A 928,553-nucleotide genomic window follows, 5' to 3' on the forward strand; every position below is an offset into this window, starting at 1 on the left:
ATCAGACAAAATAGACTTTAAAACAAAGACAATTATAAGAGACAAAGAAGGACACTACATAATGATCAAGGGATCAATCCAAGAAGAAGATACAGCAATTGTAAATATTTACACACCTAACATAGGAGCACCTCAATACATAAGGCAAATACTAAGAGCCATAAAAGGGGAAATCGACAGTAACAGAATCATAGTAGGGTACTTTAACAACCCACTTTCACCAATGGACAGATCATCCAAAATGAAAATAAATAAGGAAACACAAGCTTTAAATGATACATTAAACAAGATGGACTTAATTGATATTTATAGGACATTCCATGCAAAAACAATACAATACACTTTCTTCTCAAGTGCTCATGGAACATTCTCCAGGATAGATCATATCCTGGGTCACAAATCAAGCCTTGGTACATTTAAGAAAATTGAAATCATATCAAGTATCTTTTCCAACCAGAATGCTATGAGACTAGATATCAATTACAGGAAAAAATCTGTAAAAAATACAAACACATGGGGGCTAAACAATACACTATTTCATAACCAAGAGATCATTGAAGAAATCAAAGAGGAAATCAAAAAATACCTAGAAACAAATAACAATGAAAGCATGACGACCCAAAACCTATGTGATCCAGCAAGAGCAGTCCTAAGAGGGAAGTTTATGGCAATACGATCGTACCTTAAGAATCAAGAAACATCTCAAATAAACAACCTAACCTTACACCTATAGCAATTAGAGAAAGAAGAACAAAAAACCCCTAAGTTAGCAGAAGGAAAGAAATCATAAATATCAGAGTGGAAATAAATGAAAAAGAAATTAAGGAAGTGATAGCAATGATTGATAAAACTAAAACCTGGTTCTGTGAGAAGATAAACAAAATTGATAAACCATTAACCAGACTCATCAAGAAAAAAAGGAAGACACAAATCAACAGAAGTAGAAATGAAAAAGGAGAAATAACAACTGACACTGCAGAAATACAAAGGATCCTGAGAGATTACTACAAGCAACCATATGCCAATAAAATGGACAACCTGGAAGAAATGCACAAATTCTTAGAAAAGCACAGCCTTCTGAGACTGAACCAGGAAGAAATAGAAAATACAAACAGACCAATCACAAGCAATGAAATTGAAACTGTGATTAAAAATCTTCCAACAAACAAAAGCCCAGGACCAGATGGCTTCAGAGGAGAATTCTATCCAACATTTAGAGAAGAGCTAACACCTACCCTTCTCAAACTTTTCTATAATATAGCAGAGGGAGGAACACTCCCAAACTCATTCTACGAGGCCACCATCACCCTGATACCAAAACCAGACAAAAATGTCACAAAGAAAGAAAACTACAGGTCAATACCACTGATGAACATAGATGCAAAAATCCTCAACAAAATCCTAGCAAACAGAATGCAACAGCACATTAAAAGGATCACACACCATGATCAAGTGGGGTTTATCCGAGGAATGCAAGGATTCTTCAGTATACGCTAATCAATCAATGTGATACACCATATTAACAAATTGAAGGAGAAAAACCATATGATTATCACAATAGATGCAGAAAAAAGCTTTCGACAAAATTCAACACACACTTATGATAAAAACCCTACAGAAAGTAGGCATAGAGGGAACTTACCTCAACAAAATAAAGGACATTATGACAAACCCACAGCCAACATCGTCCTCAATGTTGAAAAACTGAAACCATTTCAAATAAAATCAGGAACAACACAAGGTTGCCAACTCTCACCACTATTATTCAACATTGTTTTGGAAGTTTTAGCCACAGCAATCAGAGAAGGAAAAGAAATAAAAGGAATCCAAATCGGAAAAGAAGAAGTAAAACTGTCATGGTTTGCAAATGACATGGTACTATATATAGACAATCCTAAAGATGCCACCAAAAAGCTACCAGAGCTAATCAATGAATTTGGTAAGGTAGCAGGATACAAAATGAATGCGCAGAAATCTCTTTCATTCCTACACACTAATGATGAAAAATCTGAAAGTGAAATTAAGAAAACACTCCAATTTACCATTGCAACAAAAAGAATAAAATACCTAGGAATAAATCTATCTAAGGAGACAAAAGACGTGTAGGCAGAAAACTATAAGACACTGATGAAAGAAATTAAAAATGATACAAACAGGTGGAGAGATAGACCATGTCCTTGGATTGGAAGAATCAACATTGTGAAAATGACTCTACTACCCAAAGCAATCTACAGATTCAATGCAATCCCTATCAAACTACCACTGGCAGGCTTCCCTGGTGGTGCAGTGGTTGAGAGTCCGCCTGCCGAGGCAGGGGACATGGGTTCATGCCCTGGTCCGGGAAGATCCCACATGCCGTGGAGAGGCTGGGCCCGTGAGCCATGGCCGCTGAGCCTGGGCATCCGGAGCCTGTGCTCCACAATGGGGAGGCCACAAGAGTGAGAGGCCCACATACCGCAAAAAACAAAACAAAACAAGAAACAAACAAACAAAAAAACTCCCACTGTTATTTTTCACAGAACTAGGACAAAAAATTTCACAATTTGTATGGAAACAGAAAAGACCCCGAATAGCCAAAGCAATCTTGAGAATGAAAAATGGAGCTGGAGGAATCAGGCTCACTGAGTTCAGCTGATACTACAAAGCTACAGTAATCAAGACAGTATGGTACTGGCACAAAAACAGAAATATAGATCAATGGAACAGGATAGAAAGCCCAGAGATAAATCCACGCACATATGGTCACCTTAATTTTTTAAAGGAGGCAAGAGTATACAATGGAGAAAAGACAGCCTCTTCAATAAGTGGTGCTGTGAAAACTGGAAAGCTACATGTAAAGGAATGAAATTAGAACACATCCTAACACCATACACAAAAATAAACTCAAAATGGATTAAAGACCTAAATGTAAGATCAGGTACTATCAAACTCTTAGAGGAAAACATAGGCAGAACACTCTTTGACATAAATCACAGCAAGATCTTTTTTACCCACCTCCCCAAGAAATGGAAATAAAAACAAAAATAAACAAATGGGACCTAATGAAACTTCAAAGCTTTTGCACAGCAAAGGAAACCGTAAAGAATATGAAAAGACAACACTCCAAATGGGAGAAAAAATTCGCAAATGAAGCAACTGACAAAGGATTAATCTCCAAAATTTACAAGCAGCACATGCAGCTCAATATCAATAAACAACCCAATCCAAAAATGAGCAGAAGACATAGACATTTCTCCAAAGAAGATATACAGATTGCCAACAAACAAATGATAGGATGCTCAACATCATTAATCATTAGAGAAATGCAAATCAAAACTACAATGAGATATCATCTCACACCAGTCAGAATGGCCATCATCAAAAAATCTACAAACAATAAATGCTGGAGAGGGTGTGGAGAAAAGGGAACTCTCTTGCACTGTTGGTGGGAATGTAAATGGATACAGCCACTATGGAGAACGGTATGGAGGTTCCTTAAAAAACTAAAAATAGAACTACCATAAGACCCAGCAATCCCACTACTGGGTATATACCCTGAGAAAACCATAATTCAAAAAGAGTCATGTACCACAATGTTCATTGCAGCTCTATTTACAATAGCTAGGACATGGAAGCAACCTAAGTGTCCATCAACAGATGAATGGATAAGGAAGATGTGGCACATATATACAATGGAATATTCCTCAGCCATAAAAAGAAAGAAATTGAATTATTTGTAGTGAGGTGGATGGATCTAGAGTCTGTCATACAGAGTGAAGTAAGTCAGAAGGAGAAAAATACTGTATGCTAACACATATATATGAAATCTAAAAAAAAAAAAAGGAAAAAATGGTCATGAAGAACCTAGGGGCAAGACAGGAATAAAGGCGCAGACCTACTAGAGAATGGACTTGAGGACATGGGGAGGGGAAAGGGTAAGCTGGGACAAAGTGAGAGAGTGGCATGGACATATATACACTGCCAAATGTAAAATAGATAGCTAGTGGGAAGCAGCCTCATAGCACAGGGAGATCAACTTGGTGCTTTGTTACCACCTAGAGAGGTGGGATAGGGAGGGTGGGAGGGAGGGAGACGCAAGAGGGAAGAGATTTCGGGATATATGTGTATGTATAGCTGATTCACTTTGTTATAAAGCAGAAACTAACCCACCATTGTAAAGCAATTATACTCCAATAAAGATGTTAAAAAAAGAGAAGTGTAAGCTTCATTGTATGTAAATTATACCTGAGTAGTATCAGATTTGTTTTTTCAGATGTTGAATATATACTTCTTAGCGCTATGATTTCTATTTAAATTAAAATAATTATGTAACCCTTAAAGTAATCTATTTTTATTATAGAAAAACTACATATACCAAACCTCAAAATTTAAAAACCTGCACTTGGAGTTTCTTCTGTCACTCTGTGTACTACATTTTTTATACAAATTTTATATCAACCTCTTAAAATATGGTATTCTGAGTTTTGTTTTCTAATTTCATGTTTGTGAATTACTCAATTAAAATTTATTTTTAAGAGTGATTGTGAAACCATTTTATTTTTATTCTATAGGTTTTCATAATTAATAAATGACCTTATATTAATTTTAATATAGTTTGATTTAATAGTTTTAATATAGTTTGATTTAATAGTTTGATATCTCATAATGCATTAGTATATATCTAAATTGATTTATAGCTGTTAGACTTGGGATATATCATTCATCATTCACATTTTTATATAAGGATAAGGCGACTTTTCCCCCAAGAGAATTGAATTTCTGTAGGATGTGTTCATTATCCAGTCTGAGGTTTGTTGAGAAAGATTGTCACATTTGCATGGAATGAGATTAATCTATACATTAGTCTAGTTTTTTTATAATATACCTTAGCAGAAAATGCTTTCTTTATTTTTAATTTTTAAAATTTTTGTATTTTTGTTTTGGCCACCCACCATGTAGGATATTAGTTCCCAGACCAGGGCTCCAACTGGCACCCCCTGCAGTGGAAGTGCTGAGTCTTAACCAGTGGACCACCAGGTAAGTCCCTAGTTAATATTCAGCTTAGAAAATTATGACCTTTCACTGAAACTTAAAAAAAAATACTTTGTGTTCTTATTGTTCTGGTTCTTTCCTTACATTCTTTCTTTACTCTTTGTTCCAGATTTGCCATCTTCCATGGAGTCATTTTTCCCGGGGTGTTTCACATTGCAGACTCACGAAATATAACTAGATTCTCCTCTCTCACTTATTTAACTTGCCAGATACACAGTCTATTCTCTAGTACCTCAACTAATAATATTTTCTTTTTATCGTTTTCATCTTCTAGAACTACATATCTATAGATACATAAATTATTAAATATGTGTTTTCCAAAAGTGCTAGACATCTCAGTACAATTGGGAAAAGACTAAAGAAATTTTTAGTGACTTTTATTTGTAACTGTAAAGTCTCTAGTTAATATTTACCTTAGAAAATTATGACATTTCACTGAAATTAAAAAAAAATACTTTGTGTGCTTATTGTTCTTGTTCTTTCTGAAATATTGGTGCAATTGTAAAACAATTCCACTTTTATACCTCCCACCCCTGCACACTAGATACATGGGAAACAAGTTATACTGCACAGCTCTTCTTCTACTTCTTTAGAAATACATCCTTCAAATAAGATTATTCAAAAGCCATCTCAGCTTGGAAATGAATACTCCTCCCTCAATGTAAACAGATGAATTAGATGACTGTGACCCAAAGTTAAATCTTCTCTTCCCTAGCTTACCTGCAATAACCAGGATGACACTGAAAGAAAAACCCAGTATGATTGTTTTCTTATCTTTATACCCAACTAGGTTTACCCAAACCCACCACACTGCATACGTATATATGTGTATATATAGACACATATAAACACACACACACATTGGAACAAGTCAGCCATAAAAAAGTATAAAATTTTGCCATTTGCAACAACATGGATGGACTTGGGGGGGTACTATTCTGAGTGAAATTTGTCGTACAGAGAAAGACAAAGTATGATATCACTTATGTGTGGAATCTAAAAAATATAGCAAACTAGTGAATAGTAACATAGCAGAAAGAGATTCACAGGTATAGAGAACAAACAAGTGGTTACCAGCGGGGAGAGGGAAAGGGGGAGGGACAAGATAGGGGTAGGGGATCAAGAGGTACAAATTATTATGTATAAAATATATTATGTATAAAATATATAAGTTAAGTATGTGTAAAATATATAAGCTAAGCTTTTATGTATAAAATATATAAGCTACAAAATATATAAGCTACAAGGACATATCGTACAACACAGGGAGTATAGCCAATATTTTATGATAACTATAAATAGAGTACAGTTAAAAATTGTGAATCACTATGTTGTACACCTGAAACTACTGTAAATCAATTATACCTCAATCAAAAAATATTTAAAAATCCAACTATGGGAAAAAATTTCATTTCTGTTTCAAAGGTCTGACAACCAAGAGACCCTGGAAGAAAAGACATTTCAGCAGTATTGAAAACTCCCATCTAGCACGAGTAACACAATTCTTGGGTTCTTAAAACAACTCTTCAATAAAAAGAATCAGACGTTTTGGAAATATAGATGATTACTGGTGTTGGGCATGGGAGGTATATAGTGAGACTGGATTATCGGTGTTGGGCTAAAAAGAAGAGAAATGCTCAAAGACCAACGGGGCTAGATCAGGAGCAATCAGAACCAGTTTCAAGAGGCACTCACTAGCCAAAATTTGGATCATTTTATCTTCAAAGAATGAGTATAATTGATTGTGATAAATTGAATAAATAAAAATGTAGGAATCCATGCTGATACAAACAACAATTTTTTTTAAAGGCAAAAAGTCTTAAAGCCACCATGGAAGGTTACAATTACATCAAGTCCTTCCTCCAAAAACTGGATATTAATGGGCAAAAATAAAGATTTCCCAAAACTTTTTAGGTAAAAGTTGAATGTGAACAGAGTCTGTAAATTAACACTCATCTGTATACAGAATGACAATGAATGAATGCAGAAAAATGAGAAGATTTATCATTAAAATCACGATTTTCTTATCAACAGTGAAATAACCGATTGTAGCCATGTGTCATAAATAGATTCTACAACCATTAGGTGAAGATTTTGGAGAAATAGTATATACACAAATGTTAACATTAACAGCAAAGATAACTTTCCAATTGTAACAATTTAATTTAAGGATGAGAAAAGCAGCTGTCACCAGTGATTCAGATTTAGATCAATTAGCTCCAATGGTGACAGCCATGCTTCTTATTCTAAGAAGGCCACTTGATTTGACGCAACATGGAGTAACAAGATATCACCTTAAAATATTTTAGCTCAATTATTTATATCCCTATTTTCATGTGAAAATTTTCATGATTTTTAGAAATTTATAATGTTTCTAGTCAACTGATTTAAACTAACTATGCTGTTTGAAATGTATGAACCTAAAGATCACACTTCAGACTCTTGTGGTTGAAAGTTTCCAAAACTCTCTATACCAGCAAAATCATGAAAATGTTATTAGATCTGCAGATCTTTACCAAAGAGGTCTCTACAGTTCTCAACACTGTATGTACTATATGTTGTCTTACCTTGTATACATCTTTATTTTAAAATAACATGCTATGGTTCAAAGGTGATATACAATGAAAATTTTACAATAGTGGTAAGTAAAACGGACTTAAACACCACGTTTTACCCCTATTGTCTCTAAATTCAACTATAGTTATTCTAAATATTCTATTGTAGAATATTCTAAATATTCTAATATTCTATTGTACTTGTTGCCAATATTTGTTCTATAAAAATGTATTCAGTGTTCAAGGCATAGTGTGTTTATATGTGTATGTGTGTTTATACTTGATGTTGGATTTTTTAAATCACTTATATGTCATGTGATTGGTTGCATAACTATCATAACGATAGTTATGCAACCAATTTGATTCTAATTCATCTTTTTTAATATATTATTATTTTATTGATTTTAGTGTAGTATCTTTAAATATATTTAGTTATTTATTATTTTTGGCTGTGTTTGGTCTTCGTTGCTGCGTGCGGGATTTCTCTAGTTGCGGCGAACGGGGGATGCTCTTCGTCGTGGTGCACGGGCTTCTCATGGCGGTGGCTTTTCTTGTTGCGGAGCACGGGCTCTAGGCTTACGGGCTTCAGTAGTGTGGCACGTGGGCTCAGTAGTTGTGGCTGGTGGGCCCTAGAGCGCAGGCTCACTAGTTGTGGCGCACGGGCTTAGTTGCTCCGCGGCATGTGGGATCTTCCTGGACCAGGTCATGAATCCATGTCCCCTGCACTGGCAGGCAGATTCTTAACCACTGTGCCACCAGGGAAGTCCTCTAATTCCTCTTTATGTGAATTATAATGTGTGCTAGATAGGCGTCTTGTAAAAGATCATGTATTTCATTATTGTTTGGTATATTTATCTATTGACGGATGAGCAAAAGTAAGAAATAACTACTTACATGTAATTACTAATATAGGTATTACATAGTTTGCATTTTACATGTTTGTAAAGTGATGTTATTTTGAAAATGGAGACAAGTATTTCTTCCCATTTCTTCTGAAACAGAATCTTAGGAAACCTCAGAAGTTATGGAGAAATCTTTAGAAAGTTAGGAAACTGATGGATGAAAGGAGGTACTGAAGTGATTGCATCTAATTTCTTGCCGTAGATGTTTTATCAACAGGACACGTAGCATTTTGGTTTGCCAAGTTTTAATGAGGTGCTTTTAAGAAGTGATTAGTTGGTCTCCAAGATTATAATTACATCATCCCTATAATGTTTAACATGAAGCTGATTTATGAATAGAGATGAGTTAAACAATACTTGATAAAAAGAAACTGAGAACTGGAATAATAATGAAAAATTCTGAATACATGTACATATTTCAGTTTTACAACTGCACTTTAACGACAGTTTCGTTGACAAGTAGGATATGCCAGTTTTCCCTCCCGACAGGTTGTTCGAAGTGCAGAGCTAGGTGCCTTTGTACAATATCCACTTTTACACTTAAATTCAACAGTGTCATCTGTTTTAGAATAAAGTTTTTTATCGCTTTTCCATCTTAATTCTATGTTATGTTTTTCCATCATTTCTTCTGAAATTATACATGCATCTGAAGTTAAAAAAATAAACATAAACTGTTAAGTAGTATACAAATATTTTCCACAGAATTTCAGGCTTTCAAGTAGAATCTCTTGCTCTGGTCCAAAAATTCCTTCTCAAAACCTTTTACAAACCATTTCATTGAAAATCCAGTATGTAGTTTCCATCATTTTAAACAGTTAATGTTGTAAGAATGAGGTACTATTTTTAGTGTAATAATTAAATGTTATAATCAAAGATTCATAATGTCAGTTATCATATGAAGAGCTTTCATTAAGGAATCTTTTGTTGCTATTGTTGCTTGAACAGGAAATTTTCAAAATTTATTTCCACACATATTATTAGTTGGTAGTCAAGCATGCAACAGAATGGTTGGTAGTTAATCCATGAAAATTCTATTATAAACAGCTAAACATCATACTCAGTACACCGATTTTCCCAGGATCCACAAGAAGATTGAAATATTTACCTAAGCACTTTGGTGGTTCTGACCACTCTCCATTCTGACATACTATGTATCTTTCTCCCTGAAGTTCATAGTAGGACTGGCATTGGTACTCAACTCTCGATCCTGGAGGATATACTGGTGCCGGGAATGAGGTAATGTCTCCATTGTCTATTGGTGGGGGAGGCCCACATTTTCCTTTAGAGTCTAAAAAATACGTTTGATTTATTGAAAGAGAAAAAACAGAAAAGTAAACCCCACAGTTTAAAATAAAAAGATAAAAATGTAGCCTAGTATGTAATAATCAGGCTTTTGATTTCTGATGACAGAAATGATTTATTGAAGAAATTTGAAACACTTAAACGAAAAGGCACATTTTTAAGTCCCTACTTTTACCCCACAAGAAAGTACACATAATACATTAACAAATATGTCTGCTTTGCAGTGTTCTGGTATTAAAACATGTTTTCTTAGTGAATATATGCTGGACAGATGGATAACTAAGATAAAAAAAATATCCTTGTATACAACATACAGCAGTGTCTATTGAATCTCTAGTCATATTTATTGATTTTCATTTTTATTACAAAATGAACATCAGCCCCAACAGCTGCTTTTGTAAAAGTCAAAGAATTACAGATCTCAATAGTGGGAGAGGGAATGCTTTCTTCCTTTTCTGGACAAGATGAGGTAGAAATATTTCTGCTTATTGCATCTGCTCTGTATTATTTCTGCTAACTAAAAATCCTGAACATATTATAATAAACCAACTCAGGAGACTGTGAAAGATGTAGAGAAGATATCTGGTTAGAGACGTTGGGATTCAAGGAATTACACTCCAGAGACTTGTTTGGGTTTTCCTTTTCCCTTCTTTTTATCCTGGATGGACCACTGAGACTGCAACCCAGAAATGATAGCAAGTTCAGAAAGAAAATTAAAAAAAAAACAGTCCCAAGAAGCACTTGGTCTCTTTAAGCAAAGTCCCAGGAAAGGATCAGCATAGTAAGACAGAAACAGTTTTTACAATCCTGACTTTCTCTAGAAATACACCATAGAACCTAAGACCAACCCATCCCCACCTTGATCAGCAGGGGCCAAGTGAGGAGTCCAGACTTCCACCCACATGGTGAGGGAAGAAGACACCTCTCCCCTTTCTCCAGGAGCCAGTGGAGGCCAGGTGGGAACCCTGGACTTGCACCCTGCATGGCAGTAAGGGAGGTCTGATAAATAAAAGATTTCAATAACATCCTTAATCTCAATACATAATACCCAAAATGTCCAGAATACAGTTGATCATCACTCATCATACCAAGGATGAGGAAAACCTCAAAAGAGAAAAAACAATCAAAAGAAGACAACACTGAGATGACATACATATTGAAATTATTGGGCAATGGTTTTTAAAAATCCAGTCAAATTGATAGAACTGGAAAATAGAGTAATATAACTTTTTAAAAAAACACACTGGATGGGCTCAATAATACATTGCAGATGGCAGAAGGATAAATAAACTTGACTATAGACTAACTTTGAAAATAGACTGAAAAGAAAATGGACAGAGCTTCAGGAACCCATGGGAAAATAGAAAAAGATTGGAGACCCAGAAAATGAAAAGGAAGGGGATGAGATGAAAAAAAAATGTAAAAATAATGGCTGAAAATTTCTGAAATAGGGCATAAGGCACAAATCTACATAATAAAAAGCTAAGTGAATTCCAAACAGGATAAATCCAAAGAAATCAATGTCAAGATACATCAAAATCAAAAAAAAAAAAAAATCAAAAAAAAAAAAAAAAGATACATCAAAATCAAATTGCTGGAAATTAAAGAAAAAGAAAAAAATCTTAAAAGAGCTAGATAGATATTATGCAATACTTATATGGAAAAGGGATTCAAAAACTGGTAGGATTTTCATCCATGAACATAGAACCAGAAAGAAGTGACATCATTTTTTCAGTGCTGGAAGAAAAGAATTGTCAACCCCAAATTCTATATTGAGTGAAATATATTTTAGGATTAAAGGGAGAAAGAAAAATCTTTCCAGACAAAGGAAAACTGAGAGAACTTGTCTCTAGCAGATCTATACCTAAAGAATTGCTAAAGCAATTCTTCAAATATAAAGGAAACTAGAAAAGGGATTGAGACTTTAGGAAGGAAGAAAAAACAATGGAATTGGTTTTTAAAAATAAGGGTAAATATAATAAGAATATCTTTTCCCTAATGATTTTGTTAAATTAGGTGTAAAATTATGTCATTTGAAATGTTGCTCAATGTATATAGAGAGAATACTAAAGACACTTATGTTGAAATGTGGGGAGATAAAAAGAATCTAAATGGAAGTAAGGTTTCCACATTTCACCTGAAGTGGTAAAATGTCAATACAAGTAGGGAGTGATAAGCCGCTTATGTGGATCTTAATACTTGGAGCAACCGCTAATAAAAACATGACAAGACATATACTCCAAAGCAATGCAGATGTATAAAAATTAAGTTATTTATAATGTTCAAAAACCCACAGGGAAGACAAGAAAAGGAAATGGGTATGAGAAACCGAGGAAACACACAGAAAACAAATAATAAAATTGCTGACATTGTCCCTATTATGTTAATAGATATTTTCAATGTAAATAGCCTTAATATATCAGTGGAAAGACTGAAAATGGCAGGGTGGACACATAAACAAGATTCATCTTTATGCTGTCTACAAGAAAATCACTCTAAACATGAAAACATGTTCAAGTGGAAGACTGCAAAAAATACATACCAGGAAAAAGTTAACTTGAAAAACTAGAAGTGGCTAATATATTTCTTGGTTTGGATTCCCTTACTTCCTGAACTCTAAACACTGAAGTGTCCCAGGACCAAGTTCTCAGACTTACTTTTTTTATGTGTATACTAATTCCCTCAATGAGTTCAGCTAGTAACATACCTTTAAATATCACCCATATGCTGAAGATGCCCAAATTTAAGTCACATTCTGTGATCAGGCCCTGGCTGCCTATATTCCATGTCTCAAAGTGGAATTTCTTGGGCTGTCAAATGTACTTATGGTATCGTTAACACATTTGTTCACCAGGAAGTAACTGAATGTCTTAATATTTAAGATAAGAAGTGTTCCAAGATTCCAACTGTTCAAATCTGGTCAACTCTTTCAAACAATAAGTATGTCAGATCACTTATTCAGTCCACAAAAGAACTGGATTTTAAGCACCTTCATTTTATTTGCATCAAAAAAGAATTCCATAAGAACTACTTCATTATACATTTATATCAACATATTTTGTCCCTAATATATTCTCTAAAATTGGGGGGGGGGTGGTGGTGGTGTAAGATACTCTACCTTTGCACTGAGGTGCTTTTGTCCAAGTTCCATTTAAACATATCACATCTACCTCCCCAAAAGGGTAGTAAGGCCAGATGCATTCATAATATACTCTCTCACCATTTTGATATCTAGACTTCTCATTTTGTATAATAGCATTTTCCACTTGGGGTGGATTCACACAGGAAACATCTAGATAGAAAGAAAAATAGTATCTCTAATATAATGATCATTATGAACAGCAAGCTACCAAGTGGGATGTCACATATATTCCATATGGTCATTTAAAATCAAGAGTTAATCTGTCATGAAAGACTGCTAATTTTAATAAACTCACATGTAAGTTTGAGGATAAGGAGATAAAGCAATATTTTTTAGTACAAATTAAGCTTCTGTATCTTAAATCTCTCCCCCATCCTTCACTAGAAGGTTGATATACATTTTTTAGGCCAGTGAAAATGAAAGCTTTTCTGGACATCTCTTTCTGAGTTTAGTAAATTAAGTGATATAAATTATATAAATTCAAAATGAATTTATGAACCATAAGAAAATCATAATAAAAGATCATTTGACATCAGGATTCGGTTTATAGTCATCCTGTTTATGAACTGTAACTTTAGGCCCTTAGAAAAATAAACACATTAGGTAATTCTTTAAAGACTTGATCAAGAGTTAGCATACTTTTAAGAATACCGTAATTGAAAGAAGATGATTAATTAAAAGATCCAAACAAAGATCTGGAAAACTAACAGAAAAATAAATGTATGTATTTATTAAAATGCTCTTTAATAATATACTTTTGCAAATGCTTCAGTATACAACAATGAGTAATGTGTAATTCATCAATGAGATTCAGGTGGATATAAAGTACAATACACTGTAGCTATGGTTCCTAAACTGAAATGTGCATAGAATCCCTTGGGAATCTTTAAAACAGTTTCAGGGTTCCATCTCCAGAGATACAACAGGTGTGAGTGATACAACAGGTGTGAGTGAGCCTCTGAATCTGTGCTTGCATGTCTAATAATCTTCCAGAATATGCTAAGACTGCTGTGTCAGGGGCTGTGCTTTGAGAATTATTGGGCTACAAGACTGAGCACTGAGTACACAATTCCATCCCTTTTTATGTTCAGGCATAAACCTTCTTTGACTTGACCTGAAAATAATCTGTGTCCATTTTATGATGGTAGAGGCACTTTTCTGTATTATGTTACTTAAGATACTTTAATAAATAAAGTTTTAAAATTTACCAAAGTACCTCTGCATGCTGGCCTTCCTATCCATTTGCTCTTAATACACTGTATAGTGTTGGCTCCTTCCAATTGATAAGATGGTAGACATTTAAAAACCACCTGTTCTCCTGACCTATACGATTTCTTCTTCCGGTCTATGAGTATAGCATCATCAAAGCTGGGTACGTTAAAACAATCTGTGTCTGAAAAAAAGAAAAAAAGTATTTCTTTAGTACATCTTTAAAAATAATAGTGGCCAATAATTATATTCTAGAAAAATAGATATACACATATCAAACCGATGAATACTGTACAATATTTCTCTTACAACTTAAAATGTTAGATATCTTGACTTAGTTACATTGATTGTGTCTATATTCATCAAAACTATAACATGGGAATGGTGATACTCAAAGAGACAGGGATGCCTTTGATGTTTGAGACCACACTTCTCATATTTAAATTATTTTTCCCCATCACAGGTCACCTACATTATGGATGTGTTTCTTTTTTTTGCTTCTGTCAAAGTCTGTTCCCTTGAATTATGTCAAATATCTTAGAAAATTGTATATCATAAAGAAATAACTGATAAATTAACAGTAAACTGAGTGCTGATAAGACTGATGAGCAGGGGCCAGCTGTGTTATAGGAACAGAGATCAGAAGTCTGAGAATGTGTATCAGAGGATGTCCAAAGTGTACACAAGATGATGTGATAGTGAGATAATTTAGTCCATGAATCAAACTTTTATTATTACTAGGGTTATTAATTCTCTACCAGAATCCAGAACTTTCCAAAGACACCTTGTTTAATTCTAGAATTACAGCTTAGTTTCATACTTGTGCCATTTATGTCCTGAATTAAAGATATTTATCAGCCTCAGAATAAAATAAAATATACTATACTTATGCATTCCGGTGGAAGGGACCATTTTCCTCCTAAACATCTTATAGATGCAGGTCCATCGATCCCAAAACCTTCATCACAGTCGTATGTAACTTCTTCTCCATCTTGGTAACTGCCTTTCTCATTAGATACAACACCATTCTGAATCAAAGGTGGAAGTCCACAAGGAAGTCCTAGGAATAAATGAAAGAACGATTTCATGTTTCACTAACTCTGAAATTTAATTTGATGTACTGCTTGCCATATTTGATAGTTTTACTTGAAAATAATAAATGATTTTACAGGAACTTCCATCACATTGCAGAGAAATGCACAAATGCACCCAAAAATCACCATTCTGGTGTGTTTCCAGCTGTCCACTTGAACAAGAACTTGAAACTAAAAATACCAATATATTTATGAATGAGACTGTCAGTGCATCTCTAAGCAATTATGATTAATAAAAAAGAACACACTGAGACTTCATCACCTTAAGAAAAGTACTATATATTGTAAGACATTAAAAGAGACATTGTAGGAAGAACGTAAGTTTTTTTTGAAAAAACTTGGTGGCAACGCATACATTGCAACTTATATGAATAAATAGGAATATAAATAGGTTTAAGTATATGAATAGGTAGGTTTACTTTTTTTACACATACAGCATTAATACAAAAGAAAGTGCCAGATTTAAAAGTGATTCTATACTGAACTGATGAAATTAACAGAAAATGAATATACAAAAATCGATTAAATGTATAAAAATATAAATTATATATTAATACATAAATGACCTATAAATATATAAATAATTGATATATTTAGGAATCTAAAGGATTCTGTTCCATGACTTTGATGATAATTGATTAGTAAAGAATGGTACTGAAAATAGAATTTTGGTTTGCATGCTGTCCCCACCTACACAATGAGGTGGAGAACTCCACTTTCCCATGTGGCATGTTATCACATTTTCTTCAGATATACTGAAACCATCTTCACAGGTATAACTTAACTTGGTGCCATGTGCATAAAGCTTGGGTTCAAATGTTTCTCTCCTTTCTTTTGCAGAGCTAGATGAATTAATCGTTCCATGGTCTATTTGAGGTGGTTGAGAACATGGAAGTTTTTCTACATGAAGAACAGAGATCAAAGGGTAAAGTATAAGTGTAATGTTTAAATTAAAAATACATTAAAATAAGAATAATTTGTGGCTTCCCTGGTGGCGCAGTGGTTGAGAGTCCGCCTGCCGATGCAGGAGACGCGGGTTTGTGCCCCGGTCTGGGAAGATCCCACATGCCGTGGAGTGGCTGGGCCCGTGAGCCATGGCCGCTGAGCCTGCACATCCAGAGCCTGTGCTCCGCAACGGGAGAGGCCACAGCAGTGAGAGGCCCGCGTACAGCAAAAAAAATAAATAAATAAATAAAAAATAATCTGAACAACTTAAAGAATTTTAAAGCTGAAAAATATTTGAAACTTGCAAGGTATTTGTCTCCATAAACACTATGCTGCTATCCACTTGTTCAGTATGCCCCTTCATCCTTTTTTTAAATTTATCTTTATTGAAATATATTTGATGTATAATAGTATGTTAGGGAGAGGAGTCAATATAGTGGACTAGGAGGACGTGGAATTCATGTCTCCGCACAATTAGGGCACCTACCAGGCACCATCGGGGGACCACGGACACCTAACGGGACAGGAGGAAGCCCCAGCAACCAGGTAGGACGTGGGTCATGGGGGGAATGAGGGGGGAGGAGAAGTGGAGGTGGGATGGGACTGGCGCCCCTGAGGGGTGGCTGGGGGAAGGGAAGGGATCCCTTGCCCAAAGGGGGAAATTGGGGAACCATTGGGAGGGCAGAGGATCAAAAGAGAGCGTGGCCAGGTTTCTCCTGCCCTCTTGGGCCTCCAGGAGGCTACTGAGATCCCAGGACTGATCCTCTGGCAACCTAGGCCCCCTCCAGCTGTGGAGGTCCTGAGCGAGTGGGAGGGTGGGAAGGGAGAGCAAAAGTAAAGCCTGGACCTCTGGGACTGGCACCCTTGAAGGGCGGCTGGGGGAGAGGAGGAGTTCCTACACCCAGCAAGACCCACCAACAGTCAGGGGTCCAGCAGGAATGGGGGAGACCCTGGGGGAGACGTGGGGGGAACACAGAGGAATGGAAGGGAATGCAGCCAGAACTTTCCCTGTCCACTTAGGCACTGAGGAGCCTGTTGGGCTCCTGGGCCTAATCCACTGCCCTTGGAGCCTCCCTCCTGCGGCTCAGAGCCCAAGCCCCATCCCTACACCCCATCAAGGGCCCTACCTCTATAATTGGAGACCCCCTCTGAGACCCACTCTAACCATGCTGGGCCTAAATCCCACCCACACACCCTCAACCAGGGCCTTACCTCCAAACTCTGGAACTCCACACTCCATAGGCAGTCCTTTAGACTTGCTGTCTGTCTGCTTCCACTTGAATGATGCCCCACCTAGGCCCCACCCCCAAGGCCTTTTCTGGCTGCGTGGGTCCTGGGCCTAGGCTCTGCCTCATGCTCAAACGTCAGCCTCCCTGCCTAGGTCCCACTCCACCTTAAACTCCGCCCCTGCCTAAGTTCCATCTCTGCCTAAACACCTACTCCCCATAGCCAAGGTTTTTTCTTTTTTTCTTCCTTTCTTTTTTTATCTTTTTTTCTTTTTTCTTCTTTTAGATTGGGGCTCTGTTTTACCTTGTTGTTGATCCATTTATATTTTTATTTTTTCTAATAAATCTTTTACTTTTCTAATTTTATTTTATTCCTTATACTTTGTCATTGTTCTGCTCCTTCTGGCTTGTTCCCCCACCCCCTTTTTTTCTGTTGTGGTTTTGTTCTACTTTATTGCAGTTGTTTCAATTATATTTTTATTTTTCCTAATATAGTTTTTATCTTTCTAATTTTATTTTGTCTTTTAGTCTTTGTTATTGTACAGCTCCTTTCTTTTATCTTTTATTTTTTTTATTTTTTTAATTTTTTTTGCCTTACCATGTGGCTTGCAGGATCTTGGTTCCCAGGCCAGAGGTCGGGCCCAAGCTCCTGTGGTGGGAGCTCCGAGTCCAAAACTCTGGATAACAGAGAACCTCAGACCCCAGGGAATATTAATAGGAATGAAGCCTCCCAGAGGTCCTCATCTTGGCACCAAGACCTGGCTCTATCCAACTACCTGCAAACTCCAGTGCTGGATGCCTCAGGTCAAATAGCCAGTTAGACAGGAATACAGCCCCACCCATCAAAAAAAAAAAAAAAGAAACGACAAAAAGTTATGTTACAGATGAAGGAGAAGGTAAAAACCTACAAGACCAAATAAATGAAGACGAAAGAGGCAACCTACCTGAAAAAGAGTTCAGAGTAATGATAGTAAAGATGATCCAAAATCTCGGACACAGAATGGAGAAAATATAAGAAACATTTAACAAGGATCTAGAGGAACTAAAGAGCAAACAAACAATGATGAACAACACAATAACTGAAATTAAAAATATTTTAGAAGGAAGCAATAGCAGAATAACTGAAGCAGAAGAACAGATAAGGGACCTGGAAAGATAAAATGGTGGAAATAACTACAGCAGAGCAGAATAAAGACAAAAGAATGAAAAGAATTGTGGATAGTCTCAGAGATCTCTGGGGCAGCATTAAACACACCAATATTTGAATTATAGGGATCCCAGAAGAAGAAGAGAAAAAGAAAGGGTCCGAGAAAATATTTGAAGAGACTATAGTCAAAAAATTCCCTAACATGGAAAAGGGAATAGTCAATCAAGTCCAGGAAGCACAGAGAATCCCATACAGTATAAACCCAAAGAGAAACACACTGAGACACATATTAATCAAACTGTCAAAAATTAAATACAAAGAAAAAACCATTAAAAGCAGCAAGGGAAAAACAACAAATAACGTACAAGGGAATCCCCATAAGGTTAACAGCTGATCTTTCAGCAGAAACTCTTCAAGCCAGAAGGGAGTGGCAGGACATATTTAAAATGATGAAAGGGAAAAAACCACAACCAAGATTACCTGTCAGGGATCTCATTCAGATTCAATGGAGAAATAAAAAGCTTTACAGACAAGCAAACGCTAAGAGAATTCAGCACCACCAGCTTTACAACCAGCTTTACAACAAATGCTAAAGGAACTTCTTTAAGCAGGAAACACAAGAGAAGAAAAGGACCCACAGAAACAAACCCAAATCAATTAAGAAAATGGTAATAGGAACATATATATCAATAGTTATCTTGAATATAAATGGATTAAATGCTCCAACCAAAAAACACAGAATGGATACAAAAACAAGACCTGCATATATGCTGTCCACAAGAAACCCACTTCAGACCTAGAGACACATACAGAGTGAAAGTGAGGGGATGGAAAAAGATATTCCATGCAAATAGAAATCAAAAGAAAGCTGGAGTAGCAATATTCATAACAGATAAAATAGACTTTAAAATAAAGACTGTTGCAAGAGACATTAAAGGACACTGCCTAATGATCAAGGGATCAATCCAAGAAGAAAACATAACAATTATAAATATTTATGTACCCAACATAGGAGCACCTCAATACATAAGGCAAACACTAACAGCCATAAAAGGAGAAATCGACAGTAACACAATAATAGTGGGGGACTTAACACCCCACTTACACCAATGGACAGATCATCCAGACAGAAAATAAATAAGGAAACACAAGCTTTAAATGACACAATAGATCAGGCAGAATTAATACTTTTAGTACATTCCACCTGAAAGCAAAAGAATACACTTTCTTCTCAAGTGCATATGGAACATTCTCCAGAATAGTTCACATCTTGGGTCACAAATCAAGCCTTGGAAAATTTAAGAAAATTGAAATTATATCAAGCATCTTTTACGACCACAATGCCATGAGATTAGAAATCAATTACAGGAAAAAAAACAGGAAAAAACACAAATACATGGAGGCTAAACAATGCACTGCTAAATAATCAAGAGATCACTGAAGAAATCAAAGAGGAAATCAAAAATTACCTAGAAACAAATGACAATGAAAACACGAGGATCCAAAACCTATGGGACTCAGCAAAAGCAGTTTTAAGAGGGAAGATCATAACAATTCAAGCTCACCTCAAGAAACAAGAAAAATCTCAAATGAAAAATCTAACCTTACACCTAAAGCAACTAGAAAAAGAACAAAGAAAACCCAAAGATAGTAGAAGGAAAGAAATCATAAAGATCAGAGCAGAAATAAATGAAATAGAAACAAAGAAAATAATGGCAAAGATGAATAAAACTAAAAGCTGGTTCTTTGAGAAGATAAACAAAATTGATAAACCGTTAGCCAGACTTACCACGAAAAAAAGGGAGAGGACTCAAATCAATAAAATTAGAAATGAAAAAGGGGAAGTTACAACAGACACTGCAGAAATACAAAGTATCCTAAGAGACTACTACAAGCAACACTATGCCAATAAAATGGACAACCTGGAAGAAGTGGACAAATTCTTGGAAAAGTAAAACCCTCCAAGACTGAACCAGAAAGAATTAGAAAATATAAACACACCAATCACAGGTAATGAAATTGAAACTGTAACTGATAATTTCCAACAAACAAAAGCCCAGGACCAGATGGTTTCACAGGCAAATTCCATCAAACATTTGGAGAAGAGTTAACACCTATCTTTCTCAAACTCTTCCAAAAAATTGTAGAGGGAGGAACAATCCCAAACTCGTTCTACAAGGCCAGCAGCACCCTGATACCAAAACCAGACAAAGCTATCACACACACAAAAACTATAGACCAATATCACTGACGAACATGGATGCAAAAATCCTCAACAAAATACTAGCAAACAGAATCCAACAACACATTAAAAGGATCATACACCATGATCAACTGGGATTTATCCCAGGGATGCAAAGATTCTTCAATATATGCAAAACAATCAATGTGATACACCATATTAACAAGCTAAAGAATAAAAACCATATGATCATCTCAATAGATGCAGACAGAGTTTTGACAAAATACAACACCAATTTATGATAAAAACTGTACAGAGAGTGGACATAGAGGGAACCTACCTCAACATAGTGAAGGCCATGTAAGAAAACCTATAGCAAACATCACTCTCAATGGTGAAAAAATGAAAGCATTTCCTCTAAGATCAGGAACAAGACAAGGATGTCCACTCTTGCCACTATTATTCAACATAGTATTGGAAGTCCTAGCCACAGCAATCAGAGAAGAAAAAGAAATACAAATTGGAAAAGAAGAACTAAAACTGTCACTGTTTGCAGATGACAGGATACTGTACATAGAAAATACTAAAGATGCCACCAGAAAACAACTAGAACTAATCAATGAATTTGGTAAGGTTTCAGGATACGAAATTAATGCACAGAAATCTCTGACCTTCCTATACGCTATCAACGAAAGATCAGAAAGTGAAATTAAGGAAACAATCCTATTTACCATTGCAACAAAAAGAATAATATATCTAGGAATAAACCTACCTAAGGAGTCAAAAGACCTGTACTCAGAAAACTATAAAACACTGATGAAATAAATCAAAGATAACATAAACAGATGGAGAGATATACCATGCTCCTGGATTGGAAGAATCAATATTGTGAAAACGACTATATTACTCAAAGCAATCTGCAGGTTCAGTGCAATCCCTATCAAATTACCAATGGCATTTTTCACAGAACTAAAGAAAGAAATTTTACAATTTGTACAGAAACACAAAAGACCCTGAGTGGCCAAAGCAGTCTTAGGAAAGAGAAACGGAGCTGGAGGAATCAGGCTCCCTGACTTCAGACTATACTACAAAGCTACAGTAATCAAGATGGTATGGTAGTGGCACAAAAACATAAATATAGATCAATGGAACAGGAGAGAAAGTCCAGAGATAAACCCACGCATATATGGTCACCTTATCTTTGACAAAGGAGACAAGAATAAACAATGGAGAAAAGATGGCCTCTTCAATAAGTGGTGCTGGGGAAAATGGACAGCTGCATGTAAAATAATTAAATTAGAACACATCCTAACACCATACACAAAAATAAACTCAAAATGTTTTAAGGACCTAAATGTAAAGCCAGACACTATAAAACTCTTAGAGGAAGACATAGGCAGAGCACTCTATGACATAAATCACAGCAAGGTCCTTTTTGAGCCACCTCCTAGAGTAAGGGAAATAAAAGCAAAAATAAACAAATGGGACCTAATGAAACTTAGAAACTTTTGCATGGCAAAGGAAACCATAAACAAGACAAGAAGACAATCCTCAGAATGGGAGAAGATATTTGCAAGTGAAGCAACTGACAAGGGATTGATCTCCAAAATATACAAGCAGCTCATGCAGCTCAGTATCACAAAAACAAACCACCCAGTCCAAAAATGGGCAGAAGACCTAAATAGACATTTCTCTATAGAAGACATGCAGATGGCCAACAAATACATGAAAAGATACTCAATATTACTAATTGTTGGAGAGATGCAAATCAAAACCATGGTGAGGTGTCACCTCACACCAGTCAGAATGACCATCATCAAAAACTCTAGAAACATAAGGGGCTTCCCTGGTGGCACAGTGGCTAGGAATCTGCCTGACAATGCAGGGGACACAGGTTCAATCCCTGGTCCCGGAGGATCCCACATGCCGCGGAGCAACTAAGTCTGTGTGCCATAACTACTGAGCCTGTGCTCTAGAGCCCATGAGCCACACTACTGAAGTCCGCATGCCTAGAGCCCATGTTCCACAACAAGAGAAGCCACTGCAATGAGAAGCCTGCACACTGCAATGAAGAGTAGCCCCCACTCGCCGCAACTAGTGAAAGCCTGCACACAGCAACGAAGACCCAATGCAGCCAAAAATAAATAAATAAATTTAAAACAAAACAAAAAAACAATAAATGCTGGAGAGTGTGTGGAGAAAAGGGAACACTTCTGCACTGTTGGTGGGAATGTAAATTGATACAGCCACTATGGAAAAGAGTATGGAGGTTCCTTAGAAAACTAAAAATAGAACTACCATATGACCCACTACTGGGCATATATCCCGAGAAAACCATAATTCAAAGAGATACGTTTACCACAATGTTCACTGCAGCACTATTTACAAAAGCCAGGACACGGAACCAACCTAAATATCCATCAACAGATGAATGGAGAAAGATGTGACACAAATTGAGTTATTTGTAGTGAGGTGGATGGCCCTAGAATCTGTCATACAGAGTGAAGTAAGTCAGAAAGAGAAAAACAAATACCGTATGTTAATGTATATATATGGAATTTAAAGAAGCGGTACTGATGAACCTAGTGGCAGGGCAGGAACAAGGATGCACAAGTAGAGAATGGACTTGAGAGCATGGGGGTGGGGGGAGGTTGAGATGAAGTGAGAGAGTGGCATGGACATATATACACTACCAAATGTAAAATAGATTGCTAGTGGGAAGTAGCTGCATAGCACAGGGAGATCAGCTTGGTGTTTTGTAACAACCTAGAGGGGTGGGATAGGGAAGATGGGAGGAAGGCTTGGGAGGTAGGGGATATGGGGATGCGTGTATACATGTGGCTGGTTCACTTTGTTGTATGGCAGAAACTAGCACAACATTGTAAAGCATTTATACTCCAATAAAGGTGTGAAAAAAATAAATAAAAAAAATATTGTGTTAGTTTCAGGTCTACTACATAATGATTCGACTTTTACATATATTATGAAATGACCAGCAGGATGTCTAATAGCAATCTGTCCCTATACAAAGTTATTATAATATCATTGACCATATTCCTTATGCTGAATACACATCCCCCTGGCTTCTTTAGAGTCTACGTATATGTGAGATCATGTGGCATTTGTCTTTTTCTATCTAACTTATTTTACTTAACCATAATACACCCTAGATCCATCCATGTTTTTGCAAATGGAAATGTGTAATTTTTATGGCTCAGTAATAGTTCATTTTGTGTGTATATATAAAACATCTTCTTAATCCACTCCTCTATCAATGGACACTTAGGTTGATTCCAAACCTTGGCTATTGTAAGTGATGCTGCAATGAACATTGGAGTGCATATATCTTTTCAAATGTTTCTGGTTCCTTTGAATAAATACCCAGCAGTGGAATTGCCAGATCATATGGCAGTTCTATTTTTAGTTTTTAAGGAAACTCCATACTCTTTTCCATAGTGGCTGCACCAATCTACAGTTGCACCAACAGTGCACAAAGATTTCCTTTTCTCCACATCCTCGCCAACACTGGATGTTGTCTTTTTGATGACAGCCATTAAGACAGGTGTGAAGGGACATTTCACTGTGGTTGTGACATGCATTTGCCTGCCTTTTAATGATGTTGAGCTTCTCTTCGTGTGTCTTTTGGCCATCTGTATGTCTTCTTTGGAAAAAATGTCTATTCAGGTCCTCTGCCTATTTTCTAGTTATTTGTTTTTCTGATGTTGGTTGCTTTAATTCTTTGTATAGTTTGAATATTAACCCCTTAATAGATATATCCTTTGCAAATATCTTCCCACATTCAGTAGGCTACCTTTTTCATTTTATTGATCGTTTTCTTTGCTGTGGAAAAGCTTTCTCATTTTTGAGTCCCGTTTGCTTATTTTTGCTTTTGTTTCCCTTGCCTGAGGAGACATATCCAAAAAACCCCCCAAAACCCAAAATATTGCTAAAACTGATGTCAAAGAGCATACTGCCTTTGTTTTCTTCTAGAAGTTTTATGGATTCAAGAGTTACAATTAAGTCTTTAATTCATTTTCATTTTATTTTTGTATATTGTGTGAGAAAGTAGTCCAGCTTGCTTCTTTTGCATGTAACTTTCCTGTTTCCCCAACACCATTTACAGAGGCAATCATTTCCCCATGATGTTCTTGCCTCCTTTGTCATAGATTAATTGACCACATAAATGTGGGTATACTACTGGGCTCTCTAATCTGTTCCCTAGATCTATGTGTCTGTTTTTGTGCCAGTGCCATTCTATTTTGATTACTCTAGCTTTGTAGTATAGTCTGAAGTCAGGGAGCCTGATTCCTCCAGCTCCACTTTTCTTTCTCAAGATTGCTTTGGCTATTTGTGGTCTTTTGTGTTTCCTTACAAATAAAAAAAAAATTGTTCTAATTCTGTGAAAAATGCCATTGGTAATTTAATAAGGATTGCATTGAATCTGTAGATTGCTTTCAGTAGCATGGTCATTTTAACAATATAAATTCTTCCAATTTGTGAACATGATATCTTTCCATTTGTTTTGTCATCTTCAATTTATTTCATCAATTTCTTATAGTTTTCAGAGTACAAGTCTTTTACCTCCTTGGTTAGATTTATTCCTAGCTATTTTATTCTTTTTGATGCAATTGTAAATGGGATTGCTTTCTTGATTTCTCCCTCTAAAACTTTGTTGTTCAGGCATAGAAATGCAACATATTTCTATATATTAATTTTATATCCTGCAACTTTAATGAATTCATTTATTAGTTCTAATAGTTTTTGGTGGTGTTTTTCTATGTATAGTATCATGTTATCTACAGATAGTGATAGCTTTACTTCTTCCTTTCCAATTTGAATTTCTTTTATTTCTTTTCTTGTTTGATTGCTGTGTCTAGGACTTCCAATACTATGTTGAGTAAAAGTGGAGGGAGTAGGCATCCTTGTCTTGTTCCTGGTTCAGAGGAAATGATTTCAGCTTTTCACCGTTGAGTATGACATTGGCTGGACGTTTGTCATATATGGCCTTTATTATGTTTAGGTATGTTTCCCCTCTACCCACTTCACTGAGAGATTTAACATAAATAGATATTGTTTTGTCAAGAGCTTTTTCTGCATCTATTGAGATAATCATATCATTTTTATTCTTCAATTTGTGGATGTATATCACATTGATTTGCAGATATTGAAACATACTTGAATCCCTCTGAAAAGTCCCACTTGATCATGATGTATGATCCTTTTAACGTATTGTTGAATTTGGTTTGCTAATATTTGATTGAAGATTTTTACACCTAAGTTCATCAATGATATTGGCCTGTAATTTTCTTTTTTTGCACCCTCTTTGTTTTTGGCCTCAGGGTGATGCTGAACTTGCAGAATAAGTTCAGAAGTGTTCTTCCTCTTCAATTTTTTTGGAATATTTTGAGAAGAATAGGTGTTAACTCTTTTGTAAATGGTAGAATTCACCTGTGAATCTGTCTGGTCCTGGATTTTTGTTTCTTGGGTTTTAAAATTACTGATTCAATTTTATTATTGGTAATCAGTCTGTTCATATTTTCTATATTTCTCCTGATTTATATTTGAGAAATTGTGCATTACATGGAATTTATCAATTTCTTCTTGGTTGTGCATTTTATTGGTGTGTAATTTTTCATAGTAATCTCTTATGGTTCTTTATATTTCTGCGGTATCAGTTGTAGCTTCTCCTCTTTCATTCCTGATTTTATTGAGTCAGACCCTCATCTCTTTTTCTTGATGAGTCTTTCTAAAGGTTTATCAATTGTGCTTATCTTTTCAAATGACTAGCTCTTAGTCTCATTGATATTTTCTATTGTTTTTTTTTAAGTCTCTATTCCATTCATTTCTCCTCTGTATTTATTATTTCTTTCCTTCTACTAACTTTGGGTTCTGTTTACTCTTCGTTTTCTAGTTTCTTTAGGTCTAAGGTTAGACTATTTACTTGGGATTTTTCTTCTTTCCTGAGGTAGGCCTGTATCACTATAAACTTCCCTCTTAGAATTGCTTTTGCTGAGTCCCATAGATATTGGACCATTGTTTTTCCATTTTCATTTGTCTTCAAGTATTTTTCTTAATATCCTCTTTGATTTCTTCAGTGACCCCTTGGTTGTTTTGTAGCATATTGTTTAACCTCTAACTGTTTGCACTTTTGGCAGTTTTGGGTTTTTTTTTCCTGTAGTTGAAGTCTAGTCTCATACATTTGTGGTCAGAAAAGATGCTGGCTATGATTTCAATGTTCTCAACTTTCTTTTGTGGCCAAGACATAATCTATCCTGGAGAATGTTCTATGTGCACTTGAAAAGAATGTGTATCTGATGATTTTGGATGGAATGTTCTATATATGTTTAGTAAGTCCATCTGACTTATAGTTTAAGTCCAATGTTTCTTCACTGGATTTAAACTTGATTTTCTGTCTGGATGACCTGTCCTTTAATGTAAGTGGGAAGTTAAAGTCCTCTACTATTGTTTTGTTACTGTCTATTTCTCTGTATGTGTTTGTTAGTATTTTCTTTATGTACTTAGGTGCTTCTAGTTTGGGTGCATATATATTTTAAATTGTTGCATAATCTTGTTGGATTGGTCCCTTTCTCACTATATAATGTCTTCTTTGTCTCTTGTTTCAGTCTCTGTTTTAAAGTCTATTTTGTCTGATACAAATTTTGCTACCTCAGATTTGTGTTTATTTCTATTTTCATGAAATGCCTTTTTCCATTCCCTCACTTTCAGTCTGAGTGTTTCTTTAGATCTGAAGTGAGTGATTATAGGCAGCATATATATGCATCTTTTTGGTTTTTTTTTTTTTAAATCAATTCAGCCACTCTATGTCTTTTGATTGGAGCATTTTGGTTCATTTATATTTAAAGTAATTATAGATAGGTAAGTACCTTTTGCCATTTCGTTAATTGTTTTTTGGTTGTGTTTGTAATTCATTTTTGTTCCTTTTGTTCTCTCTTCCTTTGTGATTTACTGACTATATTTAGTGTTATGTTTGGATTACTTTCTTTTGTGTGTGTGGATCTATTATAGATTTTTTGTTTTGTTGTTACTATTAAATTCATATATAACAACATATATTCATATGGGTTATAAGTTGATAGTCTCTTAAGTTCAAACACATTCTAACAACCCTGCATTTCTATTCCCCACCTCATATTTTACATCCTTTTGTTTTGTGTTTCTATATTAACTACTTATTGTGTATACAGAGGATTTTACTATTTTTGTCTTTTAACCTTCCTACTAGCACCTACTACCTTTACTGTATGTTTGCTTTTACCATTAAGATTTTTTTCTTTTGTAATTTTCTTATTTCTAGTTGTGGTCTTTACTTTTCCTCTTAAAGTCCCTTTAGCATTTCTTGTAAAGTCATTTTATTGCTGCTGAACTCTTTTATCATCTGCTTATCTGTAAAGCTGTTGATCCATCCTTTGATAGCCTTGCTGGATACAGTCATCTTGGTTGTAAGTTTTTTCCTTTCATCACGTTGTATATGTTGTGCCACTCCCTTGTGGCACGCAAAGTTTCTGCAGAAAAATCTGCTAATAGTCTTAGAGGAGTCCTCTTGTATGTACCTAACGGCTTTTTCCTACTACTTTTAAGATTCTCTCTTTATTTTTAATTTTTGCCATTTAAATGATAATGTGTCTTGGTGTGGCCCTCTTTGGGTAAATGTTTGGGACTTTCTGATTTCCAGACCTGGAAATCTGTATATTTCTTGTTAGAATGTTTCAGCTATTATTTCTTCAAATACGTTCTCTGTTTCTCTCTGTCTCTCTTTATTTGGGATCCCTATAATGAGAATGTTACTATAGTTGATGTTGTTGCAGATGTCCCTTAGGCTATCCTCATGTTTTTCTAATTCTTTTTTTCTCTTTCCTGTGCTATTGGGTGGTTTCCACTACCCTGTCTTGCAGATCACTGATCCATTCTTCTGAATCCTCTAATCTGCTGTTGACTTCCTCTGGTGTAATTTTTCATTTCAGCTGCTGTATTCTTCAGTTCTGTTTAGTTCTTCCTTATATTTTCTACCTTTTTCTTAAAATTCTCACTGTTTTCATACATTCTTCTCCAGAGTTCACTGAGCATTGTTATGGTCATTACCTTGAACTCTATTGGGCATACTGCTTATCTTCACTTTGTTTAGAGTTTTTTCTGAGATTTTGTCTTGCTCCTTCATTTGGAATGTATTTCTCTGTCTCCTCATTTTGCCTAATTCTCTGTGTTTATTAATATGTGTGAGGCATGTTCCTGATCTTGGAGGAGTGACCTTATGTAGGAAAAGTCTATGGGACCCAGCAGCATGCTCCCCTCTGTAGGATTTATACACCAGATCTTTATGCTATAAGGGTGCCCATCTGTTGTAGCAAGGCCAATTACTGTGGGTGCACTGGTAGGTGGGGCTGGCCCCCCACCTGGTTGGCTACCAGACTCTGCCTCATGCAGAGGCTGTCAGCCACTGGTGGGCAGGACCAAGTCCTGGGGCAGCTGGCTGCAGGGCCAAAGGGTACCTGCGCTGGTGCTGTCCCACCCAGGAACAGGGCCAGGTCCCATTGTAGGAGCTGTGGGGCCTGGTGGGGCCTGGGGTTGGTGCTGTCGTGGGTTGGTAAGCTTCTGGTGCTAATAAGCTATAGGGAGAACTCCAAAGTGGCACTTGTCTCTTATAATGGCTGGCACCAGTATCCATGTCCCCAGTTGCCTCCTGCCTCTCTGGGAGGTTCACAAAGATCAGCAAGTCAGTCTAACTCAGACTTCTTTCTAATTGCTGCCCCTGCACTGGGACATGGAGCAAGTGAGAATTTTTGTGTGCCTTTTAAGAACAGAATCTCTGTTTCCTACAGCCCTCTGGCTTTCCTGTACACAAGCTACACTGGACTTCTAAGTCAGACATGCTGGGGGAATTATCTTCCAAGTCTGTGACTCCCAGGCTGGGCAGCCCAACTGCCCCTTCATTCTTGTCCTTTTGATCATTAGAAATAAAATATGCATAAACATAAATTTTATCTTGTATTTACATAGTAGGCCAAAGATTTTGTCTGTATTTACTTCTCACTAGAAGTGAAAGAATGTTCATTAATTTATATACTTAATTGTGATTTACCGTTTCAAGATAAAGTGGAATAGAGAGATCTTGACCTTGCTGATCCATACAAAGCTAGAGGAGTATTATTCTTATTTAAAAGAATCTTATAAAGCACATTATGCACTACTGACCAATACAGCGTGGGATTGACTGCCATCTCCCATCCTTGCACACAAGTTCTTCTTCATCTTCAATTAGATAATTTTCTTGACAGAGAATAGATATTTTTTCTCCATCCTGATATGTCACTGTAGTTGTCATATTTCGAGAATTGGGAATCTGAGGTGGGGGTGGGCATGATTGTATTTGTGCTTCTGAAAATATTAAAATTAGATTTCTTGATTAAAAACCATAAGTTAAAAATATTAAAGAGATAATTTTCAATAAATAGAAAGCTCTAATAATATATCATAAATGATTAAACAATATTAGACTCAATTATACTCTTAAGCTTGTTAATCACTTTAATATATCACACTTGGTTTACAGTGTCATGGTCTTCCTTGCAGGTTCTTCCTTCTGTTATTTCTGTGGTCAATCTTGCATAATTTACATAAAATCGATTTTAATTACTTCTAACCTTTAGAATGTTCTAAGTGAATTGCTCACTCAATTACGGGCACTAGGTAAAAACTGACATCAGGGTATTTTTTTTTACACATATTGGTGATCAGATGTATTGGAATCAGCTTAAAATCCCCACAAGATTTTCTCCCAGTGGAAGCAGATTAGCCAGAGGAAAAATTACACTTAGTTAATGATCGATTAATTTGATGCAGAGTCTTGGCCAAGGTAAGAATTAGATATGTTCACTGGGATTTATAGTATACTGTTTACAGTTCAGAACTCTTCTGGAGGTACAATTTACTAGCTTTCCTGTGCTGTTAAGAGATATACAGATTGATGAAATACACCTGGTTTAACGGATTAGACAACCTGGCTTTAGTTACGTGACCAGCAGGGTATAAAAGACCCCTCTGTAAACTGTGTCTGAGTCCCATAAAATTGAGATACCTCAGATATATATTGGCAGTTCATAATTTGAAGACAAAGCCTGTCCTGCTTAACTGAGGGAAGACTCTGCATGACTATACCTGGAAGATTTTGGACCTCTCTGTGACTTCTTGATTTTGTTTTCTCCTGCCATACTGCATTTTTATTTCATTAGAAGCCATATGCAAGTATATACTGGAAAGTCTTGTAAATCTTTTCAATTGTTCAATATTTTGTATTAAATTCAGGGAAATATTTGACTGAATACACTTCATTCATGCTAACTAATATCATCAGATTTTCTATTTTGCTCTACATCAACAGAAGTATTTTATATTTCATCCAAAATATTTTTCTTATTTCTGTTTTAACTATCTTGACATTTTTTTCAATGTATTTTCAAGAATTTATTTTCTTTTGTGTCTGATGTTTAACCACTTTTGTCCTAATAATATTAATCTGTACTTCTTAATAAGTCTTGCAGAAGTTGGTCTATCCACTACATTTCCCTATAAACTGAATTAATATTCTGTAAATCAGCAATTTATGATTTTTTAGCTTATTATAATAATTGATATTTTAATTTTAATTATTCTTTCCTTCTATGTTCTTTGGGTGTATGTTCTTTTCTAGATTCTAGATTGTACTTCCTATCACTTTAAGTTTGTTCCTTGTTTTGTAATGCATGCTTTAAACTACAAATATCTTTGTTTTTGCTGTATCCCATAGATTTCAAAGTATACTGTTTTCCTTTTCATTTTACTTAATTTAACGTATTTTCTGTTAGTAAACCACCAAAAATGGGGTTTTTTAGTTTAGGGATTTTTGACATGTGTGAATAAGATGTGTAGCTAGCTCTCTTTTTTTTTTTTTTTTTTTTTGCTAGCTCTCTTTTAATTTTATATTTGCTTTTACTTTAGAGAGAATAACTTGAGGACATTGATTACTTGAAATTTGTTGGGAATTCCTTTATTGTATGAAAGTAATATATTGTTTTAAATTAATTAACTATATTTAAATAAGCTAATATAGATTTCCAGGCAAGGTGTATTCAAGAGCTATAAAGAAACAGTTTATAATTATAAAAAAGTTAATTCACAAGGACTAAGCAATCATAAATGTATAATGTATCTAAAAATATATCAAATAAATGAAGCAAAGATGGACAGAGCTAAAAGAAGAAATAGACAAATCCATAATCCTAGTTAACAATACTGATAGCCTTCTTACTCTGACTGATAGAACAACTAGAAAAAAAACATTTTAAGACATAGATAAATTTTTAGAACACTAGGAACCACTTTAACCTGATCTAGCAACTAGATTATACATATGCTTTATATGAAAAAGGAAATACCACAATGATAGGCAATATGCTGTGCAATAAAGAAACAACAAATTTCAAAATACTGAAAAATTACACAGTGTGTTCTGTGACAATTGAATTAGATTAGAAATCAATAAGAATAAATTTTCTATGCAAACACCCATGATACTCATCAAACTGTATACATTAAATATATTCAGCTCTCTATATAAAAATTATACCACAATAAAGCTCTTAAATGGAGAATAAATTATTTAGAAAAACATAAATATTTGGGAATTAAACAACAAACTTCTAAACAATTGCCATGTCAAAGAAGAAGTCATTAGGAATATTAGAAAATATTCCACATAGAACTAAATGAAAGTAAATTGGATGTATTTATAATTTTTTGAGACACAGCTAAAGCAGCACTTAGAAGGGAAAAAGGTAGTTTTACAGGTTTACATTTAGAAAGTAGGATGGCTTAAATCAATGTTTTAATTTTCTATCTTAAGAAATGAGAGAGTAAAATTAAAATCAAGAAAGTATAAGGAAGGAGAATTAAGTCCACAAAAGAGAGAAAATTGAGAAAGATGAATAGAAAAGAGAAAACAGAGAAAATAAACAGAGCTAAAAATTAGAGAAGAGAGGAAATGGAGAAAATTAAGAGTGTTAAAATTGGTTATTTGAAAATAATAATATTGAAAAACAAAACTCTTGGGAGAAGATCAAAATAAAGAAGAGAAACAACTATCAATACCAAGAACGAAAGAAGTGATATCACCAAATATACTGTAGAGTTAAAAGAAAAATAGAATGTTAAGTGACTATTAGAAAGAATTTTACATCAATCAATTTCATAAATTGGGTAAAATGGAGACATTTCTTGAAAAATACAACTTTCACACCTTGACAAAAGACAATATCGAAAATGTGAATAGCACACTTCCTATTGAAATTGAATTCTTCATCAAGGGAAACTTCCAAAAAAAGAAAACTACATATCAGATGACTTCACATGTAAATTCAAAATTTTTTAGAACTATAAGTGTTTTACACTTAAGACATTACTGGAAAAATAGAAGCATAAATAAATAAAGAGACATACCATGTTTATGATGTGAATATTCAATATGGTAAAGACGTCAATTCTCCCTAATTTATTTCTCATTATAAAGCCATCCCTTTCCATATACAAAAAATATTTTATAACAATTAATAAGCTTTCCCTGAAATTTCTATGTTAATGTAAAGACCAGAATAACTAAAACAATTTTGAGTAGGAGGAACATACTTGGAGACTACATATCAGACTTCACAGACTTCAAGTCTACTAAAAAGCTAGTTACAAAGGCAATTTGGCAGGAATAAAGACAGACAAATAGATAAATGTACTGAATAGCAAGTCCAGAAATAAATCAACACTTCCATAGTCAATTGATTGTCATTTCAAAGTCTTTTCCACACATATTGCTAAAACAATTGGCTATCCATATATAAAAAAATCAACTCCTATTTTATGCAATACTTAAATGTTAATATAAGATGGATAATATACTTAAATATACATACTAAAACTATAAAGCTTCTAGAAGAAAATGTAGAAGAACACATGTACTTCACTGCCTCTAAATATTATTTGTTTCCTTAAAGATGCAGTTGTGTAGCAAGTTCTCTTTTAATTTTATATTTGCTTTGAGGACATTGATTACTTGAAATTTGTTGGGCATTCCTTTATCATATAAAGTAATAAATTGTTTTAAATAAATTAACCATATTTAAATAAGCTAATATAGACTTGCAGACAAAGTGTGTTACAAAAACTATAAATAAATATTTTATAATTATAAAAGAGTTAATTCACAAGGACTAAGCAATCATAAATGTATCATGTATAATATACAGTACACATTGTATATTGCCATGGCAGTTGTTTAGAAGTTTGTTGTTTAATTCCCAATATTTATGTTTTTCTAAATAATTTACTCTCCTTTAACAGCTTTAGTGTGGTATGATTTTTACATAGAGAACTTCATATAAGAAAGAACTATAAGATGTTGAACACTAGATAGTAGATTTGTTTTTATATTGGTTTGAAGCTACTTTCTGTATATTATAGGCTTGTAGAAATTGGTAAAAATATTGAGGATAGTGAGTCAAGGTGTCCTACAGTTAGAGAAGAGAGATAACAGATGTGAAAGTAAAAAACTGAAATGAGCCTATTCAATTGGAATTGGTGGTGTCAATATGATTCAAGACTTTTTAAGATAGCTATAGATACACAAACAGATAGATGACTTGATAGATACATAAATATATATAAATAGATAGATACATAGATTGATACATAAATAGATACATGAATAAATACATAATAGTTCAGCATAGACATAAACACATTTATGTGTAATGTAAGAAATCAAAAGCAATGGTTTTCCCATGCTAATGAGCACACCTACTGCCCAGATGTTAATTTAAAGCCACCAAGGCTCTGGGTGTTGTGTCATATAGCTGACTAATGCACACGATACAATTAATATTTAGAAACAGTGTTTTGGTTTGTTTCTAAATTACCTTTCAGATTGAAAATTATTTGTAATGATAAATAACTAAATTTCCTTGAAAGACACAAAGATACTACTTTTACAAGTTAGAAAGAAATAGAATACATTTTTGAAAACATTATAAAGAAGAGTTTACCTTCTTTGCAGGTTGCTTCAGGATCCCATCTTCCATTTATACAGATTGAGTGTTTGTATTCTGATTTTCCTCGACATCTGTAACTTATGTTGGTGTTATGGTCAAATTCAATTTTATTCGATGGATTTCCCTCAGATGCAAATACTTTTGACCATTTACACTTCTTAAGTTCCTCTGTCGCTATAAAATGAAAATATTCCCTTGAAAAAACTAATTCTAAGAACCAAATAACAAATACAATAAATAGCTATGAAGTCAGTAATATAATGAACTTACAATTTATGCCTACAAGTTCCACCAACAAAGTTATTACTGATCAAATTGCATGAAATGGACTATTATATATGAACCTGAGTCCTGCATCCAGTTTTTGAAATTTCAGAGAAAATATCCATCCTAAAGACATTCTGCATTTTGGATTGGAACATTTTTGCATGATCTACATAGTGAATAGTCATTGCATGAATAATCTGGTCCCAAACTTGAAACATGTGCAAATGTTCATATTCATTTGTTTTTAGATCTCAAGCATCTCTGCATTGCTTTTAATTCACAATCTTAAAACATTAAAATAAAAACAATTATGTGTGGATATAGAATATCAAGTTGCTAGTTTATATATATTTTTTCAAGAAAAGTAATGAAACATAATAAGAAAAGTACATTTAAGGGTTTTTTAATAGAATCTTAATTTTTAAGATCTTTTGAATGATCACCAAAAAATAACAAATACTTGGAATAAGAAAGTGGGTACTTAAATTTAAAACTTGTTTTCTGTATATACACGTAGAGTCTTTGAGAAGCTATATTATATACCAGGTCATTCTATGATCCAATATAATGCCATAATAACAATTTTTTTTCTGGCTCCAGAAAAAAAGTTAAATATGGGCTAAAAAAGCTTTTTATATAGCTACCTATTTCAAAAAATCAATGCATGTGGAAGTCCTTTTTGAATATGACAAAATATCAGTATAGGTCTTTGGTAGTATTTGTTATGATTTGTTAGTGATAAGAGTCAAGTGAGGATAACAGAATAAATAAAAGTCAAGTAGTTGGCTATCGAAAAGTAATAATTTGAAAATGCAACCCTGAAAAAATAACATGAAATAAGGAGATGAATTCAAAACACACTAGAGGCTTGAGAATCAGCCCTATTTTTAGGATTTGTTCAGTGTTGAGGGAGACAAAGCCGATAGTATTCTTCAGGGAATGGTAACCGAAGGAAGATGTATACTCAAAAGGAGCAGTGGTGGCTGCTGTCATCATCCTATGATTGATTGGTTTCTGAAAGGAAAGCAAACTTATTTATTAGGAGAAAATAAATATAGTAAGAAGAGTGAAAAGCTAGACTAGACAGAGTTACAAAATAAACACTGAGAGGAGAAAATTGGAATAAGGTCTATTATAGCTGAGAGGGATTATGTTAAACTGAATACAGGTAGAGGATTAACCTTTGCAAGGAAAGCTCTGAGATCAGGGGAGTAATAATTGAAGCACATGTTTTGGTGTAAGGTAGAATGAAAAGTTAATGAGGCGAGGTCATTTGTGGAGATGGAAGAGGATAAAGATGAGGTTTGGTGAAGAACTGGCAATACCTTGGACCGGACTGTGTTTAGTAAAAATGTAGGGAGTAATAAACAATGAAATTTACTGATTAACTTAATAAGCTCCTATTGAATATCTCCCATCTGTCAGCCAGTCTTTTGGTATTGGCAATATATCTGTGAACAAAACAGGTATGAATCCCTGCTCTCATGGAGCCTGAGCCTAAGCTCTACCTTCTTCTTGGAATAATTAATGACTAGAAATCTGATGAATAAATAAGACCGGGCATCCAGGGCTCTCTTTGAATGCAGGACCCAGGAAAACTCCAGGAAAGAAGTCATCTAAGGGAAAAGTGAAGGAAGATAGCTAAGATTCTCCCGGTCAGTCATCAAAGACTTGGTCATCCAAAGGTCAGGATGATTCACTTACAGTGAAATGCATCAGTCAGGGCAGGTTCCTGGCCCCAGCCCAAGGGCCTCCTGTGACTGAGTTACCTACTGACTGGGAGGGCCTGAGCCCACCTTCCCTCCAGCACATTAACTTCTTTTTGCTGCATTTGAAACTGACTGAGAAATCATCATTGTTAGAAGTTTTGAGAGAGGCAAGATTCCTAAAGGAATGCATGAAATGGGTATTTTCTTAGCTATATTTCCTTGTTTTAAAGGTCTTAAAAGAAAGAGTATCATATAAAAACAAAACTGGTATTTCTGCAGAGATAGTTGTATTTTCCTGGTAACTAGTACTCATATTTTAATCATGTGAATATCAGTAAGATTTAGCTTCACACTTGTAAAGATAAACAATGTTAATATCAGGACAGAAAGATTCATAAAATTCTCTTCTAGTTTATACTTTTCCTCTTCAGACATATATTGAATTATAAACAACAAATGTTGGGAATTATAATTTAAGCTGACATTTTCAAGGATAACTCTAAATTTCAACAATATGGCTGCAAATGTTAAATGTCAATTTGAGAAGTGCATTCTCACCAATGCACTGAGGAGGTTGGGTCCACTTTCCACTAATACATGTGACTGATCTGGGTCCAATCATTGTAAATGCTTCTCTACAACTGAACTCTACCAAGTCTCCATGGTGATAGAGAGGGGCAGAATGGTTGACATAGCCATGATCAAGTTCCGGTATATCTCCACAGGTACTCTTCTCCTCTGGAAAATTTCACAAAAATATGTTCGTCTTTATCATTTAAGTTTGTATAAGAATACAAATAAAAGTGTTGACTTACCTTTAAATATTACTATTTTTAATACTTTACCAATACACATGGGCAAAGCTGTCCATTGTCCATCAACACACTGAATTTTATGAGAGCCCTTCATCAGAAATCCAGGATTGCAGACATATTCCACCACCTCACTGTGTCTATATTCTTCTCTCTGTGTGTCTTTAACTTTCCCACTGAGCAGTTGAGGAGGTGGAGCACACGATTTTACTTGCCCTACAGTAGACATGCTGTGTAAATAATGGTCACGTGGTCTATTTTACAGCTTAAAAATCCAGCTAATGCAGAGATTTTTTTGTTAGTTTATTATTTATTAAATAATTTATTTTAGCATTCTTAAACAATGAAAAAACAATGGTGTTTACACCAGACTCTGTTTCCTAGTTCTATTACTCATCCTGAGCTAACATACTGGAAGTCTATGTAAGCCCAGAAAACATGTTCAATAATCCAGATACCCTAAATAGGTATGCAAACCAATTAATAAATATGGGTGTGTAAATTATAACAATATTCTTATTCCATGGAAACACTGTATCAAAACTTTTGGAAAAAATATTATCCTTTGAAACAAGCATTTGATCAACTTTTTTTTTTTTTTTTTTTTTTTTCGGTACGCTGGCCTCTCACGGTCGCGGCCTCTCCCGTTGCGGAGCACAGACTCCGGACGCGCAGGCTCAGTGGCCATGGCTCACCGGCCCAGCTGCTCCGCGGCATGCGGGATCTTCCCGGACTGGGGCACGAACCCGCGTCCCCTGCATCGGCAGGCGGACCCTCAACCACTGCGCCACCAGGGAAGCCCCTTGATCAAGTTTTAAGTTTTATTCCAGCCATACATATGATTGAATTGACTATAAGCTACTTGAACATTGTTTAGACACACTTGATGACACTTAAGGTAAGTCCCACATTATATAAAATGTCCAATATTAATGGTGGAATTGTAGGCAAAAGGAAACCTAACAAGAAATCCTGCCAGTGTCAGGTTCCTTATACATATCTGTGGATACTTCCACCACACACTTCAAGAAGCAACTGGAGATTAATTTCTTAAATAAGGAAAACTGTTTTATCTACAACCCAACACTCGTCCATGGTGGGTACACCTCTGGCTTAATGCATTAGATTATAGATGCACTGGAAGCAGACAGAAAATTAAGAGAGGAAAGAAATGGTTGATGTCTAAGGTTTTAACTCTTGTTCAGCAGCTGTAAGATAAATATTTACCTTTACATGTTGGAAGATTAGGGGACCATCCAAAGTGGTAGCACTGAATTGAAACTGCTCCAACCATAATAAGTCCTTGTATGCAGGAGAATTTCAACACATCTCCACATCTATATCTGTCTTTCTTGGGATTAGCATCTAAATTGTTTTCCATTTGTGGAATACTGCATTCTCTTTCTATAGAAAGAGACAAATAATTTAGTGAGAATATACAACTAATCATTGCCAAATATTATATGTGTCATGTAAAAATGAGGTGCTGGGTACTGCATGCATATACAGAGGGGCAGCACATAAATGCTCTTCCTTGAAAAACATTACATATTAGGTTTTATACACCCTCTCCATTCATATGGGGCTCTTTGAGAAATATTAAGGTATTGAACAGCAACGTATGTGTCCTGATAATTTATTTGTTAAGTCAGCTTGTTTGAACTGGATATGATTTTATCACTGACATTTATAAAATTTAATGTTACTTTTTCTGTCTCAAAACGTAAAATGATTCTCTCATGTTAAAGAAAACGAATGTTACAATTTTTAAATTGCACACAAATGAAAAATGGTATTTTTAAAAATATAATTGGGAAACCAGAACACACAAGGGAGACATTTCTCATGTATCTGAGTTACAGGAACATTAAAAATCCCTTAATTTTACAAGTGTGGAAATCAAACTGAAACATGATCAAATTGAAACATGAAACAAAATGAGGAACATGTTCAAGGCCATAGAGATAGGCATATTCTAGGTGTCATGATTATGTATAGGATATACAAGTATCTATTCTTGTTGTACCTGTAAATGATCTTACTATTAATATATTTATAATTATTCTGACTCAATTTAGAAATGTGTAAAATTATACCCCAAAATTTATAAAATGTATGAAATTTGTGACATTGCTACAAATTATGAAAAATTGCATTTTTCTTATTTGGAGTCTTCCTATCTTGTTAATTAATTTATAAAATTCAAAACTGGAATTTGAAAATTAGAATTTCACCAAAATGAAAATTCATACCATCTGAAAGTCAAGTCTTAACACACAGTCATAAAGTTAGATGTAAGTTAACTATTTTAAAAGTAATGTCACAAAAAATAACTCAAAAAATAGTTTTCGTTTTGTGTTAATATTGAGTTTTGTAGCTTAGTTGAGAAGGTCATGCTTGATGAGAACAACTGAGATTCCTTTCCGAAAATTCTACTCCAAATTTCCACATAGCAATACTTTTATTGGTATGTGTCTGTTTATATATGTTGTACGTATATACAATTCCTATTTTATCATATTGTGAAAAATGCTGCATTAACAATAACATCGGTTGTAGGCTATTTTCCAACTGCTGTCTTCACATAAAGACAGTGACTTTAAGAATGCCATGATCGTGTTAAGAGCCTCCCCTTTTACTTAGAGTAAGCTCCAAACACTTTACAATCCATTCCTTGCCTACACTTCCAATGTCATCTATCTGCCCCTGGAGTTGGAGTCAATACAGAATGTTTAAAATAGGTCAATTTCTTTGCTGCCTCGGCTGTTGCACAGACCCTTATCTCTATGCCGAATGAATGGTTTCCAACTTTTCTTTGCATAGATGTCTTCCTGTAGGAACTAGAGCCTTCAGTCCCCTCCTATTTTCTAAGCGCTTGGATTCTTTTGTTCTTCGAATACAATTACTTGGAAAATATACTAGAAATATTTTACCTTTTGGTTCATTATTTACCTTAATCATTTGTTGTTTTTTTCATAGTGGAATGAAAGCTCTTGAAAGGCAGGTCCCCTGTTTGTATCTTTCACCATTTTTCTCTTAGCCTACTTCTAGGACATATTAGGTGTTTGTTGACAGCCTGAAAAGTGAAAATTTGTGCCCAGAACACTGTTGAACAAGCCTGTCTCTTTTCCGTTATAAATTCACTCTGTGTGTCTGTCTGAAATCTCTATTTTTAATCTTTTCTACTCTGCCTAGTGTTCTTTCTCCTCCTTCCCCTGTGCACCACTTAATCTCACATGACTCTGTCTCCTACCTCAAAGGAAAATAGAAACCATCAGCGACTGCTTCTTTTCAGCATTAGATTTACACATCCATTTTCCTTCCTTCCTCCTGATAGGAAGTTGGAAGTCGAGCTGTTGCCACCAAAGCCCAGGATTTTCTCAGCAGCGCGGGCTCCTTTCCCTTCTCCTTCACAGGGAACTTCCTGTGTTCAATCTCTGCCTGCTCCCCTCTCTAGCATATCCTCTTCAGCGTTCAACACACTCTCATCTTTCCCATTAAAACAATTCTTTATTCAGTGCGTAATTTCCCTAGCAATATATCCTGAACCTCCTCTTCTCTGCCACAAGCAAATCTTTTGAAAGAATTATGTCCACATGCTGTGATAAGTTTCTTATTAATCATTTTTTCAGCAGGTTCTATGTAGGTTTTTCCCTGTCTACTCCATCCAAAACCATCTCTGTTGCAGTTTTTGTTGCCCTCTATGTAGCCAAATCCACCACATTTTTACAGTCTTCTAACAGGACATATCTACTGAATTAGAAATATTCACCACTCTAACAATCATAATAATGTAATTAGATGACAATTTCCTTGATTTTACTGTATGGCAGGCATTATGGCAAGAACTTTATATGAATAATTTAGTCCAAAATCCTTTGAAATATTAGAACATTTGTAATTACTAATCCATTTTCCAGATTAGGAAGTGTGAACAAAGCTTCAAATAGGCTTGGTTGTTGCCCTAAGATACATGCCTAGCAAACTGTAGAACTGGAATTAGAACCCATCCAGGCTGACTCCACAGGATTCACCATTAGTTGATCTATTATACTTGCTTTACCTTTACACATTTTCTTCTCTCCACATCTATGAAACATTCATTTCTAAGTTTTTCCCCTAAATTCTCTGGGTTCTCCTTTTTCCTATCTACTTTGCCATCTATTCCTCTTTGTCTGACACCTAAATGCTGGAATGCTTCAGGGCTCAGTCTTGATCTCTCTTCTGTTTTCATTCTACATTCTTTCCCAATGTGATATCATTATTTATAGGGTGATAATCTCACAGGTGTGTCTCCTGGTTAGATCCATGTATTCAACTCTGTAGTGGATATATCCAATTCTTATGGTCCATGGGCAGCCCAATCACAATGTGTTCAAGTCAAAAGTTGCCATGTTCTTCCCAAAGTGTTCTCTCTCCTGCCAGTAGCACCTGACAAAGTCATTTCCATTTACCTGCTTGCTTATGAAGCAATGGAGAGCAAGCACGCGAGTCCCTTGACTTTTTGCTCTTTTTGACATCCACCATTTAGTGACATTATCTGTGTTTTCTGCCAACGAAATATATCTCAAATCTACCCTCTGCTGTGCATCTCTTCAGCCATAACCTTATCTAATCCCCACTCTTTCTCACCCTACATGGCTTCCTGAAAAAAAAAAAAAACTTTCAAGAATCCAAATAAAATTATATCATTCCTTTCCTTAAAATTCCTTATGACTTTTCATCAATCATAAAATTAATCCAAATGTGAACATGCCCTGAAGTAACCTGGATAATCTTTCCTTTGCCTCCTATCCAGCCTCAGCTCATAAAATTCTCCCACACCTTGAGTAGAATCCATTAACCTCGGTATTTCCCAAATATTGTTTTGTTGCCAAAGCTTTGCATATACTGTTCCTTTGGCTTGGAACATTCAACATCCATTCAGTTGGCCAGAGATTGAAGCCCTGTTTCTAGCCCTGGAGAAAAGACCGCTGATTGGCAAACATAAAAGAGATTCGTGTCACTGTCCTCAGAACTTGTCACGGTGGGAAAATAAAGAGCTCCTCTCAGTACCTGCAGAAATTAATACTCAAGCTAGGAGGTATAGAGCAGAAACTCAGGAGCAAAACAGTTGAAGAGGTTGTAAGACACTGTCACTTTGGTAATGAGTGAGTCTTTGGACTTCAAAATTTCCCCTCCACCCAGTTTACATTAAAGCAGAAGGAGACATCTTGATTTTAATCATCATGCCTTAATAATGACTCTAGATCAGTCAAATTTGGTAAAAATAAAACATTTTTGATGATTATTGTTAATTATGTTCATCTTGAAAAGAATAACAGCTGTAAAGGAGTTCTTACCATAACATGCAGGTCTATCAGACCAACCATTTTCACCACACACTATGGAGCCTGTGGTGTGTCCATCTCGGCTCTCATGCCCATCAAGGCATTCGTAGTCCAGGCTGTCATTGAGTTTAAACCATGTGCCATCACTTCTGGCTCTGGCATTCTCAAATACTGGCATATCACAGGATTCTAAGGGATAATGGAATAAAAATATTTCATTTCTAATATTATTTAGTGGGCAATCTGATTAAGTTTCATCTCAAGGGGAAAGGGGGCTTTACCAATTAGTATGTGCTAATAAATTATGATGCAAAAATAATCCAAGAATACCAGTGATAGATCACTGTCCTGGAATAGTTACTCAAAATGAAAAAAGTATGTTTCTGTTATTGTTTTTTTTTTTGTCTGCAACACACGGCTTGCGGGATCTTAATTCCCTGACCAGGGATCGAAACTGTGCCCCCTGTAGTGGGAGTGCAGAGCCCTAACCACTGGATAGCCAGGGAATTCCTGAAAAAATATGTTTCTACACAACATTTTTCTCAACACTTAATGTCTCTGAAATATTTCTTTTATGAACATTTTTCTCAATTTAATTATACTTATGCATTTTTCCCAGGCTAGTAATAAAATAAGCCATTACAGATGTATTGTACTATTTTTGTAACAGCATTTTCTGAATTAATATGCTGAACTTATTAGCAGTTGTGACATATATGCCAGAGAAAAATCGATTAATTGAAAAAAAGAGTAATTTTCAACAAGGTAAGTAAATTTTTAAACATTCTATAGAATTCTACTTTAAAACACTAATATTTAAAGTCACATGCTGATTTTGCTTTCCCAAATATATTTCTAATGGTTGTGTATTCTTTTATATTTATCAAGGTTGAATGCAGAAGTAGTTCTATTATTTATAACAATTTACAAGAAAGTAAAATGTTTCTTTACAAGAAAGTAAAATTGAACAGTATCAATTTTCACTAACACTGTAATAGAGTGATGTTAATAAAGGTTTAAATAATTAATCTCAAATTTCATAATGTGTTATGTAGCCAGCCAGCTTAAAACTTTAAAAAATTAAAGCAAAACTATACTAGGAAAAACAAAAGTAATAGAGAAGTTTTCTCTTCCATGAAAAGAGTGTTAGAATGGAAAATTGGTCGCATATTAGTACGAAGTGAGTTTGATATGGGGGCAAGTTTTATCATTTTCTCTTTGGCTAGTGCCCATATTAAGCATAGACATTGGAAAGAAAAATAAATAAAATGTAAACAGTAGAAAGCGATATTTTAAATATCCACTTCACTTGACGTGACTATGTAAAATATCACTTCAAAAATATCATTGTGCAGCTTTGGGGTGAATAAGATAAACTCAGCAAATTTTCCTTAGAAAATCGTCGTAAACGTCTGTGTGGTGGGACAGAAAAACCTCTCAGCACAGCAGAATTTGGTATATCTAGAAGTGTTTCTGTGTCTCCACTTACTAGATGTTTATGAAGATTTCCTAACAGAGAGAATTTTTCTCAAGTGGATCTACCCTACAGTTTCAAACATATAAATTTTACAAGTTATATTATTTGAAGATTATGCACTATGGACTCATATCTTCACTTAAAAACATAACCTTTAGGCTTAGGAGGAAAGATTCTGACATAAAAGTCTCAAAAAATAAAATCAGATGCAATCGGCATAAAGGATTCAGGTTAAAATAAATAAGTTTATACCAGAATATAGGTATGTCTCCTAGCTAAATTAGTTTATAATCACGGGATGTGTTAAAGTGAAAAAACCTTGAAGTGAAGGATGCAATGATATTCTACCCTACTAGTAATTAATCATAAAAGGTAAAAAATGATACACATTTTAAAATTTATCTTTTCAAATACAGCCATGGGACCACATCAACACCTCATACCACCCCACCCCAGCAAAAAAAAAAAAAGGGTAAAAAGAATGAAGTTAAAGAAAACTTCTCTAGAGTGATCATTAGGATAATGAATACAAAATAATCAATTACTTACTAATGCATACAGGTTGCATTGACCATCCACTTTTCAGACATGTAATTAATCCTGATGTATTACCATCTGCTGTTACATATCCTGATTTACACTCATACTTTGTTTGTTTATTTAAAGGATATGTAAAGGCAGCTTCAGAAAAAAATCCGTTCTTAATTTGTATATCTGATTTTGAACATGTTTCTAAAAGGGAGAAAGCATAAAGAAAAGATAAGCATTTTATAAGGATGCAAATAATATAACTATAGAAAAATGGGGAGTCATTTATAAATGTAAACCTAGAAAAATTCTAATCATTTAAGTTCTTGTGTGAGAGAAAAAAATCTACGAGTTTCCAAAGATATTAAATCAAGACACTTTATTCATGTTTTTAGAACAAAGCAAGATTTAAAGTACTCAGAATCCTTACTAGGAAATTATTAGAAATCTGTTTGTCTAATGGATCTGGAATCCTACAGCATGTCAGAACTCTATTAACAATGGGTTTCCTTTCCTGGGACTTGTTCAAAACATTGCTTATTCTGGATCTCTTAAGCAACCCAGAACACAGTTAACAAATTGGGGTATCTCAGATCAGGTGATGATCTCGGAATCTTCCACCACAGTTACCATAGCCTTTGTATCTGAGAATTTGAAATGTTTGTCATCAAAACTGGGTGCTTAAAGCCATGTCAATATATGGAGTTCAATGGAGATGACAATGATCAACACATGTATTCAGTCTACAAAGGACTTAATGATGCTTCGTCAAACTATGTATAACTAAACTTGAAATAGTAAAGTACACTTCTGTCACTTACTAGGTCTCTTCACAGAGTTCAGCTTCATTTATTAAATAACTCGTGGATAAAGAAGAAATCAAAAGAGAAAACTTTGAATATTTTGAATTGAATGAAAATAAAAACATAAGTAAAATTTTATGAGATTTATGAAATGACACGAAAGTGTGCTGAGAGGGGAATTTTAACATTAAATAGCAATAATAGAAAATAATAAAGATTGAAAATCTGTAATAGAAAACAATGATTGAAAATCAATAATTATTTTTACTTAAAAACTATAAAAAGAAAAGCAAACAAACACAACATATATAAATTTGAAAGAATAGAGTGACATTAGTAAGATGGTGGAATAGGATGCCTCGACCTCTCCCCACAGACACACTGAATTAACAGCTATGCACGTATCAGCTCCCCTTATTCAAAACACGGGTTGAGAGGCTCCTGCGTTCAAGGCAAGTGAGAAAATGCTAAAATCCTAACTGTTAGGAAAAACTGAGACACACTCTCACAATAAATCCCACCTAGGCACAGCACCATATAATTGGGAGGGAACCCTCAACTCCCAGCTTCTCCTGGAGGAGCAAAGAGTTTGAACCACAATCTAGGGCTCCAGTTTTCCAACTGCTAGTCCAGGGTCTGGCTTCTAACTCACCTGCCTCTGGGAGGGCCCAGCATTTCCAGTCTCCTGGGACTACTGAGGACAAAGTGGAATGGCTGTGCTAGCACTGCTCACAGGTCATCCCCTACCTTAGTGCAAAGGGAGCAGCTCCCAGTTTCTCCATGGAAGGAGTTAGACTACACATCTAGACCCTCATCCTTTTTTTTTTTTTTTTTTTTAACATCTTTATTGGAGTATAATTGCTTTACAATGGTATGTTAGTTTCAGCTTCACAACAAAATGAATCAGTTATATATATACATATATTCCCATATCTCTTCCCGCTTGCGTCTCCCTCCCTCCCACCCTCCCTATCCCACCCCTCCAGGCGGTCACAAAGCACCGAGCTGATCTCCCTGTGCTATGCGGCTGCTTCCCACTAGCTATCTACCTTACGTTTGGTAGTGTATATATGTCCATGCCTCTTTATCGCTTTGTCACCGTTTACCCTTCCCCCTCCCCATAGCCTCAAGTCCATTCTCTCCTCATCCTTTTTTTTTTTTTTTTTTTTTTGTGGTATGCAGGCCTCTCACTGTTGTGGCCTCTCCCATTGCGGAGCACAGCCTCCGGATGCACAGGCTCATCGGCCATGGCTCACGGGCCCAGCCGCTCCGCGGCATGTGGGATCCTCCCAGACCAGGGCACGAACCCGTGTCCCCTGCATCGGCAGGCAGACTCTCAACCACTGCGCCACCAGGGAAGCCCTAGACCCTCGTCTTTTCTGGCTGCTGCCTAAGGAACTGGCTCCTAACTAACCTCTCTCTGAGAGCTGATGAAGCCCAGAATTTGTTGATGCCTGGGGACTACAGAGAGCAAAAGCATGGTTTGGAAGAGCACAGGGTTTGAAGGAGCATGCAGGCATTTCCACAGCCCTTCTCCCCAGCTCAGTGCAGAGTGAGTGAGGGGATAAAGTCCAGCTCCCAGCTTCAGCAGCTTTTCTGGCTTCTAGGTCACCTGTCTCAGGACATAGATGGGAGTTGGCATACTCTAGACCCCTGGAAGATGCTAGGTACAAAGACAGCAGTTTGGATGAGCATAGAGGTTAGAGAGGCATCCAGAATCTCTGGCCAGGCTGACTGATGAAGGCTTTCTACTTATGAGTCCAGTCTGTGAAGACTAGGAGGTGTGGGTGTTTCATCTAATGCACAGATATCAACACAGAGATTCGAGAAAAATAATAATAGAGAAATACGTTCCAGTCAGAAGAACAAGATAAGTATCTATAAACCAACACTAACTAAATGTAGATCACCTGTGATTTCCCCAACAGAGATTCAAAATAGCAGTCAGAGAGCAAAAAATTTGACAAAAGAGTAAAGCAGAGGTGGTTTGGGCCTGACATAGGTCCCAGGTGAGTGTCACGGGCAGCTCCCATGTCCAAGCCTAAGTACTCAGCTTCTTCCCTTGCTTCTGATGTTCGCCCTCTTGTAACTAAAGCTTGTGGGTTTATTACTAGGGAATATTTAGAAATAAAATACATTTTTCAGTGGCAAAAAACCCCCAAAACAAACAGAACCCCCAAAACCCACAAAATAGCCATCATAAACATGCTTTACCAAGGACAGGAGGGCAATACATGTACAAAGTAAGAATTTCAGCGGAGAGATAGAAAATATAAAAATTACCAAAAGAGAAATGGTAGAACTGGAAAATGTGATAAATAAACTGAAAAATTAAATAAAGGGGTTCAACAACGGACTAGAACAAGCAGAAAAGAGGATCAGTGGACGCAGAGGTCACTAAAAGTAATTGACTCAGAAGAGCAAAAAGAAAAAAACAGTAAAAAAGTGATCATAGGTTACGGCACTTATGGGACACTGCCAAAACGATCACTATATATGTTACAGAAGACTGAGAGGGACAATAGAGAGGGAAAGGGGCAGAAAACTGAATCAAACATATTAAAACAACTGAAAATGCACTAAATCTGGGAAAGGAAACAGACATTCAGATCCACTAAGCCCGAATGAAGTGAGATGAACTGCAAAAAAATACAACCCCCCCCCGACTGATACACATAATCAGATTGTCTAGAGTCAAAGACAAAGTAAAATATTGAATCAGCAATAGGAAACATCACAAAGAAGGGAACCGTAAAACCACCACGTGACTTTACAGCAGAAACGCTGAAGGCCAGAAGGGAGTGGGATGATACACTCAAAGTGCTAAAAGAAAAAACTGCTAAGAATACTATACCAGCAAATTGGACCATCACAAATAAAGGGGAGGTACAAATATGACCAGACACACAAATGCTTAGGGAGTTTATCGCCACTAGATGTGCATACCAAGAAATGTTAAAGGCAGTTCTTCAAGTCAAAAAAGAAGGGTGCTAAACACCAGCACAATAGCATAAGAAAGTATGACACTCACTGGTAATGGTAAATATAGAGACAAATATAGAATACAGTGATGGGTAAATAAGTTTTTTTAAAAATAGGTCTTTATTGGCGTATAATTGCTTCACAATACTGTGTTAGTTTCTGTTGTACAACAAAGTGAATCAGCCATATGCATACATATGACCCCATATCCCCTTCCTCCTGAGCCTCCCTCCCACCATCCGTATCCCACCCCTCTAGGTCACTGCAAAGCACCGAGCTGATCTCCCTGTGCTATGCTGCTGCTTCCCACTAGCTATTTTACATTTGGTAGTGTATATATGTCGATGCTACCCTTACTTTGGCCTAGCTCCCCCTCCCACCCCGTGTCCTCAAAGTCCATTCTCTATGTCTACATCTTTATTCCTGCCCTGCAACTAGGTTCATCAGTACCCTTTTTTCTAAATATAGATTCCATATATATGTGTTAGCATACAGTATTTTTTTTTCTCTTTCTGACTTATTTCACTCTGTATGACAGACTCTTAGGTCCATCCACCTCACTAAAAATAACTCAATTTCGTTTCTTTTTATGGTTGAGTAATATTCCATTGTATATATGTGCCACATCTTCTTTATCCATTCATCTGTCGATGGACATTTAGGTTGCTTCATCTCCTGGCTATTGTAAATAGTGTTGCAATGAACATTGTGTGGTACATGTCTCTTTTAGAATTATGGTTTTCTCAGGGTATATGCCTAGTAGTGGGATTTCTGGGTCATATGGTAGTTCTATTTTTAGTTTTTGAAGGAACCTCCTTACTATTTTCCATAGTGGTTGTATCAATTTACATTCCCACCAACAGTGCAAGAGGGTTCCCTTTTCACCACACCCTTTCCAGCATTTATTGTTTCTAGACTTTTTGATAATGGCCATTCTGACTGGTGTGAGGTGATACCTCATTGCAGTTTTGATTTGCATTTCTCTAATAATTAGTGATGTTGAGCATCTTTTCATGTGCCTCTTGGCCATCTGTATGTTTTCTTTGTTGAAATGTCTATTTAGGTCTTCTGCTCATTTTTTAACTGGATTTTTTGTTTTTTTGATATTGAGCTCCATGAGCTGTTTGTATATTTTGGAGATTAATCCTTTCTCTGTTGTTTCTTTGCAAATATTTTCTCCCATTCTGAGGGTTGTCTTTTTGTCTTGTTTATGGTTTCCTTTGCTGTGCAAAAGCTTTTAAGTTTAATTATGTACCATTTGTTTATTTTTGTTTTTATTTCTGTTACTCTAATAGGTGGGTGAAAAAAGATCTTGTTGTGGTTTATATCAAAGAGTGTTTTTCCTCTAAGAGTTTATAGTGTCTGGTCTTACATTTAAGTCTTTAATCCATTTCGAGTTTATTTTTGTGTATGGTGCTAAGGTGTGTTCTAATTTCATTCTTTTACATGTAGCTGTACCGTTTTCCCAGCACCATTTATTAAAGAGGCTGTCTTTTCTCTATTGAATGTTCTTGCCTCCTTTGTCATAACTTAGTTGCCCATATGTGTGTGGGTTTATCTCTGGGCATTCTGTGCTGTGGCATTGATCTATATTTCTGTTTTTATGCCAGTACCATACTGTCTTGATTACTGTAGCTTTGTGGTATAGTTTGAAGTCGGGGAGGCTGATTCCTCCAACTCCGTTTTTCTTTCTCAAGATTGTTTTGGCTATTTGGTGTCTTTTGTGTTTCCCTACAAATTGTAAAATTTTTTGTTCTAATTCTGTGAAGAATGCCATTGGTAGTTTGATAGGGATTGCATTGAATCTGTAGATTGCTTTGGGTAATGTAGTCATTATCACAATATTGATTCTTCCAATCCAAAAACATGATATATTTCTCCATCTGTTTATGTCATCTTTGATTTCTTTCATTAGTGTTTTATAGTTTTCTGAGTACAAGTCTTTTGCCTCCTTAGGCAGGTTTATTCCTAGATATTTTATTCTTTTTGTTGCAATGGTAAATGGGAGTGTTTCCTTAACTTCTCTTTCAGATTTTTCATTGTTGGTGTATAGGAATGCCAGAGATTTCTGTGCATTAACTTTGTATCCTGCAAGTTTACCAAATTCCTTTATTAGTTCTAGTAGTTTTCTGGTGTCATCTTTAGGATTTTCTATGTATAGTATCATGTCATTTGTGAAAACTGACAGTTTTACTTCTTCTTTTCCAATGTATATTCCTTTTATTTCTTTTTCTTCTCTGATTGCCATGGCTAGGACTTCCAAAACTATGTTGAAGAAGAGTGGCAAGAGTGAACATCCTTGTCTTGCTCCTGATCTTAGTGGAAATGCTTTCAGTTTTTCATAATTATGATGCTTGCTGTGGGTTTGTCATATATGGCCTTTATTATATTGAAGTAAGTTCCTTCTATGCCCATTTTCTGGAGAGTTTTTATCATAAATTGCTGTTGAATTTTGTCAAAAGAGTTTTCTGCATCTATTGAGATGATCAAATGGTTTTTATTCCTTAATTTGTGAATGTGGTGTATCACACTGCTTGATCTGCGTATATTGAAGAATACTTTCATCCCTGGGATAAATCCCACTTGATCATGGTGTATGATCCTTTAAATGTGCTGTTGGATTCTGTTTGCTAGTATTCTGTTGAGGATTTTTGCATCTATGTTCATCAGTGATATTGGCCTGTAACTTTCTTTCTCTGTGATATCTTTGTCTGGTTTTGGTATCAGGGTGATGGTGACTTCAGAGAATGAGCTTGGGTGTGTATCTTTCTCTTCAATTTTTTGGGAGCATTTGAGAAGGATGGGTGTTAGCTCTTTCCTAAAAGTTTGATAGAATTTTCCCATGAAGCCAGCTGCCCTGGACTTTTGTTTGTTGGAAGATTTTTAATTACAATTTCAATTCCATTATTTGTGATTGTTCTGTTTATATTTTCTATTTCTTCCTGGTTCAGTCTTGGAAGGTTGTATCTTTCTAAGAATTTGTCCATTTCTTCATGTTTGTCCATTTTATCGGCATATAGTTGTTTGTAGTAGTCTCTTATAATCCTTTGTATTTCTGCAGTGTCAGTTTTGATTTCTTTTTCATTTCTAATTTTATTGATTTGAGTCTTCTCCCTTTTTTTCTTGATAAGTTTGGCTAAAGGTTTATCAATTTTGTTTATCTTCTCAAAGAACAAGCTTTTAGTTTTATTGATTTTTGCTATTGTTTTCTTTGTTTCTATTTCATTTATTTCTGCTCTGATCTTTATTTCTTTCCTTCTACTGAGTTTGGGTTTTCTTTGTTCTTCTTTCTCTAGTTGTTTTAAGTGTAGGGTTAGATTGTTTACTTGAGATTTTTCTTGTTTCTTGAGGTGAGATTGAATTGCTATAAACTTTCCTTCCTCTTAGATGGTTTTTGCTGTGTCCCATAGGTTTTGGGTCATCATGTTTTTGTTGTCATTTGTTTCTAGGTATTTTTTGATTTCTTCAGTGATCTCTTGGTTATTTAGTAGTGCACTGTTTAGCCTCCATGTATTTGTGTTTTTTACAGTTTTTTTCCTGTAATTGATTTCCAATCCTATAGCGTTGTGGTCAGAAAAGATGCTTGATACAATTTCAATTTTCTTAAATTTTCCAGGGCTTGATTTGTGACCCCAGATGTGATCTATCCTGGAGAATGTTCTGTGTGCACTTGAGAAGAAAGTGTATTCTGCCACTTTTGGGTGGAATGTTCTATAAATATCAATTAAATCTATCTGGCCTATTGTGTCATTTAAAGTTTGTGTTTCCTTATTTATTTTCTGTCTGGATGATCTGTCCATTGGTGTAAGTGGGGTGTTAAAGTCCCCTACTATTATTTTGTTACTGTCAATTTCTCTTTTTATGGTTGTTAACATTTGCCTTATGTATTGAAGTGCTCCTATGTTGAGTGCATAAACATTTATAATTGTTATATCTTCTTCTTGGATTGATCCTTTGATCATTATGCAGTGTCCCTCCTTATCTCTTATAAGGCTTTATTTTAAAGTCTATTTTATCTGATACAAGTAACGCTACTCCAGCTTTCTTCTGATTTCCATTTTCATGGAATATCTTTTTCCATCTGTTCACTTTCAATCTGTATGTGTCCCTAGGCCTGAAGTGGGTCTCTTGTAGACAGCATATATATGAGTCTTGTTTTTGTATCCATTCAGCCTGTCTGTGTCTTTTGATTGGGGCACTTAACCCATTTACATTCAAGGTTATTATTGATATGTATGCTCCTATTACCATTTTCTCAATTATTTTGGGTTTGTTTTTGTGGGTCTTTTTCTTCACTTGTGTTTCCCACCTAGAGAAGTTTCTTTAGCATTTGTTGTAAAGCTGGTTTGGTGGTGCTGAATTTTCTTAGCTTTTGCTTGTCAGAAAAAGCTTTTGATTTCTCCATCGAATCTGAATGAGATCTTTGCAGGTAGAGTAATCTTGGTTGTAGGTTTTTCTCTTTCATCACTTTAAGTATATCCTGCCAATCCCTTGTGGCCTGTAGAGTTTCTGCTGAAAAATCAGCTGATACCCTTATGGGGATTCCGTTGAACGTTATTTGTTGCTTTTCCCTTTCTGCTTTTAGTGTTTTTCTTTGAATTTAATTTTTGATACTTTGATTAATATATGTCTTAGTGTGTTTCTCCATGGGTTTATCCTGTATGGGACTCTCTGTGCTTCCTGGGATTGAGTGACTATTTTCTTTCCCATGTTAGGGAAGTTTTCCACTATAATCTCTTCAAATATTTTCTCAGACCCTTTCTTTTTCTATTCCTCTTCTGGGACTCCTATAATTCGAATGTGGTATGTTTAGCATTGTCCCAGAGGTCTCTGAGATTGTCTTCATTGTTTTCATTCTTTTTTCTTTATTCTGCTCCTCAGCAGTTATTTGCACCGTTTTGTCTTTCAACTCACTTATTTCTTCTTCTGCCTCATTTGTTTTGTTACTGAGTCCTTCTTGTGTATTTTTCATTTCAGTTTTTGTGTTGTTCATCTCTTTTTGTTTGTTCTTTAGTTCTTCTAGATCTTTGTTAAACATTTCTTGTATCGTCTCAATCTGTGCCTCCATTCTATTCCCGAGATTCTAGATCATCTTTACTATCGTTACTCTGTATTATTTTTCAGGTAGATTGCCTATTTCCTCTTCATTTATTTGGTCTTGTACTTTTTTACCTTGCTCCTTCATCTGTGACATATTTTTTTGCTGTCTGTTTTTTTAATTTTTTTAATGAGTGGGACTGTGTTCCTATCTTACTGTTGTTTGGCCTGAGGCTTCCAATACTGGAGTTTATAGGATGTTGGGTAGACCTGGGTCTTGATGCTGAGATGAGGACCTCCCTGAGACCTCACTCTGATGAATATTCCCTGCAGTCTTAGGTTCTCTTTTAGTCCCATGGTTTGGACTTGGAGCTCCCACGGAAGAAGATTTGCCCAACCCCTGCCACATGGGGCATCCAAGATCCCCCAAGCCACGTGGGGTGGTAAATAAAAAGAGAACATTAACAAAGTAAAAAATAAAATTAGACTAGGAAACTAACAGATATATTAGAAAGAATATAAAAATAAAAATACAGATGAATCAACAACCGGGAGGTACCTCAGTACCACAATAGTACAAAAGCGGAGGAGGGAAAAGAAGAAAAAAAAAAGAGAGAGGAAAAAAAAAAGGAGGAGGAAAGCCTTGGCTGTGGAGGGTGGGGCCTAAGCAAGGGCGAAGTTTGGGTGGTGGGCAGGGCCTATGCTTAGGACCCACAGGGCTAGAAAAGGCCCTGGGAGCTGTGGGGGGTGGTGCTTAGGCTCAAGGAACAGAAGGGGCACAGGCGTGCCCCCCATCCCTGGTCTCAGAGGGCAGGGGACCTCACCTGGGAGCCCAGCAGGCTTCCTGGGCTCGAGTGGGTGGGGTCATTGTCCTCTGCTCCTCTCCTGCTCCTCGCAAGTGTCCCTCCCACCTGCCTCTCCTGATCTCCCTGACCTCTGGAGTGCCAATCCTGTCTGGCCTCAACTTCTCCTCCCCCTTCCATCCCCCCACATCCTAAACGTTCACTTGGGGGTTCCTCCTGTCTCCTGGGGGGTCAGAGTCCCCCACCAGCAGCCAGCAGGCACCCTAGTGGTGGGGAGATGCTAACTCCACGTCTCCACACAACACCACCTTGACACTGCCCCCCACATCACTTTTAATGCTAGTATAAAAGTTAAAAGGCAAAAGTATTATGAATAAATATAAAAAATTATATAAATGGTTGCAAACAAAATTGGATGTAAATTGTGGTGTCAACAACTTAACATGGAAGGGGAGAGCGATAAAAGTTTACAACTGTAAAAATTAGATATTTTATGTAAGCTCCAACAAGAGTATACCTATACATTACATCAAGGAAAAGAGAAAGGAATCAAAGCCTACTTAAACTGACAAACAAATAAATAAGGAAACAAACCCAATGAAACAAAGGAAGATAGCAAGAAAGCAAAAGAGAGACAAAAGAACTACAAGACAAACAGAAAATAAGTAATAAAATGATAAAAGTAAAAAATTATTGGGCTTCCCTGGTGGCACAGTGGTTGAGAGTCAGCCTGCCAATGCAGGGGACATGGGTTCGTGCCCCAGTCTGGGAAGATCCCACGTGCCGCGGAGCGGCTGGGCCCATGAATCATGGCTGCTGAGCCTGTGCTCCACAATGGGAGAGGCCACAACAGTGAGAGGCCCGCGTACCACAAAAAAAAAAAAAAAAAAATTATCAACAAAAATACTTTAAATGTAAATATATTAAATGCAACACTAAAAGACATAAACTGGATGCATGGATAAAAATACAAGATCCACCTTTATGTTTTCTATAAGAAACTAACTTTAACTTTAAGGAAAAACACAGGCTGAAAATATAAGGATGAAAAATGATATTCCATGAAAATGGTAACCAAAAGAAAGCAGGGTAAGTGATATTTGTGTTAGACAAAATAGACTTTAAACCCTTACCAGAAAACATGAGATCATGGTGGCACAAGACATTCATTGTTTTTGTTCCTGATCTGACAACAGAAATTTGACATCCATCCACAAACAAACCTGTCTTTGAGGGAGGTGTGGGACTCAACACAATATGCCAAGGGACCCAGGAGGTGTCTCACCCACATACGCATGAAATAAAAGGCAGAAAGATCTCTGTCCTGACTGTGGTGTCTGCAGTGGCCCATGGACCAGCTCTATCCTCTCTCAGCCTCAGTCCAGTAGTCACTGGAAACACTACCTTAAACAGTCACACATGGAGGAGAGTACTTATGTGAAAGTCCAGGTTTTCACAGGAGGAGCTGCAGCACACACTTGAGAAAAAAATATATAAGTTTGGATTCATTGGACTGGGTAAGAGGAACAGCTCAACTTTACCTTCATCACCCCTCCCCCAAAGGAGGCACAAATTAAGGCTAATAGAAAACTTCCTGGGCCCCTGATTTCTCCCACAGGGGAAAGGGGGAGTGTGTGTATGATTTTGCAGCTTCCTCATCTGTATGGGATCTGCCAAAAGGCTCATTTCTCTTTCATTCCGTCCAGAGTACTAATAATGAGCTATATGTCTGGGAGTCAGGAAGAGGCTATGAAAGCAGAAGACAGGACACTTACAGAGCATTAAAGGGAGGCTGATCCTACTAACTGCATTGCAAACTCCATCGAAGAACTCACTCAAAAGCTGCTGGGAATGCCTCACCTTCTTATTCACTCAACTGGCCCACTGGCCCCTTCAGGGCTCTGTCTGCCTCACTCACACACCCTCCCATCTTGTGGCCAGTCCCTGTGGGCACAACTGACATTGGAGGTAAAAGCAAGCTTTGATAGACAGCTAGTGAGCACACACAGAAATTTGGCTCAAATCTGTGGGCCAGGGAGAGAAAACAAGATTAAGATGTAGTGCCATCTTTGGGGAAACAAAAGACAGGCTGTCAGCACCCATCCTGGTGCATTGTAGGATCTAGACAAGGCACACAAGCACAGAAGTTCTGCCACTAGAGGGAGAAGAAGTGTGAGCTGGTGTTCCCATAGAAGATCTGAGATAGTCTAAAAGTCTGTAGCAGGGCTGAAGGAAGTTTTCTCACCCCCAAAGGAGACTGGTACTTCCAAAGCAAACACAACAACACTAAACTTCAAGGAACATGAAATCAAGTAATATGGCATCAACAAAGTATCACAACAATCTTCAGTATTCAAACTCAAAGATTGGAGATCTGTGATTTACCCAATGGAGAATTCAAAATAGCTGTTTTAAATAACTCAATGTGCTACCAGAAAATACAGGAAGACAACTGAAAAACATCAGGAAAACAATACATGAACAAAATGAGCAGTTTACCAAAAAGATAGAAATCCAAAAAAAGAACCAAAGAGAAATTCTGGTGCTGAAAATTCCAATGATGAAATGAAAATGCAATAGAGTAGCATCAACAACAGAATGAAACAAGCAGAAGAAGGAATCTGTAAGATAGATGACAGATATAATGAAGTTATCCAGTCAGAGGAGAACAAAGAAAAAAGCATGAAAAAGAATTAAGAAAGGCTACATGATATATGGTATGTCATCAACAGAACCAATCTGTGAATTATTGAAGTTCCAGAGGAGAAAAGGTGGAGATGGGGGCAGAAAGCTTATTTAAAGAAATAATGGCTGAAAACTTCCCAAATCAAGGGTGAGATTTGAATATCTAAGTTCATGACATTTTTAGGTGACCAAATAAAATTCAACATAAAAAGGTCCTCTACAACACATGTTATAATAAAACAGAAAAAATCAAAGAAAAAAGAGAAGTCTTAAAGGTATCATGAGAAAGAGACCTTGGAACTTACAACAGAACCCTCATATGGCTCTAAGTAGATTTCCCAGCAGAAACCTAGTGGGCCAGGAGAAAGCCAAGTGCTGAAAGAGAAAACTGCCAACCAAGGATACTTTATTTGGAAAATGTCATTTGGAAATGAATGGAAGATAAAGACTTCCCCAGACCAACAAATACTGAGGGAATTGAACACCAGTAGTCCTGTCTTACTAGAAACACTGAAAGGAGTTATTCAAGGTAAAGTAAAACAATGCTAATTAATAACATGAAAATACACAATACACTGGTAAATTTATGTATACAGTCACATTCAGAATACTATAGTACTTTGATATGGAATGTTAAACACTTAACATATTAAAGTTAAAGGACAAGAATATAAAAATGATAGCAACAACTATTGGCTAATAAGTACCCACTATAAAAAGAGGCAAATCATGACATCAAAAATATAAAAGGGTGGGACTTCCCTGGTGGTCCAGTGGGTAAGGCTCCGTGCTCCCAATATAGGGGGCCCGGGTTCGATTCCTGGTCAGGGAACTGGATCCCACATGCAGGCCGCAAGAAGTCCGCACACTGAAACTTAAGATCCCACATGCCACCACTAAGAGTCGGTGCAGCCAAATAAATAAATATATTTTAAATATATATATATATAAAAGGGTGGAGGGTAAAAGGAAAGAATTTTTGTATGTGGTTGATGCTCATGTTTCATCAGTATAAAATAGACCGCTGACTCTGTAAGATGTTTTATTTCAGTCTCATGGTAAACACAAAGCAAGAAACCACACTGGGTTCACAAAAGGTAAAGAGAAGTTTATTAAAAGCATACCACTATAAAAATCATTAATTCACAAAGGAAGGCAGTCAGAGAGGAAGAAAGGAATTAGGAAACTACAAAAGAGTCTTAAAAAAAGAGATGGTATTAGTAAGTCATTACCTATCAATAATTACTCTAAATAAAAATGGATTACATTCTTCAATAAAAAGGCATAGGATGGATAAGATGGAGGAGTAGGAGGACGCAGAGTTCGTGTCTCCTCATAACTAGGGCACCTAGGAGGCGCTGGTGGGGAACTTTGGACACCTAAGGGGAAGGGAGGAACCCCTATGTGACAAGGTAGGACGTGGAGGGGGTGAGGAGGAGGAGAGGAAAAGTGGAGGCGGGATGGGACAGGCATGCCTGAGGGGCAGCTGGGGGAGGGGAGGCATTACCATGCTTGGAGGGGCCAACTCACAGTGAGGGAATCAGTGGGAATGGGGAGAGACCTTCAGGGGATCAGGAGATAAGAAGGGAACATGGCCAGTGTCTCCCCTGCCCACTCTGACCCGGCAAACCTGCTGGAGGCCTGGGCCTGAAACTCTGCACTCCTGGGCCCCCTCTGGCAGCACAGGCCCTGAGCCTAATCCCCGCCACCCCCAAGGCCTTTTCTGGCCTTTTTTTCTTTTCTCTCTTTTTTTTTTTTGCCATGCTGCATGGCTTGTGGGGTCTTCATTCCCAGGCCAGGGATTGGGTCTGAGCTCCTGTGGTGAGAGTGACAAGTCCAAACCACTGGACTAACGGTGAATTTCAGGACCCAGGGAATATTAATCGGTATGAGATCTCGCAGAGGTCCTCATCTCAGCACCAAGATCTGTCTCCACCCAACTGCCTATAAACTCCAGTGCTGGACACAGCAGGCCAAACAACCAGCAAGACATGAACACAGCCCTACCCATCAAAATAAAAAATGAGATGACAAAAAATATGTCACAGATGAAGGAGCAAGGTAAAAACCTAAAAGACCAAATAAATGAAGAGGAAAAAAAGCAACCTACCTGAAAATCAATTCAGAGTAATGATAGTAAAGATGATCCAAAATCTCAGAAATAGAATGGAAGAATGGATTAAGAAAATACAAGAAATGTTTAATAAGGACCTAGAAGAACTAAAGAATAAACAAACAGTGGTGAAAAACAAAATAATGGAAAATGGAAAATACACTATAAGGAATCAATAGCAAAGTAACTGAGGCAAAAGAAAAAATAAGTGAGCTTGAAGATAGAATGGTGGAAATAACTGTCAAGGAGCAGAATAAAGAATGAAAAGAAATGAGGACAGTCTCAGAGACTTCTGGGACAACATTAAAGAAACCAACATTCAAACTGTAGGGGTCTCAGAAGAATAAGAGAAACAGAAAGGGTCTGAGAAAATATTTGAAGAGATCATAGGCAAAAACTATAAGTTTTAGTTTTAGTTTATAAAACTAAACTACAAGTCCAGGAAGCACAGAGAGTCCCATACAGGATAAACCCATGGAGAAACATGCCAAGACACACATTAATCAAACTAACAAAAATTAAATTCAAAGAAAAAAATACAAAAAGCAGCAAGGGAAAAGCAACAAATAATGTTCAAGGGAATCCCCATAAGGTTAATAGCTGATTTTTCATCAGAAACTCTGCAGGCCAGAAGGAATTGACAGGATATATTTAAAATGATGAAAGGGAAAAACCTACAACCCAGACTATAATACCCAGCAAGGATCTCATTCAGATTCAACACAGAAATCAAAAGCTTGTCAGACAAGCAAAAGCTAAGAGAATTCAGCACCACCAAACCAGCTTTACAACAAATGCTGAAGGAAATTCTCTAGGTGGGAAACACAAGAGAAGAAAAAGGCCCACAAAAACAAACCCAAAAAATTAAGAAAATGGTAGTAGGAAAATACATATTGATAATAACGTTGAATGTAAATGAATTAAATGCCCACCAAAAGTCACAAACTGGCCGAATGGATACAAAAACAAGACCCATATATATGCTGCCTAAAAGACACCCACTTCAGATCTAGGGACACATACAGACTGAAAGTGAGGGGAGAGAAAAAGTTATTCCATGCAAATGAAAATCAAAAGAAACCTGGAGTAGCAATATTCATATCAGATAAAATAGACTTTAAAATAAAGACTGTTGCAAGAGACATTAAAGGACACTACCTAATGATCAGGGGGTCAATCCAAGAAGAAGATTTAACAATTATAAATATTTGTGCACCCAACATAGGAGCACTTCAATACATAAGGCAAATGCTAACAGCCATAAAAGGGGAAGTCGACAGTAACACAATAATAGTAGGGGGCTTAACACCCCACTTACACCAATGGACAGATCATCCAGACAGAAAATAAATAAGGAAACACAAGCTTTAAATGACACAATAGACCAAACAGACTTAACTGATATTTCTAAGACATTCCACCCAAAAGCAGCAGAATACACTTTGTTCTCAAGTGCACACAGAAAATTCCAGGATAGATCACATCTGGAGTCACAAATCAAGTCTCAGTAAATTCAAGAAAATTGAAATCCTTTCAAGCATCTTTTCCAAAAACAATGCTATGAAATTAGAAATCAGTTACAGGAAAAAACTAAAAAATACAAACACATGGAGGCTAAACAATACACAACTAAATAACCAAGAAATCACTGAAGAAATAAAAGAGGAAATCAAAAAATTCATAGAAACAAATGACAACAAAAACATGACGACCCAAAACCTATCAGATGCAGCAAAAAACAGTTCTAGCAGGGAATTTTATAGCAATTCAATCCTACCTTGGGAAACAAGAAAAATTTCAAATAAACAATCTAACCTTACACCTAAAGCAACTAGAGAAAAAAGAACAAACAAAACCCAAAGTTAGTATGCAGAAAGAAATCAAAGCAGAAATAAATGATATAGAAATAAAGAAACCAATAGCAAAAATCAATGAAACTAAAAGCTAGTTCTTTGAGAAGATAAACAAAATTGATAAACCTTTAGCCATACTTATCAAGAAAAAAAGGGAGAAGACTCAAATCAATAAAATTAGAAATGAAAGAGGAGAAATCAAAACTGACACTGCAGAAATACAAAGGATTATAAGAGACTACTACAAAGAACTATATGCCGATAAAATGGACAAACACGAAGAAATGGACAAATTCTTGGAAAGGTGCAACCTTCCAAGACTGAACCAGGAAGAAATAGAAAATGTAAACAGAACAATCACAAGTAATGGAATTGAAATTGTAATTAAAAATCTTCCAACAAACAAAAGTCCAGGGCAGCTGGCTTCATGGGAAAATTCTATCAAACTTTTAGGAAAGAGCTAACACCCATCCTTCTCAAACGCTCCCAAAAAGTTGCAGAGAAAGGTACACACCCAAGCTCATTTTATGAAGCCACCATTGCCCTGATAACAAAACCAGACAAAGATATCACAGAAAAAGAAAGTTACAGGCCAATATCACTGATGAACATAGATGCAAAAATCCTCAACAGAATACTAGCAAACAGAATCCAACAGCACATTAAAAGGATCATACACCATGATCAAGTGGGATTTATCCCAGGGATGCAAGGATTCTTCAATATATGAAAATCAATCAATGTGATACATGATATTAACAAATTGAAAAAGAAAAACCATTTGATCATCTCAATAGATGCAGGAACAGCTTTTGACAAAATTCAACACCTATTTATGACAAAAAATCTCCAGAAAGTGGGCATAAAGGGATCGTGCTTCAACATAATAAAGGCCATATACAACAAACCCACAGAAAACATCATTCTCAATGGTGAAAAACTGAAAGCATTTCCTCTAAGATCAGGAACAAGACAAGGATGTTCACTCTCACCACTATTATTCAACATAGTATTGGAAGTCCTAGCCATGGCAATCAGAGAAGAAAAAGAAATAAAAGGAATACACTTTTGAAAAGAAGTAAAACTGTCAGTGTTCACAGAAGACATGATACTATACACAGAAAATCCTAAGGATGCCACCAGAAAACTACTAGAACTAATCAATGAATATGGTGAATTTGCAGGTTACAAAATTAAAGAACAGAAATCTGTGGCATTCCTATACACTAACAATGAAAGATCAGAAAGATAAATTAAGGAAGCAATCCCATTTACCACTGTAAGCAAAAGAATAAAATACCTAGGAATAAGCCTACCTAAGGAAACAAAAGACCTGTATGCAGAAAACTATAAGACACTGATGAAAGAAATCAAAGATGACAAAAAGAGATGGAGAGATATATGATGTTCTTGCATTGGAAGAATGAATATTGTGAAAATGACTATACTACCCAAAGCAATCTACAGATTCAATGCAATCCTTATCAAATTACCAATGGCATTTTTCACAGAATTAGAATAAAAAATTTTACAATTTGTATGGAAACACAAAAGACCATGCATAGCTAAAGCAATCTTGAGAAAGAAAAATGGAGCTGGAGGAATCAGGCTCCTGGACTTTAGAATATACTACAAAGCTACAGTAATCAAGACAGTATGGTACTGGCACAAAAACAGAAATATAGATCAATGGAACAGGATAAGAAGTCCAGAGAAAGAACCATGCACGTATGTTCAACTAATCTATAACAAAGGAGGCAAGAATATACAATGGAGAAAAGACAGTCTCTTCAATAAGTGGTGCTGGGAAAACTGGATGGCTACATGTAAACTAATGAAATTAGAACACTCCCTAACACCTTACGGAAAAATAAACTCAAAATGGATAAAAGACTTAAATGTAAGACCAGATACTATAAAACTCTTGAAGAAAAACACAGGCAGAACATTCTCTCACATAAATCACAGCAATATCTTTTTTGACCCACCTCCTAGAGTAATAAAAATAAAAACAAAAATAAAGAAATGGGACCTAGTTAAACTTAAAAGCTTTTGCACAGCAAAGGAAACCATAAACAAAATGAAAAGACAACACACAGAATGGGAGAAAATATTTGCAAACAAAGTGACCGACAAGGGATTAAGCTCCAAAATATAGAACCAGCTCATGCAGCTTAATATCAAAAAAAAAAACCCAACCCAATAAAAAAAATCAGCAAGAGATCTAAATAGACATTTCTTCAAAGAAGACATACAGATGGCCAAGAGGCACATGAAAAGATGCTCAACATCACCAATTATTAGAGAAAAGCAAATCAAAACTGCAATGAGGTAACACATCACACCAGTCAAAACGGCCATCATCAAAAAATCTACAAAGTATAAATGCTGGAGAGGGTGCGGAGAAAAGGGTACCCTCCTACACTGTTGGTGTGAATGTAAACTGGTACAACCATTATGGACAACAGTATGGTGGTTCCTTAAAAAAATGAATATGAGCTACCATATGATGCAGCAATCCCACTCCAGGGCATATATCTGGAGAAAAGTATAATTCGAAAATATACATGCACCCCCAATGCTCATTAAAGCACTATTTACATCAGCCAAGACATGGAAGCAACCTAAATATCTGTTGACAGATGAATGGATAAAGATGTGGTATATATATATAATACATATATATTATATATATATATAATACATATATATTTTATATATATATACACACACACTATATATATATATACACACACCATATATATATAATGGTATTTTATATATATATATATATATGAATATTACTCAGCTATAAAAAAGAATGAAATAATGCTATTTGCAGCAACATGGATGGACCTAGAGATTGTTATACTGAGTGAAGTAAGTCAGACAGAGAAAGAGAAATATTGTATGATATCACTTATATGCGGAATCTAAAAAAATGATACAAATGAACTTATTCACAAAACAGAAACAGACTCACAGATCTCAAAATCAAACTTATGGTTACCAAAGGGGAAATACAGGGAGAAGTGATAAATTAGGAGATTGGGGTTAATGTATACACATACACACTAGTATATATAAAAATAGACAACTAATAAGGACCTACTGTATGGCCCAGGGAACTCTACTCAATATTCTGTAATAACATATACGGAAAAGAATATGAAAAAGAATGGATATATATATACATACATACATATATATGTATATATATAATCGATTCACTTTGCTGTACACCTGAAACTAACACAGCATTGTAAATCAGCTATACTCCAATAAAAATAAAAAAAAAACCCAAAAAACAAAACAGAGAGTACTACAAAAACAACGAAAAAACATGTAAGAAAATGGCAATATGTACGTACCTAACAATAATCACTCTAAATGTCAATGTACTAAATGCTCCAATCAAAAGACATAGGGTGGCTGATTGGATAGAAAAACAAGACCCAATTATATGCTGCCTGCTAAAGATACACACAGACTAGGGCTTCCCTGGTGGCGCAGTGGTTGAGAGTTCACCTGCCGATGCAGGGGACACGGGTTTGTGCCCCGGTCCGGGAAGATCCCACATGCCTCAGAGCAGCTGGGCCCGTGAGCCATGGCCGCTGAGCCTGTGTGTCCGGAGCCTGTGCTCCGCAACGGGAGAGGCCACAACAGTGAGAGGCCCGTGTACCGCAAAAAAAAAAAGACACACACAGACTAAAATTGAGGTGATGAAAAAAGATATTTCCTGCAAATGGAAATGCCAAGAAAGGTGGGGTAGCCAGAGTCAAAGTCTATAACAAAAAGACAAAGAAGGGCATTATATAATGATAAAGGGACTTTACATATAATCTTTAATATATTTTGACTCGATTTTTGTATGTGGTGTGAAATAAGGTCCCAGTTTTTTTCTTATGCCTGTGGATATCCAGTTTCAGTAAAACTATTTGAAGAGACTATCCTTTCCCAGTCGTGTATTCTAGGCACCCTTGTCATAGATAAGTTGATTGTGTCTCAATTATGTATTATTAATAAATGCATGGATTTATTTCTGGGCTTTGTATTCTCTTCCATTGGACTGTATACTTGTTTTTATGCCAGTAGCATACTATTTTGATTACAGTAATTTTTGTAATATATTTGAAATCTGGAAGCATGATGTCCTCAGCTTTTTTTTCTTGCTCAAGATTGCTTTGGCTATTCAGGCCTTTGGTGGTTCCATACAAATTTTATGATTTTTTTCCATTTCTATAAAGAATACCAGTGGGATTTTGGTAGGGACTGAATTGCATCTGTCCATCACTTTGGGTAGTAGGGATATTTTAACAACACTCAAGCTTCTGATGCACTAGCACTGGATATGTTTCCATTTATCTATGTCTAATTTCTTTTATCATTGTACTACAATTTTTTGCATCTGTGTTCAGATAGTTTTCTCTGCTTATGGTATCTTTAGCTATAGTTTTCTCTGCTTATGGTATCTTTAGCTTTGCTATCAGACTGATGCTGGGCTCACAAAATGAGTTTGGAAGTATTCTCTTTTCTTTGATTTTTTTTTTAATCTATAGTTTTCTCTGCTTATAGTTTTCTATAAGCCTATAGTTTTCTCTGCTTATGGTATCTTTAGCTTTGCTATCAGACTGATGCTGAGCTCATAAAATGAGTTTGGAAGTATTCTCTTTTCTTTGATTTTTTTTTTGTTTTAATCTGGGACAGTCATAGTCTAACCAAGTTTATTTTTTTAACATCTTTATTGGAGTATAACTGCTTTACAATGGTGTGTTAGTTTCTGCTTTATAACAAAGTGAATCAGTTATACATATACATATGTTCCCATATCTCTTCCCTCTTGCATCTCCCTCCCTCCCACCCTCCCTATCCCACCCCTCTAGGTGGTCACAAAGCACTGAGCTGATCTCCCTGTGCTATGCAGCTGCTTCCCACTAGCTATCTACCTTACATTTGGTAGTGTATAATGTCCATGCCACTCTCTCACTTTGTCACAGCTTACCCTTCCCCCTCCCCATATCCTCAAGTCCATTCTCTAGTAGGTCTGTGTCTTTATTCCTGTCTTACCCCTAGGTTCTTCATGACCTTTTTTTTTTTTTCTTAGATTCCATATATATGTTTTAGCATACGGTATTTGTTTTTCTCTTTCTGACTTAACTTCACTCTGTATGACAGACTCTAGGTCCATCCACCTCACTACAAATAACTCAATTTCGTTTCTTTTTAGGGCTGAGTAATATTCCATTGTAAAGTATGAGATTAGAACACTCCCTAACACCATACACAAAAATAAGCTCAAAATGGATTAAAGACCTAAATGTAAGGCCAGAAACTATCAAACTCTTAGAGGAAAACATAGGCAGAACACTCTATGACATAAATCACAGCAAGATCCTTTTTGACCCACCTCCTAGAGAAATGGAAATAAAATCAAAAATAAACAAATGGGACCTAATGAAACTGCAAAGCTTTTGCACAGCAAAGGAAACCATAAACAAGACCAAAAGACAACCCTCAGAATGGGGGGAAATATTTGCAAATGAAGCAACTGACAAAGGATTAATCTCCAAAATTTACAAGCGGCTCATGCAGCTCAATAACAAAAAAACAAACAACCCAATCCAAAAATGGGCAGAAGACCTAAATAGACATTCTCCAAAGAAGATATACAGATTGCCAACAAACACATGAAAGAATGCTCAACATCATTAATCATTAGAGAAATACAAATCAAAACTACAATGAGATATCATCTCACACCGGTCAGAATGGCCATCATCAAAAAATCTACAAACAATAAATGCTGGAGAGGGTGTGGAGAAAAGGGAACACTGTTGGTGGGAATGTAAATTTTCTTTGATTTTTAAGGAGTTTTTAGTAGGATTGTTACCAATTCTTATTAAATGCTTCAAAGAATTCACCCATGAAGCCATCTGTTCCCAGTATTTTCTCTTTCGGGAGGTTTTTTTTTTTGGTGGAGACTTGCTTCAATCTCCTTATTTGTTGTTGGACATTTTAGACTTTATATATATTTTTCTTGACTCAGTTTTGGTAGGTTATATGTATCTCAGAATTTGTCCATTTCTTCTAGGTTATAAAATTTGTTGGCATATTTTTGTTCATTAGTCCCTATGGTTATCTTTATTCTTGAGCCATCCTGTATAATGTCTCCTCTTTCATTTCTGATTTTACTTGTCATAAATTTGAGTGGTCTATCTTTTTTAGTCTAGCTAAGCTTTTATCAATTTTGTTTATTTTTTCAAAAATCCAACCTTTCATTTTGTTGATTTTTTTTTATTATTCTTCATTTGATTTATTTCTGTTCTTATCTTCATTATTTCCTCCTTTCTCTAACTTTGGTCTTAGTTTGTTCTTTTTCTAGTGCTTTAAAGTATAAATTTAGGTTGTTTACATAAGATCTTTCTTTTGTTTTAATGTATGCATTTATAATAAAAACTTCCCTCAGTACTGATTTTACAGTATCTCGTTATTGTTGGTATGTCCTATTTTGTTCTCATTTGTCTTAAGATTTTTTAAAAATTCCTTATGATTTCCTCTCTGATCAAACTGTTGTTCAAGAGTTTGTTGTTTAGTTTGCACATATCTGTAGATTTTCTCTTTTCTTCTGTTACTGTATTCTTGTTTTATTTCAATGTGGTTAAAAAAGATACTTGGCACGATTTCTCTCTTCTAAAATTTGTCAGGACTTGTTTTGTGACCAAACAGGTCATATCCTTCCAGAGATTATTCCATGTGGACTTGGGAAGAATGTGTATTCTTCTGTTGTTGAGTGGAAAGTTTTGTACATATCTATTAGGTTCATTTAGTTTACAGTGTTGTTCAAGTCTGCTTTTTCTTTATTAAAATTCTGTCTGGACATTCTATCCAATATTGAAAATGGAGTATTAAAATCTCCTACTATTATTGTATTGCTCTCAATTTCTTCTAATCAGACCTGTGAATATTGGGTTTATATATTTAGGAGTTCTAATGGTGGGTGTTTATATGTTTATAATCCATTTTCCTGTTGATTTGACACTTTTATTATTATATAACAACCTTCTTTGTTGCAAGAAACAGTTTAGACAAAAAGTCAATTTTTTCTGACAGCCCCTCCTGCTGTCTTTCGGCTTTTATTTGCATGAATATCATTTTCCGTATGTTCATGTTTAGCCCATCTGTGTCTTTAATTCTAAAATAAGCCTTTTATAGACAGCAAATTATTAAATCTTGTTTTTTTAACCATTCAGGTGTTCTATTCCTTTTGATAGGTGAGTGTAGTCCATTTACATTTAAATTAATCATTATAAGTGAGCACTTACTATTGATATTTTGTTAACTAGCTTACTCTGCAATTGCTTTTTCAATGTCTTTCTACCTTTCATTGTTATTTGATTGTTTTGTAATTTTTTACTTTCTTTTTATCTTTTGTGTATGTTGTAGGTATCCCCCTAGCTTAATTGATGTATAGTTAACAATTAAAACTTTATATGTATAGTGTATACAATGAGATGATTTGATATACATATACATTTATCACAATAGGGTTAATTAACACATCTATCACCTCACATATTACCTTTTCTTTGTATGTGTGCTTGGAATGCTGTAAATCTACTCTCTTAGCAAATTTCAAGCATACAGTATAGTATTATTAACTATATCACCAAGCTGTACATCCCCAGAATTATTCATATTATAAATGAAACCTTACACCTTTGGACCAGCATCTCCCCATTTCCCTCACCTTCATGTCCTTGTAACTACCATTCCACCCTTTCTTTCTTTTCTTTCTTTCTTTCTTTCTTTCTTTCTTTCTTTTCTTTCTTTCTTTCTTTCTTTCTCTTTCTTTCTTTCTTTCTTTCCTTTCTTTCTTTCTTTCTTTCCTTTCTTTCTTTCTTTCTTCTTTCTCTTTCTCTTTCTTTCTTCTTTCTCTCTCTCCCTTCCTTCCTTCCTTCCTTTCTCCATTCCTTTTCTTCCTTCCTTCTCTTTGTTTCTATGAATTCAATCTTTTCTTTCCCTTTCTTTCTCTCTCTCTCTCTTTCCCCCATTCCTTCCTTCCTTCCTTCTTTCTTTCTTTCTTATTTCACTTAGCATAATGTCCTCTATGTTCGTCCATGTTGTATCAAATGGCAGGACTTCTTTTCTTTCTTGTGGCTGAGTAATATTCCATTTTACATATATAGATCACATCTTTATTTATTCTTTTATTTATTTATTTATTTGCTGACCCCTAAGTTGTTTCCAAAGCTTGGATACTGTGAATAATGCTAAAATGAACATGGGACTGCAGATATGTCTTTGAGATATTGATTTTATTTCTGTTGGATACATACCTAGGAATGAGATTGCTGGGTCATGTGAAAGTTCTATTAATTTTTTTGAGGAAATTCCACACTGATTTCCATAGAGTTGTAACAAATTAAATTCCAACCGAAGTGTACAAGGATTCCCTTTTCTCCACATCCTTGCCAACACTTATATATATATATATATATATATATATATATATATATATATATATACTTTTTTTTTTTTTTTTGCGGTACGCAGCCCTCTCAGTGTTGTGGCCTCTCCCGTTGCGGAGCACAGGCTCCGGACACGCAGGCTCAGCGGCCATGGCTCACGGGCCCAGCTGCTCTGAGGCATGTGGGATCTTCCTGGACCGGGGCACGAACTCGCGTCCCCTGCATCAGCAGGCAGACTCTCAACCACTGCACCACCAGGGAAGCCCAACACTTATATTTTTTGATAAAAGACATTCTAAAAGGTGTGAGGTAATAACTCATTGTGGTTTTGATTTGTATTTCCCTGAAGATTAGTAATTGTTTTACTATCTACTCATGTATTTGTTGGCCATTTGCGTGTATTCTTCAGAAAAATGTCCACTCAGATCCTTTGCTCATTTTTAAATCAGATTATTTGATTTTTCTGCTATTGAGTTGTAAAAGTCCTTTTTTTAAAATATTACCCTCTTATTAGATATATGGTTTTCAATTCCATAGTTTACCTTTTCATTTGTTGATTTGCTGAACAGAAATTTTAGTTTAATACAGTCCCACTTAAATTTTGTTTTTGTTACTTGTGCTTTTGGTGACATATCAAAAAATATCATTGCCCAAACCAATGTCAAGAAACTAGTTCCCCAAGTTTTCTTTTATGACATTTATGGTTTCAGGGCTTATATTTAAGTCTCTAATTCATTTAGAGTTAATTTTTGTTGGTGTTTTCATATAGGGGTCCAATTTCATTCTTATTTGTACATATCCAGTTTTCCCAGCACCATTTACTAAAGATACCATCATTTCCCCATTGTGTATTTTTTTGTTTGTTTGTTTTTTGTTTTTGTTTTTTACGGTACGCTTGCCTCTCACTGTTGTGGCCTCTCCCGTTGCTCCCATTGTGGAGCACAGGCTCCGGACGCGCAGGCTCAGTGGCCATGGCTCACAAGCCCAGCCGCTCCGCGGCATGTGGGATCTTCCCGGAATGGGGCACGAACCCGTGTCCCCTGCATCGGCAGGCGGACTCTCAACCACTGCGCCACCAGGGAAGCCCCCATTGTGTATTTTTGATTGCCTTGTTAAATATTAGGTGACACATGGGCTTATTTCTGGGTTTCAATTCTATTCCATTGGCTATGTGTCTATTATTTATGCTAGAATCATACTATTTTGATTACTATTGCTCTCAAACTATAGTTTGAAATCAGGAAGTGTAATGCCTCCAGCTTTGTTGTTCTTTCTCAAGAAAAGGGGGTATTTTGTGTTTCCATATGAATTTTAGGATTATTTATTTCACTTATGTAAAATATGCCATTGGGTTTTGTTGAATGGTTTGAGAAGGTTTGGCATTTATTTAAATCCTTGGTATAATTTACCAATAAGATCATCTGGTCCTGAGCTTTACTTCATTGGAAGATTTTAAATTTCTGATTCAATTTTATTTCTAATTTTATTCTGTTCAGATTTTCTATTGTTAAATGAGTTAGTATTGTTGAATTATAAGTTTCTAGGAACTTATCCATTTCTTCTAGGTTATCCAATTTGTTGGCATATGATAGTTCATAGTTGTCTTTTATGATCCTTGGCATTGCTGTGGCATCAATTGTAATGTCTCATCTTTCATTTCTGATTTAACTTATATGAGTTTTATCTCTTTTTTTTCCTTAATCTAGCTTTAGGTTTGTTCATTTTGTTTGTCTTTTTGCAAAAGCAGGTATGTTGTGATCTTTTCTGTTGTATTTTCTGGCCTCTATTTCATATATTTCTGTTCTGATCTTTGTTATTTCCTTCTTTCTGCTAACTTCATGCTTAGTTTGTTCTTTTTCTTTGAGTATAAAATTGGCTTGTTTTTTGCAGATCTTCCTTTTTTCTTAATGTATGATTTTATCACTATAAATTCTCCTCATAGGACTGCTTTTGTTGTGCTTAAATTTTCATTTCCTTTAGAATTTATTTTTATTTCTCCCTGATATCTATTTTGACCCATTGTTGAGAAATGTTTTGTTTCCACATACTGTCAGTTTTCTACTTTTCTTCCTGTTACTGATTGTTTAGTTTCATACAATTGTGGTCCAAAAAATGTTTGGTATACTTTCAATCATCTTAAGGTTTTTAAGGCTTGTTTTGTGACCTAGCATGTTATCTCTCCTGGAGAATGTTCTTTGTATGCTTAGGATGAATATATATTCTGCTGTTGAATGGAATGTTCTGATATGTCTGTTAGGTACATTTGTTTAAGTTTGGTTCCAGTCGAATTGCTCTTTATTGATTTTCTGGGTGAACGATCTACCCATTTTTGAAAGTAGAGTATTGAACTCCCCTACTATTATTATACTGCTATTTCTCTGTTTAGATCTGTTAGAATTTGCTTAATGTACTTAGGTGCTCCCATGCTGGATACATATATAATTACAGTTGTTAAATCCTCTTGATTTGATCCCTCCTTGTCTCTTGTTTACAGTTTTGACTAAAAGTCTATTTTTCTGAAATAACTATTGCTATCCCTGCTCTTTTTTGATGTCCATTTGCATGGAATATTGTCTTTTCATTCACTTTAGCCTTTGGGTGTCCTAAATGCTGAAGTGAGTTTCAGTTTAGTTTTACCTCTAGGTAGTTTATAGTTGGATCTTCTGTTTGTTCTCCCTTTTTTTTTTAATGCACTCTCTATGCCTTTTGATTGGAGAATAGAATGCATTTACTTTTAATGTTATTATTGATAGGTAAGGACTTACTAATACAATCTCATTAACTGTTTTCTGGCCACTATATAGTAAATATTGTTCCTTGGTCTTTCTCTTGCACCCTTTCTTAGAGAATTCATGAGAATTCATGACTTTCTGTAGTGGTACACTTTGATTCCTTTATCTTTTGTGTATCTAAAATAGGTTTTGTTTTGTGGTTACCACAAGGCTTACACAAAATATCTTATAGGTTTAACAGTCTATTTGTAACTGACAACAAATTCACTTTGATTGCATACACACTTTACCCTTTCACTTTCCTCCCCACCTATTTTGTTTTTGATATCACAATTTACATTATTTTGTATGTGTTGTATATTTTCATGGGTTCACATTACTAATTAATATCCTTTTCTTTCAGCTTGAAGAACTCCTTTCAGCATTTCTTGTAAGACAGATCTAGTACTAATGAATTCCTTCAGTTTTTAATCGTCTGGGAAAGTCTTTATATTCTGTTCATTGCTACAAGACTGCTTTTCCAGGCAAATAATTCTTCAGTTGCAGGTCTTTTTCTTTCAGTAATTTGAATATTTCATCCCTCTCTCTCCTGGTGTGCAGTGTTTCTGCAGTTTTATTAACCTGCTTATATCTTTATGGGGAATCCCTTTTGTTTGTGGAGGTTTTTCTCTCAGCTTCAAAAATTCTCTTTGCCTTTGATTTTAGACAGTTTTTTACAATGTGTCTTGTATATAGAATACCTCTTGTTTGAATCTGTTTGGGGACTTATGAAATGCATGATCTTGAATGTCCATGTCTTCCCAGCCATTATTTCTTTAAATAAACATTCTGCTCTTTCTCCCATTCTTCTCCTGGGACACCCATAATCTCTACAATGTTTCTCTTGATGGTCTCCAATCATTCCTGTAGGCTTTCTTCACTCTGACAGGATACTTTCAAATGAGTTTTTTTTTCTGCTTGATAGTTTGTGGTTGATGCTCTCCATTGTATTTATCACTTCATTCATTGTATTCTTCACTTTCAGAATTACTGTTTTGTTTTTTTATGTTTTCTATCTCGCTGTTAAATTTCTTGTTTTGTTCAATTATTGTTTATCTGACTTCTTTGAATTGCCTGTGTTTTCTTGCATCTCAGTGAAGTTCTTTAAAGTAACTATATTGAAGCATCTATCAGATAAATTGTACATATCCATTATTTGAGGTCAGTTAACAGAAAACTAATATGCTCCTTTGTCTGTATTGTAGTCCTTTGATTTTTTTGTTTCTTGAAGTCGCCTGTTGCTGTCTTCACACTTAAAGAAGCAATTGCTTCCTCCAGTCTTTACAGACTGACCGGGGAGGAAAATACATTCTGTCACACTGCTACAGGCTTTTCCAGACCTTTTTTAAGGACACACCAGTTCCACACATCTTGATCCCTGTGGGAGAGAATTTTGAAGATTGTATGCTTCCCTCTATCTGGCAAAGCCAGTCTGTGTGTTGACAGCTTCCTGGTTGCTTTCCCTGGGGCAATGACAAATGCTCATGTTTGTGTATTTTCTCACAATCCCACAGGGTCAGGCTGGCTTCTAGATGTCTCACTAGTCATCTGCAAAAGTTTGCATCGCCACCTTGGGGATATACACAGGGAGCTGGCCATGGGGCAGGGGGATGTGGATGTGTTGAGGGTGCCCATGGGTGAGAAGGATTCACAAACTAGGTGTCTGCAATGGTTAGAGGGTGGGCTTCCTTTTTTTTTAAATGCCCAGAAGTGTCAATTTTATTTGTCAGTGCAGTAGGGGGCTTAGGCATGACATGTTGCTTCTAAGAGTTAGAGAGCCAGCAGTGGAGGGGAGAAGCAAGCCCTCTTGGGCTCTGGGCCCCAAGGCTGCCTTCTTGTCTGGGGGCTGGGCCTCAGACCTGAGCCCCAGAAGACCCAAAGCTTTGTTGAAGAGGTTGATGGGAGTGGAGCCATCGGTGATGAGGGTTGATTTTAGGCCCAGGCTCTGGAGCAGTTTTACCTGCATCTCCAGTCCTGCCACAGCGAGGTCCCTGATGATGCTGGGCCCCAGGCCCTCTGTCATCTTCTTGAACTTCTTCACCTCTACCTCAGCCAGCTGGTGGTGTCTACAAAATGGTCAGTAGGATCCTTGTCTCTTGATGAATTCTAGCCCTGGATGCTGTACTCCTGGCCTCTCCCCACCCCTCAGTCATGCAGATTACCCCATTATTCCAGACGGGGTGAAAGAGAAGTGGGCCTTTTGATCAGTATTGCAAGTTGAGGAAGCTGGCCCTTACTCACATGCTCTTGTTTTCCCCCACAGGTGAAATCCTGTGCTGAGGGGGTCTCTCTGGGCACTAAGCTGTGCTACTTTAGGGGAGAGGTGACACAGGTAAAGTGAAACTGTTCCTCTAACCTTCTTTGATGCATTCAGTCTTGAATCTCTGTGCTCCAACAGTGTGCTATAATTTCTCTGCTAGACTCCTAGAATCCCACAAAGATATTCTTATCGATTCATGATTGTCAAAGTTTGTATCAGGAGAGACAGTAAAACTCCTATTCGGCCATCTTGCTGACATCTCTCTGTTATTATAGGTTTCTTCTTTGTGTTTTTTTTTTCCCCTGTATTCTTGACTGATGTCTATCAATAGGCACATTTATTTTGTTATATACTTATCAAGAAGTCTGTACATACACTCACACACACTTGTAAAAAATAAAACTAAATAAGTCCTTTGGCAAAACAAGAAAAAGTTGATAAAAACATTTTGCAGTGGATAATATAGCGGAGTCTTAGAAAATTATAAATATACTGGGATCTTTGACCAGTTTACTCACTGACACGGATGCATATGGGAGGAGGAGACCAGTCATTCTCTGTACAGGTCATTGTGTTCTGGTTATTCTGAAGACTGTAGCCATCATAGCAGCGAACTCTCACAGTTTGACCTTGTAACACTTTTGTTTCGTAATTTAGGTAATGTCCATTGGGCAAGTAATTGAAAATACATTGTCCTAAGGATCATAAAGACAAGAGGAAAGAAAAAAAATAACATATATTTGGTAAAATAGCACATTAAAAATTAACTTTATGGTATTTACCTGACAATGCATTAGTATTCAAAAAGAACAAATAACTTAATGAAAATGAAAGCTACTACCAAGTGTTTGTTAAAAAAGAAAAAAAAATCAATATACCATGTTATTTATCTTTAGTTTTTATAATTACAATATGTGTAAATGATGCAGATATTCTTATAAAGTCTCTATATTTCTCATGTGATTTCCATGGAGAGCTCCTCATAAAAAGAAGGCTTATTTGGGTCTTTTTGCTCACAGAACTTGACCCTTGGCCTTATTTTTGTCGTGTAAGACTTAATTGTACTCACTTATGTACTATTGTTTCTCCACTCTTTGGAAGATTTATACACATAAAATTAAGAGGTTTACTTACTGAGGCACGGTACTTCTGGAGACCATCCATTTCGTGTGCATGTAAGGTAAGGCCGGCGATCTCGTGGCACAAAATACTGATCACAGTCAAAGCGGATCCAATGACCTAAGCTTACTGGAAAGTATCCCCTATGTTCATAAATGCTTCCATGTTTTATTACTGGAAAATCGCAAGGTTTAACTTGGAATAAAAAAAAAAACGGTATGAATAATGTTTTACCTTAGTAAGCAATCAAATTAGAGATCAGATGTTTCATCTATGAATTATATTCCTATTAGCTTAATTACCCTCATTGCATTAGAGTTTCTAGGAAAAGAAAAGTTATAGAAAACTCAGATGACTGAGGTATGTAAGGAGGTCCTTGCTAATGAAGATCAAATTATGTCTTGTGGGTCATATTACATAAAATTTATATGTGAGCTCTCTTGGTAGAAAACTACACAGAGCTATTGATTTAATTATCCTTAAGTACATAAGTCCTAGCCTTGGTTGACTAAATTAGCATCTTAATCGAGAGATGAAAGTACAAATTTTATCATGCAGCTCATCTGTCTTCTTTTTCTTTCTCTTTCATTCTCATCAAAAATCAGGATCCTGGCTTTTATTCTCAGACCAAGTCAATGTAGGAAAACAGTTTTTGTTTTTAGAATAACACTCATTAGTTTACTTTTCTATTTATTGGAAATGTGTGATAAGTGTAGAGAAGCACAACAGTTGATCCATTGATCCATTGATCACATTACACAGAAAAAAAACATTCTTACTTAACTCTCAAACTAGACATTAAGGCATATTTTCCCTTCTTTATCTAATCAGAGAAATGAACAATGAATGAATAATTCTTAATATCCAAATGGTTACGATTAAGGGAAACACTTGAATGCTTATTTCTAATTTTAATTGGAGAATGATGTTTTTTCACTGTTTCTTATAAATATTTTAAATGAGGTATAATATAATTACATTTATTGTTATTCTTATATATTGAGTGATTTTCACATGTATTCTTAAGTGTTATGTTGTTTATAACAGTTTTATATATAATATTTTTCAGAAAAATTTACCCTTTTTATTGGATGGTTTGGAGATAATCTAATACTTTTAATACTACACTAGTATTTATTTTACATCATGAAATATGATATTAAAAGAACACATATGCAACACATTAAAGAAATGTACAACATGCACACACAATATTCATTACCATTTATATCTTCCTTAAGATCAATGATCCGTTTTCTTTTTTGTGTGATTACAGAAATCTCTCAAGCTGTTTTTACAGACTTGCTATGTGAATTAAAAACTTTGAATCTTTGCATATACTAATGTCTTTCTTTACAAAGACTTGTGAATAATACCTTCTCTTGGTATAGATTCTTGTCCTATAGTCTGTATCTCTCATCATTGATAGATTTCCCCCACTTTTGTGAAGCTTCCCACTCTTTTAAGATTGAAATGCTTATTTACTCTCATTCTTTTTAAGTAACAGACTAGTTTTTTTCACACTACTTTTTGGAGATTTAGAAGATTTTCCCCTCATCCATGGATTTTACAAATTCCATCATGTTATGTCAAGATATGTATATTTAACAATAATTCTACATTGGGCAAGCTTGGATCTTTGTATTTGCAAGAACCAAATCTTAAAGAACTCAATTAACTTTGCCATTAAATTGTAGAGCAGAGATTTGAATCCTGATGATCTGATTTCAGAACTAGTATGTTTATCCACTTCATTATGTTTCTTCATACAATAGGAATACAGTTAAATAATCCATTGAGATTCGTTTCCAAAAGGTACACACAGAGGGCATAATTGAAAGTAAGTATTATTACTATCACTGGCCCGAGCCCTGTTCCTATTCTTGTCTTTCATTCGGTCACATGTGAATGTGTTTGTATCTCTCTAACCAGATCATTTCCTGAAGCACGTGTACTATTCCACTGTGCTCAGATCAGCACTAACATTGGCAGGACTTACAACAGCCTCACTACCCTCTCACACTTCTACCAACACGAGCTCTGGTCTCATGAGCAGCTTTGGCTGTGCCATCACAGTGTTGGCTCAGACTGATCTCAAAACTGATTAAAATATTCACTTTTTTAATATTAATTTAATTTAATATTTAATATTCACTTTTAATTTTTAAAAGTGTTTCTAGTCTTTCTGTACTTGTGCAGCTGACTCCTATGGCCCAAACCCAGGATCTTACAGTTATCACTGTTAAATTTCATGTTATTAGATCCAACCTCACACATGGGAGTCTTTCTGAGTGATGAATCTGTCCTAATGCAGATTCTCTTTCAGCACCCCTGTATCATTCCAGCGGTGAATTTGTACTGCATCTCCTCTACACCATTAAACTAGAGGAATGGAGCAGGCCTGAGAACACAGTCCTGAATCTGATAATCAGATAGGCTTATTTAATGAAATTATGAATCTGATAAACCATCTAATTGGTCAATTTCCCCATCTTGTCTGCAAGAACTTCGGAAGTTCCCTTGTGGGATAAACTTGTTGAGGTACAGTCAGGCTCATCTGCCATATTCATAAACCAAACTTTAACATGATTAAATATTTCTCTTATATTTCTTATGCACATTGAAATCTGTTTCATACTGATAATAGCTTCCTTTTTAAGGGACTCATACTTTGAAAAATCATTTTGGACTTATGCCTGGAATTAATATTGAGGTCACTGATCTATTATTTGTATCATTACATTTTTCTTTCATGCAAGATCGAGTTTAACTGTAGTGCATCTTTACAATAAACTGTGATGTATAAAGAAAAAGAATATGATTGTAGAGACAGAAAACACTTGAAAAAAGGTAAAGGAAGCATCCCTAGAAATAAAATACTCTGTTCAGTTGAGTGACATTTTTCTAAATGTGATAGTTTTAGAAAATTCCACAATGTCTTGTACATTCCTCCCTCCCAAAATTAGAGCCTAATTCCCCACACTTGAATGTGCTGGACTTAGTGACTCACTTCTAAAGAATACATATGGCTGAAGTGACGGTGACAGTGTGTGACCAGGTCATAAATGGTATGGAAACTTCCTGCTCTCTCTGGGATCACTAGCTCTGGGGAAAGATAGCTTCCTCTCAAGCAATCTGCGGAGATGCCCATGTGGTAAGGTATTGAGGCTTCCCGCCCAAAGCCAGGTGAGAGAGCCTAGGAAGCAAATGAGCCATCAGGTGACTTGCAGCCCAGGCCAGCACCCCGACTGCAACCCAAGAAGTGTGATTCAGAGCTAGCCAACTAAGCCACTTCCTAATTCCTGACCCATAGGAGCTCTAAGAATATAAAGGTGTGTTGTTTTAAGCCCATATGTTTTGGGAGAATATTTTTACACAGCACTAGATAACTAATATACTAGGTGTTAGGTGATGTAAGTCTTACTCAATGTTTTAGTTCAGATATTAGAATTATATTTGAGAATTATATATTCATACACACAGACATATATTTAACTTTGAGTAGCAAAAAAGTTAAAGAGTTTTTAGTTTACAAAAATGTTTTTATTCCTCCTTAGAACTGTCTACTTTGAAAAGCGAAGAATGCCTCTAAAACCTCTACTTTGCAAACAAAGTAGGGCAAATACTTGGATTTATTCTGTCCCCATTTTTGTGTGTTTAAGAGAAAGAAACTTCAGAATTAAGAAGTAGGTCAAGATGTGAGTGAAACTTACAGGAACATCTTGGAGCAGGTGACCAGCCCTGGCTGGTGCATGTTGCAACTTTTCCCTGGATCGCAGGAGCAAAGCCACTTTTACACTCATAAGTGATTTTATATTCACCTCTGTATTTGGCTAATCGAGGTGTGTAAATACCATTTGGAATATAAGGAGGATCACATGTTATTTCTGAAAAGAAAAAAGATATGTGTACAATATAGAAATAACTATCCATTAAGAATAATCAAGCATATAAAAATGTAAAAGTGGATGTTATTTGTTCTTAGTACAGCACAAAATGTCATTAAAATGAGCACAGCCTCATACCCTTCCTGCTGTATCACTCATATTTCCCTCCATTGTATTTCTCTTCTAATGTATTTGTGCCCCCTGGATTCTTGAATCCTCTTTCTCCAAAGCCAACACATGCTTCATGATATTCCATACCTGGCAATGGATTCTTGGTATATCACTTCAGCTATTCTTTCTACTTTCTGCAAGTTCCTCAGCTTCTGTCATTCTCACAAGTACTATTTACAAATATTCTGAGTCTCCTCCCTCCAGACGCTTGGTTGGCTAGTATACCCCTGCCCCTTTGAAGTAGACATAAACACATGGCTTGCATAGGACAACGAAATGAATATGGAAGTAATATGTTTTCCTTTAGGGAGGAACAGTCATTGTGACTGTAACAGCCATTGTGTGAATTTTTATGTTCTCTTCCCCACAGCTGCAGTGATTAAAGGAAGAACATGGAGGGCTTCCCTGGTGGCGCAGTGGTTGAGAGTCCGCCTGCCGATGCAGGGGACACGGGTTCGTGCCCCGGTCCGGGAAGATCCCACATGCCGCGGAGCAGCTGGGCCCGTGAGCCATGGCCTCTGAGCCTGCGCGTCCGGAGCCTGTGCTCCCAACAGGAGAGGCCACAATAGTGAGAGGCCCGCGTACCGCAAAAAAAAAAAAAAAAAAAAAAAGTATGCCTTGACAATCAAAAGTTTAATGTCGCAGACACTTACACTACACTAAGGTATTCTATTCCTCCTCCCATTTATTCTTCAACCTGTTTCCATCTGGCTTCTCACACCACCATTGTGCTGACATTGCTCTGACAGAAGTCACCAATATCCTCCAATTTCCAAATTCAAAAATCTTTGTATTCCACATATTACAATGTCTGGTGTATATTATTAGCTAAACTCTGTAATATTTGACACTGCTGATCACCGACTTCTTGAAGTTCCCCAGTGCATTACCTTTGTATGTCCTACTTCTCCTTACCTTTGTCTGAACAACACGATTTACTTTTGTTTAGTTTACTTATAGTTACTCCTCTTCTTCCACCACTCCACTTAATTCTTAGGCCCAGCCTACTTTTCCAATCGCATCCCCTACCACTTTCCTACTTATTTTCGGTGCTACCACCACACTAGCCTTCGGTCTGGTTTTCACACATGCCAAGCTTATGCCTATCATTTGCACTTTCTGCTCCTTGTGTCTTGAACGATTCTCCTCTAAATCTTCATAGCGATGCTTATCACCACGCCAGAAACATCTTCCCTGAAGACCCTGTAAGTGTTGTATGAATGAAGAGAGATGCCTTGTACTTGGATCTACATGAGTATTTGTCCTTGATTTTGTTGTTTTCCTCATCATATTCTCTGTGTAATTCAAGACTTGTCCATGACAAAAAGCTTCCCTGTTATGCTAATAAATTCTTCAGTCTATATATCCAGTTGCAGCTCACATTGGACAGGTCCATATGTAAAACTCAAAAGCATACTCAGCTTATCATATATCAAACTAAATCATCATCCTTCTTTCAGTATATGCTTTTCTTCCTGTATATAACATTGGAATTTGTGACACAAGAACCTCATGACAGAAGCCTGGAAATTTACCCCTATATTCCTTCCTCCACATCACTTCAAAATTCAGTCAAACACCATATTCTATAAAGTTGGTATTATTGCTTATATACCTCCTCCCTTTCATAAGACACCTCCACTGTGTGAGGTAAGCTCTTAGAGGTAGTACAGTAGTCTCCTAATTGGTCTTAAATTTATATTCCATTCTGCCAGATAAGCTTCAGTATGCCTCTGTTGCTAACATGATAATATATTTATTAGCAACAATTATATTAGAAATAATAGAAATTACATGTGATCACCTAAACACAAGTTTTATGTGAAACAGATCTTCACTAATTAACACTAATTTCAAATGAACCTTAAATGTGTTCATTTATTCTTTTCTGTTTTTTCTCTTTCACTTCATTCTGCTATATCTATCATATTTTCATATATGCAGTGAAGTCCAGTTTACATGTCTTAGTTTTGTTTGTTTTCTTTTTTTTGCGGTACGTGGGCCTCTCACTGTTGTGACCTCTCCTGTTGTGGAGCACAGGCTCCGGACGCGCAGGCTCAGTGGCCATGGCTCACGGGCCCAGCCGCTCCGCGGCATGTGGGATCCTCCCGGACCGGGGCACGAACCCGTGTCCCCTGCATCGGCAGGCAGACTCTCAACCACTGCGCCACCAGGGAAGCCCCATGTCTTAGTTTTTACTTCATGCTACAGCTGAACTTAGTACCAAAGTTTGAACTCAAAAGTCACAATATATAAATAAACGTGTTTCACTAAGATACCTACTAAATAATATTGGGAGATGTTGTTAAATTAATTAAGAGTAGAAGAACTTCTAGGGATCTCCATTAAAATAATCATGATCTCCATTAAAATAAATAATGTTATTAAAACATTGCCAGGGCAATGTTTAAGAGAAGTTAGCCTAGGTAGGTGCTTCTATTAAAATAATAATAATAATAATATTTGAGACTGTCTGAATATGTAAGGCCAAATTTTTTCTACTTTTAGAAGCAACCATTAAGCACTTGAAATAAGAATAATTAATTCAAGGTTAACACTCTGTTGTGAATCGTAAAAAATCCAGTCTGTACAGGGAACAGAGAGATTTGCATCAAAGGTGGCTTTTATTTAACAGGTCTTGGTACTTTTATTTATTCCTGTGAGTGACTTGTTGTCAGAGACTATCCATTATTGGATACAGAGACCAAAGTTTGGACAAATCACCCTCAAATAAAACCCCTGACACGTACAAATCATAGACCAGATAGAAGACAATTTAAGTGTTTTATCCTAGACTATTTTATTTAAATTTACTTTTATGACTTAATTCTAAATTTCTTGTAGAGTTCTACAAAATAAGATATGTAGATCTGGAATTTATCATTATCAGCAGGTAGATCCTTCCAATGTACCATGAAAATAGGGAGAGGTATTTGTGTCATTAGCTGAGGTAAGAGAGTGGAGTTTCTTTTAATAAAAGACTTCTCTATATCTAGTTAATGTAAACTGCATTTTAATAAAATGAAGCATCTTTAAGAGACAGAGCATGCTTATCTAATTTGGGGTGAACCACTCTTTACTTTTATTGATCTTTAGCAAATTATCTTGTAAAAGAGAGAGTACCAATCCTAATCCTGGTATCTCTCTCGCTAAAGAAAGCAGGACCTTAAAGCATACAGTCTTGAATTTTTAGGTTATGACTTGTGACTGGGAAAATGAACTTTTAAAAGGAAAATGTCTTATAAATGTGGATTCTTTAATGTGTGTGTGTAAAGGAGTCTAGTTTTAAGAGAAGTAAGCCTAGAAATTGTAGTAACACTGTGGGAAAAAAAAGAGATTTCCCACTACTAAAACGGATCTGTTCTAAGGAGGAGTTTTAAGTAGGTAGGTAAGTGACCAAGAAAAAGGAATAATTCAATAACTTCTACGTCATGTTATCCTGAGTCCTATGTCCAAGTAAAATTGAATTCCTGAAGCTTTACTTTGAATTCATCGAAACCTGGAATTCATTGAAACTTTATTCTAATGTTTATCCTCAATACAGGACAAGAGTCCTGATATAAAATAAGTGGTTTATAAGCTCTATTTTGGTGATTGGATGGATAGAAGAGGGGCTCTGGAAGTAGCATATATGGCAGAGTTTGACACCAGAGAACTTGTGCATCCACCTTCTTTGCTCAGGAGCCACGAATGCCATGGAGATAAACAGCTGGACTCCACACAGCATCAGCCTCACACAGATCTCATATGGTTGTGTAACCGAGCAGGACCCTGTGGGGCCTTCCTGGGATAGACCCCTCCCCCATATCCTCTGCTGTAGTTCCTCTCTGAACTTCCTAGATGATAGTATCTGATGTACATTTCCTGAGTTGTTTTCCACATTTGAAAACCCCACCAAATGGAAGACGTTAACTACTTGATGACCATGAGCATGTAGTCCCCAGACCTACTGGAGTCTGAGGACTGATGATGTTAACCCCTGTGACACTGCCCTGTTACCTCGCCATCAACCAATCAGATAACTGATTGGTTATGATCAGCAATTCTGCTGATTGATCAGCAGGAGCTGATCACATACCCTGAGACACCTCTCCCTCACCCGGCCTTTAAAAATGCTTTGCTGAAACCCATCGGGGAGGCTGGGCTTTTTGAGCACTAGCTGCCCTGGACCCCTTGCTGGGTGCCTTACAATAAATGCTGCACTTCCCTTCACCACAGCCTGGTGTGCAGGGGAGCAGACCCTACTGTGTGCAGGGGAGCAGACCCAAGTTTTGGTTTGGTAACAGTTATCGCTGTCTTGTGTTCATTAACTTCTTTCTAAATATTTTCTTAACAATGCTTGAAAGTGAAGGTCATTCAGGAGGATGTATTTTCCAAGGAGCTGCTTGTGGGCTCAACTAAATTTTTTTAAGAATAAAATCAGCTCAAAAGCTATCTGTAGTTTTTGTAAAAGAGGATCACCAAAGCAAGGTTTATATATGTTATTACGAATAGCATGATTTAAAGTTCAGAGGGCTCTTAAGAGGTGAAGATCACAGTGTGGCAATACCTGTAAAAGTCACCCTCTTAGGAAGTCACTTGTCTCGGATGTCATGTGTGACGATACTGTTACTTGTTTTACTCGGTGAAGCAGCCCTCATCAAAAGCTAACTCCTTCCTTTTCACAAGTGTTTGCAAGTAACTCAACACTGTTATTACCATGCTATAGCTGTATCTGCCTGCTCTTCTTATGACTTCTTACATTCCTCAACTATTTATTGATATATTTTTCTCTTCTAAGCCATGATAGTTGAAACTATCCCTTTCTAAATGAGGTAGGCTAAGCAGAAGACAAAAAAGCAGACATAATTTCTGGTGGGCAAAGAGCACAGTTGAAATGAACTCTTTGAGTCTGGGTAACATCCTTCCCTTACGAAGCCGAAAAGAGGAGCTGTTTTCAGCGCCATCACCACAGTTGATTCACATGAAGCCTGTGCTTAACGAAATCTCCAGTTTCTTCTACTTAACTCCATTATCCATGGAGGATTACCTCATCTGGTATTAATAGAATTTACTTTTTAAAGTGAAATGTTGGGCTTTATGAGAGGACTCTAATTATTTGAGAGGTATATATACCTGGGGATTGGAAAACCTGTTACAGTCCTGGCTCTGCTCTAGATTTGCTTTGTGACCATAGACCAAAGATTGAATGAGCTATTGAACTTTTCTGGTCCTGTTTATGTGTATCTTCAGAGTGAGAGAATCACACCAATTGATCTCAAAACAGGCCTTGCACACATAAAATGTTATGTCTCTGTAATAGTTGATTCCTATAAACATTAATACTCCATTGTGAGAAAAAATAAACTGCTTAACCAGGAGTATATGAATTAAAACAACTGGTAAAAATATACAGCAAAAGATATAGAAGAGAAACTTAGCATTACCTTTACATGAAGGAACTGGGGTCCATCCAAATTCAGTGCATACGGCATCTCCTCTTTCCCCATATCCGAAACCTCTTGCACATTTATATTGAACTCGTTCATTTACCTTATAAATTTCCTTCTGAGATATAGGATAGCCATTTAAAATGGTTGGTTGTTTGCAGGAAATTTCTAAAGAAAAGGGATTAAATTCCAACAGGTTTGTTATATATTAAAGGACTGTGTCCCAAACATAATTATATGAAGATACAACTCTTGTTTCCATTAGGTAAATCAGACAACTAAACAAAAGTCCTGTTTTGACTTGAATGCTTGGTGAATAATTTATCGGTTGTTCTTAACATTCATTTTTGAAGTAAGTAAAACTTCTGATTTAAATCATGTTGCTAATTTATTTAGTTTGGGGATAAATTAGTCCTCTTGAAATAAATAGTGGCCAGTAACATTCATCAACTGTATATATAAAATTGAATACAGAAATAGGTTTAGGGCTTCCCTGGTGGCGCAGTGGTTGAGAGTCCGCCTTCCAATGCAGGGGACACGGGTGTGTGCCCCGGTCTGGGAAGATCCCACGTGCCACGGAGCGGCTGGGCCCGTGAGCCATGGCCGCTGAGCCTGCGCGTCCGGAGCCTGTGCTCCGCAATGGGAGAGACCACAGCAGTGAGAGGCCCGAGTACCGCAAAAAAAAAAAAAAAAAAAGAAAAAATGAAATAGGTTTAATGTGATATGTATTTTCACTGAGTGACCTGTAAAAATTACATATTTTTTTAGTTATTGATAATAGAGTAATTATTGACAAAACACTTTGTCAAAGAAATTAAGATATCTCATTGTTATTACATCTCCAAAAGGCAACTGATCAGCTTGTGTGGTTTTGCTATCCATCCAAGTTTTCTGTCCAAAAAAAAAAAAATAAAGAGCTGGCCATCATCTTTCACACGATCGTCACTCCAAAATTTTTCTCTGGGACTCCAGCAACAATGACTAATTTCCCAGATCTTATTCTCCCTTCATCTTAATCTTTTTTTCCTGTTTGTAACTTAATGATCTTTTCTTCTTGTCACTTTATTGTTCCATTTAAAATGCTTCATTGATTCCCAATTCAGTCTGTATAAAAGCCTAATTCTTCAGCATGGTGTATGTAGCCCCGCAGAACCTTGAACTGCCAATCTTCACTCCATCACTAACTTCTTCCCTTCCTGCATTCTAAGTTAAGGCCCCTGAGAACAGTGGGAATAGGGGAGCTTCATGCTCAAAGAGGCCTCAAGGCCATTGTCCCTTCCTCTCCACTAACTTCTTCTGACTGGTTTGCTTTTGCCCTCCTCAACTTCATCTGAAAGATTCTCATTCTTCCTTTAAGACTTATCTTCTGCATCAGTCATTCCAGAAAGGTTTAACTAACCACAGAAATTTAGTTGCAAGAAATAAGTCCCATCCATGAACCTCTACAGTATACAGTAATTGCTACACTGAATATAAATACGTTTGCCATTATTAACTCGAAGAACTAGTTTTGTAAAAAAGACTTCCTAGGAAGAGGGACGCTTCTCTCTTCATCTCACTGTAGGACAGACTAGACTAAGAAAGTGTAAATAATTTGGGGATTTTAGATAATGTTAAAAAACAAATACGGCAGAAATTTCTGCCAAAGAAATACTGGTCAAACGAAGTATGGTACTTTTAAATAAATTGACCAAAATATATTATTACAAAAGCCAGAATCATCATATTGGCCATCAGGCACAGGTCAGTAGTATTGAAACTAAAGAAATGCTAACTTCTAGAAATGCTAACTTCTAGCTAACTATGGAACTTTTTTTTAAAGACAAAGATTTATTTAGTGGATTCAATTCAGTTCAGCAATATTTATGCTAAACTCCCAGTGCAAGTATAAAACAGGGGCACTTCCTAGAAGTGTTATTCAAAAACACAATGTTATCATGACACATCAATAGAAATAAATAATGATAGTTTTTCAAATAAAAAAACGACCTATTCTGGAGTTTTAATATTAAACTTGTAGCAGAAATGCTTAAGATTTTATGTTAGTCATAAGAGTCAATTACAATTTAATTATAGTTAAGAGCATGGACTTTAGTGTCAGATAACCTACGTTTAAATCTTAACCTCTACCATATATGCCATGATAATTTTGTACATGTGATTTAATTTCTTTGCACCATGAATTCCTCAATTATAAAATAGTGGTGAAAACAGTACATGAATCACATAGTCATTTGGAAGGTAAAATAGATGACACGTGTAAAGAACTTAGATCACTTACTGGGAAATAGTAAGTGCTGAATAAATGCTAGTGAGTTAGTATTTCTCAGATTCTGTAGGATGCACAGTGTTTTGAAAGGCATATTTTCATGAAAAAAACTAAACTCATTCAAATAATCAAACAGTAAGTGTATCGTACCTACACATTTCGGTTTTTCTTCACTCCAAGTACCATCTGTTGAGCAATGTATTTGTTTAGGTCCATCAAGTACGTAGCCTGAATTACATTCAAACTGTATTGCTTGTCCAAAAACATATACTTGGTCTGGGTCCAGGGCACCACTGAAAATTTTCCCATTCTCTGGTTCTGTTACTGGTAAACACTTAACAACTGGAAAAATAAATATAAATTTTTCTAACAGAATTGGAAAATTTTATTATGGAAAATGAGTATATAGAAATATAACATATAAATAACCAATAGCAAGATTGGAGAAAATTAAATTTTTTAAAGATGTATTTGATATACCTGTTAGCCAGAAATAAATTCTACTAAGTAAAAAAACCCCCAAAAAACAAACAAAAGAAAACTGTAAGTTTATCTCTGATTCTTTTCTATGAGAGTGAACAAAGAAATTACTACTTTGAATTTTTGAATGACAGTTTATATATTTTGTAGTAGCAAACAAGTGTTTCTTAAATAATTGAGAAATATAAAGTTTGGGATAATTAAATACAAAATTTCCATTTACGTCCCACAATAATATAAAACTGTATCCCTAAAAGGTGTAAAAGCAAACTTTCTGATTATGTTTATTTCAATAAATAAATAGTTTTTAATTTTCCTTTTTTCATATCAAAATAACTTGAGCACTTTTTTGATTTTCCTTAATATTTTCCAGTATCCCTTAGCTTATGATATTCAATCTTTATTTTACAATGATCACCCAGGATGCTTGTTAAATGGAAATTCTATGGCTGCCCTATCACCCCAGGGATACTGATTCCATACATCTTTACTAACCAAAAACTTCAGTTTCTAAGAAGCACCCCAGGTGATTCCAATGTGGATGTTCCTTAGAACATTGATGTCCTCCCCCTCATTTCCGCAGATGAAAAATCCACTCTCTTTTTCAGACAAGGGATTTTTGAGTCATCATGTTTTTTCTCCTCCCCCTCCCCCCTCCCCTTCTCCCTCTTCCGCTTCCTCCTTGTTTTTCTCTCTCTTTCTCTGTCTCCCTTTCCTTCTCTCTTCTTCTCCCTCTCTCCTTACTCCTCACCATGGAACTTTGAAAAACAATTCTGATTGATCTCATTTTCATGATGACTAGAGACTGGAATTACTAGTTCAAAATTTGGGAACAGGATGTACATTTTCTCATTCTCATTGTTTGCTTTATGGATCAGTAAGAAAGGACAGAGGTCTTCCTTAGTTCCTGCCTCTTTTCAGTACAACTAAGACCAGAGGAAAACTCCCCTTGCCAGGCAAGAGGGAGGAGGTGGCTAAATAATGTTCTCCACTTCAGCTGCTACCAGAGATCCCTGCACTGGGGTCGTTATTTGGGGGAGTGCCTCTTCATGAATAAAGTTGAAATTCTCAGCTTCATTTTGATGTGATACTTGTGTTATTTCTAGTGGTTAGAATCCAAAAGGAAAAAAAAATAGATTTTTCTAATCTGTAATACATTAACCATTAGATCAGATGAGCCTGTATTTATATTTGGTTATTGAAACACATAATACTGTAGCAATAAAAGGACTAGATATCCACTCTGTACTACAGTAGAATCCACAAAAATAATTTGAGTAAGAAATATTTAATTATAGACTTTATGAATATTTGATGTAAGACATTTCAAAAAATCCTAATATTTTAAGTATATGTTTTAATATACTTGTAAATCAGTTTTACATCTACCTTCACATATGGGAATATCATTGGTCCATCCATTTGATTCACATTCACGGAAATTCACCTCGCCCAGCATCTGATACCTGAAAACCAACAATAACGGAGTTGTGAGCTAATGCGTGTTTATGCCCAGTTTTAAGTTTGATACCATTTCATGGAAAATTAACAGCATATACTTCCCTCCTTCCTTTCTTAAGAAAGGCCCTCAAACCCTCAGGTGTATGGACTTGGAATAATCATAACCCTTGGTTCATGACACAAACTCATTACTGTTTCATGCACAATGCACTTTTATTCCTTCATTAATTTATTTTTTCACTAATGAGGTACATTTAACAATGTAATAAGCTCCACGAACAATCACCAAAAACAGAAGATAAAAACATGATAGTAAACAGCAGGTCACTGTATGTCACCCCCGTCCACTCTTTTTCCATATTTCTATCCATACTCCTACCCTCCATGATTGTGATATTTTCTGGATGCTTTGGGCTTTTTACATGATCAAGGATAGTGCTAACAAAAATGTCTTAGTGTGGCTTATTTTCAGCACTGGTCTCCATCTCCCTATCTCCATCCCCGAGATCCGAGATGCTTTCCAGAGTGCAGTCACTGAGTCAAGTTGGCTTACAGAAGTCATTCAATGTCGAATTACAGTAACTCATCAAGTCTGATCTTAAAACCAAAGATGCTGTACTTTAACGCAAGGTCCTTGGGCAGGTGTACAGTGTCCAGTCATCCCCAGATGCTTCAGATGAAGGCAAAACATCCTTCTCAATATTTATTACATTGGACGGTTGGAGGCAAAAAACAAAACAAACAAAACCTTTTTCTCAAAAAATAAATAATGGAAGGCATTTTGATAACCACAAAAGAGAATTTTGAAAAATGGTCTTTCATGAACTTCTAAAGAATTCTACGTGGACAAATGATTCCTTTGTCTGCAAATAAGAGTTGTTCTGCAAATTACACAAGTAAAAGAAATTTTCTCCTTCAAAAAACACTGTGTCTTTCTTGGATTGGGATTGATTTGTTCCTAATTCTCTACAGGAAGAAAACATTTCAACAGAGTAAATGGGAGTCACAGAACTTGAAGTCAAACTTTTACTCTGTGCCTCTGTCACACGAAGGAACAAAATAATTGGTTATTAAAGGTTCTTCTCTGGTTCCTCTCTTGGCTCTACCTTATAACGGAGAAAGATGATTTCCTCGTGAATATTTTCCATCTACACCAGGGACTCATCCACTCGCCCAAATCTCTCTCAGGAGTTCTGCAAAATTCTACACAAAACCGCCTAGCGTCACCAGCAAAGCCCATTCACAATTCCTGGGGAATAAAACTAGAATCTGGGGAATAAATCTAACCTTTCCCCCTCCCCCAGCCCCGCTGTGCTTAGTCTAGTTTCACTGGCTCACAGGGTCGCACCTGCAGAGGAATTGCACCTGGCTCTTCAAACTAGAGTTCCTCCTTCAAAATGGCTGCCCCTAAACTTCAGCTTAGGGCCATGTGCAGACCCTGCACACGACACTCCATCCAATATGGCGGCATCAGGCCGTGTGCAGAGATGCTGCACCCAGCACTGCGGTCTGGATCCTGAGCAGAGCGGCTGCCCTGCCCCCTCCCAGCTGACAAGACCCTATAAAGCAGCCCTGCTCACTTGCAACCTGTTGGGAGAATGAAGCATTCCTGTGCTATACAGTAGGTCCTTATTAATTATCTATTTTATATATAGTAGTGTGCATATGTCAATCCCAATCTCCCAATTTATCCCTCCCCACTCCCCTTTCCCCCCCCAGTAACCATAAGATTGTTTTCTACATCTGTGACTCTATTTCTGTTTTGTAAATAGGCTCATTGATACCCTTTTTTAAGATTCCATATAAAAACAATATCATATGATGTTTTTCCTTCTCTGCCTGACTTACTTCACTCAGTATGACAATCTGACCTATATGTGAATAGAATCTAAAAGAGGGGATATATGTATATGTATAACTGATTCACTTTGCTGTACCGCAGAAACTAACACAACATTGTAAATCAACTATACTCCAATAAAAAATAATTTTTTTTAAAAATGAAGCTTTCCTTTGCTTCTGAACCCAACTCAGTCTCATTCTATTGGCTGAAAGAACACCGGGCAGAAGGACCCTTGTTAAGACGACTCGAAAAGGTCAGTAATGCTAGGGCCCATGTACCTCGAGGGAGAGAGAAAGATAGAGAGATTGTCCAAATGTTGGTTTGGAGAAAAGTAAGGGCTTGTGTTTCTGCAACCCCAAGCTGGCAAAATACAAGAAACACTGTGCAGAGGGCCTCTTATAAGACTCCCTCCCTGTAGGAGGATCAAACTGGTCTTCCATATTGAGTATTCTGGTAAGTGGCTAGTATTCAGCTAAATGGGTACACAGCAGACAAAAGGGGGATGGGACAGGGGACACACAGGGTGGGTTGGCTGGCAGAAACCGTGGGTACAGTAAACCCACTCTATGTTCAGATTCCACTATTGGGTCAGAAGACTTATATCCCCTCTGATGCTGACCTTACAACAGTCCAAGGCCTTTTATTTCACTGACAATTATCTAGTCCTGTTGAAAGCCCAAGCTGGGTGGTGGAAAGAGTTGCTCTTACAGGGTCTGTGACAGTTTATCCATAGTTAATACAAGACGGACGTGGCAAAGATGAGTTAAACAGAGCCAGAGTCAAAGCATGTATGTCACTAACCTCTTTATTATAGATATTATAATTATAAATATATTTATTACTGAGATTTTATAAATATTATTTATTACTGAGATTCAGGGAATCTAGTAGGAGAAGTTTATGAGTTTTGACCCCTTTTGCTAGGTCAAGGGTGGAACTTAAAGGGACAAGATTAGCCTGGATTGGAAAGGGATATTTCAGAGATTGGGGCAAAAACTCTTTGAAAAATCTCCCTCTGGTAGTGACCAAGGAGAGACTAAGTTATAAGAACTAATACTTATTGGGTGTTTACAATATCCCAGGAACTCTTCTAAGGGCCACAAGCGTGTGTCGTATTTATTTCTCCCACCAATCCTGTGATGCACTTGATATGTTTCTGCTTTTATAAGTGAGGACATGGGAGTAAAGAGATATTTTTAAAATATACATATAGTTATTAAGTGGTAGAGTTTTGGAATATAGGCTTACTCCAAAGCCTAAGCTTTAGAATATTTTATTTTACTGCCTCAATTCAAGAAATAAATGGAAAGAGAATAATGATTCCATGTGTAATTTCTTGATCTCCCTGACATATCAAACTCCTATAATACTCTGCACATAATAGAATGTAGTGAGGACTCACTGCAGTGAATTTTTATTTATATGCATGCTCTTTTCCCACTCTCCTATAACTACACTCTCCCAGAGTAATCATAATTCATTTTAATTTTTCAGTGTTGAGGAGATGATAATTGTATCAATATATAATCATTTCCATGATAGTTTAAATTTTCAGGTTGCTTGTATGTTACTTATAAATATGTTCATAGAAAAATATAGTAACCTTAAACACATAAATTAGTACAGTTTCTATTTACTATTTCCATTATGAATTATCTGAATTAGAAGCCTCTTTTTCTTTTGGCTACATACCCCTCATCACAGGTATAAACAATCTTTGCACCGTATTCAAACCGAGTTCCTACTGCAAGATGGAAAGAACCAAATGGAGTGTCTCCAGGGTGTCCGCAGGGCTTTTCTAAAATTAAAAAAAAAGGATGTAATGTTAGTATGCAGCACGGGGAGTAACAATTTACATGAGTTCGAGGACAGGGATATTTGATATTGTATTAGAGGACAGAAAATATGGAAAAGTGAAAAATGGCAAAGTTATCTGTACCTTTTGGAAGATGACAACACCTTGTTAAGAATAATGACAAGAATTTGAAAAAGAATAGATACTTGTGTATGTATAAATGAATCACTTTGCTGTACACCTGAAACTAACACAACATTGTGAATAAACTATACTCCAATATAAAATGAAAAGTTAAAAAGAAAATAATGAGGATGTATCATTTTGTATTTAAATGACAATAGTGATAGAATTCAGCCAGCGTTTCCATAGTAGCACCCAGTATTTTCACAACTAAAAGTTTTCACAGATTTCACAAATGTAGGAACGACTTACTCTGACATATCCTCGAAGGATGAAGAGATTGCCACTTTCCATCCTTGCATACCATTACAATACTCCCAAGAGTTCTGTATCCAGGGCGGCATTTATACGTAGCCTGAGTGCCCTCTGGATATGTTTGTTCAGTCCAAGAACCTGACAGAATTTCTGTTTCTCTTCTTGGAGGGGGTTCTTGACAATCTACAAAAAAATTAAAACACAATAGGTGTTTAAATAACTATTAAAAATGCAGTAGGTTTAGGTTATTTTTTATTAAAAAGAAACTATACAGGTCCATCCAAATGTAAGTCTTTTCTTTTTTTTAATTTACTAGTTTACTAGTTTGTTATGAAAGGATACAACTCAGGAACAGCCAGAGAGAAGAGATGCCTAGGGCAAGACTTGGAGGAAGGGGTGTGGAGGGCCAGGTGTGTCACTCTCCCAGCACCTCCCGGTGTTCACCAACCTGGAAGCTTCCAAATGCCATTCTTTAGAGATTTTTATGGAGGCTTCATTACATAGCCACGATTGATCAAATCACTGGCCCTTGGTGACTGACTAAACCTCCAGCTCTGCCTCCCTTCCCAGAACCCCTGAGACTGGGGACTGGGGAAGGGTGGGGAGGGTGGGGCTAAAAGTTCCAACCTTCTAATCAAGTGGTTGGTTCCTCCTGGCAACCAGCCCCCATCATTTGGTTCTCTAGGGCCTTTCCAAAAATCACCTCATTAACATAAACTTAGGTGTGGTTGAAAGAGGTTTGTTGTGAATAACAAAAGACACTACTTTCACCTCTGATCCTCTGCAGCTATTTCAGGACTGAGAACAAAAGACCAAAAATTATCAACAAAAGATACTTCCTTTGCTCTGTATTCATTAGGAAATTATAAGAGTTTTGGAGCTGTGTGCCAGGAACCATGGATTAAGGCCAAAATGTATATTTCTTATTATTAATCATAATATCACTGTTAGCCTTCATTTATCTGCAAATGTAAGTCTTAATATATATAAGATATATATTTTACTGTACAGAAATTAAATCTACATAGATTTGTAAGAATAACTTTCCAGATAAATAATTATACTTTACTATATTATTCTTAACTGCTGCACCACATTCTCTAATACTATTCTTTCTTAAATTCAGGAAATATTGGGCACTAATATAAGCTCTGAAGGAAAAAAAAAATGGATAAAGAGAGAAAATATCTGCTCTCAAAGTGTTTTCACTCTAGTAAGGAGGTTAGTTATTAACTACAAATTCAAAGAGATAATGTGTCCGGGTTTCCAAAATCTTCATCAAGCTCTTGTACCGGCTGCTATACTCCTATTCTGTATTATCTCTTGAAGCTCAGTAACCTTGGAACTGGAGAGGTCAAGTGTATTGTGTAAATGTGATTGACAATCTCAAATTGAAACCCACTCTGGCAGGTTAGCAATTAGAAACCAGTGGAGGTGAAATGGAATAAAATTGAATCCTTACTTTTTTCAGAAAATTGTAGTTATGAACAGACATATATAATAGGTACGTGTATACAGACGGTTAAAAAGTATTAAAGAAGAGCAAAAATATAATTACCATAAATATTAAGGTAATGTTTTCTTCTAGAATAAAGGAAGGGGTATTAATCTAGAAGAAACGCAAGGGTATTTGGGGGATGCTGGGAATGCTCTACTTCTTGACATGGGTAATTATAACTATTTTAAAATACAGTACATTCATATTTTATTCACTCATATACTTCACAATAAAGATACTAAAGTAATAGAATCTGCATGTACAGTATGATTCTTTTTTTCCAAAAAAGTAATTCCTTAACAAAATGACATATAAAGAAGGGAATACATAAAATTAGTAATGAAGCTCATGCCTACTGATTATAATTGCTAATCTTTTTAATACTTCTTGCTGGTTAGTTTAGATACAACTACCCTTGATATTAGGGTGATTTCATTAGTTGACTTTTAACATATTACTTTTAAATTGGCAAATTCAGATACTTCTCACCATATATATATTTATTGATATAATTTTCATTGTTAAACTCCTTTTCTTACTTGGTTTTATAAGAATGGTTTAACATTCTATTCTAGAATTTCTTTTTGTAAAGGCAAGGGGAAAAAATAATCAACGGAGCTGGATCCCATTACAAACACATTCTACATTTCGTAGAACAGAAACTCCATATGAAACTTCATTTTTGTGTAATAAATAACACTTGTGTGGGCTTTCATATGCACTAATTGTTCTCTGACTTTTTTACAAATGTTTAGCACATTTGTTAGGAAACTTTGTAATCGATGATTCCACATTAGTTTTGATTTCTAAAATTTAAGTAAACATACTTTTACTCCACTAGATGGTGCTAACACCCTACCATAAAACAACACAAACCGCCTGCGCCTCTTCCTACCAGCAACTGTCTTTCCCCAAAAAAGCCCGAGTTTTGGGTTTGTTTTTTCAACTTAAGGATCATGTTTTTACATGGAAATTTTGTGTTTAACTACAGGATAATATGTGTGTTTTCCACTTTCTAAATTCAGATCCATTTCACGGCGTTTAGGGTACTGGAAAAATTAATTAGTTAAATTTCAAATGTAGATGCCAACATTGTGAGTGGAGTTGAACCACTTTTCACTAATATATTAACATTTTGATAAACTTAATTCCTATCCTTTTATTAAGCTCATGCAAGGAAAAAAGTAATAAAATTTTCTTATCAATTAACTTATTCAATTTAAATGATTTTTATTAAAGCAATGCATTTACCCAAAGAGTAATCATGTGTGTTACTTGCTTTTAACATCCAGACATAAAAGACAAGGATACACCTCTTTCATACCGTCTTTCTACCAGATTCTCACAATATTTACTCTGTGTATACATATTTACTACATATAAAGAGCTCTCATATTCATTACATTTTTTACTTCAAATGATATTTTAAAACTCTGGTGCTTTTTCCACAAACTTTATTTATTTATTTATTTTGGTGTATTTTTCTTTATTTTTTTATTGGAGTAAAATTGCTTTACAATGTTGTGTTAGCTTCTGCTGTATAATGAAGCAATGGACAAAGGATTAATCTCCAAATATACAAACAGCTCACGGAGCTTTCAGCCACTTCCTCCAAGTGGTCCACTTACCTCTAGGCAAGGTAGGCAAGACACCCCACTACCCCATCTCTGTTATTTCCCCTCAGCCCCTACTTTACTTCCTTCACAACATAATTCATGGTTCATAGTTATGTTTATGTATCTATCCTCACATCAGAATGTAACTTCCCCAAGAATAAGGACCGTCACCACAATCCGTCAAAACCTACCCATGATGTCATCACAACCCTGATATATTTCTCTCTCTTTATTGCACCTCTTACAAACCAACTTCTTAGCACCACCCTACTCCATCCTTTCATTCCAATTTGAGCATCTTGCCTTCCCTACAGTGTTTTCAGTTATCTCCATCAAAATACTTTATATGATAAAATACAATAATTGTCCCTTCTGTTTTGCCTCCTAAGTGACCTCCTGTCGGAAAGTGCTTGTCACGGTGCCTGGTACTTACTTAGCAGTCACTCAAAAGAAAAAAGATCATCATTGAATGAGCAAATAAATAGATGAATGAATGGATGAGTGAATGTGAAGCTATCCCGAAGACTTTCAATTTTATCTGTAGATTATGGATAACCTGGGGAAAAGGCATTGTAGACGGCAACAAACACAAAAGATAAGATAAGGGAACAAATGTTTAGTGCACTTAAACCTCTGTTGCATGAACCCAAGAAATCTAACATCTGTAAAATTCCATTCTACATCCTATGTGTCCTATGTTTGAATGTATGTTATACTTTTTGAAGTCAGGAATCATTTTAATTTAGCTCAAAAAACTTCGGGGAACCTTTGAAGGAGCATTTCTATAATCACCTTTCTATCTATTACAGTTCTGTTTAACAAGGGTTAGGAGAAACTTGGCTCTCTCGGTCAAAATGTCAAAACAAAGAAAAGTGCTCTGTCACTTCTTTTTCTTTCCCTTTCTTTTTATTAGTTTTGTGATTTTTTTCTCTGTCCCATTACTTTACTCTCTCTGAACCATTTTTTATAGTGTTTCCTTATAACCTTAAGCTAGAACATAACACTTTAGTTTTTCAGGGGCATCGCGTCCGTTTTGTACACTGTGTTCTGAGACTGGTTAAAGCTGTTAAGAAGTGGGCAAAGTGCACATTCGTTAAGTGAGCACGGGGTAGGCTGGTTGGCAGACTCTCACAGGCAGGCAGGTGGGGATGGTGTTTGGGTTGAGGAGAAGGAAACAGAGCTGGGAAGAAGGAAACATGCCCAAGGCTGTGAAACCGTCAGGGATGGAGGGGATAAACAAGTGGGCCAACTCGGACCGAGGCTCCAGCCCTAGCACCCAAAGGCCCCAAATAAAGAATGCTCCCTAAACTGTGCTTCCATGTATATTTGAAAACTTACTTCTAGCTAAGAATACTGTTAGTAATACTTAAATAATTTAGTTCTAATTTGAAATTACGTGCAGGCAGAAGAGTAGCAAGTGCATCCCCAGGCTGTGCCTAAACTTAAAGTCAGCAAGGCTCTCGCTCTCGTGACATTCCTGGGGGTGTTTCCTCTACCCCTGGTCAAAGTATCCACGAGACTGCTTCCCCTATCAGATCTTCCTTCCTGAGAAAACCTCATCTTCCAGGATTGCTGGGTCCTGTTCTTACCTCATCCTCATTCATTTCTACCTCTGCCCATTAAAATTGTTGCAGAAAATTTATCAGACAGAAAACTTACTGTGGATAATAATTCACATAATTGTGGTGCATAATACTAAATTTAACTGTCCCAACTCTTACTCAGAGTATTGTCACTCCACATAAGTTTCAGACTGGTTGAGTTTATGGTATTATTAATAGGTAAAACATTTTAGGAGAAGGGAAGATGTTGATGACAATTGGGCCATTGCTCCACTTTAGATCCCACCGTATAGGTAAATACCCACACTACTACCTCTGAAAATGTGGGATTTTTTTGGAGACGGGGAATTCTTATGTATCACACTGGAACTGAAACATAGAATTTAGGATTATAAACCGCTATCACAAGTTTTCTGGATTAGATGAATATACATAATATTCACATCTATCCTTAAAAAAGAGTAACTTTTATGAATTTATAATTAATTCTTATGATCATAATATAGATTTTTTTGTATTAGTTAATTCAAATTCAAAACCATCTTGTACTTGAAACAATATAGTAAAAAGAAATAAATTCTCCTCTCTCTGTTGGAATAGAAGCTCTCTGATATGTAACATATTTCAGGTCCTGAAAGAACATTTTTGCCCTTTAAACCTCCAGAATTAGGAAACACATCTCTCCAAACAACATAGCCAGCATGCACTTGGACATATTTCAATTGTGTTTTGATTTATTTACTTTAAGCAGCCTGGAATTTTGGGGCCGTGGCTAATTTCAAAGAGTATACGCTTTTTGGATCTTAAATCTAAAAGTTCTTGAAAAGCTTGGTCACAAGATATTCCAGAAGGCAGAAACGATGTGGTATAACTCAGGAACGGTTACTCTGAACTCTGTAAATCTGACCCGGCTCTTAGTAGCCTGGGGTGAACTACCCCGCACGCAGCTGACGTTCCTATACAGCTAGGGATGAAGACACAGACCACCCATTGCGTTAAAAAGGTACTGCTTGGTCTCCAATATCCTTTTCTAAAAAGGGGGAAAAAAATAGAAAGTTGAGCTTATAAATTCTTGCTGTTGGTTACTACTCCTCTTTAGTAGTGATTAGTATTTTTGAGGAATGTTCACTCTTAACAGGATGGAGACCACTTAGGAAAGGCTGAAATGCAGTTTCTAGTTGAGTAAAGCAGATCGTGAGAGTATACACAACCGTCTTTTCTCACTTTCTCAACTTAGCATTCAGTATTCAGTTTAGGATTTCTCAGTTTCTCAATTTGTATTCCATCGTCATTTCTACGTGGGAGACAAAAACAGAGGCAAATGTTGAAGGAGATGTGGATAGTTTTAAGGATCAAGGCCACTCTGTTGAGTAAAACTTCTGTTAGGGCTAGACTGATGGAATTGGTTGTGCGTTGTGTGTGCTTTTGGGAAAGCCATGAGGCTAATGTAAGTGTTACTTTAAATACCAAAGCTGTACTTTATCTGGGAAGTGGCCAGATTTACAGCCACTCTCACTGTAATGCGTGTAGTGCTAAAGCTCAATTCACCAGCAGAAACTGCTGTCACATTCCAACATACGTTCATGAAATATAAAATACAAGTGAAATGAATCAGCTGGAATCAATTAGGGACGCAGGGAGTTTTAAAATCACTATTATTTACTTTTTATCACTTACACTTTGTAGCACCCAATTTTAATAATATTTCAAATTCCACTTTGTCATCACTGAAACAGTTTCATTAAATTTAGCATGGGTTCTTAGCTTTAAACCTGAGCTAGGAACCAAACAGGTCTTCCGTGCATGACAAATGCAATCTACGTAAAACCTCAGTAAACAATATGGAAATTGTGAAGCACTAAGAGTATTCCTATTAAAGAAAAGACAAAAACACTTGTGTAAAGAAAAAGATGTTTGCTATTGGTAACATTAACATTGCTCCAGAACTCTTTGCCAATATAGTCATATTTTGGTATATTGTGTTGTAATATTAGTTATTATTAGTTGTAATGTTCTTATGGACGGGGAAATGATTGTACACCTAGTTTAAAAAGTGGCTGGATATAAGGTTTACAAGCTAAAAATCAAGCAATAGCATATTAGTGTGTATAACTGAGAAAAAGACTATCTTTCAAAAACTCTTAAACACATTTGAGAAAAGCCTGAAAAAAATTACTAAAGGATACAACTTAAAAAAGACATCTGGCTTTATTTTCTAGATTGAAAGACCCTCAAGGACAGGGGTTTTGTTTTATTTGCTGATATTCCTCACTGCCTAGAGGTTGACTTGAAATAAGCATTCAATTGAAATTTGTTGACCTAGTGAAGAATGTTGGGAATTTATGAATAACTTTAAAAAATGTCAGTCAAACATGTATCACATTATTGGTTACCTATCATGAACTAGGAAACCAAATTTGCTCCAAGAAGAAACTTTTTCATCTATCAAGGAAAAGTGATAGAAGTAAATTTAATTATCCATAAATTCTTACTGGTATCAGCAAAAAACTCCTGCACTCAGATTCACTACTCCTAAAGGCTTTCCTACTAGCATATCTTATATCAACCATAGGGGAAGAAAATTCTATTGAGTAACTTTTACAAAGGTTGCATATTCAATTTTTTTTCAAATTTATACATTTTCATTCAAACGATACAAGTGATGGCTGTCTCCAAGACTTTTAAAGCCATGGCAATATCAATTGTAAATGATAAATCAATTTTTCTTTAGCAAGAGTTCACATCTCTATCTGAAATAAGTCCAATCATTGCAGCTTGAAGGCTTTTATTGTCTAATTCATTTTCTTGTTCTATGTTCACCTACTTCTTAATACATTCACATAGGCATTTTGGTGAAAATTCTAGGCAAAAAAATTAAATTACATTTTATGATAATCACAAGGGAAATGATCATGACATGTCACATTTTTTGAAGATAATTATTAAAACATTTTCTGAACTTCTACATTAAATAAAATTATGATGAATAATTAGATACGCCATTCAAATAAGCTGCTTATATTTTTTAAACTGAACAGTGTCAAAAGCATCTCACATACTAGGCTACAGCACAGTAATTAAACACATTTTCTAGACCAAATTTTCATTACCACCGTAAAAAGCATGTAAGCAAATGTTTTGCAATATAGAAAAAAAAAAGCCTTCCTTTTTTAATCTTACCTTTTGCGACACAAACAGTCCATAACATAAACCACACAACTGTTGCTGGAAATCTCATGTTGGGGACCCTTCAGGGGCACATCTAGTAGTTGACAGTGCTTAACACTGTGTCAGGCTCTCCTCTGTTAAAAACTATGGAAAGTGCAGGAAACTACTTGCTCCAAAAGGAAGTCCAAGCCCAGCTTAGGGATTAAAGCCATTGCTAGATGTCCCGCCCATCAGAAACTTCTGCAAAGTAAAAGAAAACAATCAGCCAGGAGCCCCAGCAGTGCCAGAGTTTGAGCCTGCACTCCCACTGAAAGCTAATGTCCTGACCTGCCCTTGCTTTGTTTTTATAAAACCCAGGCATGTTCTTCACTGGAAACGTTCAGGTTCTTGGAATGTGCATAACTGGTGATATTCTCTGCATTTCATAAACCCTCCAATTATTTAGACCCCATTCAGATCTACCGTCGGTAGACCTCAGAAGATTTAAATAAATAAATAAATAAAAGCTCTTTCGGAAATCATTTACAGAACTTGAGGTTAGGCAATGCTTTCACAATCAAGACCCAGACAACAGAACTAAACTTTGCCAGGAAAGCAGTGCTGGTTGATTTGGGGACACTGCTTCGCCTGCAGTCCATGAAATTAGTCTTTTAAGGACTTGTTATAAATGTGTGTATAAAGCAACAGGCTCACTCTCCTTAGGTATGAATGAGTTTAATAATTCAAAATTCAAGAAATTGAAATGCTGAATTTTTTAAACTTTGTACTGAAATATAATATGCGTAAAGAGAATGTAAGCAAATGGTTTGCTGAATACGGAGAAAGTGAAGACACACGTGCTAAGAGCACAGAGGTGAAGAACAGCAGTCTCTGAGGAAAGGCCCAGCCTCCACTTCAGTCCCCCCTCCCCCCTGCCCCCTGACACACTCTCCTGATCTCTGTGAACAGGGGACAGATTTGCCTGGTTTTGTACTTTGTATACATCAGAGAATAAGACATTTATTCTTTTGTGCTTGGAGCCTTCCATTAAAAACTATGTTTAGATTATTCCAGCACACTGTTGGGTGTTGCTGTAGATTATTAACCCTTATTGCTGTATGATATTCAATTCTTCGAATATGCCACATTTTATTTATCTGTGTGTCTGTCAGTGGGCATCTGAGTAGCTTCTAGTTCGGAGACAATGCACATAGTTCTGCTGTGAACATCACATTATGAGGTTTTGGGGAAACATGCGTTCTCATTTCTGATGAGTACATACCTAGGAGTGGAATATTAGGACATAATGTATGCATATCTCTAGGTGTGATAGGGACCATCAGACACTTTTCCAAAAGGTCTATATCGATTGACATTCCCATTAGCAAGTGTGTAAGTTGCTCCACACCCTCAACACACTGATGTTTACCATCTTTGTAGTTTTAGACATTCTGGTGAGCAGGGAGCAGTAATTCTCTGAGGTTTTAATATGCATTTACTGATAAGGAATGAAGTTGAGTGACTTTCATGCCACAATCGGTCATTTAGCTGAGCCGCAGGCCATTTAAGCAACTTCCTCAAAGTCAAAAGACATTGTGCTACAACCACAATGGAACCCAGCGATCGGATTCCCTGAATCTTACTTTTAACCCATACAGATCTGCCTTTCAAATGATTTGCTTCCCATACTATTAAATGCATATAAATTAAATTGTCAATAACTCTTTTATACAATTTAAAATGCTATAAATATTTGCAAATGTATTTTAGTAAATACCTTCACATTTATGTGTTTATTTTATAATTATGTAAACATATTACCATACAGGTTTTTAATGTACGTACACAAACACATATATGTTTACGGAGAATTTAAAGTATTTTCAGAAGTGATTTTACTTTACAGATTTTCACTTTATTTGCAGTTGTTGAACATTTAAGATGCCACTCCACTGTTCAAGTGAAAATAATGGCTTCAAATTAATTTCAACAATATCTTTTAGATGTGTTATTTTTACTGTTTTTTCTCTTCTATTTGATTTCAAAGACTGATGGCCAAGTCATCAGTTGAGTGCTTTTGTTTCCTTTTTATTTTCATCAATATTTTTAAAACCAAGTATTTATTTCAAAGATATTTAGAAGAACATAAGAAAATTACCAACATGTTATTATTTCATAACACAAAGTTGTTATATGGTACAGTAAGTCCCCTAACGAGTTCCATTTCGAGAGCGCATTTGTAAGTCCAATTTGTTCATAAGTCCAACAAAGTTATTCTAGGTACCCAACACAATCAGCTATATAGTACTGTACTGTACTGTAATAGGTTTATAACACTTTTCACACAAATAATACATAAAAGACAAACAAACACAAAAATAAAGAAAACATTTTTAATCTTACAGTACAGTACCTTGAAAAGTATAGTAGTGCAGTACAACAGCTGGCATACAGGGGCACGTTCGCATCTTTGAAAGTTCGCAACTTGAAGGTTCCTATGTAGGGGACTTAACCATATTAAATTACCATTAGCAAGAACAGACTGCAAATAGTTAACCGTTAATACTAAATTTAAGCCCCAAACACTTGTATTTATTCTCAATATCCATGTTGCCACATTCTTAACAAATGTGTTCTATGTATTTGTAGGGCAGAAAGTTAGGAAAAATTTATAAGACTTAAGAGACTTTAAAAATTCTCCTATTTTAAAATTATAAGTAAGTAATATCCGTACTAAGTAACAAATGACTATTATGGTCAATATGTACCACAGGAGTTGAAGGAAAGAGAAATTTCTTCCAAAGACTTGATTTGGGAGGGTCTCAAGAATATTTACTTATTAAATTCTAATTTAGGGGAAGAGGACATCCAAGCAAAGACTCTGAGGTATGGAAAAGTGTAGAGAGTATTCTAGAATTAATGAGAATATCGACAGCAGAGCAGTGGTTTTGCACAAGGAAGCTGTGGAAGAAGTAAGAGGGGCTTTGAATCAGGAAAGGTTTGAATTCCAGATAAAACATTTGTAAATTATTTTATAAGCAATATGTAATCATTGATAGATCTAATTAAGGAAAAGGAATGTAGGAAATGCAGTTTAAGTAGCATTGCTTTGGCCGTTGTGTTAGGATGGATGGAGAGAAAAGGACGTAGGAGAACAAATTAAGCAGATAACTGGATGAATTCAACATGCAACAATTATACAGAAGCTCAATGGATGGAAAAAGGGAAAAACTGATGAAAACAGTTAAGAGCTTGATTTCCTTTGAGGCTGGTGGAGTTTACACTTCAGAGCTTATCGTTTGAACAGACACCATCAAGGATCTGAGAGGGACCCTAGTGATGTTGTTTCGAGGTCGTATATTTTTGTAAAAATTGGAAAGATGTCTGAATTGCAAGAGAATAAACTACTGTCTTTTTCTACTCTAATTTCCCCCTTCATCATATTTCCACTGAGTTAGTTGGCATTACAGGCTTTGGAGGACTCAACCAAGAAGTCAAGGAGAGAATACATGTAGTTGGAGATGAGTGAGGTATATTCTGCATTCACAATTGTATATAATTTGGTAATTGTTGTCTCACGTCTTCCTCTTTTGAGTATATATCAATGTCAGCCTATAGAAAATGTTGCCTTCTTTTTCATACAACCATTTTGAGAGCACCACTACTATTGCAAATACAAATTAGAGTTGCAAAAAATAGGAAAAGAAATTGTGAAGAGTTCATTATCCTTTCTCTAATTAATTTAAACCAGGAACAGCTTGTCATTTTCTATCACTGTTCCTGATCTGAGGTTAACTTTTCCTCCCCTTACCTACTCAGGTGTGTAATGATCTCCTTTAGGAAAGAGCTTAAAACATCCTGACACATTTCCTTGTCATCTTTCCTCCTTGATATCCTGAAAAACAATGTACAAGTTGCACTATACAAGCATGGCCTTAGATAAAGATCATCCTTCAGATTTATTTTAGAATATCTCCCCACTTCCATGGAGAAGCCCTAAACATTCCAGAGTTCCCTTTCCCACTCCTTAGGAGGCTAGTACCTTTACTTCTTCCTATGGGGACACCGCCAGCATAATCCAATTTAATAATTTGCATAGAAGTGAAGAACAGTGACTCTGGATTTGTTTAATTAGTTGTAAGGAAGCGAAAACACATATGGCCTCAATTCCTAATTATTGCATTTATTTTATTAGGTGCATTTCTAAAACTAGATTGCAAGCTCTTCCAAATGTTTCAACCCTTTAGAGGAAGAAGAAAAAACAAGTTGCTGTCTCCTTGGCAACTTATTCAAGCATACGGAGCACGTGCAGAAAGCTCTAAAAGCCTTCAGAGAAAACTGGTTGTCCCTTCCCTAATGTCCTTTTTCCAGGCATTCACCAGAGGGTACAACACACAACGTAGCTGCACATTTATGAGGCTTTTCTAGAAATCTGTGAGCAAAGTCACTTGATTGCCCCTGCACTAACACTGCTTCAACCTTCCAGACACTATTAATCTGTTAATAATTAATAATGATTAATTTTTGTGTGTCAGGTACTGTATTACGTACTTTAACTCCCTCAGAAACCTTACGAGATAGTTCTATCATTCCCTTTTTACACATAGGGTGGCTGAATTTCAGAGAGGGTTAAGCAACTTATTTAATTATATTAGAACCCAAACTGTCTGATCCCACAGTTGAATATTTAAACATTGGACTCACCACCTTTTTGACTCCAAGTGTGTATTATTCCAAAAACTTCATCATCAATTTTTCCTCTGGACAGAGGAAACTCTTAGAATCGGTCTTTTTCCAGTCTCTAATGAGGACTCATAGAGATTCAACACAGTATTTTGTATAATGATATTAAGCTGCATTTTGGTAGACTGTAATTTTATTGAAAGTTATCCTAAAAATATCTAATAAGTTATGTACTTCAAGATGGAAATAATAATTTCTTGGGGAAAATAAAGTGAGTCTTGCCTATGATGTGTAGTTAACATAAATTATTTTTGGATTGACCACTTAAAAATTTTTGCAGTAGTGGTTTATGATCACGTAATTATTTTCTTTACCTGTCATACATTTCCCAGCTATTCATAATTTTGGCTTTTGTCTTCCCTCGAAAACAATTATCTGGAACACTCCTAGTACTCTCTAATCATTTAGTCCCTTTCAAGGTATTGGTTTCCTGGGGCTGCTATAATAAATTATCAAAAACTGGGTAGTTTAAAACAATAGAAATTTATTTTCTCACAATTCTGGAGGTCAAAAGTCTGAAGTCAAGGTGTCAGCAGAGCCAGACCACCACCAGAGCCACTGGGGAAGAATCCTTCAGTGATTTTTTCTAGCTTCTGGTAGTTGCCGTCAATCCTTGTGATTCCCTGGTTTGCAGTGGTATCACCCCAATCTCTACTTCCATCAACATGTGGCTGTCTTCCCTGTGTGCTGTCTCTGTGTTTACGTGAATAAACCTTCCTCTTCTTTCTCTTATAACACAAAGCACTGGATTAGGGACCTTACTCTAGTTTAACCTAATCTTAACTTGATTACATCTGCAAAGTCCCTATTTCCAAATGAGGTTACATTCACTGGTATGGGGTTAGGACTTGATCGTACTATTTTGGGTGACATGGTTCAACCACAACACTCAATCTTAATAAAAATTCCCCATCTTCTCTTTGATGCATTTGAAACTATTGACCTTTTCTCTTGAAACTCCCCCTTCTTGTTTTCTGTGATACTGAGTTTTTCTGTTCTTAATCTTCTCTAACCTTGTTTGGCTCTGTCTTCTTGTTTTATCTTCTTGTTTCCTCTATTCCAGTAACTTTGGCTTTAGTTCTTTTTCTTCCATAATCTGAATCTCCATACATTTAATAAGCACATACCGGTAACTACACGTACTTATGTTTGCTGGACACTGGCTATGTAGAGAAAATTAATCATAGTCCCTGCTTGGGAACTTACAGTAAAACTGGGACATAGGTAGATATATCAATAAGTATAAAACTGAATAGAAAAGGGACATAAATAATACATTAAGAAAGCCTGCAGAATTGAGAAGACACTGCAACTGAATTTTGAAAAAAATGAAAAAGTGTTTACCAGGCTAATTTTCATGAATTTCTATTACACTATTTCTTGATGGACAGGTTTTAATGATGTAGAATATTTCTTTAATAGATATAGGAATGTTCATATTACTATTTCTCTGTGTTAACTTTTTAATAACTTTTTATAGAATAGTTTTAAATTCATAGAAATATTGCAAAGACAGTGCCAAGAACCCCTGTATACTTCTATTGTTTCCCCCATTGTTAGCATCTTACATTACCATGGTACTTTTGTTACAACTAATGAACCAATACGGATACATTGTATTTAACTAAACTCCATGCTTTATTCAGATTTCCTTAGTTGTTACCTAATGTCCTCTTTCTCTTCCAGAATCCCATCCAAATTATATTAAATATAAATATCACATTATATTTAGTCATCATGTCTTTTTAGGCTCATCTGGACTGACAGATTTTTAGATGTTATTTCCTTGACAATTTTGAGGGGGAACGATCAGCTGTTTTGAAGAATGTCCCACAGTTGGAGTTTGTCTGCTGTTTTTCTCATGACTGTTTTGAGGTTATGGGTTTGGGGAGGAAGATTAAAGAAGGGAAGTGTCATTCTCATTACATCATATCAAAGGTACATGCTATCATCATGACATCATTGATGATGCTAACTTCAATTAAGCTGAAGTGATGTTTGTAAGGTTTCCACACGAAGCTATTTTCCCCCCTTCCTATATTGTATTCATTGGAAACTAGTTACTAAGCACAGCTCATGTTCAAGAGGTGGGGAATGAAGCCCCACCTCTTGATGGGAGAGTCTTTACATAAATTATTTGGAATTCGTCCGTACTGAAAATTTGTTCTTCACTCCCCTTTATTTATTTATTCGATCATTTACATACATCAGCATGGATTTGTGGATGTTTAGTTTATTCTTTAGGTGATAATCCAAGACTACATATTTATATATTTTCTCAAATTGTTCCAACTTTGGCCATCGAGAGTTCTTTTAGGTTGACGCCAGTGTACTTTTGGCATGCCCCCATCATCTTGGTTTTTGAGCACTTCCTTACTTTCCAGTACTAAAAGACGATCCTGAACTCAGGATCATCTTGTAGATTTCTGCCCCAGCCCTAGAATCAGTGATTTCTCTGAGGAGCCCTGGTTCCTTTTATTGGAAAATAGTATTAGAAACAAAGATCTGGATACTAACTGTGCTTGTTTTACTGGAGTGTTATTTCTTCTAGGATCTTTCAGCCGGCAGAGCTAGGAAATATACGTGTGTATCCCAGTCTATGTTTACACATATACCTATAATAACTTCTAAATCTACCCATCTATGTATTAAGCCAAACATGAATTCAGGCTAATGGCTCTGACTATAACCCTGTTCTACAAGGTTTATTCTAGCCTTCCTTCTTGCTTATCTATAATCTCCCTTTCCAATGGTGAGAAGCCTGATTCCCACACCTAACATCTGTTTAGTTTTATTTAATTCCAGTATACATGCATAGCATTTTCAGAATTATTAACCCATGTCCACATGAGAAATAATTTTACCAACTAGAGTAGAGCTTACACACAGTTCCTTTGCCTTTAGTCTTACAGGCCCAATAATTTCTAAAGTTACTTAGGTCAGCAGCTTTTCTTCCCTGCCACCCCCCCACAGTGAGGTTCAGTCACACATTTGTAATATACTTAATAATTTTTACATTCTGCATTTCATTCTGAGCTCCCTCAACCTTGTAATTTTTTTGAATTTGGATATATTAATGTTTACTCCTTGTGATATAAAGTTTTATGAGCTTTTGACAAATGCATGTCATCATCTATCACTACAGTACCATACATAATAGTTTCACTGCCCTAAAAAATCCCCTGTGTTTCACCTAATCAAATTGTGAATTTTTAACTCACTAATTTTTATTATCTGGCTCCCTTGTTCTCCAGTAAATTTCTTATTGTCTTGGCTAAAGTCTTAAATTGTCTCTCCTCTGAATTATTATAATGAAGGCTGGGAGAGAAGGGGAGTATAATATTGAAACATTCACTTTGCTAACATATAAGGAATTCCAGCTCTGAAAAACTACTTTCTTTTGAGTTATATTTCTTAATGCATCAATGGAGCTATTCAATGAACCAAATCTGGCTACAACAAGATTTAATGAATTTGTCACCATATCCATATTTTATACACATTATTTACCTTAATTTGTTTGCTAAAGCTTGTCATAATTGTGGCTATAGTGTCATATCCTGACATTAATATATATTCTTGCAGTGTTTCATCATTAAACATCAAATTTCCATCTATTCTTATTTAATTGTTTCATTAAAAAACCAAATAACTGAAGTTTGCCAAATATCTGTTATGATCTATGGCACTATCAGTGGTGTCTTGAATTTTGCTTTATTAATATAGTTATGTCAAGAGACTCCCTGAATTGAAGCATCAATGACTAGTTAATAGACATCTTAAGCCTAACATATATAAAACAAAGTTCTTGATTCACCAACTCCATCCCAAGAAAGTCTACTTTATCCTCAGCATGTCGATACAAAAACCTGGACTGAACTTCAAAAAAATTACAGAGATGGGATCAAGAATAAAGATTAGGTATATGATCTGGTCCCCCACTTGCCTCGCAGGTGGAAGACTTCAAACATTCTTGAACTTGCCAGAGACCAGATTTTATATGGCTTTTATTTTGTATTTTGTGTCTGGACTGTACTTGCAGTTCTTCGGCCATGCTACATAGCTGATCAATTAAAAATAAGAAAAACAGATCTTATCTCACCTTCATTTCTTTCTTCTCTGATGCTCTTCTTTGTTTATATAGACCCAAGCTTTTGGCCTATATTATTTTCCTCTGCCTAAGGAAAATCTTTTAACATTTCTCATAGGGCAGGTCTATCAATTATAAAATCCCTCAGCTTTTGTTTGTCTGACAATGTCTTTACCTCTTCGTTTTTGAAGGATAAGTTTGCTGGGTATAAAATTCTAGGTTGGTAGATTGTTCTTTCAACACTTTAAATATTTCACTCCACTCTCTTCTTCTGTGTTTTCTGATGAGAAATCAGTTTTGTTTTTTTTTCCCCTAGACTCTAAAATTTTCTCTTTACTTTCTTTTTTTTTTTTTAAGTTTCAATGTGGTATGCTTAGGAGTAGTTTTTGGTATTTATTCTGCTTGCTATTGTCTAAGCTTCCTCTATCTGTGGTTTGGAGTTTGTCATTCATTTTTGAAAATTCTTGACCAGTGTTTCTTCAATTATTTTTTCTGCTCTCTTCTATGTTTCCTCTCCTTCTGGTATTCTAATTATACATACGTTATTCCTTTTTGTTTTGTCCCAGAGTTCTTAGTAGTTCTGTGGTTTTTTCAAATTATTCATTTTTTTATCTTTGAATTTTTGTTTGGAAAGTTTTTATTGACCAATCTACAAGCTCACCAATTCTTTCCTTGGCCTTATTCAGTCTACTGATGAGCCCACCAAAAGCATTTCTAAATTTCTGTTACAGTGTTTTTGATTTCTAGCATTTCCTTCTGATTCTTTCTCAGAATTTCTATCTCTGTTTACATTACCCCTCTGTTTTTGCATGTCTATTTTATCCCATTAGAGCTCTTAGCATATTAATCACTGTTATTTAAGATATTCTGCCTGATAATACCAACATCTGTGTCACATCTGAGTGTGGTTCTAATGTTTGCTTTGTCTTTTCAGACTATTTTTGTTGTTTTTGCCTTTTGGTGCAGCTAGTAGTTTTTTTGTTGAATTCTAGACATGTTATATCAGGTAATAAGAATCGAGGTAAACAGGCCTCTACCATGAGAATTTATGATCTTATCAGGATCTGAGCTTTGTTTCATATTTAATCAAGCTATAGGTGCCAGGGATTTCAAATTTCTCTAGCATCCTTGGTTTTGTCTCCCTTCTGGACTTCAGGCTTTCCTACATACCCATCTACGGAAAGAATGTGTCTTATAGCAGTTTCATCTGTGATCAACAGGAACCCTGTTGGTGTGGTGGCAAAGTGTGTGTGTGGGGGGTGAATGTTCTGTAATTTTCCATTTAAGTCTCATTCTTATAGTGAGCCTTAATCTTTGGCTGGTGACTTTCACAAGTGATTTTTTTTTTTTTTCTTGTATAGCCTTTAGAAAAATCCCTCCTCTCAATGTAAGACAGGAAGGACAGAGGGGGCTGGAGTGAGAGGAATGTCCTTCCTATGATTCTGGGATAAGGCTCAGGTCAAGTTTTTCCTCTTGGAGGGAAAGGCTTTGTTATGGAGAAGGTCTGGGCATATTTTGCAAGGATTACTCTCCCTCTGTCCCTGCAGATTCAGGAGGGGAATAATTCTCAGATCTTCATTTTGAGAACCTGATGGGGTTCCGGGAAGTAAAGCCCACAAAAGTGTGGGGGTCTCCTACAAGGCTAAAGCCCCCAGGAGCTTCTCATCTTACTCTAGTCCATACTTAGTCTCCAACAATTGTCAACATTATCAATTAAATCTTACCAGTTCATGGTTCAAGTGACTTGTGCTCCAGATAAGCAGATCTTGGTTGTGATTCTCTGGATTTACCTCTCTTTCCAGATTTCAGGGTAGTGGTTTGTCTGCAAACTCAATTCTTTTTCGGGTTCAAGAAAAATTGTTGATTTTCAATTTATCCAGATTTTCTTCTTGTAAGGACAGCAGTGAAGACTTGCTGGAACTAAAAGTTCTCTATATTGTTTTTGGTTTTTGTTTGTTTTGGGTTTTTTTTGTTGTTGTTCTTTTTTGTTTTGTTTTGCTTTTGGCCCTGCCACACAGCTTGAGGGATCTTAGTTCCCCAACCAGGGATTGAACCCATGCCCCCTGCAATGGAAGCACAGATTCCTAACCACTGGACTGCCAGGGAATTTCCAAAAGGTTCTCTATATTGTTGATACAAATGTTCCAGCTGCTTAAATGCAAAAATATCTTGATTGGATATAGTTATTGGTGACCTCTGTCACAGTAATGCATGACTGAGAATGGTCACTGGGATGCTTGTCTAGCTTGAACAATTGAGACAATGTCTCAGACTAGAAGAAACAGTATTTGGTCTTTTCACAGAGGGATTAGTGGAAGTGGAAACACTGTCTCAAGTTATATCTGATTTTAACAGCCCTGACCAGACAATGGAGCCACTCCACACTGTAGAGGCCTATAGTGGTTATCGTTTCCACACTGAAATAACAGTGACTCTGAAGAAAGAAACTAAGTCATGTGAATGACAAATCATTAATAAGTTGGACAAATAGTAAAACAATACTGACTCAGTGTATATTCAGATTTTCTTATAATGATGATTTTTGAATGTAACAATTCTGAGAAAACTCCTTACATCACATCATGTGCCATCCTAGCACAAGTGACAAAATGGATCAACCTTGAATGAAGCCAAAGTCCACGGTACCACCAAGTTACCACCCTGGGAACTTTCTGGACTGTAATTTATAGTTATGTTATAGACTGAATTGTACCTCCCCAAATTCAGACCTCAAAACCCTTACCCAAAATGTGACTGTATTTGGAGATAGGGTCTTATAGAAAGTAATTAAGATTGAGTGAGGTCATAAGAGTGGATCCTAATCCGATAGGACTGGTGTCCTCGTAAGAAAAGGAAGAGGCAGCAGAGATCCTCTTCCCTCCACACATGCACAGAGGAAAGGCCACCAACTGCCAGCCAGGAGGAGGGGTGTCACTAGAAGCCAACCCTGGCACCTTGATGTTGGACTCCCAGCCTCCAGAACTGTGAGAAAATGATGCATGTTGTTTAAGTTACCCAGTTTATGTATCTTGCTATGGCAGCCCTAAGTGACTCATACAACTGGTAGAGATGAACTGTTGGTTCTTCAGCCAGCAGGTATAAAGAAGTTAGGTCCAACACCTGACCGACTTCTTTGGATGTTGCAGATAGCATATAGCACAAGCGGAAATTTTGCTGCGGCCTCTGCACCATGCTAACAGACAGAAAGCCTAATCTCTTGAGGTAGAGGCCTTGAAATGAATCCAAACATTAATACCTCAAGTGCTGTCCTGAAGCCCATACCTCCTTCAGAACCCACGATATTACACATATCTGTGTATGGCCTCACAGCTTTTTGATTGGAACCTTTGGCAATAGACCATCAGTACCCCTCAGCCTCCAGGATTCTGCATGAAAGGGTTTATAGCTTGCCCAGTAGATTCAGAGATTGTCTCACTACAAGTCATGACTCTCTAATGGAACCTCCAAATAAGAGCCGAACAGGGCCTTGCATCCTTGGCCTCCCTAACAAATCCACCTTTAGACACAAAGCGGATGCATTTAGTGGACTAATGCAGCCTTCCAACATAATGATGGACCCCCAATAGCCCACAGCAGTGAGGCTCTGCAAAGTGGGCTGAACGTCAAAAGTGTTCTAGACACAGAGCACATCATCTCAACACTAACTGAAATTCATCTTTACACAGACTCGTGGGCCAACACTAAAAGCCTAAAAATTGTCAGGCTACTGGATACGAACTTAGGGCTATAATACTAAAAATACATCTATATGAAACCAGATATAATAACTTGTTCATGAACTTAAATCTTGACATCACACACATGTATGTCCAAGTAAAGGGACTATGTTTCAGTCAAAGTATTTTCCGACAAAGCACAATCAAGAACATAGAGCTATTACTTCTGGTGTAGCCCACATCGTACACTCAAAGGTGCCAAGAAAATGAAACCAGATAAGAATGCCAGTGTTCTTTTCAAAGCCTTTATTATTTGTGATTATACGAGCAAGGTCAAATGATCTGATTGTCTTCAAATTCTTGTAAGTTTCACATGGCCATACCCCTTCTGCCTTGGCAGTACTCCTAGAAACCCATGAATCAGGGAGTGGAGAATGAAAAAATTTTGAGAAGAAACAGTACGTCTTCCTCCTTTTCATAGCAGTGTTGTTAAACATGTGTAACATCTACTGTGTGTGTGTGCGTGTGTGTGCTTTTTCTGATCTCTGAAGATACAAGGAAAATTTTTAAATGCTTGCTTTAACCTCAGTAGGTGGAGGCAAAGATTGTATTGCTCAAACAAGGACACCTGAGCAGACATGACCTTGGACACTGAGTTTGCCTCAAGTGGTTTTATGGACCCCCTTCTCAGCCCCATAGATTGCTTATGAGAACAACATGATGGCTTTATGTCCCTACTCAATTCATTATTCTGGACACAGGACAATCAGTCTGTCTCATTCCCAAGAGGGCATTCGGACTTTAGCTGGTTGGATATAAAAATCCCTGACCCTGGGAGATGAGTAGGGGGAAGAAAGTAAATAAAATATTTCCTCTTTCTATTACAGACATATACAAACAGCCTGAAATATCTTTCTACAAAGCTTTTAGGCAATGCCTTACAAATCTGAGTCCCTCCTAAGTGTGGCTATGCCACATCCCACTTGATCCAGCTGCATGGCTTCTCACTGATGCTCCACTCTCAGAAAATAGTGGGCAAACATCTCAACTCCCAGACACACCGTGAAACCCACTAGGAGCTTGTATCAATCAGAACCAATACAATGACTTACAATTACTGAGTCTCCCCAGGGTATGAGAGACACATCAGGATGGTTTGGAGGCTCATGTCCGTGCCCCTTTTGATAGCAAAGCAAAGATCTGACTAGCTTAAGTGGAACAAAACCATTGACTGATGACAGCATTCCTGGCGTTCAAGGTTTTCCCTATAGCACTTGGTTTGCAGATTTTGGTCTTAGAATGACCTCCCTGTACTGTTCTTTTGGGGATTTCTTGAATTTTTTTTGTTTTTTTGGTTAATTAAGTTATGCATTCGCAAGCATCCCTTAAACTAACTCAAATATATGTGACATGAAGTGGAGACAGGGCTTATTCTCCCTTCTGGAGACTCTCATCTTGCCCAGGCTCCTGGCTGTGGTCCACAGAGTCCATGCATGCCTCGTCCATGCTGTGAAATAATGAGAATTCTCGGGACTGCTTACAGTCAGCACGTGAATTTCAACTGAAGACTGAATGTCTTTAATGGTTTTATGACTGTTCAGATTTTCTCTTTCTTTTTAAATCAGTTTTTATCAACTTCTACTTAAATAATAATTCTAGGAACTCTAGGAATTTATTTCACGTATTTTCAAATATATTGGCATACATTTGTTCATAATAGCCTCATTATTTGTTTAACCTCTGTAGCATTATTTATGTACAATACTTCATTCTTAATAGTGTTTAATTCTACCCATTCTCCTTTCAGTTCTGATTAATCTTAATCTTATCAAAGGATTATTTACTTTACTAGTCATTTCAAAGAAATTAATTTTTTTTTTTTTGGGGTACGCAGGCCTCTCACTGCTGTGGCCTCTCCCGCTGTGGCGCACAGGCTCCGGACGCGCAGGCTCAGCGGCCATGGCTCACGGGCCCAGCCGCTCCGCAGCATGTGGGATCTTCCCAGACCGGGGCACGAACCCGTGTCCTCTGCATCGGCAGGTGGACTCCCAACCACCGCGCCACCAGGGAAGCCCAGAAATTAATTTTTGACTTTATTTGTCATCTGTTTTTCCAACTTCATTATGACCTGTTCTTATCTTTATTATTTTCCTTTTATTTGGTTGGATTTAGTCTGTTTTTTTATTTTTAATATTATAAGATAGATATTTAGCTCATTAATTTTTACACTTCTTTCCTAATGCAAGAATTTTAGTCTGTCCATTTACCCAACACTCCAAGTTATGATACCTAGTATTTCCTCTATTTTAAATGTCTAAAAATTGCCTAAGTTCCACAGTGATTTCTTCTATAAACCACGAGTTGCATGTGTTAATTTTTATATTTCCAAATGTAGTTTTATTCTAGTCATCCTTTGTTATCATTATCTTCCTTAATTGTAACGTCATCAGACAAGTTCCAATATTAGCAAATATTTGAAAGTTTTAAAAACTACTTTTATGACATGGCACACCATCACTTTTCATAAATATTCTACATGTGCGTGAAAAAATGTATATTTTTCAAGTGTGAAGGTACAATATTCTGTATATATTATTAATTCTAATTTGGCAATGGTGTGATCAGAGCCTTCAAATTGCTTATTTTTAAAATAGATATAATAAAGTAACATGAATGATGATACTTTTGTCAATTTTACTTGCTCTCTCTTCTCTCTCTCTCAATCTCTCTTCCTCTCTCTTTTTTTCCCTCCCTTTCTTCCTCCCTCGTGTGTTGTTAGATAAAATTTTAAAGTTTTTATAAATTGTTAAATACACATTTTGCCATTACGTGCTGATCCTCTTTACCTCTGCTAATGTTTTGCAGTGTAATGGAGTTTTTTCTGTTCAATTCAACAACTCTGGCTTTTCACTGCTGAGTTCAGCCCAATTAGTGTAATTGTGATTTTCAATTGTCTCTATTTTTTTCCTGCCATCTTATAATAATCATTCCCTATTTCTATAATTTTCTATTTCTCTCATTTTCTGAATTTTTCAGTGTTCTTTTCTTTCTTTTTATAGGAAGCAAAAACTTTATTACCATAGTACAATAATTTAATATTAAATTTGGCACTGAGCTTCCTAACAACCAGGACACAAAGGGAAACATTGGTTCACATATTTCTCCTTAACAACTGCAAATTCAGTGTGAAAATAGATGAAAATGCCTTTTCTAAGAAATGAAAGTACATTGATTTTTTTTTTTTTTTGAGAGAAAATTTATCCAAGTACTAAAGTCTAAAAAGAGTGTCTGGTGTGGAACTCAACTTATATAGGGCAGTACAACATGATGGTTGTCACTAACAACAGTTCACAGGAGAAGGGCAAGGGTGGTTGGAAACTACTTTTTTTTTTTAAATTGAAATATAGTTGATGTATAATATTATGTTAGTTTCAGGTGTACTAAATAATGCTTTGACATTTGCATACATTATGAAATGATCACCATGACAAGTCTAGTAACCATCTGTCTCCATACAAAGTTATTACAATATTATTGACCATATTCCTTATGCTTATTTATTATCTAACTGGAGGTTTGTACCTGTAAATCCTCTTCACCTATTTTGCTCACCCTTCCCTCCACCATCCCTTCTGGCAACCACCCATTTGTTTTTTGGATATATGAGTCTGTTTTCCTTTTGTTTTGTTTTTTAGATTCCACATATAAATGAGTTCATGAGGTATTTGTCTTTCTGTCTGACTTATTTCACTTAGCATAATATTCTCTAGATCCATCCATGTTGTCGCAAATAGCAAGATTTCATTTTTCAGTTTCCTTTTCTTATTCAATTTCCTACCTCTATTTTTATTATTTAAATGATTACCTTTAAATTTTATAAAGTTAATCCATATTTTACTCACCTTTCAACAAGGGAACATTTTAATACTTAATATATCTGTTTATGCCTTTCCCAATTTACATGCTATTATTGTTCATTAATTGAACAACTTTCCTTCAACACTGCTATTTAAAAATTATATAAATTTAAAAAAGCAATATTTATTTAAATATATCTATAGATTTACCAACTTAACGGCACCTTAGGCTATCCTTCTGTTGTTATTTTATAGAAACATTCATTGTTAATTATATTTATTTATTGACAGGGTCACAGGAACACAAATATTTAGCTAGACTTTATATCTGGGTGTGTCAGTGAAGGTGTTTCTGGGTGAGCTTATTACTTGAATTGGTTATTTTTAGTAAATTCTTAGTTTTTTATCTAAAAATAATTTTTTAATATTTTTTCTTCAAACATAGTATTTCTACGTTCTCAATTAGAGGCTGATTTTATTTACTCTTAGCTATATAAGGAGAGCATTCCACCACCTTAACAGTTTCCATCTTTCCTTAAAAGGCATCTTAAGTCTAGTCGTCTTCATTTTGCTGGTGATTTGTCATTTATCTTTGCCTGCTTTAAAATTTTCTCTTTGTCTTCGGTGTCCTTAAGTTTTATGAATATATGCCAAGGTGTAGATGTATATTTAGTCATTTACATGCCTTCTGTGTTCCTGGCTTCCTATCTTCATTTGTTCTGAAAAATTCTCAGCCATGATCTCTTCAAGAGCTCTCTCTTTTTCCTTTTATATATTCTTTCTCAGACTCAGATTAGAGATACATTATGCCTTCTCTTTATTTCCTCTATTTCTCTTTCACATGCATTTTGGGTTATTCACAGTTACACATTTTATATACTTTGATTGATAATTTCAGTATCTAAAGTCCATGTGATTGTCAATCTTTTGGTTTCGGTTTTTGATCATTCTCACTCTTAAAGGCAAGAATCTGTGTATGTTTGATGATTTTTGATTGTCAACTAATATTTTCTTGATATGCAGGAATACTGAAGGCCTATTTTTCTGCCAGGTTCCAGAAGTCAGCACTGTGCCTTGGAACATTTTAGAGCCCCAAGCAGCTAGATAAAGTGGCAGCAATAGATAATCCTAGAATCTCAATGGCTGAAGATGATATTTCTATTTGTTTTTATATGTAAAAATGCAAACATATACAAAATACTGTAATTGTGCATACCATATACAAAGTGCAAAACATTTAAATGAATATTATGTTTTATAAACATGTTTCTGTAACAATAGTTTACACTTGTTTGTATTATCTCTCATTCATGCTACTTGTTTTTAATGGGCAACCCATGGATTGACAGTACATGTTGTTCTAGCCCCAGGGTCCAGGCCATGTGGGACTACCAGTCACTAGGACAGAGGGAAAGAGATGCAAATTGCATACAATTTCTTAAAGCTTCTGCCTTGAGATCACACAAGTCACCTCAGCTCTCGTTTCATCATCCAAATCAGGTTCCAGGCATGTTTTTAATATAAAAACTGTGTCAGTTCTGCTGTGTACCTCCAACACCCTCCTTTCATCACTTCCTGGTTGTCTGCGGTTTAACATGTATTCTGTGGTTCTAACATTTATGCTCAATTTCATAACTAATTTTTCTATTTTCTGCAAATCTTAGTTTTATATCTGAGTGTATTTTTTTTAATCACTGGTACTTTCCAGCTGTGGCTTCTCTGTTATCGAGATCTTAATTTTGATTTTTTTCCTTGAAGTTCATAATCAAATTTTAAAAACAGGCTTTTGGACTCTATTCCTTGATTTCTTGCATATTCATGAATTTATTTCTTTTATACTAAAATGTCAACTTGACTGAATATAAAAAGTCTTAAAAAAGTCTTGAATTGCACTTCTTTTTCATAAGGACTTCATAAACATTATTTCACTTATTTTAAACATATGATTATGTGCAAGACTTTAATATTATTCTTATTTTCTCATTTGCATGATTTGTCCCCAGGATGCCCATAGGATGCTTTTTATTTTTTAACTAACTTAAATGTAATTTTATTTACCTTTTTAAGTTACAAAATAAGATGTGGTATTTTAATCATTCATATAGCACAGAGACAGAGAAAATGTCAATAGCCTTTATATCCTCCACGAATCTCCTCTCCTAAGCTTGTTTTTCTAAAAATATAAATATTTATTAAATTATAACACAGATACAGAAAATGTGCAAATCATATATATATATAAAGCAAATTAAGTTTATAAATGTGAATACACCAATGTGAGCAGCATATAGTTAAGAAAACAGTACAGCACCAGCATTCTAGGAGCCCCCTCATGTTCCATTCCTTCCCCAAGGAGTAACCACTATTCTAACAGCTAAAATAGTTTTGCTTATTCTTTAAAGGACTGAAAACAAAGAAGTTCTTTGGTAAATGAAATTTCACATAGGAACAAAGACAGATGGAACGTGACACGAAGTTTATACTTTTTATTAATAAAAGCATTTGCTTACAGAGTGCCATATCAAATGAAAAGAGGCATGCATAGTTTGAATAATCATATCTGAACTACATTTTGTGAGCAGTTTGAAAGAAGACTAAATTTCCATACCTTCAGGTGTCAATGATTGTACTTATGTGGGAAGGATGGTAGAGTTTTGACTCATTGCCGTGTGTTTAATGATGCTTCTTAAAAAAATCTTAAGTTAGTGATTACAAGTCTATTTAGCAGGGTCTTTTTGATAAAATGTCTTATTGAAGAATTATATATAAATGATCATGGGTCATAACTGTACATGACACAAGATCGTTAAACAGAAAACCACCAACATTCTAGAAGTCCCTCTTCAATATCCTGACTTCTAAAACTAGTGTTTTTGTACATTATATAAACGGTATCATATACCATGCACTCTTTTGTAGCTTCTTTCCTTCAACTTTATGTTTGTGAGATTCCTTTTCCTTGTTCTGGGTAGTTGTACTTTGTTCTTTCTCAGTGCTGTATCATATTCAATTGGTGACTAAACAACAATTTATTTATCCATTCAGCTGTTAATAGGCATTTGGGTATTTTTTGACCATTATAAATAGTGTTGCCTTGGGCATTTTTGTACATTTCCCATAAAAATATATACCTAGGAATGGAACGGTTAGCTTGTTTGTGGGATATACATGTGTTCAGATTTAGTCAATTATGCCAAAGGGTTGTCTAAAGTAGTTGCACCAATGTCCATTTCTGTCAGCAATAAATGAGAGTTCTGGTTTCTCTAAATCCTTCTCAGTGTTGTGTGAATTTTTCATTTTAGTAATTTTCTGTGGGTTTGTAATGATAATGCACTGTTTAAGTTACTTTAAGGTAACTTATTTAACAGTTTTATACTACTCAACAGTTTTTTTTTCTATACTGCTACACAAAGATATGCAGATTTTCCCATTTCCCCCTAAAATTTGTATTCAACATTTAAAACATATGCATTGTTATTTATAACATATAATGAAGAATAACTATGAAAAAAACCTACCCTTGCTTAAGAAATAGAACATTATCTTTGTAAAATTCCTTATCCATCTTTGAAAATCAATATTTTCAAAAACATTGGTTTGCGCTTTTTTTTGCTATGTAATCATTACTTTAAGCTTATTATGTATTTTTTAAAATTGAAGTCCAGAAGCAGTGGAGACAGTCTTACTCTCTAGTCCAAAGTCACTTTACCTGCTCTCCAGAATGGCTATACCTGTCTCTCTTCCCAGACAGCACATGTAGTTCCCTGTATCCTCATATCTCACTATTGTTTTAATTTGCATTGCTCTAGTTATTAATGTGTGTAAACATCTCTTTCTATACTTCATATACTTATTAGCTTTTTTCCTTTCCCTTTCAACAAAATTCCTGTTCATATCCTTTTTATGTTTTTAATGAGAAATCATACATTTCATTGTAAATATGCAGAAATTTCTTGTATCATATATTTCTAATATATTCTAAAGTTACCCCTCATTGATTTTAGGTATTGTAAATGTCAGATTCCCATTCTGTCATTGGTCTATTAACTTTGACCAGGTGATTTTCATTTCCCTGATGATTAGTGATGTTGAGATCTTTTCATGTGCCTGTTGGCCATCTGTATGACTTCTTTGAAAAAATGCCTATTCAGGTCTTCTGCCCATTTTTAACTCAACTTGTTTTTCTTTGCTATTGTGCTGTATGAGTTCTTTGTATATTTTGGATATTAAACCTTTAACAGACATATCATTTGCAAATAGGTTCTTCCCACTCAGTGGGTTGCCTTTTCACTTTGTTGATGGTTTTCTCGCCCTTCTTACATTGCTCTTTTCCTACATGTTTAATTTTTTTTACCTATGAGTATGTCATCCACGCTTATTTCTTTCTGACTTTTACTAAGTTTGAATGGGGCACATATATCTGGTTGAAGTATCTGCTGAAATATATTAAAGCTGAGAGGTATAAACTAAAGCAGTGGAAGCTTAGGACACATCTTCATCACCTCTGTTTTGTCGTCTCCTTCGTAAATGTTTCCACTCATTATTACCTTTCCCATGTCTGGTAAGCAGAAAATCTTGAGTTTTCACAGTAAAGCCCTATGTTTCAGGTGTCTATGATATATCTCACCATTATTAATTTATTTTCATGGACTTTGATTAGCTGTCACCACAATGACTGTGGTGTATTCTCTGTCTTCTTGTTTGCTTCCTGAAAAGATGGTGTATGTATGAATCTTCTTATTTAGCCTTCCCTCACTTCTCAGGCTTGCTTTAGACACCTGTACTCTGCTCACACCTCCATTCCAGGTATCTTTGATCCTTTTAGAGCTCTTCTCCCTACTTTGAAGGACCTCTGAATTATTTAAAGTGTCTCTAGGAGTTTGCATTTGTTCTTGTCACCTTTTGCCATTTTGGTCCCAATAATATTTTTCTTTAATTTCTTTTTGGAGGTTGTGATTTGGACTGTGACTATCTCCTGTTCCCGTGGAAGATACAGCAGCCCCTATTTTTTACATTTGGTTGTTCTTTCAGTTGGCATTACAGTATAAAATAGATAAAATTACAGAAGGGAACAATGTTTAATTCTCTGAAATTGGGTAAAACTTCGGTCAGTAAAAATATTTTCTAATTTGCTCATCTTTTAAAGTCTGTTATTATTATGCAATTTTACATTTCTCTGTAGGATCAGGTGGTCTGCTGCTTTGTGGTGGTTATGTGAATACTGCAGAATGTAAAATTTGGGACTCACATATGGAATGCTGGTCCATGCCAATGATGTGAAAATTGGCATCCAAACAGCAGTGAAATTTGCTGAGAAAGAAAATGTAAAGTTGTTGTACTACTTAGTTTTATTAGGAAATGATTCTGGTATGGGACCAAAAAAGGACTGGTAATTATTCATAGCACTATTGAGGAGATTGTCATATGTGACATAAGTTTATTTATTGGTTAGGACTTTTTTTCAGGTGCAAATGATAGAAATTCAAACCATCTTAAGGAAAAAAAGGAGAGCTTATTGATTCCTATGACTGAGTATTCTAAGAATGATGCTTACTTTAGTCATGGCCAGCCCCAGAAGCTTAAAAAATATCTTGTATTGCTGCAAAAGTCCGGTCAGTTCCAAGTTATTTACAAGAAGGACACACATAACTTCTTAGAAACCCCAGAAGAAAGAGAATTGCTGACTCGCAATACCCATACATGAAAGATTCCCCTTTCCCATCGTCCATACTCTTTGACCCAACTTAGATCATGCAGCTATGTAAGAATGTGTGTTGAATTCCACTGTGATCAAATGAGAAGAGTAGAACTTTTATGTACAAAAACAGGATGTTGGTAGAGCAAAACTTAAGTCCAATATAATTAGCTGGGCTGTACTCTTTCAATACCCTGATTGCGATATAATCTTGGGAAAGGATTTGCATTTCTACTTTAAGTATGTGCAGAGTCTCTGAAGCCTCTTCTGTTTTGTTTTGAAGAGGACTGGAGGAAAGAACAAACCACAAGACTAGGCTATTTCAGTGATCTTTATTCTTTAGCTGCAGATTGGAAAACCAAACACCAGGATATTTACTCTGGCAGTTTCAAGTTTTGCTTGGAATCCTAGGTTTCAAGATGTTCTCTTGTTTCTGTCGGAAGTGAATGAACTAGTCCTCTGAATTTCTTCCAGCATCTTGAAATCATAGGAAGGAATATAGAAGGCAGGACGATTAAATGCAGAGGAACTAAGTCTTCTGTGGTACAATTAGGTCACCACATCAAGCTTTGGCTAAAGATGTTCTACTTCTCGATTTTTCCATATATGAGACAATACACTTCTTTAATGTTTTATGGTGTAGTAGATCAGGTATTCTGTTACTAATAATCAAGAACATCCTAAGTGATACTCCAGCTTATTTTGGCCCTTAGCCTTGACTAAGTGTCAGAATCTCCTTTCATGAGAATTAATAATCTGCTAATCTGGATATGTCATATTCACCTTAATGTTCTCTGATGTCCCTCTTCCTATAACAACTCCTCTTGCTCTATCTAACTAGACCCAGTACCTAGAATATTTCCTCTGTATTGAGCATCCTCATTTTACTTTTGACTTGATCTACTGACTTGGATCTTCTTTAGAATCCAATTCAGCTTTTGCAGAACCTCTAACATGGTCTCTTTACTACTACTAAGTTACGATTTTGGCAACTTTATTTTCTTTCCTCTTTGATTCATTCCTACTCACTAGCTCTCACATGACTCTAGCATAAAAGACCTAGCTTCTAGTTTGCTCTTTCTAACAACTGAATTTCACCTAGGAATTTGGAATCGGTCTTCCATCTGTGATCAGGGAGCTGAGGCTTAGCAAAGCAAAAAAGCATTGAAAGAAAATGAGAAGGTGGGGAATTTCAAAACAAAGCTATTTGATTTATTATTTTTATAGTCTTGGTCCTATCTGAACCATGTTCTAGTATAATTAAACTGGATAAATTGTTTTGGAAAGACTATCTGAGTAAAACAGGTAAGTCACGGAGAAATCATGATCTTAGAGAATTTGGTAGTCAACTCCTAGGAAAATTATCTACTAATATTTCAAGAAATTAGTTGAAAACTCACTTTGGCTGTCAGGTCATTAACGTATAATAGCATTCAGGTTTTCTGTACTACCCTGTGCAACATGGTGATTTTCTCAGGGCTTAAATCCAAGTGAGTGTATAGGCTTATAGGCAAAACAAAAAGAAATAGAAGTGCAAATTAAAGTTGTTTCTTTTTTTTTTTTTTAATTTTTTTTTTTTGCGGTACGCGGGCCTCTCACTGCTGTGGCCTCTCCCGTTGCGGAGCACAGGCTCCGGATGTGCAGGCTCAGCGGCCATGGCTCACGGGCCTAGCCGCTCCGCGGCATGTGGGATCTTCCGGGAGCGGGGCACGAACCCGTGTCCCCTGCATCAGCAGGCGGACTCTCAACCACTGCGCCACCAGGGAAGCCCTAAAGTTGTTTCTTATTCATGTTTCCTAAATCTGGGTGAATGCCTTGTTAAAAATGTTCATTGTAATATTCTGAAATACATATTGCATTTCTTCACACTAATCAGTATTTCAATATATTTTGCATTGATATTTGAGTAGGAGGTGGTCACCTTTCCTCCTAATTATTGATTTGGCTGTGACATCTCCAGATTGCTTTTGGCCATATCCTTATTTTCTGCAACTGTAAAGTTTGCGTGAAGCCAGCGTAAAAACTGCATTTCTCATGGAGCTCTGTAGCACATGTACAGCTTATTGCATCTGAACTCAATATGGTGTGTATTTTTTTCTGCTTTGCATGTGAAAATAATTCAAGATGCTTGTTTTAATTTTAAAAGCCTCCATGATCTGGCTTCTAACTAGAGAATATTTAAGGTACTTTCTGATTATCCATATTTATTATTTCCATGGGAGTTCAGAAGAATCACTGAGCAGCCGGATATTTTTTTCTTTTTAATTTTAGTATATTTTTACATTGCTTCAATTGCTCTGAGGGTACATAGCTTATCTCTTAAAAGGTAATCAAAGCTGTTCAACCAGTTGTGTGAAATTGGAAACGCGTAATTAAATTCATTAGTTGCTGAACAGCAAAGACGAGTTTATATTAAGGAAAAGACTCCTAAAAATGTGGATACCTACATTTTGAAAAACACTTGTAATAAGAATGGCATAGTATGTGGTGAACACCCTTCTAAAATATTTAGACGTGTTAATGTATTTGATCCTCAAAAAATAAGTGCTCTAATTATTCCATTTCATAGATGGGGAAACTGAAGCCCAGTGGTTAAGTTGCCCAAGGTCAAGCAACTGATAAATGCCAGTGTCAGGGTGTAAATCCAAGCAGTCCAGACTCAGAACATGTATACATGATCACCAAAGAATATTGCTTTTCAGGTAGTTGGGTGGATGGGCTGGTGGGCAATGGGACCAGGTACGCGGGGAGGTCAAGCGAAAGGGTAGATTTTGTGCCAAACTATGCCCACTTCTGGAATTCAGAGCCTAAATGATGGAACTGCAGGAAAGGATTTACTAAGATTTTATTTGTGTGTATGTGTGTGTGTGTAAAAGATAGGACACAACTTTTGTACCCCTCGGGTTGGAGTGACCTAGGAGTAAAAAAGGTAGCATTTACATTGAAAATGAGATACATACTGACTCACTACTTTCAAATAATAGCTTTTCAGATACCTACCAAGTGTGAAATCACTAATAATGTATCACCTTTTAAACGGCAACCTCTTCAAAGATATGTCTAATTTTCTATAATTTTGTTCTTTTCCTGAAGACTGAATATAGAAGGCTCAATTGAGGCTGAGAAGTTGCTGCTAATGGCCATGCCTAATGATTCCCTCTCTTTTCTCAATCCCTAGAACGAGTATTCAACATCTTGTCATTAGTATCAGTATTTGTAGTTTTGTTTCATTCTTATTTTTATGACAATAGAAAAATGTACAGTAAATACACATTTTATAATTTGTATACTCAAATGGTACAAATCAAGATGGCAATGGACGCAGAGCTACCATTTAATACCTTAAAGTGGAGAGCTATCTGAAAATAAGATCAAAATTTGGTGTATGAAAGCAATATAATTAATATTTACAACATAACTTTATAGCTAAAGAAAATACATGAGTGTCCAGAGTCTTATGTATTCATAAACACCAGTAACCTCAATGTATCTAACACTATTATTTGTGAAAAAAAAGTGTGAGGTTTTTCTAATTTCTTTGATTTCTTTATTATGTGCTGTGTTTACACCATCATGTTATTTGCAATGAAAATTACTACTATTAGCTCATAGCCTAGGAACACTGCATAATAATCAGGAAAATTGGACTTCCATATCATTTATAGTGAAATGGGTATTGAGTGATTTATTTTAGCTTTCCATTTCCTCTATCTAATCATCTTCAGAATGAGAAGAATATCTATTCTCTTAATATAAAATATTGTCAAATTATTATAAATTTTAAACAAATGAGTCTGGGGTCATTTTTAACACTGGAATGGACATGCAGTAACTGTGTAAGTTGTTAATATATTCTAGAAATAACACAGAAATCACCAAAAGTTTTCCTCCTTGTAAATTAAATTTCTAATAGGAGGAATCAATAAAAAAATTAATGACAATGTTTCAATGCAAGTAAAACCATTTTAATTGCAAAAATCATACCCCATATACTTTTTCTTTCTTGCAAGCAAGCATTACTCTATTTCTCAAATCACACCCTCATGAGAGAGGCCCTATTACACCTAATAAAAGGCTGTGATGAAACACTTTTTAAATTGGCATGCCTTACTTAGTTAAGCATGGCACATGCACATGCATGTGTACACACACACAGAAAAATAATATCTATATGGGCGATGCAATTTTCCCATATTGGAATTGAAAAATCTAGGCAATTATTCAACAAGATTATTGAATCATTTTCTCTTCCTTTACTCCGCCTTACTTTCCTTTCTATCATTGAGCAAACTCTGTTCTGGGGTCCATACTATATACCAGGCACTGTTCTGCATGCTGACAAGATCAACAAGGCCCCTGCCCTCATAGAGCTTATATTGATCACAGTGGGAGTGAAGGACTAGGGAAACACAAACACACAGAGCATCTCCATGTTGGATGATTAGAAGAGTCTGCTCTGATGACGTGACAAGGAAGTTATGAGGCAGCCGTGGCAAGAAGGGGGAATTACAGTTCAGGGAAAACAAACAAGTGATGGGAAGTCCCTCAGGGGGAAAAGGAGGTAAATGATGGTGGATCAGTAGGACTTTGACTGGGCAATCATAATTTTAATTTAGATGACCAATCGGGAAACACAGATATCTACTAGTTATTGACCATAAACCTTCTTTCTCAGCTCTATTGGGAAGAACATGCACTTTGGAGTCAGAAAATCAAGGTTCTGAATCTTGGCCTAGCACCTTCTATCTGGGTAACATTATCTGAGCCTAAGTTTTCCTACCTTTCAAAACTGGACAAAATTATTTGGTTTTCATAATTGTTGTGAATCTCCTACATAATATCTGGCACATAACAGTTACACCGCAGCTATTAATTTTTTAGCATTTGTGCGTTATTATGCTTGAAGAATGACAAGGAAGGATACAACCTAATCCATTCACATATGTAGCTTCTCACCCACTCACTAGACAGTTGTTGATCACCCACTAATTGACAACCCTTGTGAAAAAGGCCAAGTCGTAGCTGCCATTACTTGTTTTAGAAGGTTTGGAGATGACAAGGGTGAAGGTGGAGGAACGAACATGAACAGGGTGCTTTGTCTGATCTACCCGTGAGCTGGATTTGGGACCCTAGCAACATAAGGATGGGTAGATCGAAGATGAGAACTGGAGTTTTCCAAACATGCTGGAGATTTTTTTCCCTGCAGAAAATATATTTGTTTTGTAGGTAGAAGACTCATGTGGGTGTGATTCCTGGATTACTGTCGGATAAAATGCTTCGAAGGTATTGAATCACATTTGATACTAAATAATTCCCCCTTTGGCTCTGTGTTTTTCCTCCAAAAAATCAGTCAAAGGAAGAGAGTTTAAAAGCAGGTAAAGGGAGATGATGTGTGTTATCATTAAGAGTGATGCTGAATAAGATGTGTGTTGAGGGAGAGCTTTGAGAAAAGGGAAGGAAGCAAGGAGGAAGCTCACAGAGGACATTGCTCTTAATATATTCATAATAAAAGATTATATTAATATATTAAATTAATATAACTCCTGACAAGCTTCCACCGTAAAGCACACACACAGATTTGCCTCTCGGGCAAGTCTTAATTTTAGAATGACAGAAACCACTAGAAGTGTTGGGTAAATCATGTTACTTACCACAATATCTTCATAAATCTCCAGATGGCCTTCCTCTAAACTACTTACCTGTGCTTTTCAGGTGGAATTGGTGAATCAGTTGTGATGGTCTGCCTTTTCCTTTTCTCTCTACTGCTTCCTCTTTTCAGTGTTGCTGAAATAAAAATTATTCTGCTCATGTGGCTGGACATGCTTAGAATATAGGGCAGGGTTTGTTACATTTTTCTTCCTGCAGATAGAATCTATTTTAGCTTGAATCAAGGGTCACAGAATAAAACTAATTAAGAAAATAGAGAAATGCCCGTCTCTACGCTGCGGGTAGAAGCTGAATTCCCTTCTGTCATCCCTCCCACCTCTCCAGCCCATCCCCTTTCCCGGGAACCTTTACAGGCTCAGTGTCTGCCCTGCTGTGCTCTCCCAGTGCCTCGAGTCAGGTACATTTACCCCTCTATATGATGCTTCCTGATTTTTTCTGTCTGGATAAGAATTTGCTTCTTATATTCAGACCCACAGATTCAAACCTTCTTGACTTCTCCCTTTTGCAGATGGCTCACAGTGAACTCATTTTCTCACTCAAACCTATTTCTATATTCCTATCTCACCCAACAGTAAACTCTTCACGTGCTTACTCATCCCAGAAGCCTAGAAAGTATCATCGATTCTTCACTCCCCATTAAATTTCATAGTCTCTCTCTCACTTATCCAGTCCTGCCAGTACCATCTTCCTAATTTCCTACAAATCTGTCCTCTCCTTTACATCTGCATTGTAACCACTGCCTCATTTCAGACAACTGGCATATCTCTCCTGACATACTGTATGGCTCATAAATGGTCCCCTTTCTTCCCTTCCTGTCCTCCCCACCAATCAATCATCTGCACTGCTAACCGTGGCGGTCTTTCCAAACATAAACTGGGCTTTGTCACTTACTTACTTAAAAATCCTCAAGAGATTCATCACTGTCTACAAGTTGAAACCCAAACTTGTTGGCATGACCTGCCTGGCCTCTCCAGATGATAAATGAAGGCAGCTCCTGGCTACTAACCTTCCTGCCAATTTTCCTCCCTCCTCTCTGCCCCCTCCCCATCTAAATACAGACCCTGAGCTCAAATTACCATTGCTTTCTTATATCCATTATCTGTACCTGTATACTTGCTGATTCTTCTCTTACTCACTCACTTTTTTCATCCCTCAGTATAGATGTGAGCTCCTCCACAAAGCCTTCCCTGATTTTCCAAAACCAGAATATGTCCCTCTGAGCTCCTCAGAAACAGGGCTGCCAGTGCTAATGAGTGTGATCTGCCACATTCTAGTGTAACTATTGTATGGTCTTCCTCTCCCCCATTAAGACTATGAGAGGTTCAATTCATAGTAACTACTCCATGAATCTTTGTTTAAAAAAATTAATTGAACACATCTCTCTCCATTACACTGAGATGTTGCTATGTAGCTTAATGATGCTGAATAGATGTGGATTATCCTGTCTTTTTCTGCCTACACAGATGAAGCATCTATGAAGTAGGTAGTCTAACACATAGAAAGTTACTTTTTTCTATTTAAAATTCATTTTCAAATAGCTTTTACAGGTCTAGGTAGACATAATCATTGACAGTTTTGAAAATGTTGTCATAAAAATAACATGTAATATGCACATATTTTTCGGGTAAAAAAATCCATCATATTCTATACTCACAACTATGTTCATTATTCACAAGATAATGATCAAGAAACTGTTTTTTTGTAAGTAAAATCATTCTTCAATCATGGGAATGACTCATTTCTTTTTATATTTAAATATTAATATAATCAATCAGTGTACTGGAAATCAAAAATTTAAAAAAACAATTTTTTTTCTTTTAAAGAAAAGGAAGAAATTAGAAGATATTCTCAAATGTGTTTTCTGGAAAGAAAAATTCTTAAACTAGGGAATGAATCTTCTCCCTAATTCTCATTCTTAACATGCTCTACTCCATCACCATTGTAATTCAGAAGATTTTTGGTGAGTACTCTCTTAGTAGTATGGGACCAAATTAGTCTATTGCTCTAATCTACACTAGATGTTGATTAGGGTGCTTAAGAACACCGGTGAGTAAGGTGCAAAATTGTAATGTACAGAACCAAGTTTAAAAATGTTTCTAAAAAAAAAAAAAAAAAAAAAAAAAAAAATGTTTCTAAAAATCGAATTTCATGTTATAGTAGGATGAAAGCTCTCACACACACACACAGAGAAAAAGAGTCTATGAAATGGGACCTTAAAAGAGCACAATGAAAAAAGGAAACCAAGATAAAAAGAGGGAAAGAGGAAAATATATTTTAACAGCAGGAACTGACATGACAAAAAAGAGAAAAAAGTATAGAAAGAAAGGTGGGAGAGCTAAAAGTCAAAATTAATGACAAAAAATGAAAAGTCTGCCTTCAGAAAACTGACAAACAAATAGAATGGAGAGCAAAGGATCTTCCAATTCTAAATGTAAGTTTCAATGTCCAAATATTGCTATATTTTAAGAAGTCAGGATAGTATTTGTTAGATGGCATTATTCTTTTTATTTTCTTAAACTTAGAAAGATAAGATTCTTCACTGTGACAAGTTTAAGGCACATAGTGGTCTCCACCTGCTTTGACACAGTACAGTCCTTTGTACCCTTTGTATCCTTAACAGCTGGGCTATGACACTACTAGCTGAGCAAGTTTTTACTTCTTCTATTTTTTTTTTCTTTCTGAGGTACTTGCTCCCTCTTAAAATGTTTTCTGGGCACTTGGAAGCCAAATAATTAAGACTGCCATAAAAGTGACACCAAAATAAGGTGTACAGCTTTCTTTTCTTTTTTTAACTATATCTTTATTGGAGTAGAACTGCTTCACAATACTGCACGAGCGGCATATAGCCTGAGAAAACCCTAGTTCAAAAAGAGTCATGTACCCCAGTGTTCCTTGCAGCACTATTTACAATAGCCAGGACATGGAAGCAACCTAAGTGTCCATCGACAGATGAATGGATAAAGATGTGGCACAGATATACAATGGAGTATTACTCAGCCAGAAAAAGAAATGAAATTGAGTTATTTGTAGTGAGGTGGATGGACCTAGAGTCTGTCATACAGAGTGAAGTAAGCCAGAAAGAGAAAAACAAATATTGTATGCTAACACATATATATAGAATCTAAAAAAAAAAAAGGTACTGATGAACTTAGGGGCAGGACAGGAATAATGAGGTAGACATAGAAAATGGACTTGAGGATGTGGGGGGAGGGGGAAGCTGGGGCAAAGTGTGAGTAGCATCGACATATATACACTACCGAATGTAAAATAGCTAGTGGGAAGCTGCTGCATAGCACAACTTTCTTTTAAGTCAAATGCTATTGCTTTACTCTCTAATCTCTAGCATTGCAGGAGTCTAACACTCAACAGCTATTTTTTTCCTGTTTTTAGCACCTTGCTTCTGAGTCTGTTACTGATACATAAATATTTCAGATTTCTGCCAAATATATAAAGGCAGACTATAATAATATAAATAAAAATATAAATATTAGCCTGGAACATTAAAAAAAAGTAAACTTCACAGAGCTATCTTTAAAGAAGATGATAAGGTCCAAAATATAAAACAGATATTCTCTCTCTCTCTTCCGGCCCCATCTCCCCCCAACTAACAATGTAGTGATATAACTTTCTCATTTGGCAAAGGGATGACAAAAGTTTATGCAAAAAAACATAAATATACAACTTTGGAGCTAAAGCAAATGTGAAAAAAGATTAATTTACTATCTTTAAAAGCTTTTAATGCATCTCAACATTGTTAAGATTTTACTCATTTTGAATGCACTGTCCTAGAGAGATAAGCCACAGGAAGGGGGATAAGATGTAGAAAAATGCACAGCAGGCCATAATATAATAAGCACTACAAGCAAAATACTCACAGAGGGTATGAAGGGTTCAAAGGAAGAAGGCATTTTAACCAGCTGGACGCATCAGGAAATCTAATAGAGGAGATGTCATTTGAGATGGGTCTGGAAGAATGGGTTGGATCTGGACGACAGAGACATCTATTTCCACTGATTCTTCAGATTTAGGTAGGTACTCATTCTATTTTATCTGTTATTACCTTTTTGCTGATTTCTTCTTGAATTTCTAACGTTCTGTATTAAGCCCTCCACTACATGACCTCACTGAGAATTTAATCATACCAGATTAATCACTGTCTCCCGAATAAACCAAACATTTAAAAATATCCCTTTGCCTCTACTCATAGGCTTCTCTTTCCTCACTCCATTGCTTTCTTCCCTTCCCTTGAGTAAGTTGCAAACTAGCATAGAAGTCTTAGTTCACTTTCTATGTCTTGACCCTTCCCTGCATGAAAAAGTGTGTTATCTCACAGGTATTTCCAAAACTCTTTATATGTTGCTTGATTACTGTGTCTCATATTGTATCACTTCATTTATAAGCTTGTTCCTGCAAGCAAACGATGAGATCCTGAGGGCACGGGCCGTGATACAGTCTTGTATCCTCAGGCCCGAGTCTCTCAGAGGGGGAAATATTTGGTGTCTGTACGTACCCTGATGGAATCGGTTCTTGGTGGAAAAACACTATAGGCAAATAGGACTAGGGCTTGTATACACAGCAGGTTCCCATAAGCTGCGGTCCATACTCAAAAACAGGCTGTGTGTTTCATCCTTCCTCTGACCGCGTGGGCCACTAACAAGAGCACACCTGGCAAGGTGAAGGCCACTTGGAAGCCCACAGCACCACGAGTAGCAGCAGCGCTCATTTCCTAGTATGTCATCCTCCTTGCATTAATCGTTTCTCTGCAGCGGCCTAAAGTGGCCCTTCATTCTCTTCCAGGATCAGGGAAACACCTCCCTTGCTTTCAGCCAGTGAGAAAAAAGACTAAGACTTTCCTGGGGCTGGGAGCGGGGATTCCCTCTCCCGGAACGTGCCATTTCTACCCCGCCTACCTGGCTGGAGACGGCCAAGGAGAAGGAGCTGGGGGACCTGGGGACACTCCACGCGCGCGTGTCCTCCTCCTCCTCCAGAGAGGGGGTTGGAGCCCTGGAAGCCGCTAATTAGGCTCGCCCCCATTGGTCTTCCCCAGGCACCGCCGTCACCGTCATGCTAATGAGGGGCGTCTCATTGGCGGGGCCTCCGCGGCGGCCCCGCCCACGGGGAGAGCCCGTCCGCCGCGCGGGGACTCCAGCCCCGGGACCCCCGGCGCCTGCGCGGCCGTGCGGGGCGTCCGCCTGAGGAGACCTGCTACCCGGAGTTGTCCTCTGAGGAGGCTCTCGCCGCCCGCCGTGAGGGAAAGTGCTTCACCCTAACGCGGAGCGCACGCCCACCCCTCTCCCCTCTTTCTAGGCACCGCGCGTTTTTTCTCTTTTTTCTTTCGGGCTAAGTAACTTTTGCATTCCCGCCTCCCCCGAGTCCTGGGGACCAGAGGCGGCGCCGATCCTGGGGGCGGTTCCTTGGCAGCGCTGGTTCTTGTCAGAGCCAGACTTTTGCTCTTGGGCTGGGTTTGCATCATCCCCATCACACCCTCAGGAGAGAGGAGCCGGCCCCTTTCAGCCTCAGCTTCCGGCTGGGAGCAGACCCCCCTCCCCCATCCCAGGCCCCTTCCCCTGCTCCAGCCCATCTCCCGCATTTCGTTAGTCCTCGCCCTCTACTCCGCAATATTTTCTTTCTCTTGTCCTCCTCGCCTCCATTCGTTGTTTTACGTTTCCCACTCTTTGAGGAAGGATGGTTGATTTGGAGAGCGAAGTGCCCCCTCTGCCTCCCAGGTACAGGTTTCGGGATTTGCTGCTAGGGGACCAAGGATGGCAGAACGACGACAGGTGAGTGGTGTGCTGCAGTGTGGTTCCGTAGATGCAGCTGGAAAAGGGAGGGATGGGAAGGCTGGAAGGGGAAAAGGAGGGAGAGGAGGGAAAGGAGCCAGAGGCTGGGGGAGGGAGGAAAAGGGACTCTTTGACGTGTCTCTCCATTTTGACTCTCTAGAGCAATTGCTGTAGGCAAGGAACTCTTTGCCTTTTCACTTTCTGATCCCTGCAATGTATCTGTTGCATTTATTTGTGCTTATTCTTTTGTCTATCTGTGCTTTCTTAGGGTGTGTATGAGGCTGGCGTGAGAGGTACAATTACATCCAAATGGCACGCAATATCAGTGCCAGTCAATTTTCATTTTTTTTTCTTAGGTGTTGTTAACCAAATTCGAAAATGCATCCAAGTTGATTGAAAAAGCACGTTAGAAACTTAAAATCACCTGCACCCACCTGTTTACTTACTCCGTGTCAGTCTTGTCTTGATTAGGTGTCAAGACTCCTGCCACTGGGAATTTTATGCTTTTTAAACATTTGAAGACGCAGGTAGACAATTGGTTTAAATATGTAACAGGTAGTTAGTGAAAATGACAGCGTTGGCAGTGGAAAATACTCACTTTGAACGGGTAACTATGACTATTACTAATAATGGTGTTCGTATAGTATGATCCAACCTTTTCATAAATAACGTACTTAACCTAAATAGTGTATATGTCACAAAATTAAAACTAAGTCTCAAAACTAAAATATTATTATTAGCAAAATGTTGCTCATGTGTTTTATCTATAGCATCACTGTTTTGCCTAGTTAAACTTCTGGAATTCCTCTTGCTATGTCTTATTATTATTTAAAAAGCACAGTTTATGTTTCATTGAATTTAGTATTTTCCAGAATAATCATTTAGGTATCACATGCCACATTTCCTTGTTTAAAAATAATATGTGTATACTAAGTAGTCTTTCAACTCAACTGAAATGTTTCCTTAAAGTTCAGTTTGGTATTGATGTTCTATTTTAATTGCATAAAATATCCATTATTGGTCCCATTCAGAATCTCCTTGTTCAACCACTGGGAAATACCTTCCTTCTTTTCCTTCCCATCTCAGCTCTCAATACCAACCCCTACTCTACACACAGGGGATTTTATCTTGAGCATCAATTGTGGACTTCTTCTTTGGTCTCATGTTAGTAATTTAAAGGGGTATGGATGTTTTGTAGAGGATAATATTTCAGTTCAATCTCTTCTTTTTAGGCAAAAACATATATATTGGTAAAAAAATTAAAGAACAAATACCAGTTTACGAGTATGCTTGGAATGTAAGGTGTTCTGGTTGACTGAAGATGAAGAAAAGAATATTTAAACAAATTTCAATGCTAATTGACATTTAGATAAACTATATTAACTTAGCTCAGTGGCTCATCAAGTACAGTGAAGTGTTCATAGTAATTGGATCTGTATTTGTTACTTCAGGAGGTCAGGATCATCGTGTAGAATAGAAATCCTCATTGGAAAAGTGTGAGTTGGGCTGAGCACATGAAGTACACATTTTGGACTTGGTGGTGGTAGCACTGTTTGTTTGTTTTTTTAGCATCGTATCCAAGATGCTAATTGTCCATGTGGTTGCCTTCACTTTTCTAGGGGTGCTGCAGTTATATTTCAGGAATTAAGAATTTTGGTTAGTTGACTGCTTCCTAAATGAGTCATTGCTATGTTAAAAAAAGTTTTGCACGTTTATTTAAAATACGTATTATAATGAAAGTTTATGCTAGACCAACTTTAGCTTTAAAATTAGGCCATACGTACTGTTAAAATGAGGTATTGTTACTGAACCAAACGTGGGTCCACTTTAAAGGTAATTTTGTGGCTCCGTGAAAACTTTGTTTTGGTTCTATTAGTTGTCCATCTTCGAAGACAAGAGCCTTTGATTAATAGGGACCCAGGTTTCAATCCTATGCTTATTTCTTCACTACCTGAGTGGCCTTGGGCAAGTCATTCAGCCATTATGAAATTCAGTAATCTTATGTCTGTAAGATATTTCTGTAAAACTAACACTTAGTTGGTACTAAGTACTTGGCGAGTGCTATATGTTAACTATGCTATATGTTATATGCTTACATGTATGTGTGTGGGTAACATATCTATATCTATATCTATATATCTCTCTCTCTATATATATATATAAACACATGTATATGTTAACTTATGATATGTGTTATCTCAGTCGATCCTCACATAGTCCCTGAATTGTAGGTAATTATTTTAAGGACTAGGAAACTCAGTTTCTGAGAAATTAAATACTTGTGTTGGTGATATATCTTACAACTGTAAAGATGACTTTGTGACTGAAATTACTCAAGAAGCTCCGAAGTTCCCTCCACTTAATTAAATTTGAACTTATAAGAATAATTTTATAGCATCTAGCATAGGTGAGGTGCTCTTAATGTTAGTTCCCTTCTTCACCTACGACTTGAAGTTTGCAACTTTTAAAATTTTCTTCAGAATCTTAAATTAATATGCAATAAGTAAAGTCATCTCTTTTGTCTTTAGTATTGTCACAAATTCTTCTTTGCGATTAAGGCTGAATAGCAATTTTATTCTGCTCAGTTGTCTTGTGGACTCAATTCCTGCAGAGTCGAGGAGGAAGCAATCTTTCATACAGGAATAAGTAGACAGTTTCTAACAACAGATGCATCTAGCGCTCTGCCCATGTTCTCTGGATATTTTCTATGAACACCCTCTGCCTGTCTGAGGTTTTTTGTTTGTTTTCTCCTGGCCTCAGGTGCACACCAGGGTCTCTTGGAGAGCAAGGCCACTGAGTAAATACGGATTTGTTAGACAAATACCTTAGCCTCCTAGTTCCTTGGTTGGGACCATTCTGGAGCATGTTCTCTACACTGTGTCCAATGGGACTCAGCTCTAGTTGGCTCACGGTGATAACTGGCTCGGTATTGCGAGTTTATTGGCTTCCTTCCCCCTCTCCATAACTGGTATTTTCTGTATCATTTCCCAAATACGCTATTTAGGCTTTGATCCTTAACTCAAGGTCTTCTTCTGGGGGAATCTGGATCAGGCTGGGTACCTTCCCCATCTAGAGTCACATCCTAGAAATGACGGGGGAATTAGATGATAGGAAAGTAGACACTTTCTACCCTGCCCTTCATTTTAAGAATTTTAAATTCAATCTTAGTAGGATATGTTGGACTGGCATGTGAAAATGAGTGAGGCATATCACTGATGTGTGAAGGGGTATTGTTACAGAGGGACTATTGGTGGATCTATCAGGATACAGGAAGTGTGTACTCCACACCGTAGATTGTCTGTGAACTAGCCTTGGATAATTCACTTGCGTTTATGTTGTACCACCTTTTGGTAGGGAAACAGACACACACTTAAAATACATGCAATATGTGTGTATATGTATAATGTATATGTGATAGATCTGTATTCTATGTGAAATATATGGAATGACTATGTAACGTATAGGTCAGTGCGTCCTTACATAATTACCTCTCCCTTATTTGCATTCTGGTATCCTGTTCTAAGTAGCACGGAAGGGAAAAGAGTTAGAGCAGTGAAGATAATTTAGCACAGGAATAACGTTAGTTCTGGGAGGCCATGAATAAGTTTGAGAGTTGCTAAATGACAACACTGCTTATGCCTTAGGGATGTCTGTTGTATATATAATGCGTGTTTACTTTTTTGGCCTCCTGAATAGAACACAAAAATCTAATTTAAATGGTTTGTGTAATATTTCTTTAATGGTCATTTATCCAATCAGCTAATATTTGAATACATGCTACATCTGAGGGACTCACTAAGTTAGGCTTTGGGAAGAATATAAGAAAGAAAATGAAACAGGGCTTGATCAGGAGGTGTTCACAGATATAATTAGAGGTGAATTTTCCCCCAGAATGTTGAAAGTATTGCTTATGTTATGATGATATCCTTGCAGAATTTCTGTTTTAAGACTGTCAAGAAGAGCATCCAGCATTTGTAGATAGGATATTCAGTGTTGGCTTGAAAATACAGTAGCTAAAATCAATATATTAGAGATGGCTCAAAATCTTAATATACTTTGAATTTAATATTTAGAATACTTAATATCATCAAAGTTACTCTATGATTGAAACCAGTATGAGTAGAGACAGAATTTAACTGATCTTATATGGGAGCCATTCTGTAATATGTAAAATTGTTGTAGTGTTAAAATACTTTTTTTTTCTATTTTAATGTTTCTAAGATTCATAAAGCAATAAAAATTTAGAATATTCTCTTACAGTTAAAGATTGGTAAATTTCAGGTTTTAAATGCCTTTAGGCAGTTAGGACAAGCCCTTCTCATCCTTCATCATGACTCAGTAATTTTAAAGTTTGGAACACAATGCACTTGATGTGGATAAATTATCACAGCTGTGGATAAATTACTGTTAATGGACAATTCTCAATTGCAGTCATATCGGAGCAGGCCATTTATTTAATTAACATTATTCTAGTTTTCAGATATTTGGTCAGGTGTTGCAACTCCAGTAATTTTAAGTATATCTTTCATATTTTGTAGGTGGAATTTAAAAGTAATGCAAGCAAGTCACCTAATGCATTGTAGTAATTGAAAACATAAAAGAGATTGAACAAAGGGTACAGTTCAATCGATTAATAGTTTAAGAAGTATTTATAAAATGGGGAGAATGTTGGATAGCTTTTGGAGTATGTGTAAGTTTAGATATCATACAATGAAAATATGCAATATGACTTTATATAATCAAATTGAATTGGGAAAATGGGTTTTGGATTGGCATCTGGTACATTTATGTGTTACCAATTTTATCTTTCTTATTAAATTATATATTATTTTGAAAAGTAGCCATTTAATATAAAGTTCTTATTCTAAGTTTTTATGTTCAGGTCAGTAAATATACTTTTAAAATATTTTAATTGTTATTAAAAAGAACGAAATGTTATTTTTACTGTTTAATTATATAGTGGAACCAACCATGCATATGCAATATCTATAAAAATGATTTAAGCACTTATTATCAGAAAACCCAGACTATTCGGTGTCTTTTAGCACTATTATATTAAGAGAAATCTCCTTGAATAAGGCAATAAAAAATTACCTACTGGTGAAGTAGGTAATGGTGCAAAAATTGACTTTACATACATATATATATACATATATATATATAATATATAAAATGCAGAGAAAAAGATAGTGTAATAATTATTATTTTTCAATAGTTACCAATAATTCAGACATTCATATTTTATATAAAAACATGTGATTTTTTCTTTTTACCTACTCTTATTAATAAAATTGAAATACGGCGTTTCAAATTTATTGGAATTTAAAGTTTGATTCCATTTAACCACTCTTATATATCCACTTTTTGTATATGGTTACTTATTTGTAATACCTCTTCTGTGAGTATTACACTTTTCTCAAGATACCTCTATGTATAATAAATCTTGGGTGAAGGAAGTTGGAATGTAGCAATTTCATTTTCCACTTAAGGTATGTGACATTTTAAGGAGATTAAACTTGCTACTAAACAGCTTCTCCACTGCAGCTTCAAGTTAGTCTAGAGGATGGGTAGAAAGACATAAATCCAGATGGATGACCAAGAAAATGATTTCAGCTAACTTATTGTTTTATCAGAATTAGCATACTTTTTTCCTTCTCTGTTAGTAATGTAACTCAACTTCTGCAAAAATAGATTTGAAAGGTAGTAAGAGAAGTAATACAAATGAAAGCTTATTTTGGTCTTCATTATTGGTACCAAATAAAAATTAACAATATCTTTAGTCATCACGTGTACCTGTAGCTAGGTTAATAGTGAATGCGATACTTTTATTGGCTTTTTCAAATCATGCTCTTGTAGAGATGTGGGTGGACCTAGAGACTGTCATACAAAGTGAAGTAAGTCAAAAAGAGAAAAACAAATATCGTATATTAACCCATATATGTGGAATCTAGAAAAATGGTACAGATGAACCGGTTTGCAAGGCAGAAATAGAGACACAGATGTAGAGAACAAACGTATGGACACCAAGGGGGGAAAGTGGGGGGGGGGGATGAATCGGGAGATTATACATATATGCACTAATATGTATAAAATAGGTAAGTAATGAGAACCTGCTGTATAACACAGGGAACTCTACTTCACTTTGCTGGACAGTAGAAACTAACACAACATTGTAAAAGAACTATACCCCCCCCCAAAAAAGCAAAAAAAATCATGCTCTTGTTTATCGTTTATATGTTTATATATCATTTTGTCATTAATGGTTCATCTGTTTTTATTAGTGTATTTATGTGTTGCCAACGTTGTCTTACTTATGTGCCATGCTTGTCTAAGTTGCCTTTAGAAAATGAAACAAGAAGAAATACTTTTTACAGTGAAATTTAACCAGTAGCTTTGTATATTTATAGTTTGAAATTTAATAAGGGTGGCCTTTTCTGAGCTGTATTTAATACCTTCAATCAAGATGTCTTTAAACTAATGCTTTTCCTGAGTCTTAAGTTGCTAATTTAAAATTTCTCTGTAAAAGTAATCAAAACAATAGGTAATAATCCAGAAGGACAATTACTTTTACTCTTTGACAATTTTTGACTGGATATGGGATTTTTTTTTAATAGGTCATGATTTTTTTTTTTCACAAGTATCTTAATCATTAGACAGCAATCAAGTTGCAATTTAAGAGGAAACTACTTGGAGAACAGAGTAAAAAGAAAAAGGTGCATCTGTAGCACTGAGAAAATCTCAACCTCAGTACAAATTCAAACTGGCTGTGTGGAGTAGTAAAAACTAGGATGTGAGTTAAGCGGGTGGTGGGCGGGAGTCCCCTTTCATACTGAGTGTACCGCCCAAGTAGAGTGGATAAAGTTAAGCTGAGCCAGAAACTTCTTTCTGGTAGTCATGGTGGTGGTATGTAAGGTTTTTAAAGCTGTAAGCAAATGACCAAACTTTATGAACAAATTATAAAGACTGAGCATAGATATTTTACCCTTGCAATTCAATAAAATATAGAACATTGTTAATCTGTCAAACGTCTAATATAATCCGTATTAAATATTTATACCTAATACACATTTATAATGATTATTGTACTTCGATTCTAATTAACGTAGAAATGAAGAAATTTGCCACATTTTAGTATATGTGCTGCGGAAGCGAGCACTAAATTTGCCACATTTTGCAATCATGAGCTTTACTTTGCCAGCCAAATCACATTATTAGTTTTCTTTCGCCTACAACAATCATTAATATTGATAACTTTTCTAATATTCTGTATTATGTCACTGTTGATCTGTTATACTCATGTGTTACAGAGCATAGGCTGTGGTTCCTTAGGTTCCTCCATCGCTCCAACCCAAATCTTTGTTCGTGTATGTTTGGCCTCATAATTTGTTACAGTGTCTGGGTATTGCATGACCCTGAGCCGCTGTGATATTTGATTGCATATCTCTCATGTGCAAGAGTGACCATGTACGTGCTTGCAGAAGATAAATAAAAACCCAGGTGTTGTGAAGTCAAGAAAGCGCTGTAAGAATGGCATTGGGTCCTTCATATCTGATCATCTGGAAGCAGAAGAGTGAATTCAAAATATCTGACCTTGATTCCTCAATAATCAGAACTAGATTCTCTTAAGGAGAATCTGAGATGTAGTATAATTTCAAGGGAAGGAAGAACCACTGCACATACTCAGAAGAGTAAATCATTTGTGTAAGCTGAGTGCTCCCGTGGTATTAGATTTGCCTGTCCTCTTTGGCTGGGAAGTGGGGATGGGTTTGGAGTTGGGAAAGGGATTCGGTAGAGGCTGGAAAGTCCTAGTCACCTGAAAGGAGTAGGGGGGGAAATACTCCTGCGGAAACTGAGAAGAGGATCCGCGGAAAAGGGTGACTGGGGGCAGTGAGATTTCTCTCCCCGATTTTGTCTTGGATTGATCATATTTATCTTTGTCTTTTTTTGACAAATAGAAGCAGTGAAGGGAAGTAGAAACAGAAACCCAGGCTGCCAAGCTTGGCTGGTCTGTAGGGCACTGTTGCCTGACAGCAAGTCTCAACTCTTGGACCCCTTTCCTGTTCAGACTCGTAACCGGGCCTCTCTTTGGACTGTGCTTGTCTTCTCAGCACTGCTGCAATTACGCCACGGCTTTAAAGAGTGAGAATCATTTCCCTCTGTGTGCGCCTTTCTTAAACTCAGAGTTGTATTATTTCTACTTTTCACACTATGTATGTGCAAGAAATGGACTTTGCACACAAAGCCAAAAACCAGTGAATCTAAGGACTAAAGGACAGCTTGTTCTTGGCTGTCTTGCAGTGGACCTTGCACAGAAACAGAATGATGAATTATTACGGGGGCACACTTAGCCCATCTTGTAAATCACTGTGTGAATAGGGATAAAAGTGGGTTAACACATTTCAACCTCATTTAACTCCCTGTGGGAAGACTTGCAGATTGTCCACATTTTGCAAACAACCAGTTATTAACAAGAGGGACAAGATGTGTGGTTTAATAATGGACAGCCTGCTGTGTCAGGTCTGTCAAAAATTGAAATACCACTCCATCCCCTAGGAATCGGATCTGGTGATTAGTAAGCTGCACAAGTTCCAGTCAGGAGTGATGGCAATGACTTTAGTCACGACCACACCATGGGATGATGACTCTGGCAAATTGTAGATGGAAGCTTTTGTATGATGTTTCTATTTCTTGCCTATCTCTCCACAAGAGTTCCTGTGCTATTCCACTTCTTTACTGAAAATACAGAAGATGAAGTGAAAATAGGTGATGATATTGAAGAAGGTATAGAACGCCACACATTGTTCTATGCATGTCCCATGTATTATTTCATTGAATCTTCACACCAGCTCTGAGGAATCTGGTATCCTCCCCTTCTTACAGGATGAATGTCCTGAGGTACAGAAATTCATGACTTGTTCCAAATTACATAATCCTAAGAGCTAGAACCAGAATCTAATTATTATGCCTACCCCCTATGTTTACAACTAAACAGATGTGATTTAATGCTGTGAAATAACAGAAGGAACAAAACACAAAGAAATGTGAATGCTTTGGAAGGGTAAAGGAATCACATAGCATCTGCATCCCTTTAAGCTAGCATCACAATGAGTAACTCGAGAAAAGTTATGGAATTTTTGAAGTTGGTAATATTTTCTGGGAGAAAATAATTTTTCCTCTCTCCATATAGAGCATTGTTCTTTTGACAGTCTAAATAAAGTGGATTGAAATAGGAAATTAGTGAAACAAACAAAGCAGAGATTTTGTTTATTTAAATATTTATTTATTTATAGTAGAAATAAGCTAAAGGTAATCGATATCCCAGGAGTCACAACAATTCACAACAATTACCTTTCTTTTGATATGGCTAGGTTTTTTTTTTTTTATGTTTCTCAGTAGAACTTTGGGATTTTCTCCTTATACTTCTACTCCCTAAGGTATTTGTACCCACCTGAAATTCATTTTTCTCAGTAATTGTGCTGGTGATCATGAAAATCCTCTTGCAGAGATGTTATGACATCTAAATGTGGTAATGTCAAATTACTTGATGGAGGCCTTAACATTTAGGTGTACCTATTAGTATGTTTCACCTGTTCCAAAAAAGATTTGCAGTGATTCACATAACTATGTGCAATAGCATAAATAGAAAAAAAAACAGCTGAAGAAAAATATAATAAGGGGATGAAAATGAATCAGGTGTAGAGTTGGTACACGATATGAATTCCATGAGTTCCTATGTAGTTACCAGAGATGGACCACAGAGTTAGAGCAAAGACATGATTGGTCACATAAGATGAGAAATAAACCAGCAGTTCAGGAGAAATACAGCTTTTCTTGGTGTTCAAATTGAAAGGACATTGGTCCCGTGGATCTTGGTTAGTGTACAATATCCTCACCCACTTTCCTGTCATAAAAGAAGAGCAAATTTCATAAGACTTTTGTGACATCTCACTGTCAGGTGCTGATATAACTAGAAAGAATTATTCACTTAAAGTAGATCTACAGGACACACATACATGTATTTCAGATACATATTTTAGGACAAAAAAAAAAAACTCCTGAGGTTACTGAGTCTGTCATGTAATCTTCCTTAAAAACGTTTTTTATATAGATGGTTTTGATTAATAATTAAGAATGCAAAGAGTTTAGGGTTATATTCTTCGTTGTGAACCGGAAGTATAAATGTACTCAATAGTAGGTAGGATGACTCACTTCATGGAGAATCTACGAAGATTCTAACCAAAACACAAGACTGAATTGTAGTTATTCTCACCTCCTTACAAAGGTTAGATTAATTCATTTATTTTCCCACAAATACCTAAAGTACATATCATACAATTTAACATTATATAAAGACTTTGTAAATATCCTGAATTTAGTTATTTATATAGCCCTATATATCTTCATATACATAGAAATATATATTAAGCACATCATTTTTATAGCAGACTTCTGGTTGCTAATTAATTGATACAAATAACCTCAAACTAGAATATTTTTTCAGTTTATCCACCATCACCAATATCATTATAATCCTCCAGAATTCTGCATTTCAAAACTCACCATAGTTTTGTATTATTTTTCAGCTTGCTTTTTTAGTTAGTCCTTTTTTTTTTTAGTTAGTTCTTGATCTCCATCTATTCTTTATCGGTAGCATTTCATTCCTTCTTATTTAAATTAATATAGCTCTTGCTAGCATGCTTCATTGTTCTAAGCCTGTTCTTTGCACCCTACCTCCAATAATCTCCATGGCCAGCTCAAGTCTCATTCAACTTAAGCATTTTCATCAGAATCTTCTTAACATAATTTTAACATAATATTCATGTCACTGATGCTTATTATGTAAAATTTAAAATGCTCAGCCCAGTATTCAATGTTCTTCATTAACTGACTCCTCCATTAATTTTTTTTTCCTGGAAACACATTTTCAATGTCTTCAAACTGCAGGCCCAGTTTTTTCTTTTAAATAAATCAATTTATTTAAACTAAAACAAACAATTCACCCATTTCTCCTACTCCCTCTCCCACCCTCTGCAACCACCAATCTATTCTTTGTATCTATGAGCTTTTTCTTTTTTAAAAAACTTATTATTTTTTTAGATTCCACATGAAAGAGAGATCATATTTTATTTGTCTTTCTCTCTCTGACTTATTTCACTTAGCAGAATGCCCTCAGGGTCCATCTGACACCGTTTTGGTGTCAGATTCAAAATGATCACCAAAGCCTATGTCAAGGACCTTACCGCCTATGTTTTCTTCTAGGAGTTTTATAGTTTTAGGTCTTTAAGTCTTTAGGTCTTTAAGTCTTTAATCCACTTTGAGTTAACTTTTTGCATGGTGTAATATCGTTGTCCATTTTCATTCTTTTCAGTGTGGCTCCCCAATTTTCCCAACACCATTTGTAACAAATGGCAAGATTTCATTTTTTTTTTTAGCTGAAATATATATGTATATATACACACACACACACATACATATTTGTTGCACTTTCTTTATTCATTCATCCATCAGGGGACTCCTAGGTTGTTTCTGTATCTTGGCTATTATAAATAATATTGCTATGAACATAGGGTTGCATATATCCTTTGAGTTAGTGTTTTCTTGTTTTCAGATAAATACCCACAAGTGGAAGTGCTGGATCATATCATAGTTCTATTTTTAATTTTTTGAAGAACTTTATAGTGTTTTCCATGGGACTGCACCAATTTACATTCCCATCAGCAGTGCACGAGGGTTCCCTTTTCTTCAAAACCTCTCCAACAGTTGTTATTTGTTATTTTGATAATAGCCATTCTGACAGGTGTGAAGTGATATCTCACTGTGGTTTGATTTTTTTTTTTGAATTTTATTTTATTTTATTTTTTATACAGCAGGTCCTTATTAGTTATCTATTTTATACATATTAGTATATACATGTCAATCCCATCTCCCAATTCATCCCACCACCACCACCACCACCCCACTCACTGTGGTTTTGTTTAACTTTTTCCTGATGATTAATGATGCTAAGCATTCTTCCTTGGCCTTTTGGCCGTCTGTATGTCTTTTTGAAAAAAATGTCTATTCAGGGCTTCCCTGGTGGCGCAGTAGTTGAGAGTCCGCCTGCCGATGCAGGGGACATGGGTTTGTGCCCTGGTCCGGGAAGATCCCACATGCCGTGGAGCGGCTGGGCCCGTGAGCCATGGCCGCTGAGCCTGCGCGTCCGGAGCCTGTGCTCCGCAATGGGAGAGGCCACAGCAGTGAGAGGCCCGCATACTGCAAAAAAAAAAAAAAGTCTATTCAGATTTTCTGCCCATTTTTAAAATCAGATTGCTTGCTTTTTTGCTATTGAGTTGTATGAATTCTTTATATGTTTTGGATATCAGCCCCTTATCAGATTTATCAGTTGCAAATATTTTTTCCTATTTGGTAGGCAACCTTTTGAGTTTGTTGATGGTTTCCTTTCCTGTGTAGCTTTTTAGTTTGAAGTAGTCCCACTTGTTTAGTTTTGCTTTTGTTGCTTTTGCTTTTGGTGTCAGATTCAAAATGATCACCAAGGCCTATGTCAAGACCTTACTGCCTATGGTTTCTTCTAGGAGTTTCAGGTCTTATGTTTAAGTCTTTAATCCACTTAGAGTTAATTTTTTGCGTGGTGTAATATCGTTGTCCAGTTTCATTCTTTTCAATGTGGCTGCCTAATTTTCCCAACACCATTTATTGAAGAGACTGTCCTTGCCCTAATTGTATATTCTTGCCTCCTGTGTTGTAAACTAATTGAACATATATGCATGGGTTTATTTTTGGGTTCCCTATTCTGTTCCATCGATCTAGTGTCTGTTTTTATACTAATACCTTACTGCTTTGATTACTATAGCTTTGTAATATAGTTTGGCATCAGAGAGCATGTTGCCTCCAGCTTTGTTCTTATTTCTCAAGATTGCTTTGCCTATTTGGGGTCTTTTATGATTCCATATACATTTTAGGGTTGTTTGTTCTATTTCTGTGAAAAAAAAACATTGGAATCTTGATAGGGATTGCATTGAATCTCTAGATTACCTTGGGTAGTATGGACATTTTAACAATATTAATTCTTCCAGTCTATGAGCACATAATATCTTCATTAATTTTTCCTAAACTGCTTTTTGAAATTTAGTCATTGTAGTTACTCACAGAAATCACTCCCCACCTCCCATGCTGATATCCACTTCATTGCCTTTGCTGGTATCACACCACATTCTGAGGCTTCCTGGCATCTCTTCCTGTTCACGTCATCCCCCTGCTTCATGATTGGACCCAAAATCAGACACAGAGCCAGAGTTACTAATGAAATCTTTGAAATCACTCAGGCTATTCAATATATTTTACATATCATGATGTTGTTTTATAATTACTGACATGTTATTTCAGGTATAACATATAACTTTCTAGGGAAAAAGTCATGTCTTCAATTCATTTTGGATCTTCCTATATTATTTAACACACGTGGTTTACACAAAGGTTCCAAGAATTTTAATTCTGTAATATAAGGAAGATATTTTTAAAAGAAAAAAAAGTCACAGCTATGAATATATATGTGCACCACATACATACATACATACATTATTATAATAAAAGTACAAGATCATTTGAATTTGAGATGTTTTTCTCCATGGAAACAAAATAGTTTTTTAAAGCTCCTTCTAAACCCAGGTATGTAGTTTAAATCATTTGACTTGAAAATGCCGTTCCCACTTCTAGTTTAATATTCACAAGAAGCTTTCCTTTTGAAATGGCAAAGCAGAATGTGCTTCAGTCCATAATTCATACAGTGACAGTTCAAATGACTGTTAAAGTGAATTCTGAATTTTACATATAGGGCTGCTCAGTGAAAGCCATCAGTCTGCTTGACAGCCAGCAGTGCCATTGTCCAAGAGACTTGTGGAGGTGTTGAAAAGATTAGATAGGTAGTGGTAGTAATACTTATATAATTGGGATGAACAGAAGGAATTCTTTTGGTCTTAAATACTGTAAAAAACAGGGTTTTTTTTTTATTGAGGAACGGTGCTTATAATAGTTGAGTATGTTAAATTTTGCAGTGTTAGTGTGAATAGAATGATTTTCTAGAGGAATAAAAACTATGTGAAATATATCAGTGACAGTTATCTAAACATGTTCCAAGTCTTTGAATAGAAGGAGGCGCATTCTTCCAAAACGTGTATATTCCAATTATTATTCTATTTACTGAGTCAGATCTTTACCTGCTGTTTTTGTCCAATGGAATGAACACTTTTGATTTCACTTCATTCTCCTCTTCAGTATCAGAAAGAAGCTTATAATACATCTCTTTACCACATGGCAGGTAGGAGAGAAACATACTCTAGTCACTTACAGAAATATATAATTAAATGTGTTTTTAGAAAAAAGACTAGTTAAAATGTTCATTAGAAAGTTGCTCTGACTTGCTGATTCTGTAACTCCTACTACATATTCCAAGTAATGTCTCCTTTTAGTAAACCCGTATAATAAAGTGAGGGGAAGTTCCTCTGTGCATCTCAAATTGTGTTCACATTGAACTTATGCCTGCTACCATATGAGTTAGGATGATGTATATGAGGTACTTGAATGATACAATCCCACGCTCATACCATCCTTGAGCTTATATTGTGTGGGAGATATAAGACATGTAAAATAACTCCCATAAAGTAGAACATGGTACAAGGGACAGTATTATGGGAGTATTAGAAGGAGCTTCTTGGAGAGTTTTAGAAAGTAAATTTTATATATTAGGATTCATGTATTAGACATAAAGTAGTAATGGCTAGCCCAAAGGTATGGTGGGTCTTCCATGGGGCATGTTCTAGGAAAAGATGCAGTAAGTAGACTAGATTGGACATAGTATAAGATACTTGTGGATCAATAATGGATATCAGTAGTTTGGGGGAAGACTGTAGGAGAACTTATATTGCCAAGTTGAAGAGTGTGATTTTTTTTTTTTCTGTAGACTGTGGGGAATTGTTGAAAGGTTTTGAATAAGGAAGTTGCGTGATTAAAATTGTAACTTTAGAAACTACTGGAAGAGTAGGAAATTCATTAAGCTAGTTTAATGGGATAAAAGAGGTAGAGCAGTGATAGTGAAAATGGCCAAAAAAAAAAAAATTCAATAAAATACTTTGGAAGTGTCATTAACAAATGTGAAAATGGATTGGGGTGAAGAATATCAATGTTGTGAAATGGGAGGAAATATGAAAAGAGGATCAATTTGGGTTAGTGTTTGTCATGTTTGTGCAATGCAACTTGATATTATTCACTGGGGTTATAAATTCTAGGTAGCAAAATCTCTAGTATCTAATTATGCCTTGCAAAACATCCAAGGAAGGTACTCTTTAACATATTCATTTTCATTATTGATAAAATTGAATTCAATTCAACAAGGGATAGTTAAGGCCTGACCATGAATTGTGGTCTGTGCTAAGCCTCTGAAAACAAAGAATAAGGTGTTCCCACCTTCATATATCTTAGAAAGGAGAGAAGGACAAATAAACAAGCAATTATTATATAGCATACTACATAAAAATAAGTATGAGCAAATTGTGGAGCTAGCACAGGGGAAAAAGAATTATGTGACAATATTATGTGCATTAATACATAAAACAGCTATTGTATTTAATCCTTTTAAAATTTATTGGTTTTGTATTCTTCACAACATGTATGGAAAGGTAAACCAATCTCATGTTGCATTCTATAGGCAGAAACTCAACTAAAGATAATTTATTTTTTTATTTTTATTTTCTATTTTTTTATTGAAGTATATTTCATTTACTATATCATGTTAGTTTCATGTGTACAGCATAGCAATTCAGTTATACATTCAGTTATACATATGAATATATCTATTCTTCTTCAGATTCTCTTCCATTATAGGTTATTACAAGATATTAAGTAGAGTTCCCTGTGCTATAGTAGGTCCTTGTTGGTTACATATTTTATATATAGTAGTGTGTATATGTTAATCCCAACCTCTTAATTTATCCCTCCCCCACCGCCCTCTCCCCTTTGGGAACCATAGGTTTGTTTTCTATGTCTGTGAGTCTATTTCTTCAACTAAAGAGAATTTAAACGCAATAGCAGAAAGTCTCTATTCTCTCTGTGGCAAATCCTAAAAAACCCAGCTAAGATACACTCAATAAAACAAGATGTCTGGAACTACTATAGTTTCAGGGTTGACTTTAGACTCCAGGATATATCTGTTTTCTCCATTGCTTCCATTGACATGTGTTACTCTTATCTCTGTGTCCTGGAGCTTGTCCCCTTGGTCCCTGAATGGCTCCTCTGGTTCCAGTGACAAAGTCAAGAGGTAGAGAAAAGAATTGTCCTTGTATTAAGCCCTTCTTTAAAGTGAGAAAAGCGTTGCCAGAGGCATCCTGACAGATATGCTCTCATGTGCTGTTTGCTGGAGTTGCTTTGTGCTGTGCCCAAACCAAACCATGGCCAGAGCAATGAGACCTCGGGGGCTGGAGGCGGACCCAGCCTCCTCTGAAGAACTTTGCCACTTCAAGGTGTGCAAAAATCAGGTTTGTTTATGGGGAAAAAAAATGTATGTGTGTGTTGGTGGGTGGGTGAGGAGGGATGGAGGTTAGGCAAGTGATATGGCTATTGGGGTAGGGAACCCATAATTCCAATTCTAAGTGTAATTCTAACTCTAAGTGTAATTTTTTTTTTTTTTTTTTTTTTTTTTTTGCGGTACGCGGGCCTCTCACTGTTGCGGCCTCTCCCGTTGGCGGAGCACAGGCTCCGGACGCGCAGGCTCAGCAGCCATGGCTCACAGGCCCAGCCGCTCCGCGGCATGTGGAACCTTCCCAGACCGGGGCACGAACCCGTGTCCCCTGCATCGTCAGGCAAACTCTCAACCACTGCACCACCAGGGAAGCCCTAAGTGTAATTCTTTAACTGTTTGATTGTTTGCCTTCATTTCTGAGCAGTTCTCAGAGGAAATCGTAATCTCAGCAGGTATCCTAAGTCTTCTCTTGATAAACAGAATGGTCCAATATGGGAAGGTTCTTAAATTCCCTTATGAAAATTATAACGTTATAAGCACTTCCCTGGCGGTCCAGGGTTAAGACTCTGCACTTCCACTACAGGGGGCACGGGTTCGATCCCTGGTCCTGAACTAAGATAGTGCACGCTGCGCAGTGCGGCCAAAAGAACAAAACAAAACAAACAAAACAATTATAATGTTATAAACACTGCACTAACTTGTAACTGGACCCTTTGGAAAATTGCGAGCCACTGTAAATCATCCCTATGTTATGGTAGTTAACAGGTCTTGAGAGTGCAAAGCTTCTTTTCACAGAATCAACATTTAATCATATAGGTGTTGAGGAAGTTTTGGTATTTTTGGTGCTGATAGTAGATAATAAGGAAGGGCATACAGATATATGGATAGATAGATCTATATCTATATCTATATATAATATAGATAAATGAGGTGTAGCTGAGGTGAATGCTTCCTTACTGCCAGGTGTTATTACTCAAAATATCAATTTAGAAGCAGGAAGTTTGTTTTATCTAAAATTTTAATGTAGACCAGCCACACCAACCCCCCTCACTGAAAAGTCATTCTTTACCTGAAAAAGCACATCCTACATTATCTGGAAGAGCAGTGGAGAGACTGAAGGTCCTGCCAGGTTATGGGGAAACAGGTGGGCTGAACTCTGCCAGGGAGAGGTCAGGTTGATGTGACCTCCCTTCCTCCCCGCTGGCCCCGCCTTCCCAACTGGCCCCCTTCAACATCCTGGAGGGTGGGGGACAGGGGTCACTTCTTGGCAGCTTCTGCCTGGGCTGCCAAATCTGCCTCTTTCTGAGCAGCCAGGAACAGGGCTCGCTCCTTCTGGAAAGCTGCCAGCTCTTCAGAACGGAGGTCCTTCACCACACACATGCCCAGGGAACGGGCAGATCCAATGACAGAGTGGACAACAGAGGATGGGGCACGTCCTGCAGGGCAAAGGCGTTATCCTGAGCTTTGACGCCGGCGATCTCCTACACGTGCTTCAGTGGCACCAGGCCTGCCACTTCTTTCCCTGTGTGTGGGGCCCCCTTCTCAATCCCAGAAGCTGCCTTCAGGAAGTAGGAAACAGTGGGTTGGCCAATTTTGATTTCGAATGCCCTGTCAGGCTTCACAAAAATCCTGGTAGGCAGAGAAACGCCTTCTTTGATGTCCTTGGTCTTCTCGTTGAACTCCTTACAGAACTGGTTGACAGAAATGCCTTGCTGACCCAGGACGGGGCCTGGCGGGGGCCCGGGCCGATGGTCCGGATCATGCCACTGACCTCGGGCTTCCTGAGGGCCTGAGTGGCCTGGCTTAGCCTTGACACGATGAGGAGTTCCCGGCCTTAGTTCATTTCAGGTCTACAGCAAGGAGATGGGGGGAGGAGGGGGACAGGGACATCTTCTAAAACCTGGCCTGCATCCCAGTGACTACAGCACTTTATCTCTTTCTTGTAACAAGTCATCTGACAATTATAATATGTTCTGCTCATTAATAAATCTGGGGTCTGGCAGTAGCAGGTATCTCTTGATCACGTATGACAGGTGTGGAATTTTTATATAGTTCCTTTTATAATTTTGCTGATCTGGCATATTTAAGATGAATTATGAGAAGGAGGGACCATAACTGATCAGGTAATGCTTGAAAAGTAGTAGTGCACTTAGCCTTATTCCTTTTAATATCTTCTTTAACATTTTGGTGATTTCCCAAAGTCTAGCGGGCCATGCTGTTTTTAAAACAACAGTGGCTACAAAAATGTTTTCTCTGGTATAGGAATGAGGAAAGCCAGAGGAAAGCCATTTCTTTTATTTAAAAAATGTCTTTTAGAAGGTTTGTAGGAGCACATCCTAGGTAATGCTTAGTAAAAATTGATTTAACTATTTATATGCCTAAAGCCTTCTTTTAATGAAATGACATGAATATGATAGGCTGTCGATTCAATAACTGACACAATGAATAAAAGGGAAAGTTAGATATTTTCAAAACACCCATAGAGATGCAAGAATATCAGGGATATGCAGTGATAGCGAAATATAATGTGTCAATGAATATAATAAATGTCACAAACATACCTATTCATACTTTTATAAGGGAGGGGCAACTTCTTAGATTGAGAAGATGTGGCTGTTTTCAGAGCGGTTGTCTTTGGATTGTGTAGACACCCCAGTGATAGCTAGTTTTAGTTTTAGAACAGAAAAATGAGGCAAACTATTATGTTTAAACTTATTAGAAAACTCAGTTGATAATAGATCATTCAAATAATTTTATTCTTTTATTTAAAAAATCAAACTTTGGTCTTTAGTCCCAATAATTTCTGGACTACAAATACTATGCTAAATAGTATTTTTTATAACATTTTTTAATATAGTTGGTACATTTTAATGTGTAAAATTGTTCAAAGAATACATAAAATACTTTGACTATTTGCATATCTATGTATACATATTGTTTATTTTATTTGTAGTGACTTTAATGGATGTTGTTTACATGAATGGAGTTTTACCAGAGAAGATAGATTTTTTTGTTTTTTTAATTTAATTTATTTTTTATACAGCAGGTTCTTATTAGTTATCCCTTTTATACGTATTAGTGTATATATGTCTATCCCAACCTCCCAATTCATCACACCACCACCCCTACCCCGCCACTTTCCCCCCTTGGTGTCCATACATTAGTTCTCTACATCTGTGTCTCTATTTCTGTCCTGCAAAGTGGTTCATCTATACCATTTTTCTAGGTTCCACATAGATGCATTAATATACGATATTTGTTTTTCTCTTTCTGACTTACTTCACTCTGTATGACAGTCTAGATCCATCACATCTCTACAGTGACCCAATTTCGTTCCTTTTTATGGCTGAGTAATATTCCATTGTATATATGTACCACTTCTTTATCCATTCATCTGTTGATGGGCATTTAGGTTGCTTCCATGAACTGGCTATTGTAAACAGTGCTGCAATGAACTTTGGGGTGCATGTGCCTTTATGAATTACGGTTTTCTCTGGGTATATGCCCAGTAGTGTGATTGCTGGGTCATATGGTAATTCTAGTTTTAGTTTTTTAAGAAACCTCCATATTGTTCTGCATAGTGGCTGTATCAGTTTACATTCACACCAACAGTGCAAGGAGGTTCCCTTTTCTCCACACCCTCTCCAGCATTTGTTGTTTGTAGATTTTCTGATGATACCCATTCTAACTGGTGTTAGGTGATACCTCATTGTAGTTTTGATTTGCATTTCTTTAATAATTAATGATGCTGAGCAGCTTTTCATGTGCTTCTTGGCCATCTGTATATCTTCTTTGGAGAAATGTCTATTTAGGTCTTTGGACCATTTTTGGATTGGGTTGTTTGTTTTCTTGATATTGAGCTGCATGAGCTGTTTATGTATTTTGGAGATTAATTCTTTGTCCGCTGATTCGTTTGCAAATATTTTCTCCCATTCTGAGGGTTGTATTTTCGTCTTGTTTGTAGTTTCCTTTCCTTTGCAAAAGCTCTTAAGTTTCATTAGGTCCCATTTGTTTATTTTTGTTTTAATTTCCATCACTCTGGGAGGTGGATCAAAAAAGATCTTGCTGTGATTTATGTCAAAGTGTGTTCTTCCTATGTTTTCCTCTAAGAGTTTTATAGTGTGCAGTCTTACATTCAGGTCTCTAACCCATTTTGAGTTTATTTTTGTGTATGGTGTTAGGGAGTGTTCTAATTTCAATCATTTTTTTTTAACATCTTTATTGGAGTATAATTGCTTTACAATGGCGTGTCAGTTTCTGCTTTATAACAAAGTGAATCAGTTATACATATACATATGTCCCCATATCTCTTCCCTCTTGCATCTCCCTCCCTCCCACCCTCCCTATCCCACACCTCTAGGTGGTCCCAAAGCACCGAGCTGATCTCCCAGTGCTATGCGGCTGCTTCCCACTAGCTATCTACCTTACATTTGGTAGTGTATAATGTCCATGCCACTTTCTCACTTTGTCACAGCTTACCCTTCCCCCTCCCCATATCCTCAAGTCCATTCTCTAGTAGGTCTGTGTCTTTATTCCCGTCTTGCCCCGAGGTTCTTCATGACCATTTTTTTTTTTTTTAGATTCCATATATATGTGTTAGCATAAGGTATTTGTTTTTCTCTTTCTGACATACTTCACTCTGTATGACAGACTCTAGGTCCATCCACCTCACTACAAATAACTCAGTTTTGTTCCTTTTTATGGCTGAGTAATATTCCATTGTATATATGTGCCACATCTTCTTTATCCATTCATCTGTCGATGGACACTCAGGTGGCTTCCATGTCCTGACTGTTGTAAATAGAGCTGCAATGAACATTTTGGTACATGCCTCTTTTTGAATTATGGTTTTCTCAGGGTATATGCCCAGTAGTGGGATTGCTGGGTCGTATGGTAGTTCTATTTTTAGTTTTTTAAGGAACTTCCATACTGTTCTCCATAGTGGCTGTATCAATGTACATTCCCACCAACAGTGCAAGGGGGTTCCCTTTTCTCCACACTCTCTCCAGCATTTATTGTTTGTAGAGTTTTTGATAATGGCCATTCTGACTGGTGTGAGATGATATCTATTGTAGTTTTGATTTGCATTTCTCTAATGATTAGTGATGTTGAGCATTCTTTCACTTGGTTGTTGGCAGTCTGTATATCTTCTTTGGAGAAATGTCTGTTTAGGTCTTCTGCCCATTTTTGGATTCGGTTGTTTGTTTTTTTGATATTGAGCTGAATGAGCTGCTTGTAAATTTTGGAGATTAATCCTTTGTCAGTTGCTTCATTTGCAAATATTTTCTCACATTCTGAGAGTTGTCTTTTAGTCTTGTTTATGGTTTCCTTTGCTGTGCAAAAGCTTTGCAGTTTCATTAGGTCCCATTTGTTTATTTTTGTTTTATTTCCATTTCTCTAGGAGGTGGGTCAAAAAGGATCTTGCTGTGATTTATGTCATAAAGTGTTCTGCGTATGTTTTCCTCTAAGAGTTTGATAGTTTCTGGCCTTACATTTAGGTCTTTAACTCATTTTGAGTTTATTTTTGTGTATGGTGTTCTAATTTCATTCTTTTACATGTAGCTGTCCAGTTTTCCCAGCACCACTTATTGAATAGAGTGTCTTGTCTCCATTGTATATACTTGCCTCCTTTGTCATAGATTAGTTGACCATAGGTGCATGGGTTTCTCTCTGGGCTTTCTATCCTGTTTCATTTATCTATATTTCTCTTTTTGTGCCAGTACCATATTGTCTTGATTACTGTAGCTTTATAGTATACTCTGAAGTCGGGGAGTCTAATTCATCCAGCTCTGTTTTTTTCCTCAAAACTGCTTTGGCTATTCAGGGTCTTTTGTGTCTCCATACAAATTTTAAGATTTTTTTGTTCTAGTTCTGTAAAAAATGCCACTGGTAATTTGATAGGGAGTGCATTGAATCTGTAGATTGCTTTGGGTACTATAGTCATTTTCACAATATTGATTCTTCCAGTCGAAGAACATGGTATGTCTCTCCATCTGTTGGTATCATCATTAATTTCTTTCATCAGTGTCTTATAGTTCTCTGCAGACAGGTCTTTTGTCTCCTTAGGAAGATTTATTCCTAGGTATTTTATTATTTTGTTGCAATGGTACATGGGAGCGTTTCCTTAATTTCTCTCTCAGATTTTTCATCATTAGTATACAGGAATGCAAGGGATTTCTGTGCATTAATTTTGTATCCTGCAGCTTTATCAAATTCATTTATTAGCTCTAGTAGTTTTCTGGTAGCATCTTTAGGATTCTCTATGTATAGTATCATATCATTTGCAAAGAGTGACAGTTTTACTTCTTCTTTTCCAATTTATATTCCTTTTATTTCTTTTTCTTCTCTGATTGCCATGGCTAGGACTTCCAAAACTATTTTGAACAATAGTGGTGAGAGTGGAAATCCTTGTCTTATTCCTGATCTTAGAGGAAATGCTTTCAGTTATTCACCATTGAGAATGATGTTTGCTGTGGGTTTGTTGTATATGGCCTTTATTATGTTGAAGAAGTTTCCCTCTATTCCACTTTCTGGAGAGTTTTTATCATAAATCGGTGTTGAATTTTGTCAAAAGCTTTTTCTGCATCTATTGAGATGACCATATGGTTTTTATTCTTTAATTTGTTAATACGGTGTATCACATTGTTTTACGTATATTGAAGAATCCTTGCATCCGTGGGGTAAATCCCACTTGATCATGGTGTATGATCCTTTTGATGTCTTGTTGGATTCTGTTTGCTAGTCTTTTGTTGAGGAATTTTGCATCTATATTCATCAGTGATATTGGGCTGTAATTTTCTGTTTTTTGTAGTATCTTTGTCTGCTTTTGGTATCAGGGTGATGGTGGCCTCATAGAATGAGTTTGGGAGTTTTCCTTCCCCTGCAACTTTTTGGAAGAGTTTGAGAAGGATGGGTGTTAGCTCTTCTTTAAATGTTTGGTAGAATTCACCTGTGAAGCCATCTGGTCCTGGACTTTTGTTTGTTGGAAGATTTTTAATCACAGTTTCAATTTCATTACTTGTGATTGGTCTGTTCATATTTTCTATTTCTTCCTGGTTCAGTCTTGGAAGGTTATACCTTTCTAAGAATTTGTCCATTTCTTCCAGGTTGTCCATTTTATTGACATAGAGTTGCGTGTAGTAGTCCCTTAGGATGCTTTGTATTTCTGTGCTGTCTGTTGTAACTTCTCCTTTTTCATTTCTAATTTTATTGATTTGAGCCCTCGCCCTCTTTTTCTTGATGAGTCTGGCTAATGGTTTATCAATTTTGTTTATCTTCTCAAAGAACCAGCTTTTAGTTTTATTGATCTGTACTATTGTTTTCTTTGTTTCTATTTCATTTATTTCTGGTCCGATCTTTATGATTTCTTTCCTTCTGCTAACTTTGGGTTTTGTTTGTTCTTCTTTCTCTAGTTCCTTTAGGTATAAGTTTAGGATGTTTATTTGAGATTTTTCTTGTTTCTTGAGATAGACTTGTATAGCTATAAACTTCCTTCTTAGAACTGCTTTTGCTGCATCCCATAGGTTTTGGATCATCGTGTTTTCATTGTCATTTGTCTCTAGGTATTCTTTGGTCTCCTCTTTGATTTCTTCAGTTTTCTCTTGGTTATTTCGTAACATATTGTTTAGCCTCCATGTGTTTTTATGTTTTTTTTCCTGTAATTGATTTTTAATCTCATTGTGTTGTGATCAGAAAAGATGCTTGATATGATTTCAGTTTTCTTAAATTCACTGAGGCTTGATTTGTGTCCCAAGATGTGATCTGTCCTGGAGAATGTTCTTGAGAAGAAAGTGTAATCTGCTGTTTTTGGATGGAATGTCCAATAAATATCAATTAAATCTATCTGGTCTGTTGTGTTATTTAAAGCTTGTGTTTCCTTAGTAATTTTCTGTTTGGGTGATCTGTCCATTGGTGTAAGTGAGGTGTTCAATTCCCCCACTATTACTGTGTTACTGTCGATTCCACTTTTATAGCTGTTAGCAGTTGCTTTATGTATTGATGTGCTCCTATGTTGGGTGCATATATATTTATAATTGTTATATCTTCTTCTTGAATTGATTCATTTTCATTATGTAGTGTCCTTCCTTGTCTCTTGTAACATTCGTTATTTTAAAGTCTATTTTATCTGATATGAGTATTGCTACTCCAGCTTTCTTTTGATTTCCATTTTCATGGAATATCTTTTTCCATCCCTTCACTTTCAGTCTGTATGTGTCCCTAGGTGTGAAGTGGGTCTCTTGTAGACAGCATATAGATGGGTCTTGTTTTTGTATCCATTCAGCAAGCCTGTGTCTTTTGGTTGGAGCATTTAATCCATTCATGTTTAAGGTAATTATTGATACGTATGTTCCTATTACCATTTTCTTAATTGTTTTGGGTTTGTTTTTGTAGGTCCTTTTCTTCTCTTGTGTTTCCCACTTAGAGAAGTCCCTTTAGCATTTGTTGTAGAGTGGTTTGGTGGTGCTGAATTCTCTTAGCTTTTGCTTGTCTGTAGAGCGTTTGGTTTCTCCGTCAAATCTGAATGAGACCCTTGCTGGGTAGAGTAATATTGGTTGTAGGTTTTTCCCTTTCATCACTTTAAATATATCATGCCACTCCCTTCTGGCTTTAGAGTTTCTGCTGAGAAATCAGCTGTTAACCTTATGGGAGTTCCCTTCTATATTATTTGTTGTTTTTTCCTTGTTGCTTTCAATAAGTTTTCTTTGTCCTTATTTTTTGTCAGTTTGATTACTATGTGTCTTGGCGTGTTTCTCCTTGGGTTTATCCTGCCTGGGACGCTGCACTTTTTGGACTTGGGTGGCTATTTCCTTTCCCATGTTAGGGAAGTTTTTGACTATTATCTCTTCAAATATTTTCTTGGTTCCTTTCTCTCTCTCTTCTCCTTTTGTGACCCCTATAATGGAAATGTTGTTGCATTTAATGTTTTCCCAGAGGTCTCTTAGGCTGTCTTCTTTTCTTTTCATTCATTTTTCTTTATTCTGTTCCACAGCAGTGAATTCCACCATTCTGTCTTCCACGTCACTTATCCGTTCTTCTGCCTCAGTTATTCTGCTATTGATTCCTTCTAGTGTATTTTTCATTTCAGAAATTGTATTGTTCATCTCTGTTTTTGTATTGTTCATCTCTGTTTGTTCTTTAATTCTTCTAGGTCTTTATTAAACATTTCTTGCATCTTTTCGATCTTTGCCTCCATTCTTTTTCTGAGGTCCTGGATCATCTTCACTATCATTATTCTGCATTCCTTTTCTTGCAGGTTGGCTATCTCCACTTCATTTAGTTTTTTTTTCTGAGGTTTTATCTTGTTCCTTCATCTGGTACATAGCCCCTGCCTTTTCATCTTGTCTGTCTTTGTGTGAATGTGGTTTTTGTTCCACAGGCTGCAGGATTATAGTTCTTCTTACTTCTGCTGTCTGTCCTCTCAAAGATACAGTTTTGTCAACTGCTATTTTCACTTAACATATTGTTAAGTAGATCTAATTAAATCTGTTAAGTGAAGTGTATCTTTAAGTAGATTCCTGAAATGAGATTATTTATGATTGTGTAATATTCCATGATATGAGTGATCATATTTATTTAATTCATATTGTTATTAGGCTGTAGGTTGCTTTCATGCTATTTCACATTTTTGTCTCTAAATATTTGTAAGCATTTCTAAGGCCTTGCTGATGATTTTCCTAAAATAAATTCCTAAATGTGGTATTACCATGTCAATTTTAAAGCTTTTAACGTGTATTTCCATACTGTACTCTAGAAATATGTTTCAGTTTCTAGATACAGTAATTATTAATTGGTGCCCATAACTATGCAGATTTTAGATCATTGTAAAAAACAAGTTTATAACATGGTTGCCTAGGGAATGCTATATTAGTCTTTTCTACATTCCTTGGGTATCATCCTTGTCTCATCATATATATTTACTTTCCTTATGTATTTTCCTTATATCATTATACATGCATATCATTGGCAAAACAAAAGCAAAGAAGAAAAAGCAAGGAAACTGACACGTCAGTGCATGTTTTAGCAATAACAATAAAAGTTACTGCTTTTATGAAATTTCAAAATGCTTACAATAAGATAATGCTTTTGCTTGCTAGTAAAATCTCTATTTTGCTCTGTGCTGGTAGCAACAAAAAGAAAGGGAAAAGATGAACAAATCACACATAGACCTTGACTGCTAGAAAAAGCTAATGATGTAAATGAATAATAGTCAGGTTTTTATTATTTCAAGTAAATCATCACATTTATGGCATACTACTCCCAAGACAATAGGGCAGCAGCTTTTTGTTTTAAATGTTTTATTTTTTTTCCTGTTTTTTGTTTTCCGGCATATTTCATCCCCATTCAAATACTATTTAATTCACATTCACATTGAACTATAAAAGCTGAGATATTCAAAAGCCAATCACTCTTGGGAATTCCCTGGCGGTCCAGTGGTTAGGACTCCATGCTTCCACTGCCAGTGGCCCTGGTTCAATCCCTGGTTGGGGATCTAAGGTCCCGCATGCCTCGTGGCATGGCCAAGAAAAGAACAAAAAAGCCACTCAGTCTTGAAATAGTACTTAGTAACTGTGTGGTCTTGGGCAATTATTTAATCTCTGTAGTATTAGAGTCCTCAACTATAAAATGAGGGTAGTAATCTTACTGCCTTTGGGAGTGAGATAAAGTAGCTTTGAAAAAAGTTGAATCTTGATAGTGAAAGTTTATTGCTGTTTTTTGTTTCCTAGGTTTTGAGTCTATTTTAACAAAATATGGTGATTGTGCTTTGGAGAGTCAAGCTCCAAGGTGAGGAATTCTTTCTTTCATTAGTCACAGACGACGAGACTTTTGTTCTTCCATGAGCACTTATTAAATACTGCAGTTAAGAGATCAAGGGAAGGACCTGTGAAAAATATATAGTTTGTTATGGTGAGATATAGTGGAAGAAATTGTAAACTGTACTACTTACTGGTTAAAAAATTTTTTTCCTCAATTTTTATTTTAGTAGCTGTCTTGACTATTTTCCTCTGGCTGTATATTTCTCTCCACTTGTCTTCCTAGAAACTTAAGCAGAATTCCATTATAGAATCTTGAAGCCAAGTAATTTCACCCTAAGTCCCAAGGTTCCTATTCTAGCAAAGCCTATCAATTTACTATTAACAAAAAATTCAGTTAGGGAAAAAAGGCAGGATTTTCCTTTTGACAACAGTATTTCTAGTCACGGCAATGTTTGGTGATATCCTTTCCTGGGAATATGTTCATTCATCTGTATTCTCTTTGTCTTATCCCCACACTCTGCTGATTTAACTGTGCAGACACTGTCCTCTCTGCTAACCCTACTTTCTTTGGAATCTTCTGGAATTCCTGCACCATCATAAATACATTTTCTTACACACTCAGTACTTTTCAAAGAGAGTCCACTGCATCTGCTTATTTTATTTTATTTTTTAAAATTTTTATTGGAGTGCAGTTGATTTACAACGTTTTGTTAGTTTCCCATGTACAGCAAAGTGAATCAGTTATACGTATACATATATCCACTCTTTTTTAGATTTCCCAAATAGGCCATTACAGAGTATTGAGAAGAGTTCCCTGTGCTATACAGCAGCTTCTTATTAGTTATCCATTTTATATATAGTAGTGTGTATATGTCAATCCCAGTCTCCCAGTTTATCCCTCCCCCCTCTTATCCCCTGGTAACCATAAGTTTGTTTTCTACATCTGTGACTCTACTTCTGTTTTGTAAGTAATTCATTTGTACCCTTTTTTTTAGATTCTACATATAATCGATATCATATGATATTTGTCTTTTTGTGTCTTACTTCACTCAATATCTAGGTCCATCCATGATGCTGCATCTGCTTATTTTAAATCTTTTTTTAAAAAAATAAATTTATTTATTTATTGGCTGCGTTGGGTCTTCGTTGTTGCGTGCGGGCTTTCTCTAGTTGCAGCAAGTGGGGGCTGCTCTTCATTGCGGTGCACAGGCTTCTCATTGCGATGGCTTCTCTTGTTGCAGAGCACGGGCTTTAGGCTCGCGGGCTTCAGTAGTTGTGGCACGTGGGCTCAGTAGTTGTGACTTGCGGGCTCTAGAGCATGGGCTCAGTAGCTGTGGTGTACAGGCTTACTTGCTTCCCGGCATGTGGGATCTTCCCAGACCAGGGCTCGAACCTGTGTCCCCTGCATTGGCAGGCAGATTCTTAACCACTGTGCCACCAGGGAAGAGAGTCCACTGCATCTGCTTATTTTAATAGGAACCAAGCTGTAACGTAAACATCTTTTCCATGAAAACTGCCCCTTTTCACGCTGTTCCCCACATACCACAGGTCTGGGGGTGTGTTGCTGACCTTATAAATTATAGAGCGTTACATCTCCATATCTTTGAGGTGCATTTTTTTTATTATGACCTTTGTTTTTTCCTCGTCGCTGTGTTCTCCCAACTTTTTAGTGGTTCTTTCATAGTCATGGAGGGTATGGGTACAGCTTCCATATTTTCTTCTCATCCCAGATTCTGCTATTCCCCTTTTCAGGTTCCTTACCTTAGTGAACGACCCTTTCTGGATCTTGCCTCTATGGTTCCTTTATTTTGATGACTTTCACGTCCAGCTTTCTTCTGCATCCTCTTATAAGGCTGGACCCCCCTGTGACCAGAATTGCTTTACTTCTGAGAACATACCCTGCAACCTCCCACTGTATGACTTCTTGACCTTGCAGCCCTCATGTCTTCACTGGCACCAAACTGATTCACTTTCACCTGTCAGCAAGAGCTTCAGTCCCTTTCCACTTTACTTCCAGGATTCTCGCCATTCATTTCTAGCCTCTGGTTTTCTTTTCTGCCTCTTATTTACCCTCCACTTCCTGTACTTCTTGTTGTCTTACTGCTCCCCTGACACTTCTGTTAGAGTTTCTGATCATCTTTATTATGACAGATCCAATGAACAGTTTTCTCTGATTCTCCTCTTCTTCTTTCTTGATACCTCTTTCTCTCTCTCTCTCTCTTTTTTTTTTTTAATTTTTTTTGGGGGGGCAGCACCACGCCGCCGCTTGTGGGATCTTAGTTCCCTGACCAGGGATTGAACCTGGGCCCTGGCAGTGAAAGCACAGTATCCTAACCACTGGACCGCCAGGGAATTCCCAAAACCTCCTTCTCTTGATTTCTACAACATCATTCTCCTTTAGTTTATGTCCTGTACGTTCCTTCTTAGTTCTCCTTTATAGGTTTTCCTTTCTTTTACTTACTCCTAAAAATTATGGTTTACCAAGGGCCCTTTCTTGGTGTTTTGCTCTCTTCACTTCTTACCTCTTTCTAGTTCATTTCACTCAAATTTTAGTAACTGTAATGATGTATTGATGATTTCCAAATCTCTATATTTGTCTTGCTCCTCTATGTAAATTTATATATACCTAAAATTATATTTACCTTTTCCCACTGAGCGTCTTTGCATAGCTGACGTTCAAGAGATGCCTCAGTGTAGAATGTACAAAATTAATTTTATCTCTTTACAACTATCTCTTCTCTGGTATTTTGTTTTAGGGGAATGGTAGCAACACACAACCAGTTGCCCAAACCAGGAGCATGAAATTCTAACTAAACCTTCTTTGGTAAGGCAGCTTGCACAGTTTGCCCTCTGTCCTTCTACCTAATTCCCCAAATCCTCTCAAATCTCAGCTTCACTTTTGCAAATTCACTTTGCCTGTTTGCATAAAAAGGAAAGGAACTCTTTTTGTTTAATACCGAAGGTGCCCACATTAGCCATTGCATTTTTGTTGTTGGTGGTGGTTTTTATTAAAGTGAAGTATAGTTGATTTACAATTTTGTGCTAGTTTCAGGTGTACATTAAAGTGACTTAGTTATAATTTTCAGGTCATTACAAAATATTGAATGTAACTCCCTGTACTATATTGTAGATCCTTGTTACTTACCTATTTTATGTTATAGTAGTGTCTGTTTATCCCATACTCCTAATGTATCTCTGCCTCTCTCCCTCTCCCCTTTGGTAACCATAAATTTGTTTTCTATGTCTGTGAGTCTGTTTCTGTTTTGTAAATAGATGCATTTGTATTCTTTTTTAGATTCTACGTATAAGTGATATCATGTAATATTTGTCTCTCCTTGTCTGACCTACTTCACTCAGTATGGCAATCTCTAGGTCCATTCATGTAGCTGCAAATGGCATTATTCTGTTCCTTTTTATGACTGAATAATATTCCATTGTATATATGCCACATCTTCTTAAACCAGTTGTCTGTTGATGGTCACTTGGGTTGTTTCTATGTCTTGGCTATTGTATATAGTGCTGCTATGAACATTGGGGTGTAAGACCTTGCATTTTTAACCCATGACAATAATTATACATTATCAGAAGTTATAATTTATTTCTTACCATATTGAGTCTAAAGAGAGAGCTTAAAATGTCAGATAGGGTGATGTGCCTTTTCCTTGCGTTTTCCCACCAGATTTCCTCCCTCACATTTTTAAAAGTTTAAGGTAACATACAAATTTAAAGTAATAAATAGATAAATAGATAAAAGAATGCAGTGCCTTTGTGAGCATATGGATTTGGGAAGTTACAAAAATGAAATACTTAGGAAAAATATCTCCTGCTTCCCACTCCCTAAATATGTAAAAACAATTTTTCTATTATATAAAAAAGTGAAGCACTGCAACCTAATCTATATTTTCTTGCCACAGATTAGCATTTATGTGATCTTTTTTTTTTTTTCGGTACGCGGGCCTCTCACTGTTGTGGCCTCTCCCGTTGTGGAGCACAGGCTCCGGATGCGCAGGCTCAGCGGCCATGGCTCACGGGCCCAGCCACTCCGCGGCATGTGGGATCTTCCCGGACCGGGGCACGAACCTGTGTCCCCTGCATCGGCAGGTAGACTCTCAACCACTGCGCCACCAGGGAAGCCCCATTTATGTGATCTTATACTAAGCCTTTGTGATACTAATAGCTAAAAATGCTAAAAAGATTGTATTCCATATAGACTGACGTTTAAAGTTTAATCTGTTGTAAAATCTTGCTTGTTTTGTAAATAGCTGTAGTTGCTGTAATTCCTTGAGAATAAATGACCTGGTTTTGAAAAAGTGTTTTTATCAAAATACATGTACATTGTTCAAAAAGTCAGCAGTTATCCTAAGGCTTAGAATAAGAAAACAAGACCAACAGAAACAGTTGGCCCGAGACTTCCCTGGTGGCGTAGTGGTTAAGAATCCGCTTGCCAATGCAGGGAACACGGGTTCGAGTCCTGGTCCAGGAAGATCCCACATGCCATGGAGCAACTAAGCCCGTGCGCCACAGCTACTGAGCCTGCGTTCTAGATCCCACGAGCCACAACTACTGAGCCTGCGCACCCAGAACCCATGCTCTGTCCGCAGCAAGAGACGCCACCACAATGAGAAGCCTGCGCACCACAATGAAGAGTAGCCTCCACTGGCCGCAACTAGAGAAAGCCTGCGGGAAGCAACAAAGACCCTACGCAGCCATAAATAAATAAATAAATTTATTAAAACCAAACATTTGGCTCCTGCCAACATGTTATCAACATGTTAAAACAACATGGTTTACCTTTCAGACAGAAACACTTTTCAGTCTTTTACCTGTTTCTTCTATAGAGTTTTTAACTCACTGTAGTATATTTCTTAGTTTTTTAGTCTCTGGCAGTATCTGTTGACTTCCTTCTGTAGAAGATGAGGAGTTAGAAGTCCGCTTACACCACCACCACACACACCTTCCGTTCCCCATCCCCCCACTATAGTCCTGCTTGCTTAGGGAATGCCAAGGATGTATATTTTACGACTACTGAAATATTGCTCAGAGCTGAGTAATGTATTACGATTAACTTTTTCTTATTCAGATTTTTTGCTTCTTAGGAATTTAATCATTTTCATTTTTTGGGTTTGTTGGTTTGTTTGCCTAGTTTTCCCGCAATACTCTAGCAGAACTATATATAAAGGCTTTCTCAGTGTGGTCAGACACATCAGGGATTGTATCAGTCAGGATGGTTCAGGTTGTGCTAAGGTCAGAAACAGCCTCAAATCCTCACTTGTTCTCTGTGGAGCTACTCAGGTACCCCTTGCCCTCCCACTGAACCATCTTCATGCTTCATTCTGGACTCAACTCTTTCGGCTTCTTTTCTCTCTGTTGATCTGGGACCTCAGTTCATCATTACTCCATCATCTTGGGGATTGTCCTCATTTTCTCATATTGGAGTCTCCTATTTTCTAAGTTTGTTTACTCCTTTCTGTTGGTGGAATACATCTTCCAGAAGCTTCCTGAGAAAGGGTTTTTAAAAGGAAAAATTTTGAGCTGGGACATGTCTAAAAATATTGCTCTTCTACCATTACATGTGACTAAATACAAAATTTATTTTGGAAAATTATTTCCTTTTAGAATTTGGAAGGAACTGTTCCACTGTCTGTTATTTTCCTGTGCTGCTGCTGAGAACCCCATGATCATTTGAGTGACTCGCTTCTAGGTATTGAAAACTTTCATCTCCATTCTTCTGATAGTTCATGATGATGTACCTCGGGGCAGGTCTTTTTATTATTACATTTCATTAATTTAGTAGTGAATGACCAAAAATTAACTGGAAGCTCTATGAATGGATGGGATTTGTTGCCTGTGGACTTTACTGGGGATGATACGGAGAGGAGCTGACTGTTTCTTTGTCATTTTCCCCTTCCCCCTGCCCCCATCTGTAGTTCTTACCTCTTGGGCTAGTTTGTCCAGATTTGAATCCTCTAAATCTTGGAAAAGAAGTCATTTATACATTAACTTACAATAGCAGCCTTTAGCATAAGCCCCCTATCTTGGACAGTGCCACCTCCCTCCCCACTTTCTGTTCTCCCTGGTCTACCCTGGTCCACCCTGGTGTAACCTCTTTCATTGTCCGGTGTTCTGGGGGTCAGGGAATGATATTTGCCTAATTGTGTGTGATGGAACAGGGGATGTTGGTACTAATAGACTTTTTATCCACTCTGTTTTCTCACCAGCCCTTCCTCTACTCCCAAGGTTCCCACTTCCCAATAACTTGGTCTTTCCAGGTACAAAGGTGCTTCTTGTCCTTCTGTGTTATCTAACATCTGTGTCAATTCTGGAGCAGTTTCAGTTGACTCATTTTTCTGCTAATGATGGAGTCTGTAATGACTACTCATTTCTAAATTTTGCTTACAAATGAAAACTTTTTCTAATATCAATCTCTGTGCCTTGAGCTCTGTTCTCTTCCATCAGTGATCTAGGACAGCAAATAAGTAATATATAGCATTAAGTAAAATCTTACAACATCCTGAAAGCAGTGCAGATTACATTTCTCATGGCTTGTTGTCCTTTTTTCCTAGTGAGAAAAGTATCCACAAACTGTAAAATAGCACATGTGAGAAGGAAACAAAGAACTTGAACTTCAAAGGATTGTATTTTCTGGTTTCTTTGCATTTTTTTTGCGGTACGCGGGCCTCTCACTGTTGTGGCCTCTCCCGTTGCGGAGCACAGGCTCTGGACGCGCAGGCTCAGCGGCCATGGCTCACGGGCCCAGCCACTCCGCGGCATGTGGGATCCTCCCGGACTGGGGCACGAACCCATGTCCCCTGCGCCACCAGGGAAGCCCACCTAGTGATTTTGTATTGGATTCCAAACATTGTGAATTCTGTCCTTTGAGACAGATATTTTATATTTCTGTAAATATTCCGAGCTTTATTTTGGAATGTTATTTGGAAACTGTTTGATCCTTTCAGGTCTTGCTTTTGAAATTTGTCAGGCAGCCCCAGAGCAGTGCTCGACTAAGGTTTATTATTTCCCACTACTGAGGCAAGACCCTTTGAGTCCTCTAGCCCTGGGCATCCTGAGTTTCTGCAGGCTCTTTGGTGTAAGCCTGGGTACAGTTCCTGAGCCTGTGTTCTTTGCCAGGCACTGTTACTGCTGGTTCTTTCCCAGCCTTAGTTTCCTGGCATGCATGTGATAATCAGCAGTCAGCTGAGTACTTGAGAATGTCTGCTTATCTCCAGAGTTTTTTCCCTGTGCAGCCCTCTCCTCTCTGGTACTGAATCCTGTGATTTCTCGCTGCCTTGGTTTTTCCAGACACTTAGCTCTGTCTTCTCAGTTCAGAGGCTGCCAGGCTCCATCTGGATCTTACTGTCTGTGAGCAACTTTCTCAAAGCAGTTACAGTAAACCGAAGCAACTGTAGGGCTCACCTCATTTGTTTCTCATCTTTCCGGGAATACCATCCTCTGTTGCCTGAGGTTCATTGCCTTGAAATTGTGTGTGTGTGTGTGTGTGTGTGTGTGTGTGTGTGTGTGTATGTGTGTGTGTGTGGTCAGTCTTTTTGTTGTTTCTGGGGTGTGTGTGTGTGTGGATCTGGTGTTTGTTACTATATCTAGGCCAGTAGAAGCTACAGGATAGATGTTGTTTTTTTGGTTGTTTTTGGTTTTTTTTTTGGCGGTTCGCAGGCCTCTCACTGTTGTGGCCTCTCCCGTTGCAGAGCACAGACTCCGGATGCGCAGGCTCAGTGGGCATGGCTCACGGGCCCAGGTGGGATCCTCCTGGACTGGGGCAAGAACCCGTGTCCCCTGCAATGGCAGGCGGACTCTCAACCACTGCGCCACCAGGGAAGCCCTAGATATTGGTTTTTAACTGATTATCACTGTACACATTCTTATAAGCACTCTATATTTTCTTCTAGCAGTTGATACACTAAGAGTAATCTGTTGGTATAATCAGATAAAAATGGCAAAATTCCTTCAAGTAATTTTTTTTCTCTGTTCAATGTATCATCAAAAGTCCTTACATGGATATTTACTTAGAAATTCTTTGTGCAAAGACAACAAGAGTTGATCACTTTTTCAAGAAAATGCTTTGCTGGGAAAGAAGAGTTTAATTAACTTCACTGACTGCATCACTTAAGAATATATGGGCCAGAAGGAAGGAGAACTATCACTGATGGGATTGATTGCTCAAGGAATTCATTTTTAGCAATCTTTAAAAATGAACTCAGGTATGGAGGTTCCTTAAAAAACTACAAATAGAACTACCATATGACCCAGCAATCCCACTACTGGGCATATACCCTGAGAAAACAATTCAAAAAGATACATGCACCCCAATGTTCACTGCAGCACTATTTACAATAGCCAAGACATGGAAACAACCTAAATGTCCATCAACAGATGAATGGATAAAGAAGATGTGGTACATAGATACAATGGAATATTACTCAGCCATAAAAGAGAACAAAATAATGCCATTTGCAGCAACATGGATGGACCTAGTGATTGTTATACTGAGTGATGGAAGTCAGACACAGAGAGACAAATATATGATATTGTTTATATGTGGAATCTAAAAAAAAAGGGTACAAATGAACTTATTTACAAAACAGAAGTAGAGTCACGGATGTAGAAAATAAACTTATGGTTATCAGGGAATAAGGGGGGGAGGGATAAATTGGGAGATTGGGACTGACATATACACACTACTATATACAGAATAGATAACTAATAAGAAGCTGCTGTATAGCACAGGGAAGTCTACTCAATAATCTGTAATGGCCTATATGGGAAAAGAATCTAAAAAAAAAGAGTGGATATATGTATATGTATAACTGATTCACTTTGCTGTACACCTGAAACTAACACAGCATTGTAAATCAACTATACTCCAGTAAAAATTAAAAAATAAATGAACTCAGGGGCTTCCCCAGTGGTCCAGTGGTTAAGACTCCACACTTCCACTGCAGGGGGTGTGGATTAGATCCCTGGTCAGGGAACTAATATCCAATATACTGTGCGATGTGCTAGCAAGTAGGCAAATTCTCAAATATGGAATCCATGAACAACAAGAATTGATTAAAAAAAAAAGATGAACTCAAAACCAGCAATGCCTAGTGATTTAAAAATCTTTAATTCACTATATAATGTAAACATGTATATTTAAATGTATCCAAAGGTACTTTTTTTATTCAAAAGGACAGGTCTCTACAGATAAGAAAAAATAATACAAGATGTTGAATAACATATTAGCAGTATTTTCCATTTACTTTATAATTTTCAGATACATGTTTATTCATTCTTTCACTATGAGACTTTCCAGATACTTTTAGAATTGTATACTAGGAATAACGTGCAAACTTTTCACATAATCATATGTACAACAATATCTATTTCAGTCTGAAACACGCTACTAACTGTACTCCTAATGAGTTTTGCCTGGAATGTTTTTCTAAATAGTATAGGTCCTTTACAAGACAGTAGATTCAAATAGAAAAAAACATTCAAATTCCTGTGATATCCCTGCATGTATCTCCTTGGATAATTAGTTTAATACTCCAAATCTCAGTTTCCTCTTTATAAAATGGTAGTAAAGCCAGGAACACTAGTTTTTGAATCACATATATCTGTGTTCATATTGCTTTTTATATCACTGGCCTTGAGTTGATTAATCTTGGGAGCTTCAATTCTTCCCATCAACACTGAGTGTAACCATATTGAATTGTTGATGTTAGGATTCATTGAAGACATGTATATAAAAAACCTGAAACACTGGCCCTTCCCAAATATTCACCAAATATTAGCTACCATACCATCCCCAACTTAAGCTAGCAAGGCAGTTGGGATAATGAATTTTAGACTGTAGATAGAAACATTTTTGAAAAATATAAAAAACAATGTATATTATATGGTCATATTATATCTGCAGTAGTCATACAGGCTATAGACTATAAACCTATAGCCAGGTTATCTGTAGGTTAGTACATTAAAGTCAGCTCAACTGACAAACCTTTCTTCATCTGAATAATGTTGAAATGTTTCCTGGCTAGAGGATAGGGCACTAGCAGCTCTGCTATAGTCAAGGGACATAGCTTAGTGCTATGAACATTTTACTTATGACTCATTCACTATAAAACGGTAGTATATTATTATGTGCATCATCTAAAAAGAGAGATGCTGAGTGAAAGGAAAAAAATGATGTAGATACCATTGGTGAAACAAAAAATTACCCAACTGAATCATGCTAGATCCAAGAATTCTGAATTTAAAAGGCAGTTGTTAAGAAAGTGGCCAATAATTGTATATGGATACCTTCCAATCACTGTTAGGTATTTAAAACAAGATCTTTGAAAATCTTCTCTCTTTGATTGATTGATTAATACCTTTACCTCACTATTTTCTCTGGGAAAATAGCAAATTTCCACTTCTAAAATTCTCTCTGTTCTAACGATGATTTTGAAGTGTCTTAACTGAGTTCTTCCCCAAATGGACACAGTGCAATTTATTTAATATAGAAAATGCCATCAATTGATAATGAGCCTTGAATTTTGTTTGAGATCATTGAACACAGGTAACATACTATTTGTTAAAAATTGTAGGAGAAAAATCTGGGAGAGACATATGGAGAAATTTGATTTAAGTTCTTCTTTACCTGTTGTTAATTTTTAAGAAGAAAGGAAAAGCCTTTTTCTCATATATGTTTTTTCATTCCAATATTCTCCAATTGTAACTGAATAATGCAAAAAATTGTACATAAATTATATATGAAATATCTATAACTCATAAATTATATTCTCCATAATTTAAAAAATAAATCAAATATGTCTCTTTAAATCTTAAAAGAAATCTTTTTGATCCCTGTTAAAAATTGTGTAATGATTAAGACATCACTAAGAAATTATTTCTCTTGGAGAAACAATTTGCAAATTTAGAATTTGTTTTATAGCTATAACATTTTAGGTTTCTGTATGATATCTTTGTGATGAAACTAGAATTTTGCTGTAGAGTGGAGAGAATGCTGAAATATAAGAGAGAAAACCTGGATCCCAAGTTCTGGGCTCTTCTGTTGCTAACTTCTTCCTTGTTAGTTGTGAACAATTGTGACACTAAGCTCTTCCTTTCCAAAATGAAACAAAACTTTCACTGTCTCATAGGATTGTTATGAGAATCACATTAGATGATATATTTGAAAGTGATTGGTAATTTAAAGTTCTTTACAATATACAGATAATTTGGTATATGGAGATTGACTCCTAAATTAATTAATATAAAATAAAACACAAAATTTCATTTGTTTGCATTTCTTTATGTTCTTATTTTTTTTTTGACCGTGCCGTGTGGCTGTGGGATCTTAGTTCCTCAACCAGGAATTGAACCCACGCCCTTGGCAATGAGAGCACGGAGTCCTAACCACTGGATCACCAGGGAATTCCCGTGTTTGCATTTCTTAACAGGATACTTTGCATATTTATTCCACTTATGTGTCATAGGAACCTTCATTTATTCCACTTATGCTGTATTTTTTTTTTTTTTTTTTTTTTGTGGTACGCGGGCCTCCCACTGTTGTGACCTCTGCCGTCGCGGAGCACAGGCTCCGGACGCGCAGGCTCAGCGGCCATGGCTCACGGGCCCAGCCGCTCCGCAGCATGTGGGATCTTCCCGCACCGGGGCACGAACCTGCGTCCCCTGCATCGGCAGGCGGACTCTCAACCACTGCACCACCAGGGAAGCCCTGCTGTATTTCATAAAATAAAAATTAGGTATTATTTTCTCTTTTCTCCAGATTAGATAATAAAACTATTAATAACTGAGTCTCAGCAAAACTAAATGATTTTCTCAGGACCATGTAACAATGATAGAGCTGGGATTCAAACCCAGGCCCACTCTACCGTACTATTCTATCGCTACCCAATTTTGTGTACTTACTCGAGTTTTCTTTATCTTAGAAATGTCAGTCTATTTCTTTCTCTCTTTATCTCAAGAAATTTCAAGTACCTGCCTGTCAGGTACTATTATAAAGGAAACCATGCTATAAAGGCATTTACAATAGCTGGGAAAGTAAATAAGAGTTCCATGTAGCATGGTGTGATCAACTTGCAGGTGTCGTGAGAGCACAAGGAAAGGAAGGACCAGGGGAGGATCTGAAGTGGACCAGTTGCTTGAGTGAGTCCAACAGGTCAGTGTGGTAGGAACCTGCAGAAGGAATAAAATGTGCAAAGGTGCAGAACCACGAGAGAGCGTGGAGAACGTAAGGAACTGGCGAGCCAGGGGCTGGAGAATGCCAGGAGATAACATTGTGAAGGTAGGGAGCTTTCTGATCATGAAAGCACTCCATGCCTCTCTCAAATTTTTAGAGTTTTTTGGCTGATGGAGGAGGGAGACTACTGAATAATTTTAAACCACGAAGTGACCTGCTGGGAATCCAGTTTTGGATCTTTCTCCTCTGCGTGTACTAAAGGTTAGCTTTGCTTTAGCGAAGATTTGGATGATTAAGTCTGGCTGTGACACAAGATATATGCAAAATGGATATAATTTCTGGTTCAAATTTCTGTTGGGAAAGTTCTTTACAGTCAACGAATTATTTCTTAGAGATAAAAGCAGATTGCCTAACTGTGTCATTACATTTTGAGATTTTAATGGGTAATTTTTTGCCCTGGTAAGAGTGTGTATGTAGGTGGATGTGTGTGCACATACACGTGTATTTATGTATATGGTTTTATGCTGTATTATATATGTTATCATTAGAAGTATGATGTATGGCAAAACAAAGCAAAAGAGAGGAGCTTCCTAGGGGAGAGCATTCCTAGTTTGTGTTGAAGATTCAGACACCCCAGATCTTTAAAAATCTGACATAAGTACATATAGATATTCCCTCATTGATTAAAGAATGGTTTCACTCATTCAGTGAACATTGTTGAGTCTTCACGATGTGGCAGGCACTCAAGTCAGGACTGTGGATACAGTGATGAATGATATAGTCCCTAGCCCTCTCAAGTGGGATTAACATGTATTTCAGCAGCTGTAATTATGATAAATGTTGTGATAAAATTTGTATATAAAGGAAGTTATTCAGACCGGGATAAGCTTGTCAAAGTATCAAATTGGAGTAGATAATAGAAATTACCAAAAGCACTGGCTTAATTATGTAATACTCAAACATGACACCTCCACCTTAGTGCCTCACAGAGGTGTCAGTGTCCTGTAAAAAATGAATTTGGAAATAGTGAGGTTCAAGAAACAGTTTACACATTCATGGATCAGAAGACTCAATATAGTAAAGATGTCATTTCTCCCTAAATTTATCTGTTGGGTTAAGACAATTTCTATCATCATTTCAGCAAGGTTTTTTTGTAGACATAGATGAATTCCAAAATTTTTATGGAACGGTAAAGTCTCTAGAATAGCCAAAACAGTTTTGTGGGAGGAATAATAATGTGAAAATAATCGGTCTTCTCAATGTTAAGGCTTACTGTATAGGCACAGTATTCAAGACGCTGTGGTCCTAGAGGAAGGACGCACAGAGCTGGACAGAACTGGATAGAGAACCCAGAAGTGCACCCATACAAATACGTCCAATTAATTTTTAACAAAGGAGCACAAGCAGTTCAATGGAGGAAGAATAACCTTTTCAAAAAACACTGCTGGAGCAATTGGACCTCCGTAGCTAAAAAAATGAACCTGGACCTAAGTCTCACACTTAACACAAAACAACTCAAAATGGTTCATGGAATTACACGTAAAACATAAACTAACATTTCTAGGAGAAGACATAGGAGAAAATCTTTGGGACCAAGAATAGGCAAATGGTCCTCAGACCAACACTAAAAACAACCCCCTGCCCCCCTGCCCATGTTGTGCTTCATCAAAATTCAAAGCTTTTGTCGGGAGGATGAAGTGACAAATTACAAACTGGGAGAAGATATTTGCAATCCACATTTCAATAAAGGACGTGTTTCTGGAATATATGGAGAACTCTCAAAACTCAGCATTGAAAAAGAAGCAAAAACAATCCAGCTAGGAAATGAGCAAAAGATACGCACAGACATTTCACCAAAGAATATATACAGATGGCAGATAAGTGTATAAAAAGATGTTCAATATTGTTAGCCATTAGAGAAATGCATATTAAGACCACAAGGAGCTATCATTACATACCTCTCAGAATGGGAAAAAAAAAAAAAAGTGATCCTTGCCATCAAATGCTGGTATGGTTGTGGAAAAACTGGAGCACTCATGCATTGCTGGTGGAAATGTAAAATGGTACAGCCACACTGGAAAATAGTTTGGTAGTTCCTTTTAAAACTGAAAATAGATTTACCATATGACCCAGCAATTTCAATCTAAGGCAGTCTTAGATTTTCATACAGAAACTTGTACACAGATATTCACAGCAGACAGTCCCTAGTTATATAAACAGTGGTACATCCATACGATGGAATACTAGTCAGCAGTAAAAAGGAAAACTGATTTATAAATTCGACAGCTTGGATGAAACTCAAAGAAATTATGCTGAAGAAGAAAAGGCCAACTTCAAAAGAATATATATGACATGATTACATGTATTTAACGTTCATGAAATAATGTGATTATAGGGATGGAGAGCAGATCAGTGGTAGCGAGGTATAAGTGATGCCGGTTGGTGGAGAGACTCTAAGCAGATGGCAGGAGGGAGTCTTGTGATGATACAATTAAATATCTTGATTGTGTGGTAGTTACAGGCAGCTACACGGGTGATAAAGCTTTGCAGGGCTACACATACAACACACACATACCAGTGAGTGCATTTACAACTGGTGAAATCTGAATAAGCTTTTTGAATTGCACCAATTTCAATTTTTCTGGTGTTACTATTGTGCTATAGTTATGTCATATGTTAACATCGAGGGAGCCTGGGTGAAGGGTGCACAGAACATCTCTGAACATCTTTGCCCTTCTGTGAATTTATATCATCTCAAGATAAAAGACTTAAAAAAAAAAGCAAGTGATAAACATAAATAAAATAAATGCTTCCTGGGGGAGAACAGTTTTCATGTCTCCTCCATTAGCACTGAAAATTGTTAGAAATAAAATAACCAAATCTTATGAATATTTTAGCCAGTTTTCTATGTATTAGCACATTCAGACGCTCCTCCCTCCCTCTTCTTCTCCTCTCTGTGCCTCCCTCCCTTTTTTTCTTTTAGTCATCAGTTATTTAGTGCTCATAACACCTTGAAGGATACTGCATAAACATGTAGAAGAAAATATGAATATCATGTATCAAATCTTCAGTCTAACTGAGTTCTACAGAGTGACTCATCAACTTAAGATCATTTTCACCTGGTCTGATTAGAAAGCAAGACTGTCCCTGATCAATAAAACTAAAAGGTGGTTCTATGAGAAGATAAACAAAATTGATAAACCATTAGCCGGACTCATCAAGAAAAAAAAGGAGAATACTCAAATCAATAGAATTAGAAATGAAAAAGGAGAAGTAACAACTGCCACTGCAGAAATACAAAAGATCATGAGAGATTACCAAAAGCAACTCTATGCGAATAAAATGGACAACCTGGAAGAAATGGACAAATTCTTAGAAATGCACAACCTGCCAAGACTGAATCAGGAAGAAATAGAAAATAAGAACAGACCAATCACAAGCACCGAAATTGAAACTGTGATGAAAAATCTTCCAACAAGCAAAAACCCAGGACCAGATGGCTTCACAGGCGAATTCTGTAAAACATTTAGAGAACAGCTAACACCTATCCTTCTCAAACTTTTCCAAAATATAGCAGAGGGAAGAAGACTCCCAAACTCATTCTACGAGGCCACCAACACCCTGATACCAAAACCAGACAAGGATGTCACAAAGAAAGAAAACTACAGGCCAATATCACTGATGAACATAGATGCAAAAATCCTCAACAAAATACTAGCAAACAGAATCCAACAGCACATTAAAAGGATCATACACCATGATCAAGTGGGGTTTATTCCAGGAATGCAAGGATTCTTCAATATACGCAAATCAATCAATGTGATACACCATATTAACAAATTGAAAGAGAAAAACCGTATGGTCATCTCAATAGATGCAGAGAAAGCTTTCGACAAACTTCAACACCCATTTATGTCAAAAACCCTCCAGAAAGTAGGTACAGAGGGAACTTTCCTCAACATAATAAAGGCCATATATGACAAACCCACAGCCAACATCGTCCTCAATGGTGAAAAACTGAAAGCATTTCCACTAAGATCAGGAAGAAGAAAAGGTTGCCCATTCTCACCACTCTTACTCAACATAGTTTTGGAAGTTTTAGCCACAGCAATCAGAGAAGAAAAAGAAATAAAAGGAATCCAAATTGGAAAAGAAGAAGTAAAACTGTCACTGTTTGCAGATGACATGATACTATACATAGAGAATCCTAAAGGTGCTACCAGAAAACTACTAGAGCTAAGCAATGAATTTGGTAAACTAGCAGGATACAAAATTAATGCACAGAAATCTCTGGCATTCCTAACACTAATGATGAAAAATCTGAAAGTGACATCAAGAAAACACTCCCATTTACCATTGCAACACAAAGAATAAAATATCTAGGAATAAACCTACCTAAGGAGACAAAAGACCTGTATGCAGAAAATTATAAGACACTGATGAAAGAAATTAAAGATGATACAAATAGATGGAGAGATATACCGTGTTCTTGGGTTGGAAGAATCAACATTGTGAAAGTGACTCTACTACCCAAAGCAATCTACAGATTCAATGCAATCCCTATCAAACTACCACTGGCATATTTCACAGAATTAGAACAAAAAATTTCACAATTTGTATGGAAATACCAAAGACCCCGAATAGCCAAAGCAATCTTGAGAATGAAAAATGGAGCTGGAGGAATCAGGCTCCTTGACTTCAGACTATACTACAAAGCTACAGTAATTAAGACAGTATGGTACTGGCACAAAAACAGAAAGGTAGATCAATGGAACAGGATAGAAAGCCCAGAGATAAACCCATGCACATATGGTCACCTTATCTTTGATAAAGGAGGCAGGACTGTACAGTGGAGAAAGGACAGCCTCTTCAATAAGTGGTGCTGGGAAAACTGGACAGGTACATGTAAAAGTATGAGATTAGATCACTCCCTAACACCATACACAAAAATAAGCTCAAAATGGATTAAAGACCTAAATGTAAGGCCAGAAACTATCAAACTCTTAGAGGAAAACATAGGCAGAACACTCTATGACATAAATCACAGCAAGATCCTTTTTGACCCACCTCCTAGAGAAATGGAAATAAAAACAAAAATAAACAAATGGGACCTAATGAAACTGCAAAGCTTTTGCACAGCAAAGCAAACCATAAACAAGATCAAAAGACAACCCTCAGAATGGGAGAAAATATTTGCAAATGAAGCAACTGATGAAGGATTAATCTCCAAAATTTACATGCAGCTCATGCAGCTGAATAACAAAAAAAACAAACAACCCAATCCAAAAATGGGCAGAAGACCTAAACAGACATTTCTCCAAAGAAGATATACAGAATGCCAACAAAAACATGAAAGAATGCTCAACATCATTAATCATTAGGGAAATGCAAATCAAAACTACAATGAGATATCATCTCACACCAGTCAGAATGGCCATCATCAAAAAATCTAGAACAATAAATGCTGGAGAGAGTGTGTAGAAAAGTGAACACTCTTGCACTGCTTGTGGGAATGTGAATTGGTACAGCCACTATGGAGAACAGTATGGAGGTTCCTTAAAAAACTACAAATGGAGCTACCATATGACCCAGCAATCCCACTGCTGGGCATATACCCTGAGAAAACCATAATTCAAAGAGAGTCATGTACCAAAATGTCCATTGCAGCTCTAATTATGATAGCCAGGAGATGGAAACAACCTAAGTGTCCATCATCGGATGAATAGATAAAGAAGATGTGGCACATATATACAATGGAATATTACTCAGCCATAAAAAGAAACGAAATTGAGCTATTTGTAATGAAGCAGATGGACCTAGAGTCTGTCATACAGAGTGAAGTAAGTCAGAAAGAGAAAGACAAATACCGTATGCTAACACATATATATGGAATTTAAGAAAAAAAAATATCATGAAGAATCTAAGGGTAAGACAGGAATAAAGAGACAGACCTACTAAGAGAATGGGCTTGAGGATATATAGAGGGGGAAGGGTAAGCTGTGACAAAGCGAGAGAGTGGCATGGACATATATACACTACCAAACGTAAAATAGATAGCTAGCAGGAAGCAGCCACATAGCACAGGGAGATCAGCTCGGTGGTTTGTGACCACCTAGAGGGGTGGGATAGGGAGGGTGGGTGGGAGACGCAAGAGGGAGGAGATATGGGAACATATGTATATATATAACTGATTCACTTTGTTATAAAGCAGAAAGCTAACACACCATTGTAAAGCAATTATACTCCAATAAAGATGTTAAAAAAAAAAAGAAAAGACTGTCCCTGAGTAACTTTTTAAAAAAGATAATTAAGCAATGAAATGTAATGCTGTATGTATAACCAAATCCAAAGCACTGTGTCTACTCATTCCAACCACAAAAAGTGCAATTGATTTTGGATCTGAGTAAGCCATGAAGTGATTAAACACACACATGTATGTTCAGAAATTATATTCTCTACGTTCGTAGAATTTTAAATGTACCTCTCAGAATTCTCTCTCTCTTGCTCTCTCTCTCTCTCTCTCTGTCAGCTTTATTTTATTCTTAAAACTTTACATTAGTCATAACTCTCACATTTTCCATGAAGACAGTTAAGGTAATTCTTTGAAGTTAAATGCAGTGGACGATGTCTTTGTGACAGTTGTTTCCTAATCCTCGAATTAGAAGATTTGGTCAAATATCCGCTGTGTGCCTTGCGGAAGTTAAAAACCTACACTCAACTTTTTCAAAATTCTGAAAAGACAAGGCCTGCTGTGGTTAAAAAATCCTGGAGATTCTTTCCTTTCTGATGTACATGGGTTCTTTTATTTCATCCTAGCATCCATCTAAACGTGAGGCACTAGAGCCCCTTTCCATTTATAGCCCCATTTATATGGAGTAGAACTTATGCCTAACGTTTTCTGAGAAGCACTAAAGAGTCAGCATGCATCCAGAAACAATTGAAAATCATATGCTAGACCTTCTTACTCCTAAAGCCTTTGCAGCAACTCTTTTGTTGGTGGTTCCGATGTGTTACTTCATTTTACAAAGTGTCTGTCCTTCCAGCATCTCAGGAAATTTCTCTTTTCCTTTGTCATCAGCTTTTCTTGAACGCCTACATTCACCTATCCAAATGCATCATGGTGCTCAATAAAATAAAACAGCTTTTTAATGATAATAGCTACACTCATTAGAAAGCATCTGGATGCCGTAACGATGGTGCCTTACTGATGATCCCACCAAACGCGGTGATGGTGGCTCTGATTTGCTAACAAGGTGACGAAGCATATTTATTTTTGTCAGTTGTATACTTCTTCCTCAGCCTTCTCTAATTCACTTCATGACACTCTCTCACTCTCTTTACTTCTAGAAGGCCAAGATTAATACTCCTAAGATCCCTCTTGTTTGTTGATATTTAGATCTGCCTTCCTTTTTAGATGCTGGGAGACACCCTCATTCACTTGCCCAGTCACTAGGTCATCATACCAACTTCTACCACCCAAGCTTAGGCTTCTCTGGATCTGGAGGATCCTGTGTCAGGCAGAGTTTTCCTTGCATTGGGAGAAATCCCAAGCCCCTAGTGGATCTTTGTATCAGATCTAAAACTTCAATTTGCAGGGTTTAATTTTTGCAAGAGGGTGAGTAAACTCTCAAAATATGTCACTACCATATTCTCTTCTTTTACAGTCAAGATTTGTTGTCATTTGCTAGTCCACCAGAGAAAGAGATTAAAAGGTGAGCACTTTTTAAAGCTCATTAGCCCCTTTCTACAGGATCTGAGCCTTATGGAGTCAGTTGGATTGTTTCATTCATGGTGTTGGAATACATTACCTCTCAGGTCCTGCTTCTCAGTTTTAAAATCTCCTTTAGGCAAGTTTTAGCATCTGCATAATCACACAATCAGCGTCAGACTTTTAGCATGGATATACATTCCCCCAAATACACATTATATCCATTACTAAAACAAAAGAGTTGATATCTCTGCTTTGTGACATCCCCAAAACACACTTCAGCCCTCATTCCAAGCTATTCCGGACCCTTTCCATGGAAAGAGATTTCTGCATCTGTGGGGCAATAATGAAATTTACTGCATGTCTGGAAATACGTGTCTCTGCCATCCTATGCCTTCTGGATTTGTACCCCTGGGACTCTTATTTGCTAGGTATGAGGGCCTGATTGACCTATTGATCATAAGTATCTTGTTTATAGACAAGAATTCTACGGTGGAGGCAAACTCATCAGCATGGTTAATAACGAGGAACTGGGATCTCTTTTGAGGACACTTTTGTCTTGTGTTGAAAAACTACCTTAACTCCAGTCCCTCGAGTACCAAAAATTCTACATCAAGGGGCTTATTTTATTCATTTCTACATTTCTTTCAGCTCTCCGTCTGAACTGAGTCCCAGTGCTACTGTATTCTGGGATGTTCCTCCAAAATAGCCATGTCACCTCTTGTTCTTTCTCCTCCAAAATTAATAGCTTGAGCAGGGGCGAGTCGGGGGAATTTTTCGTGTCTTTTCCCATGTTGCCCAAGTTCTTCCAACAGATACTGTAAATGGATCTATATTGAACTTATTTCTACCTTTTCTGTTTAATAGCAACATCCTGTCCATCTCTGCAAAAATATCTAATCTTAAAGCATTTATTATTTCAACCAATATGTGTTGAGCATCTCCTAGGTAACAGTCATTATTCAAAGTATTGAGGTTGTACAGGTGAATAAAATAGGCAAACATTTCTGCCCTCATGGGACAATGAAAGGGGAGGGGAAGACAAATTAATATAGGAGGTTGGTCGTATGGGACCAGATCAGAGCAGTGTGGCAGGAGTAGGCTAGGGGAGTGAGCTGTCTGTTCCTGTAACTGACTTTTGCCTTCCAGGCACTTCCTTTAGAGGAAAGGATGAATGCTTGATTTTTTGGCCGAATGGATGGGATGCAACCAGTTATTTATGGGGCACCTTCAAGATGAATTCTCTGATGTTTAATGGTTAGACATTTTGTCCTCACCAAGATCTAGAAGCAAGCCAGAATCTTGCTGTTTCTGAAAAAAGGACGGTAGTTACTCATTCAAGGAAGATTTATTTTTGCTTCAGAATCCTAGGCATCCCTGTTTGGTTCTTCCTGTGAGAGCTTGACACAAATTCTTTATAGCACCCTAATCTGCCGCAGACAACTTGTGTACCATTGCATCTGCCGGCTTATAAGATGTGTAAAGTATGTTCTTGCCTTGAGAACACTACTGCAAGTGGTATTCTCTACTCAAAACTCAAAACTTTTCAGTTGGCTTGGTATTGAGTAAGAGTGTGACACCAGCATGGTATATGAAAGTGTTGAGAGGAGGTGCCCACAAATAGGAACTCTCCAAGTCATCAAAGCTTCAGATTCCTTTCTTTATAGTGCAGAAAAGTTTATCTGATTGTTTTAAAGTCAGGTTTATTTAGGCCCCATCAAAATTATATAATACAAACACCTTGTAAAAATCTGCCAACACAAACATTTAATAGGCTTTTATCAATAAGAATTATCATATTCCAGCAGTTCCTCAAAATGAGACGCTTCCTTTCACAGTCACTAAATTTTACCCTAAGAACAGGTTCTCTCTCTCTTTTCTCTTTTTAGCAGAATGAGGTGTTGTTTTGAACTTCATAGCCTACCATTACATGAAATCCTTTTACTAAAAGGGCTTTTTCTATTCCGGCTCAGACTTCCTGGACCCTGGAGACTTGTTGGTCAGAACTTCTCCTGCATGAGCAGAAGACCCTGTAATCCTTGAGTGACTTTGGAGATGACCAAGTTGCCTATAGATTTCGTTCTACCTCTGCCCATCACCCCTCCCCCCAGATTGTCCATTGGCCCTGGAATCAAAACAAAAGCATGACTTTATTTTTAATAGAAATTTCTCACGGCGTAGTGAATAGCAGTCTTTTACTTTTCTCCCCAGTCTGGCCAATTTGGATGAACATGAACCCCAGTTGCTCAGATCTGAATAGGGATCTGTAGCCCCAAGTCTGCTATTCTTTTCCTTCCCTGTGGGCAGCCAGTATTACTTCCCTGTTGCTATCCTTTTGAATTAAGAATTCAGGGGCTCTTTGGGTCTCTCCAGAAGTCTGAACTCCTTCATTCATGTTTCTCCATAAATAGCAGAGCAGTAAATTCTTCCAAATGATCCTGAAGAAAACTATAAAATTTAATTGGGATATATAAATAGAGACTTACAAATGTAAGGCTGTAGCTTTATCCTAAGGAGGTCACCAAATATCAGATACATTTATAGCTTTATTACAATTCCAATAAAAGTTTTAAAATATATCCTTTATTGAAAAATCAACATATCACCATCAAAATAATCTGAAAAATAAATGTTGAGAATACAAGAGGTCATTTTGAAAAAATAGAGACAGATACTACCGAATATTCATTCACAATAGTTGTAGAGATCAATGAAACAGTTTTGATAGTCCTGACATGATAGAAAGTCATCAACTAACTTTTAAAGAAAAAATTTGGGACTTCCCTGGTGGTGCAGTGGTTAAGAATCCACCTGCCAGTGCAGGGGACTCCGGTTCAATCCCTGGTCCGGGAGGATCCCACATACTGTGGAGCAATTAAGCCTGTGCGCCACAACTAGTGAGCCTGTGCTCTAGAGCCCGTGAGCCACAAATACTGAGCCCATGTGCCACAAATACTGAAGCCCGCGTGCCTAGAGCCCATGCTCCCCAACAAAAGAAGCCACCACAATGAGAAGCCCATGCACTGCAATGAGAAGCCCGCGCACCGCAACGAAGAGTAGCTCCCCACTCGCTGCACCTAGAGAAAAGCCCACGCGCAGCAACAAAGACCCAACGCAGCCAAAAATAAATGAATAAATAAATTGATTTAAAAAAATTAAAGAAATTTAGAGATGTATTTGGCTATAAAAATCAAACCAGTTTACAAATATTTCAGTAGATTAAGAAGCTAAGCATAAAACAAAAGTGCTAGACAAACTAAGAGAAAGTAGAAATTAATTTGAGGATTTAAATGAAGGCATGGAAACTTATTAGGAATAAAATTATAATAACACTGACTTCTGATAAGTTTCCATCCTTTCATTGATATCCTCAAATTAATTTTACATTAATGAAAGGACTTTTTTTTTTTTTTTTTTTGCGGTACGCGGGCCTCTCACCGCTGTGGCCTCTCCCGTTGCGGAGCACAGGCTCCGGACGCGCAGGCTCAGCGGCCATGGCTCACGGGCCCAGCCGCTCCGCAGCCTGTGGGATCCTTCCGGACCGGGGCATGAACCCGCGTCCCCTGCATCAGCAGGCGGACCCTCAACCACTGCGGCACCAGGGAAGCTGGACTTTTGTTTTATACTTAGCTTCTTAATCTACTCAGTGATTTCTGCCCCATCCTTTGCCCTGGATTATCATTTCTTTAAATGGATAGAAAATTATCACAAGGGAACACATCCATGAATTTGACTCTACATGCTATGAGCTCTTTGAGCCCAGAACTCTGTCTTTACATTCCTAGCATAGGGTCTTTCTGGCCTGCATTCAACCAACATTTACTACTTGCTTCAGTTGTGTCAGACTCTGGAGAGGAAAGAAAAGAAGCCCGTCATGCTACAACATAAAGCAGGCATTTTAATTTGTGGTAAATGCAGATCGAAATTAGTCCTGGGTGTTAAGAGAGAACAGAGAAGGACTTCTTAACCTAGTCTAAGGAGGGAGCAAGTTTCAAGGTGGTTGTTTTTGTTTTGAGAGGCGATGCCTTCAATGCTCGAATATCAGAACTGCTGAGGATTGTGAAGAAAACCATGATCCGATAAACTGGAACCCAAGGCTCAAGGCATCGAGTTTTCCTAAATGAGATCAAAGTTCTGGGGGGGAGGAAGGCTCAAGTACTGGGGGAGAGTCGGAGATTTGTGCTGCCCTGCGGTTCCTGTGCTGTTCCCTGACGTCCCGTCCCATTCCCATGCAGGCTCAGTGAGATGCTCTCCACTCTGCTCAGGAGTGCTTCTTCACTACATTCCTCTTTTTCTTAACAGAAGGCCTAGCTTCCCACTTCAGGGATAAAGTAGAAGCCATCACACAAGAGAGTTCCTCAGGTTCTTAGACCTGGCCCTGGTGAGTACACCTCATGACACAAGAAGACATATCTTTCCAGGGGTGTGCAGTCTACCTTCCCTGGACCCGTCTGCTCTCCCTTCCCGGTGAATCTCAAGCATCATCAATCCTCTTTGTAAAGATTGTAGAAAAACGTGGAAAGTCCTAGGTTTATGCCAGTAGCATTAAAGATTCGATCTCATCACGCAGAGACTTACAAACTATGTCATCACAAGATAAGATGTCGGGGGAGAGGGGACATTTGAGTTTTGCTTTTGACAGATAAGGGGATTTCCAGGAGGTTACACTGTCAACAAGGCACAGGGAACTCTACTCAGTATTCTGTAATAACCTATATGGGAAAAGAACCTGAAAAAGAGTGGATATATGCATACGTATAACTAAATCACTTTGCTGTACACCTGAAACTGACACAGCATTGTAAATCAACTATACTACAGTATAAAATAAAAATTTAAAAAAGAAAATGAAAGAAAAGAAGGCATTCCAGGTGGATGGAAGAGGGCATGCAAAAGTGAGTTATGTTCCAGAAATGGTGCTTAGTCTAGAGTAGCTTAATTAAAACACTGATGTTCATGGGGAGGAGGAGTGAGAGATATGAATGAGTAGACTGAACTGTTTTATGATTGATTTACTCTAAATTGAGGAATTCATATTTAATTTTGCAGTTAATATTCAGCCAGTAAGTTTTTGCTTAAGTATATTGATTAATCACTACCTTTCTTAATTAGATGTTATATGAACCCCGAGGCTATTTTTATGTACTACTTATTTATGTGTTTATTTATACATTTTAGTATGTATTTTTGCATGTAGACCTTACGTATATTTATTCATGTTGCAAAGTATTGTCTCATACATTTTAAATATATATTCAAAACCTATAAAATTTTTCTCACTTTAAAATATATCTTTTAATAGAACCAAGTGCTAAATCTGATTATTTACGTACATCTTCTACTTTTCCTGTAAGAGGTACCCTATTAAGTTGACTTCTCTGTGTGGCATTCACCGACCACATTTAGCTATGGTAACGGTATAAGATTTACTTCTTATCTTTAAGGAAATGTCCTGTAGATAGCTATTTGTCCTTTGGGACTAGAAGAGGATGAAACCATAAAAATAGCTTATTCACTGTGAAACTGTAGGTGAGTTTCCATGTAGATTTTGTACAATTTTTCTTTTTTCCATTCCTACTTCCATCATGTTAACCTGCCTCTTTACGACTTCACATCTGGTCTTGAAATAAGCCTCTTAAGACATTGGTTTCCTGCTCCATCCCATTTGATTAATCTTGCACACTGTTGCCATACTCCTGCTCATAAAAATTTCTTGGATCGTGTCATGTCTCATCAAGACAACTTTTATTGTTCACCCCCATGACTTTTTTATAGTCCAAAGGACACAGTCTAAACTCTGCAATTTAACATTTAAAGGCCACCAATTTCGATACCAGATTACCTATGAAATCATTCAAGCTGCTCTATTCAGGTAAATGTGTCCTTTGCTATTTGATTAATTTTCTCTTTCTGGAAGGTCATTTCTTCCTTTGTTTGAACCCAATGAAATTGGACCCACAGGCAGCCGTCCCACTCCCCTTGGCGGTAAGGGTCTTTAGTGATCTCTTGACCCAAATTATCTTTTCCTTCACTGGCTGTGATTAGAAAAGGAATGGTGGGGGCCAGGTTGGGGGGCACTGGGAGGAAAATTGTTCCCTCAGAAAGAATAATGCTAACAAAAAATGCTTTCTCTTTTCCTCATATTCCTAACGCCGCCTTAATTTCCTGGGCAATTGGGAGGCTGATGAATAGGATATAGGTTAAAGTCCTTAGATTCTTGGCAACTGTTGGGAAGGGCCCAAAGCTGAAGGCAAAGAATAATCATGGTTTGAAGCCTAAGTCCTAGAGGTTGGAAAGCTCAAATACTGGGACGGTGTCTTAAAGAATCAAATGCCTACCCTTTTATATTAATTCTCTACACTGATGGTAGGTGGAGAGCATGAATGAGTTTGAAGCAAAGATTCTGCATTAGATTTGGGTGGTGGAGTCTAGTTAAATTGAAAGGAAGAATACCTGGTGTGAAGGAAATAATATTCTTCTTGGGTTCTCAGGTTCTTGGTTTTGTTTTATTTGTTTGCATTTGGCAAGAGAGGACTTTGTGCATGGGACCAAGCTAAAATAGAACTTGCCCTGGAGGTAATTAGCTATTCAGAAAAAAAGAAAAAAGGAATAAAAAGTAATTAGAACCTTACTTCACTCACTAAAATATAATTCAAAATAAATTATGCAATGGTTAGCTTTCTATTTTCATTTGACATTATTTTAGTCACCTCAAATTCAGTATTTCCCCAACCAAGGGAAATGGCCATGTATCTGTGGCCATATTTCTTGCACTATCTATATTGTTATAAAATAATTTAGGAGTTATCTTTACACCTCTAACCATTATGTCATATTCATTATCAGATCCTATTGCTCTTGTATGTGAGATATCTGTGAATACATCCACTTCTCTCCTTTACCATCCCCATGTTATTCCAAGCTTCTCCCATTTCTCCTCCACAATGTTTATTATTTGGGTGAGACTTCCTTTCCTCTATCCCATTTTCTTCTTTACATCCAAAGAGATCATTTTGAAATATAAAAACTAAGTGTATTTTCCCTCCCTTCATACTGTTGGGGGAAAATGATTAAAAACACAGTCTTCTTCCAGTCCAGAAAATTTCTCCATGAAGGGAGGAGAGAAAGAAAACACTTTTATCATTGAGTAAGCCTGAGACTGGAACTTGAGACACATCACAGGCACCCCACTAGGTGACAGAAAAAAGAGAAACCTCATCCTCTGATATAGCCAAGCAGATACAACCCATCACTTACATGTTCTCAAGATAAACAATAACGCATCCTCAAGTAAAAGGACTTGACAGCACCATTTGTCACACACAGTTCATCTTAACTTTACTTGGTAATTGGAGTGACCATCTGTGTTAACTAAATGGCTTTACCCAGAGGACAACCAAACTAACTTCCCAGGACTTTATTACAGGAAGTTGTTTTGCAACTTGAAGTCCTGAAGATAGACTGCTGTCCTACTACAGAAACTGAGAGACAGGGGCTATCTCCCTTGATGTTGACATCTCAGAGAGATTGCTCCCAGGTCCTTGAGAAAGAATGACAGTCCGAGGTCTGTAAAGCCCACAAGAGGCTGACCTAGTTTTCGAAAGGATTTCTATCACTTCAGAAGAGCAAAGTATTTACAAGTACAGATTTTTTTAAGGAAATGCTCAAAGGAAAAGGAGGTTGGGGAAATCTCTTTATTTTCAACAGGGAGAATTAAACCTCTTATTTTTAATTTGTATTTGTCTTTACAACACCAAAAATGTTTCCATTCTTTCCATTCTTCTTAAGATAAAGACCAGAAATCTTAACAGGCTTGTAATGCTGCCTTACCTCTCTCTCCAGCTTTATCTCTGACTCCATTCTCTCCTCACACGCATGTTCACCTACATTGTTCTTATTTTATTGTATCAGAATTCACACCACATTGCTTTAGCATAAGATAATTTTTCTGCTTCACCATCCCCTCAACAAATTTAGCCATGGTCAGATCTTTTACATCTCAGCTCGAGCCTTCCTTTCAGTAATAGCTGCCTCTTGAGTGAGATTTTAAGCTGCATGAGCCCAGGGGCTGTATCAGATTTTGTTCAGTATTGCTTTATGCCTAGTTGAAACTGTGTTTTCTTTATGCATAGTAAGCACCTATATATATATATATATATATATATTTTTTTTTTTTTTTTTTGCGGTATGCGGGCCTCTCACTGTCGTGGCCTCTCCCGTTGCAGAGCACAGGCTCCAGATGCACAGGCCCAGCGGCCATGGCTCACGGGCCTAGCCGCTCCACGGCATGTGGGATTTTCCCGGACTGGGGCACGAACCTGTGTCCCCTGAATCGGCAGGCGGACTCTCAACCACTGAGCCATCAGGGAAGTCCAGCACCTAATATTTTTAAAGGAATTAATAAAAAAGAGTAACATTAAAAAGTTAGTAAAAAAAGTAAAAGAGAAATTGATTAAATACTTACCAAATATTTGAATGGAGGAATGCTTCTTAATGGTTAAAAAAAGACGGTAGAACCGGTTTCTTTAAGAAAAAAAATGATAAATTTGATTTAAAGTGTCCCATGTGTAAACACACACACACACACACACACACACACACACACACAAATCAAAAGGCAAATAATACACTGGAAAAATACAGCAATGAATTAAGTACTGTATTATAATTTTGGGGGGAGGATATTTTACAAAGAATTAGGTAATAAAATCCAGAAAAGATGATATCTAAATAAATACCAACCACAGAAAAAAATACATCACCACTAAGCTGAGAAATGCACACTAAAGTTAGATGTCATGTTTAGCAGTGCTTTTTACAATTATACTATTTAATATGGAAGAGGATATAGTAAAACTTTCTTACATTCCTAGTGGGAATGTAGATTTGTACAACTCTTTGCAAAATGACTTGGTAATATTTATGAAGAGCCTTGAAATGTTGATACTTTTTGAACAAGTAAATCCACTTCTGGGAATGTCCTCTGGAATGCAGCAAGAACTTAGCACATAAAGATGCTTATTATTCACAGTTTGTTTTAATAGTGTGATACTGGAAACAAGCTAACTATTCAAAATTGGAGGAATGGTTTACTAATTTATAGAATATGTATATTTATGGGATGAATTTCTGTGCAGGCACAAAATATGATGTTTTCAGGTAGTTTTTAACAGCATGGAAATATGTCCTTTTGTATTTATTGCCAAGTTTAACAAATATATATACACACATGCACACACATATATAATAATATTAAATAACAAAAACATTCCACTTATTTACTATGAGCTATTAAAATTAGATTTCATATGTAAATAAGAATTGTTGAAAAGACACTTCACCTTCAGGTGATCTTAAAAAGCTCTTCTTTAGGTGTGATCAATTTAAGGAGAATATTCAGTGAATTTTTTTCCCCAAGTAAAACAACTATTGTTTACATCTTTAGTTTTTATTTAGGCATGGCTTTTCTTTATGTGTATTTCAAATAAATGTCCCTCTGAAGATATTATTTGCATTAAGAAGAATAACCATGTATTATCACCTTTTCATAAAACTGTATATAAACCTGTGTGTTAGAATTAGAGATTTATAACTAAATTTTCTGTGCATACTAAAAAGAAATTCAGAAGCTGGTACATTTGATTCAGTGAATATATTTCAGTTTTCCTGTATTTTCACAAAATAATTAAAAATAAATTTCGACTCTGAAAGAAAACACATTTTGACTGTGTAAAAAGAGAAGCAAATAGGGCTTCCCTGGTGGCACAGTGGTTGAGAGTCCGCCTGCCGTTGCAGGGGACACGGGTTCGTGCCCCGGTCCCGGAAGATCCCACATGCCGCGGAGCAGCTAGGCTTGTGAGCCATGGCCGCTGAGCCTGCGCGTCCGGAGCCTGTGCTCCGCAACGGGAGAGGCCACAACAGTGAGAGGCCCGCGTACCACAAAAAAAAAAAGAGAAGCAAATAGAAAACCATGAGAAAAATACTTGAACAAAAGGCAAGGATAAGAGATTGGTTGTGAGCTTATTTAATTCAGCATTTTGTCTTCTTCCTCTTAGTTCATAGCCTATTTGTTTTTGTTCTATTTCCTGGAAAATCATTGACCAGGTCCCCAAAGACATTAGAGATTCTGGTAAGTACATATTACTTGGCTTGTTGCACTGGTTGTGGGAATAGAATTGCTCCCATTTTCCTGCAACAGCTGCAGGGCAAAACAAACAAAAACCAAAAAAAAAAAAAAAAAAAGGAAGGGAGAAGAAGGAGAAAAAAAGAAAGAAAAAAACCCCACACAAGTTAAGGCAAATTTAAAAATTATAAAATAATAATACAGATATAATATCCTTACTTTATGATCTTCCTTGTTAAATTGGAGGTCGATTTTTAATAGATTTCACCATTTGATTCAATTTGACCTTTATGCACATTTTCCTATGGTATATGAGAGTTGCATATATAATTTCTTTGGCAATGCATAGGATGTGAGACTACAGTTACTGAAGAAATGTCTTCGGTTTCATTGTATCATGTTATTTTCTAATTAGAAATAAAAGTTAATCACTCACTCTATTACAATATCAGCTTGCGGTTAAAGAGTGCTTTGTGGAAAGTATTAGACATCCCCCACTTTACCAGGATGCTAATTTGTAACATTTTGGTGAAAACAGTGAGGTAACATATTATAGAGCATTCCCTGTCAGAGTGTGCAATCTCTCACATCTCTCCAGGTAAGAATAATTAGATCTCATTGCTTTTTCTTAATAATTCTGAAAGGTATTCTTTTTTTTCATTTAATTTTATTTATTTTTTTATACAGCAGGTTCTTATTAGTCATCCATTTTATACACATCAATGTATACATGTCAATCACAATCTCCCAATTAATCACACCACCACTACCCCCGACGCTTTCCCCCCTTGGTGTCCATAGGTTTTTTCTCTACTTCAGTGTCTCAATTTCTACTCCGCAAACTGGTTCATCTGTACCATTTTCTAGGTTCCACATATATGCGTTAATATGCGATATTTGTTTTTCTCTTTCTGACTTACTTCACTCTGTATGACAGTCTCTAGATGCATCCACATCTCTACAAATGACCCAATTTTGTTCCTTTTTATGGCTGAGTAATAGTCCATTGTATATATGTACCATATCTTCTTTATCCATTCATCTGTTGATGGGCATTTAAGTTGCTTCCATGACCTGGCTATTGTAAATAGTGCTGCAGTGAACATTGGGGTGCATGTGTCTTTTTGAATTATGGTTTTCTCTGGCTATATGCTCAGGAGTGGGATTGCTGGGTCATATGGTAATTCTGTTTTTAGTTTTTTAAGGAACCTCCATACTGTTCTCCATAGTGGCTGTATCAATTTACATTCCTACCAACAGTGCAAGAGGGTTCCCTTTTTTACACTGGCCTCTTGCTGTTGTGGCCTCTCCTGTTGTGGAGCACAGGCTCCGGACGCACAGGCTCAGCATCCATGGCTCACGGGCCTAGCCGCTCCATGATATGTGGGATGCTCCTGGACCGGGGCACAAACCCGTGTCCTCTGCATCGGCAGGCGGACTCTCAACCACCGTGCCACCCGGAAGCCCTGTAGATTTCTTAATGATGCCCATTCTAACTGGTGTGAGGTGATACCTCATTGTAGTTTTGATTTGCATTTCTTTAATAATTCGTGATGTTGAGCAGCTTTTCATGTGCTTCTTGGCCATCTGTATGTCTTCTTTGGAGAATTGTCTATTTATGTCTTCTGCCCATTTTTGATTGGATTGTTTGTTTCTTTAATATTGAGCTGCATGAGCTGTTTATATATTTTGGAGATTAATTCTTTGTCTGATGATATGTTTGCAAATATTTTCTCCCATTCTGAAGGCTGTCTTTTCGTCTTGTTTTTGGTTTCCTTTTCTGTGCAAAAGCTTTGAAGTTTCATTAGGTCCCATTTGTTTACTAGTGTATAGGAATGCAAGAGATTTCTGTGCATTAATTTTGTATCCTGCAACTTTACCAAATTCATTGATTAGCTCTAGTAGTTTTCTGGTGGCATCTTTAGGATTCTCTATGTATAGTATCATGTCATCTGCAAACAGTGACAGTTTTACTTCTTCTTTTCCAAATTGTATTCCTTTTTCCTCTCTGATTGCCATGGCTAGGACTTCCAAAACTATGTTGAATAATAGTGGTAAGTGTGGACATCCTTGTCTTGTTCCTGATCTTAGAGGAAATGCTTTCAGTTTTTCACCATTGAGAATGATGTTTGCTGTGGATTTGTTGTATATGGCCTTTATTATGTTGAAGAAGGTTCCCTCTTTTCCCACTTTCTGGAGAGTTTTTATCATAAATCGGTGTTGAATTTTGTCAGAAGCCTTTTCTGCATCTATTGAGATGATCATATGGTTTTTATTCTTCAGTTTGTTAATATGGTGTATCACATTGGTTAATTTACATATACTGAAGAATCCTTGCATCCCTGGGATAAATCCCACTGGATCATGGTGTATGATCCTTTTAATGTGTTGTTGAATTCTGTTTGCTATTATTTTGTTGAGGAATTTTGCATCTATATTCATCAGTGATATTGGGCTGTAATTTTCTGTTTTTTGTAGTATCTTTGTCTGCTTTTGGTATCAGGGTGATGGTGCCCTCATAGAATGAGTTTGGGAGTTTTCCTTCCCCTGCAACTTTTTGGAAGAGTTTGAGAAGGATGGGTGTTAGCTCTTCTTTAAATGTTTGGTAGAATTCACCTGTGAAGGCATCTGGTCCTGGACATTTGTTTGTTGGAAGATTTTCAATCACAGTTTCAATTTCATTACTTGTGATTTGTCTGTTCATATTTTCTATTTCTTCCTGGTTCAGTCTTGGAAGGTTATATCTTTCTAAGAATTTGTCCATTTCTTCCAGGTTGTCCATTTTATTGGCATAGAGTTGCGTGTAGTAGTCCCTTAGGATGCTTTGTATTTCTGTGCTGTCTGTTGTAACTTCTCCTTTTTCATTTCTAATTTTATTGATTTGAGTTCTCTCCCTCTTTTTCTTGATGAGTCTGGCTAATGGTTTATCAATTTTGTTTATCTTCTCAAAGAACCAGCTTTTAGTTTTTTGATCTGTGCTATTGTTTTCTTTGTTTCTATTTCATTTATTTCTGGTCTGATCTTTATGATTTCTTTCCTTCTGCTAACTTTGGGTTTTGTTTGTTCTTCTTTCTCTAGTTCCTTTAGGTGTAAGGTTAGATTGTTTATTTGAGATTTTTCTTGTTTCTTGAGGTAGGCTTGTATAGCTATAAACTTCCTTCTTAGAACTGCTTTTGCTGCATCCCATAGGTTTTGGATCATCGTGTTTCCATTGTCATTTGTCTCTAGGTATTCTTTGATATGCTCTTTGATTTCTTCAGTGTTCTCTTGGTTATTTAATAACATATTGTTTAGCCTCCATGTGTTTGTGTTTCTTACGTTTTTTTTTCCCTGTAATTGATTTTTACTCTCATAGCATTGTGATAAGAAAAGATGCTTGATATGATTTCAATTTTCTTAAATTGACTGAGGCTTGATTTGTGATCCAAGATGTGATGTATCCTGGAGAATATTCCATGCGCACTTGAGAAGAAAGTGTAATCTGCTGTTTTTGGATGGAATGTCCTATAAATATCAATCAAATCTATCTGGTCTGTTGTGTCGTTTAAAGCTTGTGTTTCCTTATTAATTTTCTGTTTCGATGATCTGCCCATTGGTGTAAGTGAGTTGTGAAGTCCCCCACTATTGTTGTGTTACTGTCGATTTCCTCTTTTTGAGCTGTTAGCAGTTGCCTTATGTATTGAGGTGTTCCTATGTTGGTTGCATATATATTTATAATTGTTATGTCTTCTTCTTGGATTGATCCCTTTATCATTATGTAGTGTCCTTCCTTGTCTCTTGTAACATTCTTTATTTTAAAGTCTATTTTATCTAATATGAGTATTGCTACTCCAGCTTTCTTTTGATTTCCATTTTCATGGAATATCTTTTTCCATCCATTCACTTTCAGTCTGTATGTGTCCCTAGGTGTGAAGTGGGTCTCTTGTAGACAGCATATATATGGGTCTTGTTTTTGTATCCATTCAGCAAACCTGTGTCTTTTGGTTGGAGCATTTACTCCATTCACATTTAAGGCAATTATCAATACGTATGTTACTATTACCGTTTTCTTAATTGTTTTGGGTTTGTTTTTGTAGGTCCTTTTCTTTTCTTGTGTTTCTCACATAGAGAAGTTACTTTAGCATTTGTTGTAGAGCTGATTTGTTGGTGCTGAATTCTCTTAGCTTTTGCTTGTCTGTAAAGCTTTTTATTTCTCTGTCGAATCTGAATGAGATCCTTGCCTGGTAGAGTAATCTTGGTTGTAGCTTCTAACCTTTCATCACTTTAAGTATATCATGCCACTCCCTTCTGGCTTGTAGAGTTTCTGCTGAGAAATCAGCTGTTAACCTTATGGGAGTTCCCTTGTATGTAATCTGTCGTTTTTCCCTTGCTGCTTTCAATAATTTTTATTTGTCTTTAATTTTTGCCAATTTGCTTACTATGTGTCTTGGTGTGTTTCTCCTTGGGTTTATCCTGTATGAGACTCTCTGAGCTTCCTGGACTTGGGTGGCTATTTCCTTTCCCATGTTAGGGAAGTTTTCGACTATAATCTCATCAACTATTTTCTCGGGTCCTTTCTCTCTCTCTTCTCCTTCTGGGTCCCCTATTATACGAATGTTGTTGAGTTTAATATTGTCCCAGAGGTCTCTTAGGCTGTCTTCATTTCTTTTCATTCATTTTTCTTTATTCTGTTCCACAGCAGTGAATTCCACCATTCTGTCTTCCAGATCACTTATCCGTTCTTCTGCTTCAGTTATTCTGCTATTGATTCCTTCTAGTGTAATTTTCATTTCAGTTATTGTATTGTTCATCTCTGTTTGTTCTTTAAATCTTCTGGATCTTTGTTAAATATTTCTTGCATCTTCTTGATCTTTGCCTCCATTCTTTTTCCAACGTCCTGGATCATCTTCACTATCATTATTCTGAATTCTTTTTCTGGATGGTTGCCTATCTCCATTTCATTTAGTTTTTTTTCTTGGGTTTTATCTTGTTCCTTCATCTGGTACATAGCTCTCTGCCTTTTCATCTTGTCTGTCTTTCTGTGAATGTGGTTTTTGTTCCACAGGCTGCAGGATTGTAGTTCTTCTTGCTTCTGCTGTCTGCCCTCTGGTGGTTGAGGCTATCTAAGGGGCTTGTGGAAGTTTCCTGATGGGAAGGACTGGTGGTGTGTAGGGCTGGCTTTTGATCTGGTGGGCAGAGCTCAGTAAAACTTTAATACACTTGTCTACTGATGGGTGGGGCTGGGTTCCCTCCCTTTTGGTTGTTTGGCTTGAGGTGACCCAACACAGGAGCCTACCTGGGCTCTTTGGTGGGGCTAATGGTGGCCTCTGGGAGGGCGGACGCCAAGGAGTACTTCTCAGAACTTCTGCTGCCAGTGTCCTTGTTCTCACGGTGAGGCACAGCTGCCCCCCACCTCTGCTGGAAACCCTCTAACACTAGCAGGTAGGTCTGGTTCAGTCTCCTGTGGGGTCATTGCTCCTTCCTCTGGGTCCCAATTTGCACACTACTTTGTGTGTGCCTTCCAAGAGTGGAGTCTCTGTTTCCTTCAGTCCTGTTGAAGTCCTGCAATCAAATCCTGCTAGCCTTCATAGTCTGATTCTCTAGGAATTCCTCCTCCCGTTGCCAAACCCCCAGGTTGAGAAGCCTGACCTGGGGCTCAGAACCTTCACTCCAGTGGGTGAACTTCTCCAGTTTGTGTGTAACCCACCCAGCAGTTATGGGATTTGATTTTATTGTGATTGTGCCCCTCCTACCATCTCATTGCAGCGTCTCCTTTGTGTTTGCATGTGGGGTATCTTTTCTGGTGAATTCCAGTGTCTTCCTACTGATGATTGTTCAGCAGTTAGTTGTGATTCTGGTGTTCTCTAAAGAGGGAGTGAGAGCATGTCCTTCTACTCCACCATCTTGAACCAGTCCTGAAACGTATTCTTTGATAAAGAAGTTTGATTTCCTAGGGAACAAAAGATGTGCTTTAATAGTGAATGATGTATGTTTTCATTTAAAAGAAGGTAGATAACCAGAAAACTGATTTTCTTAAGTAAATTACCTGCTCTTGTTCACAAATAAGAACTTTTTTTTACCCACTCCTCACTTTTGAGTGATTTTATAATTTTTAAAAAGTTTTTTTTTCTTTTTGTGTATTTCTCATCACTTTGATGTGATTAGGTGGGGCTCTGCTAAGCAGAATGGAATTACTTTGCTTTTAATTAATACATTCCCTGTATGTACTGGGTCAGATTGTCATTTTTCTTATCAGCCTACCATTTTTTTTTTCTATACAGAGATAATGTTGAATCATAAACTTTGTAAGAGGAGAATATCCACAGGGACCATGAAAAATTACGTCATGACTGTTAATTAACACCAAGCTGCCTGCTACAGGTGATAAAGTTTGGTGGGAATGTACACAGAGATCATTATATTCCTTAAGAAATGGTGTAGGGTGATATTTGCTATGTTTTGGTTAATTCATAATCAAAATTATGATGCAAATACTGTTAAAATTTTGTAGAAAAAAGATTTTTTATGTCATCTTTATTTGTCTTTCTAAAACAGTACTATGAAGTATTTATGAACTAATACAGAGACACCCAGAAAGTGAAAAAACTCATGATTTTAATGATAGAACAGTCAGTAATTCCTGTTTTTAGGAACAAATATAATGTAGGGGTGGGCACAGCTGTGGAGAGAATTGGGGAGTGTTGTTTTAGAATTATTAGTGTATGGTATCTTTGTTTCTCATTGGCACAAAAATATCTATCTTGCTTTCTCTTTTTTTTTTTTAACCTATTTTATTCTGATTCTAGGGTGGGGTTGGAATTGGGTAGGCAAGTACTGTGGTGACTTGATAGACAAGGATAGGAAGAACAGAAGAATTGGCAAGAGTTTGAGGTTCATCGTGTTTATAAATACTTCTGAATCCCAAATCACATGACTTTTAATCTAGTAATAGTGCCTGGATTCCTACTGCATTATGGACTCCTCAAAATTCGTCTCACATGTTGTGGTTAGTTATAGGTGCACCAATTCACAAAGGATACCAACCAGGGCAGGTAGAAGGGTGACACTCTCTGAATTAAAATGCAAGGGTGGAGAGTGTGTATGAGATCTATCTATGTTCAGATGCCTGGAGATATTTAAGCTTCTCAGGGAAGTGACCACCATGTTTATTTAACTTGATGTGGTAGCCTTTTTACCTAGCACTAAATGTAGCTTACAGTGGATGTTCTTTAAATGAATGTAATTGAGGAAGGAAACTTATTTCTGTTTCTGTTTTGGTTGTTTTTGCGGTGCACGGGCCTCTCACTGTTGTGGCCTCTCCCATTGCGGAGCAACAGGTTCCGGACGCGCAGGCTCAGCGGCCATGGCTCACGGGCCCAGCCGCTCCGCGGCATGTGGGATCTTCCCGGACCAGGGCACGAACCCGTGTCCCCTGCATCGGCAGGCAGACTCTCAACCACTGCGCCACCAGGGAAGCCCAGGAAACTTTTTTTTTTTTTGGTCATGATTCAGGGCAACACTAAGAGAGTAAAAAGTTGCAGGAAAACACATAGAGGAAGAATTATCTCGTGTTTAGGAATGGACTTCATCCTTATGAAGGAATTGGGTTCCCTAACACTAAGTCTGACTTCCAGTGCTGGTGTTCATCTTTCATGGATGATTTAGAAGATATCTCTCAGGGGCATAGAAGAAAGTACCTTTTAAAGAACGCCTGCATTTTAATTTTACATGATTCTAACTTTCATGTCCTTAGCTTACAAAATACTGCAGTCACCACGATCTAACTGAAATAGCAAAGTAGTCAGAGTTCATTTCTGTAATTCTCTCTCTGCACTTCAGAATCCCTCTCCTTTTAAAATTGTTCTCCCATCTTCAAAATCTCCAAAGCCCCACGTGTACCTGTCATGTACCAGCTCTCCTGTTCCCTCTAGTTCCACTGTTTATGCAAACAATTCAACATCTGTTCTGTCCCTCAAATCCAAACAAAAACAGCCCTTATTGCTCAGTGCTTTTGTGTTACAATCTGGTGAAAATAATTCAACAGAAGTTATGGATTTAAAATAAATGGAATGCTCTCATAGGGTGTTTAAGCATGAGTACATCTCCATCAATATCTAAGTGTTCAGTCCTGGAAGAGGTAAGAACAGGGAACTTCTAAGCTCGACATGTCTCCTGGGGGCCCTGATGAGCCCACCCACTTTTTTCAGTGACTCCCGCCCCAAGGGGCAGTGCTGTAAAAACACACACCTTGAACTGAGAGAGCATGGTCTGGCATAACTTCTGCAAGTATCTGAACTCACGAATGATAAATATGTGAACGTGAACAGTTGCTTGTATGTAGGAAAAAAAAATTTCATTAGGAACATAGTTGTCCCATGAGGTCAACTTGATTTTGCTCTCAACAATCCCTCTTCTTCCTAACATGTTTTTTGGTTTTGGTTTTGGTTGTTTTTCCTTTTACTGTCCCCAAGCCTCTGGTTCTGAGAACAGAAGTATCTACCTGCAGCAAACAGAGGTTTCCATGATAACTAAGGGGAAAGGGAATAGAAGTGAGAAACAGAGCAGATCTGGTGTCTGCTGGCTGATTTATTTTAGAACCTGTACACGTGATCTTGTGTTTGTTTTTAAGCCTGTGTACTTGGATAAAATATAAACGTGGTCTACATTCAAAATCCTAAATGAGGTCCTATATGTTAACATAAGTGATGATGTCTACAAGGCTGAAGTTATTTCCTTGATTTTGAATCTTTTAGTATAATAGTATATCTAACAGAAATTATATGTAATATAAAAATCCACATTTTTCTGACAGAGTGATCACAAAATGTGTGATGTTTAAAATAACCAATCTTCATTTTGTGTTTTTTCTTACACATGGTACTGGAAGCAAAACACTTAAGAGGAATCTAGACAATCCAAATGTTTGATTTTCCAAATGATTTTGCCAGAATCTTTGAGTTAAAATTTTTTTTCTCTCACTCCTGCTGAGAAAGTACATACATTTTGAAATTTAGTCTATTTGAGCAATGCTTTTATTCCCCTTTAAGATGATAATAAGCATATGGGAGTGGGATTGAATTTGAGACAAGCTGTTGATTTCTATTGAATACTCAAAAAATGTAAGGTATCAAATTTTTTTTATAACTATCCAGTGATAGGCTAAAATGTATTAAAAGTTCAGTAAAAAATCATCCTGATGTGGAGCTTATAGGAAGAAACGTATGGTTGGAGTATATTTCATAATTGGGGTTGTGATTATTTTGCTTAGTCCTTAGAGTTATAAAGTTATGGTTTTCAAGGAAGAGAATTAAGGAGCAGAGAGGGATACTGAAATTCACATAGCGGCAGCAAGAATATTATTATTATTATGCCTATCCTATCACCATTCTTTTGTTATCTCTGTTATTTTCGGAACCATGTATTTAGAAATAACATACATATATATATAATATGTTCTATTATGTAATTATAAAATAACATGTATGTTATATGATAGTATATATGTCATTATATATATAACATATATAAACATATATTATATGACAGTATAATATATTATAATATATATATAGTCCTATACTCCTAAGAAAGATTTTGAACAGATAGAGAATATACACTAGAGGCATTAACTGATTTTAAAGGATATACTTATAAATATATTTTCTTCTGTCTCTATTGAGAAAATAGACTTCTGAGAAATCAAGTGGTATATCTTAGAGGTATAGCTAAAAGGAAATGGAGACCTGGGTTTTGTTTACATCTTTATGACACTAGATTAGCACAACCATTTAACTTTGTGGGTTCTCAGTCTCTTCATTTGTAAACCAGTGGGACGGAACGGAAGACCATTTCTAGCTCTAGTTTATTTGACTAAAGAAAGAACCAGGCTAGTCTTAGAACGTCTGTGAGAACACGAGGTCTGTCTTTGGGGCCTTCTCATCTATATTTCTTTGCCACTCTGTCCTCTTTCTGGCTCATCTGCTTTCTGCTAAAAATATTCAGGTGTCAGGGCCTACAAGGTTTCCTACTGAACTTCTTCCTTCTTGCAAAGGTTTATGATGACTATTTTTTTTTTTTGCGGTACGTGGGCTTCTCACTGTTGTGGCCTCTCCCGTTGCGGAGCACAGGCTCCGGACGCGCAGGCTCAGCGGCCATGGCTCACGGGCCCAGCAGCTCCGCGGCATGTGGGATCTTCCCGGACCGGGGCACGAACCCGTGTCCCCTGCATCGGCAGGCGGACTCTCAAACACTGCGCCACCAGGGAAGCCCTATGATGACTTTTATAACTTGCTGTTTAGCTTAACCTCTACCAGAATACCCCGGCCTTATCCAATTAAACTCTGCTTTCAGCTAGCAATAAAAAATAAATACTCGAATGAATCTAAGTAGCAGACTTACATGTTCATGTTCTCAGTTTTTAGTATGCATCACTTGTTGAAAGCCCCTATTTGGCGCCTGGTGCCCCAGCCCCTGAATGTCCATTTTTAACAAATTCCCTAACAGATTTGGAGGCTATTTGGGAAACATAGGTCTAGGATTTTTGTATATTGCCAGAGATTTAGAAGGATTTATTTCAAATTATAGATAGAATATTTGGGGTTTGTGACATGATGCTTCAAGTCACATAATAAAATTGTGTATAATTTTTATAGGTTTTACTCCTTAGACAGTTCTCACTCTCTGGCACGGGGCCTATTTCCTGCAGAATAATTGTTTCTTTTCTCCAATGAATTTTCCCATATAGTATTTCACCTAGAGTTCATGTGTAAAAAAATGGAGTCACAATTGAGAAAAATGGAAGAAAATGAACTTTCAAAATTACAAATTAGTCATCTATTCTATATATAGTAGTAACAATTTATCCCTCCCCTCACCCACCCCCTGGCAACCACAAGCTTGCCTTCTACATCCGTAACTCTATTTCTGTTTTGTAGATAAGTTCATTTGTCCCCTTTTGTAGGTTCCACATAGCAGCGATATCATATGATATTTGTCTTTCTGTGTCCGACTTCACTCAGCATGACAATCTCCAGGTCCATCCATGTTGCTGCAAATGGCATTATTTTGTTCTTTTTTATGGGTAATATTCCATTGTATATATGTACCACATCTTCTTTATTCATTCATCTGTTGATGGACATTTAGGTTGCTTCCATGACCTGGCTATTGTAAATAGTGCCGCAATGAACATTGGGGTGCATGTATCCTTTAGAATTATGGTTTTCTCTGGGTATATGCCCAGGAGTGGAATTGCTGGATCATATGGTAGTTCTATTTCTAGGTTTTTAAGGAACCTCCATACTGTTCTCCATAGTGGCTGTACCAATTTACATTCCCACCAACAGTGCAAAAGGGTTCCCTTTCTCCACACCCTCTCCAGCATTTATTGTTTGTAGATTTTTTGATGATGGCTATTCTGACCCGTGTGAGGTGGTACCTCACTGCAGTTTTGATTTGCATTTCATTAACAATTAGTGATGTTGAGCATCTTTTTATGTCCTTTTCAGCCATCTGTATGTCTTCTTTGGAGAAATGTCTATTTAGATCTTCTGCTCATTTGATTGGGTAAAATAATATTTTAAAAAACTATGAAAACAGATCTTCCTTAAGTGACTTACTGTAGAAGTTCAATGCCAAGAATAGGTTTTTAGTATTTTTATTTATTAGTTACTATTGTTTTCTCTAATTCCCCTCATATACTTATTTTCATGGCATATAAAAGTTCTGCTTATTTAATGAGCAACTCCATGAAATTCCTTAAAATCTATTGCTCAGTGGATGGCCTTGGGCCTTTACTAGAAATGCTGAAAATTTGGACCCAGTCCAGACCTACTGAATTAGAACCTGCATTTTATGAGATTCCTAGTTGATTTGTATCTGTTTTAAAATTTGAGAAGTGCTACCTTAAAATACTTTTCCTTGGGCTCTACCAGACTGGAGTTTACTTTTAATATGTTACATTATGAAATTACAAATTTTTAATAATAATGTTTTAAAAAAATAGCTGTATTGTTTTTGTATAAATTATACATGTTTATTTAAGATATAAAGATAATACAGAGAAATGGAAATAAGGAAACTCACTCAACCACTCAGAAATAACATTATCATATGATAATTTTAGACATTTCTATATACAGATATAGATGTAGCTATAGGTAGAAAGATGGATGGATGGATGGATGGGGAAAGGACAAGAGAGAAAATTTTACTGAAGTGAAATCATGCTATCTATAAAACATTTTAAAATGAAAGATACTAAGTTATTTTTTTCTGAAATCGGAATTATTGAGAATTTATAAATACGAAGAAATTTAAGTGAAATTGAAGGTATTGCTGAACTTGAAGCAAACCTTTCTTTACAAGAAGAGGTATTAGATTTTAAATGTCTTCTAAAATGTAATAACATTGTGTTTCAAGTTTGGACATCTGTTGTCTGTCCAATGAAGGATGAGGAAATAAATATCATTGCACTGCTTTGCACTTTCACCTCCCGATTTTGTTTCTTCAAAACAATTTTTTTTGCAATGTCAAGGTTTCTAATATTCACGTTCCATTCTACCATCATGATTTTAATAATTGTTTAAGCTTACTACTTTATTTAGGGGTACAGTTATCTTATCAGTAGTACTTACAGCATCTCCCATCCTGAATTTTTATTTTGATTCATCTCTTAAATGCAAAGATTTCATTAAATATTACTATTCTCTTCCCAAGACAGTCCAACGAGTATTGTTTTCTTTAGCTTCTTGCATGCTTGAGAAGGCATGTTGTCCTTCTCCTGGAAGGCCAAAGTGCATGGATATATACTTTGTTATTCTTTGATGCTTAATACTGGTGATACTGCTGTGCTTTCAGAGATTATTTTCTGGAAGAAATCTCAGAACAGTTTAATACACCTATCTCCCCCTTCTTGTACTTAGGGAGTATATATACAACTCTTTTTCTATGAAGTTTAGTAACTTTACCAGAATATCTTAGCTTTACTATCAATATTTTTGTGGTGCACAGTGTGCCATAAGTTGCCGTAGATTTCAGTTTCCTTTACTTCAGTACAGTTTTCTTTGATAAAGTTTAAAATTTTTTTCTCATTTTACTTGTTCCGTTTCTTGGGAACTCTATCTGTGTGTTCAGATTTGTTTGTTTTTCTTCTGTTTCAACATAGTAATAACCAGCTTTGTTACAAATGGGAGATTTCATCACTCACTCGACCCTGATGTGTAGAGTTTTCCTGTACTATGTCATTACCCTTAGGAATTATCACCAATGTTCTATTTCAGAGACTGATGAATGTTCTGAACTGTGGCCACAGGGTACAAGCAGAGGTGACTTGGAAAACACTCAGAGTTATGGGAAGATGTCCATCTGTTGATAATATAAATGTCACATTGTTGGCTGCTATCACTGGAAGGCCCATATGGCCCAGAGATGGCAAGTAGCTCATTAGGCTCCCCTCTCAGAAGATATATAGTTTCCTCTATAATAACGACACATGGTATGATATCAGGAGTACAAGCGACAAAAGAAAAAAAAATAAATTTACCTTACCAAAATTAAAAAATTGTGTGTTTCAAAGGTCATCATCAATAAAGTGAAAAGATAATCCATGGAATGGAAGAAAATATTCCCAAAACATGTATCAGATATTCTAGATATTTATAATCTACAATATATGCACAACTTTTACAACTCAATAATCAAAGGACAAATAACCCAGTTTTTAAAAATGGGCAAAGGATCTGAATAGGCATTTCTGCAAAGAATGTATACAAATTGGCCAAGAAGCATAAGAAAAGATAGCATTACAGCCATCATGGGCATGGAAATCAAAACCACAGTGAGAACCTCCTTTCCACCTACATCAGTGCCCTCATATATTGCTGGTGGGCGTGTAAACTGGTGCAGCTGCGTTGGAAAGCAGTCTGGCAATTTCTGAAAAGGTGAAACACAGATTTACCATATGACCCAGGAATCCTAGGTGTACACTCAAGTGAAATGGGAACATGCGTTCATGCAAAAACTTGTACGTGGGTGTTTATAGTAGCTTTATTCATAATAGCCCCCAAATAGAAACAAGCTATGTGCCCATTAATAGATGAATGGGTAAGTGCAATGTGATATATCTACCCAAAGAATACTGTTCAGCAATATGAAGGTATTAAGTACTTGTACAAGGTAAAACATGGATGAACCTTGAAAATATTATGCTAAATGAAAGGAGCCAGTCACAAAATATTGCATATTGTGTGGCCCATTCATATGAAATATTCAGAATAGGCAAATCTGTAAAAACACAAAGTATCGATAGATTAGTCTTTGCCAGGGTCTGGGGTGGGTTGGGAGTGGGATGTAGAGACGTTGCTCATGGTGGATGGGTATAGGGTTTCTTTGGGGGGCTGAAAATATTCTAAAATTAGGTTTGGTGATGGTTGCACAACTCTGCTAATATACTAGAAACCACTGAATTGTATACTTTAAATAGGTAAATTTTGTGCTACGAGAATTATATCACAATACAATCACTAAAAGAAAAAAGCCAAGTGGAGTGCAGTCTTGCTCCCAGGTTTCTCTTTGGTCCCTCATGATATTAGCAGCTTCCCAGTCAGACTGTTTCCCCAAGGTCATGGCTCTGCTTATACTCTGGTACCATTTTTCTGTCCCTCTTCCCCTCAGTCCAGGTGGTTCCTTTCATGGTCCTGGTGAAGATCAGAGCTAACACATGGAGGTGGCTTTATTCTTCCCTTGCTTTCTTTTTTAATATTACAGTCACTGCATCATTATACCCTGCTTGTCTCCCAAAGCCTTCTTTTTTGCTTTCCAAAAACCTCTGGTGAAAGTAAAAATACAAACCTAGACAATTTTTTTTAATGGTTGTTTTTGGGATTAGGGTTGTGGGAAATATCTCATAATTCACAGGAATTGTAATTCCTGCTAGTAACTTTTGGCATGTTTGGAGAAAACAGAAATATATTTGAACCAAATCATGTTTTCCAAGTCTGCTAGGCTTCTTTGAGAAGTCCACTGGGCTTTTTTTTTTTTTTTAATCTTTTGCTAAGAATGAAATGAGGATTGATTTTTTTCTCTTCCTCTTGTCCAGGAAAACATTTCATAAATTTCAGAGTTAAACCCACTCTTCTTATTTTGTGGTCAGTTTTTATTCCAAAGTTTTTTCCTCAACTGCTCACATCCTGAGAAAAATTTCACTGTTTAATCTCACAGGAGACATTATTTGTATTACAAAACAAATTTGATCATGTATAATGAGACATAAAAGTGCCAGGCCTGCTGATGTGCTTTAACACTGCTTAGGGCATTCTTTTTCCAGTGAATTTTATGTCTGAAAACAAATTAGGAAGAAAAGACTACTCAGTGAGAATATGGAATCATATCAAAGAAAGTGTTCAAACCATCAGAGAGTTTCTGACATCCAGCAGTTCACTTCCAGACTAGAGATGTATTAGGCAAATTTATTTCCAAATAAATTTGGAAATCTAAAATTCTAAATCAAAAATTCCCCAAGATGCCCTTTTACGTTTATAATTGTAACCCCATTTATAATTAAAACACTTCTGTTAGTTTGGGAAGAGGGTTATTAGAACTTGAAATATATATGTATAAATATTTTTACATAATTAAAGTTGTATAATATATGTTATAATTAAATAATATATATTATAAAAATTTATATAATTTTTCAAAAATAATTTTTAATATGTAATACATTCACATGGTTTAACATTTTAAAACTGTGCAAACAGGAATAGAAGAAATAGAATGAAAATTCTCCCTCCTCCCCCCCACCCCCTCCCAGTTTGCATTTCCAAAGACAAGCAGTTTAGCTGGTCCTTTGTTTCTGGTCTATGGTTCAAGAAACATTCTACAAATTTGGAAGGATATATATATATACATATTTCTTTTTTTCATCTTTATACAAATGCTAGTGATTATATTTTGTACATTTCTTTTTTTCACTTTATACGAAGTCTTGGAGATGTCCATTTTTCCAACATGGAATGGTTCCTTAAAGATTAAAAAAACAGGGCTTCCCTGATGGCAGAGTGGTTGAGAGTCTGCCTGCCGATGCAGGGGACACGGGTTCGTGCCCCGGTCCGGGAGGATCTCACATGCCATGGAGCGTCTGGGCCCGTGGGCCATGGCCGCTGGGCCTGCGCGTCCGGAGCCTGTGCTCCGCAGCGGGGGAAGCCACAACAGTGAGAGGCCCGCGTACCGCAAAAAAAAAAAAGATTAAAAAAACGTAAGTTAAATGTACTTTACAGTTTTTAAAAATTAAGTTTCGTTTTTGTCTGGACTCCTTTTGTCTCGCAATATTTTCTTTTTCATTATATTCTTACTTTCACAGATTTACCTCTGAGAGTATTAAGATGGTAGTGTGATGTTTTAATTGCTATTCAATCTGACAAAATTTATCTTTCTGTGGTTATACCAGAAGAAACTTCTGATTGATAATCCCTCGTGAGATGTACACAAGACATTTTGCTGAGATTAAACTTTAGTCTTCTGATTTCAGAATCCTCACAACTGCAGTATGTTAAAATGTTAATTCTCTAAGATATTGCTGAGAGACAGATGGGATAATTATCTACATATCAAATATAATTGTTTGGAAGTTACAAATTAAATCATGAACCAAATTTCTTATGCATGAAGCTTAACTCTAGTGAATTCCCTTGAAGAATTGTAAGTCAATAGCTTTCAAGACCACTATCACTATATTTTAAATGAATGGTTTGCTTACATGTTAGCTAAATAGTTATATTATCAATTTATAACAATACAAAATATCTCACAGTATTTATTTCTGTTTTCACTTTGTTCCTTGGTGTTCTACCAGCTTTTTTCCTTCTGACCCTTCAGATCTCTATTCCTTGGTTATTTTCTCGGCTTTGTGGAACTCTGTCATCTTTGCACAGGGACCATGCTTATCTTCTCTGCATGGTTCCAGTTCTGGTAGATCTGATGCCTAAGTGAGCATTCTGAACTCTGGACCAGGTTAAATCCTCCTTCTATATGTTTCCTTAACTCTCCTCTTATAACACATATGCCAGCATCTTCAGTATCCATCATCCTTTTTCTTTTCTTTTTTTTTTTTTTTTGCGGTACGCGGGCCTCTCACTGCTGTGGCCTCTCCCGTTGCGGAGCACAGGCTCCGGACGCGCCGGCCCAACGGCCATGGCTCACGGGCCCAGCCGCTCCGCGGCATGTGGGATCTTCCCGGACCAGGGCACGAACCCGTGTCCCCTGCATCGGCAGGCGGACTCTCAACCACTGCGCCACCAGGGAAGCCCAGTATCCATCATCCTTTAACAGAACCTCTTGTTCATTGTCTTCAGGAGGAGGACCATGTCTCTCTTGTTCATTGTTTTCTCTCCACTCTCAAGCTGGGTGCCTTACCCATCGTAGGCACTCAATAAATTTATGTATTTTCGTTGAATGGTTGAGGGAATGAAATAATGGACTTGAAAATACCTCCCAACTTCTAAGTTCCATGGACATGTTCATGATTCTTTCTCAACTAAGTTATTTGTTCCTAATTCCCATTTCTTTGAGGCTGAGCAGGTTGATAACTCAGAAGGAAGATTATGTAAGAAGAAGGGAGAACCCTAGAAAGTTGCCTGGAATTTAGTCTCCTCCAACCACTTCCAGATATTCCAGACTTATGTTAGACCTCTGACTCCTGTATCCAGTATTCTATATGTTAGGCAGAGTTCTATGAAAATGCCTACATGTTTACTCCAAATCAATGATCTCTGAAGTTTTACATACATAAATCAGATGTTATGAAGTTTTATATACAAAATCAAATGGAAGTTGCTCCTTTTCCTTGTCTTGAAAAGACAATATCACTTTGTGGCTATGTCTTTGGAAGGGTAATGCATATTTGGTTCAATTCATAGAAGGTAATTAAGAAATTCTAATTCGATTAAAAAGCGCACCTTAGAAACTATATTTTTTTAATAGAATACGTTAGGTAGATTTTAACTCAGTGTAAGTGAGTTAGTTATTTAAGCCTTTTAAATCTTGATTTTTAAAATTATAAATGTTATATTTCTTCCTTTTATAAAAACTATACACAATTTTTTCTTAATTTGACAGAGGAAAACATTGTGCTTAAAGGGTTTGATCATCTCCTCTCTTAAAAAATAAGCATATACTTTGAATAGGTAACATATTTACATATATTAATAATCAATGACTGTACAAGAATGTTGTGAAAAGTCTTTCTCCCGGCTTTGTCCTCTACCCAATTTTCATCCATACCTCCATTCAATGAGCATTTTTTTTTTTTTTTTGCGGTACGCGGGCCTCTCACTGTTGCGGCCTCTCCTGTTGCGGAGCACAGGCTCCAGACGCGCAGGCTCAGCGGCCATGGCTCACGGGCCCAGCCGCTCTGCGGCATGTGGGACCCCCCCGGACCGGGGCACGAACCTGTGTCCCCTGCATCGGCAGGCGGACTCTCAACCATAGCGCCACCAGGGAAGCCCTCAATAATCATTTTTTTTTAGTGTCCTGACATCATCTCATCTCATAGGATATGGATTAGTTAAAAGTCCAGGGTGTATTATCAGATAATTAAAACAAATCCTCTATAATCAAAAAGTGAGTCTCTTAAAGGTCTTGCTAAAATGTAACAAAATAGGTTATGGCAGAAGATAGGATATTCTGCTTGCTAGAACAGGAATCAGCAAATTTTTCCTATGGAAAGGACCAGATATTACCGTAATTAGTCTAGGCCCTGTAGGCCGTAAGGACTCTTTTACAAGTAGTCAACTCTGCTGTTGTAACTTAAAGAGCATCTGTACACAATATGTAGATGAATGAACATGTTTGAGCTGAAATAAAACTTTATTTATGGACATTGAAATTTGAGTTTCATATGCCATGAAATATTCTTCTTCTTTGAATTTATTCCAGACATTTAAAAATATAAAAAACATGCTTTGTTCACAAGTTATTAAAAAAACAGGCAGTGGGCGAGATTTGGCTTCTGAGCTATTGTTTGCTGACCCCTGAAGTACAGCAAAATATGTTGTTGGGTTCTGAACACAATTCATTTCATTTTTAACTGATGTTTTTTGCTTTAGTGTATTCAAAATACTGATTATTAAATATCTTAATTTTTTTTTGTCTTATATGTTCAATTCAATATATTACTTAGGGAAGAAGACATAACACTTTCGAGTGATGATTAGATGCTAGACACTTGGTACTTTATCTCACTTAATCCAGTTACCAACACTATGAAGTAGATATTATTTCTATTTTATAGACGAAGTAATGAAGAAGAGGATTAGCAACATTTCCCCTATGTACTAGCTAGGGGATGGACTGTAGTGTTTTGTTTTTTCTTTTGTGGCACGTGGGCCTCTCACTGCTGTGACCTCTCCCGTCGCGGAGCACAGGCTCTGGACACGCAGGCCCAGCGGCCACGGCCCACAGGCCCAGCCGCTCCGCGGCATGTGGGATCCTCCCGGACCGGGGCACGAACCCACGTCCCCTGCGTCGGCAGGCGGACTCTCAACCACTGCGCCACCAGGGAATCCCTGGACTGTAATTTTTAACAGAGGTGATCATACTCCATGGTTATAGAACTGAACAACAACAACTACTATTCAGTCACATAAATATGCTGCTTCCACTTGGCACCATTCTATGCTCATGGAACTTAGGTGTTCAAAGTTTTGTTGCTGTCTGTTGGTAGGTTGATGTTCAGTGCTGCTATTTTCACAAACATATAAACAGGAAAATTGAATTCATAGTGACTTTCATTACGTAATTTTCACCTGAGTGATTTTACTTTATCTAGCTTCCCTTTTAAGGGGAATTGGATTGGAAAATTGGCAAATAGAGTTTAAAATAGAGGTTTTTTTTTTTTTTCCAAATATGGTCCCTGACTTGCAGTTATATGTATAATTTAATTTTTCTTTCTGCAATTTCAGTCTGTTTCCTCTTGCATCCTCAGATGTTCAGAACATTGGATGACACCCGATATCAGGGGATTGTTTTTCGCAGTGGTTAGAGGGAGAATGAAGTGTTTTTCTGGAGGGATTATAACATTTGTTAAAGCATGCGCTCTTTCTCTGGGACTTAAGATAATTAAGAGTGTGATCCTTTCATCCCAACAACAGCATTGAATTATAGCTATAATGTTGAGAGTAAAATTCAGCTACCCTTAAAAAGGGACTTCAACATAGGAAATGCATTTTACTTTATTACTATTTAAATTTAAACAAACCTTTGTTGAATAGATACTGATTTATTGCATAGAGATTATTTCAGAGTATTTTACGAGTTTATTAAATTATTTAAACAGGATTGTTTCAGTAAAAGCAAAAACTAGTAGCACGCCATTATAATTAATATTATCACTTGTTTGGAAAAGGTTAAATTTTCATTTTGCGTTAGAATCTTGCACTAATAGCTTGAAATATGCTAACCAATTGGATGATTATGACCTTCAACAGTCATTTGCCATGCTGTTAAGACATTCTCTCTTTAGCCCTGGCAAATATACATTTTAAAATCCTTTTAGAGATTTGTGGGTTTATCTCCGGTGTACCAGAGCATTCTGTAATTAAATAATTAAATTATTGATTCCAAATCATAGGGCTTTAGAGATCAGACAATTTCTTTAATTTTAATGATCATTTAAAGGCTAATAATTAGAAGGTTCACTTACTGACCTGTAGATGTCAGAGAAAAAATTTATTTCATATCTGCTTCCACAATTTAAAGCAGAAACTACTACTAAGATCATGCCATTGCATTTTATTCTGTTGATAAGAGTTGCAGTCATTACTTAATGACTATAAAGGAGGAGGAAAATCCCCTCTTTGTAAGAAGAGTAGTTTATTTAAAATAAAAACTAAATATTGTGTGTGATGAAATTGAAAATATTTGTCAAGAATGTGGAATAATGCCATTCTATGTAAGAGACACTAATACCCTTAAAAACATTAGCTGTTCTTATTTTTAAACTTTTTTACAGAGTGTAAGATATTAATATTTTGGTATTTATTCACAGAAGTCAGAAATTTATAGTTAAAACATGATAAGCATGTTGAAAATTATTAAATATACCAATGATTATACTTTATGTATGCATAATAATGATTTCAGAAAGCCCTGTGAGGGAGGGCATAGTATTCTCAGCAGGCCATACAGTGCCCAGTACATATGGAGTACTCAAATGTTTATTGGATGAATGAATTAATGGCACTGATACTCTATCTACTTTGTTTTATCCCCCCCCAATCTTTTTTTCTCATATCCTTTTGTCAATCCTCAGTAAATAGTCCTATTATTTTTTTTTTAATAACTGAAGAAGCTCAGTTAGTTTATAATGGATAATTTCTTGAAATATATTAGTTATTTAAAATTATTCTTTGTATTCATTTCTCATTTCTGTCTTCAGGAAGTTATTTAACAACACTTTGCAGGAAATACATGAAATGCCCTCACTTCAACAAAATATAAAACTGTAACATAATAAAACATGAAGAGGGAGTTAAAGCCATTTATTTATTTTTCATTCAAATAGAGATACATTTCATGGAAGTGCATATTTCATTTCTGAAGCTCTAATCCTCTGAATACATTTTAAAGTTAATTTTTCAGCTGGGTGGTGCTAGGATAGTAAGCAGAAGTTAGAAAATTTTGAGACTAATGAATCAAGATAGTCAAATGGTATATTGAAAACAGAGTCTTACGATTTAGTAAAATCTCATTTTAATATGGCTTGACATTATATACAGTTGTAGATACTTCAGATTAGGGTTCCCTATGAACATAATTACCTATAACTTGTGTTACATATAATATCCTTCTATCAGGTCATGATGCTACAAAACCAAGGTTATAAAAATGTACGAAGAAAATGAGCATGACTCAAAATCATTTTTTGGACTGTTTTTAAAGAGCCCAATTTTACTACATTTTCTGAAATACTTATTAGAGTTGTTTTCAGTTGTCTTTTTTCATTGGAGTTGTCATTAACTGATTCAGGTGGTTTGGATTTCCCACTTCCTATATGCTACTGATACTGCCTTTATTATTTTTTTAAATTGAAGTATAGTTGATTTACAAGGTTGTGTTAGTGTCAGGTGTACAGCAAAGTGAGATATATATATATATGTACATGTATATATATTTATACACACACACACACATTCTTTTTCAGATTCTTTTCCATTATAGATTATTACAAGATATTGAATATTGTTCCCTGTGCTATACAGTTGGTCCTTGTTGCTTATCTATTTTATATATAGTAGTGTGCATCTGTTAATCCCAAACTCCTAATTTATCCCTCCCCCCACCTTTTCCCTTTGGTAACCGTAAGTTTGTTCTCTAAGTCTGTGAGTCTGTTTCCATTTTGTAAATAAGTTCATGTGTATCATTTTTTGTTTTTAGATTCCACATATTAGTATGATAATCTCTAGGTCCATTTATGTTGCTGCAAATGGCATTATTTCATTCTTTTCTATGGCTAAGATTTCTTTGTGTATATATACCACATCTTCTTTATCCATTCATCTGTCGATGGATACTTAGGTTGCTTCCATGCCTTGGCTATTGTGAATAGTGCTTCTATGAACATTGAGGTGCATGTATCTTTTCAAATTATAGTGTTCTCCAGATATATGCATAGAAGTGGGATTGCTAGACCATATGGCAACTCATTTTTAAGGAATCTCCATACTGTTCTCTGTAGTGGCTGTACCAATTTGCATTCTCACCAACAGTGTAGGAGGGTTTCCTTTTCTCCATAAGAAGAGCTCATCAACTTGATTATTTATCAAAGCATATTAATAGAGCGGGATATTGTCCTATAAACATCCCTTTTTACATGCAAAAGTTCAAATAGAAAGCAGAGGTAATTGATTTTGGCTCAGCCGCAGGGAATCGTTAAATATATTGAAAAGTGTGTTCTGCTGATAAATTATTGGAGGTTGCAATATAGTTACAATTTTTTGACTTTTTCTTTTTATTTCATTTAATAAATATTATGCACACAGAATCCTGCTAGGTATACTGAACATTCTAGTATGAAATAAGAAACATATGGTGGTCTCAAGGATTCTGTCTGTCTTCTCGTTTGTTTATCTCCACATTTTCCTTCCTTTCTGGTTAGTAAGACTCATGTTCCAAGTTTGAGCTCAGAAATGTTAAAGGGCTCCAGCATATGAAGTTTAAAAATGAACTTAGCTGTTGAATGGCTCTGTTGATTTAGTTCTGGAAACTCAAATGATGTCCAAATACATTACATGGAAATGGTACAAATCACCTACTTTTCCCTGCTTCTTGCTTGGCTACTGTTGGTGTTGATGATACTATTCAGAGTCAGAATGAGTTGTTCCTGGCAGCGTGCACTGTTAGCCCAAACTCTGATGTTTTGAAAAGATATTTCATGGACTAAAGGTTTAAGTCAGAATATTATTTCTGTTGATCCTCATTTGCAGTCACTGTGAAATAAATGAATGTGAGCGTGTGATAAGGCATTTCTTTCCTAAGAGGGAGAAAAGACTAATGAAGGCTTTGTTTACTAAGAAAACCCACTTTACTGTAGTATTGAGCAAAGGAAGCTAAATCACCAGTTTGAGGATTTTGATGGCTTATGCATGGGCAGAGCAAAAAAGTTAGTTCACAGATAAGCCTACCTAGGTACTCTCTGCCATCACTTTATAAAACTTCTAAATGCTAGGAAATACTGCTTCAGCTGTGCTTCTGCACTTCCACCAGCAGCCATATGGTCTAATTACATTAAATTGCTGGAATAAAGGCATCTCTGATTACTTCATGGAGAGAGACTGTAGTACAGCCTGACTAGAGATCCTGCTATAATCATCTCGGAACCCTTGAGTTATTTTTGTTGTTTCAATAAACTTACCAGAAATCTACATTTCTTAGGGATAATACTGGGACGCCTTACTAAAATGTCTATTTGCTGTGGGGTAAAATTTTATTAGCCTTGTGTGATAATGATGGTTATCTTAAGAATACCAGGCTAATAAGGATATGAGAAAGAAAATCGAGAGGCTACTATGTCAGTTTCTATATTAGGTATTGCACACGCATTCTCATTTCGTTCTCGTTAACATTAGGAAGTAAGAATTACTACCCCCATTTCACCACTTCGAGGAAACTGTGAGTCTCAGAACAGTTAGGTAACCTTGGTTTGTTCAAAGTCCTATGGGACTAGCCAGTCTATGCAAGTCCTGTGGCTCTGAATTTTGTCCATTTCCCTCAACATTATAATCCTCAGATGGTAACCTGTTCTCTAGGAAGTCTGCTTGGGGATTCTGCTCTGAGAACTGTGGGACTCCCTGATGGGACTGGTGGAAAAGTATGGGTCCAGCTCCGTTGAGTTGAAGAAAATGCCTCCTAAGCTCTGAACAGCAAAGCGCATACATTGTACTAGAAGGAATGACAGAAGCAACCTCCAGAGACTCTGCAGAAGGATATAAGTTATAGGATAACTTAATAAGGATATTAGGTAATAAGGATATTAATAAGGTAAATAAGGATATTAGGTAATACAGTGCTTGACCTATAGTGATAAGGTCATGAACTTATGTTTTGTAAAATTGCTATCTACAGTAAATATTTGGCCTTTGATTTGTTCTCCTAAACTTCTTTTCTGAGCTTAGCAAATAACCCTGGGAAGCTGGTAGGGCCTGAAGTCTAATTAGCTGAACTAACTAGTAAGTAGCATTTAGGATGAGGAGCTCTCAATTCTGACTCTGGATGTCATGTGATTTCCAGCATGACGTACTTTAAAATGACCTCATGTCACCAGAGAGCAATTATTTTGGATCTTTGTAAATGACATCCAGAAAGTGATTTTGAAGGGATACACATTTTAGGAAGTAAAATCGTGGTCAAACTTTGTGATAGTGATGTCACTTGGTACAACTGGTTCATTTTCTTTAGTTAGTGCTTTATTTATTTATTAATTTATTTTTAAAAAATTTTTTGCGGTACACGGGCCTTTCACTGCCGTGGCCTCTCCCGTTGCGGAGCACAGGCTCTGGACGCGCAGGCTTAGCGGCCATGGCTCACGGGCCCAGCCGCTCCGCGGCATGTGGGATCTTCTCGGACCGGCGCACGAACCCGTGTCCCCTGCATTGGCAGGCGGACTCTCAACCACTGCGCCATCAGGGAAGCCCAGTGCTTTATTTTTATTACATAAGTAGTACGTGGTCACTACGGGAAAGGTGGAAAATAATTGATTAACAACAACCACCAGAAACTTCAAAAAACCCACAAAAGCATAATTTCATCAATGCTAATAACTTGGTGTATAATAATCCAGATTTTTTTTTTCTATTTTGAAATGTATGGACTTTATCTAAACAGAATCAAACGACAGTGGTATTTGGTAACCTATTTTTGTTTGTTTATTTATTGGTTTTCCACTTAATAATATATTATGATTAGCTTTCCATCATTATTTGTGATGGCTTACTATTCCATATTATTGATGTACCAAAAATATTTTTATCTGATTTTCTATTATTGGGCAGTTACATTGCTTTGATTTTTCACAATCCAAGCAAGATTATGAGTGAGGCTACAAAAGAAAAAAGTTTATATACTTCTGTGCACCATTGTTATCATATAAATTGCTAATATCTTCCTAACATTATCACTGCATTTTAATGAGACTTGTACATTTTATGTATGTCTGTATTTTTATTAATTCATACATATATATATATATTTTCTTTCATATACTCTGCCATTCCAGTTATGCCTAGAAGAACCTTCTCCTCATTTACTGTGTCCCTCAATATGTCAGGCATTTTAAAGGGGCATGCTAAACAATAATGTCCTCTTGGAATTTAACATTTAGTGTGTGTATATTTTTTAGTTGCAGAAAGCCCTTGCTGTTTGAAATATGATCACTCATATTGTTCTGAGTTGTAAGGCTTGTGTGTTTGGTAGCATGGTCTCAGTACCATGGACTTTTCTGAAAATTAGCATCTGAATTTGTTTTGTTTTCAGCATGAAAAGTCTGAATTTATAACAAAGACCTTTTTCTTGAGGATAGTGTGATACTTTCTTTTTTTTTTATTATTGAAGTATAGTTGATTTACAATGTTGTGTTCATTTCAGTTGTACAGCAAAGTGATTCAGTTATACATATACGTATCTATTCCTTTTCAGATTCTTTTCTTTTACAAATCTATTTTTTTCAAATTCTTCATAATTTACCAGAGAAAAGTTTATGTATTTTCTGAAACAAGTGATATTTCTATATTTTGAACATCAAACATCCCAAGACTAAATACAGATAAATAGAAGATTCTTAGAAAGAAATAGAGAGGAATGTGTGACAACTTATTCACTATGCAGTGTTCTGTGGAATAATTATGTTAACGTACGCTGCTCTTCCTGCATCATTAACATTTCCTTAATCGTCTGTCAAGCAACGCAGAATTACAGATAGCATTAAAGAAATTAGAATTAGCTGCTGGAGCCGAAATGTTGACACCCTATCAAATCTTTCTAAAGTCATGGTAAAAACAGAAGTCTTAATTCCTTTGATCTTGCAACTGGATGAAAGGAGTTTGTGGCTGTAAACACATTTCTTTCTCTTGAACAAATATCTGAGCAGAAGATCATAATGTCTCCACAGCTAGTTCCTTGTGGCTCCACTTTTGTGCCTTTTCCATGACTTCAGCCATCAATATCTGACTCACGAGAAAGGTACTGTAGGGTAAGCTACAACATCAAGGGGCTGAAAAAATGAAAACAATGTTCAAGTGCTTTTGTTGACATGGATAGAGCTATCAGTATTTGTTCTTTACTAATTTACTAATGTCCCAGAGTACTTTTAATAATTCGTGCTTTCAATGAACTTATATTGCATGTTTTAATATATTTATTTTAATGATCAAAAAGAGAGATACATTTAAGAAAATTCTTTTAGCATTTAGTAATATTTAATTTAGTAATTTATTTTTGAGATACCGTAGCATAATTGAGTATATAACATATGCTCCCACTTTAAATCATTATCAAATTGCTCTGATTCAACATAATATTCTGTTTCTAACATTTTTATTTAAATGGAAGGTATTTTGAATATGTTAAGCCCAACGTTTGTTCTAAAAAAATTATTTATTTTAAGATACATATTCAAGAGTTAAATATTTATGTATAGCATAACTGTAAGTATGACAGGTATGGGGCAATCTAATGCATAGATACGTCTTGCCTGACTTTTCCTGCTTTTGACTGACTACAATAGCTTTCTCTCAAATGCCAGCTCCTGCTTCTGCTCCTTTTATTGGCGCATTTTAGGCCAGGCTGTCAGCCTTGCAGATGGGTTGTTTCAGATACACTGATGTCAGCAGTCAAGGGAATAATTCTACCTAATGGGAAAGCGAAATTCTAACCAATTTTTATTACTGACGAGCAGTCTGAGGCAGTAAAAAGGAAACTCCCATAAAAGATATATCTCTACTCCATTAATGATTATGTATTTTATGATCAACACTTAAAACTAAAATGCTTCTTCCTTAAATGGACTGTAGTCAAGTAAAAGTTTGGGCGATAACCCATAGTGAATAAAGATTTATTGCATTTATTATTGGCTCTTAGGTCAATAATACCTTCTTTGGCTTGGATATCATTAGAAAATTAGAAGTTAATACATGCCATTTCTATTTGATCCTTGCTTGAACAAAAAGAGTCACTCTGAGAGAAGTGAGGAAAGGATCACACATAATTTGTTTTTGCAATTGAAATGGCAGCTTAAGAATTTCCTGTTGCGCTCAGAGGAAAACAAAGAATAATAAAATTAGTTGTATCTGAAGATATTTTTCAGCATTTGTAAATGCTTGGGGCCACCCAGGGTTGTAATATTGGGGGTAAAATGTTTGTTCAGAGTAATTCCACATCTTATTCACTTTCCAGAAGGTATTATCTTATGCAAAATCAAAAGGACTTGTTTTCAATGATCATGTGTTTACAATGATCACAGCACTGATGTACTAAAGAAATTAAAGCATTGTTTAAAAATGAGACAGGCTATTTTGACTGACAAAGCATAACCTTTTAATTTTTTACCTGCAAGTGGTCATTTTCCCATAGAGATGATTACCGAGAGTATAAGACTAGTGACAGGATGGCTGTCAATCCATTATTGATCATTATCGTATTGTTTTTTCTTTAAAAATGTTTATTAGAGGTAGTTAATCAAAATTGATTTGAAGCTGAGAAAGTGGGTAAGTTAAAAGTAGGGGAGATATGGCAGAAGAAATCTAATACATCAGCAAGAGCCGTGATCTGAGAATCAGACTTGTGTTCGGTTTTTGCTCTGACACTATGTGTGAAAGGGATGCACCTTAGTCACATTGCTTATCTATTCTGGGCTTCAGTTTCTAACTATAAGTCTAATTCCAAAGAACTTTTGTGCAGAAGGACTTATGGCCCTTTACATGTAGTGATTTTATGAGATAAACTGTAAGAAATATGGGAGTAAGTCTTCAAGATTCATTTTATTTTCATTGCAAAGTTGCACTTCTTTTAGATTCCAGCTTCATGACTTACTAGCAGTGTGACCTTGGGTAAATACTGAACTTCCTGAGCCCCATCTGCCTCATTTGTATAATGAGAATAATAATTCTTAGTTATTTTGTAATATTAGAAAAAAAATGCCAAGTGTGTGGCTAAAATGGTGGAGCAGGAAGACCCTGAGCTCACCCCCTCCCAGAGACACACCAAAATTACAAGTATTTGTAGCGCAAATATTGATGAGAAAGACCTGAAGACGAGCAGAAAACATTTTCCACAATTAAAGTTATAAAGAAGGAACCAACCATAATGAGACGTGCTATAGTTAACACCCACACCCCACAGTAGGCAACCCATGAGTGAGGGGATAATCACAATTGCAGAGGTTCAAGGAACAAGGGATCTGAGCCTCACATTGGGCTCTCCAGCCTGGGAATCCTGCACTTAGGAGACAAGTCCCCAGAATGTCTGGCTTTGAGGCCAGCAGGGCTTACCTATGGGAGAGCCAGAGGGCTGTAGGAAACAGACTTTGCTCTTTGCATGCGCAAAATCTCACATGCTCAGAGTTTCAGTGCACAGGCAGTATTTGAAAGAAGCCTGGGTCAGACCGCTTGCTCATCTTGGCAGTCCTCCCAGAGATGCAGGAAGCGACTTGAACTCCCCTTGGGGATGTAGATACTGGCAGCAGTCATTTTGTGGAGCTCATTCTACTACAAGGACACTGGGGCTGGCAAGCACCATTTTGGGAATTCTCCCTCTATCTTATTAGTGCTGGGGGCTTACCCCCTCACCAGCAGGTCAGCACCAGCCCCAGGCTCAACCTGGGCCCTACAGCCAGTGACCAGGACCCAACCCTGCTCATCGGTGGGCCAGCACCAGCCAGGGGGTCCCTGGCCCCCATAGCCAGCTGCCCTCAGACCTGGCCACACCAAATAATGGGCCAACACAGCCCCAAGATCTCCTGGGCCCCACAGCCATCTGCACTAGGAACTGGTCCCACCCACCAGCTGGCCTGTGACCACAGTAAAGGGCAGAACCTGGCAGCCAACCAGGCCAGGGGCCAGCCCTGCCTACAGTGCACCCAGAGAAGTTGGACCTGCTGCAATGGGTGGGCCCACACAGTCCACATAGGGGGCACCCCTAGATCATACAGCTCTGGTGACCAGATGGGAGAGTGTTGCTGGGCCTCATAGGACATCTCCTACATAAGGCCATTTCTCCAAGATCAGGAAATGTAACCAACCTACCTAATGCATAGAAATAAATACAGAAAATTTGGCAAAACAAAGAGATAGAGGAATATGTTCCAAATGAGGGGACAAAATTAAACTTCAGAAAAATAACTAAATGAGGTGGAGGAAAGCAATCTATCCAATAAAGAATTTAAAGTAATGATCATAAAGGTGCTCAATGAACTCTGCAGAAGAATAGATGAGCACAGTGAGAATTTTAACAAAGAGTTAGAGAATATAAAGAATAGCTAAACAGAGCTGAAAAATAAACAATTGAAATAAAAAATACATTAGAGGGGATCAATGGTAGATTAGATGATACAGAGGAATGGATCAGAGAATTAAAAGAGTAATGGAAATCACCTATGCTGAACAGAAAAAAGAAAATAGAATTTTTAAAAATGAGGATAATTTACGAGACCTCTGGGACCAAACATGAAGGGAGAAATTTACAGTGACACAATAATAGTAGGGAACTTTAACACCCTACTTACATCAATGGACAGATTATCCAGACAGAATTAATAAGGAAACACTGGCAGTAAATGACATGTTAGACCAGTTGGACTTAATAGGTTTTTATAGAACATTCTATCCAAAAGCAGCAGAATACACACTCTTTTCAAGTACACATGGAACATTCTCCAGGATAGATCACATACTGGGACACAAAACAAGTATTGATAAAATTATTAAGATTGAAATCATATCAAATATCTTTGGCAACCACAATAGTCTAAGACTAGAAATCAACTACTAGAAAAACTGCAAAAATTACAAACACATAGAGGGTCAGCAATATGCTACTAAACAACCTGTGGTTCACCAAAGAAATCAAAGAGGAAATTTGAAAAATACCTGGAGACAAACAGAAACAGAAATACACTGGTTCAAAATCTATGGCATGAAGCAAAAGCAGTTCTAAGAGGGAAGTTTATTATAGTGATACAAGCCTACCTCAGGAAACAAGAAAAATCTCAAATAAATAATCCAACCTTAAACAAACTGGAAATAGAAGAACAAACTAAACCCAGAGTTAGTAGAAAGGCAGAATAAAGATCAGAGCAGAAGTAAATGAAATAGAGAGTTAAAAAAAAAAGTAGAAAACTTAGTCTTTGAGGAGATAAACTTGATAAATGTTTAGCCAGACTCATCAAGAAAAAAGGAGACATGGTCCAAATCTATAAAATCATAAATGAAAGGAGACAAGTTATGACTGACACCACAGAAATACAGAGGATCCTAAGAAATTACTATGAACAATTATATACTAATAAAATGGACAATTTAGAAGAAATGGATAAATTCCTAGAAACATGCAATCTTCCAAAACTGAGTCATGAACAGATAGAAAATTTGAACAGATATTACCAGGAATGGAATTGAGTCAGTAATTTAAAAACTCCCAACAAACATAAGTCCAGGACCAGATGGCTTCACAGGTGAATTCTACCAAACATTTAAACAAGAGTTAACACCTATCCTTCTCAAACTGTTCCAAAAAATTGAAGTGGAAAGAGGGCTTCCAAGCTCATTGTACAAGGTCAGCTCCACCCTGATACCAAACCGGAAAAGACACCACAAAAAGAGAAAATTATAGCCCAATGTCTCTGATAGACATAGATGCAAAAATCCTCAACCAATATTAGCAAACCAAATTCAACAATACATTAAAAGGATCATAAACTCTCACCACGTGAGATTTCCTCTCATGGTGTAAGAATGTTTCAATATCTGCAAGTCAATCAACCTAATACACTACACTAACAAACTGAAGTATAAAAATTATATGATCATCTTTATAGATGAAGAAAAGCTTTTGATAACATTCAATGTCTATTTATGATAAAAATTCTCAACAAAGTATAGAGGGTACAGAGAGAATAGCTTCAACATAATAAGGGCCATATATGACAAACCCACAGCTAACATCATACTTAATGGTGGAAAGCTGAAAGCATTTTCTCTAAGATCAGGAACAAAACATGGATGCCCACTCTCACCACTTTTACTCAATATAGTTTTAGAAGTCCTAACCACAGCAATCAGTCAAGAAAAAAAGAAATAAAAGGAATCCAAATTGGAATGGAAGAAGTAAAACTGTCTTTGCAGATGACTTGATTCTATATGTAGAAATTCCTAAAGAGCTAAAGACTCCACGCAAAATTATTAGAGCTCATTGATGAATTCAGTAAATTTGCAGGATACAAAGTTAGTATACAGAAATCTGTTGAGTTTCTGTATGTTAATGACAAACTATCAGAAAAAAATTAAGAAAATCCCATCTACAATTGCACCAGAAAGAATAAAATGCCTAGAACTAAATCTAACCAAGGAGATAAAACATCTGTACTTGGAAAACTGTGAGATGCTGTTGAAAGACATTGAAGACAATACAAACGGATATACATACTCATGGATTGGAAGAATTAGTATTGTTAATATGACTATACTACCCAAGACATATTCAGTGCATTCCCTATCAAAATACCAATGGTGTTTTTCACAGAACTTGAACAAATAATTCTAAAGTTTGTATAGAAACACACAAGACCCTGAATATCCAAAACGATCTTGAGAGAAAAGAACAAAGCTGGAGGTATCACACTCCCTGATTTTAAACTGTACTACAAAGCTACAGTAATCAAAGTAGTGTGGTGCTGTCACAAAAACAGACACATAAATCTGTGGAACAGAGTGGAGAGCCCAGAAATAAAACCACACTTATGTGTTCAATTGACCCATAACAAAGGAGGCAAGAATATACAATGAGAAAAAGAGAGCCTCTTCAGTAAATGGTGTTGAGAAAACTAGACAGCTACAGTGAAGAATCAAGCTGAACTATTGGGTTGGCCAAAAAGTTTGTTTGGGTTTTCCATAAGATGTTACAGAAAACCCGAACAAACTTTTTGGCCAACACAATACTTTCTCACACTATATAAAAAAATTAATTCAAAACCGATTAAAGACTTAAATGTAAGACTTGAAATCATAAAGCTTCTAGAAGAAAACACAGGCAGTGCACTCTGACCTCAGTCTTAGGAATATTTTTTTGGATCTGTCTCCTCAGGCAAAGGAAACAAAAATAAACAAATGAGACTACATCAAACTGAAAAGCTTTGGGACAGGGAAGGAAACTATCAACAAGACAGAAAGGCTGCCTGCTGAATAGAAGATATTTGCAAACCATATATCCAATAAAGGGGTTAATATCTAAAATATACAAAGAACTCATACAAAAATGCAAATAACCTGATTAAAAAGTGGGCAGAAGACCTAAATAGACATTTTTTCAAAGAAGACTTACAAATGGCCAACAGGTAACTGAAAAGATGCTCAACATCACTAATCGGGGAAATACAAATCAAAACCACAATGAGATACCACCTCACATCTGACAGAATGGCTATCGTCAAAAAGACTACCAATAACAAATGTTGATGAAAATGTGGAGAAAAGGGAACACTAGTGTACTATTGGTGAACATGTAAATTTGTGAAGCCACTATGGAAAGAAGTATGGAGAGTCCTCAAAAAATTAAAAATAGAAATGCCCTATGATCCAGCACTTTCAATTCTGGGTATTTACCTGAAGAAAATAAAAAACTAATTCAAAAAGATGTATACACTCTAATGTTCATTGCAGCATTATTCACAATGGGCAAGATATGGAAGCAACCTAAGTGTCCATTGATAGATGAATGGATAAAGAAGAGGTGATATATAGTATGTATGTGTGTGTGTATATATATATATATATATATGTGTGTGTGTGTGTGTGTGTGTATATATATATGTGTGTATATATATATATATATATACACACACACACACAATAAAATGTAACTCAGCCATAAAAAAGGAGAAATCTTTTTGTGACTAGGGTATTATGCTGAGTGAGATAAGTCAGACAGTGAAAGACAACACACAAACTCGCTTATATGTGGAATCTAAAAACCAAAAGAAATAAGCAAAACAAAGTGAAAACAGACTCATAGATGCAGAGAAGAAACCAGTGGGTGCCAGAATGGAGAGTGGTGGGCAAAATAGGTGAAGGGGTTAGAAGGTACAAACCTCCAGTTTTATAATAAGTAAGTCACAGTGATATAATATATAGCATAAGGAATATGGTCATATATTGTAATAACATTTTGCGGTGAAAGATGGTTCCTATACCTATCCTGGTGATCATTTCATAATGTATGCAAATGTCAAATCATTATGTAGTACACCTGAACTAGCTTAATGTTGTACATTAGTTGTATACAACAATAAAAATAATAAAAAATACATTCTTAGCATATAGCAGACATATATTAAGATGGTATTTATGACTAATCTAATACAAGTACATTTTGGAGATGAAAATTTTTATTGGTGATGAAAATTTTTTCCTCTTATTAGTCATTTGGGATTGTTTTTTCCTTCTGTTTCCTTTTACCCATATTTGTCAACTTGCCTTGCACATACTTAGGACAAAGTGCTTGAGCTATGTAATTGTTGAAGATGCATAAGTGTAAAAACAGGTTTCTTGAATAGTTTCTTGACCTGCAGATTGGCTCTTTTCATGGCAACTGCTGAACTAAACAAATTAAAAAATCATTTGAACATCTGCAGATTACAGTGAGAAATGAATTCAACTTGAAGCTTCGTGTATTTCTTTATATGAATTATGTTCCTTCATGTGCATCAGGAACTTTGTTTCACATTCAATTATTTAAAGTAATGGAAACTTTTCAAATTGCAACTTTATTTTTTTATTTAAATGAAAGATTCTGTGTTATTAAGCATATATCCTTCATATGCTAGAAATATATGCTGCTTTCAAAGGACACATGCTGATTTATAAGCAGAATAATGGTTTCCTATTAATATTCTTCCCTGTGAAAGAAATTCAAGCAGCTTTTAAAGTACTTGAAACTGTAAAGATAACGGCCTCATTTTGGGGAAATTTGTTAGATTATTAATACCATTGATTTTAGGTCACCCTGTTTTGCTAGTAAAGTGTCATTATGTGTGAATAATTCGGAACACATTTCAGTTAATTTTAACCAACTTTATTTTCGTGTGATAGATTTCTATGTGTGTACTTTCAGCCTTTGTGGTAGTAAAACCTTATACTTTGATAACAAAAGACAAATTACTGAAGCTAATAAATGGCTCATAAATGCTCTGAGGTCTACCTTTTCCATTCCCATTAAAATGAATAAAAGATAATTTGCCATTTCAAAAAACCCTTTGTTTCTTCAACAGGAAACTTTGAGGGGTATACTGTAGAACCAACACACTGTGGGGAATGTAAAAATGTATAAGGCTGTTAGTGCCTTTGTGTTGGTAACATTTAAAGAACAGACAAAAATACATTATACTATCCAAGTATAATTACAAGGTAGGTCCTGATCAAGGATTAGTACAAGTGATAACTTCATATTATCTCTATGTTTATATAATATATATACAGTTGACCCTTGAACAACACAGGATTGAACTGCATGGGTCCACTTGTATGTGGATTTTTTTAAATGGTAAAAATTACAGTAGTACATGGTCTGTGGTTGGTTAAGTTCAAGGATACAGAGGGCCGACTGTAAAGTTACCAGTGAATTTTTGACCGATCTCTAACCCCTGCATTGTTTAAGGGTTAACTGTATATATAATTTGTATACAGGTATGCATGTGTGAACATCTCGTTGTTCACATCTCATGAATCCACACATTTAGCCAGTTTTCCAACTGTTCCATAGCTTCATCATACACTATAGATCTCAATGAGACATTTTCCAGAGCAGGCTCACATACAGATCAGTGAACTTCCTTTTTCTGAAGGAACATTGAACTCACAGCCAATAACACTAACTTATTCCTGAATGAAGCTTATCTAACAAGCATATTTTCTCCATAAGGTACATCCCAGCCTGGCATCTAGGAACCCAGACAGTACTTAAGCATTGTGGCTTGAGGGTTATTTTGAACAGCGAAATCACCAACAAAAAGCACACAAAATGCAAAAAACATGACACTAAATAGACCATAGAAAAGGCACTTGTTCAAAGTATGAGAAGTTATATATATATATATATATATATATATATATATATAAAATATATTAAAATATATATATATAAAAGAAGTTAGAGCATCTTGTTCAACCTCAGCTGAAAACTCGCCCTAAAGACTCACATTTTTTGCTGCTTTGTGAAAATCCACAAATGACCATGAAACTACTGAGAATGTTGATTTTGTCATTTTCTATCTCTTCACTAGCTATTCTCCAACAACTAAAAATCACTGAAATATCACTTTTCTGATATTTGCTTTCCTGTTAAATGACACCCACATCTAATCAGATGCTCGAGCTAGAAATCTGGGAGTCAAATTTGACTTCTTTTCTCCACAGGGACCTTGATATACAACAAATCACCAAATTGTCTTATTTCTAGCCCTAAATAAGTGTTCGTTTTTAAATTTACTTAACATCACCTTTTTCCTGGACTACTGGGGTTTCCTCATATTTAACCTTGACCCTTTAAATGCGATGTCTATGCTGATTAGAACTATCAAAAACCACAGACATAACAAATAATTCTCTATCTAAATGGCTCCCCGTTACCTTTAAAGTCCAATTTCAAACTCCTTAATGTGGCTTATGAAACCCTGACACCTTTCCATGATCACCTTCCTTTTCTTTCTCTACTCCAGTCATAACAATATAAAATAGATGTAAAAACTGAAGGTTATATAACAAAACACTCCCTGTATTTATAAAAGTTGAAACCTGGCATTTTTTTAAACTTAATTTTCTCTAAGCTAGGGGACAGTTTAACACAAAATTATATCTAATTTGATTTTCCTATTTACTTGTAGCTAGAGATGTATGCAAAATGAAATTTTGATAGCTAGGAACTGCCGTAATAAGCTGACACCCCAAATATTAAATCAAGGTAGAAATGTCCTAATGCACTTCTAATGTCATTTTTCAATCTTATTTATGATAATGATATTTAAGATATAGGAACATGAAGATCTTGCTTAGCACTGAAAATAAATCTGATTATGTGTGATTTTAATGTGAACTGTATTGTTTTACATCGTATAATTTGCATCATATCATACATCGTATTGCCACTGGCATCCAGTTGCTCTTTTTTTTTTTTTTTTTTCTTTTTTGCGGTACGCGGGCCTCTCACTGTTGTGGCCTCCCCCGTTGCAGAGCACAGGCTCCGGACGCGCAGGCTCAGCGGCCATGGCTCACGGGCCCAGCCGCTCTGCGGCGTGTGGGATCCTCCCGGACCGGGGCACGAAGCCGTGTCCCCTGCAGCGGCAGGCGGACTCTCAACCACTGCGCCATCAGGGAAGCCCCAGTTGCTCATTTTTGATCTTGATTCTTGATTTCTCTCTGGAAAACCACCTATTCCTCCATCTCAGTCCATGGGCTTTAGTGCCTTCCTCCCTCCACCCCACCCCTAATTAAGCTCCAGATTTGAGACCGAAGAATATGGCCAAGGCTAAGCCAATCAGAGAACTTCATCCCCTGAACTCAGTGTTTATTTTAGGGATGGATATATGGCACAATCAGATCCATTGACACCCTGTGGTCAATGAGATTCTGGTAAAGACTTGCTGCTTCTTCTCTGCACTTCACATGAACAGATGCAATTTCTGAAGCAGTTGTAGAGATCTAATTACCATAAAGGAAAATCCGTTTCAGGATAAAGTAAGGGAAATGAAGCCTGGGAGATGGAGAAAAATAAAGTCAGTGAAATTGATGAGCTCCTGCTTCAAGCCATTCCGTCAATCAGTCCCAGGCTGGCACTTTTCAATTATGAATGAATTTAAATTCCTTTTTAATTTAAGATAGTTTGAATAGGTTTGTTTCCTCAATTGCAAACTGAAGTCTTAAGTGATCACATATCAAATAATATAGTCAATTCAGGCATCTGCAAGTTTTTTTAGTCAAAGCATAAATATGTAAGATTTAGTAACTTCATTACTGCAGATTTTACTGACTCTTTGTATAAATTATAACATTCTTTTGGTATATGTAAATCTGTTCTTCATCAGAAACTGCTGGCATCTCTATTAATAATACTTTTTGCATATGTAGTATCTTTCAGCATTTGTATATAAGAGACCTATAACATTTATGGACAACAAAATTAATTTTTTCACTTTAATTTTAACTTTTGTTAACATGAATTAATACCAAGTACATTTACAAACAAGTTTAATAAGAAAAAAAGGGTAGAATTGTCGGATATGCATGGAGAAAGTGAAAGCTGGTTTGAAATGGAATTGCCAAGTAAAGATTCTTTCTGCATAAACATTGTTAAATATAATTATAGAGATCTTTATATTCTTTGGTTGTTAGATAAAACTACACATATTCTTGGCATTTCCATTTTTTCTTTAAATGAGGGAAAATATGATTCCATCATTAAGAAGAAAAATTCCATTACAATTGAATCTCAGTTATTTTCACAAGATGTATCTATAATCAGGCTTTAATTTCACTTCAACTTTTTTCTAATTCTAAGGAACACCTTCCTTGCTAATGGCGAGCCAGTGCTTGCTCAACTTTTATAAATGTAAAAATGAAATATTCATATTTTCATAAATACTAGAGTGGTAAGCAAGTTTGCATGGTATTAGTATTCTTGAGCTTATCATCTATTTTATAGTGTAGAATGACTATCTTTTAACAGAAAACTAAAAGCCTTGTATTGATATTTAGAGTTGGAAGCCTTCTTAATAGGGATTAGAATGTGAGGTGGCAGCTTTCTGAGTTCTGGTGACAAACCTCAGGATCCTTGAAAGGGTCATGCTGTAGTTATACCCATAGCTGTGGTTGCTAGTAAAATTGCTTTCATCTAAAAAATGCTACAAATGCTTTACAACCATCCTCATAGTTCCTTTCCATGAATATTGTCAATGATGGTGAGCCAGGACCCAGAATTTTCCCCAATTTTTTTTTTTTTTAGTACTTTAAAACATATTTTTCAATTTCCCTGAACCAGAGACTTGGGTTCTGACAAGAGGTTCAATCCATCCATCTGGGATGGATTCTGTCATCTATTGTGGCTTTGTTTCATTTGTTCTTTGAGATGAGCTCTATTCATTTTTGTTTCCCTCTTAAAAACTGATGATTGTAATTCAGACTTATTTGATCTGAGAGATATCTTACATGTTTCATTTCAGGGGCAAATAGTTTCACGATTCTAAAAGCCATGTTTTGGCAGAATTACCAAAGTGATACTTTTGGAATTTAATGATTTATTAATATGTAAAAGAAAAATATCCAACAGAAATGAATAAATGGAAATCAACTATCTTATATTTTTATATAAATATAGAGATGCCACTGATTAGTTAAATATGTAAATTACTATTCAAATACTGTACATGTACTTATTTAAATATTTAAGTAAATATATAAGTCAATGTTCACATGGTACACATTTTTAGCCACATTTTGTCAGTAATTTTTGTGAAGTGCAATAGTTATTCTGAAAGTATCAGAAAGAAAAATATATGTATTTTCAATAGTACTTCTCCCACAGAGAAGAAAATATTGAGGAGTGAAGGTTGAAGGAAATACTGGGTGGAAATTTCAAATATGCCTCCACATCAGAATGTGTAAAGGAAGGATGATGGAAAATTAGAAACATCTTCAGAAGAGATTTTAAATTGACAATATGATTTGGCAGATAAGAATGTAAATAATAACGAGCAAAAAGCAAACTTTTATAGCAAAATTCATTCAACACTCAGCAAATATATTGAGTACCTATTATGTATACCTGGCACTGTGTTAGCTTCTGAGAACACAATCAAAATGAGCAAAATAGACATAGTTCCTGCGCTCACAATTTTAGAGCCAAGCAAAGCCATTACTAGCAGCTTTGGAGGGACACACAGCAAGAAACATGCCCTCAAATCAACTCTTGATGAGGCTTATAGTTCGATGTTATTAATGATGCATTCCATCTGGTACTTGGTAGCTTCCTGTCTATTTCAGTCTATTTTTGCTCTTTATTCTTGCAAAGCACTAAGCTAAGCGGTTTCTGCTTTGCTCAAGGAGGGTATACATTTTCAAAATGTAAATGGACCCAATTTCTAATTATGTAAATATTGTTTAAAAGTTAACTTTTTCCTTCTTTTACATTTCTGTGTTCTATGCCATAGAACTAGGTTCGTGCTCTGTAAGGTTTATTTGATGGATAGACACCTTTCAAAAGATCATTCTGATACATTATAATAAGCACTATGGTCAAAGGAATCGAGTGCGCTAAGCAAAAATACATGTGTGTCACTTAACGACTTTGGTGAGGAAGGAGGTTGGGGTGGCATCTGAGATGAGACTTGAAGGAAGCAGAGCAAGGTGGAGAAGGAAGGCAAAAGAAAGCTTAATTAGTTTGAGCTGTTCATTTTTCTTAAGATCCAGCTGAATATTTTTTATTGAAAAGTAGTGGACCCACAAATTCAAAAGCCCAGTAACTCGTATGATAATTAAGTCTGGTTGAGAAAGTAAAGAGGGACTATGGCGTGCTAGAGTATCCATATTATCCACAGCAAATCAGAAGCATGCATTTGCAAACTGACAAATGTGTTCTTCCTTTTGGAGCAAGGTAACTTGGGAGTTCTTGTTGCCCAGCATAGATGCCAGATGGCAGTAGCCACAGATTGCCAGCCACTGCATGCTGATAGTTGTCAACTTTGGATGCTAACGTGGTGTCAGCAGCAACTACTGCCAAATAATTTTTCACTCCATATATATTAGTGAACATCCACTCTATTCTAGGCCCTGGGCAAACAGTTATAAGCAAAAGCTGATAAGTATCGCTCTAGTGGAGCTTGCGATTTAGTGAGGCTTTAAGAAACTGTGCGATGACAAATTTTATCCTCAAACCAATCCTGAATTTTTATAGAACTCTGGATGATAGAATTGGAATTAATTGGGGGGAGCGAGGGGATAGCATAGGGAAAATTAGCAGGTAGATCAGAGTATCTCCTTTCTCAGACACAATAAGGTGATGGGAAGAAGAAAGTGGGTGGTTATTTCCTTTCCAATACTTCCCTCTGTCTCACTATACATCCCTAGGTATCTAATCTGGCAGTATTTGCAGTGGTATCTAATTAAAGGTCATGGCTCAGGATAGAAGACTTTGCACATCACAGTTCTTTCAGTGATGTGAAATATTTTGCACCTATTTTTCTAGATTGATACATGGATGAAGTTTCCAGTTGGGTTCAATATTTATATTTATCACTTGAAGTTTTGTTTCACTTTGTTTTTCCATACCTTGCCTTGAAAATCAATTTTAACCTGCAGGCAGGTTTAAATATCTTTAGGTCATTCTTGCAAGCTGGTGTTGACCAAACATGTTGATTATAAGCATTTTTTTAAAAAAGTTTCTTCTTTCTTATTCTGCTAAAAGATTTGTACCGCTCGAAGAACTCTGGAGAATAATATTAATATATGCTCAAGTGAAAAGAGGATTCGGGTATAACTACATGACTTGTGTGTGTACCACCAGAAGCATGGATTTAACATCAGCTCAGATTGGGAGAAGATTCCAGGGGAAAAAATCAGAAATTTAGGTCTTGGTTATGCCAAGTTGGAGACATCCACTAGAGATCCCGGTAGAAAAGTTGAGTGGGCAGTTGAATTTGAATGTATGAGTTTAGGAGAGAGGAGTGGGTGGGATATATAAATTTGGCAAACTTGGGCATAGAGATTCATTACTCTTTGAGTATAGCTGCAAAAGGATAGATTTTAAGGACAGAAGGGAATGAATGAGCCAAGGATACCCAGGAGGAGTAAACTGTAAGGTGGAAGAAAACCAAGTGAATAGAGTGAAGAAAGGGATTCAAGGATGAGGAACTGATCGACTATGCCCAGTGCTGATAGAATAGGTTAGATGACCTGATTTCTGCATCGTGCCATGTAGAGGTCACTGGTGACCTTGATGATTGCAGATTTGGTGGAGAAGTGGAATAGGCTTAAGAAAGAAGAAGAGGTGAGGAATTGAAGCCAATGATTTTAGGTTTATTGTTTGTAAGTGTTATGGGCTGAACTGTGCCCTACAACATTCGTTATGTTGAAGCCCTAATCCTCAGTACTTCAGAACGTGACTGTATTTGGAGACAGGGCCTTTAAAGGGGTAATTAAGTTAAAATGAGGCCATCAGGATGGGCCCTAATCCAGTCTGACTGGTGTCCTTGTAAAAAGGGGAAATTTGCTCACACAGAGGCAGCACGGATGCTTGAACTCAGAGGGAAGATCCCGTGAGGACACAGTCAGAAGGTGCCCTCTGCCAGCCAAGGAGAAAGGCCTCAGGAGAAATCAGCCTGCTGGCACCTTGATCTTAGACTTCCAGCCTCCAGAACTATGAGAAAATAAATTTCTGTTGTTTAAGTCACCCAAGTATTTTGTAATGGCAGCTCTAGAAAATGAATACAGCAAGTCTCAGTGTCTCTTTATTTCTTTCAGTACGGATCAATGCATGGCCAAGACGGCTAAGTGCATTCACATCCTCTTCTGCTATAAGAGATTTTCCTTAGTTCATGCACTGATGATGTACATTGCCTTTTCAATAACCCTGGTTCTTTCTAGGGGATTTCTGTGGGAGATTTCTTTGCCAGGTCTCCTCTCTGTCAGAATAGAAACTCCATATCATCAAAAATTGGCAGAAAGCACCAGGGTGAACAGCAGATTTAATGCTAACTTATATCTCTGGTTTCTTAATTTCTTGTCTTTTCTGGCTTCTAAGGATTTCCCTTACTTTCCTACTAACTAAGATATACACGTTAAAAAAGTGGTGTGGTGTGTGTGTGCGTGTGCGTTTAATAATTTATTTAGCTTCTCAAGGTATTTCATTTGGGAAGAGTTTATGGAATATGTTTTACCATATTGTCAGAAGCAAAATCCTGAGTTACTTTGAAGTCTTTTTTTGTGATAAAGCAGTTTGCTGTTATCTATACGTTGCCAATGTAATCACAATCAGTTGCTTGCTTTTTGATCAAGTTGAGTTACCGTTAAACTCATAGACAATCTATCTAAAGTAATTTCCAGTGTCTCTTATCGGATTCTCTGGAAGTAGAGAAGATAAGAGTTTGGTAAGAGTTTGATAAGAACAAACTCTTGATAAGAGTTTGGGTTGTGAAAGGTGTGATCTCAGGTAGGCTGGCTCATTGCAACCGAGGCAGAGCCTGTAGCAGCTTAGAGCTAGCAATTATCCAGCTATCATTGAAGGAGAGCGGTCTGGGTGCCAAAATTCCATGTCTACCAAATTCAGTTATATGGTACTTAATCATGGTACAGTCGTGGGAATAATATTTATTTACTAAACTAAAATAGTTGAAGGTGAAATTGTTAGGCAGTATTTCTTGTGTAAATAAAATTTAATCCAATAAATTCCAAAAATGTCTATCAGCTATGGTTGTATATTTTATAATCCGTTTTACTATATTTTGTAATCAGAAAAAAAATACAATAACTTAAAAAATAAAAAGTAAATTTGGGGTGGAGATGGTCAAAGTACAGACCTCCAGCTATAAAATAAATGTCCTGGGCATGTAATGTACAACATGGTGACTGTAGTTTAAAATACTGTATAGCATATTTGAAAGTTGCTAAGATAGTAGATCTTAAAAAAAGTTGCTAAGATAGTAGATCTTAAAATTTCTCATCACAGTTTACTCCTCCTGGGTATCCTTAGCTCATTCATTCCCTTCTGTCCTTAAAATCCATCCTTTATCTCAGTAAAAAATAGCAAAAAGAAAAGTAAATTTGATTTATATACCACGATGTTTCTTTCTTGGTTAAAGCTCATATATCATCAGGCTTAGGCGTATGGGAGTTAGACTGCCTGGTTGTGAATTAGGTCCACCATGTAGGATTTGTGTGATTTTGGGCAAATGCCTCTGTCTCCTAATCTGTAAAATGGAAATAGTAATAGTACCATTAAGGGTATGTCTTGAGAATTAAATGAGGTAATACATCTGTATGTTCAGTGGAGTGCTTGGGTATTTTCAATAAGTAGCTCCTCCATGGTACTGTCACTGTTTATTAACACATTTCTTGGCTTCTATTCAAGTTCTTTTAATTATCTGGCTTCTTCTCTACCTCTCTGCTTTCCCATATTGCTATTACCTGATACACTTCCTGTGCTCTAGCCATTTTAACTTCTTTTAATTCCATAAGTGTACTATACTTTTTCTCACATTTTTTTTCCCTTTGTACCTGCCATTTCTTCTACTTTTTTTTTTTTTTTTTTTTTTGCGGTACACGGGCCTCTCACTGTTGTGGCCTCTCCCATTGCGGAGCACAGGCTCCGGACGCGCAGGCTCAGCCGCCATGGCTCACGGGCGCAGCCGCTCCGCGGCATGTGGGATCTTCCCAGATGAGGGCACGAACCCGTGTCCCCTGCATCGGCAGGCGGACTCTCAACCACTGCACCACCAGGGGAGCCCTCACCATTATTTTTTAATAAGAGTTTAAAAGTTTCCTTAATCTATGTAAAGGTGATTTAATCCATATGGTGTGAGATAGGGGTCCAATTTCACTTTTTTTTCCTATTTGGATAACTGTTTAAAAAATCAATTTATTGAAAGTTCCTCTTTTTACTATTGACCTGTCATACTCTTTTTGTTACATAATAATATTCAATATATGCATGAGTCAATTTCTTGACTGTTTTATTCCATGAATCAATTTTTCTTTCTCTGTGCCATACTTATAATCTTTTAATTACTGTAGGATCATAAGTCTTGATCTCAGGTAGGGAAAATATCTCCTCTTTATTCTTCTTCACAAATGTCTTATTTAGTTTAATCTTTCACCCTCTATAGAATCAGCTTATCAAGTTCCACAACATTGCCTATGTGATTTTGATTGGAATTTTATAGAACCTTTGGCTTATTTTATAATATAAATACCAAATTGTTTTCCAAAGCATTTGGGACAACTTAAATTATGCTGGTAATTAATAAGAAGCCCTTATTAGAGGAGGAAGTGTTAGAGTACAATTTTCAAAAGGTTAAAAGATCATGTCCCTCATCCAAATACGAAATGAAAACTTGTCAAAACTTATATTCAACTCATTGATTAAGGAGGGAAACAGTACTAATTTAAAACTGGTAGAGTATTGAAGAAGCTAGGTATTTCCAGGCAATGTCAAAATAAGGTGGTTGGGTTAGCAGCCCCACCTCCAGAAGTCCTACGGGTCCATGTGCATTAACCTTTGGAGCTTTCTCTTTTGTTGGGTGGAGATTCTTTGCATGTCTACTTGACACAACTTTGCTTACTAAGGTCTGTTCCTCCATGGTGGTAAAAATGCACAGAAAATACAAAGTCAGCATTTTATTAAAAGAACATCTAGTAATCTCTTTTGCTTACTTCCAACTTTTGGATAATTTTCCTGACAAAACTGACAGCAAATGTTTCTGTAGTGTAACAGTTTCACATTTTAACTGTATCATTTTCTACCTTCTTGGACAGTTTGGGAAAAAAGTATTGGGAAAGTACTCTGAGAGAAACTTATTTGACTGTTAAAATAAGATGATAACCAGATTTTTAGATTACTGCTATGTTGTTTGTCATATACATAGGTTTAAATTGATTTGACATTTAGATTTTATGTTATTTAGTAAAAATATAGACAATATATTTATTACTTATTAGAAAAGTCCATGATTTTTTTATTTTTTCATAATAAACCAACAAAACCTAAAAATCCATTTATGTATGTAAGAGAATTGTGAAAAAATGGTGCATTGTTAACATAGAGGAATATATAGAAGAATACCATGCAGTGTTAAAAATGACAATCTAGGCCTGCATCTTCTATGATTGAATAAAAATAATTACGTTATAAATCAGCAGATGTAGGATAATTTCCTTTATACTGTTGTTTAAATAATTGACATGTCACCAGATGCTTGTAAATGAAGCAAAACTAAGTTTATTTAAACTCCCTGAAGTTAGTGAGTAAGCATTAGCAATGCTTCAGAAGATGATGTTAGAAGTGAGATATTTATTAGGCTTTGGAATAAGGGCTGAAGTGGTGTAAGAGGGGTCTTTCATGGTGAAAAAGGATAAGTCACTTAGCATTGGCGGACACAGCAAAGTGAGGGTTTTGAACTCTTAATGAGTAATAAGTAAAAAGACAATGCAAGTCTTAATGTCTTATAAATAAGTGATGTGTTTGCCTAGATAAATGGACTGTTGTCCCCAATAAATTGATCTGTAGGAGTTTTCTGGAGTAAACAGTGAAGTTATTTATTGCCTTATATCCTTATTTTTCCTAAGCAAATATCTTGGAGGAATCAACTACATCAAATTGGCATCAGTGATCCACAGTTTTTGTTTTTCCCTTTATAAGTGTTTATTCTAGGAATATTTTTAAGCTACCAACATACCAGAAAAAAGTTATTTGCCATTGTCCAGTTGTTTGTCTCACGTAGAAAGTATCTTCTTTAATTTTCATAACCTGTTAATGGAAATAATATCCACATTTTACAGAGAATAAATGTTAGGAAATCTGATAATCAGATGCATATCATCTGATTCCAAAGTCTGTGCTCTTATCCCTCTTAGCTGTTATACTTCACTACAAAATAAACAAATAAATGAACATACCAACAAACTATTGTGGAAAAAAATTCAGTTTCTCTAGAAAACCCATTAGATTTATTGTAATATTTATTGAGTGAAATTCTATTTGTGACTGTTTCCCCCTCTTTCTCCAAATTGTGGGACCATGTCTTTAACTGTATTCAACCCAGTATGATTTATCTATTAAAATCATATATGTTACTTAAGTAAGAATATTAAGTAATAAAATAAATCCTAAAGAAATGTGTGTCCCCAGTGAGCTGTGCCTATTACTGATCTATGACTTTTGAGGTGCAGAATGGGAGAGGGCTTGCAGAACTGATTTAAAATCTTATGACATTGGTGCAAAGAATTCAATAAAACTAAAAGGTGCTTCTTTCATTGCATATGGAAGTCTTTGTGTAATTTCCAGTTTCATACTAACAACTAGCATCTGTTGATCATGCCCTGACTATTTGACACCCAATAGCTTCCTCCCCCAAAACACACACATTTCTTCCCAAACTGGGCTTTGCTATTTAATCATGCTGCCCATTCCTAGCAATCCTGGGCTGTGGGAGCATTGTTATATTTTTCCTTCAAGGCTTTAAAATGACTGGTGCAAGAGTCCAATCTGAGTTAGAAATTACATGGTGTCTTCTATTCTCTTCTTATCTTATATGCATACAGAAAAAGCAAAGAGGATTTACATGTTGTAGTTGTTATGAGTTTTGATTGGGAGGCCGATAGGCTTGTGGTGAGGCCATGCTACCTGTAGTCGTTATTATGTAAGTTTATCCGCCTTCCTGTGGCTAACAGCTTTATACTTTATGAACGTATGTTTACATTTATGCGTGTTCATATATTTGTGTATATATATATCTTTATACCCTGTATGAGTATGTATATATACCTACTTGATCCAGACCTACCCGCCACCATGCAGTTGGGCCAAGGTATGAAGAAGCAAAATCTTTTTGCAATTTAAGGGTGAAAAAAGTGTATCTTTATACCTAAATAAAGCTAAATACTTATTCTAGCTTTCTTTATGTTTTGCTTCCTGTGCATAGCTTTAAGTTAAATTGGGATTGCTTAAATTTAATTATTTTTAGAAAAATGGGGAAGTACAGAGAGTAGGTCCTGAAAATGACCATTGACATGAGGACATGAGTTTTCAAACTGAAGAGAGACTTGAATAAAAAAGTACTCCTGGGTGGACTTGTAAATTGTTTTCCCATGGAAACCACAAATCTGTGTATTTCCAGCTACCAGCAAGCTGTGATTACCAAGGAGTGACAAAAGCATAAATGCTATTATTGAGGGGTATCAGCATTATCCAGAAGGAAAGAAAATTGATGAGTGATTAGCACCCCAGGTTCTTTCCTCATTACCATTACATCTATCTATCTATCTATTTATCTATCATCACTATATAAAAATATATATCTATTTAAACATATATATATGTACATGTACTATATATAAACATATATCTATTTAAACACATATATATGTGTATATATATATATGTATATATATATACATATGCATATAATAATAGCTGGTTTCCCTTTCTGAAAATGACATTATTTAAAATTTTATTTTTAAGATGCAGAGAATGCTATTGAAAGTCTCCAGAATTAATCTCTGCCTCCTTATAAGATGTTACCAACTAAAAGAGGTGGGAAAGTTAGGCTTGCATAATTATGAAAAGAATAAGATGGGCAAAAAGATGTTGGGAAATGCTTTAGGAAGGACTCCAAAGTATTTAAAGTGAGGTTATTTTTTGTGCATGTAGTAAAGATTGGAAGCCAGGTAGAAGACCTTTGGAAGCACTTGAGCATGAACTGGTGAAACTAATTTTTTTAAATGAGAAATTAATGGTAGGCTTATTTTTTAATTTATTGTTTTACAAGGTTCCACTTGAATGGTAGCTCTGTTAAACAATTTAGTTACCTGAAATTAAGAGTGAATATTTGGAAATGGACAGGAACCTGGTTTAGAGTCAATAATCAAAGGGCAGTATTAAACAAACACTTCTCAGTGCCCCTGTGTGGGTTTGGTGTTTGCAGTCCTCTTTTGTAAGACTTTGCAGGTGACCTAGAACTCTCCTAATAATGAAGAACTAACTTGATGAGGAGGCAGGAAGCAAGAAGTAGTAACAGAAGGACCAGTGTCCCAATTCTGTCTCAGTACTAGCTATAAATTTGGGCAAGTCGCTAAAATTATTTGAATTGAAGTTTTTTCTCTATAAAATAAAGTTGATGGTGGCCTTACCCAAGTCATAGCAACACTGTAAAAATTAAATCAATCAACAGTAGTGGATTTTTTTCTAAATGTTCATTAAATCATGGGGAGATGGTGCAAATAAACAAACACATCCAAATTAATAAAACTGAAAAAAAAAAAAAAAAAGCACTGCAGGGAATGATCATTAATCACAAGGTAGACCAAGTTGGAATAAGAGCTTACGAGGATTCAGCTCACCACAAACCCAAGTTTTGCATCCTCAAAATAATTATAACCTAAGGAAAGGAAGATGACTTTATCTATTCCACTACACTATCGACTTAGAGTCCTTAAGGTTTGTACCAAAGAAAGAACTGGGGACCTTCATTCAGGCATTGAACAGGAATAGGTCCCTAATAGGTCTCAAGTAACTTAAGAGATACTTAAGACATAAACATGAACAATATGGTCCCCACCCTCATGGAGCTTACAATCTAATGGACTTACTTCATATGACTAAGAAGCGCTACCGTCACCATCATAGAGAATGATTGGAAGGGAAGAACAACAGTCAGACCAGAAAGTCCAGGTAGATATTGCCTTGTTTGAATGAGTGTAGTAATAGAAAAACTGGTACCTGGACTCCATGACCAATATCACAGCATCAGAGGAAAGCAGGAAGGGAAAAGCACCAAGTGGACACAGAGGAAGAATTTTCCTTTGGTAATGATCTGTATGTAGCATAATTTCCAAAAGAGAATACCTGCAAAACTTTGGCATCCTAAACAGAGTCCAAGGCATTATTAGAGCAAAAAAAAAAAAAAGTGTTTCTGAAAGAATGGTGGACTGACAACCTGGGTCAGAATTATTTTTGGTATTTTAAAGAAAGTAAACAAGAATTTTAAGACTGAAACAAGGAAATTGCCTTTTAACAAGATCCTGCATAATTTTTATGCTAAATTCAAGTAACCAGAGCAATGGAAAATGGGAAAAAAATAAAACATTTAAATCAGTATTAAGGCAGTTGATATTGTTAAGGCAAATTGATGATGGTTATACAAAAAAATCTCTATATACTTAAAATTGTTCCAGAGAATGAAATATCTGGAGAGTTTTTCAGTCTGTATTTGAAGATATTAGAATAATCTAAAGGTAATAGCACATCAATCTTAGTTATGAGCATAGAAGAAAAGCTCCTAAAATATAGGAAAATGAATCCAGCAGTAAATTACATGAATAGTTCACTATTACAAAAACAACTTATTCCACAACTGAAAAAAATAATTGCCTAATAGAAAAGCTATTAAAATAATTTACCAAATCAATAAATCAAGAGAAAAACAAAAATGTACCATCAACTAATAGATTCAAGACAGGTTTTTTTAACATCAGCATTCATTCATTCCTGTTATGAGTTTTAGTAAAACATAAGTATTTATTGCAATCTCATGGTCAACAATATAATTACTGCTATAGCACTAGAAGCCTTCTGAGAATGCACACCATGGTTATTTGATTATTTTTTTTTCATCAAAAAGTTCTAGTCAACGTAATAAGACAAGAACAATCAAATGGGAATACAAATATTGGAGATTTCCAGATGACATGATTGTCTGCCTAGAAAACTCAGAAAATAAACCTGAAAAATATCACTACCTATGAGAGAGTTCAACATGGTAGTCAGTTACAGTATCAAAAACAAAAGTTAAAGGTTGGAACAAAACACTTTTAGAATAGCAAACAATATAATAGGATCTGCCCAAATAAAACATTGTTGACCAACATAAAAATAATGTTATTAACCAATGGTAACATATGTCAGTAAGAACAGATATGGCCTAATAAGGATTGCAACTCCACTTTATTTTTTATTAAATACACCCATTTCCACTATTATATTAGGATAAATGTGACAAAATGATCTTAATTTTATTTTGAGTATAAACATGTGGAAAAATCACATTTCAAGGATTGATGAGGGCAGATTTGCCCTGGTGTATTGTTCAAAACCATATAGTTTGAGTCCACTAAAATGACCTCCTGGATGGAGGTAAGTTCAGATAAAGTTAGATGGGAGGAGGCAGGCCATAAAAGAGGAAGGAAGGAAGGAAGAGAAGAAGGAAAGAGGAAGATCAGAAGAGAGGAAGGAAGGAAGGAAGGAGGGAAGAAAAGGAGGAAGGAAGGAAGGAAAAGCACATTTAAATCTGGAAAGGGAAATACTAGGAGGATATTGAAAATCAACTAAAATCATGAAAAAAATGGGGAAAGATAAAAAGTAAACTCTGTCCTAAATCTCTGAGTACTAGAGAACTTTATGGTGCTGGAGAGTTCCTGAAAGTGTACAGTACACTAAGTGGCATTGATTCCCAAAGAGTTGCCGTTGGATCAAATAAAAGAAAAATCCACTCCATATTATAAATAGTAAACCCAAAGGACTTTTTTTTGTACCTGTTAGAAGACATGGGTCAAAAAGCATTTTGTTTGTTTTTTTTCATTTTAGCTTTGAAAAGCATTTGTATAAATTTATGCTTTAATATCATCCATGGTCCTCAGTGATATTGACTTGGAGAGATCGCTAGATTAATTAAGAGTTTTGGGCTTCCCTGGTGGCCCAGTGGTTAAGAATCCGCCTGCCAATACAGAGGACAAGGGTTCGAGCCCTAGTCCGGGAAGATCCCACATGCAGTGGGGCAACTAAGCCCGTGCGCCACAACTACCGAACCTGTGCTCTAGAGCCCATAAGTCACAACTGCTGAGCCCATGTGCCACAACTACTGAGCCCACGCACCTAGAGCCCGTGCTCCGCAACAAGAGAAGCCGCCACAATGAGAAGCCCATGCACCACAATGAAGATTAGCCCCTGCTCGCCACAAGTAGAGAAAGCCAGCATGCAGCAACAAAGATCCAACACAGCCAAAAATATAAAATAAAATAACATAAATTAACTAAAAAAAGAAAGAGTTTTACTTCACACGATATCATACTTAAAATGGAATTTCGAAGTCATTTAATGAGAGACCTCACACCGTGCAAAATTGTTTTTACCTCAGGAAAAAAATCCAGTCACTTGCAAGCTCTTATCTAGTCTTTGGCACATTTATATGGATTGGCGAGCTCTCCACTTTATAATGATGGCCATTTCAAAATCGGGTAATATCATTCATAATCTCATATTTTTCTATAATCCTATACAATAGAGCATCATATTATGAATCATCTCATTTTAATAGTGATGGTCACTTCAGTATTTAACGACAGCCATTTTGTTAGTGCATATTCTTCATATTTAGGTTAAACATTTCCAGTTGCTTAAACTTGTCATCCAATGAAACACTTTCCAGATCCCTCATTTTTGCTTCAGGCTTTAGATGATCTCATTTTAGTTGAAAAATGCACCTCTATTATATACCCAGTACTGCACTCCTGATATTAACTGAAGAATGGCCTCATATTTTTATAAATTGGATAATTCTAGGAAGCAAATCTACATGGCCTTTGCTTTATTACTTGTGTATTAGCCATATGTCCTCTCAAATTTGCTTTTGTATCCATAGCAAATATGAACTAATTTAGATTGATATCAGTGTTACAGTTGCTTTATTTAAAATAAAGTCCTTTTCATTTGATAAACAAGGGAAATAGAGCCAATCATGGCTTTCCAAGATACTAGTGGAGTTGTGGGACTGTATGTGTGTACATGTACTTTTATAGCATGTGAGTGTGAAGGTTTGCATATATGTGAAGTGGTGTGTGCATGCACACAGGCATGCATATAGAGGTGTTCTGCTAGAAGATATTGTTTTTTCATGGCTTCTTGCTAAAGAAATTAACAAGTAAAGAGAATCATGATTTATGTGTTGATTTTTGTGATTTTACATATAAAGTAAAAAAAGAGGACAGTAAATGACAAAATGATGCAAAGAAGAGAAAAAATGTTTATGGGTGAGGATATTTTCTTTAGGAATAAGAGAAAAAGAGCAATTCAAGTCTTCTGGAAGGTATAACAGATAAAACTTGTTTTGCAATTGATAACAAAAGCCCTTTTGTTTTTATGGCCTAAGAGATATTGCTTTTAAAATATTCATAGATCTTCTTGAACATGCAGCTTAGAATTTAGGAGTAAAATATTTCTGTAGTACATGCCAATTATTTTTCCTCCAGTTTTATCTCTTTTGTGTACTCCTGCAAAACAAAAAACAAACAAAAAACTATCTCATTTATATAGATTACCTTATCAAAATTTTGTCACATAAGGAAAAATGAAATTATGTCTTTGTTGTTTGTGTAAGCATTAAAATGTTTTCTTAATTTTTTTAGAATCCTAACCTATAATAAATATGTTTGAGACTATTTAACAAAGAAAATTTCAGATGATGATTATTCACAAGTTACCATGCACTGAACACAATGTTTCTTTTCACTCAGTATTTTGAAAATATTATTTAAGCCCTATCACATAAGAGAAGTTTGCTAGAATTTAGGGAGAAAGCAAATGCATTTATTAGAACGCTATTATGTTTTAGAGTGTTGGTATCAGTTTATAGTAGATTAAATGTAGAATATTCAGTCCCTTAACTGATTTGTCTGGTTTGTAACTTCTCTGTGGTGACTTTAACATGCCACTTGCACTACCACTCCTTTGTTAATCCATATATGTTTTAATATGAGCTAGATAAATAAAAAGGTAAAGTGTTCCATACGTGGTGTCCCAAATAGTCTCAAATAGTCTCAAGATAAAGTGAAGACTTGCTAGAAATAGATTTTCAGGCCCAGTCCCTTAAGTTTCAGATACAGTAGATCTGGAGTGGTTAGTTCAACCTGAATTTTTTAAGCATGCAGTTGATTCTGATGACAGGGAAAAGAATTAGGAAAACGCTCATGAAAAATTATTCCAAAAACACATATGAAAGACTTTTGCATTATTGCTGTTTGGAATCACCCATACCACTCATCATATCCACTGATACAAATAATCAAATCAACTACATATGATATTTGAACTGACTATATCTTTAAAATTGGAAAGTAACTGCTTCTCTCAAAAATAAAAGATTAGCATTTTACTCAATTCTCCTTTTCTGTGGTGGGGATTCACTCAAAGTATACAATGTATCACATCAAATAATTTATTTTTATTTTCTTATATATTAGTCTTTAGATTAATTATGTTTTTATTTTTTGTTTGCAGGGTGCAAGTTGAATTTTATATGAATGAAAACACATTTAAAGAGAGACTAAAGTTATTTTTTATCAAAAACCAGAGATCAAGTAAGTCTTTAATTTTATTCCCCTGTGTATATATTTGTATATATGTTTACCTTAAAAAATTCCAGCTTTGCAATCCTTTTGCAAAATATCTTTTATAGAGAGAAGTAAAATTGATAGTCTTATCTGCCGGGCATTAAAGTTTAGAAAACAATAGATGTTACATCTGGTGGTGTCAAGTCAAGGTTTCTTGACTATTTTACTTCTCGAAATCCCACATCAGTAAGTAGACTTCTGAGTGGACCATTTGGATTGCTAGGAACATTGAGGAAAATCATTTAAGTGAGGGTTCCCCATATTTTAACTGTGAGGGATACCAAAACTTGTTTTGAGAAGACTCTGGTGATTCCAAGTGACCATAATGGGGAATAATTTTCTGGTTTAGTGATTTAGTAGGGAAGAGTTTCCCCATCACACCTAATAACAAGAAACATGTAGGCTGTTCCGAAAGGTACAGATTACTAGCATCCTCCCCTGGAGATTTAAAATCAGAAAGTGTAGAGCTAAGCTCAGCATATAACATCTCAGTGATCCTTATCATCAAAAAACCTTGGGAAACGTTGGAACTTCAAGGAGGCATGAAATCAGCATAGTCACTGACCTCCTAAGCCTGTTCAGGCTTGAAGTGCCAGTCATACTTGCCTCCCCCTAGTACCATGTACTTTGAAAAAGCCATAAATTATGAACCAATATGCAGTTTTTTCATGTGATTGTTGCTTAAGATGTCAAGAAGCATTGAGAGGTCCACATTAGACTGGTGTAGACTTTGCTCTTTTTGAATTTTGACCTCCTGGGGTGGTCTAAAGTAAGTTGTGCTTCTTTAGAGTTCATAGAGAGAAACTTGAGTTGTGAGCAGTTACCCAAATACTGACTACAGGGAATATTTCAGTCTGTAAGGCACACAGGTTAGAGAATCTTAATGGCTGGTTAGTTTTAGGATTAGGCTAATAATAACTAATGCTTCTCTAATCCAGTTGTTTTGAATTCCCAAGGTGGAATCCCACCAATAGATGTTACCTGGAGAGGCCACATCATTTGCATAGAAGGTTTCCTTTATTTTAAAAATTTTACTAAAAATTTTCTTTCTCCAGGCCAGAAGGAATAGATGTATTATTTGAATACTTTAACAACAGCCAGGTTTGACTAAGCTGTCATTTGAAGAGATCAGTTCTATAAAACCAGGGCAATTTCATTAACAGTTTAGAAGACTTTATAAAGAAGCTAAACCATAAGTACCTAGCATTTTAGTAGGAAAACCCAGGAAAAATTGCACAATTAATAAGCATTAACCTTTTACTGTTAAGAAATATTACCTCAGGTACACTCACTTATAGCAGAGTAAAAACAAAATGGCATTTTATTTCCAGATTTTATTGAGAATTAATTATAGGAAGACCTCAAAATTTTATTCACAATCTGTGAATCAGTTACCACCTGATAATTGCAGGAAAGGTAATGCTTCTATTAATCAGACTTTAAACATGTTTTGCTTAATATTAATTACTCTTCTTCATCATCAAGTATTATAGGCTGCATAACTGTGAGTGACACAGTTTCAAAGATACATACATGGCAGTCTTAATTCCCACAAATTTTTTTTTAAGATTTCATTGGTTTTTAAACCTAAAGTAAAAAGTTGGTGGAGTCTCAAAAATGTGTCTGCGTGTGTGTGTGTGTGTGTCTGCGTGTGTGTGTGTGTGTGTGCTTGTGTATTTCCCAGCATATGCTATTAGGATTGCTCTATAATTATATAATTACTAATTAAATGTATAATACATAATTATTTACATGATTATAATTTCTCTACAGTCAAACCTACAAGGTGCTCAGAAGATACAAGATTTATAACTTATCCTGTGAATTTGTAAGCAGCTAGATTTTCTGGCTAGTTAAAATTTATTCCAAAATTCATGGATCTATAAAATGCTTAAACTTCTAAGCATACTTGAACCAATCTTGATCGGACATGATTTTTGTGGCTTCTGAATGCTCAAATGTAGATTTACTCTTAGTGTATAATATTCACTGTCATTTGCGGTTCATACATTCTGTCATTCTCATTTTTTGTTTCAATATTTAGCCACCTAGAACTTCAGAGTGGGTAAGCAATTATGGTATTGTAGATTCTAAACACAATTTGAGTGCTGTACTTAAAGCTGATATTTTTGACAATTCTTTTTAATCTTTTGTGGACTGAGTTCAAATGAAAATCCAATTTTTGTTGTTTGTTTAAAGGTCTAAGAATACGTCTGTTCAATTTTTCTCTCAAATTATTAAGCTGCTTTTTGTACATAATCCGAGTGCTACTAGAAAACCCTTCACAAGGAAATGAATGGTAACGTATCTTTGTCTGATTTTCTACAATATTCTTTTGATTAGTTTAAATTGTGTTATAAGTTTTGAGGTAAAACTGGTAAAAATAACATTATATTAGTTTCAGGTGTACAACGTAATAATTTGATCTTTGTGTACATGAGAAAGCGATCACCACCATAAGTCTAGTTACCATACGTCACCATACAATCCATCCCCTTTACCCATTTTACCCCATTCTCTTCCTTTTCCTCTGATAACCAGCAATCAATGAGTTTTGTTTTGTTAGCATGTTTTTTTTTTTATGTTCTACATATAAGTGAAATCATATGGTATTTGTCTTTCTCTATCTGACTTATTTTACTTAGCATAATGCCCTCTAGGTCCAACCATGTTGTCACAAATGTCAAGATTTCCTTCTTTTTATGGCTGAATAACACATTTCATTGTGGGTGTGTATATATACATACATACCACATCTTCTTTATTCATATATCCATCAATAAACACTTAGGTTGTTTCCATATCTTAGCTATTGTAAACACTACTGCAATGAACATAGGGGTGTGTGGTTATCTTTTTGAATTAGTGTTTTGGGGGATTTTTAGGGGATAAATACCCAGAAGTAGAATAGCTAGATTATATGGTAGTTTTATTTTTAATTTTTTGAGGAACCACCATACTGTTTTCCATAGTGGTTGCACCAACTTACATTCTCACCAATAGTGTAAGAGGATTTCCTTTTCTCTGAAACCTCTTCAACATTTTTTATTTCTTTTCTTTTTAATAATGGCCATTCTAACAGGTGGGAGGTGATATCTCATTGTGATTTTGATTTGCATTTTCCTAATAATTAGTAATGTTGAGAACATTTTCATGTACCAGTTGGACATCTGTATGTCTTCTTTGGAAAAATGTCTATCTGGATCCTATGACCATTTTTATTCCAATTTTTTTTTTTGTTGTTGTTGCTGTTGAGTTGAATGAGTTCTTTAATATTTGGGGTATTAACTCCTTATCAGATATATGATTTGCAAATATTTTTCCCATTTTAGGTTGCCTTTTCATTTTATTGATGGTATCCTTTCCTGCGCAGAAGCTTTTTAGTTTGAAATAGTCCCACTTTTTTATTTTTGCTTTTGTTGCCTTTGCTTTTGGTGTCAGATTCAAAAAATCAAAAAATCATCACCAAGGCCTAGGTCAAGGGACTTACCACTTATGTTTTCTGCTAGGAGTCTTAAGGTTTCAGGTCTTACATTCAAGTCTTTAATCCATTTTGGATTAATTTTCATGTATTGTGTAAGAGAGTGATCTACTTTCATTTTTTATGTGTGTCCTGTTTCCTCAACACAGTTTATTGAAGAGATTGTCTTTTACCCATTGTATATTCATGGCTCCTTTGTCATTAATTAATTGACCATATATGTGTGCATTTATTTCTGGGCTCTATATTCTGTTTCATTGATCTGTGTATCTTTTTTATGCCAATACCATGCTATTTTGGTTACTATAGCTTTGTAGTATAGTTTGAAATCAAGGAGCATGATTCCTCCAGGTTTGTTCTTCTTTCTCAAGATGCTCGGCTATTCAGAGTCTTTTGTAGTTCCATAGAAATGTGTAAATTGGTTGTTTTAGTACTGTGAAAAATGTCATTGGAATTTTGATAGAGATTTAATTGAATCTGTAGATCACTTTGGGTAGTATGGACATTTAAACAATATTAATTCTTCTACTCCATGAGTACAGAATAGCTTTCCATTTCTTTGTGTCTTATTCAATACCTTTTATCAATGTCTTAGAGCTTTCAGTGTACAGGTCTTTCACCTGCTTGGCTAAATTTACTTCTAGGTATTTTATTCTTTCTGATGCAATTGTAAATGGGGTTGTTTTCTTAATTTCTCTTTTTGATATTTCATTATAATTTATAGAAACGCACAGATTTCTGTACAGTCATTCTAGGTATCCAAAGGGAGTTGCTGCCAGGACCCCTGCACAGATACCAAAATCCATGGATGCTCAAGTCCCTTTTAGGAAATGGCATAGTATTTGCGTATAACCCATGAACATCCTTCCATATACTTTATATCATCTCTAAATTGCTTACAATACTGAATATAGTATAAGTGCTATGTAAATAGTTGCCAGCATGTGGCAAATTCAAGTTTTGATTTTTGGAAATTTCTGGAATTTTTTTCAAATACTTTTTATTTATTTATTTATTTTTTTTGCGGTATGCGGGCCTCTCACTGTTGTGGCCTCTCCCGTTGCAGAGCACAGGCTCCAGACGTGCAGGCTCAGCAGCCATGGCTCACGGGCCCAGCCGCTCCACGGCATGTGGGATCTTCCCAGACCGGGGCATGAATCCGCGTCCCCTGCATCAGCAGGCGGACTCTCAACCACTGCACCACCAGGGAAGCCCCTCAAATACTTTTGATCCATGGTTGATTGAATCAACAGATGTAAAACCCATGGATAAGGAGGGTTGACTGTACATTGATTTTCTATCCTGCAACTTTGCTGAATTCATTTATTAGTTCTAATATTTTTTTTGTGTAGTTTTTAGGGTTTGCTATGTGTAGTCTTATGTCATCTGCAAATAATTCCAGTTTTACTTCTTTCTTTCCAATTTGGATGATTTTGTTTCTTTTCCTTGCCTAACTGCTGTGCCTAGGACTTCCAATACTATGTTTATAAAAGAGGCAAGAGTAGGCATACTTCTCTTGTTCCTGATCTTCGAGGGAAAGCTTTCAAATTTTCATTGGGTATGTTGTTAGCTGTAGGTTGGTGTATATGACCTTCATGACGTTGAGGTACATTCCTTCTATACCTACTTAGTTGAGAGTTTTTAATCATAAGTGGATGTTGAATCAAAATTAAACAATGCCTTTTTTGCATCTATTGAGATGGTTATATAATTTTCGTCTATTTTGTTAATGTGGTTAATGTTTTTTTTTTAAACATCTTTATTGAAGTATAATTGCTTTACAATGGTGTGTTAGTTTCTGCTATATAACAAAGTGAATCAGCTATACGTATACATATATCTCCAAATCCCCTCAACTTGCATCTCCCTCCCACCCTTCCTATCCCACCCCTCGAGGTGGTCACAAAGCACCGAGCTGATCTCCTTCTGCGATGCAGCTGCTTCCCACTAGCTATCTATTTTACATTTAGTAGTGTATATATGTCCATGCCACTCTCTCACTTCCTCCCAGCTTACCCTTCCCCCTCCCCGTGTCCTCAAGTCCATTCTCTACATCTGCATCTTTATTCCTGTCCTGCCCCTAGGTTCTTCATAACCTTTTTTTTTTTTTTTTTAGATTCCATATATATGTGTTAGCTTAAGGTATTTGTTTATTCTCTTTCTGACTTACTTCACTCGTATGACAGACTCTAGGTTCATGCACCTCACTACAAATAACTCAATTTTGTTTCCTTTTATGGCTGAGTAATATTCCATTGTATATATGTGCCACATCTTCTTTATCCATTCATCTGTCGATGGATACTTAGGTTGCTTCCATGTCCAGGCTGTTGTAAATAGAGCTGCAATGAACATTGAGGTACATGAGTCTTTTTGAATTATAGTTTTCTCAGGGTATATGCCCAGTAGTGGGATTACTGGGTCGTATGGTAGTTCTACTTTTAGTTTTTTGAGGAACCTTCATACTGTTCTTCATAGTGGCTGTATCAGTTTACGTTCCCACGAACAGTGCAAGAGCGTTCTCTTTTCTTCACACCCTCTCCAGCATTTACCGTTTGTAGATTTTTTGATGATGGCCATTCTGACTGCTGTGAGGTGATACCTCATGGTAGTTTTGATTTGCATTTCTCTAATGTTCAGTGATGTTGAGCGTTCTTTCATGTGTTTGTTGGCAATCTGTATATCTTCTTTGGAGAAATATCTATTTAGGTCTTCTGCCCATTTTTGGATTGGGTTGTTTGTTTTATTGACATTGAGATGCATGAGCTGCCGGTATAGTTTGGAGATTAATCCTTTGTCAGTTTTTTCATCTGCAAATATTATCTCCCATCTTGAGGGTTGTCTTTTTGTCTTCTTTATGGTTTCCTTTGCTGTGCAAAAGCTTTTAAGTTTCATTAGGTCCCATTTGTTTGTTTTTATTTCCAATTCTCTAGGAGGTGGGTCAAAAAGGAGCTTGCTGTGATTTATGTCATACAGTGTTCTTCCTATGTTTACCTCTAAGAGTTTTATAGTGTCTGGCCTTACAATTAGGTCGTTAATCCATTTTGAGTTTATTTTTCTGTATGGTGTTAGGGAGTGTTCTAATTTCATTCTTTACATGTAGCTGTCCAGTTTTCCCAGCACCACTTATTGAAGTGACTGTCTTTTCTCCATTGTATATTATTGCCTCCTTTATCAAAAATAAGGTGACCATATGTGTGTGGGTTTATCTCTGGGCTTTGTATCCTGTTCCATTGATCTATATTTCTGTTTTTGTGCCAGTACCATACTGTCTTGATTGTTGTTGCTTTGTAGTATAGTTTGAAGTCAAGGAGCCTGATTCTTCCAGCTCCGTTTTTCTTTCTCAAGATTGCTTTGGTTATTCAGGGTCTTTTGTGTTTCCATACAAATTGTGATATTTTCTGTTCTCGTTCTGTGAAAAATGCCATTGGTAGTTTGATATGGATTGCATTGAATCTATAGATTACTTTGGGTAGTGTAGTCATTTACAAAATGTTGATTCTTCCAATCCAAGAACATGGTATATCTCTCCATCTGTTTGTATCATCTTTAATTTCTTTCATCAGTGTCCTATAGTTTTCTGCATACAGGTCTTTTGTCGCCTTAGGTAGTTTTATTCCTGGGTATTTTATTGTTTTTGTTGCAATGGTAAATGCGAGTGTTTCCTTTATTTCTCTTTCAGATTTTTCATCATTAGTGTATAGGAATGCAAGAGATTTTGTGCATTAATTTTCTATCCTGCTACTTTACCAAATTCATTGATTAGTTCTAGTAGTTTTCTGGTAGCATCTTTAGGATTCTCTCTATATAGTATCATATTATCTGCAAACAGTGACTGCTTTCCTTTTTATTTTCCAATTTCGATTCCTTTTATTTCTTTTTCTGCTCTGATTGCTGTGGCTAAAACTTCCAAATCTATGTTGAACAATAGTGGTGAGAGTGGACAACCTTGTCTTTTTCCTGATCTTAGAGGAAATGCTTTCAGTTTTTCACCATGGAGAATGATATTGGCTATGGGTTTGTCATATATGGCCTTTATTTTGTTGAGGTAATTTCCCTCTATGCCTACTTTCTTTAGGTTTTTTTTTATCATAAATAGGTGTTGAATTTTGTCAAAAGCTTTTTCTGCATCTATTGAGATGATCTTATGGCTTTTCTCCTTCAATTTGTTGCTATGGTTTATCACATTGATTGATTTGCATATATTGAAGAATCCTTGCATTTCTGGGATAAACCCCACTTGATCATGGTGTATGATCCTTTTAATGTGCTGTTGGATTCTGTTTGTTAGTATTTTGTTGAGGATTTTTGCATCTATGTTCATCAGTGATATCGGCCTGTAGTTTTCTTTCTTTGTGACCTCTTTGTCTGGTTTTGGTATTAGGGTAATGGTGGCCTCGTAGAATTAATTTTGGAGTGTTCCTCCTGTGCTATATTTTGGAAGAGTTTGAGAAGGATAGGCGTTAGGTATTCTCTAAATATTTGATAGAAATTACCTGTGAAGCCATCTGGTCCTGGGCTTTTGTTTGTTGGAAGAGTTTTAATTATAGTTTCAAATTCAGTGCTTGTGGTTGGTCTGATTATATTTTCTATTTCTTCCTGATTCAGTCTTGGAAGGTTGTACTCTTCTAAGAATTTTTCCATTTCTTCCAGGTTGTCCATTTTTTTGGCATGTAGTTGCTTGTATTAATCGCTCATGAGCCTTTGTATTTCTGCAGGGTCAGTTGTTACTTCTAATTTTCATTTCTTATTCTGTGGATTTGAGTCTTCTCCCTTTTTTTCTTGATGAGTCTGGGTAATGCTTTATCAATTTAGTTTATCTTCTCATAGAACCAGCTTTTAGTTTTATTGATCTTTGCTATCATTTCCTTCATTTCTTTTTCGTTTATTTCTGATCTGATCTTTATGATTTCTTTCCTTCTGCTAACTTTATGGTTTTTTTGTTCTTTCTCTAATTGCTTTAGGTGTAAGGTTAGGTTGTTTATTTGAGGTATTTCTTGTTTCTTAAGGTAGGATTGTATTGCTATAAACTTCCCTATTAGATCTGCTTTTGCTGCATCCCATAGGTTTTGGGTCATTGTGTTTTTATTGTCATTTGTTTCTAGGTACTTTTTGATTTCCTCTTTGATTTCTTCAGTGATATCTTGGTTATTAAGTAGTGTATTGTTTAGCCTCCATGTGCTTGTATTTTTTACATATTTTTTCCTGTAATTTATATCCAGTCTCACAGCGTTGTGGTCAGAAAAGATACTTGATATGATTTCAGTTTTCTTAAATTTACCAAGGCTTGATTTGTGACCCAAGATATGATCTATCCTGGAGAATGTTCCATGAGCACTTGAGAAGAAAGTGTATTCTGTTGTTTTTGGATGGAATGTCCTATAAATGTCAATTAAGTCCTCTTGTTTAATATATCATTTAAAGCTTGTTTTTCCTTATTTATTTTCATTTTGGATGATCTGTCCATTGGTGAAAGTGGGGTGTTAAAGTCCCCTACTGTGACTGTGTTGCTGTCGATTTCCCCTTTTATGGCTGTTAGTATTTGCCTTATGTATTGAGGTGCTGCTATGTTGGGTGCATAAATATTTAAAATTGTTATATCTTCTTGGAATGATCCCTTGATCATTATGTAGTGTCCTTATTTGTCTCTTGCAATAGCCTTTATTTTAAAGTCTATTTTGTCTAATATGACAATTGCTACTCCAGCTTACTTTTGATTTCCATTTGCATTGAATATCATTTTCCATCCCCTCACACTCAGTCTGTATGGGTCCGTAGGTCTGAAGTGGGTCTCTTGTAGACAGCATATATACGGGTCTTGTTTTTGTATCCATTCAGACAGTGTGTGTCTTTTGGTGGGAGCATTTAATCTTTTTACATTTAAGGTAATTATCGATATGTATGTTCTTATTTCCATTTTCTTAATTGTTTTGGGTTTGTTATTGTAGGTCTTTTCCTTCTCTTGTGTTTCTTGCCTAGAGAAGTTCCTTTAGCATTTGTTGTAAAGCTGGTTTGGTGGTGCTGAACTCTCTCAGCTTTTGATTGTCTGTGAAGGTTTTATTTTCTCCATCAAATCTGAATGAGATCCTTGTTGGGTAGAGTAATCTTGGTTGTAGGTTTTTCTCCTTCATCACTTTAAATATGTCCTGCCAGTCCCTTCTGGCTTGCAGAGTTTCTGCTGAAAGATCAGCTGTTAACCTTATGGGGATTCTCTTGTATGTTATTTGTTGTTTTCACCTTGCTGCTTTTAATATGTTTTCTTTGTGTTTAATATTTGATAGTTGGATTTTATGTGTCTTGGCGTGTTTCTCCTTGGATATTTCCTGTATGGGAGTCTGTGGTTCGTGGACTTGATTGACTATTTCCTTTCTCATATTAGGGAAGTTTTCAACTATAATCCCTTCAAATATTTTCTCAGTTCCTGTCTTTTTCTCTTCTTCTGTGATGCCTATAATTCGAATGTTGGTACATTTAATGTTGTCCCAGAGGTCTTTGAGATTGTCCTCAATTCTTTTCATTCTTTTTTCTTTATTCTGCTCTGCAGTAGTTATTTCCACTATTTTATCTTTCAGGTCCCTTATCCATTCTTCTGCTGTTGACTTCTTCTAGAGAATTTTTAATTTCATTTATTGTGTTGTTCATCATTGTTTGTTTGCTCTTTAGTTCTTCTAGGTCCTTGTTAAACGTTTCTTGTATTTTCTCCATTCTATTTCCAAGACTTTGGATCATCTTTATTATCATAACTCTGAATTCTTTTTGAGGTAGACTGCCTATTTCCTCTTCATTTATTAGGTCTGGTGGGTTTTTAACCTTGCTCCTTCGTCTGCTGTGTGTTTCTGTTTTTTCTCATTTTGCTTAACTTACTGTGTTTGGGGTCTCCTTTTCGCAGGCTGCAGGTTCGTAGTTCCCCTTGTTTTTGGTGTGTGCCCCCAGTGGCTAAAGTTGGTTCATTGTGTTATGTAGGCTTTCTGGTGGAGGGGACTGGTGCCTGTGTTCTGGTGGATGAGGCTGGATCTTGTCTTTCCTGTGGGCAGGACCACTTCCGCTAGAGTGTTTTGAGGTTTCTGTGACCTTATTATGATTTTAGGCAGCCTCTCTGCTAATGGGTGAGGTTGTGTTCCTTTACTGCTAATTGTTTGGCCTAGGGTGTCCAACACTGTAGATTGCTGGTGGTTGAGTGTTTCTTGGTCTTAGTGTTGAGATGGAGTTCTGTGGGAGAGCTTTTGCTGTTTGAGATTATGTGGAGGTCTCTGGTGGATCAATGTCCTGAACTCTGCTCTCCCACCTTTGAGGCACAGGCCTGACACCTGGCCGGAGCGTCAGACCCTGTCAGCCACATGCCTCAGAAGAAAAGTGAGAAAATAATAAAGAAAGTAAAAAATAAAATAGAATAAAATAAAATAATGTTATTAAAAAAGCAAAAAAATATTAAAAATTAAAAAGTATTAAAAAAGGTAAAGAAAGAAAACTAAAAAACAAATTCACCAATGATAAGAACACTAAAAAGCATAGTAAAACCAACCAACAATCAAAAAAATGGACAGATAGCACCCTAGGATAAATGGTAAAACAAAGCTATACAGGCACAATCACACAAAGAAGCATACACATACGCCCTCACCGAAAGAGAAAAAGGAAAAAAATATATATACATATATATATATAAACAAAAAAAGGAAGAGAGCAACCAAATTATTAAGCAAATCTACCAATGATAATAAACTCTAAAAACTAAACTGAGATAAACATAAAACCCGAAAGAAATCAGATGCAGAAAGCAAACCCCAAGTCTACAGTTGCTCCCAAATTCCACCGTCTCAATTTTGGAATGATTTGTTGTCTATTCAGGTATTCCAGAGATGCAGGGTACATCAAGTTGATTGTGGAAATTTAATCCACTGCTCCTGAGGCTGCTGGGAGAGATTTCCCTTTCTCTTCTTTGTTCGCACAGCTCGTGGGGTTCAGCTTTTGATTTGGCCCCGCCTCTGCATGTAGGTCGCCGGAGGGCGTCTCTTCTTTGCTCAGACAGGATGGGGTTAAAGGAGCGGGTGATTTGGGGGCTCTGGCTCACTCAGGCTGGGGGAGGGAGGGGTACGGAATGCGGGGCAAGCCTGTGGCGACAGAGGCTGGCGTGACATTGCAACAGCCTGAGGCACACCGTGTGTTCTCCGGGAGAATTTGTCCCTGGATCACGGGATCCTGGCAGTGGTGGGGAGAGGAGGTGTGGATAGTGACCTGTGCTTGCACACAGCTCCGGGGAGAGGAGGTGTGGATAGTGACCTGTGCTTGCACACAGGTTTTTTGGTGGCTGCAGCAGCAGCCTTAGCATCTCATGCCCATCTCTGGTGTCTGAGCTGATAGCCGCAGCTTGTGACTTTCTCTGGAACTCCTTTAGGCAGTGCTCTGAATCTCCTCTCCTCGCACAACCTGGAACAATGGTCTCTTGCCTCTTAGGCAGTTTCAGAATTTTTCCCGGACTCCCTCCCAGCTAGCTGTGGCACACTAGCCTCCTTCAGGCTGTGTTCACACCGCCAACCCCAGTCCTCTCCCTGGGATCCGACCTCCGAAGCCCGAGCCTCAGCTCCCAGCCCCTGCCCATCCCGGCGGGTGAGCAGACAAGCCTCTCAGGCTGGTGAGTGCTGGTCGGCACAGATCCTCTGTGTGGAAATCTCTCCCCCTTGCCCTTTGCACCCCTGTAGCTGTGCTCTCCTCCGTGGCTCCGAAGCTTCCCCTCTGCCACCCCTCGTCTCCGCCAGTGAAGGGGCTTCCTAGTGTGTGGAAACTTTTCCTCCTTCACATCTCCCTCCCAGAAGTGCAGGTCCTGTCCCTATTCTTTTGTCTGTGTTTTTTCTTTTTTCTTACGCCCTACCCAGGTACGTGGGGAGTTTCCTGCATTTTGGGAAGTCTGAGGTCTTCTGCCAGCGTTCAATAGGTATTCTGTAGGAGTTGTTCCACATGTAGATATATTTCTGATGTATTTGTGGGGAGGAAGGTGATCTCCACATCTTACTCCTCCGCCATCTTGAAGGTCTCTCCTGATGTGGTTAATGTTAATGAGATGTTGATCCACTCTGCATCTCTGGAATAAATCCCACTTGATCATGATGTGTGATCCTTTTTAATGTATTGTCGAATTTCGTTTTCTAATATTTTGTTGAGGGTTTTTGCATCAATATTTATCAGGGTTATTGACCTGTAATTTTCTTTTTGTGTGGTTTTCTTGTCTGGTTTCATTATCCGGGTTTCAGGCCTCTAAAATTGAGTTTGGAAACATTCCCTCCTCTTCAATTTTTGGAAGAATTTTAGGCAGCTAGGTTTCAAACCTTCTTTGAATATTTGGAAGAATTCATCAGTATAGCCAGCTGGTGGTAGACCTTTGTTTGTTAGGAATTTTTAAATTACTAATTAGATCTCCTTACTAGTAGTCAGTCTATTCAGATTTTTTATTTCTATATGATTCAGTCTTAGAAGCTTGCATATTTCAAAGATTTTTTTCATTTCTTCTAAGTTGTCCAGTTTGGCACATAATTGTTCATAATAATCTCTTACGATCTTTTGTATTTCTGTGGTATCATTTGTAATACCTCTCTCATTTTAGGTTTTATTTATTTGAGCCTGCTCCCTTTTTTTCTTGGTAAGTCTAGTGAAAGGTTTGTCATTTTTTTTTATCTTTTCAAAGCACCAGCTGTTGCTTTTATTCATCTTTCCTAATGTTTTCTAAGTCTTTATTTCATTTATTTCTACTCTGATCTTTATCATTTCCCTTTTTTTTTTTTTTACTGTTTCCCTTCATTTGTTCTTTTTTTCTGGTTCTTTTAGGTATAAAGTTAAGATTGTGTATTTGGATTTTTTCTTGTTCCTTGAGGTAGCCCTGTATCTGTATGAACTTCCCTCTTAGAACAGCTTTTGCTGCATTCCATAGGTTTTGGAATGCTGTGTTGACATTTTCGTCTCACAATAATTTTTTATTTCCTCTTTGATTTCTTTTTTGACCCATTGGTTATTTGGTAGCATGTTTTTTTATTTTGATGTATTCGTGATTTATCCAGTTTTCTTCCTAAAATTGATTTTTAGTTTCATACCATGTGGTCAGAAAAGGTACTTGGTATAGTTTCAGTCTTCTGATATGTTTTGTGATCTAACATGTGTCCTATCTTGGAGAATGTTCATGTGCACTTGAACATGTATGTTCTGCTGAATTTGGATGGAATGTCCTGTATGTGTGTATTAAATACATCTGATCTAATGTGTCATTTAAGACTAATGTTTCTTTATTTTCTCTCTGAATGATCAATCCATTGATGGAAGTATGGTGTTGCAGTCAATTTCTCCCTTTAGGTGTCTTGATATTTGCTTTATATATTTAGATGCTCCTAAGTTGGGTGTATATATATTTACAAATGTTATATCATCCTGCTGGGTTGACCTTTTTATCATTATCTAATGCCCTTCTTTGTCTTTTACTACAGTCTTTGTTTTAAAGTCTATCTTGTTTGATATAAATATAGCTACACCAGCTTCCTTTTTATTTTAATTTTCATGGAATATCTTTTTCCACTCCTTTACTTTGTCTGTATGTGTCCTTACATCTGAAGTAAGTCTCTTGAGGCAACATATAGATGAGTTTTTTTTTAATCCATTCAACCACTGTATGTATTTTGATTAGAGAAGTTATTCTATTTACATTTAAAGTAATTATTGATAGGTGTGTACTTATTACCATTTCATTACTTATTTTCTGGCTATTTTTGTAGTTTGTCTCTGTTCCTTTCTTCTTCTCTTGCTCCTTTCCCTTGTGCTTTGATGACTTTCTTTTTTGTTATATTTAGATTTCTTCTTTATTGTTTTTGTATACCTACTGAAGGTTTTTGCTTTGTGATTAACATGATGTTCACATATAACAGCATATACATATAGCAGTCTCTTTTAAATTGAGAGCAAGTTAGGTTTGAACATATTCTAAAAACTCTACATTTTTATCACTGCCATCCACGTTTTATGTTTTTGATAGCATATTTTTCATTTAAAAAATTTTATGTATGTCATAACTAATTATTGTAGTTACAGTTACTTTTACTACTTTTTTCTTTTAACCTTAATAATAGCTTAATAAATGGTCAGTCCACTAGTTTTATTGTGTATTTACCTTTACCAGTGAAATTTTTACTTTCTTTTGTTTTCTTGTTACTTGTTAGTGCCTTTTCTTTTCAGCTTAAAGAAGTCCCTTTATTTTTCTTTTAAGGGTGGTTTAGGGATGATAAAATCCTTTAGCTTTTGCTTGTCTGGAAAATTCTTTATCTCCCCTTGGATTCTGAATGATAACCTTGCCAAGCAGAGTATTCTTGGTTGGAAGATTTTTCTTTTCAGCAATTTGAATCTATCATGCCACTCTCTTCTGCTCTGCAAAGCTTCCTCTTGAAAATAAGCTGGTAGTCTTATGGAGGTTCCCTTGTACATAAAATGTTGTTTTCCTCTTGCTGCTTTTAATATTCTCTCTTTAACTTTTGACATTTTTATTGTAATGTGTCTCTCTCTGGGTTTGTCTTATTTGTAACTCTCTTGTCTTCCTGGACCTAGATGTCTGTTTCCTTCCCTAGGTTAGGAAAAATTTCAGCCATTATTTCTTGGCATAAACTTTCTGCCCCTTTTCTCTCTCCCTTCCTTTTTTGTCATCCCTATCATGTGTATATTAGTCTGTTTGATGGTGTACTGTAAATCCCTTAAGCTGGCTTCACTCTTAGTCATTTTTTTTTCTTTTTGCTGCTCTTACTGAATGAATTCCATTATCCTGTCTTTGAGTTTGTTTTTTTTTTTTCTTCTGCTTGATCTAGTGAACCCCTTTACTGCATTTTTTCAGTTCAGTTATTGTATTCTTCAGCTCTGTGACTTTTGTTTTGGTACTTTCTTATATTTTCTATCTCTTTGTTGAAGTCTTCACTGTATTCATCTGTTCTTCTCTCAAGTTTGGTGAGCATTTTCATGACTATTATTTTGAACTCTATATCAGGTAAATTACTTATCTCCATTTCATTAAGGATGTCTTTTTAATCTTGCTCTTTATTTTGAAACATATTCCTTGGTTTCCTCATTTTGCTTGCCTCTCTGTGTTTCTATGTATTAGGCAAAAGAGGATACCTCACCCAGTCTCGAAGGAGTTCTATTGTGTAAGCAGTGAACATTATTGTTTGACCTTGCCCTAGCTCTTGGTGGTCTCTCAAATCTTTGTGATTGTTTAAGCAGTGTGGTTTATTCTTGATAAGTTCCAGATTTTGAGGTTGTGCTAAGCCCTATCAGTGTTCAAAGGTAGGGATCTCAGTCAGCCCCTAGTTTCAGACTGATTTGAAGCCAGACTCTCAGGCAGCAGCTTTAAAATATGCAAATATATATAGTCTGGTGGGACCACTGTTGTTATCTTTACTGACCTCCAAACCAGGTAATTTGGAGGTGACGGTTGCAGAAGTCAGGGCTGTAGACGAGTGTATATGCTCTTTTCGGAGGTACTGGTGAGCTGTAGCAAGGCCTGGGAGGGTGCAAAGATGGCATTCCCCTAGCCTAGGTTCCCTGAGAGCTCCTCTGTAACCCCTAGATGTGTGGAAAGCCTGAAGCTACTCCTTGCACTGAGGCTCTAGGACAAGAAAATGGGCCTTTTTTAGTGGAAAACGGGGTGTGTTTCAGTCTGCTATGTCATTGGGGTGGTAGCTGTGATGCCTAATTATTTCAATCTCCTGAGGCCCAGAAATGCAGGCCTCCCTGGCCACCAGGGCCAGGTACTCAAGGGGCATCACCTGTATTGACGCTCTGCACCCGCGGGCTTCATTGGGGCCACAAGATAGTGTGGGTGATGCTAGCAAGGAGAGGAAACACAAAAATGGCACCCACCAGTGCCTCTGTTTCCTGATGATGTCCAAAGAGAGCCCTGTGCCCTTGGCAGTTGCTTTAAGATTGACTAATGAATCTCCTACATATGTGGTCTAGGTGCTTTTTAAACTGCTGCCTTTTCTCTGAGTCTTAGGGTGAGTTCGTCTGCACGTGAGCCCTTTAAGAGCAGACTTCTAGTACCCCACAGCCTTTTGGGTCTCCTGAACCTAAGTCCTACTGGTGTTCAAAGCTGGTGGTTTTCTGGGCTCATTTCTCCAGGTCCCAAGGGTTGGGCGTCTGTGTGGGGCACAGACTCCCCGTTTCTCGGGGAGAAGCGCTGTATTGTGAGATTCCTCCCATCCGTGGGTCACTGCGTCAGAGGTGGGGTTTTTGATGAGACTGCATCTCTGCCTCTCCTACGTGTCTCATTGTGGCCCTTTTATCCCTTGTTGTGGAGGAACACTTCTGCTAGTTTTCAGGTCTTTTTCAGAGGGAATTGATCCATACGTAGCAATAGATTTGGTGTGTCGTGGGAGGAGATGTGTTCAGGATCTTTCTACACTGCCATTTTGAATCACCTCCTGAATTGTAGTATAATTTTAAAGAATGTTGTATAGAATTTATTTCTTCAAGGACATTTTAGGTGTTTGTCACAATTAAATTGATCTGGTTTTCAGTTAATACATCAATGTAGTATTTGTAGTTTCTTTGAAAACATCTCTTATTTCGTTTATCTATTTGTCTAATGCTAATACTTGACACCTACACATACAATTTTTATTGCTAGTCAAAGTACTCTATTTAATTGTTTGAAATGAATCAGTCTCTTTAAAGACCCAAATACTTTTCTGTTCTTGATTCACATATACTCCAAAAAGGTTTACTCTACTGTGTACCAGTTTTGTAAGTATTTTCAGTTATAGTCTAGACATTACTTTTTTTTAAGGGTTCCTTGAGGGCATTATTCTAAGTGAAATAAGTCAGACAGGAAAAGATAAATACTGTATGATCTCACATGTGGAATCTTAAAACAAAACAAAACAAAACAAAAACAAAACTGGTTATTTATTCTTGAATAGAAACATATCAGCATTTATTGGGATGCCTGATTCAAGTCGCAGATTTAGCTTGTGTAGTTCTTTATCTAATTTGAGTTAAATGACATTGATTTATTTTAACTTACTTTTCCCTTCGTTATCATGTTGCTTTTATTAAATTGCATTTCTATTCATTTATGGGTTTTCCTTTTAGTTTCTGTCTTTTGCTAGAAGCAGTAGGGAGGGGGACTGGGTGTGTAGTGGCCTAAATAATTATTATGTCAAAGCTACTGTGGGTCTCTGTCCAGCCTACAAAATTGAAAATAATTTTCAAAGCAGAAAACGAATTTGATGACTAACTTCTGTACAGTTATTTTTTCATGTGGAGGCTCGCCCTAAGAAAAGTAAAGAAAAAAAAAGATCAAAGTTAAGTGGAAAATGAAGTCATAATATGCATTTAAATGAATTGGTTACTCTTCAGCTTGTTTAGATAGTGAAAATGGTTTCATATGTGTTAAAGGGTTTGGAGATAAAGATTAAAAAGTGAAATTTCATTGTGTAATAATTTACATGATAATCCTTTATGATATAATTTATTCAATGAATATAATTATGGATATTTCACTATATCTGTTTTGAATACTTAGTATGTATTCATATTGCTGTAAATGAAGACATAGGTACGAAAAGGAACATTAACTACCCTCAGGAAATATTCAGCCCTTTAAAAGGTTTTATATTTTAGAGTTCTTATATTTTCTGGCTCTGGACTAGTTGTTTTATATATGTTATTTCCTTCAGTACACACTTAATGTTATTATTCCTACCTTATATATAAAGAAGCAGAAGTTCTCTCCTTTTTGACCTCCACTTTGAGAACCTCAGCAGTAATTTTTTTTATCCGTGATTAACTTGTTGTCTGCAGGAAGCCAGCACCTCCCTGCCACTCCCCAAATTCTAACTACACATTCACCTTCTCTACTTGGAGGTCAAATAGGCATTGCAAACTTGCCATGTTCCAGTCGACTTTTGTGCTTTTCTACATCTCAGTGAATGGCAACCCCATCCTTCCCCAAACCCTGCTCAACCCACAGCCTCCTACATTTCGGTTGATAGCAACTTCATCCAAACAGTTGTTCAGGCCAAATGTTTTGGAGTCAGTAAGTCTTCACTTCTCTTTTTTCCTCACATTCTGCAGCATGTGCAAAATGTGCAGAAAGTTCCATCATTTCTACCTTCAAGATAGTTCAGCATACGATCACTTCTCAATGCTACCATCCTGGCCAAGCCATCTTCTCTCCTCTGGATCACTGCAGTACCCTTCCTAATTAGTCCTGCTAATTCTGCCTTTTCTCCCTTTTGGTTTATTCTTAGGGAAGCAGCCAGTATTCCTTTAAAGTATAAGTCAGATCTTGGCACAGCTGTGCTCTGAATGCCAAAGTACCTGCCATGGCTATAAGAACCCCCATTTTCCCTGCATCTCCCTCCTTGTTACTCAACCCCCCACCCACCCACTTTGCTCCAGTCACGTTGTCCTCTTCTCTGGTCCTGGGTCACACCAGACACCTTGCCAGCTCAGGGCCTTCATACCTGCTGTTCCCTCTGTCTGGAGTTCCATCAGGTAACTCTGGCACATTTCCTCAGATATTTACTCAAAATCAAATTTTTAGTGAAGCCTTACCCAAACATCCTTTTTAAAATTGTATTCACCTCACAAGACTCTCTTGAATACTCTTTTTTCCTTTCTTTTTACATTTTTCTCCATTGCCTTTATCTCTTTCACATAGGGTATGTCTGTTACTTGTTTATTTTGTTTTCTGTATGTTCCATGTAGATTGCAATAGAAATTTCACAAGGGCACAGATTGTTGTCTGAATCCAAAGAGCCTGGCACCATATGGCACTAGTAGTTATTAAACAAGTGAGTATTGATTGAGTAATGGGTGAGCATGAGTAAATGAAGATCCTTTGTTTACTTCACCTCACCAGCCTCTTAGTCTGGCCATGCTGACCTACTTGAAGCTACTTACCTATACTCTGCTCTCCACTGTCTCTGGGCCTTTGAACATTTGCTCCCAGTTCTTGCGCCCATGATTTCCACTCCTGTCCCTCCTCATTCACTCTTTTTCAACGTACCTCAGGACCTTTGGACCTTCAGGACCACAATTTATTGGATAAAACTTAATCTGACACTCTCACTTGACATCATGCCCTATAACCCAGTGCCACTCTGGGTTAGGAGTGGTTTCTGGGGATTCTGCGAGTGTCCCCCACATATTTCTGTCACCACAGTTAACATGTTGCCCTTGATTTCACTGTTTACTTCTCTTCTCTCTATACATTCACCGAAGTCAAGGGCCATGTTGTATTTGCCTTTGTAGCTTTCATATTTAGCATAGGACTTGGTGGGTCAGTGAATGTTGCTGAATTAATGGAATTATGCTCAATGGTTTTACTGATAATGTTGCACAATCCAGATGATTGAAGCTCACTGCCTAGAGATGTCAGTTAGTATTACATTTATTACATTTTCTGTCTATGTGTTATTAAAAATGGATCACATTTCAAACCCTTCCAGAAACCCTCCAGCATTGTTTTTAAAACTTGGTGATTTATAAATAAAATGTACTTTAGAGAGACCTGGGAATCATAAAATGAGGCATGATAGAATCCTTCTAAGAGTAAAAGGGCATTGGCAGGTGATAAAAAGTGAGATAATATTATTTGAAAACATTAAGAGGAACAAAGTTTCCCATAATTAACTTCTATGCCATATTAGTAAGAATATTCAACTGTAATTACAGAGGATATACACTTGAAAAATCAGATTACCGCAATGAAAAAATATAACAAAAAAACTCAGGACTCTATTTTGAATACAATGTTCTGTTTGGTTCCCATTGTCAATGTAATATTGGTTAATGAAAAACAGCAGTGGCCCTTATGAGCACAGGCTCTATTTTAAAATAATCAGGCTAATTCAGCAAAGAGATTTATTTAATTAGAGCTTCTGACATAATAAAGCTGAAGATATTTTGTGCCGCTTTGCTTTATTTTTAAGTCCCAGGAGTCAAAACTGATATGCAAATGTTGCAGGTGTGGACAAACTGAAGGATATGAAAAGAATTTTACTTTTAATGTATGAAATTGTGCAAATGACAAGCTCTCATGTACACCCAGTTTGTAGTAAATGATTTAAAGGCATTAGCAAAGGAAACACATGCAGCATGTAGTTCATGAATTTCATTGAGAGCTGAATCATCAGCATTGACTCATTGCCTGCTGGTGCTTATGGTGGCTCTTCAATGGGTCAAAACTCACGCATCCTCTCCCACTTTAAAAGTTGTTGAAGTGATTATTAATTTTCAACATCAAATGATAAAGACAAAAGTAAGAAGCATGTAAATGTCTTATATTTTATGGTACTTGGATTTACATTTAAAATCAGTGCCTAATAGAGCAACAAGTGTGTTGAGATGACATTCCAATTTTAAAGGGTATTTCTTCTTTAGGGTAACAACTATTCAAAGAAGGAATATAATTTTCACAGTATTTTTAAATATCTGATGACCAATAAGATTGAATATCATAATGTAGACCTTTTCTTCTCTCATATACATTGGTTATAGTATAGATTAAAGCATCTCCAAGTATTGTAACATGTAAACCCCAAAATTCAAAAGAATTTCTTTGTTTACTAGAGTCTAATGCTGGTGCTCTTAGTCAGTATACTTCTCCATATGGCGACACACACACTCACACACACACACACACACACACACACACACACACACACACTATAACATGGTAAGTTCAATATTATATATGCAAGCCACTTTCATTCTGTGGCTATGTGCTGTCCTAAGACCCTAGAATCCTTCGCAGTCAGCTTTCAGAAAGATGAAGAGAGCATTGGAGAAGGCACATACAGTTGTTAAAATTATTGGCCGACAAATGAGGCGCATCACTCTTACTTGTATTTCATACTCAGATCTCATTTGAGAATCGGTCACATGTCATACCTTGACACAAAGCCTGAGAAATGTGGCCTTTTGCTGAAGAGTCGCTTTTTGCACCCAGCTCTGTACAGTGGAAGGGGAGAACGAATGTTGATAGACGGAAAGCCACTTCTGCCTCAGCCCGTGTGTGTCAGATGGAAAGGCTCTTAACTTCCATTCTCTCAAAGGCTCAACATTTAGTTCTCTCGTCCACACCCCGACAGTTAGTGTAAAGTATACCTGAGTTTTGAAAGGATTTGGCTATTGGAAAATGTTCCTAATATATTGTCAAGACTCTCCTATGCTTCAGTATCCTGGTCACATGCTAAATTTTGTCTGTCTTTCAAAACGTGGACCCAGAACCACAGGTAGTACTCATTGCTTAGTGTTTGTTACGGTTAGGCGAGTGTCATAATTTTCCTCCCTGGTTTAGGATCTTACACTTTCATTATACAATACTAGCTTGCCTTCTGTGTTTGGAGCTCTGGCAACCCGAGTTCACCTTGAGCTGTGACCCACAAGTCTTTCATATGAATTCTGCCCCATGTGGTGACCCTGTTACTTTCGCATGTTTACCAGGTGCTTGATTCTTCCGGTTAACATATTCACCGCCTGACCTCCACCTCTGTGGCCAAAGCAGTTCTGACATTTTCAGCAGCTCTTTTCTTACCTTTAGGAGAGGTATTTATTCACCATAAATAAGCACGCTGTGAAGAGTGGCTGGGGCTGCATATTATTAATTTTCCATATTTAACTTCATTATTTCCATTGTTTGATATGGTTCTTCTAGTTTTCATAATGATGCTTCAACATGATTTTATCTATAGGCCTACTTTTTTTTTATAGGCCTACTTTAATTTAGAATAACTGAGTGATATAAATTTCATTTTTATGTTTGCTTTTGTTATTTTATTGTTATAATTTTAAAAAGTGAAATTTATTTTTATGACTTTATAAATGGTTCATGATTATTGCCATATAAATACATAGGGCAAGGAAAAGGAAGTAAAAGTTACCTAAAATCTCAATACCTAGAAATAAGTATTTTTAGTATTTTGACCACCAATCTTTTGTAAATTCTATCTATACACGTATACGCGTAGCACACTCACACGGATACAATTATGACAGTATTATCTACATCATTTTTTTCAGTGAGTTTTTTTCTCAGGGATGGTATTTTTGCTGTTGTTAATGATGAGGAGCCTACTTACTACTATTCTCTTTTTGTTGGTCGGGTAGACTCCAGTTACTTTCCTGCTCTAAATAATATTGCAATAAATATTTCTGTACAGGATTTCTTTCCTCCAAGTGCTTTTTTGTCAATGGGATTGAAGCCTCGTTTGGAATTAGTCTGTCTGCTAGTTTCAGTTTCAACTCTTGTTTGTTTTGATGGTTCTCTAGGACTGTGCAGGTCAGATCCCACATTCTTTTTTCTTGATAAATTTATTTTATGCAGGAGAGTTTGGGCACTAGCTTTTTATTAGAATGTGTACATTTTCCTTCTATGCATTTATTCAGTTTAGTCCCTGGTAAATGGATGTAAAAGATGACTTTCCATTGGAGATCTTACTTTTTATCAAACTTTACATATTACAGTCTTGTAGAAACTTTTTTTAAGGATCATGAAACTTATTCCACATGGCACAGTCTTGTCCAAAAAAATCTTTTTTTTGAAGTCTTATTTAAATTTAAGTATCTGATCTTTCAAGACCTATTAAAACAATGTCAGATCAAAGAAAAGGCCATTAGTTTGATAACTAGCTTTTAGTAAATCTATGCTAATTACCAATCTCTTTTTGAAAATGTTCTCAAACATCTTATTTGCAATTTATTTTATGATTTTACAGAGATTGCTATCGCCTTAATTATTTCATAGTTTTTGTAGCATACCATTTCTATCTGCAAAAAAACATATGTATTATCCCTCTTTGCTCCTGCATACTATATTTTGGCCTGATTTCTCAAATGTTACTGAGAACATATGTGAGATGTGTTCTGGAAATGACAGTGTTGCTGAGTTCATCACTCACAATTTGCTTTTACTGGCACCATCCATTTGTTTGTATTGAATGCCTAGCCTACTATAGGCACGTACTTGGGAAGACATTAGGACCATAATGGTGGGTGAAATAGACATACTACTTCATCCTGTGGAACTTGCAGTTTAGTGAGGCACCAACTATTCAAGAAATACATTTACAAACAAATACAAGGTTACAACCTAGATGAGTGGCAGGGGAGGTATGGTGAGTGACATGGCTACACATGGAGATTCATTGGCTACATTGATCAAGGGGAAGCCTTCAGGAAGGTTTCCCTGAGAGAGGGTTGAGCTGAGAGCTCTCGGATAAGGGAAGAACATGTGAAAAGGGCTGTGATAGGAAGGACCATGTCACAGTTGACAAAGTCTCAGAATGCCAGGTCAAGGGTTTTGGTCCTTATCTTGACAAAAGTGAAGTGTCAGTACACAGTGGAGGGACTTCCCTGGTGGTCCAGTGGTTAAGAATCTGCCTTCCAATGCAGGGGATGTGGGTTCAATCCTGCATGCTGCAACTAAGACCCAAAGCAGCCAAAAACAAATACATAACTATTTTTTTAAAAAAGGAAATGCTTTAAAAAAATACACAGTGGAGTGATGTGATGTTGTGCATTTAGAAAGAATCTCTGTAGTTGTAATTTGGAGAAAAACTGTAGAAGGCAAAAGGAGGTTTAGGGTTCCAGTTGCAGGCTTTTGCAAGAGTCCAGTTGCAAAAAATGATTAATTTAGGTTAAGGTGGCTGTGGTAGTGGAGATGAAGAGAGGTAGATACATTCTACAGATATTTGGTGGGAAGAATTGAAAAGGTTTGGTGACTCATGTATTAAGTATTTACAAATAGAGGAGAGGAAAGCATCTAAGACGATGCCTAAGTCTTCGGCTAACCAAACACAATGGAATTTGGTTCCACTTACTGAGATGCGAAAACCTGAGAGGACCTGTTTTGGTGAGAAAGGTCACGGGTTTGTTTTGGAGCAACTGAAGATGTTAATCACCCAGGTAGATGTTACATTCTAGAATCACAAAGAGTACTTTAGTCTAATATGCTTGGTAATTTCTTTGAATAGTTTTCTAAAGTTTGCAATTCTCTTTAAAACAAGAATTTTAGAGTCTCTTGCCCTTTATTTTTGTTTAACATATTATGAAAAAGAAAATGATTCAAAGATTTAAAAATACACAGTCTTTTATGGGATTCCTCGAATACTTCCTAACTCTAGTGAGTAGGCTTTGTTCTGCTTTGTATGTTTTTTATTTGCATATTTTGGGCAGCGTAATACAGCTATTTTCATCTTTTCCTAAGTAGAGTGTATTGCTGTGAATGACTAGTATTTGAATCAACTGTACACCAAATGATATAGGTAAGGGTGAGGTATAAACAGTGAGAAATTATAACTAGTAGGACATTAGAATGTATGGTGTTCTTTGCAGACTATAAACAATTTTTAACGTCAGAGATAATAGGATTTTTAAGAGACATTTAAGGACAATTACTCCTTGTCCTGCATAATTTTTTTTTGCGGTACGCGGGCCTCTCACTGTTGTGGCCTCTCTCATTGCGGAGCACAGGCTCCGGACGCGCAGGCTCAGCGGCCATGGCTCACAGGCCCAGCCGCTCTGCGGCATGTGGGATCTTCCCGGATCGGGGCACGAACCCGTGTTCCCTGCATCGGCAGGCGGACCCTCAACCACTGCGCCACAGGGAAGCCCCTGCATAATGTTTTATGCTAACCTCAGTCACAGGTTTTTGGGTGATATATTAAATATTTTATAAAGATTCAAATCTGAATATAAATGTGCTCTGCAATCTGAGTCACTGACTTTTTTCTGATTATTTCAACTGTTGAATGTGTGTTGCCGATATATTGTGTTAAAAATAACAAAGTCCTAGAGTTTATGGAAGAGCCTTAAGTGGCTTTTCAATGGAGAGTTGATTAGCAGGTGGTTTGAGTTTTTCTACCCTGGCCATCCTCACTCCTTAAATAAGGGCCCATTGTCTTTTCTTACATGATTAACATGAGACCGAAAACAAAATTAAAAAGGTTTTTTTTTTCCTGGAACAGAGACGAGTATTACCAAAAAGAAAATTGAAGCAATGTAAGATTTTTTTTCTAATTTTAGTTATGGTATTTTATTGTTTTTTTATGGTAACAACATTTAAATATTTCCAACTTTAGTGAAACTGTGAAAATGAATGCTTTTTTCATTAAAAAAAACTAATGTCTTATTATTCTTTTTATAGGTCTCATATCTTTTGGGTGAACAGAAGTCTACCTTTATGGGGCTTACAGGTTATGTACAATTTTGTTGTATTCCTATATTTCTGGATTTATTTATATTTTACTGAGCAATACTACTGGGGAGAAAAGTTTTGACATTAAAAATGAGTTTTCGTTTATTGTTTAATTAATCTTGATGCACATCTTAAAATTTTTATTCCTTTCTTCATGTCTACATGAGCCCTCCATTCTACCTTTTGAGAATTTCATCATGATCAGGTTTAGACTTCAGAAAGCTTTTGAGGATCTGAAGGAAACCAAAGTAAACTCAACCTTGTTTGAAGGCACAACAAGTTCCCCAAACTACTTTAGGCACTCCTAAAGTCTTAGGTTATATCATCTTTGAAAAATTAATCAAAAGCCCATAACCATGTTTGCATTTTTTACCTTTTGTGCTCAATGTTGGGAACATGGTAGAATCTCAATAAATAATTGTTAAATGAATAAACAAATGAACAAACAGTTCGTATTACCAATAGGAAGAGCTTGGTCCCTAAGCAGATAATTTTGTAAATAAAACAAAAAGTGTGCCCTGGCATAAAAGGAGTCTTGAAGAAGGAGTAAGGGAACCTGTGGAGCACAGTGTGTCTGAACTACATTGTTGGGGTGTTCCCTGGAGTCCTCTGGATCTATCTTTGTTCCTTTTTTTGTTGAATTTCATGCCAGGCAAACTTTTTACAACTTCCCATCTCCTCTACTCGTGTCTCTTTCCTGCAGATACTTTTTAGTTTCTATTGTTTTTCAAAAGCAAAAATCATTCAAAGAGGAGAGTCTCTAAGATTAAAAACAGTTGAGTCTGGAAGAAATGGAAGGACTCAAGTCTCACTGTGTATAAACAACCTTTAAAATACTTTAAAATCAAATGTTTGGGTTGTCTTTTAAAGTCAGGTTGATTGTGTGGTCTGTACATTTTATATGTGACAATGAATTATTTTAATTATGTATGCATTGTGATTATAACTATGAATCAAGTCTTTACTATGTCTGCATATTTTGTATTTTATTGAAGTCAAGTTGTGTTTTATGTTTTTTTTTTACTGACTTTCATTTCAGTGCCGTACACACTTGTAAAGTAAGTTAATATTTTTATGAATAGTTATATATGACCTTGAAATATATTTTGATCTGTTTAAATTGCTTTTTATCTGATAGTGATATTCTAAAATAATAAAAACACTCATTTTCACATAGGATTTTGGGCAATTCATGCTAAAAGTGGTCTCAAGATCATCTAACAATGTGTACCTCTAGAAAAACTAAGAGATTATGATTTAGAGAATTTGTGGAGAAAATTGAAAAAGTGAAAAATTTCTATTTTACTATCTATCTACTGTATGTACTTCTGGACTTATTTTACTTAGATTGTCATGCATTCATATGTTTTAAAATTCTCCTTATATTTTACCTAAATCAAAGTTTTCATTCCAACAGGAGTCAGAATCTAAAACTCTATGGTATCTGCCTTTCTCATGCAGATTGACTGTACTCTCACAAATCTATGAACAAATATATTTGTTACCTCAGTTATTACATGTTGATGCTTGCTTATTTTGATTATATTCCTGTCTCCTGAAGTGCGTAGGGTCTTTAACACAAAATAATTTGGATGTCTTTACTGGTTACTTTTTCTGTTGCACTCATAGCTCTTTGGTAGCTGAGCAGAGGAAACTGTATAAAGAGTAGAGAATAGAGAGAAAAGTGGAAGCTTGTCTAGGGGGCTGCAGGATGCCCATGTCCAGCGGCAGAAGGGGAATTGGCTGCGAAGTCCATTCAAATAAAATCTGAAAGTATCTTGAAGTGCTGACATGGACTATTTTGTTTAGTGTTTGAGAATGTTTCATTTTGTTTGAAGTGGGTGATAGGATGGAAAGTATCCTTTAACTCCAAGCTTGTATTCTTTTATTTTCTGAAGGGAACTGCCATTTTTGGTGGGTGTACTGAGATGGTGGTGGTGTGGCTGGGGGAGAGCATTATTTGTGATGGGACAGTTGTGTGTGATTGTGTGTATTAAGAATACACACACAAACAAAACCTATTCTTTACATATGGTGAAGATTCCAGCCATCTGACTGTTCCAATCCCACATTTACATTTGTGGTAATAAACTTAAAAAGATTTATTGAGGAGTATTAGAAATTATAAAAACTAAGCTGTAGTGCCTGGGACAGCCTGCTGCCTACCACCTGTATATAGAAATTAAAGTGCCACATAGCACCTCCTATATCATATATATATATATATATATATATACACATATCATATATGATATATATATAAGTATATATGCATATACACACATATATGCACATATTTATAAAGTTAAAAGTATTGTAATCAGAATATATATTTTGATTTTGTTGGATTTTCTCATTAAGGTATAATTTATATTTTAGGTTTCAGTGGCATTGATAAGTCTCTTTGAAACAATACTGCTTGGTTATCTCAGTTATAAGGTAAGTTATTTTAATTAGAAGTTTTCTGCTGGTAGAACACATTACTAGCATTGACCCAGTATTCCTCTATTTATAATTCATACTCTGGGGATAAAGCAAGCTCTTCTTAAACCCCTTTAACTATTTTGAACCTCTCCAGTATGTGATGAAAAGCTGTGGTAACATAGTAATGTTTTCCTTGGTGGCTTAAACATACTTTGCTAATTCCCATGGGCTAATTTACCCATTACGTGCATGCTCATATGAGACAAGCAGATGGAATGGTTTGGCTTTTCATTGTTCTCCATCTCTTCTCCTGATCTGTACAGGAAACACTGAGGGAGAAAAACATGTCTGTTAGGAATTATTTTAATGAATTCCCTTCATTTTTGGCGAAGGTTTGCTTGGCTAACCCAATTTAACAAATGTTTATTAAGTTCTTATTTGATGAAGAGCACCACACTGTGCATTGTTTTTTTCTCAGTGAATTTACAATCTAGAAAGCGGGGTGGGCAGGAGAAAATTATATAGACAATAATAATACAAGGCCGAATAATAGGTACTTCCTATGAGGTGCAAATAAAGTCCTGTGGGGCTTCATAGAGAGAGGTGAAAAGACTGATTTAAGCAGAATCCTTGAATCAGTAACTTCAGTAAAGAAAGATGAAAAGGCAGAACATCAGGGATTTATAGAATCAGCAAAGGCATAAAAGAAGGAATGTGCATATAAAATTGGAAGGATGAATAAGTACTTAGGTTTGGGCAGAGTATGGCATATGTAGGAAAATATTGGTGGAAAAAGATGGGACGATATAGTGAGGGCCTCGTACGGCAACTTACAGTGGGAAGTTGATGCAGGATGTTGAACACGAGAGTTCTATAATTGTAACTAAGTTTTAGGAGTATTAGTTCAGAACATCTGTGCAGCACAGGTCAAAGAGATATGACACTGAAAACTACATGCTCAGTTAAGATGCATTTGCAGTATGAAAGGAAAACTTCGAGTGAAGCTTTGGCTGGGTGAAAGGAATACATTCAATGCAAGATAAGTCATGAATGTAGAAACTAAAGAAATCATCAACTGATTAGTTGAAATAGATGAGGAGAAGAAAATGTCAAAAATCATTTTAAGATTTCCTAAATCCAAATGACTGGGAACAAGGCAGTAAAACCAAGAAAAGTTACATCAAGAAAAAAATCAGACTGGGATCGAGATAGGTGGAATAATGGAAATGGTTTTGGAAATGATGAATCTGAGGTATTTTTGGACAAATAGCTGTGACATGCAGGCAATTGAAAAGGAGGATCTGGGACTTGCAGGAGAGATTTATTAAGAATTGACAGTCATTTCCATAGAGATGATGAAGGAAGCATGCAAGTCCATTAAGGATGGGATAGTAGCCAATGGAGAAGAGAAGGCCCACGTTAATGAAGATGCTTATAGTGTGTCCATAGGAAGAACCAAGCAATGAGGACAGACAGAGAATAGGTGAGAAGCATGGAAAGTCATCAGAATGGTTGTCATAGTCATCACGGATTTCCAGTTCGCAGTTTCTGCATGTAGGACGTCAACAAGTGCACTCAAGGTTCTGTTTTGGGGGAATTCTTATCTACCATATAAATTTCTTTCTCACTTCATAACGTAAGGTTTTGAAGATTACATTCCCTAGACTACTTTTTAATCCAAAATTTAGGGCAAGAAGTCTTTACAAACTCTTTCACCTTTTCCGCTGGCTTCCTTTTTAAAACTCTCATTAACTCCGCCTAAAGAACATAAGGCCAGTGTCTAATAAGGTGAGATTGATGAATTAGAAAGTGTAGAAAGAAAAGAGTGAGTGCCTTCCAAAAATAATACAGATGGATTGATTTAATATTTATGAGAAAAATAGGATGTTAGAAATGTCTAGGGAAGGAAAGTGTTAAATGAAAGCATGGGAACCTTGGAAAGTTTAGTAAGAAGCTTGAGAAAGGCTTTTGGGTTTACAATTTGGGAGATCATTTGTTATTCACCCTTAAGAGCCCAATTTCAATGGAATACAGTTGAGAGTAAAATTGTCAAATGAAGAATGTTGATTGACTGGTACAGGAGCTCCCTAGAGGCAATATAATGAGGTGGAAGATTGCCTCACGATGATAAAAATATGCATCTTTTAAAGAGAGCAAGTAGAGGGGACAGGAAAAAATGATGGATGAAGCAAGGTTTATAAAAAGTAAGAATAAGCTAGAACAGGAAGTTGAGGACTACTAAGTAGCTTTGGATACATTCTGTTCTTTTCTGAGAGCACAGGAGATGGAAAATGGTGCCTGAAAGAATATTTTGAAGTTAGAGGAGGAAGCTGAAAGATCTTGCACATAGCTGGTCACTTAATCCTAAATTACTTAGAAAATACTAGCGTAGTGATGGACACTATAGAATAAGATGTTGAGGAGGGACCTTTTAATGGCTTATTAGTATATCTTCTTGTCAGAATAGGTGCTCTATAAATATGTACTGATTGACAAATCTGGATTTTGGATACCTAGAAGAATAAAATAAAAATCAAGTAAATTAACATCCAAGATGTTATCTTCTAAGGTCTTTAGTATTCAAGTATGTGATAAATGTTGAATATGATACGCAAAAAGTGACAAACTAAAAAATTAGGCACGTGGGTGTTTTTTTGTAATTTAATGAAATCTCTTCCGCTAGTACAAGAGTATGTACAAATGCATAAACTGGCCAAAATATTAATCTGCATTGGTGAATGTATGTGCTCCAAATTCAAACTAAAAAGTAATATGAAATGAACTTTGGTGCTTTGCTGATAGTAGTCATTTAAAAAGCACGAAGAGATTCAAGGTGGAATTATAATTTTCCATTGTAATTATGTGGTGCTGACATTTGTAATCAATTAATTCCTGCCATTTATAAAATGAGAGCAAAGACCTAGCAGGTAGAGCTAGATGACATATAATATTTTCATTCTGACCTTCATAAACATTAATGTCTAGATGGAGGAGAGGTTCATGGTGAGAGTCCTGTGTGTTACAACACAAAAGATAAAAAGGAGTTATGTGACATTGGAAGGACAGGTTGCTGTTAATTACCTTCTTTTCCTTTCATATATTCAGTCAAATTCATGAACTCTTCTGACCCTTTCAATAAACTGTTGGATACATTTTTTGGAATGAAAAAATTAAATAATTGATAACTATTTATGGCATATATATAATGCAAATCCATACAGCAGAACTTCAAATGAGGTCCTTCTCTCAAATTAGACTTTTAAGAAAAATTATAGATAGGTATGCAGAAATGGATATTGTATTAGTAATGAAATCCATTTCTAATATTGCTCTTTGATATTTCTAGTTCTGAAATATCAATAGCGAATCAACATACAATTTTCTCATATTTGTTTACATCTGCATATATATATACAGATAATGTATATATTTACATATACAACATATATGTATATATGTGATATTTTAAAATAAATTTAATACTTTATTTGTAAGTACTTTATAGTTCTTAAAATTAGACTTTCTAAAATAAGCATGACTTAATCCTTAACAATTAAAAAAGTTTAAACTATCATGGAGACTATAGTTTTTTTTAAATCAAAAGACTAATGAGTAAAAGCAAAATGAGCAAAAACTCTTAAAAGTGTATGTTGAGGTTAGCAGATAATAACTTACAAATCCCTGACATCCACTTATTTTGTCCTCTGTCATACAGAATTGCAGGTCTGAAGTTAAATCATCATTCCATTCATGTTTATTTATCGCTGTTTGTCAAAATAGTCGCAGGGATTGCCCAACAGGGAAATTCTTATTCTTCTGTCAGATAGATACCCTCTATGTCTTTATCAGCTGCTTTCAAAATAGAACTCTATTTATACACATACATTCATTAACTCAAAAGGAAACAAAAACACACCCTGGCATAATTTCCAAATCTCTGAAAACAAAAGTTCAGCACACCTAGAAGGCTTTGGTTAAATCTACAATTCTTTTTTCTATACAGTAATCGCTTTATGAAAAAGCAACAGTTTTGAAATGTTAACATCATGATGGGCTTATTTCTGGAAAGAACAAAGGATTTGGACTAGGACGCCTAGATCCTGGTGATTCTGCTTACCATGCCATGGAAATGGTAAATCTAAATGTTGTTGAGTTTACATTCAGAAATACAAAAGACTGCCATAGGGTTATTCCATAATTTAAACTCACTGAAGGAAAGTAAGTTATTAGTCTTTTTGGTTAAATATTTTAAATATAGGTATTCTTAATATTATAGAAGAAAATGCTTTTTAAAAGTCCCATGTTCCATCCTGGGCTAACAACTAAATTACCATAAATCTTATAATTTTTAAAGTGCTTTTTAGAGTTACTTAGATAATAGTTCCAAACTTGCACTTTCTTTTATGATAAAAATAAAAGCCTGGTACATCTTAGAAAATCACCTGTTGTCCTGCATTTTTATTGGTTAAGGAAGGTTACATCCATACCAAATGTTGTAGAATGGTTAGATTAGGTTTTATTTATATTTTACTGAATTCTGTCAATAAGGAGAGGAACACAGAGAGCTCTACACGCTTAGAACAGAAAAACCTACTTTTTAGAAACTTTTTTTTCTTTAGGTTACCATTTGGAAGGAGGCTAATGCCTTTCATCTCGTTCAGGAAAATAAGATTAAGTGAAACAGGTATTTAACTTAATTTTGAAAGGCATGTGCCTGCCTTTTGGATCTTATTTCATGCTTCTCTATGTAGCCGCATTCTCCAGATTTAGGCTTTCTTTTTCCACCATAATTACTTTTATCATGTGGATTTATATGATGCAGGCCGATGGGGACTCTCTAATAGCCAATGCAACTTTTGGATAATTTTTCTATCTATTTTTCATCAGCTTATCTTAGGGGAGATAATTTATGAATGTTCAGAAGACAACCTGAGATCTTAGAATTAAACCTAATGAATATAATCGAAAAGTTATTCGCTTATTTTTAGCAATGAGTATTGCCTCCCTGTATAATTTTATATTGTGAAAATTAGTCCTCAGGGGGAAATTCCTTATTTGCTACAACACACAAATACACACACATTAGCTATGAATCCACAGGAGCGTGTTTGACATAATGCAATTCTAGTTTTTATTGAGGAGCTTCAGGCTGTCAAGGACTGTGCTAGGAACAGAGCAAAGAATCCCAAACTAAACAGATGCTCTCACCTGGACCTCATGACATTAAAATCAAGTGTTGATTAAATATATAAAAACAAACAAAAAAAGGAATGAGAAGGATGTTGATGAAGATAGAAAAACCTAGTGTGGGAATCTGATCTTGTCTGGCAATGAGGGGGCAAGGAAAGCCTCAAAACACTCAAAAGATTTTGAGTTAAGAGCTGAAAGATGTGTGTGAATTAACTAGACAAAGGGAAATTGGAAAGGAAGGTGGAGATTTTCCAAGTCTCTTAAAAAGCACTTGCCAAGGCCCTGGCATATATAAGGAGTGGAAGGTCTTAGGAAAGAATGATCTTTAAAATTCGGGGGGAGAGGACAAGGAGAGCTAAACGATAATGTTGCCTTTTGTAGGTTGTAATAGAATCTGTGTTTCGCTGTGCAAGTGTCTGAATTGTTCAAGAGTTACAAAGTGAGTGGGGGTGGCGTGGGGTGAGGGGTAGGGATTGGCACATGAGATGTGCCTTAGAAACGTATTCCTGGTAACACTATGGGAGGTGAATGGGAATGGGGCAAGAAGGAAGGGGAGGAGACCGGTTAGGAGGCTGGAGTGGGATTAGCATTAGAATGAGAACCAGAGGACTCAAGGTCCATGTATGAATCAGGAAGTCTTATTGTCGAATTATTCTTGTTTAGCATGTGAAAGGAAGGTGTAAAGAGTTTCTCCAGAACTTTTGGTTTCTGTTACTGGAGAACTAGTCAGGGCAAACATCATAAATTTTACTTTTAGGTAGTCTATTTTATTGGCATAGAGTTGCCTGTTAGTCTCTTATGATCCTTTGTATTTCTGTGATGTCTGTTGTAACTTCTCTTTTTTCATTTCTAATTTTATTGATTTGAATCCTCTCCCTTTTTTTCTTGATGAGTCTGAGTCATCAAGATGAGTCGTCTCTATTTCATTTATTTCGATCTTTATGATTTCTTTCCTTCTACTATCTTTGGGTTTTGTTTGTTCTTCTTTCTCTAGTTGCTTTAGGTATAAGGATGGGTTGTTTTTTGAGATTTTTCTTGTTTCTTGAGGTAGGATTGTATTGCTATAAACTTCCCTCTTAGAAGTGCTTTTTCTGCATCCCATAGGTTTCGGATTGTCTTGTTTTCATTGTCGTTTAAATTTTACTTTCAGACATATTACCCACAGGGTGCCTTTGAGGCATCTGTGTGAAGCAGTGGATTAGGCAGTGGAGATCTGACAGAGATTCTCAGATAGAATATTGATCTGAGCTAGAGATACAACATTGGAAGTCATTGGTTTATTGTTGACGATATGTTGAAGTTGACACATAGACGAGATTACCTAAGATGGGTATATAGCCAAGTACTCTTGAAATGCTTTCTTCCAGAAAACCTGGTGAGCTTTGTGGCCATAAGTTTAACAACTTATTTATAATTGCACCAGGAAGGCTTTAAACAATAATATTCTTTCAGGGGTTTCCATTTGGATCCAATAGAAAGAAATATAAATGTTTAAGGTCAAAAATTAATTATACCAAGAAGGGAAGAATATAAGATATTTGAAAGTTTCATCTATTCATTCACATGCTTATTGAGTCCAAATGTCATATAAACAAATAAGTTTTATAAAATGTTACAAAGATATATCCAGGTAGTTAGTGGTGAAGGTATGGGGACTGAGACATTCCAAGCAGAGGGAGAAGTATGTGAGCAAAGTTGTAAAAGTATGAAATAGCGTAGTGTGTTCAGAGAACTGCCTCAAAATCAGTTTTACATGTGATGAATCTGTAGCTGAATTCAAGGTGGGCTAGGAATGTAGTAGGTACAAACCAAACCAGTAGCCAGAGTCCAAGTTATGAAGCTTCCTATGATGTAATGAGGAGTTTGGATGTTAATATGATGGCAATGGAAATTTGGCATTTTAGAAAGAATTCTCTGGCTTTAATATGGAAGGTAAATCAGAAGGGAACCCAACCAAGTCACATACCAGTCATGAGACTCTTTTACTGGTTTGGGAAAAAATCATAAAAATCAAATTGGTGTGTTATAAATGGAAATGAAGAGGGACATTAGAGATAGAAAGCCTTTTGGTTTACTACGAGCTAAACTTTCCAGTGTGCCACAGCTAAGAAAACCAACTAATCTTGCTGTGTATTCGTAGAAAGATCCTGCCGTATGACCAGTGGTAACTGTACTCATACCCCTCCCCACTCCACCCTGCCATCTTCTTCTGGTCACATTGGTCTCTTTTCCTGTGCAGAATCATTGACATCAAGGAAGGATGTTCAATGACAAGTAAAAACACAGTAGGGAAAGAGTAAGCCAAGTGTTAAACATTCTGGAAACTGAGTCATGTAAAAAACTGATGAAAGACATGGTAATGTTAACCTGCACAATAAAAAATAGGAGCTTCACATAATTAAAATCAATTATAAATGGTTTGTTGAATAGGTAGGCCTGACTCAGTGCAAGTAGGAAAAGGCTTTAGTCTTCCTGCATTTCTCCTTCAAATCCAGTCATTTTCCTTATGAGCCATGATCATCAGATGAAGTCTTGGGCAGGTATCTTAGCTTTTTTAGACTTTTCAATCGCAATACAAATCTCAGTTTAGTACTTAAGAAATTATGATCAGTATGTAAAAATTTAAAATTCTTATCCAGTTTTAACTTTTTCTTGGCCTGGAGCCACATGGGGCAGGGGATCATCTTGGGGGCCATCTCCTCTTTTCCCCTCCTCCCTTATTTAACACCCCCTGATTTTGGTCCCTCAGGGATGAGGAGGCATGGGGAGAAGTGAGGTCAGCTTCTGGGACGAAGTTGCCTTACTGGCACAAGAACAGTTTGCGGTTGGGTTGCTCTGATGGCAGGTCCAAACGGGACTTTTGTAGTTCTCCTGAGGCCTTTGGCCAAAGCTCCTTGATGCCTCAAGCCTCAGGCTGGCCATTAGGGCTCTGACCCAGGCCCTGGGGTCCTGAGGGCTACCATCTGTCACGGTTCCATGTCCCCTTAGGAACACAGCCCTCCTGAGTGTGAACTTAGAATGGCCATAAGTTTCATTCTTTAGGGTCTATATCTCATCCGCAGAAAATAAGTACCTCTTAGGACTGGCGTAAGTGTGGCCTGTTGTCATCTCAACTCTCTTTGTCTTTGCTCTGCTGTTTTTTGATGCTGTTTTTTGATGATGTTTTAAGCATTCGCCAAATGCAGCCCCCATGTCTGAGCACATCTGTCTGGGTCGTTCACCCAAGCTCTCCTCACTGAGCTGGATGTGGTGAGGGAAGTAACACAGCACCCTTGTATCTCTACACAGAGGAGATCTCATTGCTTCTGTTTCTTCCACCTGCTCCCTCCTCCACTCTTTATACAGCTTGCAGACGGGTGATGAACTAATGATAACAAAACCTCTTCAGCACACAGACGATTGCTGATCTAGAAATTGCCTTGTGAAGTGGAGGTGTTTTATATCATTGTAATGTTTTAAGGCTTTGGGACCTCAAGAAAAATAAAGAATCCCAATATTATAGCCAGTGTCACAAAATAATTAGACATTACAGGGAGTCAGATTTCAAATTGCCTTACTAATGGGTAGTTCTTGTTTTCATAGACGAATAAACTGCTTTAGGAAGTTCTGAGTTCTTTTTTACTAGACACCGTTCAAGAAAGTTTCAGGAATGACCTGTTAGTCAGTGCAGTTGCCCAGAGCTGCACAATTAGAAGGGCCTGTGCTTGTTTTAATGCTCTGATGTCACCTTCTTGAAATTATTCATAATTTGTTAATAAGAGGCCCTGCTAAGAGGCCCTGCATTTTCATTTTGCCCTTAGCCCCACAAATCAGGTAGCCAGGCCTGATTAATATTGTTGCACTATGTGGGTTGGAAAATTAGAATCCAGAAGATTGAGAAAATCCTCCCTTTAAATTTTATTAATCTAAAAACAATGTTAACTCCAAGGAACATTGTTATATGTTTGTGTTTGCGAACTATTTGATATGCTTTAAAGTTTGTGAATGTAATTATTATAGTAAAAAAATTAAGATTGGGTCGCTTTTTCATTGATTCTGTAAGGTTTTTTAATGTGTTTTATTTTTACTAGTAACTTTTCTTCCATGAAATATGTTATGATTAAAATGTGTTATATGCAATATTCAAGGATTACTACAAACATTTGTTTTACTTCTTACACTGACTACAAAATTGAGAGGGCACAATTACATTCAGCAAAATAATCTCTAAAAGTCATTGCTACATTTCTAAATAATAATTTGGCATTCTATTAATATAAACATCCTTATTGCTAGAGAAATTCTGATGCTGTCTTTTTCCCCCTTTAATGGGATTCAGTTATAACTGACTTTCATTTTTACTCATTCTTTCTTGGAAGGGAAACATCTGGGAACAGATTTTACGAATACCCTTCATCCTGGAAGTAATTAATGCGGTTCCCTTCATTATCTCAGTAAGTCCTAAAAGAATCTTTAAAAGAAATAAGTTTTTTATTAGACATAAAGTCTTTAAATCTAAATAGTAATAGATAACATATTAGCTCAGATGAATGAATTTAGACTTTGTTATTGTTTTAAATCATGGTATTAAAAAATAAATAGTAAAATCAGTTGGGTAACTGGATTGTGAAATTAAGTGAAAATTAATGAGATTTAGTACAATTGCAAAATGAAATGCTTTTAGAAATATATGCTCTAGAGGTGCCATTTTAACAAGTGTCAATATTGTCTAAACAGACCAGGAATTAATCATTCCATTTCTTGTGTATATTGTGGAATTAAAAAAAAATAGAAACCAAGTAAAACCAAGTATTTATAAAGGTTTCTCATGCTAAGAATATGTTTATCTCGAGCTTAACCACAGGATTTCCTAAGTCCAGTTCTCTTTTTACTAAGAAAGTTGCCATCAGCCAGACAACTAGTAATTTACTTCTTTATCAAAGTCTGTGGAGGACCAATTCCACAGTGATCCTGTTTTAACTACAAAGTATGTAACTAGCACTTTCCCATTGCAAAATTAGGTCTTAATCGCTGTTTGATAAAGTTACAGTAATATCTGTTGGTAATATGCTTTCTAAACCTTACTTGTTTGAATTTTATTTGGAAAATTATGAAAAGAAGTCAATATGATCTGAGGTTGTTGCTCAGTTCTGACAATTATTTTAATTTGAGTGATTTATCTAGAGGAACAACTGGCCCCAGATTGAATGGCTAATTCAACATAATTCCAGTGGAGTACAGTTCCCCAAAGTCAGTAAGAATGTTTGCATCTGCAGAGACTAAGTGGTAATGCTATGAAAAACTAAAGCTCTGTCTCCTTACATCTACTTTTTACTTCCAGCTGCAGGAAAGAAAGAGGTGATGTCTATTATAAACTGTCACACTGAAAGATTTAGTGATCTAATTAGCACATTATAGCTGACATCCAGTGAGGGCTGATTATTTTCATTCTGCTTCTACAATAATTTTCCAAAGAATTTTTCCTTAAGTAAGACTTAGAGAATGAATGAAAAGATCCTGTCTGCTCCTTGCATTTCAATAGTCATATGAGTTTAAAGTATTTGCCACATGTTTTAGATCATTCTATTGTTTTTAATAACTTATTTCTGTTCCACATTTCTTCTCAATCATATCGATTTCTTGCTTTGAGATAAAAGTTTAGTTTTGATTTGTTTTCCAGATATTCTGGCCTTCCTTAAGAAATCTATTTGTCCCAGTCTTTCTAAACTGTTGGCTTGCCAAACATGCCTTGGAAAATATGATTGTAAGTATAAAAGACAAGAGTAAAGACAAAAATATTTTTCAACACTCCATTATTTCTTACCTCATTAAAGTGATGTGTTGCATAAATGTCTAAGCTAATAGATCCCAAATCTGCTTATACCCTAATGAGAATGAAAAGTCATAAAATGCCCATATTGCCAAGTCCCTTCCTTCATAAGGCCCTATGAGCTGGTAAACAAAAATAGTTCAGATATTCCAAATATCACCAAACCAAAGCTAACTGCTGTTCGGACTGGTCCAACTAGTTAGCCAATTTCCTGAAGACAAACAGCCTTCCCTTCTAAGGCAATCTCTTGATGTATAACGGGACCCCTGGTTTTAAGGCTTCAGGAGGTAACATTGTTAAACTGTTCTTAACTGTAGGTAGTCTCACAGTCCATAAAAATCTATAGGCTTTTGTAAGACCCTATATTGCAGCCAGAAGGCCCTCATGTAAAGTCACCTTTTTAGGCTGGGTTGGGTTGGGAGTAGGATATTAGGAGGGAGAAGGGGAAGCAGGAAAGAAGAGATGTGCCACAGTTGCATTTTGCCCAAGGCTGACCCTGTTCGGAAGGACTGATTTATAACTATGACCAAAATCTCTTTGCTATAATAGACTTGGACACTTATGAGTGAGCTTGCTGCTTGGTCATTTATTCTACAGGTGTTAATAGGAGTCCACTCTATGTTAAGTGCTCTGATAAGATAAGCAAATGATTCAACTTCTTTGCTAATGTCTTCATCTTCACAAGAGAATAAAAGTACCTACATACAGGCTTGCTGTGAGAATTAAATGAAATTATATATACATGCATATATATGTATGTGTAAAATCTTGTATCTGGCATAAACATAGTAAGGGCTCAATATTATTAATTTTATCACACAGAAATTAAATTTGTTTGGAGGCAAACTTGCTTTTCTCTTAAATAGCTTTTTTTTTTAACATCTTTATTGGAGTATAATTGCTTTACAATGTAAATAGCTTTTTAACAGAAATTATGACACAAGTTGTGGCCAAAAGGACTATCTGGATAACATTTGAATATTCACAACCAGATGAATATTTCTAAACATCTGTGTTAAGTAACCACTGGAGCCTCATGAAAGTTCATGACTAAGAAGGGGAGACTGTAGCCTGTGGATGGTTTGTGGAAACATCAGTCTGTCTTAACTGTCCAAAAAAATACTATTTCACTAAATATAGATTGCCTAAATTCCTAATGAAAAAAAAAATACTCCAGGAAAAAAAAAATAAACGTCTTTGCTAATTTGCATTTATTAGCTGTTGGAAAAAGTAACCTAACCAAGAGAGGAATTATTAGTCAATCGTTGAGAGTAGAAGTAGTGCTTGCATTGTTAATTTAGGATTCATTTTCCATCATAGCTCTATATTTTACTTCTCCTCTTCCTGGTTGCTAAATTTTAATTTATTTTTCTGTTCATTAACACCTCTGTTAGAAGAAAGTAAGAGATGCGAGGTGAAATTCTAGTCAACCTAGTTTGTTTTTGTTACAGTTTTGGTTAAATGTGTGGTAGAGAAAGATAAACTATGGCTCATTGAGACTTTGCTTGTATTGATGAAGTTATTTATCTCACGCAGTCCTGATATGCAGACTATTAAAATGTTACTATAAAAAATTTATACAACAGGAAACCATAAAATAAAACATTATGCAAAACTACAAACCTTCCACACAGACTAAGCACTAGTAATAACTTATATTCTTCTAATATTTTCTATGAAAACACACACACACAAAATAGTATGTTTAATTTTATAATTTAAATTTTTTGTCATATAATAGTATGTGGTGGACAGGTTCCTATGTCATTAAATATTCCTGTTCAAACCATTTTTAATGGATGCATCTAAATCGGCTATCTAGTTTTGATCAATTTATTTAACCATTTTTCTATTGCATTTTTAGTTACTTTAATAGTAATGGACATTCATTATTTCATGTAATAAATATTATAATTTTGTAATAAAGATGAACATACATAAGTATTCGATTTCCATCTCATAATTTTCATGTGGTTAGCTTTTAGAAATTATGTTATGGGGTAAATACTAATTAAATGAATGAATCCATGAAGTAGAAAGGGCATACTTTTGTGAATTTTGACTTGTATTACCAAATTACTTTCAAGAAATTTATAACAAATTACATGAGCAGTATTATATATGAGTGCTTGTTTTTTGCATATTAAATAACAGTGGGTATTATTATTTTCAATGTTTTTCAATTGGAAAATAAAATTATATCTTGAATTCACATTTCTCTTAATATGAATGAAATTAATCTAAAAATGTTCATTGGCTATATAATTTTTTATTTTTATGATAAATCACCTGGCATAATTCATGTTATTTTTCCTGATTCAGAGAATGAGATATGGTTGTAGTTTGATCCAGCTATTACTTTCCCCTTAATTGAACATATTATTTTCTGATCTTTTAAAATTAGAATTTTCCACGAGAGAGCATACTCACCGTGGAGGGCTTTTGGGGAGTCAGTGTAACAACTCTACAGATGTTTGTAAGGCGAGTAAACTAAAATTTGGTGCTTTGGTGGTCTCCCATAGTATTATCTTGGTAATATGAATGTTACAGTAAGGTTATATAGACCAAGGCAAAAACGAAAATATGCTGCTATATCCATTTAAAGTATATGTGTTGAGTATGCACAAGATAGTTGAAATGTAATACATAGTAATAAATGTAACAAAACTCATGAATATGTAGTATCTATCAAAATTTAAAATATGCGTGTTCTGTATTATTTCAGAATGATCTACACAGAGCCATTCAGCGTACACAGTCTGCAATGTTTAATCAAGTTTTGATTTTAATATCTACATTACTATGCCTTATCTTCACCTGGTAAGATCATACATATCAGCATTTTTATTATGTTTTGTTTTAATTATAGTTCTACAAAAACATATAATAAACCACTTTAAGTAAGATTTGGCTACAGTAAATGAATAGATAAATATTCACTATAAAAAGTAATGGTGACCTATAGAAATAGAAGTAAAATCCTTACTTCAGTCTTAAGGAAAAAAACAAGAAAGCACGTCAACCATTTGGTATTGATATTTACTGCAGCTCTGAGGTTTTCCTAAATGCTGTAAACAACCAGATCACAAGAATTTGTACTGCAGGCCACAGTTGTCAAACAATAATTTTTCCTTCAAACTACTGGCATGGGGGTGCCCTCATCTTTCCATAATCTTCAAAGCAGAACTGCTGTTGAGAACACTGTCCCTGCCCGTCCCTGTCTGCCTGCCCCTCCTCCCCCGATGTTCTCTCAGGCATCCAGGCAGAAAGCGAGGGCAGACAGGACAGTGGGAGGCAACTGGTACATTGCTTTATTATAGAAAACAGTTTTTTTTTTTTTATGAACTAGTTTTTTATTTTTTTTAAACATCTTTATTGGAGTATAATTGCTTTACAATGGTGTGTTAGTTTCTGCTGTATAACAAAGTGAATCAGCTATACATATACATATGTTCCCATATCTCCTCCCTCTCCCGTCTCCCTCCCACCCTCCCTATCCTACCATTGTAGGTGGTCACAAAGCACCGAGCTGATCTCCCTGTGCCATGCAGCTGCTTCCCACTAGCTAGCTATTTTACATTTGGTAGTGTATATATGTCCATGCCACTCTCTCACTTTGTCACAGCTTACCCTTCGCCCTCCCCGTGTCCTCAAGTCCATTCTCTACATCTGCGTCTTTATTCCTGTCCTGCCCCTGGGTTCTTCATAACCATTTTTTTTTTTTTAGATACCATATATATGTGTTAGCATACGGTATTTGTTTTTCTCTTTCTGACTTACTTCACTCTGTATGACAGACTCTAGATCCATCCATCTCACTACAAGTAACTCAATTTCGTTTCTTTTTATGGCTGAGTAATATTCCATTGTATATATGTGCCACATCTTCTTTATCCATTCCTCTGTCGATGAACACTTAGGTTGCTTCCATGTCCTGACTATTTTGTAAATAGAGCTGCAATGAACATTGTGGTACATGACTCTTTTGGAATTATGGTTTTCTCAGGGTATATGCCCAGTAGTGGGATTGCTGGGTCGTATGGTAGTTCTATTTTTAGTTTTTTAAGGAACCTCCATACTGTTCTCCATAGTGGCTGTATCAATTTACATTCCCACCAAGAGTGCAAGAGGGTTCCCTTTTCTCCACACCCTCTCCAGCGTTTATTGTTTGTAGATTTTTTGATGATGGCCATTCTGACTGGTGTGAGGTGATACCTCATTGTAGTTTTGATTTGCATTTGTCTAATGATTAGTGATGTTGAGCAGTATTTCTTCTTTTGGAATGAGAAATGATGCACTGCCCATATGGATTCATGCAGAGCCTTACTAGAGAAAAAAAAATGTGAAAATCAAAAAATGAGGTAGAATGATGTGTCTGTTTTTCAACTTAATTATGTGTATTTGTGCTCTGACCTGGATTTGACCTACTGAGAAAGAGAAAAAGCTAATTAGGAAGTACTACAATAGGAAGAATGCCTTCATCACTAGTACAATACTATTTTTAGATTAAAGTATAGCTATAGATATATGTATGTAAATGTAGTTGTAGGTACAGCAATATAACAACTATTACACCTAAGTAGTATGCAATTAATACCTCTTTTAAATGGATTTGAAATATGTTTTATTCCATACTTTTATATTTAAAAAGTAAACATTTTAGGATATTCCATGCCTTTAAACATAAAATACCCCTTTAAAATGGACATAATGCCATCTTATCATTTAATTTTTTTTTACTCTTCACAAATTGTTTTTATTATTTACCTAGTAAATATCTAACTGCATAAATTTGAAATACTAACAGTAATGCCTTCTCTTCTAATGTCACAAAAAGTTCTTAATTTTAAGATACATAATTTAGATAATTTAGGAATTTTCTCATTTTACTTAAGGAAAAGTATTATTTAAAATTAAAATTTTTATATACCTATGCACATGCTACTTTCTCAATTACTGGAAAATTACAAGAAGTAAAATGAATGAGTCTAAATAATATGGGAGTCTGTTAAAGTAAATTTGCTAAAGAGGTAATTGAAATTTTAATGCAAAAGTAAGGACAGATTATTTTTGTATGATAACACTTAGTCCAGTACTTTGGTTCTGGAGGCATCCTCATCACAGTGAACTACCCACAATAGGCTCTCTATTTGCTGTTACTTTCTGCCTATACATCTATTTCTTGAGTAATTTTTATTTTCAAAGGAAACAACTACACAAATTTTGCCACTTTCTTATGCCACAGTGCTGTGCTAGATAAAGGGTTTTCATGATCTATATGTAATTTCTATTATGCAGTTTATTTGTCACTTTAATCATTTGTGTTTCACTTTTTGTTTTATTTGCAATTATAGTTACTTTGTTGTTGTTGTGTGTATGTATGTTTAAACTTTAGACATTTGAGTGGTAGTTTTGACAGATACTATCTAATGTTAAAACTGTCACCAATACGTGGATATGAGTCTACCTTTTAACGTGCATTTATAATATAGAGTTAGTTTAGGTACATAAAATGTTATTGTTTTTAATCACACGTACTCAATACATTTACATTAATATGTTTTAAAATTATAATATCAAGGATGGAAAAACTGAAGTTTGATTTCTTTGTGTATTCTTCTCTAGCATTACAAGCGAAATGTCTTCATAAATCATGATCATCATAGTAAGGTAGAATAAGTCTTATTCAAATTCACCATTGATGGTTGGGTTACCTACAAGAAAAATATGAACAATGATACATTACTTATGCTGTATCATCAGGCTATTTTACCAAAGAGTTACACTACACATATTATAAAAGACAAATATACACAAAGATACAAGAACTTACACAAATAGAAACATCTAGGTAGTCTGTCCAAGATTGTTCCATCAGCTTAATACTGTTGGAGACAAAGTTTGCTTATATCTTGTTTTCAGCCATTCTCAAAACAGGGTTTCCATGGTTTAGTATGGCTGCTTTGCTCTTGCCATTACATCCTAACTCCATCCTTAGGAAAGAAGAATATAAGGCACAACCCAGAAATTGTGTGCATAACTTAGGCTAGATTTGGTCATATACCCACACAATAGCTGCAGGGGATCTGCAAAAAATGTAGTCTGTCGGGGCAACAAGTACCCAGTTGAATATTATACTATCAAGAAAAAGAAAAATGCGATGCTGTGGAACAATAAGCAGTCTCTGGCAATGATAAGTCATGAACGTTTACATGTACACTGTTTGTTTAAAACTCAAGGCTATACTAATTTGGAGGCCTTGGGCAAATTACTTATTTATCTAGCCTTGTTTTCCACATCATTAAATGAATACAATATTAATCACCCTATAAGATTTTTGTTGTTTGTGTTTTTTCAAATGAGGATTAAATTGGATATGTTTATAAAATGTCTTTCTAGCAGAGGGCATGGCATATGGTGTGAACACTCCAAAAATTTTAATTTCAGAAGTCCTCTTTATACAAGATGATTGAATTATCATGTGAACCTGCAAAAAGAGATTTACTCTAAAATGTTTAAGCATAGTAATTTGTTAATAATACTATGAAACTGAATCAGGATGCCTAAAAATGATTCTAGGCAGCAGACAGGGGACTACTACTTTTTTTTTCCTTCCAGTTTTATTGGGGAATAATTGACATACAGCATTATACAAATGTAAGGTGTATAGGATAATGATTTGCTTATATACATCATGAAATAATTGCCATGATAAGTTTAGTGACTATCTATCATCTCATATAAATATAAAATAAAAGAAAAAATTTCCTTGTGATGGGAACTCAGGATTTATTCTCTTAACAATTTTCATATATAACAGAGCAGTGTTATTTATATTGATATTAATCCTGATTTACATTACATCCGTGGTACTTATTTATCTTATAACTGGAAGTTTGTACCTTTTGACCGCCATCATCATCCTACAAAGATACTACATTATTATTGACTATATTCCCCATGCTGTACATTTCATTCCCATGACTCATTTATTTTGCAACTGTAAGTTTGTACCTCTTAATTCTCCTCATCTATTTCATACAGTCCCCAGATCCCCTCCCCTCTGGCAACCACCTGTTTGTTTTCATATATTTGTTTTGTTTAGATTCCACATATAAGTGAAATCATACATTATTTGTCTTTCTCTGTCGCACTTAACTTAATACCCTCTGGGTTCAGCCATGTTGCCACAAATGGCAAGATTTCATTCTTTTTTATGACTGAGTGATATTCCATTATATATATATGTATATATATGTATGTATATATATGTGTGTGTATATATGTACATATTTTTATATGTATATTTGTAAATATGTGTATATATTTGTATCTATGTGTGTATAATGGTATATATGTATATATACACACACATATATATATATATATTCCATTGTGGTGAAATTAGTCATAATTAATTGCTGTTAAGTTGTTTCATAGAGCAAGTCTATCATTGCTTTACCAAATCAGAACTTTTAATACATACATTAAATTTTAAGCCCCAAATGATTCAGGAACTAATATTTGATGAAATGGCTCTGTTGTTCATGGATCTCACAATTTTAATATTACCTGTTTGGAAAGCTGCTGTATGGTTTTAAAATGTATCTTGTCTTCAACATTATGAACATTAAAAAGGACTATCATTAAGCATTCGTCTATAAAAGACACCGTGCTCAGTGCCAAACTGAAATAAAAATGAGGCTACTGATCCCTTCCTGTAGGGAATGTGCTCAGAATTGCTTTTCCTGTCATTGTAATGGAATTGGACTAATCTTCCGACATGTCGGCTGTGTGCCCCTCCAGCTCAGTAGTGCACAGTTCCAAGACAGCTGGAAATTGTGATTCAGCCTGTGTCTCTGGAACAAAGCAGAGACAACTGGTCCATCTGGTAATTAAGTGCATGACTTTAGCTTAATTATCAGCATATTCTAACCAATAGTAAGTACTCTAATTTATAATGCATTTGGTGTTTCTAATTTTACACTAGTAGATTTTTTTTGCACCTACTTTGATTCAAATTTTTTATTTGAATATGTATTATGTATTTTCATATTATTTTGTAGACTTATAAAGCAAAGAGCTATATTAGGTTAGTGGATATTTTGTGTTTTAGTCCAATGTAAAAAAATTTATTTTACCTCCTCAGTCTTATTTAAGGAGAAAATGAACCTATTTATTTATTGTTTAAAATATGATCTAGTTAAACGTTATTAGCATGCTTAATTCAAAAGTACTTGGGATTTTCTTGTGCATCTTTGATTAATACTTATTGAATACTGGATGCTTAAGTTCTTGAACTCAATTTACTGAATTGACTCTTAAGGCAAAGAGCTACTTGGGAAGTGGACAGTGATAAGCTAAGTACTGTAGTTTGGAGAAAGTATTATAACATATGGTCTAGCAGTATAGCACCATCATGATATTTGATTACTAGTTTTGTTTGGTAACATTTGTTTTGCTTATATTACAAATGAACGACAGAAAGTGCATTTGTCTAAAGATCTGGCAACTGACTAACAGTCCCCAGGCTTGTTTCACACTAGAACAAATAGAAAACTATTTGTCCCAACTCAATTTTGCATACGTGAGCAGCCAAGTTTTAGGCAGTTAATTAACCAAGTAAGCTGAATTCAAATTGAGGAAAAGCAGAATATGGTTATTGAATATATATAAATAATAATTATGTAATTATTATTAATATAAAAATCTAAGAAACATGGTTTTGAATTAAAATTCTGCAACAAATAAGCAATTTTTGAAATACGACAATAATGTACAGTTATTTTCAAACATCAAATACTGAGAATAATGGCTAACATTTCAAGGGTTTCCTATGTGTTAGGCACTTTTCTGAGCACATGTATTAACTAATTTAACCTTTAACAGCTTATAAGATAAGTTCTATTGTCCTTATTTTATAGATGAAGAAACTTTGAGGCACAAAGTAGTTAAGGAATTTGCAAAAAAAGTAAAACAGCTAAGTATATCTATCTTAAATATCCACTTATCTACTGTAAGCTGTGCTAAAACTTCAGGAAAAAATAAAGGCATTACCTACAAATGAATAAGAATCAATCTGATATCCATGTTCTCATCTGAGTTAAAAGTTTCTAAAACACAGTTCACAAGTTTCCAAGAAAAATTGATTTAGAACCTAAACTTTAATAGAATTTAAGCCCTCATTGAATTATGAGGATAATGTAGTTATTTTCAGATATACAAGAACTTAGAAAGTATGCTACCTATGTAGTATTAAACATGTATTACAAAAATAAGAAGAAAAAAGGTAAAGGAAAAAAAAATACGTTATGAGAAGCAGTGGTATATGCAACAGCTACTCATTGGATCTGGCTCTGGGAAACCCCATCTCACACTTCATTTTATCAGAAGTGTAGTTGAAGATTTATCCAAGCAGAGGCAGAGACCTCATTTTTATTGTCCGTGGTGAAGACACCTAGCCAAGGGAGGTTTCCACTTAGAAGCTGGGGTAAAGGTGTGAGAGAAAGCCAGTTGTCATACTGCACTAACTGAGAATCAACGACTTCTGATGGTCTTTAGGAGAATAATAGTTCTGCAGGAAAGGCTCTGTGACATTGGTTTTATACCACTCAAGATGGTCAGTTATGTATGAAAGCCATCAACTGATAACCTCAAAAATGAATACACGTAGGGAGTGTGACACATGTGAGGTCTCCTTGAAAAAATTACCTTAGGACAAAATCTACAAAATTAAGAAATAAAATTAAGGAAAATAAAGAAGTCTTGATAAAAGATTTGAGGTAAGAGATAAATCAGTTTCCTTGTGGCAGCAGACATGAATGCTCTGTTCCCAAAGAGATCCTAAAATGTCATCATAATAGTAATTACAGTTAATACTTATTTAATGTTTACCTTCTTTGCCAGCCAATTTTTTTATTGCTTTATGTGTAATTTTGCACAACAACCTTCTATGGTAGGTATTATTCTCATTTTACAGAGAATAAATGTAACATTCTTTTAATGTTAAAAGAAACTGAGGCACAGAAAGGTTAGATGGAAAGATAAGCCTTAGTTTATCCAAAGTCTATGATTAGTAAGAAGCAGAGCTCAGATCTGGACCTAGGCAAATTGGTTGGTTCCAGAGCCCACATCCTTAACCTTTGTAATATTATTTGTATGAAGTTCTAGAAGTCATTAACCTAGATATATAAAAATTGTAATCAAACTAAAAACTCAAATAGAATTATGATAATTTGCTCATTTCTATTGTGAATTTTAAATTACTGTTTGAAGTAGGATAATAGTTTAATAAGACATTAAGATGACACTTTCTTCATTTGTAAAGATATTTTGGATTAACTATAGAAAAATATTTTAGCCATTACTTTCTCTTTTGTGTGAATGGTTACTTTAAATTTAGCAAGTTTCTAATCTTTATTTTTTTAGTTTTATCAACAACAAATATGATACATTTAGATAAAATTACCACATATATACATGATTAAAATCCGTTCAGATTATTTCCACTTACCTGTTCATCTGTCTTTCTATACTTCTATGTTTCTATAGAGATATAGATAAGAATATATCAAGTGATTCTATAAGGATATAGGATTTTTCTTTTAACTTTCTTATACTTTCTGCTATGGTTTAAATTTTCAAAATGAATATGTGTAAGTTTTTAAAACGAAAGTCACAAAAATTAAGGAATTTAAAAAGAGGCAAAAAAATTTAACACAAAATGCAAAATGTAAGGATCACATTCAATATGATTTGTATGATTAATTTCTTTACATTTGTAAAATGATTCTCATGTTAAGTTTTTTTTTTAATCTAAATTCCTCACCTTTCTCTCCTGCTTATCCTTTGAGTCTCGACTTTTAGATTGAAGCTCTTTTATGAAGTTTTCTTGAAGTTTATCTGAATTAATGGGAGATGCCCAAGCTTTATGTTTCTCAGTGATGGAAAAAATTATAAAATATATAATGCTTCTTTAATTATCAGTGTTTCCTGCCAAATTTTTATCATATATAACAAAGTTTCAATTTTACTTTCTTACCATTTTATGTCCAGTATCTCTTGTGGTTGGAAAATATAAGATGCTTAACAAATGTTTGCGATTGATAGAAAATAACATTCCGGGGTTAAAAATCCCAGGACAGTATCCTTATCAACTGAAGATACTTAAATATATTGTAAGCTAAGCATATTCAAACCATATATTCTGAGAATGTTCTTTTAAATGCCTTCTTTTCATATTTTGGTGTCAGGTGATGGAAAGAATCTTTATAATTGTAACCTTCTATGCCACTATGGTTTTATGAAGACATTCTAGTCCTGTTCACTTGTCAGAGAGATATAACTGGATAGTAAAACTTCTACAACTTTTTTAGTTAAAAAGAGATGCTCTCTGAAATAATTTTTATAAATTGCATACACATACCTCATAAATAGGAGCTTCCAGATAAATCAAATTTTGGCTGTTAATTTTGTCTCCATATAACTTCAGAATTTACATCTTGAGAATCTTTCTTTTAATGTTAAAATTTGAGAGAGAAGAACAATGTAATAAAATTACTGAAATTATCACCTCCTATGTGATACTAGAGAGCATTGGGATACATGTACTATCATGCTTTTCTCTTCCCATCATCTCTTAGGATTTTTGTTTGTTTGTTTTTTCTTCTACTTCTTTCCTTGATTTCTTTGGTTCCTGAAATCTCACTTTTGTTTCTCCCATCTGATCTAAATCCCAATCCTTTCCTGAAAAGTCTGTTTATCTATTATTGTGAAATAAAGAAAATGCATGTTTGTGCATCAGGGCATAGGGTGGGGTGTGGTCACTTTTCACGAACTACTAAATTGCAGTGTATGTTGACTTCAGATCTGTGGCCTGTGGTATCAGTTACTAACCTTTTTTTGTATAGACATGAAGACAATGACCAGCAGAGCGAGAACTTGCTTTTAACAATAGAAAAATGAGATTTATTATTACTTCAAAAGCAACAATTCTCTCTAGAAAATGTAAAATCCCAACATCTCAAATGATCTTAAATCCAATGGGAATCTTAGGTTTTAGGCAGACATGCTACAGGAAATGAAAATGATTATTTGGAACAATTTAATTGGTATTCATTCAGTAAATACCAAATTGCAAGTTGTGGGTTGATCTGAATGCTAATGTCTGAATTACAAGCACGAAATCAAAGTGTTAGATGCTTTCAGCACAGAATGCCATCGATAATTAAATTTTTCCAGTTAACTCTGCACAGCAATGGGATTCATAGGGAGTGTGTTGATATTTATTTATTTCTGCTGTGTGACTTTTTTTTCCCTCTGAAAACATTTTGTTGTACAAATTGACATTTACCAGGTGAAATTTGTGGTGAAAAAGTTTACAGTCTCAATATTTCCTTTCATTCAAATTAATGTTTTCCTTATAAACCTTGCCAAAGCTTAAAACGCTTGTATAACTCAATGTATAGATAACATATTAAAAGAAGCACATTTTAAAAAGCACTAATTACAAGTGATTAGAAATTAAGGTGCTTTTGTTATTATATTTATAACCTATTTAAGTAAGCAAATCAATTACGATTTTTCAGTCGTTTTAAAGAGGGTAGCATGAGAGTCTGTATTTTAAATCCTAAATAAATGTTGTTCACATTTTGTTTTAGAATTGTATAACACTAAAATTATTTTGCATGGATCTGTGTCAAAGACAGCACATAAGAATGTTTTGTAAAGAAGCAAAGCTCACAGTAGACTCTTAAATCCAGCACTCTTCATGAATCATTTCAAAAATAAACATTTTTCTAAAAGGCAAATAATAATAAGCTAACATTGAAACTTAAAAAATGTATTTAATTCATGTGAATGTAAATGAAGTATAAGTTTTCAGTGCCTATACTATTTTTCAGTATTGGTTTTTTAATGAAGCAGCCACATATTAACAAAACTCTATATATGTCATTTTAATAAGGTAGGTTGACCTCCTTGCAGGTTGGGGCTGAGATACTTGGTAAGTCTGATGCTGCATCTCTGTAGCTCCAACCATATGTGCACTGGGAGCTTTGTCTTGAACTGCTGCATAAGCCTTCCAAGTGCCCAGGGCCCTGTCTTCTAATTCTAGTTCTTATCATTGTTAAGAGCCCAGGTCCATCACTGCTGTGAATGGTGCAATTTGAGGCCATGACTCACCTGTACTGTCTTACCTGTATTCTCAAGCTGTGAGTGCATTCCCCTCAAGGTCAGGACAAGCCACATACTGATTTATGTTACCTACTGGCTCCTCCGTAAGAATGGTGTGTGAGACCTTGGCCAAAATAGAGAGCGTTACAACAATTAAGAAATGCTCCATTCTGGTTCAATCTGTGCTGAAACTTTTTCATTTTCTGTGTGCCTTTCGCTCAGGTTGGTCTTAAACACAGTTATTTTCCGTCACTTATTAAGAACTTTAATTTCTATCTTAATGACAGCTGTTGTCATACCAGAGTGACTACAGAGTTGCTTTTTTTTGGTGAGCTCTGAGGTGTGCTTGCTCTTTGGTATAATGGTAAAAATCATAAATTGGAGCAATACAATCCTGGGTTCATGTTATGCCTTTTCCATTGATTAATTTCATGACTATACCTTTAGATCATTTATTGTACACTTACAGATTTGTTAAGAGGGTAGATCTCATGTTAAGTGTTTTACTCCAATATTTAGAAGGGTTAAAAACAGAAATCCAACTGAGTAAATCTGAAGATCAAATTGGCTTTCTTCAACAGTTCATGAATCGGGCACCAGCCCATCTAGCAAATAGAAAGGAGCTCTGAAGAGCTATAGAAAAGGAAAGGTTTTCAAACGCAGAAAGAGGGTGGGGAAAGGAAGTTTATTAGCAAAGAGTAGATTGTTTCAGGCAAGATCACTTTCCCATGGGGGAAGGCAGGGGTCTATCCAGCAGATGACCTCACTAGTGCTGACCAGGTGATTCCAGACTGACTGGTTAAAGAGTACATTCTTGGGAGAGACTAAAATTGCAGTTAAGTTTTGGTTTGCTGATGTGGGGCTCAGCACAAGTGACTCCATTTGGAGCCCATGGTTTCCTTTTTTAACAGAAGTAACACAGTTTTGATGACAAATTGGACGTAAGGTGAGAGAGAAAGGAAAATTGAAGATGGCTTTGAGATTTACATTTTGGGAAACTGACTGAATGTCATGCCATATGTGAGGATAAGGAAATCTGGAAAGGAACATGAAGAGGAAGAAAAAGAGTCCATTCTAGTTGAGACACATTTTAGAAACCTAAGGTAAGGTGTCGAGTAGCCATGTGTCTGTAGGAGCTCAGAGTTTAGGAGAAGGGTGGGGACCAGGTGGTGAATTTGGTAACCGTCAACATATGGATCAGCATTAAAGGCAATGGATTAGAAAAGAGCACCTAGGTACCGAAAAAAAAAAAAAAAAAGAGCACCTAGAGAAGAACACAGTAGAAATTCTGATTAAAAACAAAGCAAAACAAAAACCTTAACAGAGTCGGAAGAGAGGATAAATGGCACAATTTACAAGGAGATGGGATCTTCATTTACCTCTGTATCCAAAAGAGGTGGCAGTTAAATATATAAAGTAAAAACTAGCGAAAATGCTAGGAGAACTTGATAAAAATATAATAGCAGCAGACGACTTTAATAAAGAATCATACTCAAGTGGATCCCAGAATACTTCTTATTTTTCACTTCTCCAAACATAGCCCTCTCTATACCATCCAACCAGATGGCTGCCTATTTCAAACCATAGTCAATGTCAGAGCTTTTATAGTACATTTTCATTATAATAAAAGCATTTCTTACCATCAAGCAACAAAGCCTATGCAAAATTCATACATCTTTTTAAAACACCATAAAATCTTTTTTTTTCTCTTTCAAAGTTCCTCCTCATTTTTTCATCTTGTCTTTCCCTTCTCATTAATTCCTTTTCAGTTACTGAACTCCTTAAATTGCTTAGACACTTTTGTGTTTCAACTGACTTTTAGCAGGGTCATGTATCATTGCTGTTCTTCTCACAATTTCCTGTTAGTAAATTCTCTAAATTATTTTATGTTATAAAATATATAATATTTTACATTTATATTTTATTTAAATAGATAGAAGGTATTATAATTTACCCTCTTTCTGTGCTTTTGAGTATTTTGATTCAGTGTTGAGAGCCTCATTTCAGCACTGTCTCCTTTCTCTAGACCCATTGCTTATTCTGGTGGTATCTCCTGCCCCAAGGTTATAATAACTTTCACCAACATTTTGCTATGCAAATGGTATACAGACTATTTCTGATTATCCCTAATAATTCAGGCTGATTCAGCTACTTAAAATTCTTTCTCATTCCTGTCTATTAGCCCACTGAATTATATTTATTATAGGCCCTTGTTCTACCTTTATATTTAAGTTTCTGGTATTTATTTTTAGGCTTCTCATTTGCTAGCAAATTGATTTTAGGATGTTCTAAATACCTCATTTGAATTTCATATGAGCTTCTTCCCTCTAGTGTGCCAGCTGGGAAGGTGAAAAACCACTTTCAATCCCCTGCTTTATAATTAGCTTTTATATTGACAATTGAAGCACAGTCTTCTTTTCTTCAAGTCAAATATCCCCCAAGTGCTTTAATTTTTCTCTACAGGACTTTTTTGGTTTGTTCGTTTGCCTTTCACTAAATCTTCTCTATTTTCTAATTATAAAGTCAAGCAAGACCCAGTGCTGAATAAACACAAAGATCAAGATCATTTATATAAAAACGTTTTGTAAAGTACATGTAAATGTAAAGTAGTAATTTTCATTGCCATAATTTAGGGGACAGATTTTTAGTTTAACAAAGAAATCGTTCTTCTTAGGCTTTATTTCTCACAGGGACATATGCAGCTCTCTGGAGGGGCTTTAGGTAAAAACAGAAATTCATTGGATTTGAAGGTTTCTTGGTTGTGTCACTTTTTTGCTGTGACTTCAGTTAAATTATAGCTTCTCTGAGGCTTGATTTATTCATTTGTCAAATGGAGACAGAAAAACACTGTATAATCTTCAACAAAAGTTGGAGGCAGTTTTCAAAACAGACATGAAATTGGGTCATTATAACAGAAGTAGAAGAAACAACAAATCAACATAGTAGGGATGAAGTATAAACCTGATATTAAGTTTTAAGACAGCTGAGGTGGGGAGAGAAATGAATTATACTGAGCTCTCATTATCAGAAAAAAGAAAGCACACACATCCCTCAATGTAATTAATGTCCTCTTTCCCTGTTTCCTGCAGAACTCAGGAACCTCATTCTGTAGGCAGAATGATACAGAGACAATATAGAAGGGTAGATGCACAATGTATATTATTTTTACAAAAATTTACATAATGGAAAGATAGCATTGGTTTTCTGCTTATTGGCTTAGTGTTCTACTAAGCCCCCATGACAGCCTTATGACACTCTGAGGTATGCATTATATCCCTAGTTTGCAGAGGAGACCAATAAGGGCAGAGGAAAGAGTTAAGGAGTTTTGGAAGTAAGTGGGGCTCCAGGAATGAGCTCAGATTTGTTTGATCATGACCTGTCATCTTTTCTATGCATATGAGGCCTTAACAGGTGTGTGAAAGCAATTCTTTCAGGAGACAATGTGTGGTGGTACAAATTATGGTGCTTGGCAGGGTTCAACTTTATTCTAGGAGATCAATTAGAACACGTAGAGAGTGGAAAGATCATTTGTACTTTCACCTAACTTTCTCCAACATAAATTTTTTTTTCCAGACGTTTGCTAAGAATTGGCAGAGAAAGTTATCAAGGCTTTTCTTGATTTCCACGACCTGGCTACTCTATCTGCCTAGGTGAGCTCATTGATGCCTATGGCTTCCAAAACCATCTGTAAGCGGACAGCTTCAGCAGCCCAAAACATTTTTAATTCTTCTCTGTTTCCAGGCAGTTTTCACCTATGTGTTCTCAATTAACCCACTGTTGATCCATCCCTTAAAAAAAGTAAAGTACCTGGAGTCATCTGGCCCGCTCCTTTTTTCTCAGGCAGAACATCCAATCTATCAGCAAGCCTACTGGCTTAAGGGCCAAGATCCCTCCAGGCACCATCCCCCTCTATCTGCACTGTCTCTACCCCTCAAACAGCCATTGTCTCTTGCTTGGATATCTGGTCTGTCTGCTGACACCCTTGCTTTCTTACAATCTATTTCCACAGAGCAGTAAGAATATTCTTACAAGTTTAAGAACCTCCATCTTCCCCCCCAATGCACTTGGATCAAAACACCAAAAATAATTATGGGGCTGTCCACGGTCTGGCCCATGCTTACCTCTTTGACCTCAACTTATATTGTATTTCCTCTGAACCACTGGGCTGCCACACGACTGGTTTCTTTCTGTTCCTTGATGATATTATGACGATTCCTGACTTGGGTTTTCTTTTCTTTCTTATTTTTAACATCTTTATTGTAGTATAATTGCCTTACAATGGTGTGTTAGTTTCTGCTGTATAACAAAGTAAATGAGCTATACGTATGCATATATCCCCATATTCTCTCCCTTTTGCGTCACCCTCCCACACTCCCTAACTCACCCCTCTAGCTGGACACAAAGCACCGAGCTGATATCCCTGTGCGATGCAGCTACGTCACACTAGCTAGCCATTTTACAGTTGTAGTGTATATATGTTCATGCCAAACTCTCACTTCATCCCAGCTTACCCTTCCCCCTCCGCATATCCTCAAGTCCATTCTCTGTGTCTGCATCTTTACTCCTCCCCTGCTCCTAGGTTCTTCAGAACCAATTTTTTTTGATTCCATATATATGTATTAGCATACGGTATTTGTTTTTCTCTTTCTGACTTACTTCACTCTGTATGACAGATTCTAGGTCCATCCACCTCAATACAAATAACTCAGTTTTGTTCCTTTTTATGGCTGAGTAATATTCCATTGTATGTATGTGCCACATCTTCTTTATCCATTCATCTGTTGATGGACACTTAGGTTGCTTCCATGTCCTGGCTATTGTACATAGAGCTGCAATGAACAATGTGGTACATGACTCTTTTTGAATTATGGTTTTCTCAGGGTATATGCCCAGTAGTGGGATTGTTGGGTCATATGGTAGTTCGATTTCTAGTTTTCTAAGGAACCTCTATACAGTTCTCCGTAGTGGCTGTATCAATTTACATTCCCAGCAACAGTGCAAGAGGGTTCACTTTTATCCACACCCTCTCCAGCATTTACTGTTTGTAAATTTTTTGATGATGGCCATTCTGACTGGTGTGAGGTAATACTTCATTGTAGTTTTGATTTGCATTTCTCTAATGATTAGTGATATTGAGCATCCTATCATGTGTTTGTTGGCAATCTGTATATCTTCTTTGGAGAAATGTCTATTTAGGTCTTCTGCCCATTTTTGGATTGGGCTGTTTGTTCTTTTGATATTGAGCTGCATGAGCTGCTTGTATATTTTGGAGATTAATCCTTTGTCAGTAGCTTCGTTTGCAAATATTTTCTCCCATTCTGAGGGTTGTCTTTTCATCTTGTTTATGGTTTCCTTTGCTGTGCAAAAGCTTTTAAGTTTCATTAGGTCCCATTTGTTTATTTTTGTTTTTATTTCTATTTCTCTAGGAGGTGGGTCAAAAAGGATCTTGCTGTGATTTATGTCAAAGAGTGTTCTGCCTATGTTTTCCTCTAAGAGTTTCATACTGTCTGGCCTTACATTTAGGTCTGTAATCCGTTTTGAGTTTATCTTTGTGTATGGTGTTAGGGAGTGTTCTAATTCCATTCTTTTACATGTACCTGTCCAGTTTTCCCAGCACCAGTTATTGAAGAGGCTGTCTTTTCTCCATTGTATATTCTTGCCTCCTTTATCAAAGATCAGGTGACCATAGAAAGCCAATGGGCTTTCTATCCTGTTCCATTGATCTATATTTCTGTTTTTGTGCCAGTACCATACTGTCTTGATTACTGTAGCTTTGTAGTACAGTCTGAAGTCAGGGAGCCTTATTCCTTGAGCTCCATTTTTCTTTCTCAAGATTGCTTTGGTTATTTGGGATCTTTTGTGTTTCCATACAAATTGTGAAATATTTTGTTCTAGTTCTGTAAAAAATACCATTGGTAGTTTGATAGGGATTGCATTGAATCTGTAGATGGCTTTGGATAGTATAGTCATTTTCACAATGTTGATTCTTCCAATCCAAGAACATGGTCTATCTCTCCATCTATTTGTATCATCTTTAATTTCTTTCATCAGTGTCTTATCATTTTCTGCATACAGTTCTTTTGTCTCCTTAAGTAGGTTTATTCTTAGGTATTTTATTCTTTTTGTTGAAGTGGTCAATGGGAGTGTTTCCTAAATTTCTCTTTCAGATTTTTAATCATTAGTGTGTAGGAATGCAAGAGATTTCTGTGCATTAATTTTGTATCCTGCTACTTTACCAAATTCATTGATTAGCTCTAGTAGTTTTCTGGTGGCATCTTTAGGATTGTCTATGATTAGTATCATGTTATCTGCAAACAGTGACAGTGTTACTTGTTTTCTGATTTGGATTCCTTTTATTTATTTTTCTTCTCTGATTTCTGTGGCTAAAACTTCCAAAACTATGTTGAATAATAGTGGTGAGAGTGGGCAACCTTGTCTTGTTCCTGATCTTAGTGGAAATGGTTTCAGTTTTTCACCATTGAGAATGATGTTGGCTTTGTCATATATGTGGGTTGAATGATGTGGGTTTGTCATATATGGCCCTTATTATGTTGAGGCAAATTCCCTCTGTGCCTACTTTCTGGAGGGTTTTTATCATAAATGTGTGTTGATTTTGTCGAAAGATTTTTCTGCATCTATTGAGATGATCATATGGTTTTTCTCCTTCAGTTTGTTAATATGGTTTATCACATTGATTGACTTGCATATATTGAAGAATCCTTGCATTCCTGGGGTAAACCCTACTTGATCATGGTGTATGAGACTTTTAATGTGCTGTTGCATTCTGTTTGCTGGTAATTTTTTGAGAATTTTTGCATCTATGTTCATCAGAGTTATTGGCCTGTAGTTTTCTTTTTTTGTGACCTCTTTGTCCGGTTTTGGTATCAGGGTGATGGTGGCCTTGTAGAATGAGTTTGGGAGTGTTCCTCCCTCTGCTATATTTTGCAAGAGTTTGAGAAGAATAGGTTTTAGCTCTTCTCTAAATGTTTGATAGAATTCGCCTGTGAAGCTATCTGGTCCTGGGCTTTTGTTTGTTGGAAGATTTTTAATCACAGTTTCAATTTCAGGGCTTGTGGTTGGTCTGTTTATATTTTCTATTTCTTCCTGGTTCAGTCTCAGAAGGTTATGTTTTTCTAAGAATTTGTCCATTTCTTCCAGGTTGTCCATTTTATTGGCATATTTCTGCTTGTAGTAATCTCTCATCATCCTTTGTATTTGTGCAGTGCCAGTAGTTACTCCTCCTTTTTCATTTCTAATTCTGTTGATTTGAGTTTTCTCCTTTTTCTTGCTGAGTCAGGCTAATGGTTTATCAATTTTGTTTATCTTCTCAAAGAAACAGGTTTTAGTTTTATTGATCTTTGCTATCATTTGCTTCATTTCTTTTTCATTTATTTCTTATCTGATCTTTATGATTTCTTTCCTTCTGCTAACTTTGGGGTTTTTTTGCTTTTCTTTTTCTAATTGCTTTAAATGTAACTTTAGTTTGTTCATTTGAGATGTTTCTTGTTTCTTGAGGTAGGATTGTATTGCTATAAACTTCCCTCTTAGAACTGCTTTTGCTGCATCCCATAGATTTGGGGTCATTGTGTTATCCTTGTTATTTGCTTGCAGGTATTTTTTGATTTCCTCTTTGATTTCTTCAGTGATCTCTTTGTTATTTAGTAGTGTATTGTTTAGTCTCCATGTGTTTGTATTTTTTACATATTTTTTCCTGTAATTGGTATCTAGTCTCATAGCATTGTGGTCAGAAAAGATACTTGATACAATTTCAATTTTCTTAAATTTACCAAGGCTTGATTTGTGACTTGCGAAATGATCTAGCCTGGGGAATGTTCCATGAGCACTTGAGAAGAAAGTGTATTCTGTTGTTTTTGGATGGAATGTCCTATAAATGTCAATTAAGTCCATCTTTTTTAATGTATCATTTAAAGCTTGTGTTTCCTTATTTATTTTCATTTTGGATGATCTGTCCATTGGTGAAAGTGGGGTGTTAAAGTCCCCTACTATGATTGTGTTACTGTCGATTTCCCCTTTTATGGCTGTTAGTATTTGCCTTATGTATCAAGGTGCTCCTATGTTGGGTGCATAAATATTTACAATTGTTATATCTTCTTCTTGGATCGATCCCTTGATCATTATGCAGTGTCCTTCTTTGTCTCTTGTAATAGTCGTTATTTTATTTTATTTATTTATTTATTTTTTGCGGTATTCGGGCCTCTCACTGTTATGGCCTCTCTCGTTGTGGAGCACAGGCTCCGGACGCGCAGGCTCAGTGGATATGGCTCACAGGCCCAGACTCTCCGCGGCATGTGGGATCTTCCCGGACCTGGGCACGAACCCGTGTCCCCTGCATCGGCAGGCAGACTCTCAACCACTGCGCCACCAGGGAAGCCCTAGTCGTTATTTTAAAGTCTATTTTGTCTGATATGAGAATTGCTACTGCAGCTTTCTTTTGATTTCCATTTGCTTGGAATATCTTTTTCCATCCCCTCACTTTCAGTCTGTATGTGTCCCTAGGTCTGAAATGGGTCTCTTGTAGACAGCATATATATGGGTCTTGTTTTTGTATCCATTCGGCCCATCTGTGTCTTTTGGTGGGAGCATTTAATTGATTTACATTTAAGGTAATTATCGATATGCATGTTCCTATTCCCATTTTCTTAATTGTTTTGGGGTTTGTTATTGTAGGTCTTTTCCTTCTCTTGTGTGTCCTGCCTACAGAAGTTCCTTTAGCATTTGTAAAGCTGGTTTGGTGGTGCTGAACTCTCTCAGCTTTTGCTTGTCTGTGAAGATTTTATTTTCTCAATCATATCTGAATGACATCCTTGCTGGGTAGAGTAATCTTGGTTGTAGGTTTTTCTCCTTCATCACTTTAAATATGTCCTGCCATTCCCTTCTGGCTTGCAGAGTTTCTGCTGAAAGATCAGCTGTTAACCTTATGGGGATTCCCTTTGTGTTAGTTGTTGTTTTTCCCTTGGTGCTTTTCATATGTTTTCTTTGTATTTAATTTTTGATAGTTGGATTAATATGTGTCTTGGCGTGCTTCTCCTTGCATTTATCCTGTATGGGACTCTCTGTGCTTCCTGGACTTGATTAACTATTTCCTTTCCCATATTAGGGAAGTTTTCAACTATAATCTCTTCAAATATTTTCTCAGTCCCTTTCCTTTTCTCTTCTTCTTCTGGGACCCGTATAATTCGAATGTTGGTGCATTTAATATTGTCCCAGAGGTCTCTGAGAGTGTCCTCAGTTCTTTTCATTCTTTTCTCTTTATTCTGCTCTGCAGTAGTTATTTCCACTATTTTATCTTCCAGGTCATGTATCCGTTCTTCTGCCTCAGCTATTTTGTTATTGATCCCTTCTAGAGTACTTTTAATTTCTTTTATTGTGTTGTTCATCATTGTTTGTTTGCTCTTTAGTTCTTCTAGGTCCTTGTTAAACATTTCTTTTATTTTCTCCATTCTATTTCCAAGATTTTGGATCACGTTTACTATCATTACCCTGAATTGTTTTTCAGGTAGACTGCCTATTTCTTCTTCATTTGTTAGGTCTGGTCGGTTTTTACCTTGCTCCTTCATCTGCTGTATATTTCTCTGTCTTCCCATTTTGCTTAACTTACTGTGTTTGGGGTCTCCTTTTTCAGGCTGCAGGTTCATAGTTCCCAGTGTTTTTTGGTGTCTGCCCCCAGTAGCTAAGGTTGGTTCAATGGGCTGCATAGGCTTTCTCGTGGAGGGTACTGGCGCCTGTGTTCTGGTGGATTAGGCTGGATCTTGTCTTTCTGGTGGGCAGGACAATGCTAGTGGTGTGTTTTGGGGTGTCTGTGAACTTTTTATGATTTTAGGCAGCCTCTCTAATAATGGGTGGGGTTGTGTTCCTGTCTTGCTAGTTGTTTGGCATAAGATGTCCAGCACTGTAGCCTCCTGGTCATTGAGTGGAACTGGGTCTTAGTGTTGACATGGAGATCTCTGGGAGAGCTCTCACCAATTGATATTACATGGAGCTGGGAGGTCTCTGTTGGACAAGTATCCTGAACTCAGCTCTTCCACCTCAGATGCTCATACCTGACACCTGGTCAGAGCACCAAGACCCTGTCAGCCACACGCCTCAGAAAAAAAGAGAAAAAGAATGAAATAAATAAAGAAAAAATATATAAAATAAAAATTTTAAATGAAATTATTAAAATAAATCATTTAAGAAAATTATTCATAATAAAAAAATAAAAAGGTAATGAAAGAAAGAAGAGAGCAACCAAACCAAAAAACAAATCCACCAGTGATAACAAGTGCTAAAAACTATACTAAAAACAAAATAAACAAAACAAAAAACAGATAGAACCCTAGGACCAATGGTAAAAGCAAAGCTATACAGTCAGATCACACAAAGAATAATGCACATACACACTCACAAAAAGAGAAAAAGGAAAAAATATATATATATTAAAAAAAATCAAAATACAAAGGAAGAGAGCAACCAAATCAATAAAGAAATCTACCAATGATAATAAAACTAAGATAAACATAAAACCAGAAACAGATTCAGAAAGCAAACCCCAAGTCTACAGTTGCTCCCAAAGTTTACCGCCTCATTTTTGGGATGATTTGTTGTCTATTCAGGTATTCCACAGATGCAGGGTACATGAAGTTGATTGTGGAGATTTAATCCACTGCTCCTGAGGCTGCTGGGAGAGATTTCCCTTTCTCTTCTTTGTTCACACAGCTCCTGGGGTTCAGCTTTGGATTTGGCCTGCCTCTGTGTGTAGGTCACCTGAGGGTGTCTGTTCTTAGCTCAGACAGGATGGGGTTAAAGGAGCAGCTGATTCGGGGGCTCTGGGTCACTCAGGCGGGGAGAAGGAGGGGTACGGATGCGGGGTGCAGGGCGAGCCTGCGGTGGCAGAGGCCAGTGTGACGTTGCACCAGCCTGAGGCGCACTGTGCGTTCTCCCAGGGAAGTTGTCCCTGGATCACGGGACCCTGGCAGTGGTGGGCCGCACAGGCTCCCGGGAAGGGAGGTGTGGATAGTGACCTGTGCTCACACACAGGCTCCTTGGTGGCGGCAGCAGCAGCCTTAGCGTCTCATGCCCGTCTCTGGGGTCCGCGCTGTTAGCCGCAGCTCGCAACCATCTCTGGAGCTCCTTTAAGCAGCACTCTTAATCCCCTCTCCTCGCGCACCAGGAAACAAAGAGGCAAGAAAAAGTCTCTTGCCTCTTCGGCAGGTCCAGACCTTTTCCTGGACTCCCTCCCAGCCAGCCGTGGCACACTAGCCCCTTCAGGCTGTGTTCACGCAGCCGACCCCAGTCCTCTTCCCGGGATCCCACCGAAGCCCTAGCCTCAGCTCCCAGCCCCCGCCCACCCCGGCGGGTGAGCAGACAAGCCTCTCGGGCTGGTGAGTGCCGGTCGGCCCCGATCCTCTGTGCAGGAATGTCTCTGCTTTGCCCTCCGCACCCCTGTTGCTGCGCTCTCCTCTGCGGATTCGAAGCTTCCCCCTCTGCCACCCACAGTCTCCGCCCCCGAAGGGGCTTCCTAGTGTGTGGAAACCTTTCCTCCTTCACAGCTCCCTCCCACTGGTGCAGGTCCCGTCCCTATTCTTTTTCCCTTGTTTTTTCTTTTCTCTTTTGCCCTACCCAGGTACGTGGGGAGTTTCTTGCCTTTTATGAAGTCTGAGGTCTTCTGCCAGTGTTCAGTAGACAGTTGTTTTGTAGGAGTTGTTCCACATATTGTTGTTGTTCCACATGTAGATGTATTTCTGATGTATTTGTGGGGAGGAAGGTGATCTCCATGTCTTACTTCTCCACCATCTTGAAGGTCCCTCCGGGTTTTCTTAACAGTGTTCTCTTTGCTTTGTATAATCTCCACTTAGCTTTTGTCGTCCTTAAGGTCTCAGCTCATATGTGAAAGCCTTAATGGAACCTTTCTTAACAACTCAGTCAAGGGTCCTGACAGCTCTGCTGTATCATCCACAAGCAGTGGTTCTGCAGTGCACTAGCCTTCTGTTATCTTAATCATCTGTCTTTATCAGAAATTAGACTTATTTTCTTTTTCTTATATAAAATAGGTTATGGAATGATACTGAGTTTGTACTGTAAGTCTGGGATAAAATACTTGATTGAGGATGTAAAATATAAAACTGATTTTAAGTTCAGTCATATCTAAAGATGCTAATACTAAAGATCACTTTATAGATTATTATTCCCTCTTATCCTAGCCCTATTTTACACTTTGACACAAGTACTAAAACATGTATCAAAATGTTTTATAGGTTTACATTTCAGATGGTTAAAGACAGAATGTAGTAAAAGGATTGATGTTACACGAGTCTTTTCCTCTTCGCCTTACCTACATGGAAGATATTGTACACAAATTTGTCACTCAGGAAAGACAACATAGCTTAGTCAAATTTCATCTTATTTGGGACATTCACCCTAGTTAATTAGTAACTAAATAAATCATTAGTCATTTTGGTACAGGAAGGATTTAGAACCTACAACTTAAATTAACAAATTGCTTTGAGGCAATTGGTTTCCTTTCTAATTATTCTCTCAAACAAAAACATGTCTAATTTCACAGTTTTATTAAAGAAAGCTTGTGTTATTTAATCTCTACACAGTTGTGGGTAGGGGAAAAGAAACTTTGTTATATTCCTGGTGTTCCCTCTTAAGAGTATAGATAGCCTTGGTCAAGTGTTGGACTCTTTTCTCCCTGAGATGCTGCCTTCGAAGAGAAAGGAGTTGGACTAGATCACTTGTTCTCAATCCAGTGTGCTATGGTACCCTGGGTGTCCCAGAACTTTCCCAGCAGGGTTATTGAAGTTATATCATTCTATGACATTCATAATTGCTAAGAATGAGGATAAATTCTATTAGGATGATGTATGTTAAATGAAATTTTGAGCTGAATGAGTCTCATGATGAGTAAAAAGTAAAGGAAATGCCATATTTATTGTATAGGTTTGACCCTAAAAATGCTATTGTTTTGCTTAGTGAATTTCTTTTGGATGCCAAAAAATAAAAAATCAAAGATTTTTTTGAATGGTAGTACCTTAATTGCAATATTAATCCCTAGCTTAATCTCTTTGAGTATATATAATCTGATATGGGAGAGCTGGTACAAATTTTTAAAAAATTGAAGCCATTGGAGCAAAATGTGCTTTAGGTAAATGTTAACCACGTTTCCAGTAAATTTCTTTAGTTTAGAATGTGTGATTGACCTCCTGAAACTGCTCTTTGAACAAATATTTTCTATCAGGAAAACAGTTGTAATTTCCAGTGAAAACGAAAAATAATTATTTACCTAGGAGAAAATTCTACATAGATACTGATATATTTGGCATTAACTTAGAAGCAGTAAATACACCATCAATTAGTCGAATGCTCAAATGAGCCAGTCAGATACTTCTCACGAGTGTTCTGACTCACATATAGAAATATTTTATATTACAAAGTTTTCTGAAATATTAGCTTTCATAGAGTCTATGAAATGGTTATAGGTTCACCTCACTGTCTGTTAGGGGAGAGTTTTCAATTGCTTTTAAGCAGAGATTAAGTGTTATGAATGTAAAAGTGTTATCAGTATGACAGAGCTTTTCTGTCAATGAACATGATAACAATATTACATTTTAAAAATTGGATTCAAGTAAATTATTACATAAAAGTAAGAGTCACTTTCTCTATGGGAGTAATTCCCACTCCTTACAATATAAAGTAACATGTGAGGGTCTATGTTTTCTTTTATTTCTAATGGCTAATTAAATTTGGATCATTTCAGGTAGCATAAAATAAGCCTTGTTTTGTGCCTTAGTTGATTTCCAGAAACTGTTGACTAGTGACTAAATATTTGGGATTGGTCTTGTTATGTGACAGTAACTAGCAAGACATTCCTGTGGGAACACGTTAAATGAGTATAAATCAGCCTAAATTAGCTGATATTTATTTGGCACTGTTACATATTTCATATGTACAGAAACATATGAATTAGTGTTTATCTTACTAGCTTCTTGATAGTAAAATAGAAATGCATTGTAAATCAAATATTTTCTGAAAAGATTCTGGATGTATACATATTTTTATAAACCTGTCTTACATATATAATGGGAATTAATGGTGTGTAAAACTAATATTTTATTGGTTATATACTTCACTTTTGAGAACTCAATAAGATAATTTTTAAAAAATCAAGCAAAAAAAAAAAAGTATATTGCAGAGAGGCAAGAGCTCAAACCTAGAAGAAACTTTAGAACTGAATGTAGTAGCCATTATTTCCTCTGCTCACAGATGGAACTTCACTTGGGTGATTTGCATGGGCAGTGTCTTAAAGGTGATTTGTCAGCCTGGAGACTGAGAGTCTAGTGTAAATGTTACTGCTTGGAGCAGTAGTAACCACTCAGAGTATCAGCAGACTTTATTAATGAGCTCGACACTATTTGATTTGATCACATCATTCATTCTCTTGCTTAAAATTCTTCATTCGTGTCTTTGGAGTCTTCAGTATAGTATAAATTCTTTGGTGTTGTATAGAAAGCAATTTACAATTTTTCCTGTCTTACATCACCGGCTTTATCTTCCCTTATTTGTCTTAGTCTGAAGGCTATACTGTAGGCAATTGCACTATAGCAATGCTTTTCACAGTTGAGGTTTTTATGCAAGATTCCATTTTATCTTCTTTGCAACCAGTAGAAGTTACTTTGAACTGTTCGTGACTTGATTGTGAAGCTTTTCCTATCAAGAATACCTTTTATTTTCTCTTTTAAAGTAAACTTATGGTTAGAAATAAAAAGTGTAAATCAAGAGGAAAGAAGAATAGATATCATACTTTTTGTTTGTTTTTGAAATTTAAGCCTTAAAAATGAGGAAAAAATGAAATATGATCCTTAGAGCTATTGACTTTATTCTGTTATTCCATTACTAGAAATGGAGCAAAAATATATTTGAAGGAATCTCTGATATCACAGTAGGACTCAGAAAGCCAGCGTAAGTCACTGACTTTAATATTTCCAATATTTTAATATTAAATATTATTTAATATTTCCCAGTATTAAAGTCAGAAAAATTTACATGAAGAATAATTTACATGTACATGGGGGTTATGAGAATGCATTGGGCATGTGAGACACACATACACACACCCCATATGTGCATTCACACTCTTTTTATGTCTTCATTCTCTTCTATAACATTTCATTAAATGATGTGTTTTCTCAGCAGTCAGTGCTCAGCCTTTTTATTTTTATTTTTCTTCTAGGAATGTATCATATATTTTAGTTATATTTTCTGTAATCCCGTAAATATCACATACATACCACAGGACAGCATGGTATACGTGTGTCCAGACAAGTTAAAATCTAGAGATGGTTAATAAGTGTGTGAAGGATTCTCATCAGGGACTCATTATCAGGTATCAACAAATTAAAGCATCAATATCTGTGTCAGAATTTTTACAAATTAACATAAAGGGAATTAAAAATAGTTTTCTAGACATATAGTTGTCAAGAAAGTGTGGTTTGGTTATTTCTGCCCCTGCATAACTGGACTATAAGAATTTGGTGAGCACAGCAGCCTAACCCTTTAAGGAAGTTGTGCCTTAGGTCTAGAGACCCTTTCAAACCTGTTCCTACTTAGAGCATTTGTCATCTGATCCCACAGACCATTAGCAGAAACTGCCCTCAGTACGTTTTCAGGTTTTCTTTGGTATGATCATTTCTTTTAATGTATTTGTTGTTATGCACAGAAAGACAAGAGAACAGGAAGCTCTTGGATCTTGCAGAACAGGGATTCGTGAGTGTTTTATGTGGCAGAATTCAGTCTATGACTTGCTCTCATCATGTCATGATTGGCAGCAAGGTTGTTAGGGAGAGATTCTGACACCACAACTTTTCCTCTTTTCATTGGAGGTTACAAGTGTGCGACAGAAAGAACCTAATAATTGTGACCAAATTGTCTTGGGCCAATTTCTATGGTTTTAATTATGTCCTTTATAGTTAGCCGTTTCTGTGCCATTTCCTCTTAGATTCCTCAAACAAAATATGTTCAAAAGCAAACTTATGCTATTTCTTCCCCCAAATTGTCCGTAACTCTGAAATAGCAGCTACTGTCCATTTTTGGACAATCCCAAAGAATGGAGTCATTTGTCACACCTCCTGTTCTGTTACACAGTACATGATAAAACAAACCCCATACACTTTACCTCCAATATATCCTGGAAATCTTCCCACTTTTGTCCCTCTCAGTCTCACCTCACTCATCTAAACTGTCATAACCTTTTTATGGCAACAGCCCTATAACTGGTTTTCCTGTTGTACACTCTGGTTCCCTTCCAAACCATTCATCTCGTGTCCACCGCAGTGAGCACTGGGAAATGTAAATACAATTGTGTCACCACTTGCTTAATGCTTGTTAAAGATTTTCCATGTGTTGTGGGATGAATACAAAACTCCTTAATAAGTTCTAAATTTCCTGCACCATCGGGATTTCCCCCCCATCTTTTCTTTCTCAAGCAGAAACTCTGCTTTTCTTTTTTTTTCCCTGATTCCTCTTTCAGATTAACCCCCCCTCCTTCCTAAAATGCTCTGTCTTCTCTGCAGACTAAGGTCAGACTCACCTTTTCATGTAAACATCACTTTTTTATTGAATCCTGACTCTCCTGAGTAGGTTGGATTCCATCATTACAGGAAATCATAGCACTAGAGGGCTCTCCTTTGTTATTTGTATATATTTACATTAGTCATCATTTTCTATCTCTTCCACTGCATTCCACTCCCATTGAGGAAGTAGTCTTGCAAGTTTTTCTATACCATTTTCTCCCCCAGGACCTGGTACTGAGACAAACACTTAGTAACACTCACTAAATTGGAGAACAAATAAATGTAAAAACTTTTCAAATGCTTATGATCTACAACACAGTGGAAATGAAATTACAAGCCCTTTATTGAAGCTTCAGGAGGGAAAAATCCTGAAAGTTTTCCAGAAAGCAATGAGTAGTAAGTAAAAAATGCTTTCACTTATTAACAAGAATATAAGATAAGTATCATGTCTTTATTTACTGTCTTATCCATGTTATTTTGTTTTAAAAATATGAACATAATTTTAATAGCTTTCTGCTAGTGATACAGTTCCCCATTTTTTCCAGTAAGGGCTTAATCTCTGAATTTTGGAGTCTCCTAAAGTGAGATTTTCAAGAACATCATCCTGATTTTACTTGATTCTTGCCTATACCATGTTATTTATTACCTTTAACCACGATGATTTTGTCTCCTTGTTTTCACCTAGTTTAATCTGTTTAATCATCTTTCTTATCCCACTGCCTTGTTTCTTTATTTGCCTACTTCCTTCAGTTTATAGTAGAAAATACATTTTACATCGACACACAGTACCCATTCTTTTAATAAATAATTATGGATGAATATGAATACATGCTCAACATATAACCTGAGGAACATAGAAAAAAAACACTACATGATTATAAATTCCGTCTTTCCTACCATGAGCAAAAAATCCTACTTCCATCTGTGTGCAATACACTAGTAATGGCCTATAGGCTGATGAGCCTATGAGTAATTTACATAGACTATCGAGTAGATGCTTTTATTTTGTTTAGGTCATTATTGATGAAAAGAGAGGAAATGTAATAAACTGAAATTTAATGTAATTTTGTGAAAATAAATGTATTCTGTAGGACTGGCAAGGGACAATGTGGAATCTCTTTAATTGAAATATTTAATATAAGAAAGAACACTTACCATTTTGTTATGGTTAGTGTAGCGTATAGCCTTACATAATTTCCTTCTTTCACTAAGTGAGTGAAAGAGAAACAAAGTAGATTTTAAAATATATAAATTAAGATGTTAGCGTTTCTAAATGGAGGAGTATTTAGTGAAAGTGAGACTTAAGAAATAAATACTTTACATTAGCCTTATTTTTTCCTAAGTTTAACTAGAAATTAAATGTGTGGTATACTATATATCATCGCTTTATATATTTAGTGTAAAATGGAGCCTAATCCTTTTTTAATTAATGTGATTATGATTTTTGCATGTGTTTGAATACTTTTGAAAAAATTATCCTAAGATTTAACACTATTTCAGTTAACAAAAAAGGAGAATTTATAAATTTTTTAATGAGATAAAATTTGGAGTCTTCTTTTTCATATAACATGCTCAATTTGGCGATCCACATCTAAATAATTACAGTGCTTATGAAAAAATTTGTCCTATTCTCTTAGCTTCTTTGTGAGCAGGAAGAAAGAGAGGACTCTTCTATGTATATCCAGCACTCAGTACAGCTGCTGTGGGCCTGTATTTATAAACTGTCCTTTGTCATATGTGCTCAAAGTTCAGTTTTGTAGGAAGTCGGTAAAGACCAAGGAATTATGAGCGAGGCATATTGATTTTTGTGGATCTATGGAAGGAATGGTAGGTTATTCCAAAATGCATATTTATGGGTTTTTAAGTAGTATTAAATAAATTGAGATTAAGGGTAGAGATGGAACACCTTTAAAATGTTGCATTTAAAAATTATATCTTTTGATCTCAATTAAAAAGACAAAAAACAAAACAAAGCAAAAAACTCCAGGGACTGAATGTTTCATTGTTAAACTTCTTCAAGGAACAGTAAATCCAGAGTGGTGTAATTCAGGACATGGACAAAGGTACAAAGTTACCCAAATCATTTAATGATTAAGCTAAACAGTTATTCTAAAATACTCAGAGCACAAATTATGGGCTGATGTTCTCATATTTTAGTTCATAAAATGCTCCTACTTCAAGATACTCTATCAAAAGTAAGAACTTTGGCAGATATGTTCGGTTAATCCTATGAAAAGTATTCTATTCTCAGAGATTCATGATCAACATTAACTCGTTAAAGGGATCTGAAAAATCCTTTGCTAAATAAAATATACTTCACTCAGAGTTGCCAGATGTATTTGACTGTAGACCCCTATGTCTGGTCAGCAAACTGGCTTTTCAGGGAACATGGTTTGGGATATAAAACTGTAACCCAAGATCACTTTTAAAAGATAGATATAAAAATCCTATAGTAATAAATTGCCAAACTCAAATCAAAAGTGCATTTACATTAAGGACAAAAGCAAACAAAACAAAATACCAAACAAGCAAAAGGGTATATACTAAATATTATTACCTCATGGATAGAAAGAGGTGGAATGATATTAATTCTTATTTATATCTTTGTTATTTGTCTTGTAATAACAAGTGCATATTACTGTTTTTTGGAATTGAAAATATTAGAACTGTAAAAAAATTACCATCAGGTAAGATTTACCCAAGGAGTGTAGGTATGGGTTCTTATAGGTATATATTAATAAACTACTTTATTACAATGAATTGGACATAATATTTTATAGGAATGATAAATTCAACATATCCCAAAATTAAATAATTTATATCCCTCTCCATCTGCAAAATTTTTCCTACTGTTTCTTTTCTTATGCCGATATTATCTGTTGCCTTTATTCCTTGATATCTATAGGTCATATTGAAAAACAACAAATATTGGTTGAAAACCAAGCAAAACATTGTATCGTTCATGAGCTGTGTTTGTTCATATGGTTCTAGTCATATAGTCAGTCTTTGTCCTTATTGATCGTGGAAGTATTGGATGATATGAAATCTCGAGGGCATTTCTCTGTTTTTGGTGCATGTTGGTGGTAATCAAGTTCTGAGTTGGTATTTAAAGACATATTTGACTAGTTGGCATTTCATCCTCCAATCTGCATAGTTTAAATGCATGTCCACTTGATTTAAAAAAAACAAAAAACTTTCCAAAATGCTTGCTATAAAATTCCTCAATGGTTTTTTATTCTGTGACAATGATCTTTAAAATAGACATTGTCACAAGTGAGTATTCATCTAAAACTAAATTGCATTAAGGCAGAAATGGCTATGTGAAAGATTTTTGAAATTCCAGTTTAAGCCCAGTATTGTGAATACTGACTACAATTATGAAAAAACCATAAATATGTGAATGGCAGGAATACTCTATGGCAGGAATACTCTGCTTCTCAAAATGCATAGAATTTCAAAAACTAGGTATATTTAATCTTCATAAGATAGAAAATTCATAAGTTATATAAAATTAAATACATATTTAAATGATAGCCTTGAGTATTAGTTAATATGTTAAATAATATAAAAAGAGAAAATTGTACTGTTTTTTTCAAAATATTATGATTTTAACATTTAAATCTTAACATATTACCGTATAATGATATGCTTAGTAGTTACCTGTCAGTGAATTTTAAAAATAGATACATATATAATATACATATGTACAGTCTTTTATATAATCACAATAGGAATTCTTTCATTTAAGCAATCTCAGGGATAAGTAGTCCTTTTTTTAAAATAAGTATTCCTTTTTAGAACAAGTCACTAGCCTGATATTGACATTTTGGCCCAGAAATAACACCTAACTTTTTTTTTTTTTCCCTTACTGCATTACCAAGAATTAGTTGTCCTTTTCTGTAAATGACGACAGTGAACCCTCCAAAGGTCAACTAATATCAGCATGACCATCTTTCTAAATAGTTAAAGATTATAGGTTTACCTTGCAAATTGCCTAACTCTTGTTTTTTGTTTTTTTTTTTTTCTTTTGCGGTACGCGGGCCTCTCACTGTTGTGGCCTCTCCCATTGCGGAGCACAGGCTCTGGACGCGCAGGCTCAGCGGCCATGGCCCACGGGCCCAGCCGCTCCGCGGCATGTGGGATCCTCCTGGACCAGGGCACGAACCCATGTCCCCTGCATCGGCAGGCGGACTCTCAACCACTGCGCCACCAGGGAAGCCCCTAACTTTTCTTTTTAGAGCCTTCCACACTTGCCCATGTTTCCACTTCCCCTAGCAGTTAAGAGTTACAGGGCGGAGAAAAGATTGGACACGATTACAGATATTCATTAATCCATGAGTGGTTTTCTGCTGCTAACAACTCTGTTAGCTAATCCACAGCAAAGAGAACAGACAGGCTGTTTTCTCATTGCCAGTTTCTTCCTCCACAGTCCCTGACTCTCTTGCATTTAGCTTTTTGTCAAGTGGAGAGGGCTTTTTAACACTTATGTGGAGATATTGGATCCTTATATTTGACTCATTTCTGTGTTTCTTTTTCTTTTATGCTGGGGCTGTCATATAAATAACAAAATTACTAATGAATTCATTGAAGGTTCTTAGGTGTCAGGCATTTCACTGAGCATTAGGCCACTTAATTCTCATAATAACCAAATGAAGAAGTTAACATGATTACGTTTACTTTTCAGTTGAGGAGCATGATGTTTAAAAAGCTTAAGTAGTTTCCCTAAGTTAGTATTAATCAAGTTATGAGTTAAATGTTTGATTATTAATTTATGGTGTTATTGCTAGTAGTAATTAGTGTTATAAAGTTGAGGTCAGAATCATTCACTTTAGATTTTAGAAACTGTTTTTGTGTAGACTAAGATGTCATGTATCTGCATCTCTAACATACAGCGCAGTGCCTGGCACTAGTAAGCCATCGGTAAGTGTATTTGTATGAATAAACATGACTTACCTTTATGATATTAGTTCACCCTTTTTCCATTTTAAACATTTGATTAAAATATTATAGCACTTACTGGTTTTATAGAAATCATTTTTAAATTTAAAATTGATAGGTATTTTTACAGTAGAGAAATTATAAGAAAAATATATTCATTTGCAACTTTTCATTTCAAAGTCACTCACTACAAATGAATCTGAGTAACTTGTATGCAAATTAAAGAAACAAAAAGGCAAATAGAACATGGTGTGATATTGGTCTATTTTTATATCTTAGATTGTAGTAAATTATTTAATTTCAAATGTTTAGGCAGGGGATACGTGATAATAAATAAAAATTTGGTTACAATTAGGTATCCGTTAAAATTAAGCATTTAAGTGAGCTTTTTTTCTTAAATATTATGGCCCAGTCACAAAACAACATAAAATTTGATTACTAGAAAATTTGAAGGTAACAGAGTGTTTACTAATATTCACCAGCTATGATTATTTATTTTTTAATTCTATATTATTAAATCCTACTGCTACTTTCATTTCAGGATATAACTTGAATAGTTTACCTTGGGCTTTGACTGACTGAACAGATGTATCTCTTTTATAAGAAGGCAAAATAGGATATTTTGATTATGAATGTGCTGCATTTGAGCACATTCTTGGATTTAGTTTATCAGAAAATCTGTGCCATCATTAAAATCACTTCTGGGTACAGAGACAAAATAATAATTAACTGAACTTCATCAATTATGATCAGGGAGAAGAGGCAGTTTTCATTTAATAATGGCTCGAAAGACGTCTGTGAATGAAATAAGATAACAATCTATATTAAAATGGATTATAATCACTGAATAGCTTCAAATCCTTATGCAGCACATTGAAGCATTCACAGTGCTAGGAAAAATAGCTAACGTATAAATGAAATATTAATGTTTATGCATAGTAAAATAAAATGGTATTTCAATGCTAAAACTGTCTTAGGCTCAAGAATTATATAATAAAGTAACAGTAAACTATCTGTGTATCTATCTCTCCTGAAAGTGCACTTTTTACGTTCCTTCATAAAAGTAGCTGAATTATTGTTTAGAAAGATAATTTATATGAACAATATTAAAGTATTTTTATTTGAATGATTGACATAGAAGAGTAATATAAGTTTTCATATTTCTTTAAAACATTCCTAGTTGTGTCACCTATAACCAAAATGGTATGTAATAAGTTGGCAGATATTCTTAACATTCTCCACGTGTTGCATGTAGATGCTCTATAACTAGTATCAGAAAGTGATGCTGTGTCCATATAATGTGATCAGAGTAGTCTGGTCTCTGCCTTTTTATTAAGCTTCCCCATGTGTTAGTATTTACTTTTGTAAAATAAAAACATGCAACAAGTAATTTTCAAAATACTTTTAAAATCTAGTTTTTATAGTTCTAGGGGAGGTTTTAAAGACTTTTTTGTTTAAATAATGTGAAGATCCTATCTTAGAATTTGATGTTAGTGCAAATTCTGCAGAATTCCCTTCTAAAGTGTTTCTACCCTTCGAATAATGTGATTCTTTACAAGAGAACATAAGGGAAATAGTTGCAGAAGTTCATGTGAAAGTGAATCCCAACAACGAAGTCAAGATCATAAAGTTATTGTAGGCAAATCTCTCTCTAATGTTGGAGAGTAATTTGTTTCTTCCATAAAACATAAGCTGGATACTTTTGTTATTATGATATCTATGTAACTAGCCTGATTGACTGAACTTAGTATTAATGTATGCAAGATTCACTCACTAACATGAATGGGATTTTGGGTAAAACTTTTGATTAGTAAATCGTGAAATATAATCAGTTTAATTCAGTAATTCAAACTGTTTTTAAATATGTTAGTGACAGAAAGTTTAGAATGTTAACAAGACTAAATAAATACAAGTTTTATATTTGAATATTAAATTTGATTTTATAAAAAGACAAATTTTTAGTTATACAATTTGCTCGCCTATTACCCAAGCAGAATGGGTTTCAATAAGTAAGTCAATGCATTTTAAATTTCCAGATTTTGTATTTATCATATTAAGTAATGCTAACTAAACAAATGATGGGGTTACAAAAGCGAATTACTAAGGAAAGTAAAACCTAATTTACTTGTTTGTAAGTACTCGAATATTTCAAAAGGTGGTGGGAAAGTCATTTGCCTGTTTTGACAAAGAAGTATTTAGCCTTGCCTCTTAGTTGTATTAGATTCCACCATTAAGACAGTGGTGAGATAAACATTTTTGTGTGCTCTTTCTTTAATGAAATATATTTAGTTTATATCTATCTAAACAGGCTAAATAGCTAGGTGATTTAAATGTGGGCAACAGAGATCTGTGTATTTTACATTCAGACCCTCATTCATTCAGGAAATATTAATGCACATCATTATGTTCTTGGCAGTAATATAGGTGCTCAGGCAACATAGATGAAGACACCATGTGACTCTGTCCTAATAGACTCCATTCTTATAGAGGTTTATGGATAATGGGCTTCAAACCCAGCAAATGACTAAAACTATTATATATTTTTTTAATTAAGCAGTATAAGAAAGACTTGGAGTATATATGATGGTCAGGATAGAAGTAAAGACTTGAAGGATGTGAGGAGATAGCCATGACAATATCTCGGCAATAGGGTCCAGCCAGAGAGAGCAGTCCATGACAGGACCCTGAGTCCGGACCATGCCTGTCATGTTGGTCAGAAAGCAAGAATGCCAGTGTAGCTGGGGCAGAGCAAACCACAGGGAGGAAAGTAGAAAATTAGTCCAAAAGGTATAGGGAAGGGTCGGATAGAGGAGCACGCTGGAGACAAATGAAAGATTGTTAGCTTTTAGTCTAAGCGAAAGAGGGAGCCCTCTCAGGGCTTTAAGTAGAGGAATAGCATGGCTTGACTCATGTTGTCATAGGGCAGCTCTGGCTGACGGGTCGACTATAAGCTGTTGGAAAAAGGGTGGGGATGCTTACTGCAGTGGAGGGAAAAAAAACTGATGGCAGGGATCATTGTGGTGGCAGTATAAATGGTGAGTAGTGATTGTGGAGTCTGGTTATATTTTCAAGTTAGAAGCAGTGGAGTTTGCTAAAAGATTGGATATGGGTTGTTATTAAAAAAGAAAAAAAAAAAGTCCAGGATGATTCCAGGATTTTGGTTCAAGAAAGCTCTCTTTGCCACCATCCAATGATGAAGAGTTTGAGAGGAAGTTTAGGATTCCATTTGGACATGTTAACTTTGAAATGTCTATTGGAAATAAAGGGAAGGCATTGAGAGAAGCTGGTTGACGCTTGACTGCAGTGAGGCTGAGGGACTAGAGGACAGTGAATTCGGGGTGATCTCGGAAGATGAGGTCAGAGAAGAGCCAGGTGTTTGGGATTTTATTCTGAATGTGGCATTGAGAGTTAGAAACAGAGAGGGAACAAGATTTGACCTATAATTTAAAAGGATTATTGTGTTCTCGGGCTAGATATTTAAGTATCCTCTGCATCATTTTCTCTTGGGGAGAAGGAACAAAAGTCATTTATTTATTACAAAAATATTTATTGACTTAGAAGATCATATGTTGACATCAATGTTTTAAAAACTGTAGGGACATTGTCACTCATGAACCTAAGCAGTGGCCCATTTAATGAGCCCCTAAGAGAAACCAGCAGACGAGCCTATTCAAAATCAGAGGAAAACTCTAAAAGTAATTCAGTGTATTCATCTTTATTAGTCTTTTTTTAAAAAGTTGATTTTGCTTTTGTATAATTATACCAAATATGCAACAACTGTTTCATTTTCTTATCATTTTAGGGGTCTTCATTTTCATATCAATTTAGAGAGCATTAAGGTATACCAAGTCCTTTAAGTGTAAGTGTAATATTAACAAATAAGTGAAAGGCTCACATGATTTTCCCAGGTCAAGTAAATGGAATGTTGCATAAGGATTATAAAAAAATGCTTGTAAGTATAGATTTAACTACAACCATATCAAGGAAATTAAATACCTTGCAATATGGTTTATTCAGCAGAATTTATTAAGATTTACATAGGTTGTGATAGGTATTATCATGTATACAGTTTGGTAGATTGAAAAGCATAGCCATAATATTTTGTGGCTCCTCTCATGAAGACATGGAGTCTGTTTCCACACTCCTTCCATCTGGGATGATCTTGTGACTTTCTTTGGCAAATAGAATGGGCAGATCAAAGCTAGGTCTTCAGAGGGCTTGCAGCTGCCATGCCAAAAAGGAAGCTGGTTGAGTTGATTGGAGGCTGAGAGGTCTCATGGAGAGAAACTAGGCGCCACAGCCAACAATGAAACCTGACCATAGACCCCAGTGGTGGGACCATCCTGAGCCTTCCATTCAGCCAGACTTCTAGCTGAACACAGCTGCAGGTGTGAGCCCAAGAAAACCAAAGGAGCTTCCCACCGAACCATGTGAGATGATAAATTGTTACTTTTTTAAACCAATAAGTTTGGGGGAGTTTGTTATGCAGTAATAAAAAACTGAAACATGCATGAACTATTTTTTGGAGTTTGTTTGTATATATTATTTGAGCAGGGTTTAATTAAGTGTTATTTTGTTCATTTAGCAGTTAGCTACTGGATAGCTGCTATGTACTTTGTTCTAAGTGTTGTAGGAAAATTATGAAGTATAAATACTGTCATCGAGGTTGATAATAGTTGAGTAGCGTTGATAAATATTTAACACTAAATATATATATATATATACATATTTGTAAAAGTGTAGCTATCTAAGACATGAACTCATATATACTTTAGAAATTCATCAGAAACACTGTAGCTTGGGATACAAAGAAGTCTTCATGAGGGAGGTCATATCTGAGCTAGGGTTTCAAAAAATGGGAATTCTTGTAGGTATTGGAGAAAGAGGATTTTCAATTGAAAGAAACAGATTGGGCAAAAAGTATACATTGGGCCATGGGTTATATATATTATGATAAGCAAACAGTCCAAATACCATGTGAAAGGGAGATAAGTGAGACAAACGAAGAAAAAACAGGTTAGATCCAGGTTTTGGATTCTAGTTAATTCTTTTTTCTTACAAAGCTTTGCAAAGATTTATCAAATGATTATTAATTATCTGCTACTTTTTCACCTTATTTTCCACCTTATTTCTCTTTACTAGAGGCACCTTATTTTATTTCATTTTCATTTATTTTCTTTATTTATTTTTGGCTGGGTTGGCTCTTCGTTGCTGCGTGTGGGCTTTCTCTCATTGCGGTGAGCAGGGCCACTCTATGTTGCCGTGGGTGGGCTTCTCATTGCGGTGGCTTCTTTTGTTGCGGAGCATGGGCTCTAGGCGCGCAGGCTTCAGTAGTTGTGGCACGTGGGCTCAGAAGTTGTGGCTCGCGGGCTTAATTGCTCTGCGGCATGTGGGATCTTCCCAGACCAGGGCTTGAACACATGTCCCCTGCATTGGCAGGCGGATTCTTAACCACTGCGCCACCAGGGAAGCCCTTGGATTCTAGTTAATTCTATATGCACCACGTATCTATTGCTGAATAACAAGCCACTGCCAAACCCCAAACTTTGTAGTTTCTCACAGTTGTGTGATGGGTGACTGGGGCAGTTTTTCTGCTGTTCTCACCTGTGATTACTCTTTTGGCTTCAGTCACGTGACGGCCTCACAGGTGCTGGTGAGTCCAAGACGGCGTCTTTTTGCTGTGCAGCTGTTTGTGCTGGCTGGCAGCTGGGACATGCTGTTTTTTCTCCGCATGGCCCCTCATCCTCCAGTTGACTATATGGGGCTGCTGCACAGCACCATGAGTGAGAACAAGAACTTCAGTGTCTTCAGAACTTCCAAGACTTGGAAGTCTTGGTCTTAGACTTCCAAGAAAGTGAGAACAAGAACTTCAGTGTCCCCTAAGGTCTAGGCTTATGCAACTCACACAGCATCACTTTCACAATACTCTATTGGTCAAAACAAGTCAATAGGCCAGCTTAAATTCAATGTCAAGGAGAGACACACTGTACACCTTAGTGGGAAGTACAGCAATATCATGTTGCAAAGGAGAATGAACATAAGAATTGATTTATTGGCAGCTATTATAATAGTATGTCACACCACAAATTAAAAAGTGTTATCGGGCTTCCCTGGTGGCGCAGCGGTTGAGAGTCCGCCTGCCGATGGAGGGGACGCAGGTTCGTGCCCCGGTCCGGGAAGATCCCACATGCTGCGGAGCGGCTGGGCCCGTGAGCCATGGCCGCTGAGCCTGTGCATCCGGAGCCTGTGCTCCGCAACGGGAGAGGCCACAGCAGTGAGAGGCCCGCGTACCGAAAAAAACAAACAAACAAACAAAAAAAAGAAAGTGTTCTTCAACAGTGAGAATCTAGTTGCTTTTTTGAACCTGAGATTGATATATCCAAGCTGTGTTTAAAGAATATGAATATGGCCTTTATGAGTGGGTCGCATTAAAAGAAGGACAAACTGAAGACCAGGAAGCAGAGCAGGAGATTTTTTTCTGGTAGTTCTGGTCACGGTAACACATGTCTGAATTAGGAAATGTACATTTTATCTATAAACAGAGATTTGCTTTTAATGTGTAGTGATGCAAAATATAGTAAGCCCTTCAGTAACATTTGAATTCTTAAAAATATATAAATTATATTTTTCCTCGTTCTATTTTCTACTGAAGTGTAAAAGTGATGCAAAGTTGTTTACCTTCTCAAATATAAATTATTTTAAATAAAGTAAAAAACATATTCCACAGAAAGGTCTATTGTTATCAAACAGCTGTTCTCTTTGGTTGTATGAAGGCTCCATCTGAATAGTCTTAGAATTAACTTGGCTGGTATATTGCATAGAGGCAGCTGAGAAAATAAACTGACATGAGTCAACTATTATGACCTGGCAGCTTACACAAAATTTCTGAACATAGAACCAGTGAAATTTTGCTGAAATGTTCTGGAGACCTGGAGTTAAGAAAACAGAAAAAGAACAGAACAGTTCCTGCCTCAGAAGCAAAATGATGACACGTACCCTACTGTTTCTCTTCTGTCCCTTGGTTTATCTACCTGTGTGCCTACCCATCTTCCTAACTATCCAGTGGCTTATATACTCTGCCTTAAAAAGATTTAAGATAATTGAATATTTATGATATGTAACTTAGACAAATACATAGATATCTTAAAAGGCTGGAAAAGGAATTTCTGTAGTTTAAACATTGAATAGCACACCTTCTTGGTCATCATAATCAAGCTGTGTCTGCTTGTTCTGTATAGAAGTTACAAGGAGTATCCAGAAGCATACAGGGATTTTTTTTGACAGCTTTATAAAGGTGTGATTTACATACCATAAAATTCACTTATGTTAAGTGTAAAAGTCAATCATTTTTAATATATTTACAAGGCTCTGCAATCATCACCACAGTCCAGTTTTAGAACATTTTCATCACCCCATTCCTACCATCAGTCCCAAGCAACCCTTAATATGCTTTCTGTGTCTTTTCTGGACATTTCATATAAACAGAATCATACAATATGTAGTCCTTTACATCGGGCTTCTTTCACTCTTTTTTTGGCTTGTTCATATTTTAACATGCGTCAGTACTAGATTCCTTTTTATTGCTGATTTTTTATGTTGCAAATCCCATTTCCCTCCAACATTGCACATATATGCATGTTTCATAGCCTTACTTTTTTTTTTTTTTAGCTAGTAGCAGTGCTATTTCTAATGCTATTTTAGGACTTCTACTTTGGGAACATCTTATAACAATTTCGATGCTGTTCCCTTACTTTCATATCATCAATAGCTTTGTACAGATAATCGATCTACTTAGAGACTCATTTTTAGGGGCACCTTGCAATGGTTAACTCCTCAAGCCTTTCCTGTATACAGTTGTCCCTCTGTATCCACAAGTTCCACATTTGTGGATTCAACCAATCACAGATGGAAATATTTGGGAAAAAATTTCCGGAAAGTTCCAAAGAACAAAACTTGAATTTGCCGCACACAAGCAACTACTTACATAGACTTTGCAACTTATTTATAGCTATTTTTATAGCATTTACATTGTATTAGGTACTATAAGTAATCTAGAGATGATTTAAAGTATACAGAGGGATGTGTATAGGTTATATGCAAATATCAATACTATGCCATTTTATATAAGGGACTTGAGCATCTGTGGATTTTGGTATCTGTGGGGATCCTGGAACGAGACCCCAGGGGATACTGAAGGATGACTGTGTATGGAACACACACACACGGAATATATACACGTATATCTATACCACATGTATATACTGAAAAATGTCTCTCTGTTAAAAAAAAAAAGACTACCGACTATTGCTATTTTCTTTTGAATTTTATTTTATTTACTTTTTTTATACAGCAGGTTCTTATTAGTTATCTATTTTAAACATGTTAGTGTATATATGTCAATCCCAATCTCCCAATTCATCCCACCACCACCCCCTGACAATTGCTATTTTGATGGGGAAGAGATCTAGTGAATTCTGGTGTCTGTGTTTCCTCGACACACATTCAAAATGTTTGTGTAAGTCACCCATGAAATTCAGTCTATTTATTTTACATGCTATTCAAGTATACTTTGTGATACTTTGGCTACAATTTTTGGCTACTAATGAAAATAAGACTATATCTGTTTGATGTAGGAAAAAAAGCTTAAAAATTATATTTCCTCAACCAAAATACTGCTCCATATAAGTTCCTAACTACTAAGTGGATTTCTGAAATGCACTTTGGTTTTCAAGAGAGTCATGATGAGAAGCAGTGTGCCTAATTTGAAAGTTTTAATTGTAATACACATGTGTTTCTTTAGCATTTGTGGAATCCAACATCTGGAACGAATAGGAAAGAAGCTGAATCTCTTTGACTCCCTTTATTTCTGCATTGTGACGTTTTCTACTGTGGGCTTTGGGGATGTCACTCCAGAAACATGGTCGTCCAAGCTTTTCGTTGTTGCCATGATCTGTGTTGCTCTCGTGGTTCTCCCCATACAGGTAAACACAACCATGTTAAATTTTATAGGAACCTGCAAAGTCTTATGAAATCAAATCTTCCACATTTAATAAAAATTGCAGGGTGGCTTGTTAATGTAACAATAATACATTAACACCTGCTATTGTTCCATCCAGTCAATTAATTACAATTGTATCAGAAATGCCTTTTTGCCTTGCATTAGAAACACTGAGTTTTTTTCCCCTCCAGTCACAATTGATAGCTCACATTTCATTTCAATTCTTCAAGGTGCTTTCTTTCAAATGTAGAGTACTTATGTTAATTTTAGGATTGTAGGATAGTATATTTTTAAATTATAGAATGATAGCTCAAGGAAATATACTTGTGAAGGGTTGATTTCTCTTGAGTCTTGAAAATACATGTAAAAGCCATATGTTGTAATGAATAAAAATTGTTTCCATATGATGGTCAACTAAAACAAAATCTGAAGATGATACATAGCTATCATGCAGCATTTTGGAGAATGGATAAGGAGATAGCAAAGGGACAGAGATATAAATGAGACTAAAGGTACGTAGAGGCAATCTTCAACTTTTTCCTGCAATGAACTCTGGGTGTCCATGGGTGGGCAGGTCAGAAACAGGATGTGGCCAATACAAATAAATCTTGCATGTTCCGTTACAGAACCATTGGACACAGTGTATTGAAATATACTTTACATAGGTATAAAAATGATCTTCGGGCTTCCCTGGTGGCGCAGTGGTTGAGAGTCCGCCTGCCGATGCAGGGGACACGGGTTCGTGCCCCGATCCGGGAAGATCCCACATGCCGGGGAGTGGCTGGTCCCGTGAGCCATGGCCGCTGAGCCTGCGCGTCCGGAGCCTGTGCTCCGCAACGGGAGAGGCCACAACAGTGAGAGGCCCGCGTACCGCAAAAAAAAAAAAAAAAAAGATCTTCCCGTTCCTATCCAATCATACATGTCATCCTTAATGACACCCCTCCCCTATACACTCCACAACCCTTAGATACCAGCTACTAAATAACTAGAATGTGGCCTTTTGTTGGTGGTAGGGGTATCTCCCCTTTCAGGAGATGTGGGCTGAAGTTGATATAAGAATGTGGGAGAAAAAAGTGAGGCTTTTCTCTTTGACTCAGTGCATGACATATATAGCTGCATACCCTACTGGACAGAGCAGAGGCACGGACCTCTTAGTGCCCTGCTATGATACAATAGGAAAATCATATTACTGTGTTTCCTGAAGACCTGAAGGCCCTGGGAGGCATTAGCAAGCTCTGCAGCCATCCTGTGAAGAGCCTCTTATTGAAGAGAACACTGATCATTTGAATCTCAAAGACTTTCATCTAAGAAATTGAGTATACTTAATAAACAACAGATGTATTGCATTTATTTTTATTTTTATGTCCCGTGTCTTTCATTCACATGTGGAAAATGCATTACAGTTTGAACAGCTGGCCTATTTGTGGATGGAGAGACAAAAGTCAGGTGGAAACTATAGTCGACACAGAGCTCAAACTGAAAAGCACGTTGTTCTGTGTGTCAGCTCACTGAAGATTGACTTACTCATGGACTTTTTGAATGAATTCTATGCTCATCCAAGACTCCAGGTACCTTTAAACAGATCATACCTACTAACATTGTCAAGGTCAGTTAATCATAGTACAGCCTGTGTTCTGGAGGATTTTTATTTATACACTCAAATTTAGAATGAGAAAATGCAGAACTACAAATATAACCAGGAACATAGAAAAAAATGCTGGAGGAATACATAGTATGTTAAGTTTCCTTCTGTATCTATACTGAAAGACAGATGGAATTATGTTACTGCTACAAAGAAAGGTTTCCTCTGATTAAAGTGATTGCTTTTTTCTCCCTTGGGTAATGCATAAATGATATTTTTATGAAACAGTGAAATTTAACATTAAATATAATAAAACAATGAAAGAATCATTGCAATATCATCTGCTCACTTGAATATTTCAGAATTTTATCAAGTGTTGCTGATAGAAATGTGGAAGTCTGGAAGTTCCATTTTTCCTTTTGTTTCCTTGAGTGAAACTAGGTCTTATTTATAGTAACAATAAGTGACCAAAATTTGGGAAATAACTTGCTGATTGAGATCATAAATTCAGAAAAATCTCTTCTTCTGTCTATGCAGATGAACTCCTCAGATACTTCTTCCACTTGCCATGGTTCTGGGTCATTGTAGACTTAGATCATCTCCTTTGCTGCTCAAGGCACTTAATCTAGTCCAAACAGCAAAGAGCTACTTGAATTTCTTGTGTTTCCCCAATAAATTAGTGGCAAGAGTTTGGATAATCCTGAGGTCAAGATAGTGCTGAGTATATCAATTATCTCTCCCTTAAATAAAGAGCTTTTTTCTTGAATATTTTAGAGAACTTTTAAAATACTATTTTTTTGGATTAAAAAAAATCTAATTTAGAAGTGATACCTATATAATATATTCTTCTGTTTTTGCATAAATTATTTTTCCTTTTTTGCAGGAATTCCAGATTTAATGGTTAGGTTTTTTATTATTCATATTAAATAATTTCAGATGCTTATTATAACCCACAAAGAAAATCTATTTGGGGGAAAATTCGATCCTTCCAAATTTTGATCCCTAGTAATTTATTTTGTCTAATATCAATATGGAGAATTCTTAGAACTCCAAAAATTCCTACTAGATATATTATAAAGTGATAAAATGGTGAGTGTTTACCAGAGAATTTGAATTCTTATAGATAAATTATTTTAAATTCTTATAGATTTTAAATTCTTACAGATTGTTTTTTATTTTCTCCAAAAGACCATTATTTTGAAATATTTTGATCTCAAACTTTTAAATTTAAGTTACTTTGTCAGTATTATCAATATTTTTGTGAATCTTTTTCCATTCAGATATTCATCAGAATATTTTCAATATTATCAGTTCATAATAATATTACCAAATGATACAAATCACCATCACAGTTTTTATTCTAAAAGTAACAATTCAAAGTATGAATTGATCCTTAGGACTTCTGGCTGGTATGCAATTTATCTTTTAGAATCAGCCTGAAGTCGTAACTGAAAACTTCGTAGACTGGAAATGTGTGCTGAGTATAAGCACCGATTACCTTCCCTTCCTGGTACTAATAAAATTGAAAAAGATCAGGATGAATATATTGATTTATGAGATTTTTATATGTCTGTTATGTTTATTACTGAATCATTTTATTTAACGCTAGGTTTTAAATGCAAACTTTTATTTGTTATAAGAGTTAATTTCTACTTTATCATATTTCGAAATGTTCTTAGATATTCTATTTACCTACGTAGTATAAAACAAAGCATTATTGTCTCTAACCCATGGCCCCCTTTGTTTTGAGTAGGATTATTATGTGGTGATTTTGTGTCCTACTGAAATGGATGTGCAGGTCCGAAGGGTCCTACAGATTCCGATGTGGTCACAAAGAGTCATCTACCTTCAAGGTTCAGCCCTTAAAGATCAGGATCTGTTGCGAGCAAAGTGAGTATATCTCTTCAATATTTTCCATCTTGTACTGTTTTAATATCTTTTCTCTCCTCCAAATTTTAGCAGTTTTCAGTGTTGCAAGGTGTGTTTTTGAATACAGGCTTTTGCTTTCATCCCACTGCTGGTCAAATCGGAAGGTTAAAAATATAAGATCCGCGTATTTGCTCCTCTTTCTCAGGGCAGGGATGTTTGGCAGACGGTGTCCACACAACATGGTGAGAAGTGTGGTGTCACGTAATTATCTCAGGCTTCTGGGAAGTGAGCTGAGTTATCCAGACTCAAGGAGAGTCATCTCCAAATCCCTGGATACTGTTTTTATTCCCAGATAAAAATCTTGGGCTAAACATTGTGTGAGATGCCAAAGCAGTTCGTGTCAGGGTTTAAATTTAAGGAGCTTGTATCATATACGGGTCAGGTAACACTTGTGTTGCCCGGTGTCTGAGGTGAAAGAGTCCTTGGGAACTGGAAGAATCAGAAAGGTGACAGGGGTCTTAGTTTCTCTCTTCTTGTTGTGTAGGTGCCAGCCCACCCAGCTTAAAGGTGACATAGTCTTACACATTTGTCACAGGTCATGAGGGTCATTTCATGGGGGCAGAGTGAGAGGACGGTTGGTTAGGCTGTAGACACTGGGGAATCTGGGCATCTGCAAAACAGCATCCTTAGTTTCAGAAGCCAGAAGAGAGCCTTAGCACAAGTAGCTTTGCTCAATGTTTTCTCTTGTTTTACAAGTTTTAAACATATCTTCATGTTTATCCTTGAGTTGTCCTACAAACTCTTTTAGGTTTAAAAGTATCTTCCCTCAATTTCATAACATAACTGTTTTTTTCTTTGTTGTTGTTTTGGTTTTTTTCCAGATCGCTTGAGTATGTGTGTTAGTGTGTGTGTGCTGGTGCATGTTCTCCATGTGTTTGTGTATGTTCTGTGTTTATGCATGTTCTCTGTGTGTTTGTGTGTGTATGGGGGAGGGGGTGTGTGGGTGATGGAAAAGAACAGAAGAAAATTTCCAAACTCATTTTTGCTGCTTACTCCTGCAAAAGATGACTAGATAGCTCATAACAGGGACTCTGACATTAGTTTTGATTTATATATAATAGGTCAGTTTAACTGAGATTTTTCCAAAGATTTAATAACTTCTGAAACAAAAAAGTCAGTAGAAACTGTCAGGATATAATGAATGGTACATAATTGGAAAACTAAGCTTCTTTGAGAATATATTGGATGAGCCAAAAAGTGTCTTCAGTTTTTTAAGTAAAAATAAAAGACACTTTTTTCATTTTCACCAAGAACTTTATTGAACAACGTATTCACCTTTTTGTTCCACTACCTTCTGCCATTTTTCAGGCAACTTCATAATTCCATCTTCCCAAAACTTTTTATCTTTTTGAGCAAAGAACTGTTCCAGGTGCCTTTTACGGTCTTCCAGGAAACTGAAATTTTTTCCATTAAGAGAATTTTTAAAGACTGAAATAAATGGAAATCCAAAGGGGCAATGCCTGGAATACGGCGGATGAATCATAACTTCCCAGCCAACCTGTAACAGTTTTTGCCTGGTCATCAAAGAAAGATGAGGTCTTGTGTTATCCTGATGGAAGGTTATACGTTTTATATTAACTAATTCTGGACGCTTTTCATCGAGTGCTGCTTTCAGTTGGTCTAATTGGGAGCAGTACTTGTTGGAATTAATTGTTTGGTTTTCTGGAAGGAGCTCATCATAGAAGATTCCCTTCGAATCACACCATATACACAGCATCACCTTCTTTGGATGAAGACCAGCCTTTGGTGTGGTTGGTGGTGCTTCATTTCACTTACCCCATGATCTCTTCCATTCCACATTGTTGTACAGTATCCACTTTTCTTTGCCCATTACAATTTGTTTTAAAAATGGAACATTTCATTACGTTTCAGTAGAGAATCGCGTGTGGAAACATGGTCAAGAAGGTTTTTTTTGCTTAACTTATGTGGAACCCAAACATCAAAGCGATTCGCATAACTAAGCTGGTGCAGATGATTTTCAACGCTTGATTTGGTTATGTCGGCTATCTCCCGCGTGGTATAATGTTGATTGTTCTCAGTTATTGTTTCAATTTGACCCTTATCAACTTCAACTGGTCTACCCGACTGTGGAGCATCGTCCAGCAAGAAATCTCCAGCACGAAACTTCGCAAACTTTTGACAGGTTCAATCAGTCACAGCACCTTCTCCATACCAGAGCCGTCTTACCCAAAAGACTGAACGAACCTTTTGGCCCACCCAATATTAGTATTTGTTGTGGATTACATACTTCGTATATGTTGTCACTATACATGACAGTTCTAGAATAAGTCAGATTCTCCCAGTACCTCAAGTAAAACACAGGTGTTTGCTATTTGCTATCTATACTCATTATTTGGGAACCGTAAAGAAATAATTGCTTAGACAGTAATATAACTTGGATCTTTATATTCATCTGCATAGGTAATCAATATGCTTAATTTATTATAATGAGTTAAGTTCTTCATATGGTAAGAATGAGTCATGCACATATTATGGTCAGTATGAATTTCTGTGATAAATGAAGTCTTTTGACTACCTAATAAATTAATCTAAGCCATTAGGATTGGCTATTAGTATCTTAGCTCGATACTACCTAGGATTAACACACTCATTTAGTATTAATAGTGTTAATAATGGTTTCTTAGCAAAATCAGTCACATTTGCAAGAAGCATTCCTCCATAAGAATAAAAAAGAAAAGTGTGGATGAGTGAGAGGTAGCAGGGTGGTAATTCTCAAAAAGCTGAATTAAGAAAGAAGGCACCATTTCTATGTTCATTTCTTATCCTATGTCACATGAAGATTTGGGATTTAATGTTAAATAATACATTCTTCAATACAATTCCCCATGCAAGAAACAAGGAGTAGGATTCTCCAAACCAGTTCCAAAGGTCAGTTGTATGAGTTTTGAATTGCTCTGTTGAAGATGACGTTTAGAAAATGTTATACAATGCTCATAGTGTCTTAATAACCATGACTACTTCACATTTTTCCAGAACTGTTTGGTTTGGTCTAATTCCATGGATTTTTCATAGAAAATATTTTGGAGAAAAATTCTTTTATCATAATGAACCAGAAAGATAAATAATTCCTTATTTTGAAAATACACAGTTTTATGTTTTTAGAACATTACTTATCAAGCACTGAAGCGTAATTACTGTTTATCACTACATTTAAGAAATATAGAACTTTAGCATGAAAGGAAAGGTTTTCGAACAGTTGATGATTCATCTCCAGGAAATATAAATGTACAGTAGAGTTTGGCTTACAAATACTAAGCAGCTTTGTTTCCTTTCTCTTAGTTTTGTTGACATACTGAAGCCAAAATGTAATCCATCTAAACTAAAGGCTAATACAACTCCCTCAATTTACACAAAGTACATATATGAAAAAAATATACAATGATAAAAGAGAAAATAAAAGTTGACTTTTTTTAACTTCTGTCATTATAAGCTCTTGAGTTATATAGCCAATCTACAACAATTATTTTGTTTGCAGTCAAATATAGTCACGATCCTAGAAATCCTACTTTCATTTAAACCTAAGGATGTCCGTAGTTTACACGTACTTTATATGCACTGGAATTCTATTTTGCAGATAATGTATAGATATACACAGATATGTCAGTGTGTGATTATCTTATTTTTCCATCTGCATTTAGGATGGATGATGCTGAGGCCTGTTTTATTCTGAGCAGCCGTTGTGAAGTAGATAGGACATCCTCTGTAAGTTTCTAAAATCTCTTTTTGTAAATTGTTCTTTTTTCCTTAGAAGATTTTTAATTTATTTATTTTTTAATCTGCCAACATTAAATATTGATGACCTTAAAAATTTTGCTAAATGGAAGTGAATATCTCTAAACTATCTTGCCAAAATATAAGAATAGTTGCATCATTGACTGTATCAACGAAAGTATTCTTGAAGTAGTTATCACTAATCCCTGGGTTTTCAGTTGATCAAAATGAAATGAGTCATATATAAACAGAACTAGATCATTTTTAATTAAATATATCCTATGCGATGTGATTTTGTTCAAAAGATCTCAATTTCCTCAACTTAAAAACAAGGCAGATGGATCAGGCACTCTGCATAAAATCAGTTGGAGAGTTTCTAAAAAAATATGCATTTGTGAAAGTTCTATTCAGGATATGCAGGGTGGGAATTGGGAAGCTGTGTATTTTTAAAAGATCTCCAGGTGATTTTGAAGCACCTCCCAATTTGGAAATCTCTGGCTTATATGATCTCCATGATACATTTTTTAGGTCTAAAGTTCTATAAACTCACAATTAAATTAAATCTTATAATTTACCAAATTATAACTTCTATTTTTTAAATACATTTTAATTTTATTACTTTTAAAAAGTGCTTTATTATTCTATGTTGAGGATGTACTGTTAACTTCTGTGTTTCTAAGACAGTAAGTTCGTCGGTAGTCATACCTGTGGTACACAGACAGATGAGAACCTTGGTGGCTTCTGTAGTGATTGGGGAAAAGGCAAAATATGTCTGGGTCTTTTAGGGACATGATTTGCACTTTTCTGGAGCATCTAATAGGTGTGCTCTGGTACATTACTTTAGAATTGCAAGTCCTGAATGTGACAGGCTTTGTGTTGTTCTCACTCTAATTTAACTAAAATTTTTATTCATCTTTAAACCACCTTACTCATCCTTCATTTGAAGAGGACTATTATGTGTTGAATTGTGTCCCTCAAAAACTCGTGTGTTCCAAACCTCCAGTACCTCATAATGTGAACTTACTTGGCGATAAGGTCTTAATAGAGATAATCAACTTATAATGAGTTTATTAGAGTGGGTCTTAGTCCCATATGAGCCGTGTCCTTGTAAAAAAGGGAAATGTGGTGACCGACAGATAACAGGGAGAATGCCACATGCACATTAAGACAGTCTTCTCTAAGCCAGGAGAGAGGCCTGGGACACATACTCCCCTCACAGCCCTCAGGAGGAACCAACCTTACCAACACCTTGATTTTGGACTCTGGCCTCCAGGACGATGAGACAATAAATTTTCGTTAAGCCACCCAGTTTGTGGTATTTTGTTATTGCAGCCCTAGCAAACTAATGTAAGGCCATAGACCAAACAAATGATTGCAAAGTTTGTAAAATATTTCTTTTTAAAAAATATATATTTTAAAATTCACTTGCTCCCCTCCTTCTCCACAGTTACTGTCTTAATTCAGACCAGATTCTCCTCGGTCCACTTACGCACTATTGCAGTGGTTTCTTAATTGTTTCCACACATTAGATGCTCCAAACATATTTATTGAATAAGTGAACTGGAATTGAACATCCTCTACCTTATGTTTCTATAATTATTTAACTTATGTAATTGTGAATCTTGGGCCTCTCCAGTGGCAGCTTAGTTTCAGAAGACTTCCAGTCTTCCAGTATCTATGTAACAAGGGGAGTAATTAGGAAATAATTACCTAATGTCTTTTAGAGTACCCTTTACAAGGTGAATTCGGAAGCTTTCCATTAAACAAATGCATTCCATTTCCTCCTGATGCTCTAGAAAATTTATAAGAAATGCATAAAAAGACTTCACTCATCAAGACAAAGGAGATGGTAGATGAGGAGACATTAATACAAGTTTGGAAGCTAGAAAGCAGATGGCTGGGTGGTAACTGACTTAACAGACAGAAGGAAGGTAACATTTAAGTTGAGAGAGGAAACAAATCAGAAGCAGGCTCTTTTCTGCAATGGAGCCTCAAAAGTTGCAGGAAATAGAGGCACCAGATGCCTCTGCAAGTAGGGTTTTACGTGGTACTAAATATATGAACAGTGATTAAAAGTCTGGAGGAGAAGCAGTTAGATTCCCTGAACCCCTCCACACATCTATGGCTGGTCCCTCTCCCCATCCTTGGAAAATAGGTTTACTGTTTGGCGAATTTGGCCAAAATAAACACTTCCTGGCTGCCCAGGAAGAAAGAGTGGGAAATTAGCCTGTGGCAGAGACTCCTGACCCACTGATGCCCCCTGGGAATGAAGCATTGGAAGCGAAATCCTCTGATTCTGTGCAGTTTCAGAGAAGGTCAGTGTGAGTTACTGAAGCAGTTGGGGGACAGGAGACGCAGGAGACTGTTTCCTCTGCCTACTTATGGTGGAGACAGCTCAGGCTACTGCGTGATCCAGATGGTGGGGTGGGGACCCTCCAGGAACACCCAGAAGGGCTCCCTTGGTATTGGGCTGGTTGGTGCAGCAAGACTGGTTGGTAGACACACATTAGGACTGGAAGCATTCTTGGCCAAGCGTGTGTGTGTGTGTGTGTGTGTGTGTGTGTGTACATATGATGTGAAAATAAGCTTCCTGCATTCACTCAGGTCCCAAACAGCTTTTGAGTACTTCACTCCTATGTATGTTCAAACAACAGTGATCACTAGACATTTAAGGAATTTCCTAACAAGAAAAAGAAGGAACCAAGTAACAGACATACAAAAAGCATATAGAAAAGAGGAATTAAGGGAAAACACAAATACCACCATAGAATTCTGGGAGAATAAATAAATTTCAAAATATGTAATAAATATCCTATTTTTAGTCATTTAGTAATTGAGAAGATGAGAAGAGTATACATATATAAAACAAGAATAGTAGGCTATAGAACAAGACAAATCAAAACAAAACAAGAACATTCAGTGAACCAAAAAGAGCTTCTGGAAATTAAATATAGGTAACAAATGAAAAATTAAATAAAATATTTAGAAGATAAATCTAAGGACATTGAAAGAATGAAGAGTAATAAAATGAACAATAAAACCAAATAATGGAAAAGAGGAGTCAAAACAAGAGAAAATGAAAGGAGTAGTCAGGAAGAAACAATATCCATATAGTAAGAATTTAAGGAACAAGGTCTAGAAAATGGGGGAAATTATTAGCAAAAATATAAAACAAAATAAAAATTTTAAAAAACCCCAGGAATTAAAACAAATTTCTCAGACTGAAGTTGTCAGATCGAGAGGGGCCACTTATTAGAGATTAATGACTAAAAAATGTTATGCTTGCCAGAGAAATTGAGATACGAGAAGGACCAAGAGGAAGAAAAGAATGAAAATGAAGAGAAGGTAAAGTAGAAGAAAACACTCAAAACCAAGGATGGAGAATTAGAATGTTTTCAGACTTAGCAGTAATACCAGAAGCCAGAAGACAGTGGGTCAAGGCTTTCAAAATTCTGAGGGAAAGTACTTTTCCACTTGGAATTCTGTATCCTGGCAAAACTTCAGTAATGTTGTGGTCCGAGCATGGGTTGGAAGAAGAATTTCCAGGCCGGAAGTATTTTAGAAAAGAGAGTTTATTGAGAAGAAAGAGCAGAGTTAGTGAGGGACGCTGCAAATACAGCGGGCCAACTTCCTGATAGACCAGGGAGAGCCGACCTCCTTTGTGGGCTAGTGGCCAACTTTTATAGCCTCAAGATAAAGAAAATTCCTGCTGGCAGGATGGCATTAGGTGATTGGTCAGGATGCTACAAGGTTACTACATGGTGATTATTTTACCTAATATGGAGTTGGGGGGCTGTCCAGTTTAGATTAGGAGAGCGCATGGCAACAGTTGCTATGGGGGTTTGGCTAATCCCAGAATTTTTGTCCTGTGTCCTTGATGTAGGGCTCCACAAGTAAGAAGATAGAAAGATATTTACAGATATTAAAAAGTTGCAAAAATGCACAGTTTTCAGGAGGCTGCTGGGAGATGTGTTTTACCAAAACTAGGGAGTGAGTGAAGACAGAATACAACTCAGGGGAGGGAATGGGAATTCCCAAGGTTACGGTCAAAGCAGATTCTGGGACAAAAGCAAGAAGGGAGTGCAAGAAGGGAGGTCTGCCTCTGGAAAAAGATGAAATCAACGTTCCCTGATGTGGTTGAATATATGGAGAGGAAGTTTCCACTTCTGGGCAGAAAACAAAGAAATAATGGCTGAAATTTTTGCAACTATGACAAAAATTATAAAACCACGGATTCATAAAACAAATCTAAAGTATGATTACTTAAAAGACTGCACTGGAACTTGTAATAATCAAATTTCTGAAAATCAATATGATAAACTTATGTAGCTATAAGATGCATTACATACAGAGGAAAAAACAATTTTAATCAGAAGACAATGGGACAACTGTTTTAGAGTGCTTTGAAAAATTGTCAATATACTATTTCATTTCTTGTAAAAATATCTCACAAAAAGGAAGCCATGATAAAAACATTTTTATACAGACAAAACCTATGAGCATTTATTGCCAACAGACTACATTTTTTAAAAAGTTAAAGTTCTTCAACAAAAAGAAATGATGTCTTCTGAGAACTTAGATTTATATGAAGAAATAAAGAGAGCAAAAATGGTAAATATGTAGGTAAATATAAATGACCTTAATTTTTAAAATATAAATTATTGTTTAAGGCAAAAAAAATAATAGTTGTGGAACTTGTAAGAAATGTAGAAGTGAAATTAATGGCAATAATATGACAAAGATTGGAAAGGGATGGTGGAAATATACTGTAATAAGATTCTTGTGCTTTACATATTATTTGAATGAAGAGTTTGATAGAGATTTATGTTATAAAACAGAATGACCATGATATCTAAGATAAAACAGAAGACAAAATGGTATACTAAAAATATTTACTTAATCTGAAAAAAGGCAGGAAAAGAACAAAAAACAAATAGGACAAGTAGAAATCAACAAGATAGTAAACTTAAACTTAAACCATATCAATGACTCTGTGAATTATATGAATTGACTAAATGCAGTATTGAATGGTAGGGGTCTTCATACTGGATAAGTAAAAGAAAGACCAAATGAAGTACTATCCACAGAAATTTCACTCAAAAGGAAAACGTACAATTAGGTTAAAAGTAAGAGGATGGAAAAAGATAAACTGTGTGCACACTAGTCATACAAAAGCTGGAATGGCCATATAAAATAGATAAAGAAGACCTCAAAGGCAGGAACTTTTAACAGAGATAAAGAGAAATATTTTATATTTATTAAAGGATTAATTCATGAAGAAGACATAACTCTCCTAAGTGTGTATGCACCTTATAATAAAATCTCAAAATTTATGAAGTATGAAACAACAGAACAGAAAGGAAACATAAAAAGGTGCAATTATTGTTAGAAATTTCAGTATTTCTCAGTCAATGGAACAAATAGAAAGAAAATCATTCAGGTTATTAAAAACTTGAACTCATTTTCATCAATTAGATCAACTGACATATGGAACATTACACTCAACTGCAGAATACACGTTCTTTTCTAGTGCATATGGAACATTCGCAAAGATGGACCATGTGCTGGGCCATAAAAGCAATGACAGAAAAGATAAAAGAATTAAAAAACATGCAGAGTATGTTCTCTGATCATAATAGAATTTAATAAGAAACCAATACTAAAACTATAGCAGGAAAATACCCACATATTAAAAAATTAGATTATACATTTTTAACCCATGGATAAAATGTGAAATAACAAGGAGAATTAGAAATATTTTAATTGAATTGTGATGAAAAATGCAACATTTCAAAATTTGTAGGATGCAGCTCAAGTAGTGTCTAAAGAGGGATTCATAGTTTTAAATTCTTGTATTAGAAAAGAAGTTTAAAAATTGAATAGCAAAGAGGAAGTGGAGACAACAATTACAGTCTTTAGAAGTGCTTTCTGTAAGTGGGAGCAGAGAAATAAGGCAGCAACTGATGGGTAATATTTGCCCATTTGTTTAAGTGGGAAAATTTTTTTCCATTTCTTTTTTTCTCTACATCCCTGATTCTGTTTCTGTTTCACAGACAGATTCATTTGTGTCATATTTTTTATTCCTAAGTGGGAAAATTTTTAGCAAGTCTTATATGCTAAAGGAAGTGACCTACCAGAGAGAGTAAAATGAATGATGCAGGAGAAGGAAAATTGGAAAATTTTCCTTTGATAAATAAATGAGTAAAATGCTCATGTATTTTAAAAACTGGGAAGACAAGCTATATAGATCCAGAGACAAGTATATGGTCAAATGTGATATGAGAGAGCTATGGAAGTCCTTCTCTTACCGTTTCTATGTTGGTTGTTATTATTATTATTTATTTATTTATTTATTTATTTTGGCGGTACGCTGGCCTCTCACTGTTGTGGCCTCTCCCGTTGCGGAGCACAGGCTCCGGACGCACAGGCTCAGCAGCCATGACTCACGGGCCCAGTCGTTTCGCGGCATGTGGGATCTTCCCAGACCAGGGCACGAACCCGTGTCCCCTGCATCGGCAGGCGGACTCTCAACCACTGCGCCACCAGGGAAACCCGGCTTTTATTATTATTTTTTTTTTTATAGCAGTTGAAATCGTCAGATGGTAGAGGTTTGAGGTGAGAGAAGAAGATATGAAATAGTTCTCTAAAACAGTGGGAGAGGGGATGGACTGGACAGATGTGGAATTCCTGGACAATACTCACCTCCTGGATGATATTATGGACTATGAATTTAAAAAAGGACCTATTTATCATCTATTTGTGTTTACGCCCAACCAACCGTTCTTTGTTCTTTGCAGTAGATGGATCGTTGGATTCATCAAGGTTGTAATTTTGCCTATAGAGTAGGCCTGGGTGAGGGAGGCAAGCAAACGGACTGTTTATACAAGGGTTTGGTTATTTTGGTGAAACGTTTAATGTAAGCTGATAAGCAAAACGAAGATGAGGGTATAGAGGTAACAGGGAATGAAAATTGGTAGTGTCAATAGATTGAATTCGTTTATGATGTCAGACACTCATTGGAATCACCGTCCTAGACAGTGAGCTGGGAAGTAAGGGGCAGTGAGAGGACGGAAGGAGGGTGTCTTATATTGTGATATGTTTTCCAAGGTTCAGACACTTTACTTTTGAACATCTTGTTCACTCAATCTATCAGTAGATGTGCTCAATTTAAAGATTTGTTCAAAGCTAAGTCTCTTCTCTGAGTCATTATAATGCAGGAAGCATAACTGATTTACCTTCTAAATAGCCTTTCTTTGCAGTGGTGAATTTGATTTTCTTAGCTGAACTAGGCATATGAATTTTTACTTAAAGTGGTCTGGTTCTGAAAAAACCAATAGCGTCTGCTTTTCTCTTTTAGCTTTTTTGGCACTACTGATTTTTAGACTTCTTGCTTCTTGGGAATAAAAAGAGACAAGAGGGCTTCCCTCGTGGCGCAGTGGTTGAGAGTCCGCCTGCCGATGCAGGGGACGTGGGTTCGTGCCCCGGTCTGGGAAGATCCCACATGCCGCGGAGCGGCTGGACCCGTGAGCCATGGCCACTGAGCCTGCGCGTCCGGAGCCTGTGCTCCACAACAGGAGAGGCCACAACAGTGAGAGGCCCGCATACCGCAAAAAAAAAAAAAAGAGAGAGACAAGAACTACACAATAACACCCTCATTTATTAGCCATCACTAAATATCAGTTACAGGCTAGAGACTACTTATATATATTTATACATATTATGAATGTGATGTATTTCTCACGACAATCCTGCAAGGAAGTTCTTACTAGCTCCAATTGGTAGATTAACAAACCAAGGCTCAGGTTAGCTATTTTATTTAATCTTCTAGGGATATAGGGTTAGTAGCTCACAGACCTTGTATTTATACCCTACTCTGTGTCAAAGAAAAACTGTACCAGACAGAGTTAAACAGGCAAGGAAGACTACTAAAGGCTGTTGCCTCGGGGAGAGAGATTGAACTCAACTCTGAAGCAAAAGGCTGGAGGATTTTTACCCTCTCGGGTGAGCTAGTGGAAAAGTCCTGGGTTGGGGAGCTTGGTCAGTGTGATTAGGCCATCATTTGCTGACTGCTGTGTATGAAAGTCCAGCTGTCTTCTGGCCACAGAGACTGGAGATCAGGAAGATTTCACCTCTGAAGGTCACATTTCAAACAGATGACCTCCAGGCCCTTGAGAAAGACTTTTCTCTCTTGTAAATCTGCTGAGAGGCTAGGAGAAGATTTACATCTCAAAGGCACAGAGAAAGAATTTATAATTGAAAGTTTTCTAAAGTAAATGCTCTAAGAAAAGGGAGGCAAGGGGCCTATAGTTTTGAAGAAACCTGTCAGAAAGTCAAGCCTGGGGAACTTTAAGGCCATCTTGGTCATCCAACTCCAAAGACTTGGCATTCTAAGTCTCAGAAAAAGTTGTATCTTAGACCATATGGTTAGCTTTCCTCTTTTTTTTTTTAATTAATTAATTTTATTAAAAATATTTTTTTTTGCCGCGTTGGGTCTTCATTGCTGGGCGCGGGCTTTCTCTCATTGCGGTGAGCAGGGGCTACCCTTCACTGTGGTGCACGGGCTTCTCATTGCGGTGGCTTCTCTTGTTGCGGAGCACGGGCTCTAGGCGCGCGGGCTTCAGTAGCTGTGGCTCACGGGCTCTAGAGCGCAGGCTCAGTAGTTGTGGCTCATGGGCTTAGTTGCTCCACGGCATGTGGGATCTTCCGGAACCAGGGCTTGAGCCCATGTCCCCTGCATTGGCAGGCGGATTCTTAACCACTGCGCCACCAGGGAAGCCCTAGCTTTCCTCTTAAATGTCAAAGTTTTTTTTTTTTTCTGATTATTACATGCATTTTGGAATATATGGGATCTTAGAGTAGAATGCAAATAATCATTGAGCGCTCAGACAGTAATTTCCCTGGATGACCCTTTCAGAGAGCATGAGAAAAGAACTGAAATAAAATGTGTGCAGTTGCAGGGGAAGAAAAATAATCTTCCCTTAACATTCTCTCAATACCTTCCGTGGCTGAGAACCCCTGTAATAGAAGACTGCTTAAGGAGAGCAAAACAAACCGAAGCTTAGTAACATGTATAACTCACGTGTACCTGGGCGATACCTAGGAAGACTGAGTAAAACTCCCCCAAAGGGTCCAAGCCACCACCTCAAATACTATCTTCAACTAAAGACAAAAGAAAGGAGCTGGGAGAGGGGAGGCTAGTTATGGGAGGTTATCAGGAAAGGTACCATAAGGTTGTCATGCAGATTTAAGTCTGGTGCCTTCCTTACTGATATAGAGTTTCTTGTGATTTATAGTCATCCTTCCTGGTACAAAGAGAGAGATATCCTTAAAAATGGAGATTTCCCTTTTGAATATAAATTGCCCTTACAAAAGGATAAATTCTACTCTGATTTAAGAACTCCTCCTGTGTCTGCTTTTTCTCAAAAATAATCAGCTCAAAATAATCCTTATGCTAAAGAGGCGTATTTTGGTTAGCATATTCTGCTACCGTTCACAATTTAAACTTTTTTTTTTTAAGTTTGTTTTGTTTTAAGCAGATCCATTTGGGGCATTAAAACACTGTAATAGGGGCTTCCCTGGTGGCGCAGTGGTTGAGAGTCCACCTGCCGATGCAGGGGACACGGGTTCGTGCCCCGGTCTGGGAAGATCCCACATGCCGCGGAGCGGCTGCGGCCCGTGAGCCATGGCCGCTGAGCCTGCGTGTCCGGAGCCTGTGCTCCGCAACGGGAGGGGCCACAACAGTGAGAGGCCCGCGTACCGCAAAAAAAACAAAACAAAACAACACTGTAGTACGTAATCATTCTATTATTTTATTCCCTAGTTAAACGTACCTTAAATTCTTTAGAGAGGTTTTGCAATTTTATTTTGCTTTTTATTCAATCTAATGGTTAACCTGTTCTCAAAAAGACCTTTCTTACCAATTCATAAAATCACAGAATTTTAAACTGTGGCTGTTTGAGTTTTAATCTGTCCAGAAATACCTTTTGGTAAATTCTTGACAGATCATCACTGGACTTCAGTTACAGTCTGGAGTTGGATTTGGTGTTCAGGGTGGATTCCTCCAGAACCTGGGAGAGGATTTAAATAAGCCAGAGGCACTATGTAGGGCTTTGAATAAGTGGCTGGAACTCAGACCAACAAGCACTAGAAAACAGTATAGGATTTCAGCTCTGAGAAGCACAGTCCAAAATAGATTCTGTATAGGAAAGAGAAGGTAAACATGTGAACTGACTATAGTTGACTTGCTTCTCAGTCCCAAAATGTCCAGTAACATTCTAAGAATACGTTATATCTAGAAATTCAGACAGGCAGTCAGGTTTTTGCCAGTACATATCTGTGAGAATTAGTATACTCTCAGAAATCAAAGGTAGGATTACAATCCCTGAGAAGTCCTTGTCAAGAGCAAGGGAGTACAAGTAATCTTAAAACTGGAATCCAAGATAATTTTTCAGTCTGTCAAAAAACAAAATACAACCCAGTACATTTGAAGATCTAATTGGCTTTAATAGGTGATCCATGAATCAGGCAGCATCCCATCTAACAAGTAGAAGGGAGCTCTGAGGAGTGGTAGAAAATGGAAGGATTTTATAGAAAGGAGGATGGATCCAGGAAGTCATTACAAAAGAAAGAAAGGGATATTTGGGGCCAGGAGATCAGCAAGGGGTTTACCTTGCAGATTACCTCTTCTTCCTCTGGTGGGGTTGGAGAAGGGCCCACATGACATCTTACCTCACTGGTGCTGACCAGAAATTTCCAAACTGATTAAGATTACACTTCTGGTAAAGGTCAAAAATGCAGGTTAGGTATTAAATCTAAGGTTGGTATCATGGACTTTAGCACAAGTGATGCCATTTTGGGCCTGGGGTTTTTCTCTTTAGCAGGTCCCAGACATAATGTAAAAACTGTTCTGTTTAAACATGGCAGGGAGATAAAATTATGCTAACAGCTCTATGAGTTTTGATACCAAGGTCCAGAATGCAAGACTAAAGCTTCTTTAATTATTCTTGCCTGTGGTGCAGATGATATTTGAAGACCGAGTTACTGCTGAGCCTATAGGTGTTTGACTAAAACTAGATGGCCTGATCATTTGCTTTCTAATAGTTTCTTAGTCTAAAAGGCAGCAATGTATTTTAATGTTTTTGTATCTTAAGGGTTTTGGTTATATGTTTTGTTTTCAAGTATTTTATTTCAGAACATTCTGAATTACTTTTGTATTTATATTAAGTATATATCAAATTTGAAGCCTGCTTCTCCAAAGATATAAATTATAATTAACTACAATGAAATCTTGTAGTTTTTCAATTCAGTCATAAAGTTAGACCAACTAATTATAGATGATATATGTTATAGGTACTTTGTATCAGAATTGCATTTCATGCCTTACATTATAGATATCTATATATGTAATCTAACCTTATAATTTATGACAACCTAAATGTGAATAAAACAGATCTATGTACTCAGGTGCTTTTGAGTCTAATCTAATGCAAACTCTTTACAAGCTTTTCTGTGTGTAAATTTTTCTCTGGGCAAGGATTATATTTAACCAGAATTTTTTATAAAACAACACATTTGAGTGTTTCTAGGAAAGATTTGTTATCCAGTCTGTGGCAAGACTTTTTACTCTCTCTTGTATAAATGTTTTGTCTTTGTTCAGTTGTCTATAAATATTTATTTTCAAATATTAAGTTTCATAATTCAGTTTTAATTTATAAATTAGTGTCATCTTACCAAAGTATCCAATAGATAAATTAGCAAAACATACTCAGAATGTAAAAAAATAAGTCTATCATTTCTAAGGGCTACAGATGTATTTTATAAATTGAAAATTGGGTTGAAAGTGACCTTTGACCTTTGACCAGACCAATGTCTTACCATTCTCTGGGTCACAGACTCTGTTTGAGACTGTAATGAAAATTACAAATTCTTATGGAGGAGAGGGAAACAATCCATGTATAAAATTTCACTTGAAATGTCTCAATTCCTTGATGGTCATTTGGAGTTCCATTAAAAAAAAATACCTGCAGTATATACAGTGATTTATTTTAGGTCCTTAACATGCCAACGATAATTTTTACATGCTTCAAATTATTAAAGTTGAATTTTATGAAGACATTTTAGTCAATTTGATTTTTAGGTGAACTGAATATAGGTGAAATGTTCTGTTTTCACAGTAGCAATGGACACTAGGGTGCCCTAAACATACCCTATGCTACCTTCCTTTATTATCATAGGTTGCTTATTCCAAAGTTGGTACAGTTGGCACTTTTAGTTTTTGGTTAAAATTAAATAGAGTATCTTTTTTGAAGATTAGTTTGTCAGCAAGGAAAGTTAAAAAAAATTAATATCATCCTCTTCTTTTAGAAGAATGAATTAAAAATCTTGTTTCTGTTCCAATTTTATTACCTGTAGTAGGAAAATATTTATTTTCTGTTCCTTATGTGAAATTTATGCCGTAGTGTACTGATCTTTTTCTCACTTAATGCATCGCTCACAGGATCATAGATGTTGCTTATATCTTGGTAGGGCACTGTGCATGAATAAAATAAAGAAGGCTTCTGGGCCTTTACGATAGGTACTTCATCCCATCTATCTGCTGAACTGAAATATTTGCTAAATGCTTTCTATGTGTCTGCTGGTCTTTATATTATTTCACTGAATGCTCACAATATCCCTATGAAATAAATATTGTTTTTCTTATTCATCTGTGAAATACAAATGAAAACTAGGTGCTAGGGTTGTGCTTAGGGTGAGTAAAATATAGACATGGCCCTTGACTTCATGGCACTCATAGTTTAGTGGGGATAAACTCGAAAAAAATTATGTGGGGTTAATGGTATGATCAGGCAGAGACAGAATACAGTGGGAACAAGTACCGTGGACTTCAGTCCGAAGAAAGGACTTCCTAGAGTGAATGACAAATGATTCCAGGTAAATTGTTCCACGTGGGAAATCCTGGAGTCTCAGGAGGGGAGAATGCCTTGTCACTGGAATAAAGAGTCCAAAGGCTGGGGAAGTAGTTTGGGGACAGTTGAGTAAACGGTCTTGCAAGCCTTGTTAAGAAGTTTGGACTTGATGCTGAGAGTAATGAAAGCCAATGTTTCAGGCATACAGCAAAGTGATTCAGTTATACATACATACATATATATGCACATATATGTATATACACATATACATATATATATTCTTTTTCAGATTCTTTTTCATTGTAGGTTATTACAAGATAATGAATATAGTTCTCTGTGCTATGCAGTAGGTCCTTGCTGTTTATCTAGCTTATATATAATAGTGTGTATATGTTAATCCCAAACTCCTAATTTCTCTCTCCCCTCCCCCTGCTATACCCTTTGTTAACCATAAGTTTGTTTCCTATGTCTGTGAGCCTATTTCTGTTTTGTAAATAAGTTCATTTGTATTATACTTTTAGATTGCACCTATAAGTGACGTCATATGATATTTGTCTTTCTCTGTCTGCCTTACTTCACGTAGTCTGATAATATCTAGGTCCATCCATGTTGCGTCAAATGGCATTATTTCATTCTTTTTTATGGCTGAGTAATACTGTATTGTGTATATATATACCACATCTTTTTTTATTGAGCTATTTATTGATTCACAATGTTGTGTTAATTTCTGCTGTACAGCAAAGTGATTCAGTTATACATATATATATATATATATATATATATACATTCTTTTTTATATTCTTTTCCATTATGGTTTATCACAGGATATAGAATATAGTTCCCTGTGCTATATATTGCTTTATTGTTTATCCATTCTATATATAGTAGTTTGCATCTGCTAACCCCAAATTCCCACTATATATATATATATATATATATATATATATATATATATATATGTATACAGACTTGATGACATAGAGAACAGACTTGTGGTTATATATAAAAAATGCCATATCTTCCTTATCCATTCATCTGTCAGTGGACATTTAGGTTGCTTCCACACCTTGGCTTTTGTAAATAGTGCTGCTGCGAACTACAGACTCTCTTCCAAAGTGCCTGTGCCATCTTGCATTCCCACCGGCAATGAATGAGACTTCTACTGCTCCACAGCCTCACCAGTATTTGGTGTTGTCACTGTTTTAGATTTTAGTCATTCTAGTAGGTGTGTTGTGGTATTTCATTGTTGTTTTAACTTGCAATTCCTAACAACATAATATGTTGAGCATCTTTCCATATGCTTGTGTGTCATCTGTGCATGCTTTTGATGAGATGTCTGTTCAGATCTTTTGCCCATTTTTAAATTGTGTTGTTTGTTTTCTTGTTATTATCTACTTCATTTATCCTATCAGTAACTTTATATTTAAAATGCATCTCTTCTTAATAGCGCATAGTTGGGTCTTACTTCTTTTGTCCTTTTCATATTCTTTATGTTTTAGTATGTTTAGTCCATTAACGTTTAATATAATCATTCTTGTGGTTGGTTGTAACTCTAAATTGTCTTCTATTTTTTCCCACTGATTTTTGTTCCTCTGTTTCCTCTTTTCTACTTTTTAAAAATTATTTGAATTTTTTTTGGAATTTGAGTTTAATATACTTATTGGCTTTTTAGAAATACCTTTTGAATATTTTTTAGTGACTGTTCTAGGGACTACAATACACTTCACTAACTTCTTATAGTCTAATTCATGTTACTATTATACCACTTTTTAAAATGAGATACTTTGCTTTTATTCCTCTTCTGCTCTCCTTTATGCTGTAATTGTCAGATGTCAGTTATCTTTATAAATTTGAAACCCCACAGACAATTCTATAAATTTTGCTTTAGACAGACATATATTTTTAAGAAATTAAGAGGAAAATAGTCTTTTCTATTCATTCTAATGGTAACCATTTCTAATACTCTTCTTTGGTTTCTGAAGTTCTAACTTTCCCTGTTGAAGGAGTTTCTTACACTTTTCTTGTAGTATGATTTTGATGGCAGCACATTTTGTTAGATTTTATTATTGAAAAAGTCCTTTATTTCACCTCTTTGAAGGATTTTTCTCTATATATAAAATGCTGGTTTCACAAGTTTTTGTTTTGTTTACTCATCATTCTGAACTTTAGGCTATTGTTTCATTGTCACCCGGTTTCCACGATTTCGATGAGAGTCCTTGGTCTTATGACTGTTTTTCTTTGGCTGCTTTTGAGATAGTATCTTTATCTTCGGTTTTCAACAGTTTGACTACAATGTGCTTAGGTGTGGTTATCATTTTGTGTACATAAGTTGGGATTTGCTGAACTCCTTAAACTTGTAAATTTGTGTCTTTCATAAAACTGGGAGGTTTCTGACCATTATTTCTTCAGATAATTTTCTGCTTTAATTTATCTTTTGTTTCTTTCCTGGGAGTCCAATTACATTACTTAAGATGTTTTCACATTTGCTCCAAAAGTCCCTGAACTCTGTTCCTTTTTCCATTCCTATTTTCTTTGTTTTTCAAATTGGATAAATTCTATTGATCTGTGATCAAGTTCACTGACTCTTTCCTCTGTCATTTCCATTCTATCTCAAAATCCATCCAGTGAATATTTTTCAGATATTTTAGTTTTCTATTTAATTTTTAAAGTATTTTCTATTACTCTACTGATTTTTTTTCTCTGTTTATTACAAGCATTATTTTCCTTTACCTCGCTGATCTTAGTTATAGGAGCTGCTTTAATCCTTGTCTGATAATTTTAATATCTAGATCATCTAGAGGCTAGCAGCTATTGGGTATTGTTTTATTTGTTTGTTTCCAATGAAAATAGGTCACATTTTTCTGCCACTTCATATATTCAGTAATTTTGCTTTGTTTTCTGTTTATAGTGCTTTGTGGCGAAGCCTTGGATTCGCTTGTATTCCTCCAAGTGTATTGACGTTCTTGTTTTAGAAAGCAGTTAATTTGATCCAACTCAATATCACCCTTGCAGTTGGCAGTGATTCAAGTCTTAGTTCAGATTGCTTTTATTCATCCCCATGCATGTACGGTTCAGGGGTCAGCCAATGTTGTGTAAATTTTTACACACAGTCTGTGGTTTCTCTTCTCTGCCTCTCCATATTCTGGTATTTCCCAGTCAGCCAGAGCAATGTTTAACCAAATACCTGGGCGCCCTGTGACCTGGTCAAGTTGATACATAAAATTACCTATCACACCATATTAGGCTCGTTGTTATGTTTTGGAAGACACACACTGTTCACGTAAAGAATTCTGGTTTACTCTTCATTAACTTTCATGCAACTTAAAGTTACAAACCATTGACAACATTTTCTTCTTTCTGCACTGTAGTCCCTCAGATCTACCTATATTTTTAATCCTCCTTTTCCTTAATAGTATTGTCAGATAAAACTTTCTGTGATGATGAAAATGCTCTATATTCTATATCTCCACTATCCAATACAGTTTTGAATTTGCTGCATGTTGCTTTGAACTCTTGACATGTAGCTAGTGTGATAAAGAATTGAATTCTTAATTTTAATTAATTTTATTAAATTTAAGTTTAAACAGTCACATTTGGCTAGTGGCTATTGCATGGACAGTGCTACACTAGAACATATTTTTGCTTTCTTTGTTGAAATGTATTAGTTATCTGCATGTCCTCTTTGGAAAAATATCTATTCAGGTCTTCTGTCCATTTTTTATTCAGGTTGTTTGGTTTTTGATTTTGAGTGAACTGTTTATATATTTTGGATATTAACCCTTTTTGGTCATATCATTTGCAAATATTTTCTCCCTTTCTGTATATTGTCTTTTCGCTTTGCTGATGGTTTCCTTTGCTGTGCAAAATCTTTTAAGTTTAACTAGGTCCCATTTGTTTATCTTTGCTTTTATTTCCTTTGCTTTAGGAGATGGATCCAAAAAAATATTGCTACAATTTATGTCAAAGAGTACTCTGCCTATGTTTTCCTCTAGGAGTGTTATGGTTTCTGGTCTTACAGTTAGGTCTTTAATCCATTTTGAGCTTATTTTTGTGTATGGTGTTAGGGAGTGTTCTAATTTCATTCTTTTACATGTAACTGTCCAGTTTTCCCAGCACCACTTATTGAAGAGACTGTCTTTTATCCATTGTATATTCTTGTCTCCTCTGTTGTAGATTAATTGACCATACATATGTGAGTTTATTTCTGGGCTCTCTATTCTGTTCCATTGATCTATGTGTCTGTTTTTGTGCCAGTACCATACTGTTTTGATTAGCTTTGTAGTATAGTCTGAAGTCAGGGAGTGTGATTCCTCCAGTTCTATTCTTCTTTCTCAAGACAGTTTTGGACATTTGGGGTCATTTGTGTTTCCATACAAATATTAAGGTTATTTATTCTAGATATGTTAAAAATGCCATTGGTATTTTGATAAGGATTGCAGTGAATCTGTAGATTACTTTGGTGAGTATGGTCATTTTAACAATATTAATTCTTCCAGTCCAAGAACACAATATATCTTTCCATCCGTTTGTGTGGTCTTCAGTTTCTTTCATCAATGTCTTATAGTTTTCAGAGTACAGGTCTTTTACCTCCTTATCCCTAGATATTTTATTCCTTTTGATGCGATGGTAAATGGGATTATTTCCTTAATTTCTCTCCCTGAAATTTTGTTGTTAGTGTATAGAAAAGCAACAGATTTCTGTATATTAATTTTGTATCCTACAATTTTACCAAATTCACCAATGAACGCTAGTAGTTTTCTGGTGGCATCTTTAGGATTTTCTATGTATAGTATCATGTTATCTGCAAACAGTGACAGTTTTACTTCTTCCTTTCCAATCTGCAGTTCTTTTATTTTGTTTTCTTCTCTGATTTTTGTGGCTAGAGGACATGCAGATAGCCATCAGGAACATGAAACTATGCTCAGTATCACTAATCATCAGGGAAATGCAAATCAAAACCACAATGAGATATCAGCCACACCTGTCAGAATAGCTGTTATCAAAGAGAACAAAAATAATAAATGTTGGTGAGGATGTGGAAAAAAGGGAATGCTCGTACACTCTTGGTGGGAAAGTAAATTGGTGCAGCCACTGTGGAAAACAGTATGGAAGTTTCTCAAAAAACTAAAAATAGAACTATCGTATGACCCAGCAGTTCTACTCCTGCTTATGTATCCGAAAAAAAAACTAAAACACTAATTCAAAATGATACATGCACCCCACTGTTCATAGGAGCATTATTTACAATTGCAAAGATATAGAAGCAACCTAAGTGTCCATCAACAAATGAAAAGATAAAGAAGATGTGGTACATATATACAATGGAATATTACTCAGCCATAAAAAATAATGAAAATTTGCCATTTGCAGCAACATGGGGGGACTTGGAGGGTATTATACTCAGTGAAATAAGTCAGACAAAGACAAATGCTGTATGGTATCATTATATGTGTAATCTAAATAATACAACAAACTAGTGAATATAACAAAAAAGAAACAGACTATCATTTATTGAGAACAAACCTAGTGGTTACCAGTGGGGAGAGGGGGAGAGGGAGGGCAATATTGGGGTAGGGGATTAAGAGGTACAAACTATTATGTACAGATAAGCTGTACAACACAGGGAATATAGCCAATGTTTTATAATAATTATAGATGGAGTATAACCTTTAAAACTTGTGAATCACTATATTGCACGCCAGTAACTTATATAATGTTGTATATCAACTATACTTTGATAAAAAAGTAAATAAATAAAATAAATGTAGCTGAGTAGCAAATTTCTCCAATACAGTTGTCCCTTTGTATCTGAGGGTTTTGCATCCTCAGATTCAACCAACTGTGGATCAAAAATATTTGAAAAAAAATACCAGAAATTTTCAAACAGTAAAACTTGAATTTACTGCCTGCCAGCAACTATTAACATCATATTTACATTGTATTAAATATTATAATAATCTAGAGATGATTCAAAGTATATGGGAGGAGGTACATAGGTTATATGCAAATACTATGCCATTTTATTTTTTTAATAAATTTATTTATTGTATTTATTTATTTTTGGCTGCGTTGGGTCTGTTGCTGCCTGCGGGCTTTTCTCTAGTTGCGGTGAGCAGGGTCTACTCTTCATTGCGGTGCGCGGGCTTCTCATTGTGGTGCCTTCTCTTGTTGCAGAGCACGGGCTCTAGGCAAATAGGCTTCAGTAGTTGTGGCACATGGGCTCAGTAGTTGTGGCTCGCAGGCTTAGTTGCTCCGCAGCCTGTGGGATCTTCCCAGAACAGGGATTGAACCTGTGTCCCCTGCATTGGCAGGCAGATTCTTAAGCACTGTGCCGTCAGGGAAGCCCCCAGTACTATGCCATTTTATATGAGGGACTTGAGCATCCTTGTATTTTATTGTCCACGGAGAGTCCTGGAAACTGAGGGACAGCTGTAATTTGCTTTGATTTATTCAGTTAATTAAGTAATAGTTTATAGGGTGACACTATGTAAAATTTCATGGTAAGCATGATTTTCACTGTTGTTCTCAGTCTTAGCATCTTTTTTAAAAGATCTTTTTTCTGTTATTTTTTTAATATCTGAACGTTATTGGTCTTCCAACACACACACACACAGTCAAAATCCTTTTATCTTTACTGTCATATAAAAAGTAAACTAATGTGTTCTCCTCACAAATAGTCACTGCAGTCATTCCCCTTTTACCAGTCTTTCTAACTATGTTAAAATTATTTTATGTCCATATTTTTTTTCCATGGAAACTGTTATTACAAACTAACAGTTGTGCTGCATTTCTGAAGGTTTCTGCCCCTCCAGTATTTTCTGGGAAAATTACTTTTAAGCTTGTCAAGAGACTTCCCTCTTAATTTCCTAAGTGTTGTTAATTACTACTGATTGAATTAGGTATTGTTGATCTCTTTTATAGAAATAATAACTATGTTTAATAGTAAGACCTCACAAAGAATGATTTCATATGCTTAATTTTAAACTGTAGATATGACCATTTCACACACTGACTGATGATTTTTACTTAATATATTATAAAATTTTCAATTTATCTCATGATATTTTGATTTTTATCATTTCAGGACCACCAAACAATTTTGAGAGCATGGGCTGTAAAAGATTTTGCTCCAAATTGCCCTTTGTATGTCCAGATCTTAAAGCCTGAAAATAAATTCCATATCAAATTTGCTGGTAAGTTTGGCCTTGAATGAGATCCTTTGAATTACCTCAAATTCCGTTTTGATTGTAAGAGTTATGTCTCTGAAGTTAGTGGTAACTTATTACATTCATGTTTCTGTAGAACAGAAGAATTTCCTTTTTATCATCTACTTGTTATGAGGATTTATTCACTTTAAAATGTGAATTTTTACTTTTTTATATAATTTGGTGATTTTAGTAACCGAACTTGCTGGATACGTTAGTAAGCTTGAATAGATTAGCCGTGATTAGTTGAGTACATAATATAGACACAGGTTTCAAATGTTATACGTACTAATTTATACTTATGTTTACATATAGATAGACAATACTTTGCTATAGATCATTTTATATACATATAAACTTACCACGGAATAGAATAATATAATATATTCAAGGATTTTAAATAGACTTAATTTGGGGGTAGATTTTGAAAACAATTCAAGAACAAGATACATGTGAATTTTTCATTCAGGCGCTGCTTTTAAAATAATTATCCACAAGACATTATACTTTAAACTGTTAGAAAATTGAACAGTAAAATGGTACTTTATTTTTTTTCTTAAGTGCTTCTGTAGGAATTGATTTTGATCCAGGCAGTAATTTATATACTTTTTTTTCAAATATAAGAACCATTTTTATAAAATTTCACCTTAATGCTCTAAACCTTCAAAAGTCGTTAAAATGTAAATCATTTTAAGTATGCATTTGCAAAATGTATGTCCTTCAGAAGATGTATTCACATACCTTAAAATGCTTACCTGTTAGCATATGCTATTTAAAAGAAACATTATAAACACTAAGAAATTTTAAAATAATGATGAGAATCATGAAATTATTGCTATTCAATTTTCTCTGACTCTTATCTTTTAACCTTGCTGCTAATGACATCACTTTTTTCTAAAAGAGTATAGGAAACAACTTAAAGCAATGACTCTCAACTTTGGCAGCATTTTACAATCTGTTTTGAAGATTTTTTTAAAGTACTAACCAAAGATTCTGAGAATTTAAATGGTCTCTGTGAATTTAAATGGTTTAGATGGTGCCAGGGTTTCTTTAAGCCTGTTTCCTAAACCAAAAATTAAAAGTAACAGTACCTCCTTTGTAGACAATCTTTTGAAATTGAATGGAAAAATACATGTAAAGTATTCTATTCTTGGCCAGTTACATTTGTTATTAACATTCAAGAAGTGCCAATTATTTATCTAAAAAAAGTTTGTAACTAAGCTGCCTTATTTTTATTATTATTTAGGAAAAGGAATATTTTTGCGAAATCTTCATACCTCATAATGACTTGCTATGATAAAATTTTTAGGAAGATAGTAATGGCACAGCACTAAAGTTCTTAAAAATATATTTAACTTTGAGTGCCAACATTTAAGATTTAGCTCAGCATATTAGTATTTTTGCTCCTATATTTTTCTCTTGTTAAATGACCATAATAATATAATGTCTCTATTCCATTGTTTAGAATTAGCAGTAAGGATTAAATAAATAATATCTGAAACATATTAGGTCTTCAATAAATGAATATTGAATGTGGATCTTAAAACAATATGTCATTTGGGAAAACAATTTTTACTTTTGAATGTGCTATAACTAAAATTCAGAGCAGATTTTAGTTTTTCTCCCTTTAGCAAGCCATTGATATGCTCACAACAGACCAAACTCACTGGAATTGTCTATTTTACAAACAAATCATTTTACAAAATGATTTGAATTGATTCTTTCACATTCTTATTTTGCTGTTATTTTGATAAATCCATCAAAATGAACAGTTTTAAAATTCTATCCCAATAGTTTATCTCATTATTTCTCATTTATGGCATCTGCTGAAATTCGTTTTAATAATGTCTGTATTCTTTTATGGCTGAGATTAAAACATCTCAGAGGAACTCTTTTTATAATATGAAAAGATGAAAGCACCCTGGTTTCATTAAAATGTCATAAGAAACAGTTTGGGGTGATGTATGAGACTCTCAAACCAATATAATGTGCTTTATATCTCAGCATGAGGTTAAAAAGATTATGGACTTAACCTTTCAAAAGGCAGTGTATCAAGCTGTCATTTCGTTGGTGTGGTAGGTTGTTAAAATAATGGCTTCCAATGAGCCATGCTCCCTGTGTCTGTGTCCTGTTGTGATTCCACGTTGCGGCTTCTTCCATGAGGAGATGTAATCTATTTCTCCACCCTTTGAGTATGGGTTGTCCTGTCACTTGGCTTTGACCAATGCACTGTGACAAAAGCGGCATTGTGTGACTTTAGAAACTAAGCCTTAAAAGGCCATCCAGCCTTTGCTTGCCTTTCATGGGAACACCACCCAGAGACTGCTTGTGAAGAATCCCGATTTAGTCTTTCCAAGGTTGAAAAATCACATGGAAAGTGAGGCTCAGCCATCCCTGGCACCCCACCTCCCTAGCTCCCAACTCACCCATCAACCAACCCAAAAATCCATGCTGACCCACAGAATGTTGAGAAATGAAATGATTATTTTAAGTCACTAAATTTTGGAGTCATTTGTTATACAGCAATAGATAATGAATACTGTTTGTAATAAAATAATAATTGCTTTAATCTTAAATCATATTTACTTGGTAATATTCATTATATTTTTGTCTTTGTAGTGTCATGAGTATTAAACAGCATGATTCCAATTATCACAAGATATAAAATATATTTTTATTTCCATTTATTTAATTACTTTCTTCAAGTCCCCTAAATTGTGGAACTCCTAGCATGACTATCATTGATGTATTTTTTTAAAGTAAATCCATGTTTTTAAAATATGAAAGGGAGGACTTCAAAAGTCAACTGATATGTATGGAAAATATTAGAAAGCAAAAACATATGTAGCAACCTAGTAACTATTACTTTATGCAGATATACCATTTATATAATTTATGGATCATTTTCTCCTGAACAGAAAGACTGTAGGCATTCATTAAAGTAAATTATGGAATTGTTACACTATTATTTGAATGAATTATTATAGTATTAATTATAAAAACAATTATTATATGAATTATTATAGTATTAATTATAAATACAATTATTTTCTACATTTTGATCAGATTCACAGAAGAAAAGTCCATATGGACATGATCTCAGCAATAGAAAAGATATGTTCTTACTCATGTCAACAAGAGAGAAAGTTAACATAGTGAGCCTAGAGTTAGAAAGAACAAAATCCTCAGGAAAATAATAGTTACAATAAAAAATTTCTGAATATGAGCCCAAGTATAAATTGTAATGATTCAAGTAAAATAAAAATATCCTTCACAGATAATTTGATTATTTTAATCACCATAATTTTCAAGAAGAAAATAAACACAAATTGGTTCATAGAAAAACAGTATTTATTTTCAGCAGTTTGCCCTTTTTTATAATAAATTTGTCAAAGTGAATAGATATATATTGCAAATTCTGGAATGAGGCTGACCTCAGTCAAATCTTTGTTCTATTATGTAATGACTGCATGATCTCAGGCTTCTTGATCTCTCAAGGTTGAGTTCTTCAATATGTACAGTGAGGGTAATAAGAGAAACTATCCCATAGGGTTGTTATGATTAAAAAAATTACTCAAAAGAACATCAGCCACTAGTAATTAGTACCTATCAAATTGATGATTGTCATGAATCTTGAATACCTATGTCTCACCCTCCTAATAAGTCTGTATTATCTTTGTCTCCAGGAAAAGTAACTGAGGGTTTCCCATGAAGCTTTACAAAGAGCTTATTATAGACATTCAAAGAGCACATAATTTTCAGTTTGCACATGTTTTCCAGAGAACAGAAAAAGAAAGATGTCTCCCTAACTCATTGTATGGGATTATGGCCTTGATACAAAACTCATTAAGCATAGTATGGGAAATGATAATTAGAGACCAATTTAGTTGATTAACATGGTTGAAAAATTATAGAAAATATATTAGCAAAGTAATGTATTTAAAAAATAATGTATCATCACCAAGTTGGAATTATTCTAGAAGTAGATCATCATTTCAAAGAAGAAAATATTATTATTATTTCAATGGATACAAAAAAGCATTTGAGAGAGAATTCAACATCCCTTCAAAATTTTAAAAACAGAAAAATATAAAATGCTAGGAAGCTACAAGTAAGGAACTTCTTAACCTAAGGCAGGTTATCTACAAAATAACCTAGAGGAAAACAAATATTTAATGGTCACATATTGAGAGTCTGTCTTTAAGATTATGTACAAACAAGGATGCCTACTAAAACCACTTTTACTCAGCATTGTCCTGGAAATCCTAAGGCATGTGGTAAGACTACAAAAATAAATAAAAGGAATAAGTATTGGAAAAAGAAATAAAATTGCCATTATCCACATATCATAAGATATTCTGCAAAGAAAATTCAAAAGAATTTTCTTTTTTTCCTAGAATACTTTTTCCTTATGGGAGCTCATCCATTTATTTGATTTCCAAAATTGAGTCTCTCCCCCAAATATCCACTATGAACTCCTGTCTTGTTCCTCTAAATAAATAGTCAGTGTCTCCTGTTAGGTTTCTAATAGCTGTCTCAAAATTAAGATATCTAGAGATAGTTACTGATTTTCCCTGACCTAAAATCTGTTTCACCCCCATTCTTCCCAGCAGCATCTATTAATACTTAGAACTCAAGCCCCAAACCCATGAGTCTTTCATTATTCCATTGTTTGTATCCAGTCCATCAAGTGGTGTATGGTTCCACTCCCTGAATATCTCAGGCTTATCCACAGACACAACCCTTGTCCATGCCATAATCAAGTTTTACTTAGGCTGTTTCAAAACACTCCCTTTCCTTTTTTTCTGAGTATTTACAAATTGTATCTATAAACTTATTGCTGCTCTCATATTCCCATCATATTTTCAATAATGAATGTCATTTGTGTATTGTAGGAGACAGTTACATCTTCATACCATCGATGTCAGCCTAAACTCACTGTTTCCTCCTTTCAGTATATGGATGCCAGCATTCTTTTACAGCTTTGTTTTTATTTTTTTATATGTTTTTTCAAATTTATTTTTGACTGTGTTGGGTCTTCGTTGCTGTGCGTGGGCTTTCTGTAGTTGCGGCGAGCGGGGGCTACTCTTTGTTGTGCTGCGTGGGCCTCTCATTGCGGTGGCTTCTCTTCTTGCAGAGCACGGGCTCTAGGCGCGTGGGCTCAGCAGTTGTGGCGCATGGGCTTAGTTGCCCCACAGCATGTGGGATCTTCCCGGACAAGGGCTCGAACCCGTGTCCCCTGCATTGGCAGGTGGATTCTTAACCACTGCTTCATCAGGGAAGTCCTAACATCATTATTTTTAAACGACTCTAGTGGATTATTTTTTTTTCAACCTCTGTAGATGAAAAATTGAATGGTAATATAGCTTTGGTTATGTTAAATCTTTTTTCCTGTGAGAAATAATTTTGTCAATGCACTTCTTTTTTAGAAGTGGGAATTGGTACTGAACATAGGAAGAGGTAATGGCAGTGTTCCCTAGCTATGACTAATAGAAAAATGTGGTTTTATAACATCTTGTACTCTTTGTCAGCCTCTTGTGGGACTAGCAATTCCAGTAAAGCCTCTCCAGGGTCAAATATTTGACCTGAAATTACCTGGATAAAAGATTCGCCTCCACATTGCTGAACTGTTCATAAATTGTCTCTCCTTAGTGACAAAACTGTGATGAAAAAGGCAAAACATTATAGTAGTTCAGTTTTTAGATGTGTTTCTGTAGCCCACGTTTTAATCAGAATAAAACCAAACCCATATCTTTTTCTTCACTGTACATTCCGAAACTCTTTAAAAAAAAATACACAAAACAAAACAAAACAAATGGACAAGAAAAATATGTACCTGACTAGGAAAAGAACTCCTTTACTGCAGAGCCTTGAATGAACTTAAAGAATGAACTGTACTCTCCAGTTTGTCACTGAATGGAAAATCTTTGCTGTTTGTCTCCTAATCAGATGAAATTACTCAGAAAATCTGTGAGAGGGTGAACCCCTATTATCTAGTAAATTAATAGGTCATCTGTGACTATTCAATTCCCTTTTCTTTATCGACTAATTTTCTTTCAACTACTGGGTTCTCTGGAAATTTCCCACTTCATTTTAACAAATATAAGAAGGCATAAAAATGAAATTGATAAATTTTCACCCACAAGTAGGAGTAAAGAATGTAAACATATGTCTGTAAATAAATTTGTAGGAGTGAGGAACATAAAATCAATTTGTAAGTGATTTGTGAATTTTCTATGAATTTTATTTCCCATGCTTCGATGATGATATTTCCTAAGTAACAGATTTGAATTAAAGTTCATGAATGAATGGAAGAATCAGACCACAATAGTAAAGTGCTGAATGAAAATTCTTTCTCCTTCACCACTAAAGTGTGCCGAGAAGAATGATTCATGATACTAGAACTATAGGAGTTAGTTCTGGCAACTTAAAAAAAAAAACAAAAAAAGATTTTAATTGCAAAAAAAGTTAAAATGGGCAAAAGGAAATACTTTCTAACAATATCATTGACAATACTCTATAAACATATGTTTTTCTTATAGTATATAGTCATGGATGGCTACTGTTATAAAAACAATATTGTTTAAAATCACACACACACACACACACACACACATACGCACATATTGGAGAAATGATTTGACTAAAAGTTTAGCCATCGGTTTTTACTGGCACACCAGACACTCCAATGCCTCAATTTTTCCTCCCCAAAAAGAGAGTGGAAAAATATATCTAAGCAATATAAATATTGGAAATTATCTTAGCTGTTTCTGAATAACATATGTATGCACAAGGCTTGGCTTTTACCAAATGGTGATGTGTGAGTTCTTCATGCTGAATAATTTCTTCATTTCCCATATACACCCACATAGACACCATGTTAAACTTCATTCTTACAACCTACTTAAAAACATAATGCTTTGAATTCTTATATTTTCAAAAGATAAATTACCAAAACTTTGAAAATTCTCCATTTTTAGATGGAAATATTTTCTTTTTGATTTTTGTCTTATTGTGAAGATTATCAGAAACCACTTAACATAAGGCCATCTTCAGACCCAGCACAATTTGGAGTTTTTACTTTTTTTTCCCACTATTTTTCACTTTGCAAAAAAATCAAACATACAGTTTTAAAATTATACAATGAAAATGTGTATTACCCCCATTTACATTCAACAGTGAACATTTCCACATTTGTTTCATCTTCTGTCTGTGTATTACACACACACAGACACAAACACACACATTTTTACATAAGCATGTTTTTCCTAAGAATGACATTCTGCTACATAGCCAAGATAACATTTTCACCCCTAAGAGATGAAAATCAACATTTTATTTTTAATTGCATTTGCTTTTTAAGTTTTTTTGTAGAAGTAATTTTAGATCAACAGAAGAATGGTATATGTAGAACAGAGCGCTTCTATGTAGCCTTTCACATAACACCCTTCCTGGAATGTTAACTTCTTATATAGCCATGGCCCATTTAATCAAAATTTTAAAAATTAACATTGCTGTGGATTATTTTTAAGTTAAATGCATTCCTGTATTTTGCTCCTCCTAATAAAATATCAATCTTGTATTTGTTTTTCCTTTCTGTGACTTTTACAAGTTTAAAATATGGGCCAAACCATATTTCCTGCCTTTTCTCTTTGACACTTGATTAATTGCTGCTGACCATTAGGTTTTTAAAGCCATTTTCTTGACGACCGCTTATAATTTAATTAACTCAAAGCATCTTTATGTTTTTCTCCATTAATTTTCTTATGGTTGTATATTTCTCAAAGACTCATTTTCATGATTCTGGAAACCAGAGAAGCGTGTTTCTTCTTCTGTCTTAGGAAAGTGCCAGACATATTCTATCACAACCCAGGCCTATGATTTTCAGTCTGTAAAGTAGTTTCTTGATATGAATGTTTCATAAAGAAAACCAGGTATATCCTCTTTTATTCTTGCTTACTCATTCAAAACATTTTTATTGAGTCCTACTGTGAGCAATAAATTGTTCTAGGCACTAGTGGTATAATGAAGATGAAGATGGAGTAGCTCTCTATTCCAATGGCAGATTTTCTAATTTTCTTTACCTCTAACCCTTTAATAACCAGGGAGTGCGCCTTTACATTCATCCCAAGAATAGCACTTCAACTGAGCTTTTTCTTTCTACAGAGAACTTCATTTGTAACCTTAGAATTCTCCTCCTCAACCCTTGCCACCCTCCTTATATATCAAAACTCATGATCCCAATTATGTTCTAATTTAGTAAAGTTTTCATGATTTCATATAATATCCCTGTTCCTGGAATAGTTACTTCTGTATTGAAAAGAGTCTCTTAAAACACAATTTTTAACCCCAAAAGAATGAGATCCTAATACTAGGACAGCCAACAAGTGGAGAGATGTTTATATAATTATATATAATTATTATATATAATGGGATGTTTATTTAATCTAACATTATAATGGGATTTTATTTAATCTAACATTGCCTCAAATCATACTGCATAAGGACAAATTGTAAACATGCGCATGTGTGGGTGTTGTGTGTGTGTGCGATTGTGAATTAGGCTTTACTAAAGAATTGGAATGTTGTTGGAGAAGCGATGAGAGGCTAATGAAAGTTTTAGGTAAAGGTGTAAATTTTTAACTGGTTAACAGAGTGACTCCAGGGGAAATATGGAGCGCAGGGAAGAGGACAAAAAAGACCTCATGGGGTGATTATTTAGGAAGTTATTATATTTGTTCAGGTGAGCGATACTGAGAGATTGAACCTAATGGTCGTTCAGGGTGAGAACGGATTCACGAATCATTTCAGATGTTCTCTAGACTTCATAATAAGTTGACTGTGAGAGCCACAGAAGAGTGAGAAATAATTTTATCTTTGCAACTTTCCATCTCTTGTTTGTGTATTCTCATATTTAATATGAATTATACTATAACAGTTAACGAATCTATTTGTAGTTGCTTAGATGTTCATTTAACTCGTATGATTTAAAAACTTAAATGATCTGTTAAGAATGTTGAAAAGTAATACTGTAACTCAGGAGAATAAAAATATGCAAAAATGTATGAAATAGTGAAAAGAAAAAAAAAAAAGTACAGTTTTCCACCTGTGTCGGGGAAACCCCAGGTCTTTCCTCCTGTTTCTCTGCTGTGACCTTTACTTCTCACACCGAGCACTTCGCTTCTGACACTTCTGGTCACCAAATGTGTGGGGGTTTTTTTTTTCCCCACACCAAGCAATTCTGTGCAACACCAGCTGGGTGTCCTACAATTCAACTCAATTCTGACACTGTCTATTCAAAGATAGCATCAGATCCCACAGGTTAAGGGACCAGACCTGCAAAACTCCCCCAGATGATGAGGTAAATAGAGCAAGGCCTGGGAGGGTCCTGAGCACAGGAGCCTCTGTCCCTGTGGATTTGGGGTGCATCAGCCTCCCAGGGTAGATGTGTTCACCAACCTGGAAGCCCTCCAGACCCCTGACTACTGGTATTTTATGGAGATTTCCTCACGTAAGCATGACCATTTATTAACTCCACTTCCAGCCCCTCTACCCTCTCTGGAAGATGGGGTTGGAACTGAAAATTCCAAGCTTCTAATCACAACTTGGTCTTTCTGGTGACCAGTCCCATCCTGGAGCCATCCAGAAGCCCACCCAGAGCCACCTCATTAGGACAAAACATGCTCCGAGTACTCTTATCACTTAGGAATTTACAACAGTTTTAAGAGCTCCGTGTCAGCGACTGGGTTGAAGCCAAATATAATAACAAGAGATGTTCCGAGTGCTCTTATCAACCAGGATATTACAATGGTTTCAGGAGTTCTGTGTCAGGAAAACTGGGGATAGAAATCAATATATATAGTTTCTATTATCTCACAAAAAGCTTTCAAATAAGTAAGTAATCTTCCACCATGATGTGGTAACAAGGAATTCTACAGGAGAAGGAGTGACACAGGAAAAGAACACCAGAAATCTAGGTACAGACCCCGTAACTTTTTCTGCATCATTCGTTTTTTCTAGCAGTGTCATTAAAATATGTGTCCGTAGAATGCTACTCTGGAGGTATTGGGAAATGCTTGGTATGAGAGTACTGTATAAAGTAGTAAAAGGATGCACATGCAGAAATCCAAAAAGGATGGATACATCAGCTAGTATCAGTTTATACAATTACGTGAAGCTTTCATGAGGAAATAATATGACCTGCACACAACATTTAAATAAAAAGACATCCATTACAGTTTTTATTGTAAGAATAGATGTAGAAAAAAGTAAAGTGTCTCATATGAGAACACATACATAAGATATACAAGATGTGGTGTGTATATAAATTATGCACCTATAAGTCATTGTTAGAAATTATATTAAAATGAAGAGTAGTACAGATGAAATAAGCAAGATAGGAAATTCCTTAAAGTAGGGTAACAATTTTATTAATACTATTTATGTACATTAAATTGTATTTTATATGGAAATGTAATACTAGCTAGAAGGTAAGTTTGTTGAAGATGGTTGTTTTTAATTTATTTATGGAGTTTACATTTTCCCATTTTTCCCACGAGATCCAAATTATCAAGTGTAATTAATGCCATGAAAAAATTTGCAAATAGTTATATCTAAGCAGAGAAGATGTTAACTTAATTACAACAAGGGGTTATGTTTGTATAGGCTATAATATGTTTGTATAGACCTGAAATATCACTATTATGTGGGTAAAAGATAATGTATGTGAACTTACAGATCTGTGCAATTAGCATATTGTTATATAACCCACAACCAACTCTCATTTAATATATTGATATAATGACAACTTTCATTGGTGCCCAGTTCTCATTTAAACCATCAAGCTATTCTGTGTAGTAAATCATAAGGACTAAATCTGATGAATTAGCCAATACCTAGTTCCTCCTTGAGAATGTTAAATTCACCTTCCAATAAGGAATGAAAAATAAGTCAATTTAAAAAGGGGTAGCTATTTTTAAAACCACCAAGGTGAATGTAATTAGCTGAGATAAGTTATTTCCAAAATATTTTGGAAGTTTACCTGTTTAAAAATAAGAAAAAGAAATTTGTAATATGTTGAAATTGTAAATTAGTAATTTTGACAAAATCAGTTTCTTTTTCGATTTTTTATTCATTATTAGGTTTTCAGCTTCTTAAGATTCAGTTTTGTCTGGAACTAAAAAAAGTAAAATAAAAGCTCGATTATCATAAAAGAGGTTTTTGTGAACTTGTGTTATAATAGCCTTAAGATGATTATCTAGTTTAATTCCTAGGTTAAATGGTATGTGTACTTTTATGGTTTTTAATACACAATGCCAATTTGCTCTCCAGAAATGAATAACTTATCATTGCAGGAGGGAGCAATATTCCTTTTAACTTTTGCCCCTTGGCTGAATGAAAAATAATATAAGAACTATATTATTATTATTGTGGCAGTTGACATTTATTTAATGCTTACTATGTGCAATGACTACTTTTTATAGATTAACTCAATGAATTTTCTTTTTTTAATTAATTTTTTATTGGAGTATAGTGGATTTACAATGTTGTGTTAGTTTCTGCTGTACAGCAAAGCGAATCAGTTCTACACATACATATATCCATTCTTTTTTAGATTCTTTTCCCATATAGGTCATTACAGAGTATTGTAACTCAATGAATTTTCATCACAACCTTGTTAAGATAGTAGATTAGTTATCTATTGCTGATACTGAGTTAATGACTTCACATCTTCACAGTACAACCAGTAAACACTCATTGTCTCACAGTTTCTGTGGGTCAGGAATTTGGGAGGAGTAATAATCAGGATATGTGTGATGTTGCAGTAAAGATGTCAGTTGGGGCTACGTTATCTGCAGGCTTGACTTGGGCTGGAAGATCTGCATCCAGGGTGGTCCCCATTTCACTGACATGGTTGGCAAGTTAGTGCTGGCTGTTGGCAGGAGGCCTCAGTTCCTTACCTCTTAGACTTTTCCTTAAGGCAGAAGCCAGAATGTCCTTGCCTTGGCCATCACACTCTGTCATTTCCACAATATCTTACTGGTCACAAGATTAGTCCTATTCTGTGTAGGTGGGAATGACACAGGATCTAAAGCCTGTCATAGAGGCTGTCTGGAAGGCTAGCTGCCACAGGTAGATTCCAGTATTATTCCCCTTTTACAGATGAGAAAACTGAGACAGGAAGATGTTAAGTAAAATGCTGATGGTACCATAACTTAGTGGTACAGCTGGACCTTAAATGCACGTTTTCTGTCTCCAGAATGTGTGCTGTTAAGAGACATGTGGTGTTGCCACTAATAGTTTGTTTTAATTTTAAAGTTTTGATTACTAACAGTTGCACATTTTCATGTATCTATTGTACATTTAATTTGTGTGTGCATTTGTGTATAAAACATCGCTTTACCGTTATTTTCTACAGAGGTGACTATTTTTCTCTTAGTGAATTGTAGAGATTTTTTGTATTCTAAAATTACTAACATTTTGACTTTTTGAAAGTTGCATTTTTTTTTTTCAGTTTGCCAGTTGTCTTTCGGTTGTGTTCATGGTGTTTTTAACTAACAGAATTTTTGTCTCCTTCTTGCACAATCATCAATGTTTTCTTTATGATTTTTGCCTCTGGATTATCCAAGGATCCATCATGTAATAGTTCAAATCAGTTTATTTTTCCAATAGTTACTTTTCTTAAAGACAGAGTTTTTAGCAACCCCTAGAATTATCTCCTAAGATCAAAAAGAATGTGTGGATCGTGAAGGACTGAAGTGCCTAACTTACTTCATTTTTTTGGAATCTGTTGATGTGAACATCATGTTGAAAAATTGTAGGGGCTGGTTGGTGGAAGAATAGTCCATAGTAGGCAAGGACTCAGCAAGACAAGACACATGCCTCAATTATCCCATTAAGTCAACCTCACTTTGCATTAAGAAACTCCTTTTAAATTGCATATGCTTCCTGGTAAAATTGAAATTTCAATCGTCTTTTGTATGTCTCTTTATTAAGATTGTTAGATGAATATCTAATTGATAGTAACGTCTATCTACCTGTTTATTTCTGTAAGCATGGACATTTTGGAGGGAAAGGAAAAGATTTGATTATTATGGGAGACTGCTGAAAAACAGTATTTAGGATACATTCATTGGCAGTGGCCAATGAGTGTATCCTAAATACCCAATAGAAGAGATGAGGTGAGAGTTTCCTTTGCAGTTTTGTCCAGAGTAATGACATGGCTGAAAACAGCTGTCTCAGGTTATACATGACAACTATAAATATGGCTATAGGTTGTTGTTTGCGTGGGTAGATCAGGCAGATCGTAGCATCTTCTGTCTTTGGTAAGGAAAAGGTGTGTACTCACAGAAGCGCATATTTCCACTTATTGTCTATTTTTATGAAAGAAAAAACTTTACTTATCATGGGAGTTTGCTGTAGTTTGCTGTATGCTCTTCTGTGTTATTTCAATCTGAAGTTTACATTTGTGTAAGACAGAGATAAATAACTATACCAACTTGTCTAATATGATACTAGGCATAGTTGCTCAAAGCCTTAACGTGCTTAAAGACGTGGAATTCGAACTTATGCCTTGTGGCTCCAAATGTAATGATTCTTTCAGTCAAGTACAGGAGCACTTTTGCAACATTTTCCTACTTTATAATGTATTTCTACAAATGCTGGGATTATATTTTAATCTTCATAGAATGTGTGGTTCAGAAAGTCTGTTTTCCAGTTTAATTGACAATGATTTTCAGAGATTTAGAGTGAAAAAGATATGTAGTGGAGTGTATACCTGTCCCCTGACGTCCTCCCAAGTGATTTCAGGCCTATTTACACTATTCAGACCTCACAATACCCAAACTCAATCTTCCGTTTTGCTAATTCAACCATCTAGTGCTATCTAAAGCCTTCCCCTCCACTTCATTAATGCAATGCTTTTCAATTAGCTTTTTTTTGATGTGAGACCTATTTAATTTATTTTATTTTATTTTTTCACTTTGCTGTACAGCAGAGATTGGCCCAACATTGTAAATCAAGTAGCTTTTAACGCAGTGCTACTCAAAGTGTGGGCCAAAAACCAGTTTCAGTCTACAGACTTTTACTAGGCTATAAAATAAATACCAAATTGACAATGAGCATTTAGAAACTTTGATAGCAATCTGCCATTGCTGTGACACCCTAGTGCACCACAGTGTGTTGTCTCTTTGATAAGCGAGTAGATTGGTTTGGATCATATCATATTCATAGGTGAGTCACATATGGCTTGAGTTCTATACAGGCATGCACATTAGAACTGCATATGTGTCTGCAATGCATTGGAAATTAAAAAGAAAAGAAACATCTGTCCTTCATCACGAACAGCTGAGAAACATAGCCCTGATGCCTTATCGGTCTAGAGTCTTCTGTGCCTCACCTTCCTTTTTTCTGTCCTGTCCTCTTTAAACCACCTGAACTCTGTGGTCTGTCATTCAGCCAACCTCATATCTGTATATACTGCTTTCCTTTGTTTTAACTTTTTATGCCTCCTGATTGACAATAACAAACATACAAACAAACAAAATTCTTATCAGATGGATTCTTTTTTCCTGCTCCTTGACTGAGCCTTGCTAGGAAAAAAAAAATCACACCGTGGATCAGACTTGTATCACTGTGAACTCATGGTCTGGCAGCTCACAGGCCCTTAACAGTGCGGATTACTTTTTCCTTATCAAAACACACTCTTACTCTTGCAGTTACCATTTCAATCTTTAGTTCACCACTTAATTCTTAGGTAGGGGAAGCCAATGAGTGAAAATTTCCTCAGATTTTTGCTACCGTATTTTCCTAGTGTTACTTTCTTTTCACTTACCATTTCCTGCTTTTCTCCTGTTACAATAGGATTTCCTTATCTCCAGGCTGGACCTCATCACGTTGTACCTTGTCAGCAACCTTGTGATATTTTTCTCTCCTTAATCTTCAAACCTCTTTCTTTGTTAATTTATCTCCATAAAAATTTAAATATCCTCCTGCCTCTCTGATTTACTTTTAAGAAAATCACCTCTGCATGCTTTCTTCACCTTTCAACTAACTACTGTTAATTATCCTTAAAAATCTTAGTTTAAACATCACTTCTTTGGGGATACTCTTTCTGATTCCTGCAGAGCAGGAAAGGTATCCTTTTGTATCTTCTTAGAGCACTTGCATTTATGTCCTTTATAAAATTTATCGCAGTATATTTGCTACTAATAAATTTTCTAGAGATCTTTCAAAATCCCTTTGAATCAGTGACTCAAATCATTTTAGTCCAGCTATGATTTTGGGGTGTGTGTGATTGAAAAGCAATGGAATTGATTTCAAGGTCAGATTTGGCCACATTCCTTCCAAACTCCCTCATTAAGTGATGGGGTTTTGAGAAACGTGGTGTTTGTATTTTTTCAGTTCAATTAAGAGGTTGTTTGAACCACTTGTCCGTCTGGTAGCAAGTAGTAAGCTTTAAAGTAAGTTCAGGGGAGATTAAAACCACTAGAAGATTCACATTCACATTATTGTAATGTGCTTCCTTAATCAATTTTAGACTTGTATAACTTTTGTAGAGTTCTTTATAGGCTGTGTGAATTTAAGTTACTAATGGATTTAGGCAAGTAACTTGACCTCTCTGAACATCTAATTGCTTATCTGAAAACTGTTTAACACAACATATATCATAAAACTTTTGTGAGGTTTAATAACACACATGCATACATACATATATATGTACCATTTAGCATAAAACTTGAAATCCTATTTGGAATTAGTATTATTATAATATATTAAGGCAATTCAATAACTATATCATTAACTCTCATGACATCAATTACTATCATGAGCTAGTGAGAAATGAATACTTTCGGTTAGTACCTAAATAAATGGAGTTCTGAGGTCAGCAATTTTTCAAAAAATATTAAGACTGCTGTTTCTGTGACATGTTTTAAAAAAAAGGTTATTAAAATTTAAACTGTTTTGCTCTAGGATACAGGAAATGATTCCCCTTTGAGCACTTAATTAGTATGATACATTAAAAAAATTACAGCATTAACATAAGGATTCAAGCAATTAGAAACACACAAAAATGTGTTTTATACTCAATATTACTGAAGTGAAATACGTCTGTTTATAGAACGTTGCCAGCGTCAAACTGGGTTGAATTCTGTATATTTAATAAGCATCTTGTATTTAGATCTTGTGAAACTAAATGACTTTTAAAGCTTTACTTAAACCTATTCTTAGCCATTGAATGGTTCACAGTCCTAGAATTGGCAGAAGTATGATGTCTGCTCATGTACACACACAAACACACACACTCCGACTGGTATTTTATTGATTAAAGCAACAGGATCAAAATAAAACTCGATTGTTAGAGATTACTCTCCTCGAAGAAAAAGAAGCAATTTTCATGGCAATCAACCCACTCATGCTTATAAACAGAGTCTAATAAGCGAAGGCTATGTGAGAGGTTTATAATGCAATTTGTTCAGTCGGTCTATGTAATAAACTCTTTCCCTATAAAATAAAAACAAATAACATTCAATTTTTAAAATTTACCCTGTTTCGTGTTTCTCTTTAAAAGCTCTTTCTCCAAAGGATATTTGATTTCTGTAAATCAAAATCCAGGACTAGATTGGTTTCATGCACTGTCCACTGTTGCTTACTGCTTTCTGAAGAGCTGTTACCTAGCAACTGCATGGAAGAAGCTTCCAGTACTTTAAATCATAGACAAGCTCAAAAAATACTGTGAGGCAGACTTTTAAAAAAATATTCTGACTTGTTAATATGTAATTAACAAATTGATTTTCCATAAAGCAAAAGGGCCTTGAAAATAGATTTGATTGTATCTATCTATAAATTTGTAGCTTTAATTGCAATTACTTATCTGAAGAGCTTTTAAATCAAAAATAATAAAAATAGCCATAAAACAGAAACCACAAATCTCACATAATCCTGCTATTTTAAAAGTTGTAGCCCTTGAAAACTGTTTCCCATTCCTTGAGAGAGTTACTATTAACATTTTGATTCCCATTCTTACAATTTTTCATGCTTATTCAGACATACGTATGCACACATGAACATATATGCAGAAGTCAGCTTTTTTATCAATGGAGTTATATTGTATCGTTTTGCTACTTAAATTTTAAAACTGTATTATTGACGTTCTTTCAAGATGGTTTATTGAAATCTATCCTTTTATTTTTAATAATGTAGGATTGTGGTGATAAATAGTACCTGTTTAGAATCCTGATAAGCATTTTATATTCATTATCTACTTTTCTCCGCAGAAAACCCTATGAGGTAAATATTATTATGATTTACAGTTTTAAAGATAAGGCAAGTTAGGCTCTGAGGGATCAGGACCTTGCCGGTGGCCTGGCACACTTGGGGGCGACACCATTTGCTCTCATGTGCTTATGCTCTGATGGCAAGCAACCCAAGAGAAAGAGCTGAGTCAAAACAGCAACTTTACAGGGACGAGAAGAAAATACAAGATTTCGAAAGAGGACATGCTTTCTTCAACAAGGGAAGGAAATTAGAAAGAAAACATGGACAGATTTGATCATCGCTAAGGAGTCATCTCTGTCTGCCTAATCAAAACTGGACTGTTGCCACTTATGTGGTCTCACCAGCAAAGAGGGACAGTGTGTAGGGGAAGTGGATGTGTCTACAAAATATTAATCCAGAAGTTTACAAAACCTAGTCTAGTAACCGTATTTAACTAAAAGAGGAGTTGAGACATGTCATTTCTCCCTGGACAGGCACGCATCCAGCTAAACCTTGGGGATGGGTGAGGGAAAATGAAGCTTCTTACTAAAAGGAAGAAGGAGAGAATGAATATGGGGTGAGAGTAGTTTCAGCCACAGTTCAAATCTTTTTGTCCACCCAAGTATCCATGTAGAGTGTTTTTCCCTTATACATTAAGATCCTCATTCATTATTATGAAAAATACCCCAAAGTTGCCTCAATTGCTGAATCCAACTCAAAGTGCAGGATATCTCGATAATACAAAGTCATTGCTAGCTGTGGATCCTGATAGTCTGGCAATGAACACACCAATAAGTGAGTTAGTTACCTCTCCCCCACCCCATATGCATATATAATAGCAGAGCAAGATAGCTGTGATAAAATAGTGGGTTTTGGAAAAAGAAAGGGAGACACACAGCAGACATTGTTCCATAGGAATGGTGAAATCCTGTGGGACATGAATTGCAGAGACCTTGCAGTAATTTTTTTGATTCGACACCCATCCTGCTCTTAGAAAATAACTCCTTTGTCTATTCATAAGCATAGATCCTTGGTCACTATCTTCTGTGGCTACAGAGAACGTTGAAATTAGAACAGATTTCCTCCAGTCCTTTCTATGTGTCAATAATTGTGCTCAAAGTTCTTTTCTAAGAACTTTCTTGCACTTGCCATATTTACTGGCTTTTGTTGCCGTGTCTGTATCACCCTCTTGGTTGTCATGGCAACTACCTCGGCATCATCTGAAACAATAGGTTTATTGGGTGGGAAGGCAGCACAGCACCTTTATCTGATCCCCACATTAGGTCCAGCTTTATTGATCTAGCTGAAAAGTCTTAAAAGGAGGTCACTGATAAAGATTCTGAAAGACAGTGTCATCTCCCATGATTTAGGGTACAGTTCACTCTTTTGGTTCTGCAACTGTCCGGATTCCTGGACTCCTAGGTTTCTGGCTTCAAGCAATTTTCCCTTTTCTCTCCGCTTGCAGAGTGATCGATTTTTGCCCCAGATCGTCTGTCACCTTACTAAAATCAGCAAGGTGCTGTCACCCACGTTAGTATTCTTGCCCTTTCTGATGCCTCTCCCATACGTGTCTCCATCGACAGGTAGTTTCTGCATTCAGAAGGGAAAATGGATAATAGGGAAAGATAGCAATTTCTGTCACAGATATAATTCTACATTATGCATCTCTATAGTACTTAAATTTTATATAACTTAATCTTCTTTTAAAAAAAATTTTATTGGAGTGTAGTTGATTTACAGGGTTGTTAGTTTCAGGTGTACAGCAAAGTGAATCAGTTATACATATATCCACTCTTGTTTTTTTTTTTTTTTTTAGATTCTTTTCCCATATAGGTCACTACAGAGTATTGAGTAGAGTTCCCTGTGCTATACAGCAGGTTCTTATTAGTTATCTATTTTATATATAGTAGTGTGTATATGTCAATCCCAATCTCCCAGTTTATCCCCCCTCCTTATCCTGTGGTAACTATAAGTTTGTTTTCTGCATCTGTGCCTCTACTTCTGTTTTGTAAATAAGTTCACTTGTACCCTTTTTTTTTAGATTCCACATACAAGTGATATATGATATTTGTCTTTCTGTGTCTGACTTACTTCACTCAGTATGACAGTCTCTAGGTCCATCCATGTCTCTACAAATGACCCATTTTGTTCTTTTTTATGGCTGAGTAATATTCCATCGTATATATGTGCCACATCTTCTTTATCCATTCCTCCATCAATGGACATTTAGGTTGCTTCCATGACCTGGCTATTGTAAATAGTGCTGCAATGAACATTGGGTTGCATGTATCTTTTTGAATTATGGTTTGCTCCGGATATATGCCCAGGAGTGGGTTTGCTGGATCAATCATATGGTAGCTCTATTTTTAGTTTTTTAAGGAATCTCCATACTATTCTCCACAGTGGCTGCACCAATTTAAATTCCCATCAGTAGTGTAGGAAGGTTCCCTTTTCTCCACACTCTCTCCAGCATTTATCGTTTGTAGATTTTTTGATGATGGCCAGTTTTTAATTAGAAAATCACTTGATAAAAATTGGCAGTTTGTGGCTTGAAATGTCCCCAAAAGGAAATGTAAGTAGCTGATGAAAAAAAATGAGCTGAAAAACTGCCCAATCTCCTAACGCACTGTCCCTCTTTTCCACACTGCTTGGTCATAATAGTTAATGGTATGGATAGCCAGGAAAATGCTTCTTTCAGTGCCCTAGGCTTGTGTTTCGGTGATTTCCCTTCTTTCAGTGTTTTTGCCCACGTCTTATCTCTACACCCACTTCCAGAGACATATTCCCTAGATCATGTAAATGTGAGCCTTCTATCATGGCTATTCCTAGCCCCCTCCTCTGTGACCACCACCCCCTATCTTTCTAGTTCATGTCCTCTAATACAGAACTCCAACAATCTTTTGACTACACTGGGACTTGCAATTTGTTGATTCGACCAAGTTTTCACCTGTTGGTCCTGTCTTCCCTTCTTAACCTGTTTGCATCCCATAGCATACCTTTAGAACCCATAATTTCAATTCAGCCTAGTTCGTTGACCTTCCATTAGTTAGACTTGTTTGTCAGAAACCAACTCTAGTGAACAACTCTCTGTCTTCTAGGTGTTTACTTCCATGCATTTGACTGTGGCCAGAGGAAACCAAACAAAAGACGACCTGCAGGCTATTCCTCCATTAAATTCATGATCACTAATTTTTAGGGGTCTAGAAGCTGCCAAACGATCATTCTGTCCCTCAATTCTGTTTCTTCTCCCACGCTCTTAAACAGTGATACCATATTTTCTCTCTCACCTCCAACCTCTTCCCCAATCATCATATCCACCTATTTTACTAAGAAAGTAGAACGATTGGAAGAAGAACAAAATCTTCGTAAACGTCTGTCTACACATCTACCCACCAACCTGAAGGTAGAATGCCCATATATTCTACCTTTTTTCCTGTTATTATAGATGAACAATTTTAGTAGCAATATGGCTGGGAAGAGGCATGAAAAGAGTGATATGTTAGTAAGATTACCCAAATTCTGACAATCTAGGAATGACATTTTAAGGAATTCGAAATATATTCTATAAGCTTTAGGATTTATGAAAGGTCATTAATCCATCTGGCAGATCAAACAGCACTCTCTAGTTATTGTTGATAATGGAAATGTTCTGTATTTGCCTTGTCTAATACCTAGCCAGTAGTCACAAGTATTATTGAGAACTTAATTGCTATTGAACTTTTATTTCTGTTTAATTTTAGTTTATTTAAATGTAAATAGCCACATGTAGCAGAGGCAACTGTATTGGCCAGCACAGTTTCATTTTTATTTTATGTAATTAATTAGTTAATTAATTATTTTATCGAAGTATAGTTGATTTGCAATGTGTTCATTTCAGGTGTACAGCAAAGTGATTCAGTTATTCATACGTATATATCTATTTTTTCTCAGATTCTTTTCCCTTATAGGTTATTGGAAAATATTGAGTAGAGTTCCCTGTGCTATACAGTGGGTCCTTGTTGGTTATCTGTTTTACATATAGTAGTGTGTATAGGTTAATCCCTAAACTCCTAATTTATCCCTCCCCCTGCTTTCCCCTTTGATTATCATGTTTGTTTTTTATGTCTGTGGGTCTACTTCAGTTTTGTATGTAAGTTCATTTGTGTCATTCTTATTAGTATGGTAATCTCTCGGTCTATCCATGTTGCTGTAAATGGCATTATTTCATTCCTTTCTATGGCTGAGGCAACTGTATTGGCCAACACAGTTTTAGAAGGGTGATAGGTGGGATGCTGAAGAATTGGAGAACAGGAAGAGCAATTCAGAAGTTGTTTTGTTACCCCCAGTGAGAGATTATCAGAGTTTGAATAAAGGTCCGGCATCCCTTAGCTGTAATCCCCAATCCAGAAAATTCTGAAAAAAGAAAATATTTTAGTATTTGTGTTGGTGTTAAAATCCGACCTGACCTGAAATTATTTGGTAGCAATCCCCGCACTGAACTTAATTTTTTTAAAAATTTTTATTGGGGTATAGTTGCTTTACAATATTGTGTTAGTTTATACTGTACAGCAAAGTGAATCAACTGTATGTGTACATATATCCCCTCTTTTTTGGATTTCCTTCTCATTTAGGTCACCACAGAGAACTGAATAGAGTTCCTTGTGCTATACAGTAGGTTCTCATTAGTTATCTATTATATACATAGTATCAATAGTGTATATATGTCAATCCCAATCTCACAATTCATCCCACTCCCCCCTTTCCCCCTTGGTATCCATACATTTGTTCTCTACGTCTGTGTCTCTATGTCTGCTTTGTAAACAAGATTGTCTATACCAATTTTTTCAGATTCCACATATATGCATTAATATACGATATTCATTTTTCTGTTTCTGACTTACTTACCTCTGTATGACAGCCTCTGGGTCCAGCCATGTCTCTACAAATGACCCAGTTTTGTTCCTTTTTATGGATGGGTAATATTCCATTGTATATATGTACCACATTTTCTTTTTTTTTAATTTTAATTACTTATTTTTTAACATCTTTATTGGAGTATAATTGCTTTACAATGGTGTGTTAGTTTCTGCTTTATAACAAAGTGAATCAGCTATACATATACATATATCCCCATATCTCCTTCCTCTTGCATCTCCCTCCCATTCTCCCTATCCCACCCCTCTAGGTGGTTGCAAAGCACTGAGCTGACCTCCCTGTGCTATGAGGCTGCTTCCCACTAGCTATCTATTTTACGTTTGGTAGTGTATATATGTCCATGCCACTCTCTCACTTCGTCCCAGCTTACCCTTCCCCCTCCCCACATCCTCAAGTCCATTCTCTATGTCTGCGTCTTTATTCCTGTCCTGACCCTAGGTTCTTCATAACCACTTTTTTTTTTTTTAGATTCCATATATATGTGTTAGCCTACGGTATTTTTTTTCTCTTTCTGACTTACTTCACCCTGTATGACAGACTCTAGGTCCATCCATCTCACTACAAGTAACTCAATTTCGTTTCTTTTTATGGCTGAGTAATATTCCATTGTATATATGTGCCACATCTTCTTTATCCATTCATCTGTTGATGGGCACTTAGGTTGCTTCCATGTCCTGCTTATTGTAAACAATGCTGCAGTGAACATTGAGGTGCATGTGTCTTTTTGAATTATGGTTTTCTCTGGGTATATGCCCAGTAGTGGGATTACTGGGTCATATGGTAGTTCTATTTTAAGTTTTTTAAGGAATCTCCGTAGTGGCTGTATCAATTTACATTCCCACCAAAAATTCATGAGGGTTCCCTTTTCTCAACACCCTCTCCAGAAATTATTTTTTGTAGATTTTTTGATGATGGCAATTCTGACCGGTGTGAGGTGATACCTTATTGTAGTTTTGATTTGCATTTCTCTAATAATTAGTGATGTTGAACATCTTTTCATGTGTTTGCTGGCCATCTGTATGTCTTCTTTGGAGAAATGCCTATTTAGGTCTTCCACCCATTTTTTAATTAGGTTGTTTATTTTTTTGATATTGAGCTGCCTGAGCTGTTTGTATATTTTGGAGATTATACAATCATCCTTATTGATTACATAGATGTTTTCTTTATAAAAAGAGTACTGATTTTTCTTATTATCTAACAAGGAACCCCAACATTATATACAATTAACTCATTAATCTAAGACGATTGTTTTCAACGTATCTGATCCAATACCTCTTTTTTATGATAAATATTTTGTAACACTTCCTTTACTATCCTGGAATGAAATTCAGAGTAAATGTAAACATCTATATGAATACATTTTAAATAGTTAATATAATGTCCTAATTGTAATATGAAGGAGAAAGAGAGGGAAATAATTAATAGTAAGGAAGTGTATATTTCAATATGTAAATGCCCAGGTATGAATAACCAAAAAAAGACAACGCAAGAGAGACAATTGCTTGCACCAATTAGTACGTGCCCACTACTGACACTGACAGTAGTGGGCATATACTTATTATTAATGATCATATCTTAAATTTGTATTAATGACTCACATACAATACTAAACAAAATAAACTTTCTCTTAATTCATACAGTGGTTGTCTTTCTAAATAATTCAGTATTTACTAAAATAGTGCAGAACCTACTTTGTATTTATGTGTAAAGTAGCCTCCAGTAATATGTACAGTGCTGGATAGGCTAATAGACACTGTAAAAACTTTACTTACTTGTAGAAAAAAGCCGATACAGAAATAAAAATTAGTACCTAAAACTTACTAATCTTTCCCTTCTTTCCATTTCCCACAGATTTAGTATAGTTTTTGAAAAATTAGCGAGTGCAACATGATCTTCCATCAGCCATTCCCAACCAAACACAGATGAACACATTAAGTGAGGAAAAGGGAAGGAAGGGGACCCAATTTTTTACTTTTTAACCACTGAAGGGAAATAAGATGGAATATTTTTCAGCTGTCACAGAGCTATCACATTTTCTCATGGTCCCCTACTAGAAGAAATACGGTTTGTACATTAAACCAAGGGAGTTAATAATTGCATGTGGTTTTGCATATATGGTAAACTTACCTTCTAAATTTTCTGGTAGTCTATCTCATGTCATAATATGTGTAAACATTTTTCTTAAATCATATGCTCAATTTTTGGTTTAAGATTTATGGACCCCATATGTATGGGGTCCATATGGGGTCCTCATATGATTCTAAAGTAATAACACTCTTCATTTAGCAGTTTTGTTACTTTATTTTCATAGATAGGTCATACACACTCAAAAATTATTTTGAGAAATATCGAAATAGTGGTTTAAGTCACTGTTATTTTGCAAATATTTTTGTATACTTTTCCACATTCAAAATTGGATTTTGAATCTACCTGCCTTCCTGCCAAATATTAAGTATCATGGTTATGTATTTTTGAGATTTTCCTTAAAAATTATCATTATAATATATTTGACAAGCAAAAAAAGAGGAAAGAGAAACAAAGAAAGAGACATTGTTAGCAGATTCTTGATTTTTTTAAGAGTAAATCCTGATATGTAACCATAGCATAGAATTTCTTCCATAAAAGGTGAAAGAAAAAAAATGAATAAGGAAATGAAGGAAAAAGAAAAAAATAATGGGCTCTTTCATATGCTAACTCATGTTATACAAATTGGAGTAATGTTATTATTCATCTGTCTGGAGCATTTGATGAACCATTTCCCAAGTAATCTTGTTTCTTCATAAATTGTATGGTGAATGTATTCATTTTATAGATCCGATTCACCTATTCAACCTTCTATTTCTTAATTTAGCTAAAACTGCTATTTTCTGCCTAAGAATATTTATTTAATTAGAACTTTAAACAGTCTTTATTTCCAATACCAGCTATAATAGTTTACTTGGAAGGGAAGTTTTTTTTCCCAAAACAAACAGCTTTTTTCCCAAACAAACTTTAATTGCTTCTCTAAAATATGATTTCTGTGGAAAATTAAGTATATGGCATCCGGGCCCTCATTCTTGCATGAAAATAATGTACTTGGGCTGAGTAGCATCACCCCCCTTTAATATGACTGTGCCCCCTTACGTGCCATCTTTTCTAACACTCTTTATTGTTTTTATGTCATTGGATTTCTTTTTATGCCATTTATTATCTTTTCTGACTGGACTCTATCACCTTTTGAATTTTTGACCTAGGTCCTGAGGTTAAAGTATAATTTAAATTTATATTTATTTCAGGATTAATTTTTATTGATTGGTAATTATGGTTGTTTTGATTATAAAAATCTATTACTTGTATGTTGTGCAAATATTATCTGCCACATTTTTTAATAATCACTTTCTAAGTCTTTATGTTGACTATGAAGTTGATAAATCAATTATGTTATAAATCAGTACTATTGTATTTCATACCATAGAATTATCAGAAGTAAAGGAGACTTTATATAGTCTCTGGTTTATTATCCAGACTGTACCTCTAACCTACCTACATGTTACCTCCTTGTACAGATGAGGCACAGGAAAAATAAGCATTTTGCCAAAGGCTGTCAATTTTAGTAAAGACAGGTCTGGGGCCAGATCCTCCATACCTCAATAACTTACCTCATAGTCTAGTACTCTCTCTTATGAATCATTTTTCCTGGGGATAAATTTGCACATGTAAAAACCTCTCTAAAACAAGTGTGTTTATATGGAAAGTTTTGTAATTTTATTCATTGTTTTATTTTTCATATTATTTTAAAATACTACTATCCCAAGGTAAATTATTCTAATTTACCTATTTTATTTCAAACAGATCATGTTGTTTGTGAAGAAGAGTTTAAATACGCCATGTTAGCTTTAAACTGTATATGCCCAGCAACATCTACACTTATTACACTACTGGTTCATACCTCTAGAGGGCAGTAAGTATATTTTTTCTTTAAGATAATGCATTTTAAATTATAAAACATATAAGTGCAGTTATGTGATTTAGAAATACAGTAGTAAGCCTAGGTATACAGCTAGATATGTACCTATACTTGTATTTGTGTGAGTTATCATCATCTGACAGATAGATAGGTAGAGAGACAGACAGACAGATACAAAACTGTTGTAGGGTCCAAGCCATATAGGAAATTGACAGTGATTTGCTGTCTTTTCTAACTAATCTTGATATAATTTGTTTCATCCTAAATTTTATGTCTTCGTCACTTGTCAGGCCTAGGATTAGGGCATTGTTTCTATTTTCAAGATTAGTAATTCTCAAATAAAACTTGTAAAAACAGGATGACAGCAGTCATTACTGTATGGCCTTAAAGCTGGTTTTTTTCTGTTTCTGAGGTAAGTTTTTGTCTGAAAGCTACATGTGCACAAATGAGCTCAAAATTAAAATTTTATAATTATTATGGAATGATAACAATGTAGTTGATAAAATCAGCTAATGCAGTATAAAAGAAATAATGTTTAATATAAATTTCAGGCTATTGAGGGAAATTATATCATCAAAACATTTTTTCCTATTTGTTTATTTTGATAGAGTTTCATAAAATATAGAGGTTGTTTTTGACTTGCATAATCGAGTAAAATACAATCAGCGAACATAGTCGCTGCCCTTATTTAAAGACAATGTTGCACTGAATTTCGTACTTTTCATATTCCTTACTTGGTATTTTAGACAAAATGTTGATTTTCTAAGTAAATTCCACCATGGTGCTTGTAGTTATGAAAATTTAAATTTAGTGAGTTAATTAATAGTTATTTAAGTGAAGTGCCAAATCAAATAAGTCAAGGAAAAGGAAAATTCTTTCCTGGGATTTAGTACTGGACGGAGGAAAGTGCTAATTGAAAAATAGTAAATGCCCTCTGGTATTTTAAGTGGATTTTACTCTCTTACCTCTAGTTACGTCTCTGTTCTATTGAGACAGAAAGATTTTCCCAGGAGCAATTTTCTCAAAGTTCTGAATATAAATGTTTCTATTCTATAAATTTATAAGCCTTTAAGATTTGCAGTGGAAAGGATGTAACAGGATCATGGATGAAATTGATTTTCTTTGATGGACATACTTAGCATTTTGATGGAATTAAATAAAATACTGAAAGCTGTTTTGTCACCAACTAATTGAATGTTCATAGAACTTATCATATGGCTTCATTATTTTGTCATCCATCTTTGTCATAGAATCATACAGCTTTAGAGCTGAATATCTAGCCCAGCTTCTCTCTTGCACAAATGAGACCCATCACCACTAACACACATTAGTATTTATAGATCGGTTAAATTACATTTTCCAACTCCTAGTAAATATTATTTATTGGCACACAATATTGCCTGGTGAACAAATTGCACTTAACATAAATTTAAAAAGAATTTCAGCGACACTTAAAATAGGACTTTTCCTAATATACTCTAATGAATTTTGTCATATTAAAAATGAAAGTGATGTTGTTGAATACATTGTTACCACATAATTAAGGATTTCCCATAAGTAAGATTGACCTGCAAAATTATTTTCCAGTTAAGTGATACAATAAATGCCTTAGTCTACCAAAATAACCCTCTTTATAGCAGTTTTATTGAGATATAGTTCACATAACCATATAATTAACACATTAAAGTATACAATGTAATATTTTTAGTATATTCATAGAACTGTGCAACTATCGCTGCTAACTCCTAATATTTTCATCATCCCATAAAGAAATTCTTTACCTTTTTGCAACCGCCCACATTGTATCCAAACTCTTTCAACCGTAGGCTAATCTTACCCTGTCTCTATAGATTTTCCTATTCTGGACAATGCATATTGCATATAAATGGAGTCATACAATATGTGCTTTTTTGTTTTTTGGACTGGCTTCTTTCACTTGGCATAATATTTTTAAAGTTCATCCATATTGTAATATGCATCACTACTTCGTTCCTTTTTATAACTGAATAATTTTCCATTGTATGGGTGTATTTCATTTTACTTTCCTATTCATCAGCGGATGGATATTTGGGCTGTTTACGACATTGTGAATAAGGCAAGTCTTAATATTAATGTAAAGATTCTTGTGTGGACATGTGCTTTAATTTCTTTGGGTCTATATCTAGGAGTGGAATTGCCAGGTCATCGGGTAACTCTATTTAGCCTTTTTTAGGAACTGCCAGAATGTTTTCTGAAGGGATTATAGCATCTTACATTGACACCAGCAGTGTATCATGGTTCCAATTTCTTCATGTCCTCATCAATGCTTGTTATCATCTGCCTTTTGCATCATAACTGTCCTAGTGGATGTAAAGTGCTGTCTCGTGGTTTTGATTTGCATTTTGCTGATTACTAATAATGTTGAGCATTAGTTCATGTGTTTATTGACCACTTTCATATCACCTTTGAAGAAAAACCTATTCAGATCTTTAAACAGATAAATACCATCACTTGAATATAAATAGTCATCCAAACAGATCACTTAATTTAAAATATCTAATATATTTTATTAAGAATATTGTATGACTAAAGTAATTTGTATTGTCTTCTGTATTATGAGTTAAATGAAGATGTAGTGAAGATTCAGTTATTAACAGAATATGTTTGAAATTTTGCCTTTGAGCATCAGCAGAAATCAGAGAGCTCAAACATATTGATTTAATAATAAGAGAACAAACTCGGGAGCTGAATTAAGTAGTATAATGGGGAAAATGTTGAATAGTCTAGGAAATGCTTTATGCAAAGATTATCAAACCACTAGTTGAAAAAAAAGCTTACGATAATATTCAAATTTCCCCATTAAAAAAGGAGAGAGAATAATATTATTAGAAGTTCATTATATCATAAATGAACTTTTAATGGTGATTTTTGACTAAAAATAGTTGATATTGACAAGCTAAACACATTAAGACCCAACAAACACAGACATAAATATAATACAAAACCTAAAATAGTCTAACTTAAAAATATATTTTAAAATTAAGTGCTCTGTAGATTATGGGTATTTAAGGAAAATAATAAATATGAGTTCTGGAACAAATAAAATAGACAAAGGAAACAGGAGTTAGAGATAGAAAGGTCAGCTCTGTTAGTGACAGACCTGCCTTAGGTCTGAGAATGGAGTTCCTAATTCAGCCTTAGAATTAGATTTGCTCACTTAAAAAACACCTTCCTCCTTTTCTTAGTTCTCTTCCTCTAGCCCGTGATAATGGGGAGAAAGATGGAAACCATATATTAAGTACGAATTGCCTACCTCTGTACTTTTCTATGGGGAATATTAATTTTAAAAATATTTTGGAGTCTCTGGAGCAACTTAGCTGGGACCCTGAACAATATCTCCCAAGGCTCATTAATGCTGTCATGATCTTACATTTTCTTTTCCTAGATGTTAATGTACTCATCTTGTTCTATTTGATCTGTGAGTCAACTAGACGATGCTAACTTTAGGTGACTTTGAATAACTGTGCTCCTTTTGTTCATTCAAGTTTACTCTGTATTTTAGCCCTTCATAGTTTTCCCCTCTCACTCACTTCATTTACATTTGAGGGCTCAGTGCTCTTGGCAGAGGTATTTCTTATTGTCAATTAAATTAACATTTTGAATTATTTGGCAAACGCATTAGAAAGAGGAACAGAAGTTTATTCTTTGGATCGATATCACTGTAGGCTGTCAAACAGGTGATGATTTTAGCAAGGAGATGCCAAATTATCAGAACAGTTAGTAGACCTTCAATTGGCCCATCTTGATGACATTTTGTCTCTATCAAAATTTAATTTTTTCTTTTCCTTTCCATTTACTTTCATGAAAATATTTATTTATTTCATTAGTCCCATCCAAGAGGTAATATTTTTGCTCTTAGTGATCCTCAATGGGAAGGAAAGAGAGAATTGATAAGAAAAATATTGCAAAGTTAGAATTTACACAACTTGGCCACTGATGAGTTATGGATGTAGAAAAGAGAAAAAAAGAAAAAAATCCCTTTACACACTGAGGTTTGACAGTAGAGAACTATAAAATGTGTGGTTTGGGCAGGAGAAAGGAGTTTGGTATTGGATCTATTTGCTTTCTGATGCGGGTATCATTGCTCATGGAAATTACTGCTACTCTTGGTTCCAGAGGAGAGATCAGGGCTATTCAGGGCCACAGAGGTGAAAGCAGAAATGGTGGGGATTTGGGGAAAATGACCACTTAAGGCTTTTCCTTAGGAAACAGGTGGAAGAAAAGGACAGCAACTATAGTATAGCCTAACAGAACAAAAAGGAGCAAGGATTTCTAGAAAGAACTGGGTGGTTGACAATACAGACGATTTAAGATGGAGAAGACGCAAACAGAATTAGTAGGTCACTGGTCTCTGGGAAGTTCTGAGAAAACAATTTTGGATGATGGAGACTTTCTCATTTTGAGATAGTGTGAACAAATAAGGAGATGATAAGAAAGTGAAGCCTGGTCGAAGGCCGCCACTTCATTAAGTTTGTCCAGGAAGATAAGAAAGAAAAATAATGAAAGCTCTATTGCACAGCAGATAGTTCTGCTCGTTCCACAGAAGGCTGCTTCTTTGATCATGGCAATTAAGAAAGATTGTATATCCCTGGTGGCCCTTTCTCCATTTCTCCCATCACACACACACACACACACACACACACACGCACACGCGCGCACGCACACACACGCACACACACACACACTTCAAGACTGGAGGTCTGAATGGAGTAATTGCAAGAAAGGGAAACGATATACCTCTGAAGGTTACTCATTTTTCTTTTATATAAACTAACATGGACTGAAAATCTCCACAGAACTACATTTTATTAGGTGTATCCAAAATCTGTTTGATTACCTGAGAAATGTTTTTCCTAATCACACCTATTAAAAGATTAACTAGAGGGCTTCCCTGGTGGCGCAGTGGTTGAGAGTCCACCTGCCGATGCAGGGTACACGGGTTCGTGCCCCGGTCTGGGAAGATCCCACATGCTGCGGAGTGGCTGGGCCCGTGAGCCATGGCCGCTGACCCTGCACGTCCAGAGCCTGTGCTCCGCAACTGGAGAGGCCACAACGGTGAGAGGCCCGCGTACCGCAAAAAAAAAAACAACAAAAAAAACTAGAACATTATTCTATTAAACATATCTTGAGAAATACAGGTCCTGCTCAGTCTGACAGTCCTCTGCTTGGAAAGGCTTTAATAGCTCATCTTTCATTATCAAATTAGATTTAAGTATATCCATTTTATTTATTTAAAGCCCTGTATGCTCTAGTACTAATTTATTTTTATATCCTTATTTCTCATGATACTCATATGTATCGTGTTCTCCAAATAACATGATCCTAAATATACTTTGCGGTTTCCGCCTTCTACATCTTTTTTTAACGTTGTTCCCTCTGCCTTGAATTTTTTCTGCCTTCCTAGAGGGTTTTGCTAGAATTCGAAAATTCTATCTCCTCAAGAATATTTTTAAACTCCCCAATTTAATGTGATCTTTCCCTTCTACAAACTCACATAGAATTTTATGACGTTCTGCCAGAGCATGTGTTATGGTCCTTTTATTTTTTCCTACATAATAGGGTATAATTTCATTTAAGGTGGAGAACATGTCTTACTCATTCTTATACCTTCTATAGTGTTTCACAGCATGAATGCTCAAAAAACACTAGTTAAGTAAATGAAGTAAAGGATATACTAAAGATGATTCATTGAGGCCCCTGGTTCAAAGTAGTTTATGATCCACTGTCTTCATCTGCTCTTCCTCATCTGCTCCATTGAAATGATACCAAATAAATAAAAGTCATAAGCCTTTATCAGTGAAAAAGAAGAGATTTCAGTGAATTTCTAGAAGATGGAAAGTGGGTAAATAAACTTGATGAAACCTCCATCCCAGCATATGTTTAGAAGGTGATACAGCAGGACAAAATCCCAGCCCCCAGTGAGGCTCTGGGGTGCAAGATACCTAGAAAAAAGAGGACACATTTTGACTGAATTTCTGTATACAGAACAAGTTACCCCTGTTTCATCCACCACAGTACCATTTCTCTATAATTAAGTTTAGTCAGACGTTTACCACTGGGAAAAATCAGATTTTTCCTGAATGAATTAGTCTGAATTATAAGCCAGCATATAGTTTGGGGTTGGGGTTCAACCCTCTTAATCTGGCATTTAGAGACCCCAGACTAGATAGTTTGAGCCCTTCTTGCTTAATATAAGATGTAACCTGTGTAATATGAATTAACAAATCATATTCACAGACAAGGGAATCTATTTAATATCCCTATATATTATACTCAGAACTTTGAAATATGGCTCCTGTTATTTGCTGACAGCCAGCATGCAGGTTGAAATAAAGGGAACAAATCCAGCTAGAAGAGAACAATATCTGTATTCACACTGGAATTGTTTTGGTATAATAGGGATGTTGGGTCTTCTACTCACTAGTAAACAATTTTTTCTAAGGTCAAAAAACTATAACATTTGAAAGGAGAGTCAAATGTTTGGAAGCAAGGAGAGTCACAGTAAATGAGAACAAAAATACATTAAAAAGAAATTCAAATGTATTTTTGAACAGTAGAGAAGTATAAATAATAGTTCACAAGAATACTGAAGAATTATGAAAGGGTGATAATGATTGTTCAAAGGAATAAAATGCTGAGGAATTTTTTTATTTGTAGAGTTTAAAATTTTCAGAATATTTAACTTAAATTTGTTGATTATGATTCTGGAGTGTATGATTTTCTCTTCACTAATAATGGGAAAAGCCATAATGCATAAATACACAAATCCAGAATAGCTAAAAATAATTGTAATTATTACTCCCAGGAAGATACGAAAAGGAGTTATAGTAGAGAAATAGAAAGTAAAGACCTTTTGAAATTAACAGAGTGATTATAAAAACCTTGAAAGATAACATCATAGAAATCTTGAGGATTTCAGATTTAAAAAAAGAGAAAAAGATAGAATATGTAGGAAAAATAATTCACAGTACATGAGATCAATCTTAAAGAGGTAATATCTGATTTGGTGGGAATTCCAGAAAGGATGGAGAGAATAGAATGCAAGAAATTATAACAGAAGAAGGGAGATTTAAATCTTTAAATAGACCGGGTTTCTTGCTTGTGAATGACAATGAATGAAAGAGAACCACACCTAGAGACATAACACTGCCAAATTATAAAGCAGTAATGATGAAGAAGAATTCTCTTAAAGTTGTAGAAAGGAAGAGAAATCTCAATATTGACTAGGATTCTTAACTTTAGGCAAGGATATTCATTGAGCTAGTCTGATTATAAAGAGGTGTATGGAGGAATATAGATAACTCATAGAACAGGAAAGTTAGCCTTTATTTAGGCTCAACATGCACGAACAGTTCCCACTACCCCACCTCACAGCTAACCCAATAAGGAACTTTGACCTCTGAACATCCTGGGAGCCAGCTACCTCTGCAGCCGGACATCTCAACAATATAGATGCCCCCTCGCCTCCCTGTTTCCTCATTTAGCTCACTTCCAGAATAAACTCTCACATTTGTGTCCAATTGGTAGAACCTAGGTCACATGTCTGTAGCATAGCTAAAACCAAAGATTTCTAAAAGCTATGGTCAAGATAGGAAAAGCCAGACAAGTCTCAACAAGAGACGGGACTAGATTAAAAGCAACATATACAATGGGATGTGGCAAAGGAAGTTTCTGTTTTCTCTCCCAACTGGAAAAAAAAAAGGTGGTCATAAACTCCAAGAAAATGAAAAAGAAACTGTAATAAATCAAATTAAAATGTGCCATAATACTGAACAATAGGTTGTCAGTAAGTAAGGAATTTTTTTTTTTTTGTATTCTCTCTTGAATTGCTCAGGGAATACAGAGAAGTTTATATAATTATAGCATTCCACTGAACTCTTAAATGAACTATGTTGCAATAATCCGAATAATGTAATCACTGAACTCAGGTTCTCTGTACTTTTTTTTTCCAGCTTTATTATTACTGACATGTAACGTATAAGTTTGAGATGTACAACGGGTTCTCCACTTTTATCTGAAGCCATTGATTTATTTATAGCCAGGGAACAAAATACAGATATTTGCATTTTCAACAATGTAAAAAGGTGCAGCAAATGATATTTTAGAGAAAAGTAGGGAGGAGATGTAGAAGGGAGGGTAGCTAATATCCTCAGCCTACAAAATGGAAAATCAAGAGACCTGTATCTATAGTCACTGCTACTCTATACTTACAGCCCTGTGGGGAATCTGTTGTGAGATAATTATTTTCTCTCACACCTCAGAGATGGTGGTCAATAGAAAATGCCTACAATGACATAGTAATAAAATTTGATAACACATTTTTATTGAGATACCTCAAAACTCTTCAAATGAAGCCCAGAATCTGGAAGCATTTTTTTTTTTTTTTGGTCAATTTAAGTTATGAATGAAGTCCCATGCTAAAAATAGCACTGAATAGAATTAAAATATTGTTATGGTTTGGTCATTCATTCATTCATCCCACGATAACAATCACATGCATTCATACAGTGTAAGGCACTGTGTTAGGAGTTTGGGAAATACAAAAATGAAAACGTTCCATTCTGGTCACAAAAACTAATAAAACCACAAGGCAGAACACAATGTAAACATGGCTTATGTATGTTTGCAATGTATTATAAGTTTCCCCTAGTAGATTTATTTTATTAATGTAGTTTCTTTTAGCTATGGTAAGATTAGTTTGCATACCTTGAGAATAAACCAAATGACAACATGGACAGCCAGTGAAGAAACTTGCCAGTTACACATAATTTTAAAAGAGCAAAAAACATACTCAAAATGATAAAATGTGAATAACAACAATAGGAGCTTATGAAACTCCTATATCCCTAAATATTAATATTTATAGAATACAACTTTCCCGAAGACTTCACTATGATGTTCTCAACTAAAGTGACAGATACAGCAGAGCAATGCAAACGCACAAGAGCATGGAGCACTCGACCATAAGCTAAGTGTATGGTACTTATTCATAAGCAAGCAGGCTGTGTTCTGAGAGAGACAGGGGGAAGGTACACCTTCGCTATGGATTTTTATTAATGCTAAAGGAGAACAGTTTAAAATCAGTGGGATACGACTTATTTAATAATGGAATTAAAGAGCTGAGAATTCAGTGTCATTATGAGAGATGAATTTATTTTTCACCTGACAGTTTAAGAAGCAGGTGAAAAGTCTTCACAGAATTTTAGGATTTGTGTGTGTGATAATTAGGTGGCTTCTTGAGTTAAGTGAGCACTTCAGAAAACCACACTAGAATTTTTGAAGAACAAACTTTAAGGGTAGTGAGTTTGGGCCACTTTCATGTGCAATCAGCCTTTCAAATTTAACGGTGGAGCTTTATTTCATTTCTCTTTGAAATCTCTTTCAAAAGGGTGTTCACTGTTTATGTTCACTATTAAGAATGCTTGAAAGTTGTATAGCATTTCTCTACTCTCCTCACTTTCACAGCAATTTTTCTTATCCTGAGAATGGCAAACAGCTTTCTGGTTCCATCTAGTGGCTGAAAATTGATTATCATCCTCTACATGGTTTTAATTTAGGACTCAGGTTTTTATTTTGATGTCTGATACCATAAAAAGCTGGGGAAGTTCAGCTTAATCTTGAGTTTTATTACTTAATCTTGAGTTTTATTACCTCCTCTACTTAGAGTTCTTGACTACTTTTCTTTCTAGGTAAGATAATCCAATTTGTGTGTCAGATCGATCCCCAGACCAGCAAGAATAAACATTCATCCAAAGTTCTGTGTTAGCTCTCTCTTTTGTAGCCTCACCTGTAGTGGAAGTTTCCGTTTACTCTAATATGCCCTTTCCATTCCATAAATTACAATTATGTTTTCAATGACACAGGCTACAATTTGTCAAAATCATTTCTTTTACTTGCAGTGTTCACTGTAGATTCCTGACATTAATAGTAAAGGGAATTGGAATACCATTTAAATATCTTAATTTTTAAATAAAGTAAAAGCTTGGGACAATTGTGAATTAATGTAATTCATGTATGTTTTCAGAGAGGCTCCTGTAAAGAATATAAACAGTTATCTGGAACCAAGCTGACATTAAATTGGTGAACTACTAGAGTATGGAATTAAATAAAATATGTTAATTTCAGTTATATTAAAACCTTTGGTTCACTTGTTTTAGACTTTTTACATCTACTTTCAATCTAGTATAATGAGGTAATAAATAGATTTTCTTATGTTTAAAATAAAACATCATAAGGAGATTTTATCTTATGTAACTCTGCAAGTATAAATTTAAATGACACCTTTTCCTAAGGCAAAGATTTCCTCCAGTTATATGTAAAGCCTTTTATTACATTTTGAAGAATGGATTTTATACCAAAGATACCTTGTGACAATATGTTCTTTATTCCCATTGATGTGAAAATAATTTAGTTTGGTAATAAAAATAAGTATATAAAAGCAACTAATTTGGCAATCTGTGTCAATTTTGGTGAATCTGAAACTAACCATTTTTTGTATATTTAAATGCCTTATTTAGGATTGAAGAGAACAAAATGTACTAGCAAAACTAAATCCAATAATTACGATGCAGAGGTGTTTAAAATGACAGATATAATATTGTAGAAGAGATGGATTTGCACTAATAATTTCATTGTACAATCTTGAAGACAGTAATGCCTGCCTACGCTTCTTGAGTTTACCTTTAGTTTGGTGGCATCTTTAAATACACAAAGAAAATATGAAAGTAAAATTCAAATTTTACCTTCTAAAAGTTATTAGTTTGAGTTTTACAAAAACATACATCTTCATAAAAATAGGGCATTGTCCATCAAAGAAGGTTGTATGCTGTTTTTAAAAAAATGCAAACCACATTACTGAGCAGGGTCATTCAGTACATTCCTGAAATAGGAACAGAGAGTGCAGTATAATAAGACTTAAAGGTATTGTATCAGGAACAGGAAATTCCAGTTAGATTCTTATTTTCTCCTTTTGGGAAAATTTGATGTGAGGGGATTTTTTTTTTTTTTTTTTTTGCGGTACGCGGGCCTCTCACTGCTGTGGCCTCTCCCGTTGCGGAGCACAGGCTCCGGACGCGCAGGCTCAGCGGCCATGGCTCACGGGTCCAGCTGCTCCGCGGCATGTGGGATTTTCCCGGACCGGGGCACGAACCCGTGTCCATTGCATTGGCAGGCGGACTCTCAACCACCGCGCCACCAGGGAAGCCCTGATGTAAGGAAATTTTGAAAACCAAAACCATGTCAGATTCTTTTACTGCATTCAGAGGCCTGTATGAAGCACGTTTCTGCAAATTGCAGACCCAAGCACTTATTAGCTGACAGTCCTGTTCCAACTGGTTGGTCGTGTTGAAGCACAGGAGACTGTATGGGAGTTAATTTGCTCTCCGGCAATAAAAACCCATTTGCCTTGAAAGTGTAATCGTGGGTTAACAAGGGATGTGCAACTTGCATTTGAAAGAAAAATAAAATCAGTTGTCAAATTTAATTTATGCACCATTGAAAAGTTAACTGGAGCAAATGATATTTCTAACTTGGGAACAATAAACAGGATAGAACGAACATACTTTTTCTTAAATTTTTATTTTATTTATTTATTTATTTTAAAGTGAAAGCAGGTTTATTTAGAGACAGAATTCCATAGACAGAATGTGGTCCATCTCAGAGAGTGAAAGAGGCCCTGAAATATGGGGTGGTTGGTTCTTTATGGGCTGGCTAATTTCATAGGCTCATTAGTGGGAGAATTATTACAACTATTTTGGGGAAGGGGCAGAGATTTCCAGGAATTGGGTCACTGACCACTGTTTGGCCTTTTATGGTCATGAGAGGGACTTTTCATGTTGTCCCAGGATTGGTGACCATAACCTAAAACCAAGGAGGAAAAAGAGTCAACTATCCCATTTTCTAATCTCCCCACCTTTGTGTAGAAAGAGAAGATCAGAGAGGGAACCAGTAGTGCAGCAGTGTTTTTGCACCTACCCCCAGCCTCATGAAGTGAAGTCCAAAAAATGACCTAATACTCGTGGAGTATCTGCAGGAAGTGGGAACTAGCAATTCGTTCCCTAGTTGGACATCTGCGTATGTAGTTTTCTGTGATTATTTGAACATGAAGAAAAAAGAATTTGAGAGAGAGAGATGGCAGAACCTTCCCTCCCATGCTTGAGTTTCCAGCAGCACAGCTGATGGCTTAAAAAGATTTGCACTCTCTCTCTGTGGTACCCTATCTAAGGGTTCTGCCTACAAGGTGAGGAAACCCAAGCAGCCATAGGATGGATGGGATGTGTTGCTGGGAAGTAGGTGAGATAGAGTGAAAGAGAGTTTCTTGCTTCCCAGTGATGGTGCCCAGAGGCCCACCCCTCATACCCCACAAAGTATGTTCACATGTCTCTACAAGACACCTTCACAGAGGCCATTGCTGACCAGTTAGAGTCACTTCTAAGCATCAGCATTACAGGGAGAATTAGCCTGACCTGGGAAGATTGGAGTTTCAAATCAGATGGGATTGGGTTTTTTAATAACTGAACATGATTTGAAAGAAGTGGAATCTGCCCAAGACATTATTATAGGACAGGGATGGAGATTTGACAGAGCATGGCTGAAGGCTACAAGGTCGTGAAGATTTTAACATGGAAGTTGTAATTTACTTCACCGGACATTTGTTTGTTTGTTTTCTCATAAACAATTCTCTATCACCTGTCCTTACACTTTCCTTTTTTTTTTTTCCCAAATATTTTTCTCACTAAGACCTTTGTTAAGGGTTTAAAATGCAGACAAGAGCAGGCACAAGCTTCTTTTCCTTCTAAGCTGCCCACTGACATTTTTCTAAGGCTCTCATGACTATGGTATTGGATGCATGGATTTCACAGCATTACCCTTTATTCAGGGCAAATAGAGATCTAAAGAGATTCAAGTACGGAGCATACACGTTCGTTCTGTACTTCCTTTACTTTCTTAGTAGAATATTTTCTTTTCATATTCCTCTTCTTCCTTCTTTCTTTTTCTACTAACACCTTTACAAACAGCTGGAGCAGCCATTATTTTGAAAATAAAGGTGTACCTAAACCTGCCTAGGAAGAATTGATTACTATTTAATTACCAGTCAATATGGTAGAGCAGCCTCGAAAGTGTATGAAATAGACTACGGGCTATCCTACTTTACAGGTTGGGGTTTACTTCGAGGTTAACAGGAATTAAATGCACAAGCCAACTATTTTCCCTAAATGTTCATTTGATTAGTGTAAACACATAGTAAGTCTTTTTAAAATGGCTTTTCACGGAGCTTTCCATTCTTTGCTTTTTTAGCCTTAATATCTTTTGTGTTGTTTACTGCTGCTGAGGTTAAGTTCATTTCATATCCATTTATGATTATGAAACTCAGTGAAAGTCCTCCTCGCATTCTCACAGCAAATTCATCATGGGGAAAGTAATTGGTGAGACCTAAAACATGATTCTGGTGAAGGAGAAAAGAATTATATGATTAGAAAAGCAGAACATTTAGTAACTGAGCATGAAGAACATTGTTAGGTTATTCTTTGTTCACTTAACAAAACATTTATTAAGCAGTTACTCTGTGTCAGAACAGATGTCTTGTCTCAGAGATACAGTGGTAAACAGGACATGATCCCTTTCCTCATGGGGCCTATTTCACAGGGAAGCAAGACATTAAGGATTAGTTAATACAATTTAGTGTTATAATATCATGAAGGAAGTACACCACCGCACAGCTGAGAGAGTAATGCCTGAGCTGTGGGTCCAGGAACGAGGAAGGCATAGGAGGAAGAAAGAACAGCATTGTGAGAAGACCAAGATAAGAGAGTTTCTTCTTCAGGGGAAATTAAAGACTGCTCATGGCTGGAGAACTCAAGAGAAACGACACAGGAATGATATTTGAAATTTGGAAGAGAGGCATGGCATAGGTCAGGAGGGCTTTGTAATAATGGTAAGAAAGTTCACCTTTTTCAAATGGAAGGAGGAAGCCCTTTAACTATTTTCAGCAGGAGAGTGACATGAAGTGATTTGAGATTTTGAAATTCACTCCTAATGTAGCACCAATCAACACAGGAAGCAAGGAAGCTAGGAGATGGGTTAGCACAGTATTTAGGAGTGTAAGAGTGGATGGTGAAGAAATAGGTAAGTGCTACTTAAGAGCTACTTAAGTGGTAGAATTAAAGAATTCTCTTGTATAAAATATTTGGAAATATATTATTTATTTATATGATACATTTCCTCTCATTCAAAAATAATCTTTAATTAAGTCTCCCCAGATATGTAAAGTGGGAAAAGACAAAGGAATATTCGGGTAGAATGGTAAGTTGAAGACAAATCAGAAGTTTTTTATTTTGTTTTTGTTTTTTACAAATCTACAGGCTATAAAATGCCTTGTATTATTAATAAGGGTAAAAGGAAAATTTGGCTCTCACATTCTAGTATCCTGAAGAAAAGAAATAGAACAGCTACACATTCACACTAAATATTGGAGTTACTCAGAACTGAAGCTTCGGAGTAAGGGGCAGTGTTTGTAGCCAGACTGCCTGGGTTGAATTCTTTGGTCTGTCCATGCTGGCAAGACCAAAGACTTGAAACCATTGAGCCTCAGTTTCTTTATCTGTGTGATGGGCATAATACTAGCATGCATCTCACAGATTGTCAGAAGAATTAAATGCTGTTATTAAACAAACATTTTTTGAACATTCACTGTATTCTAGAAGATGTTCTATTTACTGGAGATCCCACAGAGATCAGGATAGACAATGGACTGAGAAGTTCTGGTGCTTACATTCTGCTGCAGGATGAGTGAGAGATGGTGGAAGAAATAGACAAGTAATAAACATACAAATGAAGATTGTCAATATCACAAGGCTGTCAATTTCACCCAAATTTATTAATCATCCCAATAATCATATCAAAGGTATTCTTTTTCGAGTAAACCAGCTGATTTTAAGTTCGTATGGAAAAATGAAGAGACAAGAATAGCAAGAAAATTTTTGAAGGAGAATAATAACGAGAGGGATTATCCTGATGTATTTTGAAACAATTTTATAGCTACAGTAGTCGACATAGGTAGTGTTAGGTAATGGGTAGAGGCAAATCAATTTGACCGACTAGAAAGTTGAGATCGAGGCCCATAGACGACAGGAATTTGGTGTTTGATAGGGGAGTTATTTTAAACCAGGGTGTGAAAAGATGGACTATTCAATAAATTGAATAACTGGGTAGCTTTTTGGAAAAAAATTGTTGATACATTCCTCATCGTAAGAGGGGAAAATATTACTTTCTGCCTAAATAAAATGTTAGTCTCAAAATATTGGTAAGCAGGGAGGCCTTGTATAGTGTAGCCTGTAATGCTGCCTTGAAAGGTAGCACTGAAAAATATAACAACAAAAAGCTTAAAATCCTTACTACTGGCCCTGGTTTGTGTTTTCACTTTGGTGATGCATTTTAGTTTTTATTTGTTAGAAAATATTTCAGATATTCAAAGGTATAAGAATATTATTATGAGCATCCATGAACCTAGCATTCCAAATTTAGAAAAAATAAACATTCCACATGTTTGTGAAGCCCACATATACTATCTCCGATTTATGTGTCTTCTTCCCTAGGGCCTGGTTAACTAAATGAGCCGCCTAGCGCTACTTAATCCTTTTAACATTTCGTATTTGAGATTTCCCCATGGTGCTTTATAAGCATTAGTACTTACATTTTCACTTTTATCTGTATGGATATTTATTCATTTAATTTTCATATTTCTGATGGCCATGGGCACTTAAGGTGTTTATTTTTATTTTTCTCTTCCATCAGCAGATACTTTCAGGTCCACTTGCAGAACACACCCAGGATCTCACCTGGTCCAAGCCATCATCTTCTTGCTAAATCATTGCAATAAACTCCTCACTGCTCATTGCTGCTGCTTCAGTCTATTCTCAGGACAATGACCAGAGGGATTTTTGCAAAGTATAAGTCAGAATCTTTTGCAGATTTCCCCTATAAAGGTCAAAGTAGTAAGATTTTAGAAATCCCTTCATGACCTGTCTCCCTGCCACTCTGGCCTCATTTTCTCCTCCTTCCTCAACCTCAGCCAAACTGGCTTCCTTGCTTCTCCTCAGCCATACCAGGCATCCCCCTGCCTCAGGGAAGCACTTGCTGCTGCTTCTGCCAGAAACAGTCTTCTCCCCTGTGACTACCTCTCTCATCCATTTCAAGATTTTTACTTAAATGTCATTCTCTCAGCGAGGTCTTCCTCAGTCATACTATTTATACTCCAATCCACCCCTGAAAACGATTTCCCTCTCTGCTTTATTTTTCCCCCCACCACTTATCACTTCCAACACATAATTTGCTGTATTGTCAGTTTTCCTCCACTAAAGGATTCAAGAAAGTATATCTGCCCTTTTTGTCAACTGTCATCGCCCAGAAATCTAGAACTTTTCTTGCCGCCTCCCACGTGCTCAATAAATATTTCATGTAGGAATTAATAAGTGAGACTTGGACATACCCATTAGTAGTAGATGGAGTTGCTCATTTCCAACATTTCTCAAGTAATTAACATGAAGTGAAAGCAAAAAGAATTATATATTTACAATTAGCTGAATTTAGAGATTCATTAAAGATGTTTGGTAAAAAGGTGCCAGTATAAAATAGCATGGAACCAGCAAGTGATTTAAGGAAATTCATCAGAGCTGTCCTTGTCTGACCCCGTCTTTCTCCGTTTCCTTCCAAGTTACCATATTGTATTTCCATTTCAGCTGCTGGAATTAGATTTGTGATTCTCTTGAATAGCTTTTAGTGCCCTTATGTGACAATTATTTGACCCCATGAGGCCTTTTGGATGACAAACAAACCCTGATGAATTACTGGCACCTTCTCTTACATTTTCAGCCCTTTAAACGAATTCTATCTTTGCCAAGTACTATCTTGCCAAGTAGCAATATGTTACATACCAAAAATAGTTTTATTTCTGTTGGCCAAAGGAAGGGTTTTCTCCACCAAAAACAATCATTCTTAGGAAGTAGTAGTTAGGTGTAGCCATATATAGTCAATAGTCAAATGTGTTTTATTTTCCTAGTTTCAAAAATATGTTAACATCACAGAAGAAAGGGTGAAGATTTTAAGAGCAATATTGTTCATATTGTGACTAGGAATGTTGAAAGTGGCTCCCAAATCAGCAATGAGGAAGATATAACAGCAAAATAATAATGGATGCTAACATTTACTGAAGATTACTGTGTTCCCAACATCTGCTAAATGATTTACTTGATTTACTGCATTTTCTCCAACCCAGTGAGACTGATAATGTTTTTTACAGAAGTAAAGTATCACAGAGAAGTTAAATAACTCACCCAACATTGCAGAGTTAGGGTTCACATCAGGCAGTCAGACTCCAAGGCTCAGACTCTTAACCCTTAAACATCCTTAAGAAGGAATGAAGTGCAAGTGAAACATACCTGGAAAATATATGGGTTTTTAAAAATTTATTGACACTTTGAAAATGTTTATAAATGTTTTATAATGTTTTCAGACAAAACTCAGAGTTTAAAATATGATAAATATGACTTGTCTGCTTTAATCCATCCAGAAGCTACAGAGGTTATGATGAAATATTTTGATTTTTATAAATTCATCTCTTTTCTTCTAGAAGGTTCATTTGTTGTACTTACAGAGTTCATAAACTTTATTCACCAAAAGTAAATGGAATTTATTGTACAAAATGGGAAAAATCATTATTGTATATTCACAATAAATTTTGTCATAAGTTGAGTTTTTAATAAATTTCCAAACTCACTGAGTAGAATATTCTAGAATAAAAAGGAAACTGCACTTTCTGTGATAAACTTATATTCTTTTAAAAAATACTTCTGGTAATCTCTTTTGGAGATCCTTACTTTTATCACAAAGAAGTATCTTTTCTTAACTGATACACAATTGGAAGAAATCCATTGCTATGATATGGATAGAAATTAAGAGTATGTTTTCTATAAAATCACACTGATAATTTGAGATGTATGTATTCATAATTTTAAATACAAAGCAAAGTCAGTTACATACAGGAGCCAAGCAGGTATCATAAAGGGGATGAAGTGGGCTGTATTACTGAGACTATAAGACAAGTATTATATATAGGTCATGCATGACATGATATACCTAAACAAAGACTAAAAATCAGATGCTATAGCGCACTGGTTCATGATCACAATAAATGCTTTTATTAACTGGATTGTGAAAACCTTCTACTTTTTAAAAATTTGCCATCTCTCAAGCTTCTATGTTGTGTTAGTTTCGAAATTTTTATAGCAACTCTTTGTAAATCGTGTCATCATTTTGAGCACCACACAGATAACTTCTTTGAACTGTGCTTGTCCATTCTTACAGTTGGAAAACTCCAGATTATGTATGACAAGGACTTTTTTGAACCACATTCACTGTTTGTCTCTCTCTGTGTGTATGTGTGTATGCTTTTGTTGCAGAGAAGGCCAGCAATCGCCAGAACAATGGCAGAAGATGTACGGCAGATGCTCTGGGAATGAAGTGTACCACATCGTTTTGGAAGAAAGTACATTTTTTGCTGAATATGAAGGAAAGAGCTTCACCTATGCTTCTTTCCATGCACACAAAAAGTATGTTTCTGCTTCCAGAGTGGAATTAAAATATGAATCAGTCATACCTTTAAACACAGTTTTCCATAATATAACCCATATTGGTGCTCATAAGTTGCAATTATTCTTGAATTTTTGACAAAATTATTGAGACATTTGAATTCTGGCCTTTGGTATGGTCTCTACGAGTTAAGATTCTTGGGTGTATCATATAACTTAGTAAGAATATTGACTTTAGTATCTTTTAATTTAACTTTAAAAATATTTTAATCCTGTAAAAATTCACATGAAAATGAATCTCCTTTATAAATCTATTTTAAAGTGGTGATAAAAATTTAAACAAAGTAAAAATAACATTTATAAAAGCTAGACATTTTTTTAAAACTTGCTTTGTCCAGAAAAATAAGTTAAAAAATAAATGATAGTACCTTCCAATTCAAACATAGATCATTATTATTTTTGTTCTTTTTGAGAGAAATTCTTTACTTAAGAAATAAAAAGTATGTCTAACATGAAAATAATATATTATTAGTATTATAAAATATTAATATAACATTTTTAAGATTTGTAATAATCTAGTATATTCCAGTAATCTAATATCTAAAGTATTCTACTTTAATTCCCAACATGATTCTGTTTATATACTTTTTTTATATTTAAAAAATATTTTTAAGTTTGATTTATTTGTAACACTATAAGACATATTGAGATAAAAATATTCAGAAGGTTTTGTGTTTGGAACATAACCTGAAAAAGTATATAAGAAATTTTAAGTAACACCTGTTACAGTTAGTGGTTATTATTTCTCCTAATTAAGTTGTGTACCTATTCAATGCTATTTAATTTTTTTTTCTAAATTTTTTTCTAAAATTCAAGACAGAACAAAAATAAATTTAGGGACCCTAATTCTTTCTCTTGTGACCTTGAGTAAGTTTCTTCCTCTCCCCTAAGCCAATGGCTGTCAAACTTTTTTGACCAAAGTAAGAAATACTGTTTTATCTTTTTTGACCAAATTAAGGTATACATTTTATGGTAAGACCCAGTACACACACACAAAATTTACAATAAAACTCTTACCCTTACTAAATGATATGTAGATAATATTTCTATTATCTTTTATTCCATTCTTTTTTATTAAAAAACATATATAGTCTTAATTAACTAAATTGATTTCACAACACACTAAGGACATAGTTGTTTTTTTTTTTTTTTTCCTTTAAAAACAAGAGCCTTGAACTTTTAGGATCTTTTCAAGCTTTCAAATGTTCTTATTTGAGGTTTTAATTTTTCTCTGCCTTATAATAGTTTAATTATTTTCTTACATATGTGAACTTTAAAAAAAAAAACTAATTGCTGAATTTAACCCTTAAACTCTTTTATTTTTTTTTTTAAATTAAGGTTTGGTGTCTGCTTGATTGGTATTAGGAGGGAGGATAATAAAAACATTTTGCTGAATCCAGGTCCTCGATATATTATGAGTGCTACAGATATATGTTTCTATATTAATATTACCAAAGAAGAGAATTCAGCATTTAAAAACCACGACCATCAGAAAAAAAGCAATGTATCAAGGTCATTTTATCATGGACCATCTAGATTACCTGTACATAGCATAATTGCCAGCATGGGTAAGTATAAATACATTTGGAAATATCATTAGTCTCTTTCTTTGAAAAGAATAATAAATATACTTTAATTTTTCTTAAAATTCCAAAGCCAAATTTAAAACATACTTGTGTGTATTACAAACTTGGTATAGCTAAGTATTACAGAACAAAATTTCAAATCTGTTAAATTGGTAAGAAATTAAGCTAATTCAAAACGTCTAACGATGATTTCATATATCTGATTAGTATATAAGCACCTGACACTTCTATATTTCTTTGTCAGTTCTCTATTCAGTTATCAGTAGTGGTTCTTTCAAATACTCTCCATTTTTCTCAAAACTCTCCTATCCATCTAATTCTCATCATAGAACTTGGCTTCTGTGACACAGAAATTAAAAAAAAAAAGATTCAGACAAATAAGAATTTCCTTTAAATTTTGCCACCAAACCACCTACACACCTATAAGCATTTAGTTTCTATCACAAGGAAAATGAGTTTCTTCTTTTAACTTCTAATATTTTAGTATAAATGCATTCACTTATGCCATGGACCCTTCTCCATTTCCCCCTTAGGAACTTCAGTCTTTTATTCATCCTCATTACCTAAATTTTTTTTTTTTTTTTCAAAATCCCTGGTTCATTCTCTCCTCCCTCTCTCTGTCTCTCTCTCTGACTTCACCTCTCTACACACACACACACACAACACACTTCTGGACCTCATGTTACGACATCATTTTCACAGATAAATTCCTCTAAAGAGCTGTCTGCGGTTGACAGCTTGAAATCTTATTGTTCCCTCATGTCTCTACCAGTTTAGTCTGAAATCTGCAATCATTATATTACTGAAACTCCTCTGGCAAGGCCACCACTCTCCTCTTTGTCACTAAATCCAGTGGACATCTTCGCATCTTCCAGTGGACATCTTAAAATGCTCTAGTGCTTTTCCTCTGCATCCTGTACATTCATTTTCCCTAAATAGTCACATCTGATCTCAGAGATTCAACTGTCCTCCATAAATTGATGCTTCCCTTACCTAAATCATTACCTTAAACCTCTCTTCACAACAATATATTCAACTGTCCGTGGGTTATTTCTATCTGAGTGCCTACAGGAAAAACCGATGCGGCATATTCAAATTGAACTTTCCCCCCTCATTCAAAACCATTTCCACCTCCTTTTTTTTTTTGCTAAAAACAAATGGGACATCATCATCCTCTGATTGGTAATGCCACAAGTCTGACTTTTACGATTCCTCTCTTATACTTCATAATTCACTGAATTCTACTAAATCTGACCATTAAGTAGCCCCTAATGTCATTCATTTCTGTGTCCATTCTCAGTGCTATCAGTGTGGTCAGTCTGAACCTCCCTCATCCTTTCTCTCCACTGCAGCATCATCCCCCCAATCTTTTCTGCACGCCTCCGGCCTTGCTGCCCTACACTGTCCTCCACCTTGCAACCAGAGTAATAATGTTTACATAATGTTATAGTCATTTTCCTGCGTTAATCTTTTTAATTGCTTCCTATGAGCCATTGGAAAAAAAGTCTAAATTTTATAACATGGCTTATAATTGGATGATCAAAACCTCTTTTTTACATGAGGTAATCCCAGTTTTCCCAGGACAGTACCGGTTTATATACATTTTCCTGGTGTCATTATTAACAGAACTCTACTTTGACTCTCAGGAATATCTTAATTTAGAAGATAAATTACACTGTCACTTTACTTAAAGTTTTTTTTTTTAATGATTCTTTCTTATATTTTTAGTCCCACATTTTACCATCCCTTCAATTGCTTTCTTAAGTCCCAATCATACTAAATTTCTTTCAGTCTTCACTAATGGTTTTTCATCATCTCTTCAATTGCTCTCCTAAGCCCCCATCATATTAATTCATTTCAATCTTCCCTAATGGTTTTTTCACCAGCGAACCTTAATGCTTTGTTTCTTCGGACGGCATTTACTCCTCAGCCCCCAACTTTGCCTATGTAACTACTTCTAATCCTTTGCATCTCAGTCCCAATATCACCCCCTCTGAGGCATATTTCCTGGTCCTGCTTGGACTTTGTTAAGTAAATCTGATTGTCATTGATATAACATGATTATTTCTCTTCCATAGCAGTTCTATTCATTTCTTTCACATATTCAAGAATTACTTATTGAGTACCTAGTGTGTGCCAGGAACTCTTATAAGTATTTGTGATTAGAGAACAAGCAGACAGAGATCCCTAGCTCCCAGAGCTAACATTCTATCATGGGGAAGACTTGCAATAAATAACATATATAAAAAAATTAAAAGTAAATTATTTAGTAGGTTAGAAGGTGATGAGTAATAAGATAAAAGAGAGAAGAAAACAGAGCTAGGAAAAGTGCGTATGAATTTTGGGAGAACTGGATTTTTGAGTGGATTGTAGGCCTCATGGAAAAGGTGACATTTGAGAAAATACTTGAAGAAAAATGAGGGAATTATCCCTGTGGTTGTCTGAAAGAAGAACATTCCTTCAGGGATAATAGCCAGTACAAAGGCCCTAAAGTAGGAGTAGGAGCCTGACAGATGTGCTCCAGGAACAGTAAAGAGGCCCTCGTATACAATGGAATATTACTCAGCCATAAAATGGAACAAAATTGGGTCATATGTAGAGACGTGGATGGACCTAGAGAGTGTCATACAGAGTGAAGTAAGTCAGAAAGAGAAAAACAGATATCGTATATTATCGCATACATGTGGAATCTAGAAAAATGATGCAGATGATCTTATTTGCAAAGCAGAAACAGAGACACAGACGTAGAGAACAAACGTATGGATACCAAGGGGGAAGGGGGGGTGGTGGGAAGAATTGGGAGATTGGGATTGACATATATACACTATTGATACTATGTATAAAACAGATAACTAATGAGAACCTACTGTATAGCACAGGGAACTCTATTCAGTGCTCTGTAGTGACCTAAGTGGGAAGGAAGTCTAAAAAATAGGAGATATATGTATACGTACAGCTGATTCACTTTGCTGTACAGCAGAAACTAACACACATTGTAAAGCAACTATACACCAATAAAAATTAATTTGAAAACATAGAAGAGGCCTTCGTGACTCAAACATGATGATTTGATGGTAAGAGTACAGGAGATGAGAGGGAAAAGGTAAAAAGAGGTCAGATCATGTTGGGCTTTTTAAGTCAATGTAAGAGTTGTAGCTTCCACTCTGAGTGAAGTGGGAGTCACGATAAAGGTCTAAGCAGAGGAACAGCGTGATCTCACCTGTGCTGAACTCCGTTTTAACACAATCACTTTGGCTGCTGTTGAGAATAGATGCTTTAGGTCAAGGATCCAGTGTATTTTCAAGTGGCATTGGTAAAAAAGAAAAAAAAATTCTGTGTATACTGTGAAGGTAGAGGAACCAGGATTTGCTGCTGAATGGGAAGTGAACTGTAAGAAAAAGAGAAGTGTAAAGAACTCAAGGTTTTTCATATAAGCAGCAGGAAAAAGGGAATGGCCATCAATGAGGGTGGGGGAGTAAAGGTTTAGTGGGAGCCAGGGAAGATACAGAGTTCAGTTTGGGACACAGTGAATTTCAAATATCTGTTAGACATTGAGAGGAAGATGTCAAACAAGAGATTAGGGGCTTCCCTGGTGGCGCAGTGGTTGAGAGTCCGCCTGCCGATGCAGAGGACACGGGCTCGTGCCCCGGTCCGGGAGGATCCCATGTGCCGCGGAACGGCTGGGCCCGTGAGCCATGGCCTCTGAGCCTGCGCATCCGGAGCCTGTGCTCCGCAACGGGAGAGGCCACAACAGTGACAGGCCCGCGTACCGCAAAAAAAAAAAAAAAAAAAAAAAAAAAAGAGGTAAGAGTCTAGAGTTCAGGAGAGAGGTGTATGCTGAAAAAGTAAATTTTGGATTCCTGAGCTTATGTATTATATTTAAAGCCATGAGACTGAACAAGATCATTGAGAAAACGATTGTGGGAAGAAAAGGGATAAAGACAAAGGACCAAATCCTGCAGCACGTCAATATTAATATCAGGATGATGGGAAGAAACCAGCAAAGGAGACAAAGAAGGAGCTACTACAAGGTAGCAGGGAAACCAGATGAGTGTCCTGTCCTGGGATCCAAATGAATCAAGTGTATGCAGAGGGTGGAGTTACCAGCCATGTCTGATGCTGCTAGTAGGTCAAATAACATGAGAACTGGCCATTGAATTTAGCAAAACAGTGTTCTTTGCCTTGATAACAGCCCTTTCAATGACGTGGTAGTGGAGAATGCCAGGTCAGAGGGGTTTATGACAGAATGGCAGAAGACAATGTAGAGAAACTAGGTCTAGACGACTCTGAAAAAGTTGTGCTGAAAAAGAGTGCAAAGAAAAGACTTGGTGGCAATGGTAGATGTGCAAGAAAGTGAGAAGGGCAAGTTAATCAGGAGTATAGGTAAGAGAATGAGTACAATGATGGACCATGGAACTTAACTTAGGTAAGGAAGTGAAAAGACATCTGTTGGTTGAAGGAGACTGAAAAGCTAGTGAATTTAATAGATTATAGTTCCAGTGGGAATCAAAAAGGAGGGAGCTGGCAAGAGAAGAGGTGACAATAAGTATCAAAGAATGCGATGCCAGAAATAGAGCTTATGTGTCAATAGTAATCATAAATCATAAATCAATAGTAATTATAAAATCTAGGGTATGACCGTGAAAGTGAATGGCTAAGGAATGATGGGAGAAAAGGCCATTAGTGGAGTATAGTCTATAAAAAAAACATGGAATCACTATGTGTACACCTGAAACTAATATAAAACTAATATAATGTTGTTAGCAGTACTTCAATTAAAAAAAAAAACAACACTACGTGGGATGACAGACACAGGAGTGAACAAAGAATATAGTGAAAGATACTGGGTACAGAGCTGCGGTATTATAGGTGATGAAAGGAAAATGGTCTGAAAGAGGCAGTGAGAACATTGAGGGTATCTCCCCACTTCCAAAACACAGACATCTCTTTAGGTGTTGCAGCCTTCAGAACTGCAGGGAAAGATGTCAGAGAAGAGCCAGGTTTTGTTAGGGGAAGGAAGGATTCAAAGAAGAGCTTGTTTCTGTAACTGTGACTGCTTTCTAAAATTGTGTCTTCCCTCTGCTAAATTCTGACTTTCTCTTGGTCATATCCCCCAAGCCCAGCTTGGTGACAGATATCAGTGTTGGCAGAATTGTCAGGGAGAGACCACATTTCCTGTGTTGGTCAGGAAGATGGTGAAGAGGTAACTGGAGGTGATGTGGAGACATATTTGGGAGGGGGTGGAATTCAGAGAACATGGTTCCTTAGGAAGCAGGTGGGGACTTATCCCCACCGCAAGAGTAGGGCTTAGTTTTACATAAATGGAGGTATGTCTGTTTCATTCCAAATGTAAATGAGGGGAAAAAAAAATGTCTGGTGAAACTCTCATGTTCATTTGCTTGAAGAAGTTGAAGGATTTCTTCTGCCGTAACTTCTCTTTTCTCTCTGAATTAGACGACGTGGTCATCTGTAGGGGATAAACGTCATAAATATGGATTTGGATTAATAGTATTAAGATGTAAATCATATCATATGGCTTTATTTCGATAAATCAACCTTATAAAATTTCATGTTTGATCAGATCCAGTCACCTGATTAGTGGAAAAGTCAATCTCAGTTTTTCTAAGATCCCCATCTCACCTCTAAGATAGATTGAATTATAAATTAATCCTTATTTATGGTGCTAAAACAGTGGCCAAGTGTACAGCTTCTGATGCCAACCGCCTTTGTCTCTGCTCAGATACTGGAATTGCTGACTGCTGGTCATCACGTCCTTTCCTCGGGCACAGCAGCTCTAGACATATTCTTACAGGCCCCTCGCAGGAGTCTTCCCTGTTGGCTGTAGACACACCAGCCCACCCCTCCCTCTAATCTGAGTGTTGTGTATAGTATATGAAGAGGTACTAGCCTCTAAAACCTGACCTCCCACATTTCAATGTTGAGGAATACCCAGATATTCTCCCCAGTCTCTTGTTTCTATCAACTTTCACACTCAGAAACATTGAGATGCCAAAACCCATGAGGTTTTTTCCCCCCCTTTACAAACTTAGGCTGTTATAGTGAAGAAGGTGGCAAGGTCAGACAGAAGTCTGAAGGAAGTGGAGAGTGTTTTAATAGTTGCTTCGAAGAATGAGACGAAATGAGGACTAAGGGCTTTCAGAAGGATGACCGGCTATCCATAAAAGCATACATGAAGTGAGTTATCGTAAAATATGGAGGCAGTTATCCGTTAGATTGGATTATTTCTACCAGAAGGGGAGAGACATCCACTTTCCATATACTGATGTTTAGACTAGTTTTTAAATGTTAATTTAAAATCTCAAAGGAAATCGTTTCTTCCGCTTACTATTCCTTGAGTATCCCAAGAATTCAAAAGCCTTAAGCTATTTAGATTCGCTCTTCTTATTGCCCCAAGGTATTTCCGTGGCTCCTGTGCTCGTGATTTTCTTTTAGGTCAAAAAAATCAAATGTCATGATTTCAGAGTAGCCCTTGTCATCGCCTAGTGAAAAGCTCATCCCTCCTCCCGCTTCCCATCCCCACTATTCCGTATCACATAATTCTGTTTTATTTTCTGCATGGTATTTGGCGTTATCAGGAATTACTTTTTTCACTTCTCTGTCCACTTGATTATCTTAAAGATAAATCCGTATGTGTAGAAACCTTGTCTGCCTTGTTCCTTGCATACCTCAAGTGCCTAGACTAGTGCTTGCCACACAGAGTACTTAATAAATATTTGCTGAATAAACATAAACATTAATGGTTCTAATGTAAAAAAGCGGTTATAAATCAGTAAGAGAAAGATAAAAAAATGGGGGAAAAAGATATAATGAGAAACCCACAAAATGCAAATGGCAAATTTTTTTCATTAATTTTAAATAAATATAAATGGAAACAAGGTATTTTTTTAACTGAAATTTCTAAGTATTTCAGGATTTCACAAATCTTATGTTTCATACTATAGAGCTGGTTGCAGCAAATACACTTTTGCACAAATACAGAAATTGTTTTTATCCATGCGGGCAAAAATACGCATATTAAAAAGAAATAAATAACCTTTGAGATTAAAGGATAAACAGTATATCATATATTTCCTGGTTATTCTGGCTGTATTTCATCTCACTTTGATCATTAAATGATTGACAGGTCCTATAGGTTAGGCGGCAAATGCTTTGATGGATTTTCATGTCTCATTGTTCCAGGTACTGTGGCCATAGACTTGCAAGACACAAGCTGTAGGTCAGCAAGTGGCCCTACCCTGTCTCTTCCTTCAGAAGGAAACAAAGAAGTCAGAAGACCCAGCATTGCTCCCGTTTTAGAGGTTGCAGATACGTCATCACTTCAAACATGCGATCTTCTAAGTGATCAGTCAGAAGATGAAACTACACCAGATGAAGAAATGTCCTCAAATGTGGAGTATGTTTGTAAGATTTACTGGGATTTGTGCTTGCCAAGAAAAACTAATATCCTTCCCTTCTGGACATCCTAGAATCAATCCTACATGCTTCTACCAAAACACTCTTCCTATTAGCCAGTATCTCTCTTGATGATAAAGTAACCTAAGTCCTCAAATTTCTGGCTTCAACAGCTATTGACAGCCTCATTTTTCTCTATATTATCCTTTATCCTTAAAGAAAAAAAATAGGTAAATCAGCATTTCCATGATATAACCTATATTATATTTTACATATTTTTCTTTAAGGATACAGTTTGTATTTTCATAATTACATGATTTTGTTGAATTATAATGTACCTTCTACCTCTAATTTATTTTTTCACTTCCATATTGAAGTTCAATCAATTATTCAATGACATGTAATGCAGCTTCTTCCATTAAGCTTCTCTTATTTCAGCATTCAGCAATCATTTTTATTCAGGATACATCAATAATATTTTGAATGAATGAATAAAGGAAGTACTAGTTCTCTTTACTAAGATTCCATAACAGATAGTATCAATGTTTAAGCTATTAATCACATTTTAGCCTACAGTAGAGGTTGTTTACTTGTCGTATATTATGTTGGCATTTCTTTTTTTTTTTTTTTTTTTTTTTTTGCGGTACACGGGTCTGTCACTGTTGTGGCCTCCCCCGTTGCGGAGCACAGGCTCCGGACGCGCAGGCTCAGCGGCCATGGCTCACGGGTCCAGCCGCTCCGCGGCATGTGGGATCTTCCCGGACGGGGGCACGAACCCGTGTCCCCTGCATTGGCAGGTGGACTCTCAACCACTGCACTACCAGTGAAGCCCTGTTGGCATTTCATGAGGAAAGCACAGTGTTCAACAGTCTTGACAGTGGAGTCTGAAGGAATTTGTGTCCCATGGCAGTTCTACCTTATACTGGTTGTGTGCCAGTGACTTTGATTAAATCTTCTGACCCACGATGCTTTATCTGTAAATAGTGTTCATATGAAGATTAATTGAGGTAATAGAGTAATGTGCTTAGGACAATGGTTTGTGCAGAGTAAGCATTCAATGAGTATTAAATACTATTTGGTGTAGTATTGGTCGTAGTGGCAAAGGTAACATCATTCAAACACTTCTAATATTTTTCATATAATAGAAGTTCAATCAATGTTGAACTGAACTAAAATGAACTGAAATATAATTGAAACTTAGAAAAAGCCTTCTGTTATTCCTTCACACTTTTAAATATTTATTACAAGAAACTTACACATACCCACAGAAGACAAGTCCACTCTCCAAGAAATTAATAATACTCAAATAGATTTATGAAATATTTGACAGGAAGAAGAAGAGATTTGACCACCAGTATATTTCTAGAAATGGTGTTGTGTGTTGTGATACAAATTCTTTCTTTACATGTACTGAAAAAACTGAGGTGGAATTTTTTTTTGTATCTAGAAAAATGAAAAAGATGTTGAAGTAATAGTGGGAGACTATCAACTTCTAAATTTGCAAAATGTTCTCCATTTTACCGTCCTAGCTAATGATGTCTGGAATAACTAGATTTGAAAGTTCTTGGTTTGAAAGATAAATTTTCTTTATCAAAAAAGAGCTTTCATATTGGATAAAATAACTTTCCCTCTACTAAATTTTCTTTTATTTCTTAATTTTCATTTGTGCTGCTACTTTTTGATAGTTTCATTTTGAAAATTTTACAACCATAATGTGACTATATTTATAAAGTCAGCAAATAAACTGAGCATCTTTGATAATATTTAAGCGTGATTCCAGCAAAAACTCTGGCTTTTGTGTGGGTCTAATGGAATAATTTACTCAATCTAAAATGATTTACTCTTTTTTGGTTATGCATCCATGACTGATGAATAGTGATAGAGTGAATCATAATAATGCATTTTGCTTTAATGTATTTTGTAAAGATTAACATTACTATTTTCTAAAATGTGTCTAAATCTTTTAAACTGAGGATTGGCAAACTTTTTCTGGAAAGAACCAGCTAGTAAATATTTCCAGCTTTATGGACCATGTGGTCTTTGCCCCAACTACTCAACTCTGTTTCTGAAGCGTGAAAGCACCCCAAGACGATACATAAAATGAGTGAGCATGACAGTGTTCTGACAAAACTCACTTCTGGACACTGAAGTTTAAATTTCATATAATTTCACAAGCTGATATATTATTCTTCTTTTGACTTGTTTTTCCAACCATTTAAAAATATTAAAACTACTTTAGTTCACAAAACCATGTGATGAGCCAGATTAGGTCCATGGGCCTTATTCTAAACTATGTCCATATCAAAAGAAAGAATTACTGCATCTAACTTTATCAAAGTAGAGGAACATGGCTATAACTTGATTGTCTGACTTTGCCTGCATTAATTCAAGGCAATTCAGTATTTCCTATTGTTTTACAGATATGCTAAAGGCTACCCACCTTACTCTCCATATATAGGAAGTTCACCCACTTTTTGTCATCTCCTTCATGAAAAAGTGCCATTTTGCTGCTTAAGACTAGACAAGGTAAGCACTTACTGCTGTTATTTTCTGTAAAACTAAAATGATGGCATTGTGTAATTACATGTATTTAAATAATTTTGTATAGTCTTTTGACTGAAATATGTTAAAAGAATATTATCTTTCAAATGTAAATGTAATACATAAAGTGGTGAATTTTACTTTCTTAACTGCACTAAAGGTTACCCAAGTGCTTTACCCTCTACTAATGTAGCCAACGAGTTGGTCAGTCATTGTTTCAAAGAGAAAAACAAAGATGCCAGAGCCTCAAACCAGAGTCTCCCCAGATCATTTTGGCCAGATGTGCTCTATTTATTTTATTAGACATTTTTGCCTCAAATCTCAAAGTGGAATCGCTTGACATGGTGAAATTAGCTAGTCATAATTCATTATTGAATTATTAGACTGGAAGTGTCTTGCTTAATGTCCCCTTTCCTAAAGATTTTATAGTAGTTCTTGGTTCCTGCCTTGATGTTCAGGAGAAACCATCCAAAACAGAAAGATTCCAAGAAAGCAGGAATCTTTCTCTTTCACAGTATGGCCATTGGACATGACCTGGGTAAGAATTTGTTTTCATGATGAGTCAGAGAGCAGATAAAGAGAAGACTCTCAAACCCCCCATCTCCCAGAAATTAAAATGTGCCACTAATTCTAACCAGGAATTTCTTCTTTTATTCTATATTTTGGAGTTTGCTGGAGTTAAAATCCCAGCTCTCTGCTTCCAGGCTCAGCCAGTTTGGGCAAATAACATTATCATTAAACTTCAATTTCCATATCTCCAAAATGCTTGTAATTTTAATATGAACCTTATAGGGTTCTTGTGAAGATGATATAAATTTGTGCATGGAGAAAGCTTTTCACAGTGCCAGGAACGTAATAAATGTATAGGCACTTAATACATTTTGTTAATATTTTTACTACTATTAGTTTTTCCATGTGATAAACATTATGAATCTTGGCTGTAGCTGTCACTCTTGAGGAAGATTAGCAGATCATTAGAAAATTTCTGCCTCTATCTTCCTAAAGATTTTTTGTGAACCCTTACCCGTGCTCCCAGATGTTCATCTGGGTCCATTAAGGTGGACGGTTCCATCTCTCGATGCCTTATTTTTTGTCAGTCCTTGTTTTGCTTTCCTGCTTCACAGCATTTCTAGCACTGGCTCGCTCTGCATCTTTGGTAACCTTGATGCACCTTAAGCTTCAGAGCCCTTCTCCTGTATTGGCCCCTTCTAAGAACCTGTGACTGATTTTTTATGTATGACTTTTGCGTTTTTTTCCTTAAAGAGGATTTCCAAAATAATATCATGTTCTCTGAGCCTTTTATTTAAAATGCCACATCTGGTGGCATTTTACTTTTTAACACACAAAGATGAAAGTAATGTTGGGAAACCAAAGAGTCGAAGTGATTCCACGGATTCCCAAGAAGGGAACCTGATACAGGAAAAGTTAAGCTTTCAGAGATGAGGCTTGCTGGAGGAGAAACAGTCTTTTAAAGCCAAAAGACAAGTTGTCTCTTCACCAAAGTAAAAAAGCGATGTTTCCGAGTATTGTTGATTGGCCGATAACATCTGGGGTTATCCATTCTTTAGGTGGCGTTAGTCTGGCTGGAGGTAGTGGTCTGCTCTGTAAATGAGTGCCCATTTTGCGATTAGCAGATGGGGTTATGCAGCCAATCCTACTGTGTCCATGAAGTCTGTGAGCAGGTATTTTGTTGCCCAGTCCGTTTTGCATTAGTATCAGCAGGCTCCTTTTGGTCAAGGTTTATCGATACTAAATTCCCTGTTTTGTCCTTGTTCTATTTCTTTTTTTTTCTTACTAGTTGAGCTACTTCTAAATCTTCTAAATTAGTTCTTTTACCTCATTTGATCTCATAAAAATGAAGTTCTTAATAATCTCAGCCTCAGCCTGTCATCCTCTCCTTCCACAATCTCTTTGTAAGTGACCTAATTTCATGTGGCTTCAGATCCTGTCTATAGTAGTAATTCTCCAATCATACTTCCAGTGAAGACTGCCTGTCCTCCTTTACCACTCCCCATTTCTCCATTCTTTCTTATGCCTTAATCCTTCCTGCTGGATTGATCTTCCTACTTCCATGATTAGAAATCTACTTTTAGAAATTCTACTAATGAGATCCTATTAGTGGTAAACTCTTTCAATTTCACTTTCCCTAGATGTGTCCTTATTTTGTCCTCCTTCTTGAAGAATAGTTTTGCCGGGTGTCCAATTCCAGGCTCTGAATTTTCTTTTTCTTTTAGCCTGTTAGGATTCTATTTACTACTTTCTGTGCTCCACACTGCTGATGAGAGGTCGGCCATCGTTCTAATTTGTGTTTCTGGTAGTTAGGGCTCTCTTTTCTCTCTGGCTGCTTTTAAGATCTTCTTCTTGTCTTGGCTGTTCTGCACTATGACAATGTGTATGACACTGGATTTCTCTTTATTTATTTGGATTAGGATTCATTGGGTTTCCAGAACCTGAGGATTTGGATATTTCATTAATTCTAGAAAATCCTCAGTCAATATTTATGTGAATAGTGCTTCTTGCTGATTCTTGCATCTCTTTTTCAGGTATTCTTTTTAAATGTGTATGAGACATTCTCACACTATCTTCCAAGTATCTTAATTTTTCCATACTACTTTCTCTTTTCTTTCTGTATTCTGAGTAATTACTTCAACTCAATCATGCAGTTGATCCCTTCAGATGCATCAAATGGGCAATTTAAATCATCTTTTGAGCTTCTGTTTTTAATTGTTATATTTTTAGTTCCAAAATAGAGTATATGCAATTTCTTTAAACATCTAAGTGAATATTTTAAATACCCTCTTGTTCTTTGCTCTTGCTTTGAATGTTCTCTTTTATTTCTTTAAACATAGTAAACACGCTCATTTTCTATTCTGAATCTTATAACAGTGAAATCTGTAATCTTTGTGATTCTAATTCTGGTGTTTATTGCTTCTGCTGACTCAAAGTACCTTGTTCCCAACAATGTTCTGTAACTTTTTATTAAAGAATAAAGGCAGAGAACATTCCAGAGTTGATGATGAATCCACAGAGAATCAACAAATCTCAACCCAAATAAAAAGAAACCCTCATAAAGACATATAAAGATTAAAAACCCAGAACACTAAAGCAATTATCCAGGCAGATAATTTTGTTTAAAAGGATCTTGATTTAATAATGCTAAGTCCAGTAAATTCTAGCTCCCTAGGAGGTAGCAAAATATCCTCAGGAAACACATTTTGGTAATTTGTTGTTATTATTGTTAACATTAGTATTTTACATTTCAGTATTTGCATCGTTATCTTGCCAGCTCAGGTATACATTTAGACAATTAGGGTTTTTTCTTTTAATTTTTTTTTTTTGTTTTTTAACCAAAAAAAAAATCCCTTTCGATATTGATATCCATCCTTTTGGTATTCCATAGTTGGAATGTTCCAAGGTTATTTAATTTTAATATTACTCTTTTTCTGGAAATAAAGTCAGAGGCAGATGATTTATTTTTTTCCAGCTTTATTGAGGTATGATTGAGAAATACAAATTGTGTATATTTGAGGTACATAACATGATGCTTTGATATGCATATACCTTGTGACGATTCCTTAATATTGATACCCAGATGTCATCTGGCAGCAAGTTTCAGTTTGCAGTGGAACATGTGTACACTGTGTTGCTGCCTTTTCCTTCCCCAGATCAAGCTGCATACCTGCAATTCATTTGTCTCGTCCATGCACACCTTCAGGCTGGAGAACTTGGCATAGAAAAATGTAACTATTTTCAAATTTGTTAGAAAACAAAGGATTTACTAGGTTAGATTAATTTCACATTTCCAGATCTTCTAAATATTTGTAAGTGACCTAATTTCATGGGTCATATTGGGTAATATTTTTACCCAATATTAGTGGAGTATAAAAATGGCCTTTCTTTGTATAATTTTTCTTCTCTAGAGTTGCCAGCATAACTACTATGAGGACGCAAAAGCCTATGGATTCAAAAATAAGCTAATTATAGTTGCAGCTGAAACAGCTGGAAATGGATTGTATAATTTTATTGTTCCTCTCAGGGCATATTATAGACCAAAGAAAGAACTTAATCCCGTAATACTGCTATTGGATAACCCGTAAGTATATTTTTAAATGCACAAACAAGACAAAAATTTGTTAATATTTTATCAAAAATAATTTAATTTACTTAGAATATTTTAAATCAGATACATTATGGCACATGATTCATTGAGAGATATATTCTGTGCTGTGGTAGTAAACAACCATTGTATATGATTGTGTTTCACAAATACAACTTAAAACATCACTGGAGTACTCTGAGCCTTTTATTTAAAACTATTTTTGCAAGTGGTCATTGCTCTCTACCAGTGGGAAACGTGCCACTGAAATAATTATAGTTATTTTCATTAAATTAATCAACAAGCCTGGAAAATCTCTGCCAAAACTGGACAATTTCATTGTCTTTGTGAAGAACCATTAATTATCAGAGGAGCATATTAATGATCTATTTTATATCATACCATTACACACCATCATAAGTTCCTATGATTCTTCCACTGTTAAAACATATATTCTGTAACATAACATAAATAGTTTGTGCTTTACAATGTTCATTTCTTTTGAAAATGTTTGATTGATATACTCTTGTGAAATAAGACTACTTAAACATTTCAAAATCCTTATATGAATGTAAATATACATCACTAAATGCTGTGGTCAAATCCATTGTATACTAAAATTGCAATACTTCTCTCTCTGACTCAGATTAGTAGCAGATGGTCCTTAAATCAATACCATGTTTTAGAATCCTCCAACTCTCCTCTTAAACTCTAAAGTGATGCAAATTTCAGGGTAAACCAAATGAGGCCAAAATCTTCTGCCTTGTCTCTGCTTTTAAAATTTATCAAAAGAATTTTTTCAAAACAGAGGTATCTCCCCAATATATTGTAACTTCATGACATTATTTATTCTGAATATATGAATATCAAGATACTGATTGATGCATCTTGTTTTAGAGTCAGTATCTCAATGGTGATCAACTCTAAAACTTGAGCACACCTCCAGAGGTTTCAGTTGAAGAATTTTCAGGTCTGATGACTCAATGACTTCTTTGATACCACTTTAGCATCCAAGGAAAGGTGAGATAAATTTAGGGCAGGTGTAGGGGAACGAAAACTTGGACCCAATGTCAGAAGAAATAAAAGCTTAATAAAACAAACCTTAGGAGAATAAAAGTTGAATTACTGGATGGCTAGGGTGATAGAGTATGGTGGCAAAGCACCTCCAAGGCCTTGGGATATATCCCTTATTCTGGAAGTTTTCTGGTAGGAGGCTCTAAGAAACTGGCGAAGATCCGGCACATAAGAGATGCTCATCAACTATGTGAATTCAGAAGTGTCCAATTTTGGCTCTTTTTGCTTAAGGTATAATGTGTCCACTGCCTTAAAGATAAATTTAAGACAGGGGTATTTACAAGTTGATTGACTTAGAGCATTCCCATCTCGGATGGCTTGGATCAAAGTGGATCAACTTAGGCCCCAGAATACAGAGAAGCAGATAGGAAGAGGCTTAGAAAGAAAGAAGTGGCACTGTGCCTACAGCAGCCCTGTGATAAAGCAAAGGGGAAAAACTATCCTTTCACCTTATTTATATTATTTCAAGGTATAATTTCTTGTCCTGATGTGTAAATCTCCTAATTGGGTTCTTGGACCCGATTTCAATGTGTATGTGTGTGTCAGAGGGTTTCTCCACACCTCCAGCAAGCAATTGCAGGACACCAGCTCAGTTCTGGGGGAATTCAACTCACTTCTGACACCGTCTACCCAGAAATAGCATTGGATTCCACAGGTTGAAAGTTCAGTCTTACAAAACTGTCCCACTCCCACTTCAGAAGCCAATCACAAGACAGGTTATCACCCCATAACTGATCAGCTATAGATTGGAAATTTCAGTGACCCCCTCCTTGGACTTCAGATGCCAGTTGCATGTCTAGATTGTTACCTGTACTTCTGACTGAATGGCTGTAGATCGGGGGTTCCCACAACCACCTACTCAAGGTCAAGTTATTTGCTAGAGCAGCTCACAGAATTCAGAGAAGCATTTTACTTACCAGATTGCCACCTTATTATAAAAGCATATAACTTGGGAACAACTGGATGGAAGAGATGCACAGGGCAAGGTATGGGGAAAGAGCATGGAGCTTCCATGGCCTCTTTGTGGCCACCACTATCACCAAATCTCTACCTGTTCACCAGCACAGAAGTTCTCCAGACTCCATCCTTTTGGGTTTTTAATAGAGGCTTCATTACATAGGCACGATTGATTAAATCATTGGCCATTGGTGATTGAACTCAATCTCCTGCCCCTCCCCCTACCTCAAAAATCACGGGGTGGGACTGAAGTTCCAACCTTCTATTCAGGTTGGAACTTCAGTTTCCCTGGCAAACAGCCTCATCCTTAGGTACCTTCCAAAAGGCACCTCATTAATTTAAACCCAGTGTTCCTGGAAAGGGGCTTGTTATGAAGAACAAGACACCCATTTCACCTTTTTTGGCTCTGAAGTGATTTCAGGAACTAGGATTAGAGACCAAATATTATGACAAAAGATGCTCCCATTGCTGTTATCACTCAGGAAATTGCAAGGGTTTTGGGAGCTGTGAGCTAGAAAATGTGGTGAAGACCAAATATATGTGAGAAATCTGAATGTGAATACCAAATATACATTCCTTATAAAACACAATAAAAGAATCAGTCTTGCCAAATTTGGGAGTGGAGTTTACTCCATGAAGTGGAGATGGGCTCCACTCCTTTTCCATATCCAGTCTTGCTAAGTAATCTTATCTCAGAGTCACTAATCCCCCTTCCTCCCCCTTATTATTCCAATGAACAGGTGGCAGGAGCTAGGATTTCTTAACCTGTGTACCTGGTGTAGACTTTGGAATTGCCATAACTAACTCAGCCTCTTTCTGTTTGGTTTTGAATTAACAGGTTACCAAACTGCCCAGTTACTGAATGATTGATTGATTGGTTTGTATATTAGAATTATAAAAATCAAGTGGTTATTTCTAGAGTCTTAATTCCTGAATCTGATCAATCACAGAAAAATCTGAAGACTCTGTTTCTCTTAGTTACTGGCAAACTGGTCAGTATTTCAATATAAATATAGATGTAGCTTTTATCAGAGAATATTTTATCTGAATAATACCGTAGTGACTATTTAATAAAATTAATATTCTTTGCCACCACCCTCTGCTTATTATAGTAATAATTGTTGAGCATTTACTACATGGCAATCATCATAGTAGATACCTAACCTTTATTTCACATTGTATTTCCATAAAAAATATATCCATGTCATATAGTGATGATTTATCCTCAGAAAGATGTACCAAGCAGCTTAAGATCTCAAAGCTTGCAAATTACAATGATAACAGTTAAAGAATTCAGTCTGTGTGACTTGATTACACCACTGCCTCTTATTTCATAGAAAGGAAAAAACAGGCCAAAGAAGTTAAATGATTTTTTCCAAGGTCAATTCTAGAATTAGAACCTTCTCTGCAATTCATAGTTCATTGATCTTTCAACTATGTGACCTTACTTTACTTACAGGTTTTTGATATATGCAAAAATACATTGTTTGTCAATTGTTTTTAGAAACAAGAATATTTTAACTTTAGAATATTTTGCATTAAATTTTTTCTTTGCTTTCCTAAGGACTTACAGTTTGGAATCTAGCTATTCACATGATGTTGTTTGTTAAATGATTTTAATGGGGTTTGACTTCTTTTCAAAGCGTTGAGATGAAAGCTCGGGCTATAAAATTTATCAGCTTCCTGTGCATTTCCTGAAAGCAGTATCTAACATTTTTATTTGTTGTTCTCTGTTCCTTTGATTGAGAATGAGGAAGCAAAAACTAAACACCAGTAAATAACGTTCCAGGAAATTTTATGCAATCCTCCTCTTTTTTTTTTAAACAATGAGATACTTGTTTCTCTGCTGTGGCTAGTATTTTTCAGTCTATCCTATAGTATTACAAAGAAATATGATGTTTTCTTTAAAATATTTCTGGGTTATAAGAATTTGCACACTAATAATTGTACACACTTCTACAATTATTAGCTTAGTGGGGTTTGACTTTATTTTAAATGCACATGAGCATTGCTGAAAATAATATCAATACATGGCTACTTAGGAAATTTAGTTGAAGACCAATTTATTCAATATACCAGAAACAAATAACAGATGCCACAAATATGGGATTTAAAAATGTAAATTAAATTTATGATATTCACATACATAATATGTCAAAATAAGTCTTCACAATGTTTCCGGATAGAAAGCCTTCTCCATTTCATAGGGTAATTACATAAAACCCGGGTACATTGGAAAACATCTTACACTTGGTACTGGTTCATTAGAGCTGGTCTCAGTTCTGATTGATTGGCCATCTGTTCTCTTTGGCCTGTTGTTGGGCCACACTGATTTTAAATATTTTGATTACCATCTCACCCTTAAAGATCGTCTAGTCATCTCCTGATACTATTTCATATGAGACATGGAAAAGAGAGTCAAACACTTTGGAATATATTACCCAAAGCTACACAAGGTTAAAGTACAAGATCCAGGCTTATCTTCTTAATTTTTACAACATCTTGTTTAAACTATCCCTTTACTAAATCAATTTTCTTTCCACATAGAGCTACAAGTAAGCTCCAGTTCAGCTTATTTCAAGAATAACGATAAACTGTCTGATATGTCAGGGTCCTTATTAAAGACGTTCAGGCCTTAGACTCACACGGATCTGAAATAAGATCTAAGTTTACCCTCTTGATAGGCCTGTTGCGTATTACGGAATTTCTGTAAGCCTCAATTTTCTCATTTATAAAATGAGTAGAACATTTATCTTAAGTTATTTTGCAAGTCTATAAAATAATGTATATGAAGGACTAGTACCATATCTGACTCATAAAAGACAGTGAGGAAATGTCAGTTTCCCCCCTTCTACCAATCAAGAGAAGGACATTGTCACTATTTAAACTGATGGGAGAATTTCTGTGAAAACCCAATTAACAAAAAAAGGGAAATTTATTTCAAGTTGTTGAAATTAAGCTACTACTGTATTTTTAAGGGAGAGATAAACTTCTTAAAAGTGGAATTATGAAATGCTAGCAAAATAAACTCACTGCATTCTTTTCTCGAATTTGAAACAAAAAAAATAGGTTCATTATAGTTATTAGTTAAATGGGAAAAAATGATCTTCAACTTGCAAATCCATGCAATTTCCCAAAACTTTTAACTTCCTATCAATAGCTAGCTAATTCATATTTGCATATAATGAAAATTTTTATATAATAATGAAGCTATTTTAAATATAATGAGGATATTTAGACTCATAAATAGTCATGTTTCTTAATAGAATTACAGTTAGGACTCTGATGAATGATGTGCTCATTTTTTTTTTCCTAAGCAGTTTAGTGCCATCAGAACCTTTACCGATTTACTTAAATGAGCCAACATAATGCATATGAACGTATAGTTGATATATTCTTTATATTTCAGGTTTCCTTTTAAACCGACTTTATCAGTAAAAGTAGTGGATGGATCTGTTTGTTCTACAAGTTAAATTTTGCAGGGTATTAGATATGCTTCATCAGGATTATATGTCTACCAGGTTTCAGGTGACTTGCCTTGCCTTGTAACATAGCTAGATTCATGTAAGGATGAATTGTGCTACCACAATACAGACGTTAATTTCTAAGGATTTGAAAGATTGTTTGTGCATTGTAAATACATGTTTGTGGCAGAATTTCATGTCAGTAAGATTCATGAGTTTTAGGAATATATAAGGCAATAATTTTGATGTCTACGTACTTCGAATGATTTCTACTGGACAAAACAAAAAAATACAAAGGCCACATATTCAGTTTTAGCTCTAACAGAAGAGTTGGCATAACGTAAGGACTAGTGACCCCGGTACTTCTTATCACATGGAAAATTTTTGGTATCTTTATTAAGTTGAATTATTCAACAACATTAACTACTGTTGCAAGACTTTGGAAGACAGATATGTTACAGTGGACAGATGGTCAGCGAAGATAGTGTAAATAATTGAAATAATCTGAATTTTAAAAAAATGAGGAGGTTATTCCAGACAGGGTATAGCTCTGCAATTAATAATGAGGAATTATGAACCCAACTCTGCTACACAAGTTATTGAGCTACTCACTTTATCTGACTGGAACTATGTTGGAGCAAAGAGAGATAAAACAAAATAATAACCCCCCAAATGACACAGTCAAAAGGATCTTTGAAAGCACCACAGAATCTCAGTGCTGTCCCTGTCTTGTGCCACTTGTATCCTGACGTATTATTCTATAATCACGAGGTGGGTAAGAGACATGGAGGGTCTTGAGTCAGCAGTGAGAATACCCCCTCTGAGCAGTACCCAGAAAGAGAAGAACTGGCAGGCACTAGCCATGACCACTACTGGGACTGTATATGATTATGTTTGTTGAAAACAACCTACAGCATGAGCTTTAAAAATATTTGTAACCTGTGATTCACTAATGTGAAAAGTTTTATGAATGTTTTGGGGTCAGTGATAAAAACAAATGCTAGAAAAAGAGTCATCCAAAAATGTCCAGATGAGTAACATTTATAATAGCAGGATATTGGAAATAGCTTGAAACTCCAGTAATTAATAGCATGAAAGTGAAAATAACATAAATGAAATAATTGAGGATTTTTAAAATGAATTGTGGTACATTTATAATATGTAGTAATATGGGGCCACTTAAAATGGTTAGGAAGTAATTTATTGATGGTAGGAATGTGATCAACAGGGATAGTCTTTGGAAGTTTTCTTTTAATGCTTCACTGCACTGAGCATTATTTTTCTTTAGAGTGGAAAAAGATGAGTAAGATCAACAGGAAGAAAATAAATCAGGGAGGACAAGACTTCTTCAGACTGGGCGAAGCACCTGGGATATTGCAGGGGCTGTACTTCCCTTTGCCTAGAGGTTCCCTTTGCCTCTCCTTTACTGAGCCAAATCCTACTCGTTCTTCAACATCCAAATTAAATATTTCCTCTGTGAAATGATCCTGAACTCTGTCTCCTGAGTGCAACCTATTCCTTAGTTTTTCAGATTACAATGTGTTGTAATTTTGTACTTTTACTTATGTGTTCCAAAAGCTCTATTTCTTACACTACAAGTTAACAACATATTCTTTTTGCATACACCTGCATATACCAAAATGTCTGTTAGATAAAACTTTTTGGATACATATATGCTGAGGGAATAGATGCATGAATGAATTAATAATTCAAAATGAATACAAATTCAAAGAATTACAAAATGAATAAGTAGATTAGGTAATTTCTAAGGAAGCTTCCAGGTTCATGATTCTTTCCCCAAATATGCAAAAAGAGTAAAGATTTCAGTTGCAGTACACATTTGCTCAACAATATATATTGAGGAAATCAGTAATGTAAAAGGTGAATTACTTTAATTTTATATTTTATATATATATATATATATATAGATGGGTACATATTTATTTATTGATATATTGATATATTAAGGGACATATTGTGATTCTGTATATCCCTTAGAGAAAATTACTCTTAATAGGCATGATAATTTAGTTCCTTATGTTTTAATAAAATCATCAGTTCCCCATTTTACAAGACTCTCTCATCATGAATAATTTTAAACTCACTGACAAGACTTTTTAGTTATAAATTAAGAGTATCAATTCAGTGTTTTTGTAGAATAATGCCATAATGTTTCTGATTTAGAAAGCAGAAATACAACTTGTTTTTATCATTGTTGAGCGCATTGTATTATTCATAACAAGTGCAAATGACATTTTAAAATTAATGTTAAGAGAAAAGGCACTTAAAATTAATCTTGTCAACAATGTTTAGTTTTGGAAATGAAAACTAAGTCAACTTACTTCCTTTCCCTAGAAGTGCTGCCACTGTTGTGACATTGTGTTTCATTTTGTAACCCATCTGCTACTTAGGCCAGATATGCATTTTCTGGATGCAATCTGTTGGTTTCCAATGGTTTACTACATGGTGGGCTCTATTGACAAGTAGGTGACAAAATCTTTGGCACACTAACTAGTGTGGTGTCCTGTGGTTTGTCATGTGCTGCACCCCTGTATTGCATGATGAGTGTAATTTGCCATTTCAGTGTTGAAAATATGTTTATTGCATGTGGAGCTTATGTTCTCGTGTTATACATCTTGCATTCAAACTTCCTAAGCAGTAATCTGTTGTTGAATTAAAACAAATCTTGTTGCATGTCAATTTTGTTCCCTTTCTAAAGCTATTCCAGTTTTGTGTCATCTATAGCAGTAACTTTATTACTGTTAACATCTTTGTAGAGAAAACCTAGAATTTCAACATTGTGATGCATTGGTATCATTATCATAACTTCTGGAAACCTTCAAAATAATTCGGAAATGCTCATTTTAAATCAGATTTATAAATTGGAGCATTTCCTTGACAGTCTATTCTGGTAACATATCAGAGTCTTCCAAAAATTTGTTAATTAAAGGTCAAATGTGTGCAATGCTTCAGTTTTAAAATACAAATTGTTATATGCATAAAGATGACATTATAACAAATACAAAAACTAAAAGATCAGAAAACTAGTATGCTTATAAAATGTGTTAATTTTCAATTCTAAAAAAAATCAGCCCAAAACATTCCAAATAAAATGCTAAAAGTTATCCACTGAGAACTTTCATGCTTACATTTCATCTTGTAGATGCTGAAAAACAAAGCTTTGTAACTTTGACAGTGTTTATTGGCTGTGGACACATTAAAGGCCAAACAGATTAACATATATTTAGCTTCCATTCTACATTAATATAATTTATGTTATCAGTTGCATAATACTAACCAACTAACTAAAATGTAGATGTACTAAAACTATTATTTAAATCCATGAAAATGAAATCAATCCATATTTTATCAATAGTAATGTTTCTTTGTTGTGAGAGTATTCTATTAAAATTCATTAGAACATTATATTTAAAAGATATAAAATAAACCTCTCATCTGTCTTTTTTGATGTAAACTATATAATGAATTCTCCATCTATAAAAGTATTTACGGGAGGAAAAGAAGAATGGAAAGGATCAAATCCCTGGGATTAGAGATGAAACAGGATTGGCTACAAGTTGCTAATTATTGAAGCTGGGTGATTGGTACAGGAGGTTCAGTATATAGTATTCTCTTCTGCTTATGTTTGAAATTTTCCTTAAACATAAATAAGCAAAGAAAACTGTGAATGAATTAGAACACACTCACAAACATTCACCTATATTCATTCCTTTACATTCTAGGTTCTCTTCGAAAAGGAAGTCAGAGAAAGGTAGAAAGAGGGGCAATGTCAGTTAGATTATCTGTAACTGTTTTTCATCCATGTTGACTTTTTTCTTGGGCCATCATCTGGTGACCAAACTGCGTAAAGCAATAGTGCTAAAGAAAAAATGGGCAGTGGCTTTGTAGATAAGATAGTGGGGAGAAATTATGATAGACACAGAATTATAAGAATAAATCGGTAGCCAAATAAAAAAAGGAAAGAAAGAATACAATATTAAATGAATATAAATAATTTAAAGTTAAAACATGAAGAACAAAAATGTTTCTACGTGGTTCAGAAATGCCATTCCAATTTTATATATTTTCTATAGATTTCTTTAGATTTAAACTCATATTTAATAATAATTACTAAAATCATTTGCCAAAGTTATGTGTCAACTACAACGGCCAATATTTTGAGTATGGAATTAACTGATATATACAGGTTTAGGTAGTTAGTGACTATTTAGTAAAGGAATTCTCATAGCTAAGTTTTTTGTTAAGTCTCAACTTCATTGATTTATTGCTGATGAAATATTCATATTTTATTATCACTTCTATTTGTGTATCTTTTTTCAGTCAAGCCTACCTTCTACCACCTTATCTTTCCCTTTTCCTATATAGAAAATTATAATTTTTTTAATCAGGGAAGTAAAGACTGTAAGAAATGAAATATGAGAAAGTGGATTACCACTAAAATAAGGTTGGTGAAGACATAAGATTTAGGCATCATTTTTATGGTACATAAGGGACCATATCACATTCATTTTCCACCTACTTTTTTCTTTTTAAAGAATATATTTTAATAGATGTAAGAACAATTATGAATTTCCTAGCTAAAAGGAATACCCTAGTAAAGTGTTCCTAGAGATTTAAACTTGGTCATCATATTGATTGGATGTTATGGTCCTGGCCCCTCTCACCATAGGAAATTTATTTGGAATAACATTCTGTTTCCACAGTTTTAGCCATAAAATCCCTGCCACAGAACACTGCGCCTGATTCAAGCGAAATATTTTTTTCTGGACTACTCCTGGGGATCTTTGACTCAAAGCTTTGGTAATACTCTCTTGCCATATAAAGGAGTAAGAAATCCTGCCTCTTGCCTTCCCAGAAAAGGAAAATTCCTTCTAGTGAATTTGTGAGATGACTAATTCAAGTGATCATGCACTTGGAGAAGATCCTTGGGAAACTGACTCTTCCATTTAAGAAGCTAAAAAGAGCTATTGTTCTTTAAGTTTTACACTTCTCATTTTAAATCAAAAGATGTAGAAATCAATTAGCCCAGTTCTTCTTATCTATCTTCAATCAGTTCTGAACCTAGAATACTCTAGCACTCATTCAAGTTTTGATACAATCTCCCTTATCCAGTTCAGTCCTATTTTTATAGTTTGTGTGAAGCAAAGGCAATGAGATAATGGTTTTCTTAATTCAACTTTTATGGTAACATTGTTTTTAAATTCAGTGTGAGGTAAAATTTTTATCAGTGATAGGGGAGAAGACTGACTCTGTGGTAACTCATAGGAACTTGTGTCCTAGTTTAGCAATTATTTCCTGCAACCAACAAAATTACTTCATTCAATCACTTGCTCAAAAGTGGCTAGAAGGTAGGCTTGAATGCATCCGATATTTATATATTTTACATGCTCTTGGCTGTGTAGAACCAATCTATAACACATAGCTTTACACAAATAAATAATAGACATTTAAAAATAAGTATTTTTAATAAATATATTTCTTTATTAGGCTTGACCATCTAAATTAATATGTGTTCATTTCTATTCTTACCAAAAGTGCCTCAGGGATAAAAAGTGTGAATGTCGTGTCTTTGAAATAATGTGCTAATTGTAAAAACAAGGTTCTAACATGTTCTAATTCTATTTGATTGTAAAATGGGTGTTTCCATGTTTTATTTACAAAATTAATAAGTATTATTAAATAAAGATCCTTAACGCGTGCTTTGAAATGGTTGAGATCTAATGAAACATAAAGAAACCCCAAATACAATTTACTTCATATCAGTAGAGAATATTGTCTTATATTAGTTCCCATAACATCTACCAGTGTCCACTCTGTGAAAGCCACGTATAAGGGCAACCTATACGCCTATAAGCGCAGGGGTGTAAGCAAGTTTTAGCACCATCCTAGTACTGAGATTTATTGAAAGTTCATTTTTCTCTGTTGGTTTTTATCAAAGTCTAGACGATTTACTCAGGTGTGGAGTGACTTTCGCTGCCAACATGGTGGTTGTGGACAAAGAAAGCACCATGAGTGCCGAGGAAGACTACATGGCAGACGCCAAAACGATTGTAAACGTGCAGACCCTTTTCAGGTAAGTGTCTGGATAACCCAGCCCTTAAACATCTGTGAGATATATGACTCTGTGACTCTGTGTATAAAGAATGAACATGAGATATTTATACAGCAGTTATGTCTATTCCCTTCATCATAAAACAAATACTTATTTAGGACCTAATGTATGGCTGGTACTGTGTGAAGTTTAATTTTTAACATCAGGTCAGCAGTTCTTTTAAAAATAAAAAGAATAATGCATTTGTTTTTTCGTATAGTTTAAGAAATCCTAAAAAGCTGTGTGCAGTAGCAGTCATGATTTTTGCCAAACCACGCATGTTTAATTTTGGTTTTATGCCCAGCAGTAGCCAAAGTTATGCATTTACATACTGAATAACCAGGAAGAAAAGATCGCAAGGCTAATATACCCATGTTAGGAGCCAAGTCACAATGTTATCCTCACTTCCTCATGAAAGACACTTCCTGTCTTTCAATAATTAAACCCATCCTGGTAGGAATTCCCGTTAGGGTCATCTTTGCGTAAGAATGAGCAATACTGACCAGAGAAAAGTTCATGCTGTGAGCAAAGTCAAAATTGCCAATAAATCAAGACATCGGTGTCACTTGGAATGATTCTTCCTAAAATCATCTTAAAATTTAAATAACTAAAAGATCATTATTTCAGTTTTATGAATTTTGCAGAAGTCTAAAGGAAATATCTGAGCTACCAAATTATGAAAGTGAATAAAGCAATCTGAACTCTATCTTTATCTCCCCTCACTTCATACCTTTGTATTGTAGTAAACCATATATTGAGGATAGTTATCTGTTTATAGTTTGAGGTCAGAATTCAGGAGAGAGAGCCAAGTTGTGTGTCTCACTTAAGTTGACTATTTATTATATGATCTTAGGCAAATTACTTTCCATTTATTATATGATCTTAGGCAAATTACTTTCCTTAATCACAAGGTTGTTGGAGATTTAAGAACATATAATGCCTTAGTACCTGCCTGGTCGTTTTCAATTTCTCAATAAATGTTAGCTACTATAATTATTAGCCATAGACTTATTACTTACGTGGGGCAGAGTGGAAAAGCTACAGACCTTGGAACAATATAGCAACAAACTTCATCTGACATGATCTCTATCCCAGAGGTTCCCACAGAAAATTACTGTGACTTTGAGTATGTTTCTTAACCTCATTGAAATTCAGTTTCCCTCATCTATAAAATGCATGTGGAGAATAATTAACCCTTCTTACAGTGTCAGTGTGAGGACAGGAAATCAGGTATGTAAAGAATCTGTCACAGCAATTGGAAAAATCTACCCTAACTTGCATTAGAATCTCCTCCTGTTCCAGAAGGAGTAATACACCCTCTAAAGTTACTGTAATGGGCAGTTCATTTAGAATATAGCTAACTAGTCATTGAGCTATGTAAATAGTACATTTAAAGGTAGCATAGCACATGTTGAAAATATGACATATATATAAGCATTCTTTTTTCTCTAGAGAATGAAAAAGGAAACCACAGGGTGGAAAATGAATTCAGATAGATGAGATTTATAGCCAATGAATAAAGTAAAATCATACTTTTTGATTCCATGCTTGGCAAAAGCTAATTATAGTTTTAACAGGAGAGGATCCTGGTCTTTTTGATTAAACGTGCCATTTTAATTTTCAGCTTATTGTGAGTTTATTTCTCTTATGGTGACAGTTCTATTGGTTTGACATATTCTCTGAATGAATGATTTTTATTTCAAGAGAATAATAAACTCCCATCTTACTGAGAGGTGCAAAGGCTCTAATTAATCTTTTTCAATGAACTAGATGACCAGAATAACTAAGGACAGCTGCACATGTGGTTGCTGGTGGTGGGAAGGCCCCCTTCCCTGAGTACCTGGTGGAGGAGGCATCACATATTGAAAGAATGACTGGATGAGTGAATGAGTGATTTTGGATCTTTTCACTATTAAGGTTACCTATCTTCAGCAGACCATTTTAGAAATTATGCAATTTGTATGGCTCATAAAAACATCTAGACTGAATAGTTTCAAGCAGAAATTTGAGAAGAACTATGAAATACCCAGATTTTGTTCTCTCTTTTCCTGTGTCTGTAAAGGCATTATCATTTTTCAAAGTATATAACAATATTTTTCAGGAAAAAAAAATTATGATAGACCCACAGACATAGAAAACAAACTTATGGTTACCAAAGGGGAAAAGGAGGGGAGGGATAAACTATGAGATTGGGATTAACATATACACACAACTATATATAAAATAGATAACCAAAAAGGACTTACTGTATAGCACAGGGAACTCTACTCAATATTTTGTAATAACCTATAAGGGAAAAGAGTCTGAAAAAGAATATATATATATATATATATATATATATATATATGTAACTGAATCACTGTGCTGTACACCTGAAACTAACACAACATTGTGAATCAACTATACTTCTATTTTTAAAAATATGGTAATATTTAAAATAAACTTTAAAAAAATCTATGAAACTTTTTTATGGAGTAATTCATCAGCCGTTAATCTAGGCATGCTAAACTGGGCTAGTCTTACATAATAAAAGAGTCAGATACAAGTGGGTCCCTATGGTATATGGAATACCATTTATGTAGATAAATGACCCAAATCGTACAGACTTGGTAGTTTCATTTTATCGGTGCAGTCAGTCAGATATCACCCTTGAGGTCACTCTGCCACATTCCTTGAAGGTTTCATTTCTTGATTCACTGTGACTCTTGCCAACCCTGCTTCTACCATAATTCTTGATGTTTTCAAAAATCCTACCCAGATGGTCCTTTCGATGTCTGACCTTAGCCACCTATTCTCGTGGTCATTAGAATACCAATAATTCCTCCCCGCCATATTCTGAATTTCATTCAACTCTCTGAGCACTGCTACCTATTTTCTACCTCATTGCTTCCCATATCCCCCACTCCGAACAGTCCTTTTCTGCTGGAGTCTACTGTCCACTGATTCTACTGTCCTTAGTCACCTGAGGGCTCTCTTCCCTCTTTACCTGGATTAAACTCCAAGATCAGTCATGACCAACAGTCCTGTGCTGAAACCCTAAACAACCAATTACTGATTATCTACTATGGGCTAACACAGATCTCAACTCTGTTTCCTTTTTCTGTCTTCCTCCTACTCCCAGTTTTCTGTCCTTTCAGATTTTCTACCCACCAGCTTGCATGAAATTTCCTAGAGGCAGATGACAGCACTCCAGAGAGAGGATCCAGTTACTCTTATAAGTAAGCGTCAGGCACCCAGAAGTCCAGTCACAGTGGGTGGATAGCAGACTATTTATTCAGAAGAAAAGCCTAGGGCCCCATCTCCAAGGCAACTAGATTCTTACACATCGAGTATGCAAGAGTAAATAGTGTTAAACATGATTAAAGAACACAACTTAGGTAATACAAACAAACTTTAACACTTCATGAAGTGGACAGTCTGCATTCCCAAGGGTCCAGAGAACTCCAAACTGGGGTGAGAGGCAGAAAGTTTTTATAGCTTAAAAGAATAAGAAACAAGGAAGAGAAAAAAAATAGAAAATGAATAAGGAACAAGGATATAAGTACAGAGCCCAGAGTTGGCTTGGCATTTGGGGGTTGGCTGACTTGACTATAATCTATATCTGGTCAAGTGGGACATTTACAGGAACAGGAAGGTTTAGGTTTTGGTTTGCTGATGTGGCACCCAGGGCAGGAGCCACTCCATCTTGGGCCTAGAAATTATTTCAACAATAGTAGGTCTAAAAGATCTCAGCCAATCCTTGCATCTTTATGACCATCATTCATTCCTCAAACGAGAGCCAATTTCTTACTGGTTAACTAGTAAGGCTGGGGTGTTGATAGAAGTCTGGCTAACAGAAGCCATTTCAATTCTGGGATGTGTACTCTGATTACAAAAACAAACTGTGCCACCCTGGGTGGTGAAATAGAATGCTTAGCTGCACCTGGAGTTTCTCTTAAACCAAACCTTGAACCTATCACACTGTTTAGCTGAAGCATTTTAACGTAAAGTCAGAACTATCTTAAGAGTCATGCAGCTGGTATTGATGGAGCTTAGGATTTAAATCAGAAGTGTCCCAAAGTCTAACATTAAGTTCATTTTAATCTAGGCAGCCTGAATGTGCCCACACTATTGCATCATCCTGCCAAGCAAGGTTGCTGAAAGGACTAAGTGAGATGATTTCTGAGAAGCACTCAGCAGCGCCAGGCACATAATAGGCAGATAATAATTGGCAGTGTCCTCAAGTTGCAGTTTCTAAAATATTGTGGTCATGAAAGTGTGTAAGCAGACATCATGGTTACTTTACTAGTTAGAAAATTGGGGCAAGAATTTAGATGCAATATTTTCTTTGGCTTATTTATTTCTAGGAGACAATCAAATCTTGTGATCTCCATAGTATCTGGATGGTACTAGGCAAATAAAGAGTACTGTATACTGTTACTTTATATGGGGTGATGCTACATTTTATGCTAGCATTTCTGACTGTTTAGCTGTTTGGGCCATGCCATTTTAACTTGATTATTTTGACATTCTGTTTGGACGTGGGGTTTTTTGACTTTTACATTTTTTGCTTCTAAAACTGTGAAGGAATGTGTTAGAAAAGTCTTCAATCTGTGCTTATATTAGAGCCCAGGAGACAAGAATGAGATGGAATTCAAGTATGAAATGAAAGGGAGTGCTCTAGTTCACAACCTATTGATGTAACTGGTATGACCAGTATGAAGTAAGGTTAAATTTGTTATTCAGAAGCTCAGATTGATTGTTTGAGCCCCTACCTGCCCAGCTTACTAGGACTCACAGCTTTACTCAACAGGGCTCTCTTCTCCCCCGATTGTTCAAGGACCTTAAAAGTTAGTCCCCAAAGACCAAAGGCAAACAGAAGCTCCTTAATTCACTGGCAGTGTTTATGTGCATGGGAGGTGGAAAGGGGAGGAGAAGTTAGGGGAGCCTTGGGGGCATGGGGAGAATTCCTTTCCATCTGCAATTGCATCTGTGACATAGTTTTGTGATTGAAAGCTGGAAAACACAGTTTAATGTGTCTTCATCCACCTTGTGTGGCAATTACCTATTTGCTGGTTTGGCCCCAGAGAACTACCCAGGAAGTGATTCATCTTTAACATCCAAAGCCTAGAGCATGGTGTCCACAGTTTTAATGCTCATTTAGTGAGCACTCTGAAGTGTGTGCTAGGATGGCTGGACCAAGAGGAACCTCCAGCCGTGCTTTGTGCCAGCATGAGCTGCCTCTCCAGAAGGACCTAAGTGGGTCCTTACCCAGATGTGTTCTTTGTCGCAAGGTGAGTTTTCCTTTATGGGTTCTTAGTGGCCCCATAATGCAGCAAACTTCCTCTGGGATGACCTCTAGCCCAGAGGTTCCAGACCCCCTGAGGAAGGGAATGGCTCCACTACTTTGCTCAGAAGAGACTGTGAATCCTTTGCAGGTGGCCCACCACCTCCCCCAGAGAGCATTTCAGAGCACAGAAGACATTGGCAGATAAGGTCTTTGTCAGGTTAGAGCCTGTTAAAATTTCTCTCCTACCTGTCTAAGCACCTTTCCTTACACTTCTAAGAGAAACACTCAAGTGAGTCTCCATAGCACAAAGATCCCCTGTCTGATTTCCAAATTAAAAGAAAAGCAGGGGGCTTCCCTGGTGGCGCAGTGGTTGAGAGTCCACCTGCCGATGCAGGGGACACGGGTTCGTGCCCCGGTCCGGGAAGATCCCACATGCCGCGGAGCAGCTGGGCCCGTGAGCCATGGCCGCTGAGCCTGCACGTCCGGAGCCTGTGCTCCGCAACGGGAGAGGCCACAACAGTGAGAGGCCCGCGTACCGAAAAAATAATAATAATAATAAAATAAAATAAGAAAAGCAGGTCCTCACTTTCAAATTTAAGTTTCTCTTGCTAAAGTTTTACCTAACAAGGCGCTCGATACATTCGGAAAATATTGAACGTTTTCACATTTTTATGAACGAGTATTAGTATCTAAATTAAATTTAAATAAGCACATCAAAATGTGCCTTGAATGAAAAGCAACCACTTCAAATGCCCAAGACATTTTGGGGTAGGAAGTTTTGCTGTACTATCCAAGGAAAGTATTAAGTCATTTAAGGACTTAGCTAGAGGATTATAAATTTGGCAACTACTGAAAGAAAACAGAAGAATATATGTGATCTAGTCCAGTGGGTGAAGGAATGCCTCTCCCTGAGGAACTGGTCTTTTACTAAAAAGATAAAGGCAGTAAGTGGGCTTAAAAGATGAACAGAGCATTCCACAGGGGGGCAGCAAATACCAAGGCGCTAGGTACTAAACATCCAAGGACTTGGAGCAGAGCCAGAGGAAGGTACTCCAGAGGCTGAGATGGAAACCAGAAGCCAGACTATTCATGGCTTTGAAGAACACTTTAGTAAGTTGCCCTTTATTTTAAGAATAACAGGAAATCATTGAAAGATAGGAAAGTTTAAAATATTATTTTAGCTACAGTGTGAAGAATGGTTTGGGAAAAGTGAGAGTGGGTGAAAACCGACCAGTTAGAAGACTTTTGAATTGCAAGGACTATAAGAGCATAAATGTCAAGTTAAAAATAAAAAAGGAATATCGTCTCTAGCTTGGCAAAATAGTCATAGTCTTACTGAAGAAATAACACACATAGGCACTCGGGAAATGATGTAATTCAAAACATTGATACCGAATACATATCAATGCAAGAGTGATTTTTTTATACAGTGCAAAAATTTTAATATTTTGTTCGGTTTACATGGATTAAAATTTTAAATGCAGGAGATATCTGATATTTATTATACTGTCATTTATTACTACTACCCCAGACTCAGATCTAAAGTGTTTTAAAAACATTTGTGAAAAAATATGTTCATGTTTGTTTTAGTGCCAATATTCAATCATAGTCTAAAACTGGGGGCTCATGCATCTAAGTGTGTTTCTATACCTTTCATAATAATATACACCCTTTGTTATTCAGAAACATCATTCCCAGCCACCACAGATCAAAATTTATAGTGTAACACACTAGCTCACTAAGTAATATTTTTTTAAAATATTGTAAATAATTTTCGGATTTGTATGTTCTGATGTTTGTTTGTTTTGCTTTAATATATACAGGCAGCTAGTCTCAGAGTTCTCCCAGTCTCTGAAATGAAGTATATGGTATGGTTTTCATCTAATGAATTAATTCAAGCAGATGACAATTCCATAGATATTTTACACAATTATACTTACGTCACCGAGTAAATTGGCCCATCAAAATGTGTCTTGAAGAAAAAACAACCATTTCAACTGCCAAAGACATTTTGGGATAGCAAGTTTTGCTCCAATGTACAAGGAAAGTATTAAACAAGTCATTTAAAACTTAAACTAGAGAAGTAATTGTAGAACAATTTAAAATAGAACAAACTACATTATTTTCAATTACTATATTTCTTTATGATGATCCTAGTATCTAGGGAAAAGAGACTTATGAGGTCATTTAATTCTAAAATGTTATATATTCAAAATGTATTTAGGTCATATTAAGGCTCAGAAATGGATTACAGTATTAGTATTTTAAAAATATATAATTAAATCTATTAGACAACCAAATTTGCAAATATAAAGTATTATAATTGAATACAAGTAATATTTTATAGATACGAAGGGCACTACAATAAAATGTTTCATTATTTAAGTATTATTTAGTTCTAGATTTTCACTAGGTGGCAGACTTAGTGCAGTTCCTCAGTTTAAACTAACATAAATGGTGTAGGTTCAATTATATAGAACAGAAATGGCACATCACATAAATTTTGTTGTCCTATCTAATTTCAACTCTAGAAGTCACTTAAATACAATGACTAGATCACTCAATCATTTTATTACTGACTCTTACTAAGACCTCAAATACATCTGGCTACAGATATATATATATATATTTCTGTTTGATGTAATGTGTTAGAAAAGGATTATAAACAAAAGATTTCAAGTGGTCATAAATTTGTCTAAAGTTAGAAAAATAATATATGTGAAAGATAAAAGCCATATTTCTCAAAGAAAATAAAAATTTCCAAAAGTTGAGATACATTTTTCATTTGTTTACTCTTTGTTTCCTCAGAAATTCCTTCTCTGGCCATATATCTCAGTACCTTCCAAGATGTTCCTCACAAGCTATCCATTCACTAGCATCTTAAAGCTATTTAATTTTGAACCACAGATTTCAGTCATCCACATTTATCATCCTTAGAAAAATATGTACAACCTTATAATTTATGAATTTTTTGCAGTTTCCTTTATTAGATCATAAGAGTCTAATATAAAGGCAGGAATTTCATGTTCCACTTTTTTTTTATCTCCTGGAGACCAGAGCTCTCCAACAGCAAACACTTGATATTTATTTGCTAAATTAGATACTAAATATTGTCTTCAGTAAATTGAAACAACTATAATGAAGTTGTGATCTAACAGCTCCTATTTCCGGATAGATACAGAAGTAGAGATTACAAAAGTTTAAAATAGAGTTGACTTGTAATATCTGAAACTCCAACATGTTACTAGATATTCTTAATAACTTACTATTTTATTTGGGTCATTTGAGTTTCCTTTCCTACCTACCTATTTATTAAAATAGGGAGGGGGGCAGGTTCGTGTTCTAGACCCTGACTGTTTGTGTGTGACCCAGGCTCTGCTACCTACTAGAATGTTACCTTGAACGTTTTATTTGGTTTTTCTGGGCCTCAGTTTCTTCGACTGTAAACTAATAATTGTAAGTAAATCATAGAGTAGTTTTTGGAATTTGAAGAAATGGTAAGTGACTCTCTCGATTTCCTAAACAAGTTGGAAACTATTGAGACCCAAAGAAGTCAGGCAGTTGGGGATCCCATGCTAGGCAGAACTGTGTAGCGTTGGTGCCTGGCAGTAGTGGAGAACCCTGATCAGGAGCCCTGCTAGACAACCACTGGGCCTGCCCTGTAAGGCTGGGCTCACTTCATGGCCTGGCTCAGACCAGCACACACCCAGAGATACTGAAAAGGCAGAGTCAGGAGTGAGCCATATGTCCCCAACTCCTCCCAGGGAGCAGGGGGTGCATATGGAAGCCCAAAAGAAGGAGGTCCTTAACCTGATGTTCTGAAGATTACATGAATCAATACATGGAAAGCTCTAAGAATAATGCTCTGTAAATTTTAGATATTATCGGGTTTTGGACCTTTAACCTTCCAAAAGATTAAAAAAAAAAAAGTGAAAAGACAAAGAGAAAAACCTCAGGTCAGTTAATTTTCCTTTTTAGAAGCTCAGATTATGAATATGGCATTTATTCTCTAAATGAGACTACATGCTTTATCTTCATTCGTCCATGTTGCTCTTATTTATTCATTTTAGTTTCTATTTTGACAGCCAATTGACACACCATATCATGGTAAATATCTTTAGAGACATTGTTCTTTTAAGATATTTCTTTTTTTTTTTTTTTGTGGTATGCGGGCTTTTCACTGTTGTGGCCTCTCCCGCTGCGGAGCACAGGCTCCAGACGCGCAGGCTCAGCAGCCATGGCTTACGGGCCCAGCCGCTCCGCAGCATGTGGGATCCTCATGGACCGGGGCACGAACCCGTGTCCCCTGCATCGGCAGGCGGACTCTCAACCACTGCGCCACCAAGGAAGCCCTAAGATATTTCTTAAGTGAATACTTGTGAAACTTCCAGATGGTACGAGATTTGTCATTTCTTAGGCTTACCAGATGGAGTCCCACCAGCCCAAAAGTCAATTGATATTTTTTTCTATCAGGCCACTCTTCTAGTTTTTCAAAAGTTTCTGAGAAAATGAACTTTTAATCAAATGTGCTACCATTGGGGACTTTTGAGTGAGAATAGAGCTTCTAAAAGAAAGTCCTGAGGAATACAGATTATATGGTGTTTCTCCATAAACTAATCTAGTTAAATCACACCCCTTCTTCACCAAGATTTAATCCACTAAACCAAAAATACACAAATCAGAACGGCGAGATGTGTTTATTGTAACAAAGAATTATCAATTAGAGGAATATAATGTGAACTTCTAGGACACTAGGAGGGAAACTTTGCCTTCCTGGCTGCTGTGCTTTAGTAGGAAGGCTGAGGTGTGGATGAAACCAACCAGAGTTTAGTGCAAAATGCAGTGTAATAAGCAGTATTACAAATAAACCAAATACCAGGAGCCACTGTGGAATCTGACTTTAAGCAATGGTACAGCTTCATCTCAATGAGATTTGATAAGAACTTTAAATAATTGTTGAGATTCCCAATATAGGGGTGGAGGAGGAAAGTAAGGAAGGAGGAAACTACATTTCAAGCAGAAATAGCAACAGGAGAAAAAAGAAAAAAGTTAAGAAAATAGTAATACCGCCACAACTAAGGAACAGGACCTGTTATGTATCAGACACTGTGCTAAGTCTTTCACAAACTGTATCTCTAAGTTTCATACCACCTCTCCTGTACAGAATCTGAGATTTAGTGTTTCCCCAGTCAACTCAAGGTAACAGAACTATTGTAAACCGTGATGAACTGCACAAATAAAATTATACTTTGCGGTACGCGGGCCTCTCACTGTTGTGGCCTCTCCCGTTGCGGAGCACAGGCTCCGGATGCGCAGGCTCAGCGGCCATGGCTCACAGGCCCAGCCGCTTCGCGGCATGTGGGATCTTCCCGGACCAGGGCACGAACCCGTGTCCCCTGCATCGGCAGGCGGACTCTCAACCACTGCGCCACCAGGAAAGCCCAATAAAATTATGCTTTTAACATTAAAAGTCAACAAAAGAAATTATGTTCTGATTGTTCTTTTGCTGATATTATTTCAATCCAACTTATTACAAGTTACCTGTTGTACTTAAAGTACAATAATATTTGCTCTCAAAACGGAGATGAGGCCGTGTGGCTATATTTGTTCCTCCGAAGAGTGGATCTCATGAAACACCTGATGATACCGTAGTTTGCAAAGGCTTTGATTAGGTAAGTCTTGATACCAGTCCAGCAATGTAACCAAGAGGGCACATGTAGTTTTCACAGATAACTCTGAAATATAGCATTTTTAAGCATTTTTTAGGTCTTAACTGATAGGGTGACTAAGCCCTCTGGAAATTGACCTGAGGGCCCCTCAGGGAAAGCCCAGCAAGCCTGCAGGCAGACCCTCACTCCCTGGGAGGAGGGAGAGGGTCTAGCAAACCATCCATCAGCTTTAGGGAGTTAGAGCCGAGGAAAGGGGTAATCGCATCCGTCATTCTGGAGTTCAGAGTCAGGGCTCCCAGCTTCCTCTCTAAGACACCAAGCCAAGCGCTCAGGCAGATGGAGTAACAGTGCCCTCACTCCTGGACCCCACAGATAATGCGAGATCAGCTGGAGATGCTGATTTGTTTCTGAGCCACGAGTCAGATGTTTCTGGCCAGCATATTTCAGTCAGTTCTAGTGCCTGAGTTCAAGGCATGGGTTCAGCTACTGGTAGGAATTTGAAGTGGCCATAACTGGGTTTGAAGACATATTGTATGGAGAGCAAAGCTGATTATCACATGATGTGGCCGCCACAGAGAATCTCAAAATATTTGAGCCAGGACAGCTACCAGTGATCACGGACATCAGCTAGAGATCAGATCATCAAGCACAGCGACAATTAAGAAGGTGTTTGCTGTGGTTTTATTTTGCCCGGTTTTTCGGGGGGGGGGGAGAAATCATGTGTGTGCATGGGTATGTGTGCACTTGCACACGTGTGTTTTTGAGGGAGAGGAGGTAAATGGAAAGAACGCTAATGCAAAACTCCAGGCAAGTGGGAAGTCTCAGGATCTTTCTAGAACAACGCCATCAATTGAGCCATGACCTCAATTCATTACAATGAGTTGTTATTTCAGTTAAAATAGTTGCTCTTCTCAGAAATTCATTGTAGCAGGATTTGGCATTTAAAAGCACATACTATGAGGACAGGGAACCATAGAAGATCAAAGAACTCAATTATGAACAATAAGCTCGTCATAGGAAATTTTTGCCAATCCGGATATTCATCTTACAAATTTTTATTTCAATATTATCCATGAGGTAACTTCTTCCATCAGCTTTATGAATGTGTGGCGAGAAAATGCCTAATAAAAGCCAAATTACTGAATTTATTTTTCTTATGGTGCTAAAATGTTGGTTAACATATTCTTTGGGAAAGAGGGTTTCATTTTTCTTGCACCACACAGAACAGGTGATGTGGCATGGCCTGCTCTTATAATTGCGTGTAGTTTTATGCCTACAGCTAGGTATCACTCACTCATAAATATGTTGTTATAAAAAATACCATGTTGGATTGTTAGCGTAATCCAAATGTTTCTTTGAAATGCAGGTTGTTTTCCAGTCTCAGTATTATCACAGAGCTCACCCACCCAGCCAACATGAGATTCATGCAATTCAGAGCCAAAGACTGTTACTCCCTTGCTCTTTCCAAGCTCGAAAAGGTAAGAATTCACATCATGAAGTAAGTTGCATTTAACCTTTTGGGTTGAAAGACTAACTCTAAAATTTCTACATGTAGAGAGAAATGCCATGAAATAGTAAAAATAAAAATGCTGTTTTGAATTCCTATATGGGGCTAAAATCTTAATTTATAATTTTTTAAAAGTATGGATTGATGGATTTGAACCATTTATATCACAAGTGAACATGATGGAGGTATCTCGTTCCATCATCGGTAATCATATATTGAAAGCATGATATATGAAAGAGTTAAACTCAACAGGAGTATATATACTCACTTATAATGTCCATTATTGATAATATCATGAGTACTATGTCAAGACATCTACATTTACATAGGAATTTGCAGTTTTCATAAATCCTTAAAGTCCTAGAAAACTTGTAGGCTTTGTTGAAAGTCAGTTCCCAAAGGAGATAATATGAGACACAAGCTCACAATCTGAGACAAAGCCAAGTTTATTGCTTATGTAAGGGAGGCTGTCACCTCAAGAGAGCTTTTTTTTTTTTTGGTTTATAAATATTTATTAAAATTGAAAGTTGTTTGCTCTTCTATCCCATGAGCATCCATCCACCTGCCTGTCACCTGTTAAGATGCATGACTGCTGTCATAAATGCCTTTGGAATCTTCAGGATAACAGAACATCTGCCTTTGCTTAAAACTCCTTGTTCCTTGCCTTCCTAGCCAACACCGCTCTTCACAACTTTATATAAAAGGTCTCCAAAATTTGTACACCAAGTGAGCCATCCATGAATAAAAACATATACCTGGGATCCAAAAAAAGTTGGCCTGGACATGTCAAAGACTCAAGTCCACCTAAGAAATAAGAGTGGTTTTATAATAGCCAAAGATGAATTTTCTCCCCACAAATCTAAAACATGCCTGCAATCAGATAGAGCTAATTAAGACTCAAGAGAGCTTTGTCAATGTCTTGGAGTGGGGAAAGGAAGGTCAAAGTTTATCAAGAGTTGGGAATTGTATTTAATGAGGCTCTTTTCATGTGGGGACTTACTCGGATTAGGAAGAGATGAGAATAACGCTAAGGAAGACAGTGGCGTTATTGCAAAGTCATGTTATGGGCACAGAAAGGTGTGGTTTTCTTCTCAGTATCCAGGCTGAGTGTGGGGATAAATGGATTTTGCATTCCAGGTGTACTTGATACTAGTGTACTGGGAGAGTTCGATGTAAGAGAAAAAAATAAGATCCAATCTCATACGTGAGAAAATGTGTTAAATCTATGCCATCTTTATTGTTTGTAATAATATTTATAAAATAGAGATAAGAATGGCTTACATTTTTTTTTTGGTTAGTTTTTTTATTTCACTTCATTTTATTTTGATTACCTGTTACGTCGGGCACTGTCCTGATTCCTGGGTGACGTACTGTTGAGTGAGGTCACTTCTTGTCTGTGAGGTACTCACAGAGTGAGGTACTCTTGTCTGTTGGTTTCCATCTTCAACGCTGGTCACATACATTGTGTTGGTAGAGCCTTGCCACTGCCCCTTTATAGGCATAGTTACCTTGTTGCTAGGCACTGCTTCCAATTGAGGAAACAGAGTTTAAGACAGATTAAATAACTGTTGTGCCCAACACACAGTGAGGCCAAATACACTGAAAGGTCAGAGTTTGGAGCAGAGAAAGGTTTATTGAAGGGCCAAGCAAGGAGAACGGGGCAACAAGTGCTCTAAAGACCTGAACTCTCTGATGGTTTTGGGGGAAGACATTTTATAGGCAAAATTTGGGGAGGGGGCTGCAGGGTGTGTTACCCTCCTCTGATTGGTTGGACGTGGTATTCCAGGAATCTCAATCATCAACCTGATTGTTTGGAGGTGGTATTCCAGGAATCTCAATCATCAACCTTCTCCTTCCAACCAGTCTGGGTCCATGAGCTTATGCTCTGCCTGAAGTTACCATCCTCCACCAGGGTGGGAGCCTTAGTTCCCACAGAACTCAGAGATATGTATGTAAATATTTTGTACGTCCCCCAAGGAGGAACCACGACCAGGCCCCATTGCTGTACTATCCTTTTCTTTGCTTTCCTTGCCTTTTTTCTTTTCTTTTCCTTTCTTTATTGAAGTATACTTGATATACAATACAGTGATTCACAATTTTTAAAGGTTATACAAACTAGTGAATATAACAAAAAAAGAAGCAGACTCACAGGTATAGAGAACAAGCTAGTGGTTGCCAGTGGGGAGAGGGAAGGAGGGAGGGGCTATATAGGGGTAGGAGATTAAGAGAAACTGTAGGTATAAAATAAGCTATAAGGATATATTGGATAACAGGGGGAATATAGCCAGTATTTTATAATAGCTATAAATGGAGCACAATTGCTTCTTTCTGCATTCCCTCACTCCCCTAATTAGTAAGTGAATCTGCCCTTTGGAACTCAGGTAAGGTCTAGGAGACTGAAAAACAAAAGGCAGTATCCTGCTCAGTTTCATTCAGTGAGTGCAGTAAGAGAAACTTAAAGCCATTCATGTTTAGAAAGCATCCCTTATGTCAAACTGCTTTAACAGCATGGAAACGGTGGGAATCACAGCTGAATGGCTCAGAATCCAAAGGCAAACCCACGGATGGGAATCCAGTGGAACCCATGCTGGCCTGGTGTGGTACAGTCTCCTCCATGACAAGTGAGGGAGGCTCACCCCATGATGAAGAAGACAGGCTCTACTACTTTGTAGGATTGGAACCTGGATAAATCTATGACACGTTTGTAGCCTTGGGATTTGTCTCTGGAAAATAGTGGTAATTTTCATATTGGTAAATGTGTGTGTCTATATTATTGTGTATCTACTGCATGAGGGAAAAAGAAGAACAAAATGAGATTTTTATCTCTTTGGGGGAATTAATTAAAAATAAAATCTTCAGGGCTTTCCTGGTGGCACAGTGGTTGAGAGTCCGCCTGCCGATGCAGGGGACACGGGTTCGTGCCCCGGTCCGGGAAGATCCCACATGCCGCGGAGCGGCTGGGCCCGTGAGCCATGGCTGCTGAGCCTGCGCGTCCGGAGCCTGTGCTCCGCAATGGGAGAGGCCACAGCAGTGAGAGGCCCGCGTACCGCAAAAAAAAATAATAATAATAAATAAATAAATAAATAAAAATTAAATCTTCATCCAACCTAGAAGTCCTCTTCAGAAATGTAGAAAAGTTTTGTTTGAATAAGCATTAAACCAGACTGTGATATGCATCTCAGCAATCCATTGAAGACATTGCAAAGACAGAAAGACATCTTATCCTTTTATATAGCCAGGCAGATACAGTCTCATTTACATACATGATAACTGTCTTGATCCCAAGGAAAAATAAAATGTCTTCTAACTTTGCAGCAAGCAAAAAGTTACAACTTGGAGCCAGGCACCTACCTAAGCTCCCAAAGAGAGAGACAGGATACATTACTTTCACATTTCAAAAAGATAGTTCCAAGGCCCCACCCCCGCAAGAAAGGCATTCCCGGGATACAAAGCTAGCTAGAAGTTATTCAGACTTTGTATCCATCTCAAAGAGACATGGAAAGGATTTACAATTCCAAGTTATTTTTAAGGAAACTCTCTAGGAAAAAGAAGTGGGAGAGGGGAGTTTTCTTTCTTTTTTGGCATCAGGGAAATTCATTTTTTTTAGATTTATATTTACCCTTGCATCTTCTAGATATTTCCCAAGAAGAATACAAAAAATCAATACATTACCTAATTATTAGGAACAGAGGAGTTAGGAGAAGTGGAATTGAAACCAATGGTTTGAATGCTATAAAGCCATGGAAAATCCTTTTTTAATTTACTTATTATCATTTTTATCCATTGAAATAGGATCGTCACATAGAAATGTTTTAGACTGTTGTGCTATTGTGGGTTGAATTATGTCCCTCTCCCCACCAAAAAAGATGTGTTGGTGTCCTAACCTCCACTACCTCAGAAGGTGACATTATTTGAAGATAGGGTTTTTAGAGAGATAAGCAAGTTAAAGAAAGCCATTGGGGTGGACCCCAATCCAAAATGACTGGCATCCTTATAAAAAGGGTAAAGTTGGACACAGAGACAGACACACTTAAAGGGAAGACAGCCATCCACAAGCCAAGGAGAGAGGCCTGGAAGAGACCCTTCACTTACCGTCCTCAGAAGGAACCAAAAAGTGCCAACACCTTGATTTCAGACTTTGAGCATGCAGAACTGAGAGGCAATAAATTTCTGTTGTTTAAGCCACTCAGTTTATGATACTTCCTTATGGCAGCCCTGGCAATCTCACACACATGCCATCAGTGGTAATGGTAACTGTTCATTTCTAATCAGTGCTTCTTATCACTTATATGTATACAGCTAGTTTACTGTTTAAAGTAATTATCTTCCTATATTTGTATTCTAAGCACAGGGAGGTAGTTTTAGTATTAGGAAACTGATCTTTGTTTCCAATATTCAAATACATTCCCAATAATATTTTCTAGAGTTACTGTTGGCTGAGGAAGTGGTGGATTTTTATTCTTCTGAACACAATTATGAATATCGTTTTATTCTACCTATAATTAGATGCACCGGCACCTTCACGGATGGCGCCTTCACCTTTAGAAACACAAACAAGGTTTTGAATTTAAAACAGACACCAGCTTGGCTGCTTAAGACACTTTTTTTGGTCATGAAGTGGTTGTCATTCAAATTGAAGAAGTGATAGGATTTGCAAGAATGAGTATGGAAGGTTAGCCTGCATTCATCCTGGTAGCTGATGTGTTCTTGGTAGACCTTGCATTCTCGTAGATATGTCGTTGCCATTGCTAATAGAAGGAATACTCTTCAAGTTTTCTCTGGAAGCGACAACTCACTGAAGAATATCCACAATAATAACTTCCTAATGGACCAGACCATCATGCTTTTGTTTGTATTTTTTTCATCTGATCATTCTTTCATCGTTGCTGAGTTGTTTTATTTTCTATTACATTATCTTTCTTGTCTTGGATATTGACATTACCTTACTGCTACTGTTTACTCAAAAGTAGAGTCGTCCCTCGGTATCCATGGGGGATTGGTTTCAGGACCCCTCCCTTCTCACCCCCCCCACCCCAGCAGGGACCAAAATCTGAGGATGCTCAAGTCCCTTATATAAAATGGTTGTGTAGTGTCTGCGTATCACTTACACACATCCTCCTGTGTACTTTCAGTCATCTCTAGATTACTTATAATACCTAATACAATGTAAGTTCTATGTAAATAGTTGCCAGTAGGTGGCAAATTCAGGTTTTGCTTTTAGGAATTGGCAGTCTGTGGTTTTAGGAATTGGCAGTCTGTGGCAGTCCAGTATTTTCAGTCTGTGGTTGGTGGAATTGGCAGGTGTGGAACCTGCAGATACAGAGGACCAACCGTACTTCCCATGTTCAGTCATTGGTCATTGGGTCATTGACACTCCTCCTAAAAATCTGATGTAGTGGGCAGCAGAAACACAGTATGAGAGCTAAGCAGAGATGGGAAATGTGACGGGTAACAAGGAACCCGAAGAGAGGAAAACAACAATAGAAAAAAAAGAGAAATTTTTTGTCTCATCTCCCTCTAAGGATTTATTTCATTTCTCTTATTTTGATGCATTTCATAAAAATGAATTTTATTCATGCTTATGCTGCAATTTGCTTCAAGACTGCTTTTTAAAAATTGCTTTTGAACCTTCTCCTGTGATGATCATAATTACACTTTAGCAATCATATGGTAATTACACATTGATGTAAGAAGCAAGGTAATGAAAAAGTGAGATGAATAATACGGTATAATAAAAAATAATAATTGGTCTCTGTTTGTAGTTCCTGACACAGCACTTCAAAAACTCTTGGAATTTCCTAAGTGATAGGAGTGTCTTCTGTTATTCATACCTTTCAACCATGCCTGATTTTATGTTAACAAGGCAACTCATGGAGGGGCCTTGAAGATTGAAACTTTTAGTACCTCCTCACCTCCCTGCTTCCAGGGGGGGGAAAGGGGCTGGAGATTGGGTTTAATCATGTGGTTAAAGAGTTAATTAATCATGCCTACATCATGAAACTTTGATACAACTCTGAAGAATGAGGCTTGAGAGCTTCCTGATTGGTGAACATATTGATGTACCAGGAGGGTGGTGCCCTCAGACTCCATGGAGACAGAAGCTGCTGTGCTCAGGACCCTCCCAGACTTGCCCTGTGTGCCTTTTCATCTGTTGTTCATTTGCATTCTTTATATTAAGATGATAATCATTAAGTATAGCACTTTCACACGTTCTGTGACCATTCTGGAAAATTATTGAAACTGAGGTTGTTATGGGAAGTCCCAGATTGTAGCTGGATGGAGAATAAGTGCTGTTGGTTTGGAGACACCAAGGACTTGGAGATGGTGGTGAAATGAGAGCAGTCTTGGGGGTCTGAGCCAACTCTGAGTAGTGAGCGTCAGGATTGAATTGTAGGACACCCTGTTGGTGTTAGAGAATGAGTGTCAGAATACAAACAGTCATGTCTATAAATCATATATTGCCATGTAGTCAGTGGTAGAGCAAAATAATACACATTGGAGATATATTCTGGGAGAAATAGGCAAGAATATCATTTACTTTTTAACATATTCACCGTCTTAAAGCCAGAAGGCAAAATTTTACATATTCTCAATTTAAATTCAAGCCACTAAATATTCTCTGAGCACCTACTATGAGCCATATGCCTTCCTCAATGTTAGAAGTTATGAAATTGAATAAAACACATAGAATTTGTAATTTGACGGGAGACAGATATATCGGAACAAACAAAAACACATTGCCGTATTCTTTTTTTTTCTGTCCAAACAACTTGGACTACTTTTTATTCATAATCTAAGTGCTATAATGGCTGAGGGAGGGTTTGGTGCTATCTTCCGGATTCATTAGGAAAATTTCTTATCCAATTTTTAAGAAAATATTTACCTTCCCCCATATTGGTCCAGGAAGAATTTGAGAATGCTAATTAGTTTCTATTGCTTTTAAATGTAGTAAAGCACTGCCTGATCTACTCTAGAGGAGTGATGATATGTAATTTATATATGGATAACTATTTTAATGTACAAATGTATCTATTAAGAATGTGCATAGTGAAGTCCAGTGGTTAGCACTCGACGCTTTCACTGATGGGGCCTGGGTTCAATACCTGGTCCAGGAAGTAAGATCCTGCAAGCTGCGCAGCACAGCCAAAAAAAGAAAAAAGAAAAAAAGAGGAGTGTGCATAGTATTATGATTTCACACAATAGTTTCAAAGTTGTCACAGGCTGAATGTTTATGCCCCCACACACACCAAAATTCACATGTTTAATCCTTCAACATCCTTTCTTTCTTTATTTCTGAACCCACATGTCTTTCAGAAGCCTCCACTTTTCCAAATTTCTCAATTCTCAGGAGCATCAGGGCCTTCATGGGAGAACAGGGTGCAGGAAGCCATTTGTGTGTATTGTTTGTAAAACACATATTTCTAACATATAAGTGGCGTGGTTGAAGTCCAGTTTTGCCCATCACTCCTAGTATATGGCTATTGTCTCAGTATAATTACTAGGAGCTCCTGTCAAGATGTCCTGATTTGGATGGTTAACTACATAATCACCCTATTTATAAGGCAAGGACCACTTGTATTTTAGTGTAGGAGGATAATAACATTGCTTAGAAGACCCTGCATTCCTCTCTAAGATAAGGAAGAGGGTCCCGCACACCCCAAACTCCTTCAGCATGAACTTGCCTTGGGTTGACTCAAGGGTTTTTTGGGACGTGGGTCTGAGTTAGCCTTGAGTCCTCATAAAAAAGGTGGACTTCCTGAGTGTCCATCAAATGCACCCCCTCTAAGCTGCCACTTAGACTGGAACAGATGTGCGTGTGCGTGTGTGTGTGTTTGTGTATGTGCGTGTGTGCATGGGTGTAGTGGGAACCTACTCTTTCCAGTAAGAAGAAAAGTGGACATGCAGAGAGAAATGCTCTTTATTACTAGAATCGCCTCCTCTTTCTGTTTGCAATATAAAGAGAGGAGAAATGAAAGAAAGAGAAAGAGAGATTGATTTAAAGCCACGGATGGCCCAGGGTCCTCTCTCTCCTCAGTTCCCAAGCACACACTCCAGTGAGAGGCTCTGATAGGAAACCTGTTCTGGAAGAGCCAGCGCATCTCAGAGCTGCTGTGCAGAGCCCCTGTGATGGGGTACCTTCTGTAGAGACGAGTCTCTTTCTGGGGAAGACTCTGTAAACAGGATACATAAAACCCTAGCAACTCATTGAAGGCTTTGGTATTTTAATATAAGGATTTTCTGTATTTGCATTCAAAAGGCCACTCCCTGGGCAAGCAGTTTTGTGAGAGGAAAGGCACAGTTAGTTTGCCCAGGACCTGAGAATTTGGAAATAGGATTTGAGGGTTGTTGGTGAACTAGGGTAGGGACAGGGAGAAAGAGGGAGGAAAAGAGGGAAAAAAAAGAAGACGTTATGTCAAACAGTGTAAAGAAGGTCAAGTAGGATGAATGGTGAGAAAAGCCAATCGCTGAGAAAATACGGATAGAAACCATTAATTTATGCCAATAAGATTCTTGACTTTTTTTCACCTCCCACACCGTTCTGCTAAGTCCAACAATTTTATCATCTATTCCATATGGTACTGGATGGACACAGTTTAAAAAAAACACAGTTTCTGCCAGAAACAGATCCCTTCTTCCAACAAAAGCATATGTTCATGATAACAAACCAAATGAAAGAAATAGGTAAGACCAAGGGTATTAAAGTGTCTGGGATCTTTTAATACTGATTTGGATTTCTCAGATTTCTTTTAGGTATTTTTAGATAAGTGGTTGTTAGGAAAACACAAAATCATCATGGAAGCTTCAGTTGGATCTAGAATTCTACTAAGGAAGCAAATATGATATGTCTGATAAAAAGGTATTACATATTTATACTAGAAGCAATCATAGAAATATTTACTATTGTATTTTATAAAACACAATAGTCAAAAGAAATAGTAAAGTCAGAGAAATTTATATAACACAAACATTGCAGTTTTTCCATCTTCAAACCTAAAGAACCAAAGTGAAAAGAAGGGGTATTGAGTAAACCGCAAAGGGTTTCCTTCCTCCCTCTTAATATAAATGTTATAAACTTTATGCAACAAACTTTCCCTAGATGTAGGCAACTACTGTAAGTGGAAAGGATTTATTCATTTGTTCAATAAAATTTCATTGACTGTGTGCCAGGCATTGTGTTAGGCATTGTCCTGGGACTCACTGAGCTACCTCAGACCAACAGAAAACTAATAAAAAAATAAACAAGGAATTATAGATTTCAGAAGAGCTCTGAAAGTCATAACAGGGTTATATTCAAAAGTAACTGGGGAACGCCTACTTTAAATAAGGTGATAAAGTAAGGTCTCTTTGGGGAGGTGATATTTGAGCTATAATGATAACACCAGACTAGTCCAGTGAAAACTTGGAAGTATCAGTACAGGAAGAAAGCAAGCAGTATCAAGTCCACAACGTGATGCATTACTTGATGTGTTTGAAGAATTACTAGTAATAGAAGACAGTAAGTGCTTACTATACATAATACTTTTAGATGTTTTATCTTGTTTATTTATTAGAATGACAATGCAATGTCATCACCAATATGAACCCCATTTCACAGGTGATGAAACAGAGGAAGAAGGAGCTTAAGTAACTTGTACGAGATCGTCCAACCAGAAGTGGCAATACTTGACTGGTCACCTTGTCTGTCTGTAGAATCCAAGCTCCAAACCACTGTGTGTTATACTGTCTGTTGGATCCATATTTTTAGCAATTGGACTTCTCTACTAACCTTGAAACTCAAGTCCAAATTAACTTATAGTCTTCTCTTCTTCCACCTTTCCTTTTTTTACAGAAGGGCACACTTATCCACCCAGTTATCCAGAAAGTGGGATATCATCCTCATCTTCTCTCTACTACCCAATTCAGTCAAAAATCCCCTCAAATTTAATGTCTGATGTCTAAATATATTTGAAGAAGATCTGTTTCTGTAAACCTTCATTTCTCACTAGAATTGCTGCCTTAACACCCTCGTTTAACTTGCTTGGCCTCCCCATGCCACCTCCCCATTTCCAGTCCATTTTCCATATTGTCACCAGAATGACCATTCTAGAAATGTGGCCATATCACTCCTCTTCTTAAAAAATATGTAAGTTTTTTCTCATTACACTTAAGATACAATTCAAAATTGTTAACATGATTTCAAAATGGGTTCATCGTATGTCCTGTTTTTCCTGGAACTGTCCCAATTTTCACCCTTGTTTTTCAGTGTAATTCTTGATAACATCCTTTTTCCTCTCAAGTGTCCTGGAACTTTAACATCTAATTCCTAGCTTCTGTTCCAGTCTCACCTCTGACCTCTCCATCCAGCCCGTACACTCACACTCAATGCTGTATTCAAACAGAATTGCTTATAGCTCCTCAAGTCTTTTAAGCTTTATTCCTATCCAGCTTCTAGCATATGCTGAACCTTTTGTTTATAACTTTCTGCTTAACACCTGCCCTTCCCAAATTTACTGGCTAATTTCTACTCATATTTGCGTCTCCACTTAGATATCACTTCTAATTCAGTCTCTCGACTTTTCCACCAGAAGACTACGGTAGACGTTCTTCCTACGTGCTACCCAAGCATCTACCCCTGTTTTGTTGCATATTCTCACCCTGGTGTCTTCCCTATTTGTTTTTGGTATCACTCACAGTTTGTGAGTTCTTGTAGGCAAGGAAGGTATCCATATTTGTTTACTAGTGCCTGGTCCATATTCAATGCATAATAATTCTATATTAACAGAATTTATGGGTTCTAACAGGAATTCTGTATGCCTAGCACTAAGGATAATGCCCTATGTAGAGTAGACTTGTCAACACTATTTGTTATTTGTTAACTGACTAATTTAGTAAATAAATGAATGAGTTAGTGTTTGATTGGAACCTTTAATAATGAATGATTTATAAAATGATACTTATCAATAGAATTCAGATGTGTGGAAAAAGGAAGAGAGTACCTTTCCTTCAGTGTAAGCCCTGAAGGTAAAAGAATATTTCTGTATTTGGAAAATACAGTGTATGAACTGGAAAATGTAACTGAACCAAAATTTTTTTTAATTAAATGTGCTACCTAATGTAATTTAACTGAAGCATCTATGTAAATGTAGGTATATAGTAAAAGAGAACATTTGAAATATTGGGTAAACCTTTATTAAAATTAGAGAACAACCCACTGGATTTAGGAAATGTATCTTCTCTGTCAGTAAATCATTGAGCAGGGATAATGTGAGTGAAAGAAACCGCTGTATGCCAAAGATCACCCTGCCTCTGATCCACTGAGCTTACCATAGACTCAAGTTTTCGTCAGGAAATTCTTAGGACAAGCTCTTTTCATGAGGATATGTTGCTTTTTCACAGAAATCTTGCCTTTGAGTTCTCCAGGCATGTATTCCGCAAGAAAGTCTGAATCTTAGAGTAAACTGATTTTAGATTTATGAACAAAAATGTACATTATTGCAATTGTTTGTATACGAATTGGCAGCATCGTGTTGGATGACTGGGTGTTACAAAAGACTAGAGGTTGGCAAATTAATAGTCGGTTTAAGCCCCAGCAAGTACTGTAGCAGTAGGATGCAAAGAGGGAATAATTCTAAGATAATTCTAAGGATAAATGCTGGAGTTTGGAAATTTAATGGATGGACTGGGGAGAGGGATGCGGAGATGGTGGTCAGAGATTCTCTGATTGACTAGTCAGTACCTTTGATTAACTAGTTAGGCGATTATTCAGCATGATGAGAAATTCATTTTAGTAAAGCATGAGATTATGTTTACAGAAAGATATTCATGATCAAAGTTCATATGGTATTGTATAGACATGCTTTGTAGTGAACTATAGTAGCAGTAATTTCTGTACATGACCAAGGGTTTATTGCAGCATTTCTTTTCCTGCTCTCTTTTTTTTAAGGGTAGTATTAACCAATGACAGGAGTAGAAAAGTCAACATACAGATGTTAGAAGGAGAACTTACAGGACACAGATTTGTGATGCTTTGAATGCAGCACTTTTGGATGTGATTCTAAAAGCTTTTATTGAGCGTTGTCAAATGTGTAAGCTTCACAGGAATGGACAGCATATTTATAAATGCCCTTCTATGAGTGCTATCATAGATGTGAAATTCTTGACCTTAATAACGTCTTTGAAAATGTTAAATTGAGAATTCTGTTAACTTACGTTTTAAGAATTGGCGTATTGTATTACTGCAAGAGATTTGATTTTCAGCACAGTGCAACCTTCTTTCAAATGCATATGTCTTTTTTTTCTAATTCCATTTTGTTTTAAAGCACATTTTAAATGTAGTTTTCTCATTTAGTAAAAGTTGTCTAATTGGAAAAAAAAAAAACTATTCAGGCTGATAGCTGTAACTGAACTTTGGGAAAGATGTGAACGCTAATGTATGGGTTTAGAAGTCCTAAGATGAGATATTTAAAGCCAAAAACTAGACGGTTTCACACTGAGAGCAGAGGAGAGGCCGGAGTTGGAATCATGTTCTAATCACTAAATTATGGCTTTTCTCAGTCTTCCTCCAACTTGATTTTTGAACAGTATTTGAGACCACATCTTCCTCTACGGCTGGAACGTGCTCAGTGTGTCCGGCTCCTCGGATCTCCGTCTGTGCAGCCACTGCGCACTCCCTGCCTCCCACCCACCCCAGCCCCACGTATGATCACCTTGGGAACATTCTCCTGTGCCTCTCCATCGCCACCACCCGACCACCACGACTCTCTGAGTCTAACCATGAACAAATTAATTCCCTGTTTAGTTCTACTGCAGCAAAGTCTGCATCAAAGAAAAAAAAAAAAAAGAACAAAATTTGATTTAAAAATTTTAAGGGATGAGAAAACATGCAAAAGCATAAAATCGTGCTTTGCCATGTGTCCCAAGCCCCTTGTTAGCTAGAGGAGTGAACAATGAACAGAGATGATGGTCCTTGGCTTAGAAGATCCCAGGCAGGTAACAGAGATCCGTCGCCAAGTTCTGGGAAAGAAGACCCTGAATGAGCCGTGTGCAGAGCCCAGCAGTCTTGCTGTTTCCCACCTGACCTCGTGACAGATGCTGGACTTCAGATTCTTAGGGTCTCGGCACTTTATTTTGGCTACTTGCTTTAACATGGGCTGAAGATCTGTGGTTTTGGCAGTACACCTTAAGAACCAGATGTGGCCCCCAATTCACAGGAAAGCCTGCCTATCCCTGCAAGAAGACAGCTCATTCCAGGCATCTCCTAACCACCGAGGCGGTTCAAATGAAGCATTTTTGACACCAAGCCTAGTAAATCAGAGACCGCGTTGTGATGTAATGGACACGGACACCAAGGGGCCACCACTTGCGCATCCCTCCTTCTGTCTACATCTCAAGTGAGGATGTCCTTATAGTCTGGATGGGCCTAGATGTGGTGGAATAACTCCTGTTTCTCCCTGAAAGGTTTGATTCTGAGCACCAGCCTCATCTGTCTGTCCAGGGGAAGCCCAGGGGTCAAGTCTCTCTAGTACCATCATGACAGCAAGCAGCAGCAGTGGCCCCCGTCCTCTCCAAGACCCCTTCCTTCAGCAATGCTCCCTCCCCTCCATTCTTAGAAAGGGGGACCCAGAGACGTCCCGTCCCTTGAGATCTCCCAAATCTGCTACATTAGAAACAGGGGCTTCCTCCCATTGCCTCTGAGAGCGAGGGGTGATTTTTTTATTGGCTTCGCTGTGTCTTGTATTTCTTGTTAAATGGAAGTTGGCAGCAAAAGAAACGAACATTTTTGGGGTTACCACTTAAGTACAAGGTTAAGAAATGCCTTCCAGTCTTACACAAACATCTGGTCATAGGCCTTCATTTATTAGCAGGCACTAATAGCAACAGAATTTTTCAAAAGAAACCCTCATCCACCGTAATACACACGCAAACACACACACCTTTTTTGTCACTTACAGAAGCTTAGCTGCAGATTGGTATGGTTGGCACAACTTTAAAGGCAGATGGGTAAATTAAAACTCGAATGACAGAAAGCTAGGAACCACTGGTTGTGATCGCCCTTACTTGCCTATGTTTTTTGTCCTCACATATGAGAATATTCAAAAGCAGATATTCTAGATGTTAGGATACGTTATGTGGCTTTAGGTTTTTTTATATTTGATGAAATAATGTTATTATGTGTGTTCCTTTTATTAATGTCACTTCAAATTCTGTTCAGAAATAGGTACTAAGAGTAAATAAATGTTTAATGTATGAAAGGATTAAGCTTTCTTTACTACTGGGTATTTTAACCAGGAAAACTTGGTTATGCAAAGTAAAGGGACATTAAAAATACAATTAAAAGTGAAGTCATGACACATTCATACCTAAGAACCACGTGATAAAAATGGCTTTCTTCACATATGTTAGGAAAATTTAAGTAAATAGAAAAGCATAAAATAGAGAATGCTCACAAATTTTTCTTTTTCAAATTTCTGAACAGAAAGAAAGAGAGCGAGGTTCTAATTTGGCCTTTATGTTCCGACTGCCTTTTGCTGCCGGGAGGGTGTTCAGTATCAGCATGTTGGACACGCTTCTTTACCAGGTATGCAGCGTTTCTTGTTTCTCTCTAAAATGTTTATTTTCTATTTTCTTTAGATTCTATCAAACGCATAATACAACTAGTGTTTCTCTTGGAGCCGTTAACTTAAAATTGGCTCTGGAAGTAATCCAATATTTTACTTCATGTATTTAATGACATAAATGTGCCTATGAAACACACTGTAAGAAAAAATTATTTCTCAGAATAATCTATGAAGTGATATCAGGCATTCTATGACACCAGTGTCCTACAATGTTTAATGTGACATTTTAATACATTTTGCATATTCCTCTAAGCACATTACTAGACAATAAAAGCTAAGAAAGAATTACTAGTTAAAAAAAAGACAGCTTTCTTTCTAATACATATTTTTTTAGTGAGCAATAGCAAATGATGTCAATAAACTGATAAACCAAGGACATTTTAAACATCTGCTAATTATTGCCTACTTCAGAAAAATGTAAGGAAGATTTTACAACCACTAAGAACCATTCGGTTTGTTCCTGAATGCCAGTTTTACATTGTCATTTTATCATTCTTAACTTTAGCTAAGAAGTTCATAGAGATTTTATTTTACACTAATATATTTTAATCTTTTTTTAACTCTGTCAGAAACTGAACAAAAGCAATATTTCATATTCTCTGAATCAAGTAATCAGATACTTTTAAAATATATCCATTAAGAGAAAAAAGATATTCATAAGGCTTTAAGTTATTTGATAACTTTAATGTCAAGTTAAGCATTCAAGCATTGTGTTGTCTTTTTTGATCATGTATTTTATGTTTACCCTCTTCCTCCATGCTTGGCTGAATAAACTAATCCAAAGAGGGTTAAGGCTTTTCTACTGGCCTCTGGGCTAATTATGCCTATGACTATGTCTCTGGCCGTGTTTCAAACCATCTGCTTATGCCAGATGAGTGCGGGAACAACACAGCAAAGAACCATAAACACTCCTGTTCTCCCGAAAGTTTCCAGACACATTATCTGGGTGCTCCGGAAGCCAGGCTTCTACCCCAGACCCCATTGCCAGGCACACGTAATTCTGATCTCTCAAAGAGGGGGTTCAAGGGAGGGATTGTTTGAAGAGCAGTGTTGCCTCTGAGGGGATTTATATCCATAGCAGTCAAATGCTTGCTGTCATTATGCACCAGTGGTTTTCAGATATTTTAGCCACAGTACCTTATGTTTAAACGAAATCTCATGAGAAAGTCTTTGATATATAAGCTAAGTAGAAGGAAAACCACTCTGTAGAATTGGAGAGCAGTAGTTATTACTTTCCTTTCATTTTTGTTTCACTTTTTTTGTTACACATAGAAATACAGGAAATTGTGTTTTTTCCAAAGCTAGCAGCTGCAGAAAGAATGAACTAGAACAATAATTTTCAAAGTAGTAATTGCCCATTTACCTTCTGATGTCAAATGAGATATTTTAATGGTAGGTTTTTCAGACAGGTAAAGAGTATTTATTTACAGGTTAAAAAGAGATTAGAAATTTACAATATTTTATTCTCTAAAATTATATAACATGCATTCTTCTATTCTTAAAATATACAATCTAATTGTTTTGGTTAATGATTTAAACCCATCTTCTTAAAGATAAATGCTTATATATTCAAGAACTATTATAGATGACTACAATTTTATAGTGATTTACTATTAATGTAATTCTATTCTAGACCTCATTTTATTTGCTTCCCCAAGGAAAACTATAATATAAGCAGTATTATCAATCATAATATATGGATGAGACAAGGGCTCAGGAAGGTCAACTGTCCAGTGTTTAGTGGGAATACTCATCTTCAAGCCATGCATACCTCATTAGATTAATCCCAACCCTTTTCCTGTGGTAAATGACTCTGCATTTGTATAATGCTTGAGTTTGTTTGCTTATTTCGTTGGTTTTTATTATATCCCACTTGAAACACAGATCGCTTTCATATTTTTAATCATTTTTATTAATTCTCATCTGTGTAGATCAGGAAAGCCAATTATTAAAAAAGTTATTACCTAAAATAACATTAAATAGATATTAAAAAATCTTCTATGAAAAATGTTCTATGATTGTATCACATAAGACTTAATGCATGGATTTTGTGATATTCAATGGGGCTATCCACATTTTTGGCTCACATCTAACTCTAGTCTATGTCCTGATGAAGTTACAGGACAGATGACCTCTGGACAAAGAATGTGTTGATGAAGAATACAGTAAACATTAGCTATATTACCACATCTGGCTCTAAAATAATTTAAAATAGTCATTTGCCAAATCTTCAGTTTAATTTCTCTTCCATGAGTGCTTTCTGTTTTTTATTTTGGAAATAATAGTTTTAAGTGCCCAAGAATTTGTTTAAAATTTTTCTTTAGCACACACTGAGTTACAAATGAAATTGAATGATGCTAACAGGGGTGCATGGCACAGCTCCTCTTGGTGGCCCCAATATGTTCATGTCCTAATTACTAGGAGGTTAATACGCCTTGAAAACCAAAGGGCCATTTAAATAAATGGCCTGAAAAAAATGGATTAGATGTGTTTCCTTATGTTCTTTTTTAGATGGGTTTATTTTTTTGAAACTAGCTCTTGGTAAAAGAAATTAGCAATCAACAAAGTAGTCTAGATGATTTATTTAAAAGGTGTTATAGGGCTTCCCTGGTGGCGCAGTGGTTGAGTCCGCCTGCCGATGCAGGGGACACGGGTTCGTCCTCCGGTCCGGGGGGATCCCACATGCCGCGGAGCGGCTGGGCCCGTGAGCCGTGGCCGCTGAGCCTGCGCGTCGGGAGCCTGTATTCTGCAACGGGAGAGGCCACAGCGGTGGGAGGCCCGCGTACCGCAAAAAAAAAAAAAAAAAAGGTGTTATAACTTTTAAAGTCTTTGCTATACAAAATAACTAGATGATTTATTGTTATTATTTTTTTATTGAAGTATAGTTGATTTACAATGTTGGGCTAATGTCTGCTGTATAGCAAAGTGACTCAGTTATAAACATATATACATTCTTTTTTCTAATATTCTTTTCCATTATGGTTTATCCCAGGAGATTGGGTATAGTTCCCTGTGCTATACAGTAGGACCTTGTTGTTTATTCATTTTAAATGTAATAGTTTGCATCTACTAGCCCATCCCTCCCCCTTGGCAACCACAAGTCTGTTCTCTATGTCTAAGAGTCTGTTTCTGTTTTGTAGATAGGTTCATTTGTGCCATATTTTAGATTCCACATATAAGCAATGTCATATGGTATTTGTCTTTCTCTTTCTGACTTACTTCACTTAGTATGATAATCTCTATATGAATGGATAAAGAAGATGTGGTACATATATACAATGGAATACTACTCAGCCATAAAAAAAAACACAAAATAATGCCATTTGCAGCAACAAGGGTGCAAAATACCTAGATGATTATTTAAATGTTTCACTTGTTAACACCTGACGATCAAACTTAAGGCAGTAATTTCCTACGATTTATGAAGTAATTGTTACATATCATGGTGAAATTTGCTTGTATGGGTTGAAAGTCTATCTTTTCACTCAGACCAAAAAATAAACTGAAGAAACTAGAAGCATTTTTCAGTTAATCTTCGAACTATTGAGTAGTGTTCTAACAACATGTCAAAATATATGTTAGCAAACAAAATAGTCTCATGATGGTATTTAATACTAACCTATTGGGCTTCCCTGGTGGCGCAGTGGTTGAGAATCTGCCTGCCAATGCAGGGGACACGGGTTCGAGCCCTGGTCTGGGAAGATGCCACATGCCGTGGAGCAACTGGGCCCGTGAGCCACAACTACTGAGCCTGTGCGTCTGGAGCTTGTGCTCCACAACGAGAGGCCACGATAGTGAGAGGCCTGCGCACCACGATGAAGAGTGGCCCCCGCTCGCCGCAACTAGAGAAAGCCCTCGCACAGAAACGAAGACCCTACACAGCCAAAAATAAATAAATAAATAAATAAATAAATAAATAAAATACTAACCTATTAATTCACTAATATTTAGATTTACTTAATATTATATAGAAATGTATTCTACTAGCATCAAGTTTAATCCTAACAAAAAACCAAATACCGGTTGAAATATTTCATTGTAAATTTTAGTCATTTTAGATTTTTTAAAACATTCTCTATTATATTTCGGCTTATAGTTTTTGTTATTAAAAATCTAAAAATGTTTTCATCACATCCAATAACATCCATAAAATTTAAGCATATCTGGATATTCTAGAAAATAATCATTTCCCATATTTCTTTAAGGACAGCTTAACTGTACATGTGTATTGAGGACACTGGCAAGATAGATTTTTATTTCCTTTTTTATGGGGGCTTAATGATGTGTTACAAGAAAGAACCTTTAAGATGTGATAAGATGTTCATGCTCTAAGCTATTCTATGTATTTCCTACACACAATAAATACGTATTTTGTTTATATTGCAGTCATTTGTGAAGGACTACATGATTTCTATCACCAGACTTCTGTTGGGATTGGACACTACACCAGGATCGGGGTTTCTTTGCTCTGTAAGTTACTAATCTCTGGTGTAGATTATTCTGACAGGCAATTCTAAAAGCCATCTATAATGTACTTTGGCTAACTCTTCTATGTCATTTATTTATTTTTTTCTAATATGTGCTCAAAGAATAGCATCCTAGTTTTTTTTAATCCCTTCAACAATGTTTAGGGAAAACATTATTTAAATTAATAATCCCGAAGATAGCCATTCGGTACAAAATTCAGAACAAAAATGATCCTGAAGGTAGCCGTTCTGTACAAAATTCTAGCAGGTATTTGAGACTGACAGTTTCTGACATAGGATGCTACACTGCCAAGGTAAACAGCGATCATGACATTTAACCTCTCTGTTTTATAAATAAGTATACTATGCCTAAGTGTATTTAATGAAGTGTCTTGCTAACAAATTCAAATTCATGTTTAGCAAAGAGAGACCAGCACTTATGCCTCCTGTCTGTGAGTCCTGTGCTCCATACTTTTACACATCTTCCTCAGTATGGGTACTAGTAGAACTTTGGATGGACAATTCGTTTTTGTGCTGGAGTGTCCTTTGCACTTCAAGATTTGTAACATCAGCGGACCCTGTCCACTAAGGTTATTGCAACATTCAAACAAGCCTTTACAGGTTTCCCAACAATTCCCAATCAATTACCAGTGATATTCCAAGTATATGGGACTAATACAGTGCCGTGCTGCCACAAATGGAGCAGTTGGTTTCTTAAGTTTGGGTGAACCCAGGGATAAGGCTGAGATGGAATGTAATAAAAAACTTTAATACATGTATAAGCACTTATGAATGTCACTTTGAGATTTCAAAATATCAATAAAATCTACCTTTAAAGAGTGAAAAATTACCATTGGGTTATTTCTTAAAAATTTGATATGTAAATAATTCATATGATTGTAGATGAAAATCACCGAGGATGACTTATGGATCAGGACTTATGCCAGACTGTATCAGAAGTTATGTTCTTCTACTGGAGATGTTCCCATTGGAATCTACAGGACTGAATCTCAAAAACTTTCTACATCTGAGGTTTGGAAATATCAAAATATTCCTATCTTAATGTTTAATCTTATTGAATACTGCCATTCCTAAGCCTATAAACTTATTTCTGAAATATGTCATTAAATTATGTAAATTATGTCAGGAATTTCATAAAATAATGTTGGCTAAAGGACTGTTTTAGAGTTTGTGGACTTTGGGCTCTGAATGTCTTTTGTAGGTTTTCAGGAAATAAGTTAATTCTAAGTAACCTTTGTATACATAAGAAAAGTTCTCAGGGCAAGCAAACTAGTTTTCTAATATAATCTTCAACTCCACATATTAGCATTTGGAAAGAGGGAAAACAAAGATGAGTTAGGAAGCATGAAACTCACATTTTTCAAGCTCTAGGTTGAGGACTACTTTGAAGCTAAGAAAAAACTCTAGGATCAGTGCCAGACCCTCCCAGAGGAAAGCTCAGTAATTATAAAAGCAAACTAGAGCCTATGAAAATGGAACAGAATTTCTGATGCCTGCGTGTGACCAAAAACATATTCACATTTTAATTTGGTCACACTATGTGGTTCCAACTTACGGTTTATATTCTTGAAAGATTTTTACTTCTTCAGGTACCTCAAAGTTATTCAAAATTTTGGTTAACCATTTCTTTCTTTGGTCTTATGCAAAATAGAACCTCAACTATGAGGCTCAGATTAATTACATGCATTTTAATAGTCATGTAATCATTATACCAGCTTGTGATTAAAATCAGTGAATCCATGTGTGGAAAAGAAGAGCTTTATAAGAAGCATAAGAGTAATGGAGTAGATTTTTATTTTCTTGATATAATTTATAGTTTGACATTTAAGTAAGTGATATTGAGGCTGGAAGAAAATAGTTCAGTTTTTCTGAGATGCTCTTTAGTGGTTTCACTGCAGCTTCAGAGGTGCTAAAAGAAGCTTTATTGCCAGCTCTGCTACTGAATCTGAGTTTGTCATTGGCTGTGGTCCCCGTGGTTCACACCACAAAGAGCAAGACAAAATCAGAGAAAATCAGGAATGATTGATGGGAGAAACATACCAGAAAGTTAAATGTGTAAGACAGCTTAGCCAGATACGCCTAAAATTTAAAGAACACTGCATCCAAAAAATTATTTGATGAAAGGTTAAGAGAAAAAAAGTGCTTTCACACCTAAGCAATTAACCATTTCTTATTTGAACTTGATAAGAACAAAGAAGATTTTCACACAGCAGAATACTATCCTGTTTTTATCTTATAATATGTACTTTGTGAATTTGAACATGGTAAATTCTGCCCTTGGTCAAGTTCATATCCATGTTCAGTCATTATGTATTATTAAGGGATGTTGTTGTATGTTGTTTACAGTACAGATAGGGAAAGAGTAACTGAGTATTTGTACTGTCATCAAGGAGTATTTAATGTTACATTTTGGTCATTTCTTCCTATCACAAACCAGCAAAATGTTTATAAACCCCCAACCCTTTAGCTTATATTAAAAGCACACATCCTTGGAAAAATAAAAGGGTACTGGGTTAAATGAGGATAATACCTGTTGTCTTCCTATACTGAATTCAGTTCATCTTCTGGAACACATATTTTTATTTAGATTTTATATTCTGCCTATTATAGAAAAAAAGGCAATTTAAATAATTAAAGATAAAAATAGGACCTTCAAGCACTTTTACAGCAAAATATATTAATAGGGGCAGAGAAATTAATGCTACTTTACATTTAAAATGAAGTGACTGCTACAGTTGAAAAGGAGTTCTACGTTTATTTTCCTGGCAAATAATCAAAAATAGAACTGTTGAGTTTTATAATAATTGTAGTTTGATACACAAAAGGATGTAAGTTCATCTAGAGAAAGATTTGTTTTTCCTGATCACTGTTAAAAGAATGAGTATATTATGTGCTTCCTTATTTAAGACATTGAATATTTAGAGACATTTAAGAGATAGATAACATGATGAACATTATCTATCTTTAATTATAGTTTTGCAAGATGCAAAATTACCAATAAGGTGAATATCCCTTAAGTTGATGTTCTATTTTTTTTTTTTTTTAAAGAGGGGAACATCAATTCAGTATTAACTCAGTAAAGACATTGGGTTTTGTGCAAAGGGGAAAACATTCTCTTTTTCCTGATTATATAAAAACACAGAATAAGAGCTTAGTGGATCTAAGGAAATGAAAGAGTGGCTCATACATTCCACCATCTCTCTCAGATTTCAAATGGTTCGAGAATACTCAAGTGTTAGAATTCAAATAATTTATCGTCGTACAAAATGCCAATTTTTCTCTTACTTTAATTAAAGAAGGACACCAGGGCTTCCCTGGTGGCACAGTGGTTGAGAGTCCGCCTGCCAATGCAGGGTACATGGGTTTAAGCCCTGGTCCAGGAAGTTCCCACATGCCGCGGAGCAACTAAGCCTGTGTGCCACAACTACTGAAGCCCGCGTGCCACAACCACTGAGGCCCGCGTGCCTAGAGCCTGTGCTCTGCAACACGAGAAGGCACCGCAATGAGAAGCCCGCGCACTGCAGCGAAGAGTAGCCCTCTCTCGCCGCAACTAGAAAAAGCCTGCGTGCAGTGGCGAAGACCCAACGCAGCCAAAAATAAATAAATAAAAAGAAAACAAATAAGAAAAGAAAAGAGGACACCAGATTTCAGGAGGTAGAAACTCCATTCAATAATTAGAATTGGGGGCTTCCCTGGTGGCGCAGTGGTTGAGAGTCCCCATGCCGATGCAGGGGACACGGGCCGGTCCGGGAAGATCCCACATGCCACGGAGCAGCTGGGACCGTGAGCCATGGCCGCTGAGCCTGTGCATCCGGAGCCTGTGCTCCACAAGGGGAGAGGCCACAACAGTGAGAGGCCCACGTACGGCAAAAACAACAACAACAGCAACAACTTAGAATTGAAACATCTGACATCTTCTTTCTTAGATGGTTCACAGGTCCTCATTCTCCCTAACAGCTCACAGAGCTGTGTTACTGTCCCTCACCCCGCAGGGGCAGTTTGAAAGGTGACTCTATGAAGAGGGTACACAGATGGTTTGTGGACTGGGAGACACGGCACGTTTGCAGGCAGTAGTACCACAGTGAATTCACAGGCTAAGTGCAAAGGTACATTCTGTGTACTTTACCCTTAAACAGCAGATTGAAGAGTCTTCCCCAGGGAATCTGACCAAGCCACGTGAACGGCCTAATGATACAGACACGGGAGAGTCTCCAGGTCAATGATCTAGTCAGGGGACCCTGAAACTCACACTAAAAACACCCCACCCAGAGTTTTCAATCAATTTATTAGCCCTATACTCTTGATATAAGAAGACAACTCAAAATTCCCTATTTCAGAGAATAGAATGAAATAGAGATACCAAAATAAACAAACAGAAAGAAAAAACTGAACTTGTAAGAAAGACAGATCACTGAGGGAAAATATAAAACATAAAATATAATAAAGACTTCTACTCCTGTTTACCCAAGAGAAATGAAAATATATCCATACAAAGACTTGCACATGAATGTTCTCGGCAGCATTATTCATAATAGCCAAAAATTAGAAACAACCTAAAAGTCCTTCAGCTAGCGAACAGATAGTCAAAATGTGGTATAGCCATACAATGGAGTACCATTTAGCAATAAAAAGAAACAAAATGCTTATATGTGTTGTGACTTGGATAAACCTCAAAAACATTATGTCAAGTGAGAGAATAGACTCAAGAGACCACATATTGTATAATTCCAAGTATGTGAAATGTCAAAAAAGGTGAATGTATGCAGACAGATAGTAGGTTAGTGATTGCCTAAGACAGGGTGAGGTGGAGGGAATGGAGAGTAACAGTTAATCAACATGATGGGACTTACTGGGGTGATGGAAATATTCTAAAATCTTTTTATGGTGTTTGTTGTACAACTTGGTAAATTTACTAAAATATCCTTGAATTTTACACTTGAAGTGGGTGAATTATAGGATATGTCAAATATGTATTAGGGAAGTTCTATATTGAAAAGCTGTAATTAATATTATTAGAAAGATAAGATATTATAAGGATAAAAGATGAATAGGAAGCTGTATTTTTAAAGGAACATTTAGAATAAAAAAGAACTCTTGGGGATTGATAGTACGTGAGCAGAAGTGAAAAAGTTTGTACCATAAAGCTGAGGAAACCACCAAGAAACTAGAGCAAAAATTCAAACATGGAAAATAGTAAAGATAAGATAAAGTTAGAGAACTAGTCCAGGAGGTCTAAGAGTCTAAGATCTGAATTTTAAGACTTCCCTAAAGAGGAAATGAAAGCAAATTGAAGAAATATCAGTTTAATAATTTAATAATAATCCTAGAACAGAACATGTTCCAAATGGGAAGGGTCACCAGAGGCCCACCACAGTGAATAAAATAGGCTCACACTAAGGCACAGCATCATAAAATTTCAGAACACTGAAGGAAAAGAGAAGATCTTAAAAGAGATGGGAGAGAAAACCAAAGGGTAGGTCACATTCAAAGTATTTCTTTGGATTTCTCAACCAGCAACACTACAAGCCAAAAGACAATGGAACAATGCCCTCGAGATTTTGAGGGAATATTATTTCCAAACTAGAATTCCATATTCAGACAAAACTACCAAACTTGTGTTAGGGTAAAATTAATCATATTTCAAAATTTTCTCCAAACATATGCTCCCATGCCTGCTTTCTAAGGAAATTACTTCCACCAAAATGAATGAGTAAACTGAGGAATTAATGAGTAAACTGAGGAAGTAATGCAAAGAAACCAGACATTTTATGGAAACCTGGCAACAAGTATGAGGCCAAGGCAAAAGTCAAGAAGGTGATGAAAGGACCACCAGGCAAGAAGTGAAACCTGGAGCAGGTCAGAAAGCTTCAGAAAATTTTTCTTCTGGAAAATGGAAGCCATAGGATACATGATGCATCTCACTGTCTTAAAGAAAGATTAGACAATTGCCAAAGAGTTCAGGGTGGATTACCAAGTACAAATCTAATGAAGCAATTAATAAAATTAATTAATTAACTCTAGGAATACAATATCACCGCCACCAACATCAAAAAAGTATGCAGGCAATGAATAGTAACCACATTTCCCATGTATTTCACCTGTAAATTGTAGTCATAATATGCCCTGAATTTTGATCTAACTAAAATTATACTTCAGCCATTTTGAAATGATGGGATATGGCAATGGTGGGTGGAAAAGATAGTTACTCTCTCTTCTTCCAGAGTGAGAAGTCAATAGATAAAAGTAGAAACTGACAAAAAAATTAAGAAATGACAGTCAAGCATGTTATATAGAGACACAAAGATAAGGACCTACATGTCTAGCTAAAAGAGGTAAAAGTAGCTGGGTCCTACCAGAGGAAAATAGAAGAGATCATGGTGGGAGCTGCTATTTTTCAAAACAAACCGTAACATTTTCTGACTATTTAAACTATGTATGTATAACTAATAAAAACAACTGATACATTTCCAGCTGTAAACTTTCATTTTCAGACTCACTCATCAATCCTTTCTTCAATTTATGCTTTTAAATATCCAATTCTATTCTATTCAATTCTATTCAAAATATATGCAATATTTTAAATTTAATGCCAACATTTCATATAAGAATGTAGGAAGGATAAGCTAACATAAAAAATCTAGGTCTTGCTTCCTTGTTGTTTCATGGAGTTGAAAAAAATACATTTTAAAGGCAGATGCAAGTTTTCATGCCACATCGTTTCCTAATCTGACTTCAGTATCTTCCCATATTTGGTGTATAGAGAAAAAAGTTAAATTATGTCACTGCTTTGGCTGTGGGAGGAGGGGAAGCACTAAATCCCTTTGCAGATGTCTTTTCAAGGACACGTGATGATAAAAAAATACACATAGTTAAAATCATGAAATTTATAAAAGCCCTGGCACACTTACTCAGTTTTTTCCTTGTGGGCTATAAATTGGTGGAAGGAGGATTCATACAAACATACAGTGGGAGTGCGTACAGGAACTGGAAAATCAGTCCGTGGAGAGTAGGGTACAGCTGGGTCAGCCCCTTTTCACCTAATTGTACAACACCAAGCTAGAATAGACCACTCTCTACATGTCTATTTCAGGGAAGTTTTACAAATACCATACTTTTCTGGTTCAAAAACTAAATAGAGAATCAACAAGGACTCGTGCTTCTCTTGGGGACAAAGGAGAACAGTATTTCTGTCCACAGTATTTTCTCCATAATTCTCAAATTCAGAAAGCTTACTAAACTGATTTGGTGGCAAAACCTCACTTTAACTGTTCTGAGATTTTTCATAATACTTACTTATCCCCCTTAAAATGAATATTCATGTTTTTTATTACAGAAGTGTTTTTATTATAAAATGCTACCCAAGACCCTCTGAAGGTATTACCTACTATTCAGTATATGATACTTTCCAAAATCTGAAAACTTCTGAATTGATAAAAATATTTATTCTCATTTTTTGGTAAGAAAATGTGAAATTGTGTTTGCCTTCAGTTTTCCAGTGTAGTGAAAATCACATTTTCTTGAAGTGAAACATAACCAGTGAAGATTTTACTAGAAATTAGAAAGAGGTCATTTTAAAGCATATTAAAATACCAACAGCTTTACAGTATAACCAATAAATTTGTGGAATATGTTACTCTGTTGTTCACCTTCATCATCAATAAATCCTATATTTTTAAAAAATGTGCATAGGTAATAGTTAACCATCTACCAACCATTAACTTTTTACAATTAAATTGGATGCACGTATCTTCGAATTATGGTTTTCTCCAGATGTATCCCCAGGAGTGGGATTGCTGGGTCATATGGTAGTTCTAGTTTTAGTTTTTAAGGAATCTCCATACTGTTCTCCATAGTGGCTGCACCAATTTACATTCCCACCAACAGTAAGGGAGGGTTCCCTTAAATTGGAAAGTAATATTTTAAATATATTATTAAGATTAAAGTTTTCGGGCTTCCCTGGTGGTGCAGTGGTTGAGAGTCCGCCTGCCGATGCAGGGGACACGGGTTCGTGCCCCGGTCCGGGAAGATCCCACATGCCGCGGAGCGGCTGGGCCCGTGAGCCATGGCCGTTGAGACTGCGCGTCCGGAGCCTGTGCTCCACAACGGGAGAGGCCACAACAGTGAAAGGTCCGCATATCGCAAAAAAAAAAACCCAAAAAGCAAAGTTTTCATTTTATAAAATTACATTAATGCAATGATTTTAGTAAGGATTTAGATAAAATAGTTTTGAAACTCGAGCTGCCCATTCTCTGCATTTATTCACTCACTCATTGGGCCAATTGTTAAGAATCTGCAGACAAATAATTTCAAGGAGCCTATATTCATATATTTATTATGCATTTTTTATATTTGTAACAATAGTGAGAATGCTAGATAATGGGTTAGACTTGAGTTATATTACACCAAAGAATATAATTGAAAATTTCACTTCTACCTTGAGGAATGAAAATATTATTCCTAAGAAAAAGCATAATTTGTATAACCCCTAAATATTTAGGGTTTATATGTTGACTGGGCAGATCAATTTTTATCCTCTATAGCCTATGTGGTAACTAAATCTATTTCTATAAAGTTACTTAAATGTATACATAGAGGTGAAAAAACAATCTTATTATAAGGTCTAAAGTTTTTTAAATAGTACAGCTATTAATACCAATAGTGATTATTGAATATCAATGATTATGTCAATATCCTCTCATGAATATAGTACTTTCATAAGCTCTTATCAATTGTTTTATTTTCTATTAGCACCGCATTAACTTTCTGTCAAATCTTAGACGATTTTAGAAAAAAAAATCTAACAAGAACAACTTTCTAGCAAATTTTTAAAATATTAGCTTATTTACCTAATTGTATTCAAAAGTGCTGTGATAAATAATCAAACACATAATTAGATGATGTGTTCTGTGGTATCTGTCATATATTGTCCTGTTACTGATTGGTTTGTGTATGTATTGTTTAGTCATTGTTTAAACTGTATTTTGTGTGTTTCTTTTTTCCCTCGCTTTGTGTCAGTGTCGAGAAATAGCATCACAAGTAAGTATTTTGGTTGTCTCCCTTTCCTCAAATTGTCTAATGTATTCAGTTATTAAATGAAAAGAATATTAAAGATTGAATTCAATATTTCAGATTTTAAAAGAAAACAAGTAAGGTGAAATGCTTTTAAATGCTCTATTTTCAAGTTAGTGTATTTATATTTCCCTAATATTCCAAATCTTACCTGTTTGTCTTCAAATTATGTTTATGTATTAATCCAATCACATATTTTACTGTGTGGTGTCATTACCAGCTAGTCACTTACTGGCTGTAGATTGTCCTCAAGGGAGATGCCACCTTCAATGCAATCAGCTGGTACTGAAAGGGAATGGGGGTCTTGATATAAAACATACCTTTAGTTTGCTTCTTATGTAGGCTGGACCCCCTAGAAATGGTTATGGGAACAATAGGACCTGTGATGGATTCCTCTGGGACACTTTTTAATGCTGAATTTTTTCTTTAATAGCTTTAATTTATTGTCATGAAGAAGCCATCACTTTAATGTTTGATAATATTAACCTGTGATAATCATTGATTAACTACAATAAAAAAATTCTTAATAACACATTATGTATGTTTACATACACTTCTTATATTCCTGAACCCTTGATGTTATCTTCATGTGATTTGCATTTTTTAATTTTATTTTCCATTTTCTTCATCTAAATCACGGTAAATAATTGTCATTATGGCCTTAGTACTTAACACAAACTCCTAAGCATTAAATAGAATTAAAGAAACTATTACAAATATAAACATTTTCAACTTTAAAAATTGCATTTTGAATGTCAAAGCAGTGGTACCATTCAGCCCACTGGGAGAACACAGTCACAAGTGTAAAAGTTGTGTGCCAAAATTACCAACCAAAGGTACGAGTCTATTTTTGAGCTTTTGTTGAATTTTGGAGAGAAGTTCTATATTATCATAATACCCAACATTTTGACAGAGTGACTGTTGTTTTCTCTACATCATAGATTTGAATCCATGTAATAAATGCAAATTCTGTTTATTAAATTATTTTGAGCATCCTAAATTATTTAAGGTTTAATAATCTCTAGCTTTATTATATTTTTAAATATTCTAATTTTGTTTTCCCATATATGTATTCCTTTCGAATTTACTAAATATTTACTAAGGAGGCTTCACTTTGGGATGTAAGAAAAATGTTTTAGATGCTTTCCGACCTTTTTCACATGATGGTACATAGAAAATAGGAACGTTTGTTTAGCATGAAGCTGCTCAGGGCTTCCAGCTACCACCACAGGTGGTGCAAATTAAAGTTCTAGTTCAGTGCAGAACACAGCTCTGGCACATGCAAGGTTTGGGGAGCTCGTCTTAGGGTTCTTACAGTTGCTTTATTAGAATATGTTTTGTAGTTCTTTGAGCTCAAATGACATCAAACATATATTTCTAAAATTTTAAATTTATACCAGCATTTGACCTGACCTGATTCACAAATAAAATTTAATTTTATTTATAATGAACTGGCAGACATTATTTTAGGAAGTATTTTAGGAACATGTCACAAGCCAAGTTGCTTCACTTTGCCTCTACTGAAGGCTTTCTAGGGTGTGAGTCCAGATCTGCTCCACGCTGGTAGAAACACTAGTTAGTGGTCACACCATGTCCCAGTAAGAACAAAGTTTTCATCTGTGAAAAAACTTTATAGCTTCATGTTTGAAAGTAAAGTTAATTTTTTAAATGTAGGTTTTGGCTCTATTGTAGTTTTCCATGTTGATTCAAAGTGTTGTTCTTCACTTTTTTTTTTTTAACATCTTTATTGGGGTATAATTGCTTTACAATGGTGTGTTAGTTTCTGCTTTATAACAAAGTGAATCAGTCATACATAAACATATGTTCCCATATGTCTTCCCTGTTGCGTCTCCCTCCCTCCCACCCTCCCTATCCCACCCCTCCAGGCTGTCACAAAGCACCAAGCCAATATCCCTGTGCCATGCGGCTGCTTCCCACTAGCTATCTACCTTACTACGTTTGTTAGTGTGTATATGCCCATGACTCTCTCTCGCCCTGTCACAGCTCACCCTTCCCCCTCCCCATAACCTCAAGTCCGTTCTCTAGGAGGTCTGCGTCTTTATTCCTGCTTTACCCCTAGGTTCTTCATGACATTTCTTTTCTTAAATTCCATATATATGTGTTAGCATACGGTATTTGTCTTTTTCTTTCTGACTTACTTCACTCTGTATGACAGACTCTAGGTCTATCCACCTCATTACAAATAGCTCAATTTCGTTTCTTTTTATGGCTGAGTAATATTCCATTGTATATATGTGCCACATCTTCTTTATCCATTCATCCGATGATGGGCACTTAGGTTGTTTCCATCTCCAGGCTATTGTAAATAGAGCTGCAATGAACATTTTGGTACATGACTCTTTTTGAATTTTGGTTTTCTCAGGGTATATGCCCAGTAGTGGGATTGCTGGGTCATATGGTAGTTCTATTTTTAGTTTTTTAAGGAACCTCCATACTGTTCTCCATAGTGGCTGAACCAATTCACATTCCCACCAGCAGTGCAAGAGTGTTCCCTTTTCTCCACACCCTCTCCAGCATTTATTGTTTCTAGATTTTTTGATGATGGCCATTCTGACTGGTGTGAGATGATATCTCATTGTAGTTTTGATTTGCATTTCTCTAATGATTAATGATGTTGAGCATTCTTTCATGTGTTTGTTGGCAGTCTGTATATCTTCTTTGGAGAAATGTCTATTTAGGTCTTCTGCCCATTTTTGGATTGGGTTGTTTGTTTTCTTGTTATTGAGCTGCATGAGCTGCTTGTAAATTTTGGAGATTAATCCTTTGTTGGTTGCTTCATTTGCAAATATTTTCTCCCATTCTGAGGGTTGTCTTTTGGTCCTGTTTATGGTTTCCTTTGCTGTGCAAAAGCTTTGAAGTTTCATTAGGTCCCATTTGTTTATTTTTGTTTTTATTTCCATTACTCTAGGAGGTGGGTCAGAAAGGGTCTTGCTGTGATTTATGTCATAGAGTGTTCTGCCTATGTTTTCCTCTAAGAGTTTGATAGTTTCTGGCCTTACATTTAGGTCTTTAATCCATTTTGAGCTTATTTTTGTGTATGGTGTTAGGGAGTGATCTAATCTCATACTTTTACATGTACCTGTCCAGTTTTCCCAGCACCACTTATTGAAGAGGTTGTCCTTTCTCCATTGTACATTACTGCCACCTTTATCAAAGATAAGGTGTCCATATGTGCATGGGTTTATCTCTGGGCTTTCTATCCTGTTCCATTGATCTATCTTTCTGTTTTTGTGCCAGTACCATACCGTCTTGATAACTGTAGCTTTGTAGTATAGTCTGAAGTCAGGGAGCCTGATTCCTCCAGTTCCTTCTTTCGTTCTCAAGATTGCTTTGGCTATTCGGGGTCTTTTGTGTTTCCATACAAATTGTGAAATTTTTTGTTCTAGTTCTGTGAAAAATGCCAGTGGTAGTTTGATAGGGATTGCATTGAATCTATAGATTGCTTTGGGTAGTAGAGTCATTTTCACAATGTTGATTCTTCCAATCCAAGAACATGGTATATCTCTCCATCTATTTGTATCATCTTTAATTTCTTTCATCAGTGTCTTATAATTTTCTGCATACAGGTCTTTTGTCTCCTTAGGTAGGTTTATTCCTAGATATTTTATTCTTTTTGTTGCAATGGTAAATGGGAGTGTTTTCTTGATTTCACTTTCAGATTTTTCATCATTAGTATATAGGAATGCCAGAGATTTCTGTGCATTAATTTTGTATCCTGCCACTTTACCAAATTCATTGATTAGCTCTAGTAGTTTTCTGGTAGCATCTTTAGGGTTCTCTATGTATAGGATCATGTCATCTGCAAACAGTGACAGCTTTACTTCTTCTTTTCCGATTTGGATTCCTTTTATTTCCTTTTCTTCTCTGATTGTTGTGGCTAAAACTTCCAAAACAATGTTGAATAATAGTGGTGAGAGTGGGCAACCTTGTCTTGTTCCTGATCTTAGTGGAAATGCTTTCAGTTTTTCACCATTGAGGATGATGTTTGCTGTGGGCTTGTCATATATGGCCTTTATTATGTTGAGGAAAGTTCCCCCTATGCCTACTTTCTGCAGGGTTTTTATCATAAATGGGTGTTGAATTTTGTCAAAAGCTTTCTCTGCATCTATTGAGATGATCATATGTTTTTTCTCCTTCAATTTGTTAATATGGTTTATCACATTGATAGATTTGCGTATATTGAAGAATCCTTGCATTCCTGGAATAAACCCCACTTGATCATGGTGTATGATCCTTTTAATGTGCTGTTGGATTCTGTTTGCTAGTATTTTGTTGAGGATTTTTGCGTCTATGTTCATCAGTGATATTGGCCTGTAGTTTTCTTTCTTTGTGACATCCTTGTCTGGTTTTGGTATCAAGGTGATGGTGGCCTCGTAGAAGGAGTTTGGGAGTGGTCCTCCCTCTGCTATATTTTGGAAGAGTTTGAGAAGGATAGGTGTTAGCTCTTCTCTAAATGTTTGATAGAATTCGCCTGTAAAGCCATCTGGTCCTGGGCTTTTCTTTGTTGGAAGGTTTTTAATCACAGTTTCAATTTCAGTGCTTGTGATTGGTCTGTTCATATTTTCTATTTCTTCCTGATTCAGTCTTGGCAGGTTGTGCATTTCTAAGAATTTGTCCATTTCTTCCAGATTGTCCATTTTATTGGCATAGAGTTGCTTGTAGTAATCTCTCATGATCTCTTTTATCTCTGCAGTGTCAGTTGTTACCTCTCCTTTTTCATTTCTAATTCTATTGATTTGAGTCTTCTCCCTTTTTCTCTTGATGAGTCTGGCTAGTGGTTTATCTATTTTGTTTATCTTCTCAAAGAACCAGCTTTTAGTTTTATTGATCTTTGCTATTGTTTCCTTCATTTCTTTTTCATTTATTTCTGATCTGATTTTTATGATTTCTTTCCTTCTGCTAGCTTTGGGGTTTTTTTGTTCTTCTTTCTCTAATTGCTTGAGGTGCAAGGTTAGGTTGTTTATTCGAGATGTTTCCTGCTTCTTCAGGTGGGCTTGTATTGCTATAAACTTCCCCCTTAGAACTGCTTTTGCTGCATCCCACAGGTTTTGGGTCGTTGTGTCTCCATTGTCATTTGTTTCTAGGTATTTTTTGATTTCGTCTTTGATTTCTTCAGTGATATCTTCATTATTAAGTAGTGTATTGTTTAGCCTCCATGTGTTTGTATTTTTTACAGATCTTTTCCTGTAATTGATATCTAGTCTCATGGCGTTGTGGTCAGAAAAGATACTTGATACAATTTCAATTTTCTTAAATTTACCAAGGCTTGATTTGTGACCTAAGATATGATCTATCCTGGAGAATGTTCCATGAGCACTTGAGAAAAATGTGTATTCTGTTGTTTTTGGATGGAGTGTCCTATAAATATCAATTAAGTCCATCTTGTTTAATGTATCATTTAAAGCTTGTGTTTCCTTATTTATTTTCATTTTGGATGATCTGTCCATGGGTGAAAGTGGGGTGTTTAAGTCCCCTACTATGAATGTGTTACTGTCGATTTCCCTTTTTATGGCTGTTAGTATTTGCCTTATGTATTGAGGTGCTCCTATGTTGGGTGCATAAATATTTACAATTGTTATATCTTCTTCTTGGATCGATCCCTTGATCATTATGTAGTGTCCTTCTTTGTCTCTTTTAATAGTCCTTATTTTAAAGTCTATTTTGTCTGATATGAGAATTGCTACTCCAGCTTTCTTTTGGCTTCCATTTGCATGGAGTATCTTTTTCCATCCCCTTACTTTCAGTCTGTATGTGTCTCTAGGTCTGAAGTGGGTCTCTTGTAGACAGCATATATAAGGGTCTTGTTTTTGTATCCATTCAGCTAATCTGTGTCTTTTGGTGGGAGCATTTAGTCCATTTACATTTAAGGTAATTATCGATATGTATGTTCCTATTCCCATTTTCTAAATTGTTTTGGGTTCGTTATTATAGGTCTTTTCCTTCTCTTGTGTTTCTTGCCTAGAAAAGATCCTTTAGCATTTGTAGTAAAGCTGGTTTGGTGGTGCTGAACTCTCTCAGCTTTTGCTTGTCTGTAAAGGTTTTAATTTCTCCACCAAATCTGAATGAGATCCTTGCTGGGTAGAGTAGTCTTGGCTGCATGTTTTTCTCCTTCATCACTTTCAGTATGTCCTGCTACTCCCTTCTGGCTTGTAGGGTTTCTGCTGAGAGATCAGCTGTTAACCGTATGGGGATTCCCTTATGTGTTATTTGTTGTTTTTCCCTTGCTGCTTTTAATATGCTTTCTTTGTATTTAATTTTTGACAGTTTGATTAATATGTGTCTTGGCGTATTTCTCCTTGTATTTATCTTGTATGGGACTCTCTGTGCTTCCTGGACTTGATTAACTATTTCCTTTCCCATGTTAGGGAAGTTTTCAACTATAATCTCTTCAAATATTTTCTCAGTCCCTTTCTTTTTCTCTTCTTCTTCTGGAACCCCTATAATTCGAATGTTGGTGCGTTTAATGTTGTCCCAGAGGTCTCTGAGACTGTCCTCAGTTCTTTTCATTCTTTTTTCTTTATTCTGCTCTGCAGTAGTTATTTCCACTATTTTATCTTCCAGGTCACTTATCCGTTCTTCTGCCTCAGTTATTCTGCTATTGATCCCATCTAGAGTACTTTTAATTTCATTTATTGTGTTGTTCATCGTTGCTTGTTTCATCTTTAGTTCTTCTAGGTCCTTGTTAACTGATTCTTGCATTTTGTCCAATCTATTGTCCATTCTATCTCCAAGATTTTGGATCAACCTTACTATCATTATTCTGAATTCTCTTTCAGGTAAACTGCCTATTTCCTCTTCATTTGTTAGGTCTGGTGCATTTTTATCTTGCTCCTTTATCTGCTGTGTGTTTTTGTCTTCTCATTTTGCTTATCTTACTGTGTTTGGGGTCTCCTTTTTGCAGGCTGCAGGTTCGTAGTTCCTCCTGTTTTTGATGTCTGTCTCCAGTGGCTAAGGTTGGTTCAGTGGGTTGTGTAGGCTTCCTGGTGGAGGGGACTAGTGCCTGTGTTGTGGTGGATGAGGCTGGATCTTGTCTCTCTAGTGGGCAGGTTCACGTCTGGTGGTGTGTTTGGGGGTGTCTGTGGCCTTATTATGATTTTAGGCAGCCTCTCTGCTAATGGGTGGGGTTGTGTTCCTGTTTTGCTAGTTGTTTGGCATAGGTTTTCCAGCACTGTGGCTTGCTGGTCGTTGAGTGAAGCTGGGTGCTGGTGTTAAGATGGAGGTCTCTGGGAGATTTTCGCCGTTTGATATTATGTGGAGCTGGGAGGTCTCTTGTTGATCAGTGTCCTGAAGTTGGCTCTCCTACCTCAGAGGCAGAGCCCTGCCTCCTGGCTGGAGCACCAAAAGCTTTTCATCCACACGGCTCAGGATAAAAGGGAGAAAAAGTAGAGGGAATTAGTAGAAGTATGAGGAAGGAAAGGAGGGTAGGAAGGAAGGAAGAAAGAAAGAAAAGCAAAGAAGGAAAGAAGGCAAGAAGGAAAGAAAGGAGGGAGGGAGGGAGGGAGGAAGGAAGGAAGGAGGGAAAGAAGGAAAAAAGACAGAAAGAAAGAAGATACAGTAAAAATAAAATAAAGTATAATAAAGTTATTGAATTAAAAAATTCTTATTTAGAAAAAAAAAAAAGGGACGGAAAGAACCTTAGGACAAATGTTGGAAGCAAAGCTATACAGACAAAATCTTACACAGAAGCATACACATACACCCTCACTAAAAGAGGTAAATGGGGAAAAATCCTAAATCTTGCTGTCAGAGACCACCTCCTCAATTTGGGATGATTCGTTGTCTAAAGGAGGGAAGGAAGGATGGAAAGAAAGAAAGAAAGAACGAAGGTAAAGTATAATATTGTTATTAAAATTAATTATTAAGAAAAAAAAATTAAAAAAAAACATGGACGGATAGAACCCTAGGACAAATGGTGGAAGCAAGACTATACAGACAAGATCTCACACAGAAGCATACACATACACATTCACAAAAAGAGGAAAGGGGAAAAAATCATAGATCTTGCTCCTAAAGTCCACTTCCTTAATTTGGGATGATTGGTTGTCTATTCAGGCATTCCACAGATGCAGGGTACATCAAGTTGATTGTGGAGCTTTAATCCGCTGCTCCTGAGGCTGCTGGGAGAGATTTCCCTTTTTCTTCTTTGTTCTCACAGCTCCCAGGGCTAAGCTTTGGATTTGGCCCTGCCACTGCGTGTAGATCGCTGGAGGGCGTCTGTTTTTTGCTCAGACAGGATGGGGTTAAAAGAGCCGCTGATTGGGGGCTCTGGCGCACTCAGGCCGGCGGGGACGGAGGGGCACAGAGTGCGGGGCGGGCCTGCGGTGGCAAAGGCCGGCGTGACTTTGCACCAGCCTGAGGCGCGCTGTGCGCTGTCCCGGGGAAGTTGTCCCTGGATCCCGGTAACCTGGCAGTGGCGGGCTGCACAGGCTCCGCGGAAGAGGGGTGTGGAGAGTGACCTGTGCTCGCACACAGGCCCCTCGGTGGCGGCAGCAGCAGCCTTAACGTCTCCCGCCCGCCTCTGGGGTCCGCGCTTTTAGCCGCGGCTTGCGCCCGTCTCTGGATTCCGCGCTTTCAGCCGCGGCTCGCGCCCGTCTCTGGATTCCGTGCTTTCAGCCGCGGCTCGCGCCCGTCTCTGGATTCCGCGCTTTCAGCCGCGGCCCGCGCCCGTCTCTGGATTCCGCGCTTTCAGCCGCGGCCCGCGCCCGTCTCTGGGGTCCCGCGGCTCGCGCCCGTCTCTGGGGTTCGCGCTTTTAGCCGCGGCTCGCGCCCGTCTCTGGAGCTCCTTTAAGCAGCGCTCTTAATCCCCTCTGCTCGCGCACCAGGAAACAAAGAGGGAAGAAAAAGTCTCTTGCCTCTTCTGCAGCTCCAGACCTTTTCCCGGACTCCCTCCCGGCTAGCCGTGGCGCACTAACCCCCTGCAGGCTGTGTTCACGCCGCCAACCCCAGTCCTCTCCTGGAGCTCCGACCGAAGCCCGAGCCTCAACTCCAGGCCCCGCCCGCCCCGGCGGGTGAGCAGACAAGCCTCTCGGGCTGGTGAGTGCCGGTCGGCACCGATCCTCTGTGCGGGAATCTCCCCGCTTTGCCCTCCGCACCCGTTGCTGTGCACTCCTCCGCAGCTTCGAAGCTCCCCCCTCCGCCTCCCGCAGTCTCTGCCCGCGAAGGGGCTTCCTAGTGTGTGGAAACTTTTCCTCCTTCACAGCTCCCTCCCACTGGTGCAGGTGCCGTCCCTATTCTTTTGTCTCTGTTTTTTCTTTTGCCCTACCCATGTACGTGGGGAGTTTCTGGCCTTTTGGGAGGTCTGAGGTCTTCTGCCAGCCTTCAGTAGGTGTTCTGTAGGAGTTGTTCCACGTGTAGATGTATTTCTGGTGTATCTGTGGGGAGGAAGGTGATCTCCGCGTCTTACTCTTCCGCCATCTTCCGCCTTCCTGTTCTTCACTTTTTACTCAGATGTCAAGCTTCACTATCTCCTCTTTTCTCTAACTTACCATTTCAGATGCAGAAAATCAAAGGTTTGGCTCATTTCTGACTTTTCGTAGCCAATTACAAGTTGACTCATAACTTTTTTCCTCGGATTGCTTTCTTTCTCATAGTTACTATTGGAGGTCTCAAAATCCTCCAGTCAATTCCCTATATAAATAAAGTGTCTTCCCTTTAATTTGCTGGGAAGTTTGAGTCTTCCAATATAAGTATCCTTCTCACAATCCTTTTTATGAAGAAAAAGCTCTAATTGTACTTTAGATATTAAAATATGCTTATCCTTGTAATTCCAGTTTTTTCTTATACAATTTCCGTCCTTTCCACCTCTAGTTTTGTTTTGTTTTGGTGTTTTCTCTCTCCCTTCAAATATGTTCAGGTTTCCCCAAATCTCAAGAAATTTTTCTCTTTTTTTTTCTGTTTTTTCTTATTTTACTCTTGCTGTTAACCTCTCAGAAGACTTCATACATGCTGTCCATTCTATTCCTTATCTCCCAGCTTTTCCCCCACTACTTTATCAGTACTGTTCTTCAATTATTAAAAATCTCTTTTAGCCAAAATCATTGGCCTTTTAAATTAGTTGTAATTTGTTTAAGCACTGTAGAACCTTTAACAGGGTTCATTATCTCTTACATCTTAAAATTCTCTTATCCTTAGTTTTCATATCATGAATTACTCCTATTTTCCCTGTTTGCACTGGTTTATTTCTTTTTCCCCTTTTTTGCTGTTCAATTTCTGCCTATAACAGCTCATTTTAGATGCTGCTACTGTGATCTTCCATCTGAAGGTTCGTCTAATCTCCTGTCTCGGAATTGGCTCTAGAACGCAGGACCCCAAGGAGAGGCAGCGATCACCTTCACCTCCTCCCCTAGGATGGGGCTTCATCTTTAGGTTCCAGAAAGTACTTCATTATCTACCTAAGGGTGGGCTAAAGTTCACTGCAGGTCATCTCTCCCAGAGCATTAATCTTGATCCCTGAACAACACTAAGCGCTTTCTTGTTTTATTTAATCTGCCCAGCAGGCTAATACAATGCATGATATTATTCCCACTTGTAAATGAGCAGAGACTTAGACACATTAACTTGATAAAATAAAAACTTAGGAAGTAGCAGACCTGGATTTGAACTTTATCACTTTCTGACATCAGAGCCTGTTTATTTTAATCACTAGGTTTCGCTGTAGGAGCTTCTACCAATTTCTGGCCACCTCTCTCTTTTCCACCGTCTGCTTTGAGATCCCAAGGTGCTTTGTTTGGGAATCAACGTGGGAATTGCCACTTGAACCAAAACTGGGGATTTGGAAAAGACTTCTCCTCTTTTCAACACATGGCTTTGTAGCACTCAATGTATCTTGTGGTTTCAATGATTACTTCGGGGTTGAGGGATGGCAAATTTTTGTTCTCTGCCCTCCCTGTTCTAATTCCTAAACATGAATAACAAACTCATTATCTGCCAGATACTTTCTGCCTTATAATCTTCCAGAATTACAGATATTTACTGAGCACCACCAAGGTCCAGATGTTCTCATCTAGGTGCTTGGAATGAGTCAGTAAACATACCAGAAAGTGGACATGAACATTTCATGCCTATTCTTGGATTTAATTACTTCTGGGTGGATTTACGATATCCAAATTCTCTTCCCTTCAGTGTCTTGTGTAATACACACAGATTAACAATGCCTAATCGTGGATGTTTGATGCCTGTCATACCAAGTCAATTGCTTGTGACCGAATTTTAAGTTCCTATATTCTAGCCATTCTTTATTCTCCTCTGTCCCTGTTCCTGGGAAGATTCATTTATTCAATTATTTTGTCTGACCGTAAAAGCACTAGACATGGAGCCAGATAATCTATGTTTAAAAGTTGGCTCCTACTTTTACTAGCTGTGTGTGAACTTGGGCAATTCTCAACACATAGCAGAGTGGAGGTTAAGTAGGGAGGTTTATTATTATCACTTCATCAGTTAGAAAAAAGGCAGAAATGTGTTAAGTGAATCGTTCATAGTTAATGGCAAACAATTCTGTGCCAACGTACATAGAGTAACATAGATCTCATCTCATCATTTTTCACTGCTTCTTCGTTTTTGAGTGGATAACACTGCTTCAGAAAATGTCTGTTTCAATACACTTAAATTTATAAATGAAATAATAGGAAGTATTCCTGTGATTTGGATAAATACCTTGTAATATTATCAAAAGTAAATATATTCACGAACCTCAAGTGCATTCTAATTCATACACACACAGGCACACACACATACACACACACCATGGGTCTCAGCTCACCTGTAATTTTCTTTCACTTTTCTCTTATAAAAATTTGACTCGAGGGCTTCCCTGGTGATGCAGTGGTTGAGAGTCCGCTTGCCGATGCAGGGGACGCAGGTTCGTGCCCCGGTCCGGGAAGATCCCACATGCTGCGGAGCAGCTGGGCCCGTGAGCCATGGCCGCTGAGCCTGCGCTCCACAACGGGAGAGGCCACAGCAGTGAGAGGCCCGCGTACCGCAAAAAAAAAAAAAAAAAAATTTGACTCGAATATTTTTAGTCCATTTTATTATTCTTTTTTATAATATTTCCTAGCTCTACTAATTCTTATCTTATTTTCAATGTCAGGAAAGCATTTCTTACTTGCATTATTTACATACCTTAACTTAAGACTCTTACTGGCACAGGACTTCTCTGGGGGTCCAGAGGTTAAGACTCCGAGCTTGCACTGCAGCGGGTGGTGTGGGTTCCATCCCTGGTTAGGGAACTAAGATCCTGCATGCTGTGTGGCTTGGGGGAGGGAGAAAGAGAAAAAACAGTCTCACTGGCACACTTATTAGCAAGAAGCTATTTAAATGCATCCAATCTATTTATTTTATTTTAACTACATAGTCATGGCTTTCTGTTCACTTAATATCTTAAACTGCACGACATCATTCTTTCACTTTACCCTGCCACAGGAAGTTAAGTAAGCCTTTAGTCACAACTTCTTGTTGCATGGGTGCTGGAGTCTACAAAATCAGAACTGAATAGAAAGTTATAAGGTTGATCTAAGCCATCTAGGTCTTAATAAGGGAGTGATGATCGCTCAGCAACAGTATACTTGGATCAATAATACCATTTTAAATAGATTCTTTACATAAGAATATAAATATTCATATCTACCAAGTCTTATACCATTGAATCTCTTCCGTAGTTAAGACATTACATATATCATAGAAATTTTCTTTCCACAGTCTCATTTATTCATAACTGTTATATGCTTTAGGGTGGTGGTTCTCAAATGCTGAAAAAGAGAAGAGGATTCTGTATGTGTGTGTGTGCGTCTGTGTGTGTGTGTGTGTGTGTGTGTGTAAAATGTTTGGGTATGGTGGAATTGATGCTATACTCATATTGAACTCACTATAATAGTTTTTCATAACTTTATATGCTTAGGTGTTTTCTTCTGTACTGTAAGATTCTGGAGGTGATAGAATGATAGCCCCCTTCACCTACCCTACAGTATGTGGGGTCTACACACACACATATACATGTGGTTGAAACCATTGCTTTAGGCTATGTATTCCTGTAATTCTAGAAAATTCTAGAAAATGAGGAGTGAGAATTGTACTGTGAAGATGACAGAACTGGCAATGAAACTATGATTCTGATCATGTAAACTATCTGAATGCCTTCCTTTCTTGCTGTGTTGAACCTGTGTGCTTAATAAGTACTCTTCCATTTATTGATTTTTTGTTTATAAGTCAAATTTGGAGTTTAAAACTATTCGGGTGTATAAGAAAATTCTCTACACACACATATATAAGTATGTACAATACATAAAAACCAAATCATACGTACCCCAAAAGGACATTTTATGTAGAAAGAAAATATGTTGACACATTTGGTTATTTCTAGATATAAAATGAATCATTTGGTTAAAGAAAACTGCTTTTTAGTTTCCTTAATGAACTAAAAGTTAATGAGGATGAAATTAGTCTAGATTTGAGCCAGACTTTCATTCTAACCTACCAGACACATATCAACATGAAATACAACAGTCAATATTAAATAACCATTAGAAGAGTGAAGAGATGCCTTGAGACCTACAAAAAACGTAGTTACAAAATGTACAGTAATGATAATTTTGATGCTGATAATATTATTACTTCACCTTAAAAATACATTATTTTGAGGAGAAAATAAATGTTATAGCTTCAGAAAAGATAAAAACATTCCACTGTTGCACAGTGAAAGGTCACCTGAGTTCATAAGAAAAACAATGAAAGAAAGTAGTGCTGCTGCATTGATAGAGCTATATGATATAGAAACATGACATAATTAAGGCAATTTCACTGAACACTTAAAATGTATTTCTGAAGACCACAACTCAGAAAAACATTATGTTAGACATATTAACTAGTAAATATTTCAACTTGCTATTTAGAAAATTCACTTCTCAAGATCACCAATAATTTCTGTAACATACTTATATGAGTGGAAGATGCCTAACCTTTATTAAAAGAAACAAACAAACAAACTTCCATCATAGGGCAATGCTATGGTCCTAGATAAAGTAATGACCTTTTATAACTTTTCTTCCTCTTCCTCATGTCTCTGTAATGATAGATATTATTTATGACATGTATGTTAGAGCAGCGGTCCCCAACCTTTTTTGGCACCAGGGACCGGTTTCGTAGAAGACAATTTTTCCATGGAGGGGTCGTGGTGGGGAGATGGGTCAGGCGGTAATGTGTGCAATGGGGGTGGCAGATGAAGCTTCAGGCTCACCCGCCGCTCACCTCCTGCCGTGTGGCCCGGTTCCTCAGACCGGTACCAGTCCACAGTGCGGGGGTTGGGGACCCCTGTGTTAGAGGGAAGAAAAGCTACAGTAGGAACTATTTGACAATATTCATCACCCCTTCCATTCCATGAAAAATACATCTTCCTGGACTCCAAGATAATCCATTTTTCTACCTTCTCTCATATTCTTAATTTCTCACTTCTCTTCTACGTCATACTCTCCAACTGAGGATATTGAGGTATAAAATTTGAAATTAGGGAATTATCGCTAAACCACATCTATCTTTTCATTATTGTATCCCACGTGCCTTGGACGGTGCCTTGCACAAGTGTTCAGTGTATGTTTCTTGAAATCAGACACAGATCTCCTTCTCAACATGGAGTCATCCTTTCAAATCTACTCAAATTTATATAATTTTCTTTGTACCACATCGGTCATAAATTTTGGCCCTTAATTATCATATTACTCTTAATTTTATGTAAATATTTATGGATACATGCCTTGTAATTGCTGCTCTGATGGTGTGAGCATGAGACCAAGGAGGACAGTTTCTTGCACTGGAAGCCTGTGGACAACTTAGCTGTTGTGAGTGGTTCAGAGTCTCCAGGAGGTCCTAGAGGAGGCCTCTGTAGTGAAGGAATCTGGGGGTAGAGGCAGAGGAGGGAAAGGTGAAACTAATGCAGTTGTCTGTTGTGTTGCAATTTGGAGAGAATTTAGAGTCTTTTCTTGTAATGGACCTCATTCAGTGTAGACCAATTTGTGAGTAGCAGCATAAATGAGCTTTAAAAAAATTGTAAATGAGAAATACATTGTCTCCAGAACCCAAAGGCCTAAAAGTATTAGATTTGTCTTAATATTGTCGGTACTCACAGATCAATAATTATTTCTCGACAGTGACAGGGATAGAGAACCCCTTGACTGAGCATATAATGTCTAGAAATATTCCTAAGTTGAGGGGACCTTGTACTTTGTGTGAGACAGTGGCCCATCCCTGTTCGTGAGCTCCTTTGTGAATGTTTCTGTGTCCTGAATGAGGGTGTCAAATGACTCTCCTTGAATGATAAGTCATTAATGTCATGACATACCTGTATTCCAGAGAAAGTTGGATGCAGTGTTGATCTTGCCTGCGAAGCCTGTGTGTGATTGCAGGGCTGTTGAGGTGCCCCATGTATAGTTAAGTGGAGTACTGTGTCCCTTCGAAGGTGAAGGGAAACTGGCTGAGTCCGTCAAAACAGGCACCAAACAAATCATATTAGTGAAATTTATGACTGCAAAGTATTTATCAGTTGCCAACTGAATAGATTAAGTAATTTCAACAATATTGGGCACGGTGCCTTAATATGTGGGAGTGGGGCACTAAGGTTGGGACCGTCTACTGTGGGGCACCATTCATGCTTCCCAGGTTTAAGAAAAGGTTTAAGAACAGGTCAGTTTGGTTGTTAAATGGAGAAGCAGCGGTGATTATCATCTGTTCTCTAAATAGTTCTTATAATGGGTTTCAATCCTTGAAAGCTCTGTACAATCCTTGGAGATTTTATTAACTATATTGGGCAGACAGAAGGTTCATAGGGTCCCATTTTGTCCAACTGATTGTAAGCACCAAAGGTTTTATTTCATTTAATTTTAATGTATTACTCATTGGAAGAGTGTTCATGTCTACTAGGGGATGTTTTGGGGCCATGGGTGTTATGACCATGGGAAATTTAGGCAAGGCGATAAATAGCTCTAATGGTTAAGATGAGGCATACCTCTTTGTCCTCTATTTTTATATTTGATAACTCTGCTAAGAGTATAGAGATTACCTTAATTTTAGAGCAATCTCCATACTTAGGGTCTTTGTTTAAAAGTAGTGAGATCTTCAGTCATAACTATAATTTGAGCTCCAACTCAAAGAGAAAAGAAGGCCCTAAAGGTTTGCCAATCGGTACATCTCAGGAGATGTTAAAGTTAATTTGGGACCTATGTTGTAGAGGCACAAAGCCAATCAGCTCCCTTTTTATTGTATTTTTCTTGGTCTTAATAAACTCTGTTGGTGAATTAAGAATTTTCTAGTTGGACTAATTGTGGACTTCTGTTGCAGTTGTTTATTTCCTCCAGTTTTGTTGCTGCTGTTGTCTTTGGTTGGCAGACACTCTGGGAGCTCTTTTCTACCCTGTTCATATGTATAAGTCGCCTGCTCCAGAGAATCTGAAGTCAGTATCTTCAGAGTTATGGGTCTGTCATTGCTTTGTCAGATTTTAAGGACCTGAGGCTTAACTCAGTTTTGAATTCACCCCTGGGCAGTGCCACAGGGACCTGTGGGTACTTCTCCTTATTGCTATGGGGATCAGCAACTCTACTGTTCCAGAAGCATAGGCGGCAGCAGCAGAAGCATTTTGTAGGGTCCCAATGAGCTGTGTTCAGAATTGTGGATCTCAGCATGGCAACTACTCTTCCTTCACACAAGCAACCACATAATCCAGCTGTAGGATGCTCAAGGTATCAGCATTTTCCCTGAACGCTCTATGCAATGGGGATTGATGCCTGCTTTAGACACACAAACGCTGGTCACAGGATAAGGATGATTCTCTGAGCTTAATGTCAGTCGTGCTCCTTACTGGAATCTAGGCACACAATTCAATATTAAACACTCAGATAAGTCTGAGACATATGACACAGGACCACTTTAACAAGAGCCCCAATTCCATACTCTTGTCCTTAAATGCCAATTATTGAAACTTCTAACTTAGGTTGGTTAAATCCAAACAGAAGCGTGGGAGGACTGAATAAATGCAACATAAAACTGTGTAGCTGGCAGTCGTGGCCTAGATACCCTGCTTCCTGTACCAATTGTTACAACTTGAACCCTTTCTGACTCCCCAGGCTGTAACGTTAAACACTTAGTGAGCCCAATAAATCCTGCCCGATCCAAATTTATGTTTCTTCCACCATTACCCCGTACCCTTAATATCCATTTCCAAACATACTTCTCAGACTTTGGTCTGTAAAAATTTAAAAACTGAACTAGTTCTTTTGGAGTGTAACTTCCTAAGCATGTGATAAAAAACAAAATGAGTAACATATATGCCAACTAACACCTACATATTTATAAACACTTTACAAGACTCCTAGTAAAAGAACACAAACAAACAACTAAAATTAGGTCAAAATTATTTCTCAGTTTTTTCTTATGAACCAAGATGAATTAGTTAAATTTTAAGGGAAAACATCCACCATGTAGTTAGCAAGTTCATGATAATAGTATTCAAGATCCTAAACAAAGAAGAAAAAGTAAGATTTTCTGGGCTTAAAGCACTAGGAAAGGCATTAGATAATTGAAACCCTTGTACATTAGTTGTTTCTGAATGACAGTTTTGAAGGCTCAAAGGAAAAAAATTAATGACCAATGTGAGAAATAATATCGAGATAATAAATTAGCCAAGTTTCAAATTTCACAGACAGCAAAGAAAGCAGAGATTTAATTAAACACACATACAACACACACACACACACACACACACACACACACACGGAAAACTAAAGATGTGTGAATATATAACTTAATTATACATTTAGAACAAACAAATAATCAAAAATGAGATTTAACTCGTAAATAGAAAAGTAACTGACTAGGTTTGATTTTCTCTTACAGATAACAACAGAAAGATAGGTCTTACATATGACAGAGGGAGAAAGAAAAGAAGAGGGGGAGGGGAAGGAGGAGGAAAAGATGTGGTCTGACCATAGTGGAAAATAAGTAACATAAGTTTGTAGATTATTCAACATTATCTTTAGAGAATCTGAAAATTTTTTTTCACTTGGACATAAAATTAAACATTGACTTTTGAAGTTATTGGATTGAAATGGTGAGTTAATAGTTAATGGAGATTCTACCTACTACTAGTAAACCTTATATTCATAGAATAACGATAAAATTGAAAGGTGCCTAAGAGAACATGTAGATGAATTATCTTATTTTTAGATATGGATGAAGCCAAGAGACTGGAATAATGTTAATTATTCTATCAAATTATTAGCTTTAGAAAATCGATTATTTGAGCCTGAATTCTTGAGAAATTATTTGGTTTTAGAATTTTGGTGAGATTTTTACTACTGTTTTCTTGTAAGTTTTGTTTATTTTTGCTATGAAAACCAGGATAAGTATTATGATCACTATTTTTCAAGAAGCTCAGTTGATTTGCTCAAAGTCATGAAGCATTTACCTGATGTGATTAAAAATACAACTTAGCATTTGATTCCAAATCCAGCATTTTTTAGACCATAATATTGTTTGTTCTTTAATTATCTCTGTGATTCTGAAAATAGATCTAAATACAATGTAACTAGTTATTTTATATCTCTTCTTAGACCACAGACTAAATGAACTTATTAAACTGAGTCTTTATTGAAAATGGAGAAACGTCTTTCTGTGGATTTGTACTGATAAAAAGAAATTTCCAGGGGACCCAGAGTTACTAGCCATGTTGCTTGTAGATTTAAATTTAGATGATCTTTCAAATATTATTATAATTTAACCTATTTTAATGGAAAACATTTTATAGGAATTCTTTCCTATAAGATTCAACTAACATATCTCCAGTGATTTCATTTTCCTCTGTTTTCTTTAGCAACAGTCCAGAATGTCTTCAGACATAAATCAGCTAGCACAGTTTAAGTCTATTATTAAGGCTGTAAAACTATTCTTAAGGGAGCCACTAATCCAGATTACAAACACTTTCAAACTGCTGGGTGAATTGATTTATTTTAAAATACCACTTTGTTCCACAGATGCTCAATAACCTATGACATGAATAACTGTTCAATAAAAAATTGAGAGAAGTTGAATAGAGTCAGCTGTGTGTGTGTGTCTGTGTGCATGTGAAGTATGGAAAAGAATGTCTCATATATCTTATCAATCTGACACTTTCTACCTTTCTGAAAATTAAGGTACTTAAGCTGTTTTAAGCATAAGATACATTTTCTTCTTTATAAAGTTTTCTAGTCTTACTATTATGAAGATACACTTTTAGCTTTTTTCAACCATATTGTTTGATAAATATTTGGAAAATAATATAACTTAAAAAAAGATGAAGTTTTAAATGTATATGAAAATTGTTGTTGGAGTAGCCATATGAATTTTTCATTTCCTTACTGAACTATATAAATATGTTTCTAGAATCATTTCATGTACAATATGTGTCTTGGTCCATTTAGGCTGCTGTAACAAAACACCACAGGCTGGGTAATTTATAAACAACCAAAACCTATCTCTCATAGCTGTGGAGGCTAGAAGCCTAAGATCAGGGTAGCAGCACTGTCCAGTGAGGGTCCTGTTCTGGTCACACACTTCTCCTTGCATCCTCACATGGTAGAAGGGGCCAGGAAGCAGTGTGGGATCTCCTTTATAAGGGCACTAATCCCACTGATGAGGGCTCCACCCTCATGACCTAATCACTTCCCAAAGGCCCCACCTACAAATACCCTTGGGAATTAGGATTTCAACATATGAATTTTGAGGGGACACAAACATTCAGATCAGACCATGGCAATATGCAAATATATTTTTTCATTCTCACAACCATTAGCATTAAACTTTGGTTTTTCAGGTTAATAATTATGTTAGGCTTCTGACAATAAAAGTACAAAAAGTCAAGCCAGAGTTCTCCCATTATTCATAGAAATAGTGAAAAATAATTCATAGAAGCAGTACAGAATAATAAATCTCCCCTTTGGCTTAAATACCTATTTTGTTTTTCAGATTTCACAAAACTTTAACTGAGGAAACTTCACCCCCAAGAATTTGATTATAGCACCTTGATTTCTTATGAAATATAGTCACTGGTAGAGGAACTGCACCAAAATATGAGTCATTCCTTTTTCATACTTATGCTTTACTTTTATATAACACCTCATAATTATTTATTTTTCTTTTCTCCTTTTTATGGTATTTTCATATAAGATTATGAACCATAATATTTACTAATATTTACTTAGCACTTGCTGAGACAGTCACTATATTATGCACTCTTCATGAGTCATCTTTTAGATTTGCTTGGAAAAACACTTTGAGCAAAGTAATAATATAATTATCATTTTTCAGATAGGGAACTGGGGATAATCTTTTAAGTTACATAACCAGGAATACAGAACCGGTAAGTGGTAGAACTTGTATTTAAACCGAGCTCTATCTGATGCCAGAATACTTGCTTTTAACCACTCTATAACCCTGACTCTACGTTCAGGAAAAGGTCCTACGATGAAGGCACGTTCGTGTATCCTAGCACTACTCTATTTCCAGTAGGTCATGATGTCATGTTAGGAACACAGTAGAGTTACAACCAGGTGATGAAATGGCACCAGGAAAATGTATTTATAAGTTGACCTTCTTTTAAAACACAGAGGCACACACATGTGTGCCTACACACGTTCAGTACCCAGCAATAGAATAACTCAGGTTATTACCAAAGTAACTGATATTGTGGATCATCATCCTTACTAGGATATATTATTATTATGTGTGGAAGGATACAGGTGACATGTTTTCTTTATATATTAATGTGTTATATGAATTTGCACATTTCTATGAGGTAGAAGATGGGTATCATTATTCTCATGTTACATAATGGTTACACAGTTTATTACAGGCACAGAGCTAGGAAATATCCAAAATATCAATCAAGTTTGTGTATCTTAATGCAGAAAGATTCAAAGTACTTTTTATTATGTCATACTGGAAGGATGGGAGAAAGGCATACAAATTCCAAACATGTAGAGAACAATCTATGTATTGTCAGTTTAGATTTCTTAAAATTGATCCCCTAATCCTTCTAATTCTTTTCTCTTTAGTTAAACTGGTATATAAAAAGAGATGTTACTTTTATTGAAATAATGATAAAAATGCCTTGTGAGTCCTATGGATTTTTTTGTATAAATCATGATATCATTTCCCTAGGGAATTCAAAACAATGGTGAATAAGGGATCCAGTATTATTTAGCTAATATATACTTGATATAATTCCTGGTACACATAACTAAGAAGAAGCATTCACAAAGACAAATATTGTTGTATCGTCTACCTGGAAGAGAAGCGAATCTCCAGTCTCTCCCTTAAAATATTTATTAACTTACGGTTCCATGACTTTAATTTTCAGTGACATTATATGGGCATATCTTGAGTATTTGGTCTGGCAAGATTACTATTTCCATATATTTGTAGGAATCAAACTATTACAGGACTTATGACTAGAAAGATTACTTCAAATAAACTTAATATTGTGATTCGTGAATCTCTACAAGCCAAGTATCTAAATATGAATGAACTAACATGTTTTCATTTTTGCCACAAAGTACACATAAACTGAAATTACTGAACAAAGATTGATATTCTTTACTGATGGTAGATATTACTCAAGGGTTTATGTATTTTACTTTCAGAGAAGAGGTTTTCAGTATATTATCAACCAGATAAAACTAGAATAAGTTAAGACTTATAAAGGTATCCATTACTGCAAAACCATTATATTAAAATTTTTAATACTTCCAACCTAAATTTCTATAGCTAAAATGAGGTTTCTATATTTTGGGTGAAATGTTCTCTTATCCCAATGGGATTAACATATACCCGCTACTATATATAAAATAGATAACCAACAAGGGCCTGCTGTATAGCACAGGGAACTATATTCAATATCTTGTAATAACCTATAAGGGAAAACAACCTGAAAAATTATATGTATAATATATATAATTTGTTAACCTTCATAGCTTCATGATAAGAGACTATTTATCTCTTGTTTAGATTGAATTATTTCTTTTTTTTAAAAAAATTAGAGTATAGTTAATTTACAATGTCGTGTTATCAATAGTTTCAGGTGTACAGCACAGTGACTTAGTTATATACATATATAAATAATTCAATCTAAACAAGAGAGAAATAGTCTCTTATCATGGAACTATGAAGGTTAAACAAATTGTTTTGATATCACTCTTCTACAGTACTGTTTTGGAACAAATGTGAATGAATATTTACATTTTTTATTGAATTTAAGTGTGAGATGATTGCATAGCTTGGCACTCAGAATTGTGTGTAAGGCATTGACTGCGCCTCCATAATTTATATTCACTTTTAAAGGATCTTGTTGGATCTGACTCCTGACCTTACTTAACTTGGTAATTTAAATTCTATTAGTTTGGAAGCCAGCGACACATGCATGTTGTAGCTGAAGCTCAAACTTCCATTCACAGACAGGAAACACAGCAGGATTCCTAAACATGGCTCTTATGCAGAATAAAATGCAGGAAGCTGTCCCTTTGCATGTGCATGCTTTAGAAAGTAAGGCTTTCTGCTTTGAACCATGTTTCAGTTCATATGATTTCCTGGTATGAAAAGCAACAATTTTGAAACAGGAAACTTTTGGCTCCTAAGGACCTATAATCAAAGGAAAGCTTCTTACTTTAAAATCAGATTTAGTAGTAAAAGAGTAGATCAAAATAGACTTTATGAATATGTTCATTGTTTTTCCCTCCTATGGAGAATAGCCTGATTTAAGTTTTCTTTGTGATTCTAGAATACATTTGTGAAATACTAATATTTACAACACAGTTTCACTTAGAACACTGAGAACAGTTCCTGAAATATATTGTAATATTTCCATCAGAAAACATTTTATGTGGTGAATAATTAATGCATGAATTAAATAAAATGTACTTTTTGTTTTCCTCTGGGTCATATGAGCAAATAAAAAATTTCACATTTTACAAAGTTCAGGCCAATGCCTTTAGAAAGAGCAGTAAATTTAAAACCTTAAAAAATATTATTAATTCCAAAAATAAAACAACTTTTATAATCCTTATTTAAATTTCATGTGAAATACTAGGAGCAAATTGAGAAAAGTCCATTACATTGACTTTATTTGAATAAAGTTATAAAATATCTAGTTCTTTTGCTTGTGGTTTCGAACAACTCTATGCTAGTAGTCTTTTGATAAGATAACTCTGATACATAAAAAATTAAATTATTTTTATAAAGAAACTTATATTGGAGGATGCAAGGATATTTTATCTGGTTCAAATATAAGTTCAAAAAACATATTTTCTAATTTTTTAGTAGCAGAAAATTAGTATCAATGATTATGATTTTGCTCTTTCTGTAAAAACTCTCATGAGATATATAATTATATTAAGATATTAGCAAAAAATAAGAATATAACTCCAGGCTACATGATTCCTAAAATATCTAATGACCAATATGCGTTTCTTTTAAAGTCTCAAATATCCATCAGTGTGGAAGAGTGGGAAGACACCAAAGATGCCAAAGAGCAAGGTCACCACCGAAGTAACCACCGCAACTCAACATCCAGTGATCAGTCCGACCATCCCCTGCTAAGGAGGAAGAGCATGCAGTGGGCCCGAAGACTGAGCAGAAAAGGTCCCAAACACTCCGGTAAAACAGCTGAGAAAATAACCCAGCAGCGCCTGAACCTCTACAGGAGGTCAGAAAGACAAGAGCTTGCTGAACTTGTGAAAAATAGAATGAAACACTTGGGTCTTTCTACAGTGGGATATGGTATGCTCTTTACAAGTATTGTATGATGTGGACTTGTGATTTCTTGCAGTTAGTTGTAACAGAGTTGGCTCTAATTTAGTAACTTAAGAATCACATTTTTGTTTCACAGGTCAGTTTGAAGGGACTAGTAACACATGTCTAATCTCCTAGAGACAATTATAATGTTAAAAAGAGAGCGCTGAAATTTTTAAGTATTTGCTCAGGTCTCTAGATACTGTGTTGAACCCATTACAAGAATTATCTTAATTTTAATTTTCACAAAAAACTTCCATTTTAGAGATAAGGAAACTAAGTCAAGTAACTTGCTAATTAGCTTGTTAATAGCCTGACTGAGATTTGTATCCAGTTCTGTCTGGCTCCAAAGTCTGTTTTACACACACACACACACACACACACACACACACACACACACAAACAACACATTTTATTTTAGGGCCTGGGATAAAATAAATTTGTGGCATTGGCAAGTAACTAAATGGATGAGCCACAGATGAACCAAAATGTTTCTATAAAAGTTGTTCAGTTTGTTGTGATCCAGAAACAAAGAATCTTCAAAAGCTTTCATCTGAAGCTCAAATAGTGCTTAACCTCATACACTGCAGATATGTCCCAATGATTGTTATGCTCTTATGTTGATATATGATCGTAATATATATATATTGCATATAGCACAGCTTAAATAAATAATGCAAAGACAATTTTAAAATATGTCATTTATCACTATAAGAATTTTATTTAAAGGAAATTTAGTCAACATATGAGAAAATCAAATAATAAATAAGGTGTTTTAGTTTGTTATATATATATACATATATATGTATATATATACATAACTTGGGTAAATCAGGAGCTAAGATGTCAGTATCATGTAGGTTTTAAGGGTAACATAGAATAAATGCCGTATTTGCCCCCATCTCATCTTTATTATTAAAGTCTCAACTTGAAACAGTGTACATAGGGAGAAATTTTAATCATTGAACTGGATGGAGTTTAAAAGAAGTTATCTGTGTTTCTTTGAACAAGAAGACGAAGCATATTTACTGAGTACCTAATCTATGCCAGGAATTGTGTTAGGTGCTTTATGTATATTTTCTTATTACTCCTTATAAACACTGATTAGATGTGTGTCCCATTTCGCCCTTCAAGAAGTTGAAGTTCGAGAGGTAAAAGATCTTGCTCGAGGACATAAACTTGAAATATGTTGAAGTCAGGATTCCATAGGTACTTGAAATTCATAATTATATTTCACTTACTTAAAATGTAGTACAGACTCATTCATGACGAATAATTTTAATATAAGCACAAAAGGTCTTATATTGAGGCAAATTAAAAGAAAAAATCTTAATTTAAAAATTATGTTAGGAGATCTTTGCCAATTTAATGACATGAAGTATGATCGTACTTCTTAGTCCTATAATTACATGTACTTTTTCTAGTTATTATTCAGGTATTATTTTTCTTTTTTTTTTAAAGTTCTAGTACGTGATTATCCATCCAAGTTCCAGCTGTTTTTCATGAACATAACCCCAGGCTGGTCCTGAAGGCAGTGTGGCAAATAATAGTTTGACTCTGAGAGACACAAGATACGTGAACTGACTGCATGGGAGAATCATCAGGAAAGCATATTATGTTATTGCTAATAAAATTTCTATCAGTTACCTTACATTTAGCCATTCTCTTTTTTTAATGTAAATTTATTAATTTAATTCTCATGCTAATTCTTACAGGAAGGAAGAACAGACACTGTCCACCGTTTTTTCTCTTTTCTTTCCTTCTTTCTCTCTCCATCCATTCTATCCATCTATCTACCCATAGATCCATCAATCCATTCTAAGTCCTGTATTGGGGCCCTCCAATAACATAGCGATTATGAAAACAGGATTTGGAATCTAATGCATCATGGGCCTCTGAACTTCTCCATTTATTCCTAACTCACAATAATTCATCCATTCAACAGATATTATTAGGTTGCCTTCTTAGTGTCAGGCACTGTTCCAGGTACTCAGCATAGACCAATGACCTATTCAGATAAGACCTCTGCATTTATGGAATTTATATTCTAGTGTCAGCTGGTAGATTTGTTGTATTATTTAACTTCTCAAGGCCATTTTCTGATTTCTGAAATAGAAATAGTAATACCTATGTTGTAGGTTTTGTTGTGAAGGACAAATGGGATAATGAATAATAATGTGCTTAGCCCAGAACTGGCATTCAGCTAATCCCACAGATCTACCATGTATCTGTCTAAGTACTGTGTGTCTGTCTGTGCTTTATACATAAAAAAAGTAATTTTTTTTGCCCACCTCAAAAAACAAACAAACACATTTTGCACCCTTGGGGGCAATGTTGTCTTCAAGCAGAATACATGCTATGAGACAATTATTGTTTTACATGTTTGCCTTTCTTTTTTCTTTTTTGGGGAAAAAGGAAATGTCTTACTCATTCTTTAATCTTTGTATCCCTAAACCAATTACACATTTCCTGACACATAGGAACCCAGTAGCTGCATGTTGATTGCATGAACAAATGGAGTGCTTACAGATGAGAAAACTGGGTCTCAAATATAAACGATTTACTTGGATCTCCCAACCTAGTATACACTCAAGTCAGTCCTTTAACTTGTGACTTTTGACTCCATATATTTTTGTGAATCCACTGGACCACTTATTTTTCCTACATTAGTGTCAATATTTTGTAGCGCTTTACAGATTTGAAATATTTTTAAGTGCTTTATACACAATGCATGATGATTGATTTAACCACGAGTCATAATCTGATTTTTCTTGAGTAGGTGTCGCCTGATTCAAGAGAATGAATAGATTTCTTTTGACCTATTGGATATGAGACAGAAAGGAGAGAAAAGGGAGTCAAAAGATGACTTTTGAGGGCTCTAGCTGGAGCAAGTAAGTGTATGGTGGTGACATTCACTGAGCTTAGAAGAAGAGGAAAACTTTGGGGTGAAGATAATACATTTAATTTGAGTGCCTGGAAGACTTCAAATGGATAATGATCCATAAGAGGCTAGATTTTTGCTGTCCGGTGCTCAAGAAGAACAAATGAGATATGTATATAGACTTGGGAGTCATCAGTCTATAGATTTTGAGTAAGGTCATAGAAGTAGATGGAATAACCCCAGGTGAAGGACTACAAGAGAACCCTAGAAAATACATTCCTGGAATGTTAAGGGAAGAATTATTTTCTTTATAAAACAAGAGGCTGAAGTGTCTAGAACTGAATTACCCAAAAGATGTGTCATAGTACAATAATATGCTATCAGTCGGTTACATGTTTTATTGTTACATTGATTCTTTATACCTTTCAAAGGCCAGGTGGGGCCTGGGTTGGTCAGAAGCTGGTCACTTCTAGTCATAAGCAGGTTTGTCTGCTACCCCAATGTAATATAAAGTTGTATGTCCTATGTGTTTTATGATATGAAAAAAATGTTGAAATTTTTCAGTAGAGAAATGGGAGGCAATGATTAGTAGTGCAGAAAGTATAGTGATATGTCATTGCTGACCTTGGTGAGGATAGTATCAGTTGGATAGCATGTGTGAAAGCCAGATTTGAGTAGCGTTAGGATGAATTAAGATCTAGATATAGTGGATTTCATATATTAGGGACCTCAAGATATTGAAAATTTAGTCTTCTGTCTTATTGCTCCATGATCTATTGTTTCCATTGCCAAAGTCATATCACGGTACAAGACATATGTTGAAATTCCATCCAGGAGGAAGGAGGCAGAGACCAGAGAAGAAAGGGTTGTCTCCTCAATTAAAAGATATTACCAAGTAGTTGTGTACACCATTTCCACTATGTCCCATTGGCAAGCAAGTATGTTTCATTTTCAGTGGCCTGAATCTAATATTTAGGAAGACAAGGCAAATGTCTTTTGAAAGACAACTATTCTCTGACTCAGTGGATGTTTTTTAAGAAATGTCATTGTGAAGGAGAGGTGAGAAATCTGGAAGAATCTGGATGAGAAAGTAGAAAGGAAAGAGGGACTATTTTTCTTTTATTCTTTTTTTAAAGTCAGAGAGGTAAGAGCATGTTTAAATAAGATTAAGCCACCAGTGGAGAAGTTGAAAGAAAATATAGGAAAGATATCACAGTTGGAGCCCTTGCTTAGATATTTGGAAGTGAGGAAAAGATGACTGTTTTAAAATGCATAAACAGGTAGGTATTTTGACAGGAAGTTGAGTAATATTTCACGTGATAGTTAAGAGGTATAATCGTCTGTTGAGAATGATGGCAAGAGTGGAAGGGTGAGTGTTTTAAAAATAAGCCAGAATGTTTGCAGCTTCCGAGGAAAAGGTGTCCTTTCTGCCCGAGACTAACCTTTCTGTCTTATTCTTCATTAAAAAAAATTTTAATATAGAAAATTTCAAGCATGAATAAATGTAGAAACAAAAGTATAATGAACCCACGTATACTCATTTTACTGCTTCAACAATTATCAACTCATGGCCTATTTTCTTCCATGTATATGCCCACCAATTTCCTTCATGTCTCATGTTAATTTCAGGTAAATTTCAGACCTCATATATTTCAGTAGATACTGAAATATATAGATAGTAGATCTATCATTTAAGTACTAGCTTAAAAAATATAGCCACCTACCATTTTCACACTTAAAAATAATTTTAATATCACCTAGTGTTCACTTGTTCAAATTTCCAGTGACCTCACAAATGTCATAAATTTTTTAGACTTTATTTAAATTAGGATTAATGAAGGTCTGTGCATGGAGATGGGTGACAAGTTTGTTAAATCATTTTTAATTTCCCTCATTTTGTATTTTTCCTACTGCAATCTATTTCTTGAAGAAACTCACTCTCTGTCCTGCGGTTTCCTAGACTCTGAATTTCCACTCTAAGTTGGCCTATTCTATTCCCTGCCTTTTCTTTTTTTAACCGTTTTTTGGTATTACTATGAACTCCTAGATTTAAATGTATTTTATATGTTTTAATACATATGTTATTAGATTATTCATCATGTTGTTCTAAATTTGGCCAGTGGGAGCTTCTTCAGATAGGCTCCTGGGTCCTTTTGTCATGACATCAACTGTCTGTGATCGACTTCCCTTGCTCTCTGTAGGACTAAATGCTCCCCACCTAAAATAAGCCATCCATCCAAGGATCCTGTCTCTTTTAGTGGGAAATGGTATTTCAAGATTATAACCAAGTTTCAGAGATGTTCATTTTTACTGTGTTTGTCACTTTATCTGAGTTTTTCAGTCAAGAGCTAAAAGATTAGGTAGATAGATGATAGATAGATAGATAGATAGATGATAGATAGATAGACAGTTGATAGATAGATAGATGATAGACAGATAGGTAAACTATTTCACCAGTTCCTATGGATACTTACAATTAAAATGCAGGCTATAGGGATTTTATTTAACTTTTCCTGTCCTATATCTGTACTTTCTTTTTCCTACACCTAGATTACTGCTTGTCAATAACAATAGAAATGATTGAATTATAAAAAATCATATTGTATATTTTCACAGTATATATAAAACAGTCTCAGAATATAATATAATGTGAATATTAACACTGTAATTGCTAAAAATGCATTTTTATGCATTCTTTACTTTATAGACTAGCCCAATAGGGATGTTTAGTAAAACTATTCTAAGTCTTGGAAAAGTTCTTCTTGATGTGGTTATACTATCAATTGGATATAAATTTAGGCTCATTTCTGTTTTCAGTGTTTAAGAATTGCTTTTTCTAAAATTTAATTTTGTTTTTTAGTTATGTAAACTATGTACACAGTCCAAAGAGAAATATTTAATACAAGTTATATTCAAAGAAATTTAACATCTGTCCCTGTCACTGCCACACAATCTCCTTCTCCTCTGTGAGTAACCTTTTTTAATTTTATGGTTTATTCTTCCATTTTTAATTATAAATTTAAAAATATATATGGTAGCATGATATGTTCCTTTCTTTTTTTTCCCACATTACTTCTTTCACTTAACAGTACATCCTGGAGATCACTAATTTAGTAGAATATAGAAATAGTTCTTATTTCTTTTTACAGCTGCCTAATGCTCCATTGTATAAATGTATCTTAGTCTATTAAGCTAGTCCTTTCTGTCTTTTCTAATTACAAAGTCTTGCAATTAATAGGCATATGCCTACATCTTTCTATGTTTTTTCTCAGTGTGTCTTTGGGATGGATATCTAAAAGTGAGATTACTGGATTAAAGATTAAATGTGTATATATATACATAAAATTTTGCTATTGGAAAAATTTTCCTCCTTAAACATGTATGATTTTGCGTTTCTGCCAGAAAAGTATGAGAAACCATTTTCTCAAAACCTTGCCAACAGAATGTGTTGTTAGACTTTTGCATGTTTTGCCAATCTAATAGATTTTTTTAAGTGGTTTCTCAGCATGCCTTCTTATTCTGATGAGGTCAAGCATCCTTTCATGTGGTTAAGAGTCATTTTTAGTGAATTATTCATATCTAGCCAATTTTTATAGATTTATTTTTTGTTTTTAATATTTTTAGAGGTGCTTATGTATTAGGTAAATTAGAATTATGGATATTAATGGCAAATATTCCTTTCTCAGCTTAGTCTTTTTCCTTTACTTTTATTATTTTATATTTTAATCCAATTTTTAAATCATTTGCATGATTACTGATCAATTTTAAGTAATAGGAACATGTTTCTCTCTTCCAGTTTAGAGAGAAATTCTTCTATTTTTTTTTTTTCATTACTTATTTGGTTTCACATTTTGCATCTAAATATCCCATCTGTTTGGAATTTATCCTGGTATATATGGTGAGCAAGGGAACACAGTTTTGTATTATCTAAGATATTTTTTCATATTTAGTTATACAATACCACTTATTAAAATGCACACCCCATTCTATTGTTTTTTAGATCCTGTTTTAGCAGATCCTAAATTTGTACTTTTAATTGGGTCTATTTCTATACTTTCTGTCATGTTACAATGGTCTGTCTGCCTCTTCTGACAAAAACACCTACTGTTTTAATTGGAGTCTTTGATATCTGGTAGGGCTAGGAGCACTGCACTCTTCTTTTTCAATATTTGCCTAGCTATATTTGGATGCTTCTTCTTCTGAATTAATTTTATAATTAACTTGTTTGCTTCAGATGAAAAGAAAGGATTCTTTTCCCATGCTTTTAATCCTACTTCTTCCTGGCTCCTTCAAATCCAGATTCTGTCATCTAATCCCACTCTTTCCTAATCTTTCATGTTTCTCCCTTTCCTTTCTCTTAGTTCCTCTTCCAAGAAAATCAGGTCTCCTTCCCGTAATCCCAACAGAAACACACATGCACACACATGTGCATGCACACACACGTGCACACACACACACCCTTTAGTCTTCACCTTTTCTCTTGTGTTCTTTCTTTTATCTACTAATTACATTCCATGTCTGCGCATTATTACCTCACATTTACTCTCCACATATTTCTCCTTCTCTACCCCTTTTCTGAGAACACTGTCACATACAAAGGATTCTTATTTTCCCTGCTCTATCCCTGCAATATCCTTTCCTGGATCCTCTTTCTCTGTCCTCTGTCTGAATTTAGCTTTCAACTAAGTGTTTGCATGAAAATCACTTCAAATGATCAAACTTGTAGAACAATGCTGCTTTATAAGTGATAGATTAGAAAAGTTATTTTTATACTATTTAAAGAAAAACTTAATTATATCTCAAATAGTAGGAAATCATAAAGAAACACTGAAAAAAATGCTTAAAATCTAAAAAGTCACTAACTTAATATTTGATAATTAACCATGCTTGCTGAAGGCATGGATTACCTCTCACTTGTTTTTTATAGTATTCAATTCCAAAAGAAAGGTAATTCTTAAAAACCAGGGGATAACATTTTTAATATTTCCTGACATGCCTATCTCTACAGGTTAGGTTGAAATACTATAAATGCTTGTGCATGTATTAACTAAGATAAACATATACCTATCCCCCAAAAGACATTAATGAGATAACAGGTATATAATCCCTCACTTGCAATTTTAAAATCCAAAATTTCTGAAGACTGAATTTTTAAGCAGGTTTGACACTAAAACTTGTATAAATGCTGAACCTTATCCAAACTTCTTGAAACTCTTTGTATCCTTTATCAGATTTATTGTGAATATTCATATGTTTGCTACAGAAATATGAAATTGTCTGTTGCTTCAGGCCCAACTGAGTGTATTACATGAACTACATTATGTGCCCAATATTACTTTCTAAATCTAAAATATTCAGTTCTGGTACACATCTGGCCCCAGGGGTTTGGGAGACAGAATTTGAGGACCTGCCTGTCTTGGGAAATTAAATAACATGAGAATCTACAAATTCTGCCTGCTTTTCATTGAAATTTGTTTGAAAATATCTTCGCTATAACTTAAAAAACTTATTGACCTCAAAGATCATGGCATTATATACTAACTGGCCATGTGTCCTTGGGTAAGTCACTGTGTCCCTGAATTTCATGTTCTTCAACCATCAAATAAGGGTAATCAGGTCTTCCGAAGGGGTGAGATATGAAATAATAGAATGCATGTGACAAAAGATTTTTCAGTCTATAAACTGTGCTGCAAATGTATAGTTATTATTTTCTTTCTGTTAATAACTGGCATTATTCTTCAACAATCTATATGGCTTTCATAGTCACTAAGACCTATTCTTAAACACTGTTAACAGACTCTTAATGATTAGCACTTAGAATGATGCATATTTTTAATATTCAATATTTATATTATAAGATTTTGTATTATATAAAATAGAATATATTTTCATATTATAAATCGGCAAGCAAGTGTTCCTGGTGTGACCGCTGCTACAGATTCTAGCTGATTTTGACATGGTTTATTTTACGTTTCATACTGTTAGTAAATGAGGGAATGCCAAGGGGGAAAAAAATGAAATCCTTTTAAGTGACAAAGAGTAACTTCTAGTTAGACATGGCTTTCATTACATCCACCAGGAAGCCTTAGTTTCTTTGTTAAGTAAATTCATAATTTGCCTGAAATAACGGATGGGTTAACCAAGAGCTTTTTTTATAGTTAATATGGTGACTTAATTCTTAATCATCCTCTTTCTTATGGGATAGAAGCAAGCAAAAATAACAAGAAAGGATTGTTATTCCCACCCAAATGTATGATATATATGGTGATGGCAGTAGTAGTAATAGTAGCAGTAATAGTAATAGTAAAACCATCAACTTCTATTTTTAGACTCTTTTATAAATCATTGACCATTTTCATATAGGCTTTTAATAAAAAATTCCTCCAAATTCTAAACAATAGGTTAGGTACCTTTTTCTAGTAAAAGATTACTTACAAATTTATCCTAAAACAGATTACCAAAGAGGGAAAAGGCATCAAAGCTAGGTATTTTTCTAGCATGTTTTACAACATTTAGTATTTAGGAGGAATAATATAAGCATCTGAGATCACTGTAATGACTTCAATAACAACTTATTATTTCAAAAGAAATTGACACTCGATTTTTATTGATTTTTGAAATATATCATTTTCCATCTCCCAATATAAATTAGTACAATAGTGTTGACATGTACAATCAGTATATGCTGCCAGTATAGATTTCTAGAAAATGGACGATTTAATGTTTCCAGAACTGACCCATTCTCACAAGGTGGCAGGCAGACACAGAAGGATAAATCCATGGTTTTTATGTTAATCTCATTTTGTATATAGAATGTTAATAGAAAGAAACAAACTCAATGGTTTTCTTAATAGATAAAGTAATGAAGCTTTCAAAGGAGGTAATTGCTGAGCTGATAATGATTTATGGTAAATGAAATTATTTCTGCAATGAATTTTCCATATATCCCTAAAGTAAAACTATAAAGTTTTGTTTCATGGAGTTGTATCATATCCTTCCCAGAACATTAATTTCTCAATGATATCAACATTTTTACATAATTTAACACCATGGTTAACTTAATTGCACTTAAATATACATATATTTTATTTTTACAACTGGAAATTCAAGTATTGTGTTTTGGCATAAGTGTAAGAAAAATGTGGCCATTTGAATAAAATAAAATATTTTTTTTGTCATTGAGAAAAAAATTTAATTGGTTGAGTGAACTTTTTACTTCCAACATTTTATTATGAGTTGAGTATAAATAGTCAATGAGAGAAAAGAATGAGCTTTCTAAATACATTAAAACAGTAAGAAGAAATTTCCAATTTTGATGACTGTTTATGCTCTCAATTTAAATAACTAGAAAAAATATAAATCAGTGTGTGCAGATATTGGAAAAAATTAGCATATAACTTTGTTACCCGAGAAAAGGTTAACAAATGAGTTAAGCTTTTTACAGGCTGGAAGTCATGTAAGTGGACCCCAAATTAGAAAATATGACCTGTACCAGTAGAAAAAGATCAATCAACAGAAACAGACTCAAAAAACACAAATATTACATAGTTATTACAATACTATCTATATGTTTAAGGTGGTAGAGGGAAACAGGAGAATAAGGAGAGAAATTGAAGATATGAAACTCTTATTAGAGTTTAGAATTTGTAATGCAGTATTCAAAATAAAATGTGTACTGGATGGGATGTACATAAGAATAGCTACCACAGAAGAAAATATCAATGAACATAAATCCATAGCAATAGACTATCCAAAATGCAGAATAGAGAAGAAAAGAAGAAAACCTTGAAAAAATAGTGTTAGTTACTTGTGGGACAGTATCAGATAATCATGTAATTGGTACCAGAAGGAGGAAGAGAATGGATATTTGAAGAAATAATGACTAACATTTTTTTTCCAAATTTGATGGGGACTCTATTCAAGATCTAAGAAGCTCAGTGAAACTCAAGCAATATAAATATAACAAATAAAATAATGCCAAGACACAATATAAAAAGTTGCCAAAAGCCAATGATAAAACACCTCAAAAGAAGCTGGACAACACAGTATACTTACCTCTTATTGTGTTTCCATGTAGGTAGAAGAGCATTTTGGAAACAAAAACAACAAAAAAAAGAAGCCGGAGGAAGATGTCTTTTTTTTTTTCTTGAATGAGAGACAAATAAAAGGACAATAGCGAACTTCTTGTCAGAAACTTCTCAAACCAAATCACAGTTGGGAAACTACTTTAGAGTACTGGAAAAAATAGTCTACCTAATACTCTATAAAAATATCTTTCTAAACTAAAAGCAAGTAAGGACAGTTTTAGGGAAAAAAGCTGAGAAAATTTGTCAACAGCAGCTCTGCAGTCTAAAAAAAGTGTTCAAAGAAGTTCTTAAGATGGAAGGAAAATGATGCCAGGTGGAAAGTTAGATCTAAACAAAATAAGTAAGTATGTGGGCACATGTAAAATATACATTTCTATTTTTAAAATTTTGTTCAAAGATAATTTACTGTTTATAACAAACATTGTAAGGTTTATAGCATATATAGAAGCAAAGAAGTATGGCAGTAATAACTCAGATAATAAGGAAGAAATAGAAGTATAATGTAGTAAGCTTGTTATATTACATGTGAAGTGGTGTATTATTTAAGAGTAGATATGGAAAAGTTAAAGCTGTATATTTTAGACCCTAGAGCAGGGGACAGCAAACTGCGGCACACCAGTTTTTGGAGAAAAGCAAACATTCTTGCTAGTTTTTGTATTTTTTTTTTTTTTTTTTTTTTTTTTTTTTTTTGCGTTATGCGGGCCTCTCACAGTTGTGGCCTCTCCCATTGCGGAGCACAGGCTCCGGACGCGCAGGCTCAGCGGCCCAGCCGCTCCACATGTGGGATCCTCCCGGACCGGGGCACGAACCCGTGTCCCCTGCATCGGCAGGCGGACTCTCAACCACTGCGCCACCAGGGAAGCCCCAGTTTTTGTATTTTTTATGGCTGCTTTCACTTTACAGTTTAAAAAGTTTAATAAGTAAAACAGAGCTCATATGGTCTGAAAAGTCTGAAATGTTTATTATTTCATTCTTTACAGAAAAAAAAAAACATTTGCCAACCCATGATCTAGAGAAACTACAACACAACTAAATCAAAGAGATATAACTAAAAACTAATAGTGCAAATAAAATGGAATGATCATATGAAGAGCTTTTTAAAAACTCATTAAATCCAAAGAAGGCAGGGAAAGAAGAAAAGAGGAGCAAAGAACATCTGGGACAAGTGAAACACATCTAGCAAGATGGTAGATTTAAACTCAACTATATTTATATTAAATATAAATGGACTAGACATTTCAATTAAAAGGCAGAAGGCATCAGATGGGATTAAAAGAAGCAATATCCAGCTCTGTGTTGCCTAAAAGAAGCCCACTTAAAATGTGAACAAAGAAATAGATCAAAAGTAAAAGCATACAATTATATTTCATATAATCACAAATCCATAGAAAACTGGAGTGGCTATATTAATATTAAAGTAGGTCCATACAATAACTTGGATGCCTGACAAAAACATTACACAAAGGGAAAAAAAAAGCCACACAGAAACACACTGTAAGATCTTAGCAGAGTTGTTGTTCCTAGAAATCAGTGATTCTAGGGGTTGGAGGTGAAAGGTGGGAATTGACTGCAAAAGGGTAAGAGGGATCTTTTTGTCATTATAGAAATGTTCTATGTTGTAATTATGGTAGAGGTTGCACTATTCTATGCATATATCAAAACTCATTGAATGTGCATTTTGAATTAGTAAATTTCTTATTTTGTTTTACCAATAAGTCTATGAGATAAACAGAACAATGATGATTATCCAAAGATAAATTATATGCTTAAAATCATATAGGAAGTTTACAGTTAACTTGTTAAAGGTAAACCTATAGACTTTGCCTATCTTGTTCATTGCTGTCCCCAGATTTAGAATTATTTGTGACTATAATCATGCCCAGTTAACATTATTAAATGACTAAATTGGAGAATAAAATAATGAATATCATGTGATAAATTATGATTATCAACTAATCATAAAAATGCCTCTGGTAAGACATACGGTGGTACTACAGGTTAGCTGCAAAACTGAAAAACATGCTATATACTTATTTTTAAATTGTTCAGATAATATGTTCAATACATTTTTCTTCAATCTCAGATACTACTTCAGGTGAAGTACCTTTAAGTTTAAAGTAGTGTTTCCAATTACTAAAATGAAAATAAATAAGGTCTTTCCAAAACCTTTTGGACTTTCTGTGTAGAAGTGTATTTATTTTACTTTTTCAGATTATCAGCTAGATCATAGTTTTAAATTTAGAAATATTCACCTGAAAATATATTGAACCCGTTATTTGCGAATGTAATTAATGTTCTATTTTTTAAAGTGTACCTGTGTTTGTTACTTTGCAGACAATCTGTACTGTTTCAGCCCACATCACTTAATGTAAAGCATTGTAATAGTATTTTCAAAGAAACTAGCATTTATTGAGCAGTTTCCATTCACTAGGGACACATAATAGCTCTAAAGGTCAATACGTGTTTAGGGGAGGGTGGGCAGTGGAGAAAGCATTTTAAAAAAACAAAACTGAACCTGAACCATTGAAGAAATAGTACATTTTTAGACACATTATTCACTTTTTTTGAATTCTCTATCACATTAAAAAATGGCAAGGGGGTTTTGGTCTTTTACCATTTATACAAGGTAGTAATACAGATTTTTAAATGTTAAGAAATATCAAATACTCCATTTTAAAGGAAAATTGAGTCTAAAGTAACTAGTTTTGTGTATGAAGCTAGTAAGTGATGGGGAGGCTCATGACAGTTGAAAATGAGTGATTTCTGAAGCTTTGCTTTATATCATTCTTGTTTGGCTAATTGTTTCATCTCATCTTGATTTCTGGTTGTTTATATGAAGGGAGGTTAAGAGAGTATATTTCTTGCTTTTATCTTGTGTATCATAAAGTAGTTCCAAATTATCGAAAGATAATGAAAATCATTTTAAGTAGAGGTGGTTAAATATATTTATTCTTTTATCCATACCTCTATCCACCTTTTCTTCCCTGAAAATACACTGGTAAGTTCAGTAAAATGAACAAAATAGTTGTACTCATAAACACAGTTTGATACTAAACTGGAATACATGAGCCAGTTAAATCAGCACTAAAAAACTAACCCGTTTCATAGGTGGATAACACATAATGTAGATGGAAATTCAGGTGAGGGGAAAGGGAAATCATCTGTAGGTTGTGCTATTACCAGTTATTTGGACTGCACCCTGTTGGGGAGATAAGCACTGTGCAATGGAGAGTATTTTCTCTGGTATTTCTTGTGTCACTGAAGAAAAAATATGCTCTCATGCTGGTACAGACCAATTTCTTCCTTTTTAATTACTTGCCTTTTCCATCAGCATTCAGATGTGCTGTGGTGTCCATCCTAAAACATCTCCATCTCTTCTTCCCTCCCTTCCTCCCTCCTTCACCCTGCTCTCCCCTCCCCCCCTTCTCTCTATATGGCTCTCTTGCTCTCTCAAGCTCTCCGTCTATCTTTCCCTCCCTCCTCCCAAATTTCCTGCATTTCCGTTGCTCCCAAGCCACCATCATCTCTCCCCTGGGCTTCTGTACTATTCGCCTACTATCCCTGAGGGCAAATTTGAGCCCCCACAAAGTCCATTTCCCACAGAGCAGCCAAAGTGATATACTCAACACGAAATCAGATCATGCCTCCAAACCTCCCATCCTTACAACTTTTCAATGGCTTCCCTGTGCCTTTAGACTAAAATTCAAACTTCTGATCAAGGTCTCTAAAGCTCTCCAGGGTCTGGACCCAGCTTGCCCTTTTGACATTGTCTCCAACTAACTCCTTCTTGTTTAGTCCATTCTCAGGGACCTGCTTTCTGCAACTTAAACTCAATCATTTCAGCCTTTCCCATTTGGGGTTCTTTGTCTGTAAACTTTTCTTCCCCTATCTTTGCATGCCAACACCTTCATATCACAATATAGGTACAATTATTATTTACAAGTTATGGATTGAATTTGCCTGCTCTGGTAATAGGAAACCTTTATACATCACTTGATATTCTGGATCAGAATTGATTCTAAGAACTGTATATTTATTCTGATATATTAATGTTAAATTATACTTATTCATTTATCATTTAGTTCTAATAATAAGCTTTAAGACAAAAAACTATTGCTACCCCATTTTACAGGTGAGGAAACTGAACAGAGAAAGATTAAGAAATTAAGTAATGTGCCTAAGGTCTCGGCATAATTGGGAAACCAGGATTTCAATGCAAGCCCTCTGGTTTCAGGGTCTTTGTTCTTAACAGAGCTTTTCATTGATACCTTTGTATTCTTTGAAATGCTTCTCTGATAACAATACACAATGGATGTGTGTTTTTGGCAGTCTTATTTAACAAAACCTACACAAATACATGTAAGATTTAAATTTATTTTATCAAATTTTATTCTCCTCTTTTAAAACTGCTTTTAAAATACTTCAAAAGGGACGTTTTAGAAACTGAAACAAAACAAAAATATGAAACTCATGTGTGTGGAATGGGACTCAATCAATTATTATATAAGAACAATAGGAATATACATCTATATCCTTTCTGTTATGATCTATTTACCTGAAACACTCTATGCAGAGTATTTCCTATATGAAGATTTCGATTGAATAATTACATATGCTAATTAATACAACAAAAGAAGTTTCTTGGTAAACACTACTAGTGGTTGTTTAACTTGACTCAAATTTCTTTTAAAGTTTTCAGTATTCTACTTCATTTATTTCAACTTTTCAAAGAAGAATAGTTTTATTAAGATAAGTATGTCAATGATGAACAATAATTTCTATAAGACACTTTAAATGATCTAGTGCTTTTTATTTTACCAAGGTCAGAGATTGCTTATTAAGAACACATTGAATGTCCTCACAATAGATTTCCTTAGTAGTTATTTTTGCTGGGTAGGAGATAAAATCTCGATTCTGGTTCATGAGCCAAATTTTCCTAAGTAAATTTATTTTCTTCACTAAATATGTTATTATATTTGTGATAAAGAGCCTTTTGATTTTCAGTTGGTTGAATCTGCAGATATGGAGCCCACAGATATGGAGGGTCAATCTGCAATTTTTTTTTTTTTTGGCTGCCTGGACGGCATGTGGGATCTTAGTTCCCCGACCAGGGATCGAACCTGCGCCCCCTGCTTTGGAAGCGTGGCGTCTTAACCACTGGACCGCCAGGGAAGTCCCAAGAGATTTAATCCATTCATGTCTTTGCCACCACCAATGGTGATTACTATGATAGGGTCTTAAAAATACAGGAAACCTACCATATTTCCCCCTCCAGAATTCAGAAATAACTAAAAAATATGTAGGGAATAACTGGTAGAGACAAAAATACCAGACTTAGGGCTGATACAACTAGATTGTTGAATGTGATTTTGATAGATGACTACAATGGGCTTTTAAAAGCTCACTGTCTAATTCTTAAAGTCACAAAGTGAAAGAGAGTGAACTGTAGGACTTCCAGACAGAGCAGCACGGCAGAGAACAAGCAGACAAGGTGAACCCTACAGCAAGGCAGGCATCAGAAGGAAAGAGAGAACAGCTTTGAGCTCAGCAATTTATTTTAATTCTGTTAATTTAACACTGAGGAGGTCAGTGAGGGGTGGGTGAGGAAAGACCAGGAGTGGTGAGTTCTGACTGCGATGTTACCCGTGTTTCCATATAAACCTTATGGGATCATTGAATTGAGCACATCAGCAAAATGTTTGCTCCAATTCCTGGAGTCCATGGAAAAACAAAAATCTTCAGAAAGATAAAATCCAACTGTCTACTTGAACAGACACGATAGTTATACCTAGTTCTGTAAAGTTCTCAGTTATCTAGACAGTTTTTACATTTGTAACAGGCATACCAAGTCACCAATAAGATTTTGACCTCATCCCAGCACCAAAAATGAGTACAACATCATGTTAATAATCAAGGAGAAGGGTTGAGTATCAATATTAACTGAGAAGGTATCTGTTAAAATTGTTTTCCCTCTAGTGCCACTGTTCAATAATGTTCACTGCTTTACATAAGAGACTTCAACAGTGCCATTGTTTATATGAGAAATTGAGTTATACGTAGCCAAATAGATGGAGATTTTCTAATGACCTATCACATTTCAGGGCATCCTGCTTCAGTCTCCAGAATGCACCATTAACCTCTGTTCTTTTGTTTAGCTATTGTGGAAATTCACACAAGGGGGAAATTTCTCAGAAAGAATACATAAGTCAAAATTGCTTTTTATGTAGAAAGATGATTCTGGTAATCTTCTGCCAGCACACTATGCACTGGGTTGAAATTGCACCTTATTTGGAGTAAGCTCATCGCTATATATTCATTGGAATTCCAAGCTCCAGCTGATTGAATTAGCCGTCCACCCCCTCCCCCAGGTATGATTGGCAGATTTAGCAAGTAAAAATACAGGATTCCCAGTTAAATTTAAATTTCAGATAAACAACAAATGATTTTTAGTATAAGCGTGTTACCTATAATAGTTGGTGTATATATATATATATATATATATATATATATATATATGTGCTAAAAAATTGTTAATTTTTAATTTGAAATTCAGATTTCACAGGGCATTCTCTATTTTGCCTGGCAATCTTATCCCCATGACAGGATACAATTCCTTGTGTCTGCCCCTGGGATATGCAACCGAATATATTCCTTTATTTGAGTATTAATTTGACAATCTTATGATTATAATAGCTTTACTGGCAAACTTACGGTGGGTTCGATTATACTGCAGTTTATCTGCCTTGTAAGATAAGGATGTTCATTTATAGACTTAAGAATAAGGCACATCTGGATATCAACTTGAAAGATCATAACCGAAATTACTGTCTTTCACAGTCAAGTGACAGGTTTCTAGTCAAACCTAGTGGTAGATGTTATTTTATAAAAATAATATATATTTTCCAGTGTAGGAAATTATCAGGATCAGCTATGTTGGCCTAAAAAAGATCTTTAATTTTAGGCAGTTACTTGAGTATATATCTTGATATATAATTGATATATATTGATATATCTCTATTAGTATGAAATATATTCTTAGATTTTGGATCAAACTGCAAAATTTAGTACTACTTTTAGGAACCAAGCTTGTCTGCAACTGAAGTGGCTAGATGAGTACTATGGCTCTAGAGCAGGATTTGAAACAGTGCCCTCCCAGCCTAAAAACTTTACCCTTGGGAAGATTAATATTTATTGAGTATGTGTCCACGTGGCTTTATATTTACACCTTCTCATAGCCTTAGCAGCTAAAAAATCTCAATCCTAAAGCTATTATCATTTTCAGTGCCAGTTCAGTTCTCCATACTTGAAGTCTGATGATGTTTTCTGAGTGAATTGACAAACTTAAAGGGCACAGCTTTTTATTTTTAAAATATGTATCGTTTTAGAGAAAAAACAAAGGATCCCGTGGTACACTTCCCTTAAAACTTACAATTAAATTCTGTTCCACAGGATTCTTTGCATTTGGCAAGAACATTACCATGTCTTATATCAGATATATCATGGAAGGAAGTCAAAAGTATTTAGGGCCTTCGTGCTTTTTAGGTACATTTCTGTTGGTTTTTTAGACACGATGACATTAGATGATTTTTTGCAGAATTCCCATATGAATGTTCCTATCTGGGATGGCCATTTATAACCACAATTTTTTTTAATAATTATTAAAGCATAATAAATTAAGTGAACATCCTGTCTAGCTATTTCATTAACAGGAATACTTTTTCAGTGTAATAGCTGACAAGGTAGATTATAACTGTGGTTGTTCTGAACAGAATTAGATACTTTGTTTTTAACATCTATTGGAACAAAAAGTGAGCACCTGTCAGATATTTCCAGTGGCAGTAATTTGAGAATAGCCAAAGTTATATACACAATCCTGCTGTGGACAAAGCTGTAGCAAGTTATTGTTGACAGCTCTATGGTTTGAAGATAAGACACTCTACAATAATTCCTGTAATTTTCTGTAAGTGGTATAACACACTTGGCATTTATTTATCTTCTAGATGAAATGAACGATCATCAAAGTACCCTCTCCTACATCCTGATAAACCCATCTCCAGATACCAGACTAGAGCTGAATGATGTTGTGTAAGTTGATCTCACATAAGGCATGTATTTTCAGAAAACCACTGACTTATTTACTTTTATATTTTTATTTCCACCATAATAGCCCCTTATCTTTCTTGTGATACAAATGCTTAGGAAATCAAAGTCTAATTTTTGTGTTCAATAAACAAATGCATTTTGTATATTGCTGTGTGTAATACTATATAGAAGCATTGTAGGATGGTAGAGCTAAAAAAGAAGGAAAAAGCAGCATGAATTTTGTATTTTGTGAGCAAATATACATTTGGACAAATAATAGAAAATATGTGGAACAAGAAGAGATCAGCTCAAAGGAAAACCTAAAATATCCCACACTAGCTAGTTTGAAATACCTGAGACTTTCCCAAAGCCAAGGTAAAATTGGTCAAAACCCTTATTAGGAAAGGATCTATGGTAGTAATTTGATTCATCAAAAACTATGTATTATGCATGTTCAGTTGTACTAGTGTTGCCTTAAAAATGTGCTCTATAGAAACAAATAAGGCATTTTCCCTGATTTCAAAGTGTTCACATTCTAATTAACAAAACTACAATTTAAGCATAAACTTTTAATAGCAGTATATATATGAGTTTGTCACATGACTTAAGCATTGATTAAGTGAGATGGTGGTTTTCAAAATTCAGGAGAGAAGCCATTATTGTGAGCTACAGGGATTACAAAGGATGACGGACTTGAACTAGACACTCAGGGTAGATGGAATTTGTGCAGGTGGAGAGAAAGGAGGGGACAAATGCAGAACATTTGTTCCAGAACAGGGAGATGGCTTGAGAAAATGCACTGCCTGGGCATCGCATAATGTGTGCCAGCTGGCAATACTACAGAGCCTAGTTTGACCAGAGTAAAAGCTTTGTATTAACATCTCTGTTGTTAATTAGTTAAACATAATATTGGCAACATATTAAACCTGGCTTTGGAAGGACCTTAGATGACAAAATAAGGAATTGATATTCAACCTTATAGACAATGGGCAGCACTTGGATATATGAGTGAGAAAGTAGCAGGATTTTAGCAAAGGCATTTTGACAGTTGTAGGTGTAAGCCTAGGTGAGAAATTCCTAGGTGAGCTTGAGGTTCATGGTCCTAAGGCTGAGCTGCACCAAGGCCTGCTTACACAGGGTAGTTAACTCCAGGTTGTATTGGTGACATAAAACAAATGCCAAAGATTCAAAAGTCTTGGTGGGTGTTAGGTCCACAGGATGTGTTTGTATCTATAACCTGGAAATAATAAGGTCAGTGACTAAGAAGAGTGAGAACATTATGTGATGCAGAGCATGAAGTGGATCCATGCAAGTGATTTAGAACTAAAGCTAGTAATATGCCAGCAATTAGATGCTGTCAGTTTCGTGGGAGATTTTGGCTGGGGTTGGAGGGTTCAATGTTTTTAAAAAGAGCTCTGTAAAAAGCAATAGAACTGATTGGCAGGATGGAGATAAGAATCACTCATAACATCTGGATGATGGATTTTAAAGACAAGATCCTATGGAGGTAAATTTATGGAGACAAAGAGTGAGACTTCTTCATTGGTCTGGGAATTGGAAAATAAGGGCTCTCACATGGCTTTCAGATTTCAAATCTATGTGATTGCAAAAGAAATTACTGCCTCACTGAAACAAGTCAGTAGAGGGAGGCACTTTTTCAAGCAGGAAAGAGCAGTCGTTGGGTATGGAGAAAAGAGAGATGATGAGCTGGAGTTTAGGTACCTTGTTCAGTGTGCTAAGTGGAAATGTCTAGAAAGCATATAGAGATACAGTACCAAGCTTTGGAAAGAAGCTAGTTCTATATAGAAACTAGTTACTTTTCACCTTCTAAATGAATAAAACCGAAAAGAGAATGATTTTTTGAAAAAAAGCGATACCTAAAGAAGTAAAAGTAGAAGAATGAATATTGGCCTGCTGAGTACTGCTCAGTTTTAGGGCAAAAAGATGAATGTGCTTCAAAAGCTTCTTAGGAAAATACATCAGCAGGGGTAACTTTGACCCAAAATCGGTGTGAAAAGATTTTTGTAAGTCACCTAAGATACAACTAGCAAGTTTAATAATGCTTTATTTTGCCATCTGATGATACTGGTTAGAGTATAGGAACTTGGGGGAATCTGATGAATGGTGATTCCAGCTGCTAGAGTTCTTAAGGCGGCTGTCAAACTTTATATCCAGTGGGGATGCTGAATTTTTGGAGCACTTTAAGCTAGATGAAAATATCTTATTTGTGATGCACCTGGCTTTCAACTGCCCATTCTGGAGACTTTACTTAGCATATGACTGTAATACAACAAAACTGCTCCGTTTTTCTTGTGTCCATATTTACACATGTCTTTCTTCCTTTAACCCTTAAAATCAGGCAATTTTTAAAAAATCTGCCCTTGTAGTCCCAACTTTCATATGTCTCTTTTTCAAATTATCAACTATATATTTTTTTTAAAAAGTTGGGATTACCTTATTTTTATTTCATAACAAATTGTAAATTTCTTGAGCCTAATATAATTCTTTGCCATGATTATTTTTGATGGCATGGGAAGATAGTGTTAACCTTTTGAGTCTATGTATCAATACAAATCCTTCCATCAGATAGATTTTATAATTCAAAATAATTCCTGAAACTTTTTAAAACTGAAACATAAAAATAAAATATATGATGTTACAATATATACAGGTAAAATAAGCATGGAATATTCTGCCTTTTGGATGCTATTATTTTTTATTAGTTTTAAGCTAAAACATCAACTTGACTGCTATAAAAAAAAAAAGAACTCTTTTTTTCCATGATCTGTTTTTTTGCATCGAGATAATTAAATTTTAATATAACTGGAGCAAGAAAATATGCTACCATGACAAGCAGTACAAAAAATGCATTTAAGAAACTTATTTTATTAGACTCATACTTTTAGTAGTGATTATGATAGGGAAAGGAAATTTTGCAGCTCATCAATGAATTTAGGGGATAATGGATTATACTCATACCTTTTATGTTTTTCTAAAATATCACTTTCAAAAGTTCATTTTAAATGAAGGTGCAACAATAATTTGATTTGAAGAACAATAAATCACTAGGTGATATGGGGTTAAAAAGCTTAATGTGCACTCTTAGTTTTCTTCATTGATCTACTATGCTATTGATATTCAAAGTAATTATAAAGCAGGTGGTTGGATAACAAAATCTAGTTAATAAATAGATCCAAGGACGCTAATCTCAACTTTCATTTGATAAAAGAAAATAGACTGTAGTGCTTGAAATTGCTCTTTTAAGGGACATATTTTATGAATATTTTTCTTTTGGTTTTTAAGAGGAGAAGTACAAATCTTCATTAGAGTCCCCACTTTTAAAATAGTTTCTCCATTTATTTTGTAACTCCGAACATTATTATAAAACTATGAAATACTAATTGCATTTGCACCTGAACAAGACTTTTAGAATGCTGTATTACATATATTTACTTTCCTTCTCTCCCTTCCAAACCCTCAGTGGCTTCCAGTGGGAAGCCTTTGGAACAGAAATAGAAACTACTTATCCTGAAACTTAAAGTCCTTTATTAGCTGCTTTCTATGTTTCTTCCTGAATTTACCTACCATCATCTCCTGGTCTAACCGGTCCTCTAAAGTCAAACTCATTTTCTAAACGTGTTGGGAGCATCCTTTTCTGTATCCCATTTCCTCTCTGTTTGTCTCCACTTAAGCCTGGAAAGCCATCAATCCAACCTCCTCAATAAACTATTCCCTCATTCACTGTTGTTCTTTTTGTCTTTCTGTGATGTTTGGAATTTCTTTTTAATCTTTCTATCTGTTTCATAAATTACGCTCTGTTAATCCTCTGCAGGGGTCAGAAGTGTATGGTTTTTTGTATTCCCAGGACCTAGCCCAGTAGTCCAGACACGCTCAAGAAATGGACGCTCATGTCACTTGACGGTCTGAAGTAAAACATCTCTCTTGAAACAAATTCTAACATTACAGAAATGTGTGAGTTTGGCAGGTGAACATTTTCCTATCTACTGGTAGAATGAATTGAGAATTATTTTCTTTGTCCAATTTCTTACTATAGCATAATCTGAATTTTAGGTTAACAAATTTCCCAATAATTAAAATATTATCTAGGTATAATATCCTCCAGAGCGTTTATGAAATCATTAATTTTATAGAATCATAGAATATTTAAATTAAAAAGCCTATAGAATAATGGAGGTCAAATTTATTTATGAATGATAAAAATAACACTAAGAGCAGTTGATTAATATAATCATGGCTAGGATTCAGGTATCCTTGATAGAAAAATAGCCAAAGAAAAGAATAATAAATCAACAAAATACTAAAATAAAACATAAACTTTTGAAAAGATGGAGGTGGTGAAATGTATCCTAACTGAAAGATAATGATTCTTCATTCATCCACATTCATCTTGATAATTTTCTTAGGTGTAGAATTATTACAAGCCCTTGCCAAATAAACAGCAAGTCCTTCCACCAACGTTATATAGAGACAAGTTTCGATAACTTTAAACACTGAACAAATAAATTTAAAGTAACAATCTAAAGTGTCAATGTGAACTAGTTTTTTTGATTACAGTTATTTGCCTTGTTTTCTTTTCTTAGATACTTAATCCGACCCGATCCACTGGCCTACCTACCAAATGGTGAACCCAGTCGAAAAAACAGCATCTGCAACACCACAGGCCAAGATTCTCGGGAGGAAACTCAGCTTTGATAAAAAAGAAAATAAGAGACTTTTTTCTCCTACAAGGATCTTGCTTGAAACAACTCTAAATCTTAGAAAAACAAGAGTGTTGCTGGCATGAAATAAACTAGATTGGAGTATATCCAATTCTCTCATATTCAAAAAAAATCTATTCTCCTAGAAGTTTAGATAATTTTGAAATTTAAAGTACTGCTTTGTTGGTACTCCTCCCATTAATATTTGAAAGACATCAATGGAATGATTTTGAACACCTAAATTGAAACGCAAAAATTTGAACCTGATGTTTCATTGTTTGACAATAATACAAACTGTATGAAGCCAATTTTTAAAAAGTATTAAGGTTTATGAAAGTAAACTAGAAGTCCAGTTATATCTGGTGCATCCCAATGGACATAGAAGATTGTTGCTCCACTTAAAATTAAATGTGTCCTATTATATTCTTTAAACTTGCCATTTTATAAAAATGAGCTCATCACAAGTGTCCGGCCTTCTCTACACAGATTAACAGACAAACTTGTGTGGCTGACTTTTGTGTAAGAATCAGAGTTTGCTTTAGAATATGAATCTTTAAGTCATTTTACCCTTTTTGTTGACTTTTCACATGATATATTCATTTTAGAATTTGAGCTGTTCATAGCATGTTTTATTACTCTGAAGAAACCAAAACAAACAAAAAGAAATATCAACTACATGAACTTTTCCCTAACTTTATGTTTAACACACGTTGTATGCCAAGAACAGTATGTGAAAGCAAATATTTATTGTTTTCCTAAAAGAATCCTAACATAGAGAATACTTAAAACACATTTGTTGACTTAAATCTAATCTAAGAATTGAAGCATTAATTGAAATATTCAGTAATGATTTTCATTAGACTCTTGAGCTTTAACATTTTTTATATATCTATACAGCATATTTCATTAGAAAGATAGTTTAAAATTAAAAGAAGCAAAATTATACTTTTTATAGAATACAAAGAAATTTCAAAACATTAAAAGTCCTCCTTTATACCTTTAGTATTGAAATAATAATACACCAAAAATTGGTATATCAAAAATTTTGATCTAATTTTGGAAAGTTATCTATAGGACCTATGTTTTAACATTGTGAGGAAAAAGCATAAAATAAAAATAAGTAGGTTTTGCTGTTTAAATGTAAGGTAAACCATACATAATTTGACAGTTATAAATAAAGAAACGCTGACCTTTGGCAACACCAGTGCTTTTACCTACATTGCATTATTCCCTTTCAGAAACAGGTTGAAAAGCACAGAGCACAGTTTGCCAGGTAGTTGAAATGCACTGTCATTCCCATGAAAGAGACATTGACAAATTTAAAAAGATATCTTTCTTACAATTTTGTATGTTTTTATTTCTGAATTTGACATTAAATTTTAATTCAACAGAAAATAGGACACATAAGACTAAAAAGAGACATGTTATCATTTCTTTTCACAAAGAAGCAGATAAATTGAAAGGAAAATAGAAGGATTCAAAATAATAAAGAGGGCTTCCCTGGTGGCGCAGTGGTTGAGAGTCCGCCTGCCGATGCAGGGGACACGGGTTCGTGCCCTGGTCCGGGAAGATCCCACATGCCGCGGAGCGGCTGGGCCCGTGAGCCATGGCCGTTGAGCCTGAGCGTCCGGAGCCTGTGCTCCGCAACGGGAGAGGCCACAACAGTGAGAGGCCTGTGTACCGCAAAAAAATAAAGAAAGAAAATAAAGAAAAATAAAGAAAGCCTAATATTTCCCCAATAAGTCTATGGATATAAAACATAAAATGTGAAATTATAGATTATATAGCCATTGTATATTTGGCTTTGAGAATATGAAATGCCTATTTGTTTAGTATTTTACATTACTCTCATTTTAGAATGACAAGAACATCAAGAATTTCCCCTAAAATAGGGAGAGCCTGTATTTAATTTTCCTTAACTATACAGGGAAGTAGAATTTATAGCAGGTTACTTAAAATTGGAAACATATCTTAAAACAAAGATTGTATGCATATGTATGTGTATATGTTATAAACACAGCTGAAATATATCAGACAAATACATATTCACATGTAAAATTTCAAACTAAAGGTGGAATTGAACAAATACATGTAATGGAGCACAATAATAAATTTAATGAACTTGTTTTATATTTGCACATTGATATTTAAGTAGGATGTTTCTTTGAGTTGCCTTTTCTTTGCTCCATTACAGTTATGTTTAGGAATAAATGTAAGATTTTATGAATCTTCTATTTCCCCACAAGATCTCAAGTTGAGTATTTTTGCATTATGACAGTTGTCAAGACTAGGATTTTAAGCTAGGACCTGACTATATTTCCTATAACACTATAAAATTTGTTTCATAAATTTTACAATAATTATTTTTGATTATGAACATTAGTCCAAATTTAATATTTGACACAATTCATATTAGCTTGCTATAATAATGATAGTTTATTAGCTTTTCTGTTATTTAAAGAACATACTTATAAAAGCCTTTTAACAAACAGTTGCCTTTTTAAATACTTACACTTGCATATGAAAATAAAAAATGAAGTCAACATTAGTCCTTGTAACCCTATGGGATTTGGTTCTGTTTATTGTCTATGTACCATTTTGCTACCAGTTACACTGAATTGCTTTAAAATAAATAATAAAATTATTTCTGATGATGAAAACCCTTGATTTTTTTTTTTGCCAAAACTTGAGGTATTTAGACAAATTATATTTTGAGTTGTCACAGTTATATTTTCACTTGTCACTTTAATATTTCAAAACCAATATAAACATGAAGGTGATCTCGTTGGAAAAGATAGCCATAAATAAACTCATTGAATTACTTCTTAACATAATAGCTCCCGAATAACTATGTCACAGGAAAAGGGAAGGAAGGAAGGAAGGAAGGACAGGGAGGGTGGAAAGAGAGAAGAGGAAGTGAACAAAGGGAGGGAGGGAAAGTAGAAAAGGAAAGGGAAGAAGAGAGAAGAAAAAGAAGGCAAAATGAGAACAATGTAGGTGCCAGAAGAAAATTTTTTTTTTAACAAAATGGAAGATAATGTCTCAATACAGTCATTTAAAGGCCAGAAAAGCACTGGTTAGAGAAAATAAAAATAAGTTTAAATGCAAAACTAGACTTTTGATCTAAGGAAAATGGAATAGAAACTTTTCTCCCCATTCCTTCTCCTAAATACAGGTAAAAACCCTAGATATGAAACTGAGCAGGACCTTGTGGGACCTTCCCAGGGACAGACACCTCCTGCACCGTGTCTCAGGAAAGCAGTGAAGCAAGACAAAATAATAATAGTTCAGCCATAAAACAGTCAAGGACCCTTAGTTCCTCAAGAGCTATAAATTCTGAGCCATATCCTGGAGCTATTTTACAGATACTGAAACCCTTGCAAGAGAGAAGAAGCTGACTGTGTGCTGCCCACCAGCACATAGATCCCACACCAGGTGGAACCAGAAAATTGAAAATTGAGATTCCTGAAATAACATCCTGTAACCTCACCACCAACAAATCGTAAGGATGTACATGAACTGATTACACAGGACCCTCTCCCTCACCTTGCCTTTAAAATCCCTTCCTCGAAAGCCACTGGAGAGTTTGGGTCTTTTGACCAGTAGCTGACTGTTCTCCTTGCTTGGCACCCTGCAGTAAATGCTGTACTTTCCTTCACCACAACCAAGTGTCAGAAAATTGGCTTTGCTGCACGTTGGGCAAGAAGACCCAAGTTTGGTTGAGTAACAGATATTATACATCAATCCAGCATAAGAAGACTGAAAGGTAAAGAGAAGGAAGATGGAGTAGGGAACTGGAGCTTGAGGAGCAGCATGGTGGTGAGTTCTCTGGGTTTTCTTTTTGCGTTCTGTGGAGCTTGCTCTGGATATAGGGAAATACTAATGAACACAGAAAAAATTACCAAGAAAAACCTGCTCTGTACTTCCAAGGGGCTTTTACAGCATATGCAACTGTCACAGCACCAGCCTTCTGATGATCCTGCAGTGTGATTGGCTTGTTCAGAGAATGTCTCCTAAAATATATGGTGGTCAACACACCCAGTGGCTAGGAGCTTCCCTCAGCATCCCCTCGGATGGTGGTGTAGGCAAGTGCCTCCAGTGAGACCCTTCCCCATGAAGACGCTCCAGCGATTTACAACAAGGGAGAACCCCAGTGACTTTTCTTCAATTCTTTGAGCCACAGCAGTGCCAACAGAGTCTGGGTTTCAGCCCTGGGGTCTCTTCATGGGATGCTGTATCTCAGCTCTGAAGACAATGCATGCTCCCTGTATCTGCTATTGCTATATTATTTTCAAGTTCTTACTACTTGTTACTAACCAATCTGTCATTACTCCAAAGCTCTGCTACAGTTTATAATTATCTACCTTAAACTTTCTCTGTCCAAATCACTGTGTAGTTTATTTCTCCAGATTGAATGCTGGCTGAGACTGGATGCATAAATGAGTTCTCCATCTGAATAAATCTGAGATAATGGTGATATCAAATTCCAAGGACTGGAATCTGAAGGACAGATATTGGGAAAATTCAACAAATTAAATAGTGTCTGCTGGGAAATTTTTAAGACAGACAATGCTTATTCCTGGGAGCATAAGACAACTTCTATTTCATTTTGATCTTCCCTGATTTTTTTATAGGACTTCTCTCTAGTCTATATAATTTGGAGGGACAGGTCAGTTTTAACTATGGTAGATCAATCTAAGATTATAGCAACTGGTTCTAAAGAAGCAGTTACTTGGCTTATAATTGAAACTTATGTGCTATCATAGTATTCAACAGAATTTTATTCTATTGCTTATATCTAAAATGTTTCAATAGAGATAAAATAATAGTCTGTCTTCCTAAGTATAAGTCATAGCAGAAATATAAGAAACTGCACTATTATTTAGTCACACTCCAAAGAAATATATAGTTCTACACAGAGGTTTATGTTTTCCATCTATCACATACAAAATATGTTTCATTTCATGTGCTACCAGGCTAGATAACTTTGCACTTGAAAGTTAAATACAATTCCAAAAGGAAACATTCCTGAATTTACAGACTGCCTTTCCCTGATCTGTGTGTTATTAATATTTATATAGAATAAGAAAGCTTATGTAGGTCTTGGAATATTCTCAACTTCCAAAAGATAGGACCTATGAGATGCTCTTATTACTATGCCTGAGGTAAGTACTGAACTTGATGTTTGTAAACACAATTACTAGAATAACATAAATATTCAAATCATTGGAGTAGTATAAATATAATGGAAATATTTACTATCTTAGAATTCAAACTTAGATGAAAAATGTTGAGAAAACACTAACTACTTGAAAAATACTTCAATTTTAGATATTTTGGGCCAACTAAGCTGCAAACGATTTGATTTTGAAAAGAGACTATCTTATGATTGCCTTTTAATAAAAACTAATTGATTTTTAATGTTTATGGCAAAAAGCATGCTGTGAAATGACTATAAAATGACGAACATTTTCACTGGAAAACGTTACTAAAAATAATTAAGTAGCTGTGCTTGATTTATTATCTCTAACTAAAGGAGCAAAATCATTTATTTTGAAGTACTCAACGGCCTCCAAGTTAGTGTGGGCAATCCTCATTTTTCACTTGAGTGAAATTATAATTTATCCTTCCACTAGGAAACAAATTGAAATCCAATTTGAAGCAAAATGGAGAGTAATCAGTTACCTCCAAGTCACTGTTACAAACTCAAGAACCTGTGTTAGCAGGAGTGAAGATGGTTCCTTGATCACTCTGGAATATAAATAATTCAGGGCACATTTTAAAAAATCTGTTGAAAAATTTCTATTTAACAACATGGCTGTGATATTTATTAGATGGTCCTATAATTTAAAAATTACTTAATAAAATAATTTTATTTTGTCATTTTGGGGGCATGCTATCATTTTTTTTTCTTATTTGCTGAAATATTGATATTGTAAAAGAATTTCATCTAAAATGGATCAGGGGATATAAAATGGAAAAATCTCACACATGTGCCTTCAGGAAGACAAAAACTTAAAGACTGAGAAACTGACTTCCTATAAATGCCTGATTTATAGAAAACTGATAGTATTAGAATTTCTTAAATGATAGGGGGTTGGTCTGGTGTTGCCTCATATCAACCTGAGGACATTTTTTCATGGTTTCTAGAGGGATGAACAAAAATTGACCCAGGTCAGGTTGGTCTCACAAAATAAACTGAATTGAGCTTTGTTTGTATGGCAATGCTGGTTTTGTCTGCATGGGGAATTTTCAAAGGTGGTCTCCATTTTTTTTTTATTTTAAAAGACTCTAACTGAACTCTCCCCTCTTTACATTCCTGCCCATAAATACAGCCGACCCCAAACCCTCAACAGACTTGCCTGTGCTGTAGTTTACTACTGTTGCACGTCCCAAATAGCAATTCCTCTGCTATTCCTGAATAAACTCACTTTTGACAATTTTGAGCTTGCCTCATTTTCATTTGGATCAACAAAACTACATCCTGTAAATAAACTATTAAACGTGTATTATTAAGAATCTGCAAGGGGACCTCCCTGGTGGTCCGGTGGTTAAGACTCCGTGCTTCCACTTCAGGGGGCTCGGGTTCGATCCCTGGTCCAGGAACTAAGATCCCTCATGCTCTGTAGTGCAGCCGAAAAAAAAAAAAAGAATCTGCAAGAACAAAAGCTTAGCATTTCACAAGAGTTCCTGTAATATTTGTAAATGTTTTCTTAAATAGAAACTATTTTAAAATATTGACAAGATCTGTGCTGCCTCATAATTATTTGGACTTACAGAGCCATTTTTCTGTATTAAAAGAATCAGACTTCCCTGATATATTTCAATATTCCTCAACACCTTCCTTTTGTCTACCTTTTGATATAAAATAGCTACCAAAGCAATTACTAAATTCATGTAACCTTGAAGTAACTTAGTGAAGTAACTTAATGTCTTTTTGTATCATGGATAGAAGACAATTTTCATCTGAGTCCAAAATCAATTGTTTCTTTGTAACTCTTCCAATATCTTCACAGGATAAACTACAGGATACAGGTGATGATCAAGGGTAAGTAATTTGTTTTGTGTGTACAATATTGATCATGTCTCTGGACTTACCTGTGTTGCAATTGCCACATCTTGCATCCTCGTATGGTTTACCGCACCAACTTACAGAGGCAGCTACTTAGTGCTGGGTGTGCAGAAGCTCAATAGTGGGAAATTTTGGCTGTGTGGAAAGGTGCTTTGTCACCCAGTATCAACTCCCCAATGTTGTAACATGGCTGTTGTTTCTGTGATATTTCTTACCAACCTGGTAATCTCTGTCTGAGGCTCTGAGGAATGTAAACCACCAGCCTTGGTACCTGGGTGATGAAATTGGAAATGACTTTGGTAGGAGAAAATTGTACATGTGCAAAACCATAACAAATCATTTATTATTCATTATTGCATTCCCAGAGTAACTCTTATGCTTTCTATAATCATTTAATACTTCTTGATTTGAATTTACTGCATTTTCACCCAACTAGTTCTCAAAGTTACACACATAATAAATATCAGTAGGGAATCAATAACTTCAGATAATCAAATCATCTTTAAATTTTTAGTTGTATGTTTTTCTTTTGATATTCAAATTATGATGGAGTCAAATTTGAATCTCATAATTGGGGTATAGCTTGAATTTCATAGAGCGAACACAAAAGGTCACAAAAGCCCAGACTGTGATAGAATCAATTCTTCTTTATTCAGAACAAGGAAGTTTACCTGTTTGAAAAAGTCTCCAGAGTATAATCATTTCAGTAGAAAAAAAATGATGTGCAGTAATAAGGTTATTATAAAGACATAAAGAAAACTTAAGTTTATATAAATTAAAGAATGATATTCTGGGTGGCAATTTTATCGAGAATCCTAAACTCTAAAAACCTAAACCTATGTGCACAACTTCTAAATGTTTATAGCTAATGCTGAAAGATGCAGTGTAGACTTTTTGAGGCCAAAGATACTAAAAGCACATATCCAGTTCCAGAAAGAAAATCTGAGTATTGTACTTGAAGATAAACACCCATTAGCATGTACCATCTTTTAGCAGAATTTCATATAAGCAAAATTCTTCTCATAGGAAGCCACTGAAATAAAGCTTTGATGGTGAAATTGTTGCTAATAGTTTTTGTATCAGGATCTCTCTTCTAACACACACATCAGAGTCTGTTTTCATGAAAAAATGGACACTGGAGTCATAAATAGTAACCCATTTTATACCCATTAGAACTTTATGGGTCAAGTTTTCTTATGTATCCTAAAAGTTCTGTTGAATAATATCATGACCTTTTCTACTTTCTTTCCTTACATCTTCAGTGGAATTGTCTCTCCCAACACTTGGCTTAAATACGGGAACCACAGGATAACCCTGTACCACAGTTTCATTTCCCCAGGTTTTCCTGATACTGTCTCCATCTGACTTCTTATATGGTTAGGAATAGATTAAAAAATACCAAAAATGATGTTTAGTCTTTACACTTGTGTATTTCATTGACTAAAAAAATTCATATGCCTATGAATACATGTTTTTCTCATTAGTTTTAAAAGTTCATCTATTGCCATTAAACTTTTTTTTTCATAGTAAACAGATTTCTGGTAGAAGCATTCATTGTGAGGGTTTTTGTTGCTTTGATTTCCTTAAGGGATGAAGTTTCTGCTTTCAGAGAAATTTTGAAAATTAAAATCAAATTATCTTCCTGTTATAATTGGAGCTAAAAGAGTATTGGGTTTGGGCACCAGAAGGTATGAAAAAGTAAGTAGCTCATTTGTAAGTAGCTGGTACAGATTAAGAAAGGCAATTTTATGAAATGCAGAGAACAGATAATTGCTGTTTTTATGTGTCTCATGTTTTGTAACTTTTTCAAGTGTCTTCAGGAGCTGATATATTGCAATAGAGAAAGTATATGCAGCTCTAAAGTGCTGATCTTCCCTATTTAGTAAATATGTGTCTTTCTTTTCTCATTTATCTTGATCCTTTGACATGATAGGTAAAATGAAGTGAAATTTGGATCTGAAAATAATGTTATACCTTTGGTTTCATATAGTTGATACAAATGATGCTGAAAATGTATAACAAGCAAAAAATATTTTAATGTTGTCAGCTCATTTTGATTTTGAATAAGAATATTCTGACCGCAGGAGCAGAAACAATACATAGCTGACAGCATAGTAGACACTAATATCATGTACATCAACAGAAAACCAAATGCTGAGAAATCACCACATTTCCTTAAATGAGGATATAATAATGATTTCTGTGGTGAGTAATCTACTCTTTTCATCTTTCTACTTCATTTCAAGTAGTAGAAAACCTAATCTACTTTTCCAAAGTCCAGGACACTGTTTGGTCCATTTTTACTAATGACAGGAGTAGTTTGTTTAAACTATCTTGCATATATGTACCCTTCTTTTTTTACTTTCTTGCATTCATAATTATGAAGCGATAACCTGATTTCAGTTCATCTTTCATCCATTCTCTGGTCAAGTAGTGAGATCTGAAATTTGAATATAGCCCTTAAACCTGACTATCTTACTCTCCTTAGATTGTCTCTTTCCATGTCTGTGGAGATAGAGAGAGACTGAGAACACTTTCACTCACCCTTACTGTGCATAGCTGGTCACATGGTCCAACCTATCTCAAGGGCTCAGAAGAGAGAGCTGGCAATATTTAGAGCATAACCAATGGCTGCCACATACACCTAGACACACCATGAGATTTAGGACATGAGTGATAGAAATAACAACGTGAAAGCTCCTAGAGAAACAAAGAAAAACAAACAGACACACAAATAAAACAAGCCATCTAGAAATAAATGGATTTCAGATCTGCAACAGATTTCTCTTTAACATGCTCTGTCTAGCACATAATGGAGCTACACTTTTAAAGTTTTAAGGAAATTGTTTTCCATTTTGATTCTGTACCAAATAAAATTATCAGTGTCTTCTGAGGGTAGAAAAAAAGTTATTTTTGAGATATGGAAGGACTCAGATAATCTATCTCCCATTCGTCTTTTTTATTTCCTCATGAGGTTTTTTTGTCAATATACACAAGCAAAAGGAAAGAACAATGAAGGATGGGATGCAGGATTAGAGGGAAACTATTTACCATATTGTAGAAAGTGGATGGGGAGCTCCATGGGCCCAATAAAATCAATCTTATGATAAATAAATAAACCAAGACGGAGCTACCCTGTATGGTTCTAAATCTAAAGGGGGTGACTTTCCTAATGTGCACGTTGAAGATTTTTAGATTTCTGAGGACAATTTTCTCCAGATAGCAGTAAAATGCCTTGCACCTGGAAAATCCATATAACAAATGATTTTAAGTCAGATGGAAGTAAATATCTTAAAGAAGAGGTACTTTGCCCAAAGTTGCCATTCAGGCTAGTGTCAGGGTTGGACTAAAATCAAAGGGAAATAGTTCAAGGAAAAATAAACCAAAAAGCCTCTAGATAAATAGGATATAAAAATAAAGAAAACGTAACAATTCTACTAGAAGCAAAGGACATCAATAAATAGTTCTGAGGGTTTTCATATCACTGAGTTATAATCCTCTTCACAACCTACATTCTTTCTCAAGGTAATTTAATTTACTTCTGCAATAAACTAATGAATATATGCAATCTTCACGCGGATGACTCCCCAAATTTAAATATATCAGGTCACAGCATCAATGTCTATTATTCAGAATCTCCCAACCCACAATGCCTCCCTCCCCTATTATACTTATTCACTGCATCATTTTTCAACATTTGCCATTTGTGTTACATACTAGTTATGTTGTTATTATTTGCTTAATGTCTTTTTTCCATTAGATTAGACAGCAATTATTGTGTATTATAATGCACTGCCTAGAACATTATTGAAAATGTTTATGTGTGTATATCTATAAATACATATATAGCTGATTCACTTTGTTATAAAGCAGAAACTAACATACCGTTGTAAAGCAATTATACTCCAATAAAGATGTTTAAAAAAAAGTACATAGTTTTGAAACCAATAAGAATTGTTCTGTTCTACCTGTCTTCAGTGGTTTTGGTTTATGGAATAGATTTGCAAACTGTATGTACTGTGTGCCAGTGGAAGAAAAATATACTTAGTTTATCATAGTTTGATTTTATGATCTTAAGTATGGTCAAGAATTTACTTTAACCTGAGAAGGAAGTGCTCTGTAGCTTTCACCAAGGGTATGAAAACTTGGGATTCCCTACAGTAAGAATGATCAATAAAAGCTTTTCCACAAGTGTAGTTATAGTACTCGATTTTTCAGAATATAAAGTTATAAATACATAATTTAGTCCAATCTGTGAAGAGAAATTGCCCAACATCAATGAATTTATATCCACAATGAAGGGACATTAAAAAAAAAAGCACTCTGTTTATAACTAAGGCTTATCTCAACAATGCTTTTGCTTGAATAAGGTAAATATACACAATGTATCTAAATAATTTGTGCTATTATTAATTAGTTATATATATGCTTATAGAGATTTTAGAATATACATAAAATATGAAAAAGACAATCATTATAATTTACCATACCAGCTCCCAAACATATTTTCTATTAATATATTTGTGTTTTTCTTCTTTCTACATAATTTTCTCAATGTAGTATGTATATCGATATTGTATTAGATGCATCTGCAGTATTATATCTTGATTTTTTAAAATTTAATTTAATTTTGATTCTTTTCTCTATTTCTAAAAATTTATTTATTTATTTATTTTTGGCTGCATTGGGTCTTTGTTGCTGCACGTGGGCTTTCTCTAGTTGTGGCGAGCAGGGGCTACACTTTGTTGCGGTGCTTGGGCTTCTCATTGTGGTGGCTTCTCTTTGGTGCGGAGCACGGGCTCTAGGCGCCCAGGCTTCAGTAGTTGTGGTACGTGGGCTCAGTAGTTGCGGCTCAAGGGCTCTAGAGCACAGGCTCAGTAGTTGTGGCATGTGGGCTTAGTTGCTCCACGGCATGTGGGATCATCCCGGACAGGGGATTGAACCTGTGTCCCCTGCATTGGCAGGCGGATTCTTAACCACTGTGCCATCAGGAAAGCCCTATATCTTGATTTTCGAACTTAATATTCTACTGTGGGACTTTTCAAAGTTTGAAGCATTCTTGAAAACATCTTTATAACTGTATACTGTCCCATCATTTATATACACCCAAATGTAACCATTTTCATATAGTTATTAAGCTATTGTCCCCAGCTCCAAACCCACCCTTTTCTTCTGCTTCACGACTCCTGACTGATATATTATATAATGGATATTTACATCATAATATTTATATAAATAAATATATATATTTAGGTCCTTTTTCTTATTTGACACATGGGTTCTATATGTTTGTACCTTGGATTATAGCCAAAGATTCATCTTCAGACACGTTAATGCTTTCCTAATTTATTCTTGATGTTTCCTGAAAGGTGGAGACAGTCATTAGAGCAGCATTCTAAGCCTCTCGGAATGATAAGTTAGTAACAAGAGCTAAGACCATTCAGAGCCCAGTCCCCTGTCCCCCTCCTCATTGGGGCCCTATAAGCCGGAAGAGAGCCTGGTGGGCATTTGTGCCTAAGGTTTATCGATAAGGGCTCTGTCCTGGCAGGGGGCCTGCGGGTCTTCAGGGCAGCCTGAGATCATATGGGCAAGTCTTTGACTCTGGGCTTCAGTATTAGAAGCATCATGTTGCCACAAAACTAAGCCATGTTCTCTTAACCTCTATCAGCTGTTGAGTTCTTGGGCAGAGAAAAAGGTGGCTGTTTATAGGAATTCTCTATCAGAGTTTCTGAATAACGTCAGGGCTTTAGAATATATTGTCAAGCAAGGTAACGCCAGCTTTAAATCTCCACAGCATCCTGACTAAACTAAATATTATTATTATTTTACTATGACATTTTGATGGGTGGAATTATAGATCATTTATTTAGTGTTTTAAAAGCATCAACTTATTACTATGGATATTGGGAAAAGAGCTTCTATCATTTTGGATTCTCTAGATGATGGTTTGCTTGATTTGATGTGTGCAAAGACTTAGGAGTCAGGGTTGAATTTTTGCTCTATTTTCCCTACATACCCTTTGCCTTAGGAACTTGCAGTTCCTTCTCCCAGAGACAGGGTGCACTTCTATCCCCTGACTTCATGTTCTCCCGCTTGACTTTGGCCAATGGCACGTAAGCATACACAATGCAAGCAGAATCTTGAGATGAGCTGGTGGGGTTGGACTTGCTCTCTTGTTCTTGTATCACTACAGTAAGAAGAATGTGCCCTAATCAGCCCGCAGGTCTGGGGAAGATAAGAGGCATCAAGGCAGACTTGGACCAACCTGCAGCGTGGAGTCCAGCCCAGCCGTGCTCACCCTGGCTCAGCTGACCCCCAGGTGGCCCACAGAAATTAATAATAAATGCTTTTAATTTCAGGCCACTGTATTTTGAGACAATTTGTGACACAGCATTCTTGGCAGATGTAAAATGTCGAGTTCTATACCAGGCACTTTTGCATTGGTTCCATCAGTTTACATTCCTAAGGGTCAATCATATGAGGTAGGTTTTATTACCTGCCTTTCAAACTAAGAAACAGCCCTTGAGAAGTTACACAATCTGCCCAAAGCAACATAGTGAAAAAGAACAGAAATCTAATTCCAGTGGAAAAGTTCAATTCTCCCATTGATAAAAGTATGTAATTTCTGTCAGGATTGTTCTCAGTAGCCAAGAATCAGCTCCAATGGAGCTGCAACTCTATGCAGGTGCCAGGAATGCATTTTGCTTTGATGTATTAAGATTGATTTTGTTTAGCAGGACCTAAGCTGGCATCGTGGCAAAGTGATTAAGAGTGTTGTCTCTGAAATCAGAGATGCTGGGTCAGTCTCCAGGCCCCCAATTCAGTATTTACAGACCATCAGGCAAGTTACTTAACTTGGTGTTTCAGTTTCTTCAATATGGGTATTGTCATGGTAAGACATGGGTATAAGTCTCTGTACTTCATATGGTTGTTATGGGATTTACATGTGTTAATATATTTAATAATCACTCAATAAATATTAATTATTGTTATTTTGTAGAAATGACCGATTTTTACACAGAGATATTGCAGGATCAGTTCCAGACCACTACAGTAAAGGGAATATCGCAATAAAGCAAGTCACACGAGTTTTTTAGTTTCCCAGTGCAAGTTATGTTTACATTGTACTGTAGTCGATTGCGTGCAAAAGCGTTATGTCTAAAAAATGTATAGACCTTAATTTTAAAAATACTTTATTGCTAAAAATTGCTAACCATCATCTGAGCCTTTGGCGAGTCATAATCTCTTTGCAATAGTCACATAGAAGATCACTGAGCATATATCACCATAACAAATATAATAATAATGAAAAAGTTTGAAATATTGGGAGAATTACCAAAATGGGACACAAAGACATGAAGTGAGCAAATGCTATTGGAAATGTTTGACACAGGTTTGCCACAAACTTTCAATTTGTAAAAAACACAAGCAAGCAAAACACAATAAAATGAGGTACTCGGTTATAGCGAAGGGGGGATCTAGCGTCGTTTGTGAGATCTTGTATACAGACGATCAGTTTCAACATCTATTATTCAATCGGGGTGTGAGAAAATCACTCAGTTAATGAAGGGCAGTTACCAAATATGTACACGCACAAAGTGCCAACGTGGTGCTAACTCTGAGATGGTCCAAGAAATTTCCAAAAATCTATACCAACCGTGCATAGACTGTCTCATTTTTCACCTTTGGACCATTAGCTTCTGCAATTTCTAGTACAATTCATTCTCTGCTTCAACAAACCCTAAAATCACTATCCTCTGATACACTGAGGGTCTTCAGGACCTTCGATGTTACACTTAGGTTCTAGACAAGTTGCAGCATTACAGTCCTGAGATTTTTCTGAGCCTCATGAAGCAGTAATAATTAGTAACCGCACCCTTTGGACACAAGACCATCGAATGCAGTGTGAAGGATGTCAAATCATCTGGGAATGATGCTTTGTTAAGGTTTGCTCTCAAGTTCTGTGTATCTTGGAGAGGTTTCTTAATTGTTTGTTTTCTCTACTGGCTAGGCAAAACTTTCAACACATGGAGATCCAGATGGTGAGGAAAAAGAGGGACCACCTGGCCAACTTAACGAAAATATTCTTTCAGGCTGTTATTGAGTTTATTATTTTCCCAAGTGCTTGCTCTGTCATCGTTACGTTGACACTGGTCCAGGAGCGGGAAATCTCTTTTCTGTTAAATAACAAGAAACAAATAAACAACAATAATGAATACAACTAGAAGTATATTATTTCATATTTTTGAAATATTATATTGCTAACATTGCGCAGAGATTTCAAAACAATAGACTTAGTTGATCTCCTTTGAGGCAATAGATATGAGGCACCAAAAAAAAAAAACCAACCCAAAATGCAGACATGGAACAGATCAAGAAATACAAAATAAGTTGGGAGAAGACACTGACTGACGAGAATTTTTATATTTAAAGACTTACCTTGGAAATAAGCACAAGTAAAGTACAAATACTTTGGAATATGATTTGGTTTCTTTGGAATTGTTTTGTGATAGCACCATCTCGTGGCCAAACTTAAAATAGTTTTCATTGCAAACTAATCAAGGCTGGGTTTATTCCAATATAAAGCTGCCTATGAATATTCTACCGTATTAAACTTATACAACACTGCCTCTTTTTTAGTGATTTTACTGTAATTTTAAGAACTGGTTTTGTGTTATCTAAGATTCAAAAAGGTTATCATCATGTAAATTATTGAGAAAGATCTTATTGTAATCTTTAAGGCGAATTTAATACTCCAAAAAGTATTTAATACTTTTTAAAACCAAGGTTGTATTTGAACAAAGAAAAATCCTGTCTACCATACATTATATAGAGGAATTCATTTAAAATCAGAAATATTTCCAGTTATGAGCTTACTTGTTAAACATTCTAGAAAAAAGTTGAAGAAATTCTATTATCATTAAGCTTTAAAATATTTTAGAATCTAAGGGCTTGACAAGATAAAGATAACAGTCTCTAATCCATAGGAAATGTGTCGTAAGTATGAAAAGTGTAATAGAGAAAATGCCATCAAAATTTGTGTTATTCATATTAGGTGTTAATAGTGAGTGTAACCAAGCGACTCCAGGTTTAGATTGCCTGCCTTCCACTCCTTATGCTGGAATGAGGGGCCATTTCAACCAATTTCGTTTTTCTTGGGAACCATCTCACCATGTTTTATTCCAAACCGTTGCCAACACTATAAATCTAATGTTAATTTTTCTTCATAATGCACAATTTCTAATTATCGACTGTAGCTCATTGTAAGGAGTATGGCCCCATTTCGATCTTCTCCCCTAGGATGTATTTCCCGTGACCATTTAATTTAGATTGTGAGATTATTCCAGGAAGGATCATGTCCCATCTGTCTGCTTATAGGTGCAAAGTATTGATGACAAGAACGAGAACGCAGAGTCTTTAATCTGAAGGGCAATGTAGGTGTCACAAGTGCAAACCCTTCTGTTTGCCAAGGAGGATATTCATACCCCGAAAGTGAAACACTCCTTCCAAAGCACTTTTTCTTGTAGATAGCATAGGATCGGGTCTAGCTTTTAAATCCCAATTTGACAATCTCTCTCATTGAACTGATGTGTTTAAATCATTCACGTGGAAAGTGGCTGTTAATATGGTTTTATTAATCTAAGTCTGCTAGACGTTTTTTTCCACTTGTTTTTTTTTTTTTTTGCTTTTATTTTCCCCTCATTTCCTGCTTTCTCTGAGTTTGTGTCTTCTTTATGATTCTATTTTATCTCCTCTGCTGACATTATTTATGTCTCTTTTTGACTAATTCAATAGTTTCATAAGCTTTGCAATATTCACTTTTAAGTAATCTGAGTCTATGTTCATAGAATAGTAAACCACTTCTTAAGTAGCATGAGGACCTTATATAATATATAGCATATTCCCAATTTCTCCTTCCTATCCTTTGAGTCACTTTGTTGTACATTTCTCTATTACCTGTGCTACAAACACACAGTATATTATAACTAGTTTTCATTTAAACAGTTATCTTTTTAAAGATAAAAATATATTTTACTTTCAATTATTTAATTTCTGAAAATTTATTTTTTCTGTACATCCAGATTTCTGACCCATATCATGTCCTTTCTTACCAAAGACTTTCTTTAATACTTCTTATAAAGCAGGATTGCTAGCAAGAAATTCTTTCAGCTCCTGTTTTACTGAGAAAAATCTTAATTTTCCATTTCTTTTGTAGAATATTTTCTCTGTGTATAGAATTCTGATAGTTTGTTTCTTTCTTTTGTCACTTTAAGGATGTTACGCCATTTCTTCTTGCTTGCGTGGATTGTGACAAATCTGCTAAAATTCTTATTCTTTCCCTACTGTAGTTCACGTGTCTTTTTTCTTTGCCTTCAAGATATCCTCTTTTCTCTTTTTTGTTTGTTTTACCAGTTTGAATATAATATGCTAAGGTTTTAAAAATTTATTATTCATACTGTTTGTGGTTCTCTGAGCTTTGGATCTGTAGTTTCTTGTCTATTTCTCCACCATTACTTATTCAGATATTTTTCTACCCCCTTCTCTCTGTCTTCTTCATCTGGAATTCCAATTATATATGAGACCACTGATGTTGTGCCATAGCTCTTGGATGCTCTGGTCATTTTGTTTTCTTTTACCCACCTCCCTCTCTCTTTTCATTTCAGTTTTTCGTAGCTTTTATCAATCTATCTTGCCGGTCACCAATTTCCATTGGGTTTCTACAGTGTCTGTCTCTCTGACGAAAATACCTTTCTGATCCTGGATAATATATAGTATATTCCCAATTTCTCCCTCCCATCCTTTGAGTCACTTTGTCTTTACATTTTCCTTTGGTACCTTTCACATACTAATCACTTTTCTGTGCCTCATATGTACGTGTGTGCATGTATGACATGTCATATAAGACAGTTGATACTAAGGTAAATATCTTTTTTGCTTGGAGGTGAGTCCACCTTTCCTTCCTTCAGGCTTTAGAGTGGGGATTTGTGTTCATCTCTTCAGGAGCTGGACTGAGTTTATAGTTGTTTTGTGCTATGGTGGCTCTCACAGCACAGGAGATGTCAAATTACTGACACCTTGTGTTTGTTGCGAGCTAATCACTGGTGTTTTTATCCTTGAATGTCTTTTCCCTGCTTGTCTCTGGGCCCCCCCTTTGTGCTGTGCCTCAAGAAAATCTATCTAGGGCAGCTGTCCCCGTGTACCCACTTTTACTTTTGTTTCGTGCCTGTCAGTGCCAGGGGCGGAGTGGAGAATGGGATCTTCTCTGGTGTTCTGATTTGGCCTCGATCTTAGGCACCACTGGGAACCCAGGTTTGGGGATGAGGCTTTCACGGGGCTTCCTGCCTCCCCTGTAGATATAACTTTGAGCCTAATACGCCTCCCTGCTCCTTCTCCAGGGATAGAGGTTTTCCCCTATTCTCATACCCCAAGAGCTGCATTTTCCCCTGCATGCCTTCAGGGGAAAATGTGTGTGGTCCTTTTCCATACAGATGAAAGCTTCCCTTGGAGGAGATGGATTCGTGTAGCGTCTGTTCTGGCAGGCGGCGGCTATTTGCATTCCCCAGGTGGCAAAACAGGTAAACATTTTCCAGGACCCCCCCCCCAAGCTTCCCCTCGGATGCCGGGCGATGGACATGGAGGAAAAGCCTACAAAAGAGAAGGAACCCCCCAGTGTCTGCAGCCCAGGGGGTCACACTCTCACGCGGCCCCAAACTGTCAATCAAACGTTCTAGCTCCACCTGCCAACCAACTTCCGCGTGACATTCTGGCATCTGTCCCAGGTAAGCAAACGCTTGGGGGTCGTTTCTAGGTGCCTGTAGGTGCTGTCTCTCTCCAGAGAGATGGGGTTAGTTGCTTTTATCATTAAATGAGTGAATTTTCAAAAATCTGCTCCTTCCCTATTTAAAACGTTTTCCTTGCAAAATATGTAGTCTTCATCATATCTGGTCTCAGAGTTACTTGCGGTCTTCAGCAGCACATATAGAAAAAGCAGTGCCCAGGAGGAGGCTCATAAGTGTCTTTTAAAGGGTGGGTACTAAGCAGCTGCATTGGACAGATGTCTAGTCCGAAAGGCCCGTGACTGATGCTGTAGGACCCCCTGACTCTGCCCCAGGCTCCGCTTGGCATGGGTCTCTGCATCCCCCTTTGCAACATCAGAGGACCAGGGTTCTCTCAAGGCCCCAGGGAAAAGGACTGGGCTTCAGTCATTTTGAATCTCTCAGTCAGGGCCTGCTGCGGCTCTTCTGTTTGTTTGAAAACACACTTTTGAATGTGCTCACTGGTGTAGAGACCCCAAGTGTGCATCCCCAAGGAGGCTCTGATGCTTTCTGAATCCAGATAGTCAGACCTCTGGCAGGAAAGTGCACAACTATCTTGTCAACAGTTTGTTCAGACTGATGAAACGAGCAGCCTCAGACACACTTCAGTAAATCAAGCAAGGGGGACTATTTAAGGGATATAGAAGGAAGTCGGTGCCCGTGGCTCTTAGGGCAGAGTGATTAGCAACGCTGTCAAATCACTCAGGATTGCAAGTTTTCGATCCCACAATTCTGCTCAGAGATTTCAAAGTTTCAGAGGATGCCACCTGAGTGGAGGGCCGTTTCAGAACTCCCCCAGTCCTGGTATTTTGTTACCAAAGCTTGGTTAGTTCGACTCGTCGTGTGACCACTCAGGTGAATCTCATTAATCTCCATTATTCACTATTCAGTGCGATTGCTAGGGTAGCACACACGCAGACATACAGATATTGAAAGAACATGGGGGCTTCCCTGGTGGCGCAGTGGTTGAGAGTCCGCCTGCCAATGCAGGGGACACGGGTTCGTGCCCCGGGCTGGGAAGATCCCACATGCCGCGGAGCGGCTGGGCCCGTGAGCCATGGCCGCTGAGCCTGCGCGTCCGGAGCCTGTGCTCCGCAATGGGAGAGGCCACAGCAGTGAGAGGCCCGCGTACTGCAGAAAAAGAAAAAAAAGAACATGAAATTCAGCCAATGTGTTCATAATCTGGCATTTGTTAGTTGATTATCATGCCCTAAGCCTGATAATCAACTATCCCCAATCTTTTGATTCCAACACATTTACACAGATACACACACACACACACACACACACACACATTTCATCTGAATGGAAACAGAATCACAGAATTTGGAATTCATTTAATTTGACTGAGTAATGTCCTCCTCATTGTTGTTGAAAATGGGAAAGCTTTACAAAATAGGCTAATTGTTTTTGTGAAAACCCCAAAGTTCTGTAATTTTAGAGGGCAGACTTAGTGCCAGTCTATCCTGATATCAGAGCCAGATGTTAGAGTTGGGTTTTCAGTCTGTGATGGGCTGCTTGCATTTCCAGTGATGCCAACTTAAAGTCCTTCTTGCATCTGGCTACACATATTTCACAGAACACAAGACCCAGACAATTTCAACAATACAGGCAAGTACACTCTTATGACTTGCCACTAAATGCTTCCACGTGAACTTGCTCTGAGTTTAGGCTTTAGGGAAATAGGGAAGGTTGACAGTGAGCTTCTTTGCTTCCGGCCAATCTGGTTTAGAGGAGGAATTTCACTGGATCCAGCCTTTGGCTCAAACCACCATAGGAGCTGCCTAACCACTCATCCCTCTTCCATGCATTTTTTTCAACCAACCCTTTCTCCTCATTAGATATAGAAAACCATTTGTAAAATGCAAATTATACCATATAATTCCCTAGAGCAATAGGGAATTTAGACAAAGTTAAAAACCATAAAGGGCTTTACAAGGTCAGAGAGATTTCACCCTTGCCTCCCTCTGAAGACTTATCCTATGCCCTCCCGCTTTCACTCGGTATGCCGGATTTCTGTAAATTCAAATTTCTCATGCTTTTTTTTTTTTTTCACCTCCAGGACGTCAAATATGCCGCTCCTCTTTTTTCTTCTCTCCGTCTTCCTACCTCTTCTTTACCCTCCAAGTCTCAGCCTAATTGCAAGCCCTTCTCAGCTCTCCACAATGAATTAGGTACCATTATCAGACACTCTCATATGCCTTGTTTGCAGCACTTGGCACTGGCCGAATTATTCAATTAATTGAGATTATGTGTCTGATTTGTATGTTTCTCACTAAACTATAAGCTCCAAGAGGGCAGGTACTGTGTTGATTGCTTATTTTGTTGCCCTAGCAATGAATACGGTGCTTAGAAATATATAAAATACTTGGGGGGTGATTAACTCACTGGATTTCAGCTCTGGGAATGTGATACTAAAGTCCCCGTTAATGACGAAGTGTTATTTTCCTTGCTTCATTCTCTGTGCATAAACTTCCCTCAGGGGACCCTGAAGGAACTTGCAGGGCAGAACACATTTCTTCCCCAGCCAAATAGTTTCATAATTTAATGTCAGGTGTGCACTGTTCATCACCATTTCTTAAAATTCATGCTCATTTTTTCTTCTTCCTCTTTGTAAATTTTTTTTTACCATAATTTAAGATCCATTTCACTAATGCCATATAGTCAGTGTTTTATAAAGAAATAAAATAGAGATGAGTAGAAAGAAATAGAGATTTTTCCTTAAGGCTTCCTCCTAAAACAGTTTTATAGAGATTCAAATTCGAAATGTGCACATCATGAACAGAATATTTTATCCTTTTCCAACGTGTTGTTTTTATTGTATTAAGCTTGAATCCACACCTCATTAGTTTCTTTTTTAACATTTTATTTTTTTAATTTCATGTGTGTTTTATAAGCTGGATGGGAGATGAAACAAGATGCATTTTACATTGGACTTCAATGAGCAACTAGACCATATTATTAGAAGCTACCCTTTGATTTGAGTCTATGTCCAAACTCAGGATAGACCACTGATTTTTTTTCTTTAATGAAAGCTTATTTATTTATTTATTTATTTATTTTTGGCTGTGTTGGGTCTTCGTTTCTGTGCGAGGGCTTTCTCTAGTTGTGGCGAGCGGGGTCCACTCTTTATCACGGTGCGCAGGCCTCTCACTGTTGCGGCGTCTGGTCACGGAGCACAGGCTCCAGACGCGCAGGCTCAGTAGTTGTGGCTCACAGGCCTAGTTGCTCCGCGGCATGTGGGACCTTACCAGACCAGGGCTCGAACCCGTGTCCCCTGCTTTGGCAGGCAGATTCTCAACCACTGTGCCACCAGGGAAGCCCTAGACCACTGATTTAAACAACAAAGTTTGAAACAGAGACATACACACATACACAGATTTTGAAAGTAAGATGCTGAGAACTTAGTTTATTTTTACCACCTTAGTAGCTAATTTAGATAAATTGTAATCTATTAACAATAATATGACAGAAATTTTCATTTTCAACCCCACACATGGAACCAAAATGGAATTTCTAGTATTACCTCACCATATCCCTAAAGACATATTTTATTTATAATTAGAAAAGTGAAAAACATTTCTCTGACCTTAAAAACAGATGCTGCACTATACCAGGGCAATCAGTGCATATTTTAAAACTGTACAATGAATTTATAGTTAACTTATACTATTATTTTCCACTGAATTTTGGAATAATCATAAAAGTTTCTGTCATGGGCATTCTTCTTTTTCTTTTTTTGTACTTTGAATCTGAATCTTGTCTCTGTATTTAGGGGATCTCACAACCTATATATCTGGGTGGAAGAAATTGTCCATTGATGCTGAAAATACTGGATACTTGCTTTCCCAGCATCTCTTGATTGTACACTATTTCTCCACCCCTTTGATTTGGGTTGGCCCTATGTGTGCCTTGATTAAATACAACCATAGGCCTTGTTTGGCTGGGTGCTTTTTTCCGTTCCTCTAAGAAGCCAGCTTTGAAAGAACCCTGGAAAGACCCAAGCAGATAGGAGCCACAGTTCCCAGCCGTCCACCCAGCTGAGCTCGCATCGGTACCAACTTGCTCAACATGTCTGTACAAAAACCATTTTTCATCCTTCAACCCTGGTTGTTTGAGTTATCTGAGCTGAGGCCCCAGATAGCATGTGGCAGATGTTCATGGTGCCATGATTGGATGATACTTTGGGAATATCAGGATATCAGGTAGGGTGTCAGTACGTTTTGCATGTGAATCGTGGTGGCCAACGCTATCTCCCATCCCACATGCCACTCTACATTGTGATCCTGCCACTGCTTCATCAAGAGGTGAAGTCTTTTTCTTTCTACCTCCTTGATTCTGGTCCATGAGAGCTTGGACCAATGAAATAAAGTAGAGGAAGTCTACTGGACTGGCTGTCTCTGCTTGCTTTCTCTTTGAACCCACTCTATGCTGTGAGGAGAACTTGGATAAGACCACATGCAGAAAAAGTGATGTTGCTGGACCACCATGTGACTGATGGAGACATACTGAGTATTCCAGCCCAGCCGTTTGCTCTGTTCCAACAGAAGCTCCAAACATCCCTCCTAGGCTCTATTTGAATTGTTGAACTACAAAACTATGGGCTTGTCACGAACTTTTGGAATGTTATGCAGCAATAAATAGCCAGGACATTCCTATTATCTACCAGTAATTTTCTTGGTGTTGCATATACAACAGTAAATAAAATAAACATCATTCTGCCCACATTTGAGTTAGGAGAAACAGAAAAATTAAAAGTGTAGTAGTAACGAGAAAATTTTAGTTTCATATCATGATGAGTTCTATAAAATAATACACACATGCATACGTACGTAAACAAAGGTAATGTGTATCATAAGTTCATGTGATATTCAGTGCCTCAAGGGGAGGTGGTAATTTAAGGTAGGAAGATCGTGACAAAAATTTTTTGAAAAAAATAACTGAGATATGAATGATGAAAGTAGCCAACCATGTAATATCCTGAAGGTTCTAGACAGAAGGAACAGTAAATACAAAGAACCTTAGATAGGAATTACCTCGACATATTTAAGGGGGTAGCATTTGAGATGGGAATAGAGACGTGGCCAGGGGTCTCGTGAACTATGCGGGGAGCTTAGGTTTCACTGTATGACAAGTAGAAAGACATTGAAGAATCAAAGGAAAGGGATAACATAATCTGATTTAATTTTGATGCCTGTTTTGGGGGCATAATTTTAGATTTACAGAAAAGTTGCAAAGATGCTACAGAAAGTCCCTGTGTGCCTCTCACCCAGTTTCTCTCATTGTTGATGTCGTATGTTACCATGGTACTCTGGAGAAACCAAGTAGCATCAGTACATTATTATTAACTAAACTCCAGACTTTATTTCGATTTTACCGAATTTTCCACTGCATTTAACTGTCATGCTCCTTTTTCTCCTCTGTCTAATGGTCAGGTGTCTTTAGACTCCTCTGGTTTGTTACTTTCTTTGTTTTTCGTGACCTTGACAGTCTTGAGGAATGACTTATTGTTTTCATTCTGGTTAGTACCTGGAGAATGGATTATAGGAACAGACGGGTGAAAGTGGGAAGAGCAGAGCAATGTGATTGGAAGTACAGGGATAGACAGTCTCCGCTTATACTAAGTCTTCAAAACCTGGTGTGTATTTTGCAACACATCTCAATTCAAGAGCTCAACAGCCACACTGGACTGCATGGTTCTAGAATATGGGACTTGATACGCTCTAGAAACACCACTTTCCCAGACAAACAATGAGCAATCACAAAAACCAAACTCTCTGTTAGAGTATGATAATCTAAAAATTTAGATCACTTCCGGCTTCATTAACAAGGTTAGGCACAGCTATTTTTACAACCAATTTTCTTCCAGAGACTCTATCAGTCCATCAGCATAAGACAATAAGCCTTCCCCTACGGACTTGTTAATTGACAGGAAGGAATTAGCATATGCCAGGATTCTTTCGAGTAAGATGCTACAGAGTCCTTGTCAAAATTGTAGGGGAGAAGGAAGATGCAACATCTGAGCAGAAAAGCAGGCTTCATTGTCTAGAGCTCCTCTTGGTTGGAGGGACAGACTTTGAGATGGGATCCAAGGACATGCAGGGAGATGAATGTTCCAGGATTCAGACTGGATATTAGGGAAGAGTGCCTTCATATCCAGTGAAACTAAGAAGACACCATAGACCCTGTTCTGAACAGTTGTCCTCCATGGAATTAACAAATGTAGATTGGAGCACTGGGTCTCTTCCAGTAAGACACGACTTTGCATACATCTGCTGTGGTTGAGCACATTCAAGCCCAAAGGGCAGTATTATGAATTAATACTCACAGGGAACTATAGAGGGACATGTTACAGTAGAAAACAGTGGGGTAGTAAAGTGACTCAGTTGGAATGAGGGTGACAGTGAATGATCCACCAGGAGAAGAAAATCTAGAGTAGCAGCTCCAAAGCCTTCCTCTCAGGGCCTCCTTACACTAGTGATAATTATGCAGGACCAACCCTGAGAAGTTTTTGTGTTTGCAGATTATCTCGATTACTTCAATTAGAAATTAACCTAATTAAATTTCATTAGAAATTAAAGCTGAGACATTTAAGAATATTAAATAATTTAGTTAAAATTAACACACCCACTAGGTTTTAACATAAATAATATATTTTATGGAAATAACTGCATTTTTCAAAATCATAATGAGAAGAATAGCCTTGCTTTACATTTTTGCAAATCTCTTGGATAAAGTCTTAACAGAAGACAGCCAGATTCTTATGTTTGCTTCTCCCTTTACTCTGTTGCAATAAAGGCATCACACAGCCTCTGGAAAACTCCAATGAACACTTGAAAGAGAATGAGAGAGAAAAAGGCAAGTACTGTCTCAGGGTTATTCCGAAAATATTTTTGACTTCACGGATCCTCTGTAAAGGACCTCCATGGTCCCCGAACCACACTTTGAGAGCCGCAGGGCTAAGGAATCAGATGTTTGGGATGAATGGTTGTAGCTTCTGCTGCTTCTCTTGCTGCTGGATGGCATGTTTCCAGAGGTAAATATGGCGTCCCTCACTCTTTGGGCGAGGGCTTTCCCTGTTTGGATACCAATATCTTTAAACACTGAAAGAAGAGAAAACACATCGTACACCAAATGGGCCAAGTTTGGTATTAGAGACTTTCATGTATTTCATCTTATTTATTTCCTCTCAGCATTCTGAATTCTTCTTCCTAACAGAAATTTTCACAGAGGAGGATACTGAAGTTCAGAACTATAAATAACTTTACTTGTCCTGCACAACTAAGTAATAGCAGAGGTTGTCTCCCAAGGCTATATGTTCTTCCCATAACATTCATTCTCTCCCCTTAACTGATAATTATAAAATACAGTGATAATTAGGAATCATGGGAAAATGAAGGTCAGTTGTGAACATAGTACAAATTAAAAAAAATAAAAGGACTTGAAAAAAGTTAGTTTGTGAGGAGGTTACAAACGAACAGATGTCATAGGCCAAACGTAAGGAAAACAGATTTTTGTTTAATCTGCATGACAATAATTATAACCAAAATGCTGGGATCTACTGAATAAAATTAAGGCTTATTATGGAGAGCATCTTCTGGGCTGGGTGGTTCCATTAGTAACAGAGAAATGGCAGACGTGGATGCAGTCTGTGGAATAAATAGGCTGTCTTGGGAGAATTGAGGGAAAGGAGAAACCCAGAGGTAATCAGCCTGAGGCATGACTCCTAGAAGACCTGAATTGTGCCGACATTTGGGGGAGCAGTGATTGGAATCATTACAAGGAATTTCAGAGTCATCTCTTTAGCTGATCTTCTATGCATTTTCTATGAATTCTATTTCAGTAAACCTATAGATGTCTATAAATAGTTTTCATGACTTTTTTAATGTGAAACATGACATTTCAAGTGTGTAGCTTATCTCATTTCATTATTCTTGCTGCCAGATTCACTTTATTTCTGCATAAAATGGTGACACCTTGGGTTATTGGGTTGGTTTTTTCTTTGTAAATAACTCCAGCACTCTCTTCTGATAGGCAATTCAGATTATTACTTATGAGGGCCATCAAGCTGCAGTTGCATTTAGCTGCATCAAAAATAAAATACCATTGCCTTATGATTCATGATATGTCCAGAAAACTTAAATATTTTAGTGTGTATAATATATTTTGTCACTGTAAGTCACTTTCACAACTGTGCAAGAAGTTATTAGCTGGTTGCCAATATTTTCTCAAATTTGAATCCACCTGTACGGCATTTGCCAGAAAATTTCTGAGCCTAAATCATGTAAGGAATTGCTATAATGTATATAAAAATGAAAATACATCTAATGTTATTTACAACTAAAATGAAATAGGCCCATAGTGCTGGGGCTTTTGTTATCATATTATAACCACACACAGCATGAAGATATAACTGTGTCACACTTATCTATCATCATAATGAAATTCATTTATTTTCCATCTTTTTTTTTGAGCGAAAAGGGAATTTATGTATTTCTTTATTTTGTGTGTGTCTATTCTTTTTCATTTCTTTTCCCAATTAAGTTGTTACAGAATATGGAGCAGAGTTCCCTGTGCTATCCAGTAGGTTCTTGTTGGTTATCCATTTTAAATATAGTATTTATTCTCCATCTTGAAGGTCAAAGGATGGGGTAATAGAAGGCAGAGGGAAGCTATCTCAGTGTTTATGTGGAAGTGAGATAGAAATTCAGCCGTCAGGACTAGGATATCTACTAGGGATTGTATCAGCCCCTTTATAGAGGTAGGGAGTGTTCCGTTTACAGTCCAAGGAAATAATCAGTTTAATTACCATGTCTGTTAGTTTCCTACTGGTGCTACAACACATTACCACAAGCTTATTGGCTTAAAGCAGCACAAATTTATTACCTGATAGTTCTGGAAGCCAGAGGTTCAAACAGAGTCTTCAGAGGCTAACATCAAGGAGTGTGTCCCTTTGCTAGGCTCCGGAGGAGAATCCGTTCCCTTGCCTTTCCTAGTTGCGGGGAGCTGCCTGCACTTCTTGACTCCTGGCATTTATCCTCCATTGTCAAGTGTATCATCCAACCTCTGCTCCCATCCCCCAGCACCTCTGCCTCCCTCTGGTGAGGACCCTCATGGTTACAAACGTTTCCCAACTTACGATGGTTCTGCTTAGAACTTCTCAGCTTTACGATGGTGCTGAAGCAATAGGCATGCGATAGAAACCATACTTTGAATTGTGAATTTTGATCTTTTCCTGAGCTAGGGATATGAATTAATATACTCCCTTGTGATGCTGGGCCGCAGCAATTAGCCACACGATCATGAGGGTGAACAACCCATTCTGTACCCACTCAACCATTCTGTTCTTCATGTTTTTTTTTTTTTAATTAAAAAATTTTTTTCTTATTGGAGTATAGTTGCTTTACAATGTTGTGTTAGTTTCTGCTGTACAATGAAGTGAATCAGCTATATGTATGCATATATCCCCTCCCTCTTGGACCGCCCCCCGCCCCATCCCACCCATCTAGGTCTTCACAGAGTGCTGAACTGAGCTCCCTGTGCTATACAGCAGGTTCCCACTAGCTATCTATTCTACACATGTTAGTGTAATCCGAATCAATCCTAATCTCCCAATGCTTCTCATTTTTGATACAGTAGTTAAGGAATTCAATGAGATAGTCAACACTTCATTATAAAATAGGCTTTGTGTTAGATGATTTTGCCCAACTGTAGGTTAATGGAAGTGTTCTTGGCACGTTTAGGTAGACGAGGCTAAGCTGAGATGTTCAATTGATTAGGTGTTTTACCTGCATTTTTTTTTTTTTTTTTTGCGGCACGCAGGCCTCTCACTGCTGTGGCCTCTCCCGTTGCGGAGCGCAAGCTGCAGACGCGCAGGCTCAGCGGCCATGGCTCATGGACCCACTGCGCCACCAGGGAAGCCCCTTACCTGCATTTTTGACCTACAATATTTGCAACTTACAATGGGTGTATCAGGACATCACGCCATCATGAATCCCGGAAGATCTGTGTATGGAACCTTCCAGATAATTCAGGATAACCTCACTATCTCAAATTTAATCAAATGTGCAATGTCCCTTTTGCCATGTAAGGTAACGTAATCACTAATTCTGGGGATTAGAATTTGTACATCTTTGCAGGCCATTACTCTGTCTGCCACAAGGGGCTTGATTATTGACTGTGTTATAGATATTTTCGTAGCCTACCAAAACATTTTTTGAATACTTACTTCCTACCAGCTACTGTGCCATGCGGTAAGCACAGATTTTGCCCTCCGGTAGCTTAGAGTCAAACCTGTTATGAAAAGTGTGATGGATAATCGTAATGCCACCTGGCAATTCTAAGATAGTCCCATTATCCAATTACTCTTCCACTCTTCTGGGCCAGAATTTCGCATCTCCAGCACTCTCCACAAATCCCCTCTAACTCGTCCCTCATCAGCTAATAATTCTACCTTCTACCTCGCTATGAAAATCAAAAGAACTGGAAAAGAACTTCTACTGTCTTCCCCCACATCTAGCCACTTACCATTCTTGTGCCCCAAAGTTTCAGGAATCATGATCTCTTCTTTGCCTTCTTTTACCGAGGATAAACTGTTAGCACTTCCAAGTCTAATCTTCCCACGTATGCACCGATACCCAGGTTTTTTTTTTTTTTCATCTCCTAAAGGATATCGTTTCAGTAATTCTGCTAAATTTTCTCCAGCACTGAACCATTCCCATTAGCAAACAAGCACAGTGTTATTTCTCTTCTCTTAAAAATAAAAGCTCTCTCTTGTTTTAATATTGCCCTCCAGCTATTAACTCATTTCTCCTCTGTCTTTAATGGTAATATTCCTCAAAAGAATACACATACTCCTTTCTCTCCTCCAAATCTCTCTTAAACGTATTCCAAGTACTGTTTTATTCTCTCTGCTCTAGTGAAACTGCTTATGTAAAAATATTGCTAATAACAGCTCACGCCAATATACTACTTACTACATTCCAAGTGCTTTATAAGACTGTTTAGTTGTTTATCTAATCCTCAGAGCAGCCTGCGAGGTAGCTGGTAAGAAGTGGAGGTGGGATTAAAATCCAGGCAGACACCTCTGAGGTCCATCTACATTCTATCACTTCTCTCACTCACCAGTAATCTCCATATTCTAAATATGATTATCAAGTATTGGTCCTAGTCGTCTCTAACCTATCAGCAGCATTTAACAAGTTGATTATTTCTTCCTTTTCAAAAATCTGTCTTCCATTGGCTTTGGGACTCCGCATCCCCCTGATTTTCCTTCTACCTCATTGGTTACAGTTTTCAAGAGGAATAAGGCAGATAAACACATAAAACATGTCTGGTTCCTTGTCCTTAAGGCTGTGATATTTCGTTAAGCAGGAGGTAAGCTGGTGAGCCAGTAATCTTTCTACAACATCCTGAGAGAGATAAATTCAAAGTTCTGTGGTGTTTAGAACCAGCAGTTACTAACTGTCCTGTGGAGCTGTGAGCATTTTCAAGGAGTGGTACTCAAGCTACATTTAAAAAAAACTGAAGTATAGTTGATTTACAATGTTGTGTTAGTTTCTAGTGTACAGCACAATGATTCAGTTATATATATATATATATATAATTTTTCAGATTCTTTTCCATTATGATTTATTACAGGATATTGAATATATTTCCCTGTGCTATACCGTAGGACATTGTTGTCTATCCATTTTCTAGTTTGCATACTAGTTTGCATCTGTTAACCCCAAACTCCCGATCCATCCCTCTCCCAAACCCCTCCCCCTTGGCAAGCACAGATCTGTTCTCCGTATCTGTGCTTAAACTACCTTTTGAAATATAAATAGGAGGCTGCCAGATTGAGAAGGTGCATAAGATTGTTCTAAGTTGACTGCAAGCATTTGTGAACACAGAAACCTATGGATGTTTGAGAAATAAACTCAGTGTGGTTATTTTACATCACCCCTTTCTTGGATTTTGAATTAGTACATCTGGAAATTAGGCTAAATTGCTAACAGAAACAGCAACATGCCGTGGGAGTACTTTTCAACCACTTTCAGCACATGCATCTTAGATCCATACAGAGAACTTCTAATAGATATTGCCGCCCAGCCTGCATTCACAGTGAATCTGGTTTAATTTTTCTGGGGTGGTACCTGGACGTTGGCATTTTTGCTCCCCATTTTGAGTCCAATGGGTAGCAAGAGTTGAGAACCATCATGCTAGACCTAAGCAAGGTTAGGGAGGATGAGCTTGATAACAAGTCTGGAGGCCACAGGTCAAGGCCAGAGTTAAAGAGCTTTCAGCCTGTACTGAGGAGTTGGGACTTTATCTTCCAAACCAGGTAAGGTGAAAGAAGGTTTTATGCAAGATCACAATGTGATCAAATCAGTGTTTTCAGAAAAAAAATAGAGAATGATATGAGGCTGGGGAAAAAGAATATGGTTGTAATAGCATAGCCATCTCTTGATGATGTCTGGGCCTCTTGTCTTAATTCTCCCAGAAGCTACCATAGTGTCTGGATCATTTGCCAAGAGGCTAAATAAGGGAGATATTTAGGAAGGTAAATATTTCAGATTGGCTGATTGGCTGGACTGTTGGTGGAGAGGATTTAAGCTTTCTACTTCGTTTCAATATAAAGACTCAGGATGTGTTTTATTCTGTTTTGAATTTAAATTTGTAAATTCTTGAATATGACTAGAAAAAAGGGGGGGAACTAGACATAACATATCTGAGTTGTTTGAGACAATCAACTTGCCTTCGGAGTTGGAGGATTTCTTTTGTATTGAATATAAGCCTGCCCTGTAGTTTTCTGCAAAACAATGAACAGTCACAGCTTGAAAAGTGGATTAAATCTTACTATGGCCTGATAACAGTATCTGAAGCTTTTGTTAAGAAAAGGAAGAGTGTGTGTCAATTATACTTCAATTTTATAAAATGCATTACAATCATCAAAAAAAAAAAAGGAGAGGAAAAGAAAAAGTTATAGGAGGGTCTCGGCAAAACCCGGGGGGAACTAAGGTCATAGAGAAAGAGAGAGAGAGAAGGCAGAGAGAGATGGGCTGTATTTTATTTCAACAGCCAGTATGACACATCCCACACTGGCCCTTGGTTATTCGTTACACCGTTTGTTTTTTGTGCTGGGAATATTTTCCATCCGTAGTTTGGCATAACTTTATCCCTCCCTTTATTCCAGAGTCCTGCTCACATATCACCCAATCAGAGACATACTTCATATATCAAACCACACCCCCCACCTGATCAGCCACTTCACCCCCTTTCTCAGCTTTTTTTCCCCCAACAACATCCATTACTACATCTAAGGAATGAATTATTTCTAGAAATAAGAGCACTGTGGGCACAGAATGAATTATTCATGGGAGGAAAGCATCTTAGTCGAAAAGTTTGTCTTATGAAAACTCTCTGCTTTGAAGTCCAAAAGGCCAGGCTGAAGTGTGGATGTTACCAACTCATTTCCCGGTAGAATAAAAATAGAGAATAAACAAGCAAGAGTAACTTGGAAGTATGTGAGCGTATTGGTGCTGTGATAAAAGGAAGAAAAGTAAAAATTTTGCAAGTTAAATTTTCCAAGCTTTTACTTCCTCAACCCCTAGATGGTTCCGATAACATCACAAGCACCTTCTCAATTTTTATTCTGTGAACATTTTATTCGTGAGAGGTGCTACCATTCGGGTCACCATGAGAGAGATTTTAAGAGAGAGGATAGAAAAAGTAAAGTTCTTTGAAGCCTGAAATCATAGCTATAGTGTTTAGTATGGGATTCTGGGGAGCTAGGATGATGTGAATTCAATAAATAATTGCTGAATTCACTTATTAAAGTGTTTTCTGAGAACCATTGATGTACCAGACACAGCATTAGACCCTGGTCGTGAGAGTGAACTAAACAGACAGGATTACTGCCCTCACTCAGCTTACAGTTTACCAGAGGCAGACAAATATTTAAAGAAATTATTACAAAGTTAGTGTGTCACACAGTGTTACATAGTTTATGCATTCAAAGTAATAGAGGTCAAGACAGTCCAAACTTTTGGATGTAAATGAATGGAAGTATTAAAAAATTCTTATATATTTAGTTTCTGAAGATAATAATCAAATGTATCAAATTAGCTCAATCTTAGCACTCTGGATTTAGTAGAAATAGACCTGGGACCAGAAGGAGATAAAAAAATAAGATTTATTTCCAGTAGAGCTGCATTGGGGGACATAGATTGAGACTGGACTTGGAATTCAGAATTTGGGATTCTCTGCTTTTTCCAAGTCCAGACCTTGGGATCTAACCAAGGGGGGAATGAGGTTTGCACTGACTCTCATGGTGCCAGGAAGTGTAGCTTGGAAAGGCAAAGTCCCAGGGATGAAGCCTTCCTTAGTGACGCAACACAGGGAGTCAAAGCTGAAGCAGTGGAAGGGCTCTCCCTTACAAAAAAGACCTCAGACTTGGTGACGCACGTGTCCTTCAAACTTTCGACAATCTCTCCAATCAGACAATTGGACAACTCATTCCTGGTGAAGAGCGCGTGAGACAGAGAAGGGTAGAATCCACTTGTTTAATTCTTCCAAGAAGGCAGAAATTTCTATTTTCTAGCCTTCCAGAAAAGAATGAGATGAAAAGGATGACTCTCCTTACATTATGGGTCCTTTAATTGCCATTCTAGGTTTAAATTATCTACAAGATTTTAAATTGTCAACTTCCCTTTTACCCCTTCTTGTGAAAAATAATCCTCCTGTCAATGAAAGAAGCAGCTTCATTTGGTGGATTACCTTATACTACTTACATATTATAGCCTTCTCAGTAAATACCTGTTAATAGGGCTGATGTTCTTACCAGCATTCAATATTAGAATGATGTTGGATGATATTAGAATTTCAGTATAAAGACAGGCTAGTGAGTGAAATACACCAGAGTCAGGGGTCCTTTTAATGCCCTTTAAGACACAGCATGTAGGTAACAGGCAATGGCACTACCTCAGGACCATCCCGGGGAAATTCTTTCCATCCCGCGGAAATTCTGTGCTGTGTCGCAGCATCAATTTTTAAATTTTATTTCCTACCTGCTTACACTTCACTACAATATAATGTATTTTACACTAGTTACATCTACAAAAACTCATTTTCTTTGACAAATGGTGCAGACAAGTTTAAATTGCCACAGTTTACTCTAGTAAGGTTCCTAATCACACCATACGTCAAAACCCATAAATGCCATCATGTAATGGTATCACGTTTACATCTAGGCTTAACCTAGTTTTAGCCTTGGGACTAGCCTGTCAAGGTAATGTCTCAACTGGTTCATTTCTGTCTTTTACACATATATTTTCTGCATTTTTACTGCCATAGTTTTTACTACCCCTCTCTAATTCTGTCTTAGGATTATTTCATAACATTTCCAGTTCTGATGAAATTCTAGTTATATGTCTCCAGAAGAGATACTGCACTCCGAAACTTTATTCTTTCTTCAGAACATAACACTCTTTCACTTATTCCTTTAGGCTCTATTATTCAGAAATTAACCTGATCTATCTGTCTATCTATCTATCTATCTACCTATCTATCTATCTTTTCCCCCTAAGGCAGTAGCATCTGCCTGGGTGGAGAAAATAAATATATGTTTGATTAGGCATTGCAACACATTAAATCATGAGAGTGTCTATTAGAATTTCAGGTGTAAAGATGAGGCTACTGACGGAAATATACTGGAGTCAGGGTCTTTTTAATGCCCTTTGAAACATGATGTGTAGATAACTGCCTACGTTACCCACCTCAGGACCATCCTGACACCAATCCCCTTCCTGTAGTAGAAGCTGTATTTCTCCTTTATGTGTAGCGATGTTGATTCTCCAGAAGTATCTAATATCTCTTAGGACCAGCATTCTGTCTGCTTAAATTGCCTATTGAGTCTAGACTGAACCAAACTTTATGTGTCAATTTTGCATCTGGTTAAGATTTAATGCTCTCAAACCCCACAGGTATCAGTTTGAATCCTGGTACCACCAATCGCTTGTTAAATCATTCAGGCAAGTTTATCAAACTTTCTGCCATTCAAATTCCTTGTCTGTGAAATAGAAATAATAATAGTATCTACATGCTTAAATCATGCAGTGTCTGATATAGACGATGCACACAATACATGTTAGTTAACTAATTTCTACTCATCCTTCTGGTATGAGCTTAAATTCTGCCTCCTGGAAAGGTTTTGCTGATCTCCAGAAAAGTTTAGATCCTTCTTTTTATAGAATTTCATAGCACACTCTACTTCCCTTCTTATAGCTCATCATATTACATTGAATGAGCAACATTTAATTTTTTTAAAACATTTTTTGTTTCCCTCTCTGTGTTTTCATAATCACTCCATGGGGTTTTCCCTTTGACACTTTGATGAATTTCAGGGTAAGTCCCAAGACTTTCTTCATCATTTAAATTTTTTTTTTAGTAAGAAATTTATTTTTTATATTTTTCATCATAATTTTTAAATTGAAGTGTAGTTGATTTAAAATATTATATTAGTTTTAGGTATACAGCATAGTAATTCAGTATGTTAACAGATTATGCTTCATTAAAAGTTATTACAACATAATGGCTGTAATTCCCCATGCTATAGAATATATCCTTGTTGCATATCTATTTTATACATAGCAATTTGTATCTCTTTAAAAAGTTTTTTATTTTATATTGGAGTATAGTTGATTTACAATTTGTGATAGTCTGAATCATCTTTAAATAGTAAAATCTCTTTGGTTACTTCTAGTCATAAAAATCTCAGTTTAGCAATTACTATATCTACTCTAGTTTAATGGTAATTTTAAAAATCAAATTTCATTTAGAGCTAAGACTTTTCTCTGACCCTGTTTGGGTCCCTGGAGAAGGAGGGACCACAGTCAATTTCTCCTCTCTTTCCCATCTAGTGTTTTTGCCATTTCTCTCCTAACTTATTACCCAGAAGCTCTTTTCTCCTTCTAGGGACTGAGCTGCAGGATAGGAGAGGGGATAAAGGACTGGAAAAGTCCTAATCAATTGGTACCCTAGTGATCATTCAGCATCTGTCTTTTCTGGACAGAGCAGATTGTATTGCATCCTCCAAGGAAGTCATTCATGGCAGGGTCTCACCTTACTTTGACTGTGGCTTGCTTCATTTGTGTTGGTGCCTCGGCTGAAAATGAGATAAAAATGGTTTCATTGAGCATCCTGCTATACCTGTAACTTTATTTGTTACCCACCTTTCCCATTAATATGTGTACTCATCTGGAGTAGACATATCTGTTTTCTTACCGTATATACCATCTCAGTGCCTGGTCTGTATTACGTACACAAAACACGGATGTGTGCGTGAACTGAAACAAAGTTGTGGAGGGAAACAGGTGTGTTTGGTGCCATCTCTGTGACTCCTAAATGCCTATTTATGCTTCTCATCTGATTCTATATTAAAATGTAATACACATCCAATTTTATCAGTCTAATTTTGTTATTCTTTTTTTTTTTACACCTTTATGGAGTATAATTGCTTTACAATGGTGGGTTAGTTTCTGCTTTATAACAAAGTGAATCTGCTATACATATACATATGTTCCCATATCTCTTCCCTCTTGCATCTCCCTCCCTCCTACCCTCCCTATCCCACCCCTCTAGGTGGTCACAAAGCACCGAGCTGATCTCCTTGTGCTATGCAGCTGCTTCCCACTAGCTATCTATTTTACATTTGGTAGTGTATATATGTCCATGCCACTCTCTCACTTTGTCCCAGCTTACCCTTCCCCCTCCCCATATCCTCAAGTCCATTCTCTAGTAGGTCTGTGTCTTTATTCCCGTCTTACCCCTAGGTTCTTCATGACATTTTTTTTCCTTAGATTCCATATATATGTTGGCATACGGTATTTGTCTTTCTCTTTCTGACTTACTTCACTCTGTATGACAGACTCTAGGTCCATCCACCTCACTACAAATAATTCAATTTCATTTCTTTTTATGGCTGAGTAATATTCCATTGTATATATGTGCCACATCTTCTTTATCCATTCATCCAATGATGGACACTTAGGTTGCTTCCATGTCCTGAGTATTGTAAATAGAGCTGCAATGAACATTTTGGTACATGACTTTTTTTGAATTATGGTTTTCTCAGAGTATATGCCCAGTAGTGGGATTGCTGGGTCATATGGTAGTTCTATTTGTAGTTTTTTAAGGAACCTCCATACTGTTCTCCATAGTGGCTGTACCAATTCACATTCCAACCAGCAGTGCAAAAGTGTTCCTTTTCTCCATACCCTCTCCAGCATTTGTTTCTAGATTTTTTGATGATGGCCATTCTGACCGGTGTGAGATGATATCTCATTGTAGTTTTGATTTGCATTTCTCTAATGATTAATGATGTTGAGCATTCTTTCATGTGTTTGTTGGCAGTCTGTATATCTTCTTTGGAGAAATGTCTATTTAGGTCTTCTGCCCATTTTTGGATTGGGTTGTTTATTTTTTTGTTATTGAGCTGCATGAGCTGCTTGTAAATTCTTTATGAAATCTAGGTTCATACTAAACCTGGAGGGCTGGGGAAGTGTGAACTTAAGGTAAGTCCAGCTTTGACATTAGTAAGGAGAACCCTGTTTTCTAAGAGGAGTCACATGTTGGCAAAATAAATGCTTCCTCTGATTCTGCTTTAGTCCGAATTCACATATATATTTTTATACCTGTGAACTGGGACACAGATTGGGAGAGCATTTATAGAACACAGAAGTATTCTCCAGTTGCCCTATTTCTCCAGGATGAGAAGTTCCATCTTTTTCATTCCAGCCCACTATGACGTCATAGTTCGTCATATCTGTTTTTAGCAGATAGTTTAAAGGGCTGTTAGAAGGGGTTCCCTTAAGACCCCAAGATGTAACATTTCAACTAAGACTTTGAAAACCAAACTCCGGATTGAAGGAGACTAAATTCAAAGTTTACAATGATATTCTTCTGGTAAATAACATGTGGTTTTTTTTACTTTCCTCCACTGTTGTGAGGATATTCCTCGGTGTTTCACAGCCACAGACCCGGGATTCCCAGGATGTCAAAGCTGGCTGGCAGTCAGTGATAATTTGAGGTGCAGAGGGAATGCATAAGTTTCCTGATCACAGCAGAAATTAGTGACAAAGCAAACACTAAGGCCTGGGGCTCCTTTTTTCTTTTGACTATCCATGTTTATTTTATTTTAGAATATTCCAGCAGCAGCCTTCTTCTCCTTTAAGTAATTTCTTGAAATTCATCACTGAATACAATTTTATATACCTACCCCACAATTAAAAAGGTGTCAATATTTTGCCGATTTTAATACGCCAAATGCAGATTTAATTATTTCACTGGTCCTGTCCCATTTTCCCACTTATTCCTCCCTCCTCATAGAAATTTGGTTTATTTCATTTCTGTGCATACTGTATTTAGGTGCTTTGAATTTTTACGTAAATCTCTTACTCTGTGTATATGTTTTCAACTTGCTTCTTTCCTTAGTTTGAGTTATGTGCTTTATCTATGGTGCCTCACTGAGATTTCACTCACTCATATTAAGTATACTATTCTTTTGTATAAATTAACAGGTTTTATTTATTTACTTTTCCCATAGTGAGGGACAGTTTAGTTGTTTCCAGCTTTGTCATTAGGAACCATGTTACAACAAACATCCTTGTGCAGAAGATAAAAATTTTTAGGGTAGACCTTTATAAATAGCATTTTGTGTGTTAGGGTGAATAATTTGTCAAATTACCCTCTGTAATGGTTAAACCAATTTACCCTTCTAGCAGCAATGCACAAGAGTTCTTATTTTTTTTTTTTTTTTTTTTTTTTTTTGCGGTACGTGGGCCTCTCACTGCTGTGGCCTCTCCCGTTGCGGAGCACAGGCTCCGGACGCGCAGGCTCAGCGGCCATGGCTCACGGGTCCAGCTGCTCCGCAGCATGTGGGATCTTCCTGGACTGGGGCACGAACCTGCGTCCCCTGCATCGGCAAGCGGACTCTCAACCACTGCGCCACCAGGGAAGCCCAAGAGTTCTTATTTTTTTACATCCTCGACAACATTTAATATTAGTAGATTAATTATATTTTGTCAATCTTGGTGAAAAAGTAGTATTTTAATGTTTCAATGCATTACTGATTACTAATAAGTCTGCAAATCTTTCCATATATTTACTGGCACTTCAGATATGTTATTATTCCTTTGCAATTATTTTCTATTGGGTTATTATTATTTTTATATTTTGTTAATGTAAGAATGATTTATACATTCCAGAAATGAATCCTTTGCTAATAATATGCATTGCAAAGATCCTCTCCAATCTCCTATGTTTTCGTGTTGTGTTTGTACTCAAAGAATTTTAAAATACATGTTGATGTGGCCTATTTGTCTATCTTTTCATTTACAGTCCATGCGTTTTGTGACTAGTTTAAGAAGCCTTGTTTGATCCTGATGTCTTAAAGATAGACTCCATGCTTACTCTTATGGTTTGAGTTTTCACAACTGACCTTTATCCATCTGCATTTTGATTTTGTGTATGATTTGAAGTAGGGATACAATTTCATTTTTTTTCCATATGGATAACTGAAATATATATAATAATACATTTATATATGTCTATTTGACTAGCCTATCTCTTCCTTACTTATCTGTAATACCCTTCTGTCGTATATCAACATACCTTTTTTATCAGCTCTCTATTGTTTTGTATATTCCCACCGAATTTAGAAAGATATTTGGTAGGATGAATTCATCCCCCATACTCATTCTTCATACTTTTCTGCCAATTTTTGCCTTTTATATTTCCATATGAAATTTTGCATCAACTTTTCGAGTTCTCTAAAAAAGTTGTATGACTTTTTTTTTAATTGGCATTACATGAAGTTTATTATTTTTCCTACAAACAGGGACAAAATAAACAGCCTAGGTTTCTGTATGTAATACAACCACATTACAGTTGTTTTTTCTTTGAGGTAATACTCAAGTCACCTTGATTTAAATTGCATGTTTCCCCCCAAATCTTCAGTCATTAGTGTAGACTCAGCCTTTAGGTTAGCTGCTCAAATGATTAATCACACCCAGAGTCCATGATATTTTACCAGATTACCTCTCAAGGAAAGTTTCATTTTCAAATTTGTGTCAAGACCATCCTTGAATCTTTAGATTTTATTCACATTGGCTATTGGAGCCAGAGTGATCTTGCTGCTACATCTTCTATCTTTAATGATTACCTATGACTCCTGTCATCATTTTGTGTCTATGCAATTACCCCTCTTTCCTTCAATATTCTGCGTGCGTGGGCCCTGTGGTTAAAAAGAAAGCTTTCCAAGTTCAGGCCCATTTGTCAATGTTTAATTACTGAACAGCCTTATAACAATCTCCAAGCTAGTCTTCAAAGACATAAGGAACTTTTATGACTGATTTAGAGTAATCTTAAGTAGAATTCTGAGTTTCTTCTCTCGTGAGATTTCAGGTTAGCATTGAACATAAATTTATTAACTACCTATTGATGTCTAAAAAGTCACCCTAACAAAGAATTCAAGTTTAATATTAAACACATTTTTATTAGTTACCTACCGATGCCCAACAAATTTAAATATAGTGATTTAAAACAAGAGTAAACATTTATTATCTTATTCTGTAGACTGGGATTAAGATTCTAGGAGCAGTTTAGGTGGGTGGTCCAGGCTCAGAGTGTCTAATGAGATGGCAGTCAAGATACTGTTACTGTCAACTCCAGGCTTGACTGGGGCTGTGGGTACCACTTCCAAGATGGCTTCTTACGGGGCAGTTGGTCAGAGGCCTTAGTTTCTTCCCAGCTATTGATGGAAGACCTCAGTTCCTACCACTTGGACCCCTCCATCAGTCTTCTCAAGTGTCATGACTTGGCAACCTGCTTCCACAGAGCAGTGATTTAAGAGCTTGCAAATGTGAAACACCCGGTCTTTTATGATCTACCCTCAGAAGTGACACCCATCATTTCTGCAATATCCTATTGCTTACACAGGTCAGACCTATTCAATAGGGGAAGGGATTACAGGAGGCCTGAGTGCCAAGACACAAGAATCATCGGGGGCCCTTTTGAGGGGTGGCTACCACACATATACAAGGGCTTAGAGTCCTTTAAAGATTCTCACTAAAATACTGGGGAAAAAATTTAAAGGATATATCTGTCGATCAATAATATTACAGTATGCCTGAATTACTTGGAGGAAAAGTAAGGCCAATTTATACTATTTGTGATATAACTGAAATTTACCAAATTAAAAGGTTTGATTTTCCAACTTTAATTGGTTGTCTTTATTGTCGTGTTAGCACAGTCTCGCATTTCTCAAATCGTACTCGGAATAAACATTCTAAAAATGGTTATTATTAGACTTCAGTTTAGACAAATTAGTCTCTCTCCCCAACAACTCGGTCTTCTTTTCCAAGTGAAAAACCAAATTATCATCTTCTACTTTAAATTATACAGTAAGCACATTCTCTTACTGAGAATGAATATTATAATTGAATGATAATATTGAATGAATATTATCATTCAATATTATCATTTAAATTTGTGCTTCAAATACTTTGAATGCATGATCCTTCTATCACAGAACTAATCCTTATTCATATGATTTAAAATTTTCTATACAGCTTCACAGCCTTATTACGGGACTTGTTAAAGAATAATACAAACTATTTAGGTTATGAGAACATGAACCCCCAATCTTATAATACCCCCAATATTTTTAAAAAATACAGTGATGTGAACTAATGCATGTTTGAGTTTCTGAAATGTTATGAGAAATATTCACTAAATATTTTAGTGAAACAATGAAATATGAAGTACGTGTATTTTAATTTTACCTTTTGTAGTTGATCAGTTTTCTCATAAAAAGACCTAATGAGTAATCTATGTTCTACAAGTGTTTTAGTTCATAAAAATATAAATTGAAAAAATATATTATTCTTTCTAATGATTTACTTATATTAAGGCATTTTTTGTTTTCTCCTTTCCTTGAGTAAACTTTTATGAGAATTCAAACAGTGTTTTACCTATAAAGGCTTAAGCTTCTGTGAAGTAATAGCGCTCAAATTATTTAAATGAATATTCATTTTCCTCTGGAACTCTACTCATGGCTTTATTGTATGCACATAAATATTTGTATTTTATTTCTATTTCAGTGAATGAAAATATAATTTAAACAAAAAACAGATGCTTATTTAGGCTTGATGACAAGTGCACAGTAGAAGACTTTTTAAAAATCTGCATGATTTAAGGGAGTCAGACAAATGGATTTCCAAACTCTGGTGCCAGAGACGCCGAGCATAATACCACCATCCTGGAAAGCTATGTTTATGAGTATTAGCTCACAGGTCAAGTAGCAGGGGAAAGAAGAGTCTGTACCAGGGAAACTGCTGACAGTTGGCAGACCTGCATATTCCTTTCTCTCATAACGAAGCAGGAGCTGCAAGCCAGACACTAATGCATTTTTCACTTACTAAGGCCCATAAGATTTTATGGCTGCAATGGGTAATGTTTCTAGCTGCTGTAAGACAGCAGACAATTTACTCAAATATTAAATGAAATTACTAAAGGTAAAGAAACAGTTCAAGAAAAACAGAATGAAAATAAATTCACAGTACAACATTTAGAGAAAGTGCATGTCAAAACTAGTTAAAGGATGAAGGTTTTTCTTTCTTTATTGAAGTATAGTTGATTTACAATGTTGTGTTAATTTCTGCTATACAGCAAAGTGATTCCGTTTTATATATATATATATACATCCTTTTTTATATTCTTTTCCATTATGGTTTATCACAGGATATTGAATACAGTTCCCTATGCTATACTGTAAGACCTTGTTTACCCACTAAGAATGGAAGCTTTTCAATTACACCCTGGGGGGAAGATTTGTAGTAGATACATTTTACAAATATATATATGTATATATATACATATATATATATATAAAATCATCTATATACATATAAATGATATAAAGATATATACTAATAATATATATATTCAGGTGTATATTATATATACATTACACACTAAACACACATACACACGTGCATACACATATAATTAGAGGTAAGCACTTTTTCTGGGTCAGATATTCAGGTATAATTTATACACTGTGAGTCATGAATACGGTTGCTGAGTTTTCACTCTGGGCTCTGGGTCTAACTCCAGCCTTCTACACTCGGCTTTGTGATACTGGGGCTGGAACTCGGCAAACCACGTTTCTGCTTTACCAGCTCTTTCCCTGATAAACTTCACCAACAGAAGCTGCTAGAGGGAGACTGGGAGGTTCGGGATTCCTTCCTTCCACCTTCTTTCCTGGGTCTCAGGCTTCTGGGGGGATCCCCTCTTCAGAGCAGCGGCACCTGCAGCCACTGCATCAACAGCGCCCTCTCCTGGCAGCATCTAAGTCCAGCTTGCGGCTTTTCTAACACAGCAGGACCGATCTCAATGCAGCTCTCTTCGTACATCCGCTCAGAGGTCTGAGTCCCCCTCCCCAGGTTTCCTTCCCCAAACTCAGAGATGCCAGCCGAGCCAAGCACCGTGCCCTTCCCTGGGGTCTGCGTCTCAGCAGCCCACGGCCCTCTCCCCAGGCTTCTAGGCTCAGTAACTCCAGCCTCTACATCTTCTCGTCCAGACGTAGATGTCATAGCTGCTTCCTGCATTTGCTCCTTCCAAGATAATTTCATTTTCCTTTTTCAGTCGCCAAGTTAATAAGCTTACACCGAGCTAAAACATTAAAGAATATTTTCTCTCTGTTAAAATAAACCAATATCATTTCTCTCTCCTGACTGGACTCTGATACAGGTATTATGTGGAAAACTCAGAAATTTCATAGCATTATTACTTCAATCGAAGGTTGGAAAATGCAGTTCCGTTGGTGCATATACAGAAAATGAAACTTTCTGAAAGCTCAACCGTTATCTGAGATGATCTAGCTATTTTATTAATAAAGATAGAAAAGGTATTATCAATGAAACAAAGGTTTCCAGGTGAGGGTGGTCTGCATTAATCCCCAAGCACTCCTTTAAAATGAACATATACAAGTCCAGACTTCCTGATGGCATTGCCAAACCTCTAACCTCCAAATGAGTCCTCTACTGACACCTCCCTTGGCATTTTTTTTTAACAATTTGTAGAATGGGAGGATGTTTTTTTAGATGTTGGGGGTAGGAGTTTATTAATTAATTAATTTATTTTTGCTGTGTTGCGTCTTCGTTTCTGTGCGAGGGCTTTCTCTAGTTGTGGCAAGCGGGGGCCACTCTTCATCGCGGAGCGCGGGCCTCTCACTATGGCGGCCTCTCTTGTTGCGGAGCGCAGGCTCAGTAGTTGTGGCTCACAGGCCTAGTTGCTCCGCGGCATGTGGGATCCTCCCAGACCAGGGCTCGAACCCGTGTCCCCTGCATTAGCAGGCATGTTCTCAATCACTGCACCACCAGGGAAGCCCCTCCCTTGGCAATTTTGCCTCAAAATTTTTCTAAATGTTTGAGGCTAGTTCTACTTCCATCATTTACCTCCTTGTCCTCTTTGCTTTTATACTGTCCCCTTCAGGTCATCTATTACTTTGTTTTCCTTAATTCTCTTTCTTCAAATACTCTGTGATTCTTTTCCCAGGATCCAATCTCTCACTGTACACTACTCTCCATAATCTTTGGATTGTGACCTCTGCAAATTTCACTGTATGATAAGCAAAATATATCTTTAATCTGTTTACAAAATGCCCACTCTACTTTCTTGCCTTTAAAAAAAAATCAGTGCTATCCCTAACGATGCCACTTCATACAGATCTCTAAACTGGGGAGGGGTCGTCCGTGTTGAGATGCTTCCCTGTGTCCCCAGTTCTAGATTAGCTAACTTCCCATGCACTCCTAATACTGTTATACATAACTGCGTATCTTATGTACCTTCAAGTTTGGGACAGTTTTATATTTTCCTTGTTTCTAAAAGCTACTTCCAGACAACTCCAGACTTTCAAAATCATGCACTGCAGGTGAACCCTGTCTAGCTTGCAAGGTCTTCCAAAGACCTCTCATTGACTTCCCACATTGATTCTTGCACGATGTCTTTCCTGCATTATTTCTGCCACCGTTATCACTGCTCCAATTCATTCTTCAGTCTTTTCTTCCTAAAGTGCGTGACTCTGTGTCACCTGGATGCTAACAATCCTTTAGGGGCTTTCAGTGTAAACTCCAGCCTCTAAACTTTCATTTATCTCTCCAGCCTCATATGTCACAAAACCTACCTTCACAATCGATGTGGAAATCTAGCTCCAAGACGACTTCAACTTCTGAAATTAAAAGAGTATTTTTGTTTCACATTAAAGGTGTGTTTTCTTGACTTTGAGGAACAAAAAATGTTCCTCCTACTTTAATGAATGCCCTCCCTCCGTTATTTTACTAGTTATGTTTTATTTAACAGTCAGGATGGACCCTTAGTAAAACTTTCCTGTTTCCCCAATTTTGGATTAGGCAATTTCCCCATATTCCTATATATGGTTGGGTATAACTTTGTAGGATTTATCATTCTGTTTTAATTGTCTTTCCTCAAAACTATAATATAATATCTTTATGAGTAAGAGTCTTATTCAAATGTATACCTCCAGTGTCCAGGGGCCAATAAAAAGACTGATATATGTTAATAAAAATGCAAAAAATGAAGAATGATCAAGTTAAGTATATAAATTAGGCTATTTTGAGCACATATGCAAGAATCAGGATGAACATCTTCATAGGAATTTCCAAACAGCTATGAAGACTACAAGCATTTGTATTTATAAAAATTCATATTCAGTCACTGGCACTAGCTAACAAAAAACCAAGGAATACTCAAAGGCTGTGAATGAAAATACATAGTTCTTAAATACAGGAAGAGATGTTTAGCCACATTTATTTATTTAAAGCACATTGAAACATTACTTTCTATTTATCATACTGAAAATGTTCAGAAAGTTAGATTAAATTTTGCGGACCAAAAATATGGGTAACAAGTATGTTCACACATTTCTGCTGGGAGTATAAATTGGTACAACCTTTACGGTAAAATTTTTGCAATATCTATAAAAACTACAAATGCACACACTCTTTTTGCTAAGTTATTCAATTGCTAGAGATCTATTCTATAGATAAAGTCTTTCAGGTGTAAAATGACTAGTTTACTAATATGTAAGGCTACAGACAGTATTGTTTCTTTTTTCTTTTTTTTCTTTTTTTTTTTGCGGTACGCGGGCCTGTCACTGTTGTGGCCTCTCCCGTTGCGGAGCACAGGCTCTGGATGCGCAGGCTCAGCGGCCATGGCTCACGGGCCCAGCCACTCCGCGGCATGTGGGATCTTCCCAGACTGGGGCACGAACCCGTGTCCCCTGCATCGGCAGGCGGACTCTCAACCACTGCACCACCAGGGAAGCCCCTGTCCCACGTTTTTAATTTGGTATTTTTAATGCTATTTCATAAATTTGTGAGGGTTACGTGAGGAAACGTCTGTGGATCCTGAGCAAGGGTGAAGCTGGGTGGGCAATGGTTGCAGAAGCCCTGGGCACTGGCCAGTGAGCTCTTGTCCTCTCTGCACTCTTACATCTGCTTTATTCTGTTTATTCTCACTCACCTGCTTTATTCTTTGTAGCTTTATTCTTTTTTAGCTTTCTCAATATAGCAAGAAAAATTTCTTCTGATAATCCCCTAGTAAAACTTTAAAGGACATCCAACACTGTGGAGAAAATTGTTTCTCTCCCTAACGTGCTGATCTAAAGTTCTCAGCAAAAGAACCTATTTGTACAACCTGGATCCATGTCTACCCCTGGAACAATCAACTGTGGCCACGTGGCAGGTCCCATGCAATGATGCGGAGAGAAGAAATAATAGTATGATTCTAGAAATCTGATGCCTGTCAAACAACTCATTAGAGGTCTATTTTTCATTGTACAAAGTGATTTTTTTTATTGTGATTTTAATTGAAAACTTTGCATGCATATATAAGAATGTAGTCAATTTCATGATACACGAGTAACGATGGATTATATTTATATAGTATAAAATAGTGATATTTAGATATTATTGAGCTCAAAATAAATATTTCAGCATATATTTAAACATGAGTATATGTGTGTAATATTTGGGCATTTGTTACAACATAAATTATCTTTCTAGGTAATGAGAAACAGAATCGACATTTTCAACTGTTGTCCATTTTCTCACACTTTTCCGCTCTACAGGGGACATCCAGATATTTCATTCTTAAGAAAATACAAAATATATTAGTTTGTATGACACTATTAAGTATTAAGGAAATGATGGTAAAAGTTTGCTATAAATAACCCTGAAGTTAACTGTGAATGATCAAAATGTACCTGAACTTGTTCTTTATAAACCAATCCACAATATGGACAAAATGTTCTATTCCCCTTTTAAAACTAAATTCAAGGTATAATATGAACATTCAGAGATTATGAACCAGTTATAATATTTTCCATCTGCCGTGGCCATTAGTCCTGGGTAACGAAAACAATCAATGAGTGTTTCATTAGTATTCTTGAGTGTGAGTCTGACTCAAATGGATTTATGAGAAAATGCAAACAAAACGCTCAACCTTTTTCCTTTAATGTATATACATGTTGGCTAACAGTTGCTGAAGCTTCTATACTTTCCCCTTGGTTAAGGTCTATTGTAGAGACGAAAGTCAACTTATATTTCACTTTCCTCACTGTCTTCGTAGACATTGATCATCACAGGAATTCTGCTGCTTATTGTTTCCCCCAAACTTTATACCATTGTTTAAAAGGCCTTAATGTGTGTGGGCTGCTCCCTCGATAGATTTTTCAGCTCACTGAGGCCAGATACTATGTCTAAATTGACATTCAAATACTTTGTTTGGAGTCTTTCTTATAAAAGATAGTCAATTATTTCACAGCATATTATGAAGAATATGCATATTTCATCAGTTTTGATGATCTATAGGCTGGAGGTAGATTTAACCATGGAAAACCATCAGTAAAGGTATCAACATAGTTTCTCCAAGACACAGCTTTTGCTTCCGGTTATGAAGACAAAACATTACATTGATCTTGACCTTTGCTTGTTTTAGGTTACTCTTTGCAGCAGAAAAGTTTTCTTAAGTTTCATTATCATTTACAAATCTAAAACAGCTACACTGTGGTAAAATTTGCTGACTCATCCACCTGGGCATAGAAGCTATTGTTTATCGGTTTATTACACAAAGCCTCTTCAGCATCATGTGACATATTATCAGTACGTCAACTCATTATACTTTATGAGAGTGGAATCTTTCCAACTTTTCATACTACACCTTGACCTACCATTTACTTCCATAAATGTCTTATAGATTTTCACCATCTGTGTAATTTTGCTTCTCGGGGCAATAACTTCTTCTTGAACCTTTTCACTAGCTGTTTTTTTAAAGTCATACTCTGTTTTGAGATTTCAATACTTGTCTTAAATAATCAGCACCTTTACTTCTCAAATGCCTTGATATTTAGTGAAGCAGCTTTACAACTTGGCCAGAGCCATTGCAGCATATCTGACTCATTTGCCACAGACGATGCACAGTGCAATAGGACAGCTTGGACCAGCAGCCTGTGTAAGACCCAGGGATAAGTAATTTTCCTTGCAACAAAGGATTTATTTTGTGTCCTCTGTTGCACTAGTGCAGTGGAGATTTTCATCCTTTATCACTACCCTTACCAATTTATTCATCATTGTAGACCCAGAATCCTTCTCTTCCATCCCATACATCATCTTCAAAAATAATCACATTAGACTATTGTAACCAAGCAGGACCCTACAAGGCCTTCCCAGAATAGACACCACCCATGTCCTCCACCTGCCTTTTGTCTGTAGAAAAACTTTAGCCAAAGAATAAATTTAATCAGAGAAGTGAGAAAATGCAGAAAGGAAAACAGTCAAGCAAGACAAAATAATAATACTTTAGCCAGTAAACAAAGTCAAGGACGTTTGGTTCCTCCTCGAGGACTATAGATAATATTCTGAGCCATGTCCTTTGAGCTGTTTTGCAGATACTGAGACCCCTACTAGTGGGAGAAGTTAACGGTCTGCTGCCCACAAGCACGGAGACCCCAGACTGGTTGGAACCAGAAGGTTGATGATGCCAACTCCTGTTGACCTCACCACCAACCAATCAGAAGAGTGTCCACGAGCTGATCACACCCTGCTCCTTGAATACTATAAAGACTCTCCACCACCCCCTCCAGGGCAGGACACACAGTCTTGAGGGCAGCAGCCCACTGTGGTCCCCTTTGCCTGGCAAACAATAAAGCTATTGATTTTTATTTCATCCAAAACTCTGTCTCCACCTTTCTGTTTGGCACCAGTGAACAGAGGCTGAGTTTCAGCAACACTATCAGACAAGTTTGCAAAAACTAATAAAAGATAAAGCGGAAGAGCTTAATAGATGAGTGACAAGATGAAAAACATATGAAAACTTCACACAACAATTTACTTCTAATCTGCATAATCCACATTTCATAGCCCTTAACATAATAGCAAGATGACTGGGGCAGCTGGGTCACAATAAATTCCTTCTTTAGGATGGAAATTCCCCTGTGATTTTTAATCCTAAGAGTAAAGCATGTTCTCACTATCAGGTATGTCAGCTCCAGCGAGGGGAGCTGGGAGGAGAGCCGACTGAAGAGTGAGAGAACGACATCATCAGCTTTAGGCCCCTCTAAGCCATTGGACACGCTCCAATTATCAATAGCCTCTGTCCCTGCACATCGGAAACGCAGACTGGACTCAGCCAAAGGGACCGTTCTTCTGTATGGTGCCAAGTGGGCCGGAACATCCCTCAGTGCAATTGGTAAAGGGGCTGCTCTCTGTCTATCTCTGGGAGCACTCGTGTCACGTGGCACGTAAAGTGGAAATAACTGCTCTTGTTTAACCATAGTCGCTCAGAGACCCTAGGGGCCTCTTGCCAAAAACTAGCATTCCACGGAACCCTGGTTGAGAAACCCTACTTGTTGATGTTTAAAGATGATTTCATAATGATTATAAAGGGAAAGAAACAGAACTTGATTTCTTTCATTTCCATTTTTCTATATGCGCACTTGCAGTTTATTTTGGTATGTGTTTAAAATTAAAAGATTGAAACAAAGTGAGATAAAGAGATATAGTGTTTTTGCTTAGTATGTGCATATTTAAATATGCACATGAGGACTTCCCTGGTGGTGCAGTGGTTAAGAATCCGCCTGCCAATGCAGGGGACATGGGTTCAAGCCCTGGTCCAGAAAGATCCCATATGCCATGGAGCAACTAAGCCTGCAAGCCACAGCTACTGAAGCCCGTGTGCCTAGAGCCCGTGCTCTGCAACAAAAGAAGCCACTGCAATGAGAAGCCCGTGCACTGCAACTAGAGAAAGCCTGCGTGCAGCAACGAAGACCCAATGCAGCAAAAATTTTTAAAAATAAATTAATAAATAATATTAAATAATATGCACATGAAATATTTTACTCATTTTGAATAACGCATTTTTTGAAAATGATTTTGAATAATGCATTTAAATTTGATATTGATTGTTGACATTTTGTTTTAAAACAAATTGAGAAATGATTATTACTGATCATTGCATGATGATTATTGCAAATGATTTTGTTGTTGAGGCAGCGCTAATAAATAATTCACTCTGAATGTCAAATGTACTAAGTCAGTTGACATTATATTGTACTTTAACTTCAAAAAATGCACTTGAAAACATGCTAACTATAGCAAAACATTCTGTTAAGGTATCGTGCTGATTTAATGTTTAAAATTTATCTTGTTTCCAATGCTGTTACTGCAAATAGAAAAGCCAATAAGATAACATACACATTACTGCATCCCTCTCTATTGAAGATTCCATAGTGCTCAGAATTTCTGTTTGAAATAGGTACCACATTTTAATTATTTGTTTCAACCATTATATTTTCAATATTGGGAAGTTCTGTTTGGTCCTTTTTAAAATATGCCTTATTATTTTAAGATAATTTCTTGTTCTTTGTTTATATTTCCAAAATTCTGTTTGAGTCTATCATAAACATTTAATAAATATACAATTTGATTACAACGTGTGGTGCCTTTGTGATTTGATTCAATTGTTCATGATTTTTGCCTTTGCCCATGTTGCCTTGTTTCCATGTTTTGGAGTGTAAAAGTATATATTTATGAGTTCATGTTCCTTGGGATTTTTTCCGTGAAGTCCTGTGAGGTCCACCTGAGGCTGAGAAAGGTGGTTTCAATTCTGGGTGGCAATTTATGCCCAGGTAACAATTGATGAGATTACAATTGAAAGAAGGAGAGAATGGGTATTTATTTACTCATTTATTCACTAGTGGGTATGTATTCACTCAATAATCCATTCAGTATCTGGTTTTTTAGTGCCTGGCTATGCCTGGCATTGTGTTAGGAGCTGGGCATGTTCCTTTTTGAAGTAGGAACTATAAGACAATGCTGTTTTTAATACCCTTCTACTTCCTACACGACAGTAATAAACACCCTTCTGAAAGGAATGTGGAGCAATTTCGGTATAATCACTTAATATTTCAAAGTACAGATTATTCGTGGAAAGTGAAGATAGGCTCATCTTTTCACTGTACTTTTCCATATTATGTGTTCTGTTGACTTTTTTTTTTTTGCGGTACGCGGGCCTCTCACTGTTGCGGCCTCTCCCGTTGCGGATCACAGGCTCCGGACGCGCAGGCTCAGCGGCCATGGCTCACGGGCCCAGCCGCTCCGCGGCATGTGGGATCTTCCCGGACCAGGGCACAAACCCGTGTGGACTCTCAACCACTGCGCCACCAGGGAAGCCCTATTAACTTTTTAAAGATTCATTGAATTCAGTGTTACCTTTAGGAAGTCTTTTTTTTTTTTTAACATTCATTGCATGTTGAGAACAGGTTAGTTTTTAAAGATGTTAGCTGACTAGCTTGAATATTACTCTGTGAGATAAAATTACTCTTCTCACTTGGCATATGAGGAAACTGACTCCAAAAGAGGTTAAGTCATTTGCTGGAGTTCACACAGGCATGCCTGACACCAAAGTCCCCATTGTTTTTCAGCGCTTCCGCGTCACTAATGAGTGTCTACTATGTGACAGGAATGGGCTAACTGCCAAATTCGAAGAAAAGTATGAGCTATACCTGTCTTTTCAGACATTACAATGCAGAAAAGAGAGTGATTATTTATACTGAGATGTGATAGTCTCTACAAGAAGTATAAACAACTACGGAGTATAAAGAAAGGGATAATTCAGAGTTGAAGTTGAGGGGGAAAGATTATTCTAGGGATGAGAGAGTATAGGGTTTTCAGGAAGTAAAGTAGTTCTGGGGCAGAACTGCTGAGGACCCTTCCCCCACTGTGTTATTATATATACTACTCACAAGAATAATATTCATTTATAATCAGTTTTTTGATTAAGAGGTTCAAAGAAGGAATTATGTATTCCTATCTATAAGAAACAGATACACAAAAAGATATTAAATATTGCAATATGGCTTTGTCCCTGAAGGGATGAGAAATAGGATTCAACAAAATTTTATAGTGTTAACAGGTGCGTGGTGCTTGGAGTATATCTAGCTTGAAATCTTCTGATTGTAACTTAATATCCATCCTCATATATTCATCAACATTAACAAAAACTTTCAAAGTGATATTTAGGAAATAAATGCAAACCACTCAGCGTTCCATTTTCTGGGGTATAGTTTTGTAATTTATAATCTTACATAGCAATTGCTCATATCTTGTTTGTTTGGTATAGTTCTCTCTTTTTAAAATGTGTGTAATTTCACTTGTCTTGGCTTCAGAAAATTCAAACGAGCAAAATAAGAATGAATGGGAATTTATAATCTTTCTTAACATTTTATTTTGAAAAATTTCAGACACTGAAAAGTTGCAAAAATAATACAAAGAATTCCCATATAATTGCTGAGATGACCCCAAAGTTAAGATGTCATCTAATTTGCTTTACATCTTTCTTTCTCTCCTCTCCATGTGTATTCATGTATGTGTGCTTTTCTCTGTAATATTTGACAGTAAGTTGCAAACCTGATGCCTTATCTCAAAAGTAATTTCATATGTATTTCCTAAAAGCAAGGAATTCTATTATATCATTTCAGTTCAATTTTCAAAATCAGAAAAGTAATACTGATACAATATTATTACCTAGTCTATAGACATTCAAATGTTGTAATCGTTCCATTAATTTCTTTAGAAAGAGAAAAAAATTCACTGAATCAGGATCTAATACATTTAACTGCGATTCTCCGTCGTCTCCTTACTCCAAATCCGGTCCTTATTGTTTCCTGGGCTTTCATGACTTGACTTTTTGGAAGATCCCAGGCCATTTTGTAAAAAGTCTTTTTATTTGCATTTGTGCGGTGTTTCCTCATGATTCGATCAACAACGGATGCAGTTTGACGGGACTGTCACAGCGGCACCCAGCTTTCCCCTCAGGGAATCAATCATATCAGGAAGGGCAGGATGTCAGTCAGGGCTCAAGGTGTCTTACTGGTATTCCAGAGGGAGCAGCATGCCCCCTTCCCACAAAAAGTGGACGATAAATTAGAGTAGTATGAATCAGGAAGTCCAATATTGGCATAATTTTAGTTTTGATTTAACATTGAACTTCTTTCATTTGGTTTCCTAAAGATCATATTTGGAAATAATCAGTATTTTTGTATATATACACTGTTTTAATTCACTGTATATAAATACTACATATAATACAGTACATATAGTATATAAATATATGGTTAATGTGTATTAATATATACACATGGTGAATATATACACATATGTGAATTGTAAATACACACATTTGCAATTGTATAAATATGTGTGTGTATATATGTGTATATATATATATATATATATATAATTTTTGAGTATGTGTATTTCATAGAAGTGGACAATTTTAAGGCCTGTAAGTACGTTGGGCATAGGCATGGAATAGAATATTATTTAGGTAAATGTGATCTTTTTGTTTTTTCATTATGGACAAAAAAATATTTCAATTTAGGAGAAATAGTATCATTTGTGGGTGTTGGGCTCCTTGGGTTCTAATATCTGTGCCAAGTTTACAATTACTCTAAGACTTTGGGTAAGTTAATTAATTCTTCTACGTAACACTTTCCACCATTATTTAATGGAGACCAGAGACTACAATATCATAATTTTCTTCCCCTTGGGGAGCTGTATGGATAAAATTAAGCTAATATATAATATGGACTTTAATTAAAATTACTATAGAAACACAGTATTACTTTATGAATCAATAGTTTACAAGGGAAGAGACCATGCCGATAAATCTGGAAGAAATGTGACCCCCCATTCATTTGGTTTCTCAGTAAGTAGAGGTGAGTGTTTCACTGAAAAAAGACCATCTGCCTACCATAAAAATACTGGATCATTCTTTGAGAGAAATAGACAAGTAAAACTTTGGAATTGTGACACATTCACTTTTTAATATTCCAGTTATCAAGGACCTCTGCCTGGATAACAAACAGTAAGATATTGCTGCAGGTTTTATAGCTGGCTCATTTCTAAATACTCAAAACTCTGCACGTAATAAAACTGCATGCCAGGTTGGTTGTAAACTCCACCTGCCTGTCATATATTTTTGGTAGCTAAGCTCACAGAGATTTCAGAGAATTTTTATCCTTCCATTAATATTCAAGGCCATTGCTAATGCCTTTTCTGTGATGCCATTACATCTCTCTTTTGATAATGTCAGTTGCTAGTTTTACACTTTATCTTTTTAAAAAAATCATCAGTATCTCATCAAAGACCAAATATACCTTCAAGCATCTTCTCTGACTAAATCTGTACCAATCAATCTCTTACTTTGGCTTCACTGTTGACCCATTGCTGCCCAAATGTCTCAGATGTACATGTACAATTGATTGTCAAGTCCTAGGCTAAGTCTGCAAGTTCCTTTAAATCTGTTTTCTATTTTTTTCTGCCTGACATTTATTTATTTATTATTGAAGTATAGTTGATTTACAATGTTGTGTTAATTTCTACTGTATGGCAAAGTGATTCAGTTATACATATATATACATTCTTTTTTAAAATATTCTTTTCCATTATAGTTTTTATCATAGGATATTGAATACAGTTCTCTGTGCTATACAGTAGGACCTTGCTGTTTATCCATTGTATATATGAAAGCTTACATGTGCTGACCTCAAACTCCCCCTCCATCTCTCCCCCTCCCCCCTCCCCGTTGGAAACCCCCAGTCTGTTCTCTATGTCAGTGATTCTGTTTCTGTTTCATAGATAGGTTCATTTGTGTCATATTTTAGAGTCCACATGTAAGTGATATCATATGGCATTTGTCTTTCTCTGTCTGACTTAACTTCACTTAGTATGATAATCTCTAGGTCCATCCAAGTTGCTGCAAATGGCATTATTTCATTCTTTCTTTATGGCTGAGTAGTATTTCACTGTATATATGTACCACGTCTTCTTTATCCATTCATCTGTCAGTGGGCATTTAGGTTGTTTCCACGTCTTGGCTATTTGACAATAGTTCATAGTCCTGCTGTGAACATAGGGGTGCCTGTATCTTTTTGAATTATAGGTTTGTCTGGATATATGCCCCTGCCTGGTCATAACTTAAGGTCTCACATCTTTTGTAACGGAAATTTGTTGTGGCCTGTTGAATGCTCTCCCTAAGTTCTTTTAGTTCTCTTTTCAAGCCACCAGAATCTTTCTAAAACACAGTTAAAATTGTCCACACCCTTCTATGAATCTCTGCTAAATACCAAATCAGATTCATTCAAGGGGAGGCACTTGGTGAAGTGTATAACATATGGGCTCCAGAACAGAACATGAATTGACTCTATTCTGCTTTGAGTAAGTTTTTGAAACTCTGAAAGCCTCACTTCCTTTAACGATACTAAAACCTACAAGATAGCTATGAAGATAACATGAGTTAAATTACGTAACATACCCAGGATCCTTCCTGTTGCATTGCTGACACTCAAATCATGGTCCTTCTCTCTGCCTTATAATATCCACATACCTGCCTGTTTTTTTTTTTTTTTAAACTTCTAGTGTTTTTTTATACACACTGTTCTTTCTTGTTTCCTACAAAGATTCCAGAAGCTTTGCCCCATTTTCCTTCCTCTTCTTCTTTGTTTCCACAAATAGAATATTCACTAATTATATGTTGCTTCCCATTTCCTCATCTGTAAAAAAGCTTATCTTTCCTTCAAGGGCCACCTTGCACTCCAACTCTTGTGTGCATTATTGTTTCAATTTCTCCCGCTAGAATGTCGATTATTTCCTTGGAAGTTCCACAGCACTCTGTTCTTTGCTTTGGCACCTTCTGCCTTGTATTCTGTTACCTGAAGTTTTGTTGCCAAGCTCCACTCCTGATGGCTAGGCGATTCCAGGACTACGTACCCTAAAGCATCCGACAATTTCACATGCTGGAAATTCAATAAATGTTTATGTGACAGATTATGTTTTCCAAGGATATCTGCAGCACTAACTGCCACTACATGTGCTCTTTGCACCGTCATGTTGGCTATTCCTCATCCAAGAGTTGCAGTGCTTTTCTCCACCCTCTTGAATCTGGAAACAGTAGTTTCCTCTTATCTGTAGGGGATACTTTCCAAGACCCCCAGTGAATGCCTGAAACTGGGACACTTACCAATAATAGCGAACCCTGTTTATAGTATGTTTATTCCTATACTAACTGGTGGGTAGCATGTCCAGCATAGATGCTGGACAAAGATAGGATTCCTGTTCTGGGCGGGAAAGAGCAGGAAGGTGAGAGATTTCATCACTTTGCACAGAATGGTGCCCAGTTAAAAATTATGAATTGTTTATTGCTGGCATTTTCTATTTAATATTTTCAGACTGCAATTGACTTTAGGTAACTGAAACCACTGAAAGCAAAATGCAGATAAGGGGTTTAATGTAATTCTATAACTTTGATATAATTTGATATAAATTACCAGTGAAACCATCTGGACCTTGAGTCCTTTTTTAAAGTTTCTACAGACAAACTTAGTTTTTTAAAAACAGCTATGAGGGACTTCCCTGCGGGTGCAGTGGTTAAGAATCTGCCTGCCAATGCAGGGGACACGGGTTCGAGCCCTGGTCCGGGAAGATCCCACATGCCGCGGAGCACCTAAGCCCGTGCGCCACAACTACTGAAGCCCGTGCGCCACAACTACTGAAGCCCGTGCGCCTAGAGCCCATGCTCCGCAATAAGAGAAGCCACCGCAATGAGAAGCCTGCGCACCGCAATGAAGAGTAGCTCCCACACGCAGCAACGAAGACCCAACACAGCCAAAAATAAATAAATTAATTAATTTTTAAAAAACAGCTATGAAACTATTCAGTTACCTTTTATGTCGTTGGGGATAAAATTGGTAAATGTCAATTTGCTCAATTGGTGCTCAGATCTGGGTACTCGCTGCTATTTCATATTTGTGTTTTGTTATGGCAGGCAGTTCGGCTACTGGAGAATTCTCTTGACTGATTCTGCAAGCCTTATTTTCATTTCTTTGTTAGGGCAAATCTATTTTAGTTTCTTTTTTTTTTTTTTTTTTGTGTGTGTGTGTGGTACGTGGGCCTCTCACTGTTGTGGCCTCTTCCGTTGTGGAGCGCAGGCTCAGCGGCCATGGCTCACGGGCCCAGCCGCTCCGCGGCATGTGGGATTCTCCCGGACCGGGGCACGAACCTGTGTCCCCTGCATCGGCAGGCGGACTCTCAACCACTGCGCCACCAGGGAAGCCCTATTTTAGTTTTGTCTGCAGTAATAAGGAATGGACTTTGTTCTTTCAGGTTCACAAGAATCTCTCAACTCTGGCTGGACTGCAGCTCTAACCCATCCCTGTGTTGAGTGATCTCTGGTACCTGTTTGGCTTTCAAACGCACAGGTGGTCCTCACGGAGTCTTGCCTTGTACATTTTAGCCCAGCCCTTACCTAAGACACCACAGAGGATCCCCATGCAAATATCGGATGCCCTTCTTCTGTGCTGTTCTGTTCCCTCTTGTTTCTGAGAGTCCTGCCTCTTCTCCAGGCTTGACCTTTGCATCCTTGATGTAGTGAGACTGTTGGGTTTTGTTTGGGCTCAACCTCCCTCCACCGGGCAGTGAAAAGTGCCCTTAGGCAGGAATCCAGTCCGAACATGGGTCTACAATTCTGTGTTTTCCTTCTTTTAATGGTTACATTCTTTCATTGGAATTTTTGTTGCCTTGAAATTTTCCAGCTTCATAGTTTCCAGAAGGAGGCATGTCCTGTAGCCATCTCTCCATTCAGAAAGAGAAATTCCAGCAGAATCAACTCTGGTGATTCATGGTTAATAGATACCAAAGTTTGTTTCCCCTCATATTCATGTTTTGTAATATTTTTTAACATTGTATATAGTTCATGTAATATTAGTGTATGGACACAATGCAGGGCCATGGCTGCTAATTTTCTATGTATTCACCAGCCTATGATTAATATATTGATGGGACTCTCCCCATCTCACTTTTAGAAGAATAAAATTCAACACACAATACTAATTCATCTTCCAGATGCTACTTCTTCAGTAGACACTTAACCACAGCAACTGCTTCAGTTAGTTATTAAAAAAGAAAAAACAAACAATAAAATGAGGACTACAACTTAGTGAAAACCTAGTCAGACCTTTCTTTTTCTGAAAATAACATGTGTCCTTCAGAAGTGTATTTTCACACAGTACCTTCCATAGGTCAGATCCGGTGGGAAATAAATGACGACTGGGGAGCAGCGCCTTCTCAAATTCACACACAATCTCCTCCTCTAGTAGCCTGAAAAAGCTGTTGAAAATAACAGAGCATGATTTTGATTTTCACTCTATACTTCCAAAAATCCAGAGTTAATAATGAACAAATTAAACCAAATAGGATATAATGTAACAAATATTAAATTATGGGAGCCTACTGGAACTCAGAGGTCTTAGAAAATGTTAATGCCAGTTTAAATGAAAAAGTATGTGGTATATTTGTACTAGTTGTTTTTGGAGTGTATATGCAATTGATTCAAAGAAATTGCCTTCTAAGTATTATACTGAGCAGAGATTAGAATAACATACTTTAAAATAGAGTATATTAAGAACTTTAACTACTAAATTAATAAAATTTTCGTTTTTTAAAGGATCTATTTAAAATCATTTTCACTTTGATGGGAAAATTATTTATGCTTATTTAATTAGTCCAAATTTACACAGCATATCTTACTGATTTCGATTTGCTTCACTTGAAGGCCACATTTGAGTTTCACTGATTTGTTATGTGACTTCAGACTCCACAAGAAAATTAAGTGTGAGAGATTTTAAGTGGAAAGTGTGGTTGCTAACACACGTCCTCCGTATTCTTAGGTAACTTAGAAACACACCTCAACTTGCCTTTAAATTCTTTAAGAAAAGTTGTTTAAAAGCCCTCTATATTAGTATTATGTATCACCAATTATTACTCGTCACAATATAAACATATTTTATATGAATTCCATGTAATATATTTCGTAGTACATATCAAGAAGAAAGAATGAAAAACCCTAGAGTTTTCTCTGCTGCAGACATTTTGAAAATGTCATAGTTTATAAGGAAATAATGAAAGCTCATATTACATGGCAAAACATTCTGACCTTTTGCTCAGAGACTGATATGAGTTCTTGGGCAAGCTCTGTAAAGAGACTCAGAGGTAAGATTCAGTTACTAATAAGTAATTGAAGATTTCAAAGGTCACAGCTCTGGCAATAATTTGGTCTACAAGATAGGGCATGGAATAAATTTATTTTTCAATTATCAATTTTCTTCCCTAATGTTGTTTTAGAAGCAACAGACTTGTGTAGAGTATATTTTCTTTAGGTGTTTCGGATATTGATTTTCAAGGTATTTTTTTCTTTCTTTAAAAAGCAGCTTTATTGAGATGTGCTTGACATATAAAATATATCAAATTTAAAATCTGATTAGATTTGACATATGTATACACCTATGAAAACATCATCATGATCAAGATAATAAATGTAACCACCACACCTAAAAACTTCCTGTTGTAACTTTGTAATCCATTCCTCCTTTCCCCTATGTGCTTTACAAATAAATGAGACATATTCCTTTGCAAAAAACTCACTTTATTGAGTTATAATTGATACATGAAAAGCTATGGATATTTAATGCATACAACTGATGAATTTGGAGATAAGGATACATCCAGGAAACCGTCATTATGATGAGGCCATAAATGTATCTTTCATCTCCAGAAGTTTTCTCCCATTCCCCTTCTCTGCCTTTTTTATATTGTTTTTTCTTTTGTGGTAAGAACACTTAACATAAGTGTTAAGCAGATATCTAGAGTAGTATGTACATTACTGAAATTTTGCGTCCTTTGACCAATACCTCCCACCCACCCCTACCGTGACCCCTGGTAACCACTCTTCTACTTTTAGGTTCTATGTATCTGACTATTTTGGATTCCTTATAATGCAGGGGTCAAACCATGTCTGTCTTACTGTGTCTGGCTTATTTCATTTGGCATAAAAGCCTCCAAGTGCTTTCATTTTGTCAAAAATAGCGATGATTCCTTTTTTTCTGAAGGCTGAATACTATTCTGCTATATGTATATACCACATTTTCTTTATGCATTACTCCAGCGATGGACATTTTGGTTGTTTCTATACCTTGGCTATTGTGAACAGTACTACGGGGAATGTGGGAATACAGATATCTCTGCGAAATCCTGACTTTGATTCCTTCGGAATTGCTGGATCAAATGGTAATTCTATTTAAAACTTTTGAGGAACCTAAACACTGTTTTCATAGACTTGCATTTCCCCGATGAATAGCAATGTTGAACATCTTTTCACATACTCGTGGGCCATTCGTATATCTTTCTTTGGAAAAATATTCAGGTCCTTTGCCCGTTTTGAAATCAGATTGTTTGTTCTTTTTGCTACTGAGTTATGGGAGTTCCTTATATATTTTTTATATTACCCCCTTATCAGATGTATGGTATATAAATATTTTCTCCCATTCCATAGGTTGATTTCATTGATTGTTTTCTTCACTGTGCAGAAACTTTTTAGTTTTATGTAGTCCCACTTGTTTATTTATCCCTATGTTTTCTTCTATGCATTCTATGATTTCAGGTCTTAATGCTCAACTCTTTAATCTACTTTGAGTTGATTTTTTTCTATGGGGAGAGATAAGGGTCCACTTCTATTCTTGTGCTTGTGGATATCTAGTTTTCCTACCGCCATTTGTGGAAGAGACCATATTTTCCCCATTGTGTATTCTTGACACCGTTGTTGAAGATTAGGAGACCATATATGGGTGAATTTATTTACAACCTCTCTATTTTGTTCCATTGGTCTATATGTCTGTTTTTATGTCAGTACAATACTGTTTTGCTTATTGCAGCTTTGTAAAATATTTTGAAAGCAGGAAGTATGATATCTCCAGGTGTTTTGTTCTTTTGCTCAAAGTGTTTTTGGCTCTTTGGGGTCTTTTGTGGTTCCAAAGTAATTTTAGAATTGTTTTCAATTTCTATATAATATAGATAAATAGATCATAATGTGATAGTATTGCTCATATTATCAGTTAATCAAAAATAAGTTTTATCTACAGATAATATACCACTACCCACTTGAGCCCTCTATCACTTATTCCTGGTTCCCATTGTCTACACTATGGAGTCCACACTTATGAGTAAGGCATTTAAATTTTTTATTATCAGAATCCAGTCTCCTTCCCCAGCATCATCTCCCACCACTATCTCTGTACAACTTCTACTCATAAGAGAATATTTAATGTTTCCCTTACATGTGCTACATTTCCATCTATTGTTTATGTTTTCTTTCAAATTGAAACTAACATTCTTCATGCTCTATCTGAAGAAGTAGTTGTCATTTTCTAGGGTGAGTTCAAATATTACTTTCTTTGTTGGACTTCCCTGGTGGTGCAGTGGTTAAGAATCCTCCTGCCAGTGCAGGGGACACAGGTTCGATCCCTGGTCAGGGAAGATCCCACATGCTGCAGAGCAACTAAGCCTATGCACCACAACTACTGAGCCTGTGCCCTAGAGCCCGCAAGCCACAGCTACTGAAGCCTGCGTTCCTAGAGTCCATGCTCTGCAACAAGAGAAGCCACTGCAATGAGAAGCCCGTGCACCGCAACGAAGATTAGCCCCTGCTCTTAGCAACTAGAGAAAGCCCGTGCGCAGAAACAAAGACCCAACACGGCCAATAAATAAATAATTAATTAAAAAATATTACTTTCTTTGTAATTAAAATTAATACTTAGAAATTACTGGCTTTCTGTATGTGTCAGGCAGTATGCATACAATTCCACATCTGATACATTATTTCTGTAAAAAAGGCATTCTTGCCTTCATGAGTGCATGAAGTATATAAGAATGGGTGAATTAAACCCCAAGTCACAATGTCTTAGCCAGTTTACAGGTATTTCTGACACCATAGCCTATTCTTATTTCCCTAGAATGTTTGGGTTCCCAGCCAAACTTTTCCTCAATATTTCCCTCCGTAACAGCCTCATCTCACTTTCCATAAACAATACACTTTATTGCTTCTTCATCTCTGCTGAGAATGTTCTTCATAGTTCATAATGCTGAATTAATAGTTCCGATCTCTTGGATAATTGCTTATAGGAGTGTGTAATTCTTTTAATAGATTATGAAATCATGGAGGCCATCATGTTTTTGTTTTTGTTATACTCAGGGCCAAAAATCCCAAAAAGTCACAGAGAAATTCACAGGAAATATTTATGGAATCCTCAAATGTTATGATTCTTGTTTTAATAGATAATTTACGAAGATTTGAAATTTATTGTGATAATATAACAGTATTTATCTTTTTATCTAATTAAATTAAAAAATAATTCCACAGGGATCCATAAAATATTATTAGAGAGGGAGATATATATATATAAACATCCAGCAGAAACCAGGCATTGCATTTTAGCTGCAGCTTTAAAAATGAGGGAAATTTTCTGGAAAGAAATCAAATTCACAAGGGTATATATGAATAATACAAAGCAGATGGCTAATATAATTTGTTTGGGATTCTACTGCAGTGTAAACATGTATTACTTGATTTCTCACGTATGAGCTCTGACAGATATGAAATTTATTTTAAATCGTTGAGATAGTTCAATTTTTCAGTCTTTTGTTTCTCTCCTAATCTTCAATAAAATATTATTTTAAAAACTCATCCTAGAAAAGCATAGGATAATGGATATCATAAACCATTTGTCTGAAAGGACACTTTCCTAATAATTATCCTTATACCATCTGAAATGCATCTTGCTGCAATTGATCCAGGATTAATCGATTTTAATGCTCAGGCAAAATGATGTTCATTCATTTGGTCAAAGGAAAAATGTGAGCCTGTGTCTGGTCACTGGAGGATTTTCCTTTCATAAATCTCCTATTTTTAAATTTGAATATGCATATCTACTTTCATTTAGGCTTCCTGAATATTAATAAACCTCAGTGTCTAAAGTATGCACAACAGGATTTTTAGCACATATGATGGAGTCAGAGAGAAATTCACCATTTCTTTTCCAGTTAAATCCCTTGCCTTCCGAATTTCTATCTTTTCCACTTTTTTCTTTACAAAAATATCGTTTTACATAAAATTGAAATTTCTGGCATAGTTTAAGCCACATATTAATTCTCAGAGAAAGAAAAATAAAGGTTATATGCTTTCTTTAAAAATGCAGTCTTCAATAAAGCAGTGTTGCCAGTAAGTTTCATTATATATAATGCCTATGAGAATATTTGATATTGTGTGTATATTGTGATATGTACATAGACACACAAGTGTGTATGTATTGAAACAGTGGTGTTACATAAGATGGGACAAAGAGGTATTCTATTATCATTTAAATGTATTCTCCATCGTACGGGTATATAAGAAATGAAAATAATCAGGGGAATTATGTGAATTTAAAAGGCAAAAATTTAGAACAATGGGGTTATTTTCATTTACTTTCATCAGTTTTCCCCTAAGCTTTTCATACAGATCTCAAATATCATCGAAAAAGTTACATAGCTCCAAATAACATAAACGTAAGACTTTACTCTTTTGTGTAATATATCTACTGTGCTAAAGTCTTTTGTTTTAAAAAATAAAACACATTTACATTCATCCTATGTCTTTAAAATTAGATTAAAAGATAAAGATTTAAGTAAAATTACCATCACATTGTCACGGTGTTAGGATAGAACTTCTCTTGTTTTTTTGTTTTTTGTTTTTTAACGTACAGCAATTGGACCTGTAAGAAAAAAATCATAGCTCATGAATACAGCACTCTCACATCAGTAGAATAACTAGTACAAATTGGCTCTGATGCAAAATCCAGCCTAGATCTCTTTGGACGTTACTTGCTTTCTTTTTCCTACAGGGGTCTTATTTTAAGCAAGGACAATGAGGGGGTGGATGATGGAATAGGAAGCAGTGAAAGTTTTTTTTTCCCTAGTTATTTGGAGTGCATTGAGTGGCCCCAGCTTACCTATTTCTTTTTGGCTCTTTCCTTGGTCAAAGAAATGCCACCTAGACAAACACCGTGGGAAGAACTCTCAGAGGTCTATTTCAAAAGCATCGGTGGCATCAGTTCAGTTCTGCTGCCTTTCCTCGTATGTTATCTCATTGTATGTTCATAGAACGGCAGGGCAGCTTTTATTCTTTCTATCTTACATCTATAAGAAAACAGATGCTCAGGAGTTGTGTCACATGCAAGAATCAGATAGTTAATTGTTTTTGCCAGGACAAAAAACCAAATCATATTGTCCCCAGTCTAATTTTATTTCCACCATATTGCATTTGTTGTGTCATAGTTTGGAAGAGCACCAAGGGTGGCAGGTAATTTAAAACCATTATCTTCATCCTTAAAACAATTCTGAAGTTTAATTTTAGAATGTCTGTTTTTCAGATGCAAACCTGTAGCTGGGATAAGTTAAATGATTTACTCATGCAATTAGTGGTGGTCAGAAATCTGTATGTGTCTTGGGTTGCAGATGCTATATTGTACTAGTTTTCTGTAGTAGAGTGCTCATTAGAGAGTTAGAATCCTATAAAATTAGAAATTGCATGACCCTGTAAGCAAGTCTGGAATTTTTAAATTAAACCTGGTTTGTGAGCAGAGCCAGTCACATACTTGGGGGATGGATAGACATTTATAGGAACATATAAAATATTAATGTAATAATTACTAATTTGATATTAACAAGTTGAAAACTATGTTTATTACTTTATATGCACCATAAAATGTCATTAAAACATTAAGTAATCAATATTTAATAAGTAACCAAATGTATTACTCTAAGTATAATTCAATAATTTTTTCAGTAAAATGGATTTAAAAATATTTAGCCATGAATGCATTTTGGGGATTGCAAAGTTAATAACATTAACTTTAAACTACACAGCTAATTGATTAATAGATTATTTCTGAAAAGTGACAAAGAGAGGGGCTTCCCTGGTGGCGCAGTGGTTGAGAGTCCGCCTGCCAATGCAGGGGACACGGGTTCGTGCCCCGGTTCGGGAAGATCCCACATGCCGCGGAGAGGCTGGGCCCGTGAGCCATGGCCGCTGAGCCTGCGCGTCCAGAGCCTGTGCTCCGCAACGGGAGAAGCCGCAACGGGAGAAGCCGCAACGGGAGAGGCCACAACAGTGAGAGGCCTGCGTACCGCAAAAAAAAAAAAAAAAAAAAAGAAAAAGTGACAAAGAGAGGAAAATGAAAACAAACAAACCAAAAAGAAAAGAAAATATAACAAAGGCTAAAATCTTTCTTGACCACTAGTCAGGGCCATTGTTCCCTACTAAGACTGCAGAGCTCGTTTATGCCTTTTTAAAATTTTTCCTCCTAAGTTCCTGAATTATTCCCTTTGCTCTGTCATTCATATATAAGTGTGTATGCGTGTATTACTATCTATATGTGTGTATTGTGAGTATGTGTGTGTCTAAACACCCTCCATTCTCCAACTGAGTGACTGTATCACACAGAGGACAGAAAAATAATTTGTAATACTGTTAAACTGGCTTTTGAAATTTTTTGGTTGTTGAATCCATCATTATTTCCTTTGCCAGGTATCCATTTTCTGTTCCTCTAAACCTTCACCGAGTCAGCTCTTAGTTAAATATTCATCCTCAAATACTATAAACCATTCCAAAATCCACAGAAAAGGTCGTGTCTTTGTAATATGCCTCACCCCATCATGTCCCCGCCTTAATGTATTCATAACAATTAACTTTTTCCATTAATTTTGTGATAATTTGATTAATGCCTGGATCTCTGATGAATATAAAGTTCAGTGAAGATAGGGACAATATCAACTTTTGCCCACCTTTTATCTCCCAGTGCTCAAAATACATAGTGTCTGGAACATTGTTTATGTTAGTAAATACCTGTTAAGGACTATTTTCTAGTTTTATTGTTTATCTTTTCTTTTTTCTATTTCTATTTTTTTCTATTTTCTAGTTTTATTGTTTATCTTTTCTTTCTTAAACTTTTTAATAAACATTCTTATAGAGTTCAATATGTTATTTTCAATTTAAATTACATATATAAATATTATAATATTTTAAATAATATTTATAATACAGAGCTTTTTTATTTGTCTATAACTCATTTTAGTTAATATTTATGCCATATTTTAAATTTCATTCTGGCTTTACTTTTCCAAGAAAAGAAATTCTAGTTCTGTAGCCTGTCTGTTAGTCTGGAACTGACAATTTATTTTATCATTCTAAGTTGAAATCTTTTTTATGTAATAAGCTTCATTTTTGTGTCAGCTATGAAAAAATGTTTAGAAAAATTAAGTGGTTCAGCATTATAACATATATATATATATATATATATATATATATATATATACACAAAGGGTGTAAAATTACCAGTGTTTTCTATTTGCTTTAAACTGACTGAAGTTTTATTTTAAGTTGTATTTAGTAATGTTGGAGTAATACCAATAGTATTATAGACACCAATCTACTTTGAGTATTAAGGATTTGATTGTTTGTGGGCCACCTAACTTCTCTATGACAACTTCTCTAACATACTTCTCTTTGGGTACATTATAATGATAATTACAAATTCATTTAGTATTTTATTTTCTGTCAATGAACAATACTAATTTGCATATTCAATAAATATTTAATGGTCTTCTACTATGCAGGGTGATGATAGTTCCCTAGAACTGCCCTCATGAAAATTAAATTCTAGCAAGGAATGCAGACATCAACTGACTAAATACACAATTAGTTATTTGTTTACAGTTGTTGCAAAAGAGAAATATAGGTTCCTGTGAGATCATTAAATGGGGAAATTGTAGAGTCTCAGAGGTTAGGAAAGACATCCTTGAACATGGGACTTTTGAGGTAAGGAACTAAGGTAAGGAATGAGTCGAAAGTGGTGTTGGGTGAATGAGAGCAGAGCCTTGTTCAAGCAAAGAGAATAGTAGTATTTGCTACATGAAGATTCATGTTGGAACTAAGTGTGGGCATTCTAACAACAAAAAGAGGGCTTTGAAGCTGTTGGTATAGAGATTGTAAGGATCTAAAGGATCCCGGTGGAAAAGCAAAGGGAAACTATTGTAGGTTTCAAGGAGGGGAGGAACTTGATCACATTCGGATTTTCCAATGACACCTATGGATGGAATATTGATTAGAGGAGATTTGTGGGAAGACCGATGATGTGGCTACTTTGTTAGTCCAAGCAAAAGGTGATGCTAACCTGGATGAGGGTATTGGTAACAATGTGCCCACTGAGAGATGAGGGAGAATTGTTGTAAAAAATATTATTCAAAGTTCTATTGCTTCCTAAATTGTATCAGAGGAAAAGTATATGCTTTAACCTCTAATGTAACCAAGTCACACTTTTTCTAGGCTATTGTCATGTGCATTACATCAAAACAAATGAAAAGCTGATTTGTTTCTGTTGTGATATAATCCAACTTTCATACTGAATTAAGAATTGCCAAATTTATTACACTTGAGAATAAAAATGGTGTTCAAATAATAATAATGATAATAATAATAAAATGAGGCCAGGTGGCATAATCACTAATCCTCTTCAACTTTGCAATAATATGGTTCTTGTTTGCGCAGTGCGTATGGAGAAGAGAAGACCCTTGGTTTTTCAGACTTACTGAAACTCTTTTGAAATGCAACCAGCTGGATTAAGATTGTTGAAAGCTCCTGGTGTCTGGGGAGGTTGTCTGTTGTAGCGTGGAGACTGCTTGTCAGATGTCTCAACTACAGTGAAAGGGAACGCAAGCGTGACAAAAATTGTACTTGTTGATGTTTAGAATGCCCCCGGCACTCCATGTCTAATGCAACATGCCACACGATTCCCTCCCCAGCTAATTTGTTTCTAACATCAATGCTTTTAGGCAACTAGGCAGTTTTTCAATGTGATTTTTCCTAAAGTTCTAATTAACCATACAAATTTTTTTTTTTTTTTTTGCGGTACGCGGGCCTCTCACTGTTGTGGCCTCTCCCGTTGCGGAGCACAGGCTCCGGACGTGCAGGCTCAGCAGCGATGGCTCATGGGCCCAGCCGCTCCGCGGCATGTGGGATCTTCCCGGACCGGGGCATGAACCCGTGTCCCCTGCATCGGCAGGCGGACCCTCAACCACTGCGCCACCATGGAAGCCCTCTGGCGTCTCTTTTACAAGGCCATTAATCCCATTCATGAGGACTATTCTCATGACCTAATCACCTCCCAAAGGTCTCATTTCTAATTACTGGGGACTAGGTTTCAACGTATGAATTTGGGTGGACACATTCAGTCTATGGCAGCCATGATGTGAAAAATTTTCAGAATCATTAAATAAGGGATTGATGTATTTAGAGCCATTTTCTTATTAATCATAACTCTCAGTGGCTTGAGAATGATGACAAGGCATCTTGGCAATTCATACAAGAAACACTTTCAATATTTTAAAACATATACTTTTAACAAAATGGAAGAGACCTCTGAGAAGACTAAATTGACAAAACGTTGCATCATGTATGTTTCATATGGTTAGTACTGCAATATACATTCTGCTTAGAAAAACATCCATTTATCATGTCTCCATACAGTAGCATCAAATCTATGAGATATTAAGAGATAAATCTGGAAAAAGACATGCAAGACCTATACACTTAAAACTACAAGACATTGTTGAGAGAAATTAAAGAGATATAAATAAATGGAGAGAGACCTGTGTTCATGGATTGTAAGACTCAATACTGTCAAGTGCTTATTTTCCATTATATAGCTAGTGGTGTTTTGTTGTTGCTTTGTAAAAGGTGGTAAGCTGATTCTAAAATTTATATGGAGATGTAAATTTGGAAGAGTTATATTACCTGAATACAAGACCTTTTATAAAGCTATAGTAATCAAGGCAGTGTGGTATTGGCCTTAAGATAGACAAATTCAGAAGAAAGAATACGGAAGACACATATATAGACACATATTGAGTCAAATGGTTTATGAGAAAGTTGCAAAGGCAATGTATTGGAGGATTATAGTCTTTTTAACAAATGGATCTGGAACAATTATTTATCCATCTGCAAACTAGTGAGCTTCAGTTCATACCATCCACTATATGCAAAAATTAAATTTCAAAAAAGGATTGCAGACCTAAATATAAAACCTAAGGCAGTCAAATCTTCAGAAGAAAACAGGAGAAGTTTGTTGTAGTTTTGGATTAGCCACTGACTTCTTAGACATGACAACAAAATAAAAATAACATAAATCCATAAAATAACACATTAACTAATTTGACTTTATCTGAGTCAGTGTTAAGAGGATGGAAAAGGAAGTCACAAACTGGGAAAAATTATTTACTAGTGACGTCCCTGATGAAAGACATGGATTCAGGATATCTTATGAAATCTCAAAACTTAATAAGAGAACACACAATCTAGTTTAAGAAATAGGCAAAGTATTTGAAAAGCTACTTTAAGGAAGATATACTGATGGCAAATAAAAAACATGGAAAGATATTCAACATCAGTATTTATGGGGAAAATGTAAATTAAAATCACAAGATACCACTACAAACCTATTGGAAAAGCTAAGATTAAAAAGACTGACACGTGTTGACAAAAGTGTGGATTAACTGGAACTCCTGCACATGTTTCCTGGAAATGTAAAATGGTGTAATCACTTTAAAAGACAGCCTAGTAGTTTCTAAAAAAGGTAAACATTTACTTACTACATGATCCAGCTATTCTGCAACTAAGTTTTTACCCAAAGGAAACAAAAGCAAGACTTGCGCAAAAATGTTGATAACAACTTTAGTTGTAAATAGCCCCAAACTAGAAACAACCTAAAAGTCCAACAAGTGAATAAACAGACTGTGGTACATTCACACCATGTAATGCTACTCAGCGACATGAAGGAATGAATTATTAATGTAAACAACATGGATGAATCTCAAAATAATTGTGTCAAGTAACAGAAGCTTGGTTTAAAATAAAACATATTGTGGGGTTCATTCATATAAAATTCTTAATAATGCAAATTTACCTTTACTGACAGAGAACAGTTCATTGGTTCCTGAGAATGGAAGGGAATGATGAGGTTGGCAGGAAGGGTTTACAAAGGGACCCAGGGGAACTTTAGGGGTGATGTGTATTATCTTGATTGTGGTGACAAAACTTATGAATTTGTGTACTTTAAACATAATCAGTTTACTGTATGTCAATTATACCTCAATAAAGATCTTATAATAAAAGAAAATATAGCCACATGTCGCTAGTGGCTACTGAATTACAGAGTGTAGTTCTAGAAGTTTGAGGTGCAGAAAGACTGACTTACCTTATGTTGCCCAGAAAATCAATGGTAAATGCCTTCTTGGAATCCAGGTGTCTGGCTTTTTGTTCAAGTTTTGTTTTTGATTGTGTGGTTTTTTTTTTACTAAACCACATAGTTTCCATTACAGCTTCTTCTTGCCCTCCCACAATTCCTCTGCAAATCTGGCACTTTTGTATCCACCCAGCATTACTGATCTTTGCTCTCAGGCATTCAGCTCTGTCATGTGTGTGTTGTAAATGTCATTGTCAACCATGGTTCTCACACGGTGTGGCAATCATATTTTGCGGACACCCGTTGCCTTTCTGTGTTGTGTCTCTTCTCCAAACTCCATTGTCTTTTCTCTCCATCTACTCAGTTTTTCATTCTGCAATTGTGTCTTACTGGAGGCCAATGCCAGATATTACTAGTCTCCCACAGTAATTTTTTCTTCCCTTCTTACCTAATGCTGGGATTGTAGTCAGGTACTTGGTTACCCTGCTGTACTTTGCCGACTAAAAAATTATTCACAACCTAAAAGTTAAGAGTTATGTTTTATTCAGTGGGAAGTTTTAGGACTTCAAGCCCGGGAGGCAGCATCTCAAGTAACCATGAGAGAGTTTTGCCACAAAGGATAGGTAGTAGGAACAAAAGATTACTGTTAATTCAAGAAAACTAGAAACCTCAAGTTAAGGAATATAGGTTTTTTCTATGTATGGGAAGATGCAAGAGTCTGGGCTCACCGAAATCATTCCTTTGATATGAACCTCAGCTCGCTGGGGCCAGCATCCTGTGCTTTCTCCTACTGAGTCTCTTCAGGGCTCATCGTGGGGAGTGGCTGCAGTCTGATGGCTGTTAGATGGCAGGTATTCTTTTCCTTTCTGAGTTCCCTCAGAGCTCACCAGCTCAATCGCTGATGACTGTGACATCCTTTGTTAACTGATAAGGCAGGAAGTATTCGATTTATCAACTTGATTACCCAACCTCCTTTGTAGTTAGGTGAGATACATGAGTAAGTCCTCACCCATGGACTTGGTGGAAATGTGCACGTCCCTTATGGTGCCTTTGGATGGTAATTATGCCTCACAAACACTTTTCCCTTCTCTCTGTCTAGAATCTGCACGTATCAGCCTAGCTTTGGCCTTGACAGTGATGAGGATACTCTAGGGAATGGCAAAGTAATCTGTAAAGTACTCCTGTTCTTAAAAAGACACATGAAACATAGTGGTCTACCCGCTTAAAATAATCTGAGAGTAATAAGTTTCTTTTTTTCCCCATTATGCACTGCCTCATTGGCCATTTGCCCTACACTGTCTTACTTTCATTTAATTAATACAAGACCTGGAGTCCTTCACCATGTGGACTTGCCTCTGTTCTCTGTTACAACCAGTCATTAAGAAGCCTGACAGTATACTAGTGGCCCCATTTTCTCCAGTGAGTGAAGCTGGAAATCAGACTTGCTGCCCTAAACTTGAGGAGGGTCCTTGACAAACACAGGTCAGTAAACTCAAGTGCCTACTAAGATTCCACCTTGTAGAACTATAGTGGGTTCAAGCTATTTGCATTGGAATTCCTGCCATTCTTCCTTCTAGCTGTGTGTTATCAGGCCAATTACTTAATCTGCTTAGCGTATTGTCCTGTAAAATAAAATAATGCTTGTGTAGACAGGTTGTGGGGATTTAATGGTATTCGTTTAGAAGGATGTTAAACTGACTTTTCCATTCTCTTCCAGAGTTTTAACTGGTGCCCCCATGTTGCTGACAATGGGTGTGAAAGACCCACACATTCAAAAGAAAGATGCTGGACACATCCTGGCAGGACTCTCTAAAAAGTGGCCAAAAGTATCTTCTGGACTCCCCAGCCCATCGCCTCCTTCCAGCCTCTGGATAGGAGAAACCTGGAGGGCCGTGAAGGAGTTTGATCGAAGTCTGGATTTCCTTGCAAACAGCTGTTTGTGTGGTGGGGAACACTTTTCTTCCCTTAGCCATAGGAGAGAGGAGAAGGATGTTAATGTCCACATGTCAAACCCAAGACCAGTGGAGGGTCAGTGCCATCATGGATCACCTGAGAATGAGAAACCTTAGAAGTATTGATGAGTATCCCTTAGAGTTTGAAAGGCAAAAATCTGGTGTCCAATGTGCATAAAGATGTCAAGATTAAAAAAATAACTGGGGTTGCCCTGATATCCTGGGTGGGAGTGAAAGCAAGTTGCTTTTCCATCCATATCAGTGCATGGTCAGGGGGTACAGTGAACTCAAGCTGGGTGAGATTCATCTTGAAATGACCCTGCTCAAGGGCTTGCCTGAAAGGGTTATGTGTGTACAAGATGCTTGTTTTCTGAATATGATGTTTCACTACATTTCTTTTCTTTTCTTTGATGGCTCTTTGTAGAGAAACTTTTGTTTCCCTTTTATAACAATGGAATGTAATATAAAAGAATCACTTTCAGGTTTCTGCACAATAGAGTTTAGGTTAACATTTAACTCCTACATTGAAATTACCGAATGAAATCAGATTGACACTTGATTTTTAAAAAAAAACAAAACTTTGCCAAACCTCTTTTTGAAATGATATTGATCCTTAAATATAAAAAGGGAATTCATGTTTGATTCCCAGTGACCATCACAGAGTAGTTGACATCTTGTACCCAAAACAGACTTTGTTAACTTCAGTGAATATGTGTTTTATCTTTTCTTTAAAAATTAATCCATTAATCTTTCTTTTTCCATTCTTATGTTTTTCATAAATGACAAAAATAAGCCAGTTTTTAGAAGATAAATAGTTACTTCAAGAAGAAAAAGCTCTCGGGCTTCCCTGGTGGCACAGTGGTTGAGGGTCTGCCTGCCAATGCAGGGGACACGGGTTCGTGCCCCGGTCCGGGAAGATCCCACATGCCGTGGAGTGGCTGGGCCCGTGAGCCATGGCTGCTGAGTCTGCATGTCCGGAGCCTGTGCTCCGCAACGGGAGAGGCCACAACAGTGAGAGGCCCGCGTACCGCAAAAAAAAAAAAAAAAAAAAAGCCCTTGAAGTTAGAGATTGTTTTGTGATATGTCTCATATTATTTACAGTATAATCATGTAGGATAGTAATGAGGTTGTTGATTCAATGATTTGTGGACTTTCATCTGCCTTCAACCTCATATTGATGTTAATGTTAATGTCTTTCCAAGACGATTCATATGCGAAGCCATGCGCATCATTTTAAGTCTCACATTTTAGTTGTGAGCCAAGTGATGAAACATTATGAATCCAATCTTATTGTTAGCATAATGGTAAATATTAGATATGAAATGAAAATTTTAATCTGATTAATTTTAGAGATCATGATGTGCACTATAAGATATTGCTTTAATTAATAAAACTGTATTTCAGAAAATGGGAGAACACTTTTGACTCCAAGTGCACAACGATGATGGAGGAGAAAATGCCAGATGAAGTTCATGGTGCTCATTCCCACACTTTTTTTTTTCTTTTTTACTAAATATCATTTATTTTAAGGGGAAGAAGAGAACTAACATTTAAAGAGTTTCCAGTAGTTTTTATAAACACTTGTTTCCAGACTTTTTTATTTTCTCCATTTTAGATAAGAAATCTCTCATGGTTTAAATGGTTTTCCCAAATCAAAGTGGTAACAAATGATTGAACAAGATTAAACAGGTTTTTTTTTAAGGCTCCAAAGAGTGTGTATGGTTTTTCCATCCTTATTATGCTTTCCTGAAGTTAAGGAGCTATAAATGAGAATAAAGTTATAATCATAAATTCAGGATTAATCAATATCTCCACAATGAAAAGAAAATGGAACTTGAGAAACTGTCCATTAGGATGTATGTATGGATCAGGGCTGTTGATGAAGAAAAGATGAAATGGTACGGATGCAACAGGGGTTCTGTAAAGAAGAAAATGGAGAGCAAAGGAGAATTTCTGAGAAAAGATTTGAAATCTATTTGTCGTCAGTTCATGGCAGGACTACAGTTTGATGGTAAATAGTTTAGCATCATCACCTACTCTTCCATCCTTGCAATAACTCTGACCATGTGTTACCAACATCTGAAACAGGTGCTAAATTCATTTTTACTCACCAGTTTCCTATATATCCCATGATATATTGCCCAACAGAAGCAGGTGGATTATCATGTGCTGTTTTTATTTTAATACATGGAGACCATAATCTCATTGCTGACAGCAGTTTGATATGAAGCACAGGGAATAACTGAACTTTGGATGTCTATTTATTTTTAATACTGTAAGTCCCCAACATACGAACATTTTGAAAGTTGCGAACTTTCAAAGATGCGAATGCGCATGCCATCAGGGTCAGGTGAGAGTGAAACAGCAGCTTGCCCTCTGTCTCCTATTGCTGTCGATCCTTCAGCTCTACCCACCTCCCACCTCCTCTCCCTCCTCCAGTCAGTAACTCTTCTTGCCTGTTCACCCGATGCCAGCCCCTGTGTGCCAGCAGTTGTGCTGTACTACTGTACTTTTCAAGGTACTACACTATAAGATTGAAAATATTTTCTTTATTTGTTGTGTTTGTTTGTTTTTTATGTATAATTTGTGTGAAAATATTATAAAACTATTACAGGGCTTCCCTGGTGGCGCAGTGGTTGAGAGTCCGCCTGCCGATGCGGGGGACGTGGGTTCGTGCCCCGGTCCAGGAAGATCCCACATGCCGCGGAGCGGCTGGGCCCGTGAGCCATGGCCGCTGAGCCTGCGCGTCCGGAGCCTGTGCTCCGCAACGGGAGAGGCCACGGCGGTGAGAGGCCCGCGTACCGCAAAAAAAAAAAAAAAAAAAAAAAAAAAACTATTACAGTACAGTAATATATAGCTACTTGTGTTAGTTGGGCACCTAGGCTAACTTTGTTGGACTTAACGAACAGTTGGACTTACGAACTCATTCTCGGAATGGAACTCATTGGTATGTAGGGGACTTACTGTATACAATTTCCTATCTATCCTCATGCAATGTTTTGTATGGCTTTACACACTTCCAGGTAACTCTTGCCCTTTCAATTTGTATTTTGGATTATTATTTTTCCCATAGATATATGGTGGTACATATCACTCCCTGAGTAGAATCTCATTTTATTATTTTTTAACCTATTTTTCAGTTCTCTACCTTGTTGGTAACAAGCATTTGAAATGCACAAGAGTCAGTAATTGAACTCGTGTGTGCCAGAAAATTAAGGATCAGAACAATTACATTAATACCTTAAACTCTAAATTCTGATAATTGGCAATTAAGCATTAAAGTTACAAATTTAGGATAAGACCCCTACAAATGTGGCTGTTTCTATATAAGGTACTCTATCTGGCCCAGAAGAAGTAATCAATACATGGTTTTTTTGTTTGTTTTTTTGGGTTTTTTTTTTGATGTTAGGGGTAGGAGTTTATTTATTTATTTATTTATTTTTGCTGTGTTGAGTCTTCGTTTCTGTGCGAGGGCTTTCTCTAGTTGTGGCAAGCGGGGGCCACTCTTCATTGCAGTGCGCGGGCCTCTCACTATCGCGGCCTCTCTTGTTGCGGAGCACAGGCTCCGGACGCGCAGGCTCAGTAGTTGTGGCTCACAGGCCTAGTTGCTCCGCGGCATGTGGGATCCTGCCAGACCAGGGCTCGAACCCGTGTCCCCTGCATTAACAGGCAGATTCTCAACCACTGCGCCACGAGGGAAGCCCAATACATGATTTAATTCATTTATTTCCTCTCACCAAATATGCATTGGCTCACTGCATGTGCCAGGAAGTGAACTTAGTGTTTAGAATTCAATAAGCTTAGAGTCAACTGTGGGACACATATGGCTGAAAAATATATTCACTTGAATACATGTTACTGGGATGAGTTGTACAAAGAGAGATATGTGTTTCTATGAAAACACATGGTAGAAAGTGTTGCGGGACTTATGTATCTTTTTCAAGAGAAGGTTCCCTGAAAAATTGTTAGCTATCTGAGATTTGAAACAAGAGTAGGAATTTGAAAAAAAGTTAGTGTAGGGGGAGTGTACAGTAGGACTTGGAATTGGGCTGGAAAGGTGGTGTGGATGAAGAATTCATAGTTGGGGGGTGGTCAAAATTTCTTCCTGAGTCTTTTGAGCCCTGATTTTTTTTCATCTGGAAATAATCCCCATGCCAAAGAAACATTTCAGGGTGACAAGGTTTGCTCCCCTACACTTCCATTCCTGCCCCCATCTCAGGGAGTGGTAGAAACCTACCCCACAGAGGGATCCAGCAGTCCCCTCCTCTGAGATTCTAGACAATCTCCCCTTTACCACATTAACTGTAGTTTGCGCTCCAAAAAATAAACAACACTGGCTGGCTCTCTGGGATCCTGGTGCCCAAATCTCACATCCCAGGAAGACCTCATGCTTTATGAGATCCTGCTCTCCCCTGACCTGGCTTCAGGAAGTGCTGGCTTCCTGGGAGGACTAAATAAAGGGGTCATTACACAGCTAACTGTTAAAATTGGCCCAGGTTTGTTGAAAGATGCTTCTGTCCTGGTTGTTCCTCACCGCATCCCTCTGCCCCAGGCTGTCTTTTTTCTCATTATTGGAAGGTATGTCCTCTGTCAGCAGGTTACTCACAGAACAAGACTGAACTTTTATGCTGCTGCTGAGGGCTGCCCAGTGGGAACCAGGAAACATTTCCCCTACTGATGTGCGTGGTGACATGCCACAGTGCCCCCAAGGCAAAGCACTGAAGGGTTGCAGTGTCTTCGCTTAAAGAAGGGGTACTAATTCCTACTAGTTCACCTTTCAGTTCCCAGGCGTGGTCTGTGCTTAAAGCCAGCTGCTAATGCCTAGAGGCTAAGTAGAGACTATAGAGAATTAAGCAAGGCTGTTCCCTCTACCAGGTATAGCTACCTCCACAGGTGACATTCGCAATAACATGGGTAAATGGTTTGGCGTCTTAGACGTGGCTAACATCTAAGTTCTGAGGTTAACCTACCAAGAGCTATGACTATGTACTGTAGGCACCTGATTCAGCAATTATTGGAGAGCCGGCTGTCATGGAGTGTTATGTAAAACTTGCCTTTTTTGTATACATATTATTTTGTATACTTTGTCTCCCTTGTTTTAGTGCCTAGCAGCTGAGGAGGAGACCTGTGTTAAGGTGCCCTTAGCCACTGGGCTAGTGCAATTTCTTTCCACACCGATAAATGGGGCTGGTACGGGAGGGGGAGAGAGATTATTACAATTAATAGGAAGAGAAGCCAGTAGTTGTAGGGGTGTACATTGTTGGCAGGGGTTACATTTATCATCATCCCAGGGTAAGATGAGGATTATAGTAAGAACTATAAGTTTATCTCTGTAATGCTGTAGAATCTGACAGCATTGCCTATGGGTTACAGCAGCTTTAGTTTGATTGCACCAATCACGAGCATTCTGGTAGTAACAGTAGCTGAATACGATCTCTAGGCATTACAGAAATGAGACTTCGTAGGTGGTGGCCCCGTTGCTCTGTTTGCCTGAGGGCACCAGTTAATTGTGTGTTTTGTTTTGCTGATATGTGGACAATAATAGGCTGAACCCATAACCAATTTAACTGACCCATGTGCTGAATGCAAGACAGATGACATGCAAGCTTATTTCATGATACCTTTCTATGCTCCTAGTAACACCAGCTGGAATGGTGTTAATGCAAACTTAGTTTGTTAATGCAAACTTATTTCATAGAACACAGAGAATACAGGTAGCAGAGGGAGCCTCGTGGACCAGTGAGGGAATCAAATATCTTCCCCTAAGCTTCTTCTCATCCAACCCTGGCCAATATTTCCCTGCACGTGGGTTTGGCTCAAAATTCCAGTAGATTTTTACTCAGTAGATGAACATCCTCCCCCATGAAAGTTCTTGTTCCTACAAACAACACTGCTGCAACTCTCCAACACTGCAAATGAACTTTGAGAAGAGTCCACCTGGAACTCATCACCCTCAGGTCGCTAATTTTGGAGGCAATAGGGACTTCACATGTACAGGACAGCACACAACATAGAGAGCCATATCTAAGGAGTTATTCACACAAATTAAACAAACGGCCCGAGGGCTGGAGCTCTCGGCCGTGACTCACCGAGCTTTACCGGTCATGGTGGTAGATAATCACATGATCCTAGATTATTTATCGGCTGCTGAAGGAGGGGTCTGTACACCTGATGAGCATCTTGCTGCTTGTGGGTAGATGACACTGGCCAAGTTTGCTTTACAGGTAGCCAGGGACACACTGCCAAGGGGCCATAATATCACTTTACTAACTAAACAGATTGACCAAGTCAGAATCTCCTTTCTCATCTATTCCCCAGGGTTTTCCTCCACTATGTGGTCAGATTAGCTGCAAAAGGACTTTGAAATCCAAGATTATGACCTGTAAGGATTCTGAGTCTTGAAGATGCTTTATCCCTTTCTTCAGATTCAAGTGTTATAATGTGCAACTTCGATTGTAAAGCACCATGGGGCCAAGGGATGGATTGTTATATAAATGAGCTAAAGATGGCCTCTGTATAGTGAGCCTATGTTGTTTACTTCTTCATACAAAGCTGGGGCCCATTAGCTCAAAAGCCCACTGGCACCAAACTCAAAATTTTTGCACATCCAGTTGTCTTAAAATATAAGCAGATTTTTAGCCATTTAGGGGCTTTCTGTACCCTGCAAATCTGCACCTTGTGCTAGCTGTAGATAAAATAAGCCCTGCGGCTACAAACAGAGCCCGAGCTGCCACAGCCCTGGGTGTTTTCTGACCCAGAGGTCCCTGGCTGTGCTCACCTGGACATGTACACCCCTCTCTAGCCCCCTCTTTCCCTGCCCCTCCTCTCCTTCCATGTCATAGCCTCTAGACGGTCTTATGCCACGACAGTAACAGATAATACAAAATACAGGGACAGATCTGACAGAAGTACAGAAGTCTCATACTGAAAACTCCAAATTATGACTAGAAATAATTGAAGAAACTTAAATACATAGAGAGATATACCATATGCATGGATCAGAAGACACAGTATTGGGAATTCCCTGGTGGTCCTGTGGTTAGGACTCTGAGCTTCCCATGCCAGGGAACCTGGGTTCGATGCCTGGTCAGGGAACTAAGGTCCCACAAGCTGCATGACATGGCCAAAAAATTAAAAAAAAAAAAAAAGAAAGAAAAAGAAAGACACTATATTATTAAAACATCAGTTCTCCCCAAATTTATCTATGGATTCAACATAGCCAAATCCAAACCCCAGGAGCGGGGCTTCCCTGGTGGCACAGTGGTTGAGAGTCCGCCTGCCGATGCAGGGGACACGGGTTCGTGCCCCGGCCCAGGAAGATCCCACATGCCGCGGAGCGGCTAGGCCCGTGAGCCGTGGCCACTGAGCCTGTGGGTCCGGAGCCTGTGCTCCGCAATGGGAGAGGCCACAACAGTGAGAGGCCCGCATACTGCAAAAAAAAAAAAAAAAAACAAAAAACCCAGGAGGAAATTTAGTAAAGACTGACAAACTGATTCTAAAAATACACGTGGAAATGCAAAAGACATAGAACAATGAAAATAACTTTGTAAAAGAAGAGAGTTGGAGGATTAATACTATCTTTGAAAGACAGCCTAAGGCCAGTAAACTGGAGTGCGTGGTATTAGTGTCCTGAGAAAAAATATATCCATTTATTGTATGCCAAATAAACCCGTAAATAAAAAATACCAGAGAACATTGATTGGGTCATGTTAGGAAGAACAACTTTAAGAAAATACCTGGAGTCCTATATACTGAACGAGAAGTGAATTTAAAATTCTCATCAAGGAATATAATATCGAACATACACTGATACCAAAAAAAAATATTTCAAACTGCATGTTGTATTTTTTTTTCTGGGTCATATGGTAAGAGCGTGGTTTTTTAAAATTTTTTTTTTTTATTGGAGTTTGGTTGCTTTACAATGTTGTGTTAGTTTCTGTTGTACAACGAAGTGAATCAGCTATATGTATACATATATCCTCTCCCTCTTGGACCTCCCTCCCCCCATCCCACCCATGTAGGTCATCACAGGGCTCTGAGCTTAGCTCCCTATGCTATACAGCAGGTTCCCAATACCTATCCGTTTTACACATGGTAGTATATATATGTGCTTGGCATTATATGCTCTTACATCAAATCTTGGCCCTAATATTTAAGACATTTTTATCTAATGTTTCTGAGCCCTTCATATTAATAAATAATCAATATTAATATCTTTGTGGGGTAGTTGTTTGTGAATCAGCAGTTGAGCTAATAATATGTATCAGAGGCAATCTGGTGCATATTAGATGTGCAATAAATGTCAGATTTCTCAATTTTTTCTGAAAGCTAAAGGATAGGGTTTGTGCTTGCTTCATATTTGTATCCTTTAAAACTAAGATTTTGGGGGGCAGAATTTCAATAAATGTCACCTGAATTCAACTGTGAATCAAAATAATCAGGGTTTGAAATAATTGCTGGAAAAACAACCCCAAAATGTGTAGGAAGAACACACAGAATACAGAAGAATACCAGCAAGAGATGTCAGGTATTTTAGGGCAAAGACCATTTACAAAAAGCAAGTTGTACACTTTCAGGTTGGCTTATCAGAAGATTAGAAACTAAATTTTCATTGAAAATGGGCTTTTTGTTAAAATGTGATCTATATTTAATTTTTAGAAGTATAAAGCTTTAATATCAAAAAAGAATACAAGTCGGAAATAAAAATAATGCTGCTGGAGCCTAAAGACAAAGTTTATGCTCTAAATTCAAGCAATAAATTAGAGCTAAAGTTAAACAACAAGGGTGAAAAATTCAACGTCACAGGATTGAATAGTCCTATACTAGTATCCTTCAAGATTTCTTTTTTTCCTGTGGGAGGAAATAGAAAACATCATAGCAGGAGATAATATGATTTTTAATTTCCTTATTTCTATGTGTTTCTGCTTAAGACAGTGAATATATTTAACATGAGGTTTAAACCTGACTTCAGACTTTGTGTCTGCAGGACACTAACAATTTGTTGTGTGATAGACAGAATATAATAAAGAACTGTGTCTTCAGGGAAAGGAATTCTAACAGAGTCCCTAGGACAGAACCTGCTGTCTAAATTACACTCACAATATTGCTGAAATTATCTGTTCATTTGCAATCTTAGATGTGCTGTTTTGACTAACAGAATAGGAAAAACACTGAAAAAATTCCCAGCTATATATCTGAATTGAATAAATGTACCAGTTGAGAGAAAAAGAAATGACCTATATTTTGCCTTTGTTATAGCTAACACTCAACTGCATAAAAAAAGCAGCTGTTCAATTTGGTTAACAAATATTTTACACATATTTTTGGCTATGAATAAAGTGGAAAACTTGTATGTCTATCTATGCAAAAAATAATGGAGAGGCAATCCCACTTTTTAAAGCAAATATATAAATTAGTGATGCATTTTGGTATGGGGGCCTGTAATATTACAGCTGTCTCTATTCCCCAAGTCCTGTCTAATAATGACCTTTATTTTAAAGATAATAAAATATATGCAATTACATTAATGTGAACATGATACTTTGGGACTTGTGGGAAATTTATATTTGCTAGTAGGAAGATCATGTTGATATAAAATTCATAAGAATACATATATACCAATTTCTGTTATAACTATCATACTCATTATGTGTTTGAAACATCTAGATATGGATATGGTTTGGATATAAATATACATGTAGTTAAAAAGACTGATTTAGGGCTTCCCTGGTGGCGCAGTGGTTGAGAGTCCGCCTGCCGATGCAGGGGACACGGGTTTGTGCTCTGGTCTGGGAAGGTCCCACATGCCGCGGAGCAGCTGGGCCCGTGAGCCATGATGGCCTCTGAGCCTGCGCGTCCGGAGCCTGTGCTCCGCAGCGGGAGAGGCCACAACGAGAGGCCCGCGTACCGCAAAAAAAAAAAAAAAAAAAAAAAAAGACTGATTTATTCACTCACAGATTATACTGATGCTTCTGACTTTTTAACACAATGATAAAAGCCCTACCACCAAGGGCAAGGTTGATTATGCAGAGGAATTGAGGGCAGAGGTAATGGAAAGATATGTCATAGTGTCAACTAAAGGATAGTTACCTTGGACTTCACAGTTTGGTGAATAATAATGACATTCTCCACATAATACTTTCTTGATAATTGCAATTTAGTAATTTACCTGGTATTGAAGTTAATCTATTAACATTCTTCCTCTTCTCTGATTTTCCCCTCATAACTTCCTTAGGAACTGAAACCACATTTAGAGTAAAATTTGTCTGGTAGCTAACACTTTTAGGTAATGAATCTGAACAAGAAATCATTATTGAAAACAGACTGAAATATGTAAACCCTAACCAAAAATGGTTTATTTAAGAGGATATGTAACCTATATGCTCAAATTGCCTTTCACTGATGTTTCTAATTCCAGTGGTAAAGATTTAGTTTCCACTAGCAAGTCAAAAGAAAGAGAACAACAAAATCTTTAGTGACAGGCATTGTATTAATTTCCAGTGCTCCAAGGATAAAGCTTTGCTCCCCGTTCTCAAGGAGCCAATGCCTAAAGAGGGAGATGGAAAATCCATTATGATAGAATTTTGTAAATAATGCTACGTTGTCACAACCTGGGGACATTTTCTTGAGGTCATGGGAAAAATGTCTCAGAGGAGTTGCTACTTGGAATGCATCTTGAGACCCAGATTGTTAGCCATGAGCAAAATAAAATACATCTCATTTTCAGAAAATCAATTCATTCAGAATGGTTAGAACCTAGAGTAAGGGTATAGACTTCGTGGAAGAAGAATTTGGTAAAGAAAGTGCTATGTATATATCCAGAACATGAAGGATAGATATAGAGAGAAGATATCCCACATAGAGGAGGTTGGATTTTCATTCTGAAGATAATAGGAACCAGTAAAGAATTTTAAATAAGAGTATTACAGCACTGGAATTGTATTTTTGAAAATTCACTTTTGATGCATTGTGAAATATGGATAATTCTCAGTTAGAAATTATTACACAAAGAAAATGATAGAGTATAACCTGTTGCAGTGGAGATGGCCAAAAGGGGAAAATAAATTCTATTTTAATGTGGAAAAGTTATACATGAGCAAGAAGGAAGAGCTATCTTTTATACCTCCCAGGCTTTTCACCTAAGGAATTAGGTAATTGTTGCTGACTTGTATGGGCAGAGAATACAGGACACACTCATTATGGGGGGAAGTAAGTTTATTTTTATTCATGATGCATACTGGGCATTCACGTATAAATAGAAGTTGAGTGTGTGAGACAAAGAAAGTAAGAGCCCTGAGCATAAGATACGGATTGATTTGAAATAAATTAGCATATTACAAGTGGAAACTGAGTGTTGGATGTTGAATAAATTTCCCAAAGAAAGGGGATAGGGTGAAATAAGATGAGTAAGGATAAAATTCTGGGTTTCACCCGTCTTTAAGGACCAGAGGAATGAGGAACAAAAGAATTAGCACAGAGTTTAGCAAATACCCTGAAGATGATGTCTTTTCTTGGCTATGAGGAGAAACTGAGATTTATCCATTCAGTGTATCTTTATTGAGTATCAACCACACACATCCATTCCAGCAGATATTCTAGATACCCATAGAACAAGGATCATTAGTAGAGGTAAGAAAAGAGGCTGGGAACTTAAGGAACAAAACTATTGACCATCTTCTCTTCTTCAACTCTTTTCTGTTTACATCCCCAAAGGATAATTTTGAAGGGATTATTCGTGGTAGACTGAGGATTAAATTGGATCCAGAGGAGAACGCTTATTCTCTTTCAATTTAAGTGAAGGTGAGAAGGAGATCTCCAAACAGGAGGGTTAAAATACTGGATCTGCTACTTACTAACTACATGAAAATGGTAATATTACCTAACTTCTCTAAACTTCAGTTTTATTATTAAAAAAAAATGGTAACAATTTTAGTATTTATTTCAGAGCATTGTTGTCATTATTGAAAAACAATTATTGATCATGACTCTGTTAAACACTATTCTTTGTGTACATTAGCCCAGGGTGTTATTATGTTTTTATTATTTCTGAGACTGGAGGGAAAGGTGAGGGCATTTCTCTGTGGGTATAAAAAGTTGAGGAAATTTATGAATTAGGAATAATCATTTGAAAATTACCCAGGGGATGATTACCAGATGGGGATTTGAGGTAAAGTTTCAATGAGCAGTTGAGGAGACAGACTAAGAAGCAGAGTCAAATGTCCTGTGGAGAAATTAAGACATTAAGTTATCGAAGTATAGATATGCAGGGTGTGTATAATTTTCCCTGGCAGTGCTGGGCACCTTAGATGTAGGATAAGAGACATGATCTTTTGTTGGTTTGCATGTTTTGTTTAGGGCCTTTTTGTGGTTGCTTTTTTGTTTGTTTGTTTTGGTCATCAAGGAATATCTCATGACGCAATTGCCCTTAATTACCAACTAGAAAGTTATCCATGATCTTATTAGATAATTTGCAATACAGAATGCTGTTGAAGAATATGTGTGAAGAGAACATTTTGTAAGTATTTTGAGGGAGATTCATGGCATTGATGATTCCCAGGACAAGCCACTGATGGGCCGCTGCAGCTTCAAAGACATCCCAGAGATACTGCCGTAGCTCTGAGTCCCTTAGTAGGAATTGGGGAAGGATGCACCAAGGTGGGGATAAAAGCTATTAAGAGGGGGGGAAGGATGCCAGAGGTGAAGGTAACTGGTAAATGCTCTCCTTTGTCTTCTCCTCTTCTCCCTCCTCCTCTTCCTGACCTAAATCCTCCTTGTCTTTATTTTATTTATTTATTTATTTTTTGCGGTACGTGGCCCTCTCACTGTTGTGGCCTCTCCCGTTGCGGAGCACAGGCTCCGGACGCGCAGGTTCAGCGGCCATGGCTCACGGGCCCAGCCGCTCCGCGGCATGTGGGATCTTCCCAGACCGGGGCACGAACCTGTGTCCCCTGCATCGGCAGGCGGACTCTCAACCACTGTGCCACCAGGGAAGCCCATCCTTCTCTTTCTTTATTTCCATTTTTTTTTGTCTCACCTAGAATTTACTTGTTTGCTTAACATAGAACTTTGAACACAGTGTTTTCAAGAAATGCATTGATTTGAGTACAACATGAGTGACTCAAGTAAGCAGTCACTTTGTCCACTTAAACTTAAATTCATTTATTCACTTAACAAATATTCATTAAGTTCCTTACTATGTGATTGGCACTATTTTGTGTACTGTATATATATATATATATATACACACACACACACACACAAGGAGAAGCTTGTATTCCAATATTTAGTAAGCTGGTTATCTTTTATTATATGATTATAACTTATTTTAATCATAATATTAAATTAGAAAATACTATAATTTTATTATAATTTATAGTGTGCCATACTCTGTTATGCATTTTGATAACATGTTAGCATTAAAATTATTTTCCAGAAGTATCCAGCTCCAATTTTATATAAAGTTAAATAGAAAACTAAATGAAATGTAAAATAATTTACCTAAAGGGTAACTCTCGAAGATTTCATCAACCAGTAAAATTTTATCTTAGACTGTGAAATGATTTAGAGAACATATCAACAAGCCATCATTTCTTTCCAAAGAAGCTTGATACCCAGATGTATCAATCCATAATTATGGATAATAATATTTTCCTTTCCAGGGTTATAAACAAAAATTGAAAATATCATGGACACATAGTTTTTCCAAGAATACGTGCTCTAAATCTTCTCTCAATTAAGTACAATCATAATTTTTAAAAATGTAACTCTCTAAATCATTCTGATGCAATATCCTTTCTCTCCTTCTGAATGGTTCTTATAAATAAACTTACCTTCTAATAGTGTAATCCCTGAGTCGCGCTCAAAATTTTAAAGCTCATAAGATTAAACAAGTCAAAGTATGAAAATATATGCAAGAGCCAATTGTAGCACTAAAGAAATGTCATTCATACCCTCTGCCTCATTGTAAGTTATGTGTAAGCACAGTTCATTGTGAGTAGTCAGTTTGAGAATTATTTGCAGAGTAAATGAACAGATATCAGGTCTATCTTATCGTTTTCTACTAAAATGTTTTATAAACATTAATTTTAAAACTTTGACATTCTAATTTTGATAAGCTGATTTACACTTTTTATTTTCATAATGATGTATAGACATTAATGATACATAGAACTAAAGTAAGAAAACACATTGGCTAATCCAAATGTAGAGGTTACATTGTGAAATAGGTTTGGTTTTTTTTGTTTTTTAAATTGTCTGCATTTTGCTTCTGCTGTCCCAACTTTTTCTTCCAACCATTTTCTGTTCCCAGAGGTCTATGTCTTTCCTTTCTAGTTCCTTACTTGCCTGGAGACTGTATTTGCCTAGAGATGAGCAAAACTCTGCACTTTGCAGCCTCCTCGACGCTCTCTACAAAATGAAGTTACTTTAACCCAGGTTACAGTTTCTCTCAGTCAATAGTGATGTTGGAATAGTGATGTTCAATAAATGGACCCTATTAGAGGATACACCTGATTATGACTGGGGAATCTATGTAGAGGAATTTGCATCTTAACAGAAAGAGCAGGATGACTTAACCAGAAATATTAAATGTTTAGTTGTTTAAACAATATTTGGGGAAATGGTGAAGACATTTAGAAAGTGAAGAAAGATATGTGTATCTCCTATGTATGAAAGATTATCTCAGTATATAGATGTGGCTGTATCTTGATCAATTATAATAATCCTAAATATGAAAAAGTAAATCTCAGTGTGCTTTAACAAAATTCAGAATTTTATGTAGTCATTCTAAAATGAATAATTAAGATAATGGGAGAATAAAAATACAAGACTGGGTATTTTAGAATAGAATTCTGATGGGAAAAATGTTAATTTAAAAATTTTATATGCAGGGGTGAGATTTCTGTTAGGAATTTATACCAACTGAGAGTCTACTTTGTATATATATTAAGATAAAAAATAATAATGGCTGAACTTTGTCAATATAGAAAACATTTACTTGTTTTCTCTTGTGTTTTTCCCTTTACTTCTGTTCCACCGGGATGATGACAGTACTTTTTTTTTTTTTTTTTTTTTTTTTTGCGGTACGCGGGCCTCTCACTGTTGTGGCCTCTCCCGTTGTGGAGCACAGGCTCCGGATGCGCAGGCTCAGCGGTTATGGCTCACGGGCCCAGCGGCTCCGCGGCATGTGGGATCTTCCCGGACCGGGGCACGAGCCCGCATCCCCTGCATCGGCAGGCGGACTCTCAACCACTGCGCCACCAGGGAAGCCCGTCAGTACTTTTGATTGATGACATTTTTAATTGGTCTCCTTGGTGACATGCTCCATATGTTTATTATTTCACCTAAGTGAAACTTCTGTCTGAATTTAATACAGTACATGAATGTTAATTTTTCTACTTTTTAAATCTTTAATACGTGGCTTCTCTTTTACAAAGACATAGCTAGTAAAAATAATCTGTTTTTATCATTTTCAGAAAATCCTGTCCTTATTTTTCACACTTTTTTGCATAATTGTCTGGAAAGATTTCTCAAATAACAAATAAGTGAAACATCACTGGGGAAGAAAAGTGACTCATTGTTGTTCTCAAGCATTTGAAACCATTTTAAGAATGTTCTCTAAATAAAACATCTAAATGCTTCCCTGAATGTAACTTTTCAAGATTCAATTTAGTTTTGTGTCAAACTTAGTTTTGTGTCAAAACTAACACCACTTAGTGTCAAATATCAATTCAGCTTAGTTTTGTGTCAAACATCAGTTCATGTATTCTATTTTTATTGTATTGCAGTCTTTCTGAGCAAATTAATTAAAACACATCTTTAGAAATATTGTATCTTTATAGTAGTTTGATGTCTTGCTTCTGAATATCTGGATATATAGACAAGTATTAGTTTGTATTATCTGTAGCTAAAAACTAGTAAGGGCTTCCACAGCATAAATGTAAACAAAGAACCAGCACTAATACCACTGTGATATTTTAGATAAATGTCTGAGCCTTTGTCACTTAAAATTAGGGGTAGGCTTTTTCGTTTTAGACACTTAGTTTATACTTCAAGTTGGTAGTTGGTGTCCTGGTTGGAAGGTATACAGGATGGTGTGTATATGAAAATGTTTAAAATTAAAACTTCTTTGTAAAACTCAAACACCGTCATGTCCTAAGCTAATCATACTTGGGGATCGTTATTGCTACACTGACCCAATGTTGAAGAGATGTGCTACACTTTTTTGAGTTCAAACACTAAGCAGGTTTGGATTTGCCTTATAAAAAGGTTTTAATGCCCACAGTCTTCAATGTTAATCTCCCTCCATCTTCAGAGCCTCTAAAGCTCAGACAGGTGGGAAGCCCTACACATTCCCAGCTGGCATCCAGCCAGGTACATTGGACGGAGGCAAAGCTATTTCTTAAACACACAATGCTTAGTATAAAAGATTATGCTTTAAACAAGGGCAAAATCAATAGACTAGCAGACTTGGTTTAAAAGAAGCAACTGTATTTTTAGATCACGTTGAATAGGGCAAAAACTATAAAGGGCACACTGTGTAAGATCCAGACCAAACCAGAATTATTATTTCAGGCACATGGGTGAAGAGTTTCACCATATCCTCGGTGAGCAGGAAAAGGAGATTGGCAACTCATTGTGTGGTCAGGCTCTCATTTCAGAGTGTGAGTTCAGTTATCAAGAAAGTATTTTATCATCTGTACAAAATTTTAAATAAAAGAATCTGTGTAGATATTTTTACACGTGAACATTTTGAACGGTGAACACTACATGGCCTTTTACTGTCAAATTATCTGCAGTACAAAGCACACAAATCCAGGGAGGTCATCCCGTTCAGAGTCTGGATGAGGTCAGCTACATTAGCTTTACACTTTGCTCACGATCTATATGGAAAAATGAACAAATATCAGGTGGAACTTTCCAATTTTAAAGCTGTCCAGCAATACAATGAACTCCCCAATAAAGTAGTGAATTTCCCAATGCTATAATTGTTCAAGCAAAGACTATTAATCTTTTTTTCTGGTTGTTACACAGGAGCTTTCTGCATTAAGGGAAAGGACTCTTTCTCATATTAAGAATCTAGGTTTCTCTTATTCAACTTTCTTCTCCGAAAGTTGGCTGGCTTTTAGGTTGTTATACTGTGCTTTTTCTTTTCCTTAAAGACTTTATTTTATTCTTTAACCTGAATACATATGGAGTTAAGTGCTGTGGTGAGAAAAGGGGAAGAGAGATATAATTGTCTCAAAGTGACCGTCCTTATTAATGAGAAAGAAGATTTTAATAGTGTTTGACTTTCAAAATTGTCAGAATTCTCTGATAATGTTGAGAGTATATGGAAGGGTGTAGGTAGATGGCCCAAGACTCTATAATAAATTTGTGAAATGGAAGATAGGGTGAGAGATCGAAAGGAAGATATGAATAGAAGAAAACTTATTCATAGCCGAACTGGGCATGTTTTGGAGGATTAGGGGACTAGACTGAGGAGTTTAGCTGAAATAGACTTGACAAAATGATGACTGTACTCTTTAGAGGATCAGACCTATGGCACAGATTGTGATTCTGATGAATGAATTTTTTTAAATTTATAATTAATGTTTTTCTTAGTATTTTGTTGGTGGATTGTATGATGTTTTGCTATGAAAAATTTTGTGTGCCACATTTCTGGTTAAGTATTTTAGGAATGCTGACTTTGAAAGATGATATGACTTGAATTGCCTGCTGAATTTGAAAGATGATATGACTTCAATAAAGATTAATATTTATAATTATTTAGGTTGTCGCTATGTGACTTCCATTGGTCCAGTGAAAGATTTTTTATGGCTTTATTAAGAGATAGAAAATAGCTTTCTCAGGTGTTCTGAACTTGTTAGTATGTCCTACAAACTTGTTTATATGACAAGGTGTTTACTAAACAAAAAAATCACATGCCTTATATACAGCTATCCTTCATTCAGTAGAAAGATAACTTTGTTGATATCTCCCATGCAATGGTGAAACAAATTAAACTTGAGTGAGCCCCTGAATTCATAGTTAACTCTCAAAATGAGCTTCTTGAGAACTAACTTGAGTATAAGTTATCCCAGAAATAATACAGAGAAAATGTTTAGAAACACCACAGTTACATGAAGTAAAACCCTAATATTAAATTATTAAACTATTTAAACATTGGATGTTAACTCCAGGGCCACCTCCAAAACTATGGCTCCACAGAATTTCCTAATGTGTCCTAAAACAAAATCTAAGTTGAAGTCTTCCACTTCATATTAAAAATATGTAAACCACAGTGAATGATCTTGAATATGGGTCTAATGAAAAAAAAAAAAAATCCAGAAGAAAATTCTTATTGAGTCCTACTGTTCAAAATGGCCAACTAACCCACAAATATAATTATGCAGTATTCTGATGAATTAATGTGCCATATTGGTTCAAACTGAGATGAATGTTAAAAAATTATGTAACACAGCAAAAAAATATAAAATTCTGTGTGATCAGCTGGGCACTTTGCTACATTGGTTCCTCCACTCTCATCTGTCAATAAAAATTTCAAAATTACAGATCACATTTAAAAAATACTCCATCTCTCAAGCTTATAATTTCTTTAGATTCTTTCCCATAAATTAATAACTATTTAAAATATGTGGGATCTAAAAAATGGTACAAATGAACCTATTTTCAAAACAGAAATAGAGTCACAGATGTAGAAAACAAACTTATGGATACCAAAGGGGAAATGGGGGAGGGATAAATTGGGAGACTGGGATTGACATTACACACTACTATTTATAAAATAGATAACTAATATGAACATACTGTATAGCACAGGAAACTCAATACTCTATAATGACCTATATGGGAAAAGAATCTAAAAAAGAGTGGATATATGTATATGTATAACTGATTCACTTTGCTGTACAGCAGAAACTAATACAACATTGTAAATCAACTATACTCCAATAAAAATTGATTTAAATAAATAAATAAAATATGTTGGGTTCTCCCTATATTTCCATTTCCATTGGTTTTAGTGTCTAATAAAATACAAAGTAAATTAAAAGAACTTACTGATATTTGCAAATAACAAAGGTATTGTATACATACGACATAATCATGCAATTATATTTTTATCTTTTTCCTTTAATTATTCTCTTGTATATCACATAATATAGCTAAATAAATATAGTACAATATGTATTTAATATGTATAAATGTATACCCTATATTTAAATATGATATTAACTTAAGTTTTACTGGGTATTTAATTGTCAAGGCCAGAAGATAAATATATTGCAGTAACCCAGATAGAGAAGTTGCTAGAGCTAGAGAACTTTAGACACTACGTCAAGACCCTTGTTATCAAGTGAGTTAGGCATATGTTCACAGAGAATTCTCTCAGAGTTAAGCTGCCATTTATTAGTGTCAACCATTGTGTAATATATTTTATTGACATCTGGACAGAATCATACACCTCAGACTACCTTCATTTATTCAAAACAACATATTTATGTGGATTTTAAATGAGTTTCCAACAAATGAATGCAACTAGTAAATTAAATTAAGTGAAACATGCTACTTTTCCACCCAATTATAGTTCTTAAAGATCTACAAGAGAAACATCTGTTTGAACCAGTGATCTACCTGGTTGCTGACTGAGAACAGCAGGAGAGTCTGCATTTAATCCTCTGCTCTCCTGCAAGGAGCCCGGCTCACCAACCTGAGTTACTAAGGAGGGCTTCCTGAAGGGTAATATGCCATGCCGTCTCCACGGAAAACACAGGTAAGCTGGGACGAAGTGAGAGAGTGGCATGGACATATATACACTACCAAATGTAAAATAGATAGCTAGTGGGAAGCAGCTGCATAGCACAGGGAGCTCAGCTCGGTGATTTGGGATCACCTAGAGGGGTGGGATAGGGAGGGTGGGAGGAAGGGAGACGCAAGAGGGAAGAGATATGGGAACATATGTATAACTGATTCACTTTGTTATAAAGCGGAAACTAACACACCATTGTAAAGCAATTATACTCCAATAAAGATGTTAGAAAAAAAAGTCACAGCAGAAGAAATGGGAACTGGCACTTCAACAAAAGATGGAAGGGTTTATTGACAGTTACCTTGGTAGCTCCGTGTTTGCATCAGCACCTCTTTTGAAAACATGGACTAAAACCTGCCGTACAGTAAGGTATTAGTCTTAAATTTAGCAAATTAGTGAATTACTCTATCTCAATAAGATATTGAATAAACAGCATATTGAATAAACCTGTTTAATCTGTGTACATGCAGCGCGGAAGGAAGCCAAACAAATGATCCAAGTTGGAAGCAGATGTAGGCAAACAAGAAGTGGGGCCGAGCGCGTTTTTCTGTAGTAGATGCCATCTGTTTACTCAAAATTCAGGCTTCACCTTTCTATTAAATATTAAGGTTGAGTATAAATGTTTATAATTTCTAGATTGTAAACATGAGTTAGAAAAATGAAACTAGAGGAAGTCTAAACACATCTCTCTCTTGTGTCATTTTTGGTTCTATGTAGTACACTTCCAGTGCAGAGAACCTATACTTTTCCCCCTTCCTTTTTCCCTTCCTTCCTTCCTCCTTCCCATACTTCCTTTCTATTTCTTTTTTTTTTTCTTTTAAATTCACTTTAGAAGAAATTTTACATCTTCTTCAAAACATAGTTCCTTTAGCTTTCTCTTTTATAGGCTAAATCGTCAACATTCAATTTTCTTCATCATTTATATTTGCCAATATAATGCTAATTTTTATGGATTCTCATTTATAGCTCTTTGTGTTCTACCTTAATATCTCACCTCTAGAAAACAGCATGAACTGAGTTTACTGAAACTAATGAGCTACTACATCAATATTTCCAGCATTTGAACCAAAGAAATTATCACATAAATGGAATCATAGGCACACATTACCCCATGGACCACAAATGGACACATTGATTGAAATACATTTTATTTTTGATTGGGAAACAATCAAATCTTTAAATAGTGACAGATGGACATTTTAAAATTCCCCGATTATGTATCTTTATAAATGTCACCAAATCTGATTTGAACTTCTGTTTATGGTTTGGGAATCAGAGTATACTTATATGATGTTAAATTTGAATGTCTCCAAGAAATCGTTTCGATTACTCCACAGACTTTAGGAATTAATGGAATTTCATATTTTGGTGTGCTACTCCAAGCCATTTACCAAATGAGTAAAAAACGGCAGTTTTGAGTCAGGCGTGGAATAAAAGGAGCCTTTGCCACAGGTTCAGGTTGCTGTATAACAGTCTGCTCTGACCCCTGGGCCACATGGCTCAGCACATTTGATGGTGATGCTGTTGAAGGCTTGGGAAGCCTGTCATAGGTAAATCACTACACAGACTATTAGGATTTTGGAGCAAAGCCCTGTGGATGACTACACTCTTTTCGAGAAACAGCTTTTGGCTTGCTACTGGGCTTAAGTAGAGACTGAAAACTTGACCATGGACCACCAAGTTACCATGCAACAGGGAACTGCCCATCATGAACTGGGTGTGTCTGACCCACCAAGTCATAAAACGGGGCAGTCACAGCAGCGCTCCACCATCAGATGGCAGTGGTATATATGAGATGGGGCTGGGCTGGCCCTGAAGACACAAGTGAGTTGCTCAAGGAGATGGTCCCACTGCCCATGGACTCCTGCTATATAGACATCTCTCTCCCAGTCCACGTCTATGGTGTCATGGAAAGCTCCCTACAATCAATTGAATGAGGGGAAGAAAAACCCTCAGGTCTGTTATCTGTGGTCTTGCACAATATTTAGGTACCTCTCAAAGAGGACAGTGGCAGCTCTCCAGCTCCACTATGGGATAGCCCTGAAGGACAGTGATGAAAAGAAACCTTCCCAATGGGCAGAATGGGAAAAGTGCACCCTGTTGTTCATTTTCCTTAGAATGAGAAATAACCAGAGGTTCAGGTCTATAGTGATACATGGTCTATGGCCAGCTGTTTGCTTGGATGGTCAACTGGTGGCAAAAATCCTCCAAATAGACATACAGTTTGAACATATTTGTGTCCCAAGTGAAGGTTTACTGGCTACAGGCACTGTCAAGTGCCCAATCTGCCCACAAGACTACCTTATGTATGTACAGAATGCCTTATTCATCATCATGCCCTTCCCCAATGCGCCGAATGTGCCATCATTGACCAAAGGATTTATTTCACAGCAAATGAGATGTGGCAATGGGTCCATTCTCATGGAATTAATTAGTCCAACCATGGTTTTCCTTACAGAACCACAGATATAATGGTGGAATGGTCTAAGGGAGACTCAGTTACGGTGCCAGCTAGATGGCAATACCTTTCAGGGCTGAGGTAATATCTCCAGGGTGTTCTGTATGATCACCATTCCTTCACATATAGTGCTATATCTCCCACAGTCAGAGTTCCTGGGTCAGGGAATCAAGGGAGGAAAATGGAAGAGGCTCCTCCACTATCACTGCAAGTGATCCACTAGCAAAATATTTGCTTCTCATCTCCATGACGTTAAGTTCTGTGAGATCTTAGTACCAAAGAAAATAATGCTTCTGCCAGGGAACCTGACAATAATTTCATTGAAGTAGAAGTTGAGAGTTTGACCTAGCCAGATGGGACTTCTGAATTAACAGGCAAAGAATGGGGTTTCTGCACTAGTTGGAGAGATTCTTCTATCAAGGTGAAATTGGATTGCTACCAAATAATGTGGGTAAAGGAGGGTCTGTATGGAATGCAGGAGATCCTCCAGGGTGCCTTTTAATATTTTCATTTCATATGATTTAAGTCAGTGGAAAACTATCATAACTCAATTCAAGTTGGGCTGCTATGGTCCAGTTTCTTCAGGAATAAAGGTTTGGGTAAGTTTAGCAGGCAAGAATCTATGACCAACAGGAGTGCTTGCTGAGGGTATAGGGTGTACAGGATGGTAGTGGAAGAAGCTTGTTATACATACCAGCTATGATCATGTGATCAACAGGAGAAACACAGACTGTAATAGTTATGCGTACCTCTTCCTTATTTTGATATGAATATGTTTGTGTGTATGTGTGTGTGATAAATCTCCCCACCCCCACATACACATCACAGAATTTTTTTCTTTTTGTTCTCCTCTTTCTCATACTCTAATCATGTAAAATAAGATACATTAATAATATCTAACTGTATATCTCCATATTTAAGCTGCAAGATATCAATGAGAGAGTATGAATGAACTAATAGAAGATGACTATCATGCAAAGACAAAAAAGGGACTTTGTATCCCTTCCGAGGAAGGGATTCATCTGTTTTCAGTTGGACCTGGGATAGTTGTACCATGTTAGGTGGAAGCATGACTTGGCTGTTTTCAATATTTGGAGATCAATACAGTTTAAGGAGATTTGCATGGGTTGACAAGGGGTGAGCTATGGTGGCCTTGTGATGTGGCCACTTGGCTAGGCCTTACCACACTTTCCAGTATTTCTTTTCTGTATGTTTCTGGTTAGGGTGGGGTATAGCGGAGCTTCTTACAGGGCACTGGAGGGGAAATGAAGCAGCAGTCATCTTATGTCCTCACTGATCTGCTGGCTCATCTCGTTGGTGAGAGACAGTGGCCAGGTCTGCCATTGCCCACCTTCCACTGGGCCTTCCTTCAGATTCTTCTACTCTGGGACCAGTGTGGGTATTTAGTTCCATGAGGAAGGGGCTTGACTTCTTCAGGAAAACTACACAGTCAAGGTCAGAGGCAATAAGGTCTCACATAGGTTTCATTCTGTTTTCGTGGCCTCTAGCTTTTTTTTTTTGGTGTATGGGTTCTGGATTGTTGCTACTTTACTTTACATCCATATTCTCTCCCTCGCAGCCTACTTTGTGACCCCCAAGCTCCAGCATCAGACACAGTCCTAAGAATTCGACCTTACACAGTTGTCTAGGTCAGACTGTTGCCTTGTGTCTGATACTGGAGCTTGGAGTCCACAGGACGTGAATTCAGGGAGAGAAGATGGGCAGATGGGCATCATTTCTTAGTAGTTCTGCTTCTCATGTGGAACCTATACTGAAATATTCCCTTTGTATTCTGGAAATGAATATTAATACATTCTTTCTTAGAAATATAGAGGAAAGAAATATGATGTCATTAACTTATCCTTAACTTTCCTAAAGATCCGGAATTACACTGTGCCTTTTTCTTTGAAAGTCAGGAGTAACATAACACCCTAAACATTATTTATTTGCTAGCAATACTTAACAGAAAAAAAGAGGGCAAACTTTGCAGTCAGGAGAAAGACAAATGGCTTGGAAAAGACACAAAATAATTGTTAGCTCCTGAAAAAGTCTTTTTTTAAAACGTTTTTCTCTTTTTAAAACAGTAACAACTTCCCACCACAGAGAGGTGCTCTCACACTTACTTCTCCAACATTTGCAAAGCATTCAAGTCCTAAAATGTGCCAACATTTTTCAAACACAGGATTAAAAATAGAGTATTTTTGTTTAAAAATAATTATATGCCATAACATGGAAACAAATAATTCTGTAGTCTTTGGAAAACAATGGTTTGCCTGTGGATAAAGTCACCCTCTCCCTCTGCCCTCAGCCATCATGTCAAAGGAACAATAACCTCCTAATGTGTTAAGTCCTCCATGCATTGTGTTTTAAAACAATGCTTTATGAGCACACCATTAGTGAGCTTTCGGCATTATCTCAGTATATGGTACATCTACAGAAATTTTTTATTTATACTTGTCCTTTTTTTTTTTCCCTAAGGTACTTGAATCGTTCTGCTTTGTAGTAATTTTTACTTATTTATGTTAAATATTATCACCTTTTGTAAGCAACTGGTGATTTTGCCTGAAAGGCTGACTGTTTATAAGAAACATTCTTCTCCTTTTATTTGGCTGAGTATTTTGTAACAGAGGAAACATGGCACTGTGGTCAGGCATCAGGATTCAGAGATAACTACTAACTTCAAAGTCTAGCTCTGCTCCCAGCCTGCTCTGCATCCAACAGCATGCCTTAACCTCTCTGTGCCTTATTTCTTTTCATTGGAAAAACTAAGATGATAACAAAATATCTACTTCCAAGATTTGTTTTGTAGATTAAATAAGCTAGTTCATGTAAAGTCCTTCACATAGCACCTGGCAAATGGTAAGTGCTCAATAGATATTATCCATAATAATATTGTCTTCTGTGCTTGCTAATTAACTATGAAACTATATGGATCTAAAGGACAAGGCTTATAATTAACCAAAAAAAAGGGAATAAAGACCTTAGTTAATAAAAGTAAAATAACGTATCTTTTAAATATAGAGATATTGCTTCTACACAGAAATACTGCTAAAATAATAAATGTCAGACCAATAGATGCACATAACTGCTTTATAACTAGCAGTTGGATCCTTAACTCTCTATAACTTTGAAATGGAGCTGCAAAGTACAGTGCATTTCCCTCAGTAGTTTCTCCAGATTCCCTTTGAATTTGTGCAGGGTCAATAGATACATACAAGCACTATTTGATAAAACACTATTTTTCAAAAAGTGAGAACAGCACATAATTACCTCTACATGATATTTCTTTGGTAATTGCAGATAAATTAATAAAAATATTTCAACTAGGCAAGCAGACTATTGACTGCAACTTACTAGGCTGTAAGAAAAAGTGATTTTTCTCTCAAGTTTTAATATAAGTACTTACTTGTTTTATTTACAACAAATACCATCCTTCTCATTTCAGCAGCTCAAAGTCTTCATGGAAAAATCACATGATTACTAATCCTCAAGATTGACTCTCTGTATTTTTTGCAAGTTTTCGCCTACTTATTATGTTCCTGCTGGGCAGTTCCTAAAAATTACATTTCCTATAACTGGGAGTATTACTAGTTCTTTCTATCAATATATATTTAAAGTGCAGAACCTTCAGAACTTTCTGAATATATTCTTTTTAGAAAGGAAAACAGGGAGGTCACAGATTCTTCTTTTTTCTTTAATATTTCTCAATCACACACTCACACACACATTCCCTTTATATCTTACAAATTCACGAGAAAGCTCATTCTGTTTGCAATTTTAATTTTTGCTTTTGTTGACATGCAGTCTTCCTTAAGGAAACTTGATTATCCTTTTATACTGAAGGTAAGCTATGTACTATATTCATTTTAATTGAGGATGCATTGTTTGGAGGCTATATCGTCTGGTTATTTACATTTTTCATTTCTTCCTTGAGTTGATCTCAAAGGAAACAGGTGTGCATTTATAGTTCATGTATTACTGATAGCTATCCTGAGTATAACAGCATTTATACTCAGCTCTAGTTATAACTTGTTTTACCCAACCAAAACCACACTTTTCTACTGATTATAAGGTTTTAAATTCATCACAGATATCAAAGTGAGAGAGTACAGTGAGACTCAGTTAGCTTATGGAGGGGAGCTGGGGGTTTTATACTTAACTGAGGGAAACTTGATCATTGATGACACTGGTTTATGATAACGTCAGGATGGCATTCGGCAGCTCTGACGTGATAACTCCAGGGCACAGTTCTTCAGCTATTGGGAGGTAGTGTGAACATCTGAGAAACATAGCCAATCAACTGTGTCTCCCTACAGCCATCATTCTTCCTCTAAAATCTAATGATGCTCTTAGTTCCATGGCAGAATCAGGTCACTCTAGGTAGTTCTATGTTATGTGAACAAAACAATCATTGAGGATGGTAAAAACTAATTTTAATTTATCAAGGATCATACGTTAAGTATAATATTTTATAAATCATTTAATTTTACTCTAAAATTAGTTGACAATTTTTTCCCATAATTTTATTGGCACATTTGATAATTTGCACAGAAATGTACATGATAAGTGAACATAATTAAATTAAATAGTGGAAGACTGGAGCTGATGCAAAAAGAAAAGGTAATTAAATATATAGAAATTATACTTTTTCTGGAATATAGTCTTTTAAGCCAAAAACACTTAGAATGGTCATTTTAGAGATTATTAGAGAGGAATTATAGAGAAAACCTATATGTAATAGGTCGCTAGGGGCAGGTTTATTGAATGACACTATTTAGCCAACAAGTTGATACATCATCTTAAATCTGAAATTTTGAACAACTGCAGATAAAAGGTCCTAAAACATATGAAGCAGGATGGTGTCTTCAGTTTCTCTCACTTACTTTATCTTTCTTTCCTTTTCTCACTCTTACAGGAAGAGAATCTCCCTTTAACTCATTACAGTTATGCTATAAAAGACTGAGTGATAAAAATAAATAAGTTTATTTCAAAGGTGCCTCACTCTGAATCATCTGAATGACATGAATCACTATACTGAAGAATGGGACCCACTGAGAGCATATATAAAGGAGCCTTATTTTTATCCTCCACTGTCCATTCCCCCTGTGCTGTGAGACTTGTTTTGCCTTTGCTTCCTTGGGTGAAAAGCAGTGCACATCCCGTACCTGCCATGGTCACTTTCAGATAACAAGAATCCACCAGTAACTTCCAGTTCCACACACAGTCTCAGTTCAATAATTATTTTGTTCAATCCACTGTATTAATTTCAACATTATGAATTTCATTTAAAGTTGAAATTCCACCAACCCCCCATCAAGGGAGAAGTTTTCAATCCACACTAGTTGTTGGAGTGTGGCATGAAAACTCTTACTAGATTAATAATGTTGTGTGTGCCCGGTAGATGCTTAAAGCTGACACTTTCTCTCATGGTGTGTGGGTTCTTCGGAGCCCACTGCCCCATCACTGGGAATCTCTCACACGTGGTTCCCTTTAGGGTTACCAAGAGCAACTCTATTCTGGATGGTTAGTTTTAGCCATTGCCTATATCTTTTTTTTTTTTTTTTTCGGTACGCGGGCCTCTCACTGCTGTGGCCTCTCCCGTTGCGGAGCACAGGCTCCGGACGCGCAGGCTCAGCGGCCATGGCTCACAGGCCCAGCCGCTCTGTGGCATGTGGGATCCTCCCGGACCGGGGCACGAACCCTGCATCGGCAGGCAGACCCTCAACCACTGCACCACCAGGGAAGCCCAGCTATTGCCTATATCTTGTCCTATGCAAACAACCTACCCAATCCATTGCCAGGAAACCCTATAGAACTTTAGGTCTTATATTGTCAGTAATTTATTTAAAAATAACTCATCATCACATGTGTGACATGTATGGAATATGTATTTGTATTATACCCTCTAGGTATTTGGTTGACACTTGAAATATTTTAATCAGGAATATTCACCCTAGGGGTAGTGAGTCAGCATTTGAAAATTAGGAACTTTTGATTTCTACTGAGAGAAATAAGGAACCCCTGGAAAAATCATAAAGAGGTAGATTTCAACTAAAAACGATTGACCTATCATTATCTCAATCTGCAATAGAGGATTTGTTAAACAGCCTAAGGGAATTTACAAATATGTATGTATTTGCTAAACGGGTAGTGGTTGAGATATGTTTATTGACTAGCAAATTTTTACAGATACTTGGCCTTTGGACAAGTTCTAGAGAACTCAAGGTGTAACATTTTCCCAAGTGGGGGTTTTGGCCCAGGTGTTTATTCCTTCGGTTCCACCGTGATATGGAAGAATCTGTCATCGTACTAGAGGAAAAGGTACTAAATGTAGAACTGAATACCAATGAACTTATGGGATATAGGACTGAATATGGCTGCAACAGTACAACTCAGGACTGTCTGGGATCTGTTTGTCAATTCATTTTTCTATGAGTGATAGAATTTGGTCTAAGCCTTGCTTTCACTGTAACATCTCACCTGGCTGTGGGATTTTGAGAGAGGATATTTACAGCGTTCATGTTCCTCTAATCATTGGAAGCCTCTAGGCTCCCGAGTGGCCGCGTGAAGAAACTGTCAGAAGGCTGATTTCAACTCAGACGCCTCTGTCCTTGATCTGACCTAATACCACCTAGCTATCCAGTCTTTTGCTCCTTAGGAGGATATGAGTCAGATGAGAATACACTGTGCACCTCAAGCTGAAGGGGGGGCCATAGTAAGCTATCTGAGTGGTCTTCTTAAACTTGTTATTTTTTCACATGATATGAAGAGGGAAGTACCTTCCACTTTGTTTCCTTCGGGACTGCGATTGGGACTCACAGCACTTCAAGAACTCTCCCTTAAAATCTTCTCTTAATCTCTAAATCCTGACACTTTTGTTGTCTCTATGTAGTTGAGAAGCTTTAAATTAAAAAAAAAAAGCAAGCTTGCTTTTTACTGCATTTCAAATAGTCGAATCACAATTCAACTTGGGATGTGGGAACAATTGGCATTTATTGTGCTACGGTCTCAGTCTGAGAAGGAAATGGTTCAATTTTGTTATCCTACTTTGCATAATAAAATGTAACTTCTAGAAAAATACTTTCAGGTAAGCCTTTTTTGATATTTCATCACATAATCTGTAGTGAACCAGTAATTTTCAGGCTACCACTGGGCTATTTGCTATGGTAAAACAGTGATTTAATCTAGTAAACCGATTGATTATGCGAAAGTATAACTTAAAACTTATCTTATACAAATAAAAATGTAACTAAAATTATTTCATTATTGAGAGGGGGCAGAGAGATAGTAAAGCTGGTTCAAAGAACATATTAAGGCATTTATAAATAGTAGAATAAGAAATAATAAAAATAATACCATGAAAGACATGACACTAATTAAAATTCTCTGGGGCAATTTGGGTTTATGTTGTTCTTTTTCTTTTCTTTTTTACTGGTGAGAAACCTGTAAACTAAGATGTGACTTTACAGTGGTGTCTGGGCACTAATCAAATAGTAAAAAGCCAAATCTAACTCAGGTACATTTTCCTGGAGAATTACATAATCTTTGGGTGGTTCTTTTAAGCAATGCCCCTGCATGACATTGAAAGGACATACCACATTCCCTTTGTCTTACTTGCAAATTTTGGATAATTTTTCCTAATAAATGACAATGTATGCCTCCTGATGTGATTATGTAGAGCACTTTAACTGTTTTAGATAATTAAATGAGAAAATAATGATGGACGCTATGTATAACATGGTATAAAATACATATTTCATATTCCTCAATTTCTTTGGATCTCAGTTTCATATACTGACAATAATAAATTTGGAATAACTGGTTTTTAAGGTCATATCTGACACCAAGAGCCGTTCGTTTATTTTTCTAACTGCTTGAACTGTTAGCAGCTTTCAACACTGTGGCCTTTCTTTTCAAACTCTTCTTGGTTTCACTGACAGCTCTTCATTCTGCTTTCTATTCTAAGTATCTAGTTATGTTTATCTTTGTACTCTTCTTAGCACTATTTATAGTGTTTTCTCATATTCTTCTTTGCTGGGGATCTACCTCTTCTTTGCAAAAATCCTACCTCTTCTCCGCTAAAATCCTACCTCTTCTCCTGAGCTGTTAAATGTCGAAGCAATTAAGACCTGGTCTGAGACCCCATTTTTTTCACTCTGCATTCTCTGTCCTGGTAATCTGATCCATGTTTATTGCTGTAAATGTCATCTCTAGAATTAGTAGCTCTAGTGAGAATCAGACATCACCAAAAGTTGCTTAATCAGTATCTACATATGGATAAATAAAAGTCAACTGAAAGTCAGCCAGTCCTAAACCAAACTCATCTCTCTCTTTTGCTGTTTTTTTTCTTCACTATTTTCATTTTAATGAACAACCCCCTAGTAAATCCAGTTGAATAAGACAGTAACATAGGCATTGTCCTTAATTCTCTCTTCTGTATATAATTCACACTGAGATTTTTCAAGTTTGCTTTCTAAATCTGTCTCAAAGTCATTCATATTTTTCAACATCAGTACCACTTTCACTCTAAGCCAAATACCACCATTTCTCGCTTAGACTAATACTGATTCTAATTAGTTTCGCTAACCTGTACCTTTTGCTCTCCATCCAGTTCTCCACACTACAAAAAGAAGAGCCATTTTAGAAATCACATATGTTCAGGTTATCCTTTAAAACCCTTCAGTGGATTCTTATTTCGCTTAGGAGGAAGAGAAAAAGAAATCCTTCATTTGCCACACAAGTCTTGCACGATCTTTCACCCAGCTGTGTGAGCGGGTTTAGTGTAGTTGTTATAGACAAGAGTTGTGGAGCTACACTGCCTGGGTTCAAACCTAAACACCTTCACACTTTTACTGGATGAACTATACAAGATGTTTCCTTCTCTGAGCCTCAGTTCTCAGAAAACTGAGAACTACTTCATATAATCACTTAAAAACTCGAATAAGCTAACACAGGTAAAGTACTTTGAGCAGTGGCTTTCACTCAATTAGACATGAATTTGCCATAGTATTACCTTTCTTTCTCATTTCATGATTATCTCACTCTCAATCTCTGCAGTTTTTTAATTTTAGTGCTGAAAACCCATGCTCAGTGCCCCCTCCCCCCTTCATTTGTACCTGCTACCTCCTCTACTTGGAATGTTCTTTTCTCCCCCTGACCTCTGGGGGTCTTGACATCTATGGTGATTCCCCTTAACCCTGGCCCCACTTCTCCAAGTCATACCTTCATTACATTATCCTCTTTGAACCAAGGGAGTGGAATTCTCTTTCCTGCCAGAAGCCTGACTGACGCAGAAGCTCTGCCCGTTGTAGACACTTAGGATCTAGGCTGATGGAGACTCATCTTCACACACATGCATCTAAGATCCTTATGGCACAGGGAGAGGGTATAAATATTAATTCACTAGGTCTTACATCTCCCTCCTGCAATTGACTTCTGCTCATGTTTAACTGGTCAAGCTATATCGTATGTCCACATCACTCTTCAAATGGAGCAGAAAAGTACACTGCTACCATTTTCTTGGAAAAGAAGGGGAACTAGAACACATATCACCCTGTTATGACTACAAAACAAAGCATAAGTATGGGCATTAGAATGTGAAAGTACACAGACTGTTGGAGGTTGTTGATCTAGTGTGAGGTGAGCTTGACACATATTCTAGGATTCGATGGAAACACCTGTGAGGTCAGCTCAGTGAGGACTCTACGTGTCATGCAAAATTTGTGTGGTGTCCTTTTCTTAGAATTGAAAAGGAGGCATAGGAAAAGAAATCTGGGAAGGAGAAGACAGGAGCATCTCTATATTTTGGAATATCATAATTTAATCATTCTCTCCTGCTCGTAGCTCCTTTAACTAAGGGAGATTATATAAACTGCTTTCAAATAAATTTGAAATATCCTGGGCTCATTATTTCAGCATCTGGAATGTAGAGTCAACCAAGATAACAAATTGTATGATTTTCTCTATTTGGCAGAGGCTTTTACAGCATAAATCAAGGAAATTAGAAGGATCAAGTGACTAGTTTATTCAATTAGCACTGACATTATCACAGTCTCAGAGAAAAAAAACCCACAAGGTTGTTTGCAATTGAAAATGTTTTGTAAAATAGCCCTGAATCAGAATAATCATTTGGAAATATTCTAGCAAAAATGTATATGTAAAGCAGCACTGCACCTCAGACTTGAAATTTTCCAAATAATTAACAGCAAGTAAAAATTTTATATAAATCCATGGAAATAAAATTGGAGTGGCCAAAACATTACTGAAGAATTCTGAGATAAGGACAGTAAATTCATGATGCACAAATAAAATGACATAAATACCTCTATGCTCTGAATGTAATTTAATTATTGACTCTCACATACATAGCTAGAGTATCATCAATCACCATAGATAATATTTTTTCTAAGTCATCAAATCTAATTATAGTCAGAAATCTCTACCCACTGAGACTAAACATGACACTACATTAAAAATCAATCTATTATATGATGTCAGGAAGTTCTGTTGAGTGTAGTGATTTTTTATGAGCCTTAAAATTCTATGTTAATTACCTGAATATTTTACATAGATGTGTCAAATAGTCCTTGTAAGTAATAAAAACTGTGGTGATTTGTATTTCACCATTGCTAAGATAATTTTCAAATTAGAATATTGACAGAGGGGAATAAACTGAAATACAATAGGAAAATGCAGGAAAAAGGCAGAAGTAGAACTAAATGAACCGTCTTTTCACTGAGGGCTTCTTCACTGTTCCCTAAAATACATCCCACTGATTCTAAGATTGTGTCTACACTATGCTAAAAGATATTTTAAGTTTCCAATAATTGACTCTTCCCAAGTACTTGTATGAATCAATTCAAATCTGATACTTCATGTTCAAAGAATTTTAGAGACAAAAATCCTCAGGAGCTTGGAGATTATCTAATTCATTATAAACACAGAGGTGGAAAATAGGGTAAGTAGAAAGGTTTCATCGTGAGCAGCATAGTTAGAACCTGTGAACTAGTTAAGAGAAATATTTTTACCAAATCACAATAAACATTGAATGCTTACAATTATATTTATAACTAAAATAATTTTTCTCCACTTAGTAGTGTATCTTTTCAACAAATGATGTTGCAGCAACTGGACATTCTCATGCAAGAAAATGAATATAGACATAAAACTTACACCCTTCACAAAACAACCCAAAGTAGATCATAGACCTAAATATGAAATGCAAAACCATTAAACTTCTAGAATATGAATAGGAGACAACTTAGATGACCTTGGGTATGGCGATGACTTTTTAGATATAGCACCAAAGGCACAATCCATGGACTTCATTAAAATTAAAACTTTTGCAAAATTGTTGTTTCTGACAACACTAAACATATTCTTACCATTAAATCCTGCAATTGCACTACTTGGTATTTATCCAAAGGAGATGAAAATGTATGTCCACACAAAAACCTGCACACAGATGTTTATAGTAACTTTATTCATAATAGCTAAAATTTGAAAGCAGCCAAGATGTCCTTCAGTAGGTGACTAGATAAATAAACTGTGGTATATCTAAACAATGGAATATTGTTCAGCACTAAGGGAAATAAGCTATCAAGCCATAAAAAGACATGCATTTTAAGACATTTAAAAAAAATTAAAATAACTACTGGGCATACAGAAAAATACCTAAAATGAAAAAGGGTCTTTTATCTTCATACAGTAATAATGAAATAAGAATTTTAGTTTAAGATCATTTATACATTTAAAAGCCTTTACATTTTCCCAAAGAAATTAATGTATTACTATTGAACATTTTGTTAAAAATGCCACAGACAAGACTATGAGACTCTCTAAGTATTACTTCTATCATCTTACTAACATCAGTAAAAATAAGTTAGTGTTAACACATTTCAGCTTCCTCTCTCTAGAAATAGAATGAGAAAAAGAGCAATAATAATAAGAGACAGTAGCTTCAAATCTTTTTAAAAAAGTTATTCCCAATTGCACATCCATTATCAGCCATAGAAAATGTAGGGCTGCGGCAGAAGTCATGGTGTCCAGCACTCTGAAAAGCACATTATTTTAGAGATGGATCAATATAAAAGAAGAAAAGTACTCAAATCATCTGAAGATGATGTAGTATTAAAAAGCTTTGGGGGAAAATGAGGCTGCAATTTGAACAAAACTATCCACTTACAAAGAAAGGAGGACATTAGTTATTGTCTAAGAGTTACCATAAAGACACTAAAAAGAAAAAATATATATATATACACACACACACACACACATAATCCTTATATAACTAGTAACTTAAAATTAAAAAATAATATGTCTTCAATTTACTTGTGATGAATAAACCTCACTTGAATTAACAGAGGAAAGCATTTAAACATAAGAAACAGAAAAAGAGTTTCAACAGTTTTAAAATATACCTAGTTTATATTGTAAAGAAACGCTATTGACAACAAAATGCTCCTAAGAGGAACTTTGGTGACAGAGTCCAGTTGAAAACCACTGTCGATTTACAAGGTAGACTTGGGGTGCTGCACTGAACAGTGTGCCCCAAAAATTCATGTCCGTGCAGGATCTGTGAATGTGACCTTGTTTGGAAGGGTCTTTGCAGATGTGATTAGTTAAGATGAGGTCATACTGAATTAGCATGGGCCCTAAGTCTAATGGCTGGTGTCTTTATAAGAAGAGGGAAATTTGAACCCAGAGATACAGACACAAACAGAGGCAAATAGGCCATGTGATGTCAGAGGCAGTGACTGGAGCGATACAGATAGAAATGCCAAGAATTGTCAGCAACAACCAGAAGCTGGGAGAGAGGCATAGAACAGATTGTCCCTAGAGCCTTCAGAAGAAGCATGGCCCTGCTGACACCTTGATTTCAGACTTCTAGGCTCCAGACCATGAGGGAATAAAATTTCTGTCATTTGTGGCATTTTGTTACAGCCACCCTAGAAATTAATATACTTGGTAAAAATTCAACCCAACAGTCATTTTTATTTTGATATAAATCAAGAAACTAAACCCTAACTAATGCGTTTCCCGTTTTGCCTCCATCTCTGATTTTTTTTAAGCTAGCAAGTATTTGTTTCTTGCTTATACCTTCAAAATATAAGTTATGATTTTGATGACATGATAGCTAAAATCTTTACTCATTATTCTGGTCCATATACATTTACTCATGACATCAAAATTCATTTACTGAGCATCTAATATATATTTTATTCTAAATCTCATCTTTGATTTCTCTAGTAGTCCAAACCTTCTCATTTGTGATAGAGTTTCAAAAATCACTTGGCTAAATGGATAATTTATTGAGTGTCCAAAGTATTTTCTTGAGTTAATAATTTTTAAAAATTATATTACTCCATTTCAGAAGAGAATGACAGGGCTTTTTCAAGAAATTATCATTTATTATATAGGAAAGATTCCAAGTATTCTTCTGGATCATCTGCCGGTTCAGTTTCTAGTTGCACAAAGGCACCACATGACATACTTAGCCACAGTCTTGGACGATTGCTGTTGGCAGCAGAAAATTTCTGCTCAATAGGACCTATGGACCTGTGATCATTGCTACTACTTATCAACACCATCCTCTTAGAAAATTATCATCTTAGAAATATTTCGACTATCATGAATACTACTGTACAAGTACTAATTCTGCGAGTATTGATTGCTGTAAAAATGTAGCATATGATCTGGAAATGATCTACCAGTCACAATCTGGACAATCACAAATCTAATTACAAACTGCAACATTGAAAATGTACTAGAGGAAAGGTATGGAACCCTGCAGAACACACTACTAACATGTATAACTTTGTTGCAGGAGACGGGGATGCTATTTGTATTTTACATATATATATATAGTCTACATTTTCAGACTTATTACAATGAACATGTGGTTCCTTTGTCATTTAAAACATAGATTTAAGAAATTGTAAAAGTTCTTTTTTAAAGAGAAGTTGTTCTTTTTAATCCTATGATTGCTTCTCTGTGATCACCTTTGATTTCTGACCCCTACTCAAAGTTTTTGAAATATTTAAAAGGGAAACAATAAATAATTGTTCAGGGTGTGAACCTTCCTTAAGCTTATTGGGCTCAAGTTGTTCAGCCACCTGGAATTGGAAAACTGGTCACTTAGGACACAGGTGAAACTGGCTCTTCATTAGTGGGGAGAGGAATGACCTGAAATACAGAAACACTCACCATGAAGATCAAGAAATAATCTCTCCAGGAAGAAGATCTGTAGGGAGAAAATGGAAATTTTAGGAAGCTAAAATGGCTAACCTTATTTTTTAATTGAAATATAGTTGATTTACAATGTTGTGTTAGTTTCAGGTCTACAGCAAAATGATTCAGTTATACATATATATTATTTTTCAGACTTTTTTCCCTTATAGGTTATTACAAAATACTTTGTTAAACGGTAGGTCCTAGTTGTTTATCTATTTTATATATAGTAGTGTGTATATGTTACCCAAACTCCTAATTTATCCCTCCCCCCCTTGCCCCTTTGGTAACCATAAGTTTGTTTTCTATGTCTGTGGGTTGGTGGGAATATAAATTGGTGCAGTCACTATGGAGGCACCTTAGAAAACTAAAAATAGAGCTACCATATATCCTACAATCCTACTCCTGGGCCTATATCTGGAGAAAACCATAATTCAGAAAGATACATGCACCCCAATGTTCATAGCAGCACTATTTACAATAGTCAAGACATGGAAGCAACCTAAATGCCCATCAGCAGATGAATGGATAAAGAAGATGTGGTATATGTATATACAATGGAATATTAGCCATAAACAAATGAAATAATGCCATTTGTAGCAACATGGATGGACCTAGAGATTATCATACTACGTGAAGTAAGCCAGACAGACAAAGACAAATATCTATGTAACTGTTAACTTCTTTATTATTTCTACTGCTTGTGATTACACAGCTTGAGAACAAAGTGTGTTCTCTTTGTTAATCAATGTTAAAAAAAAATATACCAGCCTAGAAACGGTTATTCTAGCAAAAGTAGAAACAACAAACAAAAACTGAATGTTCCTCTCTGTACCATGTATTGGTTAATTTTTATAAAGACCAGATAGGTAGATACACTAGAACAAGTGATATGGGGCCAAGATCAAACAGCTATCAAAGGGCACTGCTGAGTCTTGAAACTCGGTTCTGGTCTGTATCCTATATTGTTTTTATAATGATCAAAAATACACATTTTATTTTAGGAAAATATTGTAACTTAGTAGTACAGTATAAGTGAAACAATTCAATTGTCTATTTTCTTTAATAAATAAAAGATGTCAGATTGATCTTTAAAGAACATGACAGAAAAGAATTTAGACCCCTCTTTTTAATTCTTTTCTCTGTCTATGACACAGGGATAGAATTCAATAATCACAACTGTTACAACACTAAGATTGTCAATTTTCAGCAATCTGAGTACACATGGTAATTGGAAATGGATTCTTAAAGAAGCAAATGTTAAAGTTACTCCACACAGATTATTGCTAATATTAAACATAGATTCTTATCTGCTTGAACTCAGTGTTAAAATAACTAAGAAACATGTTCTTTCTATTTCTAAAGTGAAGCTAGAAAACCATATTGTATCACCATTATTAAATACAAATTCCAAAATGTATAAGAAACTTTTTTTTTTTTTAAATAGCACATCTTCCTTTCTGGCAATTGACACCCAGATGAGACCGTCATATTCAGTAAGGTACCGCCATGATAAAGGTTTTTGTTTACCTGTTTGTTTTTCTTTGTTTGGTTTGGTTTTTAAAACCTGCCTCTGGTTACAATGTATTTGGAGTGACTTTAGAAGTCTGGGGAAGTACATATTGAAAGCAAATAAACATATGAAAGAATAACAAGTAGTTTATGGTCATTAATTAAAAATTACCATTATTTGTTTCTTCACTTAAATTGGCTAAATTTAACAGGAAGCTATTGCACAAATAATCTAAGGCTGAACTAGAAGTAACAGAAGGCTAGTTAGTTACACATATTTATGTTTCCCCAAATGTGTGTCTCTAATGGACATTATAAAGTGGCTAAGCACATACATGCTAGGTCTAAACTTTATGGGTTCATCTTTCCACCTATGTCATTTTCTATCTTTGTGACCTTTGGCAAACTGCTCAAACTCTCTGTATCTTGGTTTTTGCCTATACAATGCACGATGCAGATGTGTACCTCATAAGGTTCTCATATCTCTGAGTTCATAACGTATTTAGACCAGTGCTTGACACACAGTAAACACTCTTATCATTAGAGTATATTTTCTTCTTTATTTTGTGCATTCGACACAGAGTTTCCTTTGATTTACAGAATAAAACACTTTGATGTCACTCCTTTCTCCTCTATTCTTAATAAGTCTATAGTAGCTTCAGATCCCTTTCAAAGAATAAAATGTTACAGCTATTTTAAGTATATTTTCAAATGAATAAAATAAACAGAAAAGAGAAAGGAGTCACCTATCTGGTAGGCTTTACTTGGTAGAATGACATGGTCCAATGAATTGATTACAAATTGATTTATTCAACAATTAATATGTGCCTAGAATAGCAATAGAGTCTGGGGACGCAAAGAAAAATACAATGTTGGTTTTGCCCTTGGGAAAATTACAGTGGTGAGCTAGACAATAAATCCATGATTATTGTGTGATAAATGGTATTGTAATGGTGCACAAAGGATGCTCTAAGGGCAGAAACTTCTTAGTCCAGTTTTTGCAGGAATGGAGGATGGAGGAGCAAAAGCAGATGATGGGTGGCTGAGTTCTGAAGGACAGTAACCAGGTATTGAACAGGGCAAAATGTACCAAGGCCAAGTATGCAGACAGAAGATGAGAAAGAGATACAGAAAATTCAACAGGACCAGAGTGCTGTGCTAGGTGATTCAAGAGAGGAAGCTGAATATGGAAGGTGGCCACAGAGCATCTGGTATTCAGTTTACACTTTAACTGAAGGTTATGTGTATATATATTAGTCAGAATTCTCCAGAGAAACAGAAAAAAATATATATAGATAGATCCACATATACATTATATATACATAAATAGAAATACATATATATACACACATACACACACACACACACACACACACACACACACACACACACATACATATAAAGAGAGAGAAAGCTCGACCCTCAGGCAGGCAAATTTTCTATATTAAAGTCTTGAGAATTGCATTTTTTCAGGAAATCTGTCTTTGCCTTCAACTGATGGGATGAATCCCACACAGGCTGTGGAGGATAAACTGCTTTACTCAAAGTCTCCTGATTTGGATGTTAACCACATCTTTAAGAAGGCATTCACAGCAAGATCTGATTATTGTTTGACTAAAGAGTTGAGCACTATAGCCTAGAAGGCTCACATATAAAATTAACCGTGATGTTGAATTTCTAATCAGGAGAGTGGCAAGATGAGTCCTGTGTTTCAGAAGATAACTTTGGGGAATGGAAGGACATCGGGAAGAGAGCACGGTTGAAGGTGGGCATGTCACTAGGAGGATGATGCATGAATAAAGATCAGAGATGATAGAGATAAACTGGGTTGTTCTTGTTTTGATGGAGAGGATTATGTGGGTGGTTTTTGAAGTAGAGATTAACAAGGGTTGGTAAATGATTGTATATTGGATGTAGGGGGAAAAAAGGAAGACGTAAAACTCTACCATCCTCCCATAATTAATTGGATTTTAAAATAGAAGCATTAATATTCTTTCACTTTAAAGCAAAGACAACCTACTGCTAATTCCCACTTATAATTATCTCCCAGAACTCTTAATCTGCAGTATTCATCCTCTTCTGAATAGCATTCTTCTGAAGTCTATTTTAGTTAATTTATTTCTCTTGGTTGTTATTTTTTTATAACCAGGCTTCAGTTACTTGTGAGGTAAACTTTAAAATTGGCAGTGAGTTCCAGACCATTTATACAGGGCTTTGTAGCTCTGAAAGCCTTTTCACATATATAAAACAGTAAAATATTCCTTTGTTACGAGGATATGATCCAGTTAAGTTTTACAAGTGATGCTTAGTGTAAGAAAAGTATAATACTCCAACATATTCCAAACAGGACAGGTAACTTTGGTAACATAGACAATGTAATAACTTGACAAGAAATAAGGGAAAAGTGACGAAAAGGACAGCTCGCTTTTTGCAAATAATTTCTTTTTCTCTAAAGAAAAATTAAAATAATACTTCTGACATGTCATTTTCTTGTTCTTTTTACCTATCTCTTTAATAATTACTAAAAGAGAATTTTCATTCCCTGTCAGGCAAAATATAATTTAGCATCATAATGATTCCACCTCCTCAGCAACATTAGGCTACTTGATAGAGGATGTGATTAATGCCTGTGTAGAATCATTAACTGCAGGAAGTCTATTCCAAACAGTAGGAACAGAATCCTGTTCACTCGTAGATAGAACTGTGGTAATGTGCTTTTCGTCTAGGAGTGGTGTGTGGATACTTAGAAATATGATTTCACTTGATCTAGAATAATATGGGATAACTCTCTGAGTTCAAAATGCTATTAGGTCAGCTAATACTGCAACCTGTAGTCACCTTATAGGAAATATAAATTTGTCAAATAATATTACTTGTTAAAACAATTATGATGAATGAAGCAAAATTTTTAAAAATATATATATAAAGCTAACTTCTTGAATGTAACTATGGTCATGTTAAAGAAGTGTTTTCACAATTTATTCATGTTTCCAGATCAGAGAATTATAGTTTTGCTTTAAAAACTGTAACCATGCTAAAATTGTAGGAATAATACATCTTACATCTATTTAATATTAAACAGAGGTAAAGATATCTCTAAGAAGGTTAAAACTGAAGATTTAACCTATTCATAAAGACATATCAGGAAGCGAACAATTCAGTTCAGATAGTCGGTTCTTTTCTTTTACAAATATTCTAAGAATTGACATGAAACTTCTTTAGAGATCTAAATAATTTATTTAAGAACATTTCCTATTTGGTGTTCAGTATGGCGAAAAGACTGCAATTTTAAAACTGTAAGGTAAATGAACCCTGTGAGTTGAATCCTGATAAACTAGTGTGGTTCTCCATCATTCACTCCTATATAGGACAGCACAATATTTAAGCCTTAGGATTATTACCCAGGTTTAAATGAGCAATTGCTGTCCACTTGGTTAGTCAAAGTCATTTAAAATCAAATAACACAATGGCAAATAAGAGTCTGTTGTAGGCAAAAATTGCTTTATTGTACAAAAACATTTGACATATACATTTAATATTACTCACAGTGAGCTTGTGGAATGGCTAGTTTAATTCCCATTTTATGACGGAGTAAAATTTGACAGGTAAGGCACCCTAATTAATGTTACACAGCTCATTGTGAAGACAAAGAAAACCTAAATCCAGGGTATGTTTTTCCAAATTTCATTTACTTCATATTAAGAGGAAATTTCAGTAAAGTTGACTTTACATCAACAAATACTCAAGGCATTTTTAGACCAAATTGTACTTGCAGGAGAAGAGACAGGACAGAGTCAGTGGCTTCCAACTGGGGAGACAGAGAGTTCAGTGAAAAATAAAACATAAAAGTTACCATTAACAGGGAAAAAAGAAAAAATGTAAGAACTAGCTATAGAAATACTCTGATTGCTTGTGACTTTTGAAGTTAGACTTTAATTCAATAATTACAGGCTCATTTGAATAATTCTAATCTTTAATATCCTATTTTAAATAAAATTTGTGATATTAAATAAACTCCGTTCTTTGATAAGCATCTGAAATTACTCTATAGGGACTGATTTGCTAATATGGATGTTAGTATCATCAGAGTTTGATGTATTTTGGGTTTCACCATCTTGTCCTTTCTGTTTTCCAGAATTTCCACTCTTCACTAGAATGGCTATGGTTACTGTAAAGTATTTTCAGGCAATTTTTTAAAATCTTGTGAAGAGTTTTTAGGTGTTATATTTGGAGAAATGATTTTCACATAGTCATAATGGTAGTAAAATCCCTGTTCGTTGAACTGGTTCTACAGAAATTCTTTGATATTACTTTTCTAAAACTGTCACAATTTGGGGAGAAAATTGGGGAGTTGCTGTTACATCTGATTATTTGGAGACTAGATGTTGCTGTTAATACTGTGTTGCCAGAGTGAAATATCTATTCTATCTCTGCATAATTAGCTCTAAAAATGTTAGATATTTGGATATAATATCTAGGGGAGCATCTGATAAGGTGAGCCTAAATTTGGTGCAACTGTCTACCTCCAGGTGGGTGCTAAGAAATTAAGTATCTGAAATATTTGTCTCTCAACAAGCCCTGGATAGTGGGACATTTCCATGCATCTAAGTAGTAGTTCATACGCTGGGCGTCTACAAAATTATCAATTTTCTCCTGCTACACAGGAATAATAAGGTTTTGTTCACTTAAATGCCCAAATAAAAATTATACAAGGTAAGACCAAACTCTGTTCCAAAACAAGAATTTGTGTTTTTTTATTATAAGATAAATATGTTGATTATAGAAAGTTTGAGAAATATAGAAAATTATTTAAAAATGCAGAAATAAAAGGTACCAGATATCCAGGTTGATGTAATCTAATCACATGGGCTCTTTAAAAGCAAGGAGTTTCCTTTGGCTGGTAACAGAAGGAGAAATCAAAGAGATTGGAAGTGTGAGAAAATTTTGGCATGAGAGGATATTCCATTGTCGGCTTTTAAGATGGAAGAGGCAAGATGGGAAGGACCTGAGAGCTGGTCCTATGAGCATAGAGGAACCCTCAGCCAACAGCCTGCAACAGAATGAGGACCTCAAGGAACTGGATTTTTTTAAAAACCCAACTGAATTTGGAATCAGATACCTGCCCCCAACCCCCAGATCCTCCACATAAGATGCCGGCCTGGTTAACACCTTCATTTTGGCCTTTTGAATCCCATAGAAAAGAAAACAGTTAAGTCCACCTAGACTTCTGACCTGTGGAGCATCAGATATTGAATAGGTGTTGTTATAAGCTGTTAAATTGGTGGTAATTTGTTATAGAGAAATAAATAGGAAATTAGCACAGGAGACTTCCTCTATTCAATGGTTCTCAAACTTTAACATCTCAGAATCACCTGTCTAGCTTGTTAAAAAACAGATTGCTGGGTTCTGTATCCTGAGTCTCTAATTCCATAGGTTTGAGGCAGGACCTGAGAAATTCCCTTTCCATTCAGTTCCCAGTGATGTTGATGCTACTGATCTGGGGACCACATTTCGAGAACAATTGCTTTACTGTAATACTCTTTGCCTCAGTTCACACCTCTTGGAAATTCCTTCCTAAAGAAAGAAAAATAACTTACATGGTTACGGAAATTGGTAGAAGGAATTGGCCTTTCTAAGGCCCTTCTCTGCTCTCATTCCTGTGGCTCTGCCAGCCTGCAGACTGGGAACATTCTGGTCTGCTCATGGCCTTGAAGTCAGCTGTTTGCCTCTGTGAGAAGTGGTCAGTGATTTCCCAGGACTGCCAGTGACTCCGTGAGGAAGTCTGCTAATTCTGAGAGAATGATGCAGAAGCCCATTGGGATGCCTTATCTTCACCACATCCTCCAATCCTGTTTTTGAGTAATAACACTGATATTTAGTTTACTATTGTGTTTATCTCAGTGGGTTTGGGCTTCGGTAAGCCTATATGATATTAGTTTTTGGCCCCATGAAATCTCAACAAACTATAGAATAATTGGAACTCATTTTAGCAGCCTGCAGCTCACTTCAGGTGCTAAGAACTACTCTTTCCCTAGTCAGAAGAGAGAGAACTTTTCGGCCAGTGGCCAGTTTGGAAGACATGCAACTTTGTGAGGCGAACTCGGTAAAGCTGTGGATTTTATCAGCTGCTACTAAACAGGCCAAGCTAATTCACTGCTTTATATCACAACCAATCAATCACACTTATTCAAAGGTCAAACCAACCTTACATATTCATAGCAAAATTAAGGCCCTAGAATCTTCTATTGTAAATCTGATAACCATCTGAAGGAAAACTCATTATATGGGGTATAAAAGACCCAACATTTATTTCCCCAGCCTTTTGTCCAGCAACACCATCTTTCCTCCTAGAGAGATGGAAACAAAGTGAAACTTTCATTTACTGAATATTCACAATATATAAGACTCTGGTGTTTATTATCAGGGCATTTATTTCTATCTCCATTTTACAATGAGGATCAGAAAATGTAATAAGTTTCCTAACATCATACATCCTGAAGTGGGGTGACCTGGGGCTCAAACATATGGTCTGTTTGATTCCAAAGCTCATGCTATTTCTACTCTGCCATTTTACCGAAAAAGAATGCCATTTTAAAGCAATGTAAGTTATTGTGGTGGGAAAAAATGGACTTCCTAGATATACTCCTCTAGCTGAGGCCAAGTTAAAAGAAAAAGGACAATTTTACATAAAATGCTTACCAGATGTTTTTGAAAAAACATATTTCAAGTATTTTAATGATGCACATTTATAAATCACACTGTAAGTCTCATACCCTCTGTCTTTAAATAGATTTCTATATGAATAATTACTAAGAATGATTTATCATGTCATACATTATTTAATGTCAGTTCATATTATTTTTTGATTACAAAGAAATTAAAAATGTGGAAATAAAAAACGATGGAAAAGGTAATATAAATCCACTATTAATATCATATGGGCAAAAATAATGATATTTATTGTAACCTAACACTTCCTAACTGCCAAGCTGATTTTCCAGTTCTTTTGGCTATTTCCATCATAGATTTCCTGTGTCAAGTTTGAGAAAATTAATATAATAGTATAATAGGGTTCATAAGGTCTGTTTCTGGCTCCAGAAACACACTGCATACATTTTCTAGTTGTCTGACTCCAGGAAAGGAATCCATTTTATATTTCTTTGCTCAGTATGAAGTGGAAAGTAGTACTTGCCTACATGAAGAGTTTGTTGTGAGAATCAAATTTACTGATTGAATAGTATATCAGTCGGATGATTACTTAATTAAAAAAATTATTTGATGTCAACCATGGGCCAGGCATTGTGCTGGTCACAGGCGTTACAAAGAGAGATATAATCATCATTCGTGAGTGAGACACAAATACGCACAGATACACAAGTCTTACTTTGGGATATGCACAGACTATTATGAGAGTCAATAAAGGCCATCTCACCCAGCCTGGGGAGGTTAAGTAAAGTTTTCTGGAGTAACTCTTGAATCAAATTTTGATTATTGAATAAAATTAAAGGAGGGAAAAATCCAAAGAAAAAACATAGCAAGACATATGGGAAACTTAAAGCCTTTTACTGTTGTATCATGAAATGTGAGAAAGGAAACAGTGTTCAGTGCGGCACAAACAATAGGAATAACTTGAAATTATTCTTACAATACCTACCAAAGCCTTTAAAGTTACACTTTTAACCCAATATATTATCTTAGACAAAACTAGGAAATAATCAGAACTGTGGACAAAGGTAGGTACAAAGGTTTTTATATAAAAATTGTAATAAAATTTGGACAGATGCACTTAGAGTACAGGACACTAGTATTATGGTGACAATGAAATCTTTTCAAAGAATGTTTAGTGATATTGGAAAGTGCTCACAATCATTATATTATTATATTATATATACTATATATTATAATAACATTATATATATTAATTATATTATGTTAATACTAAGATGTAGACATCAGATTATCTACATGTAAGAGGATGCCAATTTTTAATTTTACATATATATGCTTATTTATGGGTAGTGAAAGTCTCATAAAGGGATGCATCTAAATGTTTACTGTTTTGCCTGGCAGAATAAATCTTTATAAGTAAGCAAAATACTGACATGTGCTGGGCATCTATACATATGTGTTTTATGTCTAGTATGTGAGATTGCAGATATTTAAATTTTCTTCTGGTTTTCTGTCAAAACTTCTATATTTATAAGAAAATTTCAGAGTTAAAAATCAAGAATAAAAATATCATTAAAGAAAAATTAGATTAATGGATATAAAGTGAAAGACCGCCTGAATATAAGCTATGAGTACAAATAAGAAATAGCTGATTAGTTTTGGGGACTTAATTTAAGTATAATGAGTTTAAAAACTTCTAGATTATTAGGTTAATACTATGGCAACACAAAAGTGATGTAAACGGGCTTCCCTGGTGGCGCAGTGGTTGAGAATCTGCCTGCTAATGCAGGGGACACGGGTTCAAGCCCTGGTTCTGGGAGGATCCCACATGCCGTGGAGCAACTAGGCCCGTGAGCCACAACTACTGAGCCTGCGAGTCTGGAGCCTGTGCTCCGCAACGAGAGGCCGCGATAGTGAGAGGCCCACGCACCGCGATGAAGAGTGGCCCCCGCTTGCCACAACTAGAGAAAGCCCTCACACAGAAACGAAGGCCCAACACAGCAAAAATAAATAAATTAATTAACAAACTCCTACCCCCAACAACTTCTTTAAAAAAAAAAAAAGTGATGTAAACTAGGAGTGCCTATCATGTATTGTAATAAACCCTTACTTAATGCAACCCTAAATATTTAAGCATTTCATATAAAAATAAGAAATTGCTATTCTAAACTTTGCACATATTAAAATACTAAATTTAGGGTAGAGATAAATGAGTGAAATAAAATTCTTTTCAGGCCATTACTCACAGACACAGTGACTGGTAAAATCACTCAAAGCATGTTTATTCAATGAAAAAATGAATGAAAAAATGAATGAATGATTGACTTGGGGAACACAGTCTTTTGCTAACGATGACAGTGGTATAATAATTTAGGACTTGATTTAAAAGTTATTTGTGTTTACCAATTATTGTCTTCTTGTAATTAGTTAATATCCATGATCAATCAGCTTGGCTAAATTTAGCTCATGGCAAGCATAAAATCATTTGCAGTTGTCAATATCAAGTCCATTCCAGTTTATCTATTAGCTTCAAAGCCATGATACCCATCACAAACAAAACAAAACAAACAGAAATTTTGAGATGGAAAGAAAAAGCCAAAACAATCAAAAGTGAAGTAAAAAAAGAAATACTAAACTAATGTAACACTGTTATCCAATTAGCTAACTCTATATTTTAATACTTACAGCATATAGCATCAATTATAGAAAATATATAAGGTATAGGACAGTAGCTGATAGTTAAACTTTAGTGCTTTAAACAGTAAGGGAAATTGCTGTGAATGGTGTAAAGTTTGTGCACTAGTGGACTAAATAAAAAATTATTCAGGAAGAGCCAAGCTTAGGACCCTATTGAATTGAACAGATCTGGGATTTGCTACAATTTTCAAACTATAATATTCACTTCCATAAAAGAAAAGCTGTTTTCACATGGAAATCAGGAGAGGCTCCAAGGAAAAGTCGAGTCTATCACAGACAGTTTTTGATAAATATTGGCTCTTCTCTCCTGTCATCCCTATCACCATGTCCACAGGTTTACAGTCAAAAATATAATTTCAGGCAAAGAAAGAAAACATGGCTATGCTAATCCTCTAGAAGTACAACTTCTCAAACTATTTTGAGACTGTTTCCTACACAGTCTGGAAAAGTCACAGTGAGAGAGTGAGACAACCATAAAAGTCAGAGGAGGGAAGCAAACATGATGTAAATCACTTTAGAAAACCCTGAGACCAACGGTGACAAACTCTGACCAACATGATCTTAAAAATAGAAGCTGACGATAATACACTGGGACGTGTTGCTAATGCAGTCAAGAACAAAACCAAAGAGAATGAATGAGAGGATTTCAAGAGCCAGGAATTTTTACTTCCCTTTTCTACTCTCAAGTGGGGAATAGTAGGTCTATTTGCAAAATGTGGGATGCCCATAAATTTCAAAAGAACTACTTTTGACCCATTTTCAATACCTAGAAAAGCATTAAGTTATTTTTTTTTATGACACTTCTAGGAAAACAGGAAACATTGAGATTTGTTGTTTTGTTTTAAATTCTGCTTAAAATAAACTTTAAGCAGTTTGCTATTACATAGTAATTTAGCTAATTTTGTTATTTTGCTATTTTCCTTTCACTAGTTGAATTTCTATAATCTCTGGATTTTCTTTTTCCTACTAATAACTCAACTTGCAATCATTAACTGGCTATGTATTTTCTTTTCTTTTTCTTTTTAATTTTTTTTAACATCTTTATTGGAGTATAATTGCTTTACAATGGTGAGTTAGTTTCTGCTTTATAACAAAGTGAATCAGTTATACATATACACATATCCCCATATCTCTTCCCTCTGGCATCTCCCTCCCTCCTATCCTCCCTATCCCACCCCTCTAGGTGGTCACAAAGCACCAAGCTGATCTCCCTGTGCTATGCGACTGCTTCCCACTAGCTATCTATTTTACATTTGGTAGTGTATATATGTCCATGCCACTCTCTCACTTTGTCCCAGCTTACCCTTCCCCCTCCCCGTATCCTCAAGTCTATTTTCTAGTAGGTCTGTGTCTTTATTCCTGTCTTGCCCCTAGGTTCTTCATGACCAGTTTTTTTTTGTTTGTTTTTTAGATTCCATATATATGTGTTAGCATACAGTATTTGTTTTTCTCTTTCTGACTTACTTCACTCTGTATGACAGACTCTAGGTCCATCCACCTCACTGCAAATAACTCAATTTCATTTCTTTTTATGGCTGAGTAATATTGTATATATGTGCCACATCTTCTTTATCCATTCATCTGTGGATGGACACTTAGGTTATATTTTCTTTTTTAAAAAAATCATGAAAATCTGTGATACCTGGAGATGGCAGTGGTCAAAATCCATGGGTAATAATTCTGTTTTTATTGTTTGGATTCTACAGTAACTGGTCTATTTAAATTATTACAATTTATTTAAAAAGTGTGGTTTCATCAAAAGCTATGTAGAAACATTCTGATATATTTTTATAATTTACCTTACATGGGCTTTAATTCAAGGAGGGTCATGATTTATTAAAGATAGGTCAACAACACAGTACTACATCTTCAGGGCTACAGAATTATGAATCTGAGAACTGCTGTGTGTATCATTAAAAATTATTTTAGAGAGAGTTCTAAGAGGTTAATGATGTTTCTCCCTTTCTATCCTCACTTCTGAATAGATTCTGTTGATCTTAAATTTTATACTAGTTGCAAACATGGGATGTTTTAAAAGCTCAAAGGATGAGATATATAATTCTACAGTGAGCTGTAAAAATGTAGGAGAGAAGGATTTGGCAGTGAAGAAGTTTAAATTTGTCTTGAGACGAGTCTTGAGAAATAAGGAGGGATTCTCTGGAGGGACATTCATTTTTTGCTACAACTATTAGACATTTAGCGAACATAGAGCCCTACAAAGGAGAGGACAATTCTGGTGCATTTGTAGCTTACAGTCTATAGTAAAGACAGGCATTCCTGGCCAAGGGAAGAGCATAATTAAAGGCACAAGTTGTGAAATAACTTGGGGTGTTCAGAGTAAAGCATTATTTATAAGACTGGAATAGAGTATATGTGGGTGAGGGAAGCAAAAGGAAGGAATAGAAGCATATCAGAACAGTATTATGTGATCATTCTACACATATAGTGAAACCATCTTTAAAAATTCTAAATTACTATGGAATTTATGAGTACCTAAGGGTAGATAGTAACCATATGCAGTTTTGCTATGTGACACGTCTTGTACGTTATCTTGCCTTAGTATTTATATTTCCTATGGGTATGAAACATTCAGAAAATATTTGACAAAAGAATATTATTTATGGCTTTCTAAATTACCTCCCTGATCACTGAGGAGATGAGTCAATCATAAGCAAGATTTTCCTAAATGCAAATGATTACATAATTGAGTGTTTAAGAACGGAAAATCTCCTAAGTTTACTATTTAGTTTTTTTCCAGTAATTTTCTATGTTCAAAATAATTGATAGCATTTATCAAGTCTTTCTATGTGAGAAAGCACTGAGCAAGGGACTTTACATCTAACGTGAATGCCTACAGCAATTTTACAAGGTAGTATTCTCAATACTATTTTAGAGGGAAAAAGCTGTGTCCCAAAGAAATTAAATAATTTTCCTGGTGCCACATAAATGAGTACAGAAACTAAAAATCAAACTCTAAAAATCAAATTTCAGTCTGAAATTCACACCCCTCCCCACCCCACCGACTCTCTCACATTTGTTTTATTGTATCACACTGCCTTTTACTCTTACTTAGATGACCTATATTTTTTGAAAGTTAAATGATTTAGAGTACCTTATTTTTCTTGAAGTGACTTTAGCAATTATAATGTTTTGGGCTTTGGGCAAATTATTTATAAGTATATAAAGCTTTATATCCTTGTCAGTAGTATCGTAAAGAAAGGTAATTATTTTATTTCTCTCTGAATCTCTCTCATTCAAGCTTCTGAACTATATTTGTACAGGAAACATGTGAAGCATTCATGCTGATTCTTATAGTTCCTAACTAACTGGTTAATTCATTTGGAATTATTCAGAACTTTGTATCTGAGCTTGAAAACAGACCAAAAAAACTTGCCTATTGCAATTTGACCAATTATGCTTCAAAGTTATTCTCTAATATACACTAAAAACTTTTGATTTATTGATCAAAACATTCTTTTTATGACCTTTTTATACTGCTTTTAGTTGTTTGGGATTTCAGTTTTATTCTAATTTTATTCTCTAATTCTGAAATCTGAAATGAAGTGGTATGCTTAAAATTTTTTATAAAAAATATTCTTTAACTTCTTTGTTATTTCCTTTCCCACACACCTTTTTCAAAACTACTTTAACCACCATGCATATCAAAAGTCTTCTGTCCCAGGGCTCTCCCAACACAATCCTAAATAATCCTTGAATTATGAGTGACAAAGGGGTCTCTGTCTGAACCTGATCATGACATATACAAAATGTTTCATGGATACTGTAGTTAGGAGTCAGTACTATGTATAGGTTAGATCCCAAGTCACGCCTCATGACCTGTTCAGTATTTTCATTCTTCTGAATCTATTCACTATTGAGTATCAAGGAGCCTTACTTATCTTTCTTTTTGTTAGAATACTAAGGACCGTAAAAATTTGCTTATCTTTTATCTATGATATTTTCTTGAGTAAGATAATATGATTTCAAACAAAATGAAATATCTTTAGATTTTTGTATCAATATTTTTCCTTTACCTCTGAGCATAAAAGAAAACGTGAAATTTATTCCAAAGTAATGAGTATAAGAGCACACATTTTATGGAAATTTATATTTTACTATACAAATCTATAGCAAGCTATATCAATTGATATTTATCAGTATCAATTATCAATTTCATATACACTATGTATAATATATATGGATATATTTGCATTTCAGATCTATATATATGCATATAAGGATTATTTAATATAACATAATATTTCACGTATTTTCTCTATTTATATGCCATATAGTATAATAACCCACTGTTAATTATAGTTAAACTCCCCAAAAGCATCCTATTTGTATACGTATCCATACTCAACTAAGCTGCAATAGGGCGATTAGTATAAGTCTATCAAGACAATTCAACTCTGTGATTCCCTGCATATTTAAAGGCAGTGAAGTATAAAGAATGAATGAAACTTGAATAAACAATATCATCATTTAAGTCTGTGCTGAAAGTTAGGTAGGACTCAAAGGGATAGTCCTCTGTCAAAAATCTTTATGAATACTTACACAAAATATACTTACAGTTCCAATCCTGTAGCTGACAGAAGCTAATTAAACGTGTATTTATTTTAAATTTCAGTAAAATACTAAACAAACTCTTTTAATCCTAGTCATCTTGAAATGCATCAATCATCTAAAAGCAAAGTTTCATGATACATCTACATTATAATCAGGGGTAGTCAGAGACACAAAACATGCTTATCAGTGTCTCTGTACCCCATGTATAGCCCTAGGCTTTAAAGAAGAGAACTCCTAAGTCACTGCCATAGAGGAGAGAATACTGAAATCGGAGGATGCACATAAAGGTTTCTTATAAATCTCTTGGCCTCAGTTTTATTATATTTAAAATGGACCTATTAAAACATCTGCTGTTGATATAACAAGGTGCTTTTAAGATAAAATGAGTTTCTACATATAAAAACTGTTTAAAAGTATAGAGAGTTGAAGCAGATTTATCCCAGGACTAAAATCAGTTATCATACTTCAAATTAAAATGGAGAAATCCCCGTGGAAGAATATTTCATGAATTAATCTTTAAGAGACATAAAGTACATTTTATTAAGGACAGTTATAGCATTCTATTAAAATTGATAAGTAGCTGACATTTAATAAACCTTAATTGTCCAAGTGTTCTCTCTTTCTAATTTTATGTTATATGTAATATGTATTATATGTATAACATAATATATACTCAGATTTACAGGGAAGTAGCAAAGACAATATGTACAGTGTTCCTATTTACACGTTACCAAATTTCCCCAAATGCTATTTTTTTCCCTAACCATGGTACCTTTGTCTAAACTCAAGTGGGAACATTGGCCTATTACTCTAAACTACACTGTACACTTTCTTTGGATTTCAGCAGTTTTTCCGCTAAAGCCCTTTTTCTGTTCTAGTATCAGATCCAGGATATCACATGGCATTTAGTCACCATGTCTTCTCAGGCTCCTCGGTGATGATTTTTAAGTCTTTTCTTGCTTTCCACGACCTTGATGAAGTACCTTTGGGAGCATACTAGTCAAGTGTTTGACTGTCTTTTCTTTGATCAGCACTCCAACCCTGTACTCAGCCGGGGCAGCTACTCAGCAGGGCAACTCACAGCATGGCAGCTGACTTCCTTCAGAGAAAGGAAGAGAGTAAGAGATCACCCAAGGCAGAAGCTACAGTCTTTTTTAACCATCTTTATTGGAGTATAATTGCTTTACAATGGTGTGTTAGTTTCTGCTTCATAACAAAATGAATCAGCTATACATATACATATGTCCCCATATCTCCTCCCTCTTGCGTCTCCCTACCACCCTCCCTTCCCTATCCCACCCCTCTAGGTGGACACAAAGCACCGAGCTGATCTCCTTGTTCTACGCGGCTTCTTCCCACTAGCTATCTATTTTACATTTGGTAGTGTGTATATGTCCATGCCACTCTCTCACTTCATCCCAGATTACCCTTCCCCCTCCCTGTGTCCTCAAGTCCGCTCTCTATGGCTGTGTCTTTATTCCTGCCCTGCCACTAGGTTCTTCATAACCATTTTTTCTTTTCTTTTAGATTCCATATATATGTGTTAGCATATGGTATTTGTTTTTCTCTTTCTGACTTACTTCACTTTTATGACAGTCTCTAGGTCAATCCACCTCACTACAAATAACTCAATTTCATTTCTTTTTATGGCTGAGTAATATTCCATTGTATATATGTGCCACATCTTTATCCATTCATCTGTCGATCCTGCCAACACTTTTACTTTACTCAATTGAGACCAACGTCAGACTTGTAAGGTAATAAATTTACATTGTTTTGAGTCACTAAATTTGGGATAATTTGTATGAAAGCAATAAAAAAAAATACAGAGGTCCTACAAGAGCCAGGCTATATATTTATACTTAAGTATTTCTGAAGTGAATTTAACCTTGTGATTGACAGCAGCAGCAGCAGCAGCTTCCAAGGGATCCCACCACACACCTGAGGCAAAAGGAGCCTAATACAAAGCAGTGACAGCAGCAGGTCACTGCCCCACACTTGGGGTAGAGGGGGACTTGATCTACTGTAGCAGCAGCATAGCCTGAATGGGAACCCATCCTCCTGTGGCACTAGTCCCATCAACATTAGTCTAATCTGCTAGCATCTGCTGTGCCAACAGGCCCAACATATACAAACCCTCCAACTCAGTAGCATTAAGTGAGCCAGGCTCAGTGTTTCCTGAAACTCATATCCAGTTGCACTGGAAATCCAAGATATCACCTACTGTTATGAAAACATAAACAATAACAGAAGACTGGGAACTTCAGAAAGAAAAGGGGAACAATGGAATGGGTGAAAACAAATGGGGTAAATATAAGAGACTATCATTAGCCTCATGAGTTTCTTAAATTCTATATGATGGTCAAAGCAAAAATGATGACACCATCTGATGGGGTTCTCAATGTAGAGAAAGGAAATACTACAGAAAATCATACTTTAAAACTGGGGAATATTAAGAGACCTAAATGGAAGTAAAATTTTGAAACTACACTTGAAGTAATAAAACACTGATTCCAGTAGGCTATGATAAGTTACATATGTATACTGTAATGCCAAAAGTAACCACTAAGAAAACTATACAAAGAGTATACACAAATGATTATAAATGAATTAAATTAAAATGGACTTATTAAAAAATGTTTAAGTAACCCACAAGAAGGCAAAATAAGAGAAACATAGGATTGAGAAACTACAGTCTTTTTGTAACATAATCTCAGAAGCGACACCCCATCGCTTGCACCATATTCTATTCTTTTCTGTTCTTTAGAAGCAAGTCAGTACAACCAACCCATACCATACCAGGTGCCTGGGATCATCAGGGATCAACTTAGAGGCTGCCTACCACATAAATACGTACATTAAGTTAAACACATTCAAAAGAAAACTGATGACTGCTTAAGTAATATACACTTAATAAAATATAAGAATGTCTACTAGGTCAAAGAGAGTATGAATTCTGGGACATCATGGATGAAAGAAAACATTTTTTCTTAAAGGCCTCTATAAGTCTAGGTAAATTGGGATATTATGTTCTTAATACCATCAGAGTTTAAATACAACATTGCAATGAATCATTTTGTTATTGCATATGTAAATTTATATATACTTCCCAAAATTTTTAATTGCTTATGTTACTGCAATATGAAAAAAAAATCTTGAAAGTTTTTTTTATCTTACTTGATGTATCTCTTGTTACCTTTATTTTGTGTTAAATATTATTTAATTCACAATGCCAATTCTTGGGATTCTGATCATTACGTGATGGCTGTAGTGAAGTGAATTGTTCCTTTTAAACATCTTGATATTTTCAGATAGTCTTGTAACTGTTAAATTTCTGAAAATTTGCCATGTCTTGCAATAGTAAAAATCATGAAGAAAACACTTTTGTTATCATTATTAGTGATCATCGTCACAAAGTGAAGCTATTTTGTAGTGCTTTGTTCTTTTCAAGATACTTTCCACACTGAAGAAATTCATTTGGCTTCTCAGAATTTTATGAAGTTACATTATTCTCACTCTTTTCCACATTCGGTTTTGATTTAGAATCCAAGTGAACCAAGAGTTAACTCATAAGCCAAAGTTTTTTCCATCTCAAAGGGCTAATTTGAGGGCTAAGCACATAATTGACAAAAGTGTTTTCTAAAAAATTCTTTGGACACTGCACTTTGCAATATATATGGTACCCTGCTGAGAAGAATGATCTCTTCCTGATACAGAAAATCTGACAACGTTGTAGAAGGTCAAAAACTATTTTCACTTTAGAATGTATATTTCTTAAAGTTATTGTTACTTAGGTTTCACTGAATTTTTAAAGCAATGCAGAATCTTCTTTTCTTCAGTATGTACAAAGCATGAATCTCACTCTACTCAATACTCTGTAATGACCTATATGGGAATAGACTAAAAGAGTGGATATATGTATATGTATAACTGATTCACTTTGCTGTACAGTAGAAACTAACACAACATTGTAAATCAACTATACGCCAGTAAAAATTAATTTAAAAAAAGAATCTCACTTGGAACATTTGCTTCCAAAAGAAGAACATGTAGCTACAAATATTCTTCTTTTGATGAATATAGAATATACCCTGAGACAGTTATTAATCTTGATATTATGACTCCTCTGTTTTGAGATATCAGGAGATCATAATTTTATAAATAAATAAGTTCTCATCATAAGGAAAAAATTTTTGTAACTATATGGGGTGATGAATGCTACTAAAGTGTTGACTCACTGATTCTGCCTTCCTGGGTTCTAAGTTTTGAAAATCAGGCATTCTTAAATTTATCCACAAGGTGCTTAAAAGTTAAAGCACTGGCTAGTGGTACAAAGATACACTTGTGTTCTGTGTTTATATATTCATCAAATTGCCTTGTTTAACTCGCCACTGTGAACTGGCAGCTTATTTTGGATCCAAACTGGGGACCAGCAGTTGTAATGGCAGGTAGAGAAAGGAAGTAGGAAAAAGGACATTTTTTTCTCTTTCTACTATGACTAAACCTATTTAAACTGGAAAATATACTGGGTATCTTACTCACAATTTGAGTTCTACTTGTTTGAATTTCACTACTTTATATTTTAAATGCCAAATTACCAAAAAGAGATTTTTAAAAATATTTATTTATTTGGCTGCATCAGGTATTAGTTGCGGCACGTGGGCTCTTTGTTGCGGTGCGCAGGCTTCTTTCTAGTTCTGGTGCATGGGCTCAGTAGTTGCGCCGTGCAAGCTTAATTGCCCCGCGGCATGTGGGATCTTAGTTCCCAGACCAGGGATTGAACCCGAGTGCCCTGCATTGGAAGGCGGATTCTTAACCACTGGACCACCAGGGAAGTCCCCCAAAAGAGATATTTTAATAAACTTAATCCATTCCAGGAAATTATTCATCTCTTGGTTCAAGTACTTCTACACAGTGGGAGAAATCGACCCAATTTACAGTTGACTAGTGACTAAATTAATGATCTAAGGGGTAATATGCTATTGATATTATTTCTTATTATTAGTCTGGTTCAAATGCACTAGAGCAATGCTCCTTATGACCTAAATATCCTATAGGTTACTTAAGAAAACAACCTTTTCCAATAAGATATCTCCCACAGGGAATCACCGCTCATTTAAAAAGCAACCATAAGGATTGCTTGTTCTTTTTTGTTTGTTGCTTTTGTAAATACTTCTGCCTATTTCCCACTGATAACAATCTAAAAATTAGCAATTTTTGAATATTTCTAAATCATTTAGTGCATGCCTCCTTGTTTTCTTAAATAAAATGTAGAAGTGGCACCCTTTTGATAAATGAGGCTATCGTTTTGACCTGACGTTGTTATACTGAAAAACTGTACTTGCCCATTTCCATCCTTGTAGTTTTCTCTGATTTTACAAAACATCCTATTTAAATTTGTTTTTTGTGTTTTCTGCCTTACAAGAAAGCAGTTATTCATGCTTTATAAGTAAAAAGGAAATACATTCTGAATAACCACCATGGGGAATCCTCCTTAGAGTCAAGTGTTTCAATTCCGATGCTGAATTTTAAGCAAGTTTCCTCACTCTGTTAGCTGCACTTTAAAATGGTGTTGGAAATTACTGTTGTTTCTGCAAAAGGGCAAAATACCAGAAAATATGAGAAACTTATGCTAGGCTACTTTATTTTGGTGGTGGCATCCTTACTTTATCTTGGCATCAGAAGACTAGATGGGTTAGTCAAATCCAGTTTGATAAACTCCTCTGAATCATACTTGTTTGTAATTTTTATATTTACAAGTTTTTCAACAGAGAGTAGTGACTAGGGGGAAAAGTTGTCATCCTTAAATAGGTCCTCTTGGTACCATTTCTCCCCTGAATTGAAATCTGAAAATTATTTGCTAAATCCTGAGTGAACTTTAGAAAAAGTAGAATTCTTGAAGTCTGTGAATTGACATGTTAAAAGCAAGCTCTCAGTGGTGGTTGCCAAGGCTTTAATCAGAGAAAAGTGACTCAGTTTGAAGTAGTTTGAGTTCAAATAAAAGATGTGCTAAGATTTCAGATATGGTACTTAATTTTGAAACTGTTGCAGCAGATTTAATCTGAAAATCAGTTTAACGACTTGTGAGCATTACCTATGGAGCTGTATCAGGAATGGTTTCAGATTTTATGTTGAATATTATCTACTCTGAGATTACATTTTGTGACAGATAGCATAAAACACAGAGTTTACAGTTTTTAAAATATTTGAATGATTTGTGCTATATCTGAAAATTTATAAGAAATAATGAAAATACTAACATTCTATAATATTCATGTAGAAACCAGTATTACATTTTTTTCCTGCTTGTTCAAGTTATAGTTTATTACCCATCCGTAGATTTAAAAGAAAAAAACACTTATTCCATTCATGTGATTTTCTGCTTTTATGAGACTTTTCTGCTCCTCTCTTAAGAGGAAGAGATTGTCACATTTTACAAGCAGCTGCTCTATTCTTCAGAAGCTGAACATGCCTTGCAGAACAGTGCCTGAAATGTAATTACTGTTTATGCCAGTTTGCTTTTCATCAATTTGTAGCAGAATGAAATAGACTGCTTTGGATTCATTCCCTGATTTTATATATGTCAAAAAATTATTTTTTTCTACATTAGGTTTTAAATGCCTGTCTCTATGTATTTACTTTGGAATAAGGGAATATGCTAATTGAGATCTTTAAGAATTTCAGAAGTTAGTTAACTAACCACCATTCCTTGAAGCTGGATTTTTATTCAGAATACAATTTAGAACAAATTGCTGGAAGAAATACATAATCATTAAGACATCCATTGTTAGTAATAGGATATATACCATAAGGAAATTTATATTGATTAGGATATTAGGATACATTATTTTATCATATTTTAAGGCATTTTATTTATTTATTTTTGCGGTACGCGGGCCTCTCACCGTTGTGGCCTCTCCCGTTGCAGAGCACAGGCTCCGGATGCGCAGGCTCAGCGGCCATGGCTCACGGACCCAGCCGCTCCGCGGCATGTGGGATCTTCCCGAACCGGGGCACGAACCCGTGTCCCCTGCATCGGCAGGCAGACTCTCAACCACTGCGCCACCAGGGAAGCCCCATTTTATTTACTTAGTGCAAAAATTATAAACTATATTTTTACAAGAATGTTGATCCAATATTTTTCAAAGCCTTTAGGAATCTTAACTTACTCATGTCTTAATAGTCCCTAATATTAAAAAAAATATTCATTGGGGGACTATGGATTGTTATGTGCTATAAACCATGTGTGGTACTGGATGTACTCTGCTGATCAAGGCAAAAATGTTTCTGTCTTCATGGAACTTAGTTCTTATCATCAGTGCATTTAACTCATGCAATAACATTGAAATTTAAGTGAAAGGTGTTAAATAGAACATAGAACATGTATAAGTTATTCAAAAATTTTAAGATACACTTTGTTACTTTTAAAATACTGAAACTAAAAAGTGTCAGCTATACAAAATGTTTGGTGGGTGATGTATGGAAAAGTCACTTTCTCTAGGTGCCATGTTATCAGGAATGTTCCTAGCCAACTGGGTAATCTCCGCTGCTCTGTCATCCTCCCTGTCTGTGTCTTACTCTGGTAAATATCTACGATGATTTCCGTTAGCAGTGAAAACTGGAGGACCGCGGGCCTAAGGAAACGTGTAGTCTAAATATTTCTTTTTTTCTTTTAAGTTGCTTCAGTCCCCTTAAAATGATTTAGAAGACTAATAGGTATATCATTCCTTAATTATACCTGAAGATCCCTTTAACCCTTACTCTTTTCTCTATATTCTCAAAGTAAAGGCACAATATTATCTTAATCATAATCTATACGGTTTAATATTGCCAATGATATACCAATAGCCAGGAAAAAAATAAAAGGAAAACACTAAGCTTTAAAATAAGCTTAAATGCTATAAAGGCAGTAGCATTAATCAATAATAGTCTTGTAGAAAATGAAAATGCCAATCAGAACTATGTCATTTTTAATAAATATGCAGATAATCAAATACTAGCAAATTAATACAAATTTACTTTAAAATTCCTTTTTCCCTTTGTTTCTTGTTGTTTTATTTCTTGCTTTTGCTGCATTACTTTTTATATTTTACCTGAGAATGCCCAGTTTTTTTATATTTATAAGTTAAATAGGTTTTTATAGGTTCTTTGGGATTTTTACCATAGGGGAAGTCTACATGATGGAGATAATGTTAAGGGCTGTTAGACAGAGAGGTTAAAGTAAAGGATGGTTCTTTTCCTTGAGAAGACCATGGTTTAGCAGCATAGAGAATGAATCAGGATTTAATGATTCACCTTAATAGTAGAAATGCATAATAATTTTAGAGATATGGAATATGCCCTGTGCTAGTGCTAACTTTGTATGTTTGACGTATTCTTTGATTAAAAATTATTGTATTGTGCCGAGACATTTTAAAGCATGGGTTTCCTTAACATTCTCTTAGTGAGACCTGTTTTTGTGCAATATTGGAAAGGCCCCAGAAGAACTGGGAAAACTGCACTGCCACCCCACCATCTTAGAAAGGAACTAGGGAAGATCTTGGTCTTACAAAAAATGCTCAAGGACTCCTTCGGATTTCAAAGGCACGTAAGTCCAGGGACGGTTAAGTCACAGTACACCAGCCTGTGAAAATGGCATCTCCTGTATTAGGGTCTGGTTTAGAAAGAGACCCACTATACCAAATGTTGCTTTGTCTACAGTGATATAGATTTTTTAAAAAATTAATTTCTAAATCATTTTGTATGTTGAATTATATATATTCACATGCTTGTTTATCTTCAAAGAGTGTCATCTCTCTAGACATAGTGCCTGGCACAGTATCTTTCTTATAGTAATGTATTTGTTTGAAAGTAATAAAAATCTTAAATTTAAATTCTAGAAATAGAACTGAATTAAATTCTAGTTCTGGAAGTTGAATTCCAGGTTTTTGCTTTAAATCTGTACAACATATATATGAAATAAAATACTGAAATTGTTTTATACTAAGGTCACAAAATTATTGAGCTAAACTTTTGCTGATGTCTGTCAATATTTTTACTTTGTACTAAACATTATTTAAGGATACCGCGTATATCTTGCCTTTGTTATTTACAAATGCAGAGACTACTGGAACCAAATAGCATGTGAAAATGTTTAACAGACATGCTTCTTTCTGGATTTCTTTATATACTTACTATCCCTTGATTTACAAAGTCAGTAGCAAATGTTGCCTCAGGGGAAACACATATAGCATAGGAAAAAAATGTCACAGATCATTTTTGAATTTCAAATGAGACTTTTCGAGGTCCATCGGGAAAAGTTAGTCTTGAGAGCTACCGCTTTACGCAGAAGTCTGCCTTTTGGAAAATAAAAATATTTGTTAAGCTCAAAGTTGACAACTAGGAGGACTCAGACTACAAATGGTAGAGTAGACCCAAAGGTTCTTTGTCACACAATCCATCTCAGATGGCAAATGGCAGGTGGAAGGCTTGGTGCATTTAGTAGGACTTGTGTGTAGTCATGGCTGGGTGCTCAGATGATTCCTGTCTGCATCTTGCCCTCTCCTGGGGTCAAAACCCTTCTTAGAGAGTGATAAAGCCCCTTAGATTTGTCTGGGATTTCCAGAGCAGTGATGCCTGTGCTGAACTTCTGGTTGGGACTCTCGCCAATGTCAACCTGGAAGCAGTCCTAGTGGCTATGAAATGGAAATAACACACCATGTATTTAGGCAGAGAGGGATCTGAGTCTCCTACTTGCCTGGTTTTCCCGATCTCAGTCAGCTTCCACTACATCTGCTAAGTTTTCCCTTCTCTTCTGGGAGGAAGGAAAACCAAGGGAAACCTCTTTTCTTCCCTCACTGTTGTTCTATGTCTTTGCCTTTTATCTTTGGGGCCTGGAAAGTGTTTCTAGATAGCCTGCAACAATATGTAAGTGTGGACAGTTTTGGAATCTGTTTGAGACTGTTATTCCTTTAGTAAGACAGACTTGGGTTTAATTTATAAGAATCATAGAGTTGAAGTGCAAAAATCTGCACTCCACATAGTCTATTTTGCTCTGTCGGAAACATAGGTGCTCAGCAAATTATATTTTCTTAATAAGACTAGAATTATTTTTTAAAAAGAGTAAATAATATCATATAATTAAACCTGACATTTCTAAGCATTGGATATGTGACTGTAGGGTCCTAAGTTTGATAAAATTTCATAATGATAAAAGTATATTCTATCTTTTTTTTTTTTTTTTTTTTGCGGTACGCGGGCCTCTCACTGTTGTGGCCTCTCCTGCTGCGGAGCGCAGGCTCCGGACGCGCAGGCTCAGCGGCCATGGCTCACAGGCCCAGCCGCTCCGCAGAATGTGGGATCTTCCCGGACTGGGGCACGAACCTGTGTCCCCTGCATCGGCAGGCGGACTCTCAACCACTGTGCCACCAGGGAAGCCCTCTATCACTTTTTATAGCACATTTTACCATCTTGATCATCTTCATAGTCATTTTATCCACTCTTCCTTTGAGAGTGGATGAAACTGATCACACAATCATTATTGGCTACAGTCTTTTCTGGCTTTCTTTTCCTATATAAAACAACTTCTATAGCTTTCATTGTACATAGTTCCACAAAAGTAGTTTTAAAATAACCATCTTTTGGGTATAAAGCATCTGCAAATTTTGTAAATAAAGGTTACTAAAAAAAATAGAAACTGTTTGCAAAGTGAAAAAGAGTCATTGTTTTGTCCTGGTGTGAACTCCCACATTAAAGAGGAACTTAGGGATTAAAACTGTGGGTTTGGAAGTTGTGCAGCCTGGGATTCAATTCAGCTTTGCTGGTTTTTATCTGTGATCTTGATCAAGCTAGGAGCTCCTAGAAGCCGCAATTCCTCTTCTCTGGAAAGAGGATCAAATGAGATAATGCATAGAACGTGCTAGCATAGTTCCTGGCTTATAACACACATGGAATAAGTGCTAAGACAAATGTTCCTCAGGGCAGAACTCAGTTCTCATCATTTCTGTCTCCTCGATGCCTAGTATGTGCTTCACATATAGTTGACACAATAAATGTTTGTCAGAGAAATTAGTTTCAATATAATTATTATTATGAGGTTCAAAGTAGACTAGAAACCTGTATAAACAAATACAGGCATAATTGAATACAACAATTGTGTTAGACCAGAGAATGGGCAGAAAGAAGACTTTAATAAAACATTTTAAAATCGAGATATAATTGACATATAACATTATATATTTGTGTCAAGCATACAACATAATGGTTAGCTCTTTGTATATATTGTAAAATGGTCACCACAATGAGTCTAGTTGACATCCATCATCATACATAGTTACAATTTCTTTCCTTATGATGAGAACATTTCGAATCTACTCTCTTAGCAGCTTTCAAATATTCAGTAGCGTATTATTAACTATAGTCACCATGTTGTATGTTGCATCCCCTTGACTTATTTATTATATAACTGGAAGTTTGTGCCTCTTGACCCCCTTCACCCACTTCACCCCCTGTCAACCTGCCTCTGGCAACCACCAATCTGTTCTCTGCATCTATGAGATCAGTTTTTTTTTGGGGGGGGTATTTTATTTTGTTTTTATAGACTTCACATATAAGTGAGATTATAGAGTATTGTCTTTTTCTGTCTGATTTACTTCACTTGGCCTAATGCCCTCAAAGTCCATCCATGCTTTTACAAATGGCAAGATATCCTTTTCTTATGGCTGAATTATAGTCCATTGTATGTATATATATATATATATATATATATATATATGCCAACACAGTTTTATTTTATTTTACTTTTTTTAACATCTTTATTGGGGTATAATTGCTTTACAATGGTGTGTTAGTTTCTGCTTTATAACAAAGTGAATCAGTTATACATATACATATGTTCCCATATCTCTTCCCTCTTGCGTCTCCCTCCCTCCCACCCTCCCTATCCCACCCCTCCAGGCTGTCACAAAGCACCGAGCCAATATCCCTGTGCCATGCGGCTGCTTCCCACTAGCTATCTACCTTACTACGTTTGTTAGTGTGTATATGTCCATGCCTCTCTCTCGCCCCGTCACAGCTCACCCTTCCCCCTCCCCATAACCTCAAGTCCGTTCTCTAGGAGGTCTGCGTCTTTATTCCTGCCTTACCCCTAGGTTCTTCATGAGCCAACACAGTTTTATAGTGAAGGAAAACATTTTCATTAACAGAAGAAATTCATTGCAGTCAATAATTATAATTATTATAACATCAGTAAGAAAATGTTGATTTGACAAGTAACATACATTTTTGTATTTGTAAAAATTTTAACAAATTAATTTTTACTTTTATGTAAGTGCAAACCGATAATGCCTATGTACATTACAAAAATATTCAGTTTATTATAGTAAATAAATATGAACTATAGCTTTGGCAAACATTCTGCAAAAGCTATTATATTTTTAATTTAATTTTTTATTGAAACTAAGTTAAAAAAATGAATAAAAAGAGAGATCAAATTCACAAAGAAGCACTTAAAAATACTTTTAAAAAATGAAAAAATACACCTCGATGACATGTATTTGCATTAGTAATGCTTTCTAAAGCCACAAACATAATAATGACTAGAATAGCATGCTGTTTTCAGTCTGGTAAGAATTTGTAAATTATTGTTAGAGTCTTCATAAGTACTATTTATTTAATTGAAAGTATATAAAAAATAACATTTCTTCCATGTTTATGGCTAAATATTTCTAGACTACTAGACCAACCCTGAAACTCTATAATAAAGTCATAATCACAGTCCTTTGATTTGACATTTGATTCTTAATCCACAGGTAATTGAATCAGGAATCAGCATCTTAGACAAAGGTAGTTTGGGACTGGACTTAAGACCATGCCTTTGGCGGGATGGGGAGAGTAATCTGATGTACTTATTTATTTAACTTTTTACTGGAGTTTAGTCGACTTACAATGTTGTGCTAGTTTCAGGTGTACAGCAAAGCAAATCAGTTATACATATACATATATCCATTCTTTTTTAGATTTTTTTTCCCATGTAGGCCATTACAGAGTACTGAGTAGAGTTTCCTGTGCTATAGAGTAGGTCCTTATTAGTTATCTATTTTATATATATATTAGTGTGATAATGTCAATCCCAATCTTTCTGCATTAAACAAACAAACAAAAAGCAAAAAACAAGAGCACAAACACACACGTACCCGATAGGGATGATCTCAGTTTGATAGTGACAAAACAGTATAACCACATCCTCTCTGATTGGGAGTTTTAAATATAATGCCCAGAGAGAAAGCCCAGAAACAGGGCAGTAGAATCGGTACTGCGCCTAGGAAAAGGGGAGAGAGACAGACGGAGGAGAGAGCTGGGTTGGTAAGATGCGGGTGTCACCAGGACAGGAGCCCCAATTTGATACCTGAACTGAAGTTGTTGGTAAAGCCTGCATCTGTAATTTCTGAAAAATACTTTTGTTTTCTTATTTCTTTGTGCTCTCTCTCTCTGAAATAAACTCATTATGAGGGAGAACTTGGAAATGACTCTACTGCTTTAACTTGAAATAACATAATTTGTTTGTACCTTCAGAAATATTGTAAGAATTTAAGCCACTGGGTTCATCTTGAAATCATAATAATTCAAAGGCCTTTTCCACCAAAAAAAAGAGGCACAGATGAAATAAAATACAGCCATTCCACAGTCTGATGCTAGTTGGAGGCGTCTTATAAAATTCCAAGCAACTTAAAGTTTTCAATAACAATTTTGTTTAGAATAAATATTAGCTATAGTTGGGAGGAGTCTCAGTGTTAACAGACAATTTTGGTTTTCTCTTTCATAGTGTATGCAGCTTTGTAATAATTATGATAATTGAATTGCATGAAATTTAGAGAAATATTTTCAACATATTTTAGTCTCTGCTTTGTTAATAAGCCCGAGCTAAACCTTAATCTTCACTCTCATACACATATTTTCAATCAAGTGTTAGAGTTAATGTTAACAATATTTGAATTAAGATATCAAAATGTAGTAGCTATTTAAAAAAAATAAAGCTCTGGGGACTTCTCTGGTGGTCCAGTGGTTAGGACTCTGCACTTCCACTGCAGGGGGGCATGGGTTTGATCCCTGGTGGGGGGAGTAAGATCCCGCAAGATGCATGGTGCAGCCAAAAAATATTTAAAAGTAAAATTAAAATTAAAATAAAGTTCTGTTTCCAGGTCTTCTCAGTTATTTTGTCATAATGATATAAGGGAGCAACTGGAGAGAGGCACTGTTTCTCTGTAAAGAGCAGACCAGAGCAAGGCCCACCCTTTCCTTACACAGAGTTAATTGCTGAATGGCCTTTTTTTTTTATAGCTGTGCAAATGTAAAGCAAGTAACCACTCATTTCCCTGTAGAACAAACTAACAATACATTTGTAGGCTAGTGAAGGCGCTAGTCTCTCTAAATACTCTTGGATTGGCAGTGCTGAACACTAAATTATAGGCACCTTTGCCAACATGCTCAAGGAGTTTTTTAGGAAGAAAACAATTAGGGTCAGGACCTCTTTTCCCTCAATATTTTTGGAACCTCCATAATGGGATGGAAAGCTTCTAATTCATGTCCTCTGGAAAGATAATTCTCCAGATTCTTAAGAGGAAAGCATCTTGAGGGAAGTGGAGGCCTTTGTGGCATCCATGGATAAACACAATGGTCTGACTCTTTATGTAGGGGGCTGGCACTGCGGTTACAGCTGAGGTTTTAAGTCCCTGAGTGCAACCACTCTGACACTATATCATTCTTTACAAACTATACCTTAGCATGAGAGAGTGATCTGAATGAGCTCCAATCCCAATCTCAGAGCAGCTTTTAGAAACATAATCATCAAGTATCACTGGACTTGCGTGGCTAGTTTTGATTATTTGTAGGGGTAGAGTTATATGCATCTCTGACTTTTTAGTATTTTATTATTTTTTAATACATCAAATTTTTAAAAGAAACACATGCAGTGTTTGCAATCATATTTTTAAAAAAACATGAAAGTTTAGGTACCACTTTATAAAAATGTTGAGAAGAGTCAAAATAATTGCATAGGTAAATTTAAAGCCAAATCATAAAAATCTTAATTGCTTTCAACACAATATCTAGTAATATGATAACATCATTAATTTTAATGTCTCCTACTTATTTGCTTCAATAAGTTTTAAGTAAAGCATAAGAGGGCATGAAAATAGATGATGTCTCTCTCATCTAAATATTAATCTTTCTAATTGAAGGCTAAATACAATTGGGTTGAAATGATCATTTAAATCACCTTCATACTCTACATAAAATTCCTTTGACTTGTATACACAATGTTTGGGATGATGGTACACTGGAGAATAATATTATGAATGAAAACAACTCTGTTACCTTCTGGATAAGCAATGGTTTATTCCATTTATTCCATTTGCAAAAATATATTGAGTCCCTACTACATGTTGGTACAGTTCTAGGCACCTTGTATACAATAGTGAGTAAAACAAAGTCTTTGGCTTTGTAGAGCTTAAATGTACTTATTTGGGAGAGAGTCAGAAAACAAAATTAGATAACATCAGATGGTGATAAGTATCCCAAAGAAAGATGAGTGCAAGGGGCAGGGCATGTGGAAATTGTTGCTGTTTGACGTAAGCTGGTCAGGGAGGGACTCTCTCAAAAGGTGACCCATTTGAACAAGCACCTGAAGAAATTGAGGATAGGAATAGCAAGGCCCCGGGGCAGAAGTGTGTTCTGTGTCGTCCAGGGAAAGCAAGAAGGCCACTGTGGATATTTTGGAGCAATGTTGGATGTTATTATAGGAAATGAGATCAGAGAGTTAGTCCAGGTCAGAGCTTGTGTTGCCATGTCTAAAACTGTTTTTTACTTTGGCTTTTACTCTATATGAGATTGGAAAGCCATTGGAGAATCTTGAGCAGAAGAGAAACATCTATATTCAGCAAACAAAAAACACATGATGCCCAGTTAAATTTGAACTTCAGATAAACAATGAATGAATGTGAAATAAAACATGTCCCAAATATTACATGGGACATAGCTTATTCATTTTCTAAAATTCAAAAGAACAGGGTATCCTGTATTTTAAAGAAATTCTCTCACTGCTGTGTGGTAAATGAACATTTTGGTAGGGAGGAAGTAAAAGCTGGTTGAATCTACTTCAGTAGATTCAAATACTTTCACTCTTCTTTAATCTGAAGCTGCTCTAAAAACTAGTTTATAACTTGGTGAGATGTGCTTATGGGACGGTAGAAGAATTTGCCTTATTTTAATAAATATCTACTTTATTCAACTTTCTTTGGATAGCAATAAGATGTTTTTAAAGTAGATACTATAAAGTATATTCTTGCACTATAAATTTTATTTATCATTAGAAAAATAAAATAATTATTTTATACAAAAATAGATAACTTTAAAAAGCAGAAAGTGGACAAAATTAGGTCAGTAAGTAACTCTAGACTCTATATTATTTTTTAAGCATAATAGTGCATTTATAAGCACTGTAAGCATTGCATTTACAAATATATTAGACCCAAAAGCAAATCACAAAACTTTTCAGAAGTGAAATTAAGATATTTTAAAAATACAATGCAATTATATTACAAATCAATGGCAAACTACAAGTAAAATACCCCTCACCTCACATTTTTAGATATTAAGAAATACACAAGTGTATTAAGAAAAGATTCTAACTGATAACAAAATAATGCATATCAAATCTTGTCTGAAAAAGTAAAACAGCATTTTTAAGGAATTTGTAATTTTAAATGTATACCTTAGAAATAAAGTATCATCTGAAAAAGTTGCAAAATGAAAAGCAACCTGGGTCCAAAAAGTGAACAGAAGAAAACATTTTTGAGAAAAATAATTAAATAGAAAGTGTACATGCAGCAAAGTTCAACAAAGCTCCAAAAAATGTTTCTTCTAAAAGAATAATACAATCAACAAAACAATGGCTACTTAATGGAGAGAGAAAAAAAGAGAAAGAGAAAGCATAAATATATGAATATCAGTTATGACAGAGAATGGGTGACTACAGCTGGAAAAGACATTAAACAGGTAATAAAAGGGCATTATGAACAATCTAAGAGCAATAGATTTGAAAATAGATGTGAAGAGTAACTTGCTAAATTTCCCATGGAAAAAAATTAATGAGTATTATATATTTTAAAGAAATGGAATGTTATCAATATTTTTTCCACAAATAAAACTCAAGGTCATGATGGCTTATCTTTTATTCTACCATACAAATGAGGAAGAAATGTTTCCAATCTTATAGAAGCTCTTCTAGAGAATAGATAAACACTCATTTCATGAGGCTGGGAAACCTTAACACCAAAATCTGACAAGGATAGTAAGAAAAAGGAAAATGACTAGTCAATTTCACATAGGAACATGGGTGTAATAAATTCTTAAAAAAAATTCAAAACAAATTCAGAAATATGTAAATACATAAATACATCTTGAAGAAATTTGATCTATCTAGGGGAATGTAAGTTTTATTATTAGAAATTAACAAAAGTAAATCAATATCTTAACTGAATAAAGAGTAAAACAATGGGTTCACTGCAGTAAAAGTAGCATATTTGTAAAACTTCAGCATTCATTTATCATAAAAAGAATAACAATCTCACGATTTTTTTTAGCAAAGTAGGTATAGAAAAGAACTTCTTTAACTTGCAAAGGTTATCTAAAAACATAACAAAAAAATACAGATTATTTTATTTTTTTCTTCAAAAATGGAAACAATAAAAAAGAGAAAATATTCTGAAATCTCCTAAACATACCTACTTGCCTACCAGCATCTCAATCTTATGTCAATACTATACCTTTTCTTGTATAGTGATGCTCTTATCTAATACACAGGTTCTCACACTTGTCTACAAGGACATGGCTTGAGAAACTCTCCATACTTTTTGATCAAAAATTCTCTTCTTTTTACTGAATCATTGTCATCAGCATAAACGATTTATCTTATTTTAAAAATTGTCTAATAACGTCTGTAAACACAATTCTCTTTTTAATAGAGCCAACCATCTCTTGCTGAATAATAAAGTGTGGGAGGGTAGATGAAGCAAGATTAAGTCATCCATGAACTGTTATTTTTCCACTTTAGGTACGAGTCTTTCCTTACTTTTAACACTTATGAGAAGAGTGAGGTTTGTGAAAGAGTCCCATATGTCTTCAAGTTCATTGTCTTGTGCTCTACTGATTATTGCTTCATCTACCTCATTTATTCTACTTCATCTTGAACAATCTCTTTTCTATGAGTCTAAATCATAGAAAATATAATTGTTGAATGGTAGAACTTTTTTTCAGCATTATGGAGCTGGGTTTTTAAAAGGTCATTTTATACTTCCCTTACATTCCCCCCATATAATGTCTTTAAACATAAGACATTATATGTCTTATGTTTACAATTAAGGGAAACTTGGTCTTTTAGCATTGTCACAACTAATTTAGGAACATATTATTTTTATTCATCTTTATATTTATATAATAATAAGTCAGGGAGAATCATAAAATTTAAAAGAGAAGCCTTGAACATCTGAAATAAAATTTGTGTGTGTGTCATGAAAAGATTATTGGTTTCATATTTGGACATTGGTTAAAACTCAACAGAGTGAGCAAAGTGCAGTGAAAATGCAGGTATTTGTGGTACATGTTTATTAAGATGGTACCCTATGTACTATTGGAATTTGAGGTCTATTTGTATTTAAATTTGCCATAAACTTATTAGCAAGAAAGAAAGTCATAATTTACAAAATGTAAGAGATTATTCCAAATTTTGTTGATAGTATTTTATTATTCTGTATTTGCATCTCAATCCCACCCCCACTTCTTCTGTTCTTGGCCCTTTTCTCTCCTGTGCTGTGAGCCCAGGCAGACTGGCTGCTATGAAGGTCATTGCCTGGGCTTTCCTACTGGCTGATTTTGTGTTGGTTTAGCTAATGAGAGTGTCTTAGACTGAATTTCTTGAAAACAGACTTTGAGATGGAGCGTTCTTTAGAGATTAATGGTGATTCTCCCTAAACATACATTTGCAAGGAAGTATTGGCACAAGGAGAAGCTGAGCTGCACTGTGATGACATCTGAAGCTTCACTTACCCTTGGGCGAGCTCTAGATCTGCAATGACCCTTCACAACCGTTCCCATTTCAGGCAAGGGTCAGACCTCTGTAGCCCCACCTCTGCACATCACTTATTGCACCTTGTTCCCTGGGAGACAAGATTCCTTTGGTGAGGCAGTTCCCTGAAGCCAAGGATATGTCCCAGAGAAGCCTGTCACTATGAGCCATCAGCAGTTAAAGATTCCTAGGAGCAGGGGGATAGGTGCCTAAGTTTTTAAGTGGTGATTTAGGTAAAGCACTGTAAATCAACCAATGAGAGAAATCACAGGATCAGTGGGTGATAGGAGCTCAAAATCCTTGCAAATCATCACATCTTTTTTTTTCATATAAGGTGATATTCACAGGTTGTGGGAATTAGGTCCTGGTTTCCCGGGGACATTCTTTAGCTTCCCATAAACATGGGCCCCATTTGGATCTCTCTCAGTTTGGTAAGTGCCATACTAATAGTTCTGTTATGCGGTTGGCTCACAACTTACCTATCTTTAAATTGAATTGACAAGGGCTGTCTTTCCATGTGAAACAACTTGGTCAGCATCGCTTTGTGCTTAAAATTAAATACTTCAAAGCAAGTAGCAGAAGAGTTTAGGGAGAAAATAAAGCATTACTAAGATAGTGATGTCATATACCCTATGTCTGTTAAATTATTTTCCACTATGCCTTTATGGAATAAATATTGTTATCTCCATGGAGTATGGGAGTAAAGATGCTTAGAAGGGTTAAGAGATTTTCCTAATATCTCTAAGGTCAGGTTTAGGCTTAAATCCACATTTTTCTAAGTCAGTGAAGTCATAGTGCCTTAAAAATAAATACTAAGGATAAAAGAAAATACTCCACAGGATGACTTACATAATAGCATAAATTTCAATATGAAGTTTTCCTTGATCATTAAAATATCAGACCTGGTTTAAGATGAAAAAGCTAGCAGTTTCCTTTTCTTCCATTTGTTAATGACAAATGTGAACTGTAAACAGTGCCAATCTAGCAATAAATGGTATAAGCTTTCCGGTTTGTTTTGCTGATGCTTTATATAAATGAGCACTTAGGAGAAGAGTTTTGTTGATTCCTTTATTTATTACAGCTTACATGTTGTGAAACATTGTGAGCTATGCAATCCTAATGCCAACAAAAAATGAATAATTACCTAGTACTGGGGTTCTAAACAAGACCCATACCAACAAACAGATGTCAGTAGGATTTTGGCTCCAGGTTTTTGCCTGCAGGAAGTCATTAAAAGATAAGTGGAGAATCAAGTCTGTTCCCCTGGTAGCAGAATTTCTACCCTTTGGAGCCATACAGAGGGGCTTATTTTTGGACAGAAGCGATAGCTCCCACATTAGATGGCAATCACTCTTGTATTTATAGACTTCGTGTAAATCAATCCCAGACAGGCAATAACACGATCCTCTCTGTATTTATTTTTAGGCTATTTAAGAAAAGGAGTTCTGAACGAAGCAAACGTGTTTTAAACAATCCTATCCCTCAGTAAATTTCATAGTTCAATCTTCCAAAGTCATATTGTGGTCTATTTATATGCCCTTAATGACTTTCCACTATCTGGAAAGTAGCATTGTATTCCAGCTGTGCAAGCACTGAAATCTGTATTCCAACACGGTGGATGCTTCCACAGAAAGTCGTGATTGAAAGCAGGTGCAGATCATTATACTCAATACTCAGGGCTTTTCTTTCTCTCTTTTTTCCATCTTAGCATCCTAATGATTCTACAAGTTACTGTTTGCAACTCACAAGTTTGCAATGACCTAAAAGGCTTATTTGCTTTTTTTCTCAGATTAAATAAGTTAAATTTCAGACAGTCTTCATAACATCTTTTCATTAACACATATTCTAAGTAATGGCAATGAACCATTAAAAGAGTTTAGGGCAATGAATATGGAGTGATTTTTCTGAAGCAGCAAGTAGCATAAGACAATAAAGAAAAACATATTTTGCTTCAGAAAAGATCAAGAACGATGTAAGAATTAGGGGATCAAGGATTTCTAAAGCTATGATGCCACACACTTGCCATTAATAAATTAAAACAATGTAGTTATGTTTTCCCTGGTTTTGTTCATAGATAATGAGTCAATTATTCCTCTAAAGTCATGAAATGTCAGGCTTCTTTTAATATACTCTTGAGGTACCCAAAAGTTTAAAAATAAAAATACAAGAATAAAATGTCTTATTTTTATGTTATTTTATGTATGCCACTTAATGCTCAGCCTAAATTGCGATATCACATGCCAATCGTGTTGGTAATATATATTAAAAATCATATGGGTAAATATATGTGCAAGAGGAGAGCGTTTATAGACAGTATTTTCCATTTTAAACAGAAGAATAAAGTTTAAAGGAATTACTTTGTTAACATCCAAATGGAATGTTTATCCTCTTAGCTGTTACATCCTGCCTTTTTAGATGTTACAAATGAGAAAGTTTAGGTGAAAGCCTACTTAAATTTCAGTTGTTTCCTACTTTCAGTTTTGTGGAAGAACAGGTGGGAAGTCCTAACCAACCACACAATACAGTAAAATCACTGCAGCATGAATCCCAAATTCAAATGAATGTTTCAGCGGCTTCAATATTTAAGTCACTAAAAGCTTCCTAAGGCAGATTTGCATTGTGCTGTTTTCCACAGCGCTCATGCTGACAGATGTTTGTTTTCTTACTGGGAAGTTGTGTTTGGGTATAAAGTTGTGATAGATACATCTTATTCCAGTTTTCTTTTTCTTGTTATTAATACGATATGAGTAAAAGGTATCGGTATGGTTGTGACTTGTTTGATTGTTATTACTGAGTCCCATAGGTTAAAAATCTACAAACGTTGTTAAAATAGAAATTGTTTATGTGGTCAGGGATGAAGTTAGATGGATAGCCTCATATCACACAGATATGAGGCAGACCTAGGATATAAAATCAGGCAGTCTAGCTACAGAACCCACTCTTTTAAGCCCCCAAATCATAATGTCTTTGAACCTGGTCATATCGGTTAACTTCTCCTGTGTAACAAATGACCTTGTGGTGGATGGACTCCAGGTATTCGTGACCTTGTATAATCTCCTGCCCTGAGTGTAGGTAGAATCTGTGACTTGCTAACCAACAGAATATGGCAAGGGTGATGTTGTGTCACTTCCCTGAGGATGTTATTTATTTATTTATTTATTTATTTATGGCTGTGTTGGGTCTTCATTGCTGCGCGCGGGCTTTCTCTAGTTGCAGCAAGTGGGGGCTACTCTTCGTTGCGGTACGTGGGCTTCTTCTTGCGGTGGCTTCTCTTGTTGTGGAGCAGAGGCTCTAGGCACCCAGGCTTCAGTAGTTGTGGCATGTGGGCTTCAGTAGTTGTGACTCATGGGCTCTAGATCGCAGGCTCAGTAGTTGTGGCACATGGGCTTAGCTGCTCCATGGCATGTGGCATCTTCCTGGACCAGGGCTCTAACTCGTGTCCCCTGCATTGGCAGGAGGATTCTTAACCATTGCACCACCAGGGAAGTCCCAGTCATTGGAAATTCTGATTCAGAAAAAAAAGGATATTATTTAAGGAAGTCTTGGTCTTGCTGGCAGATTCGCTCCAGAGATGCTCTTTTCTGGCTGAGTAAGGAAACAGCCATGTTGGCAAAGCCCATATGGCAAGGAACTGTGGGCAACCTCTGGTGATGGAGGGCAGCCTCCAGCCGAAAGCAGGCAAGAAGATGAATCCTCTGTCCTGCCACCGCGAGGAAATAAATTCTGCCAACAACCTGAGTGTGTTTCAAAGTACATTCTTCTCCAGTCAAACTTCTAGATAAAAGCAGAGCCTTATTGATACAATTTCGACCTTGAGAGACCCCTAGCAGAGGACCCAGCTAAGCCATGCCCTGACTCCTGAACAGTGAAAACTGAAATAAGAAATGTATGGTGATTTAAGTTACTAGGTTACTAAGTTTGTTGCACTTTGTTACATAAGAGGTAACTAATACAATCTCCAAATAACTGTGGTTTAAAACAACAACTAGTCATTTAGCTCACAATTCTGCAGTTTGGCAATTGGTTTTGACCCTACTGGAGAATTCTGGTCTGTGCTGATTGGTTCATGTGTCTGCCAGCTGGCAGGTCAGCCACTGTGGATGTTTCATAAAGGAGTTGGTTGGAATGGCTATCAATTTGGTCCTCTCTCCATGTGTACAGGGTATTCTGGAATTGTTCTCAGGATGGCAGGAGAGTTCTAAGTTCTTAAGCGAGCAAACTAAAATTCACAAGTACTTTTCAGGTCTCTGTGGTGTGATGTTAGCTAATGTTCCATTGGCCACAAGTCACAGGGTCAAACGAGACTTAAGGTCTGGGTGATAGATTCCACCTCTTGAGGGGAGAAATGGAAAAGGGTGGCTGTGTTTACAATCATCACACCGGTATTCTCCATCTCTAAGTGATACTGCAAGTCACCCAGTTGATGAAGTCTGAAAGCTAGGAGATATCACTGATTCTTCTCATTTTCTCACTCCCCACTTCACTCCTCTATCTGTGTAACCTAAACATAATTGGCTTATTTCTTTCCATGATTATTGTGTTTTAGTAGAAATACAAACGACTGGGTTGTATGTCTCAATGAAAATGGGTACTTTGTGCAGGAATAAAACACAATGCTTGCAACTTAGGAAATCTTATGGCTGTTTGTCAGATGTCTATCAACAAGCATTGAATGTAACCTAGTGTATGGGTTTTAGTGTATGTTCCTAAAATAACTAAAAAGTAGGAGTCTCTTAAAGGTCACTTGGGAAATGTGATGTACTTGTTGGGATTCTCTAAGGCTGCAGTAAAGAGTCCTATAGCATACAGAACCACTCAGTTTTTACTTACAGGCTAAACCCAATTCACTCTTATCAGGGGTCAAAAAGTATGATCTGCAGACCAAATCTGGACCACTGCCTAATTTTGTAAGACAAATGAGTTAAGAAACCTGTTCAGATTCAATGGGAGAAGAATTAGAATCCCCCTTTCAATAGAAAGAGTCTCAAAGACTTTGTGGCCATCTTTATTTTACCACAGGAATCTTGTTGAATATAATTTAATAGATTCATGGTTGCTGAGAAGTTGCACCGCATCTGCTTAGAAATGATGAACGTGGCCTTGGGCAGTCAAGTAGTCAGTGTGAAAATCCCAGTTGTTTCCATGTTTAGCTCTGTGATGGAGGAAGACACTTGTCTCCTCTTCAACTTCCTCATCATGGGGCTCATATGCCTGCCACAGACATTTGAATTTTGTTTGTGATACTGATATCCGCAGCGTAATCTCTTGCCAAGTAAAAGTGGTACAGAGGAGGCTTCTGAACCTAACCAGATTATTCTGCTACTTGATATCCTTTTGATTTATCGGGTTTCAGATCTAGCCAGAAAAATACAAGACCAGTTCGACTTCAATATTTGGAATCTTCAAATGATAGATTGCCTATTTTCTCGCAACATTGACTTACTTAATTTAGAGGATTTTACATGTTGTCAAGCAATATTAAGTAACACTTGTATTTTAATGACATATTGTGCTTTAAAGTCCACGAAGTGATTTTTATACACATAATACCATCAACCCTTACAATGACAATGAGTGGTTACTATTTTGTTTTTTTAACTTATAAAGAAACCAAACATCAAGAGAGATTAACTTACTTTCTAAAGTTCACATTGCTAGGGCAGGTTCAGGCCTCAAACTCAGGTTGTAAATTTGAGTCACAAGGAAGAAGACAATATTTTTGATATGTCATTTACTGAGAAACTTAAACATGTGTGTAAAGGAGAGAAGAGACCCTAATGTGTTACTAAACTTCTAAGTAACATAAATACTGAAAACTGTTACATTTATAAAAAATTAATAAACATCATGTGAGACTATATTAATATTACCTAATTATCACTGAGCTTTAGGTTACATTCAACCCATCGACAGTTTGTTAAGCACCTTCAGTGTGTTTACTTCTGCATGCGCAGCATCTAAAAAAGAATCTAAGGAACACTCTACCATACGAAAAAAATAATTTGGAAATTCAGAAGTGATTTAAGTCTCATTATCATTCTGCTGGTGCAGAGTGCTAAGAATAGTGTTGAGAAGCATTACTTTTACGTTAGCATAATTTTTGTCTTGATGCCACCATTATGGTTTACGTGACAAAGGACTGCAGCCCACTGCCACACCTGCCACCTTTTCCGTGACAGCAAAGAGTATTATGCTATTCAGCTTTCAGAAAGGTTAATTTCTATTTTCTGCAATTATGAATGACATGGTTAGAGGAGGTTATAGGGAGCTGAATTACTGTGATTACTGTTTGCTAGAAATTATGCAAATGTATATAAAAACAAGTTTGTGAAAAATGAAATTAGGCTAGACTTGATTTAACCTAGTGTTATTAATGTCACAACTCAAAGTGTAAATAAAACACCAACATAATAAAATTCAAATCTCAATGTAAATATTATTTTATTATGAAGCACAAATAGGATGCCTGTTAACATAACATTTTTACCATAGCATTGCTGTATTTGGTATCATTGTTGAGGTATTCTGAAGCACATTAAAATCCAATCTTGCATGATGTATAACTTGAAAATGATGCTATTTTATTTTTTTCCCCTAGGAGCACTGCATACAAATATGTTAACCTCATCTTAGAGGCCGAATATTTTATTTGAGTTATGATTTAGAAAATAATCACTTGGTTCCACTAAGCATAAGTTTATGCAATTTAATTTATATTATAGTAATATTAGTAATAGCTCAATTATTCCGTATATTTGAATATTTAAATCTTTGTTTCGAGGTTATTTTTTCTAATTTACTAAATTTCATCACTAAACCATACTTCCACTCATTCTTATCTTTGGTACTTTTTCTAGTTCTTTCTTAGTTTGACAATAGGAATGAAGGACCCAAAGTACTTTGAAAAAAATTGGGAATCATTTCCCGTGTTACTTAGTCTTAAAGAAATGAATTCATGTTAATGGTTAAAACTTTGTAAAACTGTACATGGACAGGTGTGAATATATTATCATCAGCTTGTTGATTGATATTATGTAAAAATAAAATAAAATCTCAAAATTATATTTTATTCTGAATTATACTACCCTTTAAAATTTACTTCCAAAAATTACAACACTGAGCAAAAATAATCAAGCATAAAAACTAATATTTTATATGTCCTGCTGTAGTTACATATATGGCATTTTGAAGAATATACCAAATGTATATGTACATGTTTTATACCCTCACATATGAGAAAATAAATGTTTAAATGTATGAAAGAGGCAATCATTCTATGTTAGTTTTTAAAACTATGCAATTATGAAGAAAAATTTAAGCATTTTCATACAAGAAAAGTAATGCATAGGCTGTTTCAAAATGCTGCTGAGGCCTTAGGGCCTGTGACTGATGCCCCCACCCCCCGGGCTCAGTGGGGGAGCGACTCATGGAGTGGCCGTAAGGGATCCCACATGCTGCGGAGCAACTAAGCCCGTGCACCACAACTACTGAGCCTGCGCTCTGGAGCCCCCGAGCCACAACTACTGAGCCTGCGTGCCACAACTACTGAAGCCCGCAGAGCCTGTGCTCTGCACCAAAGAGAAGCCACCGCAATGAGAAGCCCGCATACCACAACGAAGAGTAGTGCTTGCTTGCTGCAGCCAAAGGCTGCACACAGCAGCGAAGACCCAACGCAGCCAAAAATAAATAAATAAATTTATTTTTTAAAAAATGTAATGCATAAGTATGTATAAGTATATAACTCATAAATATAAGTTGATATTGCTTCAAACATTATTCAGAATTTCATGTTAAAAATGGAAGCTTTACTTTTTTTTAACACTATTGATGTGTGTGTTTGCAGGATGTTGTTTTTAAAAACAAAGAACTCCCCCCCAAATTTACATTATGTGTTTATAAATATGGTTACTAGATATGAATATTCATGATCGACTATGAAATCATCAGTGGCTATGAGAGAGACCAATTCAACCTGCCTGTTATTTTTTCCTAGACATACAGTTAAACCAGTTTACTGTGAAGTAAGGTCACGTGACTAAGTGCTATCCATTGGGAAGCAAAGGGCAGAACACTTGCCTGTCTCAGGCCCATCGCATAAAGACCTTCTACATGTGCCCTTCCATTCTGTTTGCCTTTTGCCAGCCTGCTGCTGAAAGGCATAGTGACCCTAGAAGCCAAGCATTCAGTATGGCAGAGCTTAAGGTTGAACACTGAGGTATTATATCACTAATCAGGAGAGCTATGACTACTGGCAATAAACAGCAGTTTTAATTTTGTAAGGAAACAAAGTAAATGCCTCCCATATTTAGAAACATTTATATTTTAGGGTTTTGTGTGTGTGTCTGCTCACGCACATGTGTGTGCTTGAGATATATGTGAGAGTAGTTAGTGTGATCTTAACTTATACGTAGACTTAGAAGACATATGGAGTGAAAAAAACTAAACAGAATTTTACAAGTGATAAGAAATGAGATTTTTTCTGGTTGTCCTTTGTATATCTTCTTATTTAATTTTTTTCCTTTCTTTGATTATACTGTCCATTATCACAACTGTTCAAATAGGGGTAGGTCTTTGACTCATGTCTCTATTTTAGAATAATTTTTTTCACTAAATCTTTGACACAATTTGGCTAAGATTGAGGGTTTACCTCAGGAATGCAAGTCTGGTTCAACATTGAAAAATCAATTAGTGTAAGTCACCAAATCAATAAAGCAAAGAAGAAAAATTATATTATCTCAATAGATACAGGAACCATATTTGACAAAATTCAATAAACTTCATTATAAATACCAACAACAAGCTAGGGACAGAAGAAAACTTCCTTAACCTGATAAATAGTATCTATAAAAATACAGATAATTTAATTAATGTTGAAAGATAGAATGTTTTCTCCAAAGATCAGGAACAAAGTAAGGATGTCCTCTATCAGCACTCCTATAAAACATTATACTGAAATTTATAACCAGAAAAATATCACAAGAAAAAATAAAATAAAAGGTATATAGGAAATAAAGGAAGAAATAAAACTGAATATTTACAGTTGACATGATTATTCACATAGAAAATACAAAGGACTCTAAAGATAATTCCTAGAACTAATAAGTAAATCAGTAAAGTTGCAAAGTATAACATCCAATCGTATCTATATACCAGCAGCGAACATTTGTAATTTGACATTAAAGAAGGAGTATCACTTATTATAGCACAAAAAAATGAAGTAAACAGGTAAAGAGCAATCAAATATGTACAAGACTTGTACACTGAAAACTACAAAACATTGATGAAAGAAACCAAAGAACTCTATTTAATAGAGAGATGTGCTGTGTTCATAATTGAATGACTCTATGTTTATAAGACGTCAATTTTCTCTAAATAAATCTATAGATTCAATGCAATTCTAATAAAATATAGCAGAACTTTTTGTAGACCACAACAAGCTAATACTGAAATGTATATGGAAACACAAAGAAATAAGACTAACTAAGATAATTTATTCAAGGGACTTCCCTGGTGGTCCAGTGGTAAAGAATCTGCCTTCCAATGCAGGCGAGGTGGGTTTGATCCCCAGTCGGGGAACTAAGATCCCACATGCTGAGGGACAACTAAGTCTGTGCGCCACAACTACTGAGCTTGCGTGCCTCAACAAGAGAGCCCGCATGCTGCAAACTACAGAGCCCATGTGCTCAGGAGCCCGTGTGCCACAACTAGAGAGAGAAAACCCGCACGCCACAACTAGAGAGAAGCCTGCGCACGGCAACAAAGAGACCTTGTGCCAGAAGGAAAAGATCCTGCATGCCTCAATGAAGATCCCACATGCCACAACTGAGACCCGACACAGCCAAAAAAAATAAAAATAAATAAAAATAAATTTAGAAAAGATAATTTATTCAAAAAGAAAAGAAGATTCACACTACCTGATTTATGAGCTATGATGAAGCTGCAGTAATCAAACAGTCAAGACAGTGGGAGATTGTCAAGGAAAATATACATATATGATTGGAACAGAGTAGAGGGTCCAGAAATAGACCCACAGAAATATAATCAGCTGATTTTTGACAAAGGTATAAAGACAAGTCAATAGGATAAGAAGTGTCTTTTATTTTTTAAAAAAAGGGCTGTAAAATGGAATGTCTGCATGGAAAAAAAATAAATAAACCTTGAATTTATTCAAAAATTGAAATTGGATCACAAATCTAACTATGAACATAAATTTATAAAACGTCTGGTAGAAAACATAGGAGAAAAATTTTTGTGACTTTGGGATAAGTAAAAAGGTTTTAGATATATCAGTTAAACCTATCCACGGAAGAAAAAAATGATAAATTTGGCTTTATCAGAACGAAAATTTTGGCTCTGTGAAGTGTCCTGCTAAACGTATTAAAAAAAAAAAAAGCAGCAGACTGGGAGAAGATATTTGTAAATGACATATTTAAGAAAAGACTTGTAAAAAGTATCCAGAATACTTAATTCTCAAAACTCAACAATAAGAAAGCAAACAACCTAATTAAAAAGCAGACAAAGTATTTGAATAGAAACTCCACCAAAGAATATATATGAACAGTAAATAAGGACCTGAAAAGATGCTCAACTTCCATGTCATTAGTCATTAGAGAAATGCAAATTATAACCCAGGGTCATCACTGCATATGCGTTACAATGGCTAAAAAATAACAAACATAGCAATACTACATATGTCAAAACACACATCTAAAAAAAAAAAAAACCCACACATCTGACTACCCCAAGAGTGAAATTTACTGCACATAATTTTAAAAATTAATTGCACAAATTTCCAATCAGCAGTGGTCACTTCCCAATAATGCACATTTCCCTTCTCTACAGCTTTGCATGTTGGGAGATTTCTCTTTTGCAGAGATGAAAACTACCTCCCTGAAATGTTGCCCATTGATCCATTTCTGTTTCAAGCAGTCACAAAAATGGCATTCAATCTCAGGTAACTTGTCAGCCTGCTTTCAACTCTGAGATAGTTGCATGTGAGTGTGAGTGTGTGTGTGTGTGTGTGTGTGTGTTGGGATTATTTCCTACCTCAGCACAATGTAGGGATATGATACTTCCTGCTGAATTATATGTTTTTATGTTCATTTGAAAATGTCTAGAAAGATTATTCAAATAAATATTTAGACTGGATATAAAAATAATTAAAGCAGAAGAGTTGGCAGGGCTACTTTGTTTTCATCCTCTTTTTTGTCTCATTGCTCATAAACTCACAAACCATCAAAAAAGACACATACGTACCCAAATTGCACTCCTTTGGGCAAATCTAATTCCATCACCATTCTGGATGTGGCCTCAAGCAGCTAAGAACTCTCCTACACTATCCCAAAAATCAACAACAAATTTTTAATTAAAAAATAACTAATTAATCCCTAAGTAATTTTGGAAAATTTTACCTTCTAAGATAAAAACCAAATGAACTCACTAAGCCCTTTCCAACAGGCAGGAGGTTGTTGACAATATATCAACCAGGCTAATTAAAAAACAAATAATCAAACAGAAAAGTTGGCTCAATTCAGTGATTGCTTGGAGAGTAAACATCCTTGGCATATGACATATTCAGGCTTTGATGAGAATTTATTGTTAGGCCCAAATTTGTATAAGTAATATATGCAAGAAAGAAAATATAAACTACTATTGAAAATTCATTTCAAACATCACTGCAGGTATTCATTTTTAAAAACAAGGAGCCTATTTTTTAATTCAAAAATAAAATATACATGATAAACCTCTGTGAAAGAAGATATGTAAACCACTTTGACATATAACTTTCCTAATCTAAGGAATCAGATGTAGTTATTATTTTCATTCACTCAGGAAATATCTTGTTCCAAGGAATTACAAAAGGATTACAAAGATAAATAAGATACAACATCTGCTTTTATTTCCATAATGGAAAGGAACTGCGGATATTCTCAGAAACATAGTTTCCTTGAATAAAACATAGAGGCTTTACCATATTGTTATTATTGAAAAGCAATTTTGTATTGCTTGTATGATTAAAATCTAGTAATATACTTGTCAAAGCAAAATTAGTGAGTCAAGGTGTTATATAAATATTTTAAGCATTTTGATGCATAATGCCACAATATCTTCTACAATAGTTTTATAATTTCACATTACTGCTTATAAAATTGTATCCCCCATACACTCACTAAAACTCACTAACATGATGTATTATAATTTTTTAAAAAACTAAAAAAAATTAAAAATAAAGGATAGAGCCCATTATTGTTTTAATGTGCTTATATCTGATGGCCAAAGTTAAATCCTCAACCTTTTGACATCTTAAAATCTGTAATTCTAACCAAGCATTTAACCTTCAGTGTCATCTAGGGGAAGTTTACCAGAATACATATGGCTTGTCACATCACTAACTTCTAATTCCGTAGTTCTTATGTGGACTACCTACACATCTATACTTTGAAAAAGGAGCTGGGCTGATTTAGAGATGGACTTTCATTTATGCTACCTCCCGAGTTCTGATCTTACATTTACAGGCAAAATTGATAGGGACAGAGTAAAGGGACAAAGGAGGTGATTAAATAGTTAATCCCATAGGGGGTTCTAGTTAAAGAAAAAAGTATGGGAGACTCCTGTAAGCTAATGATCACTCTAGAAAGTAAGCTTGCTTGGCAACAAAACCATGCAACAGAAGCATGAGATGTGCCCCAAAACAATAAAACAATGGTGGCATGAGACCCACATCCTGCCCAGTGAGCTCAGTAAGTTAATGACCCCTAGAACATGTTCTCTGCACACATAAAAAATAATAATTTATGGAAAGGTGACATTTCAAAGTGAAAGACCCTCATTGTACTGAGACCTGAAATAATTTTTCCATTGCGCCTTGACTGTCCCTGCTTGACCTTGTAGGGACAAGAAAACTCCCCTGCCTGACCTAGAGGAGGAGCTGATGATGGAAGCATGATGTCTACTCAAGAATAAGGAAGAAGGTGGTCTTTTCCCCCTCCCCACTTTTCCTTTGATTATAAAACTGTAGCCCACTAAGTTCTTGGGGCACAGCACCCTCTCAGCCACCTGCCTATAAGCCTCACAAGCATCCTATTCTAATAAATCACTTCTTATCTATCACTTTACCTCTCACTGAATTCTTTCTGCACTGAGACATGAAGGACCGGAGCTCCTTGGAGCCCCCCAAAATGCCACCTAACAGTTTCAAAACCTCTGCAGGAGCACATATAGGTGAACCGTCAAGGACTCACGTGAATCACAAGTCCTACCCAATGCCAAGCTTTACTTATGATCAGCAAAATATGAAAACAAGAAACCACTGCCACTGGCTGCTGAGGGAGCTTGAGGAATCCTTTCACCCCCTCAAGGCTGGGTTTCCTTATCCGCGCACAGATAACACGTATACACAGAGCACACAAGCTGGGACATATTTTGATGCCAATAAAGTAAACACAGCCGCCTCTGCCCTCCTGCTCCCTCCCCATGAAGCTTGCAGAAGGTTCCTGGACTAGCATTAGTATCTGGGGTTCCCGATTCGTCAGATGTAGTTTCCTGAGAAATTCTCTTTTTGGGGGCTGGGGTGCATTTTGGAAGCATGAGCGATCTGCCCTAAGACACCCCTTGACAGCCACTTAAGGTTGGAGTCTTTAAGGTTTTATACCCCCATTCTTTTATACCCCACATAAGAATCTATGTGGCTTATTTTCATTCTAAGGCTTCTGTGGCTCAGATCCAGAAATTGCCAGTTTATTGATGATAAGGAATCTATATATGAGGCATATACTGCTCAAACTCTTCGTAGATAGCAACTTGGTACCTAGCAAACCCAAACAGCCCCTGGGATAGCTTCTCCCCAGGTGCATCACAACAATATTTTAAAAGGACATCTGGTTAAGACCAGAACTTCCTCAGGCATGGAAGATGGAGCAATGACATTCATCCTTCATACCCAACACTTAAGGTTAGAGGGAAGAAAAAACTAACTTGAAACTTTCAGAGTTTAGTAGACATTGCATATCTTTGATGACTCGGGTTATCTCTTAAAAGGTCATGAGAATTTTGACTTTTAATCCATAAAACAACTATGCTCCTTAAAACAATTGAAAAGGTAGTGATTCTTCTCCAAAATCTGAGTTAGTATAAAATTTCCCTTAAGCGGTTTCATGTTCATCATCCTATGACATTGAATATACATGCACTTGCATACCACCTGTAGGTGTTTTCTTTTGCTGCAGAGTGAATTACTGTAAATTGAGTGACTTAAAACAACACCCATTTATTACCTTACAGTCTCCATAGGTCAGAGGTCTGGGCACAGCTCAACTGGATTCTCTGCTCAGATTCTCAGGAAACTGTACTGAGGTATCACCTGGTGCTGCAGATTCATCTGAGTCCAGGGTCCTTTTCTAAATCATGCGGTTCTTCTGCAGAATTTATTTCCTTGAAGTTGTAGAACCCATGGCAGCTTGCTTCTTCAGAACTGTAAGGAAAGAAAGATTCTATTGCTTTGAGTCTATTGCCTCTAGACTCTCATCTGAAGGGCTCACCTCATTAGGTCAGCTCTACCCAAGATAATCTCCCTTTAGATTAACCTAGAGTCAAATGATTAGGGATGTAAATTACATCTGCAAAATCCCTTTGCCACAGTTTCCTTGTTATAGGGAAATTGTTAGTCCTACCCACACTGACGGGCAGGAATGACACAAAGCCATTGAAACATGGAATCGCAGTGACATCTTAGGATTCTTCCTGTCATGGTACAGATTTCTGTTTGAGAAGCACAGCTCTAGGATCACTTTCTGGCATTTTAATAGAGATAGTGAAATAGTAATTGAAATATCTACAACTACTTTATTCTTTTTGTATTATATTACACATTTAAGATAGTTTTTCAATTTTTCAAATGAATTATTTTCCTAAGGGGAAACAAAAACACTTTTCTTCTGTTTGATTGTCAAAAACATTTCTGTCATTTTTGCCCCTTGTACTTAAATTAACTTCTATTTAGTATTCTGTTCTTGTACAAAATAATAAATTGATGGATGCATCCTTAGTTTAGCTATTTAATAAATTAAATAATGCACCCATTATATATATATATATATATATATATATATATATATATATATATATATATAGAAAGGGTTTTACTGTTTTCAGTAACTGGATGAATTTAAGAGCATGATTAATTCAAATAATGTTGATGGCAAAAATACCAGTCTTTATATTGATTCAAAGTAGTGCATTTCACATACCAAAATAGACACTAAGCATTTCTTTTGGTGACCAACCTTTAAATAAAATAGTCATTTATAACAAATGATCTGGTTGACCAAATGTGATAAACTAGTTCAAAATATTTTTGCCAAGAAGTTACATTTTTCTGTAGAATGAGTCGAATTTCTCAGAAATCTCAATAATGAAGTTGGAGTTGTGTTCAGAGAGCAGGTGAAAAAGAAAGAGACAAAGGTAGTGTGTGCTAACTTGCTGTTAGTTGTAGTTTGTTTTCAGACGGATTGTGAAAGCTAGAGCCTGTGTCTTCCTCTCCCTAGTTTGGAATCCAAACTCATCTAGTTCCATGGTGACAGATCCTATTTTCAAGAAAGATGAAGGCTCCTCAAATGTGAACTGTGACAGAATGTCTCAGGTTACCTGGGCTTGCTTTGAGATGTTTCCTGTGACACGTCCTCTCCGCAGATCTAACGGTGGTCCCATTGTCTATGAAGGTGAATATGTCAGGGAATTGAGTGGTTAGAGAAAACCTTCCCCCAAATGAAACCGAGCAGGACCCCACAGGGCTACTGGGCCCGGAAGCCTTTCTGTGTCCCCTGTTTCTTGTTTGTAGGGAATAGGCTTCATTCAGCCTCCTTGACCTTCTACGAGTTCCAAAGGGCAGGTTCAAACAGTTGCTAATCAGGGAAGGGAGGGGACACGAGACAAGGGAGGAGCAGAGTCAAGAGATAATAGTGCAGCTTTGGTGCAGGGTCCTGGTTCTGCCTCAAGGCATACACATAACAATATCTTTGAGCTCTTCTGTAGGACTAAAACCTCCAACAAATGGAAGATATTAACTACTTGATGAAGCATTCTTTATTCCAGAGAGAAGGTCACTGTTTGATAACCCTGAGAACCACAGAAGCTCACCTAGAGACCAGCTGAGGCCAGATTAAAGGAGCGCAGGCCCCTCTCACACCCTGATCCTTATCAGCAACCCTGCCCTTGAACCACTGCTATAAAACTCCTCACCAAATCCTCCCGGGGTTGGGACATACAGTTTTGAGGGCATTATCCCACTGTGTCCCCCTTTGCCTGACAAAGAAATAAAGCCATTCTTTTCTACTTCACCCAAAACTCTTTCTCAGAGATTTGATTCGGCACCGGTGCACAGAGGCTGAGTTTCAGCATCACAAACACCAAAGCAAACAAGCCAGAGAGTGTCTATATTGAGAATCCTCCAATCAAGGGCAGTGTATGTTTTAGACTCTCCTTCTCCCTGCCCTGACATTTCTAGGGCACTGGTTCCAGGATGGCTCGTATGATCTCTGTTACTGTGAACTAAAGTCAGGGCCTCTGTCTTCATAAATTGACCATATTCCTAAATTCAGATTGGTCTTCTGTTCGCTCTATATCTAAATTTAGCAAGTCCTACCACTGGTGGATCCCGCTGGCACCTTCACAAAGACAGAAGGGTTGCTTTAGCTCTGTTTTGCTCCAAGCTGTGCTGCCACTATGGATATCCTGTAATCTTCCTCTTGTTCAGCACTTTATGTACAGCAATACTTGTGCCTGGGGCAAAGCACTATTCTAATTCAAGAGATTACTCACTCCTACTTCATGTTAATTTGCTTTTATTTATCCTTGGTGATGAGATGCTGAAGCATCTTAATGAAGGTTTTAAATAGCTTCTTCATGGTGATAAAAGTGTATTCCAGGAGACAGTATATGAACTGGGAACTAGAGGGCCTATCAAGGTTTTAACTCTTGCTTGAGGCATTTCCCCATCTCAGAGCTAGAGATGATTCACCATCCCAGCATTTCCTTTTCTGACTAATAAGACTTTATCTTTGTTTTAATTTGAGGTGTGGTTAGGGAAAGCAAACTCAAGTGTTGTGTACGACAATTCTAGCTCGGTCACTAAGTGATCCTGTGCTGCAGCCATCTGTCCAGGACTCACTCATATGCCAGCTCTGACATTTACTAAATGCATAACTTTGAGCAATTTTTTTGTTTTGCTTTGTTTGTTTTGTTTTTAGTGTAACTGAACCTCAATCTCCTCATTTGTAAAAGGGTCTTAATTTTAATACTTCTCTGACACCTGATTCACAGATACTTCACACAATTCTTGGAAATATACATATTAATTTCATCAACCTGATTAAAACTCTTAAAATACATTACCATTAATTTTTGATACGATGCAAGATCCTTAATAGTACTTGTAAGACTATTTTGATCTTCTTCTCACCTCACATTAAATTACTCCTTATTATTTTGCCTTCTTCTTTCTTTGCACCTGTCTCAGTGTAAATAACCACTGTAAGGCATCAGTAAGCTTTCCAAAATCCTCATTTACTTTTCCTAATGTCCTTCTTCTTGGTAAACACCATGGAAGATTTTATTTTCCATGGATTGCCAAGGCAGTATCTCCCATCTCACACTCTGCTCTGCAATGTGATGTTGCCCCTCCTCCATCATAAGATAGAGTCTATTTCTCCTTGGTTTTAAAAAAAAAAAAAAGAACAAACTATTAGGAGGGTCCTGTGATTGCCTTGACCAATAGAACACAGTGGGAAAGGATGCTTTGCTTATTTCAGGTGTATCCTTAGCTTGTCTGGCAGCTTCTGCATCCTGTCTTGGGACGTTTGTACATGGGATGCTTTTATGCTGAAGCCAGCCATCATGCTGTGAGAAACCCCAGGCACATGGAGAGGCTCTCTGGATGCTCTGATTGACGGCTGATCTTCGAGTCTCCTAGCCAAGTGAGTACTCCGCATTGGATGAACAGACCAGGTAAGCCTTCAGCTGACTCTAACCTGCCCCTATTATATGGCAACTGCATCAAGAACTCGAAGCAAGAGCTGTCCATCGGAGCCCTATTAATTCACACAGCAATGTGAAAGCCAGTATTAAATTATGTTAGTCAAGGAAGTTTCAGAGTGTTTTTCTCTGTGGTATTAATAATCAGAGCAGATTTTGGTGAAATCTTCGGTTTTTAGCTTATTGATATGATTTAGTAGAGGAATTTCTAGAGCCATACTTGTAAGCTTCCTTTGGGACACAATTCCTAATTTTGTTTTGTCTTTGGATTCTTTCCTCACATATGCAGTTCACATTCTGTGTACAATTTCAGGAAGTCCATAGACCCCTTATATTTCATTCAATAAATCTTTCTAGACAATCATGAACCTTGCCTTAAAAGACTTCTTTCAGATTATTTAACTTGCTTTGTAATGTCCTCCTCTCCTTGATATTCTCAACCAAGTTTTTCTAATAACACTGCAACTTAGTACAGAATAGGAAAGAGACAGATTAAGGTATAACAGTTATAGACTGAAAACATCACTGAAGCTAATACCTGGGATATATCTTAACCCAGTACATAAAGAAGTCAGGCTCAAAACAAACAGAGTTATTCTTAACTTTAATTTTATAAAGGTATTCATTTTTAATTTTATCCATATATTTATTCACTATTTTCTCACTCATCATTTAGTAAACATGGATGGAGCTCCTATTAAGTTCTGGGCCTTGAGCACAGCAATGCAGACATAGAGATAAATGAAGAAACTTTTTTTTTTTTTCCTCAAGAAATGCACAGGCTAGTTGGAAAGACAGACGTGCAAACAAACAGTGGAATTTCTTTAATATAACGGTAAAAGCAGCAGAGGACATCTTCTTTAGTCATGTATGACCTGTATTTTGAAGATGAATGGGACTTTTCCAGGAAGCAAATAAAAGGTAATGACTATTAGGAAAGGGTAGGTGGTAGTAGTGGGCAGTTAGAAAAGAGTAGAACTATTGAATAATTCATTGTGAATGTAAAGTATAGCTGGAGATAATCTTGGTGATGTAACCAGGGCCAGGTTATAGCATGGTAGGTTGTTTATTTATTTTTTAAATTGAAATCTATTTGATGTATAATATTGTGCAAATTTAGCTGTACAACACATTAATGTGATACACATATATTGTAATACGATTGCCATTGTAGCAATAATTAGCTTCTTTATCATGTCATAAAATTTCCATTTATTTTTAGTGGCTGGAATAATTAAGATCTAGGCAGATAGAGAAAGACAAATAATGTATGTTATCACTTATATGTGGAATCGAAAAATGCCAACCTAGTAAAAATAGAGAGTAAAATGGTGGTTACCAGGGGATGAGGGTGGGGGATAGGACAGATGTTGTTTAAGGATGCAAATTTGCAATAAGTAGTAAATAGGCCCTAGAAATCTAATGCACAGCATAGTGAACATAGACAGCGCTATTGTATTATAATCATCAAACTTGCTAAGAAACACGCTAGGTTGTTCACACTTTTTCTGGAAGGGAACAGGGAGCTATTAAGGGGATTTAATTAAGAGAAAAAAATAATCAGGCTTTGGGGACTTCCCTGGTGGTCCAGTGGTTGGGAGTCCACCTTCCATTGAAGGGGACAAGGGTTTGATCCCTGGTCGGGGAACTAGGATCTCACATACCGCTGGGCAACTAAGCCCCCATACTACAACTAGAGAGTCCATGCACTGCAACTACTGAGCCCACGTGCCACAACTAGAGAGCACGTGCATGGCAACGAAGGACCCCATGTGCTGCAGCGAAGATCCCGCATGCCACAACTAAGACCCAACACAGCCAAATTAATTAATTAATTAATTAAGAAAATAATAATCAGGTTTTCTTTCTTCCAAACTATCACTTTTGAAGCAATCTGAAGGATGGTTAAAGAATAAATGTCAGAAAGAACACTGTGAGGGGGGCCTTTCCAAAGGTGAACTATGTTAGAAAAGATCTAAATTAATAGACAGCAGGAATGAACAGAAGAGAGAGGATCAGAGATATAATTAGAAAGCAGAATTTGCTGATCCTAAACATATTTTTTTAAATTTTTATTTTATATTGGAGTATAGTTGATTTACAATGTTGTGTTAGTTTCAGGTGTACAGCAAAGTGATTCAGTTTTACATATACATATACCTATTCTTTTTCAGAGTCTTTTCCCATATAGGTTATTACAGAGTATTGAGTAGAGTTCCCTGTGCTATATAGTGGGTGCTTATTAATTATCTATTAATTTAATGTGAGGAAATGAGGAAATAAAGTCTTGCCTATGATCCCAATTCTTAATGCAAGAAACTATACAGATTATGGTACAAATAAAAGCATAGAAGTTAGGATGAAATACTGTTTGAATATGAAGACCAAAGCATATTTCCTAGCAAAATCTTTTAAAATGATTAAGTAAATGAGTAGTTATGATTCATTATTAGATATTTGAAGTTTGATATGGGTATGAGATTATCAGGGGAATACATAATAAAATGTTGGATACATACATTTTGACTCTCAAGAGAAATGTCTGGGAAGACTGTATTGATTTGGGAGTTATTGGCAAACAGGTGATTTTTGAAACCATATTGTTAGATAAATTAAGATGAGGTTAGTAGAAGTTGAATGAGAAGAAATCTGAAGACAGAACTGTGTGGAATCATAAGATGTAAGTGTCTAAAGGAAGACATTCCAGTCTTCCTTACAAGACTGGGAAACAATGGTAACTGATACTGGATAGAATTAAGGAAAATAGTCAAAGGTTTGAAATTCAGGAAAGATACAAAGAGTAAGAACTAAATGTCCAGAAGTCATTGGTTACATTTTACTGGAAAGTGTCATCCAATAGTGGGAACAAAAGTCAAACAACTTGAACCATGAATGGGCAGGGAGGAAATGGAGAGAATGAGTACAAACCACTTTTCAATGAAATCAAGTTGAAAGGAAATATTCTTGGAAATGAATTCAAGGTCAAATGTGTATATGTATTTATTGTGTATAATATCAAACCTAAGGTTATCATTGTTTGAATCTAAGTCACCATTATCTTATGTGTTAATAAAAAAGAAAAAATACCTTGCCAATGAAACTATCTATATAATCTTACAACACAGTGTTATTAAATATTTATATTTATAGCCAAAGAAGTCTTGAGGGGAAAAAAAATGGAGCTGGAGGAATCAGACTCCCTGACTTCAGACTATACTACAAAGCTACAGTAATTAAGACAATATGGTACTGGCACAAAAACAGAAATATAGATCAATAGAACAGGATAGAAAGCCCAGAGATAAACCCATACACCCATCATCAACTAATCTATGACAAAGGAGGCAAGGATATACAATGGAGAAAAGACAGTCTCTTCAATAAGTGGTGCTGGGAAAACTGGACAGCTACATGTAAAAGAATGAAATTAGAACACTCCTTAATACCATACACAAAAGTAAACTCAAAATGGATTGAAGACCTAAATGTAAGGCCAGACACTATCAAACTCTTAGAGGAAAACATAGGCAGAACACTCTATGACATAAATCACAGCAAGATCCTTTGTGATCCACCTCCCAGAGTAATGGAAATAAAAACAAAAATAAACAAATGGGACCTAATAAAACTTAAAAGCTTTTGCAAAGCAATGGAAACTACAAACAAGATGAAAAGACAACCCTCAGAATGGGAGACAATATTTGCAAACGAATCAACGGACAAAGGATTAATCTCCAAAATATACAAACAGCTCATGCAGCTCAATATTAAAAAAACAAACAACCCAATCAAAAAATGGGCCAAAGACCTAAATAGACATTTCTCCAAAGAAGACATACAGATGGCCAAGAAGCACAGGAAAGGCTGCTCAACATCACTAATTATTAGAGAAATGTAAATCAAAACTACAATAAGGTATCACCTCACATGGGTCAGATTGGCCATCATCAAAAAAATCTACACACAATAAACGCTGGAGAGGGTGTGGCGAAAAGGGAACCCTCTTGCACTGTTGCTGGGAATGTAAATTAATATAGCCACTATGGAGAACAGTATGGAGGTTCCTTAAAAAACTAAAAATAGAATTACCATATGACCCAGCAATCCCACTACTGGGTATATACCCAGAGAAAACCATAATTCAAAAAGACACATGCACCCCAATGTTCATTGCAGCACTATTTACAATAGCCAGGTCATGGAAGCAACCTAAATGCCCATCAAGAGATGAATGGATAAAGAAGATGTGGTACATATATACCACGGAATATTACTCAGCCATAAAAAGGAACGAAATTGGGTCATTTGTAGAGACGTGGATGGACCTAGAGACTGTCATACAGAGTGAATTAAGTCAGAAAGAGAAAAACAAATATCGTATATTAACGCATATATGTGGAACCTAGAAAAATGGTACAGATGAACCGCTTTACAGGGCAGAAATAGAGACACAGATGTAGAGAGCAAACATATGGACACCAAGGGGGGAAAGTGGTGGTGGTGGTGGTGGTGGTGTGATGAATTGGGAGACTGCTATTGACATATATACACTAAAATGTATAAAATGGATAACTAATAAGAACCTGCTGTATAAAAAATAAATAAAGTAAAATTCAAAAAAGACACTTATATTTAATACATACTTTGGTGTGTACGCAAGGTGGAAAATATAAGCCAAATGTCAGGCAATGACAAATACATTATTCTTACTGCCTACCCATCTGCCTGCAAATGTAAGACTCCACTGATGATAAGAAGCATTAAAATATCAGAAAGGAGAGAATGTGGGAAGTTATGTTTCTTAGGGTCAATAAAAATGATATAATACATACAATGTATAAATGAGTGTGTGTGTATGTGTGTATGTGTGTGTGTAGGACGTACATTCTCAGAAGCTAAATGGGAGGGTTAAAGTAAATATTAACAACTGGCATATTCCTATGAGTGTAAGCAGAAGTATATCTTAATTATCTATTAGCTAATTCTCTTTATTGTGCCCAACAGTCAGTATTTAGTGTTAATATACCTCTACCTTTAGTGAGCCTTTAGACATGGAAAAAGAGAGCTGAGGTTTTTGTTTGACTTTGGAAACATGAAGTACATTTTGAAAAGAAGAATAACTTTATAAGCAATACTTTTAAAGGTGATAACATATTTCAAGGAGGACTTTTGGAATTTCTATCATCTCAGATGAGAGATTAATAAGAGCTTTAATATTAGCTTTTTTGTAAAACTCAGATGGCACCAGGTTTTCAAGCCTGCTGTGATGAATTGAGTTTCTTTAACAAGAAGAGTTTTAGGTTACCCTTTTTGCATCAAAAAAGGAGGTTCCTTAAAAAACTAAAAATAGAACTACCATATGACCCAGCATTCCCGGGCATATACCCTGAGAAAACCATAATTCAAAAAGAGACATGTACCACAATGTTCATTGCAGCTCTATTTACAATAGCCAGGACATGGAAGCAACCTAAGTGTCCATCGACAGATGAATGGATAAAGAAGATGTGGCACATATATACAATGGAATATTACTCAGCCATAAAAAGAAATGAAATTGAGTTATTTGTAGTGAGGTAGATGAGCCTAGAGTCTGTCATACGGAGTGAAGTAAGTCAGAAAGAGAAAAACAAATACCGTATCCTAACACATATATATGGAATCTAAGAAAAAAAGAAAAAAAAGGTCATGAAGAACCTAGGGGCAAGACGGGAATAAAGACACAGACTTACTAGAGAATGGACTTGAGGATATGGGGAAGGGTAAGCTGTGACAAAGTGAGAGAGTGGCATGGACATATATACACTACCAAAGGTAAAATAGATAGCTAGAGGGAAGAAGCCACATAGCACAGGGAGATCAGCTCGGTGCTTTGTGACCACCTACAGGGGTGGGATAGGGAGGGTGGGACGGAGATGCAAGAGGGAGGGGATACGGGAATATATGCATATGTATAGCTGATTCACTTTGTGATAAAGCAGAAACTAACACACCATTGTAAAGCAATTATACAAAAAAACAAACAAACAAACATCCATTAGTGTTACAAACTTTTTCTCCTATATCATTTCTTGGTTTTCAAAGTTAACATGAAAGAAGTTACTAGAAAAATATTCAAATTTTAGTTATTTGGTATGAATCACCAAAATTTAGCAGTCAGTTTGATTCCTGCTAATGAGTTAAATAATTACACCTCTCAGGGAATGAAAAATGATTTCTTAAAGTTTTCTTTCTCAACCAAAAATAATATGTAAAAGAACTGAATGACTCATCAAATTGATAATGAGTTCCTTTATTTTTTCTTGATTGCTAAGTTCAAAACTATAATTTGGTTTAAAATGGAGGTTACCATATCTAGATTAGTGCATTTTTATCACGTAATTATTGATTTTGACTGAAATTACTGAGCACACAGATACTGAGAAAAATTTTTCATGTGATATTAAGCACAAAAGGTGAAAAAAGTGATAAAAACGTAAAGATTCTTAAACAGTGGGTAAAGAGGAGAGGTTCTACATATATGTCACTTTTATTTAATATTATTACAGACAATCAAGATACAGGTTAGTGTGCTTACAGTTAAGTATAGTTGTGAAAAATGAGAGTGAGAAAAATGAAGTAATTTAAACAAGATTAAAGCAGTAGAAAACCTGGAATCATTATTTAAAGTCTAAACCTATGCTGTACCAAATTGAAATAATTATAACAACAACAAACGCAGTAACAATAGTTATTGTGTGATATATAGACTATATATACATTATACATATATACATATATAGTATATATACATATATATAGTATATATACATATATATATATTAGAGTTTATATAACTCGATATACTAGAATTATATAGATATAGATATATTTGAAATTGGGGACATGAAAGACCGATCAGAATTTGTAAAAATAACAATCTAAATAGCATTATTCAAATCCCTGTTTATGGAATAGAATAGGAACTGATTTTAGGACCAAAAAAATCCAGTTCCATAAATAAATAAGTAAGAATATACTTAGCTTGATTAGCTCAAGGTAGTCATTTACTTAGGGTCAAAATGGATATTCATTTAGGCACAAGTAACGAAGTTTTCTAATAGCATATTTGTTATAAAGCCATTGTCTTTGTTAAATAGACTCACATGCTCTTTCCAGAATCTAAACAACATCCCTCATGAATTCCTTGCTCCTTTCTCTCCATGTTATGTTACCTTATCTTAAAAAATAAACAAACAAAAACCCAAAAACTCCCCCAACCATATTATTTCATCTAGTTCTGGCCCCATTAAGTTCCTCCTCTTTATTATGAAACTTCTCAAAATAGTTGTTCTTTTTTTTTCTATCTCCAATTCTGCACCAAATGCTTTATTTTTCTTTATAGTGGCTTAATTAAGACATAATTCACATAACATACAGTTCACCTACTTAAAGGATATAACTCACTGTTTTACTATATACGCAGACATATGCAACTATCACATTGTCAATTTTAGAATTTTCATCACAGCAAAAAGAAACCATGAACCCTATAGCTATTACCATCTTATACTCCCATTAACCCCTCAACTCAAACCTAAGTAACCCCTAATTTGCTTTCTGTCTCTATAGATTTACCTATTCTGGACAATTCACATACTGTGTGGTCTTTTGTGACTAGCTTCTTTCACTTAGCATCATGTTTTCAAGATTAATCCATATTGTAGCATGTATCACTACTTCATTCCTTTTTATGGCTAAATAATTTTGCATTGTATGGATATACTGAGTTTTGTTTATCCATTTGTCAGGTGATGGAATTCAGGTTGTTTCTATCTTTTGACTATTATGAATAAGGCTGCTATAAATATTCTCCTACTAATTTTTGTGTGGACATATATTTTAGTTTCTTTTAGGTATATACAAAGGTGTGGAATTTCTGGGTAATATGGTAACATATGATAATGTTTCACAAACCACCAGATTGTTTTCAAATATGGCTACACTATTTTATATTCCCACCAGCAGTCTATGAGAAGTTTGAAACTTCTCATCCTTGCTAACACTTATTACCTGACTTTTTGGTTATAGCCATACTAGTGAGTACAAAGTGATAACTTATTGTGGTTTTAGTTTGCATTTCCCTGATGGCTAATGATGTTGAGCATCTTTTCATATGTTTATTAGCCATTCACATAACTTCTTTATAGAAATATCTATTCAGATCCTTCACCCATTTTTTAATTGAGTTGTCTTCTTATTATTGAACTGTAATGGTTCCAAATATTCTAGATAAAAGTACCTTATCATATACATAATTTTCAAATACTTTCATTCTACAGGTTACCTTTCCACTTTTGTTGATAGTTTCTGTGAAACAGAAACGATTTTATTTTTTGATGAAGTCCAATTAAAAATTGTTTTTCTTTGGTTGCTTATACTTTTGGTGTCATATCTAAGAATGTTTTGCCAAATCTGAGATCACCGAAACATATCCCTATATTTTCTTCTAAAAGTTTTATAGTTTCAGTTTTTATACTTAGCTGTTGAATCCATTTTCACATAAATTTTGTACTTAGCATGAGGTGGAAGCTCAATTTTATTACTTTGCATGTTGGCTATCAGTTGTCCCAGCATCATTTGTTGAAAAGATTATTCTTTCTCAGTTGAATGGTGTTGACACTTCTGTTGAAAATCAATTGACCATAGATACAAAGTTTTATTTCTGGACTCTCAATTCTGTCCCATTGGTCTATGTATCTATCTTTATGCCAGTACCACACTGTTTTGATTACTATGGTTTGTAATAAGATCTGAAACTGGGACCTGTGAGTCTAACAACTTTTATTTGTTAAGATTGTTTTGGCTTTTGTGCGTCCCCTGCCATGCTATATGAATTTTAGAGTGTGCTTGTCAATTTCTGCAGCAGAGCCAGCTGGGATTCTGATAGGGATTATGTTGAATCTTTAGACAAATTTGGTGAGTATGGCAATCTTACCTATAGTAATTTATGAGTTCTGTGAACAATTTCCATTTATTTGAATCGTTTTTAGTTTCTTTCAACACTGTTCCGTAGTCTTCAAAGTATATGTTCTGCAGTTTCTTGGTTAAATTTATTGTTAATTATATTTTTCATTTTGATGCTATTGTAAATGGAATTGCTTTCTTAATTCCATTTTGGATTTTTCATTGCAAGTGTGTAGAAATACAATTGATTTTTGTATATTGATCATGTACGTGAAAAATTGCTCAACTTGCTTATTAGTGCCAAAAGTCTTTTAGCACATTCCTTAGGTTTGTCTATATACAAGATTATGCTGTCTATGAATAGAGATCTTTTTCAGTCTTCCTTTCCAATCTGGATGCCTTTAATTCCTTTTCTAACTGCTCTGGGTAGAATTTCTAGTGGACATCCTTGTCTTGCTCCTGATCTTTAGGTGGTTAATTTCTTGTTAAACTGGTGACTCAATTGATTTTTCATTTTGAATGCATTCCTGGAAATAGACCCTCTCCTCTGGAGTGCCTTGACATCATCCTCTTTGCCTAAGCGGGAGGAAGGTGTGAGTCCCACAGCACCCCAGACCCACTTCTTCCTCATTTGGGTACTACTTGGGCTCCCACCAGTTTGTCCACCTGTGATGAGTTCCCCATCACTGAAAAACATTCTAGACCATCCTCACAGAGACTATGGTGCCCCTGCAAGCCACCCCTGGTTATCTCTTGGTTCTACAATGAAGGAGTGGGCACAGCAGGTGATGAGATTATTAGGCTAGTCAGATTTCCCTATTTGTTCATGCAGATCCTGCTGGCTATCAAGCCCAATTAAATTCCTTATAGGGTCAGTTCTATCTGTCTAGGACACAACCCAGATCTTAACTGACAAACCCGGACATGGAAAAGGCAGCTACAGGCAAAACAGCAAAATTGACCAACAGAGAAAAACAGGTAAAAATGGTAATTACACACCCTCCCCTAGACGATGTGGGGAAGGATCTTCCCAAAGCGATCTCTGGGTCTGGTTTTTCAAACATGAGGTCTCAGTGGAGGAGATGGATGGACTCCCCAGGCCAGGTACAAGCCATGCAGAGTGCCATGGGTGACCCTGCTAGGGTCCTCAGGGTGGTCCCCATGACTAATATGAGTGCTATGCCCTCTGACCCTTCCCATGAATCTGGAGATGAATTGGAGCACCCCAGCAACTTTGACCCAGATCTTTTGAGCTTTCAAAAAACAACAAAACAAAATACAAAAAGACAAGACAGTACCAGAGGTTAAGCCAAGGTCCATCTACCCCCAGCAGAACAGGAAGCCCTATGCCAAGGTTACAGTCTAATAGGGAGGTAGGGAAGAATCACAGCTTCTGATATGGGGGCTGAGGCCACCACCTCTGGGACCATTGCCCAAGCCGACTATAGGTGGATCCCTTAGTGCCTGTACAAACCCCCGCTGCTGCACCTCCTGCTACTGAATGAATAGGTCTATTATCCATGTGCCATCTTGCTCACTTTCGCCCCCAGTCCCTGCCAGAAAGTACTGCAATCAGGGCCATCCTCGCACGGCATACGGAAGACCACGCACCTACCCTACCACCCTCACCTAGTGCTGTTATTCCTCAAAAACGATACTGGCTGCCTGAGGGAGAAAAATAAACAGCTGCCCTCATTGCTGAGCTCCAGGAAGTCAAAGCCCTCTCTGAGATTATTTCTCTATTCAGTAGCCCCATCTTGCCTGTGTGGAAGGCTGCAGGTACCTGGAGAGTCACCATGTGTAATAAATGGCTCAACACTGTAGTTCAGCACTTGGGGCCTGCAGTGCTTCCCTGACATTGTGATTGCTACAGGCTATGGCCCAAACTGAGGGTGCTTGGTAATTGACATTGCAAAGGCACTTTTAAGCATACCTTTCCACCAGGACGATCAGGATAGCTTGCCTTCACATGGAATGCATTACACCTTTAATGTCCTTCCACAAGCCTGCCCAAATTCCTGGGGTCTTTGCCATCAATGTGTTGGCCATGACTTGGAACAAGTCCCAGTCTTGGAGGGAACACTTTCCATCATATAGATGACATCCTTCTGGTGGGCCTAGACCAGGACACCATCTTATTCTGAACTCCTGAATTTTCCATAAATAACCATTTTCCATAATAACCTCACCTAACCTTAATTACTTCCCCTAAGTCCCATATCCAAGTACCATTACACTGGGGGTTAGGGATTCAACGTATAGATTTGGGGGGAACACATTCAGTCCATAACACGTATCTCCATATCTTCTATTCATCTTCCCCTGATTACCTCTTTTCACCCTATTGAACTTGTTTTTCACTGGACTCACTTCTGCCCCATGGCCTTTCATACTTCTTGTTTCATCTGCCTGGAAATATATTGCAAATATCATCCCACATTCCACTCCCTCAGCTTCAATAATTGGCTCACCTCAGTAAATAATTTCCTAATTCTACTCTTGAATATTATAACACTCTTATTCTCCTACCTAGTTTATTTTCTTTCATAGCACTAATCACCTAGTAATATTCTACATAACATAACATTTTAGGATCTGTCTCTCATGAAAATTTAAACTCTATTAGAGCAGAGATTTATTTTTTTTTAATTTATTGTTATATCCCCAACTTCTACAGTCATGTATGACACACAACTGAAAATGTGTACTTTTAATGGAATCAAATGACAATGAAGTAATTTGAGTCACCTAAGGAAATACATAACTGAAATTATTAAAATTATGATTGAATATCAGTAACAAAAATTGTTGTTTAATATCTGTTTTTCCATTATTAGATTGTGAGCTCTATGGAGTAATGACTTTTCTGCATTATTCAGTACTGAAATATTAGCAGTTTGGACACTGCCTTGCTTATCATTGGAGCTCAGTGAGTATTGCTGAGTATATGACTATATCTCTATCATCTATCTATCTTATATAATGATACCTTGTTGCCAATTGGACTCCTGTTGCTGGATTTTCTGCTTTGAACTATAAAACTCTTACCTAAATTACTATGCATTGTTCTGTATTATCTATGTGGCATCTCTGTGTTACAGCAATAGAAAATCCAAGAAACTCAATTAAGTGTAGGAAGAACCCTTCCTTTTAAATTTAAAAGATAGATTTTAGAGCAATTTTCAATTATTTTACAGAGAACTTTTTTTTTTAATTCAGCTACCTTAATAAACCTAGTTTGTCAAAATAAATGCCACCTGCAGCCTTATGTATTGTGTTCATTGAAATGATTCATTTGTGGACAAATCAGTTGCTATGTAATGTTTTCCATGAAGTCTGGCACAGCTGGTTTTTAATTTGTCTGTAAAGCAAAACCATTCCCTTTGGAGTAAATGTTTTCATTTGGATACTTCAATTTGTCATGTTTGCAAACAGTATTTTTCTCACTTTATGGGCAAAGAAAAGTGTAATAAGGGAGTAAATCTGAACACATACAAATACACCTTAAGTAACTTCTTTCCCCATTAGCTGGCTTCTTATTCTAGATAAATAGATAATATTCAAAAATAAATTAATGGCCAGAATATTCAATAAAAAGGAACATGTGAGGGGCTTCCCTGGTGGCGCAGTGGTTGAGAGTCCGCCTGCCGATGCAGGGGACGCAGGTTCGTGCCCCGGTCCGGGAGGATCCCACATGCCGTGGAGCAGCTGCGCCCGTGAGCCATGGCCGCTGAGCCTGCGCGTCCGGAGCCTGTGCTCCGCAGTGGGAGAGGCCACAACAATGAGAGGCCCGCGTACCGCAAAAAAAAAAAAAAAAAGGAACATGTGGGGCTTCCCTGGTGGCGCAGTGGTTGAGAGTCCGCCTGCCGATGCAGGGGACACGGGTTCGTGACCCGGTCCGGGAAGATCCCACATGCCGTGGAGTGGCTGGGCCCGTGAGCCATGGCCGCTGAGCCTGCGCATCTGGAGCCTGTGCTCCGCAACGGGAGAGGCCACAGCAGTGAGAGGCCCGCGTACCGCAAAAAAAGAAAAAAAAAAAAAAAAAAAGGAGCATGTGCACATTTGGCTTAACCTATTGAAATTATGACACAGTTATCCAAATAAACACATTTGCTTAGAACTTTACAAGACATTTCCACCTACTTAATATACTTAATACAATCTTGGCGACTTCCCTGCCAGTCCAGTGTTTAAGACTTCACCTTCTAAAGCAGGGGTGCTGGTTTGATCCTTGGTTGGGGAGCTAAGATCCCACATGCCTCAGGGCCAAAACACCAGAAAGCATAAAGTAGAAGCAATATTGTAACAAACTCAGTAAAGATTTTAAAAATGGTCCACATCAAAATAAATCTTTAAAAATAGACAAACAATGAGTTTGTGACAAGGAGCATTGCTGCTGTTTGGTAAATGCAGGGGAGAAAACCAAACATTATGAATTGACTTGTCCCTTAATTCCAGGGTCAAGAATAATGCCCTGATTCATTTTGTTCTAGTTCAATATTTTTTTCTATTCCGTATGTTAGTCTACACCAATTATCAGTAGGTCATGAACTTGGCTTTGTCTTCGCTGACATGAAAATATGTTTACACTTGGCTTTCAGACTTCCCTAAAATCCATACTGCTTTAAAGCAAACAAAGGTGACCAAGGAGTGAAACGAAGATAACTACATTCAAATATTAAGCCATGATTTTAATGTCATTATCATACCTGGTGAATATATTTTTTTTAATTTTAAATTTCATTTATTTATTTTTTTGGTTATACCACACAGCCTGTGGGATTTTAGTTCCCCTAGTAGGGATTGAACCTCAATCCCTACCTCAGCAGTAGGAGCACAGAGTCCTAACCACTGGACCACCAGGGAATTCCCCCTGGTGAAATTTATCTAGGCTGAAAAGGTAGAACAGTTGAGGGAAAGGCCAGGTGTGCTACTTTGGAGGATAGTGTGTTTCAATAACAGTGCACAGGTCCTATTTCATCAAGGAGTAGTTGACAAGTAGCATGTCTGGCATCACAACCGTATGCTAAGGTTTAGCTTTATAATTCTTTCATGCCTCATTTCTTATGCATAAATCTATTTCAATAATTATGATAAAATAACGCTATCTTTGCATCTATTGTTTCAACTTGGGGGTTTACATCTATGTTTAACAGAAATCTAGGTTTTAACAGGCCCTACAGGTGATGCTGATGCAATCTAAGTCATGAGCACCACTAAGTTAGGGTGTAGGGTGAACCTTTGGAACAAAGAGCTCCCATAACAGTGGCTCAAAGATAATAGATATTTGATTTTCCTTCAAATAGGAATCTAGATGCAGGAGGGCAATTCTTGTTAGTCCATGGTGCCATTGTCATAGGTGACTTTGTTACAGGGACCCAGTTGCTGTCATTCTAAGTGTATAGTTTAGCCTGAGAAAGTGGGAAAGACAAGGTATGGAACTATTGGTGAAGGAGATGCTTACCGCTCCAAAGATAAACCCCTAGTTCTCGGTGGATTTACCACTTGAAGTGTATTTATTAATCACATGAAGTCCCAAACAGGTTGTCCTGTCCACTGGGTAGATTTCTTCTAAGAGGATCTTCAAGGACCCAGAACAATTTAGCAGTTTCTGCCACAACTTTTCACACATGAAGTCCTCAAATATATTTGTTTAATGAAAGTTGAATATGTATCCTGGGGATAGCATTAACATACAGATAATTTTCATTTAGCAAAGTTTTCTGAAGAAATAAAGTTACAATGTAAACATTTTTGCTTTTCCTTTTCATCTAGTGTTAGATGTTTCATCTCTCAACTTAACATTAGCCAGGAGGGCTCTATGGAGTCTTACTTTGTATTCAACAAGCTGTTATTAATTTAGTAAAAGCCTTCTGATTTAGTACTGTAGAATGTTAAAGAAAGCATTTACTAAAACATCGCATAGATTTAGGTAAGTGCTTTGCTTTTATTGGGAATATGGCAGATGCCAGTCTAAATAAATTTCTGTATAATTGATTAGCAGCTGTCTCTCTGTAATGTCTAAGAAGCAACATAACAGCTACCTAAGAATTCATCCTTTATTAGGTGAATAGTATGCTCTCAAAGGTAACTATGTCTCTAGGAAAAGGAAAAATACGTAATATTTGACTAGAATTAAACCACTGTTTGTCAGGAACACTGCTAAATATTTCCCCATATAGTAGCTAATTTAACAATGTCATTGGCAGTAAAGCTGTTTCTCTAAGAAAGGGTTGGATAAAGGAGAAATTAAAGAGGAGATAGGGTAGGATGTAAAATTAGGGAGAAGGGGAGGATAAAACGTGGAGGATATGAGTTCAGGAAGACAGGCCACCGAGTTAAGGAGAATCCTCGGCAAAAATCACAGAGCTGAGAAGAAAATTACGGTAAAATCACAGGTAACTCCAACAGGCCCTCAACCGCGCCCAGTAATTCTACTTTGTTTTTCCAGTTAGCTCTTTTAAGCTTGTTTTCCTATCTTCAGCGAGGGGTCTTACACACATTTTCTAATGTGCCTGGATTTCTAATTCCACCCCTACTTCCTTCCAACTCACAGTCTCAGTTTATATTTTGTTGTGATTATACTATTAGGTATAGGAGCTTCATATTTCTGATGTGACTGAAACCATCCTCTTACTCCTATTGAGGAGGAAGCATCTCTTCCAGCAAATGCCAATGCCTCCATATTTTCTCTCATCTCAGACCCTCCTATTCTCAGAAACTTCACTCCATAAGCGTGCACCCCTTTCTCATATACCGTCAAATTAATTCTCTCTAAAAGGTAATCTCATCAGAACACAATGACTCTCAGGGTCCCCAGACCCTGCCCAGCCTTCATCACTGAGGGAGCCAGGCCCCCCGGGCCCTGCCAGCCCTCAGGTTTTTCCTTTAAACTGGAGAGAATCATTTGTAGCAAATACCAGTCGGGTGAATTCCCAGCTGCCAACAATTGCCCGTCTTTGAGAACAGCCCAACCACAGAGGCGGACCTGAAGTAATGCTGTGCAAAGTCCTTGCAGCTGAACCCTGAACTCTGGCCACCTCCTGGGGGTGGACAACTTATCAAAGCTGGACCAAGTTTTGAAACTTCAGCAGAGTCTGAAGCCGGCTGAAGCTCTTACCTGGATGACAGTGTCCGTGTACTCCAGGTGCTGAGGCCTCTGTGCACCACGACCCATGGGGACCGCTGCTGCCATTAGGTCGCCGAGGCGGGGACTGGGGGGAGGTTCACGACTGCTTCGAGGCCTGGGCCTGGTGGGTGGGCCAAAGTGCCGAGGGCTCTGGAGCTCCGCGGGACACGGCCCTCGGCCTGTCGCCGGCCCCCAGCTCACCCGCCCGCCCCCGGGCCAGAGGAACTGGAGGGCCCTAGGAGAAGGCCGAGCTCCGCCCCTCACTGCACTCTGCCAATGAGGACCACGGCCAGGCTGGCTGCTGAAGGAGCTGGACCTTTAAGCGCAGCGCTAAAGGAGCTGGACCTTTAAGCGCAGTCTCCGCATAAGGGCTGCGCGCCCGCCCCTCCGCGATTACATATTCATTTCCCAGAAGCCTGCAGCAGCTGCACAGTTGCCAGACCCTCATCCTCAAGTGTTGCTGGCACTGGCTCCACACCCTTTCACTCTTCATCTCATACCAACGCGGCTTCGTGTTTCTCCATCTGCTGAAACCATCCTTTCCACTATCACGAATGAACTCTGTGTTGGCCACTCCACAGGTACATACTTTTTATCTCCTCACTGTATTCAATAGTCGAGAGACATTGAATCCAATGGTTGATTCTCCCTTTGTCAAATGAGCTACTATCGTTTAGATTCCTTCATAAGAGGCACTCCTGGATTTCCTCATTCATCTCTGTTTCTTCTTTTCTGGACCATTTTTTTTCTAGACCTGTCTGTCCTTTCTACATAATTCCTAAATATGGTGCTTTGAATAAACTCCCTCTTCCTCATTGGATTTCAAATGAATTAAGAAATAAAAGAAGTAGGTTAAGCATATGGGAGCAAAATATAGTGTTTGTAAATGATGACGTCAACGTTTAAGACTGTGGCTTATATATGTGGGCTAAGAGTCTTCCTAATAACAGACCCTGGATATAGACAGAGTCACTCAGACAATCACAGTTTAGAACCATCCTACCTACACACACTTTGTCAAAGTTGGCTCCCTAGAAAAAGAGGAGAAGAAAAAACAGAGCTAAGCTGAAGCAGGATCATTATGCAACTGAATATATGCCATTATGAGAGGATGGGAGAGGAATGAAGAGAACCCAGCAGTGCTATGTTTCTTCTCTGTGGAAGGAAACATCATAGATGGGTGTGAATGGGCACAGGCAATCCCCATAACAGCTGGAACTCTGGAGGTAGTATAAAGAAATAAAAGCCATAAACACTACGTGACAAGTAAGTGACAAGTCTATAAACAGGTGAGAGAAGACAACAGAATGAGAAAGGCCTTCCTGGGCTACCCAATACAAATTAGCATTCTGACCCACTTACCCAATGCTTGCTTTCCTCTTAATACCACTTACAGGCTGACACAAATACTCATTTATGATTTACCTAAATTACAAAAAAAAAAAAAATCCTTGAGTACACGATCCAAGATGTCTCCTCAGTATCTATAACAGTAACCTGAATGAAGCAGGCATTGTTGAGTGAATGAATAAATGAATTCAAAAACAAGACAAATATAGAAAGTGTCATATCACTTCCTTGATGGAAGAGATTGCTGCTCTCTAGGCTTCAAAGAGATACAATTTGAGCTGGACTATAAAGAATACAATTGTTCTAAGGAAGATCATGACCAGAAGCAAAGCTGAAAAAAAATCACGAGACATTTTTTGGTCTGTGATATTTATTAGCATTGACACTACATGAACTTCTTTTTATTGCTGTAGTGTAAAGAAACATCATAAAATATGTGGGAGATTAAAATCACACATTTAATTTTTAAATTTATTTTCCCAGCAAAATGATTAGAAGTTACTGACTTTAATGTGTAACTTTATAAACTTCTATGTTCTGGAGAAGAATACGTGGTGGTGTGTGTGTGTGTGTGTGTGTGTCTGTGTGTCTGTGTGTGTGTGTGTGTGTCTACACACACACGCACACGCAAGTGTATATGTATAACTGTCCCTAGAAAGAAATAATATTTAAACAGTACATGTTTATTAAAATACATATAAATCATATTTTAAAAATCTTTTTTTCTTATCTACTTACTTCCAAAAATTACAAATGAATTATTGCCTAAATTTTCCCAAAACTGACATACTGGCAAAGGCATTTTTCCTCCAATTACTATAGTCTATATATTCTGTTTTTCTTACTTCAAAGTTTTTTAACAGAGTGAGTTTTTTTTTTTTTTTTAATTTCCTGGGTTCAGACACGTCCTATAAGTAATCACATGCTATTTTATTTTCTGTGGGTTCTGTTAATTGCAGTAAGAAGTAATGTAGCCTGAAAAATAATATGTAAAAAGAGTCTATGCTTATTAGCTGTAAGTTGGTTCACTGAAAAACTAATGTGAGATTGGAAAATATTCTAGTATTCTTTTTCTTCAAGATCAAAATTTCAAAAGACTATGGAGCAATCAAGAATAGCACAGATAAGATTCCTGCTGTTTCTCACTAGGGGGTTCAATAATCTTCTGATTCTTTTCCTATAATATCACACAAAATGGCTTGTATTAGGCAATAGCTGGTATCAAAAGAACACGATTATGAGTGAGATAGCTTTCTATGATCTATAGACTATATCTGATTTTTAATTTTGCATTTTATCCATATTGATTGGATAAATGTGAATAGTGCCTATTAGATTGAATAGCTTAGCTTACAAATGAAATTTTAATTGTTTTGAGTTTGCCTACACATTTTCACGCTTTTAACTGCAAGTTAAGACCTGAATTGTATGTGGCTTTTTACTCAGAACTTAGCCAAAAGACCTAGAAAGGTCGATTTCATTGCTCTTCTATCTGAAAGATATTTTAGTCAAACTAAAGAACTGAGTGCATTTATAACCATCATATTTCAGCTGAGAATACTTTTTAAAAGTCCACACCATTTGTGGCCCTCTGAAGATTTTGTCTGCCCTAGACAAGTAGCAAGGTCCAACAGCGGGGCCAGTAGGCCAAGCATATTTTATCATTGCCCATTGTGAAACTTTGGGCAAGAAGAATGTTTTAGAACTCTGATCTTTAAAAAATAGTGTGTAACTGTATTTCTACTAGTTTTCAGGCATGCATGATGATTTAGAGAACATTCATTATTTATGAAGCTTTTCTAATAAAGGGCACATATACTTTTCCTACCACACATGGATGTATTAAGCATACCTTTTTTTGAGGTGAAGATAAAAATCTCTCTTGAAAATATTATTTTCATTCAGTAACTGAAGAAAGAATATCTACAAAACTCAACCCACATTCAGAAGTGACAATACTATCTTTGAAAAGAAATTTATTTACATATATTCTATCTAATTTCAATTTGGCATTTTGTACTTTGGTTTTTATAAAGTTACAATAACATAATTGCATAGTTATTATTTTAATATCATTTTCCTTATTGATTTTGCTCTGATTTTTTATTGTGTGTGTTTTCCAAAATTATAAATAATAGCACAATTAAAAATTGGTGATTTAATTTTTGGGGGGAATCTTTAGAAACACTGTTATCTTCTTGGTGTATAATAAATGACAGAATAAAAGAGCAAATATGGAAAAAAGGAAGTTAATGCCAGCATTAACTTGAGTCTTCCTTTTTCATGTTCCTATCTATGGTTTTGTTTTATATAATTCATGATTAGTTTTTTTCTATGTAAAATATATGTCTACATAATTACCTCTCTTAGAAGTATTAACTAACATTAGGTAAGCAGATAAATAAATTATTAATTATTCAAATATAATAATTTTTCTATTTCTTTTAATATTTTAATCTCTTCATTCATTAAGGAGATGTTTCTTAATACACCAAATATTTATTGAGGGTTTATTAGGTGCTGAGTTTAGTTCTCATTCTCAAGGAGCTTAAATTATATTAGGAATCTTCACCTGGCAAATGCTACTATGCTTCAATATCCAAGAGAACAAACAATGATATGATACTGCATTTCTATCAGATTAGCACCTCTTGCAATTTCTTTGTTACCTTGCAACTGTTTATTGAACATGCAGGATGACAAGGGCACTTCTAGGCAATGGGGATACATTGGAAGCCAAAACTGTCAAAAATGTTCCTTTTTTGAGTTTATTTTTCTAATGCCAAGCTCACTATCAAAGCAGAGCTCTGTGTGCCTGAGTCCCGCTCAGATCACCCAGCAGAAATACCCCACTGATTCGGCGGCTTGAGCAATTGTTGGTTTAACCCACTGAGATTTGGAGTGGTTTGTTTTATAGCAACAAGTAATTGATATAGGCCAAGACACAATAAGCATAATATACAAATGAATAATAAAATATTAGAAGAGTTTTTCTCAAATATTTTGGAGTCAGGATTTCTGTGTTCTCTTAAAAATGGTTGCAGATCACAAAAAGCTTCTGTCTATGTTGATATCTGTTGATATTTACCATATTAGATATTAAAATAAACTTTTAGAATAAATATATTTGTTTAAAAGTGACAATAATTAACCTATTACAGGTTAACATACTTTTATAAAAAACCTATACTTTTCAAATCCAAAATATAAAAATAGAAGAGTGGCATTGTTTTATATTTTTGCAAATCTATTTTTTTGCATAGCTTACTAATTAGATAATAACTGGATTTATGTATTGGGTACTTCATTCAGTCTACTGAGATATGTTGTTTTCCTTGAAGAAAATGAAGACAAGCTCACCTCATACAGTTATGTACTTGGAAGAGAAGGGTATTTTACCAGGCTTTTCAGATGATGGTGGATATATTTCTCTGATATGACATCAACACTAAATATTAATTTCTTAGAGTTTTCTTGCAAAGTGAAATCTGTAACTATGGCAATGAATTCTTCATTTTCTCTTACATTAAAATCCACTGGTGATCCTTTCACTTAGAATGGGTCTCTCACATATGCATGATTTTGTAACTTCATATATTGGCCATTAAGAAAATGGTGATTATGTCTTATGTTGACATATTTCATTATACAATATAAAAAGTCACTACCAATTTCATCAGAAAAGCCATTAATACTGGGACACTGATACAAGTTTCCCAAAATGCTAATTTTTGCTTAAAAATTGAATTGTATTATTGGCAATGTGGTGCCTAGCATTAACCTTTTTAATTGTAATGTAAATGCCTAACATTAAGCTTTTGATTACCAAGGCATCCATTTTAAAGGCATTTATCTTGAATAAACATATTGCCAGCTGTGTGACACAGCTACTGTCAAAATAACTAGATAAGGAACCAGACTGCTCTACCCAAGAAGGTCGCCTTATAGAAAGCCCTGGACCTAGAGATTGTCATACTGAGTGAAGTAAGTCAGACAAAGACAAATACCATATGATATAACTTATATGTGGAATCTAAAAAAAAAAAAATGGTACAAATGGACTTATTTACAAAATAGAAATAGAGTAACAGATGAAGACAAGCTTATGGTTACCATGGGGGAAATACTCTGTAATGACCTATATGGGAAAAGAATCTGAAAAACAGTGGATATATGTATATATATAACTGGTTCACTATGCTGTACTCATGAAACTAACACAACATTGCAAGTCAACTATACTCCAATAACAATTAAAAAAAGAAAAAAGAAAGCAATCCCCGAGTGACCTAGATAACCGACAGCTTTTCCCTACCCTCACCCTAATTCCCACTCCTTATGCTTATGCACCAGTAAAGAGTGAGCTCAAAACACCCTAGGCACCCCACCTAAAAGAGACAGAGTCCAAGTCCACGCTCCCTCTCTTTCTCTCTACCCATGACCCTTGCTGTGTGGGCCTCAGGTGTACCAGGTACCTTCCAGGACTTGTGAGTAATAAATTGTCTTATTCGAAGCTTCCTGATGGTTTTGCTGAGGTATGTCCTGTAATCCTAATAAGAACTGGGAAGCCTGTCCAGCCACAACAAGGGCTCTGGTGGTGGTGAGAGGGGACGTCTGTTGGCACCAGACCAGGTGAGTCCCTCAGGCATCCCTAGCAGAGAACATCACCATCAGTAGGCTGAGACCCACACAAGAGGCAAGGAATTCTGTCAGGGGTTTTCCTTCAAGTGAGAGGCTCACTTGGTTCATTTTCAAGAAATATCTGGTAATACCCAAGTCTGAACAACCATAGTTTGTCTGTCACTTGTTCTTTCAAGTAAAAATAAATGTTTTTTTTAAAAAAGCAGCTGGCTTGGCTTGCATCTCAAATAATTGCACAAGTGTGTTTCCTCGAGATGACCTTTGTGTAATAGAAGTACTTATACACACGTCCCATTTCATCTACAGAAGATTAAAATGAGGTCCACTTGAAGATCCAGATACATGAAAATGAGTAATTGCTATCGATTTATCAAGAGATTTCTTCAATAGGATTGCCTTTAAAAATGTGTAGGTACATGACACTGAAGAATAAAGTGACCATTCACGCATGTAGTATACTAGTCGACCACTGCAGTTCGGTGCCATCCCTGGATTTGTGCCAAAAGGCCAGCAGCTTTACCCACCATTGCTCTTGTGTCATCAATGCAAATGGCAACACAGTGGAGAAGCAAGCAAATAATGCCATCACATTATTATGAAAAGAGTCTGTGTGTTCCGGATAACCTATAAAGGCCTTGAGGATTCATTGAATGCTGCAGACCACATTTTAAGAATCTTTATAACATAAATACATGAAAGTAAATGAGTGTCATAAAGGGCATTAGGAGAATTGGAAAAGGGGATGATGCGTGATTTTGAAAAGAATGACCTGTTTTGATGGTACTGAGAAGGCGATCTTTGAGCAAAGATGTAGAGGATGAGAGTATGAGTCACAAACATATTTGGGGGAAGAACGGACAAGGTAAAAAGCATAATTGAGGGGCTTCCCTGGTGGCGCAGTGGTTGAGAGTCCGCCTGCCGATGCAGGGGACACGGGTTCATGCCCCGGCCCGGGAAGATCCCACATGCCGCAGAGCAGCTAAGCCCGTGAGCCATGGCCGCTGAGCCTGCGCGTCCAGAGCCTCTGTTCTGCAACAGCAGAGGATACAACGGTGAGAGGTCCACGCACCGCAAAAAAAGAAAAAAGAGAAAAAAAAAAGCATAATTGAAACAGAGCAAGACCCTGTGGGGCTTTCTGTGTCCCCCACTTCTTCATTACAGGAAATAGGCTTCTTTCAGCCTCCATGACCTTCTCTGAGTTCCAAGGAGCATGGGCATGTTCAAACATTTGCTAATTAGGGAAGGGAGGGGATGCAGAGACAAAGGAGGGACAGTCAAGAAACAATAGTGCAGCCTTAGGGCAGGGTCCTGCTCGGACCACCCCCACCCCCCACCCCCACCCCTGCACAAGCGATATACATAACAATATCTTTGAGCTGAACAATGGCTGAAAAGGAAGAGATGAAATTAGGGAAGTAACAAGGTGACCAGATTGTATAAGGCTTTGTAGACCATCATAAGGATGTTTTCTCTTACCTTTTATGAAATACAGACATATTACAGCGTTTTGAGGAGAGGAAACTTGATTTGGATTTTGAAAGAATCAGTCTAGTGGTAGAACTTAAGATATACATCAATGAATTATGAGACTATTCTAGTAATCCAGATGAGATATCACGATGGCTTGGGATATAATGGTAGGAGATGGGTTGGTAGGATAAAGCGATTAAATTCTGGATATGTTCAGAAGATAGAGCTCTTAGGAGTTTCTAATGGATTGAATGGATGTTGTGAGAAAACGACTAGTCTAGAAAGACTCTAAAGTTCTTGGCCTGAACTTATGAAATGAAAATATTGCCATTAATCATAATGGTTGCCACTTTAAGTGGGTAAGTTTGAGCAAGATCAATTTAGTTTTACACACTACATCTGAGATATCTTTTAGATATATAACAACAGACATTAAGTACATAGTTGGATGGAATATGTCAGACTGGATTGCGGGGTGAGTTCATGCTAGAGATAAAAATTAGTTGGCTGGTGGGAAGCAGCACCATAGCACAGGGAGATCGGCTCTGTGCTTTGCGACGACCTAGAGGGGTGGGATGGGGAAGGTGGGAGGGAGGCTCCAGAGGAAGGGGATATGGGGACCTGTGTATGGATATTGCTGATTCGTTTTGTTGTACAACAGAAGCTAACACAGTATTGTGAAGCAATTATACTCCAATAAAGATCTATTAAAAATATTTTAAAAATTAAAAAAAAATTAGAAGATTTCTTTATCATTAGACTGGGAGTGTGTGTAGGTTGAGAAGAGAAAAAGATAAGCACTTAACCCTGAACCCTGCCCATGTTAGGAAGACAGGCAGAGGAGGAAGAAGTAAAGAGACCAGAAGAAGTAAACAGGGAAGCAGGGCTTAATTCAAGAAAGTATGAGTTTTTTTTAGGTTGAGTGAAAAATAGTAGGGCTGATTTCCTATATCAAATTCTGTTGACAGTAAGATGAGAACGGATCATTGAATTTAATAACATGGAAGCCAATGGTGGCCTTGATAAAAAGTTCCCTTGGGGTAGTGTGGGCAAATCCTGATTAAATTGGTCCAAGAGAGAATAGGATCTTTAACATTAGGCTGAAATGCTTAGAACAGAGAGAACACTTTGAAGAAAAACACAATAGAGTCTTTTTAAAAAATCTATCCTTCAACATCATATTTAGTTTTGTTATATAAATTAAGGCAAATAGAACAAAATCAGACCAGTAGTAACCTAAGGATTATATGTTCTCTTTAAAATTCTAAAAATAGGAAACTCAGGAAAAAAAATTATAGTATGTTTAAATAGGCACTTAACTCTAATAATATTATAGAAACTATAGTTTATCAAGACATTTAAGGACATGGTAGAAAACTATGTTATCATTGCCAAAAACGATATTAGTTTTTCAGCATTTTTAACTTTCCTCTGTGTCAGGGGAAATTCTTTACATAACATCATAAAAGAAGCAGAGGGGACACATACAATCAACTTTCTTCAGATAATTAATTTTTTCTTAATCTATATAATAAATGTAGAGAAACAAGTAGAGTCCAACTAATTATATTTCTATTTGCATTAATCACATGAAATATACTTAAAAAAAATTAAGCAGTTCATATGGAGATATCACAGCTGATATGTGCTTTCCTCCTTCATATGTAGAGACTACCAAAGCTCCAACATTTTTCAGTATTTTTAAAACTTTCAATTTACTTATTAAATCTTTTTTTTTTTTTTAGCTCTTACTATCTACCAGGCACTTTTCCAGGAACTGGATGAAAATCAGTGAACAAAACTGCTAAAAATTTGTGCTTGCTATGTATGTTGGTTTGCAACTTAAAAAAAAAAAAAAGAGGTCATGGAAGACTGCAATAAAATGGCAAACATTTAGTAAAACTCAAATGCTAAATAGAAAACATTTGGCAAGTTCTTCTCTGTGCTGTACCCAGGACACATGATCAATCATATCATTTTTTTTTTCAAATTGGCTTAAACTCTTTTTGAGTAAAACATATCAAATATTTAATACCAGTTGTAACATCTGTAGTCCCCACCTCTGTTCCTGATGTACTGTGACCATCCCAGAATTATAAAACTAAACTTCTGCCTTAGCTATACTTTTGCATCACAACCAAAGAGAAATGAAATGACATGGAAATGCGTATTGCTGTCTTATATCTTAGACATGGAGCTAATAGAATAAATACAAAAGAGGTAGAAAAAATAAGAAATAAATATGATGGATGAAACATAAATTAAGATAGTAGATATAAGTCTAAGAATCAGTAAATATAGTAAATCTGTATATGTTAAATTTCCTTTGTAAAAGGCAAATAGGTTTAAAAAGGAATCCAACCATATGCATTTTGCAAATGATTCACCTAAGTTATAGTTATACAGAAAAGTTGAAAATGAAGGGTTGCAAAAGATTCCAGGCTAATTGCTAACAAAAAGCAAGCAGATATATTAATGTTGTCAGACAAAAGAGAATTAGAGAAAAAACTTTAATAGAGAAGGATATTTCAGATTATTGTTATGAACTAAATGCTTGTGTTCTCCTCAAATTCAGATGTAGAAGCCCCCATCCCCAAAGTGATGGTATTTGGAGATGGGATTATTGGGAGGTAATTAGGGTAGATGAGGTCATGTGGGTGGAGCCCTCATAGGATGGGATTAGTTCCCTTATAAGAAGAACCCCAGAGAGTTTGGTCTCTGTCCGTACACTCATACACAAAGGAGGGGTCATGTTAGCACATTACAAGATAGCAGCTGCTTCCAAGCTAAGAGAAGAAGCCTCAGAATGAACCCTACCTTGATGGCGTTTGGATCTTGGACTTGCCAGCCTCCAGAATTGTGAGACGTAAATTTCTATTGTTTAAGCTTCTCAGTCCATGGTGTTTTGTTATGGTAGGCCAAGCAGATGAAGACAATTGTTTTGAGATCATATACTAAGAATTCATAATATTCATGGGCCTTCAGGCATGTAACTAGATATGCAATATAGCAATAAAAAAATCACTATAAAATTGAAGAAATTGAACATACTTCTTTCAGAAAAGATAGAGTAAACAACAGCAAAAGAAGAAGAGGATAAAGAGAATTTGACACAATTGAAAATCTTGATCTAATAAATGTATATGGAACCATATACCCACAAGCCCAGCATTTGCATTCTTCTGAAACATGTATAGAAACATTAATAGACAGTTTCCATGTACTAGATCTTAAAAGAAATGTCAAGTAATTTTAAAAGAAAAAGACTAATTTTACTCTATACTTTTTCAAAATGCAGAAAGTTAGCCAAAATTATATTTCACCATTAAATAAAATAAAATACACTATTCTAAATAATTCTTGAACAAGAAGAAAATTAAAATTATTATTTTTAACAATAGAAATATTATGTATGATATGATTAGCATAACAGGAAAATATGTAAATTTTAAAAAGAAAACTTGTAAAATTACTATTTGACTAATTCTAAAACAAGATTTATTTTGTGAAAATCTATTCTATAAAATAAACTCAAGGCAGAGGAGACCCTAAAAGACAAAAAATAATAATTTTAAATAGAATAGAAAACTTTACTATTGTTCAGTCAAACCCAATGCTAGTCTTTTGGGGAAAAAATAAACAAAAGAACTACTGGCAAATTTGATCACTTATAGGTACACATAAACTTAGAAATCAAAAAGAGGAAAATAAAGTCAGACAAAAAATTATTAATTTCAATAAATTAAAAATTTTAGATGAAATAAATGCTTTTCTAGAGAAAAAATTTCATAGAGTAATTCTTAGAAGTAATTGACAAGACAGACAAAATTTTTTTTCTCGAATAATATACAACTCTTTGATGATATTACTGGTGACTGTTATCAAACATTTCTGAAAAGGAATATGGATAATGTTGGAATCCTCTCCACTCTAAGTTATATAGTTAGAATGGGTCAACAATTAACACAAAAGGAAAGTTATAGGGGTTTTTTGTTTTTGTCTTTGTTGTTTTGTTTTTGTTTTTAATTCCTTTCTGACGGTATCATCAGCTGAGTCATCTCAAATAAAACCAGTCATGCTCTAACAGGCAGTGGTTCTAAAGTGGTTAATGTCTGGTTCAATGCTTTTAGGAGGAGGCGTTTTGGATCTGTGGAAAGGAGTCAGCATCTACCGTTTTTATATGCTCTTGCAGTAATTCTGTATGTCTCCATACAGAATCAGTACCCTAATTTGAATATGATGCTAATAAAAGCCACGGGGACTTATGGTGTCTTGATCCACCTCTATGCCAGGCAGTCATGACCTTAAATTAAAAACATGACTAATGAGAACCTCAGTCTAATTCCCAACAAGGTGTGATTTCTACTATGTTGTTCAGAATGCTTTATGAAAGTATGGAAATATCTACATTAATATTTTTCTTTAATTTTTGAAGTAAACTATTCTTGTAAACACTTAAAATTACTTTAATAGTAAACAATGATAAATCTGATCTATCAGACTGGTGTTGCTTCATGAGTGGAGAGTTCTCTTGAGGGCTGTCTCTCTTGAGGGAGAGGAAGAAACACAGCAGGGAGATTGTCTGATTCTCTGAGGGGGCACATCATAAAATTGTGGGTTGGACCTCACCCATAAATTGCTAGAATAAAAGCTGGTCCTTTCCCATGAATGTTGAAACTGTCCCTGGGAACCCTAGAGTGTTTTTTGTGTGTTTGTTTTTTAAATCACTGCTAGAAGGACCCAGTTATGCACTGGAAACTTCAAAACTACACAAGCTGGAGAAGACTAATTTTCAAAGGGCAGTAAACATAATCCTAGGTTTAGTTATGGAGATGATGAATGTAAGGCAGGGTTTCTAAACTAAAAAACACTTTAAAAAATGTTTCCTCTGTCTCTTCATATCAGACCAAAATTGACTTTCTAAGAAAGCTGAAATACAACGGAAAAAAGCAATTCAGAGATATTTAGCTATTTCAGACACGTTATGTTGAATGGTTCCTGTTGACATGTTTTACACAAGATAGTCAAAATAGCTTCATATGCTGCCATAAAATTTTCCAGTATTCCTATTTAGTATTTTTTACATGATGATTCTTATTTTCTTGATGCCACTATGTAATTACTTTTCAAAAGCAAGAACAGTGGGCCCGTTTTCTTATTTCTATTGAGTTAGTGTTCATTTTGGCAGTTACTATAATTGCATAGTGCTGAATTCAGGAACACTGGCCAGAAAAATAAAATGGGAACGGGTGCAGCGCTCTTACGATTCACATACTAGTTTCCCTAAAAATGATTTCACAAGTGCAACACTTCTCTCTCTCCAAAGTCTTCCAAAACACTACCAAAGGAATATGATCAAAAGCATTTTTTTTCCAACTCAAGGCAAAACAAGTGGAGGAAAACTAAAACATAAAAGGAACAAAGCACTCTCTATAATTACAGTTGCAAAAATGTTTCATTTCCCCTATATATCGCATATGTTTTCAATAGTACTTATTCCGCATGTTTAATGTTATTCATAGTTACTGGAAAATACTACTCTTGAGAATCAAATCCTCTTATGTAGGAGAAGCCCTATTCTGTTAAACTAGTATGAATAAATGAGAAAAACAACTTTCTATAATATATTCGTTATTATGATTATATTTTTTAAATAGATAATCTATTTCAAGAAAAGTTCTTCTGAGATAGAGGAGCTTCATCTCAAAAGTGATGGGAGAAAGATCTACAAAATCAAAGAATCTAGAAATGTAAATAGTTGATACAGACAACAAAGGGAAAAGAATAACATTCCCAAATAGTTATAAAGTTTCCATTAAGATTTTACTAGTAGCTAGGGCCATTTGATTCTTCTTATTAAAGGAATAAGAAGACAGTTTGTTATAAAATATTTATTATGTTGCTACTTTGTATTAAGTTAATATGAAAAATTCAAGCATAAAAATGCAATATCATTTACAATGAGGCCATAAAGTTACAAGCTATAGCTTATGAGTGACCAGAGTCTGATCCTTCTTTATGATCTTGTTGACATATAGTAGTTCAGGTTTCATTTGGCCTCTATGATAGTTACTTATAGTGAAGTTTTAGGGCTACTCCTCCCAGTACCCCATTTTGCTAATTTCCCTGCCATAATTTTCGTATATAGCTATTTCATCATTCCAAAAAGCAATCCAAGCAATGGTTATCCAATAAACTCTAAGGACTTAGTGAGTTTTCAACTAAGTGAGCTTTCAGTCTTTGAAGAAAGACTTGAATAAATGAGTCTATTTCAGACTTAACTTTTGAATAAATATTTTATTCATCCATGGATAAAAGAATACTTAAGAAATTTTAAAATATATCTTATTTTCTGCATAATGTTTGGGTTTTATAATTATCTAAGCTGATGAATTTGTTATATTTCAGATTACATCATTTTAGCAGGCTTTTGTACTATGTAAAAAGGCTACCTCATAAGAAGAAACATTGTTTGACATTTGAGAAAGTTTTCAATTTTGTATTTTGAAATAATTATGTAATCATGGCAAGTTCCAAAAGTACTACATCGATTACATTGTAACATTTACCAAACTTCAGCTAGTGATAAACACTTATAAAACTATAGTACAATGTCCATAACTAAAAAATTGATATTAGTACTGTTGAAGAGGAAACATTTTTCCTCTATTCTTGTAGGTTCTTCCGCCTTGTCTAATAATTAAGTTGACATAAGACATTAACAGGAGAAAAAAATGAAATTTTGTGTATATGGAGCCTCACATAGGATTGAGAAGATCCAAGACAGGCAGTTAAGGCTTGGGTGCCATCCTGAGCTAAGGAGAAGAGGTAGGGGTCTGGGATTCCAAAGGGGAGGAAGACAATTTATAGGGAGATGGGAAGAACAAATGCTTGGTAAACAAATGTTTGTCATGCCACGTAGAGATAATGGGACAAGAGGAATTTCTTTAGAAATAAGAGCAATGGTAGCGTTTTTGTGATAATATTTAGTCTTTTGTCCTCAATTCCTAAAAAACTCTTCAGAGCCATAAAGGTGAAATGAGCGTCTTGTTATTCATAACAAGCTCTTTTGTGCCACAACTGAGTTTATGTTAACACAGCTGGGTGACTTTTGGAAGCACCTAAGGATGGGGGCTGGTTGTCAGGAGAATCAACATTGTGGTTAGAGGGTTGGAGCATTCAGTCCCACCCCAGGACATCTAGAGAAGGGAGAGGGGCTAGAAATTGAAATCACAAATGGCCAATGAGTTATTCAATCTTGCCTAAGTCATGAAGCCTCCATGAACAACCAAAAGGACTGGGTGTGGGAGAGCTTCTGCGTTGGTGAACGCGTGAAGGTTTGGGGAGAATGGTGCTCTCAGAGTGAAGGGAAGCTCCCACCCTTTCCCCATGCCTTGCCCTACATATCTGGCAGTTCCTGAGTTATATCTTTTTATTAAAAAACTGGTAATCTGGTGAATAAATGTGTTTCCTGAGTTCTCTGAACCACTCTAGCAAATAATAGAACCCAAGGAGGAGGTTGTGGGAAACTCTGATCTGCAGTCAGTCAGAAGCACAGGTGACACCTGGGCTTGTGTCTGGTGTCTCAGGTATGTGGGGTGGGGCAGTCTGGTAGGGCTGAACTCTTAACTTATGGAATCTGATGCTGTCTCTGGGTAGATCAGGTAAATGGTGTATGAATTGAGTTGAACTGAATTGAATTGTAGAATGCTCAGCTAGTGTCTGGAGAATTGCTTGGTGGTATGGGGGAAGCTCCCCTCCCCATGGTAAAATTGGGTGCAGAACCCAAAATAGCGGCTCTTAAATTTTACAGGTACCTGAAAAATCATTTAACTGCCTCCTAATTGTTTTCAAATCAGAGTGTAAACAAAGAGAAATTGTAATTTGTATAATCACAGTGAAATTATTAGTAACACTAAGGCTGCCTTCTGAATGCTACAAGAATCATAGCGGCCAAACTATATATATGGCAAGAGATCCTGCCACTGGAATAGACAAGAAACAAACAAACAAACAAAAAACACCAAGCAAGAACAACAACAAAATCTAGACTTCACTCATAATTTGAATACATAACATTGCAAACTGCAGTGGTATTTATTTAGACTTTCATATCTCTAGTGGTCGTTCTCTCCACTGCATATATGACAGTCCTTGGGTCCAAATTCAGGAGACCTGGTATCAAGTCCAAACTCTAGTAATCATTGGCTGCATGATTTCAGATGATTTTCTCAATATTTCTTCCAAATTTTTCATTAGTAAAAGGAGGGTGAAATCAATGACCATCAGACAAGGTCATTTTGAATGTCAAATAAGACTGCTTAAGAAGATCTCTTAACTCTAAAGTGATATGCTGAAATTAGTAATCATTATTCTTTCATCTTCAATACTATGTAGCTCAGCTAAAAACTGAATCTATAAACATAATCCATCTTTCATTCTGACCCTAGCTTTATATTCTTCTAATGATCTACCTATTTGCAATGGAAGACTGCAATAAAAATGCCAAAATAAAAATAGGTTTTGGAATATGATTTCTAAATATATGAAACCTTGAACTTTTGTAACGTTTTCATTCTTTTAAACAATGCATCATTATTTTTCTTTCTTTCTTATAGTGACCTCATAGCATTTCCTTTCTGTCAGGCTAGGATTTCTTTTTCTACACAACACTGAATGTGGAATGCCGCCTGCCTGTGACATCCTATGTTTTGCTAGTCTGATTTTTAAGTTATTACTCGCAAGTTTTGAAGCAAAGTGAATACTTAAAATTACCCATCCAGAGTGATCTTTGTAGTTTTACTTGGAAGTAGCACGTTCATTGGCTCTTTAACTTAGAAATTATCTAAATACACTAAATTCACATGTAAAGCATTCTCAGGAGCGAAGCAAATAAAATATTACCTTTTTCTACCTCATTCACCTGAATTTAAAGAAATTTAAGTTATTTCTGCATCTACACTTAATAAACAACAATCAACAACATGTAGTTCCACATAAAAATCCTCATTAAGTCAAAGGAATATTTTAATGTATTTTCCTATCTCATACTGCCATGCCAGAAACGTTGTATTTCTGGCTTATTTTAGAGTTAAGATCAGCAGGTAACATTATTAGAACATTCTCTTAATTGATTTGTTTAGATTAAGCATTAGCAATCATGAAACAAATTAAAAGGAGAATAAGAAAATAGACATTTTATTGAAAATTGAGTTGGTACAATGTTTGGTTTATTTATGGCAGTGGCTTACGTTTGTAATCAACTTTTTCTCAGGATAATAAAAATTGATTTCAGAACTTGTCAGCAAATTCTTTGACAAAAAGCAATTAAAGGAATGTCAGAGGAGGTTCAAAATGGTGCTAGGTTGGAGAGGAAAATCTGCATGGAATTAAAATATTGCCAAAATGATCCACGAGGTAGACCATCTACAGCTAACCATTAGATCCAGTGGAGGCCTCTAAATATTGGTATTGCTGCACTTTGTGACAGAAAGAAAAATTATACAGAAGACAAAGAAAATCCCTTCAATGCTTATAATTTAAGAATCAATTTGAATCCTGGTGTTTGATGATGGAATTTATTATACAGTTTGAATAATCTCTGTAACTCACATAAGTAGTATTTGTACTAAGGTAATAGACATACAACTAGGGTGAAAGACAAGAAGAAACCCATCATGCCCAGAGACTGGGGAATAACATCCCAGCTACAAGAGCCCTGATGTGGAAACTGTTATCATACTAGCATTCATTCAATAGTGTGACGCTTATGCAATAAGGTAAATATTCATCCTTTGCCTATATAATGTTATGGTGTTGCTAATTATGTATAAAAGTAACACATATATTTCTATACGTGTATTTTGTGCTAGTTATTGGTGGAAGTTTCAAATATTAGGAATCAGTCATCGGAATGAATTATTTTCACATTTTTTTCATGTGCTATCTGTGGAGCTCATTTTCATTTTTCTAGTTCAATTAATACTTTGGTTTCATTTGCATTTGTGCTCTGTAGACTAAATGACTAAAATACATAGTCATTTAGAAAATATTACTAAATAGGAAATGCTTGATCTTTAATCAATAAAACTGTCAACTTGGATTAGTGGGATTAAAATGTGATGTCTTCTCTTGTTCTTTATTTATTCTCTTTACAATACAGTAGTGAACCAGAAACCAGTACTTTTCAGTATAGTAGTAGATATTATTGCTTCTGGCTAACCACACTTTGATTGATGCAGGTGTTAACTCTAATGTAATCTAAATTCTCTGTGGCTATTAGTAATTAACACACTAACTATTGCCCGGGGTTGTGTTAACTTTTTATGTTGGAAAAATGATTTTTCATAACTATAGGGTTAAAATTTTATTTTCCTCAAAATAAGAACAACAGACATAATCTGAGAGTAAATTTCAGGTACACAGAGTCTAAGGGAATACAATTTACAGCCAAGCTACTCAACTAGAATCTTCAACTATCTTAATATACAAAACTTTCTGCAAAAATGCAGTAAAATCCAATGACTCTGCAGTACCTGCTGCACTTCTCTGCTCATATACCTGTGCCTTTTCTGTGCACTTCATTGGTTTTAAATTGTTAGTTTCTGAATCTCTGTGCTTTGCTCCCCAGTGCTACTTCTAGAACCTCCTCATTCTATTCTTCCTTAAAACATTCAGGTCTGCATCTTCTGTCATCAGAGTAAGCCATCCTGTATCTCTTCATATTGCAGACGCTTGCAGATACCCAAGCTGGCTTCTCATTCTACGACTGTAATTCTTGATCAGATGTCTAATTCTCATAATTTCTACTTTTATAACTCTTAGTGATTTCAATATCCAGGAAGATGAAAATTTCAAAACTCACAGCTTCTTGGTTATCCCATCCACTTTCAATATGTCAAATGCCAGTTATATGAAAATAACTCTCAAATTTATGTCTTAAGCTCTTCCCTTTTACATCTGTGAAAGTATCAGCACAATCAAGAGTCTGAATAAATCATCACCTCCAAGAGTTTCCTCATACCCTTTTGAAGTATATTTCTCCCCTTCCTGGGCCCCTTCTCCCCTCAGACAACTACTTATTCACTTTCTAGCACTATCAACTAGTTAAACCTGTTCTCTGTTCATCCATATGGGCTGGAAGTGGAAGCTGACTCAGGTAGTGTTATAATTTAGCATAACCCTTACTTATTCCTGTCCATCTTATTCCACTATTTTTTTGCCCAAATTGGTTTTGGAAAGAGTAGAAAACATAAAAAGAAGTAAAAAAAATACCAGGTAATACATGTAATATTAAGATTAAAAAAAGGTAGTGACTTGATTTACTGATCTATTTTAAAACTCTGATTTGATCTCCATTCCACAATCCCAGACTTTTGCCTTAATATCAAAAGTGTCTCTAGCTTAAGGTCTGCTCCATACTTTTAAATCTGATTGTTTTTTTCGAGATGAACAAGTATATCTATTGCTTAGTAGTTATGATCATGACCTTTAGAATTTTAATCCTGGCTTGAGATATTATGCAAGGTATTTCATCTTTCCACACTCTCTTTCCTCCACAGTAATACAGTGATATACATTGTGCTTACTTCCTAGGGTTGTGTGAAACTCAGATGATTAAATCGCAATTTACTCAACATCGCAATGTTTTCGAAAACAGAAAAAAAAGTCAGCATTACTCATAAAATCATTTTAAAATGATTTCTATGACATTTAGGACAACTGTATTCATATGATTTTTCAGATATGTTTGTTTTCTAAAACTATGTAAGAGTAAGTGCACTAAACCAATTATCTAGTCGGTCTAAAGCTCCATCTATGCTAGTGGCACCAGAGCTCATTTTTGCAAATGCCATTCATAATAATTGCCCTGTATGAGGCAATGTCCTTCGTGACAGCAAACTTCACTTCACCCCCTTCCAAAGGATATTTCTGGCCAATTTTCTTCAGTTCCTGTGACTGTAGGGGGCTGATCACAGCAGGCTTGCAGATGAGAAACAAGATTTCTCTCTTCTTGGTCCATTATATGTAAAATTGTGATGTTAAAATGCTTTTGTAGAATCACTTGGATTAGCCCAAATGATGATGGCTTGAAGTTTTCCTGGAATTTTTCATACATCATCTGCTCTAAAATGAAATAATGATTCATAATGTAGTCCTCACTCAAGGCACAAACAAACACATTACTAATGAGCATTTTCCTTAATGGAGTGGGTTCTATTATAGTGAAAGAAGACTCATTATTCCTTGGCAAATATACCTTAGTACATACTGTTGTGGACTTATTAAGAATAATAATGATTTAAGCAATGCAGAAACACATGCAATTAAATTTCTCACCACAGACAGGGGAGCACAGCAAAACTCAGCATATCAGTGGATCTTCAACTGTGTATAAATCTTCAGTTGATGTGTATAATTAATCAGGTCAAATCATTTTTAATAAAAATATTGAGGAGCACTATTTGAGGTTGATAATGGTGATTGTTTAGAGTTTTATAGTTATGTTTTTAGGGCAGATCAGTTGGAAATCTTGTGAATAAGTTCAAATAGTAAGAAATAAATACTATCATAGGGAGTTGAGAAATCTAATAATGTGTTGCAAATAGAGTATCAACAGTTGTTATTTCTGAAATAGGAGAGTTTCTAAAGGTATCTAAAACATGCAGAAAGACAGAGAGAGAGAGAGAGGAGAGAGAGAGAGAGAGAGAGAGAGAGAGAAAGAGAATAGATTCTATCAAATGTTTATATTTTATGTAGGTATGTAGATAGCTGATAGATGAATCATAGATAGAAAAACAGCTGTGTGTACATGTATATATATTCTACATTCCCTGTCTGCAATAAAAATAGCGAGCTGGATGGGACCTGGGGCCTGCCAGAAACTCAGACAAAATACGTAATGTATATGAGCACATAGCAAGCGTCAATCAAATGACTTAAAACCCCACACTTAACTTTCACAACAACCCTACGCAGAATGGTCAGATCAAGACCCCATACTTACTATTCCTAAATAAAATGTAAAAATGGCAAAAACTAAGTTTGTTTGCAGTATTTGTAAATTCCTTTGGTAGCAAATCATGCTTTAAACTGTGACGCTATTATGTTATTTGTAGTCTTTTTTCATCCAACCAAGTGAGAATATCCACTTGCTTCCCTGCAGAAATATTAATAGGTTTGTTTGTGAAGTGTAACATAGCACGTAATTTATATATTGTACTACTTACCAAAATTTTAAAAAATAGATTAAAAAATATGTCGGGTCCCAAGGGTTTGGGGTCATGGAATTGTGGGCTGTACCTGCACCCTTCCCATGTCAAGGTCACTATAGTTCATTTAGTGAGAGAGTATGATTGTAGGTCAACATATCAGTGGCTTATTCTTTCTGTTTAAACAATATTGTGGAGACAATAGCTAATCACCATCATCACCAGCAGCAGCAGCAGAGCTAATTTTCATTTGAATGCAAATAAATGAGTCGAGATCTTTGGGATTTTCTCTTGATGAACCAGAGAATAATTCGTCTCTTTTCAGTTGTATATTTATGACAATAGTGTTTTTAAGAAAGCTGGTTACACTTTTCTCTTCCGTTTCGTCTCCCTTCCTACTGAAGAGAACTAAATTTGCCCGACAAGTGATAAGGAGTCTGAGACAGCACAGAAAAGTCTAGCAGGTGACATGTCAAGTTTAGCTGGCTTTCCCTGCAGCAGCTGGTTTGCTTTCTCTAGCAGATGCTCTAAATTATGTAACTGAACTTGGTTTTCATTAGGCATACCTGTTTTTGAGGATGCTTAGGGTAAATTATGTGTCCAAATACAGCAAATGTATATAACATCTTCTGAGAGATTTTTGGAAGTAAAATGGACTAATGTTTCACTTTATTTTCCCTAATAATTTTTCCTTTTTAATCATTTCCCAAGTTTAATATATTTTTGCTGTGTTTAATAATATGAGATTTTGTAAGCTAGCTTAAGTTTTTTGGAACAAAATAGGAAATATTAAACAGTACTTCAATGTAATTTGTGTCATGCTTTTTCATCTAGCATTGTAACAAAAATCTCCGGTTTTTGGAGCTCTTCATAAATATTGTTTTATTTCAATGACTACAAGAGATTGCATTCCTCCATGATATACTTTATCGTTTACTACTAGTTCATTGAACTTATTTCCAGTTCACTGTGATTAAAATCATTATGTGATTAACATCATTACGTGCAAAGCTTAGAACACAGATTAGGCAGATTTGTATTAGAAAAACAGAGTAGAAGGTATTGAAAAGCAAGAAAGAGGAAAGTTTAGTATTAGACCAACGTATACATTTTCAAAATTAATGTACATGCGAAAGACAAAATATTAGATTAAAATAAACAAAATCTCTGGGAGTACATGCCAGTCGTGGAGGCAGATGCAGTAGGACTAAAGGAATAGTTCAACAAGCTCAGGCATGAAACTAACCCAGGAAGAGACAAAATCACATTGTTCCTTTCATAGGGGAGAAAATTGCTGACTTAAAACAAGTCTGTAATTAATTTTAGAAGAAATTTTAAACGTCTCATTTTAAATATCGCTGTTAGACAATATATCTAATATGGCTGTTAGACAATATCACTGGGTCCTGCTTGGTATCACCATCTTCAGTCATTCACATCAGTTTCATTTTCTTGATGACATTTATCACTCTATGAACATGGATCATCTATTCATTTGTTTACTCATTTATCCTCTCTCTCCTTCGCACAAATGTTAAGTTCTGTTAAAACAGATATTCTTATCTCTAGTTCCTTTTATATTCCTACTTAATAGATTACCGTTACTGGCACAAAGTAGGTATTCACTAAACATGTTTTACTGAAGGAATAAATATAGTGAAATTCATATTTCCTTCCAGGAGGTTTTCCATTAATTGTTATTCTTGGTTAACATATAAAAAAGATAAAATAGTTAATACTGTATAATATGATAATTACTTATGCATTTTCCTTGCATTTTCTCTAGCATATTTACAATTTTGCTCACCTGCATTCATTATACTGATTAATGTACTTGTAGTAAAATAAGTCTCTATGGATGAATAAATTTGAAACCAGTTATCATATTTGGGAACTATAATTGGATTGTAAAAATTATCATTTATGCAGGGAGATATATTTGGACAACATACCCTTAAACCAAAGTAATAATAAGAAAACTGGGGAAGTAAAAAAATAAAATAAATGTGTCATTTGTGTGGAACATGTATTATTTGCACAGAATAAAACATGTTATTGGAGTAACCAGAGACAAAAAAGAGGATTTCTGATTATAACTCAAGGATCAAACACATAACCATATTTTAATCTATTAGTTAATAAAAATGTAGGAACATTTCAAAAACATTTATTAGAGATCTTTAATCAAGCCACATAGATTTTTACCTGTTTGTGACAGTGCTATAGAGAAAGAAAGCAACTATTCTAAAGCATGTTTATCAAACACCTTGGAGTTCAATATTATTCCTTTTTTTTTTTTTTTTTTTGATAGGCCACATGGTCTCAAGGCAACACAGCTGGTAAGTGACACACTGACCTCAGGCCCATCCCCTTGCTTTCCTGCTGCTTCTCATACAAGGCCTATGGCATTATTCAGTGACCAGGTAATTATTACCTACATTTCATATTGCATCCAGAGTTATATGATAATGACTGCTTTAACATTTAACAAGAACTTTAAGTATCCTAACGTTAAATCTGATCTTTCTTTTTGAAGGGCAATTTCCTGGCTCAATTCCTATTTTGCTGTTTTTTTCAGTGATATTTAGAATTTATTTCACATCCTTAGAAGATGTTTTACAAAACAGTTAGCTAAGATGGAAGATGCTGTATCAGCAGGCATGATAGCACAGAAAATATTTTTTAAATTTGTAAGTAAATTATTACATCCTGATCTGTTACTCACCAGTAGTTTTGGTGTTCTAGCAACTTCTATATAGTTTTACAGGAGTAATAACTTACAACTTAATGTGATATTCGAAACCACATTCTGGGATAGATTAATGGATGCAGTCAGTCAGGTATTCATTGGGAAACCATTTCTGTTATCTATTTGAGCTATTCTGTATCCTTCCCAAAATATAAAATATGATTGTGTCATGTGAGATGCCTATAGGGCTAGCCACCCGGTGGCATTTCACAAATAAAATGATGTTCTACACTTCTCATTCACTTATAGTGCACGTAGTAATTTCTAATGAACTATCTATAAAATGTAAAACTGTGATAATTCTCATGTTCCAGGACACAAAACAATTTAAGAGGCTAGAAAAAATTGTCTTTTTTAAAAAATTGGACTTTCATACCATTGCTCTCTGAAAATTTAAGATATATTATTAAAACCATCTACCTAGACAGCATTTGTAATTTTCAAATATATCGTTGAAATATAACTTACATAAAGAAAAAGTGCATGAATCATGAGTATACAGTTAAATAAACTTTTACCCACTGAGCATAACCATGTAAACACCACCAGGTCAAGAAATAGAATATTCCCAGAAACTTAAAATCAAATCTCATGCCCCTGTTAACTTGTGAGCTTTTCACTTATTCCCCAAAGTAAACATTGCACTGACTTTTAACCCACCATAATATATCTGACTATTTTTGAAATTTATATAATTCAAATAATAAAATATGCATTTTTTGTGCCTGTTTTTGCTCCAATTTATGTTTTTGAAGTCTATTTTCTTGTGCATGGCTGTAGTATTTTATTAATAATCCCATTCATTTATTCACATTAGTGTTGATGGACATTTGTTTTGTTTGCTACTTTGGGCTATTAAAAATAATATAAAGTAATATGAAAATAATGTAAAATGAATATATATATCATAAATACATGTATACTATATAATTTGTTGTTTTTTACATATACACTTCTATTTTGCATAAATCTAAGAGTGAATTGCTGGATCACAGATGTGTATGTTTAAATTAATTGAATAACTGCATAGTCTTCTAAAGTGGTTTTGTAAATATATACTCTCAGTAGCAATGCATAAGGTTTCTGACTGTCCCACATCTCAGGAATATCTTGCATTGTTCTTTTTAATTTAACCTTTCTGGTGAACTTATAGGAGTAGTTCACCATTGTATTAATTTGCATTTCCCTGATGACTAACTAGTGAAGTTTAGCATTTTCATATATTTATTAGGCATTTGGATAGCTTGCTAAAGAAATCTGTTTGATTTTCATGTCCTTTCTTTTCTATCAAGGCATCTGCCTTTTCCTTATTATTTTAGACTAATTCTTTATATAGTCCAAATAAAAGTCTTCTGTCAGCTAAATTTGCTGCAAATATCTCCTTCCATTTTGTGGCTTGCATTTTCAGTCTTTAATTTTTTTATTAAACATGCATTCTTAATTTTAACTTAGTAATCAATCAATAATTTCCTTACCGTTAATTCAATTGTTTCCTTTTAAAGAACGATTTCGCTAGCCCAAGGCCATGAAAATGTTTCCTTACATTGTCTAATAGAAGGTTTATTATTACACCTCTACATTCTGATCTATATTCCTCTGGGATTGATTTTTGTATATGGTATGAGATAGAGGTTATGTGCATTTTCCCATATGTTTATCCAAAGTGTTAACTTCAGTGTTGATCCAGAATTGCAAATTAAATCATCTCTTTACCAGATTAGTGAATATTAATGAATGATATGAAATACTGATGGTGATATAAAAATTGGAGTAACCCATACATTTCTTGGCTGATATAAATTTATGTGACCATTTTTTTTTACATCTTTATTGGAGTATAATTGCTTTACAATGTTTTATTAGTTTCTGCTGTACAATGAAGTGAATCAGCTATATGTATACCTGTATCCCCTCCCTCTTAGACCTCCTTCTTACCCTCCCCATCCCACCCATCTAGGTTGTCACAGAGCACCTAGCTGAATCTCCCAATTCATCCCACTCTCCCCTTCCCCCCACATGTCCACATGTCCATTCTGTATATCTGTGTCTCTAGTCCTGCCCTGCAAATAGGTTCCTCTGTACTATTTTTCTAGATTCCACATATATGCATTAATACACGATATTTGTTTTTCTATTTCTGGCTTACTTCACTCTGTATGACAGACTCTAGGTCCATCCACATCTCTACAAATGACCTAATTTTGTTCCTTTTTATGGCTGAGTAATATTCCATTGTATATATGTGCCACATCTTCTTTATCCATTCATCTGTCGTTGGACATTTAGGTTGTTTCCATGTTCTGGCTGTTGTAACTAGAGCTGCAATGAATGTTGGGGTATAAATTTTTCTCTTAGAATAGTTTTAAATTTACATAAAAATTGTAAAGATATTACAGAGATTTCCTGAAAACTCCACACCCAGTTTTTCCATTAACATCTTACATTAGTATGGTACATTCATCTCAGTCAATGAGCCAATATTGATACAGTGTTATTAATTAAAATCCATACTTTAGTCAGATTTCCTTAATTTCTATCAAATGTCATTTTTCTGTTCCAGGATCCATCCAGGTTACCACATTTTATTTAGCAGTCTTGTATTCTTAGCCTCCTCTTGTTTGTGATAGTTTCTCAGAATTTTCTTGTTCTGTGAGGCCCTGCCAGTTTGAAGAGTACTGGTCCAGTAATATTTTGTAGAATGTTCCTCAATTAGGATTCGTCTGATGTTTTTCTCATGACTAGACTGAGGTTACATATCTTATACTGAATCATGAGCTTGGATCTAATCCACCTGTGCTGGTTCCCACCTGGGCCTGACTGGCTGGGGACACAGCATGACGGCTAGGACACTCCACGGCCAGCTCAGTCATGGAGTGCGTTAGCCTCTGGGTAATATTTACCTGGGTCAAATTAAGAACTTCTGTGGGAAGGCTGTTGAAAGAAAAGAGAATGTCAAAGTTGGGAAAAGCTGTTTTCACACCAGGTAAGATACACTGTTTGAAAGGCATTAATGATTCAAGACTTTCAACGGGACCTAAACACTAGGTCTCAGACCAACACTAAAAGAGATACCAAAATCCAAACATCACAGAGCATGTTCTCATAAGGGAGACCCACCAGAATCTCTGCACGGCATGCACATGTTAGCAGAGGACGTGGTGTGATGAGAGAAACAGGTTGCAGGCATGCCGAGGAGGTCTGAGAGCCGTTCTCACTGTCAGCTCCCCAGGGTTTGCGCCTGTCTTTGGCTTGAACCTCAGTGCAGGGTATCTTGGCTTTGGGAATGCTCCCTGGAAAAAGCTCTCAGTAGCCATTTCAATAATCAGGCTGGGCTCTTCAAACTGCTTAGGACATTTGCAAACTGTTAGTAAAGAAACTAAGCCTGGTGGTCACTATGGTAGATTACAAACTCAAAACAGCACATACATTCCACCACCCTTATTTTGTCCAAGATTATAAAATCAGGCATCTAGGTGCCCCAGAGACAAAGAGAGAACATTCCCAGTCCAACTGTAAATCAACTCTCTCCAAACTTCAAAATACAATGTTGCTACACTGTTTTTGAAGAGTTGAATGAACATTAATAATCATGCAAGATTGTGTGTCAAATAGGTAAACTTCACACCACCTGGGTGTCCAGCAATAAAATTCCTGGAGGAAGGAACAAGGTTCCCTTTGCACAATGACCACTTTGATCACTGCCTGGACCTCACCTGGATCCACCACCTTCTTGTTAGCCTTCCTGTATGCTCCATTCTCATTGTATTACAGGACATGGACTAGATTCTCTAGCAAGAAAAAATTGGCACACTTTATCCTTCAGACCATCCTTATGAGATCTCATTTGAATCTGCCTGAAGGCAGAGAGGTTTTTATGAGGAAGGTAATATGAGAATTTGCCTAGAAAGCTTCAATCAATACCATAGAAACCATTACCTGAAAATAATGTTTTAAATATAATAAACCTTTTAAAATAATATATTTTTACAATATGTTCAAGAGCATGTTCTTTCTTGTATCCCACGCCTGATGATGTGTTGATTAAGTTTACTGCTTATAAACCAGTTGAGTGAAGAATGAAAAGTGAAGCTGGTTAACTCACTGCTTCTGGAACTGTGAGAATGGTACTTCTCTATGCTTTGCATTTGATATTAGCTATCAGGTAAGTTCTAAAAAGTATTGGAGACAAAAGTTTAAATATATGTGTATGTATATAAATGTGCGTATTTTTACCAAGAATTTAAGACTTCTCAAACAACTCAGAGATCCACCCAAGCATACTCATGAGAAATTAATTTCCTCTATATTTTATTAACATTGATATAGATGTTATTTTTACAAACTAATTTCAATCTTTAAAAAATACGTTTAGGTTCTGTGCCACAAATTTCAGTTGCTGTCTTTTCAAAAGAACACTAAAGATCTAAAACTGCCAATACCATTTTGAAAATACTAACTTGATCAAATGATCAATGTTCATAGCTAACCCAGAAAATGATGCTGATCATATAATATCCATACACATCTCAGGACAGAAACCAATGGCAGCTATTATACAGAAAAATTTGCTTAAGATAGGGTATTAGGAGTCCAAGAATACTTCCTAGAAAAAAATTAAGTATTATGTTTTAGTTTCGTGTAAAAATACTCATTGATATTTCAGCAATAATTTCAGGAGGATTAACGATAACATGGTCACATAACACAGCCATAACATATCATAATATAGTCATCAACATGCAAGAAGACAGACAGTGTAAAATAAGATGGAAAAGATAGGTAATCGCTACAAAATACCAATGAAAACTATAGCCTAAGAAATGAATTTCTTTAATAGAGCCCTTTAGCCCAAATCTTATTTTGTGCTAATTCCATGAAGCCTTTTAATGTTTTTTATTTTACTTTTTTATTATGCTTATAGTATCTACATTTTTATAATAGTGTATAAACGTGCTCTGTATAAACAATGATTTAACAAACACAGTATCTCTTTTCTATAACTATGTAGTTCCCAAACTAGCAATGTTCTTTTTCTCTTTGGGTCTTGTAACTCAGTCCTAGGGAACAACTTACACTAAGCAAGATGAATGAAATATGAGGGAAATAACAGGTGAAACTAGAAATCGAAAATGATATTTGTTATAGCTTACCTAAGCAAGGAGTAGAGGTGTTCAGTTTGAATTGAGGTAGAGTGCTTGGTGTTATATTGAGGCTTTTGCTGAAACACAACAAACAAGATTAAATCTCCTTGGAAGAACCTTGCAGTAGTTCAGAAAACAAAATCCCCTGGATTGGGTCACTACGAAAGAATAATGTCATAACGTTGTTTTCACAGTTAGATGCATGCATTCAAATTAGCCATGGTTAGAGCTTTAAAGTTAAAAACTCTTAAATAAAAAACCTCAAATGCCTACTGAATTACCATACAGCAGTTTGCAAATTGGTAACCGGATGATGTCCAAATGTTTTGAGATGGAGCCAGAGCTATGACCTTGTAAAACATAAACGTATAACTTAGTGTTTATTTATAATCCCCTGAGATGACCAAGTTTTAATGGAACTAATTTAGACAATGAAATAAGTAAACGATAGTTGCAATGATGAGTTTGACGATTTTTGCATTTATTTTCTCAATTTTAATTAGAACTGTATGGTTTTTGAATGCCTAATTATAAAACAAAATGAAATGTGACTTGACTTTCCATTGTGAGCCTTTTGGGGCCCTTTAAATCATCTTTATCTAAGAAAAGAAAGTCTCGAGCAACAATAATATAAAACAAAACCCCACAATATTATCAGTGGCGCAGGAGTCACTGGGTAAATCAAAGGAAATTAGCTTTGCTCTCAGAAGCATGGTGTTAAGATACCCTTCAATTGAAGCATTCTGTTCTGGTAACAGGAAAGTCTTTATTCTCCTTTAGTGATGATTTTCTTTGCAGTTAATTCATAGCAACATAATTTACATTGACCTAATCAGACATAAAATGAGATGGGCTTTTTGAGGTAATAAAGGACCTGGTTTGGGTAAATTCTCATAGGACCATTGTTTCTCGTCTTCCCTCACAATCTGTTATTGATCTCCAAAGGAATTTTTACCTGTGTGATCACAATGTGTGATGATTTTGCTTGAGACATTCCTCTATTTTAAGTGGCCCATACGTTTACTGATTCAGAACTTGATCACAGCTATGTCTGTTGTTGATCACTTCTTCGATGGCCTCATTGGCCTGATAGATTATGGGAGGTTGAAAATAAGGCTGATATTTTTGTTTCAACAGGACCTTTGACCTGTTGACCTTTGACAGCTTCCTGTGAATTAAAATGGTGAAACATGCATTGGATGATACTCTGAAGACTTTTCTGGTTCATCTAGAAAAATATATGAAGCATGCTGGTTAAAGGATAAATATCATTATATTGATGAAAACTTTTCTGTTGCCAACTAGAGGAACCAAATCCTGCTAATTTAAGGATACTGTGCATCCAGCGTGTCAAAAGACAGCTACTCTTTTGGGCTTGAGACACTCATGAATGGGAGGTAATGTATGTACTTTCTCCTTCTATCTATAATTAAATATTGATAGCAATTATTGAGGGGAAATTACAGTGAAACACATTTATGTCAGCATAAGAGAATTTTCCAACAAATCAAACTGTACAATAATTTATCAGGAGTTGGATAAAATGGAATTCCCGTGCCATATTTGAAGAGCTGGATAGAAATTCATTTGTCAGAGATGTAGCTAAATAAACTTTGACTTTATACAGGTTGGTTCCTTCCATTGGTAAATGATATGTTTTAGATATTCAATTAAAATTTCTAGATATTAATAAAAATTGCTCTCATTCCAAATGCAGGGACCCTGAAAAATAAAGACAACAAATACTTCTATAATGTGTACTATGTGTTGGACATCTTATACATGCTTTATATATATTAATATATGTAATACTTTGAAAATCCCTAAGGGATAGTTACTATGATTATCTCTATTTTCCAGGTGGGAAAGCAGAAGCTCATGGAATATAGAATAACCTGAATACGGTTACACCACCAGTTAGAGGAAGAATTAGGATTCTGTTATATTCAGGCTGCCTCCAAATTCCATTTACTTTACCTTTGTATTGTCTTTCAGAATATATTGAGAGCTGATGCTATTTCTTCAGGAAAAATTAGAGTTTAGAGTTAAAAGGAAAAGAAATACCTCATATTAATTTGATTTTTCATACCAAAGTTTAGAATTTCTTGCAAAAAAGAGTAGTTGCTTTGCTAGAAAGACAAAGTTATCCCCTCTGTATATCACTAAAATCCACAGAAATCTAATCAAGGATTTAAGTAAATAAAATCTGACTAAAGATGACTACAGCTATTTAAGGCATGTGTGCAGGATACACAAAGCCGTGTATGAAAGAAATGAAGTGATATGTCAAATCTAAAGCCCAGCAGGGAAAAGCTTACCATTATTCTAGATGAAGCACTTTCTGTCTTGAGCAGGCATATGAACTCACATAGGAAAGATTTGGAGGATGCTATCTTATTACTGGGTAGGTATGAAGCGACGTCCAGACTTGGCAAAGCAACTCAGGCGAGGTCACCGTGATAGATTATGGCAAGCCTGAATCTAGCCTTAAACTGGGCAAAGTCATGAGACTCATAAGCAGCCTGGTCAGCACAGTTCTCAGCAATAGGTCCACAGTATACAGGGTGAAATGTCAGACAGGACTTGATAAGCAATGTTCCAGGATGTCTAGAGAGTGCAGCAGAGTCTCTCTATATAATCAGGGTTTCAAACAAACCATGTGCCAGCTCTGCTGAAAGCAGTGAAACTTTCCAGTTCGTATAAAGCCTTAGTCATCTGAGCTTGAAAGAAGAGCACAGTGCCACAGTGCCTGGAACAATGTTTGGTGTATGTACAATAATAAGTTAAAACTAAATTTTAAAATAAATGTGTTGGGTTGTTTCTACATTTTGGCTATTGTGAACAGTGTGGCTATAAACATGAGTATACAAATATCTGTTCGAGTACCTCCTTTCAGTTCTTTTGGGTATATCCCCAGAAGTGAAGTTGCTGGATTATATGATAATTCAATTTTTAATTTCCTTATAAACTTCATCTTAAGGTCTGAATCAACAGTGCATTTACATAGAGTTAAATGCTGATATTTTGTTAAAATGAAGATCTTTTATAACAAATATAAACATATTCAGTTTTTGTAAACTAATACAATTCTATATGCTATAAATAAAGTCTAGTTAATTTAAAAATGAAAAAATAAATAAATACATGCAGTATCAAGAGAAGTCTGTCTTCTAATAGGCTCTGCTGAACTGGTTTATAGCAATCTTGTTCTATTGAAAAAAATTACACCATAATAATTATAAGGACACAGACTATAAAATTCAATGACTCTATATACAATGGAATATTACTCAGCCATAAAAAGAATGAAATAATGCCATTTGCAACAACATGGATGGACCTAGAGATTGTCATACTGAGTGAAGTAAGTCAGACAGAGAGAGACAAATACCATATGATATCGCTTATATGTGGAATCTAAAAAACGGGTACAAATGAACTTATCTACAAAACAGAAATAGAGTTACATATGTAGAAAACAAACTTATGGTTACTAGGGGGTGAGGAGGGATAAATTGGGAGATTGGGATTGATATATACACGCTACTATATATAAAATAGGTAACTAATAAGGACCTACTGTATAGCATAGGGAACTCTACTCAATACTCTGTAACATCCTATATGAGGAAAGAATCTAAAAAAGAGTAGATGTATGTATATGTATAACTGATTCACTTTGCTGTACACCTGAAATGAACACAACATTGTAAATCAACTATACTCCAATAAAAATTAAAAAAAATTCAATGACTCAAGACTTCTTTGTGTTGTATCAGTCAGTCAGGCATCTATATTCAACAAATACTTACTTTGAGTAAAACCCTGGGGAAACACGAGATGAATGTCACGTTGGTGTGAGGACAATACTATTGCTGATTTGTAATAGGTAATGGTGTAATGACTTAAGACTGACTCAACATTGGAATATTTTATATGAGGAAATCCATCAGCAGATGTATGTATGTAGGTATGTGTATATGCAACATGTATGTATTCAACCTAAAGATTCTATAAATAGGTAACAATTGAGTACATGCGTTTATCTCCATGATTTTTTCCTAAATTTTCAGAAAAAATGAAAGTAAAAAAGTTGAAAAAGAATCCAATCTTATGGAGGCAAAGAGAAATGGAGAGAAGGCAACAGTGGAGGAGAAATGCTAAAAAAAAAAAGAAAAGAATTGGTTAAATGAACGCTTGATGGATACTTATCAGAATAGTGAAAACTAAAACCTAGGTCCCTGAAGATTAACAAATTGACAAAAAGCAAGTTAATTCATATTGTAGAAATCTGGAATGGTCAGGGATTCCAGAAGTTAGGAGTGGGACTGAGAATTTGGTGCTTAAACACATTTAGGGTCAGTTAGACCTCACTCCCCTACCTCTCCCTCGTATTTTCAGTAGGGAGACAGAAGGATAATTCTATGCAAAAATTGATGGAGGGGCTCCAGGATATTGAGCACAGTTGAGAATAGAGCTTAGAAGTTATACTGAAAACAGGAAGGGAATAAGAAAGTCTGCACATAGAATGGCAAGAGTTATGACCTCTGTCCTGTATGCCAGTCTCAGGACCCTGGGAGCCAGGCTTCTGCCCTTCCTACCACTGCGTTTGACGCCTGCACAGGTGAATGAGGCATCATTTACTACAGGGGTTAACAATGCAATTAATTGGCCCTTGCTAGATCATTTTACTCTCAAGCCCAAGGTCTCTGTTTCCTGCCCATAAACACAGAACATCTACTCATCTTTTCTCTATTCTAAAATATCTAATAAGAGCCAGACATCTTCATATTTTGTTAAAACAGAGTCTTCAACACGAAAGAGGATCCTGAAACAAACAAAGAGAAAGAAAAGCAATTTAAAGGGAAAAAGTCATGAAGGGAGCAGGAGAATCAAGGTAAAATTAGTATCTTTCAGAGACAAGAGAAAATGCTACCTCCGTAAACAGGGACAGGAAACTATGAAAAGAAACAATCAGAGAACATGCTATTTCAGAAGAGTTTCCAGAGAGAAAAAGCTAGTCACATACTAGTGGTCAGAAATCAGAATGGCTTTGAAGCCACTACATTAGATTGTAGGACACAAGAACTGCCTTTGGAATCTTGAGGAAAAACACTTGGCAACTTTGAGTGATAAACACAGAAAAGTTTTTAACTAATGTGAATATACAGTAAAGACATCTTTGGACATGTAAGTTATCAAAATAAGTAAGTTTTATTCATTCTTTCTCAAAAAGTTCCTGGAAAGTGAGCTCCAAACAAGAGATAATATCAAGAGGTAGTCAACACTTGAGAAAGATGGGGGAATGTCTCCGGTGATGGTGGAGCAGATGGTACCAGGGCAAAAGTCCAGGGGGCATAGGTCTCTGAAAGCCACAAATGAAAATTGGAGCGATTACCAGAAGTATGTGATAATATTGAAAGAGGTTTTATATAACTGTTGGTTTGGGAAGAAATAGTAATGGATACATTAACAAATAATCAAATCTTAATATTTAATAAATTATCCTTTGTAACAAATGATAATACAGTGAATAATGCAATTTTAGTATAGAGTTTATCTCTGTCATTGTAATACAAATAGTGACAACATTGTGATATAACCATACCAAGGAAATAAGGGAAGAAAATGTTTTTGTGAATATGTGTGTTTGTGTGTGAGAGTGTGTTTTGTTTACATGTGAATGTTCGTGGTCAAGTGAGTGCTGTAAAGAGTGTTGAATTTTCAACTTCTGTGGAGAAAAAGCAATAGTGTCTGAAGCTGAATAATCACGACAGAGCAGGATAAAAGTAATGTTGAGAATTTATAGGTAAGTAAGTGAAGAAATGGCTAAAATATTTAAGGTGATTGGTTTTGCAGAGTGCTACTTGGATTTGGGGTAGAGTTTTCATTATACATCTGGTGATAATTCATGATTTTAAAATTATGTAGATGTGTTAAGTTGACAAAAGCAATGTTTTTTAAAACAGCATAAAATACATTGAAATTTGTTGGAATAAAAGAAACGTCCTCATTGCCAAGCATTTATTGAGACTCTGACACACCAAAGTTTCATTTTAATAAATGTGATTATATATTAGAAAGAGTCAAATGATGACTGGTTTCCTTGGGGAAGAATTTAAGGTTAGAAGTTACGGCTCTGACATAAATGTAATTTTCTCTAGGATAACAGCCCTGAACCCACAAGGGTTGGTTCGGTGTGCATCTTATATGGTTCTTATAACATTTGAAACATTCTCCTCATAGTCAATACACATACTATTGTGACTAGTCTGTTGTCTGCCTGCCACTAGGCTGAATGTCAGGGAGAGTGGGAAGGTTGAAGAGACAGAAAACTATGAATTCAATCATTGGGTCTTAGAATTACATCACTGAATTTGCTCACAATTTAATCTTCTGTGTTGCAAACTATTTTACAGTCTAAATATATTTTGAAATGTGGTGTTATTAGAGTCTCTTGGCACATTTTAGGCACATTTACAAATCCATAGCCATTTGTGAATTTGCATTGCAGTCCTAATTTCATTAGGTTTTTGTTAGGAGGGATGGACTTTGGGAAAAAATGTAATAACATTGGTTTAAAAAGAGCAAAAAAGCCTTCATTACTCTTTGATTAAATTTCTAATCAGTATTCATTTCCAGTTTCTTCCAAGTTACACTAGAACATAGCAAATAAAAAACAAATCACCAAGTCTGGCAATATTTAAAATATGAATGTCACTTTCCAAATTCATTATTTTCTTTTCCTCAAGGCAATAGACAGCTTAGCTTTCATGGCAAGAAAAATAGTTCCTCTGTGGTCATTTCTATGCATTAAAAGATTTTAAATTTTCTAAGACATTATTCCAGTTTGATCTAACAAATGCTGAAGGCAAACACAGGCTGTTTACATTATGCTTTTTCTCCAAGTGAATGACGTTTACTATAATATTTCAGTACCTGTCAGTGCTTCTGATAATGGGAGAGTCTGTCCACTTTTAAATGTTGTTTATTTCATTAATGTAATATATGACATGGACCTTCATTTTTGAAAACTGCGTCAGTATCTTCCCCTGAAGGAAGGTGAACTGAAGTGAAATGAGAAAAAGGAGCAATCTCTATTCCTTTCCTTTTCCTAAGACCCTTGTTAGAGTCACACTGAGAGGTTTGTCCTAATAAATGAATCTGAATGCAGTTTAATGCAGCAATTTTTTGCAACATTGTTAGATACTACTGTACTGTCTCTAATTCATTTAAATCTATTAAAAGTGATCTCTAAAATTATAGTATTTTTAGTTTTAAAAAGTGTATGTCAAATTTGGGCTTTCCTGGTGGTGCAGTGGTTAAGAATCCGCCTGCCAATGCAGGGGAAATGGGTTCGAGCCCTGGTCTGGGAAGATCCCACGTGCTGCGGAGCAACTAAGCCCGTGCGCCACAACTACTGAGCCTGTGCTCTACAGCCCGTGAGCCACAACTACTGAGCCCGTGTGCCACAACTACTGAAGCCCACGCGCCTAGAGCCCACACTCCACAACAAGAGAAGCCACCGCAATGAAAAGCCCGCTCGCTGCAACTAGAGAAAGCCCACGTGCAGCAATGAAGACCCAACACAGCCAAAAATAAATAAATAAATAAATTTATTTAAAAAATAAAGTGTATGTCAAATTTCAAGACTAGAGTAGGAAAAAAGAGGCATTTATCGAATTTTTTATACTTATTTATCTGAATCTTTAAATTTCTGGTGATTTTTTCCTAGTGCTTGGTTTGAATCTAGACCTATATTTTTAGTTGTTTTTATTTTATTACCCCGCTTTTATTCTGGAACAGTTATCGTAAACTTCTTATACACTTTGCTGGGTTATAAATATACTATAATTGTTCTCCCTACCTAGTTTGGACTTCAAAGCACTGTCTTTGAACTCTCCTTTGTTATTTTTAAAATAATATTTTATGCATTTCCATATAGCTGTGACAATATTAACAAAATTCAGGTCTGACTTTCAACAAACTGAGCTTCTAGGATTTACAAATGTAACTTTGCTCAACTTTAAATAGATTCACTCAATTTATTCTCATAATGAGCCTATGGTGTATGGGTTTTATTATTTTTCCGATTTTACTGAATTTTTTGAAGGTTCAGGTGTTTCTCTGAGGCCACACAGCTATCAAGTAGAAAGTTAAGACTCTAGTCCAACAAGTTTGGCTCCAGTGCTCTGGGGACTTAACTTTTCTGCTATTTGGTGTAAAACGTTAACCTCTGTATAATGTTTATCTGTAAAGTGTATACTAATTATTTCTTACGGGCTTTGAAATGTCTTTGCCTCCAAAAAAATTACAAAATAAAGTAGTTAAATTTCACACCTCTTTTTAATTTAGTAACTATCTAATGTATTCCCCATCCATGTATTTTCAGATCTTCTGGGAGATGATGTTATTAAAGAACACTGCTACCCAATATCTGTGCTCAAGTTGGCATTTGACTTAAAATGTAATAATTAAATGATCCTGCAAAAGTTCACCTTTTAGCGATGTTCAATTAAAGGGCAGATTCTGACCCTTGGGGACATGTAGATACATTTGCAGGGATCACCAACTTTGAAATCACCAACTTATGAAAAACTTTGCTTTATGTGACTACAAAAATCTGTTTTTATTTTGCCGTGAGGTGTTTCCAATCTGATTAAGGAAGCAAGGCGTTCATCCATTAATTGAACAGAGATAACTTAAATCAACATGCACCCATGTGAATAATTGAGTGGAGTTATAAAAATGGAAAGATTTAAAAAATCTTTCTGAATTAAATTAGCTTTTAGTAATATGTGAATGCAATATGTATGCTTATATATAACGGTTCTGGAAAAAATTATGGTTGCACAACATTGCGAATATACTAAATGCCACTGAGCCAATATGTATGCTTTAAAATGGTTAATTTTAAGTTATGTGAATTTTACCTCGATAAATAATCTTCATATATGGTTTTTTATATGCATAAATAATATATGTATTATTTATTTATTTATTAGATGTTGAATGAATAGAAAGTCAATCATTACTTTCAGATAGGTCTTAGGGCATAGATAAATTATTTTCACTGAATTCAACAATGAGCAGTCTCTGTAGCCAAATATAATCAAAGCCAGCCTTTTAGTGACACACTCAATACAGCAACCTGAAGTGTTTATTTTTTATGGACAAATATATTAAGTAAATTAAAGTTATACAAATGCATAAGCAGAAGTTATACAGAGGGAAAGCTTCAAAAATAGCACAATGTCTTAAGAATCTATATATTTAAAATCCATTTACTTAATACACTCAGGGTCATCTATAGATCAGTAAATCAGCAATTTATTTTCCCATTTTTCATACAGGTAACTCACTAGCAATACAAGCTGAACCAATTATATTTAAAAGTTATTCTGAATTTGGACTAAAAAAATTTAGATTGTAAACCAAACATTAAAATGATTTTACAAATAAAACTGTAAATGAAAAAGATTTTAGCTACCTTCTCAGTAAAGTGGATCGATACAAGTTTAGTCTCTAAAAGTATCTTTTAAAAAATTGTTCTTCTTTGTTATTCTTAACCTGTTTACATAAACTCTGTCAATGGACATTTATGATTTAATTGAAATCAATTTTTTCAGCATATTTATATAAAACATATTTTTTCAACTGCTTCAACTGCATCTTGGAAACAAAAAATACAAAATATTTGTTAAATAATAATTTAACAATACTAAAATCTAATAAGAAACTGCCTGGATGTTTTCAAATGATAATAAGTCATTTGCACTTAATTGATTTTTCTATCATGGATTATGATTTCTTATATATACCACATTCAGAGATATAACACAGATACTTTGAAATATTGAGTTTCAAATTAGGAACTCTCAATACTTTCCTTAAAATATAATTTAATGTGAAATAAATGTTTTAAAATTAAAAAGTTATTAAATTATTAATAGTTATGCTTTTTCCAAGTACCTCTGTCCTCAAAAAGGCCCTCCAATTATTTGTAGTTCTGTGATTGATGAAAGAAACGATGGGAAAGCAAGGTGAAAACTTTATAAGTTCTCTAAACGAAGTCATTATTCAACCATGAGGAATATTAAATCTTGGTAAAGAGATCAATTACAAGTAGCTCTGTATGTTCACACAGAAGTGTATGTTTCCAGTAATGAACTCATATCACCATTAGAAGGTTGGATATAAATCACTGAGATTTGATAAAATAAAATCCAAGGAACAAATTATTATTATTATTTGCTTTAGGTGTGCAAATAATGATTTCGATTTGTTTGCAGACACAATCATGAGTTTAAAGGAAGTTAGTTTTTTGCTCATTTTTACCTTTAAACTTGGAGGCTTTTCTAGAAGCAGTAGACAATACAGTCCCATACAAATGGCATTATATTTTCTGACCAGTGAATCTAAATGCCTATCAATGTTTATTTTCGTCAGGATGAAAGTACCCACCTTTCACAAAGAAGCCATCTAATATTTTAATCAAATCATTCTGTTTTATTCAATTATATGAAGATAAAACACTATGTGCTAAAGAAATATATTCAATCTGACGTTTCTGCAAGTTAATTTCCCCCACCAAGGTTAGTGAATCGCCTCGCATTGACTTTTAATAACCTATATACTCAGGCAATCTCCCGCAGAAATCTTAAGTCACAAGCCTTGGATTCATGGAGTCAAGTAATGTGAAAATGATTGAGGGCATTGTGATTGGAGCCTTATAGAATACTGCTTTCCTTCAAAAAATAAGCAATCTACTTTTTTCTTTTTCTTTCTTTTTTTACTTCAATCCCAAATATCTTTTTATAGGAAAGTTTAGAATATTTTCAGGGGATTGCATGATACAATAGCTTGGCAGTGAGAAATCAGCTTAGAGAACAGGACTTGAGAGTGTGATATTTTTTATCTAGTGACCAATTGGGGAATTGATGGGGAACAGTGCAGTGAGTAGATATCCATATAGTATGTTCACAATACTTTTTGTTGGATGTACAGTGTATAGCTAAGTACTGCTCTGCTTATATACATTTATAATATGGTCATACACTTATTTTTAAACCTACTGGATTTGGATTTAGCCACTGCATAAATATTGGGCAATGCAAGCCATAGTTTATTCAAATTACTTATTAAAAAGGAAAATGAAAGGGATGAAATATTACATGTTCTAACAATGATCCACAAAGCTTTTGTTATCTTCTTAAATATTTAAAGTAGCCTACTATGAGAATCTATACTGAATTTTTCTCGGTTATGTTAAAATCTTATAAATTCAGATATATTAGTCATGTTAATGTATAAAATTCATCCCCCTCTCAAATTAGCATATTACAGTGACTCAAGGTATACTTCTTATGGAGCGATGGTCTTCTTATAGTGATCCTTGAAATGGATTTTTGCTGTAATCTATTTATCTTAAAAGTGAAAGAAAAACTAAAAACATTCTCATTTTTTCTGTTTTTCTTTTGCAAATTATTGGGAATAATAAAAAAGTCTTTCTGTATACATGTTTGATATCTGATAGTAGGTACAGCTGGTGGAAAAGGCTCATTGAATTACTGTATGTGGTGCAATGAAAATGATGTTGGAACCGTGTCACAAGAAAGGTCCCTAAACACTGTTTTTCAACTTTACAGGGGCTGTTCAATTTGCTCTCACTTGTAGCTCTTATTTCCATGCCTCTCTGGGTTTACCCAGTTGACTAATATGGGAACAGTGGGTTAAATATGGCTATAATTTGGAGAATTTATGAATTACAATATAAAAGCCTATCAGTATATTTTATTATTTTGCAAATATCTGTAGCCTGTTCTTGGTTTGAAGTGGTTCCATTTCTTTTATTCCTATCCTTAGTAGTGAATGCTGCTATGTTATGTACCACTGCAGAATTAAAGTTTAAAAAAGAATCAATTTATTTGCTCATAGAGTCTGTGAGTCACGGTCAGGATATGACATAGGGAGGATGGCTCTTTTTTGCTCCACAGTATCTGGGTGCTTGGCTGGAAAGACTTCTAAGATAGCTTCTTTACTCACAAGTCTCTGGGCTGGGCTGATGGACTGGCTCAGTTGAGTGTATTGATATGAATATCTGCCTCTGACCTCTCCATGTAGCTTGGGTTTCTCTGAACATGTCATCTGGGTTCTAAGTAAGAGTGTACAAATTGGGGGGTGGGAGGTTCCAAAGAGCAAATTTTCTAGGAGAACCATGTGGAAGATGTGTGGCTTTTATGGTCTAGCTTTGCAAGGCACGTAGCTTTCTTTCCTCTGTACGCTCTAGGTTGAAGCTCTTCCCAGTCTTCTCAGAATCAAAGCGATGCGTACAGACCCCACCTTTGAATGGGAGGGTTGTCAATGAATTTGAAGTCTTCTTTGTAATATTGCTCAGCGATATTATGAGATAATGTAAGTACGGTATTTGTCTTCTAGTGTTTCCATACACATATTTTTAATAAGGTTCCTTTATATTTAAATGTTAAGCAGTATTTTTATAGTATACTTGATTTTTTAAAGAGAAAAGTCCTTGAGAGGATGAATATAAACAAATGACTGAATAAACAATAAATAGAAGAGACAGTGGCATTTACCATTTTTATAATTAATGAAAAGAAGCAATGAATCACCTAAAGTTTCTTATATAAATATAAGAAGGATGGTCAGGTTCATGACTCTCCATGTCCTAGAAATATTATATTTATTTATTTTCTTAAATCAAATTCAGCGTATCTTGAATTTGTTTCAAGGTCAATGAAAAATTTAGTATCAGTAATTTGGGCTGCTTCCCCCATCAGCCTCCTCCCTTCCCTTCACTTCTCACAGGAGAAAGATAATAATTCCTCTTTCTGTTTTATGTAACATTTTCATAGTAGGCTCTTGGTGATGAATTTCTCACTAACTGTTTATCATTGCAGTTTATCAAACTCTTTCTTCCAATAATACAATGCTCTTTCTAAGAGGAGTTCTGGTGAATAAAACATACTCTTTGTCTTGACATAAATACACATATAAATTATTTTCTCTACAAACTAATGACTATTTTTATATATCATTAGAATAATCCTTGGACACTCTTTGACCAAGGTGGAAAATTCAACATTATTCCTCTGACCGGGTCTATATCTTATATCCAAATTCTTTCAAGTGGGTCCTTGATTTACTCCCCAATAACCAAGCCCCTGGCTTATTGTTTTTATTCTTTCTTGGGAGTAGTGGCAATCCCTAATCTTATGACTGTAGTTCAATATAACTCATTGTTTTTTCTAACTAGTGATCTATTCTAATATTCTTTATTAGCTGAATTCAAACCCTTATGTATTCATTATTTCAAGACCCTTCATCACTGTGTTTCACAGGTCTGATAGGATATGTCACTGTAATTCCTTAGTGAATTTCACTACCACACATTGCCTGGTGTGCAACCTATTACCTGCTCCTGTATTCTGAGGGTATTATGTCCCACATCTCAAAACTGGTCTTCTCTGGACTGCAGCTGGGTCTTCCCTCTTCGTGTCCATATTTTACCCTGAGAGATATGGATTTTGTTTAAGATTCACCTACCACCCTGCATTCCAAACATACTAATCCTGTATCACACGCAGTACTTGGAACCAAAATGGACCCTGCTCAGACATACTTCATTATATGATAGGGTTGGTGATCCTTCCTTTAATACTTCTATTGGATTCATTGCTTCTACATACAATTTTGTGTTCTCTTCACTGCCTTCCTGGATTACTGCAATAATTTCTTCTGAACCCTATTTCCACCTGTGCTTTTCTTTCCATAGGTTGATTCCTATGCCTGGAATGATGCCTTTTTGCAGAACACTCATCCTTGTGGGACAGGATTATTTTTTAACATAAAGGAAGTTTCAAAAAACTTTTGAGAATTAGCAAAATCAATCACGACTATATAAAACAGCTAAGACCAAAACAATGTGTCAACATGATTTTCTTAATTTGAATTTTATTCTGATGTTAGTCAATTCATGTACCCTTTTTCTACAAAACCCTGAGCAGCTTAAGACAGGGATTGTTTTCACTCATGTTTATATTTATGGAGCCTCACTCAATGACTGCACCCCTGAATGAATGCAGTTTAGCATATGGTACTAAATAAAACTCTTACCATCCTTTAGTTTTAAAAACAAATGCATAAAATCCATCAGATTTATTAACATTTTATCTGAATTATTATTTTTCTTTCCTACCCAAATTCTAGATTGTACCAATGATCTGGTAATTATGCTTTGTAGAATTAATATTCTGTACAATTATACTTAAAATAATTTGCTTCAAATAGACATTTCTCCCATGATCATGCCACATGCCACCTTGCCATTTCTTTAATCTTTAGGGTTATATTAGTTAGATATCGTATTATCTATTGTGGACTTGTCTCCAAGTTTCTTTTATTTCTGGTTGTTTATTTAAATTTCTTAAATTAGTTGGAACTAAAATCTTTTCACATTTTAAGTCTTTTTCCCCCCTCTTTTACTACCAGTGTTCTGTGGTTTATTACTTCTGGGATTCTGTGATCTATAACATTCCCTGAGAGTACCTTTATTAATCATTAAATTCTACATATGTAAGTTAAAACACACCTTTCGGAAATAGAATTGTGTGATGTTTCTCACGTCTTCTTAAAAGAATATTCAAAACCTGTTAACAATGTTAATTCTAATTTGAATAAATACATCTCCTTTTAAAAAAAGTAGAACACAAATTCCCTTTATTCCTACTTATTGTTGAAATGCATATCTAAAGCACACAAGGGAAAAATGTGTCACAGATTACAAAACCAAAGCACTTTGGAATCAGATGTAAAGATTAGTTTTCAATAACACTGGAAAAGGCAATCAAGGAAGTATGGATATTAGCTAATGGCATTGAAAGTTGCCTGTTGTCTGGCCTCAGTATTCAAATGGTTGGGACGTTCTCTTTCACTAGCATGTTCCCTGGGTTGCTTGTCTAGCACTTGACAATCACTGAAGTTCTGTAGCCTCAGCATCCTGCACTGATTCTTGCTTTTCTGACGATTGCTATTGCTTATTCCACTCTATTTCACTCTAGAGCATGGGCCTTCCCAGGCTCACTCTGAACTTCTTTAGTAAAGCTTCACATTTTGTAACATAGTGCAAATTGTTTTTTATCCAAAGTGATTTACTCTTTCAGACAAATATCATGATATCACTTATATGTGGAATCTAAAAAATAATACAAGTCAACTTATTTACCAAAAAAAGCAGACTCACAGACATAGAAAACAGACTTGTGATTGACAAGGGGGAGGGGGTTGGGGGAGGGATGGATTGGGAGTTTGAGGTTAGCAGACGCAAACTAGTATATATAGAATGGATAAACAACAAGGTCCTACTGTATAGCACAGGGAACTATATTCAGTATCCTGTGATAAACCATAATGGAAAAGAATATGAAAAAAATGCATATATATGTATAACTGAATCACTTTGCTATACAGCAGAAATTAACACAACATTGTAAACCAACTATACTTCAAAAACTAAATTTTAAAAAATGTAAAGTGGTTTACTCTTTCACTATTTCAGCCTCTCTGCCTAAGGAAATAGGAAATTCCTCTCTGTGTGTATAGCTGATTCACTTTGTTATAAAGCAGAAATTAACACACCATTGTAAAGTAATTATACTCCAATAAAGATGTTAAAAAATAGATAAGGGAAGATCTTAAATAAGTAGTCTGCAAAAGAAATCTGCCTCTCTCCATGTGTTATCCAGTTTATTTGGAAAATGTTCAAACATTTAAAAAATTTCTTTACATCCATTCAATGTGAGTTTCTGCCTCTTTAGGGAATTACCTGACAGGCTCTGCAGTAGTTTTAAGATCAACTTTGATGCAGAAACTCAGTCCCTGGCAATTCTGCCCCTACCCAAGGGGATAGATTTTTGTGGAGACTCATTGAGAACTTATGTAAATAGAAATCTATTATCCTGCCTGATAAACAGAAGAATATAGCAGCATATCTATAAATTATTGCCAATTCTGTGGTCCTATAAATGAAGTTTGAGCCTTTAGCTAGCATAGAACAGATATTAAAATAATAAAAGCACAAGGAGTTTTGACCTGTCACCTTGAACTGAAAGTTACAATTCATTTTCATATGATTTAGGATCTCAACTCATTGTGATATTCTTTTAAATGTTTTTCCTCAATTATTCATTCAAGACAAATATTACTGGGTGCCTGTTATGTACGCTATAGTTTTCCATGCATTGGGAATACATTAGTGAACCAAAGAGAGAAAAGTCTTATACCTTATGAAGCTTACATTCTAGAGGAAACAGAAAGAAGATATAAAATAAACATAGCAATTAAGTAAATCGCTTAACACTTCAGAGATTGAAATTACATTAAAATAAAATGGATACAATTACTGGGTGGGGAAGGAGGCTGCAATGTTGAACAGAGTAGTTCGAAAGTAGATCCAGTGAGAAGGCATATATATATATATATTTTTTTGCGGTACGTGGGCCTCTCACTGTTGTGGCCTCTCCCGATGCGGAGCACAGGCTCCAGACGTGCAGGCTCAGCGGCCGTGGCTCACGGGCCCAGCCGCTCCGTGGCATGTGGGATCCTTCCAGACCGGGGCACGAACCTGTGTCCCTTGCATCGGCAGGCGGACTCTCAACCACTGCGCCACCAGGGAAGCCCGAGAAGGCATATTTGAGCGGAGATTTGAAGAGAGTGAGAGTTCATCATTATCATGTCTGAGTAAAAGCATTCCAGTCAGAGGAAACAACCATTGCACAAACCTGAAATACTCCTGCATGTTAAGGCACCCAGTATGGATGCAGCAGAGTAATCAGGGAAAAGAGTAGTATGATTTCAGGAGAAAAGAGATGTAAGGATTGGAGACACTGTGTAAAAGATTTAGCATGGTACTAATAATGCCAAAGGTATTTAAATGATATCCTGTATTATGAAAGAGAACCCTGGATTATAGAAAGAGAAAGCGACCTGGAGTATATTGGTTTCCCATGGCTGCTATAACAAATTACAACAAATTACATAACTTGTCGTTATAACAAATTACAACAAAAATTGGCGGCTTAAAGCAACAGAAATAGATACTCTCACTGTCCTCCAGGCCACGTGTCTGAATCAATATTGTTGGGCTCAGGGTTTCCCTGGTGGCGCGGTGGTTGAGAGTCTGCCTGCCGAGGCATGGGACACGGGTTCGTGCCCCGGTCCGGGAAGATCCCACATGCCGTGGAGCGGCTGGGCCCGTGAGCCATGGACGTTGAGCCTGCGCGTCCGGAGCCTGTGCTCCGCAACGGGAGAGGCCACAACAGTGAGAGGCCCGCGTTCACAAAAAAAAAAAAAAAAAATATATATATATATATATATATATATAGTTGGGCTCAAATCAAGGTGTTGGCCTCTCCCAGCTACTGGCGGCTCTGCCATTTCTTGGCTTTTGCCCAAATAACTCCAGTGTTCAAGGTCAGCACCTTCAAACCTTCAAGGTCAGCATCTTCAGATCTTTCAGGCCAGCATCTTCAGATCTCTCTCTTCTCTGTCTTCACATGGCCTTCTCTTTTGTGTATGTCAACTGCCTCTCTCTTATAAGGACACTTGTGATTGCCTTTAGGACCTACCCAGATAATTCAGGATAATCTCCCCCTTTCAAGCTCATTAAATTAATCACATCTTGAAACCACTTTTTCCACACAAGGTAACATTTACAGGTCTCAGAGATTAGGACCTAATATGTTTAGGGGCCATTATTTAGCTGACCACAAAGAGTTAGGGAATTAGAGTATCACTGCAATTTTTTTTTTTTTTTTTTTTTTTTGTGGTACGTGGGCCTCTCACTGCTGTGGCCCCTCCCGTTGCGGAGCACAGGCTCCGGACGCGCAGGCTCAGCGGCCATGGCTCACGGGCCCAGCTGCTCCGCGGCATGTGGGATCTTCCCAGACCCGGGCACGATCCCGTGTCCCCTGCATCGGCAGGCGGACTCTCAACCACTGCGCCACCAGGGAAGCCCTATCATTGCAATTTTTGAAGGAATAAAATTAGTTCTAAATTTTACCTATACAATTGATTGGGACCACACTGTTGCAACTAACCTGAACACTTACCTGCATTAAGATAGATACTTCAGTCTACAATCTTTCTAGCAATCTTATGTTTGATTGCCCACGTGGCATTGCTGCCTCCTAGGGCAGGTAAGCAGTGCTTTAGAGCCCAATTCATGGAGAGAGGAGCTTTTACTTTCTAAGATCCCAAATTCCCATTATTTCTAATCAGTTTCTCACCAGTTCTCTCCTTCCCATCACAAAATGCATATGAAGTGCAAGATTATCTTGGGAACCTTTTCAACAGAGACAGCCTGTAGCTATGAATTTAATCTATTTTGTTCTTGTAAACTCCTACAATTTTATCTTCTTCATCCAAGCATACCCTCTGAAGGATGTAAGATTTTACTAGATTTTGCTGGCCTTGAGTTTAAGGCTTACATCCTAGAGTTTACACCCTATGCACTATACATCCTTCCTGATGGGCCCTAGGACTGGATGCATGTGCTGTTGTTCCGTTTATTGATTTTTAACAAAAAATATTCTAACTCAAACAAAGCACAGTATTATATAGAAGAATGGGTTAAGTGAACCCATTCTGCTTTGAAGTACTCTATGAAATGAGTGAACAAAGGAATGAAGTTGGAATGTACTGCTAATTCTATTTTTATAATAGACTTTCACGATTCCTCTCTTGTCAAGAGAGCCTTAATCAAGGAGGGAATCCAGGATGTAAGAGTTATCACCAGAAGAGATTAATGTTTTGTACTTTGATAGGAGCATCAGTCTTGTTTCTTGATGTGGCATCTGATCTATTAATATTTAAGGGGTGTAAGGGGCAGGGTAATGTATTCATCCAATTCTGCCTGGGACCCTGAAGCCAGCAGTGGGCCTGAATGGTGTCTCCTGCAGATGCACCTCCTTGGCCCAAGTTCCTGGCTCTGGAGCCATTTATTCCTTTACACGTTACAACCCTGCTCTGGGAGCACAGCTCTCCCTTCGCTGCTCTACTTTCTAGAAACTTCACAATGTCACTAGTGGGACACATGAGGAAGCTTTGTCTCTGCACTTTAAAAATACTGAATCCTATTTAAATGCAGTACATCATACTCTTCTCCAATTACTGTGTTATTTTGGTTGTCCACAAAACTCTAAATGTTACTTCCTCTATAAAATCATATCTGAATTAAAAGGTGATGGGTGCTAAATCCTCCTTACTATACCTATTATGAAATATGTTTCAGTGTCTCCTTTATCAGGAAGTTACATCAGTGCTTGCGTTTCTTTAATCATTTCAGCACGTTTTTTTGGGGGGGATGGGGTCTAATTGTTCTTACATTTCTGCAGTCTCGACAATTGTTGCCGAGTCTTGTGTGAGGAGAGTATAGACGTATTTCTTTTACATCACGTAGTTCCTAGCACAAAGGGGCACTTTAAAAAAATTGCTTCTTGATGACAGTGATTTTGTAAAGTGGCAGTCATTTGATTTAAGCACATGTAAATTCCACTTCAGTTAGCAGAACTAGAGATTTAAATGTGATCACTTTAAACGAACAAAAATTCTTGGAAAATTCAGAACAGCACTATCACACTGGAAAATTGTGTGGTATCACATTGATGCTTAAGGCAACTTTCATAATAGAATATTGTGTAGTCAGTAGATGGCACTCTTTGTTTTATTAATAACCACTGACCACTCCCTTTACTTTTATGAAAGGTATCAATGATAGTTTATTTTTAACTATTTTAACAAAATTCCAAAATTGCTTTTTGCCTAGCTTACTAAATCAATCATTTTGATTGTTTATGATGGTGACTTTCTGGCTTCAATTTCATAGGACAGTTTTGAATGAAGATCCAAACATTTTTTTACTCAAAGTTGTCACTTTTAGCCGGAAATGAGTTTTCAACCTGACAGAGACTAAGAAGAGGTTATTACAAACATATTTCTTTTACTAAAAAGATTATTATTTTTACTACTTATAAGAGACTGTAAAATGGAAATCTGAGGTAGATTACCCAATGTGGTCCGATTTGACAGAATTCATTTCAACCTCCAAATCTGGACAAGCATTCACACAAATTCTATATTGATTAAAACACAAAACAAAACACAAGCAAAAATGTGGGTAAATGAAAGGATGGTACATTTCATCCAAAGGGAACTGCGTGGAGGAATTGGAACAAATGGTTTTATAAAAAGTAGAATAGTACAAGAAACCGGAGGAGTATTACTATCATAGGCAACTGTGATATTTTATATGAATGTAACAGTAACTAGTGTACTTTGTGTGTCATGTTGGCTAGGCTATGGTCCCAGTTATTTGGTCAAACACTTGTCTAGATGCTGCTATGAAGGTACTTTGTAGATGTGATTAACATTTACAATCAACTGATTTTAAGTAAAAAGATGTCCCTCAAAAATAGACATGGGGAAAAAACAGGGATGAGACTGTGACATAGAAATCCTGTCTGAGTATCCAGGTACCATCCTGTCACATAGATTTCATATTTGCTTGATCCCACAGTTGTATGAGCCAATTTCTTAATATTCCTCTCTCTCTCTCTCTCTCCCTTTTTCGTTATTTCTTTAATTAGCTTTTCCTACTGTTTCCATTCCTCTGAAGAACCCTGAGTGATATATAATATAAATAGAAATTTACATTAATTCCATTATAACATTTCAGAGGACATTGTACTTACAGAATAAGCTCTGGTAGCAATGAAAAGGGAAAGACCACATACTGGCAAACAATCGCTGAATTTAAGACAATAATAAAGGAATAAAAACCCTGAGTTATTAATAGGACCGAAAATCAACTTAAGGGAGAAGAGCAAGCATAACAAACCTTCCCTCAAAACTCATTAGAAATGGAAATGCAGGCTATAAAATTATTAGAAAAGATGAAACATGGAGAACGTAGGCGTTCCAATGTATGGATGGTAAGATTTCCAAAAGGAGACAATTTGCAGTAAAGGGATCATCAGTGATAACATGAATCATGGGTTTTTCAGACTTATTGACTATCAGGGACAACTAATATTAATGAAACAAGATCAAAACATGCATTATATTCAATAAAAGAGAAAAGCTTGTTTACCTACTGTGGAACAAACACCAGGCAACATTAGACATCTCAGTAAAGTGTAGTATGAAATGGTAATGACCAAACCTGCAGAATATTAAGGGGAAAAAAGAACGTAAGTCAAGAATTCTATACCTGAACGAAATGTCATTTATGTTCAAGGGCAAAATAAAGACAGTGTCACCTATGCAAAGCATAGGACAGGGACTCTCCCTTGATTCTTCTTCTGTCACACCTGTTCTCTCCGGTCGTGCTGACCTCCTCCCACTTCCTCAAATGAGCCTCAATCTTCCCCATCTGTCCCATGAATCTGAGCTTACGGCTGCCTCTGTCTGGAGCACTCTTCTTTCTTCCTCCTCTTTGACTGGTTCAGCCTTGCTGTTCCTTCAGATCTCACTCAAAAAAAAAAAATAAATAAATACAAAATAAAAATGCTCTGATGTCTCCTCAGAGAAGAGCCTTCTCTGAACCTCCAAAACTAAATTAGCTACTTCTTTTCTGTACTCCTATATATTTTTTCCCTTTTCCATCTCTTTATGTACCAAATTTAAATTTACATACAATCAGATACATTCATTTTGTGTATCCCTCAATGAGTCTTGAAAAATCAATATGTTTAAGTAACTAATCAACATAGAGAACATTTTCATCACTCACCCAAATTGCCTTGTGGCTGTAACCACACCCACCTCATTCCTGCCCAGGAGATCATTGACCTACTTTCTATCACATAGATTAAATTTGTCTTTTCTGGAGTTTCATACAAATGGAATCATACAGTATGTATTCTTTTGTTTCTGGCTTTTTTGGTCGGCTTAATGGCTTGTTTCCAGTTTTTGTCTATTATGAATAAAGTTAATAAACACTTTCGTGTTTGTGTTTTTTTTTTGTGCACATATGTTTTCATTTCTCTTGAATGGAATTGTTGGGTCTTATGGTAAGTGTAGTTTTCCCTTCTCTTTATTCCCAACTGTTCTATGTCATTCTGTTTTAAGTGTGTCTTGTAAATGCCATAGAACCACATGATTTTTAAAATATCAACTACGAGCATTTGTGTTTTAATAACAAAATTTAACTTAGTCATATTCATCAAGAATTTAAATGTATTCTTACCATCTTATTTTATGTTTTTTATGTACCATTATTTCTTCTATCCCCCTTTCTGCATTTCTGTTTATTTTAATTTATGCTAAGTGAACATATGGTGAAATATACAGATCTCCAAGATCTCTGGTGATGTTATTTAATGTATTTTGACAAATTCCACTCTTTAAAACAACTTAGATTTCTCTTTTTCCACTTCTCCTCCTTGTTGGTTATGAAGACAAATATCCTATATTAGTAAGGATTAGGCTTGGCTGTATAATTAAAGCCAAAAAAGCCAGAAAAGGGAGGAAAGGGAAGGCACCATTTTCAAACCTTCTTCTATACATTTATATGTACATATTCCTATGTAAACGAGGTTATAGTTTTGTGGCTTAAAGCAGATCTCACACAGTACCTGTTTTACTATTTTTATTTCTCTTAACAGTATGTCATAGAGTTATTCTCATGCAAATAATCTAGCTCTATCTCATTCTATTAAAATGTTCATGATATTCCATAATTAAGACATAGTATAGTTAACACCCCTTTAATGGACATTTAGGTAGTTTTAAATTTTTTTCTATTACAAACAGAAGCACAGTAAACATCCTTCTATGTGCTTCCTTGAGCATAGCTGTGAATGCTTCTTTACACGTGTATATCACGCTGTTTATGTTGAGGTGTTTTAAAGTAAGTTACCTGTATGATGCCTATAAATATCCAAGAAATAGAAATGGGTTCACAGAACCCATCTGTCATTTTTATTTTAACAAATCCTGCCATACTGCTGTCTAAAATGATTACACCTATTTGCACTCTTGTGAGCTCAACATGAATACCTGTCTCCCCACACCCTTGAGGCCACTTGTTATGGGTAATGGAAAATCTACTGGTCAGTCATTTGTCTTCATTTTGAGCAGGGGATGTCTTGCACAGAAACCCGTAACTGGAGTATTTTCAAACTTACACTTTTTTATTTGAGAGTTTTTGCATACTTATTTAAGAGGCTTTCTCTATCCAAAAGTTAAAAAACCCATTTCTATGTTTTTTTTCTGTTACTTCCATAATTTAAAAAAATGTTTAGGTTTTTGATCCGCTTGAAATATATTCTCATGAATAGCGTGAACTATGAATCTAAATATTTTTACGTGGATAGCTAAGCTGCCATTTAGTGATATAATAATCACTAATATCGATGGAACAACCTTTAATTGTGCCAGGTAGTTTTCAATTTAACCCTACTTTTTGGGGGTTGGTTTGAGGATTAAACAAAACATTTTAAAGAAGGGACAAGTAAGGCACCAAATGGTTATTGGTTTTGTCCAATTCATACACATGTTAATTGGTAGAACCAGGATTCTAACCCTGGCAGAATGACCCTACACTATTCACCCTTCTAATACAATTTTCTTTTCCCACAGATTTAAAGTACCATCTTTGTAATATACCAAACTCTCATAAACACATACATTTGTTTATGGACTTTCTATTGTTTCAAATATATAAGAATATATATATATATATATATATATATATATATATATATATATATATATATCCTTACACTACACATTTAAAAAAATCTAATCTGATCATGTGATCCACTCTGCTTATTATTTTAATAACTGCATATGGACCTCAGGATCAAGTCCAGACCCTTTTGCAACCCTCTTGCCTCCTTCCTCTGGAATCTCAGATATGGGTACACACTCCTTCCCCAGGTATTTCTTTACTTGAATTACAAAAACCTTCTGGTGCTTATCCAAACAGAGCAAATACATTTATTTCATGAAAAATTCCTATCTCCATGCCTTTGTTCACACTGCTTCTTATGCCTCATCTTTTATGCCTCATTTGCTGGGCAAGCATGTATTCATTTTTAAAGATGAACATAAACATCACCGCCTTTAGTCTTTCCTCTCTCTCCATCCCAAGCAAGTTAGAATAAACAATTCTTTCCTCCTTTATGTGTCTACACCCTTCCCCTAAGAACCGTATTTACTCAATGACATATTTCTCTCCTCCACGTAATGTAAGTGTCTTAAGGGCAGGACCATATCTTATTAAATATGTAGTATGGATTGAATACATATTTGTTGAGCAAATTAATATAAATAAAGAACATCAAATTATGAGAGGAATCATGTGGGTATCTAATTTATGAAATGATGCAATATGTTTTTAGACAAGACAAACTATCTTTTTCAAAACAGCATCAAGAAGTGAGTGTACTTAACCATACTTGATTAATTCATAACAGAACAAATGAGTGACTGGAAAGATAATTCATGCTGAAGCCTGTTTAATGAACTACTAAAAGAGAAAGCAAGGCAAAGGAAGCCAGAGAACTTGAGAGAATTAGATCTGAGGGGCTTCATAATCATCTGGCATTTGCTTGATGTTGTACCTACCTTTAGACAGGCACCTGGTAGGGATTCCCGGGATACTACAGCTTCTTCACTTAAGGTCCTGGTCCTGTGGCTGTGATAGAACACTTGTGCTGAGTTACCCACTGTAACTAAGCAGTCAGCTGCATAAGTTCCTTTGTGTGTTCATGGTAATCATTTAAATCTTGAATCTGTGACAACCCTTAGAGGTATTCAGGACGTGTGCCCCATTTCCTCAATTTCAGGCATGAAACAGGTACACAGGTGGTACACTTAGCAAGCAGACAGTCCATTATTGACAGTACTCATCCAGTTAGATTTTAACAGAAAAGTTGATAAAGTTGATATCAACCAGGAGAGGAAAGCATGGGCTCATTGGAAGAGTGATTGGAGAGGAAAGCATGGGCTCATTGGAAGAGTACATTGTGAGATGAACAGGGAGATTGGTGGGGGACTTCTCTTTCACTGAGATTTTTCTCTTTTTTTCCTCCTTTTAGGTTTTACTCTATCTTTCCTTTAAGCCTCTGACTGCTGAGACTAAGCATTTTGCTTCATGATCTTGTATTTCTTTGCTATCTTTTGCTTCCCCATGTTCATGCCATACTCCTGAGTTTCTTCCAGGCTCATCACATTTCAAATTGCCCAGTATGGTAGCAGTTAGAAGGGTAGAGAGTAATTGACTTTTTTTCTACTTCCTTAAGCTAGAATAATTTCATATACCCATAGAATAACTTTTTATATGCTCCCAAGTGAGTAAAATGAGCACCCTTCAACTGGTACCTTTTCTGAATTAGTTTAATTACTTTATGAGTTACTGAATGCATGGAAGGAAATATGCTCACACTGATTAATATTAGAATACAAGTAAAGTCCTAACAATTGTGGATGTAATGTTACTAAAAATTGGTAAAGAAGAGGACATAGGTATAGGCAAATATAAATATTATTATGTTCACATCTATTTTATAGTTCATAGATGGAAGGCCAAGATGTAGTGTATACACACTTAAGACCAAACCCAGCCACTTTTGTGTTTTGTTCCCCCATCTTCTATAGTTTTCTGAAAAGGGTTTTTAAGAGCTATATAGTCTCAAGATCACTGATTAGCCTCCTAGGAGATTCCTGGTCTTGCCAGCATTATATGCTTGGTGATTCACTTATTCTCTTCTGGAGGCCAAAGGCCATGACTGGACATGGGTGACAGTAGGGTAAAGTGTGTGATTTCCTTGTCTCATAAGTCAGTCAACTCAAAGAGTAGTCCTGAAAGGAAACAAGCAAACAAACAAAAAGAAAGAGCTACGAACCCTTGAGGTACAGAAAAAAAGAAGAGGTAAAAACAACTATTTTCTTTTCATAAAGGATTAAAGGCAAATCTTAAAACCTGTCTCTACAGGTAAGAGCAAAGACAACCTAGTTTGCTGCTATGAACAGTTATTATAACAACTGACAACTTTGATCTTACTATGTACTTGGTACTATGAACTATTTTATCATCACAGTAAATTCTATAAGTACTGATAGTATTCTCAGTTGATATGTGAGAAAACTGAGAACACACAACCGTTAAACCAAGAGCACATGAGAAGTGCGAGCGAGCTGGCGTTCATTTCTAGGTATTTTCACCCCAAAGCCCACAGTAATAATAACTGTACAATATGGCTCTCCAAAAATTAGGGTATATCATGTAACATCCATGTTAACAAATATAGAAATGTACTAAAAATCACATTACTAATTCATTAGACAAATTACAAGAATTTATAATTTTTCTTAAAAATTAGGAAATGCCAAATTGTTTAAAAAAGGTAGAAAAACAGAATAACAAGACTAGAAAATAAAATAAAAGGGCTGTCAGTTTTGTGTTTAAAAATTCTCCAAGTAGGTATAATTTTAGCAGAAATCTCTTTAAAATGTTTGGGGTTTGAACATTCAAGGTATAATTAATTCAAATGTAATTGAAGCTCTATCGGAACAAATAAGACGAGTGAGAACTTCTCACTGATTTTCAGAAAGTCAGCAAATGTGTCAGTGATAGAGCATAATAAAAGAAAAATAACAAATAACATTTCACGTGGAGTGAGATGGTGACATAGCTTTAAGAAGTAATTTTTAAAAACTAAAAGCTAAATCCAGTTTACTCGATTAAAGCTCTCTCTCCTTTACTCCTTCAAGGTCTCTCTCTTACTCATTGTTACCTCTTTCCAGCATTATTCCTCACATAACTGGGAGGGTTTCAACATCTGTGCTTATCTGTCAGGAATTAATATGTCCTCCTAGTCTCTTATTTTGGTAAGTCCAATAATTGCATACCGGCCAAGGAAAATGCAAGATTGGAAGGGGAAAGAAGCAGGAACCATCACTGCTCTATTGGCAACAATGACTAGATCCTTGGCTTTTAGAAAATGGAGGAAAGAAATTTGCTTCTGTGCATCCTCCTGTGAGTCACTGGCTTCATGCCCGCAGCAGCGGAGATTGCTGATGAAATTTCCCTGTGATTCGAGCACTTTCAGGCTTCTTCTTCTTCTTTTTTCTTTTTTTTAAAATTAATTTTTATTGGAGTATAACTGCTTTACAGTGTTGTGCTAGTTTCTACTGTACAGCAAAATGAATCAGCCATACATATACATGTATCCCCTCCCTTTTGGCCTTCCTTCCCATTCAGGTCACCACAGTGCATTAAGTAGAGTTCTCTGTGCTATACAGTGTGTTCTCATTAGTTATCTATTTTATACATAGTATCAATAGTGTATATGTGTCAAGCCCAATCTCCCAATTCCTCTCACCCCCCTTTACCCCTTGCTATCCATACATTTGTTCTCTATGTCTGTGTCTCTATTTCTGCTTTGCAAATAAGATCATCTTGAAGGATGTAGCTCTTCCAATAGTTTTGTATGCCCCCAATTCTCTGTGTTAAATCCCTTCCAGCCTGAAATATCGACAGTGACTGATTTTTTTTTGGCTAGACTCTTGACTGTTATTTGTACTTGAAGCGGTCCTTGCAAAAAGATTTTACAATGTAATCTGAGAAGGATATCTGACCTCTTTATATTTGAAGGTAAGAATGATCTCATCATCAGTTCAGGAATGTATATTAATAATCTGTGACATGTTATGGAAAAATAATTCATTAAATGATTGCCTGGAATAAAGTGTCTATTAAAGGCAAGGATTCGGGAAAGCAGTAGCTCCTGCCATATAATATTATTGTGGAAATGACTACAGGAACTTGGGGGTGGGCTAACACTTCTCATTTACACAGAGACAACAGCAAGCTCATGCTTTTCAGTTCTTAGGTCAAGACATGGTTAGAAAACTAGAGGAATTCCATAATTGCTATGAGACATTTTGCTACCTTTTTTAGTCAAAGGGTTGATGTAATCCAGATCTATAGTTTGATTTTCAGAATATAAAATTATCATACATATTGAATTCATAATATCTTCATGGCTTTTGTATGAAAGTTAGGGTGCTTATTGGCAAATATTGGGACTTTGGTAATAGGAACGAGTATGCGTTAGTGGATTGCAATGAATTCCTGTACTTTTTACTCATTGAGTTAGCTTTTTTTTCCCTTCCACTAATTAGCCAGTTGTACGGAAGTAGTTCTCTTTCACCAGCACTTACAGTGATACACAACAGTGTCTTATCTCAGTGCTTTGACAACCTGAGTTCTTTGTTATAATCTAGTCCAAGGAACTTTGATTGTATCACCACCCTGTGGTACATTATGCTGACCTGCTTTATCGAACTACTCCATTGATTGAATCATGCTGATTGGGACTGTTGATCAAGAAATGCAATTTTGAAAGCTGCTTTTGAAAGAAATGTACCTGACCATGAAAATTGAGGGACCTTATCATTGGTAAACACTTTAGGAGTTCTGATGTTGGTGACATAGTAAGATACTCTTTCAAAATAAAAAGCAAGTTTATATATTTTTGTTTTTCACAAAGGAAAAGGAGGTGCAATGATAGTTAAATCTCTTTGGATTTAGGAAACAACATACATCAAATTAGAGTGAACTACCGTGGTAGATACAATAATGTCCTTGCCATAAAGATGTCCACGTTCTAAGCCTGAGAACCTGCGACTATGTTACCTTACATGACAAAAGGGACTTTGCAGATGTAGTTAAGCTAAGGCTCTGGAGAAGGAGGGACTAATGTAATCCTAGGGTCATTAGTAGAGGTTGAGGGATGTGCTTTGAAAATGGAGGAGGGGCTGTAAGCTGAGGGGAAGGGGCTAAGTCAGGGAATGCAGGCAGCCCTTGAAGCTGGAAAAGTCCAGGGAACTGAAAGCCTCCAGAAGGAGCACAGCTTTGCTAGCACCTCGATTTAGACTTCTGAACTCAAGAGCTAAAAAGAAAATTCATTTGTGTTATTCTAACCCACTAAATTCATGATAATTTGCTAGAACAGCAAAAGGAAACCAACACAGCTAAGATAACAAATTTACTGTGTAGACTGTAAAGCATCCAGTTTCAAGAACCAGAACCAGATCTAGCTCTGCAGAGTACTGTGACCCGGAGAATGCCTGGTTTGTTCTTTTTGTATGTGTCCCATGGAGCCTCTAATAGGTCTCAGAAGAATCAAAAACAGACTCATCATATGTGGGCACACACATCATGCAATATATGTTTATATATACACATATGCAATATATATTTATAAAATATGTTATATAACACATTTATATTTATTGATAAATATACACTTTATCAAAAATGATATATATATATACATTTATCAAACATATGCTCTTTCCTGTAATTAACTATTCATATTTTGGAAAATATATCCAGATTTTACTTTGGGCCCTGGTAGATATTGAAAGCCTGTTGGTGGAATCCCAAGTAACCGTATGACCTGAGCTGATAGTTATTTATTATGAAGTCAGCATTATCTGATCTACCAAGCCATAAAGGTGGGCACTTTCGGCAGTATCCTATCAGTAGGTAGACATGTTTTAGAAGAAATCAGTCTCAACCTTGTCCTAAAAACACAAGAAAATATGTTCCCTGGATCTGAATCACATTGTACCTGCTTCAGGTTCATTGCTACCCCTTCCTCAGTTCACATCAGTGTCGTGGTGTCCTCATGGGGCACGCCTTAAGAGCAGTCGACTGAAGAAGACAGAAATTGGACATGGTTTAAGAGTAGAGCAGCAACAAGGGTACTACTGTTGCAGTCCAAGCAATCAGGAAGGGTAAATAACTCCAACAGGCGTGAAGTCCAAGAATTTCTTCTAGTTTTCCAAGTTTCCTAGAAGGATTAATGGGTAGTGATATAGCAACATCATACCTAATGACTTTGCAAGATTGTCCAGGATTTGGAAGGGAAAGTCTGATGGATTGGTAAAAATAACGCAAGCAGTGTGGGATGGACATTTTAGAATATGGAAAGAGGGTAAGGCTATTTGTGTTCCCTGTGACTTCTCATTAAAAACACCCACAGCAAAAGTTGAGTGGAAAAAAATCTTTCATGGAGGTGAATCACCCTAGGTTTGACCATTGGACTTGTGAATATATTCACCACACAGGTAGGAAAGGAAGTTATGCCCAAGGTAAAAAAAATGTGGATTCCATCCCTCCACTGACTTCCGAGTATGCTTATGTGCTTCCCAACACTGCTGAGTGCTTAACTTACCACCACTGAGACCAGTAATAAGGACCAGATATGCGTCGTTTCACAGGAGGATTAGCAAGCCACAGGAGGGCTGGTTAACCATGTTAAATAGTTTTATCATCTCATTTTTATCACATCACTTTTTCCACTGTGATAGACACTTACTCTGAATATGGATTTGCCTTTCTTGCTACCAGTGTTTCTTCCAGTCCCATTATCTGTGTATGTACCACTTTATTCTCAGTGACCTTGTTCCACAAAATATTGCTTCTGACAAAGGATACATTATGCAGGAAAAATAGATGGGTAGGTGAGTAGATAGGTGGACACACAGACAGATAGATAATAGAAAGATACATAGATAGATAATAGATATAGTCTCATAAAAATAAGACGATTCATGACCATGAGAGTCTCTGATACAAATGCATATTCCGTTTTCTGTAATCAGCTGACATTAAAGAATTGTGGGATGGCATAATAAAGACGGAGTCACAATAGATGTTAGCAAACAACACCCTTTGTGGTTGCATTGCTGTGATAGAATAAAAAATAAATATTTAGTCTGATTTGTACACAATTGCCTATTTCTTTTTTTTTTTTTTTCCTTTTCTCCTAGCATAACTGGTTCATATAAAGGATATTGCTTGTGGACAATTATACAGCTAAGTCTTACATTATACAATGTTAAAAAAAAAAGTAAGTGTGCCTGGAGAAAAGAATAATCATAACTCAGGTGGATACAGTTACTAATGGGAATTTTCGTCTTCTTTTTATTCTACATGAAGGGATTCCTTTGAGCAAATATAGTTGTATCACAGTCTGTGGAAGCATGATGCCGCAGTCTGGGTTTAGTTTAGTATTACAGAGTGTAATATTTATTAGAAAATGCTCTTTGGATAATACCTGTGGAAGAGAAAGAACTAAGATGGGTTAGCGGGAAAAGTTGAGTTGCTATGGTCAGAGGTCAGCTCCCAGTGTGAGCTATGGATGTGCATGGCTTATCAGACGTGTCACAGGTTGGCTCCTAATTACCTGGACTTTCTACCTCCGTGATAAGCCAGTGGGAGTGCCTTGCCCTTGGAGGGACAGAATACTCTGGGAGGCAACTCTGTGCAGCTGAGACAACCCCTGATAGGACTCTCAGGGTCTGGGGCAACCAAGTTTTGCCTTAAAGTGGAGGAGATGCAAGAAGGCTATCTCTACTCCATGGCTAGTACACAGGCTGATGTTGCTGGGGTTATTTAAGTGTAAATATGGGTTCAAGAGTATGAGATCAGTCTTCACTTACTAAGTGAAGTAAGTCAGACAGAGAAAGACAAATATCATATGATATCACTTATATGTGGAATCTAAAAATACGATACAAATGAACTTATTTACAAAACAGAAACAGACTCACAGACATAGAAAACAAACGTATGGTTAACAAAGCGGAAAAGGGGGGGAGGGATAAATTAGGAGTTTGGGATTAACAGATACATACTACTATATATAAGACAGATAACTACAAGGACCTACTGTAGAGCACAGGAAACTCTACTCAATACTCTGTAATGACCTGTATGGGAAAAGAATCTGAAAAAGGATGGATATATATATATATGGATTACTGATTCACTTTGCTGGACACCTGAAACTAACACAACATTGTAAATCAACCACACTCCAATATAAAATAAAAATTAAATTAAAAGCAAGCAATATGATATCAGCATAGCCAAAGGGGTAAGCTGTACCTACTTTCTGGTGGTAATTTAACATGTTTTATTCTTTATACTTTCTCATCTGTCACAGGAGCTGGAAGCTTAAGAACAGCATTCTGCCAAACTAAGGGAATCATGTGAGAATTTGAAGGTGAAAGAGAAGCAGAGCTTCTGTGGCTGCAGCAGACAGATGGTTGGCCTTCGGAAGATGGAAGGTTTTGCCAGCAGCTCCCAGCTATTTCCCTGAAAATCACTCAGCTTCGTCCTCCAGATGACTGAGAATACTGGTGAGAATTGTCTGCGATTCCTGACTTTTTGATTTCCCCATGCTTGCTTCCCCAACTCCACCTGTAAGGATGGACGTCTCTATTTCTCTGTATTAAACTACCTAAAGTTTGAAATACCAGCGAGGTTTGCGCCCCCCTGCCTCCTGTTCTCTTGGTTTGTGAAACTATCACAGTGACTCACTTCTGTGTCAGGCCTGTCCCCTTGTCACCATCAACTGCAAAACCCTCAATCATATCATTGTGAAGCTACCCAGTTTCTGACCACAAAGTCCTGAATTTCCAGCTGTATTCTTCTAGTTCTTAGCCCAATGAATCCAACTCATAATTAAAGTAACCAAACGGTCCGCCGGTCTTATCACGGCTCACTTATGCCCTCACTTTTTGCTTAACCAGTTAAGAAGCCACGGTTTGTTGTTATAATCACTCACTTAACATTTAGCCTTGGCCCTCCGACTCCTCTCTCACTTAAAAGCCCCAAGCCTCATTGAATCTACCTCTCCTGGAGGAAAGCCACATTAAATTGGATCAACCCCCCGACCAATAGCCTCAAACATCATCTTAATATGACTGGGAAATCCTGCCACGTTTCCCAATTTACTCTCCCAATCTCCTGGATTATTATTTTGTCATTTCTGCTTTCTTTGAATCTGACAGTTGCTCATCTACATCTAGCCTCATTCTCAGCAGAAAGTGTAGGCAATCCAAAAAGAATTTCTCCAAGCTCTTTCCAACATCTCCGTCACACTATGACCTGGGCCCCTACCTGCTTCTCCTCTTCCTGTTACTGTGTATGAACTGCTTACATTTTGATCAAAGGCAAAACTTTTCACCTGTGCTCCAGATGCCAGCTCTCACGCTCGCTCATAAACGTGGCTCTGGCAACTTTCTGTCTCTGTTCTGTATCATTAAGTTTTTCTCTCTAGTAAGAATGATCCATAAGGATCGTGCACAACAGCAAGAAACATGACATAATTTCTCCCATCTTATAAACCCTACTGTGTTTCCCCAGCATCAATCACCCAGGTACTGCCCCACTGCTTTGCGTCTATACCTTCTGCCTTCAGTCTCTAATTTTCCCTCATTTCTTGTCTCCATTCTCTCTTAAATTCTTTTTAAATAGATCTTTGGCTCCACCACGCCAAGAAAAAAACAAAAACAAACAAAAAAACACGGTCATAAGCAACTCCCAAGTTGTTCAATCTGACAGTCGTTTCCCAGTCCTGATTTTATTTGTCCCATCTGCTACAATTGCCACCATTGATTCATTCATTTACCCCTGTTCATTGAAATGCTGCCTATACTTGCATTCTAGAAAACACTCTTCTCCCTCCTCTAGACTCTTTAAACATTCACAGTTCTTTTCTATCCCCACTCCCATCCATGTTGTCTTCAGACTTAAAACCCATCTATTGTAATGACTGTCATATTTATATCTCCTGCTCAGACATCTTCCCGAAGTGAACGGTCCTGCAGCCTCCAGCACATCTCCACTTAGATGAGAAGCTTCCTGAACTTACCTGTCCAGAACCAAACTCCTGAGACCCCATCTCTGCCAAACTTGCATTTTCCTCTTTCTTTTTTCCAGTGTGGTATATGCAAACAATATCTTCTCCAGTTGCTCATGCCAAAAACACCAGAATTTTCTTCAACTTCCTCTTTCTTTTTCCCTTTGCAGCATCACATGCAATTTCTAGGCAAATTCTGTCAGTTCTATTTACAAAAAAATATTTCCATCCTAACCACCATTCAGCATCTCTACACTCTATAGCAAGTGTCCACTGTGTCTCCATATAATAGTTTCCTAATGGTTTCCCTGCTTTTACATTTACTTCCCTACTATCTTTTCCAGGGTGATCTTTTAAAATTATAATTCAAATAATGTTGCCTTTTAATCAAAACCTGAACAATAGTTTCGAGTCCATTCAGCTTCCTAATGGGCCATACTCAATAAGCCTCTCCTTTTTAATTACTTTTTAAATTTTACCTTTCACACCAGTATTTAACTAAATACAAATAATCAAATAATCCCGGGATACTAAAAAAATAATGTTATTAACTTTGTAATAGTTTACCTAGAAAAACCGAAATTATTGGGAAATAAATTATTATTGAATAACAGCAAGATACAGAAATAGAATTTAAACCAAGGCATTATGCTTTTAAAGTTCAGACTTGTAACCACTACACAGTATTTCCTTGTCCTTGAAAAATTTGCAAGCAACCTTAATATTCAGTGATAAGACCTTAATTAAATAAAATAGTTAACAGTTTTGGTAAATAATATGATAACATTAAAATCATATATTCAAAGGGTAGGATATATAAGAAAATAGCTTGGAAAACACAATGCTCAGCAAGACCTAATTGTTATAAAAGAAAGTAGTTGTTTGAGACTTCAATGAAATACATACAACACTAACAGCCCTATTCTTTGTTGGTGAACTTACTGTTAACTTTTGTAATTTTTTCTTCAACAGTTTAGGATTTAAAAACTTTTGAAAGTAAACAGTCATTATTTTTAATTGCAGAAATAAAAGCAGTACATTTTATTAACCAAATTTAGCTAAAATTGCTTTCTTTTTTTCCTAATGGATCAGAAAACTCAGAGAAAAATCAATGACCTAATTTAGCAATCGCTTCATGTCTAGTGGCCGGTATCATTCCTTAGTTCTGTTTCTGTTTGAGCAATAAATATAAATTTTTGCTATATGCTTTCAGATGTAAGTTGCTCTACGTTCTCTTAAATATGGTTAAGGGAAGATAAATATACCTGATAGTAATAAAAATAACATTCTTGCTAAGCCTGCAATCACATCAGCAGATTCATGTAGATGTTGCACCAATTTTGTGTTAAGGACACAGGTTTTCTGCTCTGTGTATTACCTATTTGACAGGTTACTGCTAACTGTACTGCACCTTCCTGGACATGTTCCCTTATCACCTAGATAGTGTGAACACAGAGAATACAAACTCATCTTAACGTGCACTGAAGCAAAATATTACCAGGAAGGTGAAGCTACTCAAATATATAGCATCTAAATTGTTTGCAAGCATCTTTATGATAATCAGGCATCCTGAATGTTCCACGCTACCACTCCTCCCCATTAGGATAGATAAGCGAGAGATGAGCATCATGTTGGTAGAAAAAAAAGAACTTATTTTTTCTTTCATCTCATCCAATCAATTTTTCTGTTTACTTCAAGGTATTCAGAGAGGGAAAAAATACCTACTTTTTTGAATGCATTCAACCACTTGATCATGATTATGCCCTAACTTGTATAAGAGTGCTTTTAAAGCACCCAGCAATTTCCTATAATTACTTCTTTAATATATATTTTCCCCCATGAGATTATAGAATCCGCAAAGCAAAAGATTTACCTGCTTTGTATGCTGAGATCTCCGAGCAGATGTCACGGTACTTGGCACAAAACGTGCACAATATAAATACTTGTTAAACGGATAAACACATATCCATCAGACTGAATTGTCATATTGCCACATAAACAGGTGTGAATGAGATAAACTCTGATTCTACTGCCAAACATATTGCTAAGATTTTATGCCACAATGAATCAAGGGAAATGAATGAGCAGGGCATAACTTCTTATTTTAAGGACTTCCTTTAAAGAGCAAATTTGTTTCCTGATTTAGTTCATATGTTCAAAAAATAAAGTATTACCCTATTAAATTACAATTTTATTATATTCTACTGGATTCAAAATTGTCCAATTTTATATAATATTTACATATTTAAATTACCTAAACTTAATTTTGCTCCATAATATGAACTGAAGATAAAAATTGTTTTAGTTCCAAGTTCTTTGCAAGTTGTCTCATTGCTGTTGGTTAAGCCAATTTCATCTGTGAGATCTTTTGCATAGATTTTCTTTCTCAAAGTCATATCATGTATTTCAAAATCTGCGCTTATAACTCCAATAGTCTGTGATGGTCTACTATTATTTCCCTATCAGTTACATTTGTATTATCTTTGCTTTTTTCTACTATGCCCAGTTATCTTCTTCTTATATGTCAGATTTCACTATTTGCAATATTAATTTTTTGAGATTATGTGTTTTGTGCAATGATATCATTTTCCTCCAGCAATTTTTAAAAATTTATTTCCATTGGGGAACTAGCAATCCAGGGTAACATCAACCATATCTAAGAATTCGAGACGACTTGAATTTGAATTACAGTCACTGGGTTGCTCTTAACTTCTTAAAAAAAAAGAAAAAAAGCTTTATTGAGGTATAATTGATCTACAAAAACTGCGCATATCTAATGTATGCAACCAATGCGTTTGGACATATGCAAACACTCGTGAAACCATCATCACGATCACTCCCCCCAAATTTCCTTGTGCCCCTTTTGTGGCAGAAGAACAGAGAGTAAGAACATTTAACATGAGATCTACCCTCTTAACTCATTTTTTTTAAAATTAATTTTATTTACTTATTTTTGCTGTGTTGGGTCTTCGTTTCTGTGCGAGGGCTTTCTCCAGTTGTGGCAAGCGGGGGCCACTCTTCATTGCAGTGCGCGGGCCTCTCACTATCGTGGCCTCTCTTGTTGCAGAGCACAGGCTCCAGATGCGCAGGCTCAGTAGTTGTGGCTCACGGGCCTAGTTGCTCCGCGGCATGTGGGATCCTCCCAGACCAGGGCTCGAACCCATGTCCCCTGCTTTAGCAGGCAGATTCTCAACCACTGCGCCACCAGGGAAGCCCTCTTAACTCATTTTTAAGTGCAAGATACAGTATTGTGAACTATAGGTGTTATGCTGTACAGCAGATTTCTGCATTCTGAAACATAACTGAATCATTATACAGTTGACTGTATACAGGGTGACTTCCTTCAGATTCGCACCACAAATAAAGTTTCCACCAGCCCTGGCTATCCACTCCCAACCCCCGCCGTTCAGCGGGCCCTGGATTCCAAAGCCTCCTCCCTAGAGCAGCCAGAAGATTCACAGCACAGCTCAGACTCCTAGACTCCTAGACTCCACCACCTGGCCCGGAATCCGCAAAGCCCCAGATGAGATGCAGTTCTCTCTGGGCTCACATCCCTGGGACTCCTTCCTTCGGATTCTGTCCAAGTTGCCATCAGTTATGGGGTTTTAAAAAATGTTTTATCCAGGACTTCCCTGGTGGCGCAGTGGTTGAGAGTCCGCCTGCCGACGTAAGGGACGGGTTCGTGACCCGCTCTGGGAAGATCCCACATGCCGCGGAGCGGCTGGGCCCGTGAGCCATAGCCGCTGAGCCTGCGCGTCCGGATCCTGTGCTCCGCAATGGGAGAGGCCACAACAGTGAGAGGCCCGAAAAAATGTTTTATCCAGTTTCTCTCATTGTCTTCAGCAGGAAGATGGTTCTGAATGGTACAGTCTCTCATTATAGGATGCTAAAATAAGTTACTATTTCTTAATACATTTTCTAATAAACATCTGGGTTGTCCATACATTTTCTTTACTTCATGAGAGTTTTAAAAATTTAATAATTTAAATTTAATTAAATTTATAAGATAATTTACTTAAATTAAAATTAAGATGTATTTTTCAGAAGAAAACAAAAATTTCGTTTGAAGAGATGCATGCACCCCAAAGTTCACAGCAGCATTATTTACAGTTGCCAAGATATGAAAGCAACCCAAGTGTCCATCAACAGAGGAATGGATAAAGAAGATGTGGTGTATATATACACTGGAATATTAGGCATAAAAAAGAATGAAATAATGCCATTTGAAATAACATAGATGGACCTAAAGTGTATTATACTCAGTGAAATAAATCAGAGAAAGATAAAATACTCTATGTTATCACTTAAGTGTAGAATCTAAAAAAATAAAACAAACAAATGTATATAACAACACAGAAACAGACTCTCATTTATAGAGAACAAACTAGTGGTTACCAGTGGGGAGAGGGCAGGGGGGTTGGACAGGATAGGGGTATGGGATTAAGAGATATAAACTACTCTGGGTAAAATAAATAAGCAACAAGGATATATTATACAGCACATAGAAATACGTACAAATTATAATCTATAAAAATATTGAACAACTATGTTGTACACCTGAAACTAATATAATTTTATATTATGTCTAACAAAAATAAATGCATACATACATAGAAATAAAAAATAGGATGCATTAATTTTGCATGTAGGTTTGACATAGTGGACACATACTAAATTTTCAATTAAGTTTCAATGGCCTTTTAATATTAACTTGAAGAAAGAAAATTAAAATGTAAGAGCATTTTTTCAGATACCATGATTTTCAAGATCAGCATTTTCTTAGAGTTACCAGGCTCTTATTTAATTCACCATTGTTCTCCCATTATACCATCTCTTCTTGTAAATTCTTTAACATACTTATAAAAGTTAGTTTATAGTCCTAGTTTTCTATCCATTATGTCAGTTATATGTGGGTCTGCGTCTATTTACTGTTCTTTTTTTTCAATCTTCTGTTACATTTTCCTGCTCCTTATCCTGCTGCATAATTTATTGTCATCAAGACATTGCCTATGAAAGTACAGTGAACAAGAACATATAATATGCTTGATTTTTTTTTGGTCCAGAAAGTGCCAATATTTTCTTCTTTATTACTGTGACAGCCTTGGCCTGATCACTCAGATTCCTTTAAGAATCTAAAGAAGCTGAGACAGTGCAACAGTTTCATTCAATTTAGTCCACCTTTGGTTTGTCATCAAGGTGCTGAGATCTTTGATCTTGTAAATACTTCAGCTGAGAAGAGGTTAAACTCCAGTTTGAAGTTCAACCTGAAGATTCAGTCCTTTCAGGACTCCAGAAGCCAAGCATCACAAGAATGTATGAGGTGGGACTTCCCTGGTAGCACAGTGGTTAAGAATCCACCTGCCAATGCAGGGAACATGGGATCCAGCCCTGGTCCGGGAAGATCCCACATGCTGCGGAGCAACTAAGCCCGTGTGCCACAACTACTGAGGCTGTACTCTACAGCCTGTGCTCGGCAACAAGAGAAGCCACCGCAATGAGAAGCCCACGCACCGCAACAAAGAGTAGCCTCTGCTCGACGCAACTAGAGAAAGCCCACGTGCAGCAACGAAGACCCAACACATCCAAAAATAGGTAAATAAATTTATATATAAAGAAAAAAAGAATATATGAGGCTGTACAACTTTCCTCTCTTAATACCATATAAATGATCATCTTAATCCTATTTTTAATAATATATTTCCTTGCTACTCTGGGAGTAAAGGTTTATCATGTCCTTCTAAATGTTGATTGAAAAACAAATTTTCTACTGTCTAATGTGAATATTTTTTAATGATAACACTCTCATGTATATTAAGTTTTCTTTTTCTCTTTGTATTACCTCTAAATTTTCAGGGCAGTATTTATTTAAATTTATTTATAATACTTAATAGCTTACCATAGACTAATGGGCATTCAATATGTTAATGGTTTTTTAGTATTAATTCAGAATTGCACTGTTAAAGAAGCATATTGTATCAAGTACTTTAAAAAGAATGAGTTTTTTCAATTCTTGTATGAAACAAAATAGGAATGTGAATTTGTGTGCAACTTATGTAATCATCAAGTTTATAGGTTTAAAAAAAATTGTAATGGCTACCATAATCAGGTTCACTGAACAAAAATATTAGTCATGATCAGGGACACATTTGAAAAAGTGGCTGCTTTAGAGTTAATTTTACAATAATAGTAACTTCTTTTTCCCTTGCATTTTTCTTCTTTTACTAAGCTTGTACGCTTTTATACTACCCCCTTCTGCACATCCACACACAAAACGCACACTCCATAGGTCATAATGTGCTTTGCAGATTTGTTCAGGAAATTTATGTGTTTTTTCTGAAAAAAAGTCTTTTGGACTACATCTTAATAATTGCTGCTCTGAGTAGAATAGAGAACATATTAAAAATGCTTTCTACTGATACTATTGTTCTCTGTGGAGATATTTTTCCTACTTCTTTAAAGACGATAATGTGGGATGCATACCACAGTTTTATAATACAAATAATACGTATCCTAAAACTACAAACCATTTATCCCCCAAATAAAATGAAACATCATTTCCTTCAAAGATACTACATGAATTAATATGTTTCATTTGCCTAGCACTGAGTCTTATACACCACTTTCCTTGGATAAAAGTAAATTTAAACCCTGATACCACTGGATTAGGCAAATGGAAAGAAAAAAATTTTGAGGTGGGAAAGATGTATAGTTGTGTGATTGCATCCTCTTCCAATACCTAATTTCCATCTTCCAATCATAGAAAACTTCCCAGCTGAGTCTCATGTTCAATTTTCGATGCATCTGTTTAGCCTTTAAACCTAGTTTAACACTCATTTTGAGTAACAAGTTTTTTACTTGCCTATTTCAATTTTAAATGAGACCACTACTCTGAGGGTGATAAGGAGTATGGCATCAGTAGATAATTCTATTCTTCCTTCTCAATTTCTGTACTTTGGTGGCAATGAAGTGCACATTCTAATCAGGAGAAAGATTTCTAATGGGGTGGTAACTGTTAGAGAATTCACTTTTCCAAACCTTCAACTGTAGGTTACTTCCGTTGCTGAATGAGTGACCCTAGAGTAGTATAAGTATCAAACCCAGTTTATAGTCTCCCAAGGCTCCGAGTAAGAGGCCAGATGTAATTCACTTACCAGCTGGGTTCCAGCATGTGTCCCTAGAGAATTTTATCCACAGACACTTTCACAGGATTTATTTCCCATTGTCACTGGGTGCAATTCTTTGTGACATTGGTCATTTAGTCAGTACAAGGGGAAATGTTACTTTACAGCCCTTTGATGCATGGCCTGAACACCCAAATGCCTGCTCATCTTGTAAATTTAGGAAGCTGGCTATATAGAGAAGGATTTAAATCCCCACAGAGCTAGCAAGTTTGTGGCAGTTTTTCTCTTTTTCTTCTCCTCCTTCTTATTTTTCTTCCCTTTTGGTGGACATTTACATGGTCCACTTTAATACGTCTTCTAAATTCCCCCAAATATGTTCATAACTGAATCTTCCATACAGTGTTGATTTTTTAACCATAATTGAGTGTTCTGAGCAGGAATATTTTTTACTGTAACAGAGAGATCAATTTGGGGGTATTCTTTATTGTCCAATCACGTATAGCTGATTTACATAATGTACAACAAAGCTATTGGCTACAGATCAAGAATGTGAATATCCAAATATTTCCTAAAGGGTGGGACCTCCAATTCCACTGGTAAATATTCAGTTGCCATCTCTTGCCTTACCTTTTCCTTTAAGATTTAACTGTACTGAAAGCATATGTTTGCTGGTTTCCAAGGAGCAATGCAGCCCTCCTTCCAGGAACTCCCATCAGTAAACCAGACGACCTACTTTGCCTTGACTGGGAGAGATTCAGTGCTTTAGGCCACACAGCTAATTGTGGAGGGAGGTCTTATAAGGCCTCTATATTTTATACTGTGGACAGATAAGTAAAAGCTCCTAAACTTCTTCCCTGGGGAGTATTATTGAATACATATCACTTCCACTTTATGACTAAACTTTGTTATGAGGTTCTCTACCTATTTGATAGTCTCTCTGACATCACCTAAAACAGGGTCAGAATTCCAAGCCTAAAAATTATCTCATGTCCTTCAGGATTAGTGATGATTTGGATAAAAGTCCGGTAGGAGCAAGAAAGACATTACCTTTAAGTAGATCATAAGAAACAGCTGCTTCAGGCAGATTTCCTGTCCAAAACCCCCAAACACTTAGACCAAAAAGACCTACCGATCTCTACCGAAGGTCCTCATCTATAGGTTCTGTTATATCTAGTATCAGTAAGAAGTTAGATCCTAAGACCTAGTATAGTAGCCTTTGTTACTGTTCACTGTGTAAGTGTTAACCAGATCTGTAAGGCTACACCCATTCACCTTGGCTTGTTGCTCATCCTATAAATCTTTACCATATAGATACAACTAAAACACTTGGAGAAACCCACTGGTTTCATGCTGAAGAGTCTACTGGTAACCTCTAGGAACAAGTATTTCCTAGATGATGGGAAACCATACTTAACTGGCCGGAAAGAGCATTTTAAAAGTTAATTAGTGGGAATTAAACTTCTGGCCTCAACCATTTCTTTAATTAGAACAAGGGTCCTTGTTACCTTCCTGGAATTCTGAATTGCTTTAATGTTAACTATCAAAGAGAGATTAGGCAGTTCTAACTTTCACATTTAGCAAGGCAAATCTAAATCTAGCATGGCATGAGTGAAGGGGGTGTTGGTCAATATTCCTATGGAAAGAGTGAGGGTGACTCTCTCCATTCATATGTAATATCTGTCTCAATTATGCACTCAGGTAAAGGCATTGCAACCACTGAAATATTTCCAATATTTAGTTATTTCTAAATAACTCATAACTAAAAATTATGATGGAATTAAAATTAAAACAGCAATACATAGAGAAAAATGCAGTTTTAATATTTGTATTATATAAAAAAGTCTAAAATTTTAGTAATATAAGTTTATTATAAGAACAGAATTCCATAAAAAAGAATGAAATAACGTCATTTGCAGCAACATGGATGGACCTGGAGATTATCATACTAAGTGAAGTAAATCAGACAAAGAAAGACAAATGCCATATGACATCACTTATATGTGGAATCTAAAAAAAATGATACAAATGAACTTATTTACAAAACAGAAATAGACTCACAGACATAGAAAACAACTATGGTTACCAAAGGGGAAGGGTGGGGGGGAGGGATAAATTAGGAGTTTGGGATTAACATACACACACTGCTTTATATAAAACAGATAACCAGCAAGGACCTACTGTATAGCACAGAAACTCTATTCAATATTCTGTAATAACATGTATGGAAAAAGAATCTGAAAAAGAATGAATATTTATATATATAACTGAATCACTTTGCTGTACACCTGAAGCTGCCATAACATTGTAAATCAACTATATCCAATATAAAATAAAATTTTAAAACAATTTAAAAAGAATGGAATTAAATCCAATGAAGTAGAGAACTTATAGAATAAAGATAAGAGAAGGTACTTGTGCTATAACTACACAATGGAGAATATGAACTAAGTAAAAGTTGGTTTTTTGAAAATAGGCAAATCTGTGGTGTAATTGATTATGAAAAATTAAGACACAAATGAATAATTAAAAGGACAGGAAAGGGGGATATAACTAAAATCAATGCCAGAGATTAAAACAATAAAATATTTACATAAACCATTTTGTGGTCAATTAATTTCAAAACTTCATATTTCCCTGAAGATAGCTAGGGAAAATGAAGGACTATTAAATATATATGTCTAACACAAACATTATAGAGAAAAAATTAAATTAAATTAAATTCCTCCCCCTAACTACACACAAATACACACAAATAAGATTGATTAAAATCTTAAGCGTGGAAAGCAAAATTTTAAAACATTTAGCATAAAACAGAGAAAAGTTAAGGCATATCTTGGGATAGAAAAGATCATTTATCCTAAACTTCCACCTTAGAATTATATAACACCAAACACACACAGAACTAATCCTTGGTGCAATCACGTATCCACTCTGGGACCTTCCACCATCCTTCATTTCTTCGATATTTTAGCTTCTATCTTGATGTGAATTTCTATGTTTGATGATTTTAATAATCGGTTAAATTATGTAGTCACACTTCCAAACTTCTACTTCCTCACTGATTTTTCTCTATCAGTAATCCTGTCCTGAATGCTTCCTTAGCCAATCACTCCCATTGCCACACCCTGAGTTATTGTATACAATACTACTAGCAATTGTAATTTTAGTCACACCACCCTCTGTGACCACTATGTCTAGATCCAGCAATTAACTCCACTTAACTTGAACTTAAAGTCAGAAAGAGAAAAACAACTATCGTATAATATTGCTTATATGTGGAATTTAGAAAAATGGTACAGATTAACTTATTTGCAAAGCAGGAATGGAGACACAGATGTAGAGAACAAACATATGGACACCAAGGGGGGAAGTGGGGTGGGATGAACTGGGAGATTGGGATTGACATATATACACTACTATGTATAAAATAGATAAATAATAACCTACTGTATAGCACAGGGAACTCTATTCAATGCTCTGTGGTGATCTAAATGGGAAGGAAATCTAAGAAAGAGGGGATATATGTATACGTATAGCTGATTCACTTTGCCGTACAGTGGAAACTAACATAACATTGTAAAGCAACTATACTCCAATAAAAATTTTTTTAAAAATGAAAAAGAAATACATTGGTCTTCTTCATCCTGAACACAATTTCATGTCCCTTTCAAAACCAAATTTTATGGGCAACAATTATCATCTTTCTCAGGTTTATTTTTCAACTACATTGACTCTCTCATTTTCCTATACTCCTTCAGCAATGACATTTCTCTGGTTACACCCTAAAGTCACCACCTTTACTCTGGCACCTGTGTAGCTGGTGCATTTTAAAAAAATAAGCAACCTGAAATTCATATCTTCAAGTGGGTCCTTTATTTTACCTATCAAACATAGCACATTGCCCTCGCAATTCACTTTTCTTCTTTACTAGATGTCTGTTTCATTGAGTCCCTCTCCAATCCCCTCAAACATCCAATACCTCTTCCACCACTTTCAGTCAGATTATCACTTTGGTTCTTATTCATTGAGAAAATGCAACTGTATAAGAAAAGATACTCCACAAGTCCCCAGGAGCATCTGTACGCATATACCCTGCGTTCTGTCTTTCTAATATGAATCAGAGCTCATAGTGAAAACACAATCCACCACATTTTGATGAGATTTTGTAACTTTAACCTACTCAAGGATTTTTCTCCACAATTCTCCCTTCTCTTCCCTGGAATCATTTTTCTCTCTTTCCTGGAATTTTATCATCAATTGTTTATCTTCTCATATAAAAAGAATTCTCAAGTACATATTTTCTTCCATTTGCCATCTGACTTTCTGATCCCTTTATAGTTAAATTCCCCTATAGAGTTTTACCTAATTCCTATTGTCAGATTCTGTTTCTCTCATTTCTCAAAACGCCCTGTAATCAGGCCTTAGTCATCACCAATACATCACCTGCTTAAACTGTAAATGATACCTCAAACCAGCCACTTCTTCCCATCTACCCTGTTACCACTAGTCTGGATTCTTTCTGGAATAAAGCAATGTTTTTCTAACTGGTCATTTATGTCTGCTTTCCTCAGTGCACTCTCCAAATGGTAACCAGAATTAAAATGTAAATCTGCTAAAAAAAAACAATCAACAGCTTATCTTTCTCAGAGTAAAGCTAAAGGTTCTTATAAAGTTCTATGAAATTCAGTGTGCCTCATATGTTATTCTTACACAGATGCATAAGAATCAATACAACAATGTTCTCACCAGTGTTATCTGTAATACTAGATACTGAAGGGAGAAAATAATACTTTAGTGTCATGAAGTCAATAAATTATGACACACACACACACACACACACATATATATATATATCCTGTGGAATATTATAAAAAGTTATGGATTATAAGACACACCAATGGGTTAGATTTCAGAATATAATATTAACTGGAAACAAACTTGGTGAACACCACATCCAGTATGGTAATATTTATATGATGCTAAGAAATACAAAGTAAATAATGCATTTATTGGGGATATAGGTAATAAAACTATCTGCTAAAGGTATGAGGGAATAAACATAAAATTTCGCATCTAGGGAAAGAAAAGTAATGAGATAAGAAAATGTATAAATGTATAAATGTAGATGTGATGGTATGAGTAATATAGTTTATAAGATAGGCAGTGATTCACAGGTGTTCATTTTATGATTGTCCTGCATAATTTCTCATAACTTGTATATGTATATATTAGTATATGTTCATATACTACATATTTGTACATAGCTTTAGAAAAGTTATTTTATTACATATATGATGAATTGTCTTGTTAACCTTCTTAGATTTTCCCATAGACCTAGCACATATTAAGAACACTATGTTTAGAAAAACTTTCTGTTCTCATCTCTTGGATCTGTGTCTGACTTTCACCCTGGAAGCTGTCATAATAAGGATAAAAAAATGAATAAGAGGAGGGTTAGAGATTCCTCCCAAAATAACCAATATAATAACATAAGACTGTTCAAATATATTTCAAAAGATTGCATCAAAAACAGTATTCGAAGTACGAATAATTAATAGCTATACTTTACTTAGAAAATAATTATTTTAGAAACTGTGCAAATTATGTTTTTCATTTGAAAGACATATTATGCCATTATTGGAAGAGAGAGACAATGCTTAGCACTTGATGCAAGATCCGGGGAATATGCTAGGTCAAGGTCATCTGGGCAAAGAGGATGGTCTTTAGAAATCTACAGGACTATCTCTTTTTGCATCAGAACTGAAGATGTTATTTATTTATTTAATTTTGTTAACTTGGAAAGGTATTGATCATTATTTAATCCAACCCACTATTGGGGGTGAATTAATTAAAGAGTAAAATCTCTGAGCTGTTGCATCCAGTGTTAATATTTCACTGAGGGGAGAATCTCTTTGAACCTCAGTTGAGCCTGGTTTACTCTTCCCATAGCAACAGCAGCAAAAAACGGGTCATATAATCATGTTCATCATCATCATCACAGGGAGTATAACAGTGCAGGAAAACAGAGTTCACTGAAAGAAACAGATTCAACAGAGTTTCCAGCTCGCTCATAGTGTAATATTAAAAGTATGTTTCCCTCCCTTTCTATCAATCTATCGATCTAAGTTTGATACAGTAGATGTGCAGTGCTTTTTTTTAAAGAAAAGAAAACCGTATCTGAGCCTCATCTTATACAAAATGCCAGAATTGAATCAGAATATTTCTAAGCTGTATGTGTTGCGGCTTAATTTGTTAGAAAAAATGTAATATTTTGACTCAACAGACCTAAATTTGAATCTGAGGTCTGAAGCGTATTAGTCATGTTATCTAATTTCTCTGAACCTTTAAGGCCTCATTTGTAAATTAATCTACATCACATTGATCTACATTGAAGGATTAGGGACGGTTAATGCCTGGCAAACAATGAGTACCCAACAAATGGTAACTCGTACAAATATTTAGAAATATGAAAAAAATACTCTTTCACACAAAAGATACCATGCTTTGCTTTTTTACTTTTTCCCTTTAACCTGTACTATTTACAGACCCAGCGGACACTATTTAATATGATCCGCTATGTTAGTGCATTGAATTTTGGGCACCATATGTGATGTTTTTATTTTCCCACCATTATATTGCCTACGATGTTAACATACTTCTTTGTTTTGTTTTAGTGGTCATGGTATAATGAAATAAAAAACAAATGCATTAACATCTGATACATTGTAAGTGCTCAATTAATGTTAGCTATTATTACTACTATTATTACTATTAGTATATCTGTATCTATATGGTTTATTTGTAAGTCATGATACAAAGATATCCAAACAAATCCTGAACTTACAATTATAAAATATACAACAATTATAAAATGGAGTATTCATCTGTCTCTGTCATATAACACAATCAAAGCAAAAGTTATTTTCCAGAGTTATATTTAAACAAGTTATCGACATTTTATTTATTTATTTATTTATTTATTTTTTGCGGTACGTGGGCCTCTCACTGTTGTGGCCTCTCCTGTTACGGAGCGCAGGCTCAGCGGCCATGGCTTACGGGCCCAGCCGCTCCGCGGCATGTGGGATCTTCCCGGACCGGGGCACGAACCCACGCCCCCTGCATCGGCAGGCGGACTCTCAACCACTGCACCACCCGGGAAGCCTGACATTTTATTTTTAAGATGAATCTTAGCTAGCTATATGAAAATTGGGAACATGAAACAATGTTATTGAAAAATAATTGATTACCATTGGGAGTTTCACGTAAGAATTTATTCTAATCATTAAATGACAACTGTTTGATCTACTTTGAGTTCACTTCCAGTATTTTTAAATAAAATTATCCCTTTTAATATCTCAAAATAAACCTAAAGGATAGTATTATAGATTGCATTACACATGCTTTTTAAACCATACAAAAGATGTAAACCATATACATTTATGTGTGTAGTATTTATATAATATATGGTAGGCATGTATATACAGATATATATAAATTTTAGATATGTATAAGAATCACATTATATACACTCACACATACATGGCTTTTAGAAAATTTCTTGGCATATGTTATACATTCAAAATATAGTTCTAATTTTGGATGTGGTGAAATAATAACTCAAAGAAATATATTTCATGCTTATATACATAATGCTTATATATACTCATGCTTATGTATTTAAAATTAATTAGAAAACAAGGATACACATGGATTTCTTTCTTTCAGTTATTCCAGTAAAACCATTGCTAGTATTTCAGAGAACAAGTTCTTTTTTCTTATTTATAGAACATTTTATCAAAGCTTAAAAATATGTGTTGTTTATATAGTTTTAGAATAAATGCTGGTAAATTTCATACACCATTTAGAAATGGTTCCAACCACCTGCATTCTGAGTGTATTCATGAAACACATACAGTTCCTGCACTGTATTTTCCCCTTCTTTCTTCTCCATAAGGGCAAAAGGACTACAAATTTACCATCTGCTCTAAGACTTTCTGGCCATAAAGACTGTGGTTAAAACTATGTCAATGGCTCAGTTCAGACAAGAATGATTCCTTAATTTTCATTACTTATAGGGTAAGTTAATTAAATCCATTAAGGCCATTTTATCACTCCATAAGGCTACTCAGGTTCTTGTTTGCTTCCATTTAAGAATTCCAGACTAAATTTAACATAGCTGCATAATTTCATTCCTACAAAGCCTATTTTGTGTAGCATCCTGACTCACATATTTAACAGTTAAAATAAGTCTTAAATAGTTTATTTTATATAGGTATGTTGTTACAAAGATATTGAATTAAAAATATCTTCTTTGAGGAAAAGAAATCCCCTAGGCGTCTGTTCATGTCCTGTACCATGGTGAAAGCATATACATAAAGAAGTATAATACATAGGACCCCGAAGATGAAAAATATGATTCTGGAGCTGCTTCATCTGCATTGGGAGAAAACCCATAAAATGTACAGAAATGCAATATCACAAGCACATTATAGGGCACAGTTATAAATTTCTACAGTGAAAAGGTGGTCAGGTTTTTGTCCTGAGTTTCTAGCTTAGTGTTGAGTACAGAGTAAGATGTTTATGGACTCAGTTTCGAACAAAGTGTTTTGGAGAAGTAGGCATGGAACAAAACATATTTTGGAGCACTGGGAAGGTTTATTGGAGGAGTCTAATGATTAATAAAATTTGTCAGGTTGAGAAATAAAGGGAGGCAGATATGTCAAAGGAAACAACAGGTTATTCATGTAGTGATTTCCTAAACTCATGAGTGACTCAAAAGTTAATGAATAATTCCATAGGATATTCTAACATTTTCAGCCAAAAGTGCATTCATGTGTTCAGTTGACAAATATTTATTGATCGCTGACTGTTTGCCTGGGGATACAGAGGTATTCAAGACACACTGAGCTTATTATGCAGTGAGAAAAAATAAAAAGAGGGTGTAGTGTGTGATGAGGGCTAGGACAAGGTAAGGATAGGGTGGTATGGGAACACATAAAGGGGCATCCAATCACACCTTGACATTTGGGAAAAGCTCTCAGTAAAACAGGAATTTTAAATCAAGGTCTGTTACAATTTTTGTTTAGTGAGTATTTAGATTCATAGACAAAGAGGCTACATGTATCTCCTTCCCAAAAAAGTTATATTATTTTCCTTTGAAACTCTTGCACTCACCAGCTAAAGGAACTGACTTAATTAAAGTCTGCAAACTATTATATGGTTTTAACTTTAATATTGTGATAATTCCCAACCGAAGTACGTTGACAACTTAAACTGTGGTTGGTGCATTTCTTTCAAAAACAAAGAAACGTAATTCCTAAACTGACTTTTTTCCCTAGAGTCTATGACTGCTTCTTATTAATTAAATAAGTAACTTTCGGCGGGAAGTGTGTTTGAGATATTTTCTGCCTAATTTTCTACCCAAAATATTTTATCAAAAACTCCAAAACGTTTTTTCAGTATTTTAAAGCACTGTGCTCCATTTTCTGAACAAATGTAGAGATAGTCATGTTTTTATGTTGAAGATCACTTTGATTAGCACAGCAGGGGATATATGTATACATGTATACATATAGCTGATTCATTTCGTTGTACAGCAGAAACTAACACAACATTGTAAAGCAGCTATACCCCAAGGGAAAAAAAAAACAGTTGATGCTGTACTTCATATACATCATATACATCATAATGCTGTATTTCATCTGAATAATATATATACCCTTTTCTTATAAAAGCAACTATTGTCTGCATCACAACTCATTTCTTTTCATAAACAATTGCACATTAAAAATTATAAAACCAGAATTGTACAATGCACTTATCATTGTATTATATCATTTATATTACTATTATATTTATATTTGGATATAGTATTATATATATATATATATATATATATTTTTTTTTTGCTGTACGCGGGCCTCTCACTGCTGTGGCCTCTCCCATTGCGGAGCACAGGCTCCGGACGCGCAGGCTCAGCGGCCATGGCTCACGGGCCCAGCCGCTCCGCAGCATTTGGGATCTTCCCGGACCGGGGCACGAACCCGTGTCCCCTGCATCGGCAGGCGGACTCTCAACCACTGCGCCACCAGGGAAGCCCTAGTATTATATTTTAAGTATAGTACATTTTAAGTAAGTAAGGCACATGTTATAAAATTTGAAATTTATAAAACTCAGTAGAGTATGACTTTAAATTTGTATTGCTCTGGAAGATATAGATTACTTCTTATTTCTGAGACAGAAGAAAATTTCCGAATAAAGAATGATTGGAAAATAGAAATCACTGAACTTTTGATCAGCCTCACTTCCATCAAGACAAAATTCTGTTTGTTCCACAAGTATTTTTAGCACCTATATTTGAGCACCAGGCACTCTCCCAGATAATGAAGTTTCAGATATGAATAAAAACTGATGAGCTAGAAATGTCAGAATCCTGGAAGTCACTGGGAATTCTCTCTCTTCTGATCTACATACACATTCATACACTTGTTTATGTATTACATTTAGAAAAAAGTATTTTTCCTATTTGACAGCCACAGTACTAGGTACTAGGAATTCAACAGTGAAGAAAGTAAACTTAGATTTCTCTCTTAAAAGTTAAAGTCCAGTGCAAGAGAAAGAATTTACATAAATCATCACAAAAATAAATATTGAAAGACATTCTATTTAATACAATACAGGAAAATTAAATGAAAACATGAGTGACTGCAAGGTTGGAGAAGGCTTTCTCTAAATAATCTAGGTAATCTAAAAAAAAAGGAAGCTGTCTAGAAAGCAGTAATATTAATTTTAGGGAAAGAGAATTCCAGGCAGAGAGTACCACCTGTTTAAAAGCTTTAAAGCAGAAAGGAATGTGGCACATTCAAGGACCTCAGAAAAAATATCCATGGAGTCTGGAGTGTGAGTATCAAGGGGAACAGACATGATATGAAGTAAGTAGAGCAGGCTGTGGGGACATCATCAGCTACGCTGAGTGTTCTCATTTAAAGAAATTAAAGCAACTACAAAAAAAAAAAACACTAAAAAAGTGCATGGAAAAAACTGGTAAAGCTTAACTTTCCAGGCAGTAGTATTATATGTGAATACTCATCTGAAAGGAAGATCTTTTTGAAGTATGGATAATGCCCAAGTCACTTGGTAGCAGTAAACCTAAGTCAGGCCATCTTTCTTCTTTATAAAAGAGTGCTTTCACAAATTTGCTAAATTTAACAGATAAAAAGGAGTATATCCATGCCCTTATATTTTAACATTCTAAGGAAATAACAGAAACACAATGTTTAAAAAGGGGATTTACTTGAATATAAAATTATTTTAGTATTTATTTATTTATTTATTTATTTTTGCGGTATGCGGGCCTCTCACTGTTGTGGCCTCTCCCGCTGCGGAGCACAGGCTCCGGACGCGCAGGCCCAGCGGCCACGGCTCACCGGCCCAGCCGCTCCGCGGCATGTGGGATCTTCCCAGACCAGGGCACGAAGCCGCATCCCCTGCATTGGCAGGCAGACTCTCAACCACTGCGCCACCAGGGAAGCCCTTTAGTATTTATTTTAATGAGCAATCTTAATGTAAAATTTTCTATGATAAAAGCACTGGAAATTTTCACTAAAGATTAAGTACTGCTACCTTTAGCTCCCCATGCTATCCATGGAGATAGCAGATTCCCTTTCAAGCTGTATAAAGAATAGTGTGAAGTTCTACAGAATGGGATAGGAAAATTAGGTTTTATGTCAATGTTAGTGTTCCTAGTAGCTTTATAATTATATTCCTTGTGCCAATTTTTGGTAGAACTTTGTAGCATGGAGAAAAAATAAAATCCACTGATGGAATGTGGACCTGTTTAATCTTACTTTAAAATTGCAGGATTTATGAGCAATCATCTCACTTTCACAGATTGATATAAAAAAAGGCATAAGCCTAAACTCAGAAAGAGCCCACATTTTGCTCCTGGAGAAGATAAATAATATCAAATTCAAATACTGGCAAATAGACTCTACTTCTTAATGGGAAGGGTTGCAAAGTCACATGAGCAGGAACAATCATTGGAGCCTTTTCCATGAATCTATCTACTACCATGTATGTCTCCCAGGAGGTGATGCCTAGTGATTATGAGTGTTTAACAGAGTTGGCGATCCCACCAGCAGCCTATGCAAGTCCCAGTGGCTCCCCATATTCACTAGTGTTTGATATTTTCATCTTTATTCTCCCCCATTCTAGTGTGCTCTCGCAGTGGTAGCAAATTGTGGTGAATTCGATATTCAGAAGGGGCTTTCCACAAAACATAATATTCTGTATAAACAATAGTAAATCTCATTGTTAAAGTCTGACAACGTCAAGTGTCTGTCAGTACATGAAACTCTTGCCCTTTCACTACTGACTGAGGAGTCCTTGAATACATTTGTAAAACTACTTTGGAAAATAACATGGCCGCATCTGGTTAATTTCAAGTCATGGATAACCAAGGGTCCTTCAATTCCACACCTATGTATAGATGCTACAGCAATGCATGCTTGTGAGTACTAGGATAATGAAAAAGGATGCTCTCTGTAACACTATTTATTGTAGCTCCATACGGAAAGCAAATCAAATATTGACTGGCTGTAAAAGGGATCAATGAACTGGTTCTCTTTCCACAATGGAACATGACACAGAGATAAAAATGAACTTAGGACAACTGCTCACACATCAAGGATGAATTTTAGAATATATTGAGAAAGAAAGAGTAAGCCTGAAAGACAAAAAATACACAAGGCTTTCTTAAGGGAACCACTGACCAAAACCATCTGCCCTGACCAGGCACAATAGTAGCCACTTGCATGAATTATCCTACAACAGGAGGTTCTGGTAAGGAACACGGCACTAACACGTTACCAGCAACTGGAAGAATTTGGGAAACATTGAAAGCAGAGAGGAAACACCAGTCTATACCAACCTCCCAGAATCCTTCTCGCTGGAATCCATCTTGGCTGAGCAATGTAGGCACCTCCAGGAAGGACCCTGGATCAGAGTGATTGGCCAGAGACAACCCGGAAACTAACTTCATTACCATAAAACCAGTGACTGCGAGCCACGTGGCAGAGCAGGTCTCCTGGGTTCTTTTACCCTGCTGCTTTCTCCCCAGGCGCCGCTTCCCAATAAAAGCTCTTGCTTTGTCAGCATGTGTGTTTCCTCCGAAAATTCATTTCCAAGTGTTAGACAACAGCCCACTCTCAGGCCCTGGAAGGGGTCCCCTTTCCTGCAACAGTTTGATTCTATTTGTATAAAGTTCAAAAGAGATGAAACAAACTATTTTTTAGGGATGCATGTATATGTCATAAAATTATAAAAAAAAAGGCAAGCAAGGAAATTACCACAAAATTCAGGATACAGATTCTCTGTAAACTTGAGGAGAGGTCTGTGACTGAATAGGAAACACAGGGCAAGGATGGGGACGGAGGCTTTGAGACTGTTGGGAATATTCTAGTTCTTGACTTAAATAGTGTTACACAGGTTTTGTTTACTAGTAATTGATGAAACTTCATGTTTATTTTGTATGACTTTCATGTATGTTTTAAAAATCATTCAATAAAAATTTTAAAAACAGAATACATAGGAGGCAGAAGATAAACTGGTAGAAACAAATCGAAGTCCAAATATATTAGTAATTCCAAATTAATGGTATTAAACTTTCTACATTAAAAATCAACTATATATTTTTTCTTCAAGAGATACTTCAATACAAATAAACATGAAATGTTTGAAATTATAATGTTGGAAAAATATAAAAATTGTAAATTATAATAAAAAGTTGGAAAATATATTTACATCATATAAAATAGACTTTCAAAACCAAAGTATTATTAGTGACAAAGTTTATTACTACACATTTATAAAATATTTAACTCACCAGAAAGGTAAAACAATCTCAAGATGGTGTGAACACAAAAGAAAACCAAACATAAAAGAGATGAAAACAGACATTTCCACTAAAAAATAAATAGAAAATGACAACAATATAGTAAGAGGTTTCTATAAATTTCTTTCAACCCTTGACATTATAAGGGCAAATACAAATTAAAAGGAAGAGACTTAATTCTCCCTTTTGAAAATAAGGGAAGAGTCTGCTCCCTCCCTTTTCTTAGAGCTTTTACTTTAGAAAAAAAAATGTAAGTTCTTTTTCTTTCTCTTTGAAATGTATGCAAATCTTTTTAAAGCTGCATAAGCCTCTTTTCAGCTTTAAGATTCAGGAATGTCTTTCTCAAGGACCTGGGAACTATTTCTTTGAAATGTAATCACTAGAGAAGAAAGTGCCCTTACTAGACCCCTCACTCCCAAACTACCTCCTGTCATGAAGAAGAGAAGTTTGTTTTTCCTTTGGATAAAATCAGTTAGCTAATGCAGGTGGTCTCCCAGTTACCAAGCAAATCTAGGATGACTCTGTGTGACACCTGGTCCTGTCAAGTCCTCTTACTTGGGGACTAGTTATTGTTTATCTTGAGAACACATATGTAATGGGTTGTGCCTGCTTGGTTTGTAAAAGGGTCAGATTTTTTGTGTCTTTGCATATTCTCCATGACCCCTGTGATGCACATCACTCTTACTTCAATACATATCTAATAATAGAACTGTCTTCTTTCTCTTCTACCTTTGTGGAGGGATAGGGTGGATAGGAGTGGATAGGAGATTTTGTTTTTAATTATATTTTCCCAATTATTTGTAAAATGTCACAAATCAGTAAAGGTAGAGATAGGATAGGGTGGATAGGAGATTTTGTTTTTAATTATATTTTCCCAATTATTTGTAAAATGTCACAAATCAGTAAAGGTAGAGAAGACTGGAACAAGGTAAGTAATAAACTTGATTTGATGAATATACATAAATAACTACACCCAACATCAGAGAACACATATTTTTCCCAAGCCAACATATTATGCTCACAAAATATCTTTGCAAATAAAAAGAAACAATTACCATAAAGGTGAAATTTTCTGGCTGTAGTGGAATTAACTAAGAAAGAAATACCAAAAACTGGATTAAAAATGCCTACAGATTTAGAAATTTATGTTACACACTTATAAATAACACATACACCAAAGAAGAAATTATAGTAAAAATAATATAGTTAGAGCTGAATTTTAGTGAAAACACTTCCTATCAAAATGTGAGGTTCAGTGAAAGTGATTTTTAAAGGGAAATGTATAGCTTGTGGAAGTAAATGAAGCAAACCACATGAGGACAAGCACAGATTATTTATTCAGAGTTTGCTGTAGCAATGAAGTCAGCTACTGTCACCTGCATTTTGGTAGAGACTCAAACACAGGAGAAAAGTGGGACAGATTTACAGTGACCCTATAATCTTTGCCTACTGGCAAAATGAATCCAAGGGAAAACAATAGTAATATATCATAATGACATTAAGTTTATGACAGAAATGCAAGTCAGTCGACAATTAGATAATATGTAAATAAAATTAGATGCGAAAAAACAATATGATCAACTCAGATAATTATGGAAAGAGCAACTGGAAAAAAAAAAGAAAACCCTCATTAATGATATAAACTATTCAACAACTAGAGACAGTAGGGACTTTCCTTACCTACTATAAATCTCCAGGGAACATTGTGCTTTTCACGTTAAATCACTAATAACTTTCCTTTAGTATCAATAATAAGACTAAGAGGCTCACATTTACTATATAATATGGCATTGGAGATATAAGGATTAAAAGTATAAAAACCAAACTCATATGTATAGGAGACATAATATAAAAACCATTAGAATATAGATAAGGATGCTCAGAAAAAATAAAGGATTTAATAGGGTAGGTTTATATTAGGAGCAATATATAAAAGTAATTGCTTATCTATTCACTGACTACAAATATTCAAAAACATGACTTAAAAAAATAAAGAAAAATAAATAAAGAACAAGGATATATTGTACAGCACAGGAAAATAGAGCCATTATTTTATTATATTGTAACTTTAAATGGAGTATAATTCATAAAAGTATCAAACAGCTATGTTGTATAACCTGAAACTAATATAACGCAAATCGAATTTACATCAGTTAAAGAACAAATAAAAAAGTAATTAGAGAAAACTAATTAAACACTGTGTGTAGATTTTCCCTAATCAGCATGGCCCAGAATTAAAAGATTCTTCATACTATGGGTTAGCAATACACTTTCAGAGTCTCAATTATTGAGAGTAAAGTTTACTACAAGGTTTCTTGATGCCAATTAAGCAGTATCAGTAAAAATTAATGATACACATACTTTAAGACCCAGCCATTTAACATATAAAGATTTATTATATAGAATTCTTTCTACAAATACATAGTAATATGTGTACAGATATATTTATTTCAGTATTATTTACAATGGATAAATAATAATATTATAACAACAGAGTAAGTTTCAACATTCAGGATATCTGACTAGAATTTGGCACATCTAACAACAGAATACCATTCAACAATTACATACACTCACACCTGTTAGAATGGCTTTTATCAAAAAGACAACAAATAACAAGTATTAGTTGAGGAAGTGTACAAAAGGGAACCCTCATGCACTGATGGTGGGAATGAATATTAGTGCAGCCACTGTGGACAACAGTATGGAGATTCCTCAAAAAAATTAAAAATAGAACTATCATATGCTTCAGAAATTCTACTGCTGGGTATTTATATGAAGAAATTGAAAGCACTAATTTAAAAAGATATATGCACCCCTTGTGTTTATCAAAGCATTATTCACAATAGACAAGATATGAAAGCAATCTAAGTGCCTATCAGTAGATGGATGGATAAAGAAGATGTGAGATTTATATTATATATATATGTAATAAAAAAAATGTAAAAAAAAATATATGTAATATATATAATATATACATATACAAAAGAGTATTACTCAGCCATAAAAAAGAGTGAAATCTTACCATCTGTGACATCATAGGTGGACATAGAGTATATTATGCTAAGTTAAGTAAGGTAGACCGAGACTGTATGATTTCACTTATACGTGGAATCTAAGAAACAAAACAAATGAACAAACATAACAAAACTGAAATAGAATTATAGATACAGAGAACAAATGGTTGGTTGTTGGATGTGGAGGGGGTTAGGGGGAAGAAAAAAATAGGTGAGGGAGATTAAGAGGTACAAACTTCCCACTGGAAAATAAATGAGGTGTATGAAATGTACAGTGTGAGGAATGCAGTCAACAGCTCTGGGAGATCTTTATTTGTTGACATATAGTAACTAGAATTATCCTGGTGATCGTTTTGATATGTATAGAACTATTGAATCACTATGTTGTGTAACAGGAACTAACATAATGTTGTAGGTCCATTACCTTAGAAAACAGACAAAAACTCACAGAAAAAGAAGTCAAATTTGTGGTTGACACAGGTGGAGGGTGGAGGAGGGAGGGATTGGATGAAGGTGATTAAAAGGTACAAACTTTCAGTTATAAGATAAATCAGTACTAGGGATGTAATATATCACATGATGAATATAATTAACACTGCTATATGTTACATGCAAGTTGTTAAGGAGGCAAATCCTAACATTTCTCATCAAAAGATTTTTTTTCTATTTCTTTAATTTTGTATCTATAGGAGATAATGGATGTTCGCTAAATGTATTGTGAACATGATGCATGTAAGTCAAATCATTATGTTCTACACTTTAAACTTGTACAGTTCTGTATGTCAATTATATCTCAATAAAGCTGAAAGAAAAAATACAAAAAAAAAAACCCTCCAATACATCTATCCTCCCCCTTAAAAATAGAGGATTAGGTACATTTCCATCATTAGCAACTCTACTGTGTCTTAAGTTTCATCATTTACTGAAAAAAAAAAATCCTGTGTTAGGAGAACCTGTCAATATTTTTAATGCCACTGATAATGTGAAACTATTGACGATTTATACCTCAGCTCAGCTTAAGCTTCTGTTTCCCTGGATTTTGTAGGATGACAAAAATTAAAAAAATCATCTGGCAAAAACCCCTCAAATATGTACATGATTTTTATATGGCAAAATATCAAATTTTAGAGCATTTATTGAATATGACGTTATAAATTATATGTATGTACCCATTATATGTATATATATTATTTTCACAAAAGGTCATAATAAAGTGTATATCATTCTAAAATTTATGCTTTGCTAGTTAAACACAGCAAAGTCTCTGGAAAACTACCCTTATATTCTTATCAGAGGTCAGCTTTAGAAAGCAGGATTAATCATGGAGATATTTATGTTGTACCATTGTGTTTTGGAAAAAACATTGATATTACAATTTAAATTATATGAGGAAGAGAGAAAAATATAATTTTAATAGTAAATTATTATGTACATGATTTTATAAGGGAATTCAAGTGTCAAAAAGAGCTATTGAGAAATATTCCTGTTGTAAAGGGGATCAAGAATAGAAAATATGCAGAAGCACTAGATAATATCATGCACACAAAAATCATGAGATAGGGAAAATATGAAGATATAAGAAGGGTGATTTCCTAATTTTCCTAAGTGTAATTTGCTTTTGGATGTTGATAATTAAATAAATGTTTTAAATAAACAAGGCACAATCAGAACAAATGCCATTGATTATTACCACAAAGGTAATGCATCTGCAAAATTTTAAGGATAAAGTTTTAAAATTTTATATTACAGAACAATTTATTTCAATTAGATTGATTGTTTTCTTCTGAAATTTAGTTTATATTTCAAAATATTGAATTTTATTTCACAAAACCTGCTGAACATCTGACAGAGAGAGAGAGTGTGTGTGTTTTGAGCCCTACTAGAGGGAGATAAAAATTCTAGATAATATTTAACTAATTTCATCATACTTTTTACTAAAATAGTAATAAAACATTGCCAATTATGGCTTATTATAAAAACTAAACATGATTTAATATGAGGTTTTATCTATGCATATATCACATTTCAAATGTCCTCAAATGAACACTTTTCCTAAACTATCAGTATCACTAAAATCATGATGCAGTTAGTAAGAGCAACATAAAACTGCTACTGTCAATTTTGTGATGATAATAATGTTAATGTTAGTGTTATGACTGTCTAACAAAAACATTCAATATTCTAACAAGCAATCTGTTTAAGAACCATTTGAAAAAGAAGTGTATGTTTTGGCTGTTGTTCAAAAGCCATCTTTCAACACCTTCCGGTAGAACTGAATGTTTATTGACTTGGAAGAGAATGCTAGGAGCAAAGGGCTCTCTCTTTTAAGACAGGCTACATATTTATCTCTCTTAGTGCCATAGAAGAGAAAATTATGTGGACAAATGGACAATTCTGAGATAAAAATGTTTCAGAAAAGGTAAACTCTGAGGACATTTTAGAAACATTTATCCAATTTATTTATCCTTATTGTCCTCCTAATATACGCATGTAAGTTAATATAGTTAAATGTAAAGTTAAAATAAGTTTATATATAAGTTAAATGTCATGCAAATTAAAATAATCTATTTCTATATAACAGTGCTCTCTCAAATTTTCAAGTAAATTTTGTAAGGGCTAAGAAAAACAGTGTTACATATCTAAAAAATAAATAATCTTCCAGTAAATATAAACTAAAAATGTGAACTGTGACCTTTTAGTGGTAGTGGTACATAAAAGTGGATATTACAAAAATTATGTTTTTAAATCAAAAAGTCATATGGTAATTAAACTTCAGAGAAACCTCAAAAGAAAAATAGTGATCATATGAACAGGTGCTCCAAATATAGTACAATGAGTTATATACTATCCAGGAATATATATTTAGGGATGAATAATGTCTATTTGCATTGTAGACTTAAAATCAATACGGGAAAACAGGCTGAAATGACAAAGGTCTATACAGGGAAGGAGCCAGAAATCATTGGAGTGAGATAAAAAGATGAAAAAGTAGGATTTCAGAGTTTGAGACAGCAAAATGAATCGGTTTTCCATATTTCTAAAATGACTTACAAAATAAAAAATATAGAGAAAATAGGGAAAGGTACACATTCTATCATGATAGAGAACACTTTCCTAGACATTAAGAATGATTGTTAATTTTGAAAAATTATACTAAGTCCTGAGCAAGATAAATAAAGCAAATCTGTATCGAATGAACATAATAAAAGGGGAGGACCTCAAAAAGCAAAGAAACATACCAACTAATAGAGTTGGAAACTAAATACTTCACCCCTAAATAAATAGTGAACTAAAGAGGAAGTCACAATGAAAATGCACACAAAATGATACCAGAATACTACAAAACCTGTGCAATTCCACATGTTAAAAAAAGAGAGAAGAAAATACACTGAATGTACATTAGTTAAGGACTCAACTTCATAGCTGAGATCTTTGGAGTATATTTAAAGGAAGCAAAGATTAATAAGATATGAGGTGAAATAACAATGCCTGAAACGTTTGTGTGTTTTAGTTACCTCATTTTATTTGCATGTCCTTGTTCGGGAAGTTTCTGGGATACAAAGTTTAAGTTTATAACACAACATAAATGGCAACATAAACAAATTTCTTCACTTTAAATTATAACATTACCTAAAAGAGTAACAAAAGATATCATACATAGTTATGGTTTGAAGTTTCACTACCTTTGTTTCATGTATTTGGCACCAGAGATAATTTTAGTGAAATATTCTATTTACAAAGAAAGAAGTAAAATGATTATAATATATACTCCTGAACAAAATAAATGTCTAATATAATACTTCAAATAGTTCACATCTTAAGTATGGTATTTCAAAATGAACAAAATCACCAAATGTTACATTATTAGTACAAATATTGCAGTTGGAAATGTCACAACTCTGGCATTAGAGTTTGTCCCAAAGATAAGAATACTAGTTTACTTTGTATTTATGTGTATACGTATTTTATGTGTTTTCTTTTCCTGTGTTTTTGTTTTTTAGGTGAGATATCGACACATAACATTGTGCAAATTTAAGGCATACAATTTGCTGATTTGTTACATTTATACACTGCAATATATGATTACCACCACAGCTTTAGCCAAATCCTCTATCACATCGCATCATTATCATTTCTTTTTTTGTGGTAAGAACAATTCAGTTTTAGTCTCTTAGCAACTTTAAAAATAATAGTTTTAATTTGACCTGATTCAATCCATTGACCTAAACTTCATGCTTTGTGTGTGTGTCACACACACAAGGGTATGATGACTCAATTTAAAAAAATATTCCAATGTTACAGATAAAGCTTAGTGTCTCTAAATTTAAACTTCTTAAAAGCTCAATTTCAACTCCTCCTTCCTTGAATAAAGAACAAGAAGTGATTAAACTGTTCAAGTACACAATCAACTGACAAAAAACAATCTACATGGCACATTCAGGAAAGCGATAAATCTCAACATAACACAGATACTAAAATTAGCCTACTTGTGAGTAATTGTTTAACATCTTGTAAATACAAATGCAGTTACTAATTTTGCCTGCCCTTTCTGATTATGGGCTTTGAATAAAGACATTTCAACCTTCTATTAGAGAAAAATACTCTACATTTTGGATTATGAGGGACATTTAAAAATTATAATGTTAGAATTTTTAAACAAATGATAAATGCTTATTTTAAAAATAAACTCACATGATAGAGAAGAATGCAAAGACTGAAGTATCACTTTAAATGTCACCATCAAGAACATCTGTCAGCATTTGCCAAATATTTCATAAATCTAAATAAAATAAATATATTTCATAAATTGGTATGAGTTACAAAAAGAGGTATGAGTGAATTGAAAAGAAGAAAATTAAATTTTAGCAAATTAAAAATCAACAAAATGAAAAGACAGTCTATGAAATGGGAGAAAATATTTGCAAAGCATTGATCTGATAAGGGGTGACTGTCCAAAATATGTAAGAAACTCATAGAGGTCAATAGCAAGAAAGCAATAACTAAAAAATGGACAGAGTACTTGCATAAACAAATTTTCAAAGACATATAAATGGCCAACAAATACGTGAAGAGATTCTCAACATCAATAATAACATCAGCAATTGTCAGAAAAGTGCAAATCCAACCACAGTGCGATATCACTTCACACCTGTTAGAAATGTAAAGTTACACCTGTTAGAATGGCTATCATCAAAAAGACAAGAGATAAGAGGTGCTGGTAAGGATGTGGAGAAAAAGGAACTCTGGTGCACTGCAGGTAAGAATGTGAGATGGTCCAGCCACTATGGAAAACACTATGGAGGTTCATCATAAAGTTAAGAATAGAGCTACCGTATGATCCAGTAATCCAACTTCTGGGTGTATATCCAAAGGAAATGAAACCAGGATCTTGGACAGACAGCTGCACTCACATGTTTGTTGCAGCATTATTCACAATAGCCAACATATGAAAACAAACAAAAGGTCTCTCTACAGATGAATAGATACAGATGTTTTACACACAAATGGAATATTATTCAGCCATGAGCAAAAAGGAAATCTTGCCATTTGTGACTACATGGATGGACCTTGAGGGCAATATGCTAAGTGTCATACGTCAGAGAGTAAAAGACAAATATTGTATGGCATCACTTTAATAATCCAAACTGATAGTCTATCCTCATAGAAGAAGAGGATAAAATGTTGATAGCCAGGGGCTGAGGGGTGGAGGAAATGGGAGATGTTAGTCAAAGGACACAAATTTCTGGTTATAAGTTGAGTAAGTTCTGGGGATCTAATGTGCAGCCTGGTGACTGTAATTAACAATACTATTATATAATTGAAAGTTTCTAAGAGATTAGATCTTAAATGTTCTCACCACACAAACACACACACACAATGGTAGATACACAAGGTGATGGAAGTGTTAACTAACCTTATTGTGGTAATCATTTCACAATATATAAGTATCAAACCCTCATATTGTACACCTTAAACTTATACAATATAATATGTCAGTTGTATCTTGATAAAGCTGGGAAAATATTTTAAATAAAAATATCAACTAAAAATAAAATAAGCTCAAATTGACACAAATTATCGAATCAATAAACAAATGAGGGAAACAAAGGACGAATCTTCCTTGTGGAAGAATTCAAAGTAACATGTATAGATACCATTCCCTTCAGGAGAAGGTGCTGAATTACCAGGCCCTCCTACTTCTCCTCCACCTCCGCCCCCAGCCCTGGGTGAGGTAGACTCAGTGACTTGCTTCCCAAGAATAGGGTATGCAAAGAAAAATATACTAACTTTCGAGTTCAGAAATCTGGCAAAGGCTACTTTAAGCACATGGAATGTGGAATCCTGAAACAGATTCTGAAACAGAAAGAGGACACTAATAGAAAAGTGAAATCCAAATAATATCTAGAGTTTAGTTAATACTAATGTGTTAATGTCAGCTTCTTCATTTTGAGAAATGCACCATGGTAATATAAGATATTAACAATGGGAAGAACTGATGTTCTACTATCTTTTGCAACTACTGCTATCTTTGCAACTTTTCTATAAGTCTAAACTTACTAAAATATATTTTAAAGTGTGTTTAAATATTTTTGCTTTCATACTATTCCATTTGCTGTGTATTTTAGGATTCATTAATCAATTAAATTATTTGTTCTAGGCTAAATCCAAACTTCTCTTGAAGCAATGAATACAACTTGCTTGATGGGGAGAAGGCCCAGGGGAGATAAGAAAAATATGCAAAATAAAAATTATTTTAAGTCTTCAGACTTATTAAAGCACAACATTTATTTTAAGCATGACTGCATGTTTAATATGAAACTTTCTTAAAACTGGGTAATCACTTAGGATATTGGATGTCAGGAATGAGGCATTCAATATGGCTGATGTGAATATGGAAGACATATGAAAATTATCATTTTCCTTGTAAAGTCTTGTATTCTAATGTCCTCTGGCCATGTGACTTTATTAGCATGAACCATTCTCTAAGTGTCTATTCCTTTGTGAATCCTGTGGTGAAATTCAGTTTCTGGAAAGTTAAAACTGACAATTAGACCCTGAAATGGTGTGGTCCCACGTAGGAACTGCAACACCGTGCAGGGTCCTTCTCTGTCACATATGGTTCTAAGTACCATGTTCCAATATTTATAACATATTAATTTATTTAAAACCTGTTGCCACATTGAATCAGAATAAAATTAGTGATCCTTAAGTTAGATAATACTGTTAAGACCTTGGTTATATTCCTACCTCCACTTCTCTGTATTTATTTTGGATTGGAATAGACAATCATAACTGATTATAAAATGATTGGTGTGAAAAATGATACATCTGAAATAATTTGACAACATTTATATTGTATTGTTTTATAATGATATTTAATTTTAATTTTTGTGGCATAGAACAAAAAATAATTTGATAAGAAAAGAGCTCCTGCCTTTTTTCCCCCATGTGTTATGGATATTCACACCATGCTTATGTGTATATTTTTCTGTTAGTGAAATTTTGAGTTATAGGGGTATTATATTCATCTTAGTAAATGCTTTGTCTGGAAAGTAGTCATTGGCTATCTCTAATTTAGAGATTAAAAAGTTTATATCCTGACTTCGGTAGATTAAATGTATAATTCTGCTTTTATATCAGAGAAAGCACCACAGGCCAAAATGTAAAAATATTCAGAAACTTCCTATTTTTTTCAAACCATAAAGCCTTAATTTACCTTAAATAATAACAGATTTTACAGTGTCACACCAAATAAGTTTTGCTCATATTATGTTTTCTAAAATGCTTTCTTCTCCTGAGTTTAACATTATTTAAAATATTTACTGTGACAAAGAAAATACCGTATAAGAGAATAATATGACTATTTTAATGTCATCATTAATTGAGTTGATATTCACATTTTATAACATAATTTCCTTATGAGTCACTAATTTAAATATATATATATTTTATATACTATTTACTATGTTCCAGTCACGGCCCTATGTGCAGTGACTATAAAAACAATTATGACTCTAAAGAGGAATAGGATTTGTGATTTACCCTCAAGAAATTCAACAATGGGGGCAATTGCAATGTGAAGAAAGAAATACAAGACTATATAATACATGCTAAAGACAATGTGGAATATAAATGTACTGGAAAGAATATAAACACTGCTACCTAGTTTAATCATACAGCAGGCATTTCTGTCTTCCAGAAGTTACATGTATGTCTCAAATTTTAAAATAAAGTATGTAGTTTGCCTCACTACTGATGGGTTGAATGAGAAAGGCCCTGGGGCCAGTGCACCATCACCAGCATCCTAATGCTTCCCATAGCCACGCAGCTGCTAAGAGCTGGTTACAGAAGAAATGCTAACCACTTGAGCAGGCTTTCTTAGTCTCACATCAAAGAGGGTCATCTATGCCTTCTGCATTGCTGTTTACAAACATCTTTAGCCTGCTTCTACTGCTAACGATTTTATCCAACCACTGGAAGAGACACTATATGAGTAAAACAGATCACTTCTTTCCTCCTCAACATTTAACAAGGACATAGATTAGCTGGGCATGAGATCAGTATTGAAAGTTTAAATAGAGAGTAAAATGGTTTAAATTACCAGCTGAGCACCAAATATTCTCTATGAAAAATATATGCATGTATTTTTAAATTCTAATTTGATTTTTTTCATTCTCATACTTATTTTTAAAAATACATTTCCCATTCAGTCCCAGGTCTTTTATTCAAATGCAAACGGAAACGCTAATGGTCTTATAGTAAAATATCATGTAGTACAAAGCCAATTATGTGATAAAAATAAATATATATAAATTAAATTTGAGGATGGTTTCCTGAGAGTGAAATCACATTTTAAAGATAAGGCTACTCAGTTGTTCCTTTTATAAAAATAAATACTATCCTTCCTTACTTGCTTATCTAATCTCAGTTGAAACTTTGCCTCATTACTGCATCCTTTAATAACTAGAGGACTTTACATGAAGGAGAGACGTTCTAGGAAATTTATTTCACAATTCTTTCTATTTATAAGACAGGATGTGAAGATGGTAATAAAATATTATACTTGGTCAGAATATCTTATAGGACAGTTTGTTAAATGTGCAGAGGTGGAAATTGGTATAGATCAATACCAACATGAGAATTGTATTTTTGGCCTATTTTTTTCCTTCTGTTTGTAAAATAAATGTTCATTAGTATATAGAGGAGCACTTTATAAATTAAAAAACTTATTGTTTGTAAGTAAGTACATTTGCTACTGTACTGATAGGATTTATTTTTCAACTCTTTAGCTCAACCATGCAAGTTGACATGTTCCTGTATGGCCAGGGCTGAAGCCACATAGAAAGAAAATATTGATGGATTTTAATGTTTCTTTTCTCTCCTTGGAATACTCCTAGAATAACAGCAATATGAGCTGAAGAATTTTCATATGGTGATTGATCAATTCAGTAAAATTTACAGGATAAAAGTTCATCTGAAAGTAATACACATATGTATACACATATATTGCATTTTATAATATATATTATGTTCTATAGTCATATTCATATATTTTTCTAATATATATATATATATGTATCTGGGTTTTTTAATCTTTAGCACTGTTGGAATTATTTGCAAAGCGTTTTGCCAGATGTTTCCCGGCTAAGGAGAAAGTATCAACGTGAAGGTGATGTAAACGTGATCTTGGGGGAAGAAAATAAATTCAATCTCCACTTATAAGAATTTATTGAGTTAGTAGCAATTATTTATTGTCACCTTCTTGCTACTTTGCTTTAAAATGTTGCATATATTTTGACAACTCTATTCATATCAGCATATGAGGATAATGCACATCTCTATAACTGGAATATTCATCAGATTTAAGAGTTTTTTTTGTCTACTGGACCCAACTATTATTCATATTTACTGGCAACCTGTAGTTACATTCTATTTTTTAATCTATCTTCCTTTATATTGCCAAACTTATAAATTTTTCTCATGTATTTACATAAATAACTCGTAAGTGGAAAAACAGAAGAGTGTTCAACTTGTATGACTAATTATTTCCTTTATAAAAGCCAAATACTAATTCACCTATTGTGATGAAGGACTGGAGAAATTTAAGAACAAGATACTGTAAAACTTTATTAAATTTTGGTGCTAAGACAGATGTCATAATAAATCACAGTATTATTTGGAGTAAAAAGCATTGACAAGTAATTGGCAAGTCTGAAATAAATTATGCTGGCTAATGAAAATATTGAAGGTCTTCAATTTTAATGTCTCTGTGCAATACTGTACGTATTTTCATTTTCTACCCTGGATGTGTTGTAGTTCAGCTGAAATTGTGAGAATGCGAACTGGACATGAAATTTCAGTAAGAAACCCATTAGTTCAGACAAAAAAACAGGGAGTTATATCAATATTTGGCTCTGTAGCATTTGTTCCCACAATAGTAATTGTCAATTTATGCTCAGTGCATTGGCCAAACTAAGTCCCATAATAAATGTCTAAAATAAGCCAATGTCTATAGTAAAACTAAATATATTCCCACTCCATGGATAGTTTTCTTATCAAAACAAGCTTAAATTAACTTCTATACATTTTTTTGAACTTATTAAGTATATTTTGAATTTTATACTCATTTTCTTTCTGCTCATTTGAACATTGGCTTTGTTCTCAAATTTGAAGGACTAGGCTTAAAAGTTAAAAAGTTTGGCTACTAAGAATTTTAAACAAACAATACAAGCACTTTATTTTTTATAATAACATACAGATCTTATAGAGGATATCACATATGTCCCGTTTAATTTAAGTATGACCACTTGAAAACATTGCAGAACTATTTATACGTTTTGCCTCTTAAAGTCAACATTGATGCAAGTCATGAAAAAGAAGAAAAGTGTCTTTCAACATTAGCAATTTACTGGTAGAATGACCATAGCTAATCATATTCATCTTGGGCATCCCATTAAAAATTAATAAGGAAATGACTTTGGGAACTAAAACTAGTGACTAAAGCATTTTCTGAGCCAGCTGTATAAAGGTGTTTAAAAACAATGAGATTTTGGGAAGATGGGTATTGCAGCACAGTTTTCTAAGTCCTGACAAAAAAAACCCAGGAGAGTAGTTATATATCCATAATATAAAACCTATGAATACTATTTGCAGTGAAATTGGGAGATGAGGTGTCTCTGTGAACCTCAAAGACTAAATAAAGGCAAACAAACACAAGAAGTTCATGTCAATATTATATTTGCTGAGAAAAAACAGTGGAACTCAATACAGCATGTCAATGTCCTGGTTCCCCATGGCTGGATCGGTACCACCACAATGAACTCTCAAACTGATCAGCTAACACTATCTTTTAGGATAAGGTAACACACTGAAAAGAAACTACTTGAAGTGGCATCAACATAAGCAATTTAGAGACAACAAAGGGACAAAAGACAGGAAAGCTACAGATAATAGTGGAGGAAAGCTGGACCAGGAAATTTCACAAAGCAAAAGAGCCATATTTTTGAACACTAGAGCAAAAACAAAACAACAGAAGCTGGAGTTCTGTGTCATTAGAAAATTTATCCTGATGCATACTTACTTCAGCTTAAGGAACAGTTCACATAAAAATCAGTTAAGAATTGCGTTTTAATTCCATATAAAGTTACTATAAGGGGGAACAATGAATAACAACCAGAACAACATACTTTCAGAAAGTGAAAGCAATGCAAAAAGACATGCTCCAAGGATTTATCAAAATTGTAGCTTTTTAAATTTCATGCATGTTTGCACAAGATTTGAACATAAATGTTCATAATAACTTTCTGTAAGACACACAAATGTCTGTTAACTCATGAATGGATAAACACATTTTGGGATAGCCAAACAACAGAATACTCTGCAGTAATAAAAAGGGATGAATTAGCTATATGAACAACAACGTGGGGGAATTTCAAAAGCACTATGCAAAGTGCAAGAAGTCAGGATTCATGATACATCTTTCCACATGATTCTGTTTATGTGAAATTCTATAACAATCAAATCTAGTGACAGCATATCAGTGATTGTCAGTAGTTAACCTGTGGGGAAGGGGTTGACTGCAAAGGGGTATAAGGGAACAGTGTGCCTTTGGGTGATGGAAAGATTCAATATCCAAACTATGTGGAAAGTACACAGGTATAAACACTTGTGAAAACTTGTTGGACTGTACAATTGAAATGCGTGCATTTCACTAAATATGAGTTACAATTTAAACACAACATAAAAAGAGATAGATATATGGACTCAATTATTTGGCATCTGAAAGTTAGAGAGTATTCTAATTCCCTGTTTCATTAGTGCTAAGAGCTTAGATTCGGATTTAATAATAAAATATCACTAATTTTATGTTCTTCAAATTCTGCAAAATTGTACGTTTACAATTATTATTTCCCACCTAATTTTCTATTGTAATATAGGCCTAATTAATTTTTTAAAAAGGCCAGAATATGAGCTATAAAATATTTTTCTGAGTCTAAATCAAGCACTCTTTCACTCTGACCTGATCAATTTCTTTATTAGAAACTAAAATTTGAATATCATATTTTAACTAATTATATAAAAAGATACATTTTGCTTTTTTTTAAAAACATCTTTATTGGAGTATAATTGCTCCACAATGGTGTGTTAGTTTCCGCTTTATAACAAAGTGAATCAGTTACACACATACACATGTTCCCATATCTCTTCCCTCTTGCGTCTCCCTCCCTCCCACCCCTGTAGGTGGTCACAAAGCACCGAGCTGATCTCCCTGTGCTACGCGGCTGCTTCCCACTACCTATCTATTTTATGTTTGGTAGTGTATATATTTCCATGCCACTCTCTCACCTTGTCACAGCTTACCCTTCCCCCTCCTCATATCCTCAAGTTCATTCTCTAGTAAGTCTGTGTCTTTATTCCCGTCTTGCCCCTAGGTTCTTCATGACCTTTTTCTTTTTTTTTCTTAGATTCCATATATATGTGTTAGGATACGGTATTTGTTTTTCTCTTTCTGACTTACTTCACTCTGTATGACAGACTCTAGGTCCACCCACCTCACTACAAATAACTCAATTTCATTTCTTTTTAGGGCTGAGTAATATTCCATTGTATATATATGACACATCTTCTTTATCCATTCATCCGATTATGGACACTAAGGTTGTTTCCATCTTCTGGCTATTGTAAATAGAGCTGCAATGAACATTTTGGTACATGACTCTTTTTGAATTATGGTTTTCTCAGGGTATATGCCCAGTAGTGGGATTGCTGGGTCATATGGTAGTTCTATTTTTAATTTTTTTATGGAAAGTCCACACTGTTCTCCATAGTGGCTATATCAATTTACATTCCCAACAGCAGGGCAAGAGTGTTCCCTTTTCTCCACACCCTCTCCAGCATTTATTGTTTGTAGATTTTTTGATGATGGCCATTCTGACCGGTGTGATGATATCTCATTGTAGTTTTGATTTGCATTTCTCTAATGATTAATGATGTTGAGCATTTCTGTTTGTTGGCAATCTGTATAACTTCTTTGGAGAAATGTCTATTTAGGTCAGATGAATGAATAAAGAGGATATGGCACATATATACAATGGAATATTACTCCGCCCTAAAAAGAAACGAAATTGAGTTATTTGTAGTGAGGTGGATGGACCTAGAGTTTGTCATACAGAGTGAAGTAAGTCAGAAAGAGAAAAACAAATACCATATGCTAACACATATATATGGAATCGAAAAAGAAAAAAAATGGTCATGAAGAACCTAGGGGCATGATGGGAATAAAGACACAGACCTACTAGAGAATGGACTTGAGGATATGGGGAGGCGGAAGGGTAAGCTGGGCTAAAGTGAGAGAGTGGCATGGACGTATATACACTACCAAATATAAAACAGATAACTAGTGGGAAGCAGTCGCATAGCACAGGGAGATCAGCTCAGTGCTTCGTGACCACTTAGAGGGCTGGGATAGGGAGGGTGGGAGGGAGGGAGACGTAAGAGGGAAGAAATATGGGGACATAGGTGTATGTATAACTGATTCACTTTGTTATAAAGCAGAAACTAACACACCACTGTAAAGCAATTATACTCCCATAAAGATGTTAAAAAAAAAATTTCCAGCAATGTTCAGAGAGTGAGTGAGTCCTAAGAACAAAAACAATTCAGGAAAATTGTGAAAAGCCTGAACGTGAGTGAAGAACAAGCTTTTTTGATAAGTCGCTGAGATATGAGTTGTTTTTACTAAAGCGTAAACTAGATCATCCAAACTGGTACAGTAATATGATATTATCATCTCGTTTTATGAGCAAAGAAACCTTAGGCAAATAAGATTTTGTCACTGACCACCAGAGGAGACTGCTTCCTTTAATCCAGTGGCTTTCTATCTTGGTTGGCAAAGCTCCAGAGTTCTCTAGGGACTAAACAGGATAGCAGTGAGTGGGAGAGTTTGTGGGCTGGAGGAAAAGGGAACCTCAAGTCCACTTCAACCACTTCAGTTCCACTTTGATCAGCTACGCTGCCCGCTCTCCATACAGCGAGATTCTATGTAAGATCTGAATTAACCAAACTTCGTTCTTCTCAATTTATTATAGTATACCCTGTCTAAAAGAAGGCTGTGTGAACAGAAAGGGAATAGTAACCAGATTATCTTTAAAAAGGACTCAGAGGAGTAAGGATGTTTTTTTGTGTCTTCAGCCGTGTCCATTAGGACAGCCCTGCTCAGCAGATGGAGTCACCTCTGGTCCTAAGTGTTAATTATTGTCATGATCCAACTATAATTTTTGTGCTTTTCATGAGGATTTTTCTGCTTGGAGTATCTGTCCTGAGAAAGGGAAATGAATGTTATACTTTCCTTGAGAGTTACACTTTTCTTTATACATCAATGATTTGTCATGTTACAGTTCTCTTTATACATTAGTGATTTGTCATTTCACATTCCTCTTTATACATTAATGGTTTGTCATTTTGTCAGTAGGTTAGTCTCTTGTGACTTTGGCTAATGTGAGCCATTTCCATTAAGGTCACACTCCTTCAAGCACATGCAAATATTACAAACAGATTGTGGAATTTATAACCACATCTGAGTTTGCAGCCTGAGGCCCTGTCTGGACAGGGAGCCAGGCCCTTCATATGACAGGTATCATCTCTCCCTCACTGATCTGTACCTTTAACATCAGGCAGCCTGGCTTATCATTTACTTGTTAATATTTTCTCTACTTTTAGCACAGTAAAAAGAATTGAGAAGCTTACTAGCTCTGCTCTCACTAAAGTATAAATTTCATTAGGAGAGTAAGTATTGGACTTGGCAAATATATGCTTTTTTTTCAGAGTACTAAGTCACACTTTAGGAGAGATTTATGGTATTTTTGTGTCCTGAACAACTACTTGCACTTCTAAATGTTCCTAACCTTTCAAGAAAGCAAATTTAGCATCAGGAACACGAGTTGCTTACTTCCAAAATTTCAACCTTGCTAGGACTTTTTATTAAAATTAATATTTGAAATACTAAAAGTGATGTTATGATTTCCTTCAGTGCTACACCTAAATAAACCATAATTTTAACATTTAATGATTCAGAACTAGAAAACAAGCCATAAAAGAAGATAAATAAAAACCAGTACACATTATGAGATGGGAATTTTTCACAGCAAAATTCATCACGGAGCTGTTATGCAAAAAACATAATTATGTGACTACTGTTTCCCTGTCTCTTTCAGTTGAGTTTTCTAAAGAGGAGTTGAAATCAAAACTTAAGTGTCTCTGACCTAAAACTGCAACCAAATCCTAAATTCAGCTTTTTCTAAAGTAAAATACAAGCCATCATTTGAAAGACTTTGGAGAGAGCCAACTGAACAAATGGCATTTGAAGTACATAAAAATGAAAAAGATAAAAATATAAATATCCTAATTTTTTTGGCCAATAAGCCATTATTATCATTCATTTAAACTGAATTTGAGACTAAGGAATTTCTCACAGCAATGTCTAGGAAGGAAAAACTCCCTTAGGTAAATTTGTATTCAAATAGATATGTGTTTTGTTTTATTTTTTGTATCTTTATTTGCCAATTAGATTTCTCTTTTTCTCAAAAACCCCAAAGTTGGAGGGATCTTCAAAATGATACTGTTTTAACTATTTCTCCAACAGAGCATGTTTTGTTACTGTTACTCCTACCCTTAACTGATAGATAAGTAGCATTGGATTTTATCTGAAAAATCAAGACAACAAACAATAATGAAATCACTTGTCCAGGCTTTCCCTGAACTTCTGACTTTTTAATACTTTTATCTCCTATTTTTCCCATTCTCTGTTACATGATGAAAAAGGTTTTAATTGGCCCAGATAGTCAGTTGGGATGCTTTGGTCAAATTTTCCAAATTTATTCCTCTTCTTTAATGTTGGTTGTAACCTATAAATTCACTATAATCTTTTATCACTAAATCTATTTCATTTTTAAGACCTGTCATAATCAAACGAGTTGAAATATATGCCACAAAATTAGAAAACACACACACAAATACATATACATTCACAGCTCTGACATATCCTGCCTATGAGGTAGTACTTTAAGGAATATAGAAAACAGCAATACATTTAAATCTTTCTTCAAAACCTGAAAATAATTCCATTTTTCCATTGTTTGGAATTCACACATATCTCTATTTTAAGTCATTTGACTTTTTGTATTTGACTCTTGGACCCAGATTTTCTCCTTTTTCTGATATGGACTTTTACATTGACTTTACTTATATTACTTATGCCTTAGTGAGAAAGGTAGATTCTTCTTTTTTGATTGAAGGCTAGAATAAACTTTATATACAAAATATGGCATTTTTCAATAGTCCTCTTCCAGATATGAATTAGAAATGGAACTAGCTCTTCGCACAACTGATGAGAATTGCAGTCTGTAACGCAATGCACTATATTCCTCTGTGCTCAAAAGAGAACAAGAATGATTGCATTTGCAAGTCAATGAAGAGAATGACATAGGAAAGTCTTTGTTATTAATGTTCTGCTAGATAGCCATTTACCTTAAAGAAGAAAATTTTTAGGAAAATTGAAACAGTAAAAATGCTATGCTGAAGAATGACTATTTCATCCAAAAGTGGCTCAGGAATGTATTTATTAGTAGAGCCCAGGGATACATTTAAAAATTTACACTCCTTCTAATACAGAGAAACTCAAATACTCTAAACCATGTGCAAAAATGTATGTTTCCCTCTCTATATAATAACCTTTTGGTTTCACCAGGCTGTCTTTGATAGCTTTAATGTTTAGACTTAGTTACCCACATTTCACTAGTATGAGTAAACATGTACTGGCCACAGAAGTCCCCCTAGTTCTTTTATAAGTATCAGTGCAACAACTGATTCCAGAATCTCTAGTTCAGAAGAATTACAGGCTTGGGGAACACCGTGCACTTGGGTGGCAGGCAGAGGGAGAAGATAGATGTTTGCTTCCACTTCACACATTTCAAAAGCTTTATATAAGATGTCTACAAAATTATATTTGTGGTCTTAGACATTGGGTCACCATATAAATTTTAGCAGATTAAAATTCTGAAAGATTTTATAATATTTCAAGTTTGGAGCATTTAAGTTTCTCAGTGAAGCTTCTTGGAGCCTTGGGGAAAGACTCACATTTAATGTAAATACATTTGGTATATTTCAACAGAAAATATAAACAATCCTTTTTAAAAGATTCATTTTTTTTACTTTTTACACAGAGCCGATATTCCTAAAATTTTTATTCTTGCAAGCACAGAATGGTTAAAAAGCTGTTTTAAACAGCTGTCATTTCTACAGTGGTAAAATGTGTATTGAGTCCTTCCTACTTGCAAGGCTGTTTAGTTGGACGGACCTTTGGCTTAGGGCAATCTGTGCATGCATACAAATATAGAATATATCGGTGACCTAGGATGGGGAAAAATTTCTTAAGTAAAAATTCAGTGAAATAAGCCACTTACAGAAAGACAAATACTGCATGATTCCACTTATATGAGGTAGCTAACATAGTCAAATTCATAGAATTAAAGTGTGGAATGGTGGTTCCAGGAGCTAAGATGAGGGGCACGGAAAGAAGAGTTACTAGTCAAATGTTACAAAGTTTCAGTTAAGCAAGATGGATATGTTTACAGATCTGCTGTAACAATACTGTAGCTTACGCTTAGTAGTAATTTGTTAAGATAGCACTGTCTAATGTTAAGTGTTTTAACCACAGTAGAATGAAATAAAATAAAAAGCCCAAAATTTCAAAAGCAAAACATAATACAAAATATTAATGAGTGAGATTATAATAAAATTAAAGATTTCTATTTAATAAAGCATATCACAAAGTTAATAGAAAGATAACATTTTAGAAGATATTCACAATGTTTAAAACTGAAACATTGTTAATATCTATAATATACAAAGACTTTTGTAAATCAATAAGAAGAGGACAATTCAAGAGACAAACAGGTAAATAATATAAATAAGCAATTTATAAAAGGAAACTCTTACATGATAACAATATTTGAATTAGGATTCAAGCATACAAATTAAAATAAAAAGATAAAACAATATTCTACTAGACTGGCAAAAATAAGGAAGTAAACCAGTTAATTTCTGGTGAATAATGGGAATAAGGGACCTTAATGTGTTGGTGGCTGGAAGGAGGGTAGAGAACAGCTGTTCTGGAGATCAATCTAGCAACACTTAGGCAAATTACGTACAGGCATATTTATTCTATAGCAATACTGTGACTGGGTAAGTATTACTTACTTAAAATAAAGCCCTACAGTGTTCCAAAGGAGACATGTACAAGTATGCTCAATGAACATTATTTGTGATGTAGAGATTTGGAGGTGATGTGGTTTTCCATCATTGTAGGGAGGATGGATAAAGTATGGTGGGTGTATACTGTGAACTACTGTCCAGAAATTAGAAGCAAAGTATAGGTTGTAAATACAGCAATAGAGTTGTGTTTTAAAACCAGATTTCTCTGTAAAAATGTTTGGTGAAATATAAAAACAAACATGGAATTAAATACATGTCCATAAAATAGAAATACACAGTTTGTAGGAACATACCTAAATAAAATGTATACATAATTAACACAAAATAAATGTGGCTTGTTGTAATAGGAGGAGAACTGATTGTAACAGCTGGAAGTAAAATGTAATAGATGAGATTAAATAATAGAGGAAACCTACAAATTCTAAAAATGATAAATTGACATAGCTGAAGTAAAAAAAAAATAAATCATTGAACATGTATCAAAATCTTTAACAGAGAAATTTAGAAAGATATGTTCATTCCCATGTTTGCCTTCTTTTAATCTGCATAACAGTATAACGTTATAATCCTGCTGTTGTTTTTTTCTATGTACTTTATATTTCAATTGCTATTATGAATAGGATTTAATGTCCATAATGCTTTCTAACTTGTCAAGTGCACCATATGTAGAAAACAATTTAGTCTATCTTTAAGGATTTTTAAAATCAAAATGTATAATGAATCCCTGTATTAATCCTAATAATTTTCCTGGATTTTGCAGGCAAATAAGCATTTCTTTTGTAGGAAACAATAATTTGTGTTCTTATTTTGTAACTCAATTGTTTTGAAATGTCAGAGCTATATTGAACAAGCCATCACCATCTTGTTACATGTTCTCATTTTCAATATTTATACGGTTATTTGTTTTTCTTTACAACTGAATTGTTGGGACATAAAAGCTATTTTAAACAAAAGTTGTTATTTCTGCCATCAATGTCTTGTTATTCTATTGTAAGTTTTATGTATGATTTTGGCTTTAGATGTAAGACAGATATTCTTTGTCATATTATGAAAATTTCCTTTTATTCATAGTTTATTCATAGATTTTTCTTCTATTTGTATAATTTTTTAAATAGTAATCTGATTTGATAAACAAAAATACCCTTAAAAAACATAGGAACTACACATTTTTAATAAAAAAGGTTCCCCAAATTATGGAGCTGTTACATAAAGTGGACTATTATACAGAAGCTCCCAATCATGTATAAGATTTGGGTTCCCCTAACTTGACTAAGGAGATAAATAGTATATTTGTTTTCTATTACTGGGTCACAAATTTCTAAAAAATATGTTCAAACAGCACACACTTGTTATCTCACATTTTCTGGGAGTCAAAAGTCCAAAGATGCAATGGCAGAGCTGGATCTGCTCAGGGTCTCCTGATGGGGCTGAAATCAAGATGTTGGTCAGGGATGCAGTTCTTAGCTGTCATTCAGGGTCTTCTAAGCTCACTGGTCATTGGCAGAATTCATTTGCATCCTGTTGCAGAATTAAGATTCTCATTTTCCTGTTAGCTGTTGTTCAGTGACCATCTCAGCAACTGAAGACTCTCTGCAGTTTCTTGGCCTGTGGCCCCAAAAGGCAGTTCAAAACATGAAGATTTGCTTTCTTCCAGACCAGCTAGTGCATGTTTCTCTGATTTCCTCTTCTGTGACCAGTTGAAGAAAACTTTCTGCTTTTAAAGGATTCACATGATTAGGTCTGGCCCATTGGGACAATCTCTCTATTTTATTTTATTTATTTGTTTGTTTGTTTATTTATTTATTGCCACACTGCATGCCTTGAGGGATCTTAGTTCTCCAACCAAGGATTGAACCTGTGTACTCTTGGCAGTGAGAGCATGAAGACCTGACAAACTGACCTCCAGGGAATTCCTACAATCTCCCTGTTTTAATATCAACTAACTGTGGGCCTTAATTACATCTGCAAAATCCCTTTACAGCAGCATGTAGCTAAAATGTTAACTGAATATCAAGCATAAGAAGTGTGAACACAAAGGGCTGGGGATTTGGAGGGGGCTCCTTAGACTTCTATCACAAAAACCATGTTAGGATCCCATATCCATGGAGTGAGGATCCTGTCATGGATGAGATGTTTCCTTTGTAATTCTTGTAGAGAATTTTATATATTCTTTGTCTTTGCAAGAAATCACTTGACTGGGTACATTTCAAGATGGTCATGACTAGCTCTTTCTTATATTTGTTCTGTAAATTATACTCACCTGTTCTTTCCCTTACTTATGGTTAGTGATATTAACATTTGGCACTTGTTTAGGGTGGCTTTTGCCAGATTTCTTCTCTTTAAATTTTTCCTTACCATACTCCTTTTTTTTTCTTTTTATCACTACACCCAGCCCACGATGAAGGGGAGGTGAATTAAACTCTACCTGGGGACGAATTGGGAAGGAGGGCATGTATCTATATGTATTATTTATAATTCTTCTTTAAAGAAGATCTGTCCTTTGTTTCTATTTACTTATTTATATTAAAATGTACTCGTGAATATTTATTTTATACTTTGGGTTCTAATCCAATATTTTTATATTTATTTTGTAGCTCAAATTTTTCCAGCTTTGGCCATTGGGAGTTCTTTCAGACTGGCTTCTGGGCAGAACTGGACTCAGGGGCTTGAGACCTCTGTAGTCTCCCCTGAGTCCACATTCAGGAGACCTCTATGCTTGGTTTAATGCTCTGCTGTCACCGTCTTAACATCTTAATAATTTTATCTTTAAATTTGGGTTTTCTACTTGAAATCTGATGGGACAATGAGTCATGTGCTGGGGGCGTGGAGACTTCGCTCACACAGGGTCCCTCTCCCTGACTCCTCTTTCTTGGGACATATCGTCCATGTCTTATTCTCACATCCTTTGGATCCATGGGTGTGATGTGGCTTCGTCCTTCCCCTGAGGGCCCAGAGATAACTGATGCCCTGCTCACAGGTGACCTAGGTCCCTTTGGCATGAGAAAGACTGCGTTCTGCTATCACTCTCTGCTCGGAACTAAGAATGGGAGAGTCCAAGTTGTGCACACATGCCCTGGAGTGTCTCAGTGGGGCCCGACCATGGCCATTTGCATCTGAGCTGGTAGCACCTGCCTGTCTGGTTGGCAGCCAGCCTGAGACTGTGTTGTGGGAGGGCTGAGTTTCTAATTTCCAGCCTAACCCCCCAATCCAGGCAACTAACCTGTACTAGAGCAGAGGGGAAGATCCTTTGGCGCTGTCTCTGCTGTAGGTCAGGACAATGGGACACAGAAAAGGAAAATGACCAGCTCAACATTCCCAGTGTCCACCCCCAGCTGGGCTGCAGCACATCCATCCACAGGCCAGAGGCTGGAAGGAGGTGGAATACTTCAGCTCTCAGGCCTCATATGCCCTTAGTCAAGGGGGGCAAGGGGATTTCAGAAGCCTGTGAGAGTCTTACGTGGCCCAGGAATAAGTGCTTCCCTAGGGTACACTCTCAAGTTCCATGCCTGGAAGGTTCTTTTCTTCCTTGTCCAACTTTCCTGATTCTGGCTTCCCTTTGTCTTTTCAGGCCTGCTGGAGTCACCTTTGGGAATAAGCTACAAAATATAAATTGTGCAATTTTTGTAATTCTGCATATAGGTTAGATGTCATTACATGATATAAAGATGAACAGTATAATGCAAACAAACGTTTAAAATTCTAAATTTTCTTTTCTTAGAACAATATTAAGTAATGTCTTATTCCATCCGGGCTGCTCTAACAAAATACCACAGACTGAGTGATGTATAAAGAACAGTAATATATCTCACAGTTCTGGGAACTGGGGAGTCCAAGATCAAGGCACTGGCGGATTTGGTGTCTGGTGAGAACCCCTTCCTGGCTCAGAGATAGTGGACTTTTCACTGTGTCCTCACACTGCAGAAGGAGAGTGAGTTTCCTGCTGCTTTTATAAGGACACTAATCCCAGTCATGAGCCGTTCATCCTCATGAACTAGTCGCCTTCCAAAGGACCCACCTCTAAATACTGTCACATTGGGGATTAGGTTTCAACATATGAATTTGGGAGGAACACAAACATTCAGTGTATAGCACATTGTTAATAAAAAACATCATGCCAATTTGAGAGAGAAACTTCAGGGGAAAGGAAAAATATATAATTTTTGTAATTTTAACAAATTTTGTTTTCTTTTTTTTTAACAAGATGTCCCCACGTTGAACATGGACACCCACAAATTATGAGGATCCACAAATCATGCAGTAGGCTCTGTATCATTTAAAATGTCCCCATTCCTCTACTTTTTTTCCCCCCTTTGGGTACTTCTTTACATTCTGGTGCTGCTATATGCTCTTAACTTTTCTTGTTCACCCCCAGCTACCTGGTAATATCTCTTTTCCTTCCATGATTTTTGGAGTTATATTCTTGGTAGGATTCTATTTTTAGTCTAAAACTAATAAAGAGGCATATCATTTGGCAGTCAATTAGCTGTAATAGGATATGTATTTAGAAATTCTTAAATAACGGAGGCTTCATTTTCTTAAATTGAACATAATTTTCAGATTAGTGCATCTGGGAGACATTCAGGAGTTCCATAGTATCAAGGCTTGAAGTCCGCTTTTCTATGGTTCTTTTTAAGTCTTCATCACTGTCTCCAGCACCCAATCATTCTTTTTTGTTTATTTGTTTTTTAATTAATTTTTATTGGAGTATAGTTGATTTACGATGTTGTGTTAGTTTCTGCTGTACAGCAAAGTAAATCAGTTATACCTATACATGTCCACTCTTTTTTAGATTATTTTCTCATATAGGTCATTACAGAGTATTGAGTAGGGTTCCCTTATTAGCAGTAGATTCTTATTAGTGCCCAATTATTCTTAAACAGCATGCAAACTTTAAGAAAACGGAGAACTTTCTTCTGACATTTCCCTCGTTTTATCAGCAGATTTCTCCTCAGGAGTCATAAGCTAGAGTTCTGCCTACAGTCTAGCTGAATTGAGGCTGCAAAAATGCTTACCATTTTCAGCCTGCATTGTGAGAAGTGAGCTCTGACAACAAGAAGACATGTTGGAGAGACACAGCGAAGAGGTGGAGGGTAGGGAGTGGACAGCACACACTGGAATATGTAACAGACTCACTGGAAGCTCAGAGCATCTGAGGATCCGGGAGCTCGGGAGCTGGAACCAAGACCCACCATGTGAGGTGCATTTTGCTTCCTCTCTCTTTCCATCCATTTTTCATCTCTGATCATGCATTCTTGACTTTTATTCTCAGAGCACAGAAACCTTTGTGTGACAATTAACAGAGCCAGAAGCAACTTTCTTTGCTTTAAAATGCAGTTACATTTTTTCTCCTCTAAACTTCTGAATAAGAATTCCATAGAAGACCTTTCATCGATGGGATGGTATTTGGAGGACTTGTAGCAGTCTTATTGCCAGATCGTGCTATTATGATTGGCTAGGCCTGAGCAACTTGCTTATCACTGTGGGTTCATGGGAGAGGGTGGGGAGGTGTGGCAGAGAGAGAGGAGAATGAAATCCACAACTTTATCAGAGGGATTGACAAGGGCGAGAGTGGTTTTTCAAAAAGAATTTCTTCTAATACACTCTGGATTCAATTTTGTGAGTTTCGGCTGTTAATCAGAATTTTTTTAACATTAGATTTTTAGATTCATTACATCCTCTTTATCTCAATCAGCCTACTCTTTTAACTGTTTTATATCTCTTCTCTTTCATTTCCTCTGTCACAGTTGTTTTACACATCAGCCTATTTCACAGAGTATTGAAAAAAACAGATTTTGAGGGGAAAACAGTGCAGGTGTATAATGAAATTGTACGCAGCTCTCTCTTGAAACACTCTGCAATCTGTATCCTTCTCATCCCACCTTGAGCAAAAAGTTCTCTATTACTTCATGTTTCAAACTGGTTTCACCAGCCCTTTCATGTGTTTTCGATTTTGTGTCTCCTCTTTTAAGTAAGGAGAGTTCTGACCCTAACAGATTTGGTGTATTATCGTCATCTCTGCATGACAGCGTTTAAAATCTACTTCAGGTTAAAGCCATTATGAGAAGACAAGCAAAATAGCGCACACATGGGGAGAGCGGGCGGGGAGCCGTGGCAGGCAGCCCAGAGCAGGTATTGGGGGTGGAGCAATGCTGAGCGCGTCTTCATAGGAGGGCTGCTCGGTGTATCACAGGGAGAGCGAGACCACGGACGGAGGCAGCCCGGCAGGGGTGGCAGAAGCCGAGCAGGTAAGCAAGGGGCAGGGGTGGGGGCGAGAGTTTGAACTGGGTGTGGTGAAAAAGGCGACCGTGGACATAGGAGGTTGGCTGCGTAGAGTGGGATTGATTTTTTTTTTATTTTTAAGTATATTAAAAAACTTGGGAGTCAGGGTTCTCACTTTCAAAAAAGGGAGTTTAAAATACGGAAATGGGGCTTCCCTGGTGACACAGTGGTTGGGAGTCCGCCTGCCGATGCAGGGGAGACGGGTTCGTGCCCCGGTCCGGGAAGATCCCACATGCCGCGGAACGGCTGGGCCCGTGAGCCATGGCCGCTGGGCCTGCGCGTCCGGAGCCTGTGCTCCGCAACAGGAGAGGCCGCAACAGTGAGAGGCCCGCGTACCGGTAAAAAAAAAAAAAAAAAAATTACGGAAATGGAGCCAGCTAGTAGGCACACTGTAACGATGCTGTCAATGTAAATAGGTATATATTTATACAGAAAATGTGATCACTTAAATGTCTCTCTTAAAAGCCAACTAACCAGTTAATCTTTTCCTAACCACTTTGTTTAAAATAACAGTACCTTCCTTTCGTATTTCTTGCACAATTTCACTTTTCTTTATGACATCACTGGAGGAAGAGGTTTTAAGAAGGAGAACATCAGTTGCAAAACTCTTGAGTAGGAAGCACGCTTGCCCTGTTCGGGTAAAGCCAAGAAGCCAGAGTTCCAGAGCAAACTGAGAGGGGGAGGGAGGAGAGAAAATGAGCTCAGGAATCTGGTTAGAGGATCCTCATGGAGAGCCTCACTGACCGCAGGCAAGACACCTGAGTTTTAGTCTATGTGAAATAAACTAGGGAAGGGCTTTCACCAGAACTGTGATGCAACTAACTTATACTTTAAAGTATCACTCCTGTTACTATTTAGACAGTAACTTATCTACAGCAGGGGAGGAAACAAGGAATCGAATTCAAGGGTGGGAGAGAATAGTAGCTTCACCTGAGCTTGTGGTGGAGAAGTTGCTGAGGTTAGGCAGCATTTCTTGGCTAACGTGTTGTGGAGCCTGTAAGAAAGAAACCAGTCAGGGATAATACCAAGTTTTGGACCTAGGCTATTGGGAGAATTGTGGTACCACTCACAGAGTTGGAGACATTTGATAGAAGAGCACATTTGGAAGCAGATATTTAAGTTTTTTTAGTATACTTGTTTTTAGATGACTATTGGAAACCCAAGTAAAGATGACAAGTAGGGATTCCAGAATTTATGGGAAGGGTAGAGGAATAAAAGTGAAGGGCCTTGCTTAAAGAAAGTATTTAAAGCTTGTGTCAACCGCCTGTGAAGTAATAATAGCTGTGGAAAACAAGTCATTCTCAGGCTGAGTCCTCAATTACCCCTACAGCTAGAGGTCTATAAGATGGAAAGGAACAAGCAAGGCATTTGCAAAGGAGTGGACATGAGGAAGCAGCAAGAAAATGGGGAGAATAATGTTTTGTCAAGTGGAAAAAAAAAGTCTTTAAAGGAAGAAGCAGTGTTGAATTAAGTAGTGCTGAGAATTCCAGTAAAATGGAGATTCAGGATGGATCATTTTGGGGGAAAATCTGGATATCACTTATGACATTTACCCAAATAATTTTAGAGAAAGGTCTAGTTGGAAGAGATTCAAGAGAGAACAAAAGGGAAGAAAATGGAACAGTAGTATAGATACCTATTCTAGAAATTGTTTTAAGGTACAGAGATAGGGAGCTATAACTTGTGGAGCAAGATTTAAGAGAGATTTCAATGTGCAGAAAAGTAGGAGATGATCTTAGAGTAGAGCATAGCTAGGGTTTCATAGTAACAGGAAGGATATCAGGGATAAAGCACAAACAGTGGCCCGTGGCTAAAATTTGGTGAATGAGGGAATGTGGAAGATTTTTACGGATTGCTTTTCTTCCTCAGAAAAATGGGAAGCAATTTCATCAGGTGAGATCAAGGAGGGCTGGAGAAGTTGAGATTTGAGGAGAGGGTAGAAAGTGTGAAGGATTTATCTTTAAGAGTAGAATCATTTAATAGTAAAATATAATAGGATTGTCAGGAAGTGAGACTTACAAATGTGGTTATAAAAATACAGTGAGACCACTTGTCTGAGTTCAAGTACATATGTGGAGAGTTTTGAAAATTTGGGGTTTTTTTTTTGTTGTTGTTGCTTTCCCAGGTGTATTAGTTTTCTAAAATTGCCATAGCAAATTATCACAAACTGGGTGGCTTAAAAAAACAGAAGTAGATTCGCTCACAGTTTTGGAGGCTTGAAGTCTCAAGTCAAGGTGTCACCAAAGCCACATGCTCTGAGAAGTCTCTACAGGAGGATCCTTTCCTTGACTCTTCCTAGCTTCTGGTGGTTTCTGGCAATTCTTGGTGTTCCTTGGCTTGTAGATACATCACCTCAATCTCTGCTTTCACTGTCACATGGCATTTTACCTGTATATTTGAGTCTTTACATGGGCTTCTCATAAGGACACAGGTCACTGGATTAGGGTCCATCCTAATCCAGTATGACCTAATGTTAATTATATTTGCAAATATCTATTTCCAAATGAGGTCACATTCTTAAATTCTGGATGGCCATGAATTTTTGAAGGACACCATTCAACTAAGTACAGGAGGGAGAATGAAAATGGAAGAAAATGCAAGGGAGCGGTTAAAAAGAATAATGACACCTGAGTGTTATCGATCAAAGTGAAGATAGGCAAGTGGGGGTAGAGAGTGAAAAGTTAGCAGGGTGGTTCGACTGAAGATTCCCATGAATCAAATAATTGTTACAGTAAAACGAATGATTGGGATCATGATGCTGGAAAGTGAATGCAATGACTGGGCAAATGATGAGTGAGAAATTTCAAGTTGATATGTTGGGGGTGCAGATATTGGTAATGCAAAAGCCTAGAATATGGAACGGAGGATACAATCATGGAAGGAAAGAGGAAATAATTAGTAGAAGTGAGGTTATCGGATGACTACCTATATTTATACTGAAATCACCAAGAATTATGCCAGGCAACATGGAAAGACATTGAACCCATTGCTAAAATCTTAGAATGACAACAAAAATTACCCAGAGGTTTTTATATGTCTGCATCCAAGTGGGTTTGGATTGGCTTCCTATAGGCTGAGCCTGAAAAGGGGATTTTTAGGAAAGTCATTTATTGAAGGATTGGTCTCAGCACAAGGGAGTTGCGTGGGGGGAAGTAGTTTAGGGTAGGTGAGGAAAGCTAAACAAGGATGTGGTCTAGGACACTCACTACCTTTAGCCTAGTCCTGTGAGGAGTTCTGCAGGTCACAGGGCTGAGCTGACCTTGAGGTGAGGGGTCACAATTTACAGCTCCTTGTCAATCATGCACTGGTGCACCTGTGCCAAGGTGGAGTGAACTTGTGGGTTTTTTTGAGGACAGATGTTAAACGATCTGCAAGGGAAATGAAGAGCAGGAACGTTTCCTAACAGCCTGTAGATCATATAATACCTGGAAAATAAGGAATGAACAGCCACAGTTTGATAGAGCTGCCAAGGAGAGTATTACTAGGGGAGAGCCAGGTTTTGTGGAATCAAGGTGAAAGTATGAGCAGAAGATTAGGAAAGAAGAGATTTTGCTGATGACAGATCAATGATGTGTCCAGTGTGTCCCAGGAAGCACAGTAGGAGAATTTGTAGTGAAGAGGAAGGCAGAGGACAGCTTAGAAAGCTGTGATGGATTGTATCAAATTAGGAAATCTTTGGGGATGAGAGAGAGTCCAGGTGAAGAGAACTGACCCAGCTTTCTGGTGATAACTGAAATAAGTAGGCTGTAAAGTACAATACAATGGAATTAAACTTGATTCTCTCTTTGGGGAAGAAAGACAATAAATAAGTTAATAAGTTCTAGTTAATTATAACATTTCAAAGGACTAGGCATTTAGGTCATTTGGAGGTGTAAGGCAGGAAGTAGTTGTGGTGTGTGTGTGTGTGTGTATGTACATGTGTGTGTATGTATGTACGCATGTATCTGGGGACTCTGTTTTCACTGTTCTTAGAACTGCAAGGTCTGGGGAGAGAAAGTCTTACCAGAGGCAACAGAAACACTCTAGACCTCTCACAAGGTTGTCAAGATTTCATTGTTCTTGGTCTGATGTTCTATTGTGTTGGTTAATTCAGTCGCTTCCAGGTGAAGCAGGTATTTAGTACCTGGCCTTGAAAGTTATAAGCTGAGATTCCAATAACTTAGATCAACACTTTGAGATAGGAGTAGCAGGTGTGAGGGAACAGAAAAAAATCAATATTTAAGTGATTTCTCAAGATTATACAGCATCTTGTGGATATCAGATAATGATCTTCTGCTTCCAGTTCTAACTATATTTCTTTCATGTCTTGCTAATTTTTAAAGGCAGGGCAGAATTTCACTATCCAGATTTAACCAAACTTAAGGTCAAGGACTCAGTCCTTCGCAAAAATGCACTCACTTAAGACACCATCTGCAAATTTGGGGTTCCCCAGAGCCGCCTTTAGTTCAGACCAGCATGCCACAAATGTGGCACTCCCATGAACTTTCTCACGTTTTGATATTTGCCAGAATGACTTGCAGAGCTCAGAAAAGCACTATATTTAATGATTACAATTTTATAATAGCAAAAGGATGCAAGTCAGCCCATCAAAGGAAGAGAGGCACAGAGTAGGGTGTGAGAGGCTTCAAACCAGAAGCTTCTGTTCTCCTCAGGGGTGCATTAACTTCCTGGCATAGAAGTGGGTCAATCCTCAGAGTATTGCCAACAGGGACACTCATTACATAGTGATTTAATTAATTACGTGCATGTGGTTGAACTAAATCTGCAGCCTCCCTCTTATCCCTGGAGGTAGGGTTGATATCTTACGACTTAAAACATCAACCCTCTAATCACGTTTGGTCTTGTGGTTTGGCCAGCTTCCATCCTGAGTTATCCTATTAGCATATGCTGTCTAGGGGCCCACCATGAGTCACCTCTTTAGCATAAGCTATCAGATGTGGTCTAAGGTGCACACCATGATTACAGAAGACACTCCTGACACTTGGGCAATTCCTAACACAGCCCTACAGGTTACCTCTGAGGAGCTGGGACAAAGCCCAGACCTCTCTTTGGGTGAAGTTAATTCTTCACTACACACTTACCCATCTTTATATCCCCTGTACCCAGCCCAGTGTTTGGTATACATTACAATGACAGCTAATATTTTAGTAATAAAACTATGTAAAGTCTTTTGACTTTGATTTGACCATAAGAATTTTCATGATAAGAAAAATAAGTGGTGACATAGTTTTGAGTGAGTATAATCTGGGGAATTCAAGCATTAATTTGGAATAGAGAAACTTGAAATCTCTCATTTTACATATATATGCCGTCTCAGGTCTGTCTATAAGTTTTGCCATAGTTTAAAATTAGAAAATATACTTTATTCATGCTTACTGGTGCTTAAAAGGCTGTAACTTGATGAGTGCAATATCAACTTGCTTCAAATTCAGATTATACTTGGTGTTTACATATTTGAGAGGGATGTTGACTTAAATGGATTAATTTAAAATTCAGCCAACTGGTCCACTGGATAAAATAATGAATTAACCACTACTTTTTGCTGAATTAGTAAATTGCTAGGAAAACTGATACAGTCTAACCTGTTAAAAATAAACTCTTCACTTAAGACACAAGGGAAGAGAGGTGATACAATTCCCTTACTCTTACAAATAAATTCATAGATTCCTACCCAACACTAAGCATCATTACCAAAAATATATTTTACTAAATTTGAAATTCTGTGAAATGTCTACCCGATTTAATACTAATGTTTGGTAATTTATTCTATCTTAACGCTTCCCTTCATATGATATGCATCTATTCATTGGTTTCTTAAGTCATAATAGTTTGTCTAATAATTTATGGCCATAAATAAACTATAAAATATCTTTAAAAATAGATTAGCTTGAAACTGGTTGATTACAATGATTACAGTAACAATTATAAACAGAATGAAATACTTTTAAAACATGGAATTGTTATTTAATTAATATCCTTTCTAGTCCAGTCTGTATAAAAGTAAACTCAACTCATACTCTTGAATAATCAAGCATGAATATAGGACAAACTTAAACTTTTTATTGATACATTCAGAAAAGTATACCTGTACTAAGTATGAAATTCTAAGTATTCACAAACTGAACAAATCTGTTAAACCAGCTCCCAAATCCACAGCAGAATATAAAAGTCTCGTTAAACCGCACTAGGAGTCTTATACAGTCGCTCTCTGTCCCCCATCCACCAAAGGTACCTACTGTTCTGACTTCTAACAAAAGTTTATTGTATAGCATAATTCTTAAATGTATCACTCAAAGGAAAACTTGATTATTGGTTTTCTCAATAATAACACACTACCTCCAATTTTGAATCCTAATGTTCATAGACTGGTACCCAAGGTTCAAAAGTTAGCCTGCAGACATGATTTATTTTTAGCAATCCTGTATCTGGATGTTACCCATTAACTTTATTTTCTGCAGTTTGGTCATGAACCCACCCACCTTCTACCCCATACCTGTCCATTTTTCTACAATCAGAGTGATGTCAACATTTTCAGAAAATAGCTAGAAATCAAAAAAGAAGAGATTATGAGCCTTATAGTACATTTAAAGATAAGAAAAACTAGAAAGAAGAGAGACAAAAATCAGATTTTTGTTAGAAGAAAAATCAGATATTAGGTGGATGAGGAAAGTTAACATCTAAAAAGGTCAATAATATACTAGCCAGGAGAAAGCTGGACTTGGAGCTGTGAATATTCATCCATAATACAGTATTTAAAGTGAAAGTAATTGTGTATGTTAATCATTCAAAATAATACCCAATATATAGATTTCATAAATAGACAAACATACCTCAGTTGTGTGTACAATAAAGTGACCAAATTTATTACCTTTTTTTGCACCAACTGACCTTAATAGATCTAAAGTTTATTATTAAGCGATTTTTAAATTGAAGTATAGTTGATTTACAAGGTTGTATTAGTTTCAGGTGTATAGCTAAGTGATTCAGTTTTATATATATGTATATATATACTTCTTCATATTGTCTTCCCTTATAGGTTATTAAAAAATATTGAGTAGAGTTCCATGAGCTATACAGTAGGTCTTTGTTGGTTATCTATTTTATATATAGTAGTGTGTATATGTTAATCCCAACCTTCTAATTTATTCCTCCCCCCACCCCCCTTTCCCCTTTGATAACCCAAAGTTGGTTTTCTATGTCTGAGTCTCTTTATGTTTTGGAAATAGGTTCATTTGTATCTTTTTTTTTAGATTCCACATATAAGTGATATCATATGATATTCATCTTTCTCTGTCTGGCTTAATATGATAAGCTCCAGGTCCATCCATGTAGCTACAAATGGCATTATTTTGTTCTTTTCTATGACCAAGTAATAATCCATTGTATATATGTACCACATCTTCTTTATCCATTCATCTGTCAATGGACATTTAGGTTGCTTCCATCTCTTGGCTCTTGTAAATAGTGCTGCTATGAACATTGGGGTGCATGTATCATTTCGAATTACAGTTTTCTCTGGATATATGCCCAGGAGTGGGATTGCAGGATTATATGGTAACTCTATTTTAGTTTTTAAAGGAACCTCCATGCTGTTCTCCATAGTGGCTGGACCAGTTTACGTTCCTACCAACAGTGTAGGAGGGTTCCCTTTTCTCCACACCCTCTCCAGCATTTATTGTTTGTAGATTTTTGACAATGGACATTCTGACTGGTGTGAGGTGATCCTTCACTGTAGTTTTGATTTACACTTCTTTAATAATTAGCAATGTTGAGCATCTTTTCATGTGCTTTTTGGCCACCTGTTTGTATTCTGTGGAGAAATGTCTATTTAGATCTTCTGGCCATTCTTCGATTGGATTTTTTTTTTTATGTTGAGTTATGTGAGCTGTTTGTGTATTTTGGAGATTAATCCCTTGTCGGTTGTATCATTTGCAAATATTTTCTCACATTTTGTAGGCTGTCTTTTTGTTTCACTTAAGGTTTCCTTTGCTGTGCAAAAGCTTTTAAGTTTCATTGGGTCCCATTTGTTTATCTTTACTTTTAGTTCCATTACTCTAGGAGATGGATCCAAAAAGATATTGCTGTGATTTATGTCAGAGTGTTCTGCCTGTGTTTGCCTCTAGGAGTTTTATAGTGTCCAGTGTTACATTTAGGTCTTTAATCCATTTTGACTTTGTGTGTGTGTATGTGTGTGTGCGTGTGTGTGTGGTGTTTTAGAATATTCTAATTTCATTCTTTTCCATGTAGCTGTCCAGTTTCCCCAGCACCATTTATTGAAGCGATTGTCTTTTCTCCATCGTACGGTCTTGCCTCCTTTATCATGGGTTAACTGACCACAGGTGCATGGGTTTATTGCTGGGCTCTCAATCCCCACCCCCTACACAATGGAAATTAAGTACTAGAATCACTTCTATTTTATTCAAAAAAGCCATCCCTAGTTTCATCAATAGCTCCTCATTTAACATTGTTTTTGATTGTTTTTCACTGTGTTGATCCCAGTGAATCAATATAGTATCACCTCTTTTCTCAATCTAAGTTACAGTAGCCAATCTGTTTATTCATGGCTGTGCTTCAATCTTTTAACGCCTTTCGACTTTTCAGGAAATGTAATGTTACCAATAGATTGATTATGCCACTAAAAATGCAAAATATATGACCCAGTCACGTAAACTAGCCTACTAAGATTAACATGTATAAAACATAGCACTGACTTTTTCCCTCCTGTATAGACACATTTTTTCTCTCTGAAAACTATTTTGAAATGAGTATATGCTAAAATAGTTAAATAATAAAATTGCTACCCTTTTTAATCTGGGGGAAAAACTAGATTTATTTATAATCATGTTATTCTAATTCTAAAGGCTAGATATTTTACATTTGGAAATGTTATTTATAACACCTACCATACCTGTTAAGCACCTATTGTCAGCCTTTTCAACAGCATTTAAGTGTACAGTATCATTTAATAGCCGTAGAAACTTCCAAAGAGTTTTATTAAAGAACTTAACTTTATTAAACAGATATGTTTGGAGTTCCTACTATGTGCTGGACTCTAGGTGCTGGAGATACACCAGGGAACAAAACAAATAGTCCTTCCTGTCTAGAACTTATATTTTAGAAGGATGTGAGTAAATAAAGGCTTATAGTAATTACATATTTTCCCTGGGGTTACACAAGAAGAAGAGGCAGAATTGAGGAAATTCTAATCTAACGAGGCTCTAGTTAGACAGTGTTAAATAGTAGAAGGGAAAACCTTCCTTTATTTATGTCTAGGGCAAATATAAAGAGTCATGAACTTGAAGAATATTTTTCATGGTTATAATAATCAGGAGTCCTGGGTTTTTTTCTTGATGTTACAAATATCATCTTATGCATGCTATTAACTACTTCCTATCAATTTTCCCTTTTGTGAAATGATAAAACAATGTAAGCTTTGAGGTAAACATATATGGTTTCTGCTAAAGAAAGCAGTCACTATGAATGTTTTTCAAAGATGAATAATGTAAAAGCACTGTTATTATAAATCCCATTCATTTGATAATTCTAGAGAGTCACTTATGCTATATTAATATGAATATAAAAGCATCCTTTGAATACTAATTAAAATGCATATTTTACTGAAGTTACAAGACTTCAAATAATTTCTATTTGTGAATTTCAATTTCCATAAATTTGCTTCCCCAGCTAAAAGGAAAATTAGTTACACATTTTTTAAAAATAGCATTGAGTTATGTAAAAAACACATTACATATACAATGTATTGTGTTACAAACAAGATTTAATAGATTAAAATTAAACGGGACTTAAAGTTTAAACAATGATTTCTGATCATTACTTTGAAGCTTTCATTTTTTAAAATGATTGGTTCTGTACTCATAAAAGTTCATTCTTCCTTAAGGTTCTTTGCAGACAGTGGTCTCTTTCAGGGCTGGTGCCCCCTCCCACCAATTCTTTACACAGTGAACACTGTTAAAGAAAAAATATATTCAACAGTACTGTTAAAGCACAATAAGACAGACTTTATTTAAGGGAAGGGCAATCAGCACAGGTGTAGGGACCACTGCATGGAATTTTGAGTAGAGATTGGGCTCAACTCTGAATAAAGTGGGGGCAAGAGGGGATTTATAACCAAGGAGCAGTGTGGAGATCAGTGGATGGAAAATAAGAGTAAGAGGAGACATCAGGGATGAGGGGAATTCTGGCTAAACTGACCTATCAGGAGTCTGGCTAAGATTGGACAACACAGAGAAAACAAACTGGGCCTGCTTGTAAAGTTCAGGGGAAGCTGAATAAAATTAGGTCAAGGAAAGAATGTCAATACCCACTCATCTTTCAGGACTCAACTTAAATGTCATTTTCTCATCTGAGACCCCCTGAAATCCCTCAGATTCCACAATCTAACATACCTCCTCTACCCCTCAGATTTTACTGTCTCATAGTAGCCTGTAATTTCCCATCATATCATTTATATTCTCTAATTTTTTATCTATTGTATATTAACGCTTGGCCTATCACTCTAAGCTTATTAGCATCATATATCTACCATACATGTTTTGTTTACAAAGTTACATTTAATACCTAACTCAGATATGGTATATAATTATCATTTTTTACCAAGAAATAAATGGAGAATGAATTAAATAATGAATGCATTAATCTGAAATTTAACTAATTCTATTATATCAATTTGACAGATTATATTACAAAATACTTTAGCAAAGTCTAGCATTCTTCATCTGTAACTAATCAAATATGAAGTTGATGATGTACAATGTAGTTTATGATTTTGGAAGAAAAAGATGTTCCTGATTATTTAAGCAGATACTGTTGTCCAACAAATGTCATTCCCCTTTTCTTTTTAGTAACATAATCCCCTTTTTATTAATACATTCATCCTTTCATCATGTGTCTTAGGGAAAAGTGACTCCATTCTTTTGTTGGGATGTAAGGCTTGGTTGGTTCTAAGGCAAAGAGGTTTCCATTCCCTTCACTAGTTATTGGTTCAGGGGTTAGCATAGGATCTTCTGGCCAGTGAGATATATGGAGAGGTCTGCTGGTATTTCTGGTCATATTTCTTTTCTTTTCTTTTCTTTTCTTTTTTTTTTTAAGGAGAGGCATAGAAAAACTAGTTCCCTTTATGCCTCAGATAATTATTGTGTCTTGACATGACTTCAGCAATCATTATGTCTATGACAGGAGCCAGGCTGAGGGCAAAGCTGTCGCCTTGACAACAAAATAGGGTGAAAAATAACCAGGGTCCTCGATGTTGTCATTGTGCTACTGAATTACCAACTCTGAACACACCTCAGCTCTGAATTTCTGTGTAGTGAAAGCCAGTTTGAAAGAGTTTTTCTTATATCTTCAGTCAAAAGTTTTGGAGTGCATGTTCAGAACAATAAGGTATAACATTCAGGACTTGTACTAGTGAATCCTATTTCAACACAATATTTAATCTGCTTGATTATCAATGTCATTTTGGTCAGTAAATTGATTGTACACTAGTACTGAACAGAAGAGAGGAGTTTAGTTGAAATGAGTAAGAAAAAACCAAACATGCAATTATCTACTGTTTTCCCATTAAAAATCTCCACCATAAATTACGTTATGCCAAACAGCTTAATAGCTACACCACAGCTGGAATGGAAAAGCCATCATCTGACACTGTTTGAATCAAAATGTCTTATGGGGTCAAACTGATCTTCTTTCACAGTGATTTAGCTAAAATATTTGAAGCTTTAATGAGCATGCTGATAATAATTAGCATGTACATTTGTCTGCCATAGGATGTCTCCTTAATTTTCATGGCACATGACATTAAAATACATTGTTTTCATGTACTCTTTCCTTAGCTTTATTACTGAATTTGTGAAACTGTCAGTGATATAATTGACTATATTATATAAACCATTAATAATAATCATAGGTTATTCTTAAAGTTATGCACATATATGACACTATTAAGGACTATATATACAAACTTATTTTCTTTCTAATAATTTTATGAAAAAGTACTTTTATTATCATCTTAGCTATGAACACAGAGATTAATAAATGCCTTGGATCCCTGAGTATACTTGTACTTTTAACCACCGTGTTGGGTCCTTATTAAAAAGCATACAAATGGTAACTAGAGACTGAATATTTTAAGGAATTTTTTTCTATTAAAATATATGTGGTTTGTTTAGTATTTGAAAGAGTATTTTACTTGCATAGAATAAAATAGTTTCACACCACTAGTGCACAAGTCTATTTTATTAAATTGAATACATATTCACTGTTTCAAAGAGGTACCCTATAGTTTAGACTGAAGAAATTTCTGTCCTTGGAAATTAATATCATGCTACATATGGGAAATTTCTTTGAAGATACAGCCATAGATATTGCTAATGAACTGCTATTTCTAAAGTTATGGTCCATCTGAAAAAATGAGTTTTGGATTAAATTGTCAAAGCATTTCATTGTGTTTCCTTTATAGATGCAGTCATACTTTATTTAAAATCTATTTAAAGAATATACTCTTGAAAATTTACCTTTTCAAATAATAGATATAACAAATAATACTCCCAAAGTTCTGAATTAAGAGTTCTTTTCTCCAAAAGGAAGTTTTCATCCAGGCTTGAAAGATTGAGCATTACAACAAGATAACTTAGGGGATGACTGTAAAGTCATTAATTATTTAAGCATATGAAAAATTAAGTCATATGGGAATACTGACTAATTGCTAAATATCAGAATTAAATAATTACAACCTTCAGCACATTGATATTTTGGGAGTTACATTTATCAGTGAATAAATTCTTTCTATCTATGCATCTTCCCATTTCTTAGGCCTGCGCTCATGATATATTTAAGCATCCAAGAAGAGTCCCTAAAATTTTAAAATCTTTCTCATATATTCTTTAATTATAATCAAGTATGTATTCTAGATTATACATTCTTATTAAAAGCCATTAAATACTATAGTCCCTTGAACAATGTGGGGTTAGGAGCGCCAGCCCTCTGCACAGTCCAAAATCTGTTTATAATTTATTGTCTGCCCTTGGTATCCACAGTTCTTCAGTATCCACTCTTCTTTTGTATTTGTGGTTCTGTATTTGTGGATTCAACCAACTGTGAATTATGTAGTATAGTATTTGCTATTGAAAAAAAATCATGTAAAGTGGCACCATGAAGTTCAAACCCATGTTGTTCGAGGATCAACTTTATAAAGAAATAAACATTTTTGTAAATTTTAGAAGCTCATAGTAACTGAGCCTATTTTAAACAGTATTACTTACACATTAATTAATATCACACATATAGATATTCATCATTTATTGAAGAATTTAAGTGCTTACTATGTGCTTAGATGCACTCCCTACCGTTAGGAAACTAACATTTTGGTGGGAGAAGCTTATATTATGTGGTTGCACAATGTCAGATGGTCATAGGAACAATACAATTGAAATCTCACAACATAAGTGTGTGTCAATTATTATTTTCGTTTTATAAAGTTCCAAGCAGTTAAGTAACTTGCTCAAGATCACATATGTCAATGCAATTTTAACAGCTTTTCCCCCAGGTCTTTCTACTACTTAGACTGTGTCCTAACCTCACTTGCTATCTCCATTTCCACACTACAATCAGAGTGATAGTCCTAAAATTAATTAAAAAAAAAATTCAAGTCTCTCTTGTTTAAAACACAACAAGTGCTGCCAATTGCTTTCAGGATTATATCCAGTTTCCTCAACTTGTATAACAAGAGTACGGTTTATCCCTTTGCCAGTTCAGGGAAAAATCTTCAGCTAGTGCCAATCAATTTGACCCAAATACTGTTTGGGTAGTACAGATGTACCTGGGGATTGTCCTTCCAGATTTTGGAGGACTTAATCATTAGTTGAGACTTGGAAGCACTATTCTGAGTGTAATGGTAGATGTCTATGAACCCATTCCCTTTCTTGAGGGACTTATACATGTTCTTGGTGATGGAAAGACTGTTTAATACATGGAGTAGTTGGAAGGGGGTTCAGGTCTTAGGGCATGGCTGAGTATCTTAAACATTCAGCTGCTGGTGGGTGATCAGCTTTGAACCTGAAGCCAACTGGTAAGACAATCCAGGATGCTTCTCAGATTCAGAAAGTTTAAGTGTTGTCATGAATAGGGAGTCCACATGGGAGCTGATCTGGCTCCCAGCCACTGCGAATGGACTTATAGATCTAAGGACTGGGCATATCATGACAGTCTCTCCATTTCTCTCCACAAAGCCCTCAGGGTCCTACTATCTCACTTTCCTGGGTCTAGAGCCTCTTTCCTTCACTGCTTCTACTCGGTATTCTCTTTCCAGCCTGGAGCATGGGTAATTTGTGAAAAAAGATTTCCTGTTGCAAATATTGTTTTTGTTTATTTTTCAAATCCATCATCTGGGCAAACAAATGTGTTCTGTTATGAAGTTCCAAGAATCCATTCACATTTCTCTCTCCCTTTCTTCCTCTCCTCTTCTCTCCCTCTTTCTCTACCCCCTCCCTCTTTTCTTCCTCCTCACACATCTCTCTCTCTCCCTACCCCTCCCTCAGTACCTTTTCCTTAGACATGTATTTCACTAAGAGAAATAGAGGGTACAGAATGCCTAGAGGAAAAAAAAGGGGGTATATTGGTAAGAGATATATTCTTAATACTTAGTTAAAATGGCATTAGTTTGGCATATTGAACCCTGACATACTCATCTCTAAACTTCCATTAAAATACTACTGAAAACATAACAAAAGGGAAAATATACAACTATATAAGAAAATAAACCTAAACATTGATTTTCCAGAATTTGGAACTCGTGTCCACTATCACAGTATTAAGATTGTGGGACTACAAAGCACCATTATTGCTAATGTACACTTCAGCCTTACAGATTTATCAGTCTGACTACCCACAAAGTTCATGGGAGATTTTGTCTATTATGATCCCATAGCTTTGAGATATAAGGGCCTCATCAAAGCTTTGAAATATAAGGGCCTCATCCCACACATTGGTGATCGATTTCTTGAGATGAGAACAATGGTGTTCCTTTCCTGGCTCACAAATAAGCATCTTTCTATAACTCATAGTTCCCAGTGTACTCAATGGATAAATGTTATGGATAGAAATTACATAGGTTTTAAAAAGTAGAAGGCAGTGGTGTGTAGCAGAGATTAGAACAGTTAATGGAGGGCTGAAGATTACTTATAATGCATCTGGCCAAAAAATTTAAAACAGCTTAAGTTGTCCTAGAATTGTGATTTTCAAAAATATTGTTATTGTGGGACCTTTTAGAATCAGCAAAAAAATGCTTTCAATTTTTCAAAACAAGACAGAAATCCAGATTTTTATTTGGAAGTCTCTAATTTCTCTGAGGCATAAACAAAACACTTTTGTGAACCAAGATTAGCCATGGGCCATTGATTGTTATATCAATAATAACATACTGCTGCTTATATATAAATTATAGAACAAAAGGAAAAATGTATTTGATTCTGCAAACATTTCAAAATATATTACTTCTGTATTTCTTTCACAGATCAAAATCTATACCCCACTTTTCATTTCTATAATATCAGTTGTCTTCATTCTTGCTAATTGGAAAAAAGTATTCTTCTCTTTTCAAAGACCTGTCTATGTATGAACTAAATTCCATCAACTTTTTTTTCCCCTCAAAAATCATATTTTATCAAGTATATTCCCTCTCATTTATATCTTCAACCACTCTCCCAATTCATCATAAGGATATATCAAATCTCTCCTCTCTGGTAAAACAGTATCATCTCTGTGCCCTCCCTTGATTCCAGGAACTGGATTCTTTGTCACACTTTTTGAAGAATGCTCTTTATTAATTGTTGCATGTTTTTCTTTTCCTTTTAGTTCATTTTTTAAAAAAGGAATTTATTGTGGAATAATTGATATGTAAATGCCCCTAAATTCTTCCTTAAAAGCAGTTTGGTGTCTGTCACCATAGTCTTTTGAAACTACTCTTACAGATGTGTCAATAAATTCATTTACTGCTAAATCCAATATACAGCTTTTATTCTGTAACAAACTTTGATATCTTATTAGCACTGTTTATTGTTGATCAACAAGTTAACATTTCAACCATTTTTTTCTTTAAAAATTATATACAATGGATTGTTCATTGTAGAAAAATTAAAAAGAAGAAAAATTTAATTTCACAATTGAAAAAGCCATTTTTAAGCATCATATATATATATACACATTTTTCTTATAAGGTTATATATATAATATGTAATATAGTTTATATATATTTATATATGCACAAAAATATATAGCAAGTTAATATATAGCTATGCATATGTGTGGTTATCTACATATACAGAAATATCTTAATGTGCTCCTTTCATAACATTTTAAACAGTCTCTCAGTGTGGCTTAAACATCATCCCACATCAACGTATATTCTTAAATAACTACATGATGATTTTAAATAATCCAGAAAAAAAGGCATATGATGGTAAAGTAGAAGCCAAAAAAAAAAAGTCTAGAAAGATGAGAAAACAACTAAATGAAACAGAAATTTAAAATATATTAGAAATAAAAATAGTAGAATTCCTCAAAGGAAAGCAGTTAAAAAAAAATCACTTTCTTTCCAAATATGACTATGAAAAGAAACAAATACTGATGTTAAGAAATTAAAAGGGAAGAATTAAACAAATCTCAACTATAAGTTAAGATTGAAACAAAACCAACATTCAAAAACACAAAGGAGAAGCATATTCAAAATTTGGAATATATTTGTCTTTCTATAGTTGCCATTAAAATATGAAAATAAGACAGAATGCCTTAATAAAAAGCTCAACATTTATTTAAGAAATATTCAAATACTTTCTATCTAATTTCCACATGCTGTTCTAGGTCTCAAAAAGTTATTTTTCAAATATCAGGATAATGTGCACTACCAAATCAACTTGTCACTCAATATTTTATCTTTATATCCTAAATACATTGCATGGTGTTTAGAACAATGGATTAAGCGGTGAACCTGTGTGACTGTGCTTTTATCACCTGCTAATTTCATTCACTATCATTGTCATTAGCTTACTCTCCAGAAAGTAACATTTTTATTCTTTAATATATCTAAACACATTTTCTCATGTCATAATGAAGCCCTTCACCTTGAACATTAAATCACATAATTACAGTAATAATCAGAGTACAATACAAGGTTGGACAGCATAAAATTTATGAGCATGCATTCTAGGACAAATGGTCTGGATTCATATTCTAGGTCTTCTACTTATGCTGGGCAAGTTAATTTTCTAATCTGTAAAGCAGGAATGATAATAGAACTTATATGGTTATTGTGAAAACTGTGTGAATTAATATATGTAAAGTGTTTAGAAAAGTGATGAACAGAGAGAAACTCAAGTACTAGCTGTTACTAGAATTTAAATAACATGAGAGCATCATTTTTTCCCTTTTATTCCCTTCTATATTTTTACCCCTTAGAATAGAAACTAACACATGGTAGATATTTGATTAATCTCATCGAATAAATGAACATTTACTAAACACTTCCAATTGCCAGTTATGGAGATAAGTATTTTGTATGCATTACTTCATCTTGCTAATACACTGTTGAGTTTAATATGCTTATTATCTTCCTTTTTGACATATAAAGTCATAGGTTAAATTAGCTGTCAGATGTCACCTGGTTAGGAAGCTTATTAATTTCCTATTGCTACTGAAAATATCAATGCCAATTTAGTAGCTTAAATTTAAAAGAAATTTATTTTATTACACTACTGGATGTCAGAAATCTGAAATGGGTCTCACTGAGCTAAAACCAAGATATTGAAGGTCTGAGTTCCTCTCTAGAGGCTCTGGGGAAGAATTCATTTTTTTGCCTTTTCCAGTTTCTAGAGGTCCTTAGTTCATGGCCCTCTTCTTCCATCTTCAAAGACACCATCTGTACAAAAACAAAACAAAACACCCAAAATGAAGTAAACCCTGAGATTATCCAAGTGTTGTTTTATTAGAATAAGGGGACTTTAAAGCAGCTGTTTTAAACATAGACACAATGAATAAACAGTTCAATAGGAAAATAAAAAATCTTAAATATAATCAAATGCAGATTCTAGATCTGAAGTAAAAATAAAGAATAATCATTGGGTTGACATAACAGCAATTTGGATTATATGGAAGAATGAGTCAATAAACTTAAACTTGAAGATGGATACTTAGAAACCACCCAATTAGAAGAAAAGAGTACAAAAAGATTCAAAGTAAAACAGTATTCCTTAAGGAAAAATACCAGATGCTATATCTTTTTTTTTGAGGCTCAGGTGGAGATAAGAAATAGAAAATGAGACAGTGTATCATTGTGGTTTTGAATTGCATTCTCCTGGTAACTAGTGATGTTTACCATATTTTCATGTGCTTGTTGAACATTTATATATCTTAAGACAAATGTCTACTAAACTACTTTGCCATTTTTAGTTGAGCTGTTTTTCTTTGTTGTTGAGTTTTAGGAGTTTTTATATATTCTGGATACTAGACCCATATCAGATGTATGCTTTGCAAATATTTTCTCCCATTCTGTAGGTTGTTTTTTCACTTTCTTAGAAATACCCTTTGGTGTTCAAAGATTCCTAATTTTGATGAAGTTCAGTTTATTTTTTCTCTTTTGTAGCTCATGATTTTGATGTAATATCTAAAAATCCATTATAAAACCCATGGTCATAAGAATTTAGTTCTATGTGTTCTCCTAAAAGTTTCATTGTTTTTTGTAAAACCCGTGGTCATAAAGATTTAGTTCTATGTGTTCTCCTAAAAGTTTCATTGTTTTAGCTCTTATATTTAGATTGTTACTCCATTTTGAGTTGATTTTGTATGGAGTGTGAATTAGGGGTCCAACATCATTCTTTTACAAATGGATAACCAGTTATCCAAGCATCAGTGTTGAAGTAACTTTTCTTGCCTCATTGAATGGTCACAGCACCCTTATTAAAAATGAATTGGCAATAGATAGTTTATTTCTGGACTCTTAATTCTATTCTATTGGTTCATGTCTACCCTTATATCAGTACCACAAAGTCTTGATAATTGTACATTTATCATAAGTTTAGAAATCTGAACGTGTGAATGCATTGATCTTATTATTTTCAAGATTGTTTTGGCTATTTGGGATGGTTTGCAAATCCAAATGAGTTTGAGAATTGGCTTTTATATTTCTGCCAAAAAAAAAATGAAATAAGGATTCAATAAATTGAATAGAGACAGCTTTGAAACTATAGATAAGTTTGGGTTGTATTCTCATCTTAACGATATTAAGTTTTTCAATCCATAAACATGGATGTCTTTCATTTATTTAGGTATTTATTTCAACAATATTTTATAGTTTTCAGTGTATAAATTTTTAATCTTCATTGTTAAATTTACTCTTAGATACTTTATTCTTTTGAATACTCTTGTAAATGGAATTGTTTTCTTAACTTCCTTTTCCAATTGTTTATTTCTAGTGTGTAGAAACACAACTAATTTGTTTGTGTTGATCTTGTACTCTGCAACTTTGCTGAATTTGTTAGCTTTGGTCATATATGTGTGTGTGCATCTGTGTATTCCTTGTGGTTTTCTATATGTAGGATCATGTCATCTGCAAATAGAGATAGTCTCACATCTTACTTTCCAGCTTAGTTGTGTTTTACTTCTTTTATTAGGTAATTGCTCTGGCTAGAACTTCCAGCACAATGGTAAACAGCAGTGGCAAAATTAGGCATTTTCATCTTGTCCTGGATCTTAGAGGAAAAGCTTTCAGTCTTTTACCATTGAGCATCACATTAGGTATGGGTTTTTCATAATGTCCTTTATCAAATTCAGGAAGTTCTCTTCTATTCCCAGTTTTCTGAGTGTTTTTATTATAAAAATATGCTGGATTTTTCCAATGCTTTTTCTGTATCAATTGAGATGATCATGCCCCTTCATTCTATTTATATGGTATATTACATTGTTTGTATGATGATAAACCATCCTTGCATTCCTTGGATAAATCCCACTTGGTCATGGTACATAATTCTTTAATATATTGTTGGATTCAGTTTGCTAGTATTTTGTGGATAATTTTTTCATCTATATTCATAAGGGATATTGGTCTGTGGTTTTCTTTAATTGTGATATCTTTTTTAGGCTTTGTATGAGGGTAATACTAGCCTCACAGAATAAGTTAGGAAGTGTTATCTTCTCTTCTAATTTTTGGTAGAACTTAAGAAGAAGTGGTGTTAATTCTTATTTAAATGGTTCATGTAATTCACCAATGAAACTATCTGGTTCTGGGATTTTCTTATTTGAATGATTTTTTGATAACTGATTCACTCTCTTTATTTGCTATAACTCTGTTCAGATTTTTAATTTCTTCTTGAGTCAATTTTGGTGTGTTTCTGGGAATTTGTGTGTTTCTGGGAATTTATCTTTTTAATCTTGGTTATCTAATTTGTTGCAATATTTTATGGTTAAATTGTGTCACTCTTAAAAATCTATGTTGAAGTCCTAATCCCCAGTACCTCGGAATGTGGTATTTATTTGTAATCAAGTTAAGATGAGGTTATTAGGGTGGGCCCTCATCCAGTATGAGTGGTGTTCCTATAGAAATAGAAATTCAGACATAAACATGCACAGAGAAGACTCTGTGAAGAGACACAGAGAAAATTTCATGTGAAGATGGAGTTTTGGAGTCATGCATAGATACACCAAGGAATGCCAAAGACAGGCAGAAAACTATCAGAAGCTAGGAGGAGGACAGGAAGAATTCTCCTACATGTTTCAGAGGGAGGATGGTCCTGACAACACCTTAATTTTAGGCTTCTTATCTCCAGGGTTGTGAGAAAATAAATTTCTTCTGTTTTAAGCCCACCCAGTTTGTACTTTGTAAAGGTGACCTGTGAAACTAATATAGATTTGGTACAAGCAAGGGGGGTACAATTGTAACATACCTTTAAATGTGGAAGTAATTTTGGAATTGGGTACTGGGTCGAAGCTGAAAGAGTTCTGAGGTGCTTGATTAAAAAAAAAAAAGCCTACATTGGGAATTCCCTGGTGGTCCATTGGTTAGGACTCCTCACCTACACTGCTGGGGGCATGGGTTCGATCCCTGGTTGGGGAACTAAGATCTTGCAAGCCGCCCAGTGTGACCAAAAAATAAAATAAAAAGGAGACTTGAGGTAGAAATACAAAGGTACTTCTGCTGAAATCTCAGATGGGGATGAGGAACATGTTACTGGAAACTGGAGGAAGGTAATCTTTTTTAGAAAGTGGCAGAAACTTGACTGCATGTGTTTTATTGGGTGGCAAGTAGAACTTTTATAAACTTGGATGTTCAGCTGAGGAAATTAAGGAAAATGTAGAAGGAGGAGCCTGGTTTCTCCTTGGCGCTTATAGTGAAATGAGAGAGGAAAGAGAGAAAGAAAAAATGATAAGCAAGAAGGAATGAGCACTAGATGACTTGGAAAATTCTCAGCCTATCCATGTTGCAAAATAATGAGAAAGCGTACTTGGAGAGAATGCTAAGGGTGGGGCTGGGCAACCATTTTCTAAAGAGATTAGGCCTGTGACTTATGAATCCAGTCTACTGAAACTGCAGAAATGCTGGCAACTTGGACTGAAGGGGGCAGAGACAGGATGCAACAAAATGAGGCTGTCAGACCTCCAAGATTCAAAGTCGGGGAACGGGCCTATAGAGCCACTTGGTTTGGAACAAGCGTTAGCCTTTAAGAAAAAAAAAAGTGACTCTCAGGGAAGATCAGAAGCCGATATGGCTGCTGCTGCCATCACAGACCCAGAGACCACAGGTGGAGAAGACAGGGCCGCTGTCTCCTTACTTCCTGATGGAAGACCCCCATCTCCAGGACTAAAGGGATGGGGCTTCCACATAGGGCTGAGGGGATGGTGCTTCTGCCCAGGACAGGGACAGCACACAGGGCCCAGCGGGGCAGGGCTCACCACCCCAGCTGGCACAGAAGACAGCACTGAGCCAAAGTGAATTATTTTCAACCTCTGAAATCTAATGGAATTTGCCCTGTAGGGTTTCAGGCTTTCTTCGGACACTTGATCCATTTTTTCCCTTCCTATTTCTCCCTTTTGGAATGGGAATGAATATCCTAAGCCAGTCCTACCATTGTATTTTGGAAGCAGATCACTTGTCTGGTCTCAAGGTGCACAGATGAAATGAAAAAGGATTTTGTTCCAGGCTGAATAGTATGTTAAGTTTCACCCATAACTGATTTGGAGGATAAGATTTTGAACTTTGAGTTGACAATATTTAGATGAAATTTTAGCTGGAGATTTAGTGCAGGAATGATTGAGTTTGCGGATGTTAGGATGGGGAGAAAGCATTTTGAACATGAAAAGGACATGCTCCTTTGGGGGAGATAGAGAGTGGAGTGCTATGAGTTGATGTGTGTCCACCCAAAAATATATGTTGAAGTCCTAACCCCCAGTGCTTCTTTTTGGAAATACGTTCTTTGCAGATGTAGTGAAGTTAATATGAGGTCATTAGGATGTGTTCTAATATAATATGACTGGTGCACTTGTAAAAAAAAAAAAAAGGGGGAAATTTGGACATAGACACAGATGTACAGGGGAATTCTATGTGAAGAGACACAAGAGAAAGCCATGTGAACATGGAGGTTTGGGGTCAGGCACCTACAAGCCAAGAAATGCTAAAGATGAAAAACCATCAGAATCTAGAAAGAGGCAGGAGAGGATTTTCCTTTAGGTTTTAGTGGAAGCGTGGCCCTGCTGACACCTTAATTTTGGATTTCTGGTCTCCAAAAATATGAGACAGCAAATTTCTCTTGTTTTCAGCCACCCAGTCTTTGGTACTTTGTTATGGAAGCCCTAGGAAACTAATATACCTTGCAGTTGTTCATAGTATTCTCTTCTGGTACTTTTATAATTTTTTTTTTCTGTAAGATTGTTAGTATTGTCCCAACTTTCATTTCTAATTTTTAGTTATTTGCATCTTATCTCTTGTTTTCTTAATCAATCTAGGAAAGGGTTTGTCAATTTTGTTCTTTTCAAAGACCCAACTTTCAGGTTTAATAATTTCCTCTATTGTTTTTCTATTCTCGTTTGCATTTCTGTGCTGTAATCTACATTATTTCCTTTCTTCTGCTTATTTTGGTTTATTACACTCTTCTTTTTTTCTAGTTCCTAGAAAAGGTATAAAGCTAGGTTATTGATTTGAACTATATCTTCTTCTTAAAAGTAGCATTTACAACTATAAATTTCCCTCTGGGCATTGCTTTTGCTCCATAACTTTGGGTATGTTAATTCTTTATATTCATTCACCTTAAAGTATTTTCTAATTCCCCAGTGATACCTTTTTTTTTTTTTTTGACACATTGGTTGATTAAGGGCATGCTTTTGAATTCTACATGTTTTTGGATTACTTACTCTGTTTTCCTCTTGTTATTGATTTTCAGCATTCCATGTGATCAGAGGAGATATTTTGTGTAATTTCACCTTTTTCAAATTTATTGAGACTTGTGGCCTAATATGTTAGCTGTCCTGGAACACCTTTTATATGCACTTTTTTTTTTAACATCTTTATTAGAGTATAATTGCTTTACACTGGTGTGTCAGTTTCTGCTTTATAACAAAGTGAATCAGTTATACATATACATATGTCCCCATATCTCTTCTCTCTTACATCTCCCTCCCTCCCACCCTCCCTATCCCACCCCTCTAGGTGGTCACAAAGCACTGACCTGATCTCCCGGTACTATGTGGCTGCTTCCCACTAGCTATCTCTTTTACGTTTGCTAGTGTATATATGTCCATGCCACTCCCTCACTTTGTCCCAGCTTACCCTTCCCCCTCCCCATATTCTCTAGTAGGTCTGCATCTTTATTCCCATCTTGTCCCTAGGTTCTTCTGACCATTTTCTTTTATTTCTTTTATTTTCATTTTTTAGATTCCATATATATTCGTTAGCACATGGTATTTGTTTCTCTCTTTCTGACTTACTTAACTCTCTATGACAGTCTCTAGGTCCATCCACCTCACTACAAATAACTCAGTTTCGTTCCTTTTTATGGCTGAGTAATATTCCATTGTATATATGTGCCACATCTTCTTTATCCGTTCATCTGTTAATGGACACTTAGGTTGCTTCCATGTCCTGGCTATTGTAAATAGACCTGCAATGAATATTTTGGTACATGACTCTTTATGAATTATGGTTTTCTCAGGGTATATGCCCAGTAGTGGGATTCCTGGGTTGTATGGTAGTTCTATTTGTAGTTTTTTAAAAAACCTCCATACTGTTCCCATAGTGGCTGTATCAATTTACTTCCCACCAACAGTGTAAGAGGGTTCCCTTTTCTCCACACCCTCTCCAGCATTTGTTGTTTGCAGAATTTTTTTTTTTTTTTTGTGGTACGCAGGCCTCTCACTGTTGTGGCCTCTCCCATTGTGGAGCACAGGCTCCGGATAGGCAGGCTCAGCCGGCCATGGCTCACAGACCCAGCTGCTCCACGGCATGTGGAATCTTCCCAGACCGGAGCACAAACCTGTGTCACCTGCATCGGCAGGTGGACTCTCAACCACTGCGCCACCAGGGAAACCCTGTTGTTTGTAGTTATTTTTATGATGGCCATTCTGACTGGTGTGAGATAATCTCATTGTAGTTTTGATTTGCATTTCTCTAATGATTAATGATGTTGAGCATACTTTCATGTGTTTGTCGGCAATCTGTATATCTTCTTTGGAGAAATGTCTATTTAGGTCTTCTGCCCATTTTTGGATTGGGTTGTTTGTTTTTTTGTATTGAGCTGCATGAGTTGCTTGTATGTTTTGGAGATTAATCCTTTGTCAGTTGCTTCATTTGCAAATATGTACTCCCATTCTGAGGGTTGTCTTTTCGTCTTCTTTATGGTTTCCTTTGCTGTGCAAAAGCTTTGAAGTTTCATTAGGTCCCATTTCTTTATTTTTGTTTTTATTTCCATTTCTCTAGGAGGTGGGTCAAAAAGGATCTTGCTCTGATTATGTCATAGAGTGTTCTGTCTAGGTATTCCTCTAAGAGTTTGATAGTGTCTGGCCTTACATTTAGGTCTTTAATCCATTTTGAGTTTATTTTTGTGTATGGTGTTAGGGAGTGTTCTAATTTCATTCTATTACATGTAGCTGTCCAGTTTTCCCAGCACCACTTATTGAAGAGGCTGTCCTTTCTCCACTGTATATTCTTGCCTCCTTTATCAAAGATAAGATGACCGTGTGCGTGGGTTTATCTCTGGGTTTTCTATCCTGTTTCATTGATGTATATTTCTGTTTTTGTGCCAGTACCATACTGTCTTGATTACTGTAGCTTTGTAGTATAGTCTGAAGTCAGGGAGCCTGATTCCTCCAGCTCCATTTTTCTATCTCAAGATTGCTTTGGCTATTCGTGGTCTTTGGTGTTTCTATACAAATTGTGAAATTTTTTGTTCTAGTTCTGTGAAAAATGCCAGTGGTAGTTTGATAGGGATTGCATTGAGTCTGCAGATTTCTTTGGGTAGTATAGTCATTTTCACAATGTTGATTCTTCCAATCCAAGAACATGGTATACCTCTCCATCTATTTGTATCATCTTTAATTTCTTTCATAAGTGTCTTATAATTTTCTGCATACAGGTCTTTTGTCTCCTTCGGTCAGTTTATTCCTAGATATTTTATTCTTTTTGTTGCAATGGTAAATGGGAGTGTTTTCTTAATTTCACTTTCAGATTTTTCGTCATTAGTGTATAGGAATGCCCGAGACTTCTGTGCATTAATTTTGTATCCTGCTACCAGCTTCATTGATTAGCTCTAGTAGTTTTTTGGTAGCATCTTTAGGATTCTCTATGTATAGTATCATGTCATCTGCAAACAGTGACAGCTTTACTTCTTCTTTTCAATTTGGATTCCTTTTACTTCTTTTTCTTTCTGATTGCTGTGGCTAAAACTTCCAAAACTATGTTGAATAAGATTGGTGAGAGTGGGCAACCTTGTCTTGTTCCTGATCTTAGTGGAAATGCTTTCAGTTTTTCACCATTGAGGATGATGTTGGCTGTTGGATTGTCATATATGGCATTTATTATGTTGAGGAAAGTTTCCTCTATGCCTACTTTCTGGAGAATTTTTATCATATGGTGTTGAATTTTTTCAAAAGCTTCCTCTGCCTCTATTGAGATGATCATATGGTTTCTCTCCTTCAATTTGTTAATATGGTATGTCACGTTGATTGATTTGCATATAATGAAGAATCCTTGCATTCCTGGGATATACCCACTTGATCATAATGTATGATCCTTTTTGTTCTGTTTTGTTTTTACAATTTTTTAAATTAAATTAAGTTAAAATTTTTTTATACAGCAGGTTCTTTTTAGTTATCTATTTTATACATATTAGTCTATATATGTCAATCCCAATCGCACAATTCATCCCACCACCACCCCCCAACCCCCGCTTCTCCCCTTGGTGTCCATACGTTTGTTCTCTACATCTGTGTCGCTATTTCTTCCTTGCAAACAAGTTCATCTGTACCATTTTTCTAGATTCCATATATATGCGTTAATATATGATATTTGTTTTTCTCTTTCTAACTTATTTCACTCTGTATGAGAGTCTCTAGGTCCATACACATCTCTACAAATGATCCAGTTTTGTTCCTTTTTATGGATAATATTCCACTGTATATACGTAGCACATCTTCTTAATCCATTCGTCTGTCGATGGGCATTTAGGTTGCCCCATGACCTGGCAGTTGTTAATAGTGCTGAAATAAACATTGGTGGGTATGTGTCTTTTTAAATTATTGTTTTCCCTGGCTAAATGCCCCTTCGTGACATTTCTCGGTCATATGGTAATTCTATTTTTAGTTTTTTAAGGAACCTCCATACTGTTCTCGATAGTGGCTGTATCAAGTTACATTAACACCAACAGTGCAAGAGGGTTCCCTTTTCTCCACACCCTCTCCAGCATTGGATATATTTTTTTTACATCTATATTGGAGTATAATTGCTTTACAATGGTGTGTTAGTTTCTGCTTTACAACAAAGTGAATCAGTTATACATATACATATATTCCCATATCTCTTTCCTCTTGCGTCTCCCTCCCTCCCACCCTCCCTCCCTTCCTATCCCTCCCCTCTAGGTGGTCACAAAGCATCGAGCTGATCTACCTGTGCTATGCAGCTGCTTCCCACTAGATATCTATTTTACGTTTGGTAGTGTACATATGTCCATGCCACTCTCTCGCTTTCTCACAGCTTACCCTTCCCCCTCCCCTCATCCTCAGGTCCATTCTCTAGTAGGTCTGTGTCTTTATTCATGTCTTACCCTAGGTTCTTCATGACATTTTTTTTTCTTAAATTCCATATATATGTATTAGCATATGGTATTTGTCTTTCTCTTTCTGACTTACTTCACTCTGTATGACAGACTCTAGGTCCATCCACCTCATTACAAATAGCTCAATTTCGTTTCTTTTTATGACTGAGTAATATTCCATTGTATATATGTGCCAAATCTTCTTTATCCATTCATCCAATGATAGACACTTAGGTTGTTTCCATCTCTGGGCTATGGTAAATAGAGCTGCAGTGAACATTTTGGTACATGACTCTTTTTGATTTATGATTTTCTCAGGGTATATGCCCAGTAGTGGGATTGCTGGGTCATATGGTAGTTCTATTTGTAGTATTTTAAGGAACCTCCATACTGTTCTCCATAGTGGCTGTACCAATTCACATTCCTACCAGCAGTGCAAGAGTGTTCCCTTTTCTCCACACCCTCTCCAGCTTTTATTGTTTCTAGATTTTTTGATGATGGCCATTCTGACTGGTGTGAGATGATATCTCATTGTAGTTTTGATTTGCATTTCTCTAATGATTAATGATGTTGAGCATTCTTTCATGTGTTTGTTGGCAGTCTGTATATCTTCTTTGGAGAAATGTCTATTTAGGTCTTCTGCCCATTTTTGGATTGGGTTGTTTGTTTTTTTGTATTGAGCTGCATGAGCTGCTTATAAATTTTTGAGATTAAGCCTTTGTCAGTTGCTTCATTTGCAAATATTTTCTCCCATTCTGAGGGTTGTCTTTTGGTCTTGTTTATGGTTTCCTTTGCTGTGCAAAAGCTTTGAAGTTTCATTAGGTCCCATTTCTTTATTTTTGTTTTTATTTCCATTTTTCTAGGAGGTGGGTCAAAAAGGAACTTGCTGTGGCTTATGTCATAGAGTGTTCTGCCTGTGTTTTCCGCTAAGAGTTTGATAGGTTCTGGCCTTACATTTAGATCTTTAATCCATTTTGTGCTTATTTTTGTGTATGGTGTTAGGGAGTGATCTAATCTCATACTTTTCCATGTACCTGTCCAGTTTTCCCAGCACCACTTATTGAAGAGGCTGTCCTTTCTCCACTGTACATCCCTGCCTCCTTTATCAAAGATAAGGTGACTGTATGTGCGTGGGTTTATCTCTGGGCTTTCTATCCTGTTCCATTGATCTATCTTTCTGTTTTTGTGCCAGTACCATACTGTCTTGATTACTGTAGCTTTGTAGTATAGTCTGAAGTCAGGGAGTCATGGTGTATGGTGTACCTTTTTTTTTTTTTTTTTGTTCATTCCATATATATGTGTCAGCATACGGTATTTGTTTTTCTCTTTCTGACTTACTTCACTCTGTATGACAGACTTTAGGTCCACCTACAAATATCTCAATTTCGTTTATTTTTATGGCTGAGTAATATTCCATTGTATATATGTGCCACATCTTCTTTATCCATTCATCTGTCAATGGACACTTAGGTTGCTTCCATGTCCTGGCTATTGTAAATAGAGCTGCAATGAACATTTTCATACATGACTATTTTTGAATTATGGTTTTCTCAGGGTATATGACCAGTAGTGGGAATTTTAAGGAACCTCCATACTGTTCTCCATAGTGGCTGTATCAATTTACATTCCCACCAACAGTGCAAGAGGGATCCCTTTCTCCACACCCTTTCCAGCATTTATTGTTTGCAGATTTTCTGATGATGGCCATTCTGACCAGTGTGAGGTGACACCTCAATGTAGTTTTGACTTGCATTTCTCTAATGATTAATGATTTTGAGCATTCTTCATGTGTTTGTTGGCAATCTGTATATCTTCTTTGGCGAAATGTCTATTTAGGTCTTCTGCCCATTTTTGGATTGGGTTTGTTTTTTGTTTTTTTTTTTGTTATTGAGCTGATTGAGCTCCTTGTAAATCTTGGATATTAATTCTTTGTCTGTTGTTTCATTTGCAAATATTTTCTCCCATTCTGAGGGTTGTCTTTTGGTCTTGTTTATGGTTTCCTTTGCTGTGCAAAAGCTTTGAAGTTTCATTAGGTCCCATTTTTTTATGTTTGTTTTTATTTCCATTTCTCTAGGAGGTGGGTCAAAAAGGATCTTGCTGCGATTTATGTCATAGAGTGTTCTGCCTAGGTTTTTCTCTTACAGTTTGATAGTGTCTGGCCTTACATTTAGGTTTCTAATCCATTTTGAGTTTACTTTTGTGTATGGTATTAGGGAGTGTGCTAATTTCATACTTTTACATATACCTGTTCAGTTTTCCCAGCACCACTTATTGAAGAGGCTGTCTTTTCTCCATGGTATATTTTGCCTCCTTTGTCAACAATAAGGTGACCATATGTGCGTGGGTTTATCTCTGGGCTTTCTATCCTGTTCCATTGATCTGTATTTCTGTTTTTGTGCCAGTACCATACTGGCTTGATTACTGTAGCTTTGTAGTATAGTCTGAAGTCATGGAGCCTGATTCCTCCAACTCCAATTTTTCTTCTCAAGATTGCTTTGGCTATTCGGGGTCTTTTGTGTTTCCATACAAATTGTGAAATTTTTTGTTCTAGTTCTCTGAAAATTGGCAGTGGTAGTTTGATAGGGATTGCATTGAATCTGTAGATTGCTTTGGGTAGTAGTCATTTTCAAAATATTGATTCTTCCAATCCAAGAACATGGTATATCTCTCTATCTATTTATATCATCTTTAGTTTCTTTCATCAGTGTCTTATAATTTTCTGCATACAGGTCTTTTGTCTCCTTAGGTAGGTTTATTCCTAGATATTTTATTCTTTTTGTTGCAATAGTAAATGGGAGTGTTTTCTTAATTTCACTTTCAGATTTTTCATCATTAGTGTATAGGAATGCCCAAGATTTCTGTGCATTAATTTTGTATCCTGCTACTTTACCAGCTTCATTGATTAGCTCTAGTAGTTTTTTGGTAGCATCTTTAGGATTCGCTATGTATAGTATCATGTCATCTGCAAACAGTGACAGCTTTACTTCTTCTTTTCCAATTTGGATTCCTTTTATTCCCTTTTCTTCTCTGATTGCTGTGGCTAAAACTTCCAAAACTATGTTGAATAAGAGGGGTGAGAGTGGGCAACCTTGTCTTCTTCCTGATCTTAGTGGAAATGCTTTCATTTTTTCACCATTGAGGACGATGTTGGCTGTGGGTTTGTCATATATAGCCTTTATTATGTTGAGGAAAGTTCCCTCTATGCCTACTTTCTGCAAGGTTTTTATCATAAATGGGTGTTGAATTTTGTTGAAAGTTTTCTCTGCATCTATTGAGATGATTATATTGTTTTTCTCCAATTTGTTAATACAATGTATCACGTTGATTGATTTGCATATATTGAAGAATTCTTGCATTCCTGGAATAAACCCCACTTGATCATGGTGTATGATCCTTTTAATGTGCAGCTGGATTTTGTTTGCTAGTATTTTGTTGAGGATTTTTGCATCTTTGTTCATCAGTGATATTGGCCTGTAGTTTTCTCTTTGTGACATTTATGTCTGGTTTTGGTATCAGAGTGATGGTGGCCTCGTAAAATGAGTTTGGGAGTGTTCCTCCCTTTGCTATATTTTGGAAGAGTTTGAGAAGGATAGGTGTTGGCTCTTCTGTAAATGTTTGATAGAATTCACCTGTGAAGCCATCTGGTGCTGGGCTTTCGTTTGTTGGAAGATTTTTAATCACAGTTTCAATTTCAGTTCTTGTGATTGGTCTGTTCATATTTTCTATTTCTTCCTGATTCAGTCTTGGCAGGTTGGGCATTTCTAAGAATTTGTCCAGTTCTTCCAGGTTGTCCATTTTATTGGCATATAGTTGCTTGTAGTAATCTCTCATGATCCTTTGTATTTCTGCAGTGTCAGTTGTTACTTTTCCTTTTTCATTTCTAATTCTCTAGATTTGAGTCTTCACCCTTTTTTTTTTTTGGTAAGTCTGGCTAATGGTTTATCAATTTTGTTTATCTTCTCAAAGAAGCAGCTTTTTTTTAATTGATCTTTGCAATCGTTTCCTTCATTTCTTTTTCATTTTTTTCTGATCTGATCTTTATGATTTCTTTCCTTCTGCTAACTTTGGGGATTTTTTTGCTGCTTCTTTCTCTCTTGCTTGAGTTGCAAGGTTAGGGTGTTTATTTGAGTTGTTTCTTGTTTCTCAAGGTAGGGATTGTATTGCTATAACCTTCCCTCTTAGAACTGGTTTTGCTGCATCCCTTAGGTTTTGGGTCATTATATTTTCATTTGTTTCTAGGTATTTTTTGATTTCCTCTTTGATGTCTTCAGTGATCTCTTGGTTATTAAATAGTGTGTTGTTAACGTCATGTGTTTGTATTTCTTACAGATTTTTTTCCTGTAATTGATATCTAGTCTCATAGCATTGTGGTCGGAAAAGATATTTGATATGATTTCAATTTTCTTAAATTTACCAAGGCTTTTTTTTGTGGCCCAAGATATGATCTATCCTGGAGAATGTTCCATGAGCACTAGAGAAAAATGTGTATTCTGTTGTTTTTGGATGGAATGTTCTATAAATATCAATTAAGTCCCTCTTGTTTAGTGTATCATTTAAAGCTTGTGTTTCCTTATTTATTTTCATTTTGGATGATCTGTCCATTGATGAAAGTGGGGTGTTAAAGTCCCCTACTATGATTGTGTTACTGTTCATTTCCCCTTTTATGGTTGTTAGTATTTGCCTTATATATTGAGGTGCTCCAATGTTGGATGCATAAATATTTACAGTTGTTATACCTTCCTCTTGGATCAATCCCTTGATCATTATGTAGTGTCCTTTTTCTCTTATAATAGCCTTTGTTTTAAAGTCTATTTTTTCTGATATGAGAATTACTACTCCAGCTTTCTTTTGATTCCCATTTGCATGGAATATCTTTTTCCATCCCCTCACTTTCAGTCTTTATGTGTCCCTAGGTCTGAAGTGGGTCTCCTATACACAGCATGTATATGTGTCTTGTTTTTTATTCATTCAGCCAGTCTGTGTCTTTTGGTTGGAGCATTTAATCCATTTACATTTAAGGTAATTATCAATATGTATGTTCCTATTATGATTTTCTTAATTGGTTTGGGTTTGTTATTGTAGGTTTTTTCCTTCTCTTATGTTTCCTGCCTAGAGAAGTTCCTTTAGCATTTGTTGTAAAGATGGTTTTGTGCTGCTGAATTCTCTTAGCTTTTGCTTCTCTGTAAAGCTTTTAATTTCTCTGTCATTTTTTTTTTACATCTTTATTGGAGTATAATTGCTTTACAATTGTGTGTTAGTTTCTGCTTTATAACATAGTGAATCAGTTATACATATACATGTGTTTCCATATCTCTTCCCTCTTGTGTCTCCCTCCCTCCCTCCCACCCTCCCTATCCCACCCCTCTAGGTGGTCACAAAGCACCGAGCCAATCTCCCTGTGCTATGCGGCTGCTTCCCACTAGCTATCTGTTTTACGTTTGGTAGTGTATATATTCCATACCTCTCTCTCGCTTTGTCACAGCTCACTCTTCCCCCTCCCCATATCCTCAATTCCGTTCTCTAATAGGTCTGTGTCTTTATTCCTGTCTTACCCCTAGGTTCTTCATGACATTTTTTTCTTAAATTCCATATATATGTGTTAGTATACGGTATTTGTCTTTCTCTTTCTGACTTACTTCACTCTGTATGACAGACTCTAGGTCTATCCACCTCATTACAAATAGCTCAGTTTCGTTTCTTTTTATGGCTGAGTAATATTCCATTGTATATGTGTGCCACATCTTCTTTATCCATTCATCCGATGATGGACACTTAGGTTATTTCCATCTCCAGCGTATCGTAAATAGAGCTGCCATGAACATTTTGGTACATGACTCTTTTTGAATGAGATCCCTTCTGGGTAGAGTAATCTTGGTTGTATGTTTTTCTCCTTCATCACTTTAAATATGTCCTGCCACTCCCTTCTGGCTTGCAGAGTTTCTGCTGAGAGATCAGCTGTTAACCTTGTGGGCATTCCCTTATGTGTTACTTGTTTTCCCCTTGCTGCTTTTAATATTTGTTCTTTGTATTTAATTTTTGATAGTTTGATTAATATGTGTTCTGGCGTGTTTCTCCTTGGATTTATCCTGTATGAGACTCCCTCTGCTTCCTGGACTTGATTAACTCTTTCCTTTCCCATATTAGGGAAGTTTTCAACTCAAATCTCTTAAATCTTTTCTCAGTCCCTTTCTTTTTCTCTTCTTCTTCTGGGACCCCTATAATTCAAACGTTGGTGCATTTAATGTTGTCCCAGAAGTCTCTGAGACTGTCCTCAATTTTTATTATTCTTTTTTCTTTATTCTGCTCTGCAGTAGTCATTTCCACTATTTTATCTTCCAGGTCACTTACCTGTTCTTCTCCCTCAATTATTCTGTTATTGATCCCTTCTAGAGAATTTTTATTTTCATTTATTGTGTTGTTCATCTCTGTTTGTTTGCTCTTTAGTTCTTCTAGGTCCTTGTTAAACATTTCTTGTATTTTCTCCATTCTATTTCCAAGATTTTGCATCATCTTTACTGTCATGTTCTGAATTCTTTTTCAGTTAGACTGCCTGTTTCCTCTTCATTTGTTAGGTCTGGTGGGTTTTTGCCTTGCTCCTTCATCTGCTTTGTGTTTTTCTATCTTCTCATTTTGCTTAACTTACTGTGTTTGGGGTCTGCTTCTCATAGGCTGCAGGTTCGTAGTTTCCATTGTTTTTGGTGTCTGTCCCCAGTGGCTAAGGTTGGTTCAGTGGGTTGTGTAGGCTTTCTGGTGGCGGGGAGTAGAGCCTGTGTTCTGGTGGATGTGGCTGGATCTTGTCTTTCTGGTGGGCAGGTCCACTTCTGGTGGTGTGTTTTGGGGTGTCTGTGGCCTTATTAGGTTTTTAGGCAGCCTCTGTACTAATGCTTGGGGTTGTGTTCCTGTATTGCTAGTTGTTTGGCATGGGGTGTCCTGCACTGTAGTTTGCTGATATATGCACTTGATAACTGTGTTTTTTCTGTTTTTGGATGGACTGCTCTCTCTAGATCTTTTAGGTCTACTTGGTGTATACTATTGTTCCATTCCTCTATTTCTTTATTGATCTTTTGTTTATATGATCTATCCATTTTTGAAAATGGGGTATTTAAGTCACCAACTCTAATTGTAGAAATTTCTTTTATTTCTATCAGTCGCATCAATGTTAGCTTTATACATTTGAGAGATCTATTGTTTGATACATATCTATTTATAATTGCTATCTTTTGGATGAATTTTCTTTTTTTACCAAGTTATAATGACCTTTTTTCATCTTTTGACAATTTTTAACTTACAGTCTATTTTGTCTGATATTAGCAGAGCCACTGCAGTTCACTTTTGTTTACTATTTATTTAGAATATATTTTTCAATCCTTTCAAGCTCAACTTATTTGTGTCTTTTGGTCCTACGTGAGTCTTTTTTAGACAGTTTATAGTTATAGCATGGTTTTTATCCATCTTGCAGTTGTGATTCTGTTCACTGGTGAGTTTTCTCTGTTTAGTTTCAAAATGATTACTAGGAAGGACTTCTGCCATTTTGCTATTGGTTTTCTGCATATCATTTTAGTCCTCAATTCCTCCATTATTGCATTATTTTGTGTTTGTTTTTTTATTATTTTGAATTATCATTTTCTGTATAATTTAAATTTATTTTTGCACTGGTTTCTTTGGGAATTAACATTAAATTTATAACAATCTCATTGAATTATACTAACTTAGTTTCAATATTGAACAAAACTTGTGTTATACATCATGATCCCTTTAATTTTTTTTGTTACTTTTTAATATTTTAAAGATTACATCTATATATGCTATATATCCATTAAGATAGGCATAATTATTATATGCATTTGTCTTTTAAATCATATAGAAAAAATGTTTTACTAAGCAAAATATGCAATAATACTGGCTTTTATATTTACCTGTGTAGTTATAATAATTTTATCAGTGCTCCAACTTTCTTCACATGACTTCACATTACTGCCTAGTGTCCTTCATTTTCTGTCTGATGGACTTCCTTTAGCATTTTTAATAGGTTAGTTATACTAGGAATAAACTCTTTCAGCTTTTCTTTATCTAGGGAAATCTTAATGTCTCCTTTATTCTTGAATAGTTTTTCCACAGTTAGAATTCTTATTTGGCACTGTTTTTCTTTCAGCACTTTAAATATGTCTTCTCACTGCCATTCTCCCTCCATGTACCTACTTACAAATCAATTGTTAATCTTATTGAGTAGCCCTTGAATGTGATGTCACTTGTCTCTTGCTGCTTTCAAGATTCTATTTATCTTTGGCTTTCTACAATTTTAAAATAATGTATCTTAGTGTGGATCTCTTTGTTTAACCCACTTAGAGTTCATTGAGTTCCTTGGCTTTCTAGATTCATGTACTTCAAGAAATTTGGGAATTTTTCAGCCATTATTTCTCAGATATTCTCTCTGCTTTTTCTCTTTCTTTCCTGAATTCCCATAATGAATATGTAGGTATGATTGATAGTGGCCCATAGGATTCTAAAGCTCTTCAATTTTTTCTTTTTCATTTCTTCTTTACAGTCTGATTAATTTAAATTGTCTTATTTTCATGTTTCCTAATTCAGTCTTGTTTTCTCAAATCTGTTGAACAGCTCAGGTGAAATTTTCATTTCAGCTATTGTACTTTCTGGCTCCAGAATCTGTTTTGTCCCCTTTTATACTTTCTTATTTCTTTATTGATATTTTACTTCTTCATACCTTGTTCCCCTCATTTCTTCTGTTTTTCATTGGTTTACTTAAGCTAATTGAGAGTGTTTAGGAACGTTGATTTAATGTATTCATCTAGAAAATCCAACATCTGCACTTTCTCATGGACAGTTTTCCTCTTTCTTGTTTTCCTGTAATTGGACAATACTTCCTTGTTTCTTTGCAATCTTTTAAAATTCTTTTTAAAAATTGGACATTTTTAGTATTATGATGAGCAAAAAAGAAAGGAAGAAAGACTGAGGGGGAAAATGAGCAAGAAAGAAATGAAGAAAGGGAGGGAGGGAGTAAGGAAAGAACAGAGAAGTAAAAAAGGAAATGAAAAGAAAGGGTAATGGAAAAAAAAAAAAAAAACAAGAAAAGAAAAATTCTACTCCTCACATTTTTGCATATTGAACCTGGGCACTCCTTTAATGCTGAACCAGGACATTTACCACTCTGCCTGGTTATATTTCCTGTTTGCTCTGAGAGTAAAGACCAGTGACAGTTGAAAGCTTATTGCCTTCTCAGGTCTTCTGTGAACATGTTTACTGACCTGAGAATTCATGTGACCCTAATTTCTCCACATACACAGCATCTTTTAAAAACCCCTATTCCCTCAAAACACTCATTCTCTGGCTTTTTCTCCCATAATTTGGTGTGTTTATTGTTTGCATTTTTTCCCCCAGACAGCAGCAGCATCTTTTTCATTTGACTTTCATTGTTTTTGAGGACTGCAGAGCTTCTCTGATCTGATAGAGTTCCAAATTAAGCAAAAAACAGGGAGCCCCCTGTGGCAGAGGGAGGCAACTCCAGTCATTTCAAAATAGATAAATATAATTCTCTGGTTACAAGGTCTGTTCTGCTCCCTCAAGAATTATCTGTTCACACAAGGAACACAAGCTGGCACCTTCAAGACCACGACCGTGTGGAGAGAGGTTGAGGATGAGGGTTGGTTAATATGTCACAAAACTCTTACTCTCTCAGTGGTTTTTATCCTGACTAAGCACTTGCTTGGTTGCCATAAACTTTAGAATACGTTCCAGAGGCTCAGGAAGGTTGATTCTGGCAGTTTGCCATGTGCTTTGGTTTCTGCAGAGGGATAGACCCTAAAGTTCCCTACGCCTCCATTTTTACTGATACCACTGGTCTTTTTACAAGCTAATTTTTACTGAATACAGTCACAGCCATCTGTTTACATTTGTTTATGGCAGTTTTCAAACTACAATTTCAGAGTTGAGTAGTTGCCAAAGAGACTGATGGCCTGCAAGCCTAAGATATTTAATAACTGGCCCTTTATGCAAAGTCTGCAGTCCTCTATGTTAAATTTTCTGTATATATAACCTGTGGTAAGATAAAGAGTGTGTTACTACTTTAACTCTATATGTAATTTTTTTATTGCTTTATTCTACTGGCTTAATGATGATCAGTAAAACGTTGAATAGAAATATTGGAATTGATATTCTTGCCTTATTCCCAATCTTGGGAGAAATGCATTTTATTTTCACCCAAAAGTATGCTCTCAGCTGTATACAGAGTATGTTTTCTTTATCTGCTTCCCATACCCTCCTTCACAGAAGCATTTATGCTTTTAAGCAGATTTTGAATATATTCAGTCATTACTTTTTCAAATGTTTTACTACTCTTTTCCTCTCCTTCTGGAGCCCAACAATATATATTCTCAACCAGTCAGTATTTTACTGCAGCTTACTGAAACTCTGTTAAATTTTCAGCATTTTTTTCTCTACGTTTAATTCTAGTTTTATTGCTATGTCTTCAATTCACTTTATGTTTTCTGCAGTGCCTAACCTGTTGTTAATCAAAACTAGTGAATATTTTATTTCAGATCTTATATTTTTCATCTCTAGTAATTGCTTTAAAGTCATTGTCTGCTAGTTCCATTATCTTTGTAATTTCCAGGTCTATTATCTTTTGACTCATTTTTCTCTTGATTGTGGGTAATATTTTCCTACTTCTTTGCATTTTTAGTATTTTTGACTCATTGCTTGACATTGTAAATATTATTGTGTGTCTGGATTTCATTTTTTTTACCTTTAAGGAACAAAAGGGATAAACATGTCATTAAGGTGGGGAAAGATATCAAAGTATGTGAATATACAGTTTTAGAGTAGTGACACAGTTTTCAATAAAGAAAGGATGTCCAACTTTGCAATCATTCAAGGAAATGGAATTTCATACAGCAAATTAGTCCTTCAAGCGGGAAGTAAGCTTTATGTAGCTTACAAAGGAATTAGAAATAACCTAGATATTTTAAAGTAGATTTTTTTTTAAATTATGGCACAGGCAATCTATGAAAAGGCTGAGAAAATGTCCATACATAAACATACTAATATCAATAAATTCCGAAGATCAGTGAAAAATGGCAGTTGCAGAAGAATGATATCTGAAGAGAAGATGCATTTGACTCAAATACACACATGCACAATACAAATACATATTTCTATAGGTAAAAATAATTCTATAAGTGTATTCAAAATAGTCTGAAAGGACTCATTTCAAATTGATAATGGTGGTTACCTATAGGAGATAAAAGGATAGGATAGGTATGTGTGTAAATTAGATGGTATTCAAAACAAGGGTGTTAAATTTTTGTGTGTATTTTCCCATTTTTCTATGGAATCTCAGATGTTTAAATATAAAAGTACACTTCGGGTAATTAAAAATAAAATGGCCTAAATGGTTAAACACTAAAATTAAGTGGTTACTCTGAGGTGGGGGGAGCAATGGTGAGGGATAGTGAGTGAGAATCATTCATGCTTTAGCCTATATACTTCAATATCATTGGCATATTTAACAAAAATAATGTGAAGATAAGTTACTTCTGTGTTTTTGCAAACAGTACGTAATGCAACTGTGTTATGCAAGGGCCAACAAACATTTTTGGTAAACACCAGACAGTAAATATTTTAGGCTTTGAGAGAGACACATGCTCTCTCCCATAAATACCCTATTCTGCCATTGAAATGAGAAAGCATATATTGACAATATGTAAATGAATGTGTTTGGCTGTGTTCCAACAAAACTTTATTTGCAAAAGCAGGTGTTGGGCCAGATTTGGTCTTCAGGTTGCAGGTGGTCTACAGTTCTTACTCATATATAGTAAGAATACTACTAATACTTGTGTAGTGGAAAAAAGGGAACTGTGAATATTTGATTATCTACTATATCATAATGATATATTAAATCCATTTTATGTGACATTTATGGCAACACATATTAATTTAGGAATGTAGTTATTCTATTTCAATGATACAATTAAAATATATTCACCTTTACCAATTTAAAAGATAATAGTAATATTTTCATGAAAATGCACTTGCTACAAATTTAAAATATGCAAAATAACTATAAAAGCATAAAATGTGAAACAAGAATTCAAAGGAAAATATATGCCTAATGGAAAACCAGCTTCATATAGTGAATTGAGTGAGAATAATTTTAAGACCTACTTAGAATGTGTTTCTAGAGAATTTTACATTATTCTTCAGTTTTTGCAAGCAGTTGTAAGGTGACTGTAAAATTATAATTTGATATAGATGAGTTAGTATGTCACACAAAATACCCAAACAACTGACATATTGTAATATTTTGCTTAACTAAAATTGTGTATTTGAGGTAGAACATTAACCAACATGTTAATAACAAAAAGGTCTTGAATTATTTATTTTAAAAAGTGATTTATGATGTAAAAAATTTAATGGAGTTCTTTTATCTGTAAAATTGTTTCCTAATTCTATCTCTTAATTTCCTAAAACAATTCAGAATCCTTACATCTATTAGCTTTAAAACTGAAGAGAAAAGCTGAAATGGTTTACTCAGAATATGAACATTATCACTCCAATTTAATGAACACCTATTATGTGCAGTTATATTTACATATTCTATCAGACTTAGTCTGAAGAAAAAGGCTCTGTGGTAAATAATATTATCCCTATTTTACTAATACAGAGAAAGTGACTCAGAAAAATTAAGTCCCTACCATGATTATAGTGATAATAAATAATGGAAATGGTATTCTTTTGGCATGGTGCCATCTTCTAAGAAGTTATTCTTCCCATTGTACTTTGTGAGTTTTCTTCAAAGAAGGGGACTATATTCTCTAAGTTTGATCTGAGTTGAAAAATTCAGGAAAAAAAATATGTGGGGAAAAAAGTAAATATTTATCTTGAAGTCTTCACATCTATGGTAAAGTAAGGAACTGTCATCTTTTGGTAATGGTTTTCGTAAAACACCGTTGTACATTTTAACACAAACCTTTTAGCTGTGTTACCTCGGCAAACTTACTTAGCTGCTATGAACCTCCTTTGTCTGATATGTAACACAGTAACAATAATAATGACAATTCATAGCTCTCAGCCATTTTGAAAATTAAATGAGAAGAAAGGGAAAACATCTTAGGCTAACACTCAGTGAGTAAAGTGAAAATAATCTATGATCAAAATTAGTAAAATTCTTGGGCTTCCCTGGTGGCGCAGTAGTTGAGAGTCGGCCTGCCAATGCAGGGGACATGGCTTCGTGCCCTGGTCTGGGAAGATCCCACATGCCGTGGAGCAGCTAGGCTCCTGAGCCATGGCCATTATCACTTATGTTTGATTTTATACTCCCTGACATACACAGTGATACACAGAATATGATGAGTTAACTAATACTTGGTTTATAAACAAGGATTTTCTTTTTTTAATGACATATAGTTGATTTATAATGTGTTATTTTTTGGTGTACAGCAAAGTGATTCAGTTATATATATATTTTATATTCTTTTCCATTATAGTTTATTACAAGATACTGAATATCTGTGCTATACAGTAGGACTTTGTTGGTTATCTTTTATATATAGTCGTGTGTATATGTTAATCCCAAACTCCTAATTTATCCCTCCACTCAACTTTCCCCCCCTTTTTTTTTTTTTTTTTGTTTTGTTTTTTGCTGTACGCGGGCCTCTCACTGCTGCGGCCTCTCCCGCTGTGGAGCACAGGCTCCGGACGCACAGGCCCGGCAGCCATGGCCCACGGGCCCAACAGCTCCGCGGCATGTGGGATCCTCCCGGACCGGGGCGCGAACCCGTGTCCCCTGCATCGGCAGGCAGACTCTCAACCACTGCGCCACCAGGGAAGCCCACACCTTTCCCCTTTGATAACCATAAGTTTTTATGTCTGTGAGTCTTTTTCTGTTTTGTAAATAAGTTCATTTGTATCATATTTTAGATTCCACATATAAGTGATATCATATGGTATTTGTCTTATCTTTCTGGCTTACTTCACTCAGTATGATCTCTAAGTCCACCCATTTGCTGCAAATGGCAGCAAATTTTATTTTTTAATTTTTTTAAATTTTGTGAAGTATAGTTGATCTACAATGTTATGGGCATTATTTTATTCTTTTTTATGCCTGAGGAGTATTCTATTGTGTGTATATGTATATATGTGAGTGTATTGTAAATAGTGCTGCAGTGAACATTGGGGTGCATGTATCTTTTTGAATTAGAGTTTCCTCCAGATATATGCCCAGGAGTGGGATTGCTGGATCATATGGCAACTTTATTTTTAGTTTTCCAAGGATCCTCCATACTGTTCTCTTAGTGGCTGTACCAGTTTACATTCCCACCAACTATGTAGGAGGGTTCCTTTTTTTCCACACCCTCTCCATCATTTATGTGTAGACTTTTGATGATGGCCATGCTGACTGGTGTGAGGTGATACCTCATAGTATTTTTTATTTGCATTTCTTTAATAGTTAACGATGTTGAGCATTTTTTCATGTTCCTGTTGGCCATTTGGATCTCTTCTTTGGAGAAATGTCTATTTAGATCTTCTGTCTGTTTTTTAATTGAGCTGTTTGGTTTTTTGATATTGAGCTGTTTGTATATTTATGAAATTAATCCCTTGTAAGTTAGGTTGTTTGTGAGTATTTTTTCCCAGCCTGTAGGTTGTCTTTTCGTTTGGTTTATGGTTTCCTTTGCTATGCAAAATGTTTTAAGTTTAATGAGGTTCCATTTGTTTGCTTTTGTTTTTACTTCCATTACTCTAGAAGACAGATCCAAAAAGATACTGCTGCCGATTATGCCAAAGAGTGTTCTGCCTTTGTTTTCCCCTAGAGATTTTACAGTATCCAGTCTTATATTTAGGTCTTTAATCGATTTTGAGTTCATTTTTGTGTATGGTGTTAGAGAATGTTCTAATTTCATGCTTTTACATGTAGCTGTCCAGTTTTCCCATCACCACTTATTGAGGAGACTGTCTTTTGTCCATTGTATAGTCTGCCTCCTCTGTGGTAGACTAATTGCCCATAGGTGCGTGAGTTTATTTCTGGGCTTTCTATCCTGTTACATTGATCTATATATCTGTTTTTGTGCTAGCACCATACTCTTTTGATGACTGTAGCTTTATAGTATAGTTTGAAGTCAGGGAGCCTGATTCTTCTGGCTCCATTTTGCTTTCTCAAGATTGCTATTTTGGGTCTTCTGTGTTTCCATGTAAATCTTAAAATTTTTGTTCTATTTCAGTGAAAGATGCCACTGGCAATTTGATAGGGATTGCATTGAATCTGTAGATTGCCTTGGGTAGTATATCATTTTAACAATATTGATTTTTCCAATGCAAGAAAATGGTACATCTTTCCATCTGTTTTTGTCATCTTCAGTTTCTTTCATCAGCATCTTATAGTTTTCAGAATATAGGTGTTTTGCCTTCTTAGGTAGTTTTTTTTTTGTTTTTGTTTTTGTTTTGGCGGTACGCAGGCCTCTCGCTGTTGTGGCCTCTCCCGTTGTGGAGCACAGGCTATGGACACGCAGGTTCAGCAACCATGGCTCACGGGCTCAGCCGCTTCTCGGCACGTGGGATCTTCCCGGACCGGGGCACGAACCCGTGTCCCCTGCATCGGCAGGCAGACTCTCAACCACTGCACCACCAAGGAAGCCCTTAGGTAGTTTTATTACTAGGTTTTTACTCTTTTTTGATGGGATGGCAAATGGGATTGTTTCCTGATTTCTCTTTCTGATCTTTTGTTGTTAGTGTATAGAAATGCAACATATTTCTGTGTATTAATCTTGTATCCTGTAATTTTACCAAATTCATTGATGAGCTCTAGGATTTTTTATGTATCATATCATGTCATCTGCAAACAGTGACAATTTTGTTTCTTCTTTGCCAATTTGGATTACTTTTATTTCTTTTTCTACTCTGCTGTGGCCAGAGTTTTTAATGATGGCCATTCTGACCAGTGTGAAGTCATACCTCCATTGTAGTTTGATTTGTATTTCTCTAATAATTAGCGATGTTGAGCATTTTTTCATGTATCTATTGTCCACCTATATGTCTTCTTTGGAGAAATGTCTATTTAGGTCTTCTGCCCATTTTTTGATTGGGTTGGGTTTTTTTTTTTGTTACTGTGCTGTATGAACTCTGTAGATTTTGGGAATTAAGCCCTTGTCAGTCAGATCATTTGCAAATATTTTCTTCTAGTCTGTAATGACTTTCTTATTAAGAAAACTTTATTCTCCCCAAAGTATTTTGATGTGAGCATATTGTTGGGAAAGAATTCTCCATGAGTCTCACACTTCTGCACATCTTTTATCAGGTTCTGCTTTATAGTATTTTTTCAAGGATATTAAGCAGCCTAGAAATTTAGAGATAGTGTCTCCTTCTTGAGGGCAGAGTTCAAAATTCTTTCTTGAGCAGAATAATCAATATGATATCATTATAGGATAGTTGGGCAGGTTTGCTAGCAGCCCTCCATATACTATTGGGGGGTTCTAAAACTGGCCTTGCTCAGTCATGACACAGCTGTTGATTGTGCATCATCCATCTGGGCCCATCCTCGACGTCCCTGTGGGACTCAGAGGGGAGAGATAAAAGGAACTAATGTGAATGTGAAGCTCATGCTGCCTGCTGATCCATGAGTGATTAAGTTCCTTGCTTTTGATCAAGAGTCTCATGTCTTCTATGAAGGCTTGGCAGAATAACTTGTTGGTTTGGAGTAGGGAATGGCCTCAAATCCTACACAGTTGTTAATGTAAGTAAGACTCAAATTTTCTGCAAAGTAAATTTTAGTTTTTTTTTTATCACTTATGATTTCTAGAAATTTGAAATTTATCTGATCTCAGACAGTCATCTGGCTAAGAAAAGATGAATCTTGTTGACTGTTTATCTTGGTGTAATTTGTGGTTTGTGAATTGAACTTAGGAAGTAATTTTTTGTAAGTAAGAAAGAGGAATTTTTATGATATTCCAAAAGCAGTTTGGCAAAGAGAGATTAGTGAGAAATGCTATTTGGATGAAAACTTCCAGACAAAATTGTAAGTGTGTTTAAATTTAATTTCATCTTTTCCCTCAACATGTACATGGCCATATTTAGACACTATATTGTAATCCAACATATGGTTTCTCAAAACTTTTGATCAAATTTTTTTCTCTTCCATTCTGAAACAAATTCTTTTTATTTAAACTCCAGATAAAGTAATTGAAACCATCTTGTGTAACATACACACTAATGTCAAAAATGAAATTCACACTCCATGAGGCTAGATTCTCTCGCTATGTGAAGTGCTCAAGAGCTGAGGCTGGTGGCAGACATGGTGGTCTTCATTTATGGCATTTACCCAGTAAGTTAATCAGTAGGTGGAATTACCATATTACAACTTTTAATCCTCTCTGGTTCTTTTCTCCCCTGTCTCCCTTCCTTTCTTCTTCCTCTATTTTTTCTCTATCCCTCTCTCTTTGCCGTTATTTGCTGCTGTTTGTTTGCTGCTCTCTCATTGTTGTTTAATTAATTTATGTTTTATATGAAAATTATAAAACTCCATTGCTACTAGTTTTAACAAATTTAGTATTCATTTTATTATATTGTCATTGAACGGGAAAGACACAGGGAAACCACATTGCTGGGAATCACTTAATCCAATGTACATCACTGCCAACAATTATATTTATTTCCACAAGGGTAGTAACAATATAGTTGCTAAAAAATATTGATCTACAACTACTGAATGGCCAGGAATGTGCCTGTTTGACTTCCCTGTATCGAGGCTACATGCAAGTACTTAGAGATTGCTGTACCTAGAGTATTAGTAAGTACATCCTTCTCAAGTTCAGTTTTATAATAACATGATAAATACATATAAAACAGAATCTCAGACATTAATGGGTATCAGAAATTACTTGGTGCAAGGAACCAGAGAGGCTAGGTTTGAAACATGTCTTCACCATTATACTCAGTGTAAAACACTGAAAGTGTGATTTTACCTTCTGTTTTCTCATCTCAAAAATGGTGATGATTATAGCATATTTATAGTGCTGTCAAATATTAACCTATATACCACATATAGAACAATGTTTGACATGTATATAGGTCTGATTATTGTCAGTGTTATTATCATAAATAAATCCAGAAGCTTGCCACAGGTCACAGGTTTGGAACTAAATAACAGATATATGTACTGCAAATGACCAGTGTGGATCCCCATAAATTTCTAAAATAACTTCTGAATCCTTGCTAGTTGATTGTCAGTGTCACTTCATTGATGTTAAATATATCTTACTGTATTAAAATTACTTTGAAAATTAACAGCTCTCTAAAAACTGCAATTGTTACATGAAATATATATTCAATAACATATTATAGAATTTAAAATTTGCAGAATTCTAAGTGAAATGTATCATCTTTCATTCTGGGTTGTCTTTTTTAATTTATTTAATTAAATTAATTAATTAATTGATGGCTGCATTGGGTCTTCATTGTTGTGCACGGGTTTTCTCTAGTTGTGAGGATTGGGCGTCCACACTTTGTTGCATTGCATGTGCTTCTCATTGTGGTGGCTTGCTGCAGAGCATAGGCTCTAGACACATGGGCTTCAGTAGTTGTGGCATGTGGGCTCAGTAGTTGTGGCTCACAGGCTCTAGAACACAGGCTCAGTAGTTGTAGTGCATGGGTTATTTGCTCCGCAGCATGTGGGATCTTCCTGGACCAGGGCTCAAACCTGTGTCCCCTGCATTGGCAGGCAGATTCTTAACCACTGCACCACCAGGAAAGTCATTCTGGGTTGTCTTAAAGTTTATCTTTTCTACACTATTAGTCTCAAGGCAAGTACCAATTGTATTTCAGCCTAATCATTAAAACCTATTTGTTCAAAAAGACTGTAGAATTGGTATAATGTTTATTATCTATCATCTATCCAGCTTCTTTTAAGAATAGTCAGAAGTAGACTTTATCTGGAGCTTAACAGCAATAACACAAAAGCCAACAAGAGGCAAGTCACCTAAAACTAAAATCCACTGTGCAGTGAATTATAATAGAAGTATATAAAGGAGACCATGGAAACCTTGGGTATCTGAATCAGTGAGCGTGAAAAAATAAGGCAACTCAGAGCAGATAATATTAAGGTACTATATTTAAATTCAAATGGCAGGAAAGCAATATTTTAGCATGACTTTGGGCCTGAGTTGCTGCTTCATTCATAAAACTCTGTTAGATCTTTTGTCAGAAATGTTTAACTAGTTTTCAGAGTCTGTCCTGCACACCATCAAAACTTCTAGACAGTTTTCTTTATGATGGGTCTCTGGCTACTATTCACACACATTTCTTTTACCAAGTTGAAGTCTACCATTTCTGAAACTCATTTCTTTCCCCATATGTCAAAGGTATTGACAATTTCTTTCACATCACCAGAGAAACGTTCCAGTGTTACTTATTTAAAATTTGTTTCAGCTTTGAGATATTATTGGCATATAACATATGTAAGTTTTAAGACTTATAATGTGGTGATGTTACATGTATGTCTTCCAAAATGATCACCACAGTAAAGTTAGTTAACACCGCCATCTCCTCACATAATTACCATTTTTCTCTTTTGGTGGGAATGTTTAAGATCAACTTTCAAGTACATAATACAGTAATGTTAATTATAGTCACCATGCTGAACATTAGATCTGCAGAATTTATTCATCTTATAGCTGGACATTGGTACCCTTTGACCAACAGCTCCTGATTTCCCCCACACCCTGGTCCTTAGCAATGACCATTATACTCTGTATTTCTGTGAGTTCAGCTTTCTTTGATTCCACATATGATTGAGAACATACAGAGTTTGTGTTTCTCCCTCTGACTTATTTCACTTAGCATAACATCCTCAAGATCTATTTATGTTGCTGTAAATGCCAGTTCCAGTGTAATTTAACACTCTCCAGGTTTACATGCATGCCATGATAGAAATAACGCTTCATAAATAATCTGTTTTATAAGTTTTCATTTATTTTAACATGAGATTGTGTGTTATACCTCTAAAGTCTAGACTGTTATTCTGTGTTAAGACAGGATTCTTCCCTCTTTGGACACAGTGATTAATGAAGCAATTTTTATAATATTCCAAAATGGCAGTCAGATCCCAAACTCTTAGAATATGAAAAGATGAGAATTGTGTTGAATTTCAAGTGAGGAAAACTTGGATATAACATCATTATGCATTTACTAAATAGTACAACCTTGGCCTCTTTGACGTGTCTTCTTTCAGATTAATTTGTTTTTATCAGAACAACTTTTGCATGGAAATCAAATTCTTTTTGTATATTTCTAAGTTCTTCAATTTTCTTTTATTAAATAATAATAATACATCAAAAGCCATCCACAAGTATAGAATGAAGATAAAAAGTGAAAAATAAATTTGAAACATACTTAGAAAGCAAAGACTAATGAAAAATGAACAATCATCAAGCTTACTTGATTCACAAGTTATTTCTCATTGAAGTAAATCTTGAAGTTTGGAATGGTCTTTCTTACATGTAATGATGTTTTTTTTATGGTTGTATTTTCCTAATCAATTAGGATTACCAGATAAATACAGGAATTATTTTGAATTTCAGATAAAGAACAAATATTGTATGGAATATGCATAAACTAAAATCTTTTTCTTTATCTGAAACTCAAATTTTACTGGGGGTCCTATATTTTTATTAATCTCTCAACCCTTGTTATTATGATAAACTGAAAGTTACTGAGATAAACAATGTTGATATGATAAATGTCCTTTAACAACTTCATCAGCTTTATAGCTCAATTTATCATAAATCAGAATACTAATGAATTTTAGAGCTGTGTAATTCAATTATCTGTCGAGAATGTTAGTTTCTTGTAAAATAGTATTGTCCAGATAACTATTGCATCTAAATTCATTTCTCATAGTTTATGCCTGGGAGTTTAATTTACCTATGCCTCTACTTTATTTGAAAAATATTTAGAGGTTTTTATACAAATATAAATATAGAGTAAGATTACAGCAATCAAATGAGAAAATTGAAGTGGAAAAAGAAAAGCCTCTCATTAAACACTCATTTCTTTCATGGTACTTCTGATGTGTCAGAACCACTATGTTTGTATTAATCCTGGTTTACCACTTGTAGTTGTGTTAACTGCTCCTCATCCAGCATAATTTCATTTTACTTCTCATTCCAATCACTCTCTTCTTGACACATCCTAATTTATCAATGCTTCTGTTCTCATCTGGCCAGCTCAGAAATTTGTTAAGTTACCACATTCCATGTTCTGAAAATCACACTTGTGTAAATTCTGCTTAAGACAGTGTCTCAGCTTTTTGAATAGATTGTACAACCGAATTGTTTCATATTGTTTTTAGATTTTGCTAAAAGCCCTAACTCCTCCCTCTACATAATTTCTTTTAAGTCTTTGTTTTCTTCTCATTTTGGTGGTTGGTTTGGGTTTTTTAAAATCCTAGAAATTGACAATTATCTTTTTAAGAATAGCTAATAGTCTACCAAAGTCATTTTGTCAGCAGTCAAATTTGTTTCCTTTATCTCTTATCTTAATTTTCTCAAGTCACTACTGAAGGAAAAAAATGAAATGCTGTAAAAGATTACTGTGGTAGGCAGAATAGTATAGGGACTCCCCAAATATCCACATCCTAATCCCTAGAATTTGTGAATATGTTACCGTATATGGCAAAAGGGACTTTGTAGGTAAGATTAAGTTCAGGACCTTGAGATGCAGAGATTATCCTGGATGATCAAATAGGGCCCAGCCTAACTATATGGATTCTTAAAATTGAAACCTTCCTGACTAGATTCTGAAGATGTGAGTATTGAAAAATGGTCAGGGAGATGCACTGTTGATCACTTTGTAGATGGAGCAATGAGGCTACAAGCCAAGGAATGTGGACAACCTCTAGATGCTGGAAAAGACAGGGAAAGAGATTATCCTCTAGAGCCTTCAGAAAAGACATCTTGATTTTTAGCCCACATCATACTGCTAACCTATAAAACTGTAAGATAATAAATTTATATTAAGTCAATAACTTTTGGGCAATTTGGAAACGAATTCCACAACTATAAGACACTAATGATTACCTTTCCTGATTTTATAATCACCAGTTATTCAGATCACTTGGTAATAATTGCTTAATGATATATTTATCTGCTTTATATCAGCTCTAAAGTAAAACAACTAGTTTTGAAGAAAGGTTTTACTTTACTTAATTAAAATAAAAGTTAATGGTTATTATTATTTTTTTTTTTTTTGTGGTATGCGGGCCTCTCACTGTCGTGGCCTCTCCCGTTGCAGAGCACAGGCTCCAGACGCGCAGGCTCAGCGGCCATGGCTCACGGGCCCAGCCGCTTCGCGGCACGTGGGATTCTCCCGGACCGGGGCACGAACCCGTGTCCCCTGCATCGGCAGGCGGACTCTCAACCACTGCGCCACCAGGGAAGCCCAAGTTAATGGCTATTAAAGGTAATAAATGAGTTGATATTTTTCCAGTAGTTATTGGATATTGGAAGAGACATTGTGCTTGAAATCAAAATAGCATGAACAATTGGTAACAGAATAAAGTAGCTTTGAAAGATTTAAACATGAAAATCAGTTAGGTTATAAAGAACACAACATTATGAAATGGAAGCCTATTGTCTAAAAGTTTCTTTTACTTAAACCTTTTTTCTAGTACTGATTACAAAGGACCAAAGGTGAAAAGAGTATAAATTAGGTCTTTATTAGCATGATTACAGAGTCATTAGTATTCTGGGAATATTATGCCATTTCCATTTATGTTTCTAAGAGATGATCTCTTAGAAATATAAACTATTGTGTAGATTGACAATCTTTGTCATACTGAGAATATCTTCCTCACTTCTTAGATTTGGAAAGAGTACACAAATTAAAGATCTTTAGACTTAAATGAGACAGGACATATATGATATTTATAAATGGACATGCTATACCTATATATTGCAGTGAGGTTATAATAAGTTATAAGAATATTTATGGAAAATATCTTGGAATGCTTGTATATTGTGTAACAAGTTTAGCTTGCTGTGTCATTCATAAACTTAAACATAAAAGTAAATCTGTAGTGTGCTTTTTGTGAATTCTTGGATAAGGTCAGTTAAGGAAAGTTCAGATGTTCCCACTCTCAAATACTCTAATGGACACAATTGTTGAGATAAGTAAGAATATAGAAATACTGGAATAAATAAATATTTACTTGATAAGGATTATAATTTAGCTCATTTCTGAGTTTGTCATCCCATACGGTGTCACTGGGAATTCTTTCAGTGAATTTTCTTGTAATTTCTGCTTTCCATGTAAAATGTTCTGCATAAGGTCCATTACTTGCCTACTGCTGCTATAATATACTACTAAAAACTTGGTGACTTAACAGCACAAATTTATTATCTTATAGTTCTGGAAGTCAGAAGTCTGAAATGGGTCTTACTGGGCTAAGATAAAGGTGCCCACAGGACTGCATTCCTTTCTGGTAGCTCTACGGGAGAATCTGTTTCCTTGCCTTTTCCAGCTTTGAGAGGCTGCCTGTATCCTTGGCTGTGGCTTCATCCTCCATCTTCAATGCCCAGCATTTAAATGTCTGATTCCATTGTCATAGCTCTGACTCTGGCCCTCTGATGCCTTCTTATAAAGACTCTTGTGATTACAGTAGGCCCATGGGGATAATCCAGAATAATCTTCCTATCACATGATTCTTAATCACATCTACAAAGTCTCTTTTTACCATTTAAGGTGACATTCATAGGTTCTGGGATTAGGGCATGATGAGCCTCTTTGGGGATAATTGTTCTGTCTACTACTTAAGGTAAACACTCTTCTTTAATCTCAACTAAATCATTGTCTGTAAAAGTTAGCCATTGAAAAAATATATATATTTACTTTATTATAGCTATTTAAAAGTGTGGGAGTCACAGACAACTGAAAAGAATGCTCTGTGCATGTCAGCGCAATACATTTCAAAGACTGGAAAAGAACACTGAGATTAGAGTTTGCGAAAGATATAATTGATGAGTGAGATTCTTGAATTGATTCTAGCTACCTAACATTCACAAGACATCAATTTCCTGGGAAGGCACCACGGAGCACTCTCGGGAAGGGTAGCTTGTGTCACTTAATCAGTGTTCACACATCCCTCATGTCTGACTATCAGGAAAGCATTATACTCAGTGTTAGAGATGGGGAAAATAAACATTTAGGGATTTTCTTATTTTTCTGGGGGAGGGGGGCAATTGTAATTTTGTCAACTGTTAGATTCTTTGGCAGTTTGGAACTTGTTTTTCTCTGTTTATCCAAAAATTCTGTGCTTTCTCGCTCAGCCTAATACAGGACTTTCTTGACCTGAACTTCAAAAGAGTATCATTCTAATTATAAACACCTATCAATACAGGTCTCAAATGCTACAAATCCTGAAGCATATTTTCATGATACATAGATACATTTATTAATGACAAATAATTCTAGCCTGGCATAATTATCATAATTGGCAATAGGTTAGCATATCTAAAAGAAAAGTGTTAGCATTTATTAACATTTTCTATGAGCAATAGATGTATTTACACATTCATATGTACAAAGGCAGAGTATGTGATAAGAATACAAATATTATCTTCATTTTAATTTAATTATATTCAGTACTACAATGCCAGTGCATTATTGGATAAAATGAAAGTACAAGTTAATATTTTTAAAAACAAGCAGTAAAACGACCAAAGAAAAGGAAATGTTCCAGGCAGAAGTTTCTTTTCTCTGTAGAGAAAATATAGACTGACTTTGCTACTCTTTAGAAAAATACTCACTAAAGTAACTACGAAGATTTGCTGTTAATATTTCTCCTAAAAAAGAAACTTCAATTTATTCAAAGTATTTTTTAATAATTTCTTTGCTGTCAAATATCAGCCCTTTGATAGTACTGAGAACATAGTAAAAATAATAGAAAAACAATGTGTTGAGGTTATCTTCCTTGCCCTGGTACCTTCAAGTAAAGAAAGTTAACTGCTGAGCACAGCAGTGCTCAAAGAATTCATGCAGCGAGCAGCTGCCTACTTTGGGAAAACATGTGTTTAAAAATACCTTCTGCTCCAGGTACTTTTGCTTTTATAGTACAATAAGTTTCAGCTGCACTCAAGGACAAGACTCAGGAAATCAAGATGTTTCAATAGAAACTGCTCTAAATAGTTTAATGGATGAAATTAGTCTTTGTGTCTACACACAACTAGTAGATCAATAACTTTGTTATATATTTGACTTTCTCAAATAATAATTTAGACTAATCTCCATGTCCATAATTAATGTTCTATTTAATTAAACAATCATACTGATAAGTTTAGAGAGATATATCAAAAAGTTAATTTCCCTGAGTCTTTAAATTTAATTAAAATCGAATTAAGGTCCCAAGTTTGAAAGTTATCATTTTAAAGGTATACTATTAAGGCTGACTCTTCTAAGTAGACTATTTTTGCAATCAGTTTTGTTCTTTGATGACAACAATTTTTGATGGTATCCTCAATACTGGAGTAAGTAGTCACAAATAAAAACTAAAATTTTAAAAGGTTGACACAAAAACAATTTTAAGCACATATATGGTTATTCTTAGCTTTTTTAATCTTTGAGAAAATAATGCTATATTTTTAATTTCAAGTAAAGATTTATATCATGTATCAAAATTGTTTCTATTTAATTTTATGACATAAAATTATAGTGTACTTACACTATCATGAGCAGGGATTTTTATTTGCTTGAAAAGAAATTTAATCAATATTTTGCTCACAAGATATCAAATAGTTTAATGTTTTCAAGCATTCATATAATTGATCCATATGTTCACATTCAATTCATCTATCATTTAGGATTTGGAGTTTTTGTTTGGTCCTTCTTTTAAAGGACAAGATTCTGCAGAGTAAATATAAAACATACAAGGCATAAATAGAGACACAGATATAGAGAACAAATGTATGGACACCAAGGGGGAAAAGCGGGGGTGGGTAGTGGTGGGATGAATTGGGAGATTGGGATTGACATATATACACTATTATGTGTAAAATAGGTAACTAATAAAAAAAAAGACATAATTTTAACAATTCTAATTTAAACTATAATGTCTCAATTCAGCTAATTTAATAACGGTGAGATCAATGGTAGTTCATTCAGTAGAAACAAACAATATGAATAATTGAGAAAATTTCACTTTTTGTTCCTAATTTTTGGCATTGTGTAGTCAGATCCTGAGATTTACATCAATATTTATGCCTTTGAATTTTGGAAACATAATTGAAAAATGCAAAGCAGTCTAATTATAACCCCCTTGATTCTTTCCTTCATTTTCATCAGTCATATCTCAATTGAATTTCAAGAGATTGAGAGATTCCACTGGGAATACATATATTAGCATGTCAGTTCTGTCCAGTTGACCTAATAAGCAGGGGGCCTAACAAGTTATGAATCAGTTTCACCAAGCTTATTACACATCAATTTAACAAATTTCAATTATATGAATAACTCAATTTAGTGACCATTTGAGCACCAACTGTTCCATGCTGTTAAATATATTTAATCCAAATCGCCCTTTAAATTAATCTACTTGGACTCCAGTAGCTCATTCATTGATTCCACAATACATATGCTGAATGCTTACTACATAAACAGACCCATGGTAAGAAAGACATAGAGTTGTACACATCAAGGTCATAATAAACTTGAAAAAGTTTGATTTATGGGTTTTGAGACACAAACATATCACTAATATCCAAGGTGCTGATGATTGTGAATAATTCAACTGACTGTTATAGCTCAAAGAGGTAGAGTATACTGTAATCAAAGTCAACCAGTAAGGTATCATAGAAGAAGTGGTGAGACAAACTGACTTTGAAATATAGGGAAGGGTTTTACAGACTACAATGAAGAATTATTAGAGGAATATAAATATCAGAACAAAGGTACTGTGAATGAAAACCACAATGCTTTTCCAGTGAATGAAAAGTTATTTCAGTTGCAGGGAAAGTGAGATTTATGCATTTATGTATTAGTGAACTTATTGCTATATAAAACTGAGAAACAGACTGGGACAATTTTGAAGGCTTGGGGAAAAAAAACTTGACAATTTTAAACTAGTCATTGCATGGAAAAAAGAAAAAATTTTTGATTGGAAAACCAATTATAAGTGCAGATATGAGGAGAGGAACATTTTTAGATTTTATAATATTGATATGAAAATGTATAAAAATGAATAGTGAGGTTGGGAGGAAAAAGAAGAACGTTCAAATCAATGCCATATAGGATATGCAGTGCATAAAAGCTACAAGAGGCACTGGGTAGAAAGGAAGAGGCCAACCCCACTGTTCTCTCGAAAGAATTGTTGAACTCATGTTCCTTTGGGAAAGTTAGATTTTAATTTTTGTGAGTATGTAAAGATGAATATCATAGAAAAATGTAAATATATACATACATCAATCACCATAAAGCAAAGAAAGGTGTAGAATGGGATGTTGGAGACTTGTAAAAAAGAAAAAAAAAGTGAGTGGAATAAAAATAATGGTAGAAAAATAGAATGCTTTGGATGACACTTTGTGCTTATACTTGAGGTAATAATGATCATTAAGTATAGGTTGAAAGAAGGAATATAATCTGTAGGGAGTTAGACAAATATGACAGAATTAGGATTAGTCTGGCATTTTGTTTTTGGTGGGACTTTTGATTAATCTCAATTTTTCAACTAGAATCCCTTCTCTCTCTCTCTCTTTTTTTTTTATTCAATAGTTTCAGTTTTGCCGTGATTTTTCCTAGTGTGGCTATAGATAAAACTTTGTATGCCCTCTGACCTGGTGTTTGCCAGCCCACACACATTTCAGCACCCACAACAATGCAAGCTGAAATGAAAATGTTAAATGTGTGTTTGGGCTCCTATAAATGGATTAGAAAAGTAAGTAGAAGGGCTAAATATTCTGGGTCAAGCCCCTAACCCAGAGTTAACTGTGTCTTTTTTTAGGAATATGCCATTCTTATTTCCTGTTGATTCATCTGTGTTATATCACACTCAAAAGACTAGCTATTTTGGAGTGATAAACACTCCTCACATCTAAGTAGCTTATAACAAAGGTTTACTCTTTCTCCCCCATGTGCCCATCGTCTGGGACACAGATGGACAAGGAAGCTGCAATTTTGGACCTTGGAGGTCATTGTGGCAAAGGGAAGGTGGCTCGGAAGAGCTCATAAGGAAATAAAGTACTCCTCAAAAAGACTCACCTCAATTCACTCATATTGGTTAAAACTATTCCTCTGGTAACAACTCAGTTATAAGAGACTCAGAAAGTGCAGCCCTGTGTTCCCAGAGGACATTTAGAAATGTTCGACAAATTACACTAATTATTATCAAATATATCAAAGAACACTAACTGTGAAGTCAGATACACCTGTGTTCAAAACCACCTGAATATTTAAATTTAAAGCTTCAGTTTCAATATTGGCAAAATGAGTATAATAATATCACCCTTCAGTGTTGTTACTATAAATATACTTGATGTATTAAAATGACAATAATATATCAAGTTTAAATAAACAACAGTTGTTAAAATCCTTCTGTAAATGTTTAAAATTTTAACAATATAGTATATCTTTTCCACTTCTGCAGTACCCTATCCTAAGTAATCAATACTATGACACTTTTCTATTTGGCAACATAAATCACCATCACTGAGAATATGTTGAGGAAAACTTGATCTCTTTGAAAAGGATAAGAGGAAACTGTCTAAAATGTAAATAATTACTTCTTTAATCACATTTAATTTACATTTTAATTTTGCAATGTTGGGTTTTTTAAAATTTGGGTACAGTTCACGTGTTTGAAAGTGTTATGAGTTGTTTCTTACCAATGATGCTTATCTCATTTTTCTTAATGAAGCAGGAATATTTAGTGCCACTCACCTTGACCTGAAATGCTATAATAAACTAATCTCCCTGAAGAGAACCTAACCCAATCTAACATGTGTTCATTTAACTCAGCTCTTTTAAGACCAAGTTTAAGCTCGTACATCTATCTGTACATTTTCTACTGAATTACTCTTCATATTCCTAAAGTTTAATGATTAAAACTGACTTAACTGTATGACTGAATTATAAGGTTAAAAGTTAATCCTTCATTAATAAAATCAGGAGTCATTCAACTTTGTATTAATTTTTTATTATTATTATTATCTTAATTTATTCCTCAAATTAATTGGGTCTTCCCATATTATGATAATAAAGATAGTAGGTTTAACATCAGAATCCCTTTAAAATGTAACCTCATAGTCTTATATAAGTGAAACACATTTCATTTCTTTACAGCAATGGTCTGCTATATCAGAGTGTTATGAACCTACCTCATTCTTTTGATGATCCTAGAAAAATGGAGAGTTTGAGGTAAAAGGAGTTTGAGGAGAGAGATGCTGCTCCCTTTGATGGACAGCTTGGCCAAAGGAGAGCAGAGTTAGCGGTTCTACTCACTGATCTGGAAATACAAGCCATTTAAGTAGCACTAAAGGCCAATGAACTAGAACTGTTATTGCTACACTTAATTATTTGTATAATTAAATTATGTATACAAAAGGATATTGGAAATGACGGTTTCAGCAAAATAGCATGTAGTGTTATTGAAATAATAGACAAATACTCGTGTGTGTCGCGATTAATATTCCTTTTAATGTGATAACTTGTTTATTTTCAAAATACAGAATAAAAAATGTTTGAACTAAAAGTTCAGGGAAGAATCCTAAAGATGCTACCAGAAAACTACTAGAGCTAATCAATGAATTTGGTAAAGTAGCAGGATACAAAATTAATGCACAGAAATCTCTGGCATTCCTATACACTAATGATGAATAATGATGAAAAATCTGAAAGTGAAATTAAGAGAGCACTCCCATTTACCATTGCAACAAAAAGAATAAAATATCTAGGAATAAAACTACCTAAGGAGAAAACAGACCGGTATGCAGAAAATTATAAGACACTGTTGAAAGGAACTAAAGATGATACAAATAGATGGAGAGATATACCATGTTCTTGGATTGGAAGAATCAACATTGTGAAAATGACTCTACTACCTAAAGCAATCTACAGATTCAATGTAATACCTATCAAACTACCACTGGGATTTTTCACAGAAATAGAACAAAAAATTTCACAATTTGTATGGAAACACAAAAGACCCCGAATAGCCAAAGCAATCTTGAGAAAGAAAAACAGAGCTGGAAAAATCAGGCTCTCTGACTTCAGACTATACTACAAAGCTGCAATAATCAAGACAGTATGGTACTGGCACAAAAACAGAAATATAGATCAATGGAACAGGATAGAAAGCCCAGAGATAAACCCATGCACATATGATCACCTTATCTTTGATAAAGGAGGCAAGAATATACAGTGGAGAAAAGACAGCCTCTTCAATTAGTGGTGCTGGGAAAACTGGACAGCTAATGTAAAAGAATGAAATTAGAATACTGCCTAACACCATACACAAAAATAAACTCAAAATCGATTAAAGACCTAAATGTAAGGCCAGACACTATCCAACACTTAGAACAAAACATAGGCAGAACACTCTATGACATAAATCACAGCAAGATCCTTTTTGACCCACCTCCTAGAGAAATGGAAATAAAAACAAAAATAAACAAATGGGACCTAATGAAACTTAAAAGCTTTTGCACAACAAAGGAAACCGTAAACATGACAAAAAGACAACCCTCAGAATGGGAGAAAATATTTGCAAATGAAGCAACTGACAAAGGATTAATCTCCAAAATTTACAAGCAGCTCAATATCAGAAAAACCAACAACCCAATCCAAAAATGGGCAGAACACCAAAATAGACATTTCTCCAAATAAGATATACAGATTGCCAACAAACACATGAAAGAATACTCAACATCATTAATCATTAGAGAAATGCAAATCAAAACTACAGTGAGATATCTCACACTGGTCAGAATGGCCATCATCAAAAAATCTAGAAACAATAAATGCTGGAGAGGGTGTGGAGAAAAGGGAACCCTCTTGCACTGTTGGTGGGAATGTAAATTGATACAGCCACTATGGAGAACAGTATGGAGGTTCCTTAAAAAACTACAAATAGAAGTACCATACCACCCAGCAAACCCACTACTGGGCATATACCCTGAGAAAACCGTAATTCTAAAAGAGTCATGTACCAAAATGTTCACTGCAGCTCTATTTACAATAGCCAGGACATGGAAGCAACCTAAGTGTCCATCAACAGATGAATAGATAAAGAGGATGTGGCACCTATACACAATGGAATATTACTCAGCCTTAAGAAACAAAATTGAGTTATTTGTAGTGAGGTGGATGGACCTAGAGTCTGTCATACAGAGTGAAGTCAGAAAGAGAAAAACAAATACCATGTGCTAACACATATATATGGAATGTAAGGGGAAAAAAAAGGTCATGAAGTACCTAGGGGTAAGATGGGAATAAAGATGCAGACCTACTAGAGAATGGACTTGAGGATATGGGGAGGGGGAAGGGTAAGCTGGGACAAAGCGAGAGAGTGGCATGGACATATATACACTACCAAATGTAAACTAGATAGCTAGTGGGAGGCAGCCGCATAGCACAGGGAGATCAGCTGGGTGGTTTGTGGCCACCTAGGGGGGTGGGATGGGGAGGGTGGGAGGGAGGGAGACGCAAGAGGGAAGAGATATGGGAACATATGTATATGTGTAACTGATTCGCTTTGTTATAAGGCAGAAACTAACACACCATTGTAAAGCAATTATACTCCAATAAAGAGGTTAAAAAAAAAACAACACTGTGACTTTTTGAATGAAGACATTCTGAAATGTTTGTATTGGTGCTAGTCTTCATGTTTATTCATGGATGCCATGATGTAGTTATAGTTTGAGATGGGTTTGATGTCTTATTCAATTTTGTATGTAAGACACTAACATTTGCATCCTCAAAATGCAGCTCTATGGACAGAGCATTCATTTCATCTCCATATAATTTTATTCTAGAAAGTAGAATTATCTCCTCTGTTGGCAAATTGGTGGAAAACTCTGTTATAAATAAAATTATGTTTATTGCAAAATATTTGATAGTCATAGTTGCTGTTTTAAAATTATTTGAAGATTAATTATAACATTATTTTGGTGAGGAAGAAATTTAGTGGATAATGTAGATTATTTTGCGTCTCTAGGGCATTTTATATTTAAACGAACAATATGTATGATGTAAATTCAGCATTATATTATGTGCCCTATAAAATAAATGAAACCTAAATTACTGCATTTTGCAGAATCAATTCTTATAAAATGATATCTAGGGAATTTCATTTCTACACACTAAGAAAAATTTAATATTAGCAATACTGTAGCTCACAAACAGTTGATTTTGTTGGGCTGGAAATGAACAAGTTTCATAAAAACATTAAAATACTTAGAATAAAGAGAATATCTGAAAAGCCTCACTGTCTCTTGCACTGCTAAGTTTCATTCTCATATGAGCTAATTCTCATATTTCAACCAGTAAATATAACACAGAAGTGCTTGTAGCAGAATTTAAGATAGCCATTTCAAATGCTTTGTCCAGAATCAGCTGTCTAGAAAGGCAGATGTTTGATAGAACAATTCCAATTTTAGAACAATTCCCATCCTACATTGGAATGCTATTCCCTCTGAAAAAAAATAGCAATATTGGAATGAAAAAGACTCCTATGTAATGCTAGTAGTGAAGGAGTTATTGTCTCTGGTGGGAGATTAAGTACTCCTGAGGAGAAAGGAGAGGTAAATTGACTTAAGAAGATATCACCAGGGCACAAAAATTATGCAGAAGTTATAAATCATTTGATTTGGAATCAATGAGTTTTCAAGTATCAGAGCCTGACTTTGCAAGGATCAGAGAATCACAATGTGGTGACTGCTAGGGTGTTTAAAGCAGTTCCACTGAATCAAATTGCATCTTTTAATTTTACAGTAAAATGGCACCAAAGACAAAGTTCTCCAGGGCCAGATTCAGATTTACAAGGTGGCTTCAAGGTGGAAGGTGACTGGGCTCTTGAAAAATCCACTGTAGTCAAAAGGCATTCACATAACTAAAAACTGCCAAGAAGAGGGTACGTGTGTCAGTCAAGGTGCAATCAGAAGTTTGAACATGGAAAACTTAATGTAAAGAATTATTAACTACTAAAAGGAGACTGAATGGTGCAAAGGAGTACTCTAAGGAATACGGTAAAGATAAATGAAGGAAGTGACCACTATCTCTGGCACTGAGGAAGAGTGGATAAGGAAGAAATTAAGTACTCAGAAAATGCCCCTATATCCCCCCAGTGCTAAGATTCTGACCTTGTTGGAGAGGGCATTTTGACACATGCAGACTGCTGTTGACAAAAGAAACCTTCCCAGAGTGCTGGACCAAGGCTGGTATAAAGAAGCAGCTGCTGGTGGATAAACTTGCTGTTATGTGCGGCAGTCTGAGGCTGAGTCATGGGAATGGATTACAGGGTGGTGGAGAAATTTGCCAGATGCCATTGTAGACGCAGGTGCAGTTTGTGTTGGAACTGGTTCACAGGAAGAGTATCCTAGGTGGCTGAGAAACTCATTGGAGGATGGGCTGGAGTTGATGCATGAGAATGAGTTGATTTCTGGATACTGCAAGTGGGTTAGAGCTGGTCCACAGGAATGGTCCCCCAGGTAGACCAAGAAATGAGCTAGTGCATATGCATTGTGTAGAAGTGGTCTGTGAAGACCACTGAGGTGATTGTTACTGGCCTTTGGCACACTGAGTAACAGCCATGCTGGAGAAGAAAAGTACCCCAAGACAAGAAGGACACGTCCTTTCTCTTGAAATAGTCTTGTGGCATAATTCCAGTGACCTCTATTGGCATAGCTTATATTGCACTATCTGGCAAAAGAGAAGTGTTTACTAAGCAGAGTTCTGGTATTATACAAGGAAGGGCAGAGAAGCAGAGCTTAGAGCTTAGAGGCAGTAAATTGATAACTGTTACAGCACCTGTTAGTAGGGCTGATGTGTATAATCATTTCTCCTCTACTTGGATTTAGGTTATAAAAAAAACCCTGTTATAGTTTTAAGTCTACTCCATTTTGAGTGTCGCTAACTGTTCAGTGCACACCTTATAGGATGTTTCAGATTCTTTTAGGCTCATCTCTCATCCCTTGTCCCACCTGAGCCACCTGATGGTGACTGACACTATATATGCCTGTTTGCTTACCCAGAAACTCCCATACAGACCAAATTAACCTACACAGAAGCATAGTGGAGGGACAGATGAGGAGAGGAACTAGAAAATTAATTACTTTTTCATGTCATTTTCTAATGAACTCTTCCAAGGATGCTAGCTGTTATCTTTTTTAAGAAGGAATAGAGCTTGATAATAAATCAACTTATATTTTTTTCTGTTATGCTTTGCAATAATTCATTTTAGCATCACTCACATTGCCTGGTCCTCCTAAGTATCAACACATTAATACTAAAACTTTCCTTTAAGTTTTTGTTTGTTTTTAAATTTACTTGGACTAAAATTATAATTCTAGAGAACAGATACTCAAGATATTAGTTTGGATTTTAATCACAATCCTATTTGAAAGCAATATGAGTCTCATTGCTATTGGTAAATGAGTTAGCAATTATCTTTGGCAAGAAGTGGCATTGCACTTTTTAAAGCTTTAAGCTTTTTCTGTGATCAGTTGTTATAGGAATACATAATTTTAAGATATTGGTAGATCAAGCAGACATAACACTTAATATGGGGAAAAGCAATGATAATTCTGAAGATTGTGGACTGGATTCAGTAGTTTGATGTTATTTTAGAGCTTATAATAATACATTGATAAATTTAAGGGCTGTGCATATTGATGCCAAAGTATCTGAAGAGCCACTGTGGTCTTCCAACTTATGTGGAGGCTTAAGGAAGTTGGGTGATAAATTTAGTTTTTTACAAGGTTCATCTTACCGATGGTTAAATTTATTCAAGAATCCATCCTACAATTATGTTTCTGACATATATTTGATTACACACATACACACAATTAGAATCTATGTCTTTCTTTCTATCTATCTATCTATGTCAACTTAGCAGCTACCAGTATCATTACATATACTTTCTTATTCTTATTTTTTCATTTTAAAAAAAATTATTAATGTAAAATTTACTTACAATGTTGTATTAGTTTCAGGTATACTGCAAAGTAATTCAGTTTCATATATATATATACTTTGTTCTACATTCTCTTCCCTTATATGTTATTACATATTTAGGATAGTTCCCTGTGCTATACAGTAGGTTCTTGTTGTTTATCTATTTTATATGTAGGAGGGTGCATCTATTAATCCCAAACTCCTAATTTACCCCTCTCCCACCTTTACCCTTTGGTAACCGTAACTTTGTTTTCTATGTCTGTGAGTCTGTTTCTGTTTTGTAAATAAGTTCATTTGCATCATTTTTTAGATTTGACATGTAAGCAATATCATATGATATTTGTCTTTGTCTGGCTTACTTCACTTAGTATGATAATCTCTAGGTCCATCCATGTTACTGCAAATGGCATTATTTCATTCTTTTTGATGGCTGAGTAATACTTTATTGTGTATATATATCACATGTTCTTTATTCATTCATCTGTCGATGGATTGCTACCATGTCTTGGCTGTAGTAAATAATGCCACATGAACATTGGGGTGCATGTATCTCTCTGAATTATGGTCTTCTCCAGAAATATGCCCAGGAGTGGAATTGCTGGGTCATATGGTAACTTTAGGTTTTTAAGAGACCTTCATACTGTTCTCCATAGTGGTTGCACCAATTTACATTCCCACCAATAGTGTAGGAGGGTTCCCTTTTCTCCACACTCTCTCCAGCATTTGTTATTTGTAGATTTTTGATGATGGTCGTTCTGACTGGTGTTAGGTGATACCTCATTGTAGTTTTGATTTGCATTTCTATAATAATTTGTGATGTTGAGAATCTTTTCATGTGCCTTTTGGCAATCTATAAGTCTTCTTTGGAGAAATGTCTATTTAGATCTTCAGCCCATTTTTTGATTGGGTTCTTTTTTTTTAAATTTTTTTGCAACTGTTTTCAACTATTATTTTATTTTCTCATTTGTCTTCAAGTCTGTATCATGCTGCAAAAATGCCATGGGATCTGAAAACTGTTACAGTAAGCAACCACTATATCAATCAGTTCTCTTATGAGTTCCATTTTACAATTCAACTACAAACTTGTTTTTTTTAATATATATATTGAGCTGCATGTGCTGTTTGTATGCTTTGGAAATTAAGGCATTGTCAGTCGCATAATTTGCAAATATTTTCTCCCAGTCTGAAGGCTGTCTTTTAGTTTTGTTTATGCCTCCTTTTGCTGTGCAAAAGCTTTTAAGTTTAATTAGGTCCCATTTGTTTATTTTTTAAATTTCCATTACTCTAAGAGACAGATCCAAAAAGATATTGCTGCGATTTATGTCAAAGATTGTTCTGCCTATGTTTGCCTCTAGAAGTTTTATAGTGTCCGTCTTTACATTTAGGTCTTTTATCCTTTTTGAGTTTTTCATTGTGTGTAGTGTTAGAGAATGTTCTAATGTCATTTCTGTTTTTGTACCAGTACCATATTGTTTTGATGACTGTAACCTTATAGTATAGTCTGAAGTCAGAGAGCTTTATTCCTCCGTTTCTTTCTCAAGATTTCTTGAGCTATTCAGGGTCTTTTGTGTTTCCATACAAATTAAAAAAAAATTATTTTCTAGGCCTGTGAAAAATGCCATTGGCAATTTGATAGGAATTGCCTTGAATCTTTAGAGATTGCCTTGGTTACTATAATCATTTTGACAATATTGATTCTTCCAATACAAGAACATGGTGTATCTTTACATCTGTTTGGGTCATCTTTGATTTCTTTCATCAGTGTCATAGTTTTCAGAGTACAGGTCTTTTACTTCCTTAGGTAGGTTTATTCCTTGGTATTTTATTCCTTTTGATTCAGTGGTAAATGGGATTTTTCCCTTAATTTCTCTTTCTGATAGTTCATTGTTAGTGTATAGAAATGCAACAAATTTGTGTATTAATTTTGTTTACTGCAACTGTACTGAATTCATTGATGAGCTCTAGTAGTTGTCTGGTAGTGTGTTTAGGATTTTTTATGTATAGTATTGTGTCATCTGCAAGAAGTGACAGTTTTACTTCTTCTTTTCCAATTTGGATTCATTTTATATTTTTTTCCCTTTCTGAAGGCTAGGGACTAGATGAAGAAAAAGCTTTTGATAAAATTCAACACGATTTATGAAAAAATCTCTCCAGAAAGTGGGCATAGAGGGAACATACTTCAACATAATAAAGGCCATATATGACAACCCCACAGCTAACATCATACTTCATGGTGAAATGCTGAAAGCATTTCCTCTAAGATCAGGAACAAGACAAGGATGCCCACTCTCGCCACTTTTATTCAACATAGCTTTGGAAGTTCACAATGTATTGTTGGATTCAGTTTGCTAGTATTTTGTTGAGGATTTTTGCATCTATGTTCATCAGTGATATTGGCTTGTAATTTTCTTTTTTGCGGTATCTTTGTCTGGTTTTGGTATGAGGGTGATGGTGGCCTCATAGAATGAGTTTGGAAGTTTCCTTCCTCTGCAATTTTTCTGAATAGTTTAAGAAGGATAGGTGTTAACTCTTCTCTAAATGTTTGGTAGAATTCATCTGTGAAACCATCTGGTCCTTTTATTTGTTGGGAGTTTTAAAATCACAGTTTCAATTTCAGTACTTGTAATTGGTCTTTTTATATATTTTTAAAAATTTCTTCTTGGTCCAGTATTGGGAGATCATACCTTTCTAAGATTTTGTCCATTTCTTCCAGGTTGTCCATTTTATTGTCATATAGTTGCTTGTAGTAGTCTCTTATTTTCCTTTGTATTTCTGTGATGTTGGTTGTAACTTCTTTTTCATTTCTAATTTTACTGATTTGAGCCTTGTCCTTTTTTCTCTTGATGAGTCTGGCTAAAGGTTTATCAATTTTGTTTATTTTTTCAGAGAATAAGCTTTTAGTTTCATTGATCTTTTCTATTTTTTTTAGTCTCTAATTCATTTATTTCTGCTTTCATCTTTATAATTTCTTTCCTTCTACTAATTTTGCATATTGTTTGTTCTTCTTTCCCTAGGTGCATTAGGTGTAACATTACATTGCTTATTTGAGATTTTTCTTGTTTTGTGGAGTAGGCTAATACTACTATAAACTTCTCCTTAGAACTGCTTTTGCTGAATCCCATAGGTTTTGCATCATTGTGGTTTCTTTTTCACTTTTATCTAACTATTTTTTTTATTTCCTTTTGATTTCTTCAATGATCCACTGGTTGTTTAGTAGCATGTTGTTTACCTTCCATGTGTTTCTGTTTTTCTGCTGTTTTTTTCTTGTAGTTGACTTCTAATCTTATAGTGTTGTGGTTGGAAAAGATGCTTGGTATGATTTTAATTTTCTTAAATTTACTGAGGCTTGCTTTGTGGCCCAGCATATGATCTGTCCTGGAGAATGTTCCATGTACATTTGAAAAGAATGTCTATTTTTCTGCTTTCAGGTGGAATGCTGTATAAATATCATTTACATCCATTTAGTCTATTATGACATTTAAGGCCTTATTTTGTTTCCTTATTGATTTTCTGTCCTGGATGATCTGTCCATCGATGTAATAGGGGTGTTAGTTCTCCACTATTATTGTGTTACTGTTGATTTCTCCTTTTATGGCTGTTAGCATTTGCCTTATATATTAAGATGCTCCTATGTTAGGTGCAAATAGATTTACAATTGTTATATCATCTTCTTGGATTGATCCCATTGTCATTATGTAGTGCCCTTCTTTGTCTTTTGTAACATTTTTTATTTTAATGTCTATTTTGTCTGATATGAGTATTGCTACTCCATCTTTCTTTTGATTTCCATTTGCATGGAATACCTTTTTCCATCCCCTCACTTTCAGTCTGTATGTGTCTCTAGATCTGAAGTGAGTCTCTTGTAGATAGCATATATATACATGTATTCTTTCTGTATTCATTTAGCTAGTCTATATGTTTCAGTTGGAGCTTTTATCTGTTTACATTTAAGGTACTTATCAATATGGATATTCTTATTGCCATTGTGTTCATTGTTTTGGATTTGTTTTTGTATGTTTTTTTCTTCCCTTCCTCTTTTGTTCTCCTGTGATTTAAAGACTATCTTTAGCATTGTTTTTGGATTCCTTTTTCTTTTTTGTGTGTACATCTATTATAGATTTTTGGTTCATGGTTACCATGAAGTTTTTATATAGCGTTCTCTCTCTCTCTCTCTCTTTCTCTCTTTCTCTCTTTCTCTCTTTCTCTCTTTCTCTCTCTCTCTCTCTCTATATATATATATATATATGTATATATATAAATGTATATATGTGATTGTTTTAATATACTGATGTCTTAATTTCAAATACATTCCCAATATACTGCATATTCCCAATATACTACTCTCCTCCTCTCATGATTACTGATTTAGATACCATATTTGTGGATGACTTCCTACCTTTACTGTATGTTTGCCTCTACCAGTGAGCTTTCCCATTTTGTAATTTCCCGTTTCTTGTTGTGGGCTTCTCTTTTCTGTCTAGAGAAGTTCCTTTAGCATTTGTTGTAAAGCTGGTTTGGTGGTGCTGTACTCTTTGCACTTTTGCTTGCCTGTAAAGTGTTTGATCTCTCCATGAAATCTGAATGAGAGCCTTGCAGGGTATTCTTGATTGTAGGTTTTTCCCTTTCATCACTTTAAATACATCATTCCACTCCCTTCTGGTCTGAAGAGTTTCTTCTGAAAAATCAGCTGATATGGGGCTTCCCTGGTGGCGCAGTTGTTGAGAGTCCGCCTGCCGATGCAGGGGATATGGGTTCATGCCCCGGTCAGGGAAGATCCCACATGCCACGGAGTGGCTGGGCCAGTGAGCCATGGCTGCTGAGCCTGCATGTCCAGAGCCTGTGCTCCACAGGGGGAGAGGCCACAACAGTGAGAGGCCTGCGTACCACAAAAAAAAAAAAAAATCAGCTGATAACTTTATGGGGATTCCCTTGTATGTTATTTGTTGCTTTTCCCTTGTTGTTTTTAATATTTTTTCTTTATCTTTTATTTTTGTCAATTTGATTATTTTGTGTCTCTGCATGTTCCTCCTTGGGTTAATCGTGTATGGGACTCTGTATGCTTCCTGGACTTGGGTGACTGTTTCCTTTCCCATGTTAGGGAAGTTTTCAGCTATTATCTCTTCAAATATTTTCTCAGGCCCTTTCTCTCCATCTTGTCCTTCTTGGACCCATATAATGCAAATGTTGCTTTGTCCCTGAGGTCTGTTAAACTGTCTTCATTTCTTTTTATGATTTTTAAAATTCTGTTCTTTGGTAGGGATTTCTGCCACTTTGTCTTCCGGCTCACTTATCTGTTCTTCTGCCTCATTTATTCTGCTATTTATTCCTTCTAGTCTGTTTTTCATTTCAGACATTGTATTCTTCAGCTCTGTTTAGTTCTTTATTTTTTCTAACTCTTTTCTTAGAAATTCTTGTAACTTTTCTCTCTGTGCATCCACTTCTTTCCCAATTTCTTGGGTCATCTTTACAATCATTACTCTGAACTCTTTCCTAGTAGATTGCCTATCTCCACGTCACTTAGTTGTTCTTTTGGGGTTTTATCTTGTTCCTTTGTCTGGAACATATTCCTCTGCCATCTCATTTTGTCTAAATTTCCATTTATATATTTATCTATGTAGAAGGTTAGTTACATATCTTGACCTTGGAGAAGTGGCCCTCTTTAGAGGATGTTCTATGTATCCCAGCAGTACACTCCTCTCTCATCACCTAAGAAGGGACCAGCTGGTCTCAGGGTAGTTTCTGAACTGTGTTTACAGATTTAGTTCCAAAGGCTGTGGGATTCTAGTTTTATTGTTTCTGGTGTCTGCCCCTGGTGGGTGAGTCTGGTCTAGAGGCTTGTGCAGGCTTCCTAGTGGGAGGGGCCAGTGCCTGCCCACTGGTGGGTGGAGCTGTGTCTTGGCTGTTTTGTGGGCAGGGCTATGTCAAGGAGCATGTCTGGAGGTTGCTGTGGGCTCAGAAAGTCTTTAGGCAGCCTGTCTTCTGATGAGTGGGACTGGGTTCCCATCTTAGGTCATTTGGCCTGAGGCATCCCAGCACTGGAGCTTACAGGCTTTTGGGTGGGGCCAGGTCTTTGTGCTAATGACCCAAGCAAGATGTCAGCCTTCAGATGAGTACCCAGATTATATTCATCACCCACTTTTGTGTCACCAGAGAGAGCCACAGTCACCCCTGCCTCCCCAGGAGACCATCCAATACCAGCAGTTAGGTCTGGCCCAGGCTCCTATGAAGTCATTGCTTTTGTCCTGGGTCCCAGTGTGCATTAGACCTTGTGTGCACCCTCCAAGAGTGGAGTCTCTCTCCCCCAGTCCTTTGGATCTCCTGTGATCAAATCTCACTGACCTTCAAGCCAAACGCTCTGGGGGCTCCTCCTCTCAATGCCAGATCCCCAGGCTGGGGAGCCTGACATGGGGCTCAGAACTCTCACTCCCATGGGAGAACTTCTGTGATATAATTATTCTCCAGTTTGTGGGTAGCCCACCTGGGGGTATGGGATTTGATTATATCACATGTGCACCCCTCCTACCATCTTTTTGTGGTTTCTTCTTTGTCTTTAGATGTAGAGTATCTCTTTTGGTAGGTCTTATTCTTTTTTACTGATGGTTGTTCAGCAGTTAGGTGTGACTTTTGTGTTCTCATGGGAGGAGGTGAGCTCAAGGTCCTTCTACTTCACCATCTTTTCTCGAGTCCTATGTATACTTCTTGACCCATGAAGTATATAATAGGAAGAGCAAAGTGAGGACCTGACCACTACCTACCACCCTGTAGCCCTATCCTTATGATAGAAAATAAGAAGACACTGTGTTTCTGAATGAATGCAGAAATTAAAACCACTGTCAAATACTCAAAAAACTCAGAGTGGTGGTCTCCATTCAATTATTCTATCCAGCCTCTTAATAGAACATATATATCATGACAGAAGTCAGTGGATTGTTGTAAACTTAACGAGGTATAGCCTTTATTGAAGCTGTTCTGCTGCTGTAGTGTATTTACTGGTACAATACTGTTGCTAGGATTTACTTTGTGCCAATTCCTTTCTTTGAAATTTATGTTAGAGTCAGTTCTCTTTTATACAGCAAGGGCAACAGTACATTTTTACTGTATTGCCTCAGGACTATGATAATTCTCTTGCTTATAATTAAAATATTACCTGCTGGAAACTTGGTCATGGTCACTTTCTGAAAAGGTCCAAACTCTAGGTGACTTCATTTTGCTTACATTCTCCCTGAATATATACCAAAGGCATCCTCTTGACCTATGTCCAACTTAAAGAAGAGGAAAGAAATTTAGTCCAAACCCCATATCATGATGCTCTGTGTTGGCATTAACTGGAAATGTGTTGCTGCCACATTATTGCCATATCAGGGTAATTACAAAGTATAGAGGTTGAGGACAAACCTTCTGGGAGATAGAGTGGCACTCACTAAACCTGGTCATGTACTGTCTATGGAAGAGAAGTATTTGGAACTCATAGGCACTAACTTGTGTGCAGAGGTAAGTATGGACAGTTGGTCAGTCACCTGGCAAGAACAAACCTGGAAGACTGATATTAGGTAGGTCTGACAGAGGGATATATAGGTGGATTTGTGTTAGTGCATACAAAATATGTGAGTCTTTATGCTTTATGGTAAAGTTCAAGGGAAAGCGACTGCCACAGAGAGATATGTAGCCACAGGTGAAGATGATACGTGCTGTGTAAATTAGGTAGCTTCTCTCCTGTGTCATCTAAGTAGTTTTACAGTAAGTCCATAGACAGGGTGGACAGAGTGACATGAATGAAGACTATGCGTTTTTTGAATAAAATGAAATCTCAGCAAACCATCTAGCTGTTGACACTCATGACGCCCAACCTGCCAGCAAAAAAGAAAGATGTTGAGCCCTTGATATTGCAAAGGGAACGCTGCCTGCTAACTGAAGTCTAGTCAATTACATTAGAACAGTTTTGTACTTTGAAGGGTTCATCTATTCATCTTTACCAGAATTAATACATATTCCAGACAGAGAATGCTTCTCTGGCTGTGATATCTCTATAGCATCATCATCTGAGTGCTTACAGAATATGTTCAACATGTTGAACATGGTATCAAATACAATGTTGATTCAGGCCAAGGGGCATATTTTATACAAAAGAGTTGGTGCAGTAGGCTTAGAATCACTGACATCACTAATAATTTCATATGCCCTATCAATGAGAAACAATCAGACTGATAGAAGATTTGCAGGCACATGTAAGTTTTAGGGGATGCACCTTAGGAAGTTCAGTGCTGCCTTCCAGGAAACACAACATGCACTGAATCATTTGCCAAAATATGGTAGCATGTTCCAGTAGCTACATTAAGTGGATCACCGAGCTGAGGGATTGAAGCAGGATATCTGATCATCACACCTACTGAGTCCTTTGAACTTTTGTTTCTCTTTGCTGCAACTTTAAGTTCTGCTATGAAAGATGTCCTAGTTTTCAAGGTCAAAATACTTCTACCAGAGGACATATTAATGGTGATGCTGAACTAGGAGCTGCAACTAACACCCATCCACTTAGGGCTCCCAATGCAGTTTGAAGTATTGGCAAAGATGAAGAAATCTAGGGTGGGTAGTGATGTGATGAAGGGGGTTTCTGCAGCAGAGGCTATAGCTTTTATTTTTTTAATTAATGTTTTTTCTTAAGTGTTCTGGGAGATTGAGATTGATCTTCACAGATACTCTGCTTGATTTAACTTGTACTTTCACAACTGGTAAAGAAGTATTCCAAAAGTGGTACCCCACTTGCAGTATAGAACCCAGCAGAAGGGCACCATCAGATCTAAATACCACGAAGAATGAACTATATCAGACACATCTGTATTGTATCCTATTTTCTAAACCTTTCCTATCTCCTGAGTTTTTGTTCATGCTCAACCCTAGGCGCTCCCATAGGGACCAACTCTGTATAGCCCTTCCAGGCTCTGTCTCCTAAGGCTGATATCCAGAGTCTTTGGCTCCTTTCAGTTAATTCTGGACTCACATATATAATAGCACCATTTTTCAGAGGAGGGGACTAAGATACCATAGCAGTTGCCAAAGGGACCAGACAGCACTCCTCAGAAGTGTGAAGTTCATTCACCAATGAGTGACAGAGGAATGTCCTCTCCATTCTCTCCTCTAATAGACTAATCCAAAGCATAGTTTCAATAGTTTCAGTAGAGACTGCCCAGGGCCACCTCACATGGTCAGGGACCAGTCATTGCTCTTCCTGAAGTGGCAGCCAACTGAATCACATACCACCAGAAATTTGCTTCTCTTCCTTCCTGGCCTCATAATATGCTCTCCTCACTCACTCTGCCCTGGGATTGTACCTGGTTAAGTATTACCACTCAAGGTTTTGTTCAGATTCTGTTTTCTAGAGAACGTGGGCTAAAATAAAAGAAAGTATTCTAAATGAAACTGGGTCATTTGCAGAGATGTGGGTGGACCTAGAAACTGTCATACAGAGTGAAGTAAGTCAGAGAAAAATAAATATTGTATATTAAAGCATATATGTGGAATATAGAAAAATGGTATAGATGATCTTAGTTGCAAAGCAGAAACAGAGACACAGATGTAGAGAGAACAAACATGGATGTATGCAAGGGGGAAGAGGGGTGGGATGAATTGGGAGATCAGGATTGACATATATATACTATTGAAATTATGTATAAAATAAGTAACTAATGAGACCCTACTGTATAGCACAGGGAACTCTACTCAGTGCTCTGGGTGACCTAAATGGGAAGGAAATCAAAAAAATAGGAGATATATGTATAGCTGATTCACTTTGCTGTACAACAGAAACTAACACAACATTGTAAAGCAACTATACTCCAATAAAAATTATTAAAAAATGAAAATATTCTAGATGGGGGTAATCCCATCACAATGTACTTATACATCAGATCATCACATTACACAATTTAAATATCTTATAAATTTGTCAATTATACCTCGATAATAAATAAATTTTAAAAACTACCTTAAAGCTGTGGGTAAAACCACAACGTTTAATCTGCTTTATTGAGAGGGCAAGAGAAGATGTAGTATAGAGGAGGTAAACCTTAGTCTTTTATAGTATAGTCCAAGAAATAATGTCTAGTATTAAAAATCAAGGTGAGGGCTTCCCTGGTGGCGCAGTGGTTGAGAGTCCGCCTGCCGATGCAGGGGACACGGGTTCGTGCCCCCGGTCCGGGAGGATCCCACATGCAGCGGAGCAGCTGGGCCCGTGAGCCATGGCCGCTGAGCCTGTGTGCAAAAGTGCTGGAATTGTTAACAATTGTTAAAAAATTATCTTTCACTTCTTAGATGATTAATAGAGAACTCATCTTTATGATAAACTCACATAGGATAAGTATAGGTTTAGCTTGAACTGAATGCATTTAACTATGCAACTAGACAGTGATAACTATCTAAAAATAAGCATACAACCTCTGGTTTTACCTTGAATCGTCTTTGCTGAATAAACTATGTGACTTATCACTGAGAAAAAAGTGTATCTCTTTGTAATAAGGCACCCAGGTTGAATAACGGTCTCATCCTCGTTTAATTTATTTAAAAACTATTTTGTTTGTTTATACACACAGACACACACCATGATGTATGCAAATGGATGCAAGTGGATTCCAAATAGCCTTTGGTATTTGTGCTTTTCAGTTAAGTAGCTATTCTAGCAATGGCACACAGTTCATATAGTGCCGTTGTCAATCATTGAGAAGAATAGCCTTTCATGTAAATATATTTTCCACATTATACCACCCAAGTCTTGTACTAGATAAAATGAGTAAGATTGTAATTCTCTGTTCTTGACCTTTATATGTGCTGTGAAAGAAATGCACTCTAAGATATATTTATCATTACCACCATTATTATTATTCAAAAATGGTGTGACTGACAGGGCCGGTTCCCAAGTTATTTTTTCTTTCAGTCACAAGTTCTCATTCTTGACTCAGAGGCAGAAATGTTATGCAAAGTGAGATATTTGAAAGGTGAACAGTATATCTTTCTGAATATAAAAACTCTCCCACTGTAACATCTCAGAAAGCTACAAACTTCTCTGTTATTTGAGGTGCCTCTGAGGGGATAATAATTTATTGCATTTATTTAAGGAAGGCAAGAGAGGGTACAAAATCTTTTCTGAATTTCTTATGAGACTTTGTGGGCGACTGTGACATGGTTATATTATTTATTTTCAGGAGTGTGGTGTCTCACGACTGTAATATAGTTGGTTAAAAACATAAAGCTTTCAAATGATTTTGTTGGATTCAGTAATAGTGCACCCACATTTTCTTTAATAGTAAAATCCTAAAAAAATAGAACCTTAGTGTCTGAAGGTCATTACTCACAGTCTATTCTTTCCCTGTCTATCGTTTGGCATTTGCTTTTACTTTTCGATTGACAGCTTGCTGCATCACGACGGAAAACTTCCATGTTAGAATAAGTGTAGACAGGGATTATTAGCCTACGTCGAAGAAAAGAAAAAGATTAAGGCATCACTAACATAAACATGATGAAATCTCATTAATTCAGCTGAAGTAGAGAAAGCATCCTAATAATTTGAAGTGCAAATTACTTTTTTTTTTTTTTTTTTTTTTTGCGGTACACGGGCCTCTCACTGTTGTGGCCTCTCACTGTTGTGGTCTCTCCCATTGCGGGGCACAGGCTCCGGACGCGCAGGCTCAGCGGTCATGGCACACGGGCCCAGCTGCTCCGTGGCATGTGGGATCTTTGCGGACCGAGCACGAACCCGTGTCCCCTGCATTGGCAGGCGGACTCTCAACCACTGCGCCACCAGGGAAGTCCGCAAATTACTTTTAAAGGAAGAGTTTCAATCATTCCCAGGGCATCCAACAATTAAAGCTAATATACAAATACTACCAAGTAGAAATACTGCCAAACCCTATTTAAGGCACAAATAAGGCTCATTTTTAATTATAATTGGTATGTAAATGGTTGCTTCTAATTTAATTGAAAAGAGATTGTTACCTTAAGTAGAACATTTCTCCCTCATATCTTGTTTACATTATTAATTTCCTTGCCAGGTCCTTTTTTTTTATTAGTGCAAGTAAAGTGTCTACTCCAGTGCTTGTCTGAATCAGCATAAAATCAGTTTAAAGTTATTCATAATAAACAACTTAAAACATTAATTTTTACTTGTGGATTATGAGCCCATATTTGGGTGCTTTTGTTGATTAAATGTGTGTAAGCAAAGAGAAGTCACCTGGAGTTTGGACTTTCTCAGAAAGTGATCATGACCAAGTTTCCTGCAGGTAATATTTTAATTATGAGCAAGAGAATTAGAATAATCCTGAGGCAATACAGTAAAAATGTACTGTTGCCCTTATTGTGTAAAGGAGAACTTACTCTAATGTAAATTTAGAAAAGAAATTCAGAGAGTAAAGGCATACAGGATACTTCTTTATATCCTATAACAATATACATTTTCTTAAATAAATCTTTTAAAAAAACTAATAAAAAACCTAGCATGCAAGGTCAAGCTTTAATAAAAAGAACTTATTTATAATTGTTTAATATTTTCTAATGAGAAATACAAAAATTAGCTGCTTAATAATGCACATAAATAAATGTTATACATTATAAACAAAAGCAAATGATAATAGCATTTAATTTCTTAGGAACTTTTTGAAATAAGCTGTTCATCTTTCTGAGGGTATATACATTTCCACTAAAAGGAAAAACTCATTCAAACAAAATCTGATTCCTGAAATTCACTGATAGAACAACATTTTTATAAAATTTTTTGTTATACTGTTTTGCTTAGTTCATAAAATAAACCTTTCAAACATATACAACTTAAGATTAAACCAAGAACACACACACATATATATATTATATATTGTGTACATTTTCATACTTTTTAATTAAAAAGTTATTTTTGGAATTTAATGAAGTTGCGTAGATCGGTAACATCTGATTTCTGCTCTTGATTTACATTTGATAGTCTTGCCACATCAAAGTTAAATAAGCAACATCAATTTTCTTTTAGTATGCGTATAGACCATTTTATATGTAAACATTTATTTCATCTGAAATTCTTTAGAGCATGTTATAAAAATTAATTGAATTTCATTGTTGTCTCCAAAAAGCCAGTTGCTCACACGTGTTGTAAAATGGTACATTGCCATAAAAACTAAATTAAGTTTGTTAAGTTTGTTTCAGAATACTTTTTGACAACGGCTTATCTGTGTATGTTTGCCACTGACTCATATTATTCTTGGTCACTTTATAATATACTTTAACTTTTTCTTTAGATAAGGTCAGCTCGGTTTTTATGTTGATAATTTTCTTGGCCTATTGTGAAATATTGATTTTTAGTGTTATTTAAGGGTATTTTATAAATGCTAATTAATGTTTCACTGAGAATATCACTGTGAATAAATAAATTGATTATGTAACATGAAGAGAATTGGCTTCATTCTGTCCAAAACAACTTAATTCATCCTACCCAAAAGCAGGAACCAAAATAGAATAAGCTTCCATGTCTAGCAATGTGAAATTGATCTAAAATTTTTGTTTTGGTTTGGCTTTAGGATTTTCAGAATCGTGCCTAGCCTTACAAAATGCGTTGCAAAGATTCCCAACTGCTTATTCTTCAGACAAATTAATCTCATTATTTTGACCTTATCAAATTGATTCTGATTTTATATTGTAGAAATACATGTATACATTATCTTCAGTATACTTTATAAAATGCACAGACTTGATGTGTAAACTGAAATGAGTTTTGAAAAATACATACAACACTGCAATTGAGATTCTTAAGAAGCAGATATTTCCATATCCCCAGAAAGTTTTCTAATGTTTTCACAGTCAACACCCCTCCTAACCTCAGACCTGTCCTTGACTTTCATATAGTGAAATAATTAAATACATATTGTTTGTGGCCACATTAACATCAGACTCATCTAGAAGATTATTCCATGATGCCACGTTCACAATGTTTTTATTTATTTCAGAATATATCTCATTTTATAAATTTTCCAAAATATATGCATTTATTCTCCTCTCGACAGACATTTCAGTTATTTACAGTTTGAGTTACTATGAAAGAAACTGCTTCAAACATTTATGTATAAGTTTTGTGGAGACATGTTTTAGTTTTTCTTGGGAAATTAAGAGTGAAATTGCTGCATTATACTGCATTTTAAGATACTGCCAAACTTTTTCCATTTGATGTTATGGAATTTTATATTCCCTCAAGCTTGTTTGGGAGTTTCAGTTGCACTACTCAGTTGACATATTGTCGTTTTTAAATGTTGACATTCCAGCAGGTGTGTAGTTATAGGTCACAGTCATTTTAAATGTCCATTTCACTAATGCATAATTATGTTGAACATCTTTTAATGTGCACATGTGTGTGTATGTGTATTAGACATTCATGTATCTTGGGAAAGGTCTATAAAGATCCATCACCCATTTTTGCTGAGGTTTAGTCTTCTTGATATATTTTAGTTATATAATACATGATATTTTTGGAGATACATATATTTATATACACATACATAGGTATAAGTAATTTTTTCAAACCTGTGTGCTTTTTAAATTTTTTTAGTGTAATTTGAAAAAGCAAAATGTTTTAACAAGTACAAATTATAATTTTTATTCTCATTGTTAGCAACTTTTGAATCCACCTAACAAATTTTTCCTACTCTAAATTCATGAAAATGTTCTCATATATTTTTTCTAAAAGTTTCATATTTGTATCTTTTATATTTTAGTTCAGACCCACTATATTTTTTTAATTTTATTGAAGTATAGTTGACTTACAATGTCATATTTAATTTCTTCTGTACAGCAAAGTGACTCATTTATACATATATATATATTCTTTTCCATTATGGTTTATCACCGGATATTGAATATAGTTCCCTGTGCTATACAGTAGGCCCTTGTTTTTTATCCATCCTATGTATAATAGTTTGCCTCTGCTAATCCCAAACTCCCATTCCTTCCTTCCCTTACCCCCCCCTTCCCTTGGCAACCACAAGTCTGTTCTCTGTCTGTGAGTCTGTTTCTGTTTTGAGATATGTTCATTTGTGTCATATTATAGATTCCACATGTAAGTGATGTCATATGGTATTTGTCTTTCTCTTTCTCACTTAGTATGATAATCTCTAGGTTCATCCATGTTGCTACAAATGGCATTATTTCATTCTTTTTGATGGCTGAGTAATTTTCCATTATATATATGTACTGTGTCTTCTTTATCCATTCATCTGTCAATGGACATTTAGGTTGTTTCCATGTCTTGGCTATTGTGAATAGTGCTGCTATGAACATAGTGGTGTATGTATCTTTTTGAATTACAGTTTTCTCTGGGTATATGCCCAGGATTGGGATTGTTGGATCATATGGCAACTCTAATTTTAGCTTTTTGAGGAACCTCCATGCTATTTTCCATAGTGACTGCACCAACTCACATTCCCACAGTGTAGGAGGGTTCCCTTTTCTTCACACCCTCTCCAGCATTTGCTATTTGTAGACTTTTTGTTGATGGATATTCTGAACACTGTGAGGTGGTACCTCATTGTACTTTGGATTTGCATTTCTCTAATAATTAGCGATGTTGAGCATCTTTGCATGTGCTTATTGACCATCTGTATTTCTTCTCATGAAGAAGTGTTTATTTAGGTTTTCTGCCCATTTTAAATTTTTGTTGTTGTTGTTGTTATTGTTGTTATTCAGTTGTATGAGCTCTTTGTGTATTTTGGGAATTAATCCCTTGTTGATCAGATCATTTGCAAGTATTTTCTCCCATTCTGTAGATTGTCTTTTTATTTATGGTTTCCTTTGCTCTGCAAAAGCTTGTAAATTTGATTAGGTCCCATTTGTTTATTTTTCCTTTTAATTCTATTTCCTTGGGAGACTAACCTAAGAAAACATTACTATGATTTATATCAGAGAATGTTTTGCCTGTGATCTCTTCTAGGATTTCTATGGTGTCATGTCTTACATTTGTATTTAAGCCATTTTGAATTTATTTTTGTGTAGGGTGTGAGGGTGTGTTTTAACTTCATTGATTTACATGCAGCTATCCAACTTTCCCAGCATGAGTTGCTAAAGAGACTTTCTTTTTCCCATTGTATATTCTTGCCTCCTTTGTCAGTGGTTAATTGACCATAGATGTGTGGGTTTATTTCTGGGCTCTTTTTTCTGTTCCATTGATCCATATGTCTGTTTTTGTGCCAAAACCATGTTGTTTTGATTACTGTAGTTTTGCAGTATTGTCTGAAGTCTGGGAGGGTTATGCCTCCTGCTTTGTTCTTTTTCTTCAAGATTGCTTTGTCATTTCTGGGTCTTTCATGGTTCCATATACATTTTTGGATTATTTATTCTGGTTCTGTTAAAAATGTCATGGGTAGTTTGATAGGGATCACATTAAATCTGTAGATTGCTTTGGGTAGTATGGCCATTTTAACAGTATTAATTCTACCAATCTAAGAGTTCAGGATATATTTCCATTTCATTGAATCATCTTCAGTTTTCTTTATTAATGACTTATAGTTCTCAGCATATAAATCTTTCCACTTCTTGGTCAGATTTATCCTAAGTTGTTGTTTTTTTTGCGATTTTTAGAGGTATTGTTTTTGCCATCATTTTTCCGATATTTCATTGTTAGTGTATAGAAATACAACCAATTTCTGTATGTTAATCTGGTATCCTGCTACGATTTAGGGTTTTCTGTATATAGTATCATGTCATGTGTATAAAATGACAGTTTTACCTCTTCCCTTCAAATTTGGATACATTTGTTTTTCTTGTCTGATTGCTGTGCCTAGGACTTCCAGTACTATGCTGAATAGAAGTGGTGAGAGTGGGCATCCTTGTCTTGTTCCAGATTTTAGGTGGAAGGCTTTCAGCTTTTCACCGTTAAGTATTATATTGGCTGTGGGTTTGTCATAAATATCTTTCATTATGTTGAGATAAGTTTGCTCTATATCCACTTTGGTAAGAGTTATTATCATGAATGGATGATGAATTTTGTTGAATGCTTTTTCTGCATCTATTGAGATGGTCATGTGGTTTTGTCTTTTATTGATGTGGTGTGCCACATTTATTGCTTTGCATATGTTGAACCATTCTTGTGAGCTTGGGATGAATCCCACATGGTCGTGGTGTATGTATGTGTTGCTGGATTTGGTTTGCTAATATTGTGTTGAGAATTTTTGCATCTATATTCATCAAATATATTGGCTTGTAATTTTCTTTTTTGGTGGCATCTTTGGTTTGGGTATCAGGGTGATGGTGGCTTCATAGAATGTCTTTGGGAGTGTTCCCTCCTCTTCAGTCTTTTGTAAGAGATTGAGAAGGATCAGTAAAAGTTTTTCTTTGTATGTTTGGTAGATTTCACCTGTGAGACCATCTGCTCCTGAACTTTTGTTTGTAGGGAGTTTTCTTTTTTTAATTAAATTCTATTTTACTTCTAGTGATTTGTCTGTTCAAATTATCTGTTTCTTCTTGATTCAATTTTGGTGGGCTCTGTGTTTCTCAAAACTTGTCCATTTCTTCTAGGTTGTTAACTATGCTGGCATATAATTGTTCATAGTATTCTCTAATTTTTTTTTTTTTGCATTTCAGTTATTCAAACATATTTTTTGCATTTTCACTGGGATTTAAAAAAATAGACTAGTATTTACTGTGAATAAGAATGATATTACATCTCCATTTCCAATCTTTACATTTTTCATTACCTCTGCTTGTCATATCCTCTATGTGTCAAAGACATTATATACCCCATTTTGCAAAAGTATTATGCTTGCTCTAAACAAATATGTCCCTTTTAACAATATTACAAGAAGGAAAAAACCTAGATTACTATATTTACACAAAAATTTATCTTTTTTGGTTTTTTATTCTGTCTTGCACATCTGAGTTTCTGCACTGGTATACTTTCTGTATCACAGTTTTTCTGCTTACTTCTTGTAAGACAAGTCTGCTGGCAACACATGTTCTTAGTTTTCCTTTATATGAAAATGATTTTATTTCTCTCTAATTTTTGAGGAATATTTTCACTGGATATAGAATTCTGGGTTAACAATTTTTCTCCTTTTAGCATTTTAAATATGACACTTCTTTGTCTTATGGCTTCTATTTCTGATGCTAAGTAAGAAATGGTCTGTCTCGTACCTTTGTAAATAAAGCATCTTTCTGGATGTTATAAATTTTTATAAACATATTTTTAATTTTCAGCAACTTGATTATTATGGGCACAAGGTACTTGTTTTTTTCTTTTAATTCTCTTTGAGGTGGTTTATCTTCTTGGAATTTGAATTTACTTCAAAATATATGGGAAAATTTTGCCTGTTTCTTCCTATTCCTTTTCTAAATCAATCTCTCTCTCTCTCTCTCTCTCCCTCCCTCCCTCCCTCCCTCCCTCCCTCCATCCCTCTCTCTTTCCATTCAGTTTGGGACTCCAATTATATATATTTATTTAAAACTTTGTTTTTCATTAATAAACTTTATTTTTATAGCAGTTTCGGATTTACAGCAAAATTGAGTGGAAAGTGCACAGAATTCCCATCTACTCTGTTTTCACATACACACACAATCTTCCCCACTACTGACATTCTGTACCCCAGTGTTACATTTGTTATAATTCATGAACCTACATTGACACATCATTATTACTCAGAGCCATAGTTTACATTAAATTTCACTCTTAGTGTTGTACATTCTATGGGCTTGGACAAATGTATAATGACATATATACACCACTGTAGTATCATAAAGAATCATTTTACTGCCCTAAAAATCCTTTGTCCTCTGCTTATTCGTTCTTCTATCCTCCCTACCAACTTTTTGATCTTTTTACTGTCTTCATAGTTTTATCTTTTCTAGAATGCCATATACTTGTAATCACACAGTATGTAGCCTTTTCAGATTAGCTTCTTTCACTTGGTAATATGCATCTAAGGTTCCCTTATGTCTTTTCATGATTTGATGGCTCATTTCCTTTTAGTGCTGAATAATATTTCGTGGCTTGGATGTACCACAGTTTGTTTATCCATTCACCTACTGAAGGACATCTTGGTTGCTTTCAAGTTTTGTCAATTATGAGTAAGGTTTCTGTAAACATTCACGTGTAGGTTTTTGTGTGAATATAAGGTATCAACTTCCTGGGGAGATACCAAGGAGCACAATTGTTGGATTGTATGGTAAGAGTACACTCATTTTGTAAGAAATGGCCAAATTGGCTTCCAAAGTGGCTGTACCATTTTGCATCCCCACAAGCAATGAATGAGAGTTTCTTTTTCTCCACATCCTCACCAGCATTTGGTATTGTCAATGTTTTGGATTTTGGCCATTCTAATATGTGGGTAGTGATATCTCACTGTTTTAATTTGCAAGCACCTCATGACATATCATGCTGAACATCTTTTCAAATGCTCCCCTGCCACCTCTTTATCTTCTTCACTGAGATGCCTGTTTAGGTCTTTGACGTATTTTTTAATCACATCGTTGGTCTTCTTACTGTTGAGATGTAAGCACTCTTTGTATATTCTGTATAATAGTCCTTTATCAGATGTATCTTTTGCAAATCTTTTCTCCCAGTCTTTGGCTTGTCTTCTCATTCTCTTGACATCATCTTTCACAGAGAAGTTTTTAATTTTAATGAAGTCCAACTTATCAATTATTTCTTTCATGGATCATGCCTTTCGTGTTGTATCTAAAAAGTCATTGCCATAACAAAGGTCATCTAGGTTTTCTCCCATGTTATCTTCTAGGAGTTGTTTTGTTTTTGCTTTTATATTTAGACCTATTATCCACTTTGAATTAATTCTGGTGAAGGGTGTAAAATCTGTGTCTAGATCCATTCTTTTCTTCTAGCACCACTTGTTGAAAAAATTATCTTTGCTCCATTTTATTGCTTTTGCTCCTTTGCCAAAGATCAGTTGACCATCCTTAAATGAGTTTATGTCTGGGATCCTGGTTCTGTTCCATTGCTCTCTTTTTTATTCTTTCACCAACACCAAATTGTCTTGATCACTGTAGCTTTATAAGTCTTGAAGTTGGGTAGTGTTAGTCTTCCCACTTTGTTCTTCTCCAATATCATGTTGGCTTATAGGTCTTTGCTTCTCCATGTAAACTTTAGTCTCAGTTTGTCAATAACAAAAAAAACTTGCTGGCATTTTAATTGGAATTGCATTGAATCTGTAGATCAAGTTGAGAATAATAGACATCTTCACAATGTTGAGTCTCCCTCTCTATGAACGTAAAATTCCTCTCCATTTATTTAGTTCTTCTCTGATATCTTTCATCAGTTTTGTAGTTTTCTTCATATAGGTCTCACAGATAATTTGTTAGGTTTCTACATAAGTATATCATTTCGGGGTGTTAATATCAATGGTACTGTTTTCAATTTCAAATTCCACTGGTTCATGGTGGTAGTTTTAAGCTTTTTAATATAGTTCCTAAGCCATCTTTGTCAGGAGCTCTGCTGAGCTAGGACAGAGGGCTGAGCTGCCAAGTGTCAGAATAACAACAAGACGAAAATGAAAGAGGGCTTTAATCAGTTACTGTGATGGCAAAAGCAAGAGTTTCAAACTGGAGAGAAGCCCAACTCCCTCTATTCCACTTTTCCCCATGGAAAGGCACATGGGTTGAAGATCAAGTGGATCAACAAAGAAATAGGAGTCATCTCAATGTTGATGGGCCCCCCCAAAAAACAATATGCTCTGGCAGTTTTATGGAGTCTAGGGTCAAGGGAGGAGGGCAAGGCAAAGGGCTAGGAGTGGAGAAGCACTGGGTACTGAGTTAGAGTGGGGAAACCTCAGCAGAAGACCTCTGCCCAAGGTCCTGGGAATGAAGGCACAGGGGCTAGGAATGCAGATAGGAAAAGAGCATGACCGGCCAAAGGGGCCTGAATCCTTGACTGCAGCTTCAGACGGCCATGCACTAAGTGATGTTGGGAAGGCAGCTTTCTCTCACATGGCTGGCCAAAGGTTCAGCCTTTGTAATGGCCTATTATTGAGACTGAAAGATCACACATAGTTTTTCAACCAGAGGCCAAATACCTCAGTGACTTTTCTAGTTCCTAAAACATATACCCTGAGTATTTAGGAGATCACTTCACTCTACATGTCTATAACTTTTATGTCCCCAAGTACTGTACAATTCTGTTAACTTGGTTCTGCTCTTAACCATGAGATATCTGCTTGCTAGTAGGGCCCTCATATTTGCAGTCCAGCTCTCAGCAAGGACAGGGGGGAAAAATCACACACATTTATTAGACTCGACCTTTCCATTTCCTATTCCAATAATAAATACCCTGATCTCTAGGTTCTAGCTGCTCCAGCTGCTGTGAATTCCAATATCTGCCTCATCAGCTCAGTGAGGATGTCCTGACCTTGGGTTCTATCTCTTATGCTCCCTAAGCAGGTGTCTGAAAATTATTCCAAGGCAGAGAGCCAGAGTAAAGATGAGGCTCACTTTGTGTGTTTTTCTTTGCTCAGGGATTGCAGGACTATGTCTATTGTCCAACACCTGAAAATAGTTGCTGTGTGCATGCTGTCTAGTGTTAAGATTCTGTGCAGCAAGATGAGAAACACAGTACCAGCAATTCATCACTGTCTTGTAATAAGTCTTTTATGCCATGATTATATTTTTGCACTGAAATTTACCTTTTATTTTGTTAAAATCTGTGATCTGAAGAACACAGAAACAAACAGCATTATTGCCATAGACAAATTCTTGCCAGTTTTGTTGTAAATTTCCTGAGAAATACAACAAAATATCAATTATTTACTCCAATCAGGCATAAATATCTAATGCAAAACTTAAAAGGTAACCACTAACCCTGCAAGTGGTAAAATACAATACTGGTAAATTTGTTCTAGAAAAATCAAACAGGTAAATGACCTGAACATGAAATAAAATGAATACATGAAAAATAACATGCTAGATAACATAATTATAGTTGACAATTCAAAATGGAAATCTTTTAAAAAACTAAATAAGGAATTTAAGTGCTTAATGGAATTCTTTCAGAAAATTGGTTTCTCTCTCAAAGCTTATCAATAGCTATGCAATTAAAGTATATTCATAATCATAGAAAAAAGACATTTTTAGAAAATTGTGGTGTCATATTTCCAATATAAATGGTTAAGTGAAAAACAAAAGAGAAATCCATTTAACTAACATAAAAATAATCTATGTTTGGAAAATGTAATAGCTTTTACCTGAACTTTCTTGCAAATTGCCTTTTGATAGTGCTTATTTTCAAATTATATAATTGTCTTTATATGTGGATTCATTTTTTTCTGTTTGGCTTTTGAAATGCATAATTTCTTAGCAAGTACTGCATCTATTTTTGTTACTTACTGGCACACAAGTTAGGTGTGAATAGATCTTATGATTTTAAAATGTCTCTATATTTGCGGTCATGCCTAACTTATTTTTTATATCATATAATTATTTACATATGTTCTCTTTTTCTTTGGTTAGCCTTTCCTCAGTTTAGCTGTGATAATGATTTTTACATTTATTGATCTATTTCAAACTTTTTTAGATTACTAATGTGTTAATTTATGTTTCATGATTATTTATTTTCTGTTGCTTTTTTGTATAATTCATTTTCTTTTTTTTACATCTAAGTGATTATCATAGTTTCATCTGTATTGCAAATTTTAAAAACTTTGCACACATCATTGTCATGCTTGGTGTTTTTTCCTTGAATTATACATGGTTGAAATATATATGATCCCTGATTTATTTGTGTCCTCGTTTACTTGATTTTGGACAGACACTACTTTAACAATTATCTGTGATTTTTAAATTTTACTTTTACTGTAAGATACATTTGAATTTGTTTCTAACTGTGCTTATATATACAGCACATACATTTTGTCTCTGCTTCCCTTTCATCTTGTATCTTTTATAAAAATTAGTTTTAACTTTAGATAGTTTTTCTATGTCCAATTTTGAATATTTTGTTTTCTCCATCATTATGATATAATAAGAATTCCAGGTATTTTACTGCAAGTAGCACTTTTAAACGTTTAGATTTATTCATTAAGCCTATATTTTGTCATTCTGTCATTTTTAAGGCAGAATTAACAACTGTAAGATCTCAGATAAGGTATGTAATCAAATAGTTTTACTTCAAATCTTCCAAATCTTCTTTTCCCAAGTACTTGTGAACCATTGAATATACAACCAGGAGTGCCAGATTGAGATTATTCTTACTATGTTAAATAGTCTCTTCATGTAGTATCTCTTTTAATTTTTCCTTGTGCCTCATGATTGAAAACTGATCTTAAAACATTTATTTTGAAGATGCCTTTTCAACTGCAGCACTATTGATATTTGGGGCCAGATGATTTTTTTTTGTGGAGAGCTGTCCTGGACAGTATAGGGTATTTAGCAAACTACACTTAGTTGTAGCAATCAAATATGTCTGCCAAATGTCTTCTGGGGATAGGTAATATCACCCCAGTTGAAAACTATAGATTCAGATTTAATTTTTATTTTAGTTAATTTTAGTTCTCAAGTGCTTTTGTGTTTATCATTTCTATTTTCTAAAATCCATGTTTTAAGTAATTTCAATATTTTCCAGAGGTAGATTGTTGGATGTATGCCCTGCTCTTTGTTTTTCTAACAATTTTTTTTTGTTATATTTATACATGAAAGTTAATTTGTCTGGGTTTGCAATCTAAGGAATTACTTTTTTTCCTTTCAAAATATGTATATGTCATGACTTTTTGTTCATGCATAAGAAAGTAAGACTGCTTGGTGTCTGTTTGTAAGTAAACTTTTTCTAAATTCTTTATGTGTGTGTGTCCAGAATTGTTACCCAAATAGGTATATTCTGGATCTGTTTTCATTAGATTTTTCCTTGATTGTTTTTTTTTGAAGTTAGCTGATTTACAATATTATATTAGTTTCAGGTATAAAACATAGTGATTCAATATTTTTACAGAATACACTCCATTTAAAGTTATTATAGGGGTGAAGTCAAGATAGTGGACTAGGAGGAGGTGGAATTTGTGTCTCCGTGCAACTAGGGCACCTACCTGACACCCATGGGGGACCACAGACACCTAAGGGGATGGAAGGAACCCCCAGCAACCTGATAGGACGTGGGGCATAGGGGGAGTGAAGTGGGAGGAGAAGTGGAGATGGGACGGGACTGGCAACCCTGAGAGGTGGCTGGGAGAGGGGAAGGGATCCCCTGCCCAAAGGGGGAAATTAGGGAACCACTGGGAAGGAAGAGGATGAAAAGGGAGCGTGACCAGGTTTCCCCTGCCCACTTGGGCCCCGAGGAACCTGCTGAGATCCCGAGCCTGATCCTCTGCCACCCCCTCCAGCTGTGTGGGTCCTGAGGGAATGGGAGAGAGTGAAGGGAGCAAAAGTAAAGGTCAGACCTCCAGGACTGGCACCTGAGGGGTGGCTGGGGGAGGGGAGGAGTTCCTACATCGTTCAAAGTAATGATAGTAAAGACGATCCAAAATCTCGGAAAGAGAATGGAGCATATACAAAAAACATATAACGAGGATCTAGAAGAAAAAAAAGAGCAAACAAACAGTGATGAACAACACAATAAGTGAAATTAAAAATACTCTGGAATGAATCAGTAGCAGAATAACTGAAGCAGAAAATGGATAAATGAGCTGGAAGATAAAATCGTGGAAGTAACTGCCAGGGAGCAGAATAAAGGAGAAAAGAATAAAAAGAATTTCAGACAGTCCCAGAGACCTCTGGGACAACATTAAATGCACCAACATTCGAATCATAGGGGTCCAAGAGAAGAAGAGAAAAAGAAAGGGTCTGAGAAAATATTTGAAGAGATTATAGTCAAAAACTTCCCCCACATGGGAAAGGAAATAATCAATCAAATCCAGGAAGCACAGAGTCCCACACAGGATAAACCCAAAGAGAAACATGCCAAGACACATATTAATCAAACTATCAGAAGTTAAAACAAAGAAAAAATATTAAAAGCTGCAAGGGAAAAGCAACAACATACAAGGGAATCCCCATAAGGTTAACAGCTGATCTCTCAGCAGAAACTCTGCAAGCCAGAAGGGAGTGGCAGGACATATTGAAAGTGATGAAATGGAAAAACCTACAACCAAGATTACTCTACCCAGCAAGGATCTCATTCAGATTCGATGGAGAAACCAAAAGTTTCACAGACAAGCAAAGGCTATGAGAATTCAGCACCACCAAACCAGCTTTACAACAAATGCTAAAGGAACTTCTCTAAGTGGGAAACACAAGAGAAGAAAAAGACCCAGAAAATTAAATGGAAATCAGTTAAGAAAATGGTAATAGGAACATACATTTCGATAATCACCTTGAATATAAATGGATTAAATGCTCCAACCAAAAGACACAGACTGGCTGAATGGATACAAAAACAAAACCCTTATATATGATGTCTACAAGAAACCCACTTCAGACCTAAGGACACATACAGACTGAAAGTGACGGAATGGGAAAAGACATTCCATGCAAATGGAAATCACAAGAAAGCTGGTGTAGCAATTCTCATATCAGATAAAATAGACTTTAAAATATACACTTTTACAAGAGATAGGGAAGGCCACTACATAATTATCAAGGAATCAATCCAAGAAGAAAACATAACAATTATAAATATTTATGCACCCAACATAGGAACACCTCAATACATAAGGCAAATTCTAACAGCCATAAAAGGAGAAATAGACAGTAACACAATAATAGTGGGAGAATTTAACACCCCAGTTACACCAATAGATGGATCATCCAGACAGAAAATAAATATGGAAACACAGGCTTTAAATGACACAATAGACCAAATAGACTTAATTGATATTTTTAGGACATTCCACCTGAAAGTGGAAGAATATACATTCTGCTCAAGTACACACGGAACGTTCTCTGAAATAGATCACATTTTAGGTCACAAATCAAACCTTGGATTATTTAAGAAAATTGAAATCATATCAGGCATCTTTTCTGACCACAACGCTGTGAGATTAGAAATCTCATAGGGAAAAAAAACAGTAAAAAACCACAAATACATGGAGGTTAAACAGTGCACTGCCAAATGACCGAGAGATCACTTAAGAAATCAAAGAGGAAATTTAAAAATACCTAGAAACGAATGACAACAAAAACACAATGATCCGAAACCTATGGGACACAGCAAAGCAGTTCTAAGAGGGAAGTTCATAGCTATTCAAGCTCACCTCAAGAAACAAGAAAAATCTCAAATAAACAATCTAAACTTACACCTAAAGCAACTAGAAAAAGAACAAAGAAAACCCAAAATTAATAGAAGGAAAGAAATCGTAAAGATAAGAGCAGAAATAAATGAAATAGAAACAAAGAAAAAAAATAGCAAAGAGCAATAAAAGCTGGTTCTTTGAGAAGATAAACAAAATTGATAAACCATTAGCTAGATTCATCAAGAAAAAGAGAGAGAGTACTCAAATCAATAAAACTAGAAATGAAAAAGGAGAAGTTACAACAGACACTGCAGAAATACAAAGCATCCTAAGAGACTACTACAGGCAACTCTATGCCAATAAAATGGACAACCTGAAGGAAATGGACAAATTCTTGGAAAAGTACAACCTTCCAAGATCTATCCAGGAAGAATTAGAAAATATAAACAGACCCATCACAGGTAATGAAATTGAAACTGTAATTAAAAATCTTCCAACAAACAATAGTCCACAACCAGATGGCTTCACAGGAGAATTGGATCAAACATTTAGAGAAGAGTTAACACCTATCCTTCTCAAACTCTTCCAAAAAATTGCAGAGGGAGGAAAAAACTCATTCTACGAAGCCACCATCACCCTGATACCAAAACTAAAGAGGTCACAAAAAAAGAAAATTATAGACCAGTATCACTGATGAAAACATCAGGATGCAAAATCCTCAACAAAATACTAGCAAACAGAATCCAGCAGCACATTAAAAGGATCATACACCATGATCAAGTGAGATTTATCCCAGGGATGTGAGGATTCTTCAATATATGCAAAACAATCAATGTGATACACCATATTAACAAATTAAAGAATAAAAACCATATGACCACCTCAACAGCTGCCGAAAAAGCTTTTGCTAAAATTCAACACCCATTTATAATAAAAGCTCTCCAGAGAGTGGGCATAGAGGGTACCTACCTCAAGATAGTGAAGGCCATGTACAACAAACCCATAGCAAACATTACTCTCAGTGGTGAAAAACTCAAAGTATTTCCTCTAAGATCAGGAACAAGACAAGGATGTCCACTCTTGCCACTCTTATTCAACATAGTATTGGAAGTCCTAGCCACAGCAGTCAGAGAAGAAAAAGAAATATAAGGAAACCAAATTGGAAAAGAAGTAAAACTGTCACTGTTTGCCAATGACATGATACTATACATAGAAAATCCTAAGGATGCCACTAGGAAACTACTAAAACTAATCAATGAATTTGGTAAGGTTGCAGGATACAAAATTAATGCACAGAAATCTCTTGAATTCCTATGCACTAACAACAAAAAGTCAGAAAGAGAAATTAAGGAAACAATCCCACCTACCATTGCAAGAAAAAGAATAAAATACCTAGGAATAAACCTACCTAAGGAGGCAAAAGACCTATATGCAGAAAACTATAAGACACTGATGAAAGAAATCAAAGATAACATAAACAGATGGAGAGATATACCATGCTCCTGGATTGGAAGAATCAATATTGTGAAAATGACTCCACTACCCAAGGCAATCTACAGGTTCAATGCAATCCCTATCAAATTACCCACGGCACTTTTCACAGAACTAGAACAAATAATTTCACAATTTGTATGGAAAGACCCTGAATAACCAAAGCAATCTTGAGAAAGAAAAACAGCTGGAAAAATCATGCTCCATGGCTTCAGACTATATTACAAAGCTACAGTAATCAAGACAGTATTGTACTGGCACAAAAACAGAAATATAGATCAATGGAACAAGGTAGAAAGCCCAGAGATAAACCCATGCACATATGGTCACCTTATCTTTGACAAAGGAGGGAAGAGTATGCAATGGAGAAAAGGCAACCTCTTCAACAAGTGGTGCTGGGAAAAATGGAGAGCTACATGTAAAAGAATGAAATTAGAACACTTCCTAACACCATACACATAAATAAAATCAAAATGGATTAAAGACCTAAATGTAAAGCCAGACACTACAAAACCTTTAGAGGAAAACATAGGCAGAAAACTCTATGACATAAGTCACAGCAAGATCCTTTTTGACTCACCTACTAGATTAAGGGAAATAAAAACAAAAATAAACAAATGAGACCTAATGCAACTTAAAAACTTTTGTACACCAAAGGAAAGCATAAACAAAACAAAAAGACAACCTTCAGAATGGGAGAAAATATTTGTAAATGAAGCAACTGACAAAGGATTAATCTCCAAAATATGCAAGCAGCTCATGCAGCTCAGTATCACAAAAAAAAAAAACAAGTCCAAAAATGGGTGGAAGACCTAAATAGACATTTCTCTAAAGAAGACATACAGATGGCTAACAAATGCATGAAAAGGTGCTCAACATCATTAATCATTAGAGAAATGCAAATCAAAACCACAATGACGTATCACCTCACACCAGTCAGAATGGCCATCAACAAAAAATTTACAAATCATAAATGCTGGAGAGGGTATGTAGAAAAGGGAACCCTCTTGCACTGTTGGTGGGAATGTAAATTGATACAGCCACTATGGAGAACCGTCCTTAAAACTAAAAATAGTACTACCATATGACCCAGCAATCCCACTACTGGGCATATACCCTGAGAAAACCATAATTCAAAAAGAGTCATGTAGCACAATGTTCATTGCAGCTCTATTTACAATAGCCAGGACATGGAAGCAACCTAAATGTCCATGAACAGATGATTGGATAAAGAAGATGATGTGGCCCATATATACAATGAAATATTACTCAGCCATAAAAAGGAACGAAGCAGTTATTTGTAGTGAGGTGGATGGACTTAGAGTCTGTCATACAGAGTGACGTAAGTCAGAAAGAGAAAAACAAATATCGTATGCTAATGCATATATATGGAATTTTAAAAAGCAGTACTGATAAACCTAGTGGCGGGACAGGAATAAAGACACAGACATAGAGAACAGACTTAAGGACATGGGGGGAAAGGGGAAGCTGGGATGAAGTGAGAGAGTAGCACTGACATATATACACTACCAAATGTAAAATAGATAGCTAGTTGGAAGCAGCCACATAGCACAGGGAGATCAGCTTGGTGCTTTTTGATGACCTAGAGGGATAAGATAGGGAGGGTGGGAGGGATGCTCAAGAGGGAGGATATATAGGGATATATGTATACATATAGCTGATTCACTCTGTTGTACAGCAGAAACTGACACAACATTGTAAAACACTATAGTCCAATAAAGATGTGAAAGAAAAAGTTTTAAAATATTGATTATATTCCGTGTGCTGTACTTTATTTCCTTGTAGTTTATTTTATACATAGTAGTTTGTGCCTCTTAAACCACTACCCCATGTTTCCCCTCCCCACTTCCTTCTCCCCACTGGTAACAATTAGCTTCCTCTGTATATCTGTGTGTCTATTTCTGTTTTGTTATATTCATTTGTTTGTTTTATTTCTGAGTTCTCTATTCTGTTCCATCGTTCTATATGTCTGATTTTATTCCAGTACCATACTATTTTGATTACTGTAACTTTGTAGTACAGTCTGAAGTCAGGGAGCATGATACCTCCAGCTTTGTTCCTTTTTCTCAAGATTGCTTTGGCTATTTGAGATCTTTTGTGTTTCTATATAAATTTTAGGATTATTTGTTCTAGTTCTGGGAATATGTCAAGGGTATTTTGATAGAGATTGCATTGAATCTGTACATTGATTGGTTAGCATGGATATTTTAACATTAATTCTTCCAACCCATGAACACAGGATATCTTTCTATTTTGTTATATCATCTTTAATTTTCTTTATCAGTGTTTCAAAGTTTTCAGAGTATAGATCTTGTGTCTCCTTGGTTAAGTTTATTCTTAGGTATTTTCTTCTTTTTAATGTGATTTTAGAGGGGATTGTTTCTTAATTTTTCTTTCTTTTATAGTTTGTTATTAATGTATTGAAAAGCAAAATATTTCTGTATATGTTTGCATTGATTTAGCTTGGTGCTGAAATTTAAAACAATGAGTAATAACAAGAAGAGTAATCACAATAACTTGCTATTTATTGAATTCAGATATACTATGTGTGTTAAAAGCATAATCTTATTTAATCCCCACAACAGTCTCAAATTTCAGAAGACAAAAATACTTCAGGAAATTAAAAAGTAAGAATGAACATAACAAGTTTTCAAAGATGTGGACCAGTACTTTTATCTACTACTAACAGAGATGAAAAATGGTAGATTTTTTTAGAAAACAGGCTGGTAGTTTCCTTAAAATTTAAAACATACAGCTATGATATGTTCCAATCATTCAACACATAGGTATTTATAATGCAAAAAGAAGACACAAAGATTTATACAAATATTCATAGCAGCTTTTTAATAGCTCCTAACTGGGAATCACACTAATGTCCATTAATAATTGAATAGATTAATAGATCTTGGTATATTGATACAATGGAATATTTCTCAGCAATAAAAAGAAACACATTATTTGTGAATTCAACTATATGAATCTCAAAATATTTATGCTGAATGAAAGAAATCAGGAAAAAATAAAGTGCATAGTGCATTATTCTATTTATATAAAATTCTAGGAAATTACAATTGATCTATAGGGACGGAAAGCAGACCAGTGGTTACCTGGAGATATGATAGGGGTGATATATAACAAAGGGGCATAAGAACATGTATGATTAGACTCATTCATTATCTAGATTATGGTGATTATTTCATAAGTGTACAAATAAGTCAAAATTCACCAAATTATATGCTGTAACTATTTGATTTTTTTTCAAATATATCTCAATAAACTTAAAAAAAATAGTGCCACAGAGAGAATAGGTAGCTTAGACAGGATTAGTTTTCCTTATTTAGTTTTAATTAGTTTTTCTTTAGTTTTAATTAGTTTGTAGTCTTAATTAGTTTTTCTTTCATTCTTATTTACATTCAGTGAAATTCACTCATTTAAGTAAACTTTGAATGTGTATAATTGTTTACAGTTGTATAACCACAATAGAACCTTTTCCTCATCATAAAGTTTCTTACTTCCTTATTGCACCCACCCATGGCCCCAGAAATTCTCTGAATCTGCCTACAGTCATTATAATTTTTCTTTTTTTCCTTAGAACTACATATATTTAGAATCATACAGTATGTAATTTTTGTATTTGGCTCTTCACTTGGCACAGTTATGAAATTCATCCATGTTATTACATGTATTAATATTCTATTTCCTTTAATTTCTGAGTATTATTTCATAGTATGACTATCCTAGAATTTCTTTTTTTTTTTTTTTTTTTTTTTTTGCGGTACGCGGGCCTCTCACTGCTGTGGCCTCTCCCTTTGCGGAGCACAGGCTCCGGACGCGCAGGCTCAGCAGCCATGGCTCACGGGCCCAGCCGCTCCGCAGCATGTGGGATCTTCCCAGACCGGGGCACGAACCCGTGTCCCCTGCATCGGCAGGCGGACTCGCAACCACTGCGCCACCAGGGAAGCCCTATCCTAGAATTTCTTATCCATTTACCACTTACAGGTTTGTATGCTTGCATCCAGATTTTGGATATTATGTGTCATCTTTCTGTAGACATATGTTATTTTGGGGGTAAATAGCTAGGAGTGGAATTGCTCAATCATATGATAAGCATATATTCACCTTTATAAGATTTGCCATACTGCTTTCCAAAGTGGTTGGACGACCTTGCATTTGCATCACTAATCTACAAAATTTCCAGTTGGTTCACATGCTCACTCGCAGTTCGTATGTTAGTCTTAAACTGTTCTAGTGGGTGTGTACTGGTATCTCGTTGGTTTAATTTGCATTTTTCTCATGAATATTGATGTTGAGCGTATTTCATGTGCTTATTGGATATATATACATATAAATATATGTGTATATATATGTGTATATATAATTTAGAAATATATGTTCAAATAATTTGACCATTATTTTTTCTTGGATGGTTTATCTTCTTATTATTGAGTTATAAGACTTTTGTATATATTCTGTATATAAGCTCTTTTACAGATAGGTTTTCAAAACATTTCTCCAAGTACACTTGCCTTCTTGTTATCTTAATAATGTCTTTCAATGTGTAAATTATTTTACTTTGTCAAATTCCCTTTTATAATTTTTTCTTTTGTAAACTGTGTTTATTTTGCTATCTTTGAAAAATCTTTGCCTAACTCAGTATCACAAAAATTTTCTCCTATATTCTTCAAAAATAGGATCTTCTTTATTGCTTATTAATTTAGATAAATGATCAAAACTGGGGTCTCTTGTAGTGTGGGGGCTTCATGCTACCTCTCTGTAAATCCAATTCTTTCTAGTAAAATGTGTGTATGGGGTGTCTACTTAATTTGCCCAGCCAGTACAACAGTGTTTATTCCATGAATACAGAAGAATATTGGTCAAGAATAGAGCCATGGGACTACAGTCCCAACTCTAGAATCCAGGACTCAGGCTGCTCTGTCCCTGATGTGAGCACAGTATGAGAGTAAGATTTGAAAGGATGACAGCTCCAACTGCAGGCAGGCCAATACAAGACAAAGACTTAAAACTCAAAGGGTCAGAACCATGCCTGAGTAGCTTCTTCCTACCTGGATTAAAAATAAACATAGATGTCAGGCCTCCTTTAAGGGTGAATAATGGATGGAGGAAAAGAGGAAGTCTCGCCCCCAATTAGTTCTCTAAGAGGGAAGCCTATCTGTTTACCAGCCCTTATTTTATTGGCTTACAGGAGAAAGAGGGAAGGAGTTCCTTACAGCATATATTGTTCAATTTTACTGTGTGCGTAATTATTTTTATTTCTTTTAAAAAATGTATTATTTGGAGAGCCTGGTGGTATTAGCTAGAGTACTGATGCATGACTTAGTTTTTCAGACCTAACCAATTCATTTACGATTTGCTTATTGTCTAAGCCAAGGGAAGCCTCAGCCAATTATACCATGTACAGGACATGAGTGCCCGGAAATTTCTACTGATATTAGCACTAGCAGCATATATGTATGTATCTTACAAGTGCCTACAACTCTTAACCATTTTAGTTTTAGTTCTTCTGGGACTAATATTTATTAGCATACATTTCACCAAAATGGGAAAGTCAGAAAGAAAAGCTAAGATATTTTGTGGTGGTTGTTGTTTTTAAAGTTATTTCTTTAGTTAAGTAGAAATTTTTTTGGAGGAGTGCTTTTAGGTATGTTTTTGTAGTCTGTATAATTTATTTATTTTTATTAAAGTATAGTTGATTCACAATGTTGTGTTAGTTTCTGGTGTACAGTAAAGTGATTCAGTTATATATACATATTTTTTCATACACTCTTCCATTATGTTTGTTACAGGATATTGAATATAGTTCTCTGTGCTATACAGTAAGACCTTATTCTTTATCTATTTTATATATAGTAGTGTGTATCTGATATTCCCATCCTCCTAATTTATCCCTCCCCCACCCACTTCTCCCTTTGGTAACTGTAAGTTTCTTTTCTATGTCTGTGTGTCTGTTTCTGTTTCAAAGGTAAGTTCATTTGTATTGTATTTTAGATCCCACATATAAGTGACATCATATGGTACTTGTCTTTTTATTTCTGAGTTACTTCACTTAGTATGATAATCTCTAAGTCCATACATGTTGCTGCAAATGGCATTATTTCCTTCTTTTCTATGGCTGACTAGCATTCTATTGTATATAAACCACATCTTATTTATCCATTCATCTGCTAATGGACATTTAGGTTGCTTCCATGTTTTGGTTATTGTAAATAGTGCTTCTATTGGTGCTAGTGCTAGGGTGCCTATATCTTTTCAAATTAGAGCTTTATCTGGATACATGTCCAGGAGTGGGATTGCTGGATCATATGGCAACTCTATTTTTAGTTTTTTAAGGAAACTGCATGCTGTTTTGCATAGTGGCTGCAACAATTTACATTCCTGCCAACAGTGTAGGAGGGTTCCCTTTTCTCCACACCCTCTCCAGCATTTGTTATTTTTAGACATTTTAATCATTACCATTCTGAACAGTGTGAGGTGGTACCACATTGTAGAACTACTAGAATGGATAAAAGAATTCAGCAAGGTAGTAGGATATAAGATTAACATACATAAATATGTTGCATTTCTTTATATTAATAATGAAATATCAGAAAGGGAAGTAAAAAAAAAATCCCCTTTAAAATCTCATCAATAAAAAATACTTAGGAATAAACCTGACCAAGAAGGTGAAAGATTTATATACTGAGAACTATAAAACATTGATAAAGTAAATTTTAAATGATTCAAAGAAATAGAAAGATATCCCACACTCTTGGATTAGATGAATTAATATTGTTAAAATGGCCATATTACCCAAAACGATCTACAGATTCAGTGTGATCCCTATCAAATTATCCATGACATTTTTCACAGAACTAGATCAAATAATCCTAAAATGTATACAGAAGCATAAAAGACCCAGAATTGCCAAAGAAATCCTGAGGAAAAAGAACAAAGCTGAAGACATAACCTTCCCAGACTTCAGACAATACTGCAAGGCTAAAGTAATCAAAACAGCATGGTACTGGCACAAAATCAGACATATGGGTCAATGGAACAGAATAGAAAGTCCAGAAATAAACACATACCTATAGTCAATTAATCTTTGACAAAGGAGGTAAGAATATACATGAAAAGAGTCTCTTCATCAAGTGGTGCTGGGAAAGCTGGACAGCTGCATGTAAATCATTGAAATTAGAACACACCTTCACATCCTACACAAAAATAAACTCAAAATGGCTTAAAGACTTAAATATAAGACATAACACGATAAAATTCCTAGAAGTGAACATAGGCAAAACATTCTCTGACAGAAATCTTACCAGTGTTTTCTTAGATTAGACTACCCAGGCAATAGAAAATAAAAGCAAAAATAAATAAATTGGACCTAATCAAACATAAGCTTTTGTACAATAAGAGAAACCATAAACAAAACGAAAAGACAACCTACAGTATGGGAGAAAATATTTGAGAACAATGTGACAAACAAAGGCTTATTTTTCAAAATAAACAGTTCACACAGCTCAATTGCAACAACAACAACAAAAATCCCAACCCAATCAGAAAAACAGGCAGAACACCAAAATAGACATTTCTCCAAAGAAGACATCCAGATGACCAATAGGCACATGAAAAGATGCTAAACATTGCTAATTATTAGAGAAATGTAGTGTCTGTCTTTTAAGATTATACTGTTGGTATTGGATTATCAAATTTGAGAGAGAATTCTGAGAGAGAATTCAGTGCATAACCATAGTAGTTGAAATCATGAAAGAGTGAATGGAATTGCCAAATGACAGGAATGTAATACTTGTAGAAGTGTATATATTATGGCAAGTGCAAATAAGAAAGAACTCTTGTCAGAAAAGAGAATGTAAAAGGGTGGATTATGAAAGTGGGAGAAAAGTATATATGCTGTATTGAAATATAAGTAAGGAGAATTAGAGAGTAAGAGACAGAGAGAGAGGGAGAGAGGTGTTGTCAAGTGGAAAATGTGCAAATTTTAGAAAGTTGGATATGCAATTTGGGTCATAACGGATGATCAATGAAAGTGAAATTTCAGTGACATGGTGGTTGTTGAATCTAGATTATTAAGTATTGTGGAATGCCCTACATAGAATTAAAACTAAGATATAAATAATAATATTCTACTCAGGTTTCCTCTATAATAAAAATTTAAATAATTATTAGCTTTATGTTTCAGAAAATTTCAGACAGTTTTCAAATATTACAATGTAACATTTTGGCGCTCATAGGGGACAAAGTATCAGCATCTGTGTGAGTTCCAAACAATAGAGAACATATATGTTTGTCTTTGCTTTACTTTGGCAACATTTTCACCCTCTTTTCACTCTCAGCATAAATTAGCTCCTGACACATTGGGGCTGATCACCTTGTCTTGCGCATGGTTATACTAGCTTCAAATCCTTTCCACAAATAAGTTTTAAGCTCTGTTCTTTCTGCTGACATTTTCATACATTGCTGTCCTAAAGCAGATGGCTGAGGACTCTAATCAAGAGATTTTGTACAAATCAACAAAAATCTCTGGCCAGAATCTGTAGTTATTGAGGGAAAAAAAGAGTCCTGAACCATATGTTCCAGTATCCTGTATGCTACTCTTGTAGGAAGTTTGTACATCATTTAATCATCCTGTTCCAAATTACAGTGTAATCCTTCACTGTGTCAGCAGCTCTTTGCTTAATGCAGCTAAAGTCAACCTCCTCTGCATTAAAGAACTGCATAGGTTTTTAAATACAATATCATATCTCTTCCTTTCAACTGTGGTCAATATGCCCTCAATGAAGGAAGATATGTATGTGGTTTTCAAGTTTTATTCCTTGCATGGATTTAAGATAAATGAACCTCAACATGCATTACTTCCAAAGCATGAAATACAAAATGATGTTTTCGATACAGCAAATGCATGATCCAGGTCAAATTCTAATATAAGCTGACCTGTAGACATATACATTTTTTTTTAGTCAAGATTAGTGCCTGAACAGATATATTCTGAGTGCATCAGCAGGTTTAAATGAATTTGACTTTCTGAGCAATAGACTTAAATGCAGCTAAAACATACATCTTTGATTATAGCTTAATTTGCATATAAAATTATATAATTGCTATATTGCAATGAGACAGGATTATTATACAGCAAATTGTCTGTGATAGTTTAGAACTGCTCAAATAGCTCCAACACTTTTTTTTTAAAGTGACCTTAAATAGAAGTCAATTTCAAAGCATTTCTACATTGAGACTTGCATCTGAACCTGTTTTCCTCCTACACATATCTTAACAACAAAACATAAATTAGCTCATAGAATCAAAAGCACACATAAATTTCAACCTATACATAATCTATTCCTAGAACTTGAATCATGATTTAGTTCTTGTAAAGTGAATGATGCTTTCCCATAAAGACAGTTGTAAAATTTCAGGAGTTTGCCTTTCTCACAAATTTCTCTGTATAAGATCATAGATAGGATTAATAACTGCTCTCAAAGCAAAGATACAGCAACTCTAGCTTTCTCAGGAATCTAGAATAATAAAATTTGGTATAAGCTCCATAGAATGGACATACATATATTATAATAAACTTCACTTATATAGGGTTTCCAATGTACATAAAGGAAAAACATTATGTTTCTGTCAATAATTTGATCCACCAGATTACATGTTATGATAGACATTAAAATGAAATTAATGATGCTTTTGTTCTCCTACAGAAGTCCTTTATAAAATTGTCCATGTAAAAATAAATGCTGTTCAAAGAAGTTTGAACTGATTCCCATTTTCCTCTAAGTAAATGTTCTTTTACTTGGAAGAAACATTTAGAATCTTTCAGCTGACCTTAAATTTCCTTCAAGTTTCTCTAAAGTATTCAATAACTATTTTATGATTAGTCATAAATATTGGCTCCCCTCCCCCCAAATATTTATAGGTAAAGAAAAATTTAACATATTTTTGCTTGAAATGCACTTTCGTGATTTAGTTAAAACTTTTACTAGGCTACTGTCAGAACAAACATAGGTCTTATGAGTACAATTGCTATTAAAAAGAAATCTTTTTTCTTTATGTATATATGTTTTTATATATTATTTACACAAATATATATAGTTTTAAACAATAAAAATGTTACTTTCAAGTTACAATCTCTCTCTTCACAGACACAACCCCTCAAAGAAAACATTAAAAAGTTATATTTTCCACCTTTCATAAGACATGACTGGTAAAAAATAAAGTCAAGGAAATTAAGATATGTGCTAACTTGGCATCAGTAAAGATGGAGAAAGAGAAGAAATGAAGAGAAATAATTGCACACCACAAGCATTAGTCTTCTATAGGTTGAAAACAATTTTTTTAAGTCATGTGATTGGGGCAATGTAGCATTGGCTGAGAGCTTTGTAATGCCTCACTGTCTTTTTTTTTTTTTAGCAGAAATAAGAATAATTATATATTAAGAAAAAACTTCTCACACAAAACACCAAGAACAAATCAACAGACAAAATAAACTTGAAGGAAGCAGAGAAGAGTAATAGGGAGATGACCACTGGGTGTGGAGCAATAGAATTATTAATCTTTTCAGATCTTAGGTCAAGTATAAAAAAATATAGAGGGGAGGAAGATGGTGCTGAGAAAAGTAACAATAAGAATGAGAGATATCTTTGGAATGAAAAATATTATAAAAGTTAATATTTAACCAAGAGTTTTGGAAAATAATCTGTGCCCCATCTCCCAGAAGGTAAAAATATTTAAAAAGTGGAAAATTTTAGAGAAATTATATTTTAAAAATTTGGTGATCAGTCTGGCATTATAAGTGGCAGATGGATAGAGATGCAGAGGAGATGGACTTACAAGCATACTTTGGAGATATTGTGGATTCAGTTCCAGACCACTGCCGTAAAGTGAGTATTGCAATAAAACAAGTCATGAATTTTTTGATTTCCCAGTGCCTATGAAAGTTATGCCTACACTGTACTATATTCTATAAAGTGTATAATAGTATTATGTCTAAAAAATGTGCATACCTTGATTAAAAATGCTTTATTGATAAAATATGCTAACCACCATCTGAGTCTTCAGCGAGTTGTAATTTTTTTGCAATAGTAACATCAAAGATCACTGCTCACATAAATATAATAATGAAAAAGTTTGAAATATTGTGAGAATTCCTTAACTGTGACACAGAGACATAAAGTGAGAAAATGCTACTGAAAAAATGGTGCCAATAGACTTGCTCAATTCAGGGTTGTCACAGACCCTGTGGCCAATGATGTACACCAGAATTGCCCAGGAAAACCAAGGTGATTGATCACCAAATATATTAAATATACATAATTAGACAATTTTAAGTTTTCTTAACAGAAATGCTAGAAACAAGAAAAAAGAAAATGCCTCCAAAATGTTGAGAGACAATTATCTTAAACCTAACAGTCTATATTCTCTACACATGCATATAAGTGTGAGGGCAAAATTTGCAGAAAAGCTTTTGATAATGTAAAGCCTCATTATTAAGGATTATTTTTGTCAAAGTGGAAGCTACATTGCAGTAAGTAGCAAATGAATTAAAAATAGAGATATAGAGGATGATCAGTACTTTATTTTCTAGAAGTTCAGTTATATGACACAGAAAGAGAGAAACTGTTATAGGAATGGTGTGGACATAAGATTGAGGAAAAATTGGGGAGGTTATTTTTAGTAAATAAGAAGTTGAGCATGCTTTTTATCCAAAAGGAAGAGAGAACAGTGAAAAAATAATAGTGATAGAGATGAAATAAGGGATGAAGGAATGATAGAGGAAAATCCAGGAAGAAAACAAGAATATAATATTGAAAGTATATGGAGAGAAATTTACATTGGACAGATTATGTGGAATTTCATCTCTTTCACCTGATCAGCAAAAACTAAGGCAAAAATTGAAAGGCTGAAGAATTTGAAGGTGAAGGTGAAAAATGTGGTGATTCTTGCCTGATGGGCTCATTACGTATAACAACACATGAATTCAACTGCTTATCGATATGTGCATGGGGAGAAATGATAGGGTTTATCAGCCTGAAGAATTTTCTTTTAGGATTTCTTTTAAGGAGGGTCTACAATCAACAAGTGATCTCATGTTTCTTCCTTTTACATGTACAAACTTGTTTATTTTGACTTAATTTTTGAAAAACAATTTTGCTGGGTACAGGATTCTGCCCTGTGAATGCCATCCCAATACCTGTTGGATTCCATTGCTTCTGATGAGAACTTGGCTGTTCATCTTATTTTGGTTTCCTTCTTTATGATGTTTCATTTTAATCCTACTGCTTTCAAGATTTTATCTTTGGCTTTCAGCAGTGTGATTATGTGTCTGGTGTGACTCTCTTTGTGTTCATCCAACTTCCAGTTTATTAAGATTCTTGGATGTGTAGGTTAATGTTTTTCATCAAATGTAGGAAGTTTTCTGCTATTATATCTGGAAAATTTTTTTTCTGTCATTTTCTCTTTCTTCTCTATTGCTAGTACTCCCATTATGTATCAGTTATGTACTTAATGGTTTGACACATTTGTCCCGTGGCTTTATTTTTCTTTATGCTTTATCTCTGTTTCTCAGATTGCATAATCTCCACTGATCTATCTCAAGTTCATTTATTTATTTTTCTTCTGCCAGCTCAGAATTACTTGTGAGCTTCTTTCATGAATTTTTCATTTCAGTTATTGGGCTTTTCAACTCCACAATTTCCATTTGGTTCTTTTTTTTTTTAAATAATTTTTATTTCTTTATTGATAGCCTCTATTTGATGAGTTATCTTCATCACACTTCCCTTTAGATATTGAAACGTACTTTGCTTTAGTTCTTTGAACATATTTATAATCATTGCTTTGAAATCTTTGCTAATTCTGACATCTAAGTCCCTTAAAAGTTCTCATCTCTCTCTCCCTCTCTCTCTCTCTCTCTCTCTCTCTCTCTCTCTCTCTCTCATATGGGTCAAATTTTCCTGTTTCTTTGCATGTGTCAAAAATATTTTTCATTGAGCACTCAGGATTTTATATAATGTATTATAGCAACTTTGTAATCTGACCTACCCTACTTCTGATGTTGCTGTTTGTTTTTCCTTTTTTAAATGACTTTACTGGACTAATTCTGCAAAGTCTGTTTCCCCTGCTTTGTGATTCCTTTGATGTCTCTGCTCAGGTGTTTTTTCCTTGCTTTTATTTTCAAATCTGACTTCCATGGGGTCATTACTGGGTTGGCATAGATTAGTGATCAGCCACTTATTTGTCAGTAGGTAAGGTGAAGTCCTCTTTACCCATATGATTTGCAACATTTACCATTGGGTCTGTGTGTGGCCTGTGAACTGATTTCAAAGTTCAGGAAATTACTAGTTTTAACATCTTCAGCACCATGGACTAATAGGTCAGAGACAACCTTTCCAGTGACTTTTGAAAGCGATTTAGATATGCAAACAGTTTTCCAGATACTAGGATGAGTATGATTTTAACAGAGCCTTCCTTGACTGTCTTGTTCCCTTTTAAATTTCTGTTGATCTACATTTTGTGGTAACAGAGATGTTAGCTGACTCTGAATGTTAGTTACCCGAATGGGAAATGGTGAGAATGAACAACACTAATTTGCTTCTAATGCCCACCAAAACTAGATTCTTCACAACAGGGAGTTAAGAGACATGGGACCTGGACCCAACCTGAGTCCATTCTGAATACCTCTCACAATACAGACCTAGGAGGGATGGACTCCACCAGTCCTTGGTTTTGCCCATCTCAACCAGAATAGATCTCTGTAATAGGACACTGGGGGAGACAGATGCTGCTCCTGGCACAAATGTCACAGCCTCCCACTGTTCTTACTAAGTATCTATAGATTTTATAAAATAAATGCTTTGCGCTTGTTATATCCTCTTTGGCCAATTTCCAGAACTTTAAATGATCATCTTAGATAGTTGTGACCAGGTTAATTGATGTTTTCTGGGGGGACAGGATTCACTCACCACACTCATCATTACAGATATCCTACATCCATGATAGGGAATTTGAGGAAAGAGAAGGAAATATGGACTTGTCAAAGAGGGTAATAAGAGAAATTCCAGGGAAGCATAACTGGACAAGACCTGAGCCATAAAGCAGAGTTTGAATTTGGAGACTATGAAATTTTGGTGAAACAATTTCAGAGATAATAGATGTGATTTTCTAGGAGTTACCAATGTTCTGCGTGGAAGGAGGCATCTGTAGGATAGATAGATTAACCTTTAATTAGAAAGAACGTAGATCTATCAGAAAAAACTTCAGGAAAAGAAAATGGGGAGTATAAATATAAACAAATTAATGAACCAAGGTAATAACTTTTATAAGAAAGAACATAAATAAGAAGGATGTTGAAACACCAAGAGGGAATAAACTTGTGAAGATATTTGTGATCTCTGAAATCTCAGTGTAATTGTTTTGGAGGAATCCCAGTTTGTCTTCAGAGGTATTCCAGAAGTGAAGTGATTTTCGGTTAATGAAAAATCTTATACGTCCTTCAGAGTAAGCAACTACTCCTGTTGTTGAAGACATGTCATTTTACATGAAATCATCAAGCAGTTATACATGACAAGTTTTGTTGGAATGATTTTCCATAGATATTAACTCATCCAAGGGCCTTAATTACCACCATTTCCTTCTCTGCACAGCTCTACCATTTCTTTAGATCACATCGTTTCTTCTCTCTGTCAAATCTCCCACCTGTAACACCAAATCACTGTGTACTATGATCAGGCAATTTACAGGAAAGGAGTGTGGTACGTTGTCAGTTGTCAACTTTGCATGTCAGTCACTCACTTTGAAGGTTTCCTCTGCATCGCATTGCAGAGAAGAGCCCAGAAACTTTGTTTACCAGGTCTCCCTTCATTCTATGGTCCCAGATTAGGGTTTGCCACTGAGGGTAACTCACAAAATATTTGAAAGTTGGGAAAAGGAAAAGCTATTTTTCTTGAGATGTCACAGAACTAGCACTGAGAGGTTTCTGTCTTCTTCGTAAGCACTCTTTTTCTGACACATATTAAGGTAGTAGTGGGATTTTCCCAACAAATTTTGGGCAGCTGCTTGAGTGTTTCACAATGTAGTCATCAACAAATATTTCCCTCCTTGACCTTCACTCTCCCAGCTCTTTACACATTTTTGTAAGTCCAACATTAGATGTATTTCTATAATGCTTAGTGTGGCTCTGTGTTCCCAGATTGATTCAGGGGATACTTACTGGCAGGGTGGTTGTATCAATATATGTGTCTCATGTGAGCTTAATTATTTCAAATTGGTAGACTTGTTACTTTGACAGAGCAGGAAATATGACTGTCGGAAATGATTATAGTTATATTTTCAGCCTCTACGTAATTTTTAATTAAAACAAACAACCAAAACCACTAAAAAAACTACTTATTTGTTCAAGTTTGGTCATGTGGAGTACATGTAAGATCCCAGTAAAGCTAAATTATGACAGGGTCATAGACTCAATTTCCTAAAAGAAGGAAATCCTCCCAATAGAAGATAGATAGACAAAGAAATACATGGTCATTTTAAAACAACATACTTTCCTCTTAAGTAACACAATTGAGAAGCAAAAATAGTGGTTAAGAGTACGCACTCTATAACCAGATGAACTAAGTTTGATTTTTGTCTTCATACTATACTACCATTTTTTTTAACCTTTGTTAGTTTATTCATTTGTAAACCAGGGTAAATAATAGTATTTACTTCACAGGTAAAAAATGAAAAGTTTACAGGCATACCTCATTTTATCATAATTCGCTTAATTCACTTCACAGATATTGCAATTTTTGCAAATCGAGGGTTTGTGGGCAACTCTGAGTCCAGCAAGTCTATGGGTGCCGTTTTTCCAACAGCATTTACTCACTTCATATCTCTGTGTCACATTTTAATAATTCTTGCAATATTTCAAAGTTTTAAATTATTATCTGTGATCAGTGATCTTTGATGTTACTATTGCAAAAAGATTACCACTCACTGCAGTCTCAGATTATGGTTGGCATTTTTTAGCAATAAAGTATTTTTTAATTTAAGCTATGTACATTGTTTAGACATAATGCTATTGCACATTTAATAGGATACAGTATACTATAAACATAACTTTTATATGCACTGGGAAATCAAAAAATTGATGCGACTGCTTTATTGCAACATTCGATTTATTGCAGTGGTCTGGAATCGAACCTGCAATATCTCCAAGGTTTGCCTGTACATAGTGATGTACTGAAAATAGTACTTGGGGCACAGTAAGAGCACAATAAGTTTTAGGCAAAAACTAGAATTTTAGTTAATATCTTTTTCAATCCACAATCTAAAGTTTTCTTTAACTTACTCATGACCAATGCAATTATGAAACTATTGCAGTAACTTGTGACCTTTTTTGTTTTTTTCTTTTTTTTTTTTTTGGAATGCTCAATACTTAGGGTAGATCTTGCTTTAGACATTTAGAACAGATAATACATTCTAATTTATACGAAGAATACCAGGGTTTCCTGTGACACTTTTGCTTGGTTAAATTGCAGCCCCCCTACCACACCTCCACTGGATTCATGTATCATTAAAAATTAAATACATTCTAGATAGCTGGAAACTTTTTGCCAAGAGATAGCTGGGGCCCTATTAAAAATCCACAGGATGCATCTTAGTCACACAAACCTCTGACATTTTGAATATGTCATTCCTATTCTAGGATTTAGATATTTTTCTCTTTTTTTTTTACTTGCATTGCCTGATGTTCAAGCAGGAGAGAAAACACAAATGCAAAAAATGTAACTGAGGTGACATTCATATCCCTTCTAGGCTTGGCTAAATTTAAACTTTCATGGACAGTGCAAAATGCATCACAGTCTAGCACTTTGGTGGCTGGTGCATATTTTTGACTTTGATATTAAAATATGTCATAATTTCAAAAAATGTGAAAATAGAAAATGCATATCTTAGAATAAAAAAGGGCACTATTTCACAATAATCTTATTGGACTTCATAAACTATTTAAGCAAGGATTGTTTGGCAGAGGACAAAGCAATGAATTGTGAGGATGAACTTGAGATATATTTTGATTCTACCATAATTACCTCCCAAAGGCTGGACCTCCAAATTTCATCACATTTGAGATTTAGAGTGTAAACATAGGAATTTTGAGGACATTGACATTCAGTCCATGGCATGCCTGTGTGTGTATGAATTAGCATATGAAAATATATAAAAGCCTCTAAGAAGAACTATGTAGTGATAAAAGTACTAAATCAGAGTTCCTATGTTTGTAATTTGGACCTCAATGTAGACCTTGAGTGTTATGGACCAAATGTATGTGTGCCCTCAAAATTCCTATGTTGAAACCCTAATCCTCAGTTAGGGTTAGATTACATTATAAATCCTCATGGTGGGATTAATGCACTTACAAAAACAGGAGGAGAAAGGGAATCTCTCTGTGTTCTCCACCATGTGAGGACACAGCAATAAGATAACTTTGTGCAAACTAGGAAGAGAGATGTCACTGGATTCTGAACATGTAGGCACTTTGATCTCAGACTTCCCAGCCTCCAGACTGTGACAAATACAATACTGTTGTTTCAGCCACCGGGTCTGTGGTCTTCTGTTTTAACAGCCCAAACTAAGGCATCGAGTAATAATAAACACATAAGAATCTTAAATCAGACCTAAAACATTCGCCATATAACCTGATAGCGGTCTTCTTTACAAGGCTTATCTTGACCACATTTCATAACATTTTTAAAGAAATTTGGGAATCGCCTTTTAAATTAGGTTTCAAAGATTGTATTTTTACATTTTATATTTTCTTAAAATGGGATCAGTTAGTAACTTTTCTTCTCTTTCCATGAATCTTGAAAGAGGTTTATGAAATAGCTTTTTTATGACTAATTTTTGTTGAGCTTATTATCTAACATTATTATTTTAAAGAATTTATGTTACCTTATCCATTTTTAGAGTTAGTGTTTTTTTTTTAAACTATTTTATATTGAAGTATAGTTGATTAACAATGTTGTGTTAGTTTTGATGTTTAAGATATACTTTTTTCTTTGGTACAACCATTTTCTCCAAGCAAATAGCACGTTTTACAGGAACACTAGTGAGCTTTTCCAGTTTCGGTTAGAGAAATCAAAGAAACATAAAAAGACGCTTATCAAGAAAGAACACAGAATAAACACAAGCCTATGAGGAGACTTGACAAAATGGGAGATAATCAGTAGCACAATGCCCATGGATTATTTTAATGTTCTTGGCTGTGTCTGTGCTTATAGAAGCTGAATTATTCTCAAAAAATAATTTTGGTCTAATGTTGCAGAGAATATTTCATTCACTGAGAATTGTGATTCTTCCATTCAGCTCTGGGTTGAATGCTTCTGGAATGCAAAGCGAGAATTCACAAAACTGACATTTCTGTTCTATTAGCGTTTAATTATTGGGTATAATTTCGCAAAAGGAGGCAAACACTATTCTGAGAATGATATTGGTGTTTAGGGGAAAAAAAGAGACAATTTATCTTTTCAATGAACTTTTTCTAAAGACAATTCTATTTGTAGAAGCCGTGGTTTGTGCCAGTTCATCACATGGTTTAGTTGGAAATCTTTACCATGGTCTGTGTCCCTTAGTCTTCACAGGGTACACTACAATTACTTATTCAATCATATCCTATGCATTTAGGTTACCACAGAAATTGATTTTTTCGAGGTGAGTTCATGTTTTTGTCACTAATAATATCTTTGACTGTTTTCTTGGGAAAATGTAGCCATTATGGTATTGATAGCATTACTGTTAGGTTTGTCATTCATAATGAATGACCCAAATAAAGCTTTCTAGAAAAATAATGTGTTTCCTGATTTTGAGATAAAAAGCAATTTCACAACCATCATCAATTCTGTAATAAAACTCTTAATAGAATTAAAATATAAAATTGAAACTTCATGAGCTTCTTAGAATGTCTATCCCTTCATAATAAGACTAAACATGTATATGTACAGCTGACTCATTTTGTTATAAAGCAGAAACTAACACACCATTGTAAAGCAATTGTACTCCAATAAAGATGTTTAAAAAAAAAGAGTAAACAGTAAAATAGCCATTTAATCATTTCAAGGGCGTGTTCAGTTGAAGTAACATAACATAAAATAAAGTACTATGTATTTAAATGCCATCATTATTCAGATATGTACATTTATACACATGCAGATACATATATAGGTATGCACATGTATATATAATACAGAATTTTAATTAAGAAAATATTAAAGAGAGACTATTACCATTGACTTCTGCTTCTAAGTCCTTCATCACCACCCCCTTTCCCTTACTTCTGCCCTATTATTGCTACTTCTTCAGTGTTCATTAGCGTCTACCATGGAAGGATAAGAAACAGATACATATAAGGTTCAATGTGTCCTATCTGCAAGCACAAAGTATAGTGATTAATGGGAAAATGGGAATGATCTAATGGGAAAAATGAACCATTTATATATATATGTGTGTGCATATATATATATATATAATCTTTTTGTAAATAATCCACCTTGCATCAAAATGAGCAATTCAAGTGACTGAAAATAAGCTCTTTTGATAAAGTATGGATAAATAATAGAATATATTAACTATAAGTCAGCATTTAATAGCAGTGAGGTAGCTCTATATGACCATGTGTGAAAGTTAACAGTCTTTCATATCACAACCACTGTGTTACCTGTTCTGCCTCCTTGTAGCAATAAGTCAAAAAAATGCATACTCTAAATATATCTGGGCACTCCTAGGATCTTAGCACTAATGTTTAGCCTCCATGGTTGAGATAAACACAAATATAGTGTTTTTAATCAGTATTGTAGAAGCGCCCTTACAAAAATCCCTTTAAATCACTGGATAGTTAGACAACCATATCCATTTCCATTGTAAAGTATGACTTTTGGTGTTCATCTGGTGCTAATTATTTATGACCAGAAGGCCACTCCTTAATATTTATGCCGGGGGTGGTTGTGGTGGTGTGATGAATTGGGAGATTGGGATTGACATATATACACTAATATGTATAAAATGGATAACTAATAAGAACCTGTTGTATAAAAAAATAAATAAAATTAAATTTAAAAAATTTATGCTGACACATTTTGCCCTGAAACCGATGATGTGGCCCTTTAGATTTGTTAAGTTTATTAATGCTAGTTGTATGTCATTGTTGTGACATAATATTTTTTAACAAATCAGATATGAATTTGAAAAGGAAGAAATGTGCTATAAGGATATTTATTTGAAAGCTGTAGAAATATCAAAATAAGTTGCTAAAAATATCCTTTTTCTTACTAGATCACTGTAAGACTACTAGAAAATAGTCATGGGGATGATACATTTCTAAATAATTATCCCTTCAGATTACTTCATGAGAATTTAAAAGTTCTCACCTGAATTTAAAGAAATCTAAATTGGAAATCTGTCATTTATGGGAGAGAGAATTCACTATCCTTGGACAGGTCCGTATTCAAAAGCTTCAGTTCTATGTCAAATGTTCAGGAAAGAAATTGCTATTTAAATTGTTTTAAAGTATTTAAAATATTTAAAATACACACATGAAAATATTTTAAATAGACACATGAAAATTTTAATGATTTATTTTTTAACCACCTTTTAAGTTAGAGTTAGAAGGATTTTGGTTTTTTTGATTGCTTTAGTAAAGCTTTATAAGAGCTGTGGTTGTATAATAAAAATAACACTGAATTGAGAGTGAAGAGAAATCTGTCTACTGACTTTTATTAATCATATTTCCTTTCTGAAATTCATCTTCCTCCTCTTTAAAATAGTTACATTGGATTAAATGATCCCCAGGAATATTTATATAAATGGGTATCATGGTAATTGGAAAATGTCCAATTCTTTCATTTGCACCTGTACAAAGAATGTTTTGGAGATTGCTAAAGCTTTAGTAGACTAAGAAATATCTTTGGAACATAGCTGAGTCTTTATCAACAGTGGGAGATTTTGGAGAGCAAAAAATTGTTATTTCCAGCCTCCAGAGTTTTGTTTGGTTGATTTTTATTTAATTTTTATCCTTGCAAATACTGGAGTAAGACACCAGCATTATACAGCTATTGTGATTCCCTGATGAACTATTAAATAAATTCAACTAGTGAGCTAACAAAATTTAAATAACACAGTAACTTCATTTAAAACTAGAAATTGCATCACTCCGGAAAATTAGTCTGAGTTACCATTTCCTGAAGGGATTCTATTGAACTTTAACTGCCTCTTTTAGTGTAATGTACATTAATTCAAATAATTTAGAACCACTATATTCTTCTGCAGTTTGGGAAATCATATAGGATTATCAATGGGCCTTGGCTTTATAAAGTGCTCTTTTTATTATACTTATTTTGTTAAAGTATGTTTTCTACTGAGGATTCTCATAATAACTACGACAATTTCATTGGTCCTTTAAGGGTCTGAATACTATTCAAATATTCATTCATTCTTCCATTCAATGAAAAAATTTTGAGCACTTGTCAAGTATCAGGCACCATTCTAGCCACCTGTGGACACAGCAGCAAACAAACACAAAAATTCGTGCCCAGGTGGAGCTTACGTTCTGGTTAAAAAGACAGACAATGGACAACATAATTAGGGAAAATACATAACATGGTAATAAGGATAGATGGAAAGGAGGAAATAAAGTCAGAGAAAAGGAGTGTGGGAGGTGGTACAGTTTTAGGTAGGTGGTCAGAAAAGGGTTCAGTGACAAATTGACATTGAATAAAGCAAGGCAGGATAGATCTATCTCTTATCTCTCTATATCTATCATCTATCATTTATTATCTATTATCAATCATCAATATCACCTATCATTTATTATCTATCATCTATCTGTATCTATCATCTATCATTTATTATCTATCTAATATCTATCTGTATCTATCATTTATCATCTATGTATTTATTATCTATCATCTATCTCTATCATTTATTATCTATCTCTATCATCTATCACTTATCATCTATTTATCTATTTATTATATATCATCTATCATTTATTATCTATTTATTATCTATCATCTATATCATCTATCATTTATCTATTATCTAACTCATCTATCATTTACCATCTATCTATGTATCGATTATCTATCTATCACCTATCTCTAACATCTAACATTTATTATCTATCTATTTATCTCCCTATCTATCTATCTATCTATCTACATATAGTGCAGGGAGAAGAGCTCTGTGAGCAGACACAACCGCAAGGCAAGGTCTGAGCAGAAATGAGCCTGCCCTGCTGGAGGAGATACTAACAGCACAGTTAGCAGATTGAGGGAGGGGCAGATGTAGGAAATGAGGCCAAACAATTAAGAGTGTATGGGCAGACTACTTGCTGCAGGACTGTTCAAAAAATAATCCATGAATTAGTGCCAAGATAAATACAGACATTGAGAGAAAGTGTTTACACACTTTTATAGCTATTTGACATTACTGTGACATCCATGTATGTCATCACTGTTTGAATCCACATGCCTTTTTAAAAAAAGTTTCTATTAATTTTTATTTATTTTTACAACAGCGTTGCTTCATGCAAACATGGGGGATGGCTCTACAGATAGTTGGAGAAGAACTAATTTGGAGACTGTGTCTCTTTCTCTGAATAAGATGAAGAGGAATTGGTGTTTAAGGGGAGGAGAGACAGGATATGGCCTACTTATTAGAAGATCACTCTGGCTTCTGTGTTAGGAAATGAGAGAAAAAGGACAGGGGCCTAAAGTTGGACATGAGTTAGGTGGCTCTTGACAGGTGATGGAAGAGGGTGACCCAGGCCAGAGTGAACGCAGGGGATATAGTAAGATGTGCACAGGTCCTGGATCTATTTTTGAAGAAAGAGAAAAGAAAATAAAATTAGAAGATTACATATGAAATGTGAGATAAAGAAGAATCAAGGGTGACTCAAAGTTCTGGTCTGAGCAATTAGGAGAAATTGCCATTTACTCAGGTAATGTAGCTTGGGAAAAGAGCAATCTTGGCTGGTGGAGGAGAAACAGAATGCCAGTCAGGAGGTCTGCTTGGGGCATATTCATTTTGAGAGACCTATTATACAGCCAAGAAAAGAATGTCATAAAGGAATTAACTTTTTTTTTTTTTTTTTACAATAGGTCCTTGTTAGTTATCTATTTAAAATATAGTAGTATGTACATGTCAATCCCAATCTCCCAATCTATCCCTCCTACCACCCTTCCCTCACTGGTAACCATAAGTTCATTCTCTAAGTCTGTGAGTCTGTTTCTGTTTTATAAATAAGTTCATTTGAATCATTTTTGTTTTTTAGATTCCACATATAAACTATATCATATAGTATTTGTCTTTCTCTGTCTGACTTCACTTAGTATGATCATGTCTAGGTCCATCCATGTTGCTGCAAATGGCATTATTTCATTCTTTTTTAATGGCTGAGTAATATTCCATTGTATATATGTACCACATCTTCTTTATCCATTCATCTGTCAATGGGCATTTAGGTTGCTTCCATGTCCTGGCTATTGTAAATAGTGCTGCAGTGAATATTGGGGAGCATGTATCCTTTCACACCATGTTTTTCTCCAGATATATGCCCAGGAGTGGGATTGCTGGATCATGTGGTAGCTCTATTTTTAGTTTTTTAAGGAACCTCCATACTGTTTTCCATAGTGGCTGTACCAATTTACATTCCCACCAACAGTGTAGGAGGGTTCCCTTTTCTCCACACCCTCTGCAGCATTTATTGTTTGTAGATTTTTTGATGATGGCCGTTCTGTCTGGTGTGAGGTGATATCTCTTGGTAGATTTGACTTGCATTTCTCTAATAATTAGTGATGTTGAGCATCTTTTCATGGGCTTTTTAGTCATCTGTATGTCTTTTTTGGAGAATTATCTGTTTAGGTCTTCTGCCCTCTTTTGATTGGGTTGGTTTTGTTTTGGATATTGAGCTGCATGAGCTGTTTGTAAATTTTGGAGACTAGTCCCTTGTCAGGAATTGAGTTTAAGAAAGACTGAAAGTGAAGAAAGTGCTGACATTTATGTTTAGCGATGAAAGCATTCAAAAGATGAAAACAAGTTAAAAGACTCGAATTTCAAACAAATAAAGTCACCCTGGATTGTTTATGGTCCAGACCCTGGACCAGTGTTAAGTGCTGTAACATGCATTTTCAGATTTGATTTGTACAGTAGTTCTTCCAAAGTGAGCATTACTTTCCTTTTTTTTTTTTTTTTTTTGATAGGGGAGACTGGTACTCAGAAGACTAAGCATTTTGCCAAAGAGAGCATATAAGATTAATAAATGAAATGCAAAATACAACAGATAACTATATTAACTCCTTATTAAATAACCATTAAAAGCTACTATTATTATTTTATTTCAGAGGATAAAATTTAGAACCAATATGTTAAGTATCTTGCTTGAGCTCTCACAGTCTGTAATTGGTGGAAACACAATTTCAATACTGTTGGATAGACACACAGAGACCAAGATATTAAATAATTATAGTCAACTGCTTCCTCTAGGAGAGCAAGTATTCACAATTTGGTACTTCCATTCTAGAACTCAGGTATTTCCCGCTATCCCAGCTGTTTTCTCTTAAATTTAGTTCTCAAAACTTGAGCGTGAATCAGAATCACCTGGAGAATTTATTACATACAGATTCTTGGGTCCTCTCTCCCAAAGTTCTGATTCAGTTTGTCTGGGGTGTGGTTTAATGATTTATGTTTCTAACAAGCTCCCTGGAGATACTGAGGATGACAGCTCTGTTTTGGAAAATGTATTTCGAGAACCATTGCTCTATTGTATTACAATATTGTGAACTCCCAATATAGTATACTAATATGTATAGTTTTTCTAAAGGAACTATGTTTTAATATAATTATGCCAGGTCTCCCATATTCAAAGAGAGGCCACAAATCTTTGTGTTATCAAAATGATTTTCTGGCTTGGCTCCCTTTAAGATAGGGTATCTTTCCTGAAAGAGACAGGCAAAACCACAATGACAATTTTATAAGGAGAGAAATCATGCTGACAGCAGGCAGTTTCTTCCAAGCTGAAAAGGGGTGCCCCACTCAATTACCTCTGTGGAACTATGGTGAAAAGGAGCCAGGTGAGTAGCTGCATTATGAACAGAGTTGTTGTTTTTTTTTCTTGTAGTTCAAAAGATATAGGATTGGAGAGACTACACCAATGATACCAATAAGAAAGCAGAATGCAAAGAATATTCAGGACTAGAGTAATAATGACAAAGATGGGGAAAATTTAGATCCACCATACAAATATTTCTCAATGCAATTTGCCCTTATAGGTCATAATTTGACCATCTGACATATTAATTTTACAGTTATATGGTTCTCTGTAAATGGTACTTATTATTCACCTTTTATTGTTTTCTTTTTCAACTTTACTGATAAAAAGTTATAGTCAAATTTATAAGTCACTTCACTACACCTGTAGTTAGTAATTCATGGAAAGCTCTTAATGCACTTTCAGGTTCCATCATTTGACATTCGGCTAAATTGCCCACGTAATAATTACAGAGGAATATTTAATAGTTTTGCAAACAAAAACATTCTTGAAGATGTTCATTTAAAGGAATATCTTTGAATTTCTTTTAATAGCTATAAGCCCTACATTTTTTATTCTTTCTTCCTTTTTTTGACTTCTAGGAAGTAAGTGTATAGAATGAATTTTCCAAGTACCTTAGTATACTATATGCTCTAGTGCCCATTAGAAAGCAAAATGTAAGTGACATGTCTGAAATCAAAGACACCAAAATGTGTTTTTAAAACCTCGGTTTAAAAGGCTAGTGTAAAATGTTCAAATAATTAACAGCTCTGCAGATTATAATACACTATGATGGCATTAAATGATCCAGGCTGCCAGCCATGTTTAAGGAATAAATTCTAATTTCCACCCCTTGTTTCCCTCATTTCATTTCTTTTTGCCACTTTTTCTCACTGAAGTATTAGGTGATAATAACACATAAATTCTCAAAATTTAATTAGGATCAAAGACTTTTTTCTCTCATTAATAAGTAATCTAAATAGTTGCTATTCTTTTCCCTTTAAAAATGAAAAATTATACTAATATTGACAATTTTTAATGTGAAAAATTGTTCTTTATGAGCCACATCCTTAATCTCTTTTGCACTGAACAGAATTATTTATGACATGGACCTGTACTTTAATGGACTATAAATACATATTTTATGTTAAAAATCTTAAGAAAGGTGGTTTTAAAAATATGAAAATCATGCTTATTTAATAGTTGAGCATTATATACATTGGGTACTTTATATGCAAACCCTGCATATTGTATTTTGTAGTTTAAAATATTTATGCAGTTTTTCATTTATAATGCTCATGTACAAAATTCACAAGTACTAAAATATATTGTTCTTGAATTTGGTCCCTAAATCCTCAGTTTCCTCCCCAGAGACAGCCGCTAACATCACTTTCTTTTTATCCTTTGAACTCTATTCCATGCATCACACAATGCCTATTCATAATTATATCTTTGTTCTTATCTTGAGCAAGTTATATCAAATTATACTACTATACTACTACTATTATTCTACATTTGCTATTTATACTTAATACTCTCCCTTGCAGATTTTCTTACACTAGGACATATGTAGTTTCCTTATCTTCTTAAAGATTACGGAAATATTTTATGGATGTGTTTGATTCATGGAGCTCTAAACATTATAATGCTTACAATATTTTAGAAGAAAAAATCGCCTATGAACCATATTATATATACATTATTTTGTAAACTTTCAATTATATCTTTAGGAAATTAGCTAAATATGGAATTTCTAGATCAAAAGATAATCTTTAGTTTTGATAGGAATTCTTTTTTTATTTTTATTGAAGTATAGTTGATGTACAATATTATATAAGCTACAAGTGTACTCAATTTTAAAGGTTATACTCTATTTATAGTTATTATAACATATTGCCTGTATTCCCTGTGTTGTACAATATATCCTTGTAGCTTATTTTATACATAATAGTTTGTACCTCTTAATCCCCTACCCATATACTGCCCCTCCCGCCTTCCCTCTCCCCACTGGTAACCACTGCTTTGTTCTCTATATCTTTGAGACTGCTTCTTTTTTGTTATATTCACTAGTTTGTTGTACTTTTTTGGATTCCACATATAAGTGATATCATACAGTATTTGTCTTTCTCTGTCTGACTTATTTCACTCAGCATAATACCCTCCAAATCCATCCATGTTGCTGCAAATGGCAAAATTTCATTCTTTTTTATGATTGGATAGTATTCCTGTGTGTGTGTGTGTGTGTGTGTGTGTGTGTGTGTGTGTATGTATACTACATCCTCTTTGTCTATTCATCTGTTGATGGACACTTAGGTTGCTTCCATATCTTGGCAACTGTAAATAATGCCACTATGAACATTGGGGTACATTTGTCTTTTTGAATTAGTGTTTTTGCTTTTTTCAGATATATACCTAGGAGTGGAATTGCTGGGTCATATGATAATTCTATTTTTAGTTTATTGAGAAACTTCCATATTGTTTTCCACAGTGGCTGCACAAATTTACATTCCCATCACCAGTGTGCAAGGTTCCCTTTTCTGTACATCCTTGCCAACTTCTGTTATTTGTGTTCTTTTTGATGATAGCCATTCTGACAAGTGCAAGATGATATCTCATTGTGGTTTTGATTTGCATTTCCCTGACAGTTAGTGATGTTGAGCATCTTTTCATATGCCTGTAGGTCATCTGCATTTCCTCTTTGGAAAGAAAATGTCTATTCAATTCTTCTGCCCATTTATTAATTCAGTTGTTTGTCTTTTTGATGTTGAGTTGTATGAGCTGTTTATATATGTTGGATATTAACCCCCTATCTGTCATATCATCAGCAAATATTTTCTCCCATTCAGAAGGTTGTCTTTTTGTTTTGTCAATGGTTTCCTTTGCTCTGCCAAAGCTTTTAAGTTTAATTAGGTCCCATTTGCTTATTTTTGCTTTCAGTTTTGATAGAAATTCTTAATGACTGCCCAATTAGTTTGAAATTTCATTCCAACTAACATATGAAAAAAAAAACTCAACAAAAGATTGAGTTATCAAAATTGGTCAGTACAATAAAATAAAAATTGTATCTTTAAGTTAGCATTTCTGTCATTGTGATTGACGTTGAGCATCTTTTTTGTATTAAGAATGATTTATGCTTGATTTTTCTGTAAAAGCATGTTAAGAATCCTTTCCTTTTATTTCCCTAATTGCATTGTTGATCTTGATAATAAGAACTTTCAGGATTATATATTCTTTATACATAAATATTATAATATTATGTTTATTATATACATATATAATAAAAATTATCAATATCTGATTCCTTGGCAATAAGAGAGATTTCATATGGATCACCCTAATAGTATTAAAATGGACACTTTGCTTGTGGACTGAGTTGAATTTTCTTTTTTTTTTTTTGAGTCTAGTTTGTTGTTTTGTCTTTTGAAAACCATGATTATACTTTATTTGTGATTTTGCTTTGACATGTAGACAGGTCAAAATCTTGTAATCAATTTTTTTTATTTTTAACTCTTTTTGGCTTTTCAGTTTTAAGTATTTCCCAAGACTTTTGCCACCAAAATTATTAAATTATTAACCTAATTAAACTATCAAATTATTAAAACAACCACAGAAAACAACAGGACCTCTCACAGTATTTTTAAAAGTTATTAAAATTTAATTTTCTACTAGTGACTCTTTGACACATCTATAAATGAATTTAATAAAACACTTGGTAAGAGTCAAATTTTGTTATTTCCCCAAGTTACTAGCTAGAAGTATCAATAAAATATGTTGAAAAATTCATATTCCTTCTTCTCATATGAAATGTCAAATTTCCTGTAGTTTTGAACTTGCCTTTCTCCTGCCACTGATTTTTCTCTTCATGCACCAGGATCACTATGATCTAAATATTGTGACTTTTATATGTTTAAATATTTAGAAAAACTGGCAGCCTATCCTTATACTACCTTTCTGACCTATTCTTATTCTTTTATACATGCTTACTTTTATATAACTTTAGACTGAACTTGGTTAGTTTGTGTTAGTATGTATATGTGTGTTTATGTATACACACATATATTTTTTAAAGTTTTTAGTTATATGTTACCACATAGCAAAGTTATGTGAACCTTGGCAGTGTAAAACAACAAACATTTTTTAACCCACTTGTCATAACTGGGATTCTTGAATGGATTAACTGGGCTCTCACTAGGTTGCAGTTATGCTGAAGGGCAGGGTCGCATATGTCTGAAGGCTCAACTGAGGCTCAAGAGTTTGACTCTGAGATCACTCATGTGGCTGTTAGAGCCCTCAGTTCCTTGCTGGCTGTTGGCCTGAGGCTTCAGTTCCCTGGCAGTTGGGCCTCCCCATGGGTTGCTCAAAACATAGCAACTTGTTTCCCCAGAGTGACCTAAGGAAGAGAGAGAGAGAAAAAAGAAAAATAAGACAGAAGTCACAGATTTAATAACAATTTTGGAAGTGATACAACATCAATTTTGCCATATGTTGTTTAGATAGAGCAACTCCAGTACAATGTAGGCAAGGCCTACACAAGTGTGTGAAAACCAAGAAGAAGAGATCACAGGGGTCCGTGTGGAGGTTGGTTACCACTGTCAGTCCTCTGGCCCACAATGCTTCATGTCCTTCCCACATGCAAAATGCACTCAACTATTCCTAAGTTACACAGATACCTTGTTCCATAACTGTATCATCTCCAAGTCCAGAATCTTGTGTCTAAATCAAGTCCCGGTATGGTTGAGTGTTTCATTCCCTCAGTTAGTCAATCAACCAGGTGGAGGACTAATCTTAATCTATGTCAGATCCTGGGGCCTAGCCATGGACCAGAAAGAAGGAACTCAGTGCTTTTATTTTAAGGCACCACCAAATATTTTTGTTTGTGAAATAGAAAATGTGTGTTTGGACTTGAGAACTAGAGGAACATCATTTAAACTCTCTAAACTATAGATTTCTCTTCTGAGAATTTCATATATTAAGGCCTAACCAGCTATATAATTCTGATACAGTGAAGATTAGGTTAAAATAATGGATCCCAAACTTTTTTCCTATGTTTTCTGCCTCCATAATCTCTACCTGTAACTCCCTCACATCAGTAACAATTCTTATTCATATAGTAATTGTTCAGATAGGAAGGCAAAAGGCTAAACATTGAGTAGATTAGAAAATCTCTTGATGGGGTAACTAATTTAATTGAATGATATTTGTAAATCTCAAAGGGTAAATGCTACCATTTTTTTCTTCTTTGTTACAAATGTATCTCTATTTTATTCATATTTTCAAAACCATATTTCAGGTACTAGTCAACTCACTGTATTTACTACAAAGTATTCTATCTTCCCTTTTTATTTTCCTCAGTGTCACTTCACCATAATTAGTACTATACTTGGTCACCAGATTAAAATGTTACTTTTCTTAAGTTACTGATTGTATTAAACTAACACATGCCTCCTCCTGCAAAGATACATATATATACACATATATGTATATGTATATATATATCCCTGTCCTCATTCCCTGGAACATGTGAACGCTACTGAATTTGGCAAAGCATTGCAGATGTGATTAAGTTAAGGATCTCAAAATGGGGAGATTATCCTGGATTATCCATGTGAGCCCTAAATTCTAACACTTGCACGTATCCTTATAAGAAACAGGCAGAGAGAGATTTCACGTGCACACACATGTACATGCACATGAAAATGTGATGTAAAGATGTAGCAGAGAAATATTTGAAGATGCTGGCCTTGAAGACTGGAGTGATGTGGCCTAGCTCAAGGAATGCTGACAGCCACCAGAAGCTGAAAGGGCAAGAAATAACATCTTTTTTAGAGCCTCTGGAGGGAGTGCAGCCTTGCTAAAACCTTCATTTTGGGCCATTGATACATTGATTTTGGACTCCTGACCTACAGAACTATGAGAAAATAAATTTCTGTTGCTTTAAGCCACCAGGTTTGTGGTAATTTATTATAGTAGCTACAGGGAACCAATGTACTGATCAAAAGCTTTCAGTGATCTACTTATCCAATGACTGAAATGAATATTCCTTGGACTGCCCTAAAGCACTCATAATTTTGGCCTGCTATAAACTGTTTATATTTTATTCCAAGGGTGAGCAAACTGTCTGGAATAGAGCAGACCAAAAATATTCTGGGCTTTGTCAGCCATATGGCCTTTGTCAAAATTACTCAATGCTGCCATGGTAGCAAGCAAGCAGCCATAGACAGCATGTAAATGCATGAGTGTAGCCGTGTGCCAATAAAACTTTATGTATAAAAACAGGTGGTAGCCTGGATCTGACCCACAGGGAATATTTTTTGACCCCATTCTATATCATATACTTCCTTTTTTCCAATAATTCCCCTTCCCTTGTTTCATACTATACAGTGACTAGGTAGTATTCATTCTGATACCACCCACAGATTATATACTGTGAATTTACTGTATTAACCATAAATATTTGTTGAATGAATAAGTGAATAAAATTCTAATCTCCGATCTTACTAGTGTGCACATTTCCTTCAATACATGGTGAGTGCATTTAATTGGTATCCCTTTGCTTTAACCATGGCAGAATATTTCCCTTTTTCCTTCACCTATGGGAATACTAATCACTCATTAGGGTTAATTGTAATACAATCCTCTTCTTGAAAACTACCTCAAATACTGTAACTGTTACTAATCTGCTACCATGTATCATGTATATCATCAGCATCTCTTATTTGACATAATGCATGCTAACTTCTATTGCAAACATTGTAAATATCAGTACTTAACCTGGGTGTTTCCATAATTTCCTTCAGAGCCAATATTTTGGCACCGTACAACCGTTACAGATTTCTGATAACATGACTTAATCTTAAGGATATATTTAGTGTTTTTTTTGCCTTTCAAATGCAATTTCTTTACATAATGAGAAGCATGGATTCTATCTCTGCATAGAAAAACAGAAGCCTCTATTTTCAGCTCATAAGTGTAGAACTTCTGTTTCTCTTTTCCAAATAAGTATTCATATTGATTTTCAGAACAATTTTTTAAGAAATTTTACTACTTAATATTGATACTCATCTTGATCGTAGCTGATATAAAATTCTGCAGTTACAAACTTACAGCAAAATATGTTAAAAAAAACCAACAGACAACTGCTCACATCGTTGTTTGTACCATATACTACCCACAAAGTATTGTGTGCCAAGCACTATTGCATGTAAAGCATAGTAAGATGTGGTCCATTTTGTTAAAGATCCTGTGGCAGACAAATGAATTCACCTATTCATAATGAACAGAACAGAATCCAGTTTCCTATATTAAATCAGAGAAGCACCATTTGACCTCGAGCGCTGAAAAGACATGAGAGTGTATACAGAATATTGAATCTTTGCCCATATGTTCTCCTCAAATTAAAATGAATTCTATTGTAATCCTGGTATATAAATTACCTTGATTAAAATTATGATTTTAAACTTACTGAAACCACCAGCAGCATAACATTCCTGACCTCTGAAAAGCCATGATATATTTTAGTTGAATTTAGGAAAGCTCAGCTTATGTAGGAAAAATCTTTGCCAAGAAAGCACTGCTTTTTATGTTGTTATTTTTTCTTACATCTTTAATAATTCATTGCTGTTTTGTGCTCTAAACTCCCCCAAAAGATCACTTAAGAATTTTAAAAACATATTTCCCCCATTCCTATCTGTTCCCACAAAGTCCCC

General features: G+C 35.8%; 2 protein-coding genes, 1 long non-coding RNA gene and 1 pseudogene across 19 annotated transcripts; 1 reads left to right on the plus strand and 3 right to left on the minus strand.

Annotated features, from left to right (window-relative positions):
* Positions 1 to 8,716: 8,716 nt before the first annotated feature.
* LOC309973051 (complement factor H-like) lies at positions 8,717 to 101,900 on the minus strand. Of its 2 annotated transcripts, XM_082856971.1 has the most exons (23): positions 101,784 to 101,900; positions 101,469 to 101,696; positions 93,610 to 93,795; positions 93,072 to 93,177; positions 89,465 to 89,541; positions 87,746 to 87,937; positions 85,324 to 85,494; positions 79,553 to 79,726; positions 75,855 to 76,034; positions 75,239 to 75,415; positions 44,967 to 45,149; positions 42,953 to 43,129; positions 38,838 to 39,014; positions 37,644 to 37,826; positions 37,357 to 37,536; positions 34,817 to 34,996; positions 29,946 to 30,128; positions 15,926 to 16,135; positions 15,028 to 15,201; positions 14,149 to 14,325; positions 12,909 to 13,082; positions 9,594 to 9,776; positions 8,717 to 9,134 (listed from the first exon to the last, which is right to left on the minus strand). In XM_082856971.1, exons 2-23 carry the CDS (start codon positions 101,524 to 101,526, stop codon positions 8,926 to 8,928), a joined length of 3,711 nt encoding a protein of 1,236 aa, XP_082713097.1. In that variant the 5' UTR covers positions 101,527 to 101,696; positions 101,784 to 101,900; the 3' UTR covers positions 8,717 to 8,925. The 2 variants fall into 2 exon arrangements, with proteins under 2 accessions (XP_082713097.1, XP_082713098.1); XM_082856972.1 differs by lacking the exon at positions 101,784 to 101,900 and having other exon boundaries at positions 101,469 to 101,740.
* Positions 93,805 to 519,093, plus strand: KCNT2 (potassium sodium-activated channel subfamily T member 2). Of its 15 annotated transcripts, XM_082857000.1 has the most exons (30): positions 93,805 to 99,291; positions 128,724 to 128,780; positions 130,988 to 131,124; positions 245,984 to 246,063; positions 248,296 to 248,395; positions 271,749 to 271,797; positions 274,179 to 274,238; positions 283,772 to 283,846; positions 285,073 to 285,156; positions 287,948 to 288,042; positions 328,705 to 328,885; positions 330,306 to 330,470; positions 332,238 to 332,374; positions 336,073 to 336,136; positions 356,135 to 356,243; positions 382,257 to 382,365; positions 400,866 to 401,015; positions 402,393 to 402,622; positions 409,841 to 410,054; positions 412,474 to 412,579; positions 416,515 to 416,687; positions 428,145 to 428,279; positions 440,602 to 440,713; positions 455,198 to 455,299; positions 459,726 to 459,809; positions 460,709 to 460,837; positions 468,842 to 468,862; positions 492,400 to 492,700; positions 511,681 to 511,765; positions 516,364 to 519,093. In XM_082857000.1, exons 4-30 carry the CDS (start codon positions 246,003 to 246,005, stop codon positions 516,473 to 516,475), a joined length of 3,243 nt encoding a protein of 1,080 aa, XP_082713126.1. In that variant the 5' UTR covers positions 93,805 to 99,291; positions 128,724 to 128,780; positions 130,988 to 131,124; positions 245,984 to 246,002; the 3' UTR covers positions 516,476 to 519,093. The 15 variants fall into 15 exon arrangements, 14 of the variants coding, with proteins under 14 accessions (XP_082713126.1, XP_082713127.1, XP_082713119.1 ...); XM_082857001.1 differs by lacking the exons at positions 128,724 to 128,780; positions 130,988 to 131,124; XR_014326811.1 differs by lacking the exons at positions 93,805 to 99,291; positions 128,724 to 128,780; positions 130,988 to 131,124; positions 511,681 to 511,765; positions 516,364 to 519,093 and adding exons at positions 134,749 to 134,944; positions 498,454 to 498,559; positions 503,671 to 503,760.
* Positions 103,490 to 134,241, minus strand: LOC309973135. The gene is made up of 3 exons (XR_014326814.1): positions 134,075 to 134,241; positions 129,197 to 129,281; positions 103,490 to 103,942 (listed from the first exon to the last, which is right to left on the minus strand). It is a non-coding gene; the product is annotated as an uncharacterized lncRNA (long non-coding RNA).
* Positions 147,539 to 164,049, minus strand: LOC309957910 (large ribosomal subunit protein uL11m-like; annotated as a pseudogene). The gene is made up of 2 exons: positions 163,970 to 164,049; positions 147,539 to 153,287 (listed from the first exon to the last, which is right to left on the minus strand). The product of its transcript is annotated as a large ribosomal subunit protein uL11m-like (transcript).
* Positions 519,094 to 928,553: the final 409,460 nt, after the last annotated feature.

The sequence above is a fragment of the Leucopleurus acutus genome, assembly GCF_964270905.1.
Source record: "Leucopleurus acutus genome assembly, chromosome: 2".
Lineage (NCBI taxonomy): Eukaryota > Metazoa > Chordata > Mammalia > Artiodactyla > Delphinidae > Leucopleurus > Leucopleurus acutus.

Bases quoted from the DNA above. Each gene is read 5' to 3' on its own strand.
- KCNT2 (XM_082856993.1), top strand. From the start codon at position 134,850: ATGGTTGATTTGGAGAGCGAAGTGCCCCCTCTGCCTCCCAGGTACAGG. The intron at 274,239-283,771 runs GTAAGTTATTTT...CTTTCTTGGAAG, and splicing joins TTGGTTATCTCAGTTATAAG to GGAAACATCTGGGAACAGAT. The intron at 285,157-287,947 runs GTAAGTATAAAA...GTATTATTTCAG, and splicing joins ATGCCTTGGAAAATATGATT to AATGATCTACACAGAGCCAT.
- LOC309973051 (XM_082856971.1), bottom strand. From the start codon at position 101,526: ATGAGATTTCCAGCAACAGTTGTGTGGTTTATGTTATGGACTGTTTGT. The intron at 75,416-75,854 runs GTAAGTAAACCT...TATGATCCTTAG, and splicing joins TCCAGAAGTACCGTGCCTCA to GACAATGTATTTTCAATTAC. The intron at 9,777-12,908 runs GTAGAGTATCTT...CGTATTTTTTAG, and splicing joins AAAAGCACCTCAGTGCAAAG to ACTCTAAAGGAAAATGTGGG.